Source organism: Rhinolophus hipposideros, assembly GCF_964194185.1.
Source record: "Rhinolophus hipposideros genome assembly, chromosome: 2".
NCBI lineage: Eukaryota > Metazoa > Chordata > Mammalia > Chiroptera > Rhinolophidae > Rhinolophus > Rhinolophus hipposideros.
Genome location: NC_138048.1, coordinates 105,959,663 through 107,113,095, shown reverse-complemented (window position 1 = coordinate 107,113,095; position 1,153,433 = coordinate 105,959,663). Strand labels below are relative to the sequence as shown.

At 42.9% G+C, this 1,153,433-nt stretch overlaps 3 protein-coding genes across 13 annotated transcripts; 1 reads left to right on the top strand and 2 right to left on the bottom strand.

Moving 5' to 3' along the window:
• The first annotated feature begins 198,420 nt into the window (after positions 1-198,420).
• Positions 198,421-854,505, top strand: DSCAM (DS cell adhesion molecule). 2 transcript variants are annotated; one of them, XM_081078403.1, is made up of 34 exons: positions 198,421-198,553; positions 328,045-328,362; positions 335,964-336,110; positions 582,802-582,948; positions 595,506-595,784; positions 599,723-599,998; positions 603,494-603,790; positions 604,535-604,810; positions 631,703-631,981; positions 645,243-645,362; positions 660,674-660,847; positions 717,898-718,094; positions 719,128-719,224; positions 719,832-719,960; positions 726,932-727,099; positions 736,698-736,768; positions 756,034-756,274; positions 757,836-757,982; positions 764,077-764,232; positions 772,337-772,470; positions 788,392-788,545; positions 792,137-792,254; positions 793,569-793,732; positions 795,469-795,567; positions 798,982-799,170; positions 800,332-800,622; positions 803,986-804,162; positions 815,510-815,540; positions 821,703-821,818; positions 825,198-825,347; positions 825,634-825,654; positions 833,170-833,367; positions 834,717-835,019; positions 851,841-854,505. In XM_081078403.1, the coding sequence occupies exons 1-34, from the start codon at positions 198,511-198,513 to the stop codon at positions 852,191-852,193; spliced, it is 6,060 nt and encodes a 2,019-aa protein (XP_080934529.1). In that variant the 5' UTR covers positions 198,421-198,510; the 3' UTR covers positions 852,194-854,505. The 2 variants fall into 2 exon arrangements, with proteins under 2 accessions (XP_080934529.1, XP_080934530.1); XM_081078404.1 differs by lacking the exon at positions 825,634-825,654.
• Positions 854,506-925,122: 70,617 nt separating this feature from the next.
• On the bottom strand, positions 925,123-979,432 carry PCP4 (Purkinje cell protein 4). The gene is made up of 4 exons (XM_081030017.1): positions 979,306-979,432; positions 978,351-978,551; positions 952,525-952,576; positions 925,123-925,524 (listed from the first exon to the last, which is right to left on the bottom strand). The coding sequence occupies exons 2-4, from the start codon at positions 978,357-978,359 to the stop codon at positions 925,397-925,399; spliced, it is 189 nt and encodes a 62-aa protein (XP_080886143.1). The 5' UTR covers positions 978,360-978,551; positions 979,306-979,432; the 3' UTR covers positions 925,123-925,396.
• A 44,172-nt stretch (positions 979,433-1,023,604) lies between these two features.
• Positions 1,023,605-1,153,011, bottom strand: LOC308489149 (beta-1,3-galactosyltransferase 5-like). 10 transcript variants are annotated; one of them, XM_081029897.1, is made up of 10 exons: positions 1,152,863-1,152,983; positions 1,125,929-1,126,007; positions 1,058,598-1,058,676; positions 1,052,278-1,052,595; positions 1,047,402-1,047,701; positions 1,038,385-1,038,525; positions 1,035,606-1,035,630; positions 1,032,242-1,032,342; positions 1,030,877-1,030,950; positions 1,023,605-1,024,359 (listed from the first exon to the last, which is right to left on the bottom strand). In XM_081029897.1, exons 3-10 carry the CDS (start codon positions 1,058,653-1,058,655, stop codon positions 1,024,264-1,024,266), a joined length of 1,113 nt encoding a protein of 370 aa, XP_080886023.1. In that variant the 5' UTR covers positions 1,058,656-1,058,676; positions 1,125,929-1,126,007; positions 1,152,863-1,152,983; the 3' UTR covers positions 1,023,605-1,024,263. The 10 variants fall into 10 exon arrangements, 8 of the variants coding, with proteins under 8 accessions (XP_080886023.1, XP_080886024.1, XP_080886021.1 ...); XM_081029898.1 differs by lacking the exons at positions 1,125,929-1,126,007; positions 1,152,863-1,152,983 and adding an exon at positions 1,112,991-1,113,110; XM_081029895.1 differs by lacking the exons at positions 1,125,929-1,126,007; positions 1,152,863-1,152,983 and adding an exon at positions 1,110,918-1,111,000.
• Between the last annotated feature and the right edge of the window lie 422 nt (positions 1,153,012-1,153,433).

The window sequence follows — 1,153,433 nt, the reverse complement described above, 5'->3', positions numbered from 1 at the left end:
ACCTTTGCCTGCAGGCTTGAGGGCCCTCTGCAAGCTGGTTCTTAGGCCTGCGTGCTGCCCCCCATCCTGCCTCTGCACCTCCCCAAGAGGAAGCACGTGGGCTGAGCCCTGCCTCCAATTCCATTCTCTACTCTCTCCCAAAGGCTCTCACTAAACTGGTTGCAGAGAGCCCATGCTATTTACCCAATGAGTGGATCTTAGCTTTTACCTATACATATGTGTAGACGATGAGAGATTCCCAGACACACGAGGAGAATCAACAGTTTCAGGAGAGCCACAGAGCTGAGAGGGCAGTGGAGAACTTGACATAGAATCTGAATATTTTCCTCAGGAAAATTTCAGAAGCTGTTAAGTTAGGAAATAAGAGCTTTCGTTGTTAAAAGAGGAGCAATTGGAGCTCAAAAACATCTTGGAGATAAAAACATGAGTTTTGAGAATCAGAGAAAAACGCAGTAGGGGCAGTGAATGGCAGAACGTAGAGAGGTAAGAGCAGAACGGACAGAGGTAAGAGCAGACGTGATGAATTCAGCTCAGTGTAATTTAAGGAAGTATTGCAGCCCAGAGCACAGGAGGTGGGGACGACAAAGGGACCATTGAATAACGAAGGAATCACCAGATCTTTTCTTCCACATCACAGGGTCCAGGTAGGGAGACCAGAAGTGGTGCAGGTGAAGCAACAACCAAAGGAACAGGACGTTTTCCTTGAGCTGAAGACATCAGATCAAAAATGCTCCCCAAATGCTGGAAGGAATTATTTTAAAGGGCACTGAGGAACTCCAAGGATAAAGAAAAAAACGCTGCAATGTGTGACCAACTGGCTTGGGCTTGTTTCTAGAAGAGTGTGTGGCAGAGGACAGAAGAACAACTGACCCCAGCTAAACATGGTGTCTTTCCTGTGGGAGAGAATAGAGGAAAGTATAGTGCACAGAAATTCGTTTCTGAACAAAGATCATACTCATGAAATACTTCAACCAAATGAAAACAGAATGTCAGGAGGAGGAATTCCAGAAAAAGAAGGTGCAGTGTATAAGTAACAGACCAATGATAAGAATAAAACTTAGAATTGAATCTGAACAGCTGTTGATATATGACGAAAGGCTTACTACAATTATTAAGAAAGGATTCTTGAAACAGAAGATGTGATGTAAAAAAAAAAAAAAAAACAAAAAAACACACATAATAACCGAGAACCAAAATTCCAGATTATTTCACCAAACTCTTTCAGTTGGGCCAGAAGGGGTCCCTCCTGGGAGAGGGTGGGGCTGCGTGGGGATTTGCTGAGGGAGGGGAGACACCTCTGGCCCCACCACAAAGACTGAATCCTGACACAGGGTTGGCCTGCTGTTCCTCCTCACACTGCCTTAGTTTCCTTATCTGTAAAATGGGAGATAAAGCCCACTTCACTGGGTATTGTGAAATTAAAACGTAATACATGCCAATCACCTCCGACAGAGCAGGCACTTTTTAAATGCTTGATAGTCACTAGCTATTATTTTAGTGAATAACAATTATTGATGGTGGGGATAGGAAAATATAGGTTCAACCATATTTAATTTTTTAAATTTAAAAACCTAGGACTCCAGTTAGGCCATTATAAAAACTTACCGGAAACGCTTTCAATGTGCCTTTCATTCTGGGTTTGGAATATTAGCGTTACCCACCCCAGGGACAAACCTGTGCCCCTGTGGCACCCTGTGGAATGAGACACCTCCCAGCAGACGTGGGGCAGGCAGGTGGGGGGCTTCTGTCCCTGAGTGAGCCATGCGAATGGAGCCTGGCTGACCTGGCTTGGATGGGGTTTGCTTTGCAGGGTGGAATTTGTTTGCTTTTTGTCTAGGATGTTGGGACTTCTGGCCCTCAGGAGGGTGGGGGCCGAGTCCAGAGCCAACAAGAAAGCACCTGGTGAGGACAGTCACCCTATGAAAACTCCCCCTGGGCAAACAGCAGGGTGCAGCCCTGTGTACACAGAGGGATGGCAACTGTTGGTTTTCAGACCACAGGCATGGGATGTGGACCGGAAGCCAACATTGCTCTCAGTGGCTCCCTTCAGTCTCCAAATTCCTGCAAAGGGCTTTACTCGGTGTGTGAGGAGGAGTGAAGGTCCCTGGTGGCCCCTCCCCTTAAGAGTCACTCAGGTGGTGGGGGTATTGGTAATTATTTTATTTGGTTTGGAAAGAAAATACCCCAAAGTATTTTTGAAAATACTTTGTCAGGGTGTAGAATAGTAATGCTGCCCCCCATGAAATGGAAACAATCTTACCTTATCAGTTCTTGAAGGCTGGTTCTTGGCTTTGTTTTTATGAACGTGGTCACTGGATGGTGAACCTGCACGTCTTCCTGCTTGGGAATATGATTGCTGCAGTGTTTTTATTTTTCTAACTTTGTGATAACCTTGGGCTGGGGCATTTTGTACTCGAAGCTCAAGGCTAAATAAAAAAGCCCATATGCTTGACTCCCAGTTGTTACCACATTGGACATTGAACTTGATGGGGTCCCTTGATGGTAACCAAGTGTGAACCCTGGGGACGAGCTTTCACAGCCCTGGAAGGACAATCAAGGATAGGAAACTAATCTTTGGCTCCAAGCCCCAGCATGGAGTTCACGAGCCCTCAGTTCCATCTCACCTGAGCCCTGGGCGGCATTTGCTCCAGGGCTGAAACCCTCTTTATTCTCTTTTCCACCGATTTCTCCACCTCCTGGTTCTCCTCTGTCCACTTGGGTCTCTCCAATACCCTGTGGGGGTCTCACCCAGAATCACTGCTTGAATCATCCAGCTCAGCCCCCTCCTCAACTCCCAATGCTGCAACTCTGTGGCTCTGCCTCCGTGACAGTCCCCTGGGGTTTCTAACAGACACCTCAGATTCAACAGGATCAAAATGGAACATCTGCTCCTTTCCCCTCCCCCACGCCCCCCAACCTTCTAGCTGCCATCATCTCCACCTCAGTTACTACCCCACCCATCATTCCCGTTGTTCAGACCACAGGTTTGCGAGGCACCCTTGATGCTTACTTCCATCACGCCCCACATCCCATCATCAGGTCATACTGGCTCTACCTTCAAAATTTACCAGAAACTGACGACCAGTTTCTTATTCCCCCACTGCCGCCTGATCCCAGCCACCAGCATCTCCCACCTGCCCTAGACTCCGAGCAGATCCCCCTCGCTTCATGCAAGTCTTTGCTCAGAGGTTACCTCTATTTTCAATCACAACAGCCCCCTTTCTCCCCAGCTGGTTTCAGAGGCTCCCTGACCCTTACCCTCCTCTACATTTTTTGTGACCTTCCCTCCCTCCCTCCCCCTCCCTTCCTCCATCCTTCTTCTTTCTGGCTCTTCCCCTCCATAGTGCTTATCACTTTGTAACAACCCATACAAATGAATCACTCATTCTGTTTACTGTTCGTTGTCTGTCTCCTGCATATCGTCCCTCCCACAGCACACAAACTCCACGTGGGCGGCAGTCGTTGCCTGTTTTGTTTATCGACGCATCCCACGACCAGAACAGAGGTTGGCATGCTCGAGGTCCTCAGTGTGTATTTGTCGAATGAATACAGGGAGGAAGGCATTGCAGGGGCCCCAAGACTGCTCCCAGGACCCCTCTTCTCTCCTAGCGTCCAGCATGTCCTACAGGTTGGGTGCCCCTTGAAAACTCTCTCTGCTGCTGTGGTTCCTGTCACGGCAGACCACTCCTGACGCACTGCTCGGGCCAGCTCAGCCCTCAGGCCACTCTAGGGCCCAGAACGGTCGCTCTCATGGGTGGGAGGCCACATCGCTTTCTAGACGGGCTGAACTGTCCATTATGCTATGACAATGGCGATGCCTTGGGCTCAACACATGAGGTGGGAACCCCCTCGTCATCTGCTCCAGGCAGGAGACACTCCTGGCTCCCAGCAAAAGAAAAGCTTATAGAGGAAAGGCTGGAGGAGCAAGCTAAGGACAGCGAAAATCTCGTTTGATTTCTGCAGGTACTAACAAGAATAGCCTAATAAATAAAACTTGAACAATAACGTTGTAGGGTTGATACCATTTTTAAGTGAGTGGGCTCTGAAACTTCTACTTTTCGACAAAAGATTGATGATACACATTTTCATCGTTTTATCACTAAATATTTAGGATGTTATGTAACGCCACTTTTCCATGTTCATGGAAATCCAGGTGAGTCAGGACATATGGGTGTTGAACACTTTTCTGAGGCGCGTTTCTTTTAAGCCCATTTATTGCCGCAGTTTTAGGCCTATTTCCCGTGCTATATACTTTTGTGCTAAAACGTCTTCTTTAAAAAGTCGTGTTCTTTTGGAGGTGAGATATATAAATACTGAAAATGCTGCTAATGTGAGCAGATCTGGGCAGGGACATTCAGGGTAAATGGTTTTCAACTGCATCTCCAGCCAGAGAGTGGAGGGAGGTGGTGGTCTTGGCCCTACTGTGTTTGGGGAGATTCTGCTGGGAAGGAAATAGGAGTGGAATATGGAACACACTGCACTGTGTTCTGGCCCATTAAGTTCTGCTTCTCTTTTCCATACACGGCCTGGCCTGTTTCTCTGTCTCTCTGTCTCTCTCTCCCTCTTTCTCTCTCGATCCTTTCCTTCCTCCCTCCCTCCTTCCTTGTTAACTTCTTTGCACTGTCCGAGGTTTACTTTCATTAGATGTCTTCTATCGGCGAGGCCAGCTGACCCAGCAGAGAACCTGATTGACAGAGACCAGCTTGAAGGGCTGGCTGACGTCTATGGGGCACTCACTGTGTACACAGAGGGGCATGCTTTTCACCTTTACTAAGTCATTTATAAACCATCAGCCCCATTTTACAGGAGGAAACGAGGGTGAAAAAGGGTTAGGAAGTAGCTTGGAGAGTAAGTGGTGGATAGGTAACTGTCATGCGGGGTGTCATGCAGGAGACCCTGCTCGCTGCGCCATTTGTCATGCGGGGCGGCCTGCGTGGTCTCTGTTCCCGCTCCCCAGGGATTGCAGTTGGCAGGAGAGCGGGACCAGAGACCCGGCAGGAGACCCCGCCTGACACCCTGCACGACAAATGGCGCAGCGAGCAGGGTACGGTGCGGCCAAAGCTCTCCAAAGGGCAGTGGAGCAGTTTGTGCGTATGAAAGCTCAGTCTCAGGAAGACCAGGAGAAGCAGCTGCTGGAGAGCTGGACCCCCGTGGAGGGGTGGGAAGATGTGGATGGTTCCCCAACCAGCATAAGCCAGAGAAAGCGAAGGTTGTTGCGGCCCTGTGGGCTGGGAACTGCTTGCTGAGGCAGCCCGGATGCAGGACTTGTAGTCCCAGGAGGAAACGCCTGCTGAGTCCTCGGTGGGAGATGAGGGTGAGGTCAAGGTCCTCCCTCACCCCCAGGACAGCCCTGGCGAATGGTTATATGGGGAGCGGGACCAGAGACCCCACAGGCCGCTCCACATGACCGTAACTGATATGAGATGATTTTGTATTTGAGGCTGTTTTGCACAATGTAAAACTGTATGCAGCATCAAGGAGGCATCACAGCTTTGTCCCGTGTGTATGTCCAGAGCATAGGAAGGCTAGCTACTTCCAACGCCTGAATAAAATATTTTGCTGCAGGAATATTTTACAATATTAAAATAACACGATTGCAGGGCACGCTAAAGAATATTGTAAGGGTTTCACTATGTTCACAACTCTTTGGAGCGCTCACTATGTACCAGGGGCTTCCTATGCACCCTGACTCTCACAACAGCCGGAAGGGCCCTCTGTGTCTTACAGGAGAGGAGAGCCAGGCTCTCCGGCTCAGTGATTTCTGCTCCTTCCTCCACACCTGCTGGCCAGGGCTCACCGTTTAGCATCTGGGTGCTGAAAGCTATCTGGGCGACAGCGGTTCCAACAGGCTCTGTCCACTGTGCTGTTTGAGCAGCACACCGACTCCTCTAACGCGCTCGGACCAGCCCAGCCCACAGTGACCTCTGCCCTCCGCCATCCCTCGTGCACAGGACTAGACAGTCTGTGGATGAATCACAAAACGCTGGGCCTCTGCTCTCAGTGTGTTAGCGAAGGTCCCACCTGGCCCTGCCCAGCACTGTGACTTCGGGCAGGTGCCTGTGGACTAGGAGGCCATTCTATCAAGAGCGTCAGCACAGATGAGCTTGGACCCTCTCTGGGCACCTGGGGTCATGGTTTGGAACACTGGGTGCGCTATTTTCAGGGAATGCTGCAGGGTCTCCCTGGAGAGAGTAACCTAGATGAGAAGCTGTGCCCTTTGTCCTATGCAGGAGAGGGTTCAGTCACCCCCCACTGATCTGAGGCCGTGCCCAGCCCCTCCCTCCAGATGCCCCCATTTCAGAATTCTCAGTTTTGCCATTGAACTACAAGGAACATTGACAGTGTTTGTTTATCCAAGATGACTCTATCCACCGTAATCATTTATAGACCTTGGACCACGTTTTGTCTGCAAATATTTCTCTTGCTGTCCTACTCCATGGAGGAAGGTTCAGAAAAGCTGGCTAGTCTGGCAGTTCTCAGAGAGCTTGGCACTTTCTCTGTAGCCTGTAGGTTTGGTCTCCAGAGCTGAAGGGATGAGCTGGGTCCACCTTCAAAGGGGCAGAAATAGCTCAAGTAACACTTGGGCAGCCTTCCAGCACGTGCACCTCAGGCAATCGCTTTCACAGCAAATGTTCCCTTTCCCCAGTCCTTCCCCCCACTTCTGCTGGTAGGGTCCCCACGCATGGGGTCCTTTCAAAAAAATATGGATGTGGGTATTGGATCAGTTTGTATAAGTTCAGTCCCTGACTGATTTTTCCTCTCCTCGAAGCAAACCTTTTTTTTTTTTTTCTGGCTAGGATATTTCTTGGGGGAAAAAAAAAGCATATGTTGGTTGGTCGCTGAGTGTGTTTCTCTCAGGGGCGTGGATGAATCCCTCTTTGTTTGCTGCCACAAGCACAGGCTTTTATCTCCCTTCTGTTGTCTCCATGTGTAACACAGTACCAGGTAATGAAAGTGTTGTCTTATATTTCCATTCTTTGTTTCCAAGGAACAACAGACATGGGTATTTCCAGACAAATGAGTAAATTCTCAGAAGCAAGTGGCCAAGGAGCCTGAATCCTGGAGAACAGAGCTGAGTTGAAGAAGCCCATTCCACATCTCCCACTATGCTGTTTATTTTCCTTCCTCCTCAAATGGTGACTCAGCCAATTCCCCACTAACAGGTGCGCACAGGTCCCTCCTGAGCGGCCTGAGCCTGCAGGAGCCTAACGTCCAGACCCAGCTGGGGATGGAGCCCGTTGGGAGGGGCAGCCCTCTGGATGCCATTCCTAGCTCACCCATGTCCAAGGGAACGAGGACCCCTGGCCTGTGTTGTTTCCAGCCAGCTCCTCAGAGCCCACATTTGCCCAGAGCCCCATGGGAATGCCATTTTTATTATGCTAATTAGATGAACAATCCACTGGTCTTCCAGAGTGAGATGCTTGGAATTTGTTGCTCAGTACTAAGGAGAATCAGGAAGCATTCAGAAGAGACAGCCCCTCAGGGACTGTCCCCATCCATCCTGCCCCCATCCCCAGGAACATGTCCAACCGTCATCAGTTGCTGGGCTGCATGTGGCAGCTGGCCCTGCAACCCTCTCAGGTGTCACTGCTTCATTATCCATTCCTGGCACGGTGTTCCAGGATACAAAGGTGACACTGTCATTCCATTCATCCAGCAGAGTCGGATCTATTGCAAACAACAGAGAGGAGAATGGTGAGTGTGGGCGGCTTCTGTCTCAAGTTCAGAAGTAAGGTGGGCCAATGCCCAGTGTCAGGATTTTAACCCAATCACTTGAGAGTGTACCTGAGGCAGGACAGGTGTCTCAGGACTATTTCTGTTTCTCCACCTTCGCTGGGCCAGGGGCTCCCAACGCACATGTCCCCTGCCCAGGGAGGTGCCCTGCCCAGGTGATTCCAGTCTTTTGAGGGAGAGTAATGGTCTCCATCAGGGGCCAGGAGGGTTCTTCTCCGGCCCAGAGAAACTCTGTGCGTTCGTCCCACTTCCTCCTTCCCCACCTTTCTCCCTTTAGCGGTTATCATCCTGTCCCTGGTGGCTCTCAGGACTGGCCCTGCTGCTGCCTCTCATCTCAAATTGCTCATGGCAGCCAACGGCAGCAACAGCTGACATACAGATTGCTTTTCTGAGTTCCACTGAGGTTCCAGCTTCACGATGTCCCTTGCCTCGCAATAGCCACATGGAAATGGGCAGACCCTGCAGCATTTTTCTACAGATGTATTTATTAGGTTTTCATAAACGTTTTGCTTTTTTCAGACATCACATATTTGAAAAACTTTTTTTGGTTGTTGTTCATCAATATACAATAAAGCTTTTTTGAAAGGGGGTTATGGAATGTACACTATGTCTTTACTGTCACAGAGCCTGGGGGAGAATGTGAATATAATAACACCAATTATTTCCATTTTCTCTTTACCAAAGGGCAAGAACAAATACTTTGCACGTCTACAGTGCTTTATAGCAAAGAAATATATTCTCATGATATAATTGGATCATCTCAGCAAACTTGTGAGGCAGGGGGAGCAAGAATTATTATCTCTAGTTTACATATTGAGGAAACCGAGGCTTATACAAGCTAGATGATTTTCTTGGAGTCACAAATAACTAGTAGATAGCAGAGCTCGAATTTGATTTTAGATTTTCTGACTGTCTCTGCTATTGACCTGAATTTCTTTTCTAAAATTACGGTTTTTGGATATAAATTTAAAAAAAAATGCAAAAAACAAAACAAGTGCTCACGCCATCCCACCACTAAATATAGTCATTTCCATACGCTCCCTTCACTGTCCATTTTCAGATGTCCTGCGGGACACAATCCTTTCTCTGACTCCCAACACACCTTTCACTAGTATTTCATGCGCTCTTTTCCACTTTGTTCCATGGAAGCTGACACATTGACACACACAGTTTTGGATGGCTCCATTGTCCCTGGCATGGTGCTGGGGACGCACCTACTGCCCCAAGGCTGGAAGTGACCTAGCTGGACTCGCCTCCTGACAAAGAAAAGGAGGCATTCTGGACTATTTTCATGAAGAATAAATGACAGCAGCCATGTAATTTGGTGATTTAAGAAAATCACCATCACTGGTTTTCCCATTTGGTATCGGAATTGTCTCAGTAACATGATCCTTTTTACTGGACGGTGACCACGATGTCTTCTCCACCCAGACGTGTGCTGTGAGCTCCCAGGAGGGACAGCGCCCTGTGGCGGCCTTGTGTGCCATAGGGTCAGCAGACATGGAGCCCCAGCGAGCCCAGGAACCCATGTGAGACCTGGAGAGAGCACCCTGTACTTATGAGCCCAGTGGGATTAGCCTCGGTAGGAACTGAGGTGAAAAGGAGTGAAGCTGTAGGATCAGGGGGACTGCAGAGGGAGTGAGGGGGAAAGGTGGAAAATAAGGAGGGGACTTCAACAACAGTCCTGGGGAAGACCAGCTGGTGATGTGGGGTCATCTATAAGCCTACTTTTTGCTGAGTGAGGACAGCCTGCTTTATCCCCAGGGCTACTGAGCTCACTTTGAGATTTTAGGGAAAACCAGAAAAACTCGTTTTGTGACTGCACATTCTTTTTTTGTTTTTGTTTTTCTTTTTTTGTAAGGAGGGTGCCGCTCACAGTGGCCCTCGAACCAGAAACCTTGGTGTTATCAGCACCACGCCCTAACCAACTGAGCTCACGGGCCACCCCTGCACATTCTTTTTCCTTGTCTGTACTTTTCTAACTGAACTCTGCAGCATTCTTGTCACCTCCTCCTTGGGGAGCTGGCCAGTTCCCACACAAGTAGCCGTCGTCACGCCCCTCAGCATTTTCTGTGTAACAGTCTGGGCACCTGGGTCTTGGTCATTGTCACTCTCACAATTTCCCAACTGAGTTCACTAGCATTACAAACAACTGTCATCCCAGGATTATTTTTCCACTTCATGACCACGGAATCACATTTGTACAAGAAGAACTCACTCCCCGCTTCATCATGTTGCCCTGCCTGTGTTTGCGTCCGATTCCTGCCTCTTACGAGTGATTTGCTGACTCAGTTTTTATCAAGTTCTGGAAGATCAAGTTTAAATGGCAGTTTAGTGTCACACAAAGGGCACAGACTTGGAAGTCAAACATCCTGGTGCCACCACTTCCTCCCTGAGGGACACTAGGTAAGGACACTAAGTTTCTCACCCTCTCTGGTCCTCAGTTTCCTTCTCTGTGAATCAGGGCAAATGGCCCTCCCCATGCGAAACAGGAAGACACCATGTGCCGTCACGAGTAAGCATGGCCCACGGGGTTTGACATGTGGGGTCCTTCCAGGTCACCTCGCTTCCTGGGTCCATCTTCCCAACACATTAACCCAGGGAATAAGGACACCTGGAAAACCTACAATTTATTCGGTGAATCACTTGTCAAAAACCAGGCATAGCCCTTGGGCCAATGACATCTGGAAGATGACCAGAAGGGTTGCTCTCTCTAGGGCAAGGTGGTGGTGTTTGTGGCACGCCCCTGTGTCCTTGCGGTTACTTCCTGGGTGAAGGTGATGGCGGGCAGGCAGGGCTGCAGCTCTAGGGCAGGACCAGGACTGGAGGTGGCCCCGAGGGCGGCTGGGCTGCCCCCCTGAAGCCACACCCTCCACCTCGGCAGGAGCTCAGTGACGCCCTCCGTGCTCCAGCTGCACTTGGCCGGACTCTGTGTTGACACTGATGCTTCAACTAAGGTGACCTTTCAGACAGTGAAGCCCAGGTGTGCCCAGGGGCAGTGGGAAGTGTGCAGGGTGCTGGTGGGGAGGCCCAGGAGTATTCCACCCAGGGAGGCTTCGGCTGCCCACTCCTTCTTTCCACCACGGCCCCTTTTATCAGTTTTGCACAGTGGGTACGGCTAAGAAAGCCCCTTGGCCAAATTCCCCTGGAGGGCTGGAAGAGCGCCCACATTCAATACTCCATAACTTCACTTTCTGCTACTAGGAAGGAGGTGGGGTCAGTGGGCTGGACAGTGACTGCTGTTCTCAGTGAAGCTGGCGTGGAGGTTTGTGTGCTCCATTCCCAGCCAGGAGGGACAGCGGGGTCCTTCTTTATCTAGGAATTAGGCTACTTGCTTTCTAACAAATATATTAGAGAAGAATAGAAGAAGCGCTTTGCTCCTGAAATGAGGTAAGAAAGTTGAGATTGAATGATTCAGTCAAACCTGCCCTAAATGTTGAATAAGAATTATTATGGGTTGACTTATGCCCCCTCTGCCCCACCCCAATCCCTATGCTGAAAACCTAACCCATAGGACTTGTGGAACGTGACCTTATGGGGAAATAGGGTCTGTGCAGATGTAATTAGTTAACAAGAGGTCACACTGGAGAAGGGTGTCCCTAACCCAGTATGACTATGTCCTCGTAAAAGGGGATGTTTGGACAGAGACAAGCATACAGAGAATACCACGTAAAGGCAGAGATTGGAGTGGTGCTTCTACAAGTCACGGGACACCAAAGATGGACAGCCAACTTCTGGAAGCTGGGGGAGAGGCTGGGACACAGGCTCTCTCCCAGTCTTGCCCATACCTTGATCTTGACTTCCGTTCTCCAGAGTTGTGAGATGATAGGTTTCTGTTGTTTTAAGCCCCTCCATTTGTGGTGCTTTGCTATGGCAGCTCTAGGACATTCATTCAGGAATCAGGACTAGGTCAGTCCTGGGGGAGGCATCATGGTGTGAGAAGCTGTACTTCCTTGAAGCAAGGGCAGCCTGGCCATTGTCTCCGCAGCAGGCACTCGTGCCAGGCGTGGGTCACACCCTCCTGCCCCTTTGGCCCACGGAGCCCAGTATCTGGGTGTGGCAGGGGTTCCTGTGCCCTGGGACAGAGAAGACGCCCGAATGGCAGAGGCTGGATGCCATGTGGTCGCTTCTGGTTCTGCAACTTCTGCATCCGTGAGGAAAATCCCTCATGCTTGCAGGTCGACATAGGTTTCTGAGGAAGCTTTCTTTGCAAGAAAAAGTTCTGTGGTGGAAAAAATTTGTGCACAATTGATCCAAGCTGTGGCCTCTCTTATCCAGGTAATGTGACTTGCTGGGACCACGCTGCCTTCTGTCTCTTGGCTGGTCATCTAGGGCTCTGTCCTTTTCATCTGTGGCTGCTCGTTATCACAAAGGTCTTCTCCACGGGCCAAGGTGTGGCTTGACAGCCTCGGCACTTTTGGGCATGTTTATTTTCAAGACTCAGAGCTTTCTCTCTTTCCTGTCCTTCTTCCGTTCCAGAAATGTCTGGGACACAGCTGAGCTACCGATTCTCTTTTTTCCAGATGAAGATACAGCCAACCATCCTTCCTGGCTGGTTTTCTACATCCAGTACCAAGGGTTTCTACGGTCATGGTGCGCTGGGGCTGACAGCCAGCCATTTAGGAATCAGCTGGGCATTGATAACTAAGTAAATACCGAAATTATTTACAAAGCAATGGTTAATGGTGACCAACAACAAGAAAACCAAGGACACGGGAGACTGCACCTTCCTGGCATTCTGTCCAAGGTCAGCTGTCAAACTTAAGGCTCCAAAGTGTCCTTAGGACACCCCCTGTTGCCTAACATATAGGGCCGTGTTCCCTTTTTGTCCCCCCCCCCCCCCGGCCCCACCAGCAGGATCTACCCAACAGTCCTCAGAATGAAGCAAGGAGAGGATGGCTGTTTTGGATTCACTAGAATGACGAGTACCTAGAATCAGTGGCCCCTTGACGCATATGTGCTGGTTTAAAATCTACAGAAACATCTCGCACTGGAAGCCCTGCCCCACCCAGTTTAAAGGACAAATGAAGGAGATCTGGTTCTAGATGGCCCTGGGTGCAGAAACTTCTGGAGGCTCTGCTAACCCCTGCCCGTGAGCAGAAGGTCGATCCAACCAGCTCCTTGACCACCTTGGGCTCTGAGGGGTGACATGCAGGCTGGTCCACCCCGAGCCCTGTGTGCTGGGGGAGCAGAGGCCTGGGTCGGAATCCTGGCTCTGCCATGTGCCAGGCGTGGGGCCTTGGGCAGGTTCCTGAACTTGGGCCTCATCTTGTCATCTATAAAATGGATAAAAGAAGAGCATCAGCTGGCAGGGTGTATACAGTCCAGACACCGGGGGCACGTAGAACATGCCTGGCCTAGCACATGTTTGTGGAATGAATATATAAAGCCAATGGCTGGCCGAAGGCAGCGAGGGGCAGGAAGGCAGCCACCCAGGGTGACTGGGTGACGAGAGGACAAACAGACATCTGGGGGAGAAGCGCCCTGCAGGAGGAACGCCAGGTAACTTTGCCTGCTCCACAGAGTTTGTTTCCTACCCTGGCTCTCTCCGTGGGTGGGGAGGACACTGTGAAGGCCGACTCACACGGTGGATTCACATGGTGGGTTCCTTTTCCTGCCAAACGCCTCTGCTAGGCAGTGAGCACGAGAAGGCATGCGGCGGCATGAAGCCAAAAGCCCAACTGGCAAGAAGGCTGTTTTGGAAAAGGATCAGCTGTGTGGGTTGGAATGAGGTTTTCTGTGCGTTTCCATTATTTCCTCAGCCTCACAGAAGCCTGACTGAGCCGTGTTCCACTGACTGAAGGCCGGCAGCAGATGGACAGAGCTTTTTCTCAAACTTCTTCTGAGCCAATTTCAAAATATGCAGAGGAACTGACTCTGGGTGGTGAGCATACAGTGTGATACGTAGATGATGGATTACAGAATTGTACACCTGAAACCGACGTAACTTTCCTCACCATTGTCACCCCAGTAAACTTTAATTAAAAACATATGCAGAGGGAGAAAAAAAACCTTGTTGCCCCGTTTCAGTTTTGAGGTTTCAGATACAGACACAATTAAAACTCCGCCCCGCCCCCTTAAGACACTCCGAGATGATGGTGAGGGAATGGGAAGAAACTGGTATTCCTTCAGGAATTTCTCACCCCAACACCCATACCTTTGACAATACTTTCCACTCCCCAGATTTCAAGAAGCAGGTGGCTAGGTTTTTGCTAAAGAGTGCACCCACACGTGTGTGTGTGTGTGTGTGTGTGTGTGTGTGTGTGTGTGTGTGTGAGAGAGAGAGAGAGAGAGAGAGAGAGGCAGAGAGAGAGAGAGAGAGAGATTTTATGTCGGGATGTTCAGAATGGCTACAGTAAGAACAAGTTTGGCTTAAGTCTGTGAGAGTAAATAGGCAGAGCCAAGCGTTTTTTGCCTACTCAATTCGTAGCCCACCTGGGTCAGCTATCCCACTGCGTGACTGATTGATTGATAACTTATTCAAACACTCATGGACACCTGCTATAGCTAGGCACCAGTCTAGGTGTTGGGAATCCAGCAGTAAACAAGGCAGGCAAAAAGCGTGCCCCTGTGGACCTGACCTTGCACAACGGGTGGGGAGCCTGGGCAGCCTCGGACACATGCAACAAGCCCCGGGGGAGGGTCAAGGGCTCACATGGAGCTCTCCGCCCCCACCCACCCTCACGTGCTTCCATTTCCCGTTTCCTCGCAGCGTCTCCACATCTGGCCCTCACTCCTGGCTCCCTACGCAGATGGAAACACCCGCTGTGCCTCTTGGGAATTAGACTCACCTGGGTTCAAATCTAGCCTCTGCCACTTACCCGTGGTGGCAATGGGCAAGTTGAGCCCCGTCTCTGAGACTCAGTTTCCACACATGTAAGACAGAGCTGACACCTTTTCCTAGAGCTGGCATGAGAACGAGAGACTAGTGACAAAGCACCCGAACGCGAGCTGGCACAGCTAACCTCCAGTAAGTACGTACGGCGCTCACCAGTCTTTCTGGGGTCTCAGACCCCAGGGACTGAGGGGGAGTCCTGGCTCCTGCAAGGCCTTTGGAGCACGTTTGTCCATCCCCTGGGAAGCGTGCCAGACAGTGGTGAAGGGGCTGTACCCTCATTACACAGGCTGCCCCACACCTTCTCCCGGGGTCTGGGGGAGGGCAGGAGTCAGGAAACTACATGGCTTTCTCAGCCAGCTAGACACTGGAGAGCTTTCTTTTGAGGGATGCCTTGCTCTCACAGGTCTGATGTTTCTGTCCACTTATCCAGGGGTCTGAACCACAGGCATCTCCACAGCCCAGCTCCCCCTACCTTAATGGAGAGGACCTAAGACTCCGGGGCTGGCAGGGGCCCCGACATTCACCATCTCCACCCAGGTGTGGGGACAGCGTCCCAGAGACAGTTTCCAGGCTCTCAACCTCACGTGGAAAGGTGCTGGCTCGGGTAGTAGATGGTCATCAGCTGTAACCAGTTAGCCAATTAGCCACTAGTATAACTGCCGTGGCTACACTAGGTTGTTGGTTGGTTGGCAGAAAAGCAGACTGTGGATTGTGGCTAGCAAGTGGGGTTAGCCAGATTGTGGATTGTGTGGATACTACTTCCTGTGTCTCTCCTGGCTGCCAGCGAGACTGGGGTGTAGGACGACCCCCAGTTGGGGTAATGGCGGATGTTTGCTTTTGTGTCTTGACCAGTCGCCATGGAGGATATATTGGTATGACCCCACTATCTATGGCTCCGTTGTTGTTCCTTTTTGGCCTCACCATGTCCTGCGTTCTTGTGCGGGGAGCTGGAGCTGAGTCCCTGCATGACACTAGGAAACAGCAGTAGCTGGGGGTAGTGAGTGGCGGGGAGGTGTAAGAGGAGGTGGGGGGCGCGGGGGAGTGGACTTCCACTGGCTGGTACTCAGGCCTGAGTTCCTGCCAGGCCCCAGGGGAGCTGCAGGGAGTTTCACAGACGGAGCACCCTGCCCACCTTCCTGAATTGATTGACTTCCAGTGAGACTGCAGGCTGATCTCTAGCTGAGTACCCTTTGTTGGTGTTTCTCTCCTGCAAAAGGGGTACAAAGAACACTCCTGTGGTGATTTCCCAGCTCAGGTGCCCAGCCGGTCAGGCCATACCCTCTTGCAGGACACCACCCAGTTGGACAGAAAGTGGACAAACCAGTGCAGTCCTTACAACAGACCTCCCAGCCTGGCCCTGGGGGAGCCCCAAATTCTGGTGACAAGAAGGATGGGATGGTGCGTCCACCAGGCCGGATCTGATTGGGGTGAGGAGTGACGCTTTCTGCAGGGTACCCCTTGGCCGGGAGTCCGCCCTCTCCCACTGCGTTGGCTTTGCCTATGGCCTCAGGCCCCAGCTCCATACATAGGCCACTCTGTGCCTGCTGGTGCTGTTCATTTGCTTTTAATTTACTAATATTTGCTCTTCAGGGACATTCCTGCACCCACCCTGTTTGCAGGGGGTAAGGCACAGGCCTGGGACAGTGAGGGGAGGGGACAGCATGCCCGGTGCCCGGGCTTTGGGAAGCCTCCACATCTGGCTTTTCAGTGATCCCACGACTCAAACAACACACAACAAAGCAACAACACCGCCTGCCATCACAGCACAGCAACAACATACAGCAGCACCCGTCATTCCACCGCTAGACCAGGACAGAACAGGGAGAGTGAAGGGCCCTGGGGAGGAGTCCCAGGTGCGGAGGGGCCCACCCCCAGGTCGGATAAAAGGCTGCTTGTTCAGCTGACAGCGCCCCCAGAAGCCCATACTTTCCCCAGAACCGCGGAGATGACACATGCAGAGGTGACAGGTGTCAAGGTTAGAGCCAAAACGAAGCAGAGAAAGCCAGGGGCACCCCAGGGAGGGTTCAGTTTGGAACTGAGGTTGATCAGCAGCCGGCTATGCTCCATTTCAGATCCACGAGGCCTCACTGTGCCTTGTATTCTTTGCGGGGTGGGTCTGACCGACCAGTTTCGCAGGCCCACACCCTGCCAATGCCCGCTCCCCCCTGAGCCTCTCCCTTCCCACCCCCCGCCACACCACCTGCAGCATCTGCGTGAAGGATTGGGGCTGTGTCTCCTCCACAGGGTGCTCCTGAGTGAGGTTTGTGAGGCTCTGGGGGCACCGTCCTGGGGCTAGGCCAGTCTGTGGCAGCGAACAGCTGGGTAGCCCACCCCGCCCACACCCTCTGCTGTCCCTCGTCTGCTCCCGGATGGCACTCACTACCAAGGCAATAGCCTGCGCCCTGCCCTGGCTCTGCTTTCACCTGGGCTCCCACCAAAGGTGCCCATTGCCTGACCACGCCACCCAAATCTCCTCTGTGAGGTGGGACCTCACATGTCACTCGGACATTTCTTTTAATTTATACTGCAAACATGTCAGATGGGTGTGATTTGGCCCAATCTGGAGATGGGACGAGTGAGGGAGACAATAGTCACAGGACCTAAGTTCCCAAACTTAGGAAACGGGAGGAGGGAATGATGGTGTGCCTTCCCCTCCCGCAGCTGCTTCCCAGGGAGCAGGGAGGAAACAGCAGGAGTGCGGCAGGGCAGGGGGTGACTGGTCAGTGACATGCCGTGAGGCTCTCTGGGTCACAGACATAGGCAGACAACCTGTGTGTGTGTGCATGCATGTGTTGTGTGCACGTGCACATGTTTCCTGAAGCTCAGGGTCTCCTGAGGCAGTCTGCGTCTCGTCTGTGGTCATGCCCACTGGTGGCACTCAGAACCATGGAGGTGACAGACGTGGCCTCCAGTACATGGTGGTAAAGTTCATGCAGGGACCCATTAAGTCTTGGGGCACTGGGTGCCTCGTGAGTGCATCCACCAGACGGGGAGAAAGGGCGGTGGGAACCTGAGTGTGCTGAGAGCACACAGAGCTGGCAGCCTCTTACATGCAGGTGGGCACCCTGTGTGCCGGGGGCAGTGTCAGAAGGCGGACAGGCCTGTGCCTGCTGTCCACGTGGCATCGGACAGGAGGCCACATGTGGATGCCAAAGTCAGTTGTGCTGCTGTCAGAGAGACGTAGGGCAGTGTCGGTCACCTGGGAGGGGTGTGGACATTTATGCCGAGGAGAGCCAGCGTGGGCCACGACCTCACCGACATCCAGACTAGAAAGGGCTGTGCTGGTACCCCCTCGACCTTAGAGTGATGCATCATCCAGGCTCTGAGTCAGAGCCCAGACCTAGTTCTCATTTTTGAGTATATTGAAGAAGCAACGAGAGTGCCTGCAGGAAATCCAGACGCTCAGCTCTGACCTCAGAGCGACTGATTCTGAGGTCCAGGTTGGAGCCCAGGGCTCTGCATTTTGACAGTGGCCGCATGGAACTCTGCTGCTCCTTCCAGAAGCCCTCCCAGCACACACTGTGTGAGTGATTATTGGGGAAAAGACCAGAAAGGGATAAACAGCGGAAAAATTAATGAGTAAGGGCAAACCACGAAGCTGCATGTGTGTTTCTGCATTGTGACACGTCCAGAATCTTCTCTTTAAGAAGGTTAAGAAAGTGTGTAATAAACTCCGCCCATTCACCCTGTACCCCATTCGCACTGAACTTCCTGTATTTCCACCCCAGGTGCCCAAACTAGAAACCCAGAATCCTTGACCTTCTCCCACACCTCATCAAACTTCTCACTGCTACTTGCCTTTCAGTCTCATCTCAGCGGAGATGTTTCTGCTCCCAGGAAATCGTCCCTAGTAATCCATTCACCTCACACAGTGTGGGTTAGGTAGCCTCTTCCTGTGCCAATGGCACGCTCCACAATCCCTCTGCCATATTCTAATGGCCTGTGCACTTGCCCCTGACCCCCACCAAGGGAACATGTTGGGCTTCTTATAGGTGCAGCCTCTGTGCTCAGCACAGAGCCTGGTGGGCAGTCACTCGAGCCGTGCTTGTCTGTTGCCTAAGTCAGTGAATAGTATTTGCATCCAAACTCTCGTGAAATAAAGGTGGTACTGAAATTGGAAATGGTCGTCTTAAGTGATACAGAGACCAAGTTATTCAAGGGAACTCTGAGGGCCCCCGAGAACTGAGGTTTTACTACGCAGGTACAATCCCTGTTTCATGGAGCTTATCTGTAGTTAGAGAGTAGACATAGCAGTTCCTGGAGGTTTGTGTGTCGCCTGAGGGGTGAGGACGAGAAGAGCTACAGGCCTTTGGAGAGAGATGGGTGTGTGTTCAGGGGGTTGGCTTGACTCTGGGCTGAAGTTTATTTCCATTTTGGATGGACAGAGTAACCTCGATGGTGATTACTGCACTGACGTGAAATGAGAGAACGAGGGAAGGATGGGTCCCTGGGCGGCGCGTGGGTTTCCAAGGACGTGACTCTTGCACTGAGTCTTGATGGATGAGGAACGGCCACCCAAGTGAATGTCTGACCTAAGCCTTGTTTCAGGAAAACAGAAGTGCAAATGCAAGGACCCGAAGGAAGAAGAGACTTGGCAGGTTTGGGGAGAAACCAGAGAGAGCGTGAACGCCTCTAGAGCCGAGCTGGCTCTGGGATCGTGTTCCCAGTGGGGCGGGAGGCCATAGGAATGCATCATTCATAGGAGAGACAGGGCATTATTTACCCCTTCGCGAGGCCACCCCAGCTGTCCGGTGGAGGAGGGACTGTCAGGGCTGAGAATGGAAGGAGGGAGACAAGAGCCTCTGTCTTGTTGTACTAGGTGGTGTCTGTTAGACCGGTGGAGGAAGGAGAAAGGGGACAGATCTGGGGGGTATTTTGAAGCTAGAGCTGGTAGATTTTGCTGATAGGCTGGACGTGGGAGACAAGGTAAATGAGAAAGTGAGGTTGAGTTGGGCAACGTGAGATGATGAGTCCACTGTTGAGATGAGAAGACGAGTGGGTTGAAGCAGGGTCAGGGCAGTGACATTTTCTTTCTTTTTTTTTTTATTAAATTTATTGGGGTGACAATTGTTAGTAAATTTACATAGATTTCAGGTGTACAATTCTGTAATACATCATCTATAAATCCCATTGTGTGTTCACCACCCAGAGTCAGTTCTCCTTCCATCACCATATATTTGATCCCCTTACCCTCATCTCCCACCCCCCACCCCCTTACCCACTGGTAACCACTAAACTATTCTATTGTCTGTGTCTATGAGTTTTTGTTTCTCATTTGTTTGTCTTGTTCTTTTGTTGTTTTCGGTTTATATACCACATATCAGTGAAATCATAAGGTTCTCTGCTTTTTCTGTCTGACTTATTTCGCTTAGCATTATACTCTCAAGATCCATCCATGTTGTCACAAATGGTCCTATTTCATCTTTCCTTAACGCGGAATAGTATTCCATTGTGTATATATACCACAACTTCTTTATCCATTCATCTATCGAAGGACATTTTGGTTGTTTCCATGTCTTGGCCACCATAAACAAAGCTGCAGTGAACATTGGAGTACACGTGTCTTTATAGAGAAATGTTTTCAGATTTTTCGGGTAGATACCCAGGAGAGTGATTGCTGGGTCATATGATAATTCTATTCATAATTTCTTGAGGAACCTCCACAGGCAGTGACATTTTCTGTTGTGTTTAGGGGCCATGGCATATAACTCAGCTTGGGTTCCCTCCAAAAGCAGACCCTGTGACAAGAGCATATATGCACATCATTTCTTTGGGGAGGTGGACCAGGGACTGGAAGACGTAAGACCCAGGAGGAGGAGAACCACTCAGCAGATGTGGTCTCAAGTTCCCACAGTGGGACTCTGGGCTCAGTGCTGCTGGGGGTGGGGAGTGGGGAAGTGATCTCCCACCAGGTCTTATCCCCACTCTCAGGGGTCACCCAGGGGCTGTCTACTACTCTGGTGTCCAGGTGTACGTTTGCTCCCATGTGGCCTCGTGAGTGGGCTCCTACAGACACCCAACGTTACAGCAGCAGAGAAGTCCTGGGGCAAAGAGCAGGGTGTACAGGGCCCCAGGGCGAGGGGCTTTCAGCTCCTCCCATGTGCAGCTGTTTGCCCAGCAAGGCTGGACGACAGGTGGCTGAGAGGACATGAGGTGGCACATACAAGATATCGAGCACAACATCCAAAGAGAGACCCTGTGAACAGCAGGACACGGCAGCCTGGAGCTCACAGAGAGTTTAAGTTGAGCTGTAAATGCAGGGAATGAGGGCAAATGAGGTAAGTGGGTGGCATGGAATCCTGAGAAGTTACATAAGGACAGAAAAGTCATCTGTGACACACTGGTGAGCTTGTCAGGAGTGGTTTCTGTGTTGTGAGAAACACCCCGATTGGAGGGTGGAAGAGAGGCTGCAGGCTGCTTCTAAGAGCCAGGCTCTGAAAGAGCAAACAGGGAGGCTGGAAGGAGAGCGCGGGGCGCATGGCGTGAGGTGGAGCAATGATCCCTACTGTGTGTCTGGAGCTCCTTCCTGTTCCCACATTACGTGCGTATTGTATCTCGGTCCTCCCAGCCAGCTCTGCTACCTGTCGTTATTCACATTTTATGGTGAAAGAAAGTGAGACTTAGAAAGATTGTATTACTTGCCCGTGTTGAGATGCGTAAGAGGCAGAGAGGGCCTTTGGTGTCATGGACAACCCAGTGTCATGCACATTGAAGTCTAATTTCTTTTGTGACCACACTCTTGTAGAAGGGGCAAAAGCCTGGGGGGGGGGGGACACTGGGCGTGGGGGAGTAGGAACAGGAGGATAAGGAGCAGGAGTTCATTGTCGAGGTGGTGTTTCTCCTTGTAGGAACTCAGGTTCTGGAAGTTCTTACAATGATAAGTTATCTTCCAGAATGACAAAGAATGGTGTACTTTTCTGCCACTGAAATTTCTGTGATGGGCGGGTTATTACAGCGCTACAGAGCACGGTGGAAAGTAAAGCGCAGGCATTCCACACAAGATAGACTCAAAACCTTCCCTGCCCCCGTCTTCCCACTCCCCTTACGTTTACTCTGCTGATGACCCAGGAACTCAGGTCCTGAGGATAATTTCTGAAAACAAGGTAAAAGGGTAACAGTTTGAGAGTTTTTCTTTTTCGACTTTTCCCAACAGCAATGATCCCAGGATTATGCTGCCTGATCATAGCTAGTCCAACCTATCACAAGTAGCAGCAGTGGACCAAACAGATGGAGTAAAACACTGGCCCAGCAGATAGCTAGCTATTCGATTATAGACATGGCTGCCCAGAGAAAGTGGCACCTGATTAGAGCCTTGATTAGAGCTTTGAAAACAGCAGAATACAAATTCAGTGCAGCAAACTCAGGAAAAACCGCTGGGTGTGTCTTTCTCCATTTTGTGATGCTGTTACCAGTGATGACCTCTCACCGACCAGCAGGTGTCAGTGTGATGTAGGGCTCGCCGGACAATGCCTGCAAACCCTGAAATCTGCTCTGGACAAAGCAGCTTGCAGACTCCTCAGACCCCAGTCTAAAGGACTGGCCTAGACCTGCAAGGTCACAGTGTCTCGTAGTCTTGCCTTTGCCATAGCATGGGCAAAGTGTTTGAGGAAAATTACTTCCTATTTCAAAGGAAATGCAAAAAGTATTCAAAGGACTAAAGAAAGTAGAAAGCAAATATTTACTTACATTAACCTCATTCAAAGGCCCTAAGGTAAATATAGGCAAAAACAACAACAATAACAACAAAAAATGGGCAAGAAAATCTGATACAGTATTCTAGAAATATGTTTATGGCAATAAATGGCGTCCGCAACATATTGCTGATATTTTTTAAAAAAGAAACTAAATTATCATGTGTAATGTAATCCTTTTATAAAATGCACATTCTATATGTTTTAATTTAAAAAATTACATAAACATATTTTCTTCTGTACAAATATAATACAGTTCTTAAAGAAATAAACGATGTGGCTTCTCTCACGCAAAGTTGCACACCTGGAATCATTGTTAAACTTCCTTCATGGTGATAAGAGCTTCAGGTTGGTCATTCTTTCTTAGTGGCCATCTTGCTCTGAAGGTAGAAAGGGAGTAGACCAGTTACCGCCTGTAGAACTTGTCTCATATTCTTGACCTTAGACTTTTTTTTTTAGCTCAGCACAAAAGGAACAAATGCTTAAGCAAGTTTAGCTGAATAAAAAGATGAATAAGCTTTAATCATGTCTCACAGGAATTTACACCTGGTGGGGAACAAAACACACAAGTAATTCTAGTAAATGTGGTTAGTGCGGCTCTTTGCCTGGGAAGTCTTCCTGAGCCCCTCACATTGCCCAGGGGTGGCATTTGCTGTTGCACCTGCATCTGTGTCCCAGGGCCTTTGCACAGCCAGAGCCCAGCGCTAACCGCCAGGGGATTGGTGTGTCCAGAGCAGCCCTTCATCTGTGATGGACGGGAGATGGTGGTGAATACTCAGCTCTTCGCCCCTTGGCAGGACACCCTGAGGGCATGGACCACCGCCTCCCAGAAATCCCCAGTGGGGTTGAGCCCAGGTGCCCCCAGTGGCAGCCACGCACTGTGCATGGGCCCTTTCTTTTCTCCATCGCATTTCCCCAACCCCACCTGTGCTTCTCAGAGTCACCTCCCAAATAAATTGTGAGCTCAAATCCTTGTCTCAAGGTTTGCCTCTGGAGTAATCAAACCCGGAGCAGGGAACACTCCCTACTGAAAGGTGTACCAGACGGCATTAGATTTGCCCGTGTTTTTGGCCTGGGTCCCTCCCAGCCTATGAGCTCCACGAGCACAAGGGTGTCGAGTCTCTCTGGAATTCATGGTATAATTACCCGCTTGAAAGATGGGGAGCTTCCTCGTCCCAGACTTTTCTTTGCCTAGCAAATTAGAGAATAGTTTTGCTCAAAATCTACTTCTGAGCAGAGGAGGCCAACGTATTCTAGATCTGTTTCCATGTGGGACTTAGCAGAACTGTTTTCCTTTTACATTATTCATCCCACCCCAAATCTTTTCTGTGTTTGAATACGGATTCCACCACACGTTGTCCTGTAGGACCTGATTGTTCCTGTCACCATGTTCCTTCTGCCTGAAATGTCAGCCACCTCCTCAACTCTCTCCTTCCCTGGGTCTGTCTGACTCCTGCACATCGTACCAGACATTTTTTTTTAATTTATTTATTGGGGTGACAATTGTTAATGAAATTACATAATTTCAGGTGTACAATTCCGTATTACATCATCAATAAATCCCATTGTGTGTTCACCACCCAGAGTCAGTTCTCCTTCCATCACCATATATTTGATCCCCCTTACCCTCATCTCCCTCCCCCCACCCCCCTTACCCTCTGGTAACCACTAAACTATTGGTACCAGACATTTTTAAAATCCACATTTCCTTTATCAGCATTTTCTTTAACAGCAGAGGGTCACTGTCTCTCTGCTGTTGTCCCGTAGGTTGGCTGTTGTAGCAGCACCAACAACACTCTGTTTATGGTTGGAGAGCGCCATACCATAATGGCCGAGGGTACAGACCCTGGAGCCAGACAGCGAGGTCTTATCAGCTCCACCCCTTACCCCTGTGTGGCCCCGGCAACTTCCTTAACCTCCCCAGGCCACAGTTTCTTTAGTTAAACTTGAAGACAATAACAGCACTCACCTTACAGGGCAGTTGAGAGCTGTCATGGGGCTTAAGTGAATGCCACCGTCCCTTGAAGCACACAGCATAGTACCCAGCACACAGGAAGCACTCAGTGTCTATTAGCTATCACGTGATGCTTTCATAAGGTAACAGGACGTGTCATGACATCTGTCTGCGTTTTGGCAGAGCGCATTTCTACAGAGAGCTCCCTTTTCATGGGAGGACTGGAGAAAGTGGCTTGTGTAGCCAAGTTCGCCTGTGAAGCCAAGAATCAGGGATTCAGGAGGCCTAGGGCTGGAAAAAGTGTGTGGATAAGAGACGGAACTCCAGGAAATGCAAACGTATTAATGAAACAGTGGAAAAAATTGTGAGTAAACTTGTGTAAAACCACCCCCCCCACACACATTTAACACACAGTTATAATACGTACATCTTTTCACACGAAAGCTTTTTTTCCCACCTTCTTTACTCCAGTGGGTGCCTGGTGTCTGTACTGCAAACACCTGTCAGTCTTCTCCCTCTAGGTGCCTCGCTGTCTCACGACGTGGTCCCTTTGCACATGCTTCTCCTGGAGCTGTCCTTGAGGCATTCCCCTCCAGCTCTCATGCCCAGGGCCTGGCCAACTTCTCTTTGAAGACTTAGCTTTGACATCCACTCTGAAAACGCTTTATGAACACAAAGGTCCGCAGAAGTGGCCCACCTCAGCAGGCGCCTCTCACGCTGTGTCTGTCTCTGCTGCTGACCTTGACAAGGATGGTTATGCTGTAATTGTCAGCTTCCTCTCTGTCTTTCCTACCAGATTGCTTTGTTTTTCTTCTTAGTGATTGCTCTGAGCTTATGATAAGCACTTTTCAACAGTATATTCCTTCCTTACTATGGCTTTCTATTTATGCCATATATCTTACTTCTTTAAATATTGTAATCCCATAGTTATGATTTTTGCTTTTAGCAAATTAATATTTAAATATATTATTGAAAAAAGAAAAAAAAATTATACCTACTCTCATTTTGCCCAATTTTTTCACGTCTGGAATTCTGCATTCCTTCATGCATATCTGAGTTTCCACCTGGGATCATTTCATCCTCTGTGAAAAACTTCCTTTAATAATTCTGATTGTCCACGTGTGCCGGTCACAACTTCTCTTAGGTTTGTTTGTCTGATAACCCTCTTATTTCACCTTTATTTTTGATTTTTTTGGATATAAAATCCTAAGTTGACTGTTTTTTAAAAATGATTTGTCATTAACATATGGCCTTTTTTTTCTGATGAGGAAAAAGGGTGTTCTTATCATCTTATAATTGTTTTCCTGTATATAATATGTCTTTTCTCCCCTTCTGGCTGCTTTTAAGATGATCTATTATCACTGGCAATTTGATTATGGTGTGGTTTTTCTTTGTGTTTATTCTCCCTGAGATTTTATGGGTGTCTGTTTTTCATCAAATTTGGCCATTACTTCCTCAAAAAATTTTTTTTGGTGCTCTTATATCTCTTTTCTCTTCTTCTGAGACTCCAATTATTTGTCTATTAGACGACTTTATCTGTCCCCCACTGAGGCTGTGTTCATTTTATTTCAGCCTTTTTCCCCTCACTGTTTTAAGTTTAGATAATTCATGTTGCTCAGTCTTCAAATTCAATGGTCTTTTCTCCTAAGGTGTCAAAATTGCTGTTAGTTCCCGCCAGTGAATATTTTATTTTACAGACTGTGTTTTCTGCTCTAAAATGCCACTCTGTTCTATTTTATAGTTTCCACTTCTCTATTGAGATTCTCCATATGTTCCATCATCACGCCCATGTTTTTCCTTTAAGTCTGTGACCGTGTTAATAATAGTTGCTTTAAAGTCCTTGTCTGCTAAGCCCACAATTCTCGCCATGTCTGGGTCTTTTTCTAATGACTGATTTTTCTCCAGGTAACAGGTCACATTATCCTGCCAGTCTCCAAGCCTCGTAATTTTTAAATTTTATGCAGGACATTGTGGAATGCTGACTTACTAAGTGTCTGGGTATTTTTATTTTCCATAAGGAGTGTGGAGTTTTGTCCTGGGAAGTAGCTAATACTTGTAGTTCAGCATGATTCTTTTTTTGGGTGGGGGAGGTGGGGGAAGGGGAACAGGACTTTATTGGGGAACAGTGTGTGCTTCCAGGACTTTTTCCAAGTCAAGTTGTTGTCCTTTCAATCTTAGTTGTGGAGGGTGCAACTCAGCTCTAGTTGCCGTTGTTAGTTGCAGGGGGCGCAGCCCACCATCCCTTGTGGGAGTCGAACCAGCAACCTTGTGGTTGAGAGGATGTGCTCCAACCAACTGAGCCACTGGCAGCTCAGCGGCAGCTTAGCTCAAGGTGCCGTGTTCAATCATAGTTGCAGGTGGTGCAGGCCACCATCCCTTGTGGGAGTCGAGGAATCGAACCGGCAACCTTTGGTTGAGAGCCCACTGGCCCATGTGGGAATCGAACCGGCAGCGTTTGGTGTTAGGAGCACGGAGCTCCACTTCCTGAGCCACTGGGCCAGCCCGGCATGATTCTTTCAAGGCTTGTTTTTAAGCTTTGTTAGGGTGGGTATGGAGTAGCTTTTACTCTAGGGCTAAAGACACAGTTTCTGAGTCATGGCACTTCTGAAGTGTCACCTGAGTTCCCAGGGTATTCATTTGAGATCTATTAATTCTGGCAACTTGGAACACTTATGCAAGTTCTAGAATGTCTGGCTCACAGGTTCCTGGTAGTCATTCTTTGCCTGGCCTTGTGGTGTTTCCCTATGTACCTATAGCTTACTATTCAGCCAGATTCAAGGGGACCCCTGTACAGATTTCTGGAGCCCCTTCTGTGATGTCCCCTCCCATCTTGTACTCTGTGCCATAGGCTTCCATCATCTTAGCAGCCAAACTCCCATCTTTGTCTTCTCTTCTCAGCAAGATCACCATGCTCCTCTCAGGCTTGTCTTCTCTGTGCCATGACCTGGAAAGTGCCTTAAGGCAGAAAACTGGGGAAATCGTAGGGCTTACCTTACCCCCTCTCCCTCGGAGACCTCAGTCCTGCTATGTTTGATGTTCCACATCAGCAAATAGTTGTTTCATATGCTGTGTCCAGTTTTATAGTTATTTATGATGGGAGGGTTAGTGTGGGACCAGTTACTCCATTGACCCCTCTGGATGTTAGCGTAGGAGGCAGAGACCGGGATTTTAAGTCTGTTCATCCCCAGTCCTAGACACTGACAGGCTGACAGCTGATGCCTGCGGTAAGGTGAATAATGGCCCCACTGGAGGATGCCTGTATCTTAGTCCCCAGAACCTGTGAATATGTTACCTTATGTGGCAAAAGAGACTTTTCCAGATGAGATTAAAGTAAGGCTGTTGAGATGGGGAGACCACCCTGGATTTGTAAGGTGTGCCAATGTTATGACAAGTCCTTGTAAGAGAGAAGCACGGGTGACAAAGCAGAAAAAGGAGATGTGATGATGGAACCAGAGGTTAGAGTGATGCACTCTGAAGATGGAAGAAGAGGTCACACGCCAAGGAATGTAGGTCCAGGGAAAGGCAAGGAAACAGATTTTCCCCCGAAGGAATGCAGCCATGCCAACTCCTTGATTTTAGACTTCTGACTTCCGGAATTGTAAGAGAATAAATTTGCGTTGCTTTAAACCATACTTTGTGGTAATTTGTTACAACAGCAATAGGAATCTATTATCATAGAATGCCTTATAAATATTTGTTGAGCAGACTGAGTGGGAAAAGTCCTGCAGGAATTGAGGTTGCTTAATATTAATGCCTTCGTGATAATTAGCTCACAATTTTGTATAATTTGTGACAAGTTAGATATGGAACAAAATGAGAACCCTTTAAAAGATGAAGAGCTGAGAAGAGGCAGGAAAAAAGCCCCGAGTGTTAACTGGGAGAAGCTGTCTCATCCTCTTCTCCTGAGAGTTAAGGACGTTCCCTGTATCTGCTAAAACAATTCCTTTCCAATATCTGTCTTCCAAATCTTAGCTCAGATCTTTGGAGTCAGAAGTTCGGGGACCTTTAATGCAAAATTCCTCAAGTAATTGACTATATTAGTAGGAATGGAAAGTCTTGTCCAGATATATTACACTTCATAGATAAATTTAAGTGACTAGAACACGCTCACAAATGAGATGGGGTTCAAGCCCAGGCCTTTTTGACCCTAACGCTCAGAGCTTGAGCCACCATGCCGTGTGGCCCTCGTAGAGAACCAAGCCCATACGAGCGCCTTGGGGACATTGCCCCCGTGCTGCCCAGCTGATTGACTACTGGGCAAACAGGTGAGTCCTCGCACCAGTCCCTGGGTCCTTAAATTAATCCTCTTCAGGAACAAACTACCTGCCTATTTTACTTCTCAATTTTCCCTCCTTGGAAATAATACCCAGCTCTGTTAATATGAAAACAATTATTTTATTCATAGTGCTGAGCCCCCTCCAAAATTCCTGATTTGCCATCCACTCCTCGGTGCCCAGCAAGTGAATAAAAGAAAAGAGGACTTAGGGCTCTTTCAGTTTCACATCTCTCTGCCAAGAATAACTGGTGACTTATTGCTAAAAGCCGAGCCCTGTGAAGGCCTGTCCATTTCTGTGAGGTCACATCTCCGAGCTCTCACCTGTGGTCTATGGGTGGTGGGGGCTGTTGTACCCATGATTGGCAGCTGCCCCTTCATGATGCTTCAAGTCTCAGTCCCTCAGATAAAAATTAGTCTGCTTTTGTCCACACTTACTCTATTCCCCAGTCTCAGTGTGAGTATAAATAGCTCTGTCTGTTCCAGGACAAGTAATTCACAACGCACACACTGGCTGCCATCTGATTGTAATTATGTAATCACATCTGTGCACACCGCCTGGGTTTGGAAGTGAAGTGATAAATGTCAGCTTGCTGATGTTCAGGGTGGGTACCTTGGCTGAGGCGGTTGTGTTTCTTCTCATCCCCAAGAAATGGATATCGGGCCAGATGTTCAGCAATTATGAAATATTATATATAAGATTCAAGCTGCCACTTGGCAAAACTAGGGAAGACCTTCTGGTATGCTGGAAATTGATCTTGCCTGGCATAACTGAAAATCTGAGAGGGAGAGAGCAGAGTGTGGAGTATTTCTTGATTGAGCCATACACATTGCTGGGTGTGCCACTAACTTTAGAAAACTTGTCATGGGCCTGTGTGCGGATGGCAATTTGGATACTCCTGTGTACTTGACTTTTAAATGTCTCACTGAAGATTGTATTAAGGGCGTTTTGTGGGGACATGCATTAATTTAGTGCTTGCTCTAACAACCAGATGCTGTTCAGGTCCCGGGGCATGTTTCTGAGTAGAGTGAAAAGCAAAACGAGCTGTTTCTGAGATGATCATCTTTACTTGACATGGGCTAATTTCTTGTTATCATGTAAAATTAATTTCTTAGTTTGATTTGGTATTAAATATTGGGTACCCTCCCTTTCCTCCAAAGGACATAAAGACTCATGAAAAAGGGCTTATTTGGACACCTGATGAGCTCGTTCCCAAATTGACTGTAAAAACATGATTGGTGATACATGTGCTCTTTAAAAGATTTATAGTCAAAATTTGAAAAAAGCAAGGCAACTGCCTGAGATGGATGACCCAGATGTATTTTTCCATTATCCATTTGGGCAGCTATCCCTACACTTGCGCTTGGAGAATACTCCTTACCTCAGGCCCTCAAACTCCCCCTCTAGTGTGAACTCCCAGGGAAACGATTGTGCTCGGTTCATTAGTCACTCAGTCAGTAAATATTAAGCATCTATTGTGTGCCAGGCTGTGTTCTAGAGGTTCAATAAAATTCCCACCCTCTTTGAACCTACATTCCAGGGGTTCTGTTTCTATGAGAGCAGAGATGTGCTGGGCAACACTTCATCAAGGCTGGGTACCTCCTGCCATGTCTGCTCTGGGTTATGGTTTGCTCTGGTCCTTCTGGTGCAGAGAACACCATCACTGTCACCGCCATGTTGAACGCCATCACTGTCACCGCCATGTTGAACCTCATGCATGTGTTGTGTGTGCACCAACACACACATAGGGTTGGGTCAGCCCCACTCATCACTGCATGTATCGTAACAGTGTACATGTGTTTGCAAGCTCCCTCTCTTATTTTGTCGTTTATTCATGAATGTGTTCACTTCTTTTTGTCCTTACCCCTCACTTCCATTTCCCTTTTCTCCATCAGCGATGATATTCTAGTAATGTGCTTGATGGGTATCTTTTAATTCGAAGGTAATCTTTTTAAAAGGTGTATTCTTGTTTTATGGGTCTGCATTTTAATTTTATGTAAATGATGAGGACTTGAGCCAGACAGCTTGGATTCAAACCCCAGCACTGCCATGTACAATCTGTTGACCTTGCTCTAGTTACATTACCTCTCTGGTCTCTGTTTTATCACCTATACATTGGAGCTGATAACAGTCATCTTCACCACTGGATTGTCTGAGGATCAAATGAGTTAATATGAGTAAGGTGGTTAGAGGGGGGATCTATTAGGCAGTCATCCCACCCTGAGGGTTAGCTACTACCATTACTAGTCTATCTTTAAAGGTGGGATGATCTTTGCATTCCCCACAAAAGCTAGAGGAAGACATAGTGATTAGTTTAGTTGATTGACATCTGTTGTTAACCTGGCCCCTCATTGTCTCTCACCAACTGATGTGTGGGCAACCCTGGGGTTAGTTGTTCAGCCCCACAGCCAAATAAGTGACCACTTCGGGCAGAAAACAATTTAATGGCATTCTCTGAGCAAGGCTTTTGAGCAGGACCTTTGTGGTTAGAAGTCTGAGTCCGTGAAGAAATAGAAGCCACACAGTGAGTGAAACAGGGGAAGTTTAATATAAAGAACTCCTGGTCAGGATAAAAGAGAAACTATAAGACACAAAGAAATTCCAAGGAAGGACAGACTCGGGAGTTCAGATCTCACTGGGGAAGGGGTGGCTCAGACACTGACAGTGGGAAGTTTGCTGGTTTGGCCAGGCCAGAGCTGGTCTGGAGCTGCTGGGCAAGTCATGCCACCCCCAGGCATGCAGGTGATGTGGGTGTGGCGGGGACAGGAGACCTTCAGGGCACAGGGCTGCCGGAGAAGCCTGCAGAAAGGTTGTCACCAGGCTGAGGCTGCAAGATCTCCGAGGGGCATGTTCTGGGCCCATGCCTGGGTCCCTTTCCCGAGGATGGCCTCACACTTACAAGACCCATTGTCCACTGGAAATAGCAGGAAGCCTCTTCCTTCTACATGTCCCTCCAGCTCCCTCTACTGAGAAAGCGTAACACTGCTTACTTTAAAGGAGAAATAATGAAAGGAATTCTGTGGATGGTCACAGAGCATGACATATAGAAGAGTGTGTTAACTTAAAAATAAAAGGCTTTCCAAAGTGAGAGGTAACAAGCATTTATTTGAGGTCAATGATAATAGCTATTTGGGAATCATTAATTCAGGCAGAAGCCCAAGTACTGTTGGGATTTGGAGACAAAGGTATTTACCAGAAGGGGAAGGGGAACAATTCTATCAGTAAAAGGAAGGAAATTCTATAGTACAGATGACATAACATAATAATGCTAATTCTAAACAATGTTTTTAATTTTTAGACCGGTAGTCATCATACCTGCTTTCTTGTTATCTTTGCAAACAGTTCTTGGGGACACAGGTTGCCCAGGCCCAGTGCAAAGGTTGTTTTTCCCTGTTTTAACTTTCCAAGGTATGAGGCATCAGATATGCAAGGCGGTTCCTCTGGGATGGCAGCCCTGCTCCAATTTCAAGTGGCTCCGTTTATATTATTATTTACAGGTGTGTTCATTGCTGAGCAGCAATAAATGGATGCTGTCCACTGCACACCACTCACTACAGAAAATCGTGTCAGGCTATGTCATGGGGAAGTCACCCATCTGCATCTGACACTTGGCCCTTCTGGAAAATTGCTAGACCGTGTCCAATATTACTGAGCACCTACTGTGTGCCAGGCATAGCAACAAAGGTGGGCAAGTGTCGTGTGCTCATGGGGTGCACATTCTAGAGAGGGAATTCGATAAATAAACTAACGTACAAGAAAATATCAGGCAATCATCAGTGCTGTGTTCAATAAAACGGGATGGTGTTTGGGCAAAGAAGAACTCTCTGAGGGGCGACATTGAATCTGAGCTCTAAATATCAGGAAGGGACCTGCCAAGTGAAGACATAGAGGAAAGGTTCCCAGGAGAAGGCACTTAGCCTGAAATGCAAAAATGCCTCCCAGAAATCTCAGCATTCATAATCTGCCAACCTTCTCATTTTATAGATAAGAAAATTACATGAGTTGATGACGAACGTATTACTTTACATATATTTATGTTTTGTTTTGATATGTATTAAATAATAACACTTAAACCATGTTGCTGTATTTCCTTAAGGATTCTTAAGATTTTCTGAGTGAAAATTTCCTTGTGGCTCAATTTTGGGTTGGTTCACACAGGACCCATGGGGAGAAATGGGGGGTGCCCTTTAGGGTGTGCCCCTCCCTCACCCCATGCCTTTCAGAGACAGACATTTACTGCTCCTTCCTTCTTTCTCCATCACCTTTATTCTCTGGTCACCCGTGCCCTTTTGTTCCTTTCACAGAAGTCTCCATTAAGCACTTTTCTCCTAAGAAGAGCTCCATGATTCAGGACGCTCCCTCATCCTCCCTTCCACCTCTCCCCATCAAATCTCGGATCTAGTCAATGACCATCTCTCAGACGGCCGTCACTGAGAACACGGGGGCTGATGTTCTGAGCCAGCCTATTAGAGGACAACGTGCTGTAATGTGTTACTCAGCCCCAGGTAAGTAACACTGATCCCTTTTTGTATCAGGGACAAAAAGATCATTTTCTCCAGAGATGCCCTTGACATCACCCACAGGCAGCTGGAAGAGGTATCTGTGGGTCAAGTAGGGGAGGTAGTCATCTATGTAGGCTTCAGGCTGGTCCAAAGGGAAGCAAAATGAGCCTCCGTGTGTGTGTGTGTGTGTGTGTGTGTGTGTGTGTGTGTGTGTGTGTGTGTGAAGGAGACGGATTCAGTGGTCTCATTTTATTTTCTGTCCCATTGGACTTACTTTTACACACACACACACACACACAAAAAAAAAAAACACACAGCAAAAAATGAATGGATAAACAAAATGTGGCACATACATACAATGGAATATTATTCAGCCTTAAAAAGGAAGGATATTCTGACATAGGCTACAACATGGATGAACCTTGAGGACATTATGCTGAGTGGAATAGGCCAGACCTGAGATAAATATTGTGTGATTCCACTGATATGAGGTATCTAGAACAGTCTAATCAATCCATAGAGACAGAAAATAGAGCAGAATGGCTGTTGCCAGGGGCTGCAGGAGAGAATGGGGACTTATTATTTAATGGATGTAGAGTTCAGTTTGAGAAGATGGAAAATTCTGGAGATAGATGGTGGTGGTTGTTGCACAACAGAGTGAATTTGCTTAACATCACTTAAAAATGGTTAAGATGGTAAATTTTAGTTATGTATGTTTTAGCACAGCCAAAATAAAATAGGAAGGTCTCACATCCTGAAGCTGCAAACTCTGCTGCTTTCAGCAAAAGAAAGCGGGAAGAAGTAGGAAGTATTTATTTCCTAAGCTGACACTTCACTGGGACAAACCTAGGCTCCCTGGGGTAGCTCCTTATCTAGGGACGAAATACCATTATTTTCTTGGTGAGTATTTTCACATATGACTTTCTTCTTATCTAATGCAGTCTGAGCACAGAGCCTGTCCTCTGCTGGGAAGAGCCCATGGCTTTGAAAGTCCTCCCAGCCCAGAATTTGGCAGAGCAGGGAGCTACGCATTTGACTGAGAATGGACGGCTGGCAGGCGACAATCCTTGTGCATCTCGCCCGGTTGATTGTTGTTGAGAAATGCACACCCTACCCCAATTAGTGGAGCAGGCACGGGGTACTTCCTTCATTACTGGAGCATCCAAAGAACGTTGTGCCAACACAAATGGCAGTTTGTGACAGATTGTACCCCTTATTGGATGCGTCTCAGTGCTCTAATTTTCCTGAGTCCTGAGCATACGGCCACATGCCTCCCCACAAGAGACTTTGCTGAGTCGCCACCATTTCCCAGAATGTATATAAAGAGATGACTATTTCCTGCAATTGCACCCCTCGCAACTTAGATAAAACACATTTGCCAATTAGCAAGCTAGAGATAGTTGGCCAAACCTTAAGTGTCTGATTGATTGGCACCATTTCAAAGAGCGGGTTTCATTAGGTCACTGACAGATGATTTCACATCCATTCTGTAGAGATTTGATCAGTCAGAAGTCTATGAACTCCTAGAGGGAGCAAACCTAGCTAAGGTTTGGCATCCTAAGACATCTGGAAGAAGGAGCAGCCACAAGTCAAAAGTCTTTGGCGTTGGCATGTCCCTAAGGCATTCGGAGAAACCCAAACATAGGTAAGAAATGTCAATACCTCAGGTAGTGCGTTAAAAATCACAGTTGCAATCACTTACAAGACCAGTGTAGACATGCTTAGAAAAATCAGGTGCTCAACTGGTACATTTCATTCATTATAGTTCCATCTGATGGGAGAGGATTTGCACCTGGAATGAACAACTGAGTTACTCTAATTTGTCAGGGATTGCACAAGTTCTTCTTACTTACTTTATATTCATAGAATTCAGAGAATGAAACAACCCTCAGACCACAGCTCTTCCTTCCCAAACACAGATATATTGGGAAAGTATTAAAATATCGATTGGAGAAATCGGCACCAAATTCACAACAGTGGTTGCATTTGGGTGGGGAAGAAGGAGAATGGAGTCAAAGTGGGGTAAGAAATGGACTGCAACTCTGTCACATTTTATTCATCTTCTTGAACAGCAAGACCAATATGATCAGTCTTATTTAATTCTCGGTAATAGAGTGTGGGGGCATGAACCATGTGCTCGTGGCTTCATCTTCCTGCACCTGATATCAGTGCTCCTCTGAGGCTGCCTGAGGACCTCTTTGCAATTTGCACAAGCTCCTGACCTATCGCAGGCATGTCTATCATTTCAATAATAACCCATCCTGAGAACACTCCAAATTGCATTTATATCCTACACTTTTCTCCTGAGCTCCAGCTCAAATGAGCCACCCTTGCCCACGAGACAACTCCGTTTGGTTGTTCCACGGCTTTCTCAGACTCAAGTGTGTTCAAAGTGAAACAGAATGACCTTTCCCTAAACCTGTTTTTCCTCCTGGAATTGCTATCTCAGGGAACATGGTAACATCTTCTATTAATTGTCCAATCCAGAAACCTGGGTGTTTTTCTTGGCTGCTGTCTCTCTCCCCCACTTCCCACATTTAGTCCTTCACATTGTTGTGCTTTTTCCAGAAGTATCTCTGCATGCATGCAGTTCTCTCCATTTCACAGCAACTCCTGTCTTCTTCCATCGTAAACCTGGATTATTGTAACGACTCCCAAATGTGGTTCTCGACAAGAACCTTCACAGTGCACTCCGCACTACGGCCAGAACGACGCATCAAACATGCAAACACAGTCACGCGTCAATTTGCCTCTGTCCATCGAAGGCTCCCCATGCCCCTGTCCGTGCTGCAGGACGCCTCTCTTTTCAGTGTCATCCCTTGCCTGGAGAGCTCAGATCTATCACGGTGGACTGCTGCTTATTCTTGTTCTCTGCCTCCCCCTGTCTCTCCAACTGCTAAGATAAGCCTTTGTCCGTAGGACCTACTCTGCCCCTCCCTGGGCAACCTGGTCCTCCCTCTGGCCCTATCTTTTGTTGGCCAAGCCAGCCCTTGTCATCCATCTGTCAGGACCAGATATAGTCCCCAAGCCCACACATCCTGCTCCCACTTACGGTTTTGTAACCCTTGCAAGCACTTTACCCATGCCCATTACTCGTTACATCCCTTTCTATTCTGTCAGCTCTGATCTGTCACCCCCGTTTTGTTCACTGCTCTGTTCTCAGTGATTAGCCCCTCAAAGGCATTTCATAAGTAATTGTTCAATGAATGAAGAAATGAGGATTTGTGAGATTTAAATGGGATACGGCCCACGGCCCACGCCCAGCTCGTTCACAAATAGGTAGATAGATTGACTTCTTTAGCTTCCTCAGATAAGTGAGGTCATGCTGCATTTCCCTTCTGTCTGCCTTCTTTCACTCAGTATAATGCCCTCCAGGTTCATCCACGTTGTCGCATGTGGCAGGATCTCCTTCTGCATTAGGGCTGAGCGTAGAATGGTGGTCATCAGGGGTTGGGGCAGGGAAACCGAGGGTATTAGTCAAAGGTACCAAGTTTCGATTATACAAGATGATTGAGTTTTAGAGATCCATTACAAGCATAGTGTCTAGTTACTAATTCGTAGTGTAAACTTAAAAATTTGCTAAGAAAGTCTTATGTTACGTGTTCTTATCCCACACAGAAATAAAGAGGGGGAGGAAACATGTGGAGGCGATGGATATGTTTATGCCATTGGTTATGGTAATGGGTTTGTGGGTGTATAGTTACTTCCAAATTCATAAATACTATACATTAATCACGTATAGCTTTTTGTAAGTCAATCGTACACATACCTCAATCGAGTGGTTTAACAAACACCAGGTTGATGGTATTGCTCCTATTAAGAGCGATGACGCTAAGCCTGCGTGTATGGAGGTCAGTGCCACCCACGCGAGTATTCAGTGAAGGTCATGAAGGTCACAGCAGGACCGTGCCTGTGGGTGCTGTGGCTCCAGGAAGAGCCAGGACATGCAATAGCTCAGTTGCCCTGAAGAAATTGTTCAAGTCGTAGCTGGATGTGGTTTCCTGTCCCTCGTGGGAAATGTCACCTTGTTTTACATCAAAGCATGAGGCAGCCACTGCTCAGGGAGACACTACAGGGCTTAGGTCATCAGAGAAGACACTGTTTCTGGCCCAAGTGAAGGGCTGACCTTTTCACCTTCAGATGGCGCTGTGGCCCGGGTTGGGAGAAGGAGGAAGAATGCTGAAATGCATTGTTAGGGCCTTTAAAGACACATTTAAGCATTTTTAGGACATTGTTTAAAGATGTCCCACAATTCTGTTTGGTTGACTTGTAGACATATTCTCTCTGATCTTGGACAGATTTGTGTTTACTCTGTTTCTTCATCTGTAAAGTGGGGCTCTTTCTACTCATCCTAGAAGGGTGCACTGAAGAGTAAAAGGAATGAAGGGACTTGTTCCTTCTCATTGATTTGTGCTGGGCACCTGTTTCCTGTTAACTGCAGACCCCATGGTACTGGGGAGTGGAGCCCACAGGTGCATGGGGTCTCAGGTGCAACACGGAAACACCTGCTGGTGGAAAGCACCGGGTCAGTTCCCACTTAATTATACAAGGTGTCTTAGTTTTGGTTTGGGCCACTAAAGGAAGGATGAATCAGGAGGAAGACCAGCTTGTGCCAGGCTGTTGAGTTAATTAGCAGTAAGCAGCTTTCCCCACCAGTACGGGGGCAGGTCGCAGGCCCTGGAACCAGGCCGCTGGGGCTCCATGTCGCCCCTCCACTTCCCACTGTGGTCAGGCAGGGGACAGCCAGTCCCTATCTGCAAACTGGGATGGTAATAATTTCGATCTCCCTGCCTGGCTCCAGACTAGCATATGGCAGATGCTGGCTGTCACCGTCACCATCATCATCGTCATCAGCAGCAGCAGCAGCGGTGAAAGAGCGAGAAAATCCAGCATGTATATATATCCTGTTGGCTCACTATAGCCACAGAACTCTCTGCGTGTTGTTTGGTGTGACTTTTCTTGGGGGTTAAATAAGTTTAACAAATCACTGAATCAATGATGATTGAAAAGTCTCTGGTGAGTCACAGGAGACAAGCGACTGACTCAGAATTTGTGCAGCAAGAAACCCCCTGGCGCGGAGGCCAGCAGTCAAAGAGCAAAGCGCGAGTAGGGAAATATGCAGGATTCCCAAGCATCTGGGGCTGTGGCCTCAGGTGCATTTCTGAGCTGTGGGCCCTCAAAGCTTCGCGGGGAGAGACCCTGTACCTTGGGAGAAGCAGGTGAGATTTTGACAACAAGTGTCTAACTTAGATGCTGAAATTCTACGTTTAGCAAGTTGTTTTTCTTAGTTAAATGTGGTGGTTGTTTTACTTACCTAACTGTGGATTTATGTTATCTTACTCCAAACTTTTACCAAAAGTTGCCTTGGAGGCAGGTGATTCATTACGTGGAAGCCATCCATGCATAGCCCAGCTTTACAGGAAGTCTCCCCTCCCCCCACTTCTTTGAATTCCTGTTCCTTCATTCTTTTACTCTAATACACTAAGCGATTTTAATTATTTTTTACAGTCAGGTACATAATTTCAAAATAAATTTAGACACATAAATTCAACATATACTTGTTCTAACAAATCCAAACGTAATTGTTCTAATAAATTCAAACAAATTCACATTTAAGTGAAGTGTGACTTACCTACCAAATCCTAAACCACTTATTCTTTGATCTCCAAGCTACCCCATGGGCCTTCCCTTACCTACTGTCATAGCCACTTTTTACTTTCTCTCTCCAACCCCCCTCTTCGTTTTCTTACCTCTTTACCTATGTACCCACTTATCTGTCTTGAAAATTTCCTTTCATTAGTTTAATAATCTATTGAAATCTTCATTCAACATCATTACACACATCTCATGTTGAAGACAATTGCATTTTGGCTCATGCATGAATGTAGGTTACTTCCATTATTAACATAGTTGACAGTTACAAACAAAGCTCAGACACCGTAATTTGCTCACTTGGGCTGCCATTTCTCTAGGATAGAAATGATATTGTTCTAACATAGAGTGTGCGTACCGAGTTTCCTCCAAAATAGAACCTAGCTGGACAATTAGCTCTAAAGCATCTTTTGGAGCAAAAATTAATATAAAACCCAGTATTATATTATATTACATTACATTATATTATAAGACTCGGTCTAATTTTACTTATAGTAAAATAAGACCGGGTCTTATATTAATTTTTGCTCCAAAAGATGCATTAGAGCTGATTGTCTGGGTATGTCTTATTTTCAGGGAAGCATGGTATTTAAAAGTTTTGGAACCAACACATTTCTTCCCCTTTAAAATATTTGCATCCAGTTACCACCATAGTATGTGAAAATGATCATTTCTTTACAGCACCACCAGCACAAACGTTCTCAATCTTTAAATTTGATGTCAAGTTCATGTAAAAAAGTACTGCCTTATTCTTGTTTTAGTCATGTGTTTGTTTTTGCTTTTTCGTAAAGATGTGCAAACAGTTTCCTCCCATCTGCCATTTGTCAACTTGGTTATGCTGGAACTCTCTATCTCCGAGTCTGTCCTTATATGATGCCAGTTAGAATTAGCCCACAGAGGAGTTTATGCAAGATTTGGGAGAAGAAATGAAGCTCCCGTCATTATGAAGCTCTCTGGAGGTGCTTTCTGTAGACGAGGGGCAGACAGAGGCAGGGATGCCAGCAGGCTCTGTCTGGTCCTGCCGTCGTCCACTCCTGCCCCCCTCATTCCCACGCCTGAGCTGGCTGAAGCACAGTGAGGCTGGGGAGGTGAATGTGCTCAGCGGTTGAGTGTCTTGTCTGCTTGCCTACTCTGGGATTCTGCACCTTTGCTATGGGCTCTGTGCTCCCCGAGACTCCCCCGGACGTGTGGTCTAAACCCTGCAGTAAACCCCTGCTCCAGAAACACGGATGAGTGACAGCTCCCTGCCTGTACCTCTCTCTCAATTTTGGTCGTAGGCCTTTTCCCATGTAGGGTTTTACAGTTTTAGACACTCCGTTCTGGCATGTTCTTTTATGATTCCTCGCTCATGTCTGGCTTCAAAAGACCGCCTATGCTCTAAAATTGTTTTTTAAGAACGTATTTCATATTTTTCTAGTACTTTCATAACTTGTGAACATAGGTAGATCTTCAGTGTGTGTAGAATATTCAGCTCATGATACGAGCTGGAGACTCAACTCATTTTACCCACATGGTCAGCCAGTTACCCCAACACTATTTCCTGAAATAATCCGTTCTTTCCCTGCTGATGTCACCTGCAGCCCCAAAGTCCCATCCGTCTCCTACAATGTGATCCTCAAGTCACTTAGACCCTTCCCTCCTTGGCTTCGTCATTTGCAGGCTGGGGACTGTTATTGGACCTAACTCACAGGAAGTGGGAATTAAATGGACTGAATCATAGAAAGTGCCTACACGCTAATTTCTCAGTAAAGGGGAACTCTTCTTATTACTGTGGTTATGAAATCCTCTCATTGAGGAATACACAATCTCACCAGTTATTCAGAACTTCTTTTATGTCCCTCGGGAGGGAGTGGTAGTTTCTGTCACATATCTTGCATTTGTTTAGCTGATTTTTAGATATTTTATACATTTTTGGTTGCTGTTGTGTATGGCTTCTTCATTTTGCAATTAGTTATACGAGTTGTGATAAAAAACAATGGTGAATGTTTAAATAAAAGAATTTGTTACAGTAAAAGACACATTGCCATTAATGTCCCTCAAAATACTCCCCCTCACTTCAAACACACTTATCCCATCATTCTTGCCACTTTCTGGAGCAGTTCTGGAAGTCCTCTTTCATGAGTGTCTTTAGTTGTGCTGTGGTGGCTGCCTCGATGTCTTGAATTGATTCAAAACATTTTCCTTTTACGGTCATTTTGACTTTGGGGAAGAACCAGAAATTGCATGGTGCCAGATACGGTGAATAACGTTGATGGGGACACACTGTAATGTTTTTATTAGACAGAAATTGTTGTACCAGAAGCAATGTGTGACATGGAGCATTGTCATGATGGAGGGTGCAGTAAATACTCATGAAAGAGGACTTCCAGAACTGCTTCAGGAAGTGGCAAGAACGATGGGATAAGTGTGATTGAAGTGAGGGGAAGTAGCTTGAGGGGGGTTAATAGCAATGTGTCTTTTACTATAATACATTTTTCATGTAAACATTCATAGTTTTTGATCACGCCTTGTGTGTGTGTAATGTTTGTATATTTATTTTATATCTTGTCTCCTTATTAAACTCTGTTATTGGATTCTCATAGTTTCAAAGACTATTTACTTAGATTTTCTAGGAAGATGTTACATGAAAACAACTACACGTTTATTGTTTTTATTCTAATATTTATACTTTTATCCCTTCCCCCCTCATCTTTAGCATTGATTACGAGTTTTGGAACAGGGCTGTCCAATAGAAATGTCTGCAATTATGGAAATGGTCTATATCTACATCCTATAGGGATTAAAGGAAATTACCTTGTGAACATACACATCAACCCTTCTAGGGAGTAGCAAATCAATAGTTCAAGGAACAATTATAGCTCTCTGGGAAATCTCTTTGGCAGTGTTAATTTATATTATTTTGACATTGTGATCAGAAATCATGCTAATGTAAGATTTCTACTGCTTGGAAAATATCGAGCTTTTCCTTGTAGATAGCTTTTCTTTCTTTCTCTTTTTCTTTCTCTCTTTCTTTCTGCCTTCCTTCCTTCCTTCCTTCCTTCCTTCCTTCCTTCCTTCCTTCCTTCCTTCCTTTCTTTTTCTTTTTTTTAAAGATTTTATTGGGGAAGGGGAACAGGACTTTTTATTGGGGAACAGTGTGTACTTCCAGGACTTTTTTCCAAGTCAAGTTGTTGTCCTTTCAATCTTAGTTGTGGAGGGTGCCGTTCCGCTTCAAGTTGTTGTCCTTTCAGTCTTAGTTGTGGAGGGCGCAGCTCAGCTCCAGTTGCCATTGCTAGTTGCAGGGGGCACAGCCCACCATCCCTGGCAGGAGTCGAGGAATCAAACCGGCAACCTTGTGGTTGAGAGGACGCGCTCCAACCAACTGAGACATCTGGGAGCTCAGCTGCAGCTAAACTCAAGGTGCTCAATCTTAGTTGCAGGGGACGGTGCCCACCATCCCTTGCGGAACTCAAGGAGTTGAACTGGCAACCTTGTGGTTGAGAGCCCACTGGCCCATGTGGGAATCGAACCGGCAGCCTTCAGAGTTAGGAGCACGAAGCTCCAACCACCAGGCCTGCCCCAGGACAGCTTTTCTTTTTGACATGAGAGGAAAAGGATGAAGAAAATAAAAGTAGAACCAGAAAAGGAGGGAGGCATGAAAGGGAGCAGGAAACCTGGGGAAAGACCAGCACACTTGAGTTTATCCTCACAGTGGGCTTTGGCAGGTGTGGACACTGAGAACACCCATAAGGAATTTTACCTCCAGGCTCCAACAGCAGTGTCACTGCTGGGAGTGAGGGGGAGCCAGAGGCTCAGCTCTTTCCTTCCTACTCAGTTCCTTCTGAGCCATGTGTTCCCTGCTCAGCTTCGTCTTTCCTGGTGCAGGAGGGTAGAGGTTGCAGCCATGTGAGGGGTGGGCACCTGTTTTTCCCAGGCATATGTCACTTTTTGTGCTGTGTTCCCAGCCTTGTCATAGCAGGAAGCTTAAGGAGGAGAGAACTAAACATTCATTCAACACAAAGCCATGTTCTGATCACTGCACTTGCTGGACTCGACATCTCTACCAACTTCTGTGATGTTCCACCTCTAATACAACGATGCCCTTCTTCAGGGTGCTCTTCTTCAGGGCTCTGCCACATAGGGAAAGGCAAGAGTAAGTCAAGCAAAAAGACTTACAGAAGCAGCATGCGTCGGACTAGGTTGGGCCCATGCACGCATCCACCATGCACTGGCCGCTTGACCTGGCGAGGGTCCGGAGCCTAAGTCTTCCCACCTGTACAGGTCTGTACCTTGTAGAGCCGATGCCAGGAGTCCATAGAACGAAGCATGTAAGTATGCACCCTGCTTAGGACTCACGTAATTAATGCAAATCCCCTGACCACACACGTCTTCCTGGATGGCCCCCGCAGCCCTCGGCACTGCTGGTACTTCCAGACTCCAGAAACCCTCCTGCACCTCCAGCACCACTTTCTCCCTCTCTTTCCTGCGGCTAGCATCTCTGGTCCTCCAAAGGCCGGCTTTGTCAAAGGTTTGCCGAGGTCCTCCTCCTTTCCCTTGCCAGCTCTCCTGTGTACTCTTTCGACTTGTGCATTTTGGTAGGGGGCTCCTAAATTGGTATCTGTAGTCCCGATTGTCCCCAAGGCCTCACGCCTCATCTCTGGCGTCATTTCTTTTCTGACATCTCCATCCCTCCTGCTCAGTCTGAGATCCAGCTTCCTCCTGCTTTCCTGGGCTGGAAACCCGAGTCAGACATACTTAGCTTCTCCCTCTTCACATTTTCCACTTTCTATCAGCTGTCTCATCCTGTCAAGCCGAATTCTGCAGCCTCTCATATCAGCGGTGGCATCTCACCTCTCTTTTCCATTCCCATTATCATCCCTGTAATTCAGACCCTCATTACCCTGCACATGGACCCAGGCAACTGCCTTCTCATTTGTCCCAGCGCCCCCGATTTCTTCCTCTCCTCCGTCCTACACGCCGTGGTTAGGTGAATCTTTATGAAGTACGGCTCTGATTACATCAGTTTCTTGCTCGTGTATTTTTAGTGGTTCCTTTGCCTGCTAAAAATGGCCACATTCCACAGCTTTCCATTCAGGTCTTCTGGATTGGAACCCAATCGTTAAGTCCAAGCTGTTCCTTCCTTCCTTTCTTCTGGTGTCTGTTCCAGCTAAACAGACTCTGTCTTGTTCTCTCAGGCACATCACTTGCAATGTAGAGAAAGTTCCAGCTTGTCAGCCTGGCAAAGGCCCTTTTTATCTGACTTCTGACTTTCTCTATTCCCTGGTATCCTTCCACGCCACCCACTTATACTTACATCCGGGGAAGAAAAACAAGCAGGTTATGGTTTCCCGGACACGTGTCCTCTCATAACTGAACATTTGTCACCGTTTCCTCCCTGCCTGCTGGGCCTTTACTGAACCGCACCCCCCACCATCTGCCTGGGGAACTCCAAGCCCTTCCTTTGTTGGAAAACAGTTATTTCTTAAAATCTCAGTTCAGATATCCTCTTTAGGAAGCTTCCTTGACCAGCCTTTCCCTCCCAGGCCCTCAGATAAAATTAATTACTCTGTGTAATCTCTGTGACATGCGTTTCCTTCTGTTGTTGTGCTTCTCACATTCTAAGTTAACTGATTTGCTTAGCTGTCCAATTCCCTTCAGGGAATGCAAACTCTTTGAGGCTGGGGCTTCAGCACAATGTCTGGCATGTAGTGGCTGCTCCCAAACATGTATTAACTTGAGAATTTAATGGAAAAAGAAGGTAACAAGGGGTGTTAGCGTGATCCCTGTGAACCCATGTTGGCTCCAGTTGTTGAGGATATCTTTCCTAAATGCTGTCACAGCCAAAGTCTAATACAGCATTCCCTGATTGGTCTGGGGGTCAGAGTCAACCTCACTGATCTGTAGTTTCGGAATCTGTCCGTATCCAACCTGGGACAGCTTTCTGACGTCATGTGCACTCACTGGGGTCACTCAGGTAACCAAGGAGGGCTGTTAGGGGGTGAACCGTGTCCCGCAAATTCGTAAGCTGAAGCCCTAACTCCCAGTTCCTCTGAAGGTGACTATTTGGAGATGGAATCTTTAAAGAGACACATGAGGTCACTGGGGTGAGCCCTAGTTCCATCTGACTGGTGTCCTTCTGAGAAGAAGAGATCAGGACACAGACACACACAGAGGGACGGCCATGTGACGGCAGGGAGAAGCTGGCATGTACATGCCAAGGACAGAGGCCTAACGAGGAAATGAACCTACCGACCTGCTGATCTCAGACTTCCAGCTTCCAGAAATCTGAGAAAGTAACGGTTGTGTAAGCCCCCAGCCTGTGGTGCTTTGTTATGGGGGCCCAAGCTGACTAACCCAGAAGCCCTGTGACTTCACCCCAATCTCGGATCCTGGGCGGACACTTGATCAGCCTAGAGATGTGAACTTGTTTCAGAAGCTCAGATTCCTTTACTGAACCTGAACCCACTCTGGCTTCAGTCCTTGGACGTGTTCATTGTGCCATTCGGGTGTGGCTGCGGCCACAGCTAATGACAGTGGACACCCGCATGCAGATCCTGCGGAAGCACCGCATCGCATAAACCCCCCACAAATGCGGTGGCATAGACTCTATGATTGGCTCCCATGTGAGGTGAGGGGAATGAGACTCAATTACAGTACGTGGCTTGTCCTGGGTCACAGTGAGTAGCAGAGCTGAGATCGGAACCAGGGGTCTCCATTTGTGCCCTTATGGGACTGGACATACTGTTTCTCCCTGAAGCTCGACCCAGAAGGAAAACTGGCCCTGATTACTTACACATGTTTGCTGCCATCTCTTATCCACATCACTCAGCTCTTCCTTGTTTCTCAAACATGCACCCAGTTCTCTCCATGTGTCAGCCCCACATGGAGAGACATCCATCCTGGATTTTCTTCTTGGCCATCAGGGCTGTATGGAAGCAGGTGTCAGCCTCAGAGTTTTTCACAAGTGCTCTTTCTGCACGTTTGTCTTTTGGGCATAGCTTTTGCCTGAGTGTGTCACATTTTTGGAATTGTCCAGGAGTATTGCTCCAGTTTGGGACGTTCCCTTCATCTTTCGGATGTGGCTTGGATGATCTCTGTTCCTCCGAGAGGCTGCTGGGTGGCAGTCGCAGTGGTCTGCCTGTGCCTTGTGCCTCGTTCACTCTCATGGGTTCGTCTGTGTTTACGTCGTCCCAACCTCTTCATTTCTTCTGAGGCTTCCCTTGCGGCACCCCCGCCGGTGGGCTCGCAGTCACCTTCTCTGAGTTTCGAAGGGTGCCTCCACTTTCAGTCGTCTTGTAACCACACCTCTGATCCTTTGTCACTGTCTACCTATCGTGTGCCCAGGTTTGTTTCTTTCTATTTCTAAGCACAGAACATGGTTCTTTCATTTTATTTCATTGAGGTTACTCTCTGCCCAGATTGTCATGTTCATAATTATAATGTGTGTATGGAGACAGAGAGAGAGAGAGAGAGAGAGAGAGAGAGAGAGAGAGAGAGAGAGAGAGAGAGAGAGAAAATGGGGAAAGAACGAATGCCTTAAGTATTATTCCAACAGTGTCTGCTGTCTGCCTGAAGAGTGAGCTGCTTCTGTCACCATGTCACCAGCCAGGCTTCTTTGACTGATGTGGATCATTGAAGTCAGCTAGAACGATTGCAGGTTTTAGTAACAATATATTCATTAGTCTAGCCAAGAAGCCTGAATTGATAGCCAGTAAAAAAGTTATGCCAGTGATTCTGAAAAAATATTTTATTTACAATATTCCTTTTCTTCTGGGGAAAACAAAAGAGATGTTTAATAATCCTATTTCTACTTATTTCCTGAAAACTCTCATCTTTTATGTTAAATTTGGCTGTATGTTTTTCTAATCTTCGGAAGTAAAGGCATCTAATAATTAGTGTGTTTCTTCTGTACCTGCAGACGTGTTGCGACCAGTGGCCTGGCCATGTCACGACACCATGTGGAGTGTTGGTAGGACTTGCTGTGTGTATGCCACATTCATTGTGTGAATGGGATTATTTATTATACGTCGTATTCATTGCATCCGTATCCACAGAGCTGATACATTCCTGATGGTTTTTCATTTGCCTTTGAAGAGCCTCCCTCCCTGTAAAAACAGTGATTTTTCTATAAGTAGTGAGCCCAATCCTACAAACGAGCGAGTTTACAGCAAGTTTGCAGGTAGCAGCCTTAATGAATGAAGCAACATGGTTTCCTCGTGGCCCAGTAGCCCCTGACGGGGTCCCCCTCCCTCCCTGCAGGAGGCCAGGTTTGAGTCATAGTACCAGTGTTCTACTTTCGAGGTTGGTGAGACTGGGGAACTTGGTAATGGCGGTGCTTCTGGCCCTGTGTGTGTGTGGGTGGGGGGCACGGGCTTGCGTCAGGGAGCGGCATTCCCTCCAGCTCATGAACACGTGCCCTCCTTGTGTGCCAGACGCAATATGGCTTTTGAGCAGAGAGACGAGATGAGAGTGGGGACTTGCGACAGCCTAGGTGTATTTCTGGGGAAAGGAAAAAGCAAAAAATGAGGCGGGTTTCTGTGTTGGCTGGTTCGTAGCAGCAAAGCCAGACCTGGGAGGGAATTTTCTCATCTTTGCTTCTCTGGCCTGTACGTAAATCATCACCCGCACGTGCACCTCGCTGATTTGCAAAGAACTGCGAGACTATGCTTTGTGACTGTGCCAGAATTTCTGCCAGATGCACGTTATGTGTCCATAGCAAAATGTTGGCCATCTGATAGACTCATTGGCTCTGGCCATAAGGGACTCCGCATGTCAATGAAGTGGAAGTACTTTAGTTATCCGGTGGCTGGTCTAGCTGGTGACAAGAGGATTACAGAATAAAAAGGCACACATCTGAGTTTTTTATATCATGACTTTTGTTGTCATACAGAATGCCTGGAAGTTACATGTGAAAACAAAACAACTAAACAGCAGGAGAGAAATGGACACCAGGGCACTGAGCTGGTTTCAGTACCTTTCTAGATCGCACACGTTTTTTTGGGTGTGGGAGTTTTCATCAATGTGACACAGAGGTCCCCATACAGCTACACATGGACTTTGTCTGCTACAGTGGGGCTAGCTGAGGGGTCCCAGACGCTGTGTGCATTCTGCTGGCAGAGTTTGGTGCAGGAGGGACCAGAAGTACCAGCCTCCTTCATAGAGGGCCGAGACCTGCAGAGAGGGTTACAGTACAGGTGATGGCTCTTACAAAACCATCTCTTCCTCTCTCTGAAATGTCACCAGGGGCTCACTAACAAGTCATGGAAGCCCGGGCTAAGTCCTGCCAGTGGTTCACAAGGGAAATGGGCCATACTCCGTGCTCCATACTCCGTGCTCCATACTCCGTGCTCCAGCCTCCGTGCTCCGTACTCCATACTCTGTGCTCCGTACTCCGTGCTCCATACTCCGTGCTCCAGCCTCCGTGCTCTGTACTCCATACTCTGTGCTCCATACTCCGTGCTCCGTACTCCGTGCTCTGTGCTCCATGCTCCATACTTCGTACTCCATACTCCGTGCTCCATACTCCGTGCTTCGTACTCCGTGCTCCGTACTCCGTGCTTTGTACTCCGTGCTCCGTACTCCGTGCTCCAGCCTCCGTGCTCCATACTCTGTGCTCCATACTCCATGGTCCAGCCTCCCTGGTCTGCCTGCTACTCTTCAAACACGTGTGTATCCTCATTTCTTCCCAACGTCCACAGGTTTCACTGGCTTTTTCCTAGGAACACCTTCTCCACCTTGGACATTCAATCAGATCTAAACTGCAGCTCACGTAGATGTCCTGGGTTGTCCTTCTTTGTCACCTATACCCATTCTCTGAGGCTGGAGTGAGTCAGGTGACCCTCGTGTGTGCTCCCGTAGCATGCGGTTCGTTTCCCTGCTGCAGCTCTTCCCGTGTTTTCGGGCCTGACTTTTCCTACCCCAGGATGGAGTCTTCCAGAGGTATTTGTATACATTTAGCTTCCAGCAGGGTAATTCAGAGGAGAAACTCGATGTTTGTTTCAAAGATATTTCAATGAATGAGTAGCCCAGAGCCCTAAGTGATACAAGTCTCTGGGCTGATTTGGAGAGTGAATGCTACAGCAGAACTGCTGGGTGTCGATGGCAGCTGGATGGTAGGGAGGCAGCCCCAGGTCATGGCCAGGAATGTACATGTAAATTATGGGAGAATATGTTGTTGACTATTGCAACGTGTAGAATCTTGCTCTCACATGTCTGTTATGTGGTGCTCGTTAAATATGCTTCCTAATCTGTTTGTCCTGACATTAGTGTATAGGGGTGGGCAAAGGGCAGAGAACCTTAGAGGAAACTTTTGGAGACATCTCTGCTGTGCCCATCCAGGAAAAACATTCCACAGGGAGAATTGTAGGAACTCGGCCAGATCAGCAAATGGGAAAAGATGGTGCAGACACACAGCTAGAATGACTCGTGACAGATCATGTCATCGAAAACAACTCCCATGCCAAAGAGCAAGGAACTTTCCAAAACATAGAATAAAAATGTGTGCCAAACACGTGAAGGGACCCTGCAGGTCAGAAATGATGCCACTTCTTCCAGTGGAAGAGAACACTGGACTCTGCATCTCAGGGTCTGAACATTAACAATCTTTGAATTCTACCTTATTCTTGTTAGAATTTCACTCTTTCCTGGGGCATTTGGGACCCACAGCTTACCTGGTCGTGCACTGGACTAGCCTCTGGAACTAGAGTTGGATTTCCCATCTGAGACAACAGAATGTGTAGAGCTTGGAGAGGTGGATGGAGGAGGTGGGAGTCCAGTGAGTAGGCTGAATCCAATGGTGTTATAATGTCTGTCTAGCATTCCTACCCTAGAGAAACATACTCCCTTATTAATTTTTATTATATCACGCTACATATTATATTACGTTACGTTACGTTACATTACATTACACTTACCTATCTGGTGGGCTCAGTCATGGTGCATTGCACTCTCTGGCCACGAGGGGGCATGTTTCCCCAGCCCAATCAATCACCTACAGCCACTTCCTGGAAACAGGAGTGGGCTCTTTACTGAAGCTGAGACAATTGGAATCTATTGTGGCTTTTTCTAGACTAAAGGTTGAGGATAGAGTAGGGTTGAATAGTTTTTTCTTACTATTGGTTCATGAACTAGAAGAATTTGGGGCTGGAATTATAGCAACAACTTTCCTACCATGAAAGTTGGATGCAGAGCCCGGGGAGACCAGCAGATATGAAAAACCAGTGGCGGGAAGGAGCGTTTTGGTAGTGTTGAGTCCTGATTCTAGCTCCTAGATATACAAACTAACTAAGAAGAGTCTCTCCTCACTCTGTCTACCCTTCTCAAAGGTAACTGTATTAGCCAGCATTCTTCAGAGAACCAGAACCAACAGATTTGCTTATTTGTTTGTTTGTTTGTTTGTTCATTTAGTATAAGGACTTGGCTTACCCAAGTATAGTGGCTGAGAAAGCCCAAGATCTGCAGTTAACAAGTTGGAGACCAACGAGAGCTGATGGTGTAGTTTCAGTGGAGTCTGGGGAAGTGCTGTTGTGTAATGGCCTAGTCAAGTTGACACATAAAATTAACCATCAAAAGTCCACCCTCTGTCAATCTGGCATCCACATACATCCCCTTAAACCAAATGTAAATATGAATACACACAAACATATTCATAACAAAATAAGAAGAAAATACGACAATGACAGTGCTCATTTCCGTCACTGTTCACACAGGCGTAGCTGGTATTTATAACGACCGTTCTGTATTCTCTTTGCTTCAGCAAGCACTTCAGCTGCTTGTGGTGCTTTATGTGGGGGGTGATCCAAATCTTCATTCTTGAAGGGTCTGGGCCATTAGTGGTGCATCTGGGTGGGGTTGTTGTAGTTTTTTATTGACCTGCTCACAGGGCATGATAATACTAAGGGTCGCCCTAAGAAGTCTATTACGTTGGTGCAAAAGTAGTTGAGGTTTTTGCATTTATTTTTAACCTTTTAAACCGCAATTACTTTTGCACCAACCTAATATATTCTTGATAGACAGTCGTCTCCCCACCTATCCCTGGTTTCGCTTTCTGTGAACCATAAATATTAAATGGAAATCTCCAGGAATAAACAATTCATAAGTTTAAAATTGTGTGCCATTCCGAGTGGCATGATGAAATCTCGTGCTGTCCTGCTCCTTCACTCCTAGGACATGAATCAGCCCTTTGTCCAGTGTCTCCACACTGTACACGCTCCCCGCCCATTAGTCACTTAGTAGCCGTCTTGGTTTTCAGAGCCACTGGGAAAGCACCACAGTGCTTGTGTTCAAGTACATTTTGTTTATCCATTCCTCTGTTAATGGACACTTGGGTTGTTTCCATCTTTGGGCTGCTGTCTACATGGGTATGCAAAGGATCCCCAACTTTTACTTTAAGATATATATATATAATCAGAAAAGGGGACCAGGTATACATGGACTGAATCGAGATCTGGTGGGGGTGGGTCAGATTCACAGTCAGGTTTCCAATGGAGACCACGGTGGGAACTTCAATGAAACATTTGAGTGGGGCCATGACATTATAATGAAAACCAGGGTGAGGTTGTGGGTTAAGAGCACTTAGACAAGCTAAAACTTGGGGCATGATGGGTAGGTAGAAAAGGTTAAGGACAAAGGTAGAGGGATGGCCCCATCTGAAGGTCAGGAGGGTTGAGAGGTTGAACAAAGCAAACTGGGTACCACGTGGAGACATCATCACCGAGTAAGACCTAAACTACTGCTCTGCCGGGATTTTACAAAATGTCTCTTTGGCAGGAATGAAACCCTGAATGGCTAATCTAGGCACTGAAATTCAGATCAGGTCATTATTATTTCAAAGCTATGAATAATAGTAGCTACCATTTTATTGAACTCTTACTATGTGACAGGCAGTAAGAAGTGTTTTATGATCCTCACCTCATTTAATAATCCAGGAAGCTGAGGCACAGAGAAGAAAATTCTTAGGTTGTGGTTATGAGCTGGCAAGTAGCAGCTGGATTCAAGTCCGGAAATTTGACTCCTGTGGTGGGCTCCTTCTTAACCATTATGCCGTCCTGCCTCACCTGTTGACCTGCGATTGCTAGACCACTGGAAATAAGCTTCGTCTCACCTGGGGTACTTCAGACGCAAATCAAGGGTCTTAATACATTTTTTCCTTTTAAGTAACATTATACAAGACCATTGGTTTTTAAGCCTGGTTGTATTTCAGATCACTCGGCTACTTAACAAAATTCCATAAGCGCAGGTTTCCCCCTGGGACAATTTTGAGCCCTGTGATTTTATAGGTCGTGTTCTAATGGATATATGGGAAATACTTTTATAACACATTGTCAGTAAAAGACGGGACCTATTCTCACATTGACAAATGTGATTGTTCCATGCTGGGTCCTCGCTACTCTCAGAGGTAAACACAAGAAGAGCCTAGGATCAGCCAATATTGAGGGTGTAGGCTGTGTCTGCTGGGAAGACCATTTAGTTAATGGAATTTCACACCAAACTAATCAGAATCAGACCTTTAACTATATGTCAGTTTTATGATTCTATGGCACTGTTAAATCAGGAGAAATACAGACAGATCCATTTATCACAGTCTTCGCGCTCAGCTATTCCTTCTCCCCAGAATCTAGATTAAGTCATATCCTGGAAATAATCACAAAAATCAATGGAGCACAAATAAGAAGCTTTCTTTTTATTGATTGCATCTCATATATTCTTCTCTTTAAGAGAAGGAGAGAGGAAATGTGGCTTTGACTTGTTTTATTTCTATGGAAGAAATGTTCTCTTTGTTGGAGCGTCAAGAAAAAAAATAACCTATGAGATAGAATTGTCCCCTAAGGTAACAGTTGGAGCGGGAATGGTCTGAGGTTCAAAGGGCAGTGAGAATTTGCAGGGCAGATTTTACTGTGTGCCTTTACTATAACTTTATTTGTGCTCACCAGCCTAGATGTTTGGTCCTCTGTCGAAACAGAAATGTATTAAGACACTTGATTTGTTCGATTTAAATGCAGTTTTGCCTTCGGTATCAGTCCTCGCTCACTAAGATCGTGGCCAAGTGGGTAATTCCTGGGTTGGGACTTGAACATCTGGTGGCCTCTGAATCTGATGGCCTGTGATTACAGCAGGGGTTGCTGACAATGGGGGACTAAAGGGCTGTTGTGTAATCTTCCACCATATGTTCCCATTTAACCTCTTCTGTCTCCTCTCCTCCTGCACTCACAGGAGCATCTTCTGGTTGCTGAGGAAGCCTGTCCCTTGGGAACTGGTGTCCTCCTACCATCACTGGGCTTTCCTGAGCAACCCACAGCCTACATGGTTAACAGTACAAACAGACCATCGCTTGCCTATCAGTATTCAAATGGTTCCCATTTAACCCTCCTTTCTATCCCTTGTAGTTTTTTGCCTGGTTCAGAAACTTAGTAATTTAATCAGTATGATCATAATTAAGAAGGCATGGAGTCTTACAATTCATTAAGTTTAACTGGGAAAAATACCAGTTCTTCCTTAATTATAGTGACTGCTGTATCATATGTAGCTAGTTCCTGTTGATGTCTCTCATGTAAGTCTTAATGAACGTTGAGTGAGTGAATGGGTGTTAGGCGGTTGTAGAACCAGACAAAAGCCATATTTTCTTCAGTCAAGGATGTTGGAGAGACCTTGTTAAAGGTAAGATGCTCCCGCCAGGATAAAAGTCAGGGGGAAGTATCTAAATATTAGGCACCAAATGCTCTGGTAGACATCAAGATTTCATAAGCATCTCTGAGTCATCTTCATATGGTCGTTCTTGGCATATGGTGTGTGCTTAAAAACAGGAGCTATTCTAGATGTGTGGAGAGTGTGAAATGGCCACAATGTAAACAGTTGATTAAGGGGGGAGAAAGGATATGGCAATGTTAGTCAGAAAAGTGAAGACTCCGACGCCTGTTGTCTGACTTTTTTCCCATTCTACCACATGTACTTGGCACTGGATAGTCCAATAACCAAAAGCTCATCACCGTCTCCTCAAATAATAAAGATACATGATAGATAATCCTTGTTTTTTGCTTGCAATCCTAGGCTTTACATAGAACTAAAACATTGGGAGAATAGAGTAATGAAATAAGCATCCACAAAGCTGTCAAGTAAACCAGACCCCTACTAGATTCTCTTCAGTGTTCTTGGGTTCAAGGTGTGGGTGTTGGAGCCCCTAGTGAGGGCAATAGATGTCACTGAGATGCATGGAGACCCTGAAGGTCACAAGCCATCTTTTATCTAAGCTTGGTTTATAGGCTCTTACTATGGTATGTATGGTTCCTGTTCCCACTTGTCAGACTCTTACTTCTGCTACTGAAAATGTTCTCACTTGTGCCCTTGGAAATCTCTATTCCTGGCTCTGGTGGGCTGAATAATAGCCCCTCAAAGTATTCACCTTCTAATCTCTGGAACCTGTGCTTGTTACCTTGTATGGCAGACTTTGCTGGTGTGATTAAGTTAAAGAATTTGAGATGGGGAGATCATCTTGGGTTATGTGAGTGGGCCCTAAATGCCTTCATAAGTGTCCTTATAAGAGACAGGCAGAAGGAGATTTGAGACAGACAGAGAGGAGAAGCTCATGTGACCATGGAGGAAGAGATGAGAGTGATGTGGCCATCAGCCAGGGAATGCTGGCAGCCACCAGAAGCTGGATGACACAAGAAACAGATTCTCTCCTAGAGAATCCAGAAGGACCGCAGCCATAGGAACACCTTGGTTTGGCTCACTGATGCCAAGTCTACTTGGGAAAATAAATTTCTGTTGTTTAAAGCCACCAATTTTTTGGTAATTCGTTACAGAAGCCACAGGAAACTAATACTCTGACTAACAGGAAGTTGAAGTACTGGAAGTATTTTTTTTTTTTATGCTATGTATTATGCCATTTACTTATTCTATAAAACACGAATTGAGAGCCCACTGTACACACACACACACACACACACACACACACACAAAGTATGGGCTAGATGTTGAGGAGTTGAGAGACACAAAAATAGCATAAAATATTAATAAATAATATGTTGAATCATATTAAATTGCTAATATTCAACCATTTTGACCTATAAAGTGGTAGTTTCGTAAGGTTCAATGTAATACTTTTTCACCAAGCTTGTTTGGAAGATTATGTTTTTAAAAAATGGCCACAAAATAATCTCTCATTCTATATGCTCTCCTTTAATGTGACTTTGATACTCTTCCTATCAAGAGTTGGGGTTGTCTATATTTCCTCCCTTGAATGTAGGTGGACCTGTGGTTATGCAGAAATGTCACCACGTGCCATTTCCTCAGAGGCAATGCAGATGACACCTGGTTCTCTTAGACACTCAGCTTTGGAGACCTGAGCCAACATGTGAGACGTCTGAGGCTTCCATGCTCTGAGGAAGCCCAGCCCCCATGGAAAGGCCACACATGGCTGCTCTGGCCAACATCTCCAGCTGAAGTCCCATTGGCCACCAGCCACAACCTCCAGACACATGAGTGAAGCTGTCTCCCCACCCCCAAAGAATCCTGCCGTTGGCTGTTGGGTCACACCTGGCCTTCTAGTCTCCCAGCTGAGACTCAAGACATTCTGGATCAGAGACACTCCACGCATACTCCATCCATTCTTATATTCTGTCCCAAGAAACTGTGAGGGGGATTTGTTTAAAATGCAAAGTTTTGGGATAATTTATTACACAATTTGGGATAATTTATAACCAAACAGCTTGTTTTCTTGGCTGAAAAAAGGAGGTATGTCTACTTTCTTAATAAAGGAGAAATGGGAATAAGGCATTCAGGAGAATCCTGATACAGAATAATGACTCACGCTACCTTGGTTTCCTTTCTTTGGCATCAAAGAGCTTATAATATAAGAGATGAGACTGATTTGTGCAGAAATAGCTATCATAGATGAGAGGAAGTATTAGGTAATGTGAAAGCTAATAGTTCTAAGACATAAAGTAGCTTTCCTGCGTGTAATCCTTCCCGGAAGGAAGCAATTTCCTTCCATCTTGTTGTTCCACCATCCAAGGGCTCATCTTCCAGTCAGTCCATGCTCCAGCTCAAGTGGAGGGAGGGAGAGAAGAGGTCCAGGGTAGCCAATTCTTTGCAACTAGATGAAGCAGCAGCCACACATTGCATTGGCTCATAGATGCTTGTAGCCACAACGAGCTGCAAAGGAACCTTGGAAATGCAGTCTCCAGCTTGACCTCAAACTGCCCAGGTCTAGTTCTGTGGACAAAGGGGGAAATGGATTTTGATGAGCAAGACGCAATTTTTGACAGAGATACAATGAACAGATCTGCAATTGAAGTGCAAAGCATGGCGAGAGGACAATACTCATCACTAGTTTGGGCTTAAACATTTGGATTAAACATTAGGAAGTACCAGTCACTTGAAGGAAGAGCAGGGTTTCAATGGCAGATGCTCCCCTTAATATGTCAATAGGAATAAGCAGCATGCTTTCCCAACTCAGTGGTTTTTCTTTCATAGTGATTTTTAAGCAACACACCAATCACCAAAAAGCTGATCTTCCCTGGCCTCTGAGACTTGATTTTTTGAGACTTGAAGTTCATCTGCTGTTGCTTTCAAAGTGAACCCCAGAGGCAAGGGTGCCATGACGATGCGCTCTGTGAGGCACGTAATTACAGAAGGGGGGTACCACACTGACTTAACAGCTCTGATGTCATCTGCTGCCTTCCAGAATTCAGAATCCGACTGTATCGTTTCATCATTCTTTCCAGAGATGACAACTGTTGTGCCAAAAGAGAAAGTCACAATAGGGATAGGGAACAAACAAATAAAGGTATGATTATTATCTACGTGACTTTGATAATAATAAATGTGGAAAAACTTCTGATGCTACATATTACAGAAATCTTCTTCTAGAATATAACTTTTGAAGAGGAATTGGCAGCTTACTAGCATTTTAAAGCACATGCCATAACATGAAGATAAATTAATTGCTTTAGGAGGTGGTCTGAGTCCCTCTCTAGGGAGAGATAGGCAATGGTGAAAGTTTGGTTACATCCCTCAGGTTGGAAGTGGAGTGTCCAGTTCCTGGACTCACCTGTAGTCTAAGGTCCAGGTAAGCAGGCAGAGAGGCTATGCCTGAGGGGGAAGAGGAAGATGCTTGCGGGGACTGAGGGCTCCTGGTTGTGGGACAATGGGAAGGAGAATCCTAGTTGGTGAGATGAGAATGGGAAAGACATGGGCTGTTGAAGAGTTCATTGTAGACTTATAATATAAAAGCTCCCCCAGTCTTCCTCGCAATATTGTCTGAAGATTCTATGCTGCTCTTTAAAATCTAAGGGAGTTCATTTATTTGTGGGCACCTGAAGAGGAGGAAGTGAAGTTAACAAGAGCCAATCCTAAGCCTCATTCTCCGAGTTCTCTCAAATATTAAGGATTTCAGGTCTGCATAAATGCCATATGCTCTGTGAAGGAAAACGTGTTTTTAGCACAAGAAAGTAAATTTCAAGTACCTCGTACTTCTGACATTTTGTTGGGAGTCCTGCCTCTCTGGCATTTTCTGGTATCATGAGAGGAATTATTGAGGAAGACGGTTTTAGCTGATGCCTTTATCCACAGAGATGTGGGCTCCATTAATGAGGGCCTCTGGCATACCGGAGTGTGAGGAGAAAGGAACATTTCTAATTTACTTCCTGAGAACGGAACCACCATAATGTCAACTTCTCTTTAACGTAGTCTCCTCCAAACCCGAGTCTGTCTCATGATTCCAAACTTACCTGGTGCTAGGTTGCTAGGTAAGCATATACATTCTATCTATCTATCTATCTATCTATCTATCTATCTATCTATCTATCTATCTATCTATCTATCTATCATCCATCCATCCATTTATCCATCCATCCATCTATCTATCTATCTATCTATATCTATCTCTCATCTATCTATTAATTTTTAATAAAGGGGCTCAAACTAGATTTGATAAAATACTATCCTCATCTGGGTAGACCAATTTTAAAAACAAACAATGCCCTAATTCCAGTGGCTTAGCACACGTTTATTTCTTGTTCAAATGAGTTGATGTGGTCAGGTAGCTTTTCGGGGTTGTTCTCCTCCAAATGCTCGTCAACAATCCTGGTTTCTTTCATCAGGTGGCTGTGCCACCTTAGAGTCCTTTGTTTGGCCCATGGCTGGGAGACTTGGAACATGCTTCAGGGGCCAGGTGCAAGTGGCCCTACATTCAATGACCAGAGCCCAGTGGGATGGTCCCAACCCAACTGCACAAGAGACTGGAAGATGTACATTTCCCTTATGCCCTGGGAGGCACATAGGATTTGGCGTGTACCTATCTAGTCTTTGACACTAGTCATTAAGGAAGGTTTTAAGTCATTGATGACTGTCAATTATGCATGTGATTCCCATAGGGTAACGTGTTGTTCTTTTGTTCCTCTAACGCAGAGTTGGAGCCATGGTGCTCTTAAAATCATGGCATAGAATCATCACTGCTGTGTGAGAGCCACATCTTTCTTTAACCTCCCCCCTCACACCAGCTCCTCTTCTTCCTCCCTCTTTTATAGCCACCCACCCCAATGTGTTTATTATATACCCTTGAATATTCATGTATCTTGTAGAACAAGCTGTCTAGGACAGAAGGTTTCCATGTCTCCACATCTTTTCCAACTTTTGGCATTACTCATTGTGGTTTTATTGGTGTTATTTTCATCACTGATGACTTTGATACCCATTCGTACATATACTTCTGTAATTTCTTGTTCATATCAAATTTTTTTCTATAGGGTTTCAATTTTCTATAGGGTTTTCTTTTGCATTTATTTCCATGAGTCTTTGTATATACTAGATTGTAGCATGCTGTTAATTTTTTATGTGGCAATATCTTCTCCTAGTTTGTCATCTCTCTGGTAACTTTGTCCATGGCATTCATCACTTAACAAAAAGCCTTAATTTTGAGGCATTCCAATTGATCCATTAATCAATTATTTCATAGTTTGTTCTTTTGGTTCTTATTTAAAAAGTCTTGTGCTAATTTTGAGTCATGGAGACATATTCCTACATCTTTGCAATTATCTTTAACTTTTAGATTTTTAAACTGTCTGGAGTTTCAACCTTTATATGGTATTAGCTGGGAATACAGCTTTATTTTCTTCTATAGTGATCGGATTTCTCATAAGTCATCTACTAAGCAGTTCCTTCTTCCACCATTGCTTCAAGGTGTTGCTTTTCCCAGACGTAAAACTGGTCTGGGTCCAGCTCTAAGCTCCTTCAGCGTTCCATGGGTCTATTAGTCCAAATACGTACCAGAACCATATTGCTTTTATTACAATAATTTTCTCAAGTCAAGCCCATCCTGATCCACACTTTGTTCTTCATTTTCAAGATCACGTTAGCTACTCATGGATTGTTATTCTTTCATATACATTTTAAAATTATGTTGAAATCATAAAAAAAAATCTAGCTGGAATGTTGATTAGGATTGCATTGAATCTACAGATTAGTTTAGGGATAATTGTTATATATTAGGTTGGTCAAAAAATAATTGCAGTTTTTGCAATTATTTTTAACCTTTTGAACCGCAATTACTTTTGCACCAACCTAATATTAGGTAAACTGTATTATACTAATTTATACCAGGAACATGGCATAAATCTCCGTTTACTTAGATTATTAATATCTACTAATAATTAAATTTTTTTGTAAAGGCATTATGTATTCACTTTTAGGCTAAATTTTTTTAAAAGCATGGGTATTAGTCATAGCACAATTTAATTGGGATACATTCTTGCAAGGACCTTCTGTTATATGCCATCACAGGAGCCTGTAGAAACATGCCCTTCTCAACCAGCGTTGGCATGCTGTACTTGTATTTCCAACCTTCCTCTTAGACGGAGGTCTTATGAAAATTTAAGAAGCTCCAATCAATTAAAATCAATGAACTGCACCCTGGGGATATGATTTAAGACATGAACTCTGCCTGAGTAGAAAAATTTCAGCCAACAAGGCTTCAGCAGCATTTACACACCAGGGAGCTCTGAAACCTTTGTTTTGCTTATCAAAATGACATGCATAAAGAAGTGAGGAAGCTGGTAATGAGTGTCCTTTTGGAGAAAGATTCAGGGCTCCTCCACCACCATAATTTTTGCAGCAGAGAAAGGAGAGTTTATATCACCTTTGTATCTAAGAATTCAGCTTAGGGCCGTCTGAGGCTGGTACTGATTTTATTTTGAAGCCCTGTGTTTTTAGAGTAAAATTTTACTTAAAATTTTAATTCACCTCCAAAATATGTCAATTATGTCTTTCTAGGCATAACATAGCAAGAGGTAAAATGGACTCTCCAGGAGGTCGTGCTACTTTTCACCTGTGACTTTTTGTAACCCCAATCCCACTGCCCAGGGGGTCAGTTTGAGGAGAATGGTATAACAAATTTTTGTATAGTTTTCTTAGGGATTGTTATGGGTTGAACTGCGTCCCCCACAAAATTCATATGTTAAAGCTCTGACACCTGGGACCTCATAATGTGACTGTATTTGGAGGTGGGGGTCTTTAAAGCAGTGATTAAGTTAAGAAGAGGCCCTCAGAGTGGGTCCTACTCCAATCTGACTGGTGTCATTCTAAGAAGAGACCAGGACAGAGACACACACAGAGGGACGACCCTGTGAGGACACAGGGAAAAGACAGCCATCTACAGGCCAAAGACTGTAGGTTCTGAGAAGAAACTGACCCTGCCCGCACCTGGATCTTGGACTTCCAGCCTCCAGAACTGTGAGAAAATAAATGTCTGTTGTGTAAACTGCCCGGTGTGTGGAACTTTGTTATAGCTGCCCGAGCTGACCACTGCAGGAAAAGGCTTACAGTTTAGATTTGTAAAACGATGTCTCTGCAACCTAGTGGTTCTCTAGCCTTTGGCCCATCTACAAACTACTGGCGTTTTGGTGGAAAATAAAGACCAGAAAGAGCTGAGCACAGGTCAGAGTGGGGAAGAAGGGAGTGTGAGGAATGCAGGTAGTCTAAGGTGTGCTGCCAGTTAATGGGGGGACAGGAAGTCTCTCTAGAGGTGAAGTGGTGACTTTCTAGAGAATTCTGAGGAAAGAGGGTATGCGGTCACCCCCTGGTCATAACACTATGGTAGGACTGGATCTGAAATGTATGTAATTTCACTAACAAATGTCACCCCAATAAATTTTTAAAAAAGGGAAAAAAAAAAAACAGTAAATGAGAAGGGTCGTTCTGTCAGGGCCAGGGCCAGAGTGGTGGCCTGGACTCCGAGGCTACACAGCAACTCCCAGGGAAGGGGACTGTGGGCAGAACAGAGTCTGGGACTTCGTAGACAGAATCCAATCCAAGAATTCCTGGCGACCCAGGGGTACTGTGGATAGGGAAGGTCGGTGAACGATGGATGTCCCAGCATGAACAAAGCAAGAACTCGAGCAGAGCTTGGGTGCAGATTGTGGGGCACCTGGGCTCCAGTTCTGAAGAAACTGGGCTCCAGGTGGGGCTTGGACATAGGAGCCTAAGACAGCGCTGGAGCAAAACGAGATATTCAGCCACTTGTTTGCTCGGTCACTTTTAGAAGGGCATACCTTGATTCAGGCACTGGCGAAAGCACTAGAAGGTACACTGGCTTGTTTCCAGTCACATCAGCTACGGAACTGGGACTTCGTCACTTTCCTTTTATTACACACTAGTCTGAAAACTGGAGCTGGGACCTGGCTTACAGGGAGGGGAAGAAACTTCAGCTTTTAAATTTTGAAGGATGAGGGAAAGAACAATAGACAGGTCATTTTAAGGAGGGACTGAGCAGCAGTTTGGGGTGAATTTCATGTTGAGGTCAAGGGGCATAGAGAAGCTCTCTGAATGTGGACCCTGTGACGTGAAATGTAGAATCTGTCTATAGGGAGAGGGGAGGTTGGCATTTAGTCATATTACAAAACCCAAAGCTGTAAGATTTGAAAACAAACAATTATTTTAGCAGAAAATGAGAGACCAGCTTCAAGTTTTCTTGTTAAGGACTTGTTTCTAAACAGCTGAATAATTACTGTCATCTATTTAAGATTTCCAGATGGTTTCTAAAATTTTCTGCTTTCTTCAAATTTTCTCAGCCTTTTTACACTTGTCTCAAAGATTGCTGTAACATTTCTAATTGGATCATAGCATTTACAACAAACATTTCTTGAGGGCCCACTTGCTAAACACTGCTGACTGAAATGCAGAAAAGCTTCCAGGGCGATTTTAAGAAGAGACAGGCGTGTGTACGATTTAGTGTTGTTAGGGTTTTTTCCCCCCCATTATATTCACTATTAAGTCAATATCAACAAATCAAATGCTGATTTGATAAGTTGTCTAATTCTGGATAAAATAGAAAATTTCATAAATATTCCATAAAAATGGTATTTAAGTTGACTTTATTTATTTATTTATTTGTTTATTTATTTACTTACTTACTTATTTACAAGACTTTTTCTGACATCTACTTAAATGTTCCCAAACCAGAGTTGCTACAAAATCTTCCTCCCCATTAAGTTGACTTTAAACACAGAACAGTAACAATTTGTGTTCTATTATCTTACATAAGTACTATGGATTTTTCTATTCTTTTGCAGGAAAATTAAATCTGTTTGGGATCCCCTAGTTTCTGATTTTTCATTCAGAAAATTAAGCAAATGTATCTCAAGGTCTCAGAGTGGCCACTACAGTCACTCTGTTGTCTGTTATAAATATTTGTCACTAACGTTGTGTGTTTCAGGTCCATGCAGGTCAGGGTTGCCCCAGAATTGTAGCCCCAACACCCCCTTCCCAGCCTCACCTTGTTCCGTTCTTGTGTCTCACTCCTGATCCCTGTGCTTGAAGCCACTTGGGTGTCTCGATTTTTCCATACAGTCTTACATTTCCTGCATTCTTCGATTCCTCGTCTATTGATCTCATTTAATTCAGTCTTCCCTGAGGGTCCTATTGTGGGTTCCATTCCAGACCACCACAATAAAGTAATCTTTGGCTGGTGGGGTTGTGGCCCTCCACGTGTAAAAAATGCAACATCTGTGAAGTCAATAAAGCAAAGGCAATAAAACAACATACGCCTGAATGTTTTCCTTCCTCTGTGTGCTTACTGCATTTTTACTCCTGTTTTAAGTGACTGTAACTCTGCTTTGAGTTACAGATAGATATGTACCTGTAGAGATACGTTCCTATGCAGATATGTTCATGTTCTTCTTGATAAATTATAATCCTTGAAGGCTATGGCTGTTATAGATATAGGTAGATACATAGATTATAGATATAGGTGAAATCAGTATAAATATAGATACAGAAATAGATGTCCTCTATTCAGCTGATTGTGAGCTCAGTGAGGACAGGGATATATTTCGATCATTACAGCATTCCCAGCATCTGGAACCCACCTGCTCTGGGTCCCATGTGTTCACCAGGAGCTTATGCTCACACAGTGACCACTCGCTGGGCTGTGGTCTCTGTCCATTGCCTCTCCTCCCCACTGCACTGCAGCTTCTCCAGGGTGGGCTGGTCACCATTTATTCTGTGTCCCTGCACCTTGAGGTAAATGACGCACACATGATATCCATCTACACCATACAGATGGAGACAGAGCGTCCCCAAAGAACTGAAAGATACTAGAAAAAGATGATAGCTATAATCCCTACGGTTCCATCTCTCACTCTTTCATGCTTCTGTGCCAATGTCACCTTAGAAACTATGTTCTCCTCAGTGTGGCACTCTAAAATAAAAGCGAGTATGCGCCCCCACCCAGCACTCTCTTTCCCCTGTTACTTTCCTCCAGAATGTTTATCCCCGTACCATACACTTATTTGTCTGTCCCAATGGGGTCTACATGCCAGATAGCAGGAATTCAAATATATTTGTTGAATAAATGGAAGACTAAAATATGGTATCAAAGTACGTTTGAGGAATCATTAAGAACTTTTAATGATTTTTAAAATAAATATTTAAGGGTATATAAGTAAACGAAAACATTTAAAAGTAATTTTTCAAAACAATAAAGTGTGCAAATAGCTTTACATCGATGCTATGTATGTACCATTCTTTACAGGCTGCGTTTAGCTGGTGAAATTTGTTAAGATCTGTGAGGGGCCCCTGCTAGGGGCCTTCCCATTACCTGGATAGAGCTGTTGATATCACTCTCCCCCACCCACGGTCAGTCTGGAATGAGGGCTGATAGGAAGCTGGATCACTCAGGCAGCTTTTTCTTTTCCAGGATAAGAATAATAGTCCCAGCAGCCGTGAACCCAGACCCTGGGCCTGGCACATTCTCGATAGATGTTTCCTGAATGACAGAATCACGGTAAGAATGTAATTGTTCAACGCTCTCTAGAAACATGGATTTCGCGAATAAAATGTGAGGCTTATTTATACTGCATAAACTCTTCTAAATTAAATGTAGAAAACATGGTTGCAAACATGCTGTTATAGGAGACACTTGTCTCTGTTACTGTAAAGTTGGCCAAGAGGTTGGTAGCGTGTGGGGGTGGAGGTCAGGGGAACATGAGGAGCCAGCACAGGTCCGAGCGGGCGTCTCAGGAAACACGATGGGCTGGCATTGCCCCTGTGGGCACACACAGAGGCTCGGGGTCGCCTGGCTTTGTCTGCCAGGGGCTAGAATCCAGGTTCCATGCAGCCCAGGTGAAGGCAAGCCTGAAGTGTGGTGCTCAGCCTTCTGGAAGCACTTGCTCAGTTCCACATGACATAGCTTCCAGTGAACACGGGTCTTTGGCCTAACTTCACCGATGCTGCAGGCTGTGGCGTTGGCAGATGACAAACATGAGTTCCCATGTACCATGTGAATTTACCATAACCTTGCCAAATTTCTCATGATCCCGTTTTCTCCTGGAATTTTAGAAAAGACAATCGCTCTCTCTCTCTGTCTCTCTCTGTGTCTCTGTCTCTCTCTCTGTCTCTCTCTCTGTCTCCTCTCTCTCTCTCTCTCTCTCTGTGTCTCTGTCTTTCTCTCTGTCTCTCTCTCTGTCTTCTCTCTCTCTCTCTCTCTCTGTCTCTCTCTCTTTTAAAATAAATTACACCATTGTGGGGACAGAGCCCCAGAAAGCAGTTTCCAGGCTCTCGGCCTCACATAGAAAGGTGCTGGCTCGGGTAGTAAACGGCCATCAACTGTGATCAGATGGCCAGCAGCTGTGGCTAGTTGGCCATCAGCTGTAACTGTTGAGCCATTGGCCACTAATATAACTGCCGTGGCTACGCTAGCCAAAAAGAAATGGGGGCTAGCAAGAAGATAGGGGCTGGCAAGGGCGGACTGCTGTTAGGACAGCGGGTTGCAGATTATGTAGATCCTGCTCCCTGTGTCTCCAGCCCAGCCGCCAGCGAGAATATAGTGGTTTGACTCCCCTATCTATGGCTCCGTGGGTGTTCCTGTTTGGCCTCACCCTGTCCTGTGTTGTTATGAGGGGAGCAGGAGCTGAGACCCCGCCGGAAGCCCCGCATGACAACCATATTTGGGGGCTGTACGTTAAATTTAGAGTTTAAAAGAAAGGCTGCAGTAAAGGAAGAAACAGAGATGGTTCGATGGTTTATTTTTTCCTTTGATAGGTAACACCTGCTGAAAAATAGCCTGCTCAATGCACACACACGTGCACGCACACGCACACACGCAGGCATACACACGTGTGCCCTTTCAACACTCTGACTGGCCTCCCTGCTGATTCCATGACCCACAATCCCGTCTTCTGCATAAACAAGGGCAAACTTGGGCTCTCGGCCTGAAACTCACTCCGAGACAAGCACAGTGGCCTGATGTACTGTAGAGTGCCAGGTTCAAGGTAGACCAGCTGCCTTGCTTGCTTCTTTTCGGCTCCCTTTTCTTCCTTTCGTTCTCCTTATTTTCCTGCTCTCCTTCCCCCCTGCTTCCTCCCTCCTTCTCCTTGCAATGACTTTTCTTTTCCTCCACAGAGAGTGACACAGATGGAGGGAGAGGCGTGTCTTTCCTCTGTGTATACCCCAGGGCCCCCTTTTTATTCCTGTTTGGATCCAGTCTCCAGGGTTTTGGAGTTTTTTTCATTGTTTGAATACATGAATTTGGGTGACTGTATGTAGGGTCATCTGTGTCTCCCATGCCTCTTTTCTCAACTGTTCAGAGCATCTGAGGCCTTTCTCCAAATCACCTTACCACTCTTTGAACTGTTAAAATAATGAGGTTGGATATAGAGGCTTCTTCAAAGCCCTTTGTAGCTCCATTTTCGGGGACACTGTGTCTCATTTTGGAGAGACTGAGGAGGCAGATTGAGAAGACTGAGAGAGGGACACCTCCTTCCATGTCCTTGACCTCCGAGGCCTGGACCTCTTTTTCTCTTCATCATCGTGTGACCTCCCCACCCAGGGACCATCCCTGGGTTCCGACTGTGACCCCTTGGTGTTCAGACCTTGTGGACCCCCCGCCAACAGTGGCGTGAGAAGCTGTCAAGTAGAGAAACACATGTTGGATTGGTAAGTATGGCGTGCTGTTTATTTTATTCTGACAGGCGCCATTTTGGCTTTGTGTATGTCATTGTTTTTTAACGTGGTAAAATATAACATGCACTGTGTTAACCATTTTTAAGTGTAGAATTCAGTGGCATGGAGTTTGTTCACATGGTGCAACCCTCGTACCATCCCGTGTGTGTCATCTTTCATGTATGTGCTCCCATTAACAATTGCTTGCTCTCTGACAGTCATTGAGGATATTTCTGGGCAGTGATATTTCTGGGTGTTGGAAATAAGGGGCGGTTTTAAGTCAAATGGCTCAGCAGGAAGCAGCTGAAGCTCAGCGAGGTGGAAGTGGCTGATTCCACCAGGCCATTTACTCTTCGCTGCCAGCAGAGGGGGCCAGTGAGCCAAGCCTCGAGGAATTCTTAGGCCTTCACCCCGCACGGAGCCGGGAACCGGGAGACAGCAGGCAGGTGGCCCTGAGCGAGTGCATTTACAAGCAAGCACCACGCCATGTAAGGGGCGCTGGAGCCAAACAGTGCCTAGCTGTTTAAAGCAATTTCTTCACCAGTTTTTATTGGTTAAAGAAATCATCAGGGAACAATACTAGTTCTCTTGTCTTTGATTCTGAGCCTTTTTGTCCCAAGGGGCATTCTTTGGACATGTTAAGCTGGATGGACAGTTCTTGTGTGCCAACCTAGCCAGGGGAAAAGGCCCATGGTTTGTTGCCAACCTTGGCATGGAATTTAATTTGATTTAGAGAAGGTGTAGAAATGGGGGGCGTTTCTTGTACCTGGAACGGTGTGGAGCGCCGGTGTGAACGGTATGAGCACTGGGCATTGCCACTGCGGTTTCGCCGTGGCCCACGCAGCTGCTCAGAGCATTATGTTGCAACCGCAGAGAAATCGGGGCTTCCAGCCTCCAGTCCCCAAAGTGGAGCCAGTTGTGAGTACCTGGAGGCCAGTGCACTCGCAGGGGGAGCTGATATGGAAGGCACGTGTTCTTACAGGCCGCCAGCACACGTTCAGTGGATTACCCGGAGTGCACGGAAGAATGCGTTAGAAAATAAACCCCTGGCAGTTCTAGCCCCAGATGGTCAGATAAAAATGGACCGGGAGTGTCAACAAAGAAAGTGAAAAAGACAACCTAGTGGTTTTTAAACCTGATAACCTAGAATTAGTTGAAAAGAAACTCAACTTAAACACAAAGAGACAAAAAAAAAATAAAAAAATAAAAAAGAACAATCCAAAATGCCAGGGTCCTTAACCAACCTTTACTAACAAACAACTCATTATCTAACAGATGAGGAAGTAGTACTTTTTCTACCTGACCTATGAACAATTTCAGGACAAAAACAATAAACAAAATGAAACAACAAACCCCCCCTCCCCCAAACCCAGCAAACCTCAAAAAGCTATTCTGAGTTGCTTTTATTCATTCTTTTGAACCACACTTTAAGAGCCAACTGGCTTCAATATTATCAAAAATGCTCCTAACTTTGGATTTCTCTTTCTTTCCTCTCCCTGGCTGGAAAATGAAGTCCTTTATGCAGATTACTGCCTTACGTCTGACTGTCTTGGGTCCATGTAATGGGGTTGCTGACATTTCTTTGACTTCCTAGTGGAATAATTAGGTGCTCTAGTTACCAAGCAACAGAAAGTCAGACGACCCAGGCGCAGAGAGACCTGGGCAGACTCAGTGGAAGGATGGATCCGCTTCCGGAAGAGCCTCTACCAGACGTGGGGGTGGTGAGCTTCCGGCCACAGAGGCTGACACTCCCAGGTGGCCAGCTCACCTCCACTGTCCCCAGACAGGGCACCTGCACAAGCCAGCCTCCCATCCTGGGTCCCCGAGCACCTACTGCATGCACAGCAGCCCCTGTGCAGAATTTAGTAAACCCTTTTGTGTGTTTATTATTTTAATGTGGTTAAACACACATGACATGAAATCGATCGTCTTAACACATTAAGTGCTTGGTACAGTATTGTTACTGTAAACACAGTGTTATATGGGAGATCTCTGGAACATTTTCACTTTGCACAATGGAAACTTTATACCCATCAATCAGCAATTCCCCAATCTGTCCACCCCCAGACCCTGGAAACCACTGCTCTGATGTCTGCTCCTGTGAGCTTGACAACTTCAGACACCGCGCGCATCGTGCTGTATTTGTCCTTCTGAGGCTGGCTTATCTCACTTCGCATCAGGGGTTCCATGGTTGCCTGGTCCTGGGAGGAGACACCACCTGCTCACTTCTCAGGTAATACAACCTTAACCAGGCAGATGGGACTGACCCCTGTACTGGGAGGCGGGCTTGTGATTGATGGGTTTTGTGATTCAGACTGCAAAACCCCTAAGAGAAGAAAAACAACTCCAGAAGACTGTATCTTCCTTCCAAATTTTGTCTCATGAAACTTAATAACTCCTTCATGCTGCATGTCAGGAATGCCCCAGAGTTGAAGAGAAGAGCACGGTGCAAAGCTGTGCTGTATATAGTGCGTCTGTCCCAAAATTGCGTGGTTAGGCGAAAAAAAGTCCCAGACTATAAGGCCATGTCCCATAATGCCGGCCGTGACTATGCCTGGTTTTGAGAATATGTGATTATGAGTAATTAATTCCTAATTAGTTTTATACTTTTCTACATTTCGTTTTCTGCACTTGACATTACCTTTATTTTAGCAAATATAAACATGTAAGCATGTATGGATGTATGTATACGTGTATATGTATGTATGTGTTGTATATACGAAGTCTGACATTGAGTTCGCGAACTCATCCTAGAGAAAGTGCTCCACACCTCACTGCTGAATATCACTGCAGTCACCTTTGAAGTGCTCCCTTGGGAAGCTATGCACCGACGCCAGTGCCTAGTCCACCCTTCAAAGCAATTTTGGAACTCTTTCTCTGGAATGACCATCAGAACTGTTGTCATATTACCCTTGATGTCCTGAACGTCATCAAAATGTTGTCCTTTCAATGTTTCCTTTATCTTCAGGTAAAGAAAGAAGTCATTGGGGAGCAGATCAGGTGAACAGGAAGGGGGTTCCAATACAGTGATTTGTTTACTGGCTAAAAACCCCCTCACAGACAGTGCCGTGTGAGCTGGTGCATTGTCGTGATGCAAGAGCCATGAATTGTTGGTGAAAAGTTCAGGTCGTTAAACTTTTTCACGCAGCCTTTTCAGCACTTCCAAATAGTGAACTTGGTTAACTGTTTGTCCAGTTGGTACAAATTCATAATGAATAATCCCTTTGATATCAAAAAAGGTTGGCAACATCATTGTAACAAGTTTGCAAACTTAATTGACCTCTTAATTCTCTGACGTGTGTGTATATGTTATGTGTGTACCATCCAGGGGTTTGCTCTCCAAAGTGTGATTCTCTTTGTAAAAGTGAGTTATCACATAAATCTACTTGTTCTTCCAAGGGGAGGAGTAGAAAAGCCCATTCTGAGCAGTGACCTGAACTGCCCTGGTCACAGATGGGGGTCGGCCGTGGGCCTCAGAAAATAGGAATTGCACGCTTGTCTGTTCAGTAGGCCAGCTCGTATTTCAGCCACCTTGCTCAGACAGATTCTTCAGCTGTAATTTATAAAAATGAGAGCCAAGATTCACAGAGTACTAACTGCATTCCACACCTGCTAAACATTTCCCCCATTAATCCTTACACCAAGCCTGAGAGGGAGGTTCTGTTGTCATCCCCATTTTCCAGATGAGAAAACAGAGGCACAGGGTGGTCAGGTGATTTGGTGAAGCTGCCCAGAAGTGAGCTGTGTCCAGGAAGTGGCCTCCAGGGATTGTGCTCCAACCATCAGGCCATCCTGCCCTTCAGGATGTGGTGATGGGTGAGAAGACACCCCACAGGAGTGTGTGAGAGACTTACCAAACAGATAGTACTGGTGAGACCCTTAGGAACTAAACAGCACATCAAGATTAGTTGTTTAAAATCCATTTAACATTCTGATACTTGCAGTAGAGCCTGTGTTCCTGGTTTCTAGGCCTGGGTGAGAAGGCTGCCTTCTTGTGGGATCGGGTTGGGTTCACAGGGCTGGCAGGATTCTACCTGGACACAGGGATTACCTGGTCTGGGTCTCTTTCGACCAGCATCCTCCTCTAGTCCTGGCATGGATCTGGTCTACGAGGAAGTGCGTGTCCAGGGCCTACCCACAGGCCAGGGGGAAAGACCAAAATGAGCCCAGCCTCAGCAAAGGCCTCCTGGCAACTTTGCTTCCTGTCTGTGGTTTTCCTGGGGACAAAACCCCAATGCTACGTTAGCTCTAAGGTTTCGCATGCATGTCCCCAGAGTGGGTAATGTATTGACTGATTTACATGGTAATCAAGAGTGTGGCTGTCTAAGCTAGGGCTGCTTGAACAGAATACCACAGACTGGGGGGCTTGTGGCTCACATGTCTGGGGGCTAAGAGCCTGAGATCCGGGTGCCATCAAGGTTGGGTTCTTGGGGAGGGCACCTCCTCCTGGTTTATAGACACCCAACTTCTTCCTCTGTCCTCACATGGCGAGAGTGAGCCAGCTCTTTCTCATAAGGGCACTAACCCTATTCCTGAGGACTCCACCCCCATGACCTTATCATCTCTCAAAGCCCCACCTCCAAATACCATCACACTGAGGATTAGGGTTTCAACATATGAATTTGGAGGAGAACACAAAGATTCAGTCCATAGCAATGGCCAGTATAAAGTACACACCTGAGAATAAATTGGAAGAAGTTTCATGTTAATAATTTTAACTAGTAACTACTCTAGAACAATAACAGGAAAGTCGAGTTGGTTTTTGTGTGTCTCTCTCTAAAGACCCAGGCTCTTCAAAAATTATGACTAAATTGGCTTTAGACATTTCACATTTGGAAGAGCAGCAGGAGAAAAGTATTGGTCAAACCTTAAGCAACGTCATAAAAAGAATTTTAAAAGAGGCTCCTAGAATCCTAATTTCCGGTCAGCTCTAGACAATGCATAACTTTAAATGATTACAACTTTTAAAATGCTCCGTAGTTCTAAATTCAAACTAATTATAACAACTCTGCTCTCTTTTGATTATCATACATTTAAAAAAGTCCGCTTTGTAGCTATTCTTCCCTCCATAGGTTGTGCAAAGACTTCTGGGCTAAGGGTAGTAACATTCTGTGGTTATAAGTGGTGGTCTCTGCTCAGATCTGAGCAGTTATTTGTTCAGTCAAGAAACATTGTTGAAATACAAAGAGGAAGCAGAAGATACTTCTCTGATCTCAAGGTTCCCTCAACTCTGTGGAGATGTCCACAGCTGTGTGTGTGTGTGTGTGTGTGTGTGTGTGTGCACACGCATGTGTGCATGTGTGCAAGGGTAAGAGGCAGTTGGGTTAGGGTTTAACAGAACCATTTTTGGACTGAATGTGTTTCTCCATGGCTTTGGAGCTGGCCTGGCCATGCCAGAGCCAAACACAAATAAGGTTTAAATTATGTGCAATTAGAAATTTCCCTTTTCCCCTTTCGTCTGCTTTTGCTCATTTCTAATCTCATTTCTTACTCTCAGGCCCATCATCTAGCCTGGCATTAACGTAGCAGTACAATGTCTATAAAATTAAATTCACAAAGGCCTTGGCAGCTAATTCTGAATCCAGCTTTGATGTAGTCTCAACCCTGGGCTGCAGCCAACTGGTAGACCTGATAACGGGGCTGCAGAGCAGAGAGCCCAGCACCCATTTGAGATCCACCTTTCAACCCTGTCTGGCAGGGTAGGAGGTGACAGGAGGCTACCTAATCCACAGAGAAACTTGGGATGGTGGGAAACACTCAATTTGCTTCTTCTGGAACCCTAATCTCTGAGTCTTAAGTAAATCAGGCCTGGAGAGAGAGAGAGCCAGACCTTTTGAATGAAGTCAGTCCCAAGGGTTAGTAAATTGCTTTAAAACACCCAGTGCTAAGAAGCCTATTTCCATGGTCTTTTCACTCTGCCAAGTTTCTTAGGGCTTGACAATCCCCATCATCCCTGTATTTGCCCCTCTTTCTCTCTCCAGCTGAATAATTTGGGTTGTGTAAAACAGAGTTACAAAAGGTGATTGTTTTGAGCCTTTTGGGGGATTGGCTACATAACAGGCCCTTTAATTCCCAAGAAAATTGCTTCTTCTTTGCAAAATATACTGTACCATTCACTTCTCAACTTAGCCATTTCTATTCTGACATAGGTCCCTTTCAAATTCGATATACACTATGTAAATGCGAGCCAACAACCAAAAACTCCTTTCTAAAATGGAGACTGTTAATATTTTTCTTTGAAGCGCGTCACCTCTTTTAGGCAGGAAATTACTGTCAACTTTCTTGCTGCCTGGCACTAGTTAACTGAGCTTTTTCTCCCATTTTTTGAAAGGAAATACCGTGCCAGGGACCATTTCTAGAAATAAGTCTATATTTAAAAATCATTATCTTCAAAAATTGGCATCAAAAGTCATTGACATTGCTGTACTCATATCAAGAAGCTGGAGTACAGGTTCAACATCTTTCCATTGTATGTGCACTTGGGAGCTCTTGGTCTATTTTAGTCAATGCTTTAGTTCAGTGTAATTACTACGGTTTCTAAAGGAGTTTCTGTGTAATTACCACGAAGTTTACTTCATGGTAACTATGCAATTAACTTGTCCCACTTCTCTAAATGGAAAATAGTATAATTCTCATACAAATGGTTCGGATGCTATGGTTTTCAACCGTACCTTAAAATATCTATATTTAACATGCTTTCTTCATTTTCTCCCTTCCCTTTCTTCAAATAACATATCTGGTTTAGTTAATTATGTTTTGCTTTTATAGACCAAAGAAAGGCAAGATTGCTAAAATTTTATCAGGCAGCCCCAAATTATCAAGAAATCTATTGGGACATATAAAAAAATAACAATGGGGGTTAAATTATCCACACAAATAAATGCTGGGTCAGAGTTTTCAAAGGATCTGTTGAGGACTGATGGAAATCAGGTCATGAGCCCAGAAAACCAATCCATTTTTCTCTACTTCTTGGTGTGTTAGAATTAGTGTTTGGAGGGAATTTGCTCGAGTGGGGCCCTTCGTATTTTCTGCTGTGAAGGTGAGAGTGGCCTTTGGAGAATGTCCCAGGGAAAATTCTCTCCTATTGTTTAAGGTTCAGGAGATGGAACTGGGCACTAAGAAGACACTTTGAAAAGGGAAAGTAACCCCAGTGCTAATTATAACCTAGGGGACAATGGGAAGTTTCAACCCATGGATATGTTCAAAAAAATCAGTGTGTTTCTGTCTGTATAACCAGTTTGGAGGGCATTTACATGGCCCATTGACACAACTATGAATTAAGTTCTAAAAGCAAATCAACTTACCTGTCAAACTGTGGGCCCCAGGGCCAGCCCTAGGCATAATGCTTACTCTTCTAATGAATCCATCTGTCCACCCATCTATTCAAACACCCAACATCTATGGATTGCCGGGGTGCTGATGGTGAAGAAGATATGTCCCCTGCCCTTGAAACCTTACAGCTCAGTTGAGGAGGCATTTGGGCAACGGCCATTAGAATCTAGCAAGAGAGCACCATGATGGCATAAGCAGGTGAGCTATGCGAACACACTCTCCTATTCTGCAAATATTCTACGAGGGCACTGAACACCTCCTCTGTGCTGGGTGCTCTCCTTGGTTGTGGAGATACAATAAAGAGTGAGACTCCCAAGACCCAGATCGTCATGGTGCTTCCATTGTCCTAGGGAGACAGAAAATAGGTCATCAGGGAAAAATGTGCAGCAGTTGCAGGTAAGGACATGTTCTGCAGGGGGCTAGGGGAGAGATGGAGAAAGGAAGGGCTGTGCTGGATAAGGTGGTCAGGAAAGGCTTCTCTACGAGAGTGACATTTGAGCAGAGGTGTGAATAAAGTCAGGACATGAACTTTAGAAAGATCCGGAAGAACCACAGTCTCCAAGGTGGGATCAGCAAGTGGGAAAGCGAGGAGGAGGCTTTTGTCTGAGGAATGGTAAGGCTGAAGAGCAGTGAGCCCCGGTGAAAGCTATGGAAATGAGGCCAGAGAGAGGTTGAATCGCGGAGCATGTGTGGCCATGTGAACACCAGGAGGAACCTGGGTCTTTACATTTGTGTGTTTGTATATTTTTGTGTGGGCTGGAAAGTCACGGGAAGATTTTTGTGCAGGGGCAAAACAAGATCTGATTTTTGCTTTTTAAAAGAAAAGTACCACTTTTCAGCTCTCGTGTCAAGACCAGACTATAGGGGGAGCAAAAAGGGGAGCCAATGCTACTCTATATGGTGAAGGATGATGGCGACGTAGGGTGGGGTTTTTGTGGTGGAGGCTACAACTAGTACAAAGGGGCTTCTGGGCATGTTCTGAATATAGGTCTTGCTACTGAGTTGGATGCAAGGGGGTGGAGAATGAATGGAGGCAAAGCCGGCACCTAGAATTTTGGTTTGAGCAATCAGATGAATGGGTTTGCTGACATGGGAAGGTTTTGGGGGGAGAAGAGTTGGAGTTGATGAACTGAGTCTCATCCTCGGACATGATGTCTGTTTCACACCCAAGTGGAGATAATGAATAGGCAGCTGGACACATGAGTCTGGAGTTGGGGAGGGACTTGTGAGCTAGGAATCTAGATTGGGAGTCGCTAGCAGAGGAAGCATTTAGAGCGGCAAGACTAGCTAAACTCACCAAAGAGAGTCAGTGTAAGAAGAGGCCTGGGGACGGAGCCTGGGGCATGCAACATTGACGTACTGGCAAGAGGAGGGAGAGCAGGGATCAGCAAATGAGGCTGAGAAGGTGCAGTTAGGGAGACAGGAAGAAAAGGAGGAGGGCTGGAGTCAAGGACGTCAAGGGAAGGAAGTGTTGAAGAGGGAAGGGACGATCACCTGCATGGAATATGAGAGGTCAAGGAAGATGAGAGAACTGCCCACTGGGCTTGACGACACGGAGCTCACTGTCATTTCAGCAGTGTTTCAGAGGGGTATTTGGGGACAAAAACCTAAATAGAGTATGTTCAAAGAACGGGAGGTGAAGACACCTAACATATAACAGCATTTGGGGGAGATTTGCTATAAAGAGGAGAGATATGACGTGGTGGATGGAGGTGAGTGTGGGTCCAAGTGAGATCTTTGAAAAAAGAGACATCATAGCATGTTTATGGGTGAAGGAAGCGATTCCATGGAGAAGGAAGGACTCGATGATGTGCAGAGTAAGGAAATGACGTCTGAAGCAAAGGTGCGAGGGAAGAATGCAGACTCCCAGAGGAGGTGTGAGTAGAAACAGTTCTAACAGGAGGGAATGCAGAGTGTGTGGGGGCAGGGGCAGAGGCAGAGACTGGGGCTGAAGTCGGAGAAAAGAGCCGAAGAAAGCTCAGAAAGGCAAGCGACCTGAGGCTGTCCCAGAGTCACAAGGAAGGTGGCAGCTGAGCCTCCCTACAGCCGGGGAGTCCTGGGACTACATACAGGGTGGCACTCCTGGTTCAGGGGCTCTCTGCCTCCAAACCTGGCGGTCTCGACCTTTCTCCTCCTCCCAGCCAGTAGGACTTTTAGTTAGCCTCCCCTTCTAGGGGCCCCATACTTCATCTTTGACAGAAAATAGTTCAGTCTGGACTTGCCCCCTCCCCCCCTTTTGGGTGGTAGTCAGAACAATGGCTCCCCACAAATGTCTGATTCCGGTACCTGTGAATATGTCACTTTATGTGACCAAAGGGATTTTGCAGGTATGGCTAAGTTAAGGTTTTGAGAGAGAGTGGGAGATGACCCTGGATTGTCTGGGTGGGTAGACACAAGGTCCTTTTAGGAGGGCAGCAGGAGGCTCTGACTCAGAACAGGAGACGTGACAGTGGGAGCAAGGGTGGCAGTGATGCACTTTAAAGATGGAGGGAGGGGCTGAAAACGAAGGAACTGGGGTGTGGACTGTAGAAGCTGGAAAACGCAAGAAAATGGGTTCTCCCCTGGAGAGCCCAGAGGGAACGGAACACAGCCCTGTGGAAACCTCGATTTCAGTCTTCTAAGGCTCATTTCGGACTTCTGACTTCCAGAATAGTAAGAGAATGAACATGTGCTGTTTTAAGACAGAGTTTGTAGTCAGTTGTTGCAGCAGCAACAGGAAACTAATACACCTTATATGAGAATTTACCAGGTCTGAGAGCCATTATTTCGGAGCACTGGCCTTTGTGAAAGCACTGAACCTGCAGATGGTTACTTCTGGTTTGGAGAAGAGGACAGGCTTGGGAGAGAGCAATAGCGAGCAGTGACTCCTTCAGCATCCATCCTTTCAAAGGCCATTCATGCTATAGGCATAGCTACCCAGACCCCAACTGTGACTTTTTCTTTGACAATGGTCACAGTAAAGAGAGTCATTTTAATAGCATGGGGACACGACAGAAGGAAAGAATAGTCTCAGCTCTGTGCTCTGCCCTGTGCCCCATGACCAAGGCACTGACCCCCAGATTTCTGCTCTTTTTTACAAGCAGAAGGTCTGTAGGATCCATGGAGCGACTTAGGCTTTAGAGTAGACAGGTGAAAGGCCTTCCGGTCATCTCATTGGGGTAAACAGTGTTTCTCTCGATTTATAAAGTTGGGACTTCTCCACGACAGTCCCAAGAAAGCTGCCATTGAGTGGCTTTATGTCACTGCGGCTGTCCTTAAGCTAGTTTACACTGTTAGTTGCCGTTCTTTAGTGAGATTTTGCTACTAAAATCAATGCATTCATTTTCTATGAACTTCCTACTTCCGAGGCTACTACTCTTCATGGTTGCAAACCGAGGAAAACCACAGTGTTCCATGTGCTCTCACAAGTCACATGCGAAGCTAAGTCCCAAAGTGAGAATGAAAATATCATCCCGTCACAGCGTTGCAGCTGGAAGGTCAGCCAATCAGGAAGCTTTACGGAATATTACGGAACGAGATGCCTGGGCAGTCCGGATTGGAAGTCTGGAGTGCTCCAATTGAGTCCATAAATTAAACAAAGAAAACAGAACAAGAATGTAAGATGGGAGAACGTGGGTGCTTTCTCAGATTTGGGGCTTAGGTGAGGAGAAGGCAGCGGGCACTGAGTGCCCAAGATGTGAGAAGAGGCACAAAGGAGGGCGGTGGGAGAGAGGGTATCAAAGACATATTTCTCGACTTCTGGTGTGTGCCCTGAGCCAGCTGCTGAAACAACGACCTTCCTACCAATTGGGCAAACACATCTCTCCAATGGCTGCCACAGGGGCCCCTTTGCCTCCCAGAGCACGTTAGGCAGGCAATGTCTGGAAATGTTTCTGGTTGTCAAAACTGAGGGCAGATGAATGTTCTTGCCATCTGGTGAATAGAGACCAGGGTTGCTGCTAAACATTCCACATTGAACAGGAAAGGCTCCCCAGCACACCTCAAAGCACATACACACGGGGAAAAAACCATCTGGCTCCACAGGCCAGCGGTGCTGGGGTTTGGAAACCCCAGTCAAGTCCTTGACATACCCCCCACTTTCTTTGACCTCAGGAAAGGTGCTTGGAGAGAAGCTACGTGGGGAAAGTTACATGCTTGGCTGGGACATCATGAATATTTTTGCCTCAGAGATTGTAAAGTAATTAGATGGGGCATACACATTCTGTTTTGGGAGAATAGGAAGAATTATCTTGTCATCGCAGGACAATTATCCTATGAATATTTTGGCAGCACATTATGTTTTTCTATGTAATTGTAATTAACATGTAAGTGATCTCGTACTTCTGGTGTGTGACATTCCTACCCAGAAAAACATATGACTAGTGCTAAGGGGACAGCTACACACGTGTGGCACATATCTAAGAAGAGGTGGCACAGGAATCAGCCCACATTGTTGGCTTCTTACCCGGCGCCCAAGCTCTGCTATGGTCATGTTTTTAGGTGAATTTTAGGTAAGGATGTGCAGAGGGAACCTGAAAAGCACTCATAACTTATCCACGTGGCGAGTGGCCAGGTGAATATGTGACTTTTCTGTCTCTTAGAAATACTTTCAGATCCAACACTGATTCTTTTGAAAGGCCAGCATAGTCTTGATGGCAAAGAATATTCTATCTCTTGTATCAACAGCATACAATTTCTCTTCTCATACCTTTAAATGTTCCAATCAGGATTTATATATATATCCTTTATATATATAAATATATATATATATATATATATATATATATATATATATATATATATATATATATATAAATTATATATATATATAATTTCCTTTACAAATGTAGATCTCATTTTTCTACTAGAATTTTTAGGAGTGTAAATTTTTCTTTAATGCTTAGTTCTGATATACTTCCTGTCATTGTGTGCATTTGAGTTATCTACTAAAAGAATTTTCAATAGTGATTTGCTCATTTTCTTCAATGAGTAAATTTTTTGAAAATGTTTAATCTTGAATTGGATTCCTTTTCTCCTCAATTGTCAGTGCTAGCAGCAAAGCAGGGAAGTTACGTGTGTTTGGGTGTTGGGCGGAGCTCTGGCCAGACCCTGACATGCTGCCACATCGAAGGGGCGTGTCCCGGCGTGGCATGCAAGTGGAGTGTCCCAGCATGGCGTGTGTGCCCAGCTCCCCCTGGACCACTGCTTGGAATTAGGGAGGAAGCCCTGACATGTGCTCAACCTGGTTCCCTCATCTTGCACGTAGAATCAGGCTGGTGGGGACACCCTAGCTCTGCTGCCCATCCTTTGGGATCTCGGAACTCAGTTTTGTCAGAGCCTCTGGGGATCACCAGGCCCTTGGCAATTTCACTCATACTTGCTAAGCATGCACAAGGTTGATGTGTAAGCCCTCATGCGAGGATGCTAATTTTCAGTGATCCCAGCACTCAGGCTCTTCCAAGGAGACCGATCAGGTACCCTGTCCCACTGTCCAGACCCAGCCTGGCACCCATCGTAACCTCCCAATTATTTGGTGATGACAGTAGCATTTTTTAGTTACCCAGGCTCACTTGGGTTGGTTGCTGACGCCACAGGTGTTTATTTCCTGTATACTATCAGGCACCCAATTGTTTGATTATTTTCATTGTTTCTTTATCACGCTTCCTGCGTGTATGCAGTTCTTTTTGGTTCCTGCAGTCTTAGAACCTAAGTCAGGTCTGGGCTGCCGCAGTAACTCGTTCCCAGGCCAGTGCATCCCGGATTCATCTTCTAAAGCCCAAACACACAAAACACAGGGCACTGGAAAAGCATCATTTTCCGTGAGAGGTCTGCATTTACAAAAGAGATAATCGTGACTTATTTTACTATCACTGTGATTTTACCTAGTAGGTTTTAAAAATCGAATTAGAACTAGGGTCACAAATCAGCTGTGCAGACCTGGTTATCACTACTCACTGATATTTTTATTCTTTAAATTTTTCAGAACATTTATATATGCATTATCCCCCTGGTACACTTAAAGCACAATTTGATTTTAAAAAAAAAATGTTTGCACACTTTCAGAAAGGTACAGAATATCCCCACTATAATTATGCAGAGAGATACGTGCACATTATATGTAAGTTTGAAAATATGGTCTTCATTTTATAGTGCTATGGTCAAGGACCAAAAATGAGACCTCAGTCCGGATCCAAACCCCATTCCTAGATCCATTTGTCAGCCTCATCCACCCATCACGCTTCTTGCCTCCTGTCTAATTAGACGTCAATCCTGCCATCCCCTTTTGTGCCATCGTTTCATAATGGTTGTGTCTAAGCTGCTAGTTTAATAATCTAGATATTAGCACACTCTGTGCACAGTCATTGGTGATTGCGGCATGTTTGTAATCCACGCTGCGAACGTTTTCATCTTTAGAAACACAGTAACATAACATAGTTCTCATACCAATTTGGAATCCCTCATGATCTTGTTTTCTTTTCAACTGATGGTTTCCTCTGGCGGCGATCGCTGTCATCGCCATCAGAATGCTGTCGGGGACACACCTCTGTTTATCGTGGTCCATTGGCTGGGTCCCCTGCTTCCGTCTCCCCAGATGTCAGTAATGTTCATTCACCTTGTCCAACACTTCTGGCATTCAAGGAACATACCCACGTGCCTCCAGTTTGACTTGTACATTCTAATTCTTGGAATTAAAAGCACTGACAGTCCACTGTCTGCATGTTAATGTGTTCCTGTCTAAAGCTTCTGGAGGATGTCTTGCGCTTCTCCTTAGCTCCGAGGAGGTGACACATCTGCTCACAGGGATGGAACCCTGACTGTCCTGCCGATTTAGGCCCAGTCAGCCTTGCTCTGATTCCTTTTGGCCCATACCGGGGTACAGTGGGGACCATGGGCTTTTGGCTGGCTCGTGGTGGCGGGGTACAGCTGCTCTTTCCCCCTTTTGCACTGGCTCATCTCACTTATCGACACATCTCGAGTCATTTATAAAAAAGATAAGAAAATTGTAACTGTGGTTAAGTATTTTGTCCCAAAGTGGACGTAAAATGTTTATGAGGATAACATTCTGGTGTCCTTGAGACAAGCACAACAGCTCTGATCTGGCTGCTGGGAACAGGTAATGGATGTGAGATCTGGGTTTATCTAAAATTTCTTTTTGGAGCAAATTAACCATCAACCAGGATGCCAAGAAGTCCTGTAAGAGGTGCCTAACAGGTGGCGTGCAAATACACTGCAAAAGGAGGGTCTGTTCCCAGGAGGTACAGGGGCTTGCTCCAGGCAAACCAGCGCAGCTAGACTAGGTCCCCCCTGAAGAGACCCCCCTACTCATCATGGGACCTGTAAACCATGTGCTTTCCTCTGTTTCTCTGGACCCATGTCCATATGTACAGAGGGTGCCGAAAATTGTATACGCATTTTAAGAAAGGACAAAACTGTATTAAAATTGTAATACTCAATATTTACCGATAACAAAAGCTGAATACAAGTCATGTTTTACTTCTGCAATGACAAGAGGTGCTCAAGGTGGTTTCATCAGCATAACTTTAATACACTTTTTTCCTTTCTTAAAATGTGTATATGTTTTTTGGTACCCTCTGTTTATATTTGGGTCAAATGTTACTGTTATTTGTTGAAATTGTGACAATTTCATGGATATAAATTCTTAAAACCAAGTCAAAGTTACTCATCCAGTCCCACAGTGCACCTCAGAATGTTTCTCACTGGCGTCTACGTGGCCAACAGGAGTAGGCGAAGAGTGGATGATGGAACTGAAGCATTTGCTTTACAAATCTTTACCTTTTTATATTATCATAGAAATCTGTGCTCATTGTAGAATATTTCAAAAGCAGAAAAAGCGTGCAGAAATAGAATAAGTCACCCAAAACCCACCATCTTGGAACAACCTCTGTTGACATTTTGCATATTTCCTTCCAGACATTTTTTTTTAAATTTACTTTTTTCTTTATTAACATAATTGAGAACAAACACATGTATGAATCCTGATAGGCAAAAATAGTGGGTGGAAATCAACAAAATAAATTCAAATAGGGATGAATGGAAATTCTGATATTTTGTTCAATAAGTATTTTGCAGATTCTAGTTTAGGGAGTCCTGCCTTAATACACTGGGGTTTAAGTGAAAAATATCTTGTTTTTTTTTTTTTTTTTAAGTTGGTCACAAGCTGAATGTGGGGAAACATTGCCAGCACAAAATTAATTGAAGAAACTCCTGTGTCCGGGTCAAAGCAGGTAATCAGGGATATTTTTGATTGTTTACTATCATTCAGATCAATTTTGAGCATGTGCTCCAATGTGCATGTATTTATATGTATATTTTTTATTAATTGCATACATGCAACTATAGTAATATATTTTACTTTTCCTTCTGCATTATCATTTTACCCATTGTGTATATATATATATATACTTATGTACCTACATACATATCTAATTACATGCACATAGAGTAATATATTTTATAAATGTATTTATAAAATATGTTACCATGTTTATTATGTTTATGTAAAATATATTACTATAATTGCATGTAATCACATGTCTAATGTACTATACTATTTTATATATAATATGTTATATCATATAAATAATTACATTAAATACATAATTAGAATAACAATTGTATCAATATATTAAATAATTATAAATAAAGATATATCATAACATATTTTGTATATGATATTATATATAATATATTACTATAGTTACATGTAGGTAATTAACAGATATGTTTGTATGAGATATATGTATGTGTACATATATGATGGGTAAACATGACAATCAATAAGTCATATTTGTTTCCCACATTTTGATTAATTCCCTGGGCTGTTTACGTTGGAATCATTGATCTAAAAGCATGTGATTTGCTCTGGGCATTCCAGTATGTACCGTTTACTAGAGATTGTTGCCTGGGACGGTGAGAGGTCTGGGGATTGAGTCACTTGGCGGCAGCTGGGAGACTGGATCTGCTTAGCAACTCCACTGAGACCCTATTGTCACTGAAAGTCCCTGTGTTCTGCTGCCAAGGCATGCGGCCCACTCATCCCCTCCCTCTTGGCTTTTTACCTCTTCTGTGACCATTCCATGTGTGTGCAATGTGACATTTATGATTGTGTCCTAGCATTTCCAGAACACAAGAGGCCTGTTTAGTCACTCCTGTTATTAAAAACACCAACTGGAAACATCACATAATTACGAAAGTGGCCCCAGTGAGCTCTTCTGTGTGAACATTCGAATCATATTACATCTACATGACCAAGACACGTATTTCAAAAAAAAACACATTCTCCAGTCTGGCACTTTTAGGCATAAAAGAGGGGGGAATTGATATGAAAGACCTTTGCTAGTCTTAAAAGATATGTCTGCCATATTAATACACACTCCAGGTTTCGAGTGCCATGGTCACACATCGTTTCACCCTGGAAAAGCAGATGGTGGGCTTGCGTGAGACCCAAGCACTGCTGAGTTGTCCCCTCACTTTGGTATGTGCTGTGCTTGAACTCTGAGAAGTAGCCGTTGCTTATCGAGGCTGCCTCCATCACCACACGAGCCAGTGGCTTCTTCTGTGGCCATTTATTCCTCTAGAAAGAGGAAGAGTTCAGTCAGTGCCCAAGAGCTTCTCACTATGACAGGGAGCAGAGAACCTCCTGGGTTTCTGCAAATGGGGATGCTGGGTGGTCAGCAGGCTCATTCTCTTGCCAAATAATTTGCTCCAGCATGCCAGTTTCCTAGCTGGCAACCAAATCCCGGCTTCAGCAAAGTCACAGATTATTACATGTTATGGACACTTGGGATTGGGAAGAACAGAAAACTGTATTCTTGAATGTTGGAGGGCAAGTGTGATCCCTTTAGTTCTCCTTAGTTCTGTGGCCACCTGGCAATGTTCCTAACCTCCTTGAGAAGTAGTCACACAGCAGCAGAGGCTCAAGGTATTTTTTTTAAAGATTTTATTGGGGAAGGGGAACAGAACTTTTATTGGGGAACAGTGTATAGTTCCAGGACTTTTTCAAGTCAAGTTGTTGTCCTTTCAATCTTAGTTGTGGAGGGTGCAGCTCAGCTCCAGTTCCAGGTGCCATTGTTAGTTATAGGGGGCGCAGCCCACCACCCCTTGTGGGCGTTGAGGAGTCGAACTGGCAACCTTGTGGTTGAGAGCCCACGCTCCAACCAACTGAGCCATTTGACCACCCAGGAGCTGAGCGGCAGCTCATTGACTTCATTCTAGTTGCGGAGGGCGCAGCTCGCTGGCCCATGTGGGAATCGAACTGGTAGCCCCATTGCCCAGAGCTCGCGCTCTAACCAACTGAGCCACCCGTCCACCCCTCAAGGTATCTTAAGTATGATCTTATTACCCATCTCATTTGGCAGAAGAGCGATTTGAGGCTGGAGAGTTTCATAGTGAGTTGGTGGGAAAAGCCCAATCCTGCAATTCACTAATCTGTTTCCTTTTGTATAATGTCAAGGTGGGGACAATATTAGAGATAATTTGCATAACATGGCCAGAATTAATAAGACAACCTATAGAGTAATGATCCCTCCTAAACCAGGACTAGAAGATGAGCGCTGCCCATCTGTCCTGGGCTATAAGCTTGACCCATGGCCATGGGAAATGTTCACAACTATTCATGACACAGTGGAACTATCTTTCTAATAATCGCTATTTTTCCATTTTATGTTTTTCTGCATAGTCATTTGTGAAGGTCCTAAATTTAGAGGGAAAAATGCAATTGGTGAGTTATGTGACTCAGTACAAAACTTCCTTTCAGTGAGATATGAACAAAAAGTCTCTCTGTAATAAACAAAAAGTATTGTGCGTAATTTCCCATTGGTCTTTTTTGTTAATTAGGCTCTTACTCATGAATTCTTTAATGCAGAGAATAAATGAATAACTGGCTTTTATGCACAGCCTCCTTTCATTATGTACAAGGGCTCAAAATTTACAGTGAACTATTTTTAGATCTTACTTTATGATATAAAAGATTGCTTATTGCTGGTAACGCAGGAAGCAAATTGCGTTTCTGCTCCTGCCTATGTGGCCCACACGAGCTTCCATTCTTGCTGATTCATTAGGTCCAAAAGTGACTTGAGTAAATTCTGATCATTTTTGACATGGACGGTGGCCCTCAAACATTGCTAGTACAATTCAAGTTCAAGTTCTGCTTTGGCCAATCAGAATGGAGGTTCTTAGATGAGTCAAATTAAAATTTTATTATGTGACCCCTGTTGGAGTAAAAACCACAGGAAGTGAATATCATGCAAATGGAAAATACAAAATCCTCATGGCGTTTTTGGCCCAAAGATGGCTTCTCTGCACCCTCTCGCCTTCCTTTTCCTCTGCTAAATGCCTTCTTCCTCTCCAGCTTTTCTTCTCTCCTTCTCCATCTCCTCCATGATTCATGTTCTGACTTTTTCTTTTAATGTGACAGAATGTCAAGGAAACTCACCTGATGATTCTTGTATTCTAGTATCTGACTTATTAAAAATAGAAACAACACACTGAAAGTGACTCTGAACTCAATAACCTCTTACATTAATTTTATTTAATTCATCACAATGGTTTCTATATACATTTAAGTAATGTTATACATAAGCATGTGAAGAATTATTTCTTCATTTTATGGGCCATTATGGACCCAAGGACACTTCACAGAAGAGCTGCAACTGCCCATATGTTGATAGGTTGAGAATGTATTTTTTCATTAATGGCTGCGTGGTTGCCAGTGTTATACTGGGCGCTGTGGGTAAACAGATGGACAGGCAACCATTCTGGCCTTCAGGTGGACACGTGAGAACCAATGAGAGCCTGGGTACCTGCTTGTCATCTTCCTCTCTATGCTTAGTAGCTGCGTCACGTTAGGCACATTGGTTTATATCTTTGTATGTCAGTTTTCTCATCCATAGCATGGAGATAATATTAATGGCTTCCTCCACTGGATTGTAGCAAGAATTAAACGAGCGATGGCATGTGAAACATTTGGAAGTGGCTTGTTCATGAGAACTCTGAGTGTTGCCCTTATTGTTTGTATGCAGCAGGAAGGGGATGGCCTGGTCCCAGCCCCACCAGCCTTGTGTGCTTAGGAGGATGTCACTGTTGGATAGATGACAGCTCTCAGGCCCCCTTTCCTTAGCAGGATGTGTTCCTTTGGGTCTTCTAGGAAGCAGCTGTCAAGGTAGATTAGGAAGTACAAGAGGATTACTGGGAAGGATGGAGGAGAAAGATCAGGGTGGGCGGGTGAAGAGCCTCAGAGACTCATGCCAGCCGGCAGTGTGAAGGGGGAGAAGGAGGAGCGTTGGGCGGGGAGAGCCTCAGACTGCCAAACCGCTTAGAGAAAGTCCCGTTGGGTGTCGGGGAGCCCCAGAGCAGAGACTGACCACGGAGGGGTCCTGGTTGAGCTGGAAGGCCCAGATCTGACACCCCTGCAAAGCTGGTCGTGCTGAAGCCTGGAGTGCTTGGCCTGGCTGATGGCTGTGGTGGCTCCTGATGGTGCAGCAGCTGGAACTCTCCACTCCTCTTGACAAGTTCTCCCCAGAGGGAGGTCTGAGCAACACATGTCCACGGTGGCCTCTGGGGCCCTCAGCCTTCCCTTGAACCTCCTGAGCTTTCCTAGGAACCCCCAGGTATGTGTTGGGGGTGGAGAAGTCTATCCAGTGCTCCTGTCCCAGCCGGTGTCTCACTATGCCAGCCACCTGGTCACTTGCTTTGGTGCTAAGCCCTGAAGGATGGCTGCTTGTACCAAAGTCTCCCAGAACACACCTCTCGTGGGCACAGCTCCCCAGCCACTGGTCTGGCCCCTCTGCTCAGTGAATGTAACAATGAAGAGTGGTTTTTGTCTTTTGATTTCCCATTTTGTCAACTTTTATTTGCCTCTTTAAATACGTTTAATTCAAGGCATTGACTGATGGATTCAAACCAGTCAATCCCTCCCTGTCTCCTCCCTGCGCCGCCCCCCCCCCCCCAACTCCTTCCAAACTGCTAACTCCATCAACTTTCTGGTCAAAACACAGGAAACAAGGTGGGTCAAATTAACTGTTTGACCAAATAAGACTTGAAGTCTAATTTCTCTGGTCTGGGATCTGCTGGTGCAGGTGGCATGCCTCCTCTCCCTTTCACACCTCCCGCTCCTGCTGCCTGTTTCTAGAAGTACAGCTGCTCACTGGAAGGGTCAGTGTGGTGGCCAAAGGGCTAGTCTCTGGCTAAGGTCCCTCAAGTGACAAGCATCTGCAAACAGTGAGCTATTTGGACATCAAAACATCCCCCTCCCCCAAACAGCAGCAGGACTCTTTCTGTTGTTTCTAATGACAAAGCGAGGTTATTTCTGGAATTTGGTGGAAGATCTCATTCAAAATTGCTGCAGCCTTGACATCATACATTATTGACATCTAGGTCAGAACTTTTCTGTTCTTGAGGACTACCCAGAACTAGCTGTAGACACATAGATACGTTTTCGGAGAGACAAGCATGTGAGATGAAATGTTTCACCTGACTACTAGGGGTCGTTTCTGTGCCACAGTTTGGTTTCCAAACGAGAGGACGTAAAGAGGAATTTGGGCATCAGCGACGGCCCGCTGCCGGCCAGGTGTGCCCTGCATTACAGGAAACAGCCGGCAGGTGGGAGAGGAGAAGTGTGGCAGGGTGCCGGGCTGCCTCCGCCGCAGGAGAGCAAGCCGCTTCATAGGCCGCAGGGAAATGTCGCCACGCGGCGTGGGTGCGCGCGGTGACTTCACGCCGGGCTCCAAGCCCCCGCCCCGCCCCCGCAGGCTCGCCCCGCCCGTCGTATTCCTGAAGCCATCTTGTCGCCCTGACTGCTGGCCTCTGGCCAATGGCGTAGCAGGCGCGGCCCATTCATCCGCCTGCAGCTCTCCCTGTCCTCTCACGGTCGCCCCAGCCTCCTTCCTTCCAGCCGACCTGTGTACTGCAGGGCCCGTTCCCTTCCTGCTCACCGCACTTCTGTCCCTTTTGCAACCTAGCTCCACCTTCATTAATATTTCAATACCAAATGTCTATAAAACATGACAGCTGCCTTCAGGAAGGAGGATGCTGGGGCTGGTTTTTTGTTTGTACCTGACTTGTGGCCAAATAGGATGGTTATAAAAGGACACTGAGCCAGACCAGTGACAAAAAATAAAGGCCGGCGTGAGCAATTAAAAGGCTCCGTTTAGTAGAGGCCCCTGGCGCTGCCCTAGTTGGGGGTCTGACAGTGGCTCAATTATAATGGCTCTTTTCAAGAGGCTGATACCCTCAGTGGTCACTGTCACTCTGAGTGCCGCATAATTGGCCACAGTTTTGCATTTTGGAGTTTCTTTAATTTTGTCAATGCTGGTATTTGTTTTTTACAAGCCTGTGGTTAAATTTAGCTGTTTGTTCTTTTATAGGGGCATGAGATGACTCAAAAATTACTGCTAAGATATGCACCGCATCTCAGCCTCTTCCTGCATCCCTGCCCCTCCTGCCCCCTCCAGTTAGCCCTCCCCCCAGGAGTCTTTGAAAGCAAACCTTGAGCTAGACTTTGCACAATTAGGATTCTGCAATTACCTGACTATAATGGGCAGAAATTGCTTTTTTCAAAAAAAAAAATTACGTGTGAAGTTCAGTTTCATTACCACATTCCTTTATGCGAAGGACTCAGGGATTTAATGCATTTTATACTTTTTATTAAATAAAGGACCAGTAAAAAGATGTGAACAACTTTTCAATCTGTGATGGGGCCAAATATTTTGAGAGTATGATTACTTCCTTTTCTCGACACACTTAATTTCTGGAGACATGCAGATGGAAAATCACTGGCGATATTCTCCTCCATTGCCTTACATGCAAGGATGGCATTTGTTGAAGTCAGATTTCTGCCAGAGTTTTTCCATCACTGGTGTTTGTCTTACACCTTCTCCGTTTGATTTCAGAGCCTCATGCACCTGGTTGTGAAATTCCAGAGACAGTATTTGCCCATCCACACACAGGCCTCTCTGTGTGCACCATTCTCATCTTTTTTTTCCTGATTTTTGCTTTACTGCCCATACATTTCTCCAAGTATTTCCTAACTCCTTCCATTTCTCCTCATTTTATCCATTTAACAAACTCCTACTTTGGGATTCATAGCAAAAGTCACCATCTGCATGAAGCTTTCTCCTGGCCGTACAAGGCAGAACCAACAGCCAACTCCGTAGGGTATTTACCTCTGATAACTTAAATGCTTTCCTCTGAGAAATTCTAGTTCCTTGGGTCAGTGAGACATTTGCCTCATGGAAGTTGATGATCGTGATAGTGATGATGATAAAGAAGAAGGACGAGGAGGAAGAGAGAAGAAGAGGAAGGACGAGAGAAGAAAGTGACGATGGTGGTGACGATGGTGATGGTGGTGGTCATGGGGACAACGATCAATGCATAACTCTTTTATTCAAACACTTACAGTAGTTTCTTGCCATCTCTCACAACTCTTAAGTCCTTTACTTTAGTCTTGAGCCTCCTCCCTGTCTTCTCACTCAACTTGCCAGTGTTCCTACCTAGGGTGCTCTCCTCCAGTCAAGCTGCTCCTCACACGTCTCACAGATGTGACCCGCTTTCTTACCTCCGTCCTGGCCCAGCTTCTCTTTCAGCTGGAAACTTTCCACTCATCGCACCTCACCCCCCCATGTAAATCCTTTCGTTCTTCAGGACCCCCATGCAGATTCCAAATGCTCGTTTCCTAGTCGTTCTAGATCGTTCTGACAATAATAGTAATGGTTCCAGGAACTTTACTTTCTTACTTAATCTGTATATAACCCTATGGCATGGTTCTTACCATTTTCAGTTGGGTGATGGAGGCACAATGACATTTAGCGATGTGCCCAAGGTTACACATCGGCAGAGTTTGCTTTAAACTTTGTTTCTCTGGCATCCAAACTCTAGCTTTTATACCATCAGACACATTGTGTGCTAGGTTAGGATATAAAATATATTGGCATGTCTGTGTACTAGCAAGACTGATGATTACTGTATAGTAATTTAGGTAACCTACATAGAAACAAAACGCAGGGGTCCCGCTGAACGTAAATGCAGAGGGTTTCTATAAGGATAAACAAATGTGTTGATACCGGCAAAGACAGAATACTAATAGGTATTGGTTTAATATTTTCCAATTTTAATTAACCAATTAAAAATTGGTTAATTTTTAATACTAATTGGTACTGGTGTGGCATTGTTCACACCAGTATATTTAAAAATTATTTGTAAAATGACGTGACCTATCCCAGGAAATTAGAAAACAACACAGCCTGCCCGCAAAATAACTGCTTTCTAATCCAACTTTGCTCTGCCCGGACACTGAGCAAGATACCTGTGAGAACTGTCAGATTGATACCTCCCAGCCTGTCTGCAGGAATGCCAAAGAGGAAGCAGAGGCCACAGAGATTAAAAGATTTTCCAGAGTTCACACAGCTAGTCAGTGGTTGGGATGGGATGAAATCTAACTGTGTCTAACACAAAAGCATGGGCTGATAATGGCCGTACACACTTCAATTAGAAATTGTGTATATACACATAAACACATGTACACATAATATTGATTTCAATTTTCTTATCAAAAACTGTCATATTCATACAGTATTGGTATATACCCTAGGCAATATAATATTGGACTTATTTGGGGGTATTTTTTATATTAGGTGCTTTTTTGGGGAACTTTATTTTCTTTCCTACTCTTTGGAAAAGTATATACATACTATAAAATGAATAATTAAAGTAGAAATATTTTTACATAATCCCAAATAGAGAGTAGTTGGCCGACCCTACTGTCATGGTGACCAGGAGCATAGACTCTCCGCAACAAACTGCGAAGGGACACAGCACAGAGGCTAAATAACCCTGATCCACAGACTTCACCAATCCTCTACCCAAGTTCTCACTTCAGTATTCTCTGTTTCTTGCAAGTGAATTGTGGATGCAGATAAAAATGTCCACTAATTCTTTGTAGGTTTTCCCACCAAGAGGCAGAGTCCGTTCCCCCACCCCTTGAATCTGGGATGGCCTTGAGAGTCTCTGACCAGTGGAAAGCAGCAGCAGTGATGACGTAGGAGTTCTGTGCCTAGGCCGCGAGAAGCTGTGCAGCTTCCATTCTCCTGTGGAATGCTGATGCCATGTGAAGAAGCCGGGGCTAGCTAGCTGGAACTGTCCACTGCCCAGCATGTGAGTGTCGCCATTATAGAGCAACGCCTCAGCTGAGCTGTCAGGTAACTGCAGCTGTGGGACTGACCTCACCTGAGCCCAACAGAAGAACCGCTCAGCTGCTCCCAGCCCGCAGATTCTAGGGCATGGGACATGGTTGTTATTGCAAACCACCAAATTTTGGGATGGTTGCTCATGGAGCCATAGGCAAGTGACACAATGTCGGACTTTGGGATTTCCAACTACTTTGGATTTTCCAAGAGCTGAGTCCAGAGTCCCTGGATTTTGAGATGTTGGGACTTTGAGATTCTGGGACTTTAATATGTGGGGTTTTCAACATTGAACAGAAACATTTGTACCTAGAACATCAGATGAAACGTAGGGTGTGGCAGGAGACTAGTCTGAAGAAGTGATTGGCAGCTTCAAATGCTCAAAAGAGCTTGGGTTTACCATGTAAGTGATAAGAGGTAGGGATGTTTTAGGACGTGGGTCAGGCATGACCAAATCTGTACCTTACAATGATCCCTTTGGCAGTTCACAGAACATGGATTGGAGACCTATAAGACTGGATGGAGCTCCAGAACCACAGAATGAAGTGGGATCATTGAGAGACACAGGTGCAAAGGAATGATGCTGCGTTGGAAAGATGAAGTGTTGCTTGTGAATAGCCACTAACTCTACTCCTGCACTCAGGGTCTAACTCCTGGGTATGCACTCACACCATCTGGGATAGCTATCAGAAGCTACAAATCTCCAGACCCCACCTCAGACACTCTGACCCAGGTAGACGAGTGTGGGGCCCAGGCACTGGTATTTTGGGAAAACAACTTGGGTAGTTCTTCTGCGCAGCCATGGTTGAAAACCACTGGATTAACACATGGATGAATTTGAAGCTCAGGACAGAGGTTGAGGTTGAGGTAGAGATCTGGTTAAAAGCAAGTGAGAGCAGGCAGAGGGAAGAAAGGAGTGGCTGCTGACAAATGATTGGGACGAACCAACCAGGAAGGGTAGAAAGAGGAAGAGGGGCCATTTTGGGGAACAGGAAGAAGGAACAAGCCATTAGAGATGCAGAGAACCAGGGGGGATGGCAGTTTCCTGAGCCAAGGCAGGAGACCTGGGGTCTCAATGGTGGTTGGTGCAATGGGCATGTGTGCAAAAATCTACTGTGTGAACCATAAACCACGCAGCCTGAGTCAACACACCCACTTTCCCACCATGTGACACTGCTGCCCCAGTGCCAGGGAGGAGCACAGTCCTGGGCCATTTGCGAGGAATGACTATTCTATCTCATTGACCATGTGCCATGGATTAAGTAAAGGACCTCCTGCAAAGGGGTGGATTTCATTTGATGAAAAGTTAGTGGAAATTTCCACCAAATAAGGTGGAAAACTGAATATTTAAGTTCCAGGGAATACATTGAAGAAAGGAGTGTGGCAAGGGTTGTTTATTAGCAGAAAACATTTAACTTCTAGTTAGAGAGGAGGTTGGATAGGTATCATTATCTTTAAGACTGCAAGAATATTAGATGAAATACATCTCTTCATTAGTCCATTTCTTTCATTCATTGTAATTCTAGAATCGTGACTACTTGGCTTTTGTTCAATGCCTGCTTGGGTTTTGGAAGTTTCTGTCTTCTTCCACCTGCCAAGAGGTGTGGAACTATTACTTTGAATGAGACAAACTCCATAATACACTTGACCCTTTCCTTCCACTGTCCAGTGAGGCCTTATTCTACCCCCAAGCCCTGCTCTTGGATGAAATCTTGAGCAAGTGAATAACTCCTTAAATCTTTGTTGAACCATAAAATGGTGTTCTAGACAATTTTAGAGCCCCCAACCATTGTTGATTCAGTATTTTAAACGTCCAATTTAGTTTAGTAAGAGCCAAGAATGAACACTGAATCAAAGTTGAAGGTTCTCCCCACCCCTGATTGGGAGGTCCTGTTGACAGTTGGGCGTGCGGGCAGAGAGGTTTAGCCAATTTTTCCTATTTCTACCTCTGGTCTTCTGTTGCTTTCCCCGCCCCACCTCACCAGCGCCTCCAGAGTTAGAGCTGAGACAGTGGTGGGGAGAGGGGAAGAGCAGAAGGTCAAAGACTGGTGTGGTTGAGATGTGGTTTTTGTGCTCCGTGGGCCTCACATGTGGTTACCGTTGACCCGCTCCCTTGTGGGGTTCCCCAGAATTACCCTGGGGACATGTTTGCTGATCCTGCGATGTAGGCACTGCTTCTCACCCATGAGCCTCCCCTCAGTGTCAGCATGCCAGAGTCCCCCTGCTGCTGACCTTGTCTCACCCTGGCTGGAGGTCCTCTTGGGCTGGATGCTGCAGCTGATACTCAGTGCGCTGACCCTGTCCCTTGAGACCTCATCATCTTGGTAATGCCTGTGACTCTGTTCCTTGGGGACCAGATGATGAATGCCCAGCTTCATCATCCCTCAGGTGGGCAAGTTCCTCACAGTCTCTCTGAGGGACCCTCAGGTGCTCACAAAAGTGAACTGTTCAATACAGCACCCCCACCTCCTTACTGGCTAGTTCCTCCTTTTCCTGCAGGTACCCCCTGCGATCACCTCCCATATAAACACTTGCCCTCACACCTATGTCTCTGGGTTCACTCAAGCCCAACCTAACAGGAGACCTGAGAGGAACGTCCCCACCTGCCTTTGGTGCCATGGAGGCCACCACTGTTGGCTCAGCTGCCAGAGCCTTCATCCACACACTTCCTGCTTCCCAGACACTGGGCCCTTTGGGTTTCCCAGTTTTAAGGGACATGAGATAAGATCCCTGAGAAGTCCCCTGGGAACCCTCCACTGGACTTTGAAGCGATAGGACAGCACAGTACCCACCCCTTCCTCGTAGGGGGCAGAATTGGGAAAACTCCATATTACAAACCTCTCCTCAAAGAAGTTCTGAGGAGCAGAGTCTTATGTTAAAGGAGCAAACTGGTTTCTACAGCCTCCTTGGCAAGACCCCATGGGTATTCCCCCTCACATTAGAGTAGAGGGGTTTGGTGCCTGCACTTTTGAGCCTCATCCAGTTGTAACATGCTGCCATTGACGAAAGTGCTCAGTGCTGAGGGGGGACAATTTAGAACACAGACCGAGGGTCTGAGCATTGTGAAGATGGGACCTTCTGTTCACACGTATCTTCTGGGCACCTGGCGCGTAGTAGGTGCCCCATAAATGATATGATGCAAAGTACAAATGTGTGCTCAGATTTTAGGATTGGCACCATGTTCAGTACTGCACTAGTAAGGAGTCTCCAGGGAGACAGATCCAACGACATCTCTCTCTCTCTCTCTCTCTCTCCCTCTCTCTCCTTATCTAATCTATGTATCTATCTGATCTGACAAGTAAGTTCGCAAACTCATCCTACGAAAAGTACCTACCTCATTGCTGAATATCACTATGGTCACCTTCGAAGTCCTCCCCTTGGGAAGCTATGCACAGACGCCAGCGCCTAGTCCACCCTTCAAAGCAATTTTGGAACTCTTTCTCTGGAATGGCCATCAGAGCTGTCATTGTATGACCCTTGATGTCCTGAATGTCATTAAAATGTCTTCCTTTCAGTATTTCCTTTGCCTTCAGGTAAAGAAAGAAGTCACTGGGGGCCAGATCAGGTGAGTAGGGAGGGTGTTCCAATACAGTTACTTGTTTACTGGCTGAAAACTCCCTCACAGACAGTGCTGTGTGAGCTGGTGCATTGTTGTGATGCAAGAGCCATGAATTGTTGGTGAAAAGTTCAGGTCGTCTCACTTTTTCACGCAGCCTTTTCAGCACTTCCAAATAGTAAACTTGGTGAACTGTGTGTCCAGTTGGTACACATTCATGATGAATAATCCCTCTGAGATCAAGAAAGGTTGGCAACGTCGTCGGAACAAGTTGGCGAACTTCTTTATCAGAGCTCGTGTCTGTGTGGGTCGATTTCTGGACTGTATTCTGTTTCATTGGTCTGTTTGTCTCTCTTGGGGCCAGTACCAAAGTGTCCTAATTAATGGATTTTTATAGTAAGTGTTGAAATCTGGGAATGTAAGTCCTCCAATTTTGTTCTTCCATGTTGTCTTGACTGTTCCAGGTCCTTTGCCCTTCTGTGTACGCTGTAGAATCATTTTGTCAATTTCTACACACACACACACACACACACACACACACACACACACACACACACAAACCTATTGAGATTTTGGTGGGAATTGTGTTGAATCTGTGGAATAGCATGAGGAGAACAGACATCTTACCCATGTTGAGCTTTCCCATTTGTGATCATGGTGTACTTCTCCACTTGTTTAGGTCTTCTTTCATTTCTTACTAATTTGGCTTTCACTAGAGTGGTCTTACATCGATTTTGCTAGATTTACTCCTAGGTATTTAATTTTTTTGATGCTATTTTAAATAGTAGTTTTCCCTTTCAGTGTTAAGATATAATTGACATAAATACTGCATAAGTTTAAGACATACAGCATAACGATGGGACATACATATATTGTGAAACGATCACCACCATGAGTTTAGTTAACATCTATCAACTCATATGGTTACACATTTTTTTTTCTTTGTGATGAGAACATTTGGGTTTTACTCGCTTAGCAACTTTCAAACATACCACAGAGCAGTGTCGACTACAGTCATCGTATTGTACATTCCATCTCAGGACTCATCTATGTTGTAACTGGCAGTCGGAAGGTACAAACTTCCACTGATAAGGCAAGTAAAGGGCGTTGGATGGGTTTCAGTGAACACATATAACTAGCTTTTCCTGGCTTAAAGCCTGACAGACGTAGAATTGAAAACTGGGTCCACCATTACCTAGTGGTGAAGTTTGAGCAAGTTTCTTAAGCTCTCTGATCCTTACTTTACTCATCTTGTGAAGAATTGGCTATCTTGAAACTATTGATTAGCAGGGAGTAAAATCTCTCTTCCCTGCTAATACCCCACAAGGTTACAATATCCTCAAGATCTCTGTGATTTGTTCTCCAAATATTGTCCAGCCCTGATATTTGAGATTTGGAGTCAATGTGGTTCCAGGGGAAAGACTTTTATTACTAACATTTTATAAATGTGGAAGTGAGAGAGAAATGACCAAGAGGTAGGTACATTATTTCCATAGGGGGGAAAAGAGGGCAGTGATGTCATACCCCAGGAGATCTCAGAAATAAGGGGGATTTGGTTGCCCTCTGAGATTATCCTACAATCTCAGAGTAGAAATATATAAAATGATCGTAAGAGATAAGACTGCCTCCTCCATCTGAGAAAACCCTAGTCTGTACTAAATGTGTAAATAGTATTTTTAAAACATTTATTTAAGAATTAGTATTGCTTTATAGGGCTAAGCTTGAGTTCAGATTCACCCATTTACTAACTGTCTTTGGATACTTTACCTGCCTCAGTGTCTTCGCTTGTAAATTGAGTTACAAGTTTCTCCACTGTTGTTTTATGCAGAGGATTAACTAGTTGTCAGTGCCAGACTGAGAGATATTCAAACACTACCCTGCGTGGCAGTTACCTTGAGCAAGCTGTAGGCCTTTTTGATATTCAAGGTCTAGGAAAATTCAGTATAATTACTGAGTACTTTCCCTTTCTACACATTCCTTGTAAAGTAAGAGATTCTCTCTCCGTGAGAATCAAATAGTCAAATCTTGAAAGTGGCCCTGCAAAATGCTTGAATGAGTCTATGTTATTGGTTTACATGTTCACATTTTTGGGAGGGAGAGTGGTTTTCTTTTTTATTTTATTTTATTATTATTTTTTAAAGATTTTATTGGGGAAGGAGAACAGGACTTTATTGGGGAACAGTGTGTACGTCCAGGACTTTTTTCCAAGTCAAGTTGTTGTCCTCTCAACCTTAGTTGCAGGGGGCGCAGCCCACCATCCCTTGCGGGAGTCGAGGAGTTGAACTGGCAACCTGTGGTTGAGAGCCCACTGGCCCATGTGGGAATCGAACCGGCATCCTTTGGAGTTAGGAGCACGGAGTTCCAACCACCTGAGCCACCAGGCCGGCCCTGAGAGTAGTTTTCTTGATTTGTGATTTTTGTGGTTCCTAGCAAGGAAGCTGTTCTAAGAGCTCCATGTCAGCCTTCGGCAGAAGCATTCTGCCTCATGACCACCATTTAGGACACACTTAGTGCCCAAATGTACCGAGCAAACGTTCTGCATGAGTTACTTCTCTAAGTACTCGTAGATACTTTCCTTTTGATCATAGTAATTGAGACTCCAACCCCTTCCAGAGTTTCTGGAAAGTACGTTTGGTGGACAGTTGCTCCCAACGCAGGGAGAAGTTGTCGGAGAGGCTCTGCTTTCTGGTGGACCGGATAATGGAAAGTAAGCTTCCTGCAAATAGCTCCACTGGCCACTTTGGCCCTACTGCTCGTATGTTTGATGTTTGTCTGCATGTGACAGGGCCCTTGCTTCTCCCCTCTACCTTCTCTGCCATGTCCATTGGGCTTTACGTTCTCTGAGTCCTAGTCGCTCAGTCCATTGAGAGGATGACATACTAAGACCTGTCTTTCCTTGTCCACACTCAGACCTGCCTTGCAGCTGGGGAAACCCTCTCCCATAAAGTTCCTGTCCCCAGATCCCCTCAGCCCCCCAGAAGGCAACTCAGGCACATTAGGGCTGCCATTTGGCTTCATCTCCCATTTCTATTCCCACATTCCCTTCTCTCCCCTTGGCCATACGGTCTCTCTAGACACTACTTACTATTTTTCCAGCTACTAAATGAAGAATCAGAATCTCGCCAGGCCTGCCCATTTCCTCCAACCTTACACACGCATCATTTTATTAAAAACCATTCTAGATCTCAACGTCAGTGTTCCATATCTAAATAGAGGAAAAGGAAGTTACTCAAATTTGAAGCTCAGCAACTCAGTTACATTAAGTTGTGCCTCATTTCTGGAAAACTCATGTAGAAAATGCCCCTCGTTACTTATTAAACCTTGCATTGCCCGACATCCAGGGCTGTTCTTTACACGGGATGCCTAGGGCCGCCGGGATGCCTGGCAGTGGGGCATGGGACTTGCCCTCGCATTTCCAAGTAGGAAACTAAAGGCAGCTCTCACCAGGTTTTCCGAGTCATTCCTGGTAACGGCAGACAGGCTCTAAATGACTTGAAATGGCTCGATAATGGACGGTACCTAGAGCAAGACCGGCGACCTGCTGTGCTCACAGACGCCACCCAGATTTCACTTGTTTCAGTGTTTTGGATCCCATGGCTAATACAGTGAATGGTGGGCCTTCACTGAGACATAGCTCCAGTGTCCCTCCCAGAGTAGACAGATGTGGTGGGGAGAGGAAGAAGGAGGCTCTGGTAGTAGAACATTCTACTGTGAAACAGGAAAGCAAGAAATTTGCCTCATTTCAGGGCACCTGCGAGAAGGCGCTCTGAGCCTGAATCTGTTGTCACGGAGATGCCACTGCCCACTGGGAAGCTTAGACCTCTCCGTGCACAGAAGAGACCTTGGGTGTCTTTCGTTCCCATCATGTTGTTGACTCTCAGTAAATGACTGTTACATAAATTCACATATCATAGAGCTGAAAGGGGATCTTTGAGGGTATCTAGCTCGCCCCCCTCCATTAGTTTTTAGATAAAGAACAAAAGCGCTGAATTGGCTACCTGGTTGCATAGCAACTCAATGATGACAACTAGGCCTTAGGTCTTCTGCCCAGGCGCCTCCTTTCCCAGGCAGGCCACACGGCCTCTTAGAGTCCCAGACAGAGGGAAGTCATTTGGTGGGGTCGCTCAGGTTGCACTGACTCTCCCAGATGCCGTAGTGCTCCTGTGTTTTGGGGAAAGCAGGAGAGACTGAGCTGGCGCTGGCACTAGGATGGGACTCACCTGTTGGCAGGAAGTTAAGCCAAAGCGTTTGCAGCAACATTCCAAGCATCATGTGTGTCCAGGAGTCTCTTCCCCATACACACGGCGCTGCAGCGCCCAGACGCCCAGAGAGTGTGCCCGTAATGCCTCGTTCATTGGGCTTTTGTGAAGATACACGGCCCTTTCCTCAGTGCCTAGCACAGAGCACAAACTCAGTGGGTATCAGCCATATTTAGTATTACTCATTCAGAACAACTTGGTCAGCCTAAATCAGGATGGTGGAAACTGGGGGTCCTCCAATGGGTTGGAGAGTTGGGAGACAGCCACTTGGTCAAGGACATGTGGAGGACATGCCATATCGATATGCTTACAAATGGACACGATGGTCTTCTTGGGTGTCCCTGGGCCTCTCTGTTTATGATAATCTGTGACATGTTTTAAAGAAAGAGAGCTTATGTTGCCACAGCTTTCCCCCGCTCTGTATTTTAATCACATACTATGTGGCAAGAAGGCTAAAGTAATTCCAACTTCTGATTTCCTTAACTCGTTTCCCCCCACCCCCACCCCCAACCGCCCAAGAAAACTATGTTTATATCCTCCTCCTTTGCCAGAGCTAAGTTTTAAATCACAGAGTCAGGTTATCAATGTTCAGCCAGAGGATTGTAGCAGAGTCATTAAATCTTATTACAAAGCCAAGTGCAGAAAGTAATCGCACATATTTGTAAGTAGCTTAGAATTGATTAAAAATGCATAAAGAAAAGCTGCAAAATTCTCTGTGGGCCTAAGGATGCTACCCCCTCAGGGAGACCATCCCAGCTGCTCATTCTCTGAGTAACCGCCTTTGTTTCCTAGTGAATACTAAGGAAAATGCGTGCTCCCGGCTCTCCAGCCCCTTGGAGCAGAGCCTGTGGCAGCCGGAGAGGTTGCTATGGTTTGGCCAACCCGGCAGGAGTAGAATTCATATTCCTTTTGCGAGACATTAATGAAAGCTCACCCTACTGAATTTATCGAGTCTTACCCAAGCTCATGGCCCTGACCTCAGAGGCTGCGTTTTTTACAAGGTAGCACTTGCTACAATGGGTGGATTGGAAAGAGAGAAACAGAGACAAAGTATAGGGAGGAATTTCTGGGAGGAGCTCATCCACATGCATACAGAAGGACAGCAGATTAACTGTGTTTTTAATGTGATTTCAGCAAATTTCCAGGAAAATCCATTGATATTTGTCTCTCCTGTTTACAGCCTCTTGGCAATCATTTCCTGCAGCAATCAGTTAACCGTTATGCTGGTTCTGGGCCCGCCATATGCAAACCACTGTGATGGGCACGTGACGGTGAGAAATGACTTCAGTCAACATACTTTCAATGAACACCTGTTATGTTCCAAGAACTGCTTAAGATGTGAAAAAACAGGCCGACTTCAACAAGTTCGTGTTATGGGGGAGGGAGTGATGTGTGCACAGGGGCTGCGGAAGCCCGCAGGAAGTGTATGAGTTAGGTTAATGCTGTGGTAGGAAAGAACCAAAAGCAAACTCTGGATCTCAGTGGCTGAGTATATAAACTTTTCTTCCCCTTTTCTTTTCCTTCCTTCCCTTGCTCCCTCCTTCCCTGCCTCCCTCTTCTTCCTTCCTTCCTTCCTTCCTTCCTTCCTTCCTTCCTTCCTTCCTTCCTTCCTTCCTCCCTCCTTCCCTCCGTTCTCTCTCTCTCTCTCTCTCTCTCTCTTTCTCTCTCTCTCTCTCTCACTTTCTTGCTTTGTTTCACAAGAATTAAGTAATACTTCATCTGACCTTCAGGAGAAAGGGTTTCTCCTCCTCACTGGGGCAGGACTAGCCCCTTCCTGTAACAGCAAAGGTAGAACTGGGTTGGTCTGGTTAGCACTGTACAAAGCGGGTGGGGCTTAGAACCCAGAGTGGCACTCGCCCCTCTTTTTCTCTTCTGAGCATCTGGGCACAAGCACCAGCATGGTGGTGAGGAAAGGATGGAGGCATGTGGATGAAAAGAGATAAATAGTTGGGGGTGCAAAGTATGGCATGTACCTCTATTCATCTAAATACATATATTTTAATTAAGTTTCGGATTATGCATGTTATTGTGAGAAAAAGCCCAAACACTTCAGAAGTACATTCAAGTGCCATGTACAAGAGGCACATATTCTTGCTAGTTCAGTGTATAGCCCCTAGACGGTGTCGTCTTCTTGTCCTGAAACTTCCTTTTTCTCTGCAGCCCTCCTGCCACTGACCACATGTTTAAATCTGACAGTGGCTGCCCCCCAGTGTTCTGTGCCATGCATGCTGCAGGATCCCCTCTCCTGTAGGCACTTTTGCCAGCCACCTACTTGGTTCTTCAGCGCTGTGTTCCATTGCTCTGGAGCCCTGGCCAGCATCATTCACTAAGATCACCAGTGTACAGGGCTACCCAAAGGGGACATCTGGTTACCTCACTGTGGGTGGCTCATTGTCCTGCTGCCCAAGAGTCAAAGCAAACTGAATAATTTTCTTGCATCTTATTTCTCAAAGGACAGTGGCTATGTCCTGCTGCCCAAGAGTCAAAGCAAACTGAATAATTTTCTTGCATCTTATTTCTCAAAGGCTATGTGTATGTGTTTATATAATGAATTTGGGAACACTTAAATAGAATTACACACACACACACACACACACACACACACACACACACACACACACACACACACACACACGGAAGCATCACACAAGCTCTCAAGGAAAGGCTTCAGTTCCCTAAAAGCTGAGACTCCAGGCAAGGCTCTTGGGGAACAAATGCCCTACGTTATGCTCAAGCCAAATGCTCAATTGGCTTCCATAATGTTCTGATCTTCCTAGAACCACCCCCCCCCCAGTCCCCATTCCTACTGTCTAATCACTGCACCGAGGACGTCTGTCTGCGCCTCACCTTCAGAGCATGATGACTTATGGGAGCCACAGTTTTTATGTTTCTCTCTCCCACCTTTGTACTAGCAAGAAGTTCTGGGAGAAATAGGGAGAAAATACAATGGTTGCTCCTCCACCTGGGGGTAGAGCAGTTTTGGGCCAAATGACATGGTCCTTATCAGTTTCTGGGAAAAGCTTGTTCTTTCCAACTGACTGGATGTTCATATAAGTAGCATTAGCCAGAGGACATTGAATAACTTAATATTTTCCTCTTGTGAAAGTATTTTTTAAACAAAAAAATTAGAAAATAAAGACAAATAAATAAAATAACATTCATCACCTCCCCCACGCTTAGGCACGCTTGTCGATATAATTCTCAACTTTCATACAAACTAGTCACTAAAAATTGCATCACATTGTATAGTTTCACAATCTGCTTTCTCACTTAAAGTTGGAACCCTGCTGTCCGTGAATGTGGTTCTACAATGCTGCTGATATTTGCACTCATCTTTGGGATATTTCATCATTTATTTTAGTCAGTTCCCAAGTTTGATATTATTTCATTTTCAATCTGATAAATGAATTATTACAGTTTTATAAATGATCCAGCCCAACATTCTGCTTTGATGTTAATATCTAAATAATGAAGGAAAGAAGAATAAGATTCTCTAGGGCAGCGCGTGTGCATGGGGGGGTGGGCACAGTCTGTCTTTTCAGGTAAGTTCTTCAGTCTCCCCTTTCCACACCAGCAGCTCTAATTGCCCATCACCTTGCTGCCTTTTGTCCCCTGGGATCTGGCTGGGGAACATAGCAGACTGTATTGCGATGTTTACATTCTAGAAACATGCAGTCAGGTTTTCCTCTACATGAGATGCTGTTCAATCAACTCTCTGCCCCTCCAGCTGGAATCCGAGTGCATTGCCCCCTAGGAACGGAGCAAATATGCCTTCATGAAAAACCGTGACTTCATTGGAGACCATGAGCCCAGGGATATCCTAACCTTTTTACAACTGATGGACCACAGCTGTATGGTTTAGCTTACTAAAATCCTAACGATATCACTAGATGAGGCTAGAGGTTTCCATGGCAACTGAAATGATACGCAAGCCCTTAGAACAGCATGTCACATGAGGTCCGTGAACCAGAGAGGATGGATGGGGTGACCGGGCAGGAGACCCCACCTTTCCTGCATTAGCAGAGAGTCGACACTGGGTAATGTTAAAGTGGGAAATTTGTCTTCAGCACCTGCCTGCCTCTCCTCCCTCCCTCCTCCTCTTCCTCTCTCAGCCCCACCTTGCTGGGGTGACTCGGAATCTCTGCCTGGCTCTCCCGCTAGGAAGCATCCCATGGACCAGGCCTGTCCGTTCCTCCTTACCTAAGCTTTGGCAGGCTGTTTCTCTGGAAAGGATTGGTGCTGCTGACCTGGATACACTCCCATATTAAAGCCCGCGGAGGGCAAATATCCACTGACGAAATAGCCTTGACGGTGTTTTGCACTAGTAGATTTCCATAGGCACGCTGCTTCATTCCAGGACTGGCACTTACATTTCCTTGGGAGTTCAGACCTAGTCTTGCTGGTTAGAGACTATGTTGAGAATTATGCGCCTGCAACCAGGTTGAGAGAAGAACACATGATCAACTAGTGATGTCTGCCATGTGTGTGGGAAGGAAGCTGGTGACAGGCGGCGAGCTAGGCACTTGCTAACCTTCCTTTAATCCAACTGTGAAATATCAGACAATGGAAGGATGCAGATAGAAATGAAAATATACCAGCTGAGAGACTTTATAATTTGTTGGAGTGCAAGCCTCTTGTTTCCACACCAATTTAACAACCTTCCCTTTTTACGCATTCTTACATCATCAAATTCCTGGGGAATATGGATATATCAGATGATGAGGAAAAAAGAACAAACTATGTGTCTCCATAGTTCCGGTCTACATAGAAACATGGGTCTGCAAAGGTAGATTTTTCTAGTTTCTAGTCATTGTGATTATTCCCTTAACTTTTACCTTAAGAAAGTTCTAGAACTTGAGTCCCTGGGGGGAGGGGGCAAAGTCTCCTCTTGAGTTAGCAGCTGTAAGTTGGAAATGCATGGCCTCATGATAATGGTTTGTATCCTCTTAAAATTTGCACCTCATTTGCACAGACATTTGGAAGATAGGGCCAAGTATTTCTCCCAATCAGACTTACGTGTGATTCCTAGAATATTATCTGTTAGAAGTTTAAAAACTATCCTTAAATTTAGTTTCTATTTAGTTATGCCTGTGCCAAAACTGGAGCACCGCCTGATGAGTGTAATTGCATTTCAAAAATACATTGTTTGGGGTGAAAAGATGATGATCTGAGGTGTAGTCAAGTCAGACGGTGGATGGGGGAAGGGCAGGTCTCATGCAGCTATTAGGGTGGTGCAAATGTAATTGCAGTTTTTGCAATTTTTAACCTTTTCAACCGTAATTACTTTTGCACTGACCTGATAGATGGCAGTGACAGTGAACACAGATGAAGGAAGCTGCTAATGAAGGCCTTCGTGCTTTTCTCTGGGTTCTCCAGTGCGTTAATTTCCTATTGCTATTGTAACAAGTGACCACAAACCTAGAGGCTTAAAACAACAGGCAATTTCTGTCTTCTGGTTTGGGAGATCAGCAGTCCTGAAATCAAGGGAGTCAGCAGGGCTGGTTCCTTCTGAAGCCTCTGGAAGTTGCTCCCCTGCCTTTTCCAGGTTCTAGAAGTCATCAGCATTTCTTTGCTTGGGATTTCTTCCACCATCTTTAAAGCCAGCAGTGCAGTATCTTCTGCTATCTCTCCTGTCTCTGACTCAGATGGCACATCTTTCTGTGTCTCTGAGCCTCCTCCTTCCCTCTCCCAACCATCATTGTGATTAGATAAGGCCGGATTTTTCAGGAAAGTGTCCCCATCTCAACATCTGTAATCCCATCCGCTGATTCCTTCCTGCCTGTTCACAGGTCCCAGAAAAGAGGACCTGGGCACCTGTAGGGGGCCATTATTCTGCCAAGGCCCTAATGATCAGGAATTGTCCCCTTTGGCCTGCTCCAGTGGGGTGGGGCATCCTGGCTGAGTGGCTTCCAGTTCTGTGCTGTTAGTGGCTGAGCTCCTGGGTGAAATTTTGCCTTGATGACCGACTTCCAAGCTGAAGACAATAACAGCAAAAACCTTCGATAGTTTAAAGACAATGGAGCATCAGCTCTGCCATTGAAACGTAAATCTGTTCTTTGTGGTTCTTCATGAATTAAGGCAACTAGGACTTTAGAAAGAAAATCAACACTCTCACAACAGCCTTTTCAAACAGACGAGTTTTCCAAAATTACAGTCCATGAATCATGGCAACAGTTGCATGAGCTGCTGGCTCTTCTGCTTTAAAGGGAGCTCCGAGATGCTTGTGTTTCTTTGTCCCGCCCCTACGCCCCCAAATTCCTCCTCTGGTGTTGAGAGGTCTAATCTGGAAGTTCAGCGGACTTGTCGCAGCACAGGGCACATCTATTGATTTTGTTCTCTTATCTGTTATTTCCTTTCCAAGAGCTTAAGTCACTGTCAACAAAACAGTGAGAGGGGTTTGATTACCTTCGAAAGTAGCATGCTCAGATATGTAATCAGGGCTTAATTGGCAATGCTGAGTGCTGAGTCTGGCCCTTCAGATGAGCAGGTGCCCCCCACCCCCCGGGGGGAGGAGGATAAATGCAGACCTCTTTGTGGGGCCTCTTGAAGCCCCTCTGTTATGCTTAATAATAGAAATGGAAGGTTCCCTGACTGAGCCCATCTAGGCAATCAACACGGTTGTTTCAGCTGCATAACACAATTTCAACCAACTCTCAGTAAACACAATCCTCTTTAAAAGACATGGAGTGAGAGAAAAGAGGTTTTATTTTCAACGTCCTCCCCAGAGCTGTCAGCGCTGGGGCTCAGCAGGGTGTATGACCTGGAGCTGGACCAACCCACCCAGGTGTGGACCCAGTGATGAATGCCACAAACAGATGTGCACCAGGTCTCACATTCCCACTCAGCCTTCTATAGGGCAGGACTGCAGTCCTGGCTGTTCTTGGGTTGCCCAGCCCGAGGGCTGGCCGAGGTCTGGGTCATCTGCAGCGCTATGGCCTGGGGAAGCTGTCTGGTGTCTGTTGAGGAGCCTTTTTTTCCTTCTCTGCGATCTGATCCCTCAGGCGCAGTTGCTCTGCTCCTTATGCCTTGCTTGGGGGGCGCAGGAATCTTGGCCTGGTGCCCCCAGTGAAGCCTTGCTAAGTCTCCCTGCAGCCATCCCCTCTGAGACTGCACTCTTCTGGGAGCTGTCAAATTTTAGAAGGGTCCTTGCTCCTCCTAAATCTGCCCAAGCCACATCCTCTAGCCCTGCAATATGGAGGAAGTCCCCACTCTGTCCCCTGGTTGCCCTCAAAGATACTCCCTGTACAAACTTTTAGATAAACTTAGGTTTTTACTAAAGACAGGATGAGTTATTGACTTCCACTGGGTTTTGTCTGCTGACTGAGACAAAGAAATACTGAGAGACCAGTCACCTTCCTGAAAAATAGAAGCGGGAAAAAAATCCTTGTTAATATTTCAAGTGGTTCTGCAACAAGATTGACCTAATGGGCTCGTAGGTGTGTCTGAGGTCCCCTGTGATGGGTAGAGGTCTAGGTAGGCAGTTTCAGCCCTGATGGACGGGGAGAATGGGATGGGATGGGGTGAGGAGGGTGATGGGGCAGGACCAGCTGTCAGGACCAGGTTCTCAGTGGCCATGCGATGCACGATTTGCTTTCCTGAGAAGGTTGATTGGAAGAAGGCTGGACTTGGGTTCCAGGAAGTGGAACCCAGATCCTGGGGCAGGGGCACAGAACAGGGAATTGGTCAGAAAGCCCTAGGCCATAAAATGGGGGTGCAGGGTCCGAACACAACAACAGAATGTCAGGGGTGCTGAGCTCCCATTTGTGAGGTCCTTGAATCCTTGATGAGAAGGGTCTGGATTCCAGGGGCGGGGCAGGATCTCTCCAGCTGTCTGCCCAAGTCTCCCCAGCACTGTCTCCTGCTCAGGTTCAGAACATCCTTGTTTTTTTTTCATCTCCACTCCTCATGGGCAGTAGATTCCTTGAGTGGCTGATGAATAGTGTCACATTGCTTGACTTGGCAACCCTCAGCCTCCACTCCCCACACCCCTAACACACTTGCCTGGCCCACCTGGGGAGGTGAGCCCTTCTGCTGGACCCGCCCCTCCCACCTTGGTTCTTGATGTAAACAGCTTCATCTTGCTGTACCCCAGGCTCATCCCCGAGTGCTTTGCTCAAATGCCACCTAACTTCCGAAGCCCAGGCAGCGTCAATCCTTTCATCGTTCACTCTATAGCTGTTACTTGTGGTTGTTTCCTGATTTCTAACAGATGTTAACCTTTGGGATTTGAGAATGAGAAATCTCAGTTTTGGGGAATTCTCAGGAATGCCCACAAATGCAAGTGACCCTTAAAATACTTCTCCTGTCCTCATACTCTTTACTCACTGTTACCAAACCTAAAATACTTTCATCAGTAAATATTCAATCCCGCAGTATTTTCAAAGAATTGCAACTATTCAACACGGGGAAAAAACACCGGGAAATGCTGAAGAAGATTAGCAAAAAGTTAAAATTTGGGTCACCTATCCAGGTTGACAACACTGTGCAAAATGGACAATTTAGGGACTTATTTTGTGTTCAGAATGTGTTATTCCTTTGAACAGCACTCATAAGATGTGTGTCGAGTAAATAACTTATTACTAATAATTTTATTTCCAAGAATGCCTCATTGTTAGCCGTCAGGAACACACGCATGGCTACAAACGGCAACAAAAAGCAACGTGACACCATTCATCAGCCACTCAAGGCAACAGGTGCAGTCAAGAGGGGCTGATGACAACATGGCGATTTGTCTCCTAAGTGTTCCTGCCCCGGTTCCGGAGGTGCCCACCTGAACTTTGGATGCCACTGTCAGCACTGTCTGCTCCTGCTTTTGATTTGATGTCAACAGAGTCCTTCAAAACACATCTTTATGGTGATTATTCAGTTTATTCTCACTATTTTTCTTATTTCTTGACCAATTTTTCTTAAACATGGGGATGTGGAAAAACGTAAATTTCCGAAGAAACCTCAGGAATGAATTCCTGCTTTGGAGCAGAGTTACGTGGATCTGTGTTAATGTATTAGGAATGTCTTTCCCTCAATTCTTTATGAACTCGTTGGAAGCAAACCAGTATCCTAATGACGACAACAACAACTTTGAAAGTCTTACATTATGAAGTTGTTATTAAACAAGTGTTGTCATTAAATAAATATGAGTATTATTAAATACATTGAACAATAATAATAACTTCCTCTTCTTTTCTCCTTCTCTCCTCCTCCTTTCCCCTCACACCCCTCCTCATTCCTAGTAGGCATTTACGATATGGCAGATTCAGGGCTAAGTTCTTGATATGCATTCTAAAAATCAACTTTATTAAGGTATAACTTATATCCAATAAAATACGCTTTGGAAGCAAATGGTTCAAGAGATTTGACAAGTTAATAGTCATGTAACCACCACTGCAGTCTTGACGTAAGATATTTTCATCACTCCCCAAAGCTCCCTCCCTTTGTCCATTGGCAGCACAATAGCCAATGACCAGCTTTCTGCCACTGTAAGTTTGTTCTTCTAGAACTTCATATGTGTGGACTGATCAGTATGTACTCTTTTGGGTCTTGCGTCTTTATGCTGAGCAAGCTTTTCGGATTTGTCCAAGTGGTTGCATGTATGTGTATCAGTAGTTCATTCCTTCATTTCCCCTTTCCCCCCATCTTTTTTTTTGGTCTGAGTCATATCTATTGTGTGGATATACTATGATTGGTTTCTCTAGCACCCTATTTTGGGCATTTGGATTGTTTCCACTTTGGGATTGCTAAGAATAAAGCTGCTATAAACACTCATGTACAAGTTTTTGTGTGGATGCACATTTTTATTTGGATAAATACTTAGAATTAGAATTGTGGGTTGTATGACAAGTACATGTTTAACTTTGTAAGAAATAGCGAAACTGTTTTCAAAAGAAGTAGAACCATTTTACTTTACCATCAGCAACGTAGGGGAGTTACAAATACGCCATGTCATAGCCAATATTTGGCATTGTCTCTCTTTTCAATTTTACACATTCTACTGGATTTGTAATGGTGTCTCATTGTGGTTTTAATTTACATTTTCCTAATGACTAATGATCTTTTAATGTGTTTGTTTAGCATTCCTGTATCTGCTTTTATAATATATCTGCTCAAATACTATGCTCATGTTTTAATTGGGTTGTTTGTCTTATTGTTTTTTTTAGAGTTCTTACAAACTCTGAATACAAATTCTTTGGCAGATATATGTGTCATAAAAACTTACTCCCAAATTATGGTTTATCTTTTCATTTTCTGAACAATATCTTTACAAGAACAGAAGTTTTTAAATTTGATTAAGTTTAATTGATAATTGTTTTTTTTTTTTTCTGGGACTCCAATTATCTCTATGGTAGACTACTTGATATCTCACAGTCTGCCAAGGTTTTTAAATTTTTTTCAGTCTTTTTCCCCCTGTGGTTTATTTTGGATGGCTTTTATTGCTAATCTTCAAGTTTGCTGGCCTTTCCTTCTATGTTTTTCTCCCATTCACTCAGTGAAATTTTAATCTGTGTCTCCCATCCGTTCAGTGAAATTTTAATGTTAGATACTGTATGTTTAAAATCTCTAAAAGTTCCACTTGGTTTTTTTAATTTACATCTTCCATTTCACTCATAATATTCATGTTTTCCTTACCATCCTTGAACGTATTTATAAGATTTGTAGTAACATTATTTATTTGCTCTTCTACTCATTCCATCATTTCTGGATCTATTTCTATTGATGTATTTTGATCTTGGTTCTTGCTCACATTTTCCTTTTTGTTCACATGTCTACTAACTTTTTTATTTTATTGGAGTTAGACATTGTATTTTATGCTACTGAGTGCTATGTTTTATTGCTTTTCTTTAAAGAGCATTGGGCTTTGTTCTAGCAAGCAGCTAAGTTGCTTGTAAATGAGCTTAATCGTTTCAAGCTCTTTAAAACAAAATTATGGGATGGATCTAGAGTAGCCTATTTTCAGGGCAAGCTTATCCCTGTACTAAGTAAGACCCAGCTCTCTGGTGTCTGTAATGCATGTCCCATGTACTCAGTGAACCGTTACTGCCGGGTGGGTACCTGAGTAACACCCAGACTTATGCGAGCTCTGGGGAGTTTTCAGACTGCGGTACCACAGATCATTTTTCTTTCTCTCGTAGTTGTTTCTTGCCCCATCTTGTGGATTATTCAAGCTGACCATGTGCTGATTCAGATCCAAGGGACTCCTGATGGAGATTTTTAGAGCTCTTTCTCTGTGTAGCTTCCTTCTCCCTGGGATCCTGCTCCACACGTCCTGGCTGCCACATATCTCCTGAGCTATCTAGCCCCTCCCCTCAGCTCAGCAGATTGCTGGGAACTGTTTGGGTTTCCCTTCTCTGTCCTGTGCTCTGGATATTGTCTCCAGACAGAGATCCCGGGCAGCCACAGTTCTCACCTCCACTGTTTCCCTTTCATTAGGAATCACCGTTCCGTACTGTGTATTGGCCAATGTCTGAAAATGTTTATTTCATATGTTTTCTCCAGTTTTTCTAGTATGCTTTAATGGCAAGAGTGCAAATACTTATCAGTTACTCTTCCATGGGCGAAAACAAGGGTTTGTATTTGTAAATTGAATTCTTATAACCCTAAGAGGTTAGTATCATTATTAATTCCATTTAGGAAAAGTTAGGCACTGAGGGTTCAGAAAACTGATGACGTCACTTAGCTAACAATCATTTGGCTTTGTACCAATGATTAATTAATTAATTAATTCAACAAATACTGAGCCCGTTGTTCCAAGCAACAGACTTGAGTCTAGAGTGTTTAATAAAGCATACATGGTCCTTATACTTATTTACCTTTCAATTTCCTGGTAATGCCCAGCACAGTGCTTGTAAAAGGTAAATAAGAATTTGTTGAATGTATGTCAATAGATACAATTGATGTCCTAAGGGCCTCAGCTAATGTGTGGGTCCAGGGCCTGTCCTGCTTCCCCACTCAGTGCACTTCTTCAGTGTTCCTCGTTCAAGATTTATGGAGCGTTTGGTTGCTTCCCATGACAGGGAGCTTGTTATCACACATCCTATTTTGGAACTTCATTTTACTGCAGTTCGCCAGCCAGGATATAAGTGGGAACCAGGCAGATGAAAATGTATAGAGGTTTCCTGCAGAGGAGAAAGAGCATAGAGCAGGGAACCTAGGAGCCATGAAGATGGACTTCATTTGTCACTTTTCCCAGTGCCAGCACAAGGGTTGTTTACCTTCAAGTCTCCCAGGTCCTTCCCTCTGTGTCCTTACTCAGCAGCCAGATGACAGCTTGTCAGAGATGCTGTGCCTGGAATTCATGTTGCTGTATGAGCAGTGGGCTGGGGGTCAGCTGGACTGGCTGACCTCTAAGATTCTTCTGACATCTTAGAACCTTTGATTCAAGCTTTCTTTTTCCATTTCTCTTCAGAAGCTTTATTTACAGCCAGACCTAAAAAGTATAAAAGCTAATTCCTGCAAATACACCTTCCTGCACGTTTCTTTGGCTAGAATTTCCAAAGGGTTTATTTAAAGTCTGTCCAATGTTGTCTTCTGCACTGTACGATATCAATTCATCCAGCCTGTTTTTCATATTTTTCCTCTTATACTTCTGAGTCCTTGCTTCCACCCCGAATTCTATTATGTGCCATTGATCTGAATCTCAGAGGCAACGAGACTGTTCTCAGTAGCAAAGGCCCTAGAAATCCATTTCCCTATGTCTCCATGTGGGCCTTGGATAAACAGACAGGAAATGCAGGCCTACTGTGTAGGTACTCTGTGTGTAAACTGAGAAGTTTCTAAAGGAAGTTTTATTCATTTTAATAAAGCATTTTAATTTGCTTTGGAGGAAACAAAAGGAAATCTAATTGAAAACAGGGAATAAGATTACCCGATGAATAACATTCCTGTATCATAGCGATTTCAGGCTTTGAATAACCTTGTTAATTCAATTGAACCATGTGCCTGGACTGGCTGAACTGACGCTTCATCCAGGAGACAAGGGAGTAAATTGGATTGCTTGTATCTAAAGCACACTTCCGGTCCTGCTGGCCTGCTTCTCTCAGAGGACAACAGATAATGCAAACCCTTGGCTTTCGCCACAAATAGACCACCTGCCCAACAAACAGAAATATATTTAACTGTGGATCTGAACCTTTAGAATAAAATATCATTGTAGATCGCCTTTCACATAAATATTTCAAATGAAATGCATGAGACAAAAATATTGATTGTCAAGACTGATAGCACCGAAAATCGTATGAGTCTCTGCCACGCCTAATAGATAAGCCTAATTTAATCATCCAGCTGGACTAATCACTGTGTAGCTGAATTTGGAAGTCTCCAGTCAGGGATTTGCAAGTCTATCAGCCATTTCTTCTGGTAGAAAGTCAGTTTCTGGAAAATATAGTCTGACTTTTAAAATGTGCTATGATCTAATATGTGATATGCATGACCTCTACATGGTGAGAAAACTCACCCAGTCCTCCCACTGACATTCTTTCTGCTAAATTTAACTACGTTGGCTGTTTGCACTTCTCATTAACCATACATGTGTCTTCACTCTCAACACCAAGAAATTGATTCTATAGGAAATTCTCTTGACCTGGCTTTTATGAATAGTACTAATTATTTTTGTTTTATGTTCTTCCCCCAAGCTATATCCCCTAACCTTTTCTCTTCTTTTCCCCCTTAAAGACTTAGCCCTGTGCATGAAAACAAAGTGACTTATTTTTCATTAAGATCAATTTTTATTGTAATATTACTGTTTTCTATATTTCCCTTTCCACCTGGAATAATAAGAATCTAGATAATTCAGTTATCAATCTCACTTTCTTATGAATAGAAAGATTAACATGTACCTTTCAGACTAACAGATTTTCTTTGTCAGTTTGAGTACTCCACCATCTGAAAAATGTATGTTTCATAGAATACCTAGCAGTTACTGCACCTGGAAACAGATACATACTCTCCTCTTTTGGAGTTGTGAATAAAAGATACATGTGGGTAGTTTTTAAAGGTGGTTCCAGGTGAAGATATAATAAAAAAGAGTTAACTGTCTTTAACATATTTCAAGGTTTTAAGCTTGAAAAATAAGTTAGCTAAACTGAGATCACATTCTCTGAGGTTTACTTCCTGTTATAAAGAGTAACCTTAATTAATTATTTTTAAAGACTTTTACTAATATATAGTTAATAGGCAACATTATATTAGTTTCAGGGGTACAACATAGTTATTCAACATTTATATATTTAAAGAAGTGATCACCATGATAGGTCCAGCAACCAGCTGACACTGTGCCTTACTATCACAGTATTATTGACTATATTCCCCATGCTGTACATTCCATCCCCATGACTTATTTGTTTTATACCTGGAGAGTTGAATCTCTTACTCCCCTTCACCTTTTTCCTGTTTTTTAAATTTTTCAATTACAGTTGACATTCAGTATTATTTTATATTAATTTTAGGTGTGCAGCATAGTGGTTAGATATTTATATAATTTAAGAAGTGATCCCCCTGACTAGCCTAGTACCCACCTAGCACTATACATAGTTATTACTGTATGTTGTTTTCATTTTCATGAAATATCTTTTCCATTCCTTTACTTTTCATCTGTGTGTGTCTTTCAATCTGAAGTGATTCGATCCTCTGCTTCATCTAGCCTGCTGGTGATTCCCTTTAGTGCTTTCTTCGTTTCAGTTATTGTATTCTTCACTTCTGACTGGTTCTTTTTCATGGTATCTCTGTCACTTTTTTATGGTTGCTATCTCTCTGTTGAAGTTCTCACTAAGTTCCTTGAGCATCCTTGTAACCATTGTTTTGAACTTTGTATCTGGTAAGTTGCTTGCCGCCATTTTGTTTAGTTCTTTTTCTGGAGTTTTCTCATTATTTCATTTGGGATGTATTTCTTTGTTCTCTCATTCTGGCTGCTTCTGTATTTGTTTCTATGTATTAGGTAGATCTGCTATGTTTCCCAGTATTGACTGGGTGCCTTAGGTAGTGGGTGCCCTGTGGAGCCCAGTGGCACAGTCTCCCTGGTCACCTGAGCTGAGTGCTCCAGGAGTGTCCCTTGTGTGGGTTGTGTGTGCCCTCCTGTTATGGTTGAGTTTGGTTGCTATTGGCACATCAGTGGGTGGCATTGACCTTCAGTCTGATTGGTTGTGGGGTTTGACCATGTCCACAGCTTACAGGCTGCTGTGCTGGGGGACTTACCCCACTGAGTGGGATTTGCCCCAAGGGCTCTGGTGCCTGTTGAGACTGCCCTTTGTTTGTGCCACTTATGGGGCTAATTGGGTGGTGCTCTGCTGTGGTCTGAAGCCAACCTCTAAATATGTTGGTTCTGGGGCCTCTTGGGAGGGGCTCCAGTGCAGAATGAGGTCACCCACTGTCTGTGACGAGCCAGGGACTACCTGGTAGGAGCTACAAAGCAATCTATGGTTGTTCATTGCCTGTGCTAAACCTGGAGGCACATGGGAGAGGCCATGTTGTGAACCAAGGATGGCTACTAAAATTACCAGGCCTGGGATAACTCGGTAAAAAGCCAGGATATCCTGAGGCCCCTTGCCACCGGCTGGTTCCCTTAAGGTTCAGCCACTGATAAAACCTTGTGCACTACACAAGTTGGATGAGGCAGTGTCTCAGGGAGTTGTGGGGAGAGTTGTGGTCACCAGCTTAATGTAAATTCTGGTTTGGTGCCAGTGCTGAGCCTGAAGGTATTCAGCAAAAGTCTCAGAGTACATTGAGGCCAGTATCCACCCACTTGGGGTTTGTCAGACTCCAAGAAAGAGTGCAATGAGAACGGGTCTGGCTGCTCTTGGAGAAAGAGCCTCCAGGTTTGGGCGTTGGGTCCCAGCTGAGTCAGCAGGATGAAGCAGCAGAGCTCACCAGGCCAATCAGATTCAGATTTGGCTGTTGGGGGTGGGTCCCACACAGGAAAGATGGCGCATGCCTGCCAGCTGCACAGGAGGAGGGCTCCTCACAGGGAAAGATGCCTACCGACTGTCCTCCAGGCCTCTCTCTGAAGTCACACACCTCAGTCTGCTCCCTGTATGCCTTTGACATCCCCCAAGTCACCGCCCCTCCGCTGGAGCCTAAGGTAAGTGCCTGAGAGCGAGTGAGTCTGTGCTCAGGTTATTTAAGAGGACGGCTGGGTTTCCTGCTGCCTTCCATCTCACCTGAATGGTCAGAATCCCCACTATTTTTCACAGCCAGATGTGGTGTGGGCTCCTCCTCCTGGCACCAGTACTCCAGGCTGGGGAGCTTGATGTGGGGGGGCCTAGGGTCCTTTGCTCCTCTGAAAGGAACCTCCATGGCTGAAATATTTCTCCCAATTCTTAACTGCTACACAGATGTTTGCGGTTAGCCAGCTCCGCGTCTCCACCTCTCCTACCGGTCTTGCCGTGGCTTCTTCTTTATATCCTTAGGACTTCTTTATATCCTTAGGATTTCTGTTCAGCCAGACTTCAGATGGTTGTCCAGGTTGATTGTTTTATAATTTAGTTGTAATTTTAATGTATTCAGGGAAGGAAGCAGACACAGAGTTTATCTGCTCTGCCATCTTGGATCTCTGAAAACAAAGTTACTTGTTAAGGGGGATGATACCTTTGAAGGTAACTTTGAAGATTACTCAGGTTATTGTTTGTTTGTTTGTTTTAAATCTTATTGTAAAACATAGGAGACCCAGAAAAACCAAACACAACACATGCGTACCTTAAATAGTCACTAGGATGTGAACACACTTGTAACTCATACCCAGGTCAAAAATAGCCCCTTGACATCACCCAGAAAGAAGCCTGTCCATGTACTCCATTCCAGTCACACCCGATCCCCCAAAGTAACTGCTGTCCTGACTTGTATAGCGACTACTTCCTTGCCTTTCTTTACAGTTGACCCTTCGGGGTGAACCCTTAGACAGTAGACCTTAGCTTCATTCATTTTTCTCTAATCTGAGAGTTTCTTAAGTCTATTTGAATTTACAGGTTTCCCCTCTGTTCCTTTCACTCCCTTTCTTATCTGTACAATTTACCCATGGAGGCACCTGAGCTGTTTGAACTGCAGAGTTTGTAGTCTGGATTTTACTCAGTATATACTCATGGTCAATAGGGAGCTGGATCCTGAAGTTTCATCAGATTCAGATTTTGGGATTTGGTCCCTTCACTAAGACTGGAGGAAGTGGTGGAATGTTCTTTCATCAGGAGGCACAAGATGTGTTTTTTTGTTTTTTTTTTTAAATATTTGTCGTCATTGGTGCTCTTTACCTGAGTCTGTTAATACACGTGTTTTATTTATTTATTGTTTTATGTACTTATTTAGTTGTAGGTGAGGTTTGCAAATTGATGATTTCTTTTTCATTTGTTAAATGGAATAATTTTATGCATATAAAAAGATACTTCCTTACATCTACCATTTGGTTACCCCAATAGATTGTTTTATATGTAAACAGAAGTAATTGTTGTATCTTCCCCACTCTTTTCCAGTTTTCAAGATAATTGCTGTATTCTTCCTCCTTATTTACTGGTGTTTAAAATAATTAATTGGCTCCCTATCATTGTCCAAAGGTGACCAATTAGCTTTTAAAACAATATCATTATGAATGAATGGATTTTAATATGTTTGCTGAGTTTCCATTCATGGTACTTGCTATACTTATTGAAATTCAAATTGTTCCATTTTTGGCCAATGGGAGCATTTTCAAGTTGCTCTTCATTTGATGTGATCCTTGTAATTTTTAATAGCCTCCCCCAACCCCCAGGTTTTGATGTGGAAAGATATTTTAGGCTCATTTTCTGCATTTCTTGTACCAAACTTGGATCAGCCATTTCTTTTAACAAAATGCTTGTTTCTTTTCATGGGAAATGTTATTTCTAATCACAATAAAACAATCTAGTTAGAGGGGTGCTGATGCTACTGGGGTTGGTCATTGTTTCAAGCCTTGAAGCCATTTTAGTGGGAACATAGAGGACACACACACAGACACACACACAAACACACACACATGCGTGTGCACACACACAGATATACACACACACATATGATTTAAACTAAAACTACAGCTCTTACCATACAGTCTAGAAATTGTACTCCTTGATGTTTACTCAAAGCAGGTGAAAACTTATGTCCACACAAAAACCTGCACACAGATGTTGATAGCAGCTTCATTCATAATTGCCAACACTTGGCAGCTACCAAGACGTCCTTCAGTAGGGGAATGGATGAACTGGTATAGCCTGATGATAGCGTATTATTCAGTGGTAAAAGGAAAACAAACCATGAAAAGACATAGAGGAAATTAAATGCATGTTTCTAATTTAAAGAAGCCAATCTGAAAGGCTACATAGGTACTGTATCATTTCAACTCTATGACATCCTGGAAAAGGCAAAACTATGGAGACTATAGAAAGATCAGTAGTTGCCAGGGGCTGGGGTTGGGAGGGGTGAGTCAGCCACACGGGGTGGTTAGGGCAGTGAAATGATTCTGTATGGTACTCTAACCGCAGATACATGCCATTGTACATTTGTCTAAACCCATACAATGTGCGATGGGCTCTGGGCGATGATGACTTGTTAAGTTAGGTCCATCAGTTGTAACAGACGTATCACTCTGGTGGGGATGTTGGTGATGGGGTAGCTGTGAATGTGTGGGGGCGGGGGAATGAATGGGAATTCTCTGTGTCTTCTGCTCGATTTTGCTGTGACCTAAAACTTGTTGTGGAAAAAAGGTATGAAACTCATGAAAAAACTTGGGCTTAAAGAAAGAAAATGGCTCCTTTCCCTTATGATAAACCACCCATCAAGTTGTATTTTTATGTCCCTTAATTATAGAAACATGATGAAGTGAAGCATTTAAAACATACAGATAAGTTCATTTTTTAATTAAAATATTTTACTAAAGCTCTTGGCTCTTTCCTCAAGATATATGTGACTTATCATGCTGGGCTTAGATTTCACCAGAAATAAACTGGCTATAAGATGGGACTTCCTGGATGTGGTCTGAGGAGTCTGCTTGCGTCTCTGCTCCCTCGTCTTTGGTTCTGGCCTGTGTTGGGGCCACATCTGCAGGACTCCGTTGGCTGACTCGTTAATTCTTAATCACTTTCTTTCAAGAGGAAATTCAATGGGGCTATTTTCTATATTTTTAGCCTGATGAGCTATTCCCTTGAGTCTTTGTAGATCCTCCTGTTAGTTGATTGGAGATACAGTCCTCCAATCAGCTCTTGATGTAATTCCCAGGCTTGGTGTGTGGAAGGTGGTTCTATTTTTCCAAATTTGCTCTTCTGGAAACACTACTGGAGACAGTGGTTTTAATAATCTCAAGCCAGCTGCTCAGCTTGGTGGCTCCATTTGTCTCCTTACCTAAAGGTCTCATAGCAACATGGCATCAATGACAGGCTTCCCGGGAAAAGCTGGAGACGACTTAGTGACTGGGGCACGTGAAAGTAAAGAGCTTCATAAACTCGGGTGGCAGCTTTTAAAGGTGGGGAGTGGAGCCTTTGGCTGCTGAGAACAGTGACCTGCCTGCTGAAGACGGGATGGGCCTCCCTATTGCTTGCTTTGTTTCTCTTGTTTCTTTTTGAATAGGCTCCACGTGTGTGATTTGAGCCCTGACCATGTTTGTTCCTGCTGTTCTTGCAGAGGGTGACAGTGATGGCAATGTTGAAAGTACATCTCAGCTTCTGACCTTGAACAAGAAGAGCTACCATTCATTAATCATTTACCAAGGTTCTCAGCTGAATATTTTACTTTTGACTCTCGTAGCGGTGTGCCTCTTTACACACATGACAGTTGGCCAAGCCATGTCTGTAAGAATTTGTTTAACTGGTTTCTGGCAGGGCCAGCTTTGTCCCTGGGATCGCCTACTCCCAGGCCAGTGCCCAGCCATGTGGCAGTCCCGAGAGCTCAGAGGTTGAGCACGCGATCTGGAGCCCAATGGTTTGGGATAAAATCCGATCTTTCCACTTCCTGGCTGGGAGACCCCTTACTTCTCAGAATTGGTTTCTTTTTCTGTAGAATGTGGGTAGTAAAGTGCCTCTTCTTAGCATTGGTGTAAGAAGTAATGAATTAAAGTATCACAGCTCTTTGAATAGCACTTGGCACATCAGTGCCACGTAAAGAAGGACTAGATGTGGTTGTCGTCGTGTCACCTCAAACGGGAGAAGAAAATTTCTTAGGGACACACAGAACTGATCATTTTGGGGGGTTTGTTAAATCAGTGTCCAGGTTAAATTGTTTACATTGCATTTTTCCTGTTTTTTGGTTTTTATTGCATTCTGCGTTTCGATTATGTCAAGTATATTTTTTCACAGATCCCCAATGTCCAGATTATAAACATGTGCGTTATAACACTATGTGAGTTCCTATGTGTCACATTGGCATGAATAGAGGTCACTTACACACATGATAGTTCCATTGTGTTGTGGCGAGACAGAGCTTTCGAGAAACAACTCTCATTCTTACAGTGAACACATTTAGCTCTTGGTGACAAAGGAGCAGTCTTTGACTCAATCCAACCTCTTCTCCGGACAAGCATGGCCGGAACAGGCAGCCATGACGTTCAGCATCTCTCACTCAGTCCTTAATGCTTCTTTGTGGTTAAGCCACTTCCACTGACCATGGCTCTTATTCTCACCACTGTCCCCACCTCCCAACCTGTGCTGGGCATCTGTCCTTGTGGTGGACCCAGGAGCCCAGATCAATGACAAGAAGCTTCACGCTGTATCACTTCTGCCTTTTCTTTGCTCAGGCTCTCTAGGGAACATTGATTTTTCCGGGTCACCTCCTTTTGCCATGTCAACATGCCTCCATTTTTATTGGGCACTGTTATGAGCTGAATTGTGCCTCTCCTCAAATTTGTATGTTGAAGCCCAAATCCCTAATGTGACTGTATTTGGAGGCAGCTTCTTGAAAGAGGTAATTAAGGTAAAGTGAGGTCACAGGGTGTGCCATAATGCGATACGACCAGTGTCCTTCTAAGAAGGGAAGATTAGGGCATAGACTCACACAAAGGGAGGACCATGTGAGGACACAGGGAGAAGACAGGAAGGGAGGCCTCAGGAGAACCCTCCCTGCTGACACCTTGATCTTAGACTTCGAGCCTCCAGGAGTGTGAAAATAATTTTCTGTTGTTTAAGTCACCTAGTCTATGGGACTTTGTTATGGCGGCCATGGCACACTCATACAGGCGTTAAGTGCAAGGTACCAAATGTCAGTTTTTATTCTCTGACACTTGGAGTGAACAGAATAATAGAGGCAAGGCAGTTAGCAAGTGTTTTCTTTGCCCCAGTGTTGAGTCAGATACTGTATTTTTAGGGAAGCCTGGACGGGATAAAAGATATAGTACATTGACTGAGAATATTTTTATGTTGAGTGCTTACCCTAGCTTTCACTCCAAATTAAATAAGTGCAATTGCATCTAAATGCATGATATGTATGTTTTCTTTTACTTACTTATTTTATTGAGGTATAATGGGCATGTAACATTATATTAGTTTCAGGTATATAGCATAATGATTTGATATTTGTATATATTTCAAAATAATCACCACAATAAGTCTAATTAGCATCTGTCAGCATACACAGATGGTATGTACATTTTAATAAGAAATATGGTACTTTGTTTATAATCAGGCATTTTCATTTTTTTGAGAAAAGTGAGAGTGATATTCAGAGTTCTGATAAAACATTATGAGCATCCCCCATTGAATTTAATGGGGATAGCCCTTTAGTTGATGTCTTTTGCCTTACGTCCTATCTTTTGAGAATGAATACAGCAGAGGAAAGATGTGTACAGAAAATAAGTGAGGTAGGAAAGAAAGTTTCTTTTAATATTCACAGAATTTTTAAAGGAACCATGCAACATCACGTTATTTTATCTGAGAAAGAAAATACCTTTCAATAAAAAATACCACTCGGTTCTCTTGTAACATTAAGTGCCATATTTCCAAACCTTAAATGCAGAGTTGTTTCCTGAATATTCCATGGCTTTGGACAAGGATGGGCAAGCAGACGACCTCTACCTCTTGAACCTCTTGTGGTGCCAGGTGCCCGCATGCCTAGTACAGGGCCTTACTATGTGTGTGGTCACTTCCTGTCGGTGTTTGAATAGGGGGAGCTGTACAATGAGCTTCATCTTCTCACTCTCCTGGATATGCCAGAAACTGAGGCTGCAGCACTAAGAACCTCGTGGTTTCATCCTTCTTGTACATATGATGAAATGCCATTACATGTGGTTGTCCTTAAAAAACCGGGTCCATCCCTGAGAACTGCTCTCCACTTATCCTGTTAAAACATAACATCACAGAGTGATCCTGTCCAGATTTCAACCCTCCACACACTAGCTGTTGCACAAAGAATGAAATCCAAACTCCTCACCAGGATCAAGGAAGTCCTGGAGGAATCTCAGCCTTGACTTAGAGTATTTGTCCTCATTGCATGGGGTCCCAAAGATCATTGTTGAGTTTTTCCAATTTTCTAAGCCATTTCCAGCTTCAGAGGTGTTCTGTCAATGCAGAGCTCACCCTCACCTCTCCACCTGAATGATCAGGCCTGTTTGCTTCTGGGTTCCTACACTTTTCCTTTATGGCCCCTTTTTGGCTGTGAAAATACATAGTTTTATGGGATGATGCAGTATTGATCTCTTTCTCTAAACTGTAAGTCCCAAGAGGGAGGGGTCCAATCTATTTTGTTCATCATTTACCTCTGAACTAATATCCATCAGTAGTTGTTGGATACATGAATTAATGACGCTCATAGCTGTTACATGGCAACTAGTTGTTGTTTAAATGAAAATGTATACAGATTTCAAGAATGCTATCTTGGGTCACTCCATATTTTGTATGTTGCTAACTGATCTTCATTAGCAGCTGGGAATGAATTTTTAAGCAGTGTGAACTGGAGGACACTTCATCACCAGAGGACAGGAAATTACTTCTTTGTAGTCTTAAATGAGGTCTCCTAACAACATGCCCTTGACCTTGGGCAATTGTGAATTATCCTCACATGCAAATAAGGTAACTTGATACCCTTTTCTTGGCCCCCAACATTAACATTTGATAAGACCATAAAGAACTGTAATAAAATGCCTTATGTAATAGAACACTTTATGTTTGTGTTGTTTACAAAATGGCAGTTTCAATTTGTGGATACATTCTGGGGAAGAAAGTGTTCTCATGCATACCTCATCGTATTTAATAGTATCTTTGAGGGCCTTTCAGCCATGCCGTGCACTTCCTGCCACGTCTTCCTGGCTTACCTCAGAGGTCTACAAACCAGGCCATCAGCCAGATCTGCTCTGCTGTCTGTTTTTGTGTAACCTGTGAGCTAAGAATGGTTTTTTACATGTTTAATTGGTTGAAAAAAACCATCAAAGGAAGACTACTTTGAGACAGCTGGAAATTATATAAAATTCGAATTTCAGTGTCCATAAATAAAGTTTTATTGGAGTACATCCATTCCTCCTTACTTAGTTATTGTCTGTGGCTTGCGCTACAGTGGCAGAGTTGAATTGCTGTGACAGATACGGTGTGCAAGCTGAAACTATTTTCTAGGTGATCTTCTATAGAAAAAGTTAGCCAATACCTAGCTTATCTAATGACACCCTGCAAGGTTTTCTTCTTGCTGGTTGTCAGCTGAGATCTTCCCACACTCTTCAACATATCGGAGTCAATGTAATTTCTGCTGGGAAGCCTTCCTGATCCCAGCTTATTCTAGGTCCCCATTCCCTATTTTCTCATGATTCCTGCTCTCCACCTCTGGCCACACTGTGGTTTTTTTTCATCCTAGCACTTGCTATAGTTAATACTGGTGGGATTAGGTGGTTAAAATTCATCTTCCTCTATAGACTGTAAATTTTGTGAGAGGAGGTGCATGTCTGTTTTATTCACTGTTGTATCAGGAGTATTCAACATAACACAGACATATTTATGGAATGAATGATGGAGGTATTGAATGTCATCTGTGAATGTCATGCAGAGGGGGAGAACAATTTCATCGTACAAGAGAAGGGACCTCTAGGAACTCGGCTGACCAGAGCCCATCTTCTGTTCCATCCACTGGCTGCGGTCATGGGCCACCAGACAATCCCAGCTTATTATATCCAAGGCAAAAACCCCTCTTGCTTTAACTCAGGAAATCTCCCTGGGATTGCAAATGAGAAGCAAAATGACCAATGTTTATACTACTTGGTGGAAATTTTAGCAAAGCATGGAGCAGATAGCAGCAAGCAACCCCAATGGTGAACTTGTATTGACTGGCACAGATGTTTGCATACATCGAGACTAAGTTTCATGGGCATTATGAGACAGTTATCCTAGGCCCGTTTTACAAATGCGACATCCAGGCCCAAGGGTATTATTATCCTTGTGTAGGGTTTGTATTAAGATCTAGATCTATTTTTCCCTTGTCCCAAAAGTGAGTAACTGGTCCCTGAACAGGGTGGAGCGTAAGTCTGCTTTACTAAACAATAATTCCAAAAGTTTGCCAACACCTTGACATTCTTCAGGGGCTATAGAATGCTACCAATGACGCGCAGGAAAGGGGGCTCCAAAGAACAGCTGAGAGTAAGTCCCAACCCTAGTAGCTGCTGAAGGCTGTGGAATGCTTTGCTTGGACCTAAGGATATGTTTACAGCACAGCACTGAGAAAATCATCCATTTAGAAGGTGTTTTTCTCAAGATTTCCCTTGGGTAATTCTGAAGGGCAAAGTAATTTTGAACCCAGAAGCACACAGTATTTACAGTGCCAACTCGTAATGGAAATAATGTCAGCATAACTGCTTGCAGCCTCTGAATTCAAAATCACACTAAGGGATACATATAACAGACTTTTTCTAACACCAGGTAATGCTTATAAACCACAAATAGTGTACCCAGTAAAGACCACTTCTGACCGTCAGCAGCTAAACCACTGCCAGTCAATATATTTTCCTTCTCACCTGATGTCCAAGCTGACAGGCAGCAGGCTAGCTAGCAGCCTTCCTGTTTATATAGATTCCAGGTTCTGACTTACATCACTGTGCTTCTTCTTGAACAAGTTATTTTACCGTTTCTTGTAAGACAGATCTGTTAGCTATGAATTTATTCTAGTTTTTGTCTGTCTGAGAAGGTCATTGTTATCCTTCACTTTAAGAAAAGGCATTGAACTTTGTGCATTATTATGTGAATATGTTCATGGGACAAACTATCATATGTTTGGCAACAAAGAAAATATTAATTCTTAAAGGAATAATTCCAAAGACTGAGCTTTTTAAACTAGAAATCAGTAAAACTGAAAATGGATATCAATATTCTAAAAAGGTCAAACATAGACATTTAAATGTACATGTAAGATCTATCTATCTATCTATCTATCTATCTATCTATCTATCTATCTATCTATCTATCTATCTATCTTTCTATCTATTTATCTATCTATATGTGAAACCATACCTATAATATACAGTCATTGATTTTCTGTTTGTCCAGATTTTTCTTGTTTTAAGTATAAATAAATCACATGCTCTCTAGATAACATCTTCCATTGGTCCTCAGTGAGGGTTTCCTTTTCCTCTGAGGGCTTAAAGGACCAGGGGCTGATCACTTCAATCTAAATAAGATTATCTTGGAGCTGGTTTCCAATTTCAGCAAGATTTTTTTCCCCATCTGATAAGTTCCTGTTTCTTGGGTGTAGAGTTCCTAGTTTTTCGCTTGATCGCCCCATCCTAGAATGTCTAATCCATCGAGATGTTGAATTTAGCCCTTTGGCCCTTCACCTTATACACATCCAGAAAACCTGGCAACTATGTTGACCTGTCATATGTATTTTGCAGGCTCCCTCCCTCTCATAGGATGTTGTCTCCTGAGGCAGCCTGGGGGAGATTTAACTCTGTTTTAAGCCAAGACCCCTCAGCAGGTAGGACTCTCCTAGACTTCTGATTGAAATGTCTCTGTTTTCTCAGCTCTGAATATCGGGTCCTTAAGAGGCTTGGAAACCTAGCGCTCCCTTCACACAAGTTCAAATGTGACTGATGAGAGGGAGACTTCTGTCTCTAATGGGACTTAATCTCATAAGCACTGGATTACGGTATGAAATTGCGATCTGTGTTTGTATCCAGCTCCCAGCACTGCAAAAAACACCTCACGGGGGAACACATGCTTGTCCAGGGGCGACGCTAGGCTCCATCACTCCATGCAAAGGTGACTGCCCCAAGGCTGCTAGTAGCGTACCTCACACTGGGCCAACCCTCATGTTCAACTCATGTCCAGACATGGCAGATATGCCCGGAGAAGAAAACAGTCAGCAATGACCATCCTTAGTCCTTCTAGGCTTCGTCACTTCTGTAGCTCTCCAGTCTGAGAATCGTGAGATGTGTAATGTATCCAACTTCTTAGAAAAACTTTGCAGTGGTCTTAGAGGTCTGTTATGGCCTACTATATCTATTTGGAATCAGAAGACATAGATCACGATTCTTTACTCAGAAAAAATAGAATTTCTTCATTTTGGCATTTGCCTGTATGTACCACTCTAGTGGTGGAGGCCGGCAAAGCTGATCAGATTAGCAGGAAATATGCAGTGTCCTCACATGTTTAGTGTTGAACTGTCAAGAAGAGCCGGGATCTAATATTTGTGTTTCCAACTTTGAAACGGACAATAAACATACATACATCTATGATGCTTATGGGCATTTAAGACAACATAGTAGAGGAGAATTCAGCATCATAAAAAGGAGCAGAAACACAGTAGAAGAAATTGCACAATATTACACGAAGCAGAAGACAGTGTCCTGTGGGGCACTTTAATTAGAGCCCAGAAAATTGCAATGTCTTTAGAAACAACACAAAGAACAGGAAATACTCAGGGGAGAGTCTCAAAGGACTACTTAGAGGTAGACCAAAAAAATTATACTGGAAATGACAAACAGGGGAGAGAAACTTGGAAACAAAAGGAAAAAAGAAAAGTTAACTTAAAAAAAAAATCTCAAAGTATTTCAACATTATATAATATTATACCAATCAGGTCAGCGTGCTGCAGAAAAACCAGAAAACCACCAGGTTTGTTTCTCAACACCTCTGGCAAGGACGTGAGTTGTCAAGCACGTGAGAAAGCTGTGGAACCAATAGTCTGTACGGCTGGGACTTGGTTGGAGTGCGACATGATGGTGGGTGGGCAGAAGTGACAGTATAAATATTTGACTGCAAACAGATTTTTGTTCATTTTGGAGGTTCCCTGAGTTTGAAGTATCTTCCTGCTCAAAATATGGAAGTGTATCATACACGTGTCTTTGTGATGTGTGTGTCCACTAAAGCAAAGGCTGGAGAATCGTGTGTCTCTAGTAGGTATGGGAACCCTCCTTCCCAAACACACGAGAGTAAGCTGACATATGCGTATGTGTACTAAGGGGTCCCAAGTTCCTAGAGTATCTGAAATCAGTAATTTCCCGGAAAATTCAAGGCTTACTGGGATGCTGTACTGGGACAGTAGAGAGAGAATACGGATTCTGGAGTCAGACCTGGGTTCAAATCCTGACACCACACTTAATGGATGAGCATGAGCAACCTTTCTGAGCCTCAGTCTCCCCATGTGTAAGGTGGAGATAACACCCACTTCATTGATTTTCTGTGGTGATTGACTTGCTGCATGATTAGTGCGAAGCACGATGCTGGGTACGTGGTCACATTCCATACATGACAGCTGTCACAGCGGTGAAGTGCACAGGGAGCAGGAATGATCCCATGGCTTTGGCAGGGGCACGGCTAGGAGGTGACACTTCAGGGGGACGGGGAGGGCAGCAGTGAACTCCGTGAAGTCACTGGGAGACGAGAGTAAGGAGGTGAAGGAGTCTGGTGCAGGTATTACAGGAAAACAGGGGCTCTAAGAAGATAAGAAAGATGATGAGAAGTGTGGGTGGGAAGCCTGTGATCAACCCCCAGAGGCGATTCCGAGTGTGGTTTTCTTCAGGTTCTTCTGAGCTGTGGTTTAGCTGTGACACTGTCTTCTCACCAATCACAAGGCAGTCACAATAAACCCGGCAGTCTGGTGTCGCCATGGTTGTCTCCCCTGAAGCTAGCGTAGAGTCTAGTAAATTTCAGGATTCACGTATGATCTCATCCTGCTCACGGTAAAGTCACCATGTGACCCAGGCAAGCCACGGGCCTGCGTCATTCCCACGGTCCTCATTTGTGAGATGAGGGGGCTGAGATCTTTGAGGATGTTTACAAAGCTAAGAATTCATGATGTCTAAGTTGAAGAAACACCTGATCCTTTTTTCAAAACAGGATCAAAGTAAGAAGTGTACAAGTGTGATATGCAAAGGGAGACAAAACAAATTACAGACACGTGCTATGAGATAAGAGGAAAACAGTGCAGTGGTCACAGTGGGCCACACGCCAGACTCACATCTTCATTTATGGGCCCACTGGGAAACAGGGTAACGGGTGGGGGACGGGGAGAAGGAGCAATCCCAACTTGTGTAATGAGGTCGAATAACCATCTTAGTGAGGGGGTGGGGTGGGAGATGAAGGTCAAGGAAGGGAAGGCACTAACTCAGACCCCGGTGCTTCCAGGAAGTGAGACCCGGTGGCTACTTCTTCACAAACAGTCACTGTGTGGAAAAGTGTGGAACGTGATTCCCTCTCGCTTCCGTGGCTGGCAGGACTTCTTCCCCTTTGTGTTCAGCCTTTGGCCCAGGCATGATTGGGCCAGCTAAGTGACTGGTCTCTTAATTAAATTTACCTGATGAAGAAAACATTTTGTGCTTAGTCAAACGGCGGGTAAGGACAGCATCTGAAGGTACACCAGGAGACGGAACAAATGTGCTTCTCGTGAGGTCAGAAAAGAATTCCAAGGAAAACCCGAAAGGAACTGGTCAGAGTCAATGAAGGAAGGGCCGACCAGGTTTCCATCAGCAGAAGGTTCTGTGCATGACCCCTCATTGAAAAACATGTTGGCTGGGCACAGGTCTCATGCTAAGGGTTTTTGGTCCTGCCCACGGGCCGGGCAGGGGGCATGAGTGTGATTTTGGGTTTCTGGCCAGGAAATAGCACACCTAAAGTGTAGGAACTGAGACTTCAGGGTTTCAATCCCGGGTTTCTGAACTGATTGGACCTTTTTCCCTCTCCCCCAATCCCATTCTGTGTAGGCAGTTGGTCGGAGTGATGAATGAGATGGGACCCTATGCCCTCTGACCTAGAGACCTCCTGCAGGGTGACCTGCTGCGAGGAAAAGGGGACAGCCATCCTGCAGTTCCCTTTTCTCCTTAGCTTTTCCCTTCAATGGGGAATAACCAGAATTGTTGCAAAGTGACGGGAGCCACGTCTCTTGTGAACAGCTGTAGGGAAGCTGTCCCGGGGTAAATGCTACGGTTCCTGTTTATCTCATTCCGTCCTGTGTGGACAGAGCCTCACGTGGTCCCCAACCGCCCTGCCTCCTGCTGCTCATGCCTTTGCAAAATCCCCTTCCATTGAGTCTGGGTGGGATCTGTGACTTGCTTCGAGTTGGTAGAATATGACAAAGGAGGCGGGTGTCGGTCCTGTGGTCGCATCATGTTACAGCAAGTCTCTGTCTCATTGGGAGACTGGCTCTTGCTTCCTCCTGCTGGCCTTGAAGAAGCCACATGTCATGCTGTGGACGGGCCACCTGGCAGGGAGCGCTGGGCCCCTGTGGGGACTGTGGACAGACTCCGGCCAGGAGCCACTGAGGAACTGGAACTCTTCTTCCTGTAACTGCAAGGAAATGAATCCTGCCAACTACCTGCATGACCGTGGGAGAGGATTTGTCCCTGGTCCAGCTCCCAGATGAAAACACAGCCCAGCTGACACCTTAATTGTAGCCTGAGAAGAGGACCCAGATGAGCTATGCTTGAAAATTCCGAACCACAGAAAATGTGGGGTAGTAAATAGGTGTTGTTTAAAGCCACTCTGGTTGTGGTAATTTGTTATGCTCCACAGAAAACTCGTATAGCTCCTGGGGCTATATTCTCCTTGGGGACTTGACGCCTTCATGTGGAGAGCCCTCAAGGCCACAGCTATGGAGCCCAGCTCTCCCATCCTGTCCACACGGGCAGGCACGAATGGTCATCTATGATGGGATGATCTTCTTCTGACACATCTTCAGTCTCGAGCACAGCTCCAAACAGTGGCAGCACACTGTACAGAGCTCAATGAACACAGCACTTCCCTTGGGCATGGATTCGCCTAGGTCACACTATCCTCCTGCAGTGTCAGGCTCTGGGCTAGGTGTGGCAGAAATACTGAACACAAGAAACTGCCCCCACCCCCCATCTAGAAGCCAGGAGAAAACGATTTAGATAAATCACATTAATTGAAGGCGACTCTGTGGTCCAGGCAATGAGGCAGTCCTAAGGAACATGTGGACCAGATAACGATGATGGCTGTCAGGTGGTCTGCTTGCCCTGTGCCTCATCTGAGCTGACTGCTCTACCTGCTGCCTCCAAACAGGGCTCTCCAATGCTCCTCATTTCCCATCCCAGCCTCGGCTGGTTTGCATCGCATTCTCAAATGCTGCGCATTCTGTTTTTCTGAATATTCCATTACTCAATGGTGCTCATTCTTTGCAAAATTTCTTTGGTCTTTGATTTCTGCACTCTTTTCCTCTTGCATTAGTTTCCCTTTTCCCTTCAGAAATCCATGCCTTCTCCTCTATTAAATGCTGATCTCCAAAAGAGCATCTGCTACCCTGGTTTCCCTGAAAGTAAGACCTAGCCAGACAATCAGCTCTAATGCGTCTTTTGGAGCAAAAATTACTATAAGACCCGGTATTATATTATACACCCAGTCTTATATTATGTTAAAATAAGACCGGGTCTTATGTTAAGTTTTGCTCCAAAAGAGGCATTATTGCTGATTGTCCAGCTAGGTCTGATTTTCAGGGAAACACGGTATGTTAGCCCTCTACTTGGATGTTCTCTTTCAGGTGGCCCTACAGAACTGACACAGTTCACAGGGGCTGTGCAAATTCAGCTTCCTCACTGTGGGATTAGAAGTGTGGTCACACTTGAACGGGGTTTACACATGGGAGTGTCTGGGAAGACCTTTGCGGACCAGTAGCCGGCGTAAGACCAGCTCCTCCAGTGTCATTCATGACTAGTGCAGTGTGATGATTAGACATATGGTGTCCCCTGTGCATTTAAAACCGTGCTTCTCAACCAGAGCGCTTTTGCCCCCTACAGGATACCTGGCAATGCGCAGAGACATTTTTGGTTGTCCCAACTAAGGGGCGGGGATGTTTCTACTCGCATCTGGTTCCTAGAGGCCTGCTGATACTCCTGCAATGCGCAGTCCCCACAATAAAGAGTTTTTCAGCCCACAGTGTAGGAGTGCTGAGGTGGAGAACCCCTGATTTGACAGACTTAGTCAACCCCATGCCCTTGGCAAAGAAAACAGCACCAACAACAGAACTAGAGGAGGAGAAAATTCCCTCCACGGACCCCATTCTTTCCCTTCAGATCAGCCCTCTTCACCCCTTGACTGGCCGCAGGGTAAGCTCAAGAAAACAGAGCAGGCTGCCTTTTTCCTTTGCCTCGCTGCCGGGTGTTAGTATCCCGCTTTACTAACTTTATCTGGAGTGTGCACACAATGAGTTCTGAATTAGAGACGGACGAGCCTTATTCATTTAGAATCAAGCAGTGAGCACTCCCTGACCCTGGGGCACTGTGATAAGAGCCAGGCCACATGTCCTATGTACACATTTCAGAGTGTGGGTCTAGGTGAAGAGTGGACATTCTCTCCTTAGGCACAGGAGCAAGAGGCAGATGCCTCATATCCCTTCCCCTTTGCTCCTGGCGGAGGGAAGAGAAAGGGTCCTGGTTCTCATCCTAACCGTTTGGCATGTGAGCATATCCTTTCATGGCCCGGGGAGCCCCATGGCCAGCTTCTGCGACCTGGAGAGTTTTCCCAGTTCCCAGGTCTGATTTCTCCTTGAAACATCAACGCACTTCCAGATTCAGACACATCTCTCTGGGCTCCTCTCATGCTCTCTACAGCTGTGAATTAACTTCCCAAGTATTGCTCTGCACTCAGGATCCCAAGTTTGCAGACAAATTGATTCAGAAATTCCCATCACTGCCAAATAGTTTCTCTACACCCAACCATTTCCAGGGCCTCTGGGGACGGAGGGTGACTTAAGGATCTTTACCATCTGCCCTTTTCCTTCTCTGACCCCCTATGTGAAGTGGGTCCTCCTGTCACACAATAGAAGACCAGCGAGGCCGCCTGTCCAGAGGGCTTTCCTGAGTCACCATCCCATTAGGGTTCTTCCACAAATCTGACCAGAAGGTTCTCCTGACTTAGGTAGAGGAATTGATTGAAGTATGCCTACTGCCTTTCTACAGACATACATTTATAGTTTAGGATGGGCCTGGTGGAGCCAACATTGCCACCCACAGGATTACGTCATGTGGGAATTTGGCAAGTTCCCCTGAAATCAGTCTTGAGGGAGTTGTCACTTGCATCTGAGTGACTGGCAGCTTTGTGTCCCCATTATGGCACAGGAACATTTGCCTTCTCTGGATTCTGTCTGCCTTTGTCATCCATACATACAGTCATTCTAGGGTTCCTTCAGGTTGTAGAATGGAGAAATCATCTAAATTATTTCCAAGGGAAAAAATAAAGTTGTAACTTGCTTCTAAATACCTAGAAAAGAGGATACTAGGAAGCAGGTGTTTATACTCGACAAAATAAAGCTCGAAGGTGAAACATATTACATATATTACTCACACTCTGTTTCGGAGGCTTAAGTGTTCACTGGGGAGACATTGCTGCTCAGAAACCAGATGCTGAGCTTGGATTCTATCATCCATGCTGAATGCCCTAAGTGTGAGGGGCCATCATTCCACGTCCATTCTTCAGGAGGTTGATGACAAAGCGGGCTGTCAGACGCCAGCCGTAGTGCCAAAGACCCCTTTCATGCAGAGGGCCACAGAGACAACGGCTGTCAATTGTAAAGAATAGCTATCAAGCACTCTCTTCTGTGATTGTTGCATGTGACAAGAAACTCATCCTGGATTTTTAAAAGTAGATATTTTAATAAGTAGATATTTTCAAAGTGGATCCAACTTGCCTCAAAGCTCAGGAAGAACGCAGCGCAGCTATCACCCAAAGGTATTTCTTGAGATCTTTTTCTCCTATGACAATACAAGGTAAGAAAACAACGCACACCCTGCCCCCTCCAGGGGCAAAGGACCTCCAGGTCCTCTGGGAACCTCCAGGCCATCATGGGCAAAGGAGCTACGGAGAGGGAAATTTGTGCATCCGCCCCTGGGGTTTAGTTTCAACCAGATAACTTCCATTGCTTAGATTGGAGGGTGAGGTGCCGTCTACGGAAACATTGGAAAGACCAATGGTCGTGTTTCTGCGAGACAGCAAAGACGTGACTTTGCCTGAAATCACTGTGAGGTGAGATGGCTTCACGACTCTTCCATTCCACCCATGTGAAACTTACAGCAAGTACTTGGGTCCCAGGAGGAGGAGGTGGCCAAGGGCAGGGAACTGAGGAAGCCCCTCTGGGGACTGGTTACTGGTCTTCCCTCAATATCCCAAAGGACTGACCAAGCCAGGTTTGCAGTAACTGAGTATATGGCCAACCCAGGAGGAAGCTAAGAAAGGGTACAGTATCTTCTTGGTCTCAGAAGCACACAGAACCTGTCACCTGCACGTAACTGAGTTTGAAAGTATTCAGTGAGATACCTTGAGCACATTGATTCAATAATTGTTAGGTGTTGACCAGGTGGCTCAGGGAATGAGACGGAACAAGACAGATAAAATCATTCTCCCCACAGAGTTTATAATTTATTGGAGAAGAAAGAAATTGAAAGAAGATGCCAACCATGAAGTGTAATGAGCACGTAAGGAAAGATCCAGCCTCCTCCGGGGTCGTGGAGAATCTCCCTGGAGATGCACCTCAGACCTGAGAGGTGAGAGCGGGACAAGCTCCCCAAGAAGATGGCCTGCGGTGCCAACCGCTGCCCTGGGACACACTCAGTAGACCTTGAGCAAAGGGGACTTGAGCAGGGAAAACAGCTGGAGATCTCCTCTTTGGGCTCCTACACTCAGGGACAGCATGGCATCCTCCCACTGCAACTGTGGAGGCTGTTTCAGAGGATGCTATGTTTTTAAAAATAAGTTCTTCCTTTCCTTTCTTTTTTTCCTTCCCTTCTCTCCCTCCCTCCCTCCTCCTTTCTTCCCTCCCTCCTGTCTTTCCTTCTTTCCTTTCTTCTTTCCTTTTTTCCTTCCTTCTTTCCTTCCTTCCTTCCTTCCTTCCTTCCTTCCTTCCTTCCTTCTTTCCTTCCTTCCTTTCTTCCTTCTTTCCTTCCTTTTCTCCTCCTCTTTCTCCTCATCTCCCCTCTTCCCTTCACCCTCCCTCCCCCCCCCCCTTGTATCTTTTTTGCAGAAAACATCAGCCAAACTCATTCGTATCTGTGAGGACTCATTGCCTGGCTTTTCAAATATGCCCAGAACTGTTCAGAAATCAGACATCCCACCAGAGAACTGGAGATGGGAAGTGAAGACACTGAAGACCTGACTGGAAGGATAAAGCCAGAGCTCTTGAGAGGGACGGATGGCTACCACCAGAGACAAACTAGTTGTACCTGCATGTTATGATAGGTAGCAGCTGTTCCCAGACAATTTTATTATGATCCTTGATGTACACTTGGCTTTTGTCTGCTAATGCTTGTGCTCTGTCTTTACCGTGTTTCCCTGAAAATAAGACCTAACTGGACAATCAGCTCTAATGCATCTTTTGGAACAAAAATTAATATAAGACCCTGTTTTATTTTACTATAAGACTGGGTCTTATATAATATAATGTAATATAAGACCCGGTCTTATATAATATAATATAATATAATATAATATAATATAATATAATATAATATAATATAATATAATATAATTATATAGAGTAAACTAAATATAAAAAATATAATAATATAATATAATATAATATAATATAATATATAAGACCAGGTCTTATATTAATTTTTGCTCCAAAAAGATGCATTAGAGCTGATTGTCCAGCTAGGTCTTATTTTTGGGGAAACACGGTATAAAGCCTGATGACCCAGCCCTTCCTGGATTACAAGACCCAGAGATCTGGAACCGCTTAGCTGACATAGGAGCCACTGGTCTGCAGCCCAGGGAAGCAGCCCTCATGGCAAAATGGGTCTAAATGGGAGACTGGGAGTCTGTTTCTGTTTCCATTACATGCTCCCCAAGCTTTCAAAGGGAGAAGAATGTGGCCAAGATGGCTTCTGTCCTCTTGCTCTGAGACCTTCTGGTTCATCAGAATAGAGCTTGACCAGACTCAGTACTAAAGGAAACATACAGGAGGACAGTTCTGCAGGCTTTGCCGAAACAACAGGACATCGCTGGAGGTGCTCATAGCACACAGAGGGTCAGAGGAAGGTAGACATAGCCCCATTTTACAATAACCTATTCATTAAGGGGTAGAAAATAGGTCACACTGATGTTTCCAAATATACTGGCTTATAGAGATTCAAATAACAGAAACCAGAATTCAGTGCTGTAAAACCATATCTGTTTATGTAAGTTTGGTGTGCTTACCTGGACAGTTATGGTGACATCAGTGTTTTTGTGAGCATAATCTTTGCGCCCTGGGGTGTGGCGTAATGGTCCCAGGCACAGACTTTCAAGCAGTAATTTTGTGTCTTTTTCTGAGGAAGGTAAATGTGTGCCATTACCCCTGTGGCCTCACATTAACGCTGGCATGCCTTGCAAGAAATCTCATTACGTTACTTATTTCAGAGTCAAAGTGCTTACATTATAAAGAAGCTAAAATTTCACCTGTAGGAAAATTGGCACAATTTCTTCTTTCACTCTCCTCAGTGCCAAGCATAAAAAATGCACTTTCTGTTTGGGTAATTTTGCACAGCAGGAACTTTAAATTATTTACAGCTTTCCTTATCTGGAACCAGAGGAAATACACCATTTTCCATGCCACAATTTATACTGTGAAACGTTTTTAGAAAAAAAAAAAGGGAGTAAATTACAAGAGTCAGAAAGAAGAAAGGCTCACCAAAAAACACGGGGTGTCTTTTGCCCACTGTAACCAAGGTGGATCTAAGGGGCCCTGTCAGCTCAGTAAACATTGAGATGACTGGAAATTGCATTGTTCTTGCAGGCTTTTGCAAATGCGTTTCAAAACAAGCTGCTGTGAATGACCAAATGCTTGAATGAAATGAACAAAACCTGGGTGTAGATTGGAAGCCGCACTAGAGAGAGGTGTGAGCTGGCGGGGAAGGCTACGGAATGAAGGTTGATCCACGTCTTGTGGGAAATTGCCAGCCAAGGACACCTGTTTGGGGAACTCAGTCCTCTCTAGCTTACCTAGTCGAGCATTTGCAAGCCTGGAAAAGCAAAGGGAGAACCAAAAGGAAATTTCTCTTTCTCTCTTCTCAGCTCTCAGTCTTCCAGCAGATTTTTGAGCTCCGTATTGAATGGTGCTGTGTGCCTGGAGGCATCTTCCAAACAGTGTTCCAAGCACTGCCGTATGTTAATCTGAGTGGTCCCCACTGCTAATTAAGAATTAGTGAGAATGAGTCCATTAAGAATCTGGAGCTGCACGGTTAGAGAGCTCACCTTACAATGGAGAGAAGCATTGATGTGCATTCTTCTTGGGCCCTCTTTCTAATTCTAGTAATTGACTCAGTTCCACTAAACGTGACAATAGTAACAATCACACTTTACATTCATTGCACCGGCATCATGATGACTGTTACAGGATCGTCTTCCTTGATCCTGACCTCAATTAAATACGTAGACTAGTATAAATTTTACAATCAGAGACACTGAAGTTCACACAGGGAGGAAGAGGTGTTGCGAGGACCCAAATTAGACAGTCTGCCTCCAGAAACCACCCTGCCATGCTGAATAACAAGCAAGTCCTCTTCAATGGAAGTGATTTACTGTAACTCATGAAGCTCTCCCTTACCATCCTAGTAAAAGCAATTTATCCTATTAATATCCTACTGACATCAATAGCAATAACATTATCACTAACAGGACATTTATTGAGTATAATTTGCAGAATGTTTTCTCATTTCTTTACCTTTTGAGACTCACGGAAACCTTGTGGGTAAACCAGACAAACAGTTTTGCCCTGTTTTATAGGACTGTAGCTTCCTGCAGGAGGCCGTGTCTAAGACGACATGTCAAATGGTCAAAAGAATGAAACAGAACCCTCTGAACCCAAGGCCCGAGCATTTTGTCCTACAACTTGAGCCCAACATACTTCTCCTGTTCTAGGATGTCTGTTCCCAATAAATAAAATGATCTTCGTTAAATTCTGGCAACAGTGAATGTCAGGGTTCCAGCTGGGTGAAGCCCAGTGACAGGTAGTCAGGCAGCGAAAAGTGTGGTAGTTGATTGGTTCGTTTCTGCTTGCGTCTCTCACCCCAGCCAGGAGGCATGCTGGTGCTCAGGGCAAAGAAGGCTCCAGTCTGAAAGAACATTGCCCCTGGCAAGGATGGGCAGTCTTCTAGTGACAGTGCAGGAGGAGTAAAGGGCAGTACCTTAACCAGAGAGGGGCCAGTACAGAAGACCAAACCCACTGACCCCCTCTGACAGTTTTGGGACTGGCCAATGGGAGGAGAGGCAAAAAGCAAGGGGGAGGTAAGTGCCACATTTGGGGTCAGTAGGAGCTTCTTTGTGATTGTCATTCAGATAGAAGACTTTGTCTAAATAACAGAAGCTTAGAGATAGGGAGCAATTAAACCCAGCATGGGGGGCTTTAGAGGATCCTCTCAAGAGTGAACTTGGGAGCCATCAGAATCCAGTCACCTCACTTATAGGGTCTGAAATAATAATTTTTTCTTTGTAATCTGGTATTTAACAACCAGCTCACAAAATCCTGGAAAATTTTGTGTGTGACTTCCCAACCTGCCTACAGTGATGTCACATTGGCAGGTTGAAATCTGACAGGAGGGGAATATTTTCACTATGAAACTGTCAAATATTACCTATAGGGGCTTGATTTATTGCTCTGTTAGTTGTCTAGATTTAAGAAAATATTGAGAAAATGTTCATAATGTTCATAAATGAGCGTTAAACTTAAAAGTGTGTTATGCCTTTAGCCATTACAATGCAAATCACTCAAAAATTTGAGGAACAAGATTTCCAGTATTCAAAAATTATTAACCCATTCAGCAAAGAAATACATCAGGTCACTGACCAATGAGTAAAGTGCTGACATACATCTATATTATTTTACTTTAGTCTCTCCTACAAACAAAAATATCAGCTAATGTTCATGTCAGGAATTTTATCAGTTGGAACACAAGTTCTCTGTAGATATAAGAGTTCTGCCAAAATAAGTAAACACATACTGTGAGAATTAATTTGCTGTATGGAATTAACAATGAAATAATTATTTGTAAATTATGTGCTATAGGCTTTTATGAAAGTATAATTCCCTACCTTTGTCTAATCATTGCCAGTCTGAAATGAATTACTGTGTAAGACCTCTAAAAGGCCTCTTTATATCCACTCTTAACCCTGCCAACCTTTTGAAATCCAACTGTGGTCATTCATCTTCTCTTTCAATCAGTATTTTATTGAGGGCCTATTATATGTGCTATTTTAGAGGCTGGATATAAGCAATAGTGGATAAAGCAGACATCAATTCTGGTCCTCATGGAGAATTAGAAATTAATAAGTTCTATAAAGAAAAAAGGAATGGGGTGGGGGCTAGAGAGGGCAAGTAGCAGGTTTGCAGCAAAAATAATAAAAATTGCACAACAATATGGATGTATACCACTGCCCCCGGGACCTGCTCTGGCTCTACCCTCTGTGTCACCCTGACACCAGTTGTCCCATCCTGCTTGACCTTGATTGTAGGTCTCCCCCAACCCTACACTATGGCATCTTTGCCTCTCCCCTCGTCCTAGTTCCCACAGAGCCATTGAAAACTCAACCTGGGTAAAAGCCTCAGGCTTACAGATTGCTTGAGAAAATAATTTGAATAAAAACCTGAAGTCATATACTAATTTCAAGTAAAATTTGTTACTCGACAGACAGTGATTGCTAGAGGGGAAATGTCTAGGGTGAATGAAAATGTCATCGAATGTGCCCATATTTTAAACAAAGGTAGTGGAATTATATTGTGCTACGTGGTATTACAGAAGTTCTGCCTTATGCAAATAAGCCTTTTTTGCAAGGCTGCCCCACCTGTTCTCAGTGGAGTAACAATGGACGCTGGACCTGGGATTGTCTTGGCTAGTGAGAAGAAGGGCCTTTTCCTTCTGAGAAAGAATGTTAATTTTCTATTACTGCTGTAAAAATTACCATTAACTTAAAGGCTTACAATGCAAATCTATTATGTCACAATTTTGTAGATCAGAAGCTCATCATGGCATGGCTAGTTTCTCTTGTTTGGGCCTCACAGGGCCAAAATCAAGGTATTGGTCAGGCTGGGCTTTTATCTGGAGGTTCTGGGGAAGGAGCCTTCTCCAGGCTCACTTAGGCTTTGGAAGAATTTGGTTCTATGCATTTGTAGGACAGAAGTCTCTGTTTCCTTGCTGGCTGATGGCCAGAAGTCATTCTCAGTTTCTAGAAGCCCCCACCTTCTTTGGCTCATGGCCGCCTCCATATTCAAAGCCAGCAATGGCCAGTCGAATGCTTCAAATCTCTCTTCCTTCCTCTTCTGCTTCTTTGAAGGGTTCATAAGATTGGAGCCCACTAGGATGATCCAGAATCATGTTTCTATCTTAAGGTCATTTGATTAGTAGCAGAATTACATCTGAAAAGTCCTTTTATCATGCATGTAACATATTTATGGGCATATCACCAGGAGTCAAAGTCATAGGGACCAAAATTCTGCCTGCCACAGTCTGCCCCCTGGTCTCCAAAGCCCATGGCCATCTCTCAGGCTTCCTAAAGCCCTCAGCAGTCTCATCTCATCACAGCGTCAACTCAAAGTCCAAAATCTAATCAGTTCTAAAGGACCAGATCTCATCACCTAAATCTGGGGCAGATGAATATTCTATTAAGTACAGTGTCTAGGCACGATTCCTCCCCATCTAAGAACCTGTGACACGGAAGAGACAACATACCCGTCTTCAAAATGCAGTGGTGGGACATGTACAGGTTAACTGCTACAGACATTCCCCTACTAAATGGCAGGCAATGGAGGGTAAGAAGAGGTCACCAATCCAAAGTAATTTTGAAATCCACCCATGCAAACTCTGTTAGATTTCAAGGCCAGGGAATGTTCTCCCATGCCTCTCTGCTCTGCCTCTGGGCTCTCATTTCAAATATGACCCCTGGGTCATGTTTCTTTTTTTCATAAAACATAGCACTGCCTTCAGCTGAAGAATTTTCTCAGCCTGCTTCCTGCCAGTAGAATTGGGGGTGTGTGCGTCCAACAGCCTCCTTTCATTTCATCCTCTTTGTCCCTTTTGGTCAGAACTGGCAGTGCTTCTGCTCGTATAAAATTCTCAAGAACCTTGTGGGCCTCTGGAGATGTCACAGGGATTCGCTTGATTGGCCAAAAGGCTGGTTCACCGGTCCCTCATCCTAAAATGCTATTATCATCATAAAATTTCCCATTAAGAATGTTTTCTTTTGCAAAATTTTAGTCCATAAATCAAGGAGTGAAACACTTCAATGAATACCTGAGCACAGGTATTCATTGATCATAAGTCAACTTGATCTCAGGAAATCTGATTTTAGGGAAATATTAGGAAGGGAAGTAGTTTGATTCTCTTTACCCTGGTTGTTGTGGAATTTGGACACTGCTGCAGCCACAAGGCCCTGCAGTTGGTTTGCTATTGGTTTTCCACTGTGGATCATTTCATATGATGAATAAGACTATTACAAACTCTCACTCAAGATCACACTTTGAGAACTACTGGTTGGAAATAAATAAAATATCACGTCTGTAAATTAGATAGACATGAAATAGATGGATTCCTGGTTGGCCCTTGAATAGAGACTCTGAAATTTAAAGTGAGTAACCACTGAGACATTTATTCAAATACAGTGGCACCCAAAAACAAGGAAACACATTGCCATAATCAGGAATAAAGCAATAAAAATTTAACAGAGGAATTAACACGAAAGCAAGAAATTTAACAGGGCAACAAGAAGAACATTATAGAAGCATCTTGACTGGGGCCATAGACATCATTGTTATAAGCAATATTTTAAAGACAGTCTAAGTTTCTTTTGACCATTGACCAGAATTCTTTTTTTTTTTTTAATTGGGGAATATTAGGAACAGTATATTTCTCCAAGTCTCCTTCATTGTCCTTCAATCTAGTTGTGGAGGGCGCAACTCAGCAAGTCAGTTACCATTTTCAATCTTTAGTTGCAGGGGGCACAGCCCCCCATCCCATGGGAGGATTGAACCGCCAACCCTGTTTTTCAGAGCTCGCGCTCTAACCAACTGAGCCATTCGGCCGCCCCCAGAATTCTTGAGAGTGAGGACAATTAGAAAAGAAAATAACTGGGAGATTAATAGACTATAAGTCAAATATATATATATATATATATAAAAAGCAAGAATAAGTGTTGGGATTTCAACAAACTGGTAATACTCACATGTGTGTATACACACACACACACACACACACACACTCACACACACACTCCTAATGTTTGTTCCTGTTATTTATCTAGTGCACTTGAGCTAAAATCTGAATGTGGCCCCCATGAAACAAGGAAGGTCCATAATTTACCAAGTTGGACATTTATCACTGCATTTGAAGAATCAAGGAAGGCTTTCAAATTAAAGCCCTAAGACCATCCCAAAGATGGTAATTCCTGACATCCTGATATTCACATTTAGAGGTTCCCAGCCTTGGTGACAGATGACCATAAAAAGTACTGTGTCAATTGAGCAGGACAATTTCTTGTCATCAGTATAAGGAAAGATGCTCTTCTGAATTATTTATTTGTCAGGTTATGTGGAAAAGACAATGCTATTGACAAAATAAAATGGGTTTCCACTGCCTTCGCTCCCCCTGCCTGTTAAGGAGATTTCTTTCTAAGCCTGCTGAGGAAGAGGGGCAATTATCAGGAGTCCAGACACTCTGAATCAATTCACATAGCACAGAAAAGGGATTAACTCAAGTTAAAGGCAACAAAAGTGTCATCACAATGTTGTATGGAACTAGAAGCTACCACAATTTATGGGGCAGGCCTGATTTTATGTTTTCTTCTTTTCCTATAAAAGCAAATATTGCATGAAAAAATACTAAGTAAAAACTTACGTCATGGATAAATTATTTCTTTTATTTCCCAGTTTTAATTTAGCTCTTTTCATTCATTCATTCAGCAAATATTCATTGAATTCCTACTATATACCAACCCTGACTGAGTTGGTTGATTAAATATATTACTTCTCATGCTTTGGGCTGCTCCCTTGAGGTTTCACTCCTCGTCGGTCCTCGTTTTCTCTTTCAGTAGATGGCCCCACTTAGGTTCCTATTTATTGAGAAGTATATTGTTAAAATCTGAATTCGCTTCTCCCCACTTTTCTAAAGCAATAGTAATAATAATTGTGATCATCAGAGGTCAAGCTGATTTAATATATTCAAGTATTAACTTTCTTTCCAATTTCAATGCCAACAGATTTTCCGTCACTAATACAAAAAGGGTTAAATGTGACAAGTGACAAGGATTAAAAAAACAACTCAGGTACATTCCGTCCATTAATGACCTTGGGAACTTGTTATAGAATGTTTTAAATTTTGGAAGGATGAAATACATGGTTGGAAAGGAACATTAAAAATCATACGCAGTTATAACAATACATTCAGCCAACTAATTGGGGCCTGTTTGCTGTAAAGAACCAACCTGACGTCCATCAGCAATGCAACAGTCAGCGTTAACAGTGGTGATAATGGGACGTGGAAGGTTGTGATGTGAAAATTATCCTCTAGTCAGCTCCTTCAACCCTGATTCCAAATTGAACCCTTAGAGAAATAGTTGGTCAGGACTGTGCTTTCAAAATAAAGCAAATGCACTTAAAAAAATTAAAATAAGTTAGAGACAATGGCTTTACAAGAACCATGTGGATTAGGTGGATTTAGCTGTAATTTTAGACAAAACAAGGTTAGTTTCAGGAGAGTCTCCACCAGGACTTTTGAAAAGTTAAACAAAACATGCCAACACAATAGAATTCCATGCTGGCTGCCTGGTGATAAAATAAATGAGTGCCCTCAGCTCAGAACAAGAATCAATGGTTATTAAGACCAAATGAATTCAAAAGACATAGAGCACACCTAGAGTCTTTTAATAAGAGTTTTATGATTTTTGACAGAAATTACCTAGTACCAGTAGAAAAAGCCAAGTTTGCATTAAGTTTTCTAGTGGAAAATCAAAGCGAGTGTTAAACAACACAGGACAAAAGGAACACTTCTCTGAAATCAAACAAACAAACAAACAATCAACCCAAAACAATCTATGTGATATTAAAACAAAAGGGGATTGTTTTGGCCAGAGTACCTACTTTAACTATGTGTTACCAGCATCACTGGGTGTGGACCTCATTGCACACAACAGCTGGCTGGGTCTTTGTGGCGTGGCCAGATGGTTACAGAAAGTTCTTAGGTCTTAGGGTTTAATATTTTCCTATCAGCCACGTGAAATCCATGCTCTTTTGCAAGGAATCCAAAGCCTTCCCTGTCTAGCCTCGCATTACCCGTGACCTTTGATTCTTCATGCATGTGCATTATGGACAGGTGGGTCTCCTTCCCGCCTCCTCCCTTGTCTTCCTTTCTCCCTTCCTGTCTTTTCTCTACTCCAGCACCCATCCCATTCATTAAGACCATGAGCCCTTGGCTCACATTAAATCTGGGAACCCCTCTCCTGTCTTTGAGTTGTATGTGCTTTTCATGAAGGGCTTCTGCTAGTTTTCTATGGCTGCTGTAACAAATAACCACAAACTGCATGGCTTAAAATGGCAAAAAATGGATTCTCCTACGTTTCTGGAGGTCAGAAGTCCCAAATGGTCTCAGGAGACTTACGTCAAGATGGTGGCATGGCGGGTTCTTTCTGGAGACTCCAAGGGAGAATCTGTTCCTTTGCTTTTATGGTTGAAATATTTGTGTCCCCCTGAAATTTATACATTGAAATCCTAACCCCTAATGTGATGGCATTAGGAGGTGGTACCTTTGGGAGGTGATGAAATCCTGAGGATGGAGCCCTCGTGAATGGGATTAGTGGCCTTAAGAAAGAGGCCCCAGAATGCTCCCTAGCCCTCTCCGCCATGTGAGGACACTAGTAGAAGTCAGCCATCTACGACGGGGAGCAGGACTCTGACCAGGACTGGACCGTGATGGCTTCCTGGACTCCAGCTTCCAGAACTGTGGGAAGTGACGGATGTTGTTTAAACCACCTGGTCTGTGGTATTCTGTTATAGCAGCTCTAACTACCCGAAGCACTGCCTCTCTCAGCTTCTAGACGTTGCCTGCACTCTGTGGCTGTGACCCTTTCTTCACATCACCCTGACCTCTGCTTCCATCATCACATCTCCTACTGTCTCCCTCATCGCCTGCCTCCCTTTGTAAAGACGTTTGTGATTATGTGGGACCCATTTACATAATCCAGGATAATGTCCCCCTCACGATAGCCTCAATGTAACCACATCTGCAAATTCTTTCACCATGGAAAGTGACATATTCACCAGGAATTACGATGTGGACATCTTCAGGGGCCATTCATTCTGCCCTCCACAGGGCTCACCAAATTCTCCACCACAAAGTATGTCCCGTCTCCTGCAGCCTGCAGCATTCTCCTCACTGCAGTGCTCCTACAGCACTTGTGATCTGATATTTTTAGTTATTCACACATGTGCCTGAGAAGTTTCCGGCCCTTATGATGTGTACTGGCCACTGCCTGCTCTCAGATCCCTTCCTCGGCCATTCCGAGATCTGCTCCTCACCTGGTGGGGTTGGTGCTGTAACCGGGTCACCTGGGCCATCAGCTGATTCAGGACGAGCTCCTGCAGCGGGAGGAAGGCAGAAGCCAGGGCGTTTCTCATCTCCTCTCTGGGATGGTGGGGCTCCTGATATCAGCTGCGTGTCCTCTGTGGAGTTCCTCCTGCTGGTGGCCCCTCTCCTGCTTCTGTCCCCTCCCCTTATCCCTCCCGCCCAGAGGTGAGTGGTTTCCTGGTGTTGATAATCTCAGCGTTGTCTCACTTCCCCTAATGTGATCTTTCAATTCTTTGAAACACTTTTGTACATATTTAATTCTCCAAATTATATTCCTTCTATTAAATTATCTGATGGGAATTTTGTTTTCCTGGTAAGACCCTGATGGATATACCATTTCAACAGTGAGGGGAGGCAGAGACAAAAAGTGTCTTGATGTGTGCTCTCAGAGGCTGACAGTGTGGCTGGGGACACACTGGGACAGAGGGTCCCTGCAGTGCAGGATGAATAAGGCTGTTCCCCTGTGTCAACAAGATGCCCTGGGGCATAGAGACGGGATTGTCTCAGAGGCTTTGAGCTTGACATACATTTGGTTTTGAAGGATGGGGAGAATTTTAAGACAATAGGTGGGGAAAGACATTTCGGGAGGTATCAGTGGGAACACACAGGCAGGCGTGTGCAGGGGACACTGGGGAGTGGACAGGAGTCCAGTGTGCTGTTACACACACTCCCTAGAGAGCGATGGAGAAAGAAAGGGCAGTGACAGGTAGATAAAGCTGTATGTCAGTTTCCTGGGGCTGCTGTAATAAACGACCACAAACCAGGTGGCTTAAAACCACAGAAATGTATTGTGTCACATTTTGGAAAAGCTGGAAGCCCCACACTAACATGTTGGCAGGGCTGTGCTCTCTTAGGAAGATCTTCTGTGGTTTTCGGCAATAATTGGCATCACTCAGCTTCTAGAAGCACTACTCAGTCTCTGCCTCTGTTGTCACATGGTGCTTCCCCAGTGTGTTTCTGTGTCTTTGTCCGAATTTCACTCTTCTTATAAGGACACCAGTCACTGGATTTAGGGCCCAGCCTAATCCAGCCTGACCTCATTGTGACTTGCTGACATCTCCCAAAACACTATTTCCAAATACTGTCACCGTCACAGGTCCTGGAGGGGAGGGCGTGGGCACATCTCTTTGGGGGATACGGCTTCGCCCAGGACAGCCTGGTTTTTGGAGAACCCCCAGTGTTATGCTGAGACATGGCTATGGTTTGGTGACAGGCTACGGTGTCACCAGCGGAGTGACACATAGGGACTGGTGTCCACTGGTACATTTTCATGATCATTTAAACCAATCCCAGCCTCTCCTTTATTAACCAAAACCAAGCAGAAACCTTCCTGCACCCCATTTTCCGTGTGTCTCTCTTCCCCTTAGGAGACACCTGGTCCACACTCACTGTCCCCACTCCCTTCCCCCACGCCCTCAGCCACTGACCTCTAGACTATATTTCCACCAAGCTCCTCTGTTCTCTGTGCTGTCAACCACCATCTTCCCACCTATTTGCTGATGGCACTGCACTCTGCTAAGTGGTGCCACTTATCCTGTCCTACCCTCACCTACAACTCAAAATGTCCAAAATTGAACTACTTACGTCCCCAGCCTGGCGTCCCCGATGGCCATGCGGGACCCCACTAATCCCCCAGCTTTCAAACCAGCTCTGGAGTCACCTGCAACTTCTTCCTCCCACGTGTGCAATAATATCCTTACATCCCACAATTCCACCGCCTCTCACTGCCCCCATCTGCTAGATTGCAGGACCCTCAGTCCAGCAGCCCTAAAATGCTTGGGGCAGCCACAGTGATCTTTCATGTGAATCTGTCATGTGACTCTCCTGCTCTAAAATCTCTACCGTCTCCAATTACCCAAAAGGTACAGACCCAGTTTCTTTCCATTTCTCACCAAGCAGGACGTACATTGCCCTGAGTAGGATGAATCAAATACTAACTTACACAGCTCACATTCCTGTCCCCTAAATATGCTGCTTCTCATCTCTTTCTCTAAGACAGAAAGACTCTCTTCCTCCCTCTTCACCTAGCCAGCACCTCCTCGCTTTATTTTAATGGGGCACTAAGCAGAGAGCAAGTGCAAAGCGGGCTACTGCAATTATCTTTCTGGAACTACCTACTCCCCGCCCTCTAATTCTCCTCACTTAGGACCAAACTCAGGCATCCCTTCTGCTAACAGCACAGGACCAAGCCTGACGTGAATGCAGAACCAGCATCCTGCCCGTCTCCATTAAGCATAGCGAGGCAATTTCCTAATGATGGGAGCATTTCAAATACTTGTCAATTCTCAAATGGGGGGGAGGTAAAATTGGCAGTTCACGTAAGTCTTTGATTTTCAAGCCAAGAAGATATAATTTACATAGATGACAGAAAATGTGTGCACGTTTACATCAAAGCCCTGCACATTTCATCATGGACCTGACCATCTGTGCAGGGATTGGCTAACAGACTCCTCACCTAAAAGCACCTCCCAGAGAAATTCCCCAATTTATATTTGGGGAGAGACCAATGATATCAATGATGAAAAGGGCCCCGGTTATCCCTGGTTCAACCCCTTTGCTCTCTAGAGATAAGAGCAGACGGGTGTAGACAGAGCAGGTGGCTCACTCAAGGTGATTTAGCTCATTAAGGTAAGCGCAGGCACAGGTACTGGGTGTTTCGAGCCCTACGCAGGTGTCTGTATGATGACACTTCCCACTCCCATGGTAGCACAGTGAGGAAGTCTGGAGACTTGGACTCGAACCCTGATGAGCTGCTCACCAGCTCTGTGACCCTGGGTGAGTGGTTGTCTGAGCATGGGTTTCCCATGGGTACCAAGGTGCAGAAATCTTTTTCCTGCCACTCTCAGGCACCTGTTCATTCAGTCGTTATGCCTCTATTTCAACATTTACTGGTTATCCTGCTGAGTGTAGGGTACTGTGCTGTGTGCTGTAATTCTAGCCCAAATAAAAATGTGGTCTTAATGTCAGTCCCAGATAGCGTCTGTCTGGCTTTGTCCCCACCGTCTCTGTGGAACCTCCGAGTCCTCATGACACCCACAGGGAGGGTTGTGGCCAAGATGCTCTTGCTCGGAGAGACCAGCCTGTGCCTGTGACATCAGGCCCCGGTCTCCGTGCTCTCCAGGTGCCTCTCGCCAATGCCGATGTGATGCTGTGGGTCTTAGTCTGCTCGGGTGGCCATGGCAACATACAGTAGATTAGGGGCTTCAACAACAGAAATTCATTTTACCACGGTGCTGGAGGCTGGAAGTCCAAGATCAAGGCACTTTGGTTTTTGGTGAGGCCTCTCGTCCTTGCTTGCAAACTGCCACCTTGTCACTATGTCCTCACATGGCCTTTCCTCCGTGTGTGTGCATGGAGAGAGCAGAGAGAGAGAGAGAGAGGACTCTGGCATCTCTTCTTATAAGAACGCTCATTGTGTTGAATCAGGGCCCACCCTTATGACCTCGTTCAACATTAATTACTTCCTTTGAGAGGACAGCTCCAGATACAGCTACACTAGGGGGCGTTATGGCTTCAATGTATGAATGTGGGGAGAGCACCAGCATTCAGTCAGTAAAACCAGGAGCAAGAGTGGCTACTTTGATGCTGCTGATGTTCCTTTGCTGCCCAGATGGCTTGTTCTATGTATTTGTGGTGTTTCCAGAAAAATAAACGTCTTTTAGGCTTTACTGTTTACTTGTTCAGATGAGCAGGAAAGCCATCTTCACGATACTGATTTCTCTTTCTGGAATGAACGGTACTGTCCCTCCTTTCACTGAACCAACAGGGTTGGGGCTGTGACAGCACTGATGGTTATCTCCCAGTCCTCCCCGTCTTCTTCTAAGCTGATGGAAACCCAGTTTTTAGTTGGGCCATCAAGACCCAAAGAAAGGCTTCATTTGTCAGTCCCCCCTCCACAGTAGAAGTGTTGTCCCCAACCACGGATACTGGCTGAAAGGTCAGCTGCAAAACACACAATTGCAAAACAAAAATGAATCAGGAGGGAAGAACTGACATGCAAGAAAAAGGAAGAGAAGCACAGATGGCGATAAAACACACATAAATTTAATTGATGATGAGCTATAAAAATAAGTATTTTTTCAGGTTGATAAATGTGGAATTAAAGCTAGACAACAGGAATTAAAGCTAGACAACAGAAGGAATAGCCATCTTCATCTTATTAAGGGGTGGGCTAGAACTATTGAAATAGAAAATGCGGTATACTCTATTAGAATTATAATAAAGTTTGTGCACTAACAACTTAAGAATAACAACCAAAAAACAGAAAACAGTTTGTAATTTCCTACCCAATGGAAATACGTGCTGGTAAAGAAAAGTTAATAAAGAAATCAATTCAACAAAAGGCAGGAAAAGAGAAATAACAAAGCAAAGGAAAAAAGCATGCTAACACAAAATAAGATGGTAGTAATAAATCAAAATATGTCACAATAAATATTAGGTTGAACAATATGAGATTGCCACTTTTTAGGTAAGAATATCTGAATATTCATTATTGCATATGGTTTAACTTATTATAAGGCAGGATTTTATTTCCTCACTAAAAGGAAACAAATAAGGGAATGGACTTTTAAAAATTGAACTATATTACATGGTAGAACTATTTTTAATTTTTTGAGGACACTCCATACTGTTTTCCATAGTGGCTTCAGTAATTTACAATCCCACCAGCAGTGTATAAGGGTTCCCTTTTGTTCACATCCTCAGCAACACATGTTGCTGTTTTGATAATAGCTATTCTGACATGATCCAGCATTTCCACTTCTGGGTTTTTGTCTGAAGGAAAAAAACACACACTAATTCAAAAATACATATGCACCTTTATGTTCATTGCAGCATTACTTCCAAATAGCCAAGATACGGAAGCAACCTACATGTCTATCAATAGACGAATGGATAAAGAAGTAAGACACACACACACACACACACACACACACACACACACACACACACACGGCGCCAAAAAATGTATACACGTTTTAAGAAAGGAAAAAAACTGTATTAAAATCGCAATACTCAGTACATACTGATAACAAAAGATGAATACAAGTCATGTTTGACTTCTGCAATTACAAGAGGTGAGACATCAACGTCCAGACACTTCTGATTACGACAAACTACTGCTTAAGCATAGATAACGTCTCTTAAAATGTGTATGTTTTTTTTGGCACCCCTGATATATACATAGTGGAATATTACTCAGCCATAAAAAAGTGAAATCTTACTATTTGTGACAACATGGATGGACCTAGACCTAGAGGGCATTATGCTAAGACAAATAAGTCAGACAGAGACAGACAAAAACCGTATGGTTTCACTTCTATGTGGAATCTGAAAAAACCAAACCAAACAAATGAACAAATAAAACAAAACAAGACAAAAACAGACTCACAAAAACAGAGTACAAAGGGAGGATTGCCAGAGAGGAGTGGGTGGGGGCGACTGGTGTTAAAGGTGAGAGGAAATCCAGTCAATACTATTGTGGTAAGTTTGCATGGTGATGGATTATACTATATTGTAAGGTATATCAATGTTGAATCACTATAGTGTACACCTGAAACTAATATAATATCGTATGCCATCTATATTTAAATAAAAAATATCCTAAAAAATAAAAAAATAAAGGACCAAAAACCTCAATGACATGATGCGAAAAAAAAAGAGGCATGCCTAAGCAGAGTGATAGAGCAGTCAATACTAACCAAAAAGAAGCTGATATAGTTAATGTTAGCAAAATAGAATTTAAGGTGCAAAGCTCATTAGGAAATAAAAGCAGATGCATTGATGATAAAACAAACATTTTCCTCAGAACAAGGAACAACCACAAGCCTGCACATGTCTAAAAATGTATGCAGCTTAATATATATGAAAAGGACAAACTATAAAACTTTTCACTCATAATGTGTCTATCTCAGAAAATTACAAGAAGAAGTTGACGTACGTACAATCGTGGTGAGGAAATTTCACACAACTCTATCAGAAATTGGTAGAACAAAAAGAAACAAATGCAACATTATAAAAGATATCTAAAATACCATTTATACATTAACTGAAAAAAATATTCTTGCAATTAAAAAATGGAGACTATACCTTCTTTTCCAGTTCATATTGAATATTGAAAAAAATGGTCATGGGTAAGGGGGCTGGGGGTAGGGAGATGAGGGTAAGGGGGATCAAATATATGGTGATGGAAGGAGAACTGACTCTGGGTGGTGAACACACAATGGGATTTATAGATTTATAGATTGTACACCTAAAATCTATGTAATTTCACTAACAATTGTCACCCCAATAAATTGAAAAAAAAAAGAGAAAAAAATGGTCATGTATTAGGGCACAAAGGATAATCTTTAACAAAGACCAGATAATTAATAGCATCCAAGTAACAATGAAATTAAATGTAATTAGAAATTAGGAAAAAAAGACTTGTGTAAAATGTTTCCTTAATGCAACAGTAGTACACCTCCAGGTACTCTGGGCAGTTTAGATGGCTGGCCATCATTCAGTAACAGCATTTTTATTCCTAAAAAGTTCATTTATAATCATCTGATTATGGGGGAGATTCCAGCAAGCTCCATTCTGTTAGGAATTAAGTTTATACTTCAAATGACTCCCATGGGCAGTCGTGATTGGAATATAAAAATAAAATATATTTTATCATATTTTGTCTATTATTATCAATATTTATATCATATTGGCTTTATCATTGTCATGTAGTATGGATGAAATATCATAAAGTATTCTGGGCCTTTGCCATGCTCTGACTTTAAATGAGTTTCTCTCCGAATGTTTCTCGTCCTCTCTTCTCTCATACATGTTATTTGCATTATCCTAAAATCACAGAGTAGTACAATCAAACTCAAGACTATTCTGTCAGCCCGGAAAGGCCCAGCTTCTCCTTTCCCATCACCCATTTCCTTCTAGAAGGCTGGTGGGCTCTTTGACATTTGACAACAAAATTAGTCAGGCATGTGTCATCATTTCTATGAAGAATAAGTCCTTGTCTAATCCTGAAATGCAAATAGAAGAAACCCCACCAGAGATGGTTCTGCGAATGGATCTCACATGCAGGAGAGAGAGTGAGAGAGAGAGAGAGAGAGAGAGAGAGAGAGGGAGAGAGAGAGAGAGAGAGAGAGAGAGAGAGAGAGAGAGAGAGAGCTGGCCCACAGGTCAACACAGGTGGGGCAGGGGGAGGAGCCTGCTTTACCATCTCACACGATGTTCATTCGAGAAGGGGAAGAATAAAAAACCATGTGAAAGTATTTCAAGGTGCTTTCCCCATTTTACCCTTTGACTTCAAGCTAGAAAATCAGTAAGAGTGCCTTTTTTAAAATTTGGAGGGCAGTGGTGAAGTGAGGGATGGGGAGACATGGCAAAAAACCTAGTTACTACTTCCACCTCCAGGAAACCAGATCTGTTGAAATAAAGAACTCAGGCTAGGAATGCTAGAGAGATTGTGTTTCATAGGCCTTGTCCCCTGAAGCATATGTTAATCTCTTTATATGCGGAGCAGCTGGAATTTTCAATAATTAAAAGAAAACTCAGAGCCAGACATTTCCTTGAGGAGCCCGGAGACATTTAGGCTGCAGGGTCTGTGTAACCCCTGGCACACTAACACTTCCAATACATTGGTTTACACTGGGCCTTTTAGATGCATTTGATGGTGACGATTGGCCATGTGAATGCAGTGGGAATAAATTCCTATTTACTTTTGGGTGCTCCCACCCCAAGGATTATTGTTCTCACAGTATTTATACAAGCAGCCAGTGGTCATGGCAGGTCCAGCATCCAGGACCATCATTCCTGCTGGCCTTGGTCAGCCCCTGCACTGCTGTCCCCTCCCCCACCCTCGCCAGTGCCTTTCTCAGGGAGGCCCCCGGCCCCCTACTCAGCCTCTCCTCCCTGTGATCAAACAGGCTCTATTTCTGGTTGCCTTCCTTTTCTCTCTGTGGCCAGGCTTCTGCTTTTTCCTGACACCTCTGATGAATGAAATTTGTGGGGTGATGATTTCCCAGGATAGGTGGGAATTCCTCTTCACTCTCTAACACCACATTTGAAAGGGAACACCTTTTCCCCAGCTACCATCCATAGAATGTTTGCCTTTAGACTTGATTTTTTATGGTTTCTCTGTCTGCTGCCTTGCAAAGCCTCCTCCTGTGACAGGGGAAAAACGGTGGTCACATGGACCCTCACTGAGCTCAAGGAGGGTGTGTGAATGCAAGTGTTCTGACGAGTTCCAGCAAAATGGCACCTTTACTGGGCAGGGCCATCCTGAGGTGACTGCTCTCTTGGGTGATGTGCAGGGTTCCCCACTAGCAGTTGCGCCCCGAGTCTGTGACCACCCTTATTGTTTCTTCTCGGACTCCCTGTCATCCTGAGCCACTTATACCAAAAGCATCAGGAAAGGTACAAGCAAGCTCGGAGCTATCTCCAAGCATGTTAATTATACTTCTCCCGGGAAACCCACAGGGCAGGTTGGGGTCGGGGAGGGACCCTCTCGTGCCCGATTCTCATCAGAATTACAGAACTCCAGCTGGGTGTCAGGCAAGCACAGCCACAGACCGTTCTCCTGGCATTTTCAACCTTTACTTCCCAATGAGCATAAAGGAGTCTCCCTCCTCAATCAGATGCTAGAGATCAGTTAAGGCAAAGAGGGGGAACATGAAATTTGAAAACACTCTTCAGAACACCAAAGCAAGAACCATATTTACTTCTTCATTTTTTGAGATACCCACTACAATTCCTGAACATTAAAAGTCATGTACCCATTGAGAATAATTGAAACTGAAATGTGAAAAGCATTGCGTTTCACTAAACTGTTTCCGAGGGTGTGAATTGCTTCTCTCGCCAACTGCCAGACGGGCTGCTTTATTTCCTAACTTGAACGTTAAAGCTCCCTGGGCCAAGGAGACAGTTTTGCCACCAACTGTGGAATTTCCCCTTTCCTTCTGTTTCCTGAGGTGGCCTGGCTGTGGTCCAGGGCTTCCTGAGATGGGCTGACAGGAGCGGTACCTGTTTCACCTCATCCCAGTGCCACACAGGCTTCATTCCACACTGAGCCTTGAGGAGACAAAAAGGGCATACAGAACGCATCCTGTTTGGTTCCCATGCAGCGATGGCTCAATTTTCCAAGAAAGAGTGCAATGCAGGAGGGGTTAGCTGCTCGAGAAGAAAGTGCCTCCAGCTGTGTGCATGTTGGGTGGGACAGGGTCCCAGCTGAGTCAGTAGGGTGGAGCAGCAGAGCTCACCAGACCAATCAGATTCAGATGTGGCCGTAAGTATGAAAGGGCAAGCTCAACACATTAAAGATGGCAGCCGCCTGCCTGGCTGCACAAGAGGAGGACTCCACACAGGAAAATGGTGACAGTCCTCCAAACTTGGCCTCAAAACAACATCCCTCAGTCTGCTCCTTGTATGCCTCTGATGTCTCTTGTGTCACTGTCCCTCTACTGGAGCCCAAGGTGAGAACCTGTGAGGGAGTGAGTCTGTGAATGAGCCATTTAAGAGGATGTTTAGTTTTCCCACAGCCTTGTGTCCCACCCAGATGGTTGGAAACCCCACTGTTTTTCACAGCCAGATGTTGTGGGGGCTCTTCTTTGAGGCACCAGTACTCCGGGCTGAGGAGCCTGGAGAGCCCGGAGTGGGGCTGGGGTCCTGTGATCCTCCGTGGGGAACCTCCAAGGCTGAGGTATCCCTCCCTATTTTCAACCACCACACAGAGGTTTGGGACCAGCCAGTTTGCATCTCAGCCCTCCTACCTGTCTTGACAGTGGCTTCTATTTTATATCCTTAATAATAAAACTTCTGTTTAGCCAGTCTTCAGATGGTTCTACAGGTTGTTGATTGGTCTACAATTTAGTTGTAATTTTAATGTGTTTATAAAAGGAAGCAGGCACGGTGTGTATCTGCTCTTCCATCTTGGGTCTCCTTGAGCTGGTCCTTCTCATATGATAGATTTGGTTTCACATTACTCACAGTGACAGTCACTTTGTGTTATCTTTGGTTGTCAAGTTTGAGCTTGTAATCAACCAGGCTACATGGAATTAAGAGGAAGACTCTGTGTCCATGTGAGGTGTGAGCCTTGTGTCCCTTGAGACCCAGTACAAGGGAGGCAGTGGCAGTTAGGAGAGGCCCCTGCTGAAATGTCAAGGATAAGAGTCAGCCTCAGGGGGTTTTGCTGGCCCCCTCCTCATGGGTGTCCCTCTCCATTGCCAACCTTTCATTTTATTAAGAAAGAGTGAGAGGGCAGGAAGAGTTTCTTCACTTGGGCTTGTGGGGAAACAAGGAGGGAGACCCCTCAGAGTCTGCATTGGAGGCCAATTGATAATGATTGATAAGTGGGAAGAAGTATGTTTGAGATGGCGCCAAGATACCGACACTGAGCCACTGGGTGATCAGTGGTTCCTTTGCATGAAACATAGAGGCATTTGTGGAGAAACTGTAAATTCAGCATTCACGTGCCTTGTCTGAGGGGTCTGTGTGACATCCAGCTGGGGATATCTCATATTCAGTTGGAAATGGGATGGGAGGCTCAAGAGAAAGCCCTGGAGATAGGGCAGAGGCACAGGATTTGTGGACGCTGAAGCCACTGTGGTAGACAGAGTGGTTTCCATGGTTACCAGTAGTGCTGGTCAACCCCAACACTGATGGGCAGGCAGGCAGATTCCAGAATCTTCTCTATCCTTACCACGGAGCCCCATAATCAGCATAAAGTGCTTTCATTTTATTTCCCTCTTATCTCTGTCTAGCCACAATTACCCAGCAATATTCTGGATTTCGTATTTTGGCTCCTACAACAACGCACTTTGCCCCACCAGCAACCTCGCCTGTGGGGGGCCAGGCCAGCTGAGATCATTATGCATTGAGTCTGTAGTATCTCCCTGCCATGCCTCGGGCCCTGCATCCCCTTCCTGGACAATCTCATTCTTTCCTATTCTTTTAATTATGACCTCTGTGCTGGACCACTCAGAAATCTCTAGGTACTGACTAGACTGCCCTTCGGACCCACATGACCTGCAATGCCTCTCTCTCACAAATCCATCGCAGAGTCTCTTTCTAACTTCCTCTGCCAGGGATGTCCTTACTTCCACGTGGCTCAGAGTCTACCTTCTGTCCTCATCTGTCATTGTCTCTGGGAGCTTCCCCTGACTGCCCTACGTTAAAGGGACACCATGCCATTTTCTATCTCCTTACCTTGCTCGATTGCCTTCATATGCCATTCTACTCTACGTTTAGTTTTTACTGGTTCCAATGTTTCTCTTCCACTGGATACGAGCCCCATGAGTGCAGGGCACTTGTTTGCTTTCTTCATAGCTGTATCCCCATGACTTAAAGCTGTGCCCGGCACAGGGCACGTGCTCAATAGATACTTGTTGAATCAATGCATTCGCTTACAAAGTCTCCTCTTTCCTTTCTATGTACAAATAAGGGTCCTTAAAACACTTTTTAGTATGGAAGAAGGAAAAAAAAGTCCCTTCATTTATAAATGACCACATTTCCTCTTACTGTCCTAACTGCACAGCCACACTTGACAAATGACCATCTCTTTGGGACAGTCCTCTTCCATGGAATAGTCACTTTTTGATTTCAGAGTGACACGGACTCAGATTCATTCACTTGAATTAGAGAAGATATTTGTTCCCACATCAGGAAATTCTCAGGTCAGTGCCCCCAGGGGAAACAGAGAAAGGAGGAAAAAGAAGGGATTTTATAATTGATGAAAATTCTAATTTTAAAGTTTATTTAAGTAATTATTTTCTGTTAGCTATCACAGCAATACACATATATTGCATAAAGTTTGAAAGAACACAGAAATTTAATTTTATTGATTTCATTTGGTAACTACATAGTGCTTACGCTGTGCTGGGCACTAGTCTAAGAACTTGTCTTTGTAACAGCCATGTAAGTCTATAAGATTATTATCTTTTTTTTTTTTTTTTTAAGATGGAGAAATTCAGATACAGAAAGACTAAGCAATTTGCCTGAGATCACACAGCCAGCCTGGAGTAGACATGGGATTTGAACTTGGATTCTTGCTCTAGAGTCTATGCTCGCAAACACTATGGTAATATACAAACATAACAGTGTTGATATTTGGGTATTTTTCTCTCCTACATAGGCTTTCATTTCTCTCTCTCGGCAAATTCTGGACCATTTTGCAGATGACTGTTTAGTTTTACCAGTAACTCATTTCACAAAATATTACTTAATTAACATTTTCCATGTCATTAAATACTTTAAAAAAGATGACCTTTGTGGCTTCATGGCACTCAGCCCTGTGGACGTATCATAGCTAATTTAACCATCTCTGACTATTGAAGGTTTAAGTTGACCATGGTTTTTGTCATTAGGACTCCCCTCCAGGCATTGGCTCTCCATGAGAAATGTCAAGGTGAGAGTCCAACCTCTTCAACCTTTAAAGACGCTTTGATCTGTGCTGCTCTGGTTCTAAGGGAACCGCCATGAGCAGAATGGGGCTTTGACTGGCAGCATTGATGGTTTCTGTGTGCTGTATATTTCTGTGATGCTATTGCCTCTGAGTCCAACGATGGACTTCCGTCATCGGCAAAAACAGTGCGATCAGAACGAGTCATTCACTCGACATCCATTGAACAGACTCTTGGTACTTGCTCCCTCCATTCCTGATGGTCCCCACCAATAAGGCTAAGGACCAGTCTTCACAGGGAAGAGAAAGTTTATTTCCGTCCCGCGGCCCCTCCCCAAACGTTCTATCTCAGGAAGAATGATAATCACCTGATTTGTTGAGTATCTTTCATGACAGCAACGCTGCGTAGGTGTGCTTTCCAGATAACAGAAGCTCACTGCTTTGGCGCCTATCACCTAGAGTGCTTTGGCCACTTTTGATGGAAATGGGCTCAAATCCAGTTCTCAGAGCAGGGATTTGCTTGTCACAATGTCCCCAGGGTCTAGAAGAGCATCTGGCATGTGACCGGGCACTGACTTAACACTTGTAACTTAACGGACACATGAGTATGGTTAGGTTTGCCCCAGTCTTCTGCCAGGGGAAGCCTTTGTGCTTGACCCAGGACCCACCTTCCCTGCCTGTGTGACGGCCACCAATGGTCCCCTCCTGCAGCAGGAAGCCTCTGGTGCTTCCTCAGGTTTGCATGTGCTCCTTGTGACCCCCCCACCCCACTGCTATCGGCTGCCTTTTTACTGCTGGTGGTGTCTTGTCATCAGATGAGGGCCAATAAATACTAATGAATGTCTGAGAATAATTCAGTTGCTAAAGTGCTTCTTACAAATACAGTGCAAAAACATTAGCTTATTTGCATCTTAAGGTATTTCTTATGATGTGTGAGGAGCGCGCCAGCACCTGTGACAAACCTGTGGTCTGCAGAGCCTTTGTGAGCGGGTGCTCTGAGGATGGCGGAGGGCACATTTGGCACCATTTTCCCTGCTTTTTCCCAGATATACACAGATGCTTGTTGTGATTTACAAAGTAACAGTAACTTGAATGACGGTATTAGCATTTCTAAAGAAAGAGTGAATTTATCATTCAGAATGGGAATGGGGACAAGTGTTAAAACGAAAATGGCCTCAGAGAAGTCCAAACATTGCATGGGGAGGGGGAGGGCTCTTGGGAGCCTGATGCGGAAATAGAGAAAAGAGGGCTTCTCTATTTTAGGGGTGGCAGGGATCCCACCTGCTGGGTATTTGGCCCAGTTTGATGCCTTAAAGCTTCCTGTTCTCTTTGGTCTGTGTGTGGCTTGGGGTACTCCGGAAAGCTGGTCCAAGCAGAATCAGACATGCGAGAGAGTAAGTGGGAGAAGCCTGTGAAGGATAAACCAGAGAGGGAGGACAGCGGGCTGGTGGGCTTTTAGGATGCAATGCAGGTCTGACACCTGTGCAAGGAAAGTGGGGCAGACTGGGTAGGAAGAGCTTCAGACTCCCAGAAAGTCTCTGCCAGGCTGACAGGGAGCCCCAGAGCCAACGACTGCCTTAGAGGATCCCGGTGTTGGGCAGAGATGGTCAGACCTTTGTACCCTGCTAGGCTGCCTCAGGAGAGTATGGCCTCAGGGTCAACTCTACAGCAGATCTTGAAGGTGTGACAGCCGGGCACTGCTAGCCGGGAGCTGCCAGCCAGCTATGCTCCTCGTTGCAGTTTTCTCAAAAGGGCAACCTAAATGCTGCGTGGCCAGTCACGTAGGCACAACCTTACCCCAGGAAGCTAGAAGCTCTGGGCTAGCCCTCTTTCCCTCCCTTCTTACTCATCCTGAATTGTCATCATGGGCCTGGTCCTGGCTGTGTGTAGACTTCTGTTCAGCCTCTCCCAGGAATTCCAGACCAGGACAGAGAAGGGGCCTTGGTGAAAAAGAAGAAATGCCTCATGGAAAAGTGGAGTCATCAAGAGGCTGTCAGAGAGGACAAAACAGTGTTGTGGCATTATTTTCAAACACTCATAATTACCAGGAAAGGACCCACAGACCATAAACATAGTGAGGAAGGGACATGGAGACCCAGGTGGGTAGAACTGGTGTGGTTGGAAAGCCACTGTCAGATCAATCATTAGTATGGCTCATAGCTTCTCTTTTCCTTTTCAGTGGGCTTTGGGTTAATTTCTATTGTCTCATGGTGAGCAGCAATCATCTTGAAGCTGCTGTGGTCTTAGTTTATGCTGTGGTTCCTCCTGTTCTTGTGTAGTATACAAACTGAAACACCATCCCTGCTGCCATGGGCCTTGGGCAGCTTGGTCCTGAGCTGAGAGTAATGGCCACAGCTATTGGCAACACCTCCCAGCTCAGAAGGTGAGGACACATGCTGAGAGCCATTACAACAGCTTCAACTTTCTGGAAAAGGGGAAGTGGCTCTAGACAGGGAACCCACCACACTTACATTGCCAAGGCTTTCGTCTGCTCTTGGCTCTTAGCTCCTGGGCTCTCATTTGCTTTCGGGTCCTGGTTGTTACTGTTAGGCTCGGGCCTGCATAGACCTTGCTGCCTGGAATCTGACCTTACTCTGACTCTACCCTGGACCCTCCCTCAACTGTGGGCATCTTTGTTTGGCACTTCTCACAGGTTTATTTGTCCTTTGTTGCAGATGATGAATCCTGAGACACACATATATTTTAATTTACTTAAAGGTGTATTTATTTAGCTCAAATTTGTTTGTTTGTTTATTCATTTATATATTGAAAATGTAAATTTATTTAGCTCAAATGTTAACTCTTTGTGGTGAAACATAGTTCCACTTTCAACCCTGTTTACCATTTTCTAGGGATGTTTTGAGCATATCAGTGTTTCCTGAAGTGCCACCGAGCATGTCCTTCGGTGGTTCTGGTGGTTTCTGCTCAGAGTGGTTCTACCACTGGAATGTGCCCTGGGAAGTTTAATGACCTCCTGGTGGCAGATGATCGTTACTGCATGTAGGGGTGAAGCTGTTTATCACAATGATGTTAGAGATCATGCGCATTTCTCAGAGTCCCGGTACTAGGGTTTCATTGTGGTGAGGGGCCAGTGGTTCATGGCTCTCCACTGAGCCTCTGAAATGGATAACAAATGAGACCTGGAAACACTTAAGAATGATTTTCATCCTCAAGATGCTAACAGCTTGGTTGGAAAGAGAAGACAAGAAATTCTTAAGTGTGGACGTAAATTGATGCCAAATGAGAGGCAGTGACATTAAATTCCATGGAAGAGAGAGTGAGGAGGTCTATATGGTGTCATATTTAGTTTGTGGCCATCTTCACGCAATAGGAATTGTACTAGTAATATTTAATTACTGTGTGCACTCTGATGGGAGTACTGGGGGGTGAGTGCTCCCCAGAGAAAGGAGGGTATGAGAACGTGAGAAGAAGCCAAGTGGGAACAGCATAGATAGGCACCAGGTAACTTGAGGACAAGGCTCAGAGCCATCTGATTAAAATAAGAGGTTCATTAAAGTGGGTGGTGACAAATGAGGCTGGAAATCAGGGCAGATATCTCAGAACTGCTAATTTCAAGATGAAACTGCTAATTTCAACAATAAGCTACTTCCCCACCCTCCCAGCATAGTGTGCAGGGTTTCAGCAAAGATGGCCACCCTACCCAAAGCCCATGATTCATTAGCATGTCTGCCATAATTTTATTTAAAAAGTTGTAACCCAATGTGCCTGCTGCTCCATTCTTTTGAGGTTCATTTTCCAGTAAGCTCAGATTCATCTTTTCTAAACCCACTTTGTGTGTCTGACATAGAACCTACCACTTGCCAGGAATTGTTCTGCTCTTTGCATCCTCATAACAGTCTTCTGAGCTAAGGACTATTTATTGCCTCCATCTTGAGATGAGGAAGTGATTATGGAACTTGCCATGAACTGGGACCGTGTGAGGCTGCCTGGTTCCAGAGCCCATGCTTTTAGCCCTGTGCCACTCTGGGGCTCCTGGACACACCAGTTCTTTCTTGGCTTCAAATTAAATGTCCTCTTGTCTATTATTGCATCTCCTAAGTTTAAATGTTTAGCATTACTGGTAAGACAATGATGGATTACCTGTTCTCATTTAGATGAGTGAGATTTGCATCAGACACTCACATATGGGAACCCCCAACACTGGTTACACAGTGACATAGACGGTGCTTTCCAATGACCAGTTACTGGAGAGCCCCTGCTCTCCTCACCCACATGCTCTTCACTGTAGAGTCACTGTCATTTTGTGAACTCTGAAATAGTCAAGTGTCCTCTGGACACAGTGCCGTGACTTCATCTCATCGATTAAGTATTTGGAAAGGAAAAGAGCAATAGTGTCACAGGTTCCAAAGAAAAAGTACTCATATCTTTGACCTAAGGTGTGCTTGGTCCAATGCCTCTTCTGTCTCCTGTCTCTTTGCCTTGTATTTCCATTTCTGAAACAAGGTGGTCGAGTAGCTACATCATAGGACTGTTATGTAAGAAATCTATATACATCAACTAGCTTGTGAGGTGATGCCAACAACTGAGGCATAATAATCACTCCTTATACTTTTCAGTAATATTTTCTCCCAGAAATTGTACAAAAACATGGAGACCAAGCTTGGAGACCAAACACTGTGAGGGTGGCATTGTGCCAATGGGAGGCCTCGACAGAGATGCTAGAGAGAGGGTGGGTGGAGTGGAGAAAACATTGGGAAGGGAAGCAAAATGGTAAGAAATGGGGCAGAAGCCCAATGGACAGGATAACCATCAAAATCATGTGCACTCTCTAATACTCCCCTGTGCCCTCTCACCTTTCCCTCCATGTTGCCTCTTTTTTATTATTAAACATTTTTTATATTGTTCAACATTACACATCCAAATGCTAGAAAACAATCCTGTGTGGCCCTGGGGAAAGGAACGCATTGGGAAACTATCTTGAGCAGTTCCTAGAACCACACAGCAGCCATGATTTCCCTAGTGCACGTTGCATGCTTTAGGGCATGTGTACTTTGCCCTCTTGTTTTCCAGATTTAGTGAATAGTGAATGGTTTGTTGCTATGGATCTTGGCAATGCCCACGTGGCTTGGCAAGACTCACCGCTGGTGTCATTGGCAGCAGGAGATAAAGGAGTTGTGTCCCAGGAGGGCAAGGCACAGGGGGCACGCCAATTGTGTATCTTTCCTTTGCTGTCTTCATAAGCACTCCCTAGAAACACCATCTCCAAGCTCGGTGGTGAATGTACCGAACAAAAACACTCATGTGGGTAAAACCAAAATGCTTCGCGGTCATCATTCACGAGGAAACTACCACTCAGGTGGTCTGATGTGGTGGCCAAATGCTGTGTGGGCAGATCAGTCACATCAGAGGCAGTACTTGGCAGGTGAAGGTGGCAGCAGTCCTGGGGCTTAGGAACAGCACAGTGTTAATGTTTTTTGAATTGTACTTTTTGTCAGGTTATAGCTTCAGTGGTTTCCCTTTGTCCCCACCATTCTGTTCTGTCTTATATCCCACCCTTCCAAACATTGTGCTTCCTATCTGGTCTGCACTGGCCAGGTCCCCCAAGTACAGGCTCTCACAGCAGCCTAGAGCTTTCCTCAGGGACCATGTCACAAAATTATGTTGAATCACATGTATCACATTTAGGTGTGTCTTCTCCTCTAGCAAGTCATGGCCACAAAGCTGGAAAGTCATGTCTCTGGTTTACTGTCACCAGCCCAGAACCCAGTTAGAGCTCAAGGCATACTTGGAAAACAGTAGGCACTGGTAGACACTCCATTGTCCCTGGAAGAATGATGCAGGATGGCTGTCACCTTGTGAAGATTAACACGCAAATGAACAAACAACCCATCCTAGTGTCTCCACCCCTGGCTGCGCTGCCTGTTTTGGGTCCAGCCCTGAGATTGGACAGTCCGGAATTTGGACCATTTATCTCTACTCAGGGCTTGGTCTTCTCTCTCAGAATGAGATGGGCCATTTCCCTTCTTTGGTTTCCTGGACTTTGAACACAATTTGATTCCACAAAATCTAAAATGGAAATCCCTGGACGAAGGGAGGCGCCCGTAAAGAAAATCATCCCTCTGTATAGAATATCAACAGAAATATTCTATTTTTTCCCTTCAAATATTTTGCATGTTGCCTTTCTTAAGCTTCTATATTGGATCCCATATAGTGAATCCATTTCCTTTTTATCATGTTGCAAAACATTAGACAGATGGGGGGGGGCAGGGACAAAATGTAACTGCCCTCAAATCTGCCTCAACGTTAGCCTGAGCGTTTTCATGTAGGATGAGCATGAGACATGACGCATGCCTGTGCTTGAGGACGAATAAAGCATCTGCTTACTGGCGATGGTAATTCTGGAAAAGGAGCAGCCTTTGCTGCCGTGAACCCTTGTAATCCTTGGGGTTGGCCTTGACCATTTTCACACAGAGAGGTCATTGGAGGGATAATAGGTTGTACAAAAATAAGAGTTTATGTTTATTCTGATTTTAGAGGTGGGGAGGGGGTGTTGCCATAGCAATTATAGGAGTCCTTAGAGAGATTAGACACAAACAACACAGACTTTAGCATTTAAAACTAAGGCTGTGATGTGTCATTGGGATGAAGAGTTCTGAGGGTGTATCCTAGAAAAGCTTTACCAAAAAGAGCAGTTTCTCTTTAAGAAAAATATCCAAGTGGCACGAAGAGCTTTGTTTTCTTCTTCTGTTCCCCTGTGTATTCGAGGCCTTTATGTGGTCTGACTGTTAGAGATGCAAACAAATGTATAATCTCCACGACGCATCCTCCCACAGCTCCCTGCCAAGCAGGAATTGATGTGGCTGATTTGGGGCATTGCAAGTGGCTTTGCCAGTGACGTAGCTGTGAATACCCTGGAGTCACCTCCAGTCTACAGAGGCGGGTGCGGCTGACCCCTTAGGTCTGGACTCAGTTGTCATCACAGCTCTCTCGGTTCGGCTAAGCCTGGAGTTCCCTGATTTAACTTAGAGTTCCCTAACTTGTTTTAGCCAACGTAAAGTGACTTCAACTTCAACCTAAACAGTGGTTCAACAGCACGGTGAATTTGTCTGCTGGCCCTCCACACGTGTCCTCTTTGGATACAGAAGAGTCAGGGTTCTTTGGGGATGGCCTTCTGCATTTGGTATTGAACTTCTCTCTGGAGCAGCCGAGTTGAGATGAACATGTGAAATCTTGGTGACTTTCCTGCGCACGTCATCTGTTAACAGCACGTGTATTCCTGCCACATTTCTAAACATGGCCCACAGGGGCGAGACCTCCCAGCCCCTTCTACATTCCCGAGTGAGTGGCAGGGAGCACAGAAGCCTCTGCCCAAGACTTTGGGGGAGGCTGAGCTGTCTGGCCATTTCCCTCTTCCTTTCGGGAGGCCATATGCATGACTGATTCATGGGATTGAGAATCATAATGACTGTGTCACAGCAGGGGACATTTGTCGAGCAGTCACCATGCCTCAAGCTGCTCTGAGCACATTCTGGGTACAGACTCATTTCATCCTCTCAGTGACCCGAAGAGGCAGTGTGTCTGGTAGGGCCAGGACAACAGGAGGTCCGTGTGCTGCACTAGCCACATGTTGGATGTGTGGAAACCCTGGCAGACCTCTATGCCCGTCCTGAGCTGCTGCCCACACAGCTGCCTTTGCTGGTCCCCAGCCTGACTGTGAACAGCTGGGAGGGCCTCTCGTTGGCAGAATCTAACCAGATCTACCGGCAGAGAAGGGTGGGCAGTGGGTGACCACACTGTGCCTCTGGGGAGTCGGGGAGAATTCTGAGGTCAGTACAGTACTGAACGTCCATACATAAGATAGGTCTCAGAAGTACTGCTATTGTCTCCTCTGTGCAGGGAAGAAACTGAGGCACAAAGAACTCAACTCACTAGTGACTTGTACAAGGTTGTCCAACTGGTAAGTGCTGGGTGAGGAATCCAAACCAGGTGATCAGCTTTGTAGTCCGTTCTCCTAACCACCTCAGCCGTGCTACCTGTCTGCCAGGTACACGTGAGGCGGCTGCTCTGGCCAGGGCTTCTGCGGGGCCGCCTCATTTAATCCTTGCGGCAGCCAAGGAGGGAGACAGCAGATCCATAGTCAGTTGTCCTGTGTGGAGGTCAGGAAATAGGCTTGAAGGTGTGGTGTCACGAGTCTGCTGGCTGCTTCCCTGACAGCAGACGGAGGACTTGGGCCATATCCTTCTTCCCTCTGGCCTGACTTGACAGCAGGAGGCTGGGCCAGGCTTGTCCAGGGGCTCCCACCATCAGCAGGATGCCTGACGTGAACTCGAGCAGCAGTTGAGATGAGCCATAGCACGTGTCCTTCATGGAGGTGTCTTGGCTGGTGTGGGTGCAGAGAGTGTGAAAAACCCATGAAAGTGGCCATGATGGAAGGAGCTGGCATTTGAGCGTCTGCCATGATGGAGGACCACAGACAGCACTGGTGAATCAAGTGACAGCCTTGGGTCTCCTGCTCTATGCTTCCTTCTCACTCAATCCTGAAGGCCTCAGGGAGGAGGTGACGAGAAGATAATCAGGAGGGATGAAAATAGACCTTGCTATCTTCCTTGCAGATTTTCAGACCTTAGTCATGCCTGAACAGTGGGAAAATCAATAAGATATTGACCTTTAGGAATTAGACTGGATTGACTTTTTAAGATCCGAAAATGAGGTCTTACAAACATCTGCTGTTGACAAGAAAAGCTGTGGTCTTCCTGGAGACATCATCCAACTCGGCAGAATAGGGAATTGCAAGCAGTTTTGCAGATCCTGGTGCATTCATAAAAGGAAGACTGTTTCCTGGTTACACCTTCCCCAAATTCAGCCTCTTCCATAAACTGATTACATAGACATCATCAACCTTGAGCCCTCAGGACTGTCTGAGCTGAGGTCGTCATCCCTGTTTTATAGACTAGAAGACTGAGGCTTAGAGCAGTCACTGATGTGCCTGATGTGAGGGCACAGAACTCGAAAACAGAGGCAGACAAAGGCGTGCCGCTGGGTTGGTGCAGTTAACTTGGACGGAGACTGCTTGAGAGTGTGTGTGCCGAGGGGTTCGAGGGTTGGTTCCCGTCCAGGTCGGGCACTTGGCGGTGGTGCGGTAATAAAGTGTCATGGAAGCGATTATATGAGCACTTAATGAGGAACCAGTGTGTAGTGAATGAATCATTACCATTCTGGTCAAGCAGCCACTGACTGTGACGGTGGGTAAAGAAGCCAAGTCTAAGGTGCTGTTAATGGCTGACTCTGACGTTGATTTACTCAGAAGGACATCAAGGTAGTGTCTTATTACTTGGCAGGAGAAGGGACCAGACTGAAATGACAGAACTTCCAGGTCAATAGTGCCATGGGGAGCAACGCTCTGTTGGAAAAAAAGAAAAATGTGAAAATGACGGTAGGGGAAAGACAGTTATTCCAGACTCAGTTTCTCCAGGATGGTGGCACGAGTCGGAATCCCCTACACCTGGAATTTGAGTGCTTGGAATCAAAAAAGGAGATTGTGATACATTTTTGCAACCAGTAAGAGCTGAAACACGTCCTTAGCTTTGTAACAGCTGAAGGTCGACAGCGCTGACACCATCTCGGAGCCAGCCTCAGCCACTGGGACAGTCGCCCCTCACTGCCAGGTGTTCCTGCCTGCAGTGCCTCAGTTTTCTTTCACTGTCTTCAGGATCTCACCTGTCTGCGTCTGTATTTGCCCTTAAATTCATATATTATTGTGTTATTATCATCGTCATCACCACTGTCATTACGATACGGTGTATGAGGTCTGACAATGAGTTCGCGAACTTGTTGCAACAATGTTGCTAACCCTTTTTCATAACAGAGGGATTATTCATTATGAGTTTGTACCAAGTGGACAAACAGTTAACCAAGTTTGCTATTTGGAAGTGCTGAAAAGGCTGCGTGAAAACGTTAGACGACCTGAACTTGTCGCCAACAATTCATGGCTCTTGCATCACGACAATGCACCAGCTCACAGGGCACTGTCTGTGAGGGAGTTTTTAACCAGTAAACAAATAACTGTATTGGAACACCCTCCCTTCTCACCTGATCTGGCCCCCAATGACTCTTTACCCAAGATAAAGGAAATAGTGAAAGGAAGACATTTTGATGACATTCAGGACATCCAGGGTAATATGATGACAGCTCTGGTGGCCATTCCAGAAAAAGAGTTCCAAAATTGCTTTGAAGGGAGGACTAGGCACTGGTGTTGGTGCATAGCTTCCCAAGGGGAGTCCTTCGAAGGTGACCGTAGTGATATTCAGCAATGAGTATGTAGCACTTTTTCTAGAATGAGTTTGCAAACTTACTTGTCTGACCTTCATAAAATAGCGTGGATTGGAACTTTTCAAAATGAAATATGGGAGGATAGCATGGACTAGTGGAGTGGAGAGGTGAGTATTAACTTCAAGCTACTCTTACTATGTCCCTTTTTTATTCAGCCGTAGACATTTGAATCCAAGTCCTTACTAAAAAGACAAAGTAAAAGGCTCATGTCTGTAGGCACAACTTCGTATCGCAGAGTGAAATATAACAAATTACCAGTAAATCAAAGAAAAACATACCTGTGATTCATAATTCATAATTCGTAATTCGGCTGCCAGGCCATTCACAAAGTTGTAAGACAACACTAAAATGATGCCTTCCCTGCCTCTAACCTCCAGCATCAGGGTGTGATGACAAACTCTCATCCTGCCCGGCCTGAGGTCCTGAGAGCTCTGAGTTGTCGCTGGAAGACAAGCTCACGGATGTCGGTCCTTTGACATAAGCTTGCAAGCAGAAATGGTAGCTAAGAAGTCATTTTCAAAGGTAACACATGAGGATTTGTTGGACAATCCAGAGATCATGTGATGTGTTTCAGCACAATAGTGACGTTGCTATAAAAAGTACAAGGGGCGCAGTGGGACACAACCCCAGGAATGCCACACTCCACACTTGCTGTTTCATAGAGCAGTTATTTTGTGGCTTATGGGTTTCTGTGCACTTTGCTTCCAAATCACCTAGAAGCTGCTTTCGGTTCTTTACACAGCACCTTTTCTCCTTTGGTGACCCAAAATGAAAGGGATCCTAGGAAACTGTATAATGATTGTTCTGAAGTCATAAGTGGGATATTAAAGCACAAGAACACACTATTTTCAGGATATATTTAAAACTAATTCCTTGGGAATGGATGAGGTATAAGGTGATTTTTACAATCAATGTAAGTAGGAACAGTGTAAAAATCTTTGATGTTAGGAGCCTAAAATATCTTATTAAATCATTTAGAATAAAATTAAATAAACTCAATTAAATAAACTTAATAAACATGTCCAAACATGAGTCCTTTAAAATATTTTAGGTGTGAAAATAGTGAGTAATAAATCTATCCCTTTAAATTATTTAGACAGGATGTTAACTTTCTATTATGATAGAAAGATCTTCAACCTTAGATCTTCAACCTTAGCTTTAGAAAGCACTGGTGTGTTTTAAACCTAACAAGCTTACTACCCAGCATTTTTTTAACTAGAACTCTCTGTTGGCTTTTAAAAATATTTCTTCGCTATGAAAATTGGTGTCCAGAAAAATGAACACGTTGCTGAATAAACAAGTGAGGCTGGTTGAGTTTGATTTTGAGGGCCTTTACCTGACATTCTGGACTTTTCACCCAGGATGCTTTTTTCTTCTTTTTTTCCCCTTCCCTCAGAACTTAAGTTGTTTTTCCTTTACCCACAAAGTTCTGTTTTGATATCCATATGTGCAAATGCTTAAACAGGTGTAATGTGCAATTCCTTCCAGCGATAATAGCGACCTACCTGTGAGTGGAAGTTGCAGTCCCACAAATGAAACACCAAAGGCAAAATTCCAAACACCGGGAGGTGTTGGAAAGCTATTGTGGGGACACAGGAATAGGACCTTGCCTCCCAGAAGCCAGGCTACACAGGCCTGTCCCATTCTGAAAATGCCCTTTGATCATTAAGACTGCATTGTATTCAAATGGTTTGGATGTAGGGTACTTCAGTGCAGTCTCTTGCATTTAAAAAACAGTGATCTGCTTATATTAGCATAACCATTTTTTTAAAAAAAGTTTGCATCAATGAAGTGCCAGGCATTCTGCTAAGTCTTTTCAGATTTGTTGTCTTGTTTAAGCAAATTCTTGAATGTGTCCAGATATCGCTGTCCCCAACCCCTTGCAAGTCTTTCTGGTTTCACTCAAGTCCTTGCCTTCAGTTTTTTTCCAGATGTCTCCTGCCTCAGCAATTCTCAGCTCTCTTGATAGCGTTGTCTTTATGGTTAATACATTAGTCTTGGGGTTGAAAAAAATCGGAAGAGGAATATTTGTGACGTGAAAGTTATATGAAAGTTAGATTTGTGTCCATAAATAAAGGTTTGTGGGAGCACAGCCATGCCCACTCCTTTCTGTGTTGTCTGTGGTCGCTTTTGTGCTATGAAGACAATTGAGTAGTTGAGACTGAGATCATGTGGCCCATAAAACCTAAAATAATTATCTGATCCTTTCGGAAAAAGTTTGCCAATGCCTGCACCAAGCCATCACTGTCCCATAATCATTCATGCCTTGAATTATTTCTGACCTTCTCACATACTGAGATGCGTAAAGGGAGTATGTGCTTCGTTCTGAGTGTGACATGAGGCACGGCAGCGATTCCCACAAAACGTGTGTGATTCACTCAGTGGGTAGTTGGGATTTGACTGAAGATATGAAGATGGAGTCAAAGCTGTAACTAATACTGTCTTCATTTAGTGTTCCCTATGATTCAAACTCCTTACAATTACCTAATTTAATTGTCCCTCTACTCTTGTGTAGGAGGTATTATTATACCCACTTTACAGATGAGAAAACTTGGGCACGGGCAGGTTAAGGGAGGCATTTGGAAACCAAGTCCGTGGGACTCTACAGACAACACCTGGAGCCACTTGGCTCCGCTGACTTAAGACCTTTGGTGGAAAGTTGAAGGCTGAGTTCTGAGCTTTGCGACCCTGATTTTTAGCTGTGTGACCTTGGGCCAGCCCTTACCCTCTTTGGGGGCATGATGACAGAGTCCAAAGGGCTTGTGAAGAGGCTAAAAAGAGGTGGTGTCTATGGACACGCCTGGTAGACCTCCTGCAAAATGTGATGGTCAAATCTCAACGGGTTATGCGCTTTATAAAAGTTCCACATGTTCTGCAACATTTATTCTTGATTTAAAATGAACTATTCCATTCATCGCAATGTTTTACTTATTTCATGATTTTAAAAGCAGTGGGTCCAGTGGCTTTGATGTTGATCTGTGTTGTTGGGAAAGGAAGCCACGCTAAACCCGTCTCCTGTCTTCTGCCTGCATCTACGAAACAGGAACAGCCTAAGTCGCCAGCTTGTGAGTGGCTCCAGTCTCAGTCCTTTGCTTTCCTTTTCTTCTTTTTTTTTTTCAATTTTACGTTTTTATTTATTTAAGTGTGTGTTTCCAGGACCCATCAGCTCCTAGTCAAGTAGTTGTTTCAATCTAGCTGTGGAGGGCGCAGCTCACAGTGGCCCAGGTGGGAATCAAACCGGCGACCGTCTTGTTAAAAAGTACCGCGCTGTAACCAACTGAGCTAACTGGCTGCCCCACTCCTTCTCTTTCTTGATATGTATGTGGTGCTGACTGATCAGGATATGGGCAGCAGCCAGTAAAAGAGTGCGGACCTTTCATTTGTTGGTTATACTCATAAAATAGCTTTTTGGGGCACGATGTGAATTTTGGGTGAATAATAATAGTGACGATAACTAATGTTTAAGGAGCCAAGCGCCGTTCAATGTGCTTCATCTGTGTCTTATGTATCACTAAAAGCACCTCTGCGCGGTGGGTACTATGATTGTCATCAATCTGTAGGTGAGGAAACTGAGGCACTGAGAAGCTAGGTCACGTGGCAACGTCTCACAGCTAGCGAGGGGTGCAAGTGGGACTCAGACCCTGTCAGGGGCTCCTGATGTCTGCGTGGTGCTGGGGTGCCATCCTGGTCTCGTCAGGTAACGAGGGTGCACACACGTTTCCGGAAAGGCCGCTGCTGCGTTGGGCTAGAGAGAGAAAAGGGCAGAAAATTAGGAGTGGACGCTGCCAGGCTGGGAGCAGACTGTGCCGGGATCTCCAGCGAGCCCTGGACCTCCCTGGGCCGCAGTGACCATGCTGAGCCAGGGGACCCCAAAGTCTGACTCTGAATTATGTGACTTTCCAAACATTATTATGTGTAAAGTGCTTTGCACAATGAATAGAACGAAGATCTTAAACGGAAATGGAAGAAGTGGCATAGATCTATAAAAACGAAATCCAACCAACAAACGAAAAACAGAAAAGCCTGAGTTCAAAATATTGGCTTTTACCAACAATAAAACAAAAAACTGTACTGTTACTGTGTCCACCCATACAAAAAGACTTCACTGGACTAAGAAAAAAAAAAGTTAAATTCAGTAACATTGTCAGATCCCTGGTTTGGTTACATTTTTATTTTGTCGGTTGATGGTGTTGGTATTTCAGATGCAACATGAGAAAAGGTCTAGCGTGAAGAAAGGGGTCCAACCTGAAGTTGAAGTAGAATAATGTTGTATGCCAATTATAACTAAAAAACTATATATATATATATATATATATATATATATATATATATATATATATGGTCACGGGGGGTGGAGTACAGCATAAGGAAGATAGTCAATGGTATTTTAACAGTCATATAAGATGTCAGAGGGGTAGTAGCTTGGGGTAGGGAGTTATCACTTTCTGAGGGGTGTAAATATCTAATTATTATGTTGCTTTGTACACTTGAAACTGAAAAAAAAGGGGGGTCCATTCTGCACCTGGGCCTGCGAAGTTGCCAGTTCCTGATCACGGGAGGCCTCCAGCAGGTGGGGATACGTGGCACCCACACAGCACCTTTTCCAACACTGGGCAAACATTCCCCAGGACACTCTGGTATCTGCAGCCCCAAAGGGCAAGGATGGGCTTGGAGTATGGCCAGAGAAGTCAATGAAAATGTCTAAAATCTGCAACAAGAGGATCTGAGAGTAAAGGGCATGTGGAATGTCACATTGGAGAAGGACAAGATGTGACTTTAAAACTGTCCCCAAGGTTATCAAAAGCATTTTACAGACAAGGTTGCCTGTTCTGGAATTTGACTGAATAAATGAATGCAAACTGTGACAGCCCTGAGTTGGGGGAAAGGACAAAATAATAATTTTTTTCTGTAAGGAAAGATTTGATGAGCACTGAATTGATAAAAAAAAAAAAGTTGTGCAATTTGCCTTGGGCTGCCTAAGAAATACATTGTCAACTTTTTTTTTTTTTCAAACTGAGAAAATGTAGCTGAAATCTGCTAGAAAGTAGAAAAGGGAACCAGGAAAGGATTCCTGGAAGCTAACACTTAGGAGGTCTCATTTTTTTTCTGCCCTCGCCTACAAGGTCCATGGTTACCCTGAATTATGTTGTCATTCTTTATCCTCAGATATTTAGTCATTGTTCCTGGCTTGTGATACTCTTGTCCCTTAGAGGGTTTTTTAAAAATAAATTTTATTGAGGAATATTTGGGGACAGTGTGTTTCTCCAAGACTCATCAGCTCCAAGTAGTTGTCCTTCAGTCTAGATGTGGAGGGCGCAGCTCACGGGCCCACGTGGGAATCGAACCGGTGACCCTGTTGTTCAGAGCTTGCGCTCTAACCAACTGAGCCATCTGGCTGCCCCCTTAAAGGTGCTGTTATTTAAAAAAAGTAATATAGGTACTGAGCTCTTTCTAGCGAAAAACAGTCATCTTGCTATTAAGTGCTAGGAGTAAACAGTGATTTTGGAAAATTCAGCTATAATGCCAGTGATGATCAGTCCCTACTCTCTGCCCAGGGGAAAACGGACTTGGAGAGAAGGTTGGAACCCGGATGGGAAATGGCAGGAGACCCTGATTCAAAAAGTGGGAAAGTAAAGGACGAGTCTCCTTGTTCCTGGTACTCTCCCAGTTCATGTTGCTCAGATCAAACCTCCATCAAACAGGTGCCCAGGAAGCCCCAGGAATTTTCACTTTCCTGGGAGTCCCTGGGAACCCCAGCAGCCCAAACCATCCCTCGCAGCAGGTAATCCTGGACAGGTGGTGCCTTGCGGCTCCAAGGACCAGCCCAGGTTGGGCCTTGCGCCCAGATCCCTGCATAAGCAAGCTCACCCATCACTGACACCACTGATTTATTTTCAACACCATTTTTTTTTTAAAGGCCGTTTTACTCTAGCAATCTTAGATTAAAAAAAAAAAATGAATACATTACTCCACCTCTCCCCACCCATGACTTGCACTCCCCAGAAGCTGTTTTCATTTTTTTAGGCCTATTTCCCCCTCCTGTTTACCTCCATATTCTTCAATAACATGCTTATATTGTGATTTCTTCATTTTGTTGAGTTAAAGAAATGATCTATTGACTTTTTACTATAAGTAACGGAGTTTTAATTCTCTTACACCTCTTCCTCCTACCACTTTCCCTTTCTTCCTCTTCCCAGGGTGTTTACATAATGACTTTTGGTTAATTCAGTGTCAGTGTTTCCACAATTACTGTGTAAATATTAGTCACAGTTGAGCCAATGGTGTCCTGCAATTACATTTCCTGTCTTGTACACGTTTTATTATTCCTGAAGGTAATGGGTACTTCATGTCTTCCATTTGCTTTGTTTTCTCCATAGCCACCATTGATTACTCCTGCACATTCAAACAGAACTATCATTCTCTCCATTCATTGAGAAACATCCGGTAATCTGTTAGTATAGTTTTTTTTCTCGGAAACCTCCCTCTTGGAGCTCTCTGTGTCCTGCTCCAACATGAGCCGGCTGCACTCGCCTGGGCTGACAGCTCCTGTTCTGGGACCTCCTTTCTCAATGCTTCTGGGGAAGTCCTTTGCCTTTCTCTGTAGGAAGCCCTTCTTCCTGGGGGAGGGCATGGGGAATGTCATTCTCTGTCACGCTTCACTCCCTAGTTGTGGTGACATAAATCTTCCAGCAGCTTGGTGAGAAAGGGTTCGTGGAAGGGAACACTTTATAGATTTTTTTCATCTTTATCCCACTCTTCCACTCTGAGATTTGGGCAGGACTGCAGTTTTTCCTTCAGGTTTTCAGACATGGCCCCTCTGCATTTGCGATTGCTATTAAGAAATAGGATGTCCTTCTGGATAGACTGGTGGGAGATTTTAATGTGGGAGATTTTAGGAAAATTTTAGTATAGTCTCCTATCCCTAGTGTTCAGAAATTTCATAGAGAAGTGCCTTTGGAATTTTAATTAATTAATTAACTAATTAATTACTTTTTGTTCTGGGTGCTCAATGTGTTTTTTCATTGAGTGTTTTCATTGAATGTTTTTTCATTCCAAAAGCTCATGTCCTCCAATTCTGGGAAACTAACTTGCATGATTTTCTCGATAATATTTTTCTCTCTACAACCTGTATTGTCTTTTCCCGAAACTCCTGTAATTCAGGTTGGATTTCCTTGATTCATTTTCTATTTTTTCCCTCCTACTTTCCATCCATTTGTTGTTGTTGTTCTGCTTTTTGGGAAACTTCCTGACAACTTTATGTTTCAGTCATCCTGTGGATTTAAAAAAAATTCTGCTAATGTATTTTCAGTTTCAAAAGCTCCTTCGTACTGTCCAAGGAATCCTTTCATAGCATGGCATTCTTGTTGGGAATGTTTTGGTTATTTCTCTGGGGCCACTGATTGTAAGAATTTGTATGTATGTATGTATGTATGTATGTATTTTCCTTCTGCTTAGGTTGGAACTTTCCTAAAATGTCTGTTAATCCTTGGATGCATGTTTACATTTCATTGAGAAAATCCAAGTGTTCATAGGAAACTCTACGTGTCATGCATGCTGGATGGGAGGCGGGCCTTGTGAAGGGGTGGGCTTGTCTTCAGGCTCCTTAGGTGGAGACCTGGCTTTTGCAGTGGGGAGCTCCATGTCAGTATCTGGGGGTCTTTCCGGCTGTGAAGGTGACTTCCGCAGAGGGGGCTGCAGTTTCAAGGCGGGTGCGGAGGGCGCAGGCAGGAGTGGTGGTAGTTTGTCTTCCTGCCGTCTGCAGCCTGAGCAAGGGGAAGGGAGCCTCTCAGCTTAGGGCTGTGGATTTCAACAGAATTCCTTTAGTCTAGAGTGACCCCCTCTCCTGCACCCCTACCCCCGCCCCCAACACACACACAGGGCTCCTGGTGACTGCCCCAGAAGCTCTCTGGAGGTTTCCTTAGTCTCCTGCCAGGATCCGGGAAACGCCCACCTCAGGCTGCCCCGGGAAGGGGCACCGGGGACAGAACTTGCTCCTTGAAGCTGCCTCTTCAGGTACCTGATGTCTCCAGCTCAGGCAGTCACTCCAGAGCCCTAGGGCCCTGATGCCTGGACCCTCCCCCCTCCTATACACACCGACCAGACTCCAGCTTCTCCTTCGTCTGGTCTGCACACAACGGCCTCTTCCACGGCTGCGCAAATATATCAACATCTTTGGCCTCTTGCCCTCTTTTCCTGCCATTCTTTGTCCTTTTAGACTCAATTCTTTGACTGCTATTGAGTAAGGTTCCTGAGGGAAGAAGCTTATGGCCAGCTCCCCCCAGGGAACTGGAAATCCCTCCGCTTCCACAGTGTGTGTAGTTTTATGCTTTTAGGGAATGATCCTCAAAGAATTAAGGAAGTCTCCGCCCCTCCCCCCACCGCAAACACTATGTGAATGTGAGGACCGCGTTGACAAGCCACAGAAGGCCTGAGCGTTGCCCATCAGCTGCTTGTTCCAGGACAGGTCACGCTTCTCTAAGCCTGTTTCCTCCTCCCGACGACAGCGGCTCCTTCCCGGGACACTCAGCTGCGGGGATGGGGACCAAGGACGCCTGTTTACGCTTCCTGAAAAGCTAAAAGTGTGACTGACGTTCAGGCTGCCTATTTCGACCACCTGTCTTAAAGTTGTCACGTTTATGACTGCAACGCAATATTTCTTTAGCCGTTTGAAAACCAGATCCTATCAATCACAATATAGGGCTACACTTCGATAAAGGACCTGGAACATAGACAGCAGACCAGTCCGCCTTTGCGTGTTGGAGGCGGAGTCTCCCCCTTGCCGGCGGGTCCTGCGGGCCGCGCACCCCCGGCTCCAGGCTGCTGCTGTGCGACTGCGGAGCGCCCGGCGGCCAGAGGCGGGGGAGGGGGGGGTCCCCGCGGGGGGGTCCCGGGGGGGTCCCGGGGGGGGTCCGGGGGGGGTCCCGGGGGGGGGGGGTCCCGGGGGGTCCCCGGGGGGGGGGTCCCGGGGGGTCCCCGGGGGGGTCCGGGGGGGGGTCCCGGGGGGGGGTCCCGGGGGGTCCCCGGGGGGGGTCCCCGGGGGGGTCCCGGGGGGGGTCCCGGGGGGGGGTCCCGGGGGGGAGGTCCCCGCTCGCCTCCGCCCGCCGCTCGCGCCCGCCCGCCCGCCTCCCAGGCAGGGAAGGTGAGCACGGAGCCCTGTGCCTCGGGCCGGCAGAGGAAAGATGCGCCTGCCCGCCCGCCTGCTGCCTGGCCGTGGGGGCTGAGGGCCGGCGCGCGAGGCCGCTTGCTGCGCAGTCGGGGCGCCGGGCGCCCGGGATGAGCTCACGCCCGCGTCCGCGGCCCTGCGCACCTGCCGACCTGCCCGCGGCCCCCTGAGCTGACGGCGCCCCTGGGCGGCAGCCCCGGGAGCGGGTGTGCGGGAGCGCGGCGCGCGGGGAGCGGACGGGACAGGAGGACGGCGGCCCTCTCCTGGCTCCCAGCTTCGCCCCGGTGAGCGGCCACCGCGCTGCTGGCGTTGCTCCTTTTCAACGTCTGCTATTCAAGGGTCAGGAAACACACTGCAAGCTTCTAACACGGATTTCAGTGATTTGCCCCCCGTTTGTGTTAGGAGCTGATAAAGAAACTGCACACAACTCTGTCGCCTTTCAAACTTAATCGGACTTTCAATAAAGGGCCCTTTTATTTTCTCAACACTCCTGCCCCCCCCCCCGCCCCGCCCCGCCCGCCGGCACCCGATGCGCTGCACCTGCCCGTTCTCTCTCCGAACCTTCCAGAAGGGTCTCAGCTCCCCGCCCGCTTCCTCCGCAGTGCTTCAAAAGTGACAGACTGCGGGGCGGTGATAAACAGGGGTTTAAGAGGAACTGCGTGTTGGTGAAAAAGCCGAGCGTAGTGTCGGGTGAGGGGCCATATGTTGACGTGTGGGCTCCATGTCGGGCTTAAGTGAGGGGTGACACCCACGTGTCGTTGCTTTCTCCACTTTTTGTGTTTGCTGTCCCGGTTGGCTTGAGAGTTTCAGCGATGACTTTCCCGGGCAGAACAGGAAGTGACACGAACGATTTCTGGTCATTCTCCACTAAGGTTGGTGGTTTAGGGACCCCGTGATGCGCAGGTGTGAGCTCTTCTCTAGCTTGAGGCAATATTGGAGAAAGGCATCCTGATGAAACTGTTTTCTGTTCTGGCAGAAATGTCCCACTTGGCTCTGTCTGCTGGGCTTGGGTCTCCTCTGCGGACAGGCCACCCGATGCTCGTCCCTTGCCACTATCTGGGGAATAAGGTGCTGCTCCTGAGTGACCCACACTGTTCCCTGCGTGTGCCTGGGCGGAGAAAAGAGGCAACTCTCTCTTCTGCGCCCACACCTGCTCACACCTGCGCCCTCTTAAATCTGCTTTCTGTCTGCCTGGGCTCTGTACTCCTGCAGTGGAACTGTCCTGGTTTGGAACTGGATAATGTCAGTTGCTTTGTAATTCATGTATTTTTGTCAATTTTGTTGTTTTCCTAACGACGATAAGCCGTGGCGGGCCTGAAACACTGTCTGAGCGCCTGCTGCATATCCCCAGCCCGGCAGGTATCAGCTTGTAGGAGCCACATGTGGACCTTAAGAGACAGTCGTGATTCTCCCCAAGGTAGAGGACCACGGCTGCTGTCTGTAGGTAACATGTCCAGGCTCACAGAGCAGGGACCTCTGAACACATCCATTAGTCATCTAAGAGATCGGCTTAGAGGCTAATCTTCAAAAATTAGCCATGACCCTCACACATGGCTGGTGGGAATGTAAAATTGTGTAGCCACCCTGGGAAACCATCTTAGAATTCTTCAGAAAGTTAAAAATGGAGTTACAATATGACCCAACAGTTCCATTCCTAGGTATACACCTAAGAGAAATGAAAGTAAATTTCCACACACAAAAAACATACACGAATATTTATAGCAGCATTATGGACAACAACCAAAATGAGGAAGCGAATCAAATGTCCAACAACTGACAAATAGATAAACCAGATGTGGAAGATGAACTCCATGGAATATTATTCAGCCATGAAAAGGAATGAGGTAATAACACATCCTACAACATAGATGAACCTTGAAAATACCATGCTAAGTGAAAGAAGTCAATCACAAAAGGTCACATCCTGTATGATTCCATTTATATGAAATATCTAGAATAGGCGAATCCATAGAGAAAGCAAGTAGAACGGTGCTTGTCTGGGGCTGGGGGTGAGGGGATGGGTGGGGGGAAATAGGAAGAGAAGGTTAATGAGTAGAAGGATTTTTTCTGGGGTAGCAAAAATCTTCTAAAATTAGATTTGGTGACGGTTCCTCTACTCTTGTAAATGTGCCCAACCATTGAATCGTACAGTTTTAAAGGGTCAAATGTAGGCTATGTGAATTATCTCTTGATAATGCTGTTATTGAAAAATCAGCTCTGTATGTCATAATTATTTGGACATATCGAATGTAAGTGATTTAGAGCTTGGGAAAAAAAAAATACTTGTCCATAAATGGGAAGAAGGGAAAGAATGTGCCCTTTTGGCATCTGAGAGCTATTATTATGTCTGTGGATTTACTGACACATAGGAATACGGATTTGAAAAGTTTTAACCATTTTTTTCGAGAGTAAAACGTTAGTCTGTATTTGCACAAACTGATGGGCAATAATCAATCCACACTCTTTGTTCCTTAATTTGGTTCAATGAGAAAACAAATAAATAATGGTTCCAAAATACCATGGAATCAAAAACGGCTTTATTATTTACAAAAACTTGAACTCTCAGAATTTAAATGTTATATGCAAAGCATAGATTTTTCTTTCTATCTCTTAATTCATAGTAATAAAATAGAGAATGAATAACAGTAATCTGACATTTCCACAGGCTTTTAGATACTCTTAATAACTTTAAAATATTCTACATTTTTATTTTAACAATATGTTTGTTAGAAAAACAGCACAGGCAGGATTATTCCCACTTTATAGGTACTTCATTTTAAGGATTAGTAAGGTTAAGTGATTTATGCTTGCTCACGTAATTGACAGAGATAAGATTAAAATCTAGGACCCCATGGGGCAGCACTTTATCATGCCTGCATCATTTTAATGCAGAAGGAATGACTTTCTTACTCTACCCTCATGCCCAATGAGAGACATATACAGAGGTTATTTTATATTTAAAAATCCTCTTTCTAATCCTAATCCTCAATTTCTACATGCATTCATGGTCTCAAAAATCAAGTGGAAGATTCTGAAGGAAAATTGAAATGTTTGCTCCTGGATACAATTTCTCCCTATGGACTCCCCTCACCCTGCCCCAGTTCTGAGCCTGGAGAGCAAACAGGACCGGGGTCACACGTTGCCTCCTCTCAGAGGTGAAGAGTCAAGGACAACAAAGGATGGAGCTTTTCTTGGAGGCCCATCTTATTGCCTTTTGTGTCTTTATCTGGTTTTTGAAGTGACTGAAAGGTGGCGCTATGAAGGGGAGGAAACCCTTTCTCCTGTGAATTATCCAGCTCTGCCGATGGAAACTACACCCAAGGAAGAGGTGCTGCCGAAGAGATGGAGATGGGGACAGGAGCCCTGCATTTGATCTTCAGCTCCATCACTACCTGGCGGTCATCTCGATTGAGCCCTCCTGAGTTTTGATTTTATCACCTGCAAACAAGAGCTGGGCCGCTGAGAATTCTATTTGACACAGTGCAGTGAAGGCCATTTGTTAACGCTGCAGCTAAATATGATTGTGCACAGTGAACACTGTGGTGAGTGAGTTGGGTTACGTACTTTCCTTGATTTTTAATAATGTGCACAGTCTGTTGTTAGCCAAGATGGTAGAGTGGCGAGGGTTAGCTAAAATGCCCTTTCAATCTCTGCATAGGCGTGACCCTCCCAAACCTCACACGTCCAACCTTCATCCTTCTAGCTTTGGGAGGAAGGAAGACAAGAAGACCAGTGTTTGCAGAATTTGCCCAGTTTTAGGCACTTTCTTCGGAATGTTTACCTCAGTCACCTGACTAAGGCGTTGATCAGATGAGGGATTAACATGGGACCCCGACTGCGAGTCACAAGGATTAATAGTGAGAAGTTAAAAGGAGCCCAATCTTTGTGATTCACACAGGCATTCTTTTGTTGGTTCAACAATCATTTATTAAACATCCAGCAAGTGGCAGTCCTGCCAGCCCTGGGGGTATGAAGATAAGAGGCTCATACTGCCAGCCTCGTGAGGAGCTCAGGATTCAATGTCCGGCTTCCCAGTAGAGTGTAGGTGTCCAGAGCTGACTGGGCAGAGTTGGCATTAATATCTTGGCCATACCAGCCACTAGCCATGTCACTTTGGGCAAGTTCCATAACTTTTCCAAATTTGGGGTTCCCGGTCAGCACAATGGAGAAAGAATTCTCTTTACCTCCCAGGGTATTGGGAGGCTTAAGAAAGAGGACCCGGGAGTGGAGGCAAGGGGTCATCAATAAAGACCTGGCGTTCTTGAGTATGATTCAAGCACAGGAGCACTGGATGGTCCCTGAACAAGAGGTGATTAAGCAGCCAGAGGGTTGGGTGGGAAACCCGAGGGGGCTGCTAGACCTCAGCCTGGGTGAGAGCAGGTGACATTTGAACAGGGACCTGAAGGGTTAAGGGTGGGCTCTCCCCAGGGAGAGGGCAGGAGGGGGTTTCAGGGAGAGAGACCAGCATGATGCATTTGGTGTGCTAGGGGAGCGGTGGATGTCTGGTGATGCTGGCCCTTGGCAGGCCTGCACACTGGTGATGTGGGAGAACATGAGTTTTCAGGTTGGGATGTGGTTTTCAAGGCCCCTCTGCACAGTGGGAAGGAGCCTGGATTTGACAAGGGGAGCTAGTTGAAAACAGAGATCCCAAACTGTGTTTCCAGAACACTAATGTTTACACTCTCCTGTAGTCTATTGAGTGTTTAATAGCATCATGTCTAAAAACCAATCTACAATAGCATCATGTCTAAAAACCAACCTACACACCTTAATTAAAAATACTTCATTGCTAAACAATGCTGAACATCACCTGAGCCTTCAGTGAATAGCAATCCTGTTTTCATTATTATTATTTGAAATATTGCAAGAATTACCAAAATGTGATACGGAGACACAAAGTGAGCAATGCTGTTGAAAAATGGCATGGATAGACTTTCTGGACACAGTGTTGCCACAAACCTTCAATTTGTCAAACAAAACAAAACAAAACAAAACAAAACAACCAAACCCATATCTGTGAAGCGTGAAGCGCAATAAAGCAAAGGGCAATAAAATGAGGTGTGCCTATATTGCAACAAATACAAGGATGCAATTTAACATGTTAATAATCTCTGTCCTCCCCAAAGTCCCTTGCAGTCCTGCCCCTGGGGTAACAAATATTAGTAGGCTGGCCAGTGCCTCCTCCATACTCATAGAAATGTAGACACACACTTAGAGCAACGCTGATTACAACGATCACCCTCTCCTGGCAGAGTGGCTGGTGAAGGGGCTGATATTCTCAGGTAAAGGCTCTGCCTGGGGGACCCCACCGTCCTTCTCACACCATCCCTGTGACTGACGTTTCTTAAGGTCAGCCTGTGTGCACGTCACAGAGAAGCTCATGATGAATGAAATGCCATAAATGTTCCCTGTACTGGGCATTTCAGTTGCTATAGAAAAAAAAGCTTCTAAATGTGTCTCCAGCTAGCATGTTAATGAAGATATCTGATGCTATAGGACCTGAAGAAAAGAAAGAAAGAGAGACCAGCAGTGCCTAAAATAAAAATAATGCCATGTATTTTTTAACCCACCCAGAATATTTTATTGTATATATTTTTTTTGATCAATTCTTCAAAGATTTGGCATAGTAAGAAAACTGTGTCCTATTTGTGGGGTTACTACTCCTGGATAAATTGTTCCCCTCCTGAAGAGAGACTGAGGCTTTTAGTGTGGCTGTGACAAAACCCAGAAGATTGTGGTTGTAATGGTCAGCCTGAGCGGGTCTGAGACGGGGTCACCGACAGGCACAGATGAGGCTCGCCAGGGATTCAGGTTTCTACTTCAAAAATGTTGTCCGGTGAGCTCTCTCTATTATTTGGATATCAAATTTGTCTAACAATTGATTTTTAAAAATCATGTTGATTCTTATTATCTTACTTGACAGATTAGAAAACAGGCACCCAGGCCATATTTACAATTAACTCATTTGGGAGGAAAACCTTGACATTTTGGGAAAACTCTGTAGCTGGCAAGAGCCTCTCTAGTCTCATGGAAAACAAGAAGCCAATGGCCACCCAGTAGAACCTGGTTATGACACGTCCTGTCCTGCCGAGGTGAATCTGAAAAGCCAGGGGCTGCTGGTGTCTGCAGATACACGAACATCAAAGGTCGACCGCCATGTGATGAGTCTGAGCGGTGAAACCAATTCTCCCCTTTGACTGCAGAGGATTCTGTGTTGAGGAAGAAATTGATGTCCCAGCAGGAAACATGGCAGGCAGAATGAAGGACGTGTACTGAGACGTGGGTACCAACGAGACGTGATGACATAACTAGGGGATAGCCCCCGCAGAAAGCTTTTCCACTCCTAAGAATGAAGGGGCCAAGGGAGCGAAGGGTCTTACAGCCCCCTGTGATAGAACTGGGGGAGACAGGGTTCCAGACAGGGGTTGGAGTCACGAGGACTGACAAAGCCATGGTGTGGTAGGGAGGAGGGAGGGGTGTCTAAGCGGACCTCTCTCTTCCTGCCCTCTGGTCTCCTGCCCATGTCTATACTGGCTGGAGCCACTGTAAGCCAGTACATCAGGGAGCCCCGATGATGCCATCCAGGAGGTCAGCTGCGTACGGCACAGAGTGCAGGGCAGGCAGAGGGGCAAATGGAGACTGACCAGTACACATGGTGTTGATCTGCAACCTTATTATATGTTTAAAGTTATAAATAAGCATTCGTTGAACGTGCACTTTCATTGTATTTCTAAACATATATTTTTAAGGGATCACGAGGTATTGCTACATATGACATATTGGATCCCACGTGAAGAATATCGAGGCTTCATGGTGAAGACAACATCATTGAAAAAGCAAAGAGCTTCTGTGCTCAATGAAAAAGTTTGGTAAATGTGGTCTGTAACATTCTACCTACCTACCTGCATTTTTTTATAAAATAGCTACACTAAGATGTAATTCACATACCATACAATTCAATCATCCAAAGTGCACCATTCAGTGGTTTTTAGGATATTCACAGAGATGTACACCCATCACCACGTCTAATTTTAGGGTTCTTTTGTCCCCCCTAAAGGAAACCCTTACACATTAAAAGTAACTTCCCTTTCTCCCTTTACCCTACCTCCCCCAACCCTAGATAACTATGAATCTATTTTCTCTGTACGGATTTGCATACTGCGGACATTTCAGATAAGTGGAACATACAACATGTGGTCCTTCGTGTCTGGCTTCTTCCACACAGCCCAGTGCTTTTAAGGTTCATCCCATTTTGTAACAGCATTAATCAGTACTTCGTTCCTTTTCATGGTTGAATAATGTTTTATTATATGGACATACCATATTCAATTGATCTATTGATGTACATTTCAGTGTCCATTTTTTTTTTTTTTGCCTATTATGGATAGTGCTTTTAAAATATTCATGTGGTTTTTGTGTGAACATCAGTTTTCATTTCTCCTAAGGGGATACCTAGGAGTGGAATTGTTGGGTCACATGGTAACTCTATGTTTAATTTTTTAAGGAACTGACAGCTATTTTCCAAAATGGCTGTATCATTTTATATCTCCAGCAACATTAAATGAGGGTTTCAAGTTCTTCAAATCCTTGTGAACATTTGTTATTGTCCTTTTATAATATTTAGTGGCATCTCGTCGAGGTCTTTATTTGTATTTCCCTGATGACTAATGACGTTGAATATCTTTTCATATGTTATTATCCATTTGCATATCTTTGGAGGAATGTCTAATTAGATCCTCTTTGTGAATTGGGTCATTTATTTTTTAATCATTATGTTGTAAGAGTTCTTCATATATTCTGGATATAAGTCCCTTTTCTAATGTATAATTTGGGAATATTCTCCCATTCTACGGGTTGTGTTCTTAATTTCTTCATGGTGTCATCTGCCGCACAAATGCTTTTAATTTTGATAAAGTCTGATTTATGCATTTTTTCTGTTGTCACTTGTGCTTGTAACGTATCTCAGAAGACTTTGCCTAATGTAAGGTCACAAAGACTTACTCCTGTGTTTTCTTCTAAGAGTTTTATAGTCATAGCTCTTACATTTAGGCCTATGATTAATTTTGAGTTAGTCTTTCGTGTATAATATAAGACCGGGTCCAATTTCATTCTTTTGTATGTGCACATCTAATTGTCTTAGCATCATGTGTTGAAAAGATAATTCTCCCTTGAATTGTCCTAGCACCCTTATTGAAAATCAACTTACAATAAATGCAAGGGTTTTTTTTTTCTGGACTCCCAATTCTGTTTCATTGGTTTATATGTCTATCCTTATGCCGGTACCACACTGGCTCGATAACTGTAACTTTGTAGGCGGTCCCCTCTCGGTTTTATTGAGATGTGATTGACATACAACATGGTGTAAGTTTCAGGTGTACACATAATGGTTTGACATATGACGATAGTGCAAAATGATTACCACATGAACATTGCTGATTTGCCAGCACAGCTCTGAGCAGAGAGGACACTTTGTATGTCACAAGAACCTTACAGGTTGTGTCCTGTGAACATGCCCTTCTTACAGATAGGAAGCAGACCTTGAGAGATGAAGTGAGTTGCTTAACGTAATTAGAGGGATGGATTCTAGCCCTTATCTGTCTGACTCCAAAGTTGAAATTTTTTTGAAGAAGTTTCTTTTGTTCACATAAAATTTGTCATATAAAAGATAGATTTGTTGGGAAAGTTCATTGATGAAGACCACTTCAGTACCTATCAGCACCATATTGGTGAACAATTGCTATGTTTACTTAAAAATTACCCCTCGGAATGGATTTGAGAATGCGTTTTTCCATACTGATTTATTTGTATTCAGAGCACTTTTGGTAGATAAAGAGAAAAAAATAAAGCTGATTCTATCATATTCCACTCCTTGGCACCTTCCAAATTCAGGCAGGCCATCAGGCGGTTACAACTGCTGGATTTTTCCAGTCTGAGTAACAGGCAATAGCAGAAATACGTAATTTTACTGCATCCTTCCCCCACTGGCCTGACTTGCGGCCATCCTGTGAAATGCCCAGCCTGGGACAAAATGTTCTCTATGAGCTGGGCCAAGCCCCATTTTTGCCTCACTTTCCTGCGTGGTGAGTTCAGATCAGGTTGCTATTATAAGCCGATGCTCATAAAAGTCTGTGAATAAGAAAAAAAGAGAGCATTCAGCATTGGGAGATTTATAGTCCTCTGGTGGTACCAAGAAGGTCATTCTGAATATCTGCTTGGAGGTACCTGCACAGCTTTGCGCTTTCTCGGCAGGTTCTAAGTCTCCTCCTCTAAGACAGACCGTTGCAGTTTCTTCTAGGAAGTCTGAATATAGAAGAAGGAAATTGAGTGAAAGAACATTTTGTATTCATCCACACTTCTTCCTCTAGTGGTTGATTATGGAAACCCCCAACCTAACAGATGGTTGGGTGTTGGGCTCTGCATTGGAAATACTATTATTAACAAATGAAATGTGTGTGTCCTCCATGAAGAGCTCTCAGGAGGGCAGCTCTTCAGCCAGATGCTGACGCGATATCGTACTAGCTGGGACTCAGGCAGCTCGGCACACGGAGGAGAGAATTTTAGAATCAGCGACTTTCACTCTGAAGGGCAAGGATAAGAGTTAATTCTGCATTTATCTTTCACTGATTGGAAGAAGACTCTTAAGTCTTAAGGGTTACTTCCTTGGCATTTGACTGACCAAGACCCCAGTTTGAGTGGCTAGAGACAGATTAAGAAACACAAATGAAATTTTCAGAGTAGCAATGGATGGGCTACTATGTAGCAATGGATGGGTTAACGATTGCCCAATCGTTAACTGATTCGTGATTCTTTGGGGTTTATTGAGCCAAATATAATGATAATACCCCTTCGGGATCCATAGTTAGCCAACCTTAACTCTCAGTGGGGACTGCACATGTGGCTTCTTGCAGTCTGGAGGGATCCCAGATACCTAAACAACTTGGAGGATGAGGGACCTGAAAAAGTGAGGAGGTACCAGCATTGATGCAATAATAAAAACGTCAGATGACTTTTGGCTTGTTACTTATTTTTTTTGTTGCTTTATGCTTACAAACAGCATCAATAAATATTGAATAATTTCGGTTGCCATCAGACAAAAATACCCAGACATTGTAATACTTAAAATATATGCAAGGGAACCTACAACTTTAAGTCACAACACTGTAAAAAGGTTGAAAGGACGAGTGTCTCCCTTTCCTGGTGGTTAACGAGAGGGAGAGAGGCAAGTTGTGTTTAAGGAAATGTGTGTCTTGCTCCATCATGCCAAATCACTTCCACATTTTTCTTTGGAAACAACTCTACTATGAAAAGCGAAAGCTTAGCTACTTCAAGAAAAGTTCTCTGGCTCCAGATTTGTGAAGAGTGTCTAGCTCTGTACAATACAACCGTCTGCAGTAAGGGAAATATCGCCTATCTGCACTATCAGTGTGGTAGCCACTAGCCACGTGTGACGGCTGAGCCCTTGAAACATGGCTAGTGCAACTGGAGGATGACATTTTTATTTTATTTTAATGAATTCACTTTTAAATGCAAACAGGCACATGTGGCTAGTGGCTGAGCTATGGGTCCTGACATATTGGCCAGAGATATAGGCAGTACTTCTTAAAGCTCACGGACACCTTTTTATGCTGATGACTTTTCATTGAAGAAGTACACGGATACATAGTAAAATAAAATACGACTAATAAGAAATGTCTGTTAGACAGGGTAAACTTTCCTGAAATTGTGTGTCCTTTTTTATGTCCCACGTCGTCCCCCTCAGATGTAACTGTGGATAATAGCTTCTCATCCCTTCCAGGAATTGTCTGTGCACTTATCAACTTGTAAATGCATACACATGGCATTACATCAGTGGGAACATACCGTATTCGCTGTGTTTTCTACCCTACTTCTTTCACTTATAAACATCCTGGAGCTCTTGGCACGTGGATGCTAAAGCTGCCTTGTTTTTTTAATGCCTGCATAGTATTCCATTATCCAGGGGCACCATTATTTGTTTAACTGCCCCCCAACCCCCCATAGTGGGTATTTTAATTTTTTAATTCCAGTTGCATCTTTGCAGAAGTGTGTGTGGTTGGTGTTTTCCATGGCCATAAATTGCATGAGGAGAGACCTGTTGAGATAGCAGCAGGATACAAATCAGTTAGGATTTCATAAGTTGCTCTCGGAAGCAAACCAGGGTGAGTAGGTTTTCCAAACCAGAGTGCGTGGGTATAATGTTAGCTGTAAGCACCACGGGACAAGCGTTTGCTGTCTGTTTTATTCACCGATGTACCTCATGCACCAAGAGTCCTAGTCCAGGGCAGGGACTCAATAAATCTTTGTTCAATGAATGAGATGTCCTAGTCTAGAGCATCTTCTGAGGTCTTTCATCTACTCAGGAAAGTATCTGTTGAGATGGAACAGGGCACCTTTCTTACAGAGAGCAAAGGCTATGCGTACCTCTGACAATCCAATATGATTTATTTTTTAATTGCTGCACTAGCTCCATCACTGTTCCGACAGAGTGGTAATAAAGAAGTTCACATACCGCACACATATTAAGAGTTGCTCTTCACACCTTTTCTTAGTATTTGGCAAAGTCACACACGTATGGATATTGGTATGGATAAAGATGTTGTCGCCCCAACTGTGGGCCACGCATTCCGCTAGTTGCTCCTTTGGCCCTTCCTTGGTTCAGAGGACCCTGCCCCCTGCCACCTGCGTGCCTACGATGTTTCTCCAAGGTGATGACCTGAGACCGTGGCAGTTTCCAAGTGGAGTTGGAACCTGGCCTTGTCTCTCCCAGCTTCTCCCACCCATATCTGCATTAATGCTGTCTGCCCTTTTCTCTGTAATCACCCATTCTCCCTCCCATCGCCCTGGACCGACACCTCTGCAAGGGCTTATGCCAGGTAAGCCCTGGAAACAGGCCTCTTTTTCTTCTTTTACCACCTCTGGGTTTTGGCTTCCGACCTCTCCTTGACCCGTGGCGCTGCCCTCTGGGGGGACCTGGGGAAGTGAACATGAGGGCTCATGTCACTTCGCTGAGGAAGTTTTATACTGAAAAAGGTAAAATGGTCTCTCTTCCAATACATTTTCTGTGCCATGGGAGCTACAGAGTGGAACATGATTCTCGTGTGCAAGGGGACTGTGGCGGGTTGGGGTGGGGCTGTGTGGGTATGGACAAGAAGGAGGAGTGACAGACAACGTGGGAAGAATGGCCCTGGAGTCCGCAGTTGTGGAGGAAAGGGGGTTCCACCTAAAAGTGCGACTAGCTTCCAACCAGGCAGGACCAGAAGGGCCAGGAGAGAAGGAGACAAGAGAAGGCTGCCTTGGAGGCTCAGCACATGTTCCCTTGGGCATAGACCTTGTCGGGCCTCCTAGGTGATTCACTTTGCTTCGTTTTTGTCTTTTAATTGAATTTCAGATGTCCTTATTAAGAACATAAAAGGGATCGAACAGTCAGAAAAGTATTAAAAAACCTGATATCCCAGCACATAGATGACCACCAGTAGCATTTTAATTTGACGTTTGTATTTTATGGAAATGAGCTCATGTTTTCTGTGTTGTCTGTTCTAAATCAACCGCTTTCCTTTTTCATTTTTTCATTTAGTTATTTTCTCCATTCTTCTTCCCCTCTCCCCACCTCAGCCCAATCAGGTGTCAAATGTATACATTTGACTTTTGCCACCCCTATAAGATACCTTACACACACACACACACACACACACAGAGTTTCGGTTATTATTTGTTTTACAAAAATGAGTTTATAGTCTCCTCTGTATCTTGCATTTCTCAATTAAATGTGGTGGGGTGTCCTTACATCACCGATGTTTTTTTTAAACTTTTATTTATTTAAATTTGTTTTTCCAGGACCCATCATCTCCAAGTCAAGTAGTTATTTCAATCTAGTTGTGGAGGGCGCAGCTCACAGTGGCCCATGTGGGGATCGAACCAGCAACGCGCTCTAACCAACTGAGCTGACCGGCTGCCCTGATTTGTTTTTTTTTTCTCTTTTGACTGTAATGTTCCAATGTTTGCATGCTCCAAAATTTATTTAACATCCCTCACTGATGGGCACTCATCATTTTCCTTTTTCTTTCTATTTTCTCAGCAAATAATGCTGCAGTGAATAGAATTGTGTAAATAGCTTTAAGTACTACTTATTTTTCTTTTTTATCTCAATGGGATAGATTCCCAAGGGTAGGATTGCTAAGTAGAAGGGTAAGTGTATTTTTTCTTCTTGTTTTTTTTTACCAATACAGATTGCCAGACTCTGTTATAAATAAAGCTATAGAACAGCACGTTGCCACCAGCACTGTCTCAAAGCGCTTTCTCCCCACATCCCACCAACACGAGACTTCCTACTTCTTTGACTTCCTTTTGATTTCGTGGTGAGAAGCAATATTTAAGTGTTATTTAAGTTTACATTTGTGGCCTGTTGATGTACTTGAGCATCTTCTCAGATTTATTGGCTGTGTTTTCTTCTGCCGTATTCAAATCCTATGCCCATTTTTCTATTGATTTGATGGTCTTTTTGTTATCAATTGCTAGGTGTTCAATCTTTTGTTGACATTAGGCCTTTATGGGTTCTGCATGTGGTGAATGTGCCCCAGACCCAACTCCCATTGGCCTTCCATGCCGTTTTGCTGTATTTTGCCATTCAAAGAATGCCTGTAGTCGACTGCCTTTTATAGCTCCTGGGGTGTCTGTCATGTTTACAAGTGTATTCCTGGACCCTAGGGTAGACCTACTTTCCCCAGGATATTATACTATCTGAATTGATTGGTTTAAATAATAATTTAAATCATTTAGAAGTTTTTCTTGTTTAGTTTATAAATTAAGCATATTTTAAATGTCTGAAAGGAGATCAGGTTCTGATTTTATCTTGTCTCCAGTTTGTGTGACTTCTCTAAAGCCATTCAAATTTGGTTCATGTAAATCAAAGAGAAACCTCCAGATAGGTTTCTTCTCTTTTCCATCCTCCTCTGCTTCCATGTCTCTTTTCCCCCTGTCTTCTCTATGTTCCAGATCTGTCCTGTTGCTCATACCTGCCTCCTTTCTTCTGCTTTTCCATTCTTGTCTCAAGCCATAAAGCCTCACTAACAGCAACAACACCAAAACCAGTAGGAAGAGCAGTAGTAATTACTTAGTTTACTGGGCTTTTTGCTCTCTGCATGCCGGGCACTGTTCTGGACGCTCTACCCACTTGAATTTGTCTAATTGTCACAGCAGCCAGGTGCCATAGGCAGGGTGAGCAGGGTGGTCTTTTGAGGTGAGAGACTGAGCCACCACCCATGGTCACACAGCTCCATGGGGCCCTGCCAGGACCTGACCCCGCAGTCTCCATCTTAATCACCCCGCTCCAGACCCACATCATGTGACGGGAACACAAGGCTTGTTCCCCTCACCTTTCCCACTTGCTATTTTGGTCCTCTGCTCCTCCCCATCCAGTATCTCCCAGGAATGATGGTAGCCCCTCAGGTGTTTCATCAATGCTCCTTCCAGTGGTGTGAAGCCACATGAAGCCACAGAGCTGAGCTGTGGCTGGGAACGTGGCGAGGGGACACCCAACGAGTGTGGGCTGCTTTCCTACTGCTGTCCTCAGAGTCACGCTGGGTCCTGTCACAGGGTGCTAAAGCCTTGTGCTAAACCCAGAAGGATTCCTTCTCCACATTCAAATCTGAGGCACGTCCTATAACGGGGTCCAAACACAATTGCCTTGAACTCCGCACATCTCTGGGAAGACCGTGTGAATGCTAGTCTTTCAAGAGGGGACAATTTGCAACCCCTGGTTTTAGACCTAGGCACATGGAGGGCACTGGCTGAAACTCAGGAATCCCTCAGGCACATTCTGTCCTGCTCTCCCCCTTCCCTCTCTCTCCTCCCAACCTTTTCCCTCCACCATCTCTCCTTCCCTTCACTCTAATCCCAGTGGGCTGCCATGATCAGCGCTCTCCACACAGGCTTATGTTTCTCTTTGAAGTGTTCTCTGCTTCTAAAACGTATTTGATACCAACCCTGCCTTGACCTTCTCTTCTAATTCAAATCCCTAGACTCAGTAACTGTCTTCATTTGAAAAATAACTTGTTAGAGTGCCCATCAGCAAGCCACCTGCCCAGTGGGGAGTAAAGAAATATTTATTTTGATGAAATGTTTATGCAAGTTGGATTATTTGACATGTAAGGAGGTTGTTTTTTCCTCCTGCATCTGGGTGTCCTTTTTGCTATTCCAATTCTATGTGTCTCCTGGGAAGTGCAATGGAGGAGATGTAACTGAGGGTCTGTGAGGTTTTGCCTCATGTGATGTTTCTCTTGGAAACCTCATCTTTCTTTTTCATCACAGCAGATATTCATTGAGCAGTTACTACCTGCTAAGCACTGTTGTAGGTGCGCTGAATGCAATATTGAAGAGAAAGACAAAGTCCTAGCTTTCTTAGAAGTGAATGAGCCAATTAATGAATACATGTACTTATAAATAAATATAGAAAAAATAAGTTCAGAGGATACATATTGACAGGGTAGAAATGCTATTGGTGTGGGGGTTGGCAGAAGTGAACACACTTGAGTGATGGAAGCAGGGCGAGAACCATGGCGACATCTGAGAGAAAGTATTTTATGTAGAAGGTGGGATTGTGCTGGTTGTGTTCGAGGAAAATTGAGGAAGCCAGTGCCGAGTGGGCAGGTGGAGACATAGCAAATCTACCCCAGAGAGTGGCAGCGGTGGAGGAGAGCGTAGGGCCCATGGTAAGGACGATGGGTTTTATGCTATGAAAGATCAGAAGGCAATGGAGAGTTTTGAAAAGGACTTCTTGTGATCTGGTGTGTGTGTGTGTGTGTGTGTGTGTGTGTGTGTGTGTGTATAAAGATCATGCTGGCTGCTTTATGGAGAACAGACTGTGGGCGTGAAGGTAGAAGTAGAGAGAAAGATTAAACACCTCTGATAAATGATGGTGTTCTAGTGTTTGGTCAGTGGTTCTTCTGTCCACACAGGCATCCCAGATGGAACCCTGTGAGTCATGTTGGTGTCTTACCTCTCATCACGTCCTGCTTATCTCTGACCACTTCCGGTCTCTCATCATTTCCTGCCCATCTGTCACCATTTCTTGCCCATCTCTCACTTCTTCCTCCCTGTCTTCCTCACCACTTCTTGCCCATCTCTCACCACCTCCCCCCTATCTCTTGCCTGTTTAGAGAAGATGAGTCCTTAGCAGACCTATGAGTTTTGTGCTTGGATTCAGGCCAAGCTCTGCCCTTAACTGGCTGGGTGCTACAGTGTAAGTTTCTAGGCCTTTTCCGAGCTGAGGTTTCCTTGTCTGAAGAGTGGAAATGACAGTAATAGCACTTATCTCACAGACAAGAATTGAATTTGGTAAGCCATGTGCAGTTCTTGGCATGGAACTGGACATACTAATGCTGAATAAACGTCAATGATAAGCTAAAGAATTGCTACATTGACACTGACAGCAATCGTCGTCACCATTAGTAGTATTTGTAAGTTCTGATCATCTCACCTTTTAAATGTCTTCTAATATTAGAAGATACAAGTGTTTTCATCCCAGAGCCATGGCTTTTATCAGGTCTTAATCAGTTTCCATCGGGACTTAGGCTAATTTTCTCATGGCCTCCCTGCGTCTTTCTCAACCCTTCCAGACTATTCTTTGCTGTGTCCTCATCAGGGAATGTTTCCAAAACGTAAATATGGTTGTGTCACTTCCTGCTTACCATATACCTGTGGTTTCTTCTTGCCTTCAGGATAAAGTCCAAACACCTCCTTGTACTGGTCCTTCCACGCTCGTCTCATTTCCTGCTATGGGTGCACATGCATGTGCACACACACAGACACACACACACACACAAACACACACACCAACTAGAGGAATTTCACATGCCACTTCTTGATTATAATTCTTATCTCATTAAATGATCGTACCTAGTATCTGAATCCCACTAAATTGTGGGATTAGTAGGGACTGGTGTCTTAGTCATTTTTTCTTTACATATAGTAGAGTGCGTAAAGTGCACTACTCTTAAGTATACAGCTTGAGGAACTTTTATATGTGTATGTACCCTTGTAGCCTCCACCCACATCCAGACAGAGAACATTTCAAGCAGCCCAGAGGCTTCCCAGGACCCTTCCCAGTCCATACCTATTCATCTTTAAGCTCCCAGGAATTATTACCGTGACTTGTAGGTAGCAGGCATGCTCCGAATATTTGTGGAAGGTCTCCATCAGTTCACTGGAGGAAGAAATGAATGGGCCACTGCTGACACTCTTGACCATCTGTGCCCTTTGCAGTTCTGAGACCAGGGGTGTAATAGTGCCTGATTTCCATTTAATCAGAGCACTGCAGCCAGAATGAGGCTTTGTCAAGTAATAAATTTACTCAAAATGTTTCTACAGGTCCATTGTAGACAGTAATGATTCCACGCAATGGTTCTCTGTGTAATCTTTATCAAAGCCAATTCCCATATCTCATTTGATCATCTCAACGATCCTTTATATAACAAGAGCAGGTATGATGATTTCGTTTCCAAGGGAAGAACCTGAGACTCCAGGATAAAGTCTGAACTCCTTCTCTGGGCATATGCACCAAAAATGGGCCTCAGGTGCATATGGTGCCAGTGAGGTGGGCAAGACCCAGGGGTCCTCATCCAAGTCCACGGTCCTGTCTCAGGAAACCCTTTTCATGCTGCTTGCCTTTTGATTTCAGGCATCTTGGGTCCTGTGATGGGTTGAATGGTGTCTCCCCCAAACAATATATTGCAACCCTAACCCCCCAGTATCTCAGGATGTGACCTTATTTAGAAGTAAGGTCATTGCCAGCTGGAGATGCAGTTAGTTAAGATGGGGTCGTACTGCATTAGGGTGAGTCCCTCATTGCATATGACTGCTGTTCTTTTTTTAAAAAATTAATAAACTTTAGTTTTAGAGCAGTGTTAGGTTTACAGCAAAAGTAAGTGGAAAGTACAAAGAGTTTCCGCATGCCCCCTTCCCCATACACACAGCCTCCCCCACCATCAATATCCCACATCAGTGAGGTTCATTTGTTACAACCAACGAACCAACATTGACACATTATCAACCAAAGTCCCTCATTTACATTAGGGTTCACTTTTGGTGGTGTATATTCTATGGGCTTTGACAAATGGAATCTTTATGTTTAATAAACATGTTCAAGTAAATGTGCTGCAATTGATTTGAGGACCACACTTGAAGCAACACTGCTCTAGGTCATTGATAATCAGATTAAAACTATATTCTAATGTAATGGTACTGAGGCCAACCACCATAGCCAGACCAGTACTATTACTTCAGAGCTCCTTTTCAAAAGTCGCCTTCAATGCATAAATGGTCTCTATTCCAAAAGTTCACATCTACATTGGAACTCACGTCATGTATTTTTCATAGAAAGAGTTGATGTACACACAAGGAAGTTCTTGGACCTGCCTTCCAAAGCTTATTTCACTCATAACGTTATAGGAATAAGGTTATTTTAGCAATCACATTTTAAAAGGAGGCAATAGAAATGCAAACTCATAAGTCAATAGGCAAAAATATTTTTGAAAACAATTTTGAGAACTGGATCCCCCCCCCCTTCTTCTGCCTCCCGAACCCACCCCCCCCACTCCAGTTCAAGCCGTTGTTTCTCAGTCGAGTTGTGTAGGACACAGCCAGTTGGTCGCCAGTCCTTGGTCAGCAGCTGATGGCAGCCCATGGCAGCCCACAGCAGCCCAGCTCCAGGGAGAGCCCTTGTTCACAATCTTAGCGATAGAGAACGCAGCTCACTGGCCCATGTGGGAATAGAGCTGATGACCTTGGCGTTAGGAGCAGGGTGCTGCAACCATGCTGTTCTTATAAGAAGAGAAAAGACACAGAGACACACAGAGGGAGAAGGCCATGTGAAGACAGAGACTGGGTGACGCGCCTCCAAGCTAAGGAATGCCAGGGACTGCCGACCACTACCTGGAAGAGGCACGGAAGGCCTCTCCCCTACAGTTTCAGAAGCGTAGCCCTCCCGACAGCTTGACTTTGGACTTTCATCCTCCAGCACTGTAAGGCAGCAACTGTCTATGGTTTTAAGCCATCTATTTTGTAGTACTCATTTTGGCAGCCTGAGGCACCAACACAGTTCTACTTGGGCAACAATGTATCCTCTGGATGGGAATTAACTACACGTGTCACAAGGGAGCGTGCTTTCTCCCTGTGGCCACTGCTGATCTTTGCACCTGAAACGCCTCCTCGCTACCCCCATCCACGGGCAGCCCTCACCCCTCCTTCAGAGCACAGTTCCAATGCCACCCCTTCAGGATGCTCTTCTTGGTTCTCCAACGAAAACGGAGGAGGAGCAGACAATGTAACTGTTGAGGCCGTTCACCAAAAGTGCATTGTTTCTTATTTAGCATCATTCAAGTGGACAGAAAAGTAGCCTCTTTGACAGACCGTGTGTCTTCTGCTGGAAAGTCTGACTGCAGAGCCATAGGAAGACAGGGTAGCTGGGTGGGGGGGGGGGGTCAATTCCATATGGAATGCTTCCCGGTCAAAAGTTCATCTTCAGGAGGCCAGGTATTACATCAATTAGGGACAAAGAATGAATTATATTGTCGGAGGAAGTCATCAAGAGGATGTGACAGCCAGCTGACCCTGGAGCTGGAAGGGGCAATTGGAGTTTCCTCCCCTGAACCCCTCCACCCACCGTTCCTGTGCTAGGAACCTCTTCAAGGAGAAACCTTGGGAGAATAAGGTGTTGTTGAGACCATCTGGATGGTCTACATGACTGAACCCCATTAAGGCCTCTATATATAAACTCTTAAGATTCTGGGGGGCAGGTGTGGCCACTCATGACAAACCGCATAATGTACATTCCCTTGCTTATTAAAACCAACACCCACCAATCTGGAATGGCCTTCAGATTTCACCCTGGGAACTCTTGAGGAGGTTCTGAACCAACGCACATTAAACCTAAACGTATTTGATAAAGTTGGCTATTCCTGATGTTTGCTTGATGCCCCCTGTCCTTGATTCAGTTTTGCGCATTGAAGGCTCAGCTCAATTGCCATTTCCTCTGAAAGGTTTCTCTGAGGGTGAGTGTGAAGTGCTCTTTCTCTTCTAAATGTCCACAGCCCTTTATGAGCAAGTGTCTCAAAGCAGGCGTTACTTGCTCCCCCGCATTTGAGACCTGCATTCCATCCCACCCATATTTACGGAGCAGTTCCCCTAGGCCAGACGTTGGGAACAGCTTCTTGAACAGGAGAGATGCAATGTCTGATCATGGAGCTGACGGTTTCATGGAGTATGTTTTTAGACTGAAGTAGGTTCTAAAAATATTTGTGCAAAGAGAGTTTGTTGCTCTGTTAGGCCCATTCTAAATAATTAACGGAGTCAGTCTGTGGCAGATGCATTAGACCACCATCCAGGATTGGCTTCCTGGGGGCGGGGCCGGTACATTTGCACTGGAGCCCCTCCCTGTCCAATGCACTTGGGGTTAAATGCTCTGTAGTTGCCATCTTGAAATTTTTATTAATTTTTTTTTAAATTAATTTTATTGGGGTGACAATTGTTAGTAAATTTACATAGATTTCAGGTGTACAATTCTGTATTACATCGTCTATAACAAGACAAACAAATGAGAAACAAAAACTCATAGACACAGACAATAATTTAGTGGTTACCAGAGGGTAAGGGGGTGGGGGTTGGGTGATGAGGGTAAAGGGGATCAAATATATGGTGATGGAAGGAGAACTGACTCTGGGTGGTGAAATTTTTATTAATTTTTAAAATTAGTTTTATTCCGGCGTTTACGACTTGGGCACCATCCTGCCTCCTGCCATTTCTGGGAGCGGTTTTTGGCTGCCTTCTCCTTCACTCCATGGTGTCCTAGGCCTTGACCAGCCTGTGTCCCCTCATCTTGCAATCACTGCTGCTTGCCAATAGGGTAGCGCCTGGGTCACGTTGGAAGAGACGGCCTCAGTTCTGCTGTCACCCTCAGCCTGCCTGGTGGGGGCCTGGTGGCAATTGTCTCTGCCCCACGCCACACCTGTCATGGCATATTTGACAAATGACTTGAGCGGGGACAGCCTCTCCCACCTCTGGTCCAGGTACAGTGCTTCCCAGCACGGAAACTATATCCGTTAGAGATCTCCCATACGCCACAGCTGGGGCAGTGGCCTGTGAGAAACGGAGGCTGACTGCCCGCCTCAGCCCAGGCGGGAGCACAGCACATTGGTGCAGCAGTGGGTGGGCCATGTGGGCCATGGGTGCCATCTGAGTCACATGCATTCACTGTACCCAAGGGAGCATGGCATTAAACGGCAAATAAAAACACCCTGACGGGCGGAGAAGAGACAGAAAAAATGGGACACGTTCTCTATTTTAAAGTACCTTTAATGGCACTTTGATTAAAAAAGAGCCCCTCCATTTTCATCTTGTGCTCGACCCTGCAATTATGTCGCGGGCCTTGCTCCCAAACACAGTGATAACCGCAGCCATCACTTAGGTCAGTGACCACAGGCTAGGACTGTGCCATCAGTCTTCACAACCGTGAGGGTTGGAGACCTTGATGATTTCCATTCTGTGCATAAGGATAATGAGGCGCAGGAACCATGCACAGTCGGTCCCCACGTCGGGTTGGTGGCCAAGCTGTGCTCTGACCCTGGCTGCACCTGACCCTACGGCTCGACTGCCTAACTATTAAGGCTGAGTGGAGCTTTACAGGTGGCTGGTGTGCCGTTATGGATTTGTGAACTGAATGAGTGGGTGGGGAGCTGGGTGCAGGAGCAGAAAACACCCCACTGCCTGCCTTCCGGGACAGCATTTAGGAAAGACCAGCGTCTGAGCGCCCTGCGCAAACAAAGCCAGAGGACACTGGGGTGTGTGATAGGGCAGGGCTGCGGGGCTGGGCTGAGGTCCTGAGTGGGCAGCAGCACGTGACCACCTGCAGCTGCAGAGTGATGGTGAGCTCGCAGCATCACAGGCTCGGCTGGCCCTTCCTTGTACACAAGGCCTGGCCATCTTGTGCCCAAGTCGGGTAAAGCACCATTTTGTTTCTGCCTCCCCATCTGCTTTTCCTATTATTTGTGACCTGTTCTAGGTATCCATAATTCCCCTTTTGTGTTTGGAGGGGCACATGGGGCCTGGGCAGAAGACACCCAGTGCCCAGGAAGCCCACTCGTTTCCCGTGAGATTGCTCCCCCCCCCCAAGTATTCCTCCCCAGTCTTTATGCCCTGCCTGAGAGCATTCTACCTGGGATCCTAAATTGGGGTGCATTCCAGCCCTGTTGGTCATTATTTTGCGAAGTGATGGAATATAGATGCATTAGCTTTTTAGAGCTTTCATTTAAATATTATTATGACTTCAAGAACCTTACAGAATATTCAGGAAGTGTTATCATATGGGCTTTTCACAGCACTGTGGCAGGGCTTATATGTTTGGAGTTACTCAAATCATCAGCAATTTCAATAATTTTTTGCGCCATTCAGAGAGCAAAATTAGAGTTGCCCATGTTTGTAGTCTACAGCGTATCTGAGATAATTAAAAATTAGCTCCCGGAACCACAGAGATCTTTACAGGAGTCGCGAAGATTTGGACACGTCATTCCCTCCAGGCAAATGAACTGGACTTTTATGACAGTAAATCCGAAATCGGAATCCAGCTGCACATTTTATTAACAGTGCCAACATGTATTTCATGGTCACCTCGGCTTAGCGGACAACCTTCCGGAATAGTCACCCCTGGCCCTCGCTTATGTGCACCCGCAAGAAAATCCCTAAAAATAACGGACCGTTGACACGATTATTTGAGCCTCCAAGCAATGCGTTCTGATGACTGTGCGTGACCGTGCGGTGGCGGCGCGCTCGCCGTCCTGCCTCCAGTCCGCCTCCACTTCTCGGCTGCGCTGCACGACTGCGGAGCGCCCGGCGGCCAGGGCCAGGGGAGGGGGGGCCGCTCGCCTCCGCCCGCCGCTCGCGCCCGCCCGCCCGCCTCCCAGGCAGGGAAGGTGAGCGCGGAGCCCTGTGCCTCGGGCCGGCAGAGGAAAGATGCGCCTGCCCGCCCGCCTGCTGCCTGGCCGTGGGGGCTGAGGGCCGGCGCGCGAGGCCGCTTGCTGCGCAGTCGGGGCGCCGGGCGCCCGGGATGAGCTCACGCCCGCGTCCGCGGCCCTGCGCACCTGCCGACCTGCCCGCGGCCCCCTGAGCTGACGGCGCCCCTGGGCGGCAGCCCCGGGAGCGGGTGTGCGGGAGCGCGGCGCGCGGGGAGCGCAGCCCTCGGCCCGGGCGGCTGGGCAGCGGCGGCGGCGGCGGGCGGGCGGGCGGCGGCCCCCGGGCAGGTGGCGCGTGAGCGGAGCCGGGCGGCGCGCGGGGGGCGAGGCCGGCGCGTCGCTCGCGGGAGGCCGGTGAGCAGCAGGGGCATGTGGATACTGGCCCTCTCCTTGTTCCAGAGCTTCGCGAATGGTGAGCCTTTGGGTGGGTGGTGGGTGTTATTTCTGGTGTTGACCGGCGTGCGGGTCACTGGCTGCATGGATGAAATGATTCCCTGTCTCCCCCCCCCCATCTGTGCTTACATGTTCATGCTTTTATATATTTTAAGTGATTTTTATTTCCTTTGGGAGGAGTGCAGGCAATGAAGAGAGGCCGGGGGTGGGGAGGGGGGAATTTGCTCTGTAATCATGTAGAGGCGCTTACCTTGCAAAGTGACAGCTCGGAGCTAACTCCGGCACTAGATAGCTACCTCCTTCAGAATAAAGCTGGTTTGGTGAGCGGAGGAGAGACGGCAAGATGGGCACTTTGACACATGACAACCTCAAAGGGACGTGGCATTCCAAGTGCAGGCAGGTGGAGGGGTCAGGGAAGAGCTTTGCCTTCAGATTCAAAGCTTTGTGAGCATTTAATTCGGCTACAATTCAGCCGCAGCAGCAGTGAAGAAAGCTTTAAGAAAAAGAGCTGTCCTTCGACCCCCCTCCCCTTGCTACTACACACTTCTCACAGGCATTTATGTAAAAAGACGCACTCATAAGCATTACATCATCCGAAATGTGGACACATTTTTAAAGACACCTGTATAGTTGTAAAAATCCAATCAGTGAATATTGTAAATAGCCTTGCTTTCCTCGTTCCCACCCAGCAGTGCATTTTGAAATGCTTTCTTCCTGGGTATTTGAAAAGCTATTGCTCTTGACTGAGTCAGACCCAATTAGCAAGTGTGACTGCACCTTCCTTTGCCTGTCACCGCGTAAATATGAACTTACATGTATGAATGGCTTTCTCTTATTCGGGAGCGAGAGGAAATTGTCATCACTCGGCATTGCCTGGGAGTAGCTACCGCGTCAATTCCCATTTCAATTTTTGGAACACAAATCTGCATAAAATGTATGACTTGCTGACAGTTAGAATTAAAGCATTAAGCAGAATCCCTACCCAGGAGAGAGGGAGGGAGGGAAGGAGGGAGGGAAAGAGGGAGGGAGGGGGAAAGAGATAGAGAGAGAGAGAGAGAGAGAGAGAGAGAGAGAGAGAGAGAGAGAGAGAGAGAGAGAAGAGAGAGAGAGGAAATCTCAGCCTGGTGAGAAAATACCAGAAGCCAAGGGGGAAGCTCTAAGATTTTCCTGGAAGGTGGTGCACAGGGAAGCTGTGAGGTTAGCTCTATGGGAAGTACATTTTCTCTGCCTATCTAGATAGTACTAAAAGAATCAACACACCAACAGGCCAGAGGAAACACATAAACTTGGTAAAATTAAAAAAATAAAATAAAAAATGACTAAGGAAAGGTTGAGCTGAAGGAAGGAACTCCTGAAATTCCCATTAAAATGATACTTAGCTTTCTAATATAACCTAAAGCAAAGTGTTCAAAACTTTCATTTGGAGATTTCCTAGCAGGAAAGAATTGCAACAAGTTCTGACATGACACCCATCTTTCCCAGAGGGCACTACACACCTCTTCTGCAGCCTCACGGGAATTTACCTGGGGGGAGAGATCTGCTCTGGCTAAGGTGTGGTGGTGCATGGAGGTGAGCCCTTGATGCTGCTGTGACTTGGAGAGAATGCAGAAATGCTCACCTACGTGTTCCAGTGCCACACGGCCTGCCTCCCCCGTCAGGGCGTACACCCCGGCTTGTGGGAGAGGCCTGGGTTGCAGGATGAAACACAATTTCCATCCGATTGGGAAGTACGTGTCTCAGGATGATGGAAGAGACGGTGCTTCTGGCTGTCAGTCTGTCAGTACCTACTCTACAGTTCCACAGTTAGATATGACCAAAATCGTATGGAAGAATTTCTGATACAGGCTCTGGTACAGAGATGCTGTACTTATGTGTGACTTCTGAATCAGTGTTCATACTAAAATAACCATAAAAGAGTCATATAGAGTGAGAAAATTGTATAAAACCTCCAACATTCTACTAGAAGGAGAATAGATGGAAAGCATATGTATACATAGACATACCAAGTCCTGGGAGCATTATCTTGTTACACCTTTTTCAAGAAAGACCTTTAATGTTGATTGCTAATCACTGTCATTGCTACTGTAATGAATACAGGTAGATTTCACAACATAAGATATGGAGCACACCTGCAAATGGATATTTTACTCTATAACGTGTTCTGATCCTACCTACCAGAAGGCTGTGAGAGGCTCTTATATAAAAATGGCCCTCTCTTCATAAGGTCAAGCATTAAAATAATAATAATAATAATAATAATAATAATAATTTTAAAAGCCTGACTGTAGAGCATTGAGCTCTTTCATTTTGGGGGACTAGCTTTAAATAATTTTTCAATGAATGATGTTCAGTGTTCAGTGCATGATATGCAAAGGATCCTAAAAGATCTAGTCATAGCAAAAATAAAATGGGTCCAGTTTCAAGGCTGCCTGTTCATAGGACCCTATGTCAAAAATGTAAAATTCAATGGTTCCTACCTATCTGAATGAGACTTGAAAAAAAATAGAGAAATAATTTTTTTCAGCAACTGTCGTATTTTGGGCTGCCTTAATTTTGAAAAATTCCTGAACATGTGTGATCAAGGACCTATGAATTCGAATGCCTAACCTGATCAGCACGAGGCCTCAAACATCAAAATGTCTGACATAATTTTAAAAATTCCATTTGTAAAATATTATGCAGTTGGATGTGTCGGGGTGCTAACAGAATAAGAAACCCGTGATATATCTGCATTTTAACAGGAGACAGCAGCGTTCTCCCTACAGATGTAATGGGATTTACATTCATTTCTTAATGAAAGCAGGATGGCTGGACAGGCTGCAGTTCGTATTTTGGGTAAAAAAATGAGAAGTCCATCATGGGTTAAATCCTTGAATGAATGACCTCACCTGATTAGGTGCAGTCACCACAGTGAAAGCAGTGAACTTGTTCTGCAATGTTCCAGAAATCGTGGCGGGAGACCTTCGGTTGCAGTGCAAGGAGATGAGGTCCATCTATGTGTCGTCACACATGCACACACGTCCCTCCCTGTCTGCTCAGGACAGCATCACACTGCGTTGTCTTGTATCCCCATTTCTCTTGGTTTTAACCCCAGCGAGCCCATTCTAGCTTAGAATTCTTGTGAGAAGCAAAGGCAGGCCTTTGGACAAGCACAATAAGGAATAACAAGCAGGTTTATTGTAGATGATATATTTTTGCTCCCACCCTTACATCTCTGTTTTATGTACCTGTCACCTTTTCCTGAGCCGTGGAATCGGGTGCTTTGCTGCTTTGCTGTTTGCAGGGAGTTGGTGGACAATAGTGAGGGTGTGGTGGTGGGCGAGGGAAGGGTGCTAGTCGGAGAGAAAATGGGGTGTCTAGCACCCTTCAGGCTTCACCGCTTCACCACAAGGAATTACAGGCCGTGAACTTGGTGTTTTATGTGAATTTAGAAGCAGACCTTTGTGAGTACAAATGCACTTGCATAGCTTTTAAGATGATTTTTCTTTAATTCATGTAAATATATGTAAGTAAAAACTATTATCAGGTGAATCATTTCAGGGCCTTCTCTCCTCCGCCCTCCCCTGTTTTCATTAAGCAGACTCAAATTCTATCCCAGAATCTCAGGGTTCATCAAAAATTTCTGGAACCCTTAAGCTGCATGTCTCTACAAAATGCTCTCTGTAGGAAAACAAAATGCCATGCAGACCTTTAGTAAATGCCAGCCGATCCTTCCCCGCTCCTTGACTCCCTTCTGGATGACACTTTGGCATGACCACTGTTCACTGCTGCCACAGGGGACCAGTGACTCCCTGGGCAGAGCTGGTACGATCCAGCACGCTGGTAGTGGGAAGAATTTTTGATGAAAAAATAGCTAATTTAAATCCGAAATTCCTGGACCTCCATGTAGCTGTCAGAATGTTTTATCATTGATGTGTCTGGGATGAGGTGTAATGAGTATTTCCTAAAGAGACTCAGGGCAGTGTGCATGGAAACGCCATGTAAAGGGAAGAGAGATGGGGAGGGAGAGAGAGAGAGAGAGAGAGAGATGGGGAAGGTCATTTTGTAAAGAGAGACCAGTGAACACTGCAGGAGACCGGAAATTTATGTTTGAAAAATAAAAGGATGGCGTTCTCGGTGAATGCGTTTATAGAATCCATGGCATCTAAATTTCATGAAATGAGTTGACTTCTGTGGGTGACATTATGAATGTGCCTCATTCATAATTAATAAGCAGGGAAAATAGCACGTTTAGCATGGGGTTAGGCAGAGCCTGGAGTAGCATTTTCAGAGACCAGCACTCCCATTCTCCTGGTTTCCCCGTGAGTCTGGAGCACAGAGCAGAGCAGACAGGGACCTGGGGGACCCTGTGCAGACCACTGTGTCTGGGCATTTTCTTGGCGGCTGTGCTGAAGAGCATGCTGGCTCTTGGTGACCAGCCTGGGAGAGAGTGAGGTGGTCCTACCTGCATGTCAATTGTGTCCCTGCCATAGGACACTAGTGGGCGGCAAACCTCACAAGACTGCTGCAGCCTTCAGCAGAGCTGGTGACACCGCTGCCTCTGCCTCCGAGGGAGAGATGCTGTGTGCCTGGTTAGAGGCTTTCCTCCCCTCAGTTTCTCACGTTCCCCGCGCCCAGACTCCCATGTCAGGGAGTCCGTTCTGAGGGGGGCGATGCGAAGGCCAGCAGCACAGCAGGCCAGGCAGGGTCCAGCCAGCCGTCTTTGTTTCCAATATTACAAAGCAGGACCATATTGAAAGCGATATTTTGAAATCCAGAAGGTGTATAGAAGGGCAAAGGGGTGTCTGGGGGCTGGAGGGCTCGCTGCCGGTGCACTTGCATACCCCCTTTCAAACTGGCAGGGGAGCCCTGCCAGGCCTGCGTGCAATCTTTTTTCCGAGGTGGCAGCTCCAGGAGCAGCCCCGCGCTGGATTGGCTGACCTTCCAATGTCATTCCAGGACGCGCCACTGGCTTTTCTCCTCCTGCTGATGGTGACAGGGGTGAAGCTGGCGCTCAGCTCCTCTGCAGTCCGTCAGTCTCAAGGCTGCCAGGCCAGGAGCCCCCTTCTCTCCACCCCCAGGCAAATTGGGCAGCACCTGTTTGCCTAGACCGCGCGTTAACTCTTCGCGTTCCTGAGAGCTGGGCACAGATGTTCTCCTCTTCTCTCTCCCTGCTCCTCCCCCTCTATATTTATATTCTTTTCTTTCATGTTTTGACAATGTGAGAAAATTCAAAGTTGCATTTTTCTCACTGCATTTATGGGTTAAGATAAGACAATGAGGATGGAAGATTCCAGCAACCGGACATGTACCCACTAGGACACTAGTTCTGAATTCTCAGGGTGCAGCCCCTTCTACAGGCATGCACCATCTACCAAGGTGGGAGGCAGGAAGCACCACGGGGCGGGTGCACACACTGGTTTTGGTTCAAGGGTTAGCTAGCCCCTGACCAGGATGTTCGCAAGGACTGGATTCTCAGACCTGCTCCCCCAAATTAGATTCCTGCTTTGTCCTCTGTAAATGCAGGTAAAGCCTTGTATGTTCCCTTGATAGTGTCTAGGGCAATCTGTCACTCTGTTTATCTATGTGGTGCTTATTCAGTTAGTGACTGCCTCCCTCCCTGGACAGTAAGGTCCACAGGTGCGATGCCCCCTCGCGTCCTGACCCACGCGTGCGCAGAGCACATGCGCCGAGGCAGTGGCCATCTCTGTTCAGTGCCTGCGTGAAGGAGGGACAAGCCATGCAGCGAGCCCTCCTCCCTCCGAAACCTCGTCTCCTCTCTCCTGCCTCTATCTTCTTCCTTGCTCCTTGCTGGCCTCAATTTCTAATGCTAACATATAAACCATTGTGAGAAATGTACCTAAGCCACTGTGTGAATTCCTCAGCTCCAGCCATCTCCTCCTGACAAACTGACGCCATCGCTATAGAGGAGTTTATTTTGTAAAACTGCTTCTGGGGCATTTTTCTTCAGTTTTTCAAAACAGATTCACATTGGAATATGCGTTGGGAATTCGTTAGTTACATAACATGACGGGATTGTTTTGGGCGCCCTTCCTGCTTGGAGTGGGTCACATGTCATGGAAAGGAGGGTCGTAAATGCACTGGACCCCTCCCTGTCAAGCGTGTGCTGCCATGTGGGGTGGTTCAAAAATCCTCTACGGTGTGTAATGCCCTGTCTCATTCTGAACACCAGTCAGAAACATCAAACCCACACATACGTTTCCCTGGGGTTTCTTGGGAATTCATTGCTTTATCAAAGAGCCACCCAGGACATCAAAATAAAGCTCAGTTCTTAGGACTTAATTGTCTCAAAAACAAAACCAAAAAAAAACAACAACAAACAAACAAAAAACTCACACTATTTTCTTAAGTATCCTATTAATTTATGGATTTCTCATCATCTTTTTTTCTTATTTTTGCAGCAGAACCAAATGTAAAAGTTTGTTTCTTCATCAAAGTAACATGAAAGGAGTGTGTCTCAATCATTGTTAAAATTTTGATTTTAGCCATGCAATGTTTGATTTTAAGAATGCAATATTTATCGTATTTTGATTTTTGGAGGTCTGTTTTTCTATGTTGATCAGTACCTACAATTTTTAAATAAAAACCATTGAATTGGATTAATTTTTAGTCATTAAGCCCCCTGGATTATGTAAATATGTATCATGGTTAAACAGAAAGTGGATGAATGGTCTTGACAAGATATATAATATGATAAGAAGGAAAGAAGCGACTACCCAGAGACAAAATGACGGGGATTAATGAATCTTGCATGCATCCCTACTTAAGTTATTTTTACGCAGAAGACAGTGAGTAAGATTTAAGAGTGAGCAAGCAGTCCTATTTATAGAAAGCCGGTTTTAAATGCAGCGGCTGAGAGAGGAAAGAAAGAACTGAAAACGCGAGAGATCACCTTCGTACTAATGCTGGCTTCCCCTCACTTCCCGGAACCATACTGAATTTTTGGAGGAGGCAAAAAGCGAAGCAACCCTTGCTGATCTATTTAGAATCGCTTTGACTCTGCAGAACATTCTAGAAATGCTTTCAGGGTTTACGTCCACGTAAGACATGGGTAGCAGGGGGTGGGGAGCCAGTCTATGTATTATTTGAAACTGGTGCTTGGGTGAAGGGAGGATGTTGGATTCACAGGACTGCTACAAACATTTATTTGACAATAAGCATTGCCTTTCTGGAAGACGTTCAACGGCAGAAAGTAAGGGCAGAATCCACATGCATGTTTATCATAGAACAATTGCTGGGAGAAGCATTCCAATTTAGGATCTTCTGATCGTCACAGGTGCTTTCATGTTAACCAGATGTTCAATTCTGGAGATTTAAATTGTGGTGTATGCTCTTTCATTAGTCATGCAGATGGGGCAGGCAATGTCGCCACAGGCTGCTGGGTTGACATACATGTTACTGGACAAAGGAAAAAGAACACACTTTCTCTTAAAAATAGTCTTCCTCCCTAGGACGGCATCTGTTCCTTGTAATATTTTGGCTTTACTAGTTGTAAGTGGACTGTATTTTCTATTTAGAGTAAAATCCGTGAATTTGTATGGAAATAATGCTTGGCTTATGGGTTGGGAATCTGGACAAAAGCCAGGTCCTGACCTACCCCAACATGATGCCTTTTATTATATGAAGAACCATCTGTAAAATGGGTTGTTTTGGAGCCACTCTCCCCAGGCTGGGGAATGGGCATGTTTGACAAGGTGGTAGAAAGAGATTTGAACAAATTACCACCTTTGATTCATAGCAGCCTTGCCTCTTTTAAAATTAAAATGAGGAACCAGGGAACAGTTTCAGGCTTGGTTTTACACAGAATTTCAGCAATTCTTCTTGTTGCCCACTGTACATAAATACAGTGAGAGTCAGTTTATAGTTCTTTCCAGATACCCAGACTCTCAAATTGTTGAGTGCTGTTGCAAAACAACAGTGATGATGACACTCCCAGTGAAGTGTCAGAGTCCCCAGGTGCCTCTTCATCCTCATGGGACCAATACGATGATCACATTAAGCTGAGGTCAGAAGCAGGCGAATAAGTCACCTTGGGTAGACAGGGTGCTGACTGAGGTAGCCTGTGTCACAAACTGAGGGGCCATGTCATTTGCAATAGCTGATGGCACTAGTGACTCTTACCATTGATTCCTTTCCCTAATACTGAGCAAAACATTGATTTTTCTCATGAGTCCTGTTTTTTCACTTGTTGGACAAACTTTAGGGTGATGGGAAAATTTCCACTATCATATCATAAGACAAAAGTAAAGTCTGCAGATAATTTGAACCACTGCAATTCTATGTGCTTTTAAATTTTATCTCTCCCACCCTTTGCTTTTTTTCTACATGCAGGACCCGAGCGGTATTGTGGAAACTTTTGAGTAAACATACTTCCTCATTAGAGAAACCACAGATCCATTTCTTCTCTCCACAGTAGCCCTCCTGTGGCATGATTTGATCTTGGGTTCCCACAGGACACAGAAAACCCCAAACCCCAGTCTGCATAATTACAGTGTTTATTTCTTAATATCAGTTGTAGAGCATTTTTAATAACTGATTTGTAGCTGCCAGGGTAGAAATAAAAATGCTTTGTAATATTACATGTGAGACTCAGGAAAGAGCTGACAACCCCCAACAACAACTGCCTCTGTTCTCGAAACAGACAACCTGACACCATAGAGAGGGTACCATAATAATTGTATCACCCCTGCTGGACCTCATCATTGCTAGTTCCTGCAAAGGGTAGTCATTTGTCTAGTCCATTGACCATTGAAAAGGAAATTCATAAAAAATGAGAAATGCTTCCTAAAGAACAGAATTTTTCATTCATAAATTATTCAAGATTGGTAAAACCCAAGTTAGCAGTCTCTGGTACCTTGATATGGTAGCAGAAAGTGAGTAGGATGGTCAATTACCAGACGTATTATGATTCACTGAAATCAATAGCCATTAAAACTTTGGTGGCTACTGTTTTACGGTAGGCTTGATGGATATTTATACAGAAACATGGGTAGAAAAATTTTGACCTAGCGGTGATATTGGCATTTCTTTTGGGTAATTACTTTGATCAGTGGTTGGTTCATCTGTGTCTCATGGGATCTCACATCACCATCACAACAACCCCACATCCCTTGTTAATAGTCACAAGGGACCCCTCATTCTCCCCCCCCACTCCCATTGCCCCATCACTGAAGATGGGAGCATGAGAATACGCTGTAGGTTTCTGTGTTATCAGATACTTGAGGCAATGGAAGTAAAAGTTATGAGAAGACCAAGAGCATGGAGGAAGGGGCTGCACCAGCCTCCATGTTAGGACAGCAGGAATGTGAGAGGAGAAGGAAGGAGGATGCAGGCTTTCCCTAGGCCACGTCTTGACAGCTTGAGCCCTGTTTTTGTTAATATGCCCCTCATGAGACCCCCTTCAGATTCTGATGCTGGCACCATTTTGGGAATGGGCTCTAGTTTGAAAATCTCCTCAGGTCAAATTCTGACCTGTACCTTTGTCATCTTTTCTCCACCCCCACAGAGGCCCCTCAACTAGACTGTAAAGCACCCCTGATAGTTTATATAGTTTTTTATAGGGTTTCTCCGCCAACTCTGACCACCATGGAGTCTGGTTCTGCAGCCATGGGGTATATGTGGCCTAGGAATTTGGATTGTTATTCAGATCCAGGAGGCTCTGGAAAAGGGGCTGCCTGGCCCCTGCTTGACGTAGAGAAGGTCAAACATTAGCTAGAAAGTCAACCCAATAAAGTTTCAGGTGAACCCCAAGGTACTGTTGGGGAACTCTTCATTGAGTGATTTATTGGGGGGGTGTTTGTGTGGAGTTAGGAAGATTTGGGGAGAGTTGGAAATGAAGGCTGGTAATAGGGAAGACCCTGAGTAGAGGGAAATGGGATCCTACCTGGGGCACTTCTCGTTTGGGTTGCTAGTAGCTTGAAAATCATTTATGTTTTTGAGGTTGGACAATTACGTTTGCGAACTCATTCTAGAAAAAGTGCTACATACCTCATTGCTGAATATCATTACAGTCACCTTTGAAGTACTCCCTTTGGGGAACACTGACGCCAATGCCTAATCCACCTTTCAAAGCAATTTTGAAACTCTTTTTCTGGAATGGGTATCAGAGCTGTTGTCATATTACACTTGATGTTCTGAACGCCATCAAAATGTCTTCCTTTCAATGTTTCCTTTATCTTTGGGTAAAGAAAGAAGTCATCGGGGGCCAGATCAGGTAAATAGGGAGGGTGTTCCAATACAGTGATTTGTTTACTGGCTAAAAACTCCCTCACAGACAGTGCCGTGTGAGCTGGTGCATTGCCGTGATGCAAGAGCCATGAATTGTTGGTGAAAAGTTCAGGTCGTTAAACTTTTTCATGCAGCCTTTTCAGCACTTCCAAATAGTAAACTTGGTTAATGATTTGTCCAGTTGGTACAAATTCATAATGAATAATCCCTCTGATATCAAAAAAGGTTAGCAACATCCTTGCAACGAGTTCGCAAACTTAATTGTCAGACCTCATTTATCTGCTATCTACAGATACAAATATGTACGTGTGTGTGTGTGTGTGTGTGTGTGTGTACACATACTCCATGTTTTGAATTGTCTTAGCATATTTGATATTCAGGTTCATTGCTAGCATGGGCTTCACTTATGGACTTGGTCCCACTGTGTTTTCTCACACGTGCCCCTTTGCTAGCCGCCTGAGTCCCAGCAGAGAAGCGCTTTTGCAACCTAAATGTGACCACATGGCTCCAAGCAAGAAATCGATAGTGGGAAACCATTTGGGTTACTTCACTGAACAAGCTGAAGGGATGAGCTAGGGTGGAATGACACAGGACAGGAAAGCAAACTGTTTGTAGCTTGAGGTTTCTGACACCAGCATGGGAGTATTCCACAGGCCTTCATTGAAATATCAGTGTGTGCTCCTTCCACACTCAGCTGTAAATGACTTGGGACTATGGGCTTTTTCAGATTTTCTTGGCTTCCTCTCCCTTCTTGTAGGTAAATGACCCCCCAGTTAACTGTGTTTATCACACTAAGCCTGTGTCCTTGCATTAAGTTGTCATAAAAAGAGAAAATGGAGTGGAAGGATACATATGCATTTTAGACCTTGGCGGATATATGATAAAATTGAGGACAGTTATTAGTGGCAGAATAATCCTTTCAAAACATTGTGTCCTTGATTTTTGAACTAAAATAGAATGGAATGTGTGCTGGAGAGAGGCCTAAATTCAGAATCTTAAAAATATCATTTTGTGTCCTGAGATCCTATTTTAGGTCATATTAAAAATAACTTTCCCACCTAGGCATCTTAACCAAGTTTGCTGTTATTATGCTCTGGTGGTTTTATTGTGATTGACTACAGAAATTTTCTTTCAGAGCGTCTGTTTTGATTTTTTGCTTTAGAAGAAAACGGCATGAAAGACCTCGCAGGCTGAAGAAACGTGACTTCCGCTTCCTCATAATTATAGGAATGAGGGTAGCGCTATTTCTCAGCAGTAGGTTCCTACACCTATGTCCCTTGAAAAAGTGGGGAGGGCACCCTCTTAAGAAGTCACAAACTCTCCCAAGGGAGTCTGTGAAGAAGAAACTCCGTTGAAAATAGCTCATGGTTCCTCTCTGATTTGGAGTTTTCACAACCCACAGAGCCTTGTGCAGACTCTTCTCTTTTAAAGTTCGAGCAAAGTAGGACGACCTTCCTTCATGTCTCCCCCATGGAACGGGCATAAATATTTCCATCATCAAATGGAATAACCTGCGATAGACCCATGAGCAATTGTAAATGGTTCAACACGTTCCTTAGAAAAAATAAAAACGAGAGATTGTGTGACTCAGGTTTATTATTAGAACCAGTCATCTTACTCCACAGGAAATGTTTATTACGTACCTTAATAAGGGTTGAGTGTTTTTCCCTTAGGTTCCCAACATCTCTCAGTACGAATGGACTTTAGGAGGTGCAGCCTGACCAACGGCCAAGGCAATTTAAAGCAGTGCAATGAAGCTATCGCTGTGCAGACGCATTTGCCAGAAACGGCAGGGTTTTCTGTCTTTAGTCTGTTGCCACCATTTTCACCTTTCTGTCTCCCTCCTTGGAAACTGGGAGCTAATATCAGAGCTTATGTGCACACAATGTGAGTGAGGAAGAGAGACAGATTCCCCCGGGGTCTGAGGCCTTCACTGCCTCGGTATTGATTTCCTAAATCACAGGTGGTTAGCTGTCACCTGGGCAGGTGGAGGGACACGGCTGGGCCCTCAGCTGCTCAGGGCACAGTGAAGTCTGGAAGCAAGGGACAGTGTTCTCTCAGCCTGTGTGTGTGACCCTAGAAATCTGTGTTTCCCTCGAGATCTTTGAATGGAGGTAGGATGGTATTTAATTATTTTTTCTGAAGTGCACAAGTGTAGACATTATGGGTTATTCTAAAGCCCCAAACAGAGCCGTGAGATACAAAACAAACTGAATGGAACCCCTTGGAACTTGTTTTAGGCTTTTTATTTTGGGCAGGTATTTTAGACTTACTATTATTTTTAGCAGGTGGGAATGCAACACTCCCACTCCCTTCTTTTATATTTGATCAATGTCATACAAGGTATGCTTCTGAAATGGTGTTCTTCAGTTAAATTGGTGGTTCTCACCAGGGGCCATTTCACCCCCCAGGGGACATTGGGCAATATCTGGACACATTGTTATCGCAGCTCTAGGGAAGAGGGGCTGCTGCTCGCACCCAGTGGGTGGAAGCCAGGGACCCAACTAAACATCCTACAATTCACTAGACAGCAACTCATGATAAACAATTATTTGGTCCAAAATGTCAGTAGTGCCGAGGTTGAGGAACCCTACACTAAATAGGGTAGAGCCTAGTTGCTACAATATAATTATCAGTTTTATGCTTTTTGAATGGATGCTGGATTGGTCCCGGAGAGCCAGCAAGAGGATGATATTCTGAATCTCAATTGTGATTCCTTTGGTTACAAAAATCATAGCTAGTAATGCTCGTCATTGATTAAACACTATTTACTGTTTTCTTTTTCTTTCATGAATAAAAATAAAACAAATCTGTGTCCCCGTTTTCATCAGTCACTAAGAACATGAATGTCAAGGTCTTCGAGGGTTCCTTGAGTCATTTTCCCCTCAAGTGATTATGCTAATTAGTGTTTGATCGGATGATTAAATGATAATTCGATTAATCCCCTATGCAAAATGTTCTGACTATATTTTCTCTCTCCCGGTTACCTTGTGCCCGAAGCACCCTTTTGACAGAGGCCAGTTCTTCCGGAAGATGTGGGTTTCTGTTTTCAGAGCTCTGCAAATCCTCTTTGGTGCCTGGCAAAAGGAAGGGGGTGTTTTTGTAACCCACCTTCCCAGGCAAAGGCTGGACTGCAGAGGCCTCTCAGTAATATGGAAACCTAGTGACGAAGCACTGAGTATTTGAAGCCATTAGATGAAGAGACAGGGAGACAGGAAGAGGAGGGAGTGGCCCTGTGGGGAGGAAGCCATGTGCTCCATGGTCTCCCAAACCTTTTTCTCTGGGAGAGGGATCTCCCTGTTTGCATTCATTTCACTCCGAGTGTTATGTGAGTGTGAGTTTCTATGTCAGTGGGGGTCGTGGAGGGGTGTTCTCAATGTGTATTTCAAGTGTGTATTTCCTTAACGTGTTCCACCATTTTGTTTTTGTTTGGTTGGTTTATTAATAGCATCCCTCAAGGTGTTAGTGTTTGTTCATCAATGTTTTCATTTAGTGAATGTGCTTTTCAGTCTTGGTGATTTTGATGTTTGTTGAGTTTAAATGCTTATGAAATGCTTTCTGATATAAGAAAATTGAGAGTGTGTAGGAAAGAACGCGAGTGAAAAATATGATGACAGTGTTGCTATTAATGGTTTTCTGCTCTAGGACAAGAGTTCACTGTGGCTCCTTTTGTGGTTTGACCAGCTTAGCCTGATTGGGTTTTTCTTTACACCCTGTCTCTTTTTTCACCCTTTACATTAGCATAACGGAGTAGTCAGTCTGGTTACCAGAAACGTATTTAGAATATGTAGCATTAAAAAAAAAAATCAGAATGTGCATGTATTTGATCTTGCTGGAACTTTTAGCATCTTTCTTTTAAGAGTGGGCCACAAATGAAACTGCGCATTACTGGTCCCATGTACCTTATCCTAAGAACTGCTGACCCACCAGGAGTAATGACAATGGAGGGAGAACATATCTGCTCAGATTTTCACATCTCCCCACTCTGAAAATTGTGCAATATCATTTGTAGAGACAAAAATCTCTTCGTTTTCTTTGAGGAAAGAAATCCTGCTTGTACTTCTTCCCATAAAAAAAGAATGAGAGTAAAAGTGAATTCACATTTATGGAGCATCTCAACTGTATACGCAATTGGCTTACCATATTTTATGCATTAGTTATGATTATTATAATAATCGTGATGATAATATCAATAATAGCTGATACTATTGATTGCAAGGTGCGAGGCACTACTGTAAGTGTTTATAGTAGTTCCTATAATGCTCAAAGCTGGGAGGTCGGCATTGTTATGGTCACCATTGTAAATAAGGTGGGATTAAGTGGTGTAATGCCTGTCCACAGCTGTTACATGGCAGAACAAGGCCAAAACCCACATCTGTTTACAAACCCACTTGTCTCTGTGGTCTCCGCTCATCCTCAGTCAAACAAATGAGTACGTTTAATCTTAGTTTTACAGAATATGAGACCAGGGTTTGGAGAGAGTGAACACTGGCTTATGGTCAGATGGGAACTATGATTCAAGGGCTTTATTTTCTCCACATCATGACCTCAGCTTTTTCAAACAAAGCCACATGCATTCATTGGAACTTTGAAAATGATTATACTAAATTTGCTTTAAAGTTGAGCCAGGAAGGACTTGTTTTGAGACCGAGAAGCTATCTATTTTTATGAATCAGTGTATAAATGGGGAAGATTCATTTACTTTTCCTTGTCAACTCTCAGTACTTACTTGAGTTAAATTAGGTAAGTAAGAGAAGGTGAATTAACTTATAGCCATGTCAGATGTTGGACTATTTCGCGATGTTACATCCTATTGCCAGTGTGCCTGAGAGTGAAATTAGAGGACGGAACATTTTTTTTTTTTTGAGTTCATTTCTTTTTATTTGTTCTTTTTTTTTTTTTTTTTTACATTTTTAAAAAAATTTATTAGTTTCAGATGTACAAGACAAGGTAATACTTAGATGTTCATCATTTATATCCCTCACACTGTGAACCCCCCTCCCCCCATCCACTATCCCTCCGACCTCACACTGAGCCACCACATTATATATATAAAATCCATCCACTATCCCTCCGACCTCACACTGAGCCACCACATTATATATATAAAATTATAGTTGGCATTCATTAATGTTTAGCTTCTGGTGTACAATGCCATGATCAGGCATCCACAGTATCCCTGAGGTGGTCTCCCAAATAGGACGCATGTCCATCAGATACCCAACAAAATATTTACAACATTATTGAATAAGTTCCCCAAATTAATTTTCAAAAAACTCTGAGGTCATCTTGTGGTTACCAGCTGCTTCCTAATCCCTTCACCTTTCCCCTTATCCCCAACCCCCCCTCACCCCCCGCCCATCTAACAACGCTCGGTTTTTTTCTTTGTGTCCTCAAAACTGTAGAGGAGAGAACATTTATGTTACGTTCATATTACACGACAGGATCTTTACTAATCCTCAAGTTCAAAGTGTATATCTGTTTTTAAGTCAATTTAAGAACATTTCACTTGTTCTGAACTGACCATCAGTTTTCTCAATGCCAAAATATTTTTTGAAATTGGTAATGAGAGACTGAAATTGAATGTGAATTTTGTAACATTTGGGGCATTTATGAAAAGACACAAATTGGTTTTGTGAATGCAAGTCCAAGTCTTATCACTGCAGTAGTATCTACGGGACTTGTTTGAATTATTTTGCAGTATTATCCACGGAATTTGTTTCTTGAAGAGTTTAGACAATCCGACCTAGACATTCTCACTGATTGAACTTAAACGAAAGCTCTTATAATCAGTAAGAATAATATATGTATGAGCAAGCTGTGGTGACATTCTTTGTTCCCTGACATTAACTGGTGATGTTCAAACCAGTTACTCACCTATGACCTCCTTGCCTTCCATGGAGTGTAGGAGGCTCCATTGTCCCGATGTGATGAAAATAACCCAGCTCTGTCGGTGCTCAGAGCTGGAACGGCCCAAGCTTCCCTCCGCTGGTGGCAGAGCTCTGTCTGTTATCTATTGAGCTCTGTCTATTGGTGGCTTCCTTCACTGCACACACTGCCTGGGGCTCATTAGTCCAAGGTTCTAATGCAGTCATGGCCCGGATCCCCCAGTTGGACCCTTGTCATGGAGGTTCCTTCATTCCTATCCAGTCAGCCATGTCACAAACCTTAGGTTGGGTCCCCACATAGGGCCTGACCACCGAGATATTAAAACCCTGAAGTAACCTCAAGTTTATGGCTAAGGTAATGCCTAGAGTCATTTTTTTTATGGAATGATGAATGAATCTATTTATAATAATTGCTAATAATTATTCAGCTCTTATTATGAGCCAGAAGCTGTGCTAAGTGCTTTATTGTGTCATCTCATCGAATATTCAAACAAGTCTTTGAGATACTCGTATCATCACCATTTTACAATTGGGTGAAATCAAGGCTTACAAAGGTGAAGGCTTACAAAGGTGAAGGGACTTCCCTAAAGTCATACATTTGGGATCCGAACTTGGGCCGTCTAACTGCACAACTCCTCATCAAGTAACGCGCTCTTGACTTTTGCGCCAGTTCCTGAGCACACGCAATATTTTATATGGCCGTACTTATCTGGAGAACTGGAGGTATGAGTTATGCCAAGGAGCTGGGACAAGCCACATAGCAAGCATTGTTTTTTTAAGTTTCTTAAGAAGATGCTTGAGAAATGTGGCATTGTGGGCACAGTTTGGGAGTATCACGGTGTGTTTGAATTGCAATGTTTCTAGAATTTCAGCTTATTTCTGAGGTAGGATACTTAGTCACTCAAATATCATGAAGCGTACGCTACCTACCCCACGTGACGAGGCACCTATCACCTCCACTTCCCAACATGCTGCTTGTGCCTCATATCTTTATTTCTATGGCGTTTGGATTAAACATCCAACCCTCTGAATGCTGGTGGACAATGATAGATGGCTCCAACCTGTGCTGATCTGAGAACATTGTCGCTGAGTCACCTGCCAGCTGCCATTACCACACAGCTTCTCTTTAAAATGCTTTCCCTCTGACCCATTTCACCAAGTGCTCACGTCTACCCTGAGTTCCCTTGCATCAGAGGCTTTAGACCTTAGGATACACCTGAATCAACACCACACAGCCTGTACAGCACTGCACGGGAGCAGCTGAGCTTGACGGGAGAAACACTCCACACTCTGCCCTCTGATTGGCCTCCTGGCAAGTTAGGACCGCAGACCTCCAAGGAGTCCTGAGCTCTGCCCTCAGCTGCCTCAGTTGGCTGCCCTAGTTACCTCCTGTTTCTGTGGGATGACAACGTCACACCTTGTCCTTCTGCCACAGACCTCAAACTCCCCTTCCCTTTCCAGACTCTCAGGCGATGACCTTATTTCTTTTACCGAGAACCCAGAAGACTGAAATGAACTACTTGCAATATCCCCTTCCGCCCCACCCCCACACATTCAATGTATCATTCGGTCACTGTCTAGACCTGTTTTGAGTGTTTCCTTTCCTCCTGTTGGTGAGGGAGGGGTTCAGTGGTGGGGATGCCTGAACACTGCATGCCCGACACTAGACAGATGAGAGCCACAGCAGTTTTGTAGTCACATGTCGATGCTCACAGCCCCAGTGAAGGGGACATCCACACCATTCAGGGCCACAGAGGGGTTTCACTTGGAAACAGAGTGAATGACCAGGAGAGGTGAGAGGCGGGCTTCATAGTGACAAGAGGGTGGGGTGCCCTGTGGTTCCTGGCGGAGGATGTGATTGGCTTGTTTGAATAATTCCACAAGTCTGCAGGCTAGCAGGAAGAAGCAAGAACGCTGCCTGGTCCCTTGATAAACTGGGTTGTTTGGTTAGGGGACTTCTGTGTGGGGGCAAAAGGGTAGAGGATAACTAATGGCTGGGCCATTTGAGGCCGTTCTGATTTTACTAGACGTTGAGGCAAAGCTTCATACTGAAACTTATCTTCAGACCCTACAGCACCCATATATTGCCTTCTCTCCCCTACAGTGGAAGCAATGGCCTTGTTCCCTGTGAAGATGGACGCCTCCATCCATGTCCAGAATTCCATCATGTCCCATCCACTTTGCTCTTGAATTTATGATCTCACGTCAGGCATCCCCAGGTTTTCCTGTCTTCTGGGTAGCACACCACCATGATGTTCTCTCTTGTAAACATACTAACATGTACAACATGCTAACAAACAAAAGCCCCCATTCTTGTCACCATTGCCCTCACCTACCTCCTTTCTCTTACACTCTTTAGAGCAAAACTACTGGAAAGAGGTGCATATACTAGTGCTTTCCAAACTAAGTGAGGGGAGGATTAGTTTTTCAGTTTCCAATCTCTTGCAGGTTGACGTGAGGTCCTACTGTACACACCTGGTACACAGGTTATCCCACACACTACTCTCCATGTGAGGTCAGCCATTCTGGAAGTTGTCTATACTCACTGATCACACGTGAATATTACAGCAACATCTCAACTTCTGTATTTGTCTTATTGGTGACCACATACAAGTGGCTGGTCTGCACACAAGCTGAGTTGGGTTGTCTGAACTCACTGTACCTCTCCATCTCTGAAACTCTCTTAAATGCAGTGTCTTCTTCACAACTCCATTGAAACTGCTTTTGTCATCGTCGCTGATGACCTCCATAGTTCTAGTCATTTTGCCTGACCTCTCAGCAGCTTTTGACACAGCAGATCCCTCTTTCTTTCTTGACACACCTTTCTGGGATCCTGGATATCACTCACACCCCAGGTTTCCGTTCTACCTCACTGGTTTCTTTTTGTTGTCTTTACTAACTTCTCTCTAGTCAAACCCTAAACGATGCAGCTTCTTGGGGCTCAGTTCTCAGTCCTCTTCTTTCCCTTCCCTTTCCCTTTCCCTCCCTTCCTATCTACACTTACTCTGTATATGATTTAATTTAGGCAGAGGCATTAAATACCATTTATATGCTGATGGCTTCTGTATTCACATCTCTGTCCATGACTTCCCCTGAGCTCAAATTCAGGCCCTCAAATCCCACTGCCTACCCAACACCTCCCCTTAGAAATGCTATAGCATCTCAAGCTTTAACTTGTCTACACAGAACTCCTGGGGTTTTCTCCCTACATCTGCTCCTATCCCAGGTCTTTGTTATCCAAGGTGAGCATAAGTATTCGTCCTTGACTGCTCTCTTTCCTCCAGTCTCATATTCAAACCACCGGCATATCCCACTGAGTCTACTATCAGACAAGGACATTTCTTCCACTTCTACTTCCATTCGAGCTTCTCTCATTCTTGCCTGATCTCTGCAGTAACCCTGCAACTGGTCTCTCTGCTTCCACTCACTCTCACAGTTGGATTTCCACCCGATAGCCAGGTGCACCTGCTTAAATTGTAAATCAGACCTTGTCAGTGCTCTGCTCAAAGCCCGTAGGGGTGTCCCATCATTCCTGAAATAAGCCCAGCATTACTTACTATCTACCCTGCAGGGCCTCCATGACCAGGCTTGGGCTGGCGATACCACGCTTCCTTGATTTCAGCCACAATGGCCTTTCTCCAATGTCCTGAACTTGTGCCTGTCTCAGCAACTTTCTACTCACTGTTTTGTTTTCCTGGAATGCTCTCTCCCAGGCCTCCTCATGCTCTACCTTCTCACTCCATTCAGTTCTCTGCACAAATATCACCTCCTCAGACAGGCCTCCTAAGACCACTTGATCTAAAATAAAATGGCCTCCTTTATAATTCTATTTCTCATTGCCATGCTTTGCATTTCTTCATACTAATCATGGGAGCTTGGGGTAACATAGTTGTTTGTTTGTCATCTCTCATTTTCAACTGGATAAGCAGGAACTTTGTCTGTTGTGCTCATCTCTGCATCTCAGGCACCCGGAAGAGTAACTAAAGACTTCAGGTTCCCAGTAAGTATTCACTGATTGAATGACTAAATCAGTGAGTGCTGTTTTGAGGAATGTAACTCTTAGGGGCCTGATGTCATCACTCCCTTTAATTCGATTTCCTATTATTCTTTTCCCAATGGGCAGACAGTATCTCTCTGTATGCCAGGAGTTTCTTCATGTGGAATCGCTAGACGTGCCTATTGACTGAAAGGTCAACAAGCATTATGCTCTAGAATTTTGAGTTCTGACACCATTCCTGTGGGCATAACAATAAAAATGCCTTAATTAAAAAAAACAAGCTTTGTTGAATATCTATGTAATAATAGAAATGTCATACATATTTGGGGGAATGCAATTATATTTGTTTCAGCAACTTCCTAGCAAGTGTTTGTTGAGCCTCTATTAGATACACAAAACTGTGAGGCCCATGAGAGCAGGGTTTCATGTTGTCCATTACAGTGTTTCCAGATCCTAGAACAGGGCCTGGCATAGAGATTGCTCCATGACCACTTGTTGACAGAATGAATGAGGGCAAATCACTATACTGAGGACTGTTTGAGAAGTAAGTCCACTCCCTCTTTCATAGGTCATGGCACAGCCCCAAGGACGATAGGGCAAGCACATGGCCACAAAGAGGCCGGACATACCAGTGATTGCCATGTTGGATGTACAGAGGAAGGTCTGTCGTGTGTATGAACGCAGACCCACCTTCTGATTAGCCTGTTTAAAGGAGCTTCAAGGAGCAGTAGGCTTCACAACTTGGCTTTTAAGGATGTGTGTGTTTTGACTGGACAAGGCGTGCAGCAAAGAGACCGGCAGGAATAAAGGTGAACAGCAGGGACGTCCCCGGATGTGCAGGAGGAGGGGAGTAGCTCCATTGTTTCTGTGCTGAGTCACAGTGAAGATGCATTTAAAAATGGGATAGAGAGCAGAATATGGAGGTGCTTGAATGCAAACTCAAAGTCAAATTACATTTTAATTTAAGGTTTACATGTTAAGATCATCATCTCAAAGCCACGTGGGGAACCAGTGCTGTATTTTGGCTGTGGTATGCAGGGAAGTTTGCCACGCAGAGAGGACTGGTGGGAGGGTTGCCAAACGCAGGGCAACCCCAAGGTGTGGGAAGGAGGCAGCCTGCCCCTAGGATGGTGGGGGTGGCAGCGTACTGACCGAGGTGGGAAGATGGATAAAGAGGCAGCTCAGTCGGGATGCTTCAAGCTCGACCACTGGTAGAATCAGGTCTGGATTACTCCTCACTCAGTGGAGTTACTGGTAGACAAAAGGCATGGATGGGTTTGTAGCCTTATATGCTTAATTACTACCCATGCTATTATTTCTTTTTTTGAGGATCTATGAAATTTTCCTGCCTGTGAACTGTGTGACAGAATGGAATCCTTGAAAGGGGTTTTATAGCCCCTGATAAGAGCCATTCTGTGGTTGAGTTCTCACAGCGTGACCCAGGATTCACTGACACGGGCTGAAGTGTGCACGGAGCAGAGGGCACACCCTGAAAGAGTAAGCCATCGACTTAATTCGAGGGGAAGGCAGCAATTTTAATTTCTTCTAGTTTTCACATTTCTCTTGAAAGTAAAGTATACAGAAATTAAAAATTGACAGGGAGTTTGGGTTAAGGTTCCATTGTAGTCATCACCATCTGTTATTTTCTAGCAAATTGAGCTAAGTTTTGGTTCCCTTTGATATGAATCTGTTTGGGTTCTGTAGTCACCAGGAGAGGAAGGGTTAACTACAGGTATGAAGATTTATAATTTTTATCATGCAGTGTAACTAAATTAACCTTAACATGCACAGTATAAAATGGCATCTCCCAAATACCCATTTTCTCTTATTTATGTATATGCTCCATAGAAATCTATGGTATGGTTAGAAAAAATATAAGTTAAAACTTTTAGTCCTAGTTGTGAGTTTCCAAAGTCTTTCTTAAAATCAGCAGAAATTAACTTAGTATAACTTCGACATCAAAATAATCTACAACTCAGTTGCTATCTCACATTCATGGTCTTTTTTTTTGTCATGTGACTTATGTGGTTTCTTTTATGCTTTATTTTTTCTTTATCTTTTTAAAAATCTTTTCTCTCTGCCTTTCTCTCCTCACCTTCCACACTTGTTCACACATACCATCTGTGTGTCCTTAGATTAACCATTATTTCTTATAATAGATTATTAGAAACTCCTTTGCTTTGTTTGCTGATAAAAATTTGTATTTCCAAAACTGAAATTGAGATAAGGAGTAAGAGGACACACACACACACACACACACACACACACACACACACACACACACACAAGATGCCATAAAAATGTATACACATTTTTGGAATGTGGAAAATTGTATTAGAATTGTAATATTCAATATATATATGGATAACAAAATATCACATTTGACTTCTGCAATTACAAGAAGTCAAGAGGTGCTCAACGTGGTTACCATCAGCGTCCAGACACTTCTGATTCCAGCGAACTACTGCTTGAGCAATGCTGACCAAATTGTCCACTTGTATACATTTTTTTGGCAACCCTGGTGTGTATATGCAGATTGTGACAAACTGGCATTAGCTGAAGTGGCTGATCATTTGTAACAGAATTTTACTAACAACTGACATGAAACCAACAGAAACTCACCAATGGACTTCTCGGGAGAGTGTTTCTTAATTAACCTGAAATATTTACTGTGCTTATTTTATGCCCTTTCAGAATATGGAATAAGATAAGAAAAGTGTAAAGATGCTTTCTGTCCTTAAAGAATTGGTCATTTCCTTGGGAAATCATGATGAAAACAAGTATGAGGAAACAAGTTCTTTTTAAAACTGAGGTATTATAAACTAATAAAAGAAGGAGATAGTCTGGGTAATTAATTTAGTTAGATTAAAAACTGAGTTGTTGATGTTCAGAAAAGACATTAAATTTAAAAGTGGGGCGAGAGCAAGCTTTGTTAGCTGACGGCAGGGAAGGCTTCCTGCAAGAGGAGAGTCTCCAGCAGAATCCTAGGAGGCATGGATCAGTGCTGGACAGCAATTTAAGGAATGGGTTGGGTATTGGCAGCAATGGTGTGTATGTGTGTGTGTTTGTACACACATGTGCATGTGAGAGCATGTGTGCACGCAGTTTGCAGGCTTGGAAGGCGTGGTAAATACTGTAAATTTGGAGACTGATCCACGAGTGTGTGGGAGGCTGAGGAGCAAAATTCAGGCAGCAGCAAGAAGCTTTCAAGGACTCTCAGAGCAAGGCTGTGTAGGGTAAACTCAGTTTCACATTTTTAGGGAGGCATTTAGAAATGGAAGCTCTTCTTCAGCAGTCACGCTTGTGGCAAACAGCTGGTGTGGAGGTAGCAGTGATTGCTGTTATTTCAAACCCCAGAACTGGCTCTAAGTTTTTTATGACATGGAAAGTAAAGCGTTTTAGTTTAAGGCAGGAAAAGATGAATGAAAGAAATACAATGAGGACAACCTAGTGAGTTCCCTGTCCGTTACAAATGAAGAGATTTACAAAAGGTAAAATTGATGGCTCTCGGTGTTCTGATACCAGCCATGTTTTATGATTCTGTAATTATCAGAAACATGTTGCACAAACCTTGATATCTGGTCACACGTGGAGGTTTACATGCAGCTAAATGGGTAAAGGCAACATATGTCCTAAGACGATTTGACCAGAAAAGAGGGTCCTATCACCCTGCATGAGCAGTGTCAGGAAAAAAACAAAGATCTTTAATTAGTAATCATACTTATAACCTACTCAAATTTAGTCTTCCCTGAGACCTTAGTCCTTTTAGTAAGCAAAGAAGAATTACGTTTCAGTTCTCTGACTTGTAAATACACACTGTCTTTTAGTTTTCCTGTCATCACATCTGACTGTCCAAGTGATTTGCTGCTGTTTTCCTTATTTTAAAGGACTCCCTTTTTAGACAGCCTTATATTTCTTACTTCACATGTTCCTTCTTGAAAAGAGCTTTGTATTTCTTACTTCACATATTCCTTCTAAAAAAGATTCCATTTTTAAATGCTGACCACAGCGACCCCTTGAATGGAGCTTTCGGAAAACTATTCTGGAAGTGGCGTAAAGGAATGAGGAAACATGGAAAGGCTTGAAGGAGAAAACTTGGGCTATTGCTGTAATAACCGAGGGCATGAGAAGATGAAGTCTAGGACTGAATAGTGACCATTGCAAGGGAGATCAAAGGGTAAAACCAAAACAGTCCTGATTCATAGGATGCGAAAAGTCAAAAATAAGAACTTGACAAAAATCAAAATGGGGGAGATGTTTTAAGAAATTGGAGCAAACCTGTTTGTCATATTTCGGTAGAGATACTCACTTTACTAGATTATTGATAATAGATTTTTGAAGGAACTCACTAAGTGAAAGGCATAATAAATACAATCTATTATTATGCTCTAGAGAAGTTTTTGCTCAATAAGGAAATTAATGCTCATTTCCACACTCAAACCTGTGGGGTCACTGACTTAAGTCGGTGTAAATCCTAGATGGAGTTGGGCTCCAGCCACATTGAGCTCCTCATCCAGAGACCCTCCTCCCCTTGCTTTTCCTGTCTTTATTTTTTCTCATGACTAGGAGTTCAAGATAATGATTTTTTTCCCTCAATATAGATTTATGGCTCTAATTTTTTACTCAAGTAAAAAATTTTCTATTCCTCATCACATGGAAGAATATCTTCATGTGTGTCCCAACACACATGATCTTTTTCCACAAATATTTACCTCATTCCATTCCTGACAATGATACCCTTCTTTTCCAGGCTCAAGTCCTAGAACACAGGCAGTTTGGAATGAGGGGGACGTTGGCAACCACCTGTCAATCTTTTGTTTGAGAGACAAGAAGGAAGGGAGGAGCAAAGATGTAAATTGACTTCTGTCATAAGACACGATATGATTTGGACGAAGCTGGGATTTACCCCAAACTGACCTGCCTACAAGCTTTAGATAGTTTATGTCATTTCAAATGCATGAATGGGAAGGAAAGTAGAAGAAATTGGAAAGTAAAGGTCAGAGCAGATTAACATGTGCATGCTGCATTGTGTATGTGTCCTAACAGCCTGGCTCACGAGGACCTCTTCGGTCACCTGAAATGGGTTTTTTTTATACCAGAAATTTGGGAGGATCAGTAATTACATGACATTAGCTCTATGTTCCTGAATTCGTGGTGTAATGAACGCTATTAACTGAACACGTGTACACAGCCATTATGTGTTTGACCCTGCGTGTTTCTCCCAGGACCGAGTGTCTTCTGTGAAAGTCCAGGAAGATGTTCTAATGACAAGGGCTACCCGTATTGTCTGGGAGAAATGAACACAGGGCCGGAAGTGCTCACCCCTGGGTGCAGCCAGCTCAGTGCCATGGCTCCAGGCGATCTGTGTTCAATTATGGTAAAATGTTAAATTAGCTGAAAGAGAATTTTTCTGGTTACTTGAACCCGTCTTTTGGACTCCATAAATCATTCACTCATTAAATCATTTACATTAACCCTTCCGTACTAGTCCTCGAGTAACCAGCTCTCAGGAGTCTTCCTGTTCTGTTATTCCTCATTCGGGTTTTCTTGCCCATTAGCCCTGGGCACCATGAAGACTCCAACATACATGAGCTGTGCTGTGTGGGACAAATGAAGGAAAGAAAAGTACGCTGTGTACAGCGTGTTAGATCAGGAATCCCGAATTCTCCCTCCTTCAGTGGGGAATATCACATGTGTACTAAATTTTATTTTAAATCTAGAAGAAAAGTTCTTTCTTACAAACTGATATTTTAAGAATCTTTATTAAAATTATCGGTATGACATTGGCTAGTAAAATTATATAGATTCCAAGGGTACATTTCTCTAATACATCATCTATCTACGAGTATTGCATTATGTGTTCGCCACCCTAGAGTCAGTTCTCCTTCCATCAATAACTGGTCATTTTAAAGTAACAATTCCTATTCTAAAGATCATCTGGTGTTTTTTTTCTTTTTTTTGAATGTTTCTTTCTTTTTTTTTCCTCAACAGGTTTTAGTTGTTATATAAATTTAGTACTATTTTATATTTTTATCATATCTTCAAAAAATGATGTATTAGAACAAAGAATGTTTTTTAAGGCCATCCCATCTTCAAACCCTGTCTTGTTGGAAATTGGAGAAGCACATATGAAGTATGGAATTTCTTTCCAAACCTTCAGTTAACTTTGGCTATTCCAAGAGCAAATCATTCTATTCATGAGTGAGCATGGAATAAATGTCTTATGAGAGGTTGTCGTTTATTTAAAAGAAAAAGAACACATTGCATGGGGCGGAGGGCTTTTGCATGCATGCGACCCTACAGGGGCAGGCTGTGCCTTCTTTCCAGGTCCAGTCCTGGGGGTTTTGGTCCCCGGGAGGTTGGGGAAGTGACGAACTATGCAGCTTCACATCACTGTTATTTTTTTCCGTCTCGTATAAATGATGACAAATTGCCTAGCTGTAAATTTGAAAGTTCCTGAATGGCACTTTTGTCAAAGGCTTTAGAACAAAGTGCTTACTCGGAGAGATTTTTTCTGTCTTGGGAGCCGGGGTGGAGGGAGCGGGCCTCATTATTATGCGTCATGACACAATGCATTATGCATCACACTTGCTTTTCTGCTTTTTAAACACTTGTTATGGATGATGAAACTAATTTAAATGGACAAACAGGGCGCTCTCCTACACAGTCGTCCTGTGATGTCATATTCCTCTTCCAGGGGGCTTCATTGCCACCTCCCATGGAAGCCCCTCGAACATGCATATTTTAATAAGACACTTTAATAATTAGCTTAGAGATCATTGTCAGTCAAGGGGAAATAACCTTTTATCAAAGGTGCCGTGAAAATGGCGTGTTCAGAGAAGAAACAAGTGCTCTGTCTTGCGCTTACGCTTGCTTCTTTTCCCTCCTGGCTTTCATGCGGAATGAAATACTACAAACGGGGAACAGTGTACAAAAAAGGCAAAGTGTGGGTGTGGAAGGGGAAGCCAGAGCTGTCAAATTGTTAAGACAAATGGGGCTTAGAGAATCCTAATTAAACCTGAAATGGCTTAGAAATCGGAAGTATGTATTCCTAGTCGTTGGCACCAAGAAAAAAAAATCTAATTTACTGCATATCTTTAAATAAAGGTAACCCATTATTTGGCCGTCCGAGATTTCAATCCTTACCTATTGCATAGGTGAGTGTAGTGAATTTAAATGCCGGGAAATCCACCTCCAGGGTTCAGCATCAGATAAAACAAGGGAAATTCAAAAAGGAGCAGAGCTGGCAAGTAGGTGTAGATTTTGCTTTTAAATTTTCTTCCCCAGGGTGTATTCTGGTTATATCCTGGGAAAATTTTAGCGTGTTTGAATCCTCAGAAATATTTGAGTATTTGAAAAATAAATGCGGATATATCTTCTCAAGACTCAAGGAATATGTTCTCAAGAAAATAGGTTTGTTCTGAAGGCAGTCCTATTGTGTTGCTTAAAAACAATAAAATGCTCTCCTCTGGGCTAGGACTTTGGTTCCTGGGAAGATGCTGGGTTCTCTGATGCAAATGATGACCAGGTCCTCTCCTGTCATTACGCCTCTTGATGGGGATAATGACCCCTCCCCTTCTTTTTTAATTTGGGAGGCAGGAAACATGAGCAGCATCTTGAAGTCTTGAATTCATCATCACATAGTTAGGGGTAGAGCTAAGGGAAACCACTACCATTTTTTAGTCTTTGCCCAAGCTTCAAATCTCACTACCCCTCTCTCTATAGGACTTTGGCTTCCATTTATTTAAAATGCACATTTGACACAAGAGCCCCACCCTTTACTTCTTTTTACTACTTTTTAAAGTTGTTTTCATGGTGGATTGGAAGAAGTGATGGACAGAGGGTCAGGAGCTGCATCTTCTATGTCTGGTTGAGTCTCTAACGGTGGGACCGTATGGGCTCTCAGCCTGGTGGCCTCATTGGTGGTGATGACCACAGCACAGCAGATATAACAGTGATAGCTACAGACCATGGAGTCCTTTCTATATGCCAGGCACTACTAAGACCTTCATTATCACATTGAACTCTCATAGCAGAGAGTTAACTCACATTAAAGCTCTCTGCCCTTTACAGATGAGCAGACTGAGTCACAGGCAGGTTGAGAAAATTGCCACATGCCACTAGAGGTTTGACTTAATCTGAATCCCCACAATCTGGCTTACAATGTGTATCATGTACACCTCACACAGATACCATGAAATGCACATCAAATGGTCCCAATGCATGTGAAAATACCTTGAAAAAGAAAACATATCTGGTGTCTGCCACTCAACTCTTAGTACCGCTTTCTCAGGATTTCATTTGCGAAACACGCATCATTGCAGCTGCTCTACAAGACATTGGTGCTCATTAAGTGGAAGAGATTTGATTAGCATCGGAAAATTTTGCCTTTTAATTTTTCCAGCAGAGGTCGGTGCCAACTTTATCCTGGAAGATAAAGGGACCTACATTTGCTCATCTTCACTGAATAGGTTCTTGTGTCTCAGTGAGGGAGCAACCTGCCTTTGAGGAATTATCTATGTCAGTCCAGGTTGTGGGCTCTGGGAGTGGAGCCTGCTGGTTGAAACAAAATGAGCTTTGTTTAGGGGGAAAATAGCCTTATTTATGGTAGTCTGTCCATGCCTATTCATCCTGAGAAAATTACCAGATGATAGGCACCTCATGCTGTACAAATATAATTTAGATTGAAGTTGCTTTAAGATTGCTTTTCTTTCTTTCTTTTCTTTTTCTTTTTTCTTTGCAACTAGAAATAAACAAAATGGCGACAACCCGAAGACTGAGATTGATAACAATAGGTCTCTTTTCTCCATTCAGTCTCTAAACTGTCAGCTGTAACTGCCTGCCCCCATCACAGCGCTGTAGCAGTTGAGCTTTTTCCTGCAGAAGCAGATCAAGTCACGTGGAATATTTGATATGTGGCTCTTTTCAAGTGCCGGTTTTTGTTTGTGCTTTTTTTTGAACTTGTAAATTGCCATCACATTTTAAACCTTGCAATTGCCTTACAGATTGCTGTTTTTAATTAATAAGAATATGCGGTGACTAGACCTTCACAGTATTTTCTTTTGCCATTAGACAATTGAAGTTCAGTGTGTGAAGCACTTGGACATTTCAGTTATCTGCTCGACTTCTTTTTAACTGGATCGCCCAGTTGACTTGTGTGACTGGTCCTAATGCTTTTATTTATGCCTGTACAGCTGCAAGAATGTGGTTCTAAGTCAGTCAATCCATCTACAGGTTACCATCTCAACTTATTCTTTCCTTATATCCTTTTCCCTCTCTACACTAAGATGAACTAAAATCTCTCCATGTCATTGAGCTGTTTATTTGTCAGTGTTGCTCCTAAGCCTTTAGTACGAACACAGTAGAGATAAACAGCTCCCTTCCTCATCATTGCACATTCTTTATGTGAGCGCTAAAAATAGGTATTAGATGTAACTGAGAAAAGCAGTATTTCTTTTTTTGTAGCACATCTTTTCAGGGGAGATTTCAGCACTTCTAACTTTGGTCCTTTCTCTACTACACTGAGACGGGGCTCCCACACTGATTCTTCTTAAAATTTCAGTGACCATACTGGTAAAGCTTGAAGCATTTTCACTTGAGGTTAAACATTGAAAAAGTTTTCTAAAAGGATTCTGAAAAGAGCAACTGGATGTATACACAGCTGGAGAGTCTGCATGGTTCTGTGGTTCTTCATGTGTAGGAGAATTGCTCAGTTGGCACATGGAGCCCCTAGTTTGGGGGCACAAATAAAGCTGTTTCTCAGCACGCTCCAGTTACATTCTGGTCACACATGCTTATTAGTGCCTTTGCTTTCCGCTTCCTCTTGGGTATTATGTGGCCGCTTGGCTGCATCAGTGACTTTCAGCTGTGTCTGTGTGACCACTGGAAAATTTCAAGTGACCAGAAGATTCAGTGAGTCAGGCCTGCCCCATACCTCTGTCTTCATGTGCCGCAGTTATTTGGATTAAAGACTGCATGTTTGGTCTCACTGGCTTCTGTTCTCTTGCCCAACTATGATTTTCGGGTCAAAGAGATAATGGATTCAATTTCAATCAACTCATCTCCAGCCTTTTGTAGAATGAAATGGTGTTTCATTTCCGCTGTTTCCATTGTCTCTCATACTATTTAATATGTATTTGTATGCATTTTTATGCAAATGAGCTTTGTTTATTTCACTTTCTATACCTTCTTATCTCTCTCTTTACCCTTCAAAGCCAAATTTCCCTAAAGACATGTCTCCACTCACTGACCCCATGTCCTTACCTTGTAGTGGCTCATCACCCAATTTGCCAGCTCCAATCAGCCCTTCCCCTTCACTAAACAGTTTACTCCAAGGACTCCAATGACTTCCATATTGCCAAACTCATGGGCAGTTTTCAGGACTCACAGTACTTTTCAACACTGATGACCACTTCCTCCTCATTGAAGCAGTCTCTTTGGCTTCCAACTTCGTCACTCTCTTGTTTTCTCTTTTTTTTTCCTTCCCTAGTCTCTGTCTCAATCTTCTCTGCCAGTTCATGCATGGCCTTTAAGTGTTAGGATTCATTAGTGCTCAGCTCTAGGCTCTCCTCTGTCTTTATTCTCTTTCCCTGGATGATAAAATGCATGCCCATAACTTCCTATTTCCAGCTCTGCTCTGAGTTTCAGACCTGTGTATTCAATTGCCTATACATATCCACTTCTCAAAGTTACTTGTAAAGCTCATAGGGCAAACCACATTCCATGTTATCCCTCTGTCCTCCACAAACAACCATTCCATAAGAATGTGGGCAAAAATTGTTCAGATGTATCCATAAAGAGAGCATGGGAGGTTGGTAGGAATTCAGGTGTCATGGGAGTCCTGGGTCTGATTGTTGAGAGCTGTGGTGGCAGGGACAGTTGTCTGTGTGTTAGGAGACAGTGCATTGGTACAGCACATGACTGAGGATGTGAGGACAGGGTCACCTGAGAAGACTGGGTTGGCCATGGCCATCTTTCACATACTCTGGTTGGTGGTCTTTGACCTGAGTACCCACAGTGAAAGTAAAAAGTTTGTTTCCTTTTAAGAGTGGCTATTTGGGGCGAGGCAGCTGTGAGGTCGAATGTCAAGGATTTCTGTCCCTCATCTTTTGGCTGTATCTTCTCAGTTACATGGCTTCCTGCCCCTCTCAGGTTATTTCCCCCTATCTAAGGAAAACTTTACTCTGCAGTCATTCAACAACATTTTCCCTGCAAACCTCACAGCCTTTTCTTGTTCTATTGGCCTTCCCTTATAAGCCATCTCTTCTGCTCCCCAGTACCAGGAGACTGGGGGATGGAGAAAATATTCTCTTTTCACTGAAGCACTGATGTCTCAGGTGGGGAACACAGTGCTGGTGAATCACAATCCAACATCAAGTTGGACTTACAGTGGTCCCACATGCCTGTCCTGTCAGAGATCCCACATGAGGCTTCATCAGGAAATCTACTCAGCCTGACTCAGCCCCAAAGAAGTTTATGTGGAAGACACAGATTTCTCAAGGTTTCTCAAGATGAGAAAGTAGGACCAGACCAGAAAAGGGACCCATGCTGGGCTAGCTGCTCTCTCGGTCCCCCGGCTCACACAGTGTTTCATACTGTTTCTCTCTGTGTGTCAGCGTCATTCTCTCTCTGCAGACCTCCTTTACCTACTTCTCTGGAATGCGCCACCTGCTCTGCAGTGCCAGGCCTCCTTCCCCATTCCTGAAGGAAAGAGTCTTATCCTGCTTACGCCCATCTTTGGATGAAATAGAAATCTCTTGCTTGTGTATTTTGTCTTTATGATTCATGTTGGTGAGCTTGTGGAAATAATTAAGTCAATTGAAATTCACCAAGTGTGATTAAGCATTTGGTGGGTATCGGACACTTGACTGAGTGAAGTCAGGATTTCTTCTTGGAGGGTAAAAGTTGAAAAAAGAAATGCTCATTTGAAATGGTAGCTCTCTAAAATGTGGAGTCTCAGGTGCTAACTTGGGGTTCTGGGTAATACATAACACCCTCAAAAAGTCAATCTATGCTTCAAATATCATGGGGAGGGGGCGCTCTTTCTTCCTCCGCAAGTCTTCATGTTATAGCACGAAATGATGAATTCAGACTCTTTCGTTGGCAAATGCCCACTGGAAAGGACTTCTGAAACCTGACCAAGGGCACAGTGAGCCTGTGGTTTTATCTGATGATTGGCTATACCTCGGCTCTGTTCATTTCGCCTAGTGACATGCCCTTCCTTGGGTCCTCCATGGCACCTAGCGAGTATTTCCTACACCGGTCATGGTACATCCTGTCATTTCAAACTTGCAATGACCCTGAGTAGATGAGTTTATTTTTATTCCAGTTGTACAAATGAGAAAACTGAGGTGAAGGGAAGTCAAAGCTGGGGCAGCAAAAAACTGATGGGGCTGGGATCCAAGCCCAGAGCGCTTGGACCCCAAAGTCCAAAAACTCTATCCACCCACCTAATTCCTGGTTTAAAAAGCTACCCATGAGGAGTAGTGTTTGGGCCTCCAAAGGCCACGTTCCATGTTCCTTTTCAGCCAACCTTCAGAGAAAACTTACATTCCTCTAAAATGAAAAGTAGCTTCAGTTGTCTTCTCTGTTCACAAGTTCAGCCACGTGGCCATAATCTGACAGTTTCAATGGAGGGGCCAGCGGCCTCTGGCATTGTGAAGCAGTGGACGGATGGCTGCCCCTTCTGGAGCGTAACTGTCCTCTGATCCCAATTCAGGAGGCCACACCACATTCACTGCGGATATGTTTTGTTTTCTTTTTTCTCCAAAGACTGACTTGCTGGGTCTTTAGCTAAATGTCATGTCTGCTTCTCACACCCAAGTCATCCCACTTTTCCTAGATGCTGTGCTTGTCAGTCACTTGCAAGGGGCCATTTTGAAGGAAGGGTTTTGTGAAACCTTTTCTTAAAGCATTATTTTAATGTCCTGAAAATGTCTTTTTTTCACCTCTGCCAGAGTTCAATTCAACAAATAATCGTTGAATGATCACTATAGGCAAGGGACTCTGCTGTGAATATAAGAAAGATGAAAATACCAGTTGACAAGAAGCATGAAATTTGATGGACACAGACACATGTCAGTTAACACTAGTGGGTGGGCTCAGTTCATTGGCCACTTACCTACTTTTAATTTTATTTTTATAATCTTGATTGAGGTCTAATTTTCATAATGTATGATTCATTTATTTTAAGTGCACAATTCACTGATGTTTAGTACATTTACAGAGTTGTATGAGTAGTACCACAATCCATTTTTAGAACAACCCCAAAATATTTCTCCACCATCCAAATTTGCAATCACTCCCTATCCTACCCCAACCCCAAACCTTGGGCAACATGCCCTACTCTATTTTCTTTATAGATTTTGTTTCACTCACATAGATGAAATCATATAATATGTTGTCTATTGAGTGGCTTATTTCATTTAACGTCATCATGTTTCTGAGGTTCATCAATGCTGTAGCATACATCAGTGCTTCATTGCTTTTTATAGCCATGTGATATCCTATCACATGGATGTAGGGCATTTTGTTTATCTGTTCTCCAGTTAATTGGTATGTGCATTGTTTCTAGTTTTTGGTTGGAAATAATTAATGCTGCTATGAAAATTTGTACACACGTTTTTGTGTGGACCTACATTTTTGTTTCTCTTGGGTCTATACCTAGGAATAGAATTGCTGAGTCATATGGTAAAATTAGGTTTAACTTTTTAAGAAACTGACAAATTGTTTTCCAAAACAGGTGCACCATTTTACATTCCCAGTGTTTGAGGATTCCAATTTCTCCACATCCTTGTCAACACTAGCATTATTTACTGTTTTTATTAGCTCCATTCTACTGGATGTGAAGTGGTATCTCATGGTGGTTTAATTTGCATTTCCCCAAAGACATAATGTTGAGCATCTTTTCATTGCGCTTACCAGCTATTTGTAGATATTTTCAGGTGAAATGTCCATTCAAATCCTCTGTGTATTTTTTCCTATTGTTTTTTTAAAGAACGCTGTAGAGAAAGTTGAGCAATGTGGAAGTCTGCAGATATGGTGATTAGTTTTAGAAATTAGCACCAATACAGTGTGCCCTACATTCTGGATTGTTCTGAACCTGGTTGTTGAAATCCATCATCGTACCTCTACACCTCAACAAGCATAGGCGGGTCTGAGACCTCATTGGTCTATACCACAGGAACAGAGGGGTGCCCTGGATGGGGTGCAGGGTGCGTTGGTTATCTGGTGTGCTCTCTGCCCCTAGCAGATGCTATCAGTGCACACGCACGTGCCCAGACCTTTCTGTGTCAGTGTGATCTGGAGATTTCCAACTGCCAGTATCTGCTTCTACTGCCTGTGGGATTTTCCCACAAGGCTGGTCTGTACAAATAGGGTAGGCTGGAGGTGCCAGAGAATTAACTCCCCTCCTCCACCCTGCAGCAGCCCTCCACCAATAACTGATGATTGGTGGTGGTATGTACCTAATCAGTCCGGATTCCTATTACACAGCACTATAGGCATAGTGGTTTATCAACAACAGAAATGTGTTTCTCACAGTTCTGGAGGCTGGAAGTCCAAGATCAGGGTGCCACTATGGTTGGGTCCTAGGGAGGCCCTTTTTTGGGTTGCACTCTGCTGAATTCTTGTTTCCTACATGGCAGAAAAAGAGGGCAAGAGAGCTCTCTGGGGTCCTTTTATAAGGGCACTAATCCCATTCATAAGGGCTCCAAACTCATGACTTAATAACCTCCCAATGACCCACACCTCCTAATGCCATCATATTAGGGGTTAGGATTTCAGCATAAGAATTGCTCAAACATCCAGAGCATTGCAGTGTATAAATAACCTGGCTCCCTCAAACCACAGGTAAGACTTCTGAGGTATGTATTTTGCACAATTTTCTAGAGTTTCCCCACAAGATGAAGCTTCAGGCCCATTTTTATAGCAGATGTTACAATGCACCCACCCCAGGTGGCAGGACAGTAGATATCTTGCAATTCAACCCTTGATTAGGATCCGCCTCTGGAGAGCTCCAAGACACTGCCCCTTGTTCAGTGGTACGGGCTACTTTTCCTGCCCTGGGACATGGTGGCAACTGTGTCCTCTTGCCTCCACTGTGGTCACGGTCATGCTACCTTGGGGCATGCTGGACATTATGATATGATCCCAACATTCCTGAGCTGAGTGCAAACAAACTGACCCTCAGGATCGGGCAAGGGTGTCACCTAGTGAGGAGGGAGCAGCAAAGATTGTTCAAAACCAGTCAGGTTGACACGGAATGGTCAAAAGAGGGGGTGTAGGACAATCTCTGGGTGTAAACTGGAGGATAGATACAGGTTGAGGAGACTGGATTTGGTGGCCCGGGGGACATGCCACTGCACGAAACAGAGGGGCAGCACTCTGTGGGTGGCATATGCTCTGGAGATGATTTTGACCCCCACTGAGCAGTAGGTGAATGTGTAAGCCTCAGAGTCTTCAATTGTAAGATTGTAACAGTGTGTGTATAAAGGCAGGGCCTGGCTAGGACCTCAAGGTGAAAGGTCATCCTTGGTGGGTGTATTTGTGTCCACTGATCTTCCTGAGGCGTGGTGACTAGAAGCGGTGACTAACTGAAGGACAATTGGGATGGGGCCGCCATTGCATCAGTGTTTTAGCAGGAAGGTTTGATGTCTTAGGTCAGTTCCAGGGAGACAGATCAGGGAGGGTTTGCATGTAGGACATTTCGTGGGGGAAGCTCTCAGGAAACAAAGCAGTGAGGCTTGGGCAGAGAGGGAGCTGTGGTGAGATGCCACCAGAGCCTCACCCGACTCCGAAAGACACTCTGAGCTGAGAGCCCCTCAGAGTTGTCCGACGTGAGCTTGGTCCTCACAGCTCGTTTGACCAGCCATTGGATGAGTGATATCTCCAGCGAACGGGCTTCTTTGGGTTGAGGTGGATTCCCTAGGGAGACTCAGCTGTGAGCTCCCAGCAGGCAACATGCCCTGCAGGTAGGGGGTGAGTACCTGAGACCTGAGGTGGGAGGCAGGGCAGCAGATTATAGCATCCCTGACAGACAACAAGAGCCAACCATGTCACCCAGTGAGCATGAAGCCCAAGGGCACTGGTGGCTTATGCAATGCAGCATCTCACAATCATATGCTGCAATATATGAAGATGCCCCTTGGGTGGATGATAGAAGAGGGGGTAAGAAATGTCCCTCCATCATCAGCTTCAGCCTGTTTATTCTCTGCTCTCTCTTCTCGCGCGCCCCACCAGAGTTTGGGATTCTGTAGTTCTGGCTTTGCTGTTACTTCTCCATCGACTTATAAGATGCCTCCCTTTAATTTTGTTGTGACTTCTGGGCCTTTATGTGGTCAGGCCCTGTGAACGAGTCAAGGTTTCCCCCTTCTTGGTGTGCTAGGAAAGAGCTAGGAGGGCTGTGGTTACTCATGAGGACTGAGGAAGTCCAGGAGTGGACTGGAGCTGCCCAAGGGGCATGGACAGGAGGTGTCCCCCAGGGGGTGTGAGGGCAGGAGGACCAAGAACCTGTAATTTGGTTAATGACAGTTAAGGGTAATCAAAAGACCAAGGACAGGAACCAGTGCCTAAGTGGCCATCCAAAGGCTCAGGAGGCTGGCCTGGAAAAAGGCAGGTATGAGAACCTGTGTTTAGATGGCAGGTTTATAGGACATGGATGGTTTCCTTACAGTGAAGGAACTGGGCACCATATGCTTAGGTGGTCAGTCGACAACAGAGGTCAATAATAATAAACCACTAATCAAATATTTATAATGCTTTTCATTATATGTTACCTTGGGTCTGCTATGCAAGAATAATTTCTTATGATGATAAAGCTAATGGGAATCCACCCCTTGAATGCATTTGTGCAGATTGTAGCATTTATAAATTTTCTGGACCTCATCACTGTCAAAATGAAGGATGAGTTTTGACTGCCTTTAAGATTTGGAAATAAATGATGTCACTTTTTCGCCAAGGTCATCCAAAGCTATTTGTGTAGCTATTCTACATTTATAATACAAGAGCTAGAATGAAAGTTTAAATATTATCAGGTACCCACCAGGTAAATTCGGAGAAATGAGTACCTACAGGATGGGGCATTGTGGGACTTGGGTGCCACCCACATGGCCCTGCCCCTGTGGAGCTGACATTAAGAGCTATATGAACAATGGCAGCATTTCATAGTATGTCAGCGACAAAGTAGACTGTGCATTAGGAAAACAGTGGGGGACTTAATGTAGCCTGTGGGTCATGCGGGCAGTCAGACCAGCTTCAGTTGTGACAAGGCATCCAGGATTATAAAATTGGCATGCTGAAGGAACTGAGTAAAGGTCAGCAGGGCTGGAGTGCAGAGGATCAGGTTATACCAGGCAGAACCCCAGCAGGAAACAGATGGCGCTCTCACGTTAGAAAACATCGGGAATGTTTAATAAAGCGACCATGTACAAGGCAAAGTGCTGACTGTCCGGAGAGCATGAAGGATGATGCAGTGCCCTGGGTCCTCTGATGGCTAACTTGTCACTGTTCACAAGCCTGGTGGAGTGAGGGGATGGTGGAATGGTTCCCAGAGCCTGGAAGGAGAGATCCGCTTTGACAAGAGGAGTGATCTTTGGCTGATGGGTCCCAAAGGAGACTCATGAGGAAGTGAGCCAGAGGACTCCACTCTTTTACCCACCTCTGATCTGTGGGGGCTCCCACTGCCCAGAGCCCATCGGAAGTCAGAGGGCATGGCGGCTCATTGGTGTAGTTCATACTGACCAGATTCACGGGCCAGAGAACAGGGTGGAGAGAGGCTATGGATTAACAAACAGAAGAGATCTTCCCGGAGAGAGGGAGGGTGGCACAGAAGTGGGCAACGGCCAGACTATAGTTCATATTAAGGATTAACTCTTAGTCAAAGGCCATTGGGCAATTATTAAAGCATTTAAGAAAAGGGGTGTTGTGACCATATTATTATAGGAAGGTAAAGATATAGCAGAGTAGAGGAAGGATTTGAGAAGAGCAGGAGTGGATTCTGGAAGGCCATTTATGCAGCTGTTAAAGTTCACTAGGAGAGATGATGGGAGCTAGGACTAGGGCTGAGTCCTGAGGACAAGTGGCCAATTCGAGATATATTTAGGAGAGTCCAGTGTGGACAACTGGGTGGACATGCCTTTCACTGATAAACGGAACAATGGAGTCTGAGCAGTTTGGGGAGTGAGGAAGGAGAAAATCTAAGTTCACGTGTGATCCGGTCAGTTTGAAATGCCTGTGAATATATTCAAGTGGAGTATCAAAGAGCAGGTGCAGGTATAGGTGTGGAACTCAGGAAACAGGCTTGGGTAGAGTGGAGTGCTCGCTTAGACGGTATATAAGGCAATGGGTGTGGCCGAGATCTCTGAAGAGCAAGTGTAGAGTGAATTGCATAGAGGGACTCAAAATCCTAAAACCACCAACATCTTGGCATTAGGCAAAGTGAGGTGACTCAGTAAAGAAGACCGAGAAGCAATGGCCATAAATGGTAAAAGATCAACAGGGACAGGATGGGAAGTAGGTTAGAGGGGGTTGTAGAGTGACTGAGAAGTGAAGAAATGGAGCCTGGGATGTGTGCATGTCCTCAGGGAAGCCTTGCTGAGAATGGGGAGGGGAGAGATAGGTCAGTCATGGCGGGGCTTTGAGGATAGAGGAGAGCCGTACTCAGTGAGAGGACCTGAGCATATTTAAATGCTGACCAGTCAGTGGAGAATCAATGGCAATTGAGAGGACAAGGACCCAGGAGTAACCCAAGCATTGAAAGAAAATTTGGAATGAGGACGAAGCCAAAGCCTTGCCATCCTAAGAGCATTCCTCCCCAGGTGTCATCCCCTTCTGGAAGAACAATGTCTGCGCTTCCACTTAAAGGAAGGTGTGCCGGCTCAGCACCACAAGGCCACAGCCACACTCAGAACTCCCGGGGGCCTGTCTCCCATCTCTGTAGACACAACCAGAATAGTACCTCGCATGGGGCAGGACACTGTCTCCACTGTAACCCAAGTGAGGGGAGAACGGATCAGATCCTGGCACACTGGTAGAGTTGGTGGTGGAGGTGAGGCGCTTCAAGGCATTTTTAACTGAGTGTATCTCTTGTCTCTAAAGGGGGAGGGAAGACTGGCTCCTGAGAGTGAGGGGTCTGAAGTATAGGGAGGTTAGAGAAGGTGAAAGGGTCATTTTGGCGAGCAGGAGAGGCCCGTGTAGGTTAGTGACTGTGTGTTTGTTCTGACACAAATCTTCCCAGTTGCGTGATTTTTGCCAACACTCAAGGGTCCAGATGTGGGCGAAGGTGGCTTTTCCCACCCTCCCATCCTCTCTCCCTCACTCTCTTCTTTCCTTACTAATCTGTCCAAGTTGGAGTTCAGTACATACGTGTCTGTATACTCTAAGATCCCCAAATAGCTCAGAAGTTTGAGGATCATAGAGACACAAATATGTTACCTTTATAGGTGATGAATACATGAGGAGAAAGAGAAGGGAAAGGCTGGAGGCCTGAGATCGGTTATTAGTGTGTGTTGCAAAAAAAAATATATCAGGAGGAATTCTGCCTCATGGTCCTGCCACATCAGAGAACTTAAAGCTTTTATATTTTTCTTTAACAGATTTTTAGTCACCTCCGTTTTCTGCTTTAGTTGTTTTCTCAGCCTTGGGGAGGCGATGAGGTGGCACACGTGGGCTCACGTGGCAGGTGGTCTCATCCTTTCACTGCCCTGGGGGCAGAGAGAGGCCATATGAAAGTCACAGCCATCATTTGCGTTTGTAAAGCAAAAGCCAGGGATCACATCTGTGTCTACCATATGGCAGATGTGCCCTACGTGTTTTTAAAAACATCTGAGTTTTCAGCCGTGCAGCACTCATTCCAGACCTGGGGAAAGAGCAAGAGGCTTCAGAATGTGTATTCCTTTTCCCCTTAGAAATCCACCTATCTGACTTACCTTCCGTTTAATTCGCATGAAGAGAATTACAGTTTGTCATGATTCTGAAATGTCAACAACAACTACCAAATTGCTGCTTTCTGAAGAAGGATTCTGCAGGCTGGGCCTAGCCTAGCTGGTTGGTGGGTGTGCTTGGCTGAAGAATGCTGCCACCACCCCCGGGGTGTTCCTGCCTAACCCCTGGAACCCGTTGATTATCTTGTGTGCGGAAGTCATTTAGTAAATGTATTTCAGTTAAGATTTTGGATGTGGGGAGATTATTCTGAATTATCTAGTAGGCTTAATCTAATCACAGGGATCCTTGAAAGAGGGAAGCAGGATATCAGAGGGACAGTAGGAGATGTGATGATGGAAAAAGAGGTTGGAGCAAAGTGAGGAAGGGGTCACAAGCCAAGGAATGGAGGTGGCCTGGATAAGCCAGGAAACAGATTCTCCCCAGAGCCTCCAGGGAGAGCACAGGTCAGCTGACACTTGACTGGAGCCCCATGAATCTGATCTTGGACTTTTTGCCCCCATAACTGTAAGATAATAGATGTGTGTGTTTTTTTTATTATTATTGTTATTGTGGGTTTATTCAGAATGGTCATAGAATGTCCTCCTTTTTGGTTGGAATTTTAAAGAGCTACTGCATTTATAAACTTTCCATATTATTTAACAAGCAAGCATCGTCATGTTGGGATTTCAGGAAGCCCAATAGACATCACCGTTCTCTACTAACTTGCCTTTTTATTTTATTTTTACTTTTTTATTAGTGTTAGGTGTACAAACCAACATAATGATTAGACATTTAAAAAATATGGAACGTTTCATGAATTTGTGTGTCATTCTTGCCCAGGGGCCATGCTAATCTTCTTTATATCATTCCAATTTTAGTATATGTGCGAAGGGAACATGATTTGTGTTGTTTTAAGCTAGTACATTTGTATTAGTTTGTAACAGTGGCAACAAGGCACTAAAACTGTAGGATCATTTATTTTAGATGTTATGTATGTGTGTGTGTTTCACTGCTCAGATATCGTGATATATTTACATGATTGGTTTCCCTGGACAAGGGGAGGCAATGCAAGCAGTAAACTTGAGTCGATGTGTTAGCTACCATCTCAACCCACAGATCATACGGATTCAGAGTTAGAGAGTAGGCACCACCCAATGTAAGCCCCAGTGGTCTGGTCCTGTCCCCCCAGCTCAGTCCAGAATACAGTGGATGTTCACTCATGTGGCAACCACAGATTCTGAATTAAGGAAATGGAATGTTCCTTTTGGTCCAAGCTATCTCCTTATATATGTAACTCAACATTGTCCTTTGCTTACAAACATAGCTGCTGATGTCTAAAAATGTCAGTGTAGGGTCATGACATTTGTCCAAAAATAAACTAATTTACTCTTGGAAATAAGACATTTCTGTGGTTTATGCTATGATTTTATAGGATTGCAAAAAATTTTCCTCCTCATTTATACTAAATTGCTCCACTTTTAAATGCTTTTTAATTTTTACAATGCTTATTATTATGATTTTCTAATTTGAGAACAATACATACTGAATATGTAAAATTTGTAAAACACTTGAAGCACAAACCAAGAAGCCAAGAAAACAGTTGTAGTTCTACAATGTAGAGATAGACACTGTTGATATTTTGGGATATCTTTTGTCAGTATTCATAATTAGGTGCTTGTCTGATTTTTTTTACTACTTCTTGAACATTTCCCCATATCAACATATATTCTGTAATATAGTTTTATAATGGCAGCATTCTATTTTGTTATATGTATCTTGCACAGTTGACTTGGCGAATCTGATCCCTATTGTTGTGAATTTAGGTTGTCCCTGGAATTTTATTGTTGCCTGTTCATGGGCTTTGCCCATTTTTTTTTTTTTTTTTGGTATGTTATTTGAAAAATAGGTTTCTAAGATTTTTGTTGCATGGTAGGGTTATTAATTTTTTAACAGATATGTACAGTTTTGAAGGTCATTGTTTGCATTTTAATTTTGCTTATGGTGAACTTTTTTGATATATACATATTCAATTTTATGTAGTCTAAAGTATTTGGCTTTTCCGTTTTGGGTGTATCTGTGGTGATTTCTGTTCGTTATTATTTCCCAATTGATTTTCTTTAGTTCCGCGGGCATACTTGATCTAACCCCCTTTTTCTTTTAGGTCAGATGCAACTTTCCTTCTTCATGGTGGACCAGTGCTGTTTGTAATCCTTAATCAACCTCTTAGTTCATTCCATGTTAAGAATAATTTTTCCCCCTTAACATATTTTTGACCTGAAATCTCCTCAGTTGGCTAATTAAATCACTTGGTCATTTAATCTCATCTTTTAGCAGATTCAGGCTGAATTCAAAATATATAGAGATCAGTATTATGTGAGTCTATGGATGTGAACATACTCATATTGTGAGTTACATACCTATGAAAGGTAATTTGCATCTAATTTACATCTTTACTCCCAGATGATAATGAAACAAATTCCTAGTATATGGCTTCCATTTCCCACATTAAAGTGATGTCCCCTACTCTTCACAACACAAACCGATAAATGAAATCCTTTGAATTGCATTAAAATTTGAAGAAAAGAAATGATTTATTTCTAACAAGGCAGGAAAAACAAAGCAAGCTGAAAAAAAATTCTGGGCTTCTGAAATTTCCCATTCCACTCTTTCCCTGCTTATGTTCCAAACAATTGGTGTAAAAACAATCCTAAACAAATGTTCATAGAGGCTGCACTCCGAAATACTGGTAATGAATTCCACATAACAAGCTCACTCTTCCCCCCGGCTGTTTGAATTTAAAGTATACATTTTGTAGTAATTTTGATGACTTCATTTTGAAACAGTTCTTAACAGACATTTTGGAAAAGTCTCACGTCATGAATTTATTCATAAACCAGCCTGTCAAAAACCTTAGCTTTCACTGGGGAGATCGTATCTGAGATACCTGGGTAAGTGTTCTACCTGTATCGCCTGCCATCTTGAAAGATCATTACTCATTTCCATTACCACTTGGATGTTCTGGCTCGCTGCCTGCTGGGTTTTAGGACTGTGTGGAGACCATGGCATTGAGTTCTCATCTATGTGGCACTGGGTAAGAGCTATATTCCTCCTTTAATTATGATGGTAACTTGTGCTTGGCAGGTTGTGGTGTTTACTGTTAATGGTCAATGTTGCTCATCGAAAGGTGATAAACCACTAATAGGATCTTGGAACAGGAGAGTAAAGATAAGCACAATATGTCATTTTTTTCCCACATACTAATACCCCTAATGATGACTAATAGACCTTCATGTTTATTTGTTCAATAAACAAGCCATTGGGTTTGAACAAGAGGTCAACATAGTCAGCAGTGAGGACCGTGCTCCATCAAAGGACATTATTTGATGGCTAGAGCAAGTAAAAGAAAGTTTTACAGTAATATCATCGTAGTTACAACACATGTTTCCTCCCCCTCAGAACTCCGGGGGTGAAGAAAATAAGCAGATGCTTGTGCCTTTCCATTTCCAGTTGATGGCCCTTTGTTGGTGCCCTTTCATGAAGCGTAATGCTCACGCACATGTGTTAAACCAGCCCTTCTCACACATCAGTGTGAACATGCATCACCTGGAGATGTTGTTAAAATGCAGATTCTGGAGTGGGAGGCTGAGATTCTGCCTTTCTAACCACCTCCCAGGTGATGCTCAGACATTGGCGGGTCCACAGACCACACTTTGAGTAGCATGCTGATTCCAGCTTTCAGGATGGAGGGAACAGAGCCCATCAGAGTAGACTTAGGGCCTCTTCTAATAATAGGGCATGTGCTTAAGGCGGCAGAATAGTGTGATGGACAAAAGTGCTCTGGGTGTAAATCCTGGCTCTGCCAGTGCTAAATTTCGGGTAGTAACAACCAACTCCTAAGTCTCTATGGCCAATGACAACAGAGATTTACTTTTTGCTCACATGATGACAGTGTCCAGATGAATGTTGGTCACACATCTGCTCATTTAGGATCCACCCTGATGGCAGCCTTAGCTGGGGCATGCCATTTTCCCTACATCTGTTGGGAACCTGAAGTGGCTCCTAAAACTTCTGCTTGGATTTGCTTATGTCATGTCTGTTCACATGCTATTGGTTAGAGTAAATCACATGGCCAAGCCTGCTATGAGTAGGCAAGGAAGTTGCCTCATTGCGCACGACCGCAGGTGGGGATGGAGCTTCCCCTATAGGGAAGGGCATGAAGAGTTGGGACAAGAACACAATCTTCCACAGCCACTGGGCAGTTATGCACTCTTGTCCTTTTCACAGGGCTGTTTCCAGGATTGAATGAGCTGAAATGGGTAGCACATGGCCCTTGACACATGGGAGAAGCTCAATAAATGTTTGTAATTATAACTTATTGTTTTTGTTCTTATTCCGCCCCTGATCCTCATTGCCCAGTCGCTGCCTCTTCCATGCTGGGGAAGATCCCTGTCCTGGCTTCCACGACAGCTGGGACACACAGAGGCCCAGTACGGACCCAGCGATCCAGTCACCTGAGGCCCGTTGGTCAGTTAGGTGCTCACCTGAAGTTCCAGGTGGCTGGGTTATCACACAACCAGTCATTTCTAAATCATTTTAGGCAGTGGCTTAATTTTCTTGCCCATCACATTTTCTGAGTTTTTGGCTTGAGTTTCAGTTCACTTGATTCCTCCTGTCTACTCTTGTATTTTATCTTATGACCCGTTCTTTGATCATGTATTCTACAGATATTTATTGAGGATCCAGTGTATGTCAGATGTCATGTGAGTAACAAGGATACATACAAAGTATGGTTACTGGTGAATGAGAGGTTATGAATGTCTGTTACACGGAAGCCCTGGTTCATTACTGACCAACCACCAAGTGCTTGTGGATGAGGCTGCGAAGGTGGAATCCAGCCTGAATTTCCTGGAATCTGGGCAGCTTAAACATATTCAGTGAGCCAAGGGGGTAGTAGGCTTGTGAGCAGGGCAGGTACGTGACCTGGGCTTTAGGAAGAAGTATTGGTCAGTCTGTGTAGGCTGGAGGAGTGTTCAGTGATTGGGAACTTGTTGGAGGGAGAGATGATAGGGGTGTGAGTGAGCAGGGCTGGGCTGTATGTGGGAGAAGACTCTGACAATCGTGATGCCTAATCAAAAAGGAATTGTGACTAGGAAAAGGGTTTAGGTGGGGAGAAAACGATGCATTCAATTTGGACCATGCATTTGTGTTGCAAAATGGATAAGCAGATAGAGATGTTGGTAAAGGGGCTTCAGATAATCTACAAACCAGCTAACGCCATCAGCTAGTTGAGGATCCATTACATAATACATGTTAATGTACAGAAGGAAGAGTGTAGACCAAGGCGTATGAGTCCTTGAATGCTGAAGGAAAATGTCTGCCGAAATGCAATAGCTCATCTTACCACGTGTGTAGTTTTCTTTTTCCAGTTTGACTAAGAATAGGCATGCTGTCTTCATGACTCTGCACAACAAAGTCAATATGGTAAATTTAACTGTGATTTACATTGATGCTGCCTAAATGCCCAGAGACCCATGAAACACAAGGCGGGAGGAAAAAGCAGCCACTGCCACTGTTGCCTAACGATAGAAAAGATTTGAAAATCAAAGGCATTGGCTTAGCCTCACTGTGCAGCAAGGAACAAAACCAAATTAATTATGAATGAGATGAATAAATAATTTAAATATATCACTTATTGGCTCTTTATTGCTCAACGCTTGAAAAATTATTTCAATTAGAAACTTAAACTGAGTTAGATAGACGATGAAGAGTGTGCAGCTCAAGATAAATGCAAATCCCTCTGTGATATAAAAATTTGATTTGGCTGTATGAGGTCTATTAAAAAGAAATTAATAATCTCCAGGAAGAGGAGGTCGCTCCAAGAAAGGTTGGCCTTTTCCCACAGAATATTGCTTATTTTAAGAGGGAGAAAAATCAATAAGCTTATTATAGAGATAATTAAAAAAAAATCAAACCACAAAATACCACCAACCTTCCAAGCCACCAAACTAATAAGCATTTGTTTCTCTGGGTTTCATATTAAAATCATAGGGTGGGAGTGCTACCTGTATTTCACATGATCTTAACTTTTGTCTCATTCCCAAGGAAATGATTCATTCTTTCTGTGTTCGTCGGCCGCGTAAAACACAGCAGTGCATGTTTCCATTTGTTACACCTGCAAAGGGAGGGATTTGTCTGGTGGCAGCCACAGGGGATCGCATCCAAGACAGAAATATCTTAGAAAGTCAGTTTGATTCCTATGCTTCTGTGTCCAGGTGCTGCGAAACCCTCCCTCCACCTCACTGACAGAATGGCCAATTGATGCGTGTACTATCTTTTGCATGTTCAGTCTAAACCCCAGAATCCTTCTCATCACGGGGGCCACAGTGCTAGTTGATCAGAATAGGTAGGTGCCATGAAAGCTGCCTGCCATCTGTCTGAGGATCTGAGCGACGAAGAATTTGGTCACATCTCCCTGGCAGAGGGGCAATTTGTCTGGTTTGGTGACCACCAGCACACATCCATCACCTTATGGTTTTTAGCCCAGGCTGTAGAAATGAGTTTTCTATTTCACATGTGGACAGTAAGGGCCAGAAGTGAAATGTGAAGGAAATAAGTGACACGTGGACTTTCCCTTTTTGTACCTACATCTACATCTGAGGGAATTAAATACGTGCTAAGAATCAGATGTCCTCCTCCCTCTGTCCCATTACAAATGCAGTACTCATCACCAACAAAAAGCAAACACAAAACAAGTGAACAGCGGGGCCACCAATGCCCAGTTTTAGGTAGTTTGCGACAGATTTTGAAAGTTGCTAGAAATTCTACAGCAGGGGGTGAAAACGGATAGTCCTCAGCACAGATGTGGTTTGCTTGGGCTGTAGGGTGTTTATTTCTGTAATTTGCCTGAGTGGGTCCCCGACTCTCCAGATATCACAGGCCTCTTCAGGGCCATTTGTCTCGATCCCAGCAACATCTGAGGACAACTGACGTTGTGACTTCGAGCAGCAGACATCTGTCCTTCCCCCTTCTCAGTCACGTGTTTGTTCCTCCCTCCTGTCATGGATTGAAACGTGTCCTCCTGAATTCATAAGTTGCAGCCCTAAGTCTGGATAGAGCCTTTAAGGAGGTGATTAAGGTTAAGTGAGGTCACTAAGGCCACCCAATCCAACAGGACTGGTGTCCTTGTAAGAGGAGGAAGAGACACCAGGGCTGTGTGTGCACAGAGAAGAAGCTTTGTGAGGACACAGGGAGAAGATGATCGTGGGCAAGCCAAGGAAAAAGCCTCAGGAGACACCGGGCCTGCTGCCACCTTGAGTTTGGATGCTGGCCCCAGAACTGTGAGAAGGAAACGTCTGTGGTGTTTGCTGCGGCAGCCCGAGCAGACAAGACACGTCACCTCCTCCTGAAACCATGGCTGAACTACAGCAGTCTCTGCCCAGGGCTGAGATGGGACCCACACCGGGTACCCTCGCCCCGAGGAGCTCCTCAGGCTTCCTCACATTTCTATTTTTCTGAGCATTAAAGAATCAGGCCTTCGTCTGAAAGTCTGAAAGACCTCAGGGCTTCTTACAAGCCATCTGAATTTTTGAAAGGGTGACAATATTTTTACTTTGAATGTTTGGAAGGAAAGGAAAAGATGGGGCATTGACAGAAATACATCCTTTCCCCATGCCTGTCACCTCTCCACTCTCCCCTGTGAAGGAAACCCGTGCTGGACAGGAAGCTGTTGACCTGAGGCTTCCTGGGGTAGCCTGGGCCAAATGAAATAGAAGTGAGAAGACCCAGAAAACGCTTTATATTGCAAAGGGCAGGGAGTGGCTGGTGGAGGAGAATGGTCCTTGGAGAAAGGGAGAGAGGCAGAGGGGAGAGCCTCTGGCTGAGCTGAAGTCAGTATGTTTGGAGAACTTGAAATGTGATGGGAGAGTAAATAGAGGGTCTGCAGCTGAGTGTCTGTGTGTTGACGGGGTTATAAGGGGTTAGAATGAGGACACTACATTTTTTTGACTTTGTATAATGAGCATAATTGCCCTTTGGCATGCTCCCAGAGACTTCTGTAAAGCTTTAATTTTACTTAAATTATTTTTGCCTGTCAGCCTGGTGTTTTCTAATGTGTTCAGTGGTAATTCTCTGCTTTATGTCATAGGTGAGAGCATCTCAGGCTATACACACATGTATGTATACTCATATGTGTTAATGTATATACATATACACACATATAAACATGCATGTATACATACATGTTTGTGCATATGTGTCTACATATAAAGCTAAAGTGCTTTTTGATTTATAGTGGGCTTAATAATACATAGGATTTGATCAATATTGTGTCAGCCATGAACCAAAGAAATGGCTGCCAAATTTACCATTTTAGACAAGTTCTTGTTTTAATCATGGTTTTCCTTATCAAATAATTTGACTCAATGCGAACTGGTATTTGGTCTTTTGTTTGCAGGTCATCATGTCTTTTCAGAGGGAACTACTTATGTGCAAGATCAATGTATTACACCCATTTCATTGATGAGAACCTGTTTTCATCAGCAATGATAATATTGCTCTTACGCTTGTAAGGAATGAGAGGTGGAGGATGCAGGGGGCCAGCTGGTTGAAGATGGTTCTCATATTATCATGAAATCAACCAGGAGCACACGTGCTAAGTTTACCAGGGCAGCCATAGCAAAATCCCACATGCTGGGAGCTTACACCACAGAGATTTATTGTCTCACATTTCTGGAGGCCAGAAGTTTGAGATCAAGAGTTGGTTCCTTGTGAAGGTCATGAAGGAGAATCTATTTTAGGCCTCTTCCCTAGCTTTGGTTGGTTTGCTGGAAATTTTGGTGTGTATTGGCTTATAGATTGTTACATGGCATTCTTATTTGCCTGTCTTCATGTCTGAATTTCCACTTTTTATAAGGACATCAGCCATGTTGGATAGGGGCCCACCTGACTGCAGTGGGAGCTCATCTTAACTGATAACATTTGCAACAGTCCTCTTTCCAAACAAGGTCACCTTCTGAGGCCCTAGGGCTGCAACACAGGAGTTTTGGAGGGACACCACTGAACCCCCAGCACATGCGAATCTATTCCCCTAATAGTGATTAAATGAGTTCTTTATAAAGCTGAAGAAAACCAAATAGACCTCAAATGAAACGAGTATTGTTTTCCCCTTCTGCTTCGTGTTCTCAGGATGCATTGTTTAGTTCCCTCTGCTGAGCAGCATGAGGGCTGCAGGGACAGAACACCTTTGTAAAGCATGCCCCTGTCAATCCGTGTTCAGGCTGCCTGGCAGGGCCTCAGCTCTGGGCCTCCTGGCCTGGGTTCCTGAGTTTGGGATTAAGACCATGGGAGGAGGGGCATATGTATTCATAGCTCAAATGGGTATGTAGCCTTTTAGGAACAGGACAAGAAACCATTTCACTGTATCCTGACTCCAAGAATGAAAAAGGACATGTTTTGATATTTTATTATTCTACTCATTATATAAATGACTAGTGACGCGATGGAGATTTAAGAGGATATCGTCAGAGTATTGCATGCTATCTGTTTCCCTCCTTGAGTTATTAGGGCCTCTTAGAAGATAGATATAACTGCATCCCACTCGCCATTCATTTACGAGAGCCCTCATCACGGGTTGCGCTTCCATCAGCCGGTCAGTGCTAATCACATTTCCATAAAGATGTTTTCCCCATTACGTGAAGCATCAAGGATACATTCTGGGCACATAGCAACTATGAGTGGGATACTCACTGTTTACTTGTTACATGATCCCTAGGAAATTGTGTAGACTCTTATTTAAGTTACTGGTTATGCTCCATCCTGCAGCATCCTAGACATCTTTGATGCTTTACTGCACTCGCAGCAACATACCTACATGTGCACACACATGATTAACCTTTCCAAGAGTCAACCGACCCCAATTGCCTCTTCCCGTGATTCCATACAACAGGATGAGGGGAATACGAGCATCAGAAAAGCTTCAATGAAAATAATTCACGTGATCTCATCCCATATCATGTTCTTTCAATCTCAAGCACAGAGAAGGATGCGGAATTCTGAAAGTAATGCCCTCACGTGAGCAAAACAAGCTGTCAGGACTAAGCACTGTGAGTTCCATTACGTGTAAGATGAAGTGGATGCTAACCAGGGCCTCTGAGAACAGCCACTTATGATAAGCTCCATAAAGGTGAACATTCACGGGGGCGGGCGGTGTTCTAACTACACAGTTTGGGGCTCCTGTAAATTCTGGACAGAGCCTTGTGAGCCTCCGATATTGGGAAGGAATGGGTGTCACCCATCCATTCCTTTTCAGACCCTTAAAAGCCAAGGCTCTGCCCTGGTTGGGAAGAACACCCAAGACTTACTGATGCTAAATCAATGGCGACCCCAATCACAGCTATGGAGACAGTGTCTGCTCGGTCCAGGCTCCCAGCACGGAGGCTGGAAATGAACATCTGACTTAAGAAGTAGAGCAGAAAAAATCAATCTACTCTTCTGCATCATGTGTGACATTTTAATTACCTAGGCAGCTTATCAGGACATAAGGAAGCAGCTGCTATGATTATGGAATTTTGTCCCAATTATTTACAAAGCTACACAGCTACTTCCGTATTGTCATTGTCACGACTAGCAGGCTTACGTTCCAGAGCAGGTGTTAAGCCTGATTGATGATCCAACTCACACAATCACTCTGTTGCTGTCACTTTTTCTTTGGAGCCAAAGGATTGAGATTTGAGCTATTCTCTGAAAGTTTGATTCGTTTCTACCTGAGTTGTGTTCTGCGATCAGTGATCTGTTCTCATCTTCTTGGTTGTCTCAAGGCTCCTCGGGTTTCCTGCTGTCTTAAAGTATTATCAAGCTCATCTTCCTGATCAATATCCCTCCAACAGATGGCTGTGCAATATACTCTAGTTATTCCAGAGGATACGATGACGCATGTATAGTAAAATAATTGTCACAGGTTCTTAGTAATATTGTATTATTGTTTCAACAATATTGTTTTATTATTGTGTCAAGCAGGTACCAGGCAATGACACAAAAATATTAGTATTTTTCTAGTACAAATTCTAGACTTAGATTCTGATAGCTCAGTAGAAAACAATTCTTTTATTGGTTAAATTTAAAACTATAGCAGCGTTACATTATTTCATTACACTGTAAGACAGGGTAAAAATGTTAAACTAATCTTTTTGATTGATTACTGAATGCCCTCCCAATAATGTGGTTTAAATTAAAAGTTGGATTATGTCTTTAGATTTAAATCATCATAGAATCCTTTCCATATGTTTTTACAGTAAATGGATTCTAATACTAAAAACAAAATCCACATATTGTGTGCCCAAATTGCTAAATGTATAGGATTCTGGATTTTGGAGAAAGTGCTTAAAAATAGGTATTGCCAGTCACTTAATATGACTAGCTCTAGGGCAGGAAAGTTGGAGACAAGAACCAGCATTCCCAACCCAAAATGAAACGGAAGAAATGGACCAAAATTGGTAAGAGATGTGATAGGTTTAATAAGCTATGGTTCTGCTTTCGTTTCGCTTGGGAGGTCATTGTGGGGACAGAGCTCCGGAGAGCAGTTTCCAGGCTCTCAACCTCACATAGAAAGGGCTGGCTCAGCTAGTAAATGGCCATCAACTGTGGTTGGATGGCCATCAGCTGTGGCTAGTTGGCCGTCAGCTGTAACCAGTGAGCCACTGGCCACTAATATAACTGCCATGGCTTCGCTAGCAGGAAAATGGGGGCTAGCAAGAAGATGGTGGCTGAGCCTGCAAGCGGTGCAGTGAGGGTTGCGATCATGTGGCTCCTACTTCCTGTGTCTCCAACCCAGCCGCTAGTGAGAATATAGTGGTATAACTTCCCTACCTATGGCTCCGTGGGTGTTCCTTTTTGGCCTCACCATGTCCTGCGTTCTTATGTGGGGAGCAGGAACAGAGACCCCACAGGCCGCCCTGCATGACACATGGTGCAGCGAGCAGGGTATGCTGCTGGCTAAAACTTTACAAAGGGCAATGGAGCAGTTTGTACGTGAATCTCAGGAAGACCAGGAGGAGCAGCTGCCGGAGAGCTGGACCCTTGTGGAGGGGTGGGAAGGCTTGGACGGCTCTCCAACCAGCATAGGCCGGAGAAAGCAAGGGTCGTTGCGGCCCTGTGGGCTGGGAAGTGCTTGCTGAGGCAGCCCGGATGCAGGACTTGTAGTCCCAGGAGGAAACGCTTGCTGAGTCCTCCGTGGGAGATGAGGGTGAGGTCAAGGTCATCCCTCACCCCCAGGACAGCCCTGGCAAATGACTATGGACTATGGGGAATTGCCTTCTATCCCTGATTTAATGGACCGCTTGACTGTTTGGGAACATACCACCATGTAGTGGGACTGGCGGATCCAATTTTGTGTCCCGACTGGCTGCCATCGAGAATATGTAAGCACCTTGACTGTGAGTCGCTGTTGTTCCAGCACGGTACCCTGAGAGGCCCAGAGAGAGTAGCAGTGCCCTGAGAGCCCTGGCTGTGTCCAGGAAGTCTGGCTGTGCCCAGAGAGAGTGGCAGTTCCCTGAGAGCCCTGGCTGAGTCCAGGAAGTCTGGCTGTGTCCAGGGAGAGTGGCAGTGCCCTGAGAGCCCTGGCTGAGCTTAGGAAGTCTGGCTGTGTCCAGAGAGAGTGGCGGTGCCCTGAGAGGCCCTGGCTGTGCCCGGGGAAACAGGTGGTACGCTAAGAAGCCCAGGAAGTCTGGCTGTGCCCAGAAGAACTGGTGGTGCCCTAAGAAACCCTGGCTGTGCCCAGAGAGCCTGGTGTGTCCAGGATACTGCATCCACCTCCAGGCTCCTCTCACAGGGACCCTCGCACAGGACGCTTATCGCGTAGATTGTGGGGTGAGACCCTGTAGAGGTGGAGTGTGGGGATAGAGCCAGGAGTGCAGTTTCCAGGCTCTTGGCCTCACGTGGAAAGGTGCTGGCTCAGGTAGTAAATGGCCATCATCTGTGATTGGATGGCCATCAGCTGTGCCTAGTTGGCCGTCAGCTGTAACCAGTGAGCCACTGGCCACTAATATAACTGCTGTGGCTACACTAGCAGGAAAATGGGGACCAGCAAGAAGATGGTGGCTGAGCTAGCAAGCACAGATTGCAGTTAGCACGGTGGATTGCAGCTAGCAAGCGCAGAGTGTGGTGGAGTGTGGATTGCGGATTCTGTGGCTCCTGCTTCCTGTGTCTCCAACCCAGCCGCCAATGAGACTGTAGTGAGGTGACTCCCCTATCTATGGCTCTGTGGGTGTTCCTTTTTGACCTCACCATATCCTGCATTCTTATGTGGGGAGCGGGACCAGAGACCCCGCAGGCCACCCCACATGACAGTCATGATACAGTATTTCCTCCAGTGAAGCTATGAAATGAAAGGTCTTTGTCTCACCAACCAAATTACCCTTTAACCCAAAAGGGAACCAAATTTATTTACAAATAAAACAGGATAGGCAGGGTCACTTCCCTATTGCCTGAATTTTCATTATGTTGCCCTTTTACATTAATAAGAAATGTGCGCTGGTGAAACATTTATTTTTTTTCAGACCACCCACATACGGATTTAGAAAAAAAAATTAGATCCATTTGTGTAATGTTTTCTTAGTGAATAGTGTGTATTCTTTGCAGAGCTAAACAAAACACATTTAGTTAATGGTGAATGTTTATGGAATTCTTGGAAGAGAGGTGAGGGAAGTGGAAGGCATTTTTGATTCTGGTGTCAATTTGCTTGAGTGCTACACACACAGTCAGCTTTCTGCAGAACAGGTCCTTCACTCTGGGTCACCTTGCTTCACTCTGGGTCACCTCATTTCACTGTGGATCACAGAAACAGGTCCTTCCCTCTGGGTCACCTTGCCAGCCAGCGGACGGATGGGTGTCCGCTTACTCCAGCTTACGTATCGTAATGCCCATGTTTCAGTGGCTTCTTTTCCTCCTTCACGTTTGCCGTTCACGATCATTTTAAACTGCTTTCCTCAGCATAAAATTGGGGAAAGAGAGGAGAAGGTGAATATTATAGCCTGATTTCTCTGCCTTTTCTTTCGGGTCTGACCTTGAATTCTGACACTTCCATTCCCCAACATCTATCCATGGATAGAATGTTGTGTCAGACTGTGCTTGAATGGCTCCCGTTACTGTGTATACCTTAATTTTGGGTTGAGCAGATCATAATTGTAAATGTGAAGAGCTTCATATTATATTGAACTGCTTCTTGGCACATAGTGGGAACTCAATAAATAGATTCACAATGGATGAATGACAGTGAACGCATATGAATAAACCATGATGAGTAGATTCTAAGATGAGCCACTGTTCAATTTTAAACGGCACAAGACAACCCAAGTATTTTGACATTATAAGGAAGGTAAATCTTTACTTGAGAAATGGTGTAGGATATAAGTCCCAGGAATGATATGAGCATGTGGTAGATCTATTTGGACTAGCCATTTAGCAATGATGACAATAGATTATGGAAGTCTACTGTGTGTCTGGACCAGATTCTATATGACTTTTATTAGATTGGTACAAAAGTAATTGCGGTTTAAAAGGTTACTGCAAAAACCACAATTACTTTTGCACCAACCTAATATGTTATACATGACAGTGGCATGCCAATAAAGACATGGATAATTTGGCAGGGTGTAGCCGATGTCTCAGGTCTGGAGGAAACGCTTAAATTGTTTGGTGATCTACTGAATGGCTGAAATACAAGCTTCATATTTAAAGTTGATGTCACTTTTGATGGCACCCTGACTCCTACATTACTGGGGGCTTCTCCCCTAGAGTACGGGTCTGACACTACAGCAAATTTTGTTTCCGGAAAAGACTTTCTCAGCTCTGTGTCATGGATTAGACCTGTAGGAACTTGACAAAATAGCAAAAAGCTGTGTCCATATTGGGGAAAGTTCAGTCTTTCAAATATGTTTTAAAAACTGCCGTATGTTTTGAGCTGAGTCCTTGGGCTTTGAAATCAGGCACGGCTGGGTTCTAACCCCAGTTGGTAAATTGCTAGCTGTGTCATCTTGGGAAAATTACTTAGCCTCTCTGAGCTTCAGATACTCATTTTTAAAAGCAGTGACAATAATATTGAATTTTTAGGTTCATCTGAGAATTAAATATTTTATGTATATATATTTGTAGTTATATCTGGTGCATAGCTTATAGTAAGTACCATACAGATATTAGTGGTTATTATTATAATTATTATTATTATAATAAATACTGGTGGTTTCTTCCTGTTGAGTATTTAAAACAAATATCAAAGACTCGGAAAAAACCCATGGCAAAGAAATTGCTGACTTGCTTTAACCAACATTTTCCCACATGAATTGTCCAGAGATCTTATTTTTTCACATGGCACCCAGAAACAGTATTCCCTGGAATGAGCTTTGGGAAGAGTGTCTCAGAGCTTCTCACAATTAATTTAATGTGCATGCAGACCTCTTGCAGGTCTTGTTAAGTGCAGAATGTGATTCATGGGCTCAAGACTAGTTCCAAGAAGCTCCCAGGTGTTCCTGGTCCCACTGGTTCATGGACCTTGTTGTAGGTGCAAGGACTCAGCACGAGGAGAGAGGAACTGTATTCCTGAGATTTTTATCGAAGTGATTTTTTTGGATGGCGTAATCCTGTATCAGTAACAAAGGCAGCATATCATCGCAATGGAAAACACTAGTAGGAATGTATGGGAAGGAAAGGTGCACAAGAGCGCTATTGTACGTGAGGCCTTGATGATATAGCCGGCTCCAAACCTCCGACTCAGCTCAACACGAGAGAGACGTGTTGGCGTTCTCACCCTTGCGTCCCCAGTACCCAGGGCTTCTCTTGGCCTCTCACAGTCGGAGCAATGGCCTGACTGACCCAAAGGACTGAGTCCTTTTTTCCTGCACGTCTCATCAGGTGACACACCCCAGAGTTTGGGGGAAAGCCAGAATGACATGTATAAGATTAACCATTTAGGTATCACATGAAAAATGGTATTTTCTATTTTCTGTCAGTTAAAAACAAAAAAAATCTTTCCTAAAATTCTTTTGATAAGGGTGCAGGCCCTTGCAGGCTCTTTCTGTCCTTTATTTTAGGCAACTTCAGGAACATGGCGGGACGAGGAAGGCAGGTTTCTATGAGAGTAATTTCTCAGTGAGCTTATGGAAAGGGGTGTGGATGGGTCCAGTTATTTCTTCACTATAGCCCCTCGTGTCCTCCGAATAAGACATTTTCTTGTGAGTGTGTTATCACAACTCCTGGAGAACAATCCGCAATCAATTGGGAAGGTCCTCAACTTGAGATTTCCTGCAGACTTGTGTGTAAGTGGAGTCAGGTTCCTACTTACAGCTTTTTTTTTTTTTTTTTTTTTTTTTTGTCATTTCTTTTTTTTTTTTTTTTTAATTAATTAATTTATTTATTAGTTTCAGGTGTACAAAACAAGGTAATACTTAGACGTTCATCATTTATATCCCTCATACTGTGAACCCCCCTCCCCCCATCCACTATCCCTCCGACCTCACACTGAACCATCACATTATATATATAAAATTATAGTTGGCATTCATTAATGTTTAGCTTCTGATGTACAATGCCATGATCAGGTATCCACAGTATCCCTGAGGTGGTCTCCCAAATAGGACGCATGTCCATCGGATACCCAACAAAATCTTTACAACATTATAGAATACCTTCCCCAAATTAATTTTCAAAAGAAAAACCCTGAGGCCATCTTGTGGTTACCAGCTGCTTCCAAATCCCTTCACCTTTCCCCTTATCCCCAACCCCCTCCCACACACCCATCTAACCACTCTCGGTTTTTTCTCTGCGTCCCCAAAACTGACTCTGATTAGTTCATTCACATAGTCTTTTCTTTAGATTCCATATATAAGTGAGATCATATGGTACTTGTCTTTCTCTTTCTGACTTATTTCACTTAACATAATGTTCTCTAGATCCATCCATGTTGCTGCAAATGATAAGATTTCTTTCTTCTTTATGGCTGCGTAATACTCCATTGTATAAATGTACCACAGCTTCTTAATCCAGTCATCTACCGATGGGCATTTTGGTTGTTTCCATATCTTGGCTATTGTGTAAAGTGCTGCAATAAACATAGGAGTGCATACAGATTTTTGAATTGGAGTTTTGGATTTCTCCGGGTAGATGCCTAGGAGTGGAATTACTGGATCATAGGGTAGTTCCATTTTCAGATTCCTGAGATACCTCCATACTGTTTTCCATAGTGGCTGCACTAATCTGCAGTCCCACCAACAGTGCACTAGCGTTCCCTTTTCTCCACATCCGCGCCAGCATTTGTTGTTTGTTGATTTATTGATAATAGCCATTTTGACTGGAGTGAGGTGGTATCTCATTGTGGTTTTTATTTGCATTTCTCTGATGGTTAGTGAGGTTGAGCATTTCTTCATATGTCTTCTTGCCTTCTGTATGTCCTTTTTAGAGAAATGTCTCCCCAAGTCCTCTGCCCATTTTTTAATTGGGTTGTTTGTTTTTTTGGAGTTGAGTTGAGTAAGTTTTTTATAGATTTGTGATATTAATCCCTTATCAGATATATCATTGGCAAATATCTTTTCCCATAGAGTAGGATCCCTTTTTGTTTTATTGATGGTTTCCTTTGCTGTGAAAAAACTTTTTAGTTTGATGTAATCCCACATGTTTATTTTTTCTCTTACTTCGCTCGCGCGAGGGGATATATCAGTGAAAATCTTACTCCGGGTAATGTCCATGAAGTTTCTTCCTATATTTTCTTCTAGATATTTTATGGTTTCAGATCTTACATTTAAGTCTTTAAGCCATTTTGAATTTGTTTTTGTATATGGTGTAAGGAGGTGGTCCAGCTTCATTTTCTTGCATGTGTCCGTCCAGGTTTCCCAACACCACTTATTGAACAGACTATCTTTACCCCATCGTACATTCTTGCTTCCATTGTCGTAGATTAGATGGGCATATAGGCATGGATTTACGTCTGGACTCTCTATTCTGTTCCATTGATCTATGTATCTATTTTTATGCCAGTACCATGTTGTTTTGATTACTGTAGCCTTGTAGTATAGTTTGAAATCAGGTATCGTTATACCTCCCACTTTGTTCTTATTTCTCAAGATTGCTGAGGCTATCCGGGGTCTTTTATGGTCCCATATAAATTTTAGGATTATATGTTCTATTTCTGTGAAAAACGTCGTTGGTAGTTTGATAGGAATTGCGTTGAATATGTATATTGCCTTAGGCAGTATGGACATTTTAATTATATTAATTCTTCCTATCCATGAACATGGAATGTGTTTCCATCTATTTATGTCTTCTTTCATTTCTTTCTTCAGTGTTGTATAATTTTCTGAGTACAGATCCTTTACATCTTTGGTTAGATTTATTCCCAGATATTTTATAGTCTTTGGAGCAATTGTAAATGGAATTGTTTTTTTAATTTCTCCTTCTGCTATTTTATCATTGGTATATACAAATGCAACTGATTTCCGAATATTAATTTTATATCCTGCTACTTTACTAAATTCATCTATCAGTTCTAATAGTTTCTTGGTGGAGTCTTTAGGGTTCTCTCTATATATAGTATCATATCATCTGCATATAATGATAATTTTACTTCCTCCTTACCAATTTGGATGCCTTTTATTTCTTTCTCTTGTCTGATTGCTGTGGCTAGAACTTCCAGCACTATGTTGAATAGAAGTGGAGAAAGTGGGCAACCTTGTCTTGTTCCTGATCTTAGGGGGAATGGTTTTAGCTTTTCCCCATTGAGTATGATGTTAGCTGTGGGTTTGTCATATATGGCCTTTATTATGTTAAGATATGATCCCTCTATTCCCACTTTCTTAAGGGTTTTTATCATAAAAGGTTGCTGTATTTTATCAAATGCTTTTTCTGCATCTATTGATATGATCATGTGATTTTTATTTTTCATTTTGTTAATGTGGTGTATCACATTAATTGATTTGCGGATGTTGAACCACCCCTGCATACCAGGGATGAATCCCACTTGATCATGGTGTATGATCTTTTTAATGTATTGCTGAATTCTGTTTGCTAATAATTTGTTGAGAATTTTTGCATCTATGTTCATTAGAGATATCGGCCTGTAGTTTTCTTTCTTTGTGGTGTCTTTGTCTGCTTTTGGGATCAGGGTGATAGTGGCTTCGTAAAAAGTGTTTGGGAGTCTTCCTTCCTTCTGGATTTTTTGGAAGAGCTTGAGGAGAATAGGTGATAATTCTTTTTTGAACATTTTGAAAAATTCACCTGTAAAGCCATCTGGTCCAGGGCTTTTGTTTGTTGGGAGATTATTGATTACTGATTCAATTTCCCTGGTGGTAATCAGACTGTTCAGGCTTTCTGTTTCTTCTTGAGTTAGAACACTGGTGATAAGAATGTTTAAGGAGCTTAGAGAAGACATAAAGAAGGATATAGAAATCATAAAGAACAACCAGTTAGAGCTAAAAAAGGATGTAGAAATCTTAACGAACAACCAGCTAGAACTAAAAAACACAATTACCGAAATTAAGAACTCACTTGAAGGAATGACCAGCAGGTTAGATGAAGCAGAGGATCGAATCAGCGACTTAGAAGACAAGTTAGCAGAGATCACTCAAACTGAACAACAGAAAGAAAAAAGAATAAAAAACAATGAAGATGGGTTAAGAGACCTCTGGGATAACATCAAGCGCAACAACATGCGCATCATAGGAATACCAGAAGGCGAAGAGAAGAAGCAAGGGATTGAGAACATATTTGAGGTAATAATGTCCGAAAACTTCCCTAACCTGATGAAGGAAACCAACATACAAGCCCAGGAAGTGCAGAGAGTTCCAACCAGGATAAACCCAAACAGGCCCACACCTACTTACAGCTTTGAACTTCACCCAAGAGAGTCGATGTTTGTGGCTCAAAACAAATTGCTTTGCCCTAATATAAATTTATTTCCTCTTTAATTGCATTGGTCTCTACTTCCAAAAAAATGTTTAGTGCAGAGTCATTCAGTTTGTTTGGACAGTACTTCTGTGCTAGAAGACTTTATGAAGTAGAGGACTAAAGAGTGTACTTTAAGTGAGTGACCAAAAACAACAAATTAATAACACGTGCCCTGCTATGGCTTCATCTAGAGAGAATATGTTAGGCAAAGCTGATATTAGTGAATGTTGACTTATTTCTAGAAATTAATCCATAGCATGTTTTATATATCCTCATAAACAGGCACCTGAATTTCATACTTAAAAAAAACTTGATTTACAGTAAAATTTTTCCTTCAGTCCCAAAATATTGCATGTTCATTCCATTGTACACAGAATCAAATCTGACCTTTCCAATATTTGATGGCTATTAACATAAAGGAGAAGAGAAAGGAGAAAGCAACTTTACCAGCTCCTTTGGGATATGACCCCCAACTAGAAGTCTTTGGAAAGCAATGGAATCTTCACATTGGGCGTTCTCCAAGCAACACGATCATTTGCTTTCAACAGTGTAGTTTAATGGACATGGGAAAGACATTTTATGCAGTTTGATGTGTGAGGAGTTAGAAATACCGCCCAAGAGTTCCATCAGACTGGTTATGTGCAGCCATACCACTGCTCTGGTTTTCTGCAGAGCTGCAGTTGAAGAGGTTTTGTCCTTTAGTCTTTGTGTCCCAGGTGACTCCATGAATGTCCTTCCTTTGTCTCCCTCTGGAGAATTCCTTTTCCAGTGGAAGTTCTTTTAAACAATGACCCTTCTCCAAGAGCAGAACCGAGGCCTTTCAGTGATTTATTTTACACACACACACACACAGTAGAAGGTTTAAAGCTACATATGCAACACCCAATGTCACCCCCACCTAGTGCTTGACAAGTGCATAGGTTCAGCTCTGTGTACAGGTACGTTGTATGTAGTGTTGCAATGACGTGTTGCTGCTGGTCAGAATTGGAAGGACCAGTGGCCACTCCTCTTATGTTGTAAATCAACACTGGGTGTGAGGTAAATTGTCTCCCTGGAGTGACAACTGGGACCTCCTGACTTTGCCGTGTGACAGTCTCAGCAGTTTCTACTCCTTCCCTAGGCTATTGCTATTTAATTGGGCTTCGTCCAAGGCCCATTTCTGTTCCTTCTGCTCTCTTCTTCTTTGGTTGCTGGGTGTGGGGGTGGAGAATGATACCAATAGAACTACCAGCTACCACCCTGACAGGTTCAGAGTATGAGCTCTGGCTTCTGAACCTTTCATGTGACTTTCATGAAGGCAGGTAACTTAGTGGCTGCCATCGTGAACCTTGGGGCCGTCACATTAAACTGTGGCCTACCTGAAATCTTAACTAAAACGTACCATACAAAAATAAGTGGAAGTGTTACTACTGAGTTATTTTTAAAACACTGATAATGACTCAAGAGATAAATGTTAAAACAAGCCGTTTTATTTTTGTGGAATGTAACTCAATGAATCATCTTACATGTGGCCTCAGAACTATTCCAGGCTTGTATCACACATTTAGCATATATAAGTACTCCATGTATTAGGGTGCTAGGGTTGCTGTGACAAAGTCCCACAGGCTGGGTGGCTTAAACAACAGAAATTTATTTTCTCTCAGTTCTGGAGGTTGGAAGTCCAAGGTCCCAGTGTCAGCTGCGTTGGTTTCTTCTGAGGGTTGTAGATGGTCGTCTTTTCTCTGTGTCCACTTATGTTGTCTCTCTGTGTGTATCTGTGTCCAAATCTCCTTATATAAGGACACCAGTCATATTAAATTAGGGCCAACCATAATGACGTCATTTTACCTTAACTACCTCTTTCAAGGACTTATCTCCTAATATAGTCACATTCTACCATTCTGGGAGTCAGAACTTCAATGTATAAATTTTGGGAAGACACAGATCAGTCCATAATACTACTTATTTGTCTTTTTTATTGCCTGAAATGTTAAGGCAGAAAAATAAACTGTTGCTGCAAAGAAGCGGTGAGACTAGTGGACATTAAATGTTGCTTGTTTGGACTCGGATAGTTTGTCAAATTCAATTATTTGAAAAACTTCTCTGTGAGCGTTATAGTCTGAATGTGGGCATTGGGAATTCATTCTCTACTTTAAGGTAACACATTTGTTTCTTATTTGGGATCATGGCAAGTATCCCTTTACTTGTCAATTCCTTGCCGTTTCCTCCTCTGAATGGAACTCTTAATTAGAGGGCCAGGTGCTATTAGTAACAGGTTCCTGAGCCTGCTGTTCTGATCAGAGTTTCCAGCCTCTTGTCATCCACCTCCAAACTACTTCAGATTTGGCCATTTGGTTGTGACTGATTACTACCAGCTCTCTCCTTGTGGTTACCACCAGGAAGTTGGTTATTGAAGAGCCTCTTATGAATACATAGGTACACCAAATTGTGAAGACCTCAGGCCATGCTTTAGGATTTTTCTTCCTTCTCCTTTTCTTCATTCATTTGCTTTTTCATCTCCCTTCAAAGAAAGAAAAAATATATATTCCATGCACCTACTGTGTTTCAGCCTGTGGCATTAACATTTGAAGATGGAAGCCAGGATTTTCGACTTCTGTAAGACTGAAGAACAATTTCTGAACTCGGTCTTTCCAAGTATCAGAAGCCATCCATCCAAAAGACTGTCCAATAGAATACTCTGCTCTTTGGTGCCTTTTGCCTCCACGCAGTCCAAATGGTGGCGGAGGGAAGATAAATCACTTGCCCATACTCACACGGGGAGTTGGTAGCAAATTTAGTAATTTGATCTACTCCCACTCTGCTATTTCTACAACTCCATTGGGTTAATGTGGGCATTTGGCATAAAAAATGCCCGATGCAAATTTAAACTGAGGCCTCTGACTTCTTACATAAGAAATGCAGATGGATGACGGAAGATACTTGGAAGCCTTCCCAGGCTGATGCTGTAGTAAATTAGACAGTATTCCATAACTCTCCAATGAGTGGGCCAAGCCAGACTTGAGGCGGATGATAAGTGGCAGCGTGATTAGACATGCTTAGGTCATTTTGTGTGCAAATGGAAGAGTTGCTGCAAATACTGTCCAACCACAATTACTCAGAAGACATCACAGCATGATGGCAGAAAGCAGGGACCCTGGAGCCAACATGCCTGGCTTCAAATCCTGGCTGTATTGCTGAGGGACTAGATGACTTTGGGCAAGTGACAAAATATCTCTGTGCTTCAGGTCCCCTGCTGTAAGAGGGGGTTAGTAATAATACTATCTTATAATGATGTCATGATGATTAAATGAATATATAAAACACATAGAACAGTACGTGGAGCACAGTAAAGGCTACAGTAATCGTTGGCCATTCTTATAATTATCTGTTGACATAATGCCTTACCTTGATGCTTCAGACTTTCCAGAACATTCTAGTGCTCATATAGGTAGTGTGTGTCGAGTCCGTGAGAAAGAATGATCCCTGTGAATGTTTCTCCACTTGTGAGAATTGACTTTTGAGATTTTGCGCCCTGCAACTGCTGGGATCTTTCTCACCAGCCTACTCAAGTGAGTCTGTGCACTTAGGAGATTATCATGTCTTTCCTTTGCCTGGATGGACATGGCTGGGAAGATATTTTAAAAACACATTAAAATAACGCAACCGGAGCTCAGCTCTAACTTTGTGAGTCCATATATGCTTATGAAATGTCACTAACCCTTCAGAGTAATTGAGCTGGCGATGGGAGCTGGGGTAAGATGGCAGAGTGAGGCTGGGTCACAGAACTTCATGCCCCTAAACTTTAATGCACAAAGGAAAGGACAGCAAAGTGAACATGGGCAGAAACTAACAGTGCGGCAGGAGGTGATGGGTGGATCCTAAAAACGTGGGTCCTCTCCGGGTGAGGAGAAGCAAGCAATCCCACGAAACAAATTCTGACCCCAGCTATCACCGTCCCAAAGCAGCAGGTCCAGGGAGGTTGAATGGGCAGGGTTTTGAAATGCCTCTAGGATATCCCCGCCTTCACCAAATTTGGGGAGAAGCAGACTGATGGGGGTTGGTATGCCAGATATAGTAAATAAAAATACAGGATGCCCAGTAAATTTGAGTTCTGCATAAACAATAAATACTCTTTTATACAAGTATTTCCCCAACATTGCATGGGATGTTGTGTTAGTTTCCTAGGGCCCTAGCAAAGCACCAGAAGCTGGGTGGCTTACACCACAGAGATTTATTCTCTCACTGGCTGGAGGCTGGAAGTTGGAGATCAAGGTGTCAGCGAGTTGGTTCCTCCTGAGACTGTGAGGGAGGATCTATTTCGTGATTCTCTCAGTGTCTGGTGGTCCCAGGTGTTCCTGGGCTTGTAGCTGCAGCGCCGCAATATTCCATGACGTTCTCCGTGTGTGTGTGTGTGTGTGTGTGTGTGTGTGTGTGTGTCTGTGTGTCTGTGTCTACATTTCCCCTTTTGATAAAGACGCAAGTCATTTTGGAGTGGGGACTAACCTTACTACACTCTGGCCTCATTGTAACTAATTCCATCTGCAAGGACCCTATTTCCAAACAAGGTCACATTCTGAGGTGCTGGAGGTTAGAGTTTCAAAATAGCAATTTGGTGGGAGACACAATTCAACTCATAAGAGACATACTTACATCTTAACAGGATCGGTTGTTTTTCATCTGAAATTCAAATTTCACTAGGTATCATGTATTTTCATTGACTGAATCTGGCAATTCTGGTTGGACGTTGTGTTAGCAGGTAACATACCTGTCCTTACCTGGTCACCCCTCAATCTGCATGTCCTAATCTTCTCTTCATGTAAGGACACCAGTCATATCAGATTTGGGGCTCACCCTACTGACCTTATTTTGCTTTATTCACGTCTTTAAAGTCCTTATTTCCAAATAGAGTCACTTTATGAGGTACTGCGGGGTTCATAACTTCAACATAGGAATTTGAGTAGAGGCAATTTGGCCCATAACAGTAAAATCCAGTTAATCAAGATATAATCCAAAATAACTCGGGAATGGTGGAGCAATGAGAGAATAAGTGCTTTTGACTTTTTAAGTCCACACAACTGCAGAGTCATCCTGACAGAACGCAAGTGTTCTTAAATGTGAAAATGTGCAATAATATATGTAAAACTGGGGATGAAGAGGAATGAGGAAGACAGATAACGTAGAGCTAATATAAACTGCTTGAAATCCCTAAACAAAGTAATGAAAGTACAAGCGTTTGTTGAGCTTCTTCCTCCGTTTAATTATGCAAACGTGATTCCTTTAATATGATCTCAAAATGTGGTCAACCTTGTGTTCGAATGGAAACTCTTGAGTGTCTTGATATCACATACCCACAAGTTTGTTGGGGTTTCCTTTCAAATGTCTTCTCAAGTTCTCTTCGCAACTAATCGTGGCTGCTATCCCTGGTGAGGATCCTTGAGAATTCTGTGCGCCACTGGGTACCAGCAGTCCCCTCCTTCTGGCTCTTCTGAAATATTGAAAGCCATCGCAACCACAACGCTTGGCTTGTGTATCCCAGACCCCAAATGCTTTTATTTTTTTTCATATTATATGATTCAGTTTTTATTTAATGAAACAACTAGTAATTCTTTTTTTAAAAAATGTTTTTAATTAAAGTTTATTGAGGAGACAATGGTTACTAAAGTCACATAGATTTCAGGTGCACAATTCTGTATTACATAATCTATAAATGCCATTGTGTGTTCACCCCCCAGAATCGGTTCTCCTTCCACCACCATATATTTGATCCCATTTACCCTCATCTACCACCCCCGCCCCTCTTAACCTCTGGTAACCACTGAACTATTGTCTGTGTCTATGAGTTTTTGAGATTATTATGCTAATGAAGTGAAATAAGTCAGGCAGAAAAGTTGAGAACCATCTGATTTCACTTATATGTGGGATTTTATAACCACAATTTCCCCTTTAAGAAATTACTGATATAGTCACTACCCATATTATCATTCCCAATTTAAAGATGCGTTGATAATTAGTAGAGTCAGTTTGTTCTTACATGAGGTAGAATCACTGTCAGACACAACAGTTTTTAGTTTGGACATGAATGTAGCAAGGATTAACCGGAACTATGAATAAATTCGATTCTTCCTTGTAATGGCCGATTCACCCTAGCCTGCTGCCATACTTATTTTTCTCTGCTTTCTAGGTTCTCATAATGATTATTTTTAATTTATACATAAGCTATCTAATAAGTTACATATGTATAATTCTTAAGTAAAATATGAAATTAGGTGGTTTATAAAATTATATGTGTAAATAAAGTCGTGAAAACCATCCTGTCTTTACACGTTTTACGTGCTCAGGAGGTGGCATGTCAGTGTGTAAAGTCTCTTCACAGAGCCAGCATGCAAGTCACGGTCCCTTTGCTCATGATGGATAGGACTTGGATTTGGGAGTCAGCACAACTTAGGTGTAAAGCCAGGCTCTGCTATGTAAAGCTCGGTGACTTTTCTTGCTGTGTGGTCCTCTGTTTCCCCCACATTAAGATGGAGATGATGTCAATGTCTGTGATTACTGTTATAATCAAAGAGATGGGATTTATAAACTGCCAAGCACATCACAATGCTTGCTAAAGATGAGATCCCTGCTTGTGTGATTGAAGAACACTTCTGGGCTTTATGTGCACATCAGTTATCCTTGTTCCCCTTCCATCTCCCACGGGTATGAGTGTATATACCGAGGGTGCCAAAAAAGTGTAGACGCATGACTCGTATTCATCTTTTGTTACTGGTATATATTGAGTATTATAATTTTAATACAGTTTTTTCCTTTCTTAAAATGTGTATACATTTTTTGGCACCCTCTATTTGAAAAATCTATTTGAAATAAATCGAAACCCCTTACAAGCTGGTGCCTGCTAATCTCTCTTATCCCATCCAGCCCCTCGCTATCTATCATCTATTTTTATCTCTATGTATCTACGTACCTACCTACCTACCCCCCTCCATCAATCTATCCATCCTGGGCACGTGGGCATTTTTGTATCCCTGGCTATGCCCAGAGAGCTCCACTTTACAGCCCTCACCCCACCATCCCTCGGCCAGGGATGCTGTTTCTTCAGACCATTCAAGTCCTGGTTCAAAGAGATGGTCACTGACTAGAAATTCTGAAGTCACTGCCCGTCAACTCACATGTTTTATTTTTCTTATAACATTTTGCTGTCTGAGATTATTATTTGTTAATTTACTTTCTATACTATTTGCCTTCCTCCCCTCCCCTCAGGGAATGGCAGATCCATAAGGACATGGATTTTGTCTACCTCATTCCCTATAATGACCTAGAACAGTGCATGCATTCGGTTCATATGCAACAAAATCTTTAACAAGAATATAAATATTGTAGCAGCATGGAGGAAAGCTGGACAATACATATTACATACAGAATATAAATATTGTAGCAGCATGGAGGAAAGCTGGACAATACATATTACATTACATACATTTCCTGGAGGAAAGCTGGACAATACATATTAAAAATGGTGTATACCTGCATCTGTTTGAACTCAAATTTTTTGATACTCAGAATTTATTCCATTGACATAATTGAGGATGTCCCTGAAAAGTTAATTTATGTTTATCATCACTCTCTTAAGCTGCTGTGTAATATCCTGATATCCAGCCTTGCATGTCCTCATTCTATTTTTTTAATATGTAAGCCAAGAATATCTTTTCTTCCCCTTTAAAAAAATTCTTATCAAAATGGTTAGGGTTAAAAGTTAGTCTCATACACTGGAAAACAACAGTTTGCTGTCCCAAAGTAGGATAGGATCATCCAAATTCATGTTTAATTTGTAGTTATACTTTGTCCTTTCTTTCTTTGAGAATGAGTTTTTAATGAGTTTGAGTTTTTTTCTTTTCTATTTTACTCAACTGATTTAGGATTTATGTTCTCTATACGTTTACCTTGGGATTTTGCCACCTGCATTTAAACTAGCAAAAGTCTATAGTTAAACATTACTGTAGCCACCCTATTTCACAAAAATAAAACAGAACAAAACAGATACTATAGATTGAATGTTTGTTACCCCCTGCCCGCCCCCAAGAATCATATGTTGAAATCCTAAACCCATGGTGATATTATTGGAAATGGGTCCTTTGGTAGGTGACTAGATCATGAGGGTTGAGCCCTCATGGATGGGATCAGTGTCCTTGTAAGAGAGACCCTGGAGAGCTGCCTGTCCCTTCCACCATGTGAGGACACAGCGAGAATGTCCCTCTATGAACCGGGAAGTGGGCCCTCACCAGACACTGAATCTACCTGTGCCCTGATCTTGCAATCCCAGCTTCCAGAACTGTGAGCAATAAATGTCTGTTGTTTATAAGCCACTCAGTCTATGGGATTCTGTTAACAGCCCAATCAGACTAAGACAACAGGCTTTTAGAGCACTTTGATTTTGATCACCCATCTTAAGACGTATCTGCTCTTATTGTTTTGTGCACGTCCGCATTTTATTTTTCTAACTCAGAAATTGGGCATTATTTCATTATTGCCTTGCTCAGATGATAGTTGTTTGGATTTACCTACAGTTTTATCATTTCATTTGTTTGTTCCCACTTGTATATCAGACCTTAATTGTAGGATCATGTGCCTTTTTTCCTAAAGTATGTTGTTTAGACTTCCTTTTATTTCAAACCTCTGTGGTATGCACTCTCTTAATTTCTGGTCTCTCTTACCGTCCTTACTTCATCCTTTCCACGAAAGAGTTCTTGGCTGGGAACACAATTCTACAATGACCATTATTATCCCTCTACACTTTGAAGGTAATAAGTTACTGTGTCTGGCTTTCATTGGTGCACTGGGGATGTCAGCTGTCATTTAAATTGTTTTTATATGGTGGGTACGGTAGGTGATTGGTTCTTTCTCTGTGACTGCACTTTAAGATTTTTTCTTTGTATTTAATGTTCTGTAATTTTATCAAAGTGTGCTTAAATATGAATGTATTTTTATATGTCCTACTTTAATTTATTTTAGTATATTGTGATTTGGGGATTTTTGATCCATATTTTCTGTCAGTCCTGGAAATTATAACATCACTTTCTTTTTAATTATTGCCTCTCATTCATGTTTATGTTCCTGAGATTCCAGTTAAATGGAGATCTGGCCTTCTCATTCTATTCTTCATTTCTCTTGATGTCTCTCACATTCTTTATCACTCTTCTATTATTACAAATAAGTTATCTTCTAGAATTCCTCACTGGCTGTTTATTAGAGATGATGATTTTGATGACAGTGGTGGTGATAATGATTTTATTATTATTTTATTTTCTGAATTATAATTCATCCAAGATTCATGTTTATTTACCTTGGTCTTCCTCTTTTATGATGTGAGCTTTCCGTGAGTATGTAATGGCTGTTGTCTGTCTATTTATATTCAAGGTTGAGCAAATAGGAAGAGAAGCTTGGAGCGTTATGTAGGTGGTCAGGGCTCACAGAAAAACCATCTTTGCTTTGCAGTGACAGAGATGTGCACTTCAGAATCTGTTGAAATCTCTTGATTGCTGATAGCTCTATTTTCTTTGCCGTAATGATATGCCCCTCCACTCCCCGCCTTTTCTTAGCCCATTACTCTTATTCAAAGGAAGCTTTGGGAGAGAAGAGGGAATGTGAGTAGACTTTTCCTGCCATTTTTAAAAGGTCAGTGCGATTTTCTTTTTTGAACAGTCTCATCATATTAATCACTTGCTTGAAGCATGCTAATTTCCCATAGAACAAAGACCAGGATCTCTACCTTGACCTTCAAGGTTCTAAATAACTTTCTCTCCAGATGAATTTTTAGCTTAATCTTAACTGACGCTCCATCTTGACTTTGGTGCTCTTTTTGCTTACTTTAGTGTCTCAGGGATTTGCACACATCCTGTTCCCTCTGTCTGTAAGGCCTTCTTCTCCCTCTGGCCCTCTCAACCCCAGACCCACTCCTCCAACCCCATAATATATAAAATTACTCTAGTACACAGCCTCAAGGCATCATATAGTATTTGTAGCATTTACCAGAGATGTAATTTTGCCTTTTTTCCATGATCGTTTGATTAAATCTGTCTAACCTACGTGTATAAGTACCCTAAGCATAGTAATTATATCTGACTTTGCTTTCCATTTTATTCCCTAGTCTCCATGGAGTGAAAAAATGCATAAATAAATGATAGATGCATGGTAATAACAAGGGACCTTGGATGGTCTACTCAGCCTGTTTTCTGAGGCTGTTTAGGAGACCCAAAGTGAGCCCGTTGAGTGACCATGGCTTCCAGTGTAAAGATGCTTTATTCGAGTGTAAGGATTTTAATGTGGTGTTACATATTTGGACTAATTTTATCTTCATAACTTGATGGGGTAGTATGTTAGTTCAGTTTAATGCAGTGGAATAAGACTGATTCACGTCACTGTAAGTGATGAGAGCTTATTGTAAAGGATCCATTTGGCGGTGGGAATGCTGGGATCCTTAGAAACTTGACCAGGTATCAAGAAAGAAAGAGAACTGTTGCCCAGGTGCACCTTCTGGAAGGCAATGGAGGCTCCCAGACAGCCCTGGGAACCATGTTGTCCTGTTGTCCCATCATGTGCCATTCATGGTTCCCACCATTAGCGTCACTCAGTTAGGTTCCAGGCAAAGATGCTTTTATCTGTGTCTCTTATTTCACTGTCCACTAGGAAGTATGCTCGTTCTTTCTCTTTCTCACTCTGATGATCTTGCCTCTGTATTTTATATTAGAATCTCAGAGAGAAAGGAAAGACTGGTTATATGGCAAAGCTCTCATAGGAAGAAGTCACAGGCTGACTGTGGAGCATGTGGTACAAAAAGCACAACTGTCTGTAGGAGCTGAGGGGCTCTCTCCTGCGTGCTGGACAGTGTCTCAGCTGGCGCCGTTCCCTTGTTTCCGGTGTGGGGGAGCTCAACCCCATTTGGGACCAGTGGCTTTCTTCCTGTTGGGGCTGTGCACCTGAACCCAGCTTCCGATGGGTCCCCAAGGCCCCTACGTACTGGCATTCAGCCTTCCCCAACAACGGCAGCAAACAGCTGACATCTAAGCCCACCCGCCTCGTGCCCTAGGGGCCGGATGATCCCCCTGCTTACGGGTTGCGCTCTCACTTACCTGATAAGAAGGGAGAACAGCACAGTGCAGGGGACCGCTCTGGAATTCACAGCCGCACTACATGGGTATCAGTGTCCTGAACCAATGTGCCTTTCTGTGGGGTCATAGAGATCAGGAAACCTGTGTCTTTTCTTGCTGACTCTGGCTTGTGGGGACTTTGCTCAGGTGTCTCAGTTTGGTGTAGCGGGTTGAATAGTGTCCCCCAAAATCCATGTTCGCCTGGAACCTTAGGATGCGACCTCATTTGAAAACAGGGTCTCCAGATCCAGTAAGGCTGTGGAGAAAAAAGCGTTTGGGATTCAGGGTGGGCTCCAAATCCTATAACGGGTATCCTTGGAAGAGGATGTAGAAGAGATTCAAACACTGAGACACAGAGAAAAGAGGGTCGTGTGAAGATGGAGGCAGATATTGCAACAACGCATCCACAAGCCAGGGTCTGCCCAGGACTGCTGACAAACCCCAGGCTGGGGAGGGCATGGGGTGGTCCTCTCCTTGGCCTCTAGGCCCAGCCACCCTGCCTACACCTCTGGCCTCTGGCACTGTGGAGAATGAATTCCTGCTGCTTTACCCCCCAGTTTGTGGTAATAGGCGCTGGCAGCTCTAGGAACTCCATACAGTGCGTTCCCTAGAATCAGAACCTGAGAAGGGGATTTCTGTGCAAGCCATTGAAGGATACATGGAAGAAGGGCCCTGTGAGGACCCAGGGGAGTCGGGACAGTGGTCTCAGCTGGAGACTGGACTCAGCCTGACCTCCCAGGAGAGCTCTGGAGCACGACGTGTCCTGTGGGGTTTGTCTGCCTGTGGCAGAGGGGCCAACCTTTGGAACACTAGGTCGGCCAGTTATTGACTGTGGGCTGCCTGGGAGGAGTGGGGCGTGTCCTCCAGAGTGAGCTGGTTCCCATTTGGCAGAGACGTTCTCTGGGGTGAGGGGGTGAGGTGAAGCTGAGAGGCATCGGGGGCTAACACTCAGAGCAGCAAGGAGATGGGTACACCAGGTTGGAGAGGGGCTCTGCTGGGTAGCCACAGCTTCCACTATGCCAACAATGATTTCTGAACCCAAATCCTGCGAATTTGTGCAATTTGTTATGGGTCACGATATGTGACAAGTGGCCACCAGTTTGCACGGCAGGAGATACAAAGAGCACCGTGACACACAGCTCATCAGATGCTGGCCTTCCTGCTGTCTGCAGCTGGGAAGAAGGAAATCTCATGATTCAGAGGTACAGGGAAGTGGGCTGGTGAAGCTCCTGAGCCATCGAGGCCTCAGATGGATGGGGCTCCTGCTGAGGGCACCGTTCCCATGTCTGCCTGCGCTCATACAGAACCATGAATCGCTGAGGGTATAGGACGCAGGTCTGAAATACCTTTCACCCGGAGGAAAGGGAGAGGCGATAACCACTGCGTTGCTTTTGCATCTGTTATGCGCAAAACACTTACTAATGAAAACTAGGAACTGAATTCGCGTTGACCCGACAGGACATTGCATCAATCCTTATTATTGGAATTCTGTACCAATTCACATCCATCTCATTTTGCAGGCTCAGCATGGGTAGCAAAAATGAATCTTTTTCAAGGCCTCCTTTCCATGAACACAGTCACATTTTATGAAATAATAGAAAACATTCACATGAAGATGACGTCATAAACTCCAGTCTTCAGTGTTTTTCTCTGCATTGTGTGCAATACAGTCATTTCCCCTGGAAACAAAACACGCGTGTGAGATTCGATTACCTGGCTATTTTAGGTTGCATTCTCAGTGTACCTACAGGGAATGCCTTTCCAAATCAAAAACCGTTTTTGAGGCAGTAACAATAGTATCACAAACAAATGGGTTTCAGAGTTTTACCTAAAGTAATTGAGAATTAAAAAAAGTATTGTTCAGGGTTCCCCATTATATCTTCATCCCATCTTTAGCTTGTGTTTGATTTACTTTGAGGCACAGTTTAGATGGCAGGGAACCATGCACTGAGGCACAGAGAACGCAGACTGAGCAGATTCTGCAAATGCACCTTGCAGAAATGGGCTCGAGGAGGCACCTGTCTCACTTGCCACAGGTGCCGAGAAAGGGGGATCTGCTCACCACCCTCGGGAGTGGCACGCACCTGTACACATAATCAGAGTCCCACTTTCAAAACTGCATTTAAGAAAACTTTCCAAAGGCACACTGTTCTTTGAGATGACTGTCACTTCTTTCCATGCCTGGGATGACCTGCTTCATCCGGTTCCTGTCATCTCAGCTCCTACCAGAGTTATGACAGTAGCCTGAGTGTGCACCCAGCCCTTGAGGGCACCCAGCCCAGTGCCTGCTCAAAGGGACCACAGGGTACGATGAGCCACGTGGTTCTGCATTTCCATGCACAGCTCTCTCTGTCTCTCCTTTGCTCAGCACAGCCCGCTGGCCTGTGCCCGACTGCAAGCCCAGACGTCTCTATCTCCCTGGGATATTCTGAAGTCTGCCAGCCTGGGAGCGTTAGGTCACACTACACCCATCGCCCCTGCCTTCCATGGCTGCTGTTTCCTTTCCACACGTTCTAAATCCTTCTAGGAGTTTCCAGAAAAAAAGACTGCCCAGGTCCTCATGTGCTCCTCAACTTGGCAGCTTTTTGCCTCTTCTTAAATTTTCCATTTCTATTTATGCTTTATTTACATTTTATTTTTACTTGGCTTTGGCCCTCCATACGCTTTTGCTGTATTTTAGTAACTGCTGTATTTAGTAACGGCTCACAAGGTTTCCTAATTAGGCTACAGACATTTCAGGATTGATGCCCTGTTCCTCTTCTTACCAGCTACGTGGTAAGCTTTGGGCAGCTAACCTGAATGTTCTGTGCCTCAGTTTTCTCATCTGGAAAGTGGGGTTAATAGTGACATCTGTCCCCTATAGGGCTGCTGTCAGAATTAAGTGAGTTCAAGCTGTAGGGAGGGTGAAACTTTCCCCTTTCCCTGTTAGTTCTTCTGGCCGGTCAAATAGGTCAAATGACAAACAACAGATTAGCAGGAGAGAATCATTTTTAAATATATGCACACGAGAATCCACATAAGTTTGAAAACTACATACAGTGAGGCAAAATGAGGTAAACGTGTCATTCTGGACTGAGGAGGTGGGAAGCAGGGGCCTAGACCTTCAAAGGGAGGTAAGGCAACTCACAAGGAGATGAACAGAGTTAATGTTTGGGAAACAGTGCTGGGCTGTCAACAATGGGACACACAGAGGACTCTGATCACAGGGCCTTGCTGGGTTCCTCCCTGTCTGTCACTCCTGGTTCCTATTAAACTATAGTTCCCTATGGTGACAGCTCCCTTCCTGGAGCAGCTCCTCTTTCTAAGTTCTTTTCAGCAGTTAGGGGGAAGGTCAAAGGTTCTTCCTTAGTCTTTTGGGCCTTGGTGTTTTTCCGCTTGATATAATCTGTGTGCCAGAGGGGCACATCGTGGGGCCACTCGCTCTGAACCCCTACAATGCACAGCTTCTAGAGCAGCATCTGGCCAATTTCAGGGGGTGCATGTTAGCTTATTACTTCATCTGCATCCCCAATCGTGCTGAAAAGATGCAAAGGGCCGCACAGCCTGATTTGACCATACCAGTGATTTGACGAAGCTACACTCTGATTTCAGGGAGAAAACTGAAATAACGATGACTGTGGGTGAGTTGTGAAGTTGGTGCAGGACCATTGCTGTGTTCTGCGGTCCCAGACTTGGATGGCATACTTTTGCACGAGTTCACCAATCTCCTGGGCACTGGAGATGGGTGTCCCAACATGCTACCTCGACACTGGGACCCTAATAGGCCAATGGTGGAAAAAAATGTTCAAAAGCGTTGGGGAACTGATTCTAAATTTGGTTTTCATATTTCAATATATATGAGGAGAAAAAAATGAGGGAAACAAGTCTTTTTAAAAATATCACAGGCTACTTCCTGATTTGTTTGGCGGTGGGGAATGAAGAGCCGTATGTAATAATTTCCTTATATTTTTAGAAAGATAGTGGTATGATTTAGAGGATATTCCTTGGCTTGACTAGGGGAAGAGCTGAGGGTTCTAGGCTGCTGAACACAAGGTGCCCAGGTCAAGCTGCGAGACCCACCTCTCCAGGCGTGATTGAAGGAGGCCTGCCCTAGAACTTGGGGCTCTCGGTGGGGTTCTCACTGTGATGGCATTGGATACTGGTAGCGCTTACCTGGTGTACTCTGGGGTACAGGACTCACCTCTGGAGTCTGAGCAGTGAAGGTGCTACACCATCTTTTCTAGAAGATTCTGCAAAAGAAACTCAAATGGTGAAGAATATTTATGGGGGAACAAGTAGTTTATCACAGGGAAGTAGATGTCACTCTTTGTTCTGGAGTCTTCCTGGGGAGGAGGGAGCTCTGGCACTGATCACGGGCAGAGCCTTAGAGGAGACTGCAGAGGGCAGGGCGGGACCCCGCGAGCCTCTAAGTTGGAGACTTAGTGAGGGAATATGAGCAAACAGCCCCCACTGCCTTCTAGAGACATTTTAGCCCCCAAATGACTTTACGCCAGACATCGAAGGAGGTCGTTATCTGCCGTGTTTCATATCAGTCCCTCTGATAACCTCCCCTTTTGGATAAACTTCAGCCATATCTCAAGTAGACTTTTCCCTTGCTTTTGAAAGGAAAAGCGGTGCTTCCCTCCCTCTCTGTGAGCTCCTGCATCTGTACCCCCAGGCCCTGCTCGCAGTGCTGCTGACTTGCGCTCCTGCTACCGCTAGCTTCCCTCTGATTACAATGGGCGCGTTTCTTGGGAAACCTGCTTTTACCCCCGAAACACTTCCAGCTCTGGCGATCACAGTGTACCAGGGCTTCTAGCACCAGATGGATTTCTAAGATTACCAGGGAAAGACAGTCCTGTGATGTCCGCCAAACCTTGGCAACACCGGCAAATGGACGTTGTATATGATGTGAATAGATCCAGGCGGGATTTCTTCATCAGGCCCAGACACTGGCTGGTTACTAATCTTGTTTCACCAGTTATGTCTTGCAGGAATTGCTGGGATGGGTAGAGAACAGTCGTCTCCATTGGTGGAAGACAAAATGGGATTGTGGCAAGCATTAGATCAGACAGTGCCCAGGAAAACACTTGGGCACTAGCGTAAAAATGTAGGACATGTATATGTTATAATGTTGTTATCAGAATGATCACATGGCAGTCCCCAAAGGGAGTGTGGCTGTAAAGTAAGTGATGGGTCCCCGTTAGTGGCCCAGAGCTGCCAGCTGGGGTACAGGGTGGGCTTGGGGTGACCTTATTTTCTTTAGTGAAGCCACAGCCTATGTGTTAAAAGCCTGGGTGAATTTCTAAAATCCACCTTCTCGTTGCTTGCTGTCGTTAGTTGACATAAGAGTGTTTTAGAAATAGTTTCCCACTTAATCACACTTTTTATTATTCTTGAGTTTTTTTCTTTTTGTTTCTGTCGCCAAATCTCTACATATGTAGAAAAATAAAATGCAGTATATTCTTTAGTGGGGAGGGAGGGAGGGAGGGAAGGAGGAAGAGAGCGAGAGAGAGAGCGAGAGAGCGAGAGGGAGAAGTGAAGTACCAAGGATCATAATTGACAAACTGGCAATGTCAGGTCACTATGGGTTCTACTGCTCAGAAGGTACCAAATGTCACAACTGGCAGTTCAACCAGTCAATGAGCTGTGATGTCCAGGACCAAATATCAGCAAGGCTGGAATTCATACCAAGTGATCTTTTGTATCTGAAATTCAGTCAGGAGCTGGTGTGGGATGTGCCATCCTGAGGTCACTGTTCTGAATATCGGCTAGCTTGGCCCTTTAAAGGAGGGCTGATATTTCCTAACACGAACAGGGCACACGCACTTTGAATTTTCCTCCCAACCTGGCTGGGGAAGCTCACTCATCGATGTTATTTTAAAGGTCAACATTCTCAGGCTGAGGAAAATGGCAGCATCAGGGGAATCAGACCGCCCTGTGGAGTGGGAACGACAGGCATGCCTTGTGTGTGTGTGTGTGTGTGAGGGGGAAGGAGGGCAGAGGGGGCAGGTGACGGCAGCTGCTGGCTCTCCAGTACCTGCCTTGTGCTTGGCTGTGTGGTTGCCCGAAGGGAAGTGCATCCTGGGTTCCTGGCAGGACCTGTCTGTCTCTAGATTTGCCCCATTCTCTTCACAGGTCCAATGCTATGCCCTTTATTTCAGGCTGAATAGTTGTATGACATACATCGACAGGCCAAAGGCAGCTGTGGTTACTTGCTTGTGCTGATACAAATGGGAATGTTGCTTTTCTCAGAGTAAACCTCTTAAAAATTTTATCTTTTATTTTTCTGAACTCACCCCTTCCCACTGGGCTGGTAACATGTTTGTTTTTAGTGGTTTTTTTTTTTAAATTCATATTTTCCTTTTTCAATTACAGTTGACACACAATACAATATAATATTTTCAGGTGTACAACATGGCGATTAGACATTTATATAACTTACGAGGTGATCACCCCAATAAGGTGAGTCCCCACCTGACACCATAATAGTTATTACAATATTATTGACTATATTCTCTGTGCTGTACTTTACATCCCCATGACTGTTTTTATAACTTGCAACTTGAACTTCTTAACCCCTCCCCCTGTCTAACATGTTTTAATCTACACTGAAATACCTTTATGCATTATTTTCCTTTCTTTTCCTCTCTAGTGCTCCCCTGACCCATAAGTCTTGCATATTCCCAGTTGAGTATCTTTCCTTTTCAAACAGAGAGCGACAGTATTAAGAGGGTTTTATTGTTATTTTTTTAAATAAAATTAGTGATGGTGATCAAAACCTGGAAATGGTCATTTCAGTAAGGTTTTTGAGGCACGTTTCTGTTGGATGCCTCACCAGCAATCATTTCCTTACAGTAAAAAATCATACAGGACAAGAATTTGAAATGACCTACTTTGGAAGTGATATCAAGCCTTACTGTTCATATTCAGTATTGTTATATAGGCTCTCCATATTTTAGTTTATTAGGCGTCACCTTCCATCAGGTTTAAGAACATCACATATCACATATTCTGTTCTGATACGTATTTAGTTCTTTGGTATATATGTCTGTATGTACCAGTTACATATAGAATTGGAAGGATATGTTTTGTATTTTTATAGACAGGGGAAATGAGGAGAATCTCATCTTACTTTGCAGTTGGGTCCTAACAGTTCATTATTTGTAATAGGTAGCAATCCGACCAGTAGCACTTCCCACTGTAGAATTAATTAGTCTTTTCCCCCCTCCTTTTGCTAGTTGACAGAGCCGAGAGGAGGGAAACGGCGGCAATTTGAAACCTTGTTAGAAATTTATGAAGTGCTAAAATGTTTTATTCCCAGAGGCTGGCTTGCCAGCTGTCACTGGAGTGCGTTCCCCGTCTGCCTCCCGCGGGCCTGGAGGGGGGCTGCCACGCCAGCGGGCATGGGGTGGGGTAAATGATGCTCGCGTAATCAGCACCGGAGAGAGGGATGCTCATGATTCCCCAGCAATTGACCAGTGGTGTGCAAGACTAGAAATGAGGAGCATCTGGAGAAGGAGACGCAGACCCGGAGAGGGAAACCCTTGTGTGCCTTCGATAAAACACACTGGCAGCGCCATGAGAGGGCTTGGCGTGGGGCGTGGGTGTCAAAGCAAACAGCCAGAGCTTGTTGGTGCTCTGCAGCGGATACTTAGCCCATTGCTAGCAAAATGGCCCTGAACTAATTTCTTCCCCAGAACGCCCTTCTCGCAGCTCTTACTGAGTGTGCAGGACGGTTTTGTGCGGGGGGGCCTATCCACTGCAATGACCTGATGCCTCCAAATCGTCCCCCCCTACGTTTCTAGTGCCTCCAATTTCTTTCTCAGGGGACAGTGCTTTTGTTGCTCTTAATTGGAGATTATCACTCGTGGCCACAGACACCCTGGAGAATCCACAACTCATAATAAATGTGAGGAGGGCATGGAGAGAGCGCTGGCTGGAGGGAGAGTTACCCGCGACGTGGGACCTGGTGGAGACCCAGAAGTCCCACAGAGGCAGCAGGAGGGGCGGGAGGGCAGGGCAGGGACTAGGACAGGGCCAGGCCGCAGGTCCTTCCCGGTTTGCCTCCAGACTGGGAGGGGCGGGAAGCAGGGGTGTCCCAGGGGCACCTTCTCTGCCTGGGGGAGGGGCAGATGAACCGCCTACTTGTGCTTTAATCTCCATGCACAGAGAGGGCAATGACACTGATTAGGAAGCGATGCCCTGACCCCATCCCCCCTTCGTCCACTTCCTGTCCCTCTCCAAACTAACAATTAAAGTAGTTTTGGGGGCACAGAATTTTCTGACAAGCTCATTTATTTTGAAATCTCACTTTCAGTGTCCCGGGACCCTCCCTAATGAGGAACTTCCCTGTCTGTATCAGTTTGCTGGGGCTGTGGCAAACGCAGCACAAGCTGGGTGGCTTAAACCACAGACATTCCGGGTGCCAGGTCTTCCTGAGGGCGGTGAGGGAAGAACAAGTTCCAGGCTCCTCTCCTGACTGGCACGCGGCCATCTTCATGTTCACATGGCCTTCTCCCCGTGTGCCTGTCTGTGTCCACGTTTCCCATTTTGGTAAGGACACCAGTCATGTTGGATTAGAGCCCACCCTAATGATCTCATTTACCTCGCTTCCCTCTGTAAAGATCCTGTCTCCAGATAAGATCACATTCTGATTTAATGGGGTTAAGGCTTCAATATTTGACCTTTGAGGCGACATAGTTCACTCCACAGCACTATCAGTTTGTCCAGAACTACGTGTCAACAGCCCACGGAGGACAAGGCCCCATGAGATACAACACTTTAGAAGATACTGCAGCTCCCCTGGGGGTCCTCACAGCCCTTTGTGGGTTAGGACACACATGAGTAGTGTGGTAGGCTGAATAATGCTCGCCCCCCAAGTGTCCTGTCCTAATCTCTGGAATGGTTTACCCAGAGATGCCCGTGTTCTAGTCCTGGAACCTGTGAATATGCTACCACAGGGACTTTGCAGACGGTTCCGTTAAGGATCTTGAGATGGGGGGATTGTCTGGGTGGGCCCAGTGCAATCATAGGGTCCTTCTAAGAGGAAAGCAGGAATGAGGGAGAGAAAGGGATGGAGAGAGAGAGAAAGAGAAAGGAAGAAAAAAAGAGAGAAAGAAAGGAAGGAAGACAGGGCCATGAGCCAAGGACTGCTGGCCACCTCTGGAAGCTAGAAAAGACAAGGAAACAGAGTCTCCCCGGAGGCCTTTGGAGGGAACATAGCCCTGCCAACTCATTTGGTCTTCTGACCTCTAGAATTCTAGAATAAACTTGTGTTATTTTAAGCCACTAAGTTTGTGGTGATGTGTTCCAACAGCCACAGGAAACTAATATACAGACCAAGCTAGTGGTCCACTACTTGACTTGGAGTTTTGCAGCAGGATTGAGGCGAGGACCAATGGAAATGAAGGATGAAAGCATCAAATGCACAGCCTGATTCTCAGCAGGGTTCCAACCGCTCACCACCTCCTTCCTTTGGGGGTGGAGGGTGATGGCTGGATTCAGTCTGGGGCAGCTGAAAAGGATGGGAGAGGGGATACGTGGGGTTGAAACAGAGGCTGCACCCCATGATTTGTGGAACAAATCATACCAGGACTTAGTGGCTTAAAGCCCAGGATTCTCATAATTCTGTGGGTTGGCCAGGCAGTTGTCCAAGTAAGGGCAGACTCCGTGAGAGGTTGGACTCTATTACATGTCTAGGCTTCAGCTGGGATGGCTGGGGCAGCTGGGTCTCTCCATGCATTTCCTATCCCCCAGTGCGCTAGCCGAGCTTGTCCACATTGTGGTCCCATGTCTCCAGCTAGCCCCAATGCACAAGCACTTTGCAGGGCTCTACGTGCAACACATCTGCCAATATCCATTGCTTAAAGCAAGTGCATGCCAAGCCCACATTCAAGGAGTGGAGAAGCAGACTCACCTCTTCATGGAAGGACAGCAAAATCGATTGCAAAGGGCGTGCACAGAGGGACTGGGAAATTTATTGCAGCCATTCTATAAATAACCTACCATAGAAATTGAGTGAGATAAACTCTTGTATATGTAATAGAATAAAACTGTGTATCAGCACTAGGCTGGTAACTTTACGTGTAGAGCTATGGAATATTCTAGAGATTAATTGCACAGGCTTAGAAGCTACATCATGTGGGTTACCATTTGAGCTCCAAGACACCAATTGTATGATCTTTGATCAAACTTTCTGTGCCTCAGTTTCCTTATCTATAAAATGGGAATAATAATAATCCTTCCTTCCTAGGGATGTGGGTGTTAAGGATTATATGAGTTAAGATGTGAAAAGCATTTAGCATAGTACACATGGCAACTGCTAAATGAATGCTATCTGTTTTCATTAATATCTTTTTGCTCTTGAACTGGCAAATCAGCTAATGTGTGTATCGTACCTGCGTGAGTGTGTGTATGGGTGTGTGCGCGTGTGCAAGCGTGCTCTGGGGGGCGGGGTCACACAGGAGCTGTGGGGTCCCCAGCACATCACTCCAAGCCCATGGGCAGCCATGGTGCTACCTTAGCCCTGCTCTGTGTGTCCTTCCACCATTTCCATCCTGCTGAAGCCTCTCGGGAGGGGAGCTCTTCCCTCTCCCGATAGCAGAGTTTCTATCTTCTCAAACCACTTCTTCCCTCAATGCCAAGGTCCTTCTTGAAAACCGAGGCAACATCTTAACTTTAGTCTTAGCCCCACCACGTCTTGCTACATGCTGCTTTCTGTGTCACAGAGATTCTATTGTGAGGTCATATCCTTGGTCTTCCGTACATTGTATATTCTAGCCAGACTCCATCATTGAACCTCCAAGCGTTACCTACCCTTAATACAGGATGAAGATTTGGGAATTTATAAAAATGTCTCCCCTCTCATTGCCCCATAAAGTTTGGCTTGCAAGCTGAACTCTCACCACAGACTCAAGAAACAAAATCAGAGCTGATCACGACCCTTTATTCCAGGCTGCTGTGACCTCTCTGATGCAATGGCTTCTATCAGCTTGGTGAGTGAAGGAGCCAGAGGACAATTAGGAAATGCCACGTTTTGTAGCATATGCTTTTGGTGCCTGCCCAGACCGTCTCAGTCCGTAGCATTTCCAGGTGTCAGACTTCAAGATGTGGCAGTGACAGCACTTAGTCTGAGGGCTCTCTTTGGAAGACGCAGCTGCCTCGGAATTAACTCCTGGGAGCAGTCCTCAGCCAGTGGCTGCTGGGAGTTGGGGAGACGTACCTGAGCCTCTGGGGCAGGCTAACTGAGGTGTGGTTCTACACTAGCTCTCCAGGTAGCCCAACAATGAAGCTACAGTGACTCACCTCATGACAGCCTTCACTGGCCATCTTTCCTCTTGTTTCACTTGCCCCCTTCCTGGTCTATGTTTCCCGAAATCACTTCCCAGATAAACTATTTTCAATTGAGTCCCTGTCTCAGTGTCTTCTTCTGAGAGAAACCAGAGGTAGACATGTTTCATATGTCTAAAGTATCACTCCTGTTGCAAAGGTTTTAGGGCAATACCTGTTAGAAGAGTGGAGAATGAGTTGGGGAAGTTATGTTGGAAAGGGGCCTGTTGTACTGCTTACGGTGGACTGTTCTGTGCTTACGGGGTACGGGGATGAACGCAGGAGGACAGGACTATCCTAGGGTCAGAAGAAGGATGGGGCATACAACGAAGGCGTTTGGTGTGGGGAGGATGTTGGCCTCACCGACTGATTGGAGTATGAGAGGAGGCGCTGGTCTGATGACAAGAAAGACTTTGCCGCTGTTCCTTTCCGTTTTTGTCACCGCTATGTTCATAGATTCACTACCCACATGAACGGAGAGAAATGTCAAACACTTGCACAACCCCCTTCAATTTGCAGATGAAAAATTGACGTGCAGAGAGGCTCAGTGGCAAGCTCAAGGTCATTGTCAACTATAAAGAGAAAGTCAGCTAGGTATTCCACCACCAACAATGTATTCAGGAAAAAGAAAAGACTGAAATCCCGTACATGCAGACATGGCAACCCACGTGCAGGAACTGAACTGGACAAATAAAGAGGAAGTACTTTACTGAGGGGAAGAGAAAGTTCAGGGGAGGGCTGTTACAACCATAGAGTTCTGTTGTAAACACAGAGTTCTTCCTGTAGGGCTCTCGTGATGACACAGAGTGATAGCTCCTCCTACAGGCCCTCCAATTTCTGCCCAGATTAAGGTCTCTGTGATGAATTTTAACATTATAAACGCAGCAAGCTGCAGAACCGTGAACTGTGAATGATGATGACAGGGGCCACCTTTGCTCCAAGGGCAGGTCAGATTTTCGTTTGTCTTAATTCATTCTACAAAGCTTCATTGTTTTTCTTTTCACTACTTGACTTCAGCAGTTGTCCTCTGTATGCATATTCGGTGTGTGTCCCCCACTAGGCTGATCTATAGCATAATTTCCACAATAGAAAAGGGAGTTAAGATGACTGTACTCATCTTAAGGTTATTTAAAAGCAATTACTGCCATTAGTTGGAAGTGCTACTGCAGGCTACTCTGATGGTAATGTGCACACAACAATCTGATTAGTTTGTAAACGGATTAGTCCGTTTCTTGACCAGTGCATTTGCTTTAAATTAAGTATAACACAGGTCTAAAGAGTATCAGTTTTATCTGTTTACTCTTTGTATAAATGTGTTATTTCATCTCTAAGTGGAGGATCTACTCACTTTCTTCCCTCATTAAATATTACTTCATTTATAGTTTCGTTTCTTAAACCACAATTCATGGTTTTTTTAGTTCCATAATGTTTATTAAATCATTTTACCCCTTTCTGTAGTTTTAAGGATTTCTAGCTGGATTATCCTAAGCATCCACTGAGGCACAAGCCCAGGCGAAGGTGATAATGTAACATCAAATCACATACTAGCCCAGTGCTGACCAATGCAACTTTCTGTGATGATGGAAATGTTCTAGAACATTAAGCCACTTAGTGGCAGGCAGCCATTAGGCAGATGTGACTACTGAGCACTTGAAATGTGGTTAGAATGACTAAGGAGTGGAATTATTAATTGTATTTAATTTTGATGAATTTGAATGTAATAGTCATATGTGGCTGGTGGCTGCCATATTGGACAGCACAGTTCTGGAGGACAAAAAGCTGTAGCTGAGTTATGAAAGGTTTTGGCCAATCCAAGGCTCTTTGCAGCCCAGAAATACAGGTCTTGGTGTCACCACATTGGACTCAGCAGGTACAACCATATTTTCCATGGAGTAAGGTCATTTTGTGGGATATAACAGACCAAGGAAAACCTCCTCCTGATTCACTAACTTGGATGAATCCTTGTAGATACTTCTCTAAAACGTATAATAATTAAATAAAACAATCTTTTCATCAAGCACCTGCCATGTAGCAGAAGCATAGAGAAGCTGGCTTCCAAAAGAGAATCGGTCTCCCATTCAGGAGACAAAAGCAAAATGGGTGTTTACCTGAGCTTTGCCACATAGTGGAGACTAAAGAGCTGATTGAGCAGATTCAGGTGAAGGATACCTGACAAGGTGTTAGAGATTTTTGCACCATATTTTCTCCTGTTGTTTGACATCCATTATTTCCTTCATTCATTTGACAGATATTTATTGAGTATCTATTATGTAATAATTGCTGGTGCAATACTAGCGAACAAAACACCTTCCTTCCTTCTTTGCTTCCCTCCTCCCCTGTTCCCCTCCTCTCCTTTCTCCCTTCCTCTCTCCCTCTTTTACTCCCCCCTCATGCATTCATGCATTTATTTATTTCCTTGAGCTTTATCCACAGGGTTTCATTTGAACATCTGTGTTCTCATGCAGTGCTCTAACAATATTTTAAAGGTAACTGCCTGTCTTCTTGCATATTGCCTCAGAGCTTCCTGGTCTTCGTGCCAAATTGTCAGATGTCGGTAGAGCCACAGGTCATTTTCCTAAGAAAGAACATTTAATGGTGTCTCTGAGTCATGGTGTAGTTTTCAGCTGCCTGTTCGGCCCCACATATGTGTGGGAGAGGGGCCCAGCTGCTCTCAAGGCAGGGGCAGGAGTTGTTGAGCTGGCTTTCGAAAAAAGGAGAGGTGCAGGAGAAAGGAGACACCCACTGCAGACAAAGTCTTTGGGAACCCCTTCTCCTTCCAGGATACAAATCCTCAAGCTACTAAATGCAGCTGAGGTTTGTGTAATCTCTTAGTAGCTTTTTAAAAATTTTATCATTACCGTGTACAATGTGCCCTCGGGATACTAATAAAAATACAAGGTAACCTTCACCTTCTGGCTTTGATTGTTTTTGAGGGGCAGTCAGTCCCTTGGGGTGAGTTTTGCCATCCAGATGGGCTGTGGAACTAAGAAAAATTAGCCTGATTTTGCTGCCCAGTGAGTTGTAATACAGCCAAGTAAACAGAACAGAGCATTAGATCAATGGTGGGACCATTTATATTAAGAATATCGCATTCTAGAGAGGTGATGTGTTCTGGTGTGCTCTAAATGATTTTTCTTATTTTTAAAATGCAACTTAAAATTTTGTTACATTAATAAAATATAATATGTATAGAATCCTGTCAAATTTAAGAGACAAGAGTATTCTTGAAAAGTTCCTGATGTCCTCACCCCAATCACTTTCCCTCCCACAGAGGGAACCCCTCTCCTGAATACCATCTTAGTTAATCTTTGCTCTTCTTTCTAGCTGTACCACATGTGTTTCTAGCCCTAAGTAATGTCTTACTAAGATGTGTATGCTCTTGAACTTTATGTAATTAGAACCACAGCAAGGTGTTCACCTGGGACTGGCTTTGTTCTCCTCAACATTATTGCTTTGAGATTTATCCATGATGATGCGTATAGTGGTTCATCCATTCAGCAAATAATTTTGGGGGCAATTACTGTGAGTTGCACATTGATTCTAGGTGCTGGGGAACAAAACAGGCAAAACCCATGTTCTATGGCAGTTGAATCCTAGTGGGTGAAAGGGAGTAAGAAACAAGATAAATATAGAACATGTAGCCCATTATATCATAATTGTTGTATGGAGAAAAATTAAGCAGCAAAGAAGACTAATTTTAGGGGTGACATGGAGTTTCAGCAGGAAGGCTAAGTGGGGGGCACTTGAGTACATTCCTGGAGGAGGTGAAGAAGAGAGTCATGGAGATGTCGGGGGAAGAGCTTTCCAGGCAGAGCAAACAGCAAGCGCCACTGCCTGTGTCTGGCGTGTTTCAAGTACTATAAGGAGCGTCGCTGTGGCAAGAGCAGAGTAAGGAAGGGGGTGCAGGAAGAATTCATGAGAATAGAGAAGAGGTTGGGCACAGAAGCCACTGGAGGTGTTTGAGCGGTGGTATTATATGACTTAGATTTTAACAAGATTTCTCTGGCTACTGCGGTGAAAATCCATGTAAAAGAGGAGGGAGCCAGCAGGCCAGGTAGGGTTATGGCAGTTCTGCTCATAAGAGATGATATGGACGTGGTAAAAGGGGGTCATGTTTCCAGTTGGTATAAAGGTTGAATGTTAGGATTTTCTGATGAGTTGAATTTGAGGCGACAGGGAAAGTGACAACTGCTTTCTAATTTCAATTATATTGCTATAGTCTGAGCAATTAGGGTGGCAGCAGTGTTGCTTATGGAGATTAGGGAAAAGGAAGAGAGGAGAGGTCGATGGTCATGGAGAAAAAGACTAGGGGCTCAGTTAGGAGTGTTTCGGTTGTGATTTAAAGTCAATATCCTGGCAGAGATGGGAGGAGGTAGTTGGGTATAGAAATTTGGAGTTCAGATAAGAGATCTGGGCTAGAAATAGAGATTTAAGAGATGCCGTCTTAGTGATACTATTAAAAATTTTCAGAATGGGCGTGACCATCAAGAGACGAGAGAAAGTCTAAGCACTGAATCCCAAAATTTAAAAATCAGGAAATAAGCACTGAATCTTCAAAATTTAGAAATCAGGAAATAAGAGGGAACCTGCAAAGGGCACTATGAAGGAGCAGCAAGAGTCTTGAATCCGTGAGAGGAAAACCAAGCTCGATCAACAGTGTCAGTATCCCAGCTTGAGTGACATGTGTGTCACTGGTGACTTCTGTAAGAATAGTGGAGTGGTGGGGACAAAAACTGGCTTAAAATGCAAGAGGCTGAAAGGGAAAGCAGAGCCATGCTAGGATTTGAGAGGAGAAAGTAACACAGGAGAAATATCAACATTGCAGATATTTATATGCTGTTAAGAATGATCTAGTAGATAAGGGAAATTTGATGATTTAAAAGAGAAAAGGAAATATGGCTGCATAATATCTCGGTCAGATAGATACATAGGTAGATACATAGATAGATAAATAGATGGACGATAGATTTAAGTAGATAATTAGTAAGTAATATATTTTTTATTGATAGGTTTTTGTATAGTACACAGGTTTTTGTTTTGTTTGTACAAATATGTACTAGCAAGAGAAGCGTATTTCTTTTTAAATATTTTTTTTTTATTTTTCAATTCCAGTTGGCATACAATATTATGTAGTTTCAGGTGTACAACATAGTGATTAGACATTTATATAACTTACAAAGTAATGACCCTGATGAGTCTAGTACCCAACTGACACCTTACATAGTTATTACAATATTATTGACTGAATTCCTGTGCTGTGCTTTACATCCCTGTGACTGTTTTTATAACTGGCAATTTCTACATCTTAATCCCTTCCCCTTTTCACCCATCCCCCAATGACCCTCCCATCTGGCAACCATCAAGATGTTCTCTGTATCTATGAATATGTTTCTGTTTAGTTTATTCATTTGTTTTGTTTTTTAAATTCCACATATACGTGAAATCATATGATATTTGTCTTGCTTTGTCTTTCTTATTCCACTTAGCTCAATACTCTCTAGATCCATCTATATTGTCACAAGGGTCAAGATTTCATTCTTTTCTATGGCTGAGTAATATTCTATTGTATATATGTACCACCGCTTCTTTATCCATTGGTCTATCTATGGACACTTAGGTTGTCTCCAGATCTTGGCCGTTGTAAACAATGCTGCAATAAACATATGGATGCGTATGTTTTTCCAAATGAATGTTTTGGATTTCTTTGGATAAATACCCAGGCGTGCAATTGCTGAGTCCTTCTTTATGTCTCACTGTAGCCCTTGTTTTAAAGTCTATTTGGTCTGGTATAAGTATTGCTACCCCAGCTTTTTTTTTCTTTCATTTTTACTTTTGTGAACTATCTTTTTCCATCCTCTTACATTCAGTCTGTGTGTGTGTCTTTTGAACAGAAGTGGGTCTCTTGTAGGCAACATATGTAAGGGTCTTTTCTTTTCCACTCAGCCACCCTATGTCTTTTGATTGGAACATTTAATCTATTTATATTTGAATTATTGATAGGTATATAGTTATTGTCATTTTGTTATTCATAGTTTTGATTTTTTTTCTCTTATTCTTAAAGAAGTCCCTTTAACCTTTAATACTGGTTTAGTGGTGATGAACTGTTTTAGCTTTTTCTTGTCTGGGAAACTCTTTATCTGTCCTTAAATTCTAAATGACAGCTTTAGTAGGTAGAGTAATCTTGGTTGTAGGACCTTACATTTCATCACTTTGAACATTTTTTTGCCAATTCTTTCTGGCCTGCAAAGTTTCTGTTAAGAAATCAGCTGTTAGTATTATGGGGGCTCCCTTATAGGTAAGTAACAACTTTTCCTTAATGCTTTTAAGATTCTCTTTTTGTCTCCAACAAAGAGGAATGGCCATGACTACAGTGGAGGAGCTGTTGTGCAGGGGCTTACTCCATGGTGCAGGATTCGCTTTAGCAGAGCTCTGGTGTCTGCCAAATCCACCCTTTGGTGTGTTGTTTGTGGAGGTGAGGTGGTTGGGTGGTGCTCTGGTGTGGTCTGAAGCTGGCCACTGGGTGTGTTGGTTCTGGGACCTCTTAAGAAGGGCTATGGTGCAGGCCAAGCTCAGCTGCTGCCTCTGCCTAGCTCAGGACCACCTGGTAGGGGCTAAAAAGTGACCTGCAGATGGTTGCCACTAGTGCTGGGCTTGGGACTGCTTAACAAAGGTACGGGGTGTGCTGAGGCCCACCACTGCTTGTTTGAGGTTTTTGAACCTTTGAGAGATTTTAGGAAAGTCTGCAGCATGAGCCAAAACAGGCCATTTGTATGGAAAATCTGCTGAAAGCGGCTAGGGTGTGCCTAAAAGTTGGGTGGGGAGGGGTTTCAGGAAATCACGTGGGTGGGTCAAACGGTATTAGCCAGGTTGATGGAGACTCAGGATTGGTGCCCTCCTGTGTCTGTGTGTGCAGGCTGGGTGGGGGCAGGGCTCAACAAAGGAACAAAGTGGCATCTGCCCAGACAGAACCCCCCTTCCAGTCGTCGCCCTGAAGCCAGACCATTCAGTTCCTCCCTGTATGTCTCCGAGGTGTTTAGAGCTGTTGCCCCAGCTCTGGAGTTCAGAATGACTGAGTCTGTCAGCGAGGTGTAGTGCACAGTCCTTTTAAGAGGAGCATCTGGGATTCCAGTTGCCCTCTGTCTCACTCAACCTCAATCTCTGCTGGTTTTTAAAGCCAGAAGTTGGGGGGACTTCTCTTCCCAGCACCAGACCCCCAGTACTGGGACCCCTCACTCCTCTGGGGGTGACCTCCAAAGCTGAGATAGCCCTCCTGATTTTTAATGGTCACACACAGGTGTAGGACCAGCCTGTTCCAGCCCTTCTACCAGTCTTGATGTGGCTTCTTAAGTACGTACATATCTGTAGGGTTTTGGTTCAGCTAGACTTCAGGTGATACTCATTAATGATTTTTCTGTAGCTTAGTTGTAATTTTGATGTGGTCATGAGAGGACGTGAGCACAGCATTTACCTACTCTGCCATCTTGACTGGAAGCCTAACAAAAGCCTGTTTCCATTTCCATTCCCCCCCTGTCCTGACTAGCACTTGGTACTGGCAGACTTTCTAACTTTTATCAATTTTGGATGTGAAATTTACATCTCCCATTTAATTTTAATTTACATTTCCCTTTTAACTAATGAGGTTAAGCGTCTTTTCACATATGTTTGGACCAATCATGTTTCCAATTCTGTGAAATGCATGCTAACGCCTTTAGCCTGATAGAGTTGTCTTCCTTTTTTTTTTTTGAGTTTATTATATATTCTTTATACCAACCCTTTTTTCAGTTATACGGTTATTGCTACTGCAAATATCTTTCAATTAGTCATTTATATTTCACCTTTTTATTGTCTTTTCTTGATAAATAGGTGATTTTTGATTAATGTTATAATGTGTCATTAGTGTTTTGTGCCTTAAAAAAAAAACGCTTTCCTCTTGAAAGTGTTTCTTTTATTTCTAGAACACTTTGTTTTGCCTTTCTTTTTATTAAGTCCTTCCTTCACCTGGAATTGATTTTTGTCTGGTGAGACACAGGGATTAAATTTCATTTACCTCCATCTGGATGGCTAATTGTCCCAGAATCATTTATTGAAAAATTCCTTTTTCCCTTCCCATCATACCTCTCTCATGCATATCAGCTTTCCACATATGTGCAGGTCTTTTCTGGCCTCTCTAGTTTGTTCCAGAGGTCTGCTGATTTATTCCTGTGCTGACACCACACTGGCTCAATTGCCAGGGTTTCATAATCTAGTTTTCTAGGAGGGCAAGTCCCTGCTCTTCTCACCTCTTTAGACTTTTGGGTAAATTTTGATGTAAGAAATTCAAGCTCCTCTGAAAGTCCTTTTAGAATTTAATGAGACATTAAGATATTGTGCTGAAAAGACAGACTCTGGAGCCAGAATGTTTAGCATAGAACTCTGGCTTCACCTCTTACTAGCTTTGTGCCTCAGTTTCCTCATCTCCAAGACAGGGATGACAAAAGTATTTCCTCATAATGGGAAGGGTAAAGGGTAACTATCTGTTAAGGACTCGAACATTACCTGGTACCTGGGAATTGATATGTATGTGTAAAGTACCAGAGGTATTGTTATTTTTTGTTAAGCTCTACCTAATAAATGGATTGATTTCGGGAGTTTTGATGGCTTTATATCACAAAGGCAAAAAGAAATTTTGAGACATGATAGGCTAGTTCCTGAGATCAAGGACTTGTGAGAGATATTGAGAACTTTTGACCAAATAAAAACATCATATCTGAGTAACTTTCTGTGCTGTGAATAAATTTTATTTATAAAATTATTCATTATAAAATAAAGTTTATAAAAAACACATAATAAACAAATGAATTAATAATAATTTTTCATCTCAGGTTTTACTTTTTAATGTAAATTGGCTTTTTCCCCCCTTCCAGTATGTGAAAATCCTCACTGCATTGTTTTGGAGTGGAGGTGAAATTTAGTCTCTCTAGTAGGTTAATATCTTATATTATGTCAGTATGGAGAGCAAGTATAGAAACAGCAACACAGATACGTATAGCACAGTTGCTGCCAGCAGTTGATGATGCAGAAACAATTTCTTGTGGGCAAGATGGTGCTGAATGGGGTGTTATTAATGGCACTTTACCATGTTAATTTCTGCTTGGACTGTCTGTGGGACCACCCACTGCATTCATTTGCGGGTTGCCATCAATAAAATCTGCTCTGTAGCTCTTCAAAAGTGGTTGCTTCAGCCACTCTGCTTTCAGGCCATAAAGATCATTAACTGGTATCCCGCTATGTTCCAATTAGAGTAGATTTTTAGAACTCAATGCAAAAGCCCTCTTCAGTGATAAGTGTTAATTTGTTTACTGGAAAGGGTATTTTGGAAATCGTACTTTTGAGTCAAGCAGACATAGGTTCAAAGTTTGACTGCTAATTACCAGGTGGGGGATTTGAGGGACATTGCTTACCCTTTTTTGTAATTTATTTTTCTCATCCTCAAAACTGAGATGATGGTGATAGTGGTGATTGTGATGAGGAAGATGTATCACGTTTCTCACATGATTGTTGTGAGGCTGAGACCTAATCCGTTTAAGTAACCAGCACAGAGCCTGGCCCACTAAAAAGGGGAGGTGGCGGGTGGTCATTAAATTCGCTTGCCCTTAACTTCTCTCCCAAATCTCTGCTCTGCTCTTCTGGATGGACTTTATTTGGGTATACACAAGTGTACCAGTTTTATATTGCTGCAGTAGCAAATACTCACAGGCATTTATTCTCTCATGAGTCTGGATGTCAGAGGTCCCAAATCAGTTTCACGGGGCCCATACCAATGTGTCAGGAGGCTCACACCTCCCCGCCGCCCCCAGAGGATAGGAGCGACTGCATCTCCTCGTCTTCAGCAGCCAGAGCTGCATTCCTTGGTGCCTTGGCTCCGAGCCCCTTGCTCCATCTTGAAAGCCTCTACTTCACAGCAGTCACACCGTTTTCTTCTGTATCAAACATCCCTCTGTCTGTCTCTTATAAGGAACTTATGATTGCATTTATGTCCCCTCACCCCAGATAATCCAAGATAGTCTCCCCATCTCAAGATCTTTCACCTAATCTCACCTGAGAAATCCTTATAAGGAAACGCTCACCTGTTCCAGGTATTAAGGCCTGGATCTCTTTAGGGGTCTGTTCTTTAGCCTTCCACAGTAAGAATAAAGCAACTTCAAAATGCAAACATTGGCTGTGGGCACGAGTCCGTTACAGCATAAAACCACCGAGCTCCACAAAGTCACATTCCATAGAATGCTCCTCATTAATTAATAATTGTAGTGATTATGCATAACAGAGTGATGAGAAATCAATTCACTGACCTTGGTCCTGTGGGGAGTTCTGTGAAGCTCTTGGCAGTGCCAACAGCAGAGGCGAAAGCTGCTTGGAAGTTATATATTCTACACCTTTGGGTGCTAAGATTACCTTGGTCTTTAACCTTAGATGTTGTGTGTGGCTGTACCGGCTTTGTATACAAAACTTTTGTGTACAAAGCTGTGAAGGTCATCCTCTGGGCCTGTGAACAACTTGTATCACTATAAATGGTGGGCTTTTTGTGATGCCCATCAGACTGTAAATTCCAGGAATGTGTGGTCCGTTTCTGTCTTGCATCTTATACCCATTACCTACTGCGGTGCTTGGTATGGAGTCGGCATTTGCTTTTAGGGAAGCAAAGGAAGGAATAGATGGATGTTCAATATGAGAACCTCTAAGTACCTCCTCATCTGTGGGACCCAGGACAGTGGTTTGTCACCATTGGCTGCACATTCGAATCTTCTGGGAGAAATTCTAAAAAAGGAAGTTCTGGCCTGGACTCTATTCACTGAGATTCTGAATATTTGGTCTGGATGGGGTCATGGTACTCACTCTTTCTAGAAATATCCCAGGTGAATCTACTGGGAAGCCAGGTAGCTAATCATTAGTATAGACGAGGGGTTGTCAAGCTTCAGTGAGCACAGTAGTCACGTGGAGGCTCATTAAAACCAGGTTTTCGGATTCCCTGGGTCTACGGTTGGGGGCTGAGATATGCACGTTTAACCATCTCCCAGGCAAGGCTGACGCTGTTGGTCTGGGGACCCACACTTTGAGAACCACTGCTCTAGAAGATAGTAGAGAATGGAGCAAATAATTGGGGGCGTCCTTCTGCAGAGTGTGTGTGTGTGTGTGTGTGTGTGTGTGTGTGTATGCAGATACAGAAGATATTAAGCACACACTCTGTGCATTTTAAATATGCAATTTTATTCCTTCTGTCCAACAGCTTTTCAAGGTACGCATTTCTTTTTTCTTTCCTTTTCTTTCTTTCTTTTTTTTTTTATTAGTTTCAGGCAAGGTAGGCATTTGTAATCTTCAGTTTGGCCATGCTTGACCGTTTAGTGTGTCACAAATACCCTCTAGGAGACTAGAGACCATTTTCACTATTTTGTGTTTATTTTCTTTCTCCATTTCTGACCACTGTCCTGGGTCTGACTTTAGGTGATTCTGCTGTGAGGGGACCTTGGAACTTAGTCTATTCTCCCCACTAAATCCTGTGTGAGGGGAACAGCTTTTGTCCTCCGCACATGACACACAGTGTCTACTGAGCTAAAATGTCTTGAATCGTCTTGAATAGAGAGCCGGCACGCTGACTAACCTACACTTGGATAATGACACCAGTTTGAGATTTGCTGAGTGTAGCACCATTCTCCACTTCTGATAATTTGGCCAGGACCTTATAAATTACAGGAGATATTTTTAGGGCCTTCCCACTTATCTCAAAGCCTCCAGGCAAAATTTCAATGGTGTCACTCCTTGCTGGCTGTCCTTAGCTTTCTGAGCCCTCTGCTCACCCCAGTGTCCCTGCCACCAGAAGCGTGTGGTCCCTAGCCTGCCTTGCTTGGATCAATGCCCTTGACCCCACCCAGATGGAGCCCAAACTTCCCTTCCATCCACTTTATCCAAGCTGAGGTTGTTCATTCCTGAAACACACAGCAGCACTCAACTAATGCGGACACTGGCATGATTAAGGTAAGTTGCACTTAGATGTCACTGAAGCTTCATGCTCTATGGAAATCTTGAATTTTAAAGAGGAGTTTGTCATGACTCTCCTGTCTGGGGATGTACTGGGGAAGGGGACCTGCGGACCTTCCCTGGGCTGCCCTGAGTTTGTCTGGCAGGGACTAAACGCCGGGCTCTAGGTTTCTGACCAAGCCAGCCACCTCCTCAGCTACATTTGGCTTTGCCTGGAGGTGGCAGTCAAGTGTGGCATACTTGGCTGGCCTGGCTCAGAGTTAACTGGGAATATCTGAAGCATCACGTCTCAAATCTGGAAGAAGGCCTTCCCTCTGTATTATTGTTTTTTCCTTACAAGGGCTTTAAGTTTCAGTGATAGCAAAACTTACAGAACACTATTTTAGGTGCTTTCAAGCAGTTGCTTTAAAAGGTTGTCAGGTACAGGGGTTTCCTCTGCTCGCCTCACATACAGGTGTAGCCCCAGTTCTCAGGTAGAGTCTGGTAAAAGTTTGCTCAGGAAAGGTTTGCTGTGGCTCTTGGTTTAAATGTTGGCAAGAAAGAGCCTCACTTGCGCCTCCCAGAGATGGTCCTTCGTGATCAATACTTCCATCTGTGACAATGGGCTGGCTGTCAAAACTCATGTCTGGAAACTGTAGGCTGAAGTGCAGTGAGGAACCGAGACTATTCTGCCTGCCAGATTTCGGAGATTTTCTTTGCCGGAGAAAACTGTAATCTACAAGTTTGAGTGACCCAGACTGTGGGAAGTAAAAGCTGTATTTTATCCTCAGTGTTATAGGTTGAATTGTGTCCCCCCCACCCCAATTCTTTTATGGAAGTCCTGACCCCCATGACCTCAGAGTGTGACTGCATTTGGAAATGGGGCCTCTAAGGAGGTGATTAAGTTAAATGATGTCATTAGGCTGGCCCTAATCCAACATGATTAGTGACTCTGTAAGACAAAGAGAATTGGACACATGTATACACAGAGGGAAGACCATGTGGGGTCACAGGCAGAAGGAGGAAAGGGACAAGCCAAGGGACAAGCTCAGAGGAAAGCAAAACCACCGACGCCTTGATTTCAGACTCTTAGCCTCCAGAACTGGGAGGAAATAAACCTCTTGTTTCAGCCACCCAGTCTAGGGCACTTTCTTAAGGCAGCTCGAATAAACCAATCCGCTCAGATTAAATTAATACAAGAAAGGGAGAGGTTGTTAGTCAACACACCCGTTTTCCTACACCAGCTTCTCTCAGTCACTGTCACCATGCTAGCCCTCAGCAGCAGGGGCCGCCCCCTTCCCTTCCCAGTGTTGCTGCAGACCAGGCCCCTCCTTTGCCCTCTCTCCCTTGTCTAGATTTGGTGCACCCCCCTTTCGCCTTGGACAATGGCTGAGACAAAGGAAGATGGTCAGAGGAGGGCCCACAATCTTCTCTTCAGCCTAAGCGGGCAAAGCAAACAAACTGTACATTAGATCGTTATTATTGCTACTATTTTAATGCTGATGATAGTAACGACCCTTCACTGGACATTTTATTGGGCAGACATAACACTAAATAGACCTATTTCTTTGCGTGAATATTAGCCAGTTATTGTTAGTTCCATTTTAGTGATAAATAAATAGAGGCTTGTGTAAGTTGACTTGCCTTTCGTCCCTTTGCTGTTAAACTACACAGAGATCAAACAGAGTAGCCCTGCAAATATTATAGAATGGTGCAAGGAAACATCAGCAAGAAGTTGGTCAGTCCCATACATGTCAGGTCAGGGAAACACAGCGAGGAAGCCTGTCTCGTCCTGGTAAGTCCCAGGTTTGGGACTCATCGGAGGAGGAGACCAAGGCGACGCTGACCCAGGATTATTCTCTCTTCCCTTGTGACTTAGTGCTATCAGCCCTATAATTACTTGTCGATCCATGACATATGAATCGCTATCCAGAGCGCTTGCTGAGCTTTTAAATGCACACTTTCCAAATAGCTGGGTAAAGTGTTCATTTATTTCCTTATGAAGCTGTGTCTCTCAAGTTAGCAAATGTGTGATCTTTATAATATACATCATTTCTGCATTACAGTGAAAGCAAAACCTGCCTTTATACCTAACGGTCAGAATTCAAGAAATCCGTTAGTAAAATCAAGAAATTAGAATAGGGAAAGTATCATTTGTAATCCTAACTCCCACAATGCTAGAACATTCCTTATAGTCTTTTTCTATGTATAAACTTGTTTTTCTAATTGAAATCACAGGATCATCACAATTTGCTTACTGGTTAACATTGTGTTTTAAATATTTTCTATAGTATTTCATAATCTTTTTTAATTCAATTTTTGATCCATACTATTCCACTAAACTAATGCTCCACTGTTAATCATTTTCTTCAATGGCTTATTTAGATAAATTCCAACTTTGCAGGGTTTTAAATAAGATTGGAAAGGATAACTTGGTGCAGAAATCATGTATGCTATTTAAGAGGGTAACCTCCGAATCCATCATAAAAGAAAGAGCCCAGGCTTGGGAGCCCACAGACATGGCATGAGTTGTGATTCTGCCATTTCCAGCTATGTGGCCTTCATGGCCACCGAAGCTTTAGCTAATATCCAGGGCCTCTGTTTCTCATTCTTAAAATGGGACTAATACCTACCCCGTAAGATTGTTGTTGTCTTATTTAATCCTGCAGATTAAAGGATACAATGACATTTAAAGTTTCTTGGCACTTTTGTAATTAAGAACTTTACCTATGGTCAGGATTAAAATTATAAAATAGTTTCCCCAAAGAGGAAATACTGGATGAAAGATTATAACGTTTTTCAGGATCTTGATACCCGTTACCTAACATGTTTCCCTGAAAATAAGACCTAGCTGGACAATCAGCTCTAATGCATCTTTTGGAGCAAAAATTAATATAAGATCCAGCATTATATTATATTAGACCCGGTCTTATATTATAGTAAAATAAGACCGGGTCTATATTAATTTTTGCTCCAAAAGACGCATTAGAGCTGATTGTCCAGCTAGGTCTTATTTTTGGGGAAACATGGTAGTTGTTTTCTAAATGTGCATACATTTTCTTTTTCTTTTCTTTTTTTAATTTTTATTTATTTATTTTTAAATTTTGACTGATAGTCAAACGGACATCAACAAACTCACAGGCCCCAGCGATTTAACTTAATTCCCCCACCATTTGATACAAACCTACTACTTTAATGATTCAATTTTCCTTAGACATCCATCCCCCTAGATCTGAAACCCACCTCCCTCAATCCAAATATAACTATAAATTTCAATGCCTACCGCGAACCAAATCCACCCTGTTAATGTAGCTTAACCAACCAAAGCAAGGCACTGAAAATGCCTAAATGAGTACTAGTACTCCATAAACACCTAGGCTTGGTCCTGGCCTTTCTGTTAGTTCTAGGTAAAACTACACATGCAAGTATCTGCGCTCCAGTGAGAATGCCCTCTAACTCACGCCTGAATAACAGGAGCGGGCATCAAGCACACTACAAAGTAGCTCATAACGCCTTGCTGAACCACATTCCTGCAGGAAACAGCAGTGATAAGAATTAAGCCATGAACGAAAGTTTGACTAAGTTATGCCTATTCCTCAAGTTTGGTAAATTTTGTGCCAGCTACCGCAGTCACACGATTAACCCAAATTAACAGAGATACAGCGTAAAGCGTATTTAAGAGTACAAAAAATAAAGTTAAATTCTAGCTAAACTGTAAAAGGCCATAGCTAAAATAAAAACAAACCACGAAAGTGACTTTACAAATTCTGAATACAGGATAGCTAAGACCCAAACTGGGATTAGATACCCCACTATGCTTAGCCCTAAACCTAAACAATCAACCCAACAACATTATTCGCCAGAGAACTATTAGCAACAGCTTAAAACTCAAAGGATTTGGCGGTGCTTTACACCCCTCTAGAGGAGCCTGTCCTATAATCGATAAACCCCGATAAATTTCATAGGCTCTTGCCAATTCAGCTTATATACCGCCATCCTCAGCAAACCCTAAAAAGGAACTGCAGTAAGCACAAACATAAGACATAAAAACGTTAGGTCAAGGTGTAGCCTATGAGCTGGGAAAAGATGGGCTACATTTTCTTCTCAAAGAACACTTAAAATCATACACAAAACCTCCCATGAAATAAAGAGCAGAAGGTAGATTTAGTAGTAAACCAAGAACAAAGAGCTTGATTGAATTAGGCCACGAAGCACGCACACACCGCTCGTCCCCCTCCCCAAATATAAGGGTACTACCCAAACCTATTACCACGTACCTGCAATATGAGAGGAGATCAGTCGTAACAAGGTAAGCGTACTGGAAAGTGCGCTTGGATATACCAAAGAGTAGCTTTAACCAAAGCACCTGGCTTACACCCAGGAGACTTCACGTACAATGAATACTTTGAACAAACACTAGCCAACCACAACTCAATTCAACCCACACAATCAACTAAATCAAAACATTTACTTCCGTGACAGTATAGGAGATAGAAAACTCACTTGGCGCTATAGAGAAAGTACTGTAAGGGAACAATGAAAGATAGCTGAAAGTATAAAACAGCAAAGCTTACCTCTTTTACCTTTTGCATAATGATTTAACTAGAACAAATTAGCAAAGAGACCTTAAGTTAATTACCCCGAAACAATACAGGCTACCTACAAAGAGCTTCACAGAGCAAACCCATCTATGTGGCAAAATAGTGGGAAGATTTGTAGTTAGAGGTGAAAAGCCTACTGAGCCTGGTGATATTCTGGACACAGAACAGAATATTAGTTCAAATTTAAATCTTGCCTGAAAAACCATCAATTCCAGTGTAAGTTTATGCTAGTCTAGAGAGGTACAGCCCTCTAGACACAGGGCACAATCTTAATTAGATAGTAAGTCATAACCAACACCATAGTTGGCCTAAGAGCAGCCACCAATTAAGAAAGTGTTAAAGCTCAACAAGACCACAACTTTAATTCCTAAAATAATAAACTAACTCCTAACGTACACAACTGGATTATTCTATTATCAAATAGAAGCAACACTGTTAATATGAGTAACAAGAACTAGTTCTCCCAGCACAAGTTTATATCAGAACCGATACTCCACTGATAATTAACAACAAACACACTCATAGCCCAAAGCCAAGACTAAACCATAAAATAAGTTGTTAACCTAACACAGGAGTGCAATAAGGAAAGATTAAAAGAAGCAAACACAAAGCCCGCCTGTTTACCAAAAACATCACCTCTAGCATCTTAAGTATTAGAGGCACTGCCTGCTCAGTGACATCTGTCCAATGGCCGCGGTATCCTGATCATGCAAAGGTAGCATAGTCACTTGTTCCCTAAATAGGGACTTGTATGAATGACCACATGAGGGTTTTACTGTCTCTTACTTCCAATCAGTGAAATTGACCTTCCCGTGAAGAGGCGGGAATATTTTAACAAGACGAGAAGACCCTATGGAGCTTTAATTAACTAGCCCAATAAAGATGAACTATTACCCACCCAGGGCCCACCTCCCCTTTATATGGGTCAGCAATTTAGGTTGGGGTGACCTTGGAGCACAAAAAACCCTTCGAGTGATTAAAATCTAGACTAACCAGTCAAAACATAACATCACTTATTGACCCAAAATTTGATCAACGGAACAAGTTACCCTAGGGATAACAGCGCAATCCTATTTAAGAGTCCATATCGACAATTAGGGTTTACGACCTTGATGTTGGATCAGGGCACCCCAATGGTGCAACAGCTATTAACAGTTTGTTTGTTCAACGATTAAAGTCCTACATGATCTGAGTTCAGACCAGAATAATCCAGGTCGGTTTCTATCTGTTCTAGGCCTCTCCCAGTATGAAAGGACAAGAGAAGCAAGGCCCACTTCACTAAAGCACCTTCAAGTTAATAGATGATTTAATCTTTATCTAGTAGCTACAAATAACCCTACCCAAGAAACAGGGCCAGTTAGAGTGGCAAAGCCCGGTAGTTGCATAAAACTTAAACTTTTATAGCCAGAGGTTCAACTCCTCTCTCTAACATTATGTTTATAATTAATCTCCTACTACTAATCGTCCCTATCCTCTTAGCCATAGCATTTCTAATTCTCATTGAATGAAAAGTACTGGGCTATATACAATTCCGCAAAGGACCAAACATTGTAGGCCCATACGGATTCCTCCAACCAATCGCTGACACCATCAAACTGTTCACCAAGGAACCCTTACATCCCCTAACATCATCAATCTCCATATTCATCATTGCACCAGTCCTAGCCCTTACCCTAGCCCTAACAATATGGACTCCCCTGCCCATGCCACACCCATTAATCAACCTCAACCTAGGAGTCCTATTTATGCTAGCCATATCGAGCCTAGCCATGTACTCTATCCTATGATCAGGCTGGGCCTCAAACTCTAAATATACCCTAATCGGAGGCCTATGAGCAGTAGCGCAAACCATCTCCTAGGAGGTAACCCTTGCAATTATCCTACTATCCGTGCTACTACTTAGTGGATCCTTCTCACTATCAACCCTAATTACCACACAAGAACACATATGATTAATTTTCCCAATATGGCCACTAGCTATAATATGATTTATCTCCACCCTAGTGGAAACTAACTGAGCTCCATTCGACCTAACAGAAGGTGAGTCAGAACTTGTTTCTGGGTTCAATGTAGAATATGCCGGAGGCCCGTTCGCCCTCTTTTTCCTATCAGAATACGCCAACATTATCATAATAAACATTTTTACAACCACTCTCTTCCTAGGAGCATTCCACAACCCATTCATACCAGAACTATATACCGCCAACTTTGTACTTAAATCCCTACTCCTCACCATCTCTTTTTAATGAATCCGAGCATCATATCCACGCTTCCGATATGATCAGCTAATATACCTATGAAAAAACTTCCTACCCCTAACCCTAGCCCTATGTATGTGACATGTAGCAATGCCCGTAATCACAGCCGGTATTCCCCCACAAACATGAGAAATATGTCTGACAAAAGAGTTACTTTGATAGAGTAAACTATAGGGGTTCAAGCCCTCTTATTTCTAGAACTACAGGAATTGAACCTGCTCCTAAGACTTCAAAAATCTCCCTGCTACCATATCACACCACATTCTACAGTAAGGTCAGCTAAGTAAGCTATCGGGCCCGTACCCCGAAAACGTTGGTTCACATTCTTCCCATACTAATATACCCGCTCATCTTTGCTACAATCTCATTTACCATTATCCTAGGGACCCTTATTGTGATGACAAGCTCACATTGACTGCTTGTCTGAATGGCTTCGAAATAAATATACTAGCCATCATTCCCATAATAATAAAACGATCCAACCCTCAATCCACAGAAGCCTCTACCAAATCCTTCCTCACACAGGCCACCGCATCCATGCTACTCGTGCTAGCCATCATTATTAATCTCCTTCACTCCAGCCAATGAACTGCCACAAACATCCGAAGCCCAACAACCTCAACTATTATAACCCCAGCCCTTACCATAAAAGTAGGCCCATCACCATTCCACTTCTGAGTCCCCAAAGTAACACAAGGCATCCCTCTATCATCAGTTCTCATCCTTCTCACATGACAAAAACTAGCCCCCTTGTCAATTCTTTACCAAATCTCACGTTCAATCAACTTAGATATCCTACTCACCACATCCATCCTATCCATTCTAGTCGGAGGCTGAGGAGGACTCAACCAAACTCAACTACAAAAAATTCTAGCGTAGTCCTCAATCGCCCACATAGGCTGGATAACAGCTATTATAGCCTACTTTCCCACCATAGCACTACTCAGTCTAATCCCATATATCCTAATAACAACCACAACCTTCATACTATTCATGACCAACTCGTCAACCACCACACTATCCTTATCACACTTGTGAAACAAAATACCCACATTAACAGCATCTATTCTGGCAATCATACTATCACTAAGAGGCCTCCCTCCACTAACAGGATTCCTACCCAAATGGATAATCATCCAAGAACTGACAAAAAATGACAGTATTATCCTCTCGACCCTAATAGCCATTTCTGCTCTACTCAACCTGTACTTCTGTATATGACTAACGTACACCACATCCCTAACAATATTTCCATCCACCAACAACATAAAAATCAAATGACAATTCGAAAGCACAAAACGAATAGCCAGGTAGTCCCCAATAATCATTCTATCCACCCTACCACTCCCCCTAGCTCCAATACTATCAACACTAAACTAGGAATTTAGGTTAAAGACAGACCAAGGGCCTTCAAAGCCCTAAGCAAATGAATGTACATTTAATTCCTGTTAATAAGGACTGCAAGACTTTATCTTACATCAACTGAATGCAAGTCAATCACTTTAATTAAGCTAAGCCCTTCTAGACTGGTGGGCTTATAACCCACGAAATTTTAGTTAACAGCTAAATACCCTAATCAACTGGCTTCAATCTACTTCTCCCGCTGCATAGAAAAAAAAGGCGGGAGAAGCCCCCGGCAGGGTTGAAGCTGCTTCTTTGAATTTGCAATTCAATGTGTAAAATACTACGGAACTTGGTAAAAAGGGGACTCAAACCCCTGCGCTTAGATTTACAGCCTAATGCCTGCTCGGCCATTTTACCTATGTTCATTAACCGCTGACTCTTCTCAACAAATCACAAAGATATCGGCACCCTGTACTTGCTTTTTGGTGCTTGAGCAGGAATAGTAGGCACCGCTCTGAGCCTGCTAATTTGAGCTGAATTAGGCCAACCAGGCGCCCTCCTGGGAGATGACCAAATCTACAATGTAATCATCACCGCCCATGCATTCATAATAATCTTCTTTATAGTAATGCCAATTATGATTGGAGGCTTTGGCAACTGACTGCGTGCCCAACGTGGCATTCCCACGCATAAACAACATAAGCTTCTGACTCTTGCCCCCCTCCTTCCTACTTCTATTGGCCTCATCTATAGTCGAAGCTGGCGCCCGAACCGGCGGAACCATCTACCCTCCTCTAGCAGGAAACCTGGCCCATGCAGGGGCTTCTGTAAACCTAACCATCTTCTCCCTCCACTTAGCAGGAGTGTCCTCTATCTTAAAGGCAATTAACTTCATTACTACAACTATTAACATAAAACCCCCTGTCCTCTCCCAATACCAAACACCACTCTTTGTATGATCCTTCCTGATTACGGCTGTACTTCTTCTACTATCTCTTCCCAACCGAGCCACCAGAATTACCATACTACTGACCCACCGTTAACCTAAACACTACCTTCTTTGACCCTGCAGGGGGAGGAGATCCCATCCTGTACCAACACCTGTTCTGATTCTTCGGCCACCCCGAAGTATATATTCTTAATCTTACCCAGATTCGGGATCATCTCTCACATTGTCACCTACTGCTCAGGCAAAAAAGAACCCTTCGGATACATGGGCATGGTCTGAGCTATAATGTCAATCGGCTTTCTTGGCTTTATCGTATGAGCCCACCACATGTTCACAGTTGGACTAGATGTTGACACACGAGCCTACTTTACCTCAGCTACAATGATTATCGCCATTCCTACTGGAGTAAAAGTCTTTAGTTGACTAGCAACTCTACACGGAGGAAACATTAAATGGTCACCCACTATACTATGAGCTTGGCTTCATTTTCCTGTTCACTGTAGGAGGCCTGACCGGAATTGTACTAGCTAACTCATCACTAGACATTGTACTCCACGACACATACTATGTCGTAGCCCGTTTCCACTATGTCCTGTCGATAGGAGCCATATTCACCATTATAGTTGGCTTTGTCCATTGATTCCCATTATTCATGGGCTGTACATTAGACACAACGTGAGCGAAAATCCACTTCCTCATCATATTCGTAGGAGTCAACATGACTTTCTTCCCTCAACACTTTTTAGGCCTACCTGGAATACCACGATGATACCCCGACTACTCAGACTCCTACACAACATGAAACACAGTATCCTCTATAAGATCATTCATCTCACTCACAGCAGTAATTCTGATAGTATTCATAGTATGAGAAGCTTTCGCATCAAAGCGGGAAGTAGCAACAATCGAACTTACAACAACTAACCTCGAATGAATGCATGGATGTCCCCCACCCTACCACACATTCGTAAAAGCCCACCTACGTAAATCCAAAATAAGAAAGGAAGGAATCAAACCCCCTTATATTGATTTCAAGCCAATATCATATCCAATATGTCTTTCTCTACCAAAGAGATATTAGTAAAATTTACATAACTTTGTCAAAGTTAAATTATAGGTTAAAACCCTTTATATCTCTATGGCGTACCCCTTTCAATTAGGTTTCCAAGATGCCACATCACCCATCATAGAAGAACTGCACTTCCATGACCATGCCCTAATGATTGTTATCCTAATTAGCTCCTTAGTGCTATATATCATCTCACTCATGCTAACAACCAGCCTCATTCATACTAGCACAATGGACGCACAAGAAGTAGAGACAATCTGGATCATTCTCCCAGCCATTATCTTCATTATAATTGCCCTCCCATCCCTACGAATTCTATACATAATAGATGAAATCAATAACCCCTCCCTAACTGTTAAAACCATAGGACATCAGTGGTACTGAAGCTATGAATATACGGACTACGAAGACCTAAGATTTGACTCATACATAATCCCCTCATCCAATTTAAAACCAGGCGAACTCCGTTGACTAGAAGTGGACAATCGAGTTGTACTACCAATAGAAACAACTATCCGTATACTAATCTCATCCAAAGACGTCCTACACTCATGAGCTGTGCCTTCCCTAGGCTTAAAAACAGACGCCATCCCAGGACGCCTAAACCAAACAACCCTCCTATCTACTCGACCCAGCCTTTACTACGGCCAATGCTCAGAAATTTGTGGATCAAACCATAGCTTCATGCCAGTCGTCCTCGAACTCGTCCCACTCAAACACTTTGAAAAATGATCATCGTCAATAGTATAAAGTCATTCAGAAGCTAAGCAGCGTTAACCTTTTAAGTTAAAGACTGAGGACCAGTCCCCTCCTTAATGAAATGCCACAACTAGACACGTCTACATGACTGATCAGCATCATCTCTATAATCCTCGCCCTATTTATCACGATGCAGTTAAAAGTCTCAAAACACTCCTTCCACTCCAACCTGGAGCCCCTAGAAGTCAAATCACCAAAACACACCACCCCCTGAGAAACCAAATGAACGAAAATCTATTTGCCTCTTTCATTACCCCAACGATAATGGGCCTCCCCATTGTCATCTTAAATATTATATTCCCCACTATCCTGTTTCCCTCAACAAACCGATTAATCAACAGTCGCCTCATTGCCATCCAAAAGTTATTAATTCACATAACGTCAAAGCAAATAATAGCCCTTCACAACCCCAAAGGCCAAACCTGAGCCCTAACACTAATATCCCTTATCCTATTCATTGGCTCAACAAACCTGCTAGGGCTACTACCCCACTCTTTTACACCAACCACACATGGGGTTTTTTTAGTTGGATTGTTTGTTTCTTTGTTGTTGAGTTATACATATTCTTTATATATTTTGGATATTAGCTCCTTATCAGAGGCATTGTTTGCAAATATCTTCTCCCATTTGTTTGGTTGCCTCTTTGTTTTGTTGATGGTTTCTTTTGCTGTGTAGAAACACTTTTATTTCAAACGAAGGCAAGTACATTTGAAACACTGGCTACTTGTGCATTTCTTTAATGGCTATGAATTCCACATGTTCCCTAACTAGTTGTATTTTGTCTTTTGTGACTTGTCTGCTCACGTATACTTTGAATTGAATTGAATTGAATAAAGAAAATGCAGTATCTCATTGGCATCAGTATTGTGCTAGGTGTTAGAAATGCCGGGACAAATGGGATGCAGTCTGGACCTCTTTGGAACCTTCCTTCTAGTGGGGAGAAAAACACGCTAGGAATCAATGTCACAGTGCGATACAGGCAGCGACAGGCATCTGGATGAGGGAAGAGGACAAGGTGATTGATTCCTTTGCCAGTTTATCTCTGGATGGCTCAGCAGTTTTTAAAATTGATTTGTGAAGAGTTGATCAGCTCAGGTTTCAAACCAGTGCTCATTTCTCTTTTGTGTCGTAAATGCAAATGAAAATGATAAGACAAAACCCCCAATTGTCTTCTTTTGTCTACTCTTGTCCTCTTCCAAAAGAGGGTCACATTTTGCTTCTGTATAAATATGTGAGGCGATGCCTCACCTCTTGGAACCCTAGCAGGTGGAGTTGATAAACCCACAGGGTGGTAGACATTGCATATATTAAGCAAGCAGAAAAACCGCCTACATAGTTCTGGAAACATTCATATGACATTTGTGGGGAAATAAGATATTAACTGAAGAGAAGGTCCTGGAAAACCAAGTGTGAACAACCGTATTGAAACTGACGGCAATAGTGGTTTGGAGGGCTTAATTGAATTTTTAGAGACAAGGCTGCCAGTACATTATCTGCACATTTTGCAAACAAATCTGTTTATATTCAAAGAGGCAGGTCAGGCAAACACTGCAATATGGAGGAAAGAGAGTGCTGTGATTCACACATGTGCAGCCCTTGGTGGGAAAGCAGGAAGGACATGTTCTCACGCTGGACTCCAGACTCTGGCCATTATGTCTTGAAGAGGCCTTTTCCATGGTGGTTATTGACCATTATTTAAAAAAAAAAATTAAATGTAATTTAATTTTTAAAAAATAAAATGTAATTGACATATAACATATTAGTATCAGGCATACAACATAACGATTCAATGTATGTCTATATTATGAAATGATCACCACAATAAGGCTAGTTAAACTCCATCACCACATAGTTACAATTATTTTTAATTTAAGGAAATATTTTAAAGGCTCTTCTAGAGTAGCTGTACAGCCTGATCGCTTTAGAAACTGAAGGCTGAGAGCCTCTAATTAGTGTTTCCTTGGATTTGAGGTCCTCGATTTCATCTTCAGGCTGCTTTCAGAATTCCTTAGGGTGACGTGGCTCTTCAGATGGCCCCATGTCCATGCTCATCTAATTCAATACTCGCTGAGCATAATCTCCTCGTCGTTTATTAAGTGCTGACATTTGGAAAATTTAGTTAAGGCCTGTCTATATTTTAAGTTTGAGGGTAACTGATGTTGCAATTTGAAGGAAGCCAATGAGACATCCTGGTTCCCTCCCCACCCCTGGAATTAATTGAGAGAGAGAGGGAGAGGGAGAGGAAGAAGAAGAGGCAGAAGTCACATGAAAATCAAGATACCGTTTTATGACCAAGTCTCAGTGTGAACCCCAAAGCCAGGCCAGGATGGACCCCATCAGTTTACTATGTGAGAGCTAGAGCAGAGGACATGCTCCCTGCAGGCAGGCAGGTGCCAGAGGAGAGGGGAGGGGGTGAATGTGCCGCTTCCTTCTTCCAAACTCGCCTCTTGTCTGAGGTAGGGAGGGCAGGACCAAAATCTGTGGGTGGCATACTCCAGTGCAGGCTTTCTCCACTGTGACGCCACTGAATTTGGGGGCTGGATAATTCTTTATGGGGGGGCCTGTCCTGTGCATTGTTCAGAATCATCCCTGGCCTCTGCTCATTACCTACTGTGGCACCACTTAACCCCGGTGTGACAGTCAACAGTGTCTCCTGGCATTGCCAAATGTTCCCTAGGGGGCAAGATTGCCCACCATGGAGAACCACGTCTCCATTATAAAGACCCCGTAAATGGAAGAAAAGACCCAGAGTAGGGAGCTGAGACTGTCAGGGGGACGTGAGGCAGCAGCGTCCCCGGTGCCCCTCAACAAGCAAGCAGGCAGCGTCCACGGCGTCCTCTGTTCTGTCCCAGCTCCCGGTTTACGCTTCCTCCCTCCAGCTTTCTCCATCCTCCCTTCTGGTAATCACCAGAAGGTGTGGACTATTGCCAGGGCAGCGGCTACCTGGCTTTGTTTCTCCAGTGCCTACACACCTCCCTATCCCCCTGCCAGGGCCTGGCCCAGCCCTTGGCATAGCATGGCCTCGTGTTATTGATTTCAGAGAATGTTTTTTCCCCCCACATAATTGGAAGAAAAGTGAGTGTGAACATTTTTCCATATAAAACTTTAGCTGTCTATGTAATTTCCCCAGATCACTTGATGCATTCCTCTGACCTGCCGAATGCATAGATCTTACCCAGTACCAAAAGCAGAGACTTTTAAAACGGTGCGAACAGTGGCAACTTGTTTCTGTCTGCAGTGCTGGCTCGGAGCCCAGTCCTGGCAGAGTACCATTAAATAGTGATAATAGTCACATAGATTACCTTCTTCACATTTTGATTCCTCTCAAAAAGTGATTTTAATTCATCATTCTCATACTTATATCCTGGAGTCCAGCTATAATCTTCCAGTTATATGATACATGTAGATAATTAGGACTAGTGGAAGGGCAAAAAGTAGCCTCTTTTGCCAAGCATGGTCCCTTGAAATTGTCTCAATAATTCTCTAAGCTATTTTAGGAATTAGAACCAATATGCAGTTAATTATAGGACCCTTTTCCACGTCACTCACAAAGGGAGATTCCGAAAGGATCAAGTTGTAGAATCAATATATCTATTTCAAGGCAGAGAAATGCAACACTTTCTTTATTTCATGCTTCTTCCTAGGAAGGCGTGAGGATTTAGACATTGTCCAATCAACCTCCAAGGCCCGTGGCCGTACCAACATGTCACATCCCTGAAACATTCCCACACTCGCCTCAGTGCTGGGCACTCGTCACTGTCAGAATGTTCTACTTCACATGCAGGCAAAATCTGCCTCCCTTTAACCTCCTTCTGAAGTGTCCTGGGGCTGCAAGAACATTTCATCCAATTGCTCTCAGCCGTCATTGCAGAATCTTCAGCATTCTTCTATCACACATGTCCCAAATTATCTCCTCTCATGCCTCTACCATCTTCATTTTCCTCTGTGATGGGCTGAATTGTGTCCCCCGAAATTCATAGGTTGAAGCCCCGACCTCTAGTTTCTCGGAGTGTCACTGACTGTATTGGAGACACTGCCTTTGAGGAGGTGATTCCGTTACACTGAGTCCATTGGTGTAAGGCCCTACTCCCACCTGACTGGGGTCCTTTAAGAAGAGGAAGTTTGGACCCACAGAGACAACAGGGGTGCACGTGCACAGAGTGAAGGCACCCAAGGCTGTAGACTGAAGGCGGCACCTGCCAACCAAAGGCCTCAGGAGTAAACAAGCATGTCGGCGCCTTGATCTTGCACTCCCAGCCTCCAGAATTGCCAGAAAATATATGTCTGTTGTTTAAGCCCCTGAGTCTGGCATTTTGTTATGGCGGCCAGAACAGATAACATGCCCTCTGCTTCCTCACCGCCTTGAGTGTAACTCATCTGTCCTGCCCCGACTTCCTCTCTGTGGAATACTATTCTCATTGTCATTCCTGTCATTATAGTATCTTTGTTTAAGTAATTAGTGAAAATGAGAAGTAAGATGAAGTTAGGACCGACCAATGCCAAAGGACGTCAGAATTTCTGTGAGGATGACTATGATTCATTCCTAAAAAAGTCCTCAGACGTGTATACTTACAGTTTAACTGTCGCCTGTGATATTCTTCTAGTTCACCAGCCTCTTATATTTTAAAAACAGGATTAAAGAATACTTAAGTTACTTTGCTTTCAAGCCTGTAGAGTTGGTCCAGATATTGCAAACGTGAAAACCATTCTTGGGATGGTTACTTGGGACCCTGAGTTTATTTCTACTGGTTAATATTTCTTCTACTAGTAAGAGAATTACTTTCTAGCATTTCCTGATGGCGCCCACGTTGGGCTTCAGTAATCATGGACGAGGGGCAGGCACCACGTAGTAACGATGATACTTCCTCTTCCTCATTTGCAGCCGTGGGAACCCATGCATTGAGGACCCTACTGATTTAGAGGCCGGGGTCTTGTAAGCCCACACCAGCCATCCCTCCCCACTCCTCCGGCACTTTGTGTTATTTGGCGACCTTCATACCAACGTTTCACACCAGGTATTCTCCTGCAGAGACCGCTGTCACGGTGTCAAAAGCGTGCGCAGCTGTGATGGACTGTGTGGGCATTATTTCCTCCTGATGATACCATTTAAGGTTAGGACTACTTCATCTTTACAAATAAGATTTGCTTCTTATCAAACGCTGTAAAATGCTGTGACTGGCACTGTCGTTCTGCTCCCTTTTAGAAACAAACCATCCCGGGGTGGTTTAATTTAAAATTTTCCAGGAATAACTCTGAGACGTTACAACTCAATTTGATTTTCAGAAGTCATCATGAAGAGAATAGTTTTAAAGTCTCATGGCTTTAAGTTTAAAAATGTTCTGCAGAATTAATTTGGCAATAGCCAGCCACCCACTCCAACCCCAACCTTCCAGACAAGGTGTACCTCCAGGACATTTCTCCAAATGAAGTGTCAAACCCAAATCAAGTCAAACTTCCAATGTGGGATAATGGAGTCTATTTTATAACCTTCTTCTGAGCCTCCGGGGCGCTTGGGCCCATTACACAGTTGGTTGATGTATGTTAGGAAGGGCCTCGAACGGCTGTGAGGTTCTTACTTGCTGAAGCCCAGGCCACATTTTCAGGTTCTGGGGTAATTAATAGTGTATCTAGTTGCCTTGAAAATGTTCAAACTCCATTCTGTTACGATTACTTACTAGCAAGGAGAACGTGATTTTTCTCTTTTTAGCGAAGTTTCTGTGACTCAGAAAATCCATGCTAGTGTGATTAGGCAAACTGTCAAACTTAATAAATTCCAACTGAGATTTGGTCCCATGAGGGAGAACCTAGTGCAGTTGTAAATTAGCATTCACGACACAATGTATTTTGAACACGCTACATTTTTACCACAGATTCAGGCCTAGAGGATATCTGTAGAGGAAACTGCTCTGAAAACTGTGTTTTCTGGTTTGGTTGTTTCAATTCTTAATCATAGTTTTAATTTTGGGAGGAAGTACACCAAGGTAAACAATTAGGATTTTCCAGAAAAACAACAACAAAAAGACAAGAAAATAAGTGCTATAATCAAAGACATTTCAGTGGCAGAGTTTCGTTTTGGTTTTTCATTTTTTGTGCAGCTCTAGCTTAAGGATTTCAGCGGTGAGCCTCAGTATATGTAAAATAAAAGATTACAGAGACGAAAGATGACAGAGACTCGGTTTACAAGGTTTTGTTTGGAAGGATCCGGAAGAAATGCAGTATAACCCGCCCTGCACGTCTTGTTATGAGAATCCAAAACCATTATTCTGTAACAAAGTTTAGATTGCAGGAGTCTGACTCCGGGGTTTGACCTTGAGCTTTAAGGAATGAAACACAGAACCGTAGGTGCCTGGGTGTCCCTTCTGAGCAGAAAACTCCACACTTGCCTCTCGTTCTCAGAGGGGCCAGAGCCCAAACACAGTCCCTGCTTAAATGACTCCTGCGAGCAAATCCCAAGTCTGTTCCTTACTACAGAGTTCAAAGTTCACGTGGTTTCTCATCTCTAGTATGAAAATAGCAATAACAGCGGCCTGTAAGATTTGTTTGGAGGGTTAATGAAATTTTGTATTAAAATTTTGCGGAGTCCTGGCACATGATACACATTCAATAAATGTTAGCGATTCAGTTACAACCCAAACAAAGGCAATAATAATAGATTTAAACTCAATTTAAAGTTTAATAATGCGTTGGTTACCTGGTAGAAATGAGGCTAGCAAGCGAGGTAAGTAGAGATTACAATACTGCCATCTACAGGTGCACCCCACTGAGCGAGGGGGACACACACTGAAAGACCTTGGATAACTTCATCCCTTCGCTTCTCTCGGCCTCTGTCTCATCACCTAATAACAGTATGTCACAATAAGCACTCCTGTGACTGAAAGAGACAGTGGCGGGAGAAAATGCTTTGGAACGAATGAAATACTCTATGCTTGTAAATGCAGAGGTGGGATTATGATCATTTACAGGGAAAGGTAAATTTTAAAATGATGTATTTCATGGTTCTTATTTGTGTATATTTAACTAAGTGTAATCAAGCAGTCATGTTCAGGAAGTATTCTTTGAGATTCTCCTACGTGCTAGAAACTGTTCAAGGAATTGGAGCTGTGTCAGGGAATGAAACCAACCAAATATCTACCCTTTAGGAACTGAAATTTCATGATGGAGAGAGACAGACAATCAAAACATATAATAAACAAGTAAATCATGCAGAATAGAGAAAGATGATAAATGCTGTGGAGCAAATCAGCAGATGAGGGCAGCTGGGAGTCCTCGCTGCGGGCCAGGCCACTACAACGTAAACGGGGTGCTCAGAGCAGACTCGCTGGAAAGAGCTGGAAGGAGAAGGTTCAGCAAAGACCTGAGAAGGAGGGAGGCATGTGGTTTACCAGGCAGAGGAGGCGCATAGTTAAGACCCAGCAGTCAGAGCCGGCGGGGATGGCCTGGGGACAGCAGGAAGGCCAGCGTGGCTGGAGTGGAGGACAAGGTGACATCAGAGAGGGAACAGCGAGCATGGGTCATGGAGGGAGGTTGGCTTTTATGTGAGAGAACGGGGAACCTGGGAGGTTCTGAGCAGAGGGCAGAGGTGACCTGACATCTTTAACGGGGGTCACACTAGCTGATGGATTAGAGTGTGTGGGTCAAAAGCAGCATGAGAAGCAGAGGGAGCCATGTTGGTAGCTTGGACAGGGAGGTGGCAGAAGAGATGGCAAGTGGCTGATTCAACTCTGAAAGTGCAGCGAATGGACCACCTCATGCAGTGAACGTAAGGAATGAGAAAAGGAGAGGCATCAAGGTGGACCCCAAGGGTTTGGTCCGAGCAACTGTAAGAATGGATGGCATAAGTTCTTTTATTTAAAAACTAATATTTCACAGGTAGACTATTTTTGTTTGTACCTCGTGTGGTTCTAACTTATCTCTTTCTGAAATATTAATAAATGTGGAAAAGAATCACTTGGAAGAGGAGGGAGATAAGGGAACCACTTGAATGTGTTATGTCAGGAATGCTGGATCCCACAACTTGGGTATAACTGAGAAGACCAGGACATTGGATGAAGAATTTTGTAGGGTTCCCATCAACGGAATTGTTTTTAAAGACGTAAGTGTTTGAGACTCCCAAATAAGCGTGTGTAGGAGGTATTTGTACATTCTACATTCCATCACTGAGAGCCTTGTGTGTCAGTACGCTCCATGCCGGCTGCTAGGTCTGACAAGTAAGTTCACGAACTTGTTGCACCGATGTTGCTAACCTTTATTAATATCAGAGGGATTAGTCATTATGACTTTGTACCAACTGGACAAACAGTGAACAAAGTTTGCTATTTGGAAGTGCTGAAAAGGCTGCGTGAAAAAGTTAGACGACCTGAACTTTTCACCAACAATTCCTGGCTCTTGCATCACGACAATGCACCAGCTCACAGGGCACTGTCTGTGAGGGAGTTTTTAGCCAGTAAACAAATCACTGTATTGGTAAACCCTCCCTACTCACCTGATCTGGCCTCCAATGACTTCCTTCTTTACCCAAAGATAAAGGAAATACTGAAAGGAAGACATTTTGATGACATTCAGGACATCAAGGGTAATACAATGACAGCTCTAATGACCATTCCAGAAAGAGTTCCAAAATGGCTTTGAAGGGTAAACTAGGCACTGGCGTGGGTACATAGCTTCCCAAGGGGAGTACTTCGAAGGTGACCACGGTGATATTCAGCAATGAGGTTAAGGAGCACTTGTTCTAGATGAGTTCGTGAACTTAATTATTTGACCTTGTAGTGTGAGAATCAGACACATTGTGATTTGTACACGTCGAAGGTATCATGAAAGTGCTGAACAGGGCTACTTCCAAGCGTGATGGGAATGAAGCACATTCTCCAGAAACACAATCACCTACATATTTTGCTTTCTGTATTTCTTTTCTTTTTTATGCTCTTTCTCCTAGTATTCAGATATGGATTATCAAATTATCCATTTACGTTGAAATTTTTAATTTTTCATGCTTAGCTATCTGTTTAACAATTTTATGGACTGTCAGAGATCTTCCTCCTTATCTTCTCCTATTTTTCCATGTAATGTTACCAAGTGGGGTTAAATCAGTGTTTAGGGTTTACATTATTATAACTGTGTAAATGTTTGCTATAGTTGAGCCACTTTGCATATTATGAGCACTTTCCCTTTCTTTGTTACAGCTTTGTGTTTTCCCTAGGGTTAATAATCACTTACTTTGTGTTTACTTGGTTTTCGTTGCATATGTAACTGACTCGTCCCCCAAATTCTCTGATAGAACCAAATACTCCTTTTAACACATTCAGCTGCATCAGGGTCTTCAGATGTTTTGTTGTTTTTTCTTTGAAACACCACTGTGGGTGCCTTCTTTTGGTACCACTGAATGTCATACATTCCCCTTTCTTGGCTTGCTGCCTTTTGATTCATCTTCCAGCAGCTTTTTGAATAGGGTGACTGAGAGTTAAAGTTTTTGAATTTGCATTATCTAAAAATGTCCTGATTTACATGCCTGACACTCTGGCTGTCGAATTCTAGGTCAGTCCCATGTGTTTCGGCCTAAACAGGCTCACCGAGGTCCAGAGAGAAGAAGTAGCAGGCCTCCTTTGGGTGGAGATCAAACCTGCCAGCAGGTTTCAGCTATGGAGGACCCCAAGGAAGGCGGCTCCCTGTATCCCAAAGAAATGGTCTTCCTACCTCCATGGAGACATGACCTGAGTTCTCTTTAAGTGTTTGTTGCATTGTCTGTACACTCAGTGCTGTGTAAGCAGCTGGTAGACAAGGACAACAGTGTCACCTAAAGCACATCCAAGGTACCAATGTTTTAGCAATAAATAGAATCACGAGAATGAGCAATATCTTGATAAAATAAGGGGCAAAAAAAATGCAAAACTGGATAAGCCGGTATGAAAGTACAGATGACAAGACAGTCAGGTCAGTTCCGGGCCATGTTCCCCAATGTTTCATGGTAAGAGGGGTGTATCATACCTGGAACCCAGACCCCGATGTTTTCCTGTCACTGCTTTGGAGGTAGCATGTGCTGCTGGAGTGACAGGGCCACGCAGCATCTGTGCCCTGTCACTTCACCCATGTGCCCCTGAAACTCCACTTGACTGATAGTAAAGGAATTTACACGTAATCCTAAGCACACAGAGGGAGAGAGGTAAGATGCTGGCAGCCCTGAGATTCCAAAGGCAGTAGATGAGCGGTTCATGATGTAACCTACCGGAGAAAACTACAGGAAGTCACAGCAGAAGAAGCCGGTGACCAGGTCTCTACCTCGGGCTGGTGAACTGGAGGGGCCAGGTTAGGGGCAAGTCAATCCTCTAAGAGTCTTCCTCATTCAAGAAATTTTACTCACTTATGATTCTGGGTATATTTGCAATAGGGAGAACGGTCATCCGTTTCATTACTAAAACACAAAGTAAATCCTGTGCATTACTGGAAAACTAAATTACTTTAAAAATTAGACTTTTCTAAGTCCGCAGGCCAGAGCAAAATGGAAAGCTGACTGCTCCTGGTGAAGCATGGTGAAGTTGATGCTGAACAATGAGAGTAACTAAGACGGGGTATGTTTTTATCTTTCCACTTCCGCGCTTTCACGTAACACTGGCGCTGAAGGTTTCGTTACTGGCCTAAGATTTTATATTTTTTTCTGTTGAGGTGCCATTGCAGGTCCTGGTTTTCCTTCATTTTGTTCTTTAATCTTAGGCCAGGTGATTCAGTTGACTTCAGTGGATTTCATTCTGCCCGTCTTTGATAGTCTTAGTTTATTGTTGCTTTGCTGTTTTGTTTGTCTCCAGTTGGTATTGCTATGTGGTTGGACATTCTTTTTTGTAATTTTTCCCCTCTCTCCCAGTATTTTATTCTGTAGGAAACAATTTTGTCCACATTATGATGATGTGAGCTTTGTTTCCCACTTGATTTTCTGATGACTTTCTTAATTCATAATTGCTTATGTGAATCTGTGCTCAGTCCTCTTTCTTCATTAGTTTGTTCTACTTTTGTTCCCAAATTTTATGCTCCCCAATCCCAAGGGGTCCTTTACATCATTTTGGTTTATTCTTGTGCTTTCCTGCTTGTGACCATAGTTCCTAACGTGTCGTCTCCTCTTTCCAAATCACCAGCCACCTTCATGCCTTTGGAAAACTTGGAGCTTAAATGTAAATGCTGGAACATAGCAAACTACATGCATATTATTCATGACAGAGTCTGCATTCTTCTCTGAAAATGTAGGCTTAACCACGAGCAATGTTATTGAGAGTGACTTTCATCCATCCAAAAAGACAGAGACTTTATCTCTAAAATGAATTCCCTATACTCATATGGAAGTAATTCTCTGGAAGGATATTGCAAACAACAGTTAGATGTTTTCTGGGTAAAACACGAACATTTTTCTTATTTTTTTTCCTCCAGAGATTTGTAAAACACATAGCAAAATTGAGCTTTTATTCCTTGTTGCAAAATCAGTACAAATATTGGATAAAAAGAACATTCTTACACATAGTAGCTAAAATCTCATAAATGTGTTCTTATAATATGAGAAATTCTTTTTCCCAGCCACTCATTCTTATTCCTTGACATCCATATAATTTAGATTATAACAGACAATGCATATGGAATACAGGTTAAATATATTATTCCTGGAAAGGAATTATATGTATCTCCACAGTATCTTTTAAACATTTATTTATTCATTTTTGATGGCTTCTATTATCTGCTAGTCAGTGCACACATATCGTCATCTGTATGCAGTGACCCTTTTGTGAATTACAATATAGTGGGGTTGGAGTCCATACTCAACAGCTAAGAAAAGAACTGTGAAAGAACGATGCAGGAATCTGAGAGGCAGGGCATGGGTCTAGTCTGGGAGGTAGAAGACCAGGAAAACATCCCTAAGCAATTGATGTTTAAGCTGAGATTCAATGAGTGAGCAGTTTGAGCAAAGGATGATAAAGTATTCCAGCACAGGGTCCAGTATCTGTGCAGGCCCTGAGGTGGGAGGGGTTTGAAGACCCAAAGCAATGGGGAGACCAGTATGTGGCTGCACCCTAATAAACCATAGGCATGAGGAATGATTGGTTTTTTTTTTCTATGCACAATTTATTGCATCAAAATCCAAGAAGGCAGATTAAATCTCAACAATAAAAGCAGTGACATATCACCCCAATAGCCGTTAGTGCTAGAAAAGAAGCCCAGTTCTCAGTTCTCTTTTTGGATTTGATATTTCTCACTCTAATTCTAGGAGAATTGCTTCATGTACTTTGAAGTTCTCCTTATTAGGTACATAATCATTTAGGATTATTGTCTTGATGAATTGGCCACTAGGACTTTCTTTTGAGAAATGTAGCCACTCCCACTTTCTTTTGAGTAGTGTTGGCATTAGCATAGCATATATTTTTTTATCCTTTTACCTTTTTTTTTTATTTTTTACATGATGGTCGGTTTTTTACAGTGATGTTTTTACCAATTGAGCGGCATAAATACAATATTCCTTTTCTTTTTCTGCACAAGCGTTTTTGTTCTTCGTGGAGTTTTTTTGTATGCTTGTTTGTTTTTTACTTTACTGATTCACCCCAAAAGCTGCTGATTTTCTTCGTCTGCCCATTGCTGTTGTATGAGTTCCATCTTCTCAGAGGCGTCTCTACTGGGTCTCCAACCAGCTGTACCTGGTGCACACCTGTCGCCTCCACCCAGAGATTCCCTTCACTCATCTGTGTTCACCTCTTTTTTGATAAGGTCTCTCCTTCATTTAGTGCACATCCCCCAGTAGCTTCGCCGCAAAGGGTGCACAGATAGTATACATCTGGAAATGTCTTTGTTTTTCATCTATACTCAGTGGATGCTTTCACTGGATGTGAATTCTTGGTTGGAAAACATTTTTCCTTCAGAATTTGAAAACATTGCTTCATTAGTTACAGAGTTATGAGAAAAGCTAGTTGTAATCTTTATTTTCTTTTTTGTCTCTCTTGAAACTTTTAGAATCTCCTCTTTGGTTCCCAAGGTTCTGAAACTTCACTCTCATGGAAATTAGGTGGGTCTTTTTCATCTGTTGCACTGGACACCTGATGGCATGAACCCTTTTGATCCAGCACAGTGTGTCGCTGGTACCAGGAAATCTTGAATTCTGATTTTTATTTCCTCCCCTCTGTTGTCTCAGGAACTCCACAGTTATTCAGATACTGGGTCTCCTGCACGGATCCTCTAGTTTCCCCATCACTTCTTCCCTATTTTTCCTCTCTGACTTTTTATTCAACTTTATTTTCCAACCCTTCTGTTGGTTTTTCATTTCTGAGTTTTTGTGTGTTTTTTTGTTGTTGTTGCTCTCAGGTGTTCCTTGCTTAAAAAACAACAGTATCCTATTTGATTTCATGGTTGCAATATATTTTTCGAATCTCTGAAGATATAAATGATATAGTTAAGTTTTGGCCTGCATGGTCTCTGTGAACATTTTTTCTATTTTGTTGTCTTGAACTCTCTTTTCGGTTGGAGGCTTTCCTCAGATTCCTGGTGCTGCCTGATTGTCTGAACACATGTAAGAATGGGGACACTCCGTGACTCAATATAGCAGTCTGCTTCCCTCAGGGTCATCAGACTGATTGGCAGTGAGGAGAGGATCTTCAGTACTTGGCTGGTGGGGTTCCCAGGAGAATTCCTCTAGCCTGGGGGTTAGGACCTGGTTATGAACATCTTGGCAGCTAGCTGAGTGGGGAAGAGAGCTGGCCTGGGGTAGTGGGGTATGTCTCAGCTTAAATCCCCTTTTACATTTCTCTTTTCTCACAACTGGGTTTGGTGGGCCTCCATCCAGAGACTGTCTCTATTTTATCTTTTCCAGAGAAAAGCCCTGCAGATTTCTATGTAGATGAAGAGGGGCAGTCACTCAGCTGGATGGTGGGCAGGGGTGAGGGAGAGCCTGGCACTCTCACCTGCTTCTTAGATTTTCAACCTTCCTTCTTTAATTTTGCTCTCCCCTGCTTCCCGAGCTACTTGGCCCTCGCTCTCTCTGCATCTTCACGGTTCACCCAGTATAATTGGGATTGATTCTTAGTTTTCCTAACCACCAGCTTAAAATTTGGTGTCCTATGTCTGCCAAGTCAATACCACCGAAACTGTTCCTTCCTTTCTCATTTTCTGCATTCTTATGGGCCTTAAAACATTCCTTTCACTGCTGTTTGAGTGGGTTTAAGGAGGCAGCTAGAGTAGATGATGGGTTAAATCCACCATCTTTTCTGGCCAGTCTTCCAATGTAAAATTGGATTGCCAGGGAGAAGGGTGTCGAATGTAAGAGACTCATTCAGGCAACAAATGCTGGCCATTCTCTAGCAGCAGGCATGGCCCTCCATGCTGGACATTGCAGTTAATGAGGGGCTCTACAGGCAAATGTTCTCTGGGTCATTCAAATCACAAACACACTAGATGTGGACATTTGTAGACTCCCACCAACCCCTGGACAGAGACGTTCAACTTGAAACTGTAGCCCTTCCCTGTGGATTTGCTTTCCTCTGCACACTTCTCCACAACAAAATTATGAAGATACTTCCTTGTATAAGTTTTGTTTTCAAACACGAAGATCTTTAATCTGCTGGTTGTTGTTTTAGGATGACGTGCGAGGGTATCAAATAGTTTTCCCCAAATGGAAGCCAATTCATCCAACACTATGTACGGAGAAGCCATTCCTTGCCTCTCTGATTGTAGTACCATCCCTGTCACCAACTGAGCCCCCCTGGGTTTTTAGTAAGGCATCTTGCAGATTCCTGCCCAGGATCAGGGTCTCTGGGAGAGGGACTCCAACCATGGCGTTCGAAAGCACTACCTCAGTGCATCACCACCAGGCTGGCCCGAGGACAAGCAGCATTGGGGTCACCTGGGAGCTTGATGGAAGATACTTCTTGGGAGCCACGCCAGATCTGCTGGATCAAAAGTCTGGTGTGTGTGTGTGTGGGGGGGCAGCACTGTGTTTTCACTAGGCCTCTGGGCGATTCTGATGTTGGCTGCAGTCTGAGAATCACTGAGGCCTGAGTGTGGGACGAGGCCATGCTGCTGCTATGACCACAGCACAGAGGGTGGAGCTGTGTTGGCAGTTAATGGTGAGCTCTGACGCAGGCCTGTGTTCAGCTCACTTTCTCCAGCTCTTTTCCTGTCTGCATCAGGGGATTGGTATCAGATTTGCATAAAGATGGCACACACATGACACGGTAGGAAGTCATAGCTTCACCGGCAGCTCCTGCACACTGCTAAGGGCTGAGGGTTTCTTGTGCTGTGGGAAGGGCCCAGAAGGGAGTGCTGGGCACAAGCCCCAGGGCAGCCTCCCCTGCCCAGGGGCCCACCTCACTCTCTCCAGGGTTGACCTTGGCGGGCAGGACACATGCCCCTATCCTTTTAATCTAATCTGATTTTTAAAATATTTATAATGGGTCTTCTGGACAACATATAGCTGGGTCTTGATTTTGACTTGACATCCAGTGTGATAATTTCTGCCTTTTAATGGGAGTATTTAGGCCATTGATATTTAATGTGGACATTGATTTGGTTAGATTTAAATCTAACATCTTGATAATTGTTCCTTATTGATTCCGTCTGTTCTGTTCCGGTTTTTGTATTTTTTTTTCCTTGTCTGGTCTGCTATTGGATTAATGTTTTTTTTAATGATTAATTCTATCTACATTAATAAGTTAATTTCTATGTTTGTTTTTTTAAGTCGTTGCTTCAGGGTTTACAATATATGTTATTAAACTAACATGACCTACTTTCAAATAATATAACACGTAGAGTACAATACAAGAAACTTACAACCATAGACTGTCATTTCCCTCTGCCCACCTGCCTTTGTGTGTTAATAGTGGCATTCATTCTATCTCTATGTATGTTGTAAAGCCCGTAATACATTGTTATCATTTTTGATTGAAACAATGAATTGTCTTTTAAAAAATATATATTATTTTTTAAATGAGGAAATGTGTGTGTGTGTGTGTGTATGTGTGTGTGTGTCTCTGTGTTTATTTACTCACGTATCATTTTTGGGAACTCTTCACTTCTTTTGTGAAGTCACAAATGTCTACCTGGTATCATTTTCCTTCTGCCTGAGAGACTTCCTTTAACATTTCTTGAATTGCTGGTCTACCTTCAACAAATTCTCTTAGCTCTTTGCTGTCTGAAAAATCACTATTATTTTGCCTTCATTAGTGAAAGATTTTTTTTTTTTTTGCTGGGTATAGAATTTTGGATTGGTAGGTTTCTTTTTCCTTTTAAATAATACTTTAATTTTTTTCTTGCCACTGTCTTCTGGCTTGCATTTTTCTCTGATAAATCTGCCCTCATTCATTGTTTCTATGTGTAAAATGTGTATTGAAAAAAATCTGTCTGCCTTTAAGATTTTTCTCTTTATCACTGACTTTCAATAAATTTAATGCTGACATGTCATGATAGGACTTTGTGTTTCTTCTGTTTAGTATTCATTGAATTAATGGGATATTTGGGATTCCAGTTTTCATTAAATTTTTAAAATGTTGGATATTAATTTTTCAAGAAATTATGTCTGACTTCCTTCTTCTGGAAGCCCAAATATATGTATGTATGTATGTATATGTATGTATGTGTGTGTGTGCATATATATATATATATATATATATATATATAACATTAAGTTACATGATATTGTCCCATATCGCACTCATTTTATGTTTATTGTCTTTGTGCCTTTTTTCTTTGTTTTACAATTTGTGTACCTTCTATTTTTCTATTGCTCTGTCTTCTGGTTCATTGATATTTTCTTCTGCAAGGTCTAGTCTAATCTAATATTAATTTCATTTGCCTGTTTTTCATTTCATATATTATATTTTTAATCTCAAGAAATTCCATTTTGGCTATTTTTATATTCTTCATTTCTCTAATCAATATCCCTTGATTTCCCCTATGTCTTGAATATATTGGGAGACTATTTATAATAGTGATTTCAGTGTCCATGCCTGTTAGTTCTATCAGCTATCATTTCTGTGTCTGTTTATTGAATAGACTTACTCTTGATAATAGAACATATTTTCCTGCTTGTGTCTGATTTTTTTATTGGATGCCAGGTATTGTAAATGTTACATTATTGATTACTGGATATTGTTCTTTTCCACTAACTAGCATCGAAGTCATTTGTTTGCAGTTACATTACTTAAAATCAACTTAATCACATCTGGGTTCCACTCTGGGGTTCCTTTTAAGCCTTGTGATTACTTTGGCCCCCACCGTTGTGGTGATACCCTTGTGAGTGTGTTCTATTAGTTCTTTCCAGTCTCTCTGGCTGGAACATGAGATAGTCCCTCCCCCATGTGAGCTTTGAGATTTTTCCGCTTGCTGTTTTCTAATGTTTCTTATTCAGCATCGGTATTTTCCTCACATACATGCAAATATCAGTAACTACCTAATGACTCATCAAAAGGAGCCTGCTTCACATCTCTAGAGCTCCCTGTCTTTGCAATTTCCTTCTCTCTGCTCTAGTGGCCTTGGCCTCCCCATGCCTCACATTTTGTCTACTCAACTCAGAAATTCCATCAATCTCTATTTGGAATGATTTGGGAACTCTCTCCAGGAAGTAACCTGGGCATTGGTAGGGCCCACCTCATTCTCCTTCTTTTATGGCTTACTGTTCTATGTTGCCTTGCAGGAAGAAAAAATCCAGTTTCTGGGTTTTGTTATTGTTGTTTTGTTTTATCATGGACAGAGACAAAATTTTGTATTTCTAAATTCTCTGTCATTGTGAAGTATTATCCAATTATTATTCAGGAGGACAGTTGCATCATTGCTTCAGTGCTGGGGAATAGAGAGTATGATTGAAATATATTAGAGTTAAATGCACAATTGCTATAATGTATTTTTATAACCTGACTTGGAATCGTTTCATAAAATCTTGGAATGCTTTCCAGGTCATTATAAAACCATCCATTTATCTGCTTTCAGATTGTCTGATTAAGATGACACTAAATTTTAAGGCATTTATTCAAATATAAAAATGGCATTTTAGAATGAGCTAAGGGTTATGCTTTCTAGATTATATTGACCTAAGGCTAAGTTATATTCCTTTTCATTTTGGAAGACCTTGACAGAAGCAGTTCATTTTACTAAGCATATCCACACACATATTCCTATAAAATCAATAAAAGTATTTTGGTCCTAAATGGCATTCCTGCAAAATGAATACATCTGGTTTGCAAATCTAATGGTCTGTTTTAGTTCTCATCTTTGCTGATCTCTCTGAAGCAATTGACACTTTTGAAAACCACCGGGTGACTTCCCCAAATGCTGTCCTTTTGTTTTAAGGCATCATTCTCTCTAGGATTTAGGCTACTGATCTCATAATTTTCTCTTCATCTTCATGATGGTTCTTTCTTTTCTAATTTCTTTAAAATATTTGATTTTTAACTGAAGTATGTGTATAAAGTGTGCATATCACAGTGAAATTTTCAGCAGCCGAATACATCAGTGCATCCAGCACCCACATGAAGAAAATGAACACAGCCAGCAGGACTCTTACAAATAGTACTGCTATGAATATTCTGGTGTTTTTTTTTTTTTTTTTGGTGAGCATATGCATGCATTTCTGTTAGATAAATACCTAGGGGTTGAGTTGTTGAGTCTTAGGGTTTGCATACATTCAGATTTTGTAGTTACTGATGAACAGTTTTCCACAGTTATTTTATCAATTTACATTCCCACCTGCAGTGTATGAAATTCCTGTTGCTCCATATCCTTGAGATACTCAAGATATTTTGTCTTTTCCATTGTAGTCATTGAGGTGGGTGTGTAGTGGTAACTCTGTGTGCTTTTAATCTGCATTTCCCTGATAAGTATTTTTTCATGTGCTTATTGGCCACTTATATGTTGGCCTTTGTGCAGTGACTTTCCAAGTTCTTTTGCCCATTTTTTATTAGATTATATTTTTCTTATTGACTTGTCGGAGTTCATTATGTATTTTGGGGATAAGTCCTTGCTCAAATATCTTTTGGTCACCTTTTATATATTAGCTATCCCTGAGGATCCATCTCTAGACTTTGTTTCTCTTTGTTTTTCACTCTTCTTGGTATATCTCACCCCGTGATGGGCTTCAGCTTCCCTCACTATTCAATCTCTCTTTGGGTTCATAGACCCCTATTTCCAACTTGCTAATAGGTGGTCCAAGGGTAGTACCCCCTTAACCTTAGTGAAATTGACATTGTTGTTTCCTCTGCCCAACCAGCTCTGCCTTGTATGTTCTCTGTTCTTATTCATGGTGTAAATGCAGCCAGGTACGAAGGTAAGACAATTAAGTTCATGAACTCATCCTAGAGAAAGTGCTACATACCTTATTGCTGAATATCATTACGGTCAACTTTGAAGTACTTCCCTTGGGAAGCTATGTACCCACGCCAGTGCCTAGTTCACCCTTCAAAGCAATCTTGGAACTCTTTCTGGAACGGCCATCAGAGCTGTCATCGTATTACCCTTGATGTCCTGAATGTCATCAAAATGTCTTCCTTTCAGTATTTCCTTTGTCTTTGGGTAAAGAAGGAAGTCATTGGAGGCCAGATGAGGTGAGTAGGGAGGGTGTTCCAATACAGTTATTTGTTTACTGGCTGAACACTCCCTCCCAGACAGTGTCATGTGAGCTGGTGCATTGTCGTGATGCAAGAGCCATGAACTGTTGGTGAAAAGCTCAGGTCGTCTAAGGTTTTCACGCAGCCTTTTCAGCACTTCTAAATAGTAAACTTGGTTAACTGTTTGTCCACTTGGTACAAAGTCATAATGAGTAATCCCTCTGATATCAAAAAAAGGTTAGCAAAACATCGTTGAAAATAAGTTCGTGAACTTAATTGTCACACCTCATATATCTGCTATTAAATTTGGATCCTATTGGTTGTTTCCTTGAGCTCACTCTCATCACTTCTGTGGCCCTGTCTACAGCTTCTCGTGAGGGCATATCAGATACACACATATAGTGAGACTTTCTCCTCCCTTCACACCATTAGTGCCCAGGGAGGTCTGGGCCACCACACAGCAGTCTAATTGGATGTCCTGCCTCTGGTCCTCACTCCTCATCTACCCAGTGTTTACTTTCTGAAAACTACAATCTGGGAAACTGCTTGTTTTGTGTCAAAATTTCATTATTGACTCCCTATGTTTTTTAACAACTTTATTGAGATATAATTTATACACAATAAATTCACTTGTACAATGCAGTGGATTTTAGTAAATTTGCAGAGATGTACAGCCTTCCCCAGACTCAATTTTAGACCATTTTAATCACCTCAGAAAGAAGCTTTGTGCCCTCTAGTTATCCCTCTCCTATGCCCTCACCTCCCCTCCAGCCCTAAGTAAACCACCCATCTACTTTCTGTCTCTATAAGAGTTCCCTCTTCTGGACATTTCATGTGGATATAATCATATAGGTTGCGTTTTATTGTGACTGGCTTTTTCACTTGACATAATGTTATGAAGGGTCATCCATGTCTATAGCATGTGCCAGTATTTTATTTCTCTTTATTGCTGAGTAAAATTCCATTGTATGGATATACCAGATTTTGTTTACCCGTTTTTCAGTTGATGGACACTTGAGTTGTTTCCACATTTGGCAATTATAAATAATGCTGCTTTAAACATTTGTGTACAAGTTTTCGTGTGCACATCACAGATACCTATCGATGGGACTCCCTATTGCCGGCAGAATTAGGCACATGCTTTGTAGCCTGAGCTCTGACACCCCTCATGATTCCAGATTTCACACTAGGCATCTGAAATGTAAGCTCCTGGAGATCACACCCAAGCCTTGGTTGTCAGTGTGCCCCCTCGGCATAGTGCCAGGGTATTAGGAGTTGCTGCGTACGTATGTCCAGAGGAAATGAGCATGTATAAAGAACCTCAAGTTCCCACTGCAAAATCGTGCATCAGTGTTCGTTCTGCCCTGAAGTTCCTGTTATCCAGTATCTTCTCACTTCCCTCCTTCTTATGACAATTTTGTGTCCTAACGTTGTTACGCCCTCTGCCTAGAATCTACTTCCCTTTTTCCTTATCTTCCCAACATTGGGTTTGTTTCTCTATTAGTTATGCTCCCGTAACGTTTTGTGAATAATTCTGTCATGACATTCAGCTAAGGAATTGTCATTGATCTTTCACTGACCATGGGCCCCTCTGGACCAAAAAGTCCTTGAGAGCAGTACTATGACTCAAGCAAATTTGCATTCCTCGGGCCTGACACAAGGCCTGGTACACAGCAGGTGCCCAATCAACGCTGTGGCATGAATGAATGATTGTGTCAGTCATTGCTTCCTGTAACGTTTCTTCCTCACCTCTTGTTTTGACCTTGCCATTGGTGAATTTTAAAGACAGCACCATTGAATTCTTTTTCTTTTTAGCGTAGCATTCTTCTTTCTGTGGTCGCTGAGCCTTGGTTATCCCATCTGTTATGACGATATAAAACATGGAGAAATCTGCAAATGAAGTCCTCCTGTCCCTCCTTCAGCGCCCTTAATGTCGACGGCCCAGGATTTTACGCCCTGAATCTCACCACTAGATTAAGCAAAATGTTTTATTTAGGTTTCTCTTACTAAACTGCAGTTATTTTCAAGGAACTTACACACACACACACACACACACACACACACACGTAATTCACATTAAGATTGCCTATGCCCTTTCACGAGGAAACAAATATTAACTGTATTTAAAGTGCATGCCACACTCTGTAAAATGGAATACTATTATTTAAGCAGATGGATGGTCTCTTAGATGGAAGAAACAAAAGCTGTTGGAATACAGTTTGGGTTTTCTTTTGCCTGTGGCCATCTGATGTGTATCTTAGGGAATCAGTTTATGTTACATTATTAATCCCAGTGGTGTGAAATAGAAAGATTTATGTGAAATTCCTTTAAAAATGTAAGGAGAAGTGACAGTAAACCCCCAGAGATCACTTATCTTTTTAAGTACTAAGATTAAACGTTTATTTTGCATTTTTCTCACAGTCATTTGAATAATTTTACAAGCTGGATCTTGGATTGTGATTTACTATAGGAAACTATACATTTAATTAGGAAATATTTCTTATATACATTCACATTTTCAAAGACTTGCTATTTTTAACAAGGCTACTTTTATGATACAAAAGAACAAATTAAAATATGACTAAATTTGATTTAGTTCAAATTACCCACAATCCAATTGACAGAAGAGTAATGTGGAGAGGGGGGAAAAAGAACCTGGGTGGAATTAATTAGCCTTGAAGAGTGACAGTTACCTTGTTCCTAACAATATGTTTGGGGTAATATCAGTTTCCTAGAAAGCTCAAATATAAAAGCACAGTATACTTATCAGCATTTTTATTTGAGTAGAAAGCCGCGATGTTTAACTAGTAACTAAGCTTCTAATCTGAACAAATTTCTGAGCAGTAATTTTCGTATTCTGATTTATGGAGCATTGCTAAAGCCTTTAGTTATGGTTGGGAGAGAAAGCTATCAAATAGTTACTACTTGATGTACATCCTTTTCCTCTGTTTGAGTAAATCTATTACTTTTACAAAGTGTAATTTTTGTCCACCATCTTTTGACAAATGACATTCACTCTGATTCCCAGATCAGAGACAGTCAGCAATGGCCCCAGAGGGCAAACTCATGGTCACTGCCAGTGAGAGAGACCGAGAGAAAGTCGGTGGAGGTTCAAGTGAGATATCTGGAGGATACTATGTAACTCTCATGGACACGGCTTCCCCAAGATTTGGCTTTGTAGAATCAAGGCAGCCATAGGGTGAAATGAAGTCTTCATCAGAAAGATAAAATGCTGCTTCCATGACCTCCTTGCCCCGAATCTTTGGTCAAGTGACAATCCCTCTGAATCGGCAAAGTGGAACCTACACACGCCGGGCAGAGCTGTCGTTCACAAGAGTAAATGAATAACACATCTGGTCTCTTGACATTGCTGGCACGGCACTGGCGCTAAATGAATGTCATTTTCATCTCTGTCCAATGAGATTCTGCCAAGTATCTAGGGCTCCTTTGTCCCTTGCGAAAATGTGACTGGGTGGACATTTGTTTTTAGAAAGTCATATATAAGCACAGATATCTGAGAAGTAGGTCGTCGTGGCACTTACAAATATTTTCTTTAATTTTGGGTTAATTTAGATTAAAAATTAATCTAGAGTTAATTTTTAATTAACTCTAGATGTTGAGTTACCTTCGTTCACTTGGGTAACGCTCCGTAACTGTTTGTGAAGGAGTGTGACATAGGTGCTCAATAGATCTTTTCAGAAGCCCACTGTGTGTGAACAGGTTTGCAGATGTTTTATTTTTAGTAATTAAAACAAATCTTTTAATAACCAAGATCAAGAAAAGAGTGTAGAAAATTACATTATAGAAAATGTGTATCCACTAATATTTACTGGTGACGTCCGTATAGAACGACGCCATTATGTACAAATCATGTTAAGAGAATGAAGCAGGGTCTATAAAAATTGCATATTTTATGTATGTGACATAGTACAATTATATAAATACTGTAGTTAAGGCACGTAGGCAGATGGACCAGAAAAGAAAATATAAAAATTGAAACAAACTGCCATAGTCTGGTGGAAGTAAGTGGTGCTTTCATGCTTTTATCAAAGCTCTTTCTATTATTGCTACATATTTTCAATTTAAAAAATGCATCGTTGATTGGACACTATTTTCAGAAAGCCAATTTTGTTTTTTAAAATGTTTTGCATATGATCTTCAATTTTAATTAAAAAAATTGTAACTCATTTCATTCAAAATTAGCTCTCAACGTACCTACAGACCAGAGCCATTTGATTCTAGCAACTTCACCGAGCTGTTCATTCACTTAGCTTCTCCTTATTCCTCCTTACTGGATGTTAGGCTCTGTGCTCTTGGTCATAGCGTGAGCAAAACAGTATATTGTTCCCATGAGACGTTTGTTTTAGAGGGAGACAGACAAAAACTGAATACAAAATACATAATAGAGATTCTGAGAGTGGAAATGAGGAGGGTGCCTTATTTTCCAGCCCCAGCCTCTGTGTCCAGAGTAGGTCATGCAACTTGGAATTATTTCATTTCAGTTGAGCCTTGTGATGATTTCAGTCAGCCTGAAGCCAGGCCGACTGAAGGTCAAGTTTAGAAGGCGTGCTTTACTGACCGATGCTTGTGTTGTCTTCTTGTAGTTTTCAGCGACGACCTTCACTCCAGCCTCTACTTTGTCAATGCATCTCTGCAAGAGGTAGTGTTTGCAAGCACCACGGGGACCCTGGTGCCCTGCCCTGCCGCAGGCGTCCCTCCTGTGTCTCTCAGATGGTACCTAGCGACGGGCGAGGAGATCTACGATGTCCCTGGGATCCGTCACGTCCACCCCAACGGCACTCTCCAAATTTTCCCCTTCCCTCCTTCAAGCTTTAGTACCTTAATCCATGATAATACTTACTATTGCACAGCTGAAAACCCTTCAGGGAAAATTAGAAGTCAGGATGTCCACATCAAGGCTGGTGAGTACCTCAGGTTTCATTCCTTCTGTACCTGCTGGGGGAGGGGCGGCAGTGACAAATGTTACAACTCCAGCAGCTGGGGACCAATGCAAACCCTGTCCTCAGTTCACTCGGACCCTGCTGATGGCTCCCTTGAGAGTCTCTCTTGACTGGATTTCAGAGTGCCTGACATTGGTGGAACCAAAATGTGAAATGACCGGTTCTCATCCTCAATGAAACAAATATGCACATGCCTGTAAATAACCCCCTTTGGCTTTTTTCTTACTGAGATGTTTTTATTTCTATTCAACGTTTTTGCCATTTGAACAAAGACCTGTCAATAAAAAAGTTCAGTGCATTTGTAACCCCTTCTAACTCTGCTTCTGTAAATCACCCAACACTGGACAATGAAAGAAACCTTTCTGAAGGACTAACAGGAAGTTCGTGATATAATTCTTGGGTGAGTTCTACTGTACTTACTCACTAAATGTTCCTTGAGCTTCGTTACGGTTCAGGCCTGTGCCAGGTCCAGGGAGTCTATAAGGTGAAAAATACGGTTTTGCCCTCCTGGGACACGTGTCCTAATAGGGGAGTCAGGCATGGACACAGAACGTTGGGTCAGAGTTTATGATGGAACATTGGCCTCTGCTCCAGGCACTGCGATAATTGCCGAGGGTACTGTGGGAAATTCAGGAGGGAAAAATAAACCCCAATACAAAAACGCCATCTGCTGAGAAACAGTGAAAACCCTGCCATCAGTTTGACCTGACACGGCTGAGGGCGCCTTTGAGATGCCAGCCTCTCTTGCCGATTTCAATGTGCCTTCCGCTGCTGGAACGAAAACTTGGAATCAGTGATATCCAGTTGGTTGGGTCTAAACTATACCCCAAACTTATGCATTTTGACTAATTGATACTCTGACTCAAATTTTCAGTGTCTCAAACCTTGTGCTTCCTTTCCACTCTTGGTTCCTGCCCTCCCCACATTCTGTCCTAGAGGTGGGCAGTGGAAGGAGTGAGGAGGAAACAGGGAGAAAAGAAGACAATGAATTGAGCTGGAAAAAAACCATAGCACCAATGTGTACTGTAAGCGAATCAGACTCAGTCTACTATTCTTGCGGTCCTTGTGAAATAAAAAAGGCTCTTCTAACGTTTTTGATTGTGTCACATGTTGCTGCAATGCCATCGATGAATAAACCTTGAATCACTTTGCTCCTTTTAACATCACAACGTATTTTTTTAAAAATTGTCATCGCTACAAGTCAACCCAGGAATACAAGCCTGAAATTCACAGACATCAAAAGTTATCCATGCAGGACGTATTGTGTCATTCTATAGATTGAACAAAGCGCTGAGAAACAAACACACAGCTAGACTCCAGTTAGCAAACGGTGTTTTAATTTATTTTTTTAAAGCCTAGCCTTTCAAATACTATGGTACACAGACGTAACGTAATGCAGGCAAACACAATGTGACTTTGATTGCTGTCTCGTACACCCGATAGCTGGAGGAGCTTTGCAATAATTTCTGCAGCAACGAGGAGGTGCTACTTGAAGACATCACAACACGAACAAAATACAAAATGTGTCTGAATGGCTGCATGGGATCTCTTTGATGTGAGCAATCAAACATTAGACTGTGACTCATTCTGCCAGCGAGTCATTTTCCCAACTATATTTTGATCTCCCTGACATGCTCGTGAATTCCAACACTTACACCAAAGTGCACTTAAGGGAGGAAGGAAGAGATTGGCTTTAATCAAGAGATATGAGAAATTGATACCCCAAATAATTAAAATAAAGCAAATGAAGTTTGTGTAGGAACCTCTCAACCTGACGCCTGGGGAATTTAGTGAATGCCTTTTACCTGGCAGACTGAAGATTTTAATGACGTGGCTTTGCAGTTTTAAACTACAAAGCACCACATATAGAAAAACCTGGAACTTCAAACCGCTGTACTTGTATCTGTTAGTCTGCTATTTCAGTCTTGACTCTCCTGTCAGATAAAGGAAGTAAAAGCTCACTCCTGCTTTACCTGCAGTTTTCTAAATTTGTCATAGGACAGATTGTTTTGCATGACAGTTTTGGTGGGTAGAAACCCCACCGTCTCGTCTGCGTCTATGCTGCCTGTCCCCTCCCACACAGATATGTCATTGCTGTGTGTGTGGTGTTCTTCGCCCCTGCCGCCCTCCCAGATCTGAGGCCAGCACACACAGGACCCCTGTGTCAGTTCGAACTCACAGTCACATTGCCCCAATGAATATTTTTTCTCAGTTAATTTTACTTCTTATTATGAACACACTTTTGTTGTAATAATCTTTTACATGCTTTTAGTGGGTGCTTGAAAATCTGGTTTCCGCATGTTTATGAAGCTCCTAGTACAGAACTGGGCAGCTACTCAGAACGTCAGGCAGGGATGTTTTTCTTACCCAGTGACGGCTGTCATGCAGGTTTGAGGAGAATGAGCACTGACTTACGGGGCATCCCCGTGTCACAGGTCATCCTAAATGTCTCAAGGTCCCCCGACATTGGCATTGGGATTTTCCTGGAACGATCCCCTGGGTAGAATGGCCTTCAGATCTCTCCTTTGACAGTACAGAAAATTCTCATTCTTAATGGTTTTCATTGACTTGGTCTAGGTCTGAGTGCCAGCAAAAGAGGAAAGGGTCACTCATCATGTCTCATTGATCAGCAATCCTAGTTCTCTCTCAAATTAAATACTTTGTTGCCTTTTCCGTTTTAAGGCCTGGAATGCAGATGGACCCCTTGAAATGGCTCTGCCCATGCCCGTGCTCTGTTTACTAAGGAGCAAATGGTAATCAGCTCTATGACCTTGAGCAAGCCGGACAATTTCTAGTGATTGCCTTTTCCTTAGTAAACTGTGGTTAATAGCAGATGACTGGGACTTGTGAGGATGGCCAGGATGGAGCAGCAGGCACTGAATTTAATCTTTTATCTGAAACAACACAACAAACACACAAAATATATAAAGTAACAGTTCTCAAGACTGGCCATCCCATAGTGAAGGAAAGTGATGTTTGAGAAACTGGAAAAAACAACTGAGCCCCATGAGTGCCCCGATTTACTTCCTTAAGTTTCCAGATGGAGGACGCAAAGACCTGCCCATAATTTTTATAAAAGTTTTATTCATGATTGCCCCAAATTGGAAGCAACAAGGATGTCCTTCAGTATGTGAATGAATGACAGACTCTCTCCCTGACAAAATATTCAGGCAGGCTCCTCTGAACTCTCTTCTTGACTAGTCCTTGACCTTGACCTTTTGTGTCTGTCCTCTCTGAGCTCAGTTTTAGCAAGTCCTGCTAAGTCATTCCCCCACCTTTGATAGGTGACCACTCTTGATATCTGATCAAGTCCGCCTTTTCCCCGTTGATGTGCACGTCTTCAGCCTGCCTTTAGCAGGAGTCCCTTACCCTTTGAGGTCTCCTCTTAGTTATTTTCTATCCAATGGCCCTCTCACTCTGCTTGTTGGTTCTTTCTCTCTAAATCCTCGTGTGTTCTTGCTGTATTCAGAGTTGAGCAAAAATTCTCGCTCCTATTGGAATAGTCATAACCCCATTGCAAAAGTCTTAAAAAAGTCTTTCTTTACATTTTAAGAAGTATAAGAATATTTTTTCTTTTTCTTTTTTTTTTTTTTTTAATTAATTTTATTGGGGTGACAATTGTTAGTAAATTTACATAGATTTCAGGTGTACAATTCTGTATTATATCGTCTATAAATCCCATTGTGTGTTCACCACCCAGAGTCAGTTCTCCTTCCATCACCATATATTTGATCCCCTTTACCCTCATCACCCACCCCCCACCCCCTTACCCTCTGGTAACCACTAAATTATTGTCTGTGTCTATGAGTTTTTGTTTCTCATTTGTTTGTCTTGTTCTTTTTGGTTTATATACCACATATCAGTGAAATCATAGGGTTCTCTGCTTTTTCTGTCTGACTTGTTTCACTTAGCATTATTCTCTCGAGATCCATCCATGTTGTCACAAATGTTCCTATATCATCTTTCCTTAACGCCGAATAGTATTCCATTGTGTATATGTACCACAACTTCTTTATCCATTCATCTATCGAAGGACATTTTGGTTGTTTCCATGTCTTGGCCACCGTAAACAAAGCTGCAATGAACATTGGCGTACACGTGTCTCTATAGAGAAATGCTTTTATATTTTTGGGGTAGATACCCAGGAGAGCGATTGCTGCGTCATATGGTAATTCTATTCGTAATTTCTTGAGGAACCTCCACACTGCCTTCCATAGCGGCTGCACCAGTCTGCATTCCCACCAACAGTGTATGAGAGTTCCTTTTTCTCCACAGCCTCTCCAACACTTGTTACTATTTGTTTTGTTGATGAAAGCCATTCTGACTGGGGTGAGGTGATATCTCATTGTGGTTTTCATTTGCATTTCTCTGATGATTAGCGATGTTGAGCATTTTTTCATATGTCTATTTGCCATTTGTATATCCTCTTTGGAGAAATGTCTCTTCAGGTCCTCTGTCCATTTTTCAATTGGGTTGTTTGTTTTTTTGTTGTTGAGTTTCATGAGTTCCTTGTATATTTTGGATATTAGCCCCTTATCAGAGGAACTGTTTGCGAAAATCTTCTCCCATTCAGTTGGTTGCCTCATTATTTTTTCAATAGTTTCTTTTGCTGTGCAGAAGCTTTTCAGTTTCATATAATCCCATTTGTTTATTTTAGTTTTTACTTCCATTGCCTTTGGAGTCAAATTCATAAAATGCTCTTTGAACCCAAGGTCCATAAGTTTAGTACCTATGTTTTCTTCAATGCAGTTTATTGTGTCAGGTCTTATGCTTAAGTCTTTGATCCATTTTGAATTAATTTTGGTACATGGTGACAGATAGCAGTCCAGTTTCATTCTTTTGCATGTAGCTATCCAATTCTGCCAGCACCATTTATTGAAGAGGCTGTCTTTCCTCCATTGTATGTTTTTAGCTTCTTTGTCAAAAATTATCTGTCCATATTTATGTGGTTTTATTTCTGGGTTCTCAAAAGAATATTTTTTCTTTAACAATAAACTGTGGTTCATTTATATGATGGAATGTTATTCAGCAATAGAAAAAAAAAAAGAGCTATCAACACATGGAAAGACGTGGAGTGATCTTAAATGCATATTGCTAAGTGAAAGAATTAAATCTGAAAGGCTGCATATTGTATGATCCCAACTCTGACATTTTAGAAAAAGCAAAACTATGGAGCCAGTAAAAGGATCAGTGTTTGCCACAGATTGGGGTGGGAGCAGCAGGATGAGTCGGCAGAGCACAGGACATTTTTAGGGTCGTGAAACCATTCTGGATACCAGATACCTTAATGGCAGATCTGTGTATAACACAGAGTGAACCTTCATGTAGCTATGACCTTTAGTTGGTAATAATGTATGAATTTTGGTTTATTAATTGTAATAACACATGTATCACACTGACCAGATGCTGATAATGACAGGAGCTGCAGAGCCGGGGAGAGGGAGCATATGGGAACTCCCTGTCCTCTCTGCAAAATTTTCTGTAAACTTAAAACTGATCTAAAAAAAAGTTTATTCCAAAACACTGATGGAGTCCCCAAGGAAGCAGATGATATAACCAAAAAAAGTTGAAGAAATACTGGCCACCATGTTCCCAGTTTGATGAGAACTATAAACCCACAGATCCCAGGACCTCAGGGAAACCCCAAATGCAAGCCATATGAAGAAAATTTACCAAGGCACTTCATCATCAAACTGCTCAGAACCGATGACGAAAAGAAAACGTTAAAAGCAGCCAGGGGAAGAAGAGGACACATTACACACAGAGGAACAAAGATGCAGATGGCACTAGATTTCTTGTCAGAATCAATATAAGTAAACAGTAGAGCAATATCTTTAATGTCCTGAAGGAAAAGTAATCTGTAAATTTAGAAAACTATACGCAGTGTAAGTACCTTTCAAAAATACAGGTGAAATGCAGGTGTTTTGGACACACACAAGCTGAAAGAATTGATGAGCAGCTGACTCATACTACTAAAAACCTTAAAAAAAAAAGTCTTACAATCAGAAGAAAAATGACACCTGATAGAATCTTGAATCTACTCAAAGGAAAGAAGAATAATGAAAATGGTAACTACAGGAATAAATAAATCATATTTTTTGTTATTTAAAACCCTTTAAAAGATAGTTGATTGTTTAAACAAAATAATAACAGTGTCTCAATGGGATCGTAACATATGTGGCAATGATAGCATTAAGGTCTGGATTAAAGACATACAAGTTTAATATTTTAGAGTTCTTTTAAAACATGGGAAGTTGTATAATATCATCTGAATGTAGATGGTGATAAATTATAGATGTATTTACTATGAAAACTAAAGCAACCACTGGTAACCAGAGACTCATGGCTAATAAGCCAATGAAGTAGAAAAACTGGAATTATTAAAAAAATACTCGGTCCGAAACAAAGAAGCAAAGAACAAGAGAAAGGAAACTAAGAACAATATGACATTATTTACCTCTGCTTGTGAGGAGAGTTTCCCTTTAGAAATGACTCCTATCTTAGTCTTTTGAAATTAATTTCATGCCAGATTTCTTGACACGTAATTGTCCAAAAAGTGACTCAAATTTGAAGAAAGCTGATTCAATGATAAGTTTCTCTGTGGCTATCTTAGCAAATCAAAGGTTTACAAAATTCAGATCTTGAGGATTTTCCTGTCCCAATCCTCCCTCATCTCAAATTTGAGGAAATTAAAGCTCTGGAGAAGGAAGGATGGCTTGCATCCATATTTATAGAGCTGGAGTGAGACAACCTGGATTAGACACAGACGTCTCCTTAGGTCTTGGATCCACGCAGCTTTAGCAAACTTGTTCATGATTGCTTCATCCACATGACCTGATCAAGTCTTCAAAATCACCCTGTGTGGTGGATATTTTTATCAGAATCTCCATTATATAGATGGCAAGAGAACGTAACTTGCCCGCTCTGTGAGTGGTAGGGCTTGGATTTGAACCCAGGCAGTTGGAGTTACAAGGTGGGCAGTGAACCCCAGCACCCCCTGCCTCTAGCCCAGACATCTCATTCCTGGAAGTCCCCTCTGATCTACTCCTATTATGGGGGGTGTTTGGGTGGGCTCCCTAATCAGCATCCTTCCCTAAGCAATGGGAAGCTGAACAATTGTTTCCCAAAATGCTTTGCAACTGTCATTTAAAAAAAATCACTTCCAAAGAGTTAATTGTCACATAGTTTTCAAGGATTTCCAGGAGAGTTTGCCTTTGTTGAATTTTTAAAATTCTTTTTCTTTATAGTCTGAAATTGTTTCCTTGGCCCTCAGAGGATGTAGAGAGCTATTATTTCCTATCATAAGTTCTCTTAAGAAGCTACTTCCCATATCCAGATGTATTTAGTGGGTAGATGAACTCTTTTTATATATGTACACTGTTACCCTTCAGTATATAGTGTAGCTTATTTTAATGAAATGAAAGTCTTTAAGATGGGAAATGTGGATTGCTTGAACTTTTTTCCAATACAATTCATAGATGTAAGATGTATGTATTGGAATGAGATACTACTCTCAGAATGAGCTAGTGGACTGTGTTACCAATGCTTCTCTTGCCTTCCAGTTTTACGGGAGCCCTATACAGTCCGTGTGGAGGACCAGAAAACCATGAGAGGCAATGTCGCGGTCTTCAAGTGCATTATCCCCTCCTCAGTGGAGGCGTACATCGCCGTCATCTCATGGGAGAAAGACACTGTTTCACTCATCTCAGGTAGGCTCCCCACTGCCAGGGCGGAGGGTACCGGCTCACCTTCTCACAGGCTGGTTCAGATATCCAGTCGGGTCTCTGCCAATGCGTTCATTATGATTAAGAAGTAGTATACTTAAGGTGGCCCCTAAATAATGATCAAATGCAATATCAGTGTTTTATATTGGTTTACGTGGCTCGATTGAGGAGCATTTCAGTGAATTGACAGATGGATAGACATTAGTTACTTGCATTATACCTGATAGCCCGCGTTTTACTTTTATAAGGAAATTTTGGTTGTAGTTCTGCTCCTGGAAATAAGGAAGTAGGATTATTGTGTCTGTGAGAGACTTTAGTGATACTCAGCCCTGATATTCTGAAACTGATCTCTAGAAATCGGGAGCCCTGATCTCACGCTGTTTTGACCCTTTCGAGGGTATGTGATTACGTGGTATCTCTGACTTGTTCCTTGAAGATCTTAGTCACAATACTATGCAACACTGAAATATATTTGTATGAAAGTAATTTCTTGGCTTATGTTTTATATCTAGAAATGACACAACTAAAATTTAGCTTTGAAGAAGGTGCGGTACTTCTTCTCTTGTGGTTTTTGAGTTCTTGCTGTATGCTCTTTCCCACCAAGGGCACGTAGGTACACTGCCCAGTTTTCCTGTTTTAGAAGTCTTTGGATAGTGATTGTCGCTGCTTTTGGAAAAGAGTTGTGCTGAGTATAATGAATTATAAATGGTTGCCTTTTCTTTGTATGTTCTGTATAGTATGCGTTTGTGCACACACATACATTTTCATGTAATTCTTGAATACCATCCAAGTTTTGTCAATTTATAGAGATAAGAAATTAGAACTACACTCTCATGGTGACACAGCATTTTTATTCTTCAGCTTATTGATTTGCTAGACAGAATATTTTCTGTTCAGAAACAATGAAAAAAAATCATTAAACCATTAAAAAGTCCAAATTAAAAATTAAATCTTTGGTCTTTAAAAGTACATTATAGCAAAGTAGGATGTAATAGATGTTTTTAGTTTTCCTTAGTATCCTCTTCACAGTGAATGTGAAGTTCCTCACACTTCACTGAGCAATAAATTCCTTGCTGTTATTTTGATTCATCATCATAATTTGTTCACTTACCGTATTGAAAAAATAATAAGCCTAAAAACTGCAATATGATTGACATAATCAGAGTGGAGACTCACTTGTACACATTATTTACTAATTGTTTATGATGTTAATTGCTTCTCTTTAGAAGTCATTTTAGTTTCTTGATGGGAGAGGGAGAGATTGGATGACAAATCCATCTGGCTGTGAGTTTAGGGATGAGAAGAATTTGGGACAATTTTTACAGTGTCCCATCCTCAGGGACCTAGGCTGGTGGAGGCTCTGCTTACTTACAACAGCCATCAGACAACCTCAGGCCTCCCTGGTAGGGGAAGAGAGCAGGGAGAATTGCAAACTGCCTCTGTGTACTTCCACGTGGAAGTGACATATGTCATTTCCGTTCATGTTTAATTGGCCACAGCAAGTCACATGGCCATGTCCGACTTCAGTGGGGTATGTGCCTGGTAGGAGAGAATAACTGACAATCTGGGTGAGAAGTTGAAATATCTACCATGAGGTTTTATAGATCTATGTAGATATCTATAGCTAGATCTTATATAGGTTTTTAATATACGTTGTATATAAAATGTAATGTGTGTGTTCTTATGTTTCCTAGACATCTTTAATTAGAACTGTACTCACATGCAGGTCTCATCTTTTTGCAATCTATATGAATAGACTTTTTTTTCTTCAAACATGAACCTAATTAAATAAAACAAAAGGAGTTTTCCATCTGGTGAGTGCAGAGGATGCTGACATACAGAGCTGATGTTGTGCTGATAGGAACTGATAACTCACATGTATTTTCCTCAATCACATGTTAGAGCTTTATGCTTTGGCAAAATTTTAAAAATAATAGGTACCATAGACAAACACCTGGCTTTTCTTTACCACAAAAGTGTCCAGAAACCAGTGTAGCACAGACTTTTATCTCATTTAGAAACACATCAGTAGCAAGCTTTGCTTGTAAATAAGTCATTTCACTAAACACAAAGTATTCTCAAGACTCCACATTGCAGAAATGATGAGAGAGAGAGAGAGAGAGAGAGAGAGAGCGCTGTTTTTACACTCAGGTATTTCAACATGAGAACAGGGCTCCCAAACAGTATTATGATCCAGAGACAGTCTGAAAAGTCAGCCTTATGATGTGAGTTGCTGTGGCTTACGGTCAGACCCTGTTCCCAGAGCCTGAACCCCACCCACTGATACTGCTAAAAATGCCCAGGGAAGGAAGTCATGAAACCACCAGAGATGACACAATGGCATCTGGGGATCTTAATAAATAAACCAGTTTGGGATGGTGTAGGTGAAGAAGGATTCCATTTCTCTCTGGTGGCATGGACCCTGAGTGCGGCAAGGCATGGGAAACTACACTGGGACAGGGAGGCTCAGAGGATGAGCCTGGTTGGGACCTCCCTCCTCTGGGCCTCAGATGCCAAGTGATGGGGGAGGCACTTTTATTTTGGAGGATTTACACTATCCAATTTCAAAACTTCCTATAGAGCCACAGTAATGGAGACCACGTGGCATTGGTGCGGAGAGAAAAGCATGTAGCTCAATAGGACAGTTGAAAGTCCAGGAGGAAATAATCACATGTGTGGTTCACTGGTTTATATTAAACTATTTACATACAATATTATATTAAGTTTCAGGTGTATACCACTAGTAATTCAACACTTATATACCTTACGATGTGATCACCATGGTAAGTCCAGGAACCAGCTCTCACCGTACAAAGTTATTAGGATATTAACTCTATTCCCTGTGCTGTGCCTTACATCCCATGACTTATTTTATAACTAGAACCTTGTGCCTCTCAATTCCCTTCACGTTTTTCCCTTCCCCCATCATCCTCCACTTGTGCAACCATCAGTTTGTTCTCTGTCTCTATGAATCTCTGTTTTGCTTTTTAGATTCCACATATACGTGAGATCATAAGGTATGTCTCTTTCTCTGATTTATTTCATTTAGCATAGTATCTTCTTGGTCTATCCATTGTTGTTGCAAATGGTAAGATTTCATTCTTTTTAAAAAATGTCTGAGTGATATTCCATTGTTTATACGTACCACGTCTTCTTTATCCATTCACCTATTGATGGGCACCTAGATTGCTTCCATATCTTGGCTGTTGTACACAATGCTGCAGTGAACATAGGGTGCATTTGTCTTTTTGAATTAGTGTTTTTGTTTTCTTTGTATAAATATCCAGAAGTCGGATTGTTGGGTCATATGGCAGCTCTAGTTTTAATTTTCTGAGGAACCTCCATACTGTTTTCCACAGTGGCTGCACCAGTTTACATTCGCACCAACAGTGCACCAACAGTGCACACAGGTTTTCTTCAGGTAAATTCCCGGGAGTGGAATTTCTGGGTCTGACTCTAGGGGGCGACCTTGAACAGCACAGAGGCCCCAGGGACTGTGGGGCATTTGGGAGCTCCAGGAGGCCATGTGCACAGCAGGTGGTCTGTAAGTCGTTAATGGGTCTCTATTTTGTAAAGAAACTGATAACCCCAGTAACTCCTTGTTGCATTAGTTTAGATTTAGTCATTGGCAGTGGCCGTCAGCCCACCTTTCTCTTCCTGGAATTCCAAGACCTCTCAGCCTCCAGTGAGTCTGGCTGGGAAATTTGTCCCAAGAAACGTGCACACATCACTTCCCTTAGCTCTGCGTCTCCACATGGAGAAGAGCAATGAGCTAAATCAGCCATGAATCTGAGCCTGTGTAAGTGTCCTCACACAGTAAGTGGGGCGTAGGAGAAGGTGGTAGTGCTGGCTGATGTGACAAAGCTCGGAGTTCATGGCGGTCACAGGAAGGTCATGGCGCTCTGCCCGCGCTCAGGAAGCTGCCTGTGCAGGCCCGGGTCTGTCTGCGGATGCACTTTGGCTCCACCCCCCAGCCTCTGGGCCCAGAGCGCCCCCTTGTGGGAGGCAGGAGCAGCAACACACTGCTTTTAAGGGGTGAGCCTGGCGCGTATGCACTTGTCCTAGGCGAGGGCGAAGGTAAACGGCTATTTGTCATCGGGGCCTTCCTTTGCAATGGGAAAAAAAAGTTGCTGTAGTCCTCTAAAAAGAAACGCAATGGTTTCGATTGGCATGTCTTATTAATTTTTGCCCTTTACCTTGATTGAGGAAATACACGACTGGGTTATGTTCTCGTAGGGGAGAGTAGCACCCGCCAAGTGTCTGGGTTTCAAGTGAGCAGCGCAGTTTCCTTGGCTGTTGTTCCAGCAGCTGCTGTAAGAGCTTGTTGCACGTTAGGTCATGCATTGATTTCTCTCCACGGGAGGTTTAAGCTGTCCTGACTCTAGACTCAGGAATGGAGTGATGCCTCTTTGTCATACAAGCTCACTGGGTCACCGATATTAAAAACGTAAATAAGTTCATTTATTTTAAACAATGTTTGGAAGGAATACCCCAGTGGTCTTGTTATGGACTCAATGTTTGTGTCCCCTCGAAATTCATATGTTGAAACCCTGACCCTCAAACGTGGTGGTATTTGGAGACGGAGCCTTTCAGAGGTAATTAGGATTAGATGAGGTCATTAGGGTGGGGCCTCCATGATGGGACTAGTGTCCTTATAATAAGAGACACCAGAAGTCTCTCTCTGCAACCCAGAAGAGGGCTCTTACTAGAACCCAACCACACTGGCACCTTGATATGGGACTTCCAGCCTCCGGGACTGTCAAAAATAAATGTCTGTTGTTTAAGCCACCCAGTCTATATTTGTCACAGCAGCCTGAGCTGACTAAGGCAGGCCTAGGAGTAGGAATCCATAATTCCTCAGGGGAAGGAGAGGCTCCTGGGGTCTGATGCCGCAGTCCCTCTGTTTTGCCACCTATCTGGGCTCTTCACCTGGGCCACCAGGTGCCCCATGGGTGACGCCACTCTCAGACGGCGGCACAATGTGTAGAGGAAACCTGTCTTGGGGACAGGTGCACACCATGACATCTGATGTCCTTAGCTATGGACACTGACATCCTTACTGGGATGCAGCCTGACTTCCTGCCTCCTTTCCTAATTAAGGTGAGCTAGTAGAGACACCTGGGGTGCTGTCTGGGTGCATTTTAAATACATCCTACCACTGCTCTAAGCCAAAATGAGAGCGTTTCAAACAGCAGAATATTCATGGAGCCCGATAACAAGGGAGTAGTTTGGACAGTGCTGTGCCCTTGGGGAGTTTGCTGATGTGGAGATAGACACGTAAGACCTCATCCCGGAAAAGAACAATATCCACAGCTTCATATGTGGGTTTCACTCAGGCCTATTGTGAATCTCTTCCCGATTAGGGAGGCCTGCAGTGAGAGAGCCCAGTATTCTGTGTCTGTTTTCTCTGATAAAATTCTGGGAATCTCACCGAAGGTTTAGCTACATTAACATCAAAGACACAGCCCAAGGGTAACCGGATTTGGAAAATGGAAAAAGCAAACATTTTACTCCTCCCAGAGAATGTGCCATCCTCTTCAGTGCTGGTCCGATCTTCTCTTCCTATATTTCCCATCTGAGTATCTCTGTTCATGATGACTCAAGAATTTTATCTCTTGAGATCAATGAGCTCAAGTACAAGGATGATAGTTTTCTTTGTGTGTTTTGGGAAAACGTGAACAATTTTCTTCTCACATTAAATATCAAAGGACATCAGCCCTTCACAGGATACTCTTGTGGCTGTCCTTGGGTGTCGCATCTGGGTCTGGTCATCCTAGATAAGGCAGGGTCTGTGTTTTAAGAACCATTCCCCTCTCAGGCCCCCACGGAGAGGGTTCTGCTCTTAGGTGCCCCAGGGAGAGATAACTGTGCAGTGTGGGGATGTGAGAGCTACCACCGGCCTAGGGGAAAAACACTGCTGGAACACACACCCTCCATCGATTTTCTGGGGAGGGAGGGTAAAGTTTCACAAAAGAGATGGCCATTGAAGAATGTCTGCGTTTGAGGATGGGGAGACAATTACATTGCAGGAACCCTCAACCCAGTTACGCGAAGTTTTCCTCAAGAATGCTCCTGCAAACCTTAAGAGCAGATTTGATAGAATCTACTCTCTTTTGAAGGGAGAGAAGCACAGCTAGTGGGAGCAGCAAAGGTAGTGCCATGTGTCTGTGGTTCTGCAACTGTGACACACAGCTCTGGAAGCCCATGTTTCCTTTTTCTAAGGCACTTATATTTTAATTTTGTTCCTAGTCACTGAGCATTTTCAAGGCAATTTGCTACATAGCTGCCCAGGTTGCTATGGTGATAAGACCCAGTTCTGCCCTCAAGGTGCTTATGAGTAAAGGGAATGAGATCAACATCAAAATGTCTTAAGGAACAGACCTACAGTTTCTGGAAAGCTCCATGTTTGATTTTAGTACCAGGGAGTTGCAGAGTTAAAGAAGCATTTCTTAAACATTCACTAAAAAGAAACTGATAGGATAAAAGGAAACTAAATGGAACATTTTTCTTTTTTTCATCCTTTCTGCATCTCTCTCTCATATTCTCTCATTTATCTATCATCTATCTATTGTCTGTCTGTCTATCATCTATTATCTATCAATCATCTATCTATCAATCATTTATCAATCATCTATCTATCTATCTATCTATCTACCTACCTACCTATCATCATCATCATCACCTATCCTGTCTATTTGATTTTCAGCAAATAGGGGTCTCATTTCACACACTGGAAATTATTCTTAGCACAGGAGGTAGGCAGCAGACTGGAATTAGAAAGGAGTAAAGATGTAATATTTTCATTGTGCTGTTTTTGGAGAGTGAGATAAATGCAAAATAGATTCCACACAATAGTTTATAGGAAGGGAAGATCTTGGTCTCTTTTTTGGAGCCATGAATTGGTTTTAATTTTGCTATTTAAGTCTATTGCTCACTAAATTAGTTTTTACAGGTTACTCTCCTGCTACCTGAAAGTAATTAAAAACGGCTGTTTACAGATCGGGAGGAAATTATGCAAGATGCTGAGAATGAAGGTCATGTTAGATGAGTGACTCAAGTGAGTGATTCCAGAAAACACCCACTAATGAGATCCTAAAAATTCCAGAGTAAACAGAAATTCTAAGTGTCACCCTTTGCAAAGAAGACAATTCCTGTTCTCAAAATTGGGAACTATGTACATTACACCCCGCCCCCAGCCTCCAACTAAAAATGTTTTTAACTTCTGAACTACTGAGACAGGCAGTCACATTGTGCATGTAACATATTAAAAAAAAAGGAAGAAAACAAGAAAGGAAAGTGTGGTAACAGATCTAGGCTGGAGGGTCTCAGGAGTGGTGTGTGGTGTGTGTATGTGTGTGTGTGTGTGTGTAGTGTGTGTGTGTGTGTGTGTGTGTGTGTAAAGCGCCCCATCTGCTGTGCAGATCAGACCAAAATGCCACTTGGTTTCCTACTCCAAGCATTACTAGGAGAATAAGACTTGTATTTGCTGTTCTAACAGATTTGCTGGGTCACCTAGGATAAGCCCCCTCCCCCCCACCCCCGCTCTATTTTTTTTTTGCCTCTACTTCCTCATGTACATAAAAGATGGTTTCACTGGTTCCTCACACAATAAAATGGCAGGATATTCAAATTCCAAAATGAATATTCTATTTCTCTAGCCAATTGTAGTGGTCCAAGTCTCCAAGTTATGTTTTCTTTTCTTAGATTGAATCTCATAGAATTTTTATTTTCTGCATGTCAGAGGTTCAGTGACTCACAAGGCCTCCCAGGATCCGACACAGAGTTGTCCCCACCGTTGTGACTTATTATAGGAAAAGGATACAGAGCAAAATCAGCACAGGGAAGAGGCACATGTAGGAGAAATCCGGAGGCACTCAGGCGCAACCTTCTAAGAGTTCTCTCCCTATGGACACAGGGACACACTCAATCCCCCCAGCAAGGAGCAGTGACAGCGGACAGATATGAGATGCGAGCTACCGGCGCGGCTCCCTATAGGCTCGGTGCCCAAGGATTTTGATGAGTGGTGGTCACGTAGGCAACTGTCTGATGAGCATGTACATGAATTCCAGACTCCCAGAAGGAAGGCCGGTGTTCAGCATAGACAGTGTTGTTTGTACTGTGTAGGCACAATGAGCCACGCTTGTCATTTAGGGAGGTGGAACCCCACCAACATCCCAGTTCCCAGGCACCAGCCAAGGGTCCACCCTGCAAGCAGGCCTTTCTGAGTGAGGACAGCAGGCCCAGACCCATCACATGAATGCTGCTCCGTAGAATTCAGTTTCCTCAGTGATGGTGGCCCATTGTCTTCACTGGTCCTACAGTCCCTTTATGAATATGCCCAGCACCAACTACTGGAGAAAGCAAGTGAATAAGACACTCTACATTTTAAGGATGTTATTGCCTAATATCCGTATATTCCCAGCCTTAGACAGACCTCACTCCAAATTATTTTAATATCCCCAAACACATTGACCCAGATTCTTTTCTTGCTCTACCAAAATGTAAATAGGGTCTCATTTTCTCTTCTACTCTTAGGAATCTTCTGCCTGCTCTCCTCTCTTCCTATGATGTTTGCTTCTTTCTAGACACAGGAAACAGATGGTTGACCAAATCAGATAGAATTTGAATCCAGGTATATTTTCTGCTCTCTCATTCATCTTGGAGTTTCATTGCAGGAATGTGAAGAGAATGACAGGATCATTCGCAAAATAACATCAGGCAATAATAATAGTGACAATAATAATAGTGTTAATGTTGTCATCAACCTAAAATCAGAGGTCTTGAATCAAAATTTGCTTAGACAACGTGCCATAGTATAAAAAAGTGAGATGTAAGATTTATAAACATAAAAAAAAGAGAAATAATTATGTCTGAAAAAAATCTCTCTTGGAGACAAGAAATAACCAAAACACATCTTAGAATAAATATATGCATCTGTAAAAAAATAAAAATAAAAATAAATAAATAAAAATGTATAAGCATAAAGAATAAGAAGTCAATGTGAAATCAAGGTCAAGGCCTGAGACAGACGGGAATTGTATGGGGCTCTTGGTGCTGCCTCCTTTGCTCTGGGCAAGAAAGTCCCGCACTAGGTGGGTTGGTGGCAGGAGCTGCAGACAATCTCCAAGCAGAGTCCTAGGGACTGTCAACCTTTTGAGGCTTTATGGCTGGGCACACAGTGAAACTTCTGGTGCCCTACACTTCCTCCCTCCTCAGTAGCCCTCTCACCAGTAGACGGGAGCCCAGGTCATCACCACCATTTCATTTCCCTTCCCTTTATGTCAGTTGATCTGAACTGCTCGTCACTGTTTCTCCAGATCTTTCGATATGTCTTCTGATCCCTTTTGTGTTGGTGGAGGTAGCTTGGCCAAGCTTTTCCTCAGAGATCTTAAACTCCCCATTCCCAGCCCTTCCTGGATCTACGCTGGAGTCTTCAGAAGATTGTCTTTTTACCTTGCGGAGTCTGAAACCAACTCTCTCAGATGACCCCTCCTCCCTCCAACCTTGTACTTATGTTCACGGTTTCTCTCACAGGACGTGCTCCTTTTTCCTTCCAGTCTACTCCCCAAACAGTGCTCTTGTCACAATTCCCCTGAGTTTTCTAACACCTTGTTTCATCAGTTCTCTCCTCTTGTTCTGCCATCGCCTCTTTAGTGATTACTGTGTTTCTTCTGACACAGGTGCTCAGGTCTCCAATTTTAAAGAAAACTTTCCCTTTGCCAGCTTTCATACTATTGCATGTTTTCATTGTTTATGTTTCTTTTTTTCCTAGAAAACTTATTAAAATAATAGTCTACTATTTCTAATCTCTCTTGATTTGGGCTATGCCTCCGACCTTCCACTGAAATACTTTTTCAAGGTCACCAGGACTTCCTAATGTCAAATCTCAAGGCTAGCTCTCTGTGCAAGTTCTCGCTGACTTCCTTAAGGAATCTGAATCTACACAGTTGACCTTCTCCCTCTGTTTGTTGTCCGACTTTGGTTGGCAAGCTACACACATCCTTTCTCCTCTCTGATGATTTCTTCACTATCTCTTTCCTTGTCTTTTCTTTTCGGCTCCGTAATGTCAGTACACCCCAGAACTCAGTCTTCAGCCCCTTCTTCTGTCAATCTACTTTCCCGTTTCCAGGGCCGCATCCAGCACTTCCATTTAGATGATGTAACTTTGGACCTGTCTTCTCTCCTTGCTTTGCTTGTTCCCTTCTGCCTGCTCCCATCCTGCCACCTCCAACCGAGTGTGTCTTTGCCTTTGCATGACTCTTTTTTTTTTTCCAGGTGGTAACTATTAGCTTCCAAAATATCACAAGCTAGGTGATAAACAGCACACATTAAAACCATACCTTTAACCACACCTTAAAATGCTAGAAATGTATTCCATTGCAGTTCTGGAGGTTAGAAGTCCAAGATCAAAGCGTCATCAGGGCCACAGTCTCTCTGAAGTTTCCAGGGGAGAGTTCATTACAAGCCTCTCTCCCAGCTTCTGTGGTCCCGGCAGTTCTTGGTGTTACTTAACTTGTAGATGCGTCAATCTAGTCACGGTCTCTGTTTCACGTGGCCTCTTCCCTCTCTGTGTGTCTGCGTCTCTTCTCCTCTTCTTATAAGGACACCGGTCATATTGGATCAGGGCCTACCCTACTCCAGTATGACCTCATTATAACTAAGTACATCTGCAGTGACCCTACTCCCATATAAGGTCTCATTCTGAAGTTCTGGGAAGATCCTGAATTTGGGGAGGACTCTGTGTAAACCAGTACATTAACAAATCCTTCCCATGCCTTTTTGACCTTCGCAACGTATTTGATGTCTTTCTCTCTCCTGCTGGACACATCATAGATAGCTGATAAATGCATATTAAATGAGATCCTGAAATAAAAATACTTTTTAAAAGGAAGGACAGAAAGCAGACCGCCTCAGCACGAAGTGCTGACACCCGAGTGTTCCTGCGCGGTGCCCCAGCACTGCCAGCTGCCTGGCCCTCCGCTGATGCTGCCTGCCCTGTGTCAGACTGGGCTGGTGGCCAGGATGGACACAGAACCAGGATGGTCCAGAGCCCAGACACCAGGGTCTGTAGGCAAACTGCTGGCTTGCGTATGCGGATCATGCTCTGGACTGAATTGCGAACCCACCCAAATTTGTAAGCCCCGGCCCCCAGGGTGTGACTGCACTCAGCCATACGGTGTTTAGATGGAACTCAAGGTTGAGTGAGGTTATAAGTGTTGGGCCCTAGTCTGATAGGAATGTGGCCTATGAGAAGAGGAAGAGAGACATGTGAATACAAGCAAGAAGGCAAGAGAGACCTCACCAGAACCCAACCGTGTTGGCACCCTAATCTCGGACTTCTGGCCTCCAGAACTGTGAGCAAATACTTGCTATTGCTTGAGCTGCCCAGTCTGTGGTATTTTGTTATGGAAGCCTGAGCTGACCAGTACAGATAATACACATATAAACTCACTTTCTGAATCCAATTCTGCAACTTCTGAACTCCTATGATACATAGCTCCCCGGCCCAACGTGTCAGGTGACTGTTGCATTACTACATGACCTGTCATATAAGGCTGAGGACACAGTGAGCACTGACACTTCTGATACGTGATACTGTTTTCAGGTGCAGTTGGTTATGTGACATCAGAGTCCTGTGTTTCCCTCTTTTAAGGGAGAGGGGGACAAGGTGTTCCGGTGCTCGGGACTCCATGATTCCAAATGAGAAAGAAATTGCTCTTCCTGTGGCGTTCATTAGGGAGTCAAATCAGCAGTAATTCCATTTGAGAAGAGTTGCTAAAATGTGAACTATGCTAAGGGAGTCCTGGGTAAATGACCCGAAATCCTATCATTTCAATGTAAGAGCATTAGAATGCTACCGAACTAATAGTCTATTGGATTTTGTAAAAATAAGCAACTCTTCTCTTACTTTATTAAGTGTTTACTTAAAACAGAAATCGGATGATATACAATGAGCCATGAACTAGAGTGAAAGGATCTTAACTTTTTCCTTTAACCGTCACAGATAAATCAGAACACACATTTGCAGGAAAGGTTTGGACTCACATTAAAACACTTGCACATATTTGGATTATTAATTAGCTAACAACGTATGTCAAGTTATAACTAACAACCTCACAATAACCCTATAGGTGGTTATTCTCATCGGCCCCACTTTACAGATGAGAAAACTGAGGTGCATAGAGCTTCAGTAACTTGTCCAGGGGCCCATCTTGCAGTTCTCTCTCTCTAGATGATAGAGATTTTTCCTTTTTAAAAAGACTTTTTTTTTTCAGCTCCCACGGTGCATAAATGCCTAAGTGTCAACAAAAATTGTCAACTGAATGATACGCAACCTACAATAGCCAGCCACAACTTGAGAGTAGGGACTTACTTAACAAGAAAACATTTCCAAGTATGCTATGATCCAAGCCAGACAGAACCTTCTGGACATTTGACATATTTAGGGCACTTCGTTGTAGTTTGAAGACAATATGCTTAATGTTTTTTGAAACATATTGCACAGCTAGAGAAAAATAAAAATAGACTATCTAGGATAAAAATTATTTAATTTTATTTAAAACCATCCCTTCCCATTGACCTTAAGTATAACATATAATGCCTGGCACATAGTAGGAGCTCAATAAATATTTCTGGAATATTGAATAAGCAACTTTTCCACCATCAAAATGGTGGTGCTATTTCCTTTCATATAATTCTAAATTCTTTAGGAAGAGCTTTTACTCTCCTATTTTTTTTTCTATTACTCCAAAGTATGATTTCACACACACTTCTCCTCCCAGTGCAGAGTGTCTGGGTAGGAAATCAGAGGCAGCCCGAGATTTCACAGCTGATTTTCACAGCATGATGCAGTTCTAAGGGAAATAGATGTTCCAAATCACCAATACTTATTAGTCCCAAAGCCAAAGCTGTCTCCTTTGATTTGTATGAAATGATTTTATTTTTAAAAACTCCTTACAATTTTATGCTGCGGCACTTGTTAAAATACAGCAGTGAAGATGGGTGGGTGAATAAGTCAAGGGGAATCCGTATATGCCAAGACCTTCAGTGGTGTTTTACAGCACTTCCTGAAGCACTGGGGCCCACGGCTAAGCCCTTGTGTCTGAGATGAGGCTTCACTTTTCCCTATTATCTAAGGGGAGACGTACACACAGACATTCACTCAGTAAACACAGAGCTTCAACTCTGTGTGTGTGGCTTTTGTATGTGGGTCTGCCTGTTTCAAGTAGGGATCAGTGTGCTCCCCTAACTTATGAAACTGCATCTAAAAGCTGTAGAATTTCTGTCGATTAGAGCCCGGGAATATCTTCCTGATCTTGATGGTGACACCCTGAAAAGGTCACATGGTAGACAGCAAGAATGGCGGCTGCCTCGCTGGTGGGCTCCCCCACGTGAGCCTGGATGAGGATGGGCATGCTCCCTAGAGCGTCCACCCATCTCTGTCGCAGACCAGATAGCCTTGGGTAATAGTTTCATGGATGAAGATAGAGTCTCCTGGGCTGTGCGTCTCAAAGCGGTGATTCAAACCTGGAATTTTGTGGTGGCTGTTTATGCAGTACGAATTGAAAAATTCCCTCGTTTCTGTCATTTAAGCACTGACAATGCATAAAGCAAAGCGTTGTCAAAGTTGCCATTTATTATTTTGTGACCCCTTTAAAAAGGACTCAGGCGAAATAGAGGCACGTGAACATCACATTTAAAATCAATAGGCTTGCTGTATTGAGGAAACTGTAAACACTGATGGGGTACTTCTAACGATTGATTTAAAAGACGTTTATTGAAAATTGCACTTCTCAAAATGAAACATTTTGAAATAGACTTAAACTTCTGAGTTTTATTTCAATAGCAACTATTTAAAGTGCATTTTGATGCAAGCAATATGCCTTATATCCTGGAATGGTTACCTGTAGTTTCTGAGAGATATATCTATATCTATGTCATCTATATCTATATCTCTGTATTTCTATCTCTATCTTTATCTCTATCTCTATATCTATATCTACCGTGTTTCCCCCCAAAAAAGACTTAGGTGGACAATCAGCTCTAATGCATCTTTTGGAGCAAAAACTAATATAAGACCCAGTATTATATTATATTATATTATATTATATTATATTATATTAGACCGGGTCTTATATTAATTTTAGGTCCAAAAGACACATTATGGCTGATTGTCTGGCTAGGTCTTATTTTCGAGAAAACACGGTATATATTTATATCTCTATTTCTATCTCTATGTCTATGTCTATGTCTATGTCTATTTCTATGTCTATGTCTATCTCTATCTCATCTATATATCTATGTCTATATCTATACTTACCTTTATAGGGAGAAATGTCCTTAGATGAATGTTTCTTGACTTTCTTTGGACCACGGATGTGTGTGCTGAGGAGGTAAAGAAACTATGGGACAGCCGATCCCCAGAAAAACACATAAGCACCACAACCTGCATGGATGTCAGGCTCTTTTAGCTTCCCTTCAACTTGTCAGCCATCACTTGGATTAACTGCAGTTCATACCAGGTTAAGACCTCTGTTATAGATCTTGGAAAGTGTCTTTGTTTGTTTGTTTGTTTGTTTGAACTAGGTTTCATATTGAAATCTTGAGCCTCACCCCTTTCTTCATCTATCAGTTCTTGCTTTGTTTGTTCGCCATACATACATTTTTTTCTCTTTTTGTGCTCATTGCATTATGCCAGTAAGTTCCACTACAATTGTTCTTGTTACAGGGAAAGTAAGGGGTTTTCATAAAAAGACTTCATTTTCAAAATACAAATGATATTGGGGAAAAAAGGCCAGAGAGTTTCTCCCTCCCTAATTAGATGGTGAGATTTTTTTTTAGTTCTTGGCATTGTCTTCTATTTGAATTGAAGCCCTATGATTGAGAAAGCCAAACAAACTTGAAATTATGGAGGGCCACTTCCCGAAAGGGAACGCAGCCAGGCTTGAGCCCTCCATGAGAAGCCAGAGCACGCACCACTTGGACGTACGTGACATGTTTCTAGAGCTCCTATTTCCAAGTTAAGTAATTTGTTCTTTAAAAAAACTATTCTAGGGTTCAGGGTTTTTAAAAAATTGTCTAAATTCCCACCACAAATAATCAAATGTTCAACAAAAGTGTATCTCAGCTTTGAGGTTAATTTTTAAATGATCCACAAAAATTACTGAGGACCTTAAAACTTTGCATTGTCATTATTTCCTGTCAGTCTGCGTCCCAAACTATGTCCCAATTATTCCCTCTTCAGCTGAATTCTGTCTCTGCTGCCATTATGTGAAGAAAAAAATATACAGATATATGGTATCTTTTCAACCGTTTCCTCTTCTGCTGAATTCACTAAAGAAGAAAACCTAAACACACCACTTCTGGTCACGTCTTCAGTGATTCCACAAGAAAAGGTTTCCATGAGACTCTGAAGTCGATTTTAGGTGTGAGATACACAGAACCTCTGGTTTCTTTGGGGCCTGATGAATGACTTTGATTGCACTCCTTGCGTGATTTATTTATGATCTTGAACACAGCAATCCAGGTTTATTTCCCTGAATCTCCTGCTCTTTTCACTGGGTTTGACTTGTTGATAAAAAGATGAATAGAATACATACATGTTTCTCTTTCCTTTTATCAAAATTACCAAAATCTTTATTTGAAATGTCTTTAATTTTATATTGATATTTTTCAAAAGACTTTTTTTGTTGCTGGTTAAATACATGCATAATTATTATCTATTGAAGAAAAATAATGAAGGTCAAAAATTACTTTCCTGTATTTAAAAAATATATTTGTTGCACATTCATCACAGATAGTTTCACATTTTACACCTGTTTGCTGGTGTATATAAGAAAACAATATCCACTGTTGCTTGTATGTTAAATTCAGGAGCTGTTATTAAGCTAGTTTTTACTATTTTTACTATTGATTTAAGATCGGTTTTCTGTCCCCTTGTGAAATAGTTATTCAGAAGTAGAATAAGAAGGCCTACATTTCTGGATATTTCTGATTGGGAAGGTCTGTTAGATTGAGGCAGCATGAGGGCCAAACATTTTCAACTTCGTGTGTAACAGTAGGGATATTCAAAGTGATAAGGTTAGAACCTACGGAAAGGTTCGGGAAGATTCTTTGTGTATGTCAGGTTATTACATGGAATGTAAAATCCAGTTTTATAGAGAAGATTGTTTATTAGTAGCTATCAGATATGACCAGAATTTAAAGACTGATGGGAACAGAACAATTTAGAATGCTCTTTTCCCTTGGATTTAATGTTGATTCATTTATCTTCTGCTCAAATATTTTTGAAAAAGAATTAGGTGGGACAGAAACTATAAATGAAGGACCGTTTTCTGAACTCGGCTATAGAATCCTATGAGGGACTGAATGTCAGATGGAAATGAATGAAAAAACTAGAAGAAAGGAAAAGCAAAGAGGCCACACGTATCTATTTCATTCTCCACGCCCATGTTCTTTCTCAGGGCTGCATGATAAATTCAGGGATTTATTGATTTTTTTTTTTCTTCTCTGCTCTAGCCTGCTGACCTGCTTTGGTTGACAGGTTTGTGTGGATCAAACTGATCTGACAGTCATAAGTGTGCCACCATGTTAGTCTTTGTGGTCTGTAAAAATATTTTATTACAGTGAGCCCTTATCAGCAGTAACTGAACACAAGAGAGATCCATTAACATGCCTTCCTCTGCCTGAATTCCTATGAATTCAGGAATGCCAGACTCAAATCAAAAGCACCTGCAATTGTTTGTGTTAATAAATGTACATTTTGTGTGTGTATATATTTCTGTTTGTATAAATGTTGGGGTGAGAGTTGTGGCTTCTTTGGTCTTAGTCACAAACATGAATCGGCATTTAGTTCTTAAAATAATATCTTTATGATATCTGGGATTTGCTTCAAGTTAATCTAGTACGAGGGGGCAGTGTGCAGCGAGGCTTAATCCCGTTGAAATGGGTAATTGATACCTAGATGTTTGTTACACTGGTTTTTGTGTACATTTAAAATATTCTATAATGAAAAATTGAGGAAAATACACCATGGTATTTTTTCATTTGAAGCTTCAGAGTACACGGTTCAACACGAACAATTGGCACCTCATCAAACCAGGAATAGGCAGATTATGAATGTCACATTTTAAAAATTAATGACATACTCAGTGAAGTGTTGTTTCCCTGCTGGTTATGAGCTCTGAAATTCTGGGACGAGACTAGAAGCATAAAGAAGATTGTCCTTGAAAAGTAGTGATGCTTTTGTAAGTTAAGTGTTCCTTCTCGGTTTATAAGATGGTATGTTTTCCATCAGCATTTTCCAAGCTGTATCCATGGAGAGGTTAAACAGATAGGAAAAAGGTCATGTGGATTCTGGGTTCAGAAAATTTAGGAAAGGATATGTGAAACAATAGCAGCACAGTTCTTTACTAAAGGACACCACGCCACGAATCCTTAAGTGATTGTGGCAATTTTTATTTACTTTTATTTTCCAAGACCATCCATGATAGTCCTTAGAATACAATTTGGAAAAGACTACCTTAGAATTCAAGGCAACTAAAGCTGATATATACAAAAGCAGTGTTCTTTTAAGCCTTAGGTTCAGTGACTAAAGATTAAGTATGTGCTGGGTGTTTTCATAGCACCAGACACCGCTTATGGGTAGAACAAATCTGAAAATTTTATTTTTCTAGAATCTGCTTTATAGATGTCTCTGGTTTTATTGGATTCTGATTTTATTTCATACTTTTCGGGCATCTTTTTTATCTCTACTGCTATAAAGCAAACAGCATCATGACCAGCTCCAGAATAGCGAGGTGTGGAGTGGGGAGGAGAGGATGTGTAGTCATGCCAAGATGGAACAGCAAGAGGGAACCGACCATGCGTGGGTCCTCAGGTGGTACAAAGACCCCGAAGAGGAACGAGCTTGGAGAGGGAGGGCTGAGAGGTGGGAGGGCCTTCTGGGCCTACTGGAGGAGTTCGGATTTGTTTGTAGGGATAATGAAAAACTGTTGAATCTTGGGCCAGGGGATTATGTAACCATGGTCGCTATGTGGAGAACAGTGGGGAGTGGCAGCAAATGTATTATTGAATGAGTGGTGAGGAGACATGGTAGAGACTTGACTGGAGTAGTAGATATGAGGATAGAGAAAAGGACAGATTTGGGAAATGTTTGGGGAAGATTTGATGTGTTGGCTGATAGATTGAATATGTGGGGTAAGAGAAAGATGGTCATCAAGGATGACTCAGATTTTTGGGCTAAGGGATTTAGTGGATGGTGGTACCACGAATAGGTGGAGAAACTGTATTATGTAATTTTATTAATCAGAATTTGAATAGCTTTAATACTAGGCAAAGCCCTTTAGGAACTCTTTTCTTTGTGGGGTGGGAGAGGTGTCCTATTAACCCTTCAGCTCACTAAAGCTATCTTTCTGAAGATGGTTTTGCACATACTTTCACAAGACACTGGGCCTCACTTTGCTCACGCAGTGTTCCTGTGTTTCATTATGGGTTTTATCTGACTTACCCAGACTGCCTCACCACTGACTTCATTAAGATATATTCCCACTGACCAATTTCAGGTTAGTCCAGATAAAGGAAAGTAAATGGTTTAGGCATTTGAGAAGATAAAGGCCTCTCTTCTCAACTGCCCCACCTGCAAATCTCTGGATAGGACAGCTGACATTTCACAGTTATTTGCTGTTTAATCTTGTTTAGTTATTTAAGCTAAGTATAAAAAGGTCAAGAGCACACTCTCTCTTGTCCGAATGTGGTTTCCGGAGAAGTACTGCCTACGTTCTTCTTACTCTTCTAGGTTTAATTTCTGTAGAACTTCCAAGTTGTCTAACTTTAATTCATCTTTATAAGTTCAAGCTATTCTCTACTTAGCCCGAAGTCACCCCCTTCCTCATTCTTGATTAGTATGTGGAGACTAGTTCTTCCAGACTAGTCTCAGCTGTTTCTTCTTCGGAAGAAATTCTTTTACCCTCTCTTTGTAAGTTTTATAGGTCCAAACTTTGGGTCATTTTCTTTGCTCTCTTTGATCTCTCTCCAAATATTCCTGCATTGAGGACAGTGCATACATGTGTTTCCAAAATAAAAAGTGAGGAAAATGAACTTTGATATCTCTCTAAGAAAGTAAATGTGGTCAAAGACAATATCGATTTTCTTGGGAGAAACTCGGTGGTCATGTTTCTAATTGGAACATGGTCATGAATTGTGTCCTTTTCAACTTGTTCCGTTCGTATTGCACTATAATGTTTTTATATATATATATGACTTGTCTTCTATTTGTTCTAATTGATTCTGTTTTAAGGAATTCTGAGTCACCTATTCAAAAGCAACTGGAGACAAATTTAAAAAATCAGTCGTTGAGGAAATATTTGTACACCGACAGTCACAGCATTATTCACAACAGCCAAAAGGTAGAAGCGACCCAAATGTTTATTGACAGATGAATGGATAGACAGAATGTGGTATATCCATGCAAAAGAATATTATTCAGTCTTAAAAAGAAAGAAAATTTGACACTTGCTACAACAAGGATGAACCTTGAGGAAATTATACTGAGTGAAACAAACCAGTCACAAAAATATAAACACTGTATGATTCCACTTAGGTGAGGTCCCTAGAATAGTCACATTTATAGACATGGAGAGTAAAATGGGGGATGTCAATGGTTGGGGGGAGGGAACATGGGCAGTTGTTATTTGATGGGCGTAGAATTTCAGTTTTATAAAACAAAAATGCTCTAGAGATTGGTTGAACAATGTGAATATACTTAACACTGCTGAGTTTACTCTTAAAAATGGTTAAGATGGTAAGTTTTATACTGTACGTATTTTACCACAATTAAAAAATTATAACATCTTTTCCCTTTAAATAACTACATGGGAAAATTGACTTTGTTTATAGATAAAGATCTTAGATAAATTAACTTTAAATAGTTTCCTATGTGTGACATTGTATTTTACAAATAGTTTCACAAATCATTGTAAGAATTATTTCTTCCTAGTATATTTTAAAAGAATGTTGATGGTATTGAATTTGGGTTTTTAAAAAAATTATAGCCATATGTTACAAGAAAAATAAAGGCAGCCCTTAGAAAATAAGAAACAAGTTAATTGTAGACTTAAAAATTATAATAACATATGGGGGAAAATATGATGATAACTTCAACAGCCTTAATGTTTTTGAACACTGTGGTTGTCTGAATGACATATAACTGGGATATAAGATGCAGGAAAGCAAGGATCTGTTTGACCTGTTTGGTTATGTCTAGAAGAGTAGTTGGCCCATGGTGTAGACTCAATGAATATCTGTTAAATGAGTGCATGCAGGTCTGTACGAATTGCCACCTGGGCATGTCGCATACAGAAGACCCTCAGCCAATCATACAACGCTTCTAGACATAGAGATCCTTCCTGGTGTCTGTTTACCACATGTCACTTATCAGTGAGCTTTCAGCAGCTCAGTATTTTGTATATGAGAGTGAATAAGCAGATCCTATACATGAAAACAGTGGAAAACTGAAACATGGAGAGATTTGTCCATTGTCTCAAGATAAATGAGTAACAGAGCTGTCCTCTGTTCAGGGCACTAAATTATGCAATAACCCTTTAGTGAGCACCTACTGTGTGCAAGCCCTGTACTTGGCTTTGTTCATCTAGCTGTGAATAGGAGAGAAAGAGTTCCTGCACTCAAAGAATTTACAATCTGGTGTGTATTGGAGGGTAGGGGATATAACTGCTTCTGAGCTTACTAGGATTTACTCTCCACCACAGTTTTTGTCTTATCTCAGTCCGTTTTTAAACTTTATTTTTCCCAATCACAAACTTTTGGTGTGGTTATCTAAAGAAAGAAAGTAGGGTCCGTTGGCGTCTCCAGGTGGTCTGGAATGATCTGCATCTTACACACAAGTTGTTACGTGTTCGTCTGACAGTGAGATGATAGGCAGCCTAACTGTAATCCATTCTATTAATTTAATAGATAAAATTTTGTCTCTTAATCTCCTAGAACAGTGTTTCTTAAATGTGCACGGGGATTGCCAAGGGATCTTGTTAAAACAGATTCTGATTCAGTAGTTCAGGGTAAGGCCTGAGACTCTGAATTTCTCATGAGCTCCCAGGTGGTGCAGAATCTTCTGGACCATGGCTACGTTATGAGTGGCAAGACTGTAGGCTCTTGGTCCTGCCTGTACATTCTAACCACCTGGATGGATTTGTATGAATACTGATGTCCTGTTCTTAGAGATTCACTTTCATTGGCCTGGGCTTGGCTTATTTTCAAAAGCTGTCCACGTGAGTTTAATGTGCTCCCAGCGCTGAAGACCACTGCCCTGAACAGGCATGACTGGCTCTTGTCTGTCACCCTGTGTAACTGAATCCACTGGTGATATTTGGATGCATACCAGTGTCTTTCAGGGGTGCAAGGAAGGTTGGGGGAAATGACCGCAAGAGCACCAGCATAGTGACCAGTGATCAGAGATAGGCTCGCCGGGCAAGTGAATGGAGTGGTTGATCCTTTTCAGACATTGTAGATTATGCATGACTTCATCCCAGTGCCCCTCTCTACTGTTCCAGCCATGGTTTAATGGGGGACGAAAGGGCCTTATATTCTGAGATAAAACTGGGAAAGGTATTGGAAGGAATGTACTGAACAAATCAGTTTATATCTATGATAGATGATGACAGATAATATTAGGAGGTAGAGTATATATATATATTTATAGCTAGCTAGCTAGCTAGATGATAGATAGATAGAGATAGGTAGATAGATGATAGACAGACAGATAAATAGGATAGAGTAGGAAGAAAAACAAACATATACATTTCAAAATGGAGGGGCAAGAATCGATGGTAGCCTCTGAGGGACTGAAGTTGGAGGGTCACAGATACACACCGTGAACATGTAGTTTCAACAAACGCTCAGCAAGATAAACAAGCATTTATTTTTTTTATTTTTTATTATTATTATATTTTAAATTTATTGGGGTGACAATTGTTAGTAAAATCACATAGATTTCAGGTGTACAATTCTGTATTACATCATCTATAAATCCCATTGTGTGTTCACCACCCAGAGTCAGTTCTCCTTCCATCACCATATATTTGATCCCTCTTACCCTCATCTCCCTCCCCCCACCCCCCTTACCCTCTGGTAACCACTAAACTATTGTCTGTGTCTATGAGTTTTTATTTCTCATCTTGTTCTTTTGTTGTTTATGGTATTTATTTTTTGATAGCATGTTTAAATAAAAATAGGAATCAAGGCTTTAAAAGAAAATACTCTTCTGGATGAAAATACGCTTCTCTTGCTAAGGACTGCTTTTTCAGATACTGTTCATTTGCTGCCAAGCCCATGACAGGCTTTCAGAGAAGCATGACCTCACTATGTAGGTAAAGGTGGGAGGACAACATGCATTTTTCCACCTGAGCAGAAAGCGCTTTCTGGCTATTTTATGAGGTATTATTTTTACTGCATTATAAAACTCATGCAGGATGTGGTTCTCATGTGGTTTTATCTTCCTAACCAGGTTCCTGTTATAGGTGTTGGGAAACGTTTTCCTCCATGGACCCTCTTCTCCAGGAGGTGCAGGGGCAGCAAGATAATCCACTGCCTGTAGCTTTGGGGGTGACCACATGAAGTGGTCTTTAATGATATGATGGTCTCTAAGAGCTTTGCAAGGCTGTGCAGTGTCCCTCTCGTAACACCTGCTGTTCACTAATGCCAGGGATGCAATAATGAGGCCAACCAAGAGCTAAAAACAAAATTCAACTGAGTAAATTTGGAGATCTAATTGGCTTTATTAAAAGATTCATCAATTGGGCAGCATCTCATCGGACAAACAGAGAGATACTCTTAAGGGTTATACAAGATGAAAGCCTTTTATAGAAAGGAGGGCCAGACAGAGAATTCATTGGCAAGGAAAAAGGAAAGTTTATTGAGGGAAAGTAAGAGTTCAGATGATGATGGCTTCTTATTGGCTGAGCTGCTGCATTTCCATTGGCCGGGAGTGTTGCTGGGCGCAAAGAAAATCCTCCTTCCTCCTTCAGGAGCAATTAGGAAGTTGCATTTCCTGCTTGGCAGTATGAAGTCCCTCTCTTCCTGTTATAGTCTGTAAGGGAATAAACTGACGCTGTAACTGAGGACATCTTCCTGTTTGGGGTAATTGAGGACAGTGCTAGAGCATGATAGCTCCCTCTACAGGCCTTCCTGACTCCAATTTCACTTGAGGTTTCCTTTATTAATTTTCACACAAGGAAGCTAGTTAATAGGAAAATATTAAGTTAAAAAGAGAATGAACCTGCCATGAGCTTTTGGCAACTCTTGTACCTTGCTGCTCATCACTTTGAAAGAGTCTGTGGAACCCTTGTTTTTGATTCCTGGGATGTTTGGCTAGTTTTTGTGACTGTTGCTTAGTCCTAGGGACAACTAGCACTGCAGAACTGCAGTCTGCTGGGGAAACAGAGGGACAGGGTCCGGGGGCCTGAGAGCTGAGGGCGTAAAGGCTTCAAGGACAAAAGGGACAGGAAAACACTCACCAGGGACTTTTCTGTTCTTGTAAAATGAAGCACCCAAATGGAGACCTGGCTGTCCCCACGGTGTGCAGAAGCCATTGTACCTGCAGGGAGAGGAAATGTAGGTGACAATGGACAGGGGCAGAGTGCAATTGCTTGGCATCTGGACTCCGCCACATCTGGGCAGTTGCTTAGCCCCTCTGCCCCTAGGTTTCCTCTTCTGGAAGATGATGTTGCTGATACCACCCATTTTCTATGGTTGTTTTTTGGACTAAATGGGATATCACATGGAAAGTACTCATATTGGGGCTTGTCATGCACGGTGCAAGTATCATCATCCTCATAATTAGAGCTCTTTCCCTTGGGCATTCATAGCATCGGGGTGAAGGGACGGGGACAGGAGAAAAGCCTCTTGTGCCCTTACCTGGCATTTTCCAGGTGTGGTTGGTCTCCCCGGATCGCTATTGGATAATTGAATTTCCCCACTGAGGAGAATCTGCCTACTGTACAAGAACCTGTGGTCTGCAGCTGGTCCTCAGGCTGGTGTGAACTAGGAGAGATGTTTACCAAATGGATGCTGGAAAATCTGGGGCTTTGGGCCACAGCAATGGGTGGCCTGAGATATTCAGGGAATGGAGCTGCAGTGTGTGTAAACACCATCTTGAAATCCTTCCAGCCATGTCTTCACATCCTAAGTCAATGCCACCAAAGTTCTCTGCTTTAAGACAGAAAGGACTGCACATACAGTCCATTGCTATGGCATAACATGGCATTCATTAAGTGATTTATTGGATGAGTGTTTACTGAGCGTTTCCATGGACCAGGCATTGAATGGCCAGAGTGTGGGGCGTGGGACAGTCAGCGGTACTTTTGGGTTCCTGTACTCATGGCCTATGGTCTTGGGGAGACTGCAAATAATCATGCAAATCATTATCTAGCTATAATTGTGAGACATGCAAGAAATGGGATGGCAGGTGGGATTTCCTCCTGGTTAGAGTGGCCCCTCAGCAGGCCAGGTGCAGCCTTGTTCACCAGCCACAGCTCGGTACTGTGGTCACATGCCCATCTGTGAACCACTCGCCACATCCAGGGAGATAGTGGTGGTGCCCGTGGGCCCATTGCCAACAATGCATAACTACTTCCAGGAGAGCCCAGGGGCTTTTACCTTGAGAGCGTGAAGTGGATGTTCTGAGACAAAACTGACAGGGATCCATAAACCAGCATTAAACAGGGGGCAGAAGAGTGATGGCACCGCGGCAATCCCATGTTGTGTGAGACGGGCCTGTGCATAGCGGGGCGGGCCCGGGCACGGCTGCCAACAGGACACACACACACACACACACACACACACACACACACACTATTGACAATCAAAGAAAATGCCCGTGTATTTAGGGGTTTCTGTGTATCCAGAAACCCCTAAAGGTGAGCTTCTGATGAGCACTCTACTGCTTCTACTTTTTTTTTCCTATGTACTTCCATTTTCATTAAGTGCCTTGAAAGGAAGTAAACCTAACCCAGTGGTATCTTTCGGGGTAAAGCACAGCTTGGAGAGAAGTATACTTGATATCTGCTCTGCACATGTTCTCTTGGTGGGTGAAGAGAGCTAAGGTTTGAGCTTGCGGTCCCTTTGGGTTGTCGTACAGCACTTCGTCTGCCTGCTCTCAGATACAGGTATGCCACTTTCCAGAGAAAGCAGGGAACTCCTGATGGTTAAAAAAAGGACATGTTTAGATGGACATATCTGTCACCAAATTAATTCTTATAGGAGGTAAATAAAAGGGAAAGAATCTATAGAACTGCAGGATGAAAGATAGCCGGGACTATGCCTTTCAAGAAAGAAATATTAACGGAGGACTTCTTAGACATTTGTTTCTCATCTGATTGTAGATACTCATCAATTCTGATGCTTTTGTCTCCTTGCAAATTTTTTTCTTTTGCAACTTAATGCCCTCATTCTTCATGCTTTCAAGGTATCTCTGTTACACTTACCAGGGCCTAGTCCCTGAGGGCTACCAAGGGACTGGTTATGCGCTTTTATGCTCTAATCCCATGCATACAGTAAGTATCATGAAAAAATAAAAATATCTTGATAGGAATATTCTAAGTAATAAAAATCTCAACTGTACAGTTTTATTTCTTCAAGTATTTATTTCCTATATTGTTTACATTTATTTACCAAGCAAGGAACTTCTGCTAAAAGAAATAGGCCCGCTTTAGAAAATGGAGTCAAATATCTCTCCATTTTCATATTACCTGTTGCTTACAGCAGAGATCTTAACACTTCTCATCCTCCCTCCCTCCTTCCTTCCCTCCCTGCCTGGTATAATTTGAGGAATAGTACTTACACGGTGGAAAGTTCGCAAACTTAATTGTCAGACCTCATAGGTCCATTTTGTTAGGGAAACCTGTGATCATTAATTATTTTACAGTCTAAACTCCACTAAAAGCAAATAAGGAAATCAACACCCTCCTCATCTATACTCAGAAAAGTCAGTTTGTTTTCTAGTCCTAAGACTAAAAAGACAGCAAATTAATACAATTATTTATTTTAACTATGAAACATTTCAAATGGGGATTTTGTCTGTCTTCTTCCTTGTCTGGTTCTGGACATTGGACTATTTTGTTGAAATGATTGTTGAATGAATAAATGCATTTCAAATAAACAGAAAAAGACAGGGAATGATAAAGCAGGCACTTCAACACAGAGACAGAAGTATATACTTTGCCACATTTCATTCTTTTTTCATAAACAATAATTTTGGATAAAGCAAGAGTCCTGCTCATATTTTCTATGCATATTTTGACACCTTTAAACCTATTTATGACTCGATAAACCACAGAAGCTGTTACTTGGTGGATTTAACAGCGTACATAAATGATATCAAACATGTTAAGATTCACCTTCAAATTTCTTTTAGATCATTTTCCTCCCTGTTTTTCTATAGAAACTGCACCAAAATATTCTACTTCCCAAACCTCAAGGTCAAGAGTTGGTGAGCCTGGAGGCTACAAATGTAATCAGGACCCAGAAGTAGCTGTCCTTGGGCTCAGGCTAAATGAGGTGATGAAATTAGCCTGGAGGGGAGAGAGGATGATGTCAGATCTTAATGTGATAACATCGCCCTGGGTTCTCCTTGCAATAGAACAGGCTGCTTTTTTTTCTATTAGTTATTGAGATGGATGCTTCTTTTCTCATTAAGTTTCTGTCATTGCTGGTTTGGCTGTGATCACAAGTTGTTTCCTGGTTGCTTTGATTGTCAAGGACATTTTATGGCAGAGGGATTTCTTGGGTCAGCGGACACTACATGTTCTCAGCCCTTATCCAAACTCTGAGGGTCAAATGTGTTTCAGAATTTCTCAGATTTTAGGCAGGCGACATTGTGTGTATTCTGAAGGTTCTGGACAACCCCCAGTGGAACACAGGGCAATATGGCTTTGCTATTTCTACAGCCTAAATATCGGAACATGGAATTTTCATTCGGGATATAATAAAAAAAGACCACAACAGTCTCCTGTCAGTTAGGGCCAGGTTTTGCTGGCAGGCGAATTATGAAAATACTTTCTCAATTTTCAGATATTTTTCCATTTTGGTATTACATATAGATTGCAAATGTGTTGGTGTTCTTATTGTTATATTGTAAAGTTATACATTTTTTGGCCAGCTGATGGCCTCATTTCTGTTTTCCAGCACTGACTCAGATCTCTTTCTTCCTCCCTCCCTCCCTTCCATCCTTCCACTCTTTCTCTTTCTCTTTGGTCATTTCATTAGGATTTGGAGGGAGGCAGCAGTGTACGGTCTTCAAGGACTCAGGTTGCGAGTCAAACACATCTGTGTCCACATTCTGTTTTTACTGCTCACTGTGTGCATGACCATTGTTCCATGTACCGCCCAGGGTTTGCTTCCTGAGATAATCACATCTACCTCCTCAGGTGTTGTGAAGACACAAGATGATGATATGAAAACAATTCACATGGTTCCCAGCACATAACTAGCATTCAGTGATTGGCAACTGCTTTGTCACTGCTGTTGTTGACAGGTCGTACAATATTATACTACATTTGCTATTCTCTTGGAAGCAATGAATTTATTCACTTTTTTAATTGTGAAGGTATTTGGTCTTTCCTTGCAGGTAAGTTATTTGGCAATATCTGTCTGAAAATATCATCCATCGTGGTTCTTTTTGGCAGCCTTAGCTTTAAATGTCACCTGAGCGTACAGTGCACACAGCCATGTGGCCACATGAAGAGCCTGACTGCTGCCTTCTGTGAGTTTAGATAGATGAGTAGATAGGTAGATAGATATGGACTGATGATAGAAGGTGACAGGTAAGGATGGATGGATGGATGGATGGATGGATGGATGGATGGATGGATGGATAAATGATAGACAGATAGATATTCATCTGAACCTTAAGTGGACAGGAAGTACCATGAAATACCGTGAGATTCTGCTTTTACATGGACCAGAGCACACCAGAGATTCTTTACAAAAGGGACAAGGGAAGAATTAGTATGGGTAGAGGTTATTTCTTTGCTAGGGAATCCTAGCACTGCCGCTGTTGAACTTCCTCTGTTTTTATCAAATAGATACATGTATGTAATTTTGGTCCTAGATGACACGTTGGCACATCTCAGTGGGCAAACCAGTACTTGGGAAGGGACTGTTCGTGTGTTGCTGAAGCCCCTCAATGCCCGTTATTTCAGGATGCTCCCCCCCTCCCCAATTAGCACATAGGACTTCGGTGTGATGACTATGGAAACTTGAAGATGTAGTACATTTGGCTGTTATTGAACAGATGGGATGGATGTACATGCAGCCTTTGCAACTTTCTATTTATCTCAGTAACTAAAATCCATATTACCTTTAGGACTTATGTCTAAAATTTGTGATTTTATTTGATTCTTTATTCACCATTTTGCATATTAAGACCTTTTCTGTGATTGGCGTTTTCATTTTTCCACGTAAATAGAATGCATCTTTGAGTTTTCTTCCCTTTTGCCCCCAGATTCCCTTTTTCCTGTGCTTCTGTGTGCACACACTGCAGGGGCGTCTCCAGGGGGCCGCAATCTCCTTCTTCATGTTTCAGACTTGAAAGTCGTATTCAGAGACAGCTGTATTTTACAGATTGGCAATTTTCTATAATTAAGCTTCATGAATATGAAGATTCTTGTAGAATTCCCACGATGCCCCGTGGTGAGGATTTGCACCAAAATTCCTTCTCCCTTCACTGTGACCTATTAGAGTGTCACTCTGGCTCAAGTGTAATATGACGTTTACTCCCATGAAATGCGAGCCACATATTCGTTCATTTTTGAGCCTTTGCAGAAGCAGTCTGAGAGGTACACTTGTCCAGAGGGCTTGACCAAAAAACTGAGAAGTCAGGGTCGTCATAGACCCAGAGAGAGTCTGAAAGTAAATGCTAATGCTGTGAGCCCGGGGGAGGTGACATTTGTGGAGCTTCCTTTGTTCTGTTTTCCTCTGTCACCACTGGCTTTGTCCCGGCAAAATCTCAGAATGAGCCAGCTTCTCTGTAACTGAGAAGGGGTTCTTCCTTGGGGACAGAGGTTTGCTGACAGCTCCTGGAAGGAAAGCTTTCCCTGCCCAATTTGTTCCCACGAAGTAGCATCTTCTGAATGGGAGATGACTGATGGTTTGTTCCTATTATTTTATTTACTTCTGGAAATAGGTGAAACATTCATAACTGAAAACTCAAAAAGTGTTTTTAAAGAAGAGAGAGTCTAGTTGTACCCCACCCGCTCCCCCTCCTCCCTTTCCCAGGCTTTAGTACCGCACCCTCAAACAGGTATCTATTGTTTGTTGTCTGTCCTTCCAGAAATTCTCTGTGCATAAACAAAGACATAAACATGTATCACTTTGTACCAGAGAAGTACTTCCGGAGTCAGCATAGCCTCAGTTCTCCTGCTGAGCACTTCCCCATCTAACTGCCGCATTCTAGAAGATTTTTGTCTATCCACCTTGTTTCCTGAAAACAGTGGCCATGTTGCTTTAGGATCAGTCTTCAGAGCAATGGTTACTTCTGCTTCCTCCACACAGCTCTCTGGCCTTCCTGTTCTGGGCTGAAAATAAAACCCTGGAGTTGGTCCATTTAACTTTTTTCCTTGCAATTTGAAAGGCACTTGGACTAGCCACCTGATGTTGCTTTTAGCTCCTTTTACATTTTAAAAAGAGTTTTACTGTGGTTTGTTTGCTTTTATAGTCTGTGAAAATGGCCCAGCTAATTAGGCCGACAGATAACCACCTCTTAAGGGCTAATTGTTGATATATTCTTTATGTCAGCCCCACAGTCACCTGTGGGGATGGGTGATTAGGCCCCATGGCCCTGCTGGTGAATCAACACTGCTCACGAAGGTAAGCTTCAGTCCCCCAGAGTCACGCTGAGGTGACTGATACACTCCATTGTGGTCCAGAAAGATGGCTCCCCATGCAGTGAGTGTAGACATGAAAGCAACGTGCTCCTGCAAAAACCTGTCGTATTATATGAGCTTTCGCTAAAATAGAGTCATTTGAAGACCTTTAAAAGTCTTTATTAAGCAGACATTTTAATTTTTAAAACAGTTGCGCTTTTTTGGATAAACATAACGTTTTAAGGGTACCATACTTACATTAAGGGGTTAATGCAGAACACTGCTTCATGTGCGGTTGGTACTTATTCTCAACGTTCACAGCTTCAACTTTGATCTACATTAGTGAAGGTAAGATAATTGTGCCATCACACTCTTGCTCACCTTGAGCTGTTAGGATTCGGTTGGTTTCTGTTTCTTTCTTTCCTTGCTGTGAGCCTGATGCCTGGGCCTGGCCGTTTTTGTCCACGTGTTACACATAATTAAACTCCAGCCTTTAAATTGCCAACATCAAAGACAGCTGGGAAGAAAAATTATATTACTGCAATTCGTTGTCTTGAGGTAGCAGCCACAACAGAAATGATGGGGACAGGCGGCAGTGATAGCGCACAAATGGTCCATCTTTTTCTTTTTAAAGAGAAGAACATAGCGGCTCAGGCCGACACACGCTTTCTGCGTTGGAGTGTCTAATAGTGCATTTCAGCTTTGCCTGTCAACCTGAGGCTGGAGCGAAGAAATAACACACACAGCTTGTCTGACAGAGCGGCTACTAATGGCACAGGTGCCAATAGCTTTCGCTCAAGCACGACAGGGTGTGGTTACAAGGTTTGCACAAATAACGGAAACATTTTCAGGTTAGGGTATTGAAGGGATTTGGGAGCAACATGGAGGTCTTTGCCATTTGTGTGTGAAAATAAAGTAGAAACTAAGAAAGATAGAATGTGACCTTTAAGGGGGGTGTGTGTGAGAGCAGGACAAAATGAAATGAGAGTGATGTTTTAGCATCCAAAGGGGAACAAGAGAAGCAGAAGCCTTAGAGGTCTGCTTCCTGGCAGGATGTCTACTTCTGTGTGGCCTGTTTTAGATGATGCACTGCAAGAAAGCTCTCTCCTCCCACGGCTGCTTAAACAAGCGATCACAGCATGAACATGCATGTCTGCGTTTATCTCCCTGTCCAGACTGAAAGCACCTCGATGGCAGAGATGATATGTTAAGTCATGGCTGCGTCTTAACGCCAGGGCTCAAGCCTGGTACTTGCTAAGTGTGGTCAGCAGAATGATTGGCTCCAAAGGTGTCCATGTCCTCATTTCCAGACGTGTGACTGCGTTACCTTACGTGGCAGAAGGACTTGGCCAATGTGATTAAGACTCTTGAATCAGGGAGACTACCCGGATTATGTGGGCTAGCCTGAGGTCATCACAAGGGAAGGAGGAAAAGATCAGAGGGATGGGAGGTGAGAAAGCTCAGCCCGCCATTGCTGGCTGTGAAGATGGAGGAAGGAGCCACTGGCCAAGGAAGGCGGGTGCCTCTCAAAGCTGGAAAAGGCAGGAAATAGTCTTTCCCCTGGAGCCCCCAGCAGGAACACAGCCCTGATTTTAGCCCAGTGAGACCCATTGAGGATTATGATCTCTAAATCTATAAGCTAATAAATTTGTGTTGTTTTATGCCACCAAATTTGTGGTAATTTGTTGCGGCAGGCACAGGAAGCTCGTATAGTCAACCGGCAATCAAAATGGAATGGATCCCCTTGCCTCGCGTAAGCTGTGACGTGGGCAGCGTCAAAGGGGTGCGGAGAAATGCCATCGAGTCTGTTTAATTCTGTGCATTTCTTTCTATGTATCATTTCCATTGAAGTTGTTAAATTGGCGCCCTAGCTGGTGTCTGTGTTATTCCCCTGATAGTCCATATGATTTGCAAGGAAAAACACAAAGATTTTTACCAACCTTAGGATTATTACATAGGTGATTGGGCTAAAAAGTTAACATTTTTAAAGCGTGTAATGGGCATGAATCTTAAGCCACAACCGTATTATGTGTTAGAATTGGTATTTTATGTTGGTACAGCCTCAGTTTAATTTCTTATATACCCCACATTATGCTGGATGGTGGAATCTTAATTTATTTAGTTCATGTGATCATACGCAGTTTAAGGGTTGCTCAGTCAATTCAGGGCCTTTTCCAGCCTCACGTAGGGGGTTTCTGCTATGTTCAGGATTCTAACCTGAGCCGGGGGGAGTTCTTAGGACAGGCCAGGCAGAGGGGATGCGGCCCTCCCTCCATCACTGGCATCGATCCTTATTCAAAGTCTGCAGCCACCGAAACGTCCATGGTCCCATCCATCTGGGTAGATTGCCTGTGGCCTCTGTGGTCTCAGTTATTCATATAAGGCCTCTCCAGAATGGCTCTCTCAACAGTCTCTGTGGTCTTCTTGGGACACCCTGAAAATGCTTGCATATTCTCTATACCGGCTGGAGGTAGGGACTCTGACTTTGTCCCAACTGGACACACATCTTGTCTCTACAGCTCCCAGGCTGTGCTGTCATGGGGAAGCCTTATAGAAAAGTCAGGCTGTGTTGGGCGTCCCCAAGATCTCTACTGGTTTTGATAATTCACTAAAAGGATTCATGAAACTCCGGAAAGCTATTATTCTCGTGGTTATAGTTTATTACAGTGAGAAGATGTAGATTAAGATAGCAAAGGAAAAGGCAACAATGGAGGACAATGAATATCACCAACTAAATGGGGACGTGAGGGACAGCTGTCTCCCCTTGTGCCTGCCCCTTATAAGAAGAGATCAGGCATTAGCTTCCAGCTGTCCTCTCCTAGTGGAGTCATAAGGGAAGCGGTTAATCCTCCCAGCAGTAATGTGTGACCGCACGTATGGAGCATTGCAACCAGGGAAGCTCACCCAGCCTCGGTGTCCAGGGATTTTATTGGGTGTTTGTCACGTAGACGTGCTATGCTCATGTGACTGCCCTGAACTACTCAGTCTCTAGCCCTGCTCCCAGAGGTCAGACTCATAAATGTGGCCCAGGGACCCAGAAGGACCAAATCAGGCCTTCACCATAACTGACACTGTTAGCGTAAATTATTCCAGGTATCTAGACACTCTTATCAGGCAGGATGTTCCAAGGGCTGAGTGGTTCTCTCTCAGGAGCCAGTCAACAGCTGGCCCTTTATGGGCATGTGCAGGATTGGAACAGCTCAAGCCTGCTGTGTGAACCCTTCACTGAACACAGGAACCCTGAACCCATGGTGGTTTCTACTGTATCTCCTCTTCTGCTATCAGGCAGGGCTCCCTGGTGGTTCTCTTCTGTGGGTCATACACGGGGTCCCCTGCTCCTAGCTCGGGGTGCCTCCCTCAGCCTGGGCTGGGAAGACTGGCTATGGCTGATAACATGGCCTTCAGCATCTGTTGCTCGGGTCACCAACTTCATGTCCCGAAGGATGAAGGGTTTAGGTTTTGGAAGCTCAAAAGCCTGATTCTTATGACTGAAAGTAATTTGACCCTCTCACTCCTCCATAATTTGCTGTAACTTCCACCCTGAAGAAAGAATGCTACCAACTAAAGGGGAATGTGAGGGCTGAGAGGAGAGTGGTCAGATCAGGTTGTGGGGACAGCTTTTTCCTCCTGTGCCTGACCCTTCTTGAGAAAGGCACCCTTTCCCAACAGTGCCTTGATTTTCCTTTTTATTGGCCAGAATTGGGTCACATGTCCACCCATAGACCAACCACTGGCAGAGGGAATTAGTTTGTGTGTTTGACTGAAACCAAACATAATTCATCCTCTAAAACAGTGTATTTCCATCAGAACAAAATCAAGATATGTCTTGCGTCATCAATCAACAGTGTCTGCTGTAGAGAACACGGGGGCTATAACAGAGTGCCATGCTGGGCAAGCTGCCCCAGAAGTGCGTTTCCAATAGACGGGACCTCATAGCAGAAGCAAGTGAATTACATTTATAAGTGTCAGTCAGAGGGGTGGGGCATCGCTGATGGGATGACACAGATGAGATATGTGCAGATATTCAGAATATACATGCTTTTGTAATGAGAATGAAGACAGCCAACCCTTAGAGACTTTCATGGTATTATATCCAAGCCCTCAGGAGACTAAAGGAGGAGGTGCTAACGTATGAACCAAATAGAAGGCCCACAAGTAATGTATTCATTAAATATCCACTGCTATTTTTAAAGGTTCCACTAGCCCCTTCCACCATAATTGTGCCCAGCATTTTCCTGCAGAGAGGGAACCATCTGCCTTGCAGGGCTCGAGGCTTGTTGGGCAGGTGGGCTCACCTTGACCTTTCCTGCACAACTTCTCTGTCTGGTGACCTCACAGTGGCACAGTCACCTCTCTGCATCCTTCCTAGACCATCTCTAACATGATGGTCTAGGTCATATGTTTTTACAGAACCATTTATTGTTTGCATGTCATTGTTCTCATTTCCAGGTCATTATGTTGGTCTTTTATGACCAGGACCAGAGGGGTGATATATTCAAAGCAGGTATTTAGCTAACACACAACAATGTGATACTATGTTGTAAAATATATATATTTTAAATTATTTTGTATGTTGTAAAATATATATATTTTAAATTATTTGTATGGGATAAACAGAATCAGTCAAGTTATTGAGACTACAAAGGCATTGTCCGTGGGAACCATGGAGGGAGTGAGGAACAGGGAGAGGGCTGTGTTAGATGGTCGGACATGGAAATGTGTGTGATGCCTCTGCTGCTTTGTGGTGGCCCAGCGGTGGCAGCAGAACTGGTGACGGGCTCAGAGCACTGGTGGGGAATTAGGGTTGGTGCCAAGACGCTGGTCCTTTAAGTTCGGGCATATGGAAAGTGCCGGCATCCAGGGTACGCCCAGCCCAAACAGCCTCTGCAGGCAGGTGCAGGGTTCTAAGGACTGTGTACTTAAGGGGAGGTCACGGACATGTATGATGCCCCATCATGGCTCAGCCAAGGGACAATCGTGCCAAATGCACCGTAACACCAACAGCTTCTAAAATGAGAAGTACAGGAGTGATTTAGCTTCGGTCACTTGTGTGTGTACAGATGTATCTATCTAGTCAGAGAAAAAAGTTAAGGAAAAATGTCTGCTTTTTAATTTAATTGATGATTTATGTAATTGTACAGGTTGGTAAAATTGTACCCTGAAAATACTATGTTTCCCCAAAAATAAGACCTAGCCGGATATCAGCTCTAATGCGTTTTTTGGAGCAAAAATTAATATAACACCTGGTATATTATATTATACTATACTATATTATACTATACTATACTATATTATATTATACCTGGTCTTATATTAAAATAAGACTGAGTATTATATTATATTATATTATATTATATTATATTATATTATTACATTACATTACATTACATTACATTACATTACATTACATTACATTACATTATATTATACCTGGTCTTATATTATATTAAAATAAGACCGGGTATTATATTATGTTATGTTATAGACCTGGCTTTATATTATACTAAAATAAGACCAGGTCTTATATTAATTTTTGCTCCAAAAGACGCATTAGGGCTGATTCCAGCTAGATCTTATTTTTGGGGAAACATGGTATGTGCCGTGCGATAGCTACTGAATGTTTTAGTCTAGTTTTTTGAAAACCTGTTTTTTTATTGTTGTAAGAATGCACCACATACCAGTTTTACGGTCTTCGTTTTTCCACTTCTTTTTCTTGTCCATATGGACACGTCTCTTGCATGTGCCAACTGAGCTGACTTGAGTCACTAACGAACGTCGACGTCTTTCTTTGCCCCCGTGCAGTACAGTGCTGCCCACTCAAATCATTTCTTGGCAATTTCCACATGCAAGACACATGGGTGGATGATTCCACAACATCTGGATGTTTTGGAACAGCTGGGTGATGTTCAGTGTTGTATTTTTCATGCAGATGTGGAGCATCTTAAAACCAGCCATGTACTTATTAGTGTTGAAAGTCCTAGGGTTTCTGAGTCATGAAATGAAAAATAGCTGTCACCTCCCATAATCTGGTGAGTTCTGAAGGTAAATAGTTGCAGAAGGAATACTTTGAATGGACAAGATTTCTTAAGTGATATATAGTTTATATTCCAACTCTACGAACGGTTCTGTGTTGTAAGTATGCTGCCACTACTAAATCTTTTCCCGTTCCTAGCAATCTCACCATGGCTTACGTAATGACATTTCTTGGAGGGCAGTCAAATTTACTTAATAATAATAAAAACTTACAGACAATTTGCCAGGAGACATCAAATTTTACTTTGTATCATTGACCTAAAACTAACACATAATCAGGGTTCTTTGAAATATAAGATTCGGAATATTGAATAAGCTTTTGGTGGTTATTTTCTCATATATGTCTGATAGAGAAACATTAGAGAAGATTCGGAAACACTGCAGAAGTAAGGATGTAGATATAATTATCGGAGAAACAGCACTTATACACACAGGGACTAAAGCCCAGACCGTTGGTGTAATAACTTAGGAGCAAATCGAGTGGTTGTTCTGAGCTGTCATTCCTGTCTATACATCTTTTCCTGTCTTACACACGGGGCTGATGTTGGACTCAGGAATTGGAACAACGCCTACAGAGCAGACCCCAATAACATGATGTCTACAGGATGGCAACACTCACCCTCGCAGTGAAAAGTTAACACAGCCCAGTGTGTGTTCACGGCTTGAACTTTTCCTCCTTTAAAAACCCAGAGTAAAATTTCAGCAACTTTGCATCTTTACGATGTTACAGATTCTTGAGGCGAATGCATAGAGCTGTAGCTAAGAGCAGAGAGACACTTTGGAAGAAGATACTGGAAGCAAACCTGGGGGGCTGGAGCGGAGCACAGCTTCCTGTCATACACATGTGCATGTGGATGACGCCTGCGTGTGGGGCGGGGGCCACTCGGAAGCTCTGATAGGACCTGGGGGACAGCCCAGTTACCCCACTGCAATTCAACCACATGCCAGACTCCACTGATTATGTTAATTTTGTGTTCCGTTTTCTCCTGAATCCTCTCTGTAAGCCTGCTAAGCTTTTCTCTTAGATACTTTATGTTTGAGGTCACTATTTGTCATCTCGAAATATTTCATCCAAGGAAGAAACACTAAGACGAACTCAGAGAAAAGAAACTAAGTTCACAGGAAGTTCAGTGGACAAGGAAACTGACTCTAGACCAAATCAGTGACTCATCTTTTCTCTTTGGGAAGAAGAAATCGAAAGTCAGGGTATCAGGTGAACACCTGCTTCTTTCAGTGATTTGCAGGGTAATTAAATTCTAGGCCTTGTACGCCATCCATGTTTCTGTGTTTTCAGTCATGGTTTTTCCCGCCAACTTCCTTCTTTGGCTGGGCTGGAACAACACTGTAACACTTTATTCCCAGCTTCCTTCTGGATAAAAATCTCTCTTTAGTTAATGCAGTTGATTTTAATTTTATGGCCTGAAGCATAAAGGATTATATTAGATGTGTAGTTTTCATCATGTACTCATTATATTTTATAGGGGAAATATCTTTCATGTCATAATACTGTTTAAATAATCTATTGTTTTGGAATATTCCATGTACAAAACAAAATATGTTTTACTGTAAATAGCATTTGTTTCCTTCTTCTCTCCATCCCTCCTTCCCGTCCCCACCAATTGCCTTTAGTTTACTAAGAAACCACAGTAAATATACTTCCACGTTGAACGGTTCTGCTTTTCCCTTTTGCAAAGTTGAGTTGGATTTAAATGTAAATGAGATAAAATACTGTATAACAGCCACATGGTGTTAAACCCTTGACCCAGAACCACTAAATGTGACTGTTTTGCAAATTATGGGAGCGTTTACCCCAGACAGAGGATCAGAGTGCACGTTTACCACATAAAAGGGAGAACACATTTACCACATAAACAGGGAGAACACTTGCTGACTTGCCATGAGCTTCGGGGACTCTTCTGTCCTACATGTGCTCGTGTGACCAGTGGATAAGCCTTAACTAACTAGTGACTGCCTTAAAAAGGACAGCTTGGAAGGAGCACACAGTTCCATAAATACAGATCAGTTTCCATTTGCACTGCATTCCCATAATTCACTTAACAGCCTTCGACACTCCAGCGAAATCTCATCTTGATGTGCTATGATCTCTGTAAAATCTTGTGCTCTTGGTTCCCGATTTACACGGCTCCTATCAGGGACTCACATTCCGTCACTGCGTCTTGTGGCTTTGAGTACCTGGGTAGCATATTAAGTCATCAAAACCAGGAGAAACGGTGCTGCTGCTTTTCTTTCCAGTGCCCAAGAACATTTTTCTTAATCGCCGTCACTTCCAGGACATCAAACAACCACCGCAGAAGGAAGAAATGGGACGTATTAGGAAGAAAAGATGCAGGAAGAGAGTATATAAATTTTTCATGAAAGAGTCCATTACATTGTTGTACTAGGGAAACGTCATAGATTGCATAGCTGTTCATATATGTTTCTGTGGACAAAATCTGAGGCCGGAACAAAATGAAGCTTTTTCTTTCTTTCTTTCTTTTTTTGTCATGTATCCTTATTTGTAAAATTTAATGAAAAAGTGTGACTACCTTGCTTCTAGCTATTTCAACAATAATTTCAAAAATCTTGCAGTTGTATTTTTAAGAAAATATATTTTAAAAAGAAAACAATACCATAGATCCCCTCAGATTTTAAATTCCTAGTCTGATTCTTTTTTGTCCCAACCTTTACATGTTTGTGCCATGCTAATGAAAGTCCTAACTGCAGATAAATCACCCTAGTCCTTTCCCAAAACACTAGCTGCTGAGTGGAGAACTGTCATCACACCTGAGCTTGGCTTCGTACTCTTATTAGGAAGAGTTGGTTCACTCATCCATCCGGACGTCTTTATCGACCTGTACTATACGCTGGCTTTCTGCGCTCGGCCAAGCTGTGGAATCTAGGGGGCATTTTGAAACCATCCGCATTTGAATCCCCATCTTAGACCAACTAAATCAGAATCTCTGGGCTGGACACTGGGACCTTGGGAGTTTAACAAGGTCCACGATGATTTTCATGCTCAGTGAGTCGGACGGTGTTTGTAGAGCAGATGTGGACAGAATAGGGCACGTCTTAGTCAGCTCGGGTCACCATAACTAAGTACCACAGAAGTTTATTTCTCGCAGTTCTAAGGCTGAAGGTTGAGATCAAAGCAAGGGTAGGGTTCTCCTGAGGCCTCTCTCCTGGGTATACAGACAGCGCCTTCTCCTCATGGCTGCACGGGGTCGTCCCTCTGTGAGCGTGCCCCTGTATTTCTCTCTGTGCCCAAATTTCTTCGTATGAGGTCACCAGTCATCTTGGATTAAAAACCCTCGGGCTCTGAGAATCCCTTCCCAGGCAGCTTGTGTAACTAAATGTAACGTGGGTTCCTAAGCTTCTGGGACCTTGATGCTCTGAGGTTTGATAATTTCTATTTGATAACAGGTTCCTTTCTTATAATATATGTAGTCTCTTCAAATTACAGAAAATAGAACCACCATTTCAGGCCCCCAACAGCTGGCCACGCAAGTGTAAGTTAGAGGTGAAAATTTCCACCTGTCTCACTCAATTCAAGATATAGAAAAATATTGTGTCTGTTTACAGGTAATAGCCATCATACAAATGCAACTTCTGCAGACGTGAGCTGCATTCAAGAAGAATGTGATTCTATTACTCTGTACAGTTTCTCCATCTACCCATCCACCCACTCATCCCCCTGCTAGAAAAGATTTCATTCTATTCCTGGTACTGTGCTCAGTGTACAAACACAAGGTACTGTGCTCGGTGCAACCACAGAACAGAGTCTAAGCTCCAGGCTCTTTCTTATCAGAGCAAATACACCCCTTGCCAGGCTCTCTGAGGGCTTTTCCATCCCGGTAGGTCCCAGAATGGTCACAATCACAGGACAGCTTGTGTGCAGGCTTCCATGTGGGTCATCATTCACCTCCAGAACCTAACTCTTCTGTGAGTAGGAACAGAAATACTTATCTTTTGAGAACCTGTCCAGGTGGGTCTGAGGCAGGTGCACTGGAGACTGGACATCTAGACCATGGCTCTCTCCATCGTTACCTCTCCCTGCTTCAATGGGCGCTGTTACCCTCAACCCAAATGGGAAGTTCCCTGCGTGTGCCGCCACCGCGGGGCTCTCCTCCTCTGGCATCTCTTTCTCCATTAGACCAGCATCAGTCCTGCCTCATCCCTGAAGCCTGCTTTGTAGTTAATGCCAATATGGAGACTTTTCTTCTTCTGGATTGTGGAGTCCAACAGCCAGGGTTCACGATGAGATGTGTGACCCTGAACGAATGACTCTATGCCTCTCAGCCTCCATTTTCCCATCCGATACCCAAAGCATGAGCAATAACACGTATATGGTAAAGATGCCATGAGGATAAATGAGAGACTCACGTCTATAAATCATCCTGGGGATTATCTTTCAGCCATATAGGTCCACAGGAAATGACCCTTCCCACCGTGGTCTGTTCTGGTGTTGAGTTTGACTGCCTTCTCTTGTTCTCTAGTTCAAAAGAACTTGAACCACTTAAACTGTAAAACATTGGCCTTCTATCTCCAATTACATTATGAATTCATTTAAAGGAGAAACTACATTTTACTTCCTGTTGTCATTGTGTCTGGTGAAGTATTTGGTATATAGTAGAATTACATGTTATTAAATTGACTTGCCCTGTGATATATCTGAAAGCATACGAGTACATTAATGAGCTGTGACCTAACAATGCTAGCATGGCAAACCCTTTTTCCAAGGTTAAGCTCACCTTTCTTGCAACATTCTTTATTAGTTGATGCCTTACAATATATTGGTATAATTCAAAAAACTGATACTATTACTTTTAATTCTCAAGGGCTAAAGCAGTGATTCAACTATATTATTATTTTTTTCCTGCTGCACATCTTTGCAACTACTATTAATCTGGCTTTTATCCATCTGTAAGGATCTCCATTTCAGAGCCAATAAATCCACTGAGTTGGACCAAATAAATTCTTATCTGAAGTCGTAAGATTAGGATGTTCTAGAACTTCCCTTCTAGGTGTTTTTAATTGTATTAAGTTATTAGTGTTACATACAGTAGTCCCCTCTTACTCACCAGGCATACGTTCCAGGACCCCCAGTGGATGCCTGAAGCCATGGGGAGTATTGAGCCCTGTATATACTGTTTTTTTCCTGTACATACACACCCTTTCACTTAAAGGAAGCACTTGACGGCCTCTCTTTGGCATATTCCAACTGCCACCATTACTACTCTTGCGCTTTGGGGTCATTATTCAGTAAAATTAGGGTGACTTGAACACAAGCACTGCCATCCATGACAATCGATGTGATAACCCAGATGGTCCTGAGTGTCTAATGGGAGCGGAGGGTACAGCGTGGAGACTCTGGACAGAGGGATGTTTCACATGCAGGCCAAATGCAGCGTTCATCACACTACTGAGATTGGCATGTCATTTAAAAGTTGTGAATTGTTTATTTCTGGAATTTTCCATTTCACATTTTCAGACCACGGTTGACTTCAGGAACTTAAACCTCAGAAAGCAAAACCACAGATGGGAGGGTGGCTGTTGTGTTTTAAACCCAGGGGGGTGAAGGGGGGGGCAGAGGGGCGGAGCAGGGGGGAAGCTTCTCTTGAAAGCCAGTGGCTTCTGATTACCAAACTGAAACCACTAAACCAAGACAACTCATTTGGTTTTGTTTTCATTCAAATGACTGCTTGACCTCAGTAAATATTATTTTTTAAATGGGCATTAATTCATGAAACAAAGAGCCCCCTTTGAGCTTCTAGAGGAAGAGGAAACACCCTTGAATACTTAATTAAGGTACCTGACCTACAGGTACCTGAGGGCTCCCCTTTTCTGCTCCAGTAGCTGCAGTGACATACATTTAAATGCCCACCACACAGACCACACTGAGGCTGCCACCAACTGTTGCGTGGCTCACTGCACGTTACCCACACTGCCACACAAACTGTTCGTCTCGATAGGAAAACTCTTTCGTGGCTAATAAAGGCAGGAGGACACATAAACACTACGTGTGCAGACACAGTGTCACGTGGCAGGTTCCCTTAGGTATTACTGAGGGTGGCTTTCTCCTTCATGAGGCACAGGTTTTCTTCTGACATGGACACAGTAGACCTGGTGATCTCGGCTGTTTCTACTTCTTGCTGGAAGTAGAAATGTTTTCCTAAATTGCTTCCCTGTAGTGTTTAAAACCATTGTAGAAGTTCTTAGCAGCTAATTCCATATCTGCTTCTCTCCTGGATGTGTGTGTGTGGTGTGTGGCGTGTGTGTGGTGTGTAGTGTATGTGTGTGTGTTTGGTGTGTGTATATGTATGTGTGGGGTGTGTGTGTGGTGTGTAGTGTATGTGTGTGGAGTGTGTGTGTGTATATGTGTGTATGTTTGTGGTGTGTGTATATGTGTATGTATGTGTGTGTGGTGTGTGTGTTGTGCAGGGTATGTGTGTGTATGTGTATGTGTGTGTGGTGTGTGTATATGTGTGTATGTGTGGTGTGTGTGTGTGTATGTGTGTATTTTGTGGATGTGTGTGGCAGGAGGGGGGATAGATAAAGGGGAGCTCTTTGACTCTGTTCTTTTTCTGCCTTCTTCCTTTCCCTATGAACCTTTTTGGTTATTTACACAAATGACTAATGGCAGATTGCGCCCTTGCATGCATGAAATGTGTCCCAGGCAACCTCTCCCATCCACACCTTTTCTTTCTTTCCTAGGCTCCTCTTCTCCTTAACCACTGGCTTCCTGGAGTATCCAGCCCCTGTCTCTCCCACTTACCCATACACCAATCATTGGCTAGCCATTAACTAAACTGACTTTCTTAATAGCTTTACATTATTTGTTTTCTCTAGCACATCTCTAGCTAAAATTGTATGAGGCAGTTTACACACAACTGAAGGTAAGGATGGCTGCATCACGCTTTCCCTTGTTGCAGGAAACTGTGGATCAGGGAGGGGAGGTTTTAAGGCAGAGACCAGAGCCGAGTCCAGGTCTGAATGACTGCAGCTGTTTTCCAAGCTGCAGAGGGAGGTCTGAGCATCACTGGGACCTGTTCTCCGTGTCAGGGGAGAAAACCCTGACACACGCTGCAGTATCTCCTAAAAGAAAAGGCATCTTTGCCTGCAGGCAAAGGCTTTCCCCACAGGCTCCACCCCTCCCGCAGTTTCCTTCCATCACTGGTCTTGGGGCTGCTTTGAGGCGGGTTTTCTACAGCCACACACCAGCCCTTGCTCTGCATCTTGCGTCTTGGTACGAAGCAGCACAATCTAAGGCTCATTAAGGGAACTAATCAATTCCATGCATCGCACTAGCACAGCAGATTACCACACAGCACAGCAATTAGCAGTCGTGCTTTAACACATGGCATTTCCATGAATCAATATGGAGCCCATGGAAGACAAGGCATGGTTCTTATTTTTTTTTCCTCTCATTAAGAAAAATACTGATGCCTAAAATAACTTTTTGGATGTTTTCAAGTATGCTTTTTAGGAAAGGGGAAAGCATTTTTTTATCTTGCAAACTTATGCTTTTGTGTGGGCCAGTTGTGGACCGAGATGGCTTTTATTTCTCCTGGGATTGTGCCATAGAACTTAGAATTTAGAATTGCACCCTAGGCAATCATGATACACACACACACACACACACGTATGCATACACACACACACAAATACACACACCAAAAAATAAGCAAAAAAACTTTGTAAAGAATCACAAAGAACTGTACAAATGGAGAACTCATTATTTTACACATGGGGACTTACTCCAAAGTAGGTACCATTTTTAATATTAGCTAAAATCTATGTCCAATGAATGAATATTCTATGTGTGTTCTTTTGTCATTAATATTTCACTTAAAATATACAATGTTCTAGCCCACATAAGTTAAAAATTAATAATACTAGCTAATCACATGATGGCTCAAAATGAATTCCAATGTCCTTTGCCCTGGTCTTATCAATCCTGCCAATAGCTTGCCAGTAACTAAAATGTAAGTATCACCAAATCTTCAACTTGATGTCACTTGTACCAACGGGCTTCAGTGGGAACTCTTGGTAAGGGACTCAATGTCATTGTTTGCCAGACAATATATATTCAGTTATTTTAAAACAGCAGGAGGGAAATAGACTTCTCTTCCTGAAAGCGATGCAAACAGTAGCAATGCTCTCTTTCTGCATTGTTCGTTTATTGCAGGAGCAGGTGAGTCTCTGCTTTGCAAAAGGGATGTGTGGGAGGGATATAGAGGCTGCTGCAAGAAAAAAATGCGGGGTCTTTATGGGGCTGTGATGACTGGAGTAATTAGCAAACATAGCAATTCCCTGCTGCAGAGCTGGCTCAGAAGGATGGCCGCCTCAGTGTCTCGAGAATGTGGATATCATTTCAACCGGGTCTGAAATGAGAGAGCTATCAGCATGGAGTGGGAGAAGGGCCTCATTCTATTTTTAAAAAATACCCGACATTCATGTTTTTCATATTTTCCTAGCCTGTAATTACTCTTAATCAAAGTACAACAAATAGTAAACAGTAAAAATGAAATAAGTGTGGTGACAGTTTGCCAGTAACGAGGAGAAAATGTTCCATCTGTCTAGCGCGAGTAAAATGGGTGTAATTACTGCTCATTTTTCTCGTAATTGCTGAGTTATTCGTTTAAAGCTTACACCCAACTGGTGAACAGTGAGTACTACCCATTCCCTAATTACAGCCCAGCTTTGTCGAGCTTGAAATCAGGGACTGCAAGAGCTGACAAAACCATCTGAATTCACCCTGATGGCTCGTGGAGGATTGTGACTCTTTCATTTGAATTTTATAAACTCCGGGTTCCCTTGCCACCCAAGTATTAAACCACAGTGCTTGTAATTCTATTTTGGATTATAATTTGTTTTTAGGCTACTAGTCTTGAATCCATTTTCAGTGACCCACTCATGAGGTCATTTTTGCTAGAAACGATGCAAGCTGATGAGCACCTTTGTGTCCCATTAATGTTATATGTAGTTTCTTTATAGCCAGAGCTCTATTAATGGTTATGTCAACATCTTGTTATCCAGGAAATTCCATTTGAAAGTTCAGGAATGCAGTGGGTCGTCAACACCTACAGGGCAGGGCAAATGTAGAAAGGAAGACGAATCTTCCTGGATCATTTCCGTTTAATACAAATCGAGGATTAAAGCAAATATAGCTTCAGTTCATTTATTCTTATAATACATTGTCTTACTTCCAAGGTTCACTTAAAGACTAAATTCGATTTTGTCCTCATTAGAAAAAGGAAGGCTGTGGATTCCCCCACCTACGATTCTTCTGGCACAAATAGATATTCTGGGTTCATTCTATTTGGCTCCTTTTCTTCACTCTAAACGGAGCTAGAACTCCCTTTTCTGACAAAGTGAGTGCTTGAGTGATGAAAGTGGGCTCGATCCTGTATTGACCACTGGGTTCTGGAGCATTCTGAATGAACCCAGCATGTGTCGCGTGCCTCCGGTCTACACTGAGGACAGGGACATTTAGTAATATTTCAGGGGTGGAGTCGCAAGCTATGGGGAACTTATGGAATGAGGTGTTGTGAAAGGAAGTCCTGAGACTCCTAGACAAAAATACTCAGATTGCAGTGGCAGCAATTAGGAAAATAAAATAGGCATTTTATTTTTCCCCTCCCAAGTCAAGTCATTGGAGTTATAGAAGAGGAGACAATGAAAATAGAGCTTGTTGGGTTTATTTCATTGCTCTTATGTTAGAGGCACTACCCTGAAAAAAAGAACGATTATGGTAACATTTGGTGTGAAATATTCACAAATAAACCCCACACTAAAAAAGGGGAGATGAGGGAAGGCCTTAGTGGTTATTAGATAACCTAAAATCACACAACCAAGGTCATTTCCATCTGTAGCTGCAGGAATAGCAAATTCCTTTCTCTCTCTCTCTCTCTCTCTCTCTCTCTCTCTCTCTCTCTCTGCAGAAGAGAGAGAATATTTAACCTCTTGGTTGGGATAAGCTGGTGAAAATCATGGAAATGTATGTATTTTTAAAAATCTTCATTCTGACCCTCCCCCCTCCCCCCCCACCTCCCCCTTCCCCCCCTACACCGCCCTCTGGAACTGCAGTGTCCCAGGTTCTTTTGAGCTCTGCATAAATGTCTTCACTGCCCTGATCTCCAGCGCATTACGCATAATCCTTTGGCTGTGCTCGCCAGCTGGGGAGCAGAGATAGGAAATGTCGGAGGTTTGCAGCTTTAAAAATGGTGCCGATACTTCACCCAAAAGCAGAGAAATGAAATGAGTATTTGCATAATCTATCTAAGTTACCCAGGTTTCATTCAATCTTCTTATCATGTTTGAAAAATTCTATTAAGAGAATATTAGAACAAAATGCATTTTTCCTCTTCAGAGAATTCATTTTGCCTCTGTCTTTGGGTCCTTGAGGACTTTTCATTTATTTTAATTTTTTTGTGCAGGGTATTTTGTTTATTTTATTTTGTTCCTACTCTTCTCTATTTGAGTCAGCCACACATGTTTAGGTCAATGCTTTTGATGTGGAAACCTAGTGCTGGGCTATCGTAAAATAATCATTTAAAAAGGTCCTAAATAAATAGAAGTGTGGACATTGTGATATCTTATCTCCTGGAATTGAAATAGAAAAATTAAAATTCACAGTGTCCATGGCATTTTTATTTCATGTTAATTTCTCCCATTTACTCATAAAAGAAATCATAGTGAAGTTAGTTGTTGTGTACTTGAAAGGACTACTCCTGGGTTGTCTGCCACTTTCTCTGCCAATACACACTCTCAGACACACACACACACACTCAGACACACACGCTCTCAGACACTCACACACATACACTTAGACACATACACACTTAGACACACATGTACTCTCAGACACACATACACACTCAAATACTCAGATACATGCATGCACATACACACACACACACACACACACACACACACACGCCAGCATACAACTTTTAAAGTAGTAAGCCTTTCCAGATTCTGTGCTGCTAAGACCTGCTGACCCGCTGGCCTCCCTCACTCTTTCTTTGTCAATTAGATTATTTTCATTAACCCTATTTTCTAAATCTTCCCTTGGACTCCTCAGCAATTTGCACTCCGGACTGTTCTACTGAAACCACTTTCTAGAAAGTCACCAGGAACCCTTTCACTTCGAATCCCGTCACCTCACACTCTGGACCTCACACATGTTGGTGTCACTGTCCTTCTTACCTCTCTCCGGAGTGCCGCTCTCCCCTCCTCCCTTCTCTTTCTCTCCTGTGTCTTCTCTCTCCCCCTTTCTTTCCCATCAGTTCTTCATTTTTCTGCCTTGGCTGCCCCCTCTCTCTGTGCCTCTTTTCCTTATCATGTGACCTCCATACAGGCTATTCCCAAATGCTTTCATTCTTCTGTTCCCCGAGCATGTGCTCAGCACCTGGTATGTGCAGGTGCTGTCCCAGGACGGGGGTACAATAGAGAATAAAAGGCACAGGCGTCCCTCTCTTTATGGAGTTTGCATCCACTGGGGGAAGAAGATAGACAGCTATTAAAATAAACTTGTAAAATATGGGTGTTTGATGATAAATGCTGCAGAGAAAAAGTGATCAAGGAAGGGTGATGAGAGGTTCAGGCTGTTTAAATAGGACGTTGGGGGAAGACCTCTTGGAGAGGTGGGCATTGGAAAGAAGATGTGAGGGGAGAAGACAGTATATTTGGAGGAGGAGCCTTTTAGGCAAAGAGAAAGTGGAATGTTCATGAACATTTCCATGGCAGAAGCCACAGAATGCCCGGTGGTGGAGTGAAGACCCTGAGAGCAAAAGTTCAAGCTGTCATGGGAAGCCCACTGCTTGTAGAGGGAGGCTGGGGACAGCCCTGCACATGCTGCAGAGGGCTGACAGCAGGGCCTGAGCCACCCAGGAGAGCGGCCATAGTCCACTGGTCTTTAAATAGAGTTGCTTACATTTTCTGTCTTTGACTTTTTTTTCATTCCTGGGCCAAGAAAAAGAAATGGCAAATTCACTGTGTCCTTCCTTAGAGAAAAAATAAGCTTGCGTTTTTTTGTCTACGGTTGTCTCCAAGCTAGTCACACCCAAACATCTTACACCAGTGAACACTCCCTTCCACGGCTCACCTAGGCCCAGTTAGTTTGGCTTGATTGTGCCCAGCAGGTAGTTCTTACAATCCTAACTGGTGCCCATGTGGGTAGTGATTTTATCTCCAACTTCTAGCTACTGCCCTTCATTCTTCCCACACAGTTCATTGTCCAAATAGAATCAGCGCGTGTGCATGGTAAGGACACAAAAAGGCACACACAGGCTTAAAGTGATACAGATTGACACAATTTAATAAACGAACATATTTCTTTAGCCTGGGATTATTCCAATAACTGTTTTAGGTTTAAGCATATTTTATTTTCCTGATTTGTTCAGTTGCTGTTTGCTAAGAATAGGAATTTCCAGGACATATTGAGAGTGAAGAGAGTGCCGTATTTGGAGTTCCGGCTGTGACCTCTGAGCTGTTGGGAGTGTGTGCAATGTTACGTATCAAATACCGCACACCCAGAGAAATGCGAAGGTGGGTCTTGCTCTCCGATGTTGCAGAGTCCTTGCCGGCCTCCCAGGACCCCCACAGGGTAGCTGCTCCTCTATGACCCTCTGCCAGATGCTACAGAAAAAAAATCACTACTCACTACTTCCAAGACCCACCTATCACATTCAGAGTTGAAAGCCATTAAAGTAACCATCATTCAACATTTCTTTTTGTTCTCTGGTGATGATACATTAAATGGGTGACAACCAAAGACTGGGAAGATATCCATGAACAATTTAAAGGGGTTTTGTAAAGCAAATCAGTATGGAACAATGAATATAGGCAATGACCAGGAAATGCGTAATTAACTCTCCTCCAAGCTGTTTTGCAAAATCTCTGGCAATAAATCCTGTTAGGACGCGTCCAGGGGAAAAGTAATGCCATGAAAACCTTAAGCCCATGATCTGAGTGTCTGTACCCACAATCCTCCCAGTGAGGGTGGCACCATGGTGTGCAAATGAAGCTACTGCGCCCTTGAAGGGATGCCCATGGGGTTACATCCTATCCTCAGTTCCAGAGCTGCTGGGCTCCATGTTAATCCAGTGCAATGGTGTGGCTCATTGTTTTTCAAAATGCTGTAGAAAGTCAAGACAATAAAAACTGCAAGTTTAGAAATAAGGAGGAGGAGTGAGAGCAGGTGCGTGTCCCAGCCACGGGGTCGCAGAGCTGTGACGTGATCGTGTTCTCCCAGTAAGCACAGTGCGGTGTTCTATTTGAGACTCAGGGTTGGATAGACCCAGGACAATTGTAATAACTTGGTTTGTGGAGCGTGACAGGAACGGTTCAGCACTTTATGTTTCACCTCTGTAGTGCGTGTGTATGTGTGTAAGACAACTCTAGTATACCCATGTGTATCTGTACATAAAACACCATTGTGCTGTATGTGTGCATATATGTACATCTTTTAATATATGTGTATATATACAATACATGTGTTTTAGGTGTATATACATATGTAACACAATCCTTTACAATGTTTACACACGGACACACGTGTGCATTCATGCCTGACAGCCCTTTGTGTGTGTGCACGTGAAAGGATTCTGCTGAGTAGGGGCTGTTATTCTGCCCATTTCACACATGGGGAACTCCACTTGCTGAGGGGACTATGTCTACTAGGTGGGGACTTGCGGACCCCAGCCTGTAGAGATCGCACTTCACCCCTATATGGCCCGCTCTGGTGGGCCATGGTACAAATGGGCAGACTCTCTACAGTTAGGCTTTATGGCTATCTAATTAAATGTGGCCATAGAAACAATGGCTCACTAAGAAATGCTTAGAAATACTCTCAGGAGGGTTCCTGGGGAGGAGAAGAAAGGCAAAGCTGTATCGCTGTCCCCTCCAACTCCGTCCTGTCCCTAGTCCCTGTGCACTCTGACCCCAGGTCAGGGCCGTGAGAATTTACTTCTTGAAGAGATTTGTGGCCTTTCTCTGGCTAATAGTTATACTCCCAGGCTGTGTTTCATCATGATTTTTGAGATAGTGCACAAATAATACTTGTATTTAAAAGAAATTATTTTTAATGTGATTTTTTTCTGATGGAACCACAAATAGCTGTAAACTCTGCTGACTTGACATGCAAATTCTATTCCCCTCATCTGGGCGAACACTTCCTGAGTGCCAGGCCTCAGAGATGGGGGCCTCGTGGTTCTTATAGCCACCAGCCACCCGATGGTGGATGTCGTGGGGGTGTGAACACGGCCGATTGTGCCAGATGAGGATGTTCCCGGCAGGGAGGACAGAGACAGAAGGACTTGGGGATGTCACAGTAATGCCGCCTGCAGGCTCAGGGGACCGTAAGTGTGTGTGTGCAGTGGCGGCAGAGTGACGTATTTATTCATTCTTTGTTGCAAAGTGAATTTCTGAGCACTCACTCTATATGGCAAAGCCCTGTGTTAAACATAGTTGGGCAACAAAGTTGAAGACAACGTAGTCCCTGTTTCCAAGGAGACCAGAAGTAGGTAGGTAGAAAAAAACAAATGCACTCACTAACTATAAAATAAAGTACTAAGTCACTTATATGGGAGGGGAGGGTAATAAAACCACTAGGGGGTTCAGATGCCTCCTCCATGGGGGCAGCAAAGTGTCAGGAGATGCTGCATTACATTCGGCCTTTCCCTTTGAGCCAGTCCTGCTCCCAGATTCACACATCTCACTTTTTTCCCCCGCAACTTCCTGATAGACTCTCTCTCTCTCTCTCTTTCTCTCTCTCTCTCTCTCTCTCTCTCTCTCTCTCTCTGTCTCTCCCTCTCTCAGTTTCTGGATTACATTCTCATTGCTACTTGACTCTGTCAATATAAATTCATTCCATTCAAACTTTGCCATAGTCTTTTATCTCTAGCCTCTGGCATCACTTGTCTATTGAGTGAAGTGTTGGGTCACATCAGAATTTGTTTTAACCAGTGCATTTCTAGAAAGAATTTTGTGTAGTACCGAACCTGAGACTTATAGGAGTCACTTACCTTTACGTGTTTCTTTTGGTTTCTATATAAACTACCTAATTAAATATTTAAATATATTTTTAAAATTGTGTCCAAGTTAGGGCTGCGGTATTTAGAAATCTCTGAAGTGTATCAAAGAACACCGATTTCTTTGGGTCGGACCAGCAGTGGCACACTGTTGAATACTTCTTTCTTTTTCTTTCTTTGTTACAAGGTGAGCAGAGCCCCAGAGCGTGAGGGGACATTTAGCAGAGACCTCACTACTCAGAATGTTGGGAAAGGCAGGCGAGGCCCCTGGTTTCACTGCCGAGATCCTGAGCAGAGGGAAAAGGTTACTATGCCTGTGATGGGGGCACTGAGATTGATCAGAGCTGGTGGTGAATATTGTACCAGGGATGTGCTGCTAAAAGAGACAAAAGGCCACCAGGAAGCTTCCAGCTTTTGAGGCAAAGCAGCCAAGTTTCAAAGCTAGGGATGGACAGGTCAAGGAGAGGCAAATGCATTAAAGTGTCACTGGTGTGTCCATGGCCATCAGTGCTCTCAGGTGTCCCGGAACGGCCATAGGTGGACAGGGCAGCTGTAGTAGGGGAAGCACCTACCCACCCTCCCGTGTCACATGGGCTATGGGCTGCTGGTGAGGGGAGGAGGTGCCCACAAGGGACGCCAGATGGGGCCTGACTCAGTTGGGAGGCCCAGCGTACACTTCTTCCTGGCTAGTGGATGGCTGCTGCTGACAAATGGAGCCCATTCCGAGCACTGGGAGGCTGGCTGGTCCCAGTGCAGGCCTTGGGCAGGGGCGGCCGAGGTTCCCAAGCATGGGAGGGCACACCACTCCCGGACGTGTGGACCATGCCTTTCTCAGGGTCCTTTGCTAAGTCTGTCCGCTCCTGGCTTTCCTCCCCTTGGACAACCTCCCTGGGGAAACACCAGCATCCAGGGCTGTTCCCTCTGGTAACTTCCCTCTTCTCTCTTTCCTCTCCTCTCTCACTTTGTCTCCCTCCTCTCCCATCTCTCTCTGCTCTGTCAATTGCCTTTTCATCTCGTGAATGGCTTTTTCTACATTTTTTTTATTTATAGAATGACAATATTAACATAACGAGGCATAGGCAAATTCTATCAGTAGGCTACAATAACTAGACCCATTTTAGGGGTGATTTTATTTATTATTTCCGCCCTTCCATGACTGAAAGACCTGCGAAGCCCGGTTGTTGCAGCCTTGGGGCCTCGCCCGGGAGCATGGCGTCAGCACTGGCGTCAGCAGTTCTGGAAGCAGGCACAGCTCCTCGGAGGCCCCACGCACGGCTAGGGAGCTACCTTTGCTAACTCAGATCTGTAAAGGGACACAGACTCCTACGGCGTGCTTCCACAGGCACACTCTTAAAGGACCTTCCAGCACTCAGGCAGCCTGGTAGGCATTGGCCCTTTGCCCCTGTTTCACAAGCAAGACACCAAGATGCAAAGAGTTTGAAGAGCTTTCCCGTGGCTGCAGGGGTGGCATCAGATCCAGGTCTCCGCTGGGGGCTTCTGTCCCCATCAGACCTTTATTTTTCCTTTTGCACAGTAGTCCTACATTTTGTGTTAGGCTGGGGTGGGGTGGGGGGTGGTCTCCTGAAGAATGAGGTTTCAACAGACACTGAAAGATTATGTGTTGTAGTTACATAAATTCCTACTTAGGGACAGAGATAATGATGGGTGACTTCGCTGGCACTCCCAGTTCTGAAATTCTGTCACCTAGATGCATTTGGCCGAACATGGAAAACTACCTAAATTGTGCCATGTGAACAAAGAGGTTATCTGTTTAAATGACAGCTCCCAATGTCTTACCTCCTGCCCACCAATCCCTTAGTATGGGACATGAGAGAGAGGACAAAGGAAGGAACCACACTGGGTAAGAATCCTGTAGTCGCTGAGGTGCTGAGGCAGTCTGAGGAAAACAGTGACCCATGAGAGCAATCTGATCACCACAGGGAATCCAGAACCCCACTCGAAGCCATGCCCAGGAAAGGTGACAAATTTTATTTTCAAGACATAACAGAAATGGTCGATGAATGAGGCGCGGGAATGATTTTCTGAAAGAGATCTGCGCAGTGGAGTCAGGAATCTGAGGGAGTGGAACAGGTCGGTACCTGGCTTCATTCTTCAGGTGGACTCATTAGCCAAGAAGAGTCGCACAAGGACCAAAAGGACAAACGCTAGGAGCTCCGCATGTGAGCTGACCTGTCGGCAGATGGAGGAGAGGGTGAGAGCCCTCTGAGTCATATGGAAAGGGCATGGAGTGGTATAAAGACGCGCATCTATAAAATTATCCTGGGGGATTCAGCCGAAATGTGTAAGTCCAGCAGGCTCAACACTGACATACAAAATGTCTATGTAGCAGCATGGTATATTTAGTGGACATATTGCTAAAGGGCATTGCAGAAAAGTTACGTTTTCCAGTTTTGGAAAAGCGATAGTACTTTTACTCTCCAGGTTTATGACAAAGATACTCCAGCTCTCAGGGTATTTGTTTTGTCATGACGATCCCGGGTTCTCTGTGGGGGCTTCTCTTCCTGGCCAGCCCCTAAAACTCATTCTTCTTATCTGACGTTCCCGGTGTCCTACCTCCAGGGTCCATTAGTTCTGATTCCTCTTCTTCCTCCCACAGATGGTCAAAGACCAAGGACTGTGTCCTCCACATTTGTCAACTGAATGTCCTCTAAGAGCCCTAGTTAAAAGTCAAATTATATTGGAATTATTATCTGTCCACTTTTGGGTAACACTCTGCCATATCATAGGCCAAAATAAGTCACATTGCCAGTCCTGACGTTAGTACATTATGGGTGTGTGATTTCCCCCAAAGGAGTCTGACTGGGTATCAGTTAGCTGGATATGCAGTCTATACACGAAAGAAAGACAGTTACACATTTTCATAAGACTCAATCCTTCTAAAGAAGTAAATTCTGCTAATTTTATTTCAATTTAATTTTGACTTCCCCAGAATCAAAGATCTTAAGGAAATTTATAAGGATAATCTCATCAGATTCCAGGAATGTTGGACTCATGGTTCCCAACCTCTGGGCCTTTGTGTGAGGGTAGGGACTGAATTATTTTAAAGAGCAAGCAGTACCATATATATCCTACTACTTCCCACAGACTAAGCACTATGATACACAAAGATGATAGATAGATAGATAGATAGATAGATAGATAGATAGATAGATAGATAAGTACTTATATGGCGGCGACTGTTCTTAAGTGTTTCATATATGTTTACTCAAGAGTCAGCAAGCTTTTTCTGTAAAGGGACAGACGCTAAATACACCAGGTCTGTGGGCCATGATATCTATGCACTGCTTAACTCTGCCTTTCTAGTGGAAAGGCAGCTGTAGACAATACCTAAACAAATGAGCATAGCTGTGTTCTAATGCAGATTTGTTTATAAAAATAGAGGGCTGAAAAAAAAAACAAAAAAAAACCAAAAAACAAACAAACAGAAAAAAAAAAATAGAGGGCTGGTTTGACTCAGGGGCTGTAGTTTGTGGAGCCCTGTATTTTTCCTTATGACAATCCTATCGGCATCCTGGTTTTACAGATAAAGAACCTGAAATTTCTGTGAAATAAAACATTATGGTGTGTCCTCATGCACCTTATTCACTGGATCTGTCACCATGCGACTTGGTTCTTTCCCAAAGTCAAAATGACCATAAAAGATAAATGTTTTGAATCGATTCAGGACATCAAGGCAGCCACGGCAGCACCATTAAAGACACTCACGAAAGAGGCCTTCCAGAACTGCTTGAGACAGTGGCAAGAATGATGGGATAAGTGTGTTCGAAGCAAGGGGGTGTATTTTGAGAGCAATTAATGGCAATGTGTCTTTTACTGTAATAATTTTTTTTTATTTAAACATTCACCGTATTTTGTGATCACACCTCATAGAATGAGGGTGAGTCCTGTGGTGAGGGGAGTGACAACAGACGACCTAAAGTTAGAAGGCCTGCATCCAAATGACAGTCGGTCAGTTTCACGGCGTGACCACGCCCACATCACTGTGTTTCTCTAAATTTGAATTTGCTCCTCTGAAAACTGGAGATGAGGTATCTACTTACAGGCATGCTGTGAGTAATAGAGGAGTCTGAGTAAGTACAAGTGTTCAGTGAGTTGTAACACCCCACAGAAATGTGAGGAATCATTGCCATCATGGCTGTCCCCAGGGAAGGGTTTTGCTTTTGCTGTATTTCTGGGTGACTGAAGTGTGGTTGATTGCACAGAGAGAAAGAAGGCTCTAAACACATCCTAGCTGCAATTAGAATTCCTTAATTGTAAGTTGCTCATACTTGTTAAAGGAAAGCGATCAGCTCTTTAAATCTCAAGTGATTTTCTAGAAGACTCAGAATTGTTCAGGCTCTCCACAGCATTTTCACTCATCAAGTGATGGCAGAAGTGGTCCACTTTGCTACTGTGGTCCCCCTGTGTGGACAACTTCCTTTACCTTTTCTGCTTATTGTAATACTGCATAATATTTAAGACTGGGCTCACTCAGTTGTTGTATAATTTCCCAGGCCACACTTGTCAGTGAATCTTCTCTCTTCCCTAGTCCTTTGTACTTACCTCTGTTTACCAGAGGTTATTAGAGTTCATCTGTTCGTACATTTATTTAACAAACGTGTTGTTATCTAGTATGAGTCGGGCAGTTGACAAGCTGCTAGGGAAGTGACGATAATCAAATATGAAATAGACAAGGCCCCTGTCCTTGCTTCGTACGACTTTCTTTCCTCAGTTAGAATTGGAACAATTTGGGGGCAACAGGAGGTCTTCCTCCCATCTTACTCACTGAGGATCTGGAAACCAGATGTCCAGTTTTACTTGTTTTTCTGATGTATGGAGAAACGATCTAAGAACTCGAGCTATTTCTTTATAGCATTGGCTCTGTACTACCTGTTTTGACTTCATGGAGAAGGTATATTTCCTCTAGCCTCCTAGTTCATCATTCTAGCAACATACATTTATTTAGTGTCTACTATGTAACAGGCACTCCGGGGGTACAGTGGCAAATTCTATAGCCATGAACTCCTGTCTTTCAGAAGCTTACAATCTAGTGGAGAAGATAGGAAAATAACAACAATGAATTGAAACATATAATAAAGTGAAACAATTCCAGATTGCTATAAATGTTCTGAAGGAAACAAGCAAAGGAAAGAGATAGAGTGCTGGGGCAGGATGGGAAAGCACCTATTTTAAATTAGGAAAGCATGAAAGGATGAGGAATGAGAAAGAACCAGCTACATGGAGATCAGAAGGTGACATCAATGAGGAATGCAAGAAGACAGTGTGGCTGCAACTGAGTGAGACTGAAAAGGAGACAAAGCCACAGAGTGAGGCGTGCAGGTTACCCAGAGGCTGGGAGGCAATGGGAGGAACTTTGAATTTGTTGTAAGTTCAATGAGAAGTCAGAGAAGGACTTTAACCAGGAGCATGACATGAGCTGGTATTGGGCTAAGGAGGTCACTCTCACTAATGAAGATCAGGAGGAATGAATCGTGTAAGAGGAAACGGATGCAGACACCAGCTAGGCGGGTATTTCAAGATGGTCACCTATGAGGTGATGGTCACAGAAACTGGAAGTAGAAGTAACTGGATGGATCTGAGATACATTTTGGAGATAAAAGGAATGGGACCTGCAGAAGGATGTACTGAGTTGGGATGAAAGAGAGGAAAGAGCATAGAGGTGGAAGGGTAGTGAAATCAGGCATGATTTCTGGGTTGAGGAATTGGGTGCCTGGTGGTCCCATTTCCTGAGAGGAGGGAATGTGAGGGAGGTTTTACAGGGAAAATTAAAAATGCTTTTAAATAGATTGATTTTAAATATAATAGACACGTGGAAGAGCCAGGTGGGCAGGTGGATATATGGATTTCACTTGGCTACCTAAATCTGTGAATCATAAGCCACATAATTGTAGCTAAGATCAGTAGTTGAAGGAGATTCTCAAGGAGAGAAGAAAGGGAGCCCAGGATGAATTCCTGAAGAACACGGACATTTCGAGATCAGGCCAAAAAGAAGTAGATGTCAATGGAACACCCAGTGGGTTAGGAGGAAACCTAGGAATATGGGGTGTCATGGACATCAAGTGAAGAATGGTGGGGGGCTTCACTGTGTCAGATACTGCTGAAAGGTCAAGATGAGGTTCATGAAGTATTCACTAGGTTTGGTACCATCAGAACCATCAAAGATTTGGACAAGACCAACCTCTGTAGAATGATGGGGCAGAAGTCATGTTGAAGAGATTGAACGGAAATGACCAGTGAGGATGTGACGATGACTATGTGACCTTCTCCTTTGAAAGATGTGACAGTGTGTGAGAAGCAGAAAAGGGGACAGCAGAAAAGGAGAAGGTCTAGTAAAGGGATTTGGTTTTATTATTCTCATTTGCTTAGGTTTTGTTTTTGTTTTTTAAATAAAAATAAGATATAGCAAACATGTTTACACAATGAGCACAATAGAGAAGAAGCTACTGAAGAGCAGATCTGAAAGAGGGAAGAAAATAGAGGAAATGAGGTCCTTATGAAAGCCACAGGGTTAGGGGCTCTGGGGCTTCTGCAGGGGCGTATGCCTTGTGGGGGTGACTGGGGATGGGTGCGGAGTTGAGGGAGACTGTAACTGATGAAGTTTAAGATGAGGTCTCTGCTCAGAGAAATGATGGAAACAATGGAGAAGGCATTGTAAGAGCTTTTAGGGGAAAAGGCAAGACCATGTCTTAGGGAGATAAAAAGAAGCCTGCTAAACCCGGGACTGTGGGCTTCTGTTGAGTGACTGCTCCAAAAGAGGCGGGCTCACGGAAAGCTGGTTATTCACTGTGTGTGCATTACAGTGTATCTTTGTATTTTTTGTCTTATTCCCCAAGATCTCTTATTTTCTTTTAGAGAAACCGGACAAAGTTAGTCTCCATGTTTATCTCTATAGCTTTTCACTCCGATGTTAATTTCCTTTTGAGTTTTGTATCTATTAAATTTCATAAACGTCTCTCATTTATTCATATTATTCATTCCTGTATCAGAAATTATGTAAATGTTCATTTTGTCAAACTGGGATAGCTAAAAAAGAGATTTAAAGTAAGCATTTACTTAACTTCAAGATGTATATATTATTTATGGCTTTTATAATAAGAGTATTTATATAGTATATGTCAGAACAGCAACAGCTAACATAAAAAACATACTCAGGTTATAAAAGCTCATTAATTTTATAATCAAAGATAGTTTTCTTTATGTTGCTTAAGAAATGACTGGCATGAATAAGCTGTTTGGAAAAATATTCAGTTTATTACAACTTCTCATCTTTTTCAAAATGTTTTTGAGATATTTCACAATATTTATTTGCCTGGGAAGTTGGCATGAATGTGTGTGTGTGTGTGTGTATACACACAAAGATTTTCTTTCTTTCCTAATCTGACATTTACTTGGAATACATAACTATCTGTTAGAGTCAATAAGAGTCAGTGGAGGTAAATTTTAGCCACCAAGAAAGCAAACTCGAAGCTTTTTCAGATACCCTGGACCTCTGGCCTGACTTTCATACACAACCACCAGCCCTTCTGCTAGGTCAGTATTTGAGACCATAAAAAGTGCTAGTATTGACTGTCGTCTCCCCCTGGCTTTCCTTTGTTTCTTGGGAAGAGTGGTCTGCGTTCCGGGAACCCTGCTTCTGAGCATTTTTAGTGTGGTCGTGCTCTTCAGGCACCTGTGACCCGTCCCTGGAGAAGAGGCTGCTCTATTTCCCTACTTTACGGTGTCATCCTCTGCATTCGTCTAAGGGACTGGGGGGAGGGGAAGTAAAACAAACCTTGTCTGTTTTCAATCCAGTCCCCTTAAGGCAATGCTGGGGACATATTCTAGGTAGATATTTGGATAAGACAAGTCGGAAGACAGGTTTTATATCTCTGAGCCTTATTCATCTATTTCCTACTCTTATTGTGTTGCCAGAAGCTAATGGAAAGCCAGTTCTGTTTTATTCCATTTTAGCACGTGATATAGGCAAGGGCAGTTGTCCATGTTAGAGAAATGGAAAATGAGGTGTTGTTGAAGCTGTGCGTGGAGCAGTATGCAGATAGAGAACAGACGAGTGCAGCATTTCGTTAGGATGTTCCATTGCTGTATGACGCAGACATTCCTGCTAACTTGGAATGGCCATATGTGTTCAGAGCACAAAGCCCAAATCACCCTCAAGCCTGGCTCCTCATGAATACTAGTAAACGGACCTTCTGAGTCAAAGTCCTGTGCCTCAGAAATTCCGAAGAGACCATGCCTTGGGCTGTCAGATGAGGAGTGACATCATTATCAAGTCAGATGTAAGTAAGCTCTTGGTGGCATGCAGCTCCATTGTCTTTACTACACCTGACAACAAAAACAAAACAAAAAGCCGCCACTGTCCCTAGGCAAATGTTTTCTCCTGACCACATCTTTACATGTGAAAGTCTATCCTGGGGGAGGGAGACAATGGAAAATGATTGCAAATCTCACCCTTTTAATCCCCTGTTTTCGAAGGTGGGGCCTCTGCACCCTTCTGTATGTAGAGCCAGGCACAGGCCCTGTACTCATTTAGTCTCTTGTTTGAAAGGAAGCTTTCCTCTTACCTTAGAAGAAGCTCATTACAGATAAACTTCACCTTTCTTTTGCAAAAGGTGTTTCCTTGAAATGAAAATGTAATGACTGTTAGATCAGTACCATGTAGCTGCCAGCCTGTCCCTTTGATCCAGTTAGGGCTGCATTTGTTAAAAAGCCTCCTTATTGATTTTTTTAGCTACTTTTTTTTGCTTAGTTTGGAACATTTGTATATATGCACATCACAATTTTTGCTACATCAAAATGCTTAGTAAGTTCACTCCACTCAGAAACCAGCACACAAAACAAAGGGACTTCTTTCTATAAAAATGTTTGCCACTTAACCTTTGGTATGTTTCCTCCTCATATCTTCAAAACATTTGACGTAGTCTCCAGGGAAAGAGCCAGCCCTGATCTCCTCCTCAGAAAATGGTGCCATGTGGAAAAGGGGGAATTTGACAGAGCGAGCAAACACATCTGGTATCAGTTCTGGGGACAAGAGTCATTTCCCTTCAATTAATTACTTAATTGGTTACATTTGTGGGTAGCACTAGCTTCCAGGAAAGTGTCGACATATGTGTGGATATATGTGAGGGTAGCTCTTAATTTAGTAATACATTGAAATTTACTTAGGTAGCTAATGTAATCCTCCTTTATTTGATCCAATTATATTACAAGAAGTGAGCACATTATAAACCTTAATGTTGGTTTTGTACATTCAAACCAGTGTTAAGTGCCTTTAATTCTTACCAGATATTTCCTGAGGGCGGGCTCTGAACCAGCTCATTCAAAAGCACAGCCAGAAAGACAAAGCTGTGTTTGGTCTAGTTCTGTCCTCGAGGCAAAACCAGCTTACTGTGTTTCCCTGAAAATAAGACCTAGCTGGCCCATCAGCGCTAATGCATCTTTTGGAGCAAAAATTAATATAAGACCCAGCATTATATTATATTATATTATATTATACCAGGTCTTATATTAAAATACGACCAGGTCTCATATTAATTTTTGCTCCAAAAGATGCCTTAGTGCTGTGGGCAGCACCAGGCACCTTTGGAGTCCTACCTGGAAACTGGCCCCCTAGTGTTAGGGTTCACACAGCTTCCTGTTAAGACACCTCGTGCAGATATTTAAGTGAACATGTGTAAAAGATTTTATATAACTTATTTTAAAAAGAGAGAGCAGGCTAGATGTTATAACCAGTTCACAAGAGAACTCAAACAGAAATATTGAAATAAATATGCAAATGAAGGCAGAACTGGTTTGTCTATGGGGATGGGTAGGGGGTGCAGGTGGGGAAGATAGGGTAGCATTTGTGTGTCTGTCAGTTATATGTAAGCTGCAGAATTGTAAATAGTTCAAAGATAACGAAAGCTGAGAATCAGATATTTTCTGCACATTTCATAGTTTTCCATTGAAACACACATTTTTTTCCCCTACTCCTTTGACAGGGTAGCTTATACTCAAATCCATTTTTTTTTTTTTTGCCTTTAAAGTTAAAAAAGCACCCTGACTTAGGGGACGAGGTGAAGGTCCAGGGATAAGAAGAGAGGAAGAAAGTGATTCTGGGGGGCTCCCAATAGTATCTGTGGTTACATAAACAAAATTTAGCCTAACATAAGCAACCCATCAATCGAATATTTACAAGTAGTTTTGTCTTTTTTAGAGATTTTTTTCATTGTGGTGGTAATGGATGTCAAAATTTGCTTTCCTCATTCCTTAATTTTATCTCTTATATCTCTATTTCTGCGGTTGATCCATGACTTCGTTCAGCACCAGCCCTCACTCCCACCCTGACCCCTCTGTGTGCATCAGACTTTCTGTAAAAGCAATTCTTAGTTGCTCAGCTGGATTAGCGTCTGGGGCCATCTCTGTGCACTGCCTCCAAATAAATTTGCCAAATACGCTTGATGGAAAACTGAGATGGAGAGGAATGGATACTCATTAGGGGAGGAGTGAGGAAAGCTGGGTTCTGATTGGAACCTTGCCCCCAAGCCCCCATGACTTCTTCCAGCAAACACACACTCCTCCCGCTCAGTGTAAAGAAACCAGAGGGTGCCGGGGGCAGCCGTGGGCCTGACACCTGCTGGCCTGCTATCCAACGAGCGTTGTTCTGTAAATCAGAGCTTCTGGCTGCATGAGTCACAAACCTCTTTCAGGTACATCACGAGGAAGTTACACTTTCCTAAGAAGTCCATTTTCTTGCTATTTCCCTCAGTCTCCCAATGAAATCTCACCCCATGAAGTAGTATGTTGACCTGACACCTGAAACAGGTTTTATGAAAGCCTCCTTGTGAGTCCTGTCATGAGCCCCAAAGGCTGAGGTGTTGGAGAAGAAGCCCCGGAGAATGTCTGGTGTGAGGAGAGCACCCCAAGTCGCTACTTGTGAGCTCACCCCAAAATCCTTGGCTCCATTATTGCATCCAGGCTAATTTTATTCTTATGAAGGTATAATTGACATATACACATACACACACACTTTTTTCTTGTATAGTAATACAAGTTTTGACAAATACGTAGAGTCACATAATCTTTGCCACAATCAGACACCGGGGACACGTGCATTGTTTTCAGTTATGGGAGAATATGAACACAGTCATCGTAAACATGTATTTTCAGGTTTTTATGTGAGCATGTTTTTATTTCACTTGGATAAATACCTAGGAGTAGCACTTCTGAGTTGTATGGCAACTGAATGTTTAACTTTATAAAAAACCCTCAAAGTATTTTCCAGCATGGCTAATTCGTTCTGTATTCCCAGCAGCAACGTGTGCGAGTCCCTTTGCTCCACATGCTCGTCCTCAGATTGTCCCCAGCACTCGGTGTCATCAGGTTTCCTCCCTCCCTCCTTGTTGGCCGTCCTAATAGACGTTGTAGTGTTGGCTCACATGATTTAAATTACATTTCCTTAATGACTAACATGTTGGATCTTTCCCCCCCATGTGCTTATTTGCTATTTGTATATTCTCTTGGAGGATCCGTCCAAATCTTTTGACTGGGCTTTTTACAATAGCTTTCTGGTTCAAATTTTATCTTCCACAAACGAAGAGTGCATAAAGTCTAGAAACAGTGGATTGGGATGTTTACAGTGCCTGTGGGTGTGATAGGAAAACAAACTTCAGGACAGATTATTTCGTGGATGCTTTAGGAGTAGATATTAAATAAAGTGCTGGCCAACAGAAGCCTCCACTAAGGATAAGCTGTGCCCCAAATCCTGATGTCTTTTCTTTTTGATGAGCTAATTAAATTGTGTATTAGAATAATTTAATAAATATAATATTTTATTTTATACTTGTGAATAAAATGGAGAAATGTGGATTGCATAGCAATAAAGTTAGTGTCAATTATATATTTTTTTGAAAAAATAGTACCCCCAAAATAATGATTTTTTTTTTTTTTAGGGATGTTCTTAACCCAATTAACTAACTCACTTATAATGGTCAAATTAAGTCCCCACCATTTATTGAGTGCTCTGTAGATTCTATCTGACAGGGCGTAAATGTACAGAAAAACCTTAGGCAGAATAAACCCAGGTGTCCATGGCGCAAATTTGTAGTCCTTCCCCACACTGGCCGTCCCCAGGCCACCCTGTGAAGGTGGCTGTGGGGACAGCAGACGGTGCAGCCTTCGTGCCCATCCCCATTTCACCCCAGGCATCAGCTAGGCCCGGCCCCCACCTCCTTTGTCCCCCCAAAGGCCACGTCCAGTGAAGTTCCATTAGGGCAACGGCCGTGGAGAGGTCACCGTGGATTTCATCCGGTCCCTTTTAAAAATGCATTCATGCTCTTCGTTTAGATGCTCTGAAAACAGAGCACACAGTGTGCGAGGCATCAAGGAGCCTGTTGATTTGTGTGCACTAAGTGGAAATGTTCTTCCTATCAGAGAGGTTTATCGAAACACAGTGCTTCAATGTCCCAATGCCATGCCGGATTTCAATCAGGCTCACACAGTGCTTCATTCAGGAGGCAGAATGAGTCAAGACAGTTTTCTTTGGAAAGCAGATGGAACACTTCCTGTTGCTTTGGACTCTTCACGTGGATGGAGACAAACACTGACGCAGGCCCTGAGGTCCTTGGGAAGTGGGCACCGGCGCCTCACTTCTGAGGGCTCTTCCCCCATATGGGTTAGGGTGAGAGGGAAGGTAGTAGAAGCTGCATCAGCGGTTTCCACAGGTGCCTGCAGCTGTTTTACCCCTGACCTCACTTCTTCTAAGTCAGTGGTCTCCATCCAGAGGCCGATTTGCCAGGAGTCCTGCAGCAGTGTCGGCAGACGCTTTGGATGGTCCTGGTTGGGAGGGAGCTGCTGGAATCCAGTGTGCAGGAGACAGGGTCCTGCTACACGTCCGACAATGCACAGGTGTCCCCACGACAAACAGTTATTTGGCCCCAGATGTGTGTGGTGCTGAGGTTGCAAACCCCTGCTCTAAGTTGCAATACTTGGGAAGCAGTGAAGACAAGAAGCAGGGTCCTTTGTTCCATTGTGTTGCAGGCCATTGGGTGTCTGGGAAACTGAGAGGATGTCCAGTGTCCGGTGCTGGCGTTAGTAGGCGCTGGGAGGGGACAGGCTGTGGCTTCTGCTGCTCAGTGATGCTAAAGGGGGAGCGACCCTTCACTGGCCCCGTGACTTGCTTTTGTCCTGGTCTTGACTTCTGTCAGGACTTCTGTGTCCATGTCTGGTGTCCCATGACCACCCTCAAGTTCAGTGACTCACTAGAAGGACTCAGGACTCAGAGGCAGTTTCTTACAGTGAGAGAATATTCAGCAGAGTCACTAAGGGGAAAAGACACATCAGGCAATCTGGAGGACTCCAGACACTGGCTTCCAAAATTTCCCCATGGAATTGCACAGGACACACTTCCTCTTCCACTCAGGAGCTGTGGAACATGTGCCTTGGGCCCCAGGCCAGGGAAGCCCGCTGGAGACTCGGAGTCTGGGGCTTCTGTAGGGTGTGGTCACATAGGCACATAGCACCAGAAAGAAAGCTGGTGACCGCCATAGAGGCTATTGTTGGTACAAACAACCTAGATAAGCTTATGCAGCGGGTTCTAGGGCCCCTGGTGTACAAAACAACCTGATCAATTAGTAGCATAGGGAACATTTCAAGGGCCAAAGTCAAAGTCAGTTATGCAAGCAGGCCTGGTGAAGATACATGAGATTTGAACAAGGTTCTCTCTTGCATGCTGCAGACTTCAGCGCCATCCCAGTTATTTAGCAAATTCCCCACTACCCTCTCAGTGAAGCCCTTTCTGCTTAAATCAGACACAGTTGGCTATTTCTGCTTCAATCCACAGCCAAGAATTGGCTCACACATGATGTAATTAAAAAATAACAACCATGACCACATTGGGCTTTGCATTGATTGTGTGTAGGCGTGTGTGTGTGTGTGTGTGTGTGTGTGTGTGTGTGTGTGTGTGTGTGGTTTCAAACCATTATCTTTCCCATTTCCATCAGAAAATGAGCTTTTTGAAGACTCTTTGGGGTCCATAGATGAGTCAATGGGGAGAGTGTAATTCATCATCCAGTGGCTTTTAAAAATGTGTATTTAAAATATACCCCCCCTCTTTTTAACAGACTAGACCCAGTATACTTGCAAAGATGTTGCTCATATCATATTTACAGTTTTGTTGCTGTGTAACTCTGTTCCTAAGAATGACCTTAACCTGTCTGTATGTCATCACATATCTTGGGCTGCTTACTAGGTCTGCCATTGCGATGGTCAAGGACACCCCTGTTTTCTGAGGTATGTAATAAATATAGCTCATGTCTACAAGGCAGATCCTAATCTCTGAGGAAAACAATACTACCACGGAAGCAATGAAAGAGCCCAGTATGAAGTGTTGAGAATTCGCTGGAGTATATTTGGCTATATTGTCTGACTTTCTCACATACCACGTCTTCTCTCTCTTTCAGTGTGATTGAAGGTAATGATGATGAGACTGCTTTTAAAATGCTTCTTTTTTTTTCAGATTATAAAAGTGGTGCAGAGTTATTGTTAAAAATATAAAAATGCAGGAAGATGTAAAGCTGATCATAAAAATAATTCACATTTCCATTATTCAGAGAAAATTGCAAACATTTTGGTGTATAATAGTCCCTTCTACATATATACACAAATACGCATATTATACTCATATATATGTGGGAATATATGTATGAGTGTATATTTGTGCACATATAGACTTATGTATACATATGTATGTCTAGGAATGTGCATATACGTAGTTGTATTTTATATATAATTTATATCATTTGGATTCTATTGATGTTCTTCTGTAACATGCATTTTATTTGTTTCATTGACACTGTATCAATTTGATATATTCTGCTACATTGTTGAAGAAAGTTAAATGGCCTCATTATACTTCATTCCATGGTTGTACCTTAGTTGGTACTTCCGTTGTTAAGTACATAGCTGTTTCCATTCTTTATGGTTATGTGTCATGGTGTGTTGAAATCTTTAATCAAATTAGGTGCACATGTGATCTTCCCTCAAGACTATATACACTGTTCTTGATGGAATTTCTTCATTAAAGAGTTTGCCCATTTTTCAAACTGGAAACTTATGGCCAGTTGTCCTTCATAAAAGTTGCTCCGTATTTCACACTGAGGGCTCATTCTCACAAATTTACCAATCTTAGTGATTGCAATTTAAAAAAATTTGAACAGTTTGGTGTTTATAAAGGCTTTTCATCATAATTACAGTGTAAAATAACTTTGATTAGTAAGGAGTAGGCAGGAAACCTTTAAAAGAAACCTCATTGACCTCTTTTCTTACCAGATGTCAACCTGTTCAATTTGCCAAATAGCAGGAAGAGGAAAACAAAACAAAATAAGACAGTATCTTGACCCTAAATAAACCCTTAGGGTGTTCTATAACCTGGACATCCCAGACTTGGATGACCGGGCGTCAGTTACTCCTGCACGATGGCCGGGGTCCTGTGGGTGGCGCTGAGCAGCCCAGGCGTGGTGTAATGCTGTCAGACGGATCTACGTGGCAGGCTCCTGCGTTTGGGGTTGGGGTCAGGTTCTGATGGATGCGCCCCTCTCTGAATCTTTGTTGGTGGCTTTGCCCCTCGGGCGGGACTGGTTCTGAGGACTCAAAGAGATTTTTTCTTCATGTGCAGAAGTAATCTGTTCCCTAAATTCTGATTATGTCACACTTACTCTTTTCCTAATTATCCCTTATTTGTTCAATATAAGATAATGAATTCTGACAAACAATCAGTGAATGCACACCAAGTGATATGCTTCATTTTAATTGGCTTGCCATTTTTTTTTTCTTCTCTGCTAAATTACAGCCCATCAGCCCGAGGTTCCCTGTGGTGAGCAGCTAATAATGTGGCCAGGTGCAGCCCATTTTATTTCCTAAATAAGAAATAATAGCAGCGGATCCCTCTAATGTGAAGTGGAAATGTGGGCCGTGATATCTGTTCTCAGTGTCACTGCATGCTAAGGCAAGCTTTCCATCCTGAACTCTCTTCTGACAATTTTCCTTTGAAAATGTGATTGCAATTAATTTGCATTGCACTGATGAATTAAAATCGGTGGTATTTGTCAATTTATAGAGGGCTTTCTTTGAGACTTCTGAGCGATCTCTTGTTTATTGTAGCCTTAGATTTCACAATAAACAAGCTTCTTTTAGAATTAAGAACACTAAGCCACTAGAGATACAAATGAAAATGTCACTGTTAAATGACCCAATTGAACAAAATTCCACTCTGTTCATTTTTCGAAATGGTGCTAGATGACGTTGTGTCGGTCCACCAACCCTGGAAACACCTGCCCAGTGGAATGTTGGGAAGTCTTTTCCTCCTGTCACTTCACCGTTAATAACAATCATTTCTACTTGGGAATATTTTAGTGGTATATCGTTAGCTACAATGAGGTGAAGGTAACGGTTTGAAACTCCTTTCTAGATTAGTTGATTATTAAGCCACCCAGCATGGATGTACAATTTTTAATAAACGCAAAATCCTCTTTCTGGGAGTGGAGTGACAAGCATTTTTACCATCACGTGTTGACACCTATCACAACATCTGTGTGCTATTTTCATGACCAGGAGGCCACAGACACTCTTAAGCCCCCTGAAAACACATAGGAAAACTAGCAAAGGAAGGGGATTAAAGATCCCTATCTTAGTTCTCTAATGTGGTAAGAAAAATTATGGAGGAGAAAGCAAACATGAGGAAAATAGCAGGTGTGGCTAAACCCCCGTTCCCACCAAGGTAGATGTGGTTTTCACTTCGCTTCCTTACCGTGTTTTAACTCCAGCCACTTCCCTCCTTATCCACTGCCACGTTCTGGCTCAGCTGCTATTTTGCACATATGTCCTTGTCCCTTTGTAGTCCTTCTCCACACTGCAGCCAAAGGGATCATCAAAAACCATCCAGTCATCCATTGCTGTGTAACGAACATTCCAAGACTTGGTGGCTTAAAATTACCATTTACTCTGCTCGTGATCAGGAAATGTGGGCAGGGCTCAGCTGAGCAACTGACCTGTAGTCCGAGGTGTGTGGACCTCAGCTGGCGTGGCAAGAGTGGTCAGTAGGATGGCAATCTGGTCCCTCCTTGGCACAAGGCTGATTCGTAGACTTGTCGAGACTTCTCATTCACAGACTGACCTCTCCCTTCTCAGCTCATTGCTTTGTGTCTTTTCCACACACTATCTCTAGTGTGACACTCTTGCAGTTGTTAGACGTCTCGCATGGTGGTTCAGGGCTTAAGGGACAATGTTTTTAAAGACCAGGGTGAAATTGCAAGGTTTTTGTGACCCCGCCTCAGAAATCCCAGAACCTTACATCCACAAAATTTTCTTGGTCAGGCAGGTCACCAAGATCATCCCAGCTTCAAAGAGAGAGGGGTTTAATTCCAACTCTCAATAGTGGGTATAGCAACAAATTTGAGGTGTCTTTAATTTTTTGCAAAACACATTGGATCGTGTGACACTTGAGCTTAAAACCCCCCAAGGCTTCCCTTTGCTTTTCAGATAAAATCTAACCTTGACCTGAAGTACCCTGCATGTTCCTGCTGACCAGGCTGGTCTCAGAGGGGACTCTCCTATGCTGTTCTCTATATTTTAACATCCAATCTTCCTTCATTTCCTTGAACTATAATGGCTTTCCCCACGTCACGTTCATCCCTTTGTGCATTGTCTAGTTGAAGCCAAGGTATCTTTAAGGGCATTCAAGTGCTACTTGATGGGGAGAGCCTTCCTTGACCTCCGGGGACAGTCAGACCCCTCTCACATCCTTTCTGAACCGTCAGTGCTACCACATGGTTAATCGTGTGATTCAACGCTTGCATTCTTCACTGAAATGAAAGCCTCGTGAAGGCAGGGTGTTTTCGTCCTGTTTTATGCTATCTCTACCACATCTGTCAAGCACATTGCCTTGCACACAGTAGGCACCTAAAAATATTTATTAAATGAGTCATCTCATCACCCCAGATCCAGAACTGGTGCTTATCCGCGTGTCACAAATTACACAAATTCCTTGAAGCCATTGTTTCCCAAGCTACTCTGGCCCTGCACCATCCAGTGGGGCAGCCACGGCCACACGCATGGCTACAGGAAGGAAGTGCGGCTGTTCCAAAATGGGAATGCTGTGAGTGGAAACCACACACCACATTTCAGACGTGGAACAACAAAAGGAATGTAACCCAAATTATTAATATTTTATATGGACTGCATGTTAAAGCGATAGTAGTTTTGATATACTAGGTTAATGAACGACATTATTAAAATCAATTTCACCTATGTCTTTTGACATTTTCATGTGACTTTCTCAAAATCTAAAACCATTCACATGGCTCTCATTTGTGGATCACAATGTATTTCTGTTGAATAATGCTCCCCTAACAGAGGGGTCTCTGGTAAAATACACTTGAAGAAACGCTTCAATCATTTTCCCTCTTTAGAAGGTTTCTAATGAACGTGTCTGAGGCCCTGAGAATCCTGCAGTGAGACACCAGTTTATGTTAGGCCAGTGTTTTGGAAGCAATTTGACCACGCATGGGAGTCATTCTTTTTTGGTGCCCTGTGTATTCATCTTCTGTTTCCTAAACACACTTAGGGAAACCTGGTAAGGTATCTGGCACTGGGATGCCTGACCCTGAAATCATGGGAGTGGTTCATGGAATACTGAATCTTGTTACAGAAATTAAAAGCAGAGCCTCCTGAAGTCCCTTCTTGTCAGGGGTGGAGGTGGAATGGGGAACATGCAGGAGAAGCTAGATTCCAGGACACTCCCAGAATTGCACAACCCCTCACGGAAAGTTGTACAAAACTCATGAGTCCCCCTGAGTGCTAGAAGTCACGTCCTCTCTGAGGTGGACACAGACTCGCCAGCCCCAGGGTTTGGGGCCGGCCTCCCTGGGCTCTTCACAGACACCTAGGCTGTTTCTTAGTTTGCGTTATTTCTTGCTGTGCTTTAGTTTGCTGAAGTGGCAAACCCAGGTAGCATACAGCCTCAGGTGTATAATGTGAGGAGAGAAATGTCCGGGAGATGGGGCACCGAGGGAAGAGAGCCACAGTGCCATATTTCCCTGCAACTCCCTGTACTAGCTGCCAGTCATGTGAGCATTTTATTTCTTCTACCATAAATGGTGGCTATTTGCTCACTGGACGTTCCCAGTTCTTGCTGGGAAAAGACGGGAGATCTAAATGCGCCATTTGTCAACACAGAATCCTCAGCATTGCCATTTGGATTATGTCTTGCACCTCACTTTTGTTTCAAAGGTGTCTGATGCTTATGCGAGGTGTTCTGCAGCCCTCTGATCCTCGGCACATCGTCCATCTCGCCAAAAGGAAGAATCGCGGCGTCTTATAAATGAATCCCACAGATGCCGCGATTCTCAGATGGCCTGTTGCCAGAACCCTTCTGGTACTTAGGAGGACCAGGTGATCAGAATTCTAATGAGAACCTGAGGTGTCTTCACCATCTCACCATGTTCTGCTCATCCTGGGACTAGCCTGCCCACCGTCTTCGCCAAAGCCAATACTGGCCTCCATTGCATTTGATTCCAATAAAGCATCTCCATTTTAGAGCTCTCCTTCACCTCCAGTCAGCATTTCCAATTTCCTTTTTCACCCCCATCCTCAGCAACACCCCCTGATTTCTTGCTTTTTCTCACTGAGGTTCCTCTCCCCTCCCCACTGTGCAATTAGAAGGAACATTGCGTTGTGTTATTCTACCCAGAGCAGAGAGGCAAAGCATTTCCTATGAGCATAAATCTTAATTGCCATCCCTGCTATAAATCATAAATAACCCTAGCCCGAGTATCATCATTTCTTCAAGAAGGAAGAAAGCCAGGCAGAACATAATAAAAAGGTATTAATTGATAACTAACCAGGTGTTCTATCTTGCTTCAGTATAAATTTTATGACAACAATTTTGCTTAATTGCTTCTTCTGGCATTGAAAAGTCTATATGAGGTGTATATTTTAACTCTTTCTAGACCTGATTGGAAAGAAAATACTGATTTAGAAACCTTGAAGCAATTCATTACATTTAAAATATTTTACACAGAAAGAATGTGAGAATTGCACTGGGGGTGAACCCATGGCAGCTCATAGAACTAAGAGCCTAAATTTAAGGAAGTAGAGAAGCGAAGGTGGCCTGGTACCCTTATAACCAAAAGTGCTGCATCATTTAAGAAAACTGAAAATTTAACTTCTTAATATAGTAAGTTATTATTAAATTTGCCAACAAATACATCAGTATTTTCCAAATTAAGCTGCATTGAACACTTCTCTGGGTGAATTTGGAATTTGTTAGTGCATTTGAATACTGGCTTTGATGATCATTAGATCTGAAAATCACTTCAGAGCAGAGGTCTCTTGTTGAGAGTGCAATGCATACGAGCAGAGTAAACGAGTAGAGAAATTTTATAGTAAAAATATTCGTTTAACTTGATGTAACCCGCATTTCCAAAATCTATTTGGGCACAAAACAATTTGTTTTGTGATACATCTCTTATTTTCCTTAGAACACTAGCTTAGGAAATGCTGAAATATACATTGATGCCTGGAGTGTGATGGGACGGTTCCTTTATGCTACTCTGCTAAGATAATCTGTCCATTTCTCCCTAATTTTATTGAATGCATTTAATTGAAGAATATTTTGTTGTTCTTTCCAGCTTACAATATATTTTTGCAATGTCAGTCTTTACACCTAACTCCATCACAATATACGACTATGGCATTCCAAGATGATAGCAATGAAATATCATGTGGTGCCACTGGGTTTTAGGACAATTGTTTTCCTGCTGTTGATAGGATAATCTTTCAGTCAGAATGTACATATTTCAAACTCAGTCTCTTCCTAGCATTTGTGGTGCCTTTTAGTTTGATACTTCTCTCTTTTGTCACTCGGAATCAAAGGATAGTGAGTGAGGGCAACAAAGGATGAAGCCTCGCCCTCCTGGCAACTCCCCAGTTGAAGGCTGCTCGCTCATCACTGTCCCTTCACTCTCTGCCATCACAAAGTCACCTTAGCCTTCCTCCTTTGCACCACCTTCCTACTGCATCAGGGATGGCACACATTGAAGGAGACCTATCCGGTGAGTCTAGTCTGACCATTTGCCGGTTTTCATTTTGCTCCTCAAAGATTTTATATTGCTTTCTACAAAGCTGAAATCCCTGGAAAGAGGAAAATTTTCTAGGCCAATTCAGAATTACACCAGCCTGTGTTGTAGAGGGAAGTCGGATCTGAGTAAGTTGAAACATTTGTTGAGTAAGATGTTCTTTGCAGGCTTCCTCTAACTGATTGGAACCATTTATCTTGCTGTGATTTCACAGCACAAACATAATTGTGATTGTTTTATTAGTTCTTTGCTGATTAAGTGAAATATAATTGAGCTCTTTGAAACAAAAAGAAGAAAGTACGAAGTTAGTTGATTTAAAAAAGCTGCCTAGGGATGTAAGTATGGGGGTCAGTGATGTTATCAGTGGTAGAAAATGACACAGTGGCCGAACTAAATAGAACTTCAAGTCAATGGAGGCTAAAAGGTGCATTTGATGGGATGTGGGAGAAGACCCGGGAAGTGGTCTACTTGGCAGCTGTACCCCTCAGCCGTCTCAAGTCTGTGTGACCTTGGGCAAGTTCTTGACCTTGGGCAAAACCTAGAGTCCCCTTTGGGAAAACTTGCGGTTGGCCTAAATTAGAGGATAAATTCAGCCAAGAGCCAAGTTCAGCCACCTGGAATATTTGTGTTCAGTCTACATGGAATGCTTAAAAGTTTATTTTGCATCATTGCCAACATTTAAAATTTAAAGGCACTGTACAATCTAGGTATCCAGCTCCATTTGAAAACCATATGTCTGGAAATGCAGGCTCCTCTTCCCACTGACTCCAGTGGTTCTGGTGCTTACCTTTCCAGATCAGCCATGTCCTGGCCACCCCTGGGGGGCCCCTCACACTGAGACAAAATACTAGTCACCAATTATATTCACAATGTGCTGCTGCTACTTCGTCCTGGTAATTTAGTCATAGTAAATGATTTATGGTATCCACATGGCTATGAAAAGTGAAATATTTGTTTCAAGAAAAATGAGATACAGCATATTTTTTGTAGAAAAATATGTGTTTAATATGTAAGTAAAGAGTACTTTTTCAAATTTAAAACCCATTTAACTTTGCTCATCTTTGCAACCATCTTGGCCCTTGGTGGCATTTCAGTTTGTGGTCTTTAGTTTAGAGCAGGGGCTGGCAAACCACCCAGAGGCCAAATTCAGTTTACAACTTATTTGTGTAAATAAAGTTTTAGTGGGCCATAGCCATGCCCATTCATTTGCATACTGTCTGTGGCTGCTTCACATTTGAAATGCAGACTTGAGCAGCAAAATAATGACTGTGTATCTTGCAAAGCCAAAAATATTTACTATTTGACCCTTTATAGAAAATGTTTGCTGACTATCAGTTTTAGCTCTGAAATGTGTAGAGCTTAGAAGTCATGGCTCAACCTCTTACAACAAGAAAAAAGCTGAACAAACTGAAAACCAATGACTTTTTTTGGAAGCATCAGAGAATTGAGGTCACAGGGCAAACTGCCATTCTGAAATCTGGAGAGACAGGTGCAAACAGAGAAGGGCAGCCAAGGTCATCTTATTGGGAGTAGAACTGGTAGGAACATTTAAATGGTAAGTTTGATAAATTGCTGGCCGTGAAGTGAGTGGCTTGAGAGTTAAAATTTCCTGGGAGTGCCTGTGCTTTCCTCTTTGTACCTCAAGGAACCTTATCGTGTTCTCACCTGGAGATCTGATAAAAAGCCCTTCTTGGTCTGAGCATGGGGAGTGGAAAAATCATTTGATATAAGCCCGTTTATATTCTTGATAATAAAGCTCCGGCTTCCAACACAAATTCCTTTACCAGAGCTTTAGCTGACCTGGGGATGAGCAAATTGCCAACGATAGCCCCCTCGAGCTTTCCTCCTATTTCACATAAAGAGAGGGGGAAAAAAGCTAAAAAAAAAAAAAATTAAATAGACCACTTCTGAAGGTTACAACCCACAGAGGGATTCAGGTATACTAAAACCTGAGATTTATTCATAAAATCATGGCAAGTTTCCTCTCCCCAATCCCTTACCACCATATAAAGAGGGCTCCAGAATAAGCAGTGTGCATTACAACTGAGAGAGCCAGAGAGCACGGACTCTATCTAAGAAGGAATTCCTAGGGAAACACAAGGACACCAGAAAATAAAAAAAAATAAAAATTAAAACCAGGAAACTAGAGGAAACGGAAGCTTCTGGCACCTACAGCTGCTTCAAACATGAAGTACAGCCCAGCTCCTTGCCAGAGTCATATAAAACCACACTAAAAGCTTGATTATCTCAGTTCTGATTCCTCAATATATCACAACGATCTTTCAGCAAAAAAATTATAAAGAATGAAAGCAAGTGAAAAACATATGACGGAACGAGGCAAGAGTCAGAACCAGATTCAGGTGACACAGATGTTGGAATTGCTAGACTTGGAATTTGAAATAACTATGATTAATACTCTAAGGGCTCTAATAGAAAAAGTAGACAGCATGCAAAATAATAATAATAATAATAATAATAATAATAATAATAATGGAACAGAATGTTGAAGAAATGGGGAAATTATAAAAGGTGTAACACATGTATAATGCAAATATCAAAAGGAGAAGAAAGAAAAAGGAACACAAGAAATATTTGAAGAAACAGCTGAGAATTTTCCAAAATTAATGCCAGACAACAAATCACAGATTCAAAAAGCTCAGACAACATCAAGCAGGTTAAATATCCCAAAATTGTACATCCAAGTATGTCATATTCAAAATGAAGAAACCAAAGAAAAGGAGAAAATATTGTAAGAAACCAGAGGGTCAAAACACCTTACCTGTAAATGAACTAGGATAAGAATTCCATTGAACTTTTGCTATGAACCTCACAGGCAAGAGAATGGAGTGAAATATGAAATGTGTTGAAAAAAAAAAGAAAAAAAACAACACATAAGAGTCTATCTCCAATGTAATTATTCTTCAAAAGTGAAGGATAAATGTTTTCTTAGACAAACACTGAAGGAATTCACCATCAGTTGACCTGCCTTGTAAGAAATGTTCTTTAGAGAGAAGGAAGTTCTTTAGAGAGAAGGAAAATGACGTAAGTCAGAAACTCAGATCTATATAAAAAGGAGGGGCATTATAGAAAGAATAAATGATGGCAAAATGGAATTGGTAAGGCAAGGCAAGGCAAGGCAAGACCTCAACACCTCTCTATCAGTGACTGACAGAGCCAGCAGGCAGAAAATCAGTAAACATATAGCTGACCTGAACAGTACCATCGAACAACAGAATCTAATTGACATTTATAGAATACTTCAACAACAGCAGAATGCTTGTTCTTTTCAAATTCACACGGAATATTCACTGAGACCACATTCTGGGCCATAAAACACACCTCAACACATTTAAAATCATAGAAATCATACTGAATATGCTCTCACACTATAATAGAATTAAGTCATGATGGAATTAAATTTAATTTAGTAACAGAAAAAATAGCTAGAAAATCTCTAAATATTTGGAGAACAAAAGCACACTTCTAAATAACACAAGAATCACAGAAAATGCTCAAGGGAAATTTTAAAACATTTTGAAATAAATGTAAATGAAAATACAACTTATAAATATTTGTTGGGTGCATTGAAAACACTGCTTCAACAGAAACTTATAGCACTGAATATACATTAAAAAGGAAGGACTATCTAAAATCAATCATAATGCCTCCAATGTAGGAAACTAGAGAAAAATTGCAGTATAAGCCTAAAGCAAGCAGAAGAAAAGAAATAAATATTAGAGCAGATCAATTAAATTGAAAGCAAGAATCCAATAGAAAAATGTTAATGAAACTAAAATCTAATTCTTTGAAAAGATGAATAAAATTTGTAAAACTCTAGCTAGATTATTAAGAAAAAAGGGAGAATAAACAGATTTCTCATATCAGAAATGAAAGAGGAGTCATCACTAAAGATCCCATGAACATTAAAATGATAATAAAGAAATATTATGAAAAATGTTATGCCCACCAATTTGGTAACTTAGAGGAAATGAGTTAATTTCTTGGAGGACAAGCACTATCAAAATTTATGCAAGAAGAAATAGATAATCTGAATAAGGCCATATCTATTAGAGAAATTCAATAATTAATGACCCTCCAAAAAAGATAACATTAGGTCCAGATGGTTTAGTTGGTGAAATCTACCAACCATCTAAGGGAGAAAGGATACCAATTCTCTACAATCTCTTCCTCAAAACAGCAGAAGAAATACTTCCTAATTTATTACATGAGACCAGTAAACTATAATGCAGGCAAACCTCATTATATTGCACTTCACTTTGTTGCACTTCAAAGATAGTAGATTTTTTTTTTTTTAAATTGAAGGCAAGATCTTTCACCAGCAAAAAGATTGTGACAAATTGAAGGCTCAGCTGATGGTAACCATTTTTAGCAATAAACTATTTTTAATTAAGGTGTGTACATTGTTTTATTTAGACATAATGCTCTTGCACACTCAGTAGATAACAGTGTAGTGTAAACAACTCTTATGTGCACTGGGAAACGCCAAAATTTGTGTGTCTTGCCTTATTGCAATATTTGCTTTATTGCAGTGGCCTGGAACTGAACCTGCAATATCTCTGAGATATGCCCACACCAAAACCAGACTAAAGACATTACAAGAAAGGAAAGCTACAGAACAGTATATCCCATGAACAGAGATGCAAAATTCCTCAACAGTACTAGTAGAGCCAATCTAACAATGTATAAAAAGAATTATACACCAGATCAAGTTGGTTTATTTCATATAGTGAAGGCTGGTTCAGCATTTGAAAATCAATTAATATGCTCCATCACATCAACAAGCCATTGAAAAATAAACATGATCAGAACAATAGATGCAGAAAAGGCATTTGATAAAATCAACATCCATTTGTGATAAAAAGCTCTCAGCAAATTAGGAATATAGGGAACCTTTCTCATCTTGATAAATAATGCTACAAAAAGCTACCATAGAAATACTTAATGGTGAGAAATTAAGTGCTTTCCCTGTAAGACTGGGAACAAAGTGAGGGTGTCCCCTTTTACCACTCCAATTTATCATCAAACTGGAAATCTTCACTAATGCAATAAGACAAGAAAAGGAAATAGAAGGTATACAGATTGGGAAGGAAGAAATAAAACTGTTCATAGATGACATCACTGTCTAGTTGGAAAATCCCAAGGAATTAATCTAACTAAACATGAACAGAACCTAAATATGAAAAAACTGCAATACTCTGATGAAACAAATCAAAGATCTACATAAATGTTGAGCTATTCCATATTGGTGAATAGGAGGATTCAGTTTTGCTAAGATGTCAATTCTTCCCAATTTGATCTATAGATTAAATGAAATCCCAATAAAAAATCCAGCAAGTTAATTTTTACATATCAACAAATTGACTTTAAAATTTATATGGAAAATCAAAAGATGCAGAAGAGCCAACCCAATATTATAGAAGAACAAAATTATAGCACTAGCACTACTTGACTTTAAGATCTCCAGTGATCGTGACAGTGTGGGATTGTCAAATGGTCAAATTAATGGAACAGAATGAGGAGCCTATAAATAGATCCACAAAATACATTCAACTGATTTTTGACAAAGGAGCAAAGGCAATTCAATGGGGAAAATATAGTCTTTTCAACAAATTGTGCCGAACACAGTTGGAGACATGTATTATATATTTATATATGAAATCTAGACACGAAATTTAACGAAAAACTTACAAAATTTACTTTCATAAAAATTAACCTGAAATGGATTATAGATGTAAATATAAAATGCAAAGCTATATAACTTCTAGAAGATAATATAGATGAAAATCTATGATTTGGTTATGACTTTTTAGATAAAACCACAAAAGCACGATCCATGAAAGAAAAAAAGTGATGTTAGACTTTGTTATGAAGTTCTGCTCTGCAAAGGGCACTGTTAACAGCATCGAAAGACAAGCCACAGACTGGGAGAAAATATCTGAGAAACACACATCTAAGAAAGATTTTCATCAAAAATATACAAAAAAAACCTTTAAAACTCACCAATAATTAAACAATGCAATTTTTAAAAAGGGTAAAAGATATGAAGAGACATTCCATCAAAAAATATATATACATGGGTGGCAAATAAGCATATAAGAAGATGCCATTTTATATTATTAAGACGTTGCAGAATAAAAAAAGAGATACCACTACATATTTATTAAAATGGCTAAAATCCAAAAAACTGACTGTACCAAATGCTGATAAGGATGTGAGACAACAGGAAAGTGTTTCTTCCATTGCTGGTAGGAATACAAAATAGTAGAGCCACTTTCAAAGACAGGCTGGTGATTTCTTTCAAACTAAATATAGTCTTCCCATATAATCTATCAATCATATTCCTAGGTATTTACTCAAAGAAATTTAATGTCCACACAAAAGCATGCCCACAAATGTTTATAGAAATTTTATTCATAATTTTTCCAAACTGGAAGCAACCACAATGTTCTTCAATAACCGAATGGTTAAGCGCATTGCGGTACATCCATACAGTGGAACATTGTTCAGTGATGAAAAGAAATGAGCTGTCAATCTACAAAAAGATACGAAGGAACCTTATATGCATATTGCCAAATGAAGACAGCCAGTCTGAAAAAGTTCAATTCTGTATGATTCCAACTATATGACATTCTGGAAAAGTCAAAACTGTGGAGACAGTAAAAAGATCAAAGGTTGGGGGAGGGGAGAGGGGCCAGAGAAAGGTATATAGGTGAAACAGAAAATATTTTAGGGCAATGAAACTTCCATATGATATTGTAATGCTGAATACATGTCATTATGCCTTAGTCAAAATCCATAGATTGTACAAGACAAAGAGTGATGGTGATGTTCAATGTAAACCATGGACTTCGGTTCATAATAAGGTATCAAAGAAGTTTATCAGTTGTAACAAATTTACCAAGCGACACATATAAAGTTTTAAAAGAGAAAGTTTCATGGCTACAGACCCAGGGTTGGAAAACTTCTTCTTCCCCACCTGTCTTTTTAAATTTTGTAAACTTTATTTTTAGCACAGTTGTAGATTTGTAGAAAAAGTGAGCACATGGTACAGGCAGTCCCCATATACCGCTCCCTGCCTCTCCCTGTAATATTCTCCCTTGCTTCAGTGTGCTAAACTTTCATTTGTTCAAAGAGGACAGTTTTCTAAGAAATAAAATTCCAATGTAAAGTCATTTGACATTGACCTCCAATGACCTCCAATGACCTCCAATGAGGTCATTTGACATTGGGGAAGTAGATTATTTTGATTTGCCCTATATACTATTTACATTTGAGACATAACGGTGACATCTGACCAAGCAGATGCTAGTAGGAGCCAGCAAGAGCCAAACTAGCTTAGAAATGACTGCATAAATATTAATATATTCTGTATGTTGTGAGTACTTACTATTTGTTAAGGGAGCATTGTGTTATTTGGTTGTGGATTCTTAAAATATGTTAGATTATTGTGATTGGTAAAAAAAAGTATTAGCAAAATATTTATACATAAAAGCAGAATCTTAATTACAAAGAGAATTTTAAAGTGTTTTGTTTCAAGGGCAAGGGTAAATACAGAAGACAATTCTGCTTATTTATAATATAGCAACACATTGACTCACCTATTATTTTGTGATAGATCTGGAACACTGAGAAAGATGAACATCTCTATATATTTATGTATATGATAGAACCAAAACGAGGCATGCGTGAGATATTTTCTGTTTCCTCAACAGTGATTTTCAGATAAGAAACTGTCATGTGAATCAGACCTTAAATCACAGAAAAAGCATCTATTTCCCTTAAAAATTTTCTGAATAGAGTTCAATAGTTTTTCTTAATGTGTATTGTTAGTGTCACCCAGATTATTTTGGGGGAGGTAACGTTCAAAGCATATTTTCTCGATGCAAAAAGTTACCACAATTCTGTATTCTGTTTTCTTTTGTTGGTGGTGTTTGCCCTCCAAGGTATTTACCTGTCAAACACACACCATATTTATTTACTCTTTCCAACCTTTCCAGTGACAACCCCTTGGTTCCTTGCATTGTAGAACTTTGAATAGATAAGGGGTCTCTTCTTTTTGTTTGAACTGAATCAATTAATAATGGAAAACTGCAATAAAGTCTTTGACAGAATATCATGGGCCTCTGAATGGCCTCAGATCCATCAATTAGCACATATCAGTGAACGCCAGAATATTGGGGCTCCTGTGCTTTCAAATCGGTACTTTTTAAACTGGGAAGCAATTTTGTATTTGAAATTAAGTATCAGAAGGTTTGATAATGTTACCAATCCTGTAGGAAAAAAATTACTTTTCTAAAACACCCACTTATCTGTGTTGATATGACAGAGTCAGGGTATTTCTTGCCCAGCAATGAATGCCCAGTGCCATTTTAAAGCTTGTCTCTTGTGCATAGGCTGGCCAGCTCACTGAAGGGACAATGGGTTGCTCAGATGCTCCCGCTTGTTAAGAGTTTGTCTCAGGTAGGACCAGAGGCCAGCTGGGAATTAGAATCTAAGGCCACACACACACACACATACACACACACACATACACACACACACACACAACCACACACACCCCATTAGCAACAAGCACGCCACTGATGGTAGGATACTCCATCTCCTCCATATCATAAACTTGACGTTGCCTAAAGAATTTATCATTTAGTGATGTCTGTGTCCTAGGACTGGAGTAATATTGCGATCGATCCCTGCCGGCTTCCTTTCATGTTTCCTTCCTTTCTTTCTTTTAAGAATGTGTTGTTAGAACATTCCTTCCAGTAGATTGAAAGAGAATTGGGATCTGGCCCCCTTATAAACTGAAGCCAGAATCTGTGGTTGACTTGTGCCTTCTCTTTTCTGTTGATAAGTGTTCTTTCTTTAAAGAGTTGGCAGGAGAGGCAGTGCAGTAAACACGAGGTGATCTGCTAAGCAAAATACTGAGAGCTTTCCTCTCATTTCACTTAAGAAGTACCTATAAAATATACACTTTCTCTGGATTAAAGGGAAGTTAACAAATCAGATTATTTTTTTCTGGGTCAAAAAGGTTTTCTAGCTCCCGCCCAATATAAAGAAATACATACACGCACATAGGTGTGTGCACCTGTGTAGTTTGACCTTTTCAACAACTCAGTCTAATTTTAATAAGTTTGTTCCAAATATCTCAAAATAGCACTGTGTCATTATTTTGAATGACATTCAGTCAAAGCCTCTAACAGCTCGGAGGCCATTTTGCATATATTCATCAACATATTCGTACTAATCCCCGAAGAAAGTTCATGCCAAATTCTGAAGGAGAGGACAACAGTAACGCTAATTGTTTATGGTAAAAATAAATTATCAGGAAGGACAAATTATGTGGGGGATGGGTTCTGAAGAATTTGCTCACTTTCAGGTAAAAAGGACGCGTTCACATTTCAGAGCCCACTGAACCTGCTTGCACTGTGCTACGTGGCAGAGCGTGGCTGGGCTTTTAACGGTGAGCCTGCACTGTGCCTTCGAATAACCTGGTTCTTTAGAACCTCGGTATGTGCCTTTCCCTGGCAAGTTCTCAATGCAGAGGAGGCAAATAGATTTATCCATTCATCTGTCCATCCACTGTGATGTATCTACCACGGGCCAGGTGTTGTCTCAGGTTATATTTTGAAAACAGGCCACTTCTGGTACAGATAAGGTTGATGGATGACTGGAAAGAAATCAGAAGGTGAATGCAAGGACACATGGTGGTACCAAGGAAGGCAAGACGGGTGCTGCCTGGGACTCGGGGTTTCTGAAGGTGCTGAATTAGGAGGTACATCCCATGAAGGCTGTTACCTCACCTAAGCCCGTTCCCACCTGTTCTTCTATCAGGAAGTGAACAGGGTTAGGGCCAAGAGCACGGAACATTCTCAAGGACCATCAGCATAGGGGGTACCCTCCCGAAGCATTGTGGTTGCTTTTTTGGCATCAGCCCCTGGACAACGCCGCTGTCACAATAAGTTGTTCCCACTCCTTAGGTCCCATCGCTGTGCCTGACTGAGACCACCTTTGTATTGCAGACAGCCCGTTTAGGTTGTAACCAATGGCACTCGGTTCATGGCTAACTGACCCAACGTCCTCTTTCCGTCATCTTCCCCAACATTATCACAGAGCGGACCATTTCCTCACGCCTGATCCTATGCCAAATATTGTGTAAGCACTCTTACAAAGGTCATTTTACTTAATACTCACAACAGTCTTATGAAGCAGACATTAGTGTTTTAGTTTGTCAGATGACAAAAAGCAGAAGACGGAAAGATCTAAGTGTCTTGCCCAAGGTCATACTCTGGGTAGGGCAGACCTTCTTAATACCTATGTGAGTAGGCTCCAATCCCAGGCTCCCATCCACGGGATGGCCTGTCAATCCATGTCATGCTGTAATATGTGCAGGTCACCTTGCAGTAGTGACTCATGGCTCTGCAGAATCTCCACCAGCGACACATTTCCAAACTCTACAGCACGGTGTATTGTTGCGCCCAATCTAGCATTGGTTACTATTTTCCTGTTTTTACCTTTATTGGGTGATCCTTTTTTGACCTCATCCCCATAATTTATTTTTTAATCATGGGCATCTTTCTCTAGGCTTTACAGATGAAAATAATTCTCCACAATTTTCAGTGTTATAACACCTGTGCTCAACTGAAAAGGGACTTGTGAGAAATAGCAGAATTTTGTATCCAATATGGTGTTATATATGAATGGACTGAGGTGATTTTCTGAAAAAAGCAACACAACAACAGCCAAGAGTATCACACTGTTGAACTTGTGTTCTGAGGAGCAGATTGAAGATTCCAGTTCTGCAGTGTTAGATTCAGGGGGAAACACTTGCAGATATGTAGCCAATGTTAGCAGCTACCTAAGATCTAAGTCCAGCTTACTGATAAACATCAGTTATGCGCCACCTGGAAATGCAGCCTGTGTGTTCAGAGGATTCTAAACCTGCTCAGAGTGCTGTGTAGGAATTCTAACTCTGAAGAGTTCAATGACAGTTAAGAGGTTTCCAGGACACAATGCAGTAGTGAGGCAAGCTGAGCAAGTTAAGGACGTATAGGTTCTCAGCTGTTAGAAGTGAACAAGGCACTAAGAACAGCCGCAGAGCCACGCTTCTGGTCCAGCTCCTTTCTCTCCACTCACACCAAACAGCTTAACAACTGGCTCCCTTAACCCCATGCCATTCACCCCACCCAGTTTCCCCACGTATTTCCTGGCCATGCCTGTATGTGACAGCAGTTCTGAGCCGTCATTCTTGGTCTTGGAGCGCCTTCATGGTCACCCATTTCTCCGCTGGCATTGCCTGAAGCTCAGTGAAACTTTGGATGGTGGAAAATCGTGGTCTGTGTAGGCAAGCCAGACAAGTGTCCTGATCCAGGCTCCAGCCTTCACTTATCTGTGATCTGGGCAAAGCACAGTCCTTTATATTGAGCAGTTAGTTTTCTCTTCCAGGGGTATGACACTGAATGACGCTCTGAGATCTTTTAAAATAGTTTCATAACATGAAAGCACATCACGTGACTGGGGTTTGGAGGCTGACACATCATGACACAAGTCTGGGAGTTTGGACATTATTCCATGGGGAGCTGGTGATTTCAAAGCTATTAATAGCAGGGATTTAACAAAATAAAATTGAAACCTTGTTGTGAAGTCCCATCCTATTAAGACATACACCTTAACTCGCAAATGTTCAGTGTGATTTAAGTTAATCGTCGTCTCTTTCTCCTTCTCCTTCTTCTTTTGCATTCTTAAAGAAACTGGTGGGTGGACGGAAAAGGGTGTATTAATTTATAATGGCGGATTAAAAAATAGAGGCAGTTTATTTATATAGAACTTTTGGCTATATTATCGAAACATGAGCTAGCAGAGGATGAAGGAATATATTTATTATTTTTTAAAATAGTTTGTATTCACAAGTTTAGGAAGAGAATAGGTGCTAGATTGCAAGCTCTGTTCTTTATCATTTGTACATATTGGATAATATCATGTTCACTGCTAAAGATGATTTCAAAAATTACCAGCTTGGTTTTCCACTTTCCTTAAAAGTGGAAATATCTTGCATCTTAAATGGGTGCTAATTTATTATTGTTTATTTTTTCTTTTCATTTTGTTTGGTGAGGAAGCATGCATAAAACATTGACTGTAGCTATTGGCTGCCTAAGTATAGAAATCGAATTTTGGAGGTGAGAGCTGCAGGCTAGCTTGATGTTTATTGATTATTCCCATGGAAAAAGTGACGTGTTGATAGATTGCGATTTCATTATGAATAATCATTATTTTCATGGTCTTTGGAAAAACAGCAGAGAGACGTGGAGAGGGCTACACCAGCAGGCTGTGATGGGTCATATGAAACAACTTGCCCAAATCTTCTCTTTTCCATATAAATACAATATTGAGTTTCTAATTATTAAGATGGAAAAATTCTACTCTTGGAAATAAGACTACAGAATAACGATAGTTGATTGTGATTTACTTTTTTTTTTTACTTAAGTAGTTTCTCTCTCTTTTTTATGAGAATAAAGTTTTTCTTCTTCTCCCTCAGTCAAAATAATTTCCTTTGTTCTTATTCAGTTATTTTTTTTGTTAAACATTTTTTTCACATGTAGAACAGTACAAATTGAATAGTTTACCCAGAAAAAAAAAACAACCTATTTTTTTCTTTACTATAGATAATAGGAGAATGAAAGACTAGAATATTTATAAGCATTCTATGCTATAATTCTATGTTATCATTATTTATTCCCTTTCTAATCAATCACTTTTATCAATCTTTTCTATGAATCTTTAGTAAAACAAGGTACAGTCCCATGATATCAACATGTAGACGCTTTTGCTGAAAAGATGACAGTTTTTCACAGCAATTTCCCCATCACCACTAGTGGAAACTTAATGGCATCCACCGACACTTATAAAAGCTTTTACCTCTTGGTCCGCTTGAGATTAATTACAAGTGTATTCCTCTTCCTTAGAGATGTTCTGACCAATGTTCATATTAACCAAGCAATACTCACATGACAACATAGGCTAGCATGCTGTGAAGCTGGACTTTGGCCTTTGGTACCTGGGCCACCTGCATCCCACAGAATGGAAGCCTGTGGAAACGAGGCCGCATGGAGTCCTAACCCAGTGGGCAGCACTGCACCGAGAGCCCGTCTTCCAGAATCAAATGATTGGCTCTTGGCTGGGGTTACAACCCAGGCTCCCTAGAGGCAGGGGCTTTGGTCTTCCCTCAACTTCACTGAAACAGCTGAAATTTCATGGGAAGGTGGCAAGGGTTTCCTGAACCAAATGAAAATGGATGTTGACTTTTCAACTCCAACTCAAACTGGAAGGCTTTGCCAGTGCACAAAAAGAAAACCCTGGCTTGCAAATCAGGAAATGTTGATTTTCTGATTTGAATGGACTAAATCTTCAATATTGCATTTTGAATGGGCTAAAAGTTAAATTGTAGCATCTTTAAAAATGTGTTTAACTGTATAGCTCAGGGGTTGTGTAAGATTTCAATGATAGATATGTGTGAAGTAGAGATAATGTTATTCCGAGCCTTCATGAGAATTTGGCAAGGAGTTAGCAAATGGCAAATTTAGTTTTTTGTAATAAAGACCATATACCTCACTGGTGCAGTAATGCAGCCAATTATGGGTTGCATCACCTTTGTTCTTTAACTGACGCTAATAAAATATTTTATAAAACTTCATACACACAGAAAACATTTTCCAACATGAATCCATGTTCTAATTAACCTATACTTGTGAATGCCTCATTTAAAAAATCAGTGTGTGGGTAAGCATTTTTATAGGGAAAAATGTATAGTTAATATGACTTATAGCCCAGAGTTTGTCATGAAAAATTATGCACTTTAGGTTCAGATATGACCCTCGTTTTCTGGTCAGAAAATGTGGAGATAAAAATTAGATGATTTCTAGCTTGCTCTCTGTGATCTCTTCCATATCCTCTCCAATGTATCCCTGTTTCACTGATGAAGTTAATATGAGTGTTATTATTATTAATTATCTCCCAAAGCTATTATTCTCCTTTTTGGGTGTGTTATTATTTAGTGTTTTTTGTTTATTTGTTTTTCAGTAAAATGATTTTACTAGATTTCTTTCTTTCCTTCCTTCCTGCTTTCCTTCCTTCCTTCCTTCCTTCCTTCCTTCCTTCCTTCCTTCCTTCCTTCCTTCCTTCCTTCCTTCCTTCCTTCCTTCCTTCCTTCCTTCTTTCTTTCTCTTTCTTTTTTTTCATTTTTGGAGGAGACTGAGTCCTGTAATGGACCCACTGAATCTCTTGGCTGCTCTTTTTAATTTTTGTGTAACGGAATTAGTGCTGTGTTTTTCTTTTTAAATGCCATGTAATGAGGTCGCTGACCCAGATGTCATCTGTGCTGCCGTTTAGAGTCCAGCCTTCCCCTGCATCTCGGTTCTATGATTTGATGGTTAGAATGTGGGATTATGACGTACAGTAATTTGCTTTAAGAACGATTTGAGGATTGCATAGATATTGAGGAGACAGTGCTTCTTTCGGCAGTGGCCAGTGGATTTCCAGAAGCTTCGGGTTTCAAGCACACATCTTTGTCTGCACACTTCCGGCCTTCCGGGCAGACATGTGCTGTGTCCCCAGAAACTCTCACCACCCCCACGCGTGTGTGTGGCTGTCGGTGCTGCCTGGAAGCTAGTCAGAAATGCAGACCCTCAGGCGTGCCCAGACCTCGTGACAATCCACATGGAACACAATCCTCAGGTGACTGTCACACACACTGAAGTCTGAGAAGCGCTGGTCTAAAACTCCCATGTCCGTGCTGCCACCGTCGGGCCGGAGTTTCTGAATGCTCCCTCAGGAGGCAGCTTTGTCCCTCTCCTTAGTCAGCTCTGCCTCTGGGCCTCTGGGACATCGGACCGTCCCACGTGCCACTTCTCACTCCATCCGTCACTACTGGTGAGATGTGCACGGGGTCGTTTTCCAGTTAGCATTAGACAAGGGACAATGAACCCTCTTGGAAATCATCCATGTTTCTTGCTATTGTAGTGACACACTGGAAAACCACAACAACGAAAACCAAACCCATGGACATATTAGTACTCATCATATTTCGAATATAGGTACTTCTAAGCATTTTTCTTTAACATTCAATAGAATTTCCTCTTGGATCTATGGGCTTCAGCATGTCCCATCTTTATGTCCCTGTGTCCTTGTACCTGTGGATTGTCAGAATCACCAGGGTGGGCTTTTGTCAACTCCAGGGTCACAGTTCCTCCAGAGTTTCCCTTGGGGCACAGGGCCTCAGACACTGTACATGTGAAAAGCTTCTTGGGGTGTCTGCCATGTTGGGGGCCTATTGATCTGACATCAAAGAGTCCTGTTTCTTCCCAGAGTGACAGGGATGAGAGCCAGTTATGCTGATGGATGTGAAAGTAATTTGCAAGCCACCTGTGGTTCCCCATATCGCCGGGCACGCTTTGCTTTTTCCTCCCATTCTGCAGGATGTATTGATTTCACAGGTCCGTGTTTTGCCAGGCCCTCCCTACCCCACCGCCGACACTCCAGGATGGAGTTGATTTCAGTCCCTGTCATGATAACACTCCAGCTTCGTGCCTGGAACTAATTCCAAATCATCTTGCATCTGATTTGCAGACGGATTTGCAAAATGTATGTAATCTCTGTGTTCCCCAGACCTGACACAGGGACCTCCACCACCCGGGAACTCGCATCCAGGGTTTTGGAGCTGGCGTTGTGGGTGCCCCAGTTGAGCTGTGCCCAATCCCTCACGTAACATCAAGGAACGGAACCAAGAAGGCCTTCATGGGAGGAATATGGAATTTTCTGCGCTTCTTTTCTTGCATATTTCTCCATGACACACATGGGCAGCGGGGGTCAAGTTGTAGGTCTTTCGCTGACCGACATAAAATTGTTATTCCCCTCAGTTTTCTTGAGGCATAATTCCATCCACACCAGTGATGTGCCTCATTCCTTAATGGACAGTAATCTTGCCCTTCAACACACAGGGGAAAAAAAAAATCATCACTGAATTTTACTCCCTTTGATTGTTTTCTTTTTTTGCAAAGCCCAGCATCCTGCCCTATGGTCAAACTCTGGGATCCTTAGCGCTCCCTTTGAACCTGAATTCACAGACTTGATCATTTGAACTTGCTGCCATGAGCCCCACACATGACTTCAGTGCAGAGGGCACATCACCCCCAAGACATTTGGGCCTAGCGACACCTTTAAGACTGGAATGGACATGGAACTGTGACATCATGACAACACTTGGAATCTTTGCTTTTTAAGTTGGTGACGTTCCTTCACAAATGGGGTGATTTTCTTCTTTACAAAAGAAGGATTTTGCTCCCTCATGGACCATGTTAGTGGGTCATATGACCGCGCCTTATGTAAGAGGCTCAAGACAAACTCAGGCAACAGTTCTGGGATTTAGCTCCATCGTCTGTAACACAAGGGGACACAACCACAGTCCTCTGTATTCTGCCTCCCAGGTTTATGCAACTTGTTCATTATGTGTGCACATGAGCAGTTTCTCAGCATCCCCCTGAGACTATCTGGTTATCACATTGCTTTCACTGCACATTCTGGAAAGACTCAAGGAATTTCCCTTAGCGCTAGCTGGCCTGTCAAAAGGAAATTCCCATTTTTAAAAAAATCAGAATATATTCTCACCTTTTGCAATTTTCTGTTTTCTCCTGTCCATTCCCCTGGCTGGTCTGAGGATCCTGAGTCGGGGTGATGCTGGGAAGAGACCCCCAGGGCAGCTGAGGTAGGTGTAGGGATGTGGGGAAGATAGGATGGCAGAGGAGGCAGTCCCATTCCTTTCACCAGTCATGCCCAGAAGCATTTCAGAGTCCGTAGGTATGTCTGTGGCCTTCAGTTCTGAAAGGTGCTATGCCACAAATACGACTCTCTGGGAGTTGAATGAGCAAACAATAAATAAATGGAAGTCAAACCCACTTGGGATTGTCGATCCCATCTGTCTTCCACCTAGAAACCAGCCAATGCTTTGGGTGGTACAGTGGGTGCTTGCCTCAAATAGCCTTTTGTGTTGCTGGCTGGGCCCATTACATACCATTGCTTTCCATTTATAACTCAGGTCTCTTGGAAAATACAGTACTGGTTTTATAGACACCCTTTGATGAGTCCAACTTGTCCTTTTCTGAATTCTTAAGTGGTCTTTCTTCAACAGTGCACGTATAGCCAGGTGTCCTTGGTCTTGTTTTATTGCTTTCTACAGTTCTCTGGCAAATTTACTTCCGTTCTCTCATCTAGTTATAGCTTTAATAGTCTCTCTCACATACTGCCATGCATCTCCATTGCTCAATTATCGGGGTGGAGTCTGTATGAAGCCACACCCCTTTGCCTACTTAGGGACAGTCACTCCATGATATTTATACCTGTTGGTCCGTCTGGCCCAGGATGCAGTTCTGCTCACTTATGCTTTCTTCCAAATCTCAAGTAATTTGTTCTAAATGCTGACATTTTGCTTCTCATGAGGCAATGTTCAGGCCACAATTTCAACTTCTAGTATTTATGAGGAAGGCCATGTGTTATCTAACCAGAGTTTCATTTTCTCCGCATCTTATCTTCTTGTGCATGGAACACGTACGGGATTTCATTGACTGGGAATCTCTGAAACATTATGTGTGTTCATATCTATTTCTCCATGTGGCTGTCTTGTCCTACAGTAAATGATGTATTTAAAATGCACATTCTGGGAATTGTTACAAAGGTCATACATTTACTATGTATATGTTTATGACGTATAACTTATGAATGTTTTTATTTTTGTTCTTGCACTTTCTTTTTCTTATTATCTTTATTTAATGAATTGTGTTCTCTTTCTCTCTCTCTCTCTCTCTCTCTCTCTCTCTCTCTCTCTCTTTCTCTGTGTGTGTGTGTGTGTTTGTGTGTGTGTGTGTGTGTGTGTGTGTGTGTGTGTGAGAGAGAGAGGGAGAGAGAGACTGTTTCTTTGTGCTTTTTTTTTTTTTTTGCATTTTGGCACTAAAATAAAATAAAATACCTACAACTTGAAAGTCACAGCGCAATCATTTGATGCTTTATGATTTGTGCCTTTTGAATAAGTATTCTCATTATTTAAACACAGTCGTGCATCTCTTCTTGCTGATATCTGAAGATTTGGATTTAGACATGAAATTAGCCACTGGGATGAGCACATCAGAACCGACTTACAAGTGAGTTACTTTGTGGGGTTTCATTACATACGGTTCTGAGCTCTAGATAGCCAGTCTGAAGAGGGCTAAACCAGCCACCATTAAATACTGGACTTCAGGACTATAATCATAAGCCACAGAATGACATTTATCTGAAGTGATGACCTTGTGACTTGAGCACATTTCACTAGTATTTGCTAATCTCACCAGCATATGGGAGCAGGGAATTAAAAATGAGAAGCAGATCAAATAAATTACATTTTACAGTATCCTTGGAGGACAACATGTGACTCTGGAACTGAATGTATTTGACTGATTTATTTATATTTTTTGAAGGAAAAATTAAAAAAAGAATTTCTACTAACATGAAGATGTTAAGCTTTAAAAGGAAGTAGGAATAAATTAGTATAAGCTATGAATTACCAACTTGAATACCCTTTCATCTATTTCTGGGTAAGGCCTGTGTGTTCAGTTTTGAATGTCCTCTGGGAGATGTGGGTGCCAAGCGGGCCCACCAGCCATGGAAAATATCCCGTACCAGGCTGACAATGCTCAAAAGTCACATTTTGGAAAGAGTGAAGAAAACGTAGATGCTGACCTGACATTTCCTCGTATTCCTCTCCCCACCCAAGCTCCCCTACAGTCACACCTAGGAGAAACTGTGAAAGTTGCTGTAATTTTAAGATTATGTATTTTGGAATGAGACAAACCTGAGTTTGAAACCCGGCTTCCCCACCAACTAGCTGAGCACATGTGGGTATGTTATTTGACAACACCGAGCCTTTATTTCATCACTGGTAAAACCGGAATGATGGTACCTCACTGTTATTAAAGATGTAAAAAGGTGCTGTGTGGACACTTCTGCCTCAGAGCTTAACAAAAAGCCCAGTTCATGCAACAGGGACTGACAGAAGGTGGCCTTTGGGTGTTAAAACAAAAACTATACTTCCTGCCATTGCGGGATGCTCCCTGAGCATCTGCAAGAAGGGACCAAAATATTACCTTCTTCTTTTGAAAGATCCTCTTATGATTTAACAGGATCACTGTGCTATGTCCCGAGCTGTGTCTCTTTCTTCTTTCCTATCTATTATTTGTGCCTTGTTGAAATATTTTTCTATATTATGTCTTTTTAGAAAAAATGTGTTTTATCTTAATCTCTTGTTTTGTATTTTATGTCCTAATTTTTTGAGTTTACTTTATTCTTTTAGCTTATAAAATGGAATATGTAGCTAATTTGTTTCCAGTCTCTCTCTTAAAAGGCTGCACATTTAAAGGTATAGATTTCTCTAATGAACACTGAAGCTACACTAACCAAGATGTATTTTTAAATACACTGTAGTTTATTTTTAGCAGGTCATTTACACACATTGATATTTCCCTGGCTTTCTGATATGATAGGTATTTTCCATTTATAGTACTTTGTCGTCATTCTCCTCCAACCCTAGGGAAGCTTCCTGCTGCCTGTTACATTGCCAGTTTTCCTATTTCTTCTACTGGTGTGGAATTAAAAATTCTGTTTCTATTACTTGTTGTTCACCTAATGAGTTTGACATCTGTATTTCACTCACAAAGCTTAAAGTTAATGAGTATATCTATCCTTCTCCTGAACTTGACTGCTTTCATTCTGATCTCTTTCTCCTACTTTCCACGTTTGTTTTGTCTATAATTTTAATTCTACCTTCTTTTTAACATCCCCACTGGTCTTTTAAAAAGTTAACACTTGATTTACTAATGTTTTCATGGAGTCCTTTATCTATCATTACTCCTACTGGGATGGTCTGAATCATTAAGATCTGGTATGGGATGGACCCTAACCCATCGGGACAGAGGGCTGGACCAGTCAAGATGGGCATGGCAGAGTATGCTATGCACACTGTCTGAAGGCCCACGTGTTACTACCAGACTCATTTCCTTCTTGCTAAATTGTAATCTTTAGTAGTTTACTCAGTGAGAATCTGAGAGGAGTAAGTTCTGTCATTCTTTTTATGTCTTAAAAGATCTTTGTTGTGCTTCATTGTTGGCTGACAATATAGCTGGGTAAAGAATTCTATATTGGCATTTACTTTCCTGCAGAATTTTTGTGATAGCTTCTTAAGATTTTATTACGTATTTTATTGCTCATGAATGTATTAAGTTTTGTTGATTTTAGAGATTGAAAATATCTTTCTTATTCTGTCACCATTTTCACTTTGTCAGTGGTTTCCTGCATTAAACAGAAATTCATAGATTTTCTTAGTTGATTTTTTAGTTGTAGTTTATGTACAATAAAATGCACTGGTGACAATTTTTCAGCTTAATGCGTTTTGTCATTTGCATATACTCATACACGTATTGACACTACCCAAAACAAGATATAGAGCATGGCAATTAACTATAACCATAGAAAATCCCCCTTTTCCCAATACTAGTCAATGTCCACCCCTCCCCTCAAAGATGCAGCCTCTTTCTGAATTTTATAAACACAGAGTAGTTTTACCTGTTCCTAGTTCATATAATTAGAATCATGCTGTTTACATTCTTTGGTATCTGACTTCTTTTTCTCAATATTATACTTGCGAAATTCACACATATTGCAGCTCCAGAAGTTTTATCCTTCAATAAAAATAAAAATAAAAATAACTCCCACTTTGGGAGGTTTCCAGTGTTTGACTAATATGAGAAAGGCTGGTATGAATATTTCTGTATCAGTCTTTTGTGGAAATATGTCAGTATTTCTTTTGGGTAAATACTAGGAGTGAGGTGGCATATTTAATTTTATAAGAAACTTCAAATAGGTACCATTTAAACTCCTGCCAGAAATAATACATGATAGTTACTCCTCCACATTCTCTTCAGCTACTAGTATGACACTACTTATTATGTGGCTATTTTAGTGTGTATGCAATGGTATTTTATTATGTTTTTAATTTGTCTTTACTTGGTTATTAATGATGCTGTTTCATGTGCTCATTGGCCATAGTCTATCTTCTTTTGTGAAGTAACTATTCAACTATTTTGCCGAATTTTTACTGTTCTTTTTTGTCTTACTACTGAGTTGTTCATGTATTTTGGATATAAATTATTTTTCAGATATGACATTTTGTTTCCTATTTGTGCCTGCCTATGTATTTTTTTAAAAAATGGTTCCTTTCAATTTAGCAAATTTAAAATAAATAAACAAAGTCTAATTCCTTGATATTTTTTTCCTTTTCAAGATCAGTGCCTTTTTTTCCATCTAAGAAAAATCTTTGTTTATCTCAAGGTTGTAAAGATACTCTTCTAGACTTTCTTTTAGAAATATACTATTCCATATTTTACATTTAGGTCTTATGATTTGTCTTAAATAATTTTTACATAAAGAGTGAAACAGGACTCAAGGTTCATTTTCCTTTATTTATCTGATTCCTACAGCACTACTGTGAAAAAGACTTTTCTCTTTAGCCCTCCCCATTTAATTCACTTTGCACCCTGGTTAAAAAAAAAAATCATATATTTGTGGATCTCTATTCTGTTCCACTGATTTTTTTGCCTATCATCATGCCATTTCCACACTGTTTTAATTATATATGGTTGGTCTAAAAACAAATTAATGTAATTATTTTTAGGTGGTTTTGCATATACAGTCTTGATTACTAAAACTTTATTGCAGCCTTAAAAATCAAGAACTATAAGTAAATTTTCTTTTTTGGTATTGTTTTGGTTTGCCTTTGAATTGAAGGAATTTCATTTTCTTACTGTATTGCACTAGCTAGGGCTTCTAGTACAATGTTGAATGTTGATTAAAAGTGAATAAAAGCGATGAGTGGATACTTTTGCTTTGTTCCCAATATTAAGGGGAAAGTTTTCTATTTTGTTTTGTTTTTATGGGAAAACCTCTGATTATAGATTCCATTTCTTTAAGAGGTATTGAGCTATTTATTCTGGGGGTGCCCAAAAATGTATACACATGACTTGTCTTCATCTTTTGTTATCAATATATGTTGAGTATTACAATTTTAATACACTTTTTTCCTTTCTTAAAATGTGTATATATTTTTTGGCACCCTCTGTATATTTGTTTTCATCTTGTATCAGTTGTGGTAAGATGTATTTTTCAAAGAATTTGTTCACTTTATTTAAGTGGTCAACTTTATTAGCATAAAGTTGTTTACAATATCTTCTTATTATCTTTTAAATTCCTGTATGATCTAGAGAAATGTTACCTTTTTTATCCTAAATATAATTTATATTTTGTCTCTTCTTGTATGGTTTTGCTAGTCTTATCAATTTTATTAATCTGTTCAGAAAAGCAACTTTTCAAATTGTAGATGTTCTATATTTTTCATTTGTTTTTATTTTATTAATTTCTGCTTGATATTTAGTTGTTTCCTTTCTTCTACTTTAGTTTAGTTTGTTCTTTTTCTAGCTTGCTAAATTAGGAGCTTTGATTGGTTATTTTATAACTTTATTTTTCTATTTGAACAGGCAATTAAAGCTAAATGTCCATCAAAGGATTCCACACATTTTGATATGTTGTGTTTTCATTATCATTCAATTCAAAATATTTTCTATTTTTCCTGTGGTTTTTCTGTAGGCCATCACATACTTAGAAATGTTTTTTTAATTTCCAAACATTTGAATATTTTAAAAGTTATCTTATTATTATTGACTTTAATTTTAATGCCATTAGTGTCAATGAATTATTACAATTTGAGAGATTTACTTAATGTCCAAAAAAATATGATTTATCTTGGTGAATGTTTTATGTGCCCTTAGCAAGAATCTGTATTATGTAGTTGTTCAGTGGTCAATAAATTTTAATTATGTTAAAGTGGTTAGAAGTATTACTCAAATTTTCTATACAGTTTTCAATTTTTGGTCTCTATATTACAGTCATTTGGGGAGATGTGTTAAAATGTCCCACTATGAGAGTAGGCTTTAAGAAAAAGTCTTCTCTTAATTTTGTCAATTTTTGCATTGTATGTTTTGAAGCGCTTTTGTTAGCTTCAGTCAAATTAGGTTTTTTATTCTTGATGGAGTGACTCTTAACATTATGAAATATTCCTCTTTATCTCCGGTGTTACTATTTGTTTTGAATTGTATTACATCCGATATAAACATAGCCATCTAGGTTTATGACGCATAGTGATTGGATAGTAGGTTGTTTTCCAACAGTTTCCAACATCAATCATGTTTCTTTATATTCTAAGTGTACTTCTTGTAAGAGGCATACATTTAGATCACGACTGTGTTTAAGTCTTTTATCTTAGTACATGTTTCTCTTATTTCTTGCCTTATTTTAAATGATCAAGTAATTATTTAACTCTATTAACTTTATAAATATACATTTTGTGTTGTTTTTTAGGGGATGCTAGAAATTACAATATGTATCTTTGTCATTATCTAATGTCCAATTATATTAAACTCTTTACAAAATGTGAGAAACTCATGATTTTGTAATTCCATCTATTTTTCTGACACACTTTGTGCTCTTTTATTCCTCTGAAGTCTATGAACCCTACAAGATGTTGTTAATATTTTGCTTTGAAAAATTTTTGCTTAAATCTATATGTGATATATATTACATATATATCACAAACATATACAGAGGGTGCCAAAAATGTATATACATTTTAAGAAAGGAAAAAACTATTAAAATTGTAATACGTAATATATACCAACAACAAAAGATGAATACAAGTCATGTTTGACTTCTGCAATTACAAGAGATGCTCAAAGTGGTAACCATCAGAGTCCAAACACTTCAGATTATGGCAAACTGCTCCTTGAGCAACGTTGACCAAAGTGTCCACTTGTATACATGTTTTGGCACCCCTGGTATATGGTCTGTACACATAAATACAAACAAATTAAGGATAATAAATAGGCTCTATTTTTTCCCATCTATTGTACTTTCTTTGGTTTGTATTCTTTCCTGTAAACCTGTGCTCTATCTGGAATTATGTCCCTTTATCCTGAAAATATTTTTTTAAGCATTTCTTGTAGCATAGGTTTTCTGGCTACAAAATCTCTGAGTTTTTCTTCGGCTGAAAGTGTCTATATTTAGCTTTCATTTTTGATGTATACTTTGGATAGATATAGAATTCTATATTCACTGCTTGTTTTTTTTTCTTTAGCACTTTGAAAATTTTATTCTACTGTGAGAAAGTCAGCTATCAGTCTTTTCATACTTCCTTCCCCTGCATATGACATTGCTGTTTTTCTATGGCTACTTTTAAGATTTCTTTTTTTCCATTTTTGGTTTTTAGCAGTTTACCTCTGATTGGCTAGATATGATTTTTAAATTCTTGGTTTAATTTATCACATTTGTGGTTTGCTTAGTTTCTTGGATATGTGTATTACTTCATCAATTTAAATATTATTGGCTATTATCTCTTAAAATATTTTTTCTCCTATATCTATCTCTCTCCTTCTGGGACTCCAACTATTTATATTGCTTGACGGTATATTACAGGTCTAGGATGCTTTTTTCTTTCCACTATTTGTTCTCTTTGTGTTTCAGTCTAGATAGTGTCTATTGGCCTGCCTTTGATTTCACTGATTTTTTCCTCGACTATGTCTAGTCTGCTAATAAGCTCATCAGCTCAATTCTTGCCCTCTGATATCACATAATTCCATTCTGATAGGCCCCTTTAAGTTTTGTTTTTACTGTTTCCATTTCTCTGCTGAAATTCCTCATCTGTTAGCACATGGCAACATTTCCCCCTAGATTTTTCATTATAGTGACTTTCAAGTCCCTGAGTGACAGTTCAAACATCTGAGTCATTTCCGTATTTGCTTCTATGAACAGCTTCCTCTTTTAAACATGGGCCCCATTTTCTCACCTCTTTATGTATCCTGTAATGTCTTGTTTCATGCTAAGCATTGTGGTGGCATTGAAATAAGAACTATTTACTTCCTGAGAAGGACATGCCCCTCTGTCAGGCAGATGGTGTGGGCCCAATCAAGGCGGCATGTGGCCGAGCTGGCCCTGGACTCTGCTGCCGAGCTAGAATCTTCAATGAGATCTGCTTCACCAGGGGCTTCACAAGTTGTAACGGTGGGTTGAAATTTTACTTTCAGAGGAACTGGGATCTGAGCACCAGCCAGACTCTTCAGATCTCTCTGTGCTTTGCAGGGCCAGCCACCAGCCTCCCAAACCAAGGGAATGCTCTTGTTGCTTCACAGCCTGCCTGTCAGCATTTTGAGTTCTGGAGTGTTCTCTTTGCTCTCTAGACAATTTCCTGGCTTTCTGCACCCTGGGGCATCTCTTTTTGCCCTAGGAAACCACCTTTGCAGTGTTACTACAGTGTATTTGGTGAATGTCCAGGGATTTTTGCAGAGAGTTGTCTCAGTTGTTCTGCCCTTCTCCCAGCTTTTGGCAGTTATTTTGTTTGCTAAATATATTCTTGCCTCCTTACTTTCCTACCATAAACTTTCTTTTGCTATTTATTAATTATATATTATGAAGTATTCTATGTGTTGTATTATAATACTTAAATTTATGATACCTTGCTATGTTGACATCTTAAATCCAGTTTGGGAAAAATAAAGTGGCATAGAAAAACAAAGAAGCATATAAATAGGAAAAATACCCCCCAAACCCAAGTTTCATAAACCTAAAGAGAACATTTCTCATTAGAGAGAACTTAAGCTTATGAAAGATATTATATATGTCTGGTGCAAGGTGGGGGTATCAGTCAGGTCAGTCAGGGTCAGAAACAGAACCAGTAGGAGACAAATAGATGCATGGATATGTAGGTAGGTAGGTAGGTAGGTAGGTAGATAGATAGATAGATAGATAGATAGATAGATAGATAGTAATTATGTATTTCCAGGAATTCACTTACACAGTTATGGAGTTGGGATGGGTAAGTCTGAAATCCACAGGGCAGGCGATCAGCGCTGGCTGGGGCCACCAAGGCAGGAACTGATCTGAAGTCCACAGGCAGAATTTCTTATTTCTCGGGGAAACCTGAGTTTCCGCTCTAAGGCCTTTCGACTGATTAGATGATGTTCACCCATAGAGTACTCATCTTCACTTAAAAGCCAACTGATTGTAGATGTTCATATCTACAAAATACCTTCACAGCAACTCCTGGACCAGTGCTTGAGTGAATAACTGAGTGCGACCGCCTTGCTATATAAGTTGACACATAAAAGTGACTGGCACAGTGGTATGGGTCTGGGTCAGGAATACACTTTAAGGAAGAACACAACTGTAAACCAGAAAATGAAAGCGTTCCTGATCTGTTCATTGTCCCACAAGCTGGTGTGCGGGGCCCGGTACCCTGTACCATGGGCAGCTCTGAGTCCAGCTGAGGACCTATCTGCACCCTGTGACTCTCCTTTGTTATAAGCCTGTGAGAAATTCTACCAAGCAGGGGCATAAGCATTCCATCCCGCTTTAGGCATCAGCTGCTGCTGGAGTTGCCTGAGAGCCAGCTGCCCAGCACCTGGAGACCCCCAGGCCCAGGGGAAGGTGCAGTCCCTTCTGCAAGGAGGAGGAAGCCCTGTTCAGATGCAGCCCTCATGCCTGCAGAAAGGGAGGCCCTGCTTCCAGTTGGCTCATTATCTTGGCTGCCCTGACTGAAGCCCTGGGGCCACTCTCTGATCCTTTTGCTCATGGCACTGAAATAGCCCCTAGGGAATATTAGGGAATATACGTCAATGTGTTAACTAACAGAAGGCATTTTGTTTTTGCAGGATAAGATTATGTGATCATCGCTCTTTTCTGTCTACCTTTCTATATTTACAGAAGGTTTTACAGTGTGAATACATTAATTTCATTACAAAATCAGTGCAACTATTAACATGCGGAATAAAAATGGCAACGAGTTTACACTCCCTAAGGAGTAAAATAAAATTCTTACTATTTTTGCCTTTTCCGTAAGTCTCCACCTGTGATTACCATAAGCATCTCCTTGCATGTGCAGCCTGGAGTGTCTGCGTGTGGGCAGTGGTCCACGAGGGAGACCAAGGAAGCCCTAACCTCCAGAGAGCTCATCTTTGTGGGAAATAGGACAGTTTGCATATGTAGGATACTAGAAATGTCTAAAAGTCATTGTCTTTTTTTTTTTTAACTACACCAGCAAGTCTTAAAGAAAAAAAAATACATTTGAACCATATCCTAAAACACCCTTTGTTTTAATAAATGTAGTCTAGTAACTTTGCTAACATGCTGTCTATGTTCTTGATGTATAGAAAACTGTCAAATTGGTATAATGAAAAAATAGATGAGGAAAAAATAGATGAGGAATTCTAGCACATAAAGAAGAATGTGACAGGGAAAGAGAGCACGGGGCACATGCATTCTGCATCCTCTGCTGCACTTTTCAGTCAAAAAAAGTTTGCATATCAGAAATGGAAAAAGGAATAGGCAGAAAAAATAGCATTCGACACTACCAGGAATTCTAGATCAAGAGTTGTATTTTTGGAGAGAACAGTTCCCATAGAAAGTAACAAAAATATCCTAAACGCTGAATTTTAACTTTTTTCAAACTAGTGTTCTGATACTTTTCAAACCAATTCACTTTAACAATATTCACCAATAGTTTACGTTGTGGCTGAGACTAATCTGAGTGTCAGGGATAAAGATACAGTAGCGAACAAAACATACCACTCTTGCCTTGTCTAATCTTCCAGGGAGGCGAGACAGATGCTGGACACGATAAACGAGTCAGTTATAAAGTATGTTAAAAAATGGTAAGTGGGGGAGATAAGGCCTGGGAAGTGGAGAGTCGTATATATATAATGGGAATTATTGTAGAAGATGAAATAAAAAATACTGCTTAATGCATTCCTTGCAGTGGGACCATGTGGCCCGTCCACTCAGTAGTGGGTTGTCCACTCAGTAGTGGGTCACTGATGAAAATGGCTCTGATCTCATAAGATTTACTTAGTCTGGACGCTCCGGTCCAGTCTTACGAATGCCCAAGCAGAGACTTCTTGTGATCTTGCCACTGTTAGTGTTCACTGGTTTCCAGAGTGAATTATATTTTTATTGTGATTTAGTGGGGAGAGGAGAAGCAGAAACAGAGTCCTGGCTATGTCCCAAGCACTAAGCCAGGCACTTTCGTTGCCATTCCAACGTCTTAGCAAAAAAAAGCATGTGGGCATGAAGACGTGAGTACAGTGAACGGGCGATGGAAGACGGGGACCTGGTGTGAGGGACCCCCAAGCCAGGGCCAGTTTGTCCCCTCCCACAATAGGCGGTGTCTAGGGCCAGGATGATTTTAAGATGCTATGAAAATGTTTTAATTTCTTTTAAAATTGGAGGAGAAAAATAAACATAACCCAGCCCAGATTTTATTAATATTATTTTTATACTGGTGCAGTCATAAAATATAATATTTAACAATTGTTTTCTATGGAGGAAGGACCCATCAATGTCCTAAGGTGGTCCTACCCACAGCCCTATGTCTTTCACTGCTAACACCCCCACTTTCTATTTTATTCTTTGGCATTTCTCCTTCACACTGAAGAAAAGATGCTTATGCACATGGAATGGGGGCAGCTTTAACCTGCACTGAGCCCACCTTCATGTGCCATAAAGATATGCCTACGGAGAAGCTATGAGGCTCAGGTGGTCACCTCGCATGGCACCTGGCACCTAGTATTTGTGGGATGTGTATTTATCAAATGGGTGAATAAATGAGGAAATGAGGATGCTTGTGAATGAATATTTGAGTGAATGAATGAATGAATGCTTCCATGAATTAACGGAGTAATTGAATGAATGAATTTTTAAGTGAATAAGTAAATGCATGAGAAAACGGGTGAATGAATGATTGCATGCATAAATGAATGACGGAATGCTTGAGTGAAGAATTCTTGAGTGATGAATGAATGTTTCAGTGAATGAATGAATTCTTAATGAATAAATTTTAAGTAAATGAGTGAGTGAAGAAGGAGTAAATTCTTGAGTGAATGCATAAATGCTCGAAGAAGGAATGAATGACTTGAATGACTACATGAATGAATTCTTAAGCGAATGGATGAATAAAAGAATAAATGTGTGGATGAATAAGTGAAAGAATGAAACCCGCGATGCCAGTGCTGGTGCTGATGGTGCTGATGGTGGTATTTACTTTTCTTCCTGGCTGATGGACTGTTTTTTATTTTCAGAAAAATGTGGCATCGACCCACTGAATGTTTCAGACAATGAGGTTGTTTTCAAAGCATTCTGTGCCACGTAACGCACACTGCTTTGAACTAAGGGAGAATTGAAAATAATTCGGAAGTCAGTTAAAGATGAATTTGCTAAATCCAGTGCACGATGAGTTCCAATGACTTTTGAGCAGTGAGGAATGTGCTGGGTGATGAGCACCGGTATGGAAAACCAAACTGTGCTGCCAGGCCTCAAGGGTCGAGTACGCAGACAGCCTTGTACTGCATGGGTACATTGAGGGGCAAAGGTCCAGCAGTTTCTGTGTTTCCATGTAGAGACGGATACATGGATCCCAGGGGTTATGTTATGAAGATTTCAGCCTGTGGCTTTAAGCCTTTCCCCTGCTCTGTGTGATGAAGTGTTAGGCGTGTGCTGGGCCATGGCTTCCTGCCACCGTCTCAGGACCTAGTCCCAGCGTCAGTGCCAAATATGTACTGAAGCCCATGCTTACAGTGAGCTAATTGGAAAAACCCTGGACCATGAAATTCAGGACAATAACACATGTGAAAGTAGAAAAAGGGTGGAAGATAAACAGTTCGTTTAGCAAGAGGCAAAATAGGACTGGCTTTAAATCTGGATTTACATGTACACCCTTTGGGTTTGAAAATTCACATTTTAGCTTTATTTATGGCCTTTCTTCGTGAAGCTTTTATTAGCTGGAGTGTAAAACTCATATAAAAGGCATGTGTTGTAGGTGTGTGTGTCAGGGGTGAGGGACATAGGTGTGGAACTGGCAAGAACTATGAGGTCCTGTTTTCCAGGGTAAGGTTGGAGCCTGTATTTTTAGCAGAATGCCTTTACAGTTTACTAATGTGGCCAAAGTGATCCATTAGGAAGCATTCCCCCTCTCTTAAAGGTAAGCCTCACCTTTTTATGTAACGTTAAACATGAATGTGGCCTGGAACCATGAGCCCTGCCACAGATCAGAAAATCTGAAATGCTGCCGTTTTTGTACAGCTTGAAGACCCCATGGCATTAGTTGTAAACATATGGCTGTTGATGATAATTCAGAAGCCATGTACAATGTAGGGACAGCAACTGAGCTTTGTGCAAATGAATGCCAGTGTAGATCTGAGCTTACTTGCCCAGGGTGTTCCCTTTGTGGGTCTCACGTCACTGACAGTGTCACGAGGCGTCTCCATCACCCGTTGGTGTCTTAATATCCTTTGGTTGGGGTCAACCTCAGTGAGATGGCTGAAATCCTGGCCAGGATGAGTCAGCTCAGCGACCCACGGTCACCACCCTGACCCCTGAGAGTTTGGGTAGTTACAGGCGCTTCTCCTTTCTGTAAGAGTAGACCCTTCACTTTGTTCTCTTCTCTAGTGTCTCCTCTTTAATTGCCCCAGATGGCGGGTAAGGGGTCAGGTGACATAAGCCTCGTTGGCCACACTTGTCGTTCAGTCGTAGATGCCCGGCAGCCCCGGGACACAAGAACAGGTCTAGCCCAAGAGGAGAAGCCTGTAGCTTGGCTGGCAGAAGAGGGCACACGTACCAAGGCTGCCCTCCTTGGATCCCATCTGTGTCTTCACTTCGTAGTGTTAGCAGCATATGACCTTCGTGGATGATCATGCCACTTTGGGGTAATGTGCTTGGGGAAGCAGCATTCTCCTTGTACTCCAGCGCTCCTGCCCCAGCCCTGCTTCACTCTCCCCCAGTTTCCCAATATACACCTTGAAGGCAGGGAAAGGAGCTGGATCAGTAGGACACGTCTTACGGGCACACCAATTATCCTTAAAGCCAAGTAATTCTCACTCGAATTCTGTATTAAAATAAGCTTCTACATCTTATGCGTAAAATGTGGTTTCATGCATTTTTAAGTCAAGGCACAAAGCATCAAGAAGTTTGGTACCCATGACAGGCACTTGAGGCTCTGTCCTCGGCAGTGTCCTGTCACTGTCTCAGAGCTGCGTAAACCCATCATGGTGTCTCAGCCTCTTTATGCCTCTTCTTTTCCACTTCCTGCCAAAGCCAGCTCCATTCTTTCTCCATGTATTAGGGCTTCGACTACTTCACACCTGTATCCGTCTGCCTTTCAACTTCTGCCATCTCCATATCTGCTGATACCTTTTGTAAGTCACCCATTCAAGCTTCCCAGGCTGAGGGTCTGCTGTTCAGTGTGCCACATGGGCACATCCCGCCCTCACTGGGCAGCCTCAGGTCTAAGCAGCGGTGGCCAAGGAGGTGAGTCAGATGTTACAAAGCCTGACCCTTCAGAAGGAAGCCCTGGGGTTTGGGGAGATGAGGGAGTTTTTCAGATTTCTCAGGTAGGGGAACTACACACTTCACACTAACAACTTTGATTCCACTCCACTTCTCCTTTTCCTGCCCAGGGGCCGTTTATCTCTCTGTGTTCCATGCAGTTTTTCATCTCATCCCTCCTTTCACCTGCTAATATAGCCTAGGGATCTCACCCTTGAGTAAGCCTTGAGAGCCAAATACATTTGTTCAACACGAAAACCAGGAAAGTGTTTCATGCTTTAGGAGACCTGAGATCTTTAAGACGCTTCCTTGAATGTAGGTACAGGGGGAGGCTGGGTACAGCCCAGGACGGTGAGTCTGACTTTGGGACGCAGATAACCCAGGAGTGGGTCCAGATCTGCCTTGCTCCATAGGCACAAGTTTGGGTAATTTATTCAACCGCTCTGAGGTTGTGTCTAAAGTAGAGATACAATTATATGCAAGAATATGTGCAAAATAGAAATACCAGCGGTTCCCAACACTGTCAAGTCCAAATTTCCTTTTGATAATGTTTGGGAATACCCCATGACTTCCGGAAGTGAGATTTATAAATAGCATTGCCTTTCCACCCACACACGTTCTGCATTCATAGATATCGCGTTCGCAGTGATTCAATGCAGAGGCAAACTGCAGCCTCCAATGCCTGAGCATGCACGTAGGGAGAGACATGTTTTATTAAAAAGTGATTTGTATTTTATCTTGTCTTTAGATTATAATTAATTCATTATATTGAGTTTTTAATAGCTTTATTCAGGCATGATTTACATATCACAAAATGCACCCGTTTGAAGTGTACAATTCAATAATGTTGAGTATTCTTACAAAGTTGTGGCACCATAACCACAACCTAATTTTAGAACGTTTCCATCAACCCAAAACGAAATCCCATATCCATTAGCAGTTGCTCCCTATTCTGCCCCCCACCTTAGCAACCACTAATCTCTTTTCTGTCCTACAGATTTGTCTTTGGAAATTTCGTGCAAATGGAATCATGAAATATTTGTGGTCTTTTATGTCTCTTGTTTTTCACTTATCATAATGTTTCTCGGGTTGTATCAACAGTTCCTTTTTATTGTCAAATTGTATTTCACTACGTGAATATATCACATTTTGTTCATCCATTCACAAATTATAAATGGTGACGCTATGAACACTTGTATACAAGTCTTTTGCTCGTTTTTAAACATCACAAAGGTAGGAAGGTAATACTACTTATTATTTTCAAGAATGTCATTGGGTGAAAGACTCTTAGGAAACATGAGTCTTCCTTTAGTTTACACTGCCACCTTCCTTTAGTTTACACTGTAATAACATTCTTGAAAAAATTCAGTGTAAATTAGCACTGAGTACAATATATTCACGTTTATAAGCTAAATGGAATTTGTAGATTCTGATAATCATGAACAGGATTCTCATCTATCTGAACACAGCAGGACATTGAAAGGCTTATGAAACTAGGTGCCATGACCTGCCACGGGGGATTATCCTGCACATTTAGAACTTTGGTAATTTCTGCTTGTCCCTCCGGATCCCCTACAGCCCCACCAGGCCCCCAGTCACCATGGAGACACAGAGTCCCCAGAGGTTTCCAGAATGCACTGATGGACCTTTATTGGCTGTGTACAATGCACCAGTCATGTTTTGCACATTCGGTCCATTTCATTTTGACTACAGTCCCACGAAGGATGACAGGTGGCTTAGAGAGGAACAAAATGGCCTCAAGCAACACGGTTTGTAGGAGGTGGGGCTGCTGTGAGGCTGGGGCAGGTGCTGGGGGCCATCCCCGTGTGCCCCAAAACATGATAAAGGAAACCCAGAAACGCTGATAGAGAAGTAGCAGGAGAAAAAATGGTGGGAGGGGTGCCAAATAAATAAAGCAACTCTGCCTCCTTCACTCTTGCTTATTTGTGGGCAAAATCAAAACTGTTTCCTCAAATTTACTCTGCAGATTAGTTACCCAGCCTCCCCGAAGACCTTGGCTGAGACAAATTTACCATTTTCATCTCTCTTCCTCATCAGGAAATTCATAATCGTTTATGAATGAACAGACCCTCAGATGGTCTGTTTTGAAGAGTATCCTAAGGTATTTTATTTCCAGTGGTAACTGTGTGTTCCCCTCTAACATAAGGTTTTAGGGGGACAGACTGCCAGAGATGTTGTATGCTGATTTCATGTCCATATTTGGGAAGCCTGACCAAATATTCGAACGTGGTAATCTTGAAATGTTTGTATCTGGAAGCAGACAGCAGGACACAGAATAGATGGTGCTGGCAGACGAGAGGGCTGCCTGCCGGTCAGGGAACTCCAGCCACTGTCTCATGCCTGCGATCACAGATTCCTCCCTCTCATCCCACCTCCAGACTTCCCCACAGCAATGCTCTTTTCAGGAGGCTCTTTTGGTTTTGGTTTTTCTGTGTTTATAACTCTGCATCTAACCATGCAACTGAAAACTGTGAATTACTGACTCACCCAGAGGAGTTCATCCACTAAAAAATGTTATAATACATACATATGGAAATATATTTTTCAAAACCAAGGTAATATCATTGATCTGGTGGAAGCCTGCCTCCTTCTGGAACGGCCTTCCATTGCTTCTCTCCTAGGCGTCTGCGGGCCTCGCGACCTTTAACAGGGTGACTCATCGTCCTGGTTAGCCAGTCATGGTAACCCAGATGCATGACTGTCACAGTGAAACCTGGACCATTCTGTGCCCACAGGATGGTCGGTCACCCACCAAGGGGTTTGAGTTTGCAAGAGTACCCAGGCAGTTTTGTCACTTGAGATGGCGTGGCCTCTTGGACAGCACATTCTCTTCCACTTCCGCAGAAGCATTTGGTGTGGAGAAGACAGTCTGCCTCCTACTCATCGGCCATGGCCTCCATCTGCTAGACTTCACATGCTTTGCTTTAACATCTCTCTCCTGCGTTGATTTTCAGCGTGTGGGCTGCAGGAGTCCCACTGCCATCACTTCCGGTGGTCCTTTTTCTAGGGCAGGACAGAATGAGGTTCTGTGTGTGTCGCAGCGGGCCATCATTTCCTTTCCCCTTTGAAGGCTATGGAGGTGACCTCCGGGAGCCCCGTGGGCAAAACACAGGGCTTCAGCTTCCGACACTCAGACACATCCCGGTTTAAGATCTGTGTAATTTTGTGTAATTATATTCGATTGCTCACTCAATCTCTGATCACTTTCTAATGAGCTGTTATTTTCAGAGGCAGTAGGAAAATCAGGAAGAGAGGGGCGCTATGAGGGAACAGATAGGAGAGCGACTGGTGAGGAGGAATTCCAGGTAAACACAGCTCAGCTTTCTCTGGGCCAGTGCTGTGTCGGGAGGGGTGTATTATGTGATGTTGAGAGGACAGACAAGAGCAGATTATGTTACAGGAGTGGAGTACACCCCTCACAGAGAGAGGCCGTATGTGGGGAAAGTCAGCGAAACGGACAGACAGCTCGTTTGTTTAGTCCTTGAAAACGCTGGCGAAGTCCTTTGTTCGTTTAAAGACTTTATATTTTTAGAGTATTTCAGGTTCACAGCAAAACTGAGGCGAAGGCACAGAGAATTCCTAAACAACCCTTGTCCCCCCTACACGCACAGCCTCCCCCACCTCAAGAGTGGAGCATCTGTGACAATGGGGACCTGTCATCGTCACCCGGAGTCCATAGTTTATATCAGGGTTTGCTCTGGGTGTTGTTCATTCTGTGGGTTTGGACACATGTATAACGACGTGTCCACCATCATAGTATCACACAGAGTAGTTTCACTGCCCTAAACATCCTCTGTGCCCCAACTATTCATCCCTCCCCCTAACCCTTGCAACCACCGATCCTTTTATTGTCTCCATACTTTTTTCCTTTTCCAGAATGTCATTGAGTTGGAGTCATACAGTCTGTAGCCTTTTCAGATTTCCTCCTTTTTTTTTAGTAAAATGCATTTAAGGTTCCTCTACATCTTTACATGACTTGACAGCTCATTTCTTTGCAGTGCTGAATGATATTCCATTGTCCGGATGGACCACTGTTTATCTATCTCCTACGGGAGGACATCTTGATTGCTTCCAAGTTTGGGCAATTATGGTTGAAGTACTTTTAAATAATGAAAACTATGTGAATTGAAACAGTTTAAAAAGTGAAATATCCCTAGATATTATTAAAAATTGAAACGTACACAAAGGTCCCCCAATCCAGGCTTCCTTCATCCTTTTGCCACCAGTTCTGTTTCCCTGAAGCAGTTTCAGTAACCGCCTTCCCATCCCTCCAAATGGAAACGACTGCTTTGTCCACTTGCTTTTGTCATAGTTATGTTTAATGAAAGCATGCCATTGGGAAAGCTAGGGTCTGATTGAAGTAGAGAGCGAGAGCGAGAGCGAGAGCGAGAGCGAGAGCGAGAGAGAGAGAGAGAGAGAGAGAGAGAGAGAACCATTTCACTGTGACAAACCTTCACAGATCTCGTGTTTAAAAAATGTAAAGCATTTGAAGAAAAGTCAGAGGAAAATAGAGGAAATGAGGTGTCATTTCACCAAACAAATGCTGATGGGTGGTGACCAAAGAAATTGTCTCAAATGGCAGTCCCCAAAGCAGTGACTTGTCACTGTGGAAACAGTGGAAACAGACTTAAATAAAAACAAGGCCGTTTACATTCTTCCTAAGAATTTTCTGCCTCAGAGAAAATGATAGAACGACATGTATTCAATATATGCCCATGAACACATTTTTTGGCAGTTAAACACTTTTAAATGATTTATATGCTCCTGAAAAAAAAAACACGAAAAAACCCAAACTGTTGCATATGGGATACGCTGCCAGCAGGGGGCGCTGGGTCCTCGCGTATTTCGTCTGAAGGACCGGGTTTCCTCGGTCTTGGTTCCCATCAGCATTACCTGGGGTCAGTGCACAGGTGTGGAAATGGAGGTCCCGCCGGGTAGACTCCAGCCCAGCTCCTCTTCAGTCCAGTCTGAGCCCTTAACTATTACACTCTTCAGTCTAATGTTGGCCATATCACAATTGGCCATTTCGGATTTTTCTTTCCCCAAAGTAGCATGTATGAATATTTGTGAACCCGTGACCCCTAGCGTAATCCCCATAAACAAAGAGGACTTAGTGTAACATCAACAGTGCGTAGACTGAAGGCACCAGGTCCTCTCCTGGTTCAGCCTGGGCCTGGTGAGGTTGGATATTCCCTGGAAGTGGTCAGGAGTCTGGCGCTGGCCGGGCATTCCTGGATCCCGTCCTGCAGTCTTCCAGCAGCCGCCCTGCTGCCTGGCCGCTGGTCTTCCAGTCTTGCTTTCGGCTTTTCTAGGCACCTCCTGCTTCACAGGTACTCGTTCCACTGAGGAACAGGAGATCCTTCCTTGTGTTGAGGCCACACGTGTGGACCCCTTGTGCGTTCTGCCACTTGGGTCTGACATCTCATCTCCCTTAGTGGACGGTGAGAACTTGGCAGGTGTTGAGTTTGACCGAAAAGAAAATTTGAAAGCTCAAAGACACACTTTACAGGGACTCACAAAATGCCTACGTACTTTTGTCCCATTCCATTTCCGTGGGTATGATAGTAAGAGGACATTTGTACGACTTGTCCGTCCTGAATCAGTGATATTTTGTGGCTGCAAATTTTTGTCTGGTGCATAAATGAGACCATCAATTTCCAGAACTTCAATATGAACTTCTAGTAAGTTCTGTTTCTACCCCCACGTGGGAGAAATTTTCAGCAATTTCTTTTATACTTTCTGCTGAAACCCACAAAGGAAAACGGTATCAACTTATAATGCCATGTACACTCTATGGCAAAATGAAAAGAACAAGAGTCGACAATTTCAGTGGTGAATTCTTACATATATTTTTTTCTTATTTTCTGAGTAATGAACTAATTTGTCAAATAGGCCGCAGGAGAAATAAAGAAAAAAATAGAAATAATTAAAAAGAAATTTTAGTATGGTTTCCCAAAACTGTGAGCTCAAGCAATTCTGATTTGTTTTGATGGTATGAGGTAGCAGATAAATATTTTTCTCTTCTTGACCGTATACTGATATCTAAGAGACAAGGAAAGGAAACAAATTGTCAGTCGTTGCCTTTATTGAAAGAAAATGAGACATGTTCTAATACCTGACTTGGTTGGCAGGAAGAAAAAGGGATATTCTCTACAACACCGGGCTTAGCATCCCACTGGGGAAACCTCCTATAGTGGAAGAATCACAGTGGGAATCTTGAGAAATGGCTGGTGGGACAGTGGGAAACCAGCTCATTTTTCTAATCAGTGCTGCAGAGGTGCTGGATGGAAATAGGGAAGTCCTGGGGCAGCAGCTTAGCACTGAGTTCCACAGGCCCCCAGCCCAACCACTGAGCAGATAGTAAGTACTCAGTTGCTGAAATCACCAAGCTCAAGTCTGCTGGCATGGTAGCCCAGTAGCCATTTCATGATGTGGGTGACATCGCTTGCCTGGATTGCCTTGCCAGGAAGTCAAGGTCAAATAGTGCATGATTTCTCAATGGAAGGTTTGAGAAGGCAGTTGGGGGGTGGGGGTTGTCCAGAGCTTCCCTCACCTTGAATTTGACCTGACTGACGGCGAGGGAACCTCAATGCTTCTCGAAGTGAAAAGTTGCTGGGTGCATGGGTCTTAGCAAAATTCAGATTAAGCTTTTTGACGTCTTTGAAACATTGATCTTTCCAAGTGCATGATAACCACCCAGAGCACCATAAAAATGCAGATGCCTAGATGTGCTCTCCTCCCACCACGCCCACGCAGAATCAGAAATTCTTGGAAATAGACAAGGACTATGGATTCAGGCTCCCCAGCTGAAACTTGGAGACTCTCTGCCCTGAACTCTTTTTGCCAGTTAGGACCTGACTTTTCTTTTCAGGAATTCTGTCATCCCACTGACTGTTTAGAAAATAAACACATGCACACGTATAATGCTTATGCATGTTTATATACACACCTACATATATTTTTAAAAAGATGTGTATATGGGATTTTTTTTTACATACAAGCAGTGAGATAGTTCTTGCTTTTTAAAACTGTTACAAAAATATATAATGCATGTGTTCTCTTGGTTGCCATTACCATTTCAGGAAATCATTTCTTTTCACTCTTTCTTCTTTGTAGTCATCCAAAGACCATTTTCTTCTTCTGTATAATCATTCAAAGTTTTTTCTTTTTTTCGTATTATTTGTTGATTTTAAAATAGCTTTTTATAATAATAGATTTTTTTAATTCCTAAAGGAAATGAAACACCATATAGCGTGTCTCGTTCTTTCTTCCTCTCCTATAGTAAAAAGTACTGAGAGAGGCACTCACCTTGGCTGTCTCCAGCAAAACATGGCCTCATTTATTTAGTCATTAGTCTATAATTACAATTTAGGTATTCATTTATAATTATGATCAGTCTCAAATTCTAAACATGACTTTGGACCCTAGATCTACGGAGTTTCTGTTTCACATGGGAAGGTATGAATTGACTCTGAAAAACTGACACGATTGTGGATCCTGTGAGGCCCTTATAAGATGAGAGAACATTTCCCTTAGCTTCTTATTCTGTGTATAGTCACTTGTCTACACTTGTACTGTCCTTACCTAGGAGAGCTCATCCTCCAAATATTCCTGTTACTGCTTTTTTGCTTTGTTTAATCACATTTCTTACCTTTGTGTTTTAAGAGTTTCCATTTTAAACTTTAAGTTTCTTATTAAGGTTACCTTTAAAAAGAAAGCTTATTTTCTGGAGTGACATAGACAGGTTGTCAGGATACAATGTGGTTGCCCTTTAATCGGGCACTGTTTTATGTACATAATAAAAATGATGTGTATGGGCTCATAAACTCACTTTATCATGGCATCTGTAGTGAAGAAAATTTCTCCAAGGACTGCCGAGAACAATTGAGGTATAAAGTAATTTCCAAAGTATTAAAATAACCAGGATGGTTTGTGAAATGGGATGAAAATTTGGTAAAAATAGCATTAAATGTCTCTTACTATTTAAAGAAAGAAGGTCATCCCTTTAAAAATACACATAAAGAAGAAATGTTCCAGTATTTGTTCTTATCAATATTAAGAGAACCATCTTATGAAGAGAACCGTCAGTGGTTCTGCCTTGCTATACATGAAATATTTGGTGGGACTTTGGATCACTTGGTTGTCAGTTTGCAGTCTTGTTTCTCTTTAGTACCTGCAAACCAATCACCATCTCATGCTACAAATTAACCTACTGGATAGGAGTCTGTACTTTATAAATACAAGTAACTTAGATTATTTAGTGACAACTGATCAAGGTACAATCAAGTGAGGACATCTTTGTTCTCAGTGATGTAAACTTATGATGGAAAGTTTTTGAGACTGTAGCACTGGGTGGGCATTCCTTTATCTAATGATCCTTGGACACTAGTCATTCAGGTAGACTTGTGCCATCTATACAAAGACACGTCTTTTTAAAACATGAACTTTAGATATATGCCCAAGAGCACGTATGTTAAACGCAGCTGTAAGTCAAAATATTGTCAGATCACGAAGAAGGTATTCCTATTATTCATGGTCAAACCCAGTGGATCCAAACTGTGTTGGATCTTTTCTCCATGTCCTTGTGAAAAGTCCATGTGTACATAATCTTATCTCCTCAGTGTTATATTACCAATAGCATCAAACATACCTCTTTCCTTAAAGGTGGTGATTCTATACAGTGATCTTGATTTGGAGGTGGAAAAAAGTTTACGGCAATTTGAAGCAACTATTATATGTCACTTTTCATTCTATACAATCTTTTTCTTACTTAGAATAGTGTTTCTTAAATGTCTCACCGTATTATCCCGTTAGTACCTCTCACCCAACTAATACATTTTCTACTGTCAGAATAAAAGTTGGTTTAAAATTTGTCAGTGTTCTCATTTACATTTATAATAATTATTTTATGTGAGAAAGTTATATTAATATGTCATTTCTCTAGCTGAATAGAATATTATTTGGATCAATGATCAAGTTTTCATTCTGGTTCTTATTTTGCCATCATTGAGAAGTACTACAGTGACTGAATCTTAATTTTAAGCAAATTTCAGAAGCCAATTGAATAATGCCTTCACTAATTCAATACTGCAGAGGTTATATGCGATAGGTTTCTGGTAGTGAAAAATGGTTCTTGCCTTTTGGGTTTTACCATTAGAACATTTTTATATACACTGTAAAATATCTGCTTGAGTAAAGTTCTGTGTGTTTTAAGCACTCACGATCACTTGCATTTTTATCTTTCCTGGGTTTCCTGAGCAGATGACATGCTATCTGGATTCTAGATTTGGCTTTCTCATCTCAAGGCTTTACAAACCTGAACTAGACACTAAACCTCGTCATCTTTCTGAAAAGTGAAGATAGCAATGCCTGAATATTTAATTTTAAAATATGGTAATAATTTCTATAAGGTATTTCATTCCATTCGCTCATTCATTGATTCATTCACCGATTTATTGATTCACTGATTCATTTGTGAGCAATTTATTGAATGCCTTCTGTGTGCTACGTTCTGGGTTTGGTGCTAGGTACTGAAATATAAAAGACCTTATCTTTAAGGAGCTCACAATGTAATGGAGAAAACTGAAAAGTAAATACACAACTCTGACGCCGTGGGTAACTGATCAATTTCAGTGCACTGCATTAATGGTTCCAGAAAAGCTACGAGGTGTCATGAGAGTAGAGAGATTATGCTGAGGACCCTACAAGAGTTGACCAAAATGCATTTTATATTTCACATATAGTTTGATCTGCCATCTCACACGAGCACCTAAAAATAGGATTAACCTCTGTAATTTTTAAAAACAATTCAGTGGAATGCAGCCTATTCACACACAGGAGAGTGTGTCGCTGTATAAGTAATCATCTATGTACAGTTTTCGGAACGAGAATTTCTATCCACATTGTTTAGTCAATGCCATATGCAGCCCACAATACAATTCCAGTTATGGTTGACCAGATGACTGTCAAAATTGGCCAGTTTTCTCAAAATTGTCCACAGTTGAGACAATTCTTGTTTTAATCTTGTTTTAATTCTTACAAGAATGGTGGCTACCCTTACCCCTAGATCTTCTACTGAAATAAGACTTCCCCAGAAAATAGTCCAGTTTTGTTCAGCTTGAAATTATGTTCTTTACCTTCTTAAATTAGTTCACTAGAGGAATTTGTAATATCATAAAAATCCAAACAAACAATATTTTTTTACAAGAAACCGACAAACTCAACGTCTACAAATGACAAGATAGCTAGCACCCTACTATGGGGCTTGGGATTTTTGGTTTCCTCCCAGGCTTGGCTCTGCCATTTGCTGTGGCCCAGAAAAATCAGGTAACCCCTTGGGCCTCAGTTTATCATAGCGAATGAGCAAATTGAGCTAAGTGACCTCTTGGGAACTTTCCATTTCTAACGGTCTTATTTCAGTGATACTATGACTGCCTTAGGATGTTAAAAGAAATAACTCAGGAGAAAAAAATTACAGGTTGAACTGGATTTGAGAATTGAAGTAGAAATTGACAGCAAGTGTTTGCAACATACTTTTGGGTGGTAACTTGTATGCTATCTTAAGAATTCAGAGTGAGAAGTGTTTCATTATCTTACCACAATTCTTGGCTGGCAGAGAAAGGATTGGTTGGAAAAGAGTTGAATATATATTGGGTTTAATAATATAAACAAATATGCCCTATCTGTTTGCAAATAATTAAGAAAAGGAACCTCTGTATTTTCCTATGCTATGTTGTATAATGCAGGGCCTCCCCTGCTCGCTCAGCTCAGGAGGTGTCTTTCACACAGAATGGTCTCCCAGGGGCCTATTGGCATCGGCCCTTCCATATAAAATGAGAGCGCTGTTGTTATTATATGGGTCTCTAGAATTCCCTGGAAATTCTCAGAAGGGAGTTGATGATCTTCAGATAGTGTGTATGCTCTTTCTAAGGCATCACAGATAAGCCCCTCCAGCACGTTTGTAACATCACCATACAAATATATCAACAAAACCCTTGCTGGAGTTTTCAAATCTAGAACGAAATGTTGGGATTTGTGCTGTTTTTTTTTTTCTTTTTTTAAACTCCACTGTTTCTAAGAGGCTTTGTCCCTTAATCCTAGCTGATTGTTAGATGATTTGTTGTCTTACAATTAAGTGCAGATGGTTTTGAACGTAATCAGATAAACGACGATGCAATTTAGGGAAGGTTCAATTTCCGGGATGTATTTGCATCCTAATCCTGGACTGAAAAAAATAGAAAACCATTTCCAGATGATCTGTGCTGCTTTACAATCACAGCAATATATCAGGAGTCCTTAAGCATAGGACGGAATGCCCATTATTACGTTGGGTGAAAAGAAAGATGTGTTTTAAGAACACAACATATAATTGTAGTCTCAAAACTATGGGGCATGAATCTTAGTGAAATTGATTTGCAAAGGGAGGTAAAAAGGTGAAAATGCACAAAGATTGTGTAAGTGCCAAGTTCTCTAGATAAAAAAAGAATGAAAGAGTTTTTCTGTAGATTTGGTGAGCCATACTAGGCTTAAATGTAGTTTGAGATCTGGTTCAGAGGGAAAGTAGGTGAAACAGTCAACCTTTGGCCGCACCATGCTCATGAAATCGCTCAGATAGAATATTAGGTGGTTAAAGAGGACAGAAATATTTCTAACACGGAGGATTTGGGGACAATGTGGCAGAGTGTAGATGTTGCTCACACTGGGAACAATAGGCAGATACAGACAGGTTCCTGTGAACCGTTCTTTTCCAGAGGTGTGTTTCCTGTTGAATCAGCGTTGGGAAATGCAGTGTGCTGAAACCCACCAACCCAGCGTCAACGTAGATCAGAAGGGCTCCTGTCATTCACTGGATGAGGTTAGGGGATGCGGGAATGGCTGCTGGGCTTCTGGATTTCACACTTTGGAATAGCCACTTTCAATCGGGCAATTCCTCTTTCCTATTCTGGAGCCTTGGTGCTTCTCCAAGGACAGGTGGTGACAGCCACCTCCTGGAGCCGGGTGGCGCTGGTTCTCAATTTTTCAGTCTTGCTTCTCAGTCCCATAGAAGAACTAAATAAAAAGAATGACCCTTTACAGCCTGACCTAAGATTAGCTTGATGGTGTAATTCCCACGTGCAGAAGAAGCAGGTGTGGCCTACTCAGCGCTTTCCCACACACATCATGTGTGTCTGTCGTGGACATTAGGGGGTTATGGTTGGGGGACGACAAATGGAGCTACAGAACTTTCCTGGCCCGACAATTTAATTTCTTATTCAAAATGTTCCAAGAGGTCAATGTTTGGATTTGAGTATGTTTCTCCTAAAAATTTAGGTTTACCTTTTACCAGAACTTAGCTTGGGCCTACTTTTGTATGCTGGGTCAAGTTCCCTGTGAGTGCTCATTCTCTCTCTTTTTTTACTTTATAAAAAACTTATTTTTTTAAATTTGTTTTTAATTTTTCAATTAAAATTAACATACAATATTATATTCATTTCAAGTATACAACAGAGTGATTAGACATTTGTATAACTTACGAAGTGGTCACCCCGATAAGTCTAGTACGCAACTGATACCATCCATAGTTATTCCAGTATCATTGACTACACTCTTAAAATTGGAAGAACAGGGAGGGTTTCCTACCTGCTGGTTGTGGTAGACAGAACTCGAAGGTGACTTCCGAAGACCCTTGCCTGTGTATAATCTCCTCACACTGAGTGTGGGAGGAACCTGCGAATATGTTGAGATCTCACTCCTGTGATTATTCTCTTATATGGGAAAAGGGGTTCTGGACTTGTGATGAAGGTCTCAGATACACTGACCTTAAAACATGGAGATTGTCAGGGTGGGCCTGACCTAGTCACATGATCTCTTTAAATCTGGGTCAGAGGTCAGTGCATGAAAGGAAATCGAGGAGAGGGGGCCATGGGTGACCTCCAGGAGCTGAGAACAGGCTCTAGCTGACAACCAGCAAGAAGAGAGGGGCCCCAGACCCCAAATCATGAGGGCCTGGGTTCTGCCAACAGTAAGGATGAGCTTGCAAGTGGGTTTTCCCCCAGAGCCTCCTCCATTGAGAATATAGCCTGGCTGACTCCTTGATTTCAGCCTTGTGACAATAATATTATTTCCTGAGCAGAGAATCCAGCCATGGCTGGCATCTGATATACAGAACTGAGAGCTAGTAAACGGGCATGATTTTAAGCTGCTGAGCTTGTGGGGATTTGTCCATAGCAATAGAAAACTAATACACAAGCTCAGCAATAGTCAATGGGAACGTTTCATTTCTTTGATTAAGTATTTCAGCTGCAACCCACCCTCTCCACTCTGCACTGTGGCACCGAGGCTGGGCTTCTGCAGACCTGTCTTTTCCTCACCAGCTGCTCCATTGGGCTCTGCCAGTCAGGGCTCCTGGGGTTGTCTGGAAGTTTGGCAGAGAGAAAAGGGGTGAATTCCCACCTATGGCTTCCTGTTTCTGTCGGTATCTCCCCAACGTTACCCCGCAGTGGCAGTTGGTTCCTGGAGCCACTTCCCGTTTCAGAATGCAGGGTTCCCATTTCTGCCCCTGCAAAGCCAGGCTCAGTGTGCCCACCCTCTCGGAGATGCAAATGCCGGCCAATAGCATTCTGTGTTTAGAGGTCTGAATTTACAAGGTCCATCTCCTGGGCTCCTGAGCTCAAGCATCTGCCAAACACCAAGATGTCACCCAATAGGTCTCTTGGAGGTCCAAGTCCAGCCCCATGGGCCCTTTCCCCACACGTCTAGGTCCCAGCAACACCACCTGTTCCCTCTCGTTCTCCCATCCCTGCGGTTACTGGCTCTCTGAGGCTGCAGGGTCTCCTTTGTGCCTTTTCCATTCTGTAACATCTGGCTAGCAATCCTTTGTATTAAATTCTCTCTGTTAAGCTAACGGAAGGGCTTTCTGACCTGGCCCTGACTGGTACACTCTTCCCTGTCTTATTGGGTCTCTTGAGGTAGACAGGAAGAGGGCCTCACAGCCTCAGGGGGACCACACCAGCTCCATTTAGGAGATCCCATTCTCCGAGCTGCCACCCTTCGTTGGTTAATACAGCCCTTCCTGGTTAAGGGGCACTGGACAGGTGTTTGTGGGCGAGCAGGAAAACCACCATATGTCCTGAGCCGCAGGAGTACACCCTTGTCGGAGCCCACTGACTTCGACCTTACCAAGAGGCTCAGCCTATCAAAGGGTGAGTATTTTAGGAAACACCCTCTCTTTGGGAACACTGGGCATATGTTCTCACTTTAGGGACCATCAGCATTTTCCACATCATCTGTGAAACTCAGCGTAAGAAAGCTGAGCCTGGGCAATCGTATGGGTGGTGTCGCCTCAAGATGCATTATAACCTACCACCCAGCTGCCACAGCCCCTCCCCATCAGTCACCTGGGCCACCCTTCCCTACCAGCTGGCTTGGACAGATAGATCCTCCCGCAAACCTTTGAGCTGGCTGCAGCAGTCATATGTCTTGGCAACTAGTATTCTACAAAAGCACTCCACAGAGAGTATGATGCGTTTGTTGAGGATATCTTTGTCGAACAGAAGGAAGGAAATATTCTAAGTGGGGTGGCAAGGGTCCAGAGTCAATTCTGATGAAAAAGCGATTTTTATATGCAAAGGGATTTTTACAAAGTCTGTGCAAAGTTCCGTTGAATTTTTAATTAAACATGTTTAACGCAGTAATGGAGAGGCAGAAGGCATTGGGGGCACAGTTCAGAGAAAGGATGTTGGGTGGGTGAAGCTGAGTGTCAAGCCTGGGGCTAGATGTTGATTTGGAGCTGGGATCTAAATGACCAACTACCCGCTGGGTGATATTAGACTACTTACTGTAGGATGAGGTGGCCTTCTGATAAGATTCTGCTCTTAAATCAATGAGGTTAAGAATACAAAGGGCAAAGCTCAGTGTCTGATACTTCGTAGACATTCAGTAAAACTAGGCTCTGAACTTTTCCTTACTTCATTCATTTCAATGTCATTTCATTTGTTTCACCATTTCATTCATCAGCTTTTATACAGCACATTCCTAATGACTGCCTTTTGTTCAACATTGTTTTGTTACAATGTTAATGAGATGCTGTGGGGACTATCCATTAGTCTGTGGTACAGTGGGTTGCATTATACCTTGTTTTGCTTAAAGTTGCAGAACCCATGGACCATGTTAAATCAGGACTTCCTGTATATGTCTGGTGAGGATATGACAGAATCTTGATTTAGGTGCCATGCTTTGCAGCTTGGAGATCAGTATTTATCAGCAGCTTCTCGCAGGGCGTACCTCCACGTGGTTTACTGTGTCCCCATCCCTTCATCCCAGCCCTTCTCTTCACTTGCTTAGCTGGAGTATCGAAAACCTTAATATAGCAGATATAGTCTTTTAGTTAAATGAGGAGGAACGTGAGGCCAGAGTGTGACTTGTGCCAAAACTTAACACCTTATATATGGAAGAGGCAGGATGAGAACCTGGGTCTTCCAGTCCCAAGGGTGAGTTCCCTCCCTCTGCCTCACTACCTCAGCCGTATTGAGCAGATAACTTATTTGGTTCAGTGCCACAAATAAACCTTTCAGGGAGCTTTGTTTTATTTACTTTGGCTACACAAATGCTGAGGGATGGTCACAGAATGACCACCACTTAAATTTAGCCTCTTTCTTCGTCAGCACACCTTCACAATCTTGGGTGCATTTTTAATCTCAAAGCAGATGACCAAAGAACCTTTTAGAATTTTCTGGAATGAAAACTTAATACCTTGGCCTCTTTGGAGCTCAGTCAACACCTTAGGAACGTTCTGCCAAGCTTTGTTTAGTTAAAAAATGGAATTTATGCTTTAATTCATCTTTATTTGTTTGTTTATTTATTTATATTTTTCTCAAAACAAGAAGATAAAAGGCATTCTTTATGTTTTACCCTATTTTACCACGGTGATGACTTTTGGAAAATCCACTATATGTTAACTTTCTGGACTGCTTTCAGATAAAATTTCAATGTGTACTACTCCTGACATGTTAATTTGTCTTCTGAAAGACAATTCTGTATGTCAAAGTCTTGCCTGCGTAATGATACTTTGGAAGAAAGGGCTAGTTTCAAGTCAGAAACCCTGACTTCTCAGCCTCTCAAACCCGCTTCATTCAACTCAGTAAATTGAGAAAAGATTTTAAGAGAAGAAGGCTCTCTTTTGGTGTTGGAATTGAATGACTGCTTTAATAAAACTGGAAATGGTTTCAGGAGCTTTCTTCTGCGATTAAGCTCTTTCTCTGGTAATTCAGAAGGGGAAATAAAAATGCAATCTATATTTTAATATATCGTATACAGTACGATAGTATGTATCATATATAATATACATTATATTCTACTAGCTTATTATATCTATGTTCTACTACTTTTTTCAATTGGAAATTAATCACCCAGGATCCCAAATTGCTCATGGCTCATTACCAGTCACCTACAGTCTTGCAGCCATGTGGGAAATCAAACACGGGTGGGCGCTTTAAGCCAAGCTAGTTTGGCATTTACTTACTTAGTTAAAGATTATCACCAAGCAGAATCCTCTTGGGAGGAGTCACTGGCTCATTGGGCCCCATGGGGAGGGCGGTAATTAAACTCCGAAGGCAGCACTGATGTTCAGCTAAAAGCTTGTCTTTAAATAGTAATACTCTCGCGTTGTAAAGTGGTGGGCCCTCGGGTGGCTGTTGACACAGTGAGAGGAGCTGGCATTTTTTTTTATATAAAAGCCAAATTGAAGAAACGGTTATGAGCTCATCTGCATAAAGCAATATGATTCTGCCTGAGGGTGCAGGCAGCGGGGAGTGATTAGAAACCACCGCTTTGCCATCTCCTGCACGCTCTGTGCTAACATGCCACTTGTCACTAAAAAAACTGGAGGCACCATATGCCAGGCTGCCTCTGCGCGCGCCCCTTGCCGATGACATAGGGAGGAATTCCTCCCTGACTGCGGGTGGGGGTGTGGGGGGCTGCAAGAGTGTCCTGCCACAGTCTGCAGAGGATGTGTGTGCCTGCCCCCACCTCCTCTCCCCTCCCTGCATCTTCCAGCGAGGACAGGGACATCCCATTGTCCCTGGAAGTGTGGCAAAGACCTCACAGGTTTGCTTAAACAATTTGATGCACATTTGAAGCTTTGCTTTCTCTGGAAACTGGCCCGGCCTTTGCTGCCTGGGTGGCAGCTTTGCAGTGGGACCCTCTGGGGCTTAAGTCCTCACCCTCATGAAGCAGGAGAGGCTCCTGCCTTCCCTTGGCAGGGGTCCCTGGTGGGTGTGCAGGACCAGTCAGGAGGGCCTTCCCTCCTCCTCACAGCCCTTTGCTTTTCCTGTAAAACATACTTTGTGCTCCGTTTCTCAATTTTCTGTGCTCTATTAATTATGCAGCCCTCTTTTGCTTCCATGTGTAAACAGTGCCTTACAATTTTAACTTGGGGAGCGTGATTTTCATGTGGCCTGACAGCTGCACCCAGGCCTTAGAAAAGGAGAGGACTGCATTTGGCTTTGAGGGATGCGCTTTGAGGCCCCTACTGGTGGCAGGTCCCCGGGCAGGGCGGCTTCTGGGCTGACTTGATGTGCAGCCACCATTTCGCGTTTTCCTCCGCCACCCGACTGTCCTTTCTAACAGCAGGTGCTTGAGGAGGAAACACAGAGGCTGCGGTGAAAAAGGCTGATACAGACAGTGCTTGACCTTCGCCCCAGGACAATGAGGTCATATCCTCCCTGGGATGAGTGGGGTTGGGGACAGAGGACAGTGCAGATCCCCCCTGACTCAGTTGGCTGCTGGTGGCACCATGGTGGTTGCTTTACTTGGTCTTATGGGGAAATTTGCGAGGGGTTAACTTAGGCCTCGAGAAGAATTCCTCTCCAATAATCCCCATAATCCCCATCGCGGGGGTGTCAGCCTTCTAAAGTGTCCTCTAGGACCCCGCCCCAGTCGTGGCCACTGGATTAAAGCCATCTCCTCCCTCATCCTCTGCAAAAGATACTGTGGGCCAAGTACAGGACGCGATTTTTCTTAGAAAGTCCCATACTTCTCTATTTTCTAGATGGGTTTTGGGGTGAGAATCACAACAAATGTTAGAGGGGTCACGGATCTAACTTTAGGAAATGTCACCTACAGACGTTTGTTAATCTAACTTATTTTTATTTATTTTTTTTAAATGAATGGGCTGTATCTCAAAGAAATGGAAATAACCTACAAACCCAAAGCCACCTGAGGCCAGTGCGTGGACTGGGGAGGGACACCCAATTTATTCCCTGTGCCCTCTGTGCAGGGAGCTGTGCTCAGGGGGACTAGATCTTGGTGTGTTATCACCCCATTATTTGTATATGGAAACTGAGGCTCAGGTGATGGAGCGCGGGAGCCTGACGTTGCTTGGTGCAGTCTGCACCCTGCCTGCTGTGCTGGGCCTGGATGAGCCCTTCAGATGTCACCACACACGAGTCTCACAGCCCTTGTGTCCTGGGCTCGCTGGGTGTGAGTGGCAGGGGGAAAGGCTGTGCTTCCTTTCAGTCACTGCTCTGGCTTCTCACGACATTTTGGCCGTTATAAAATATTAAAGCAAAGACTAGGTGCGACTCACAAGAGAGGCTTTTGAATTTGCTGGGGGAACTGATATATGTGGAGTTCCAGAAACCACAGGGCACGGTGCCTCCAATGGAGGGGATCAGGGGAGAAACTTTTTCCTGGATCCGTGAAGATTAAAAGAACACTTGGTAGGTTCTTCAGTTTTGAATTGTGGTCCCCAGTCTTTCTGGTTTTATGTGTTTTTAATTGAATGGTAGTGAAGGCATGGCTCAGTTCCCTTATTTGGAAAAAAGAATGGTATCTGTCCCCCAAGTTCAATTTGACGATCCAATGCAGATTGAAAGATAATCGTCATTTGGAAATGTTGAACTGCTAAATTAATGACAATGACAACAATAGTAATGGCCACCACACTCATTTCCTAGGGCTGCCATAACCCTTTAGCAAGAACTGGGGAGGCTTAAAACAACAGAAATGTGTTTTCTCTCCCAGTTCTGGAGGCCAGAGTCTGAAACAAAGGTGTGGGCAGGCCGAGCTCACTCTGGAGGTTCTAGGGGAGGTTTCTTCTGCCCCTTCCAGCTTTAGCTATCTCCAGGCACCATTGCTGTTCCTTCACTTGTAGACACATCGCTCCACTCTGCTCTGATGTCGCATGGTGTCTCCTCCGTGTCTTGCTGTGTGTCTTCTCCTCTTTGTATATAGACTTTCATAAAATCAATCATTAAAAAAAAAATGACCTCCATCCAAAGGAATAAAAATAACCTACAAACCAAATCCATGAGAGTCCTTCTCCTCTTGTTAAATGCACACCAAATTGGGGACCTGTATGAAAACAGGGGTGCCCTGGCTGAGTTGAAATAAGCTTTCCCTGCCTGACTCAGTCTCCACTTTCAGAGGGTCCCCTGCCTACTGCCCTGGGAGTCCTGGCAGCACATTTTGCAAACCATCCATCTAACATCTGCATAGTGTGGGAGAAGACACTGGGCCAACAAATAAATGGGATCTGGTAACAATCTTAACCCTAAAAATTTTCTCTCATTACAACTTCAAATTCAAGTTGAGTGGGTCCTTTCCGACCGTGGCTATAAATAGCATTTTAACTTTCCTCTTTTGAGATTAAATATTTTTGAAACATTCTATAAATTTTGAATAATCTTGCACCTTTTCTAAAATCAACCAGTCAGAGAACTTGAGAGACGGTCTCAATGAGAAAGAGGGAAGCGAAAATGCTGCATTTTCAGAGACGTGGTTTCACTTGTTACATCTTTGAGCTACTGGGCCTTTGCCTCCACCTTCTTTTGTGCGTTCTGCTTGGCTCTTTCTTTGTTTCCAGCTGCTGACCTAGGCAGGTGGTGTTCTTCTTGAGTGTCAAGGGCAACAGCATTGTTCTAGATGGATCCCTGCTGTTTTAGGAGCCACAGCCGAACACCATTGCTGTCCACTGCAACAGTTAGTACCAGACCCAGAGCAGAGACCAATTGACATTTACCCCACACGCCTACTTTCTGTTATTGTCAAGGCAGTAAATATTGCAGAATTGGGATGCATTTGGCAAAGTCTTTCTGAACATCAAGATACTAGAAGAAAATGATACTTCCTTAAAGATAGTCTTACAATGTTTTACTCATTAAGGTTCATTCCAACAGATTGAATAACACTACAACTTGCCAAAAGTTGGCCTTAGGTCTTCTAATACATATATTTATTGTGCATACATATATGTATGTGTATTTATCTGAAAATCTGAAAACCCACAGGGTTGCAGATGTTAGCCCAAAGTATCTTTCCCTTAACTATGTCTTGATTCGTAAATTTCTGGCTGCCCGTATTCTCTTACTTTGCAATAGGTTTCAAAATTCATACATGCAGAGTGCCTCAGACTTGAGACCCTATCAGAAGGAAAAATCCGTTTCTCTAAGTTATATAAACCCCTTGCCTAATAATGACACATTTCAACACTTTCTAGTACACATGTTAAAATTTCAGGCCTCTATTCATTTAATTAGTGAGAAAGTAAACTTTAATTTATGAAATAAAGTAAACTTTAATTTATGAAATAAAGTAAACCAACAGAAGAGGTATCCACAGCCATTTTTAAGAGAGCATTTTTTATCGTTCTTCTCTTAAAATACTTGAGTTTAAGCTCTGCAGTTTAGTCTTGTGTATTTAGAACATTTGTTATCTGGTGCTTCTTAGCCTGTACCTTATTTTGTTTATAAACTCACCTTCTACAAAGATTTCAAAGAAATGTTAAACATAATCTGTTACTGAAGCATGGCACAAAATGAATATTGAAATAGGCTCCACTGTAGAAACTTCTGGGTTAGAATGTAGTAATATAAACTGCTTTTTTTTCCGTTTTTTTTACTTAAAATTTATACATGTTCTTTCTGTAATATATAGAAAACATGGATAAACCAAAGAAAATAATGATACGATAGCTTGTAAAAATAATGACACCCATTAATATTTTTATATGTAGAAAGCCTCTCCTCTATCAAGATTATATTGATAGATAACTGCCTTGTCTCCTAGCACTCCCATTGTTTTTCGTTTGGCTCAGTATTCTCTGTTCGTGGAATGATGTGGCTAAAACCAGATGTGGTGGATCCAAGAGGGAACAGCGTGGCAAAAAGGGATGGATGAGCCTTACAGGACATTTTGACAAAAAAGCCAATAAGATACAATGGGTGGTACACTGAAGGGTAGATGGTAGTTTCTTCTTGTAACTGTTTGCTTATTATCACCTTGTTTCTGATTTATATTTTTTAAGTTCTTATATCCTAGACAATTTTATTTCTTGGCTCCTTTGCCACGCTTCGTACAAGAGTAGAACACACAAAGAAAATACAGCACAGTTTAATACTCCAGAAGTTCACAAAGCCATGTGGGGGTGATGCAAGGGGTAGACTTTGGTAATTAAGATTGACAGGAAGAAGATTATTCCATGTGTGAAGGCAGACTCTAAGCCCTATGGGAGTAGGGGAGAGAGAGATTGGTTCTACTTGGAGAATCGATGGAGGCTTCTTAGAGGAACTCTTGTTTGATCTGTACTTTACCCTCTCAAGAATCTAAATGGACCTTAATGATTGCTTAGTGAATGAAATAATGAATAGAGAATGTTTTGTTTTCTCTGTTTTTTGGTTGTCTGTGCAAAGAGGTGGTGAACAGGCATCAAATGTAGAAGGAACAGTCCATGAGTCTGACAGCAGCTGATAATAAGTCAATATTTTTTTCAGAATTAATGAATATTGAGGATGAGCATACATGAAAATAAAGCACCCCTAAATGCACAATGCAACTCCACATAAGAATGTTTGCAAAAAATTGTTTATATGAAAATAATACAATGCACACAAGGACAGTACCTTGTTATCATATTTTTTTCCATAGCAACTAAGAAAAAATAGCAACATGACAATATTTGCAAATAATTATTTGTGAAAAACGGTTTTTATTAATAAAGCCATTAAGTAAAACGAGACATACTAGGAATACTCTAGATTATGTCTACATATAGAGAATATGCTTTAACCTAAATGGAGAGACCTAGGCCATGTTTTCCTTTCTCGAAAACTCAAGACTTGATTTTTTTTTTTTCAATTAACCTATTGCATCACCCTTGCCCATCCTGTGAAGAGCAGACACACACAGGAAAGAGAAGAGTTATTGCTCGAGCTTCACCACTTCTGATAGGTGTATTTAGCCACATTGCATCTCACTGGGATTTTATTTGTTGTATTTGCAAATGGTCATAGGCTTTCAAAATTGCGTTTAAGCAATAAAATCCCTTTCTCCAGTAAAATCTCATTTGAAATTCAGAGTCTGTAACAGGTAATCAGTCTCAGTGCCCTGGTCGGCCCCGCATGGACATGTGGAGTTCATCCCTCCACCCGCTTTCTCCCAACACCACACGCTTTCCTCTGAGATTCCTAAGGCTTCTCTGAAAATCCTGGTGGTGCTCCTGGTGGAGGTGGGGGACTCCCTAAACAACCACCTGACTATCTTCATGAGGCTCCATCTAATCCCAAATCTGAATCTATAAAAAGTGCTTCTAAATTTCTTTTTCATCCTATAAAGTGCAAGTGTTTCTCTTCCCTATATGAATTCATCTCCTTTGGTGCCATCTTCACCCTCTACTACTTTGCCTGTGTAAGAAAATGGAACCTAGAGAAATCAATCTCAACCTTTATTGGGTCTGAACCACCTGCATAGTTAATTAAAACGCACATTGCTGTCCTGTTTCTCCCTCCACGCGCCCTGCTCCCATCTCCTGGAGCAAGTCTGTCTGTGGGGCTGTCAGATCTGATTTGAAAATAACAGCCCTGATGATTTCACAGCAGGTGGTCCAAAGGGCACGCGTGGAGAAAACAAAAAACAATGGAAAAATAAAATGAAATCACTGCTCTGGAATCTATAGATGGCAAACACGGAAAGTAAGCACAGTATCAAAGCAAATTTTCATTTCATACTTAGGAATTGCTCCCTTTTCAATTTGGGCCAGAGGCTACCTTGCACCAAAATGGAAAAATCAGACTTCTTTTTAAAGATGGAATCATTTCCAAGAATGATTTAAAATGTGGGCATTATACAGTTTTGAGCTGTGATCAGCAGCGATGTGTTTGAGGAACCTGCAGATTTTGGTGTTCCCACAGGATGGCTGGACCAGCGGGGCTAATCCGTTGCCTTGAGGGCCCCACTGCTCCCCCTTTCCTAGTGATGCACTTTGCATTAAATAAAGACCCCTCAGATCTCTGGATTGGAAATGAAGGAGCACTAAAACCTCGCTGGGTCGAGTGACCGGGGGTGCTGGGGTTATTCCGCATGACTTAGCTGTCAAACAGAACTTTCCTTACCTGGCGTCAGTCAAACCCTACACCTGTCCCTTCATCCATCCCTTGTCCACCAGCCCACTCACTACTTAGCATGCACTGAGCACTACATCTGAGGTCCAAAGACGAATGCCCCCTGCATGCCTGCAAGGAGCTCTAAAGCCATCTGGAAGGAGGAAGAGCGCTTTATAGAATGCAGAAGCTGCTCAGGGAGTGTGTCAGTGTGCTGGGGCTGCCATAGTGACTCACCACATGCCGGCGCTTGGACAGTGGAGCTCTCACAGTCCGAGGTCAAGGTGCAGGCAGGGCGGGTTCCTTGGGGCCATGAGGGGGGACCTGCTCCAGGCCTCTCCCCAGCTTCTGGCCTTTGCTGTCAATCCTCAGTGCTCCTTGACCTGTCGAAGCCTCAGCCTGAACTCTGCCTTCATGGGCACGTGCAGTAGGGCCCACCCTACTCCAGTGTGACCTCATACTATCTAATCTTGTCTTTGACAACCTATTTCCAAGTGAGGGTGTGTAGGACTAGGGATTAGAAATACCGTATCTATGCAACATGATTTGATCACTATGTGTTTAAGAAGGAAGGGAGGTGGAGAGGGAAGGATGAAGGGAGAAAGGAAGAGAGAGAGGGAAGGAGAGAGGGAGAGAAAGAGAGAGAGAAAGAGAGAGACAGAGGACAGACAGACTTAGGCAACTGACTATTGTACCTTCTGTCCTTGCAAACCTTTCCAGAAATAGGCTGTACTTTTGAATCACTGTGAGAAAACTAAAAATTGTTCTAATGTCACAAGAAGAAATAATTAACAAGAGAAAATGCTGCCTCCTAAAGATTGAATTGTGCCCTCCCACCCTCAATATTCATAGCTTGAGATGAGTCCTCTCTTCCTCCCTCCCCTCTGCCTTTCTCCCTCTATTACTTTGTTCAGCAGGACTGATGGATGGATAGAGTGGCTTTTAAAAAATACAAGTCAGATCATACTCTCTGCTGACAACCCTCTAATGGTTTTCTCTTTCATTAGAGGAAAACCAAAGTTCTAGAAAGTTCTTCCTTTACTGCCCTTGTATGACCTTCCATGACCTTCACACCATCTGACCTGTGACTTCCCATGACCTTCACACCATCTGACACATCATGCACCTTCTTTGTTTGTTATCTGCCTCTCAAAGCTGGAAGCGACAGTGTTCCATGGACTGTTTGTGGGCTCTGTCCCCAGCATGTGGGACACTTCCTATACAGAGTGTGTCCTCAAAGGTCTTAGAAGCCGGAAGGACCAGTATCAACACACAGACTGTGACAACTGCTGGGAGGTGGGGTTGTGCATAAGTCACTCTAATTTGCAGAGCGACCTTCTGACCTGTATGACCGACACATTGATTAAGTTGTCTGGGCTCAGTTTCTTCATCTGAAAAATGGGGACAATAATTATACCTGCCTCACGTGTGGTTGTGAGGGTTCAGTAGTTAATATTAAAAAGCTCTAGGTCAGTGCCTGTGTGAAGTGAAAACACCTAACTTTATATATTTTAACATTGTTTTTCCTTTTCTGTTTCTTTTGAAGTTTTCTATTGTGGACAGGAATTACCTTTATGATCAGAATATTTTTAAAAAGCAGCATTTAAAAAAAACAAAGAAGGAAAAAAACAACAACCATATGATATCTGATTTAGACATTGGTGCCTCTGAGCTTTGTTCTGGGGTTAGGTGTGCACAAGGGACTTTGTCACCAAACAAACAAGAAGGTGTGGACGAAGTGCCAAGTCCACTGAAGCTCCCCCAAACGAATGACGGTGCATCTGACAAGAGTAGACTGCGTGTGTGATGCCACAAAGACTCCTCTTACTAGATTTTCCAATTTACAGGCTCTTTAATAAAACATCCTTTTGACCCTCAAAACAATCCTCAAGGGACATTATATCTTGTTGTTGTTCATAATGCAGAATCTGAGGCTCAGATTTTTGCACCAAAACATGTCACCAAAAGGTGGCTGAAGTCAATGACAAGAAACCCAACTTCAATTATAGTTCTCCTGCTCTGGGGTGTCTCTTTTACAGCTACAATATCTCCTCCTGATAAATCTCTTTAAAACCGCGCCCAAGCCTGCCCAAGTGCGATTCTGTTTCAGAACAAGCCTGCTATGAATATGTGGAGCAGACGAGAACTCATTTTCTGTGCTCATCCATGTTTCTTATTCAGAGCCGGCATCAGCCTGCTAGCATTTCCGCACCAAACCCGCCAGCCCTTGTATCTTACGCCTGTCATTCCCACTGGCCTGTGAGCTTCTCAAGGCCAGAAACGGGCTCTTCAACACCCTTGTACTCTCTGTCCCCAGCACAATGCCTGGAGTATAGTACGTGCTCAATTAATGTCTGTTAAGAATGGAGATGAATGCATTTTTTTTTAAGAAATATTCTCTATCTAAAGTTAATTGAGCTTCCCCAGTATTTATGAAGCTAATGACTTATTTGTTTGACTCCATAACACATCAGCGATCTCATGTCCTGATCTCATGTAAATGCAGAATGAAGGTCGTAAGGAGACATGCTGACTGACACACAGTGGTGAGGGCATTTGCCAGGAACTGAGCACCGATTACCACAGTGACTTTTCGGTTCCTGTTTTTGCCAGACTTTATGGATGAGGACATAAGTCTGGGAAATTATTTTCCCAAGTTCCTCCATGCTCTAACATGATGAGTAAACATTATTTTTTTTTAAAGTGCTGACTGCGTAAGGCCCTCTTCTAAATCTTCTAATATATATTATCTCTTTTAAGTCTCCCGCAGACCTCTAGAGTAGGGAGTACCATTGTATCTATTTTACAAATAAGGACAATTAGGCACAGAGGATGTGAGGACATATGCAGATTATATAGGGATTAGTGGCCGACCAGGATTAAATCCCAGTGATTTGTTATCAAAGGTTGCACTTAACTCTGGCCACCTGTTGGGTAAGCAAATTCCATGGGGGTGTGTCTGTCATTAAAGCCCATCCTCTTCCCCCCACACTAGAACTCTATTTTTCTTCTCCTCTATTGGGTGGTTGGGTATAATTTCAGACACTCAATTAAAATGCTATGTTGAGTCAGAGGTCGCACTAGAAGAGGTCATTAGGGCCCCCTATTATTTGATAGAGTTCTATAAATTCTTTCCAAATCAGAGGATAATAAATAATAGATAAAAAGCATCATCCAGAAAGTGATGTGGACTAATTACCTTATATAACATATTGAGTAAAATGAGGAATGCATTAAAAAAGTACACATCACTCTTAAATACCTGTCCTGTGCGATAAGCAAGACATATGCTCGCCAGATGAAAAGAATGTCGGTCAGGGCATCATCGTATGAAATGCGTTTATGAACATGAAGACTGCCGATAAACGCCGTCACCCTGCACAGTGAAATGAGGAGGCTGGTGAAATGCCTGCAGGAACTCACGTCAGCATCTGGAAGCAGGGCCTGCGCATGTGATTACCTGCAATCCTCTCTTGATGCAGGAGGTCCCCTTCAGCTACACTTGAGATGCGTGCGTTTTCTAGTCGATCTTCCTATTTTTTCCTTTTTCTTCTAAACGAGAGAAAGTAAAACCTTGACTTTCTCCTGAGCTGTCACGAATGACATTTACTTTTTTTCCCCCTGTGGAAACTACTCGAAATAATTAATATCCAAGAATATAAGCTTTATACAACTACTTTGCTCCTAGAGAAATTCGAAGGTTGGAAAATGTCAAAAGGAATCTGAATTGATTTTGCCACCTGGGGTCAAATTTTCTATTCTTGTTATAAAAGTCAATTTTCATTTAAAAAAATTCACATTCTATAACTTGGGAATATCCTAATTTCAACTGATAAAAAAAAGCATACAGTTGTCTATTTAAATTCTTATTTTAATGTAGAGTATTGGTCTTAAGCATTTACCCTCTATTGTGTAATCTGATCTTCCGTGGGAATAATGTAGATGGGAAGTCACTTGAGTAAATTTTAAAATATTGAACCACTTTAAATTTGGATCATACTTATACCGTATCGTTAACAGATGATTTATCAAAAAAAAAAATCGGAAGGACTCGTTTCAAGGAGTTTACTTCTATGCAGCTAGAATATTACGCAGGATGACATGCTTTAGTCACCTAAAGAAGTCTTAGGGCCTAATTTTCAAACCCAGGTGGAGGGAGGAGGACATGGATGGTTAGATGGATCATCTGGATGGGTAGACGGATGAAGAGAAGGACAGGTGTACAGATGGACAGAGGAGTGGATGGATGGAAGGATGGTGGGCAGATGGGTGAGTGGATGGATGGATGGGTTGATGGATAGATGGATGGGTGGTTGGGTGGGTAGGTAGATGGATGGATAGATGGATGATGGATGGATGGATGATGGAGGATGGATAATGGATGATTGATGGATGGATGGATGGATGGATGGATGGATGGATGATGGATGGATGATGGATGGATGGATGATGGATGGACTGGTGGGCAGATGGGTGGTTGATGGGTGGATGGGCAAGTGGGTGGGTGGATAGATGGATGGATGGATGGATAGATGGAGAGATGGGTGGATGAATGAAAAGATGGGAAACATGGATGGATAGGTGGATTCATTTCCTTTAAAAATGCTTATACATCGGTTAAGTTTTGTACTTCAGATCTTTAATTAAGAAACTAGGGAAAGAGAACCAATTTTAAATAGGTTTGGAATATTTAAAATACTGTTATGTCTGTATGCATATCGGACCACACAAAGACAGTGATTGTCACACGCCTTCACACATGCATGGATTCAGTCACACACGCAGGCAGGAGATGTGGGTGGTTTTGATCTTTATGAAGCCCAGATCACGTGGTGCCCTGGTGTTCCCCATACCCTGAGACAATCTCACGGTCCTCAGAGCCCTTGGCTGCTCAGCTTCCCCGCCTTTGCTGACCAGCTGCAAGTGAGATATTTTTTCAACCTACTGGTAAAGTCAATCAAATGCAATACTATTCTTTCTGTTAGCACGCACTCACAGACATCCAGGCTGGGTCTGACCACCTGGAAGCTCTCCCCTGCTCCATAAGGCACTGGGAGATGCCCTCCCTCCTCGAACTTGGCCTCCTAGCCCTCTCTCCTTGGCTCACTCCGCAGTGTTTCCTGGCTCTTTCCAAATACTCTCCACACACTCCTGCTCAGGGCCGTTCCATTGCTGCTCTCCCAGGCAACCACAGGCTCTGCAACTCTGTCTCCTTCGCAGAATAGCCTCGACCATCTTTTATCAACAGCATACCCCGTCACCCTCCATAATCCTTTCCTTGATTTCCTTTTTGGTCCAGAGCTTCGTATTCCACTCTGCAAAACCCGTCTGCCCACTCTATTTAAAATTGCGACTGAATAGGACATCTCTTATCTCCCTTCTCTTCAGTTTTCTCTGTAACTCCTGTCACCACCGCACACACCCATGTGCACCCACTTATTGTGTTTGTGGCCTGAGACCCTGTGTGGGGGTGTGCATGTGTGTCCTCTGCTCCTTCAGTGGTACGTCCACAGGACCTAGGGTGCAGCTGCTGGGATTTCCGCCCAAATTGTTGAAAGAACCTGGTTTGGGAGAAGGGCTGAGATGAGCCGTTAATTTTGTTGAAACCCAACCGCTGTCTTCGCTGATATTTATTAGTATTTCAGCTTCATAGTTCATTCTTGGTTTTCTCCACTGGTGTAAATTTTAAAAGAATTTCATTCTATAAAATATGTAAAACAACCTCTTTTATCCAAAGTATTAAAACCACAACATTGATTTGGAACCATTCAATTTATGATTTTCTTCTTCTATTTATTTGTTTATTTATTATTTTTCAATTGTAGTTGACAGTCAGTGTTATTTATATGACTTCTTTCTAATGCAGTGATAAGAGTATAAAAAAGAGTTCATTAAAAATAAGGTAAAAACTCTCAAGTTTTTAAAAACATTTTCCTTGAATATTGTAGCTATTTAATGAGGGGGCCGTGGTATGTGTGAGACCCCTGCTCTGCCTCCTCCTTACCAGATGTCTTCGGACTCAGTGTTTGTCCTCCCCAATCTCAGGGTTTCGTCTGCCATGTGACACCCATGTCATGTCAGACAGTGGAGCAGCAAGTGGGGTGCCCAGTGTGGCCAGTATTGCTTCCTTGTTGTTGATTTATCAGTTAAATTGACTTTCCTCCTGGAAGAGAAGAAGGGAGTGGGGGTAGGACCTGTGTTGCCCATGACATGGCTTGTGTTCTGATGGTCAGGGGATGTGCTCTGTGCCGACATGTGATGGAAATGGCTCAGGGAGGGGGAGGGAAGTACTCAGTACCTTCCCACCTTCCCTGAGGCTGAGCTGTGAGTTCTGGGTTAGCGTTTCCTGTGGAACCCACTCTGTGCTTCCTTCACCCCATGCTTACTGAGCAGCTGCCTTGATGAGCCAGAAAGTGTGCCAGGCATAGGGACCTGGTGGTGGGAGACCTCTATGTGGGCCCCGCTCACCAGTGTGCGGTGCAGGGAGTGACCCCAGCAGGCTGCAGTGAGGCAGTGAGCTGTGCTGGTGCCAGGAGAAGAAACGGGCAGAACCCATGGTCATGTCATCTGTAGGAAGTGACTGGTGGAGATTAGACATGAGAGAGGCACGATGGTGGGGGCAATGTATCAGGCAGAGGGAAGCTGGATGTTACAGAGGGCATGGTGTGCTGGGGCTGGGGTCATATGGGGGTACAGATGAGGGGCCGAGGTGAGGCTGCAGATGCCAGCAGCCACTTAACCTGCCATGTCCCATGGCCGTGGTCCTGGCCCAGTCACTGTAGAGGAGACACAGAGAGATCAGAGCTGGTGCGGACATATTCACATTTGCAATATGAACTTTTACTCTGCCTCTGGTGTGGCAAATGGTTGGGGGAATGGGGTTGATTGGGACTAGAAGCATGGCTGTCCTTGGACCATTATCCAGGTGAGAGTTGGAGAAAGCTTGAACCAGAGGACAGTGGGGACGAACACCAGGTAGAGCTGAGAGGTGCTATGGCAGAGAACCAAATGGTGACACTAGATGTCGAGAGGGAGAGGGAGAAAACAGGAAGGATGTGGTGACTTCCTCACCAGGTAACAAGGTGGATGGTGGAACCTTAGATTCACATGGAAGGATCCGGTCCGACTGCTGGCTTAGGGTGCAAATGGAGAAGTTGAGTATTAGATGGGCTGGTTTCAAAGTGTCCCTGAGATGTCCAGGTGGGTGGGGGATTGCCTCTACACCAATATTCCAGGTGTGAGGAAACACATTTTCTCTTGGAGCAGTTCAATGTCAAGTAAATGTTATTTTAGGTTATTTTTAATTCAGTGAGACACTCGAGTCATTCCATAGCATGGATCTGGGGTGATTCAGAATTTTTTATCATGGCATAGAATGGGGCAGAGTGTTTACTTTCAGTGTAAAAGCAATTAAAGGGATTTCCTGAATGCAGAGCTTCCCGTAGATAAATTGTAGACAACTGGTGAGCGAAAGGGCTGGGGATTCTTTCAACTCTTGACCACATAAAAGCATTTTCTAGCCTTCACTCTTGTTTACCAACTAAAATCAGATCAAGAAGAGAGAGCTTGTCAAGTCTGCATATGACTCAAAAGAGAAGAAAAGGAGTTGCCATTCCAGCATAAGAACAATTATTCTAAAAATATAAATGTATCAGGAAGAACCAAGGGTGCTTTCTTTCTTTGCCCTGAATTTGTATCTCACTTGTCCACATTCTAGTGGGTTCTGTTTGGACAAGCCCCTTTTGGGGGCTGTGTGGGACTGAACCAGAGAACGACCTAGTGGGCCTGGGGCAGTTGTGAATGGATGCTTACTTCTTCTTATTTCATCCTCATATCAAGGCATTTCTTGAAATAGCACTCAGAGTTGAAACAATATGTTTGTAATACAGAAATGGTTTCTTCAAAGCATTGCTGGGAGCACTGGGAAATAAAAAAAATATCAGGTCTGTTTCTGTCAACTTTATTGCCTCCTAGAACTGTACTTTCTAGGTAAATAAAGGATCTTAGTTTTGTTTTCTTCCTGCATAAAGGGGAAAAAGGGATACCGGAGTGCTAGATAGCTGTGGTTACTCTATTCTCTGGTATTTTACAATGAAAGAAAGATTTCCTCTAAGAAGAAAGGGGGTTCTGAAGGTAATAATGAACACTCTTCAAACTCAAAGACACGTCCACAACATTCTTAAAGAGCTTTGATGTCTGAAAATCTCAAAAGTATATATGTTTACCTTGGATGTTTCCCATCCAATTAGATAAGGTCCAGGTTGGAGCTCATGTGGGGGAACTGACTGTGAAATAGCCACTGACAGAGAGAATTGACCACCAGTCCCCAAGGATAAGGACGCAGACCTTTGGTCAGTTAACTGCCTAGTGTCAGAGAGAGCCATGTGGCTTTGGAAGGATCCAAGGCTCTTCAGATAAGTCTACTCCTAACACACACACGCACGTATTAACGCTTGGAGTGGCATTTCCTGTAAACATAGTTCCTATTCAAGAGTAAAAACTACTTAACAGCCACCAAGGAACCCCCTCCATATTCTGTAATAGAAACATGCAACACTCATGGTAGATGCATGTCTGTGCCTTTTGGCACTGGAGGGCGTGGTGGAAGCTTTCTGCTGGCTTACTTGAGAACCTTCCCAAAGGTGAGTGATGGAATGCTTTGAGAAAGAGGAGCCTGAAATGGAAAGGCTTGACATTGCCAAGGACAAATTGTGTCTTCACCAGACCTGTGATGTTGTCTGGCGAATACTTACCCCGTTAATTGTTGCTACACCTATACTGTCTTCCAGGATTCTGAAATCACGACTCTGTCTTAGTAGGTGATTTACTGAGGCCAAAGCAAAAAACACATCAAGTGTCCCGCATCAAAGAAGGAGAGAGCAAAGAGGGCTTTCCTCCAGCCTTGTGACCTTAAGGAACCGGTCATTTCCTGAGAAAAATGAGGCACAGGCACACAGCATTTATCTGTAATATAGACAATGGTGTCAGTGATGTCAGACCATGATGATTATAATAGAAACAGTTCTTTCTTTCAGTTCAGGGAAGAATATTTTTCAGCACATACTGCGAAGGGCTATTTTAAAGTAGGGCTGTCCTAGGAAATTCAGGACAGATGTTTATGCATATTTTATCTGTGAAAACATTGATTTTTATACTTTCTAAATATGTACGATAAAATAACAGAAGCCAGGAATTCATGTAACAGAATGAGTCCATCACGCTCTTGGAGGGGCTGCTTTGGTCCTTCAGTTAATGTGGTGAAGCTTGCCCAGGCCTCTTACGTCTTCTTTGAGCCTCATGGAGGAAAGAGGAGAATTCCAATGTACAGTGGGATTATGGGATTCACCATTCAGTGTGGGCCAGGACTCGGGGCTGTTGCCAAGCCTACACACGGAGATCACTGTAAGTGAAATCAGTGGTGATTTACCAAATCATCATCAGGACTTTGCAGGAATCCTGTCATCTGTGGTACAGGAGCACATAGAGTTTTAACATGGGGCCCTGAGATTTTGGAAGACAAAGATGGAGAATGACTACTTGTGTCATTCTGTCATAATGTGTCACTTTAGATCATGGAAATCCTGGCAATGACGGGACTAGAGGCGTACTCTCGCTCCCATAGCTCTGAGGAGTGTGGTTTTCAGAGAGGAGGTGGGCCACACACAGTGTTCTCATCTCAGATTCCATACAGGTTCCTTATTCAGAGGCAGGAGTGGGCTCATGTTTCCTTTGTACTAGTAGCTACGACAGCTAACACAGGCTTTGCAGACGGGTGCGCTGGACTTCTTCCAGAACATATCAGTTATCCATCACTGTGTAACCAACCACCCCAGACCTCAGGGACTTAAAACAACAGCTATTTATTTAGCTTATGATTCTGTAGGTTGGCGGTTTGGGCTGGACTCAGCGGGACCCAGTCATGAGTTTGTGATCAGCTCCTGCTCAGGGAGGTGACCCGCTTTTGGGGTCAGCCAGCTGTATGTTAGGAGATGGGAGGCACTGGGCTTGTTGTCTCTTGTCATCCAGAAGGCTAGCCCGGGCTTGTCCACATGGCATCTCAGCAGAATTCAGAGAGAGAGAGAGAGAGAGAGAGAGGTGCTTAAGGCCTCTCTGGAAGTCTCAGCTGGCTGCTGGCACACAGTGACTTCTACCACATTCTGACAGCTAATGTGAAATACAAGCTACCCCATGAGATTCCAAATTGTCTCAAAAATCTGGTCCTTGGCCCTCCAGCAGGTGCTCCAACCACGCTCATTGTATCCTATGCCCCGGATCCCACCTGCCTGCCATACCAGCTCTCAGCCCGGCCCTCCCCTGGCAGATACCTTGTCTTCCAAGTAGCTGGAAAGCAGAGGACAATGGAACAATCCTGTTTAATAGTCTCATCCCAGGACAAGTGTCCAGAAGGCCAGGACCCCCGGCGTACCCCTCCATGCCCCACAGCCTGAACAAGCCCAATAAGATTGTAACTGGGGACAGTGACACTGCCTGGAAGGCTTGGTCTTGTGGCAGCTCACCAACATGGCCTGAACCACATCCCCACCCTCTTCTCCACACTCAGGACTCTCCTGAAATTTGTGGTCTTTGTCAAGTGCTCAGAGGAGTCTGGGTGGTTGCCACCTAGCCCTATGAGAGTCACAGATCTGTACGTGGGGGCCATTCCCTGTCTGAGAGGCAGGTGTCTCAGGCTGGGGTCCCCCAGAAGCAGAGCCTGATATGAGAAATTGAGTGCAAGCAGTTTATTTCAGAGGCAATCTCAGAACATATTTAAGGAATTGGGGAAGGGAGATGGAGGAGGGAAGAAGCCAATAATAGGAGTGTTGTCCACTGGGTACGTGCCATTTGGAACGAGGCTCAGTCCCACCTGGGAAGCCTGAGAGACGTGGCAGAGCTTCTTTCAGAATGACCCCGAGGATAAGGGTCTGGCATATTTGCGGCAGAGGGTTGCTCATGGAGGCTTTGATCCCAGCACTCCCAGCCTTGTTGGCTGGCTAGAGAAGGCTCTCAGGTGTTTGCAGTAGGACCCCTCTAGCTGGAACTGGAATGTGGGTGCCTCAGAGCATGGAGTGAGCTTTGTGAGACCACGCAGCCAAGAACTGAATCTGTGTGACTTTAAAATCGTTGGTCTTTTTCACTGGACTAGGCACCATTCCAACCCCAGAACATGCAAAGCCCTGAAAGGGAAAGAGAATATGAGAGGAGCCAGGTCTGCTGGGGAAGGGTTGTGAGCTTGGAAGGGCCGAGGGCCATAAGGGTGCAATAGCTGGACACTGTGGAAATACAGACTAAGTCAGCAAAACAAACGAGAGCAGGAGAGAAGAGGGAAGGGTGATAAAGGAATAGTTGTTCGAATCCAGGCACTGAGGGCTATTTCCACGGCGCACAGAAGGCTTGGTGATGAAAAACAAACTCACTCTGAAAAGTTATTGTTTTAATATCTTAGCAAACCACTGATACATTCAGGAAACGGCTTATTAGCAACGTATAATTGTTCCTCTTACCCAGATAATCTTCGTGTTATGTTGGTGTGGGGCCTGTGACACACAGCCGTTGATCAATGGTGATGGTGCCGTGTCTATGGCCCTACACAGACTCTGCTGGTCCTGACGGCATCTATTTTGATCTGGATATAACTGCACTCTTGCCCTCTCTAGACAGAAAAGAGGAGATGTGCTTCATCCCCCGAAACTGGAGGCATGGTGTCACTCTTCAGTTTAATTTTTTGTTCCCAAGTGTATTTATTTGATGCCATATTATATGTATGTATTTGCATAAAGTAAATACATCACATATAAAGACCCAGTCCAGGAGCAGCATCGAAGAGCACAAGTTGTATGAGCATGATTCTTGTAAAGTTATGATGAACTTCTCTGAGATCTCTAGCGTGTTACTCACATCAGATCGTGTGAACTAAACATAATGTACTTGAATTTCACAGGTATCTGAATTTTTTAATAATGCATTTATTTTAAAAAATACCCCTTTCACTCATTTTTATAAAAAGCTTTCCCTGAGCCTAAAAGTCACCCTTTACCAGAAAACTCCAGAAAAAATCATGAATTAGTTTACTAGTCCAAATTCTGTTTAGCCGACACATTGTATATGAAGAGATTACCTTGATTATTAATACATGGCAACCCAAAAAATGCTGAAAAACTTTAACTCCAGGCAAAATGTATATATATAAAATCTTACATAGAATCTTACATATATATTACATATATATGCTATTTAATAGTTTTTATGTAAACTTTGATGAAATATCTAGTATTTTGAATTCTTTTGTCAATCAAAGCACACACAAAAAAGGGAAAAATTTCACTCTACAAATACTTCTTAGGCTATTTCTGTGGATAAGTATACCTGCACTAGTGAACGTAGTAAAGGAATTCAGAAATAAAGACATAGAAAAGAAAAGAAAGAAAGTTAATTCTTATCTGTGCTATTATTCCATAATCACACTAATAATACAAGTTTTAGAATGTCTTGTTACTTTTCCAAATTTCAGATTTTTACGTGAAATAGTACTTGAAAATGACATAAAAAAATAAAGCTTAAATCTGAAACATTTGTTTATGAAAATTCTGACTTTAACTTGTTCATGATTTAAATTCCTTTCAGGACAAAAACTGCCACCAAGAGTTTTATTTTTTTAATTCACTTATTTTTTAAGGTATGTGCTGGCATTTGTTTGTGGTAAACCGAACTCCTTTCTTTAAAGCAAGTTCACACATTCATTCAAAAAGTTTTTGAGAAATAATAAAGTTGAAAATTATATGGGTGTCTGCAAGCATTATCATGAGGGAACACAGACAGAGGAGTAAAGTTATTTCTCTAATGTCAACAAAATTAATAAACACATAGTCTTCACTGGACTCTTGGTCTCTCGCTTCCTGGTTGAATGCTGTCTGTGCTGCGTGTAATCGAAGCATAAAACCACCTTACTGGCCCTTTGGCGTTCACTGTCCATTGACTGTTAGCTTATTGTTGACTTATGGACCTCTTACCCAGGTGTCAATTGTACTGTGCTTCTGCCCTCCCATTCCTGAGTACCAGACTACCCCCCCCCCAACTCTGGGTGCCAAGGTAATGATATAGAATTGAGCCCGGAGAACAGAGAGAGGCACATTTTTCCACTGTCAGCTTTTGGCCTCTATATCCTACCATCCCTTGACCAACGCCCAACCCCCTTAGACATGGAGAGTTAATACCTTCCTCAAATGGCATTTGTTTGCTCAGGACTGACTGCAGACCTGCACCCACAAAGGTTCATGAACTCGTTAGAAAAGACTCACCATGGAGCACACTCCAGTTTTAAAACCGAGGAACTGAAATCCAAAGAGATGACGTGACTTCGATTTAGTTATCAGTATTTATTGTTTTAAAGGGGGGAAAATCCAATTAATGAAGGCATTGAAAACGACATTGCATTCTTATTAAACACGTTTTGTGGGATTTGTGCTTGATGATCATGAACATCAAATCTGACTTCCCCGTTGAGCAAAATGAACTATAATCAAGTGGAACGAATTGCTTTGCTCTTCCCCCATCTTGTTGATTGGAGTTAGTCTGCGCCAGCTGAGCTTCAATGCACTTTGTTTGCTTAGCTCTTCTCCTAGGAGAACCGGGTGCCGTTTTGCACTTTGAGTGTGTACCGGCTTTCTGTCTAACTGCCTAGTACTGCCCTTGCTTTAATCAAAACTCCTGCTTCCCTCTTCAGTTTAATTGTAACACATACCGACAGAAAGCACACACTTTATGCCTAATTGTGCTCTAGAGCAGGGGTGTCCAAACTTCTTTCAACGTTTTTCACCAAGGGCCATATGCGGTAAAATACACAAACAGCCTGCGCCACTCACTGGAGATGAAGTAAGTATTGCCTCACCTGACTTATTTAAGTAAACTAAATATATTTTTGGAATTTGCTGCGGGCCAATTAACAATGGATTGTGGACCGCAGTTGGCCGGCGGGCCACAGTTTGGACACCCCTGCTTTAGAGCACGTCTCAACCTCAGGGTTGAGTCTGGCTTTCTCAGCCTCAGTGATAGTGACATTTTGGGCCAGATAATTTTTTTGTTCTTTGGGATGGGGCCATACTGTACATTTTAAGATGTTTAGCAGCATCTCTGTCCTCTACCCACTGATGTCAGTATCACCCACCCTCCCACTCTCAGTTATGACCAAAAATATCTCCAGATATTTACCAAAAGTCCTCAGGAAGGCAAAATCGCCCCCAGTTGAGAATAACTGTTTTAGATACAGCAGAGGTTGTGCGATTATTGGAAAAGCAGAGAGAGAGAGAGAGAGAGAGAGAGAGAGAGAGCTTCTAGACCGTTCTGCAAACTTATTGAATTAGAGTCTATTGGAGACTTAGCAAGCAAAGCCCGTTTCTGCTGTTATCACGTGCTAACTAAATTTAATTAGTGATGCCTCATATACATACTATATATTTTTTCCATCCATTGTCAGTTTAGTGTTGGTGCTTTTTATTTCTCCCTTGAAAACTTACAAAAGTATAAACACGCTTAAGGCCTTTAAATTGTTGCCAGCAGTCTTTGATTTTGAACCACCTCCATGGCAATGCTGAAATGGAAGACATTGCATTTAATCCTGCCCGTCTTGCTTGACTTGCTATGATTAGTACAAGGAATCAGTTTCTCTTAAAAAGGAAAGGTATTTAAAGGAAGGAAGAGTTACTGGCCCGTGTCTCCTGAGTGTGAGCATTTCGGGGTATCACTGAAATTGAACTTGAAGTTTGTGGGGTTTTGGCTCATAGAATTTCTTCTAGTGGAAATTTATCCCTGCATTACATGCTCGTCTACTTCATGTATGTTGTAGGGTGAGAGGCTGGTGTCACTCAGGAAACATATTGATTCACAGGCGTTAAATGCCTGCTAGTAGACATGAGATCTGAAATAACGTAATTATTCACGTATATTATAAGGCAGGGGCTACAAACTTGGGGGTCTAGAGTGATGCAAGAAGGCAAACAGCACATTTTATAATCTGATTTAAGTTACCCAGGTGATTTAAGTTTCATAGGTGCCTGTTTTTGTTGTTGCTTTTTTTAAATTCAAACGTTAAGCAAAAGAATGTTGCATTATGGTTTTCCAAAGAAATAGAACCAATAGAATCTATATATACATTTATCTATGTATATATTCTCTCGGTGTATCTATACAAGTATATACTTATGTTTCTCGATATCAGTCAATTGACATTGATTTCTTCAATGTCAATGTCAGCAAAATTAATAAGTATAAATCCTTCCTCGAAGTTTTGGTTTCTTGATTCCAGTTCAAAAGCTGTGCTGTGTGTGATCTAAACACAAAACCAACTTATTCATGTTCTTTGTTCATTGAATGTTTTTATATTATTGATTTATTGACTTCACGCCTATGTGATAATTCTACTCCGCTTCTATGCCGGACTGACAACTAGGCAGGATTTCTATGTCACAGTCTTGAGTCAGACTTTCTTCCCTAGGAAGCTTAGTGTTTGCTCTTAAGGGCCTTCAACCGACCAGATGAAGTCCATCTATAGCATCAAGGATAATCTTCTTTACATAAAGTCAAGTGTTTGTGGATGTTCACCACATCTACAAAATACCCTCACAGCACCACCTAGATTAGTATTTGCTTAAATAACTAGGTACTAGAGTCTGGCCATGTTGCCACATAAAACTAAGTGCGCACATGTCGCACACCTAGCAGGAATAAAATAGAAGGTTACTTGGACATTTTCTTGAATTATCAGATGCATAAATATCATGATGCATGGGTTTTCTTTTGAAAATTCGATGAAGTTTACGTTCACAGAAGTTTTATGTGGTGGTGGTATATAGATACAGGCAAAGCCCCATTGACAAGATGTGCGAGATGGTTCGTGAGTCTCTCTAACCACCTGGCTGCCACGTCAGTTAATGACTGAGCCTGCGCCTCACCAAGTAGTGAAGCAGGACATGTCAGGCCTTTCTGGTCTCTTGCAAAAGGTCAGAACATAGGGTGAGGCCCTCTTATGCTGCAGGCCTGGCAGAGCTCACACACAGCTTCCTCCTGAAACAGGAAGGTGTTGTAGCCGCTGTACGCAGGAACGCCATTCTCAAGGTTCTCCTCGCTTCCGTGGGCCCCTGCACCACAGGACCCTGGGTGTGCCTCCCTCTTTATTAAGTACCAACATCTTTGGGAACCAGAGTTTGTCAGGTGAGGGTGGGGCCAGCAGAGTATGGGACCTACATGCCGGGACTGTAAGCTGAGGTTCAGAGCCGGGTGCAGAGCCAAACTGGTGATTCAAGTTGAGCCCATGGGCCAGATCCAGGCCTAAAGCAGGAACAGGCTGCAGCTACAAATGCCCAGTGACAAGGCAACGGGGCCTGGGCTCTGTGTGTATGGACAGCACGCCTCTGACCTTTCTCCTGCAGTGTCAGGAGGTGAGGCTTGGGCTAGCATAATGCTGCAGCCCCCGAGATACCACCAAATTGCACCCCTAACACAGGGAAGTCACGTTGCTTTCTTTCATGGTCCTGCTTATTTGCTGTTCTGACATGCATGGCCCTATTTTAATGTGCTTAAATTGTGACATTTAAGGTTCCAGGCTGAATGGGCTAATGCATATTAAATGGCATTGAAAACAATATTAAATGGCATTCAAGAAATATTTGAATGGGAGGACTTAGCGATCATTTCAGTCAACCTCACGTGGGATAGTAGAAGAAACGGGACCCTCAAGGTGTTCTATGGCAGCCCTGCAAAGGCTGGTTTTAGTTTCTAGGGAAAACAAACAAACAAACAAAAAACGGACTTGGAATTGCTACTAAATAATGAAAAAAAAAAGAGATTTGGATTCTAAAGTAATTTAAAAATATATGGTACAGTAGTCCCCCCTTACCCACGGATTTGTTTTCCATGTTTTCAGTTACCCACGGTCAACCCCACAGTCCAAAAATATTAAAGAGAGAATTCCAGAAATAATTCTTAAGTTTTAAATTGCGCGCCATTCTGAGTAGCATGATGAAATCTTGTGTCGACCCGCTCTGTTCCGCCTGGGATTTGAATCATCCCATCCTCTAGTGTCCCTATGCTGTTAAGCCCATAGTCAGTATTCTTATGGTTATCAGATCAGCTTTCTTAGTATGGCAGTGCTTGTGTTCAGGTGACCCTTACTTTACATAACAATGGCCCTACGGCCCAAAAGTAGCAATGCTAGCGATTTGGATATGCCAAAGAGAAGCCATAAAATGTATATATTATAGAAAAAAATATAGTATATGTAGGGTTCAGTACTATCTAAGGTTTCAGGCATCCACTAGGGGTCTTGGAACAAATTCCCCCATTGATAACAGGAAACTATTATATTAGCCAAAAGAGTAGACACATAGATTAATGGAACAGAATAGAGAGTCCAGTAAAAAAAAACCATGCCTATGTGGTCCATTAATTTATGAAAGAGGAACCAAGAATATACAATGAGAAAAGGACAGTCTCTTCAATAAATGATATTGGGAAAACTGGACAGATATGTGCAAAAGAATGAAACTCCTCCACTACCTTATACCACATACAACAATTAATTCAAAATGGAATAGAGACTTAAAAGTAAGACCTGAAACCATAAAACTCCTAGAAGAAAACATAGACAGTAGGCTCCTTGGCATAGGTTTTGGTGATGATTTCTTTTTAATCTGACACCAAAAGCAAAAGCAGCAAAAACAAAAATAAATAAGTGGGACTACATCAAACTAAAGATATGCGCAGAAAATGAACCCATCCCCAAAATGAAAAGACACCCTACTGAATAGGAGACAACATTTTCACATCATATATTTGATAAGGGGTTAATATCCAAAATAGATACAGAACTTACACAACTCAATAGCAAAGAAACAAATAATATGATTTTAAAAAAGGACAGAAGCTCTGAATAGACATTTTCCCAAAGAGGACACACAGATGGCCAGCAGGCACATGAAAAGATGCTCAACATCACTAATCGTCAGGAAAATGCAAATCAAAACCACAGTGAGATATCACCTCACACCAGTCAGAATGGCTATTATCAAAACGACAAGAAATAACAAGTGTGAGGATGTGGAGAAAAGGGAACTCTCGTACACTGCTGGTGGGAATGTAAATCGGACAGCCACTATGGAAAACAGTATGGAGGTTCCTCAAAAAATTTAAGATAGAGCTATCATATGATCCAGAAATTCCAAGTTTGGTATTTATCCAAAGGAAATGGAAACACTAACTGGAAAAGATATCTGCACCCCTATGTTTATTGCAGCAAATTTACAGTAGCTGAGATGTGTAAACAACCTAGACATCCACTGATGGATGGACGGAGAGAGAGAGAGAGAGAGAGAGAGAGAGAGAGAGAGAGAGAGAGAGAGAGAGAGAGAGACATTGTTACCACATGAGTAGTAATAATAAGAGTTCTTATTTATTGAACATTGACTATCAGCCAGATACTATGCTAGACCTTCCACATAAATGTTCTCATTTGATTCTCATATGAACCCTGAGAGAGGTGCTTATTGTGTCCCTCTTGAACAGGTGAGAAAATTGGAGCATAGAGAAGGTGATTAGCTCAGCTTGGACACAGGGACAGAGTGACCTCGTGTCGTAGAGTAGACACACATCGGGCCTAGAGCCTTGGACGCCAGCCTTGATTACCGCACTAACTCTGGGAACTTGGAAGTCACCCAATCTCTCTAGGTTTCAGAATTTTATTGTTTCCTTTTAAACAAGAATGTTGGAAAACATGGGCTTTATGTAAGTCCTTTCTGTCTCAGACATTCTGGAAAACCGAGAAAGTACATTGAGATTACACAGGGCCACCAAAGTGGACAACTGAATAGGATTGTCTCCCATTCAGAACACATCAGAAAAAAGAAAATAATAATAAAAAAAAGAAGAATCACGTGAAACTAGATTCTCTCTCCCCTTCCCCGCAAAATGGGAGAGATTGCTAATTTGCCAATCACACTCAGTCTTGAAAATTCCCTTTCACAAGCAGCAAACAAAACTAATGGGCACATCATCCTTCCCCCTAAATCCTCAGGGAAGACCAGGCTTTAGGGCATGAGGAGGTCCATGATCTGGGCCGCTGGTTCCTGTCCCGAATGTTTGCAGAGCTGAAGGGGCTCCAGTACCCTCCATCACGGTGTCAGCCTCGAGGGATAATAGTGGTTCACAGATACCCACTTGATTTATAAAGTAGAGTTTGTTTTTTTTTGTTTTCTTAGCATCCACATGTGGGTATCGATTTGTATCTCTGAGGCCTCCACCGGTGATTTTATTGTCATTAAAAATAATAAATAAAGGCAATAATGTGTGTGAATCTGTGAGTGGAAAAAGCCAACTGGATTTCTCCAACACTGCTGGGCAGAGTCCCTCCCTTCGCTCATTTTCTCCCTGGAGCTGGCGTTTCTTTCCTTTCTGACCCCTGCCTGGTCTCAGATAGAGATGGATTTTGACAGGATCAGGAAGAGTTGCTCTATTTCCATGGCAACGTCAATTCACATTCTGCAGGTATATGGGAGGCCACTTAGGCCACAGACTAAATGAAGACCCCTGAAGGTTCCGTGTGTTGCGGTGCCTGGCCAGAAATAACTTGGCATGCCACTGCTCCTCCCAGCCCCCTGGACAGAGGCATTAAACTGTCTGGATGCCAACTGTCAGCTCTGGTCCTGTCTTCTTGCTAAAGAGGAAGAAACAGGAAGTGCAAATGTGTGGGGGGAGGGGAGCGAGCTGGCAGCTGCATTGTTTCCATGGTCTCAGAAATAGCTGAATGGAACATGAACTACATTCTAACTGTTCACCCTAAGGGCACCAGATAATTTGTATTTCAGCAGAAGTATCATAATTACATAGTTTAGACTTAGAATTAATTAGCATTTTGGGAAGTACTGATAAAACCAAGCAGTTATTAAAAAATTAATTTTAATAGAAATCAGTTTGGAGAGTCTTGCTTTTCTTTTGAAAGATTTTTTTTTTTTTTTTTTTTGACAGTGGAAGGAGGTAAAGGATGATGCGATTCAATGATCCCATAATCAACATCAGAGGCTAAATGCCCTTATCATTGGGTGTTACTATTACTACTCTTACCATTTGGACATTAAAATTCCCAATCAATATGGCACAAATGTGTGAGAGTTATCTGTAGAGGGAAGAAGTTTACTGTAATCCTTTAAGAAAATGTACCATGCTCCCAAATGCATGGGTTGTATCAACCTCATTGACATGAAGCATCACTGAGAATCACTTCAGATGTTGTTTTAGACACATGAGGTAATTAGCAGTCATTAAACACAGTTGGAAGAATACTGTTTGAAACCAGCAAGCCATGTCTGTGCCATGTACTAGGTATGTGGCTGTCCTGGGCAGCTGGGGATAAGGAGGACAAACCTTTGGCCCATGAAGCCTTTGCTCTGGTTAGGTCCTTAGAGTGAGGAGTCAGAAAGGACTGTTGATAGTTAAGGAAAAGTGCTTTCCCCATCTACTGGAGTTTTATAACAACTCCCTTTGTATGTTATTAAATTTAATGACATTCCCAGTGCAATCTCACTTTTCTAAATCTGATCATTGTTCTGTGGTTCTGTAAAAGCCTATTCTTATCTTTAGAAGACAATGTTGAAGGATCTGGGGGCAAAGGGACATCAGGTAGGCAAGTTACTCTCAAAGTGCTGAGCGCCGCAAGAACTACCATTATTGTTATTATTAGAAAAACAGAAGGTGACGGAGAAAAGTGACAAATTGTTGTCGAGGGAGAGGCTAAGTCAAAGTGGTGCTGCAGGTGATTGGACTCTTTGTAACTGTTGCTTAGTTTGCTTTTCCCCCCCAAAATTTTAAGTTACAGTTAATGGAGTATATAGCTTTTGATGAAATGATAATTTCAAACTTCTCAGGAAGTTAGGAACCTGTGACAATAGCGATGGTACTACTTCAAGAATTTTGATACGTTCAGAAAAGGGTGTTTCCTATTTCAGAGTAGAAGTAGAGTACTTTCTTTCTGCTCTATTCTGAGAGCTAGAGATGTGAGGAATTTGTATTAAAGTTCTAGATTTTAACAAAGTCTGGGAACTCATTCTCTCAGGAAAAATAGAAACAAATTCTGCACAGTGCCTCTTCTTCTTGCAAACAATATTTCATGCTCTTTTCCCTCTTCCTCCGCAGACTACACCCTTGCCACTCTTTTGGGATCAAACGATCAGAGGATCCACTCAACATCTTTATACCAAGGGTTTCCAGGTGGAAATTCCTGTCCATTCTCAGGAATTTATTTTGCTTTTCTGTTCCCAAATCCTGAGAAAATTTGGTCAGGAAATCGGCTACTGAACCCAGTAATACCCACAATCGGAAATAAACGTATATCTCAGACATTTTTCCTATTTATCGCTAGGGTTTCCGGGCAGGAATTCCCACCCGTTCTTGGGAATTTTTTCACTTTTCCATGCCTGAATCCCGAGAAAATTTGGTCGGGAAATCGGGAAAATCGCGTCCTTGAACCCAGGTGGTTGGTAGTATCAGCCGTCACTTTGTGGAAACAGTTCATCATGGAGAACAGAAAACAGTTTATATCTCGGGATTCAGGAACGGGAAAGCGAAAAAAAAAAATTCCTAAGAACAGGCGGGAATTCCCGCCTGGAAACCCTATTTATATCTGAATCCAAAGTGTTCCCTACAGAAGACTCATTGAAGAAGAATTGGGGTTTCATAAGCTCTGTATATAAAGCTGTGTTGTAATGGTTTAATAACCACTATTTAGTGCACATCACACATTTACTAGTACAGCAGAGAAAACAACGAATGAAAGCAAACTGTTCTGCAGGGTTCATTTTGTACATGCTGCCACTGGGCCCTATAAAGGAAAAAACTACCTTCCTATATAAATGATGTCAGTATTTTTCACCTTATTTACACTGTTCGATAATGTCACAGAGCATTAGAATATACATCAATGCGGCCTGGGTTGTCTGACTTTTGTCTGTTGAAATCTCTATTGGTTTTATGCAACGACGTCCAGAGGGAAACAAAGATCCAGGGGTGCTATGGTTTATTTTGAATAAGGAGACAAGGTCTTATATTCTGATGTGTTGAGTTGGAGCCTGGGGCATTGCCTAACTAATCCAGACTACTAGCAATGAGCTGTGTTTTAAGAGAAATAAATAAGAGGAACAGTACCATTAATCACACAGCCTTGTCCATTTTCCCTGTGATGAGAAAGCATCGTGTGGATTCTCAGCTTGGTGACAGCACAGGGTGGGAGCCAAGGTGATTCAGGAATTGTAAATACAGCACACAGAACTGAGGCGACAGATCTAATGTAATTCTGTGGGAACAACGAGTATGGTTTCCCACATTTGTTGGATTTTTTGCACTTGCAACAGTTTCTCTGAAATTATTTTAGGAGCTTGCTTTCATTCTTGGAGACATTTTTTTTTTTTACAGGACTTTATTGGGGAACAGTGTGTACTTCCAGGCCTTTTTTCCAAGTCAAGTTGTTGTCCTTTCAATCTTAGTTGTGGAGGGTGTCATTCATCTTCAAGTTATTGTCTTTTCAGTCTTAGTTGTGGAGGGCGCAGCTCAGCTCCAGGTCCAGTTGCTGTTGCTAGTTGCAGGGAGCACTGCCCACCATCCCTTGGGGGACTCGAGGAATTGAACTGGCAACCTTGTGGTTGAGAGCCCACTGGCCCATGTGGGGATCGAACCAGCAGCCTTCAGAGTTAGGAGCACGGACCTCCAACCGCCTGAGCCACCGAGCCGGCCCCCTTGGAGACAAATTTTTAAAGAAAAATGTGTGCCTGCTAGTTCTTGCTCAGCTGACGCCTGTCTCTGTGTGTACAAATGGCCTCAGAGTTTCCAGATGGTTCTGCCCACAGTCTGTCACAGTGCTATTTACCTGGCAGCCTTGAGACCAGAGCCTCAGAAATTTCTGTAGTCCCTTTCTGCTTCCTTTTCCAATCTGTGATCTGGTTCCTGGAAATAGTGTGACTATTTTTCACTGTACTTATGTTTTCTTCATTGTTACGTACATATTCTGGTTTTAAAATTCCACTTCTAAATATGTTATTTTTCTTACATTCTCTCCATTTGTTCAACACCCATATGCATGTTTTTGTTCTTAGATTTTTGTTTGTTCCCAAGATGGATTTTATCCTCTTAATCACTCTGCTTCCTGCACTCCGATGTAAATAGTGCATACATGTGTTTGTGGGTGGTAATTTCCCTCCTCTCAACAAGATGCCTCCAAGCACCCACCTCTTTCTGTCCAGAGGCAAATTATGTCTCCTTAGAGATGATGAGTGAGCAGAGTGAGAAGCCATCACTGTCTCCTGCTATGACCCTGTTCTTTGTTGTTGACAATTACATCTCTCTGTACAGGGTGAAATTTAGTGGCATTCATGGAAAAGAGAAGAGAAGAGAAAAAGAGAAGGCAGACCGAGTAAAGTAGAGTAGGTAATAGCAGAGGACACAAGGGTGCCAGGGAGACAAGCAGAAATGAAAGAACAAAGAAAGGGGTGGTAAGAAGAAGGTAGAGGAGAGGAATAAGAACCCGCCTTTATGCACCACTGAGGCTTGTCAGAGAGAAGTTTTAGAGGAAATGGGCCAGCCTGGAAGCTGAGATGACCTGCGGACCTTCCCTGAAGGCACTGCCTGGTAGGTGCTCTGAATAGCTCCTACTAAGGGGCCCCGCCCCTTGTGCAGAGAGCAGCTTAACGCACTGGTACTCCCAAGCATATAAATATAAAATCATAACGTCATTAGAAGAAGATAAAACATACAGTAAAATTTAAATATTTTGTGAAAGGCACACATTGACACATTGATGACTATTCCCATGAGCATCTCACCAGGTCGTCAGAAGTTGATGTGTCCTAACGCATGTCCAGTGACAGGAAACCCTGGGAGAACTGCTTTCTCTTGGCCACAGATGGACGTGGACTAACAGATGCAATGTGAAGACAGCCTCACACTCTCCGCTGCCCCTTCCCCTACTGGCTTCGAAGCTCATAAATCCCATTATGTAGGGCAGTTTGGACCCCAGAACATCACAAGGTGCCTTTTATTTCCAGCAACTTGAAGTAGTAGATGTAAGATTTAGAAGGACAGTGACTCACCATTGTGTCCCAATGTACAACAGGGGGACCACATGGGGTAGGTGTAAGATTAATATTTGTGAAATGATGCGTATGAAAGAAAGTACACTCAGTCATTTGTGTGAGTGCGAAAGGACAGGGCTCCTTCAGGGTAGAATGGACAGATGGATTTCTTTCATTTGTGATCCCTGAATGGAGTTTATTGGAAGGCGATCAGTGCCAGGTGATTCCCTCGCCCAAACACACATGCCCTCTTGTTGCAAAGCTGTGCAACCTGTCTCTCCCTCTGTTCTCATTCCAGACGACTTTCTGCCTGAAACTCTTTTCCTCAGAAATACAACCTCCGATCTGGTAGCTTTTCAGTCGGTGAAAGGGGGGTGATGCGCATCAGGGGGCCAGGGGCTTGTTCTGGTGGAGAGATCATCACTTTGTTCAGTGAGAATTATAGAATTCATAGGCTCATGGGATGTAAGAATTGAAAGGGGCATTCGTGATCTGATTCTGGTTCAGTCTTTTCCATTTTTTTTCAGTTGAAGATGCCTTTTCTTTGAAGAAGTGGTAAAGTTGCTCAACTAAGATCATGTTCATTTTGATTATTTTGGTGATTAACATGCGCTGAATTTATAATATCTTTCTTTCAATTCGAACTCTCGTATGTTACTCTAATAAAGAAATTTATGGAATGACTTACATTATACTTAATTATCTGCATTTTTAATTGCATCATATATATGAATATATTTTTAACATCACTCCTTATCAGCTGTGTTTTCTTGGAAGGTGTTGTGAATTACTCTCTGTTTCTTTATCTGTAAAATGAGTACAACAATACCTGTTGTGCTCTTCTCTCCTGTCTCCAGAGTAGCTGAGAACACATGAAAGCATGTTATGAGCTGTGAAGCAACATACTATGAACAGAATTACACAAATTAACAGAAATCATCCCAAATAAATCTAACCATTATTATTAACACATATGTACACAATACAAGGCAATTCCAATATATTTTTTAAACAGATGAAGATTTTTATGGAATTTTTGAACTATAGAACAAATATTATTTTCTCAAACACAAATTTCTTGCTTTTATGCTAATCTGTAAATAAGCATAATTGTAATATCTTGAAAACCTAACATTTAAAAATAAATATATATTCTAATTCCTAAAAGGAGGTGTCATTAGAAGACAACAACCAGTCATTTCTGACTATGCATTTTCATATTAGTGATGAGAATGCCAACTATGCTGAAATTAATCAATTCTCCCCTCAATTTGATTGCCTTTTATTGAAATATGTCCATATATAGTTTATTTCTACATTAGATTTAGCTATAATATAGTGATTTCATAGTGACTTAGTTTTGTGTGTGTGATTTATTTTGGGATCTTTTAGGAGTAGTTTTGAAGTCTTTCAGAAAAAACAAATTCTAATCAAATTCTGTTTCTATTCTAGTTTTATTTTGATTTGCAATGCATTCGTGAAATTTTTATACTTTCACAAAGTGTGAAGTCATTGTTCTTGGGCCTTCCTCGTACTTTTTAATGCGATTCTACGTGATTCAGTCACAGAAATTTCCCTAGCCAGCTGCTGTATTTGAAATTCTGCTTAATGATCAGGTGTGTGTCTGGTCTTCCTTTCAGTCTGAACTCCTCATGTATTGGCATTTGCTATTGGGGTGAAGGTGCACAGGCCCCCTGGGAAATCAGGGACTGGCCCCTGGCTCTGAGTGAGAGGAACAAAGAGGACTGTCACCCCTTCTCTACACCCTCACAGCGAAGAGTAGAGTCTAATCTCTGCAGGCCGGTGCCTGTTGGCAAGAATCTCTCAGCTATGGCTCCATTTATTAGTGTAAAAGACAAGTGAGTCATCTCGGGACAAGACCTTTTGCTAATCCAGAGATTACTGGGAAATGATGGGGAGGTTTGGCATTATCTCGGCCATTGGGGTGCACTGTCCAGCCTCCTTTCAATTCTCCTTAGTGTTTTATTTTCTTGGACTTTATGGCTGCAAATGACTGTGCTTTGGCAAACTGAGAGCCCAGTAAAAGCTTTTCCCTTTTCTTATGTAACACACACTGGACCACTGATATCAACTTCCAATAACAGGCAGAACTTGCGGGGGCTGAGGGAAGGTGTGGAACAATGTTTTCAATGAGGATAAATCGCAATTGGAAAAGGAAGCCATGGTAATTTTGTGCTTCGGACACTCGGCAGCTTTCCCATGCTTAGGCCCTGGCTCTTTTCCTTTTTCCTTTTTTTAAATCAAATTCTTAATACTTGGTAACCAAATCTTTGCTTCAGAAATGTTTCATTTTGCCATTATTCCTTGTATCAAAATGTTGTCTTCTACATGTTTACACACCAAACTATTTAATTAGAATATGTTAAATTTGGTTTAAATGAATCTATGCTTGGGATCTTTTTATCGTTCTATTTTGCATTTAACAATTATCATTGAGTTATTCTAATCAAACATCAACTCTTTAAATCTGTCACCTTCTCCTTAGGGGTTATAAATAGCATGTTGATTCCTACTTAAAGTGTGGATGGAGTGTGACTCTCAGCATATTCCATTTTATTAATTTCATTATTGATTTATTTAATTTATTTTCCACAAGTTACAAAAACAATGCCTGTTTGCTTTCACAAGCCGAATGATTCAGACTGGTAACTACCCAAAGAGAACAGTTTCTTTCCAAGCCTGATGGTGTAATCCCATCACAGGCTTCCCTCCACCCAGAATAAATGTGCCCTCTTGATTTAGAATTCTTCCATTTTCGGGGAAAAGAAAACACACAATAAAACACATTCAACTCTACCATTTCCCCCAACTACAGTTAGCAAATACCTGTTCATTTGGTTCATAAAAGACCAGGGATTGGTGCTTTTGTATGGCAGCCCCATGAGGAGGCATCTATGCCAAGGTTGAATGGAGTGGGGAAAGGATGAGGGACCCAGAGGAAATTGCCACGCAACAGTCTGTCTGAAGGGCAGATCTCACCGTCTCCTATAAAGACAAGTTATTTTGAAAACTGGGAAATGTACATGAGAAGTGCTAGAGTTAGCTGCATGTACAGACAGCAGTGTACGTGTGACATCCAGATAGCGGAGTATATGTGAATATGTGTGTTGTGCTTGTCAGTCGTAAGTCAAAAAGAAGAGCTGCACATTTTAATGCTGTATTAGACTATTTTCTGGAATAAGACCCTGGTATTTAATAATTGTTGCTGCTATTTTAACAAGGAAAATCTGTTTTCAAATCAAAATGTAACTTGTCTACTAACATGCTTTGTATTTGTGGTAAGGTCTTATTAACAGTCAAGTAGGGCAAAATACCTGTTTCCTCCCTTGGTCACCACCAGGTCACTATCTTCCATATTATATATGGGGTTAATATTTTAGTAACACAATAAGGCAAAACATCTTTTCTTTTTCCTTCTAGACCACTGCCATTTTTCGGCCATATGTAGACTCAACATTTTGGCGAGCAGACAGCGTGTGAGAAACGTAGAAAGGCCCACTGACTCCCTAAACTGCTCCCAGTCCTTAATTGCTCTCGAACAACATTTAGCACTTCATCTTTGAAGGGAACAGACATTGTGCGAACAACCTGGTTTTGCCAATTAAGTGAGACGGAGCAAATAACTGGCCAAACCACCTTGAATTCTTTCCTCTTTCCGGTATGAAGTCAGTGGGCCAGCAGCTCCCACTGGCATTTTTCATGTTTATCAGGGAAGCCATGGGCAGTACTGGGTTCAGGAAAGTGGTGCCAGACCTTCAAACAGAGGAGCTAATTAGCCAGACAAGTCATTCTTCATTGTGTGTCTGAGAACCAGATGTCATGGTGGCGTCATTCTCTGGCGCACGTGAGCTTGGCGGTTGAGATCAGTGCCGAAGAAGCCTTGACAATGCTCATTTGTCTTGGAGATTTACAGGGTAGCTTATAAAATTGGTCACATATCTTTGAAACGCAAGCCTACACTGGTGAGTAACAAAGCTTTAAGGTTTCAAAAGAAGCACAAGTTAGTTTCACAGTATTATAGTCATATTTTACTTTACAGTGGATGATTTTGTATCTCTTTTTTTCAAATGGTTCTTTGCATCATTTTCAACATCTTCCTGAATGAAATTAAGCCAAATATAGCTGCTTGCTCATTTCCTAATCATACATGTTCATTAGTAGAGATACTGGTGATGTGTGGTCACCAAGTATACAGGGAGTGGACACGGGAAGTGTGGTGGGCTTTCAAATGAGGGTGCAGCTCACCATCACTAAGCCATTTTTGGAGGGATCTTACTTGATGAGCTGAGATCCCCAAAGAGAAATCGAATGGGCGTCTTTGACGCTAGAAGGTTCTGACGGCCACCTCATGCCTTAGCAACAGCCTGTTGTCTTAGTAACATAAGCCTTCCTGTAAACAGTGTTCATCCAGGGGAGAAAACTCATTACAGCACTGGCTGTTCAGAGGAGTTCTCTGAAATTCCGTTAGGCAGAGTTTAAGGAAGCAACAAGCTGCTGTACAAGGGACGGAGAAAGGTCTGAGAAATGAATTTTTCTTAGAATGTACCAGACTTTTTCTATTTTTTAAGAATGTTATGAGTGAGTTATAAGCATCACTAGACTTTCCTATTCACATTGCAAGTAAACCAGTTAAAAATAACTGGAAGGAAGTGTTAGTATGGGAGGATACTTACCTACACAAAAATAGCTCTGTTCCCTGTTCATGTCTGCGAGATAAAATGGTGCAACTCTGCCACTGTGAAATGGTGCTGAATTTCTGACAGCTTCTGGACCCAGCTGCTCCAATGGTTTGGGTCTGGCTGCACTTCCTGAGTGATGGGGGGCTAAATCCATCGCCACTGGTTTCTCTAACCTTTTCTTCTCGAGGTGTCTCAAAGCTCTCCTAGTATATCAGCCAGCTGGGAAATGGGTAAGCAGGTGGAGGGACTCAGGTACCAAATGATGATCCGGCTGGCACAGGCTCAGTCTACCTCTGAGTCTTCTGAGCCATGTGACGCCCAAGGACCACTGAACCCCCAGTGCCTTCCCTCAGGAGAGGACCTGAGAGCTAGGGTGGCACACAACTTCCACTCACTCTTTCTTTTTAAATGACTAACGATGCTTTTCTGATAATAAAACAAGACATGCGTGCGTTGGAGAGTTTTAAAAATACAGAGAAACACTGAAAAGAAAACAAAAACAGCACTTATGGTTTCACCCCCAGGGATCATTAATCAGGAACGAAGCACAGTTCAGGGCCGGGGTGGGAAGGGAGGGTGTCCAAGTCACGTGGGGATCTTAAACCTCTGCTAGCACTGATGGTGTATGTTATTTGAGGCATTTCTGTCATTTTCCTTTTGCTTTACAAAGTTGGCATCAAGCTGTTCCGCCAGGCTAAAGCTTGCTTCTACTGGGATATCTAATGTAATGCCCGCTAACCCAGCATTGCACATCAAGAATTCTGTTCTCAGTGAGAGGTGGGCTGTTCACCTGAGGAAGGGATGAGGCACGAAGAAGTGCTGGGACTTGAGTGGGAACAATGGAGGATGGTGTAGGCAGGGCTGGAGGCCTCCCATCCAGCTCTGTGTTCTTGTGGCCATCACCGTGCTCATGACCTCAATCCTGACCCCCACATGGCTTAGGCGTCAGCTTCCATACCTGGTACACACTTAGTACTGGGTGATGAGCAAATCCTCTTTCATTGTTCTTCCCCTCCCTTTCTCTCCTCTTCTAAGCCCTCCTCTCCCCTCCTTTCCTTTTGTCTTCTCTCCTCTTCCATCCTCTACTCTTCTCTTTCCTTTCCTCGCTGTTCCAAACCTGGCACACATGAGCTTCTAGGGCTGAGGGTGAGATATCTGTGTCCCATGGTGGGCTCTCCCAGACATTTTAGCTACTAATGAGAAACTCTGGAGCTGGTACGAAATATTCAATAGCTCCTTTGAAAGCCTGGGAGAAAACTTCTACTAGTCAGTGAACGAGTGGCAATGATAAACTACTATGATAATCAATGCTAATCGATCCACAGTGGCAATAAATCAGCTTTGAATTCACAGCTGAATTTATTGTATCAACTAGGGTTGCATGTTACCCAGTAAAGATGCTATGCGGCTTAAAAAAGAAAAGAACCAGGTCTCAATCTTTGTGATTTGAAAAATCTAGAGGAAATAAATCCTGATTGCCTCCTTTAATCAAAGAGCAATCATCAATACTCTAAGATTCAGGTTCCAGACCTTAGGTATATTTTTGTTTGCGAGTTCTCGTAATTACCCGAGGAAGGTAACTGACTGGAAAAAACAATGGTTGTGGCTCATGTGGTCAGCATCCCAGGGTTCCTTGAGAGCACTAGCACATTCTGGCTGTGACCAGCAAGAGGAACGTGTACTCTTGTCATACATGTATGCGAATAAGGTCTTTTTTGATAAAGCTAGCAACAGAAGTGACTGGAGTTTATTTTTCAAGAACATTTTTCTACTCTGGTCAGATGCATTAGTAAAGAGGGGGGCATATGTGGGCTGATACTAGTAATTATTTGCTTAGTCTAAGCATATCAGGCAGTAAGCCAGAGCACTGTGATGTAAAAAGACCTGGGGCGGAGAGGTGGGGGGATCCTCAGCTCAGAAAGCAGACAGCAGAGCACTCTTTGAATTCAGCTCTGACTCATCAGCAGTGTGGCCTCTGGTAAATCACTCTCGAGATCCTGGTTTCCTCAACTATGACAGTAACATAATAAATCCACGTAGTGTGGAAGGTTGTCGTAGAGAGAGTATGTGCGAGTGTCTTTGTGCAGATGCTTCATTAGAGGAAACAGTGGTCCTAGCTGTCAGCATCACTGACTCTGAGCAGGGGTTCTTAACCCGTTGAGTGCCATGGGGCTGCTTAGCAATCCGATGTAGCCTATGGACCCCTCTTAAGAATAGTGTTTTCAAATGCATGACAGATACGTGGTGTTATAAAGGAAGTCATTTATCAAATTTTATCAGTACACGTGGTAAACCGAATAGTGACTCCCAAAGATGGCTGTGTCCTAATCCCCAGAACCTGTGCATACGTTACAGGGCAAGGGGGAGTTAAGGTTGCACAAAGAATTAAGTTTGCTAATCAGCTCTCCTTGGCGTGAGAAGATTATCCTGGAATATCTGTGAATATTGCAATTTTGCTGAGTCAAAGTGTCACTTTTACTTTAAGTCTTTGTTAGTTTAAATACTGCAATGTGACATTAAGATCTATTTTAAGTGATGATTTTTCAAAATCTCATTTCCTAGAAGCATAGAAACAGAACTGAGTTGACATCTAATTGGTATAAGTTCCTGCTTTGAAATTACAATGCTTATTTCTTGGTGGCGTGTTTATAGTGAAGGGAAATGTGCTAAAATGTACTCAGAAGCAGAAGTAACATTTTTCACATTCTGTTCAGTGTAAACCTCATTTTCAATAAAAGGAAGAAAATTTCATGAAAGATTCAAAAGTGGTAATTGTTAGATAACCCTCATTACTTCAGAGCTGGAAGATGGTTAAGGCAGGCCATGAAGGGGACTCAAGTTCATTTTCATATTTGAAGGTGAGGAGAAGCCGAAATGTCACTGAAGCCAGAATTTGGTGCACAGCCTTTAAATACTTCCTCCAGCCCAAGTCTTGAGTTGTCTTGAGAGTGACACAGCTGTCAAAGAGCAGTCTCACGCACGTGTGTGTCTTTCCACAATGTCAGGCTTCAGGAGAATAAAGCCATGGATCTGGTCCTACTACTCGGTTCCCCACGGGCATTAACCAAGGCTCCGGCCAGAGCACAGTCTCCAATAGTGGAGGGAGAGCAGTTTCACACAGGAGGGTCACCCAGGTGTGCAGGCAGTAGGGGTTGGGCCAGGCAAACAGTCTTAGGAAAGAAGGATGAGAGAGAGTCCTGCGTTCAGCGAGTACCCTAGGCGCTGGTGTGCGTTTCGTCGGGCGTCGGCTCAGGCTGGCGAGATGGGCAGGAGGTGAGGTTTCAAGGGCTCCGTCGGGGACGAGTGCAGGTGCACTGTCAGCTCGTCGGGGGAGGCCTGAGTGAGGAGCCTTCCGAGAGCTCTGGTCGTGTGCCCGAGACTGGGTGTGGTGCCCCCACCTGCAGTCCCATACAGTGTCTGGGTGGCCACACTGTACTCCTGTCTGGAGTTACCTGGTCAGGGCGCTCACTGGGTATGCCTCTCACAGGGGGTCCTGGCATGACTGTCACTCTGTGACTGACACAGCTATTGGGGACTATGCTGTGTCATAGAAGGCACTATCATTCAAGTCCCTTTTGTGTTCATAATGAATGCTCTATACATTAGTATTCTGTTACAGTGAATTACTTGACGCCTTCAACAATAATGCAGGAATACACAGACCATTAGCATAAATCTAAATCTAGATCCCTAAAATCAAAGATAAGTTCACTCAGGAGTGTCTGAGACTTGCCATCTCTTGCTTACCACTTAATGAATATTCAGGGGTCTCAGAAAGGCCTTCTTTGATAAATCAGTGCCATTCAGTGGATTTCTGCTCTCCTGTGGGCAGCTAGATCAAACCTCCATTGCTTTTCTTCCTGTATATCTTGACCAAGACTGGCCAAAGTTCAACCATTATAGTCTCTCTAGAATTGCATAGATAAGATATCAAGTTGCCAATCTCAGGCTGTGTGGTTGCAGTGAATTTTGGAGATGTGTAAATTATTAGTGTTGAACTTAAGAAAGTCTGAAGTGATGGGATGAGAGACGAATTTTGGAGATGTGTAAATTATTAGTGTTGAACTTAAAGTCTGAAGTGATGGGATGAGAGACTCATTTGGTTTTTGAACCTGGATACCGTTTGTCAGAACCACTCTGTTCATCGAGTCTGGGCTCAACTCGACTTGACCTGTGTTATGTGTTGACTTATGTCTGCCCAGCAAATTTTAACTTTGAAGTCCTAACCCCCAGCACCTCAGAACGTGACCTGATTTGGAAACTGTTGTTGCAGATGGAATTAGCTAAGTTACGATGAGGTTATACTGGAGTAGCGCGGACCCCTAATCCAATAGGACTGGTGTCTTTATGAAAAGGGGAAGTTTGGACCCAGGGACACATTACATGCCCATGGAGGGGTTTGTTAAGCTCAGGAACTACCGGCAGCTAATAGAGAGGACTGGAGGAGATCCCTTCCTAGCTCCTCTGGAAGGATCATAGCCCTGCTGGTACCTTGGCTCTGACTTCCGGTGTCCAGAACTATTCTCTAAGCCACTCAGTTCTCAGTACTTTGCTATGGCACTCCCAGCAAACTAACACACCCCTTTAACATGCTCCAGCTAAATGAAACCCACAGATGCTCAAGCAGTTCAGACGCGAGGCACATTATCCTATAAAAAGATGGAGAGGCATGGCATCTCATGCAATAGCTAATTCTACCAACTTTGTTAGTCATAGCTTGTCTGGGTCTTAAGTTTTATTCTTCTGCTAATTGAGGAGGTTTAGTTTTTCTCAAATCTTTCCATTTGCCGGCCCTTATAGGCAACATGACACAAAGCCCAGAGCGTTTGGAGTTTGCCCAAAACAGCCCGCTGCCAGCTTAAACCATCTGTGAAAACTGTATTAAGTCTTAAAAATTCATGTGGATTTTTATTCTTTGCCACATTATGGGTGTTTGGTTCAATATGAAATAATATTTGAAATTGCTTGTCATAAGTAACATCAAAGCATTGTAGTGTGGATTCCACATATATCATGGGTTTGTATGCCTTGACACACATTCACATGTCCCAGGGGCTAGGATCTCAGCTGGAGAGCTGGGGGGCTGCGTTGTCTACAGTCCCTTCCAGGCCTGACACCCTGGGCTCCTAGGGTTGTTCGTATATGGGTCACATCATTAAAGACCAGATGGCGTCTCTGTGCTTGAGTCTCCCAGGTAACTTGGTGGATGCCAAAATGTACACTTTGAGAATAAGTTAATGGAAAATTGAAAGGCCACTCCTTGAAACCATTTCACTGGGTTGCATGAAAAATCTGTGTCCAAGTGGTTTATGTGTCTGCAGCTCCCCAGTAGGGCGCTTTGGTCACAGCCAATTGCTGAAGGCATCTTTCCATTTTGTGGATAAGCACTGATGACAGTTACGGAAATGTCTCAACTTACATTCTGCAATCACATGCCACTGCTTTCTTCACTGAGACAGTTTGTGACCAAGCCACTTAAAACCAAGGTCATCGCGTACATACTCGTGCCGCTGAGAGGGAAGGGCTGGCCCTGGGGTTGGCATGGCCAGGGCCCCTGCTTAAAACCGTTGGTATCAACTCAGCAAGTTTCCTCATCCATAAAACTAGGAAAGCGATGCATCATGGGTGTACTGTGAAGACCAAATAAAATAAATCAAGCTTTTTAATAAAGGGCTGTATGGGTATCAAGAATTATTTGGTGCATTTCTATATAGACCCAAAAAGCACCGAGGTGGCTACCACTGGGGCTGACTGCCTTGTGCTCAGGGCCAGTTTAGTTCATGATGAACTAAAACCAGGAGGATGAGACACTGAGTACAAGGTTCTTCAGCTTGGGTTAATGTAAACATTTTCATGGAAAATAAGAGTAAACATCTGATGACACTGAGATGGTTTAGTGACCCGCAGGTAAAGGGGCGAACACATGTCAAGTGCGTTTTTCAACATAGGGAGGTAGAGAAATTATCTTCCAAGAATGAAGCAGGTTTGTAGTGTCAAAGAACCAGTGAGATCAGTGGTAAAATTCAAAAGGGGTAATACGACATGTTAAGGGTGAAATCACAAAAACAAAAAAAGCCATGGACCGGTTACTCATCAACATGCCTAGTCTAAGCTTTGGTGATAATAACATATAAATCCAACCCAATTTGATTGTAGCTGTTATAAAAAAAAAAGAAAGAAAAGAAAACAGCGAAAGGTCTATCTAGTTCTCTTGAAAATGTGGAGGTGAACTCCTTAGGTAGTGGACTGCAAAGCCGATTGGTGCACACTGTACATACCTCTAGAATAAATCTATCCTGCGACATCACAGGGGGTCGAGTTTCACACAGATTCGTTCGATGTCTCCATGTGGAGAGGCTGTACTCTAGACACCAGCTATGTATCAATACAGTCTTACAAAAGACAAAATCCCCATTCTCGTGGTGCTAATATTCTACTATAATAGCAAGGGAGACAGAGAAATAATTGTGTATTAGGGAGGTGGTGATCAATGCCCAGGAAAAAAATAATAATAAAAGACCCCTAAGGAGCACAACATGGCTAAAGGAGAGCAGGCAAGAAGATGAGAAAAGAGATGAGAACTGTGGGGGGCCAGGTTGTAAAATGTCCCATGAGGACTCTGGGTTTTATTCTGAGTAAGATGGGAATCAGGTGAGGAGCCACAAGAAGGTAAATCGGAGGGAGAAGTAAACACCATCTCTGTGCCCTGGCGTTATAGCAACCCTTCCCTTTTCAGCCAGCTCTGGCCATGAGGGGCCCTCTTCTCCTGAATATGCCTGGCCCCCAGGCAAGGGGAACTGCAGTGTTGGCACCACAGAAGCAGGGTTCCAAGAATGTTCATGCTCGAATCCATCTCAGAGGTTACCTTTCCTTCATTAGACCCGTGGATGGCTTTCAGGCCTTGACACCAAAGTCTTACTTGGTCTTGTATTAGTTTCTGTCAATTTCTATGTTTCTTATCTTTAGAAATATACTGCAGATTCCTAGGTGAGGGCTCTTTTTAAAATCTATGTTTCCCATTTGCACATAAAAGGCACAGAACAAAACTTCAGTGCCTTGCAACACAGTACTCAGCTTAATGCATTTTTTAAAAAATACGTGCTTGTGAGAAAAGACAAAATTCATGGATGAGCTCAGTGAGAATAAAATCAGGACATTCTCAATGGAGACAATTTTTATATATTACAGCGAACAAAAATAGTATGTATTTTTTTTAAAGTGAGGACCAGAGAATTAAATTAGAAAGGGAAGCAAAAATATAAAACTCATAGGATTAAAACTAAATACGACACACCTGGTGGAAACTCATCATTTGTCCTTGTCCTCTGGGCCAGAAGCAATAACTTCATACAAAGAATTTGGGTTGTCAGATTAAATACAGAATGCCCATTTAAGTTTGAATTTCTGATAAGCAATAAATAATGTCAGTGTAAGCACATCCCAAATACTGCACCGGCCATAATTATGCAGAAAATTGTGTACTGTTTTTAAGAAATTCAGATTTAATTGGTGTCCTGTATTTTTGTTGGTGAAATCTGGCAACCCTACACAGAAGACATCGTGACTCATCTCTAGGCTGTGTGACATGAGTAGTTTTTGCACTAGCAGTGAGAGTGAGTGTTGAGTGTCCCTGCAACCACTGTTCTCTTAGACCTTGCTATTTGAGAAGAGCCATCTTGGCTGCACACTTCCTATATGGCCCCCAAGTTCGCTCTTGCACTGTGACACCCTGCTCTCGGCCCCAGGCAGGTGGCTGCATCAATGGGCTCCCTGGTCACCTGGCTTCCTAGTCAGTTCAGTTGATGGACAGCACCTGCAGGAGCCTGGAGGGCCGGAGAAGATGCTGTCAGGGTATTTATTTTATTTTCCCGGCTCCTTCCTGTTAGGCTGTGGCTCCTCTTGGGCTCTGATGAGCCCTTTGGTCCTAGTGGAGTGACAGCCTTGAGTGTAGTAAGTCCCCAGGTACTGCACTAAGTCTGTAAAGTGTCCCTTTTTAGATTCTCCTAAATCACTAGCCTTGAGGGTGTCATATTTTTCCTTCTGGAACCCTTTTATGATAAAAGATATGAAATAGGTATCCAAGGTCAAGTGTTGTATCTATAACCATGAATGCATAAATAGCAAAGAACAAACAAACAAACAAAAGAGATTTGGAACAAAAAAGGTAGTGTTGGCATTCTGGCTGTGCCATTCAAACAGTGAGGTCTTGATGGGACTTAATGTGCCTTATAAAATGGGTATCTACTTCTGAAAGTTTCCTGGAACAATGAGTAGAAATAAGAGTAGTCATCAGCCAAAAGAAATAAACAATAACCTCTATGGAAATAAGCAATTTATCACAGGAATGCCCATCTCCTCCATAAAACAAGACCATAAATTCTGTAATTATAAAACATTTGTACTTAAGATGGTTTTAGAAATTTTAGAAATCAAAATATTTAGTAAGTGAAAAGACAAACACTAACAAACAAGTTTGTCATCTTGAAACATTCTTTCCCACAATCTAGTCATCGCTCCCTCCCTGCCTCTCCCTCTCTCCCTCTTTCCTTCTCAGGGCTTCGGGGGTTCTCCTCTCAAAGAATGGTGCCCAGCACTTCACCTCAGGCTCAGACACTTGGGTGACTCCTGTTTACGCATCTAGTAGGTTTCCAAACAATATTTGCTAAACTTAATTGCAAGTCTGCTCCTTGGACCCAATTGTCTTAGATATGGTTGGGGAAAAAGCAATGGGGAAATAAAGTTAAATTCCTGAATTGTTTCTCTAAATGCTCCCATAGAATGAGCAGACGTATTGAGGCACAGCCCATCCCACAGAGGAAAGAACTAAACACCTTGCCAATGAGTGGATTCTTACTCAAGACCTGGGATCTTTCACCTAAGGGCTGGCCCATGTTGGAAGGTTCTAGCTAATGGCATTCTGCATGTAGTAGAGTTCTAGCTTTTTGTTGGCTTTCATCAGAGTATCTGAGCCAGGTGGTAGACGGACAGAAGTCAGTGAAGAGATCGACTGTTCCTGTCAAAACTATTCATCCCTGATAAATGTTGTGGCTAGATTATTTGTATTGTTGAGCTAAGATCCCTCAGCAGAGAACTACTTATCACACGTAATGTGTTTACTACATTATGCTCTATCACCACATACACAGATATAATAGTTTCTTCTCCATCCCTTTACAGTTTGTAAGTTTCATACACTTATTTCAATGCAGTCTGTTTCCTGGTTTAGTTAAATTGAGATGGTTTCAATTAATACTGAATTAACAATGTTTTATTCCCAGCTAATTTTTCCAGGAATTATTACCCATCCTCCTTGATGTTATGTAAAGCTCCAACTCTCATATTCAATAAGAAATGGGCTGCATATCACATTGTTATAATGAGAAACTCTCTCATGTTCTAACTAATCCCCTCTTAGACAGTTTTGGGTATTCGGTGGATTCTAAAATTCTATTTGAGAGTTACAGTACTGTTTATTTCTTCTCCTTTTAATATTTGCTACCTTTTTTTATATATTGGTGATGGATACATATATACAATATTATGTATTATAGTATATATTTATAAGCTTAAAGTGTAATCTCTTTTAGATCTGCTCATAAATTATTCTGAACAATGATAGCTCTTTCATGATTATCTCACTGACTTATATAGAAGCCAATGCATTTCTAATATATATAATTTTTTGGTCGTACGGAAATGGCATCCAAAATGCCCATCTGTATAGAAGGTGAAAGTCAGCCTTATATCTCTGGAGCCTCTACCATGCCCCAGCTCCTGGGTTCAATTGCCTACGTACCTTGTGTAGTCCTCACAGTAGTCTCGCAGAGTGGTTGGTGTTAGCCTCATTTTTTAAATAAGCAAACTGAGGCTCACAGAAGTAGAGGAAGCTTTCCAAGGTCACTGAACCAGTAATGGTGGCAACAGAGCATTCATATAAAAATGACAATGGCGATCTTGTGATAACAATAGCCCATATTTTCTGAACACCCGCTGGCGAAGCAGGCACTGTGCCGAGCATTTAGGCAACCGAATAATAACCAAATCCCATTTCACCAATGAGGAAACTGAGGCTAAGCCAGGTTAAGTCCCGTGCAGAATTCAAACCCAGCTCTAATATTCCTAACCCTGAATTATGCGGCACACCATGTGCCCAGCGGTTATGAGTACACTGAATGACACACCGAGGACACTGCCGTCTGGGAATCAAAGCATTCATATTTCACAATTGCAATGGATTAAAAATTCATGGCACTTTGACAGATCGTGGTAGCATTTCCCAACATTAGCTGGAAATAAGCTTCCATTTAGTGACAGGAAGCTGTGCACAGACAAATGTGTATACCTGTTTTTATGGAAAGCAAGTATCCAAATTGTCTTTAAATCTGAGTTGCTTGGAGAACCAGTGGACAATGTTGGATTTTTTGTTGAGAGAAGTGACATATATAATAAATGCTAATTGTAGCAAATTTTGAAAGCATGGTCTGAATCATTTATATTTATTCAGTCATGGAGAATAAATTAGTTAAATGCTTGCTGGAGAATGACCAGCTGGAAGTACCACATTCAAATGATTTCTGGTGTGCTCCCATGTAAAGAGAATGACTGCCTTCTCATGAAAATGTTCGCTATTATTGTCTGGCCACTAGATGCCCCCAAGTCTAGACTTTGCTTCTGTGATTTTCTCATTTATGTGTCTTTGCTGTTCTTCTGTGGATCTGATAAATCTCTGTTAAGCAATCTCAAACCGACTGACTTGGGGACCCTCTACAGAGCGGGTGTGAGGTTCCCTACCCCATGTGGGTGGTGAGGGGACCCTCACTGGTCACTCGAGGCAGGGCTTGAAGGAAAGATACATCCTGAATGTAACAGACAAACATCAAAGGTAAAGGATCAGATTGGGTGGGGGCCATCTGCTCTGGGGAGGAGGGTGAGAAATAAGCCTTGTCTAGATTGCTTCCTTTTTTTATTTTTATGTAATTGGCCTCCACTGACCTACATTACTGTTCAAGGTAATAGAAATACAAAGCAAACCAATTTCTTAATTTAGATGGAATTTATCCTCATTAGGTAAATTATATACCTAATAATATATGTACGAGCATTATGAAGTAGAATTTATCAAAGAATTTGAAGCTCTGGAATAATTCTATTTCTTAAAACAATGAAAAAACTTGATTTATTCAAAAGATATTTATTGAGTGCCTATACCTTCCAATCACTGATCTCGGTGTCTAGGATATTTGAGAGAACAAAATAGACAAAAATCTTCCCTCATGGGATATCCGTTAGGGGGAGGGGTACCTACATTAAACGTAATACATATGTGGGTTATATGATATGTTAGGAGGTGATAGCACTGTGGATGAAAGAAACAAGGTGAACAGAGAGGAGGCTGGGAATGGCAGTGTCTGGGCTGGGAGTACCAAATAGGGGCAGTGGTCAAAATGGGCCTCACTGAGGATGTGGCATTTGAGGAAATGCATACAGGGAAGAGGCAGCTGGTGAAATGTACTTAAGGGAAGAGCATTTCAGGCAGAGAGCAAAACTAGGCAAGGTCCCAGGGGAGGGCGTGATTGGCATATTGCAGAAACAGCACAACTGCCAGAGGCTGGGTTCAAGGGGGGTGTAGAGTTGCAGGTAGGTCAGAAAGGAAATGGGGAGCCAGGCCTCACAGAGCAGGCATTGCAGCCCCATTGGACCTTTGTGGCATGGGGACCCATTACAGGACTTCGAGCAGAGGACCTGACTTCTGTTTTAGGAGCTACAGTGGCTACCGAGTTGAAAAAAGACAGTAGTGGTGTGGGAGGGTCAAGACTAGAAACAGGGAGCCTATTTGCAGGACTCCCAGCTGTAACTGACAGCATGACCACGGCAGCAAAGCAGGTGTGGAGAAGCGATCGTATTCTGGATACAGTTTGCAGATGGAGTGGACAGAATTTGTTGATGACCTGGATATGAGCTAGGAGAAAAAGAGAACAATTCATGACAACTCCCCAATGCTCTGGATCATTAACTTTCAAAATGCAAAAGAGACTTTTCACTAGAAATTATTTATTCCTGAAAAGAGCATTACATTCACAAGGTATACACAATCCCAGGACGTTGGCCAAGAGTAGGAGCCAAGAGGAAAGCAAAGAAAGGAAGTTAACAGGCGATGGGCGTCCTACTGTGTTCCAGGGACTTCACCTGCCCTTGCTCATTTACTCCCTACCAGCCCTGTGCTGTCCAGGTGGGACACATGACTTCTGGCTTAGATGTGAAGAATTCGAGGGGTGAAGTGGCAGGAAAGCAGGGGTGGGGCAGAGAGAAAAGGGTCCCCCGGCCATCCTTACCCCTCCCCTCATGCCTGTTTACTTCCCTTCACCTGGTACCTCCGATCATGACCAGGGAGCAGAGCAAGGCATGGTCAGCCTCACAAAGAGAAAGTCATAGTGTTAAGATCCATGTCATGCAACTTCGCTACGGGACCACAGTGACGAAAAACTACAAATGTCCGGACTCTACTCACAGGTCCTGGTGTTTTTAAACGAGCTGCATGTATCACGTGCAACACTGTTAGAAAATCAGGCAGACAGATGACATCTCACATTGTATATTTGCCAAAATAACGGATCTTTCATCTTTGTTTCCATTTCCAAAATTTAGGAGGAGGAAGGATGTTTTTCTTTATGTGTATTTTATGGCATTACTTTTCTTTTTTAACCATAGATCTGTGGAGCATGGTATCTGTGGTTTTGGACTCTCCAGTTATGTGAGAATACAGTGCATGTGGTAGAATCTCATATAATGTTCTTTGCGCATAGCTGGTCAATTGCTGAGCTTCTTTTGAAATCACTGTGACCTCTCCTGATCGCGTCTTTGTTGCCTCTTGGTGGGGAAATATTTAGGATTTAAACTGTGTCTGATGAGAATGATTCTGGAAATGAAACCAAGGAAAATGAACCACTTCAATAATCTTTGGCTGAGCGTAGGAGTGGCAGCGAATAATAAAATTACTAGGACTTCCAAGTCCTTTTCACTGTTGAAGCTACGATTGGGGTAATTCTCCTTCCCTCCCAGGTTAGAGGTTTTCCAGCTGTAATCCTCGAAGGGACCCCTCATGGGAATGGTGTCCTGAGTGGGACAATTTCCCTTACTCCCTTCCCGTGTGGGTGGGTGGCTTTCCCTTCTGTTTGACTGTGCATGTTGTCCAGTGCCCATGGAGTCAGAAAAGGAGACAAAGCTTTTTCCTCCCCTTTAAATGCAGTGGTGACATTGAACTTCAGAGCTAAGGGATTTTTTTTTTCATTCAAACTATCAGACAATCTTGGACATGACTGAATCTTTAAACAGTGGTTAACAGAGACTGAAGTCCATTCTCCAATGTCCCCATGTGGGGAGGAGCCATGATCTCACCCGAGATTTTTCAGATCCTTTGTTTCCGTGGAGGCATCCTCATCCCTCATTGTGGAAAGAACAGGACAGGGAGGGATGCCTTTGCTCTGGGTGCTGGTTCTCTCAACAGATGTGTGTGTGTCCGCCACAGGCCACTGTTACTGTTGTTGGTGGACACGCTCATGGAGACACACATGTGGAGTTAATGAGGGGAAGTTAATTGCATGAACTAGAACATACATGAATTGACTGCAGTTCACTGCCACAGCTTTTCCACTCACTCCAACTCTGCCTTGTCTCCTTATTTCAGTGAAAGCCAAAGCATCCATCAGTCCCAGGACCGAAAGCCTGGATGGCTCTCTGGAAAGCATTCTCCTGCCCCTCACAGTGGTTCTCTCTAGAATGTCTGTGGAGTTGCCCATCCTCACTGCCACCTCTGGTTCTCTCTCCAGATGACTAACCTCTGCATGGCCTCCTTTATCTCCACTCTGGCTCCTTTTCAGGGAACTCTCTACCCTGCTGTCCTGCTGATTCTGCTAAAATTCAAGTCTTCTCATGTTATCCCCCCTACTGAACAGGCTGAATGGCTCCCCATTGCTCTGCGGGTAAATCCACTCTGCTTGGGTAGCTGCCAAGTATCCAGGGGACCCTTCCAGCCTCACCTCATATAACACCCAAGCCTGCTTGAGATGGAATGGCTTGCCTTTTACCTCCTAAACTCTTATAGCTACCTGGCATACTTACCTTCCACACACAGTCACACACGGGGAGTGGGGGACAGAGAGAAGGAGAGAGAGGTGGAGAGAAACCTCCCTCTCCCTGAGATTAGTCAACGATCCCATGGGAAGGCCAGGAATCAGAATTTAAAGGCCTCTGATAGGCTACTCTTAAAGGAGTGAGGCTTTGTGCTAAGGATCTGATGCTTCGGGCAGAGGGTACTTCTTCACAGCCCCACCGTCTTACATTGCACACAGCTGTTATCTCTGCATTTATCTGGTGCTCCCAGCCTACTAGAAACAGAACATGAGGACAAGCCAGTTGTCACAGGTAGGTGCCAATGCCACCAAGCCACGGAGCAGGTGCTGAGGAAGGAGCAGACGTCCTGTAAGGAGGTGAGCAGGAGCTCAGGGGAGCCCACAGGGGTGCAGCTGCCCCACAGATGTCCACCCTGATGTTAGCTTATTTCTAGAATTGTCTGATGACTGGTGTTGATTGCAAGGACTGCAGGCTTGTGCCACACAGGGGATGTTGAAGCCAGAAAGGAAGTGCTGCCCTGCTTCCTAGAATATCAGTTCACTCCATAGAAATACAAAGAGTTAGTTTTGATGCTAAAGCAGTGCCCTACTATGGGCTACTTTATAAGATCTGTGTGCATTTCAAGGCGAAAACATGAAGTTGAAAATATCTTGCACAGCTGTGGGCCCCTTTATGCTACAACCCCAGACCCTAAAATAAAATCAGGTGACCACAGTATGTTAGTGTTTGGGGGAATTTGGTGTGTCACACTTGGTGTCACACTAGGTGTGACAGCAGCTGTAAGAGGTGATACAGCCAACAAGAAACCAGAGGGAAAAGCTACCCACAAACACTATTAAATAAGCTTTTCTAGGATGTAAGGCAGTGACTCTCACGCAAACATGAACATGAGTCAAAGATTTTGTGCACGTCACTCACTAAGGGGGGACTGCTAAGGTGTCGGAACTGCTGCGAGGGAGATTTGATGGCCAGGACATCTAGCTGCGTGACCGTGAACAGCAGTTGTCAGCATCCATGCAGACAGGAAGTGTTCGTGTTCCCATACGTTTCCTGTTTGCTATGCTCTGTCTCTGTGGGGTTTAAACAGTCTAGTCAAAGACAAGCAAAGGTAAAGGTAACAAAATGTGTCACCTACATAAGGGTGATCAACGTCCACATCGTCATTTTTCGCCCATTTCCGTCTTCTACAATTTCCTGATGACATTGTTGGAGTAGTGAAAAATTGGACCTAACCACAGCTTGAAGTTTGACTTGGCTCCTGCCGGTAGGGAGATCTGAAAGTTAAAGGACCTGTGGTGGGGTTGGGACATTCTTGAAAGTAAGACCGTATATAATCTTTCATCCATTAGGATCCCCTCTTACTCCATAGAGTTAACAATTTATAGATATTGGCCAATAGAAGAAATATGAAGATAATAGCTTAATTCCTAGAAAAATAGAAAGTACTTGCTCGGTGCCCTGGTAGGGAAAGAAATAATTATACAGAGGGTGTCAAAAAAAAAGTATATGCACATTTTAAGAAAGGAAAACTGTATTAAAATTGTAATACTCAATATATACTGATAACGAAAGATGAATACAAGTCACGTTTGACTTCTGCAATGACAAGAGGTGATCAGAGTGGTTACCATCAGCATCCAGACACTTTTGATTACGGCGAACTACTGCTTGAGCAACGCTGACCAAAGTGTCCACATGTATACATTTTTTTGACACCCCCAGTATATCTGATGTTTAACTCCTTTTCACAGAAAGCTTTAGTAATACACAAGATATCTATGTATTAGGGCAACCCAGGCTCTTCTGTTAACATGATAAGAAGAACCAGGCACTCTTTCCCACCCATCTCAATGATGGTGCTCTTTTAATGGAAAGATAGTGGCCAAGATTTATTGATGGGTATTCATAGTTGTTAAATGAATGATGTAAAACTCCATCTGATAAACAGCTTAGTTTTATTGTATATGTTTATTATAATATGTCACTATTATAGAGAAAATAACAAATGTTATTAAACAGAACATTTTCATAGTTATTTATTGGGTGGAGACATCATGGCTTCTCAATCCACACAATAAAAGTGTTATGAAAAATAGCTAATAAAGATATAATTCCCATTGTAATTTCTTGTCAAAGTCTTTGGGCCAGTGACATGAAAACCAAGCTGACTTAACCCTTAAATCAGTATGTTACCCATTTAGCTTGATTTTTCTTTTATAAAAACTAAACTAATATTTTGAAAGACTAAAACCACACTTATCCGTAATACATATCCCAATAAATGTTTATTCTTTCATCCTTACTTTGCAAATAGAATAAAAATTAAATTAGAATAAAATCTCAGATTGGTGAAACACTTTGGGTACTTTTTACATCGATGTTTCTATGTTATAAGTAATGCTAAATCATTGGGAATTCCTACTTATGTGTATATGCACATGCATGTTTGCTTTTTCACTATAAACTACATTTAATCAAATGTTTTTAATTTTCTAGAAATTAAGAATCATATGTATAATTTTTAAAATGAGTCACAACTAATTTGTTGTCAAATTTTATGAGGTGTCTTTGACTGACAGTTGATCAACACGTAAAAAGCAAACCAGATATATTTTTGAAAATAATTGCATCCCCAGCACAGCAAGTTCTGCATATTATCACCTCATTGTCAAGCACACAACTGTTGGAAGTGAGCCAGTCTGCAATCTCTACTTTGGCTTCTCTGCTTTGCACCTCCAAAAGTGCTGAGGCACTGTGAGAAGTTACAAGTCGTCCTGCTGAAATTCTTTGGGAAAAGATGCAGGGCCTCAAGTATAATATTAAAAAAGGGAATAAAAAAATTCTAGAATCACAGCATTTATTGCCCTTCCCTTTCAGGGCCCAACCTCTGGGAATATGTGTGACCTTTTGCTCTAATTTTTTTTTAAATGACTTTCAAGAATCGGAAAATGTAGTGATTTCTCTGGTCTTGATTCTCAAAAGCAACGAAGTTGTCGTTTAGTCTAATTTTAAAAACATGAAATTGTTTCGAATGATACCTCTGTTGTAGCAAAGGAAAACTGAGAAATATTCTACTTAAAAAATAAAAATAAATAAAAAGTTGTACTTAGGAGAAGGGAGGAAACGCTAATGTGAAATATCTGTGTAACCAACAGTCATAACTTTTTTTAGTTTGGGGGCTAAGCATGTGTTTTTAATGTATTCAAAGAAAACATGCCCAATTGAGTTATGCTTTTCTTAGCTTTAAAGGCATAAAATTAAGTCTGAGAGAAGGTGCTTCACAGAGTGTATAAGTATACAGTAGTGATGTTTAGAATAGTGGTTAGCTTAGCAATATTAGAAATGATGAAATGTACGCAACGTAACTGTCCATCAGTAGATGACTGGATAAGGAAGTGATACTTATATACAGTAGAACATTACTCAGCCATAAAAAAGGAGGAAACCTTACTATCTGCAACAACATGGATGGTCTTAGAGGGTATTATGCTAAGTGAGATAAGTCAGACAGAGCAAGACAAACACCATGATCTTACTTATATGTGGAATTCAAAAAACAAAATAAATGATTAAACAAAGCAGAAACAAATTCATAGATACAGAGAACATTTTGATGGTTGCTGAATGGGAGGGGGGTTGGGGCATGGGTGAAAAGAAAGAAGGGATTAAGAGGTACACATTGATAGTTACAAAACAGTCATGGGGATGTAAAGCACAGCATAGGGAATATAGTCAATAATATTGTAATAACTATGGATAGTGTCAGATGGGTACTAAATTTATGTGGGTACTAAAGTTATATAAATGTCTAATCATTATGTTGTACACCCCAAAGTAATATAATATTATATGTCAACTGTAATTAAAAAATAAACAATTATTTAAAGATCATGAAAAGAAGGGAAGAAATATACCTACGTGAGTAAAGAGGCTCTAAGTGATCTCCATTTCTATGCAAGAATGGCCTCAAAAGGATGATGTTGAGCCATTTTCATGAGGCATAAATGAGAAGGAGCTCACAGGAAGGAAAGAGACCACTCATTCTTACCACAGGAGTTGTGTTGCTGTAATAGTAATTATAGCGACTTCGGCAACTTCTGAGATTTCTTGTTTCAAGCTCAACTGGGAGCCTTGCGTGGACCCCGTGGGGTGAGCGAGCAGCCCTGTATCAGTAGCAGTGGCTTTTGGTTCTGGTTCTTGTTCTGTCGTTCATTTGTTTCCTTGTGGTTTCCTAAAAATGCTCTGCTACTGTCTCAGCTGCCATTCTCCCTCCAGGGCACCTGATTCCCTTCCTGTCGGCCTTCAGGGTGGTTAGTTATAGAGACCCCACACCCAATTCTAACGAAAAAACTAGGCACCACTGAATGTGAGTTAGGTCAGTGCTTTTTATTGTCATTATTTACTGTTTACACTCTTGAATGTGGTTCTGGTTTTATTGTATATTTCTTTAAAAAAAAAAGAAAATCATACATACCTTTGTAGCATTGTTCGATTCCTTTTTGGCATTTCCACCACTACTGAATAATTTTGGGTGTTAAGTACATTTCATATTCCTGACCCGGGCTGTCCTTGGCTCCCATGAGCTTTGTATCCAGTAAATGACTATATAAAAATGCATTGAATAGCCTTAAAATAGGTTTTTTTTCTAGATGAATAGACATTGTTAATACTTTTCCAAATCAATACATTTGGTAGATTGACTAAAACGTTTACTGATTGCATCAGAGAGAAAATATATAAATCTTATTATCTAGAGTGGCTTTTCTCTTTGAACCAATATTGTCTTTAAAATCCCGTTATCCAAATTCTTAGTGGGGATTTATAATGGCGTCTCTAGTGTACGTGCTCATCCATATTATCACTCTGACTTCTGTTCTCAAACATCTACGGCTCCGCACCTGTAATAGTAACACAGTCTGGCACTGGGCTCTACGTTAAAACCTTGCAGCAACAGTGGTGCCAAATTCCTACCATCAAAATTGTACACATTACATAATTAGATATGTTTTTAACATGGAATGTTTGTGAGATATAAGTGATTTCTACAAGGCTTTAAAATTCATCTTGACCATGTCTCAGTTTTTAGAAAACAGTCTGTGATATTTCTAAAAGTAGACTGAATTTGTTATGTGTAGAATTTGACTTAATGTATGTCTATGAGCAGGTGACATCAGTCTCTGACATGCTGTTCACAGAATCTAGATGTGTGAAGGGAGGGACACTAGAAGGAGAGCATCTACTCGACCCCCCAAAAAAAAGGGTTGGGGAAATGCATCATCTTGGGCTTCAATAATTCTGTACTTTTATGTGTGAAGCCACATCGAGGTACAGAGAACAGCCTCTTCTCTAAACAGGAGCCTGAGCCCGGGCACAAGAACCCGCCTCCAGGCCACGGGGCTGGAGCAGCATCTAAATGGGACCCATAGAGAAGTGACCTCTGACCTTCTATTTGACCCCACAGCCCACACTTTTACTTGTCCAGAGTCTGTGCAGGCAGTTTCTGTCTCTGTGGCCAAGTTTTGGGGGCGGATATAGTTTCACAACATTCAGTTTTGGTAAGTTAAATAAACAGTGTGGTAACAGGAAGCCTGATTTTATGTATTTATTTTTGTTATAGCTCACACACATTGCTATCTTTTACATGATATAAAGGACCATTAGACGTGTGTGTGTGCACATATGAAAATAAAATGTAAAATATTTGCAAACTACTTTTTTTCACTACTAAAATACAAAGTTTTACAGTTAAAAGAAAAAGGTAAGACCATCTATGACAACCCATGCAGAAAATCCTGTATGAGATGTTTCTAGAAGGACTAACAAAATAACCACATAAGGGAACCCCAATGCGTAGGCTATTCCCCCACCTCCCTCTGTCTGATGTAATGACCCCTGTGCTTCCTGGGGCTGAACCAGGAGCAATGGGCTTCAAAGAGCTGGGTGTAGAGTCAGTGGACCTGGTGGGTAGGGTTGGTCAAGACACTCACAGTGTAAGTCTCTGTTTTCATCATGGAGAGCTGGGGCCAGTAATAGAATCTACAGGATTGAAATGCGTTTTTGCAGTCAAGCACTTAGCACCGTGCCTGGTGCATAGAACGGGTTTAGTTACTACTCGTTATGCTGTTGTAGTTAGTTGATGTAGTTCTAGTAGCAGTGGTAGGATGAGCAGTGGCGGTCATTGTTGGATTTACAATTTATCGTTCACCTGAAATTACACATCTTTTTTGTTACCAAGACTTGGTTTTTCAGGATGATCCACAGATTTGGAAGATTATATGTAACAAAGAAAGGGCCATAATTATAGTGTAACACAACATTTTAATGATTTGCTACTTTATTTGGCAGATACAAAGTCAGGCAAATACAACCACTATGGAAAACTATCAATATCTTAGGAAGCTGGTCATATGTCTACCCTATGACAAAGTCATCCCACACTCAGGCATACCCCCAACGGTAATGTTTGTTTTCGTTCACAATACACAGGTGCTAGAATGTTCTTAACAGCCCTCTTCATAATAGCTCCAAAAAGGAAGCCACCGAAATTCCCCCAAACAGCCAAATGTAGAGATAAATTGAGATGTGTTCACATAATGTATAATGCTACAAAGAAATGAGAATAAACAGTTAACAACTACGCACAACATGGATGGATTCCACAGGCGATGCTGATCAAAGGGAGCCAGACACAGAAGAATATGTAGGGTGTGGCTCTGTTTCTATAAAATTCAAAAACCGGCAAGACTAACTAACCTACGCTGTTAGAGAGTGGTTGACTTTGGAGGATGAGTAATGATCAGAAAGAGTCAGGGTGTGGAGAGGGGGCTTTCAGAGAGGCATTTATTGTGCTTTATTGGACATGTTGGTTACATGGGTGGGGTACACTGGTGAAAATTCAATTAGATGGTTCACTTAAAATACATGTGCTCTTCTCTTAAATATATTATACTTTACTAGAAAGTTTTGTTTTAAAAAAGTAGGCAGAACAAATGTCAAGGTAGAAAATATATCGTTTTAGCTCTTAAAATACTGAGCATAATTTTAAGAGTTTAAATGGAAGTGTATTTCTGGATTTTAAATCAGATATATAATTTTGATAAAATTCTGAAATAATCATAAATTTGAGCTCAAATTAAAAGCATACTTCTCAGGGTTGATAGACAGTATATGTAATTGAGCACAGCAAGTACTGTGGGTTACCACTTCCTTCCAAAACAGAAAAAAAGTGAAACATTGAGTTTAAATGTTCTTTCTGATGGGTAGGTTTGTCAGAGGATGTAAGTAACATATGGCGAAAATAATTATAGGTGATTCATGAGTATCAACAGAAATTAAACCTTCTTTTGAAACTCCAGTGCTGAACGTCAGAGCAATAACAAGATTCTGCTATAGATAAATACTATTTTAACCATTACCATTGTTTTTTACTTTGTCTGTGTTGTGTGTTTTTTTAACTTTCTCTATTTTTTTTTTTTTTAAAGATGGGGATCTCTTTCCCATTCATTTGTTTTGCTCTTAACTTTCATTAGACCAAGATTGAGGTTTTTATGACAGAATGAGAACCTGTTTTTATTTTTCTAGACTTTTATTTTTCTAGACTTTATTTTCTAGACTTTTCTATTCAGTGATAAGAGAGTCTTTTCATATTCATCTTAATTTGTGAGTATTGTGTGAATGACGTTTGAATATACATATTTAAAAAATTTACTTATAGCCTTTCTACATTAAGATACTAAGTGTTCTAGAAGTTTTGTTTTCTTCTTTGGGCTCTTCCAAATAACCCAATTCTATTTAAATAATGAAAATATATACTTTATAATTTAAGTTCAAAGATACATAATTTTAGAAATAAATACATATTGTTTTTATATGGTCTAGAAGCCTAGGTTTGTCCAAACTATGGCTACTGGACAAAGGTAGCGGACTAACCCCTCTCACTGCTCCCTCTGAACTTCCCCTCAAGTTTACTTCCCAGTTCATGGTTAATTGCATTGGTCATATTGATTCAATCTTCAGAGACACACTCAAAATCTCTTTGGTTGGTTAGTTAAGATCACAAACACTTTAGCTGACAAAGTTGTGAACAAACTCAATTTTAAATCTACATTTTACTATTTGCTATCACCATCATTACCATCACCATTATTATTATAAACCCACCACTCCATGCACCCCTCACATGCTCACACGTGTGCTCACACTTACCTGTGCATGTGGCATGCATTATCTAAGTAATAGATCACATAACAACCCAGTGGGTGATATTAGCCCCATCTAGCAAAGGAGGAAACTGAGTCTCAGGAAAGTTAAGATGTGGCCCAAGTTCACATCAGGAATGAATGGCTGAGCTGAAGTCGAAACTCAGAGTTAACTGGTGTTCCCCGTTCTATATTGCTTCCATAAAATGATCACTATGTCTGGACTAAGTGCCTTCAAATGGGGACACTTCCACAGAAAGTCAACCAAGTTTCCGATGACGTTCTTTGTCCCATGAGATCTCTAGTCTAGCTGGGGAGTGAAGTAGCATCCACAGAAGGATAAAACATGATATGAATAAAGCAGCCCATGGTACTGGATAATTGATAACATGACAGTTTGAATCTCCTACAAAACCAATGGAATGAAATGCCGAGGAAACTTGAAACTACCCGCACTGAGTGGGCTAATGGTTTCACATGCCAAAGTAAGCACAGTCATTAGGGAAGACGTCAGTAATGCGACTGACGATGCCGTGATTCAAATAACTAGATGAGGAAGAAGGCATCCGAAAGAGCACCTGGTAGGTCTCTTACTGTAGGTCTACAGTCATGAAAAAGGAAGCTCCACGTCATTCCAGGAGAAGCCCTGCTGCCGTATCTAATGCAGAGTCCTACAAGAAGGAATCTTGCCCAGCTAGCCCTCTAAGGTGAACTATCCACCCCCCTGTCTTCCACATGGGCTCTGCTCTGAATGTGAAAACCCAAATCAAAGCATTTGAAGGCTCAAACAAGAAATCAGGAGGCCCGGAAGAGCTGACTGCAGTGCTAATGCGGGACGGAATGAGAGATTGTCATCATCGTGCATGGCTGGCTGAAGGAGGAATGTGGAGCACCTCACACTGGAGAAGCTTCTGGAAGTTCTAGGTCTTCAGAATCCAGAATGGAGTATAGTTGAGGCGACCACAAGCCTTGCTATTGTTTGGGGTGATGGGCATTTGTTTTCTCCGTAGAAGTGCACATCCTCAGACCCCCTTGAGAGCCCGCAGAGAGACAGATGGTGGCTGGGCCAGGTACTGTTGACCCCTGCGCTGGGAGCCTGCAGGAGCCTGGCTTCCTGGGGAAGGAGGGGTCTCCTCACAGGGATTCTCAGAGGACATTTCGGGAGCAAAGTTGCCCTCTGCCTCTAATGGACTCGGACCCCCCTCTCATGCACGCACGTGGGCACGTGCACACACATACACGTCCTGCCTGCACAAGCCTTAAGGTCATCATTACTTATTATGTCTGGGGGAATGCTGCCGTCCCCCGTGACAACCATGATTAATGATAATGTGCAAACCTGAGGTAATTTGCTGACATATTAGATCTTTGTGAGGCACCAAAATGGAAGCAGCATTTTTCAAACTCCGCCCTGCCGGGCCCCAGGGGCTGTGCGGGCTCAGGGTAGAAGGGGGTGGGGAGGGCTGCAGTTCCGGCCCCTGCTGCATTTTTAGCTATTCCGTCGGATTATTTGTTTATCATTCTTGGCAATATTTTGGATGAAGAAAAATAAGTGTTGCCTACAAAAAAAAAAAAAAAACAGTCAGAAAACAATAGGAAGGAATATTATATGTGCTTCACAAGAGTGTGCCAAGGGAGTTCTTGGGCCATCTTCTGGAGTCTTCTAAACGCGCGTGCGCGCGTGTGTGTGTGCTTCCACAGGCATCTGCAGGTGTTTGCTGAGGCCACCACAACAAAGCACCAGAGTCTGCGCAGTTTAAACTACCTCAATGTATTGTCTCACAGTCCTGGAAGTGAGAAGTCCGAGATCAAGGTGTGGGCAGGGCTGGTTTCTCCGAAAGCCCCTCTCCTTGGTTTATAGACAGCCATCTTCTCCCTGTGTCTTCACATGGTCGGTCTTCTCTCTGGGTCTGGCCCTATCGCCTCTTCTTATACGGACGGACGGCAGTTATATTGGATTAAGGCCCACCCTGAGGACTTCATTTTAATCACCTCTTTAAAGACCCCATCTCCACATACAGTCACATTTGGAGGTGCCAGGATTAGGACTCCAACATGTGATTTGGGGGAGATGAAAGTCAGCCCATCACCTGAGCAGGTTGTCTGTGCGTACCTGGATCTCATGGAATCTATGTGGTCCACACTGCTGATGAGCACAGCCCAGTTTCCGAGCCCTCTCCTGTGGTCCTGCTTCACCTCCCGGCGTGTTGAAAAGCGTGGCTGCCATCAGGTTGGCCTGTTTTGTTGTCAGAACGGCTTCTTACGCATCCTTCCCTTTAGTGACTTGTGGCTTATTTCAGTGGTAAATCTATAGGTGTCAGAATGAATCCTAGCATTTGTCTCCTTGTACTCAGACGACCCATTTGCTATGAGCTTAATCATCTGAAGGTCCCAAAAGGATACGTCACTCTCTTCCATGGATGCAGGCCACTCTATTTTTCTATTTCAGTCTGGCTGATAAGTTCATAGCCATTAACTGACATTAGTTGTCAGTTCTTGCCAGCAGGTAAACTGAGTTACCTGCTCCTAGCAAGGTCTTTGCCAGTTTGGCAGACTGGCCCTTCATTCTCCCAGAACAGTATCGATGCTTCTGCTCAAATAAATGAGTGCTCCATATGGACTGTCTCGTTTGCAGGGACTTAAGTTCAAGGCCCACTGGGAGGCCTGACCTGTATGACCCGAGCCCCAGACGCTCCAAATGCACGGCTATATTTGTGATAATAGGCCTCGGGAAGATGCGCGCTTTCTCTTATCCTCGTCTCCCTTCCTGGTGACATCCATTAGCCCACACCTACTTTCTGCACTATGCTCACTGCTGGGGAGAGTTAGCATTCCAAAAGGGGTAGAATAGGAAACACCCCATAGGATCATTTTGAGAAATGAGTGGTGACTCTATTTTTTCTTAAGCAAAAAATACATTAACGCACAAAAGTTAAAATTAAAGCACCCCCTGTGAAACAAACACACAGATGAAACAAATCAGATCAACTGTGCCTTCGCTGGGCTTCGAAGTGTCTGCAATATCGCTGTTATGTACCCATAGGCCAGGTCATTAAAAACCCAAAAACAAACGATTTCAAAACGAAGTTTAACCATTCCTGTTTTGTCCCTTTAAGAAACAGTGTATCCCATAGAAAATTATGGCATCATATCGCCAATTAACTAAAGGAAATTTATGAAAATTAGACTGGTATGCTGATAGATTAGCAGAAGATTATGTTCCAGAAGTTTTCTTTAGTTAAAAAAATGATTTTCTTTGGGATTACTTTAAATAGCTCTTCATGAATTTAAAATATGATTCATTATGGAAAAAAAAAACTCACACCCATCTCCTCGGGAACATATGTTTTGAAATGTGATGTAATCTTGTGATCTAAATTTAAGAACTGAAGGACGAAGTGTCCAGATTCCCCATATTTGTGCGTAGACACTCACCTCTCTGACATGTCTCAATGACATAATAGAAGGAGAAGCTGCCACGGGGAGACAAAGGGTCAGCAAAGTGAGATAAATCCAGCTTTGTCACCGAACAAGTGATGAGGTATTTGGCCAGTCTCTTTGCTCCTCTGAGCTTTCCCTCCTGGAGAAATGGTGGAGGAGGATTTGTCCCTGTGAGCAGAGGACCTGATGTGATGACAGCTTCGTGGGGAGAGAAACTGGGCTACCAGGAAGTGAAGGGCTGGTTTCACACCTTCTTAGCTGTGTGTCCTTGGGCAGGTGGCTTACACATTCTCAGTTTCTCCATCAATAAAGCAAGGAAAAAATAGTACCCAGCTGATCAGGTTGCTTTTGGAGGAGTAAAAAAATTGATTCCCTGCAAAAATTGATTCCCTTAGAACAGAATTGGGACCCAAGTGCGACTTCATACATGATTAGTTGCTGTTGTTTTAAAAACACTGGGGTACAAATCACTGGGTTTGAGGTCTACCCACTCTAACTAGCTGGGAGTGAGGAGGGCAGATTCTCCCAAGTGGAGAAATGAGAGTGGTCCAGGTGGCCTGGACCTCAGCAAGGCAGCTGGTCCCTGTCCATGGTGCCAACTGGTTGGACAGTGTTGGCATGATCTTGTTTCTCTGACACGTGAACAGCCCGCTTTCTCTGCATGTGAGGTCAGAACTTTAGAAGTAAAGAGCTTAAATTGATGGGATCATTTGCTAATAATTAGTCAGAGTTCATGTCAATTATGCTAAACCTCTGAAAAGAAAGTTGCTGTTTACCAATTACATTTTACCCCCTTTGATGCATTAAAGGGAGAAAATACCAGAAAGGAAATGGCTAGATAAAACTGAATGTGACAGCTAGAGCCAGGGAGGAAAAACTGTAAAATGTCCATAAAGAAAATAAAGTTGCTAAACAAAACCAAAATAATTCATAATAATTTTTCTCGTGGCATCCCAAGGCTACAGGTTTAAAACTGTACGTTCTTTATTAGCCTTGAGTTAATAATGTTATTAAAAGAAAAAAGACTACCTCAAGCTTCATGACAAAGAATAACCTTAATTCTCACACGAGGGAAGCTTAGGAAGGATGGATGGGAAATCGACGTACAGAGACACTTTGCAGTTGACTCATCTGAGACAGGGTGGTACTGAGCTCTGGAATTCTGTGAGCCACCTTCGATGAGCAAACCTTGCCTAGGTGAGAGAAGCACTGGAAAACACAGGCAGCTTTGGTGTGACATTATTGTGAGCCTGTCCATGGCATATATTGTAGGATTCAAGGCTTCTTTTACCACTTTCAACTTGAAAGGCAAGTGCATTTCATGGTGTCACTCACACTTCTGAATGTATGCTTTCAGAAAGCTCTGTATTTCTGAAAATACAACATTCGCTCTTTCACATAAAATAGTCACATGATGATTTCTATAGATAGGGACAAACAAATAGCAGACATTTAAATCTGTGGATAAAGATCAACTAAATATATAAGTAATTTATGGATTAAATCTGTGTGTATAGGTACGTGTGTAAGGAAATAGGGTATTGAGGTTAAGAAATAAAGACAAATCAAATTTATTTTTTAAAAAATTCTAATGTATCTTTGTGTCAGTAACACCCTATATTTAAATTTGATTCCTATTTCTACAAATCCCCTTTATTTTCTCAATAGCTTAAATACAGATAAAGTACTAATGATGAAAATATGGGAGCCCTCTGGTGGTAACAGGTGGTGAAGATACCTTTAGGTATACAGACTAGTTAGTACATTTATTCTTCAGCTTCAATTCTACATTCATGAGAGCCGGTTATTTTAAAGTTACTGAAAATATAGGGACAAAGTTAGTTAAAGATGACCAGGTGACCAAAGTTAACTAAAATTTTTTTTTAATTAAACGTGACTGAATTAAGAAAAAAATATATATATTTTATATATATATGATTATATATATAAATTATATGTATATAATTTATATTATATATTATATATATTATATATAATATATATGTGATTATATATATTATATATATTATATACATATATATGATTATATATAAAAATCATATGTATATATGATTTTTGGACATGATGATCAATCAGGTTCAACCAATTCTTATGAGTTTTTCTAGAAAGAAACAGAAATCAAACCTATGTCATCACAGACGAATTTCAATGTCCTGGAAGTCTTGCTGTCCACTCTTAGCAACTCAAAAGCCCTTTGAGAAAGAAATTGCTACCCTTTGCCCTGAAGGAAGTGAGGGTACATAAGCTGGAGAAAAGAGAAGAGTTGTATGTTATCTGCAAGGGTCAGAAAGGCCATATGTATAATACTGATTCCACTCCTCCCTGGAATAGTGGGGGAAAGGCACGTTCACGTCCGCACAAGGAAGAACTTATGATTAAAAACAATAGTTCAAAAAAATGGAATGGGCTGCCTGGAAAGGTAGTGAGCTCCCTGTCCTTGTGACTATTTGAGCAGCAGATGGAGACTTGCTAGTCAGAATCGCCACAGAGGGGATTCAGGCTTTCAAGGATTGGACAGGACTACATGATCCCATCCAACCTCCAACCCTGGAGCTGTGTGGTTTAATAATCAGCAATCATACAAGAACTGCTGACGTCATTGGAGGCTGTCTGTTTTACTCGGAGTTTCAGGAATGGAAGGTGGTGTCAGTGAAGGAGGTGGGTCGAGACCAGAGTGAATGCTGTTTGTCTAGAGTTCCCAGAGGGGAGATGTGTCTGGGCTGTATATCTCCTTATTGCAGAAGGATAAGGGTACATGTTTCCTCTGGTCCCGGGCGACTCCAGTCCTTCGTAAGCGATGCTTTAATCACAGATGGCACTGTGCATATGTCTGTGGGATGCTGATATTTCTTGGTGAGCAGCAGTTCCATTTATATTGCACTCCTTGTGACCACATCTGCATATTTCACAGTCATTCGAGATTTTTGCAGGCACGATTTTGTCATCCAAAACAGCAAGGATATGCTCTGCTTTTAATTTTATGCTTTCAAAAACTAAACAGACCTAGCATGTGTCAGTCTTGCTGAAAATATTTTTGGCCAAACATGTTTACAATCAAAGACATTGTCTGACCAAGGGGTCATTGCTCCCTCCTTAAATATCTCAAGAGTTAGCAGCAGTGCCCTTTGAAGAAAGAATATCATTTTATTCCCTGGAGGGAATGAGTGAGCTCACCTAATTATTTTCAATCGGGTGCAGTTTATAACATTGATTTACATCCATTTGAACACATGATTGTGCTGATACCCACATCGCACACGCAAACATTCTCATTCGATTGCTCTGAGGTACAACTGGGACTATAGGAACCTTTAAAAAGTCCCCAAGGGTTCCTGCGTACCAGTGCTCCACCTGCACCAGAAGCTCTGTTAGGCCAGCAGCTCTCAAACATGCATCACATCCAAATTACGTGGCGGTCTTCTTAAACCAGATTGTTGGCTACCACTTTCAGAGTGCCTGATCCCAGGTAGGGGCCCCAGGAAGGGGACCCCAGGATTGGCTTCTCTAACCAGTTCTCGGGTGACACTGCTGCCACTGGTCTGGGGACCACACCAGGAGAACCCCTGTGCTCGGCGGATAGGAGCCCTTGGGTCTGGTCGCAGGTGGGGTGGCTGGAGTTTCAGATACTCAGCATGAGATCTTCTTACAGAAACTTGCAGGAAGTGACTTGCAACAAGAAAGAAGTGGGTTACATGCGCTCCCTACTGCCTTCTTATCTTCCTGTGGTCATTCTTCTGTTCTTATCCTCTGTATTAATTTCCTGTTGCGGTTTTTACAAATTAGCATAAACCTAAGTAGCTTAACACAACATAAAGTTATTATCTGACAGTTGTGGACGTCAGAAGTCCAATGGGCTAAATGGGTCTCACTGGGCTAAAATCAAGGACTTGGCAGAGCTGTGGTTCTTGGACTCACTACCTCCTCTGTCTTCAAAGCCAGTGATGCCTGGAGAAGTCTTTCTGACAAAACATCTCTCCGACACTGACTCTTCTTCTGACTCACGTCCACTTTAAGGATACTTGTGATTTCACTGGGCCCACCCAGAAAATCCAGGATAATCTTCGTACTTTAAAGTCAGCCTATTTATTCACGGGTTGTGGGGGTTGGGATGGGAACGTCTTTGGGGCCATTATTTTGCCTGTCACACGTGCCTTCTGGACTCCTGACTCCACAGGCAGAATCTTGAGTGTGAAAGCAGTTGTACTGCTTGATAGCTGGGTGGGGCTTTGGACCAGGTGACTGAACTTCTCTATATCCCTGAATGGCAAGGAGCTAAAGTACCTACCCCACAGTGTGAAGATTAGATATGTGTGTATTTAATTACAGAGAGAGATATGGATACAGTTATAGGTACAGGTGCAGACAGGGGCATAAATATAGACATGCCACCTCCTGGCAAAGCGATTTCAGAAATTCTTAGCTATTATTATTGTTATAATTGTCCTCATTTTTAGTTGTATTAAGAGTTATACATCTCAACCATACTCCCCCAGTTCCCCACTTCTTGGGCAAACACTGTTACCAGTTCTTGGGGTATCCTGTCAGAGATAGTTCATGCAATTGCAAACATATACAAATTCATAATTTATTTGCACAAGAGGTAGAATATAGCTCACACCTTTCTGAATAATACTTTAATTCGTGTCAGTTTCCTCACTCTTTTAAACGTATGGTTTCTGTTTTATAAACGCACTTCAATTTACTTAGCCATTCCTTTATTAAAGAGCATTTAGTGTTGATCAGCTCTTTGGCAGCTACAAACAGGACTGTAATGAATATTCTTATAAGTTAATAACTTTGCACATGACCTGTGTATCTCTCCTAGAAGTGAACCTACTGAATCAAAGGTAATGTACATTTTAAAAATTGATATGTATTGACAAATTGGTCTCTTGAGATCTTTTATCCATTTTCTTTCCCATCAGTACTCGTGTGTGAGTGTCCACACATCCTTGGCTGGCTCATGTCATCAAGCATTTTTATTTCTGCCACAGTAATAGGTGAAAATAGAACCTCATACATTTGATTAACATCTCTCACTCTGAGTGACTCAAGCGTCTTTTCCCATATTCCTTCACAATCATAGTTCCATTCCAGTTAACCATCAATTTATGTCCTTCATCCATATTTCTTTTGGGTAGTGGATTTTTTCACTTGATGATTAATTTACATGATTTTAGTACAGTTTAATGAACTTAAACTCTTTTTCCAAGGTATGAATTACAAAAAATTTTCTCACTTTATTTGCTTTTGCCTTACAGAAATATTTGATTTTCATGTTGTTGAAATTATAGATTGTATATGACATCACAGTTTTGTACCATGTCACTTCATGGAATTATCTTTACCGTTGTAATACCTTTTCAATCGATTCTCATGAATGCTTCAGTTATCCAATTATATTGTGTGCAAATCATGATGATTTCCCTCTTCTTTTTTTAGTATGGAGAGTTCTAATTTCCTTTCCTTATCAGGTTGTATGTCATAGCATTTAATTTCATCACCATCTGTGATTCGTTCCCCATTATCATTTTTTTTTAAGTTTAATAGATCCTATTGTTTTTATTTTATTTTATTTATTTTTTCGTTTTATTAGTTTCAGGTGTACACAACAATGCAATAGTTAGACATATCACCCCTCACAAAGTGATAACCTCCCTCCCCCAATCTATTGCCCCTCTCACATCATATGTGTCTATTACAATTCCATTGACTCCATTCCTTATGCTGTACTCCATATCCCGTGACTATATATACATATATATATATATATATGTATATATATAAAATTATAGTTGACATACATCTTTTTTTAATTAAAGTTTTTTTAATTAAAGTTCATTGGGGTGACACTTGGTAGTAAAGTTACATAGGAATTGGTTTTGCAGTTCTGTAATGCATCATCTATGTTATGCTAAGTGAAATATCATTTCTCATTTTGTGTGTTTACTCATTCTTTCTTGGTTAGTTTAACCAATGATTTATCTATTTTATTAATTATTTTAAAACTTTAGATCTATTGTTCTGGCATCAGTCTGCTTTCCAATACACTGATTCTTGAATTTATTTTTCATTAATTTCTTCCTTTTGATTTACTTGTATATATTTCATGGATTTTTTTCTAATCATTTAAATTGGATACTTAATTCATTTATTTTCCTTCTTTCCTGTTATTTATATAAATGTACAAGGCTATGAAATTTCATTTGAGTATTACTTTTGACATATGATATAGGTTCTGATAGGAACTGTTCTTTGTGGCCTAATATGTCTTCAAGATTGGCAATGTTTTTCCTTGGATACTGGAGAGGAAGATGGACTATCCATCTTCAGGTTATAGAGTTAAGTAAATTACATATAGATCTAGCTTATTAACTCTGCGGTTTAAATCTTCACTATCTTTATTTTTATGTATACTTGATCACTCATGGGTTGAGAGAAGTAAATTATAGTCTCCTGCTACTAAAATATTTCTATTTTTCTTTTAGTTCTTGTAGGTTTTGCTTTATGGATTTTGATGTGATATTTGCATTATGTGTAGCTATGCATAGCTCCTATACCTTTGTTGTAGATTATGTCCTTGACCATCATAAAGGGCCATTCTTTGTCACACAGACACTCTGCCCCCAACTCTAATTGTCTGCTACTTAAGAGCCTGACCGGTGCGTTCTCTCTGTTTGCATTCACCTGATGTGATGTGCCTTTTCACTTCTTTAATATCCAGTACTTTCAATCACTTTAAAACTCACTAAAATAATACATAATTAAATTTGTGTTCCAATATGGGAGTAACTTTAGCAAATTTATATTGTGCTATATCATATTTTATGTTATGCTTTCTCTTTATATTGCCATTGAATTTTTACCCCCTTTTGTTCTGTGTGTGTGTGTATTTCTTTTTATGTTATGGATGCTGATGGGCTGTTTTTAGTTCTTATAATGGCTGACTCCATAATTGCGATGGACTCGATCTTCTTTTTCCAAAGACAGTATCAACCCTCCACAGTGACTTGTGATGAAATTATAAAGTATCCTAAGAATGCCACCTCTCAATTTTATTAATTATATTTACTGGTTCTTCTAGTGTTTACATTTATTTTTTAATTGATTGCTGTCCATTAAAGGATTTGTATTTGACCCCTGATTAAAAAAAAAATTAATCTGGCTATTGCCTCCCTTCTGCTATGAATTCTTGTGAGTTATAGTAATTGTAAATTGCTGTGATTTAAAACTATTGACATCTGTTCTGTAATTCCCACAGTTGTTTTACTCCTAATCCTATAGTTAAATAGAACTAATGCAGTCAGTCCCTTTGCTATGATTTCCTGAATGATGGTTCTATCATTTTATAAACATTTTTAAATTATAGAAAAATTAAAATAATTGTATATTGAGCACATATTGACCATTACCTTCATTCTACAATTGATGTTTGCTATATTTGCTTTATAAACTACCTATATATTTATTGAACCCTTTATCCACCAATCCATCTCGTTTCTTGATGCATTTCAAAATGATTTGCAGATATCAGTAGACTCTTGAACAATTCAGCATACACATTATTAACCAAAGTTCAACATTAATAGTCTTCATTGGTGTTTTTCTATTAGTTAAAATTTTTTGTCTAATTATGCTTCTATTTGAAAAGATGCTCTGAAGTATTTATAACTGAATGCAATTTTGCCTGAGTATAACATTTTATTTATGTGAATATCTTTTATTGTCCCACTATGTTCAAATGTGGGATGTTATTGTGAAAAAGGTGAGTGTAATTTTGATTCACTTTCTTCTTTCAAGGGACTTGATTATTTTTATCCAAGTATGAAATGTTTCTTGTCTTCAAAAGTCCTATAAAATAAATTCTAATACAGACAAGGGTCGTCTTGTCTTTGCTATATCAAATAGTCTTCAGAGATTCTGACCATTTAATCTATATATTCAAATCTTCTTATCCTGATTATTTTACACTAGTTCTTAAATAATATTTTTAATACTTTTTAGTTCATTGACATGCTTCTCTTACCCACAAATACTAGTTATGCAGATTTTGGATCTCCTTCCATATCTCCCTCGAGTTCTTTTATCTCTCTCTCTCTCTCTCTCTCTCTCTCTCTCTCTCTCTCTCTCTCTCTCTCTCTCTCTCTCTCACTTTCTTTTTCTCCCTCAGCTATTATCCTAACCAGTTCTACATATTATGGACAATCTCTGCTTTCTTTGGGCTGATCTCAACATGGCAGACAGTTTGTGATTAAAAGAAAATTCCCTTTCTTTTTCTCCTGTGCTCTTAACTAGCTTGTGTTTAATCTCCTTCTTGTCTACACTTAGCCTTTTGTCTCTGCTTTGAGCTGTCTGATGGTTTCATTAAATTATTTTCCTTCATGGCTATATGGTTTATTTAAACAAGTCACTGGCTCGATAACTACACTTTCTACTTGAGTGTTCATGTTCCGTTTGTTTTTCTAGTGCTTTTCTTAACGTGTCTTCTATTATATTTATATAAACCCATGCTGGGAACTTTTTGATTTACTTCACACCTTCTGATAGAAGCCCTTCCTAGATCAGGTGCTTAAAAAGGGTTTATTCAGGGGTGGAATCAAAACCAGATTAACAGAAATTATTCCCAATTTATAATAAGCAACTTCTGACATTCTGTTATATTAATGTGTGAGTTATTTTGCCTTCACTTCTCTCTAGGCAACAGAAGACTGCAGGTCCTGGCTGCTTCTAAATTTTGAGCGTCTCTTCTCCACACATTTCCTGTACAGATGGGGAAAGAAATTATACAATCCTACCTCTCTTGTTGTTCACCGTACCAGACAAGCTCTGGGGCAGCTCCTGCACCAGCCCACCATCATATTACCAAAGTTTCTGATTCAGTAAACCACGAGCTGTTATTCCTCTCAGGGTAACTCCCCTACTTTGGGAAAGTTACTTTGTTGAGTCTTCCTGAGTTGCTACAGGTACCTCTCCTAGTCACTTTCCACATTTCCATCTATTTTCCTGGCTTTTGAAAGGACATGTGCCTTTATGCAAACCTCTAATTTTTTTGAAGACCAAATTGTGCATATGTGAGAACTTTGATGAATTTCTTGTATGAAAACTCTTCTCCACGTGAGAAGTAAGTACATAGCTATTCCTCTTATTTCTAGTAGAGCTCCTTTCTGTTCTGTGTAGTGTCTTCACAGTTGTTGTATTGCTTTTTCTGTTTTATTCCTACATTTTCAAAAGCAGGGAATTTGGATCATTGGAAATCGGGTGCTTCCTTCAGAGTAGTCTTGACAGGAAACTTCCACATACTCGTACGTAATATGTGGAAATCCTTTTCATCCTTTTGACAGGCCTTCAATGTACGCATGGAGATCCTCATTTTATAGATGAACAAAAGAAACTCAGGTAGCTCACCTGCCACAGCCACGGTCACCCAGCTAATGCATAGCAGAGCTGAGTTCTGGACGCCTTCCTCAGTATGCCACCTCTCCTCGCTGGGAACAGAACCCAACACAGAGAGAGAACGTCCTCAGAACATGGCAAGAGCGTTGACATTTGCAACACATTAGAGAAAACAGCCCTTATTTATCCTGAGCAGACTTTGTCATGGTGGCAGACTGTCTAATTGGCTCATATGTCTCTTTCTGTTTCATTATATGATCCTGCTCATTAGTAGGCAGTCCTCTTCATCCCGATTGGGTAGGGATTTGGGGCCACTATGGACCTTTGTTCTCATGTTGACGCCCTGCTGGAGACTGGAACGGGTATCACGTGGTATGAATGGTCCCAGCCAAGGCCTCGTCCCCCCTTTACTGCACTGAGACACGATGGCTGCCGTTGCTAATCTAGGGACCGAGATTTTTACTTCTTTTGCAGTCTTCTTTAGTGAGTGATCAGTTCCTCTCCCGATGTTTTCAGTTAGGATCATTTTATAGGACGGCATGGACTCTGCTCCGTATCCAGCCTCAGTGCTTCAAGCATTTTAAGTTGCCATATAAATGTTTGAGTGCATCCGTTCTTAAGGAAAGAGTTGTAACACTTTTAAGATTCTCCTTTGATTTATCTCTCATCATCAACAATAGTAGGTATTTACTGACATTGTGCTAACCAATACTCGGATGTTAGATTTCTCCTAACAAACTGGATGGCAGGAAGAAGGTGGGGGGCAGATGAAGCTCTCTGAAGTATTGGGGAACAGGCAAAGGAAAGCACATTCTGTTGTTGCAAGTATTTGTGCCGTGAGGACATCAAGTCACTTGCCAGTCATACTACAAAGTCTGCCAGAATCAGGGCTTCCCAGTTTCGGGTACCTCCTCCCACTTGGGAGCTGCAACCTCTTCTCCTGCTTTTAAAAAACTGTCTTCCTTTTCAAAAAAAAAAAAAAAAATCTGCCAGAATTGCAGCTCTCAGCTTGTCATCATGACCTTTTCTAAAGTCACATGCCATGGAAATTTATGTCACACTAAGACAATATGACAGAACTCTGCATTGCTTTTTTAGTAAGTTCTCCCATCTTCCTTATCTCCTATGTATGTGTGTATATGTGTATGTATATATGTATATATACATACATATATATACATATGTAGTATATATGTATACACATTTTAAGAAAGGAAAAATGTATACACATTTTAAGAAAGGAAAAAATTGTATTAAAATTGTAATACTCAATATATTCTGATAACAAAAGATGAATACAAGTCACGTTTGATTTCAGCAATTACAAGAGGTGCTCAAAGTGGTTACCATCAGTGTCCAGACACTTCTGATTGCGGCAAACTACTGCTTGAGCAGCATTGACCAAAGTGTCTACATGTATACATTTTTTGGCACCCCCAGTGTGTGTGTATGTGTGTGTATAACTTGTATGTATATATATATATATATATCTGTATATATAATCATGTGCACACACACACTCGCAGCCCTTACAGTTCAGAAAGAGGCAGCCATCTTTCTGTCTCACAGTAGAAAAGGAAAGATCGAAAATATGAGAACTCATTTTAAATATCATTCTGAATTTAATATGGAATTATCTAATTACATCTAATTGAACCACTGAAACATAAACTACTGATTTCATCCCCGTCAGAATTTTGCAGATTTGTCCCATTATTCTGTATAGAATATAGCATTTGGCACAAATCCTAGAACAGACCTTCTTTGCAGCTGTATTACTAAGTATTAGCCTTGATAGAGAATTATTGGCATCAGGCATCAAGATGAAAATCCTGCCATATCCAGTTTCTCCTTGCCAGCTAGTAGAGATCTCTCACACACATTGATACCCCACAACCTGGGGGCAGCCGCTGACTGCCCGATTATCAGTGCCACACTGCGTGCTTGATGTAAATAAAATATACAACTGTGCTCTACACCAATAGCCAGATAATATATTTCATACACTGTATAATATGCGTAGGTTATTAGAATAACTATTGAAACTTATTTTTAGGATAAAATTATGTTTATGTGGTCAAACAAGAACTGCAGGTGACATCAGTCCGTTTAATTTCTTAACTTCCTTAAAATTTTCTAACCTTACTCATGTCAGTGCGCATACATCTCCCAAAGAAGCGGGTGTGGGATAACAATTGTTCAAAAATTCATTCTGAATCCTGAACTTTTATTTCACAAGTTAGATTGATGCATTTCCGGGGGATTTTCCAGGATAACTCTTGTTCTTGGTGTATATTTTTACTGCTCAGTATCTATATCTGTCATGCATTTTTCTCCATGTTTTAATCGTCTTGATTTTGTATAGATAGGCAAAAACAAATTTTATTTTGGGAGTGTGCCTGGTTGAGCAGCCTCTTAGTACCTCAGCATCTCGGGAAGTAATATGATTGACTATAATGGGCATCTTTCAGCAATAGCGCTAACAAGGGACCTTGCTGTCACCACCAGTATCCACAGTGAAAAGTACTTCCTTGTTAAATACTGCATTTGTATGAACCATCCACATAGTTTGTGGTATGCACACATCTGATAGCCATGCCAAAATTCATGAGTTGATTGATTGGTACACTTGCAGACAGTTCAGCATGTGTTCTTCTGGAAGCCATTGTGACTAAATTACTATCACGATTGTGCTTTTCCACACTGACATTTAATGCAATTGAGAAAGCAATTTTAATTTAATTTATTCTGACAACTATATATACCTGGTACAGACTTAATATGATGTGAGCCATGCACGCACACTCACGTTAGATTCTTATGAACACACCACATGGGTGTGCAACCAAGACACACTTGATTCTCTCATGCACTTGATTGGAAGTCTATTACCTCTCATGCACCGTTAAAGCATTTCCATTAACATTTTACGAAGATTTGTGTTTCTGTCAAAGAGAAAGGATGTCTAAGCTAGGAGGAACCATCATGAGAAGTTGGACACTAACAGTGAAGCACCCTTCTTTCATTAAAATTCCACCTGCTTTCTGTTACAAATCCTGGAGCTTGTCCGTCTCTTATAGACCCTTTGGAGCCTGAATGATTTAAGCTCATCTATTCAATCGGAGACCAAATTACAATGGGACACTGTCTTTGGATGATGAGATGGAATGCCCAGTGATGATTTGCTAAACATCTCAGAAATCTCCCAATCACCTGCTCCCCTACCCCCGCCCCACTCTGGTGTGCCGTATGCAAACTACAGGATTATTTATAAACCTGGCCATGAAGGACAAGACATATAGACTTTCATGTATCCTGGAATGGCTCAGCTCAGCCAACCGACCAGCACTAATGCACAAAATCTTGGGCAGGAAAGCAGATGAACCACAAGATTCACAAATTTACAAAATGTGATTGAAATCCTAAAATGCAAAAGATATATATACATATATATGCGTGTACACACACACATACGTACATTTCAATTGTTGCTAGAAATTTCCATATGAATTAAACAGCCTCCAAAACATTTCCTTTCAGAGCTGAAATGATGTCTGTAGTTAAAAAGCAGCAACAAGAATACTTATGTTCAGTAAATTCTTAAAATGCTCCATAAAATCCATATATAACCTGAATTCGTGAGCCCTCATAGCTTAGATAAACTGAACATATATGAAAGACAAAAATCTCAAAAATTTGCAAATGAACTTCATTTCTGATTAAAACCTAGGTGAAAATATGGGCAGTTAGTCAAATGTTTGGAAGTCATTTTCCACGAGAGCCACATGGACTCTTAAGCCCAGGCTTTGTCCCTGTATGTGTTCTTTTACAAAGCCATCAAGCTTGCACTTATGGGTAAATAACATCTGTTGTGTTATCAGAAGCAAAGTACTGAGTATTGTCATGTAACTGTGAATGAATGAATGAGATCCCTGACAGAATGTGAAGTAGACAATGGTGTATCAAAGACATTTGGGGTCCATTTTTAAGTGCTAGTCTAGGTCGATGCCATTCAGAAGATTCAGACTCTGTAGGATCTTTAGCAAACCAGATCTGGCTGGTTCTGCTGGTTTCCCCAGTATTCAGCCCAAGGAGGAATCGTCATACATATTATTTTATTTTATGTTGTTTTGTTTTGTTTATAAAGGTGCTATAGTCCCATGGTCTTCCCCTGCAAAAAATTCAAAAGTCAGTATCAGAGTAACTTATTAACTAGTTTTCATATGTCATTCTAGAATTTTCCAGTACATATTAACATCTATGTTGATGTATATTCAGAAATGTCGTTAACCATTTCATTGATTAGATATTCTGTATATCCCAAGTCATAACTTGCTTAAAAGAAACCAAAAACGTCAAACTTAATATATTTGATTTTATTTCTGCCTTTGAAAAATGATCCTAATTGCTTTAGATATTGCAGATGTAGTCATCCTATTTAAAATTATGGTGATTTACAGAGTTAATAAAAATAAACTTAAATCGAATATATAATTGTGAGAATTCCGACGAGGAAAGGAAAGCCTAGCCTTTATTAAGAATTCTTTTTTTAAATTAAAGTTTATTGAGGTGACAGTTGTTAGTAAAGTTACCTAGATTTCAGGTGTACAATTCTGTATTACATGATCTATAAATCTCATTGTGTGTTCAACACCCAGAGTCAGTTCTCCTTCCATCACCATATATTTGATCCCCTTTCTTTAAAACAGTTTAATTAATAAAGGCAATTTACTCAAGATGGAGTAGAAGACGTGTTAGCTTTTAGCTCAGCTGATTATTTTAATTCCAGGGCTTTCATATGTTTGTACCTTCAACAAAAACTTCCAGGAGAAGAATATGGGCATAAGCTTATGTGATTCAGTGAAACTATCATTTTTAAAATCAGTTCAATCACTATTTAGAATATAGCATTAAAGAATATACAAGAATCATAGATGACTTTTGAAATCACTTGTTTTGGTCTCACATGAACACCTTGGCCCGTCAAAACTTGATTTTAATTCTTAAAAAGTGAATGTGATGGCTTGATGTTTTTGTTTCCATTTTTAATTTCTACGACTATGAGAACACAGATTAGCATAATGAGTTTATCATTGACATTGTGGGATACAGTTTTTATAGGTGGAGCCATATTTTGGAGAGGTAATTATGTATATAAAGATATTATGGTAGGCAGAATAATGGCCCTCCAAAGATACCCCCATCCTCATCCCCCAAACCTGTGACTATTGTATATTACATGGCAAAGTGGGGGGTGATTTATACATGCAATTAAGTGATCTTGAGATAGAGAGATTATCCTGGATTATCCAGATGGGCACAGTCTAATCACACAAGTCCTGAAGAGCAGAAAGCCTTTCCCAGGCATGATCAGAGGGAGACAGGACCACAGGAGAATGGTCAGAGAGATGCAGAATTTGAAAATGGAGGAAGAGGCCACAAGCTAAGACATTGAGATGGCCTCCAGAAGCTGCAAAAGGCAAAAAACAAACAAACCACAAAACCCCAAATTATGAATTTTCCCTTCAGAGTCTCCAGAGGGAACACATCTCTTCACACGTTGGTTTTCACCCAACGAGACTCATGTCCAACTTCTGATGTCCAAAAGTGTGAGATTATAGACTTGTTTGATGTAAGCCACTAAGTTTATGGTAATGTGTTACAGCAGACTCAGAAACTCTATATGGCGATGAATGTGATTTAGCCTCTCCCTCTCTACTCTGAGACAAACCTGTAAGAACTGTACTCTAGAGTTGGTGAGAATGCATCCCCTCAGAACCAGAGAAATAGGTTTTATGTTTGCAGAGTAAACAGACTATAGCAGTCCAAGTTGATAGAATGAAGGAACGTGGCTTTCGTACTGTATTTTGTTTGAGGTATGCAAGAAATGTTTAATTTTAACATGTCAATATTCCAGCAATTATAGGGACAAAAAAGTACATGATCAAAAATTCTCTTTGGTGAAGCAGATGGATTTTTAAGAGTGCAGCATTCACATAAAAATACAGCTTTGACTCTTTTTCCCTCAGAAATTCTAAGTACATAGGTTTAAGTTTCGTCAATGCAAGCATCACACACGTACTTGTTAAGCAACTATATTTTGTATAAGATCTTACAGGAGAACAGACTTTTTCACAAATGAGTTGTCTAATTTAGGAGAGAAAAATGTCAGGTAACTTTAACAGAAATGCGATTATTCTTTCAAAGAGGATTATTGCTGCTAAAAGTACAAATGTATTGTATTCAGAGTAACCATACCACGGAGGTGACATAAAAGGGGGCAGTCCACAGAGGAGACCCTGTGATCTCCAGCGTCGCTCCATCCTCTCTTTCTTCTTCTGTGCAGTGTCGTCCTTGCTGTCTTGAGAGCTGGCATTGCCATCGGAATTTCCCCACGAGGACTTTGCATGTCACGGGGACTCGTGTTTTCATTCTTAAATACAATTTCCAGTATACAACTTGCAGGTTTCTTAGGGAACGTACAGTGGCTCTCCCTCATGTTGGAAACAAACACTATTCCTTTTATGGTAGTCAGTAGAATGATTTCCTTTGGGGGAGAGCCGTAGAGCTCTGAGTTGCTGAGGGTGATTATTAAAGAGATTCACTGTGCCACTTGCCCAGCTGTTGAATCTTTTTTCCTACCTGAGCCAAGATCATTACACACATGGAAGAGCATATGCTAAGGTGTGCTCTTGGCCAAAGTAAACTTTATGTGACTTCTCAGCAATTGGCATTTTTGCACCTAGAATCATAGATGTTTGGACTAAGGATGCTGGCCCATTCATTTAGTCCAGCCACCCTCTTTAGACAAGCAGAGAAGTGGACACATCACCTCCAGTGCTGCGAGTGTCCTCACAGGGTCCACCGCTCCCCCATTCACTCAGTCCATCCCTTTTGCTTGTTCACCTTGTCCACTCCCTGTGGCACTCTGGGAAGTGTCAGCTGACCTGTCCCAGCTCTCCCATATCTGCTTTATCCATCCAGATACAGCTGTATGGAGGCCAAGCCCTAAGGTTACACATGCCTCTGCCGTGACACAATTCCCTGCTCTAGGAGACAGAGATAGGGGGCTGACACTGGGGGAGGCCGTTCCTCATAATGGCTCAACAGCATCCAACTCGTGCCATTTGTCCATTACCTTGCCATCCAGCAGGTGCTTATCCAATGGAACACTTTCTTTGCGCCCTCAGCAGGGCATAACGGGAGTGTCAGCAGCCCCTGCTCTCTGATAGCTGGCATCTACTTGGGGCGACACACACGTAACCAGAGTGCCAGTAGGTACCAGCTACTCAGGCACATCAGCCTCAGCCAAGGTCTTCTTTTTCATTTTCCTCTGTAAATAAATGTGATCCTAACATCATATAGTACACAGGATTTCTTTAGAGATAAAAGGAAAATGCCAGCAGAGTATGATGGAGATGTATAATAATGAAGAAAAAGATGCTTGATGTTATTTTCCAAGGTGTTTGAAAATGCAAGTAATGGAATAAAATCAGTACTGAACACATGCGTGGGTCTCCTGGACACTGAGCCCTGTCATGGATGTCCCCCAATTTGTGGTGTTGAACAAACCACTCTTGCATGAGCTTTCAGCCACAAAAGCACAAGTCACCTCAGCTCCTTGCCTATTTCCAACCCCACCCCCCAGGACCTTTAAGTAAGATGGAGCTATCTTGCTTCTGTTCTGTCTAGAATATCTAGAATAAAGAAGAGCGCCTTATAAATTTTACCGAGAAAACTTCACATAAAAGAAAGACATAAAGATTTTTTGAATCCTGTTAAAATGATTGTCATAATCAGGAATCTAAAGGGCTGAACCTTAAAATGTTCATATAGATGACACTAGTGATCTTGATAAACTGTCCTGATTTTTTAATGACAGTCTCCATTGTTTGGACTATTGAATAATCTTTCAGGAGCACTGAAAAAAAGTTATGCTTAGTGTGGAGGTATTCTGGTACACTTCTCTGTCCCTGGTGGAAATAAGGTCTCAGGCAGAAATACAAAGCCAAGTATCCCATGTAGCCTTTGTTCCTTGACCAAAAGGTGTTTTGATGAGACACCAATATACAGGCAAGTGGATCCTTCATAAAGTAGAGTGTTCATTTCAACAGATACATACTTTTTCTTTAGTACAGGGACCCATTTCTTAGACTAATGGGAGATCTTTGTATTGAAAGGAAGAGTCTGATGACCCACCTTCAGTGTGAACTGCAAAGCCCGAATCATCAGAGAAAACAAGAAAATCTTTCTCTTTCTAAGAAAATTGTGTGTGTTTCAAACATGCTTAATTGCAAAGTACTCTAGTTACCATGTTGTGAAGGTTTTTTGAAGAAATGGAGACTCTTCCCAGCGAGGGTTCAGTAACTGGCATCTAGAGAGCAGCCCATCACAAGGTTAGATCCTAACTGGATTTTTAGAGGCCATTTTGAGGGACTTGGTAACAGCAGATTTTATTAATATATATGACCAGTGTGCCACACTTTTAGTTTTCTGTTCTCCCTTATCTACCTGGAAACAAGTTGATGGGTAAGGGAAAGCATCTAGAAGAAAGGCTTTTGTACTAAATTGGAGAACCCCTCCAAGTACAAAATTAGCTATCTAGTAGTGCTGTACACGTGATAACCTACAGGCTTCATGGCAAGATACCCCAAAGGGCTGAACAAAGGTTTCCTGCCAACACTACTAATTGCTTATCAAAGGAAGTGTGCCATTTTGCCTGTTAAATAATGTGGAGGGCCAGTGGCAAATCAAATAACGTGGAGAAGGGTCCCTGAAAGATGGAAGGAACTCTGCATTTAGAAAGACAATGATGTAAAATTAGGCAAAATCATTGGATGTTTATGGTATTTCAGAGAAAAGAGCCAAAGTGGAATGGGCCATGGCCCCTGACAAACCCTGGTACTGGGACAGAGGAAGAAACCTGGGACTGAGTGTTTCAGTACAGAGCATAAGGCTTTGGCTGTGGACTCCCAGTCGGGAAGAGAGCGCACAGGAGCAGCTGACGTCTCAGGGAGGCTGCCTGTTCTGGATGTTCTTGAGAATGCTCCAAAGTAGACAGGTGGGGTACTGTGCAAGAAAGACGTATTTATAAAAAGAAGGCTTTACATCATAATCACCATAAATACAGCATGGTTTAAGGACTCCAATGATTCTTAAATAACACCATGAGACTTGCTTGCCTATTTACTGGGAGAATACTACTGTTATTGCAGGAGAGGTCAACACTTAGACTTTCTGCCCTCACGTGCGAATTCCACCCTCTCCATCTGGTTGCTTCTCATTTGGGAACCAATGATATTGTAAATCAGAAGGCTGCTGATGGAAATAGAAAGCTAGTAAAATAAATGTGTAGGCAGGATGGAGTTCAGTCAAAGCTATTGTTTCTCTTTTGCTTGGGGACTGCTTCAAGTTGAAAGTGGGATACGAGACACTCATTAAATCAAGAAAGAGAAAGAATTCACCCACAGAACAAAGCTGGAGGGAAGGATTGGAGGCTAGCGTGGAATCCTTAGCTAACAAGGTCATTGGGTGAATCTGTTGGGGGTCAGTACACTTGGCCAATCACTTGAAGGGACAGGAGCTGGTCTAAGGAAGGCAATGGACTATGGGGCTTTGGTTCATGCCCAGGTCATAGGAGATCCCACAGGGCATTTTATAAGTAGCGGCACCACTCACAGAGTAAAACTTTGGCTGCTCTGAGCACATTTTTTGAGGAAATAATACTTATTTTGGGGGAGCCCCGTTATACCATTCTTAAAGGTCCTGAACTACCAGTGAGTTCCATCTGTTCAGTCCTAGAGAGAGAAATGAAATGATCAAAGAGAAGCCGTACAGGAGGTAGGAAAGTATTCAATGGTCAGAGCTTTCAAAGCAGTGGGTTATGGTGCTGAATACTATCACTACCACTATACACAAAGAAAAATATATTTGTGTTGGATTTTTACCAACTCCTAGACATTTTGACTCAGGTCTCAGGAGTGTTAAGAACTCTCTCTCCCCTAAACTCTGCATAGGAAGGGGTAGGATAAGGTAGCTTCAAGACCTTACAGAACTACGAGATTCTGTGATTCTAAAAATTAAAATGACCTGGGAAAACAAAGCAAACAAGTGAAAACAGAATATGACTTAGAGGGACTGTTCTCTTAAGTCACCAACCTTGGGACAGACCCATCTTTGTGTGATCACAGAGGCCAGCACACAATAAAAGCTTACAGGTTCCCAAACAGAAATCATAGCAGACTCTGAGGACAATTTAGATCCGTGATGGAGAAGCAGGGAGGGAGGGAGGAGAACTGGACAGGTGGAGTGAGGCACACGTAGAGCAGGGAGGTGGGCAGGACAGTCCAGGGCTCATAACAAAAGTCCATGCTGCTCTGGAAACTGCCATGGCTCCATCAGAAGAGGCGGTGAGAATCAGGAGGCCTGGGTCCCACTCTCCTCTTCTCTACTTTGGAGTGAGTTACAAATTTTAACCTCAGTGTTCACAACTACCTAGAGAGAGGATCAGGTCCAGACGATCGCTCCAGTTTCTCTTCAGTCTTTAAACATGTTAGGCCACAACTCAGGTTTTCTTTTTAAACAGATTGTGTATTAGTCAGTGATTGATGCAATAATGCAGTATAACAAATAACCCTGGGATTTAAAAGCATCTTTCTTGTTGTGTTTCTTGATCGGCTGGGTATTGCCTGACCTCAGCCAGGTTTGGTTGGGCTGGACTTGTCTCTAAGTACCAGAATGGGCCATGTCAGGTCCTCTTGAGTCTCCTCTTCCTTGAGCCAGCAGATATGTAGGATGTGCTTTGCCCAGGGAAGAGCATAGCATCATCAGAAGCACGTCGTCATGCAAGTGCAGTCAAAGCCTCTGTTCCAGATGCTCTGCTGGTGTGATCTGAGCTGTATGTCATGTGTCCAAGTCTAACGTGAATGTGCTGGAAAATACATGCTTCCTGCATGCGAGGCTGGTGAAGGGAGGGAGCTGTGATGGATCAACCATAATCTGGTATGCCGAGTCTCCCAATTTAGTGATTGAGCCTCCCATGAGCAGGCTTTGGCGTGTTTTAAATTGACAAAGGGAAGAGTAGCTCATTTGATATTGCAAAAGCAAGAAGGGAAAAAAAAAGAAAACAAAAAGCATTAGATTTTCTCTAGTACTGTACATTATTTCTTGTCTTAAGGAAATCCTTCATCTGCACAAAGTCAAAGTATTTCAGTGTTTTCCCTTCACTCACTTTTTCTAAGTTGTCAAAGTATTATGTTAACAGCCAGAAGAAAGTTTGACACAAATGCCTGTTTGTGATCTTTATAAGGTCCATAGGAATATAAGCATGATGTAGGGCTTTAATAATTAAAGCATTAATATATTTCATGCTATTGTGACCTCTAGTCACAACAACAGTAGAACTGATGTAAAAACAGAGAAAATAGTATCCACCTTCCTTCTGTTTGTATTGGGTAGTAGGACATTACATTTCTTTGTTCTGAAGTTTGCCAGTGGAATTCTGTTGGCCCAAATGAAAAGTCATAGACTGTTAATGTGATTTCATTTTTTAAAAATAATGGTGGACTCCATTTGGACATACAGATAATGATATAAGCCTGGATTTTGTTGTGATAATGGAGTAATCTAGTGATGAGAAGTGGAGCCCTGGGGAGCTGGCTTCCCCAACAGGGACACAGGCACAAATACAGGCCCCATAAGTGGAATCCAGTAATCCATCTGTGGTTTCAACCATCTGATATATGGAGTGGTAATATGAACATCCTCTTTATTTGTAAGATGTTACAGTATTACCAGATAGAACTCGCTGATAGTTCAGGACCTTTAAGAATGGTATAACAGGGCTCCCCCAAAATAAGTATTACTTCCTCAAAAAATGTGCTCAGAGCAGCCAAAGTTTTACTCTGTGAGTGGTGCCGCTACTCATAAAATGCCCTATGGGATCTCCTGTGACCTGTGCATGAACCAAAGCCCCAAAGTCCATTGCCTTCCTTAGACCAGCTCCTGTCCCTTCAAGTGATTGGCCAGGTGTGCTGACCCCCAACAGATTCACCCAATGACCTTGTCAGCTAAGGATTCCACGCTAGCCTCCAATCCTTCCCTCCAGCTTTGTTCTGTGGGTGAATTCTTTCTCTTTCTTGAGTTAATGAGTGTCTCATATCCCACTTTCGACTTGAAGCAGACCCCAAGCGAAAGAGAAACAATAGCTTCGACTGAACTCCATCCTGCCTACACGTTTATTTTACTAGCTTTCTATTTCCATCAGCAGCCTTCTGATTTACAATATTATTGGTTCCCAAATGAGAAGCAACCAGATGGAGAGGGTAGAATTCGCACGTCAGGGCATACATTTGACCTCCTTTACCCTCTACTACCATTCTCCCTCCCCCTTACCTTCTGGTGATCACTAAACTGTTGTCTCTGTCTATTAATTTTTTTTATTTGTTTATCTTGTTCCTTTGTTGCTTTCAGTTTTATATCCCACATATGAGTGAAGTCATATAGTTCTCGATTTTTTCTGTCTGATTTATTTAGCTTAGCATAATAATCTCAAGATCCTTCTATGTTATTGCAAATGGCAGTATTTCATCTTTTCTTATGGCAGAGTAGTATTCCATTGTGTACATAGACCACATCTTCTTTATCCAATCATCTATTGAAGGACACTTTGGTTGTTTCCATGTCTTGGCCACCTTGAATAATGCTGCAATCAACATAGGGGTACATATATCTGTACGGATAAATGTTTTCAGTTTTTTTTTGGTAGGTAGCCAAGAGAGGAATTGCTGTGTCACATGGTAATTCTATTCTTAATTTTTTTTTTAAAGATTTTATTGGGGAAAGGGAACAGGGCATTATTGGGGAACAGTGTGTACTTCCAGGACTTTTTTCCAAGTCAAGTTGTTGTCCTTCCAGTCTTAGTTGTGGAGGGCACAGCTCAGCTCCAGGTCCAGTTGCCGTTGCTAGTTGCAGGGGGCACAGCCCACCATCCCTTGTGGGAGTCGAACCGGCAACCTTGTGGTTGAGAGGACGCACTCCAACCAACTGAGCCTCCGGGAGCTCAGTGGCGGCTCAGCTCAAGGTCCTCAAATATGTCCACATCCACAATTCCAGGAACCTGTGAATATTACCCAAGGTGGGTCCAGAGTTTGCACTGTTTTTTTTTTTTTCAATTTTTTTATTGGAGAATATTGGGGAACAGTGTGTTTTTCTAGGACCCATCAGTCATTGTCCTTCAATCTAGTTGTGGAGGGCACAGCCCATCTCCAAGTCCAGTCACCATTTTCAATATTAGTTGCAGGGGGCGCAGCCCACCATTCTATGTGGGAATTGAACCACAACCTTGTTGCTAAGAGCTTAAGCTCTAACCAATTAAGCCATCCAGCCACCCCAAGAGTTTGTACTTTTAAACTGGATGCAGTATCACCTTTTGAAAGTCTGTAAATGGAACACTTTACACGATATTTTGCAAGTTTTCAAAGCTGCAGTTTTATTTGCAATGAACTCCTTTTCCTCTGATTCCATGGAATAACGTCTAAAGGTTACATACAGCTGTAAGCTCCGTGAGAGCAAAGATTTTGTCTTGCTTGCCAGTTGGTCTCCCCTGCCTGATCATCCCAGAGCCCAGTGTGTGCTCAATAAATGTGTGTTGACTGCAAAAGTTATGGTGCCAGGGGTTACAGTGATACTTAAGTGCAAGTTTTCTGCACACTTATGCTATTCGTTTTATTGTGTTTTATTTTCCTGAATGGAAGGATTCACGTGACATGGAGTGTGGGTGTCTCTTTGAGTCTCTGTGTGTGTGTATCGGGCCATCCTATGAAAAGAGAAGGGTGACAATATTTGCAACACTAAATAAGGATATTTGCCTTAGAGGGAATTTTATGCACACGTATCATGTTTGGAGATAGTTCTGCGTCTCCAACCACAGTCTAATAATGAATCATGAAGTGATATTTTCCCTCTGTGTCCACACGGCCGAGGGCCAGTGTCTTTCTAGAGAGAATGGAGAGTAAGTATATCTGTGGTCAATTATTTATTTGGGGGCAAGACTAACAGGCATGTCAAGCCTGCCTCCCTGACAGTCTCAGAGATCAAAAGAAGTTTCAGAAATTTAGGAGGCAGATTCACCTTCATAATAGATCAAACGGGACCAGAACTCTGAGAACAGATAAGAAAGATGGGAGTGGCGCTGTCCTTCTGGATGGAGCAGACAATGTGGTTTGAGGTATAATTGATAGAACCATTTAGAATCAAGTTTCGGCTGATTCCCCGGTGTCATTTGGAGAAGTTCCTTTGGAAGAAATGGAACTTTCTGCTTCAAGTGCCAGTATTCACTTGGCACACAATGCTTGGTTGCCTTCATTGCATTACCAGTCAAATCTCACAGGAAGGAACAAGCAGGGTACACAGCCAACAGAAACCGAGGAGACTCATTAGCTTCCGTTTTGTTTAGCTGATGCATGGGGATAAGAATCTGCGACCTTCCTGCAGAGATGGAGTGGGAGGGGCGGTTGACCCTCCCCTGCCTTATTGCCTCGTGTCTCCTGCACTGCGGAGGTTTCTTATGGAAAGCTACAGGGTCTCAGTCCCCAAGGGAGGGCTGGGGGATCCTGACAGTGCCAGCGGCCATTGTATTTGGCTAATCCTGTTCTACGAGGACTCACCTTAGCTTTCTAGGCTCAGGGAAGCAATCCTGAGTTTGCCCCAGATTTGAAGGGATTTGGGGGCTCCTGCTCAGGCTAATGGAGCTGATGAGCCCCTGAGCGCTGCAGCATGCCCCTGTAGGAATGGCCCGTGCCCAGAGCAACAGGCAGCTGGACCACTCCTCCTACTCTTTCTCTTCCGGAGGCTGGAGGCACAGAAGCCACCTGGCCAGAGAGGTGCTCGGTGACCCTGGAATCAGAACATGAGGGCTGCGTGTTACCTCCAATGGCTAATGGCGTCGGTTCCAGGATTGACCCCCAGGTATGGTTGGGTGATGTTCTTCCTGCTGTATCTAACTCCTTAATAAATACCCACTGTGGGGCATAGTGTCCTTGCACATCGGATTTCTTTCAAAGACCAAAGGTGAGCTAAGATGGCAGGCTGAGTTTGACTGAGGACAATGTTTGGTTTGTGCTGCTTTGTGCCCACATCCTGATGCCATTTCATCACCATGTTTACGGTGCTGACTAGCTGGTGCCCCCATGGGGCAGAGAAGAAAGCCCTCTGGGCATCTTCCATATGCCCCCACCCTTCGAGTTTATGCCTCTGAGAATATCTGGCTCCTCACTCCATCCCTCATTCCTGGTACGCTCTAGAACAACGAATGGTCTTTAATGGTATCCACATTTGAAACAAAATTGTGACATGTGGCCCTCGGCAACGTCAATGCTGCTGCTTATATTATTATCCCTTAACTATTGATAATGTTTAAAAGGATACCAAACTCCCTACACCATTCAGAGAATAGTAACAGGAATGTGGATGCTTGGATCTGTTTTGACTGTACGCAGTTTCTACCTGTGAAACTACGCACTGGGAACATCTAGCCAGATAACTGCATGGGCAATACAAGGGTGACTCGAAAGACAAAAGGAAGTGGCAAAGGTTTTCTGGAACACCATTGTCGATCTTGTGAGGTGAGCACGTATGTGACTCTTGTAGGCAGCCTTGTCTGTGTAATTCACCTCCACTGTGCCTGTAGCCTGCGGTTGGGGAGCCGGCCCCCAGACATACACCCCGACCCCGGCACTGGCTTTTCTGGACATGAACTTGGCCTGATCTTTTTCTTCTGAGCTTCCAGAGCTGCCAGTGGAGTAGAACTGGTCTCTTGCCACCCTTGTGCCTGGCCCATGACTGTGCACAAATGTAAAAATTGACCAGAAAATATAGAGAAGCTGTTTTTTACCAGCAGGCAAAGTGATCTTCTGAAGACCTCAAATGTATCTGAAAAGTTTAGCTTCTTATCTTCCCTTTTGCCAAAATATTCTATATGTGTGTGTAACACATATACACATATAGAGACTATATATACATACATAATATAACTGATACATCTATAACATGTTTGTTTGACATATGTACATAAACAGATATAAACATAGTTTTCATTGCTGTATGTGTATATATTGGTATATATGTATGTATACATATATATACACAAAAGCTTGACTAGGAACTACAAGATTTGAAGTAAATATATACCTTAGAATTTAGTAAAACCAAGAAAATGCTGTCATCCACTTTAATTTTATGAAATAAACAAGTAATTTAGGGAAGGAGAATTTTAATCTCAACTGTAGCATTAACTTTTTGATCCTAACATTCATTTATCAGAGTTCTGTTACTACATTTATCTTACCACATGGTAGGATGGCAATATTGTTGAACTTTTAACTGGCATGTTCTGGAAATACTTTATCTTTAACTCGAGGTACATTGTATACTCTCCTGTGGCTGCCAATACAAACCACCCAGAACTGCGTGGTGTCAGCAACAGGTATCTATTCTCTCACAGTCTGGAGTCCAGAAGTCAGATCCAGGTGTTGGCAGGGCCATACACTCCCTGGTGGCTTTAGGGGATGGTCCCTCTGTGCCTCTTCCAGCGTCTGGCGTTTGCCCACTGTCCTCAGCACCCCTGGCTTGTAGACACACCGCTGTGGTCACATGGCCACTGTCTTCTCTCTGTGTCTCACAGAGTCTCCTCTGTGTGTCTGTCTCTGACCAAATGTCTCCTTTTTATAAGGACGCCAGCCCTTATATTGGGTTAGGCAACCCCATTGACCTCATGTGATCACCTCTGTGAAGACCCTGTCTCTAACTAAGATTACTTTAAGAGGTTCTGGGGATAGATTTTCAACATATGTTTGGGGGGAGGGGACACAATTCAATGTACCATGTTTCCCCAAAAATAAAACCTAGCCCGACAATCAGCTCTAATGCGTCTTTTGGAGCAAAAATTAATATAAAACCCGGTCTTAATATAAGACTAGGTCTTATATAATAAAATACAAGACTGGGTCTTATATAATACAATATCAGACCGGGTCTTATATTAATTTTTGCTCCAAAAGACGCATTAGAGCTGATTGTCTGGCTAGGTCTTATTTTTGGGGAAACACTGTATAACGTAAGTTCTAATGGAAAAAAATTTAAAGAAATAAACTTTAAACAGTGTGTTATGCTGGTAAGGATCTATGCATGAATACTCTTCCAGGTCTGGTTATCCATGTATCAAAATTTAAAAATACAGAATAATTACATTTTTAACTTTGTACTTTTGAAAATAAATTGTTATTTTCATATTACTTTATTAAAGTGGAAAAAAAACTGATATTTGCTACTTATAAAAAGAGAAAGGACTTTAGAAAAGAAATAAAATAAAAACTTTTGTTTGCAATATTTCTCTAAATTTGTATCCCAGTACAGCATAGGGAATATAGTCATTAATGTTGCAATAACTATGCATGACGTCAGATGGGCCCTAGGCTTATTGGGTAATCACTTCATAAGTTACATAAATGTCTAATTACCATGTTGTATACCTGACACTAATGTAATGTTGTGTGTCATCTTTAATTGAAAAATTAAAAAAAACACTTTTAATTTTTATCTGCCTGGAAACTGATCTCTAGCTGAATCTGAGGCCGAAGGGGACTCTTCTATACTGCGCGAGGCCCGGTGCAGGTGTTCTGCCTCGGGTCCCATAGCCAAGTCCTGCCATCATGCATGGCTGCAAATGGGACGCTCTGTTCCACAAATGTCCTTATTTGAGACGTGGGCTATGGTTAACACTTCATTAGAATCGCGTACTTTTAATGGAACATGTAGTGTTGATTGGGGATATTTATTTTTATAAATTTCTATAGTGGAAATATCTATATTCTGTTTACATCTGTGTTCTCTATTCTCTCTCTCTCTCTCTCTGCACCTCCCCCTTAGGGATACTAAATCAATTAAAATTAGTGATTTTCCTTGTTAATGAAATAATGTGTACAATATTTCTGTTTAAATGTTCTTCAACAGACTCAAAATTGGGAGCAGTTACCCATTCGATGTAAATCGCTTCCAGGTTCTCCCATAAGCCACTGTGTGGCAAAGTCAGAAAAGGGTAAATAAATTACCCAGGCACTCCTTTCCATGCCCTCTGGACTTTTATGCCTAGTTAGTGTCTAAGTTTATAGAAAAAAAGAAATGGAACACTGGGGTTGTCATGGAGACATCTAAGTCCTGTCAACACCTTTTGCTCCACTAGTGACAAATGATACTTACTACATCAGGACAAATTTCATTGGATTCTGCTCAGATAAAGGTACTTACCCTTTTACTCATAAAATTGTGTCGTTATAATTACTTAGTAAAAGACCTTATTAGATAAGGGTACTCTGTGTCTATAGATACACATTTTACTGAGGCTTATTACAGATTATGTTGATGGCATATTTGAAAGTTGGCTTTTTCTTCAAGACCGTTAATGATGGGAAAAACCTGCAGCAATGAGATTTTGGTTTTGTGAAGTTGTCTCATTTGGAAATAAATAAAAAGTGTGGTTTCTGCAAGTTATTATTGAAAATTCTGAATAAAATACATAAAGGTTTTTTAAAAAATTAGACTTTGTATAAAGCCTTTTAAAATAAGGCTGTCTACCAATGCACATGAAATTAAAATAGCCAAATATGTCACACATATGTGGGGCTTTTAGGGCATCTGCCCACTACGCAAGACTGGAAATAAGTTCCATTTTGAATGCCAGGTGTTTCTCATTGAGAGGGAGTGCCCAGAATGTAGACCTGAGAGACATTCTGAGGTCCTATCTGGGCTCCCCAGGAAAGAGTATAGAGATTGATTAGTAATGTCTGCCCTGGGCATGAGCGGGACACATGTTAGTGGACATGTCCATATTGCCATCCCTGCCGTATGTCCAAAGAACGAGAAAGGCAACAATGGTGTGGACGGAGCATCCGTGGTGGTGTAGAACTTTTCTATCTCTTCCATGAGGGATGCAGTTGTTCTCAGGCAAGGAAACCACAGCCTTATAAGATATTTTTCCAGTTGCAGAGAGGCAGCTCTGCAGATCTCTTCTCAGCCTTCCTCTCACAGGAAACTCAGGATCAGTGTAGTCTCCCATCGAGCACTGTCATGGGCAGAAGCATGGAGATTTACCTTTAGAATCCACATATTTTTCATTTCCCTCTGACAGGGCTTTTTCTTCAAAATCCTTTGTATTCTTAGAGCAATGATTTTTTAAGCACGGTGATTATTATTTGCTGAGTTAAACTGAATTACCCTAGAAGCACATCAGAAATATCTGAATGGCTATTGTAGCTTAATTTCACTCTACAACAGTATGATAAAATTTGAGTTATTTACAGTCTGATATGGACATATATATGGCTGTACCCATCCCTTTATTTTTCTTGTATTCACAAAATATCGAATTCAGTATATTAGACACAGCAATTAACTTATGTTCGTGTTTCTAAAATAGATTCTAATATGGTTTTCAAATTTACTGTTTCATTGCAAAACCGTTATGATTACTTAGAAATTAATTGTTTTTTCTTATGTCTTGAAAATGACTTTTGTTCAAAAAGAACAAAATCTGAATGAACTATTATATATTGACAGTAAAAAACAAAAGCAAACAAGAAATAAAAATAGAAATGCACTTAATTCTTACAACTTTACTATGCTATTAAAAATAGTTTTAGGAAATTTCCTACTGAAGTAGGAATGATTCTATAGGAAATATAAATATGAATACCAGAGTTATATATGTCATCAGAAGCTTCGACCACATCAGACAAATGTCACTTTTTCAGATGACAGAATATTCCATTGGAGTAATCCTGAAGAACCATTTGAGTCCTTTGATTTACAAATACAGTAGCAGTTAGTTCCATGAGAAGTTCTTGGATATTAAATTATACAGCACTTTTTCACAATATGCTCATTAAAATAATGATATCTTTAATGTATCTGCATTGTCCTCTTTTCCTTTCAAAAAAAATCCTGAATTTACTCTGAAAGCCTCTTGCTCTAGAATCCGACCACTAGAGAGTACTGTAATACTACACCTAGACAGAATGCATCATGACATATTATTGTGAGTTTTCAATATGGTATCTTTATTATTGTCTTTTATTTTGCTAATTCAAGCAATTCAGTCGACCTTAATAAAATCCCCATGTTTTTTCTGTAAATTGCTGATTATGATTTTCCCCCTAAATCCTGAAAACTGTTAGTTTTCATCTTGACCTTTGTCTTGAAATAGAGTATGTTTCAGACCTGTCTTTCTTTGTCTGCTTATTTTGTAAAAAACAACATTTATGCAAGAAATGAACATATGAATGTTTGTTTAGTTTATGAGATGTAAATTTAATAAGCATCTGTTAAACACCAGGAAACTACCAAGTGTGGGTTGCTACTGAGTGTGTCTCTACAACTGCAAGGCTTTACCCTCCTAAATTGGTAAAGCACATGCAGACAGTGAAGACAACCTCAGACTAAATGCAGTAGGTCAAGAGATTGGTGCAGACCAGGAAGTAGGGGAGTGGGAAGAAGCTAGCATAGAGTAGGGTGGTCAGGAAGACACCAGGAAGAAACAGGGAAGGGGCAGGGACTCAGCCTTGAAGGACAGGTGGGAACCACATTGCTAAATCCAAGTTGCACAGTTCTGAAAAGGAGAATCATCCCAACGTCCAGCCAAGGGAGGTTTTTCAGGTAATATGTGAAACAGAGTGAGCCAGTCATCCTTTTGAAAGAACACGTTTGCCCAGAAAGATTGATGGGTCTGGATTGCGAATGGGCTCTCATGCCTGCTTTAGGAGTTTGAAGACAATCCTTTGAGCCAGAAGGTCTCAACCTTCTTTTCACCTAAATAAAGAAAACCCAGGCTATAAAATATATGTCATTAATAAAAGTGGATATATATGTGTATGTGTGTGTGTATATATGTGTGTGTGTATATATATATATATATATATATATATATATATATATATACACACATACAAATTGTATTTGTTGATTGTATCTCAATAAAGCTGGAAAGAAAAAAGTAGAGAGTACAACAGGATACATAACATGGCTGTGCTCTCGTGGTGGTGGGTGGGGTGTAGGTGTGAATAGGAATAGTTGCAGGGGTGCAGAGAGCATAGAGAGAGGAAGTGGCTTATCAAGTGTGAGAGGGCCTCCCAGATGGGTCTCAGCTACCCACGAGGGAACATCTGTGAAGGGTGCCTCTCGATGGTTACCTCACCCTTACAGAGATGTGGGCTGACGTGCAGATAAGAGCTCCCATATTTTTCTGGGACCAGAGCAACTTCCCGGTCCTGGCCTGGGCCAGTTTTCTCATCCTTCAGGACCCTGGACTGCTATTCTGGTATTCACTACACAGTCTGCAAATTAATGCTCCCCACTACACTGTGTTCCTTGCGTACTTCTGCTCTGTCTCCCTAGAGTTGGGCACAGTGACCATCTCCAGTTCTGGGACGTCTTTGGATTCTCTAGCATTTATCCTTTCCTATTCAAATATGTCTTGAAGTTAGTGTATTCACTGTGTTTGTAGTATGAACAGTCTAACAGTGGTGCTACCTCCTCTTGGAGAGTGGTATTCAGGACACCATAGATGACAATGCTCTTTTATACTCAGGCATGTTACGTTGCTATTTGTACCAGAATTTGAGTCCAATTCCACATGCTTTTCTTTTTAATATTAACAATTATAAAATCATGACTCCATTATTTAATTATAATTACAAAGTCTTTGGTTGGGGGGAATATTCTGCTTTTTATGATCATTTTCAGTATTAATAAAAAGTGTTGAGTGCCTAACACGTACGAAACATAGCCAAATCAAATTCTAGGGGTTTTTCTCTTTCTCCTGAGTAATTTCTTCATTTTCCTCCCCTAATCTCACCTTGGGTCTACAGATTTGATCCTGGAAAAAGTCTGAGGCATCTATCACAAATTCTGCTGTATGTAACTCTGGATATATTTTACCGAGGGGAAAAAAATTTTTACCTCAGTTACTCATGAATATTTATATGAAGCATAAAGCTGAAACTTTTAAATATCTCTTCCTTTCTTTCTCCTATTTTCTGACAAATCCCTTCAGCTTTTAGGCCTGTTGATTTACCTGATGCTATATCAGAACACTTTGAAGCCCGAGGCAGGTTCACGCTAACAGGTGACTAACTTGTTCAAGATTTTTTTCTACACTTTGATTATAATAATCTGTGCTTTTCAAGACATGCCTACGTCGCTAATTGGATCAGTGTATTTCAAACAGCAGGATACAACCCATTGTTGGGTTATAAAATAAATTTAGTATTTCAAGATTAGCATTCAAGTAAAAGATATGAGAGGAAAGGATATACTAGAAATTGCAGAGTGTATCTCAGGTAGAAAGCGTAAGTTCTTTACAAACATTCTGCATTTCCTCAAATAATATAAGAAAGGTCGAGTTGTCTCACTTCCTCACCAGCACATTCTAATTGCAGTTATTCCCGGAGCTATGTAGTCGTATCTAATGATGATTTTATTTCGTATTTTCCTTATAACAGTATTAAGCATTTTTTAATGTACTCATTGGCCATTCAAATATCTTCTTCGATGAAATGTCTGCTGAAATATTTGGGGCATTATTAATTTGGATATTTGCCTTCTTACTATTGAATTTTAAAGATTCTTTATATATTCTAGATACAAGTCCTGTTTCAGAGATACGCTTTATAAATATTTTCTCTTAATCTGCAATCGGACTTTTCATTTTCTTAATAATGATTTTGGAAGAGCAAAGCGTTTTAATTATGAGGAAATTCATTTTATGAATATTTTTTCTTTCATAATTTATTTTGTGTTCTAGATAAAACATCTCTGCCTAACCCAAGGTCACTTCAATTTTCTCCAAAGTTCTCTTCTGGAAACTTTATAGTTTCAGCTCTTACGTATAAGACTTCAGACTGCAGGTGCACTTCTGAGACATTCTCAGCCAGGCAGATGAGGAACCCCAGAGCAAACATTGCGTGTTAGAAATGTGCTGCTTCTAGCAGAAATGGCCCATTTAGTACCCTTATTGTACTCAGTCATCTTCTGGGAGCATTCTGGTTACAGTGTCTAAAGTCTTGTTCGGTTGTGGCAGTCAGCTGACTACGTCACCCACAGCAGGTTCTCTTGAAGGGAGGTATGACTGACATACTTCATATCTAATGCTGTCATATTCTGCAAATCTAGCCAATTACACTGTTTGACGTTAAACCAATTTTCCCAAACCAAGATAAATCTCACTTAGCCATGCTGTATTATTTTTTTAATGCATCATTGGATTCAACTTGCAATTTTTTTGTTTTTGAGGATTTTTCTTTCCTTTTTGGTTTTTGCAACAAGATTAATACCGGCCTCGTAAAATGAGTTAGGAAGTGTTTCCTCTTTATATTTACCAGAAGACATGATATAGCATTGTGCTACTTCTTTTTTAAATGTTTGGTAAAATTCACTAAATTATCTTTGCCTGGGCATATTTGGGGAAGGTTTATAAATGTGAATTCAATTACTTTAATAGTTACAGAACTAGTTAGGTAATCTATTTCATATTGGGTGAGTACTGGTAGTGTGTTTAGAAACTGATCCATTTAATTTAAGTTGTTGAATTTACGTGTACTGTGTTGTCCATATTACTCCTTTATTTTCCTATGACTATCTAGGAGATCTTCGTGATATTGCCCATTTCATTGTTGAGGTCTCAGGTAGAGAGAGAGACAGAGAGAGAGAAAGTGTGGACCTGGAGTGCTGTCTTTATTGGGGTAGAGGGTGGGGTGCCTAGGGTTTCATAGGTTCATTCTTTATTGGTGAATCTAAAACATAAGGGCAGGAATTAGGGCATGAGCAGGGAAACGTGGGGTCATTCAAGGGGTCAGTTATCCAGGTCACCCAGGATTTCTCAAAGGGAATGTCATGGTTAGACCTGACTGGCTCTTTACCTTACTGTGTAGCCGAAAGTGTGTTGACTCTAGATGGATGTCTTTGAAATGGATGCTTTGGAAACAACATCTAGCCGTCAGACATGTACAATTTTAAAAGTTCATCATCAGGAAGTGACATCACTATAGCCTTCTCCTCTGGTATTTTTTCCTGTAAACTCTAGCTGCCTTGACCTCCTCAAACTTGAAACTCTGTGCCCTTAAACCAGAAGAGAGACCATGAAGTTGTGTGGTTTGTCACCCTGCCCCCTATTGTGGCCGGGACCTCTCTCCAGACAGTTGGCTTGGGAAATCACAGAGATCACCTCGTTGGTTTTCTTTCTCTCGGGATTCTCTGTCCTGTGCCGCCTATTTTCTAATTTTCTAAACCGTTATTTCTGATACTTCATCCATTTCTTCAGTTACTATAAAAAGGTAAATAAAGGCCTTGTTACTCTTTCAAATGGAACTTTTTAATACTAAAACTCTCAATATCCAGAAACTGGAAGTATTGCCAGTCCTTATTGTAAAATATTTATATAAATGGATATTTGGAATGTAGTATTTAAATCCACCCGGAGGTGTTTGAATGACTTTCTATGCTTACCATGTTTGGTTTTCTTCTCTCCATATGCGTTAATAATGGGCCATAACACTGTTATTCAAAGAAATATTAAGTGATTTCTCAGAGGAAAAAAAAAAGCCCAAATCACCTAAACACCGAGACAGGTCAGATGATGAGATTCAACTCCCATTCATAACTCACAGAAAATGGACTATTTTAAATTGCTACCTGGTAGAGAACAAATGCCTCATTAATCAAAACCATCTTAGCCTAAGAAGGCTAGATACATCGTTTAAAATGAAGACTGACATCCGAGGCCCCTCAGCATTCCGTGTTGCACGCACGAGTGAGCACTTCTGTTAGCGCTCACTCTGGATGTGCTGCAGATGGGATCCTGTATTGACCTTACAGTGTGAATAAGGAGGCCAAGGAGGAAATGCAGAGCCGGCTGACAAGCAAAAACATTTAACTATCCTATTAAATATCCATTTTCACAAATCGTTTCAATGAATCTTAGGATAAAAAACAACAATAACAAGAAGTAATACCAATTCAAGACTGGAAAATCTGCTGTTATGTCAGAGCTAGAAGATCCTCAGTTTTCAGATCACCAATGTCCCTCATTAAATGTGTCCCCGAAACTGAATGTGATGCCCAGAGGTGACTTTCTGTCATCACGCACTCTGAGCCCCAGAGCTTTGTTCTGTGAAATATCTCATAACCAACATGTTCCTTCATATTATTAGTAAATAACTTTTCAACCCCTGAAACCTTGCAGTTTCCACTGTATTAACTTTATAATTCTGACTACAAGCCATCTAGCTGGGATACCTGAAATTCCAGCTGGTCTTTCGATGCACTATCTACCCAGATAGTAATATCTGCACTTCCAACTGTAATAACTAGTCTTTCCCTCTCACCATCCACACTATTGAGGAAAATTGTCGGTGCTAGCCTGAAGTCAAGGCTTAGAGTCCTTTATTATTTCCTTTATTTAATATATTCTTTATTCACATTTCTTTATTTTTTCATTGTTTATCGTTGCTTTGGGCAGTCATACGGCCCAGGGCTCAGATTGTTGTGTGCCCCTTAGTAGCAGTACAAGCCTCCTTTAAAGCAGAGACGCACAGTGTCTTTTGTTTTTGTTGGTAATACCTCAGTGGGCACAAACCCACCAAGTAGCCAGAAAGCCTTAAAAAGAACTGGGTTCCTTTCATGGGGTCCTTGAGAGACAGTATTGCCCCAGCAGGTGGTTTGATTGGGTCTGGTTCACAGATGGAAATGTGTGTCTATTAAGATATTAGTATGCATAAGAAATACCCTGAAACTTCGTGCCTAAGATAAACAGTATTTTGTAGCTCATGATACTTTGGGACAGAGAACTTAGCAGGACAGTTTCCTGCTTGTCTCTGCTCCTGGTGGTGTCACCTGGACTGGGGCTGAAGCAGCAGACAGAGCCTTCCCACCTTTCCGGATCCTCAGCTGATAACTCAAACGGCCGGGCTCACTGATGTTTGGGGCTTCACTTGTCCTTCCTGTGACCTCTATTTTTATAAGGAACAAGCATCTCATTCTTCAAGCTCTCCTTTCCATGTGGCCTCTTTCCATCACGGTAGCTTAGTGTCCATCATGTGACCACCAGAGGCTGCCTGCACCAAGGTAAAAGCTACAAGGTCTTTAAAAGAATGGCCTTGAAACTCCCATGACGTCACCTGCATGGCATTCTTTTGGACAGACCAAGTCTCAAGACCATCCCATATTCAAGGGGTGGGGGGGACATAGACTCCACCTCCTGAATCTGGGATTCAAGGCAGAGTCATATGACAAAGGGAGTGTTGACACTGAGAGGCCTGATTTATTGGAACCATTTGTAACATGTATCACTAAGGCTTATCCCAAGACTACAACCAGTGACTATAATTCTAAGTCACGATAAACAGTAGAACTTCTACCTTTAAACATAACTCTTATACACTTATGGCCTCAGAAGAATACAATGTTACGATGATCCCACTTACCTGGGCAAAGTGCCCCTGCTGTGTCCTCCCAGAGTCGCCTTTGCTCAATGCCCTCAGGATATAAGTATCACTCAGTAGGAAAATTGTCTTTTGTACTTGACTGTCTCCTCCACTAGACTCTCAGGGGGATCCTAGGGGGCCATGGCCTGTTTGTCCTGTTCTCTGTGTCTCCCACGCTTGGCATGGCTCCAATTATAAAGAAATTATCTATTCACTGGATGAAAAGAAATAATTCTGCTTTCATAATATGTATTTTGTATGGCACAAAGTTAAAATTCTTACTGTGCCCAGATTAGACTGTTTTCAGACCTCCTAGATCTTAGATCTTCTATGTCTAGTAACCTAATGTATGAGTGAGAAATGTATCAAATGTAGCTAAGATTTTGTTCCGTTTCCTCCATAGCACATATAGCTTGTCTTCTCCTATGACTCAGAAAGTTCTGGGGGGGCTCCCCTTGACCTAAGTGACAGTCATGGCTGAACTAGGATTCCCTTCAATGCTTTCACTCTGCCACATAAAATAAGTGTGACCGTATACACTGGGAGTGCCTGCAGAATAAAGAAAAACCAGTGATTCTAGGAAAGAGGACCCATTCATTAAATCAAATGGAAATGAATACAAATCACGCAATGTCAGTACAAATTGAAGAGCGTTTCTACACAGTGACAGCATGAAAAGCTCTAATCAAGGAGAGGCCACATCTTCCTCTGCTCATTCTTCTATTCCCAGCCAACGGTATAGAGCCTCGTGGATGACGAATCCTATTTTATTTAAGCAATAGTAGGACTTTCTAAAGAGGATATGTAAAAGTCAAATTCTTCCCCATGTTTATTTGTTTAAATGGAGGACAGGTCATAGAGCAAATTTCTAGACACCCACCAAGCGCTTGGATAATATGTGACGTCCGACGGGACCTGCGCTGTGTTAAAGAAGCACCTGGTTTCCAAGGAAATGCTTTTAGCCTGGTGCTTGACCTCAGGTCTACACTTCTCAAGGGCCCATGTGAGCACACAGTTGTTTCAAACTAGTAGAGAGAGCGGATCTTAGGAACTCATTTGCAAAATTTTGCCCCTTGTCACCTACTTCCTGTAAAATCTTTGTTTTAACAGATCTCCAACCTTCTCAGTGTTCACGGAATCTGAAAGATGATGGTATGTTTGGTGTCCAAATCCTTTCCCATTTGCTATTCATATGAATTCCCAGAAAGTTTTACAAATGTAAAGTGTTTTGTGGCAGTATTTTGTTTATGACACAAAAGAATCCCTTTGAAATTAACCCTCAGTGAGACAGTTGTCAGGTGGTGTGTAATGAACTTGTAAGCGTAAAAGACAGAACAGATGTTAGAGAGAAGTCTGAGATGAGAGGGAGTCAGTGTGGGAAACTTAAGTCCATCTCAGAGCCTTTTCACTTCTGTGTGTGAGGTATTATAGACTAAACATTGGTGTCCCACCAAAATTCAGGTTTTGAAACCTAACCCCCAATATGATGGCTTTAGGAGGTGGGGCCTTTGGAAGGTGATGAGGTCACGAGGGCAGAGCCCTTATGACTGGGATGAGTGCCCTTACAAAAGAGACCCCACAGAGCTCCCTCACCCCTTCCTATACATGAGGACATAGCAACAAATGGCCATCTATGCCTCAGGGTCGGGCCCTCACCAGACACTGAATCTGTAGGTCCTTTGATCTTGGACTTCCAGCTTCCAGAACTGTGAGAAATAAATGTATGTTGTTTATAAGCCCCCCAGTCTATTTTTGTTGTAGCAGCCGACTGAACTGAGGCCTTAGGGAATTAAATTAGATAATCAATGCCCATTACGTGGCACAATACTTATCAGGTAGTTCAATCAATTGTAGCCCCAGTGATGATGATGATGGGTAATGTTATGAAACAGAAATGCCTAAATTTCATATTATTTTCTGAAATATTTCATTAGTCAAATTTTCTGAGCACTTAAAATTGTAACTGCTGTTTCCTTGCAAAATGTTCAAGAGAATACGTAAGATTTAGACGTAAGTATACGTAAGATTGAATACATAAGTTTTATTAAAAGGCACAATGTCCTCATCAGCTTCCAAGTGTAGGGCTCACTGTCAGCATTTTTGGCTCAAGGGGATTTTGCCAGATTTTGTCATTGATATCATCGTGACAAAATCTGGGGTCCTGGTAAGAGTAGAAAGGTGTGTGTGTGTGTGTGTGTGTGTGTGTGTGTGTGTGTGTGTGTGGAAATGGTGATACCAGTGACTCAGTGACTTGGAGGGTAGACCGTACCTGGGATACTTCCCTGCTGTCTTGTGGGCAACTCTCTTCCCTACAGCTTCAGGTGTATTAACAACATCACACTGCAAACGACCTATGTAAGAACAGGGCCATATAGGGCGTAGTTCAGTAAACTGCAGATTTACCCAATTCCAGTGGGCTCTGTCTTTCATTTATTCTTTGGAAAATAACCACTTATATTTGAAACATTGTTATAATTATATGTTAATGGATGAATGTACATTCTCTATGGGAATATACTAGTTCATTGGTATATTTTCCTTTTCAGTATTTTAAGGGATCCTTGGTAAGATATAATGCTAATTTTAATAATTATATCCATTGTGATCACTTCTTTGTTGTGTGCTCATCTACACCTTATGTGTCAGGTGTGTGCTTGCTGGAAAAGACACAATGGCTGGCACATTATCAGAAGTGCCTCCTTTCAGAGGCTAGTGGAGTTGATGGACAGACAGTTAAATGGGCTGTGATGGGAATATACTGTGAAGGGGAGAGAGAGGCCTTCAGATGTTTTCCAAACTTCCTCAACTTTGTCAATTCATTTTTTTTTCTCAACTTGCCTCTCCCAGGTGATGTAAAGAAATGACTTATTGCTGCCTGCTATATTACTCATTTCACTAAAATCAAGCCTTAAATTTTTTGTGTTTTTAAAGGTTAAAAAGGTTAATAAAGTGAGGACTTGTTTTCCTAAAATTACAATTCAAATATATGTATTCGATTCAATTGAACATAGAACTTTCCCCTTAGGAAACAGTGATTACAAACTAATAGACAAAGACAATATCAATTTTGAGGTAGTTCCATTTTTTATCTTGTTTACCTATAGTGAGCCATGGCCTGCCTAACCGCAGGTAAAGAAAAACAGTGTCATTTGGAAATATACAGATATTTTGCTCTCTTTGGAAAAAAAGTATTTTTCTCTATTTAGAAGTATCTCATATTTAAGCTCTCTAGAAGTTTTCTTTTTTTCCAGAGCAGATGATTTTAATAATAATCTGAGCTAGCTACCGTGTTTTCCTGAAAATAAGACCTAGCTGGACAATCAGCTCTAATGTTATGAAACATTTACTATAATATAAGACTGGATCTTTGTAATATAATATAATAATAATATAATATAATATAATATAATATAATATAATATAATATAATATAATTAATATAATAAATATATAATATATGCTGTCTTATATTAATTTTTGCTCCAAAAGACACATTAGAGCTGATTGTCTGGCTAGGCCTTATTTTGGGAGACACACGGTAAAACCGCTTCTTAGGAATTAAATATTATCTGTCCTAGAAAGAATAAAATTCACATGACCATTTAAAATCATAACAGTTCCCTGTCAACCACACTGGGAATTTAACAAGATGAACCATTTGATTATTTAATTATACAGACAGCGCTGCTCTCTTCTGACTGTATAAACACTGCCAGTAAGGCTGGATGACCCTCTGTAGAAAGAACTAGAAGACCTTGGTAGGTCATCAGGTCAGCATTCTCCAGAGGTGGAAATGGGGCAAGTTTGGAAGTCACAGCCCCCAGAAGTGCTGGGCTTTGCTCTCTGCACATGACCTTGATGGGAACAGGGCTGTGAGAACAGCCAGTTGAACACAAACATGTTCAGTGAAGTGTTGTATGTGACACTGCCTTGTACATTGAACTTGTTATAAAAATGCTGAGTTTCAAATACTGCCACGGCTCTTAAGTAGCAGTAGGACTAGTAATTACATTAGTAGTGGTAGCAGCAGTAGGAGTATTTAGGGTCCCTCTTTCACCAATATTTTCTTCACATGGATGGGCATGGCCATTTCAAGTTGAGTGTTTTACTCATGATAAGCATTCCTTTCTGAAACATACCAATAGACCCAGATGTAAGTAGCTTCTAACCGGTATATTTTTCACCTGATAATCTCTTTCATCGCTCAGCTGAAACTGCCAAACCAAATTAACTGCCAAACCATCCTTGATTTTGGAAATCATCCTTGTTATCTTGGGTTTATAAGGCTAAATCTGATCTAACTAAATTTAGCTAATTTCCAAGGTTAGAATTTTTTTGGAAACTAGACTAAATTGTGAAGAATTCCTTTTATCTAGTCTCTGTTATTTGTGATATTCAGTGACATTTTATTAGACTATTATTTGCCATTTAAGCATCTTTTTAATATAGTTTTGTGAACTAAATATTTTAGAATTTGAGTAAAAGTCGTTTTTGATAAATGTGGTAGACATGAATACTAAATAAACAAAATCCCTCTAATAAGTTAAAATTTAACAGTGTAAACGTCCCCATGATTAGGAAGTCACACTGTCCATGGTATTTCGAAGCTTACTGAGTTGCTCTGGATTTGGACTCCTGGATAGTGCACATTGTATGCACACGGCACCCAGACACAGCTTTCCTCCTATTAACGGCTCAGAAGGGGCTTCAGAGATTGAGAGAGTAATCAAGTTTGACGTTCTGAATTGATGGCTGACAGAGTGTAAGGGCCAAGGTTCGGCGTGATTTCAGGGACTTTTAATAAGACTTGGCAAATGGTCAGGCCACATAGCTCATCACTCAGTAAATGCCAATGTGCCTCCACCCCATCTATTCCCTAAGAGGGCCCTTGAGCAAAAAAAAAAAAAAGAAAAAAGAAAGAAAGAAAGATAAAATAAAAATGAATTGTAAACACAAAGAATCTTTAATAGAATTTTGTGTTTACAGAGTGATTCTTTCATAAAATTGCTTTATTGTCCATTTTATTTGTGTTCATTAACACAGAGAAAACAAAACTAATAACAAAGTCTTGATATTTCTGAGATTTTTTTTTAAGAAAATAAAAGCAAAGAGAAATTTCTTGCAAAGGCAAGTATAAAATCTATACAGAAATCTCCAAATTGTATTATTAAACCAATTATAAGTAGTTTCAAGTGGACCTAAAATATGACCTTACAAATTGCTCTAAACCCTTTCAACCTAAAATAGAAGAAACTACTAACAATTTCCAGGGAGAAACACTTGTTTCATTTTCAAGCTGGATACCAAAGAGACTGAATTTTGGATAAAAACATTGAACTTGTTATAAAAATGCTGAGTTTCAAATACTGCAACAAACAAACAAAGAAAAAACACAAAAAAACAAAAATCTGAAAGTACAAATAGACCTGACCTTCAAAGAGATAAATTTCTTATCTTCAAATATGACTTTTATTTTCTTTCATTAAAACAAAAATACAAAGAAAATAAAAAGAATATCCCAGGATAGCTTCTTCTCAAATTAAAAATACAGAGCCACATCAAATTATTTTTGGCACTAACCAAGAAAGGAAAGGGAGGAGAAATTTCAAATATAACATACTACCATTTCTCACTGGAGTTAGAATTTTCATAAAAAATCGTGTAAATCTTTTGTCAGATTAGACTAACTGGATTCAGATACTCATATCACCTGTAATAATAAGCATCCTTTGAACCCCCAATTTAACTCTGTAAAAATCATCTAATTCTCCCCTTCCTTTCTTTTGAATTTTCCTGAGAGTACCCTTGGAAAATAAGTAGTACATATTAAAGATCCTGGGATTCACTGACTTTTAAAGCCCTCTCCCATCTAGGACTGCCTGTCTCTACCTCTCTCCTAATCTCTCCTAAGAGTCCCTGATCACACATGCACAAAAATAACCCAGTTGAGAACTGTACACCTTTGTTCCTGCAGTTAGTTCTATGTTAAAAATCCTCCTCTCCCCCGTCCTTTATGTGAAATTCAGCCATATTCACAAACTGAGTACAGAATAGTCTCTCCCATCCTCTCCTCCTCGAGGGAGCAGGTGGCTTTGGCCCCCTCTGTGCTCTCACCTCTGTACATGTTTCTGTCTGAACAAGGGGTTCAGGTGACTCAACGTGCATCACCACCTCCTTCTGGTTTGCCGGTGGGGCTGAGTCTTAGGGAAGCAGGGAGCTACCTTCCCAGATACCCCAGGGCTCCGGAAGTGGTTAAGATGCACTCAGATGCAGGTCCATGTTCTCTCGCTTTTTATCTTAACTGTGGCACTGAGACAGTGACATTGGGAGTCAAGCCAACCTGGGTTGTGTGACCTCAGTCCTCAGGAGACATGGCCTTGCCGAACCTCAGATTCCTCATTCCACTCCTAGGAGTGTTGGGGGATTAAATGAGTTAATATGCAAAATGCCTGGGACATAGCCATCAGGGAAGGTCACTGCTCTTCTGTGTTTTCACTCGTACTCCTAAACACTCTGAGTGAAATGGACAGTATGGAGTCACTGCTGTATTTAGATCCCAAGCGATCACCATTGCGTTAAACACTCCAGCGCTATTTTGTAGAATTTATCCCTTAACTATTCTAAAAATTCACCAATTTAATGTTTTTCTGTTAAAAAATGTAGGTTTGGCCCCAAAAACTTTACTTAAGGGATCTAGTTAAAGAAATGATTGGAAATACAGATAAAGATCTATGTGGAGGGTTTTATTTTGTTTTAATTAAAATAGTCAAATATTAGAAGCACCCAAGAGTAGAGAGGTTAATTAAATTATTGCATATCCACCCAATGAATTATTACACAGCATTAAAATGATTTATACAAACCTTTAAGTGACTGGAAATCACTCATAATTTAACAACATTTATACAGTATCTATTGAGTACACACATAATATCAAGTAAAATAAACTGAATGCAAAACTATTTAAATAACAGTGTACACTCAATGATCTGAACACACATACTTACATGTGTAGAAAAAAGTATGGAAGGAAATGTACAAAAAAATGAATAGTATCAGTGCTTGGTCAGCTATCGCTGTCGTCTATTCCATCCTGCTAATGGAATTACGGGGAATTTATATTTTATTCTTTACAGATTTATTTTACAAATTACTTTGAGATTTTTCACACTGTGCATATATTTGTAATTAGAAAAAATGTAATTTAAAAATCTATCAAAACGAAAAGATGAATTTCTGTATATCTTGGCTTTTAAATATATGCTGATAAACATATTAATGTAATAATTTTTTCAAGCTAGTATTTTCTTTGTATTTTCTCCTCCTGTAAAATATAAGCTCCCAAGTAGATGCCTGATCATTGCACTGTACACCTGAAGCTGAAGCTGAACAATAATGAATGTCAACTACAATTTTATATGTATATATATACATATATGTATATAGATGTATGTATATACTTACAAGAAGTGGAGTACAGCATTAGGAATAGAGACAGTGAAAATGTAATGGCTGTGTGCGATGTCAGTGGGATAGTGGATGGGGGAGGGGGGTTCACAGAGTGTGAGGGATACAAATGATAAACGTCTAAGTATTACTTTGTCTTGTGCCCCTGAAACTAATAAAATAAATAAATAAGTATATATATATATATATATATATATATATATATATATATATATATATATATATATGAGCTCCCAAGAGCTGGGAATATGTTTTTTTCATGTTTAAATCCCAGCTCCGTTCTTGGTGGAAATTTATTCATATTTTACTTTTCTTGTCCCTACTATTTACTATTTATTGAATGTCATTCGGTGCCAGATGCTACGTGCGTGGATCCTGACAGATTTTAGACAGTGAGAGGGATATGCCAGATTCTTTGCATGTGGCTTTCAGAAGTGGGTGAGACTGAGAAACTAGTTTATTCACTAGGTTGTAATTCTCTGCATTTGAACTCTTCAGGTGGGAGGCCATTCTAAACCTTTCGTCCAAGGGGACTTGAATGGCCTCAGTCTGAAGTCGGTGTTAGAGAACCACAGTGTGTATTAATGTGGTCTTACACGTGACATCAAGGAAACAGAGTTTGAGTGATGTCTAATTAATGTGCTGATGTTCAGGTCTGTATGTGTTTATTGTCTCGTGGCTCTTTCTAGTGCTTGGTTTTGGGCTGGTAGATTTTATTACTTTTTTAATTTTTGTATTAAAAATTTTTCATCATTAAGAATGGACCTGGTGGTTCACCAGATCGAAACATCTGAAGAACAGAAGCTTCTGGCAGTGCTTATTGTGCACATGCTTGCTTAGCCTTTTCACCTGTGTCATGTTTTCAGCATCTCACTGAGTCATAACCATTGCTTCCGAGGATGTCATTGCCGTGGCATTGCTGTTCGGTCCTTTGTGGGAAGCGGCTCTTCAGCTGCATTTCATGGAGCTTGGCGGGAGCCTAGGAAAGAAGCTCAGTGTTGGCAGGGACCCAGAGATTCCTCGGTCCCACCCATGGCTCGCCTGAGTCCTACATGCATAACACGTTCTCCATCCTGGGATCTGGGGCATTATGTTTCGTGTGTTCTACCTTCCTTGTGACTCTGAGGGATACTTGAAAGAAACTCACGTGATTATCATTTTCTCAGTTTTATTGGAGGTAGTTTCTTTGAAAATAGTTGTAGATTCATGCTACACAGGAGTATTGTTTCCTAATCCACTCTTGTTCTGTAACTATTTTAAAGTATATTTTATTTTAGACAGGGTATGGCTTATAGAGGAACCTCTGATCTGGTCATCTGAGTGTTATTTTATAGTTTGCTTTTTCCAAACATTGATCAAATGTTGTTTCTTTTTAACCCACACTAGGATAATAAATGATTTTTAGTCTTGATCAATGCATACAACTGTTTATCACTTACAGGCATGTTTTAAATAGTGTTAATATAACTACATGTTCAGGAAGCACAGAGGACTAGTTATTCAGGAATTCCCCTCCATTATTCGGTGTGAGATCTGAGAAATGTATTGATTGTTTGATGAAGACGTGTACAATAACCATGGAGATATTGATGGGAATAAGAAAGCACTTTTGAAAAGAGACATAAAGAAGTGAAGTTTCATCCTCAGGTGGGTAATACATCTTGGTTCCCGCAGCCCAAACTTGCTTCTCCTTTGCATGTCTACTACCCCCTTGGAGAGGAAGAATGAAGGGCCTGGTCAAAATTCCTTTCATCTGAGATGATCCAAGATCACATTCCAGCTCCTCGTATATGCACATTGTATTAACATACAGTGCTCAAAATGGCATTGTGCAGTTAACAATTCTCCAGCTTTTTGTGATAAGGGACCTCCAATAATGATACATGCAATGATACACTTCTCTAAGTATTGTCAGTGATCAAGTATTTATTGAGGGGACATGCCTAGCGCTGAGTGGGATGCTGTGGGGTTCCAGCACCCTCAGTTCCTGAGGGGCACGCAGTCTGGACATGTCCCGTCCTGACACTGTGCTCACCCTCACACCTGCCTTAGAGAAAAACTCCATGGTGGGCACTAACGTTGGAGAGCGGGATGAATCTCAGTATGAGCTGACAGAATTAAAAGTGTTTCCTGTAAAAGAAAGAAAAAATTAGAATACTTTGTAGTTGTACTTTTAAATCGCTTGCAGGCACCTCATTTCACTTGTTTAGACTGGGAGAGTTCTTTCATGTTCTCAGGGGTCTGCACTCATTGCCTGTAATTTGTATGAACGGTGGCATTCTTATCTCCAAAAGGAGGTGGGCACATTGTTTAAAATTCCCTAGAGATTTCTGTGTTTGGAGTTTATGCACCCATAGATTGTTTAATATAGAATTGGCCTTACCTAAAACTCATTTGATGAGTGAATAAACATCAGCGCTCATTCCAACCCAGAATGAGCTGAGAGGTCTGCCCAGGGGAAGAGCTCCCACCTGTGTGTATGAATGTGGCTTTCACGGCAGTGGCTGCTCAGGCGACCATTGCCCCATGGAGTATGTTCCCAAGGCTAGAGATCTCATAATAAATCTTGAAATTATTTTCATAATAAAGCTATGTTCGACCTTGTTCTACCTGCGATGGGCAGGGGTTGGGCTGCTTTGGGATGCTGTTATAGGTTAAATTGTGTCGCCCATCAGGACATATTGAAGGTTTCCAATCCACCCCCGTCCAGCTAGCTCAGAATGTGGCCTTCATGTGGAACTAGATCACTGCAGATGTCATTCGTTAAGATGAGGTCATACTGGACTAGGGTGAGAGCCTTTAATCCAATATGACTGATGTCCTCATGACAAGGGGGAAATTCGGACACAGACACAGAGGGGACATGGCCAAGAGAAGACACAGGTAGAAACTGGAGTTATGTGGCCACAAACCAAGGAATGTACAGGGCTACCAGAAGCTGGAAGAAGTTCTAGATCCATTTCTAGAGGCTTTGAAGGTAGTTTATGCTGACAACTTGATTTCATACTTCTGGCTTCCAGAAATGTGAGAGAAGAAATTTCTGTGGTTTAAACCATCCAGTTTGTGGTACTTTGTTATGGCAGCCCCAGGAAATTAATATAGAAGCCATATTGAAAATTGAAGTCAAAGGCAAAACCCGAGACAAGTGGCACAGGTCATCAGCTCATCAAAGACCTTCCCTCGTGTGCCGTGAATTATTCAAAACTTTTTGTACCTGTCAATTTGAAGACGGAGACTAGCATCTCTTAGTTAGCTATTACAGATTCTTCTAAACATATTGCTATCAAATAGATGACTGATAGACTCCACATTCTATACTTCTGTGCAGTGGAGAAAAAAAATAAGCTTTTGACTGAATATTGAGATTAAGCTCACACATCTGCTGAGAAGATCTGAATATGAAACTGGACAAGAGATGTCAAGGGAGACTTGGTTAGGCAAAGCGAAACTGAGACACCATCTGTCTCTTCCTCCCACACAGTCATACAGCTCCTTCTCCAAGAGGATTTCAGAGGGCCAGGAGGTAGTCACATGATGAACAAGTAACAGTTGGATTTATTCTCAGTAATATGTACTAATGATCCCCAACATAATAACGCCCAGACTTGGCTCTGGCTCACAATCTGCCTCCTCTGAGGACACATTTGCTGTCATTTACTCTCCTTCCCCTCAACTCCACACGTGTTCTCTCATTTCTACGTTCTCACAAAAATGGTGGCCATTGAATAGGAAACAGTGCAGGCAAAAATGTTGGCCAAAGTACATGAAGAGGATGGTGGGGGAAGAGCGTCTCCAACCAGCGAGTATAATAGATTATATTTTCTTTTTAGAACAAGAGTTAAGGGTGTGCTTTTTAACCCCTTTCATTAATCTATGTCTGTTGAATCCAGATTTCTGTTGCTTTAGCTATGGTTTTGATGGCAAGATCCTTGTCAACTTGGTTTACGTAGTTAAAATGAATTGGGAAATTTAACAAATAATTTTGTTAATAAACCTGGAATTTATTAATGCTGAAAGATCTGTGATGGATATTCAGCACTGATTTTGTATAATCCTTTGTGGTACTTGTTATACACAGTGGATATCTCTCAAATGGGCCAGAAAAAAAGGTGGTGCCCATTAGTTAGGTGTCTTTCTTATAACATTAGTTTTTGCTTTATGACCTTCATTTATATTATTTCTCTCCATGAAATATTGGATTTTTAAAAGGATATTCTCTAATTAAAATTTAATCTCAAGAAATGAAAGAAATGTGGCTTCAGTGCTAGACAGTTATAATGGCTTTATTATATCCTTGCTCAAATGACAAGCTGATGTTTTCTTAGCATGACATGAGAAGAATTTCTCAAAGATATCAAAATGACTAAAATGTATGTTGGAGAAAACCCTTTTGTACTCTCTCTGAAGAAGGGAGCCAAAAACACAAGGAATTTGTATTCATCCCTTATAAAGGAATACCCTACTTTCATTCAACACATGTTGAATTAGACGGAAGGAAAGAAAAAATTTACCATGTTGTATTCCACAGATTTTTGAATGGTACAGGATGGGTACACTGTACACTATATTTACTATGAGAATGGCTTATCTAAGCCAGTGTAAAATGGACATGTTCTACATTGGTTTGTAAACAGTTACTAGGTGAGGAAATGTGGGAAAAATGTATAGGGAATTTTTAAAAAATAAACAAGATTTGCTTACCCCAAAGCAGTGAATACATAGTACCACACCCCAATATGTCATTCACACTGGAATGCATTCTAGTAGGGTTTAGTAAGATTAGACACACTTCTCAAAATGTAAAGTTGACAATGCTTAGAATTTTAGCAAATATTTTCAAAGAACACAGCCTGACTAATCAGTGGAGGGTTGGGGGGATGGGGCTTAAAATGACCTTTATTCCCATGCTTTTGCCATGAAGAGTCAATAAAGGGATGACCGTAAAACGCCTTTGTAAACTGTAAAGCACATAGTTTGGTTTCTCAAGTAGTGAGTAGGTGCCTGGTGGGTTAAGACGTGGGTGGAATGGAATTGTGGAGCAGGATCATAAAGGTACTAAAGAGATTGCTTTCCTTTGGGCACAGATATAATATCCTGACCTACCTCACACTGAATGACCCAGGACATCAGTACCCCACCTCCTATGATGTCTCTCCCACCTTAAAGGCTGTTGTCCAGTGTTCTATATCTCTCATACTAGTCGTTATTATTATGGTCACTTCATACCATCATCATTTGTTTAGAGTTACCATTCATACCCATTTCTTCATTCATCATTCCTTTTTTCATCCCATCCTTTCCCTGAGTACAGTTGCCTTTCCTGAATCACATCCTTCAGTTACAAGGGACAGTCTGTTATTTGCAAACTCAGTTCTTACCAATTCGGAGAAATTAGCAGATATTTTTTCTCCAGCTAGCACACTTTTGCCATTTTTTTCCTACTTTCTCTTTCTGGAATTGTAATTAGCCATATAGATTTCCATCCCTCCTCCAACTCTCTTAATCTCTCTTTTATATTTATATTTATTTTTCCCTTTAGGCAATATTCTGGGTAATTTCTTTAGATTTATTTTACTGTACACTGATCTCTCCAACTCGGTCTAATCTAAATACTTGTATCAAGGATTATATTTTCCTTTTCTGAACATTCTACTTCATTCTTTATCCAATTTATCTGTTTTTGACACTATCCTGTTCTTTTCTTTTATTCTTGATTGAAATTTATATTTCTGCAAACATTTTGAAAACATTCACTGAGTAATCTATATTACATGATTCCATTTTCTTAGGTCTCCTTTGTTTCTTCTAACTCCTTCCTTATGGTAAATTGCAGTGGTTTTGGGTTGGGAGCTCAGGATGAGAAGGGGAACTTGAGCCTTATCTGTAAACATCCCTGTTGGCTCAGTCCTCTAGGAAGGACTTGCTTTGCTTCTGCCAGATGTTCTTAGAAACTGGGTCACCATAGTTCTTGTCTTGGCCCGAGGCTTCTTAGCCCCTGGTGATAATGTAAATCCAAACCCCAAACCTGAGCAAGCCTAGTGCAATATTCAACATGTTTTCTACCCAAAGCTCAGGCAGGCACAGGCCAGGCTGTTTGCTAAGATTCTTTTTATCAGTCCACTCTTTTTGAGGTTGCAGCTTTCTGCAGAAGTTTCCTCAACTTTCACAGGACGAAAGACTGCTCTTTTCTGTCTGTACTGCTTCCTAGAAGAGCAAAGTTCCCACAGTACCCATCGCATTAATGAAATCTTTACTGTAGAGCATTCATTCCCTCTTCATTTACATATTCCCTAAGGATGTTGCTTATCTGAGAACTCTGTGGTTTATTTAAATGGATATGTATGACACTTACCCAGCATTTCCAAGTTTCTTATACCATGAATGATTTCATAATAGTTATTTGTTTATGTCATCAGAAATCAGAGTTACTCCAACTCGCATTATGACTTACCGGTCATAATAAACTCTTTGAAAAAAAATGGGAAAATAAGATTACAAATAACGTACCATGCTTTCATGATAAAAATGACCAAAATCTATCAGAGGAGGAATTTTATTTCAGTATGCTAAAAGAAAATTCATCAGATGGTTGTAAAACAAAAATTCATTTAAAGTAATAAGAAATAGGAAATATATGGAGAATTGAGAATAATAATTGCTCACACTTCAAAACTGAATACTGATTTGACGGGGTATCATTGAAAAATAGAATTTTGCTGGTCGCTGGCTTATAGCAGGGCCCAAGAAGGAGTAAACATAGGAATTGGTGATAGGTTACTAGAGCGAAGATCATGTGTCTTATGAGTAAATGTTAAGGTAGTGAGATTGCATGCACATTGGCTTTCATTTCTGAGAGCCTTTCCCACACCAAGTGTGTTCAGTCCTGTGCTCCAGGCCGAGCACCGGACCTCAGACAGACCATCAGGGGTGCCGGGCACAGTCCACGGAGTGACAGGGCGTGGACTGCAGCTCAAATACTTGGCCAGGCGTCCTCAGTACCACGCCAGTCCCTCTGCAGCTCGTACCACGTACCCATATTCACAGGGAGTCTCAGAAACAGCTTTGTACATTCTGCAGTTGCCTTCACCCTGAGTATCAGAATCTGAAAAGCTGCAATGAGACCTCAGATCCTGTTTTCCTTTTAATTTTTCCAAGGAGGTTACAAAACCCATTAAGAGTTCCTTTACAATGAAAAATAAATGTTTTATTCAAGTGTTTATTCCTTTTTAAAGACTTTCTTTCGTTTATATTTGCCTGGGAGGTGGCCCAAGACAAAACAAAATAAAAGCCCCTGTTAAGATCTGCAGGCCAGTTATGACTCCACAATGATGTGCATTAGCGTTTATCCAGGGGGCGCTCGTGGTGTGGAGGTAAGGGCTGGATCCACCTGGAATTCCAGTTACCGCTGACCCCTGGGTGGTAAGGGACTCTGCTTGGAGGTGCAGGGGGCCGATATGGACGGCAACGCCCCATCAGCCCAGAGGGCCCCTGTCCTGTCCTGGCTGGAATCACTTTACCATCTTTATACTTAGGATCACTTCATTATTTGGATAACAAACTCTTCTTTCTGATAAAGGTTTATCACTTTTTAAAATATATCTTATGCTTTTGAAGGAAAGACAAAGCATTACCATTACACAGGGCTGCGATTGGGAGGAAGGGAAGAGAAATTGCACACCAGCAGCACGCCTGCTGAGCCCATCTCCAGCAGTCTTGTGAACACCAGTCACCTCGGCCAGTGCAGTGACCCACAGTGCGCGCCCCAGTCCTCTGGGAAGACTCATAGCACTGCAGAGGATCCAGGAAACGAAACCCAGCATCTCTCAGCCCAGTCTTTACATAGCCAGGCAGACACGGTAGTGAGACTCTCACATGTGTGCTGAGGAAATCTTGTCTAAGTTTGTCTGACGAGACCTTTTTTGTAATAGTCTGACATCTGGAAGTCCATCAGTAGTGGAATGAATGGACTCATTCATTCGTTGGACAGAGAGTTAATGAGCAACTACTATGTGTGTGTCTCTAAATGCTGGGGATACGGCAATGAAAAAATCAGAAAAATGCTTGTCTCAGAAAAATGCACGTCCCATTGTCGTGGTTTTCATAGTTATACAATATAGCACTGTATTTCCATTAAAAATAAATGACTAGATTTCTCTAGAGCAACATGGAGAGGGCTTAAGAAAACAAATTGTTAGGTGAAAAAAGCTAGTTTTCCCATAAGTGGTAAGCTATTTATGTACACTTGAAAGAAAGAAAGAAGACACAGAGCACTATAATGTGTAGTTCATGGAGGCATGTATGTGTGTGACAGAAGAAAAGCTGTAAACTGGGAATATAGACACTTAATCCCCGATAACAGTGGCTTTTAGAAGAAAAAGAGAAGACCTGGGAAGGAGTAAAGAGAGGAATTTACCTTTTCCTGTAAAGTTTTCTTTCTTTCATTAAAATACGTATCAGAAAGTGTTAACAATGGCCAGTTCTGAGTGATGGGTACACAGATGAGCATTTTATGTCTGCGTGGGTGGTCTGTGCTTTGCCAATTAAATGACAAATGACAGGAGCAGGTGCAGAGGATGGAGAAGAGGACAAGTGAGGATAAGATGGAAGAAAATAAGCCACATGAGGCCGGAACTGCTGTAAAGGACTGGTCTTGTGTGCACCTAAGAGACCCCTTGCTGCAAAACGGAGCCTCTCTCTGCAGTGTCTCCTGAGACCTTGCCTCCTGAGACCTGGCTGGCTTTGCCTGAGAGTCACCCGTCTCACTGTCCAGTTTCGGAAACATCTTTTGCAACTTCCCTGCTCTGCTCTCAGCCATTGCCCCTACTTAAACACTACAATTCACCCTTTGCTCCTCGTGGGCTCTTGCCTCGCGATCTGAAAATCATCCACCGCCAACTATCCTGGCACCGGCCCCTGGACCTCCTGGAACCCCTTTTACTGCTCATGACTTCAGTGGTGTAGCTCACCAAGTTCCTCCAACGAGCGCCTGCGCTGTGCTTCCCTGGGTCACCCCCTTTGCGCCTGTCCTGGCCTTCTGCCAACCCAGATTTCTCTGTATCGTCACAGGGAGATGTTGCATGGTACCTTGTCCTGAGTCAATTTGTCTTTCCTTTCTATCCCTTTCTTCAAGGAACCGTGTGTGACTCACCTTTTCTTGGAAGCATCACGAATATAGTGCGTCTCAAATTTTGGTCATTCATGAAACACCTTTATGCTTTCTGCAATCACTGAATACTATCTACACTGTTAAATGTTTTTTAAATAACTCATTTTCTTAAATCAATATGATTATTAAACAAATGGCATTGCTACCTTAAATAGTATTACTAGCCATATATATGTATGTACATAGTAAATATATATATTAAATATAGTAAATATATATTACTATATATTATATTATACATTTGTATTTATGTATATGTATATATATATGTGTGTGTGTATATATACATATATGTATATATATACAGAAACAATGTATATATATGTATATACACACGTATAAACATGTATATATGTATATATATACATACATATGTATATATATATACAGAAACAAAGCAAAATGCTAATATTCAATGCTGGCCAGGTGCAATTGCCTTCCAAAGGCTCTAAGCTGGTTAGGCTCATAGCTGGTGGGTAGATAAAGGCACCCTCCCAAGGCTTTCCCTTCTACAGGGGCAAGATTCTCACGATGTGTTCTAAAGGCATTGCTTTGCAGAGTCCCATCGGCCTATACTCCAACAGCAGTTCCCACCCCACTCTAATTAAGCATAGGTGTATTACTTTTCAGTTTTTGTGTACCGTGGCACTTATGTATATCCAAGTGGCACTGTTTTACCCTGCTTTGTTTGGTTTGTACTTCTATTTTATGGTGTGTTTTCTTTCTCTACAACTAGGAATTAGCCTTTAGTAACAGGGTTACCTTCAATTTCATTGCTAGGTCTGCGTACTGCAGGCAATTGCTCTGTGACTGTATTAATAGTGTTTTGGTACAAAAGGTACTGCTAGGTGATGGATTTCATGATCAGCTAGATCTGGGGAAGCCATTTGGAGAATTGAGTTCTGGTCACAGAGGAAGGCTCTGGGCCATGAAAGCTTTGCCGAACCCCATTGGGTCAGGCCATTTCCATGACTTGCTTTCTACCGTGGGTGTTTCTGTACGTATACACTTGTATACATAGTGTTTGAGTGGCTCGTTCAACTCATTGTAATTCCCTTGGACATCATTATGTGTCATCGGGACACAGACCTAATTCTAGACCATCAAATGATATGGCTTGAAAAAGAAATCAGCTGCCGTGTCTGCCACTGTTGCTATCAGTGCAGCCAAGTCTGTGGCCAGTCCGCACAGGGAAGACTTGAAGAATCCCAAACCTAGAAGGATTATTAGACATGCTTGGACATGGGGAGCGTAGTCACAAAAAAGAACAGCTAGATCTCCAGGATACTGAGCAGGGCTCGGCAAACAGATTTTCACTCTGACTCACAGTAGGAAATCCATAGTAAAAAAATACACGTTATAGTGGGACCCAGTGTGCACAGACATGTACTTAGACACATTCATGCACACACACACACACACACACACACACACACACACTCCTATGCAGGCACAATGAACTAAAACAAAGCCTTCAGAAACTACTTATCCCTACTACTTGTGATGCATGTGATTTATTCTGTCTACTCTATTTTATTTTTTTGAAAATAAAATTACAGTCCATGAAATTGATTCCACAGTCCACTAAAAGGTCACTACCCACTGTGTGAAAAACCACCACCCCATAATATTAAGTGGCCACAACACAGTGTCTGTTTTCATTCCGAATGGTCCCTGTTTTTCCAATTGTTTTTCCAGAACCAGTCATATGTCATCTCATCAGGCAGACTAGCATGATGGTTATGTCTCACTGTGTTTCACGAATAAGCCCAGAGTCTTCCATTCCGTTTGGGTCCAGAACATGGACGGGATCAGACAGCGTCACCGTGGATCCCGGACTGTGCTTTGTTCCTCCTTCACTTCCTTTACCTTTGTGAGCACGTGGCTTTTTAATCAGCTCAGTATCACACACCCATGATGGGAACAGACAATCAACAGGAACTATGCATTCCCTTTCAGCCGCAAAAATCTGAAAGCTCGTGGGACAGGAAATAATGTGGATACCCCTCTTCCAAATACTATTAGTAAACCTGATGCAGTGAGCCAGCCTAATAACATTCTTCTTCCTACCCTTTCTACAATTTATAAGGGGCTACTTTAAATTCCCCAAAGTCCAAAATACGTCCCCCACAGACAACCAGTGCCATACCCCAAGGCTGCTCCTTCCCAGGAAAGACATGCTTCTTCTCCACCCATTCAGCACCCCGCCCCCAAACCTCAGTCACCTTGACCACATCTCTTTGCCTCACTTCAGCATCCAGGCCAATTCTCTATCCTGCCACGTCTATTTGTAAAATGTATTTTATTCCAGTTCTTTGAACATACCTCAATGTTTCCCACCTCAGGACGTTTACACATGCTCTCCGTTCTTTGTTTTTCTCAGCCCCACTCTTTCCAACTATTGTGCCTCATCTGAAATGCACCCTCCACGGAAACCCTTATTCTCGTGTCTCCTGTCTAAATAGCTCCTCCTTATCTAATTCAACATCCATGTCTTAATTATCTGAGGAGACTTTATCATAGTTCGTGATTGTTCTCTTTGTTTATTTATTGTTGTCTCTCACCCCGACTGAAATATTTGCTCCTTAGAGGTTGGGGCAAAACCATCTTGTTCATCATATAAATACAATTCAAGTTTTTTACGCTTCTTGGATTCTTTTTAAAAATCCTTAAACTAATTCATTTAGAAATCCAGTTCTATTCTTTCTAAGGATTTATTCTATAAAATAACTAGAAATCTAACTAGACGAAAGATTAATGACAGACTGGAATGTCTGCTCAAGAGTGAAGATCTGATCATTAAAAGCCTAAATAGGGTAATTAGGTATTCCGTCGGAATGCAGCGTGTGCGCTTAAATTAGTAGTGTCTAATTGAGCCTCATTTAACTGCAGGAGAATTTCACTGAGAGAATTTTATTTACATAAGAAAAATGTCTGAGTAAGATTGCTTTGAGAGAACTTAAACAGATACATGCCAAATTACTCCTTACTTATCAAACCCAGCACAGGGTTGCTAGCTTATTTCTCATGCCCCGTGTACACAGGTCATGTCACTCTTTCTGGCCAAGTAATTTCTTCCAGGCAGTTCAAGGACCAAGTTGGGGCTTCATGATTCTTGATGTCTTGATGATACTTTCATAAACAGAACAGGCCCCCAACAATACGATGCCTTATTTTCTTGAGCCTATTTTTGGAAAAACATCAAAATACGTATGTCAATACTATCCAAACAAGCATTCCACGCAGGATCTGTAAGGGGGAGAGAAAGAGCAGGTAAGTAAGGCAAATAGAGGGTCCCTTTGTTCTCGAAGAGGTTGCTGTCATTCAGGGGAAGCAGAGCGAACACACGCAAAGTGCCAGATGGAATGCAGTTAGGTGTAAAGTCTTCTGTTATCACAACAGTTCAGAAAAGCAGGGGATCACTCCTCTACATAGTGGATTAAACTTCAGGTTTAGGAGTTTGGAGTGGAAGGATTACAAAGATCAGAGTAAATATCTAAAGCCCTCCACTCTGCTTTTAAGCATGTGCAGATGTGATCAGATTGAAAACCAAGCAAAATGAAAGGCCATTTTTTGACACATTTACTCCAAACATAAATATTTTCCTAGATTTCTCTCCTTCCCCTCTGCCATGTTGCTCAAATGAGTATGGTCTACACCTGCTGTGTCCATATGCTCGCCACCCACTGACACCTTCTTCAAAATAAATTTCAACTGCACAAGGAATGCACAAATTGAGCCTTTTAAAGATATTCAAATCCATGCGACTATGAAATAAAACATACTTCTCCCTCCCCTTCCCCTAATCGATTCATGATTTCAGAAGCAAGTACAGTTAACATTTTGGTGGATATCTGCTGACGCCTTCTTCTCTGTTCATTTATATACACTAATTTACACACACACACATGCACACACACATTCACACATTGCCTTTTGTATGTAACCTTGTATATCGTTCTGTAATCACTTTATGTTATGTCTTGAAGATTTTTCCATGGAGTATGTATACATTTACCTTATTGTTTTTCAAATGGCTGCATAGAATGGATGCACCCTAATTTGTTTATTTATGTATTCACCCCTTGATGGGCATTTAGGTTTGTTTACAAGTTTTAATTTTTTTAAACAATGCTGCAGTGCCGTTCGTGTGCATACATTGGTGTGTGCAATGTGCGCACACGTGTTTCCATGGATAGCGTCTTCGAAGGCAACTAGTTGGATCAAAATGTATTCAGTCCTTATATTTGAAATATGCTAGCAGATTGCCCACCAGAAAGCAAATGACTTTCCCAATTTATGCTCCTACCTAACTAGTTGGATCAAAATGTATTCAGTCCTTATATTTGAAATATGCTAGCAGATTGCCCACCAGAAAGCAAATGACTTTCCCAATTTATGCTCCTACCTAACTAGTTGGATCAAAATGTATTCAGTCCTTATATTTGAAATATGCTAGCAGATTGCCCACCAGAAAGCAAATGACTTTCCCAATTTATGCTCCTAATGGCTGTTTCTTTAAATGGCCATTTTTATCAGGCCATTCAGTTGCTCAAGAATATCTATAGTTCGTGTCCCCGCACCCTTGTCAAGACTACACATTATCAAATATTTACATTTTTTTCTAATCTCCTGGAGGCAAATAACATCTTATTTTAATAGTCAAATCTAAATAAATTATGTTCACAAATCAATTAACATCTAATTAATTTCATTTGTGGAAAATTGACTTTTTTTGCAATATTGTGTGTGTAATCCTGAAATTTGATATGCCTCCCCATTTATCCAGGTCCTCTACCATATCCTGTGGCAATGATTTGTAGTGTTCTTAAAGTTCATTTCATATATTTTTGGCTGCTTATAGCTAGATATTTCATAGCTTTATTGATATGGCAAGTGGGATATTTTATTGCAGATTACAGCTATCCTCGAGTGCCTTTCTCTAGCAGGTACTTACATGGCCATTCTTATCTAATATCACAGTATCCTCAAGGTCATGTTGCCCATTGTACAGAAGAGGAAACAGGCTCATTTAGGTTCCGTTTCTATGTAGGTTTTGCTGATAGGAATACGCAGAGCTGAGATGTTTGTACCATCCTTTTTGGAAGTTCTCTCTTCTACCTTCATAATCCCACACCCTCCTGGATTGCTGTTTCTCTTCTCTGTTGTGCCCTCTTCATTCTCTCCCCCCCACGGGTTGCTGAGCATCATCCCCATAAAAGTTTCCTCGACGTGCATGTTCCCCAAAACTCTGCCTCCAGCTTCACCTTTATCATGTATTACTCTAAGTGACCCAATTCCTGTCTTCCCTAAAATAGAGATACCCTCGTTCAGCTTTCCTGCCCTGTCAATGCTTTCAGTCCCATGGGTCCCGCAGACTCAACACTGAACTGAGCTTCTCCCCAACCAAGTTCTGTTGATTCTTTAGTTCCCATGTTTCTGTGCACATCACCTCTGTTCCACCCCACTGTTCCTGCACTTGGTCCCGGCCTTGCTGTCTCTCACTCCAGCCTTGACCCAGAGTCTGGGAGCGTAGGGGGTGAGGGTCTAAGCTCCCAGCCGGAATGCCAGGGCATCATGCTGGCTGAGATACGTACAGGTATGCACACAGGCATGCACTTACCCTCTGTTCCTCATTCTTCTCATCTGTACAAAATGGGAATAATAACAGTACCTGCCTTGTGGGGTCATTGTGAGAACTACATGGGCCCAAACAAATATCTTTGGAGCATTGGTGGTTCACACTAAGCACCGTATCAATTGGCTCTGGTTAGGAGTAGTGTGGGGACAAAGACCCAAAAAACAGTTTCCAGGCTCTCGGCCTCACGTAGAAAGGTGCTGGCTCGGGTAGTAAATGGCCATCAACTGTGATCAGATGGCCATCAGCTGTGGCTAGTTGGCCGTCAGCTGTAACCTGTAAGCCATTGGCCACTAATATAACGGCTGTGACTACGCTAGCAGAAAAAATGGGGGCTAGCAAGAGCGGATTGTAGAGAGGCAGATGCCGCCGGTGAGAATATAGTGATATAACTCCCCTACCTGTGGCTCCGTGGGTGTTCCTTTTTGGCCTCACCGTGTACTGCGTTCTTATGTGGGGAGCGGGAGCGGAGACCCTGCACGACAAATGGCGCAGTGAGCAGGGTCCCCTGCGTGGCACATGGCATAGTCGGCAGGATACGGTGCTGGCCAAAGCTTTCCGAAGGGCAGTGGAGCAGTTTGTGTCTATGAAAGCTCAGTCTGAGAAAGACCAGGAGGAGCAGCTGCTGGAGAGCTGGATCCCCGTGGAGGGGAGGGAAGATGTGGATGGTTCCCCAACCAGCAGAGACTGGAGAAAGGGAAGGTCGTTGCGGCCCTGTGGGCTGGGAAGTGCTTGCTGAGGCAGCCCGGATGCAGGTCTAGTCCCAGAAGGAAACGCTTGCTGAGTCCTCGGTGGGAGATGAGGGTGAGGTGAAGGTCATCCCTCACCTTGAGGACAGCCCTGGCGAATGACTATGGACTATGGGGAATTGCCTTCTATCCCTGATTTAATGGACGCTTGACTGTTTGGGAATATACCACCATGTAGTGGGACTGGAGGATGTTTGCTTTTGTGTCTTGACTGGCCACCATCGAGAATATGTAAGCACCTTGACTGTGAGCCGCTGTTGTTCCAGCACGGTACCCGGAGAGGCCCAGAGAGAGAGTGGCAGTGCCCTGAGAGGCCCTGGCTGTGCCCAGAGAGAGTGGCAGTGCCCTGAGAGGCCTGGCTGTGTCCACGAAGTCTGGCTGTGACCAGAAGTACTGTGGTGGTGCCCTGAGAGGCCCTGGCTGTGCCCGGGGAGACAGGTGGTACCCTAAGAAGCCCAGGAAGTCTGGCTGTGCCAAGAAGTACTGGTGGTGCCCTGAGAAACCCTGGCTGTGCTCAGAGAGCCTGGCTGTGTCCAGGATATTGCATTCACCTCCAGGCTCCTCGCACAGGGACCCTCGCAGAAGACTCTTGTCGCTAAATTGTGAGGCGAGACCATGTAGGGGTGGAGTGTGGGGACAAAGCCCCAAAAAACAGTTTCCAGGCTCTCGGCCTCACATAGAAAGGTGCTGGCTCGGGTAGTAAATGACCATCAACTGTGATCACATGGCCATCTACTGTGGCTAGTTGGCCGTCAGCTGTAACCCGTAAGCCATTGGCCACTAATATAATGGCTGTGGCTAAGCTAGCAGAAAAAATGCGGGCTAGCAAAAGTGGATTGCAGAGAGGCAGATGCCGCCGGTGAGACTATAGTGGTATGACTCCCCTACCTGTGGCTCCGTGGGTGTTCCTTTTTGGCCTCACCATGTACTGCATTCTTATGTGGGGAGCGGGAGCGGAGACCCTGCACGACAGTATTGTTCATGCCAAGATGTCTCTGAGTCCCAATGTCTGGTGTTTATAAGGACAACGCACATTGGCTCAGGGCCCGCCCTATCCAGTATCCCCTCATTGTAATTCCATCTGCAGTGAGTGACCCCATTTCCAAGGAAGGTCACATTCTGAGGTCCTGGGGGTTATTACAACTTAGGAATTTTGGAGGAGACCAAATTCAACCTATAACACCAGGTTAGACACCTTATCTTAGGGGCTTACTCCTTTCTTATATACAACCTTCAACATAATTTTCTTTAAACAGCCATTTTTATCAGGCCATTCAGTTGCTCAAGAATATCTGTAGTTTCTTGATGGCTACAACTAATCATAGCTTGACACAGACAGATCACATCACAGGATAGACATGCCTCAGAACCAGTGAGTTAAATTCCATTCCAAGTTACACCTGAATTAAGAGAAATTGATAAATTTAAAGTTCTCATACTGTATATATATATATATGTATATATGCATATATACATAAATACATATATATGTATATTTCACTTCTGTTTTAGTTCATCCTAATTTAACTTTCAAACTAAAAATGTAAATACCCATTCAGAGGCTTGTCTCATTTCTAATGCTGTATACTTAGAACTTAGATTTGAATCTTGCGTTCCTCTAATTTTTAGAAACTGTTATGAAAACTGATTAGAAGAAAGCGCAGTTTCATTTCACAGTATGGCTGTCAATTGGAGGTGGCAGGCACAGCTGATAAAAGTTTCATGGTGTTGCATTACCATTTGGCATCTTATTAGAAGAACCATCTGTTCTTTTAATTACTATTAACTCACTTCAGATTGCAATAGCAAAAAACCCCTAAGATATATTTCTGACTAAGTGAAAAATCAAATACGCTTTTAAAATCTTCCTGAAAATGATATTGTCTCCATTGAAGATCTAACAGCCTGGCCGCACAGGAAAAAGACAGCATCATGAAAGACTAATTAACACCAAAATCTTAAAATGTGCTCATCTTTGCATAAGAATATATTAGAGTCACTCCTAGAGGCAAAACTGTCTTTTTATGTTTTATACATGAGCAAGTTTCATGTTGAAATCTAAAAAGAGGTATTTTAGAGTGCTTTCCTTTTCCCCAGACTTAAGAAGAGTCATTTTGTACACAAACAATGACAGACTGTTCCATCCGCTTGTATCTTTAATAAATATTTTCGGATAGCATAGCCAAGCACTATTCTGTGTAATGGAGGAGAAAAGTTGAGCAAGGCACACTGAGTTCCTGGTATTCTAGTAGAAGGAGAGAAATGTCCAACAAGTCTCAACATACACAAGATAACTGCACACCCATGTGATAAAACCTAGAGCTCTGAGCACGAGTGACCATGAATGTGCTTAATGTGGGCTGACATTGCTGGAGAGTTGACTTAGGAACTGAGGGCAAAATGACAGGATGGAGCCAGCCAGGTAGAGACCTGCGCTCAGAGCCCTCCAGGTAGGGCTATTAAAAGGACCATGTGGCCGGGCATGGTGGAAGAGGGAGACAGTGGAGAAGTGAGTCTCGGACTTGTGGTCTAAGCCTAAACCATGGTAGTCCACCATGACTGGGGATATTCTAAATGAGCTAAGTGATCCACTGTGTTAAATGACCAGGGGTGTTGAGTAGAGAATGGGCTGAGAGGAGAGGGAATGGAAACGGGTGTTAAGACCCTTACACCTGGGCGTTCCAGTGGAAAAGGAGGTTCAGCATATATCTTAGAAGAAGCATATATCTTAAACAGACCTGTTAGATAGGAGATGAGGGGTGAGGAATGAATCATTTGGCAAACTTCAGAATATGTATCTGATGGTCAGATACTGACAAATATGCCAGATGATATTCAAATAACATGATAATGATTGTAGAGGAGGTCCCTGAGTTTCTGTGAATAGCCCTTTCTACCACAGAAAGGATGTCTGAGGACAATGTCTGCATGGCACCCCTGTCCTCAGCCCCTCACTGGGATGTGTAACTTCTGTCTGAACCGCAGGACCTGTTGCTCTCTGAGTGTTGGTACTGCAACATCGGAAAGAATGTGCCGTAGAACTTCTACCCGGCGTGTGCCTACAACATCCCGGATTGTGCAAAGGCCCAATTGCACAATTGATAGAAATATCCCACTAGTTTAGCCAGGCTTCCTGAACTGGTACCAATCTGGGTTTATTTTAGTGGCCCTAACATACAAGGCCATGTCAACTAACATCGGAGATCCACTTCAGCATTTACTTGTAACCCATGTATTCTTAGTTTACGTAAAGTTCTAACAGCTTTGGTCAGTCTGGTTTCTACCTCTCAGCACACTGAATGTGTCACATTGTGAGCTTGTTGACAGGGACATCAACAGCTAATAGCTTGGTAGTGAAAGACGGAGCAGACAAACTCTTAAAGGTAGAACCAGGGACTTAAACACCTGGGGACCATTTAGTGAATGTTGAAATATTTCTGAGATATTTCTCTAATATCTGAGCAGCAAAGGTCAATAATCAGTGTTCACAATGATGACCCTGAACCCCAAAATCATTCACTATTGTTCAAGTGACTGACTTGCAAAGTGTTTAACATGACAAAAAGTATGTGTTGTATTTTAGAATTGTTGCCATCTAAAATGCTGATAGTTTTCCAAGGGAAATACAATTACCTATAAATTTTGACTTTGCGGAGTTATATGTTTCCAGACAGTTCTGAATTGTAAAGGTGTGTGTGTGTGTGTGTGTGTGTGTATTAGATAGATAGATGATAGAGAGTATGTAGTTTATTATTATCAATATTAATATCAATATTTTATATTTTAATCGTTTTCTATTTTAATGGAAATACATTTTCCTATTTTAATGGAAGTACATTTAAGGAAGTGAACAAACTATTTTAAATTATACAAAAACCTCTTGTAACGTAAGGAAGGAAGTGGGGCACAGTGGCACGTTAGGGAGTAGTTAAGATGATTCCTTGTTACCATGGAGCCAAAATAACTCTGCTGTGCCTGGTCCCCTAAGAGTGTCATGAATCTCAGCAGTTCAGACTGAGCCCTAGGACTCTGGGCCCTTGTGGGTCTCCCCTAATCAAAAACTTCTATTCATCCTAATTTTATGTTTTAAAATGTTGACCAATTTTGAGATGGGTTTCAAAAAGAAATGAAGGCCCAGACAGAGATATTTCAAATTAAGTATAGTAATTCAGTCAACATCTTCTCCCTTCCTGTGACTCTCTCAGAAAACGTTTAAGACAAACAAGGTTCAAGTTTTTCTGAAATGATGTGTCTTGAAAGAGTCTTAATTAGCATGCTAAGTAAGTAACATAAAAAAAAGTCAGCTATTATAGGAGCAAAGCGTGTGATTAAATGACACATGCCTGGAGAATTGAGGCCTGTCAGGAGTCAGTGGGTACAGTGCTGCTCTCTCCAATGCCTTTGCCAGCACGTCTGAGGAATATACAGAATGCTTCCACTTAACATTTGCCGCTGCTGGTGCCTTGTCAATTCTCATGAAAAGTCTCCATATTGGAAAGGTGACAGAAAGTACGTGCATAATATTTTCTTGTCCCCCTTTGCTGTCTGTCATTCTGTACTTTAAAGGAACTGGTTATTAAAGCATTATATAAGTATGCAAAATATATTGAAAGAGAAAAAAAATACTTCAATTATACACAATATACACTGGAAGGAAATGCTTGTTATGTGATGACATATGACAAGTGGTAAAAGGTATTTTTAGTTGCTTTTGTTTGGGTGGAGTTTAAAGCAGAAATATCTAGCATGTACAGCGTCAGCTTTTCCAGCTATTCTAATAATTAGTGTATTTATAGAATATTTAAAATAAGTAACAGCATGGAATTGTTTAAAAAGTGAATTTATCACTTAAAGATATTTGATACTATTTTTAATTTGTGTTTTTTGAAAAACTTATGGTAAATCCATATTTGTCTTAGATTTCTTTCCTCTTCAATTCCTTTCAAATTTCTCTCATTGTGCATAAGAAACCATAAGCTGTTTTTATTTTATTTGAGCAACTTATCTATGGTGAAGTATAGTCCTTACAAGAAATAACCAAGGGCTGTAGAAACTGTGTTCACAACATAAATATTTGAGACCTGTTATCAATGAAGTCAAGTTCCCTGGTAAATTCTTATTAAAATAAACCAACGAGAATTCTAATGAGCCTAAGGGAAACAAACAATAAAGGAAGGTGAATTTTTGGCATTTTAGTCTTTACTTAAAGAGACAAAATCATATTCTCTTTTAAGAAGCATTGCAACAGACGCAGAAATATTCCCTAGAAAAGAGTCCCACAGGGTAGAAAGTGTACTGAGTCACCCACCATGTAGGTGCAGCAGTTCACTTTGGGGTTTACCCTTTTGGCTCTGTTTGGTTTATTATCAAATTGTAATTGAACAGTGAATTGTAGATATTTACATTTTCAAAGGAAAAGACCATCTTCATCCTTCTTAATACCACACTGATATTCGATCTCTAAATGTTGGCTATTTTTGTACAGTTGAGTTGTACAAGCAGAGATCACAGGTCACACAGGGTACATTGTACCCTGCATTGATATGAAGGCAGAAGGACTGAGTATGGTGTTTTTGTCCCTGAGGAGGTGAAAATAGTTATTGCCCGTTATTTGAGTAGAAATTAAGAAATAGCAGCGTACTCTAAAACACTGAATGTAAGAGGAATTGATCTTTCCTTAGAATGTAGTAATGTGTTTCTTATTGTGAGAAAATTAGATAGTCTTTCCTGGGAAGTTTGTGGACTATTCTATTGTTTTATTTTTGTGCATTTATTGAAATACCTCAAACTGAGGCAAACATTTACACTTACAGGAGGTAGAAATTTATAAACAAAAGTTAATAGTCCCTTAATTTGTCGCATTCTAAAAGATGATCAAAGAAAATTTGCTAAATTAGTTATGTACCAATTTTATGCCAACTCTATTGCTATACGATAAATACATAACCTAGACCTAAAAAAATTAATTTATGACATGACATTTTCTAAGTATATATTTATTGTATAACATCCTTACAGAAAACTCCTGATTTAGGCTAGTTGAAAACTGAAAGTAGCTTGGACCTTTAAAGTAACACACACACCGATGATCAGCCCTTGCATGAGGTTTCTTCAGGCGAAAAATACTCATTCAGTAACTTTGTTTATGTGACCAGGTTGCTTTGGTTCTGCTTTAACTGGATGATCATTTCCCTCTATTTCAGGATCTAGATTTCTCATCACATCCACGGGAGCCTTGTATATTAAAGATGTACAGAATGAAGATGGATTGTATAACTACCGCTGTATCACGCGACACAGATACACTGGGGAGACGAGGCAGAGCAACAGTGCCAGACTTTTTGTATCAGGTAAATACTCATCAACACTGTTTCTGCTCTTCCTTTGTCAGTGTCCTGAGATGGCTCAACCAAAAGCGTGGATTCCGTGACTAAAATGAAGCCTTCAGGTTTTTTTCTTTTTTTCCAAAACAGCTTAGCAACTTAAGGTGCTTCTTTGTTTGTTTGTTTGGGTTTTGTTTTTTATTAACCAATACCAACACAATGCAATACAATAGAAATACGGATGTTCCAAGTGAAGTCCTTGCACATGTGTAGAATTCCAAATTCCTGTGGCCCGATACGATTTCTATTTGGAAGACAACACCTCCTTGCCCTGTGTTTTTATATAATCTGTCATTGACAGTGCCAACCAGCACCATGATGCCTCCCACCAAGCAGAGCTGAGGGAGAAGAGCAGGGTTCTATGGAACACATCTCTTGTTCCACATAGCATGTCTACAATCTTGGGGAAATTACCCGTATCTAAAGTTAAAGGGGTAGTCACACTCTTTCACTCCCATCCAGGATTATTCCCAAGTGAAGGAAATCTGAGAGCAGTTGATTCCACTCTGATAAATATATGTGTTTTGTGCCTTCTTTCATGGGATATATCCTTTGAGAAAAGATCAACCTTTTGCATAATCTTCAAAACTGGCTTGTTATTGGCCCATCCGTCAAACAAATAAACATGCAGTGATGCATTTGCACTTCATGGAGCAGTCTAAAGGTGTGGAAAGTCCATCTCAGAATTAGAAAATCAAATATAAAGTATTGGACCTCTGCCCTTTAGAGCATAAAATTGTTCCATGCAATAAATATCTTAATTTTGTTTTAGTGGTGCTTTGTGTGGGAGAAGTGATGGAAAATTGTTATACATAGGGGTAATTAAAACCAACTGAACACCTGAACACCTACTGACTATCCTGATAATGCCCTATTTGGATTCCTCTTTCCCATTCACATCCTCAAAATAACCAAAGCCCACCTGTTTTTCAAGGTACACCACAAAAACATATCAATATTAAGTGATTTCTCCTCTGAACTTGAAAATATTTTTACATACCTGTTCTTTTTTCACGGCAACTGGTACTTTCGCCCTTGTTATTGTTTGTTGCTTCTGTTAAGGAAAAGTCTTAATGCTAAACAATGAGACATGGGCAGTGACTGCAAACTGCTATTCTAAAATTCTATGCTTTGAAGGAAAAGATAAATGACTTTTATTTTAAATTAGACTTATATTTATTTGAAAATGTGCATGTGGTGTATACATGGTGATGGTGTAACATGTTAGTAGCAACATTTTTAATGATGCCAAACTCCTCCTAAAATTAGAACAGACTAAATAGGATGATAAAAGAAAAAAAACACATGGATGACATTTTCAACACAAGTAGGTGATGGGGAATCCCCAGAAACTCTTGCATATGGTAGGAATGGACAAGCTGACAATAGGACCAGCATAGGAATAGCAGCAGTGGCCCAGAAGCAGTAGATGGTGGAAAGACCTATTGGGACTACTACATAGTCACAGAACTGCAAAATCATCAATAAATGCTCGTCTCCAAAAGTGGAAGACAGTCCTTTGAGTTGAACCTGGGAAAATATATCTAAGAATATGCACAACAGTTAGACCTTCAGGAGCTCTGAGCTGAAGGTGAGTGCAACAGACCATAGAGTAATCAATAATGACCACACAGTTCAGTGATTATCTAAGACCTCAAAGATATCAGAGGTATTCAGCAAATACCCTTTCAGAAGAACAGATACTCACCCTGAAGGAAACTGCTGGATTTAGAAATCAAATTAAGCCAGAGTAAAATACTACGAGTAACACAGAGAGAAGGCTTGGGTAGTGTGGGGACCCTAGAGAAATTCCATTTTATATCATGCTATAAAAGAAAAATATGGCATGAAAAGGTGAGAGTACTACCTTAGAAAACAAGTAACGTAGTGATTTAGGAACACATGAACGAAGGTAGAAACCACCCCAAAGCAGGTATAACTCTGAGAACTGCAGTAAATTTTGAGTTCTTTTGTGGTGATAGCAAGGGAGAATGCTAGAAAAGCTTACTTATATCATCCTCTCATGCAAGAAGCTTCTGCTAATTTAACTAAGAACCCAATCTTATTTTAATGGAACAAAAAGAAAAAGGATTTAACCTCCCACAACTTTATTACACAAACAACAATGAAAATGAATCAAATAATGTTGTGACAATTAAAAGTAAGTTTTAACAATTGTACATAAATCATATGAAAACTATAATTTATTATTTGAAAATAATTTAACACTTTGAGAGGGAAGCATAAGTCAGAAATAAAGGGGTTCATCTTTAAAATGGCTAAACAACATGAACCTGTGAAACACAAAATGGCATGATTTGGGAAAGAATTAGAAAAAATGAAAAGTTGTAAAATTCCAATTAAATTAGAAGGAACACATCAGAGAATAGACACAAGAGAAAGTATAATGTATGAAATAAAGACAAGTAAGTAAACATGGGCAGAAAATTAAATAACGAGATAAAAAGGACTAGTGGGAAAATATATACATGACATGCAACGATGATAAAACACATGTATAATTAGAGCCTCTTATTAAGAAAAACAAACAATAAATCAGAATGTATATTTAAAACAATAATTTGAGAACATTTGCTGTAATTGAAGAATACATAGTTACTACATATTAAACAGATACACTGAGAAAATAGATCCAGGATAATCATGCAACTTATTTTGAATAAAACTTATAAACTGTAAATATTAAGAAAAAATTATTTGAGCACGTAGGGAATACATTGAAATTATTTATAAGGAGGAAATGTCAAGAGATTAATACATAGAAAACAGAAAGAACAGTAAAAGTAATAATAAACACATTTTCTCCTTTTAAAAATCGATAAAACAAAGTGGCCTAATTTAAAAAAAAAAAATTGTGGTGATTTCTATAGTAGGTCTAGGTTATTTGAGACAACCTCTCCCCCACCCCACCCCAAGGACGAGAAACGCTGTTTAAATGTGTAAAAAATATCTGCTTGAAGTTGTGAAGAGCTAATGTGAAAAATTACAGGGTCAAAATCCAGAAGAAAATGGTGGCAGGAAGTGAGTATGACATTAAGGGCTGCTTTTTCTGTAGGAGCAATTCTAAGGGAGACTGATTATATTCTGAGACAGTGAGACACTCTTTTGAAAGCTTAGTAGGGTCAGGGAAGTAAAAGTTTTAGTCTAGGTCCCATCAAAGTAGAACATGATAAGCGCCCCATGCTTTGGGTTGAAATGTCAAAGGACTATACCCTAAGAATAAGGGAAAACTGGAAATGGAATTGTCTTCCAGGAACTAATGCTGAGCTTCATTTCACCAGGTTTTAAGATTGGTTAAGATGATCTCACATCACTAGGACTGTAGTAATATCCTTTTTGAATTCCTAGCTTTAGTGATTTTTTTTTTGTCCTCTCACCTCCCCCTCCCCTTCTTGATTAGCCTTTTTGGGTGTTTCAAAATGATACAAACCCCCATGCTGGATAATGTATCAATATTTGGTAAAATTTCATGTAAATTTATTCTATGAGCAAGTAATCTATGAAACTTCCCCAATGATAGAGGAGCAAAAGAATGCCTTATGCACAGAATTACTAATCAAAGAATTTCTTATACTAGCAAAATTTTGGAAGCAATTCCAATATCCATCAGTAGGGGATAATTATATGAATGCTGGTACAGACACTGAATGGAGTAATATACAGGCACAAAAAGGAATGTTGATAGCCTCTATTATTGAAATGGAGTAATCTCCAGGATATAGTGTTAAGTTAAAAAAGCAAGGTGCAGGGAAGTATATAAAGTATACTGAGTTTTATATAGGGAACGTAGAGGAATATTTGTGTGGACCTACTTATAATTGTGAAAAGCAACATTGGAAGGGTAAACTGAAAACTAATAAAATTGTTTGCCTCTAGGGGAAAAAGTAGAGGAGACATGGATTTAAATAAAACTTACTTGAATATATCTTGTTACATAGTTTCATGTATATGATTTATATTTTGAAATACTAAATTAAAAAATTAATGCTAAAAATGGAAAACACACTGAAGCAAATGAATTCAAATGCATATCAAGTTGTTGAGATAACCAAACTTAGAAAATAATTATTTTAAGTAACTTTAAGATATAATTTTGATTATATATATATGACAAATATATTCTTTTTTAAAAAAATTAAAGGTTATTGGGGTGACAGTGGTTAGGAAAGTTACATAGATTTCGGGTGTTCAATTCTGTAATACATCAGCCATATATCACATTGTGTGTTCACCACCCAGAGTCAGTTCTCCTTCCATCACCATATATTTGATCCCTTTTACCATCATTTACCTCCCCCGTCTCCCCTTACCCTCTGGTAACCGCAAACTATTGTCCATGTCTATGAGTTTTTGTTTCTTTCTTTGTTTGTCTTGTTCCTTTGTTGTTTTCAGTTTTATATACCACATATCAGTGAAATCATATGGTTCTCTACTTTTTCTGTCTGAATTATTTCACTTAGCATTATAATCTCAAGATCCATCCATGTTGTCACAAATGGCACTATTTCTACTTATGACAGAATAGTATTTCATTGTGTACATAGACCACATTTTCTTTATCCAATTATCTATTGAAGTACACTTTGGTAGTTTCCATGTCTTGGCCACTGTAAATAAAGCTGCAGTGAACACCGAAGCACATATATCTTAACGGATAAATGTTTTCAGATTTTTTGGGTAGATACCCAGGAGAGGGATTGCTGGGTCACATGGTAATTCTATTCTTAATTTTTTGAGGAACCTCCACACTGCCTTCCATAGCGGCTGCACCAGTCTGTATTCCCACAAACAGTGTATGAAGGTTCCTTTTTCTCCACAGCCTCTCCAACACTTATTATTATTTGTCTTGTTGATAATAGTCGTTCTAACTGGTGTGAGGTGATATCTCATTGTGGTTTGTATTTGCATTTCTCTGATGATTAGTTATGTTGAGCATCTTTTCATCTCTATTGGCCATTTGTATGTCCTCTTTGGAGAAATGTCTCTTCAGGTCCTCTGCCCATTTTTTAAAAATGGATTGTTTGTGTTTTTGTTGTTGATTTGTATGAGTTCCTTATATTTTGGATATTAGCCCCTTAATGGAGGCATTGTTTGCACAAATCGTCTCCCATTCAGTTGGTTGCCTTATTATTTTGGTTTCTTTGCTGTCGAGAGTTTCTTTTGCTGTGCACAAGATTTTTAGTTTGATATAGTCTCATTTGTTTATTCTAGCTTCTACCTCCTTTGCCTTTGAAGTCAAATTCGTAAAATGCTCTTTGAACCCAAGGTCCATAAGTTTAGTACCTATGTTTTCTTCTATGCAGTTTATTGTTTCAGGTCTTATTTATAAGTATTTGATCCATTTTGAGTTGGTGATAGACAGCAATCTAGTTTCATTCTTTTGCATGTGGCTTTCCAATCCTCCCAGCACCATTTATTGAAGAGGCTGTCTTTTCTCCATTGTATGTTTTTGGCTCATTTGTTGAAAAGTATCTGTTCATATTTATGTGGGTTTATATCTGGGTTTTCAATTCTATTCCATTGGTCTATGTGTCTGTTTTCCTGCCAATATGCACATAATGTTTTGATTATTGTTGCTCTGTAGTACTAGCTGAAGTCAGGGAGTGTGATTCCTCCAGCATTATTTTTTTTTCTTAGGATTGCTTTAGCTATTCAGGGTCTTCTGTGGTTCCATACAAATCTGATGATTTTTTGTTGTTTCTTTAAAAAATGCCACTGAGATTTTGATGGGGATTGCATTAAATAAGTATATTGTTTTGGGTAATATGGCCATTTTAACTATGTTGATTCTTCCAATCCATAAACATGTAATGTCTTTCCATTTGACAAATATATTCTGAAGGCAAACACAGCTTTAAAAAATTCTTAATATTCATTTGGATGCCTTATTTTAAAAAATGTTATTAAAATTACTTATTTAAAGTATTTATTTATAAAAATATTGCTAGTATTATTTTTGAAAACTATATTTATTTATTTATTTATATTGAAAACTATATATATTGAATATATATTTATTGAAAACTATATATATTGAATATATATATTGAAAACTATATTTATTTATTTATTTATATTATAGTGGGAGATCAATAAGAGAGGGGAAATAATTATGTTTATATATATATATTTTCAGGGACCAAGACTTCCAGTGTAAGAGAAATGCTTAAAATCAAAACATTAAAGTACAATCCTTGAAATGTCAAACTCCAATTCAAACTACCAGTACATACTTGTTTTTTGTTATTTATTTTTATTTTTTGAATATGTATTTCCAAGGATTTTCCACTGAAAAGACCCAGAAGCAATGGGAAACCAATAGCAACAAGTGACTCTAACACCTAGATGACAGTCACCTTTAAATATCATTCCCCACTTAAAGGGACCGTGGCTCTTTGGAAGAAAGGTGGATTATTGGTGTGGAACAGGAAATGTATCAGATGAGCCTGAAACATTCATGGCCTCTCCTCAAAATGATACAGGAGCCAACTTCTGAAAGGATTCTCAGTGGTCAAAAGTGGGATGCATTGAGTATCAAAAACAATGATTGCCGTGCCGTTCACCTTCCATGAAGTTTTAAGTCTCTCGGGTGCTAAGAGTTGGCACTTATGGCCTGTGCCTTTTTTAAATTACATTTATTGGGATGACAGTGGTTAGTGAAACTACATAGGTTTGCCAATCTGATTCTGTGGACTTGTATTAAAAAAGAAAAGATTGCATTTGAGTGATATATACGTATTTTTAAAACTCTTGAGCTCATTATGTTTATATATATATATAAGCTTTTTATGTACATATATATGTTTATATGTATATATATTTCATTTTCTTTTATGTATATACCCTGTTTCCCCGAAAATAAGACCTAGCCAGACAATCAGCTCTAATGTGTCTTTTGGAGCAAAAATTAGTATAACACCCAGTATTGTATTATATTATATTATATTATATTATATTATATTATAAGACCCGATCTTATAGTAAAATAAGACCGGGTCTTATATTAATTTTTGCCCCAATAGATGCATTAGAGCTGATTGTCTGGCTAGGTCGTATTTTCGGGGAAACAACACATAAACACACACATATAAACCTATGTACATATGTATACATACAGTATATATTAAGTTGGTGCAAAAGTAATTTTTGTGTTTTTTGCAATTTTTTTAACCTTTTAAACCATAATTACTTTTGCACCAACCTAATACTTACATATACATTTAATATTAACAAAAGCAATAGTAAGAATCTCATTGGTATACATAACAGTAACTAGGGCACCAACTAAAAATTCTCCCTGTCTTTCCTACAGCTGCTATATTTCAAGATATCCAAATAACTCTAGTTCAGGAAGCTAAGTTTTTACATATAGAATATTTACATCTACTAAATGTGAAGGAAAGAAGAAAATTAGAATATTGACATTTTCAACCCTTAATAAAGTAACTAATTAAGACAAACAGTATCACATGAACTTGCTGATCAATTCAACACTAAGTGTGGGAAAGCCACACATTATATGGATGCAAAGAGGAAGAAAAAAGGTCGGACCTGATCTAACTGGTCCATTAGAACTTCATTTCAGTTTATAAGAAAAATGGCAATAGAGGAACAATTTAAATGACACTCTGAAGAAACAAAATCAGAATGTGGGATTTCTTGTAAGATTCCTCTCCTGGTTTCTTCAACAGTCAAAGACGTGAGACTGTTTTTTGACTGTTGAAAAAAAAGAAGGAGAATCTGTTTTGGATTAAAGAGACTCATGAGACAGGAACAAAATGTCAACTGTAGAACAGTCCTGATTTAATTAGCTGAATTGTAAATAATAATAGTATAATGGGCCTTTTTTTAGCTCACCAGTAAAAAATTAATATGAAGTAGATAATAAATGACATCAAGAGATTATTATTACTATTGTGTGATATTGGCATTGGGGTTATATAAGGAAACTTACTATGTTTCATAGAGAAGCATACTACTAATACAACATCGGTTCTGATTCGACTCAAGTATGTTAGCACCAAAAACAAAGACTATAGAGAAATAGATGAAGGATCAAAAAATGTTAATGCCTATTAAGTGTGGGTGATGGATATATTGAATGCATTATATTTTTTGGTCTACTTTTGTGTGAGTTTGCAAATTTTATGATAAAAACTTTTTTTAAATGTAGGTAAAACATTTGAATAAAAGTGCTACATTTTTAAAATGTAGGTAAAACATTTGAATATAAATACAGTGCTGTTTGGTAATACTATTTCTATATATGACCAAATATTCCCATGAGAGCTTGTCCCAAACATTGCTTAAATAGTGTATTTAAAATATAAAAGAAATCTCCATTTCTTTTTTTGTAAAACAGCTTTATTGAGATTTAATTACAAACTATAAACTTTGCCCATTTTAAGTGTTCAATTCAATGATTTCAGTAAAATATAGAGTTGTGCAATCATCACTATAATTCAATTTTAGAACAATTCCATCATCCGAAAACATCCCTGCTGCTCATTTGCAGTCAATTCAAATTTCCATCCCAACTCCAGTCAACCACTAATCTACTGTTATTCTCTCTAGATTTGCATTTTCTGCATATTTTATATAAGTTGAATCATATAATATGTGGCTTCGTATGAGGCTTCTTTATTTAGCATAATCTTTTGAGATTCATTCATGTTGTTAACATGTATCAGTAATTGCTCTTTTTATTGGTAAATAGTATTCCATTGTGTGTGCTTGTGTACATCACACATACTACATATATACATACATATATAGTGTGTATATATATATATACATAAATATATATATTATATATATACATTATTTATGTGGGGGTGCCAAAAAATGTATACATATGACTTGATGTATACTTTTGTTATCAGTATATATTGAGTATTACAATTTTAATAGTTTTTCCTTTCTTCAATTATGTACACATTTTTGGCACCCTCTGTATCCATACTACATATACTCTATTCTCTCTCTCTCTCTCTCTCTCTCTTTCTCTCATATATATACATATATAGATACCATTTTAGATATAGATACCACGTTTCCCCGAAAATAAGACCTAACCAGATCATAAGCTCTAATGTGTCTTTTGGACCAAAATTAATATAAGACCCAGTCTTATTTTAATATAAGACCAGGTATAATATAATATAGGGTCTTATTTTAATATAAGACCAGGTATATAATATAATATATAATATATAATATAATATAATATAATATAATATAATATAATATAATACCAGGTTTTATATTAAATTTTGCTCCAAAAGATGCATCAGCTGATGGTCCGACTAGGTTTTATTTTGGGGGAAACATGGTAGATAGATAGATATCTATCTATAGGTATACCTATATCTATCTATATATACACACACACACACACGGTATACACATACACACACACATTTTGTTAATCGATTCATTAAATGATGGACATTGAGATTGTTTCCACTTTTTTGACTATTATGAATAAGTGTGCTCTGGACATTTGTGTACAAGTCTTTGACTAAACATAGGTTTTCATTTGACTAGGGTAGATGGATAGGAGTAGAACTTTTAGGCCTTATGATAAATTGAAGTTCAACATTTTAAGAAATTGCCAAACTGTTTTCCAAAGGGTCTGCACCATTTTATATGCCCATCAACAATGTGTGCCCATTTTATATGCCCACCAACCAGTCTCTTCTCCACATCTTTGCCAGCACTTGTGACTGTGTTTTTAATCCAGCCAACCTAGCGGGTCTGAAGTAGTATCTCATTCTGGTTGTAATTTGCATCACTCTAGGGACCCATGATGCTGAGCATTTTTCTATGTGCTTGTTAGTTATCTGTGCACCTTCTTTGGTGACATATCTATTCAAATTTTTGCCCACTTTTGATTTGATTATTTCTTTTTATTATAGAATTGTAAGGATTCTTTATATTTTTCGGTGTAAGTCCTTATCAGAAATATCATTTGCAAATAGGTATTCCCAGTATGTTGCTTATTTTATTTTTCCTTTCTTAATGGTGTCATTGAAAGTTTAAAGTATTTTCATTTAGATGAAGTTTAATATATTGATTTGTTTGACACTTGTGTTTTTTGTTTTGTGACTAAGAACTCTTGTCAAATCCAAGATCACGAAGATTTTTTTCCAATCTTTTCTTCTAAAAGTTTTGTAGTTTTAGCTCTGATATTTAGATCTATGATCCATTTTGAGGTGATTTTTGTAGGTGGTCTGAGCTGAGGTACAAAATTCTTTTCGATATGAATAGTCAATTGTCCCATTCATTCTTTGTAAAAAGTCATTAGAATAATACAGCACTATCTTAACCATATTTGAGAAATGTCTATCAACAATTAATTTTAGGCAGAATACAACATGTTTAAGGTCAATCACTGGGTATTGATTTTTTTATGACTAGAATCAGAAGTGAGAACCTTTTGTTTCCTGAAATTGTGGGCTCATCCTGCAAAAAGATTTATTAGACACCCTGCCCAAGGAGGGTGACAACTTGTTTGTGTCACCTTCTCCTACCCTAATCCTACCTCCTACTCTAAGGAGTAGAGTATGACATATTTTGTAACTATTTACCCTAAGAAAGTAACTTGTTCTTCAAAACAACACTTTGTGAAGTTTGTGCGTAATTTCCTTCAGGAGGTGGAATGAACCAATAGGTCTTTGCTGGCAAGGACTACGTACCTGCTGTTGTGGGCTTTCTATGTCTCTCGTTCTCTGGAGCCCCACATCTATCACATGTGTGACTATAATTATGGAATACAGAATCCTTCAGTTAATGAATGACGGAACTTCAGAAGAGTCCTGGAAACCCGATCACAAATTCCTTAGGAAACGATTTAGGTCCCCTCGTCATATCCCATGATCACATTCTCACTGTTCTCAGAAGGCACCAGGGACATGAAAAGAGCTGCAGGTTTGTCGAGGACTTTATCTCTATGATTGCTCAGCAGTCCCAGCAGCAGCAGTTCCAGCGCAATCATTTCATCCTGTTTCCATCTGTGCCTGCTAACTGCCCCTAGTGGCTGACGAGAGAATCACGGCATTTTAAAGAGATCTTGCCAGATGGTTCTTACTGCATGAGAGAGAGGATATCCAGAACTTTATTTTTGGGTTTACTGAAGGTGGGTCAAAACATCCTTAGTGCTTTCCTGAGTAAGGCAAAGAGAAGAAGGTTTCAGGCTTCAGGAGCCCACTTCTGTGTGCTTGTTCAGTGCAAAAGTCAGTCATGTGTGAGCTACGGTTGAGAGAAGGTGTGTTTTCAAGTGTGCTATAAATCATCCTCCATCATGACAATGCTCCGTGTCACACATCGCTTCTGGTATATGGCAATTTCTATCAAATAAAAACATCACGATGTGTCCTCCTCCACTTTATTCACTGGATCTGGGAACATGTGACTTCTGGCTCTTCCCAAAGTCAAAATGATTCAGGACATCGAGGCAGCCACGACAGCACAACTGAAGACACTCACAAAAGAGGCCTTCCAGAACTGCTTCAGAAAGGGGCAAGAACGATGGGATAAGTGTGTTTGAAGTGAGGGAGAGAATTCTGAGCGGGATTAATGGCAATATCCCTTTTACTGTAATAATTTTTTTTTTTAATTTAAACATTCACCCTATTGTTTGATCACATCTTATATAATACAGGCCAAACATGATTTGGTCGAAATGGCTAATCATCCATTGTTTGTAGCTTTTCTAAAAAGGCCCATGTCATAATTGATGATCTAGAAGTTTCTTTTTTGTTTTAATCATTCGATGCCATATCTTGATTGTCTTCATTCCTTCTCATGTCACCTCAGATATCATCTCAGAGAAACTGTCCGTGAAGACCCATCCTGACGCCCCTCACTCCACCTTTACTCACTCTATTGTCACCCGCTTTCATTTCCTTCAAAGAACTTACTACACGCTAAAATCTCTGTGTCTGTTGACTCACACATTGCCCGCCGCCCCACACATACCAGGAACATAGGCTCTCCGAGGGGGTCCTTGCCTGCCTTGTTCACCACTGTGTCACCATGGCAAACTCTGTGGGTTCCAGACTTGGGGTTCCAACGATATCTGTGAAATAAATATATGGGACATGGTCAGATTTCATAACTATGTGTAAAACTCTTTTTTGTGACGTAAGGTTTACTAACGTTGAACACTATTTCTGCCACGGTTGCTCTTTTGAACGGGAAGTTGAACATTGCTTGGTTATAAGACAACCCAATTCTTGGCCCAGTTCCTGTTTGAAGAGTGCTGATTCTGGTGTTTTCAGTTATTTAGTAGGGAATGAAAATCAGGAGAACCGTTTTAGAAATTCTGAGCAGAAGAACTTTATATAAGTAGGACTTCCTTTCTGTTCTAATGCAAAACCTTAAAGATGTGTATCAATGGTTGGTATGACATACAGAATTTATATTATGCACAACGCCCTATGATTCTAAATGACCATTTCAGCTCCTCCTTCACCATACCGAAGTTTTTCTTTCTTCTGCAGATCCAGCGAACTCAGCCCCATCCATACTGGATGGGTTCGATCATCGCAAAGCCATGGCAGGACAGCGTGTGGAGCTGCCTTGCAAAGCGCTTGGGCACCCTGAGCCAGATTACCGCTGGCTGAAAGACAACATGCCACTGGAACTTTCTGGAAGGTTCCAGAAGACTGTGACGGGGCTGCTCATTGAGAACACTCGTCCCTCAGACTCAGGCAGCTATGTGTGTGAAGTGTCCAACAGATATGGAACTGCTAAGGTGATAGGCCACCTGTACGTGAAACGTAAGTTGGATGGTAACTTGCAATGGTGATGTTGGCTGCCACTGATGGAGTTCTTGTCACAAGCCGATCTCTGGGCTTTCTCTGTAGCATTCTATTGACTATCACAGCAGTCTGGCTGAAATCAATATCAGCCCTATTTTGCAAATGTGGAAATTAATGCTCAAATTGCTAAAGGTTATACAGCTGGGGAGTTTAGGGTTTAGGATTGAATTCAGGTCTGTCTGATCCCCATCCCCAGGCCTCCAAGATTTCCATTAGGCCATAGGATACGGTTCTAAGAACATTAAGTAGCTGTGAATTCAGAATGGTCAGCCTCTCTGAAAACTGACAGAGGAAGATGGGCAGGATTGTGCTGTCATACACAACCCGATTAAAGTGGGTGTCCTTGGCGTGTTTCCAGATGCTGCTTTAAATTCCTAAATAGGGCTATAATCAGCAGAAATCTAGGGCTGTAATTATTCAAATATTGGACCTGGGCTCAATATTATAGACTATTTAGTCTATATGGCCCAAGTATGGTGGCAATATTTTATCTGCAGGTGATCTGTGGTGACCGTCTTGAGGAATGTGTGGAGAAGGATGCTGAAGAAGGACTCACAGGTAGAAGGGATGTGATCGCAGGGGGGCACTCTCATCTAGTCAAACACACTCATTTGTCCTCATGCAGAAGCCAAATCAAAGTGAGTTACTCAGGATCACGTGGTCAGAACTGAGTGGCAGAACTTTGGTCAAAATAGGGCATTCTTAGTTGCCAATATACTGCCATAGATAGATAGATAGATAGATAGATAGATAGATAGATAGATAAATAGATAGATAGAGAGATAGATATAGATATAGATATAGATATAGATATAGATATAGATATAGATATAGATATAGATATAGATATAGATATATAGATATAGATACAGATATAGATATAGCACCAAAAAATGTATATGCATTTTAAGAAAGGAAAACTGTATTAAAATTGTAATACTCAATATATACTGATAACAAAAGATGAATACAAGTCACGTTTGACTTCTGTGATTATAAGAGGTGCTCAAAGTGGTTACCATCAGCGTCCAGACATTTCTGATTACGGCGAACTACTGCTTGAGCAACATTGACTAAAGTGTTAACATCCCTTACAATGTGTATTTTTCGGCACCCCTGGTATATGTGTGTGTGTGTGTGTGTGTGTGTGTGTGTGTGTGTGTGTGTAAAATTTGATGACCTGAACTGAACAAACTGAGTCACAAGAGTGTGACACTGAAAAGGGAGGCATTTCCTTACCCTGGCTTTTTTCCAGCCCCATACCTGTTTATGGAAATGCCTCTTCAGTGTCACCCTGAGTGTAGACTACTTTAGCACGATACTAGCCCAAGAAAATATATTTAAAGTAAATATCCCAGTGACTTCCTGGATCCAGCTGCCCAGGGTGAGTCCTGCAAATATCACTATAGCTTGCTTGGACTGGAGTTACAAAGAAATGGAAGATAGTGCCTGCACAGTTATATTTCTATAGCTAAAGAACATTGTGTGAAATAAGACAACACTGAACAGCTGATAAGAATTATTCCTACAGGCTCAAAATCTCTTCTGTGTTAAGGCATCTTTCATGGCTCCCTACTTTCTGTTGAATCAAGTTTATATCTTAGGATAGTATAGAAAGTATCTCAGCTGAACCTGTCTGCTCCTGTTTCCCATAGTTTTGCTTCAAATAAATCTATACCTGCCAAATCAACTTCCTCCTATTCCCTGTACAAACCAATTCCTTTCCTGATTGCAAGTCATATTGCTCTCTCCACATGGAAGATGGTTTTCAAATACTAGAGTGTCTAAAACTTCCCATCTTTCCAAGTCAAGGACATGCCCCATCTCCAGAGACAGCCACTGTTCCCTTCCTATCTTCTACTCAGTTCATGTATTTTGCTGCTCTCTCTGTAAAGGCATTAATCACTATCTATATTTTAAAAGTTGTGGAAAAGTTTTATTTCTGACAGTAGCTTTTCATCCTTGTAGTCTTCTGACACTTTTCGACAAGTTCTCAAATACTTCTCGAATGTTCCCATCCTCCCTTCTGACTGCTCCTTTGTTTTTTCTCTCTTCTCTAGATGAAAAGCATTTTCTTGGGTTCTGGATGAGAGCCCTCTTCTCTTCAATCTCTTCTCTTTTCCTTTGATGCTCTCTTTTATCCTTATGACTTCAAATCCCTCCTTTCTGAAAATAGCCCTGAATCTGTATGTGTGGGCTCAGCTTCCTTTCAAAGGAGCATGTCTCCAAATTTTATATTAGCTGTTTAGCTGGCGCTTCCAAAGAACAGTATCACGAATGGAACTCTCCACCATTTCATCTTGTAAATGGCTGTCCTTATTCAATATACCTTCCCCCACGGACCCTTCAAATGCAAACTTTAAATCCTGGCTCATCTTTAAGCCTTTCCTTTCTACATACAAATCCTCCCAAGTCCTAGAGATGTAATCTTAGTGTTTCTCACCTGGGCTCTCCACCTCTGCCCTGTCTCAGATAGAGTCTTAATGGTGCCTCAACTAGAAATTTGCAATGCCCCTTTCCTGACCAGTTCCTGACCAATGCCCCTTTCCTGACAATATGGTCAGTCAATACTCTGAAAAATATGTTCGACTATAGCACTCACAAAAAAATTCTAGGAAGCTTTCTTTAGTTTCCTCTGATTTCATTCCAAAATCTAGAGGCTCTTTGCAATCTTGTCTCAGACTGCCTTTGTAATTACTCTCCCCCATTCCCCTTCAGAGACCCTCCTACTGCATCCAAACTGGTCAGAAAGTCTTCCTGAGGTATGGGTGTGCACCATGCTCTAATCCATGCAGTCCCCAGTCTCTGTGATGCCCGCTGGCTTCAGTTCTACCCATCCTCGATATCTGAGCACTTCCTATTGCTCCCCTTCCACATACTGTCTGTTTCTAATATGGTTTTTGGTTACTATATTCATTCTCATATTTGCCTTATCCATCTAGAACTCTGAAATCCTTAGAACCAAAGACCTCACAGTGTGGTGACATAAAATGTCAGGAATCCCCAGGGGAAAAAAACTGTTTTGGGGTTGTGTTTTTTTTTTGGCCATTTACGTTTTGAGTGGATTTGGTGAAGTTAATTGATCTTTCTGAATAACTGTTTCCTCTTCTGCAAAATAGAGATGATAATACAAAGCTTTCAGGACTATGGGAACACTGACAACATACAAAAGATGTTTGGCAACTTCAGTGCACATGCTAGTTGCACCAAAAATGTCATTCATCTTTGTCTTCCCTGGGAGTTTAACCCCATCCTTGGCATATAGTAGATGTTCAATGAATCCTTGCTACCTTGAATTGGGTTTGTTGAATGAAAATGTAGGAAGTCAAGGATGAGAGTTCCAACCCTGTCCAAACCAGTGAGACTCATTTTAAAGAAAAAAAAACAACCAGCAACACTGTTTATGGTCACAAATTTTAATGTCAAGGTGTTTTCTTACAGCTGTGTGTTATTGGCCGTGGTTAAGCCACATAAGCGATGTGAGTATATGTGTGTGCGAGAATGGCCTAGAGTAAACTCACCAGTGCTACCTTGAGACAAGGCAAATTGGCTTTAAACATTCAGACATTTCTGTCTTTACTGGTAACTAACATGTTGCATTTCTTATTGTCTGTGGGTTAATACTCATATATACTCAATGAGAAAGCAATTTGACCTAGAATAGTCTGTTTGCTACAAAGAGAAAGAAGGCCAGAAAACAAAACAAAATAAAACATAAAAACAGCAAAAAGGGTACTCCTAAACAAAATGGAGCTCCCTGAAATAACTCCCAACATGAACTTGCGGAATAGGCTCCCAATGATGCATTTGCCTTGTCAAAAGTCCAGTACATTGTTGAAATGATACCGACATCTATGATGTTTTTACCTTCTCTTTTCTCTTACCCAAATCTCCAGAGCCACTGAAAGCTACCATCAGCCCCAGGAAAGTTAAAAGCAGCGTGGGTAGCCAGGTTTCCTTGTCCTGCAGCGTGACAGGAAGTGAGGACCAGGAACTCTCCTGGTACCGAAACGGTGAAATCCTCAACCCTGGAAAAAATGTGAGGATCACAGGGATGAACCACGAAAACCTTATAATGGATCACATGGTCAAAAGTGACGGGGGCGCGTACCAGTGCTTTGTGCGCAAGGATAAGCTGTCCGCTCAAGACTATGTGCAGGTGGTCCTCGAAGGTCAGTGGGTCTGTTATAGGGTTCGGCTGAAAGAGAACCCCAACCCACAGCACGCAAACAGAAGGATAAGGGGGAGCAGTGCTGCTAACTCCGGGCTCTCAGACTTCTGTCTGTTGGGCCAGCTAATAACTCTACCTAATTTTTCAAGATAAATCCAGCAAATAAAAGAATAAATTCTGATGACATGAAAATTGTATATGACAGACGTAACATAAATAATGTCATTAACATAAACTTAAGTAACATACATTAGGTAACATACATTGCCCACTCACATGCTTAAAGATGCTTGTCAGAATATAGACATCTGAAACTTGAAACTGATCTGACACTACTATCCCCTAGACCAGGGTTTCTCAGTAATGCTCTGTTTGGAGGGCTGTTCTATGCACTGCAGGATATTTAGCAACATCTCTGGCCTCTACCCAATAGATGCTAGTAGCACCTCCCTACAATTTGTGACAACCAAAAAATGTCTCCAGACACTGCCAAATGCCCGCTGTGGGGCAGAATAGCCCCCCATTGAGAAACACAATTTTAGAGGCAAAATGCAGGGCAATATTTCAATATAGTTCTCGGTGAAAACATGGCATTTGATTTGTTAGTGTTGTCCTTGGTTGGGTCAAAATATTCACAGATTTCGGGGAATGGAATTCTTGAAGAATAACCTTGGGGTTTATGATAGGTTTTAGGTAGGTTCTGTTTTTTGTTTGTTTGTTTGTTTGTTTTTAATTTAACTGTCTACTGCCTACTTGCATCTTCAAGCTTATTCATCAGCCAGGGAAAGAAGCTGTTAAGGTAACATTCAAGCGAGACATATGTTTATCACCAGATAATTGAACTAGTTTTTATCCGTGTATTTGTGTGTCTTGTTGGAAATTGTGTCTTCATGTATAATTTAAGAATTCTCTGTTAGCCATTGATTAAAGTAATTACAGACTTTCATGTAGCCTAAAGGGAGAGAAAATAAAATCCATTTATATATGGAAATAAGTTTAATATGCCTTAGGGCTAAGTGGATATTACTATTATTACTTTTTTAAACTTAGCCAATTTTTGAAAAGAAGCAGGCTTAGAACGACATTCCTATTTTGATTCAAGCATTTACTTGCAGACAATGAGTTTTTTAAAGCAGACATGAAATTAGCTGAAGGCACGGTACTCGTATTAAATGCCCGACACTGTGTTCCACATAATAATTAAGCGCAGAAAGTAATCAATTTGTACTGAACTGGTTTGTTAATGATGATGCACTGTAGTCCTCACATAGTCATTATTTTCAGATGCTTTGTTGAAAAGGGAGAGATTACCTTTCTAGGCCTAGTTACCTTGGCAACCATCTCCTGTGACAAAGAAAACCTAAAGAGCATATTGATAATCCATAATGATGTCGAAAGAGTTCAGGTTATCAGAGAATGACAGCAAGAAATATTTCAAAGACACTCAGGTCTCACTGGGAAATTAATGTCTGCTTTCATCTCCAAAAAAGCCTGTCACTTGAATAAAAAAAAGAGGGTAGAGGAGCACACTGAGAATACTCACAGATGTATTTGCTGCATGTCAGTTTCCATTCAGGACAAGAAGCTTGGCTTTATTTTTTCTTCTTCTGAGAGATGGTAGTGCTAATGTAGCAAAAGAGAGGAGAGATGGAATTACAAATAGATATCTAGTATCTGCTTTAAAAGGGTGTCTAACTAGTATCCTCAGATATAAACTCCTATTATTTCCACTGAAATAGCTATGGATTAATATAAATTGTAAAACCTCACAATACTATGGATATAATGCAGAATCTGGGAGTATTTCCTATGAGGCCAAAGAAATTAATAATTATAAATCTAATAATTATAGGTTCAAGATCAAGCCAGAATAACCGGAAAATGGAATAATAAAAAAGAATGAAAACAGGTTCTAGAAATGATAGAATAACATATATCAGACTAACCTGCAAGAACATAAAAATTATGAACTTTGGGAAAAACAAAACTATATGCTGCCACTAAAAATACACCCAAAAGTAGGCAGAAGGATTTGGCCCTTGAAAGAAGTGGAAAAGATTAGTGATATCTATGTTGATACCACATTTCTCCTGAGGACATTCTTCATAAACTAGAAACATAAGAAGGTGGGGGGGAAATAAACTAGAACATAAGAAGGAGACCAGAAAACTGATATCTGATGGGATTGAGGTATAGGAAGACAGAGGTCTGGGATGTCAAACTCCTGTAAATTGAAGGAGGTGAATGGAGATTACAGGGAAGAGGAAATAACAGTGGTGAGTCCTGAAATATGAAATAAATTTATTTGGAAAACTTGGTTCACACCTGAACTGCAAAAATGTGATTTGCAGAAGGAGAATCCAAGTATACCATAAAAATAACTAGACAGTCCCCCCAAAAAGGAAAAAATTAAAAAACCATACTGTGACCAAAAGTCAAAAGATAAAATAGGCAATAGAAGCAGACCCTAAGAGCATCCAGACATTAGAATTAGCAGACAAAAACTTTAAAGCTGCTGTTTAAAATATGTTCAATAACTTAAAGGAAAATTTGTGCATAATTAATGAACACATGGGAAGACCAGCAGAGAAGTGAAAAGTATAAAAAGGAACCAATAAAAGAAAAATCACTATATTGGCTTTAATGGAAAATTGGAGAATGAAGAAGAAAGGATGGTGAACTTGAAGAAGTATTAAATAAATTATCCAATCTGAAGCACAGAGAGAAAGAAAACTTCAAAGAAAATTAGCAGAGTCTCAGTGATATGTGGGACATTTATCCTATGTTCTGATATACATATAATTGGAGGCCCAGAAAATTAGGAGACAGAGAATGTGGAAGAAAAATATGTGAAGAAATAATGGCCACAAATTACCAAAATTTGGTATAAAAAATAAAGTTACAGATCCAAGAAACTCAGCAACCCCAAGAAGAATAAATACAAAGAGAAAATCACAGGCAAGCACATCACAGTCAAGTTGCTGAATACCAAAGCTAAATAGAAAAATCATATAATTCTGAGGGAGGAAAAATATTACACAAAGGGAGCTATTAAAGCAAATGATGGATGACTCCTCATCAGGTATTTTGGAGAACAGTAGACAATTGAGCAACATCTTTAAAATGTTGGACAGGATTAAAAAAAAAAAAAACACCCTGTCAATCTAGAATTCTATTTCTATCAAAAATAGTCTTTACAAATTAAGGCAAATTAAAGCCATTTTCAATTTAAAAAAAAAGCTCAAAAAATATGATGCCAGAAGACCTGCACATTAGGAAATGGTAAATAACCTCATTCAGCATGAAAGAAATGACCTAAAATTAAAACTCAGATCTGCAGGCATAAACACCAGGATAAATGGTAAATATGTTAGTAAACTGAGCAAAATTGTTTTTTTCTCTTGTAATTTCTTTAAGCAACTGACAAATTCATGTACTTGGAAGTTGTTTAATTATTTGTATGTGCCACTTCCTTCCATAATTTGTCTTCCTGCAGATGGAACTCCCAAAATTATTTCTGCCTTTAGTGAAAAGGTGGTGAGTCCAGCAGAACCAGTTTCCCTCATGTGCAATGTGAAGGGAACTCCATTGCCCACAATCACGTGGACCCTGGACGACGACCCCATTCTCAAGGGCGGCAGTCACCGCATCAGCCAGATGATCACGTCAGAGGGGAACGTGGTCAGCTACCTGAACATCTCCAGCTCTCAGGTCCGGGATGGGGGCGTCTACCGCTGCACTGCCAACAACTCGGCCGGAGTCGTCTTGTACCAGGCTCGAATAAACGTAAGAGGTGCTTGTCAAATCAGCTCCTCAAAAAAACACACATAACCCATTGTAGTGGAGAAGAAGGTTTCTGCATGCACTGAGCTGGGTCTTGGAATGTCCAAACGGATTAACAGTTCCTTCCCATTGCCTACCCCTTCCTTACTACTCAAGAATGGCACTGATGGGCATAATCTTGGAAATGGCATTTCGGTTTTTTTAGTCAGCTTGTTCTCCTGTTTTACTCTTAGATGTGTCCACTTGATCGTCCCTCTGCTGGTTTATGCTCTGCATGCTCTTTCCTTCCTCCTCTTCTTCTGTTCTACTACATTCATGGTAAACCTTCATGGACATGGTATTTTAACTTACATTCATGGTGCGACATGGCATAACCTCCATCTTCATAATCTATTTACAGAGAGAGTTAAACAATTAAATTGCTACCAGTGTTTTCACTGAAAGAGCATGCTTATTCAGTGCAGACTAGTTATTTTTATGGACTAAATTACGTTTTATCATATAATAATAATAATTTTAATAGAAGTACTCGATAATGAAAGTATTTAACATTCTTTCAATTCATTTGAAAGCTAAGAAACTAAAAGGAAAAATGTTTTCGAGAAAATGCCAAATGCAGAGAAATTTGTTTAATTGAAAACAATGTCCTTACATGAAAATAATCTACATTTTTAACTCAAAGAAAAGTGTACCCATTTCCTCACATAAGATGTACCCTTAAATTATTTTCAAGAGTTTCTTTGTGTCTCTCCAGGGCCTGCAAGTATTCGACCAATGAAAAATATCACAGCAATAGCAGGGCGAGACACATACATTCACTGTCGTGTGATTGGCTATCCATATTACTCCATCAAATGGTATAAGAACTCTAACCTGCTTCCTTTTAACCACCGCCAAGTGGCGTTTGAGAACAATGGAACTCTAAAACTCTCAGATGTGCAAAAGGAAGTTGACGAGGGAGAGTACACGTGCAATGTTCTGGTTCAACCACAACTCTCCACCAGCCAGAGTGTCCACGTGACAGTCAAAGGTAAGTCTGTTCCCCTCTCTGTCCCCACACAGCACCTTGTTATTTAGCCTAACCATTTCACTGCACCAATGATTAGGAGTGTGAGAATCCAAGAATCTGCATATTTAGAATAAGATAGGCTATCCCTTAGTTATAAAGACTGAGAAATGATGGAGTACACGACATGTTCTGTTCTCTTTATGACTGCATTTTCACCAGAACTGTGGTCAGTACAGCTTTCTTTGCGTATAGTTTTGGCTTGGTGTTCCAGAGGACATGTGTTGTTCATATTAATGTAGAAAAAAAGAAGTACACCATTGACTTGATGATGTAGTGGTCTGATGCATAATTCTAAAATATGTATCTTTCTTTTTCTAAAAAAAAAAAAATTGAAATTAAAATATTTATGTCTATTTATCCGAAGGCCAAACTTTTGGCAATTTTTCCAAAAGAAATACTCTTAAAAACAGACGAAGGCCAATACATAAAGAAGTTCATTACATTCATCATTCATAGTGGTCAAATATTAGACATAAATGAAATATTTATCACTAGAATACGTGTTTTTAAAATGTAGTTTCAAGACCCCAGGGGATCCCTGAGACCATTTTAGGGGGTTGGCAAGAAAACCATTTTCATATAATACTAAAATGTTATTTGCCTTTCTTATTGTTTCAACATTTGCACAGATGCACAAAAGTAATTGTGGGTAAGACTGCTGGGGCCTTAGCATGAATCACAGTAATGACACCAAAATGTGCTAGTAGTCATTGTATTATTAACCGTCACACACAGTCAGTTGTTTTTAAAACCAGTTTCATTTAAGGACATTTGATAAAGACAGAAAATAATAATTTTAATAAATCTTGACCCTTGAATTCATGTCATTTTTAATGTTCTGTGTTTTGTGTAACAAAATAGGAAAAATGCACAAAGCATGACTGCTGCCTACTGAGCAGGAGGGTTGTCTCAAGTAAAGTACCTGTGTGCTTGCTTAAGCAAAAAGCTCAACGAGCCTCTTTTTAAAAAAAAAGATGGAACTCACCTTTAGGAGGCATGAACTCAAGGGCCATTTAAATCATTTACTTTTATTCTCTTTTTTTTGTTGTTGTCCTTAATTGTTTTTATTAAAGTGTACAAAACAATGTAATAGTTAGACATTTATCATTTATATCCCTCAAAAAGTGATAATGCCCTTCCCCTAACTACTCCCCCTCTGACATCGCATACAGCCATTACATTTCCACTGTCTCTATTTTCTATGCTGTACTTCAATTCTTGTGACCATATATACATAAAATTATAGTTGACATTCATTATTGTTCAGCTTCAGCTTCAGGTGTACAGTGCAGTGATCAGGCATTTACATCATCCCTGAAGTGGACTCCCTAATAAGACAAGTATCCATCAGATACCCTACAAAATCTTTACATTACTGACTATATTCCCCAACCTGACTTTTGTATCCTCATGGCAATCTTGTGGTTACCGATTGTGTTTTCTAATCCCCTCACTTTCTCCCTCATCCCCACCTCTCCCTCATCTAGCAACCCTCAGTTTTTCCTCTATACCTCTGAGGCTGTTTCTGATTAGTTTGTTCATTTATTCTTTTCTTTAGATTCCACATATAAGTGAGATCATATGGTATTTGTCTTTCTCTGTCTGACTTATTTCACTTAGTATAATGTTCTCTAGGTCCATCCATATTGTTGCAGATGGTAAGATTTCATTCTTCTTTATAGCTGCATAATACTCCATTGTATAAATGTACCACAGTTTCTTAATCCAGTCGTCTACCGATGGGCATTTCGGTTGTTTTCATGTCTTGGCTATTGTGTATAGTCCTGCAATAAACATAGGGGTGCATAAATTTTTTTGAATTAAAGTTTTGGATTCCTTGGATACCTAGGAGTGGAATTGCTCGGTCATAAATTAGTTCCATTTTCAGTTTTTTGAGATACCTCCATACTGATTTCCATAGTGGCTGCACCAATCTGCAATCCCACAACAGTGCACAAGGGTTCCTTTTCCTCCACATCCTCGCCAGCACTTGTCTGTTGATTTATTGATGATAGCCATTTTGACTGGGGTGAGGTGGTATCTCATTGTGGTTTTTATTTGCATTTCTTTAATGATTAGTGAGGTTGAGCGTTCCTTCATATGTCTGCCATCTGTATGTCCTTTTTAGAAAAATGTCTCTTCATGTCCTCTGCCTATTTGTTAATTTGGTTGTTTGTTTTTTGGGAGTGAGTTGAGTGAGGTTTTTAATAAATTTTGGATATTAACCCCTTATCGGATATATCATTGGCAAATATCTTCTCCCATTCAGTAGGATCCCTTTTTGTTTTATTGATGGTTCCCTTGGCTGTGAAAAAACGTTTTGTTTGATGGAATCCCACATATTTATTTTTTCCTCTTACTTCCCTTGCCCAAGGGGATATATCAATAAAAATCTTACTCCGGGTAATGTCTGTAAACTTTCTTCTTATATATTCTTCTAGGAGTTTTATGGTTTCAGGTCTTACTTAAATGTACTTAATCCATTTTGAACTTATTCTTATATGTTGTGTAAGGAGGTGGTCCAGCTTCATTTTTTTGAATGTGTCTGTTCACTTTTCCCAGCACCATTTATTGAATAGACTGTCTTTACCTCAATGTAAATTCTTGATTCCATTGTCATAGATTAAACGGCCATATAGGTATGGATTTATTTCTGAGCTCTCTATTCTGTTCCATTGATCTATATGTCTGTTTTTATGCCAGTATCATGCTGTTTTGATTATTGTAGCTTTGTACTATAATTTGGTGTCAGGTATCGTGATACCTCCCACTTTGTTCTTATTTCTCAAGAATGCTGAGGCTATCCAGGGTCTTTTATGGTCCCATATAAATTTTAGGATTATATGTTCTATTCCTGTGAAAAACGTCCATGGTAGTTTGATAGGAATTGCATTGAATCTGTATATTGCCTTAGGCAGTATGGACATTTTAACGATATTAATTCTTCCCATCCATGAGCATGGTATGTGTTTCCATCTATTTGTATCTTCTTTAATTTCTCTCTTCAGTATCTTATAGTTTTCTGAGTACAAGTCTTTTACGTCTTTGGTTAAATTTATTCCTAGGTACTTTTACTCTTTGAAGCAATTGTAAATGGGTCTGTTTTCTTAATTTCTCCTTCTGATATTTTATTATTAGTATATACAAATGCAACTGATTTCTGAATATTAATTTTGTATACTATTACTTTACTAAATTCATTTATCAGTTCTAATAGTTTTTTGGTGTAGTCTTTAGGGTTCTCTATATATAGTATCATGTCATCTGCATGTAATGACAGTTTTACTTCCTCCTTACCAATTTTGATGCCTTTTTTTTTCTTTTCTGATTGCTGTTGCCTTTTTTTTTTTCTTTTCTGATTGCTGATTCTGATTGCTGTTCCAGAACTATGTTGAATAGAAGTGGAAAAAGTGGGCAACCTTGCCTTGTTCGTTCCTGATTTTAAGGGGAATGATCTTAGCTTTTCCCCATTGAGTATGATGTTAGTTGTGGGTTTATCATATATGGCCTTTATTATGTTGAGATATGGTTCCTCTATTCCCACTTTCTTAAGAGTTTTTATCATAAATAACTGCTGGATTTTGTGAAATGCTTTTTCTGCATGTATTGATATGATCATATGATTTTTATTTTTCATTTTGTTAATGTGGTGTATCACATTAATTGATTTGCGGATGTTGAACCATGCTTGCATACCAGAGATGAATCCCACTTGATCGTGGTGTATGATGTTTTTAATGTATTGCTGAATTCTGTTTGCTAATATTTTGTTGAGGATTTTTGCATCTATGTTCATTAGGGATATTGGCCTGTAGTTTTCTTTTTTTGTAATGTCTTTGTCTGATTTTGGGATCAGGGTAATAGTGGCCTTGTAGAAAGTATTTGGGAGCCTTCCCTTCTTTTGAATTTTTGGAATAATTTAAGGAGAATAGGTGATAATTCTTTTTTGAATGTTTTGTAAAATTCACCTATAAAGTGATCTCATCCAGGGCTTTTTTTGTTGGGAGCTTGTTGATTACTGATTCAGTTTCCTTGGTAGTAATCACTCTATTCAGGTTTTCTGTTTCTTTTTGAGTTAGCCTTGGAAGGTTGCATGCTTCTAGATAATTGTCCATTTCTTCCAGATTGTCAAATTTGTTGGCATATAGTTGCTCACAGTAATTTCTTTTTATTTTTATTTTTTGTATTTCTGTGGGGTTTGTTGGCACTTCTCTTTCTTTTATGATTTTGATTTATTTGGGTCCTCGCTCTCTTTTTGTTTTTGTTTTTTGGATGAGTTACGCTAAAGATTTGTTGATTTTGTTTATCTTCTCAAAAAAACGACTCTGGGATTCATTGATCTTTTGGATTGTTTTTTTTGTTCTTTATTTCATTTATTTATTCTCTGACCTTTATTATCTCCCTTCTTGTACTCCTTTTGGGCTTATTTTGCTGTTCTTTTTCCAGGTGATTTAAGTGTAAGGATCAACTGTTGATTTGTGATTTTTCTTGATTCTTTAGGTAGGCCTGCATTGCTATGAATTTCCTTCTTAGGACTGATTTCATTGCATCCCATAGATTTTGGGTCATTGTGTTTTCATTTTCATTTGTCTCGAGATATCTTTTGACTTTTTCTTTGATCTCATTGTTGACCCATTCATTATTTAAAAACATGTTATTCAGCCTCCATGTATATGTGTGTCTTCCAGTTTTTTTTTCTGTAATTGATTTCTAATTTCATAGTGCTGTGGTCAGAGAAGACAATTTGTATGATTTCAATTTTCTTAAATTTATCAAGACTTGTTTTGTAGCCTAACATGTGGTCTATCTTGGAAATTGTTCCATGTGGACTTGAGAAGAACGTGTATTCTGCAGCTTTGGGGTGAAATACTCTGAAAATATCGATTACACCTGATGGTCCAGTGTGTCTTTTAAGGCTGCTGTTTCCACATTTATTTTCCTTCTGGAAGACCAGTCCCTTGTCAGAGGTGTGTTGAAGTCCCCTACTATGATAGTGTTACTGTTGATCTCTGTCTTTATGTCAGTCAATATCTGTTTTATATATTTAGGTGCTCCTATGTTGGGGGCATCGATGTTTACTAGGGTTATATCCCCTTGTTGAACCGATCCCTTTATTATTAAGTAGTGCCCGTCTTTGTCTTTTAATATATTCTTCATTTTAAAGTCTATTCTGTCAGGTATAAGTATTGCTACTCCAGAATTTTTCTCATTTCCATTTGCATGAAATATCTTACTCCAACACTTCATTTTCAGCCTGTGTGTGTCTTTTGATCTGAGGTGATTCTCTAGTATGCAGCATGTGGAAGGGTCTTATTTTCTTATCCACTCAGCCACTCTATGTCTTTTGATTGGAGCATTTAATCCATTTACATTTAAAGTGATTATTGATAGGTAATTGCTATTTTGTTATTTGTAGTTAGATTGTTTTCATCTTTCCTCTGCTTACAGAAGCCCTTTTAACATTTCCTGCACTTCTGGATTGGTGGTAATGTAGTCCATTAGCTTATTCTTTTCTGGAAAGCTCTTTATCTCTCCTTCAATTTTAAATAATAGCCTTGCTGGATAAAGCAATCTAGGTTGCAGGCCTTCGTTTTTTTTTATCACTTTGAATACCTCCTGCCACTCTCTTCTGGGCTGCATAGTTTCTGTAGAAAAGTCATTTTATAGTCATATAGGAGTTCCCTTGTATGTAACCCACTGTCTTTTCTTGCTGCTTTTAGGATTCTCTCTTTATCTTTGACCTTTGCCATTGTAACTATAGTGTGTCTTGGTGTGAGCCTGTTTGGGTTCATCCTGGTTGGAACTCTCTGTACTTCCTGTGCTTGTATGTCAGTATCCTTCACCAGGTTAGGGAAGTTTTCGGTCATTATTACTTCAAATATGTTCTCGATCCCTTGCTCTCTCTCTTCACCTTCTGGTATTCCTATGATGTGCCTGTTGTTGCGCTTGATGTTATCCCAGAGGTCTCTACACCATTTTCATCGTTTTGCATTCTTTTTTTCTTTCTGTTGTTCCGCTTGGGTGATCTCTGCTAACTTGTCTTCTAATTCATGATTCGATCCTCTGCCTCATTTAACCTGAGGGTAATTTCTTCAAGTGTGTTCTTTATTTCAGTTATTGTATTTTTTAGTTCTAACTGATTGTTCTTTATGATTACTCTATCTTTCCTTATGTCGTCACTAAGCTCCTTAAACATTCTTATCATCCGTGTTTTGAACTCTGTCTCTGATAAGTTGGGTACCTCTATTTTATTTAGTTCCAGTTCTGGAGGTTTCTTCTGCTCTTTTATTTGGGACATGTTTCTTTGTTTTCCCATTCTGATGACTCTCTGTGTTTGCTTCAATGTAGTAGGTGGATCCCCTAGGGTTCTTGGTCTTTGTTGGGTTATCTTATGTAGTATATGTCCTTTATATTTGACTTGCAGCACTTCCTTATTCTCCTGTGCGTGTGCTCCAAAGGTGACCCTTGTGTTGTGTGTATTCTCCTGTTAAAAATGAGCTATAATTGTTTTTGGCTTGTCAGTAGGTGGGATTGCTTCCTAGGCTGTCTAGTTGTGAGCATTAGCTATGCCCTCAGTGGATGATCTGCTGTGTGAGGGTTGATGACCCAGATAAGGCTTGGCCCCTATGAACTCTTGTGACTGTAGGGAATTCCCTCTGTGTGTGTCACTTGTAGGTCAGACCTAGTAATACTCTGGTTTTGTCTGGAGTTGGCCTCTGGGTATGTTGTAGGCCCCTGGTGTAGGGTAATTTCAGAACAAAATAAATCAACAAGCAACAACAAAAACAACAAAGAAAAAAATAAATATACTCACATGTAAAAACAACTGATAACCCACACTCAACTCATGCAAAAATGTCAAAAATACAAAAAAAAAATATCAATACAGAAAAATGGTAAGAGAGAGGAAAAGTAGGGCAAGGAAGAGAAAAAAGAAAAAAAGAAAGAAAGGGGAAAGAGAGAGAGAGAGAGAGAGAGAGAGAGAGAGAGAGAGAGAGAAAGAGAGAGAGAGAGAGAGAGAGAGAGAGAGAGAGAGAAATAATATATGCTAAAAATGATAGTAGTACAAAAAAAGAAAAGAAAAAAAGCAGTGCCAGTCTTGACTTCAGCCCACCAGACAATCTCCAGGTTGACCTCTGCTGTACAAAGAGTCCTCTATGTCTTGTGGAAGCGGATCTGGCCATCTGGTGCCCAGAGTGACACTGGCACTGCAGTTCTAGATGAGTGGGGCTCTGAGGTGTGGTTGGTACTTTCTACAAAGTCAGTGCAGTTTCTTCTCTCTCCCGCACATACGCGCACTGAGAGCACCACAACCAGCCACTGGGACGTGGGCTTCTGCCCTGTGCACAGGTCTCCTGAGTCTTAGGGCACTTCTTCCTTTGGGGGGTGTGGAGGGCTTGAGATTTCTGAGCTGCTGAAAGCCCAGAGCTGCCTCTGCCCCCTGCGGTTAACCCCTGCATGTATCTCGGCAGCTGTAATTGTCCTGCTGCAGCAGCGGCCCAGGAAAGGTGGGGGCTGGGAAGGGAGGTGTCTGCTGTCTCCCAGCCCAGCAGTGTCACACTCTTCCCAGACTCTTCCTTAGGTCACAGTTGCAAAGCAGCTTTTTCCAGGTCCTGAGCACTACAGCTCCTCTGTAATTGAGACTACTCTTCAGTTCAGGGACCAGCTTGAGTCTCTGGAAGGGGAGTGGGTAGGATTGGGAGAGTTGGGGGCGGGGCATAGGTATGGTGTTTACTTCCTTTGTCCAACCTAGGGCCCAGCTGGAGGTCTCAGCTGAGGTTACTGCCTCAAACGCTGGATATGCTGCTCTCTCAGCAGGAGAGATCAGCTGTGAGACTCAGGGAAAGAGCCCACCTCCTGGCTCTTGTGGTCTCTGTTCTGTCCTGGGACCCCCTGCGTCTCTGCAGCTGCGGATGTGGGCCATGCCTCCCCCCCTCTCCCTCCCCTCTTCCCCTGCTCGCTCAGTTTGCCCACCTTCAAGTAATCGTCGTACGAGCCTCATAGCTGTTCTGTGTAATGAGCAGAGAGTCCTTTGACGGGTATAGATATTCAGTTTGTGGTAAGTTCCGGAGGAGAACTCAAGGAGACCACCTCGCTGCCCACATTCTCGTAACGTCACTTGACTTTTATTCTTAATAATTTCTATACCAGCATAAATCAGTGCATTAATCTTATCCTTTTAATTTTAAGTTACAGAAACCAACTCAAACTAGCTTATGCCTGAAAGGAAAATTTGTTGGCTCTTATAACCAGTATATGATTTTAGGAAACAATTTAGTCAAATAGTTTTATTTTCAGGAGTTTTTTTCTTTTAAGCATATATTATGCAATAAAAACCTCTTTGGTTCCTATGCAAGGACTGCCACGTGAAAGAGGGAGGATGGATCATTTTGTGTATTCTTTCATTATAGCTGTCTGGTGAGAAATGGCTGGTGAGTGGGGTTGTTGTTGGGATTTGGGATTTGCAGCATTTAACAGGGTGCTCAGGGAAGGGTTCTTGAGAAGGTGAGATTTGAGAAAGGACATAAAGATAGAAGATGGTATCAGATAGACAAACAGATATCCGGGGACAGAACATTCTAGGCAAAGAGAATAGATAGAACAAAAACAGTCAGAAGTGTGTCTCTGAAAGCAAATGGTAGAGCGGCTGGTGAGGCTGGGCCAGAGTGAACAGGGGCGAAGTAATAAGGGGTGAGGTCAGAATCGGGGGGTGATTTCACGTAGGACCTAATACTCCAAGGCTTGGGTGATAAGTACTCTGAGTATATGGAAGGATTTATCAGATGAATGTAAGCAGAAGTCACATGGCCTGACTTAGGTTTTAAAATGGTACTTCTTAATTCTGTGTGGAGAATTATGATAAAGGGCAAGAAGGGAAAAGCAGGTGAGCTAACCCAAAGTTCACCCAGCTGAGAGGCAGAGGGGCTTGAACCAGGGAGATGGCAGTGGAGGCGGTAAGTGGAACGCAGATACTGGGTGTATTTTTAAGGTCTATTCAGTAGGATTTCCTAACGGATTGGATGTGGGTGAGAGAGAAATAAAGATGAAAGGATGACTCCGAAATTGAGGTGAGCAATGGAAGGCACTGTGTTGCCATTAACAGGGCTTGGCAAAAGATGCAGTGAAACAGTTTAAGGGAAGAAACTCAGAATCTGGCTTTTGAAGTGTGGAGGTTGAAATATACGTTAGACAAACAAGTGGATCCATTAAGTAGGAAGTTGAATACATGAGGAAGTGAAATGTGCTTACATGCAGATCTTGAGACAGCAGGAATAGAAGATGTGTAAAGTCATACATCGTGGGCAACGTCACTGGGCTAGGTGACACCGTCAGGGCACTTTGGGGACCTCACTGCAAACTGTAACTTCATGTAGACAGCCTTCTCACTCCCTTAGTCAGACTCATGTTAAAATCTATTCACCAAATATCTGAAGGTAAGATCTGACAAAAAATGCAAGCAAGGACTGCTTGACACTTCAATTTGCCTCTTTGCATTTTCTAGGTTAGATGAATCAATGTATTGGCCATGGCCCTATTTATTGTGAAGTTTAGGAACCTAAATTAAACTAGCTAAAGAGCCCGTACAAAGTGTGTTGGGGAGATATGGATGGAGATCAAGGTGTATTAAACCAACCTTCCGGAGACTGAGATAGTACAGGTCACAGGGGAGGCCTGGTCTAGACCCTTGATTACCATCTGGACCTTCTCCCTGTGTTTTTGGTGCTTCCCTCAGGACAATGGCTTAGATCCCTCAGAGCAACTTCTCCATATGGTGGGTACATTGATCCTGGATATCTCTGGACTCACATGCCCACAACCTACTGTGGAAAAGAAAAGGTCTCTACCCTGACAATTGCACATAGGAGAGTCCTAGGGAGGGACTCTGGTGGCTCTGTGTGGGCCAGCAGCTCACTCCTGACCAGTCACTAGGGCCAGAACCATGAGGTACCGGATAAGCTGCCTGCCTCCCCTCATACCTTCATGCCAGGGAGAAGACTGCATTATCCAAAGAAGGAGAAAAATGAAAAAAAAACACAAAACAACAACAGCAAAAAACAGACAGTGCAGGCTGATTGGGAATTAAAATATGAACAGGCCTGATAGCGACTTCAGAATGTGTGTTCACTTTACTTATTAAAATGTGCTCAATAAAGAAAGGCCCCTGAGCCAGTTAATGCCTCTGAAAATAGATTCTATCCAATGGCTAAGAATTGTCCCTAACAGAAACCAACCCCAGAGGATAAGAACCATATTAGTCAGTGGAAGCCAAGCAAAGACCATTGGTGAGGTGGGAGGTTTGGAGAGGAGGCCAAATGGAAGGAGGATGTCAGGTGTAGCAGTCAGAATAAGAGAGACGACGAGAGCAGAATGGCCTCCAGACACACGTTTATATTGAAACTGAAAGATCCCCATGAAACTTATAGTCAAGCAAGCATGAGCCATTTACCCCTGGTGACAGATCCCTGAGTATGTCACACACCAACAAAACTTTGGGAACAATTTAACAGTGGGTTTGCCAAGAAGCTGGGGGATATGGAACTTGCTTTAAAAACACGAGTACAGTTAGTGGTCATTAGATGTAAATTAATTTCTTGGGCACGTGTCTGGGCAGAGGAGAGAGCATATACATTTTGTTAATCATTATTTGAAAACATGTCTTCTTCTATTTTAAGGAACATCTTATAAACTAAATACAATTGTTGACTATCAGTACTGTAAGGTAGTTGACGTTGTTTTTATTTAATTTAATCTTTTCTGTGCAGACAAATGAACCTGTATACACGGAAAGAGGACATTGCAGGCTGGGTGGATAGGATGTACCCTGCCTTCCCCTGTGTAGGACTTCTCAGATAAAAACTAATAAATTCTGGATTCTCATATGACAGCATAGGGCATCTTTTTATTATATTCAGATGCATTTCACCCTAGCAAGGATATGATGACTTCTAGATTTCAATGTACAGTAACAATTACATGCCATTAACAATTTTAGCCTTTGCTGAGATGTCGTTAGAAAGGTCATAACCAAATTGACTTCCGAACATTTGAATTTGAATTTTAAAGTGTTTTGAAATGAAATATATAAATTAAATCATCCTCCCATGTCGAAATTGTAGTCCATCAAAGCTTTTAAAAATTAATAAATCTTGCTATTTTCAATTATGATAGAGATTATGATAAGAGGAGAGATAAGTGAGCAACTGAGTGATGGGAAAAGACTGGGCCTGTGACTGCTTGTGGATCGGGATTGCAAGATGTTCTTCTTATTTTATTCATATGAATACAGCTCCGTTACCTTTCTGGTTAGACTACACAGTAATTAGTTTATTCAGATAATCTTAGAAGAGCCAATACAAAGCCTTGAAAGTTGGCTGCCTTTGGAAGTGGACCAATAATGCTGGAAACTGTGAAACCAAATGATTTTTATATTGTTTCCTGGAGGCTCATCTTTAACGTTGAACAGAGTTGTACGTGCGTGTGTGTGTGTGTGTGTGTGCACATGTGCACATTTAGATGACATTTAGAAACAGTACTATTACCCAGTCATGTCGTTTTTGGTATTAGTCATGGCCCTTTGCTTATTTTGTAGCATGACTTGGAAATTTTGAGAAAAACTCAGAGATAAATATAAATATTAGGTTGGTGCAAAAGGTAATTGAGGTTTAAAAGGTTAAAAATAATTGCAAAAATTGCAATTACTTTAGCACCAACCTAATAACATGTTATAATAACTATTGATAATGGCCAAAACTTAAGCAGTTCTGAAATATATTAACTAACCAGAAATGCAATTTTGCTGCTTTCAAACATGTGGAGAAATAAGTCAAAATCCCTTCTTTCACTTCCTTTCAAGAAGCAGTGTTATATTTAACACATTCCAACTCTTTTTCTTTCTTATGTTAGGTGCTACATTGAACTTGAACAGTGACTAATTGAATTTTCTAATTTCTAGGGACCGACACTGCCAGGAAGGTTAATTGGCTGCTAGATAAAAATGTCACCTTCTATTTATATTTATACTAAACTTTATAGTTTACACAACACTTTCATATGTGTAGCCTTAATTAATACCCACAGTAACTCTGTAATGTAGATAAAACATAACCAGAAAAACAGAATAAGAAAGAGCAGGAGATTTGCTCAACATTATCCAGTAACATCTTCAGGACTCAAATACACACCTTCAGATTCCAGGGCAACCCCGTGGTGTGTTTTAGAAAAGTAATTCCCATTGCAGTGGGAAGCCTAAGTGAGGAGAAACTAAGGCAGGGAACACAGGAAGAAAGCTTTTTTAAAAGTATAAAAAGGAGATTATTTTAAAAGTAAAAGCATAAGATATTAAGGGCCTAATTTAAGAGACAGAACTAGTTAAGTTGGAGAGATGAAAAGAAAGGGCTGGATTTGGTCAGCAAGAGTAGCTAAAACCCCAAGATAACTCCTCGAGTTCTGGTCTGGATGAGAGGGGAGAGGAGAGCCTACAATATTAGTGGTTTGGGAAGGTCTTATGAAGGGTAGGGTTTGATATAAAGTGTTATGGACCACCATTCTGGACTCAGACTATGGGGAGTTTGAATTATGGATTTGGAGTGCGAAAAACTGGTGAGGAGAGACATTGAAAGTGAGAGTGAGTTCTTGTTTCTCATTTGTTTGTCTTGTTTTTGGTTTATATACCACATATCAGTGAAATCATAGGGTTCTCTGCTTTTTCTGTCTGACTTATTTCGCTTAGCATTATACTCTCAAGATCCATCCATGTTGTCAGACATAGTTTAGTGGTTACCAGAGGGTAAGGGGGTAGGGGGAGGGAGATGGGGGTAAGGGGGATCAAATATATGGTGATGGAAGGAGAACTGACTCTGGGTGGTGAACACACAATGGGATTTATTGATGATGTAATACGGAATTGTACACCTGAAATTATGTAATTTCATTAACAATTGTCACCCCAATAAATAAATTAAAAAATAATAATAATAAATAAATAAATAAATAAATAAATAAAAAGAAAGTGAGAGTGGGCAAGAGTGTCTCAGAAGAATCAAGCTTTCCAAATTATATTTTATGGGTTTTTAAAGTTAATGTTTGCCTATCGGGAGATGAAATGCTGATGCCAGAAATGGGATGGGAACAACCACAAACATTAGCTCTTTCATATTTTATTTCAATTTTATATTTGTAGCACTTTCCCGTTCTAATTTAAGACAAATTTGTATTGTGTCCTCCTTTAAATCGAAGGAAGAATTAATGGTCATTGACGGTCTTTCCAACTCTTAAGGATGTGAGCCTTTGTGTTCTGTAGCCTCGCAGGGATAAGAGTCGACACGATTTGACATCAAAATTCTGCTCCCGCCGCAGCTTTCTATCACACGGTGCATCCCGTCTGTCACCACCACCTCCTTGCAATGTTGCTGTTGGTGCCATTGGGAAAGTGAATGCTAAATTTCGAACAGTGCTGACAGTGGCTCTGCTCTCTACCCATCGCTACTTGAGTGGCCAGGAATGCCACCTTCTAATGACATCATTCTTCAAAGGTTCCTGACAGCCAATGTCCCTCGGCCCAGCAGAGGTACAGCTCTGTGCACCGAAACAACCATGGCGGGGTCACCCACTCCTACTTTCTGACATGTGCTCATTGGCGGTTCCAACCGAAGCAGTATCAACTTCTACCGGGTTGCAAACCCAACTGGCAGGGATGAAGAGTCTTTCCTTCTTAATCATTTTCACTTTCTTACACTCTCACTGTCTAGCTACTGGTGTCATTTACAATATTGGTTATAGGAAACGTGGCATTTCAAGGTGGTTTTTCTCTTGTAGAAGTCTCATTGAAGTTGAACATGCTTAATTTAGGGTCCCGGTTGCTGAGGTCTTGTGTGGCCATACATTTCCGTCATTTGTCATTGTTTTACTGATTTTCAACAACCACTTAGGGCATGTGTAGTTTCTAATATGAATAATATGAGAGAAACTAGATCTAGTAGGGGAACACAAAAGAAATGCATTAAATGTGCAACCCCTTTGTGGCAATTTCTGATTTCAATTGGAAATGTAAACTCTCCTTGTTCATTTACTATCCCAATGTGAAAAAAAGAAGGCTGATGAAGTGAGGAACGTTCACTCTCTCTTCTTTCTAAACTACCAAAGAAGCAATCATGTTTAAATGTGCTGCCATGACTGCATTTGCTCACCTGACCCGAGAATTCATGTTCCAAGCAGCCACAGAATGGAGGGTCTTAACTTCCCGTTACGTTCCCAGAACTGAGCTCCAGTCTCAGCTCACAAGCTATCCTTCAGGCGGGTTTGTCCTGGAGGCAGAATCCTGCTAATTCCTCTGTCATTCCGAAAAGGAAGCTGACACCGTTCTCCAAGGAAACTTTATGAATATATTTTTTAGGGAAAAATCTCAAATTGCTTTTCTCTCAATGGTGAGTATCTTTTCCAAGACTATTTCTTGTCTCTTTGCCTTTGATTGTTCTTGCTGGGAACTTGATTAAGACGTTTCTGAGCTCATGGGAGATACATTCCTACGTGTGTTTTCTGTGTTTATGTTTATATTTCCATGGTCCACATTGAGGTCGTCAGCACACATTGAGGGTTGTAGATGTAGAAGTGGGTGTCCAATTTTTTTTCTCTAAATATTGGGTCAGCTTTCCTAATACCATTTATTGAAAGGCCCATGCTTCCCACTCTTCTCCATATACCAAGATACCATAGTGGTGTGGTTAGAGACAATTTTAGTTCTGTGAAATGTATCGAAGCTTTCTCTACAGACGTTTCATTTTAAAAAGTGTTCATTTTTCTTATATTATCTGGCATAAATTTCCTATATATGTTCAATTAAATTTAATATTACATGTGGGAACAGAATCCCGGAGAGCAGTTTCCAGGCTCTCCACCTCACGTGGAAAGGTGCTGGCTTGGGTAGTACATGGCCATGAGCTGTGACTAGTTGGCCATTAGCTGTAACCAGTTAGCCATTAGCCACTAATATAACTGCCGTGGCTATGCTAGCAAGCGTGGATTGCAGCTAGCGAGGTTGGTTGGTTGGCAGAGAAACGGACGGCAGGTTGTGGGTCGTGTGGCTCCTGCTTCCTGTGTCTCCAAACCAGCGGGCAGCGAGACTACAGTGGTATGAACCCCCTATCTATGGCTCCCTGGGTGTTCCTTTTTGGCCTCACCATATCCTGCATTCTGGTATGGAGAGCGGGACCAGAGACCCTGCATGACACCATGTCTCGTTTCTAGCTTTTTAAAATTGCCTTCGTTGATCAGTTATTAAACTGGGTGTTAATAGTATCACGTATAATTGTTGATTTTCCCATTTTCTGCTATAATCTCTGATTTTTTTTGGTCTTGAATTATCTACTATATGATTTAAAAATTACTCTTCTTACCATCCCTGTTTCACATTTCCTTGGTAGATCTTTTCCCATTTCTGGAACTCTTGCTTTTCTGTAGTCTTTGTTTTATAAACAGAAATTCTCATGAATTCTAAACTTGTTTACATTTTTAAATGTTAAAGAAACTACTTAGTTCAACATAACGTGATTATAGCTACAAAGCACCTTCCATAAAAAGCACCTTGAAGAAACATCTCCTATTACTAAAATGAGAATCACCTCAAGAGACCACACAGTTCCTTCCACCATATTCTATTGCAGGCATATGGTTGGCAATAATATAGGTGACCCATTTTTCTTGAAAGTGCCTTGGAAGAAGTTGCTGTCATGCTTTTCAGAGTTAGTTTTAGTGTGTTACACACCCCAATCCCAAATAGTTTGTCTTTTTCTTCTTCATGTCCAATCTATATCTTTCTAGCTGATGAAAATAATGGTTCCCATTTCTCTTCTTTATCATTCTACATCATTCTCCTTGAAATATTTTAACTGTATTTTCTCTCATGAATATAATTGGTAATTTTAAACAATTTGGGGGGGGGGGAATGTTATTTTGTTGTTACCTTTCTACTTATGTTGTCATATTTATGACTTTACAGTTCTCACAGTCTGGCAGTCCACGATGCCTTGTTTAAAAATCATTGTAGAAGAGTTAGCTACTCTTATCCCAGATTTATTCCAAAGTTACACTATTTTATGTCAACTATGCTACTCTATTATCTGCTATTATGCTTTTGAACCCTATGCTTTAGGCCTCACCTACTGGAAACCCTTTATCCAGTGTATGTAGTGTGTGTATGTACTTGAGTATTTATATATATGTGTGTGTTTTGATTTATTTCTGCCATGCTTTCTTGTATTTCTGAGTCAAGCCTTTTGGGACCTCTTGAGTTCTAATTCTGCTATTAGCACTGAATTCTTCCTCAGTTTAGTTCTAGTTGACATATACTTACTGAACTTGTGAATATGCATAACTCCATAGTGAAGATAAAGACAAAATTTCAGTTCTGGAACCTGGCCAAGCTTGGAATAGCTAAATGAGTAAAAACAAACAAACACAGACTTTTTTAAGATAATGAGCAGCAGTCTTAAAATTAAACTTTCAAACTATATTTTCCTTGCTTCTACCATCCCTTTTCTGTTCTGTAGGAGATTAGGAAGATACTGATAATCATGTGCAGAGAATTCTTATTAAAAGAGAACCCTTCACACATGATACTTCTCCTCTGGTTGTAATTCCAAATGAATAAATGCAACATGGATGAGTGGAGTATACAGAGGCAATATTATAAAAAGACCAAGTTTTGTTATTAATAGTATATATATTTTTTCTTTGGATGAAGCAAACTGTTGCAGGTTGGTTCCTCAGGAAACAGTGTCTGAGAGAGAATTTAGCGTACAGGATGTTTAGCAAGGAGGCACTAATCACCACCACCTGTGAAGGGAGGGAAAGGAAGAGGAACTGGCTCAGGGAGAAGATGAGTTGTAAGGCAGGCTGATGGCAGCCTCCTCGAACCCCACGTGGAGCTCTGCAGCAAGCATGGCCCTTCAGAGCTGTCCTGGCTTGGGCATAATTGACCCCCTCAGTCAGTCACTGGATGTAGGCCACCACAGAAAGTGCCTGTCCTAGGTGGGGTGGATCTCTGCAGCTGGGACAATTTTTAAAGTGGCCATATGATAATTGAAGAATGCTACCTGACATCACCTCCAGAATCTGGGACACATGTCCTTTCTTAAAATGGAATCTAAGCTATGTGCCTTCATGTACATCAACTCCCACCAGTTACTTCGGTGTCAAACAGCTGTAGATGTGCATGTTAAACACCTTCAAGTAAGAATATTTTTTTACTAAATCACTCCCACTTTCTGTATGACATTAGTCCAATATTTCAAATAAGAAATGAAATCTATCACAGTAGCACAGACTCTACCTTTGTCATAAAAACAATTTTTAGCTCAAAGAATCTCTTTAGCTCTTTGATTTCTTTAACTTTTCCAGGTAAAATCTGCATCTACTGTTAATGAGATCAAGTAACAATAAGATGTCTCTGCTGACAAGATGTGAGGGTCAGTGGGAGGACTTACAGACAAGTAACTATAAGACACAGCAGGAGGTAGTCAGTGTCTTAAGAGAGAAGCAACACAGCACAAGCAGAAAATATGTTGACTGGCTGGGAGAGCGTAGGACAGACAAATAAGAAAAATACCGATTTCAATACAACACCATCGAAGAAATATGTGTGAGGTGTGTTAGAAGCAGAGAATATAGACATCTAGCCAATTCTGGGGGTGAGGGGGATGGGAAGTCTAAAATCATAAATAGGTTTCCAGAAGACACTGAGTTGAGTTCCAAAGGGGTCGGGAGCCTGAAAAGGTGTCCAAAACCAGAAAATAGCTAAAGTGAGTCTTCATACTATAAGATGTTAGCGGTGAGAATGGGGCCAGAGTCAGGCATAGGGACAGAAATAAGGACAATGTGTAGTCTCTCACGTTCAGAGTCAATATGGCTGAAACAAAGGACATGCATTGCATGTAGACACACGGTGTGAGTCGGCAGTGACAGGTATCAGATCTTGTCGCATCTGATGCCTCCTGCTTGAACCTGAAGGCAGCGAAGTCATTGAAGCCTTGGGCCATGCTCCCACAGTGTTTGGGGAAAATTATTCAGGTTGAGGTTTATTACATGGATTGCAGTGCAGAAAGTTAAAAAAAATAAAATAAAAGGAAGACCAGTTAGGATACAACTGAGTAAGTTTTTAATAAAAGGTGATAGTTGTGAGCTTAAGGGAAAAAGAGCCAGACACAGGCGATATTGAGAAGTGAATAGACAAGACATAGCAACCCACTGTACGTGGTTGAAGATAAAGGGAAATGCACACCTGGGGACACTTGTATTATTCTGCGCTCATGCATCTGAGAGCTTTTGGTAGCACTAATAGAAATAGGGAACTGAAGGTGACGTTTAGATTAAGGCACCACATGATACGTTTGGTTTGAAATTTGAGATCTTTCTCAGACATCAAGATGAAGATATCAGCAGACAACTGAACAAGCAGACATGAAGCTTGATAAGGAGTTTTTGGTTAAAAAGGCAGATTAGGGAATCAAGGGCATCAAGCTACAGCTGGCCTTGTGGGTGTAGATAAGATCTCAGGGAAATGGAGAAAGGAGGCTAGGCCAGGCACCGAGTGATGCTTCCATTAGTATGTGGACAGTTAGGGCACACAGGATCCACTTAAATTGCTGAACTACTTATTTAAGGATTTTAATCTCTTCCATAACTTGCTGTATGAATTTTTCAAATGAGTAAGCCACCCACCTTCATCCTCTCTTTGCCACTGGATGTATGAACTCTTATAAAACATTTGTCTATGTTATATAAATACAATTCAGGAAGCAGGGATGGTGACAACATGTGTTATTCCTGAGAATATATTATTGGGCCATTTAATTAACTTAGGAATAATTTCAAATCATATTTACCACACAAATACTATATAGTTTAGTTCTAATAATTGAAAATAAACCTTACACCTCATTGGCCATATTGGAACCTTTATTAAATAATATTACATAGGAAAAATAATATGCATTTAAAACTAATACCACCATCGACAAAGTGAAAAGACAACCTACAGAATGGGAAAAAATATTTGCAAACCGTATATCCAATAGAGAGTTAATATCCAAACTATTTAAACAACTCACTCAACTCCATAGCAAAATAAATAAATAATTCAATTTAAAAATGGGCAAAGGCTCTGAACAGGCATTTTTTCAAAGAAGACAAATAAATAACTAACAGGTACATGAAAATAGGCTCACTATCATTAGTCATTAGAGAAATGCAAATTAAAACTGTAATGAGATAGCGCCTCATCCCTGTTAGAATGGTCATCATCAAAAAGATAAGAGATAATGTTGGCGAGGATGTGGAGAGAGGGAAACCCTTGTGCACTGCTGGTGGGAATGTAAATTAATGCAGCCACTATGGAAAACAGTATGGAGGTTCCTCAAAAAAAAAAAAAATGGAACTACCTTATGATCCAGGAATTACACTTCTGGGAATATATCCAAAGGAAATTAAAATACTCAACAAGATATCTGTAGTCCTGTTTTCATCGCAGCATTATTCATAATAGTCAAGATATGGAAACAACCTAAGTGTCCATGGATGGATGGATGAATGGATAAAGAAAATGTGATATAGATATTTATACACATACACACATACAGAGGGTCCCAAAAAATGTATACACATTTTAAGAAAAGAAAAAGACTGTTATTAAAATTATAATACTTAACATATACTGATAACAAAAGATAACTACAAGTCATGTGCATACATTATTTTGGCACCCCTGGTATACATACAAACATATATGCACACACATCCATCCCTGCACACACAATATGGTACTATTCAGCCATAAAAAATGAGGAAATCTTACCATTTGTGACAACATGGAAGGATAAGTGAGTGAGATACATCAGACAGAGAAAGACAAATACTGTATGATCTCACTTATATAGAAAAAGAGATCAAAGTTGTGGTTGCCCGAGGCAAGGAAAAGGGGGAGGACGAATTGGAGGCAGGGGGTCAAAAGGCACCAACTTCTGGTTATCAAATAAGTGAGTACTAGAGACGTAATGCCCAACACGATGACCACAGGTAACACTGTTGTTTGATACACAGGAAAGCTGTTAAGAGAGTCAGTCCCAGGAGTTCTCCTCACAAGGAGAAACTTTTCATTTTATGTATTTATTTATTTTTTATTGTACCTATATGAGATGATGGTTGCTAACTAAGCCTATTGTGGTCTTCACATCATGATACATGTCAATCAAACCATCATGCTCTACGCCTTAAACTTATATACTGATGGACATCAGTTATTTCTCAATAAAACTGGAAAGAAATTAAATCTTGAAAAACCCAAAAAAGAAAGTCCTTCCAGCCCATTGGAAGAACTTCAGTGTAATCTGGAGAAAGAGGAATCCCAGCCGTATGTACAGCAGGCAATGTTCTGATATTACCCGCCATATGTGGGTAATGTGGGTTCAGACATGCAGACACTGCAGATTGTCGGTGCCCATCTCCAGTGAGAATTATGAAATTTGTTTGATATGAATTTGTTTTCCCGTGTGGTTTTATTTTGTTTTTAATTATTATAAACAATCCTTTAAGTCGTGGCACTTTCCTTGAACCTAGGAGTTTCAGAAATGGGAGAAAATATGGATGACTTGGTCCTGCTGTTGTTTTCTGTTCCTAAGAGACAATGTTTCTTCACAAGTTAGAATTTGGCCCAAACTGAGTCATCTCTGAAACTCCAGTTTACTGTTTTTTGGGGTTTTTTTTTTTTTGCTTTTTCTTATGATACCTGTCTTAAAAGAGCACTAAGCCAAACAGGAATTCTTCTTGTTTGCACAGGCCTTAAATAATTCATTTTATTTGGAAATTTGGAAATTTCTCTAAATGTACGCGACTCTCCCTCTTAGCCATGGAATTTAAATGTGGTCTTTCCAATCTAGGTCAAGAGAAACATATACAGGTTAAACATGTTTTATTTTTTGATTTCTTACACAATTTGGGCTGTGACAAACATGCCCAAGCCACAACTCCTTAAGGGAACCTTAGAAAGACCCTGCAAGCCATCCCCACCATGTCACAGGGACAATGCCTACACCTTCCTTGCCCTTCCCACCCAGCAGCAGCCAGAGAACACCCTCCGCTCACTCTGCCTGCTTCCCAGATCAGTGTTTGGGTGTCAGTTAATATCAGTTCATATGGAACCCCAAGGGGAGCTTAGAGCAAGGGATTGAGAGGGCTTCCAACGGAGCTCACTTTGGTGTGGATACGAGTAGCCATTGTTTCAGTCAGCACATGCAGACTCCCACAATGCTCTCTTACCCCACATCATGCCCTCCTGAATCTCAGCCTCATGCCCTTCCCTCCTCTGGCAGACAGGACCAGCAGCCTCATTCATGTTGAGCAGCTTTGGATGCTGCTGGCCTGGAAGTCACCCTGCTCAGTGCAACAAGCTCACGTAGGAATTCAGAGTTGGCAAGATGGCCCTAGCTGAACAAGCAAGGACAGGTCTTGACTTTATCTCCCCAATTTGCCCTACCAGTAGGCGGAGAGATGGCTCCTTGGAATCTCTAGTTACAAGTGCTGGGCCCCTAGGCTATAATCAGACCACGAAATGGAGCCCTATCAGCTCGTCCTTATTAAGTCCTGGATGCGTCTCCGTTTCTACTCATAACTTCAGGGTTGTCTGACTTTGTGAGTATAAACACAATTTCATCGTTACCTCTAAAAGATATTTTTAAAAACTATTACACGATTAAGATATATAAGACACTACTTACTCCACAAGTTGCAAGAAATAGAAAAGATAAACTCGCTACATCTTCTGCATCTTATGTCACTCTACTTAAAGAAAAAGATGTTCCAAAGATCACTAGACTCACGTGAGTCATCCTGTGACACGTCCCATCAGAGAATCTTCAACCACAGGCTCTGGAGTGGATAAAGGAAGACTTAAATTGTGTTCTGTCAACAGAGTAGAGAACTATATCACATAGAGTCAGGGATCTACAATTTGGGGGTCTAAAGTATGTTGTAAAGTAACAGAATGGGATAACTAGCCAGTCTTATGGGCGGAGAGACCCCTGTGTGATGTGTCTCATGCACAAATCACACATGTTCCTGAGCCTCACGGTATTAGGGTCACAGCTTGCGTCTCAATGGACATCACAGAGCTTTAAGCTTATGCTGGTCCTGGGCATGTCCAGTGGGCATACGGACACCTAAGATGGCTGTGTCATTAGGACCAACTTTCAGAAATCAACCATGGGATTTGCATTTCCATACAGGCAGGATTAGCAGATGCAATTTTTGGAGGCTCCATGAAGCAGGTAAGATGTAAAAAAGAAATAGAAAAGAAAAGAAAAAACAAGAAAACTTCTTAAAGAATGAGAAGAAAGAGCTTGTGAGAAAGAATGGAGCAAGGGAGGTGGATGAGAAAATGGTCTGAGGTGATGAAAGTACCTACTGCTGTAAGTCAGAAGACTTGGGCTTGGGGCAGGCAGGCACTTTGAACAGAAAAAATCTAAGAGCTCTCAACCTGAGAATTGTGTGGTGGCCGTGGGGTTAAATTACTATTAGAAAAGAGATGACAAGATGTGGAACTGAGGAAATAAATGATATGTGGCAATGAAAGGAGAGCCTCCATATGTCTCAATATCCACATAAACATTTGATTTTTTTCCCCAGTGAATGATGAGCCTTGGGACATAAAACAAAGTTACAAAGAGGAAAGCTAGAACAATGCTGATTGAGTAACTGCTATGTACCCCTTGGCTCTATGCTGTTGTGTTACAGAAAGCCCTTCCCCAACATTCTCATGAATTGTCTTTTATTATCACCATTTTATTCACAAAGAAATAGAATCATGGAGTTAAAGAAACTGGATGAAGAAAATGCTACTCGTTACCCAATATTGACTGACACCCAACCCATATTTCTTTCAATATGTCATGTTCCTCTCTGGGGAAAAAATTATTATTTTTTCTCCTACAAAGAATATACAATTAATTTATGAGGGACAAGGCACAGAAAGATGTTAGCCTGACTTAACGTTCTTGTTAAGGGTTTAGAAAGAATATGAGTCTAAATTAACATTGGGCAGCATTCAATGGTTCTGAACTGCCTCGGAGAAAGGAACTTCTTGGGGAATGAAATAAACAGACCTGGTAATAAGTGACATTTAGCAGATATTTATGTGCTTTGGGGTAAGAAGGTTATGTCAAAACCTGTTGCAGGCCCCATTCAGAATTTCTGCTCCTCTTACAGTACAAGCTTCCACTGTCAACCAGATTCAGAGAATTACCTTAAAAGGTGATAGAATGAACCAGAAGTAAGCATTGTGTCTCCAACAAGAGATTTGGCTTTACCAAAATCACTACAGGAGTCCTTTGAATCACTTGCTTTACGGTGTGCCTCCAATTTTATATCTTATGAATGAAAATAAAAGATTTGGGGCGCTGTAAAATTTTTTAGCATGTTATACAGCAGGCTTGTGATTTGTATCTGAAGCAAGGGAGATGGCATGCAGTGAGGAGAGAATTGATGTGATGGACAAGTAGGTCTTTTGATTTAATTTTCATTGTTAAAAGTGCATCCTCATGTAATGTGAGCAAAACAAGCAAGAAACCTGATTTTGACATTACTCTGAGAAAATGACTTTTCCCTCTAAATTCCTCCTTTCGTCATGAAAATTTTTTATTTTAATTATTTGGATAGGGTATTTTTGTTTTTGATTTTTTGTAAATATGTTTGAAAACATTTTAGCTATATCCTTTTTCCATTTAATACGCTAACTATAACTTAGGATTCAGAGTGTTAACTAAGTACTATGATTCTGTATGAATTGTAAAACAGCTGGCTATTAAGGGTCCCGGCACAAAAATGTCCCCGACCGCTGTGTGTATTGCGTTCCTATGTCTACATGTCATATTTTGTTCTAGTTTCTCATTCCCCTTAGTTTGCTGACTGTGGCTTCTCACTGAGCCCTCATCACTAGGCCTGTATTCACAGTATCTGGTTAAAACCAAGAAATGAGATAACTAGGAGTGTGGTAACAGTTTAAAATATGTGCAAAACATGGGATTTTTCTTTGAATGACATGCATGGGGCACCCTTTATTTTCAGCAATGTGGCTTTATGGCTAAAGTTTCTGAAATTTACTTCTATAACTGTAAATATATTCCTTAGAATTCTATAACCCAATGAATTACGGATATTTTGAAATTATGGAAAGCATGGATTTTGCTTTTGTATTATTTTTTTAACTGTGATTTCTTTGTAGCTACTTTGTGCCTCTGTTCTTGAAAAATAGTATGCATGTGCCTGTTCTCTATACTTTCTTCTTCTGCAAGGACACATGCTTATATTTAATAATTATTGACAGCCTATACCCTACATATTGTTTTCTTATTAAATAGGTAAAAAATATGCTATGGGTTATCTAGTTTTCTTGATTTGGGAAATAGAAAGCAAGTCTTTATATATTTCTTCTTCTTATTATAACTGATAAGAGACATGGAATTCTTTCCCTTGCCCAGTAATCTTTCAGCTTAACTTTTTTTTTTTTTTTTTCATTTTTGGGGTTTTTTGCTCATCTTAAAGACTTAGGAAATAGAGCCAGTGCTAAGGAACCAATTCAGGTCCATGTGAAAATTTGTGAACACCTCTGCTAACACATTCACTTTTCACAGCAGCACTTCTTGTTTTACAATTAAGGAAACTGAGGCACAAAGGGAATCGATGACTTTAGTTAGTAGCACAGCTGGACTTAAACCCAGGTCGCCTGGCTCCAAAGTTTTCATCTTCAAAATATGACCTGCAATTCAGATAACGAGCATCAAACCAACAGTGGGTACGAGGTCCTCTGAGTAGATGTCTGACAACCAGGTTTCTGTGTGTGAGAAGGCAACGAAGGGGAAATGTAGTTATTTTTTTATTAAAAATGGAAGTTGATTAAGTGTTAATAATACTTACATGTATAGTAAACATTTAGGCCACTGGGGACAGGATTTCGAGCACCTTTGTGCTTAAGACGGAGCTTTCCCCATCTGATGCCAACAGAGTGCAATCAGAGCATCCTCCCACTTGGTCTTCCTGCCAGCGCCAGGTAGAACCTCATCGTGGGTTCTTCTCTTAGCGTCAGATCCACGCATGGCAGACCCAAAGCTCTAACTTTATGTTAAGAATCCACAGCAGTTTTCACATTGAATGCACTTGTCAGTATCTTATACTATTTTTGTTTGTTTATTTCTCTGGTAAGACCTCACTTGAGCCATCTGCTTACTTACTAGTCCTCCTACTCTGACTGTATTTGCTATTCTGAGTTCTAATTCCCAACCGCTCGTGAAAGCATGTATAGCAATACTAATGACAATGATAATAATAATAATAATAATAATAGAATAGCCACGGCTGTGATCTCTTGATATCCACTGCCTGTGACTACCCATGAAAGCTCTGCTGTGCATGGATGCTATATTAAGTTCATTGCTGTATGCCCAACACACAGCGTTGTCAAACACAGGCCAGGTGCTCAATAAGCACTTTTTGAGTGAATGAATGATTGAATGGTTTCTATTCATATGTTTCACAGCTGGATCCCTGACGTCTCCTCCGAGTTGTTAATTACAATAAACCTACAATTGAGTTAATGAACAAATTCTGCAGACATTTTATTATTTAATAACTGCATTCTATAGAATCATCTAGTATAATAACTAGTTTATATTGGATTATTTGCATGCTTAATAAAATTATTTTGCAACCTTGGTTATTTTCAAGCCCCTGTCCAAAAAAAAAAAAAAAAAGACAAGATCTGAGCCCTCATTCTGCAGTGAACTAGTTCCATGATGAAGGGCAAAATAATATTTTTGAGCTTCAATTTCCCCATCTATGAAGTGAGGCGACCCTATAAGGCTGATAGGGAACGTATTGAAAATCTGCCCATAATCCCATAAGTAATGGTAACCGAGGAGAGATTCACACTAGGCTCTCTGACTCCATTTAAACTATTTTCTAGTGCTGGAACCCTATGAGGCCAGCTAGGAAGTTACTGAGGAAGGGTGGTCCTGAGGCGAGAAAGAACAATAGTACTTTATCAGGGAAATTTAATCAGGAAAGAACCTCCAGACTGAGCTTGGCTGTGTCCACAGCTGGCCAGGCTGAAGGCTATAACCTCACCCTCATTTGCAGCTCATCCCAACAACTCAGAAACTGGCCGTGAGTCATTTCATAATTTGAGGTCATGCACATGGAATGTATAAAATTCAGGGGTTCAGAGTAAAGATGTGATCATCCTAACATAAAATACCTATTTTTAATTAACATTTGCTATTAGTTGTACATTAGATGTAAAAAAAAAATAAGTTTAACAAAAAAATTGGAATCTCTGCTTCCTAACAGGTTTAGGTATGTGTATAAGTAAGGCAGGGAATGAATGGATGGAGGGCCAGCAATCACCATGATGAGAATAGCAAAGCAGGAAAAAAATCTCCTCATTTTATAAAGCTTCTAAGGGAAAAGCAAACCCAAATCCCTCTTTCACAGAATTTATACCAAAGAGCACAGAGTCTGAAATGTTTTCTTTCCAAAATGATTGATTTTTTTAAAAGTTTATAGAAATAAATTGCATTAAGCTTATTTGCTGGAGTACACATCAAGCCATGCTTTTCATTTAGAATGATGAGAAAAGTCAAATAATAGGAGAGCACAGTTTCAAATCTTCTACTGGTTCATCCATTGACACACTAGAGCAGTGATGGTATGACTCTTTCAATGTCATGAAAAAGACTTAAAGGAAAAGAGAATGTGGACTATTTACACGGCTCCTTATCATCTTTCCTCTCATACTTGTTTTTGCTTTTCTTTCAGTTCCACCTTTCATCCAACCTTTTGAGTTTCCAAGGTTCTCCATTGGACAGCGGGTTTTCATCCCATGTGTTGTGGTCTCAGGGGACTTACCCATCACGATCACCTGGCAGAAGGATGGCCGACCAATCCCAGCAAGCCTTGGGGTGACCATTGACAACATCGACTTCACCAGCTCCTTAAGGATCTCCAACCTTTCTCTGATGCACAATGGGAACTACACCTGCATCGCCCGGAACGAGGCGGCCGCCGTGGAGCACCAAAGCCAGCTAATCGTGAGAGGTGAGTGAGAGATGCAGGACACAGCACAGCTATGCAGCCTGCTGAGGGTGTTCGCTTGAAATGTTATGGGAATAACTAGAATTCATAGCATTTGCTGTCATCCATTAAAAAACAAAGAAAAAATACAACTATAGAAACCAGCTATGAACTCCCCTAAACTCCAAACCAGGTTTCATTCACCTAGAATACAAAGTTTCAAAAAATTAGCAGCAAAGAAATGTACGAGAAAAGACATGGGAGCCATAGAATTTCATTCATGAAATAGGGCTTTCCTAGATTAACCCATGGATTTTGACGACCAAAGTCCATGAGGCCCCTGCTGTGTTGTATTTATTTTATGTAGCACGTTTTAATAATGTTATCACTTAGATTGATGGCTTTTAAAAACATTTGTCAAAGCCATATATCACAGTTTTTCTAAAAAGTAAAAAAAGAACGGCTTTATATATATATATATATATATATATATATATGCACATACATATATATATTATATATATGTATGTGCCTGTTCTCTATACTTTCTTCTTCTGTGAGGACACATGCTTATATTTAATAATTATTGACAGCCTATACCCTACATGTTGTTTTCTTATTAAATAGTTAAAAAAATATGCTATGTGTTATCTAGTTTTCTTGATTTGGGAAATAGAAAGTAAGTCTTTATATATTTCTTCTCCTTATTATAACTGATAAGAGACATGGAGTTCTTTCCCTTGCCCAATAATCTTTCAGCTTAACTGTTTGTTTGTTTTCTTTTTTCATTTTTGGGGTCTTTTTTGCTCTCTTATATATATTGCTCTCATATATTTTGCTCTCTTATATCTCTTATATTTGCTCTCAAATATATATATATTTGCTTTAGGTTTAGAAATGTGATTTTCTTGTGCCTCTCTTCTGTTTAGCTTTAAATCTGTCATTATTTTGGGAGGCTACTGCGACATTTATTAAATTGAGCAAATCATGGTAATATTTATGAAAACAATTAAAAATGGGGTAATCTAGCGTGTAGAAAACACTGGCAGGAGTCTCAGTATATCTAAAATGTAAGCAGTAGCCTTATTTCAAATCTCTAGTCAAGTGACCAAATTCTCATTAAGGTTGATATTCCTCATCTTCAAAGAGAGCAGTCAGTGTTCTGGGAAGTCTATTGAGAATGGGTCTTCTGTGATTTTTTGGTTTTCCCAGAGCTGTGTGTCTTCATCCAAGAGTACAGCATCCACCCACATTGCCAGATTAACTCTATGAAGTTAAAGATGTATATTAATGTGATTATTTGAATTTTAAAATCCCCAAACACTGGACTCTCAGCATAGTTATCAGGCGGGGATATTTTTGTTGTCTTCAGGATAGTCGCTAGCTCTGAGCCGATTTTTTCCTGAGCAGTAGATTCCAGAGTCTTTCCTCAGTCCTCAAATCTTGCCCCCATGATAACTATCCTTCCTTTCTGGCTGAAAAGCAATGCACTTTCTATCCATTTGCCAACAAGAGAAAGTGAAACATACAGATTTCGTATAAAGAAATCAACTTTGTATTTGTAAAAAAAAGTTTTCCCTGAGTAAATGAGTATGAAAATATATGTCCAGTTAGATGCAAACTAAAGATACAAATGAAATTTTTTTTCTCATTCTACCTTGTACTTTTGAGTATAAGAAAGGGATACATGAATTTTTTCCCCCACTTTTTGAAGATAAGTGTATACGGGAACCAACATGGTATCTGCTTCCTGAGTGTTTTCTCGTAAGAAAAATTGACTCTTACTATGTCCTTTTTGAAGGGCAAGCAGTACATCAGCCTGTCCCCTATATATCTGCTCTGAAAGATCCAGGTCAGAGAACAGAGCTGCTAGATAAAAATGTCCACAAGTGTTCTTTGTATCACTTTCCCTTGCAGAAAAGTTAACCAGACTTTTGACCAAGGCAAAGATCATATGAACTGAAATGGAACCTAGCCATTCAGAATAATATAGTTGATCATAATTTGTTTAATGGCTCTCCATATAGCTGTTCTTCAAAAGTGTTAAATAAGCTCCTGTGACATTAACATTAAATCACCAGTTATGTGATAAAACCCTGAGAAAGGAGATGTGCTGCATGAGCAGGTCAGTGACTGGAGAAGTAGTTGGGGACAAGATGATGTGGGGCAGTGGTCATTCTGGACTTCACCATAGAATCTCCTGGGAGATCTAAGAAGACACTGGTGACTATTTCTGGTCCCTGTTAACCCCAATTAAATCAGAATCTTTGGGAGTAGGCCCATCTCTCAGATCTCTAGGGTAATTTTTGTCTTTAAAAAAAAAAAATCTCACCCACAAGTAGTTCTTTCTTTTTTTTTTAAATTAAAGTTTATTGGGGTGACAGTGGTTAGGGAAGTTGCATAGGTTTCAGTTGCACAGTTCTGTAATAACTCATCTATTAATATATATCACATTGTGTGTTCACCTTAAGTTTTGTCACACATTAGAATTATATGAGAAGCTCTAAAAATTCGTGTATCCCAATTCTTATATTTGGATTGCAGCCCATACTAATTAAATATACCTTTGGAGGTGAAACACAGGCTTCAGTGATTTCTAAAATCCCCAAGTTGATTCTAATATGCAGCCAAGCTTGAGTCCTAGCACCATGGTTAATTTGAATACACAGGTATTTTAGAAGTCTGGATTTTTTTTTTTTTTAATGCACAGAGAGGTCACTGGTGACTTTAATCAGGTCAGTGACGTGGCCTGATTTAGCTTTTTAATTATCACACTAGCAGCTGTATGATGAATGGACAGAAAGAAAAGATAATAGATAAGAGGCAATTTCTGAAGTTCAGGCAACACAAAAATGCCTTACATGTAGGTGGTACTTGTCAAGGTAATGAGAAACAGTTGAATATGCAATGTTTTGGAGGCCAAGCAAACAAAACATGTTTACTACATGAATGTTGCAAATGAGAGAGGAATTTATAATGGAAACACATATTTTACCTAATAAGGTAAATGGAATATTCTTGAACTGAAGTGCAGACGATGCAGGGATTAGCAGTTGTGACAAGGGAAATAATGACGTGGGAGACACAAGCGGGTCTAGACTCAAGGCATTCCAACATTTAAGGTTCTAGAATAAGAGGAAGAGTCAGACAGGAGACAGGGAGATGGAGCAGCCAGGGAAATGGAAAGAAACCCGGGGGACTGTGGGGCCTTGAAAGCAAAATAGGAAATAGCTCCAGAAAAATAGGTAATAAAGTATATGAAATCCTGCTGAAAGTAGAAAGAGGGAAAACTAAGAATTGGTCATTGGGTTTAGGAAGATGGATATTGTTTGTGACCTTGAAGAGCAGCATAGCTGCCATGAATGCCTGACTAGTGGGGCTTAACAGAAAAGGAAGTGAATGAATGTGTGGGAACTCAATGAAAGACAATTAGGCAGAAAAACACAAGAGGCAGAAAAACAGAGAAGTTAGAGATGGACATGGGCAAGGAAAGCTTATATGCTGATGGGAATGAGTCAGTAGAAAGGAAAAAAATATGCGATGAGGTAAAGAGGAGATGATTATAGTAACAAAGTCCTTGAATTAGTGAATTGGGTTGGATTCTTTGCACCAGTGGAATATGTTCAAACTAGTATAGTAATAACCATGGTGGGATGAGGGGGGGCTCCAGACGTTAGAACCAACAGAAATGGCTGGAAATTCTATGAAGGCAGATTTGGGATCAAGTAACTTGAAACATAAATTTGAAAATTTATCTAATGGGGTCATCAGAGAGGATTAGGTAATGGATTTATTCTCCTACCATCAACAACTATAAAACGGGACAAACATTTATAAAACAACCATTTTCAGGTAGTGGAACAGGCAGCACAGGGCTGTGATTCTTGAGAGAAAGGAAGCGTATGAGCTGAATTCCAAATTCACCCCAGATATCTGCCTGGAGCAATTTCCAAACTATGGCAGAAGATGCGGAGCCCACATAGACAATTGTGATCTTGCTGGGTGGAAAAAACAGAGTAGCAATTTAGAAGTACCATATTTCTCCAAAAATAAAACCTAGCTGGACACTCAGCTCTAATGTGTCTTTTGGAGCAAAAATTAATATAAGACCCGGTCTTTTTTACTGTAATATAAGACCGGGCCTCATATAATATAATATAATTAATATAATATAATATAACATAACATAATATGATATATTAAAATATAATATAATATAATATAATATAATATAATGTAATATAATATAATATAACTGGTCTTGTATTAATTTTTGCTCCAAAAAGACACATTAGAGCTGATGGTCCGGCTAGGTCTTATTTTCGGGGAAACATGGCATTGAGGCTCTGGATGTTGTAAGGCAGAGTACCAGAGAGTAAAGAGATATTCAAAACAAGGTTTCTAAAAATCTGTAGAGGGCTTCTGCTGAGTTTTTAGCTGAATATTACACTTCACATGCATATGGTGAAACTCTAGGAAATCTAGCAGAGAACAACTGCTAGGAGTAGGTGAGATGAATGAAGATTCCAGAGGTTACTTAGTGCTGAAAAATGTTAGAGTTCTGACTAGCTAGAGTAGAGACATGTGAGGAATTCAGTGAAAATCTCATCAGAGAGGCCACATGCTAAAAGTAGAGCTAACCTAGCTCTGAAATAGGACTACCGTAGACCCAACCTAAAAAATGCCTAAAGAGAGCCTTGACAAGATAAAACTTCTCCACCAATAAATTAAGTGACTGGAAGAATAACATTCAACACTCTTAAAAGCAAAACAACAAAATCCAGACTCTCAAACACAGCATATTCACAGTGTCTTGTACACAATTACTAGATATATGGAGAAGCAGGAAAATGTGAGCCATAAATAAAAGGCAAAAAAAAATTAAAAGAAACAGACTAATGGACACATGGATGTTGGAATTTGCAGGCAAGATTTTAAAGCAGCTCTCATAAACATTTGCAAGAATTCAAATGAAAACATCTATGCAATGAGCGAAGGAGAGCATGCAAGAAGAGAAGCACTTTTTTTTTAAGTACCAAAAGGAAATTCTAGATCTGAACACAATATCTAAAATGAGAAATTCACTGGATCTATTTAATAGAGTATTGGACACTACAGAACAGAGGAATACTGAACTTGAAAGAGGGCACGAGAAGGTATCCAAATCTTTTCACAGAAAGAATAAAGACTAAAAAAAAATGGCAAACAGTGCCTCTGTGAACTTGGGGCAATGTCAACCAGTCCAACATATACATTGTAAGAGTCTCAGTAGGAAAGGCAGGGAGAATAATTGACCGGAAATTTTCCAAATGTGATGAAAAGTATAAATCTACAGTAAAAACTAATCAATGAAACCCAAGAAAAATAAACACAAAGAAAAATCATGCCATGGCACATCATAATAAAATTGTTCAAAAACTAATGATAAAATATTAAATCTAAGAGAAATTAGACTCATTAAAGACTGTAGAACCAATTAAGAAAACCTTAGAATACTCTCTAGAAAAAATTTAACCCAGAAGATAATGGACTTTACACAATAATATTTATTGTGTGATTCATAAAAAAATAAAATATTCAATGATACTATCACAAAGGACAGGGAGAAGGAAAATGTAATTTTGTTGGTAAAAATCTTCCTACATTACTCACAAAATGGTATAATATTATCTGAACGTAGATGGTGCTAGTTAAATATGTACATTGTAAACTGTTGAGCAATTACCAAAAATGAAACGAATAGGTATAGCTATTAATTCAATAGAACAGATAAAAGAGAACATTACAATATATTCAGTTAAATATAAAAAAGTTAAGAAAAAAGACAAAGGGTAACAAAAAAGAGATGAAAGAAGTGGTAAAGAAGTACATGGAAAATTTAAACACAATTACAGCAATACTTGCATTAAGTATAAATGGATTAAATATACCAATTAAAAAGCAAAGATTGATCTTAATGAAAAAGCATGATTCAAGTACATGCTGCCACACTTTAAATATAAAAGCATAAGTAATTATGACGTTAGCATGTGGCTGGTAGCAGAGAGCTCCAATTTGATGAATGAATATAGGGAAGACAGAGATGTTCAGCCCCATTTTCTCAGGTTTGTGAGGGATAAACAGCACCAGTTAAGACATAGAGCCTGTGCCATAGTCATAGTTTGCCTATCTGCTTATTGCTTTGAACCAGTACGTGCTTGATATAGGACGTGATGGGGAGCTACAAATATCTTTGAACCAATTGCCTTGAGGGAGGAAGACCAGTCTAGTCGCAGTTGATGGGCTGTGGTTCTACTGACAAACTTGCCAAGGGAAAGCCCACTGGCCTGTAAGCCTGACTCTCCAGACCTTTTCCCTGCTTCCCTCCTTTCCTCTCGTCTCCCTTTCACCCTTCATCATGGTGTGGACACCTGTCACCTGCAAACTTGGAACATGATTGAGGGCACATCACATAGAAAGGTCCCAGGGTCATCCAAGTATCAGGCAATTAGAACGATGCCCTTGGTAATACAGCCAAAAAGGTAGAAGAACAATATATTTTTGAGGAAATTATAGCATTTGGGGATAAATTTCATGTGAGAGACACAGTCTATAACTAAGACATTTGAGCTGAGGTGTAGAATAAATGGGTATGATAAAAATGGAACTAGGGGGCCAAATATGACCTTGGGTCATTATAAACCTTAGCACACTTTTGAAAGCCTGGGTTATTGATATATACAGACTTAATTTAAAATAAATTAACTGTTATAAAGGAAATAAAAGAAAAAGAAAATGACTCTTAGCTCCTGTGTGTGCTCCATTGCTTACACTGGCAGTGGACCAATGATGCCCCTAATGGCATCTCAGTTGGGTGATCTTGGCACTAATGAAGCCATTTGGAGGGAAAGTACTACACTTAATGACAGAACCACCTGCCCTTTGATTCCTATTATTGGCTCTGCACCACTGAGAGGCAAGCTGCCAACACAATGATTTCTTTATGTGTAATTTTCTCATACTTCTTTATATCCTAAGATTTATCTGTTGTTTCTGGGTTTGAATGATGAGCTGCCACATTGAGAAAAAAATACACTATCTAAAAGGCCTCTGGTTGACATTTATTTGGCAAGGAAAATAAAAATTTTACAAGGGCATTATCTTGTTGCTATATTTATTGATCTAATCTTTGATATAATCATATTCATATTATCATTTTACTTCATCCACTCATTTTTCCAACAAATATATATTAAGCATCAATTTTATAGCAGATATCCTGAGTGTCCAGGGTACCGGGGTGATCAAAACAGAGAGATCAAGTCCCTGCCTCACAAAACTCACATTCCAGTAGAAGAGAGAGACAATAACAACAAAATAAAATAAATAATGGCAGGTATCTGACATTAAGTGGAAGCACTTAATCTTACCCACAGCATCATACGAGGTGTCCCAGACTAAGTGGGCTTTGATCTGAGCCCTGTCCTTTTGTAAACATACCCCACCTCCACCGGAAAGTCTCTCTGTTAGTAAACTGATATATCAGCAAGTATGCTCACTATACCAGACCGACTAAAGTGTTGTTGCACAAATAAATGGAACATGGAATATAATTTTAAAAAGAGGAAACCAGCAACTTTGTGGAATTATACACCCAGGCAACACAGAGTATTCACTCTTTGGGTCCTATCGTAAAAAAAATAATGTCAGGTATCTACATGAACTGTGAGAAATAAAGCTTGGTAAGTGGACTGAGAGTAACAGGCGTGAGAATGGTATTTGAGGTAGGATGGACAGGGTGAGCCGTTCAGAGATTGCTGGGCAGAGACTTGACTAAAATGAGGGGGTGAGTCACAGAGTCTCCTGTAAGAAGTGAGTCCCGTGCAGAGAGACCAACCAAAACCCTATGTCGGAGTGAGTTTTATTGTTCAAAGGATGACAAGAGACCAATGTGCTCACTGTTCAGAAGAGAGGAAGGTTTAAAGGCAGGGGCCAGGTCGTCTATTCTGGGTATGATAGAAGTCATGGGATTTTAGTTTCCAGTATCATCTATTAAATCTTACCTAGACTTTCACCAACTATCATCTTGACTGAATGCCATCCAGTAGACAATGGCAATACTATTTATTTACATGAGCCCCCAGCTGCCACCACCAAATAGCTTTCAGTTGTTTACCTTAAAAAAAAAACAAAAAAAAAAAAAAACGGAAAAACAAAAACTGAATCGTGTCCCTATTGACAGTAGCTAGGAAATCCTACATCCATTCTTTGAAAAATATAGCTACTTAGAGGTCATGAATTCCAAACATAAAACACCAAACTGCACCTAAGGTTGAAAACTACCTGTCCTTTTGTAAACATACCCCACCTCCACCGGAAAGTCTCTCTGTTAGAAAACTGATATATCAGCAAGTATGCTCACTATACCAGACCGACTAAAGTGTTGTTGCACAAATAAATGGAACATGGAATATAATTTTAAAAAGAGGAAACCAGCAACTTTGTGGAATTATATACCCAGGCAACACAGAGTATTCACTCTTTGGGTCCTATCGTAAATTTTGGTCCAAATTGTGGCAGTCCTGAAGGCTCTGAATCCTTCTGTCTACAGACCTGTATCTCCTTGGACAGGATGCTGTTATACTGCTTGGCTGTCTTCCCTCAGGTGGTGCTTTGCAGCCCCTCCTACTCAAGGACCTTAAGTGCTGAGGCCACTCTGATCCAAGTCATTAACTGAGCCATGATACTTTGGGCAATGTCTATTTCCCTATTCTGTAAACTACAATAATAATATCAATTTATTCATCTATCCTTTCAATAAGTGTTTGCAGAGAGCTGTCTATGTCCCAACACTGTGCTCCGTGCTGGGGACATAATGATCTGTGAGAGAGGAGTGGTTCTTCTTCTCACAGGTTGTTCAGCCTGATCTGGGAGACAAACAATTAAACCAGGAACAGGAAACAAGCGTGATAAAGGCTATGCAGGGTTCTGTGGAAGCACGTAATCTCACCCACAAGGTGAGCATCATACAAGGTGTGAGAGCATCATACAAGGTGTCCCCGACTAAGTGCGCTTTGATCTGCGATGATAATAGTAGTAATAATAGTAGTAATAAATGATAATGCATTAAACAAAGAATACAGAAGCCTGTGTGAAGACAGAGCAGCAAAAGTGATCATGGGTACTAGAAGAATAGAGAGGGCTTCAGAACGGCTGGAGCAAAGCCTGGAAGAGGAAAATATCCAGAGAAGAAGCTGTTGACCAAGGACCCAAGTCATAAAGAACCTTCAGAGTATTGTCAGAGTCTGGATTGTATCAAGGAGCAGTGAGGATGTACTGATGATTTTAAGCAGGGAAATCACAGTCATCCATTGTGGTCTTAGAAGGATCCTTCCGGCCACTGTGTGCAGAATGGATTCAAGTGGGGCAGCAGGTGGCAGGTAGACCACTTAGGAGGCTGTTTCAGAAACCCAGATAAGAGCCAATATTGGCCTTGTCTCAGGCTGAGTTCTTCTGAAAGCAGAGTGTGAGGTACAGAATTGGCTGCCAATCGCTTATTCGAGATGTACCCTGGACCCCAGAGTCAAAGAATAGGGAAAAATGAGATCAGAAAGGGAGGAAAAATAAATAAAAATTGTTTTAAAAAGTCAGTTGCTGTGTGGGCCACTGGGGCTCGCTTGTCCCGTGTGGGAACCCTCTGATGAATCGCACAAAACAGTGGTTCTCAAAGGCTTGTCTCTGAACCAGCAGCTTCAGCGTCACCGGGAGCTTATTAGACTGGCAGAAGCTTAGATCCCACCTCAAACTTACTGAGTCAGAATTTCTTGTGAAGACGTTCAGCAATTTGTGTTTTAATCAGCATTTTGGGTAATTCTGATGTCTTCTAATGGTTGAGAAACACAAGCATAGAACACACCTTAGAATTGTCTTATGTGTTTGGAGGATGGAGAGGCAGGTTGTCTATCCTGTCTCCTGGCCTTCCATGGTGTGGGATTGTCTCCCATGGTCCTGTCTGCACCAGTGAAGGTGACTAAGTGCTGTGGCTTCATGTAGTGTGTGCTCCTCCACACACCTCTCTACCCGTCATGACCAGGGCGTGACAGGGGAGATGAACAGAATTGGAGGATATGTGATACGTTTTCCAAGAATCATCAGTACCTGATACAACGTGATGAAAGAAGGGAATACAAAAGATAATTCTCAATTATATGGACCATTTCCAACTGTAATTACCTTATACTTACAATATGTCAATGGTTATTTCCCATGTAAGCCTCTTTGATCAGTCTTTAAGTGACATCCCTTTGGATTACAACCAAATGGAGGGGAGTGGCCATGGATCCATTATAATTAGACATTCTTCCAGAGGAAATGCAAGAGATTAGTTATCTGCCCATTTGACAAGGAGTTCCTTGCTCTTAGCTGAATGGGAACCAAACAGACCATAGAATGTAAATGACTGCATACCTGCCTTCCACCTGGGCAGAATGAATCTGGCATCATGACATAAACTTTGTAATTTATTCTTGAGGATGATTATTTTTTTACTAGAAAAATTTGCTCTATAAAATCTCTACCATTTTTTCCCTAGGAATAATTTCCTCAGCATGAGGTAGTCATCCCTGATCACCTTTTTAACATTTATTTACATTTTATTAAATCTACTTGTCCTACAATATCATCTAAATGAAGTAAATTTGCTTACTAGTTAAGCAACATTGAAGAGATCCGTTGGCTGTATAACTTATTTAATTTGAAGTTGGGAACTGTGTTTGTTATGTTAAAGCTGAACATATCTGCATTTCCTAAATTAGCCAGCACTCCTACAACACTTAATATGAGATGTAATCAAACAATATGGAGAATGTTTAAATAAAAAAAATTATTACAGTAAAAGACACATTGCCATCAATCCCCTTCAAAATACTCCCCCTCACTTCTAACACACTTATCCCATTGTTCTTGCCACTTTCTGAAGCAGTTCTGGAAGTCCTCTTTCATGACTGTCTTTAATTATGCTGCTGTGGCTGCCTCGATGTCCTGAATCATTTTGACTTTGGGGAAGAGCCAGCAGTCGCATGGTGCCAGATCTAGTAAATAAGGTGGATAAGGACGCACCGTAATATTTTTATTTGATAGAGATCTCTGTATACCAGAAGCGATGTGTGACACAGAGCGTTGTCATGATGGAGGATGATTTATGGCACACTTTAAAACGCACTTTGTCTCAACTGTAGCTCACACATGACTGACTGCACCAAACAAGGTGAAACTTGTCACACACTGTTACTAAGGTTTGATGCACCAGTTTCTGTATTGAAGATCCCTGCCTTTCCGTTGGATGGCACTCGGCAGCAGCATTCACCATATTTTGTTATGACAACGGAAAGGCTCCGTGTCACACATCGCTTCTGGTACGGCAATTTCTGTCCAATAAAAGCATTACAGTGTGTCCTCATCCACCTTATTCACCGGATCTGGCACCATGTGACTTCAGCCTCTTCACCAAAGTCAAAATGACCATGAAAGGTAAACATTTTGAACTGATTCAGGACATCGAGGCAGCCACGGCACCGCAACTAAAGACATTCATGAAAGAGGCCTTTCAGAACTGCTTCAGAAAGTGGCAAGAACAACGGGATAAGTGTGTTTGAAGTGAGGGGGAGTATTCTGAGGGGGATTAATTGCAACTTGTCTTTTACTGTAATAATTTGTTTTTAAGTTTAAACATTCACCATATAATTTGACTACACCTCATATCTTCCAGGCACTGTTCTGAGAACATGTGTAAGTTGAGTTCATTCTTTCCCCACACCAATTCTATCAGCTGAGTGCTGTAATTACCCTCCGCTTACAGATACGGAAATTAAAGTTCAAAGACATTTGAGAACTTGCACCATGTCATCCACCCAGAAGGAGCAGAGTTGGAAGTCCAACCCAGGTGCTTAGCCCTCAGCTCTCTGGGTTGTATCTCCAACTCTGCTTCTAACCTTCACGCTGTTGTCTCTTCTAGAAACACAGCAGTGTTTCTAGCCCATCTCCAGCAGCTTCTTATGTTTTGATATTGTTCCCTCCTCCTTGATTGTTTATGGTCAACGTGCTCTTCATCGTGGCTCCTATCATTTCAATATGCATCTCAGGCCCTTCCTAACCTCAACTCTGATCTTCGTCCCAGCCTATCACACATGGTGGCTGACAGGCCTATGTCTAGCAGGTAGGCCCACGTTTGTGTCTAAAAATGGAGAATTCTGGAAATTGCAAGGCAGACAAGGTTAGCTTTCTCAGAAATTATGGAAAGGGGAGAGAGGGCACCCACATTTGCTGCTAAATTATCTCATATATATGGAACATAATCCGTTTCCTCTCGAACAATCCTCTTACTGCCTCATTGAAAGCCTATTCCATATTAATCATTGATCTGCTGGAAAATATTCCGAGATTCTAACACCTTCAGATGCTACCTTACCTAGAAAAATCTGCATTGTCTTTTGAAAACTCAAATACTCTTACAATCACAATAACTTAAAGCGTTTGTTTTCGCAAGTATATTTTAAACAGAGTGTATGTGTATGTTTCACACTGGGATGGATTTTTTTTTTCAACATTTCACAAAACTCACCAAATAAGCAGTTGCTTGATTTGCTTACTTTATAGATATACGGTAAAGCCATCATGGCACCTCACTCCAGCTAGCCCTTATAGTCCCCTTTTGGCCCTGAAGGATGCTGACATCAGAGATAATGATCTACGTGCCTTCATCAGATTTTGGGGAAAGTTCAATAGCGTGTTGTGTTCTTCATTGCCTTTAGGGACTGCTTTTAATTCTTCCTTCATCTCCTATTTCGGGAAGAATACACATCAAATGCTTTGAGAACTTCACACCCCTGAGGAATACTTACTCTTGATAATTACTCTTCAATAGGCAGATACGTTTTATCTGTTCTTGAAATTGTGGTTCTGATTCTATTTTCCATGGAGTGGATTCCTGAAGGTCTTCATAACACAAATCAACACCAGAATGTCACATTCTTTTGGTTTAGTCCACTTTCCACACTCAAGAGTCTAGTTTTCCTGGGTGCAAAGTGACTTCCATCTGCCGAAGCTCATTGTTATAAATAAAACAAATTGCCTGCACTGAGATGGCTTCCATTATTTGTCCCAAATTGCAAACAGTGTTTTTTAAACTCCCATATATATAAAATAGTCTTTGTGTTTTAATGTTCATGAAAATTCTTGGACTTCTTAAAACCGTACCTTCAATAAACTGATCTCGTCTGAATTACTGATGACATTTCTCTCTTTTCAGTTCCTCCCAAGTTTGTGGTTCAGCCACGGGACCAGGATGGCATTTATGGCAAGGCTGTCATCCTCAATTGCTCTGCAGAGGGATATCCTGTCCCCACCATAGTGTGGAAATTCTCTAAAGGTATGAAGTAACTTGTGCTTGTTATCTGCCAAACATAGGTTACATTTGAAAGAATTAGGGAAGAAAATGTAGTCTTTCCAGAGATGTTTCTTGGAAGTAGATAAGCTCCCCAAGATCTGTCCTTACATACTCATATACCCCCAGTAGTCATTTTTATTCAGATCATGAAAGCGTCAGTTTCTGTATAACTCCCTGGGAGTGATCATGAATGGGGAGGCAGTTTATTCATGCAAGTTATTTCTGCACCTGGAAAAATTCAGTCTACCTGCCTATGTTGTATAACCCTAATCTATTTGGAAACCACTGCATACCCTACATGTGGAGATACAAGTAGAAATTGTCAGAATTGCTCATTGGAAAATTCTTTTCCCAGCATTTAGATGTATGAAATTAAATGGTTTTAGAGGGTTAAACATAAAATCATTGGTTCTTTTATTTATCTGGTTACCTTTATACATAATATAAAAATTACATACGAAAACAAACACATCCAAAGTCCTATTTTGAGTGTCTAATGTCCCCTGCTTTCATTTCTGATCGTGCTTTCTCTTCAAAGGCAAAGTAGCATTTCCCTTTGAAGGTAACATTGTAAATATCACATGCACAGAAATGTATAACGTGTAAACCAATGGGGGAACCATTCTAGGCATCGTAAAAATAATTTACGTCCATCTTATCATCATCTCCAGGAATTTTAGCTTACCTATACTTATGAACATATTGAAAGTTCTCTTTCTTTTCTCATTTATTCATCGTAATTGAGTCATTTGTTTATCAAATGGTTGAGCGCCACATATGCACCGGTGGGATAAACAAACAAACAAACAAACATACAAATAAATAAATTTAATCTTGTTGCTAACAATCTAAGACCTGCTATATATGTTTAATTGTTATGAGTGTGTTTATTTATTTGTTTATTTTTATCATGGTTTGTATTCCGGATGTTGCTTTTTAAAATAGCATGTTGAATTATCTTATTATGAAAATAACAATAGAAGAAAACTACAGAGCACACTGCCTCAATACCCTCTGCTCTATTTCTTTTCAGGGAGAATGGAAGAGGGAGGGAAGGAGGCAGCAGACACTATTTGATTGCAGGGAGAATCAATTAATTTTTTATAAGTCTCTGAGGCTATGCCCCTGCAGCAGGCCACATGCATTATCTGTGCGAAAAGCACTTTATTTAAAAATAAAAGCCTGTTATTCAGAGTATCTGCCCATGTGACTTCTTATTTCAGTCTGTATTTGCAGCCTTACCGTGCACTAAATGGAAACAAATAAGCATCATACATTGAATCTAGTGTATATAGATGTGCACACAGGATATTATGGACATTTTCTGTGACACTTCTCTTCTTCAAAATGATTTCTAATGTTTGGCATCATGCAGCTGTTCCGTACCTCTCCCTTCAGAGCCCAAGTTTTCATTACGATAAACACCACAGCAATGAACATCCTTGTACATTAATGCAATGTGCGTATGTGTAATTGTGTTCTCGAGCTCAAGCCCTAGAAATAAAATAGCAGGACCACGTTTAAGGTTGTGGCCCCGACTGGCCCAGGGCCCTTTGGAAAATATTAGGGCAATTTACACCCCCCCCAGATGTGTGAGGCTGTGTGTGTCCCTGCGTCCTCGCCAATTAGGTAGGGTCTTTTTATTCTCAGTCTTTACAATGTGATGAGTGAAATGGTTTCCTGTTTTAATTTGCATATTGAGACCACTAATGATGTTAAAAATGTTTTATCTTATGTTTACTGACCACTACTCTTTCCCCTTTAGGGAATTTCTTATTCATGTTACTCACACACTTATTTCCATGTGTTATTTATTTTCAAGAGTGTTTTTCATAGATTAAATGCTTCATGTTTCATGGGTATTACAGATATTTTATTCCTTCCCATTATTGATGTGCACATTAAATTATAGTAGCCTTTTTATCTTTAGGATTCGTATGCAATATAAAATCATTGAATAAAAAATTAGGCATTACAAATGTTTGAAAAGTTAAATTCCTCCCAAGTAACATCATTCAAAGATAACCAAAGATACCTACTGTAAACATTTTTGTTTAGCCTTTCAGACCTGTCCCCAGGCAGATAGACAGACAGACAGACAGACAGACAGACAGACAGACAGATAGATAGATAGATAGATAGATGATAGATATACATATAATTTTGTGCTTTTTAAAAATATTTGATCATATGATTCTTCCTGACTTATAGTCTTCTTTCTTCAATTAACAGAATGCTGAGTGTCTTTCCATGTCAACAAATGTCAACAAAATCATATTCAGTATGATTTTTTTAATGTCTGTGTAGAGTTTATATTAATACATCAAATAAGTACATCTAACTGTCTCTTGCCTTTGTTAGGATTGAGTTCAGTGACTTAAAGCCATATAGCTTTACTCTTTCTCATAAGAGGAGTCTGGAGGTAGATAGTTCAGGACTAGTTTAATTTTACCCTAAGTTATCAGGGCCCCAAACTACTTATACTTTTCTGTTCTGCCACTCTTGGCAAGCATCTCCCACCATCAAAAAAAAATAGCCACTGGGTTCCAGCAGCCACTTCCACATTTCCATGGAAGAGAAAGAGGGAAGGGAGAGCGCTGGCACTCCCACCTGACTCAGCTGCCTCTAACGAACTTTCCAGAATGTGTCATTAACCAATTCTGCTAAGGTCTCACTGGCTAGGTCACCCTGAGCCACAGGGGTCTGCAAGCTGTGTTGTAACTAAGCACGCTGCTCTCATGACTACAGCGGGTGTTGTTTCACTAAGTAAGAGGGAAGGACAGACAGTTGGCAGTTAGGTATGTCCAGCACTGGAGTTGGATAATGTGTGTTTGTTTTCTCCAGTTTTCACTGCTGTAAAAACGTCACAATGACTTCTATCTCATTGATCTTCGTGAAGGTGTCCATTTTTTTCCCCTGGGGATAAATTTCTATACGTAGAATTTCAGGCTCAGTAAGCAATTTCTATGGCTTTCAATATGCATTGGACACCTGCCAGAATTTTATTGATTTGCACACCCTCCCATAGTATTGCCTGTTTTTTACTATCAAAAAAAAAAAAAAGAAAGAAAGAAAGAAAGAAAGAAAGAAAGAAAGAAAGAAAGAAAGAAAGAAAGAAAGAAAGAAAGAAAGAAAGAAAGAAAGAAAGAAAAAGAAAAAGACAGGTACTATGCTGATTTTTTAAATATTTCCAAATAAAATAGGTTAGTGTATGTTATTATTTTAATTAAGCAAGTAATAAAGATGTTTTCTAAGAAGAAGTTAACCTTGCTCATGGAATGTGTTTCCAGTAATCAAATATTCACTACAAGTATAAGTGACAGCATTTTCTTACTGTGACCAAAAAGATGCAAACAGAACAGACTTGGGTTGTTTCTCTGAGAAATGCAACAGTGTAATCCTGGGGCTGCAGCATTTCAGAGTAAATCTCAGTGGTTTAAGAGCAACTATCACAGCCATGAAACAATCTTGCTGAAAAATAATGGTATTGCATTTTTGACCTTGGATATACAAAGTCTAAGATATTCAATTCTCTCTCCATAGTTTTGTCTTTTACGTGAACAAATGAGGCCTCTTGTCTAAAGAGATTTTTTTTTTTTTAAATCAGGGCTTACTGCCATGGTGGGCCTCATCTGTGCTCCCAGAAACCCACAGCTAAGCACAGAGATGTATGTCGTTCACAGTGGAGGGAACAGATTTCAGTCGCTGTCCCGCAGACCACGGCCATCTCCTAGTGTGCTGCTGAGGGGCCAGCAGGAGGTGCTCTTGTGAGCAGTAGCCAGGGCACTGGCCCGTGGATGGCCTGGGTGTCCTTTGCTCTCTGGCTGCCCACAGACAGGGCCACTTCTGACCTCCAGAGAAGTTTTGGTCATGGGAATATTCAAGCACAAGGGTCAGAGCATGCCTGGGTATGAGGGGTGGGAGAGGAGTGCGGAGAAGTTTGCATTTAAAATAGAGTTGTCAGGGAAGGCCCGGGAGAAGGTCACATTTAAGCAAATACTTAAAAGAATTGGGAGATGAGCCACGTGCACATTTGCAGGGGCAGCACTGAAGGTTCAAGGACCAGCTAGTGCCAAAGCCAGGGGCGGAAATTGGTTTCCATCAGGTATGTGCTAGAACACCAGAAAAGGCACTGAAGCTGGGGCAGAATAAGTGAAAGGAGATCCTAGAGGTCCGAGGAGGTCGGAGTGCTCGTCAATCATTATATAGCTGTGGTTTTGCCAAAGTGGGGTGAGTGGTGACAGTGATGCTCTCCTTTCTTGGGCCGCCATACTGAATCCAGCACTTAGGATGCTTTTGGAGTAGCCCAGGAGAAGTTGTGCGATCCTGCCTCGTATTTTAAAAGGGTCCTATTGGCCCTACTGTGTTGAAACTAGACTATGTGAAAGGCAGGAATTGCAGCTGGAGAGCTGTTGGGAGGCCTGTGTCGTGACGTGGCCTACATCAGGGTGACAGCAGCGCAGGAGGAGTAAGACGTTGGATTCTGAGTCCATTTGGCTGATGGTCTTGACGTGGGTATGAGAGAAAGGGAGGAGTCAAAAGTGGTGCCCAAGCCTTTTAGAAAAGCAGCTCCAGGGTTGGGAATCAGGCCGGGATCAATGTCAGTAATCTGGGCCTCTCTCTCCGAAAACACAACATCAGTGCCCAATATGAGGAATGATAAACTTTCCAAATACCCTAATTTCTTTTTTCTTTTCTTTTGGATACCTGCTTTCTCCATTGTTAGTGCCTATTCCTTCTACCTTCTGGTCTGCCATCATATGCCCAACCTGAGCTTCACCTGAGTTTTATGTTAGATGGTCTGTGTGCTCACCGTGGGTCCATTAGCCACAGTTTTTATAGGGAATATTCCAAGTTCTTCTATGTTCACAATGGCTTGTCTGTTACTTTTTATTTTACACGTAAAGTCAGTTTAGCTGGTCGTAGGTTGGTGACTCACATTATTTCCCCGGAGGGGACAAAAGCTGCCTGGCATCTCATCAGAAGGGACTTCATCACTTCGCTGCATTCTCAAGAGCAGACGCTGAAGTCTTTATGGTAAATCTACAGTCTATGCCCCGACTGTACTATTTGGGGTCTTTTTTCCCACAGATGTGATCTGCACACTTAATGTGTGCGTTCCAATCATCTTTTGTGTAAGAAAACTTTTCTTGCATGATATCTGTAAATATTTGTTCTCTTCCATGCTTTTCTTCTTCTTCCTCGGGGTCTCCAATCTGGCGCCACAGAACTCCCTTCACCTGTGTCCTGTAGGTGTCATTTTCCCTGTGATTTTTAAACTTGTTTCCTCCCACTATCATTGGTTTGATATTTTTCATGCCTATTCCCTGTGTCTTTTTATCCCAGGAAAGTCTGTTCGCCTATGTGCCCTCTCCGATTTTGCCTTCATTTTCTTGAATGCATTTTTCCCCTTTTTTCCCAGTCTGGCCAGCTCACATTTCACTCTTTCTTGAGCTCTTGCTTCACAGTCAAGGGACTATTTTATGCATAGCTTGTATCTCAATCATGGCAACGTATTTCTGGTGCCATTTCATTGTTTGATTTCTATGTCTTTCTTCCATTTTTTTTATAGTATCTTTGCTGCTAGATGCCGGCTTCCTTTTGAGAACTCACATTTCAAGAAAATTCATATCCTCAGAAAGAGATTGCTTTGTGCAAACATCTGGTTCCTTAGTCACCCTACTTCTCAGATTCTAAGACCCACACCAGGTCCAGGGAAGCTCCTGCCGCACCCAGCCTGTGCACTCTGTAGTCACTGACGTTGGTTTGTCCCTCAGATGCCCCCCCACGCACACACACACTTTGACAATGGACACTTAGCTGATGCTGGCTCAGAGTCACACCGATGGTCCATCTCCCCTTATCTTCCTACATGTACGTCTGCTCAATGTACGGTGTCAGTTGCCCGTTTACGTATTTTGTGATTGAGATTTTAGCTATCATGTTGCCCCATTTCATGTAAAACAGAGTTTGTATTTTCTAGTTCTCTTTCTCCCTTTTGCTTTTGTCTGGTTTCCAGGAAAAGAAGAAATGCTGGTTTTATGCTGCCATCTTCAAACCTTGAATCTTATTGTTTATATATTAAGCTTTATTAAAGTTGGACTTTATTTTAGAAAAGTCAGTAAAGTAGGAACCTAAGAGAAGTAGGAGAAGTTATCAGTTAAGAGAGTGGGCTGAGTTGATATGCACCATTTAGCTGTGTTACTGCAGGAGAATGACTTAACCTGCGTAAACCACAGCTATCCCACATGTGAAACAGATAAAATAAGGGGATTAATATGATGATTAGTACGACCATCCATAGAAAGCATTTATTATGGTGCCTGACACGTAATAATTAGTCAACACGCATTAGCTGCTGTCATCATCATTACTGCCATTATCATCAGTTCACGTGGTTAGCCAATTGTCCTAAAACCGTTTGTTGAATAGCCCATCCTTTTCCCACTAACTTGATTCGCTTTATAGTCTATGGAAATAATGTGCCTACTGAACTCTGTTTTTTATCCCTCTCTGTTACACTCATCGGTCTGTTCTGACATCAGGACCATGAAAATTAGAGGTTTATCCTTTCCTAATATATCTTAATATTTTAATATCTAATAAAATAATACTCTCCTCATTATTTTTTTTTTAAATAATGCCAGACTTCTCACATGGATTTTTGTCAACTTGCTTTTTTCTAGATGATTAAGATAACTTTATCAAGGTTCCCAACAAGATTATTCTGAAAAATCTGGGAGATGGTAATAAAGTTAAAGGTTAGCATAGAAGACACATCAAATATTGAGACTTTCCAGTCAATGTCATGGACAGTTTCTCCATTTATCCAAATCCTCTTTTTTTTTTTATGTGCATTGCAATATTCTTTTATTTTATTTTTTCTACACATCTGTGGGAGTGAGTATTTACAAACTTCCGCCTACAATTGATCCTCTTTGGTCTTCTGGGTGAAAAGGCGTTGCATCTGCAGCCAGTATTGGTTGAGCCTCTGCAGTTGTCCATGTGCCTTTCTTCTCCCAGCAAGGGAGAGGGTGTCCTTAATTTGGGGGGCGTTTCTATTTTCTTCTGGAGGGCTGCACTTGGGATGGGACCCTCCTCGTCCTGCCTGTCGCCCTCTAGATTGGCTTTCTCCCCACTCCTCTTCCTGTGCCCTTCCCGCTCTTAGCTGTAGCACATTCACACAAAAGCAAAGTTCTCCTGACCCACTTTTCCTTGGAGGCTTCAGAGAATCCATCATCGTTTGGTATAGAACCATTTGCTTTAGCTCAGGTAACTCCCAGTATTCCCAGCAAGTGGTTGGAGGTTGTCATTTCTGTATCCATAAGGGACAGTTACCACAAGGTCTAGCTGTCCCTTACCACTAGGGTCCCAGAAATGTCCTCTTCTGCTTGTTGTCAACACAACCCACGTGCCAAAATGCTTTCCTCTTGTCTTAAACTCTTTCTAGGGACCAATGGGACTTTGATCTTTTGTTTAGAAATCCACAGAAATGAAATCTGACACTGGTAACAGTTCTCTGATGTTCCCATGCAATGTGCCCAATTCCAGACTGAGAAACACACACTGTGCTCAGTACCTGTTCAAACTGCTCAGGTGACTCATCTGAAGCCCCCTTTTACTTTAAGGGCTTGCCCTACAATGCTTCACCTTGGTCCTGCTCACACCTTCTCTCCCAAGGTCAAAATGACCTGCCAGGACACTCACAGTCCCCAAGGCCTGTGTCTTGGAATGCCATGAAGCACATATGGCATGGAACAAGCCCAAGTTCACTGAGCAGGTTAATTCTAGGACATGTTTTCTGGTGCGATGACCAAAAGCACTTCTTTCTTAGCAGTCAAGAGATGGCCCAACTTCAAACCACCAGTTTTCCATTCAAAAGATAAGTGCATGTGGGAGCAAACGATGAGGAGACAAACACTCCAGTAAATAAGACTGTGCTTTGTATCCCCTCTAGGAGAGCAGGAGGTCTCATATTGAAGTAACTCAATATGAGATTCATATGGCCCAGTCAGGATGGTCCTTGATTGTCCAGTCCTCCAAAATTTCTTCCTAAGGTCTGATCCTTTCATCCTGCTCCATATGTCCTTGCAGGTTTCACTCTGCCCTGACCTCAGGCCTGAGCCTTCCCCTGGTTGACTGTCCAAGGCATTGAACCTCATTTTTTTACCCTCATGACCACTCACATTGACCTTGAATGCCATTCATAGCCTTTGCTTAGAATAAGTGTCCTCTTCAGACGCCTATTCTGGAAAGTGGATGTCTGCCTGGGTCATCTCCTTGGGACCAGCCATCCAATCCTGGTCCTACCCATCCACTGCCCCACCTCCCTGCCTGCCTGTCTCTGATTATCACGGAGAGCTCTAACCATGCCTGCTCCTGGACTCACCACTTGTCCTGCTCTTTGTGTGGGTTAGAAGGCCCAAGCCTCTGAGCCCATGGGCTCGACCTCTTCTGAGCCATCAGCTTCCTGGACCTGCAGCAATCCTCTTAGGTTTTTTCCAGCGGCACCTGCTTCAGACTCATGCACCAGCCTCATCCAGGCTCCTGGGTCGCAGGTTTCATACAGTGTTCCTTGTCCCCACTAGCACACCAATATGTGACAAGATATGAATCTTGAGTTAATATGTGGGAAGATCTCAAAGAATCTAAGAAGGAAAACACAACACCTCCTTTGACATAAGTGGTGAAAATAAACCCAACCTCAGAGCCAAATGTGGCTCCTTGACATACAGCAAAAGCAGCTATGCCTGTGAGTTCCCTAAATAGGGACAATGGCTCTTGCTAAGTCCTTGGAAAAAGACAGTAAGCAGAACAGAGAGGATGCATGTTGAATGTATTGTTTTATTTTCTTCCTTTGATGGTAGAATAAAACTCACCTGGGATGGAAACCTTCTACCTTCCTCTGTGCTGGATTAAGTGGAACTTCCCTGACCCTGGGAGCAGCTCCAAGGCCACTGGGTACCCCCACCCAAGGGAGCTGCACGTACCCCAGCCTTGGCAGGGTCACCAGGACAATAGAACCTGGGGCCCATCTTGCCCTCCCTTCCCTTTATTTCCCCACTCCTCCATCTTTCCTCCTTCTCGTTCCATTTGTCCAGGAACTTTCTAGCAGTGCTCTTATAGACAAGTAACCACACTGAAGGCAAATGTTTAGGGACTCTCTTGTTCCAGGGAAATGGTGGCTGAAGACCTCGTAGTATGGACACGGCCACACGGGCTCCTCCCAGCTCACAATCCCAGTGCAAAGCTGTGGTGACATCAGCATCAACCAGCCACTTACACTGCCTCCAGTATCACATGTACATTGGCAAGTGCTCAGTCATGTCAGTTCATGATTCCATTTTCTGAGGAGTGAATAAGAGACCAACGTTCTATCTTGATGATGAAAAAAAAAAGGATCCTTGTAGATTAAGTACAGAGTTAAAGTCTTGGGTTTGGCATGCTAGACTAGTGGACTACCAAATTGTAAGAAACCCTGGGCCGGCACGAATCCCGTCCACCTAAGTCCATTTGGATAGGATTCTCCATTATAGACATAAAGGAGGTAAGGGAAGAAAACTGAATCGCACAGGGAACAGAATGATGGGAAGATTTACAAAATGCCTCCCGGTTAGGGTATCATGTTTTATCAAGAAGGGATTTAATGCAGGAAATCGGTGTATGCCAAAGTTTTGGAAGGATGGGCAGAAATCGGCTCTGTTTCAGGAACCTGAGAATTGTGGGAACCACGGGGAGCTGCTCCCACCTGGGTTACAGCTGCCTGCAGCACCGAAGCAGTCATCTATTCTTCTGGAGCTGGGTGCGTGATATCTGCCCAGACCCCAACTCTTTGCTTCCGAAGGAAGATGACAGGGTCTCGCTCCATGCACCTTCCTAATCGCAATCAAGTGCCTCTCACTGGTGAAATATAAGCCAGAACCTGGTGACACCTGAGCTGGGGAAATGCTTTGAAAGGCTTCCAGCCCTTGCAATTTAGGGGAAAGTGTAGAAGGGCCGCAGGAGTGCGAAGGACCGACAGTCAATATCTGATGAGAACATGGAGACATGCGTGCCCTGCACATGTTGTGTAGTGTGGAAGCTTCTCTCTTTGGGCTTGGGACTAGCTCTCCAGCCTGGGACTGACCAGTGACTCAGGACCGTGCCTCTCTCCACTTTGGGGTTCTTCTCTGGAATAGGACCCCCAGAACTCCACCCTCCATCTCTGAGCAAGGGTCCCATTGCCAGCTGCTAAACCTGACACAGGGGCAACTGCTGTCGCTGTTGGTTCTTGCTCTCTCCTCCTCCTGCCTCCACCTCTGTCTTTGCACCTACTCACTCCTGCAACCCCATTGTTCTCTGAGAAGGAGAACCCCATTGCCTCTCCCTGAGCAGGAGAACCAAACTCATTCCGCAGGAACATGCCACCCTCTCCCTAGGGATAAAAAGAACTGTCTTTTGGATTCCTTGGTGAGAAGGATAACTTACAGCCTTACCATTTGGGTACAACCCAGGGAGCATGAAGAGATCTCCTAACCACTGTCCTATTCTACTTCCTATCACCTCATTCCACCCTGCTGGGGGACTCTCTGAGTGTGCTCTGTGACCAACTTGTCCTGACCCTGCATGTGGGTATTAACTGGCATATTTGAAACCTTTTTTCCTTTGGTGTGGACAACACTCTCTACAGTATGGAAATGGGTTCGTCGTCCTGTTCCATGTATGACAAGATTAAGGCTGCAGAGAGATTCAGCTCCTTGCTCAGGGGCACAGTGCTTACATTTCAGAGACGGCATCACAATTACGATATGTGCTGCTGCCTTCAAAGTGGGTTCACTTGCTGACACTCGGCTGTCCTTTCTCCACTGTTCCCACACCCTCAGTCTTCAACAGTGTTCACTGCTGGCACATTTTCAATAAATAGGAAAGGTCACACAGTATTAACATAACCAGCAATTCAGTGTGTGCTTTACATAATGCTTTAACATTTCCTTTTCATGTAAGGGAGCATTAAAATTGTCCCCACTTGACCCCAGCTACCCGCAGAAAATTGACAGCTTTTTAATTAATGACTTCCGGTTGCTGTAGTGTGTCTTCTAGCTAATTACCCAAGGTGCTTACCTTATGCTAACAAGATCACAGACTTTTGAGTATTGTACGCACTGTGTTAAATTTTGCTGTTTACAATAAATAATGAATCTAAAGTGTATCTCTGGTGATTCTGTCAAATCGTGATGAGTCTATATTGCCCAAATTAACAACTGTAACCCTTGGGACTGTAGTCCTGACGGTAGAAGAACTGGTTCACTATTATTCTGTTTGGCAAACGTGATCAGATTTATAAACGGTGCAACGCTTCACGTTAGGTTTATTTTCTGATGAAAAAAAGACTTAATGTTTTTCAAATGCACTTATGCATTTCTGGCTTCATTAGGACCTTTTAATAACGAGGCTGCTTCTCTCTCCCAGATAGGAAGTAATAGACAATTCTTTTCTGCTATTTGGTTGCGACAGATTAACAATGTAGTTAAATTTCATATTGTAATTCTTCAGTATGAATGTGTCAAATATTACAAGTGGTTTTCTGGTGAAAGTTCTTTGAGGAAAGGAAACCACTGTACTTTTGACATGAACAGTCCTGTAACTTTCTCACAGTCTATCAGCATTTTATTAGATTTTTAGGGTTCTATAACATAGTTTTACATAATTTATAACTCCCGTAGCATTTTGAGATTTCCTGGTTTGCAGCCTTATGGATATATTTTTTAAATCCTTCATTTGGCTGAGTTTTCAGCTTGTGTGTTTTAAACCAGATGTGGCTCCCAATTTGCAGTTGACTTCGAGAAAAACATTATTAGCTTTTACAAATTTTCAAACTGTTGACCAAATTTAAACAATGAAGTAAATATTACAGGTTTTTGCCTTGATTTTTTTTAAACTTCAATTAAATCCTTTATTCTTAGGTAAAAAACATGTTATCCATGTTCTTTACAATCAACATACAATCAATTTTTATAGGAGAAAGAAACCTTATCATCTCAGTAAATAATGAAAAGATAACTGATAAATTTAATATCCAATCTTGACTAAAACAAGAACAAAAATATTTTTGTGTGTGTAAAATGGGAATATAGAAACACTTTTTAAGACCCAAATGTATACTTGAAACCTATGTAATTTTACTAACCATTGTCACCCCAATAAATTTAATAATAAAAAAGACCCAAGTGCTTTGGCAAATGAAGAAGAAAATGACAAAAAGTCCAATAGCTACATGACGAAAGGATACGGATGACTGTTCACCAAAAGACAAGTACACATTGCTGATGCATTCATGAAAAGATGCTCCAACTTATCTATAAGCAAAAATAAGCAAGCAAAACCAAACAAAAATAAAACAAATAAAAAGAATTAAATCACGCAAATTAAAATAATGAGATGTATACTTTTTGATGAAGATTGAAAACAATTAGTAGTGTAAATGTGTGAGGAAAAATTAAACCCTGGCCAGCACTGTTGGAAATAAAATTGACACATCGTTTAGTAAGCAACTTAGCAATGCTTTTTTAAAAAAATTAAATTTATTGGGGTGACATTGGTTAGTAAAATTATATAGATTTCAAGTGTATCATTCTATAATCCGTCATCTGTATGTCACATTGTGTGCTCACCACCCAGATTCAGTTCTCCTTCCACCCCTATATTCATTTTAAGATTTAAATGTACAGGTTTCTACCCCATGGATTAACCCAAGAGTTTGCCTATTGCTGTATCTTCCTCTCTGTTAACGAATTGGTTGGTAAGGAGGGATTCATTGCAACACAGTCCTTTGGAGTAGGAAAGATAGGAAGTAAACTAATCATGAAATGATTAAACAATTATAAGCAGAAATTTTTAGAAAAATAAACAACAGCAGAAAAATATTTGGGGTTTTCCAGACATATTTGTGTTATTGATTTTAATTTAGTTTTGCTGTGGAGATAGAACATAATTCGTATTATTTTTAATCTTATAGAATCTATTGAAATTTACATTATGGCCCAAAATGTTGTCTCTTTTGATAACTGTTCCATGTCCACTCAAAGCTGGTATGTTTTCTGCTATTATAGGGTGTAGAGGTCTATAAATGTCAGTTAAGTCCAATTCATTAATAGTGATATTAAAGTCATTTATATTTCAAATATTTCAAATATTATTTATTCTTTCCTTTCCTTATTCTCCTTTTCAAATGATAATTATTTAATGTGAGAATGTTTGATATTGTTCCAGGTTTCTAGGATGATGTATTCTATATTTTTCAGTGTTGTTCAATTTTTGTTTTATTTTGGATAATTTCTAACGATGTCAAGTTTACTTTCTTCAGCTGTGTCCAGTATGCTGATGAGCCCGTTTAAGGAATTCTTCATATCTCATATTGTTTGTTGTTTCTATCATTTTATCTGCCTCTTTTGTACAGTTTTAATATTCTTTCTCAATCACCCTCGTTTATGGATATTAATTATAGTTATTATAATATTCCACACCAAAGTTATATTGATGATTTCTTCTCTTGTTCTTTTCTTTTCATGCAGGTGTGTGTGTGTGTGTGTGTGTGTGTGTGTGTGTGTGTGTGTGTGTCACATATTTTATTGACTTCTGACCATGGTATATAAAACAGTAGAGACGAGGTAGATTATAGTTATTTCCAGTTCTTCACTTCTTACATGCTTTTCTGCCCAAGTCCTTTGCTTTTCTGCCCAAGTCCTTTGCTTTTCTGCCCAAGACCTTACCACCTTGTCCTCCCACCCTGTGCCAAAGATGAAATTGTTTACATGCCCTGTATCTCCTTGTAGGCCTCTTTACTCTTAACAACACTTAGTTTACCTAGTGGCCCGTGACTTCTAATGTTATTCATTCAAGGAAAAGTATGATTTTGTAGATTGACATTGTTTTTTCGTATTGTTAGAATGCAAGTGACATGCTTTTGTGTCTTTCTCCGTCCTTGGCAGGAACAAAGCTCTATTATTTTAAATTCAAGTGTTCATATGTCCTTTCTAGAAGTTCTAGTTTGACAGAAACCACCTGTTGTATGGATTCTGCTTGTCCTTCTTCTTCTGTGTGAAAGGTCACCTTACATACCTTATTAATGTCCTTTAACTCTGGTGGGGCTGAGATGCCTGACGCAGAGATAAGGGAAGGGAAGCAGCAGCTGGTCTGCCACTATGAGTGAAGTGGGTACCAATAGGTAGATACTCAGTTTGGTGTGGAGATAGCAAGAGGAAGTGTCTCCCATCTCATGTCCCCAGATACAAAGTCTGAAGTTTCCTGCATGAGGAGTAAGGTGACACCTGCCTGTGTTGAACTCCCATGTAAATTTTGGGGCTTTGGAGGCCATGAGCTCCTCTGTGGAATACACTCCTGGCCCACGCTTTGGGCTTTCTCCAGGAAGATGGGATTGGTCCTCACCCTTGGGCCCTCTCCCCAAATCCTCAGTCTCAGTCAAAGAGCAGAGCCCCATTCGCCTTTTAAGGCTTGAGTCACGCCCTTCTAGTCCCACCCCATGTTCCCAGGAGAAAGACAAGCAACATAGCAAGTGAACGCAAACTGTCATTCCCCCCAAATCTCTCAAGACCTTAATCCTCTGTTTTGTTATTTCTAATTTGTTTTTCAAAATAGATTTGTATGTATCATATCACAGCTGCGGCACTATGTCCTGAGCGCAAGCACTCTGGGGAAAGGGCAGTTTGAATCCTGTGCAGTGAGCTGACTGATTTATTTAAGTGGTATTAAGTGGTATTAACAGTGCGAGGCTGAAGTCTGACCGCACCTCGGAGAGAAATCTGCGGTACTTGTGTTCTCTTTAGAGACTCAAATGTGTGTCGCCAACGAGCTCCTCAAATGCCATACGCCTGGAGGGGTCCTTCTTTACCCTCATATTAAGTCCCTGGGAACACAAGGAATTTATTTAGTGCCATGTGAGGTGTCTACTTCTGTAGCCATTCTACTGGAATGTCTTTGAATAATTGATCAGCCACTGAACACTCATTACGTTTGGCTTTTTATGTAGAAACTATCTGAGAGGCCTCTGACTCTTTATCTCAGAGTTTGAAACACTGTCATTTTAAATAAATGTGTTTCTCTCCAAACAAGAATTTCAATGTCGGAGGAAAGAGAAAAAAAAAATTAACTTGGTGTATCACATGACTGTCCTCCGTGATATATGTTAAATGTCCGTGTCCATCACTTTTCTTTGCTAGTCTGGTGAACTTGAGGTCATTGCGTCCCCATATGGATTCTCGGTGGCATCATTGTTCCTCTTTTTTATTCTATTCCAGGTGCTGGGGTTCCCCAGTTCCAACCCATTGCCCTGAATGGCCGAATTCAGGTCCTCAGCAACGGGTCTCTGTTGATCAAACACGTGGTGGAAGAAGACAGCGGCTACTACCTCTGCAAGGTCAGCAACGATGTGGGCGCGGACGTCAGCAAGTCCATGTACCTCACGGTCAAAAGTAAGGAAGAAGAATGCTTTGTTTTACCTACTAGGTTTTTGGGGGCTTAAGTCTTCAATTGTCTCCATACACATTTGTTTAACAACAAAATGAAGACAAAAACGTTGGCTTGATACGGCTGGTTTATGGGTTGCTGTGCTAGAAGCACAATTGGAGTGGACAGTAAAAATCCCGATCATTTTCCCCCTGAGTCTGGGCGTGGAGCCAGGTTTGTCTCCCTCTGATTCACATGGCTACTGGTATAGGATCTGGACAACCCAGCAGGGGAGCGCATCTCTGCCTCAAGCACCCATATGTCTATCCTGTTGGTTTTGTTGTGGAAAAGCCCAATATGTGGTCTCAGATGTGTTCGTGTCTGAGCTTTGTTTTCATATATTTTATTATTTGTGAGCTGGTTTGTCCGTAGATTCTTTTTAAAGATCCTTATGGAATCCAGCAGCTGGAAACCTCATTACCTAAAACACACAACTACAACAAGGCAGAAATGTGTAGCTATGCTTAAGGTACATGGTGTTGACTTATTTTATAGCAAAGGACACCTAATTAGGAAGTTATTTTCATACTTTGGTAACTAAACCTCCAAAGAAAGGACATAAAGTGGACCAACTTTTACTGAAGGTTGCTCATTAGCAAATGGTTGTTTAGTTTATAATGAATGGCTATGTCTTTCTTCATTTATATAATTTTCTATTGGATAAATTGTGATTTCTTACTGATTACAGGCTTTGATCAGGTTTCCTCTGTTTTATTTTAATTGTGCTATTGATAGATTGCAAAGAATCTCTATCATCTCATTTATATGGGGCGTAGGATTTAAAAGTGAAATTCAGTGGTGTGTGTCGTGTGATATTTAAAGGCTAGCTACACAGACTAGAATCCACTCCATTTCATTAATAATTTATTCTAGTCAGTATTTCCAACAGGACAATAAAAATACCCAGTTATGTCTTTGCTATATGTTTATATCATGGAAAAAAACACAGTTCTGAAATAGGGTTGCTTCAAAATACATTTTGCACATATCCAATGTATCATTTGACTGCTAAATTTTATTCTCTGGAGGAACCGACTTGTAAGAATCTGGAGACAAATTGTCATATCACTTAAATCCAAAGTTGAAATGATAATTTAAAACATAATAAATTGATGAACTATTAAGGAAGCTCAAAAGCTGAGGGCCAATGCTGATCAATGTAAATCCATCTTTCCCAACAAAGGAATCACTTTGATATATTTTAAACTTATAAAACATTTCTGTTCCATGTATAGATACATATGTAGATGATAGATGATAGATAGATAGGTAGGTAGGTAGGTAGGTAGATAGATAGATAGATAGATAGATAGATAGATAGATAGATAGATAGATAGATAGATATTCTAATATATACAAGGCCCTTCCACCGGTGTAGATGCACTCAACCAAGGTCTTTGAAAGAGCTTATGTTTGGAAGAGGAGATAATAAGGAAGTACATAGAGCCTACTCATTTTAATGCAAGGTGTAGAATAATATGGGCCATAGATGTGCTCTTCAGAGGAGAACAGAACTGTCAGCTTGAGGGGATTAACAAAAGCTTCATGAAAAAAAATCTTAAAGAATGAGTGGAATTTTAAAATGCATAAATTGAAGATTTTCCCCACATCTCCTCTCTTCATACCTTTTGTGCTGGTAGTGGAGGATGGGGGCACACCACAAGGAAGGAGCCCCCCCTGCCATTCGTGAGCTTTTTCTGTCATGTGGCAATCAGCTAGGGTGTGTACGACTCCTGTCCAGCAGGGCACACTTATGTCATAACATGGGGCATATAGACAAGGTATGATTTGTATCTGTTTGTAGAATCAGTGACTATGGAATGGAAAGCTGTAGCCTCTGAGTACAGTCCTAAAAAATGCAGTGGATTTTAAAAGGTAGAATTGTTGCAGGTGGACAGAGGCAGTCACGTGAGAGGGAGCAGAGGGAGCAGACGCAAGAAATTCAAAGACCCAAGGCAGGAAGTAACTGTGTGAATGCTGTACCTGTTACATGGAAGGGATGAGAGAGGGAAACATTTAAAATGAGCATGCATCAAAGAAAAATCATTCTTAGAGGTGACCAGTTTAAGATCCTCTCTAACCATGCAAACTTTTAGTTGAGAGGCGCATTTATGTAACAGTGAATTTTACCAATTCTTAATAACCCTTGGATGTCTTTATAAATTATTTCAGCTTCAAGCGTCTGGTATTTTTCACCCTTTAAAATGATAATATTTAAATTCCAAAAGGTAAAAAATAATTTAAGCTATAGGTGCATGAAGATAGAAGATATACAGTGAATATATCTGTTGCTTAAATGATATCATTAAAGAAAAAACAGCGAACATACGTGGGATGACTTTCACTGGTTCTTTGTGTGTTTGTTGGACCAGACTAGTAAGTGTATACAGATGAACACACTGAGGCAGTGCACGTGGGATGGGAGGTCTGCTGCTTGGTGTTCAGCTCTTTCACTAAGGAAACAGGGAGGAGGTTAGAGCACAGGGCCTGATGGGGGCAGAGCCAGCTTCCCAGCAGCTGCCGAGCTTCCACTGGCAGCTGACCAAGCAGATTTGATGGCCCCATAAGTGGTGCCAGGATTATACCTGGCACTGCAAGGGAAGTTCTGGGTTCTTCTTATCTGACAATAACCAGGCTCACATCAGGCAGAATTTCTTTAATGTTTCACTGCTTTTTTTTTCCCTACAGATAATTTAGGGGGTACATTAAAGTGCAGACACACAGCCACACACACGTGTGCATTACAGAATGCACACACCAAAACCACATACTCCCTGGGTCGTAACAGAAGAGAAACAGCCATCATATTATTATCCTTTATTTTAATCCCTTAATGGCCCTAAAAATGACATGTACCCCCACTCATGTACACACACACACACACACACACACACACACACTCACACACACACACACATCTTAGCCCATTCAAACACAGGAAAACCATCACAAATGAACTAAAACTACCTATTCAAAATGCAACAGGACAAGAATAACAATAAAACATGGGCACCTTGGCCAACCATTGAGGAAAACATTGTATAGAATCACTCAAAAAGGGACAAAGATTTCTCCCCAAACAGTTGACTTTAATTTTTTACAGACTAGGTAATTTCTCAGTATTGTCGTAATATATTACATAAAAATAGTAACAAGTCTACTTTGAAGGGGTAACCTCAACCTACCAGCAGTAGCTCCCAAATGAAAATTCTATTGGGGAAAAAGAGGAATCTTACTTTTCCTCAACAAACTATATGAGATGGATGTGTGGAGGGGTGAAGAGTGGACAGTGAAAAAGCCTCTGGGATTGCACCCAAAGCCATCTGGTCCTCCCGGTTCTAGCACTTCTAATTACTATGTGATTTGGGACAAATTGCTTTACTTCGCAGACCCTGTAAAATAGGAAGAAAAATGCCTTCCTCCCAGGGTTATGAAAATTAAATGGCATGATACATGTGAGACTATACTGTAAAACAGAAAACACTCTCCATATGTGTTCTAACACATACAAATACTAAGTGATCCTGCTGGTTGGAGAGAAAGAGAAAACTTATATACTGATGGTGCTGTGTACAGGCTCATTTCCAGAAAATCGCGCTGAAAAAGAAAATAAAAAGGTCATAAGACAGGAAAAAGGAAAAGTAAATGTGACTTCTCAGATCCACGGGGTATTTTCATCATCCCTGTAATGCTCATCTATGGGAATGTGCCTTCAAAAACTCTGAAGGCCGGTGTTTTTTCCTAACCCTGGCTGTTTAACATAATCAGCAAAGTGGGGATTTCAAACTGAAAAAATAGTTGATAGATACAAAGGAAATTGCACTGCGTTAAGTAAAAATATTAAGTGTGTTCCTTTTTCTATAAGTCTTTTTTTTTTTTAAGTGGGCTACAAATATTTCTAAGTTCAATAATTAGGAAGCCTTCTGCCACATCAAGTGATGTCAGGAAAGCAAGGCAGCTTCTCAGATGAGAACTTTGGACTCTGGTGTTGGGCTGTACCCCTCAACTCTGCCGACAGGGTCTGCTGTCGGGGGCTCACTCTGGGCTCCCTGGGGAAGCTGGAAACCATGCACTGTCTGCGTCTCCTGTCTGGGAATTTTTCTTAGCATTACTCTAATGCTTTCATAACCCACTGCTCCAAGAACAGAGCAAATTAACAGTGAATACCAACCCTCCATTTTTGGGGAATCAGACATGAGGAAGCTGTGGGTAAAAAGATCAAGCAATCAAGTGTGGAGTGAATGGTCAGGGGAAGCAATCCAGCAGCTAGAAACCCGACCCGTGCAAACCCTTCTGGCTTTCTTGGCATTCTTGCTTCTGATTATACATTGTTATCTCAATTCTAGTTTATTTTTTTTTACCAACAATTACCCCAGGAATAGGGATCCTATACACCAAACAAGGTTAAGGACCCTACGCAGAAAAGACAGAGGGACTGGCCTCTGTTTTCAGCCAATTTGGTGACACCCCTGACCCCAGGCCAACGGGGGCTGCAGAAGTCCGTTCCTCTTCTTGCAAACACCGGGGCCATTTGCAATCTGGGGAATGTGGTCTTCTATGGTAAGAAAACAGCTCCAAAATCTGCTGGATCTCTCATGCGGGTGAGCCATTCCTAATGTTTCTCCCAGGTGCCAAGATTGTATCTTCCCTGCCAGCTTTCTACCACCAGCTGGTCTGAGTTTGTGTGTTTGCAGGAGCACTGATTTCTGCATGGATGTGTGGCCCATGGCACACAGACAGCTCTTTTGTTGGTTTCCCTGCACAGGTCCTTTCTGATCCCCTCATCAGTTCCGAAAGGGCATCCCTATCAGACAGAACAGGTGCTACCCCGGAGTCAGTTACTCTTGAAATCTAATGCCTGCCACCCAGCCCCCAGAGCCAGCCACAGGCTCCAGTGCAGCGTAGGCCCGGCACATGTGTTTGGCCACCACATATAATTGCTTAGCAAAAGGAAAAAAACTCGCTTAGCTCTGTGCCGACACATGGTATGCTCGGACTAAAGGCAGCTGCTGTTGAGGTTGAGGTTGTCAACGCTGTTGTTATTTTGATCATCGTAATTCCTAAATGATGGCTTCAGACCCTCCCAGGCAAGACAAACCGGAAGAGAATGTGAGGTGTTCCTCATTCAAAAACACCAGTTTACATATTTTCACAACTTTGGCGACCTCCAGCCTCCCACTTCACTTTGTCCCACACACATGCACACTCTCGTAGCCCTCGCCCTTCCCCTCTGAAGGCCAGTTGTCAAAAGTATCTGCAGCTCTCATGGGGCTGTCTGGGAGTGCTAGCAGAGGACGGGAAGAGGCACAGAAAGGTGTCGGGGGCAGCTGTCCGCTGTGGAAGACCCTCGAGGGCTGTAATACTGTGGCGAGTGGTGGCTCCTTCCAGTGCGGCGTCTTATAGCCCACCTAGCTATTTGCATGTTACTTCTTAAGTGAGCCTGGAATTCTACCAGTTCAGGATTATTTGGGGTTAATAAGGAATCTGTAAAATGGGAAGGCTAGTCTACTAGCCACAATTTGTTGCTGGCTCTCATCTCAATGCCCCTCCTCTCTCAGGGCTAAGGGTGTGTGCCCAGCATTCATCTGTTGACATGATAATGATTAGTATGTCAGAATGTGATCTTCTTTGGAAAGGGGGTCCTTGCAGATGAAATGAGAAAAGATGAGCTTTTACAGGATTTGGGTGGCCCTTAATTCAATATGACTGATGCCCTTATCTAAAGGGGACATTTTAATACAGACCCAGAGGCAGTGCAGCCATGTGTAGACTGACACAGAGGTTGGAGTTTGCTGCCACAGCCAAGGGAAGCTGGAAGAAGCAAGGAAGGACTTTTCTGGAGAGTCTTCAGAACGATCACAGCCCTGCCAAAACCTTGATTTCAGTCTCTGGCCTGCAAAACTGTGATAGAAGCCATTTCTGTTGTTTTAAGCCACCCGGTTTACGGTGCGTTGTTACTGCAGGCCTAGACGTCACTGAAACACTAGTGATCGCAGACATCTTTTGCAGTCTTGTGCCTCAGGCAGGCTCACCACAGGCTTGCTCAGCGGCTCCAGCAGGGAAATCCTAGTCTGTCTAAACCAGTGGACATGAACTCTAGTCTGAACCAACCGAGAGCAGCCTGTTCCCTCTCAACGTAGTTGGTGTAAAGATGGGCACGTGACCTGGTTATGGCCAACGAAATGGGAGATCTTCTGTGACATTTCTGGAAAAGATTTTGTTATTCTAAATAGAAGGCTCTGCAAGAGATGCTCATCTCTTTTTTAATCCTTGACCCTACCTGGAGGTGACACCTGGATCTGTGGCCACGTTGGTATCATCCTGAGGATGAAACCAATACACAGACGACGGTAGAGCCACGACAAGCAGAAAAGTGGAGTTTTAGCCCCACGCACTGCATCTGAAACCCCACCTCCACACTCGCAGTCGTATGAGATGACCGAGCCCTCCCTCGCCTTTTCTGTGTAAACCAATATGTCAGTCAGGGTTTTCTTACTTGCACCTGGAGACATTCGAACTAAATGGGTAAGGAGACAGTGTCATCAGCAATGAATGGGGCTTAATTCGACCATACTGCTGCTGTCAGACAGGCTGAAGTAAACCCCTCTGAGGGACGGACGACTTTTATTTGGCTTGAGGAACCATAGGGATTCATAAAGCTGGGGGTTGGGGTTGGACGGGTCTGTGGGAGGAATGACATTGAGGATCAAGGGCAACACACATGCCTGGGGCACCTTTGGTGGCCCACAGCAGGGAAGCCAGTACTTGGTGGAGGGAAAGGGCAAACAACAACGGCATTTTCTAATGTTACTGGGGCCGCTGCTCCTCTGGGAAAAGAAAATGTAGTTTCTCCCCTTTACTTACTTGCTGCTTCTTCCAGATGGAGGCTCCCTCTACCCACCAGCCGGAAAGTTATTTTTGCCAGTTTGGGGCAATCTCAGTGATTTCCAAGTTTCTCAGTTGATTTAAGATCCTTCCTCTCCTGTGGCCTGTTGCGGCTGCCGTCATAAGAGCTCTGAGTCCCCAGTTAGCTGTCGCCCTCCATGCTGGCATGCACTGAGAGGCATGCATTCCCATCTGGTCCCTGGCCATGGGGTCACTTCCTAGATGCTCACGAGAGCCCGCTCTGGTCCTGTGGCTGTCCCTGGCCAGATCCAGCCATGTGTTCATTCAGGGTGCTCACTGTGTCCCCTGGTGTCAAGGACTGTTGTAAACACTGCACACACAGTCAGTGAAAGACAAAGTACTAATCTGCCGTCTTGCGGCATCTGTGTCCAGGGGGAGAATGACATGTAGTGGGTGTGTTATAGAAGGCCCAGCAGAGAACAGAATGAAGAAAGGAAAGGAGCTGTGCACGTGCTTAGGGAGGTGTGCACATTTCAGGGCAAGTGCAAAGCCTGACATTGAAATCTGTTGCATTTGAGGAGCAGCAAGGAAGCCATTGTGCTTGGGGCGCAGTGAATAGAATGAGGCTAGAGGGCAAGGCATGGGTTAGACCCAAGGTCAAACTCTGGACTTTATTTTAGTTATGATGAGAAGCCATTGCAGGGTTTTGAACCGACAAAAGCAATATAACAAATATAGCTACAATTTCTTCTAAAAGTTGTCATTCCTCATCTAATTCTGATGATAACACTCATAAATCTGCATCACGTCTGACTTATTGGAGGAGCAGGGAGGCAGGAGCCCGAGGAGGGACTGGGAATGTTTCCTCGGCCTTGGGTGTCCCATGTGGTCACTGATTGTGTTTCTCATGCCCTGTGGTTGGAAAGGCCACCTTCAGAAACCCAGACAGACCCCTGACACCCCATGCTGAGCTATTAGGGCCACAGACTCTTTTAGGGGACCCTTGCCAGTGACTAGCTCTTCTTCTCTACCCCACCCCCATCACCCATTTCTCTAGGGCACTAATCCCTCTGCATTGTGGGTAACAGTGGGGCTTTGCTTTGGGGTTAATGTGTGTGTGTGTGTGTTTTCTTCCAGTTACAGTTGATATACAGTATTACATCAGCTGCCGGTGTACAGCAGTGATCAGACATCTATGTACCTTACTTGGTTCACTGTGTAGATGGGCAGAGGCAGGTCCCGTGGCTGTCCCTTGCCCTGCTCACGTCGCAGTCCCCACTCAGCAGTCTGAGAATCATGTCAGACCCGGAGTTGATCTGTTCCAACTCTACATTCTGGAACTGAGGAAATAACCACTGGGTGGATGTAAAGATCCATTAGGTCTCCTGTTTCTGGACCTAAGCTGAACCGCGTCAATCCCCTGACAGACATACTCTGCTCTGATTGGTGGACCAGGGCGGTGTTTGGGTCTCCAATAATTAGCACCAATTCTGGGTCAGTACCCCGCATTTGAGGAGTCATTTTTCTCTTGCTGCTTCTAAGATTTTCTCTTTCTCTTGGGACTTCAGAGTTTGGCTGCAATGTGATTTCCTTTGGATTTATGTTGATTTGTGTTGAGGAGCTTCTTGGGTCTGTAAGCTGATACCTTTCTTCAAAGCTGAGAAGTTTTCAACTGTTATTTCTTCAAGTAATGTTTATTTTTTGTCCTATTATCTCTTGCCTGTCATTCTAGGACACGTTAGTCCACTTCATATTGCCCCAATACCAAGATTTCTGATACTTGGATCATTTTCCTTCAGTCTTTTTTCTCTCTCATCAGATTGCATTTTTTTTTTTTTGTCTACTTTTACCATTACTGACTCTCAAGCTTTCTCCAATATGGATTAAGTTCATGCACCAAAGTTTTCATTTTAGTTATTTTACTCTTTAGCTCTAGAATTTTATTTGGTTCTTTTTTATATCTGTATGTCTTTGCTGGATTTCCCATCATGGACATATTTACAATAGCTGTTTAAATCCTTGTTTGTGCTTGGCAACATCTGAGTGTTTTCTGGTCAGTTTCTATAGTCTGTTTTTGTTTCAGTATGGGACACATTTTTTTTTGTTGTTTTCTATGTCTGGTATTTTGTTATGTTTTGTTTTGTTTTTTAATTCAATACCAGACATTCTAAAGGCTGCATTGTAGAGACTCTGGTTTCTGTGTTTTCCTCCAAAGAGTGGCTTTTGTCCTTGCACACCTTTAGTTAGCGGGACTTAAATGCCAAGATCAATCTCCCTTGCTGTGGGCAGCAGCTGAAATCTCTGATCAGTTCTTTCAGCCTCTAGCTCCTGGGTTTATCTGGCGCCCACTATGGCCTCCTGCATTGTTCAATAGCCATCCAAGATTTGGGCAGATAGCATATGCAAAGTTGGGACATACACCCTCTGTGCTCCTTTCTTTCCAGGATGTCCCCCTAGTGTTCCTAAATCGGAGAGCTTTCCTTTGGGGTTTTTCCTATTTCACACCGTACTTACCAAGTTATTCACTATGCCAAGAATATTAAATTCATATTTGTCATTTAATTGTTTAATACTTAAGGAATTCATTGTGATGGAAAGTATGAGTGAGAGTTGTAAGATTTTTCATAAATGGTCAGTCGCTTGTCCTAACATGTTTGTTAAACATTCTTTTCTTGCCTTAATTTGGAAATGCCGATAATTTCATTTTAGAGAAAGGTAATCATTGAAATGAGCTCTCATGTCACACTTCCTGGTTAGCTCTGCCGATTAGTAGCTGTGTACCTTGGGTAAGTTATATAACCTCTTTACGCCATGGTTATTTAATGCTCAGATTACTTCAGAGAGCTGTTACAGGGGTTGAGTTCATGTAAACCTGAAAATTTCCCAGAATACAGGAATGACATTGCATCCCTACCTCACACCATGTACAAAAACTACCAAGAAATGAATTATAAACCTAAATATAAGAGCTGAAACTATAAAATCCTTAGAATAATTGGAGTAAATATTTGTGTTCATGAATTGGCAATGGTTTCTTTGACATGACCAAAAGCATAAGCAATATAATGAAAACTACATAATTTGAACTGTATAAAAACTAAAACATTTTTGTGCATTAAGAAAATAAGACAATCTGAAAAAAAGAAAAGAAAAGAAAAGAAGACAATCTGGAGAAATGGAGAAAATATTTGTGATTCATATATCTGATAGGGGACTTATATTTAGAATTCTCACAACTCAATGATAAAACCACAAACCACCCCATTAAGAAATGGACACAGGATTTGAAAAAACATTTATCAAAAAAAAAGACACACAAATTACAAAAAAACACGTGAACATCACTAGTCATTAGGGAAATGCAAATCAATAGTACAATCAGATAGTGTTTCACACTGATTAGGATGGCTAAGTTAAATAAAAACACGAGTGTTGGCAAGGATAGGGAGAAACTGGAACCTTTGTGCATTACTGATGGGAAGGTAAAATGGTGCAGCTGCTTTGGACAACAGCTTGGCAGCTCCTCAAAAGGTTACACATAGAGTTACCATATGACTTATTTCTACTTCTAGTTATATACCTAAGAGATATAAAATGCACGTTCACAAAAAACTTGTACATGGATGTTTATATAGCTGTACTATCCATAATAGCTAAAAAATGGAAATAACCCCAAAGTCCATCAATTGGCCAATGGATAAACAAATACAGCACATGTACAATGGCATATTATCCTACCATATTAACAAATGAAGCAGCAATACATTCTACACCCAGTGATTACACCTTGAAGACATTCTGCTAAGTGAAATAAGCCAGACGCAAATGACCCTATATCGTATGAAAGATCTAAAGCAGGCAAATCCATGGAGACAAGAAGTAAATTAGTGGTTGCCAGGGGCCAGGAGGCAGTGGAGCGTAAGTGCTAATGGGCACTGGTTTCACTGGGGTGATAAAAATGTCCTGGAATTAAACAGTGGTGATGGCTGCATAACTCTGAACTACTCAAAACCACAGAACTCTATCCTTTAACATATGAATTTTATGGTGATGTGAATTATACCTCAATATAGCTATTGTTTGAAAAATCCCAGACTATCTAGCAACTTCGATGGACCTGTGCAACAATTGTTGAGTTTGGGTTTTGACATCAAGTCCCGGTTCCTCTGCGTTTCAGTTATGTAAATTTGGGCAAGTTCTCCAGTTTTCCCAAGCCACATTCCTCATCTGTAAAACAGAGAGAATTGTGCGTCCTGTCTAGAGCTGTGACGATTCAGTGATGGAATGTTTTGACTGCAGAGTGTCTTCCGAAGATAAGCTCTTACTTAGTGGAAGCCTCTGTGCTGGAATCCTGAATGCTGATGGATTCACTTGCACTGAGTTCTTTCTCAATGTCCATACCTGAATTATGCAGTTAAATGATTGTGTCTTTATAACACTACACAGGATGGAGCAAGATCTGCCTCTCCTTGCACTTCTCTCCTCCAGCCCTTCCCCTTACTGTCACTTTTTCCTTGCTCTGCTCCCATGTTTATTCTTCCAGATAAACTTGTCTACTTCAGAAACAACCATTGCGGCGTATTTAAAATTTCACTTTTTATGGAATTATTTGGGACGCGGGACCCACGTCTTTACAATGTTGAGTCCTCACATCCAGAAATAGGAAAGTGGCTTCCATTTTCCATTTTGTCTAGTCTTCTTGTATGTCCCTTTAATGGAGATGTACAATTATCTCCATCTGGGACCTACACATACTATTTTTTCCACAGAATGTTGAATGTTGCGTGTATTTTCAATAGCTATTTTAACTTGCCCTTTTATTTATGCAGTTGAAGTCCAAACTCTTACTAGGTTTACATTATCCTAATTATTTTTTAATGCTTTTGCATCATTAACAGCCTCTCAGTGAGATGGTCAGTGGCAACAGGGTTCAAAGATGCCTGCAGATCAATTCCAACAGTAGCTGCCTCGTTCTTTCATTCATTCAACAAACATTTGCTGAGTTCCTACCATGTGCCAGGCAGTCAGTCAAGCATGTGAGCTGGGATTCCCAAGTTGCTGCCTTCCCACCTCATCCCTGTCAATGCCCTCAGCCACAGCCCCCCAGCCACTCATGGGTAGTGGAACAAGTGGGGTTCATGCTTGTCATAAGAGAGGACACATACCATGGGGACCAGCGGGGGCCTCCATAAGAAGACATCACAAAAGACGTATTGTCACTTCGGCTGGTAGTAGAGTGATTTTGCGGAAGGGTCAAGGAAGCAGCCCTTGGCTCTGGACTGGATGCTGTCGGGAGTGGAGGTAATTCTGTGACTGGACATCTTAATGAATCTTATCTATAACGGAGGAGGGATGGAGCCAGGCCAGAGCTGTGGTTCGTAAAGACTCAGTCATCACTCATGTTAGCCAGGAGAGCAGATGTTTGGTCATTTTGTGATTTATTTAGACAATGTCATGCTGCTGTCTGTGTTGAGACATGATAATGAAATGGACCTGTTTTATCTTTATTAATTCAGAGTAGCCTTGTCTGATGTTGGTATTTTGTGAAATTGTTTACACTCAACAAGAGAATCCCAAGGCCCCTCTGGAAGTTTCCAGCCAGCAACTGGACCTCAGAGGCTAGTTTTCTCCCTCTTGTTTCTCTTAATCATTGCTATCATATCACTGATATTTACATAATTCATCTTGAAAGGATGAAGAAGACAATGGAGAGTTTTGTTTAAGCATATCGAAAGAAGAGCAGGGACATGTGAATGTCCTCAAGGGCCACTAGACGGTTTTACTGCAAACTCAGCCAGAACAAGAAATAAGATCTTATTTAAATCTCCACACTTTTAATCAGTTGATTCCAGCACCTCAAGCTAGGAATTCATATGTCTGTATCTATCCATTTAGCTGCTGATTTTAAGAACCATCCTGGAGGAGTACAGCCTATATCCACAAAGGCAAATAAGAAACAAGGGCTTCCTCATTCTGAAGCTGTGTGAGCAGAATGGGTCCTCTGATTTTCAGCTCATTCTGGGGACCAGATATGTGACTGTAATTGTCAGTGTTTTATGTTATATGCTGAAGGACTATACAAGATTATATAAGCATGGCAGAAGCATTAATTGAGAATGGCTGACTCAATACTCTCGTTTTCTCTAAGGAGAACCATAAGAAAACAGTCTTCATCTGATTCTAATTTTAGTCTGCTCTCTAAGGAATTGGATAGAACACTTAACTTATGGGCCCAAATGCATCACCTCCTGCTCTGTGGCCTGACCCTCATCTCTGGGTGGTGCTGTGGGATCTAGTCCATGCTGAGAAGTCCCCATCTTGCTTTCTGCCCCTTAATACTTAATACTTAGCTTTCATATTTGCTGAGAGTGGAGTCTTTACTGTTAATGAGAAAGGAGAAAGCCATGTGCATTCCAGGAAGAAGGCACAGCCAGTGCAAAGGCCCTGAGGCAGGAGAAAGCTGGATGTATCCCCTCAGTGGTGCTGCTGGGTGGAGAGAACAGAGTTCAAGGAGGAGAGGATGAAGTCCTTATAGACCTATGAGGACTTTGCACTGCCCTCGGGGTGAGTGACACTATCTCTTCTTCTATCCTTCTTCCTAGCGAGTTTACCTGTGTGTGTCAGCTTTTCCTTTTAAAAAATGAAATTATACAATTTAGATTGGTTTGCTTGGTTTTTCGTTTGTTTGCTTTTAGTTTACAATATACCATAGTTGTCTTTCTAGATAAATATACTTAACTCCCTGTTGTTGTTTCTAATGGGTGTACCATATTTCACTACTACTTGGTTTGGCCTCTTTTTTATACCCATTCTCTTATGGGACACTCAGCTTGGAACTGATTTCACATGTTCATGTCCTCTGAGAATAACATTTTCTGGCCTCACAAATAGTAGGTTCTCATCACTGTTTGCCTCAGAAATAACGCAGGAGAGAATGAGCAGGGAGCTGAGCCTAGACCATAGGGGGCCCTGAGGGGGAAGTTTGAGAATATGTATTTTTAGGTTTTCATCACTCTCCACTTTTAATATACTGCTGAGTGCTGCTAGAAAACAATGTTTTCTCCCCAAAGACAGAGGTTAAATGCCCAGTCTTCTAAGGCTCATTTATAGATTTGATTCAGAATGAGCCATTGCTAGAAATGGGAACAGAATCGAGTCAGAAAGTGCTTCGCAATTCTGAGTCTACAGCCATTTGTTTTGAATATGGAAGAGGAGGGAAAGCATTTTTGCTTAAAAGCTATTGATAAGGCAACAAGGGGAAGGCACATTCCTCTGTGAAGAAAAATGAGAACAGGACATTCAGTGACCATCAATTAATTGCATTAAATACACAGTTCCAAATACACAGTTGTTGTCATTGTCATCATGCCATGCAGCCAACTCTGCGTTACGGTGGCCGGGGATTGATGGCAGGATAAAGGACAAGGAAAAGTGCATGGCCATTAAAGAAACTAGTGTGTCCTGAGTTGTCTCCTGGATTACTCCCTGACACCGCCAGTAAGCCTCCCTTTTTCACATGCCGCTAGCAAATGACCCCTGTGACTGTGACAGTTAGTAGTGCGAAGATACCTCCCAGGTTGTTATTGTTGTTGTACGGATTCTAAGTGAATGTCTTCTGGTCATCCAGTCCTGTCCCCCAGGAGAGGCAGGTGCCAGGCAGTGGGTATGGCACTTGTGTATGTGTGTGTGTGTGTACGTACATATTCATATTTATAGTATAAATAATTTACACCTATGTCTGTATTTTATCTATATATCTATATCTAAATTATATACATACATATACATATTTTCTTCCCTCTTTATCCCCTTATCATATAATGTAAGATGTACTGACTCCACATTGTGGTATTTCAGTTACAGGATAATAAAGAATGAACATCCCCCCAGGGACATCGCATCCTTTTTTAGGAAAGGGTTAGTGGGTGTTGGGTTGTGCACAGTGTAGTTGTATCATGCTAGGCAAAAGTATGACCTTACTATTTATTCAGAGATTATGTGTGGTTTAAGGAAATGTGTATGGATGCCAAGTTGACAAGGACTGAACTTGTGATGGTTAATGTTATGTGTCAACTTGACTAGACGAGGAGGCCCAGTTGTGTGGTCAAACACCAGCCTAGATGTTGCTGTGAAGGTATTTTGTGGATGAGGTTGACATTTAAACCAGTGGACTTTGAGTAAAGCAGATTACGCTCCATAAAGTGGTGGGCCTCGTCCAATCAGGTGAAGGCCTTCGGAGGAAAGACTGAAGTCTCCCGAGGAACAGGGACGTCTGCCTGCAGGCTGCCTTCAGACTGGAGCTACAAGACCACCTCTCCCCTGGGTCTCTGGCCTGTCCTGCATATTTTGGACTTGCCAGCCTCCATAATGTCACGAGCCTGTTCCTTAATATAACTCGATCCATTATCCATCCTATCGGTTCTCTTTCTCTGGAGCATCCTGACTCCCAGACTTTGGTGCTCATGGCCCAGCAGCTCAGGAAGAATCGTATCTCCACACTCTACCTTCAGCACTCACAACCAGGACACCTGCCTCCACAAAACCGTACATACTAACACGCCACAGAAGTTCCACATTGTTTGCAAAGAGTTGGAATTGAAAATGATCTTTCTATAAATACTCGGGGTCTGCCACATTTTAATTTTAGAACACCCAATTTAAAAAACTCAAGTGGAAAATGTGCACTGGCTACCTACGGTATTAGTTTTCTCTAGCTGCCATAACAAACTGCGACAAGCTTGCAACTTAAAAATAAATTAATAAAGCCCATTTATTACCTGAGAGTTTGCAGGTTTAGGCATGTGGGGGCGTGGCCGGTTTCTCTGCTTCGCCTCTTACAGAGCCGACATCAAGGTGTCAGCAGGTCACGTTGCTTCTGAGGATCTGGAGGAGAGTTCTCTTCCAGGCTCCTCCGGTTGTTGGCAGAATTCCATTCCTGGTTTCTGGGCTGGCTGTCACCTGGAAGTCACCCTCAGCTTCTAGAAGCCTCTCTCTGTTCCTTGTGTATAATCACTTTACGTCTCAGAACGCAAGTGTGGGTCGAATCCTTCTCTCACTTCAAATCTCTCTGACTTCTCTTTAAATACCTCTGCCTCGTTTCCCTTGCCTCTTCTGCTGCTTCGTCAGATGGACTCTCTGCTTTCCCCCACTTTTAAGGGCCAGAGCCCATGTGAGGACATCAGAAGTATCCAGATCATTCAGCATCTTACTCGCTCAAGGTCAGCTGATTCGCAACCTTAATTCCACTGCAGTGTGCTTTTGTCGTGGAAGGTGATTATTCACGTTCCAGAGATTAAGGCATAGATATCCTTGGGACCCCATTATTCTGTCTACCACAGCTGCTGTGGGCTGGGACTAGGATTGTGCCTGGCCTTTGAGGCCCTCATAGTCTCACTGGAGAAAAAAGCCATACTCCTGATGGTGACACAATTGCAGACCACAATAGGGAGAACGGCAGCTGGGTTCAGCAATCTCACAGCAGTAGCAGCAGAAGGTGTCAGCGCCATTGCCACCTGACCCGCAGTACCCACAGCCTGCAATGCACACAGTAGGTGCTCACTGGTTGACTGAATAAGTGGATATAAAGGAAAATTGAGTGGAAGACTAAACAAATTTGAATTCTCTCCTTAATAACCTGTTCATTTCATACTTACATGTTGAAAACGCTCTCTGTGCTACATTCTGTGCTGGGCCTGGAGAGTCAATGCGGGCTTTTACCCTCATGGAGCTCACAGCTGGCACACGTTGTATAACTAGATGGACAAACATACAGTTGAAATCATGGATAGTGCCGTGAAAGAATTACATTAAATGCGTGATGACACATGGTAAACACAGGATAAGTGAAGAGACCGAGGAAGCTGGTTTGTAAATGGAAAACTAAAAAGCAAAGGGGGTGTCACAGGCTGGCATACAGAGGAAAGAGACCCCAAGGTGGGGATTTGGGTGCAGAAAGCTGGTTGGGGAGAGCTTGATAAGCACCTATGAGAGAATGCAGGAAGTAAGAGCGGCAGAGGGAGACTCAGGGTGCAGGTGTAAGCAGGGCCCCAGCTGATCCTACCCAGAGCTCCGAAACCTACAGAGTCGTCTCGAGCTGGAGCTGGACGCCTGGTTTTACACCCGTCCCACCAGCCAGTCACCTTGACCTTGTGTGTGTTAAGTTGCCGTGTGTGTAAAATCCCTGGGAGGTAGGTGTAATGTATGTTTTTAGTGACTAGAAAACTTGTGATTATAACAAATACATTTAGTATTATTGACTGTATGTCTTATATGCGTGAGAATTATTGAAAAGTCTGGTCTTGATGGGCAGTGGGGAGAGCATAATGAATCAATGTTAGTTTCCTCCCATCACTGCCTTTACCTGGGTTCAACTTCTCAGGCAGGTGGCAGAGCTTTCCACTATTCACTCATAGCATCATGGCAAGTCTGATTTAAACTGGCATTCCACCTTTCTATTGGCCGGAGGGTCTGGTCTTTCATTGTGAGTTACTATCTTGTCTTGAGTTGGGGTTGGGGTTACAGGAGGGGATGATGAGGAACAACAGAGCTCTTATATATCTTGGCTACAGTTATTTCTCCAATACGTACAGACCATTAAAACTTTGTATGGCAAGTAGCCTACATCCAACGCCATTTTCTTACACCAGCTGGGTATCCTACAATGCTGTTCAATACCGACACTAACTGCTGTGGTTAATGTCTGTTCCCACAAGTTCAAGGTCTCAGTTCCCCAGGACTGCCCTCACTTCAGATGCAAGCATTTAGTGGAATCCCCAGGCTACCCACACTCCTTCATGGCTACCTACAAATTAGGGGCTTCACACAACCCCTTCAGTTTTAGTAATTCGCTGGACCGACTCGTAGAACTCTGGAAAACACTATGCTTAACAATTACTACTTTATCAAAAAGGATATGAGTGAACAGCCCGATGAGCAGGCATAAAGCACACCATCAGGAGCAGTCCTAAGCACAGAGTTTCTATCCCCATGGAGTCATCCTCCCAGTGCAGGTACGTGTTCAAAACCAGGAAGTTCTCCGAGCCTCACTGTGCAGAGTTTTTATCTAAATCGCATTACTGAGGCAGGGTTGATTAGATCAGGACTGAACTCAGTCTCCAGCCCCACTCCCTTCCCGTGCTTTGTCTTTCTAGCACAGCCAGGCCCTTTCTTTAAAATACCAGAGGGCCCACCTTGAGTCACCTCATGAGCATAAATTCAGATTTAGCAGAAAGAGGTTAATTCTGAATAACAAAAGACATTCTTATCACTCCGGAATTCCCGAGGAGTTTTGAAACTACTGTGCCAAGACTCAGAGACAAAGACCAGATATATTCTTTATTATATCGCATAACTAAACGCTGGCTCCCTCCTGGGAACGTATGTGACTTATTTGGCAGGGAATTTCCTGAATTAGGGGGTTGACAAAGAGATAAATAACTGCTCCCTCCCCGTGGTGCTCTCCCTTTCCATACAGAGACTTGAGGCTGGAGTCTCTCACTAGTCACCAGCCACCCTGGGTAAGGTTCCAACCAATCCCAGGCAGTTTCTGCAGTGTCCATGGAGACCCACGCATCCTTGTCATAACTATCCTGCTCTCCATCTGCCACCTCCCTCCCCCTGATTCACATTTGCCTACTCAGGAAGGTGTACGGCAGGTAAACATGTCACCTGCTAGTGAAAGTAGCCATTGGGAGCATGAACTCCATTCTCCCACTGCTTTGGCTCTCCCGACCACTATGAGTGAGTCTCTTACAATCCCCCTACGTGGGTTTGGAGGGGATAGGCGACACAAGTTAGAGTGCTCCCTTGCAGCTCAGGACAATTTTCTCTTTCTCTCCAGTTTGCCCCAACTTTGTTTTATGCACTGGGAATGAATGGGGACTAGGGCGATGGTTAGAAGTAGCAGATCTCAGTTAACCCTGAGTGGGCATCTGCTTCCGGTGCTCTTTAGAAAGTTTAAGGATAAGAAACCTTGATCCTCAGTTTTGTGTCATAGAAGCCAAATATGGGCAGTAGTGAAAGTCCTTCTCAGCACCCACTTGTATTTTCTTGGCCACCTAGCTGGCCCTTTTTAGTGACATATTTTTGTCTGAGTCCAGCAATTACACATGTTCCCATGTCTTTTTTAAATGGAACAATAGGGAAAAGATATAAAAGTTTCTCCTGATTCCAACACTCAAAGATGATTTTTTAAAGAACTAACAGAAGTATTTCTCTTCTGTCTATTCAAGCTCTGAAAAATGGAAAGGAGACAGAGGGGTCCAGTAATAGCATCTCATCTGTTGCTGATAAAACTGATATGGAACAGTGCTGTTTATATCCATAGACAAATGAGCTTCCTAACTTGAGCCAAGAATCCAACAGACTCACCCCAGTAACCCTGAGCATCACTGGGGTCCTGAGAGCCTTTGTGCCCTACCGAAGCATAGACCCACCGCGCGTACCTTATGGCATGAAGACATGTATTAGCTATCTATGGTTTTGTAACAAATTATCCCAGATTTCGCAGCTTATAACAACATACATTTGTTGTCTCCCACTGTCCGTGGATTAGGAGTCCAGCACAGCTCTCCTGTGCCTTCTTCAGCATCTCTCCCAAGGCTGCGATCAAGATGTCAGCTATGGCTGAAGTCTCATCTGAGGCCCAACCGGGGAAGGCTCTGCTTCCAGGTTCATGTAGTCGGTGTCAGGATTCAGTTCCTTGTGGGCTGTTAGACTGAAGACCTCAGTTCCCACTTGGCTGTGGGCCAGAGTCTGCCCTGTTCCTTGTAATGAGAATGTCTCTGCCATGGCTGCTTGCTTCACCAAAACATGCAAGTTGAGGGGACAATAGAGAGAGTTGCAAGACGGAAGTTAGATTTTCATGTAATGTAATCACGGAAGTGACATCCTGTTTGTCATGTGTGACCTAATCTATTCGTTAGAGTCACAGGTCCTCACACTTAAGAGGAAGGGGTTCCAAGAGGGCAAGATTACCAGAGGTAGAGTCACTGGCACCATCATAGAATCTGCCCACTACAAGTTGCATGTTTCTTAGGGGCTGCCACCTCCCCTACAAAGCAGAAGAAAGGACAGAACAATATACGCCTAGTCCCTCCTTCCAAACTCACAATTAAATGTAAGTCACTCCTCCCACCAGTTAAATGAGGGAGGCAGCAGGGAGAGATAAGGAGTGATACACGAGTAGAGCTGACCTCATGTGGAAGGACGCGTCAGGATTGGTGGGAAACTTCCCTCCCCACCTAAAAATCACAAGCATCTCGGTAAATCTCCTACAGTCTGATTTTTCTCCCTGCTTATAGGTGCTCAGACATTTTTCGAAGCATCTAGACACATTGGACTTACTCTTGAAAAATCCACCCTGTATTCTGATCTGCATGTGGTTGACAACATTTTTCTGTCATTCAGAATTCTGCTACTTTTTTTTTTTTTTAGTGTTCGTCACTCTCCATCATATGGCTAGTCCTTTGTCTATTCAGCCCTGTCCTTTGTGGCCAATTCTGCCTCCTGGTCCCTTGTAACTTCCAAGCTGCATGAGCAGCATAGCTTTTTGTGCCGTATTTCATCAGTGACAGGAGAGAGGACAGTGACATGCTCCAAGGACATGAGATCCCAGGAATCTGCAGAAACCATGCACACCCTTTGCAGGATGTCACAGGGTGGAGACTGAGCTGATGGCCAGTGGTCTCGTAGTCCCTGGAACTGGCCTCTAGCAGGGAAGGATGCCAGGAAAAAGGGAGTCTTGGAGACGCTGGGGCAGGTCACACATGCTACCAACCCAACCCCTCTCTCGTTCACCATTCAAGTCTTGGATGTGCCAACATAGCCCTTCATTGAAGCAGCCCTTGATTACTTCCGGCAGCCTCCATGGACATAGCATGTCAGTAATCTTTCAAATGTTCTCATTAGCAGAGAGTTGAGACGTCAGCGCGTCCCACCGCAGCACAGCAGCCATCACTGAGCCGTATCCTGGCACTTCAGTGCTGTCTTAATGCGAGCGTTGCCCTTTCACTGATTAGCAACGGAGATAAAATGAGGCCACAGTGAGGCTGTCTGGGGATTCAAAAATTCTGGTTTGATTCTTCTCGAGGAAACGTAAAATGCCTGCATTTTGTACTACATTAGCAGTCCATCCATCACATACATCCACTGAGAACATAGGATGTTAAAACAATCATAAAACAAACTGCAGACGATGCACTAAGCTAACTTAAAATGTTTATTTCCAGCTCACCATGGGACACCATATACCCACTCTCTTTATTTCACTCCTTCCCCCACACATCCTGAAATGCAATGGCCATCTCCCTTTGCCCGCATTCCTCATTCACGCCCCTGACAATTCTTTAAAACACAAAAACTCCTCACCCGCGTAGAAATTCCTCAGTGACATCACAGGCCACAGGAAGAATGCCGGGGTTCCCAGAGGCTGCCTGGTTTAAGCTCAAAACAGAGCCTATGAATGCCCAGCCTGTCTGAGACTGTTCTGACTGCCTGATCCCTGGAATTGCAGGACTCAGCCAAGTACATGTGCAGTCTCAGATTTAAATCAAAGGGCGTGAAGTCAAGGTCACTGTGAGCAGAATCTCTGCAAAAACCGCACAAGGTGAAGGTGTGCTAGGGCTTCAAAATCAACAAGGAGACCACGGTTCCACCAGGCCCGAGATCTGTGTCAGATTAAAGATGGACCCAAGGCCACATGGAGGTGACTGACTGCCTGATTTGCTTTGGACTCTTGGTTTGAGCTCTAAAGACCCAGGGTCCTGGGGACTCTTTACACAGTAGGGCCTTAAAGACTGAGATTTAAACCTTTGATCTTCCGGGCTACACGCTATCGACTTCCTGCTTCTCCACTTCTGCTTTGTAGAGTCTGAATCACTGTTACTGCTTTTCTTGAATGTTAACTTTCATTGTCCCCAAGTCCTGAGCAGGATATACGCCCTCCCACCCTAAAGTCCTGCTCTGCTGGGGACTCCTTCTTGGCCGAGCCCTGCTCGGTGGGCATTTGGGAAGTGGATTTGGGACTCTTGCCTGTGTTCACTGAGGCCCTCTGGACATGCTTCCTGATGAATATTTAAGGAGCAGGAACCTGGAAGACTGTTCTTTCTCCACCACCCCCATTCCTTCTCCTGGCTACATCCGCATGAAAGCGCCCTTGGTCTGTCCATCTTCCGAAGGATGAGAAGCGTAAGAGCCCACAGCAAGCTGGGTATGCGCCTTCCCCAGTTCAGAGCCTTGTGGACGATGTCTTCCCCAGTTGATTCCTGGGATCAAGGGAAAGGAGAGATTAGCTCCACCCTCCATGCCAGCATCAACCCCAGAAGGGAGAAAGAGAGAGGCAGATTCTGCCCCAGGTGCCTCGTAAAATGTCCCCACCTGCGCCAAGTCCCATAGACCTCCCCACAAGAGAGGGGTGTGTGTGTGTGTGTGTGTGTGTGTGTGTGTGTGTGTGTGTGTGGTGGGGGGGGGGGTCCAAAGAAGCCATGCTCATGCCAGCGACCTGTGCTAGATTGGGCCATGTTCCAGCTCTCCCTTTTCCTCCTGCATCCAGGAGGAGCTCAGGTAAATCCCGCAAACATGAGAGGGTTCCCAGACCCCATGACTTGCTCTTGTTAGAAGAACAGGCCCCTTTTTGTCCTAATGAGGTCCCCCCACTCGGAGGGCTGACAAGCTCCTAGCACAGCTTTGACTTAAAGACGCTAACTTTAATCAGCCATCATGTGTCGTTACCCTGACAGGTGCAGCAGCCACATGACACAAGCACCATAAATCACCCTGGAAGCCTCTGGAGTGATCCTTTGTTGATCCGCCCTCCCAGGTTTTCCACCTTGTTGCAGCAGGGTGGAAAGGTGTGGTGCTGATGGGACCCAGGAGCTTTCCTCTTTCTTCCTCTTGGTTTTCTTCCTCCGGGTCCCTAACACCTTTTCGGGCTCTCTGTAAGGTCATGCCCTTGGCAATTGTTGGAAGTGAGCTCTACCTTGTTAATTAAATTCCAGGACTGAATTTCATGGGTTTCGGCATGAAAATCTTAATAGCACTGAGCTTTCTCGCTTTGTAAAACATGGCTTTCGTCCACCCACCCCTGGCAGCTGGAGCAAAGTGAGGCTCGTCTGACAACTTCTGTGGCTTTTCCGCCTCACCCCTCCCACGCCTGGCACCCCCACCTGAGCTGGGCTCCTAACTCCAGCTCCTGCTTACCTATCTTTGGTGGAGAACACCTTCAGTAGCTTTCATCCGCCCTCATTCCTTTGGAATTTATGTCTGAGATTTCTCAGGTATGCATCGTAAAAACCAAAATGCAAAATGGGAAGAGGGTCTTAAAAATAATTAAACTGAGACAAGTCAATGGCAACACAATTGTGAATTTCCATAACTGTTCGGGTGGAGCCTGTATGATGAAAGCATCAATGTTCCGGGGTCAGCGAGAACACACTAGGACGTTAGCCATGCACATGTAAGCACAGGATGATCCCACGCTTGGGCACACAGCCCACCTGCTTGCTGTGTGGCCCAGAGGTCATTAGCTGTGAAAATAGGAAGCAAAGCCTCAGACACAGGGGAGTCAGAGTTAGCAACCTAAGATGGGTGATAAGGCATCACCATCCAGGGAAGAAGTTGGGGAGAGGTACATGGTTATGGCTGGAGAAGTTGAGCAGAGATAAAAGGGAGCAATCAGAAAGAGAGTCCCAGAGGGCCTGTACCAGTTAGGATAGAGCAGTTATGCCCAGTAACAAGCAATCCCCAGTTCTCTGCGAACTATTCTTAGTCCACCGCCGCGTCTAATCATCTCCGTACAGACCATCATGAGGGCTGGCTGAGATTCATATACAATCTAAAAATGGCAGTAACTGTCAACTTCGTCATCCATGGGGAAATCATAACAAACAAACAAAAACAGTGTTTTGTTTTGTCAAACAGTTATTTTATATTTTTTTACAGCAAAATTGCCTTACAGCCAATTAGTTACATGACGAAAATGTTTGCAACAAAAATGCCTGTGGCGAGGTATATACACCAATGGAACCAGAGGTTGGAGTGGTGGTTTTGAATATGGAGGGAGGGACTGTGAGCCAAGGAATGCAGATGGCCTCTAGAACCTAAACAAGGCAGGGAATAGATTCTCCCCTAGAGCTTCCAGAAGGAACTCAGCCCTGCTGACCCCTGATTTTAGACCCCTTACTTCCAGAACTGGAAGAGAATAGATTTGCAGTGTTTTACGTCACTAAGGTTGTGGTAACTGTCACAGCAGCGATAGAAAATCAGTACAAGCTCTTAGCATTTTTGCAGTACCTTTTCCCAGCAAACCCTGACCGCATGATCTTCACACAGCAGACATGTTAGCTCTGAGGGTGAGTTGTGGGTACTCGGGTGCCTGTGCTCCCGGAGTTGTCACGAGAGTTAGAGGTCAGTTGTCCAGTTGTTATGAGAAGTTCAGTGACAGCGATGCAGAAAAGCTATTCCACGGCGTCCCATCCAGTTCTCCCCACATACCCAGCCCAGTGACCTCGGTGGCATGGCCTCCTCTCAGACATTGTTAAGATGGGATATCTGCGGTTCAATGATCTGATTGTGACTCAGTAGAGTACTTGTGTAGTACTTACCGTGGACCATTTTCTCCAAGCTTGTTATCAATATGAGCTTGTTGAATCATTAGTCCAACACTGTGGCATGGTAGTATTATGTGAGTATCATGAAATGAGGAAACTGAGACTCAGAGAACTTACCTCAGACCACTGGGCTTACATGAGGCAGAGCCAGCATACGTGTCCCAGTTCCCAAGGGTCCCAATCTGTGCTGTGTCCCCAATGGGCTGGGCATGTTCTTTAGCCAAAGGCAACTGAAACCTAGGTTTTTAGTCCATATGTTTGTCCCACTGAAACAATACCCTACAGAACTGGAAGTTCTATGAAAATGTAGAATGATGAACTAGCCCACCTCCATGGAGACTCATCAGAATAAGGAAGGGCCAGAAAGCCATGGGCTAAGGTGCCCCTGTAACATGGTGAAAAGATGCTGGAAGCCCAGGTGCTCTTCAGAGTGGGAGCCTTGGGAAGTACATTGTGATGGATTTATCCATCAGATGTTGATTGAGTCTCCACTTTGAGCCAAGCCCTCGGCTCAGGAAGCTGTTTCTACAAAGTGGCCGGGACACATGGACAGCCAAGTTCAAGATTTAGAATGCTCTTGTAATATATGCAGTTGTGTAGGAAGAAATGAGTTGTTTTGTATTTAGGTGTGCAGATTAAATTCAATGCACAGAGGAGATATTTCCAACCACAATGTTTCCACTCTCCATGTAGTGCTTGATAAGAAAGCCACACTGTAATTCATCACTTAGGGCTTTGGTAAATTTGATTTCAGTAAAACAACCTTCCTAATGGAAAAGTTACCCATGTGATAGTAAGTTCTTTTCCTTAGTCCCATTGACAATACACACATATATTTGTCATTTCCAACATGAGAGAGCTCTTTATACATATAATGATGATGGCCTCTGGTACAGTGTAAATGGATCTGATTTTTTTTTTCTGAAAAGAAATGCAAGCTTTATGCATCACCATTATCTTTTTGGTTGCATTGTCAGTAAGAATAAGGCTAAATTTACTTGCAAATGAATACACTTGAAGAAGTGACAAGGAGGTGAGATTTGAATGGAAGACGGGGGTTTGACCCTCATGGATGTGACACTTTTGTCTTTCCTCCAAATGTACTCAAGTTTGTTTCCCATCCCACTGACTGTACTTTCTTGCTAAGAAGGTCAAGGTGATTGATGAGATCAGAAAGTGCTATATGCAGACCTAAGTAGCAGCTCTTTTAGTCTTAATCGTTGGCATTTATGTAACATTCTTCAGATTAAATATGAGAGAAAATAAATGACTCCATATTTTTGTAAACCTGACATTTTTCTCTCTTGTGTTTTCCTACTTCAAAAATAAAATGTATGTCTTCATGGTGGCTCATACAGAAAGTTACCATGGGACATAAGGCTAAGGTGAGGCCACACATTGTTTGGGGTTCCTTCCATGTCTTCCTTCTGTGGCTGCCATCAGCCCCAAACTGTATCCTGCTGCCTCAGTAGTCTGAAGGTAGATAGCTCCTTAGTCATTAGTTACCATCACCACAGAGGAAAATGAAAATGTATGCTCTGCTGGTTTGGGTCTCTTGTGTGTCATCTGTAATAGATTCGTCAGCTACATAGGCAAGTAAATTATCCCTAACACTGTTACGTTTCGGAAGAGGCTAGTTTCACAGAAGATTTTATTTATACGGACTGCTATCGTTGTAGAAATAGGATCACTAAAGCATGCTAATTCTGATGTACACATAAAGGTTTGGAGCTGGAAGAAGACTAGAGTTTCGCACATTAAACCCTCCTGTTTGAAGAGGAGGAGATGGAAGTTCAGGCTGAACGAGCACTTGGGGTCCATGACCTGCCTCCAGTCATGGGCCTTTGTAGACGTTTGTCTTACCACCTTGTACTTTAGGAAAAACAAAACAGTGGTTCAGGATGTATGGGGTAGTATCATGTATAAATAGAAACACATATGCACCCACGTAATTGCCAACTGAATGTTTTAAATGCGCAAGGCGCTAATGATAGGGACCATGAGATGAGTGAGACAGTGACGTGGGTCCAGAACATTACAGAATAGCAAGGACCAAAGAAGGGAAGCAGGAAACGGAAGCACTAAGGACACAGCAGACAGGAGATCAGGGAGTCAAATAATTTTTCATCTGACTTACTTTTTCGGAGTTCAAAAATCAGCCACATCTTGTATCAACATTACCAAGTGTGGAAAAAAGCATATTAACAGCTTAATTTACAGCTGTTTACTACGAGCCAGGCTCAGTGGGAACCACTCTGCTTGTATAATCGCATTTATCCTTTCATCAGCCTCTCCATTTTACAGATAAAGAGCCTGGGGCTCAGAGATGTTGAGCAATTGGCTCAAAGTCACAGAGTTGTTTGTACCATAGACTGGACTTGACACCAGGCATGAAACCCACCCTCTGTACAGTCATCTGGACTTAGCAGGATAACTTGATTTGCCGTGACTCACAACACCGTATCACCTGATAAATGACTCCATGCCTGAAAGGGAAAAATAACCCAGATGATATTCTAAGACCAGTGTGATGAGCGCGCAGGCACATTTAGCTCTCCCCAGCCTTGCAGGTTCCTTCTGGACGAGGACTGTTTTCAGGCTCCACTTTCTAAGCTTGAGGCCTGCTGGGTAAGAAGGAATGCAGGCTTCTTTAGTCAGGGAACTGAGATCTGAGGTGTGAAAGGCTAGACATACTAGGGAATTGTAGTGGGTCACACAGTGGCCAAAAGTGAGGCAGAGAGGAGCTTGTGCTCCTTACCTGAGGCTGCCAGATGTTGACACAGCCCAGAGGCACCTTAACGTACAAGGAGCGTTACCCAGCCATGAAGCAAAGGGATCAGATCTGTACCGGGTTCCTTGTAATTGCCTTCATTACTGCTGTGTAAGAAAAGTAACATGCAGAGAACTAGGTGTAGCAAGTACTCTTTTGTCAAATAAACTGTGACCACAGAACTCTGCACTGTGCACATGTATGCATGCGTGCGTGTGTAGTACACAGGATTATAGAGAAAAATATGAAAGGACATACGTAAGGTTATAACAGAATCTGCCTCCACCCCTCTTCACCCAGGGTTAACGGAAAGTGTGTTCATATGGAGGGAGAGAGACATAAATATCCATAATTAAATATCCAGCATATACGATGCGTTTCCATTTATAAGAAGTTACATAAGTATGTGTGTGCACACCTGTGTCTGTGACTAAAAAGAGTGTCATGACAAATGGTCAGCAAAAACTTGATTGGAATTGCCTCTAGAGGTTAAATTTTAGATGATCTTTATTTTCTTCCTCAAATGTAAGCGTATTGGTTTACGTTTCTTGGAACTCTCAGCTAGTTTGAGTGAAGAAATATTATTTTAAATATTACTTTGGCTTTTAAAAAATACATTTTTATAATATTACATTTTTAAAATTCTTACATATTTTAAATACATATTATATTTGGTTTTAAAAATTAGCATTCATTAAATTTATAAATGCAAAATCCCTGTATCTTCCTTTAACTTGTCGTTCAACTCACAAATTTTAGTATTCTCTATCAAAATTTGAACAAGCTCTTTTAAGGGATTTTTTATTAATGTTTTCTCCCATCTATAAATTTAGTTCATTTTTCATCTTGGCAGATTAAACAATATTTATAAATTAAATATATTTGATTTAGCTTATAAGTACTCCAATTATCTGACAGACAAAAGCTTTCTGGGAATACAAATAACTTTTATAAATCAAATAAATTAAACTTACAAGTAAATTTAGTTATTCCTATAATTTCTCAAATGTTACATTATTGTGTCTAACTTCAATAAGAGTTCCAGCTAATATCATCTGTCTAAATCAATTACTCACTTACACATTGAAATTAGAATTACAAATCTGATGTGAAACACAAATCTCATAAACAATTAAGCTGCACAAACTTCTTATTGTACAAGTAGTAAGATTTGGGTTTTCTTCTCTAACACATTCCTGTACTAAATTGTAACTTTCTGTAGGTAAGAGACGCTTAGCTGCTGAGGAAAAATGACATGTAAACATTTGGAGGGGACCTTCGTCAGCGTTGTCGGGGGGGTTGCTCAGTACGTTGAGGTTCCTCACGACCAGAGAGGCCCCTTGGAGGGAGAGTGACTGGTTTCTAGTTTTTGAAACTCGGTCCCACCCTGTCTATGGCCGCTGCACCAGAGCCCTTCACAAGGGGTCTGTCGCACCCCAGGCTCCCTTGTCACATGGCTGGTTGTCTGAATATGGCTGTTCCAAAAGCCTGCCACTCCTCAGGGGTCCAAGCCTCATGATTTGATTCAACAAATCCATTTGAAGCTCCATTATATTTGAATATTGTCCCCATTCCTCCCATCTTCAGGACCGTAAGAACAAACATAAATCAGTATCTTAGTACAGAACGCATGGTATTGTCTGACTCATGCTGAAGGTGAAGGTTCTACCAATATAGTGCGCTGGAATCCCACTCTGGAAACAGGTACTACTGTCTACAACAAAGGAAGGAAGGAATAAAGGGAGGGAGGGAAAAAGAAAAAGGAAAAACATGGTGATGGTGGTATGTCAAAGGGACACAGGAGCCAGCAGAAAGAGCTCCCAGTGGCCAAATCTGGAACAATCTGAGAGAAAACATAAAGTAGTATTAGGTTATGATCTAAAGTATAAAATAAATATCCACAGTCCATCACAGTCCATACTGATATTAATAAGATATTAAATAAGTAAATAAATAAATAGGAAAAATAAACAAATTTTCCTGGGCCAAAAAAAAAAAAAGTTTAAATGATTTGTGTAGACACAGAACCTCAAGGAGGTGTCACAGGTCTCTCCCTCCTTCGGTGTGAGCTGTGCATGGTAACTTCCTCCAAAGTGCATAACAGAGAAAGAGGCGGGGGTAGAGGAACTTCACAGTGAGAAACCTGACACCACCTCCGCGCAGTGGCCAAGGTCACCATCAACAGTGACAAGTCCTGGACCCTTGATCTGACACGATTGAGAATGGCGCCATACCTCCATAGTCTTCCCCTCAAACAAACTCATAATCTCAGTTTAATAGTAAGACACGTGTCCGACAAATCTCAGTCGAGGGACATTCTGCAAAATGCCTGACTAGAAGGCTTCACAACTGTCAGTCATCCAAAACAAAGGAAATCTGAGACACTGTCACAGCCCAGAGGAGCCAAGGGAGACACGGTGACTGAATGCAACACGAGATCTTGGAACAGAAAAGGTGAATTAGGTAAAAATGAAAGAAACCCGAATAAGTAGGAACTTTAGTTAATCATGTGTCAGTATTCATTCAGTAACTGCTCAGTGTGAGGTATTACACAGCAGGGTACACTGGGAGTTCCCCCCTACTGTGTAATATCAGAAATTCTCTGTACTATCTTCACAATGTATCTGTAAATCTAAGTACATTTGAAAATGTAAAGTTAAAATGATGAGTTAAGGTGGGTGTCGGGGGGAGACGTGGAGCTTTATAGCTACCGACTTCAAAATACCGCCATGACCTCAAGACAGCATGATGGATTTTAAATCCTGAGAAATAGGATGGGATGAACTGGAGGCAAGTGCTGGGCATTTACAAAACAGTTTCCCCCAGATGCTGCTTGATACTAATAAAGTAGCGTTTCCCATAAACTTTAGTCTTATGAAGGGCCATCAAAATGGACATTTTTCAAAGACTTGGTTAAAATGTCATGAGCTGCTTTCCTCTATCTTCAAGAAAGTAGGGGTTGGGGGACTTTGTGATTACACTGTGGTTCTCGAGTGCCGTCTCAGCCTTCGTGAATCTGGGGCCTTCCCAACTCGTCAGTGCTGTGACTTCAAGTACAGAGCCTCAGCGTTTCCTTGGATGTCACAACACACTTCATCTGAACATTGGTCCTTGATCCTTCAGTTTTCTCTTCCCTCCCAAAAGCTGAAGAAATTGCTTAAATATGAGAACCAAAAATGACCAGTTAATATATGTGTTGCCACACTTCAGAGAGGCATCTGAACATTTGTGTATGACTGTGGTTCGTGTGTTACCATGTGTTACGTGGTGACAGGTTGTTGTGGGTGACTGCATGGGTTTGCGACGGTTGGTACAGCTAAGCCTGCTCACCCAGCTCTTGGATGTATCTCTTTCTTTCATTTCATAACCTAATGAATCTGGATCACTGTAATGTAAAATCTTTTCTGCTCCTTGCTCGCTCTCTCATCAGTGAATGTGGCTTCATAAAAATATGCAAGACAGTGAACCAAACTACTTTAAAGTCAGTATTCAAGAGAGAAATTTCTGTTTCAGCCCAAAGAAATACCCTCAACCCACTAAATTATAAAAAATTATTGACCGAGGAATAAGTAAAATGATTTGTTTCACATTTATATCTACCAGGCATGCCAAAAAAAATGTATACCAGTAGACACTTTGGTCAGCGTTGGTCAAACAGAAGTTCGCCATCATCAGAAGTGTCTGGACACTGACGGTAACCACTTTGAGCATGTCTGATAATTGCAGAAGTCAAATGGGACTTGTATTCATCTTTTGTTATCAGTATATATTGAATATTACAATTTTAATAGTTTTCTTTCTCAAAATGTGTATACATTTTTTGGCACCCTCTTTATTTATATCTATACTTTGTCCCCAAATTCCCTGTGCATCTCACCCGCATTCTTTATTTTGTGAGTGGCCACCGTTTTGAGAAAAGTTCAAGAGCAGATCTTGTAGGGGCCAAATTTCTTGGGTTTGTATCTCAGTCTGCCACATGCTAACTTCATCTCTCTGTCTCAGTTTCCTCAACTACACAGCAGGGATAATAAGAGAACCCATCTCATTGGATTGATAGGTAGATGTCCAAGAGATAATATATAGAAAGCACTTAGTACATAAGTTCTATTCACATGTGAGAGGTCATTATCAAACTCGTATAAGAATGACTGTGTTTCCACGTTGGAATCATCATCTTTCAAAATTAGAGTATGTGGATGCAGGGATGGCACTGAAGTTCTTGTGCCTCGCGAAGCAGCACCAGTTTACTTGTATCTGATTCCGAGAAGGGGTTGACCTCCACTTCCTGCTCCCTTCAGTTGGGACGGACAGAGTCTAAGGAGGCTGATGAACGGACGCTGTCTCTGTCTTTTCTCCATGGTCCCAGTGAAGATTAGGTGGCCCCCAGGCATGACAAGAGTAGGGATGGGAAGAAGCAGCTTGCCTCCTGAGCTACAGAGGGTTTTATCACCAAAGCTGCACTGTCTTTGTTGATAGGATGGCCACTGAACTAAGGGCCCCAGAGAGTAGGTCTCCAGCCCACACACAACAGGGGTGGGAAAGAAGGTGCCGTAACTTCCCTTGTATTTGGTAAATTTGGGGCATTTCATGGTGAAATTGAAAAAGTCACAGCGTTAGAAAAAGGTTACGCTGACATATGAAGGTTGGAAGAGTTTTGGATGTGAAAATGACAACATCTATGGGAATACACTGAAAGGCCTTTCTAATGCAGGTGACACTCAGGAAAGCTGTATCCACATTTGCCACCTGCTCAGACAGGCCAGGGCACGAAGCAGGGAGAGCTCCAGCATACCCACACTCCATACGTGGGGGTCCCTGGGAATTACACGGGCATTTCCTAGACTTCTGATAAGTGAAGAGTAATGACATCAGGAGGAGGTGAAATGGATTCTCAAAATAACCCACAGTGTCATAACAACGTCTGTGCTAGGTAATTGAGAAAACATTTGGCTGAGTACAAATGTAATGGGGGATATTTTTAATTGGAAATGAAAATCTTGTTAAATATCCTATAATCCAGTTTATTTCTCTCCCTAAGAAATCGAGGCATATAATCTTTCATTAACAAGTTGCCAACGCACTATTTAACCAAGACTGTTTCAAACAAGATTTGGTTAAATTACAGACTGACTGATCTCTCAGTGGAAGGCAAGAAACATTGACTTACTATCTTTTTGAAATACGTGGCGTTTTTAGTTTGGAAATTCTCTGGTGTGTGTGCACGTGTGTGTGTCCAGTCCTTGAGACAATCGTCCTTCTTAGTGTCACTTGAAGTGACATAAAATCTCAGATACTCATTTAAGTAAATATGAAAGTCAGTTTTTAACTTTGTGATTTGTGACTATATCAGAACTTCAGATTAGAATTTGAGGGTGTTTTTTTTTTGCCAGTTATTGCTCTCTGCCGATTTAAGTATCAATATTTATTTATAGAATTAAATTTACATTTAATGTTGTAGGTAATCTTGACGTTTACAGTGGAAAGCTGGACACCTGAGACATCTTTTCTCATCACAGGCGTTTCCCCATAGACGTCATGGCCTCCGTCTTGACACCTCACATTGCTGATGAAAAATTGTTGTCAAAGATAAACACATTGCAAAATAACTATAATTGTTTGCCTAGAGGGTAAAATCTATTTTTTCCTGTCTTGTTAATGTTCTCTTAAATTACTTACCAAGTCCAAAACTGCCAGAGATATTTAAATATGTCTCCAGAAGTATTCACGTATGTAATTTAACCAAATCTTGTTTGAAACAGTCTTGGTTAAACAGTGCGTTGGCAACTTGTTAATGAAAGATTATATGCCTCGATTTCTTAGGGAGAGAAATAAACTGGATTATAGGATATTTAACAAGATTTTCATTTCCAATTAAAAATATCCCCCATTACATTTGTACTCAGCCAAATGTTTTCTCAATTACCTAGCACAGACGTTGTTATGACACTGTGGGTCATTTTGAGAATCCATTTCACTTCCTCCTGATGTCAGTACTCTTCACTTATCAGAAGTCTAGGAAATGCCCGTGTAATTCCCAGGGACCCCCACGTATGGAGTGTGGGTATGCTGGAGCTCTCCCTGCTTCGTGCCCTGGCCTGTCTGAGCAGGTGGCAAATGTGGATACAGCTTTCCTGAGTGTCACCTGCATTAGAAAGGCCTTTCAGTGTATTCCCATAGATGTTGTCATTTTCACATCCAAAACTCTTCCAACCTTCATATGTCAGCGTAACCTTTTTCTAACACTGTGACTTTTTCAATTTCACCCTGAAATGTTGCTGAGGTATTTTGTTAGGTCATGCTGATAACTACTCTAAATGGCTCTCAAGATAGGAAAACAAAATCCATTTCCATAGATATAGGCATGTGTCTGCGTGTCTAATTGTCACATGTCTTCCTCTTAGGCCCTAATTCCTTGGCCTGTCCCAGTCCCCAGTCTTGACCTAAGCTCTGGGGCCACCTGCAGTGGCTCACCTGAGTCACACGATTACCTGTCTGTGCCTCTGAGTGTTCTGCTCTCTACAATGAACACCCTTCCTCCTCTGGGTAAAAGTTCCAGAATTTTATTTTTGTAAGCAGATATCTATATCTAGGTATGTAGCAGCTGCTACGTGCCAATGATTGGAGTCCATACAATTGAGAAGTCATCTTTGACTTCATGGAGTTACAGTCTGGAGGAGTGGTGGAAGGACAGTGAGGTGTGGATAATAATGCATATGTACGTGGTATAAACTGGGAGGTGTGGAGAGAAACCCGGGCATTTCAGTAAACTGCTCCCGTGGTGTTTGGTGAGCATGATGGACTCCAGAGGACACATCGCTGCCTTCGGCAAGGTCCAACGCTCCACCTGATCTGTGAGCTGATAGTTCTGCACATTAAAAATGCAATGCCTCAGTGCACATTTATAAGAGAAGAAAAAACAGTTATAATACCATGTGCTGGCAAAGGTGTGGAGAAACAGGGTGTCGCATACTACGCCAGTGGAGATGTAAAATGGTGCAACCACTCTGGAAAACAGTTTGGCAGTTTCTTATAAAACTAAGCTAACACTCACCACCCGATCCTCACCAGGCCCAGGAGCACTGACTCCAGAAGCATGAATACTTATGATCACAAAAATCCCTGTATGTGAGTGTTCACACAGCTTTATTCATAACAGCCAGATTCTGGGAAATAGCCAGGTGTCCTCCAACAGGTGCATGGTTGGCCATCGCTGGTCCACCTGTCCAATGGGGTACCACTCAGCAGGGGAACAGGGCTGAGCTGTTGCACACAGCACCGTGATGGGGTGGCGGATGGCAGCTTGCTTGCTGACACCAGTTGATCTCAGAGGTTCTGCTGATAGCACATTCTCAAATGACAAAACTGCAGAGATGGAGAAAAATTGACTGGTTGCCAAAGGACAGGGATAGAGGTCAGCGTGGGGCCGGGTGCCAACACACCGAGGTAGCAACAGGGACTTCTTTTGTGGTGAGGAAACAGTTGTGCATCTTGACTGTGGTGGTGGGTATGTGAATATATAGTTAGATAAAGTTATATAGAGCTACACACACACACACACACACACGCACAGATGCAGGTTACACAGTGGTGAAAACTAAGTAAGGCGTATAGTCTAGTTAATAGTAATTTCCAGTGTCAGTTTCCTCGCCTTGATATTGTACCTCAGCTACATAAAATCTCCACACTGGAGAAGCTGGAGGAAGGGCACTCAGGACTCGGTCCTAGTTTTGCAACTCTCTTTGAGTCTATCCAAATAAGTAATTTTTAGTAAGTAATGCCCCCGAAAGAGTAATGCCAAAAGACAAAAGACAGATGGATATGTAAAATATACAGAGGGTGCAAAAAAAATGTATACACATTTTAAGAAAGGAAAACTGTATTAAAATTGTATTACTCAGTATATACCGAAAACAAAAGCTGAATACAAGTCACATTGACTTCTGCAATGACAAGAGGTGCTCAAAGTGGTTCCCATCAGTGTCCAGACACTTCTGATCACAGGAACTACTGCTTGAGCATAGATGACATCTCTTAAAATGTGTATGTGTTTTTTTGGCACCCCCGGTATGTGATGTAGACATTAAAATGTGGGAGTTCAGAGAAGAGAGGTCACGTTGGACATGTGAGGTCAGGAAAAGCCTGGTGCGGAGGGATCTTAATATGAGCTGAACAAGGAAGGGTGCATGGAAATCAGAATTGGAGAAATGGAGATAACTTTCAGAAAGGCAGAGCAGTGCCCACCAGCCATGGAGCAGGAGACACGTGTTCCCCGGCCACACGTATGGCATGGGGGAGAGGGAGGAACCCAGCATGGACTCAAGTGCGGAAGCAGAATGTTTGGTTAATAGAGGAGTTAGTTAGTAACTGGACACAGGCTATAACAAGACTATAAAATATCTCAGATTGTAAACTGTGGAAATAGATAGCAAATAATGAAAAGCCACTCTAAATTGCAAGCGAGAGAATGTCATACTAGGAGTGGCATTTCAGGAAGCCGAAACTGTCAGAGGTTTAGAATAGATTGGAGGGGATGAAGGAAGGGAGGGGCAGACAAATCGATTAGGACAGGATTGCCACAGCCCGGCACAGGCTTGAACTAAGGTGATGGTCACGGCACTGGGAAGGACACGTCTAATTTAGAAGATGCTATGAACGTTGACTAAAAGGGCCAGGTCACCGCCTGGATGTAGGGATCTGGGATCAGTCCAAGGTGGAGCCTGGGATGCAGGAATAAGGGGAAGGAGGGACATTGGGGGGAAAGTTGCCACATTTCATTTGCCCACGTTGTGATTTTGTCATTCCATCCGATTGGAAATATCGGCTGACTTCCTGAGATGTGAGACTGCAGCTGAAAATAGGGTGGGTCAGGGCTTTTCTGTAAGAAATCATCAAAAGCAGATGAGATTGGCAAGAAAAGAGTGGACACTGAAGGGGGATGTAGACACGCTGATATGGGCAGATGTTCCCCATTCAGACTCCAGAAGATAAGAAATGGCTCTTCACCAAGCCCTCCCCCTTGCCACTTTGTTCAAGGCCTGCCCTCCGCCCAGACAGGTTCTGGCTGGGAAGCACTCCCTACAGAGGCCTGTACTGCCCGTCCCCTGCCTGCCGCTCCCTTAACAAGCTCTGCCACAGGCTGTTGTCACAATGGAAGCAGGGGCACTGCATCAGCCATGGCAGCCAGTTCTGAGGGTCCCCGACGCCAGAGAGGAGGGGAATCACTCATTGTCTGAGGGGCTCCGGCAGCCTCTGTGAGGCCACAGAGCTTGTCTCTACAATTAGTCCTGATTGCAAGTTCTGCAAAGTGTGCCCCCTCATTTAGCCGTCAGCTTCCTTGCACTTAGAGCTTCCAGAAAGCAATCACCATAGTCAGACCTTGTTTGGGAGGTTGTTTGTTTGAAGGGCTTTTTCCTTAGTTGGAGGTGGAGGGATGGTGTCACCACCAGCAAATGTTTTTTAGATTGTTCTAGAAGGTCAGAGCTACCTGTTTTAGTATATGTGCTGCTGAAGTGAACATGAGAGATCAGCCTGTTTTATGTTGCTGTTTGGTTTTTTAACATGAAGGTGAGACAAGGAGGGATGGTGCAACACCAGGGAAATTTTCCAGGGAGAGGCTGCAGCTGCCTTCCCATGTCTGTGTTGTACTTACACAACCCAAGGGAATTCCATTTGGTGCAAACCTCCACCTTTGTATAGAGAACGGTTGTCTTAGGATAACTGTCTATGTGTTCTCACCACACTCCCAACATTTCTTCGAGGGTGAGATGGAGAGGAAAGGGTGCTTCTTTCCCATCTTTTCTCTACTGAGTGAGAACACTGGCTTACTAAGGAATGTGAGGGGACGCAGTGCCATGAGCACCTGGAAAAAAGGGGGCAATGTCTGTGAATGCACTAGCTCAACGGAGAATCTGCATGTCCAACCGGAAACTGGGGATTTGCTGCCATTTACATGGACAGTGAATTTGCTGGCCCAGCAATGCAGGCTCTGGAAGGGTCTTTGGCCATGGTTTACAGACAGCTCTGTGCACCTTTGATCAGGTGGTCACTGGGCTGCTCACACCTGCATCGGCGCTATTTTTTTTTTAATTTATTTATTAGTTTCAGGTGTACAAGACAAGGTGATACTTAGACGTTCATCATTTATATCCCTCACACTGTGAACCCCTCTCCCCCCATCCACTATCCCTCCGACCTCACACCGAGCCATCACATTATATATATAAAATTATAGTTGGCATTCATTATTGTTTACCTTCTGGTGTACAATGCCATGGTCAGGTATCCACTGTATCCCTGAGGTGGTCTCCCAAATAGGACGCATGTCCATCGGATACCCAACAAAATCTTTACAACATTATTGAATACCTTCCCCAAATTAATTTTCAAAAAACCCTGAGGCCATCTTGTGGTTACCAGCTGCTTCCAAATCCCTTCACCTTTCCCCTTATCCCCAACCCCCCCCACACCCATTTGCCAATGATATACCTGATAAGGGATTAATATCACAAATCTATAAAAAACTTACTCAACTCAACTCCAAAAAAACAAACAACCCAATTAAAAAATGGGCAGAGGACTTGAGGAGACATTTTTCTAAAAAGGACATACAGAAGGCAAGAAGACATATAAAGAAATGCTCAACCTCACTAACCATCAGAGAAATGCAAATAAAAACCACAATGAGATACCACCTCACTCCAGTCAAAATGGCTATCATCAATAAATCAACAAACAACAAATGCTGGCGCGGATGTGGAGAAAAGGGAACGCTAGTGCACTGTTGGTGGGATTGGAGATTAGTGCAGCCACTATGGAAAACAGTATGGAGGTATCTCAGGAATCCGAAAATGGAACTACCCTATGATCCAGTAATTCCACTCCTAGGCATCTATCCGGAGAAATCCAAAACTCCAATTCAAAAATCTGTATGCACTCCTATGTTTATTGCAGCACTTTACACAATAGCCAAGATATGGAAACAACCGAAATGCCCATCGGTAGATGACTGGATTAAGAAGCTGTGGTACATTTATATAATGGAGTATTACGCAGCCATAAAGCAGAAAGAAATCTTATCATTTGCAGCAACATGGATGGATCTAGAGAACATTTTGTTAAGCGAAATAAGTCAGAAAGAGAAAGACAAGTACCATATGATCTCACTTATATGTGGAATCTGAAGAAAAGAATATGTGAATGAACTAATCAGAAACAGTTTTGGGGACACAAAGAAAAAACCGAGAGTTTTTACATCGGCGCTATTTTAATGGGACCTTAGATTCAAGCCATTGAGCTCGTGTTATTATGTCAAAAGCAACATACTTTGTATGTGTCCTACTTATAAAAGTCTCAGACAAATCAGAAAAAATAAAGAAGAAAGGGAATATTACTCATTATTCACCACTGTTAACGTATTTACTATCTTTTAAGACTTTTAGTTTTTATTCCTACATATAGATCTATTTCGAGATAGAGGGAGGGAGGGAGGGAGGGAGGGAGAGAGAGATAATACACCTTTTAAAACCAAAAAAATGATTATGCCCTATTGGCCTTTTTATTCAATCAATAATATATTATGGATATTGTTATGGACTTAATTCTGTCCCCCCGAAATCTATATGTTGAAGCCCTATCCCCCCAGTGTGACTGTATTTAGAGATAGGGCCTTTAGAAAAGTAACTAAGGTCAAACAGGGTCTTTAGGGTGGGGCCCTAACCCAATAGGACTGGTGACCTTATAAGAAGAAGCAGAGACACCAGGGATGGGCGTGCACAGAGAAAAGACCAAGTGAGGACACAGCGAGAAGGCGGCCATCTGCCAGCCAAGGAGAGAGGCCTCAGGAGAAACTACACGTGGTGACCCCTTGATCTTGGACTTCCAGCCTTTAGAGCTGTGAGAAAATTAATTTTGTTTCATAAGCCACCCAGTCTGTAGGGTACTGTTATGGCAGCCTGAACAGACTAATACAGGCATCTTTAGGGGGGTTCAAATATAGTTTTCAGTGTTTTAATGGCTGAATAATATTCTCTTCTATGACTGTATAATTACTTATTCCAACAAACAGGAACATTTGTGTTGTGCATTCAGGTTTTTTTTTTTAATTATAAACAAGGTTGCCATGACTATCCTTCTCCATAAACTGTACCTAATCAGTTTATTTGGATAAAATACAAGAATGGAATTGCATGGTCAAAAGGTGTGTTCATGCCAAACTGTGTCACATGGGACCAAACTGGCTCATGAAAAAGCTGTACCAACTGGCATTCCATTTGTGGTATTTGAGTACCAGCATCCCCACCTCCTACCGACATAGACATGTTCAGTCTTTAACCTGCTCTGCACTATTAGGCAAACGTGATCTTTTCACTTCATAGCAAAACAAGTTCAGTCTCTTGATATCTGATTATTGAAATTTCTGTTTCTTCTTTTAAAACGTCTCTGTTTCCTGTATTATGTTTTTGGAGATGTTTTGTTATCTTAAATATTTATGAACCCCTGCTTTCACGTGGTAATGCTTTCTCGGTTGGATATAACAATATCTTTCCAAATTTGCCTTTTTTTTCTTTAATTTTGGTTGGTTTATCAGTTGGCGTATGTATCGCCACACAGAATATTTGAATTGTTATGTAAGCTTTACCTGATGGTGTCTGGCTTGGCTATCATGCACACAATTTCTTTTTCTCAAAGTCTTTACCTAAATTACTTATGAACATTTTTTTTACAAATATCAGGGAAAAGCAGGGGTTAAGCATATATGATACACGCATTATTTGGAATTTAAAAAGCAGGGTTTATACATTTTGATATAAGCAGCAGTGTCCACATGAGTCAGGAGACTGTTGGGAGCTGGACTGCCCCATCGCTGTGTACCAGGGGGTCTCAAAGGGTTGTCACCAGACAGCAGCACCATGGTCTCAGGGGACCTTCTTAGACGCAGACTCTGGGGTCCCCTCCTAGACCTGCTGAGTCAGAGGCTGAGTCATCTGCACTCCAGCCCGCCCACTGGCCAGGCGACTCTGCAGCAGGCTCAAGTCTGAAAACCACTGCTGTGGCCACTGCAGGCAGAGCTGCCCCTGACCTCACGTGCGTTTCCCCCAGAACATCCTCCAGTGGTTTCACGCTTCCATCCCGTCCCTGTCACGAGAGACACACCCACGTGGAATAGGGCATTTTCGTTACAGCTCATTTGCTGTTGACACACGCACACACAACTCACACACGTTTAAAACCCCAGCCATCGTACTTCCTATTAGAACTGGCTGGATTTCAGAAAGAGATACCGTCACAGCCCAGGGTGAATGGAGAGCCAGAACTCAGGGTCCCCTCCCCTCTGGGCACCCAAGCTTCTTTGTTCTTTGGGGAGGAAGCAGGTGCTGCTACCGGACTCCAGGAAGCCTCTGGAGGCATGCTGCTTCCATGTTAAGTAGAAAAGGTGGAATAAAGGAACACCTCCCGTGCCTACTGCACAGCTACTTTCCAGTCTGGCCTGGAGAAAATAATGCTACAGTCTTTCCTCCTGGGAAACGATACGTGATGCTATTCAACATGCTTTCATATGCCTGAGTATTTTGAGACATGCTTAAATATTCCCTATCCCTGCTTTATACACATATCAGGGGAAATACACACTACAAATCCTCGTCTATCAAGACAACGAACTGGGGAAATCAGAAAGGAGGCGTTTTTCATATAACACTTTAATCGATCATTTTCTGTGGCTTTTTGCTCAGACGTGCACTGTGGAGAGCACGTCGCTGTGCTGAAGTGGGCACGTCCCTGCGTGGACGAGCGTGGAAGGAGAACTGCTAAGGGCCCAGCGTGCGCGGCTGGCTGCGCTCATTCTCCTCCGAGCAGGGGAGTCTTCCTAGTGGGGTTTCTGCTTCATTTAGAGCCGTCAATACCTCAATTAGTGCCTGCTGGACTCCCCGGGGAGGGACAGTTACACATGCCACTTCACAAGCCTCTGAAATCTAAAACCCCCCTGCGAGTCGAGGAGCCATAAAATATCCCCTGCTCTCCAGGGATCCCTTGTTCCTTCCTACCTCTTCCTTTCTCAACTGCCCTAAACTGAAGACACCAAAAGATGCCGCCTGCCAGCAGTCACGTTGCAAATATCCCACAAAAGGGCCAAACGCGGGGTTGCTGATTCTACGCCTGGTTCTGAAGTTCCCAAGCCACAGCACAAAGCCAGAAAAAGCGCTGACTTTCGGTGCATGTGTGTGCAGGTGTGCCAGAGTGTGTGTGTGCATGTGCACTTTTCCTGGCATTGGCTCATGAGTTAGGACACGGTCTCCATCCTTGAGGATCATTAATCCTACCATTCAGTACGTGAGAAGAATTTCCGCTGCTCTGAATTAAGAGAGAAATGGCAGCTGGTTCAGGCTGTCACGAGGTTGGGATTAGCTGTGTTGCGGGTTCGAAGAGGTGTGTTTCTGTCTACAAAACCGCTGGTGTTAACTTTGTATCTCCAAGGCCTCTCTCAGCCAGCCATTGCTTTAAGCAAACCTTTAAGACCTTCTGAGCACTATTTGAGGGAGAAAACTCTTAAGAAAGAAAGAAATATATAATGGTATATCTATTTTCTAACAGACATTAAAAATGCACATTGTCTTGGCTTTCACCCAAAATTTGGGGGAAAGAATTTAAGATTAAGAAAATCCAGTGGCTCTACTGGCTCAGGAATCATCCCTTAGGCCACCAACACACACACATAGAGGTGTGCTCACATATGCACATCCATACATACATGTGCATATAGGAGAATGTACACAGGCACACAGGCACACTCACACGTCACACATGGACATAAACCCTTCTCCTACGGATCTGTGGCAATCGTCCCTGTGAAAACACCACTCAAAACCCTCTTCTTGGAAAGTAAGCAGACCATCAACCCATTCCTTTCATATCAGAATTTATCACTTAAAAAAAAAAAAAAAAACTCCCTTTTTTCTTTCTTTGAAACCTATGCTGCCAATTTCTAGGTAATATGATGGATACAATCATTATGTTATTTACTGAATTTGTTAATATTTTATTTAAAGCCTACAAACATCAAATTTACATTTAAACGTGTTTTATCTATTGCTCAAGCTCTATTAAAAAAAAAAAACACATGATACCTTAAATTTTTAAAATCTCTTTGATACCATCCCCCTAACACTGTTTTTGTTTTCCCCTCTGGCTCTTGCGCGCGCGGCGCGCGCGCGCGCGCGCGTGTGTGTGTGTGTGTGTGTGTGTGTGTGTGTATGAAAAGCTCTTCGGCCTTGGCGGAGTGTAAATCTAGCTTGGAAAATGGGTGTGGATGCCAACATTGGCTAGAGAGGAAACAGCTGATATTCTAAACCCTGGACAGTGTACAAAGGACGTTCTGCCTACTTGATCTTGGCAGCTGCTCTGTGGTGAGGGACCATCGCCATGGTACCCACCGAGGAATCAGCTCAGAGTGTAAACACCCCCTAAGATCATAGCTCGTGAATTGGCAGAGCCAAAATCGAGAGTCAGGTCCTCTAACTGTAAACCCTGCACTATTTCCACCACGCCCTCACAGGACACTAAAGGAAGGCTCTCAGGTGACTTGGGAAGGCGAGGGAGGGCCGATGCAAAGGCCAGCTCTAAAGTGGTGGTCGTCACCTGGACAGCTTGTTGACACAGACTACTGACCCCAGAATTTGCATTTCTAACAAGCTCCCAGGTGATGCTTCTGCTGGTGCAGGGACCCCTCTGAAGGAACCACTGTTGTGGACAGATTCATAACAGATTGCTGGTGAGATCACAAACTTGTATAACTATTGTTGACAGCTGTTTGGCATGGTCTCATAAACAGAAAGATAGGTGGTCTCAGAAACATAAATATGTGTTAACTAGAAATTTCACTCTTCTACATGCTTTCTAGAGAAATTCATTTGTAAGTGTCCAGGGTTCACGTACAAAAATGTTGTAGGTGCATTGTTTGCAATGGTCAAAGCCTGAAACCTCACAAATAAAGAAACCATGTAATATTCATACAAAGAAATATACAGCAATGAAGAGACCTACAGGCACTGTAGCACATACCACAAAAACATAAAACAGAATAAAAGAAGTTAGACGCAGAAAAACACAGAGAGCATGATGAGATTGTACGTACATTCACAAACAAGCAGGACTCACCTCTGTTCTTTACGGATGCGTACCCAGGTGGGAAAACCCTAGGCAGCCCCGTTTTCTGGTTCCACCACTTAAAACCATTGGCCTTGAATTCAGTCTTCCTGTCCCTCAATTTCTGCCCTCCTGGAATAGGGGTGATGATAGTACCTACCTTCTAGGGTTGCTCTAAAGATTAAAAGCTAATCAAGTTCTCGACATTGGGCTTTAATACATGTTAGCAATAAGTATCATCCTCAGTATTACACCAGGTATCTTTAAAAGGACTTTTTGTGTCCTTGATGCTAGCAGAGTCAAACAATAAAGACATTCAGGAAAAAATGATAAATGAACCAAACATGATCCCCATATCCAGATAACCAAATTAACAAAAACACATATGTGTCGTATGCAAGGAAATGGGAGCATATTCTCGGGGCCCAAAAGGAGATGCTGTTCTAGGAATGGGTACTGGCACAGGATGAAGTCCAACTGGTCAAAATGGCTTCAAGGAAAAGATGAAATGTCAGAAATTAAAAGTATAGTAGGGATCACAGAGACAAAGGCAGGATGAAACTCCTGGGCACTGCCACACTGTGGCTAAGACTCTTCCGGAGGAGGAAGCACCTAGAATGCCCTAAGGAGGAGGTGGCTCGAGCACTGATGCTGGGAGACACTGCCCCGAGTGGCAGCGAGCCCCAGGCAACGGTGTCAGCAGAGTGTGAGATTTGTCACCACCATGCGGCAACGGGATGTGCTTTATCTTCTCTCTCTTTGCTTCTCCGTCATAAACAGCTGTATGTAAAGCTTCTGCTCAAAAGTTAGGACATGGCTTTGGATCTAACTACCGTGTTTCTCCGAAAACAAAACCGGGTCTTATATTAAGTTTTCCTCCAAAAGACACATTAGGGCTTATGTTCAGGGGATATACTCCTGAAAAAGCATGCTAGGGTTTATTTTCTGGTTAGGTCTTATTTTGGGAGAAACACGGTATTCTGTATATCCATCCCCAAGCCACTAGAAACTGCTGGTTCTGTTTCCATGGAAACCTCTTACCTTCTAAGAACTGCACCGGAAGACTTTAGAAGGGGAAGGCTTGACGGGAAAATCCATACCCAAGCTCCTTGGATCCTCACATGCTGTTGGCCTTACTCTGCATTCCCCAGGGTCCTCTCCATGGGCTTCCTGGTTGTCCTGGTGACACGATGGTAGGCTTCTCTGGAGCCAGTGATCAGAGAGAGAGAGAGAGAGAGAGAGAGAGAGAGAGAGGATGATTACCTGCCCATCTCTATGCGACTTAGAGAAAAATACTGTTTTTAGTAGCTTTGGGTTAATATTCATACTTGTCATGCAAAATAAATCAAGTTTCTTCCAATGATGTGCCTTGAAACAAGTTCAGAGTGAGTATCATATAAAACCCATTAAATGGTCTCCGTCTTTACGCTGACACAGTTAATCAGGCCACGAGGCTCTGACAAAGCTGCCAGGAAGTGGAGATGGTGTCAGTCTTGTTAAAGTTTAACATCAAATTCAGCCCACTGTAGCTTGGAAAAACATATTTGATTAATGGTTATAATCAAAGTAACTTCATTATGTAAGCATAATGGCCCAGCCAAGATGATATTTTAGTGTGTGCTAAGAACTTATTAATTCCTGGCTGGAGAAATCATTTTCTTTATGGGGATTAGAGCTGCCCAGTAGGCAGCCTGACTCGCTAAAACTTTTATGAACAATAAGTATTTGGACAGGAGGAATTTTTGATTCCGCAGCAGTGATAATGGCACTTTGTGTTTCTGCGGGGGCTTTCTTCCGACACACTCAGTGGGTTCCACTCACATAATCTCATTAATTCTCATCACAGCCCCTGGGAGGCTGCAGATCTCATTGTTCTTACAGATGAGGAAATGGAGATGAAGCTGAGAGGCAGAGACCCCAAATGGAGAAAAAGCCAAGCGGCCTTTGAAGGCCTTGAGAAGAAACAGGCACAGGTTTGGAAACCATTTCACTAGCAAAGTGTTACAGACATTTTCAGGAGGGATGCTTTGTACACCAACCATCATAGAAGCATTAGTTGCAACAGTCAAAACGGGGAAGCAACCCAAGTGTCCATCGATGGATAAATGGATAAACAAAATGCGGCATATACACACAATAGACTCTATTCAGGCTGAAAAAGGAATAAAATTCCGACACACCCTATAACATGGATGAACCTTGAATGTATTATGCTGAGTGAAATCAACCAGTCACAAAAGGACAAACACTGAATGATTCTGCTTGCATGAGGCCCTAGAGCGGTCAAATTCATAGAGATAGAAAGTGCAATGGGGGATGCCAGGAGCTGGGGGGAGCAGGGAACGGGCGGTGAGTGTTTAATGGGTTCAGAGTTTGAGGAGGGGAAGATGAAAACATTCTAGAAGTGGATGGTAGAGAAGATTGCACGTGATGTGAATACACTGAATGCCCCTGAACCGTACACTTAAAAGTGGTTAAAATGGTGATGTAATACAGAATTGTACACCTGAAATCTATGTAATTTCACTAAGAATTGTCACCCCAATAATTAAAAATAAAGTGGTTAAAATGGTAAATTTTATGTTAGGTATTCTGAAAACATAGGTTTCCTGTGATTGGGAAATGCAACTGTGGGTTCCTTGATGGCCCCCAGGAGAGGTAAGGATAGGAACAGACGTTATAAGGAAGACTAATGTTGATGGGTTGCACTATATTAGTAAGGGGACGAACTGCTGCTCTCCTTAGGGTCCGCCTTTGTATGCATGACCTTCTCTCATCATGGCATGAAAGACAGAGGAGGTCACTGGTGCTCTGGTCTGTCTTCAAGACTGTGGCTAGTCATGCCCAAGCCTTGCCCGAGAGATTGGCCCCTCCCAGGCCCACTTTTTCGTTTTGCTCTGGGTCCTACAACTCTTGTAGCCAGTCCTGCAAGCCTCACATCTCAAGTACGCAATGGGCTTGCAGGAGGCATGTTGGGGTCCTTATTTTGCGGTTCAGGAAATGGAGCTGTCAAAGACATCATGAGACACCTACCTGGCAGGGCAGATACCCTCATCACGAAGGTGGTTTTCCCAGGGCGAGGCTTATCCATTGCACCCCGGGTGTGCTCACCCCTGCAATTTCCCCAAACGTGGGAGACTCGACTGCGTAATTTGTGGTGCAGGGGGACTGTGCTCGCGCTCTCCCCTATTAAAAGTAAATAAATAAATAATAAAAAAGACATCATGGGGAGTCTCCCTGAATGAAGTCCGCCCTCGTTGGAGGAGCTCCCAAGATGCTCGGGCTGCCCTTGGGTCCCTGTGGCCATAGGTTCTGTGTCCTGGGGCCAATCTCGGGTCCTCCTGTATGGGTAGGCACAGAGGCTTTGCACTTGGATTCAGAAGACCTGGGTTCTCCTTCTAGATCTTCCATTTATTCATTGCATGGTGTTAGGCTAATTACTTACCGCCCCGATCCTATTTTAATATGAGTTAATGGCTAAGAATTCCCCTTCTCTACTGAGAACATGTATGCTGCTGTGGGATCGCATATGTAAAAGTGTCTGAAACCCGAAAGGTTTTCAGAAAGGATACAGACGCATAGATGTATAATTTACTGTGCGTGTCTTAGCTTAGACCCACTTAGCTTCCCTAGACCCTGGAGGAAGAAAGAAAGAAAGGGAAGGGAAAGGATAGGGGATGAGAGGAGAGGGAGATGCTTATTATCCCAGGGATTAAAGAAGATAGCTTTACGGCATTCCTTTTGTGGTGCGGGTGATGCTTTCAAAATCTTACTAGATGAAAGAGAGCCTTTGATTAAGGTTAGGAGAAGGGCATAGAGGGACGATGTTCTAGTTTAGCCAGGTTTAAACCCTCCAGTTCTGTTGCCTTATTTATAAATAAAGTAGAAAGGGGACAAGATATCAAGTATTAAATGAATCCTAAAATTCTCTTATATTCTAATCGTAATTTATTTCCCTTTCAAGATAGGTGTTTGGTGCCTGCTCCTTGATCGCCTGCATAGACGTCTGCTAAAATGACTTTCAATGCAATGAATCTGCTAGAAATGTTATTTCTACATCTCTCATGCATATTTATAGCATAATTTGGAATCCACTTAAATGGTACTTATTAATGTGTCTTGGATCATTTCTATGGCCAGAATTTCTATCCCATTCAAAAGAAGGAGAGAATGAGGAAAGTGGGGAGTAGAAAGACATATGGAAAGGAGAGGAGAATTAGAGCTACAAAAAGCCTTGGGGATCATCCTTTTGACTAGTTTTGACCCACATTGTATAGTACGGTCAACTGGAGAGCTTTAAATAAATCTATCCCTGAGCCCCACCTCAGCTCACCTATGAGTCAGATGAGAAATGGAGACCCAGGGCAGCCAATGGTCTTGCCCAGTCATGGCAGCATGACCGTGGATAGCATGAGGATGGAGCCTAGACTCCTTGATCCTAGTCTCCTTTCTCGGCTCCTCCATGTGTGAGAGGGGCCCTGCTCTAATCCAAGGCCACCAGACCCCGAGTCACACCTGCAGAGTCGAGTCCAGCACTTCCGGTGGGTCTCTACCCTGAGCAGCAGAATTCAGGAATAGGGCTGCCATCTTAGTGCCTGATACCTGAGCTACTCACTGATTCATGTTTCCGCCTACGTCTATTTTAAAATAGAATAATGAAAATTAAGTATTCAGTAAACTTTTATCGATGAATGACATAGCAGCAAAAATAAATTTTGATTCCAGTCTGTGCATGAAATGCTCATTGTGGAATCCAGGCAGTGGATATGTGGCTGTTCAACTTTATGTGTGTTTGAAATTTCTTCATTGGGGGTTATGTAAAAAAAAAAAATGTAGTTGAAAAAGTAGTTTAATGTGTTTCTGTGTCAGAACATCTCCCTCCTTGGCCCTCCCAGCTGGAAACCCTGGTGTCCCTGCCTCTGTTGTCCAGCTCAGGTGTCGTCCATCCTTGTGGCTTTGTTCGTGGCCCCACACCCTCCTCTCCTACCTCTGTTCTGAACACATGGAGGGACGGAAGGACTTCCCAGGATTCAGGACTTTCCTGCTCAAACGTGGGAAGTCCTGGGTATCTGGAAGGTGGGCCACTCTCTATGATGGGGTCGTTATTGATGATGATAATGTTAGTTTTAGGATAAAAGTCATTCAAGTCACATCCTGGTTGACTCCTGTATCTGAGCCTCTGATGCTCATTCACCTTCTCTGGTTTTCTCTTGTCTTCTCTGTAAAATCAAGGGATTCAACTGGATGCTCATGACAGGCAGCTTGTCTATCCAGGATCCTTTGAATTTCCTTTTGTTTCTTTTTCAGTGGTATTCTCAGCAGAACTGGGAAGAGAAAAAAATAAAAATGTATTTGGATCAGTTTTGTATTATTGGTAAAGACATTAAAAAGTAGAGTAAAGCTTGGAACTAATCTTTAATATTAGTGATTGGTTAATATAAATTGTCATTCTCTTTATGTCCTTGTGTTGAAAAATCAATGTATGTATTAATTTACTGCTGAAACCTGTGCAAAGATACAGTGATGTGCTCTTCATATTAGTTGGGCTTACTGTTATGAATAAGGTCAGTTATCGCTTGTAGGTAAACTCACCAACTTCTCAGTGCCTCTGGCATGATGGAAACACCCTTTCAAATTTTTAATGTAGTGACATACCCTCCGATGTACGGTCCTGTTGGGGATGGAGGAAGGGAAGAAAGCCCTGATTTCTAGAGTTTGCCGGTGTCGGTGGTGTAAATCCTCCCACCATTTCTGATTTCAAGCTAAATAGGAAATGTCACTGGACTGCAGGGTTGGGTCACGATGTGCATATCAGCTTCCTCTGGCTGGTGACAGCCACCCCACTGCATCTTTATGCTGCAAGAAGTAGGTCCCATGAGGCTTTCTCATACCATAGGAATGCAGACTTGCTGAACAAGAAGGCGCTCTTAGATGGTATCATGGTTTATGGAGGAAATTTATACGCTGTTACATAACAAAGTGAAACAGCACCCACCTTCAGGGGCAGTTTTGCAGGAGAAATGCACAGCACACAATCTGTGAACAAAGCCCTTTTGGTCTGGATTTCCTCTGCTCTGCTCACGGGGTTTGCCCACCACCTGTCCTTGGTGCCAGTCCTGGTAAATCACCCCATCTGTTTGTTTTACTTCAGAAATCTGTGCAAAGCACTACTCTGCTGACATGTTGTCTTCTCTCAGTGTCCACGACTGTGACAAATGAAAAGGTTGTATCTTCTGACGTTAGCATTGCAAAGAGCCATGATAATGATCCTCCTCCTCCTCCTCCTCCTCCTCCTCCTTCTCCTTCTCCAAATCCTTTGACCATTTCTTTAAAGGGCTGAAAATACTTGGGTGGGACCACCATAGGACATGGGCTTGCCAGAATATTTCTGAGAAAATGCAAAATTTATTACCCAGAACTAATATACCCATTTTGGTGGGACACTCTTCTAAAGGAGCTCAGTCATATGGCAACACCTAGTTATAAGAAAGGATCATACATACATTCTTTTATTCAGGCATATTTTTATATAATGTCTCCTGTTACAAACTTGGTAAAGAAAGGAAAAATGGGCTTGGGGAGGCAACTGGAAATCTGTGCTCAAGGTCAATAGTCCATTCCTATTGTTAGAGTTTAAGAGGGCACAATAAATAATACCCCTGAGTTCAGAATCAAGCGAAGGATAGACACAGGAGTAGGGTAGTTTGATATTAGCCTTCTGGAGTAGGTGGGTTTTCAAATCTTACAGTCTAGAGTTAGGGAGACTTCCCCACCCAGTTCCTGACAAGGCTGGAGACACAGACTTCCTTTTACTTGGCCACACCCCCTTTCACTACCAGAAGTTTGCAGATCAGACACATGTTCTCTGCCAACAGATAACCAGAAAGGACTGGGCCACACTGGGCTGGGCAGTTCCTCCCCAACTCCCAGATCAGATAAGCCACTGTCCCTCCATGCAGGAGAGAGGTCAGGAGTGTTGCTCGAATAGAAGATCCCTCTACACGGAAGCCAAAGGCATGGCGCATATCCTACCTACCTGTTTTGGCTGTTGGGACCTCACTTCCTTTGTGATGTTGCTGTGTATTTCTAGTCTACAAAGTCTTCTGCATGTATACAGTGGTATGTTAGTATAGTAGCCCTTCCTGATCCGTGCTTTTCCTTTCCATGGTTTCAATTACCTGCTGTCAACCACTGTCCAGAAATATTACATGGAAAATTCCAGACATTAACAACTCATAAGTTTCAAATGTTCCAGCATTCTGAGTAGCATGGTCAAATCTCACCCCACCCCACTTCATCTAGCCTAGGATGTGAATCATCCCTTTGTCCAGCATATCCTTGCGATATCACTCGTTAGTCATTTAATATCCATCTGGTTATAAAATCAGTTATCAAAGAGAGAGAAATCACATTCATATAACTTTTATTACAGGGTATTGTTATTATTGTTCTATTTTTATTAGTTATTATTGTTAGTCTCTTATTATGCTTAATTTATAAATTAAACTTTATCATAAGTCTATATGTATAGGAAAAAGAGTATACGTAGGCTTTGATATTATCCATGGTTTTAGGCATCCACTGGGGTCCAGTGGATAAGGAGGGACTACTGTAAATGTTTAACTGTCATATCTCAAAAAAACTTATGAATAATCATAAAATATGTAATACTAGGTATCAGTTCATTCTCACAAAATATTTTCATTGCTTTTCAATGAACTCTGTCTGCAGCCACCCTGTGACACCCTACATTCCCAACAGATGAACCAGTGTAGTTCCAACATGAAGTTTAATTACTATTTTTGTTCATAGTAACTAATAAGATGGAAGCAAAACAGCAAAGACTTACATGGGAACTCCATTCATTTGTCAGTGGGACTGAGTGACTTCTTTGCTGAATTGGATGAATCAGACATTTTTGCTGAATTTTTCATATTAGAAGAATATTTTCTCAATATTTCGGGCTATGTACAATGTAATGGCTTCAGACCTTTAGTCTTCATGATTAACTCTTCTCCATCTCTTTCTTAAATTTGGTAATCAGCAAAACAATAAACCAAGCCCTAATGCATAGCATCTACAGAAGTGGACATGAACTGACTCATTAACATCTAAGTCCCACATCTGCCTGAGATCCCAGACTAGTCGACCCAGAACCCCAGTTCCCTGCAGCCCTGGCCATTCCTGGTGCAGTCTCGACCCTCCATCAGGCCTAAAATGCAGGAGCCACCAGGCAGCTTTTCATGTCTCCCCTTGGCTCAATGCCTCATCCCCAGATATTCCCACATTTCAACGTCAGTTAGAGCCAGCTCCACAATCATTGCCACAACCCCTGGGCCCCCAGACTCCTACCCCCAGAGGCAAAGCAACAGAGGGCTCCTTGCCTTAAAAGCAAAATAAATCCAAACACAAACATAATTCAAGTGAAAACAGAAATACTGTGTTACCTAAGTGTCTTCTTCTTCAATAAGTTGTCAGTTGTGGGCTAGACAGAACAGAGACTGTCCTATTTGTTCTTGGATACTTTAATTAATTTTCCCATTTTCCTCCACATTTTGGCCTTCAGTTTTATCCAATGAATCTTACTATAGGAGACCAATTTCTTTCTTTAAAAGAGTAAGTAATTGCACAAACAAAACAAAGCATCTTGAGAGATACTCAAATAATGTGCCTCGTGGAAACAGATTTGTTTTTTTTTAAACTAACATCTCAATCGTATTTTAAATTTGTAAGTAATTTTATAACGTATGCAAATATGGAGTTGGCAATTATCATAAACAATTATTGTTTCAACTAGGAAAAATTCCCTTGGCTTACATTATTGAGATGCTATAATAATATCCCATCCTAAAGACATTCTTCCAAGAGCAGTCCTACTGCTTGCCATGTCAGTGTTCAATAGACATTCCTGATTCTTTCTCCAAATCCCTCACAGGAAAAATGACACTGCCAACTTCCTTTCTGGGACATTTTTAAGGAGAAGGCATTCAAGGATGCTTCCAGAGAGATGTTGAGTTCGTCCAGCATCATTACATGAGTAAAATGTCTACAGAACCAACTTCTTCTACCCTCTTGGACACTTAAAATTTTTTGTTAGTCATTTTGGAAAGAAATCTTAAGTACTGTAAATAGTTCTATGTCTAATTAAAGACACCACACCAAGCCAATGTAACGTTTTCTCAATGGCTGAGGATCATTTTTGAACACCCATGATCGGGGTATCCTGCAGTGCCCTGAAACACTCAGGGGTGTGAGGGCCTGACTGCAGGGGGGGCACACCATGTTTGCTGGACATGGTGGTCCCACGTCACCACGCTTTTTGAGATCCATGCCTCCTCAGTGCCATTCCTCTCTTCTCCCCTATCAGCTCTTTCACTCTTTTGCTTTTGTTGGTGTTCACGCTTCTGGCAGCCTTCCATGCTTGCTAAGGGTTGGTTTTAATCTGCTGTGGGCAGAAAGTAATCTAAGCAACTTATCTGCCCTGCTTATGAACATGAAGAGACTCTAAGAGACTATCTGCGCTTTCTCCTACTGCTGAAATGTTTGCATTTTGTACAGGTATTTTAGTGCTATTTTGGGATTCTCCTTAGACACAATTTATGATTGCTTCATTTTTTTCATAAATATATTCCCTATGGTTGAGGTTTACTGAGACAATGCCACAGTAAAGAAAATTCTCTCTATGTTTAAAGGAAAAGTGATAAGGAGACATGTTGGAAGAATCTCACAGATTGGCCTGGCGTCTCCCCATCCCTGCATTCAGGAAAGTGGTCCCCAGCACCATGAGCTTGCGTCACAGTGCACAGGGCAGGCTGGGCCCCAAGCAAGGCTCGTGCAACAGAGCAGGCGTGACCCACTGCCCAGGGTACAGATATCCAATGCTCTGTGCAGTTCCCCCTTGGTCAAGGCGTGAGCGTTCGCCTTCAGCTTTCCATCCACACACAAGATGTCCAAGTTGCACACACTCTGTTCAAAGGAGCTCTGGAGCATCCAGACCTCTGATGGTCAACAGTGCAGAGTTGAAGGTGGAAGTATCCACATTGAGGAGAGAGATGGGGAGGGGTGGTCCACTCTGCTCTCCGCTCCTTCCGGAACTTCACCCTGGCCTCTTCGGCTGCAGAAGACGCTCTGCAGAGAGGGTGGTGTGCATATCCAGCCTCCTCTCTGGGTAGGGCCCCACAGTTGGTGGCTGTCTGGACCAATTAATGGGGCCATTGTCTTCCCACCTTGACAGTGAGATGGAGTACTGAGGGAAGGGACTTCTTCTGTTCCAGGTGCATAGCTCAGTAGAACCCTATCATGCTGCTACACAGGCTGGCACGAGAAACCTCCCACCTTCGTGACCTCAGAGGAGGAGCAGCTCTGGTCCCTGGGTTTGCTTCATCCTCCAAGGTGGCATGTGTCAACCCCTCCTGGAGCCTTCTTCCCCACACTCAGCAACCCTGTAGTGGAAGCACAGCGGCACGGTTTCCACAGCCAGTAAGCATCAAGCTGGAGAGGAAGATGCCAGCTCACTTTCTTACAGCTAGACCTGTCCATGGTTGAAGGGGAACATTCCTTTCCCCTCACCATAAACTCTGAATCTTATGAGCCCCTCCCCCTTTCTCTTCTGTGCTCAATCTTCTTCCACAGAGATTGCAAAATAGTGACACCGCTTGGGAAAACAGTGTGGCAGTGTTTTCAAATGTTAAACACAGCATTGCCTTGTGACCTGGCATATCCACTCCTAGGAACATACCCAGAAAAAAAATGGTAATATATGTCCACACAACAACCGGGACACAAGTGTTTACATCGTCATTCATCAAATCCAAAATTGGAAACAACTTAAATGTGCATCAACTGGTGAATGAATAAACAAAATGTAGTATCTACATACATGCAATGGACCATTATTTCACAACTAAAAGGATACACTATAATATGGATGAATCTTGAAAAACTCCTCAGTGAAAAAAAAGCCAGAAAGCTAGACACAAAAGAAAACATACCGTAGGATCCCATTTATAGGAAATGTCCAGAAAACGCAAATCTAGAGGTACAGACTATCTGTTAGTGTTTGCCTAGTTCTGGGAGTGGGAAAAGAAAGTGACTATGGACAGGAGGAAACTTTTTCGGGTAATGTAAATGCTCTAAAATTTGACATGGTGATGATTATAAATTCTACATAGCTGTATTGGGTTGTAATTGTGTGTGTATGTGTGTGTGTGTGTGTGTGTGTGTGTAATGAACATATACTTGGATTGGGTTGAATAGTGCCCCCCCAAAAGTTCATATTCACCAGGAACCTCAGAAGATGACCTTATGTGGAAATAGGGTCTTTGCAGATATAATTAGTTAAGACGACATCACACTGCATTGGGGTGGGTCCCAAGTCCAATGACTGGTGTCCTTGTGAGAAATCCATGTGAAGACAAACACTTAAGGATGTACACAATGTGAAGGTGGTGGCAGAAAGTGGACAGATGCTGCCACTAGCCAAGGAAGGCCTCAGGCTACCAGGAGCTGGAAGAGGCAGGGGAGATTCTTCCTTAGAGCTTTTAGAGGGAGCATGGCCCTGCTGTCATCTTGGTTTTGGACTTGTAGGCTCTAGAACTGTGAGAGAATACATTTCAGTTGTTGTAAGCCACCTAGCTTATGGTAATTTATAATAGCCACCCTGGGAAACGAAGACAACACCACAACCCATTCAACTGCACACTTAAAAGAAGTGACTTTTATGGTATATAAATTATACCGCAAGAAAGGTGTTAATGAAAATTAAAACATTCTTAAAATTTTCTTAAATAGGCTAGAGGGAGGGATGGATCGGGTTGGAGGATGGTGGAGCCAGTTTTACCGCTTCTCAGATATGCTGGAAGAGAAGTCTCACCACAGTTGTAGGTAACTTACTTGAAAATGTGAGACTCAGTGATTTTTACTCAGTTCCCAGTTTGTCCAGTCCATATCTTGCTATGCCTGCCACATGCCTACTCACTGTAGAGAAACTTCTAAGTGTGATTCCCATGGGTGTCCAGGCTACAGATGGCTTGGGATATGTCTCAAACCACTGTGGTAGGCCATAGGGGAAGACATGGCTGAGTAGTACATGCCAGTCTTAGAAGAAAGCATGGTGTGTCCACGGTCAGGTGCTTAGGGGGCGTTGGAGGGCTCGTGAGGTGCGGATTACAGAGCACCATTCTGACATTAGAAATGAGGGAGGATTTTTATTTCCATGATTGGAAACATGAGGCAAAAAGCAGGTAGAAATACAGACTTGTTTTGGTTATTTTTCAAATCTTCCTGGTCCCTTTTGATAACCTCTTGTTTCTTGGTCATGTTTCTAAAATATCTTTAAACATTTTATGTATAAATATTGTAGGGTCTGTAGCCAGTCATTCTAGCATGAGAAGTCCAAGGGAGGCTGATTCTCAATTATGGTGCATTGTTTTCTCATGGTTTATATTTTTGGTGTGAGAGCTCAGGTTCAGCAGAGGTTTATGTGGGAGAATTCCAGTGGGAATTCTAAGTGTGTTTGCTTGTGTTGGATTCCTCAGGCCCATGACCAAACTAAGGTCACCATCATATTAATCCTTTAGCATAAATTCAACTCCAAACCTATGTAGAGTCAGAGCAGCTACAAATTCGCAGGAGAAACATTTTTTTTTTCTTCATTCGTAACAAAATACAAGGCAGTCTGCTTCTCCCTTTGCCATTGTGGATTTTGTTGTTGTTGTTGTTGTTATAGTCTTGCTCTGAAAATAGAGCCCATTGAGGCGTCTGGCTTGTAGTTCTCATTTTTAACTTCCTGCCTCTCAGGTAATCAAGGTAGCAACATCATAATCCCTCTGGCCTTTCAACATCCACTTTTGTTTCCAGTTCCTGGGGTTTCTCTCACTTTCTTATAAGCTTAGTATGCATTTTAAAAGGTGCTTGTTATATATTGTCCAGCATTTCCAGGTGGTCTGTAGAATGGGTGTTGGGTCTTATGTCTCTAGCATGTTGCCAAGAATGGAAGTCTGTAGATGAAGTTGAAGGTGTAGAAGAGGGAACGTGGCATGTTTCACAAATGAAGGTTCCCGTTTTCTCGGTGAATTGGGGATGAGATCATCTGCCAAAGTTATGGGAGAAGAGTCGGTCTGAGGTCTTCCAGTTACTATAGAAATTTGTAACAATTATGGGGAATGGAAATGTCTACGTACAAGTAATTGCAGGACTGGTCAGCAGTCATCGGGACTTTAACTATGTTGATTAATAAAGTTTTATTTTCATAGTTGAAAATGATAGTTAGAAACATAGACGATTACATAAGGAGGAACATAATTTTTAATAGGAGTCCCCTTTCTAGTCTGATCAGCAAGTAAAATCATTTCCCAATATGTCCTAGGGCCCAGGGGCATGCCTGTGACCCATATCTTCCCTCAATGGGATTGGAAGAGAGCGACATCCTCTGAATATGAAACCACATGCCAACTTCTGTTTAGGGCTCACTTAGTCAAGTTTCATTTTTCTGTTACCTTCCCTCTATGTTCATCCTGATTCTTGCTCAGCATTTTCTTGAATAAATTTTATTTCAGAGAAACATCTCTCTCAGCATGATTTAGCTGAGTGTTGTGGTGGGAAACATCAAGAGCCCTGCTTGGCCCAATAAGTTGTGTCCCTTTTGGATTTGCAGTTCCTGCGATGGTCACGTCCTATCCAAATACTACCCTGGCCACTCAGGGGCAAAAGAAGGAAATGAGTTGCATGGCCCACGGTGAGAAGCCCATCATTGTCCGCTGGGAGAAAGAGGACCGGATCATTAACCCCGAGATGGCCCGTTACCTTGTGTCCACCAAGGAGGTGGGAGAGGAGGTGATTTCTACACTGCAGGTAAAAACATGACAAACACAGCAGACTGGAGTCTAACATCAGGGGCAGAACAAGCCTGTTCTTTCACAGAAGTAGGTGTATGTGGGTGATAAATAAATAGCAAATAATCTTGTGGAGCTCATAGATGAAACACAGTTTCTCTCCCTCTTCATACGGCGAGATTCGTGAGTAGCCCTGCAAAAATGGTGCTTTATCCTAAGTGTTATTAAGAGTAAAATTATTACGAACACGGCAGGGAACCCAACCGTAATAAAAAAAAAAAGTGAGAAATAGTCTCTTAATGACAGTTAATCCTGGAGGAATGATACCCTATGCTGTGTGCATGTTTTAACTTCCTATAGAAAGAAAAATTGGACAGGCTTTGGGACAAAAAATTTTATGAGGAAAGATATTTTGTTTGTTTGGAAAAAAATGCAACATAAAACATATTCTGTCCTTCATTTAGAATCATAAAAGCTAGAAAAAAAGTATTAGAGTCTTGTATGGTTTTTAGCGCAATAGGTAGTTAACTGAGTGGTGCTTTAGTATGGGAGGGCAGGCGAGGGGGGGGAGATGCTTCAACCCACACATGAGAAATAAAAAGCCCTGGGCTTGAAACACTGATATTGATTTAGGCACATGGTCCAATCCTGCAGTCCTTCCAGGGCCGACCTCCAATGAGGATGCTGCGCGACCAGCTTTATTCAGTATTTATAGATCTGTCTCTGTAAAGCAGGGCTGCTTTGGATGTTTTAAAGGCACATGCATATCTGGACTATCTATCAACCTGACTATGACATCCTACATAAATTATGCATCCAATTTAAGGAGCTGGCAGCTGACATCGCTAATGTACACGGAATCTACCCACCTGCACCGTTACAGTTGTGCTGAAATGATTTGCTCTGAGAGGGGTGTGTGCGCGCGCACGTGTGTGCCAGCGGTGGGAGGAGGGGTGGCAGTGGAGAGCAGACTTTTACACGTAAAGCCATTTTACTTGATCTCCCACTCTATGCTACTGAATAAAATGGATTTCTTTCTGCTTTACACATAGATTTTGCCCACGGTAAGAGAAGATTCTGGCTTCTTTTCCTGTCACGCTATTAATTCTTATGGGGAGGACCGTGGAATAATTCAGCTCACAGTGCAAGGTAGGAAGGAGATAGCAGAGGGGGAAAAACATGGTTGTCTCAGGACAGTAAGCGTATGCCCAGGCGTGGGCATCTGTGTGAGCACAGCTTGCTATGTAACACTTCTCATTCTCGCAAAAGTGTGAACTTGCGGAAGCCATATTTTGCAGTGCCCATGAATATGTCAGGGTGCAGCCTCAAAACACAGGGAACAAAGTCCTTAAAGGAACCGGGTCACATGGCTCGGCAGTCCTGCTGAGCACACAGCAGTGTAGCAGCTGCCTCCTCTGCTCCATTTTAGGCCTCCTCATACTGGACACTCTGAATGAAAAGAGACGTTTAACATCAGAAGTCTCAACTCTAAATAGTTCTTGCATGATAGATTCCAAACTAGAAGCGTGACATTTACATCCTTCAGCTTTGGCCCACCTCTGCACGTGCTGTGAAAATTGGCAGTCTGAGGAAGGTGGCATTTCTCCTCCCTAAAATGTGATTAGGAAAAAAAAAATGCTTCCAGGTAGAAAGCATCTTCCAGTGTGGGATGCTGACAAAGCGCGTGTGTGTCACACTCAGCGCCTCCGCTCGCGTCCCATGTCTGGACTAACCCCGTGTCGTGTTGATTGCACAGAGCCCCCAGACCCGCCGGAAATTGAGATCAAGGACGTCAAAGCACGCACAATCACCCTCAGATGGACCATGGGGTTTGACGGGAATAGCCCCATCACGGGCTACGATATTGAGTGCAAAAATAAATCAGGTAAGTCCTTCATTTCCTCCAGCTATATTTCCACTTCAAAAAGCCCTTTTGTTTTCCTCCATTTTTATTTACCTGTAAGAATAAATCTGAACTCATGGGCATTCAGAGGAGGCTTGTCTTACCAGTTGGTGTCTTTCCTGGCCGAAAGCCCCTCCACGTGTCTTTCTGTGGGAGGGAGTTCTGGTTCCAGGCTCACTCACTGGCTCAGCTCTGCCTCCTTTCTCTCTCTGAGCCAGCTGGGCCTCAGTCTTGCTTCAGGCCTCCCGCTTGGGCTTTCTTGCCACCAATCGGCACGTGCGCAGCTGCTGACAGCATTATATTTTTCTATTTCCTCGGCTGCCTTTCACTTCCCAGGTGGACTTTTACTGTGTCTCGTAATAGAGATGGGGAGTTAGAGCACCATCCGCAGGTGAAGAGGGGCTAGGAAAATTCTCAGAATCCACACGAAGAGCCTTATTTTTCACTGTCTGGACACTATAGATTATCCTGTCCTGCTATCCGTGACCAGTTTGCATGTTTTGGCTGAAGCTATAGTAAGAACTAAGCTGGAGGCAGCTTGAAAGGCAGGTCAGGAGTGAGGGAACATTTCAGTATGAGCGTGCAAGAGGCAGTATGAGAACACAGCCTGCGATGGGAACTTGAAGAGACCCTAAAGAACTTGAAGAGACCCTAAAGAACTTGAAGAGACCCTAAAGAACTGCCAAGGGAGAGGTGTCAAGGAAAGCACTATATGAGGATGGGAAAAAGTGCCTCAATCCAAGAACAGTGCTTTAGAAACCATATTTGAGACTTGCAAGAAGTACCAGTTTTTGCCGTGTATAATGCGCACCCACGTTTTTTGGTCTAAACTTTCAGGGGGAAAAAAATCTTTCGTTTTAATTTTTTCACTCAAATTTTTATTTGTTGACATTAGATATTTGCTTTTTCTATTATAAAGGAACTTTAGCATTTATTTTTTAGCATAGTATGGCACAAGAAATTTTATGTAACAAATAATTACAAAACATAGGAAAAGATACAAGTTACGAGAAATTTCATGTACTGGTAACAAATTTATGATATTTATGCATTATCGAAGGCCAAGAACTCTTCATTGTTGCAAGTTCATTGTAAGTTCAACAACACCGATTATTGTATTCTAGGGTATTATTTTGCATATGGATATCGTTATTGATTTCTAGAGTTATATTTTTGACTCATAAGCATAAATAAAAGAATTAAAAACATTTATATAAATACAGAAGTAGTACTACCCATGTATAATGTGCATCCTTATTTTTCCCTCACAAATTTGGACAAAAAAGTGCACATTATCCAAATACGGTAGCTGGATCTGAAAGATGGTTCCCTCAGCTTGTCCATCTTAGGCTGCAGCTAGAGACCTGGAAGTGAGGCAATGCAAACGCAGGGCCCAAGGCTGCAGGCCCATTGTCACCAGGAAATGTGGCAGACATAGCACAGGCTGGGGACAGGGGTGCAGGGACCCACGCAAGCAATCCAAATCTAAGAACCATCTTTTTCACCAACATTTTCAAATGCATAAATTACTTAAGGCCTACATCACCAAAGTCGCAAGCTCCTTGTCTGTGATGCTGGGTGCAGTCAGACTAGAGGGCAGATTTCCATCCTTCGTGCTCTGTTTCAGCCACACACCCATGTGGCTAAGATGTTTTTGCAGCCCTGGAGCAAGGCAGTTTGGGGGTTAAAATGAGTCCCAGGAGAGTCACTGAGGAAAAGCTCATGGGACAGGCAGGCCCAGCTCCTTGACCTGAGACGTCCACCAGGGCCCTCCAGGGCGTCTATCTCTTTCCACTGGAAAGACCTGGGACAAAGGATCGAGTCTGGCAGTAGGTACAGCTGTGCTCACTGCCTAAGTTGTGTTAGGTAGCATTTTCATGTGGTAGATGCTCCTCAATAAGTTTTGAGTGCATAAAATACAACCACAGTTTCAGTGAGTGTAATTTACAGGCTGAGTGCGTAGAAAACCAATCTGCCAATTAAAGCCTAAATGTCACTTTCTCCAGGAAGCCTCCCCTGACCATCCATTTTATGATATGCCCTTTCTCTACTCGTATAGCATCCTCTGTACCTTGGAACACTGGGTAGATTTGTGACTGTTTATTTACTATCAGCCCCTCCACTGGGAAGGTATTTGCTATGTGTCCCCCCTACTGAGCAGTTGTCCCCCTGAGGCAGGGCTGAAGGCAGGGCTGTTGTCTGAGGAGCCCTGTACTGTGTCCCTGCATCTCTCACAGAGACCAGCACATATATGAGCCTCGTAATAAACATTTGTTGACTTCTTGATTCTCAACCTGTTTTAGGCCATGAAATCACCCCCCCAACAATGCTTTCTTTTACTTTTTTGTTAATTTCCTAAGAACAATGTGTTACCGCACTTCACAGTCTCCCCCTCAAACTGGGTCCTCACAGCTGGTCCTTCTGTCCATGCTGGCACAGAAACTCTCTCGCCCCAAGAAAGCGCCGTTCTGCTGTGACTGTTGGAAGTTCTTGCATTTCTTGCACCAAAACATACCTTCCTGAATCCAGTGGCCCTCCTCCCACTCCAAAACCCTTTGGTCAGGTGACGTGCCTTCCAAGATTTGAGACTAGATGACACTCTTGGTTTTCTATTTGCCAAGAAAAGTGAAATATCCCAAGTTGCTTTACTTGTATCTCCTACAACCATCTCCTGAGCCTCTCACTCGAGTCATGCTCTGTGTCAATCTCCCAGGGGTCACCCCACCAGGTACAGACACAGTGGAGCCCTTGCCTCCCTCATTCAGAACATGCGAGTTCTCTTCATGTAGCTGCAGACCCACCGTTGCTCTGGCTGCTACCTCACATGCTCGTGACTGCTGCTTGTCCTCTCAATGGACACCAGGAACCCCTGTATACGCCCGTCCAAGCACCTTGCCCTGTGTGCCCCTTCAGCTCATCTGTCTGCTGCCTCTGGTTCCTTCTCCTGTTTGGAAGGCAGCCTGTCTCGTCCCAAGTCCCCTCTTCGGGGGCCTCTCTTCCTCTCCACTCACAGATATCTGAATGGGCTTTAGCACCTTGACACGCTCGCCGGCACCCTGGAATGGCACCGTCCAGGCCAGGAAGCCCAAACTCTCTGATGCAAGTAGCCATGCTGGGTTTGTGTTGATTTAGTTATTGGTTCTAGACTTGCTCTTCCCTGTCGTGTGATTTTGTCCCTAGAACTTTTGGGTACCCTCACTCATTCTGGCCTCTAACTATGCTTCTTCAGATCAAGTTCGCCCTCTTACATTGGTCCTGGATGACCCGCCATCCTCCTGACGTGGGGTGTCTGACCCCCAAGCTGGGCTCACCAGTGACCATCCAGCCACCCTGGCTCCCAGTCCTTTCCCACAGGGGCTATTTAGAATTTCCAAGGCGGGAATGGCATTCTGAGCTTCCCCGTCCCTTTAAGCCACCCGTCTCTCAGGGGCGTGTCGGAGAATCCTGTCTACTTTTTTGGCAAATGCTTCTGACCTCTCCTTTCTAAACCAAGGTACAGATCTGACCACGCATGGTTCTCCCAACCTTAGTTCCTACACACCCGCAGCTGTTCCAGTAGCTCTTGGCCAAAGTCTCCCTCTTGAGCTTGGCCAGACTCTCTGCATTGCTCCGCCTCCTCAGGAAGCCAAGTGAGGAACTTGTCAGAAAGTCTTCATGTAAGCACAGGAGACTTTCAGCTGGCGTATGGGAAACTGAAATCCCGTCCCATGGGGAGTCCTGTAGAGAATGCATGGAGGTCATGAGCTGTAGGACAATGACCGGCAGCTCGGGGATGGCACAGCTGAGGTCAAATGCCAACCCCACGTCTCACCAGCCATGGAACAAGGTCTAAGTTTCTTGACCTTCACATTGAAAATAAAAGTGCCTACCTCACCAGAATATTGTAAGCATTCCATCAAATAAAGCAGTCTGTCTAAACTCCAGCTGTGCTGCGGAGTGACCCAGAGAGGGAGGCTGTTCTAGAACCAGGTTCTGGGCAGCACCCCCCGCAGATTCAGCAAGTCTGTAGTGCAGCTGTCAGAGCTCCCAGGTGCTTCCAGTGTGCCCACGGATTGGGGCCTGTGGAAGTCACACTGCTATCAGGCCTGGCACAGCCCTGAGAGAACACATGTGACTCCACGAGCAGGAGCTCCCTTTGCTGTTAGGTGTTCTCTGACTGCTTCCTTCATTTCCAGCATGAGCCTGTTGTCTGCCCATCTCCAGGAGGCTGAGCTCTGGGGACCGTACTGTACAGATTCCTTTCCTTCTGACTTCCGGTGGGTGTCGCCCAACGGCAGGCCAGGAGAGAAGGATTTAGACAAGAATCTGACAGAGGCTGTGTTCTGTGTGCGCAGCTGCCCCCACGGGCCCCTCCTCTGAGCTTCCCATGCTGCCGCTTCTCTTTGGCCCGCCTGAGCCCCGAGAGGGAGCAGCTCCACACTCTTGCTAGATGCTGGGAACCTCAGCAACCCCTTTATCCCGGCCCACCCCTCTATAAAATAGACTCTGTAAGCATCAGTTAGGGTGACTTGTAAACCGTCCTTGAGGCTACACGCACTCTCTGCTTCTAGAAACCACCATCCCCTCTAAATAAAGGCTCACCACAATTTCATTCCTGACCCTTCCTGTTCGTGTCCTTACCCGAACCCTCCCCATTCATGCTGTCATCCTTGCTCTTGGACTTCCAAACACGCATTTCTGCTCACAAGTTACTCCTCAGAAGTCTTTGTTTTGTCTGTGGTATAGTCTTGCTAGTTATATTTGCTTTTCAGTTTGCAGTTTCGTCCTTTCAAGTATCAGGATCTCTCTCTGATTGTTTCTAATGCCCACTGCTGAAGTCTCATGCACACTTTGTTAATTATCCATGACCTGCCTATCTGCACATCATCGTCTGAGAGCAGAAGTAGCACTTTTGGTCCCTTTCCTGGCTTTTCTCCTGGGTAGTCACTGGCCTGTTTTTATTCCTTCTTTGAGGAATAAAGGACATGGCATCCTTTGATGCCATGTCACTTGCCAGAGTATGTTTGGATTTACCTAGACTCTCCTCTATTCAGTTGCTTTAAAATCCTTCAAGATAACACAGTCTTTCTCATCTTCTTGACTTCTAGCCAGAAATCTATCCTGTGCTGTTCTGAACCATCGTCTAATAATCATGACCATTGACATCATCTTTCTTCTTTCAAAAGTGTAATAACTTCAATGAAGAAGCTAAAACACAGCCCCTTCTCCAGGGATCTTTCACTTCCTGCCCAGGACAGCCCCTGCCTTGGTCACTCCCCCGCGGGCTATCCACATAAGCTGGTTGGCAGGAGGAGGTGGTCAGTAGACATCAATATACCTGGTCTTCAGGCTCTCAGCCGACTCCTAGACTCGTCCTCCTGTAAAGATGGCCATGTCTTTACTGGCCCTTTACTGGTCCAGAAACCTCTATGTTGCCCTGGGCAGAGCCATCACTACTACAGGTGTCTGCTTCCCCCTGGGGCTAATTAGCAACTTTGTTTGCATCTTGCAATATCTGGACCTCCGCTCTGTTGTCCTCGATGTCTTCTCCAAAGGGTCTGGCTTTCTCTCTGTGGGACAGGGCTCATGTATGTGTGTTATTTCACTGGCATGACATTCCCTCCCCCTCATTTTCCTCTATTGGTTCACATTCTTCTCCTCTCCCATCATTTGATATTTTGCAGCATCTATTATGGCACGGTCTTCCACCTTTAATCTTCTTGATGTAAATAATATTTTGTCTTTTACTTGGAATGCTACTTGTTTGTTTCTATTCTGTTCCATTCCCTGATAAGTTAGAGTGAAGGTAGGCTTTAGGCCACAAGTTTCTCTTACAAGTGTATTTCTCTTGCATTTATGGTTACCTCTGGGCAGAGCGGCCCTCTACACCTCCATTGTCACCAGAATGTGGAAAGGAGCATGGGGTCATTCCCGGGACTCAAGTGTCCGTGTATTTGCTATTTATTTATTCTTCTATTAAACACGCATTTATTATTTGTCAGGATTTGGGGGAGCATTGGGAATACAGCACTGAACAGAGCAACGGTGGTCTCTGCTCTCATGGGGCTTCCCCATCAGGGAACAGAGAATCTCAGTGAAATTCTTACGGGTGTGATGAGCACTGTATGAGAGCACACTGAGAGGCCGGGGAGTGTGCAAGCATCCTTTTGGTCCCCCATCGCAGGGTGTTCTTTGCTCTTCTACAGCCAACATCATCTCTTGACCACCCTCCCCAATCAGCACCTCCTCAACTCTTGCTGACATAAGAACCATTTACTGACCTTCTCATCATTAGCTGAAGCCCTCAAAATCAGCAGTTACCTATTGTCACAAATTCAAATGATAACTCTTTATGCCAGGCATGTGCTGTCTTCAAAATTAGCTGTGCTTGAAAAATAATCCCTATGATAAAGGATCTGAGGCTAAAGGATTTCAAAAATTAGAACTGAGAAATACATGTGGTAAGCAGTGTTTATGCTGGAGACTGAGGTTAGTTTTACGGAAGTGTCTCATTTTTACCACTCAGAAGGGATCCGGCGTGGCTGGAAGCTTTGCTGGTTTTTAAATACCTTTTAGAACCAGGGATATTTTTTCTTTCGGGTGTGCTTGGGGGTGTCTGAACCCTAGTTCCTTTTATTATCTGTACAATGAGTGCTTAAATGTGGCTGCTTTCCGCTTCACTGGCATAAGCTTCCACCACGTCCAGCTTCCTCTGTGATCCCCACCAGTAGACCCGCTGTGTTCCCTCAGATGTCCCCCTGAAAGCAGGTGCCCACAGCCCTTGTCCCCGTCAGTGGGGACAATGAGTGTGGTATCACCCCCCCTTTGAGGCGAGAGCATCGCACTAAGAATTCACTTGGAGTTTGATTGTTTGTTTGGTTTTTAATTTTTAATTCCTACTTGTGACTTTGCAAAGGCAGAGGAAAGCAACTCACATCTCTATCTCTTCTTTTTCGAAAAACAAAACCCAAAAGACTCCTGGGATTCTGCTCAGAAAACCAAAGATGTCTCCCCCCAGCTGAACTCGGCCACCATCATTGACATCCACCCTTCCTCCACCTACAGCATCCGCATGTATGCCAAGAACCGGATCGGCAAGAGCGAGCCCAGCAACGAGCTGTCCATCACTGCGGACGAGGCAGGTGCGTGTTATGCGTGGTCTCCCGCGCCCAGGGGCCCAAGCTGGCTCTCTGGGGCTCAGACGGTTCATGCAGAGCCAGACCTTTGATGAGCGTTCTCCATAGTTCCACGCCCTTCCAGAAACACAGACAGTGCTCTGCCTCCTACTTGGAAGGAACGCCTCTTCACCTGGGGTTTAATTCAAAGTTCTCATACCCAAGACTTAAAGACATAGGAGCCGAACAGTCTAGTGAAAGTTAAGGGACTCTGCAGGTTTCACAGTCTCTTTGTTTGGATGCATGGAATCAGGTGGCTGGAGAGCCATGAGTCTGTCTTGCTCAAGACGCCGTGCGGTCCAGGTGAGGGAGGACGTTTAACTGGGAAGCAGCCAGAGTACTTGCTGTGTGGGCAGTTAGGGAGATGGTAGTACTGGTTATTTTACCGAGTAGAAATGTCACGATTTCTGTAAGAAACTTTATTGCTCTTTTTCCTATTACTAAGTATTTCATACTCAGTTGAAAACTTAGAAGATAGAGATAAGCATTGTGAAGGAGGCAAAACAGCTTCCATAATCCTACCAACTAGAGCTATCTATGGATATGCTGGTATCACCTACCAGATCATTTTTGTAACCTTTTGTTTCATCACCCACGCACACGTGCATGCACGCTCACCCCACACACACGAGCGTGCAGGCACATACGTGTACACACTCTCTTCAACACCATGATCCACTATGGCCACCATGGGGTGAAATGAACTGGTCTGTGGAGGACTGAGCAATTAGGTGGTAGCAATCATGCTGATTGACAACACACCTTCTGGAAGGAGAGGAGGGAGCGAGCCACCCTGGGGTTTTTCTGGGGAAGGAAAGGTAAGGAACCAAAGCTTGGCTCATCTCTTGGGGGGAACAGTGTCCAGCCCCCAAACACAGCTTTTCTTTACTTACCAGCAATCAGAGCTAATCAGCCACCACCTACTGCTATGGTAACGTTGGAGGCTTGGTCTCCGACCCCTGGACTCCATCACCAAGGTTAAAGCGGTCATTCCCCAAGGACCAAGGGTCCAATGGGAGGCCTGTTTCACCTTTTAGTTGGGGAACTAAGGTTGTTCCTGACTTCCTTTCCACCACCTCCTGTCTGTTGTGCTCATTGATGGCATTCCAAATAGACATCACTCATATATCTCTTATGTCTACCAATTGGTAATGAAAGCTTCTACCATTTATTTAACACATTCCGTGTGGTGTTGGGCATGTCCGCTGTGTTCAGTTGTTCATGATTACACACACCACTATGATGAATATCTTTGGGGTATACCGTTTGTCATTTCAAGATTATTTTCTCAGGTTAAATAGCAAGAAGTAGGATTGCTGGATCAAAGCAAACGCAAAATTTAACTCTTTTGCTAGGTGTAGTCAATATTGTCCTCAAGGAAATAGGTTAACATGTACGATTCTTGCTGAACAGTGAATGAGCACTCATTTCTCAGCACTGTAACATAACAGTTCTTGAAAACTGCCTTTAAAGGAGGGTGATAGGATAGCTTTATGCTTCAGTGTCTGAGGATGAGCCATTTCTAATACTTGATTTAGAAATCACCCAGAGTATGATTTCTTATCTCCAAAATGGACATAATGATGCCTCTCTCCTCCTTATCACAAACATCTTGGATAAATGAAAAAAAATCCAAGCTCTAAAAGTACTTTTCATTTCTTAGAAATAAGTGGGAAATGAGTATTAACATGATCCTGCAAAAATAGAGTCTTATTTACATATTTATATAAACAACCCACTTACTTCCTGGAATTTCATTGCACTGAATATTTAGGGAGAATAAGCTATCCCCCAAAATGTAGTCTTTGAGGCAGTGCTCCATCTTTTCCTTCTTCTTGACCCCTTTTCTCAACTGCCCCATCTCAACAACCTTTTCAAGGTAACTCCATTTTTTTTCTGGTGGTGCTTTTTGTGGCTGCTTTCCGTATTGCCATTATGAATGCTGGTGTTGCTTTTGATTTCATTTCCTCTGTGACCTCTGCTGCAGCTGGCAGTTGCCATGGCAGCGTTTCTCTCCCCAGCCTGGAGGACAGGTGAACAGCCTCTCCTGACCAGTGGTCTGCAGCGCAGCTTGTGTCTCTGTAGACAGACTGACGCAGAAGCCACCTTCTTGGCTCCTGGGGCTGGCCTCTTGGATTTTAACCTGGGCGCTAGCCACTGGCAGCCTCACACAGCCCTGTCATTTACTATTCAGATGAGCTAAGGGAAAATGCAGGGAAAGGAACAGGGTTGAGCAAAGTAAAGCTACAAAATAGAATGTGGCTTTGTCTTGGTGCATAGGTTTGCGTGACTAAAATAAAATAGTCCTTTTTCCTCGTGTGACTCACATGGAATGGAGGGTGACTGTCCTGACCAAAGAAGCCCTCACTGGAATTGCCTACAGTAGCCATAGATTGCCATTGCCATTTCCCAGCAGGGATGCCCCCAAGCCTCTCTTTTAGAAGCTGCAGCCATCTTGAGATGACCATTCCCCACCCTAACTGCCCCTTTTCCTTAAAAAAAAAAAAAAAAAAAAGGTAATCACCTCTCAAGCAATGAAAACCCTCAGGTGGAATCTCTTGGCAGCCTTAGATCCACTCATTATGATGGTAATATAGTGCCCAAGTCTGGAGCACCTGAGGACACCTTTCACTCCCCACCTGGCTGAGGAAGTGAGTCTGTGAGGTATTGAGGTCTGCGTCTCCCCCACCCTACTATCTGATGCTCCACTGGACTCCGTATGGCGCCATAAGTGACGGCCTGCCATCGTCTGTCCCTTCTCTGCATGCGTGCTACCTCCCGTCTGGAAGTCCCTCCAAATTCCAAGTCTCCTTTTCTGTACTCTTCCTTGAAAAGCCAGGTCAAGGGTGTCCCCCAGTGGGACACCTCCTCCAGTCTCCCTGGATGACGTCACTGCCCCTCCCCTAGTACTGAGTAGGAATCTTTCTGAAAACGACCTTCGGGTCATGTTGTCCTTTCTCCATGGGGCTGTGTGCTGCTCATTTCTATCCCTCACATGTGTCTGCCATAATGGAGATTATTCAGTACATGTGGGAGGAATGTTCATAAATATGACTTAGAGGGTTGTCTTAGAATAAGTGTAACAATGAGCAGTGTGTGTGTGTGTGTGTGTGTGTGTGTGTGTAGGAAAATATATCGTGGATTAAACCCACACTGTAATTCTGAAGCACCTCATAAAAATAGAGAAAGGGTAGGGCTGGAAGGTGGAAGGAAAAGACGGTGGGAGAAAGAAGCAGGCCCACCCATCAGAGCTCCAACTTGGACCACAGGAAACATCGGGGCCTGCAGCCTGAGATGCCTCCCCTGTCCTGATGGATGGAGCGTATCCCACATCAAGCGGCTGCTTACACAGCACACAGCCTGTGGGTGTGTTGGGATTGACTCCACCTATTGTCGTGCAGACCCTTACAATTGGGTGTCAGTTTCTAAAATCTGGGAATTTCAGGTTAAAACCTCACGTTTGAATTCCTCCTGAGTCCTGTTTGGGAACAATCAGCTGGAGCTCTGTGTAGCGTGGTGTCTCATACACCCCCAGTTAACCACCAACCCACACTTCTTTCATGTTCAGCAAACGAGAGCCAATGGACCAAATTCTGCTTATAATTCTTGAGCTAAAAATAGTTTTTACATTAAAAAGAAAAGGAAATAGAAAAATATGCAATGGAGGGTACATGCAGCCCCAAAGTTTAAATATTCCCTATTTGTCCCTTTACAGAAAAGGTTTACAGATCCCTAAAGTAGGTCTTGCCATGGTGGGCACGGGGGTTTTGGATTCCTGTGGTATCACCCATTGTAAAGCTTTGTGAAGGAGGAGTCACTGCTGCTTACATAGCATTCCTACCTAATGTTGGAAAATAGCATTGTTCCAGTTCCACCAACACTGAATTTATTTTCATATGAAAGCGCACAAATGCATTATCATACTCTCTAATACATCTGACCTCAGGACACAGCCGCAAAGCACAGATCGCGCTGTCTGGCACACTCTTCCCGACTCCCCTCAGCAGCCCTTCGCCCCTGAAGGGGAGAAGTCCAGAGATAAAGTGGGGACACTGCTAAGAGTTAATGAGATCAACTCTTAATGGACCAGAAGTGCAGGGACTTGCCAGGTTTCCCTGACACAGAGCAGCCTGTCACAGCCATGGCTGACCCTCACCCAAGACCAACTTCCCCATTAGCAGCTGTGCCCTGAAGGTCACGTGTCACTTAGTGCCTGTGACTGAGTTTAGAGTGGCTGATCCTTTCGTCGTTTCATTATGAATCTGTCCATGGAACGTGGAAGTTCAATTACATGGGAGCTCCTTGAAAAACCACTGAGTTTTCTCAGACGCGTCAGAGAATGGAAGGGCAGGATGATGGGAGGGTCACCACACGGAGTCCTTGGGTTTCCGTTGGATCTGGCACTACGTCAATGGTCCTTGCATCCTGTTTTCATAACCTCTGAGAGCAGCAGCTCTGATCTAGAAGTTTCCTGTGTGCTGAGCTAGAGCCTGAAGGGAACAGGATATGATGACAGCTTAAGGAGCGAAAGGCATCATCAATGTGTCACAATAAATGGATGGACATTGGTGCATATTAGCCCACGGCGACATCCGTTGTGCTCTTCAGTGAGAGTCAGAGGCACAGGGTCTGCCCACTGAAAACCAGGGCATCCGACACCCGAGCCTTCAGCAATCTGCTTCTGTAGTTGCTGTGTTTCTACAGTTTCCATTTAGAGATTTTGGAAATTAGACAAATCACTGGTCTCCTTGTTGTTCCTCATTCCTGCCCAATATACTCCCACCAGCTATCCTAGAATGTTCAGGAATATTCTGGAATGTTCTGGGATGGTTCTGGAATATTCTTCCCCCTCCTTCCATACCTCCTTCAAGTCTTTGCTCAAATATCATCTTCTCAATGAGTCTTAGTCAGGACTCCCCTTCATTATTTAAAGTTTAAAGCTTGACCAACAACCCCCTCAGTCACAAGTGGTGCCCTCTCTCCATTAACACTCTGGTTTTTAAAAATCGCATTTACCGCCATCAAATATACCATACAATTTATTGATTTATTTTGTTTATGATCTATTTTTGGTTAGTTGCCTGTTTTGTTCACTGCTGCACCCCAGACACCGAGAAGTGTTTGGCACCTAATAGATGCTAAATAAATAATAGTTTAGATAACTAAGCTATTTGTTTAATAAATAGTTATTTAAATGAATACAACTTTTCCCCATCTAGATATGAACCGTTCTTGGTTTTATTTTGGTTTTTAACTAAACACAGTCTTGGTCTCCTTTGCCCGGCAAAGAGCATTCCTCTCACCCACAGTTCTTCTATCAGAGATGAACACGTGGTTGTGGAATCATGCAGTTATCCCCTTGTCCATTTTTTTATCCACTTTTGTACCCAAGTCCTTGCCTAGTTTCAAACATGGCACATACTGTATTTCCCCCAAAATAAGATATAGCCGGACCATCAGCTCTAATATGTCTTTCGGAGCAAAAATTAATATAAGACCTGGTATCATATTATATTATATTATATTATATTATATTATATTATATTATACCCAGTCTTACATTATAGTAAGATAAGACCGGGTCTTATATTAATTTTTGCTCCAAAAGACGCATTAGAGCTGATGGTCCGGCTAGGTCTTATTTTCGGGGAGACATGCCAGTAGGCCCTCAGTAGGTTCCCCAATAAGGAAACCAGACATGAAGATTTGGGAGTGATTCCCACTGGCGTGGTTCACTGCTGAATGACTGATTTATCCCCAAGTTTCTCCTGGTGAAGCCAGGAGATTGATATGTGGAGGAGAGAATATTTTGAGGGCAGAGGGGAGAGCTGAGGCTGAGCCTTGGGTCTGTCCTGGAAATGGTGACTGTCCTCCCACCACTTCAGTGGGGACCTTCACAAAACACCAAACCAAACTGGAAAAACAAATTGTCCCCCTTTCATGATTGCATCATTGAATTTATATTTTCTGATAGAATCAAGGGTATTTTTGTAAACACTTTCCTTGTACCTTTGTTTTTAATTATGATTCTCTCTCAACAAGATTACGAAGACTGCGACCGTTTATTGCCGTTTTCTTGAGAAGGCCGCACGAAAGGCCACAGTTGAGATACCCCCAAAGGACACAATGAGGCAGTGCCCCTAACATTCCCTCTGATTCCCAACAACCAGTCTCCCTGTTAAATCGGCTTTACCACAATTAAATTAAAATAATCAAGCATCCGTAGAGCTGTCAGAACTTAAAATAATTTTTTAAGAAGGATTCTTTTGTGAATGAACTGCATGCTTCTCCTGACCACAGAATTATCGGTGGTGGTGAGAAATCCATTCCACATGTTTTCTCTGGGTCTGATTATCCAAAGATCCCTGCAGAACGGGCTCGTCCCTGTGAGCAGAATGTAGGGGCAGGGCTGTAACAGTTTTCAGTCAGCTGCCTGCCAGCTCCCTCCGTCACTGTTCTGGAAATGAACTTCAGGGCTAGTTCAGCCTTTGCACTTAAGGAACTGATAAACCCAAGAGGCTGCAGCTCCCCCCAGAAAATCACTGTCCCCACGACCTGCTGGAGGGAGAGGTGCACTCTGACTTTCAGTCTGTGCACGTTGATTTTCCCTTCAAAGCAAGGTCTTGTTCTTGACTGGGTCCCTGAGGACACGCCCTGAGAGTCTACTCGGGGAGAGAGAAGGGCTGATGCAAAGACTGATTTGCAAACACGTGCCCAGTCCTACTGTGATGAGTCCCCCAGCTGGGGCGGGAGCTCTCAGGCATGGGCAGGACACTGATGGAGACAAAAGAAAGCTGGAGGACGAAGGCTCTGACCTGCCCAGGGCCAGGTGTGTTGAGGTGCCACTGAGATGTCGGATGTGGCTGGGACACGGGGTGCTTGGGAACCTGGGGAGCCAAACAGAAGCATGAAGAGGACAGGACACAGATGGTGAAAAGTTAGTATGACGGGTGAGAAGTTTGTAGGGTGCTCTGGGCCGTTGTCTCCATTCAAAGTGTAAAATGGAGACCAGAATTGATGTTTAGGAACTGAATAGAAACTGGTACCAGACATAAATGTCAGATGTCAGGGTGAGAGGCCATGAGGACAGTGAGAGTTTTTCTGACAGTGGCAGAGGACAGGGGACAGGGGACATTTAGACTAGACTTCAGGGCTGAGGGATGGCATTAGCAAGACTGAGAACGAGGGGCCTGGAGTCGGAAACAGCCCACAGACCTGACTCTCCTCCTGTTTCTACTCCCATCCTCCTCTCTCCCCCCATTCTTGTATACCTTTTAGCTGCTTAGAGATGCTCCAGTATTCCCATTTCCCCTCAAATTTGTATTTCAAAAACATAATGCACTGTCTTTCCTGGAAATCGGCTCCCTCTCTAGACATCTTTCTCTCCTAGTCCCACCGGCCCTGACCTGTGGCATCAGCTTTCTTCTTCCTTGATGTATGGGAGCCACTATCAGGTCCCATTGCTCCTCTGGCAGCAATCCCATGTCCAGGTCTTCTTTCCCGCTGTCACAGTGACGTTCCATCCCACACCATGTCACTGGTCTCATAGCAGCCCACGGCCCGGTACGCTGGCCCCTCACCATGTGAGTCTCATAGGCTGAACTGTCCCCACCCCCGGGCCAGCGCTGTCTCATGCAGAACATTCTTTTCCACTGGCCGCTGGAATCCCCCAAGCCGACATCGTGTTCCTAAAGCCCAAAACTCTTACCTTCACCCTCTCATTCTGATTTCTTGACTTCACCTCTTATTGTTTTGTTGAGAAGATAGAGGCAGTCAGGTTGGAACTGCTTCCCTGAGCCAGCAAGGCTCCTGGAGGCCCTCCCCCCACTGCTTCCTCCCTCCTCCCATCCCGCTCAGCCCACCACGTCTACTGCTGCTTCTGTCCTCATCGTGCCTTTAACAGTTAAAGGAACCCTTTTCTTCTTATTATTCGAATTTCTCTGTTATGTCTCCTATGTAAAGACACCCAATTATAATAACAATTATTCTCATGGCTTATATTTACTGAGCACATTGTTTTCATCACATTCTGACATAAATTTTACTGTTTCATTAGATAGAGAAGGAAAACGAGGCACACAGAAATAAATAACCTGCAAAAAACCACACAGCTACTAAGTAATAGAGCCAGAGTTTGAACTCAGGGGGAAAGATTGAAATGCCCATCAACTGAGCAAACACTGACGGTCTCTGACTTACAAAGGTTCCACTTAATGATATTTCCTACTCCATGATGGTGCATGTGAAAGCTATATGTACTCAATAGAAATGGTACTCCAAAGCTTGAACTTTGACCTTTCCCCAGGCCAGCAACATGCCAGATGATACTCTGGTCATGCTGGGCAGTGATGGGGCAGGGGGCCGCAGCGCCCAGCGAGCCATGGGGTTACCAGGTGAACACCTGATACTCTAGTGTGGTAATAATTGCATATTCAACTTAGCTTTTCAACTTCCAATGATTTTACTGGGACATAATCCCCCCGTGCGTCGAGAAGCCTCTATCCATCACATTATTACTCAAAACTTCTTCCTCTGGAAAAAAGGACAATGCTGCTCTTGACCTTGCCTCTCCCCAACCCAACCCTTATCTTTACCTTTCCTTTCACTGCCCAAATCTTTGAAATCAGTTCACTCCTGCTTCCTGAGCTCCCATATGCTCCTCACCCTCCTACAAATGGACACCCGTCCGCAGAGTGGTTCTTTTGCAGCTGTGATCGCAAAATCGTCTACCCAACAATGTTTTCTCATCCATAGGGGTCTCGCCCCGCTGACTCCTGGGTCACCGTTGGCTTCTACTTCTCAGATAACACTCACATGTATGCTGTGTTATATCCTACTTGTGCGCGCGCGCGCGTGTGTGTGTGTGCACACACACACATCTGATTGTTCTGGTTAGAACATGAACTCTGGGTGGACAAGACTGCTTTATATCCCTTAGTTCTATATTAGGTACTTAGCATGTAGTGCATTTCTAAGACGTATTAATTGACCATCACTGGGTGTCATTGGAATCCGTACAATCATTAGAAATAGGTTGGTGTGAATTGCACGCTCTGTTTTACTCTGCCATCAGAGGCCACAGCCTGTGGTTCACAAGAATTTTTGATTGAAAAGTGTGAAGAACTAAAGCGATCGGGGAGACTCAAGGCAGAAGAACCAGATTTTGTTTGTTTTTTGCCTCAGTAGCTCTGAGCAACCCGAGGGACCCCAAAGCCATGTCACTAGAAGAGACTTCCAAGAGAAAGAGAAGGGTCTTCCACAACCACCACACACAGAGTATTCTAAAAAAATATGAAGTATTTTACCCGTTACCTTGAGGTTTATTAATCAAGTTGTCAAAGACATGGGGAGGAAGAGTACAAGGACAGCCCTTGGAGTCATTTTTCCTGGGAGCAAGAAAGCCCAGGCTAAATTTAGTACACAGTGACTCTGCCCAATGGATTTGCCCATGGAAGCTGAAAACGCTGTCTGTGCTGACAAAGCCCACGCTTGGGGCCTGTATAGGGCTGTGTAGGTTTCAGTGCACTCTGGAAGTCATTCTAACCTGTGGGTTTTGGTCTTTCAGCTCCTGACGGCCCACCTCAGGAAGTTCACCTGGAGCCCATATCATCTCAGAGCATCAGGGTCACCTGGAAGGTAAACCAAGCAAACGCTTGTCTTCTGGCACTTTTTCCTTGGGGGCGAGCACTTCACTCATGTTAAGTGTTATGAGGCCAAAACACTAACATCCCATTCTGCAAAATTAGATTCAAAGCCCTTTCCATAAGACCCAATATTTGTATCCCTATTTCGAATACTTGGACGGCAAGCCTACATCCACAGAGAGTGCTGTTGTGTTTTGTTTTTATCTGTTGAAACTTGTTTGAGTCCTAAGTGCTGGTCTCCAGGCAGAGAGTGTAAAGGGTGTGTCTGCCTCACTAATTTCCTCCCGGGGGGACCTCTAATCACTTTTCCATGTGCCACGATGTGGCAAATCGTGGTGTGTAGTACTTAGTCCACCGAGGTGGCAGGAAGGAGAGCAGTCACTGCTGTGCCACCAGCTGGCTGTGTCCTCAAGCACACCCCTTGCTTCCTCACCAGTGAGTGCCCTGCTGAGCATCCAAGGTCCCCAAGTGTGGCCCGCAGGTGCAGACTGGCCACTGGTCAGGTGGGGGCTTCTGACTAGTGGCTGGGAGAGAGAAAGCTTGAGTGCAAACAACGAGAGCGATCAGCATGCTGTTTGTCCAGAGGACATGTTTTTCATACCAAAACTTTCCCAGGGAAGGAAGCAGTTGATTGGTGCTCTGTGCAAGGTCGTCACAAACCAGGCCTTAGGAGGGACCTTAGCTGGTATCACTTACCTGGTGAGTGAAACTGCCTTGGGGACTAGCCAGCCCTTAGTGTGCCCTTGGAGATAACTCCCTTAGGTCACATTCCATTTTATCTAGAGAGTTCTTGTTGGGCCCAACTGTCTGTAAAGTTGTGCTTACTGCTCCAGTTCTATATTTCTCTCATCACATGTGTTTTCTTCTTGCCTCTTCCCTCCCTCTTTTTCCTGTGTTCTCACTTGGAGCAGAGGGCAACAGCCCCAGTGAGGTCTTCCAGGCACACACCTCTTGTAACCATTCAACACTAAACCTGCTGTACCTGTCGCTGGGTTTTTCCTTCGAGCATCAGCTCTTTCATAAAGTGACCAGAGTCTATAGCAAAAAGAGCTTTCATTGTAGAAATGGATGCCCCCTTTGGTGTTAACACACGTTCATGCAGGAAGCCCCTTTGTGTCCGCTTTTTACAACCCCAACCTGTGAGTTGTGATTCCGGCGGGCAGCATGCCGCGACTGTTCAGTGGCTCAGACAGTGCAGGCCACACGGTGTGGGAAGGGGTGTCATTCAGCTTTGTGAGCACATCCGCCAGCTGCGAGCATCACACACTGGGTTATGAAAGGCACTTGGCAAGCCCTCGCCACACACACACGGCCCAGCCACCCTACAAAAGAAATGCTGACTCACTCGGACTTGAATTAAAGACTCTGTGAAGTTTGACCCACTCGCCCTCTTCAGCCCCTTGCAGTTTTGCCACTGAAAAAGAGCAGCTATTACTGTAGCCCCTAAAGCTTTTTGGGTCTTGCTTGAGAGATGTGTCTGTCCACGGAGCTTTTATACCCAAACATAGAAACTTTTCAGGCTTTAAAATGCATTACATCCTTTCTGTCTCCATAGAAAAACAGCAACAGAAGTCAGTAAATTGCAGTTAAGTTTCTTCTTAATGTCAAAAGGATGAATGTGGTGTAGGCTATTAAAAGGAAGCCTTGCTTCCATCAGATCATGAGGAGATTGTAATATGCTGTTCACAGAAAGTGATTTATCTCAGAGTAGCCGTGCCATTGCCTAGCCTGTCAGCAGGCAGACAGATATGTGGGTGACTTAACCAGTGAATGAGGTAAGGGCTGCCCATTCAATGGCTTTTCATTTCTCATTAACCCGATTATGTAAGGAAACTGCATCACTGATTCAACCAAACTGTATGCTCTTATCCAGAATCTAAGGGATATGTAAAGTAGGATATGGTGCCAAAAAAAATATGCCTCGATTTTATGGTGTAAAATTCCAGATTTACATTTTGTGTAAGGAGGTGACAGGAAAGGAGAAGAAAAGAGGAAGTAAAGAAAGAAGGAGAAACCACGTGAGCCCAAGGAGGGAGCCCCACCTCAGGCAGCCAGGATGGAAATTGTAGGACATCTAAGGTAGAAACCCATTCAGTGTCACAGGCCAACTGAACACGAGTGAAAGACGTGCTTCATGGAGACAAACGTGATAGAAGGGAGAAGAGCTGCGGGGTTTGGGTGGGAAAATGGCATTTTAGATACTGAACCTCTTACAGACCAGGAGCACCTTTCTATAACGTCGCAGACATGTTAAACTTGTTTAACTATCATTGTACAAACACTTCAGTAACATACACCTTCTGTTGAACAAAATGAACAACTTTCCCTCTTTATTTCAGTTATTTCTTTCACCAACATTTCAGATTTTAAGATTTTCAAGTCTGGAACAGGTTGCCCATGGCCTGCTGAATATAGACCAAAACCCAAAAGACACTCTAGCCTGTTCAACAGCAGGCGGCACCAGCCTGTTTCAGGGTTGTCACTCTCTCCTCCCCGGTTACCAGGTACCAGGCATGCCTACAGCTGTCATCTTCTCTACTTCTCCACAGTCATTGCTCACACTGTTCATTAATTGCATTCTCCCCTCAGCCTGCCCAGTCCTGCTTACTCAACGCTCCAATCCTGTACAACTTTCTCTGTGAACACGGGTGAATCTCCAAAGTGGAATTCGTTGTTTGGTCCTCTGTGTCACCCATTACTCAGTGATGTTCCCATCACATGTTTCTAATTTCCATTTGATTTCATCGCTCTTTTGTCCTGTGAGCTCATTAGAGGCAAAGAGTGTCTCATTCATCTTTGATTTCCTGTGGCTGGCACATTTGCATGCATGCATGAATGAATGAATGAATGAATGAATGAATGAATGAATGAATTCTTACGTGAGTGGGAAATGATAAGGCCTATAATACAAGTGTTCCAAATTGCACTGGCCTCTGAAACACTACGTATACAGAAACTGTGGAGAAGGCATCCCAGCTATCAGGACCTGCCTGTGATACTTTGAGGGTCTTATTCATGATACAGTAAAATACACCTGGGCAGACAGTGGCGGACACCCAACGATGTGATCCGTACTCAGTGTACCAGAGAGACCAACCACTTTACATGTGGGTTTCTACTAAAAAATGTATTGAAAAGTGAATAACAGGAACGGTCCAATTCATTTGTAACAAGTTTTAGAGGAAATGGCCATCTGCAGATCACTTCAAATGCAAGCCCACAGGATGATGTCCAAGAACAAGTAACGTATTTAATTGTCTTCATTATGCAAGATGGAGGCTCAGAAAGAGCTCTTAAACACTTTTACATATTTTGAGTTAAATAAAAATGCTAAGCAGTGCCTTACCAGGAACTCAAGCGATAATGTAAGTCGTTCTAAGTAAAATAAAAATGAAGTAAATAGTTATATCCATTTCCTCGCTCTTTCTCCACACCCCTTGAAAAACCAAAGGGTCTGCATAAGCAAATACAACTTACTTTACCATATGTTTTTACTGGAATTATTCAAAATCAGAAAGAATATTTAAAGCTACAGATTATTGATAACGATGTATTTGATTAAGTACCTGAAAAATCATAAATTTAAAGAATTCTTTGGTTTTTCAGAAAATTTGTATTTTAGTCTATCTCCTAAGTGTAAAACTACTGACAGAACATGACTCTGTTGACAGTGCGGGTCACCCTCTCTTCTGGTCAGTCTCAGAATCAACTGATCCCATTTGATGCAAATTAGGGACGATTTGATTGCCTGTTGTTTGGTGTGCTCATAAAAGAAAACCTTTAATATTTGCAATATTTAATTATTATCAACATCTCAAAACATTTCTCCAGAGAGACATTAAAGCAGAGATTTTTTTTTCTTGTTGATGTAAATGTTTTGTTTCGTTTTGAATGAGAAATTGTTTTAGAGCCATAGGCTGTCCCCAAAATATGAAATTTCCAATTGCTTAAATATCGCACTGCTGAAAACAATTGTCAGACTGATGACTCAGCATATAAATCCTGAGAATAAGTTTCCCACTTTCTTGAGTCTCAGTATCATACCCTCTGGCCAAGATTTTATTTAGAATAAGCAGTGTTACGGAAGAGACACATGACTTCCATAAAATATAAACATTGAATATTTAGGGATGTAATTAAATTTCAGCAATCCAAAGAATGCTTTTAACTAGAATACCACACCGCCACGATCTCCAATAATTCCAACTAATTGAGGCATCATTACCATCTATTCTATGCTTCAGAGATGAGCTCTTACACTGGGAAAATGGCTAAGGCTGCCATTTTAAAAGTAGTGACCTTCTCAGTGATGGCTTAATAAACTGCAGGCTCCACTTGACTCCACCCTTTAAGTCCCGCTACCTCTGAGAAGTGGCACACAGGTTGGAAAAGGAACAGCTTCCAGCACTGGTATTTCCTGGATTCCTGGGAAAGGCATCTTACTGAGCATTTATTTGCTCTCTGCCACGTGCCCATCTTTTGCCTGCATCCTGTCATTAGATTTGTCCACAGGGGAATCCTGAAGCTAGAGGGACTCACGTAAAATCTAAGGGCTCATGACTGTAAGAGTGAGGGCCCCACCCAGGGATTCTTACTCTGCCTGTGGGCTTCTAAGCAACCGAAAAGCTAACGCGTGTGGAGTTCCAAGATTGTAGTTCAAGTACAGTAAGCTACAACATATATTAGTTTCTTTTCCTGTCCTCCCCACTTAATCTTATAAAGTTTCCCCAATATCAGTCCAGTTAGAGAAAACAGGCAAAATTTACATTTTTACCCACTAACACTTTCTTTCCAAATTGTAAATGTAGCCTCAGAGTAACTTGAGTAAATCAATACCCTTTGTTCTTACATCAATTGAAATTCGAAAGAGCTGCCTTGACATTAATTTTGCCTAATTTTTTAACTCTCACTTTAATCTTTAGGCTATGAAAACTTACAAAATTTACATTTCTTTTATGAACTAATCAATCAGTTCTAGAGATGGATTTATAGCAGCTTTATTAAAAATCCTGATGACCAACATGACTTAAAAATATTTAAGGAATTCTCAGACCTTCTCATCTTAATAAGTCTGAAAACTCTTCCTCTATAACAAGAGATTAAAAACCCAAACTAATTTCAAAATCTCTTGGTGAACCATATAGAGTCAGATCATTCTCTCTTGACTTCCTACAGGTAACTAGACTGTAAACTTTGTGAAGGTAGAGGGAATATTTATTCACTATATCCCCAGTAGAAGCGCAGTGAATATTTGTTCAATAAATACATGAACACTCCCAGTGTTCACTTTCATGTTAAAATATGTATATCGAGAAGTGTAGCTTTTCCTTTGGAAACCTCTGTACTCTGTAGAAAGCCCTACCTGACTATATTTGCATCTCACTTATTTGTGCATGTAAAAACTATACAGAGACCTTTAACAAAACCAATCATTTCTTATTTGTATCATTTGGAATATATTCTGCATCTCTCTTCATCTGTCCATTGAATTAGCCCTCTTGGTTCAGCCACGTGATTGGCCTTTTCCAAGGACCCCAGTTGTCTATCCCAGAGCATAGCCAACAGCATGTCTGCTCAAAGGGTCTTGACTGGCATCCCTACCTCAGCAGGCAGTCCTCTTGGCTCTTGCTTCAAAGTGCAGTGAGAAGATGCTGCCCACCTTTCCAAAAGCTCTTCATCCGCCAAGAGTGTGAGATCCAGGTCTGACACCTGGACGTGCTGGGAAGGGGTATTGGCTGGGACTCAGCACAGGAACCATGTCTCCGTTCAATCCCAGTGGAAGTGCTCTAGCTCTCCAGCTAATTGACCCTGACAGGACACAAATTGAACTTGGACTAAAGTCTAGGACCAAGGCCATCTACATTCATTCATTGGCAGTGCTTTCAGATGGTTTCTTCTGAAAGCTCTACACTGAGCGTGGGCAACCCTGGCATAATGCCAAGACACTGTAGGGCAGGTACTTTCATCATTCTGTTTTAGAATGATTAGGTTATAAGCTATTAGGTTACAATGTTTGGAGGTAAGGATGGTATTTTTTCCTTTACTTAGAGAACATATTATCAGAAATGCAAATAAGAGTCATGAGTAGGAACCATGAGGTTGCAACTTAAGAGCACAGTGGATACTTGTGGTTGACCAGCCATAGGTCTTTCTTGATTCAGTACATTAACATCACATTTTACAACTAGATAGACTAGGTTCTAAAGTTAGGATGCTAGGATAAAAATTACATATGGTTAGCATAGTATTAAAAATGACATAATCATCTAGTAACTACACTTTAAGTAATTTTAGCCCTGAAATCTTACAGTGTCATATATGTATTTCTATGTAATATTTACAGTGATAAAGATATGTAAAAATAGACCTCCATAATATGTCATTACATTATGCATGAAGTAAGATTAGCATAAGTTAAAGGCATCTGCAGCAAGTCAATTGTGTATTACAAGAATACTTTGACATATTGTAAAAAGGACTGGATAGACTTGAAGAAAATTAGATATTACTCCGATCGCTATATCGGATAAAAATGACCTGGAGCAAGTTACTTTATTTGTCATTACTGAAGCTTGAACCCTTTTCATTAGTTTTGATCTGAGTGTCCTTTTCATTATTCATATAGACAAATAAATAACAGTGCATTTAAATGGCATATTCTCTTTCTACTCAACTCACAGCAATGACTTGATAACCATGAAGGTAAAGGATACAAGAGCACATTAGAATACCTGGGCTGGTCTCTTGAATCACAACCCAGATTTTGATCCCCACCCTGGATGCTGTCCCCTCTCGTGTCTCTGGACAGCGCAGTCCTTTCTGATAAGAAATGCCTCCCAGTAAATGTAAATACTGTGAAATTGGCCTGACAAAATAATAAATATAATTTCTATTTTAAATAATCTAATTCAATATATAGGTAATCATTTTAAGAAAAGTATTCAGAAGACTACCTCATGTATAGTTTTACTGGTTCTCATAAAATGCCAACTCTACTTTTCACAGAGAACAAATCTAAAGGTCAAAATAAAGTGAATATGACATTGAGTATTATCCAGTCACAAATCCAATAATGCTGTTTTGGTCAATGAAGGACTGCATGTATGATGGTGGTAAACCATGTGGTCTAGGTGTATGGTAAGTTATACCATGTAGGTCTGTGTAAGTTTCACTCTATACTGTAAGTTTCACTCTACATTTCTCAGAACGTATCCCCGTCATGAAGCGGTGCCTGACTGCAAATGAATTGAATGACTTCTATTGAGTGAGTGAATGAATGAATGTACACTCTTTAATGTGCTTATTTTTCTTAGCTGTCATTCTGACATCGTTCTAATGATAATCCCCATCTTAGAGAAATTAATAAGGTAGATAAGCTAGTAAATGGAGTGCAGATTTAGCATGTAAAATCAAAAAGAAAAAGGAAAGCCTATGTCCAATTGAGAATTCCATAGACATCAAATGACATCTGCTATGTCACTGACCTGTCTCCGAAGGCAAGGGAAGCAATCTAATGTTACTTTCATTATTTAAAACACGCTGGACAAAGTTCTTCAGGATCTGTTGCAGGAAGGACTCCAGCAAGGATATCACAGGCAACTGCCCAAGGAGACTTTGCTCCATTTAATTTCCACATTCTAGTTTCATGATAACGTGGAGCAGAACAGAAAAACACAATGTGTGCTTTGAGATTCATGTCAGCGATACAAATACACTTAACTCAGCGCACTAAGGTAGAATCAACATATTCTATTTTAAGGTAACCTTCCAGAATTGTTTTAAAGACCAAACGTCTCTTCGTATTCAAAATTTTTAAAACTGATCTTACATTTTTTCAATGCCTGTGATGGATTTCTCCCGTTAGGACATTTTTTGAAAATTTTAAGTTGAGACTGAAAATAAAAGTGTCTTGTGCTTTCAGTATTCAGAGAAATACAGGAAATAAAACAATGCTACCTTTGAAAAGTATATCATCATTCTTGTGTTCCCTGCTAGTCACAATCTAAAGTTGGAAATAAGCCCTGCTTTTATATAAATAACAGAAGAGCTCAAGAGACATATTCTTACTGACTTTGAGAAGTGAGAATTCCCAAAAAAGGAAAGTTTGATTCAGGGAACTTGCAGTGCTGCCCCCAAGGATCTGTACAGATTCAGGGGCTCCATCTCCAGTTGGGGATGTGTCAGGCACATCTCCCCACTTCAGAACCAGGGTGCTCCCTTGTCCAGATGCTTCTAGCATGTTCCTGACTGAGCAGAATAGCCTACTCAACACTTTTTCAGTGTTCTTCTCTCCCGTTACCCACGCATGCAGGTTGATGCCTGAAATTCCTCTAGTTGAGTCTAGTGCCTTTTATTACCCAAGTACAGACAAGACAAAGGTAAATAATGACAAGAGCAATGCCATTCTGTGCTTAAATCATCACAAACGTGTAAATGGCAGACATAAAATTTATAGCCCAAAGTCTACTGTTGACAGGCATTACTTGTCTCCTGATAAAACACAAGTTAGAACTTTGCCATCTCAGCAAGGAGGGTAACTGACTCTATCAAACACTCAGCCCAAACCCTGGCCTTCCTCTGCCCTTCCGTTCTAGGTGGCACCTCTCCACTCACCTTCCACCTCCCATCCCACCTCCAACCTCAACCCACCCAGTGAAATCTACCTTGCCTGGCTGTGGTCCACAACACTAAGGGGTCTGCGGACATTTTCCGTAAAGGGCCAGAGTAAATACTTTCAGCTTTGTCTGTCAAAGGTCTCTGTCTTAACTCTTCAACTGGGCCGTTGTGACACAACAAGCAGACACAGCCGATAAGCAAACAAGTGAGTGCAGCTGGGCTCCAGTAAGACTTTCCTTGGTACGCTGAAACTTGAAACTCGTGTGATTTTCACATGTCACAAAATATTCTTTCTCTTTTGATTTTTTTTTTTTTTGCAACCATTTGAAAATGTAAAAAGCATATACGATCTTAGCTAAAACAAGTGGCCAAACAGACTTGGCTCCAAGAGCACCATCTGTCAACCTTGCTTTACTAAACTGAGAGGGGACCTAGGGAGAAGCCACATACAATTGAAATGTGTCACAAGTTGCTTCCTGTGAATTGGTTCTTTGGACAGAGATGTAAAGCCCTGAGGAACTCTCTCCAGGGGGGAAGTTAAAGCCTCCCTGTCACCCAGCAGTTCCTCTGAGCTTCAGATCTTCCTCAGTTCTTCTAGGCAGACCCTACTTAGCAGAAGTTACAGACTTGACACAGGGATCTGGCACATGGTTGAGGCCGGTCATTCCTTTACAAAGCCTCCCTGTCTTTGAAACCCCTGCCTACTGCATTGCTTAGCACATCTGGGTCCTCTGGGTCCCTCCAAGATCTCTGTGGCCTTCTGCTGGGTCAGCCCCACCCTCCGTGGCCATCTTGCCATCCTCAAGGGCAGCCTTTACCTACAAGACAGCTATTCCCTGTTGGACACCCTCCCCCTACACACATACACCCCATCTGCACACGAAGGCCAAGTCTTTGGGATCACACAGCTACCACTAAATAGTTGGGGCCCAGCCTTAGGCTCCCAGACTAGTACACACTCCCTCTCAGCATCTAAACACAAACCTTTTCCCTCAAACTCCCCATTGCCTGCAGACTTAAACGTGTAGGCTGGCCCAGTCTCCCCAAACCTCACAGTCTCCAGGTGGATTCTTTCCTAGCTTGTTCCCAGCTCCATCCCTTGCTGGCCCCCAGAAACTTCTCTTGTGTGTCTCCACCTCATTCTCTCTTTCCCCGGTCGGAACCCAGGGTGCCTCCATTCTCCCTGCCAGGTCCCCAAATGACTCCATTCCCAGGCTCAGGGACAGTGCGAGCATCACCCTTCTGACTGGCTCAGAAGTTCTCTCCGGCTTCGCAGAGCTGCAGTACCTGAGTTGGCAGCGGAAGCTTAGGGAGGAGGCGTGACATGGAGAGGCTCTGAGGTTAGGCAGGGCTCTTCCTGGAGCCCAGCTCTCACAGCTGCTAGACACAAACCAAAGCCCGGTCAGCATACGTGCCCTGAATTATTTTGTTAGGTTACTGGCCAACACCACTGGATAAGCCCTCATAGCTGATGAGAAATGCTGTATATGTAGCTACCAGACAGTGTGCTATGCAAAGGACAGCAAAATTCAAAAAAATACATAAATAAAATGGAGGGGCCTAGAAAGAGTTAGCTATTCAACAAATGTTTATTGGTTAGATGAATGAATGAATGAGTGAATGGATGAATGGATGACTGAAATGGGAGCCACTCTACAGGTTAGAAATTGAGTAAATAGCGTCCTGTCTCGCAGCAGTTAACCTCAGTTTCATCCCATAGCATTCTAACAGCCTGTTTCTAAATTTCTCCATTTGTGTCCCAAGCTCACACACACCCTTGGCAGCCACTTCCTGCTCACCTGCCAACTCTGACTAGATTTGGGTGACTGTTGGCCACACATCCAAGTTCTCAGCCTCTCAACATAGCGCATACTTCAAAGCTTCTGTCATTCATGACTATTTCTCAAACCTGAATTCACTAGGTCCTTTGTTCTAAGCACCTCTCATTGTCAGGTCATGTGTCCACTGTTTGTTTCACAACACGACACCCCCTCATTCTTTCCCAGCCCTCGATGGACAACTTTGGGGAAGGGAATCAGGTGGCCAGGTAGAGCCCTCAGAGAAGACCTTCGATACGGATAGTGTATTTTGTGTAATGCAGTTCTGAGAGATGGAAATGAAAACATGTTTTGAGGCCATGGTGAGTCTTCTCCGCTCTCTGCCGTGGCTCCCTCAAGCATCAAGCGCTCACCTAGGACGCTGTGCTGTCAGTCACGGTGGAGCCATCGACAGTGGTCTGTCCAGCAAGACAGTTGTTCCCCGCCAACCAAGCCCCCACGTGGAGCAGAGCCACTGGGCTGCTGTGTGGCTCGCAGGATCCTGAAGGTCTCACAGGCTTACTTGCATTCATTCCCTTTTGTTCTGCACAGAGAGAGAGAGAGAGAGAGAGAGACTGAGAAACTGGGTTACTGGTGACCTGAAACTCAGGGAATGTACAGTCATTGCTATTTGACTAAATTGTCCATCCCCAGTGGAGCCCATTCTAAACCTTTTAATGACTCCCCAGTGAGAACAACACTGGTTCTCAGACTGAGCATGCCCCAGAGTCCCCTGGAGGGTTTGTTAGAACACAGGTCACCAGCCCCCGCCCCCAACATGTGTTTCTGATTCCAAGCGTCTAGGTGGGACCCCAGTATTTCCCTAGCTTCCTCTCCACTCCTGCCACCCCCCACCCCCCACAATCACCACAGGGACCTCCCTGAAGAGTCACTGTGAGCAGTTCTCCCTTCCTGGGTCATCTCTTAACTCTCTCCCCTGTGTGCCGCTGTGTCTGCCAGTCGCTTCTCTTGCCCCCTGCTCAGCAATGGCTGGTCATCCTTCAGGCTCAGATGAAGTACGGCCTTCTCTGGGAATCCTTCGGTCCCTGTTTGGAGGAGGCATGGCTCCTTTTTCCCATCCCTGACACTCTGTGTAAACCTTCAGCTCGGCAAGCACCACATTCTGCTTTAATCACAGATCGTCTGTGATGCCTTGCCCACAACAGTCACCAGTTCGTGGCTGTCACATTGAAGGCATCCATTTGCTGAGCCCATGACTGAGTGGCTGTCCTTTATGTCGAAGAGCAGGGAAGGGGCTGAAGGAAGTACGCAACGATGAGAAAGGCAGCCTCTACCCCGGTAATAAAAGGCAAACAAGGATAAGTTCCATTTTGAGTGAATTTGGAGGAATCTAAAAGGAACTTTTCAATTCATTTTTCAACTGAATTACTCAACATGTGGGAGCAATACAGTGTTTTTGGAATGCGGAATTCTGCAGTGGGGCTTTGGCGCTCCAGTCAGCAGGTGGACCTTCCACTGAGCAAAGTCCCCTGGCCTGCAGTGGGAAGGGGGAGGGAGAGTACAGGGAGCAGGACCTGGCTGGTGGCTTTCCGAAGCAGAGATGCCTGTTTTAATCACTCACATCCATGGAGGTGCTGTGAGCACTGGTGCCCCTGTTTTCACCAGCTCCTTAAAGAGTGACGAATCTGCCAAGGGCAGCTTGCAGGCTGGTTCAGATGCACACGTAACACACAGGCAGTCGCAAACCACACAAATAAATCAACATGGTGCTACTGTTGTCATGGAGATCAAAAGATTGCGTTTCTTAAAGGAACTGGGCGTTGGGAGGCATCTGACGGCTGGAGGAAGGGCACCTGGAAGGGTGAAAGAAGGCTGTTTCGAGAGACAAGAGGAGAAAAAAAATGCGAAACTGGAAAGCAGAGAGAGAGGGCCAACATGGCAGATAAATGAGACAAAACGGAAAGAAACTGGGATCATTTCTGGATCCCAAGGTAAATGAAAGGAAGAGAAAAGTTCAACATGGAAAACAATCCTTACATGAGAAATGGACAGTGAGTAGGTAAGGCCTTCTCTTAGAGCTGTAGTGCATTCAAAGGGATTTGAGAGAAGGTAAAAACAGAACACTCATGTATCAAACTGTGAATACCAACTTCTTCCCATGTGGGCAGGACTCAGATTGTTGAATCCTTGACTATAGAGTGAAGGGAGCCACTTCACTGAAGGTTTATTTTTTTTAATATTCACTTCCTGTCCAAAGTCTTCCTTTAGTATGTATTAAGACGACTGGTTGGTTGCCAGGTGAGATTTGGTATAAATCTGTACGTCTGTCTAAAATGATCCTTATTGAAAACACATGTAACCCACAAGTTGGCGGAATGAATGAACAAAATCTCTGGAATCCTTGTTTTAAGAAAGAAAGAAAAGGAAGGAAGGAAGGAAGGAAGGAAGGAAGGAAGGGAGGGAGGGAGGGAGGGAGGGAGGGAGGGAGGGAGGGAAGGAAAGAGAGAGACAGAGAGAGAGACAGAGAGAGAGAGAGAGAAAGAGAGAGAGAGAGAGACAGAGAGAGAAAGAGAGAGAGAGAGAGAAGAAAGAAAGAGGCATGGCATTGTTGAATTAACTTGCTCTTCAGAAGCTATTTTCTTTCCTGATGGGGCCTGGGAAATAAATCTCTCATTCATATGCATGACGCACTATGTTAAGTGACAGCATGGAAGCCAGCTCTCCACTTGAGTCCATGTATGCAAGTTTCAGAACACTATTCCCGAGAGCCCCTTCTGGACTGCGTAACCCAGGCCTTTGATCGATAGCTAGGTCTTGGGTTTGCAATCCAGGAATCTCTTCTGTCTTTACACCCTTCCTATTAGCCCTTTATCTAGTCAGATTATATACCTGCAGCTGAGGTCATTCTTACCCATCACTTTCATTGCACCTCACATATGCTCAAAACCATTCTCTCCATCATCTACACATTTTCTGATGCTGTCCTTTTCTGATGTGTCCAAGCCCTGATATGGACAAGAGTGGGAGAGATGTCAAACGTGTTGGTGGGAAGCCTTGTGCTCTTGGAGCTTGCAATCAAGACCTTGGAAAGCAGACGTTTGATATGGCATGGTGACCAAAGAGGAGAAGAAAGTGATCAGTTCTCACTGAGTGGTTTATTGGATGGGTGTGTGCCAGTGGAGACCAGACAAAGGACAGCATGCGTTGGGTGGAGGCAGGCAACGGAAATTTCTAGGTGTGTTAGAAGTTGAGCTGGCCATGGAGAATGAGTTGGGTTTTGATCATAGAAAGAAGGAAGAAGAGCAGTCTCTGATGGGGGCTTTCATGAAATGGAAAAAATGTAAGACAGTTGGAATTTCCATACTATCTAAGCAGTCAGAGAGAATCCTAGGTCATCAAGGAACATCCAGGGGACATTAGTCTGGAAGGACTCCCACAGGGCTCAGATCTCACAATGAGCCCGGCTGGCATTTGGGAAGAAAGAGGGCTGAAGTGGTTTCTTAGAAAAATATGTCTTTTCCAGTATCATGCAACACAGATTCAAAATATGTCTCAAGACCCTCTACCTGTTTTCTTCGTCCTTTCTTCCCACCCACTATTAACTCCATTTGCTTAGTTTCATCAAAGTGAAATAATTATTTTTCACCCATTTTGTCAATTGTCCTTTGATGCCACTTAACAACTAGAGAATAGTGTTCTCAAACTGTCTTCCCTTTAGTATGACTTCTCCACAGATACAAGACAACCATCTCCCCTGATTTCAGGTAGACACATGCTCCAAGCAGAAATGTTTAAAGCATCATTGAAATAATTTTAAAGTAAACAGCATTATGTCCTAACTTGTTTAGGGATGGTATGGAGCCCACTGGTAGACTAATGGACTGAAGTGGCGACCCGGATCCACACCCTTGTCGCTGCTTACTGGTTGTCCATACAACTCAGAGAGAGACTCCAGGGTCCTGTTCAAAAAACCTTTGGAATTAGCACCACAGCCCCTAAAGTTTCCTACTGTTAATGTGCAAAATTCCTGCATTAATGGATTCTTAAAGAGATTTTTGTTTTTCAGTAAGTCCTCAAGTATTTCTTTAATATAAACACATACCTAAATTCAAATGTGACTATTCATCCTACCAATTAACAATAGAAACTTAAACTTTGCCTAGTATCATTAGAATTTTTGCTTACTTTTGTGCATGAAAACATAATATTTTCTCTTCATGTGATTTGTTAGGTTGTTCTTTGATTAAAAAGTGCTTTGTTTAGTGTAACTTTACAAACCTAATTAACAAGCTTTGCAAAAAGGAAAAAGTGTTCTGAGGCTCTGTGAGTTGTGGAAACCAAATACAACTCTTAGAAAACCCTGGGTTAGAATTCCAACTCTACACTTACCTTGAGAAAGATGTTTTAAGCTTTTTGACCTTCGGTTTCTTCATCTTGAGGATAATAAGGACAATGAGACTTCTTGGGGTTGTTTTGAGGATAAGTGGAAAAAAGCAAGTGTTCCATAAGTGGTGGTGGTGAGGTGGTGCGGTGATAGTGGTAACTGCAGTGGTGGTGATGCTGGCACTGAGCGAGGGATAGAAGTGCTGGTGGTAATAGTGATACTGACAAGGATGTTGATGTCAGTGATGCTGGTGGTGGAGTGGTGGAGGTGGTGGCAGTGATTTGTTTGTGGAGGTAGTGACGGGATGGTGGGAAAGGTGGGAGAAGTGATAGAGGTCGCAGTAGTGTGAGGTAATGGTGTTGGTGATGTTGGTACCAATGGTAGCAATGTTGATGGCAATGGTGGTAGAGATGCTATTGGTGGTAGCGGTAGTAATAATGCAAGTGTGGTGACATTGGCGATGATGGTGGTGGACGTGGTGGCAGTGATGAGGGGGTGACACTGGTGATGGAGCTGGTGGTGATGCTGGTGGTGGAGGTTGTATCGGTGAGAAGTGGTAGTGCTCGTGGTGGGGCATAGAGGTGGTGTGGTGATTGTAAGAGGTGGTGTGGTGATTGTAAGAGATGGTGTGGTGATTGTATGGTGATTGTAAGAGGTGGTGGTGGTGATTGTAAGAGGTGGTGGTGGTGATTGTAAGAGGCGGTGGTGGTGATTGTAAGAGGTGGTGGTGGTGATTGTAAGAGGCGGTGGTGGTGATTGTAAGAGGTGGTGGTGGTGATTGTAAGAGGTGGTGGTGGTGATTGCAAGAGGTGGTGGTGGTGATTGTAAGAGGTGGTGGTGGTGATTGTAAGAGGTGGTGGTGGTGATGTTGGCAGTGGTAATTGAGATGGTGAAGATGTAGTGAGTACTGATTGGTCATCATGGTTCTAGTGGGGGGTGGGTATTGTGGTTGAACTAGAAAGGTAAATAACCTAGAGATGATTTCTGTATATACCTTGTACTAAAACAGCTTTATTGGGATGACATTAACATGCCATCACATTCACTGTTTTAAGTGTACAATTCAGTGAGCTTTAGTTTGTTGACAGAGATATGTAGCCATCGCCAGAATCCAATTTTAGAACATTTCCATCATCCACCACAAATCTCATACCCAAGAGCAATTACTCCCCACTCCTTCCACACAACCTTTTTCAGATTGTTTTAAAACCCACTAGGGGCCTGCAAGCTATGGAATCAGCACTTGTAGGAAAAATCTATCGCTTCTTTCTCAGGTACAACAATTCATTCTGCGTGATAACTACAGACTGGCTTAGAACCGTGAAAAGAAAAGATGTGAAACCACCACTACCTTCGAATAGCTCATAACTCTATTCAATATGTATCTCTTCAAAAGTGGAATATTAAGAGAACTGGAAGAGAGCACTCTTGTGTATTCCTTGTGATAAACATAGTCCCTTAAGTTAACATATTGTATTGCACATCTAAAAGAATAATAACAAAATTCCTATCTCATTAATGGGCCATTGAAACACAATCTTTTTGAAATAAGACAGTCATCCGTTTCTGGGGCTTGAATCTAATAAATAAACTGAAAAACAGAGAAAATGTATCACAGAGGCACTTAATACAGTATTTGTGATAGAAAATTACAACACAACAAGATCCCCAACAATGGAAAAATAATTAAATAAAACATCAGTATATGGAGTATGATTTGTAAAGACTGTGAGGAAAACATGGGAATGTGATCCTGATAGCATATTAAATGAAACATATCAAACATCAAATAGTACAGAGTATGAAGACAACTATGTAAAAAAAAAGCCAAACTTCAACTTCACTTTGATAAATAAATGTACCAAAATGTGAATAGTGATTACATAGGATTGGTGGCTGAATAGTTTTATTATAAAACAAAATAAAATAATTTTTTAAAAACTATTTTGCAGAGGAATCTAATAAGCAAGAATAACCTTGATGTCATTCTAGAACCAACCAGACTAAAATTTAGTTCTAAGAAAAATGTAAAAAACATTCTATTTATTTTTACAAAATACTGAAACCGAATGGAACAAAAACAGCTGTGTTGTCTATCATACTTAAACTAGTTAAAATGTGTTTTTATCCAGGGAGAGGAAAAAACAGGAAGATTTCTCTACCTACCTGTTCAACCTGATCACAGGCATGATTATCCCTCCAAACTCACGGAATTAGATGTCAGCAAGGAGGTCCCCCTAGTTGTGTAGGGTTTACCTAAATTGGCTGCTGTATGCAAACATTTTCTTGTGGGTATTTCCTCCACTTCCCACACTTCCTTCTTGGCCTGATTCCATAGCCTTCGTACTGGGATCCTGACTCGGTATCTTAGGAAGGTTTCAAACCTCACAGAGAGCCAGTTGAAAAATTAGAATACTTAATGGGTGTAAACCAAATTAAAACCATATATATCGTTTTTATTGGGTCACTGTATTTAACATTTTAAAACTATGTGAAATAGGAGAAATGTCTTGGTTTTATGTTTAATTTTTAGATGACTTTTGCAGGAAAATTTATTTTATTAATTCATTAAATCACACAAATGCAATTCAGTGGTTGTGATAAAACAAAGTCCAGGTAATCAAATTCTCAAAGTCTAAAATCTTTCTACCCAATTTCAAAGCCAAGTGAAAAGTCAGAGTTCATTAATCCAAAAACAGGACTGCATAGACATTTGCTTATCATAAGAAAGATATGAGCTCTTATGTCAGGGTCTAACTGTGCCAACTCGACTGAAACAGTCACGGTTTACATGACAGTTTCATTGACATCTATGAGCACCATGTTAATGCATAAAATCAGACCGGCTGAGAAAAGCAATGGGAATCTAAGAAAACCATAAATGAGGAAACTTACTTTTAAAAAGAAATGTGATTTCACTGCTCTATGTAGCTCAGATTAACACCTAAAGATAGCCAGAGGCATCGAATGCCTCTGGGAGGTTGGCATATTAGGCAAATTCTTAAATATTTGCTGAATTCATTCCTGCTGCTATCTGCTCACAACCTTCTTCTGCCTTCTCACCGGGTGGACTCCCTCATTCACATTTTGCTGGTGATGGAGGACTAGCCCTCCAGGCAGCCCCACACTGTCTGCCATGTCTCACTCCTGTGCTTTAGGCACCCTCTGCTCCATCCTAGTCCCACCCCTTTCTGCAGGCTCCGCCCACCACACCTCCCTCCATGTCAGAGCTCTGGCTGTCCTTCCATGCCCACCTGAGGTCAGCCTCTTCTGACTGCTCCCATCTATTCTCATTTCACCACCTTTGGAAGCCTGCTGGTTCTCCCCACCCAGTACCACACGCTTCGATACTTTAGATTTCTGCACAGTTCTCTAAGGGTTTATTTCCTCTCTCCACCTGGATTGTAAGCACTTTCAGGACAGAGAAAGCATTTCAGAGCCCTGGGAGACCTAAATCCATGGTTTGTACTGAAATACAAACACACTAACACACGTACTCCTGCACATACGTACACACACATACACATGTGCACACTCACACAAGCATATACATATATTCAGTACTCACACATATGCACACAGACATAACAGATATACATGTACACTTGCACACACACACACATGCACACACACACACACACACACACACACATCTGTTGACTGCCTGAAAGTCTACAAAACCTTTATTCATTTAAAACATCATGTTGGTGTTGTTCTTATAACATATTTGAAAAGAGTCTGGTTTCTTAAAAAAGGCCAACATGTCAGCCAAAATGGTTCTGTCTTTGCGTCGGCAGACCCTTTAGCATTAGCCGAGAGAAGCTAACTCTAGCCTCACCCTGATCAGTTTAAATCACCATAAAATGATTTCAAAATGACTTAGGCCTTAAAGAAAGGGGTTTACCTTCCTATCAATGGTAGACCTACCTCTACATCAGCTTTCAACCTGGAAACACCTTCATTCTGGAATATTCCCTTTGATTGCAAGCTCCATGAGGATAGTGACCTTTAAAAACAAAAATTACTTCTGTGCCCCAGTGCCTTGAATAACCTGGCTCAATAGCTTTTGCTGGTGAATACATGCTGGCTGGTGTACTGTGGTGCCCCAAACACAATCCGTCTTCGAAACTTCCCCGCCGGTTAGAGAAGTTGGCCATGGCAGCATGACCAAGGGACTGGGAGCACAGGCTCAGGTGGCAAATTCCCCCGGTGGCACCTCATGTTGGTGTGGCCTCCTCTGTCAAACGGGGTGGGTGTAGGGCTGTGTCACAGGCTTGTGGTGACATCTGGGTGAATAAATCCAGGAAAGGAAGAGTGCCCAGCCATGAGCAAGCACTTCTATTAACTCCGTAACCATCACTACACCTATTATGGTTATTACAGCGGTTATTTGACTTTATTTTTGTTTCCTTGAGAAGTGGGTGGGTGCTGATCTCCCTGTCAAGCATTCTTTAGTGAATTCTTTTCTTTCCTGTTTAGGCCCCCAAGAAGCATTTGCAGAATGGGATTATCCGAGGCTACCAAATAGGTTACCGCGAGTACAGCGCTGGGGGCAACTTCCAGTTCAACATTATCAGTATTGACACCACTGGGGACAGTGAGATTTACACCCTGGACAACCTAAATAAGTTCACCCAGTACGGCCTGGTGGTGCAGGCCTGCAACCGGGCCGGGACGGGACCTTCTTCTCAGGAAATCATCACCACCACCCTCGAGGATGGTAGGTTCTGCTGGACCGCGGCACGTGGCTTTCCTTCCTCAAGGGTTTGTTCTGGTCACAGCCTGGCCCCCTGCTAGCTTTGCAGTGACAAAAGTGGCTGGGCCTACAGGGACTAGGGTTTCCAGTGGGGAAGCGTGCTCCAATTAACTGGAGGACTGCATTGATTTGCTTCCGCCCTTGACACATCTTGATTGCAAAGCCCAAATCCATTCCCTTTTCAGCATCTTCCTCATTCATTTTAAACACAAGAATTGGGCTTTTCCCAAGTGAAACCAAGACTCTCTATGACTGCAGAAGTCTGACCAGAATGTAGAAATCCAATTTTCTAAGAATGTCTCCCAAATCAATGTTAAGGAGGATTGTTTTCCTTTTTCTTTCGTTCTTTTTTCTTCTTCTTCTTTCTTTTTTTCTTTTTTTATGATTGCTTTCTATTTTCAATCATTCTGAGACCAGAGAACATGAATGGACTTCCTGGAGCAAATCGCACGGTGCCCGAGCGCCCTCTAGCGACCATAAGGAATTAATTCTTCCTTTTACCATGACCTGGGGAAGACAATCTAAAATTTCCCATTTCCAGTAGTGCTTGTAAAGAGAGAGAAGCCTGGTGTCCCGAGACACAGTCTTTCAGATAAGATATGGGGTTAACTGTAGCAATAAGTAGTAGATTTTAAGGCAGCAAGCTTGCATTGCAATTACCTCTTGTGCAATTAGCCACTTGATAATAAGTTTGAGGAGTCAGTGATGATGTACGTCTATAACTTCTGATACTTTTTACAGAAAGAGAAATCTTAGATAACTAGAAACTTTAATATTGGAATTTTCTTTCCATCTTCATAATCGTTGAAGAAGTGAATAAAAATGCCCTTCAGTTTACACTTCAATGCTCATTTTTTATGGATGCCTATTCTACAGTCAATATTCTGTCCTCTCTCCTAGACACAGCATTTGAGGTTTGCATAAATGCAATATGAAAAACACTTCAAATATTCTTTTAACCTGTATCTTAGTCCATTTTCTCTCTTTCCTCTGACATAATGTTATAGTATTGAAAGAGGGCCTGGGGATGGGGTGGATAGTAAATAAGCTATGATTACATGTCTGCATTTTAGCACTTTTCAATTAGGCTTCCAATTTATATAGAAGATATTAATAAATCGAGGGAATGTATTGTACAAAGGAAATGCAACTTAAAGCAGTGACTTACAAGAGTAATGGGAAAGTAAACCAGATAAGCAATGGTCTTTATTCATGCAATAAGATCAGAAGTGTTCTCTACTCCTAAAGCCTGAGATGACCTCCTAAAAGTGGTATCATTAAGCTGGAAAGAGAGACAATGGAAGTGTATTAGGACATATGCATAAACTCGTGATATTTTACTTGGTTATCATAATATTTGTAGAGGGAGAATGGTGCTCATTTTTTCCTTAATTTTGGGACTTGAGTACGATTTTTTCTTTTGTTTGCGCATTGAAATATGAAGCTAATGTTGCTTATTCAGTATTGCTCTGCTAATTAATAAGACCACCCACCGTTATTACAGACTCTAATTATTTAATTTCAGTGCCCAGTTTCCCCCCTGAAAATGTCCAAGCCATAGCAACATCACCAGAAAGCATATCAATATCCTGGTCCACACTTCCCAAGGAAGCCTTGAATGGAATTCTCCAGGGGTTCAGAGTCATTTACTGGGCCAACCTCATGGATGGAGGTAAGAGGTTTAAACTAGGGCTTTGCATTTGTCCCCCCCCCAAAAAATATGTCATGGAATTTGCAGACTCCCAATCTAATATGGGATTCTGAATATGGCGGGCATTTCTTCATCAGTGAGCACTTTCCTCTTTTCCCTACGTCATTCTGTTCTTATCCTTCATCCAACATTTTAACAGGTATATACAGCTGTTTAAAGCATTACATTTCTTCAAAGGGTAATTTGAGGTATAGGAGGGGTTGGCACCTGGGAAATATAAGCATGGATGTGATTTCTAATTATGAGTATCTATGTCAAGCCTCTGCAGGCAGCATCAAAACCTTGGTGTGTATCTAGAAAGTTCTACTCAATGTGTATCCTAAAAGATTGATCATTTCCTATTCCCCAATAGAACTCAGCAGGAAAACTTCTTACGTTCCTGTAGCTGAATTCTAAGGGGGTTCAGGAGGAATGCCAGGGCACCCTAGGCGGCACATCATCACTCCCCAAAAGAAGCCATCTAATCCCGACCCCTCCATTTTTGTCTCCTTCTCGTCCTCTTTCTATTTCTCTTCCTCCTCCTTCTCCCCCTGCTTCTTTTCCCTCATTCTTCTTGATTCTTTGTGTTTGTTTTTTCCTTTCCAAATTTCCCTGTTTGGGCCTGACTTTGAATGAGAGAGTGCCTGCTCAGGTGACAGCAGGACTGGATTCTCTTGGGTAGAATCCATGTCGGTGTTTGTTCTCAGGTGGAGGATGGTGCTGAGCCAGGCTAATGTCCCTTCGTGAGCAGGACAGGTGCACACCTGCACAGCAGCCCCTAACAGGAAAGGCTTCCCAAGGTCGGCTCACTGCTATGTCCCAAGATTTGGGAGGCCCACACCACACCCTCCCCTGCTCTCCACTCCCCAGGAACCCCTGTCCCCCTGCCCCTGGGTCCTGCCTCCTCTCTGCCCGGGGCTCCTTTCAGCCTCTCTGACTGGGTGTGTTCTCCAGATGCGAGCTCACCTCTGAGTTTGAGCAAACACAGCTGGGCCCGGCAGATACACCCCACTCCTGCTCAGGACCACCTGGGTCAGCTCAGCCAAGCAGGTCGCTGCCCCTCCCAGGTAAATGAGCCTCCGATGCTGCAGGAGGCACCACTATTGATGCCAGGATAGAGAAAGGAAGACACACTAGCAAAATAAGCATGATTTCCTCAGGAAATAGCAGTTTCCTTGTCTTAGCTATGTATGTGTGTAATCAGACTTGCTTGTCGGGGCTGAGGACAAGACCCGATTCCCCCTGATGTCGAGGGTAGCACCTCGCACAGCGCCAGGCACTGGGAGGCATTCTCTAAAGACTCACCTGCTCCATCCTGCAGCAGACGTGTTAACTGAGCGTGTACTCTGTGCTGGGCTCATGCTGGACACCAAGGATGCAGCGTCTGCCCAGTGACATGTTCTCAACTAGTGAGCAAGGGAGGCCCTCGTGGACGTAGAGCCACAAGCCCAGTAATGCACCCCCAGACCCACTGGGGGACAGAGTAAAGCGGATGGTTCTTCCACAGCTTCATCCTCTCCTCCCAAAAAAAAACCGCTTTTAAAAATCCCACAGATGTAAAGTGTAGAGCAACAGAAATTGGCCATAGTATCTACTTTATTGACACAATGCTCTAGGAAATCATTGTACATTCTTGTTCTGGTTTCTATCCCTCATCTTGAAAAGACACAATTAAACACCTCTGCACACTCACCTGAAGGCTGTGTTACACTAAAATCATTCCTGTTTTATTCCTGTTGGAAATATTCGCAGAATCCCGTGGTGACCATTCGTATTTTCACACGTCACTCATATTTGCTAATACTGTCTATTAGCATCTTAGTTCTGTGACAGATGATGTGTCTGTATGGTTCAGTCAACCTTACACTCGTAAAGCTTTAAAATTTTAAATATTCAGATGCATGAACTTATTTAAATAAACCATGCTCGGAAATGCCGACCATTCCCAATGACACTTTTATTCACTGTGTTAAGATCAGTGTGATATGCTAACTAGATATCTAACTTGATATCTAGTTAGTTCTACAATAAACTCCCCAAAGATGAGAAAGAAGCCCTCTGAAACACAAACCTTCTTACAGCTAGTCACTCCTTACCTGTTGCCTATGAGAAATGACGTTTATGAATTAGCAGAAATTTTACCTAATTACTGGGTTCTTTTGCACAAGCTCCTGGGGCTGTGGTCTGAGGTTCCCACAGACACAGATCAGACAGTGGCTGTGTAGGGAACTGTACCCACTGACCCTTGAGAACACACACACACACACACGCACACAGGCACACTCATATAGGCTGGGAGAGGCAAAGATTGTCACTACTGTAATTGGTAGTTGCCCCAAACACTTACAAAAATATGTATAAAAAGGGATTTTGTTATTGTTAATCCGATCAGATAAAATAAAACTGGTTAATATATATTTGATAATGTGGGTTAAATATATAACATATCAATGAAGTTTCTAGAATTTTATCATACTCAGAAAGTTAACTAATTTTTAAGACCTGACAAAAGCAATTCATCTGAGATTGCTAGGAAAATCATACACTTTGGAAAGTCCTATTTCCATCTAACTCTGAGCTATTTTTTGTCTCTTTTGTCTTTCTTCAAGACAAAAAAATGGATGATTCTAAAGCAAAGCAACATTTAAGCACCAACTGGAGTGTTTACTGTGGTGATGGGCGGTTGAGGGGTGCTTCGGAAAAGTTATTTCCACCCCCATTGTTTTTCTGCCTTAAAACCCTTTGAGAATGAGGGAGGATATAAATAAGCATATGGAATTATTTTGTTTTAGAATGTAATGTATTTTTTAAAAGCTTTCTGTAATAGAAATAGTGTGATTTCTGAATTTATAATATTTTATATATTCATTTCATATTATTTTGCTCATGACTTCAACTGAACACTACTCTTTACTTCATATATATATATATATATATGTATATATACATATATATTAAATAGCTCTATTGAGGCTGTGAAAGGTAGATGATAGAAATCCATGTTTAAGCCATAAAAAAGAACAAGAGCTAAAAAGAATTGGAAAACGAAGTATGCTGCTTTGCATTTGGCTTTTTCATAATTTTCCCTCTTGTCTCTTGCACATCTGCTAATCGCGAAGGATCTGCTAGTCAGAAACTACCCTTCCATCAGGGAGGACGAGGAGCGTGTGTGGAAAGAGTTGGTCCTGGCAGTCAGCTTGCTTTAGAAACCTTTGGGGGATAATATTGAATGGGGCTTTTAACTGCAGTCCTGTGAAATGACTGGTTCATGATAAATGAGTTCGTCAAAACCATATGAACCCCAATATGAGTTCACATCCAAAAATGAATTCTAATTAGTATAGTAATTCAGGCACAGATGTAATTCTTTTGTTTTAGTTGTCGCTCTCTTTAAAAAGGTCAGGCGGCCCACTTGGCATTCTCCCCCTTAACTCCTGTCCCCTCATCACTGCGTCTCACCAGGAGCAGCACTCCCTGATGCTCACAGCTTTGTCCCACATCGTAAGAGCAGAGCCCATTTTCTCCATGAGATAGAGATGCCTGCCCTTCTTCAAGGGCAAAGCAAACAGACAAACAAACCAAAAAGGCGCCAAGAGTCAAATGAGTTGGTCAGATCCTCATAACCAGCGTCTGGTATGGGGCCCGTGTAACCCACCACCCCTTAGCTGCCTGTCCCCTGATTGTGTGTGTGTGTGTGTGTGTGTGTGTGTGTGAGAGAGAGAGAGAGAGAGAGAGAGAGAGAGAGATCTTTAGCGTAGTGTAGAACTTCCTAAATCTAGAAAGATCTTGATGAGGTCTATACTTACACTTTGTCCATTAACATTTGGGTATTTTATCCTAATCCAATTGACCTATATTAGACATATTCAGGAAAATGAAGACTATAAATGAATAATATAATGGCAAGAGCCCTAAGCTTCACCCTTCCTCAGAGTGGAGTGTTTCCAACCCTCTGGGCCTAACAATTGTCGACTTTTTAAATGCACACCAACCACACACAAGCAAACATTTGTCTCGTTTTCCTATGCCTCTTGTTGACTTCCAAACTGTTCCCCTAAAAGTCCGCATCCCGCTGGCCTCCCCAGAAGACACTCAGCCAAAGGCACCTTCTGGGGCCACCCTTTTGCCCTGCTTTCTCCCCCAGCACAGCGTCCTGCCCCCAGAACTCGCCCACAATCTGCTCAAGGGGGTAACAGGCCTTTGGCTCATGTTTATGTCAGAGGCTGTGTCTGGGACCTAACTTCCCTCATGTCCCCATTTCTCTACTCCCCTCACGATCCCAGCCACACAGGCTAACCCCCACCCCCCGAACCCCCACACCCGATGTGTATGACAGGCCTTGGCCACCCCATGGATTGTTGAAAATTCAACTTTTCTCCTATGTCCAGTTCAACCCTGATCCTTTTGGCGACAAAAAACCAACAAACCAAAAAGACATTCCAGACAGTCATCATAATCACAAAACTAAGGGCTCATTAATCTCTGAACTTCTGTGCAATATGGTAGAAAGCAAGATAGAGATCAGGAAAAGAAAATCGAGCTGGCTGAAAGCCCACTGAACCTGGCCTATGTGACAGTTACACTGAGTGGCCACGGTGGAGCGGCTGAGATCGTGGACTGGGGACATGAGGCCACACACTGCAGTTACACAGCCCATGCTCTCAGCCACTATGCCAGGTTCCATGACCTTGGGGAAGGTGTTGATCCTCTCTCTGCCTCAGTTTTCTCGCCTGTAAAAGGGGTGAGCTGTAGAAATACCAGGACTGTTGTGCTGGTTAGATGCAATAATGTGTACCCAGAACAGTGCTGGCACCTCAGTAAGCTTGCACAGCACGTCAGCCATCTTCAGTAAGGCAAGAGAGAGCAGGGGAAACTGATGAGCAACCTCACTGCTTTCTGAATTATGCAGAGGGGTCCTTCACAGGACCCCTGCAAGGCTGGCCAGGAATCCCTCTAGACCTCCACCTCCCATCCCATTCTCTTCACAACCTGCACACAGGGATGCAGGCGGTCCCAAACATTCCACAAACGGCCACTTGCCTGAGGCGCGAGCAATCCCTCAGGCCTTTCCCTCCTGCTCTACTTCCTCTGTAGGTGGCTCATTTCAAAATCCAGGACACCCATGGAGGTATTAACACATCATTGTATGTTTTCTCAAATTGCCATGTATAATATGCCCAAAATGGGAGAGCATAACATTTCATCTCTGAGTATTATTAGCTGATCCCATTCCAGAAAATGAACATTTTTAGCTAACACTGAGTTTCTGACACATCAGCATGTCGGTCCAGCAAGGATGCTGACAGAGGTCGCTCCAGGTGAAAAGCGGACTTGGTCTAGCCGCCCCTGCTTGGCTCAGAGGTTAAAGAAGTCAGGTGTTTAAAAACACATGTACGTTGACTTACAGTTGGTTTTAAAAACCAAAACCAAGGCCAAAAGTCAACATGAAAAAGCTTCTCTTTTTTTTATTTTTTGAGGTGATACTACGTTTGTTGTCTTTATTGTCGTGATGGTACCACAAGTATATGCATATGTAAAACTCATTCAGTATTGCAATTTTTAATTTATTTTTAATTATCAATGATAATATTATATTAGTTTCCAGGTGTGCAGCATTCTGATTAGACATTCACATACCTTATGAAGTCGTCAGCATGCTACGTCTGGTGACCATCTGTCACCATACACAGTTATTGCACAAAACCTTCCCAATGAGCAGGAGGAAATGTGTCTGCAAAGTGAGCGCTGTGCAGTCTACGCGTCCTGGGGTGGAGGTGCGAGGCACATGGGTCATGAGCTGACGCTGGAGCACTTCCCGGGAGCGGCAGCCATGGTGCTGGCGTGGGGTTTGTAACACTTAACTTGGAGTGAATTGCTCTGTTTTTCTGCCCGGTGTTCTGTTGCAGTTTGGTGAGAATGCTCACTTCCAAATGGCAAGGCTGTGAATGGTCCCTTTGAGTAATTTCAGGGTGTGACACGTGGCGGCGCGTGGCCCAGTGCTGGACATCAAGGACAGCGTGGGGAAAGACGCGTGCCCACAGCCACGGTAACCAGACGGCGTTTTCTTGTCCTCCAGAGCTGGGTGAGATTAAAAACGTCACCACAATGCAGCCTTCCCTGGAGCTGGACGGACTGGAAAAATACACCAACTACAGCATTCAGGTGCTGGCGTTCACGCGCGCGGGTGACGGCGTCAGAAGTGAGCAGATCTTCACTCGGACCAAAGAGGATGGTGAGAAATGGGGAGGGTGTGGGTGGAACTTTCAGCTTCTGTCTGAAATGCCCACCGGTTGTTTATGAGGCTCCTGCTGAGTGGCAGCATTCCGGGCTGCAGCTATGATGGGAAGGCTGGGTCAGAGAGCTCTCACCTTAACTGTCAGCCTGCTCTTGACTTTGCTTCCTAGGAGCCTTGCGCTGCCCTCCCAAAATATGCCAGCATGATTCAGACCATCTGCTTCCTGTGTCGCCTTTGTTTCATGTATCCATTGTTTCTCTCTTCCCTTACAGTTTTTTTTGGCCAAGTATTATTTTAAGCAAAAATGCCTTTTAGCCCAGAGCTGTTATACTTGCCATGTGTGTTTTGTATCCCGATAGAATAATTTCAGTGACTGTTCAGCCATTAAGTGTAAGCTCTGATTATTTCCATCCTGCTACTTGAGAGTTACGTAATGATCTAAGTTATATTATTCTGTGTCAGCTTTAGAATTTCTTTAGAATAAGCCCTTAATTGGAGAGCTTCATGTTAATTTTTAAATGTCTTACAGAAATACATGATGATTTAGTAAAATTTTAAACTATGGCACACTTTTTTTCAGACCATTAATTCTTGCCATTAGACATAATTTGGCCTTAGTTATGGGACTATTTCCCAAACCTACAAAAACTACATTGCAAATATTTTTTCCTGTATTGCTTTTTAAGGGAAACCCTGAGGGGCCTTATCCAAGCCTGTTTGAAGAACAGTTTAAGTTCTAACGAATATTTTAGCAGTAGTGAGAAAAGCAGTGTCCACGTTAATAAATGGAAGAGCAACTGATATCAAGTTGATCCCCATGTGGAACCCTACAAATCAGAGAGGTTATACCAGAAGGAGGGTTGAGATGAGACACCAGGTGACCTAAATTCTGTGCTGACTTGGCTCTGCTAGTTGTTGGTCTTCTTTCCAGGACTCTGTTCCCAGGAAGCTGGGCAGGGTGGGGTGGGAGTGCTGTCACCCATTGCCCAGGAACTCCCATGTATTATCAGGTGTGATGTCTGTGCAGCCTGTTCACTACGCAGAACATCAAACGTGCTGTTGCCCCACCTCACATCCATCGTGTGGAAGCAAAGCTCCGGACTCATGCTCGAGGGCCTGGCTAGACTCTTCTGCCAGTATTTCTGTCCCCTAGCAACTCCCCTGACATTCACAGCCTGCCGTCTCCCACCTCCTGTCAGTTCTCACCTCAACAAACCCAGCCCTGCTCCCACAAGCAGTCCCATCCATCCACCCTCACACGTAATTTTCCTGTCTCTCTCGCCCTTTTCACATTATAAGACCTGCACACAAATGAACCTCATTAGCTTTAGTTTTTCTAGAGCACGCAGGTAATTCTTTCCAGGAGTGTGCAGGTGTCAGCCAATTCAGCTCAAAGAAATTGGATTATTTAGAGAAATCGAAGGTCAAAATGCAATGCCATTAGGAAGTCACACATTAATGCTATGTCCTGAGTGAAGCTAGCTCTAATTTAATTTAAAACACATAGTAGATAAAGAGCCAGGTCTGGAAGCTGGCGCTGTCACCTGCTGCTCGTGGGACTTTGGGAGCCTTACATAACTCTGACTATCTTCACATACAAAATTTCCATAACGATCAGACTGCGCAGAATTAAGATATAAAACGTGAAGTGATGTGTGCAAACACCTAGTTTGACACATAGTGGGCTGGTTCCTGACACTAGATATTTGATTATTTGATCTCTACTCTTTCAGAGCAGAGGTGGAACACTCGTTGGCATTGATAAGCAATAGCACAAATGTCACTGGAATGATTATTTAAAGAACAAATTGATCAGCAGGATGAATTTTGACAGCTGCATTTTTCAGAAGACAGTACAAAATTCTAATAAGAAGGGAAGGCTGTCTATAGTTTTTATTGATTGGTCATTTTGGATCAATTTTTAATTAATCATAAAGATCTGTTTCAAAACTTGACCCTGAGACCCAAAGTCTAATTTGTCAATCAGTGATTCTCTGCTTTCACATCTGGTGCTGATGGTGTATGGAGATGAGATCCATTATGGAACGTCCTGCCTTGGGTATACCAGTTACCCCAGAGAGGAGGGAATGAATTCCACATGTGCTGGTGTGAGGGGCCAAGAGTGATGCGGATTGGATGTCAATACTTACTTGGGATGAATCATCAGCATTTTTTTTTTTAAGAAGCTGAACAGAGATTGGGTGCAAAGAGAGAAAAACTAGTGTAATAATGAACTCATCTCCCAGATTTCACATGAAAAATTCACTAATTTAGAAATGCTGAAGAATTGTGCAGTCACCTCTTACAGACTCAATATCTAATACAAATAGACATTTGGGCAGTTTATAGAATGTAATGCAATTTTATGTCCGATTGAAAGACGAAGGGACAAAGGTTAATTATCATAGAATAAATGCTTCATAAAATGAAGAATATAGATCCTGTTTATTATTCTACTATGAAGTATTCTAGTTTTGAAGTTTGGAATACACTGCCAACTTCAATTAAATTATGTAAAAATGTGGGTAAAATACTAGTAGAAAAATAATTGCCAACATTTATTAAGTTCTTTCTTAGTAAGACACTGTTCTAGGCACCGGTTGAGGTTTCAGAGTATATTGATGTTCTCACAAGTAAAGAAATATTGATACTAATACATAAACAACAAACATTCAGTTTTGTCTTCTACACCCATCCCCTCAGTGTCAGGAGGCCTAAAGTTTTAAATTATATTGTTGGGTCACGGATAGTCTTAAAAAGAAAAAAATTATCACTTGCTAGTAAAACATAAAAAAATATAATAAAATGATAAATAAATAAAACTAGATAAAATAAACAGTCAAAAATAAGACAAAAAGTTTACTTATGCAGGAGATCGTTTACAATTGAAATATTTGCTTGCAGAACAAGTTTTCTGTACCTTCCGCAGTTTCTTAGCCTCTATGAGGATTCTTGGTCAATAGACATATTATTAGGCCCACACACATATTCTTGGGCCTATAGATGTAGCCACGGATCTACAATTACAGCCTTGGGTCCATGGATGTCTTCTCAGCGTCTGGGAGAATGGATCAACTCTCAATTCTCTTCCCAGGACTGCTCAGTCAATGAGAACTTGGACCTTTTATACCGCAAGAACACAAAAGATTATTTGCTGATCTGGCTTTCTAGTCTTGGTCACAAGACAACTAATTCTGAATTCTAAAACGTCTGTGAAATCCTAGTACCATTTTCTTGGCCGAGACTACTCTAATCTGAGCAAACTGTGGGGATAAAGAACTGAAAAAAAAAAAAAGTAATCTATTAATTTTGCAATTGTTATTTTTATTCTGCAAGCATAAGTTTGTTTCAGCCCGATCCTTTTCTGCAAAAGTAAGCATTGTTCCTGTATAAACAGAGATGGCTATGTTTAAGATCAAGGATTTTCTGGGCTCCTCGCTAATGCATATACTCAATAAGATATTATGTGAGAAGGGCAGCGGGAGGTGTGGCACGTGACCTTTTCTCCCTCTCACATTATTAATAACCTCTCAGGTGGGACATGGGAAAACAGAGCAAGGAGTGAGTGAAAAATACAGATAGCAGATGTCTCCGACTCATCTGGCCACCCATATCTTGAGCCGCGTGTTCTCTTGAAGGCACGGATGGTGTGTCCTCAGGTGACTGTGTAACTGAACTCAGTGCACCCTGAAAGCGGTGGACTCTGTGTGTGTGTGTGTGTGTGTGTGTATGTGTGTGTGTGTGTGTGTGTGTGTGTTTGCCTAACTGCAGCAGGGCTGCCCCTCAGTACACACTGAAGGCGTTGTGTGCCAGGGGGTGGCCTGAAAATTGATTAATCAATGAATCAGTTCCTATCAGTACGGCTCACGGCTCTGGAGTCCTGCAGCATGTGGCAGCGCTGTGTCGCGCTCTGTGCAGCAGCAGGCACGCCAACGGCACAGCAGACCCTAAAGGCCCTGTGCCATGTGGATCTCAAAGCTCTCGCCTCTGCAGCAATTCTCTGACAGGTGCCTGTGAAGTCCCTGGGCTCCTGGGGCCTCAGGAGTGCCCAGTGGGAAGTGAGAGGCCCAGCGGAGGGCTCCATGCTCCCGCGGTGCTTCAAGAACCACTCCACTTCCACTTGAGTTCTATACTGGTTTCCCACGTGACCCTTTCGTTAACAGACGTGTCTCCTTTAAAGACTGTCTGGAAACCACTGTTCTAGGAAGAACTAAGGCCTGGAAATCGGGAGCTTGTGGAAATTTGAGGAGAAAAGGGACGTGTTTACTGGGTTGGCGGTGATGACTCAATGTGGGAACATCCATCCAATGTCACGTCATCTGTTCATGGCTCAGAGAGGCCACTGTGCAGCTGGGCTCAGGTGGGTCCCATGGCAGGTCACATGAGTATGTGCACGCCACACATATACCACTACACACACGCCACACACACACACACACACAAGCTTAATAAGCAAAAAAAGCAGATTAGTAAAATGTAATCTGGTGACAAGGAATGTTTTAATATGTCCTACATCATCTCTGTCTTCTGCAATTCTCAACGTCTTGTGTTTATAACTAAAAATTGAGTCATAAAGTAAAGGCCAGAGTTCTTTAGAGTCATGTAAAATAAGGAAATGATGATGGTTATTACAAATGAGAGCTAGAATTTCTTTAGTGCTTATCGTATACAGGAGTCCATATGAATTCTTACATGAATAATCTCTCATAATCTGAGCTGTAAAATGATAAATAGTGAAATTATTGTTCCAGCTTCATAGATGAGCAAACTAAGGCTTATCAGAAAAGTTCATGGACTTCCACAGGCCATAGAACCACGTGGTAGAGGTGGACAAAAGCCCACAGTGGGGCTGCAGGGCCCTCACCTTTAACCATTATTGTGTAGTCCAAACCAGAACTAAAATTTTAAATTCTAGCTCTTAAAGTATTGGCTCAACAACCTAGAAAACATTTCAAAAGTATCTACCATGTTTCCCCGAAAATAAAACCTAGCCGGACAATCAGCTCTAAGGTGTCTTTTGGAGCAAAAATTAATATAAGACCCAGTATTAGATTAGATCAGATCAGATCAGATCAGATCAGATAAAACTCGGTTTTATATTATAGTAAAATAAGACCAAGTCTTATATTAATTTTTGTTCCAAAAGATGCATTAGAGCTGATTGTCCATCTAGGTCTCATTTTTGGGGAAATACAGTAGTTCCTCGAAGTTTCTATATAGTTATTATTTTATTGAACAAAATTCTAATAACCATTCAATTACAGATTGCATCAGATACATCATAAATCAGTGTATGAGGAACCGGGTGGGGATTTCGATAGTAAGTACAGTGAAAGCCCTTTGATATGATGTGATCAGGACAACTTAGTAGAAATAACCAATTACAGCAATGAATCACTAAATTTTTCAGTGACCAAGAGACATACCGTAAACATGTATTTCAATTTAAAACATATAAATATAGATTTATTCTCTCATCACTATCTAACGAAGTTAGGCTCATTTCTCTAAGTTTGGGTGGGGAAATTAGAATTGTCATCTTCCATTCCATGAACTCCATCCATCATAGGTCATCTGCAACTTCCATTTTCAGTTTCGTGACAGTGGAGCAAAAGCATTTGCCTTTTTTTTTTCATCTGTTTGCCTTCACGTTTGCCATGTGTCCCATTCTTCTCACTGGTCTTGCTCAAACCTAGCTGAACCTTCCTTTTTTTGTTTCTTTCCTACCTTTGGAAAGCTTTTTCAAAGATGTCCCATTAATTGTCATAGAAACAGCTTTCTTCGTGCTCATGTTTCATTGATTTCCATAACAAATTAAATTGCATTATCATGACAAGTAGAAATGTCACAAACAGGGAGGGAACAAGTGTGACTGACTTCCATTGAGCAGCAACTCAGTTGGTTGTGGCCAAAGTGCCTGGACTCCTAGAAAGAAGCTGGCCAGAGGGAGTGCTGGGCATGATGGATGCCAGCCCGGTGGTTGCTTTATAGAAGGAATGGAGAACGTCTGCTAATCTGGGGCATCCATTAGGATGGAAAGACCAAAAGAAGGTCCCCTCTGCCCTTGGTGTTTGGGAGGAACCCTGGTGGCTCTGAGCCAGCTTGCAGATTCGTGGATGTCTTGGCTATTGCCCTCGCCTAAAGAAACCTACACACAAATGCCCTTCCAACTGAGGACAACGACCGACCGGTGCCTTGCTCCTAAGGACATAGTAATCCAGCCTTCATCACTAATGTGTGCTTCCTTTACTAGACCCTCTGCTGCCAGCAGGATGTGCCAGAAACTGATATCAAGATCTCTATTTTCAAATAGGAACTGTCCAAACCATGTGTACTCTCATCAGACCTTGTTGGTTTTGTTGTATTGACCTAGGAAGGTCAAGGTGGCAATTATGAGACACACATTCAACGCCCAAAATATTTACTGAACAGTTATGTTGTTGTTGGAGCAGGAAGAGACTCAAAGATTCCTCCAGGGGGCTCACAAGAGACTTCTATCGGTTTGAATTTCAAGACCTCCATCAAGGTGGGAACCATGCTCCAAGTAGACAGACAATGAGGAAGGAAGCGAGAGCCTCCGGGCTTTTCTAACAGAAGCATTTTTCTCTTCTCCCTGTGTCTTCCCGACCCCACCGCCTCCTCCTTCTGTAACCTGGAAAACAAAAGGTTGGGGGAGGGCTGTATGCCTTCAATCTCACTCCCAAATTATGCTTAATATTTTTAATACCATTTTCTACCTCTTTAGATGGTTTTCAGACTGAAGCTTGTCATCTATACAAACTGTGAATCTTTGACACAAAAATCCACACTCATAAAAAATGTTGCTGTACCTCTCCTGGGCCAAGAGGTACCATCACAGAATGTTTGGGGCCAGGAAGAGTTGCTTCTGATGACTGAAGTAGTTCCCCTCATTCATCTTAGCTCAAGAGGCAAGATATACACCTCCAGCCCACTCAAAGCCAAAACCTGCAGTATAAATAAGAGTGCCCCAGAAGCTAAATTCTCCAGCTATTCAGAGGCAGGAAATCACCAGGAACTGAAGGGGGTAGGGAAGGGTCCTAGGAAAATAGGGACTTGCAGTGATTGTGTGAGTTCTGGTAAAGAGACAAGTACTCATGACACGTGTTGAAGAACAGTAAGGCAGACTTTACTCGGGACTACAGAGGTAGGTGTAGGGTCTGCCCCCAATGGAGGATGTGCAGTAGGGGAGAGAGACTGGGCTTAACACTGAATACAAGCAGTAACAGTGGGAATTTATAGCCAAAAAGCAAAGGGATACGGTAGGGTCTTTGGATGGAAAATTACAAGAGGAAACAGTAGGGGTAAGGGAGGGACATTCTGACTAAGGTGATCTAACAAGATGTTTGCCGAAGGCAGGCTGATGATCAGATGTGACCTGGAGGACAGTAGAAAATGAGAACATTGATGAGATATCGAGGGTGGTCAGATGTTGAGGGAATTCTGGCTGACCCAACTTAGTAGGATTCTTGTAAAAATGGAGCTCTTAGAGGACATGTCCAAGGATAGGGCCCGGGGGAGCTCAGAGAGACTCGTTCCTATGGCTGCTGTAACAAAGTGCCACAGACTTGGAGGGGAGTGGGGCTTCAACAACAGTATGCATTGTCTCATGGCTCTGGAGCCCAGAAGTCCAAAACCAAGGCGTGGGCAGGGATGGCTGCCTCTGAGGCCGTGAGGGAGAATCTGTTCCCGGCCTCTCTGCTCGGCATGCAGTTGGCCATCTTCTCCCTGTGTCTGCACACCATCTTCTCTGTGTGCATGTCTGTGTCCAAATTTCCCCCTCCCCCTTTTTTTATAAGGACACCAGTTGTGTTGGATTAGCACCCACCCTAGTGACTTCATTTTAGCTTGATGACCTCTGGAAAGACCTGATCTCCAAACAGGTCACGTTCTGAGGTCCTAGGGGTTAGAGCTTCACTATCTGGATTTTGAGGAGATACAATTCAGCCCATAACACTGACTCTTGAAAAGCTGAGCAGAGAGAGTGGCCAGGCCCAGACGGCCTAAGGGGTCATGTCGGGCGGAGTGGGTCTGAGTGCCTGGGTGGAGACCATTTTTGTGACTAAACGCATGGCTCTTCTAGTTCCAGGTCCTCCCGCGGGCGTCAAGGCAGCTGCGGCCTCAGCCTCCACGGTCTTTGTGTCCTGGCTTCCCCCTCTCAAGCTGAATGGCATCATCCGAAAGTACACTGTGTTCTGCTCCCACCCTTACCCCACAGTAAGTTGGTAAATAACCAAGTGCCTTTCGAGCGCCTTCAGCCACAAGCTGCCAGAGCTCATCGGGGACGGTTCTGGTCCTTTGTTTTCCACATTCTTGGGTCTTTCCAGTGGTTTTATTTTCCTCCCATTGTCTCCAAATACAAAGCAACATCCTCATTTTCACCTCATTTGAAAATACACATCTGAATCATTGTAAGGGACACAATTGCCTAGAATTATTGTTTATTTGGTGGCTTCCCACAAAACTGCCAACTGTCTTATCAAAATCAAAACCCAGAGGCCTTAATTGTGCCTTAATTGATAGTCTTTGGACAACACCTATTGATTTTGCTGTTGGACTCCTCATTAAATGCACTTTATGCCTTCCCTGCCTTTCCCCCCCACCTCGTTGGTTCCTACCTACCCCCTCCCTCTTTGGCTTCTACCCCCCACCCCCACCGCTGCACCCCCCCACCCCATCTTCCTTCCCTGTACCCTCCCCCACTAAGGAGCGCCTTGTTGTGCTAGAAATAAGGGACTTGAATGAGGATCTGTGACCCACACAGTGACAATAGCAGCTTAGTCGATTGTGAAGGAATTAAAAGTTGGAGTACTTAATATTCCAAAGTGCAGCATTTATTATCATTAATATTATTACCACTGAATAATACCTATAGAGTTAAACTGTTTCCTAGACCAGATACAAAAGGGAAATTTTAGAGAAAATGAATTGGTTAATGAAAATCTCTGGAGTTTTCATGGAAATGCTTACGACATTTTGTGAGGTAGGTACCGTGTCTTATCTATCTTTATGTCTCCCAGCTCCCAGCATAGAACTTGACATGCGTAGTTGTTCAATAAGTGTTTGTAGAATAAATATGCAAACTAATTTTGGTTTTATTATGGTAAAATATCATAACATACAATTTACCATTTTTAAGTGTATAGTTCAGTGACAGGAAGTACATTCACATTGTTGTGCAACCATCACCCTTATCTATCTCTAGAACTTTCCATCTTCCCCAACTCAAACTCTGCTCCCACTGAACACTAACTCCCCACACCCTTCTCCCCCAACTCCCAGCATCCCCATTCTTATGGATTTGACTACTCTAGAGACCTCATACAAGTAGAATCACACGGTATTTGTCCTTTTATGACTGACTTGTTTCACTCAACATAATGTCCTCAATGTTCATCCATGCTGTACACGTGTCAGAACTTCCTCCCATTTCAAGGCTGAATAACATCCCCAAACTAATTTGTTAGTAAATCTTTTGATTCCACTGATATGTTTCCCTAAATCTACAGTCGATAAGGGACCCCGAGGCCTGGTGGCACTGAACAGTGAGCACGATTAACGGTGGGGAAGCGGGGTGAGCGCGTGTGCAGATCACTGAAGTCAAGTACACTGCTGAACATATCAAGTTGTCTGTTCTGCCATTTGTATGTCAACAGTGGCACCTGCGGAGCTTAAGTAGATATAAACATGACATGCTCAGAGTTGGGTTCCAGAACTTTTTTGTGGGTACCTTATTTAATTTCAGACTGCCGTACACGCTCACCTGCTGAACCCTATCATCAAAGCCCAGAAATGCAAAGCAGTGTAGACACTGAGGTGACAGGCGGGGCAGTTGTATTCCTGTACTGAGAGGCAATTCACGGAGGACCCCTCTGTTAGCCCTAACATGTCACCATTTTGCCAAAGAGAGACAAAATCATTGCTGACGTAAAGAACACCCATATTCCACTAGAATTAGAAGTGTTTCTTTCCTCTTATTCATCCATCCATTCATTTATCTATTTTCTGTAGGACTCATATTTGCTATTTTGACACCAACCAGCTAGAAAGAGACTGACAGGGTACAGAGAACACCAGCAGCTCCCTCGCTCTGTCTCACCAATCTGGCCTTTATCTCTAAACGAAAGATCCCAGCCTGGCTTACCTGAAATGAGTCCTGAGAGACTAAGCCTTAGATGAGTAAGCCCCCATCCATGGATGCCGTGGGCCATCTCCATTTCCATCCCCCCAGCCTACCAATTCCATATGATGGAAAAAGGGAGAGGTACTGTCCTGAAAACATGATCGAACAGTCTGTAGGATGGAGTAGAAGTTATTTGCCCAGGGATTTCCATTTTCTCTCCATTTGCCCACCCAGTACTTTCTCAACAAGACCTTTCTAAAAATGACAGTAATGGGATCCAGACAACCAGAAAAGGGAAATAACTGAATTTCTCCCCTCGTTGATGTCTTACAACCACCACCTCTGTGCTGTCTTTTGACCTTATTAAAAAAGCACTGTGGATCGCAAAATATGATCATCCCAGGCGCCTGTGGTCTTCTGGGCAGCACCATGTATGAAGCTTTGCAAGGAGGGTCCCGAGCCCCGGAGCCATCTTCAATAAAGCGCGGTGAACCTGAATCGGGTTTATTCCAGCTCTGAGCATCCACGTTGCTCTTCATCTACTTCAAGTGTTGTTTTAGAGCACGAGGGCTATGTTTTAATAGACTTTATTTTTTAGAGCAGTTTTAGGTTGACAGCAAAATTGAGTGGGAGGTACAGAGGTGTCATATACAAGGCCTGTTTTTAGAATAAAATAATACCGTGACAAGGAAAGATCAGGGAGAACTAATGCACTTCTCTTCAGAGGTGAGCCCTTGAAAATTCCATCTATTATTCTGTTTTTTTTTCACATGAAATTAATAAAAAAAAAACTGTAAATTACTTTTCCATCTTTACTTTCTGTCACTTAATTTTAAGTCAGAAAATTGGACGTTCTCAAATTTTCAGAGGCTTTTACGTGTCTGCCTATGCGTCAGGATGGACAGCAGAGGGCAGTCCTAGCTCTGTATTTTTCTTGCTCCAGTAGCTGAATTTTTTTTTTTTTTTTCCTCTGAGATGATTTCATAGTTCAATGTAGAACATGGGAGGATAAATCAGGACACAGTATACCCTGTAATTTAATCTTCTTTATAAGATTCCCTCAGCTAACCTCCTTGCTGACGTAAATTTTCTCTCAAGATCTCCACTTCATCTCCCTTGCTTGGGAATGGACCTTGTTAAAAGACACAGGCTGTTTTCTGTACATGGAAAATACATTGTCTAATCGTAGGTATTTGTTTCATGGTGTTCTCTCAGTTCAGCTTAGTGAAAGACGTATGGGTGGATGGGGGGTTGGTAGAAGAGGGTAAAGGGGGTCAAATATATGGTGATAGGAGAACTGACACTGGGTGGTGAACACACAATGGGATTTATAGATGATGTAATGCAGAATTGTACACCTGAAACCTATGTGATTTTACTAATGTCACCAAAATAATTTAATAAAGAGTAAAAAAAATATTAGAAAGTGAGGCTTTGTGTGGGGCCAGACAAGAGACTATAAATACTCGTACATACAAAGACTGGTTGTTTGAAAGTGCAGCCTGATAAACCCTAATCTCACTGGGAGGGACCAGCAAATGCAAGAAGTTGTCGACCTCTCCCATCAGAGATTCGAGCAGTAAAATCTCAAACGTCATTTGATTCTGAGATTCATCTAAATCATTTTTGGACCATGGCTATTAATTTGAATAGAGATTGATTTGAAGGATCGATTCACATGCTATTAAGCAATGGAAATCGGAAGGAGTGAGAGCTAAACCTGTCAGGTCCCGGAAAATCAAAGCTTCATTTCCTCTCTAACCCTCCTCCCTACATAAATGCAGTCCATGAGAAATGTTATATAGTAAATAAGCACTAAGGTATAGAAACTATTTTATAATCTAATCTGATTTTCACCAGGATAAAAAATGTGAGATTAGATAGCACAAACTGCTCCTTAATGAAGAGTAAACTCAGAAGGCCTAAAATAATTACATCGATGAGCTGGGCTCTGCAACAGTTAATTCCAGTTTCAGACAATCATGTTATCCAATTCCTGCACGTAGTAGGTTGCTTAGTGAGCAAATGATAATATACCAGTAGTTTTTGTATCTGGAAGACGTTCAGCAATTAACTCTCCATGATGAAGCAAGTGTTCTGGGAAGCAAGGAAAGTAAATTTCACCAGAGCCGGACAACTTTTAGTCCAAGGGAGCAGATATGCGTACGCTTCCCCAACCCTCCCAAGAGTGCATGTAGTGAAGCCGTAGAGGGGCTGAGGACAGGAGAGCATGACTTCAGAGAACCAAGTGTTCAGGAATCTCCAGTCACCGAGGGGTGCAGTAATGGAGTCAGGCAAACCATATCTAAGTTGATCATATATAATTATATAAATGTGATTCTGTGCAATGTTCATTGTTTCTCTCTCAGAAGTCACCATGGACCTCCCAGTTGTAGAATCCCACTACCTCTTAGAAGGAGGCAGTGTTCTTCCTGTTTTAAGTTTTAGACTAGCATGCTAAATATAGCTATTGATTTTTAAATTCATTCTTTCTTAGCTCCCATTATCCTTTTATTCTTTCTCTCTTTCATTGATGCTTCTCCCTGGACACCCCCCACTTAAAGACAGGCATTTTAATTTTTTGTGTTTTTTTTTTAATTAAAGGTATTCAATTTATTTATGTTTCTTATCAGTTTTTTTTAATTAGTTTTGGGTGTACAAAACAATGCAATAGTTAGACATATCACCCCTCACAAAGTGATAACTCTCCTCCCCCAATCTATTGCCCCTCTGACATTGTATATATCTATTACAATTCCATTGACTCTATTCCCTATGCTGTACTCCATATCCCATGACTATATATATGAAATTATAGTTAACATGCAAGCCAAAAATCTCACTGATTTACACCAACAAACAGTTTTATTTTTCTTTCCTATTCATCTCCACTGTGAGTTGGTGGTAGCTCGGTTATATGTTATCTTCATTCCAGGAAAGACCCAGACAGGTGTTATGGCAGAGGGAAGGAAATCTCTGGAAGGTCTGACATAGGCATAAAATGGTCCAGCACAAATCATTGACCAGAATTCATCACATGACCTCATTCAACCACAAGGGAACCAGGAAGTACAATCCTAACACGTACCCAGAGGACAGGAAAAGCAGAATGTTTGAAGAACAGCTCTAATAACAACCATGGGAACTGCAATGAAAAAGGACGACTGCCTTTCTTGAGGAGTTCCTAGTTCTAGGGAGCGCAGAAAGTACCAGCGATTGTCACCGTTCAGTGTGACGTGGCAAAGGACATAACAGTGACATGCACAGCACAGGGTGACACAGGAACACAGGTGAGGGGACGTTACTTAAACGATAGTCAAAGGTGGTTTCCTAGGACGTATATACAGCCCTGGCTTGCAGGAGGGGAAGAATTTTACCTAATGAAAGGGTATTAGTATGATCAGAGGAAATAGCATCTGCAAAGGGACGTTGTGTCACGAGGATCCTCTCTCTTCAATATCTTTTTTAATCCTCTCCCTCTTTTCACACCTACTACCATTGCCTTGGTTCAGGTCCTCACCTGGAGAACCCAAACTAGGTCAGAAGGTTTTCCATGACCAATGTCAACTCCCAGTCCACTGTCCACATCACTCTCGTGATTGTTCTTTCAAATTCTGGATCTGATCACGTCATTCCTTTGTGCAAATTTCTTGACTTCTCCCTTTTTAGCTAAAAAATAGTTCAAAATTGCCATGATTCCCTGTACAGATTTCCACAGTCCTGTCCGGTCTCATATTCTCCTATCCTTCCCCCATCCATTTTTTTTTCTACTTTATTTTCTAAAGAATCGTTATGACCCTCTAAATAATTTCAGTGACCCACATCTTAAAACTGCAGTTTTCCATCAGTAAATTCTGATGATTACTTGATGCAGGAGGGGTTGCTATTATTATCTTCACTATACTGGTACTGAGAATGTGCTTAGTAAGATAAAGAGAGGGTCTACACCGGCAGGTGTGTGAGCTCAGAGACCAGGCTCCACATTCTTACCTTGCCTGGGAAGCGGGCTCCATCTCACCTCAGAAATCCCCAGCATTGATTCTCACCTGTATCATTGTTAGATGGAGCATAGTTGGGCCCCTCTAGTGATTTGTCAATTTCTTAAGTGCAGGAACCACAGTTAGTCACTGCTATGCCTTTGAAAAACCTGTTATTATGCTGAAATAGTGGATGTTCAGCAAATGTGTTGAACTAAATTTTATGGATATGGCTCTGAGGTTAAGTCGTATGATGAAGTTTCTGCTCAATAAGGCAGGAAAGTGTGTTATAAACTTTGGGATGCTTTCTATCTCAGAAGGAGTTAGATGAAATGCCTGATAAAGTCACAGACATGGAAATCATTCTTCTGTAGTTCTGACTAAGAGATCTAATGGTGGATCTCTTTTTGCTGTAATGGCAAAGCTAGAAATTATGGAGATGCCAAACCTGGCCTAAGAATGCAGTCACGTTCCATTTACACCTGTGCAATTAATTACTTGTTCATCAGAGCTTCGTTGAGGACTTCTGTGTGGCTAGCATGTGTTAGACTCTCTGTGCCCAGTTATCCATCATACTGTCACATGGCTGGGGGAAAACCTAGAAAAATTTCCTTGAGAGAAAGCTACATCTGAGTATCCCAGAACTAAGAAAACCAATTCCGCTTTTATAAAAAGTCTTGTGAAGCACATTCTTGAAGTTTCCACGAAAATATCTCATTATTCCGTGCCCAATTCTCATAGAAATAGTTCTAAATATTCTTTAAATTTTTCATGCTGTACTTTACATCTATTTATTATACTTTGATCTTTTCAAGGAATGGGGGAAACTGCGTGTTATCTTTTATAATTTAGTCCTTTAAAAATTGTCTTCCTTCCTCCTTTAACCTGTCCTCAATGAACCAACCAATAACTGCTCAACCTTTCTGTTGGATCCATATTTTAATTTTTCTTTTTGATCATCATAGTGGTCATTCAACTTCCCTGAGCATCAAGTGAAAACTGTCAGTGGCTATAGTTGGTTAAAAGGCAGGTGACACTTCCTCTAAGGTTGGGAGAAAGCTTGGCCTTTAAAATCCTGAGCCCACTTTAGTACTCTATGGAGCAAAGGGAAAGAGAGGCGTACATTCAAGTGGAATAAACTGCTATACAGAAACAAGCCCCAGAAATCTCTTGAAACCCAGTCTCACAAGACAGCCTGCCCAATTGTGCAGCTCAATTGCCAATAAGTATCCCGGCATTGCAATGGCATTCATTCAGAGTAGATGGCAGGGGTATGTCATCTGTGTGTGTCATCACTGCTGCTCTGCTTCCTCAGTGCCACAGATTAAAGTGCCCTTTGGATCGACCAGCTTTGAAAGATTCTGGCTTCGGAAACATCTTTTCTACTTGGTCTGACACAGACGTTATGGTACTACTTAAGGAAATAAGTTGGCTTCAAGTCTTTTTGAATGAAGACAATGCAAGTAGCTAGTCTTTCCAATACTGTGTATTATACATATATTATTTTTATTACTAAGAATAGCCTGTCTCGGAGTGGCTAGTTAGCTCAGTTGGTTAGAGCCCAGTGCTCTTAACAAGAAGGTTGCTGGTTTAATCCCCACCTGGGCCACTGTGAGCTGCGCCCTCCACAACTAGATTGAAACAACTTCTTGACTTGGAGCTGATGGGTCCTGGAAACACACACACACACACACACACACACACACACACACACACACACTAGATTAGCCTGTCTCACTAATTCCTTTCTTATATGTGAGGAGTTATATGATGCTAAACTAGGCCTTTTGACAGAATTTATTGAATAGGTGATAGCAGTTAAATTAATAAAGCACTTTTACAGATAAATAATTTGCATGGCAGAGGGTATGACAACAGAGAGGGGATGAGACAAAATTGTAGTAAATGCATGTGATTTTGTTAGAAAGAGCCTGGGAACTGTAAGGCTCCTGCAATGCCCGTCTGGTGAATTGGACAGGTCCCCTGGTACTGAACAATAATGTGGAGGAACCAATAACATGGAAGAACTAAGTTTCTTTCATGCCTTTTCTGGATATCAACTCTGATTCACTTGCAAAACATCAGAACAATAATTTTTATTTTGGAAGTCCAAAAAGTAAAATATGTTCAGCTTGGGAGGCTTTTTTGAAAGTAGCCAATAGTCATATATATGATAGCAATGACAGAGATTTCAGTCACATACAGAAGAAACCACCAGAATTGACTCGGATAATATAAATAGCTTTAATATACACTACTATTCTTTCTGTAAGTGCTGGCACCCGCTCTCCCCCATAAGGAAGTTCTTTGTGCTATAGTATTTTCTTTTTTTAGAGATGAAAATAGTGAAATAAATCAATTAAATCAAAATGTATTATACATAAGGATTTTGAAAACACAGGCAAATTGTAAATTGATCCAGCTAACTGCTTTTTCTTAATGTAAGCCAGGAATTTCCCTACCACTAAACAGAAAGATTTTATATGTTATGAATGCGCTGTTGCCCAATAATTAAAAGAATTACCCATTTTGTTATTCTGCTTTGGGGGAGTCTTTTTTTTTTTTTTCCAAATCACTGCTGTGAACATTCTAGCTACAAAATCAGAGCATTCAAGTTCTTTTTTAAAATCTGCATGTTAATGATCAGATATAGAGCTGTTTAAAGCACCATATTTCTTTGGTAGAATTAGTTTTTCATTAAAAAGTTAATTGAATTTTCTTAAAGTAGAATTTTTTTGTATATCCATCAGTCACACTGAATAATTTGATCTGAGCAGCCTACGTCTCCACAGCTGTTCTCTACCCATTTTTTTCTATTGTATTCAAATAATTTCTAGGTCATTATTAAACTCACTACTACAGGCATTTCCTCAGCCCATTCCAGTGAGTGGTTAGTGGGTCCTGACCCTGCAAGGCTCTGATTCATTACCCTGGGAATATGTGGAGGGGGGCGTGAGGCAAGGGCCACCTTCAGAGCCCCCGAGCTCCATCCAGCAGGGGAGAGAGGGTAGGAACATGCAAGACCATAATCCAAAGTGGAATCAAGAAAAGGAGTATGAAAGACACATAAGCAAAGGACCATTAGGGCACCTGATGGAGGGGATTAGAGAAGGCTTACAGGGCTTTTCAAGTTCATCCACTGAGCGAAAACGTGTGAGGAATTTGAGAATGAATTCAGCAATTATTGGGGAAACATTCAGTTTTATAGAAATTACTAAAGAGAGTTTAAAGTAACTCATGGTGGCTAATTTATTCTGTTTACTGGTTAAAAAGTATCTTAGACAGGAAAGGGAAAAGATGACACCAAAACCACAAGGCAAACAATCCTGGAGTGAAAGCAGGTCTGAGAGACACTATCCTCAGGCGAGCTGGGGGGTGACATTGAAGCACTAGGAGAAAATGAACCTTCTAAGGACCTTTCCACTCTTTTGAGGAGTATTCTGTCCAGTTCCTTAGAAATCCATGACTCCACCCACCAGACCTAAAGCAATGACACCGAAAGGCAGAACACTTGACTGTGAGCTGTCTGGCTTGCATATTGCAATGTTTATACCATTTGCTGCCCTTTCCACTCTGGGTACAATTTTAGGGAGGCAAACATATCAGAAGTCATATTTAAAAACTTACTATAAATATTTCTTTAAAATCAACTTCATGAAGTTTCCATTTGTGTTCCTAGGCATTTGGCAAATGTTAATTGTGTCCTCGACTAACAACGGGAATAGTTTTAGAAAGAGACTTCAAATGATTTTCTTTCTAGATTTTAGCAGGAATTTGTCAGAACCCCACGTTGCCTCATTTAAATTAATTTCCTATATGCTGAGCCATGGCCATCTCTTGTTTCCATGGGACAGGAATTTACCTTATAATTTACACACTGGAATTGAACTCAATAAATGCCTATTCGTTCAAACTCAGCAACTATTTAGGAGCTTTTACTATTACTAGGCATGGCGCTAAGTGCTTTTGCATTGCGTTTCTTACCACAACCCAAAGGAGAGATCTGAAGTCCAGCAAATTTATACGGCTGGCCTTCCTTCTACCTCTGGCCATCCTTGATCAGCCACAAGCCTCCACACTTCCAGTGAAGTGGTATTGTCATGACACCCCAGCAGTACAAACCACCAACGTTCCATTTGTAAGTACAGTATTTGTGATAGCTCCATACATAGACTATATAAATATTCTAAGTGTGTGTCACAGACAGAATACAAAGGTTTCCCCTCAAGAGCACTATGGATTGTTCCTGTTGTGTGACATCAGCTAGAGAGAAAAGCCTGTTCTTCTTACTTCACAATCTCTCATGGGCCAAGAAATAAATCATCTGGCTGCCACTGAGCGCCATTTCAACTGAGAGTGATCCGTTAATAGTAAATGGTAGGTTAACTCTGGATTCTGATAGACCCAACGTGGTTAAATACTTTTTAGATGAGAAAGAGCAGCCTTTCTATTCTCAAATGCTCCCAGGAATGTATGATAAGCGCAGAATCATTGAGAACCCCAGTCCACAGATGCCCTGACTACTCCATCATGCCAGGCACAGAGCAGAATTAAAAAGGAGCTGTGTGCAGCTTTTCCCATCAAGGACCATGCCTACGCAAGTCATGTGCCTGGCACCAAAGCTTTCTTACTGTTGATTCTTTCTGTATTTCCACAGGTCATGAAGGAACACTTAAATCTTCCCTTAAAATAAATGTTTAGCCCAATTATACTCATCCATTCAAGATTAATTCACATTTTAGACATGGTAAAATCTTGTAGAATGGCTAATATCTCTGTTAACTGAACATGGTGAGACTAGAGAGTTAAAGATCTATCAGAAGAAAATTAAATATTTAGATGAGAAAAGTGTCTTTCTCCCCTCCCCACCAATGTCTCCTTTTGCCATACTTTTGATTCATTAATCCCTAAGGAACTACTTTGGGAGTTTGCTTTTCTCTATGCTGCAATGTTTTATCTCGTTGCCCTGAAGAGCCAAGCTTTTCTTTGTTCCTTTCTACCCCTCCACGCTCATTTAATACTTCAAAATCTTTGCTGTATTAAGCTAGCTGAAGTACTAGGAAAAATCTGGAAATAAAGCCGATCCCTTCTCATTGAACATTCACTGGCATTTGGAAGGGAGTTTCACGTCATGACACGCGTGTAAAAATTAGCCAGTCAGTTTACACACAATTAGATCATTGTGTAGGAAAATCTGGTACCTACTAAAAAGACAATTAATTAAACATAAATATAATCAATGCTAGCATATGTCACATTAAAATACTGAGGCAAATGTGTCATAAGGAAGCAGTATTCACCATCCCTCTTTCACAGAACAAGCATTTTTGGAGGAGCCTTAAGGAGAAGAATTTAATCAAATAGATTTGCTTGACTACCCTGAGTGAACCTCTGATTAACTTTCCCCAGTTAGCTCTTTTCTCTTACCTGTATTCCCCTCTTAACTTGTTAACAATGGTTGAATTATGCACCACCTATCAATATGTGAGGCTCTTTAAAATAAATATGTAATTAGCAGTACACTCTTCTGATGGAGGCATCTCATACCTATGATGGAGGATGTCATACCATCAAGACATCCATTCTCCTACAGGGTCCGTGTATAAACATCCTTAACCCACCAGACCGGAAGTGGCAGCCAGTCCCAGCACAGACGTCTCTCCGGTGAGCAGGGCTAGCCGCGGCTGCTATGGCTAGCCTTTAGTCCTCTCAAATGTGACTTTCCAATCTCTATGTCCTTCCAGACTTCAAAACCACTCTCAGAGTGGTTTTCTTGGAGCTCAGCCCCCCACCTCCAACCTTTAGGTGATAGAAAGAAAATATTTAAAGCAGCCAGAGGAAAAAAACATAGTATGTAGACATATAGACATAGATATCTCACACCAAGAATATCCTAGTCTTGACTCAGCCTCTTACGGCGCCCCGAGATGGATGATGGGCAAACCCTGTATGGGTGGTACCAAATTTCTTGTTAGGAAAGAAGGTACAGGCATCTTTGGGATGATTCTCATCTTTCATGGCCATGGGCCAAACTTCCAGACAACAGCAAGTCACATGTAATATCCTGTTATATACATTACAAAGAAATGAGATTTAACTGTTTAAATTGTTCAGTTGGCAACTTTCTTCTCACCTTTCTACTGAGACTGGAAGAATGATGCTTAATTGTGGAAGTCATCAGGGGAATATAGTGGCATCAAAGGGTGGCAACTTTCCCAAGGAACCAGTAGAACCGCTGAATGGCGTGACCATTCCTTTCCATCCTGATCCATAGAGAAACCTCATTCCAACCAGAGGAAGTTTATATAAATAAACCATTTTTCTTTTAGCTTTTGGTCAACCTTTTAAATAAATGGTGAAACAAATGGTGTTGTATTAGAAATCATATTTTTATCATAGATTTCTGCCCTGTCTTGTGTCGCAGGTAAAAATTAAATAAAAGGCTTATTTTGGAGGTAGTCAAGGACAAATTGTACTTTATAGACAATATACTTACTGAGTCTTAACTAAAAGCTGTGCATTCTTCCCAGAAAACCCTTTTTTGTAAGTACATTTTAATGCTCTATTGATGCTTAATATTCATAAAAGCGATTGTTATAATTTGTACATCATTAGCCTTTATGAAATTCATTGGCAACAACGTAACTTGGGAACATCACAGAACACAAATAAGTACACAGTCTTGGATTCTCTCTTTGGTTTGCCTGGAAACAAGCCAAATTCCCTCTTAAATTCTAGAGGTGTTAGTTTTTCTCATGATTTTCTGAAGTCGCAACAGGACTGGTGTTTGTAAGGGGGTGGGGGCAGAGGGGGCAGGTGGGGTCCAGATGCTTATACACACATGCACTCGTGAACGCTCGTGATCCCCTTTAGTCATTGGATACTCTGTAGCTGTAGTTAAATACTGGACAAGTATTTAATGGCCAATGGGCAAGTCTCTGCCATTCCTTTTCATTGAGGGAGCATAGGATTGGTGACAACTAAGAGGTACAGTCAACATTTGCTTTCCCTGTTTAACTCCGGAGCAGGTTATGCCACCTCCTGAATCTACATAAGGTTTACTTAGCAGCTCACAAGGGTAAAAGGAAGTCCTTCCCTCGTTTGGCCCCTTGTATTGGCAGCGTGGAGAGTGAGGAAACAGCACTGGTCTTGGGGGCAGGAGGACTAAGCTTGAGCCTCTGCTCACCCTTGTCTGGCATCGTGACCTCAGTGAGTCCCTTACTCTGTCTGTACCTTAGCTTCCTTGCCTTAGTCAGATTTTATAACAAAATATCCCACTGAGTCACTTAAACAACAGATGTTTATTTCTCACAGCTCAGGAGTCAGGAAAGTTCAAAATCAAGGCAGATCCCGCATCTGGTAAAGATCCACTTCCTGGATTTTGTTGTAGCCTCACAAAGCAGAGAGAGAGCTCTGGTCTCTTCCTCCTCTCCGAAGGGCACTAATCCCATTCAGGAGGGCTCCACCTTCATGGACTAACCACCTCTCAAAGGCCCCACCTCCACAGACCATCACATTAGGTATTAGGACTTCAACATATGAATTTGGGGGGAACACAAACACTCAATCGCATTCCTCATCTGTTAAATTCATCTAAAAGCAGCCTACCTTTTCCACGTGGTTTCTTTAAGGAAAGTTGTGACCTGTCTTAGCCTGAGTCTTCTGTGAAGTTTCATCCATTTTTGCTTCGTATAGTTTGAAGCTTTCTTATTAAGTTCATAAATGTTTAGGGTTGCTGTGTCCTCTTGATGACTCTATCCCTTTATCATTATGAAATTACCTTCTTTATCAGTGGTAATGTTCTTTGCTCATAAATCTACTTCGACACTAATATAGCTACTCCAGCTTTGTCTGTTTGTTTGTTTGTTTGATTAGTGTTAGCATGGAGCAGCTTTTCTGTCTTTTATTTTTCACCTACTTGTGTTTTTATATTTGAAAAACATTTCTTGCAGGCAGTATATTGTTGGGCATTGCCTTTATATCCAGTCCCACAATCTCTGCCTTTAATTAGGATTTTAAATCATTACACTTCATATAATTATTGACATAGGTTTAAATCTATAATCTTGCTCCTTGGTTTAATTATTGCCCTATTTGTTTCCTTTTCACTCTTATTCTGCCTTCTTTGGATTAATTGAATATTTTGTATAATTCCATTTTATTTCTTTTGTTGGCTTATTAGCTTTATTTTGCCCTTTATTTTGTAATTTCAGTGGGTTCTTTACGATTAAGAGCATATACCTTGAATTTACCACATTCTGCTTTCAAGTGCATTCTACGCTTTATATGTTTTCAAGATTATTCCAAGTTAAGCAGGTATCAGCACCGCATTCCTTTCTTTTGTTGAATAATATTCCACTATATGGATATTTTGTTTATCCATTCATCGGTTGATGGATATTTGGGGAATTCGTATCTGGAAATTTTTTACTGTACGTCAAACATTGTGAATTTTACGTTGTTGGGAACTGCACATTTTTATCCCTGTAAATGTTTTTTTACTTTTGTTCTGGGGAGCAGCTAAGTTATTAGGCTGGTGCAAATGTAATTGCAATTTAAAAAGTTAAAAATAATTGCAAAAACCACAATTACGTTTGCACCGATCTAATACTTAGTGACAATTGGATCTTTATGAACCTTACCTTTAATATTTGTTAGGCCATACCAGTGTGGTGTTCAGTGTAGGGGTAATTGTACCCCACCACTGAGGTAAGACCCTGATGCACTACATCCCGCATCCTGTGAATCTTGAGGGTTTCCAGCCTGGCTGGTGGGGTCGGACACTAATCCCAGCTCTGCGTGAATGCTGGGTACTGTGACCTCCAGTCCTTCCAGGTGGTTCTTTCCTGGCTTCAGATAATTCCTCACAGGCTTGCACTGACCTGCTCAGCTGAGTTCTTTCTCTGTGTAGCTATCCTCTTTCCAGCCCTCTGTCCTATGAGTTCAGCTCCCTCATAGTCTCTCAGTTCTGTCTCCACTACTCAGGGTAGCTGCTGGGCTCCTCCTGGGTTCCCTTCTCAGTGCCATGGCCTGGAAACTCACAAAAATATGCAAACCATATGACCCAGCAATCCCTCTCCTGGGTATCTACCCAAAGAATCTGAAATCATTTATACATAAAGACACGTGTGCTCCAATGTTCATTGCAGCTTTGTTTACGGTGGCCAAGACATGGAAACAACCAAAATGTCCTTCAGTAGATGAATGGATAAAGAAGTTGTGGTATATATACACAATGGAATACTATTCAGCGTTAAGGAAAGATGATATAGGAACATTTGTGACAACATGGATGAATCTTGAGAATATAATGCTAAGCGAAATAAGTCAGACAGAAAAAGCAGAGAACCCTATGATTTCACTGATATGTGGTATATAAACCAAAAACAAGATAAACAAATGAGAAACAAGAACTCATAGACACAGACAATAGTTTAGTGGTTACCAGAGGGTAAGGGGGGTGGGGGTAGGGAGATGAGGGTAAGGGGGATCAAATATATGGTGATGGAAGGAGAACTAACTCTGGGTGGTGAACACACAATGGGATTTATTGATGATGTAATACGGATTGTACACCTGAAATTATGTAATTTCATTAACAATTGTCACCCCAATAAATAAATTAAAAAAATATATATGCAAACCCTGCAGTGATAGGCCTTACCTCACCTGTTTCCCATGTTTCACAGATCACTGTCCATTACCTGACATGCAATGGCTTTGAACCTGTTGTTTCCTATAATTTGTCTGTTCTTTGTTTTTTTCGGGTTGGAGGTTAACTCCGGTTCTTGTTATCCCACCTTGTTACTCTATAATTTAAAGGGTTAAATTATTCACTGGTGGCTGTCCAAGCTGTTATACAGAGAAATGTAGACTATGGGGAGAGATATAATTATAGCAAATCCAGCTGTTCAGACAAGCATAAGTGGCAGCTTTGGTTTCTCGTGGTAGATAATATGTTAATAAGCACTCTTTTAGGAAATCCACTTGTGCCATTTGCCTCCTTGAATGTGGGAACATTTATGTCTCCTCTCACAGGTGATCAGCGAGTTTGAAGCCTCTCCTGACTCATTTTCCTACAGAATCCCCAACCTGAGCCGAAATCGTCAGTACAGTGTCTGGGTGGTGGCCGTGACTTCAGCTGGGAGAGGCAATAGCAGTGAAATCATCACCGTGGAGCCATTAGCCAAAGGTGTGACTCTGTAGGGAGGACGGCGCTCCCGTTGTCATTTGGCTATTTCTAGGTCTCTGTTCTATCTGACATAAGGCTGACAATGCCCGAAAACTCAGGTAAAGTAGGTTATCACATTTCAGCCCAAGAACCAGTGTTGCTGCTGACTGGCCCTGGGCTTTTGTGCAAATCAGAAAATAATCCTCCCAGAAGGGAACACAGTACCAAGGATGAGTGGCTTTGCAACTCAGTGTGGTTGAGTTGGGAAAATTAGGGAGAGGAGCCCCCACTCACCCCTCTGCGTAGGTGAAAATCACAACATGGCAGTTTCCCAAGGAAGCTCTACTTTCCTCAGAATCAGGTATCACACTTCTTAAAGAGAAATGTCTGTATTTTGGTCTATCGAATTTGGAAACTTACAAAAGTAAAATCATTAGGTCTTCTTCTGTTGATAGAATACTCTGAACAAAAATCTTAAGTAACAGTGACAAGTTGGAGTCACCAGAGAACAAACACTTCCTAAAAGTAAATATAGTATCTTCACATTGAGATGTTATACTGGTTCCAAAAAGCGCATACGTAGAGATGCAGAATATTCTTATTCTACTTCTGGTAATTAGGGTCCCCCTAAATTGCCACTCATCATGAGTAGATGTATTTAAATAACAATCCCAGGCTACCAGGAGATGCCCCCCGATTTTGGAATACACCACATTGGCAATTTATTATTAATAAGGCTTATCTTATAAGGGTTATAGATGCCTGGAAGAGAAAATAAACATTCCCAGAGTCCAGTTTTACCTCTAAGAGCTCTTGTGTTTATTAAGGTGATAGGTAAGAAAGAGGCAGAATAAAAGAGCTAGAGGAAAAGAGAGTGGTGTCCCACTTTGAATACAGATAGAAAATAAGTACATGGTTGGTAAGGAAAACAAATTCATAGTTTTGTCCATTATACTCCATGATCATGATATCCAGCTATGCGTAATATGCGCTTTCTAGCACTTAGAAGACAGAGATCACCAACCAATGGGCATAAGGACTGCACTGTGGGATTAAATAAATAAATAAATAATACAGCCTAAGATCTAGGATTAGCAATAGCTTTACCTCTTCCCTGCTTTAGTGTGTTCAGTGTCATAGCTCCAGACATCGCCAGAAATGGCCTGGCTAATGTGGCAGGATATCACATATGTAGAGGGACACAACTGAAAACTGACTTGTCAAGAGAGATTAAATGTCATTTGTACATTTGGAGTAAATCATTTGGAGTGCCTATGGTATGTCAAGCACTATGCTAGAGATACAGGAGTATTTTAGTCAAAGGAACTTGACTGCTGAAGCAAATATTCCAGAAGTTTCCAGTGGCTTAACAGAATAACACAGTCAGTCCAACACAGACATTTCTGGGCAGGTAGCAGAGCAAGGTCCAGCCTCCAGAAGAGGACTGCAGCTGTTACGGAGGGAGTGAAAGAATGGAACCTTGGACCCATTTCTGGAGGAATGCCGTCCTGTGGAAGAGCCTAGGCCAGGGTTGGACCCAGAGAGCACGGCCACATGGCTGAGAGCAGTACAGGAGCCAGCAAGGTTGTCCGGGTAGCAGGTGGACTACAGGTTCTCATGAGAATAACCTGAGGAGGTTGTTAAACAGACTTCCTGAGCCCACCAGAGATCCACTGAATCACAGGACCAGAGTAGGAATCTGCATTTCTCACAAAGATTCTAGATGGTTCTCTTGCCTGTTCCTGATTTGAAAACCAGGTCTGCTGTGTTCTGTTGCCTATTCTTGGAATTTTGGACCAGGACCCTTTAAATTCCAACTGGCAGAAATAGGCAAGAATTCTAGAAACTGGGTGTTTTGGCCTTGAAGAAGAAGTACTAGCTGCTGTTTCTCAAAATGCGATGGGAAATTGTAAGTCCTGGAGTTAATTTTAGGAGTTTTAGCCAGCATATTAAAGAACTAGAATGGAATAGGATGGAAGAGAGTCAAGTAGTCTAGACTAGACTTGGTGGGGGGTGGGGGAGCCTAGAACATGTCAGAACAAAGTAAGTTTTAATTTCTAGAACTTGGTCTTTACTCACTCACTCATCCCAGTGTCTATAGTTTCTGGGATTAAGGTAAAACATATTTCTTACAGCAGGGAGAGGGCTCTTAAAAAGCTTGAAAGCCCCTAACTCTAGCTGGGTTTCCCTAATCACTCCCATTTTGCTTGGAGAAATCATATTAAAGGATGATCTGAAGGGTTCGAAAGGGAAAATGCCAAACTATCGATGCCAGGAAACCAAAACCACGTGACCAGGATATTTTCATTATTGTGATGGAAAATCAGAACCATCAATGACTTATGAAGTGGTCTCTGCCCCAGAATGCTTCATTCCGTGACAAAGGGTGCCATCCACAGGCCAGCTCTGAAGACCCTGCTCGAAGGAGGAAGAGCTTGAGTTGCCCCCTCAGTCGAGGGACATTGCTTCAAACACGTGGTTGGGTTTCACTGTAATATTTGCTGCACAAAACATGCCCAGCTTCTGAGCCCCCTGGCATTTCCTCTTTCTCTCTGCTCTTGCCCACAGCACTCAGAACAACAACAAAAAAATTTTTGATAAAAGTTTGATAGAAGTTCATAACAAGGCTTGTGTTCAGGACTTTCCAGATGAATCTGCTCCTTATTAAACCGGAAATGGTGCAGGGGTCCCAACACTGGTTCCATCTTTATGGGTCCAGAATCAAATTGGAGTGACATTCCACCTGAATGTCTATGCATCAGCACAGGCTGAGCTTCCAGAGGGGATGTCCCCCAAAGCAGTATCCCAGGGTATGGCAAAGGTCACACAAATAGCTCTGCCTCTGTCAGCTTTTGTGTCTTGCTCAAGAAGGTGGTACCAGAGCCTGTCGGTGCTGGGCCCCGCTGGTCAGTAAGGCGGTGTCTGCTGACACAGGTCCACCACGGGTTTTCTCCTCTCTGCCTTCGAGGCCCTTCTGCGACTTTGGGGCTGCGCCAATGTCAGATGCTCCTGGCAGATGCTCCTGTTTGAGCATCTGAATCACTGACCCAAGCCAAGGGTTATTCTTCAAGAGAGGCCACTCTGAAAACATTTATTTTCCTTAATGTTTGTGCTGAAGATCAAGTTGATATAAGAAGGTCAGGAAAGTACCACAAAATTGATCAACAGAGTTGTCTCAGTTTTATTTCTTCCTGTCTTTTGGAGCTTTATGTTTTGTACTGTCTATTCTCTCAGATATTAAAAGTATATTTTAATGTGCAGTTTTGGGTGTTGAGATAGATTGTTTAATAAAGTGCTTTGAAAAATAATTGGGTTCATAGAAAACACAGCTTGGAGCTGCTGGTCTAATGAAGCCCCAGATATTTAACTGGGGCTCCTCATGTTTAGTCAATAGAAGGGAAAATACGCTACCATAGGGTTGTTCAGGTATTTGTATGTTCTTACAGTGAAACTCCCTGATGCCAGAGAATAGCGTTGACAGGTGTAACGTGAGTCAACAGTGCTGCACTCACCATTTTTTGGGGGGTGTTGCTGTATTGGGGAAAGTCATTTTGATGTCTGTGTAGACAAATCTGTGAATTAATTGGGCTACTCCTCTGGTTGGTATTCCAGCTCCCGCACGAATCCTTACCTTCAGTGGTACAGTGACTACTCCATGGATGAAAGACATAGCCTTGCCTTGTAAAGCTGTTGGGGACCCTTCTCCTGCAGTAAAATGGATGAAAGACAGGTAACCAGTAACCCAATGTATGCCTTTAGTGAAATCCTAAAAGATCACATCAGAGTTACTATGTTGGGTTTAGTGGTCTCATTTTGTATTCATTTACACTAAAGAAAGCTATGAAACCAACCAACACTTCTGAGGTGCAGGGAGGGGAGGACTCAGCTTTAACACTAAAAGGACCTGATCGATTATGGAAATCCTCTATCAGTTCAGAGCCTTTAAATTCATAGAAGAATGCTTACAAGGAAGATAGTCTGACCAACCCAATATTCTCTGTGGAAGTTTTCTGTACTTTATCGTGTAAATTTCTTACATAGCTAAGATGAAGGTATCGAAGGTTTTGTAAGACTTAGTGCCCATTTTTCGCCTTCCGAGATAATGGTCCAACTAACCCTAACTGAAATGCTCTGAGAAATAACTGTAAGAAATGGAATACATTAGGACTTTGCTAATGTAAAATCTGGTTTTCTATACTCAATAGTAATTATTAAAATAATAGCAGTGAAGACAGAAGGGAGAAAGTGGGTGAGATCTATTCTGTCCTTGTAACTTTTTAAAGTGCTTAATCTCTGTTCAGAGGAAGAAATTAGGTTATAAATAAAGGATTGAGAATTCACTAATGAGCATAGAGATTTGATATAAAATGGATTCAGAGAAGTACTAATTTTTAAATAAAAGTATTTAAAGACATAAACTATTGAAATAATAGTCTTGGTCCAGTGACCACTTTTCTCATCGTTTTAAAAGTCAGTTAATCCAAAGGAAATAAGTATGCTCCCCAGGTCAGACGGCATGCTGCCCGATGAGGGGATGTCCTCAGATGACTGAACAACCACCATAGTGGTGGTGGTTATGATGACGATGGAATTCTCTTCATACTGGGGCCAACTCATCACCCCTTGACATACCACACAGTTCATTTTTAGGTCAAAATCATTAACATCTGTAACTTTAAGTGACTCTACAAGAGATCCCCAATTGTCCATATATGATTTGGTCAAAATGGCACTTCTGCCCACAGAAGGAATTCCCAAAAGAGGAAGTCACGGGTGCCTGGGGGGGACACAACGGGCATGGACAAAGGTGAGGAGCCAGAACCCAGGCCCTCGACACAGACCTTGCATTAACATAGTGTTTTCTACAAAGAACTAAACTGTGTTATTTGATTTTTCTTGCGATATACTCATAGTTTAGTTGTTACTTAATACAAGCTTTCAACAGCATTATTGGCTTCAAAGAGAGTGTTTATGCTCTTCCCCCACCTCAGCTAATTTGGATTGTAATTTCTTTAATCTGTGCCTTTTTCTTCCTGTGAGGCAGTAACGGGACACCCAGCCTGGTAACGATTGATGGGCGAAGGAGTGTCTTCAGCAACGGGAGCTTTGTCATCCGAACGGTGAAGGCAGAAGATTCCGGCTACTACAGCTGTGTCGCCAATAACAACTGGGGGTCCGATGAAATCATTTTAAATTTGCAAGTGCAAGGTACAAAACTGTGGGACTCTTTTTAATGACATTTGTTGTACGTGTGCCTATAGACAAAGAGTAAAGTGGAGCAAATTGAACAGTCAGCCTTTATAAAGAGCTAATTGCTATTTTCATATTACAAAGGAAAATATGTGTTCATTTTGGAAAATAGAATTAAACAAATCAAAGAAAATGAAAAGCATTCGTAATCCCAGAGACAGCACTAGCTACATTTTTGTGTACAGCGAGCCTAGTCTCATTTTTCTTTATGCGTACATCGATGAAAAAGTCCTTCTTAGTAAGTTCTATTAATTGCACTGTTTACTCTACCTATGTATAAGCGTAAACCAGAAAACACAAACAAAAAGTAAGTCTGAGTTGAGGTCTTTTATTTCTGCTAATTAAATTGTTATATGCAATATGTAAAAAGGACACTAACTGAAAGTCTGTATTACTGTGTTTCCCTGAAAATAAGACCGGATCTTATATTAAGTTTTGCTCCAAAAGATGCATTAGGGCTTATGTTCAGGGGATGTCCTCCTGAAAAATCATGCTAGGGCTTATTTTCCGGTTAGGCCTTATTTTAGGGAAAACATGGTATAATATTTAATTGTGTATTTAATGCAGCCAATGGATTTTTTTTCTTGATAACGTACACAAAAAGTACACAACCAATTCAATATTGCAAATTAAAATCAAGTATAAAATCCCAATGGCCACTGATTGGGTTCAGATTGAGCTGTACAAGTGATATTTTATTAGAAGAAAAATCAAAGTGTATGCTTCTTTGGATGTAAGGGTTGTCACATTAATAAATAATGGCAAGTAAAAATAAAATTAGTATTGTCCTAAGTGGGAGGGAAGGGGCAGAGAAGAACTATATTTTAAAAAAATAATCCAAAATTGAGCTGGAATTTCAAATTGATTGAAGTCAGGAAAAATCCAAAGCATTTTAATAGACACTATAGACATGGATCAATTTTTCAGGCCTTTAGATTAATACATCAGGCTTCTCTAAGAGGAAAAGACAAGGACATTTTATGGGAAGCTTTCTATATAATTTGGATATCCTGATTCTGAATTTCTCTGGCATTTCTGTCCTCAGAGTTAATCCCAAATAATATTGAGGCCCATTAGTAGAAGTATGTATTGTGCAAACCTTGTATGAGTATTCAGATTGTTGAGTATTATTGAGCATATATTATTTTATGCCGCTCAATGGCATACCTTTGGTTTTCGGAGGAGAGAGAGAGACAGGCTGGGGGGTGGGGTAGGGATGGAGTTGCGTCTTGCAGGAATAGCTAAGAAAGTGGAAAATTTTGCAGTCACTTTCCCCCTCCCTCTTTCTCATCCCTGAGAACAGAACAGCTAAGTGGATGCCATTTATCTTTCTCACTTGAATCATGGCTGAAATTCAGGGTAAAACAATGCATGTATCCTTCGTAAGTTTAAAGAGATTTCAATCAGTAATGAACAGCTCAGAAATTCAAAGGATCGGTGAGGAATGTGTTAGATATAAATCCAAGTAGACATGTGGTTGAATTTTCTTTAAATAATAGATTCACTCTGTTCTAGCTCTTTAGCCCAGGATATCAACTAAATAGACATTTTGACAGAAGTGAATTGCATATTTTGGCAACCTTAAACACTTATTTAATAAATGGCTGTTAAAACTGATTTGGTAAATGACTGTTGAGGAAGATTAAAGACGTGAAAAACTGATTCTTGTTTTCTAAAACCTGTTTCCTACCCAGTCCCGCCAGACCAGCCTCGGCTCACGGTATCCAAAACCACGTCTTCTTCCATTACCCTCTCCTGGCTCCCTGGAGATAACGGGGGCAGTTCTATCAGAGGTAAGGAAAAATAGGTTGTCCACAATCATCCATCAGTTGTCATTAGCCTCAGGCTGATAAGTGACGCATCTTCATCAAATAATTTGATGTGTTAGTTTTTCCTCCAAAAAAAAATACATTGTAAAATTAATTCTTCCATTACCTAAATAAGAAATCACACATCTAGTTTTATGGTATTTGTTGAAACTTATTTCTCCAAGGAATCCCATTCACAAAATTATTATCATGCATCCAATCTGAGTGAAATATTAACAAATGCAAAAAAAAAGAAACAAAAACAAATTTGGTAATCTGTCCCCTGAGGTTCTGTATACCATTTCTTCCCCATATTGTCAACACTGTCCATTCATTCATTCATTCATTCATGTACTCAATCATTCATTTAAGTAATCACAGTTACTGTTCTTATAAAGTATTAGAAGATGGAAAATGTAGAGTTTAGATGGAAAGCGATTTACGGGCACAAAGCTTTTGCAATGAGTGCATAGTAGAAAAGAATAAAGGAAGTTTATACTGAAGGAATGAGGTAGCATGATAATACTAGCATAAGTGGAGTTGGGAGAACATCATTCTGAGGAAGGTGTAGACCAAGAAAAAAGGAGTCAATCCAGAAGAGACTGAAGATGCTCTAGAGTGAGGGTCTGAGTGATAAAAGAGGTCTTCCAGCGGTTGGAAGAGGATGGCAGACTTAGGTTTCCAAAGGCAGAGGACATTCTTTCTTCAGAGATGGGAGAAAGGGTAAGAAGACAACTGGAAGTACAGGAGCATTTTGGGGTGAAGACAGTGGTGTAGAACCAGCTCCTTCCAGCTCATGAGAGCAAGTTGCTGCACCTTTTCCCAGCTTTGCACTCAGTGATATTTACACATCACGGAAATCAGAAATGCTACCACGCAGGGCTCTTTTTTTTTTTTTCAAGAGCCAGTTGTTAAACATTTATTAACACTCCACTGGGTGAAGGGGAGGATCTTCCCCCTTTTTTAGGAACGAAAAAGGTGAGATTTTTATTTTAAAATAGTTGGATGGGTAGGGGTGAGGATGCGTTTGTGGGTTTGAAGAGCGTGGGAAAGATTTGTAACAGCTGCCGTGTGGATGCCAAGGGAGTTATTAATAGATGAACAACGTCATTGCCAAGTGGGAGGGAGGCCCCAGCTGCACGTAAACAACACAAATTGTAGTGGTCACAATCATCACACTTTAATGACTTTCTCACGTGATGCTGGGCAGCTGGGAAGAAAACTGAATCATGGGTGACCAAAGTTCGTGGCTGGCAGGGTGTGTAGCAGGAAGTCAAAACAGGGAGTGGAGCCAGGCTCCTTACTGGAATGGTCTACCAGAGGTTCTAGGCTGGTTAGAGAACGTTTTCATGGGAAAAAAATATGGGGCACTGAGGGAAGAGTTCAAGGGACCCTAGTGCTCCAGGTTCAAATGAAATGAAGCTTTGGTTCTGTCAGCGTGGGAGCATGAGAGAGGTAGTACAGGAGGAGTCAGAGCAGAAGGTCTTAGAGATGAAGCCAATTTTAGCAATGAAGAGTCTCTAAGAAAAGGTGTCCCTGAAACATAGTGGCAGCCGAAGCCATTGGCATGAGGGTTCCCAGGACCAAGGGTTAGAAAAGCCTCCTACAAGTGGTTTAGATGGAGGAAATGAGAAGGAAAGCACAACCTCCATGACATGCAGGCCACCGCGGAGGCGTTTTGGACAGAGCTGGAGTGGAAGGCAGGATATAACGGTGGAAGCATAGAGTACGCAGATCCATCCCTCAGCTGTCAGGTGCTGAGGGAACTGCAAGGCGTGCTGGTCAGGCACACAGAAGAGAAAATGAGGCTCAGGAAGGAGGAGGGACCCCAAGGCTGCAGAGGACTTGAGGAGCGGGAACAAGGAAGGAGTAGGGAAGATACTGCTACGGCCGGGGATGGAGGACTCGGAGATGGTGATCTCCGAGAGAGTGGTTAGGAGCTCTGTCGTATGGACGAGATGAGTGCTTTGCCTGTATAAAAATGGAGTACACGGGCAGGCTAGAGGATACCAGTCGGTTAGTATAAAGACACCATGCATCAGGCAGGCAAGTCCTGGGTGTCCTTAGGAGACAAGGACAGAGCAGACAGGATCTGTTTGCCCCCAGGAAGGTGGTTAGGGTAACAGGGATGGAGCTCATACAAGGAAGAATGTCTCAGTGACCACAAGGCAAGGAGCGTGGGATCCAGATTCTGATAGTGGGGTTTGAGTCTGTCATGCAGGGTGTAATGTGGGGTCTCAGCTCCTGCTCCCCACACAACAATGCAGGACATGGTGAAGCCAAAAAGGAACACCCACGGAGCCATAGATAGGGGAGTCATACCACTATAGTCTCGCTGGCGGCTGGGTTGGAGACACAGGATGCAGGACCCACACTAACCGCAACCTGCCGTCCTCTTCTCTGCCAACCAACCAACCCCACTTCCTAGCTGCAATCCGCCCTGCAAACTGCAATCCACACTTGCTAGCTCAGCCACCATCTTCTTGCTAGCCCCCATTTTCTGCTAGCGTAGCCATGGCAGTTATATCAGTGGCCAATGGCTCATTGGTTATAGCTGATGGCCAACTAGCCACAGCTGATGGCCATCCAATCACAGTTGATGACCATTTACTACCTGAGCTAGCACCTTTCTATGTGAGGGCGAGAGCCTGGAAACTGCACTCCTGGCTCTGTCCCCACAGAGTCTTACTCACAGGACCCTAGAATGGTCACCTAACCTCACTGAACCTCAGTGTCTTCATCTACACTGTGGAAAAAGTAGTGACTATTCATAGGCTTACAAGCAGACAATGAGCAGCACATGATGAGCGCTCAAAACATGGACAGCTGTTGCCAGCAGTGGCAGAAGTAGAGGTAATAGGGGTCATGAGCAGAAATGAATTGTGGGAGGGACTTTTCAAACTAAGGAGAAGCCAGATTCCCATTGAAATGTTGGGAAGCCTATAGGATGGGAGCCAATTCTCTTTGTGGTTATGAACTGAGTAGGGTGTGGTTGAATAGATTCCTACCCCCACTGACAACATATCCCTTTTCTAGAGCTTTGGATCTCTTACATAAGGATTTGGCCACACATGCTCTGAAGGGCAGATATTTACAGATTGCGTGTCCATTTCCTGCTGTCCACTATGCCTTTTAAAAGGGAACGGGCAGAAAGTGGTTTTATTTTCACCACACTACCCAGTAATACCACTATAGTGATATCCAGTGTGGCTTAAATAGCTCACTAATCAACAGGTAATCATGGCCTGGGTTAAATTTCCTGGAAGCAGGAAAAGTTCCAATGTTGTCTTGCAAAGAGGTGTGAATTCTGGGAACTCGCATCCATACAAAATGCAAACATCAGCGAACTTCTGGTCAAAAGCAAATAACGTACTTTTGAATATTTCTTGTCTTCTGAAGGCTACATATTGCAATACTCAGAGGATAACAGTGAGCAGTGGGGAAGTTTCCCAATCAGCCCCAGTGAGCGTTCTTACCGCCTAGAAAATCTGAAATGTGGGACTTGGTATAAGTTCACTCTTACTGCCCAAAATGGAGTGGGACCAGGGCGCATAAGTGAAATCATAGAAGCGAAAACATTAGGGAAAGGTATGTATGCCTCTTTCTTGTTTCTAGATTTCCTCTGTTTTCCAGATCAGGGGTGGGGTGGGCGGTTGGAATCACAAAGGATGTGTCATATATTTGCATGTTTGTGTGTTTGAACATTCTTTTTCCCAAAATGGATTCAGCAATGTTACATACAGCATAATGAGAGATGACCGGTGCTTACAGAGTATTCTCATTCTTTTTTTTTTTTCTTTTCAATATTTTATTTGCAATTAAAAAGAAAAGTGTCATTTGAAAATCAAGGGTTTTGGTGGCCAGGCTGGGCAGCCATGAAATATGACATTTGTACTCTTACCTTCTCCCTTCCTCACCCCAGAGCCCCTCTATATAACTTTCAGGTTGCCTCTTAGGCCCTACTTTTCAGGTGGAAAGTGACTGGGATAGATTGTCAACCTTTAATGTGGGGTGTTTGGTTTTTATTTTCGTTTTTGTTTTAATCCAAACATGGGCCCCAGGGAGATGAACCTCAGGGAAATGGCATTCAGTGGTGAAATTTGCAGCCCAGGAGTGCCAGGAAGAGGGAGGTAAAAAGAGATTCCTTGTAGGTTTCCCTCACATCTGAATTTTATCTGGTGGGGTGGACTGGATGGCAGGAGAGAGAGAATTGAGAAGGCAAAGACGTTATTTGGATCTGGCTGGAGTTTTAGATAACATGTGGTAAGAGTTCAGATGATGAGGGATTGATTTATGCAGAAATATGTCTCGTCGGGCCCTGGGAGCCTGTATGAAACATTTGGATCCTCAGGGACACCTGTTGGTACTTCCCAACTCCAACTCTGTCTCCTCTTGAGTCAGATCCATTCACATGAGAATGTGAACGCTCAGCACACTGCAGCGGGTCCTTCAGAACCACTAAAGGAAAGACCTACACAAAAATAGCATTGCTCTTCAGGGATCTCTAAGATACACATAAAGAACCTCTAGCCACCCAATTTCCTCTCTCTAATCACCTATCTCATCACAGTAGGAGAAGCTCATTGGTGCATGGGGTCCTTATTAATAGGGGACAAATTGGGGTGGCCCATGGCCCACACTGGGATTGAGTGCCCCCCACAGGTGGAGAAAGCAGGGGGCAGGGGGTGCCGACTCCACCATCTCTCTTTCATGCATCCTGGGCTGACCCCATAGTGTGTTCCTCCGCAGAGCCACAGTTCTCCAAGGAGCAGGAACTCTTTGCCAGCATCAACACCACGCGCGTGAGGCTGAACCTCATCGGCTGGAATGACGGCGGCTGTCCCATCACCTCCTTCACGCTCGAGTACAGGCCCTTTGGGACCACAGTGTGGACCACGGCTCAGCGGACATCTCTCTCCAAGTCGTACATTCTGTATGACCTGCAGGAAGCCACCTGGTACGAGCTGCAGATTCGGGTGTGCAACAGCGCCGGCTGTGCAGAGAAGCAGGCCCACTTCGCCACGCTCAACTACGATGGCAGTAAGCTGGCTGGTTTCATAGCCCCCTGTCTGTGTCTCCGGGCACGTGTACGTGCTCACTGTCACTTCCCCATCTGACATTCATCCTTGGCACAGTGACCACTGCCCACAGATTCCATTAGGCTCTCGGCCCAGTCCCTCCAGAGCTCCCTAGTTCCTTATATCCACATGACCAGGGCTGTGATCCAGAAATAAGCAGCTGAGGTCCAATGGGTTGCTCATTAGGGAGTCTGGTGCAGGAGTGATTTCACTTTGAGCTGCAAGATTCTTTACCAAGTGCTTCTGTTCCTTGTCAGTGACTGTGAATTAACACCGCTTTTGTTGTCTCCCACCCCTCCCCCACCCCATCCCAATCCACATAACAGCTTTCTGTTTTGCTCTCATTAAGCCCTTAAACTGCATGTGCAAAAACAGTTTTCCGCGGTAAAGGAGCTTATGTTACCGGTAGTCTCTGAGCAGAAATAGAGGCACTGAAAGAAATAGAACCATGTCATGGGATATTAGTGCACATACGTGCTAACACACACACACACACACACACACACACACACACAAAGCTTGTATGGCCTTTTTTGAAAGTCAGGTGAGAGGTCTTGTGAGGTTTAGTTGACCAAAAATAAATGGTTAATTTTTATCCTTTTTTTTCTACAACTACTAGTATCAAGGGCCATATATTGGTAGCTGAACAAATGCCCAGCCCAGTGAAGCTGAAAGGTAGTGTGTCATTGGAGGCTGTGTCTTGGGAACTTGGGAAGTCCTGATGGCATGTTAACGATGCTTCCTTGCAGGAAGCAGGTTGCACCTGGTGGTGACTGTGATTCGGGCAGCAGCAGTCATGGTTTTAGAGGCTCTAATCACAAGGCGAAACCGGCTGCAATGTATCAGAATGTTTGGGGCTCCTGCCTTAGCTCCCCTCAGAGCCTTCTGTCCAGTCTTCACTGATCAGACCAGACCACAGTGCTGGGTGACTTAGCCTAGAAAGTCTGTACCTGAGCAAGCACCCCAATACTTTATTTGCCACCAGGCAGGCTAAGGGGTGTCGACTCCTCTGTTTATATGCTATGGCAGGAACGTCCTTGGAGTGAAGGTTATACTGTTGTAAGAAAAGAAGGTCCATGAACCCAAGAAACAATCAAAGAACCTAATGAGGTGATTTTGCCTGGGATCCTCATGTCATTGCCTCCAACATGGTGGCCCCTAGAGCCGCTTCTTCCTGCCCTGGCACACTGTGTGACCCCAGCCTGAATCTCCTGTCCGAGGCCATTGCTTTACAAAGTCCTCCCCAGCCAGAGCCCTGGCTCGTCTCCAGCATTTCAGGCCATGGGCCCGTGAGTGTAAGAAGGTCCTTTGGTAGAAGCCCCGCTGGTATTGGTCACAGCACCCTGGGGCCCCACCTCTGCGGTGCCTGCTGCCCCATGGCCCTGGAGGCCTTGCCCAGCTCCTTCCTGCACGGTAACCTGTTCTCTTCTGGGGTTGATGCTTTCCTGACTTTCCAGGCCTCAGTTACCGGTGACGTCATTCAAAGATCACAAAAGCATCCCACAGTCAGAGCAGCACTTCCAACTTGCTTTCTCCCCAACGTGGTTCAATTTTTTTGGTCTTCGGCATGGACCAAACACTTCACTTCGTATTCACGGGTTCCCTGAAGTCCTTTGCTGTCTGGTACCGTTTGGGTAGGAAGCAAATTTCTTACTTTAGATTACTGATTTATATTAATTGGCCTAGATAACCGCACTCCGGCATGGAGCTTATCTACAATCTGAGCAGATGCTGGACTACCTAGTGTGCCCATCGGTGATATGTTCACAGCTACTCATTTAATTGGAAACCACTCACGTACAGAATTTGAAATCGGCTAACTCACAAAGCACGCTGCAGATTTTCAATGTTTGTCTTCTAACAATAAAAAATGTAATGTTCTTACCTTAGCCAGGAGATTAGGTTATAATCATGAAAAAGGCTTGTGAGCTGCATTTTTCTGAAATTTGAAATGATTTTATGACACTAAGAAATAAGGATACGTGTTTATATTTTCCTTGCAAAACATTATGTGTTTCTTTGGAACAATTTGATAGATATATAGCTTTAATATATCTTTTGTCACATCTGCCTGAAGAGTTTTCTTCATTTTGGGAAAACAAACTTTGACAATTAGCCTCACATCTATAGCAATCAGATTTCAGATTCTTTCATTTCTTTATTTGAATTTTCCTCCGCCGTTTCCCTATAGCCAAACATTTCTGCTTGTCCTTGTGTCTTGGTTTTGCACGCTCATCCTCCTGCATCCCTTATGTGCCCCTTCCCTGGGCTCTGAGCATTTGCAGACTTGGGGTTCCAGCCAAAAGCACTATAAAGTTGGAAGAACACTCTTCTTCACCTTAACAGATTGCAAATGGGACCAGGGTTCTATTATCTCACTCTACTGACTAAATGCAGGATAAAGATCATTTTTGCTCATGGGAAAATTATATGATTTTTGTACTATTTCTCCTAAATCTCTGGCTTCCTGGCCCTTGTTTTACACGGAGAGTACAGTGAGATGGAGCATTTTACGTGATGGAGGTACCGAAGTCCACGCCCCATAAAAAGCGGACATCTGTGCCTGAATCTCTGCCCCACTGTATTCAGCCCCTCCACAAAAGACAGCTTACAATAGCTCAGAGTTCAGTCTGCTTAGGTGCTTCCTTAGAACTCTAAATAATCTGAATTTCATAGCACTGCTTAACAGTGTCCGGTCAATAGTACCTTGTTTTCACCTGGATGGTTCCCCTTCGAAAAGTTGTCTGTAGCTCTTATAACCTAAAATAAGAGTTTCTAAAGTGCATTTGGTCTCACACCTGTGATAAAAAGCAAGTGAATAACCAAACACAAAAGGATTTTAAGCTTCTTTCAGCCAGCGTATCTAGTACAGTCTCTCCAGACTCTCCTCTGTTCCCTTGCCAAACCTATTGTTCCTTTTTTGATGTGCAATTTTTCAAACAGCCTCTGTCAGTGCACTTTGGCTGACACTGAGTGCCAAGTAAATGCACGTGGCTTTTTTAAGCACCTGGCCTGGACATTATGCTTCTAGGTGCCCGCACCCAGCAGTACGCTGCAAAAATGAAGCCTCTTTCAAAGAGATAACACTTTACCCTCAGTGCACATGCTGATCTGATGTGCTGTAGGGCAAGGCCAAAGGTGGGCAGGAGGAGGGGAAGAAGCCAGTAGGTCAATGAGCGAGGACCTAGAAAAAGTGTCCCTGTCCTTTCCCATCATCTTGGACACCCTTGGATCACACGGCGTGATTGTTGTAACCCGCCATCCCTAAAATCTCTGCCACGCTGTCTTCATTAATAACCATCTAACATCACGGCCCTGCTTTCAGGTACAATCCCTCCACTCGTTAAATCAGTTGTCCAAAGTGAAGAAGGGCTGACAACCAACGAGGGGCTCAAGATGCTGGTGACCATCTCCTGCATCTTGGTGGGTGTCCTGCTGCTGTTTGCACTCTTGCTGGTGGTCCGAAGAAGGAGGCGGGAGCAGAGGCTGAAGAGGCTGAGAGGTGAGTCCAGGCTCCGCCGTCCACCCACATGTGCCCACTGTCACTGGCCCGCCAGGTCCCCTAGCTACCTGATCCTGTGAAGTGCCTTCAGCAAGACCGCAGAGCATTCGGGAAAAAGCCAGACACCTGTTACTGCTCGGTGCAGTGGAAGCTGACTGAGAGTCAGCTTCTCACCGGTCTCCTGAGTCCTAGACGTCAGGAAGCAAAGGAAGTTATTTTCTCATGGGGTTTTCAACCCACCTTTCTTTAATTTTCAGCCGTTCCAGTATTGCCACCAATTACGCTTCCTTACCGTGTTTCCCCTAGAATAAGACCAGGTCTTGTATTAATTTTTATTCCAAAAGATGCATTAGGGCTTATGTTCAGGGGGTGTCATCCTGAAAAATCCTGCTAGAGCTTATTTTCTGGTTAGATCTTATTTGGGGGGAAACACGGTATCAGATGTGCTCTAGAAATGAGAACTATTGTATTGGCAGGAAGCAGAAATTGAGGGCTGATGGTACTGGTAAAGCATTGTGAAGTAGAAAATATATGCTTTTCTGAATTAGAAATTTGAGCTGGTGTAAGAGTTTCAGTCTAAGAAAAAAATAATGGGAAATGGGAACATAGGCCAGATGAGATCCATGGTTGCTGGGCACTGTTATTTAATGCCTGGCCCGGTAGGGTTCTGGCGACGAGGCTATTCCCAGCTCCTGGCCAAAAGCCATCACTTGCCATTGCTCTGTATTGTGAGGACAATGAGTTCTTTCATACACGAAATGCTGTGCGGGACAAGTGTGTCCGAGTCCTTTGATTTTTAGTGTCAGGGCGTTTAACCAAGTTGCCTTTTGGTAAAAATACATATACACCTTGTTCACATTTTGCTATCAGTGCAATGTGGGGTAATGTCATGCAGCGTCCTGTATAGTCTTCAAAATGACATTTTAGGAACAAATCTGGAAGCACCCCCCCAAAACATATCTGTGATGTGACCCAAACCTTGCAGATATATGTGGAACATATTGACCTCCTCAGTAAATACTCCATTTGATCATGATACAGTTAGAACAGCAGAACGTGGCGGCATTTCCACCTGTCTTCACTTATCCGAAACGCTCCTTGTTATGTGACTCTGGCACATGTAACTATCATTTTGCGTCCACTTTGCCAACAAATTTAAATGTTTGAAGTCCATTGCACTCCATCTGTACCCTTTAACTGTCCTTCCATTTAAATCTTCTGCAGCCCAATAATTCAAATGCACCATCGATCTCATTGAAATAGCCTCTCTAACTTGTTAACCACTTATCTTTTCATTTTACGGACCCTGCTTGAATGAATCCTATATCCTAACCCCATGCTAGGTGCTTGATGTACAAAGATGGAAAGAAAGAGCCTCTGAATTCTAGGTTTAGTGTAGAGGGGAGACATATCAGCATCTAACAGGAAAAGACCAAAAAAATGCCATGAATGCTCAAATGAGGCTTCAAACAAATTCTGTGTAAGGACAAAAGAGAGTGATTAATCCCAACTGGGGAGAAAAGGAAAGGCCATCTGAGAACTACATGAAATAGCACTAAAAAGACATAATACTGCCTAATATGTTGAGAAGTTCAGTGTAAAGTGAGCTATGTTGTATTTCATTCACAAGTGTTCATCACTGAAATACCAAAGAGACTTTTTTTAACCCTTTCACAGGAAATAGAATCCCATAAATTGGACATCAGGGGCATTATTATTGAGGTACTGTAGATCGACCAATGGTGGGGGGGGGGGGACATGGGAGTTTGTCCTTATAGCATGTAGACAGCCTAGTTGCATTTAGAAGACAACGAATTGCCCAATATAACATTGTTTTAAAACAACAGTAAAATCTTATTAATCATTTCTATTTGATTACAAGGGTTTGGCCGCAAATAGGTTAAACATCGAGGCAATCTTTCCCAGTGTTCTAGCACCCTCTGCCAATTTCACCTTTTCTTTTTCCCCCACCCCTTACTGCTTACTCCCTCCTTCCCAGCTATTGTTTTATGTTCCTGTTCTACTTACAACTTAAGTGCCCCAACCTCACTCTTCCTTGTAAAGAGCCAGGAAAGGAAGCTAAAGATATTGCTGACTTTTACGGATGCATTTGGGTTAGACTGATGGTGGGCTCATGCCTCCTTTATTTTCATTCTGAACAGTTCCTGTAATTTAGCTATTGCTTTGCAAGGGCTCTGTCCGGAAGAGCTGCTGGAACTGGCATTTTTATTGTTGGCACCTCTCCTTGTAGACACGTTTTGTAGTGGGTCTCGGTAAGGAAAGCAATACATCAGGTCAGAGAGCATGGTTTTTTATTCCCCGGAAATAGTTTTGTGTTCTTTGTGCGGGAGAAAAGATAGAGCCCACACCAAGGTTTCAGTGAGAAGAAAGTAACTGCTGTGGCAAAGAAGATATATTCATGAGGGAAGCCGAGGAACAATGAATTCCAGAGCAGAGTCGCGCAGACAAAGGCATCTGCAGACTTGCATTTTGTCCATGCTTAATAAAGGCTTCTGAGTCAAGAGTCTGACAGGAGGGCAACGAAAATACAGAGGGTCGGGTACCCAATTCCATCTGCTTCCTAACAGCAAGTTTTCATGTGGATGCACTGAAACGCATTCAATTCAACAAGCCATGGTTGGTTATCTACCATGTGCCAGATGGAACCTTTTTAAAACCCAATAGCAAAATCTTCTTCTTAACCATTTCTATTTGATCACAAGAGTTGGCCTAAGTCCTGGAGAGAAAAGATTATGAAGACTCCATCGCAGAAACATAGGCACTGACACTATAGTGGCCGTGACTACAGGCTTACAAGGGACAGGCTCATCTTCCTAAAACTGTGGGAAGGGTGCCGTAGAAGGACAGAGTAAGTGAGGAGTCCGTGAAAGGCCAGGCCTGGTCCCAGAAAGGTCTTTGCCTTGTAGCCCTGCAGAGCCCCTGAAATGTTACTTAATGACACGGGAGGAAATTGCAGCCGCAGAGTTTAATGTAGTAAGTGCTTCTCTATTAAACAGAGCTCCTTAGTACATCACTCAATTACAACCTGACCCACATAAGGCACAGATTCTGTGCCTGGATTAGAATGAGTTCAAATATGTTTACAGATTCTACAGAAAGACTTGTTTCACGTAATATTTTTATTGTCCAAAACGAGGATGTTTTTAACAACCTTTCCATGTTGCCTGAGCAGCCACTGATCAGGATCAAAAATGGAAATAAGAAAATGTGGATTATTGAAAAAATACGTAAGGGTTTCTAATGGGCACTGTTAGTTACTACATAAGGTCAACTTTATATTGCTGACCTTGTCTGATTGCTACAAATTACCAAATGTTTATAAGCAGGATATGTTTTACCGTATAGACAAGCAACCTAGTTAGGTGAATACAATATAATATTCTTTTATATAATTTTTTTTTAAAAAAAAGAAAGAAAATGGGACTCAAGCAATCTAGCCAACCTATATTCTTCCTTCCTGAATACTTTACTAATTTTAGAACAGAGCAAAGTCTAAATTGTCTGCAACTGCAACATTTTTTTTAAAAAATCTATCACCTTATCCAGGAGTTCAGAAGCCACATTTTGCTTTTGATGATGCCCTGATTTTCCCCCACTTCTAGGTCCTTTGAAGTGCTAGGTTATAGAATGAGTCACTGGCTGGGCCCATGATCCCAGCAGCCCTAAACTTATAAAATTTTATTCCCGTGTCAAGTAATCAACACCAGGACCCCTGAAAGCTTCCTCCTTTAGTAGGAGTTTACCTAAGAGTGTGCCAAGGGGCAACTGGCAGTGCCGAGCCAAAAAGCTACTTCCAAGACTTCAAATAAGCCAAAAATAAAAATCAATGGATGATACAAAATTTGACCAGGCCTCTGCGTCAAAATGCCTTTATTCCCTGGAACAGAAACGTGTTTACTATTTTAAACATGGTTTGGAAAGGGTTAATCAAACTGGACAGTTCAGAGGGCATTCTCGGGGAGAGTCTAGTCTGGTGGTTCTACAGGGGGACAGTTGAAGGGGTAAGCCCTGAGGTGTTGTCGTCATTGTCTGACTTCTGACATGCCATTGATCTGCTCTGCAAATGAGCTAAATACTCTCCTCGCTTGGAAGACCAAACATTGTCTTGAATTTTAAAAACCTAAAGGAAGAGGGGTGTGCACCTAGGAGACTGGTGGCAGGTAGACTTGGGGGAGGGGACTTAAAGGGCGTAAAGGTGGCCACGGCACTTCTACAGAGCCCCCTGTGTGCAGGAAGTACACAGTATGTGAGTGAAGAAATCGGGAGTGTGCAGCCTGGAGACTTCATCGCCAAGCTACTAAATGCCCAAGTTGTGGTTTCTGTGGGAACAGAACCGCGGACTCTGAAACTCATTCTATGCTTTGGGTTGTCATCCTTCTTCCTTCATCCTTTTTTGCTTTCTTTTTTCCTTGTCTTGATTTCTTCATAAAATTACCCTCTGAAAACTCCAAACTTGTTACGGCATAACTGAGTAAAAAGGGGGTTCTGTGTTAGAGAGTGGGAAGCAAAGGAGCCCTGGGATGGTGGCAGGGCCAAGCCAAGGGCAGCCAGTGGCACAAGGACCAGAGAGGGGACAGCCAGGAGGGACAGCGCTGGCATCAGCCCCAGAGCTTTGTCCTGCCTGGGGGTCTGTTCTGTCCATGTTTGTCCTATTAGCAGTTTGTTCAGATTCCAAGTATCTTTGGATTTCTTTTCGGGTACTTATTTTAAATCAGCGTGCATTTGAACATGCTGATGGTTTGAAGTTTTATTTGTGATCTTGTGAAAAGTAAAACACAGACTTATAGCCCTTACAAAGTACCTCTTTATGAGACTCATCCCAATTCCACAGAAAGGCAGGGGCTGCCGCGAGGGGGCTTGGCGATAAGCACTATTGATGGATGGTAAAGCTGGGTACGATCGGCCACCCCCAAAGTGGTTTTTTGTTGTTGCTGGTGTGTGCAAGTGACAGCCCAATGCAGGCACTGCCCTAAGCATGTTCCATTTTACTTAACTAGAATTTTGGAAACAAAAACGTAGCCATGTGGCTGTAAATGAGATTCCTCTTTTTTACAGATGCATTTGGGCATATAAATATGAGGTAACTGAGACTCTCGACACTAGCTCAGTGCAGTGACTGAGACTGGCTGTGCCCGCCCCCTGCAGCCATGCGGTCTGTGCCAAGGTTGGTAAGGACCATCATGCCCTGTGCAGACCCAAGATGGGAGCAATGGTCCACGGAAGAACAAAGGGACTGGGGGAGACCACTCCGAGATGCTCCTGATTTAACTGGGGGTGCCTATCCCCAAGCACTCACTGAACCATGTCTTTATCAGCAGAGTACTCGCATCTTCCAAGTTTTCACTCTTCTTCTGCAACCCTTTATTATACACTATCTGGTTTTAGCCTCTTAATAGCTGTGCAAATAGGTCGAGTATAAACCTGATATGATTATGCCCTATTTTGCTGACATGAAAATTGAAGGAAACTTTCCAAAAACATATGTCAGGGCAGAACTAGAAGGAGAGCCCAAGTCACTGTTGCCTACCCCCAGCTCTTCTCCCATGAAACTTCCTCAGACTTTGGAATATTGAAAAAGAAATAGTCTGTCCCATCAATATTAAGTTAGGTTAAAAAGGTTTATCGATGAGACAGAGAATCAGAAGATGTATTAATACTGTATCAATGGCTACTTTATAATTTTACTTTTGCCCATCAGATATATCTGGTTTATTCCTTTTATATTTCTATAATAACTATCCCTCAGTCTTCCCCTAGTTTGCATATCTTCAACCTACTGCCGTCCTCTCCACTTCCTTTTTCCACGGAATTCTCGGAAGAGTATTCTATACTCAGCTCCACTGCTTCTCTGTGCCTCCTAAACCCTCCCAGTGTCACCTCTACCCCCACTGTTCAGATGAAACTGCTGTCCTGAAGGCAGATGACCGATCACCGTACGATCACCAAATTCTCCTTTCAGTTATCATTTTCTACCCCTCTTGCTGCATGCAGAGTGCCAGCAAATGTTATTTTTTAAAACTCCTTCCTTCCATATTTCAATATTCATGGACTCTCCTCGTGGTATCTCCCCATCATTTCCCAACCCAAAAGATTATGGGGGGAGCATGGAGCCAAGGACGGATATGTAGGAGCAGCAAGGGGCTTTGGGAAAGGTGTCACAGAATCTAAATCGGAGATTGAGCCAAAATTTGTGGGGTGGAAAAAAATGTGTCAGGTGGCATAAAAGGCTATTTGACTGTGTTGGTCAAGAAAAAGAACAAGGCTTGGGACAATGTTGTCATACTAACGGTGGCAGGTAGTGACATCTGCTCTGCTCTGATGTGCACCAGGAAAAGTGCTAGTCAAGCCAAAAAATATGGAATCAGAATCATAAAAAAGGAAGGGAAGGAGAGAGGGGGAGGGAATCTAGAAAAAGGAGGAAGGAAGAGAGAGAGAAAAGTGGAACACACATTGCTTGAAAAAATGGTCAGAGTCCCTGATTTTCTAAATTGATTCATTCTTTCAAAACCTACCAAGTTCTAGTCATTGTGAGGGGAGTGGAAGGGGTGCTGCATAAAATAACATTCCCAATCCCTTGCTAGTAGGGGAGGCAAACCATATTTACAATGAACTATTACACAATTTCCAAATGATAAGCAGGACACTGTGGTCACCTATCGCTGCTATGACAACGCCCTGAAGGGAAGGTGTCATGGCGGTCTTGTCCCTAGACACCAAAGGATAACATTTTAGGATTCTGAACAAAACTTTTCCAAACATAATCCCAAAATCTTTGTAAATAATCTTTGAATAAGCAAATTAGAGATGTTAGGATATAGTTATATTTCATACCCCTTTTCAAAAACATTAAGTTCTAGAAATTATAGATTGAAATAAATCAGTTTAGTTTACAGAAAGGGTAGCCTGTGAGCAGTCAGAAAAGGGTAGGGCTTACCAGAGGCCTGGATGACCCCGGTTTGCTTTGTGACAGGGCTGATTGATAAGGGAGTACCAGGCTGTTGCTGAAAAAAGGCAGGCTGAGCCGATTTTCAGGTGACACAAATCCAGGTGGGAAAGCCAACGTGTTAGAGGGAAGAATCCAAATTGAGAGAAATTTTGAAAGGCTGAAACTAAGGAGATAAAATCTAACAGGGATCATTCTAAGGTCTTCTATAGAAGTCTGAAAACTCATTTGCAACACGTATAGTGAGCACTGTGTTCTCACTCGTGTGAGAGAAAAAGAATATCAGTTTCTGTGCTCAGTCTCATTTAATAAACGGCAGTAAGAAATTGTAGGTCTTTCATAGAAGAGAGTTCCAAGTAGAGAATTACCTAGAAATTATGCCATCTAAGGAGTGGTTGAGAAAATTAGAAAATTCAACCTGAAAAGAGAAAGTGGGAGTCAAGCAGATATGGCAGCTACTTGGAAATATTCGAATGGCTTGTAATTGGTTGCAGAAGGTGCCAAAGACCTGAGAGGAACAAAGTGATGTGGGGGGGGGGGGGTCTCTGCCAAAAATGCAACAGTAAGAAAGTCAGAGAGAGGGCTGGGGACCAGAAGTAAGAGGAAACAGAGCTGGAAAGACAGTGTGGGGCCAGTACACGAGATTTGAACTAAGGAGAGAGACAAAAGCAAATGTCCCATGGAGACACGTTGAGGTGGGAGAGAAATCAACAGACTTGATGGGCAGGTCAGTTCTGGGAGCGAGAGGTTGGGCACTAGACATGCAGCAACACTATGGACCCCTTCCCTGGAACATCCAATGGCCCCAGCTCATTTCAGCATCTGTCTAAGACACAGGGTAGGGGGTCGAACATTTATTAGCAGGCTGATTTGAAAAGGCTTCGGTGCTCTTCAGACTATGATTCCAGGACTTTTAAACATTATCTTCAGTGGCCCCAGATTCTCTGCTCACCGTTGTACAGAGGTGTGTCCAAGCTGCTTCCATCTTCTCTTCCCACTGTCTATACAGACATGAACAAGACCCTGAGCCCCATCTCAGCCCGGACGTCTTTCCCAAACTTGATTCCAAATCTACCATGAACAGCTTCGCCTAATGCCTGCCGACTTCCTTTAATGTGTTGAAGTACTCCGATATGTTGTAAACCGAACACCTCCACCCAAATCCCTGCTTCCATATCCTTCCAGATGCCCATTCCTATCTCTTGTATTATCACACACAGCCCTGCGTAGTCCAGATTGTGCCATTTCCCTGGACTCCCTGCCTCCACACCTGGTAGGTCCCTGATTCCTGCAGATGTCCGCTATCTACTATAATGTCATCTACTCCCTGATGCCCTATTCTCAATGCAGTCCTCTACCCCAGCTCTCACAGCCTCTCGCCTTTGCCCCTGCCCCCATTCTGAGCACTGTGGGTCGCCTGATCTGTGCTGGTTTGCGGCATCCTCACCCACCCACCACCACCTCTGCCCTCCTCTTCCACTCCTCCCCTGGGACCAGTTCAAAGCTTCCAGATTAGGACCAGTCACACAAAGTCACCTCCCCTTAGCTCCTCCTTCATGTCTTGACCATCCCCAGTTCACAAACACCCCTGGAAACATCACTATCTTCCCAAACTGACCTACCCCTTGCTTCCCAAAGGAGCTCAGAATTCGAATGCACGTTAATTCTGTGGCATGGAGCACTCTTCCCATCTAAGCCTGTGCTCCCCCAAACCCCCGGCTCCCTTTGAGGAGCAGGGAGTCTTGCATCCTTCCAGACTGACCCAACCTGAGACAATGCTCTCCTGGGATCGTCTCCCTCAGTCAACGGGCACTAGCATCAGCTCCTCTGTGTGTCTCTGAAGATATGACACATCCCACTCTATGTATAAAGGGCCTTAAGGATAGTGATGAAAAAGGATTTTGAACACGTAGACATTGCTTATGAATTCCCGCTCAGTTGCAGCAAATGACTGAACATATCTGCCTCCCAGTTTTGGGGTTTCTGAATGAGGACGATAATTCCCAGGCAGAGACGGACATTAAGGGGACAAGAGCTGTCAGTCCTACAGTAAGTGGCACAATGCACATTCCTAATACAAGCTCAGCTGTGACCCCAGCCCATCCCATGCCCACGCTCCAGGAGACATTTACACATGGTCCCTGAAAGGCAACTGTGCCACCCAGACCCCACCCTGTGCTTAAAACTCCGCCAGCGCTTCTCATAGGTGAACTCACAAAAGTGAATTTCCGTTAATGTAACTTTTATCACATGAAATCAGAAAAAAGAAATAGTAGCTAAGACAGAAAAAAAAGGGATCTGCTGTAAGATGATGAGCTAGGGAAGTCTGGACCAAAATGCCTTTGGACACCTAAACCTGGGGAGCAACGTAACCTTGACAAAGATGCCGTGGGCAGGGAAACCCTGCAGTTAGAGCTAGTCAGTATTCAAAGGGAACTCTGTTCTCGCCTGGGGCACACTGGGGCATATGACAAATGTCCCCGAGCACGTATGACAAAAATTACAGGAGAGAAAACTGATAACTGACTACAGGAACCGGAAAAGAAAGGTGATGATGGGCAAAATGGGGAAAAGCAGGTCCATTCTGCAGACACTTGAGTCTGTGTTGCCTACAAATCGTGAGCTGAAGTGTTTACATCTTGGAGGGTTTTTTCCTCTCTATTTTAGAGTACTGCACTAGCCAGTGCTCGGTTGTTACACATAACTAATTATCCCTCCACTTCTGGTATTTTGCATCTATATATATTTACTTTGCAAGTGTTAAATCATTCAGGAAGAGAAGAAATTCACTGTATTTACTTTATCTTTGCACATAAATATAAAGACAGGAACTGGGAAATTAAATGCTGTTTTGATTTCTGTGCTTCACCGTATGGGTGGGAGAGAAGGGAGCTGTTTCCTTTCCCAGGCTGAATCCATCTGTGCACAAAACTGGGCCTGTTGTGAGGTTACAGTGGGAACTGGCATGGCTCACTTGAAAAACTGAGCTTTGGTTCAGGAGTGCTAGCCCATGTGTGGTTACATCCCTGTGATGTCCTCACCTCTCAGTAACACCATGTTTCCCCAAAACTAAGATTGTGTCTTATATTAATTTTTGCTCCATTAGGGTGTATTTTCAGGGGATGTCTTATTTTTTCATGTACAACAATCTACATTTATTCCAACACAGTCATGTCATCTTCTTCTGGAACATCGTCATAACGTACTAAATGCGTCTGTCTGGCTGACGATCTTAACTGGGCCTTATTTTGGGGGTAGGTCTTATTTTCAGGGAAACACGGTAGCAGGCAGCTCCCTGACGTGAAAATGATTGCATTTAAATGTCAACCCCCAGAAGATGAAAGATAACATGAACTGCTCGCACATATGTATTTCTACACTATAGAGCCAGTCACACAGTCAGCTGAATACATTTCCAGAAAGTTCTGTTCATTGAACACTACAATTGACATCGAGACTTTTCAGAGAGCAATGAAAGAAAAACAAAAAGAAGGTTTTTGTATTGTAAGAAAGGAGATGGTCATTTTTGCCAGGACAAAATGTGTAAAAAGAACAAATTATACTTTAAGGAGTATGAAAATTTCAAAGCAATGTCACCAAAAAACTGGAATTGTTTTCCTACATCATTTTTAGGCAGGATTTCTTTTGTCAGGAGTGGTAATGACATCTTGGTAAATAACGTCCTCAGAGAGAAAAAAAATACAGGAAAATATGTATTTCTGAGTGTGACATAAACATCTGTTTCCAGACACAGTGACATGCCATTTATATAATTCTGTGACCTACCGAAGGGACTCACAATTCAATAGTAATACCTTTTCTAAGTGATCTATGGTGCCATAAGTTTTTTAATTTTTATATTTTCATAATAAAAATAGTAGAATTTGTATTACATAAATGAATTGCTTTCAAAATGTTAACTTTCTGACTACTGAAAATAAAATTGGGTTTTCTAAAAGTAAATAGGTTGTAATAAATAAACAAATAACTAGGTTGTAATAAAACCATTAGTACGGGTCTGAGAATTTTTATGGCCCCAGAGTGTTATGTTCTTTTTGTAATTTAAAAAAGGAAAAAGAAAAAGAAATTTATATATATATATATATATATATATATATATATATATATACACATATATATTTATATAAATATATAAATACATATATATAAATATTTATATATAAATATATAAATACATATTTAAACATATGTATTTCCCATGTAGAAGGAGTGCACTAAACTTTTGATTATTAGCAGTAGTATGGGTATACAATTACATTTCAAATGGCTATTATCATCTAACTCTGCAGAATATGTCATAAATGCCTAAGTGAATGTTAATGACTTGTTTATCATGCACTAAAATTAACTTTCTTTCCCCAGATGCAAAGAGTTTAGCTGAAATGCTCATGAGGTAAGAACCTACCATCCCAGATATCATGTTTAAAAGAACAATTTCCAACTTGCCTTAATGATTTTTTTAAATGACAGTCTGAAATTGATAACACATATTGTTTTTGACATACAATGTCCATTCCATTCTATGTACCAGAGTTTCCATGTTGGATATATAAATAGCAAATAATATACTTTTATGCATGCCATAGGTAGTTTTGCTGTTAATTGGGCTCAACCAATAGAGTGTTTTCCATTAAACTGGAAATAAAAAGGCGCATTATAGCTGAGTAGCTTTGGTTTTGCTTCCACCCACATATACCACCTTTGAGGTTAAGCCTTCTTTCAACAGTTAGCCAAGTGAAGGAAAATCACAAAAGGAAATAGGTGGTGCCCTGTGCTCTCCCGAGGCAATGGGCTGATCAAGAAAGATTCTGCTTGCCCTCAGCTCCCATGGCACCTTCAGTGCCTCTCTCCTGGGGCACTCACCAACTTCTGCTGCAAATCTCTAGTCACTGTCTGGTCTTGGAGGTGATAGCCTGATTCAGCATCATCATGTTAGCACCCAGCACTGTAGTTGCCCCACTCATAATTGCTGAGTAGATGAATGACTAGGGCCAGTTGAAAAAGTAAGTAAATGTTCACATCTATAGAAGACGTCCCAGTATTTGCTTTTTAAACTTTTTATGTTGTAATGATCAAACCCAATATGGAAAAGGATAATCAGAGTCTAGAACCAGATAAGAAAAATGTCAGGGACCCTGATGGTGAATTTGATGTTGCCATTTTAGGATGTCTAAAGTGGGAAAGACAGAGGATGGGGTTTGGGCTCTCATCCCACCTCAGCACATTGGGCTTTAACTCCCTCCCCCATCTTTGCATATACAATGAGTACTTTTGTTCTTATTCACAGAGAGCCCATGTCCCATGTCACCAGTATCTTTAAAGACCTAAGGCAGAGGTCACCTACCATTGGCCCATGGATGACATTTCCCACAGACATCTGTGTTTGGTCATACTATGTTTTAAAACAGTGTGGATTGTGGGTAAAGAACATGCAGAAATCAAAGATCTGAAATATTTAGTGTGAGCAATTAGATGATCATTAGTGCCGTTTTCCATGATTAGGAAGATAGGTGCACAGGGTATGGGCTTTTTTTTCCTCTTTTGCAGACAGGGGTTGAGGGATGTTAATGAGAATGAAAAGACTTGTATGGATCATGTTGAATTTCAGATGCTTTTTCAGCATCCAGGGAAAGTGTCAGATAGCTGGCAGCAGGAATCTGGGGACTAGAGGAGAGCTCAGAGATGCCAATGGCCTGTAGAATATCTTCTTCATAAGCACTTCACACTGGATCAAGCTTGCGTGAGAAGATGATGAAAACTGACCCGAAATGCTTTGAATCCATGCCCTTGTGAAAGTCTATACTTGTTTACTAAGCAAGGACAAGGACGTTCTGTGGTCACATAGAAGCACCCAGACACGTCTGCCCTGTCAAGCAAATCTGACAAAACACCTGGGGGGGAAAGACAAAGTCGTTTAATTTATAATAACTCATTTACCTAGTAAAATAAATGTTCTCTTGTAGACTTACGAATATTAATTAACTGATGCCATTTAGAAATCAAGAGATTTCACATAAAATTTTGGCTTTCTGCCTTCTCTTGAAGTCAGCTCTGACCACCTGGGCATGGCCATTTGAGAATGGCGGACTGGAGCTGCATCCAGCGCCCCCTTTGGACTGGGCATGACTTTTGCCAGCACAGCGGGACCCTGCCCAGCCCACGTCACGGATTTTGTACCCTAGCCTGTTTCCTGTAGTGTTTCTGGCCACTTCCTCCTTCACTCCCCAACTATACATCATTCCTCAGCCCGAAGCCCATGACACCAGAGTCTGCGTTTTCTGACATGTTCAACATTTGTTTAGTTAGGATGATCTGGTATTAGTTCCGTTGAGGTCCTAGAATGCATCCCTCCCCCTTCTCATTAGCCCCGAGCAAGACATTAGAAAGCATCTTCTTTGTTAATAGGGCAATTACTGTGGTTGAAAGACCACCTGTTGATTTCCGCAGGAATTAATAATGGTATTCCCAGTTGACAGTTGCCAACATCAAATTAGAAATGATAAAACTAGTAATTACTCCCAATTTAGGCAGTTGAGATGGTTTTTCTCCAAAGGGTGAAAATGATTGAAAAGGAAAAGAATTTCCAAGCTCCTCACGTAAGTGGATTCTTATGGGATTAATTTAGAAGTAAAAGCAATGCTTTTAATCGTGAAGGGTCAGTTCAATCTGAGTTTCGCAGGTTAATAGGACAAGCAACAACAGACCTTGTCACTTACCTGTGAGTTTAGGGACAGCAAGATTTTGAATGTGGCCTGAAAAGTCTAGGCAAGTCATACCCCTGGTGCAGAGAAGGCTACGGAATTGTCTTCTGGATCTTTGCTGCCACTCTCTCTGGAAGTTGAGGGCTTAGCAAGCCGTGCAGTGAAAACATAGAACCATAGGATCTATGCTCTCGGCCTAATGCGGCCCCACCTGGTTGCGTGATTTTGGGTATGTCATTTCCCCTTTCTGCGTCTAACTTTCCTTATCTAAAAACAACACTTAAAAAATTGTTCCTAGTTTTATCTTTCTGTGATCTTGGTGAAGCTAACGTGTATTTTCCAACCGTGTTCCACAAAAAAGTCTCTGCATGTTTCGGTGGGATTGGCTGTCCCAGGGCCAGGCAGGGAGACGCCACTGTCAGACAAACACAGACAACCTGGAGCCCTCCAGGGATCTCCCACAGGGCGCCATCTCCCATCTCTGGGCTTCCTGCTACTGGGTACTCAGCCCTTTCACCCAAGCCAATCACGCTAGAGAAAGGAAAAAAGAAAGACTTCACCTACCGTGCCCAGATAGACAGGATTTACCTTTCATATGATTAGGCAAGAATAATTTTTTTAAAAATACCAGCCCTCTGAGGTGTGAGATTGGCCTGCCCTAAGGTGCTAACCAAGATGTAATTGATGTCCGAGGACCAGTATTAGTAAGAGCTAGTTGTAAGCAGAAAAGCATTCAAACTGAGAGTTTAAGTTAGTTCAGCTTTGTCTATGCTCCTATTTTTATTCATGTAGTATAAGATATACCCACCCAACTATTACAATGAGACCTGATCCTGTTAGACCTAGTTATTTTATACCTACAGAATGTTCCATATCATATTGGGTGGGGGGGGTGATGTGCAGACATCTTCGTTAGTTGTTTTTCCTCCACAAATCTTAAGGAAGTAGTAAGACTTTGAAGAGTTGTAGCAACTTCAAGAAATTTATTGGCTAAGCCCAGAAATACCATCACTATGAACCATCATCATCTCTCTGTCATTTTAATCAGACAACCAGATGGCAAATGGATGATGGATTACATTTCAATAATAACTAACTAATATATTTAGCATGAACCTATATTATATGAAAGATTCAATTTTTTTTTCACAGTGAAAACATTCAGAATCTTGTTCCAGGTAACAAATGAGATTTCTTTAAATAGCTTTTTCTTTTTTTTTTTTTTTAGGCTTAGTTGCTGCTCTGATGATTGATTATTGTAATTTTGGAGACTCAGCCTTCATATAACAATAGATTATAAAATATGGCAGCAAAGATTAAGAAACAACTCAGTTAGGACCTAATAACCCTTTGAGAATGACAAGAATATTATTGCCCTAAAGCAAAGCCTCTGGGACATGTCACCGAGCTCACACTTTCCCCCCTGAACAACATGAATTATCAACAACCTTCAACATGCATTTATTGAGCACCTACTTTGGCCAAATACTGTTCTAAGTTCTAGGGATGTACGGGGAACAGAACAGATGAAAATATCCCTGTGGAACTTGTATTCCAGTGGGAAAAACAAATAATACAGAAGTCGATTAAATAGACGCTATGGAGTATTAAGTGCTAAAGAGATAAAACTAAGCTGAGAGTGGGGAGAGGCAGTGTGAGGGCCACTCCATAGAAGGGAGAGAGCCAGCCACCTGGGTACTGTGGTGGGGATGGGGGCGTGTGTTCTAAGCAAAGGGAACAGCAGGTGCAAAGGCAGGCGGGAAGAATTAGCCCCTGAATCTCAAAGTTGATTGGCCATTTTCTTTCCTCCCACGCAGGGCTTCACAGCAACAGTCCTCAGAGGAGGAATTTACCTCCAGCTTTGATTGCTCTTGCTCATAAAGTCTAATCATATTCTGAGTCTTGGCCACTTGCAGTGGTACACAGCAGTCATTTAGCTGGCTTCCTGGGTCCATCTGACAGCGCGCCCCTTATTGTTAAGGATAGCCTGCGCTTGGGTTCATGGCTGGTTAGTAGAGCAGCTGCTGATGGCCTCATAACTATTCATGATGAGCAGAAGGAACTAGCTCACACTTCTATTTTTGGTGCAAGGACAAGCTCAAGTCCCCAGTGAAGTTTCTAAACAGATCTTTCAGATATTCACAGAGGAGTAGTTCCCATATGTTTCTGTGGAAATAGAGCTTGTCTAAGCATGACGTAACTGTAGCCCCCCAAGTCACCAAAATGTTCTTCATTTTATACAAGTATTTGAATCTGTGCTGTAAAAAGCAACAAAATAAAGTGAGAACTTAGTTCAGGAAATAATTTAAAAGAGTGTACAGACCGTGTGAAACATTCAGGCCGAAACATTTGAATCTGGGCACTGCATAATTCTCATGACCTAGCTCCATAACCCAGTTACTCATCTGTAGAGTAGGAAATCTGGTTCAAAAGCAGGCCCCAGGTAGGAATGCTGCAGCTTGCCGAAGCTGTCACTTTCGTGGGCTGTTTTGTTTACACTCAAGTGAAAAAAAAGGGCAATTATGAAATATTCAGAATATTCACACGGACTTCCCGTGCAAATATCTAAAGGGCCCCTTGAGTGAATTTGACCTTCAGCCACGTGGTTCAAGAATGCCAGGTGGCTACTAGGCTTATTGGGGGCATCACTTCATAAATTACATAAATGTCTAACCACTATGCTGTACACCTGAAACTAACATAAAATAACATTGAATATCAACTATAATTGAAAAAAAATAAATGAATAAAGAGTGGATGAGTTCTCAGGGACAAGGAAGGATCTGAGACTCCTGGCAAATGTTTCTTTAAAGCAAAAAGCCCTTGACAGCTAGTGTGGATGGATGCCCCCTTTATTCTCCCTTAAATATAACTAACACAGTGATAAATCATCATGGAGGGTACGAGGCTCCAGAAATCTTTCTCAAAGCAGATTTTGACAATTGTTGAGCTGGAATTATGGATGCTAGGGATTATTGCATTGGTTGAATTATCTGAGTGACTACTGCTTCTTAGAGGGTGTTTCAGTGGACATCATTTTTAAAATCTGCCCAATTCTGGAAAGTCCAAGCACCTACTCTTCTAATGTGGGTTTCTAATTAAAGCCTTTATCAACTTTTTTGTATTTTTGTGTAACATGTAGTTTTTGGGGTTTTTTTTTACCACAATCTGCAACTGCATTCGATTATGCCATGCCATTTTACTACCTATTTTCGTTTAATTTCTGCAGACAGCTCACTCTAAGAATAATTTTCTGGTACACAAATTTTGAGATAAAATTCTTACAGTAATTGCTTCTTTTCTATGCTAAAATGCAATACGAGTTAGGAACACTAATGTCAGGGAAGTTAACAAGGCTTATGATTGGTTACTAGAACAAAAATAGAACCACTCCAGCTGTAACTGCAAATCCATTAGTAAAACCCCCATCCAAAGCACAGCAGGCACCCAGGCTTCCTCCCTTACCATCACTGGAACAGCTCCTATCTGACAAAGGAAAATGGTGTTGGTTTAAAAACCACTCTTTTTGTTTCACTTCATCTTCACACAAGAAATGGGAAATTCCAAAGGTCCTATTGATAAATATAAAACCAATCTCTATTGACAGTTTGTATTTTGTGAACCTTTCAATTGACGACTGAAATTTAATATGAACAAATACCATTGGAATGAAGGGAAAGTTCTCCTATCATGCACTCCTACCCCTGCCAAGAGATTCACATAGATAGTTTAGATTATATGAGATAATATCTAATTATGATTGGATAACAAACCACGTTAGGGTGTAAGCCTATGTTGGCATACTGCAACGCTGAGCTGCATTTGTTAATTCATTCCCCCTGTTGTATCCCCAGTAAGAATACCCGGACTTCAGATACCTTGAGCAAGCAACAGCAGACCCTGAGAATGCACATCGACATACCCAGGGCTCAGCTTTTGATAGAAGAAAGAGACACGATGGAGACCATTGGTAAGGTGCCATGTTTGTGACTTGACACAACATGGCTGCCACAGCCATGCCCTCTCAGCCCAGTTCTGGGAGGTGGGAAATGTTAGATATGAGAATGTCTTGAATGCTACCTGAGCAAAGAAGTTAGAAGGTAGAGAACTGTTACTGAAGAGAATAATAAGTACCAGCACATGTGGAGGAAAATGAACTTGCATATACCTCAGAGGTCACCCGACATAGGAGTTCCCCAACTCTGATCCACTTTGGGTTTTTCCTGGGGAGGCTATTGGTGCCACTCCACAGAATGAACACCTGTAATCAAATAAGCCAGAAGGGCCACACACCAAAGCTCTGTCTTAGGAACCCAGTCTGTGCTCTCCTCCTCCTCAACTCCAGTAAGGCCTTCTTTAAAGAAAATGTTTAAACTCTACGTAACACCTAACAAACTAATGTCTTGGCACAAGGCCTCTTTTCTCCACCCCCAGCACCCCATAAACATTCTGGAAAGTTTCTTCACAGTGCTTTTGGAGATTCCCCCAGTTTCCTTGTTCCACAATTGCAAAACAGACACCTGGAAAGCTTTTGAGACTTGTTTGCCCAGAACCCAAGTGTCTTAACTTCTTCTGGCCTCTCTCCATTCCAGGTCCACCACGCCACCCTGGCCTGCCTACACAGTTCTATTTACTTCAGAATCAGAGACTTCATATCTCCCTGTAATCATGCTCAGGAGAATAGCTCACATTCGTTGAGAGTTCTCTAAATGTCACATATTTCATGACCACTTTATGTGCATTATTTAACTTAACCCTCCCAACCAATACAGGAAAAAAGTACTGCGAGGTAACTGTGGTGTGGAGAGCTTACATAGCTTGAAGGTTACACGGATGGTTAGGAGCAGAACCTGGGCCAGGCCCCCGCCAGCCACCTCCTTGGTCTCCACTGGCCACCTGCTTCCATATCAACAGGCTACTTCACAGAACCCCTCGCCTTAGAAGTATCACTGAGATTCCTAGTACCCACATAAACTCTTTGAGGCAGGTTGCCAAGGCTGCCAATTTTCAAACTTCACTCTGTGTTAGTTCTGGAAAGTGTTTGCTGGCACTCTGTCCTAGGGCAATCCTTTCCTATGGCTTGGCTAAAACTGCCCAGCTCCTGGCATGTACCCGACATACCTCCTGCCAGGAAGGCAGTGGTAAGTGGCCAGGTTGGCAGGACATCTCCATTGCCCCTTCACCCGGCCTTGCTTTTTTATGTTCTAGTAGAATAGTGGAGGTGTCTTGACCTAATGGCTCATAAATTCTAAGGACTGGGCTGCCCTTGTTGGAGTCGTTTGCTCCGGGTGTACCAGCACTTACAGAAGGTTGGTCAAGCCCAATTTGGCTTTCGACCAACCAACTTTGGTGAAATACGACTACCCTTGTTGTATGAGGGGTCACTGCTCATCCTAAAGCACACAAGAGTTTATGAGCTTACTCACATCAGAACAAGGCACCATGTTTTGTTTCTCATCATCTTTTCTTTGCAGTCGCATTTCTGGAATCTCTCTTATTGAACTCAATAGATTGGACACTAAAACTAAAATTTACTTTGACACATCAGGTTGAAAATCAAAATGTAACTCCTTTGACCTTATAACATGGATATGACATTTGCTAAATGCCCCTCGCTAGACTTGTTAATACTCCCACCTGTGGCTGGGAGAGATGAATTGCCTCCTAAACCAGAGGAAGATCTGCTCATGATTTCTGTACGGAATCGCGACCCTTAGCCAGAGATACATCGCGTTCCCTGCAGGATCATCTGTTACCAAGAGTCATTTACCTCCTGGCGATACCTGACAGTTGGTCGATGGCATTTTCTAATTATTGGGGAAGTAGAAATGTGATGCTTTAAAACGCTCTGGGCTCAGGCTACAAGGATCCGAGGTGAGAGTGCCATTAATTTCTACCCAGAATGAAGTGGTCAGCCTCACACATTGACAAGCACCTGAAATTTCCCATTAAAAGTTTGTAACCTAACCAGGCAGATAATCTGCTTTGCTCCTAGCAGGGCTGCATGTTAGAAACCAAAACAGATCAGGATTATTCAGGAAAAACAAAGGTGGATGTCAGGCCGCTGAGGCCAGGTCCCATTGTAAGAAACCATCCCTGTTGGAAGTCTGCCCTCTTGGAGGGGCCAGTGAAGGCTGAGGGGCCAGCCCCCCAGCTCTTCTCCAGCCACAGCAACCACCTCCGCTGTGTCACACACCGGGATGCCAGCAGACACTTTGGCAGTCTTCTGTCTCCTTCTCTGCCAAGAAATTTTATTCTGAGTTCAAGAGGCTTTCCTCTCCTGCCAGAACTTGAGTAATTGGATTTTATAAGGTTCGTTCTGTTCAGAGCCTTTTTTGGGCACAGAAGTCTAGCTGTGGTGTTTATGACTTTCACATTACTGTTCTGTGTCGAGGCACGCTATAGCGTGATCCCTGCTGACTGATAATTTTCCCTGCTTGAACATTTATGAAAAATCCATAATTCCTAACCAAAGTTTCCCTTGGAGGAAAAAAGCTCTGAAGAAAGAGTGAAAAGTATCACAACCGAGTAATGAAAAATCTTGACACAACCAAATAATGACACACAGCTCAACCAACTGTTCCCTTTCCAAGCACCAAAATGCTCCCAACTCATCTGAACCCAGGCTCCTGCTTCTCGAACCTTCCAGCGCCTACGCCAGTAGGACTGGAAATCTGACAAGTGAGTCAGTCATTTTGAGAAGTCAATTAAGGGGCGCTCTAAAGTAATTAGAGCTCAGAAGAGGTGGGAAGAAAAGGAACATACCTCATACCCTTTAAAACAGAGGAATCCATAAGCTCTGAAAACTGGCCCTTCCCTTTTCTTCTCCGCACCATTCAGCCCCAAACATTCGCTAAGTTCAGTGTGAGAGCTGGCCCCAGTATAGACCACTGCAGTGGGGTTTTTCTAGTACTCAAACAGAGCTGATTTCAAATGCAGCTGACGTCACTGGTGAGGTCCGTGGTGAGCTTTTGACAAACATATAAATCCCAAACGCTATTAAACAGGCAGCTGCAAAACAAGCTGAATGAACAGACCAAACCAGGGGGAGAGGAGCGACCCTTCGCTGTGGTCACTCTCTTTAAATCGTGCTCCAAAGCTAACCCCCAAGGATATCTTCTATTTTTAGCATTCTATACTGGTTCTTGCACAGTGCTTGAATTTTCATTTGTTTTGTTGTTTTAGATGCGGTTCTAGTTATTATTTAGATTATTTTTGTTATTATTTAGGTTATTTTGATGATTATTGTTGTCATCAACAATAACACAATGACTTCAGAGAGAAAAGGCCAGGGAGTTACTTAAAAGGGGAGAAACATGTTTACTTTCTGGGTCCCTGCTGTTCTGTAGACGACCGCTCCACGGTGCTGTTGACGGATGCTGACTTTGGAGAAGCTGCGAAACAGAAGTCGCTCACGGTGACGCACACGGTCCACTACCAGTCAGTGTCGCAGGCCACCGGGCCCTTAGTGGATGTTTCAGACGCGCGGCCAGGAACGAGTGAGTGGTCCAACACCCCCTAAACTGGGTGGGGGTGATCCATTGTGACAACACACTCACTGCTCCATCCCTATCCAATGCAAATGTGGGGTCCTTCAGCCCTATGACTAAGAAACAAAGAGGTATGATAACACCGTTAATGGGGACATTGTGATTTTGTTGTTTGATCTAAGCTATTATTAAAATCATGTCTGTTGGAGCCAATTAACTCTTGGTATTGGTTTACGATGAAAGTGCTAGAAATTTCAAGCCAAGTTTTTTGTTTGTTTGTTTGTTTGTTTTTTAGACAACACAGGAAAAGGAGAAGGTAATTAACATTAGTGTGTATCTACTCTGTGCCAAGACTGGGATAGAAAGATGATGTCATATCTTTTGCAATAACCCTGCAAGGTACTTACTTATACAGTTAAGTATTATGGCCTCTATTTTACAGATGAGGAAACTGAGTCTCAGAGCAGTTAGGTGAACAGCCCAAAGTTGTACACATCATATATAGTAAAACCAAGATTCAGCTGTCGCTCTGTTTGTCCTTGAAGCTTGTGCTTTCGTCCTGAATACACACTGTTCGAGAAAAATAGAATTCTGGCTAATCTGGAGATTATGCTTTGTTTAGTTATTAATATATGCATCTATAATATATGGAAATTAATTACTGCGATGCAATTAAATCCCCTAATGTGTATTTGAAGCTTATTAATTAGATATTCTTGTTCCTTCATAATTGAAATTGTCCCTAAATCTCTTTAAAGGCTGAGAAATTGATGTCCCGATTATTATCTTTTTGGAAGCTTTGATGTTTAGCTCTTAAATCTCTAACCACTCTCTTTGCAAAAATTTATATTCTTAGAGTGTTATAATTAGAAAAATAATGTTAAAAACTATTTTTCATCACTTCTCTCTTATAAGGCTTTTGTGATAATACTCAGAGCTTCATGAAGTGAACTGGTTGATTCCTAAATAGCATTGTAATATTCAGGAAAACAGTTTTAACGGTGACTGAAATTCATTTGAAAACCTGTTTTCAAGAACATGCCAAAGAAGTCTTTTATTTCTCCTGTCTAACCTCACCTTCCTTTGATGACATCAGTACATTCTGAAGACATAAGTGGGATATGAGTGAAAATCAGCTTTGCGAAGGGGTGTGTATGAATGAGAGCCTTGCTTTTAAAAATTGCTCCAGGGTCCTTGAAATGCTCTCCAGCCAGTGGCTTTTCCATCATGATCTGCCTGTTCCTGCTTCTGCCACTTCAGGGCTGCAGTGATGAGTTTCTGAGCCACTTATTGCTGTCAAATCAGGGAAAGATTACACATCCCAGGGGACTTAGATCCATGGGTCTTTGCCTTCAGCAACCCTTGTACCAGTCAGCATGGAAGTTAATGGAGATATCTGCAGAGAAAATAGGACACATGCCCCAGGTAGGCTCCCAATATTTTGTGTGTCAGAATCACACAGGGTGCCTGTTTCAAATACCCAGTACAGGGCTCCAGCCCTGGGATTCTGACCCACCTGGTCTAGGGTAGGGCCCAGCAATCTGCATTATAACGGACATCCTGTGCGATTCTGATGCTGGTGGTCTGGACCCCTCCTCATTGAGAAATACTTCCCCGTTAGACCTGTGTCACCTGTGTCATGCTTTTAGTGCAGCTGTGTAGGACCGCTCCAGCTTGCCATTCTCACAGCACGTCAGTTCTATCTGCCAGGTAAAAAGAACGTGCATTTCCACTTCCCTTTCAATGTTTGATGAGTGGAGAAATGCACAAAGGCGAGTGGTAAATAGTCAAAATGAGAGAGGAGACCATGAACGTAAAACACTGAGAACTTTCCAGATGGGCGGGATCAGCCCCCAAATAATAGGAAGGTTGGTTTCATGGCATTGAAAACATTACCAGGGACGTGAACCTGAGTCACGAGCAGAAACTAGAACCACTGAGAGGTGAGTGGCAGGACGAGGTGCACGGGAGGGGTGTGTCCGTGTCTCCTGGGGCTGTAACATTGTCAGCGGGGGTGGGGGCATAACTCTATAGATGGTCCAGTGCTCGGTGCTGGTGGGGCATGGTGAGTAAGATGCAAAAGGACAGTCATTTTATTTCAGTGGAGGAAGTCAGACATTAAACAAAGACCTAATGTGTTTTCTATTTATCAATGTGGACTAGGAAAAACTAGAACAGAAGGATGTGAGGGTGAGTCAGCAGGGGTGTGGGGACACTGGGAGGGGCCACTTCAGGATGAGTCTTTTGGGAAGATCTCCATGGGGAAGGGTCACAGCCAGGAATGGGGGAAGGAAAGGGAAAACTCCTAAGGAATGCTAGGGACAGAAGTTGTACTGGGATGTAGTGAGCTGCAGGGTAGGTGGTAAGGGGTGAGCCAAAGAATCAGCCAGCCTAGCCTTGGAGGGTGTCCTTGGCCTACGTCACACATCTGCATTTCATTCGGAGTGTATTGGGGTCTCACTTGGGGATCTGATCCCACTGAGATAACTACAGCTTACAGAACGGTACTTTTTCCTTCTGGGATGAACTTCACTAAGTAATGTTTTCAAATGTTAGGCAAATTGACTCAAATTCTTGCATCCGTCTCTAGTTCAAAAAAAAAAGTTATTCATTCAGCATCTGCAGAAACTTCTCTATTAGGAAAAGATATTTGGGATCATTTTTCATCAAATAGTCCCCCAAACCCACATTGTGAGGGAGGGACTAAGAGCATCTCATTTTTAGGAACTAGAAACAGTGGTTGACTGGCCCCTTACAGGATCACCGCAGGAGTCTAAAGCCAGGCACCTTCTGAATCCCGGTTCTCTGGTTGCTCCTTGAACCACAGAGCTTATCTCCTCTGCCCAGGTGTGATACCTGTGTCACCTCACCCCCCTGGAGCAGCTTCTTTTCATTGCAGTCTGGCGTATGTGCCGAAACTCATTTAGTGTCTATTTCGTCAACTACAAAGAACATTATCATTCTATTCTAATTATGTTAAGCCTGTGTTGTCATTGTAGGAAGTCTTTATTTTTAAGGAGGACATTTAAAACCTGCTGTTTGCACACTGGGATGACAGCATCCTGGAAGTTATGTGTCTCAGCATTTTATGAGTTTGCCAAAGACTTGCAGCGAATTCTTATTACGAGGAGGGGAGAAATCGCAACAATTTGCTGTTTATCTCTTTCAACCTATGAAAACACATGTCCGGGCTGTGTCCACAGCCCTGCTTCCCTCCCTGTCTGTCCTGTGTGTTAGGGTCCACTTGAAAGCTGGGACTCGATTCATGTCCCCATCCCCAGCTGCAGATTCTACACCAGGAGGCCTTCGGTAAATACATTTAAATGCTGACCAACTGTCAAGTTCTGAAATCAGAGTAAAAAGGATAGAAAAGAAAGGACGTTTTTTCTCTCTCCTGTTCTCCATTTCCGGAGACATCTAATTGGCTGAGTGTATGTATCTCCTTCCCCAGTTAGAAGTGTCCCTTTTAATTTGTATAAAGTCTCTGCCCAGCCCACTTTGCGGAGACTTACCGATGAGATCATTATCCAGAACTTAAATCAACTTTTTTACTTACAAAATCTGCAAGGGCATGAAGACACGTGAAGTGATAAGTACTAGACTTGACCTGCTTTTTTTGCTTTTTTGTTTGTTTGTTATACTTACCTGGAAGTTATCCATTCATTCATTCATGCAAAGAGGTTTACCCAGCATCCTAATATATGCAGGGCTGAACCTGGAAATGAACAGGACACAGTTCCCATCCTTATGAGAACTGATTAGCTCAGCTCTTTTCTGCATCCCAAGCATACTTGATCATCCAGTTTTCCGATTTTCAATGGGTATTTTGTTCTGTCCAACCCTCTTAAGTTGAGTTTCTAGCCATTCTGCTCAACCTACCAAATCTCTGCCACCATCTTTGCACGAAACAGGACAAGTTCCATCTTTTGTCAAGTGTTTGTTAGGAATCATGGGCTGGGCCCCAAGACTGATTGAGCCCTCCCCATATGCCCGCAGGACTCAGGCTCACTAACCTCCCCTACGTCTCACAAAGGTTCTATAGGTGTGTGATGTTGTCACCCCAGCCTTCGAGGTAAGGGAAATGGGCACAGGCAATGAGTTCACAGACAGTGAACAATGAAACTGGATCAAACTCAAGCAACCCAACTTCGAAGCCCCCACTCTCAACCCTTCCACGTTGCTGCTAAGCAGAGAGGAGGCTCCTTAAAGAACATCTAGAGACCAAATAAGTTTCACATATCTAGTAAAGAAGAAGAGTTTACAACTTGTTGAGACTTTGAAAAAACATATACACTCTATCACCCAGAATGTTACTAGGTGCAGCACTGAAGAAAAACACCTGATTGGATGAGGAGCGCCCAGTATATAATAGGCCCGTGATAGGTGTTTGTTCATTAAGTGATGAGAATGGCCGGGCCCATGAGTTGCAACCTCTCTCTGAGACAACTGGGGAGTTCACCACAAAAAGCTGAGGCCTCAGCACAGCAGGGAATAAAAGGGATAAACGCCATGATCATAGTGCACATGACATGTTTTATAACCCCATTATCCACAAAATCCTCTGTTATCCCAAATTCAGGATCATTAAAATAATTTGATTCAATGGGCAGAAGCTTAATTCAGGTTCAGACCCGATGTTGAAAGGCCAAAAATTATTTTTATCACTTACCCTCTAATTCTGTTTAGCTGTTTGGCTTGCGTGATGCCTCCTCACTACGTTCTATTTATATTAGAATGGTGAGGAGCCAAATAAAATACTTTCCGTGCAGGGGCAGTAAATTCGAACATTTATTTTGTTAGATTAGCTAGTAAGGTATACAAAGAAGGCTACTGTGTGGAATCCAAGTAAAATTTTTATCTTAGCTGCTATCTCAAGAGCTGGCATACAGAAGAGTTCAGTTCAAGTACAAAACAGCTCCAAAAACCTGATTAGTAGAAAAATGTGTCAACTACCCCAGTATGCTACATACCGAGACAATTTTGTCCAGAGCAGAATGGAAATGCAGGCTGTAGATTAAGGAAAGTAATAGCATGACCTATATTTACGACATTATCAGGCCACTGGTAAGACTGTCCTCATCTAGAATAAGAGGAATAATGAACCATATGAACTTGCAAAGAGTTCTAGCTTTGAATAGAGTCTGACATATGCATCTTGACCGTGGACCTTTCCACATAGGGTGATCTCAGTGAGAAAAGGGGCTGTGGGAGTGAAGGCCTCTGCGGCACCATTGGTGGGAAGGCCTGACAGGAGGAAACACAGGTGAGGGTTTAGGGGATTTGTGTCCTTGAAATGGGACTATCAAGCTGACCCCCTCTCCCACAAGCGTTCATACCAGGAATAAACCTGATTTACAGCTGTAGTTGCAAGAAACTTCAAGAAGAATAAAAATCAGAACCCTCAAAATTTATGTAAGGGACTGGGTAATTTTCTGGAAAAGATTCATTAGCATTTAAATAACAAGCCCCACTTATTTAAGCTCCACTTACCAAGTCGATAGTGCCTGGAAGATGTTTAGCCTCCTACCCTTGAGAATGTTTTTCTATCTCTCTCAGAACCTCTCTCCTAGCATTTCAGTGGAGAAACACAATTATCATTCATACCTTGCTGTCCAGAGAGCTTGGCACTTTAGCATAACTCATTTACATTCTAATCAAGGGGGAAAAAATAAAATCTTCCGATAAAGTCTTCTGTGTGATTTTGCCAGTAAGGGATGAAATGTGTCTTAAAATCAATGCCCCAGAGAACATGCACCAAGATGGAGCATTTTGATGACCCAGGAAATCTTAAAATATATCGATTTGGCTGCCATCTTAATACTTCTTTCCTGCCGTGTAGAATGATGGATTAGGTTCAAAGTCCAATAACTATAAACTTGCAAAGAGGAAAAGCCTTCATTTGAAAAGAAAGTCACTTCACCACTTTCAAGTCTCTGCTTCCCGTGACCCAACAGGGAATTATAAACAAGCCAGTGTCATGCGAACACCATATTAAAACATTCAGATGTCCAGGGTGAGGACATGTGTGGTCAAGGAATAGGCAATCTCTGAACCAAGAAGGAAAGTCTTGGGCTCCATTTTCATCACTTGATAGCTGAGCTGTGTCATTTCTCCTCGCTAAGATCTGTGGCCTCATCCATAAAGTGACCTTGGACTGTTTGGGTTCATCCGGGGACCTATATGTGCCAGGGGTTAGAGTAGACTCTGCAGATGGACCCAAGCATGAACACCCAGCCCCTGTCTTGGAGAGACTTCAGGCTCTAAAACACATAAATAAGTCAGGGTAATAATGCCGCAGGTTGGCCCTCTCGGGTTTGTGCCTTTGAAACTGCTCCGTTTGTATGAACAGTAAATATAGTCTGCTGTGTTCAGAAGTGGCCAGACCATTTTGAAAGATAACTGCATAAAATTCCTCTTTGAGAAGCAGAGAATTCAAATGTGAAAAAGGCCCATCTAGGATCTTATGTTGCCTTTAGGCTGGAACCCCAGGAAAAAACCTTTGCAAGTAACTGAGTCTCTCCACTTTTCCAGAGAATTCCAGAAGAGGGAATGCTATAGTCCACTCTGGTGTCCAACGGTCTGTGCTCTTAGAACATCTTTTTTCTTAGCTCACCAAAGAGTCAAGCTAAGAACTCGGTTCACCTCACTGACTTGCTACCTTTGGTTCTGGATTTAGAGAAAGTGGAACCCATCCGGTACCATCCCATGTATGCATAAACTTCTGTGCTTTGGAAGGCAGTAGACATGTGAAATCCAGATTATCATTAACTATTTATTCTCCAGATTGAATAATCCAAGTCTTCGTCAAAGTTCAAACAATTCCACTGAAGAGATAAGCTACCACCCGCGAAGAGCTAAGAGAGTGCTAGGACAAAACGGTATTGTCGCTCAGCTCTGGGAACTTGCACTTTAGTTCATGAGTAAAACAGTGGTACTCAAGGCAGTGAGTCAATACGAGGAAACAATGCCATGGGGGACAGCTGTATTCGCTCCCTAGGCCTGCTGCAACAACAGGCCACCAACGGGGTGGCTCAGAACGGAATGGTGTTGTGTCACAGTTCTGGAGGCCAGAATCAAGGTGTCAGCAGGGTCACACTCCCGCTGCAACCTGTAGGGGAGGTGCCTTCCTGCCTTTTCCTAGTTTCTCCTGGTTGCTGACAATCTTTGACATTCCTTGGCTTATAGCTACAGTACTCCAGACTCTGTCTTCATCGTCCTATGGCCTCCTTTCTGCCTGTGCTGTTTCCTCTTCTTATCAGGATACCAGTCATGTTGGATCAGGGCCCACCCTACGCCAGTGTGACCTCATCTTAACTAGTGACATCTGCAGTGACCCTATTCCCAAATAAAGTCTCATTCTGAAGTCATGGGGGTTAAAATGTGGACATATCTTTTGTGGGGGACACAATTCAACCCATATCAACACCTCAATGTAAAAGAACTGTGGGAAGGAAACCATGTCAGGGCATATTTGGCTGAGCTCCAGAGTACTCCAGAAAATGTAAATCTCAGACAGTTGAAGTGATGTGCGTTGGGTCATGAAACTATTAAGAGCCAAGAACAAGGCTCAAATTCATGACTCCTGAGCCCAGTTCGAATGTCCTTTCCCTTACGGGTTTTACTGAGATGCTTAAGTATCACATGACCACCTCAGGCCGTGAGAGAGGAAGCAAGTGTTCTGAACAGGGATCGTCAGGGAAGGCTCCCTGGAGGCCTGCACCCTGCAGGATGGGTCGTAGGGCGGGTCAGAAGCACTGTACTCCACCCCTTGACCACAACTGACCACCCTTCTCTAGAGACCAAGACAGACTTTATTCTTGGCTCCTCACAGATCCTACCACCAGGAGGAACGCAAAGGCTGGGCCCACAGCAAGAAACCGGTACGCCAGCCAGTGGACCCTCAACAGGCCGCACCCCACCATTTCAGCACACACGCTTACCACAGACTGGAGGCTGCCGACGCCCAGGGCAGTGGGATCAATGGACAAGGAGAGCGACAGTTACAGCGTCAGCCCCTCACAGGACACAGGTACGGCCCCCATGCCGCCTCCCCAACCCCGGGCACGAGCCTGGCCCACACCATGGGCTTACTCTCTTTCAAGGTCATTTTTAAACTGTTCAGCCATTTATCTAACAGCTACCAATCCACCTGCGCACTGACGATATCAGGGCCCAGTGAATTCTGCAAGATAGAACCAAAGGGCATTTGTTTAGCATGTGTCCTCTATCCCACATGCATGCTGCTCTTTCCTTCTCATTCCCACTCCCCTGACAGAAATACAGACATTTTTCAATTTTCACCCACACGACAGCAATGATTTCTGGTGATGCCCTGAGGGCTTCTGACCCCCTACCATCTCCAGGATTAAGACGCTGCACTTGAAGTTATGTGACAAGGTCGGAGCACCCTCTATAGGGAACATAGGCTGATCCGTTTGACAATTAAGCAGGGGTTGATTAGAAGGTAAGTCATCTAGTCTACGCCACCAGCCACCAAGGTTTCGCTCCTGAGAGAAGCCAGGGCCTAAGAATAGCTCTGGGTTGCCTACCTCCCCTCAACCTGAAATTTTGAAAAGAAATTATATCTAAACCTAATAGCTGTAGGGAATTTTAATACTCGTGTTCTTTTGTTCTGGATGATATACTTCAAAAATAGTGTTCCAAAGGTGGAGTGTCAGCAGGTACTTTTATTTTTACGGCTATTATTTCTCTTAGAAGAGTTTCAGAGTTCCACGGAGGTGACTCAAAACTTTGAAACTAGTGGGCTTGAAATGCAAAGATTCTCCCAACCAAGATGCACTCCCTTTCTGCCTTTCTAGTCCCCGTAAAGGGTGGCAGACCCAAAGAACGAGTCTCAGGGATCAGAGGCCATTCTGCAGAGTGGCCAATTTTCATGCAAACTCACAGCTCCATTTGGAATGCTCATCACGTCTTCTTTGCTGACCTGAGGCTGGAGGAGCTAAACTTCGGAGCTGAAGTCATTCACTGCCAATTCAAAAGTCTCTATGGCATACATCAATATGCAAGTCACAGGAGGGAGGGGAGCACTGCAGGTCATTTACACCGCCTTCCCAATTGTTTGAATGAAAGCCGAATTTTTTAAGGAGAGGGTACAGTACTGGTTTATGGAAATGTCCCAGGCTGGAGGCATCTGACCACAGCAGTGATGAGGTGGAAAGAAAGTTCCCTGAGCCCACTTGGCTAAGGCTTAGGAAGCCAGCCTCAAGGTGACAAAAGCAGCCCTTAGACAAAGACCAGGACTCCTGCTGGGTTGTCCAGTGACCTGGCAGAAATAGCCACAAGCCAAAGAGGATCATCAGTCTGTGCAAACTGAAAGTGATGGTTCGCCCGTTTTGTTTTCTCTGTTTCATGGCACAGATCGAGCGCGAAGCAGCATGGTCTCCACAGAAAGTGCCTCCTCCACTTATGAAGAACTGGCCAGGGCCTACGAACACGCCAAGATGGAAGAACAACTGAGACACGCCAAGTTTACCATCACCGAGTGCTTCATCTCAGACACATCATCTGAACAGTTGACGGCAGGGACAAATGAGTACACAGACAGTCTGACCTCCAGCACCCCTTCAGAATCGGGGATCTGCAGGTTCACTGCATCTCCCCCCAAACCTCAGGATGGAGGACGAGTGATGAACATGGCGGTTCCAAAGGCACATCGGCCAGGTAAGCAAAGCACCGCGCGCACCACCTCTTAGGGAAGCTCGTCCTCCCGATTCATGCTTGTCTGCCCTGAGAGCCCTTTTTGGTGTTTAGACGAGGCATTCCATTTACTGACAGTGGCATAGTGAACCACCCCAAGCTACTGGCTTACAACAACCATCACCTATTTTGTATATGAATCTGAACTCTGGTCAGGGTTTCATGGGGACAGCTCATCTCTGTTCCAACAGTGTCAGACAGGGAGACGAAATTAGGGCTGCAGTAGCCACTTGCAAAGTGGCTCCCCCCTCTGGAGAGTTGGTGCTGGCCATGCCCCCCACAGGTGGCTTGGGCTTCCCCATAACCTGGTGACTCTGTTCTAAGAGCCAGTATCCCAAGAGAGTGCAAATAGCTCATGTCTTAAGGCTGAGCCTGGAAACTGACACATCACTTCTGCCATATTCTATAAGGAGTAACAACAATACGGGGGCTGTGTTTTACAACTGCTGCTCTGAGGGCTTCAAAGGAGAGGGGTCTTACAGTGCCCCAGCGTTTGGGCCTTGGTTTTACTGAGTTACCCAATGTGACAGTGACGGGCTAATGTCACATCCACTGTAGTTGGGTGTTTGCCTTTGGTCAGAGAGGTCTGGGTGTGCAGATGGAGCTGCAAACTAAGGCCTGTCTGGCCGATCATGTAAATGAATGAATGGAGCAGGGCGAAGGGAGTGATGGAGGCCCGGACATTTCATGAGCTCAGTGACAATCTAAAGAAAAATGACTTCAGCAAGCTCCCGCCGACTGATCCCAAGTGGAAGCGGGGCCTAGTATGCGTGAGTTTCCCAAGAGAAGCCAGAGATCTTGGTTTCATGTGATACTCATTTCTTAAGTGTCGGCGGAGATATTTGCATTGCACAGGGCAAATAAAAAACATCTTTAGACTGAAGCCAAACTATGGCAGCCAGCTGTAGTCATTCTCTGAAGAATCACTTTTTTTAAAACTCTGCAATAGTTACCGATAGAGGTTCCTTCACGGACTGGCCTATCTCTTCTCATTGAATCCAGTTTTATTTCTCTTTTTTCTATTTCCTGAACCACTATACTGCTTGTATTTCAAAAATTTATCTTCACTTTTAAATTGCTGTGATTCCCTTGGGTTTTATGGCATAAGGCCCAGCTGAAATGAGCCTTATAAATGCATAAAAATATATAAAATAGGAATTGTCTATCCAGCAACTAATCTTCCGAACAGAGTCAAGATCCATGCCAATGAACAATAAAGAATGATGGCTTCATTTATCTTCATGCTGGCTCCCTCCTCAGAGAGACGGTGAGCTGTTATTTGTGGGTATTTTTATTTCAGGTATTTTTGTTGTTGTTGGAATTTGTATGCAAGTCAAATGCAGAAAAACATAGGACAAATGTCATGACTTTCTGTGCCTGTCCAGTCTGAGGGTGAGAAAGAGAGGTGGGGAGAAAATGGGCCTATGGGCATGTTCTCAGCCTTGCTGGGCTTCAGTTGCTGCATCTGTAAAATGGGCATAGCAGTGCTACCCAGCGAAGGCTCACTGGCCAATGTGCATAGACGTCACTACTATGACACTGGCTCTTGAGAAAAGAAAAAAGCTTTTATTAGGAGATCAGTGGGCAAGGAGACAGGAGGCAAGGCTCAACTCTGTCTCCCAGATTCAGGGTTTGGGGCAAGATTTAAAGGGTTTCAATACCAGACCTTCCTGGACAGCTGAACCTTTGTGTTGAAAAGGTTTCAGTGTTCGGGTTCCACTCATGTCCTGGGCCTGTGGTTCCGTGTGGGTGGGGGAGCAGTTAAGGGTTCACAAGTGTTCCTCATGAGTGCTGTACCTGAGGTTTAAACTTTGGTTCCGGGTCCTGTTAGAAACAGGACAGGAGCAATTTGAGCTGGTTCTGCTGTTACAACATTGGTGCCTACCATATGCAGTTTGTGTAAGTAAGTAGCACATACAGGTAACGTAGTTGATCTGTCGTTTGTGTTGTTGCCTTTTTGACAGTGTGGTTAGAATTCCCAGTGATGGCAGGGTGGTCGCCAGATGTGTTCCTGGATCCCCTCATCCTTCCTTCTTTGGTTTATTTTCCTTTAGTGGCCCTGGGCACCCGGGAAGGCGTCACCTCATGTGTGTGTGTCACCCAGCTAAGTACTTGATGCTCCCATCTAAGATCCCATTTTCCCCTCACAGAATGAGCTCCTGGGTTGTGTGACTGTTCTATTTGCGCAGGCCTTAAATTAGCAAAGGCTTGAGTTTCTTTCTGATGACTTGTTCATATTGTTTATTGAAAAAAAGAATGAACGTTTTGTAGGACATTGTTGGCTGGCTCCATCAGAGCAATGGAAAGATCACAACTAACTAAGTTCCTTTCATCTTGATATGCTATTCACACTGTAATGACTTTGTAACTTTAGGTATGAGTAGTTATTTTGAAATGCGAGTCTGAATGGCCACAGATTTTGTTTTGTCCCCTCTAGATGACTATATTGTTAGTGCACATTTGATACGCTTTTTAGAGAAAATATTTCATCTTTCTGGAAGCCTTTCTATTGCTCCTTTATAATACAAATAATTTCAACACAGGGCACAAAACCCAGGATTACAATTTATTATTCTGCTGTGCCAAAACCAGCAGTTCCTTGAGCTGTGTGCTGTGTTCTCTCGTGGTTCTACATGGTATCAGTTAGTATGTGTCTCTGGGTAGTCTTCGAAGTCTCTGGATATCTCTCTCCTCACCATCAGTTCCTTTTCTGATGGTCTTTTATTTCCCCAGTTACAACCCCAAGCTTCTAAACTCTCTACAAATCAGGGTCAAGTTAAATGAACTTGGCCAAATCGTGGCTGCAGGAAGATAAGAAACATGTCTTATGTTTCCCTCCGAGTACCTAGCAGATATCAGGCAGCAGGGCGACAGTTCAAAAAATATTTTTAAATTATTTAGTGGAATATATACTCCTAATGCTGTGTCTGGCGTATATAGTAGGTGCTTAATAAATGTTATTGAATGAATATATCATTGTTGTGACAATGACAAGCTGGCCTATTGGTTAAAATATTATAATTGTTAGAAATTATTCGTAAAACGTGAGAGGGCACTTAAGTGCATTTCGTCTTCCAGTCTAACTCTAAATACAGCGATTATTTTCTGTTCTTGCTCTTACTCAAAAGAATCTCTTCCTCCGATAAGGGAATGTGGACAGCTCACACATGAGGCAGGCATCAGAATCTAGTTTGGGACTTTTAATAATACCTTAATTTTGAATTTTTCACACCGTTTGTGTAATTGTTTTGTTTTGTTTCAATTTGGGATGGCTATTCCCATCCTAAAAAACAAAACAAAGCAAACAAACAAAACTCTCTATTCCTCTGAGAAATAGCTGGAAAGTTCAACAGCTTCTTTTCGTCTTGGTCAAGGTAGCTTTCAATACTTTGATTACAGTATCTAGCCTTGGTTTCGGGTCACATCTTAAGACAGTTTCTAACATTCTTGGGTTACTTCTACTTCTTTATTCATGATGTTTACCCTGTGTATTTAAGAGATGCCATTGCACAAAGCTCCTTAAATCAATTTAAAGCTTCAAGTATGCAACCTAATACAGGCTGGCCCGCTAGCAGCGGGGGAGTGTGGGGCCCTTTAGAGCTCTGTTCTCACACTCTGGGGCTCTGGACTTAAGTGTATGCATGTCAGCCATTCTGTGATGAAAGCAGTTGACCTTTTCCAGCTAGAAATGGCCACTGCCTTCTGCCAACTTGTTGGTCCTCTGAAAAACCAGTTATATGAAGCAGTTCTTGGATTTTAATTTCAGGATCCAGTATTCCCCTCCCTCACGCTCTCCTGAGTGTGTGTGTTTAATTGAAGAGAAGAGTTAGAGAGTGAGAGGCAGGGCCCTTACCTGGAGGATGTGTGACCTCTGCTCAGGTTGCACCCTCTAACTATGGTTGCCCTTCTCCTTCTCAGTTTTCACTGTGGTCATGCTGCTTTCCTCTGTGTGGTTCTCATGTTGGTTCTTGGATCAAAATTAGACTCCAGACATCTGGACTGCCAAATAAGCCCCTCCCCAACCTCGCTCTACCTGCATCTCTCTTGCCAGCTGAGGACTTGAGCTCTGCTCCTGGCAGGTAAACTGGCTCCCACATCATGACCCAAGGTGTCACACTTCACTCCTCTTAAACAAGCATTTTCCCTCCTTCCCTTTCTCCTCTGAGTCGGGCACCTGGGGCTCCACGCCCCGGGCTTGCGTCTTCCTCTTCTGTTTTGCACATCACTAAAATTCAAGATTTTTTATTAGTTTCCGGTGTACAAAACAATGTAATAGCTAGACATTTACACCCCTCACAAAGTGATAACCACACCTCCCCCAACCTACTGCCCCTCTGACATGGTATATACGTAGCTGTTACAATTCCACTGTTACAAGACACTCCACATCCCATGACTATATATATTTATTAAAATTATAGCTGACATTCAGTGTTATTCAGCTTCAGACATGGTACATTTATACAATGGAGTATTACTCTGTCATAAAGAAGAATGAAATCTTACCATTTGCAATGGTATGGATGGATCTCAAATTCAGTTTTGAGATTTCTAGCATGATGTTATTCCGAGAGCTGTGGAAAGAGTTTCCCTTCAAGTGCAAGCATCTTTAGTGCCTACACATGTGCACATGTGCATGCACAAACACACTCACACACGTGCACACATACACATGTACATGCACACGCGTGCACACGCACGCACACATGTACCATAGCCATGTACACACATGTAAACATGCACACATTCACACCATCCCTGTGCGTGCACACACATACACACGTGTAAGCACATTCACGCACACACCATGACCATGCACACACATACACATGTGTACGCACATGCACCCTGCCTGTGCACACACATGCACACGCATACACGTGTGTACACACATGCACCGAGCTTGTGCACACATATACATGTGTTCACATATTCACACAGACACACACCATGCCCGTACCCATATGTGTACATGCACATGTACACACATATGTAAACACATTCACACATGTCTCATGCCCATGCACACACACACACATGTGCACATGCACACACATATGCACACATGCACTTCACTGTCGTCCTGGCCACCACTGTCATAGAGATGGCCCTGCTTCTTCCCTCCCAGCCTCTCCACTTCCTTTTCTTCCTTCAGCACATATTTGCTGAGCTCCCACTCAATAACTGACCCTGGTTTAGGAGCTGGCGATACAATGGTAGACAAGACCTCAAAGAAGGTAAAAGGGGTCCAACATATGGTGATGGAAGGAAAACTGACTCTGGGTGGTGAACACACAATGTGACCTATAAATGATGGGTTACAGAATTGTACACTTGAAACCTATGTAATTTTACTAACCAATGTCACCCCAATAAATTTAATTTAAAAAAAGACCCCACTTTGAAGGAGCTTATGTCCCTGGGGAAGACAGACACTAATCAAGTAAATTAATGATATAGTTTCAGATCATGGCAAGTGCTGGGAAGGACAGAAATTCAGGGAAGGGGTTAGAGTCCAGCAGGTGGTGTTTTGGAGAGGATGGTCAGGGAAGGCTTCCGGGAGGCAGTGAGACATGAGCTGAGACATGCACTGAGACCTAAATGATGGATGGGGCAGAGCGAGCCAGGCAGAGATCCGAAGGAGACAGTGGTCCAGAGAGAGGAGAGAAGATAAAGGCTGGGAGGCAGGACTCAGCCTGGGAGCTAGAGTTCCCTCTGAGCTGCCAAACAGACAAACTTTCAAATACTCCCCAAGTTTAAGTTTGGAAGGACCCCGGGGCCATCAGCAACACCTCCACATACTGCTCTGCAGTCCCATTCAGGTGGACTTGGACATTCAACTGTGCTCTTCCTAGATCCCTGCTAGAAAACCAAACCTCTCTGATGTGCCTTTGCAATTTCATCTACTGAGGGACCTCCTGGAATTTTAGCTTGCTGTCCCTCAGACACAAAGTGATGGTAGGACTTGTTCTGAAGGGTCCCAAGCTTGGAACTCTAAGCCCACTTGCCTTTTGCACTCACGTGCTCCCAATCCTGCCTCTGGTTACAAGTACCTGAGCCTGCTGACCTTTCCAAGCTCTGTCAAGGACTGTTACAGCTGTTGCTGTCTGTGTGTGTCCTCTAGTTCCGAGGGTGTGATCTGTTCTGACTGCCCTTTCTCTGACTTCAGAGCCCCTTAGCTCCCTATTCCTCTTGGGCATCTTATTGAGGTTCAACTCTGGTTGTTGGGGAGCCCACAAAACATGGATCGTGAGGAGAAGGCCAGTGCCTGACAGACCTGTGACGGAAAGGCAGGAGGGCTCCCTGTGTCCTGCTGAGTGAGCAGAAGGAAGCTTCTAGATTCCAGCGCTGCAGGTGACAGCGAAGGCCCTCACCACAGTGACAGCATCTCCTGAAAGGCCCTGTTAAAACACAAATGTGTTACATTCATGTATGAACCCATATTTATTGAATATCTTCTCTATAAAAAGTACTGTGCCAGGTGTCATCCACAGACTTGAAAGTGTGAATATATGAAACTACCACTTCCCACAGTCTCCTTAGTTGATCAGAGTAGCATGTAGTATCACAGGCAGCAGACAGAGAGTGGAACACCCAAGACAGATACATGAGGAGGTCAGAGAAAAATCCAGCTTATGGGAGACAGCTCCTACCCTCCTACACACACACACACACACACATACACACACACACACACACTCACATACACTCACACAGACACACATATACACTCACTCAAACACATACATACATTTACTCAAACACACATGCCCTCACACGCTAATACACACACAGACTACACACAGCCCAGTGAGACGTCACGATGCATCAGGAGAAACCTGACGGTCCTGGGAACACACAAATAGGTCAGAAGACGTCAGCAAAGACCATCGTCTTCCAGTGTTGTCCTATGTGGATACAGCTGCCGCCAAGTTCTAACGCATGCTTTTTCCCAAACTGGGAAGCAACAAGCCATAAATCCAAGTGATGGAGTCAACCCTGTCACATTGAAATCCCTCGTGTGGCTCCCCACTGCTTTCAGGACAAAGTCCTCCGAGGTTCTGAGAAGCCAGGCCCATCCTCCTCACCGGTCATAACCCCTGCTCTCCAGGCTCCAACTGCCTGACCTCCTAAACTCCACAGACAGCTCTCTCCTGTGCCTGGAATGCCATCATTTCCAGGCTACCTCAGTCCTGAGGGATGACTCAAGCTGCACAGGGCTGTTGAGGAGGGTCTGCCAACCCCATGGCTGAGCAGGCACAAGCTTCCAGCCAGGGTTCCTCCCCGGTGGCCATGGTATGTGGGTCCCATTGGTCTCATGTGGGAGCTGTCTTTGAACCTCATGGGCCCTTTCCCAGTGGGGGCTTCAAAGTCCCTGCTAACGAGTTCCAAGCTTGCCTAAAAGTTGGGGCAGATTTTCCAATGGTGCCTTTTGTTCAAAACCACTTTAGTTCAGCAGCCACAAACTCAAAGCCACACTTCATAGGTCAGTGTAGCTTTTAGACTTCACCAGTGAGTAGGACGATGGCCATATCGATGAGCTCTTAAAAATGCATGAAGCCTCTTAAGTACAAGCCCAGGATGGGAATAGAAGCCGGGTCCGTGGACCTCTGATATCAATCTCACATTATTTATTTAGGGTTTTTCCTGGTTGCCATTTGGGAATGAGGATTCATTTACCAAGAGAGGTTGGTTTACAAGTTTTCATTACCATCCTGCACCATTAATTTTAAACTAAAATAGTGTTAGGTCTTACCTGCCTCTGGTATAGGCGGACTGCATGCTTCCCTTGTAACTAGCTCTGTGGTGCTGTATTGTCATGGCAAGTCTGGTCTGTGTGGCTTTTATTGAAATTGTCAGAACTCAAGCACTCTGTGCTGCTTACTTTTGCATTAATATCCAGCTTCATCGAAGCCTAGATATCAAACCTTGTTAGAAATTGATGAAAGATCCTTTATCTGTGGCCCAGGGGAGATGTAAGCCCCAGGGGATTCTGAGTCACTTTCATTCCAAACAAATTTCTTGTGGAAGCCTATGCATGTTTCAGAGTTGCGGACTAATAAAGAATTGCATAGGCGGGGGAAGGACGCTGTCTCAATGTGCCTGGGAATTCTAGGCACTCCAAAATGCATTCATTTGTCCCATACTTATCTCCAAAGTCCTAATACAGATGTGCTTAACCAGTTTTCACAGGTGAGAGAGTTCAGAGCAGGAGAAATCTTTCAGGCTTACAGGTACCCTTAGAAAGTGTGGTGCCCCCTTCATAAGAGCTAAAACTGGAAGGGGTCATAGAACCACTTAGAAGCAGAGGCAGGAGTTCGGCACAAAGCTTAGAACTCTCTAAGTCGAACTTTTCCCATTGTTCTAAGCTCCTCAACTCCCATCAGGTCAAGTTGGAGAAGGACCTCCTGGCCACTGTTGCCTGGGGCCCTCCCCTCACTTTCTGCCATGAAGACCTGAGGCCATAACTTCTTGTGGGCTAGTTGAGGCTGAGGAGTATGAGTCCTTATTCTGATGGAATTCAATGCTCTTCAAGTGAAATAAGTATCCACTTGGAGTTATGAACTTTGGCCATGTCACTAGCATTTCCCCATGGCAGCGTCCTACTTTGTGGTGGGGATGTCCCATGCATTAAAGCCTATCCACAGCATCCCTGGGCTCTGTCCAATAGGAGCCAGTAGCCAGCCTCCCAACTGTGACAACCCAAAGCTTCTTCCTTCAGTCATAGCCACATGCCCCTGGGGGGCAAATCCCCCTCGGCTGAGGACCACTGCTCCCAATGTGACGTTTTCCCCAGGTGTGTGCATGGTGAACGGCAGGAGCTGTTGTCTGAGAATAGAATCGTGGAATGTATATCCATTACAGATTTTCAGCATCGATCCATTCTTGTTGTTTCAGTATTGATTTTGCCATTCTTCTTCCAAGGCTAAAAGGCATTCAAACTTTGTGTGTGAGTCTGAATACATTGAGCAAGTTCGGGAAGCTTTGCTTTCCTGATGGGGAGGGAGAGTCTCCTGGTTTTCGATGAAAGCGAGGCGAGTTTAATATAGCAGCTCTCACAGAGTCGGCTGGCCATGGCCTGGAGGCCCCTTAGCGGGAGTGGCAAGCTTGGAGCACACACCTGTGATGGCTGTGGGACCGCCAGGGCGGCTGTGCTGGTTCAGGGCTGGAGGCGAGGGGTTGTTATGGCAGCGGTGAGCAAAGCGGATAGGGACAGAGGGAGAAATCGATGCTGACTTATTTAGTCTGAACTTTTGGAAATATTAGTGGCACCAAAGTTCCCCAGAGGGCAGTGACAGGAGGATGAGAAATGGACCATTATGTCAAATAATAAAGCGTAACTTGGAAATAATGGCGAAATTGCCCCTCATTTCTCAACGCGTGAGTCAAAGCAACACGCGGTCTCCAGGCGGCAGGGTGAGGGGTGCAGCTTGTGGTCTGGGAGGGCTGCAGGCTGATGAGGCAAGGTAACACGGAGGCCCCCGGGAGGGTGCGCCGCACTGTCGGGAGAGGGGACAGAGCCCTCTCGTCAATGTCATTTGTCGCCTACATCTGTTCTCACAGTGCCGCCTCTCGGTGTCTCTCCACTCTTCTTTGCCATGTCCCAGTACTCAGTTCACTGGTTTCCTTTTCTATTCACCTTTTTCTGCTTGTGGCTCTTTGTCTCTTGTTTTTGTTTCGCCCTGGTTCTGTGTCTCCATGGTTCTTCCGTGTGTATATGTGTGTAATGTGTGTGTGTGGCCCCATGTCTGTGATCCGATTCCGTCTTTGTCTCTTTCCCTGTCTCTGCCCCCCGCCCCGGTCTTTCCCTCTCTTCGCATTTTCTCTCTCTCCCCACCACTCCGTCTCTGTCTCTATCTCGCCCTCTCCCTCCATCCCTGCTCTCTTCCCTCTTGCTCACCCTGCCCCCTCCATCTCAGCCCATCTGACCGCAGCCTGGTCCAGCATCTCAGCCCCTGCCCTCGGGTGTTCAGAGTGCTTTCTTCCCAGCCTCCTTCCCCCCTTAGCCTCGCTCCTGTCTCTGACACATGGGACATCAGTGTCCTCCGGGTCACAACACAATGGGGTGACGGTTGATGATGCACAAATGCTCGGTTCAAAGCCCAGAGGGGACTCCTTGGCCCGCTGTCTCCATGTTTGTATTCACGCTGAGTTTGGGAAGGCTGCTAACTAGGTTTAGCTAATCAGGAAGCTGCTAGAAACGCAGGCGGTTAGGTAAGCAGGGTGAAAGGAAGCCGTGGGAGGGTGTGTTGGGGTCCCCAGAGCCTTTCCCTCCAGCTTTCTGAATGTGAGCCGGGTCCTCCTGCCCAGCTCTGCCCTCTTCTCCATGTCTCATCTTCCCCTCAGTGTGCTGTGTTCCCCTCTGATTTTCCTTCCACTGTCTCTTTCCATCACACACACACACACACCACAGACACACATATTCACACACATGCATGTGTGTGTGCACATACACATACACATATTCACATGCATGCACACACAGACATATATACACCCATGAACATGCACACATAGATAGACACACACAAATTCACACAGAGACATACATAAACACATACATGCACACACGTGCACACACACATACGCATGCACACACACATGTACACATGTACGCATGCACACATACATGCACACACACACACGCACACACACACACATTTCTGATGCCATGTTGCTGTACAGCACTATGCGCTCTCAGTTTGACCCCTTTTCTGGGCCTTTTATTTCATGGATGGATGTTTCAGCACAAGGGAAACAACACTAGAAAAACAGAGAGACAAAGCAGAGAGGAAAGCAAGGGGAAAGAAGTTAAATCACAGACAATGTATGTCCTTGCTGAAAATAGGCATGACCTCCACTGTCCCTGGTGTCACTGGAGAGAGCCCTCAGGTCGGGCTTTGGCTCCACCCATGTGTGTGGATATCAGGGGACGTGTGCCCCTGACAGAGGTGACTCCGGAGTTCACAGCAAAAGATCTGAACTCCTGGGTCACTGCTACTTCGAAACTCATGGAAGAACTCGAGAGGATCCTGGGTGATTGGCTCCGGGCCACGGTGCTCCGGGAAGAGGTGCGTGTGGGTCAGACAGATTCCTTCCGAGAGGCCTCTGCTCCCTCCTGGAGGAGACTCCAGGAGCACCACTTCCAACCTAGTCCTGGGGGCCAGCTGGACAGCCGTCTGCCTCCCCAGGGAGCAGGAAAGCTAGGGGAGGGACTCTCGCTTGGCCTTGGTAGAAAAGGAAGGATGGGTGACACGTTAGCCCACTGAGGGGCTCCTGTGAGCTCAGAATACACGTTGGAGACCCTATAAAACACAAGCATGTTGGCTGCTGTCATTAGTTATTAAAGAGACATCCCTCTTTGATGGACACAGAGACATCTCCCTGCAGTAGAATTATTCAGAGATGCTTCGCGTGAAGTCCCCAGCTCATCCCAACCAAGAAGAAAGAGCATCTGTATTTGTGTACTGTGGCTCCTGTAACAAATGACCACAAACTGGATGGCCTAAAACAACACAAATATATTCTCTCACAGATCTGGAGGCCAGAAGCCTGAAATCAAAGGTGTCAGCAGGGCTGTGCCCCCTCCAGGAACTCTACAAAAGAATCCTTCCTGCCTCTTCTGGCTTCTGGTGGCCCCAGGCGTCCCTTGCCTTGTGGCTGCATTCCTCCAGCCTCTGCCTCCATCTTCACGTGACTTTCTCCCCTCTTCTCTGTCTCAGATCTCTTGCTGCCTGTCCCTTACAAAGACACATATCTTTGGATTTACGGCCCACCTTAAATCTAGATGATCTCATCTCAAGATCCCTACCTTAATTAGGTCTGCAAAACTCTCCAAATAAGGTCACATTACGCATTCTGAGGATTAGGACGTGGACATATCTTTTGGGTGAATACTAATCAACCCACTAAAGACAGAAACCAAAGTATGAAAACGAGTTCCTCGTTAATTTCCCTGGCAGATATCCAGCCCCGAACTTCAGCCAACCCTGAGAAGGAAGACATCTGACAGCACATTTTCACATCCATTATCTAATTAAATCATCCCGTAACCCTCGGTGGTAGATTCTTGTATCAGTCCCATTTTATGAATGAGGAAACTGAGAACACATTTGTGCCAGTCAGATTAAATGCAGGCAAAGTCACCTAGACCTTCACTCTTTTTTCTTTTTCAGACCTCTACTCTTAATCTCCACCGTTAGAATCATTTAATTTTTCCCATGTGAAACAGGCAGATGAAGAGCAGGGAGGTTAAGAAAAGCAGGGGTGCCAATATCCAGATTGTCACCACCGTTCTCTACTCCACTTCTCTCTCTCTCTCTGGAGTGATGTGGGGGTTACCTTGGTATCTGTAGGTGTCTGAAGAACATAGGAGGTGGACAGATGGTTAGAGAACGCGTTTTCCCGAGTGGTCCTTGGACTAACTAGCACATGGGGTGGGATTTTAATGGACGCAGGTGTCTTTAATAAACCTAGCTCACTACCGATTCCTCTGGTGCTTTCTTCTGTGTAAGTGCATGAATTATTAAGAGAACTCATTTGCAGCATTCACACTGTTGAAAGGGCTATGTTGGGTGCTGATCAGAAAACACAGACTGTTGAAAGAGCTAATTAGAGCATCACACAACTTAATAATGCTTTGCCTGCAAGACTGGCTCACTCAGAGATATTGGATGTTCAGAAATACTGGGCAGACATGCAGTGAGCAAACACAAGTAGCTGTTGTTTATGAAGAAGTGGTATTCAGGATTTCCAGTTCTCACAGTCTTTTTCAGCTGCCCTAACCCTCTTGATGACTAGGTCTACAGTGGGAACCCCTACAGAGAGGGGGCAGACATCATGGGCTTTGTGCCTTATTTCCCACACATTTGTTCCGTGTAATCTGGGACCTGAGCATTGCTCAGGGACCAAGACGTGATTGCTTTTAAGGGGTTTAATAAGCCCTGTTCATTCATTGGGGAGCTGCTGGGACAGAAACTCATTCCCAAATCTGTGACAACACATTAGAAAAATGTCAAGTGTTCAAGGTTTAGTTGGGTCTCAGAAACAGCATGAGACATTCTTGACCTACATTTTTAAATAACCCTGGAGGGAAGTGAATTCCACATTTTGTCAAGTATTTGGAAAAAAAAAAGTGATAAAAAGTAGTCATGTAAATAAATGAAAGAGCAAATTAATATAATCTGCTTATTAGGCTTTTAGTAATAAAACATAATCACTTTAAAAATTGGATATGTAAAAATCCACAAATTTCAAAATTCGGTAAATTAGAGTCTGTTGATTCATATATAAAGTGTTCTTCACACTATAAAATATTTTTCCAGTTTAATTTTTAATGGCAGCTGTAAATGCTTTCATGTTTGTCTGCAAATAATTAACCTTCAATAGAGAAAATGAAAAATATGTTCAGCACCATAAATGAAGATAAATAATTTTCAATGTCATCATAAAAGGCATTCCGGGCATGAGGATTCGTTTTTAAAAATTAAATACTTCCATTTTTTAGGAACAAGGCTAATGCGCATCACAAGATATTCCTGGACCTCAGCATTAGACTCTATACTGCCAGGCTTCATGCCACCATTTTTGCTAAGCCCAAACCCAGATACGTCAAGCGACTCAAAGCCTTCTCACAAAAATGCCAAATTAGGCAACTTCTTTCCTAAGAGTGTTATGGCCAATTTATTGTCAAGGTTTTTATTATGATTGGGCTTTCCTTAGATCCAGTTCACCGTGTGACGCCAACTTTGAATTAGAGTAGCTTTGATTTCAAAGAGCCAAATCCAAAGTCACTGGGCCATTTTAGTGGACTACGTGCTCCAGCTCTTAATGGAATTATGGAATTACTCACCATCACTTGGTGGGATAAAGACGTCCTTAAAAAACCCAGGGGAAAATGCTAAGTGGATCTTTGCATCATAAATACCAAGTGACATAACAATGTGACGCAAGGACATGGAAACCAACTTGGTAAATTGCCGAAACCTAAGGTCATGGTTCCTCTTATCCTGGGGGGGAAAATCCTTAGAAAAGGAATAGCATTTTGAAAATTCATATGCTCATTTCAGTTGTATAAAATGTGTTTTTCAGTGGCTGTCTTTGTTGTGTTTCTAGTTCTCTTAATACCCCTGAGTAGTCTTTTTCTCCCCTTTCACCGGTTATTCCGGTTACACCGGTTATTTAGTGAGAAAACTTACATTTTTGAAGGTTCTGGGGTTTAAGTCACTGTCTGAATGCACACAGCTTCTGTTACTGTATTACTTTATGTCAACTAGCTGATGGCAGCCTTGCTTGGGACAGGTGTTTCCTCAATCCTCCCCACCCTGTGCTAAGAGCCCAGAGGGGCTGGCTGAAGAAGCCATGATTGACAAAAAGGAAAGCAGGAACTACTGTACAAGTTGAGCGATGAGTTTCGTCTGAGATCTATTCAGATAACAATGCCCACTGGGTAGATCCTCTTAGGTATCCTTCAACCACATCAAGCTCAGCATGTCTGAAACCAAACCCATTATCTTTTCCCACCAAAATATGATCTTCTAGACATCTTTTCACATGAATGGTTCCACTACCCACCGAGTGTCCTGTATTTGAAACCTGGGAGGGAGGCATCTCTGACCCCTTCTTCCCTTTCACCAGTCCCACCTATCATCAATTCTGAAGCCATCGTCCTTGGGCGCCCTTCCTATCTCAGTTTCACTGCCTCTTGCTTCCCACTGCTGCCCTCTGAGCTCAGGCCATCGTCATGCCCTCTCACCTACCCATCCTCCTACTGGTCTCCTGGTCTCAGGACTGCACGTCCCCAGCCCATTCTCTAACCAGAGATGCCCGCCTGTTATGCCATAAAGGAGTAACAGACGAGCCAAAATGATGAGCTCCTCAGCCCCCAAGATGACCAGGAAGAGCCCCCTGCGTTCATCCCAGCATGCTGCACAGACACCCCTTGTCTGCGTGTGTATTGAAGTGAGATAGGTGGGAAGCACCAAGCTACAGATTGAGCGTCGTCTGGTCCCAAACTGCCAGAGGTCAGAGCTAGGTTTAGTCCAGCACAAACCTGCCTGGGGAATGTTGGTTGCAATGTATGTCTAATGCATTGCGGGGAGGGGGGCCCATGAGACGTATGAAAGACTTGAACCAGGGTCATGACGAGGGGAATGAGAAAGACTGAAGAGCTATTTTTCAAGTAGAATTAACCTGGAGAGGAAGGTGTGAATGGGGGCTCTGATTCCAAGCACTAATATCTGCCAGGTGGGGGGGGCAATATTAAACAAGATTGGGTCCACAGGAGAAAGTTGCATTGGGGGGCCATGTTGGGAGTGGGGCTGGCCATCATGAACTGGGTTTGTAGACTGTAGCATTTAAAATTCAGTGTGGACATTCATGTGAAAATGTCTAGCAAAGTATCTGAAATTCAATTCTAGGGCCCAGGAGAGGGCCAGATGGAAAGGATGGATGTGAGAGCTCTTCAGAAAGAGATGATGCGAGCAGCTGAGCCCTCAAAGAGAAGGGGCTGAGCACAGGCCACCGGGAAAAGCCTGTGTTAGAGGACGGGTGGAGGGCAAGGGTCCAGTAAAGGACAGTGACAAGTGGCTGCCAGAGCTGTAGGAAGAGACTGGGAGAGCGAAGTGCCATGGAAACTGAGCGTTCCAGAAACAAAATGCTCAATGGCATCGTGTTATAGATGGTACAAGTTGGATGAGAACCCAGAAAACACAGAGTGTGGAGACGAGAGGTCATAGTTGACCTTCAAAAGAACGACTTCCACAGCTGATGGTGATGGCAGCTGTGCCACTTCAGATTTTCCAAACAGCAGACACCAGGATGGATTAGATACGCAAGAGATTTATTGGGGAGATTTCTCGTGGAGAGTAAAGAAGCAGGGAGCAGGTAGGGAGAATCCACAGACCAAAACGCAGATCCGACCCCTGTGAGAGGAGGAAGAGGAAGGTTAGGGCAGGAAGAACGTCCAACCTCCATGCACTGATGGAGGCTGCAGGCAGGACGATGGGGAGTGCCCAGCTGGGAGGACAGGTACCCTGGGCGTCCACGGAGTGCAGCTGGAGACCCCAGCTGATGTCTCCCCACGGTGGGTTCTCTCGAAGGAGACCCAAGGGTGCCTTCCCGTGGCCCCACAGAAGCGAAAGTGAGGGGTCTCAAGAAGGAAGTAGGAACACGAATACTCTGGTGTAAGCTTCTCTTTCCTCTACACACAGCACTCACTGAGACAGAAGACTCCAGAGTCTGGCAGGTAGGCAGAGCCTGGTAAGGCGCCATATGCTCTGGGATTTCCAGCAAAAGCATTAGAGAAGCCAGTGACTTCAGCGTCACACAGTTTTGGGGGATTGCCAAGACTAGATCCAGTGCTCATTGGTCTTTCCTTGTGGCCCCTGCCTCCTTCCTCAAGCCCAGGGCTGTCCTGAGCACTTCCACCCCACCTAGGGTCCCTTCTAGCACGTTTTACACCTGCTATGTGCTGTCACCTTTGATGGAGGTTTTTCTTTCCGTTGTGGGGTTTGGCAGAATCTTTTACCTCTAGTTCTCCAGTTAAAGCATGACATTGAGGAGCCTAAGTTACTGAGCCGTATAGAAGCCCCCTCTTCCTGGGCCCCATGGGAGAAGTGTGAGGGCGAATCCACCCGCCTTTGCAGGGAGGGGTTTGGAACATCACATCCAGGTGCAGTGACAGTCCCTGCTCTGAGCCCCAAATAGCCTGTCCTGCTCACAGGGCCACTCAGCACCCGTTCGCCACATAAAGAAACCAACTCACTGCTCTGTGTTTCTTTGCAGGTGACCTCATACATTTGCCTCCATACCTTAGAATGGACTTCTTATTAAACCGAAGTGGCCCAGGCACCAGCAGGGACCTGAGTTTAGGGCAAGCGTGCTTGGAGCCTCAGAAAAGCCGGACCCTGAAGCGCCCCACGGTCCTCGAGCCCATCCCCATGGAGGCGTCCTCCTCCACAGTGTCCAACAGAGAGGGGCAGCAGTGGCAGCAGGGGGCCGTGGCCACATTACCTCAGCGAGAAGGGGCAGAGCTGGGACAGGCAGCTAAAATGAGCAGCTCCCAAGAGTCGCTGCTGGACTCCCGGGGCCATCTGAAGGGAAACAATCCGTACGCAAAATCGTACACCCTGGTATAACAAACAGCATGACTGGACAGCGGTTGTAAATACAATTTAAAAAAATTCAATCAAAGCTACCTTTTTTTTACGGAATTCCAATATTTATAATTAAAGAAAATTGCCAAAATATATTTAAAAAGAGAGAGAGAAAATACTGAAAGCACAGACAGTGCAAAGACTCTCCTGCTGTTTTTTCTGTCTGAGTGTCAGCTCCATCTGCCTGGGCATCTGATTTTTTGGGAAAGAAGTCCAGTTTTATGATCTTCACAGGCTATTGCATTTTTACTGATTTTCTACACAGTGCATGGGGGACTAATTACACCTTCTGACTGGAAGTTCTATCACACAAGACTCAAGTAAGAAAACAGGAAGAAACATGACCCTCTTTGTGAATTTAAAAGGAACGCTGATTTGGGGCAATGGGGAAACTAGTCATGTTTGCACACTTTTCTTTCCCATTAGAAACTCGGTCCTCAGTCTGACCTTCTTCTGTTGTTAATTAGGACAAGTGCCATCAGTGAAGGGGTGGGGGGAATCAATTTGGTTTTCTTTTTTGTTTATTTTTTAATTTAATGAGACACTCTTTGCATTTTGTCTAAGCGAAATAAAGAAGTAAAGGTTGTCTGCCTTTATTTCAATGTCTACTTCTCTCGTCTCCTACTGATTGCTGGGTTCTCCTTCCCACTGATGCTGGCATTTGCAAACACCAGGGCTGAGCCCAGAACCCAATGTGATAACCAGAGAGGATACCCACACTCTGAACTCCCTGGGAATGGCTGGGAAGAGCCCAGAAGGTGCCCCTGGCCTCAGTCGCGAGGGGCTGGCCAGGTATTCGAAGCCATCCCGTGCTCTGCTCCTTGCCTCCAGAACAGCACCTGGCCCTCTAGCTGCACCGGAGGTCGGCACACTATGGCCTGCAGGCCAAATCCAGCTCACTGCTGTGTTTAGAAATCAAGTTTCTTTGGAACAAAGCCACGTGCCTCATTCCCATTTTGTCTGTGGCTGTTTCATGCCCCAGTGGCAACCTTGAGTAGTTACAGCAGCAATGGTATGGCCTGCAAAGCCGAAAAGTTTTACCATTTAGCCCGCTGCAGAAAATGTTTTCCAACCCGTCTCGATTCTCACGTGCAGCACCAACTGGAGAAAGGAAGGGAGGACCAGGAAGCCTCCAAACATCCTGCCCTCCGGGACCAGTCCTGTTGTGCTGTGACTGGTATCTAAATGTGCAGTAGACCCTTCGTCTGTCTCCTTCAATCCACTCCTATGTACCCAGAGGAAACCAGTCAATGGCACATAACGTTCCTCTGAAATCAACTTTTTATTTTCCTTCCTCTCAGTTTAAATTATTTACCTTGGGGCCCATCCTCAAAGAGAAGTTACTCTTAAACAGTATGAACTGCATTCTTCATTTATGACCCTTACATAGTGTGCTTTAGAAAGGGTATATAACCCTCCTGCAGCACCCACACCCCATTCCAAACTCTCTTCCCTCAAAGGGAAAGACAACTAGGTCTCCATGTCAGAGGTTTGGCACTGAACAGAAAACATGATCTACACAGTTGCCCAGGTAACAGACTGCACAAATTCCTTCATCTCCCTTAATATTCTCTATAGGCTCCTCATTAAGCCACCAGCATAGAGTGGTGCCAGTTATTACCATCTGGGCACATGTTCAGACGTTTCTTTGCTTTCTCCCTCCTTCCCTCCTTCATTCCCTCCCTTTCTACCCTGTTTTCCCCAAAATAAGACGTAGCTGGACAATCAGCTCTAATGCATCTTTTGGAGCAAAAATTAATATAAGACCTGGTATATATTATATGTTATATTATATATTATGTAAGACCCTGTGTTATGTTATGTTATGTTGTTATGTTATGTTATACTATATATTATAGTAAAATAAGACCCAGTCTTATATTAATTTTTGCTCCAAAAGACGCATTAGAGCTGATTGTCCAGCTAGGTCTTATTTTCAGGGAAACACCCTCCTTCCCTCCTTCCTTCCCTCTTTTCCATTCTCTCTGGTTTCCATTTATTGTCCTGCAGGCCCATATGCCTCCATTAAATGCAGTGACACTGAGTGGCTGCATTAGTCCCAGGACCATGTCAAGAGCACCCATGGTGCTATCATTAGGTGACTCCATGGATGTGAGATGTGCTTTTTTTTTCTGGCTATGGTTTCAGAATTTAATACATGTTAACAGCTGATTGTTTGCACCCTCGAAGACTGCTTTCTTTATGCAAAGGAAATGAAATGCTACTTTCTGGGGGAAAAAATTAAAGCTCTATTTTTCTTCAATCTAAAACTTCTCTATTCCCCAAACTTAGAAGTTTACCTTTTTTTTTTTTTTTTTGTCTCTCAAGCTGTGCAAAAATAAAAAATTCTACATCATGTCTGCCTCTGGAATGGATTGCTTTCAAGAATCCTGCTTTGAAAATGCTCATTAAAATGGATTCAACATGTAAGCCCTGTATCAAACAGTCCACCTCCCTACCTCTCAGGTAGGGGCCTAGGATTTATGTCTACAAAGAAGTCTGTATCTGTAGATTAAAGGGGCACTGTATATTTAAAAGGCCATATTGAGAATAATAATAATTAATTTTCCTCTGGACCTCTGCCTGTCTCTAATCTCATTTATAATATCTTTGAGCGGTCATCTTATTAGCATAAGGTCTGCAGCCAGATGGCCATATCTTAGAGTGGTGAAACAGAAAAATTCGTCATCCTCTGCCAATGACAGTAGGTCAATGGACAATAGCTATTGGGTCAATAGACTGGGTTTCCTCCAAGGCATCTGCTTGGCTGGCAATGTGAAAAATGCCCACCTTCCTGAAGTTGGCAAGGTCTTCTCTTAATGCATAGTCAGCTGCCAGCTCATAGAGCTGTGGGAACTCTAGTGGTTCATTCAGTTCACATGTCTACCTGCCCACTTCCTTGTATCCATGTCTGCCAGGACCACCTTGGAAGAGAGTGGAGAAGTGGGCTTGGAGAAAGATGGAAGAGTATGATATAAAGCGGTTACAGGCTAGACTGCACAAGTTCCAGTCCCATCATCTTTATGCCCTTGCTACCAATCTTCATACTATCTTAAGATGCAGAAAAACAACGTTTGCTTAAATTGCCCTTAAAATAAGCAGTAGACCACCACTCAGTTAAGGTCCCTCTGACCCGAAACCTTGACTTCTACGTATGCCAAATGCTTCGTGAGATTTCTAAGGGAATAACTGAGGCCTTCCAGAGAAGGCGTGAACTCTGAAAATCTATTTCCAGCAATGGCAAGCAGTGTGGCCATCCTCCAGAAACTGGAATAGGATTGAGACGTCAAGGACTAGTATATTATAGGTTTTTTCGTCCTGAAAAGTTGAAAGGGAGCTAGTAGAATATCCATATTCGAACTATGTAAAGAATGTAGCTCTGAAGGTCACTTGGGAAGACTGTCAACAGTCTAATATTCAGGGGTCCTGAGCCCTATGTTTTCTCTCCACCCATTGACCTCAAAGCACCTGTCAAACACAGAGCCAGAGGGAAGAGCCTGGAGTGAAAGGAAGGTTTCTGTGGTTAGAAACCAATATACTGGGATGTCCAACAAGGACTTCATTTAAGAAAGTCTTCAGGCCTGTGTGCAACTGTTGGCTTGCTCTGGTGTGCCTGTTTATTGGAGAAGAAGAATTCGTGAAGGTAGAGCCCTTGAGTGGCCTAAAGAATTTCTGAGTCTGAGCACGGGCTGGGACAGTGTTAGATGGTAGCTAAGGACAAGTTCCTGGCCGAGCCCCTTACCCCAGTGAGTTAGGACTGAAGCACTCAGCATTACTTGGGTCACTCAAGTGTCTTCAAGCGTGGGAGTGGTAAAGAACCATTGCCAGACAATCCTCCATGAGTCTCTTACATTTCTGTATGTCTTCTGAGCTGATTCTGTTCTTCATGATCTTTTCAAGGATGTTTGCACAACAAATAGCCTTGGAACAAAGAGATCTGTCTCACTGCTGGGCAAAAGGCACATTTGATCCCTGACCAGAATAATAAAAACAAGGTCTCACTGGGAGGCAAAGGTTGGCAGATTTGCCAGCAGTTGCCCCTTTCAAAGTTTGGGGTTTCCTAAACTATGCATTAGACACAGGTGTTGCAACTGTCACTCTTCCCTGTCGAGTGGGGCGGTGTCAGGCAGGCTCCTCCAGCTCCTCGGATCTTCACTCCAATCTCATCTCAGTGAAGCCTTCCCTGCACACGCATTTAATACCACATTCTGCCTGCCCCCTGGCACTCCCGCTCCCCTACGTCTTCCCTAGCTCTCTGTCCATGTCCTCTTCATCTCGAATTTACTATATAAGTACCTTACTTATAATGGTTGTTTTTCATTATCTGTATTCTCTCAGAAGAATGTCAGCTCCATGAAGACAGACTTCTTTGTTTTGTTCACGTGTGTCCCCAGTTCCTAGAACAGTACCTGGGCCCATAGTAAGCATCCTATAAATATTGTTTTAATTGGGAAAAACAACCAGTTTTTGGGTTTTCTAAGCACAGGGTTCCTCAGCTGCGACACAAACCCACTGTGTGCAGTGCCATCTAGGCTGCTCTGCATCTGCCGGGGGCCTTAGAGGCACGGGGGAACCAGTGGGAACATAGCGCTCACGCCGATGGCTGAGCTGTAACAACCTGCTTCGTCTCTGACCTGGGACGCTCATGTCTGCCACCATCCATGGCACCGTGGCAAGCCAACTTACTGACTTTCATGTACGGTAAGAATCTGAGACCCTCTATGGTCCTTGATGGTAACGAGCTACACGTGGGCAACCCCAGCTCTGTTCTCCTCTCTGTACCGGGACTAAGGGCAGCTTAGACTTCTGGGTGTGATCCACTCACATATTTTTTGCAGATTGATGGGAATATTGTTTTTGTTTGTTTCCTCTTTTCAGTCTTTCACTTTCAGAAAGAAAAACCTTAGAAAAATAGCTTTGAGCACATGGCAAGGGGTGCCTGTTTCATCTCCCAAGAAAAGCTTGGCAAAGCCAGAAAGTTGTTTGTGTTCCAGAAACTTCAAACCAACTACAAGAAGAAAAGTCAGTGTTTATAATCTTTGGCATTGTGCCTGCCTGGAGAGAGCTGTGTTCTGCCTCAAAGAGATAACCCTTCCACGGAGAAAAGAACAACTGGGACATACATTCGTATGTGTGTTGGGAAGAAGGTGCTCAGAGGTGTCTGCAGGGACAGCACAGCCTGAGGCCAGACCAACACCGAGCTGGTTACCACGTCCATCCTTTCATCACAATCTGAGGGAAAGCAGCATTTCTGACCACACTATCTGTGGGTAAGTTCTCGAAGAGTTAATTCAGTGTTTGCCTCAGTCTCTCATCCTCTGAGGTCACCCTAAGAGCCAAGTGACTCACTGAATAGTGGGGAAATAATTGAGCAGTCTATTAAAAGATGCCTCCTGTTTCTAGATCCGAACTTCTAAGTGTCTTAGAAAGGTACAGCTTCTGCGATGGAGCGATGGTGATGGTGATGGTCCTGGGGTGCTGATCCAGCATTCAACCTCCAGATATGTGGAAAACGGGAGCCCTTGCCCTGAGCGAGAACACAACCCTTCATGCAACCATGGTGCCCGCCCCCTTGGTAACATACAAATCAAGCACATCCCACATGCCATGCCAACAACCCTCCAGCGTCTGTTTTCCATCCCAGGCGAGAGATCGCTCTGCCATTGCCCAGGAAGGTGACCTGACAACACACCCAAGAGTTGCACTCTGCACATGCCAAGCACAGCACAAGCCGAGTAAAGCACACGTCAGAATTTATTTTATTTCAATGTAGTATTCGCACAACACTCTATCTATTCCTCTGACTGTTTGGCCTCAACATAAGGGAACATTCGTGTTCCACTGGACTTTCAATTATCTTGTCTTAAAATTCTTTCACCATCTTTAGCTTAGTGGATCGTAGCGGATGACATTCAGCCCACTCGTGTAGCAAGAGTTACCACTCAACATCAAATGCTAATGTTTCCATTAAGAGGAGTAAGGGTCTTTTGCGTGGATACCAAGCAGAATGAAGGTGCTCCCGAGGATTATCAGAACACGCGGGAAGGGGACGTTCTAATGGCTCTGGAACTGACCCAAAACCCTCCAGTGTGCCTTCTTGTCAGGGACTGTTCTTAAGACGTGTTTATCTTTCCTGCCCCATATGCCCACCTTGCCAAATACGAAAAATGTGTTTGTTTCATGATGTCATAGGAGGTCCATGAGGTCATCGGAGGATTTGGGGATGGCAAGGCACATGGTGTAATAGCAAGAGCACTGCACTAGAGATGCTCAGCTCTAGCACCAGCTCTTCTAGGAATTCACCAGGATATCTCATGCCTGGTCATCTGCTTTGGACATTGGCAAACAGACCTGATTGGACCAAAACGTTTCTAAGGCCCTTCCACTCAACAAGGATATGTTCCTTCTCAATGTCTATCTCTCTGGGAAATATTCGAGCTCCTTAGACGTGTGAGCACTGAGGACTGCATTTCATTCATTTTTTTGTACCCCTACAGACCCAGAATAGGCATCAGCCCAAACTGGTAAGTGGTTTTAAGTAATGCTCATAAAGTAAATGTAGTAGGTATGCAGGTGTTTGAGGGAATATAAAAAGGATACTCTAAATGTCCATAAACCCAGGGTCTAAAGTACTTTTTTAATAAACTTCTAAATTTAGCTAATTATTGTGTGTTTGTTCTTTACCCTGCAGTGGAGGCAGGGAGTACAGAAACAACCCGATTATTTGAAGGTTTCAGGTTATGGAGAATTCCCTGCCTCATGCATAAAATCTCACGTACTGACAGTGAAAGGATTGACCTTCCCTCAGGCCCTTCTAAATAAAAAGTTCTCTTTAGGTAAGCTATATCCCAATATCATATTTAGCAGATTTCTAAGTTTGTGCTGGTAACCCTTGTGTGGTACTCAGCAGAAAAGTGATTTTTGTTGTTGTTGTCATCATTGGAATAAAAGGCTGGTGGTCTGCCCTAAAAAAGGCTGGTGGTTGCCTTTTTTAGCAGGTTGCCTGCCCGCTGCTCCTACCATAGCTCATGAGTCAGTAGGTACGTCATAATTCTCACTCTTGGAAACATAAACCAATGTTCTGTAACTGGGGCTCCTGTAAGGCCAGCGCCTCTGAGGCTGACCTAGTTCTACAAGGGTCAGGCTGACCGTTCAGGACCCTCTCCAAACCCCCCTGCATCTCCTCTCTGCACTTTCATTAGACAGACAACCAAGAAAACAGAGGTTATCAAAAGATATGTCTTCCTTTTTCTGCATGCACCCCCAAACTCTCCTGAGCTACACCCTTCCTTACTCCTGCCCTCCCAGGGCAGTAGGAAACGTGGTCCCTGCCTACTTACAACTCATCTCTCTCTCTGTACCCTGGATCTCAACCTCTCTCACTTTTACAAGAGCTCCACGCCTCACTCATATTTCCTCCCATGTCCATAGGTAAAGATATTCAAGTCTTTTCCATTAAGAAAAAAAGAAATCTTTCCTTCCAATGCAGCATCTTGTAAAAAAGGACTCTGTGGCCCTAGCCCCTTACCACCTGTCTGCCCCTCATCTACTGTCTCATCTGAAGCCACTCTCCTTGGGGCCACAGTTGCATTCCTTTGGCCAGGTCCCAGGGCCCCTGGGCAGCCCTCATTTGGAGCAACCTCTTTGCAGCACTGGAGAAGTTGTCTTCGTCCTGGTTTCTGGTTCTTTAACTCTTTGGACTAATTCTTTTCAATTTCATTGGTAAGGTCCTCATTCTCTAAAGTTCCTTCCAAATGTGGATGTTCCCAGAGTTCCACCCTCATTCTTGCGCATTTCTTTTTCACCCTGGACAATTTCAGCGTCTCATCGGCAGGCAGGGGGTGGTTACCATCTATAGTCTGCTGCTTCCTGATTCCTCCAGCCCGAACCTCTGCCCTGAGCCCCCAGTCTGCATCCAACAGCCTCCTGGACATCTGCACATGTATGGCCCATGCAAACCTCCAACTCAACCTACACAACACCTGTGACTGTGTATATATGATCCCACTGCTCCTGGCTCCTTCCTCCTGAATCCCTATCTCAGTGGATGGTTTTGCCATCCCATCCAGAGCTCTCCTCACCCCCACGTTCACTTGCCATGTCCTTTGTTCTCACATTTTCCCTCTGCTTCCGAATCTCTTTGCAGTGGCTCTGGCCCAGGTCCTTCATTCACATGGATTATTGCAACAACTTCCTGAAATAGGTCTTGGTATCTCCAATACTGCCCACTTTCCGATCTCATTCTCTACACCAGTGCCATACTAGTTTTCCTAGCATGCGAATCTCATTGTTATTTATTACTTAATGTCTTTTAGTGATTTTCCATTGCCTTATATAAAAAGTCCAAACTCTTCAGCATGCCATGTAAGACCATTCATGATCTGGCTCTTATCTAGTCTAGTTTGCCTATACTAGACTACTCTTTCATCTCTCTCAACACTGCTTTATCCCCCCACCTGTCTGTCTCTTTCTCTCTCTGGCTCTCTCTCTCTCTCTCTCTCTCTCTCTCTCTCTCCCTCCCTCCCTCCCTCCTTCCCTCCCTCCCTCCCTCTTTCACACATACACCCACACACCCACACACAAACACTCTTTCTCTTTTTCTTCTTTTTGTCACACAAAACAGAAAGTGTGACATTGGGTACATGCTGGTGCAATCCACTGGTCCTACTACATCCAGAAGGTACCAGAGAGCATGATAGTGGCATTTTGAAGACATAGAGAAGATGCTAGATTGGAGATGATGCCCTATGAGGTTGGAATATTGTGTTTCAAGATGCAGCATATATCTCAAACCAATAGCCATCACATGGGGATAAGTTCACAATGATAGAAACATGGATCCAGAAACAAAAGTTTGAAAATCCAAGTGACTGTGCTCACTATTGCCACCAATAATTCACCAGGAAATTTGTGATTTCATCCCCACAACATTAGGTTCTGTGTGTCCAGAGGCCCCAGTTACAAGCAGGGAGACATTTTCACCAGGATACACAGTCGAAGTCAAACGAAACTTAAATCTACAGTTGCTTCCCAGTCATTTTGGGTTCTTTCTAAAAGCAGATCAGCAGGTGGAACGAGGTATTACCATCCTGGTAGGAGTAAGTTGATCTTGAGCATCATGAGGAAGTAGGGTTTCCACTTTAGGAGTGCAGGAAGAAACATATTTAGCACTTGGTGATTCACTGGGTGTTCCCATGCCCATTTTTAACTGTGTGTGGGCAGTAACAGCAACCACAGACCGAGATAGGCACAGTCACCGGGGTGCCTCTTCTCAGACAAACCACCTAGACCCGCAGAAATGCTCACCGATGGGGAAGGGAGTCTAGAATGGGTCCAGAGGAAAGAGAAGATGAATACGGGATACAGCCTTGGGACTACCTGCCTCAGCAGGGGCTATATTTTGTCCCACCAACTCTCCTCTTATAAAGTGTTCCACAGAAACTGAAATCAACCACAATCGTGAAGAAGCCATGACAGGATGGACTGAGCTTAGTGTGAGAAGGGAGTAAACTTCGGCAGGGCCAGGGGTGGACTCCAGTGGACATTGTTGGTGCTCCACCCAGATGCCTCAAATCTCTGCTTTTCCCGGGTGCCCTCACCCCAGCTGCTGTGTGATGTTCTCCTGTTGGCAGCACCAACAGCTTTCTTCAGTGCACTACTCAAGCTACTGGGATTGCATTTCCAATAAACACAGAAGCCAGAATGCCTGGGAGTGGACACCCCCCTGGAGAGACCTACGCTCGTGACTGACATGCAGGAGCCTGGAGCCCAGCTCTGTCACTGTGATGTGGACAAAACTCTGAGCTGCAATTTATACGCAACGACTCCATACAGGATAAGCTGAAAGCTGGGACCTGGCCAGGTATCCCATCCTTACTTCTTCCCTTTTCCAGCTGTTCTTCCCCCACTCCCTTTTTGCTTCCTCCTTGTAGCAGTTAATAAATCATTTGCACATAAGTGCACATTTCTAGGGCGCCCTACCTAATGGAAGGTTTTACTCTTCATTCTACCATGTACCTATCTCAGTGCCTAACGCATTAAATGTTCAACAAATATTTGACACTAAATAAATAAAACCATAGATAAATAAGAGTAGGCAGCATTGCAAATGTTAATAAATCTTTTCGTATTCTTCTCACTAAGGAATATTATTATTCTCCCTATTAATTTTAAGATTTCTTTGGGGAAATGTTCATTGAATAAACACCATTGGAACATCTCAATGTACGGTGCGAGTAAACCTCGGCCAGAAGTGAAGGGAAAATTTAAGATCAAGTCCTCCCAAAATGCCAAATGCTAAGCTGCACTCTGGAGGGCACATGAGCCGGCCCTGGGGAGTCTGCTCTGCAGCTGCCCAGGAGCCAAGGGGAAGGCAAATGGGAACCTCATGAGAGCCCACTGTCATTGTGCCCAACAGACAGCGAAGTGGAGGCTTGTTCCCTCCCAGGTCCTGTCACAGATGAAGGGCTGGAAGGACCCTGCTGGAGCAGGCTCTCCACAAAGGACCTTTTCATCAAGGTTGGTTGACAGGCTGGGGGAGAGGTAAATCAGTCGGGACTTTGAAGCCAGGACAAGGAAGTCATTTGGTTTCTTCAGCAGGGTGGGACTCAGCCAGGAAGCATCCAATTTGAGCACCATCTTTGATGCCGAATCCTTTCCGGGTTTATAACCTAATGCACATTATTACTATGTGGACTACCAGTAGGTCTTTCAAAGTTAGAAGATGAGCTGTTTATAGATCTTACAATGCATGTAGAACCCTTAACACCATTTGCAGAAATTTGGGTTTCACTTCCTTTCCAGGCTCTTTTGTGAGGGCTAGCTTTGTGCTTATTCATACTCCCAGCTCCCTGCTAAGAGGGGCCCAGGGTTTTGAACACCTGGGGCAAGAGGTTGTTGACTTGAGCTGAGCACAGTTCAAAAGGGAGCCAAAAAAAGAGTGCATTTCACACAAAGGTTAATATGAGCTACTCTTTGGCCCAAAAATAAATATGGCTTCATTAGAACCTGCCTCATTATACAGCTGGAAACCATTCTACCCCCTTGAACATACAACACACCCGGGTCTTTTCGTCAAGCAATGAATTGAGACTTAGCGGAACAGCTCAAAGAGATCTGACTGGCTTTTCTTAAATCACTCCAAAGACTTTTGCACTGACTTACCCCTGTGCATTCATCCTGCAGGAAACTTAAAGTGATTAACAGTGTGAGGTCTGCAGGCAAATAACTGGGTTTGGACCCAGGCTCTACCATGGATAAGCTAGTAACCTTGGCAAGTTACTTCCCAGGTACCAATTTCCTTATCTGTAAAGCAGGGAAAATAATAGTGACTCCTTTTAAGGATGCTGTGAGTATGAAATGTGAGAATTAATACATCTAAAAGCTCAGAACAGTGCCCGGCACATAATAGGTCCTCAATAAATGGCGATGATTGTGATTAGCTGCTCCTTTTGAACCACTTTTTAGTGTCCCATGTGCAGAATAACCTGTCATTGGATAATGTCCCAACAAGCATCTGTTTCAGCGGTGCCGAGCACTGTTTCAGTATCTGGGCTGCTAGGTTTGTATATATTGGCACAAGGCGGCACTGCCCCAGGGACTGGGTGCATGTCCATCATCCTGAATTCAATCCCTACACCAACCCCTTGTATGTGACTATGTTTATACAGCTCCTTTCCAATTTTATATAATCTTTTCTGCTTACTTGAGCCAGTTTGGTTCATAAAGCTAATTACAGTAAAAATATTAAAGGAAGAGGAAGGGGGAGCAGAGGGAGATAAGGAAGGGGGGTAATTAAAGCCACTTTTAAAGGATAGTTACCGAAAATGTATAAATAGTAGTATTTATAACTCGAACTTTAAAATAAACGGTTCCATTATTTAAACAAATTAAAGCACCTGTTTAAATTTTTGTTTCCTTTTTTTAAATTAGAACTTATTGGGGTGACAATGGTCAGCAAAACTACATAGGTTTCAAGTGTACAATTCTATAATACATCATCTATATATCACATTGTGTGTTCACCACCCGGAGTCAGTTCTCCTTCCTTCACCATATATTTGATCCCCCTTTACTCTCTTCTACCACCCTCCTCCCCCCAGTAATTTGTTACATTGCTGTAAGTAACTAATCCATATATTAAATAAGTAACTAATACAGGTGTTAAAAAGACTCTGATCTGTGTAAAGACATAACAGTTCTATTTCTCCATAACTTATCTCAGCCTCCACTTCAATTGATTGAAAATAAAAACTCGATTCAAGAAATTGGTCATTTCCAATTTAGAACTCAGCCCATGGGAGTCCGTCATTATCCAAATAAAGGGTCCCTTCTCCCTGCCTTTGTGACCGTCTCAGTCTTGGAGAGAGGAGAGGAGAGGGACACACACAGGGTTCAGAACAGGCTGACTGGGGCGAGGGCTGTCCTCCACCCTTATGCTGCTTCCATCTCAATAAAGCTGTCCCTCGTGGTCGTTAGGCATTCCATTGCTGACAGCCACTGCTGAGGTCCCGTGGTCCCTACCATGGCCCCTGCATCCTATCGTTCTGACCTTATGGGCCTCTGGTCTACCTGAGGGCCTGCTCCTCATCGATATTCAAGACCTTGAGACTGCCTTGGGACCTCTCCAGCTTAACGCCTTCCTCAACCTTAGGTCATCTGCTACCCCAAGCGCAAATATTCTGGCCCCATCCTAAAAGGCTTAAAATGTTCTCAAACTACTATGCATACGGGTTCAAGACTCTGCTTGAGTCTTGCCTCTTGAGAATTTTAACTCTTGCAGGAGGCAGAAAGTGGATGAGGGTCTTCTCAGACACCCCTGCCCCCCACCCTCAGCTCTGCTCTAACCTCATTGCCTCCTAAACACCTTGCCTCAAATCCTTATTTTCCTTTGCAAGTGGTCGGAAAGCTGCCCTTGCCTTATATTCTGCCCTCTCCAGGACTTGGGCTTATTTTATACTCTCTGTGCTCTGCCTTCCAAGCTTTCATGTCAAAACTCACAAATCCTTTGTCTCTCAACAAAGCCTGGCCCTTGTAAATCAAAAGTCCCTTGGTTTTTAGATTGTTACCTTTACAGAGACTTTTTAAGAGTCAGATTGAAACTCAAAGTCAAGAATTTGACATTTGTTTGAGACATTGTCATTTTACCCTTGAGGTCTGGGAGACAGAAAGCTGCCTGAACACCTGTGGAAAGGTAAGAGGAGGAAATGAGAGGAAAATAGCAAGATGACCCTCTGCCACACGTGGCCGTGTGTGACAAGCTATGAGGGTGTAGAGGGAAGCTTACGCTCCCCCCCAAAAAAATATGTTGAAGTCCTAAACTTGGTACCTGTGAACGTGACCTTATTTCAAAATAGACTCATTGCAACTGTACTCAAATTAAAATGAGCTCCTATTCCATTAGGGTGGGCCCTGCTCCAACATGACTGGTGTCCTTATAAGAGGAGAAGTGACCCAGACAGACAGCGAAACCAACTACGGGATGCCAGATACAGAGATAGGAGCAGTACATCTCCAAGCCAAGAAACAGCAAAGATTGCCAGTATCCTCAGACGCCAGAAAGAAATAAGGAACAGATTCTCCCCCAGAGCCTTCAGAGGGAGCACGGGCCTGCCAACGCCTTAATTTTAGACTTCTAGCCTCCAAAGCCATGAGAGAATAAATTCCTGTCGTTTGAAGCCACCCAGTTGGCATAAGTTGTTATGACAGCCCTAGAAAATGAATACAGACAGCTAGGCAGGGACTGGTTATGACCATGAAACGACAGCCCTCTCCACCTCTCGTCTCCACCACCGAGCTCCAACGTCCACGAGCATGTCAGTTATTCTTCAGGTGCAAGGGATCAAAGTGCCCAGCCAAGCTTGGTTTAAGCAAGGGAGAGATCTGGTTGGCACACGCAGAAATGTGGGAATACACCTGATGAGCGTCACAAGCAGCCGAATACAAGCGCTCTGTCACTTTGCAGCTTTGTCTTTTCTCCTCTTGTTCTTCACCCTTCAAAAGTTCCACTTGGGCTATCAATCCTGCCATTTTGTTCCTTCTTTGCTATCGTTTTCCAGCAATTATTCTTCCTCTTTCTCTGTCTAGCCAGTCAATAATGACAGTTAGTTTTTACCCTGAAAGCGCTGAGAGCTCATTTGGCCTGAGGCAGAGTCCACAGTGGTTCAGGCTGGGGAGCCAGCCTCCCTGCCAACCATCAGCTCGGTGTTCATGGGTGAGTTACGAGCCTCTCTGCGCCTCATGGGTGAAATGGACATGATAAGAGTACCGCACGGTGTCGCTTTGAGAATTAAGTGGGTTGAAAGACGTTTGGTTTGCACAATTACGTGACTTTATGCACCTAACTGAGGAGAGCAGGGTCCGGCACAAAGTAAGCCCTGTGCATGTGCCCCGATTTCTTGAAGCAGAGGCATGTTATGCTAGTCCTTTTAAATTAATAACAAAACATTTCTAAACAAACCTGCGACATAGACTTGCCATCGCCAGAAGCTACACAAATGAAGAGAGTGGAGCTCGGAAAGGTTTTGTATGGCAGCCAAGATCCCCACGCAGGCAGAAAGGGTAGCCACGATTCCAACACAGGTTCCCATTTCTAAGTGCAGAGACTTCTCACGATACACTTATCTCTCCCTTTACTTTGCCTCTTTCTCCTCTGTCAACCAACATACCCAAGTCTCCTCATCCTAAAGATCCCCTTCCCCCCACCCAGCTGGGATCCGACTGTCCCCTGCAGGCCCTAAAGCCTCCATCATCTGTCTCCACTTTTATGTACTAGAATCATAAAAGTAAGTGGCTGACACTCAGCATTCCCACATTTCCAATCCTTGTTTACTTCATAACCCTTAGTGATCTTGTTTTCTTTCTGGCTTTCTCACAAAAAAGCTTTCTTGAAGGTCAGCAAACAGTTCTTGAGTGCCAAATTGAATGGCCTTCCTAAGGCCCAGACTTCCCGACAGCTTAGTACAAGGGAACTCGTTATCCATCAGCTCTCCCTTTGAATCCTCTCCCAGGCTTGCCCCTACCCCACCTGGCTGCCATACAAAATCCTACAGAGAGAGTGGCTTGAACAACATTTATGTGTCATAGTTCCGGAGGCTGGAAGTCCCGGACGCAGGTGCCCATGGACTCAATTCTTGAGAAGGCCTCACTTCCTGGCTTGTGGATGGACGCTTCCTCACTGCATCCTCACATACCCTTTCCCTGGTGAGTGCACAGGGAATTGGAATGGGGGAACTCTGCATTCTCTACTGCTTCTTAGAAGGATGCTAATTCCACCATGAGGACCCCATCCCCATGACCCCATCTAAACCTAACTGCTTCCCAAAGGCCCCACCTCCAAATACCATTACACTGGTATTTAGGGCTTCAGTATATGGATTTGGGGGGCAGCACAGACATTCAGTGCATTACCCTTGCTTGTCTTCCCTCTGGGATTCTGAAGGGTTGAATGATGCATCTGCCCGTCTGTCCCCCACTGGCCCCATGGGCTTCTCCAGTTGGAACCAGGGGCTGCCCTTGCTCCAAAGCAAAGTCATCAGGTCAGTTGGAAAGAAAAAAGAAGTATGTCGTGTTCTCACCATCTGAGGATTTTATTTCTTTTTAAAGCTCTAGCCCAAGGAAAAGATGGGAAGATTTTAAAAATACTTACTTCTCCTAAAAGAGAAAAATACTCTCTTTCAACCAGAAAAGAGAAAAGAAAGAGAGTTAAATGTGTGCAAGATCTCTGAGAAGAAGCCATCAACTCACCCCAGGACCGGCCACAGGGAAGGAGGCCTCTGATATGTTTGAAGACCCAAGAGTTGAGGAGACCTGGGGACCCTGGGTACCAAGACAAGTGGGCATCTGTGTGGCAGGCTGAGACCAAGGGCACGAGGTGGGCTCACAGAGGCCCCTACCTCTGACGGAGGACAGAGGAATCAGACGGAGCAGCAGTAGACGAGGCGTCACTGTCAGAAGGGTAGAGGCACTGGCCAGCCAGAGCCGAGAAACGCTAAGGGAGCGTGGAGGCCGATGTGTGCAGACACCCAGCGAGGCCCAGTTCCTCCCTGCTGAGATGCCACCATGTTAGTGCCTAGAATGAATGTGCCCCCCTCTGAAGAGAAAGGGAGTGGGCAAAGGAGCCTGAATATCCATTGTGTTCACCATGCATTCGGGTGAGTGTGTTTCTGCTCCCTGAAGAACGGGGCCTCGAGGACTGAGTGAGTGACATGAGCCATGCCATTCGGGAAGCTGATTAACAGTCCCCGCCAGTCTTTGTGTTGGGTACTGCTGCTAAAGTTTCACGGGGAGGCGGTGGGGAAGGAAGCAGGGGGACCAACTGGGGGAGAGCGAGCGATGACAGGTGGGACCCACGAGCTGGGACCGAACCCGTGAGAACAGACTGGAAAATGTGTGGGTCTCTGATTCAAACACTCCATCTGGACCTCCTTGGTCAGGGAGGTATTTCCATCGTAGGCTTATGGGAATGGTCAAGCACACAGCACGTGACACTGGACAGATAAGACCAACAGCAGTCTGTTAGTCACATACACACACAGCCCAGGGGAAGAGGACACCACATGCCACTCAGGACCACGTGCCGTGCAGTGCCACGTGACGTTACACTTGGGCACAGAGAGACGCAGCAGGCGCTGTGGGAGGCAGGCTCTGTAGTAACGAGGGGGTGAGGTGCCCCCTGGTTCCCACAGGAGGCTACGATTGGCTTGTTTGTGTAGTTCTGCAGCCTGGCAGGGAACTGAGGCCTGCCCCCGGCAGTGAGCATGCCCCTGCCTGGTCCCCGTGATAGGACAGTGCTTTTGTCAGGAGACTTTCTCTGAAGGGGCATAACAGGGAAGAAACTGGTGGTGACGCCACCTGTGTTCCCCCAGGTGTGCAGGCACCCATGATTTAGGCCGTATACCAGTCTCTTTCATCTCTAAGCCTCCAAGTTCAATGACAGGCTGTGGGGGTGTCCTGCAGGAGAAGCTGGCACTCTTTGTCATGCAGCTAAGCCTGCCCCCTGCCCAGGTGTCGGAGAAGCAAAGCAGGCATTCAGTGGGAGCTGGCCCAGCTGAGTTACCCGGCTGTGCCAGCAGAAGAGGACAATGTGCCCAAGCAGTGATAGTGCCTGCACCTGGCCTTGACTTCCCAAGGTTCATGGACCATGACTGCTGCTTGTCCTTCACCCTGGAAGCCTCACACAAATGCCCTGTGACCCATTCTCACTCCATCCCACACAGGAATTTGGGGGAACATAGTTCCAACTTGACCAAGCCAATGTGGTGAAGCCACCACACAACCCCCACCTTTCTCCCAGGCCCAGAGCAAGTTCCATCTCTTCCAGGAGAGACTTTCTTGATTATCTCAACTGAAAATGGTCTCTTTCTCCTCTAAACTTCCAAAACGCCTTATCCTTCTCTAATGGTGTTCCTCATTTTCTGCTGCATAACTCTTTGTGATTACTTTTATCTCCCTTAGTAATGATAAGGAAGCCATTGCTTGCCAGGTCTCACCATATGTCACCTCTAATCCTCCCAATGGCCCAGAAAATAAGCAATCATCCCCATTTTCCAGGTGAAGAAACACTACGCAGGGAAGGTGGCGGTGGTGTAAGGAGGCGGTGGCAGTGTTGCGGACAAACTCCGACATCTGATTCTGCCCCCAGGATCCTCACCCGGCCCTCAGCTACCCGGGGGGCAGGGATGATCTTGATCAGTGTAACTTTCAGGACAGCTTGTTCTGGAGCATGGACAGGATAAGAATGCCCTTTGGAGCCATTCAAATCCTTTTCCTGTGTGCAAAGCCAAGAACCCATTTCTATAGGGAGCAGAATCGCAATTGGTTAAAATCTCACATGGCCATGCAGTCGTTATTGGCAGACCCTCCCTATTTACACAGCTTCATACTATCCTGACGATGCTTCCTATCCATCTGGTCTGGGCCCACTGACCGTGCCTCAGGCTTCTGGTGCTGTATTCTGAGCACACAGCCCTTTGTCCCCTTGTTTGATGCTCACACCACCCCAGGGAAGGTTTTACATGTGAGGAAACTGAGGCTCGCAGATAGTCACTTATCCAAGGTCAGAGGTAATGAAGAATAGGAGCGGGGGTTTCCACAGCCTCAGTTCCCATCTCCATCACAGGAGATGCTCTTGCTCCTAGCCCCCATCACAGGTGGGAGTGGGCTTCACTCCGCACCAGCCTCCACCCCCCCGGTTCCAACTGCCATCAAGCCGCCCTTCTCTCCTCCAGACATGCCAGCTCCCCCCTTCAGGGGTTGCCAACCCTGTCCGCTCTATGCCTTAACCTCCTGTCATTTCTGTCACTACATGCCCTGCCCACCCCACCCTCTCCTACTCCTGCGGTGGCCCATTTTCCACAGGAATGAGAAGAGCTCACTCTGTCCATGGGGCATTGCTCCCAACCTTGCCCCTTCCAGCCCCTTCTTCACATTCCTAGAAAATCCATCTTCCTGGAACACAAATATCATCAATAGCTCCTCCACTTACAGTGTTGGTGACTTCCCATTGCCCCTGGACATGGCCCTTGAGGCCCCTCCGACATGGCCTTCCCAACACCCAGATTCAACCCCCACCTTGTGCCATGTTGAACTCTCCATGCTCCTCCTGCCTCAGGGTCTTGAAGCTCATCCCTCCAGTGGGATCACTTTGCTATGTCCAGCTCTTCCCAGCCTTAGGCATTCCCTTCAGGTGTCACCCTCTGTGCCCACACCTGGGCAGATACTCCCAAATACCCTGGGAAACCTCCAGCAAAGCCACGAGCATCCTGAACTCTCGTGATCTGTCTACTCGCCTCTCCTCTCAACAGATGATGAGCATCTAGGGCCGAGAAGCTCATCGTTTCATTTTGACACCCCCACTGGTCTAGTCCAGTGCCTGGTGCAAAGGAGGGTCTCAGCAAATGTTTGTGGAATAAAAATCATAACACAGCTGTTGCCGATTGAGTCCTTACAGTGGTCCAGGCACCTTCAAAGCCCTTCCTAGGCTTCACCTTACGTGAGCCTCCTGACAACCCCATAAGACAGTAATGTTTATCTTACAGAGGCTGAAACGGAGGTGCAGAGAGCTGCAGTAACTTCTCCAACACTATGGACGAATGGCTGAGGCAGGAGCTGTGACCCCGTGCTTTGCATTCCACCACACCGGTCCCTGAGTTGCTTGTGCAAGGCTTCGGCAGATGGAGAGCTCTAGGATCCATGGCAAAGCAAGCGTTACCTTACTAAAATAAGCTGCCCTATAGGTTCTTTGAAGACAACAGGGTGCTATTTAATGAGGGAGCATTTTCAGGATCTGAATTATAGAAATTAGCCAGCTTGGTTTAGGTCCAGTTGTGAACTCATGAGCGTCTCTTCAGCCTTGAACAGAATCAAGAGCTTCGTGAAGAAGGAAAAACAGTGTATGTTTAACAAAGAGCCCAGGATTAATAGAAAGGATATTCACACCAATTTTACTGAGGACGGAATATGTGATCAAAGATTTCATGCAGGCAGACTGATGCCCTCCAGAAATACTGCCCTCTCCTCACTTTAGGGGGATGCTTTGTTTCTTGGGGTGACCAGCTTCCCCTTGCAGAAAAGGCTGCTCACAGACACAGCCCTGTGGTCAATAGAGTCTTTTTTTGTTGTTAGTACTTTTCTGAAAGTTTTAAAGGTTTATCATTAGAATGAAAGCAAATGTGATGCTATAAACAGTTTTAAGACCTCCCAGTAAGAGGGAAGTTCTCTCACAGTAGTGAGCAATGGCTAATTTTAATTAAAGTTTCACTGCTAATGTTTCATGACTTTCAAGTAACTATTCAAGTTGATATTTTCAGCCAAAGGATGCTTTTGGGTTGAGGCCCAAATGAGTGATTTGTGAAAGACTTGCTTTGTCCAAATGCCTACAGTTTAACGAGAACTTTTAAATTGTTTTACTTTTTATTTCTTTATACCTAGGCTCTTGGATTGATTAAGCTCTCTTAACGGCCGACATGCCTTCTATTTGCTATTATAAGGACTCAGTGCTCTTTCTTCCACATTCAAGTTGCTACCGTAACTCCCCACAATAGATTCCCCACAGAGGCAGGGCTCACAGCAGCTTGAGTATGATGAGAGATCACCAGAATGCCTCTTCCTTGTTCCTTCCTTCAAATTCAAGTGAAAAGTGAGTATAGGTTCATAGGTGTCAACAAGGATACCTAAATGAAAGCCTTATGAAATACTCTGTATTGGTAAAATCAGTAATAATAACAAAGAATCCAACTAATGGCACGTGAGAAATTATTGTATGTACAAATTTCAGGTTTTCTTATATTTTTTCATCGGTGCAATTTTTTTGGTTTGTTGTGCATTTGAAAGCCACCATTAGTGGGCACAAAAGCATCAATCAGCAACAGTCGTCCTGTATCCTCCCCCCACTCCTGGGCTACTGCAGACTGGAGACCATTGATAATTGAGTACCTTTATCCCCTCTCTACATATACAAAATGGTCTGGAACAAAAATCATTGTGATGACATTGTGAGATCAGATGAGTTAACCAAAGTCACACACTGCTTCTAAGCAACCAAGTAGCAACCCACAACTGGCTAACTCCAAATTTTGCTCTTGTCTGTTCAAAAATCTGAGTGGATTATAGAACTCAGCCACCGAAATAATGAGGAGAAAGCAAGACTCACTCCTGGGAAGGACTCGTCAAAAATGGCAGCCGGTGTGTGAAGCCTGCACTGGGGGAAAATTGCTCCTCTGTAAGTTCCTTTAAGGGACCTCTGCCTTAGCATAAATGGTGGTGGGAGTTTAATTCATGAAAACTCTGTACTTCAAAGTCAGTATCTTGAGCAATAGTTCCTGGCTGAATAAAGGCTTTGCGGCCATTTTTATATCAGCCAGAACACAAGTAGCTGCCCACACAATACAGTTCAGTGAAAGCTCCAGAAAGAGGAGCCAGGACATCACAGAACCAGATAAGGGGAAAGGAGAGAGCCAAGCAAGAATGGAACAGAGATGGAGTCACTCAGGTTTCCCTAGCACTTAGGGGAGAACAGATTGCACTCAGCACCAGAATCAGACTGTTCTTAAGACTGAAGAGAGCTTGGGGGTTTTATGCACATATTGTAGCTAAATTTCCTGCTTATTAAACTATGTGTGCATTTTCAGTAGTACAGTTTGAGTCCTTCTCAATCATTGCCTTAGATGTCCCTACAAGACACCACTGAGAGGTCCTTTCTAGAGAGACTAAAGAGGTTGTGGAATGGGAGACCGTTTGCACGTTCTGGATCTCAGAATAGATGGGCCAGGGAAATCTCCCCTATTAGTGCAGCTGAATGGGGCCTGCCCTTGGCTGGATCTGCCAAAGGCCATATATTTGTCATAAAATGAAATAAAGGAAATGGGGGTATCTCTCCATCATGATTCTCTTCAAGCACATATAAAAAAGGATGAAAAGAAAACCAGAATAACCCAAGCTTCTAAAACTAAGTCTGGCTCCTCTTTCCAATCAATCAAGAAATATTTTTAAGTGCCTACTACATGTCCAGCACTGTCTAATCAATGAAGAGGAGAATATAAATCTGGAAGACGTGGTTCTCACCCTCAAATATTTTACCATCTTGTCAGAGAAACAAGACAAATATATTTGATGAATAAAATAGGACAAGACACATAAAACTTAGTGCCAAATTAAGTATCCAGGAAGAAGGGCCATAAAGTTCAGCCTAGTCATGGGAGGTCTCAAAGAGGTAGTCATCAGTCTGAGAAGGAGGACAGATTGAGAGAGTGTGAGCAGAGGGTGTGTGGGGGGAACATGGTATGTGGAATGTCTTCTCATCCTTAAAATGAGGAAGCCAGCTTGATCAGCCTTGTGGGACTTCTGTGAGAAGCAAACTTAGGTAGACAGTGTGTTTCCACTCAAAACTGATGATGAAGATAGAAACCATGGGGTTCACATGAGGACGACTGTGCAACCAGTCAGGCAATTCACCTGGAAGCCTCCCTCCCATCCTAAGCAGCCTGCTGGCTTCACCATACCAATTCCACCCACTGCTTCCCAGGGGCTTTCTTCAGGTTGGGAAGAGAAGTCCATAGGCTCTTCCATGAACACAGCTACTGTGTCACCTCCCCTCACTTTCCCCAACCCAAACAGGGCAGCGCTCCTCCTCCATGATCACCACAGAGGAATATTCAAGATAGGGCACCTGGAAAAGCCTGAACCTCCACCATCTGACGTTGCGAGAATCCGGGAGTTTGCTGTGGGATGAGTGAACACTGCAATGCTGCACTGGCTTGTGGAGACCCAGTCAAGAGGGCATCTGTCACACAAGCAGTAAGAATATGAGCGTGGTACTTTCTATACTGGGAGCTGAGGCGGTAGAGATCTCTCCAGGGTCCTCCAAAGAACCACCGAGTATTTGGATTCTCAGCTTCAGAAGAACACAGAAGGTCTGAGTGTCAGCCAGAGAGGCAACAATAACCGGTACCGATGACTGTAATTTCACCCAGTCAACCTAGGAAATGTTTGTTCCTTTTTTTCTCAACCTCTCAACCTTCTCCTCAGAGGACCCAGTGCCTAGAAGAGAGCAAGGGAGGAGAAGGAAGATGAGAAGGAGGTGTGGCCTGCTCTGAGGGAGGGGGACAGATGCGAATCAAACTTTAGAGTGATGTTTGCAGAGGAGAACTGAGTCTTGAGGACCGGAGTGAGGCAGTTCTAAGAATTAAAGGGGCTGAGAAAGAAGTACAGGCTCTGGTCTGTAGTGCAGGGAGCAGCTGCCTGGAGGAAGGGAGAGGTCATCCTTGTGGCGTTAGGAAAGGCAGACATTGGAAAAAAATAGAACTACAGGGTTCCTGTTCATCATTCCAACAAGTTGACACTTCACAAGCAACCAATTTCCTTGTAAATGTGAGTCAGTGAATATGTTCTAACTGCCAAGAGTTAGAATTTTAAACTTATACATAAACCTATTACTCAAACTGAGTCCATACCTTTACGAGTGCTTCTTACCAAGAAATAACACAGAGTAAGTCGCAACGATTATTTTGATCATAGGAACATAAGACACATAATTCATGAAGCTCTTTTCCTTTTATTCCTGCCATGGCTCTAAGACATTCTAAGGTGACAACAAAAGCTATTTTTCTTTATTCACAGCAACCTTAATTTTAGTTGAGAGAAAATGCTCCAAAAATTGGTCGTTGTGGTCAACACTATGTTTACCTTACAAAGACGTTAAACATATATGCAAAACGCCATATTTACATAAAACAGCATCCTGTGAGCTCAACCACTTGCTACAAAACAGGTTACTTTGATTGTGGGAGAATTACACGACTAGGGAAGCCATTATAGCCCAAGTCTTCAGAAAGTCCCAGTTACCTATGAAAAATGCTAACATAAAATTGTTACGATCTTTATAGTTATTTTTCAGTTATATTTTAGTTTTGATGCCTAGAGTTGCAATTTACTCAGTAATGCCCCAGCACCCTGAAAACATTACTCAGCGTGTTCAAGGGCTCATTGTGAGCACCTACAATGTCATTCACACTAGATTCCAACACATTGCTCTAAGGGTCCTGCTTTTTATTTCCAGCATTCAGGGAAGGGTGGGGGTCTTTCTGGCGTGAGCTTCTCATGAGCTCCACTTCACAACTAGAGAAGCAAAGTAGAGGGAATCAAATCGCTTTGCCCAAGGTCCCGAAGCAAATGCATCAAAACATGGAACAAACATTCTCTTGGTCTTCTTGCCAGGGTGGCTTCTTAACATGGTGAGGATCATGCAGGTCCATCACCTTTATTCCTCCAAGGTTAAGAGCATAAAGAAGCCATCAGAAAGAGTCTCCTCTCGTTTAGCTGTGACTATGAACAACAGTCACTCCTAAAAGTGGTAGAGTCGGTCACCACCCAAGTATTTAATGTTTTCTTTATGAAACTTTCCAACTCCCAATGAAATTTAAAGAACGTTGTTCACAAAACATCAGTGCTTCTTGCTTAACCATTTCATTTGAGTGTTGACCCTGCCCATCCTCTCTCATCCCACCCAGAAGTGCAGGGAACCTTTTACACCTCTGCTGTGGGTCTGAGTGGGGCTGGCTTGGAGAAAGCTGGTGTTGACCAGTTCTGATGGCCATAGTCTTAGAGACCAACCAGCTTGGTAGTTGTCTTTTGGACAACTAAAGTAATTCCTACAAAACAAAACCCATTCCAAATTTTATTTCATTATCCCAATCAACAAAGGCACATGACCTCTGCAAAGCCAACCTTAAAATCCCAGGGTCAGATAACTTTCAATATTTCCTAGGACTTGACATTCTTGTAATAAAGCTTTTGAAAGACAAGCATTGAATTGTGTCCTCAAAAAGATATGTTGAAGTCCCAACCCCCGAACTTGTGAATGTGACCTGATTTGAACAGAGGGTCTTAGCTGATGTAATCAAGTTAAGATGAGGTCACACTGGAGTAGGGTGGGCCCTGATTCCATTGACTGGTGTCCTTATGAGGAAAGCAAAATGTGGACATAGTGATACCCAGGAGAATACCATGTGATGACAGGTAGAGACATTCTCTGCCAAAGATCAACAGATACCACCAAAAGCTTGGAAGAGGCAATGAAAGGTTCTACCCAGAGTCCTGGAGGAAGCATGGCTCTCCCAGTACCCTGACCTCAGACTTCCGAACTGTGAGAGAATATATCTCTGCTGTTTAAACTACCTTTTGTTGTACTTTGTTTCACCAGCCACAGGAAATTAATACAGGGCTGCATAGGCTCTACGTTATTGTTTGTTTGTGTTTTTTTTTAATTTCACTCATTAAAAAGCACATATTTCAGAGGTTGCAAACCTCACTGACATGTCCATTTCTCCCTCCCTAAAGCTCCCAGATGGCAGGGAAAAAGGGGTCCCGTTGACCCCTCGCAGCAGCCCCATACTTAGCCTTCTTCAGCTCAAGGCTGCAGTGGGTCCCATCTGGAAAATGGCATCCAGACCCACCGCACACCTGGATCCTGGCCACAGAGCACCCCTCACATCTGGCCAAAGCAGAGCCACCCAAAAAATATCAGGGCTTTGAAAACCCAGTTTCTACATCAGGGCAGCAATGGATAATAAAAAGTACATCAAGCAAACTTCCTTGAAGCCCTTTCAGAGATGTGCGTGAGAGCTCATACACTGTAACCTCAGTGACAGATGCCTCCAAATTTGGTCACCCTAGATGGAGTATGCTGGAAGTCTGAACACAAGGCCAAGAGTCAGCAGTGTTGGCATTGTTTCATTCTCCTTGCTGCTGCACAGAGCAGCTCTCCATAAATCTCCCTAGCCTATCTGGACTCCAGGAACCCCAAAATAACTATGCATGCCTCCCCAATATGTGAAATGACCACATTATCACGAGGTGCCTGTGAAAAGCAAGGAGTCACCCTATAACTAACAGCATAGGGATCTGAGTTCCTAAGAAGTGTGGGAGAAGAAAGGCATATTCTGAATATTGGGTTCTTCTGAAACCCATGCCTGTATTTCAAGTGAGCAGCTGCTAAGGGGAGAAAAGAGTCTGCCGATGACATTGATGCTGAGCAGTCACCCTAGGATAATTGTTATTAATAGTCATGATTGATCTCAAGCTCAGTGACATCCTTCACACGGGCCAGATTCTGGCCTGCTGGGGACATCCGAGCATCCATAAATTCTTGTTCAGAAAGCCAGGCCCTTGTAGCAATCTGGTTGGACAAGAAAAAATAAACCAATTAAAGCAACACCACTCTGAGATGACCTCAAAACGAAAGGTACAGTTATCCTGGAAAAATCTGTGAGGAAACACTGATTTCATTTACGATTCCAAATGGCAGGAGACCAAAGGTGGTCAGATCAAATACACAAATGTAAATCATCCATGTTGGAGAGGAAGGGATCGTAAAAGGAAAGTTTTTCCAGGGCTAATTCCCAACAACCTAAGATAATCACAGATACAAGAACAAAGGTCAGATGTCGTTATGGGTTGAACTGTGAGCTCCCCCAAAATGATATGTTGGAGTCCTAAGTTCCAGGACTTCAGAATGAATGTTATTAGGAGATCGGGTCTTCACAGAGGTGACCAAGGTTAAGTGGGGTCATTAGGGTGGACTTAACTCAACCTGACTGCTGTCCTTGGAGAAGGGGAAATTTGGGCACAGAGGCTTTCATAGATAGAAGATGGTGTGCAAACACAAAGAGAAGACGGCCATCTACAAGCCAAAAAGAGAGGCCTGGAGCATATTCTCCCTCACGGCCTCAGAAGGAACCACCTGCCCACACCTTGATTTGGGACTCCTGGCCTCCAGCACTGTGAGATGATACATTTTTGTTGTTGAATCCCCCAGATACTGTGGCACTCTGCTACCACAATTTGGCTTTGTTAGCAAACTCGCGCAAATGTCCTCTCCAAAACCTTCAATTTATTCCATTGACCACTATGATTGTCTGCCTTATGCTTTTAGTCTGAAAAACAGATCATGAGAAAATAAATGAGCATCACTGATTTACTCTTTTTATTTTTACCCATAGTGCTTATTCTATCAGGCACTGTCCTAAGCGCTCTGTGAATATTATCATGTATTCCACTGGTTACCTCTATGAGGCAGGTATTAGTATCACCATCTCTAGTCTAGTAAAGAATGTGGGATAGGAACAGGAATTCTTAACTTTGCGGTGGGGGTGGATAAGGAGACAGAAGAGCCCTGGGATTAAAAACCTGCCTTTTAGCACCTGATAGGCTGCAGTTTGAACCTCACCTCTACTGCCCATTCCCTATCACCTTGGCTACTTACCAATCTCATTCCTCTTCCAGTTCTCCATGTGCAAAGATGGGAGACACAGATAGATCATATCTCACTGCAATGATTACATAAAATCATTCAAGCAAAGCACTGGGAGCAATGCCAGGCACAAGGGAAGCCCTCAGGAAACTTAGCTACGTGAGGCAATGGAGCACCAGGGCCCGCTTGGAAAAACCTGATGAAGTCTGTGTACCCTCGCCCCAGAAAAGTGCACGTGGACCTCCTGGTGCCATCCCTGGATTCTGAAAGTGCCCCCAGATCCAGGCTAAAAAGTTCCAGTCTCCACCGAGGTGTCCTACAGGCATTTGGAAATTTGGGTCTGGAATTCCAGAGACTAATCAGGGCTCAAAAAGTGCACTTGGGAGCCATCAGCGTATTTTTTTTTAATTATAGTTTATTGGGGTGACAATTGTTAGTAAAATGACATAGATTTCAGGTGTACAATTCTGTAATACATTATCTATATCTCACATTGTGTGTTCACCACCCGGAGTCAGTTCTCTTTCTATCACCATGTATTAGACCTCGTTTACCCTCTTCTAGAGCCCCCCTTACGCTCTGGTAAACCCTAAACTATTGTCTATGTCTATGAGTTTTTGTTCCTTCATTTGTTTGTCCTGTTTTTTTGTTGTTTTCAGTTTTATATATGACAAAATAAAGAGGAAACCAACTGAATGGGAGAAGATTTTTACAAACAGCACCTCCGATATGGGGCTAATATCCAAAATACACAAGGAACACATACAACTCAACAACGAAAAATCAAACAATCCAACTGAAAAATGGGCAGAGGACCTGAAGAGACATTTCTCCAAAGAGGACATACAAATGGCAAATAGACATATGAAAAAATGATCAACATCACTAATCATCAGAGAAATGCAAACAAAAACCACATCAGCATATTTTTGTACAAATCTGTGGGCACTGGAGATATCCCCCAGGGAATGACAGAGAACAGGAAGTGCAGCGGGGAGCATTTGAGGAGGTTAGCAAAGTGAAGAAGCCCCAATAGAAGAGAATTGCAAACCTGGACCACACGAATTTTAATCATCGCTGAGTCACATCTTAGGAACAGAAACCAACAGGACAAAAACTCATATGCAGTCATTTCAAATTTCATTGAATTATACTTCACCGTCAAATCATTCTGTCTTATTTAGAGGCTGAATTTTTTTTTAGCTTGTTTCTCCAGCTGTTCAATTTAAATTTGTCCCTTTGTGTCCTCTCTAAAAATTATATTTCCAAAACCAAAATCATGGTACACATTTAGAAATAAGATTATTTATATGATTTATAAATTTATTTATGAGACATTTTGTAAGCATGCAAAAACAGCATTTAGTTATCTGCTTTTAGCAAATTGACTTTATTAGAAGCAACAAAATTACATGAAACCACAGGGACTCTGGAAAATCTCATGCGTGTTTGGGAATGCTTGGGCTAATTCCAGTGCGTCATTGGTGGGCAGAGAGCAGCAGCCTCATACGTGTTAGTTTCTCTTCCCTCCTTTTGACCTCAGCTTCAGGAAAAAAAGCAGGAGGAGGAAGGAAGGAGGGAAGGAAGGAAGGAAAAGAGAGGAAAGGAGGGAGGGAGGAAAAAAGAGGGAGGAAGAGGAAGAAGAAGGGAGGAAGGAGGGAGGGAGGGTGGTGGAGAGCAAAAGAAAGAAAGGAAGATGGAGGGAGGGAGGAGGGAAAGAAGTAAGGAGAGAAGGAAGGAATAGAAAGATGATGGGGAAGACATGATGCGGAAGGCATGGGGTAATGGCATCTGCGGACATGGACTTCTGACTCTCTTAGATGTTGGGATCTGTGGGCCTATCTTGCCACCAATTTCAAGGTAGTTGGTGTCCATGGGTTTTTAGGTTTGTTACCCTACTTGCTCTATGTATTCTTATGGGAATTAAGGGAGTTTTCAAAGTCATGCTGCTTATCCCCCTTCTTTCTCTTTGATGTTTTATTCAATAAACTTGTTAAAGATTGTTTGGTGATGAAAGCAGGTACCATTGTTAGTTAGAAATCTGCCCTTGACCCATGCTGGTAAGCACCACAAGAAAATTTGCAGAAAATCTGGGGATCAGAGAAATGCAAATAAAAACCACAATGAGATACCACCTCACTCCAGTCAAAATGGCTATCATCAATAAATCAACAAACAACAAATGCTGGCGTGGATGTGGAGAAAAGGGAACGCTACTGCACTGTTGGTGGGATTGCAGATTAGTGCAGCCACTATGGAAAACAGTATGGAGGTATCTAAAAAATCTGAAAATGGAACTACCCTATGATCCAGTAATTCCACTCCTAGGCATCTACCCGGAGAAATCCAAAACTCCAATTCAAAAATCTGTATGCACTCCTATGTTTATTGCAGCACTTTACACAATAGCCAAGATATGGAAACAACTGAAATGCCCATCGGTAGATGACTGGATTAAGAAGCTGTGGTACATTTATACAATGGAGTATTACACAGCCATAAAGAAGAAAGAAATCTTATCATTTGCAGCAACATGGATGGATCTAGAGAACATTATGTTAAGTGAAATAAGTTAGAAAGAGAAAGACAAGTACCATATGATCTCACTTATATATGGAATCTAAAGAAAAGACTATGTGAATGAACTAATCAGAAACAGTTTTGGGGACACAAAGAAAAAACCGAGAGTTGTTAGATGGGTGTGGGGGGGGGGGGTTGGGGATAAGGGGAAAGGTGAAGGGATTTGGAAGCAGTAGTTATTAATTTTTATATAAAAAAAAAGAAAATCTGGGGATATTTTTTAATCACTCTTTGCAGACCTACTGCGTCACCAATGACACAGAGAGGGACATGGTGTTGAAAGTCACAGACATTGATGACTGAATCCAAAACGAATCTGACTTTCAATGTGAAGTTAGGATAAATTCCCACTGTACAGCCTGTTATGATGGTGTCATGATACTTTAAACAATGGTGAATAATGAGTACCCCACCATCTTGAGAACAGGAACTCTGTCTTAATCATGTTTTCATCCCCAGCATACAACATAATCCCTGACACAAAGACTTTGTTTAATCTATTAAGCGAAAGAATGACGCATATGTTCTGAGTCACATCAGCTGAATCCTATGAAATGCTTTTCTTCGCTGCACAAAATCCAGGCTGCCTGTATTACTAGGAAAGAGGAAAGATGCGTGAAAACAAAGCTCTCTAATGGAATTATTTCCGTGATATCTTTAGAGGCATCACTGGCATTGGTACCTACGGAGGGGATCTTTTAACACACTCTTTGGTTGAGTTACTTCCTTTTCGGATGTAACATGAAAATGAATGTTTCTGAGTCACATCAAAAATCATCCTCTCTCCCTCCCCAGTAACGGCAGATCAGGGCATCACTGTTAAATATTTTATGCCCAACAGCACATGGCCTACATAAAGACCATATTTATTCATGTCCTTCAGCATTCAATACGTATTTTTTCATCATCTACCATATGCAGGGAGGGAGAACATCACAGTGAACAACAGTTAGACACACAACTCAGATATTATAGAGAGAAGGTATATCAGTGAAATAGAAGCTAAATGTGACAAATATTTCACTGACCATGACCTATGCCATCTGAAGAGATCCTCTCGTAAGTATTAATAATATGAGAGCATGGTTATATAAGAAAGCATAAGTATGTGGTCTTTGTCCCCAGGCACACAGCTTCTAACAGCCTTGGAATCTCCCAAGTGATAAGAGTGTCTTTTGTGTGCTAAGGAGATGACTGGTGGTTGGGGGCCTCTACATGGCTGCAGGTTTGGACACCAGGAAGACCAAGGCAAGATGAGAGGTTTGGAACTTTCAGCCTCACCTCCACCATAAGAGAAGGAGAGGGTCTGGAGGTTGACTCAATCACCAATGGCCAATCATTGAGTCAATCAAGCCTGTGTAATGAAGCTTCCGTAAACACCCCTAAACAATAAGGTTCCCAGAGCTTCTGGGTGGAGGAGCAGATCGAGATGCTGGAAAGATAACATACCCAGAGGGCATGGAAGCTCCATGCATTGCATTCCTATACCTTGCTCTACGCATCTCTTTTATCTGGCTGTTTCTGAGTGGTATCCTTTACAATAAACCTGTCATTATAAGTAAAGCACTTTAAGTTCTGTGAGTCATTTTAGCAAATTATCAAACCTGGATGGGAGAGGGATTGTGGAAACCCCCAATTTTGTAGCCAAGAATTGTGGGTATGGTATAATAAGAAATATAGTTGGTCTTTGTCCCAATTTTTGGCACAGAGTTCCTAACCGCCTTGGAATTTCCTGAGTGACCAGAGTGTCTTTTGTTATTCTTTTGACCACCCCTGAGTTTGTGTTAATGAAGTGACTTAGGGTGAAAGCCTCAGACGGGGGCTCGTCACCAGAAAGACAAGTGATGGGAGGGTGGGCACTTTCAGTCCTGCACACAGGCCTACACACAGACTTCCAGAAAAGGGGATGGAGATTGAGCTCTATGAAAACTCTCCAACAATAAGATTTGATGAACTTCTGGGTAGGTGGGCACATTCACACTAAGGTGCTGGGAGAGTGGCAAACCAGAGAGGGCATGGACACTCCACACAAACCTCCCATACCTGGCTTTACGAATCTCTTCCTTTTGGCTGTTTCTCAGTTGTGTTCTTTATAATAAGCCAACAAACATAAATAAAGTGATTTCCTGAGTCCTATGAGCCCTTCTAGTAAATTACTAACCTAAGGAGAGGGTAATAGGTACCCACAGTTTATAGCTGGTCAGTCAGAAGTGTGGGTAACCTGGATTTGGGATTGGTTTCTGAAGTGGGGGCAGTCTTGTGGGGCTGAGCCCTTAATAGGTAGTGTGTGGGCTACCGCCAAGGAGCTAGTGTCAGAAATGAGTTGAATTGTAGGACACCCAGTTAGTGTCCAGAGAATTGGTTTTTGATGTTGGAAAACACCAATAACTAGAGTGGGTAACCTGGGGACACAAGTCTTGCAACTGGCATCTGATATGAGGGCAGATTTGTGGGACTGAGCCCTTAACCCGTGGGGTCTGACTGTAACTCTGGGTAGTTTGTGTCAGAATTGAATTAAATTGTACAACAACAGCTGGTTTCCTCAGAAAACTGAAGAATTGTTTGGTGTGGAAAACCCCACATATTTGACGTCAGAAGTGTTGTGAGTAAAAATAGTACAAGCATCTTGGAGAAATGTGCATGTACTGATTCCAAAGTTGTGAATTTATAGGGAAAGTATGAAGACGTCGATCTCCGTGTAACTGAATTTTACGTAGGAAAACTATTCGGGAGGAAATTACTATGCTCAAGTATATAAAATAGATTTCCATGTCTAGGATAGTCCAGTTTGCCATTAAGACCTAGAACTTTGCTCTTCTCTTTTTATTTTTTCTTAAGGTACTTAAAGTGTCTTTTCAAGCTTCGTAGTGGTATGATTTTTCACTGATGGGTAGTACAATTGTCTAAGAGAATTAAATAGAAATACACCCTGAATGTGATCTGGTCCAATGTATAGACATTCAGATGCGAGAACACTGAGGTTCAGAGTAATAAGAGCCTCAGTCACTTTCAGCAAGTCACCAAACTAGTTAGCGGCATAACCAGACCCAAGACTCAGGTAGGCTAACTCTCCGTCCAAGTGGTCTTATTAAAGACTATAACTCATGATTAAAAAGAAAAACAGAAAGCAGGGAACCCTCTAGGAATAGCTCACCCTACCCTGCAAAAAATCACTATTTTCAAACACGCTCTATAAGCAGAGACTATGACATCTAACATTGATTTTTAAAGAAGGCTGGTAGGTCAAGCCATGATTTTTACAGCCCTGATTGGAGACTGCAAAGTAAATAAGCCATCTTTCCTTTGTTGAGAATGCTTTTCTTTTGCCTTGTCCAATTCTCAAAAAGAAAAACATCTGTCCTCCTCAATCAGTTCTACCCATTTTGAAACCTACATACTTAATTGGGCTTAGATGACAATAGTTCTCATCTACACAATAGTGACCTACAAGATTTACCATACCATCTGCAAGACCTGTTCTTATACGAAGAGCCTAGTGGACATGTTATAAATACTCAGCTCTTTACACCTTATCTAAGCTTTTCATATTGGATCCCTGCATTGTTAACTGCGTAACAGTAGATGGAAAATGGGGCACTTAATGGTTGGAATAAAACTGGTAAATGCCTTTGGAAGATATCTGGATGCTCAGCAGATATACAGGGTGGGTGTCCTCAGGCTGGTGCAAAAGAAAGAAAAAAAGATGGTGTCCTTTAATTTCCTTAATGGATATGACAATTTGCTTCTTCTTCTCAAGAGTCAGTGTGAATTGGTTGCCTATTAACAATGGCCAGCCATTAGAATTAATTCTTGGTTACTATGTACTTATTTCCTAAATGGAGAATACCTATTAGCATGAACATTCAAATGACTTTGTGGGCTATTAAAACTCCATTTGTTCTACTGACAAAGCCCTGGATAATTTTGGAAGCATCTTCTTTCAAGTAGCATCAACAACAGAAACTTCTAGGTCTTCAAAGTCAGTCTTTTGAGCTCACAATAAGGGATAGGATTATATCCATTTACTGGAAGAGTTATGCTGTTGAGCTGGGAATTTCATCTCTATTTCTTCTTGATTTCCCAGGATCATTAGACTTCTGAATTGTATAATAGATTCCAAGTTCATGAAGCAGTCAATGGAGGCTGGACCCATTTGTTTGTTTCCTGGGATTTAGTAAAACAGTCATTTGGAGATGGGTTGGGACTACCAGTGTGTTTCTCAAACTCTGCCAAGATTTTTATAGCTCAAAAAAATTACTTCTGCCAACAGAAGCTTCATGCTGTAATAGTCTTGAAGGAAATTCACTGCCTGCCAGTGAGTTCGGAATGTATATAGATTGAATAAGAAAAATTAAACTTGGAAACCCCTGGAGAAAGGGCACAGATTTCCCAAGTGGGCTGCAAGGCTATAACCCCTGACTTCATCTTCCCTCTAACTAATGCAATCTGCCTACCTTGAGGGGAGGCTGCCCAGGAAAGGTGGGGAGAAAGGAAAAGGAAAAGGGGCCCTGAGGCAGCCAGCAAGAAGGATTTTCCCCATCCTTTATGGCCAATTTGTGACTAATAAAAGGTATGGGTCTTTAATCCATACTCTCAAGCAATTTTGAAGGTACATACGCATAATTATGAAGGTACATATGCATAATTATGAAGTAATGCTTAAAACTTTTTTTTTCAAAGAAGCATGCCATTATAATTTGGAATATGGCCATAATACCTGCTCCCCTCCCACCAGTGAACTTTTTCATCTTCTAAAATGCATGCAAGTAAACTAGTACTTTCTCAAGAATAACCATAGATGTTTTATGCTAAAACATCCCCAAGGAACTAGCCGCATGATGGCAGTGATGATAATTACAGTCATGGCACTGAGCTAGGAGTTTATGCATGTTATTGCCTTACATTCAACCTGTGTAAAACATGTCACTCTCCATACTTAACAGATGAAGAACTGAGGCCAAGAAAAGTCAAGTGACTTTCCCCAGGTCAAGTGCAACTAGACAATGACTCAGTTGGTGCTTGAACTTCACTCAGTCTCTCTCCAAAGACAAGTCTCTTTTCTTGGCAAATATATTATAATGCCCTGAAAGAAGGAAAATAATAATACTATATTATTGTCATTTGTCTATTTCTTATTAGAGGAAATGGAAGCCAGGTGAGTAAACAACAAACACATGAGCTCCATGGATAACGTGAGCTGAAAGTGATCTTTTGGAGATCACTACCTGCCTGCTACACTTTAACCCCAGGCAAGAATCCATCCATCACTAATGGATGAATAGGAAACAGTAAAAACACTAGGGAATACTAGGTAGCAAGAGCCAAAACAACCAAAGATTCAAATTTTAACAGAATACAGACAAGCAAAGCCTGATGGTCACCACTAACTCCCTCACTTATCACGTATTTATTGAGCACCTGCTATGGGTCAAAAACTGAGAATAGGAATTGAGTATCCTATCGCCAACAGTAAACATGACAGACGAGGCCCCGTCCCCATGCAGTCTCCATTCTCATGAGGAAGATGGTAAGCAAGAAAATGATTAAATATATACCTTGATTTCAGGTCATGCAGATCTTTATGGCATCCCACTGGATCTCCTCCAAAGCCAAGCTAAGTGAGGAGTCCCAAGGCCAGAATGATAGAACCACAGAAGACTGCAATGGCTTCCAACTGGGCCAGCCATATTCATTGCTATCCAGGGAAAGAAAAACTCTAGAATGTAGTAGAGACAGTTTGCGCCTCACAATGTTTTCTTCCAAGGCCTCCATTTGTTCCTTTGCTTCCATTTTTCCCCTTTGTTGGGCTTATTCCCTGTGTTCCGCCATCTTGGTTCCTACAGTCTCCTCTCTGCTTCCCCAGTGTCACCTTGCTCTGTAGCCAGTGTTGTCCTCTTCCTGACTTACATCACCTCACCTGTTCCTGTTGACCTTGACCCTCTTACTGGGGGAATTTGGGCTGTTCTGCCAGCCCCTTCCCTCCCACCAGCATCAACAGTATGGCTGCCTGTGGGTCCGCATTGGAAAAATCCTAACTTAAGGGGCAAGGAGAAGTCACCTCATACTACAAAGATTTCCCTCATTAACTCTTGAGGAAGCTAACATGCCATTATTTGAGACTAATTCTTTTGGATTTTTACTCAGAAAGTCCCCTGTTTTAAATGAGAAAATGTCTGAGTAATACTACCTAATTCAAGGATTTACCCCTGAGTGCCAATTTTTATGTGCAAATACTAAAAATTCCAGAGCTAAGAAGAGGTCCCTCCGGGACCTAGGCAGAAAATTTCAAAACAATGCCTTGGGGGGAAGAAAGCGTATGGAATCCACACGGTGTGAGGCTTCTGGTGGTACAAGCTTTGACTTTCTAACAAGCATCTCTTAGAAATTGTGTTACAGCAGCATGGTGGTCTTTCTCTTTGCTGTGTACTGTGGTTTGAGAAGAGCAGGGGGGTGATTAGTGTCCCCTTCCCAAACTATATGTCCACTCTGTTGAGCGTATATGAGCGTCACTCTGTTTGGAAAAAAAAAAAAAAGTTTCTGCACATCTAAGTTAAGGATCTCAAGATAAGATTATTCTGGATTATCCAGGTGGACCCTAAATTCAATAATAGAAAGACAGAGAGATTATACAGACAGAAGAGGAGAAGGCCATGTGGCCACAGAGGCCGCAACTGGAGTGACATGGCCATGAGCCAAGGAACACCTAGAGCTACCAGAAGCTGGAAAACTCAAGAAGGATCCTCCCCAGAGCCCTCAGAAGTATCACGGCTTTGCTGACACCTTGATCTTGGGACTTTTCCAGAATTGAGAGAATACATTTCTGAAGTTGTAAGCCATTCAGTTTGATATCATTTATTGTGGCAGCCTTAAGAAACTAACAGATGGAATAAGAAGACACCTCTGACCCCAACCATCTTCCCATCATCTCTTCAGGAAGCCTGGTGGAAGCATGTGTAACAAAGGTCACCTAACTAACGGTTTTGTGTCAGACACACACCCATACACACACAGATTTAAGAAGGCAAATGACTTTTAAATGCAAAACCATGCTTTCCATTTTCTCCAAGAACCTAACGTGCCTTTATGATTGTTACATATTTTTAATGACTCAAAAAAGCTATGAATCTTTCATAGGCAAATGATGCCTTGAGCCCATGTGCGAGCTCCCTGGGAGACATTTACTGAGGTTGTTGTTAGGTTTTCCTAATTAGATGCTCTCAAGTACAGATCTCCTACTTACGACACTCCTTTTATGTGAAACCATCCCACAAATTCAGTTCAACTGGCATTTTTATTTATCCACAGATCATCAGTGGAAGTTAGCTGGAAAAATTTAAAGAGGCAGTTATGTGCTTCTGGCAAAAAAATAAAAATAAAGTATTTTTAAAAATCAGCATTCCATGGCTCTTGGAGAGCTTGAGCCAAAAACACGTGGGGCTGCAGCAATTTCTTTTGGTTTGACGTTGACTATGCATGTTTTCACATGGCGGCAGGACCCCGGGGAATGGCATCCTGGGTCAAAAGTGCTTTGGCGGAGGGACTGGGGCACCAAGAGCAGATGTGTACCCGACTCAGTGATCATCCCAAGGGGAGGGAGATATGGAGCTGTAGAGAAGCTGACGCTCTCCTGGCGAAGGTAGTGTGTGGGGGGGAGGGGGGCTAAGTAAAGTAGTGACCCCAGGCTGGAGGTGGCCCTGAATGGCAGACATTCTAGGGTTCGTGCTTTTGGACAGACACGGGAGTGCTGGCCAAACCTCAGGCCATCTGTACTCATGGCTTTGTTGTATTCAAGAGGAAACCCAAAGAGTGAGAGTGAGATAACAAACTCATCAAGACACAGAATATTCTAGAAACCTACACAACCAAAGATTCTATTGGATATTTTTTAAAACACACACTACAAAACTAAACCAATCTGAATATTTGCAAATCTGAATATATCTGAACATTTGCCAAATTAAAGAATGTCAAGTTGAAATGGGTGGCTTGAGCAAGTAATATAAGGAAGTTAAAGTCTCCTTCAAGTCTAATGAAATAGCTGTGGAGCCACTCCTCCTAAATTATTCTGTTTGCTTTGGTAAGACCCAGGGGCAAGTGTTCCAGCTGCCAGCCAGTTTACTATTGCATTCCAGGAAGACTCAGCCAGAGGCATCCAGGAGAAAAACTCAATTGCACCGCAATTCCAACATGGATTTTCAGTGACCTGCAACGCCAGACCCAACGTTTATCCTTCTGCTTCTTTGGGCTTTCTTTGTAAGTCTTTGTCAGTCTCAGAGGCTGATCTGTTTCCTTGAGTTATCTCAGCAGACTCCCTGACCTACAGAGAATTAACTTCTTCCTCAAAGCCCCAGAGATGCTAGAGAGAGGGGAGGAATGCTAAAAGAGGGAGCAAATACTTTGCTACTAAAGCAAAACACTTCTGTGTTACTACAAAGACAGAAATTGTGACTTCTAACTCTTTAAAGGCATGCTATTTAACAAATTAACTCTGAACTTGAATTTTGAGAGGTTGGTACACCATCAATTAAAAGGTCATCCACCCTGGCTATGCCAGTCTGCAGCGAATGTCTCCACTTAAAAGGCTTCCTCAGCATTTCAAATATTTTGTTTGTACCGGATAAAAGCTGCTTTAGAACACAAAGGTCATATTTTCAGTGATTTATCTTTTAAAAGGAGGCACACTGGGTGTCTTTTAAATTAAGCCACCCAGATAGTTTGTAAGAAATCCTTTAAATGACCAGTTGATGGACAGTGACTTTGGGAGGGCCCTCTCCCTAAACTGCTTTGGGCACAACCAGTAAAAAGCTGCCATCTTTGATCATTACCAGGACAATCTATTGGGGTTTCCTCCTCCCTTAACTGTAACAGTGACTTTGGGAGGACCCTCCCTAAACTGTAGTAAGTGGGTAATAGCGCCTACTTACTATTACCACTTACCACAGACTACTATGTGCCTGGCGGTTCCTGTGCCCACTCTCTAATCTTCAGAGCAACCCTAGGAAACAGGTAGTGTTACCTCCCATTCTACAGAGGACGCAGTGAGACGTGGAGGCATTGAATCACTTGCTTCATTGCAGACAGAAGACTCTTTTGTCTCCTACACCTGGGCTCACCAGGCACAGGATTCCCACAAGAGCCACTGGGTTGTCGCCATGCACTAAAATCAAGTCTGGTGCAGATTCATCCAACTCAATTTGCTGGGTGCTGGATATTAACAAATAACAAAAAAATTCCAAAAAGGGTAACAGTTAGTCCTTGGCCTCAAGGAACTCAAAACACTTTGGAAAATTAGGACTTGGGATATCATAGTTCATTGTATGTGTCAACTTGACTGGGCCACCAGTTCTCAGGCATTTGATCAAACACTATTGTTGATGTGTCTCTGAGGGTGTTTTCTGGATGACACCAATGCTTGACTCCGTAGGCTAAGTACAGCAGATTACTTTCCTTAATGTGGGTGGGCCTGGTCCAATCAGGTGAAAGCCTGAATAGATCAAAAGGACTGTGTAAGAGGAAACGTCTCTCTCTGCCTGACTGTTGGAGCTGGCACATCAGTTTCTGCCTTCAGACTTGAACTTGACCAGAACTACTCGGCAATCCTGGTCTACAGCTTGCCGACTGTAGGTCTTGGGACTTCTCAGCCCCCATAACTGTATGAGACAATATATCTACTATACACTATTGGTTTTGAAGAACCCTGACTAAATCAGGACTCCTCAATAACACAGCTGTAATAATTGAAAGGAGGGATAAGATGCATGGTTTTCGGCTTTGGGATCAAATCATAGGAAAGGGCTTTGTGAAGAGAATGGTGCAAATTCAACTGTTGGTCCCAGTGGTTGTGAAAACATTGAAGCACCTAGAACAGTGCCAGCCAGCGAGAATAACGAGCCCAGTTCTTACAGAAAGGACCTTAGGCCTACTCTACTCCCCAGCCTGTCTCAGGCAGTCAGCAGGTGAGGAGAAACTGGGAGCTTCCTTCCTGCACATTGAACTCCCTTCCAGAGATATCTAAGTGTTCGGTGGATGCAGGATGAGTAAGATGCAGAGGGGACCATGGGGGAGGGTCTGGCCAGTGAGCACAGCAGCTGTCAGGCTGCAGCCGCAGACATGCAGCCCCTGGCGTGGTGAGGGGTTGGCTTCCCAAGTCTTCACTCCTGGTGTCTCTTCTGGTGCCTGCATCCTCTGACTCAGACAGCAGCTCAAACCATGGGGTCTCTTCTTGCCACAATGACACAGCAGAACCAGGGCTTCAACTCACAGCTTTTGAGTTTAAAAAGAAGCTTTGCAACTCACTAGAAAAACCATTACTTACAAGAAAGGCTGTTTGGGTCACAGAACTCACAATCCTGCAGGACCCAGGAAAACACATTTTTACACCATAAACAATGGACGCAGGAGAACATAAGATAAAGTGAGAGCCAGTTTTTCCTGCCCCATGCGAGAATTCATACAAGGTATGAATAAAAGAGAATGAGACTCTGACAGAATGTATGTCCTCAGGCTGCAGTGAAGGAGCACCCATACAAAAATGCCTGAAAGTTGGGTGTCAGTGGGTGTCCTGAGTCGCGGCCTCATGCCCAAGCTGGCCTACCCTCTGGAGCCAAGTCCTGCACGGAGGGGTGTGATGGTTATTATGTGTCAACTTGGCCGGGCCATGGTGCCCAATCACGTGGTCACACACCGGCCTAGATGTCACTGCAAAGGGATTTTGTATGTATAAATAACATTTGTACCAGTAGACTTCTAGTAAAGCCGATTGCCCTCCATGAAGTGGATAACCAATCAGTTGAAGGACTTAAGAGCAAAGATTGTGCTTCCCACAGAGGAAGAAATTCAGACTTGAGAATGCAACGTAGAAATCCTGCCTGAGATTCCAGACTGCTGCCCTGTGCGACTGGCATTAGGACTGTTACACCAACTTTCACCTGAATTTCCAGCCTGTTGGCCTGACCTACAGATTTCAGACTTGTCAGTCCTCACAATCACCCAATCACGTGAGCCAATTCCTTATAATACATCTCTGTATTTCTTTCAAAAACCTCAACTAATTCAAGGAGGAAATGACCAATACCCCTCCCCACCTGGAGAAGTTTCAGGTCACAAACACAGAGGTGACCTGTGCCTTGCGTCTTAGCTGGGGACCAACATTTGCAGCTTTTTACCCACTCCAGGTGGTTTGATGCAGAAGAAGTGATAGCTGGGACAGCCCCACTAAGTTCCTCACAAGACAGAAAGCATTCCTTCTGTAATAATCAAGGTCCTCCAGAGACACAGACAAACAGGATCCATAAAGCTACATAATAGAAGAGATTTAGTATGGGGATTGGCTCACATAGTTATGGAGGCCGACAAGTCCCACGGTCTGCTGTCTCTAAGCTGGGGAACCAGGAAAGCCTGTGGCATAATTCAGTCTGAGGCTGAACCAGATTGGGAGGAGGTCACTAGTGCGAGTCCCAGAGTCCGAAGGCCAGAGAATCATGGGGGCCGATGTCAGAGCGCAAAAAAGATGGATGTCCCAGATCAAGAAGAGAGAGAATTTGCTCTTCCTCTGCCTTTGGTTCTACATGGACCCTCGGTGGACTGGATGGTGCCCGTCCACATGGGGAGGGCAGATCTTTACTCAGTCTATTGACTCCAGTGATGAGCTCTTCCTGAAACACCCTCACAGACACACCCAGAAACGATGTTTTACCAGCTGTCTGGGCATCAAGTTCACTCATAAAATTAACCACCATACCTGCCTTGCAGAGAATCACACACAGGATGTCAAGGGGAGGACAAGAACACCCGCCAAGGGCTCCAGGTAGAAAGATCTGGATGGCCCAGTGACCCCTGATTAGACGGCAATGTGCAGATCTCAGATGCTCACAAGAAAAGACAGTGACATCCAAAGACAAGATACCCCCTCCCACCCAGGCCATGGCACTTTCTAATGCTGCCATGCTTGAATGTACTCTCCACTATAAAGAGAAGAGACCCTGGGTAGCCCGAGGAAACTGCACTGGCAGTGCTTAGGTTTAATGAGCTAGGTCTCTCTCCATCCCCACCATCCAGTGGGGGCTTAGGATACATTCATGAAAGTTGCATTTTGGACACTTGTGATTGAGGCCTGAGATTCATGCTGTCTGCAGAAACTTGCATACTAAGATAGTAAATCGTCGTTCAGGAAAGCTAAAAAAACATTCCTTGTCATAAATCATGGTGTCTTTTAGCCTTGAGTCCATCAATTTGAGGGAGCCCTCAAGTCCAATAATTATATATCTTTTCCATCCTGTGTTTTCACTTGAAAGCTAACCTTTAAAAGCAGGAGCATATTCTGAAAGCCTAAATGCTCATGTTTGCCTCTAGATTTATGGTGTGATTAGACCAAAATGGCAGCATTTCACTTTTGTGTATCTCTCCAGGATTCAAGAGAAGGTTTTTCCTTTTCAAAGGGGTCTACACAATACTTGAGTTTGAGAAACACTGGTACTGAACAGGGGGAATGACCCCAGGCAAAAGACGTTCTCACATACTGACCCACACACCCATATCTGGTGAACTACTTCACCGTTAGTGATCATTTTGGAAATTAAAAGAACTGAAACACAAAATGTGTGCTGTGACTTATGAGGCCATATAGAACTTTAATGTCCACTTTAATCCAATCCCAACACTGTATGATTTGATATTCTAAATGTTTTAATTGCAATGTGTGTGTGTGCACGTGCACGTGTGTGTTTGTGTGTGTGTGTGTGTGTGTGTGTATTTTGAAAGGAAAACGAAACTAAATGTCTAACATTAAACCTATAGCCTTGAAAACCCATTTTTCCCCCCATTGCAAAACAAACAAATACTATTTAGTCCATTTAGGACACATCAGTTTGTATAAACTGATGTTGCTATTTTGGAAAAGACAACTCATTAATGGTGGGGTCCAAATGAAAAAGAGTTCAAAACAGCTGGTGGGGCTGGAGGGTGTGCAGTGGAGACTCTATTCTCTTTCTTTTCTCTATTAAAGAGCCTGGTAACTTTCTTACCCAGGATCTTGATTCTGGCTCGTGGCCTAGGGCAGTGAGCGTGTCACAGTCACTGGGGAGCAAAACGATTATTAAATTGAGTGCAGAGTCAATCAACCGTATATAATCAAAATTAAAATGCAGCTTCTAAATGTAATTTATCTCCCCAATGATATGCTTGTGTTGGAAGCACAGAAAACCTAATCTAAGATGCCTGGAAGTTTCTTAGTCAGAGGCAGAAAAGAGATGCTGTGATTTAAAGCAGTAGAAATACTTTAAAGGGTCGTTCACAAGACAGAGGTTGAATCATGTTCTTTTCCCCAATCTTCTGAATATTCTCACCTTTCCTAATAGAGTAGGAACCATTGCCTCTTCATAAGCTGTTTAAACACACTTTCAGAACAAGGTATGAATGAAAGATAATGAGACTGTAGCAGAATTTATGGACCAATATGAGTTTGACACTTTCAGACTAGTCACCTTGAGTTTCTAGAAGCAGTTTCAGACTGAAGGCCACGGGACTAATGAATTACTTAGGGAGGTGACCGTGGAAGCAAATAAACATACTTCTCCAGAAGAGGTGACAAATGCTACAGATTGCTATGGGAGCCCACAGGACGGGGGGAGCCCTTGAGGAGTCACGAAGGACCTCATGGGGTGCTGCTAATATTTGAGCTGCATCATTATGAATGTATAAGATTTTAGTTAATGAGAAAGAAATAAGATATTACAGAATCTAGAAAAGAAGATAAGGCAAGGGAATGATTACTGAGTGTCTTCCCTCTCAGACATTTAATAGACATTTGTTGAAAGCACATAGCGAGTTGGTCACCGTAGGCTCACAGATCAGAGCACAGGATACACTTTTCTGAAAGACGCACAGTCTGGTGCATTTTCTTAGCACTAGCCACTGGACTTGGGGCTGGATAATTCTTTATTGTGGAGGCCGTCTTGTGCATTATAAGATGTTTAGCAGGGTCCTGGCCGCTACTCACTAGATGCCAGTAGCGGCCCCCAAAGAGTCACAACATAAAATATCTCCAGACATTGTCAGATTTCCTTGGGTGGGGGAGCGGTGCAAAATCCCCTTGGTTGACAATTAGTGCTCTCGGGGAGCATGAGAGGGAGTTAGCAGATGATGCCGTGCAGAGTACGTCCCGATGGAGACACACAAGAAGCACAGAGAAACCCTGCCCCCATCCTGCACGACGGTCTGACAGACAGAAGGATGACAGGTGCAAGAATAACGTGGCCTGAGTCTTAAAGAATGAGTGGAGATCACGAAAATGAAATTTCAGGTCAAAAGATTGGTTTTAAGATAATAATGGTCCAACACTATGGAGGTGCCTGATAAGCACTTGAAATCTTACTTATTGCCCAAGGGAAAGGTAAGAGACTACAGCTAAAAAATTGTGGTCACTCAAACAGAAATGGAAAGGAAAGCCCTGCCTTGTCATGAAATTGGGAGAGAACATCCAGGAACAAGAGAAAAGAGCACAGGAAGTAGCAAAAGATGTGCCAGAAAGGATACCTCAAGGGAAATGCCTAAGAAAAGAGCAGAAGGGAGAGTTTTTAACTGTGAAAGTGGCTGGATGTTTGGGTGTCGGGAACACTGAGAAGAAGCCTCTGGGGTTTGTCAAGAGGTCCCTTGAGGACCTCACAGCGAGCTTTCCGGAAGCAGAGTGATGAGGTCAAGTGAGAAATGAGGCCAAAGAAACTGTGACGCTGGAGGGAAAGGGACGTGGGAGGGTGGTTGGGGGAGGTGTCAGGGTCGAAAATAAACACAGATGTGTTTAGAAAAGGAAAGACATAAACCTGTTTGTAAGCTAAAGGAGAAGAACAGGAGCAAAGGGAGAGTCGATGAATGGGCATGCACTTTCTGGAGTAGGGCCTCCAAAGACTCAGAAACAAGAGAACAAACGGGGACATTTCCTTTGAAAAGGAAGAGAGATTTGCTTGTGCCTCAGGGTGGGATGGAGTTATGGCAGGTCCACACTCCCCCTGCAACAACCACAAAAAGGTGGATAAATTACAAAACTGTATTTTTAAAGCATCAGAGAACTGTGGAAGCAAGAAGGACTAGGTAAAGTAAGATTCCAGATATGGGAAAGCCATTCTGAGGTGAAATGATGGTGGCCATCCACTCTTCTTCTAGGGGACTTTTTATTCCTGGTGGGAGTTGAGGATCAGGACAAGCAAAGGGCTTCTGTTGGGAGAAAGAGAAACAGCAAAGCTTCTAGAAGCAACGGAGGCTGCTGTGAACAAATTGGAGACAGGAGGGGCCTTGGTACATTTTCTGAGTCCAGGAAACATGCAGGAGACTGGGGAGGAAGGTCAAGAACTCTAAACAACACTGAATTCTCCTGCATTCTCTTGGTGGTTAAAAAACAAGTTCTGTCACGGGGTCTACCTCCAACACAAGACATCTTCCCTGAAGATGTCTGCCAGATTTTGAAGGATGTGTGTGGAGGTGCAGTGGTTTAAAATATGTTCACAAATGCTTTGATATCTTTCCTTTCAGTGAAGCTAAGTCCCCTTTCCTATAAGCGGGTTCTACTTAGTGACTCACTTCTAAGGAAGAGAAGATGGCGGACAGGATGGAGTGTGACTCCCAAGGTGATAAACACACAGTGACGTCCACCTCGCTCTTTCTCAAATCACTCATTCTGGAAAACAGCCACCTGCCATGTCGTTAGGACACACGAGTGCCCTATAGAGAGGCTATAGGCTAAAGAAATGAGGCCAACAGCCAGAGAGGAAAAAACAGCATAGGCGAACAGCCAAGTAACTGGGCTTGCAAGCAGAGCTCCCAGTTCGAGGCCAGTCTTTGTCTTGATGTCAGTGCCAGCAACATCTTGACTGCAATTTCGTGAGAGACCAAATCAGCAAAATCATCCAGCTAAGCTGCTCCCAAACTCTTGACCCACAGAAACTGAGATGATAATGGTTTTTTTTTAAGCCTCGAAGTTTGGGGTAATTTGTTATACGAAATAGAAAACTCATACACATGTGAAGTTATAGAGCTACATTGAAAATCTCTGAAGGGCAGAAGTGAACTTTCTGGTCTTTCAAGACTGAGATGACAACCTGCTGGGCTCTCAAGCAAAAGCCTGAAATGGTGGAGAACCATATGTGAGCTGAGACTCACTAAAATTGCGGCTCAGCTCCCCACTTGGCTCAATGCTGATTGCACTAAGGTGATCGGTCTCTCATTCGCTCTGTCTGACAAAGGAAAGAGCAAGTCTTGTTGGTGGAAGATAACAATAATGGGAGTCTCTACTGTTCTTTTATGCACAACATGAATTTTTAAAAATTAGATATGCAAAGAGGCAAGACCATATGACCAATAATCAGTAGAAAAATATTCAATAGAAGTAGAAACACAGATAAGCTAGATATTGGAGACAGCAAACAAGGATTTTTACTTGATTAATGTTTCTTTAAATGAAGGAAAAGAATAATAATACAGACAAAAATATGAAGGATTTTGCCAAGGAGTGTAAGTTCATAAATAATCAAATGAACATTTAAAATTGGAAAAAGTATAATATCAGTAGTAGAGATAGTAGTGGACAGGTTTAACAGCATACTGAACACAGAGCATAGTAGTAAATTGGAAGAAAAGCTAGTAGAAACCACCCACATTGAGGAGAGGAAAGAATAGTGAACAAAAGAGTTAAGAGCATAAATGACATACAAAATACTCTCAGAAGGTCCAAGATAGATAGATAGATATTTGGTGTCCAACGAGGAGAATATAGAGAGAAAGTTGTCAAATAGATAATGACTAAGAACTTTCCCATGATAAACAAAAGAAGAGAGTTACTTTATCTTCTGAAATAGCAGCCAAAGAGAAGAGGATAGAGGATGAAGAGGGATTCGGATATGGAGGTGAGGGAGCATTTGCGCAGCCGTATCTTTTCAGGGAAGTAGGACACTGAGCATCTTGAAAGGATGAGGCCGTTTGAGGAAGTAAGTCTGCAACTTGAAGAGAAGAAGGCACAGCTCAGCCACTGTGGGAATTAGCTACAATAAACAGAAAGAAATATGGAGTAGCAAGGAAGCCTCAGCTGAGGCTACATAAAATAATTTGGTGGTGAGAGTAATCACGGAAGTGAGTATCTTTCTCTCGTAGTATCTAAAGTTTCAACATCAAAACTATAAAAACATGTACATATTCACACACACACACACGTACACATTCACATGCATACACATATACACACAGATACACACACTCACCACATACAAGAATTTAGTCAATGTTAGGTAAAAACAAAATGGATGCCAAGCAAATGCAAGCAGGTACTAAAATTAGGACACGAGAAAGAGCAGTTAAAATGGCTCATCATCTAATCCAGACCAATTGGGGAAACTAAGATAAGGAAAGATAGATGGATGGGGGAAACGAGGGTGAAGTTACAGGACTACTGGTCTAATGAAGAAACAAAACATTCAGAGTGAGACAGTGGAAGAAACCAAAGGTTTTAGCCATGGTGAGGAATTTGCTCTGCTTGATGGCAGAATAACTCTGGGTGGTTATCACATTCAGAAAAAGGCCATGAATGACAGTTTCTGGAAAGAAATGAAAGTGAAGATCGTTGATGTCAAAAGGTTGAAAAACTGTGAAGCCAAAGTTACCTCATTTTCCTAAATCTGAGAAAAGAACCCAGGTCAGACCCTGCATTTCATCTCCTCTCCTCAGTTTCCTAACAAAAGATAAAATACAGTGTTTTTTTCCCGGGATTTTTAGTTACGTTCTAGTTTTTAAGAAAAAATTCATTCTGTTAGCTTCCTAGCTGACATGTAGCAGTCATTTTAAATGTCTACTCAAATTGTTAAAAATAAAAATATAGAAGTAACATCCTTTGAAAAGTCACCCTTGTATAAAATGCTTGCTTGTTTTCTTTTTGAGCCCCAGCTAAAGATAACACAAAAACTTACAGAATTTGAACTTCAAAAAAAGCTCCACCTGATTCTTGAAATTCAAGGTGGAAAACACCAGGTCAGCACATTTCAAAAAAAGAAGCAAGTAAGAACATCCAACTCAACGTGACAGCTCAGCTTATCCATAAAACATCAGCTGGTAGAGGCAAGTCGTTGGGACAACTTAGAGAAAAGGTGACTTGGAAAATGCTGTGTAGTGACCATGACCCTAAAGCATCCTCTGTATCCTGACTTAACAGTTTCAAATGCTGCCTGTGACCTGTACCTAATAACGATGACCTCTAGCTTGTGGAGGGAGGGTGATAACTTGTGAAAACTTCATGTCGAAGTGTTCTGTGGATGCATGGTGGTATGACGTTTGGAGAGTCGGCTATCAGAAGTTAGATGCCTCTCCGAATGGGTCTCCATGATTTAAGCACACATTCATAGAAATGTCCTCATCCTCAGATAGACTGAACTCTGCAAACCTCACAAGTGTGGATTTTTTTTATGAAACTCAGTTTTCTTACCCGTGAGCTTCTTTAAATTGCGTGTTTTGAAACCAACATCTACCTTTAAAACCAAGGTCAAATCACATAAGGTCAGCAGGATCACATAATTTTTTTAAATACAATTTCTATTTAGTTTTATTCTACCATGTTCCATAACTCCCCAAGGTCAGAACTTGTTTTTAAAAAATCTATTGTGCAGTGTTTATTGAGAGGGCTAAAACTCGAAAGAAACTAATTTTTCATAAGCTTAACTTCATTTACATGATTTTGGTTTGCATTTTTAACTTTAAAGACATTAATAAGCTTCTAGAAATAGTTTCCTAGAACAATAGCTAAGGGAACATGGTCAGTTTTTATCAGCAGGAAGCCTGACTACCCTTGGGCACACTTTTTCTTTTTTAGCATAACAAATTTATTGTACAAAATTTACTTTGTATTTAGGACTTAGCAAAAAAGTGCCATAACAAATCCAGTTGAAATTTCCTAATTTTACACCAAAGTGACTAACACAAGATTTATAGTATTTGAAATCATTGTTTTCTCACTGATAGGAGATAATTTGTTCTATTTTCCCTTTAAGCTTTTCTTTCCCCAATTTAGAGCCTTGATGTAGCCTAACTTCAACAATATTCAAAAATAGTCACATTTCACCTCCAAAGTCTCAGTGAAAGTCTCAAAAAAATCAGCAAATAATCCCAGAGAAACCATCTTCTAAATTATTGACAGCTTTGCAAATGAAGCATTTTTTTATGGTAGCCTTCCCAAATTAAACGTTTCGGTGATAAACCTGGGAATTAAAATCTCACAGCATTTTAGCTTACTAACAATTTTATTTATGGGGTGAAAAGGTTGCAGAACCTGTTACACTGGTCCATTGTATCTTGACAGGTTGCTTCTATTTTCAGCAATAAGCACTTTAATTTTCTCGAAGAACATCCTCCAGAGCTATAGAGGTACCTGGGAGAACTCAGTATTAGATCTCACATCTTTATATTTTATAAACTATGTTAATCACACCCTTTTTAAAATTACTATTTGGGGGAGGGAGGTAGGAGATGAGGGTCAACGGGATCACATATATGGTGGTGGAAGGAGAACTGACTCTGGGTGGTGAACACACAAAGTGATATATAGATGATGTAATACAGAATTGTACACTTGAAACCTATGTAACTTCCCTAACCATTGTCACCGCAATAAACTTGAATTTTTAAAAAAAATCACTATTTTCACATAGTTGTATTCTGAGCCTGTCATGTTTGTGGGCTATGCATGAGGACCCTGAACCCAGGGTTCCAGGGGAGTGGGAAATAAAGCAACGCAGTACATATGGCGTGTCTTCCTTAAAGACTGACCCCGTTCCATGGTTGGTAATTTCCAGTGCAAACGTTGGAGAAGAGAATGAACTTCTGGGTGAACTTTTAGGCCAGAACACCAGTTTTCAAAGACATTTTGGGCCTCTGGGCTGATCATGTCATGGGCTGGACATGACGTGAGATACAAAACTTCAAGTTTCTCCTCTGTGGTCTCAGAAAGGAAGTCAGTCCAATAAGAACAGCGGTGCAGGACTTAAGTTTCAACACAGGTTTTCTCTGTGATGCAAAAACAGCCCCAAAGGATTCTATTACACAATGCTGATGCCGCTAATTCCCTGAGGCAAACAGTCATTGAACCCTTTGTAAAGGTGCCAGGTATTGAGCTGTGCCTGGGGCTCCACCATCCTCTCCCTCTGTTCTAGACACTTAGCCAGTAGTCAAGGCCCGTTCAGGGTACCCCATTCAAACCACAGCTGAATCAGGCTTTTATTAATATTTAGATTCAATAATAATAATAAGTGGTGAGGAACTGTGACTATATCTGTACCACATAAGATCCTACCGTGTGCCCGTGCCAAGCCTGGGTGGTTTGAAAGTGAAAAAAAGAAAATGACCTGATTTATATTTTTAAATAATTAGTAATCTCGGTGTGCAGAAGACTGTACACAAGACGACTGATGAACAATCTTAAAATATAAACAGAAGGAAAGCATAACACGTCACAGTACATGCTACACATATGCTAAGTACAGGCAAGCCAGCCAAGCTAGTTCACATAGAGGTACGTCCAGGGAACAGTCCGGAAGTTGAATATGAGGAGAAAACCATGACTCGGACCTCAGCAAGGATGTAGGAGCCAGAGACCCCTCAGGAGCAGTGAGTAGAACACCCAGAAGAGAAGGAGAAAACCGAGTACACCAATCAGGGGGCCTATAGATCCACAGCTGGTTTTCCAGAGCAGAACCAGCCAGGACCTAGAATTTGAAGACTCCAGCAGGGCAAGCTGGCATTTCTGGCGCTTCTGTATGCATCTTAACCTTCCTCTTCCAAGCATTTTGGCCACAGGCCTGAGGAGTGACCTGCAGTTGACAGGATGAGCCCTGGGGGTGGCCCAGCCCTTTCACCTGAGCTCCGTCTCTGTGTGTCCCAATGACGTCAGGGTGCCAGCACTTTCTCAGAACACAGAAAACCCCTCAACACCCAATTCTGGGGTTGAAGCACTTCCCCAATGGTTGAGATATGCTAACACTCTCCAGGTTTCTCCACATGACCTCTTTTTTGTACCGAGTACAATTGCTCTGGAAAATTTCTGACAGGATGTCCACAATTGTTAGGCTGCCATATCCTGCATAACAAAGTGGCACATTTAATATTAATAGATTTTTTATTTACATCATTTGCTGCTTAATGGTCTACTGTAGATAATCTTCAGAACTTTCAATATATCAGATTAGCTGTACTCCAATGGTTTCTAGCCTGTTCTTTCTGGGAAACATTTTTATAGACTCATTAGTCAATCAGCCAGTCCTGTGGAGGCAATGTGTTTTCTGAATATCTCACTTTTGGTGGCACAAGAGATAAGAAACACCCCCAACAGAAGAGCAGTGATTAAGGTGACTGTTTTCATTTCTTTCTGTTCCTATAATAAGTTACTACAAACTTAGTGGCTTAAAAACAAGAGAAATGTATTCAATCACAGTTCTGGACAAGTCCAAAGTCAAGGTGTCGGCAGGGCCACGCTCCGTCTGAAGGCTTCAGGGGAGGGTCCTTCCTGCCTCTTCCAGCTTCCGGTGGCTCCAGGTGGCCCTTGACTCGTGACTGGAGAGATGGCTCCACTCTGTGCCTCTCTGACCACATGGCCTTCTCCTCTGCCTCATTCTCTTACAGACATTGGTCATTGGCTTTGGGGCCCACCCAGGTAATCACTATTATCTCATCTCAAGATTTTTAACTTAATTACATCTACAAAACCCCTTTCGAAATAAGATCACACTCACAGATTCTGGGGGTTAGGACGTGGACATATCTTTTTGGTGACTACCTGTCCCAGTCTCCCTGAGACTGAGGGGTTTCCCAAGAAGTGGAATTTTTAGTGCCAACATGGAGACTAGATGGTGGCCCTAACTCTGAGAAGCAGACTCCAGAGAACTAACATTCTTCTGCAGAGTTAGGCAGTGGTTCTCAAAAGTGTGGTCCCACAGCAGCAATGTCATCTGGGAATTGATTAGAAATGCAAATTCTTCGGCCCCACCCCAGACCTACTGAATCAGAAACTCTGAGGCTGAGGATCAGAAATCTATTTTAACAACTGCTCTGGGTAATTCTAATATATACTAAAGTTTGAGAACCACGAGTGTAAGATTTGAGTCTTGGCCAAAAGAGAATAAAGGTTGGACAAAGGAAAAAACCTAACTGGAACTGTGGCTCTCAGCTCTGGCAGCACATTTGAGTCACATGAAAAGCTCTGTAACAATACCAATGCCCAAGCCCTATAATTGGTCTAGGGTGGAACCCAAATGCCCGTGTTCTTTAAGCTCCCCAGGTGATTATAGTGTGAGCCAGGGCCAAAAACCTAAACCAAAAGACTTAATCCAGGGGCAGCATACTGAGTGAGTGAGAAAGTGTGGGTTTCAGAAGAGGTTTGACTCACACCTCTGTGCTCCAAGTCACAGAATTAACAAGACTAAGCTTTCATTTTGAACTTTAAAAGAATGAAAGACCATATTTCTTTGGTCTAGCTAGAACCAAAGAAATACAGATGGACTATAAAATGTAATTTCAGGGTAATTTGGGAAACAGGAATCTGTGAATAGTTAAGGTGTTAGAAAAGGTCCCAAATTAAGACAGGGTAAGGAAAAGATTTCACATGGAAGAAGGGAAGAAATACTGACTCTTTCACTGAGGTGGGGGGCTATTCCCCACACTTGATGATGCAAGCCCACCAAGGAACTGCAGCAGATTGATAGCATGCTGCCCTCTGCCCATGTATATCTAGTCATTGTAGAGCTATTTTGGCTACTATCTCTTTTCCTTCCACATAATCTAAAATCACAGGGTTATTTCTCTCAGATGTATTTTATTTGGAGTTTGAGCATTGAAAACCAGGAAGCTGGTGATGGAGATTTCGTAGCCAACTGATAGAAGCCATGGACATAAATAAGATTATCCTGGGGAGAAAAAACGATGGTTGAGTGTAGAGCCTAAAGCAATTCTTCTGTTTGTTAGTATGTGGAAATAAGAGGAAAACCGAGTAGAGGGAAGAGAAGAAACCAGCAGAGAGAAGAAGCAGAGAAAAGAGGGCAGAGAAGCACGGGATTATCTCTAAGTGGCTGTAAAGCAAGATTATCATCAGTGATGTGTGGAGTGACGCGAGTGAGGGCCAGTCCTCAAACGCCAGGTGGAAAAGTGCTTTCAAGAAGTGTAGACAACTTTTAAAAAGAAATTTGGCTGTAGAGGGAAGGAGAGGAGTCCTAAGAAATATCAGGGTTGTGGGATGATTTTGTTTTTAAAGATAGAGTAGATCCAACCATATTTTCATGGGGAAAAGGAGGCTATGATGAGAGAGAAACCAGGGACTCAAGAAAAAGAGTAAAATGTTGCCGTGCCTTTCCTAAAGAGACTGGAAGGGGCTGATCCCACACTGGGGCAATGGTGCAACTTTTCAAAGAAATAGAAATTTCTTGAATAGAACCAAGAGAAGATGTGGGGCTAATAAATATTGTCATAAGAGAAATGGAGTCAGGGTTTATGTTGGAGTGGCTTCAGTCTGAGAAGGAACACAGGAGGGGAGATTATCCACTAACAGTTTAAGGACAGCTGGCAGTAGGATGGGTGTTTAAGAAATTTAAAGGCTTTATGACAGCTGCTGTGGAAAAGAAGCAAAGTTGACTCTGAAAGAAGGAATGAGTCCCAGGGAGGATGCACTGAGGTTCGAGCTTAGGTGAGGTTTGGGGAGACAGGTGTCACTGAAAAAAAGGGGCCATTGATTGAAATTCTGTGTAAGGGTGTTACATCCTGAGTTATCTTTCTCAACCTGGCAGATGGCTGTAGTTTATTCACTGAAGAGACTGAAACAGAGGGAGAGTATGTAGAGCTGAGATCAGAGTATAGACTGAAACATAAGAATTAAATGAAAGTTTACACACTCAATGGTGAGACTCTTGGACCCCTTTCCTCTTAAGTTTGGTGCAGATGGGCTGCCACACTTATACTGTCCCTCCTACACACTCACACGAGGGGGAGTTTAGGATTTCTCTTCAGCTCTGATAATGACCTACACATAGCAATGAAAAGACCCAGCCAAATTTATCTGCATTGAATCTAACAGTCAACAAGTTCTGCCGATAGATACTTTTTTTTTAATTTATTGGGTTGACAATTCGATAGATACTTTTTAATGCACATTAACTATGAACTGACAGATATTTGACAAAAAGGATCTAGCCTCACAGGTTTCTCAGTCTCTGCACTATGGACATTTTGAACTAGATAATTGTGTTTGAGTTGAGGATATCCTGTGCATTGTGAAATGCTTAGCAACATCCCTGGCCTCTACCCACTAGCAGGGGTAGCACCCCAATTCCAGTTGCAACAACCCAAAATATCTCCTAAGATTGCCAAATACCCCAGAAGGTAAAATCCTCCTCCTTTTCTTCCTCCCTTGACCACCTGCTCAATTGAGCATCATCAACTTAGCATGAAAGGAAAGACAAATTCTAAAAACAACAAATAGGGAAAAGAAAACTATTCAGCAGTAAGAAAAGATGAAATAGGACCATTTATGACAACATGGATGAATCTTGAGATTATAATGCTAAGCAAAATAAGTCAGACAGAAAAAGCAGAGAACCCTATGATTTCACTGATATGTGCTATATAAACCATAAACAACAAAAGAACAAGACAAACAAATGAGAAACAAAAACTCATAGACACAGACAATAGTTTAGTGGTTACCAGAGGGTAAGGGGGAGTGTGGGGGGTGGAAGATGAGGGTAAGGGGGATCAAATATATGGTGATGGAAGGAGAACTGACTCTGGGTGGTGAACACACAATGGGATTTATAGATGATGTAATACAGAATTGTACACCTAAAATCTATGTAACTTTACTAATAATTGTCACCCCATTAAACTTTAATTAAAAAAAAAGAAAACAAGGGTGACGCAAGGAGAATAATATATCTTTGGCGAAAGGAATGACAATTAATATACTGATATATATGGGTAAATGCTATTTTAATAACACAAAAATATAGTATTATTAAAAGCAATTATACTCAGTCAACAACAACAACAAAAACAGATCTTGGAAACTAAATATATGAGATAAAAATGAAAACTGCAATAAAAGTATTCAAAGACAAAATTGAAAAGAATTTTCCAGCTAGTAAGATAAAATGAAAAATAAGAGAGAAAAATAAAATGAAAGTATCATTCCAGATAGCCAACCTCCAAACAATAGACGTTTTAGAAAGTGAGTTCAGAGAAAAAAATAGAAGGGAATATAAATTAAGAAAATTGCCAGAAATTGAAGGGCATGAGACTCTACTTGGAAAGTTTGCTTGAAATATTTGGTACAAAAAGATGAAAGACACTTACCTCAAATCATATCACTGTAAATTTTCAGGAAACTGGGATTAAAAAAAAAAAAAACCCTAAAGGGCATAAACAAAAGACTGTAAATCAAAACGGTATTTGGTATCTCTTCAGCAAAATGAAGCCTATAACATAATAAAAACACCTTCAAAATCTTAAGAAACAGTACCAAGTGTTGACAAGGATGTGGAATTAGTAGGATTCCCATACATTGCAGGTGGAAATGCACGATGACACAGCCACTTTAGAAAACAGTTTGGCCATTTCTTATAAATCTTAATATAAACTTACCATATGTCCCAGAAATCCTACCCACTCACAGAAAAAGAAATGAAATAAAAACATATGTTCACACAAAGACTTGCATGGATTTATTGAACAATGATTAATAAGATTCTAAAGCTGATACAAACCAAATGTCTATCAATTAGTTAAGGGATACATTGCAGTATATTCATACTATGGGATACTTTTCAGCAATAAAAAGGAACAAAATATTAATACATATAACAATATGGGTGAATCTCAAAAATATTATGGTAAATGGAAAAGGACAAATGCAAAAGTCTATAAACTGTATATGATCCCATTCATATGAAATTTGGGGAAAGGCAAAACTATAGCGATACAAATCAACAAGTCAGAGCATTGGTAGCCTGAGGATTGACTGTAGGGTAGCAATTTTTAGAGTGATATAACTCTTCTATATCTTGTAGTAGTGGTTACACAATTATATAAAATTACCAAAATTATAAAATGATGTACTTTTAATGAATGAATTTTATTGTCTGTCAACAATGAATCAGTAAAGCTGGGGGAAAAAACAATATAAGAAATCTAAAAATAATTAGTCACAACCTAGAATTTTATACCTAGCCAAGTGATCATTCAATTGTCACAGTTAAGACAAACACACCTTAAAAAATGCACAGTCTCAAAAAATACACTTTCCAGATACTCTTTCTTTAGTCAAAATTCAAAGATATGTTCCATCAACATGAAAAAGTTAAGTAAGAAAAAAGAACATATAAAAGCCATAAGACAGGAACTGCAACAAAGGAGAAAGGTTAAGTGACTGTCTGCAGGCTAGATAGATGGACACTCCAGGTTGAAAACGGTGCTGCAACCCTTTTAAAGCAAGATGATGGAGGACTATATCAGATAAAAAAATAATAAGGAAACTGTAAATTACTTGAGATATTTGAAAATAATGAGAACAGATACAATTTTAGTGGAAAGTTTGGCATTAAAATAGTGTTAAGTACATAAAACTTAAGCAGGAAAAAAAATAGACCATTATAAACTCCAGGGAAAGAAAATGTAATGACAGAGCATTAAATGACCCAGATCTGAATAATATTCACATGGACATAATAATGAAAATACCAAAACTGATGGAAACATAAGTATATTGACAGGAGAAGGGAAGTTTGAAAAGGACATAAATTTTCATATTTCATTTAGGAAGTGAATATATCATATCTGAAATTGAAATATTAAGAATTGTACTACATAAGCATGTTTTAGAAATGTAGAGGTAAATGCTCAAATAAACATCTGAAAAAGTTGAAAAATGTTTCCTTTGGGAGACACAACGTGCAGATCATAAGGGTGGGGCAGAGCATTGCTGTTTTGTTTTAAGCCTTATAGAACTAGAAATTTTAAGTAAATTTAATTTTAAGTAAAATTTAACCAAAAATATGAAGGCAATGCGTCAAGAGGGGAGGAGGATGTTTTCCCTGATATATAGCTGAAACACAGTCAGAAGCTAACAAGGAAATGAAGGTAAAATGAATACAGTTGGAGGGAATGAACAAAGAGATTGGAGACATAAGTCATGTGCCTGTGGATGAACAGAAAAGTCAATAAATGATGGTGTTTTAGAGATGCGGAAGGGAGCAAAGGAGGTGGCAGAGGGATTCAGCGCTCAGATCAGGACGTTTTGTTTTGCAAACCATCTTCATTAGTTTTCTGTTCCTCTGAGACTTTAGGTTGAGTATCTAAACACCTAATTTTATTTCTTAAACAAATAGTTCCTTTTGTTCTATTCTATCTTAGTTTGTCAATAGAGTAAGAGTCATGACAGTTATCAAGGCAATAGCTATTATTGTCCAAGTTTTAAAGAGTCATGTGACACTAAATAATTATATGCCATAGCACTTTGCTGGAGACTCTTCCATCTACAGATGAGTGTGCTCATCTTAAATACCCTGGTCTATGATTCAAGATTAACTAAAAACTACAACACTCATGATGAACATGATTAAGAAAACAAAGCCTAAATCATTACCTGAATACCATGATTTAAGAATTTACTTCAAAGAACTGCAAAAGCATAGACAGGCTAAAAGTCATGAAGTCTAGAACACAACCAATGGCTTTAAATATATCTTCAAAATGGAATCATAGTGCCCATCTAAAAGAGCCACTGTCAGGGTTAAGTGAGATAAAATGTGAGAGTACTTAGAACAACACCTGGCACAGCATGTGTGCTTGATACTCCTGTCAGCAGTCATAACAGTAGTAGTAGTAGTGCTGCTTGTGGAGGTGGTAGAGGTGGTAATGTTGGTGGTGGTGGTGGTGGTGGTGATAGTGGTGGTGGAGGTGATGGTGGTAATGGTGGTGATGATGGTGGAGGTGGTGAAGGTGGTGGTGATTGTGGAGGTGGTGATGGTGGTGATGATGGTGGTCTTGGTGGTGGTGATGTGGCAGTGTTGGTGGAAATGGTGGTAATGGTGGTTGTGGTGGTGGTGGTGGTGGTGGTGGTGATGGTGGTGGAGGTGGTGATGGTGGAGGTGGTGGTGGTGGTGATGGTGTTCTTGGTGGTGGTGATGTGGCAGTGTTGGTGGTGGGGAAATGGTAGTAATGGTTGTTGTGGTTGTGGTGGTGGAGGTGATAGTGGTGGTGGAGGTGGTGATGGCAGAGGTGGTGATGGCGGTGGTGATGGTGGTCTTGGTGGTGGTCATGTGTCAGTGTTGATGGTGGAAATGATGGTGGTAGTGGTGGTGGTGTTGATGGTGGTGATGGTAGTGATGATGATGGTGGAGGTGATGGTGGTGAAGGGGATGATGATGGTGGTGGTGATGGTTGTGAAGGTGATGGTGGTGAAGGTGATGATGGTGGTGGTGGAGGTGATGATGATGGTGGTGGTGATGGTTGTGAAGGTGATGGTGGTGAAGGTGATGATGGTGGTGGTGGTGGTGATGGTGGTAGTGATGGTAGTCTTGGTGGTGGTCATGTGGCAGTGTTGATGATGGAAATGGTGGTGGTGGTGGTGGTGGTGGCAGTTGGCATGGTAAGAAGTAGTTGTTCAGTTGCACAGGTTCTTCTTCCACTCACCTGTGCTATCTGCTTTTTTTTCTGGTAGATAGTTTCTGCCCCTGTTTGATTGCTTGGGATTCAGTCACACAGTCACTTCTAACCATGAGATAGGCTGTTAAGTGTAGACTGGCTATGTTCTAAAGTCAGGGAGAAGACAGGCTGGTGAACCGCTAGCCATGTCTGCCGGAGTGGCCATCTGTAGTCTGGCCTGGCCTTAACCTATCTCTTCAGGCTTCAATTCCACAACACCACTGCAAGCTCCTATGCATTTCCTTAACTGGAATAGTAGCTATTCTCCCAGCAAACTGTTTTCTTGCCTCAGTGTCTGCCCCTCCTGGAATGTCTCTTTCCTTGTCTCCACACATTATAAAGTTCTATGCTTTCTTCAAGATTCGTACCTCTCCATAAAGTATTCTCTTGGTTAAAATTGATCTCACTCCCTTCCCATTCTTCATCTATCTGTCTGCCAAAAAACTTGACACATTTACTTTATTTGTGAGCATGTCTGGCACTTCCATTAAAAAGCAAGCTCCTTGCAGACAGATGGCCATGTCTTAACACTGTGCCTAAACAAAGCAGACTGCAGGAGCTATTTGTGTCTAATCATATCATTTGCTTTGTGTCCCTGTGGAGTTGATACAATACCTCATACACAGCAGGTGCAAAGTGAAATGGTACTAACTCATGCCCTCAGGTGCTCCCCCATCCATGGACTGATCACAGCTCTCTAGCTTCTATACTGAAATATATTGTATTTGCAGAAACTGAGAGCAGATTTGAGAGAACTTTTAGGAGGCATGGATATCCTCTAACCATGCACTTGTCAAGGGCATGCTGAGAAATGTTTTTTCTTACCTCAAAACCAAGCTAGAGGAAAATTTTCTTTACTTATTTGTTCCTTTTTTTCCCTCTTTCCTTCCTGCCTCTCTCCCTTTTTTTAAATCCATCTCTTCCTTTCCTTACCCATCTTCCAACCTCACTCCTCTCCTGGACTTTACTTCTTTGAAAAAAAAAAAAAAAAAGTACTTTCTTTTGGTCTGCTACGACCAAAGACAGGTCAGGATCAATAATCAGCACAAGTACAAAATTACCCACGCATCTTCTTCCCTCTTTGGACTTCTGCAAGCCAACAGAAAATTTTCCAGAACAGAAGGGAGAGCAGAGAGAAGAAAGGAACCCTGTTCCCATCTCCCCATGTGCCGTGAATCCAAGGCCTTCTTGCTCAGAAATGTGCTGTGTTACTCTATTCAGACACGGTAGTTTGGATCCACTTCAAACAAGCTGCCATTGATGTTTTGCAGCTTGATGTAGATCACGCTAGAGCTGCTGAAATGTAGTTTTATGAGCAGCCAAAATAGAAATAAATTTGCAGTATCCTCTTACTCAAAAGTCGAGGACTATGCTTGACATACGTACATCAATCTCCACCAGCCAGTTTCTCTTCTTTGACAGATGAACTTGTCAACATACTTCAATAACTGATGACATCGGCATTGTTATTCCTGTCAATTAGTGTCACCCACTTACTGGATTAGAAGGTAAGAACTTGGGCTGTTTCGTTGGCATCCACTAAGTTGTCCTTGAACAAGTCATTGTGGAGAAAAGAGCACTGAAACACTTCGCAGAGTGAAGGAAAAAAATGTTTCCGAGAAAAGGCAGCACCCAACAGCCACTTTGCTCCAGGCAGGTCAGTCCCCAGCGTCGAGTATAGGAAGTTCCCCTTGTGGGGAAGGGTGATAATTGTGACCCACAAGGACAAATAGCCAAGAGTCAGTGCAGTTAGAGAGCATGTCACATAGGAGCTAAAGGCACAAGCTCTGAAAATGGTCTGCTCAGATGAAAACAGTGGTTACACCATTTATAAATGACCTTGGGAAATCATTCAAAGGTCTCTGTGCCTCTGTTTACTTATCTGAAAATTGGATAACCTCAGAGATTGCTTGCGAGGTTGAAAATGATAAAAATGAGATTGTCCTTGCAATATCCTTAGCAGGGCATCTGGCACAGAGTAAGTGCTCCTCCAGCATCAGTCAATGTCAGAGACTGGCCAGGTGCCCACCACCTCCATTTCCTCCCTCTGGGCAAACAGGAAGACTACATTTCCCAGGGTCCCTTGTAATTAGGACTGTGCTATATGATTAGTTCTGGCCAGTGGAATGTAGGTGAACTTGTGTGCTACTCTAGGACTGACAATAAAACAAACCATGTGTAGTAGGTTGAATAGTGGCCCCCCCAAAAGATATATCCCAATCCTAACTGCCAGAATCTGTGAAACTGACCTTATCTGGAAAAAGAGAAGTCTTTGCAGATGTATCAGGTTGGTACAAAAGTAATTGCGGTTCAAAAGGTTAAAAATAATTGCAAAAACCGCAATTACTTTTGCAGCAACTTACTAATTAAGTCAAGGATCTTGAGATAAGATAATCATGGGTTTAGGGTAGGCCCTAAATCAAATGAGAGACGTTTTATAAGAGGAAAGAGAGAGACAGAGAGAGAGAGAGAGAGAGAGAGAGAGAGAGAGAGAGAGAGAGAAAAGACACACAGATACACAGAGAAGAGGTCCACATGAATATGGAGGCAGAGATTGGAGTTATGTGTCTCCAAGTCAAGGAAACTCAAGGGTTGCCAGAAGCACAAAACACTAGGAGAGAGGTACGAAACAAATTCTCCCTCAGTATCTCTGGAAGAAACTAACCCTATTAACACCTTGATTTTGGATTTCGGCCTTCAGAATTGTGAGACAATAAATTTCTGTTGTTTTAAGCCACCTACTTTGTGATAATTTGTATGAAAGCCCTAAGAAACTCATACACCATCTAATCCCTCCAGCTCTTTCTCTCAAAAGCAAATGTCCTAAAGATAGCAGAGTCTCCCAAGAGATGGAGCCTGAATCCCTGAGTCACCCACTGGATGGAAAGTTGCCCAGGAGAGCTGCAAATCTTCATCAGACTTTCTAGGAGTGAGAAACGAGTTTTTTGTATAAGTCATTGAGAAGTGGAGTTGTTTGCTACAGCTAGCATTAATTACCCTGAGTAATGTAATTATTATTATTAAGAGGTCTAAAGTCATAATCTGGATGAGACAGAAGGGGAGAGTCACCTGAATAGTAGGAAAGATGAAAAGAACAGGAGTCAAGCAATTCTACCCCTTCATCCTCAATGTTATATTAAGTTTTGTATCTTTCTCATGGATAGGGTCCAGGATAGAATGACCTACACAAAGTCCTGCTATTCCCACCTTATTCCTAAAACCTACTGTAGTTACTGGTGGCTCAGAGACTAAGTCAGACCACTTTTTACAAAACAGAGCTGTTTTGTAAAGTCTACAAACCTCATGTAGAGACACTGACCTAATTTCCTGGGGAGACCTCACATTGAAAATGAGTGTGGTCCCAGGTCAGAGGAAGCAAACCCCAGGACTGATTCCACACAGTTTAAAGCAAGTTGAAGATGATAAATCTTCTGGAAGACGAAAGCTTGTCATATTGCCCATGAAGAAAACTGGGAAATCATAGCTTGGGGCTTAGATATTGGAGGAAAAGAGAAAAAATGAGACTCAGGAAAATGTGAGGGGCCACAGTGCAATTGGTCTCATCCCAAACTGAACTGATTTTAACTGGAATAGCTTTTCATAAATAGCACAGGTGCTGGGAAACAGGCTGGGCTCTGTGCAGGCCACAGCCTCAAGACTGCAGGCAGGACCGCTGAGGACTTGTGTCCGCCAGAGAAGTATCGTCTTGAGGTGTCTGGGAGGCCCCTGGGAAGCAATTACCCCTCAGGCAGAGAGCCTTGAAGTAACTAAGACTGGACCAAACACAAGGAATTGTTCTCGGGGAGGAAGGGCCATTTTGAGAATGGTCGGGAGGATAAGGGAGCCCAGGGAGCATCAACAAACAAACAAGTGGACACCCAGAAGAAGCAGAGAAAGTAGGCAGCAGGTAACATGAGGGGTGGGGAGGGATAGGTGTATTTATGTGTAGAGAACACCATCCCTGTTTAACTTGAGATACAGGAGTAGACCCAAGACATCCTGCATATCCCAGAGACCTGAGCACCAGGTCAAAACAAATCAATGAAGACAACTGTGTCTCTAAAGTGCCCTGAAATTCATGTTCTGCTAACCTGAAACAGCAGAGGGCAGGTGTGTATGTGGTTCCCAAGGAGTCAAAAGGAAGGGCTTCATGGCTGAAGTTCCCTGGTCAAGCAGGTGAGGCTGATGCAGAAACGTGTGGTCCTTTTATGGACATTGTAATGTTCATTCTTGCAATGTCCTTTCTCCTCCTTTCCACCTCGCCAGTCCTAGAAGCTTCTCACTTCCCAGACTGACCATGGAGACCTCTCCATTTCTCCAGGACTCCCTTGTTTTCTCATGAACATCAGCTCCACACCCTGCACGGCTCTCTCACGCTCTTATTTGCCTGGTCATGTACTCGGGTATTACATCTCCCATTGGAATAAGCCTTCCAGGGGAAATAGAGGCCATGTCTCTCTCGTTTTTGTGTCTACAGGACTTAGCCAGAGCCCGGCAAAGAGCAGATTGGTTACATCATCCTACTCCACCTTCCTTCAACCTGTAGGCAAGATTTTCCTTCAAGGAAGGGCAGAAAACAACACTTGATGGGTGAAAATTAAGTCAATTTTCGCCAAATTTAATCTTAAGAGGCTGATTTCTTAATAAAGGGAGGTTGTGAAAAATATGATGTAAACAAAACATATGGTCCATATGGTCCAGAATTCTTGGAACCTGGAGTTTAGCTAAAATCGCCCACACATCTCCCTTGCCATATGTCTTGGGTGAGGTTCCCCCCAAAGCAGACTTTGAGGCCAGGATTTGAATGTAAATGGTTTATCTGGGAGATCGTTTAAGGAAGCAAGGGAAGGGGAGTGAGGGCGTGACATGGGAATGGAGCAAAGCTAATAAAGAGTGCATCATCGAGCAGGTTACGGTGTGTACACACAGGGCTGACCCCTGCAGGGACTCTGGGAGGCGGGACAGAACCTAAGAGGGCAGAACAACCAGGTAGAAGGGACACTTCCTGATACCGGGAGTTGCCCTCACGGCCCTGGAAGCGCTTCATCCAGACTCTCACACGTGACACAGGCCTCTTGTGAAAGCCACCATTATTTGGGGTGTTGATTAAAGCAGCAGTTGAAATCCTCACTGCCACACTTCCTGCCCTCCAATCTTTTGAGATTTGGACTAAAATGGTCGTCGAGTGACCCGTTATTTGTTTGCTGTGCTCTTCCTTCCACTTCCATGCCCAGGGCATTTTAGCAAAAGGTGGTGCCACCTGGCCCGGAAGAGGCCTCTCGAAGCCTGACTAGGGAAAGGCTCAGCCTCAGATCTCTGATGGAAATCGGGGGAGGGGCTGCATCAGCCCTGTTTGTGTGTTAAGCTTCCTCAGGAGACACATGTCCCTGAAGGACTCTGGGCTGGAACCTGGCCGTGTGGCCATAGACAAGCCCTTCCATTTCTCTGAGCTTTGCTTTACTTGTCGATAAAATGCAGGGGTGGATGAGATCCCTACAGCGGCTTGCCGCACTGAATGCTCTTTGATTTACCAACATGAAGGCACAGGACAGAAAAGCCTGTGAGTGGAGCATCTTGCCTGAGGAGCAAGGAAGATGGGCTAGTCGCCTTCAAGCCCCATCAGCACTGAGCAGCAGTGAGCCTGTCACTCCCAGCTGCCCTCCAAACTGGCTGGGAGAAGCCCCTGGGGCCGCAGGTGGGGGGTGAGAGTACCCAGGAACTGAGAGCTGGATTAAGAGCCCGGCAGCTGACAAGGGAGCAGATGAGAATATGCCTGTGTTCTCTAAACAATAATACAAACGGAGCCTGTTTAAACTGGAGCCATAGCTGCCATCCCAGAGGAACCACCTTGCCGGACTTACTCCTCAAACCTCCAGAATGTTAAAACAGGGCAAAACAACCTTTGCACTGGGCCTGAGCAACCTGTGTCCCCGAGGACTGTTTGCAAAGATAACAAGAAAGCAGGTCTGATGACTGCTGGACTGATGACCACAGGACTGGAAATTACAAACAGTGTTTAGAATGAGCATCTGTGTGATGTCATCTGCACGATAGAACCGCCTTCCGTCTGTGGATGGAATTGTTCCCCTTCCCTCTCTCACAGACACCCCTCGCCTTTGTCTCCTCATTGGAACAATATTTGTGTTTCTGCCTGAATTAATGATTCCCAAATAGCTGTTCTTATTGATCTCAAATAAATGTTTGCTGCCTCTCACTTTGAAAGGTTTCTTTGTTTTTAGGTTAACAGTCCATTCAGACCCAGACCATCACAAAAGCCAAGCCCAGTCACTCCACGACAGCGCCCTGGAGTTCCCTTACCATCGCATGCCCACCTAAGAGGATATCAAATTAATATCTCACTTCCTGCTGTGCCCCCCACCCTTCATCTCCGCCAGGAAGGTGACAAAGATGCTCGTCTTCCTTCGCCCGGAGCTTAACTGCAGGGGTAGGACGGGATGCCGCAGGAATATTACAAATGCTGCAGAGCCGGACTCGCTCCCTCCCGCTCACGGCTCTGCGGTGACAAAGCCATTCCCACCGCCGCTGTGTTATCGGCTTGGCTGCAGAGGCTTCTGGCTGAGTTGCAATCAAATCACACAAAAGAGCCTGTGCTACACCTAAACCACTAGAAAAGCTACCGTGACAGCGTTGCTGGCCCCAGGCCAGCCTCCAAGGCAAGACAACTCATGGTGTGGGGCTTGCCCATGGTCGGTCAGTCACTGCAGCTGCAGATGCCATAAAACTGCCAGCTGGCTTTAGCCTCAACACCTCCCTGGGGGAGGGGGTCCCCCTGAAACTGTGGGTGTGACGATGTTTTCATCTTCCATCCCTACACACCTGACCTGGCAGCCCAGTGATCTGCCAGGCATGTCGATGGCTTCATCACTGGGCCATGATTTGGGACCCCAACAGATTTCTACTTGAGCCTTCTTATGTGTCTGCCCTGTCCTTATAGAGAGGGATAGTGTGTGCCACCCCCCACTCCCCCTTTAAGGCCTTCTCCATTAGCGAGGGTGATAATAGTAACACATGCGTAACCGTGAAGTTTCAAGACCACACCAAGTGTGAAGGCACAAGAGACATGGCCCGGAAAATCCCACTTAGTTTCCTATGGCTGCTGTAGCAAATTGCCACTTAAGTAGCTAAAATAAAACGAATGTCCCGTTAACATTCTGAAGGTCTGAGTGCAAAATGAGAGCTGAGTTTTGTCATGCAGTTTCTTCCATATAGAACATCCCTGGCTCCAGGGAAAAAGTGTTCCCTGCCTTTTCCAGCTTCTGGATGCCTCCTGCATTCTGTGGCTCACAGCCCCTTTCTTCAAGGGCATCACTCCAACCTCTACTTTCGTGGTCATATTTTTTTCTGACACTGTCCTCCTGCCTTCCTCTTATAAGGACCCTGACATCACATTGGGCCCACCCCAGACAGCCAGCATAATCTCCCCATTTCAAGGTCCTTAACTTCGTCCCATCTGCAAAGTCCCCGGGGCCATGTAAGGAAACAATCACAGGTTCTGGGGATTCGGAAAGGGACACCTTTGGGGTCATTAGTCTATCTACCACCACCACTGTTGGAACTCAGAGGCAAGAGGACCCCATCAGGCCTTGAAGGGATGAGGGAGACCCTACAGAGGTCACTGAAGACTGTAGAATGTTAACGGTGCCCTACGTGGATAAGAAATAGTGTCAGTTACCAGATACATTGGCATTCAATGCCTCATACTGGGTGACATAAGTGTCAAAAACTGTGGGCTCTCAAGTCAGACCCAACTGAGAAATTAGACTTCATCCCTCAATAGCTGCATGAACTTGAGTGGTTCCTTATCCTCTTTGAGCCTTAGTTTCGTCATCTGGAAAATGGGGATAAAGTATCTACTTTATGGGGATTAAATGAAGTAGATTAAGTGAAATAAGATTAAATGAAATAATAGACATAAAGTGCTCAGCCCGACACACAGAAAGGGCTCCATTCCCTCACTACCATTCAGGGGGATTTATTATACCCACTCTACAGAGGGGGAGATTGAGGCCAAAGGAAGTTATGGTTCTCGCACAGAACAACACTGATTCTAATAACTGAGTCAGGGCCAAGCAACTCTGCTGCCCACAGGTCTAGGGTGGTCTGCTCCCCCAGGGAGGGTATGGAGAGGAAGGGTGACATTCCATGCGGGAGACATGGCATGAAAAAACAGTGATGGGCAGGATCCTGGATTTGCAGTATTAGGTCACCTATTGTCCTCAAGGTCACCACAATCTTGGGGACTTTTAGGAGGGAGGTGGCCTAGAATTGTACCTGTGCCTTGGAACCCATCTGTCCTTGACTCCATCATATGTGTATCCATGGAAAAATGGGATGGCAGGAAAATCCACCACAATACTGGCTTTCTAAGACCTTCTTTAGAAAGGAAAATGAAAAACTGAAGAGTACAAGGCTGACTTTGAACTCTGACCAAATCAGCACCTTTCTGGGCTGCTTACTGAATGAAAATATGGGATTTCTTTATGTCCTTGTGCCCTGAAATCTGTTGGGGGAGGCACTTTCCGTAGAGTGCACGCAACAAACGTGGGCACAAATGTATTCGTTCATTCTTGCAGCAAGTGTGTACCGAGCAACTAAACTGCCCATTAAATGGATGTCCCAGACTTCGTGGAGCTGAGTGAAGGAGACAAGTATTAGTCAAAGAATCACATGAATGTGTGTGAAATTAAAGCTGTAACAAGTGCTATGGAGAATAGGACCTACTGTGTGTAGAGGAGGTGGCAGAAACTGCGATGTGTTCACCAAAACCTGTCTTGTCAGCATCCTGAGCACACAGGGAGTCTACATTTCCAGCTCCCCTTGACAATCGGTGTGGGCATGTGCCTGCCTTCCAGCCAGTGGAACTGACCTAAGTCACTTCTGGGTCCAGCCCATCACAAACCTTTGATGGACAACGGCCGTGACTCAGAACACCAGTGTCAGGCCCCGCTGTGGGTCAGAAACACACTTGTATTGGGTGCAGCCTCCAGGACATGGGAGGGTTTACATTTCACAGTACTTAGCTTTATCTCAACTGCTCCAGGAAGTACCATGGCAGCTCAGAACTAGAGGATGATAGGACTTAACCAGACGCCAAGGCAGAGGGGCAGACTCCAAAGAGCTGATGTGGGAGGGAGGAGAGCACATCCAAAGAGTGAAAAGATCCAGGGCGTGAGGAATGAGGCCACCAATCAGGGGTCACAGACCACAAGAGCACGGGGAAGTCATGGAAGCGTTCCCAGTTTGGGGCAGGAAGGCGTGGAAAAGATGACACGATCAGATTCACATTCTGAAAAGGTTACTCTGACTGCCACAGAGGAATGTACTACAAAGAGGACAGTGGTTGAAAGTGGAAACATCAGAGGGCTGGCTGCGGGAATGATTCAGGAGTGGAATGGTCTGTCCTTTTTTTTTTTTAGCTCCGTGGAGGCTTTTGGACCAGTCAATACTTAGAGAGTCGGCCAGAAGCTCTCCTGTCTCAAGCTGGACACTCCAAGTGTGGCTTCCATATCATACTGATTGATTAGGGGACGGGGACAGGGGTGGCCGTGGCTGCACCAGGGGGAAACATGCAGTCAGGGTGATATTTTCAAAGTTGATGAAGTTTACATGCAACACAGCAGGGAGACGAGGACACCTCCCATCTAAGTGAATGCTGTGTGATTGCGCCTGCGTTGAGGTGTTTCTGTGCAGTAATGCACTCGACAGGTCCAACACTCTGCCTGGGCATAGACAAGACTATTGTCTAACGGAAGTTCATTTCACAGATGGGCTAGGAAACGGTTCTTCCGTTGTGGGAGCTTTAAGAAAGACTGCAACTGAAGCTCGTGGGCTCTAACAGAGAAACGCTTCTCCATCCTTCGTGAGCAATCATGACTCATGTGATGGCATCTTTTAAGACACTAAGGTGGTGGAGAGCCGGCAGCATGGATGCGTAGAGATAATGAGAATGACTCGCCTTGGGGGGCCAGAATCTCCATGTTTAGATCGGCTTTGCAGGGCAAGGAGCAGAGAGAGAACAAGTCCAGCAGTTCCACTTTTGACATTTCCCTAGTCGTTTTTTCCATAAAGCCTGATAGGACCCTGTCTTAACCCATCATTATTCCTGCTCTGTGGACCCTTACCTGCTAGGGAGGTCACATAAAGCAGAGCAGGTTTTCATTCACTCTTCCGTTTTCATTAATTAAGCATCTGTTAGCAACAGACCAAACTACTTCCAAAAGGAGTCCACTGTCACAACCACGAGGAAAACAGAGCCAGCATTAAAGCAGCAACGAAGAGCCAGGCAGTGGATGAAAATCCAAGCTGTGTAGCAAGTCAGCTGGGCAGTGGATAGAGTCCAAAATGTTGTCCAGCCTGATCACATTACAGTAAGTGACTTCGGGAGATCTGGGAGCCCTGCTTCTGCAAAGGGGGATATTATGGACTGAATGTCTGTGTCCCCCAAAATCCACATGGTGAAGCCCTAACCCCAGTGTGATGGTACAAGGATGTGAGGCCTTTGAGGGATAATTGGGTTTTGATGAGTCATGAAGGTGGACCGCTCATGATGGAATTGGTGCCCTTGAAAGAAGAGACACCAGAGTTCTTTCCACTTGTAAGGACACAGCAAGAAGGAGGCCATCTGCAAACCGAGAGGAGAGCCCTCATGGGGAACCAAACTTGCTGACACCTTGATCTCACACTTCCATCCTGCAGAACTGTGAGAAGTACATGTCTATTGTTTAAGCCACAGTCTATGGTGTTTTGTTATAGCAGCCCAAGCTGACCAAGACACTGAGCAGCACAGGCTGACCAAGGGACCCCACCTCAATGATCTCTGCTTTGAATTAGAATCAAGTGACATCTCCTACACATGCCATTAAGATGAAGCTTCATCTTAAACACAAAGCCTAAATAAACTCTAGCCCTGAACTCTTTCTCTACAATCTTCTCTTATAATCATACTAATTCATCTAGGTTAATCTTCAGGGTATATAAAATTTGTTCATTCAAAGGTACAAAAAAAGGACTGCAAGGCTTGAGAATAGATGACCCTTTGAAGTTAAAATCAGTCAACCCAAAATAGGTGACCTTTGAAAATGACCACCTCATGAGATGGCCTGTCGCAGTCACTTGGGACTGAAACAATCCCTAAGCCTCCCTCAAAACACAAGGACGGACTATAAGGAAGGCAAGACAAGAACAAAGAAAGGAACTAAAAAGAATGGAAGAGAAGAGAAAATTTTTGTTATTTGCAGATGATATTCCTGTCTATCTGAAAATCCTAAAGAATCCACCGAAAAATGATCAGATCATACATAGTTCAGTAAAATATTAGTGACAGAGTTAAACACACAGATATCAGCAGTTTTCCTAGATAATAGCAAAACCAACTAGAGATTGCTTTGGGGAAAGATTCTATTTAGAAGCACAAGAAAAAACATGAAATACCCAGAAATAGAACAAAAAGACCTATATGAAGAAAATTATGAAACTTGACTGGAAGTCATAAAATGCTATAAAGACAAAAATATCAAGACATCAATTCTGTCCCCACTGTGCCCCAATTTATTGATAAATTGAATGTAATTCTTCCTGCCCATGGCGTTCTGCTCCTTTTTGGGGGCCTTGGATATTCTGTTGTTGGATGTCTGTGAGACCTGAATAATTCTCTCTTTTAACTTGTGTGAGTGGGCTTCTGCTCCTTGCAACCAAATGAAGAAGTGAATCTAGGCTATCTTCTCTCTCCTGTGGGCCCATGTACCTTGACTCTCAAATCTTTTCATGCATCCTCCTTCGTTTCTCTCCAAATTGGCTTTTTCAGCTTCCTACAAAAGAATAAAACAAAATTGTTTTGTTTTTTTTTTTTAAAAATAGCTGTAATACAGCTTTAACCTGCCACAATACCAGCTTTGGCCCCAATTCAACAACTTCTTGCCATTTACTGGCTGATTTCCCATGACCTTTAGTTCAGACTCACAAATGAAGGACTCTAATTGGCTGAGTTCACCTCCCGGGACAGGCGCCCACCACTGACCCAGCTGGCTGGAGCCAAGAGAAGCCGAGTCCCATGGAACTCTGGGTTGGATTGAGTCAGAAAGAAGGGTATTGGAGATAGAGATAATGACTGGCTCTTTACCACATGGATCTGCCATGATTAATGGCTTCTAGTTATTAGACCCCTGAGATAGGCATTCAAGTGTATTTAATCAATTTTAAATTCCTAACATTTTTCTATCTACCTTGCCAAGTAGATTTCGTCATCTCCTTGATGGTAAGAAAACTTTCTGTTCTAGGTAGGTAAATTCTCTACAGTCACTTGGCCAACTGACCTGTAAGTCACAGGTGAATCCAGTACCAAGTCTCAAGTTGGGGTCCCGCTGCCCAAGTTGGGGTGGCACAGCCACGTCCCCCAGGCTGGGAGGTGCTAATAAATTGTGCCTCTGGTTCTGCAAATCTGAGCCCCTCCTGCTCTTGGGCCTTGCCCACATACTTCTCCACCAAGCAGCCACCCACCCTATTTACCTGGTAACGCCCATCATCTTTCCATCAGTCACGGAGGGTGGCTGTTCCTCAGGAATACATGAGCGGTTCTCTAAGCCCGGATGAGCTGCCTTCCCTCTGTTCTGCCACAGCACAATTCTCTTGCCATTTTACCATCTGTTTATATGGGCCTCTTCCCCACCAGCTTGCCACTACCTGAGGAGGGTCAGCCATAGCACCAAGTACCTGCGCATAGTAGGATTACAGTAAATGTGTGTGGGAAAAAATTGAATCAGTGGTGCTCCCACTTGCTGACACCCTGTGCAGCCCCACTCGGGCACACTCTGGGACGTCCCCCTGCCCCCTGCCTTCTATGATAAACACTGTAGCGCACGGGAATGCAAAAGCCCTCCAAAGCCTGGAGCCATGAAACACTTCTCCTTCCTCTGGCTCTACAAGGCTACAGACAACGTTCCCAATGCCCACACAGAGGGGCACAACCGCAGTCTTCCCCTTGCTGTGAGCAGGAGTTTCACACTCTCGGGAATCCACCTGAGAAGCAAGACCTCAACTTCGTCCTGTGGCTGGAGGAAGTCAGGTGTGCCCTTGTGCTGTGATTGGGATGAGAGACATGCATCAGAACCCTTGAGGGGATCCCCGAACTTCACAGGCCTCACCCTACTCTCTGCCTTCTGCACCAGTGGGCCATTGTCATGGAGGAAGGGCTTCCTGGCCCCTTGGAACATTGGAGAAGAACCATCCCCTAGGATTTCCTGCTTTGCATGGAGAGTCCCCCCTAGGGAGAACAACCTCACTGTAAAACCAGATCTGCTTCCAGGTGGGTCACAGGTAGGAGAGACCTGTATCAGCCATCAGAGCCTAGTAAGGGACACTCGCTTCCTTTATGGGAAACATTCAGAGGATGAGGGAACAGTGAGGGCGCTAGGAGGACAGATGTGGAGGGATTTCATCTGAATTATGTAAGCACTCGTTTTGTTCCTGACTTTCCTTCCATTAGTACCGCAGGGACCTCCCAAAAAAGACTACATCACCATCTTTCGAATTTCTGTGGCATGTGTACTCACTCCCTATCTCAGGAGGTTTTCTATGGAGTGTCCCCTCAACCTGCTGTCCTCTTTTCAATGGGGACCTCAGGCCGACTGGAGCCCCGAGGAGCCCTGGCTGGTTCCTAATTCCAAAGCTATTCTAATTAGTGCTTCTTTAATTAGAAACCCATCAGAGGAACCCCCGAGCTTCTCCCCCACCCCTAGCGTCCCCTAACAGAGACTCGTCCAGGAGAAACCTCCTTACACAAAACAATAACTACATCTTCAGGTGGATTTTTTGAGATAGTGAATCCTCCCACCCATGCCAGTCCTGGTCCATCTGTACCTCTGTGACCGCAGACGGGGCTCTGCCAGGGGAGAAGCATCACCCCCACCCCCACTCATCAGCATGCACGCTGGTTGCTTCCACCATACTTACACCTGCACCCCCAGGCACACGTGTGTGAGCACGCACACACACACACACACACACACACACAGCACTGTCTCTCCTCTTTCCACCATCCTCACACTCCCCCTGGACCCTTGCTTAAGGAGCTGGCAAAGGAAAGAAATCGTTTGCCCACAGTGATCACTGTGCTGTCGTGAAGCACCTTGGGGGCTGAGGACGACAAGTAACTTCCACACAGGTCCTCACAGGGCGAAGCTCAAACAGCAGTCAGACTTGGGGGCTAGGGACTCCTGCCACCGGGGGCCCAAAGGCAGGCACCTCCCTACATGCCGGACCTCCCCTCACTGACTATGGAGCCCTTTGTGGTGAGCTGTGCAAAGCAATTTACCTGTGAGGTATGCAGGGGAAGAGATAAGGTGAGAGCAAAGCCAAACAGCTTCCCCACACTGCAGGCTGAGGGACATAACCCTAACATGCAGCAAATCAGTGTGCAGAGCTTGGCGAAGCAGGGGAGATGGGACAACAACCATCCCCCTCGTGCCCGGCAGGTAAGTGGCTGAATGGCCGTCAATGATGGCAGTGTCCCCTTCGGAGTTCTGAAAGGCACCTGCTGGGTTAACCCGGGTGACACGTGCCAATCACAGATGCATGACCCTCCCCATTGTGCTCCTGGGGAGTCAGAATTCCCCAGGGAAACTTCTGAATGTGTGGCCTCCCAGGCTCCAGGGCTCTATTCCCATCACAGAAGAAAATGTACTGCGATCGCCGGTCGGTCAGCAGTTAGTGCTTCCCAAATGGGAATGGGTCTCTCATTCTCAGCAGAAAAACTCCTACCAGAGACACCGTGTTTCAGCTCTAAACTTAAGGAAAGGAGAAAACAGTCCAACCCTGGGGACTTTCCAGATCAATACAAAGGGAGAGACGAAGGCAGACACTTGAATCACGCATCTCAACTCCACTTTATTACAACATCCAGGAGAGTAGTTGCAGGAGGAATGATACTGGGGAGGAACACAGAGATCAAGCCACTCACAGCTGCATGGTCTACACTTTCCTAAGAGGGTATAAATATCACGGGTCTCTGTACATGCATTGTGGGACTGCTGCGTGTGCTGTGTGTGCAGGTGATTGCTCGCTACGGTGTTTTCTCTAATTTCTTGACAGATGGTGGTGGAATTTGGTGTCTTCTGGCAGACCGGGAAGGGGCTCCCCCGCTAGGACTGGGACCCGGCCTTCTTCTTCTGGAATTTTCTGAACTGAGACTGAATGGCCACGGCGGCTCGTTCTGTCTCTGGTGCGTCCATGTCAATGTCAAATTCTTCTTGCACTTTCTTCTGCCCATCTGTAGCAAGAAAAACACAGACAGAAGGCCATCACTGAGCTGAACGCAAGCGGGAAGGCAGACAGCGGCTCTGGCTCTGGAGAAGCAAAGCCTCCCAGCCAGCCTGTGGTGTGCCCTCACCACCCACAGCTTGAGACCCAGTTTGCAAACGCAAGTCCAGCGGTGTGTGTCCTGACCCTCATCAGAACCACCATCTTCTGGTCACCTCAACCTTTCGCTTGCAGCTGGGACGAAACTCAAGGACATGGTCTCAACATGTCGGATATTTTCTGTACCTGATTCTCTGTTTCTCATGGCCAAGTGCTACACAGACTGTTACACGTATTCGCTGCACTGGTACTTTGTCCTGGTTTTGCATGTAGATGCAATTCAAATAGTGCTACAGGTGTGGCCCCAGGCGTAGCTGACACTTGCCACAGCTCTGAGTGACTGAGCGTCTGTGTATACTTCTGCTGTCAGTGACAGTGGCTCATTGAACCAGGGCGCCTGTTTTTTATCATTGTCACAAACGAATGACACCATTTGACCTTCACAGTGAGGCTGAACTTCCACCAGTCTACGTTTTGTGCCCACGAGGCAGGCTTAGGAATTCGTTGGCTCAGGCAGAAGGATTTAACTAATTCACACTGTAATGATGGGTGAAAACACGAGCTGATTATCCCTTCGTGCCTTGCACCTTACTAAGTGCTGGCCAACTTCCAGCCAAAACTAAAAACAAACAAATAAATAAAATCCTCTAGTTATAGAAGGGAGAATATTTAAAACTCCTCGGTCCAGTGAAAGCTAATCATAGGAACCAACAAAGACATCTTTACAAAAAAAAAAAAAAAAAAAAAAAACCAACTCAAGGACCCATCGCAGACTCAGGCTGCCCCGCTGAACAGCCACAGTGAGAAAGGCTCCGAGAGCAAGAGCGTGATGGTGACCTGCTTGCCTGGGCTGGGGCCCGACAGCCTGCTTCTCTAAAAGGCTCTCGGGTGGTTCTAAGATGCAGTCTGAGTTGACATCCAGCTACTTTGTCTACAGATGAAGTGACAAATAGGTCCTCAAGTTAGCTCAAGGCAGAGCTGGAGACAAGACCCACCGCTAGGTACCTGGGCCAAGAGACTCACTGCCACCCGGGTTTGCACCTGGAGCCCAGGAGTGTGAGGGACACATCCTACGTGGGGACAAGGAAATCAGGAACATTACGGCAGGAGAGAAAGCCCCAGCTGGGGAAGAGGGACAGGGCTCTATTCCTGTCTTTGTCACCAGGCAGCCTGAGTACATCACTAAGCTAAATGTGGTCCATTCATTCACTTCCTCTCTCAGTGACTTTGGACCGAAAAGTTCAGGCAGCATTAAAAGTGGAAGACACTGGGATGGTTGAGAAGTGAGGCAGGTGGTTCTGTCCTGCTTGCTTGGTTTTTGGGGTTTTTTTTTGTCTCTTAGGTAGGTAGTTAGATACATAGATGATAGATAGATAGATAGATAGATAGATAGATAGATAGATAGATAGATAGATGATAGATAGATAGATAGATGACAGAGGGATGACAGGAATTCTTATCTATTACATATATATACATGCATGTATACATACATACATATATATATGTATGTATGTATATATGTATGAATCAGCCCTCATTTCAGATCAATCTGGTTGCATGACTTTGCCTCCGCAGACCCTGGAGACACCTCCTCTCAATTTTCCTGGAGACTAAGCAGGTCCTCCTGAAGCCCTGAAATCTCACCTCTGTCTGAGAGGTTTTGTGAGCCTTGCTGGACTGATCGCTCCGTGACCCAAATCAGTAGAATTGTTTTCCTCTGTCCCAGATTTGCTGCCAATGCCCATAACAGCAGAGAGTTTGAATGCAGGGCCTGTCTGGGGCCATCTATTATAACCCGTGAGTGCCCAGGTGATAAGAGACTAAGTGGGACACCTCTTCACCACATCAGGCCGCCGTTCACACTTGAATCGACATCGCAGGCCAGGGGCCCTGTCTGCAGAGGATCTCCTAAGAGGTAGGACCATGGGGATGGGGAGCAGTTTCCTGAAGCTCAAGCCAATACTTTAAAACTGTTTCGGGACCATTAGCACAGAGCCTGGCACTGGACAGCGAGCGTCTAGCGAACCTGAAATGTGCATGGCTGCCGCTCCCGTGCTCACAGCGATAAACCCCTTCGTACCAGTAACATCTGCATAAGTGACGCCTCCAGAACTAAGAATTGTCATTTTTCATAGGATGAGTTAGCGTCCCCAATCCTTTCCCTCCCAGAGGACTCCTTGTGTCTACTGTATCGTGATTGTAAAGGGGACAAATTAGCTCTGATTCAAAAAGAGATGAGAGATTTCTCTTCTAGATTTAAATGCTGCTGCAACCTGAGATTTTTGAAGGGCCTGATTCATCTTTTCCCATTTAAAATAACAGGAAGTAAAACAGCAATATTATTTTTGACAAATGATAAATGAAAATGCAGAAAAATTCTGTATATTTAGGGACTATGTAATGAGACAGTAAAGGCAGGACATAAAAATAAATTTCATAATTATACCTTAAACTAATACCTTTAGTCAAAGATGATTTATAGATTCCTCCCCCCTTTGAAAAATATTACAGTGTTTAAAAAATAAACCACTAATATTTCAGGAATTGTTACTTTGCGTTCACTTTGTTGAGTTGAGCATTCCCTGGGGAAGGTCTGCCATTGTTACTCCTTCTGAGCTGGCCAGGGATGTGCAAAGCAGAAGAGGGGGAGCCGTCTTGTGGAAGAGAAGGGACAACTAATTAGATTTGGTGGCACAGGGTTCAGTGCAAATGAGGTAAGGGCCTGGAGATGGCTCCCTGTGGTCCTGGGAGCTGGAAAAGCGCAGCTCCGAGCACCCCAGACTCAGCAGAAGAGAAGGAATGATGCAAGAGGGCATCCAACGGGACCACAGCCAGGTACCAGCCTGCAGAGCCACTCTGCAGAGTCTCGGGCCCTGCAGAAATCCATGTCTCCTGCCAAGGCTTCCTTCTATCACCTTGGTGAGAGCAACAACAGTGGATGCAGGGTGGCCCCATGACAGCCTCCCCTCTCATCACTCCAGGCCAGAGACAAGGTGCCCACTGCAAGTACCAGGGATACTTTCTGCTTCTGAAACCCAGAGAGAGGACCCCGGCCACATCTTCTGGGAACAGGAAGGGCGCTGGGAGGGTGTTCTTTCTACAGGGCGTGACCCCAGCCCTTCACGCCACATCTGGTTCTTCATGGGGCAGTCTATCTTACTCTACTTCTTCCTCTCCTCCCTGGTCTATGGTCCATCACCCCACTGAAGTGTGAGGTCCATGAGGGGAGGACATCATCCACCTTGTTCCAGCAGCTCACACAGAGCCTGGCACAGATAGGCGTTCAATTAGTAACCATTGATTGCAAGTGAGTTCATTAATTCATGTGACAGGCAGATGTCCAGTGCAGTCACCCTCCGTGGTAACCACTTCACCTCCATGTGGGAGGGGTTCCTCACCCCCACATTTACCACCTGGCCGCTGGGAGGTACCTTGGCAGAGCCTCCGTGGGGCCAGCTGAGGGCCACTGATCATAGACAACAAGGTGAAGAAGATGATGGGTTTCTTCCTTACGTGGAAAATGTGGCCACACTGGAATGACATACGGAGGTGTCGTTTAATGGGGGAGAGCGCAGGCAGTGGTCAGGGCCTGGGTGGCCAGCAGGTGGCATGGGTGTCAGGAGGTGGACACCTTCAGATACACAGCCTGAGAAACCCCCATAATGTGGGTGCTCAGGCCAGGGAGCTCTGGGTGGGCTTTCACCCCTCCATACAAATTGGAGCCTGAAACCAGCACCGGGCCAGGAAACAAATGAAAGACAGGCCTGGAATCAGGCAACCAGTGCCCTCCAGACTCCTCTGGGATGAGGCTGGCTCATTCCCACACTTCTGATCGTCCCACTCCTGATGAGGCAGGTGGCAGAAGCGGGAGTGTGGGTCCAGGTGAGCGTGGATTTGGGGGTATCTCTGCTTGCTCTGTGACCCTTGGGATGGTGCATAGCTTCTCTAGGTCTCAGGTGGCTCATCTTGAAAATTAAGTGAAATCCTTTTTGAAAAACCTGCTCCACCCAGGCACAGGGTTATGTGCGGGTCAAGACCATTTATAAATTAAACTACAGGCCCAGTGGTGTTGGGCACGATGTGTGGGAGTTGCAAAGCAGGTAAGGGGCACGTGGGCAGTCCCAGAGTTCCCCAGGCCTGGGGCCCACATCTGCTCAGTGCTGACACTCACGGATGTTTGCCCCTAAGACAGAGGGGAAGGGAGCACTGTCCAGCAGGGCCGGCCATGTGGCCATCAAACAGAGCCAGGCAGGGCACCGAGGGGTCAGGCCATCCCCAGCCTCGCCCTCAAGGGAGGGCAGGGGCGTTTGCTGGGCTTGCAATAGGATGCCCTCCACTGAGGAGCACAAGGCATAATGACTCTACCTACAGACCAGGGCAGCACACCACTCACAGGTCCTGTGAATATATACCTGGGACGTGCAAGAAGAGTGCCCCCAGTCTCCGTAGCTAGGAGGCACTGAGAGCCAGCAGCCTCTGCACAGCTTCTCCATAGGAGGGATGGTACACCTCAGTGAGCAGGGCTGGGAAACACATGCCACTGCCATTTCCAGACTGCTGTGCAGCCATTCTCCTCACCCTTCTCCTTGAGGCTTCATAAAGTTGTCTGCAGCTTATATCTGCACTGGTGGGTTCTACCTAACATTTTTATTTAGGATTCGCTGCCTGAAGTGGGCAGAATGCAAAGACACTCTGTTCCCAGCTGTGGCTTTTTGTCAGTCTGTGCAAAGAAGCAATATTTCAGGAGAACACTTTGTCAACGGTCCAGTAACACACAGTAGTTATTATTTGTATCCCTCTGGGGTTCTAGAATTTTATCATTTCTGTGTGTCCCTCTGTGAAGAAATTCTGAAGCTGAGCGGGAGAATGGTCAAAAGATTATTCATACCAATTAGCTGCTTTAATGTAAACAGATCGCGACTGCCAGCTCCGGGGAGAATGAGAGGAAACCCAACTTCCTGAGCACATGGCTCAGGAGCTATGGGAAGGACCCCCTGAGTGCATTGTCCTGCATGCCTGGCTGGTCCAGGACCTGCCACGAGCCCTTCAGAGTCACTTAGACTCTGCCAGGTCCATTACCTGCGAGACCTGGTCTCAAAGACAGGAGGCAGTCTGAGGAACTGAGAATCAAAATCTATCAGGCTGACATTGCAGCTGACATTGTTCACCTCCCCCATTATCCATCTATCACATGTCCATCTATCTTCTCTCCCCACTTCTCTCTCACAGAACAAAGAGCACAGCTGCGAGCCGTCCCAAGCAATTAGACTTTTCTCCCTGGATAGAAACTTTATCAAACAACCAATACACAGCACAGAGCTCTGCCGATGGCGCAGGCATAATGAAGAAATGATGCTCCCGGAGGATCCAGTACTCCCACTGCCATGTCCTCCCACCAGGAAGGAACCCTGTCCCGTTCAGATTTACACTTTGCACTACTATAGATATTTCCTATGCTATTTTCCTGAATAACTGCCTTTTCCTCATAGAAACTGAGACAGGAATTAGCCCCGCTATTTTGCATTTTATTATGTCATAAGAGAAATATTCAGGTTGTCCTTCTTAAAGATGTCATTGTAATAAGAGTATTAAATAGATCCTCCTTCACAGACTTAAGTGGATTTTCTTCTACAGATCATTTGATGGCAAATGTAAAAGAAAGAATCATAAATATAAAAGGGAAGAATTACTACCAGCTGAAGACAATCCCAAATGAACATTACAAGTCTCTGACATGGTCATAAAAATCCATCGAATGGGAAAATGGTTTGACATACTAAAATCCCATTTGTGTGTATCTATTCTGACAAACATGGAGTCTGGCGCAAGAACAGTGATTACGAAATCAGTCCCACAGCCTATCATCCAGTTCTTACTGAGTGGCTGTGTTAGTCGGTAGGGCTGCCATTGCAAAGTAGCACAGGCTGGGGAACTTAAACAGCAGAAACTTAGTCTCTGTCTGGCAGCTGGAAGTCCGAGACCGACATGTGGGCGGGTTTGGTTTCTCCTGCGGCCTCTCTCCTTGGCTTGCAGACAGCCGCCTTCCTGCTGTGTTCTCACATGGTCTGGTGTCTCCTCCTCTTCTCATAAGGACGCCACCTCAGATTGGGTTAGGACCCAATCTTTATGACCTCATTTTAACTGAATCACCTCTTTAAAGGTCCTGTGACCAAACATAGCCACATTCTGAGGGGCTGGGTGGTTCAGGGCTTCAACATATGAATTTGGGGTTACACAGTTCACCCCATAACAGCACCTAACCTAACTTGGGAACTCTGTAGATTTTAAAGTAGCTTTGCATCCTTTGTCTCGTGTGGCTTCTGCAACGATTTATGAGAGCCGCAAGAAACGTCCATTGTCCCTGTTTTACAAAGGTGCAGAGATGACAACATACATCACCCAAGATGTCCTGGTGAGGGCTGGCTGGCCAAGGCTGACCTGGGATCCAGGACTTGCTCCAAATCTTGTTTTTGGTCTGCAGTGTTGCATTTCTTTCAGCTCCTTAAGCATAGGCCAAGATGACAGCCTTCTGTGTGGACCAGTTCATGTGGTTCTGGGGGCAAAAAATCTCTTAAATGGTCCAAGTCTAAATACATCATACAGCCAAGCAGTTTGAAAAATCTGCTTGTTTACAAGGTGGTCCAGGAGAACTGATACCGAGTTCCATCATTGGCAAACGGTGTGGAATGCCTACTATGGGCCCCTCACTGTGCTAAGTGTTGGGGAGAGCAGAAAGCAAACCCAAGCCCCTGCTCTGCTGGGGAAAATGGAAAAATAAAAAGGGACATGCAGAAATAGGTAATGGAATTTCAGAAATTCCAAAAATAAAGCAAAGTGGTGAGAAGCAGAGTGTGTGTGTGTTAAGGTAGTCAGGTAAGACCTCAGGGAAGGAGACTGTGGGGAAGAGAAGGCCTGTCCCCAAAGCCAGCCTGCGACCTGCCTGCCCAGGGGAGGGGCTGCAGAAGCCCGACGATGAGAAACTACACTTTTTGAATACTTAGTCTTCACTTTCTGAAAAATTATTCTTGATTCATGCATTCACAATCGAAGTGGCTGAAGTCAAGTCATTAGTATAAATTCTTTAGAAATTAACAGGCAGGCAGTCCTCCAGAGCAAAACAGAGGTATTAATGGATCCTGAACATACGAAGAAAAAGGATTGAAACTCGCATCATTCCAAAATATATCGTTTTAACCACCACGCATGATAAAAGGAACTCAGATATATTTGTTTCTGAGATTCTGATGATGTAAAATCATTGCCTAGAGGTACTGGCACTAAGTTATAAACATAGGGACTGGCAAGCGCACGCACGTACACACATAAAGGCTTTCGTTTACATATTCATAACTCTCCATATTTTAGGATTTATTTTATAGAAACAAATTACCTCCTAAGGCCTAATCCTGTAGATCAGAAATTTGCACATCAGCAGTAAATTGGGATATAATTGTCCCGAGCAGGAGTCTGCCTGATTAGGAGATGCAGCACAGAGCATATTATAAAAGGACCTACATTTTAGCTCTCCATAAAGAAATAACAGTGATTTAACTTAAGTATGCCTTGCAAATGGGGTGTTCTAATGCCAAGGTTCTCAGAATGTCCTACTTTCTTTCAAAGTGTAATATTAACTTGAAAGAAATTAACATCTGTCAGTTGTATCGCCCTTGCCTTAAGCTAATTGACACAGCACTCGGGTTCCCTGCCTCTTAGCTGGGGGCCCTCCTTGTCCTGCACCAGGGTCACCTATCAGACAAGGAGAGCCTGTGTGGCTTCCTTCATAAGGACCCAAACCCAGGGCCGTGAGGAAGGGAAAACAAAGAGACAAGTAAGGATTGGAATTTTTATCCCTTAAGCCTCAACTGGATCAAAATATACTCAGAGAACAAGGCATTCAGTGTTAGAGAAAAGGTCAATCCATCCCAAGAAAAGAAAATAATAAAACAAATTTATAGACATAGTTTATAACAATGCTGGCATAGAGCATCCATGTTATGAAATGCCAATAAAAAAATAATAAAAAACAAAGACAACATGTTCTTTTAAGAAGCTGGAAATTAAGCCTAAAGAGGACACAGTATCCTCAGCCAGTGGTTCCTGAGCTCAAATAGGCCCTCTGTCGCTGGGCAGAAGGTGGGTTCCAGCCAGCCAGCATGGGAGCTCCAGCTCCCAGAAATGTCTCCTTACTGCCCACTGGTTGGGATTTATTGAACGGGGGCTGCTGGTGCAGAGAATTGCAATTTTCCAGGGCTTAGCTAAGCAGTGGAGATTAAAGAGCAGGGGCAGGCATTAGCAGCAGCAGGCAAGGGGGCTTTCTGCATCTAAACTGTTCTCACATCAAATAAAAACACAATTCCCATTTCTGCTACCTTTCCATTTACCAAGTTCACACCTTCTTTGGTACTTGCAGCTTTTCCTGAAAGAGTGAAATTCTCTTTTGTCCTAAACTAGAGGCACTCTGACCCCCCAGGATCCCCCGCTCACACGGGGCTGTGGTTAATACAAAGCCCGATTTGCTGGGCTCAAGGCCATAGCTTACTGGCAGCTCCTCTGGGTCTGTGCTGCCCATACTCAGTTTCTCTGGTCCCTTACTCGATGCACCTTGCTTTTATAACATGGCTCCCTAGCTGTGGCATTTACATTATCAAGTGTGCGTGAATCTTTTGGAATCCATGGAAGAAATGAACACTGATAAGATCAGATTTTTTTTCCCCAAATACATTAAGAGAACAAAAAAAGACAATGGCTTTATTAATGACTTTCCATCCTTTGTGTAAGACTTCCAACCTATGATCCAATATGGCTGCTTGAGCACCAGCCCATATTTTTTCTATTGAAAAGGCAAAATTGGTTCCTAGTTGTGTTAGTCAGCTCAGGCTGCCATAACAAAGTCCCACGGGCTGGGTGACTTAAACAACAGAAATTTATTTCCTCACAGTTCTGGAGGCTGGAAGCCCAAGATCAAGGTGTCAATAGGATTGGTTCCTTCTGAGGCCTCTGTCCTTGACTTGTAGACGGGTGTCTTCTTCCTGTGTCTTCACGTGGTCATCTGTGTGTGTATGTCTATGTCCTAATCTCTTCTAATAAGGACACCAGTCATATTAGCTCAGAGCCTACCTTAAGGGACTCATTTTAACTTAATCACCTCTTTTAAATCACCAAATAAAGACACATTCTGAAGTATTGGGGGGAAGGGGTTAAGGTCTTCAAGACGTGAATTTTACGGGGTGGACACGATTCACTCTATAACAATAGACAAAAGGCCTACATTTTCTAGGGAAAAAATAAAGACAGGCGATGAGGTATGAGGAGAAAATCTTCACTTGGAAAGGCTCAACTTCAAGTTCCAACTGCCCAACTTCGCTCAGCGTTGCCTTTCTGAGGTTCAAATCACCCCCTGTGTTTGCAGTGGGGATGATAATGAATCTAGGTTTGTACCTCAAGGTGTTTACAGAGATGAGGAGAGAACGTGCACTTTCCTTTTCCCTCTCACTTTGAAAGGCCTTATTATTTTTAGGTTAACAACTACGTGTTTTTTCTTCTGTCCAATTTCTGATACGGATGGCCATTTCTTTATAGCACTTACTACTTTAAAAATCTCAGTTTTTTACAGAAATATTTCCTGCATATTCGGAACCCTTGCCAACCATCACTCGCAGGCTTTCCCGCTGGGCCTTACCCATTCTCTCCTTGTAAGGTATCAGAGGCTCCTTCCACACGCTGACCCATCCAGCTTTTGAAAGTATGAAACTTTCCGAGTGCTTGAAAACACAGGACACAAATGTGAGCAAAAGGAGTCTCCCCTGAAGGCATTTCCCTCATCAAGTTGAAACCCACTCCCTTCACTGTGCTCCAGGCCCATTTTTTCCTTCCTGCCAAAGTTTCAGAATAGTTTTTCTTCTTTTTTAAATATATTCCCTGATTTTACCATTTCAGAGGATGGAACCTTCTCGGACTCACGATTCCCCTTGCTTCTAAACTTCAAAACACCAATTTTAAAGGATTAAACTCTGAAAATTTCACTGCCATAGAGAATTGCACAGAGTTCCCAGTTTTCAACAGAAAGAAAAGTCAAATGCCATCACAATTCACAATACAATCACATAACATCTTCAAGTCATCTCAAAGGAGCATTAGTTCACTTCATTAATATAAAAACCTGGCTTGAGCACGTTGAGTTTCTAACTCGCCTCAACCCCTCATGCTAGAGGCTTTGGCTTTCAAGGGGAAAGGCAGGAGCTGGGGGAAATGGAAGGTACTCCAGGACTCGGTGAGGGAGGAGGAGAAAGGCTGATAAGACTAAAAGCCAGACAAGCCCTAGGGTTCTTGTGGGTTGATTAGTCAAGCTTCGTGAATGACAAGAAACACAAACAACAGTGTGGATTGAAAAAGTCATTGCGTGCACCCCAGAAAGGGAGAGGGAAGGAGTCATTTTCAGACTTTGGGATTGCCCCTTTGCTCTCTGTGAGCTGCCAGATTGAAGATACCTTTCGTTTCTCCAGCAGAGCGCCTGCCCACCCAGCCAGCGCTGGCAGGCAGCTCTGCATTCTTCCTGGACCCCCACCGGCAGCCAAGCTGAGGGGCTGCACTGTCTCACCAGACACATTCCCATCTCTCAGAGCCATGCTTGAAAGGAGGTCTGGGAAACCAAACGAGAGCCGGGTCCACACCAGGTCCAGCTGCAGCCAGGCGGATTCATGCTCGTTACTGCTCACAATCTCTAACTCCAGGCTGCCACCCACCTTGGTTCCCCACCCAGTCACACACCCTGTGCTTCGCTTCACTCTCTACTCTTGCCATGTGTGACAAAAAAAAAGAGGAGCAAAAATAGATGAGACTACATACATCCCGGACTTCCCATATGTTGAAATTCTCTTCATGCATTCTGAACATGGTCAAGCGTTCCATGTCAGAATGTCCTAGGGACACAGATGGGTCCTGCACAGAGGTGTGTGCCTCTGTTTGTAAACGTGTACTTGTGTGTAAACAAAGATTTCACATTGGGTCTAGGACCTGCCGGCCTGTGGATTTAAACTCCACACACCCTGGTTTCCTGACACACAGCCTCAGTCTTGTACATCCCTTTCCACACGTTTTAGGCAAAGACACATCACTTCTATTTGTGTGATGTTTTGTTTTGCTTTGTTTGTTTTTTGTTTTTTTAATAACACTGGCTTAAGAGCTCATGAGCAAGCACTTACTGATTTGTTGGGAATTGCTTTTTAGAGGTGCGTCATTTTAAGCTTTGAATTTTGCTATCCTCCTTATCAGGAGGATGGGTTTACATATTTATGAAGAGAGAATAAGATCTAATGTGCAATAAGGAATAAAGTGAGGTGGTTTCTGGACCAGGTCGCCGAACCATACAGTGCTCCATACTTAGCATGGCTAGCTGAGAGCAGAGTGTTGGTTTTAGTTTATGCATTATTTAATAATAATGTGCTGACTGATTCCAAAAAGAAATGGAAAAAGAAGTGCTTTCCGAGGTGGTAGAAAAGTTGTGAAGCCCCAGAAGAACTCAGATGGGGGCTGTGCGTGGTCTACCGAGCCACTGTTTAACCAGTGTCTTTTATGTGACACGGTGACAGGAGAGCAAGGCGCCTGCCCTTTGTATAAGCCATCAAAGCCCCCCCCTCCAGAAGTTCTTACAGACCAAAAATAAAGCCGAGTATTGTTATTTCAAGAATTCCAAGAACAGACATTTCCAGTGGCAGGCACCATGATCCCAAATTACTCAGTTGTGAAATCATTTTTGAAAAATCATCATTTTTCAAAGGACCAACATTGAAATATCGTCCCTTAAAGCATTCTATCAACAGAGGTAGTAGAAGCATTTCTGTCTAGATCAAAAATTTAAGCAATGACAAAGTATCCATTTTTGGTGGCAGTAGCTCGAGGGAGCATTAATGGAGGCTGATGTCGAGAAACTGATGGGGGAAACCAATTTAGACAGAATGTTAGAAAAATAAACTGTCTAACATCAGTCTGTTAGAGAATGGAAGCGTTCCCCAGAGCAGTCGCACCTGACCTTTTCTAACATCATGTTCAGTTGAGCTGAAGCAATATACACCAGGGGTTATATTTTGCCAGGTTTGCATAGTCAGGATGACCTACTAGGCTACTTTCAGCCCAGATATGTAATTGGCAGGATTTTATGGTTTTGTTCAGCTTTGAGATGTGTGAACAGAATGAAACTGAGAATTTGATATGAAGGTATCTCCAAATGTCTTCTAAGATCCAATTCTAGCCTTCTGAAAACTAATCAGGCTCATGATTTCAAAACTATTGTTCAAGTCTTCTGTGCATTGCCGTGATTTCAGGTGTCCACGGGCTGGGTTTAGAAAATTCAGGTGAGATATTTCAAGAAGCGGCTGTGACTCCGCATTTAATTACCATGGGGCCGGAGAGGGTACATATCAGCACCTCATGCACAACTGCAATAAATGTGTGGCACCAGGTGGCATGGCGCAGGCCCACAAGTGAAATGGTTATAAAGTTTCAAAAGAGAGTTGAAATACCTTTTGATAGCAAAACTGGCATAATCATTTAATCCCCTCGGTAAGCAGAAGATACAGGGTGCTGACAACAGGCCTTTTATGGGGGCAGGTGTGTCTATTTCAGCCCTGGGAGCAAACCCACCTCTTTTGTGTCCCTGCAGTGAGTTGACTGGTGCCTACACCTGTCCTCGCCTGGAGGCCAGTCCCTGGCCAGGCAGCCTCACTGCAAAACTGAATGTGCAGCAAGGAAATGTCCAGGGAAATGACCCCCTTCTATGTTCGGAAGTCACTAGTCAGAAAAGCAGTTTGACCGGATCAAAGCCTAAATCTTCCCATTTTCACATCATTGAAAGGCTTATATGACCGTGTTTCCCCAAAAATAAGACCTCACCAGACAATCAGCTCTAATGCATCTTTTGGACCAAAATTAACATAAGACCTGGTCTTATTTTACTATAATACAGGGTAATATAATATAATATAATATAATATAATATAATAAAGTATAATACCGGGTCTTATATTAATTTTTGCTCCAAAAGACGCATTACAGCTGATTATCCGGCTAGATCTTATTTTGGGGGAAACATGGTATTCATTATCACATGTTCACAGTCGGTGACAGTCCTATTCAGAGTCTGTCCATTGTAGCTTCTTTCCCCTCCAGTAAGAAATAGCACTGGATTTCTCCCTTGGACTCACAGGTCATATTCCCTCGATGCGGGCAGAAAATAAAATCAAAAGAAGTCCAACATCCTATATTGTGTGGGGACAGATACAGCCACAGAATTATCCAGTGTCAAAATGACATTAAAGACAACATCATCCCAAACGAGGACAATTGGGACCTAAAGATATTAAAGGATTCACCGTGGGTTAACCACAGGCAAATGGCCAAACCACAAGACGACAAGGACAAGAAACTCCGGGGTCTCACCCTTCCCCCACCCTTCACAGCACACTGAGAATCAGACGTGGTTTCTGGTCTGACCAGCCAAGCAGGCTCAGAGGCCCTGCCATCAGGGGGATGGCTAAAAATAAAGATCCTGAAAGCCATCTACTAAAATACCAAAATGCGGCTGGAGACGAGGTGGCATGGTGACAACTAACCCATGGCTAAACTCAGCAAAAATTTGGTGCTAACTATCTCTCTATTTTCTTCCAAAATGCCTAGCAAACAATTACTGAGTGTGACTGACTACCTGGAGGAATATTTAGAGCACTTTTCATGGCCAGAAAAGGCATTATAACCTACAACAGGCATCTCCATGGGCCATTTCTGGTGACCCAGACCATTTACAAAGCACACTACAAAAACACCTTTTTTTATGGACTGTCGGGAAATTGAATTTTGGTTAAGTGCACATCAATTCAGAAAGCCAACAGGACTACGTTTGCATTGAAACTCGGAAACCCTAAAATCTAAGAAAGGTCGGCAGCAGGAAGACACACTGTCTCATCGTAATTAGCGCAACTACTAGTGACTCGGAGGGAAGTAAGTTCTGCCGCGTACAAAGGTCGGTCCTTCCTTTTGCACTGGGGTCCGTGAGCTAATGGTGAAGGTGGAGTGTGAAGTGGCAGTTGTGCCTCTCATATCAGCCTCTGGCCGTGAAAACATCTCTACCATCGGAGCAGACTGTGCTTTCTAAATGAATGCCGGAGCACCATTCAATTTTCAATTGTCTTCAGGGTCTGGGACAGTGGAATGGTAGAGAGAGAGAAGAATGTACTTTAGACACATGGAAGAAGTCACTTGCCAAACACAAAAATAGCAGCAAGCTTTCATTTCACATAATCGTAAATTACCAGAAGGGGTGTTCCCCTAAACGTTGTGAAGGAAGCCATATCACCATCTTCCCAGACCCCCACCCCTGCCTCCTACCTGAATCTATGGAATCAATACATATTTCAGCTGGTCAAAGGTCCACTCAATTCCAGATCCCAACAGGAAAAAGGAAAGTGGCAGCTGGAACAGGACGACTGTGGCCAGTACCCAGAAGCCGCCACCTCACCCCACCCCCCCCACCCCCGCCCCAGAAAGCTGGGAAGGAGCATCTACTGTTTAGTTAGGTTTTTGGGAGCGGGGGAGGGGTTCATCATCAAGGGAAATAATTCTTAAAGGTCTTATTAATTCAAATCTAGTTATATGCAAGTAATTAGCCTTCTCACTCATGACAAGCAGCAATTTCTGTAAAAAAATAATAATAATAAGTACTCCACATTAATGCTGAAAAAAAGTGAAGTTTATAAATAATTACATTCTGAATTCAATGGTCCCAAATACTGGCTATCCTTCTTCCCTCTTGAGCTTTCAATGTACGGCTTACGTTAGAGGGGCTCAAATCTTCATTTCTTTCTGGAATATCCTCACTGAGGTATTTGAGACAACAGTTCCCTTGGCTGTGTGATGAACGAAAGGGATAAAGATTTGGGTTCTGCTTCGCACTTAATTAAAAGAAGGAGATGATCTTTCTCATAGTTTTTAAGCAGCTGATCTTGCAGTCACAAGTTTGAAGTTTAACTCAAAGCTCTAAATGGAAGCAAATCCACTCCCTGATGCCGCTCCAGGAGAGTGAAGGAAATTCTAGCATCTTCTAGCTGAACGGCTGGCTGGCGACAGCTCCGAGCTACCTCCATCCCAGGTTAATGCCCAAGGCCCAGGCCAGGCAGCTGCTATTTCAGGTCTCTCAGGACACCTACAGTCTGGTGACTCCCATGGCCCCACCTTTCCTGTGACCACAGCAGCTGCCTATGTGGCTTCCAGCCCCAAGTCACTGGAGGATGCCTGCCCACATCTTACTCCTGTCGGTTCCTGGTGGGCCCAAACCCCAGGAGGCAGGAAGCTTGGGGCCCCTCCTTCCTGCTAATAACCCGACCTGCAGGGGGAACCGTGCCTGCTCTGCCCCCCACCCCACCTATTTCCCTGTTGACTTGGGCTCCATCAGACTTTCCCTTCAGTGCAAAGCTCTGGATCCATTCTCACACAGTCCCACCCGCCACCCCCCGTCCTGTCTGCACTCCCATTAGCGACCCCACCTCCATCTTTGACCACCTCCCTTTTCTTCTGAGTAATACCTGGGGAGCTCGGGCTTAAACTGACGGCCTGGAACACACGTCAACCTTCACAGGGACAGCCTAATTGCTCTAAGAATGTCAAGTACATCATCTTTCAAAAATAGAGCTGACTGCTTTTCTTTCTTTAAAAATATTAGGCCAACCAATGACACTACACAGTTAAAATAAAAGGTGACATGGATGGACTGCTTTTCTGACTTTTTTTTTCCTGAAACCAACCCAGAATTGGTAGACAAAAATCATTCCCACTTTGTCTTTGTAAAGCTGTGATCACTTATAGTATAATAGGCTGCATTTTTTCATCAGGGAAAACTGAGAAGGGCCCAGGGTGCACTGGCCCCAAGGCCCTGCGAAGAAAGTGCGTTGGCAAGACGCATGGCAATTTTTCAGCTCCTGCCATCCCCTGACCCAATGTCCGCCCTCTTCTCGCTCTTCCCAGCCATTGTGCTGTAGCTTTGGGTGGGTTCATCGAGTGCGTGGCCCAAGAGGCCATCAGAAGACAGAAAGAGAGAGATCTGGGTAGTTATGCCCTTGCCTCGTTCTCTGCTAGGGTTGCCAGATAAAATACACAGTGCTCAGTGAAATGTGAACTTCTGATAAACAACGAAAAAATGTTTAGTGTAAGTATGCTCCAAATATTCCACAGGACATATTTATACCATAATGTTTTTTTGGGTTTTTTTTGGCTTATCTGACATAGAAATTTAACTGGACATCTCGTATTTTTATTTGCTAAATCTGGCAACCCTGAAAGCCTGCAAAATTGTCCAGAAGCTCAGGTATGTCCTTCAACAAAAGAACGCATCTCCGCCGGACGGTCCCCCCACACCGCACCCTCTCTGGATTCCGGTGCTTCCCCCCAAGGCCTGCCACTGCTATTCTGAGGTCTACACCATGCTTTGTGTGTTTCCCTAAACCCTGGACACCTTTGCAAATGGTCCCTTTGCAGTTAGGGCTCCTCAGACTACTCAGGTGGCCTGTGCTCTCCATTTCCTCCCAGCACCATGACTGATCCATTCATCACGAAGCACTGCTGACTCCATTCTCCCAGCATTGCTCTTTTAAAATATTCCATCACCAGCTCTGATTACAATCTTTAGCACATACTTGGTGTCAGCAAATATTTCTGAATGAATGAATGAGCAAAACAAAGTTAGAGTCCATACTGTTTTTACAGCATCTCTTTTCTGGTTATTAAAGACCTTAAAGTCTGCACTGTGAAGAGATTACATTCTAACCAACACAGCACAGAAAGCTACCGAGGATGTACTGCCAGGAGGGGTGGAGGGAGAAGGGGAGGACCAACCAATGTGCTGGCAAGACGAGAAAGGTTTCAGTACGTTCCAGTTAACCATCGCTGCGGAACGAATTACCCCAACACTTAGCAGCTTAAACACAAGAATGAGTGTTGTCTCCCAAGGTCTATAGGTCGGTGGGCTCAGCTGGGCCCTTCTTACTGGAGCCTTCCATGTAGTTGCAGCCAGATGGCCCTGGAAACTGGGGTCACCTGGAGGATCTCTGCCCACCTGTGTGCCAGCATGGTCGGGGTACCCAGCAGTCATTGGCAGGTTGGGCATCGATCCAGGGGCTGCTCCACGTGGCTAGCTCAAGCTTCCTCAGAGCATGATGGTTTCAAGGTAGTCGGACTTCTTAAATGGCAACTGGCTTCTCCCACTGCAAACACTCCCAGAGAGGAAAAGGAGAAGCCCCCAGTTTCTTAAGGTCCAGGCCCAGCGAGTCACATGCCTTCCTCTGCTGTGTGCTGTTGGTCTAAGGGGTCACAGCCTACCTGACGCAGGAGGGGGGACTCAAATCCCCCTCTCCATGGGCCAAAGACTTTATAGTTATCTTTGATCCTCCATAAAGTGTGGTACAAAACCAGAAATCATAGAAATTGACAACCAATCTACAAAGCAAATACCAGAATATTTGCTAAGTCCATTAAAAGGTAAGGTAAAACAGAAAGAGCAGGGAAGTTTTATGCCCCTTGTTTGGAAACACCAAAGAGTTTCCAATTATCTATCTGCTTACACTAGGATAGCAGTTTAGAAAATGCTGGAAGAAAATGTATCATGAAATAAATAATGCATGTTTTTGGTTTTTTAAAAAGACGTTTGTATGTGGCACCTGTCACAGGCCAGCCTCACAGCAGGCAACATGCGCAGGGTTCCACACTCAGAAGGCCCAGGCTTGATTAATGCTCTGCCCGAGAAGTTTTTAACAAGGGCCATGTTTCCATTTTCCCATGGACCCTACAACTGATAGTTGGTCCTGTCCCTCACAGAGGGTAGAAAATGAAAGGAGGTAACCATCAGAGAACAACTGGGAAGAAGATTGTTAGGCCTTGTCTTCCAGAGCACATGACTGGGTGACACTGTTCCAGTCTTGTGAAAAAGTCCATCTGATGTGTGGTGGCTCGAGGCATTTATCTGCTCTCCTGATTCCCCTGAAAAAGTGAGTGCAATGGCACCTGCCACTGTGGCAAAGCCAGTGATGCCACCAATCTGCTAGACTAGGTCTCAGCTCAGGGCCAAAAAATCCACTGTCAGATCTGGAATCCAGTCAAGAAGGTCATAATCACTTTGCAAAGGGAGAGATGGTTACTAGACTCATCGTGGTGATCACACAGTAAAATATATACACGTTGAATCACTATGATGTACCCCTGAAACTAATACAATATTGAATGCCAATTATACTTTAATAAGGAAATCTTTTAAGAAGATTCAGAGCCAGTCTATTCTCAGCTTGCCCACGTTAATGAAAACCAGTCAATTCCTAAACACAAGGAGAAGCCCGCTTAAGAGAGAATAAAAATTGTACCTGGAGAGAAATAGCACCAGTTCCTGAATGAATAGTCCAGATTGAGCTAAATCTTCACAATTAATTAGCATCGATCAGAAACTCCAGTGTTACTGATTGAGAACGCTGGAGGAAACCAGTCAATAATGTTGAGTGGAATTCACATGAGCTCACGCCAGGCCCCTGGGACTCCCCCCAGGACCATATTCTAGAACCACTGGCAGAGGGCTTTCTTGTAAGATGCAGGGACACCCCTGCCCTTGGGTCTGAAGCAGGTTCAGCGGTGGTTCTAAGGGTGCCCCGGAGATGGCCACAGGGACACCAAGACTTCTTGTTCGCTGAGCAATAGTATAGAGCATTCATTATGAACACAAAGGGGACTCGAATCATTCCGATAGCTGTGTCAGTCACAAAGTGACAGTCATGCCAGAGCACGCCGTGAAAGGCATACCCAATGAGCGCCTGACCAGGTAACTCTTGGCGCAGGGTGGAGTGTGCGCATCTGACGGCTTTCTGGGACTGCAGATGGGGACACCACACCCAGTCTCGGGCCTAAGATCAGAGCCCAGTGATGCCTCCCCCAACGAGCTGACAGCCACACCTGCACTCGTCCCCAACGGAGCCCTTGAAACCTCACCTCCTGCCCTTCTCGCCAGTCCGACCCGACACCCGACGAAACGTACACCAGCGCCTCGGGACTCTCTGGAAGCCCGACTCTATCTCATTCTTTCCTAAGACTCTGTTCGCCTGGCCTAACCCTACTGCTTGCACACCTGGGTGACCCTCTTGTGTGAAACTGCTCTCCCTCCACTATTGGAGACTGTGCTCTGGCCGGAGCCTTGGTTAATGCCCGTGGGAAACCGAGTAGTAGGACCAGATCCATGGCTTTATTCTCCTGAAGTCTGACGTTGTGGAAAGACACACACGTGCGTGAGACTGCTCCTTGACAGCTGCGTCCCGCTCATGACAGCAATGTGGGAGAGCAGGTCCAGCCTAAGAGAGAAATCCAGTTTCTGAAGACGATTCATACTGTTTTATCAACTGAGAACATCCTTTCCCAAAGAGGCACATTGACATTTCTACAGGCTTTTGTAATCACAGGTGAGCCCCACTAATAGGAAACCTACAAATCTCAACCATCTTATCACGTAGCCCAGGCTGAAATTCAAGTTGGTCCTCTCTTCTGAAAAGATGCTTGCTGTGCAAACTAATTCTATAAATAAAATTATGAGTGTATCACCTACTTAAAAGTCAAGAATGTTTTCAAGCACTTGAGAAATATTATGTCCATATGGATAACTGATAAACAGAATATGAAACTTTCTGTCTCCTGCTTGGGGCAGGACTCTAAAGGACAGAAGGATCATTGTTTTCCTGGTACAACTTAGTTCACAGGCTTAAAAAGATCTTAAATGACAATTTTTTAGCATAATTTATATTTCAGTTTTTCACTAAAGCATATGGGCCTTCTCCATATAATGTGGAACAAAATTCTATCTTCAGTTAATCTAAAGTTATCCAATGTTTAATCTCAAGAAGAAGAAGAAGGAGGAGGAAGAGAAGGAGGAGGAAGAGAAGGAGGAGAAGGAGAAGAAGAAGAAAGGAAAGAAGGCAGAGAGGAAAGAAGGGAGAGAGGGAAGAAAAATATGGATACGCTCACAAATTAATATATTGCTTCAATGTTTTAGTTTAAAAATTAACATGGCTGTCCCTGTAATTAGTTTGACATCAGTTGTACTTGCGAGAGGCTAGTTAACTAAACTGATGAGATAATGATACTGTTGAAACTCTGGTTCTCAGCATGGGCAAGCCATAAGCCTGTTAACCTTATTCTGTTCCTTAGTCTGTTCCATTGACTCACACCATAGCCACTCTAGCTGCCAGTTTACAACCTTAACCCCCGTCAAGACAGAGCTCAGGAGAGAGTACAAGTGGAGACAACCTGGTGTGTTTGGACTGCTGGCCAGATAAGCAAAGCTCTCCATCTCTGACTGATGTGTCCATGGGCAAATCACCTGACTTTCTGAGCAGCTTTGCCTGGCATGGCCTCCCTACCCACCTTCCAAGTCTGCAGTGGAATCAGTCAGGAGATAATGCATGAGATTGATGGTTCTGAGTTCCTTGTCAGCACTAATTCCTAAAGTAATCTCCAGTCAACTCACTTGTTGGACAATATTACCCATTGACCAGGTTTGTGTGGAGACCCTGATGGTTTAAAGGTCTGGCTTAACAAGCAATTGCAATTTCATTCTTTCCCCATCTGGATCACGACTATCAGAAGCAACCTTGTGTACCCATATGTCCATATCCTCCTCCTGGAACATGGATTCTTTAGAGTGTGCAGAGCCAACAACACAAAGGACATCCCGCTCATAATATTTGAAAGCCATATTAGTATTTCATCCACTGTTGTTTTGAATTTGTTTTTCTATTTGCTTCAAATGTAGAAAACGAAGGAGCGAAAAGCCAAGAGACCCCCAATGGAGAGCAGAACCATTTAACTTTTCGCCATGAAAGCTTCACGTGTCTGTGGTATTCACGGCAGCACTCGACACATTGTCAGCACAGTGAGTCCTGGGCTTCGTGCAGCCCACGGTTTCAGTGAACTAGCAGGAAAGATTTCCAGCTTTCTGGCCTGGGAATCAGGGCAAACCTTAGAGACCAGTCGCTTTAGGGAAGTGTTTTTCCCACAGCCAGGGGCAGCCAGGGGCATGAATATTTGAAACAGCACATTTCTGATGCATGTTGCCACTCAACACTCTTTGTCTTTGTGGCTTTTCGAAGAGGCTTAGCATAGGAACTTCAGTGCCCACTAAACTCCTACTGAAATCTAGGCTCGATTGGAAGGGAGCTTCACAAGGCCCTGACCCCAGACGCCCGCATACACAACCTATGGAAAAGCCATGAACAACTCTGTATTGCAGCTGCAGTCTCCTCTCGGTCGGCCCTCAGACTCCCATCTACATTATCCCATGTCTGAAATAGAGCCAAGTGATGTCAACTGCTGTAGGCAAATCTGTGGCACCATCCCCCTGTAGCCATCCTAGAAACTGCATTTCTTCCTCTTGCCTTTCATCCCACGCTTCCCATACACAGGAGCATGAAGACCCAGGCAAAGCCTCCTGCCAGATGTGACCTTCTTTCTCGGTGTGACAGAGAGCGCTGTCAGCTTTTGTTCCTGGATCCCCCCTTGGCTCCTTCTTACTCCAAGCTAACCTACTCTCCCACGTGAGACCTCACTCCACACACTTCCAAGGAGCGCTGATAGATGAAATATATCCTAGACAAAACCTGCCCAAGTCCATTCGTCCTTATTGAAAGATCATCAGGCACAAGAACAAACACCAAAAGGAAAACGTTTGGAATCTGTTGGATGGTCTGCGGTCAAAGGGAGAGGGAAGGCATGTGAAGTGTTTGGGGAATAAATAATGAATTGTATTCCTTATTTAAAAAATCATACTCAGATTCACAGCAGTGTAGCTATCTGTCTATGAAAACAGGTCCTTCTCAGTTCATTTCTTTCTCCACCTATTTGATAGCAGAAAACTAAAATCACAATGTGTGTGTATGTGTGTGTGTGTGTCTCAAATCCAAAGGTGAGATAAATATCTATGGCTTTGGTTTTATTCAAAACAAGGAGAGGAAAGGAGTACCCAGCACAACAACGTTTATTCATTGTTAGCAATGACTAATCGTATCAAAGCAAATGAAATCTTATGTGTTTTTAGCATCTCTCCACACCTACTAGAAATTTCCCAAGCCACAGTGTTTCCCAAAAAAGGGGCACACCTCTTCAAGTATGGTGCTTGAGTGTTTGCTCAGCTTCTCATACCTCAAGAAATACAACTGCAGTCAGCCTCTTCGTAGGCTCAGAATAAAACCTGCCTTCCGGGAATTTACCTATAGCCTGGTCTGGAGCGGATTCTTTTACTAACATCAGGTGTGTCTATGCCCTTCACCGCCAAAGACAGAGCTTTTTGGAAATAAATGTATCACAGCTCACTAAGTCAAGAGAAATCCATTCCAGTTTTAGAAATTCAATTTAGCTTGGGTGAGCCTCCAAGCTCTGAAAGGAAGCTCCGTCAGAGGTTTATTATTCATAAATCTTTCCTTCGGATTGGAAATCTCCCAGCAGTCACTCTCCTTTCAGTATTTTTCTGACTTTTATATGTCAATAAAAATTTTTAACTCTTGGAGCATGAGGACACAGAGAAGATATCCAGCAAAATTACTGTCTTGCAAAAATATATTTCAGTTGTCACCAAACTGGTAATTGATGGTGAATAGTCTAGATTCAAATGGTTGTATCTGTATCTATAAACGTGTTTGAATTTAATTCAGCAGATGTGTTGTAACTGGAGCTGAGAACTATTGTTTTGCTCAACTAGGGCATTAGATCAAGAAACAAATGAAGTTCTTGGCCTGAACTAATCAAATAATGAAGTACTTTGTTCACATGGGAATATAAACCTCTGAACCACCAACATCCTAATGACTTTATTTTTAATTAAAAAAATAATAACCCTAATATTTCTAAAAAACCTATCTCCATACTGCAGATGAGATGAGAAACATCTGGATTTGATGGATTGTGTGTTCAAAGGTTGGTTCCTGGAAAGTGAAGAGGCATTCTGGATATATGTCTGACCATTAAGTTCTGACAATTAAGTTCGCGGACACATTCTAGAAAAAATGGTCCATACCTCATTGTTGAATATCACTACAATCACCTTCAAAATATTCCCCTTGGGAAGCTTTGCACCAACGCCAACACCTAGTCCACCCTTCAAAGCAATTTTGCAACTCTTTTTTTGGAATGACCATCAGATCTATTACCCTTGATGTCCTGAATGTCATCAAAATGTCTTCCTTTCAATATTTCCTTTACCTTTAGGTAAAGAAAGAAACAAAAACTCATAGACACAGACAATAGTTTAGTGGTTACCAGAGGGTAAGGGGGGGTGTGGGGGGTGGAAGATGAGGGTAAGGGGGATCAAATATATAGTGATGGAAAGAGAACTGATTCTGGGGGGTGCACATACAATGGGATTTATAGATGATGTAATACAAAATTGTACACCTGAAATTATGTAATTTTAATAAAAAATGTCACCCCAATAAATTAAAAAAAAAAAGAAAAAGAAAGAAGTCATTGGGGGCCAGCTCAGGTGAGTAGGGAGGGGTTCCAATAGTTTTTTATTTACTGGCTAAAAACTCCCTCACAGACAGTGCCACGTGAGCTGGTGCCTTGTCGTGATGCAAGCGCCATGAATTGTTGGCCAAAAGTTCAGGTCCTCTAACTTTTTCACGCAGCCTTTTCAGCACTTCCAGATAGTAAACTTGGTTAACTATCTGTCCAGTTGGTACAAACGCATAATGAATAATCCCTCTGATATCAAGAAAGGGTTAGCAACATCCTTGCAACAAGTTTGCGAACTTAACTGTCACAACTTGTAGCGTGGTAAGTGTCATATATCATGGGCATTCTAAATATGGAGTGAAAAAGTATCATATTTCACATCAGTAAATACCATGGCAACAACAATAAATCTTGGAATTACAAGAATCTGGATTCCCAGCCAATAGCCCTCTTGAGAAAATATTTACTATAACAAAATTCCAACAGAGCCCAGGAATTTGGATCCCTCTGGAGTTTTAATGTACATGACTTGTGTCTTCTGTGATCTAAATTGCAATTTCGAGGCTCTCATAATTCACTGCCATCGTCTTCATGCTTTAAGTGTTAAACGAAGACCTAAACTAAATTTATAACATTTTAAATAAAAACACTTTGACTTGTAGATGATTAATGAAATTTGGGATTAATTGACTACTTACAATTAACTGACTACTGTCCAAATCTCATAACATTTTGATGTTCTATGCTTCATATTTCTATTCTCATGGGACCCTGCTCCTTCAACACATGTAGGCAGTTTCATTTGTGTTAGTAGGAAATATACATTAAGATAAAAGATCTCTCTAGATACCTACAATGACAGAGTAAAATTATTTGAATTTCAGTGGAATATAATATTGGTTAAAACAAATATTCTTCTCATATTATGAATTTAAGAATGAAAAATTAAGCAACTTTGATTTTTAGAAAAATGTCTTTTAGACCACCTCTAGAAGTCTTTACCCCACTTTTGTTAGGTTGTTACTGATTTCGTCTGTTCATTTTTAGAGGCAAAAGCACAACTTAGTATTATAATAAAAGTTCACGTACATCATACATGAGCAGTTATGTTCATATGCATAATAATTTGAATTTATATTCTATAACTATCAAATAAACGCTCATCCTAAATACCTCAAATTATATAAAGAAGGGCTTTCCTCCTAGCATCTTGAATTTTTCCTTTCAATTAATTTTTATACCTCCAGAAAAGACACACTCGGTTTTCACTAGAATGGCTTAATTTGGTGCGGAAAGAAATTCCATGCCTTGGAACGGCAGAAAGTAATAATCCCCGTTGGTGTGAAGCTCGGAGCACATAGATGTCCTTCCAAGGGCGACAGGGTAAAGCTGAGTGGCCCAGGCATTGAACACAGGGACCTACCTCTGTCGGGCACAGGACCCCACTGTGCTCAGACTGCAGGCCGCCCACACGTGACACGGAAGTGACGCTAGAGCAGCAGTTCTCAGTGTGAACAAGCAACCCCAGGATGCCTCCCTCCTTTGAGGAAGCGTTCAAGATCGAAATTACTTTTATAGCACTGTTTTTTTGTTGTTTTTGTTTCATTTTTTGCTTTTTAAAATCCCATTCTCTCCTTAATGCACAGTGGAATTTTCCAGAGGCTACTTGGCCTGTGACATTACAACAGGTTGCAAGCCGTGGCCGTAGTCTTCTACTAAGCCAGATATGAAAGAGATTGGCAAAAATGTAAAACGTTGCTATTCTTTCACTAAATATTCTTTCCTGTTTTGGAAAATATAATTGCTTTTCATTTTTAAATGTTACGTACGCTAACATAGCATAGGTTTATCACTGTATTTTTAATGAGTGCACAAGTAAATCTTTCTAGCATCTCTGCTTCAATTTCTAATACGGGAACCATCAATAGATATAAACAACATAAATCAAAGTTTCTGGGGGTCTTCAAGAATTTTTAAGAATGGGAAGGAGGTGTGAGAGCAAAAGGCAGTTGGAGAACTGAGGCAGTAGCATACCTTCAAGGAGGCTTTTGACTATACAACCCCATGATTCTAAGGTCCTGAGATTCAACAGAAACAAACACAATGAAGACGGATATGGATCTATGCCGCAGGAAAACTGGGAGGTTCCTGTGGGGCAGTCCCTCCTTCTCCAGCTCACACAGAGGAGACAAGAAGAGCCCTGGGCTTCATGAAAAGCTTGCAAAAGAATTTATTTCCTTCCTGTCCTCCCTGCCAGCTCTGATCAGGATATTCTTGAGCACCAAACCCTCTACTTACTGATATGATGACCTTTCACCCCAGAGGTCACCATGCTGACCCTACCTAATAGGATGGCCTGAAATAGGTGGGTAAGTCAGCAGGGTGCAGATGAGTACAGTACAGAGGAACTTTCTAGTACTTGGGTCTTGCTCCGGTCCTAGGTCAAACTCATGACGGAGCATCCAAAGTGGCTCTGAAGCCCCCAAGGAATTTTTGCTGCTGGTGTGGGAGATTGGCATCATCTACAATTGGATGGACAGGCACCAGCATATATCCTGTCCAGCTGGAGGCAGGACTAGTTTTACACAAAAAGTCCGTTCACTTTATAATTCACTTTATAACAAAAAGTAAGAGCACCCAGAATCTAACCTCCCCAGAACGCTAACTGCAGTCCTGGGCACTTACCGGGACTTTTCATTATTATAAGTCATCCTCCATCACAACCACTAAAATTGGGGAGCTGGGCTTACACCTGGCTCTGTCTCCTTCTAAGACCATATTCCTCCCATTCCTGGTCACATCCTAGCTCCTCCACTCCCAGCCTCAGTTTCCCCATCCATAAAATATGATCATTCCTACAACTTAAGGCCAAGGTGGAGGCTGCAGTCACAGGCTACAATTTCTTCAGTCTCCACTACGCCTTTTATTTGTTGGTCATTGATCCCGTACCTGCCCTGGGACCAGCACTACGCTCTGTGTACAGGGATGGCTGAAGCAGATTTTAAAACCTCCTTTAAAAAGCCAAGCACTTCACAGCTTTCAAAGCACTCATCTCATTTGATCTTATTTTATCCTCACAATAACTCCAATGCTTGTCACCAACCCTAATGAAGAAAACAGAGAACTATATTTGCATTGTCATTACCATGTTGCCCAAAATGGGAGTCTTCCTTTGGAGAGGAAACAGTTCTTATCACACTGCATTTAGCTAGCTCGGCTTTCTTTGTAAAACCAGACCCCAGCACTCACTGAGAATTGCTAACCTCCACTCGAAGCCACAGTGCAGACATGTAGAGTAAGCTGATTTCAGTGGAAGGCATGACCCACACCTGCGATGTGCCCAAGGGGGTAGGTGCCAAAAAAGCAAGTCATGGAACTACTCGTGTCATCTTACCATTTTCGCCGGATGTCTTGTCTTTTCCATTGGTTGCCCCAGCGCCTTGTCGCTAAAAACATAAAAAAAAGAAAGTTGTTACCAGACGTATTCAGAATTATTTTTGTCTCTTTTATTGTTTCCAATATCTCTTATATTATATCAAGTTCTATGCTACTTTAACTCAGATGGTTAAAACAAGGTACTCATGAGACAAGGAAAGGATCAACTCAAGAAAGGATCTACTAAAGTTGCACAGACTGCCTCCTTCATCCATAAAAGGGACACCCACTGGGAGACTATGGTTGATGGAACATAATCTCATTGAAAACATGAGGGGAACAGCCAGATGCTTGTGCCAACTGTGAGAAGATGACAACTGTCACCTTTGTCAACGGTGGCCATTCCACTGCTATAGTCTCATTCCAATCACCATGTCCAATGTCTTATTTTTAAATACATTTTAACCAACTAAAAAAATATTATGTTGCTCCTCAGAGTTTCTCCTATCATGAGATATTTTTCTGTCATCGCTTATGCCTATCCTGTGCATTTTCATTATACCAGGTTCACCAGAAGTATGAATATTTTATGGTTAGACTTAAATCTTTGAGTAAGATTCTCTGGGTGTGAGGTCTGGGGAGCTGTGTCAAATGCATTACCTGTGTACACATATGACCATGTTTCCTCAAAGCTTATCCTGCTACTGTCGTTAAATAATATGATGTTCTAGTCCATGGAGAGAGAAGTATTTTGTCAATCAAATTTTCTAGTAATTATTAGAAAATATGCTTTAAGTTCAGAAGGATTGAAGAGACTGCAAAGTCTCTAACTTTCAGGTGAAGAAAATTAAGCCAGGTAGGGAGCCTGATTTGTTCAAAGTCATGCAGCTAATTGGTGGCACAGTCAAGACTGGAGACTGGACTTCCTTGTCCATAGGCTAGCGTCTTGCAGGAATTGTCATTGTTATATAACGATCTGAATGGGACTCTGGAAAGAGAGGTAGAGCACTGAGCAAGCAGAAAATCACAGTGGGTGACTCCCTCTGAGGGATAAAGCTGCCCTTACAATTTCATTTGGGTCGAGAACTTCAACCTAAAGACAATATTAAAGAAATAATAATCAGTTCCCATCAGAGTTCAATGTCGTCGTGAGAAATTCCCAGGTCCTTGGTCAATCCTTGATTAGGAAAATCTTGCTTTCAGGTTCTGATTAGTATAAATAAATAGAGTGAATGATGAATAGGGTGAATGATAAAGACATTAACAAAGTTAACCATCCCTGTGTATGCTTATTGCCTTGTGCAGATAGATGAGAACCCAAGAGAGACGAAGTCAGGTCTCCCGTTTGCTACCAACCCTACCACACACACACACACACACACACACACACACACACACCACACACGTGCATACACTAAATCCCAGTCAATGTGAAATGCAAATACCCACCCGGGGTCAGGGAGATGCTCTGCCCTGATCTAAGAGGGGAAAACAATCGTTCTCTAGCAGGAAGTGGCAGGAAAGTAGACAAGTTGGAAAGTGTACACAAACATGGGTCCTTTCTTCATATTAAGTTGGAACCTCTTAAATGCTCAGAATGGTAGATCTTGCCCATGTTCCCATGGAGGGAGAAGTCTACAGTTCTTAGCCAAACATCAGTTGTTCTTCAACAAACTCCATTTAGGTCCCCACATTATGGCAGCGTTACTTAAAGCACTTACTTTGTAATATACACCATGTTGATTTAAACCAAATTACTCAATTCTTAAAGATGATAGATTCACAAGTGAAAATGCCTCTTTCTTCTTGCCTGTGCTTATTTTGATGTCTCTTCTTTTCAAACACGAAGCTGGTACGTTCCCTGCACTCAGTGGAAATTGGACCACCATCATAGAGGGTCAAGCAGGTGGTGCAGCAGCTGTCAGCAGCTGAAATACTCCAGGGTTTCAATCCTCCACCCTTCTCTGCATAAATGCATAGAGGATGGCTCATTGAAAACATCAAATTCCACAAAAAGATGAAGGGCAATGTTCTAGTTTAATAAAGTCAAATTAAATAGAATACAAGTACAAAATAGATGCGCACTTAGTTCCACTGTCTTTAAATACTTCAGACATTGACACTTTTCAAACGTCTTGAATACTTCATTTCATTTTAAAAAATCACTTTTTAGAAACCTCAGGAAAACCAACATGAAATGTGCATGGGGGAGATAAAGGGGTCATTTTTTCAGGATTTCTAAGACAGGGTTTTGTGTCAGGTCTCAACTGATGGAGGCAAAATGAAGCTGATAGATGTCACAAGGAGATGGTGTCTCAGATCAGAAAATGATCCTGACAAAAACAGAACTCAAAAAAAAAAAAAAAAAACAGAACTCGTCATTGAAGGCATCTCTTTTCAGAGGACTTTGAGGCCTTGTGACATTTTTAAGGCAAGGCTGAGAGCAGCGGGAGAATTATCCAAGAGTTTTCCTGTTCCCTGGGTCTACAGTGCTCAACACATATGATTGTTTCATCAACAGGTGAGGTGGTTGACATTTCCCTGAATTGGTAAATGAAGAGTCTAGGTCAGGCTGGGTTCTGGGGGTGATCAAAGACCACACATGCCAGGGCCAGACATGCTCCAAGTACACCAACTCTGACAACATCCCTGATGAGGTAGACCCCATCCCCGTCCTCATCAGATTGCAGGCTAAGGCACAGACAAGAACGTGGTGAAGGTCATGCAGCTGGAAAGTGGCAGAGACATAACTCCAACCCAGAGATGCTGGCTCCCGAGTCCTGCCTTTGAACCACTGAGCCTGAGCGTCTCCCAGGAACGCCCCGAGGGCCTCCCTCAGCAGGTGGGGAGCAATGAGGCAGGGAGATTCCTGTGTAAAAGTCAGTGTGGCTTCATTAGCACATGCAGGCTGAGAGATCTGAGGACATGATTTATAGAAAGAAGCAGAATCAAACCAAAAGTCCAGGGATCAATTGTAGAATTGCTGTGAGGTGTTTTGTTTGTTTGTTGTTTTGTTTTGTTTTGTTTCTAAGTTTAAATAACACAAGAATTCATAGCTAGACTATGCTAAAATGGATGGATGGATGGATGGATGGATGGATGGATGGATGGATGGATGGATGGATGGATGTCATTCTCCAAAGTTCAGTAGGAAAAAGTGCTACATTTTGCCACCACTTTTTCATAGAAGTTAGCACCCTGAGGAGGATGCCTTTTCTCCCCACCCACTCTCACCCCCCAGTGAGAAAAGACCCAGCTTCCTCCAGCCATTGGCCCCAACCATGAGTTCAGCATCCTGAGAACCTGTGTTGCCTGCTGACCAGAAGTGGCCATACATCAAGAATATCATCGACTCTAACAGAACTAATAAACAAGATGAAGCGTTACAGGGAAAAGGCATGGTGCACTGTCTCCATGGAAAGGCCCAATATGAGATTCTAGAGGTCCAAGTTCTTTTCTAGAAACATCAGCAATGGTCCAATGATACCGTGACTACCACCATTGCATCATTCACTTTACATATCCGTCCAACCTCACATAGTAGGGTCTGCAGAGAGCAGCACAAATCCTGTCTGACCAAATATGCACAGCAACAATTAGCAGGTGAAAGCAGATGTGTAGAATATACTGTCCACGTTACAGAGAAAACCAAGCACAATTGAATTGACAGCATCCTGTACGTGACAATCAATACCTTCCTATCAGCAGAAATTTGCTTCATTGTTTTCAGATTGATCTGGAGTGTGAGTTGTCATGGCCACTAAGGACATCCGTGGTTAATATACATGGACTTTTGCTTATTTTTTGCTTTGGTGCGGGAGCAAGTAGTGGCCAAAAAAAAAACAAAAAAGCAAAACAAAACAAAAACAAAACTAGTATTGATTTGAACACCAGCAAAACCAGAACTAGGAGCTCTCATAATTCTGCTTTCAAGAGAATCTCGCTGTGTTTCCTGCTATCTGCCCCTTGTCATGGCACTTGGCACAGATGTTCTCATTCAGGTCCTCTACTGGTCTACTCCAGCCTCACACCCACCCTACTGACTTCACATTCATAAAACACTCCTGTTTGGGAGGCTCTGTAGCACCGGTCCCACCCCAGATCCAGCACCTTCCTCCATATTCTCCTAAATGTCAGGAGGTTAACAGTTCCTTGGTTCTGCGGCCATCTGAAATCAGAGACCCTGCTGCTCGAGCCAGCTCTGTGCCCATCCTCCTCGGGCACATGGGCATTCCCTCTCCAAACATATCCAGACAGTGTCCCTGTCGTCATTTAAGGGACAGAGGGTCCTGCATGAGGGAGTTCTTCCATTCAATTTACCTTCATGATCACAAATAAGAAAACTCCTCGGCTAGCCAGAACACATACCTTTTCCTCAGAACTACGTCTTTCTATATTGTCCCCATTTTACAGTCAGGAAATGCTCAATACTCGTCTAAGGACTCAAGGCAAGAAGTTGAAATTACAGCATTAAAGTGACTTTCTTCTCCGGCACAGGCTGGGGCTTGCACATGTGCTGTGGAATGTGTTGAGTGGCTGTCAGGAAACCTGGGGAATGAGACAGAACCACTGCCAGAAGGGGACACCCAGGGGTCCTCAACCCTTAGACACACACCAAGCAGCTCACATCTCAAGTCCTTCCTTGTGGTGTTAACGAACGAGACAGCATTTCAGAATTTAATAAACCTGCAATTAAAAGAAGCCTAAATAAAGAAGGTGTGTGATAGTTCCTTCTGATTCTCTTGTATGCACTGATTGTCTATAAACAGGCAGGAGTAGTATTAAAAGGCATAATTTTTGAAATAGTTTTTCCTGACTGTCCTGTTGCAGCAAGGGCTACAGGAAAATAACAAAGTATATATCTTAATCTGCTTTCCCAGAAAGCAGAGCCTGAGACAAATGCTGTTTGTGCTACAAATGAGGAGGGGGGCGGGGGCTAGGGAGGAGGGAGGAAGGATGAGAAGAGGGGAGAGAGAGCCGATGCAGGGAAGCATCGCCCAGCTGGCACTGCCAGCTGTGGCCAGATGCTGATCCTGTGCCCTCCGAGGCTGTGCCATCTGCGTCTGAGGACAGGGCCCTGTGGGGAGAAGGCAAACGAGTTACCCACCAGCTCCTGCCTCTTTCTGGTCCAAGCCATGTGTCGCAGAGCATTACTTCCTAATGCTTCTAGCTGGGCTCAGTCTTGCACCTGGCATCTGCCTGGGGACATGGAGCAAGTCCCAGCACAGGGCGTGGGCAGGAGGTGACATGCTGTTACTTCACACTTGCCTGAAATCTGTGGAGCCCACGCCAAGCTGGCCACCCACAAAGGTCCTCGCTGATAGGTCTGGAGTTACACACGAGAGGTGTCTGACTCAACACATGAATTTGGTTGGCTCACTCTTTTCAACCATGTTGCAAAATCATGGACAATCCTTTTCCAGAAGATACCCTACCAGTGGAACAGGCCACATCAACTTTCTGGTAAGGTACCGGCTTTGGGTCCATTTCTGCCTGTACTTTGAGCTGAGAGTGGGTACTAAGGCACGTCTGACTGCTTCCGTGCTACATGTAGGGGCTGTATGCACATCAGTAATCCTTCGGTCTCAGCAGTGTCAGCGTGAATAAAAAGTGAGCAGCCATCCTGCCCATCACCAACAGACGCAAAAACAGCCTGCCAGTGTGTTCATCGCAAAGTCTAGGCTGCCTGTCAAAATGACTGCCTCGACTACTTCTTAGCCCACTCACTCTTCTTCCCAGTGGAACGTATTACAAAAGCTTCTTGGAGTAGTCACCACTGGGGAAGGCATAAATAACAGGGTAAGAAACTCATGAATCGAGACAAATGCTGCATGGGATCACTTATATGTAGAATCTGTTTAAACAGAGTAGAATAGAGGTCAGGGATGAGGGATGGGGGGCATAGGGAGAGGATGGGAAAAGGTAACAAGCTTTCATTTAGAAGATGAATAAGGTCAGAGGATCTAATGTAGAATTATAGCTGATAACATGTGTTGTAGAATTGAAATTTGCTAAGAGAGCGGAACTTAAAGAATCTTTCACAATGTATTTCTATCAAACCATCATGGTGTGTACTTTACGAATGTTACAATTTTATTTGTCAATAAAGCTGGAAAATGATACTAGTTTAATGCAATATTTTAGAAAATAAGTACTGCAAAACATCCCAAGCAACAAATATCTGCATTGGACACAAAGACAGGATCCATCAGTATTAGTGATATTTCCTTTTGCCTCAGCTCCTGTGTGGCTGCACCAGGTACTGGACACATGCAGGTAAAAGAGCCAAGTAGAATAAGTAAAAGATTCAAGAAGCCAAGTGATTTCAAGGCTTTCAAAAATTATTCTAATACAGTCTTCGAAACCTTTTCGTTTGCAGCTCTCTCATGGGCCATGACTGTAGGCTATGAATTTGTACTGTCACTCTGAGAGTTTTTATTACACGATCTCTAGAATACAGTAATGAAGGGTCCCATCTTTCATATTTTGCCATTGCTACGCATAACATTGGGCACGCCAGTCATATGTCATCGTGAAACTAAATTACCAAAACTTGCTTCTTATTAATACATACTCAGATTATGTCTACTTGGAAAATCAGCCAGTAGGTATTATTTCATCCTTAGGGTGAAACACGAGTTCCCATTAAAGGATATTTATTTTTTTATTCCAGAAGTTTGAAGAGAATGAAATGTGAAATGAATTCCAGCAGGTTAAATTTGGGGTACAGATGATATTCCAGGATTATTTTCTGAATCTACAGCAATAGCACGTAACTGGATAAACCTATGCATGCCGAGAACTTAGCTTGATATTTAATTTGATGAAATGTCACTTGACTCGAAAGAACCCATTCAAAAGCCCCTTAGGGTTGGGGAACAAAGAGCCTTTTGAAGCAGTAAGGGCCCCAAGTCACTCCCAGGGTCCCACCTACTCTCCACCCTTTCTTCTCCGATCTCCCCAAGAGACTCACGCATTCTGCCAGCAAATATTGGAAGAAGCTCTATGCACTCACTTCCTTTGGCAACACTGGAGAAAAGATGACAACCATCCTGCAGCCAGACCCCACAAAGAGACAAAGGACAAAGGGACCCCACAGAAGCCTTTGGCTCACAGAGGCATTTTTTTTCAGCCCATTATCAAGCCATCAGGGAAGAAGTGGAATGGGCTCCGCATAGTTCTAGGGTCCGCTTGTCAGTACTACAGCACAAGGCAAACTGCTCAGTTAGAGGACTTTGGTCTCTCCCAGCCTAAGAAATAAAAGATTCTTTTGAAAACAGATTGTCACACAATGGAATACTATTCGGCGTTAAGGAAAGATGATATAGGAACATTTGTGACAACATGGATGGATCTTGAGAGTATAATGCTAAGTGAAATAAGTCAGACAGAAAAAGCAGAGAACCCTATGATTTCACTGATATGTGCTATATAAACCAAAAACAAGACAAACAAATGAGAAACAAAAACTCATAGACACAGACAATAGTTTAGTGGTTACCAGAGGGTAAGGGGGTGGGGGGTGGGTGATGAGGGTAAGGGGGATCAAATATATGGTGATGGAAGGAGAACTGACTCTGGGTGGTGAACACACAATGGGATTTATAGTTGATGTAATACAGACTTGTACACCTGAAATTATGTAATTTCATTAACAATTGTCACCCCAATAAATAAATTTAAATTAAAAAAAAAAGAAAAGAAAAACAGATTGTCAAAATTAAGTACACTCACCAATGTGCAAAACCATTGGCAGTGAAGTTCACGGATTCATTGTCAGAGGCCCTGACTCAAAGCAGGGGTGTGTGTGGTGGGGGGCGTTTCTCATGCCTGGACTAACTTTTCCATGAGCCAGGCACTGGGCTGGGCTCCGAGGGTCCCCAGGAGAAGGGCATGTTCTCTGACTGGCTCACAAGGGACAGACAGAGACTAAATCAGTCATGTCAATACTTTGGGGAAGAGCCTGACCCAAGAGGGCTAAGGTCAGGGCCATGGGCGAGGGGCCCCAACTCACACTGGCGTGGGTGAGGGTCAAGGGGTCTGCCTCACCTTGAGAAAGGAATGTGGGTGGCATAGCCCTCTCCAGTTGTGATCGCTAGGGAAATTCCCATCGGAGTCTCTGTTCCCTCCCTCTGAGAACAGATCATAACCTCTGGCTCCTACTGGCCACATATAAAGACCTAGCACCTAGTAGGTGCGTTCTCCCACCTATCCATTCATCACAGTGTTTTCCAGAAAAGGCATTATTGCGTGGCATCGAGTGGATGGCATCTCCGTGCCAAGAGAAGGGGAAGGACTTGTTTTAAGGAAGGACTTGTTTCATGGTGCTTTCTAGCATTTTGCCTTCTGTTCCCAAACTCTGATCTCTGTGGGTTGCAAAGATTTCGCAAAGAAAGAGAGAAAAATCTATCTCATGCCCACGGTGGCTTAGAAGCTCTTGTTAGCAAGTGCTACTTAATGCCACCTATCCCCTGGTGATGCATTTTTTCTTAAGTAATTTTCCTCCATGGTGCTGTCTTCCTGTCGGGCTGCTGCATCCTGACATTCACATTTTTGATGGTTTCAGTGTTTCTAGCACCCCTGAAATGGAAGCTTCATGCCAAGCAGTGCCTCCAATGGCTCATAAATAAGAGGAAAAACACAAAGCTGCGTGTCTTTGGTGTAGACTGGTTCAGATGTTGCAAATTCTTTGAAAAATTAATACCTTGCACAGGAGAGGCAACATGACAGAGACCTGTCTCCAAAGATCTCTTTCCATCCTTCCAAGTTTTTGTTCCGTGCTTTCCTTGGATCACCGTGTTTATAAAGAAACAAGAATGTGTGTTTCTATGGTTTTATATTTAATGTTTTATTGACGAAGGATCACGAGTCTCTTAGATGAAATATCAGCCTTTAAATAAACAGAAGAGTGAAACCACGTGATTGCACAGTGAAAAGGGATAAACAGCTGGGTCAGCCAGCAGGTCGCTGATGATTGCTTGGGTCCCTGTGACCAAGCTGGTGGCTTCTTGGGAACATCAAAGCATGGCGATAAAGGCCTCTTCCAAATCAGAGTCCCCGAATTTTTCTGAAGAGGAGACATTTATGCCAACATTTTGTGATAAGGACAGAATAGATTTAATTTCTTGCTTCTCCTATTTTTAAATCATCTATAATTCTCCTGGTAACATTCCGAAAATTGAGCATTAAAAACTCCACTAATTTAATCCCTAAGGTGTAGAAACTGATGTCAAAAGAGAGCTTCAGTAGGAAGGGTTTTTAAAAAGTTGGTTTAAAAAAAAAAAATGATGGCTTCAATGACAAGCCTTAACCTTCCTAACTCTTCCTACCGGCTGACTCTCACCATCGAAAGTCCCAAAGGCTGGAATTCTGCTTCAGATGCTATCTATATTCTGCTCCCCGCATTTTTATCCTGACCTTTAGGGTTGTAGAAATCATTAGCACCGTTGCAGTATTGGGAGACCATTTACGAAAGGACCCACCTTTTTAGGGATTCATGTTTTGTCCTCTTGAGATTCAATTTATACTTTCTCCTACAGCCATATTTTTTAAATTAGTATTTTCTACTCTTCAAAAAGAACCTTCTTTGTGCCAATTTTCTTTTTAAATAACACTGTTTTCTACTTATAAACGGAGGATATGGTCATTATGAAAATTGGGGGAAAATAAGTACACCGGGGGGAAGCACAAAACCGCGTGTCATCCAACCAGTTGGAGACAATCCTTGTTAACAGTCCACGTGGGGCAGAGCGAAGCATTGCAGAAAGGACCTTGCTGGCCCCGGGGCTCATTCCTGGCTGCTTGCTGTGTGGCTCCTGGCGCCTCGGAGCCTTGCCATAACCTTCTCTCCCAGACGTGGGTGAGCTGGTGGCGAAACGGAGTGTCAGTTTAAAGAGCAGGACAGAAACCCATTTGAAGACTGGCACCAAGGTTACTGTACAGAAGAGAACAATCCCTACTCTTGAAATGCCCCCTCTGCTGTCTGAGACCTTAGAGTGATTCACGAGGACGAGTGGCTGGAACTGCCAACACGCTCTTGGTCATTTTCTTACACTTCTAATACTTCAGCTGTTAGCACGTTTCAGAAATTGTCGCCATTTACGATTTAATTTATTTGAAAGCCTTTGTGATCGTCCTATTGTCAAGACAGTGTAAATACCTCACATAACGATGGGGCTTAAGTTTTATTTAGAGTGAGGTGGCAAAGGATGTAGATTCTGGGTGGCGAGAAGGAGACTGACTCTAAAGAGACAGAAAATAACTTATGGGGGTGGTAGAACAGTCCACAGCTCAACTGTGAGACCTCAAATGCGTCTACACTCATCGACTATAAAACTGAAAAAGGTAACTGTTACTATGTATAAATTATACCTTAATTAAACTGATCCAGAAAAGAAAAGAAAGTGAAGAGTGTCCTGGAATCAGACTGTCCAGGGTCACCCAGCCCTGTCCCTTAGCAGTTGTGTGACCTGTGCAGGCCACTTAACATCTCTGAGCCTCAGTTTCCGCTTCTGTAAAATGAGGATAACAATACACCTACCTCCTCAGGTTGTGAGAACTAAATGAGATTAAAAACAGTCACGTTGCCTGGATCAGGTCCCTAAAAGGAAACTGACCGCAAAGTAATGACAAAAGAGATTTCAAAAGAGTTCTGCCCCTTTCTTTTCCACGGTCTTGACTTGCTAGTGAAAGGCCATCGGGCTCAGCTGTGTGAAGACCAGGAGAAGACTGGCTGTCACATGGGGCCGAATGACACTGAACATGTGATGGGACTCCTCGCATGGTGGCTGCTTCATCTGCTCAGTTTCTTCTTCATGTAGGATTCACTTAAATTTAGTTAAACATGTATCTCGCATGGCTGCTATGAGAATCCAAAGAGAGGAGTACTAGTATTTGCCATCATTTTTTTCATAAACAGCCTCTGTTAGTTACCAATTTCAGTCAAAGTTTCCTGGGCCTCTGATCCTGACGTGGATATATTTTTTGTGTTTGGTGCAAATCACAGCTTATATATTTTTCTAGAAAGAGAAGATGCAGGAGGAGGGTGAATGATGACCGAAGGAGCGATGTGGAAGGGAGCTGGGAGAATTTCACTGCCCTGGTACAATGTGTGCCTGTCTAACCCAAGACTCTCACAAGTCTGAGGTTGAATAGAAGGATGATGAATTAATATGCCGCTACCTCCGTTCATCCCAGTTATAGTTGAACACACTTGCCTTCAGCTGTCTTTGGAAGCCCCGAGCGTCTGTAAAGTGCTAGACTGACCCATGAATGTGGATGTCATCATTCACTTTCCACATCTGAACTGCATGCAAAGCAGTGCTTCTCTGTCCACCTCACTTTCTTTTTTGTCCTTCCTTAGATTAGCCTCAGAATAAAGGTTGTTTGGTGGAAAGTCCAGATGCATTCTAGAACAGCTGCTGTGATTAAACAGAAGACAATCATAGGCTCTCAGACAAAGACACAGACAGCCAACGTTGATTATTTCTCACAGTGTACACGAAAGGTACCAGATTCAAGCAGGTCAAAAAAGGACAGAAGAGATTAGCTTTCTCTCTCCATCCCCTAGATATGGCTGACCAGCCAAATGCCAAGAGAAAGAAAGGAGGTGAAAACTGTCAACAAAAAATCAGTGTAAAGGCAGACACTGAGATGTACCTAGGAACTAACTCATTTAAGGATAAATCTGCCTTACATAGATGGTAAATGGAAAAACCAAAGGCATGGCCAGTTTTCCAGAATTAAATGAAACCTATGCTACGTGACCATGAAAACACCCAGCCTGCCTGTCCTCTCTAAAATCATGTGGTTTGGGGGGAACTTTTATATTTCAAAGGCCAAAGAAGCCGACACGAGATCAGAAAATCCATGCGTGGTTTCCCCAGATGACAGAAACCGTCCACAAAGAAAAACACACCTTTGCTTTGCTTTCAGCAGTAACACCAGCATTCCATTCCCCCACCCATTCCCCAAAACGGCTCATAAAATTCAGTGCTGGGTGTAATCAAACAAAAGCCAAATGATGGCCGAGGACCACAGAATGAAGCTGTTCTCATGGCCAGGAGAATCTTGCCCTGCCAGCCTCTACACAGCCATCCATCCTGGACTCGAGATGGTCACTCACCACAGCCATGTGGCTGCACATGGTTCAGCCAGTCAGAATCTATGCCTCAGCTTTCTGACCAAGGGGACAAAACGGGGTGCAGGAGAAGAAAAAACACAACCAAAGCCACCGTGAGCTGAGCGAAGTCCACATTTAGTGCTGCGTGAATGATGATGATTCCAGGTTTGGTAAAGGTGTGTTCCTGTCTTTGCACCTGGACACCAGACTGTCTCTGCAAAGGCAGACAGCTGTGTTCTCTCAATAGCAAGAAACGAATCCCTTCTTTAGCAACCAGCCTATGAGGTGGATACAACTATTCCAACTGGATAAACACCACACTTGAGACACAGAGAGGTTTAGTAGCAAGTCCAAGGACACAGAGCTGCTGAGGGGAGGGGGCAGAGTTTGAACCTGGGCAGACTGGCTTGGGAGTCCACTCACTTGCCTGTCCACAGCGAAAACCACTGGCTTGGAAGATGGATAGACTTGTCTTTGATGACCCCCTCTGCCACCAACAGCACAGACACTTTATGCCTCAGGCCCTCTGGTGGCAGAGTGGACGGCATGCTTCCTGAGCCTCTTCATTGCGGAAATCCATGACATCATACAAGACTCTGTGTGTGGAAATTCATGGACCATTTCAGACAAAAAGCTGGGGTGGACACACTTCACCCCACTCTGCCACCAAATCTGCAGATGTGTTTCCTGCACCTGTAAGAACAGGGCCCGGGGCATTGCAGGCAGCTCTGGCTTGGTAACCCCCTCTGCCCCAGGGTCCTGATTTATTTTTCCCACATTTAACTAGCTTCGTGGACTCCTGTCCTTACACTCTCCCTATGACGGTGAAAGATCGGTCCTCACGCAGTGACTTCTTGTGATGAAGCGCAGGTGTTGACTTGGCCCCGGGTGTTTCCCAAAGTGCTTCTCCGAGAAGGCGTATTCCGAGGCTTCAGAAGCTAGAGACTTTCTTTTTTGGTAATAAAGAAGCAGCCAGGTTTTTTTCCCCCACTCAACTCAAACAAAAATAGCTTCAGGACCTGGGAGAACTCTGAGGTTGTATACTTTGGGAAGAAAGGGGAATGCATTGTCCTAAATCAGCTGTCACAGCTCAAGAAGCGAATTAACACACAGATTAGAAGATGGATAAAGGCTATATGGACCATCTGATCAGCGGCTCCCTGGGCAGGTGAAAATTCTAGCAATCTCCCCCTTAAAACAAAATGCACACACCCCACCACCACCACCACACCACCTACCAACTCAGTCTCACAGCTGTGCCTCCTTCATGATGGATATTTGCTCCACATTTTATTTTCAAATCCCTCCTAAATCCAGAACAACATAATTTGCTAGAAAACAACTCCTGTCATAATTTAGTGAAAGGACGCCTTCTGGGGACGGGGCTGTTGCAAATGGCCGAAGCTCACACCAAGCGCTTCCGATCTGCACGTGTTGGCACTTGCTACAACAAGAACTCTTTGCTTCCCTAGCACACAAGTTTCTTTAATAGAACAAGCCTGACACATCTGCCCTCAGAGTCCCCTGACATCGCACACTCAAAGAGAGAAGGTGGCAACAGAAGACTTCCCTGTGAGAAAGCTCTCAGTACAAAGCAGGCCACGGAAATGTTCATCTGGATTAAACAACCAACACTCAGTAAAGACGTTTGGGATCAGAACTGGGGGATTGTTTTCATATGGGGCTCATAGTTTAGCATTTATGTGGTCTCTAAAAGAGATATACTTTCCAAGTGTTTTTGAATCAATTGTATGACTCCATCTTCACAGAGGGTTAGCTGGCATCACCGGCTTCTTGTTCAAGCATGCAGCTCAGTGGGCTTCTGCAGAGCCAGCCTGAAAGCTCCATCTGACTGGGGGGAAAGACCCTCAAACTGCCTGCCTCCATGTTCAGGCGTGGCCGGTTCCGAAAGCCTCCTCTTTGGGAGGGAAAAAATACATCAAAAGCTCCAGACATTGCAAAGGTATAATGGAATTATGTTTCATCAGCTCTCTTTATATAATACATATATCTTTTTTTTTTTTCCCACTAAAAAGCAATCAGACAACGCCTGCCCTTCCCCAGGTATTCCAAAGGAAGACCAGCCTCAAGGCCACGTAACTTCTGCGATCACACCGGGTCTCTGGCTTAGAAAGGCCCCGGGCTTGGTGTAATGCTCTGTCATCACCGTCTTGAAATTCTTAATGTTTACCATGGACCCCAACACTCCTGTTTTTCACTGGGCCTCACCAATTGTTTCATTGATCCTGTACCCACTGCCCAATCATGGCTCACTTAGACTTCCCAGACCTGTCTGAGCTACTATTGCCTCAGAAGAGGTTTGTTGCAGAGGTGGATGGAGTGAAGGATTACAGAACAGTTGCTTGCTTTTAAATTGCTTCATTTCTGAGATCTGCTTGATGCTTCAGTTTATGTCCCGCTTCCTTGTCACAGTACTAAAGGGACAGATAAGTGAGAGCAGGGTCCCCTGAGGGCACTGCTTGTAACTCTAAAGTTACATTACTCTGCATTTATATTTTTGTCATGCATGAATTCAAAATCCTCATCCAAAATTCAACTGTGGGGGAGCTCTCACCTGAATTTCAGCCAAATCTGGCTCTCTGTAAGAACTCAGCAAAAAAATGATGACAGGGAAATTCACAAAATAGTGCCCCAAAAATGAAACAAATCTGCTTTGAAGATGGGAAAGAGTAAATCTAGATAAAAAAAATGACAGTGAATTTGCAGAAGGTATTTGGTGGAAGTACTTGACAAATTGCTACATCTATTTTAAGACGTTATCTTCAAGTAGAAGTAAAATAGCCCACATTTCTAAGGTATAGAACATTGCCAGAAATAATATTTGCGATGTGGCACTGTATTATCTTGATATTTTGACAGGACTTATGCATATGTGATAACAGAACCATAATATAGGATGAGCCCATGCTTTGAACAAGCTCCAAGGAGAAAGAAATAATAATAATGGTTAAGAAGCCACCAGGGGCTCTGAGCTACAAAGCGTACAATGATATCCCACCATAGACAAACACTAATACTCACACAGAAGGTAGATTATAGGCACATCTAAATTCATTTAGGCATTTCTCACAATTAGAACATGGAATTTCCAAGATACAACAATATGCACAATTCCAAAAATCTTATTGACTGTCCTCATGTAATCTGCTTCCGATGTACTGAATAGCTTTTTTTTCCTTTAACCCTTTTAAATAAAGAAGTCAGTAGAACCCAAATATCCATTGATGAGCATGGGAAATGTTCTACATGTTTAAAGCAATTTAGATCACTAGGCAGGAGTTAGAAATCAACTATGGTGTCATAATAGACATATATCCATTCATTGGACTTAAGGATTGCTAAACCCTCGTGGTACTCTAAAATTTATGGCTTTTAAGACTAACCATTATCTATGGTTGTTATTCTTCAATTAATATGTACTGAACCCCTCATTTTGTAAGCATGGACTCTACCGGGAAGATTTCCCTAAATACTTCCTTCTTCCCTTTCCCAGGCCTGCCGAATGACATTGACATGAATACACCATGAATGGAGCTGTCCTCTGTATGGACCCTGTAGCCCAGTTAGTTTTACATAATTCTGTGTTTCCTGCTACCCTATGAGGTCTTTGAGGGGTAATGTCTTATTCATTCATTCACCAGAACAATATCCAACACATAATAGTTTCTCTGTCAATGTGAGTTCAACGGTATGTGCTGGGGACGTGAAAAGGTGTAGAAGACTTAGTCCCTGTCTTTTAAAGTTTCATAATCTAGAAGGCAGAAAGAAACATGACTGACAAAATAAGGGATTACCGATTATAGCCATAATGGTTTTGACAATAGAAAGGGCCATCATCCCCAGAGCAATTGTTTTCTAAGAGTTTTATTTGGGGGGTTCAGAATGCTCTTTCTTATTCAAACTGAGCCACAGAGGATTAGACAAGGAATGAAGATGAAGGTGACGGGTGTAAACCCAAAGTCAAGGAAACTCTGCCAAGCAAGGAGGAAGAGAACTTTGTCAACAGGGACCTTCATTAGCGTGTTCCCAGTAGCCGTACTACTGACATTCACCATTGTCCCCATGTGGGATTGGGATGGGAGCGTGAGGGGCTCAGAGTAGAAACCTAAATCTCTAGAAATAAACTAGAAGATCGGGTAAAGGAAAGAATGACTTTGTCAAGCTTTCTATCGTTCTTTTTTTACTGGAGACTAATAAAAAAAATTCAGGACAGTATTATTTTTAATATATTTCATGACCAAGTCTTAAATGGAATTGAGACAAGTGAAAAAAAATATGGGTTGCATACAGGATATGACAGAAAATAAGAAATTTAATAGGATAGGAAATGTGTAAGTGAAACCTAGAATGGCTTTTCCTCAAGAAGCTCTGTGAGTTTGAACAAGATTAGCCTTTGGGCACTTGGTTCCCTATTTTAAAATGATATCTTTGAATAAAATGACAACTGTGACCTCCTTTACCTCTCTGCATTCTGAGTAGGGCCCTAGAAACAACAGTCTTTCTCTAGATCAACGGTCTTCAGGCCGCTGACTGCACCCCAGGGAGCGGCAGGGATACCATGTTCGAATGCACAAGCGTGCACAGCACCACCTTACGGGGTGCCATTGACACAGGCAACAGTGCGAATGGCACCTCTGGGGCCGTAAGCTGCTTAGTGTTCACAACTGTGCATGGTAAAGAGAGCTTTAGAATTTCTGTTTATATCTGCTTAGGATCTGAGATCAATAAGAAAGAAATTGGGGTTTACCAACAGCTAATTGAGTTGATACTGACATCGTCAATTGGTGGGTAGGAAAAAGTGAGAGTCTCATGACCGAGGATCATCCAGGAAGCCCTCACTCTTGCCTTCTCTCAGAAGATTGCCAAGCACTGCATTGCAGTTCCTTGTGCTGCCTTAAGAGGATTGACAGATTGGGCAGTCCACCTTAAGCTAAATGAATCTCCCACGTGGTCACACGCTACAGTATGGATGAACTTTGAGGACATTATGCGAAGTGAAATAAGCCAATCACAAAAAAGACAAATACTGTATAATTCCACTTACATGAGGTAACTAGAGTGATCAAATTCATAAAAATACCAAGTAGAATGGTGGTTACCAGGGGACAGAAGGAGAGACAGAAGGGGAGCTGTTGTTCAATGGGTACAGAGTTTCATTTTTACAAGATGAAAAAGTTCTAGAGATCTGGTTCACAATCATGTAAATACACTTAACACTGCTGAATCTTACATTTGAAAATGAGTAAGTGGTAAATTTTATGGTATGGGTTTTTTATCACGATAAAAAATTTAAAAAATAAATAAAATTTTTTAAAACCCTGCATAAAATTTTCACAAACTGAAAACGATACTGCCAGTAAAAGAAATGATGGAAGTACTACCTCACCCTTCAACTGTTAGAGTGTCTTCCTGAGAACCAATAGGAGCTTAAAAACCAGTCATCAACGTAGGCTCAGAAGAAATGTAGTTACCAAGACTATTTGAGTTCTAGATTTGCAAGCTTTTCCCTTAACAACTAACTTTCACAAGTATATATTGGGCCTTGAAATTTTGGCAAGGGTTATTAAAGCCATTATAATTAACAAGATATCTAAAATTACAGTTTATCTCATCATTCTCTCTTTTTAATATTTTTTGTATGTTCCAAAGCTATGCTTAATATATTAGCACATTAGCACTTATGCATAATTTAAAACTAATTTTTAAAAAAACGGAGTGTGCATACATGCTCAAACATCTCTTTTTTAAATATTTCTTTTTGTATGTTTTATAACTAACTTAACATATTAGCACACTAACACTTACACATTATTTTAAAATAAATTTTAAAAAATTTGTTGTGCAGAAATACTCAAAAGTTTTTCCTGAAAGGGTACACTACCAAGTACTTTGGAGAGTTCTATCTAGAGGATTGCTACACAAGGCCATTGTGGACACCTTTCCATTGCTCTGTCATGGATCTGCGAGACGGTGGATGAGATAGTTCCCCAAAAGTTAAGCTCTGAATGTCACTTTTTAAACACTCGTTGATAAGTATTGTTAGAACAATGACAGCTAACTGTGGGAAAGTCAAAGACGGAGACAGGGTAGTGATGGTCTCACTAAGGAGAGGACAGAATCATGTCACATCACCTTGAACTGTGTGGGGAGAAGATGTTCCTATAACAGAATGGTTTGAACTTTTGCTTGTTGCTAGCTCCATCTACAATCCTTTGAAATGGATAAAGAGAGACGATTTTGAAAAGGAGGCCCAACACCCTCGCCCATCTTGGATGTGGGCAGGTTTGTGTCACACTAGTGTCTACAGATGACTTCTCACCTCTCAGAGATAAAGGGACTGGTACCCAGCATGTTCCAGCACGGTTACTCTCAGGCTCACAATTGGATCAATTCATGATGTCAGGGATTTCTCTGCACATTAAACAAGTGTGGGGAAATGTGAAAAAGAAAAGCCTAGACACAATTAGCCATTTGATAGGCTCAAGAAAAAAAGCGATATTTGTCTAACAACCCCTAATGAAACAGTGACTATTACTTAATAATGAAATTATGTATGTAAGACTCTGAAATTTTAAAACATGTATAATTTCTTCATTTGTTTTTAAATATTGGAACTTAGTCATGTGATGGACAGAAAAGTGTATTGACTAAAACGAAAACCTTGGGGGGAAAAGGGAGAACATTTTTTCTTATTATATTTTTACTCTCTTATTTGGTTAAGACAAATAATAGTGAAAATGGTCAAGGGGTCCTGTTTTTAGGCAGTGTACAAAAAGAAAATAGTCACTTGGTTAGAATGTTGGCCCAGGCATAGGTGTGGTGTCACAGTAACAGATGACACTTCTTTCGTCATGCCATTCCACAATAGTTTGGGATTGTAACACCCGGAAAAGCATAATCTCAAGCCAACCCAGGTACAAACGTATCTATCAAACTGTCATAAACAAGGATTTTAAAACTAACATTCAAAAGACACTCCAGACCACTGAGTGAAATATTTCAGTCTTGGCAAAGTCCACACCTGCCCTCACACTGGGGGCAGAAACCTTCCAGAGAAAGGAACTCCCCTGCCCTCCAACCTAGTTCCACTGTGGGATGAAAATGTCTCATTTGAATATTTCCAACAGTTTACACTTTTTGGCTTCTTTCCCCTTAGATGTTCTGCAGGGGAGTTTTCCATTTGTGGATGATTACCTGCCTGCTTTATGATACTAATTTGTCTTCCTTTTATTTATAAGGTGGCAGTTTAAGAGTAAAATAATAAAATAATGGCATTTAGTGGGTGATTGATTTTTCCACTCGCAAGGTTATAAATATGGTCAAGCATTTCCCTTTCAGAAATGAAATGAGAAGTAATTCAGTGAGATTCTGAAGCATAAATTTAGGACTATTTGCAAGGTGCAAACAATATTCATGCAGATTGATGCCTGGAATGTGTAACTTATGCTGAATTTCATGTAAAGCAGCCCAAAAATGAATGCTGGATTTATAGGCTTGGGCCATTGACGGGTGTGGCAAACTTGCTTGGCTTATGGTACAAGACAGTGATCTATAACACATTCTCTTATCCATACGCAAATGACATCTGTATGAAATCGAATGGAAAATACTTCTCTATTCACATGTATACCTCACTTCATTCTGCTGACTGGGAGAAGAATGGTAAATAGCTTATGCCTGGGGATAGTAAAAAAGTAGAGACAGACCCCGTTAGCCTGTATGGGGGGTATGGACACACAATTCAGTGTCTAACTTCCCAGGAGAACGAATGCAAACAGATCTCTCCTTTTTTTTAGCTATGAATTTTCATCTATTCCCGTTTTGAATATAAATTAATTTAAAGTATTTAAATATGCAACTCTCATTAAAATATTTGTTCAAACTAACACAAGGATTCATTTGTAGCTATGAATACCAATGTTAAATATGCCATTTGCTTTCTGAGGCTAGAGGCCAGACTCTGCAGTGTGGCTGATGGAAGCGGCACAGGCGCTTTCTTCCTAAGACCTGCTTCTACTCTTCCCTATCCCCTCTCGATGCACAAACTGGTTTTCTATTTCAACACAGAAAACTGTTTTCCAAGGTATTCATGGGCTCCGCCTGTCTCGTTCCAGTCCCTTCTGTTTGAATTTCATAGAACTTATCTGAAGGGGAAGGGTCTCAATGGAGACAAGCCTGAACTACAGGATATTAGAATTCTCCCGCCCTCTCTCCACTCCCCTATTTTCCTTGACATTTCCCCAAATGTCAAGAGCTCTTTCTGTTGAGATCCTTCCCAGTTTTTTTTTGTTGTTTTTTTTTGCCTGCCGTGAAAGCATTCATTTTGCATATACAACAAAGCATCCATTTCCAGCATAAAAGGATTTCAATGGCAAACACAGGTTTCAAACATGGAATAAAGAACAAAAGACAGAACTTTTCCTCTGAAAATATATTACAGCCACAAATCTCAACGTTTAGAAAATAGAGTGTCTGGTCCATTGGTCACATTCGGTGATAAATCCACCCCCTGATGTCCATGCTTTCATCCATTAACTGAACATTACCAAGAGCCAAACCAGGCGCCAGGCCTCGTGGCTGACATGAAGCTGGCCCCCGTCCTCGGAGAGTTCAGTCTAAGTAGGATGAGTCTAATAAACAAAATGCAACCCATAATACTTGCTATGGACTGGATGTTTGGGTTTTTCCAAAATTCATATGCTGAAATCCAAATACCCAAAGGTGATGGCATTAGGAGGTGGGGCCTGTGGGAGTTGACTAGATGGTGGGGTTGGAATCCTCCTAAGTGGGATCAGTGCCCTTATAAAGGAGACCCCACAGGGCTCCCTCGCCCCTTCCCCATGTGAGGACACAGCGAGAGGTCTGTGACCCAGAAGAGAGTCCTCACCTGACCGTGCTGCACCCTGATCTTGGACTTCCAGGCTCCACAGCTGTGAGCATTAATGTCTGTTGTTTAGATACCACCCAGCTGTGGTGTTTTGTTAGCACAGCCTGAACAGACTATGGCAATGACCTGTAATGCTGTGTTTTATAAAAATGGCAGTCAAGTATAACATAAACCTATACCTGTTCATCTGCTAAAAACCTTCTTTTCCCCCAGTAGGAAGCCCTTTCCATAACGTCATTCTAAATTAATGAAAAGCCACACCCCGGGCATGGGCTCACAGTATTATTCACGTGTTCACATAGTTCAATGTGCTCAGTGGATCAAGAACACAAGGATCATAGACAAATTATGAATGCCTTCCACCTAGGACGGCACCTCGAATAAAGCATGAGAGCAGAAATTAGAATTTTAAAAAATAGTGCAGAAAATATATTCATCATAAATTCAAGGCACTTTCCATTACAAAACACCCATGTTTCCTTGTCACCTTGGTCACACTGGTCCACTAGAGCTTTCATAAAATCAATTGTGACTCATTTGTTCAATTTTTCTTTCTGAAAAAAAGTAATACATCTTGCATTCTGTCATTCTTAAAATTCAAAAGAGAAAAACAGCACTTCTTAGTGCCGGAGCCCTTGTTAATGAAATGCAAGATGCAGAAACAAATTGTATGGCAATTCATTAAATTGTCAGTGCAGCAAACACATTTTCATGCTGCATTGTGGCCTCTTCCCAGTTAAGAAAAGTCAAACTTCGAACCCAAGTTGTCACTAGTGTCATTCTGGACCTAATATCTCCAGTTAGAATACATAGAGTGTCTACCGTTGCGTGATCCAGAAAACCATATGGATTTTGCTGGATCTTTCCATATCTTTGCTGCAGTACACCCACAAATGAGGTTAAAATTGCATAAGAAATTGAATTGTCATTTCCCCTTCTGTTGCTAGGCCCTCGGGGCCAATTGCAAAATCCATATTTTGTGCAGTTACCCTCAGAATCTGCGCTTAACTGGTCTAAAATATACAGTTCCTTGCAAACCCAACCTATTAGCATGTGTGTCTCTTCACTATTACATCATAAGGGGCACACACCTGTAATAATTCTCATTTTAGGTCTGTTTCATCTCACTATATGTATCACCGACAGCTTACCTTGATGGCTAATTAGGTGCACCCAAACCAGTGTGACATGATATTTTGTACCAAAGGGCTACTTTTGACAAAAGAAAACTGTGTCTTTTCTATTTCCCCATCCCAAGATTTAAGAAGGACTAGCCTCTCCTGGCAACCTCTGTCCAGGAAAATGTCATTCACTGCTTTCTTGTCTCTTTAGAGACTCATGGATAAAGGCTGTGGCTTCTGTGTCTGTGCTAAGGGCAGACATGTGGGTCTAAAGATTTGCCCTCTAATGTCCTCAATCTGTTCAAACTATGCCTCTGACAGGCTCGGCCCTTTCCTTGTGACCAATGTCTGGAGAGAAAAAAGGCCCATAACCTTGGCACCGAGTTGCAACATCCCATCGAAGCTAGTGAAAGAAAAGCACCTGTGACAGCGAAACCAAAGACTTTGGAAGCTGCTTTCCCACCCAGGTCTCAAGTCTAATTAATAGCTGGCAGCTGATGCATTATGCAACTGGGAATGCCCCCACCCCCTCACAAACAGGGCCATGGGGTGTCATTTGTAAATCAACTCCCCAAATGTTTGCCTTTATGCATTAAAATTTTGCTCCTGGCTCTTCTAAATAACTTCTTTTGAAAAACAGCTTAACAACAGACACCTGAATAAGAAAATGGGGCTAATGATCATTGTTCGGGGGTGGGAGGGACTCTTTTTTTCAAACCATATTGGGTGGCTAAACAAAGGGAACCTTTTCTTCCCTCTTGTGCCTGGGAGTCCAGTGGGGAGGGGAGAGAAGCCATTTTGTAAAACTTCAACCTTGGTGGCCAGGATTTCTGACCCAGCTCATATACCTGCATTTTGATCCCTGCGAAAAGATCTTCCAACTCATCTCACAGACTGCTCCAGGCACATCTGACATACGTTAATACTGAAATGTAGACACCCCCACAAGCCACCTCCACTCTCTCACGGTGCCCTAAATTTGGACTTTACTTTCCTTGCTATCCTGGTGTTTTTTTAAATCACATGTCATTCCCCCAAAAAAGCATTGTTACAGGGGATAAAGAAGATATTGTGTTGTAAAGTCACCCAGTTTAAATCCAGCTCCAGGTTTTGCCCCCATCCCCACCCACCTTCCCCTTAAAGACTGGAAGAGCAGAGCCCACTGCAGGGAGCACCTGGCCCTTTGAGGGTCTCTCTGGCCCACCCTGCCCTGCTGGGGCACTGGCCCAACGGGGCAGCTGTGAGCTCGGGAATTCTGCAATGGGCACTGAACCTCAACAGCTAGAGCAGGAACTATTTGCCCACCAGACTCAAATAAATCCTGAAGTCACAGTGAAGTCGGACAAAATCCTCTGCTGTGGCCCTTGCAGTAAATTAGTTACACAAGTAAGTAAAGGATCATCTGAAATCTATCCCTGCCTGACAGTTATTAAAACTAAAAGCCACGTGTAATTCATCCAACTAAAGAGAAGCTTGGGGAGAAAGGCACGGGGGATCCAATTCTCTCCCCAGAAAGGAGCTTCTGTTCAACTTTATTAAATGTCTTAAGCAGATTTAAGTTTTAGTCAAAGGATAAGTTCCCGTTCTCTAAAGAACACAGCCCCAGAAATGTGGCCATCAGCCAGAGGGCTGGTCACCCAGCTGGTGGCAGCTGCAGGTGACCTGAAGGAGTGAGGAGGAGGGGGGAGGCAGGTGTAGGAGCTGGGGGTTTGGCGGCAGGGAAGGAAAGCAAAGGAGCCAGATGTGCATATTGTGGGGTGTTATCAGCATCAAAGGGACTAAGGCCGAGAGTTCCTGCAACCGCTCTCCAACTTGGCTACCGGAGTGCTGGCAGTGGGGCTGCAGAACTACCCTAATTAAGTGTTCAGCAGAAACGAGGTTGTGACTCTAATCCTTGGGTGAGGGCGGGACATTTGCTCTCTCCAGGGGGACCCACAATTAAATGAGCACCACTGAGCTGGGCCATTCTGGAAAGCACTGGGCAGGAAGCCACCCAGGAGACGACAAGGTGGCTAAGCCAGCGAGGAGAGCTTGCAGCAGGACCACCACTCCAGAAGAATCCCTGGTAGCTCACCTGATCCAAGAAAGGGGGCCCCAGGGCGATGTGGGTTTCTAAGAACGCTTCTATATTAAACTATTGTTTGTAAAACACCAACAGCACACAGCCATCCCTTTCTCTTACAAGAAAGGTGAGCTGACAAAAATACAGAAGCTTCTGGAATTTCCATTGAGTCCAGCAGAAAGCCCCCCACCCAAGCGTGTAGGAAACGGAGGCCTGGTCCTCACTGCCCTATCTCTCCTTTAGAGCCCTCACCTCCTTTTCCTCACCTCGCATGCTCCTCCTCCTCTTTCTCCTCTATTCAGAGTATCCCGCATGCATTTGGACATCCACCTGGTGGCCCGCCACCCAGCATGACAGCCCAAGTCCTGGCTTTGCCTTTCACCACCTGGTAGCTTGGAACCAGTTGACCTTGAACTTCTCTGGGCCTCAGTTTCTTCATCTGTCAAGTGGGAATAATACTGGCACCTACTCACAGAGTTGTTGGGCGGCTCAAATAAGGTAACACGAGTGGAGAGCTAGAAGCCCAGCTGGGTCAGTGGGAGCTGCTGGTGTGGTTATATCCTTGTTGGGAGGGTTTCAGCATCCTCCCCACACTTGCCCTCTTCCTTGCTCAAGCCGTTGGCTCCATCCCAAACCCCATTCCTGAATTTTATCAGACTTTGCCCACTCTTTCTTCCTGTCATGTTCATATCAAAAGTCACCCATCAGAGAGACAAAAGCAGTCAAGAGGTATTTTTATTTCCGAAGTCATTCATTTTACTCTAGACTTCCAAAAAAAGGATCACCCATCTGCCAAGGGAAAAAAAAAAAAACAGAGAAGATAAAAGATCTTAAAAAGTAATTATTTAAGTGCCGACCAAAAGGAAATGAAAACAGACTGTCTGGCTATGGAATCAAATTAGAGGGTGGTGCTTCACACTCCAAATCTGCCTCCGTTGAAAGAAAGAGAATATGACCTTTTAAAAATAAAATGAGCTATCGGGTTGCCCCAACAAAATATATTATGCATAAACATATTCAGAGAAGTGACTTTCAATGAAAAATTGTCGCTCGTCTTCTGCCAAAGTCTCTCCCATCTTTGAGCCACACACGGAGACACACAGTTCTTTTCATGGTTCGTGTGATTCGCATTTCCCTCACTGGTGCTCTAAGTGCAGCCGTAGTTGTACAGGCAGTGCTTCCCCGCGGCTGGGTGGGCAGTGACATTCCCCACCGCCTTCCAACCTTCAGAAGCTGGCTTTACCCAGAGGGCCTGCCTGCTAGCTTTCTGAAAGGTGTTCAGTAAAGCAAACCCATGCAGGAGCTAGCACACATCTTCGTGAGAGACCCAAACAATCGAACAATCGGCTTTCTAGTCTGAGGGCTAACACCCAAAGCACTTTCCGAAGTCACAATTAAATCAGAGGCAAACAGTGTGTCCCTCTCTCTTTCTAAGGCACATTTTTACAAAGTTGCAAACTTAACCAGTTTCTGCACTTGCCATGCAAACTAAGCTATTACCCGCTCGGGCCTCAAAACAAACAGTTACAGGGCTGGCATGTTCTTCAGCACACGGGGAAAGCCTTCGCATTTTCTGAGGCTGGCTGTGCAGCCAGGTCCCTCCTCGCCCCCGTTGCCTAGCAGCACCACTCACCTCACTCATGATGCTTTAACAGCGCTACTCCGTCCGGTCCAGCTGCTCCGCTCACACAGTACTGCCCAGGGCTCGCTACTCCACCGGTCCTGGATTTTCTCTTAAAAAGGGCTGCCCGGTGGCATCATGCCTCCCGCAAGCCAATGGGATTCATTCACCTGGCTGAAAGCCTGGCAGATATCTGAGAGCACAAAGGGCCACCTAGTGGAACAAAGAAGGAAGGCGTGTTAGGTCACTGCTCCATATTCTGTCAGGGACAGAAGGAAAGAATAGCTTTAAAAAAAAGCCAAAGTCAGAGGTACAAAGATCATCACAGGTTTGCACCGTTCGTTACTTCAAGGGATTTAAACACCTGGAAAACACGTTCTCAATGTCAGTGGAAAGAAGGTTTGTTTTCGAAGGAAGGGCAGTTCTGAAAGCACCAATGTGCGTTGCCTCCCATCCCTCCACGTCTTCTGGGGACATGCAGCTCCCCTGCCCTGCCTTTTGTAGCACAAATCTCAGCTGTTACAGCTGAGCATTTTCACTCCTTCTCCATGACCCCAAATCCTCCAGCCTGCTCAGAAGGCAGGCATTTCACCCCTGGTTGGAGGACGTGAGCAGGACTGAGGCATGGACTCAGAGTCACGCTATGATGAGAGAGGAGAGGAGCTCCCGCAGCCTGTCTCTCTGCTTGTCATAACTTCGCCACCATTGGGAGATGCTGCTTTGAGCCTGGAATCTGCTAAAGGTCTGGTCACCTCACCCTGTGCAGCCTCTCCATGAAGAGGTCCGACCCTCTTGCCTCATCCTGGACAAGTGAGACCCTGAAGTCTTCACGACATCCGAGTGGACCCTTGACTTTCACAGGGGACACTCCACAGACTGGGGAACGTGGCCAAGGCACAGAAGTGAGATACATGTGGCTGCCTGCCTTCTCGGCCCATCGCTGGTCAGGGCGACCTGTGCAACTTACCAGCTTCAATTGGTCCCATATTGAAGCGCAGCCTCAGCACAATAACAACAAGCCATGGTGGGTAGTAACTCCTCTGACGACCTCCTGCAGATACAGACACCTCTGAGTGACGGCTACCAAGTATCTCCTGTAGGTAAATAGATGAGAAAGTGGGGAGTGGTTACAGTTCTCAGATGCCTCACAGGGCTTCACCCTAACAGAGAGACTCGGACCACAGCTCCCTGTGGAAATCCATGCTAAGCACGGCCCCACCTCTAATTGTCCCCCGCTGGCTTCTATATGGCCATCACATGGCGGCCTCACCTTCAATTCCCGCCTCCACAGGCTCCTCCTTCTCTCACCCCACAGTATTTCCATCCCACCTCCATGCCTTCCTGCTCCAGGCTTTCTGTTCCCAGTGGCCACCCCACCTCTCCACCCCAACCGTCGTGGCAATTCTACTTCTCTCCCTGTTCTTCCCTCATTGTCCTCACTCACTGCCGGGAGTGACCCACTGGGACTGCTCCAGGTAGAGTCCCAGGATCCCTGCCTTGCTGCCACCCAGAGATAGAAATGTCCTGGTGGAACCTGTGAATATTTGAGTCACCTACTGTTTAAACCGACCAGTTGGACCCACAGCAGCTACTTCCTTGAGCTTGGAGCAGGAAGTAGGAAGTGGTGGCTGTAGGGCAGGTGCAAAACATAAAGTTTGCCCAAAAGCTAATGCTGCTGCTCGAACTCAAGAGTCGGCAGCTCCATGAACTGTGTTCCCTGGGTGCCAGGACTGGGCCACACTGAGCCTGGCCGTGCTGGCAGTGTTTTAGTTCCCAGAAGAGGGTAGATGAGCTCCATGCCAAAGAATGAAAGCACAGTGAAAGGAGAGAACAGGAGTCTTTCTAGAGCAACATCAGAGAAGCAGCTGTCAATGTGGTTCTTCACTGAGTGTTCTAGCCAGAATGCATGTTTCAAGATGAAGCAAGGATGGAGAAAACCAATCTACAGTGTGAGCACTTGATTTGAAAGTTCAAACTTCCCCCAGTGTGGGTTATTGCTGGGGATCCTACTTTGTTCCTGGGACATTGAGAAATAACAGCTTTACATCAGGACTAAGCACCTGGGGAAGGTGGAAGTTTTGGGGGCAAGGGGAAACTCAAGGAACACTGGTGTCCCTGGCCAGTCTTGGGGTGGGAGTTAATGGGTCTGAAAAGAAGATCCAAGTGTCCGCTGGGGCCTTCTCCCCACACTACCCCACCTCCCCTCTGCAGAGAAGGGCCACCTCACCCCAACTCAAGTCAATCCTCTCCTTGCCCTAACTGTGACCTCCTCTCTTTGACTTCCAGTATTCCAGCCCCACTCTCCACCCGTACAACTAAACTCCTCAGGGCCACCTCAGTGCGTGATGAAAAGGCCACATGTCCCCAGACAGCACCGGTGAGCACAGGCTGCCCACAGAAGGCAGGCCAGTGGTCCTCGTCTCTGCCACGTGACCATGAGTGAACAGGATCACAAAGCAGCAAGAAGAACAAGACTCTGGATTATGGGAGCCGATCTTCTTCATTTATAGCCACTTTACGTAGAAATTTGCTGATAGAAAGTCGGGAAGATTGGTACATTCATTATAATAACTCATATTTCACAGCGCAACAGAATGAACTATATATATTTAAATAGAGATATAGCGAGAGATAGCTATATTTAGATATCCCGACCACACGAATCATTTGCAGACTAACAAAGGATCTGCCTGCCAGCGCATCCTGCCAGTATCTTCCTTATTCTTTCATTTCCCCTTCCCTTCCCTGCCACCAACTGCACGCATGGGGGACCCAGGCAAGATGCCTTCACGATTACCCAGGGGGGTAGAAGTGGGAGAAGAGGAAAGGAAACAGGGTTCGTTTCACACAGGAGGAGTAGAACCACACCATCCTCAGGGACGCCTGTCTACTTGGGGACTTTGAGGACCCAGTGCTTGCAGATAGAGGATGAGATCTCCCAGTGGCAATGTTGACACGGTCCCACGTGTGGTTTTGCAGGCTGTGCTCAGGCAGAAGGGACAAGTGGAGGGACACACAGAACCAGCCTATGCTCTGGTGGTCTGTAGGTCTGGCTCCAGTGCAGACATGAATTTTGTCATAATACAGATGCACATATAGATTTGCAACAGCTTGGGGTTTGAGGAACAGTGAACGGTTGCTAGAGTTTCCAAGGAGCAGGGGCAGGATTGGTAGTGCCCAAGCTGGGCTGTGACACTGTTGAGTAGAGTGTGCAATTGTTTGGGACAAAGCAGGGGGTTATAAAGGCTGTGGAGGAGAGGATGGATGATGTTACAGGCTGAATGGTGTCCCCCCCAAATTCATACACAAGCACACCTCGTTTTATTACTTATCACTTTGTTGTGCTTTGCAGACACTGCGTTCTCTTCAACATTGAGACAAAACCCTCCCTCAGCAAAAAGATTATGACTCACTGAAGACTCAGATGATGGTGAGCATTGTTTAGCTATGAAGTATTTTTAATTAAAGTGTGTACATTGTTTTTGTAGACGTGATGTTATTGCATACTCAATAGACTAAAGAGAGCATAAACATAACTTTTATATGTACTGGGAAACCCCAAAATTCATGAGACTTGCTTTCTTGAGATATTTGCTTTATTGTGGTGGCCTGGAACTGAACCCACAGTATCTCTGAGGTCTGTCTGTATTGAAGTACTAAATCCAAGTACCTCAGAATGTGACTGTATTTGGAAATAGGTTCTTAAAGGAGCTAACTAAGGTCAAATGAGGTTGTGTGAATGGACCCTCAAACAGTAGGCCTGGTGTCCTTATAAAAAGAGGAACTCTAGACTCAGACTCATTGTAGAAAAAAGACACTGTGAAGACTTAGGGAAAAGATGGCCATCTATAAGCCAAGGACCGGAGCCTCGGGAGAAACCAACCCTGGTCTGAGACTTCCCGCTTCCAGACTCTAGAACTGTGAGAAAATACATTTCTGTTGTCTAAGCCACCCAGCCTGTGGGCCTCAGTTATCGCAGCTCGAGCAAACGTATACAGGTGATGGAGCAAGCATTGGAGAAGACTTTCAGGGAAAGCCTAGAGGGATCTTCAGGGGAATGTGACTGTGTTTGCCTTGTGGCCTTCAATTCAACCCAGGACATCTTCAGTGAACTAGTTCTCTCCTGTGTGTGAGCTGTGGAGTGCAGTTGGTAGTGGGGACACAGCTCAGATCCTGGCCGCAGAGGGGAAACCCCGCTGCCGTGGTTACACACAGTGCCCACAGGTTCCACACGATGCATGTGAGTGCACGCTCCACACGGTTCCATGGTTGCCTCTGGCACCAAATGTTCCTTCCATCATGTCCCAGCTGCAGGTGGGCCCTGGGCCCCCAACTCCCAACCCCTTCCGTTCTCTCGGGGCAGTGGTGCCCCAACATGACCAGCATCAGACCGAGATGTAAAGATGCCCTGGACCCCCGTCTTGGAATCCCAAAGGACAAGGATGGTAACTAGATGGTCTTTAAACCTTTTTTCCATGTGGTTCTAATAAGCAGTCAGTCTTGACAATCATTGCTTGAAGCAATAATAAGACATACACACACACACACACACACACACACACACACACACACACACCACTCACTCCTTTCAAACGTTCCAGGCTCCCTCCTGCTTCCTGCCTAACCCCCTCTCCCGACCTCCTTTTTGGATCTGTGTGGCCATTGTTGTCTCTTACACGTATGAATCTTATTTAAACAGCTTCAGCATGTCCCTATCATATGACTTTCTTCATATCAAGCAAACACCGTATTACATGGTAGATGGAGTCACCAATCAGAGCTTAGAACCTTAATCATTGATATGAGCAATTGTTTTCCATATGACCTTGGCAGAGTCTCTCCGCTCCTCAATGTCTCATTTCCTCCACTGGTAATATAGAAATATTAAATCCTCGCTTCTGCCAACCTAAGCAAAAATATATACACTAAATATATTGAGCTAGGAAATAAATTTTGAAGGAACTTCAAGAGAATTAGATCTACAGCTTTATATATTAGATCTTTGGGAATGCTTCAACCTTGCTGAATTAAAATACAGGCATGTGGTTCTATAATTTATGAAAAATATATACAATGTGGATAGATTACTTTCATCTTCTTGGAAGTGATCCTGCCTGAAGGTGCAGAGTTGGACCAGGCCATCTTTCAAAACCCTCCCTTGGGGTTACTTATAGGGGCTTTTCATCACACTAATAATAAATGTATCATGTGTGTACAATTTCAGGGGAGACGGGGGCTATAAAAAAAACCACCTCCTGCTTTGTTTCCCCACCTTTGCTTCTCTACTTCTTCATGTGCTGCCGTGTGCACATGGAGCCCTGTCCAATCTCTGAGCAGGGAAGGCTACCGGATGGAGAGAGAACAGTCAGCCTCCTCGAATGGAGGCTTCATGGCCCAATGTCAGTGGCCAGGCTCCCCCATCCCTTCTGCCTTCACTGCCCCCCCACCCAGAAGCCAACTATAGCCCCTGGGTGTCTGTGCAGCCCCCACCCCTCACTCTCAGCGTTCCCCACCCAAATGGGTGGGCCCAGGGATCTCCTATCTTTGCTTCTTCACCTTGTTTCCTGCTGCCTTGAATTTTAATCCTTCCTTCTAGCCCTCTGCCAACCTCTGGGTGTCACGTGGCCCAGAGCCAGAAGCCCACCCCATTTATATCTACAGATGTGGAATGTTCTAACAGCATTTATTTATTATAACAACTCATTCCAGTGTGTCTGCTTGTTTACACAAATCTTGTGTCTCAGCTCTTTGACTGTAAGCTTCATGACAGGGGTGAGACCACCCCACTGTTCCTTCCACCATTGCCCATGCCTGGCCCGGCGCCCAGCACCAAGTCAATTCCCCAAATGGCTTTCCAATAAGTATTCTATTAGTCACTGACTGTGAAAGTTGCTATATAAAGAAAACTCTTGTTTCTATAAAATTAGATTCACTTTCCAAACCCAACAGGTAAGAATCTTCTCCTTTGAAAACAAGAAAAAAAAATGATATTTCAAAAATCTCTGTGCCGTCAGAATTTAAGCAAACTTTTTAAAGTGTCAAAAAAATTTTCTGGCAAAACAGATCTGTATGACTGTATGTTATTGTCTTTTTAAAGGAAAAATAGATTGATAGAAATAGTAGACTGTGGCCTTCCAAAGTGTGGTCAAATAATGACACACCGCTGCCATTTTGCCCATTTTTTTGTCCCCACCCAACATATGTGTTGTCGCCATCTCCTCTGTACTTTAGGGGTCACCCTTAACTGGCCAGCCTGGGGAACAGATGTGTACATTCCATTATTTCTTAAAGGTGTTGAAAATTTGTTTTCTGTGAGTACTGATTATCTCTTCCCATCCCCCTCTTTCTCTCTTTCCCTAAAATAACTTGTGTTTACATGTGCAACCTTCCATCCACCTTGACACTCTTTTAAAAGGTACCAGCCAGTAAGAGAGAAAGCGGGATGACAGAATGGGTAGGTCAAGTCTGTCTGTCACAGTTCTGTGGATCTCTGTCTTGTCTCGCCTTCCAATTTCAAGTGCTGCAGTCTTACCTGAAGGTGCTACTATTCTCAAGTTTTAAATTACTCTCTGTTTGTGGATGAAAAGGTCATTTTATGACCTGCAGTCCCTTTTAGCCCAATTAAGCATCCAAGTCTGTCCTCGGGATAAGGACTGCCTGGATTGCTCACAGAGCCTGCGTCACCTTTGCTGCTCTCTCTCTTTGAGGAAAAGGTCAGTGGGCATTTGTATTCAAAGGGTCACATCTCTGCTGCTTCCATCCTGGGCCCATGCGGGGGGCCTGCCAATGGGGCTCCGATCTCAGCTGCTATGACAGCTTTCAGCATTGTGCTTTGTTCAGTTCTGAATTACTTTCCCTTTGCCCACTTCCTACACAGGTGAGCTCTTCTAATTCGCTGTCCAGCAACTGTTCCCCAAATTTCAGATTGATTCTGCACAGCCAGCCCATTTGTCTGGTACTAGAGGCTGAATTGTGTCTCCCCCAAAATCATACATTGAAGACTCCCTAACCCCCAATGTGACTGTATCTAGAAATAGGGCCTTTAAGGTGGTCATTAAGGTTAGATGAGGCCATCAGCGTGGGGCCCTAACCCAATAGGATCCATGTCCTTATAAGAAGAGACAGTGGGGATGTGTGTACATAAAGCATTGCCTCTCGGTTAGAGTGGGGGCACGTGGGAACCCAGTACAAATGGAGTCCTGGCACAGGTTTGACACAAAATGTCACTGGAAAGACATATTTGGCAACTGGCAGAGTCTCCACATTGGATCCATGACCTGTGGCATAAGAGCTCTCACAGTGGGGAAGGTCAACTAGAAGCTCTGAAACTGCCCCCACCTAAGCTAGAATGAAAATCAAAAACAATATCACATCCCAATGGAATAGCAGAGATTCGTGCTCCCCTTTAAGAGCTGAAGGATGCTGGGATGGTAGTTCCCAACTTCACTTAATTCACTAGACTGGTCTCTACAAAAGACAGACCATTGAGGAGGTAAGTAGAGTGGTGCAAACTCAACAAAATGGCAGCCCCAGCTGCAACTGCTCTGCCAGATGCGGGGCTTCTGCTAGACAAGCTCGACATGGCCTCAAGCACATGGTACCGCAGGCTCACTGATCCGACAAGTATGTCCTCTTATCCATTACTAGGAAGAAGGGTCAGAGGGCTGAGCACTTTGGTTGCAAGTTGACATCTTTACATCCCTTCCACCCTGGAAGAGACGGCAATTCACCTTACCTGGAATTGGCACACATTCTGGGGAGAGTTTGATTTCCTGCCCGCAGACTTCTGTCTATCCAAAGCTGGGATTTGTCTATCCAAATCCCAGCTTAATGTGTTTGACCCAATGACTCGGGATACTGCATGACATCACCTCGGGCTAAGGGTCCCATTTTATGTCAGCCAAGGTATGATGGAGGGCTAGAGTGAATATACCATGTAAGTCTGGACAACGCAATGAGGGCGTTGCCTTTACCGGGGGCACCAGGGAGACTAAGGTTTGCAAGAGCGAATCGCAGAAAGGAGGTTACAGCTGTGAGAGCTCTGCAGAAGCTTCCCTCGAATCTTGGATGGAATACTGACTTATGCAAAAAGTACTCTCTAAAGCCTAAGTGGCGGACACTTCCCAACGCTGGGGACCGAGCCCCTGAATCATTTCTGGAGGTTCCCCAGGATTGGAAATCATTCCTGTTGCCACCCGCCAAAGCGGGGTGACCTCAACGTACAAAGGCATTGCACAGAGGCCTCATTGGGCCATGGCTTAGCAGTGAGGTTAAATCAGTTTCAAAATACAGGCTGCTCTTGGCTTGCCATTACAAAGCCGAAGAGCAAACCTCAAAAGACTCAGACTGATCCACAGGCCACTTAACTACATGCCAGAAAAATAATGCAATGTTCTTTAAAGGAATGCAATAGAATCTAGCACCTGACGATACGACATTCAGAAGGTCTGACATCCAACACTCACCAGGCATGCAAAAAAAGCAGGAAGCCATTGACTGCATAGGAACTAATCCCAGAGATGATGGAATTAGTACACTCTCTCTCCTATACCCTTGCTCTACAATCCTCTATCTGGTATTCTGCAAACCGCATTCCAGGTTGGAGCGCCCCTCCCTTCCAGAACCAGCCAAGAGGAAGCACAGTAGGGATTCCGCTAAGGAAGAAGAAGAGGCTTGTTCCTTCCTGTTTCTGTCTTGCTTCCTATTTGATTCCTGTTCCCACTGCTGGCAGCACTTCTTTACCTCCACAGTAACAATCCCTCCCAGTTGAATCCACTTTGTGTTTTTTCCAACATTGGCAGAACCAGCCTTGCCACACTCTCCCTAGAGACAGCGCACCAACCAAGCTGCACCTCCTCCTCAGAAACCTGAACTTCAGCTCCTTGAGGTGACATCCTTCCTCCAGGCTTCTAAATTTTAATAATCCTGGTTTTTCCCTCTGTTTCCCAACCCCAGCATGGTAGCTGCTCCTGCAATTGCTCCCTCTGTGATACCTTAGAGATCTCTTCTTGCCCCTTTGGTCAACCCGTCAACAACTTTACAGCTCATTATCAATGTTTGTTTACCTTAACTCCTGTCTGGGCAAAGATGGGTGTGGTTCTGCCCCCTGGTGAGCCTGCCTGTAAAGCCCTCTGGCTGCCTTATTTCTTTTAATGATCACAAAATCAAATGAGATAGGTAATTTTATCAACCTCGAACTTCCATCTAAAGAACATGAGGTTCAGAGAAGGCAGTACTTAGCCCAGCCCCACAGGTAGGGACGCAGAAGGCTTGTTTTAAAGACAGGAAGCGTGGCTCCACATTTTATGTGCAGCACATACAATAACATGCCTGGTCTCATTGCTATGAAGGGAAATATCACTCCGGAGATTAGTAAATACTACAGGGACAGTAGAGTCTCTTTCCTGGACTAGGGGTAATGGTGGGCAAACAAACAGGGCAAAGACGTGTGTGTGTGTGTGTGTGTGTGTGTGTGTGTGTGTGTGTGTGTGAGGCGTGGGGCTGAAGAAAGGAATCGACAGAAAGTAAACGACATATTCCCAGCAGCACCTTCTATTGCACTACCTTGTACCACATCTGAATGGGTCATGGAAGAATGATGTATGGTTACCACTACCCAGCCTAATGCATATGCCAGTAGAATGCTGGGAAACTACTAATATCCTTCAGAATGAAAGCAAACATGACATCCAAAATTGATCTGCAAAACTTTGTCATTTTAGTTATTTCAAGATTGTAAAACATTAGCATAAAAAGTGGTAAGTTCATTCCATTTAATGTGATTCTGGCTTTAAATAATTCCAAACGCTAAATCATGCTGAAGACCTTATTACCAGTATTGTAAAATTAGAAGACATATCTCAGTCAGTTACACTCAGTAAACTAAAAGTGTTTAGAAAAATTTAATTCCCTAATTAAGCGGCTGAGGGGTGGGGGCTACAAGTTCCTTACCCCTTGGCTCATGGCCCTACATCACTCCAACCTCTGCTTTTGCTGTCACAGCTTTTCTGACCTTCCTGCCTCCTTCTATCTTTTAAGGACCCTTGTGATTACATCAGGCCCATTGGATATCCAGGGAAACTTTCCCCTATCAAAACCATTAACTTAATCATATCTGCAAAACCCCTTTTGCTGTGAGGTAACATTCATATGTCCCAGGAATTAGGATGTGGCCATATTTGCAGAAGTCAAATTCAATAAATATTCTGCTGTCACACTGCCCATATCCCACAGCTCAGGAATGAAAGGGCTCCCCACCCAGCCACTTCCCTGTTTTAATCTCTCTCTCCTTCTCTCTCTCTCTGTCTCTCTCTCTCTCTCTCTCTCTCTCTCTCTCTCTCTCTCTCTCTCTCTCTCACACACACACACACACACACACACACACACACACACACACATCTGTCATCATGAGATTTGGACCATGAGAAATCTTGCCTCTATTCAACAGGCAGTTCTCTCGCTCCCCCCTCTCCCTCTCCCCGCCACCCCGTGAGGAAAAATAAATGAAGTGCGTTCAGACATGAATTCTCCACATGGAGGCTTGGGGTAAATCCCGGGGCTCTGGTCCCAGGTCCAAAACACTCGAAGTTATCTAGGATGTTGGTGCTTCACCTTGAAAGTCAACTCCAGCAAAAAAGTTCCGGGAAATTCTCACACATTAAAGAATTTCTCTTTTGTTGTTTTTGGTTTATATACCATGTATCAGTGAAATCATATGGTTCTCTGCTTTTTCTGTCTGACTTATTTCGCTTAGCATTATACTCTCAAGATCCATCCATGTTGTCACAAATGTTCCTCTTTCATCCTTTCTTAACGCCGAATAGTATTCCGTTGTGTATATATACCACAATTCTTTTATCCATTCATCTATCGACAACAAAAGAACAAGACAAACAAATGAGAAACAAAAACTCATAGACACAGACAATAGTTTAGTGGTTACCAGAGGGTAAGGGGGTGGGGAGAGGAAGATGAGGGTCAGGGGGATCAAATATATGGTGATGGAAGGAGAACTGACTCCGGGTGGTGAACACACAATGGGATTTATAGATGATGTAATACAGAATTGTACACCTGAAATCTATGTAATTTCACTAACAATTGTCACCCCAAAAAATTAAAAAAATATATTTCTCTAAGTGTCTGAGAGCTGAGAATCTAACCTGATTCTCATTCTGTAACAGGCAAAATCCATTTTTTTTTCAGATAAATTAAGTGTATTATTTTTCATAATGATGAGATCTAATACTATAATTATAAAAATAAAAGACTAGTGTAGATGTCTACTGCTGTCACTCACTATTCCTTTCAACATCTGAGGATAGAATTTTTTCACATATAATTCTATTAGTTGACATGAAAAACATTATTTCCCAGTAGTTCAGTGACTTTTATAAAGATAAAACTTTGAAGGTTATTGTCGTGCAGGGCGTCCGGCGGGGTCTCTGCTCCCACTCCCCACATAAGAACGCAGGACACGGTGAGGCCAAAAAGGAACACCCACAGAGCCATAAGTAGGGGAGTCATATCACTATATTCTTACCTCCGGCATCCGCCTCTCTGCAATCCGCTCTTGCTAGCCCCCATTCCTTTCTGCTAGCGTAGTCACAGCAGTTAGATTAGTGGCCAATGGCTTATGGGTTACAGCTGACGGCCAACTAGCCACAGCTGATGGCCATCTGATCACAGTTAATGGCCATTTACTACCCGAACCAGCACCTTTCTATGTGAGGCCGAGAGCCTGGAAACTGCTTTTTGGGGCTTTGTCCCCACAGTTATCTTCAAAAAAGCTGGAATTCTTAAGCAGTGAAAACCTGAATACAAGGAAAATAGCTGTCCTTATTGTCCACAGGATGGACAATTTTTCATGATGAAAAATCCACAGGATAAAAGCATTTGTAGGTAATAGTTATTAGAGTGGGAAGCTTCATGTTCTTACTTAGAAATGTATCTCAATTAAAATACATTTCCATTTTATTAAAATTAGCTGCACAACACATAGGTGAATATTGGATAAAGTTCCAGAGAAATAACAAGACCAATTTCAAAGAAGATTTCAAGGAAAAAGAAAATGTTATCAAATTGGGAAATCAAAAAATTTTTCTTTGGTAATTGTTTTCATTAATAATAGCTTCCAGTTTCATGGGTAATTTGCCTTTTTAATTATGGAAAATACACCTTAAACAATGAAAGCTAAGTTTTTCTACTCTAAAAATATTAACCTCCTGCGGAGTCAAATTAACATGAGCATCTCTTCACATTTGCATGAAGTTTAACTTTATTTTCTGCAGAGCGAGTCTGAAACAAAACTCATCTTTCACATTCTACCACGTTTGTGCAAAGCTAGAGCAGATAGAATTCTCCTGTTTAGGCTTATTTTGGTTTCAAAAAACAGTAACCATTTCCCACTGGCTTAAGCCAAAGGGAAGGATTGATTGTAAGGCTGCCCCTAGACTCCAAGGACAAGAGGGCAGGTGAGTAGTCAGGACACCAGGACTTGGGACCTGGAGGCCCCTAGAGCACCAGGAAACACGAATGATTAGCTTCTCCACTTTCTTTGCAAACTGGCCCTCTCAGTAACTCAAAGCCACATGCAGATGGAAGATGGCCAACCACAAGCCCAAGTTCACATGTGTGGTTCCTACTACATGGGGTCTCCATGCATACATGTGGTCAGATTGCCCAGAAAATTAGCCCGGCTTGGCTAGGGACCCACCTCTGGGGGGACTGACTATGCCTGGAGCATATGGTCCCATAACAGACTCATGACCCCAGGAGCCAGACCTGGGCCTGGCAAGGCCAGCATGTCCTTGAAGGGGGCTGGTTGGACAGACTGTCAGCTCTACAGAGAAAGCAACTCCCACTCTTGCGGGCTCAGATCTTTGGTCTGAGGAAATCTGGGGTTCATTTGGGCCATGTTTCTAAAGATGAAGGAACTGGCATTTGAAGCACAGTGACTGATTGTCATGCAGGGTCTCTTCTCTGGTCCTGCTCCCCACACAAGAACGCAGGATATGGTGAGACCAGAAAGGAGCACCCACGGAGCCATAGATAGGGGAGTCACACCACTATAGTCTCGCTGGTGGCTGAGGGGGAGACACAGGAAGCAGGAGCCACACTATCCACAACCTGCCATCCGCTTTCCTGCTAACCAACCTCACTTGCTAACTGCAATCCACACTTGCTAGCTCAGCCACAACAGTTATATTAGTGGCTAATGGCTAACCAGTTACAGTTGACGGCCATCTACTACCTGAGCCAGCACATCTCCACATGAGGCCGAGAGCCTGGAAACTGCTCTCCGGGACACTATCCCACACTGATCATCGGTAAGAACCACCCCACACATTGCAGGATACTTAGCCCCCCTGGTCCACCCAAAAAATGCCAAAAGAGCTCCCTTGCTAGTCACGGTGACACTGAAGCAGCCCAGATTGTTTGAAGTGCCTCCTCAGAGTTCAGCACTCATCCTGTTGCAAAACACTGCAGCTCAGTCACAGGGAAGCATACAAGTGTGAGGTCAGCCCTAGAGCAAGGGGTGAAACAGCACAAGCTGTGAGCACACGACAGCTGCCTCTGCCAGCCCACCGGCCACCAACCTTAAACAAACAGCTGAACCTCCCTGAACCGTGATTCCTCAGCATCCAAAACATGAACCAAACGATGGCTTCCCCACAGACTTACTGGATGAGGAAAATCGGGTATTGGGTTGAACAACAGGAAGTGTCTGCTTTCACAGGTCAAACAGTTGAATATGTGTAGTTTCCCTGGGTTCACACCAGCAGTCGAGGGCTTTAGCACAGTGCCGGGCACATAACAAAACAAAAATATGAATCCTCCAAAGAGGAAAATTCAACTTGGATTGTGCAAACAACAGTTTAAAAAATGACTTCTAGGTAAGAGCACTGTGTGTTTCCCATCCCCCCCCCCTTCGCCCGCTGCCAACCCGGGACAAAATCGAGCACATGCCATTCACAAAGGTATAAACAAGTGGGAAGAAAGGAACGTTTGGGGGGATTTGAGTTAAACACCATCTGTGACAGCCCATGACAATTGGAAAGTCAAAAGGAAGGTACCGTCCCGATGGAGTCTCAGAGCATGATGGCCATCTGTCCTCCTTTTATGGAAGGTACTGGAGAAAGCTATTCTCTAAGATGACTGCAATCATCGAAAAGAAGACAAAACACAGCCTTCCCCTCCTCTCCAGCTAGCAGGAAGTGGGGCTGGAGTCGGCAGCTGAAGGGGCCATGGACTTGGAGATGGTTTTCATTTTTAATTGTTTCAGTCTCACCTTTTGCATAATTTTGCATAAAAAAAAAAACTTTTAAGTCAAGTTCCCCAAGTCCCTAACCTGTCACTTGCATACAAATGCAGCCCTCTGACCCTCCAACTGTCCAGTAGTCAGGAAAGCACACAGAGTATTAACTGCCTGGTTATAAAGCATCAGGATGAATGTTCCTTGGCACTTTCCACTGGCAGTTAACTTTTAATTAAAAGCTGAAAAAGACATTAATTATCAGTTAACAAATTTCAATCTCTAATCAGACGAGGGAATTAATGTGTACCAAAAAAAGGGCTCGATAATTACTTCTTGCAGTTTAGAAAAAGGGTGATGATAAAAGTGTACCTCTGCCCTGTTCTTCCCTTCTGGCTTCAGGAAACATGGATGATGTTTGCCCCTGTTTTCCAGGCTGAAGATTTAGGGTCCTGTTACAAATAACCTTAGGCAGAAGGGCACATAACCCCAGCGGAAAGGGAAGCTGTTGTCGCATCTTTGCAAGCTGGATTTTCTCCACACTACAGAAGCTGCTAGAGCTCAAAGCAAATTCAACCCAGGTGGGAAAATTAGGGGTTCTCACCTCTCGTGACCTTACAGCTATCACATGGGCAGAGCTCCCCAGTGGAGAGCAATGCCTTTCTACTGCTCTTGTTCATTTATTTATACCTTGTGATTCCCCGGCCCCAAACCTCCTTCTGAGAGAGTCCCCCACTTTCTTCCAGAATGGGCATTTTCTTTCTTCTCTTTCTTTCCTTGGAAGGAAAACTGAACAGGCAACTCTCGCTTAACAAGAGACAGTCAGCCAATGAAAATGGAAAGTAGAGGGTCAAAGACATTCTATTCCTCAGAGGAAGTCTTTCTCCCAGATGGCCAAGCCAGGTGGTGACTGCTGGGGGCCACCAACCCCATGAATGAATTAAGACCTGGGTTAAATATAGCAAGAAAAAAAAATGTTTTTTCACTTGGAAGACCCTGGTGTAGGCTATGTTTTAGTTCCCCCACTGGACCACAAGCACACTTTGAGGTCGCAGAACTGAGGAAAGGGGTGAGGAGGAAGATTTGCAAAAGTGAGGCATGAGATAGCACCAACCCACTGTTGTCAAAAACCCTTTCTCTTCAGAATGAGGAGGAAACACATTCCAAACTGACCTGTGCTTCTGCATACATGAGCCCTTGAGTAGAACGAGAGAATCAAAATGGAATCGAAGTGGAGAAATGAAAACAAAAATGTAGAGTGGTACGTAGGATTCTGTGTGATGCTGTGGTCTTACTTTATTATATCCCCTAATACCTTACAAATGTGAATTGAAAATCACCACCACTTCCCCCGTCACTGGGAAGACTTGGAGGAAAACTAATCTCATTGGAGCAGTGTTCTCTTCTGTGCAGACAAAGAGAGATCCATTCACAGCCAGAGAGCAGGCACCTGAAATAGAAGCTGGTCCTGGGAAGAAACCAAAAAATCCTGGGCACAGTGATGCCAGAGTTTATTGTTTTGCATGGGACAATAACCAGGTCAGTAATAGGAGCGACATCCCTTTCATTGGGTGAGACCAACTCTGTTGTCTCCAAGAAGAAACAGCACTCACCTTGGCCAGGTGACCCTGCTTTGCAGGTGAGCTAGGAAGGCTAGTCATGAGACTGAACTAGACATAATGCACAGCTAGAAATATGACTGACTGTTCCACCTGGGGCCTCAGCAGCAGTGGAAGTCCCCATCAGCGCCCAACCCAACCTAGAGGTGCTCAGAATTCAAGACTCACGAAGGGACCACATTGGAGAAAACGCAATCCTCCTAAGAAGGTCCCCATAATCGACCATTCAGTAAAGAAACTATATGCCTCCATCTCCATGCAGGATGGTCCAGAAAAACAAACTATGAATTAATCAAATAAAAGACAGCAAAAGCCCCGGGACTTTGTCGGGATCTGATAAGAAGGTATAGAGCCCCTTCTGACCACCACTGGGCCTCTTTATAAGATAAACCAATGCATCTTTTAAGAAAAAAGGAGAGTTTCCCACATAACTGGAACGTCATTGTCACACCTAAGAATTTGCCATTAATAAAGAATATTATCGAATATACAGTCCATAGTCAAATGTACCAGTCGTCGGAGACCCCATCAAGGATCATGCAACATATTTAGTCATCATGCCTCTTTAGTCTCTTTTTACCTAGAACAGATCCCTTGCCTATGTTTCTGGTTTTGCATTTGTTTTCCTTTGTAACATAATTTTTAAGAGTCCAGGCCAGTTGTTTTGTAGAATGCCCTACAGTTTGAATTTGTCCGATTGTGTCCTCATTGTTAGATGCAGGTGAAACACTTTGGGCCAGTGTCGCGCAGGAAACCCTGCTCGCTGCGCCATTTGTCGTGCAGGGTCTCAGCTCCCGCTCCCCGCCCAAGAACGCAGGACATGGTAAGGCCAAAAAGGAACACCCATGGAGCCATAGATAGGGGAATCAAACCAATATATTCTCGCTGGTGGCTGGGCTGGAGACACAGGAAGCAGGATCTACATAATCTGCCTAACAGCAGTCCGCGCTTGCCAGCCACCATCTTCTCGCTAGCCCCCATTCCTTTCTTGCTAGCATAGCCACAGCCGTTATATTAGTGGCCAATGGCTTACGGGTTACAGCTGACGGCCAACTAGCCACAGCTGCTGGCATCTGATCACAGTTGATGGCCATTTACTACCCGAGCCAGCACCTTTCTATGTGAGGCCGAGAGCCTGGAAACTGTTTTTTGGGGTTTTGTCCCCACACTCCATCCCTACAGGGTCTCGCCTCACAATCTACGCGACAAGCGTCTTCTGCGAGGGGCCCTGTGCAAGGAGCCTGGAGGTGAATGCACTATCCTGAACACAGCCAGGCTCTCTGGGCACAGCCAGGGTTTCTCAGGGCACCACCAGTACTTCTGGGCACAGCCAGACTTCCTGGGCTTCTTAGGGTACCACCTGTCTCCCCGGGCACAGCCAGGTTTTCTCAGGGGACCACCACAGTACTTCTGGTCACAGCCAGACTTCCTGGGCTTCTTAGGGTACCACCTGTCTCCCCAGGCACAGCCAGGTTTTCTCAGGGCACCACCACAGTACTTCTGGGCACAGCCAGACTTCCTGGGCTTCTTAGGGTACCACCTGTCTCCCCGGGCACAGCCAGAGTTTCTCAGGGCACTGCCACTCTCTCTGGACACAGCCAGACTTCCTGGACACAGCCAGGGCCTCTCAGGGCACTGCCACTTTCTCTGGACACAGCCAGATTTCCTGGACACAGCCAGGGCTCACAGGGCACTGCCACTCTCTCTGGACACAGCCAGACTTCCTGGACACAGCCAGGGCCTCAGGGCACTGCCACTCTCTCTGGACACAGCCAGACTTCCTGGACACAGCCAGGGCTCTCAGGGCACTGCCACTCTCTCTCTGGGCCTCTCGGGGTACTGTGCTGGAACAACAGCGGCTCACATCAAGGTGCTTACATATTATCAATGGCGGCCAGTCAAGACACAAAAGCAAACATCAAACCAGTCCCACTACATGGTGGTATGTTCCCAAACAGTCAAGCGTCCATTAAATTAGGGATGGAAGGCAATTCCCCATAGTCCATAGTCATTCGCCAGGGCTGTCCTGGGGGTGAGGGATGACCTTGACCTCACCCTCATCTCCCACGGAGGACTCAGCAAGCATTTCCTCCTGGGACTAAAAGTCCTGCATCCGGGCTGCCTCAGCAAGCACTTCCCAGCCCACAGGGCGGCAACAACCTTCGCTTTCTCCGCTTTCTCCGGCCTCTGCTGGTTGGGGAACCATCCACATCTTTCCACCCCTCCACGGGAATCGAGCTCTCCGGTAGCTGCTCCTCCTGGTCTTCCTCAGACTGAGTGTTCATACGCACAAACTGCTCCACTGCCCTTCGGAAAGCTTTGGCCAGCACCGTATCCTGCCGACTACGCCATGTGTCGCGCAGGGAACCCTGCTCGCTGCGCCATTTGTCGTGCAGGGTCTCAGCTCCCGCTCCCCGCCCAAGAACGCAGGACATGGTAAGGCCAAAAAGGAACACCCATGGAGCCATAGATAGGGGAATCAAACCAATATATTCTCGCTGGTGGCTGGGCTGGAGACACAGGAAGCAGGATCTACATAATCTGCCTAACAGCAGTCCGCGCTTGCCAGCCACCATCTTCTCGCTAGCCCCCATTCCTTTCTTGCTAGCATAGCCACAGCCGTTATATTAGTGGCCAATGGCTTACGGGTTACAGCTGATGGCCAACTAGCCACAGCTGCTGGCATCTGATCACAGTTGATGGCCATTTACTACCCGAGCCAGCACCTTTCTATGTGAGGCCGAGAGCCTGGAAACTGTTTTTTGGGGTTTTGTCCCCACAGCCAGAAGCTAAATATTTGACACCCTTCCCTTTGCATCAGAGCAGGAGCCCCTGATGTCAGCTTCTCCCCTGATCCTGATGTTGACACATGGCTGGGCTGGGAAGGGAAGTTTCCCCTTGAAATTAATGAATAACCTAGGGAGTGTAACTCTGAGACCGTGTCACTATCCTGTTCCCCAACAACGTTTCATCCCAGGATTTCACCTGACTCGGTTACAGTGAGAATTGCAAAATAATGATTTTCTAATACCATCATTTTCCATCGAATATTATCTAATCCTTTTGTTTTGTTGTTTTGCACTTGCCCTGTGGATTTGAAGGAAGGAGAGATCTCTAGCTAGGTTAATAAAGGAAACCTCAGGAAGGAGCTGGCATTGGAGAAGTGGAAGGAAATTGAAAAAGCTGCTTTGGGCACCCTATATGAGGAAACAGATACTTGCTACAGAGCCAGCTACGGTGTCCTGGCTGGCCTCAGTGACAATGGCACTCCTTTTTCCAGTCTTCTGCTGGTTTGTGTAGACACACACATGAGGAGCCATGTCGAGGAGAGGTGGGACAAGAATTGTGTCCACAATTGGGGCAACAGGGTGCTAGGCTCCTGGGGTCACAGGAGAAAGTCAGGCTCTGGCCCTCATCCACTGACCTAGCAAGTAATCTGAGCCAAGTACCCCAACACCCCTCAGACACATAACTATAGGGCCCGTGTGCTCAACACAGCTTCCCAAAATATCGATGCTGAAGGTTTGGGGGAAATAGACATTTTATATGAAAACAAGTAGAACTATGATCAGAAGGCAAATCATAAAAAAAGTGAGACTAAAATATGAGATTTATATAAATGGTTTGTCCTTTTGATAACCCATTCTTAGTTATCCCCCAGAACCCCAGGGATACGCATCTTCTCTTCGCGCTTCAAAGACAGCTGAGAGGAACATTTGAGAAACATTGTCCAAAGCCAGTGAAGCAATGAGTGGGCCCCAAATGTCAGATATCAGGGAAGAAAAATAGGTAATGAGCAGACTTGATTATACAAAAGCAAATGACAAATTGACTGAATGTTGATTTTTTTTTGAAATCAATATATGGTCCCAGGAGGGAAGAATTACTAGCAATTAATCCTTAACCATTTTGTTTTTTATAATACCCTTATTGGTAGAGAGGGCTCTAAAATGCTCTCCTTGTTCTTTTCCTGCAGATAACTAGAACACTTCATGGAGTGTGTTAGTAAAGAGAAAACAGGCCCTAACATTCTTTTAGGGTTTAATTTTAGGGTTTTTATTTTAGGGTTCAAATTCTATATTTTACAGAGAGAACACTTTAAAAAATCCAATCAAATAGAATAAGCATTGCAAAATCTTATCAGGATTTAGCATCTGGTTCATCATTTCATAAAATAGAGAGAAAAAAATCAATGCTTTAAATAGAACAAAATGAAGTCATTATTTTTATGGAATTTTTGAAAATCTAAACTCTAAGGGCTCAGATTTAATTAAGCCACCATGAAGTGAAAACCAACATAGCCTATAAATGTAGATTTTTATGAAGCGGAATGTATGCTAATTTTTATAATTACAAAGTGGGAGACTTCTCTGGGTCCGTCTGTCCATTTTAATTCTGGGCTCTCTTAAGTTTTTATTTCATTGCCTCTTTGGAACCAAAGTCTCAGCAGCTGAAATTTTAATGATGTCAGAAAGCACACTCCACTCTCACCACTGTTTCTGCTTGGAGAGCATGTTAGGTTACAAACCATGTACACGTGGAGGAGAGCGGTTCGCTCTAAGAACCTGGGGCCTCTAATGCAGCAACAGGAGCTGATCACCACGCTCCTTGGTCTTTCCCAACGGGGACATGTGTCAGGGCTGAGAGGTCTGCAAAGTGAACAGCTGAGTGTAAAGCTCCACCCTACTTCAAAATCCTTAAACCCCATCTAACCTGTGTCCTTCCTGCCCTTTCTTTCCTAGTATTTATCAGTTTATAGTTGTGTATTTATTTGGCTAAGGTATGTCTTCTCAACTAGACTGGAAGTTCCATGGGGCTGGGGGTCATGCTCCTTGTCTGCCCCTAAGTTCCCAAGACAAACATGTGCTGAATGAATGAATGAATGAATGAATGAATACATGAATACATGAATGGCTTCCAAGTAGCAATCTTATCTGAGAGTTTTCCTCTTTGCCCGGGCTTTTGTTACTTGGTAATTGGCCTACAGCCCACCTGGACTTTTATTCAACCAAGTGGGTAGGCTCAAGATTCTGGCTTTCTTGGAAACTCGGTCACTGATCCAGCCTACATTCTCTGAGCCCTTACCAGGTCCCAAGCACAATGGCAAGAGCTGCAGATATAAAACCAAGGACGCAAACAAATGTGTGAACACACCAACCAAATCAAAGCCTGCAACAACCGTTTCTTTTCCAGGGCAAGCACACTGATGCTTTTATTTTTAAAACACAATATGAAAAGAGAGAGAAATTATAAATTTAGGAAGAAAACCAAAAAAAGTGGCCACCTTTAATCATCAGTATCCAGGCCCAGAGGAGAGCATGCTCTCTGATTTCACCCCCTGGAGCACCAAATTTTCCTCTCATCTAAACAGTAGACATTAATGGACATCCCCAAAATTTCTTATACATTATTTCAGCAACCAACTAGCAAATGGCTTTAATCTCAAAGGCTAGCTTCTACTGATTAGTAGCTGTGGGTTAAAGCCACTACCAGGCTAAGTGGGAAAAGGCCACCATCAATTAGTGATGTCTGCCATGGTTACCATATGGCATATTCTTGTCAGTTCTGCCCTAGGACATGGACATTACTCTATGGAGATGAGAGGAGCATTTTCCAACCCTGCTTTAGCACAATTTGGGACATACAATAGGTGGTCAAGAAAAATTTAATTAGGTTGATTAGTCTCCATTCTAGTGGTGTTCACTTGGTGAGTTTACGCCATGCTTTCTATACCATTTTGCAGCTGAAGAGTCTATGGGAGGATAATGACTTTGGGTGGAGACATTACAAATGGCCTTTGCTCTGATTCTAATTCATAATTATCTGATAGAGTAACAGTCCTTTAAATCTTCTGACTTATACAACAGAACCCAAGACATTCCTGATTTAAGTTATACCCAAGAAGATTCCGTGTTTCCCCAGGACATGCAGCCCTTCCACACTTGGTTACGAACATTCATCTATTCATCTGCAAGTTCTGTACAGTCAAGGATGACTTCTAACTCATTTTTGTTTCATCAACCCCAAGAACAGTGCCTGCTACATAGCAGGTTCTTATTAACTGTTACTTCAATAAATGAACTGAAAATCTTACACCAAGAAGATGGAAATGTTGGCTCAACAATACCAAGATCTGGATAGTTGAACCATGGCTGACACTTCATATTTTAGAGTAGCAGAAAAACTAAGGCAAGACATCTCTGAGTTCGAAAGAAAAAGATAAATTCTGTTCAATATAAGGTAGAAAAGTAGATCTATTATCACTACAGCCTGCTATACATTTTTTATCAAAAATAGTACAAAATATTGTGATGTTTAAATATATAAAAAATAATTATGGGAAACTCAACAACAAAAAACAAAGAATCAAATATAAAAATGAGAAAAGAAATTGAAGAGATATTTCTCCGAAGAAGATCAACAAATGGCCAAAAACCACATGAAAAGATGCTCAATATCACTAATCATTAGGAAATGCAAATCAAAATCACAATGAGATACTACCTCAAACCCATTAAGGTGGGTGTTATTAAGAAAGAAAGAAGGAAGGAAGGAAAGAAGGAAGGAAGGAAGAAAAAAGTGTTGCTGAGGTTGTAGAGAAATTGAAACCCTTGCACAATGTTAGTGGGCATGTAAAATGGTGCAGCTTCTGTGGAAAGAGTATGCTGGTTCCTCAAAAAATTAAATTAACATATGACCCAGCAATCCCAATTGTGAGTGTGTACACAAAGAACTGAAAGCAGGTGCTCAAACACATATTTGTGTTCATAAGAACCAAAAGGTGGAAACAACCCAAATGTCCATTCATGGATGAATAGATTTTTAAAATGTGGTCTATGCATACAATGCAATATTTTTCAGCCTTAAAAAAGGAAGGAAATAATCCATAAGATCCAAGATGGTGGAGTAAGCATTGTGCCTACTTTCTTCTGTGAACACATTAAAATTACAACTAAATTATAGAACAATCAACCTAGAAAACAATCTGAAGTCTAGCTGAACAGAAGTTTTATAACTCAGGATATAAAGAAGAAGCCATGTCGTGACTGGTAGGAAGATTGGAGACACAAAATGAGCCGGTCCCAAACCTCCATGTGGCGGTTGAGAATCAGGAGTGATTTCTCAGCCACAGAGGTTCCATCCAGAGGAGGGAGGGAGGGAAACCCCACACCAGCCTCCCCAGCCTGGAGAACTGGTGGTGGGAAGAGGAGCCCCCACAACACCTGGCTGTAAAAACCAGTGGGGATTCTGATGCTGAGGTGGGACAGAAGGCTGCGGGAAACACAGGCATCCTCTTAAACAACCCATTCACAGACTCACGCACTCACAGCCACTGAACTTGGGCTCTGGCAGAGGGACAGTGGCTCAGAGGCATATGAGGGGGCAGACTGAGGTGTGTGGCTACAGTCAGAGAACTGGACGACAGTCAGCATTTTCCCTGTGTTGGAACCTTCTCCCATACAGCTAGCAGGCTGGCACCATCTTTCCTGTGTTGAGCCCCCTACGCTTACGGTCAAATCTGAATCTAATTGGTCTGGTGAGCTATACATTATTGATTCACTGGGACCCCTCCCCACCCAACTCCCCCAACACCAGAGACACTTTCTTGGAGCAGTCAGCTCAACCCACATTGCACTCTTTCTTGGAAAACTATCAGAGTCCACACGCCCCAGGTAGGCGACATTTGGCCTCAGTGTGCTCTGAGACTTTTCCTGAGTAGCTGCAGGCTCAGCACTGGCACCAAACCAGAGTCTATGTTAACCTGGTGACCACAACTCTTCCCACTCTGGTAATTCCCTGAGACCTTTGAATCACCCAACTTTCTTACCGCATGAGGCTTTGTCAGTGGCTGAACCTTGAGGGAGCTGGCAAGTGTTGCCTGGCTTTTTGCAGAGGTACCCTAGGCCTGGTACTTGTAGCAGCCGTCCTCAGCTCACAGTGTGGCCTCTCCCATGTGCTTCCAACTTTAACCCATGCAGCGAACAAACATGGGTCATTTTGTAGCTCCAACCACAGAGTTCCTGGCTGATTACAGTAAATGAGTGACCTGGGCACTCACCGGAGCCCCTCCCAAGAAGCCCCAGCACCAGTATACTTGGAGGTTGGCTTCAGACCACAGCAGAACACCACCCAATTAGCCCCTTAAGTGGCACACCCAAAGGGCAGTCTCAACAGGCACCAGAGCACTGGGGTGAATCTTACTCAGTGGGGTAAGCCCCCTGCACAGCAGCCTATAAGCTGTGAATTTGGCCAAACCCCACAGCCAATCAGCCTGAGGGCCAATGCCACCCACTGATGTGCCAAGAGCCATCAAGGCTCAACTATAACAGGAGGGCACATGCAAGGGACACTACAAGAGAATCCGGAGCAAGTGACCAGACAGACTGCCAGACCTCACAGGGCACCTACTACATTAGACCACCCAGCCAAGACTGGAAGACATAGCAGATCTACCCAATACATAAAAACAAGCACAGAAAGGCAGCCAAAATGAGCAAACAAAGAATGAAAGAACAGAAGGAAACTCCAGAAAAAGAACTAAATGAAATGAAGGCAAGCAACCTATCAGATATAAGTTCAAAACACTAGTTATAAGGATGCTCAAGGAACTTAGTGAACTTCAGCAGAGAGATAGCAAGCATAAAAAAGGACATTGAAACCATAAAAAGAACCAGTCAGAAGTGAAGAATACAATAACTGAAATAAAGAATGCACTAGAAGGAATCACCAGCAGACTGAAGCAGAAGATCAAATCAGCGATTTGGAAGACAAGGTAATAGAAAACACCCAATTGGAACAGCAAAAAGAAAAAAGAATCAGAAAATCTGAGGATAGTTTAAGAGACCTCTGGGACATCAAGCATAACAACATTCGCATCATAGGGGTACCAGAAGGAGAAAAAAGAAAGCAAGGGATTGAGAATCTATTTGAAGAATTAATGACTGAAAGCTTTCCTATCCTAGAGAAGGAAATAGACATATAAGCCCAGGAAGCAGAGAGAGTCCCAAACAAGATAAACTCAAACAGGCCCACACCAAGACACATTACAATTAAAATGGCAAAGGATAAAGACAAAGAGAGAATCCTAAAAGCAGCAAGAGAAAAGCAACTAGTAACTTATAAGGGAGCTCCCATAAGATTGTTAGCTGATTTTTCAACAGAAACTTTGCAGGCCAAAAGGAATTGGCACAAAATATTTAATGTGATGAAAAGCAAGGACCTATAACCAAGGGTACTCTGCCCAGCAAGGTTACCATTTAAAATTAAAGGACAGATAAAGAGCATCCCAGACAAGAAAAAGCGAAAGGAGTTTATCACCACCAAACCAGTATTACAAGGCATGTTAGATAGACTTCTTTAAAATGGAAAAAAAAAAAAAAAAAAAATATATATATATATATATATATATATATATATATATATATATATCAAAATTATGAATAAAATGGCAATAGTTACATATCTTTCAATAATTACTTTCAACGTAAATGGATTAAATGCTCCAATCAAAAGACATAGGGTGGCTGAATGGATAAGAAAACATAACCGTTACATATGCTGCCTATTAGAGACCTACTTCAGATTGAAAGACACACTGAGATGAAAAGTGAAGGGATGGAAAAGTTATTTCATGAAAATGGAAATGAAAAAACAAAAAAGCTGGGGTTGCAATACTTATACCAGATAAAATAGACTTTAAAACAAAGGCTATAACAAGAGACAAAGAAGGACCCAGTAATCCCACTTCAGGATATTTATCCAAAGAAACCCAAAACACTACTTTGAGGGGATGTGTGCATTGCAGCATTGTTTACAATGGCCAAGATGTGGAGGCAGCTTAGCAGCATTGATGGAAGAATAGATAAAGAGGAGGTATTATATAGAGACATACATATCTATAGATAGATGATAGATGAGAGAGAGAGACAGAGAGAGAGAGAGAGAGAGAGAGAGAGAGAGAGAGAGAGAGAGAGAGAGAGAGAGAGAGAGAGAGAATGGAATATTGCTCGGCCAGGGAAGGGAATGGGTTCTTGCCATCTGCAGCAGGATGGATGGACCTAGAGGGTACTATGCTGAGTGGAGTATCAGACAGAGAAAGACAGATGCAATGTGATTTCGCTTATATATAGAATCTAAAGAACAAAATAAACAAACAAACAAAAAACAGAAAACTCATAGACACAAAAAACATTTTGAGTGTTGCCAAATGGTGGGGAGGTGATTGTGGGTGTGGGTGAAAAAAGCGGAAGGGATTAAGAAGTCCAAGTTGGTTGTTACAAAATTGTTATGGGAATGTAGGGTATAACATTAGAAATATAGTCAATAATATTGTAATAACTATATATTGTGTCAGATGGGCACTAGATTTGTTGGGGTGATAGTTGGAAGGGGGTTGGGGAACACAGTGAAAAAGGTGAAAGGATTAATAAGTATAAATTAGTAGTTACAAAATATTCATGGGGATGTAAATTGAAGCAGAGGGAATATAGTCAGTTATATGGTAATAACTTTGTATGGTGCCAGGTGGGTGCTAGACTAGGCAGGGGAATCTCTTGTTAAATTATATAAATGTCTAACCACTATGCTGTACACTGGAAATTAATATAAAATAATATTGAATTTCAACAGTAATTGAAAAATTTAACAAGTGGGGAGAAAGTGAAGAGGAATAAGAGGTCCAAATTTCTAAGTATAAAACAAATAAGTCATGGGGATGTAACGTACAGCACAGAGAATATAGTCACTGATATTGTGGTAGCTGGGATGCTGTCAGATGGTTGCTGGGCTTATCATGGTGACCACTTCTTTAGGTCTATAAATGTTGAGTAATTATGGTGTATCTTTGAAACTAATAAATACTGTATGTTAATTATATTTTTAATAAAAATGTTTCAAAAATTAGGAATAAAATTCTGACACATGCTCCAACATGGGAAAGCCTTGACTACATCATACTAAGTGAAATACACCGGACACAAAGGACAATATCATTCCACTTCTATGAGCTACTTTGAGTAGTTGAATTCATAGACAGAAAAATAGAATGGTGGTTGCCGGGAGCTGGGAGAGCAGGGAATGGGGAGTTTAATGGCATAGTTCAGTTTGGGAAGAGGGAAATGTTTTGGAGATGGATGTTGGTGATGACTGTACCACAAAATGAATATGTTCAGTGCCACTATACTTCATGCCACTTGAAAAGTATTAAAATGGTAAACTTTATGTCATGTCTATTTCACCACAATAAAATAAATTTTAAAAACCAAAAACTGCACACGCCCTTAGGATTACGCTATTTCACCTTTGCAGAATTTATCCTACATATTTATTCACAAACACAGGAAACTACATATGTATAAAATTATCTGTTGCAGCATTCTTTATAATAACAAAATACTGGAAGCCATCTAATGGGCATCATGAGAGGACCACCTAAATAAATTATCATTTCAAGCATACAATGGAAAATTTTGCAGCTGTAGAAATGCATCAAGCTGCTCTCTATAGACTCCCATGGAAAATTTTCCAAGATAAATAATTGAGTGAAAAAAGCAAGGTGCAGAGCGGAGCATATAGTATGCCACGATTTGTTTTAAAATGGGAGGAGAGTGTGTCCTTGAATTGCCTGTAATGCACAAACTTCTCCTGGAAGAATACTCGAGAAAATCATAAACAATGTTGCCTGTGAGGCAGAGAAATGCCAGCAGGGGACAAAAAGGGGCTTTTTACGCAGCATGCCCTGTTTAATTTTTGATTTGAGATCATATGAATTCCTCCACGCTCCTTGTCTCTCATTCTGCTCCAACCACAATGGTCTTCTTGCAATTTCTAAAACACACCAAGCCCCTCCTTGCCCCAGAACTTGTATCCTTATGATGTCCTTTCCCTGGGATTTTTGCTCTTTCTGCAGATGTTCACCAGGTTGGCTCTCTCGTTTCATTGGGTCAGTGCTAACATGGCACCTCCACGGGCAGGACTTCCATGTCGGTCATACATATAATTGTGCCATGTCCCACTCATGCCCCCTCTATCCCTCCCCTACTATATTATTCTTAATAGCACTTATTAGTACTGGAAATGAATAGTATGGACACATTCCTTTGCTAGGTTATTACCTGTCTCCGCCACTAGAAAAGAAGCTTCCTGAGGGCCCCCCAAAGTTGTCAGGTATGTTGCTATTTTGTGCATTGCTGGCTAGAACGGCTCCTGGAATATAATAGGGGTTCAAAGTACTTTTGTTGACCGATTGAGTGAAGGGCAGAATGTGGCTCGAGTATCTGAGTCCGTGGTTCAGTGAACCCGTCTCTTCCACACCTCAGGTGCTTAGAGAGGGAGAAAGATGCTCTCAGTTTTCTACGTGATTCATTCTTTATCAGACAGATCAACACATCCGTGGGTTCACTTGGTAGGGGGTCTCTGTAGAACTGTGGAGGGCACTGGCGCTGGATTGGGCTGGCACATTGCGCATATTCCAACACAGTGGAATCGGAGTTTAAGGCGCAAGTCAAAAGGGAGCATCTGACAGGACTGGTCAGCTGCTGCCTCACGGCTCAGAGGTGTAAGAGGTCACGGCATTTTGCTTGCTCTTTTGGTTTTCTGCTGAATCCGCACAATTTTTTAGTATAACGATGGCTGGAAGAAGGTTTTCCCCTCCTCCCATTTACAAAATGAGCTAGTACGTGCTGTCACAGCCTGCGGTTAGGTCACCGAGCATAACTTTCCAATTAAGTCATGCGTCTCGCATCTCTCATTTCTGATGAAATCGCTGAAGTGCTGAGAAATCAGGGCATGTGACGTTCAATAAAACTTATTCCCAGAACAACTCTTTCACCCAGGAAAGAACTTCCAGCAGATGTGCCTTTGGCTCTACACAACCAGCTGGACTCCTCCAGCTCACTGTCCACTTCCTCCCTTCCAGGCCAATGCAGGACCCAATGGGCACAGACTCAAGCTTCTGTAGACGACTTTGTTTACATCACAAGCTTTGTTGTCGTTTTTACTAAACGTTTTTTCTTTTTACCACAACTGCCAAATAGAAATTTACACTTATTTATCTGTTCAAGAAATAGTTAATTTGTTCCGGTCAATTTCCTCTGCTGGTGCCCTCTTCCTGGCTGAAGCAGCATTTTGGAGTGGATGTGGACTTTAGTATTTCTATCTGTAGCGATCTACAACTTCAGGGTCAGGTGGGGCCGCACACCAGGCATGCCTGTGGTAGATAATGACACATCACAACATTTACTGGAGCTTACTATGTGCCAGGCTCCGTGTTAAGAACAGCGCTTTACATGTACAGTCCTTCCACCTCCTTTCTCTTTTCACTTCAGGCCAGCCTCTATCCCAGACACAGCAGGGAATCAGTGTCTTTTTCCACTGTGTTGGAATATGCGCAATGTGCCAGCCCAATCCAGCGCCAGTGCCCTCCACAGTTCTACAGAGACCCCCTACCAAGTGAACCCACGGATGTGTTGATCTGTCTGATAAAGAATGAATCACGTAGAAAACTGAGAGCATCTTTCTCCCTCTCTAAGCACCTGAGGTGTGGAAGAGATGGGTTCACTGAACCACGGACTCAGATACTCGAGCCACATTCTGCCCTTCACTCAATCGGTCAACAAAATTACGCTGAACCCCTATTACATGCCAGGAGCTGTTCTAGCCAGCAATGCACAAAATAGCAACATACCTGACAACTTTGGGGGGCCCTCAGGAAGCTTCTTTTCTAGTGGCGGAGACAGCTTCTAATAACCTAGCAAAGGAATGTGTCCATACTATTCATTTCCAGTACTAATAAGTGCTATTAAGAATAATACAGTAGGGGAGGGATAGAGGGGGCATGAGTGGGACATGGCACAATTATATGTATGACCGACATGGAAGTCCTGCTGTGGAGGTGCCGTGTTAACACTGACCCAATGAAACGAGAGAGCCAACCTGGTGAACATCTGCAGAAAGAGCAAGGATCCCAGGGAAAGGACATCATAAGGATACAAGTTCTGAGGCAAGGAGGGGCTTGGTGTGTTTTAGAAATTGCAAGAAGACCATTGTGGTTGGAGCAGAATGAGAGACAAGGAGCGTGGAGGAATTCAAGATCATAAAGTTACATGAACATCAGTTGTATAGAGACCTGTGAGCCATGATAAAACATTTGGATTTTCTTCTAAACGTGTTGAGAAAGCTTCACAGCAGAAGAATGGCATGATCTGGTTTATATTTTAAAATATTGTTTCAATTATTTTGTGGAGTAGAAGCAATTGGGAGACTATTGCCGGTGAGAGATGACGGTGCCTTTGACAGGGCAAAGGTGAAGGAGGTTGTCGTTTTCTGTTGCTGCTGTGACAAGTTACCACAAACTAGTGCCTGAAAGCAACAGTAACTTATTACCTTAGAGCGCTATAGGTCGGGGGTCCAGGACAGCCTCATGATGCTAAAACCAAGGTGTTGGCAGGGCTGCAGTCCTCTCTAAAGGGGAAGAACGTGTTTCCTGTTCATCTGCGTTGTGAGAACTCAGTTCCTGGCTACAGCACCAAGGTCTCTGTTTTCTTGCAGGCTGCAAAATGAGGGCTGTTCCCAGCTTCTAGAGGCTGCCACATTCCTTGACTCATAATCTCTTTTATCTTCAAAGCCAGCAATAGGGGTTGAGTTCTTGTCCCGTCATATCTCTCTAATCCATTTTTCTTCCTTTCTCTTCCACTGAGAATACATGTTATTAGATTTGGTCACCCAGATAATCTTGAATAATCTCCCATCTAAGGTCTATAACCGTAATTACATCAACCAGTCCCTGTTGCCATGTAAAGTGACATTCATAGGTTCTGGGGATTAAATCATGGACATCTTTGGGGACCATTATTTTGGCATTTACAGAGATGGTGACAATAGTTCGATTCCAGATATATTTGAATGATATTTCCAAGAAGACAATTGATGAATGATGTGAAGAAGAGAACCAAAACCCCATGGCCTGACTTTGGGTAACATCATCTACTGATGTAGAGAGTAATGGGGTTTGGAGAGAAATCTAGTATTGATATGTAGATTTAAGGTGTCTATTCAATGTCTAAGTGAAATTCCAAGTCAACTGGATAACAAATCTGGAGTTTAAGGGAAAGGTCAAGGATGAATATAAAAATGTGGAACGGTCAGCTTATGCGTGGTTTTTAAAGCCATGAGACAAAGTGAAATGTGAACCCACCTAAGGAGAGACTGTAGATAGAGAAGAAAATCAGAAACTCAGTCCAAAGTGAACCAACATTTAGACTCACATGAAAAGGAGAATCCTAAAAAACAAACAAACAAAAACATAGAGACGTTAGTGAAGTAGAAGGGGGAGAATGGAGCTTCATGGAATCCAAAGGATAAATTTCAAGGAAGAAGTGGTCAAGTGTTCCAAAAGCCGCCCATGGGTCAAGCAAGATGAAGAATGGAATGAGTCCAACTGACAAGATGGCAGTGGTTGGTGACTTTGATGGTCTTAATGTGGAGGATAAAAGCTTGATTGGAATTGAAAGGTTAGGTAGTTGGAACTGTGATTTGGAGCAACTTTTGTGAGGAGTTTTGCTATAAAGAACAGCAAATTGGGTTGGTGTCTGGAGGAGGATGAGAAATCAAACCAGGACAGTGTTTGGCAGGGAAGCATGTTTGCTGATGGAAATGATCCAGAAGAGAAGGAAACACTGATGAGGCTGGGAAGCCACCTGGAGGTGGGGTCTGGGGCATAGACACATCAGGCCCCTTATCACAGAAGGAGGCAGATTGCCTGCGTAAGACACAGACTGTAGCTAAGCTGGCAATTTGGTGGGGAAAATACAAAGTAGTTCTCTTTTGATTGTTCAGAGAAATAAAACAAGATCATTAATTGGGATTGATTATTACTCAGCAAATATTTCCTCCCTTCCCCTGCCATGTCCATCTGAGAAGTGGACTTCCCTACTCCATTGCAGAGGGGCTTGGCCTTGTGACTTAGTTTGGCCAATAGAGGTGAGGAGGGAACAGGGAATTAAAATGACCTGGCCCAGCATGGTCTGGTCTCTGTGCTACTGTTTTTGCCATGAGAAGAATGTGTAGCCACCAGCTGGTACCAGAATAATGAAAGACACATGGAACAAGCAATCTTGCCTGATCCATAGAGCTAGAAGCATGATCAGAAATGCTTGCTGTTGTATGCCACTAGGATTTTGTACTTGCTTGTTACACAGCAAAAACTTGCTGATACAGAAGAATACTGGCAGGTTTGAGGAGAAAATATGAAATAATAATCTCTGGATGTAAGAGGAAGAATTGAGCAGAGAAAGTCCCAGAACAGCTGGGCAGTGCTGGAGAACTACACAAGGTTGTGTCATCAATTCAAAGTGGCACCAGTGAGCACTGTTGGCGATTGTTTCTAGCTGCTTTCAGTTGCTTGGAAGCAGGTGAGAAATAGTCAGAAAATGTAATCTAGCCAAGACAGGAGGTTTGCCAAGCAAAGTCAAAAGGGGCAAAGGAGCTGAGGGTGTTTGCAAGGGAGTGATTTAATTCAAAAACCATGAATGCTAAACTAGGTTAAAAAAAAAAAAAAGAGCCAACCTGAAAGAGTAATGATCAGTGAAAAGAAAGGGGGCTCAATAAATTGGTGGTCCCACTGTAGAGTAAGGGTAAATGGACTAGAGTAAGTGACAATAAAAAGTGGGGAGTCTGAAACAATTGTGTTTAGAATTAAAATGTGAGAGGTCTAAAGATGACCAAAGGAGCAGGTGGTGAGATGAAGTAGAGAAAAACTTGAGGTGTGAGCAGAGAGGAAATGAAGGAATTGGGAAGTCCAAGGTTGGTAGTTTGACCTGAGTATTGAATCAGCCAGACAGTGTTGAAGACAATATTGTTCAGAAGTTATATTTGTTTATATTAAGTTGAAGGTAGACATGAGTTTCCAGACCAAGGACAAATTACAACTTACCACACTCCTTCCCCTACACACCTATTCTTGCCCCTGGGGTTGTAATGAGCTACGTCAGATGTCACATTACACACACTGCATTCCACAAATGAAAATATGAATCTGGATGGTTATATTGCATAGCTTGTATGGTAGATCTCCTCCCTTTCTGAAAAAGGGAACTACAACTTGTCTCCTGTCTAACAAAAACCATAGTTGAACAGCAGTTAAAATGTTAAAACAGATTTTATTCAGATCAATTGCAATAGAGGGAAAAAGACCTCAGTATAGAACCAGCATGGACAAGCGGGAATGATGGCCAAGGAACAGGGTGGGGTCAATGAATGGAAAATTAGAGGAAACATTGCTAAACTGACCTTGCAGGATCCTTGCTAAGGGTAGGCCAGGGTGATCAGATATCACCTGGAGGATGATGGAGGATAGGAAACCTGATCAGATATCAAGGGTGGAGAGTTTTGATTAAACTGACTTAGCAGGGTTCTTGCTAAAACTAGATTTTATAAAGAAGTATACAAATGGGCATAGGAGAAGGTTCAGGAACCTAACTACTGTTTGGTCAAGCAAAGAATTTTTGTCACTCACTAGTGTAAATAAATTCTCCTTGGAAAAGATCCTGGGTTCTTACCCTTTGGAATGTAAATAAGTGACTTTAAGAGAAGAGAGGATTAGTCTTTCCAGCTTCAAAACCCAGGGATGGCCCCTGGTTTCATCCCCACCTGGAAATGTAAACACACACTTCCAGGAAGGTGAATCTCTCTGGAAAGTCTCCCATAATCGAACTACCACCTTTTAACTTCCAAGGCTTGTTCTTTTAGCTCAGTTCCCAAGTTTCAATAAAATTTGCTCAGAAAACTCTGTGCAGAAACATAAAAGTATTTTCTCCACATTTCCCCAGCTAATAAGAATGAACTGAGTGTCCAAACCTTCAATGAACAAGAAGTGACCAAAAGATGAGCTGAGGGCTGTGAAAGTCAGTGTGGTACGATGACTAATTGTATGTGTCCACTTAACAGGGCCACAGGGCACCCCATATTTTATTAAACACTATTCTGGGTGTGTCTGTGAGGGTGTTTCTGGATGAGATTAACATCTGAACTGATAGACTTAGTAAAGTAGATCCTGCTCAGGTCACCAGTGACCGGCTTCTACTACCGAGAATGGGAGGTGAAACTCAGCACTTTGGTTACATAATGGAAGATGAATCATAGTCAACATTCTCTGAAGATAATGTGAGCATTCAAAAACTTTCCCTCAGAAGATCCCCAGGAACCCAACACCCACAAATTATGGCAGATCCAGCCCAAGGGTAGGTCCTTCAGAATCTTCCCCACCTTCTCCATTCTGGGTTCCACCTTACTCGCCTCACTACACCATTGTCTGCTGCCTGAGGTGCTCTGGAGCTACACTCTGACTCCTGGTAACGTTTCTTCCTCTTCCGGTGACTTCTCTCCCCATAGAGACCTTCCTCCCTCACATAGTGAATCAGTACAAAAGTCACCGCCTCACCGTATTTGTCCAACTCTCCTTGGCCTTCTCCACTTCACACATCATCTCTCTTCTTTCATTTATTCAACATGATTATGAGCCCACCTTCAGACAATTCTTTTTAAATTGCCTAAAGCATGTGTCCTTCTCTGTAAAGTGTACCCAATGGGCTGTTGCTCACAGTTCCATCTCCAAGTCATCTTTGGGGTTCCAGTCCACCCATCTTCGACTCCTTCTCTTAGCATTATCTCTTCCTAAATGTAAGTAGCCTTTGATACCCATCTCTCGCAAAGACCTCACTATGACATGCAAACAACAGCAAAACCTCCCAGCCCCCCTCCCATAAGTAAACATGAAATCTCATAACTGAACTCACTACCTTGTTACTTGGTAATGAGGCTAACAGCTCGCTTCTGAAAACATTCATTTAAATGTTTTCACGGTTGACTCTACATTACTTAGTCTCTCACGTCAACAGCCTGTTCTACATTTTAATCTTTTAAGAAGGCATAAATCACAGCTTTATATTATGGAGTGTCACATTCAGACAGATGTTATTATTTTTATCCTAATGATGAAAAACAAGAGCCAAGAGTACGTTGGTGCTTTTCTAAAACATGGCACACTCTCACTACAATTTGCCATTGGTCTTTGAAGCTTAGAATTGTGCATTTTCTGGAGGACAGATCTAAATTTTGTGATTTGTCGATATTGTACCTGCCCACATTTGCTTTGGAAAGATAAATGAGTTTAGAGCATGTTACCCTCGTTAATTTTTAAGTCTAGTTACTCCTTTAGGCCTCTTGAGAAACACTTGCATATCAGTGACAATGAAAGAATGCTGGTCACCACCCCCACTCCAGCTTCTTCATTAATTTGTTTCCTTATAATCATAATCAAAGAGCAGCTGCAAGGACTGCACATGTCCTCAGCAGTTTGTCCCTAAAGCAGAAAGACTTCAAGTAGTCAACTCTTGGTACCAGAAGCTGTGTCAATCACATCCGAGACTTTTCAAGTCCTCTTCTCTTCCTCCCCTGACCTTTGCTTGTTTGATTGTAGCATCAAATGGGAAGAGGCAAAAGGAGATGAACCTCTCTGCGGCAGGTGCCACCTCCTCCACCTGCTGTCCACAGATGTGGTGAGAGTTCGGGACGAGCACAGACCCTGCAGCACCCTTCCTCAGGCAGCACCGTGGGTCTTTCTTCATCTGTGCTCCAGGGTCTTCTCAATAGTTGGGATGGAGGGAAGAAAGACGTCAAGGTCCCCAGGCAATGGGAATGGGGCAGGTGGGTATGCATTGCAGCCTCCTGGCTCCAGGTGGCCCTCCCTGGGAGCCTCCCATACTCCTCGCAGGAGCCCCTGCCCCAGTCTTGATCCATCATTGTCACAGCAGCACACCCCATTGGCTCTCTATACTATACTGATAACATCCATACCCATATGTTGGCTTTCCCTCCCTCCCTGCCCCACTCTCCCTACTCCGAACTCCTCTTCCTGGACCATCTTTGGTCGGCAAGGAGACTGGAACTAGCCACCCATCCCCCATTGATTTTGCTACTCGTGTAGTCAGGAAGCTGAGTGAGGAAGTAACTGAATTTATGAATTTCTGTGACAATTTTTGGTCATCTGAAAATGTCTTTAATTCCTTTAATTCCTCAAAAATTCCTGACCTATATGTATGTTGGCTACAATGTAGCCAGTCTTTGAAGAAATATGAAGTAGACAGACCTGAGAAACAAAGATGCTCCTCTCTTTTAGATAGTAGCTCATATGAAAACTTGAATGTAAGTCCAGGGGGATATTGTCCTTACAAACAGCAGTCAAAACAACACCTTGACAAACCAATAAGTTGAAAATTCTGTTCAGACCGTATCTTAGTCTTTGTGTCCTAAAAAACCTTGGAAAATCAATACATGTTTATTGACTGACTCTTAAGCTTCGATTGAAGAAAGCAAATAAAAGTTCTGAAATAAATGTGGCCGTCCATCGCCGTGACACTCTGTGTCCCCAGAACACTGTATCCCAGAATGAATCATGGGTCTACCTCAGCAGCCAAGTCATCCAACGATGCTACATCTCTAGCTCTTCATGTGATATTTTTATAATTTTCATAGTATTTGTTGACTCACATAACATAAAATCTTTTACTGAAGTTTTCCTCTCTACATTTCAAATGAACACAAGTCACGTCATAGCAGTACGTAAATAACTCTCCTTGTGTATTAAGATACATAAAAACAGACTGGGAAAATGTCTGCGTCAGAACATTTTACGGTTTAAGCATGAATTTCTCTAACTTGGGATTTGGGGTTTAGAGTTTTTGTTTTGGTCATTTTTATTATGTGTGTGTGTTTCCTGGAGAGAGAGAGAGGTCAGAACTGGGGGAGGGATATAAATGATAAATGTCTAACCATTGCATTGTTTTGTGCACCTGAAACTAATTTAAAAATGTTAAAAAAAAAGAAAGAAAAGAAAAAGAATTGGGGGACTACCTTATTATTGATAAGCTTAGATTATTGGTAATCCATGATTTTGAATTATGGGATATCAGTGCTAAGATCTGACATGTATCTTCATAAATTATTTAAAAGGGATTGCATCTTACATTTAAAGATGATGAAAAGTCCATTCAGAAGAAGTAGGCATACAGAAGTTTATGTAAACAGCTAGGAAAATGGCAGATGACTTTAAAAATGGACAAGGAGATTTTTATAGAAGCAGTGCATGAGTGTATGTGGCAGCTGCTCTGCTTCCCTCAGCAGCGTGGGTCTGGACTTGTGCTTTGGAGACTGAGAATCTCCCTGCTTCCTTTCCCACCAGCTCAAGGCTGCTGCTCTGCGCGTAGGGTGAGGCATTAGAGTGGGGCTTCCTTCTTCCCCCACACACTCCCTGCCCACGCCGCCCCTGCAGTGGTACCTAATATTGGCTGCAGGCCTGCACCACCAGTGCCGAACACCAGCCTTTCTGGAGAGCCCCCCGGAAGTGTGTCATAGACTAGAGTTCATGAGTGAGGGTGAGTTTCTTTGTGTCTGGTGTTCCCGAGGTCTGTCTGCTGCCATGTGAGTCACACTAGGCCTATGGCAATTAGTTGAAACTTAAGCGGATTTCTTTGAAACACTTTAATGTTCTGCTCTAGTGCTGCTCCTGCCTTTTCTGGGGGAAGGGTCTCTCCTACTTAGGTTTCATGCTACTTGATCACGCTACTTTCACACCCCTGATCTGAGCAATCTAATAATGATGGGTTCCAGAAAAGCTATGATTTTGTAGTTTCACTGCCTTTTTCACATGGAAGTCTGAGTGACATTCATTCCAGCTCTCTAGGTCCCAGGCAGAAGTGAAACGCGTGTCCCGTTCTCAGTGGCCAGTCTTCTGCATGTAAATAGACATATTAATATAGTAAAGGCACAAACCACCAGTAAAAATGCATTTTGCAAGGAGAACAATGTCAAGCACTGCACTGCTATTACCAGGAAGCTCTGATGTCACTGAGAATTCTCCATGGCTCAAACATTGTCAAAAAATTTGTAAACATCCAGTTAAGAGGAACAACAGATGGAAGGAGAGGAAAGTGATGTGTAAACATGCGAATTTGGGGATTCCTCTCTTCCCTCTGCCAAACCTCCTTTGGAAGTCAAATGTGATACTGTGGAAAAGGAAATACAGGACTATTTCAAAGATAAGGGGACATTCACAGGCAGGTAGGCTAAAGGCTCTAACCCTTTCCAAGGACACAGTATCCTAAATGACAATTATTTTGCGCTGCCCATTTTACTATTCTGAAATTAAATTCATAGATAATGTAACTGACTTAAAGACTTAAATTTAAAGACACGAAACCCCCCATACTGCTGTACACAGGATATAAAGGTGACATAAAAAGGGAGATGTTTAGAAGATAGCAACGCAGTTCCCAGTAGGCGCCACCAGAAGCCACCTGACGTGCTGTATCCCAAGCCCCACCTACAGTCACCAGGAACGCAGGGCTCTACGACGTCCAGATGAATCCCTGGGTGTCCTGGGAGCATCTCAAACACTGCAAGGGGCAAGTCTACTGGCGATGCCGTTTTCCAAAATGGCAAACAACTCGTGATGAAGAGTTTCACAAAACCACATTGAATCTTCCTTTAATATTCAAGGGAGTGGCATTCACAGAAAATTCAGAATAGTTCGCATGCATGACAATCATATTTTATGTTTTTTTCATTGTGAAATATTTATAGTGAGACTAGGCACAGGTAAACAGATTTCTCACTCCATAAATGTCTGATGGGCCATGTGAAAGTTTCACAAGCTTTTCCCAAGTACTGTAGGACGTGTAGGCACCCGACCTCTACTGAAAGTCACGGGCACCTGTCAGTCATTAAGAAATTCAAGCACTCACCCACACCCATTAGGAGAAGAGCCACACCTTTCACCAATGAGGCTATGGCTCAGAGGAGTCAGAGGAGTTGTGTACCCAAAGTCACACAACAAGTCAGCGGGGAGCCCAGGGGCTTCTTTCTAGTCTCTTTCTTCTGCAGCAGACTCCAAAACAGAAAGTCCAACTCTATAATGATCCACTCCCTAACCAAAAAAATCATGAAGTCACCTTATTCACGTGGGTACTTGTGTCCCCTTGGCTTGAGATACTGTGGCACCAGCTGAGCCAACGAGTGGAAAGTGACCCCTGACATACATTAGTCTACAGGGTGAATGACTGCATAAAGCAAAATGAATTTCCATGTGCTCTCACTGCCTTTGGAATAAATCCTTCCTGCGAGTATTTATTGGCCATGCTGAATGTACCTGCCCTGACCGAAGTAACGCCGGGGCCACGGAGGGCAGAAGGCGGACATGGAACCTGCCTCCATCACGGAATTTAATGGGGAAACAGGCATTTCAGGATGAATTACCTAAACAATTATGTCATTAGTTGTCTGCGCAAGGAAGAGGAAATCTAAGCTGACATATTAATATAGTAAAGGCACAAACCACCAGGGAGGGAGTCAGAGTGACACATCAGGGGAACAGGATGCTCTGAGTGACACAGAATAAAGGATTCATTACAGGAATCCGAAGTCACACACTCGCAGGAGATGCTGGGAAGTGAGAGCCCACAAGGGGAGGATGGAAGGATCAGATAAGAGTCACTAAGCAGGAACTAGACAGGAAGCGGATGAGAAGGCCAAGTGGCATTCTGCGTCCAGGATGGGCCTGCAGTCCCCACCGTAAGCAAGAAGAGTTGGACGTGAAGTTCAAGTCAGCAGCAACACAAACTCGGACCTGGGAAGAAAAATGAGGACCCCTGACTTTCTAGCTGCTCGCTTGACCCCAAAGACACAGGTGACTAGCTGGCACCCTTCCGCACAGAGCTGCTCATGCCCCTGCCCAGAACCCAGAGATGCAAGAGAAGGTGCTGGGTGAGCTGGGGTTGCTGCGGCACCAGCAGCTGCCACGCAGCAAGGCAGCCAGCAGATCAGCCTCAGGACCTGCGAGCTTGGGCATATTTCTCTGCGGCCGACTTCCACCCAGAACCATAAAAGAAAGAGTAGCTAGTTCACATAGTCCAAAACCATCCAACCGGCTTCACCAAGGAGACTCTAAAGGATCAGTTGGAGCTGGACAAAGAGAAGAGAGAAGAGGTAAATGTTCAGAGCAAGTGCAAAGGCCCTGGGGTGGCCAGGACCATGGGCCCCCTGGGGAACTTTCTGCATAGCAGTGACTGGAATACAATTTGTGGAGAGCAGTTCTGGCCAGAGGGGTTGGGAACAGACACAGCCAGGCCTCGTGGGCCATGACAGGATTTGAGATTTTATCCTAAGAGTGGCAGAGATCCAGAGAAGATATCACCCAGCACAGAGAATGGACAGAGTACCGCTTTGAAGTCAGAAAGACTTGGGGTCAGGAGCAGCCACAGGCTCGTGACCTCACTTTGGTGCAATGGAGATAAAAGAACACCACAGGGTTCAGTGAGGATTAAGGGAAATCATCCATAAAATTGCCTGTGTGCGGGAGACCAGAGTCTGCATTTTTTCTGTAAAGGGCCAGACAGTAAATATCTTAGGCTTGGTGGGCCAGACAGCCTCTGTCACAACCACTCAACTCTGTCCTCGTGACATGAAAGCAGCCACGGGCAAAACATACATAACTATTGGCCAGGTTCCCACAAACCTTTCCTTGTGGACACTGACATTTGAATTTCACATAATTTTCACGCCATGAAATATTCTTCTTTTGATTTTTTTTTTCCCAACCACTTAAAAATGTAAAAGCCATTTTTGGTATGTGGGTCATGTACAAGAAAGCAGCAGGCTGGGTTCGGCTTATGGGTTAAAGTTTGCTGAGCCCCGTGGTAGACACAAAACAAATGTGTCTCTCTTCCCTTACTCTTTATACACACACGTGTGCATATACACACATGCACACACGCACAAACACACACACACAAACCACACATACACAGGAGCACACATGCATGTGCCACACTACTGTGAGGAGACAGAAGACAAGTGTGGATTTTTCCATTGCCTGCTCCTGCCCTTTGAGCCTGACTACTTTTCACCTAATCCACTCCAATTTGCATTTTTTGAGGGGAAAAAAATAAAAAAAAACTAAATCAACTGTGCTTTTGTTTAATTAGTTTTTGATTTCGACTATAATTTGCCATTATTTGAACTGCCTTGGACTTTATTAGCCATGAAATGGAAGCACAATATTACTAATTGCTCCCAAATCAAGTTACCCTATGAAATATCATACATGCTTAAGGTTTCTGAGAAGAAATGTAATCGATACATTCTGTGCCATGTTTTCCCCACAGATTTCACTGGAACCCTCTACATTTTCTGCTTTGTCAAGCCAATGTGATTAGGAGGCTGGGCCTGAATCTCTCGGTCCGAAGCCACTGGGTGGGCAATAATTCTCACAAATCTTCCACCAGTCCGCAGGTCCAGAACCTCGTTGTATTTTTAGAAATAATAGGAGACACCCAACAAAAGTGGGAAGACAACTGTAGGGTTGCTTTCTGCTCAGGACCCAGTCTGCTGCCTCCAACCCTGTGTTTTGTCCAGGGCCAGGCTGAGAGGCTGGAGTGCCTGCTTCTTGAATGTTGGAGAGTGAGTGACCCCAGACGCCATGGCTGGTGGCCGGATTCACAGGCCGTGCTGGGTGAGAATTAAATATTTACCATCTGCAAGGGGTGCAGCTCCCTCCCGACACACTGTCAGGACCAGCGATATCTGCAGGCGTTCAGAGGGGAACAGCCTTGTCCTAACAGCTGGGCCATGTCAGATGAGGACAGGCAGGGTGTGTGTGTGTCTGTGCAAAGGTTAGTGCCAAGAGGGACTTTAGGGGTCCACCATCGAATCCCTCTGTTCTACTAGTGTGTCACTGCAGATGTGACCTACTCAAGTTCAAGGCAGCCAAATTCCTTGTCTCCAACAGGTATCCTAGTAACCCAAATGGGTTCATCCTTACGGAAAGGAAAAAGTGGAATGCTACTAGGCAAAACGTCCTTCCCCAGGACTTCACAAACACACTCACCATTCCTTGATTTCTGTTTCCTGAATGTTGCCCGATCCTCCTGGCCGGGGAGCGCCGGCCTGCCCCTCCACATCTATGTTCCCCTCTCCCCCATCCCACATGGATGGGCTCCCCGGACCTCTGGCTCAGGTTAGGGTTGGAGAATAGAAGGCAAGATCAGGAGAGTGAGGGGATAGATTGAGAGGCCAGTCTTTGTCACTCCGACTCCCTCCCTGCCGGGTCTCCATGACCTGGCTGTGTCCCTTCACATAAGGCCCAGCAGTTGTCAGGGACCCTCTCCTCTCCCTGCCCGGTCAGCCCTATGGATGGTAACAGCTCCTCAGGGTCCTGCCCCAGGCCTGCTGGGCCACCCGTATGTCCTATCCCGTCCATTCCACCTGCCCCCTGAACCCTTCCTTACTCTCTGGCCTCTCACCTATCTCTCGTCTCTGAACTCTTCACATTCTCAGCTGTTTCACAGAGAGGGCTATCCCTTTTACACGGGAGGGAGGGTTCTTTCCCAACGACGTCACGAGCACCTAAATGGCAGGTTTCACATACTGACACAGCATCGCCTTTTTGCTCTGTGACATCTATTCACCTTTTAGGTCATCAAACTCCAAGGAACTGGCAACGCAGCTTTAATGCCCCTGATGGTTTTCCAAGGTCAGGGCCATGCAGGGAAAAGGAAGTCCTTCTATTCGAGCGCTCCAATTATCTTCAACGTGTTGGTGTTACCACTTAAGTCCTACTCCACGTAAATTATGGAAGACCTTGACTTCATAGGGCAGACTGGGAATCTGACAGAGTAACCAGGTCCAAAACCAAGAAGGACGAGCTGGTAGGTCTCCCCAGCTAGGCTTTTACCACACGAGACCTTGAAAGATGTTTATTTAAGTAAATCTGCAGCCTCATTACCATTCAGTAGCAGAGAGCTATATCTGTCTTCCTAAGAAACCCCCTTGGCCGTGACCTTTGGGGATTGACTGCTCTCACCAGTCCCCTGAGCCTGCGCTAGCTCTACACACTGCAGAGTGAGAGATGAATTGACCACATCAGCAAAACAGCACTTTCAGTCACGAGCTGCCTTGGGGTTTGCAGGATTCCTAAATAGAAACTGGCAAACGCACAGACATAACACTGAGAGAAAACCCGGATTATGTGTTTATATAAAAGAGCCCACTCCGGACATATCAAGGTCATTTTCAAATAGCTAGCTTCTAGCTCAGCACTGTCCAACTGACCTGTCCACGGCCATGAAACCTCTAATCTGTACTGTCCAATATGGTAGCCAATAGCCAATGTGGCGATTGAACACTTGACATGTAGCCGGTGCGATTGAGAAGATGAATCTTATATTTTATTTAATTTCTCATAGTTCAAATATAAATAGCCACATGTGGCTACAGTGTTGGACAGCACCGCTCTTGATAGTTGTTTTCAAATAACTTATCTACCTCTTGTGAAATAAAAACTGGCCTGGATCCCTTTGAGAAGCCTGTGGAATAAGCTACTATAAAACCTTTTCATTAGTGACACAGGAAAGCTTCCCACAGTCTGAAAAATGAAAAAATATTTTGAGAGTGATTCAACAAGCACATACTAAGTTGGAGACATTTCTATGAAAATGATTTGGCATTGTTCTCCTGTGTTCAAAATTTAAACTTCAATTATATTCTATATGCAACCCCCCACCGACTCATAAAATAACAACAGAAATATGATTCTTATAGCCGGCAGGTAGCAAATATTCCTAATTCAATATCTTTCTCAATATTGACTTATTTGATACCAATATTCACTAAGCATCTACAGAATGTCAGATTCTGTAAAGGTTACAGAAAGCATAAATGACCTGATGTTTGCCTTGTCTTGGGATATGAGTTCTGTGGTGGCCTGAGGAGAGTAAATTATTAAGTGAAGAACGTGAAGTTCACTCATTGAACAGCTCTGTCCAAAGTGTTTCCTGAATCTTCTTTCTCCTTGACTTACACCCATTCAAGGATGATGGTGAGAGACAGAATCACACTGGCAGGGAATAAGGAAGTTCTTATATTATAATAAACAAGAGTCTCATTTTGAAGCAGGTACATTGGCAATTTTTTCCATAAAAAGGGACTCGTAGGAAAGTGATATAGCAATGGATTTTTGAAATTTTGCATTTTAGTGCTACTCCAAAAAGAATAGGCAGCCCGTTCCCTCACTTTTGGGACACAATCTTAGAAGAGATGACTTTTTTTTTTTTTCAGGATCTTCCAAACCATGGTGATATTCAAACAATTTGACATCCGTAAGGCACAAACACCACCCAATCAGCATACGTACTATCTGGGCACCGACCAATCAGAATGGATACCTGCCATAGCCCCGTGCTGTCCAGCAAATACCCCTGGAGTTAGCTGCTGATTCACAGAAGGGGGTGCAAGGTAGGGGCTGACTGATGTAAGAGCATAAAGCATTTTATAAATCATGCTCATATATAGACTTATCTACCATTTGATGAGTGTTGAGTAATGAGAAACATTATCTTCATGAATTTGTGTCTTTCACTTGGTAACTTGAAGGAATTCACTAACATCTTAATACATTTTAAAGTCAAATTCTACTTTGGCAATAGCATGGTTTGGCACGAGGGATGCTCAGAGCAGTTGCTAAGTACTAACCATTGCGAAATCTGTACCAACCGGTTCAGAGCTCAGCCAAACCATAATCCTGCCTCCTAGTTCATATATGAAGGGATGGAGTGGGTGGTGGAATCCACCGAGACCTACGTGGAAAAATACATATTTGGAAAAGGCAACAATTTCATTCTTATTAACAACATTTATATTAACTTTAAATGGGACAAATGCACAATAGTTAAAAACTAACATGAAGAGGAGTTTTTTTGTTTTTTTGTTTTTTTTACAGACATCTCCTGTTTTGCTTCTTGGAAAATGCTCGATTCCTGGGGATGTGCAAAAAAGGTGAAAGGGATTGAGAAGTACAAGTTGCCAGTTATAAAAATAGTCACAAGAATGTAAAGTACAGCATAGGGCATATAGTCAATAATATTGTATAACTATGTACAGTGTCAGATGGGTACTAGACTTATGGGGGTGATCACTTCATAAGTTATATAAATGTCTAATCACTACATTGTATACCTGAAACTAAAATAATATTTTATGTCAACTGTAACCGAAAAATAAAATTAAAAATAAAAGAGATTTAAAGACAGAGTAATCAAATGCAACGTATGAACCCTGACTTGGATCCTAAACCAAAAAAAAAAAAAAAAAATCAACTGCAAAAAAGTAACAAGACAATGAGGAAAATTATGAAACTGAATCACTATTTGGTGATATTAAAGAATTTTTTTCAACTTAAAAAAAAGAAAATGCTTGATTCCTAAACATTATGATTCTGTAAACTACCACATGAAGAGTAAAGAGTTACAAAAGACAATACAAGCTTTTTGGTATTTTTTCTTTTATTTATAAAGCACACATTACCCATTTCCAGTTTTGTCACGGTGTTTGTGATATGTGAGGTACAAAGCGTAATCCATGACAGCAAGCCTGATAAGGGGGCAGATAAAAATGAGTGTCTTCATGTAAATATCCAACGATGAAATATTTAGCCAGGTGAATAACAGCTGTAGAATTTAATCTTATTTTTAACCTATGAGTTCTGATTTTTCCAGGCAATTTTAGATGTCTGTCTAATTTGTATCCTCTTTCCTCACTGTTAATATACAATAATGCCCACATAATAAACATACATAAATATAATCTTCACATGACTTAAGGTAATAAAACATTTTTAAAGTTATGGTAGCTTCTAGACTTATCTACCATTTATTGGGTTAACAAGCAGGAGTGTGTAGTGATGAGAAACATCATGAAGAATTCGCAGCTTTTACTTAGCAACTTTATGAAATTCACTGGCACCTTGAAACACATGAACAGTTCAGTTCTACTTTGGAAGCTGGGAAAACCGATTCTTTCTCTGACTGTACGATATCCATTCCGATGATTCCAGCATGGCTTCCTCCAGGTAAGCTGACATTGTCTTACGATAACAGAGAAGAATGTCGACCTCGTCGCGACGTAAGTCACCAGTCAAGTGCAACGTGGAGCCCCAGGGACGTCTTTACTATACTAAAGTCACATTCCTGACCTTCTTAGGACTGGCCATGTAAAAGGTAACATGTGGGCGACTTGATGAGGCGGGCCGATGGTGATCAGGCCCCTGGTAACAAAGGGAAAAGGGCTGATTTAATCGGTTGAGATCACTGTACAAGGCACACTTGAGAAGCTGCGCTCATCAGATAAGATCAAATGAGGGTGCAGAGAGAAACAAAAATGGCAACACACGTCCTTCCTTGAGTTAAGTCTTTTCAATAACACACATTCTAGAAGCTTCCATGAAACCTGTAAGTTCAGTTCCTAAAGAGTGATCCAACTCAAAGAACCAATATTTGTATGAAGGCAACTTACTGCAAAGATGCGGTGTTTTGTCTTTCAATTTTCCTATGGAAATTCTAGGTTTTGGAGAAAAATATAAAATATGTCTAACCTCCTTTGATACGACAGTTATTTACCCCTCTAAAGGGAGGGGTAAAACTGAAGACCTGACTCCCTCTGTCTCCCTGGGCAGTGGGTGCTGCGGGCTCCCATCAGGAATTCTTGCCATCTCGTTCTGAAGTATAATTGCACACAACCCATGCCCTCCTTGGGAGTGGCCGAGGCCTGTCTAAGAGTATCGCCCCATTAAAATGCATGCAGCATGCTTTCCTGCCAGTCCTGACAATGCCAGCTCAGATCCCAGAGCACTGAAATGATATAGCAGGACACCATAAAAGATTTACCTGGCCATAGAATGGTAGTAAATCTTGAGGATAGAATCACTCTGGCTCCTGGTCTTAATTTATTGACTCCCAACCCCACAGAACTAGATTGCTGATGGGATACCCTCGGCAACGCGCTGTAAGAATTGTGCTTCTGCTACAACTATGCCTGAGATTTTTGCTGCCGCTTGCCTTTTGTTTTCACTGCCAAGTTGCACAAATGCATTGCTGTTTCCTAAATTGATCAAGAGTTTATTTATGTAGATCTCAATAGAGGAGGGACTGATGGAGAAGACTTGATCCCCAAAGTTTCAAGTTTTTCATATGCTCATCCCCCAAAACTGGCAGGCTCAGAGAGAATGAGACAGGGAAGACTAAAATAACCAGAAAAATAGATGACAGTAAATTGAGGCCTGGAAAGAAGAGAGGGTAAAAAGGGCTGTCTGTTTTAAATAATTCATTGTGTTGCAAAACATCTGCAAACCTCATGGCTTTGTATAAAAATAAAAGGTGTTTGCCTTTGTCATCAACTGTAAACATTTTTAGTAGGAATTTCTAACTGCATTCATTAGTTTTGTCCTAATGTGTTTCACGGGCAGTTACACCTAAGTTAACTGTATTTCACGAACGGAAAGTCTTATCTGCAAAATAATTGTCAGTGTTAGAGCCTAACAGTAGATTCGGTCACAACAGATATAATCAGGGAGGAAAAGTGTCACTTTGCTAGGTTTCCATTTTGAAAAACATGCTTTTTTTTTTTTTCTGAAACTTTCTGTAATTTAATGTATGATCTGGGGTCTGTACAGTATTTGGTTCCTAAGACCAATGTATAACTTCTGTCCTTTAAAAGTTTAAGAAAGCCATATCTAAAATCCCATTTCTTTCATTCACGTTGAATGTGTGTGCCTTAGGACCCATCCAAACGCGGGAGGTTTCTGAAAGTGTTCGTTCCCCAACAATGTGAATTGTGTCAAGACTCTTCCTCTTGACACCCATCACACCACCCCACAAGCATCTCAAATTCTCCTCTGTGCTTTTCGGCAAGCTCAGTGCCGTGGGGTCATGCAGTACAAGTCATTCCAAATGCACAGTTGTAAGAAAACACCGAGATCTCTGAGATGACTTTCCCCCAGAAACAATGCCACGCATCTCTGTTAGGTTTTCATGCTGGACCATAAAACACTTTCCTCCAAGAGGATCACCTGGGACACGTAGTCAAAATGCCCATTCTTTGGCCAGATATCCCAGAGATTCTGACCCAGAAAGTGTGGAAGAGACTCAGGAGATTGCATTTTAACCTGCACCCAAAGTGCTTCTCTGGATTGAGAACCAGGGCCCAACAGGCAGAGTACCCAGGTAAACGTGTGTATGGTGCTGGAGGCGTCTCCGTGTGCGGCAAGCATTCTTTGGGATCCGAGAGACAAGAAACACATCTAGCATTTCTGCTCGTTGGTGGCAGGAGAAAGGACGGCTCCATCTCTCAGCCTCTGGCAAACAATGCCATGTTCAGGGGAGACGCTGGCTGGGGAGTGGGCTGAGAGGTGGGGGTGAGCAAGGGCGAGAGCCCCATGCAGCCAGGGGGAGCCTCTTCTCATGGTACATGACCCAGTGTCACCCGATGGACCTGACCTATGCCTGCCATCGACCCCCTGTAGCTTCTGACCCTGGTGGCTGACTTTCTACGGGGCAAACCTCCAGCCCACAGCCTATCCCCAACGACTCTGTCCCAGAGACAAGCCTTCACCCCTTCTGACATTTCCTAAAGACGATCAGCACTGAGAGCATTAGGAGATAACTAGGGATCTGAAAAAAGTGGCTCCCCACCAAATTGCACCTTGACGTTCTCCACGGCAGTGTGGGCCTCTGGCTTTCTGAACTTAATCAGAAAGATGCCGAAGGAGCCAGAGTCACGGGAGGCAGGTACAGCAGCAAATGGGGTTTTCTACCCCTTCCTACAGTATTAAAATTTCCGTTTCCTGTAACTGTTAAGTGTAGAATGTAATGAAAACCATGCTTGGTGATGCTCAATGAAGATGTGGCAAGTAGAGGCTCATACAGCCTGGAGATGGAGACACAGACGTGCACTACCCTGGGGGGACAGGAAGCTGTGGCCCTGAAGGCAAAGATGAGAGTAACCAGAAACGCTGCTGCCCCCAGAGTGCCGTGCTCAGCCCTGAGCTGGCTGTGGTCACATACTCAAGGGCTCAGTGTCTGCAGCCCCCTCTAATTGTACAGGAGTCCACGTGACTCTGGCAAGAGTACAGGCACCATCAACCCCGGGCAGGGGACCAGTACATCCCAGGGTACTTAGCCCAGGAACCATGAATGCCTGGGGACTCTGAGCAAATTATAATCACCAGGTGGCATGAAATTACAAAGTAGACAAGTTGATCTTTGGCAACGTTTGTTCCACTTCCATCTCACTATGAGGTGGCCTATAACCCTTAAAGCTGCCACATGCCAGAACCACTCCAGGCTGTTCTGCAACACAGGCGCTCAAGTTGCCTGCCCGTCTACAGAGCCAGGAGGTCCGTAAGTGGGGACAAAGAATCCAAGCCTCCCAAAGGCCACTAAGATGAGTCCCATTTGCAGCCCCCGACTCTTCAGGCTTCCCCTTCCTTGTATCATGTTTGAACCGAGACCCTTGAAGAAAACCAAACTGCCCAAGACCACAAAGGAGTGAAATGGAAATTGACATGAAATCATTTATGTTTCTTCAAGGACCCAAAACACAATGCTATTTTTGTGTTGCGTATTCATCTGTGCTGATCTAATAATATTTCTGGCCATACTGGACTAGGATTATCCACAAAGGGACCGTGGCTACGTGCACGCATGCTCTTTGCATCATTTTGCTTGCGACAGCATAATGCTGGGTATTGAAGTTCTTCTCCACTTTAATGAAGTACGGCTTAATGAGCACCCAGTGATGTGCTGACTCTGGGTTGTCGACGGCCACCCATTAGTTAAGACTGCCTGAAAACGCTGCAGGCTGGTAAGACCAGCAGGGGAAGCAGAGGGGAAGGCCACTTCAAAGACAGGACAAGCACATACACAGCAGTTGCTGTACTGTTGACGAAACCAAGATGGCTCTGCTCTGGGACCTAGTAACTTGGAGCAGGAGCTTTCGTTGCTGTTGCACACACCTTGTCTCTACAGACAGGACATGTGTCTGACCCATCCGCTCCGCAGTAATGAACACTGGCAAGTGTTTTTGCTGCAGGCTGACCCCACAGCTTGAGAGCTCTCATTTTAATCCACAGGCTTTTTAGGACCAGATCCTAGCACAGATTTTCTGCAAAACAGTGTAATCTGTAGTCAACAACGCTGAACTCTAACAAGCCAGATTCTGGGGCAGGAGTCCTGCAGGACACCTCTCTGGGCCCACGAGGCCCATGTGCATGGAAATCTCCCCACAGCAGCCATGCAGGTAACAAAGTGGCAAATTGGAGTCCCACAGAGGCACGCAGAAAGGGGGCCAAGATGAAAGGACAGCGGAAGGGGCTCTCAGGAGCTCTCAGCTTCCTCTCCTGGGCCCTCGAGGGAGCAAGGCTCACTACGGAATGGAGAGAGGGGAAGAGAAAAGCGAGCGCAGATGGCATTGGCCTTTACTGTGACCTAGTGAGTTCTGAGGAAGGTCCTCATCAACCTGCAGAGCAAGAACGTGGCGCCACAGATCAGAGCTGCAGACCTGGCCTTGGAAGTTCTAAAAGGAACCTCTCTGCTAAGGGTCACCTTGACTTGCCTCTATAAGATGGGGCTTGGCCACGTGGCAGCTCTCAAGTGGTTGGTTGACCATGTGCAGGACTATATCCTCTTCAGGCCGAGGGCACAGAAGGAGCAACCATCCCCCTAGGCCAGACGCTTTCTTTCACTGTCCGTCTTGGTCCCTCCCTTCTTTATGTGCTTTATGGGACGTGTAGCCCCAGGTATATCTCGCTTCCACGTTCTCCAAATGGGCAACCTGCAGACAGTGCCTGGGCTCATACTTGCAAAGTCATCGTCTGGTTAATGATCAAAGATGGACCTATTCAGAACTGTGCTTGTCCTAAGCCCCCCACTCTCAATAGAAAAATCCAGCCATTTAAAACCCCTGTGTCTGTTTCTAGCCCAAGCAAAGCAGTCCGTGTTCTTTGCGTCCCACTCGTTCCTTGAAGACACCGATTCTCTGGGCCGAGATACACGGCTCCTGTAGGAGCCCTGTAAACACTTCAAGAAACACAGGTGTGTGTGTCACCGTTCTTTTTCCACCAATAGATTATTTAGCTGGCTACATGTTTAAGTAGCAGAAACTTCTTAAATTTCTTTCCCCGTGTATTTTCAAAACAACACTTCAAGCTTAAGAAGCAACTACTTAGAGCTCCAAAACGTCATTCTCCATTCTTGCATCCAAATACATCTAGAGTTCCCCTTTTTCCTCATTTATACTTCAAGGGGAATCAACTGACATGAGCCCCTTCTGACTCGTCTCCCTGCCTACCCCATCCTCCCCACCCTAGACCTGAGCTCTTTGGCTTATCTAGTGGAAAGACACACCACAGGAAAAGGTAACCATAGAAAAACCACGGAAACAATGGGGAGTGTAAATGTATTCTTGGGTGACCATGCTTTGCGCTGGGTGGGAGGGCCCCTTCATCGGCCCTGCATCCCCCATTGAAAAGCAACATTCTTCACGACCTGGTGATAACTCCCTCTCACCAGCCACTTCTTAGTCGAGAGACTGACCCTTTGAACAGGGACCTCTTGCATCTCTACAATCACCCCTCCCAGCATTAGATTACATGCATCAGAAGACACGTGCCCAAGAGAGCAGCCTTGATGGGAAGACATCTACCTCTCCATTTTCCTGATACCCAGCCTGAGGAAGTAGATTAACTCGTGCCAGGAACTCACAATTTGTCACACAGGCCCGTGTGCTTTCGTGCCATAGGCCCTTCATATGTCTTCCCACCTGACTACGTTGGTTGCTACTAATAGCATCACTAGGGTCCCCCTTATACATGGTTGAGCAATTGTCAAAGCTCCCTGTCCCCCCAAGGCCTGGGACGTACACAAGGCTGGCAAGATGTATGGGTTGAGCTGAATCCCAGCTGCAGGGAGGATATTATAGCCTTGAGCTGCCTGGAAAGTCAAGTGAGTATCTACAGAGAGAGAGAGTGAAGGGATGGGAGAGGTACACTGTCTGCAGTAGGAACGGTGACCCCTGGGCACAACAAAGCCAAGACCATCAGATCTGACTCAATCCATGAGTCTGGCTTTTCCAGAAGCTAAAAGGGGAGAACATCCATTCTTACTGGGGACACCATCGTAGAATCACAAAAAAAGTCCTTCTTATTTAAAGTTGCATTTGTACAAGCCACAAAGTGGTGCTGGTTATATATATTTTGCTTACTATGATTTGGGTTATAAAGAAACGCATTTTCTGCATATAAACTCTAATTCGTTCACGTATGACAACCAACACTGACTCTGTGCCCAAAGAAAAATTAACATGCTGTGCCCTCATGGTTCCTAACTGACTGTTTTCTTTAAGTTCGTGTCATTTGGAAGGACAGCACCTGTCAGAATTTGCCTAACAACCAGCCACATCTACACCTTGTGCCCCACCCAGGAACTCTAGTCTTGTCCACCCAAGTGTACTCTCGACACGTCCCTGGGGATATCTGACAGATACTTCAAGATCTACAAGTCCCAGTGAAACTTCTGCGCTTTCCCCACAAACTTGCTACAACGAGCAAGAGATACCACATGTCTTTGCCCGTTCCCTCCAGGCTCACCAGTTGACATGGGAATGAGCCAAGGCCACATTCTTCCATCACGCACACAAAACAAGCACTGTTTTATAATCACCCACCACAGGGCAAGGGTTTTTAAATGGCCAGAAAAAAGTTCAAAAATAGGAAAAATGGTCTAAATCACCTGATGAGGGTGCCCACTGCTGTGTTCTTCCGGAACACTGGATTCATAAGATTTTGGAGGGAGAGAAGCAGCCTCTGCAACAGAAGAATGATTTTAGAGTGACATGTGACATATAAACCAAGCTACACAGTCCAACAATTCTGACTTATGAAGAAATACATTTGCTTTTATGTAGTACCCCTAGCATAAAATAATCCTTAATCATAAACAGTTTTTTTTAAGTTCCCTTAAAGTTGCATACTTCTAGAATTTTAGTTTTTTAATGAAATAAAGCATGGCAAACTGACTCAATATCAATTCCTTTCTTGACATGTTAATCTCATTTAGAGACAAGACAAAGCCACAGCTTTAAAGGCTGACCAACGAAAACACACGCAGGGCAAAGAGGGGAAAACGGAGCCAGAGGGGTGTGGTATGGGCCATAATTCTGTTCAAAATACTTGATTAATTACTCAACATACTAATGAATAAATATTTGCTCACAAGAAATTTTGCAAGAAGCTGAGAGCACATTATCCCAGGGAACCGTCAATGCTTTGTGGGATACTTTAAAATCCAAAGCATGCAATTTGGAACATCCATGGGAGGCAGCCATAGCAAAATGGGAATAATGGGGCTGCTGAGAATTAAGTTCTAATTTTAGTGGGGAAAAAAACATGTTTTTACGCCTCTCAGTAAGAATCAATTAACTGAAAATCTTTCTGTCAAATTTGTTTTGCCAGGCAACTAGTTAGGGCCAGGTCTCCCTCCCCGGCTACTAAGGAATAATTTGTACACCTTTCTCTCTCGTCTGCCTGCCTGCCTTACAAAAGGATCTCGGTTCAAATCCTACCCCTGCTGCTTACTAGTGACCATGCCGTACTAGTGAGAAGCCCCTCATTAGGGCTGTATCCTCTCAGGATAAGACATGTAGATGATACAAAAAGACTTCTCAAAATTTAGTCTTTCAACATTTTCCCACAACCTGTGAAGTTGAGTAGGAACAGATTTCTGAGCTGAGCTGATTCGAATCTAGTTGAAGTTCTGGGGAAGTTTCCCTCAATATGTTAAAGTGCCTCCTCACACACATTAGTTAAGGCAGAAGGCTTTAAAGAAAGAGAAAGCTTGAAAAAAATTATTTTTAAAAACACAAATTTCCACATCTGTTCATTTTAAACTTTAGACAAAAAGGTAGATTTGTACTGCTAATCTAATCCTAGAATATTTCTTGTTCTGGATTTTCTCCTTCTTCTAAAAGTTACCCCCCAAAACAACGTCCACCAATGGCTAAGTCATCTGCCTTGTGAAGCTGGTGTTCGGTTAGCCAGCTCTCCTCCCCAAAATTCTCCCTTCCAGGTCTTTCTACTGCCCCACCTGTCCACTCACTTGTAGTCTTTGGCTCATGTGAACTGTATCCATAGTTTTCATTTCCGCTCTTTAACTTTGTCTCAAAAGTTTCTTTATTTGTCTTCACATTTGCAGATTTCCTAGAATTAGACCATTTTTAAAAACCACAGGTTAATAGACAATGGTTGTTTACTCCACATCGCTCCACCCAGAGCATTCTTACACGTTCAACTTAGCACAGGCTCGGTCACTGGCTTCCAGAGGATTCTAAGCCTCGGGATGGACCCTCACAGCCACCCACACAGCTGGGGAGATGGCCCGCGTGCTCACACACCCATTATGGGCAGAGCTGGCACATTATCCTGAGATATCCATGGACCCCACACCCACTCAGTACTCAATTCAGAGACCAGTGACCAAATAAAAAAGCAGGGTTGGCAAGGTACAGCCCACACGCCAAATCCAGCCCACCGTCTATTTTTATAAATAAAGCTTTATTGGAACACAGCTACAGCTACCTGCTTCCATGTTGTCTATGGCTGCTTTCACGTTACAGAAGGAGAGGTGAGTAGTTGTGACACCGCAAAACCAAAACTATTTACTATCTGACCCTTTATAGAAAAAGTGTGACAACCTCCAAAATAGAGCATAAACGGGTGCAGCTTCCCAGAAACAGGAAATTTGGCAATGCATATCCAAAGCTTTTTAAATATTCATGCTTGAGCACTAAGAATTTATTATAGGGAGATAAGGGTACATGCAAAGATTTACTTGAAAGGGTGCTCATTCATGAGCTGTCTACACTAGCAGAAACTAGAAACAACCCAAATGCCCAACCATAGGAGACTAGTAAAATAAATAACAATACATCTCTACAATGGAATTCCATGCCACCTGTAAAAATTACTATGCATGAGAATTCTCATGCACTGATGGAGAAGTGTAAGCTGGTACATCTACTGTGGAAAACAGTGTGGCAGTATCGTCTCAAGCGGAGCATATACCTACGCTATGAGCCAGCTTTCACTAGTAGATATATACCCAATAGAACACACGGAGCACGTCACCAAATGACAGAATACTCAGTGCAGTAGAATTCAGCACGGCCCCAACCTCAAAACTATCCCAATGCCCATTTAAAGTAAAATGGCAACGTAAATCGCATATATGCCCCCATGTAGTATTATGTAATAATACACTCTCTGTTCTACAGTCAACAGTCAAGGTCTGTCTGACAACGGGATCAGGAAGCCCATGAGTGACGGTACACCATATGATTCCTTTTGGTTAACGTTTATGTGAATCCCGTCTCTGGGGATGTTGAGACAGCTGTCAGCAATGTGAACCCTGAAGGAGGACAACAATCTAATGGGGGGCTGAGGGGCTTTTTGGGGCGCTGGGGTGCTCTAGTTCTGCAGGTGGGCAGTCAAGGTCCAGGCACATAAGCTTTGTGAAAATTAATCAAGCTACACACCTACAATTTGTGTGCTTTTCTGTATTTATGTTATATTACAATAAGAGACTGCATTAAGGAAAAGAAACACAAATGGCACAGGCTAGTATTTCTTACCAGAAATCATCTTCAGAATGATGTCAAGGGACAAGAAGCTATAACATCCATTTATTATAACACACATTTCACAAAATGCATATTGTGTATCTATGTGTGTCTATGTGAACACACATGCGTATAAGTATATACATACTTAAATAACCATCATTACTTCTGGACAACAGAATTATAAGTCATTTTAAAAACATTTCTTATACCTATCTTTACTTTTAATTTTTTCTAGAATAAACATTGCTCCTATACGGAAAAAACAATTTCTGTGAAGTCTGCGAGCAGCTGGAGTTAGCACTGTTGCCCCAGGGGGAGGAGGAAGCAGAGAGGTACGGGGATCCCCGGGAGTCGCCCCACCTTTCCTTCCCGGCCTGACACACTCAGGTCTAAGGGCAGAAGCTGCAATGCGCTGAGGCGCAGGCCCTGAGCAAGAGACCTCGTTCACGTTCTGACCTATCAGCCCCTCTCTAGACGGGAGATACTGGGCACGATGCTTAACTTCTCTGTACCCTATTTCCTCAACTACAAAATGGAAAAACAGCCTCATCGAATCATTGTGAGAAAAGTAAGTGAGATGAAACCTCCACCGAGTGTAGAAAGCTCCACCTCCAGCACGTGGCACGCATGCCAGGGACTCAGTGCCTGCTATTATCTTCACTGTCGTTGTGATCACTAGTGCTACTGGTATTATTATTACTATGCCCTACCCTTTGCCCTGCATAGCTGTTGAGTCCATTGCACTACGTGTTAAAATCACCTAAAACCCCAAAGAATAGAAATGAAAGATGTGACGCATTAATGGTGAACTGAAGAATCCATGCTGCCATCCTGCTCAGGGCGGGACAGCAGTCTAGAGAAACGCCAGCACAATTATCAGGGTCAGGTGTCCTCCCTCTCCTCTTGCCCTAAGCCACACCCCAAAGGGAGGGTGTTTTCAGATTGCTGCTTTGTGGTGTCCTCAGAGGGCGGCCACCTCTCTCAAAGTACATTATCACTGGAGTCAGAGGGACAGCGGGTAGTATCGTTACACAATGATTGCACTCATCTTAACGCACCACATGAAGCCCAAAGGTATTTTCAAATCACAGCGTTTCAAAGACGAAAACTAGCAAAATACTGGCAACTAGATGTGGTTTTGTTATAACACCCCCACAAATCCACTGCAGAGAGAAAAATCCCTCCCCTTAGTACATTTATAAGTATGTAAATATTGCAGATATTTAAGTTGGTTCTTGTCTTATTATAATCCTTGACATAGTAACCTTAACAGTGCTGGCAGCTACTTCTGGAGGCCTGTGGGAATGGTAGGAATTTGTCAGTCCCCGCCCCTCTTACACGTACAAGCAGTGAACACTACCTAATTTGTCTGACTGGTCATTTTCAGGTGCCTTAAGCCATCCAGCTGGCCTCCCTGTTTTCTATCACCCCAGAAATTCTAGCCTGGCTCTTCACTACCCTTGAAATGGCCCTGAGTTCTCAGTCTTGGTTCAAAGGAGGAGGGAGAACGGTCACGGTGGATAGTGTCCTCTTGTGGAAAAAATTGCAAATACCAGACACCAAGTAGAAAAATCTCCGGTTTCCTAAGTGAGCCAGGGCAAGTCAAATGTAGGCAAGTCAATTGTAGACACATACTATGTTCTGCAATTCACGTTGCCGTATGAGTTTGTGATTGGCATACGTGTTTTCAGAGTTGTCCATTTTCCATACTTAATTTTGAGTAACATAATCCTAAAATCCCAGTTATGTGTATGTGGGGTGTGTGTGTGTGTGTGTGTTGGTATTGTTTGTTTTCATTTGTTTGTTTTTGTTTTCAGAAAATTGATGTAATTTCAAACTTACCTTGTTTCACTTTGATAATCAGATTCTACAAAAAAAAGAGAATAAAATCACATTAGCAAAGTCAGGATAGTTACTGTGAAAATAAAATCTCATTGATTTTTATAGATCCCCTAATTTTAATTCATTACTGAGTATTGGTGATCCATTAGGTATCATTAAGTTCTCCCACACAGAATTATCAAATGACTCTGAAGCATAAGAAAAGTGGAATTCATTGTTTGCTATCATACATATAAATAACCCCTGGGTGCCCGAAATATGGCAAGTACCTAAAAGTACTTAGTGAATATTGAATTTGACTAGCGAGATTAAAAAGACACCATTCACCTTGAAGGGGTGCTCTGTGTCCCCATTCCTGGTGTCATTCACTCAGTATTTACCATGTGCTGGCTTCATGTCAGTGCTGTGCCAGGTATTATCTCATTTAATCGCTACAACAATCCAAGAGGCAGGTGTTAGCATTACCATATTTTTAACATATAAGGAATTACACTGTTAAGCACTGTACTTTAATTCTAAGGTACATGTTCAACTAATATGTACCAATGGTATCAACTCATATAGTTGTGTTCACCCCCAAAGGTTACCGTTAAGTAGCTGTGTCTGCAACCAGTGGGATCTTGGACTGGAGGAAATACAGAACTTGAAAATGCGGGGGTAACTGAGCCACACATAGCTCTCTGTCTCTAACCAGCTCTGCAACTTTGCTTTCCAGTCTAGGCCTTCTAGCCATCAAGCTACACGAGATCTAAAAAGCATTCATGCTCCTTATTTTATAGATAATGTTCCCACTTATTTTCAGTTCTAATGACATCTGTTGATTCACACCCCAAATTGAACCTCAAACATAATCTTAGGAGCGAGACGGTCTGGTCCCCCGCTGATAAGAGGGGAGTATCGCTGGTGTTCCCCTAAGGGCTGGGCTGTAGGATATGGGCTCTTGGTCCCTCTGCTCTAGAGGCTGTGATCCCAAGGCCTCCAGGCCTCGCTGAGTGGGGTCCTCCGTCGGTCCCCTCTCCAGGCACCGCAGAGCAGAGCGCCAGAAAATACTATTGAAAAAACTTGACGTTTAATATTTTTACATATGGAAATAATTATCATGGGGAAATCCAGGTCTTCGCTGGATTATTTACATTTATGTCAATGTGTAGTGTCCACTGTGAGTTGCACCTATGGGAGCGGGTGTTGTAAGTAGGTTGTCACAGGCCCTGTTCATAGCCCTTACCTGGACCTGTTACAAACCAGGGGACCAAAACAGCTCATTCTTACATGGGCTTTCCATCTCAAAGTTAAATAAATGATAAACTCTAGGACGGATCACAGAAACATTTAATATATCAGTTAACTTAATTCTCACCGCCAATCTATAGACTAATACTTATTCCCATTTTGTAAACGAGGAAGCTAAGACTCAGAGAACCATGTTTCTGCACATCCTACATGGGCCTCTAACATCGCAAACCTTCTTACTAGGCTAGCGCAGAACAAACAAAAGCCTAAGGGGCACAGAGTCCAAATGACCAGAATGTTTTCCAGCTACGCCACAATAGCTAACTCTGAAAATAATCATCTGGAAGCACTGAATAATCCCAGTCACTTCTAACTTAAAATTGAAGTTATCCAATAGTTTTCATTTAAAATCCAGTCTACTTTATTTGAGTAATCCAGCTGTGGCAGATAGGGTAACTCCCAGGTGAGCACAAATTCCCATCAAATCTGGACTAACAGGAGTTCATGACTCTTCACTTTCTGTTTCCTAGGGAATAAAGTTACATCACAGAACTAGTTCCGAGATCCCCGATCACAAACCCAATCCATGAAGGCGCTAAAGCTAGGCCATCAGCCTAGTCAAGGCCAGACCCTGCACAGTACGTGGAATCTCTCACTAAGAGAGCTACTTCGTGTAAAAGAATTACTTAACACAGTGGCCGCAGACACACAAAGTGCTCATCGAATGGCAGTGAGTGTTAATAAAATTAAAAACACAATTAAATTGGCATGTTCAATTAGGCTGACATCCAAATTCTGATTTTAAGAAAAATAATTGAACTGCAGAAAATATTCAAATAGAAGCAGGTGAACGTTTTACAAGACAAAGATGAGGATGGAAATATAGTCAGCGCTTGGAAAGGCCTGAGCCATCCATGTGCCAAAGATCCTTCGGTTTCTGAAGTCACAAACTGCCAAACTTTATAACAAGCCCCCCCCCATTGTTGAGGAGACCCTCCCAGTGTTGAGCCTGGCCCCCAAACATGGCCACCACCTTCACGTCTTGAAGTATCTCAAAAGACCTCATTCAGAAGACGTGTAATTATTTTTATTAATTTTATTTGTCCTAGTTTTGTTAATAGAAGCTTGTTTTTCTCTTTCTACCACTACGTCAACATTCAAAGAGAGATTTGGAATTCCATAAAATAGGAACCAATCTTTTAGTGTGCTCACATAGACGGGTATTATTCTAGAACAAAACACAGCATCTAAATGACGATCACAATAGCCTTATATCCTTGCAAATAAGCCCACAAATCCAATAGTCAGTGTGTTTGATGAGAAAGGTGCCACCTCATCATCGGCTTTTCTAGAAGGGCTGCATCAGGCCCCAAGGGAATGGCTTCTTTCCTTTAGAAAGTCCTCTGTCTCTCTGCGAATTTCACCCATTTCCTTTCAAGGACTCAGAAAGCCAATGCATCTTTTGAAGGAGCTGACGAGCTCATGAACTTCAACTGCTTGGGCCAGAAGTTCAAAAATGTATACAAATCCATATGAACCAAAAAATTACCTTTCTTCTCTTTCCCGGAGACACAACAGCAGCAGAATATTATAATCAGAACAATGATCAGGATCAAAAGCAACGAAAATGAGACTGCCAGCAGGACTATAGCCCACGTAGGCAGTGATGTACCTGATTCATCAATATTGCCTAGAAGGTCGAAAGAGAAAAAGAAAGATTTTAGTGACGCTTGCCCCTGTCTCGGGTTCTGCCACAAGTTCTGCCACACTGTAAGTTAGCTGATGGCCTTCAAATAAGACTATAATAATATTATAACTATTATAAGTGTTCAGCCTGGTACTGCTCGCTGTCATAGCCCCACATCCTCTCTGCGTACTAGAATATTCATTCCTCCGCAGTATTTCCCAGTACAACACTTCTTGCTGTTAATCAAATCTCCTTACTAACACAATCCAAGCTCTCGCTGGTTAACGCCTCCCCCAGGCCTGAGAGGTACATAAGCTCCCACCTGCAGTAGTGTTGACCATCCTCACCATCCTAAGACACCTTTTACTTAGTCAATAAACACTTATTGACAGCAACTGCTGGACGAGACTGGAAGATGGACATCTGGTGCTCGCCTCCATGACCCCACCCGCCGAGAGACCAGAGCCCAAAGGAAATCAGGACAAATTGAGGAAGGGTTGAAGGAACTTGGTGCCAAGGCTTCATTCACTCCCAGGCCACCCGGTCCCCACCCACAGAATTCATTTCTCATCTTGTAAGTTGCTCTTTCCATGGCTCTTCAGGAACCACCTTCCTTACAGTCCACTTTGCCCTCTTGATTTTGTCCAGGCCTCAAGCAGTTAAGAGAGAGAAAGGTGGAGGGAGGAAATAAAAGAAGCGTGGGGAGAGACAGAAGGACAGAAGAAAAGCCATTTTGATTTATTACAGCCATGTCTTCGCCAGAGCTGTCCAATACATGTCATGTGGTTATTTAAATTCAGATTTAAATTAATTAAAATTATATGTAATTAAATACTCAGCACCTCAGTCATGCTGGCCACCTTTCAAGCTCAAGTGACAGACGTAAAATACTGCCTTCATCACAGAGAGAACTGTTGGGCAGCGCCGCCTAGCCGCACGCTGTGGGAACTGCACGGATGTTCCGAAGAGCCCTTATCTCCTCCCCCTAGGGAACCGCCTTGAAGTCAAACCACATTTAAGCGGATCTGTTTAAATGAGAATTGCTATTCAGTGAAGTCTTCCACTTAGTGCCCTCAGTGCCTGGGTGGTATCTGAGTGGAAATGAATGCTATTTTATTAGATGCTAGTCATTAGAGAATATTAAAACAACAGACTTCCTATGAAGTAAGATTAGATTTGCTTTTTAAAACAACGGCCTTCCTGCACTTTGGAACCAGAGGTTATAATGGAAAAACAGCTCTTGGATGTTCTTTCTAAGAGTCTTCCTTGCAAATTGACAATGAAATCGTAGGTTTCTATCCCTGTGTCCAAGGTAAACGTTCAGAATTAGTTGTAGGAATGGTTAGAGATGGCCACTGGTGCTCTGGTGTTTACAATCATCAACCACCTGTATGCGGACTCATGGACAAGCAAATAATCCACAGACTTACCTCAAAGCAAGCTGAAAGTCAAAGAACTCTGTGCTTTGAAGAATTATACAATACAAAATATTAGTCTTCTGCCCTTTGTGCACAGCTTCTCTGCATTTCCTGTGATGGATTTTTAAAATTTCCTTTTTTTAACATCGCACATTCATTGCCATCTTAAATGTCTATGAAATCGACTGCTGTCACTTCCATTTCCTCTTACACATCTGTACTATCTAAATTATATTTAGTCCCCTCAAGGTCAAGAACTGAGTTTGATTTTGTTTTAAACCCCAGCCACCTGACACATATTGGGCACCTTGGATGGATGGATGGATGGATCTTCACATCGCCCATCATTTTTCTAAGATGAGCTGGGACAGATAGAGATAGGAAAAGAGTTACCAAAAAAGGTAGAGACTGCAGGGGACAGAATTCTACCCTTCGTAAGACACCCATCCTTAGTCCCAGAATTAGAGCATTAAAACAAGCCAGTCCCCTCACATCCAGAGAGTAATACGGCTTATGCCCTTGCTCCACAGAGAGTAGAATCCCAAGCATCACCTGGAATGTTTGTTGCACATGTAGATTCAGAGCCCGCCCCCAGTGGTACCAAGTCAGGGGGTCTGGAATGGCACCCAGGTGATTCTGATGCAGGTGGTTGGTGACCCACCGTTTGAGAATCCCTGGGGTGCAGCCAAAATGTAAACACTGCCCAAGCAACCTGCCACATTACAGCAAGTTCCCATGCTGTCCCTCTCACAGATGTGGTAATAAAATTGTTAAGTCCAAAGCTGCACTTATGATATTTACAATCTGGAGTTTAAAATCAGACCATTGTGTGGAAGCCTTTTGACTGACAAAGAGCTTTGGGCTTTATGTCAATGGAACGAGTGAAATGTCATGGCCACTATTCACTTTAGCCTCTGGCTCACTCACCTGTAACAATTCTTGCCCCACTGGGCTGTTCAGAGACTCAAGAGATGTATGCAAAAGTGCTGAGAACACTGTAAGGTACGAGTCACATGTCTGAGATTGCTATGGTCATCCTAAATTTAGTCTGATGAACTTTTTACACATTGAAGATTGTACAAAGTAGAAGTTTTCATAATGAGGGAGCCAGTTGGGGTTAAACATTAAGGTCTGGCTCAAGATTCAAGAGATAATCTTGAAATTCATACTGGAAAAAGTCAACACACTTGTTGACTTACTCACATACCCCCTATCAGGGTGTTTTCCTCCGCTGCTGGAGAAAACTACAAGCATGCCATGCTTCTGGCAGCCCAGTCTTGACACGACAACCTTTGTCTTGACACAGTCTAGGACAGAGACAGTCTGTTACCCTCAGGAAAGAACTGTTTAAAGAAAGGGAAGGGCCACTTCGCTGGGGTGGTGACCAAATCAAGGCAGAAAGCAGGTGGTCTTGTGACCTCACTCCCTCTGTACCTTAATTCAACCACCAGGTTCATCGCAGTGCTGCCTGCACTCACCTACAAGCACCAAACTCTCATAAAACGGCCACTGATATCAGGAAACACAGGGCTCATTCTTTCGCTTCCTATTTTCTGTGACCACGCTCCACTGGGAGTCAAGTCACCCCCGAGTTTCACACCTAGGTGAGACTTATGCCCTCGCTCTGCTCCAGTGGAGCCCAAAGAAAAGCGTGGTGTGTGCACGTGGGAAGATGTAATTTGGTACCAGAGCTACACAGAAAAACCTTTCTTATTTTAATCATAGTTTTTAATTTGTCATATATGACATTATATATGTACACACACATGCATATATATCATAGATAGTCTTGTTTAGTATGAAGCTAATTTTTTAAATGAGTACATTTACAGTGATTAAAATAAAAATCAATAATAGTCATATGTTGGTAAATCAAAAACCATGACAGGGGACAGAAAATGCCAAATCTTAGAATGAGCTCATCCATCATCTAACTCCTTCAGCGTGCAGGTAAAACACTGAGACGAAGAGACTCGGTAAGCTGACAGGGTGCTCAGAACAGGAAAATCCCAGGGGCCTGACTCATGTCTACCCATTCTGCCAAGTTGGGTCCCCAATTTGAGGGAGATACAGCCCAAGTCTTGCAGGAAATAGGGAGTCTGGGTGGACGCTTATCTCTGACCTGTACCTCACTGAAGGGTGTGGGCGTGATGAATCAAGGTGACGGGCAAACTCGCTGGAGAGGATGAGTAAACTAGACCCGAGTAACCCACAAATCGTGACTAAGGAAAATTAGCTCCAAGGTCAGCACTGCTTGCCTTCCTCCCTACATCGCTTCACACAGCTGTATGCACATTAGGGCTCAGTTTCCAAATTTACTGTGTGACTTCAGTCTCAGCTTGGGGACTGTCCTTTTCCCATCTGTGAAGAAAAGGAAAAGAGTATTTCCCAGATGCTCTCCCAGGAAAACTCAGAGTTTTGAAAGGGCACATACAATTTCTTAAAACCAACTGGATTAATACAAAATGTCACTACCAACACATGCAAAGCATGCTCGTGTGCTGACAGAAGGGACAGTGGAGCTCTCTGAGTCCATAAAACACACAATGACCATCACTCACTCTCCTGTCCTGTGTGCTCTGAGGCAGCGCTGTCCTAAGTGCTTTAGACGTCTTAACCTGCTTACTTCTCACACCAACAACAACCCTATAAGGTAGATATTATTATTATCTCAGTTTCACAGAGAGAAAACTGAGGCAGAGAGGTTAAGGAACTTACCCAAAGTCACACAGCGAGTAAGTAGGTAAGATGGCATCTGAGTCCAGACTGTCTGGGGTCCAAGTCTGGGTGGATAGTAGCACCTGATGAGGCTGGGTCTGGAAGTAGGCTTTGGGCTTTTCCAGCTCAGTCGCTCCCAATCATGACTGCCCAGTAGAGCAATTTGGGGGCTCCTTTAAAAATGCCAATTCCCAGGCTCCATGAAGATCGATTAAATCAAAATCTCTGGGGTGGGACCTTATGTGTTAAAGTTCCCTGGAGACCGATGGGCAGCCAGGAGAAAGAACGTGTGCCCTGTTCTTCTCCCACTCGGTTTACAGTCAGGAAAACTGAGCCCAAAGGTCAGTGACCTGCCGAAAATGGCACAGCTAGCACCAGAGCAATGACCCAGGACTGTCACTCCTGCCACTCTTATCGGCCCTTGAAATTGCCACTTGTCACAAAACTAAGATTAGGGCCAGAAGTCACTACACTCTGCAAGGTGCTTGTGTGTCTTACAATGATGGCTTTGTCTTAACATGTCACAGCCTATCCACTTAAGTAAGTGCTAGAGTTAAGTAACAGCAGAGAAATCCATCCAGATGGGCAGATGGGGTTGGCAGTGTTTATCTCCAGGCAGGCCGGAGAGGGGCTTTGAGTTGTATTTGTGTCTGCAGTGCTGGAAGCTTGGATTACTTCTGGAATTGAGAGAAAACTGATTTTTTAAAACATATCAGCTTAGCCCTTGCTAAGAACATGCTTTTCTCTAAAGAACTGGTTAAGTGCTTCATGCAACTTTTTGGCCTAATTAGGCTTCCTAAGCTGCCATGGCCATGATTTAAAGGTATATTCCAGAAATGAATACAAATTCCTTGCACTTTTAGGAAATAGGTGGCAAGACTGATGTTTATTGGATGCCTAAAGAAGCCGGAGCAGACACAGCTTCATTCATTCTGGGCTGTCCGTGAACCTGGTATGGGCTCTCGTTGAAACCTTCTGGCCACCAGCAGTAATGAGGTCTTCAACTACTAAAACTTACAAAAAACACACAACACACAGCCAGCCACCAGCTGCTCTGGGTCTTGATAAATAATCTAGAAACAAATTAGCCTTTTCCAAATGAATCCAATCAAGTAAGGCTCATTGCAATGCACCCACTGCACTCTCTCTTCTATGACACTGTCAGGACTCCAGCTGCTGTAATTATGGCTGCTCGCTTCACTAGTGTTTGTCTAAGAAGACTTCAGCTAAATTATACCTGGTCAAGGGAAACTAAGGGCCCCTTATCCTTCCCCAACAAAAGAACTTTGCAGGTCAGCTAATCTCCAAAATCCAATGGTATGGGCATCACTAATCAGGCCAGAGGTCTTTGCCGCATTATTACCTGGCTAAGATGTGTGGTTTAAACAGTCAATTTCACTCCATTTGGTGTTCATGAACTTTTTTTAAATCTTCCCTTTCAAAGCCTTAACCACAGTTTATCATAGTTAAATAGCTTAAAGCAAGCAGGGTTGGCTCCTTGGAGAAATGGCTGATTCCAGACTGCAACAGGAGAAGTGCTAAGGGACTTCAGAACATCTTATTGGGCCAAGTGCTCAAAAACTAACAGGGCCATGTCCAAAGGACATCAGGGCAGCTGGAAGGGATTCCTACTGGCCAAATCTGGAGCAATCTGAGCATCAAAATGAATAACAACGGGAGCAAACTATAATGTAGTGAATAAAAGTGAGTCCATACTACAACTATGAAAAAAAAAAAAAGGAAGAACAGGAGAGGGAATTCTCTTCTTTACAGAAGAATGCTAACTCATAAATATAGAAAAATGATGGAACTAGGAAATCACTCTTTTACAACCACCATAAAAATAATTGATTCAGGCAATGATATCGATAAAAACAAAAGTTATGAGGTGACAGTCAATTGAGAATATGATATTCATGCAGTATTCATCTATTACATATTAATTACAAAGGCAAAAGATTTCTTTATCACAAAGTAATTCGGGGATGCCACTTTGACCAAATGGTCAAAGTTATTTCCAGTGATAGGGAAAACTGGTATCATGTGCCCACATGACATGACCCATGTCTTGTCAAAAATATTTAGCCTAAAACAAAGTGTGTTGGAAAACGTCAGACCAATCCATAATGAAGGGCATCTTGCAAAAATGGTCTGGACCCTTCAAAAATGTTTATATCAGGAAAGACAAAAATGGGGGTGGCGACCGCTGGAGATTAAAGGAAATTGAAGGAGACCTGACAGCCAAAGGCAATGCATGGTCTTTGACTGGATATTGGTTTGAGAAAAAATAACAGCTATAAAGGAGAAATGGGGAAATTTGAGTATGGACTGTATATTATATGATAGCGTTGTATTGATGTTAAATTTCCTGACTGCCAACTGAGTCGGAGTTTTGTAGAATGGCCTTGAATTATGATACACATGCTGACATATGTAGGGGTAAAGTGTCATAAAGTCTCCAACTAACTTTCAAATGCATCAGCCAAAAAGAAAGAAAGGAAGAAAGACAAGAGAAAATCTGAGAGCGAGAGTGAGAAGCAAACATGATAAAAGGTTAACATTTGTTGTCTCTAGGTAAAGCTCTGTTGGTATTGATTGTACTATTCTTACAACTTTTCTGAAGGTTTTTAATTGTTCAAAATAATAAGCTAGTTGAATTCTAGCTTCATCTTCTTACGTAGTCTTGCTGAGGAATAAGCTAAATTCCTTTGAATTTAACAAGCTAAACTAAATTAACCTTGACTTAAAATCAAGAAAGCACAGATTTCTACATCCTTTACCCTCAAAAGCACTGAGAGTTACAGCAGAACCAGGTCAAAGATCTGGCAGCTTTGGGTCCCCGTCCCCTTTTTTGTTGTCAACACCAGCTGGAGCTGCTCCCTGTGAATGGGGCACACTGTCTGGTCCCCTCTGCTCCATCTGCTACCTGACACATGTATTCACTTATGCTTTCATTTCTGTTGTCTGCCTGGTCTCTGGGGCATCTGAGCTGGAGATGACAGACAAGGGCCTAATGCCCAGGGAGCAAGCTTATATGGCACAAAACTGGGGATCAATTCCAGCAGTGCAAGCACAGAACCACTAGTGCTGACCACAGGTTGGGCTCTGAATGGCTTTTTACAGGTTCACGGAGACGCCATCTCTTATGGGTTGAATTATGTCCCTCCAAAGTTCATATGTTAAAGTACTAACTCCTAGTACCTCAAAATATGGCCTGACTTTGGGAACAGGAGTATTGAAGGTGTAATTTAGATGAAGTCATGCTGGTTAAGGTGGGCCCTAATTTAATAGGACTGATATTCCTATAAGAAAAGGAAATTAGGACACAAACGCCCACAGAAAGAAGGCCACACGAAGATGAAGGTAGAGATCAGAATGATGTGTCTACAAGCCAAGGAACACCAAAGATGGCCGGCAACCACCAGAAGCTCCGGGAGAGGCCTGGAACTGATGCCCCCTCCTGGACCTCAGAAGGAATCACCCTGCTGATACCTTGACCTTGGACAACCAGTCCCTGCAACTGTGAAAGAATACATTTCTGTTGTTTAAGCCACCCAATCTGTGGTACTGTTTCGGCAGCCTCAGGACACTCCTGCACCGCCCAGCGGCTGCTCACACAGTGGAGGTACAGTTGACAGGAGAGCAGATTCTGGAGACAGACCTGCAGGATCACCTCTGACCACTTACTACCTCTCTGGACATGGGCCAATTCCAAACAACACTGTGTCCCTGTCACCTACCTCTACAGCAGGAATAATAACAGTCTTCCCTCGGAGGGCTATTGTGCAGGTTAATTGGGTTAATATTTGAGAAGTTTAAAACAATGTCCTTACTTGGTAAGTGCTATGCAGTGCTTACTATTGTTGTCATTATTACTATATCATCATCTGGCTTGGCTTAGCTTTGTTCTGAATTTTGAACGATCTTAATTGAAGCTGTTTTCATAGTGGTAAAAGCTTTGGACCAAGAGAGAAGCAATTCCTGGCTTCTCGGCCCTTCCATCCCTTCCAGCTGTATGACCTGCATGAAGCACGGCACTTGTCTCAACCTCCTTTCTTTCCTGTTTTGTAAAATGAAGACTGAAAGTCAGTCTCCAGGCCCGAACCCCCATGTTTTCTAGTTGGCCCAGGCTGGCTCTGGGGTCAGACAGACTCTGAGGGTCCATGAAGCTGTGTAGTTAGAGTTTCTGATATGCCACGGGTCCTACAGTTAGATTCTCTTTGGGGTCTAAACTTCAAACTTATGTCATTTAGTCACATTAAAAAAATATATGTCGACTTGGTACTTTCAAATACACTGTGGATTTCATGGGTAAAAAATAAAACATTATAATTCCACTATGACTGGAAGGAATCCGAGAACACCTGTATACCTTCCTCAACTATCGGGAGAGCTTGCTTCATATTGGCCCAGGAATGAGATCAAACCAGAACAGTAGGGGCAAGTTAGAGAAAAACGTTGGATTCAAGTATTTACCTCTTTACTTGATTCTGCTTTATGCTAATGATTGTCAAGATTCTTAATGATTTTCACATGTAAGTAAGAAAAGAAGATGTGATTTTAAAGGCAAGTTAAATAGCAGGGTCATTACGCTGACGCTACAAGTATTTTTGTCTCCATTACTATGCCTAACGGAAATGAAGATCCCCTTACGATTGTCCTAGGCCCTGAGATCAGGCAGCAAGACACAGACAATATAAGCATGCAACAATAATTTACATAAAGCAAAAAGTCTTCACTTACCCAAGGGAGATGGAAGCACAGTAAGATTTACAGTTACAGACTCGGGGACCTGCAGCCCCTTCATGGTAGCCACACAGGTCAAAGTTCCATTGCCCTGTGGCGTCAGAGTCAGGACACTCACTGCACTTTGAAGGTCATCAGGCTCCGGAACGGAGTAACAGCTTGAATGACTCGCCGGAACACCGATCTCCCAGGAGAGAGCTGGGAGTGGGGTCCAGCCCACAGCATGGCAAGTCACATTACAAGGTTCGTCCTCAGTGACTACAAGACTGTTATTGGGAATGCTCAACTTCCCCACAACTGAAGAAGAAAAGAGAAACATTCTGAAGGCAGGACCATGTCTCTCAGTTCCGGATTTTCTTTATTTTTTCTTCAAATCACATTGCATGAGAGTTACCACCCCAAACCCAAAGTGGCTGTATCTGTAACGGGAAACCTTAATTCAGATCATGTCCATGTCTTTATTTGTTCACAGAGGAAGATGAGATTGATCACCAGAGAACACATACTTCCAGAAAAATAAATAAAAATCAGGATTCAGGGGAACGTAAATCATATGGAAAAGAGAGGCCAAATGTGCCTGCCATGGGAGCTACGCAGACTCTGAAGGGAGTTGGAAAGTTGTCCTGGGCTGTCCTGGCAACCAAAGCCAAAAGGGAAATAACCTTCACATTCATTGTAAGGAGAACACATCTCAGTCTCATGGGAAGTCCCGTTGGTCAATTAGAGTCTCTTTTTTTTTGGTGGGAGGGAGAGGGGAGAGGGTCACAGTTTTAAATGTAACTTCCTATGATATGACTTAAAATATTTTTCTAGTTACAAATTAAATCAAAATTAAATCCAATATAATTAAAGAAATAACTACCCTCAATCGGGTATCAGAATATATTACTCAGATAAATTATTTAAAAGTTTTCATTAAGGACCCACTTGCATGTGCTAGCGTTCACACTATAAATAACCCATATGAAAATAATGTCATTGTGGACCAAAATTACTAGAATAACCTAAAGATTGGCCCCGGTAAAGACACAGCCTTCGTGAAACATAGATACATTGAAACGTTCCAATTAAAATATTCAAAACACCCAACTGCATAATATAATGGAAAGAACACTGGACTAGGAATCAAACAGCTACTGTCAATCCTGGCTTTGCCACAAAATGACCATCACCGTGGACAAGTCACTAAAATGTTCGGGCTGCGTTCTACCTGTCGAATGAGATAATTTGACAAGATCAGGGGTTTTATATCATTATTCTTTCCGTACCTTATAAAATCACTGAGGAGTCCAAAGACCTTTTGTTTATGTGGGTTGTATCTATCAGTACTAACCATATTTGAAATTAGAATGAAATATTTGTTTATTTTAAAATAGTTATTCAAAAATAAAAATAACACATTATATGTTAATATAGATGAACATATTTTTATGAAAAAAATCCTATATTTTAAACCAACATAAATTAGCAAACAGAGCGATATTGTTTTATATTTATGCAAATCTCTTTGACATCCAGCTGGATTTTCGTATCTCCTGTATTCAGTCTGTTGCAATATATTGCTTTGTTGGAAGTTTATAAAGAAACTCTGACTTCACACAGATACATAGTTGAAATAGTGAGGAGCACTTCACAGATAAGCATGGATATTCTTGGATACTATACCAAAATGGACAGGAAGTGGTTTCTTCAAGGATAGTTACACTGTAGAATCTGAAACCTCTAAAGGGTATTTCACTGTTACAGTAAAATCCATTGCTATATCTGGGACTTGCTCTTTCACCCCTAACCTGAGTCATTTGGAAAACGCTGCTCCACTGAGTAATGCACCTCCCCAGTGTATAGCGGAAAACTCCCCTTTCTCATGAGAACAATGGGAAAGGCAACTAACATCTTAGTATTATTGTGAAAACAGTCGTGACCACACAGACCACCCTGAAAGGGTGTAGGAGACACCCTGGGAGTTCCCAGACTAGCCTGAACTCGATCACCTCTGAAAGCAATTCTTACTCTAATTGGAAATACTAGATTTCCAATAATTGCTTTCCTGAATACTCTCTTCGAGTAAGTAAAGTACCTTTGCTAATTCAAGGACTGCTGTGAATGCAATAATGAGAGAGGAACAGATTTTGCCCTTAAGGCTAAAGGGTTTCATCTTTGTTCTTTTTGGTTCATTCATTATTCCGTTTGGTGGAGAGGTTTAAGATGACAGAAACCTGGACGGATGGTATTGCCTCAGTTAATGACAGAAGAAAGTGGCTCTCAAAACACAAAGGTCTAGAGTTTGGTGTGATTAATTGGCGTATTGAGCAAAAACAACAGACAAATGCAACAACCAGAAACATTTCCTTTTTCTGTATATATTTGCAATTCAGCTTTTTCCATTGGCTTTCACAAAAATTATCCAGTAGCATGACAAACATTTTACATAAGGTGATTTGGGATGACTTAATATGGAGTTACGTAAGTTCTCTTTAGTTTTCTCTTGCTGATAAAATAAAACAATCTCTGGATAATACACTTGCAAAATAAATTGGATGTTTCTTCTTCTTTCAAGATTCTTTTCCCTTTAAAGAGACTCTGTTGTTCATAGCACATTTGTTCCTCTAAGAATAAAGTGCCATTCAGAGCAATGGAACCAGAGTAAGACAACAGAGTTCCGTCCTGTTCTACTGGTTCCTTACTCAGGAACTTGGGGAAGACTAACCTCTTTAGGCATGTGTTCTTCCATCTGTCTTAAAACCAAAAACTACAGTAGTTACTAACATATACAAATGCATGTCTAAAGACACTGTAGAGATGTGTAACTTTGGGAAAAGATGCTATAAAACCACATGGATTTATGAATTGGTGCATGATAAACATAGCACTAATAAGCCATGCCTTTGATCCTGTTTCTTTGATCCAGGAATGCCCTCCTCCTCTCTCGCTTCCCCATTCTGCCATTCTGAGACACCTTTTCCTGGAAGACATTGCTGATCCTTTCACCTCCCTTCCCAGTTGGAACTTGAGCTTATCTCCCTGCCATGGCACTTGCCAGCATCTACACTGCACCACTGTTATTCACACACTTGCATTATTCCTGCATCTTGTAACATTCCAGAGGGCAGGACTGTGCCTTGTTCTATTCATGTCTTTGCCCCCCTTAAGTGCCTACGGAGCAAAACGGCGTGCTCCTATTGGGGATGCGATGTGGATATATAACAGCAAGTGACTCTCAGAGATGGCAATGAGTTAGGTGCTGGAGACTTTACCTAGACCTACTCATCTGATCCCACAACAGCCCTATGAAAGTAGGGCACAAGGTCAGTTAGTAACATGGCCACGCTCACAGCGTCACTCAGTAAGAAAGCTGGCACCTAAACCCTGCTGTTGGGCTCCCACGTCTGCCCTGGTAACCTCTAGACCACTCTGGTTTTGGAGTCTTGAAGCCATCCTCGGTCATTTTGTCATCTGACCCTCACAGTGAGCCTGTGAAGTGCGTAGAGGAATCTTGTCCCATTTTAAAGATGAAGAAATTGAGCCAATTCAGGGGCCACCATGATGGGTAACTGATGAAAGTAAAACCAGAATGCGTATTTTGATTCCTTTTCCTGTGTTCTTTCCCTTATACCACAAATTATTTTCATGAGAATTGGATCATACAAATGAGGCCAGTAACCCAGGTAACCTCACAAAATCACTTAGTTAGAAAATATCCTTTTACCCCTAATTAAACCACATAAAATTAAAGATACACAAAAGTAAAGACACGAAAATTTGGCTGAGTCAAAAAACAGGCAAGTACAAATAGGTAGACATGCATCTGCACCAAATGTTACCAAATTTGGCTTGATAGCAACATGAATGCAGACCAAATCTTTGGGAATTTCTCCTAGCCAAGCCAATAAATAGACATGAGAAAAACTTCAAAGACATAATATGTCTGTTGTAAGAAATGCTGCCATAGGATTCAGGAGCTCTGCTGGCTCCAATGCATCTGTAACTAGCATATAATTACGTTTTTAAGGAATGCAAAGGGATTAAATTTTGACAAAGACGTTCTGAATCCTTGTAAAGCACCCTTTAAGTTTTTTCACTGTATAGTATGATGTCCAGCACCTCAAAGCGAACTCTGAGAATGAAAAACAAGTTATCAATTATTATAAATTTTTACTCTTTTCTTTTTCCCTAAAAAATTTGTTGTATGTTTAGTGAACACACATCTGTGACTGTAAGAACCACTGGGGGCAGGGAAGACTAATAGATTGGGGAAATTCATCTGGAAGAAGGAAAAAGTTAAAGCATGATTAAAAGTTGATAAATGATGCAAGGGAAAGAGATAGTCAAGTATGTGAAAAACTAGAGAAAGAGTAATGATTGTCAACTCTCTTTAAATCATAGACAAGTGATGGCAACTGGTCCCAGAGGACTTTCAGGATCTATTTCCAGAAAGGCTATTAGGTACTGAAATGGATTAGATGAGAAACTGATCACACCTGTCCTTAAGATTCCTAATTATACAAAGGAAAGGAAAGATGGAAGGAGAGATGGAGAAAAGCAGAAAGAAAGGAAGTAGAATGAGAGTGGGCGAGGAAGAGAGGAGAGAAACAAATAAAACAACATTCATCAGTTCAGAATAATTCTAAGCATAACGCTGACAGCTAGACCATAGATGAAAGAAGGAAGGAAGGGAGGGAGGGTAAGGGAGGTGTTATAGACAACAAAACACTCAGCAGTTCAGAATAATTCTCAGCATAACACCAACTGAAGGTAGACCCCATATGTCATCACACAAGTATATGACATGAACTTCACAATGTCTCTTCCATTCCTCTGACATTTAACCCAGTGGACTCCAAACACTCCTGTTCGGAGCTACCTGCCTACCCACCTTGGACAGAAAGGAAAGCAGACCCCTCCCGGTCACTGTTCTGGAGGCTGCATTTGATCTGCCCTGCGTCGCTGAACTGCACGTCATGGATTATCATCTCAGAGATGAAGTTACCGCCCTCTTCGTAACTCTCAGAGGTAAAGCGGTCGTTGGTGATGATGGGCTCCTTGGGTGTGACGCTCAGGACCACGGTGCTGTTCAGAGCCCACATGATGAGCCTCCAGCCCTGTGACACGGTGCAGTTGAAGCGGGCCTCCCAGCCCACCAGCACCGTTGCATTCTTGGGTCCTTCTATGATTTGGTAGCTGAATCCAGAAGCTGGAAAGCAATCAGTGTTTTGAGGTGGTAAGCAAATCTCAACCGTAGAGTTTAATCCTTCTGCATACAATTGGTGACCCCTGGGTGACCGTCCAATGGCTCTGACTCCATGTCTTACTGGTCCCACACCAGGCCCACAGTCACTCAGGAGCTTCCAGTGGACAGGAAGGAACCCCATCCCTCCTTTCCACACCCCAATTCTTCATCCACAGTCCACAGCACTCCCAGCAGGATTGGGAGTGCAGGGAGCAATCCTTCTCCTCTACTCCCTGGGGATATTTCCTTAAGAACTTGGCCCAGAGAGCCACCACTAGCCCAGCTCCATTACTTTAGGCAAGTTTTTCAGCCTCACTGTGAAATGAGCCTTTTCTTGCCAGTAAAATGGGGAGGACCTTTGATTTCCACCTCTGAAGAGATCCCAAGGCTCCGAGGGGAAAGTAGAGTAACTTGTCTGCACAAAGAGGATGGGACTCTGGCATGCTGTGATCATGGCCCACGCATGTCCCTGCACTCTGAGAGCCCCCAGATGGGGAGCTTAGGACAGGTCTGGGACGGAGCATGAACAAGATTGAGAGAGAAGGAATACAGTGGGACAGAGATGAATGTTGGGTCCTGGAGCAAGAGGAAAGTCACTCTCCAAGTATCAAAAAAGATGGTTCCATTATTGAGGCCATGCCCCTCCTCGTAAGGACTAGAAGAGATACAGGTGGGGGAGATATAGAGACAGGGAAAATGGGTAGAGGGATGTAGGGGAGTGCGATCACTTAATAAAACTCAAGGAATACATTTGGCAGGCTCGTAGATTGTGTCAATCTAGTGTTGGGTTTAAAACTCCAGCAGGTGGCAAGTAGTTCTAGAGCGTCAGACCACAGATTGTAGAGCGAGTGTCCTGGCTCACTGAGCAAGTTGTTTTCACTTCTCCTTCCCCACTCCCGGCAGCTGCAAAACAGGGACACTAGAACCATCGCAACTTGTCCCAAGAACCACCTAGGATGATCTGTGGACAGCCTTTCACATGACCCTCAAGCACTCGGCAAACAATTACATGACCTGCAAGAAGGAACTGTGTTCCTACAAGATGTAGGTCCTACAAGGACCTACAAGATAAGCCAAGAAAGTCATAGATTGAAGTAAACTTGTTTCCTGCACACTTTTCACAATGTTCTGCCCTCCACTCACCAGATGCACTCTGACACTGGTTTTAACTGGAATGATAATTCTAACTGGTCTACCAGATGGAGGGCTTCAACGGCTCTCCAGCTCGCATGAGTTCAATCATGATCTCTTGAGAGGAAGCGTGTTCTGCATCTAAAGAACTCACAAAATCTTTTGGCCACTTAGGACTGATTTTCTTATCACCTCAGAAGAGCAAACTGGCAACCAGAGTTTTCCTAGACTTTCCCATGTTTATAATAATAATTCAAAACAGAACTTGCATAGCAATGAGTCTTAAAGACCGTTTATTCTCATCTTTCACCGCCCATGTTTTCATGCTGAGGAAATGAAGACCAGCCATATCTCAGGACTTGTGATCACAGTGGTGGCACTGGGACCCAAACTCAGACCTTCCTACACTGAATTTCCCCTCCTTCCCACGCTTTCCCCGCTGACCTCACTCAGGGTTTAGAGCAAAAAGACGCCCTGGCAGACCACACACCTGCCACATCAGTCAGACTGCGAGGGGTTCCTGGGGTGGTAAGATCCATCCCTGTGGACAGACCAGGCAGCCTGCCGTGTACATTGAGTGCCCCCAAATAATGGCAGCCCCCGCCATTTCTTCCAACCTTCTAAGGTCAAGTTGTAAGGAAGGTTCTAAAAGAATCTCGTTACAGCCCTTTAGGTTTCTAGGGAGGAAGCACACGGCTGGACACATGTTAACACAGTAACGCTTCCCCTAAGTCTCCAGAACGCACTGCAGGGAAAGTCAATGGGAGAGAATGAATGCTGCACAGACAGGTCCCCCGGGGCCAGCAGGACTGTGCAGTAAGGCAGCCAAGGTCCCAAAGAGGCAGAACTGAGGGAAGGTCAGCACTAACTAAGGCTAATCCTGTGTTTCGGCAAACTTGATCACTATTTCTTGCTTTGCCTCTGGGCATGATAGACAAAGAGAGAAAGTGTGACCTAAATAACAACTCAGACAGGGCCCTCCCTCTTCCTTACCCCCCGGCCGGTCACTCTGATCCCAGGATCCCTTTGGTCTGGGATTTTATTTTTTTTAAAAGACTGAGGAAGGGAAGTCAGAAATGGTTATCCAGGAAAGCACAGCTGCTCTGCCAACTGGGCTTTCCTGGAGCCCTGAACTACACCTTGAGAAGGATCGAAGAAAAGAAGGACCAAAGAATAGCCAAATCTACCTCCTGCAGAAAGAAAGACAGACGTGCTCTCATACTCCATACTGTGATAACAGTCTTCCCCCTCCTGACTCAGGCTGGTGGGAGCTACCTGGACAAAGTCCAGAGGGCTGGGTGTGGGGGGAGCAAGGATGGGTGAGGCCCAGGCTTGCCCTGCGAGCGGCTCAAGCTAAGCAGCTACAACAGAATACGCATGGTTCTTTCACTGCCAGGCACGAAGTAGATTATTTCACTCTACGACACGGTTCATGGAAGCCGGTCTTTAAAATACCCTGTGGACTGCACGTGTGACCATGAAGACACAGGCTACTTACCTTATTTAGCAGCTGGGGAGGTGAAATAGAAGGAGGAAGGGACCTGTACCAAATGGAAACTCTCTAAGTTTGAACTTGACCTTTACTTGAAACTGGAGGCCCCAAATCCTGAGGACTGTATTGCCCAGATAATGCCACCTGTGATCTTTCCTCCCAACATGAGTAAACTCCCTCCAGCCCCAACTCGTGACTCAGAAGGTGCATTTCTGGTCATGTGAGGTCTTCGATCTCCTTCCTCTCTGTCCTGTATCCTATCAGCTAGTGGTGTGCGTGACCCTGCCACACCCAGAACAAATATGAGAAACTGTACACAACACCTTTCATCAGTCACCTATCTCAACACAAAGTCTCCCTTTCCCCTTTGCTCTCCTTTTGCTTTGTAGAGCAAAGAGACAAATCCAGGGCAGAGCTATGGAACAGATCAATGTCTCCCTCTCAGAAACCTCCTGCTGCGACCAGCTACAGTGGTCACTCAACAGCAGGTCTGCCCTTGGACTTGCAAGCTTTTTATTCTGACACCCTTCAATTCCCAAATCCACACCTCCAGCCTGCCCTCTTGCTTTGTCTCCTGCCCCAGGGATCCTACTGCACCAGGCATCTCAGCGGAAGTGACGGGCTGCCTCCCAGGGTTGAAAAGCTTCTTCTACTTGCCACATCCTACCATCTGCAGAACCAAAACACTCATACAGTAGCACGTTTGCTCCTTCCGTGACGCCCACTTGTCTCCATAAATTAATCCTGAACATAAGTCCCATTCTTCTGCAATGGCTTTTTCTTGGCTCCCTGAAATAGCAGCCGCTTGCCTCCCTGATGTGGCTTCCCTTACTGCACCTGTAGACCCCTCACCTTCTCCCATCGCTTTTCATATTGAAAATGAATAGAAAAGCAGACAATTAAAAGTCAGAAGGGAGAAAAGGAAATAACGTGGAGAGCAGTAAGAGGCAGCTCTGAAGTAAGAAGTAGGAGTCCAAACCCTCAGGGGCTGGGATGGCAGAAGGAAACTGAGAAGTGAGGGAGGGGTCCCAAGGCAGGTCTGAGCTGTCTGCTGAGTCCTGCTGATATGGCAGGAGGTGCCAGCGTCACCACTGTGCCACCACCACTGCCCAAAACCGCTCTCCACATTGGTAGCCGGGGGGTCTTCTCAGCACACCAGTGTGATCAGGGGCCTTCCCCTATGTCCCACCTCCACACCTCAGACTTTGTTTAAGTATCTTCATCATTTGGGGTAAAGACCAGATAATCCTTCACATGATCATATCTGAAGACCCTTATTTAGTCTCACATCAACTTCATTTTAGCCCAAGCCCACCCTTGGGCCACCAGACTGTCTTTAATTGATCAAACTCCAACTCTTTCTGGGCCCAGGGCCTTTGCACAGGCAGAGACCAGCCTTGCACACCAGTCTCACTCCTCAGCTCCCGCCCGAGTGTCTCCTTCTCAGAGAATCTTCCAAGACAACCCGACTCAGGTTAAATTATCGTATAATGGGCTTCTAAGTCAGTGAATCACAGAGGTGATTTTATACTGGTTTTTCCATCAATTGATGCCTGTTTCCCGTACTAGGCTCTAAACTCTTTGTTAGCAAGGACCATGCCTGCTTTTGCTCATGACTGCATTGCAGTGCCTGCAACTAAATGATGTACAACAGGCCCTCAGTGAATATTCACCGAGTGAATAAATAAGATTGTTGAGTTCCATATTCCATTACACAGGGGACTAGGAAGAGAGGAGAGGCCTGGCAGGAACCCATTGGGGGCTGGGTTGCCCTCAGCTATTCAAAGCCAAGTCTACAAATGAAGGTGTCTCTACCCAAGGCTTTCCAAGTTGCTGCATCAGAGGAGCTCAGTCTTTTACAATGGATCGTATCCCCCAGGGGGCCTAGGATTAGCCCTTAATACTCTCCCCTTCTGGAATAGCCATCTCCAGGCCTCAACCAAAGCCATCCCAACCTTCAAAATAGAACTTCAGGAAAAACGACTCAGAACAACTATAGACCCAGAGGTCAACAGTTTCCTGCTAAACCACTGGAAGAGATTATTTGCAACTGTGGCTAAAACTGCCTCTTTGGAGCCTAAAATGTGTGCTGAGTGTGGTTTCTCCCACTATGCACGCTACACTCTGCAGAGTAGGGATGTTGTTTACCTCTCCACCCTACAAGCAAATGTTTATGAAGCACCTACCTAATGCCTCGCACTGAATGCTCTCAGGCAGGAGCTTCCAAACATCTTTGTTCTCAAGTACATGTTAACAGGCAGCCTGGCACCCACAGACCTCACATGTAAATAACCCAAAGCCAAAATGCACAAACAGTCCTCACTGCACGTAACATGCTCTGAGAGTCCCTATTCCAGTTCATTCCATTTTATGTTGTTAGTGCTGTCATGGCCAGAGTATTAAGAAACATTATCTAGCCATCAGAAATAGAGTCCATATGTGTATAAAGTACAAAACCAGCAAAACAGATGTATGCAGTTAGAAGTCAGAATAATGGTCCCTTTGCGGGGAGAGACATGAGAGGGACTCAAAGGGGGCGTTCGTGGGGTATTCTTGGTCTCATTGCTGATACACGAAAACTTATCATAATGATTGTGCACGTTTCTGTACGCATATTATTGTCCAGTGCAATTCCCTAAAACCACCAGAGTGAGAAGCACAGGACGACTACTCTGAGGAGTTTAAAATCTAGCTGGGAAAACAAGACAAACACACCTGAAGCAATGAAATCGGGACAAAACAGAGTCAAAACAGAGCTCGGGATACACACTCCAGATACCCTAAAGACCCCGAGGTCCACACATTTCATCTCCTGCAAAGCAGAGTCTAATCGGCAGACCCTGGCCTGGGACACCCCGGAGGACATTCCGACAGACACCCGGGAGAGTTCCAGGACAAGGAAGGGCTGTTGGAAAAATGAAGGTGTCTAAAGCCCCTCACCCTGTCAATATGGAAACTGAGATTATCACCTCAAAAGATGCAAGGTCAGGGTGCTTCAGGGAGGAGGAGATACTTGAGTCAGCCTTCCTTGAAGACCAGAAAGAAATGGAAGACGGACAGAACATATTAACAAGAGCAATGACGTGGAGAGGTACCAAAGGTAAACACCCAGGAGGCGAGAACCCTGATGAAAGGGACCGGTGGGGTCCGGGGCACCAGTAGGACCACTTGTGGAGTGGAGTTGACACAGCAGGAAACGGACCCCGCTGTGGGAAGGGGACATGGTGGGAAGGGCCTAAGGAAGAAGCTTCAGGCAGCCGTGTGCACCAGTGGCCTCTGGGTTCCCTTCCGCCCACTCCAACGGCATGCCCTGGACACTGCACCAAGCCCACGTGATCCCTACCTGCTAGCCCAGCCAGGACGACCAGCGTGGCCAGAATGCCTCTCCAGCAGCCCTCCATCTCCGCATGTTCGTCCTCACCCTGGGAAAACAAAGCAGGCAGGTAACAGTCTGGCTATGAGGGGCGTTTGCCGTTCGGAGCCACGTGGAGCCCCAGCAGCTCCCTGTGTCCCAGGATGGGTAAGTCAGCTGGTCAGCGTGATCTTCGGCACCAGCCTCGCCTGGGAACTTGTTAGAAGGGTAAATGCTGGAGCACACCCCAGACCTGCTGGGTCAGAGACTCCGGAGCTGAGCCCCACAGCCTGTCTAAACAACTACACGGTGTTCCAATTCTGGTACCTTCTCTAGTAGAATCACTGTAGCGTGTGATCTTATGCCCAAAGCCAGGTATAAACCATGGGAGGCAGATGGTATACCATTACTGCTGAAGTACTAATACTGACCAAAATGTAGCAGTCTGGGCTTACTACATGCATTTCAGTCATGACGCTTTCATCACTGAGAAAAAAATAATCCTGCCTACAACAAGTTTACATTCTGAAGGGAAACAGGCAACAAAACAATGAAGAAACTGGACTGCTACGCTTCCGTGTACAAAAATTAATTCAAAATGGATCAAAGACCTAAGCATAAGACCTGAAACAATAAACTGCATAGCAGAAAACATAGGCACTAAACTCACGGACCTTGGGTTCAAAGAGCATTTTATGGATTTGACTCCAAAGGCAATGGAAGTAAAAACTAAAATAAACAAATGGGACTATATGAAACTTAAAAGCTTCTGCACAGCAATAGAAACCATCGACAAAATAAAGAGGCAACCAACTGAATGGGAGAAGATTTTTGCAAACAGTGCCTCCAATAAGGGGTTAATATCCAAAATATACAAGGAACTCATGAAACTCAACAACAAAAAAAAACAATCCAATTGAAAAATGGGCAGAGGACCAGAAGAGACATTTCTCCAAAGAGGATATACAAATGGCAAATAGACATATGAAAAAATGCTCAACATCACTAATCATCAGAGAAATGCAAATGAAAACCACAATGAGATATCACCTCACCCCAGTCAGAATGGCTTTCATCAACAAGACAGATAGTAACAAGTGTTGGAGAGGCTGTGGAGAAAAAGGAACCCTCATCCACTGTTGGTGGGAATGCAGACTGGTGCAGCCGCTATGGAAGGCAGTGTGGAGGTTCCTCAAAAAATTACAAATAGAATTACCATATGACCCAGCAATCCCTCTCCTGGGTATGTACCCAAAAAATCTGAAAACATTTATTCATAAAGACACGTGTGCTCCAATGTTCAATGCAACTTTGTTTACAGTGTCCAAGACATGGAAACAACCAAAGTGTCCTTCGATAGATGAATGGATAAAGAAGTTGTGGTACATATACACAATGGAATACTATTCGGCGTTAAGGAGAGATGATATAGGAACATTTGTGACAACATGGATGGATCTTGAGAGTATAATGCTAAGCGAAATAAGTCAGACAGAAAAAGCAGAGAACCCTATGATTTCACTGATATGTGGTATATAAACCAAAAACAACAAAAGAACAAGACAAACAAATGAAGGAACAAAAACTCATAGACATAGACAATATTTTAGGGGTTACCAGAGGGTAAGGGAGGCTCTAGAAGAGTGTAAACCGGGTTTAATATATGGTGATGGAAAGAGAACTGACTCTGGGTTGTGAACACACAATGTTAGATATAGATCATGTAATACAGAATTGTGCACCTGAAATCTATGTAACTTTACTAATAATTGTCACACCAATAAATTTTAATTTAAAGAAACAATGAAGAAATAGATCATAAGCCTATCAGCAGGCAGCAAGATGTATAGAGAAAACTACCACAGGGGAATGTGTATGAGGGAGCTTGTGCAGGGGGTGGCTGGTTATCACCTCAAATAGAGAGCTCAGAGAAAGGCTCCCCGAGAAGGTGTTCTCTGAGCAGCAAAGCAGGTGTGGTGACACCATGTGGATACCAGCAGAAGAGATTTCCAGGCAGAGGAACAGTAGGTGCAAAGGCCCTGGGGTGGGGCCATGCCTGGCACATTTGAGGAAATGCAGAGAGGGCTCTGGGGTTGGGGCAGAGGTAGGGGAGGTCAAGGGTAGATCAGCCCCTTGGCAGCACGCGGGGATCATGTCATGTACATTTCTTGGCCCTTCCTTCCAATCCCTTTGCTGTTTGATAAACCGCCCCTCCCTGCATTTTTTTTTCTTTTTTTCTCTCCAAGATAGGCCTATCCAAAGCAGTCACCAGCACGACTTGGTCCCACTGGAGCAGTTAGTGCTTAGTCACCCACTGAACATATCACGAACTGTCTACAAAAAGTAACTCCTCAACCTCAAGAAAGGTCTCTTTATTTGAAACGTTCTTCAACCACTGATGTGTGGAGCACAGTGACCCACGGGCAGTTTCCCCCTTCGCTCTGGCATCACACAGATTTCACAGCCCTGTGTTGGGATAATCCACCCCCATTCCTCCAAAATGTGGGGTACCGAGTTCCCTCAGAGCCCCATTCCAGGATTCTTGTAATGTGCTGATGTACCAGCCCAGGGTATGCCCATTCCTCTTCCTGGAATGGGCACTGGGAAGTACCTGCCACACCACAGTTTGTGGGACACGCCCCCCACAAGTTACTGGCTACAACAGAGCGGAGACATGAAGGATCGCAGAGGCTCGCGCTGAGACCCTGTGTTTCACTTAAATGTGTTAGTCACAGCCCAGGAGAAGGAGCATGGGTTTCCACCCTTCTGTTCTCTGGTGTCTCTGGGCAGCATAGTCAGCCTGTGTACTACACCATCAGTGCCGTGTCCAGACGTGGGGTTCAGAGTGTCTGAGCTGCAATGCTGTGCCATTGTGGGACCCGACCCCTTGCAATAATCCAAAACAGACTTGAAAAATCTCCAAAAATATGCCTTACCAACAAGCTGTACAGCAGCTGCACACAAACTGAACTAAAATTACAGGCCTTCCGAGATCGAGTCAAGATCCCCAGTTATGAAGCCCCAAATAAATCATTTATTAATTTTCAAGGTTCAATGAAGACAATCCACAAGTCAATCTCCACCAGTCTTCTAGAATGCTAGACCCCAGCAGAGGATGAAGAAGAAACAGAGCTGTTGAGCCATAAAATGTGATACATGCCACCGAAAGCAATAAATATGAAGTGTGGACACAGCGTTATCGAAACTGTGGCAATCACTGAAGGTTCATTAGGAAATATTTGGAGTCACTGATAAGCACGTTGAGTCAGGCTGCGGACTAAGAACTGATGACTTAGTAAGTGCTTTATTCTGCCACCGTCCTCACACACCATTCTCGCTCATTCTCTGTAGGAGAGAATGACTCCATTTCTAATGAGCGGGCAGAACCCAGGTGGCTCTGGGACATGAGCTACAGAAACCCAGTTGCAAGATGACTACAGCCATGGATTCACGAGGCGACAGCATCTGAAGCGTGTGTGCAGGAAGGAACTGTCAAGAAGCTGATTTCAAGCTTTAACTGCAATCAGATAAGTCCCTTTAATTAAATGAGGACCTATGACGGGTAAATTGCAAGTTACTATCTCTGTGGAGTAGTTTGACAGGCCCCTGCATTTTAACTTCTCATTCATTTCACTGTGGAGAACGTGAATCACCTACTTTTGGTTGCAAAACTGCAAAGTCTTCCTAAAATCTTAAGTCTTATTAAATTGTATGAAATAGACAGGACTTAACACCCCCAACCAATTCCTTGATGCCCCAAGAAAGCCAAATCACTGGGATCAGCCTGGACCCACCAAGACAGTCACCTCAGGAAGAAAACTGCTGAATCGGATAATCTCACTTAATTACACACACACACAAACGCTTATTTCTGGATTCTTGGAAATTGCTTGATATCAGAACCTCCAAAGGAGGCTGTCCTGCTTTCAGCAGCAGCTGGCACCCCAAACCCAAAAAGGAAGAAGTGCTTCTCACAATCAGTGAGAGGGGTTCACTACAAACATGCCAAAATGAGAAGACACCAGCGCCCCCACAGCCCCAGTTCCCCAGCTCTGGGCGTCCCTATGTTGGGCGGTGCCCAGGCACTGCCTGCCAGACTTAGGGCAGTCTTGGAACTTCCAGAGACTTTAGCAATTCTCCCTTCCATATAGCCATCTCATTAGGCATTTAATCTAATGGCATTCAAAAGTTTGTCCGATGAACACCGTGAGTCACAGTAATTTTCCAGCCGTGGAATCCTGACCTCCCAAATTCCAGCCAAGTCTCAGCTTTCAACGCATCCCTGAGAACAGCTCACCGTGAAAGGGACTCGCTTGATTAGAAATCGTCTCAAATTCCTACACTCTCAGAGCAGCCCGCTGTTTTAATTTTTAACTTTGTGGAAGTTGGGAACCAGAGTTCTGTTTTCATCATCCGACACTTTCCCCAGGACAACAGCTAGAGTCGGTCCCGCTCCTAGGAGCCCCAGTACCTGCGGAGAAATCCACTCTATAAACACCTGTCAGGGGAGCCATCCTGAGCCATCTCACCTCCGGCAGGTAGGTCTTCTCTTCAGGGCTTCAGGGAAGGTTCTCTGTTTCCAAAAGGCTTCTTGGCTTCCGTCCTCTCTCCACACAAACACAAGAACAAATTCTGTCCGGCCACCCGAGAATCCTGACCCAACCTCAGTAGTTAACAGGAAGTTCCTCACGAAATGCTTCTGTCACGTCACAGGCCAGGCTGTAAACACAGAGGTGGCCTCCACCAGCCACAGGCCTTCAGTCCCCGAAGGTGTGCGTGTTCCTGTGTGTTTCCTGTTAATCATTAGCCGGCCCCAAAGAGCAGCCCAGGAAATCCGGCCGGGGACAGGGCATGCCAGGACCTCAGGGCCAGGACTGTCCTCCTGCTCTGTGTCCAGTCCCTCTTCCTCCTCAGGGCCTTTCTCAGGTCCTGCAGCACCAAGACCCGGCTGGGCCCGGCCATCGTTTTCCACCAGCGGGAGGTGGCAGGCCCGTCCTGTCCTTGGACGGCCGCCTGGCCAACCTTGTTCCCGCTGGCCTCTGGCACAGGCCCGGGGGCTGGTGAAGCCGGTTCTTTCTCCCAGTCAGGCACTTCCACACGCACAAGAACAGGTTCTTTTGTGAAAGGGGAAAAAAAAAGACCCAAGGGTGAGGTGCTCTGGAATGTGGCCACCTTGAGCTGTGAATCAGTTTCCTGTGCAGCGTTTGCACAGAACTCTGGAGAGGTTTTCTGCGGGCCTCCCATGCCCACGCCCAACCCCTCAGAAGTAAACAAAGGACCTTGGCTTTTCCGAGCGCTGTAACAATTTCTGGAAAACACTGTCTCCCCCAATCCTGATGCAGAGCACCCTATAGAACTGTCCTTATTTGTACGGTTCTCGTTCAACATCTGGCTTGTCTCCCCATTACATTTTCATCTTGTCAGGGGACTCAGGGTCAAGGCTGTCTACACAGACCAGGCACCAACAGACAGTGCAGATCATATATTTAGACCCTGAAATAAATAAATAAATAAATAAGGGGAAATGCTGTTCCTTCCAATTGAAGGGGCTCAGGATATGCTACTCCGTAATAACCACTTTGGCATTAAGATTATTTTAAGCTGAAGACATTTGCAATTCAACAGATGCCAAAAAAAAAAAAAAAAAAAAGCACCTTAGTTTCCCTTTTTGACTAAAAGCAGCAATTTAGGGAAATGAGGCTGCAATAAATTCCCCTTCAGGGTGGATCTACTCCCAGAGAGAACACAAATAAAGCCAACTCCAGTGCTCACTCCAACAGCACATATACTAAAATTGGAACTATACAGAGATTAGCATGCCCCCTGAGCAAGGATAAATCCATGAAGCATTCCATATTTTCTTCATAAATTATATAAATGTCTAACCACTACACTGTACACCTGAAACTAATACAGATAATACTGAATGTCAACTATAATTTCAAAAAAATAGTCACGGTGATATAAAGTAAAGCATAGGGAATATAGTCAATAGTATTGTAATAACTATGTACAGTGTCAGAGGGGTACTAGACTTATTGGGGTTATGACTTTGTGAGGTATATATATGTCTGATCACGATGATGTTTTGTACACCTGAATGCTAGTATGTTTTATGCTAGTAAAAGTTTTATGCTAGTAAAAGCATACAACAGAAAACCTACTCCGAATGCCTCCTCCAAGGAGTTTATGACCCTGAAGATGGAAAGACCACTTGTACCTGTATAGATAAACATTACCACAAACTTTCTTTTCTCCCATCTGTCCTCCTAAAAATCTATTTATCTTTCCTAAAGAGACCTATTTGTTCTTCCCATGTGAAGCTTTTTCTCCCCACTTCCTTTCCCCTACTAAATCAGGTATATAAGCCTTTAACCACTTAATGAGCCAGTTATTTCCTTTGTCGGCTCCCATATACATGCAAAATAAACCTTTTTCTCTCATTAATCTGTCTTTGGTCACTTTAACTCATAGGTCCCAGCCACCGAACCTAAGAGGGTAGAGGGGGAAAATATTTAATTGCTTTCAAAGCCTTGTGCTAGGAGCCCATCAGAAAAATGGTGAGAAAAACAGATAGACTCGGGGAGTCAATATATTGGTCCAATAAGCTCACAAATCTACACGGGGTCATAGTATCTTATTCATGTGTCCCTGAAGGCATAGCATAATTCAAAACTTAAATAATTTCAGAACAATGAGCCACAGGAGTGAAAATCTAAGGTCAATATAGCTCATTTTTGCCCTGATGTGTTTATTTATTTCCTCAGCTTCAGCCCTAATATTTAGAATATTGGTCAGCACTGGGAGTCACAGGGGACTGGCCTTCAGGTCACAATATTACATCTGACTCTCCCCGCAAAGATTTCCAGCCCCAGCCTTAGCCTCAGCACTTCGACCAAAGAATATTGTTAGAGTTTCCAGAAATCGTTGTTATAGTAACAATGAGTATATAGGGGGGAAGAACAAACTTTTCCTCTACGCTCCTCAGTTTTGGCTTGGGCCCTGAAAATTAAACTGACAAAAGACGAATTAATGAGAGAAAATCAGAGATTAACGAGACTTTATTCCCATGTGCTGCACTCATACATGTAGGAGAAAACCAGTGAAGAGTAACTCAAAGGGGGGGACAGACTCGGACTAATGTAGCGTCTTAACAAGACAATAAATCTATAGAGAAGTGACAAGACAAAGGAAAAGGACTTAGGCTTTTTGGGGTGACAAACTACAGGAACGTGAATATATGGGGAGACTGACAGAAGATAAGAACTGCTTTGGGAAGGCTTGCTATGTAGATTCTGATAAGAGTCTCCATTTACAATCCTTTTGCCCTTTCTGGTACAAAAGAGGGGATGACAGAGAGTTTGTTGTTGACTGTTTCCCAATCAATTTTCAGCTTAAATGGTCCTCATGCCAAAGTGGCATGTTTGGGAGTGGCATGTTCTGATCCCCGACAAGTGCCCTAACAGCAATACATATATAGTAAGAGGAACCACTCTCAGAAGTTCGGTACCAAGTGCAGGGTACACCCTGCTGGCCCGGGTCCCAGAGGATCGTGTCCTCCACACACTGAGGCACCCCAGGCAAGAGTGGAAACACTATTTACAAGTCATTGGAAACGCAGCTCTGAAACTGTGAGATCTTTTGAGGCTACTTGTGGTTTTGGTTTTTTTTGGAATTTGGGAGATTTGCATTATTTCAAAGTTTGAGCATAAAGATTTGGCTAATATTTTTAGCCTATGCTATTTTAAAAATCACAAAGTTCAAATTTACATAAAACATAATCACACTGTAACTTCAGTTGTGATAAAGGCTGTGAAGGAAGCTTTGAAGAAAAGGTGGAGGGGGGTGGTTCCCTGAGCAAACCGGGTATGATCTCAGATAGGGGGTAGGCACATCAGAGTGAACTGGTTAGGAAGGTGCAGTGCCAGAGGGCTGGAGAGCCACCTCCTGGAGCAGAGGGATCAATGTGCATGGAGGCAGCACCCATGCATCTCGGGTGGTAGGAGACCTGCTGTGCCTGAGGAAGCTAAGGAGGTTTGTGAGACCTGAATGCAAGGAGGTAGGAAAAAGGGGTCTTAGATGAGCCCAGAGAGGAGGCAGGGTCCAGACCAAGAGTAGTCAAGAGGTTGGTTTTTATCTTCAGATATAAAAAGGAACGTCAGGAAAAGTGGTTTAAAAAAACTTTGAAATAGGCAAAGAAGGTTATGAGGTTTTGTGATTTAATAGGAATAGGACCTGAGCTGTCTTTGAGCTGTTGAAATCTCTGTTTGTGATGGTTAATTGTGATGGCCAACTCGACTGGGTCACGGGATTCCCTGGTATCTGCTGAAACATTATTTCTGGGTGTATCTGTGAAGGTGTCTCCAGAAGACGCTACTATCTGAATCAGTAAACTGAATAAAGCAAATTACCCTCCCCAGTGTTGCTGGGTCTCACCTAATCTCTGAGGGCCTGAATAGAACAGAAAGGTGAAAGGGGCAAATTCTCTCTGCCCGGCTGTTGGCTGGGACGTCACTCTTCTGCTGCTCTTGGGCACTGGATCTCCTGGTTCTCGGGCCTTTGGACTCAGACTGGAACTTACGCCATCAGCCCGTCAGTACTCAGGGCTTCCGACTTGGACTGAAACCCACCACCAGCCCTCCTGGGTCTTCACCTTGCAGATGGCAGAATCGTGGGACTTCTCAGCCTCCAGGAACTGTGAGCCAACTTCTCGTAATAAATATATATCTCCTGTTGATTCTGTTTCTCTGGATAACCCTGACTAATTCAAAGTTGTAAGAAACTGATAGTAATACAAAAGAGTCTAGTACATAGAAATGCAAATGAACTGTGTCTGGTGACTATGCAACTTGATGTTTGCCCTGCTTCTCCCTGGAGCTGCTTGGGCTTCCTCACACACAGCACGGCAATTGGGTGGCAAGGACAGCTGCCCCATCAGACAGAAGATGAAGCTGCTCATCTTTTAAAGCCTGGACTTAGAAATTGGCATAAGAAACTACAACAAATGTAATGGGTGAAAACTATACTCATTTATTATCTCACAGTTCTGTAGGTCAGATATCTAGGCTGGTTTGGCTGGGTTCTCTGCTAAAATCAGGCCTAGGTCCTTATCTAGAGGCTCTGGGAACAAATCCACTGCCAAATTCATTCATTTTGTGAGATGAACTCATTTGCTTTTGTGGTCCTAGGACTGAGATTCCCGTGTTCTTGCTGTCTGTCAGCCAAGAGCTATGCTCAATTTATAAAGGTCACTCACATTCCTAGGCACTTGGTCCCTTCCATCTTCACCACCAGCTCTCCTGGGCACATGGCCCCCTCCATCTGTACCACCAGCTCTCCTGGGCACATGGCCCCCTCCATCTTCACCACCAGCTCTCCTGGGCACATGGCTCCCTCCATCTGCACCACCAGCTCTCCTGGGCACATGGCCCCCTCCATCTTCACCACCAGCTCTCCTGGGCACATGGCCCCCTCCATCTTCACCACCAGCTCTCCTGGGCACGTGGCCCCCTCCATCTTCACCACCAGCTCTCCTGGGCACGTGGCCCCCTCCATCTTCACCACCAGCTCTCCTGGGCATGTGGCCCCCTCCATCTTCACCACCAGCTGTCCTGGGCACATGGCCCCTTCCATCTCCTAAGCCAGCAGCGGTGCATCAAATCCTCCTTTTGCTTTCAATGTCTGACTTCCCCTAGCACTGTAAGCTAGAGAAAACTTCTCGTTTTTAAAAGGCTTGTGGGGTTAGATAAGGCCCACTTGGATAATCTCCTTTTTGTTCCATAACATAGCATATTCATGGGTTCCACTGACACTCAGAGTGGTGGGGGTCTATAAGGATGGGGGTCATTGGGATCCTTTTAGAATTCTTCCTTCTGCAGTCACTCCCACTGTATTTTACTGGCCAAGGAGTCACAGAGTCCAGATTCAGGAAGAGGGGACTTAGACCCCTCCATGGAGCAATGCCAAAGAATGTGGGGGCGTGATTTAAAACCACCACATCCTCCAATCCTTTTGGTTGTGAGGGGACATGAAGGAATGGAAGGAGAGGACCTGTGTTTACAAAGTCTTCCTAGACAAGCAGGCTCGCAGCCCAGAATCTGGGGTGTCAGCTGTCAGCTGTCCTCCAGGTGACAAGAGACCACCTGAAGACAGAGGCAAAGACTGAAATTATACTACAATAAACTAAGAACGTTTGGGCTACCAGATGCTGGAAGAGGCTAGGAAGGGTCCTCCCCTAAAGGATTCTGAAGGAGCAGAATCCTGCCGACACTTTGATTTCTTACTTCTGGACTCCAGAATGTGAGGCAATGAATTCTCTAAGGCACCTAACCTGTGGTTCTTTGTTCCGCAGCCCTTAGACACCAAGACACCAGTGTGGCTGAACTTACTCCATTCTCTAGTTGCTTTCCACCAGCCACTGAAAATGCTGCCATTCAGTCAACTTTTGCTGCTCTCATGTCTCTCGTGTCCCCACCCTTATTCACCTGGTGTATTTCCTTCAAAACTGAAGTCAGAGTCAGTGCCTTGTTTAGGGTTCTTATAATATCCCATGGAGATCTGTATTTCAAGTCCTGGACTAACAATATTACTTTCACTTCCCTTCTTTGTTTAAGTACCTGTTTATTTTGTGGATTCTCCTGGCCAGGATCTGCTGGGTGATCATACAAGGACGTCTACATTCCCCATTTGCTGTGTTCTTGTCATTCTACGGACCACATTGGCTATTTATAGCTACTAACGAAATTTACATTTGGGGTTTCCCTCTTCGGAATTCAGGGATGACAATGTGTTCATCTTTGTATTCCCAACAAGGCTTGATATGGTGCCATGCACAAGGAGTCCCCATGAGAAGCTACTGGCATGTCCCAATACCCGTTTCTCCATATTCTAATGACTAGAATCCTACGATGCCCCACTCTCCCTACTTGTAGCTGAGCATGGCCGTGTGCCTGAATTCTGATCAATGGGATGTGTGTGACTCGGTCCTACCCTTAAAGAGAGGTCTGTTCTCTGTCCCTTTTGTACCTTCCTACTGGCTGGAGAGTAGAAGTGGTTATGAGCTACCATAAGCCATACCCAGAGGTGGCAGAGAAAAACAGATAGAAGGAAGGTGAACCCTCAAGCTTCTCTAAAGTGCAGGACATGCAGGCTTTTGCAAAGAGAAATAAATTTCTACTTTGTTTAAGCCACCGTTATTTTGGTCTCTCTAGCAGCCAAACCTATGTACTCACACAAGCAGATACATAGATAAAAGCCAAAGACCATTAGGGAAATTCAGGATTTACTGGGCAAAGTTGTGGTCCTGAGTAATTAGAAAGAACATGGCTCTGAGTTCACAAATGGTGCGAGTTATTTAACCTCTACCAGACCCAGTTTCCTTTTTGTAAAACAGTGATATTAATATCTACCATATGGGATTGCATTGGATTAAGTCCGATAGGTTTGTAAAGCCAGGCACATAACAGTGTCTAGCAAATGGTATCACTATAATTAAATATTTCACATTAAAAAAAAGAGAGAGAGTTCATTGAGAAACCTAACTCTCATTTAGACATTGGTGTGTTCCTCTTTACACAGCATAGGGGCTGCTTAGCCTGGGTTTCTAAAGAAGAAGACCCCCTTCTCCCCCCCCCCAAAAAAAAAAAAAGGATTCGTGAGCAGGCACTTTATTTGGGATGTGATCCTAGGAAGCAGGAATGAGGAAATCAAAAAGCTACTATGTGGCCTTGGGCAAGTGGCTTCACGTCTCTGAACTCCCAGATATAACCCCCCAGTATAACCCCTGCCTCCAGGTAGTCATGCTTTTGTGTAATTTCCTCCTTTTGAACATAAGTGGGACTCCTGAGTAGCATCTAACCTACAGAGTACAGCAAAGGTGACAGATGTCACTTCCGTAATTCCGTAAGATGCTAACTCCCATCTTGCTAGCAGACACTCTCTATTGTCTTCTCAACTGGCAGCTTGGAGAGGACTGTGTGTCACATCACGAGCTTACGACCGAGAGCAGACTCTAGTCAGCAGCCTGCAAGGAACTGAATCCTGCCCGCACCCACATGAGTTTCAAAGTGGATTCTTTCCCCATCGAGACTTCAGATGAGACCCCAGTCCTAACCGACACCTTGATTACAGTCTTGTGGGGACCCTGAACAGAGGATCCAGCAATCGTGTCAGGACTCCCGACCCACAACAATTAAGAAACAACAAACGTGTGCTGTTTTAAGCTACTTTTGTGGTCATTTGTTATGCAGCAATAGCTAACAATACATTCCTCGTAGGTAAAGTACGAATTAGCTCTCTATAAAGAAAAATAAGGGTACCAATGCTATTGATGCAAACAGCTTTGTGAAAACTAAATGAAATGCTGCATTTAAGCTCCGTGTAGAACACCTGTAAGTGCCTGTTCAGGTTACTAATGCTTTGGCTGATGTCGATTCATTCACATAATAAATACATACTGAGCCTCGACAACCATAAGCACCATAGCAACCATAAGCAACACCTCCTGGGGAGCTCCTATTTTAGAGGGAAAACAGACAACCAATAAATGAACATATAAATGTGTTTGGGTGGGAAGACAAATAAGGTAGGGCGAAGAGATAGGTGGTAACAAGGGGTACTCCTAGAGTTAAGGGCTGGTGGTGGTGGTGGGTGTGTCAGTCAGGAAAGGATAGGCTCTGTTGTGGTAACAAACAATCCCAAAGTCTTGGTGGCTTAACCCAGCCCAAGTTTACATCTCACTCACATAACGTGGATGGGCGGGGGAGTTCTGCTCATCTTGCTCACTCAGACACCTGGGTTGATGGAAGCTCCGTCTTAAATCTGCTGCATTCGGGACAGAAATGTGACACGTCATGTGCTGGCTCTTAAAGCCCCCCCCCCCATAAGTAGCACATCTTTTCTGCTTATATTTGAAGGTCCAAATCAAACCACATGGCAACACCTCACATCAAAGGGAGCAGGAAATTGCATGTGCTTGGAAGGTGAAACACCCCACATTTGGTGAACAGCATCGCTGACATTAGTGGAGTTCAGCAGTTGTCATGGTTTCCAAAGTTGTCATGGCCGCTCTCCTGTCCCGGCTGTAAGCACTAACAAGGTGCCCTTCACGCTCTTTCTTCTGCACCTGCTCTTGGCAGTCTGTTGCCAGCTTCCTTTACCATTTACAGTGTTTTCTAAAAACAGCCCTTTGTCTATTTCAGGGCAAAGTCCAGCCCATCATCTGCTGTTATAAATAAAGTTATATTGGGATCAGCCATGCTCCTTAATTCACATGCTGTCTGTGGCTACTTTTGTGACGCAACAGCAGAGTTGAGTATTTGTGACAGAGACATATAGACCACAAAGCTAAAAATACTTACTATCCAACTCTATGCAGAGAAAGTTTGCTGACCTTTGCTCTATAAATTCAGACTTTTTAAAATGAATGTGACCTTTCATTCACTGCATTGCCCTTTCTAAGAAAATAGCCAGAAATATGCACATAGTTTATATAAAAGAATGTATAGTAGGACAGTGTTCATAATAGATGATGGATGGATAGATAGATAGATGATAGGTAGGTAGGTAGGTAGATAGATAGATAGATAGATAGATAGATAGATAGATAGATAGACAGACAGATAGCAGGTAGGTAGATAGATAATAAATAAATGACAAAGTTTTTTGTGTCAAATTGGATAGGTCACCACCCCCAGTTATTCGATTAAACACTAATCTAGGTGTTGCTGAGAAGGCATTTTGTCAATGTGATTGACATCTATAATCAGTTAGATTTTTTATATGCTTTTCTGTTTTTATTTGTATATTTCAAGGTTGCTACAATGCACACACTTTGTGAACTGAGAAAGCAAGGCAATTATTCTAAAAACGCTAAGCTCCTTCCAGCTCTCCAGCAGCACCCACACACCCCCTGGAGACAGCTTCAACACACATCTGAATATCCCAGCACCATCATCCTCCGAAGTCACAACAACAGAAGCCCTTTAAACTAGTCTGACTGGCTTGCTGTTCGTTTGCTTGTTTATTTTCCCACATCACTCTGATTCCCTTTTGGTCCTTAGGACACTTCCCAGAGTGTTCTGAGAATAAGTGCCCCTGTTCCCCACTGGTAAGTGTCATCTGGTTGGGCAGTGGGACAAAAGCACATTATTTATATTTAATGCTGCCTCATTAGAGCCAGGACCTGACCCTATCAGGAAACCAGTGTGGTCCAGATGGGGAAGGATGTGGTTAAGCACCTGGTTATTTTAATCATAAATCAAAACCTCATGGATTTAGAATTTTTAATTTGGAATTAACGATACTATCAAGTATATGATTATTTGAAACTATTTTGAATTAAATTAACAATGCAAATAAAATACCAGGGTTTATCTGTAGAGGGTATAATTTTTAAAGGACTTCATTTAATCAATTATTGGCAGGCAAATCCTAATTACATACAACAAACAATAAAATTTTGAATGGTGTTCCAGCATGAGATAGCATACGTACTTGAAAGAAAACTAACTTACTGAATTAAATCCATTTTGGAAACAGAACTTCCACCTTCAAATGGGCCCACCTTGTAATTCCTACCCATTTGAGGGCTTGTCATTGATGGAAAGTGGAGTGATCTCTTTCTCTGTACCGGGCACTGATTGGGGGCTGTTTCTACACTCTCATTTAATTAGCTCAACAGTTATGAGAAGTGGCTATTATTATACCCATTTTACAGAGACTAAAACTGAGGCTCTAAACATTTATTATGCTGCCAAGAATCATGCCATCCATAAGCCAGAGTTTTGCCTCTGACTCCAAAGTCTCCCACGTTCTTCCCACTCTACTGTGCTGTCTCTTAATTAGAATATTTATGATAAAGTTGTGAAACTGAATGAAAGAAACCTCATCTAAAATGGAGTCAGGATACCAGAAGAGGAGCTCTCACACTGGGCCTGAGTCTGAGCCACCACCTTTTAGAAGGCATGTTTTGAGGCATCTCCTGGTCCACAAACTCTTCTCATAAAACCTACCCTCCAACCTATGGGAGTGGGGCTCTGGCAGCCATTTTTTTACTTAGTGACCTGTCCCTCTGCCCACAACAGCAGGTGGTGGTAGGGACACCTGACCAAGGTGGATGATCAGAGTTCATCCCCTGGGAACGTACAATTGGGACCCAAGACACTAACTAGTCTCTGGTGGTCACCTAAAGAGGAGATGAAAACCTGGGAGCTTACAGGGTCCTGACAGGAGGAATGAGGAAGATGAGAAGGAGAGGGCAGGGAGGACACAGAACCACAAAGAGAAGCAGGGACCCTGTGGCCTCAATAGCACCAGCTCCCAATTCTGGAATCCTGCTGCCCAAACGAGCATCATTTTCCCGTTCTGAAAGCCCCTGAAACTTCCACATGCGCCCAGCAGCCCCAGCAGCCCCTCAGGCTCCCGGTCTGCATGACACTATTAGCATGGTCATCCTTGATGACATTCAGTATGTGGCTCAAGAACCACGGCCCCCACCCACTGGGTCCCCCCTCATATTCAATATGGAGAGGTGCTGTGTTACCATTAATTTACCCAGAAACAGGTTTCTTTGGAGACTATTTCCTCAGGATGTCTCACTCATAAGTGAACTACTGGATCATGCTGTCTATCTCCCTAAATGTCAGAGCACCCCATAGGAGGACCCTCCCACCTGAGCTGTAAGGCTCCTGCTGTCACTCAGGCCCCTCCGGATTGGCTTCCTGCATTAGCCCTGCTCTGCGGGCATGAAGTGTCTGCTACAGTCCTGCTTTGGGGACATGCCTGCCATTCCAGGCTTCCTGGATGTGCCCTCTGTGCGACTCCAGGGGTCTGGTGCCCAGAAGATGGAGTACCCAGGTGACTGTGCCTGTCCTCCGAGGTCTGTCGCCACCTAGTGGCCGGCAGAGCTAGTGAAGAAATCGTGCCCAGAATGAAGGTGATCTTGTGGCATTCTCCTGGGTGAAGCAGCCTTATCCACGGGCCCCCCACAAGAATCAGAGGACCCTTAAAGATGAGTGGAGTCAGAAGCAACATAAGTCAGAGAGCAGGAGGCTTCCATTGTCTGCTGACAAGCCACAGTGAAAAACTCAAGGCTGACCCTAGGGGACACCCACATTTGCTTGGCCCAGCACCTCTCCCTTCCTCAGGGAGCTGCCTTCTACCATGACTGGTGTAGACTGGCCATTTCCTCCTGTGACTTTGCTCATCAGGCCACAGCAGACTGGCCCAGAGATGGGCACCAACTAAGAGGGTCATGAGAGTTTCCCCCGGAGTTATGAACGGGAGACACAAAGGATACGGCCAGTCCTTTTCCGGGGCTGGAGGTATGAAATGCCGAAGGACTGGAGGCTGTGTGCACTGGAACTGATCTTCACCAGACATAAGTGACTTGGGGTGGGGGGTGGGGAGAAGCAGGAAGGGGTGCAGGTGTGGGGCTCCAGCTGTGCCTAAAGCCCAGCCCTTGCTCTATCCTTGACGTCTGGGAGTCACCCTGGTATCCTCCTAATAAGTTGCTCACTTTTGTTAAAATGATGCACACTGGATTTCTGGCACCAGCCACTGACCAAACTTGGTCCCAGAAGTTGGTGGTTTAAGCTCAGGCCCAGATCACAACAGACTGGCCTGCAGCCATGACTGGGCTGCCCACAGACATTGGTCCCTTGCAGGGAGGAGGCAGGGGGGCTGTCCTTAGTGTATGCCCCTTCTCTGTAACACCCTGTTGGTTGGTGAGCATTAGAGTCCCCTTAGGCATCCCCAGGCTCCTTCCACACTCACGTCACTGAGCTCTGTATGTGCGCTCCAGGCTTTATACCCACTGCACAGCACCCAAATTTCCATTCTGACATTTCTATATCACCATGTGAAAATCTCAAGTCTTCCGGCACCTTTCAGCACCTGCGTCTAGTTCTTCCTATGGCCCATTGCACTTTCTGCCCTAAAATTCTGTGGGGTTCACTAAATGAAAACAAATTGTGCTGTTAATAATTACAGTCATACCTTCATACACTACACAGTAACACCTACAGACATAGTTGGAAGTAGAAGTACAATTAAATAGCTAAGGCTTCTGCTCCCCACCCAAATATGTGCTTCTCGGTCAGGAATGGATCATGGTCACCAGAGATAAGCCATGAAGTTAAGAGCCTGAGCTTCGTTCTAAGTAAGAGCTGGTTTCAAACATCAGTTCTGTCCTCACTATCAGTATGATCTTAAGTAAGTTACTTAACCTTTCCAAGCGAGAGTCACCAGATTCAAGGGAAAAAACAAACAACAAAAACAGACCATCCAGTTAAAGTTGAATTTCAAATAAATGACAAATAATCTTTTAGTATAAATATGTTTCAAATATTGCATGGGATATAGTTATACTAAAAATTATTCATTGCTTATCTGAATATTTTGGACATACTTTTACTAAAAAAAAGGAAAAGTTTTTGATTATCTGAGATGAACTGGACACACTATATTTTATCTGGAAAACCTTCAAGCCCCATGTCTTCATCAGTAAAATGAGGATAATATTAAACTTACCTCTCATGTGTTTACTGTCTGATTTTATGAAAGAATGCATGGAAAACATTGTGCACCATAAATGTTCAATATATTATCATTATTATTCTTGCCTCTAGTGTAGGTTTGCCTTTGACAGTCTTACTTTATGCCTGTTGCCCCTGAGAAATTATTAATAGTTTCCCTTTTTACATTCCAAACTACCCAAGTTTGGATAATATATTACATTTTGATCCCAGGTACATGGATAAAATGCTTCTATTATATACAATTATCTGTGTGTAGGTTGAAATGTTCTCCTTATTTTTAACCACCAGATGGCACTGCAGAGCGAGAAACTGAATAAAAATTGTACATAAAATTTTGCTTTAGTAACATCCCTAAATTAGTTCCTTCCCCACCCACTACACACACACACACACAAACACACATTTCGTTTTATTCAATGAGATTGGATGACTCAGTAATTCTATGAATGCTCACCCTAAAGCTAGAATACATAAAAAGGCTGTAAATAATTCTAATTATAAAACCTATGAATGATTATCCTCCAGCCATATTTTCTCTTGAATAAAATGAAACTGTTTCTCTACTTTCATAATTCAGACTAAAATTAGCCAGAACATGCTTTGTGCTCTACAAGAACAGGGATCTGTTTTCTTATTTGCTTACAATGTATCTTTAGTATCTAGAACAATACCAGACATAGACAAGTGCTCAATGGATAAAGAATGAATGAATGAGCTGATTATTAAGAAGATAAATATATGGTCCTTGTAGCTTGGATTGAAACTTTCTAAAAGTTGGAATAATGTGGCCTAATTGAAAACAAAAGTATATATGTATTTACATTTAGAAAGAGGCCTTTACAGCACCAGAGATTATCAACTGTATGTCTTAAAAGAGAGAATCAAATGCTCTTCTTGGGAAAAAGAGGTCAACCAGAATAGAATGCTAAAATTTTCACCAGCTCCATTTCTGCTGACTCCCCTCTATATGAAAATAAAGGGTTTTATTTTCCACTTCCAACAGAAAGAAAAACACATCCAAGGGAGATCCTAAGACCCAGTGTTCAGGAGACAGCATGCACCAAGCAACAAACTGGTCAAAGATAAAAATATTTTTTCCTGTCCAGTGCACCAAGAAGAACATGAAATAACTTACTTTTCAGTTCTATTAATAAATGAAACACACCCCAAAAAAGCACCTCAAAAAATGTCCATCAGCAAAACAGAAGTATTTCAAACATTGAGTCCTATTTGCCTTTTGAAATTTAACCAAAAAGGAAATTTTACATAATAATCAAATGTGTGGGGGTGACCTTATTATTTACTACAAATTGGTCCAAGTGATGCAACTGGTAGACTAGAGTGGACGCCATGATGTGTTGGCCATCGCTTACCCTCAGTTCAGGGCCCTCATGCCTTCAGATGCCAGGGTGTTTCCTGCTATGGCTCACAGCTGAGTTCCTCTTCAACTGTGTCCTTGGCCAAAGGGAGCTACCTTACCCACGATTCGTCCCCTCCCTAGTGGTAGCCCACATCCAGCGACTCATGGGTGCTGGGATGCAAAGCCCTGGCTCCCTTATTTTAATTCAAGACATCTCTGAAATGTCATCCAAGTGTCAGAGTTCTCCAAGAGGTCGGCTGAGGACGCTGTGTCTGGCGTCTGTGTCGCAGTTTACTTTCTCCTTCTCCCAGTCCTGTCCTCACTCCTTCATAGGTGTTGCTCCTGAGACCCCCGCACCCCATCCCCAATCGCCACTTGCACTAAAATCTCCATCTCAGAATCTGTCCCCTTGGGATCATAACCTATAACCAGGTCTAAAGTCTAGACTTTGGAGAGGCGGTAGATGGAGGAGCATGAAAATCAAACTTCAGGCTCAGGTCCAAGACACATTCTCTCAATCCTATTAGCCAGTGAATAAACTAAAATGTTTGATGTCTGTCTGACTCTACATTTGTAATTTTTTAGTCATTCAAAATAAAGACGGGAAATACATCTTAGAAATCCCAACCACACCTGATTCCCCCATTTACTAGTTGAGCTCATCCAAAACAATGATATCATAATCATCTACAACCCATTTGGTTGTTATAAAACGGTATCATCAGTATAAATTATTTAGCACAGTGCCTGGCACCTGGCTAGAGCTCTCGAAGTGTCAGTGTCCCCAATCCACAAAACTCAGGTGAGCCACTGATATACTATTCCTTATTTTTATGTGTTTGTTATGTCTACATTTAATTTCTGTCTCAAGCTTTCCCCCACCCCCTCCTAGCGGAATATTCATTGACAATTTAGGGTCAACTCAGCTGTGTTTGGGTAAACTCCATCAACTCCTTCCTCTCTCCTCCCAGGGTGGCACCCAGTTTCCATGGGTCTTAGCATCTTGGATGAGTAGGAGCGTCAGGTGCTCCAGTATCATCTGCCAGGGCTGGCATCTCAGAGACATACGATGCTAGCCGGGTCTTGGCCAGCATCATCCTGAGGTTGCTGCATTCCCTCTGGTCTCTGATGGTTTGGACTTTGTGCTTCTCCATCGCAGACTCACTGGTTAAGAGAGTAGGCATCCAAGCTGGTCCTGCATTTATGTCTGAGCTCTGCTGTTTTCTAACTGGGAATTTTTGTCCACGCTTTTGAACTTCCTAAGTTTTAGACTTCTTATTGGTAGAGAGTTCCTCCTGATAGGTTGTGTGGATGAAAGAGACAATGAAGGAAGTCAGCCATCCCCGAGGGATAGCCAGGGCTCACCACGTATCAGCCACTATTGCATCCTGAGCATCTATACATCCCAAGGCAGGCGCTCAACAACATTCATTTTCTGCACGGAATGGACATGAATCTTGGACAGCCTGGGGGCAGACTGTAGTAAGCTGAATAACGGCCCCCACCCCAAGATGTTCATACTCTAAACATCTGGCCACCCAAGGCAACCACTACTCTACTTTTGGTCAGTGTAAGTGAGATTCGCTTTTCTAGAACTCGTATCAATAGAATCATATATTATAGTATTAACACTTCTGTGTCTGGCTTCTTTCGCTCAGCATCATGGTTTTGAGGTATATCCATGTTGCATGTATCAGTAGTTTGTGCCTTTTTCGTTGTTGAATAGTGTTGCATGTATGAATATGTCAAAATTTATTTATTTTCCTATTGATGGACATTTGGGTTATTTCTAGTTTGAGCTACTATAAATAAAAACTGCTGTGAACATTCATATCCAAGTCTTTGTGTGAGCAGATAAATACTATATTTAAATTTGAGAAAACTGGACAATAGAAGTAAATTCATTAGCAAGTTACCCACATTTAAGTTGGATTCACCTGGGAAGATTATACACCTGGTAAATACAATAACCTTTATAAAATATAATGAGTGTGTCTGTAAATATTCAAGTACAGTCAAAGCTCTCACTCGCACAATTCAGAGTGATGTCACATCAACCTGGATTATAGAATAATGAAAAAAGAAATCCAGCTTTAATGGTTTCAAGGTGTATAAAATAATTGAGATTATTTGCCTACCAAGGTGTTTCTAGGGAAAGACCCAGTGGTATTTATTTAAATATTCAATTATACTCTATTATCATTACCTTGGACACTTAATCACTTAAACATTCTCCCCAGGATTTCGATTACACTATCAATTAGCTTAGCAAACAAGTCCTTCAGAGTATAACAGGAAACAGGAAACATTGAGGTATAACAGTTCCCAAGTTAATGAGGCCCAATTAATGGAGTGGTAACTTTGGCTGAGCTTAATCAGGATCTCACCAGCTCAGCCCATGAGGATGGGCACGCTTCCGCAATCCAAGCAAGTGGGCGGACTTGGGGGAGGTGAGGATCCACAGAAGGGAGGAACCTCCCCCACCCTCCAACACTGCGAGCCAGTTCCTTTTAGTGCAGATGTTCCCCAGTGGGAGAATTCTGAGATGGACTTCAGCCTAAGGAAATAGCATGTTAATGATTAAAGGTAATAATTCACAGTAATTCTGAACACTTCAGATAAGCCTGGCATGGGTGATCAAACATAACTGCCAGAAAAATGGGCCTATTACATTCCCCCTAAAAAGAAGCTGAGGTGTGTCAGAATCTGTATTATAGAAAAGAAAGAAAATGGGAAAGCGGTAGAGCTCTGGCCAAGACTTTTGGGGAGTTCAGAGTAAAGGAAAGCCACTATCCCATGACGAAATCCACTCTGCCTCCTAGCCATTCCGCTGGGGGTAGATCTAGTCATAAAAAGTCTTTAATCTAGAGAAGTGTGTTTTCAGGCTCATTCTTAAGAAAATGATTTTAATAAGAACTCTGACGTGCTCTTTGGGACACTGAGTCCCAGGGGTGTGCAGCCAGTATTTAGGACTCCCACAGGCCAATAGTGTGCATCTCTGTTGGAAGCCTGAAATCAATCTTGGTGGGCGTATTTACACCACAGAAATTGGCAAATGCATAAATCAGGTGCCCCGCTCCCAAGCATTTTCCAGCACACCATAGCCAGTGATGCTATGTGGCTGGTTGACCACTCCATATCCAGAGCTCGGCTGATAGTAAGCCCTCAGAAATCATTTAATGCACGTAGGAGGTTTATAAAAGGTTAAAGGAAAATGAACTGCAGAAAATACTTGCTAATTACCATATTTCTGTTGAGTGTGCATACCTTGTTCTTAATGCATTAGCTTAAAGCAGATTAGTTTAAGAACTCTCAATTACCCAGAGGTCTGGGAGAGGATTTTATGGAAATTATTGAAGGGGAGGAGAATATCCCACCCCAAAATATGTCTCTTTGGCATATTGATTATTTTGAATTAAAGTAACTTGAGAAATAGCCAATTCAAGAAGCACACTCTGACCCTCTTTTGTCTCCCTGAAAACAGGAGATAAATCTCCCATGTGAAAGGTGCCCTTCCTGTACCAAGAGGGTAGGAGGCATCACCAGACACAGGGAATTTAGGGCTGGGAAGTCTGTATAAACAAAACTTGTTACTTCTTCACCAATTTACTACCCCAAGCCCAAACCCCTTTGTCTCGTCAATTTTTCACAAATTTACTATTTCTTTGTCTAAAAAGGTGTAAAACCTTCCTGCTTTGGTCACATCTGTGAGTCTCATATTTTTATAGGGCTCTTGTGCATATGAAATTAAATCTGTTTTTCTCCTGTAAATCTGTGTTGTGTTGATTCAGTTATTAAACCAGCCAAATAACCTAGAAGGGAAGAGGGAAAATTTTTGCACCTCTACATTAGGGATATCAGGCTTTCTTTTTTGGTAACAAAAATAGAAAACTTGACAAATAATAGCTTTAACAAGAAAAGATACTTATTTTTCTCATGTAACATAAAGTTTAGTGGTATACAGTCCAAGGCCAATGCAACCAATCAGTGGCCAAAAAGAATAACACACTACATAAGAAGAATCAAATTAAACCAAAGAAAATGAAAATATAATAACCAAATTAAAATTAAATAGATAAATTTGACAGCATATCAAACTATTAGAAGAATTAGTGATCTAGAAGCTATATTAAAGATATTATTCAGAATTTTATAGAGACAAAAAGATAAAAATTACATTAAGAAAAAAGGATAGTGTGATATAATTTAACAGCTGTTTAAGTAGAGCAGAGAGAGAGAACAGTAGAGACAATATTTTAACAGATATTAGCCAATAATATCCAAAATTTAACGAAAGACACCAATCCACAAACTTCAGAAGTCTAATGATTTCCAAAGAGGATAGATAAAATTAAATCTATACTTATGGTGAAATTGCACAATACCAGACAAAGGGGGAAAAAATCTTAAAACAAAGAAATAACACACTGGTAGCTGCTTCCTAGCAGCAACAGTGGAAGTCAAAATGTGGTTGGAATGAAACCTTCAATGCAAAAAAACACAAAAAACCCTGCTTACTTATATCCTATATCTAGCGAAATTTTAAAAGCAGAGGGAAAGTGATCTTGGGTGGAGGGTCTGAAATGGGTAGAGATAAGTAAACATTGACTATAATATAATAACAACTAATGAGAGAATTAAGATATATGACAAATTTAACATATGTCAGAAGGGAAATAAATATAACTAACATGTTTAAGGTTTGTATTATCCAAGAGGAGAGTTAAAGTATTGGTTAATTCTAGATTTTCATCAAATAAGTATCTGTGTTGTGGTTTTTAGGGCTATCACTAAAACATAATCAGAATTCATAATTTCCAAACTGTTAAAGAAAAAAATAATTAATCAAACCCTAAAGAAAGCAATCTAGGAAATAAAAAGAACACAGCATAGGTGTAAAAATAAAAAGCTCAAAATAATATGGAAATCCAACTATATCAGTAATTATATTAAAGGCAAACAAATTAAATGTTCCAGTTAAATGGCAAAAACAACTGATTAGAAAAAAAAATCTAACTCTGTGCTAGTCACAAAAGATACATAAGGATACACTAGGGTGAAACATCAAAGGATGGGAAAAGCACATTATGCAAAAAGCAATCAAAATCAACTAAAGACTCTAAGACAAAAAATATTACTTGAGTTAAAATGATGCAAAACACATGGATCAGGATGATATAACAAGTGTTAATTTGTACATATCTAATAACTTGGCCTTAAAACATATGTAGCCAGATCCAAAGCCAGGGAGGGTACAAAATGATGGATTAGGTAAACGCTATGCCTACGGCATCCCAGGATCATACCAAAATTGCAAATAAATTATAAAACAATCAACCTCAAGAATCATCTGAAGACTAGTTGAACAGAACCCCTATAACTAAGGATATAAAGAAGAGGCCACATCGAGACTGGTAGGAGGGGCGGACCCCAAACCCACAGGTAGTGGCTGAACACTGAGAGGGACAACTCAGAGCAGGAGGTCAGTCCTGAAGAGTGAGGGGTCCCAGCCCCACACTGGGTTCTCCAGCCCACGGGTCCTGTGCTGGGAAGAAGAATTCCCACAGCTGGCAGTGAAAAGCAGCAAGGACTCTGTGTCCCAGTGAGATGGAAGGCAGATGGAAACCCAGATGCCCTGTTAAAGAGCCCACCCACAGACTCACTCACTTGCAAACACTCACCTGGTCTCTTGTGGAGGGGCTGCAACTTGAGAGGCTCCAGAGATATACAGGGAAAGAGAGAGTTGTTTGGCTTTTAGGCGTAGGCTGGAGGGACAGGAGCCATTATCCCTGTATGGAGGCTGACTGACGTGTAGCCGACAGGAGGGCGCCATCTTTTCTATGTTGAACCCTACCCCAAAGGGCCAAATCTGAGACCTCATTGATCTAGTAAAATCTGTACATGCATACCACTTTGGTGACTCCCTGGGACCCCGCCCTGCCCTGCCCAGCTAGTGCTGCATCGCCAAGAGCATTCTCAACACTGGGTCAGCCAGCCGGGCCCAAGCACCTAAGGAGGCTCTTTCAATGACTGAGCCTTACAGGCAGCCGGCAGGGGGCAATAGGCCTAGGGGGCCCTGGACCTTTAGCTACACTGCCTCAGGCCCAATACTGGCGGCAGCTGCCTCAGTTCACAGCAAGGCCATCCCCACACACCTTCAGGTCAAGCACAGGCACCAGCCAATCACATATAGCTTTGTGGCTCCTACCACATAGCCACAGGTCGGTCACAGGCAGGGCTGAAATTGGCCCACACGGGAGCCCCACTAGGAGACACCCAGCACACCCAGAGGCCAGCTTCAGACCACACCAGAGTACTACCTGGTTAGCCTCACAAGCCACACACCCAAATGGGGGTCTCATGGCACAAGAACAGGGGTGAAACCTCCTCTGAGGGGTCAACCTCCACATAGCAGCTCATACACTATGGGCATAGCCAATCCTCACAGTCAGTCAGCCTGGGAGTCAATCCCATCCACTGACACGCCAAAAGCAATCAAGGCTCAACTACCACAGAATACACACAGCACACACAAGGGACACTCCTGGAACACACGCACAGGAGATCAGGGAGACTGCACCATTGGATCACACAGGACACATACTACATAAGGCCACCAGCAAAGACGGAGAGACATAGGAGATCTACCTAATCCATAGAAGCAAACACAGAGCGGCAGTCAGAATGAAGAAACAACAAACAAACAAAAATATGCCAAATAAAAGAACAGGAGAAACCTCCAGAAATGGAACTAAATGAAATGGAGGCAAGCAACCTACTAGAGAGAAAGTTTAAAACACTGGTTGTAAGAATGCTTAAGGAACTTAGTGAGAATTTCAACAAAGAGATAGTACGCATAAAGAAGGACACAGAAACCATAAAAAAGAACCAGTCAAAAATAAAGAATACAATACTGGAAATGAAGAATACACTAGAAGGAATCAAAGGCAGATTAGATGAAGCAGAGGATTGAATCAGCGATATAAAAGACAAGGTAGCAGAATACACCCAATCAAAACAACAAAATGAAAAAAGAATTTTAAAAAAAAAGCTGAAGGTATCATACTACCTGATATCAAATTATACTACAAGGCCAAAGTAATCAAACCACCATGGTATTGGCATAAAAATAAAACAAATAAATAGAATAGAGAGCCCAGAAATAAATCCATGCCTATGTAGTCATTTAATCAATGACAAAGGAAGCAAGAATTTACCTTAAGGTAAAGAAAAGACAGTCTATTCAATATATATATTCTATACATTATATATATATATACACATATGTATACACACACACACACACACACACACACACACACACACACACACACACACCGTATATACATACAGAGGGTGCCAAAAAATGTATACACATTTTAAGAAAGGAAAAAACTGTTTTAAAATTGTAATACTCAACATATACCGATAACAAAAGATAAATACAAGCCATGTTTGACTTCTGCAACTATGTTTCCCTGAAAATAAGACCTAGCCGGACCATGAGTTTTAATGCGTCTTTTGGAGCAAAAATTAATATAAGACCCGGTCTTATTTGAATGTAATATTAAAATAATTATCTTATCTTATATAAGACCCTCTCCAAAAGATGCATTACAGCTGATCGTCCAGCTAGGTCTTATTTTTGGGGAAACACGGAATTACAAGAGGTGTTCAAAGTGGTTACCATCAGCGTCCAGACACTTCTGATTACAGCAAACTACTGTTTGAGCAATGTTGACTAAAGTGTCCACTTGTACACATTTTTTTTGCACTCCCAGTATATATATCTAAATCCACAATCGTGGTCAGAGAATTTTAACATTCCTGTCTGTCAGTAATTGATACAACAAGCAGGCAAAAAAAAAAAAAAAAAGGTAAAATTGAATGTCATGAATAACAAATATGATCTAATGGATATATCTGGAAAATCTTCATATGTTAGGTAATAAAGAAACACATTTATAAATTAGATAATATTCTGAAAGTTTATAAAAGTTTATAAAAATATTAGGTTTCAAAACATGTGGGCTGCAACTGAAGCTGTATTTAGGAAGAAATATATGTATAGCCTTAACTACATTTATTGGAAAGGAAAAAAGGCTGAAAATTAATGAGCTAAGAATCCATCTCAAGGAATAAGAAAAGGAACAGCAAATAAAACTCAAAGAAAGTAGAAGATGAGTCAAGAGGTATAACACAATACAACAGAAGCATTTGTTACTTGTTCTTAGCCTCATTATAAATTGAGGAAATGCCAAGTAAAACTTCAAGGAAATGTTGTTACACACTCACCTCCTGGTAAACACTAAAAGAAACTGGCAGTAGTAAATTCTATGGAGGATTCAAACCAATGAGATCTTTCAGACTGTTTGTAGAACTAAATTAGTACAAATAATCTGGAAATCAATTTTATATTTTCTACTAAAGTTGAAAATATGTTTACCAGATGACCCAGCAATTCCACATTAGGATACGTACTCCAGAGAAATTATTGTATATGGGCAGCGGAAGACATAACCAAGAGTGTTGTTCATAGCACATTGCTCTTAATAGCCAATAGATGAAAACAACCCAAATGTCCGTCAACGATAGAGGGTCAGTTTGGTATATTCACACAATGGGATACCTTACAGCAATCTAAATAAACTACAGCTATAAAGCTGAAAAACGAAAGAATGGACAAACTCCACCATATTGTTTAGGAAAGTGTACCTAAGCAGTGGAGCTATAAAGACAGGTGAAACATTGATTATCAAAAGAATTGAGAGTTATTTCTTCAGGCAACGGGACAAAAGAAGCTTCTAGAATGCTAGTTCACCCAGTACGGTTTCATATGTTCATCTTATAACTAGTCATTAAATTGTACATAAGTTTCATGTTTTGTGTATATTTCACCTTTTTTAATGTGAGAAAGTAGATAAAAGACAAAGAAAATACACCGAAAACTCAATAATAGTTAAGTCTGGGGAGTATTTAGCACACATTTTATAAGTAGAAATAAAATCCAAGAAACATCATTTATTTTAAAAAGTTAATGAATAATCTATATTGAATGAATGATAAAATATCTGAAGACGACAGTGTCTAAAAATATGTCAGTTACTGTGTTTCCCTGAAAATAAGACCTAGCCAGACAATCAGCTTTAACGCGTCTTTTGGAGCAAAAATTAATATAGGAAGGACCCAGTCTTATTTTAATTTAATATAAGACTGGATCTTATATAATATAATAATATAATTATAATAAATGTAATATAATATATAAATAAAAGACCGGGTCTTATATTAATTTTTGCTCCATAAGACGCATTAGAGCTGATGGTCCAGCTAGGTCATTTTCCGGGAAACATGGTAGTTATCCATCAGAAGTAAACAATGACCTCTCCACTTTTTCGTCTCTAGAGGGCAGTATCAGCCCTAGACCAGTGGTTCTCAGGTCTCCAGCATGTTAGTCAACTGGGAAGCTTTTAGAACTCCCAATGCCCAGGATGTAGCCAGATCCATCAATTCAGAATCTCTCAGGAGAGACCCAAGCATCAGTATTTTTACAGTTCTTGGCTGATTATATTGTCCAGCCTGGGCTGTGAACCACTCTCTAGATTAACATAATCATGGGTGTGGGGACAGAGCCCCAGAGAGCAGCTTCCAGGCTCTCGGCCTCACATAGAAAGGTGCTGGCTCAGGTAGTAAATGGCCATCAACTGTGATTGGATGGCCATCAGCTGTGGCTAGTTGGCCGTCAGCTGTAACCAGTGAGCCATTGGCCACTAATATAACTGCCATGGCTACGCTAGCAGGAAAATGGGGGCTAGCAAGAAGATGGTGGCTGAGCTAGCAAGAGCAGATTGCAGAGAGGCAGATGCCGCCAGCGAGAATCCCCTACTTATGGCCCCATGGGTGTTCCTTTTTGGCCTCACCATATCCTGCTTTCTTATGTGGGGAGCGGGAGCAGATACCCTGCAGGAGACCCCGCACGACAATGGGGATTTACCTTCTTTCAATATCCTTTAAATTATTATGTGTGTGTCGAGGCTCCTCATTGGCCAGGTTTTCCACAATTACTGGGGAGAGCAGGAAAGATTAACAATCAGTATCTGTATAATTAAAAGTGTTCTTGTGCCTAAGGAAAAGGCTGCAAGCTTTATGTAATCAAATACCTATCACAAAAAAATACATAGGTTTAACCATTGCCCCTTCATATTCTCATTTAGCTCTGAAGTTTGTCTAATCTGATATGCTGCACTGCGGCCTTAACAATCTCACCTTTCCTGGTTTGCATTGCTTGCTGAGAGGCCTAGCTCTCTGCAGTGCTGGTATTCAGCTGAACTGTGAAAATCCAAGAAAAGCCCTATAAAAGTCAACTGGTTAATTTGGAAATGGGTTTGTGCGGCGGTGCTGGGACTGGGAATGATGAGTAGTAAGAATTTCAGTATGTGGGAAGACTGTTTAAAACCAATTTAATTCAAACTTTGATGGCCAAAATTGGGTTTAAATGTACACCTTTTCCGTAAAATTTCCAAATCTTCATTAATTTGTTTAGAAGCTCTAAGATTGTGAGATTTCATTATATCATGCAATTATGGTCATTACACTTGGGCATACACAATAGCCTCATCTGTAGAAAACCGCTTTAATGCTAAAACTATTGTATTGCACTGAATATGTTGTGCATAAGGCTCAAATGGCTCACATAATGTTAAATGTAATGTAATACATGGCAAATTGGGGGATAATTTAAATTCTTCATATTTGCCATGTTTCCTGTTTTCTAATGTCTTTTTTTAAGTTATTTTGTAATTTTTACTAAACCTTTTGGCATAACATTGGCTAATAATATTATATGTTTCAGGTGTACAACTTTATAATACATCATCTGTATATTCCATACGTGCTCACCACCCAAAGTCTAGTCTCCTTCCGTCACCTTGTATTTGAACCCCTTTACCCTCTTCGTCCTCCACCCATCCCCTTCCCTTCTGGTAACCACCATTCTGTTGTCTGTATCTATGAATTTGTTATTTTTTGTTTGCATGTTTGTTTCGTTTGTTTATTTGTGGCTCTTTGTTTTATATCCCACATATGAGTGAAATCATATGGTTCTGGTCCTTTTCCATCTGACTTATTTCACTTAGCACGATACCCTCAAGATTCATCATTGTCACAAATGGCAAAGTCTCATCTGTAGATGGCTGAGTAGTATTCCATTGTATACATGTACCACATCTTCTTTATAAAACAGTGTCTACAAATAATTTTTAAAAACCAAATAGCACAAAGGTTATATAAGGAAAAAGGAAGCCCCTCTCCACCCCCAACTGCCAGTGTTGCTCTGGGGGAGCAAACACTCTTAGCAGTTCCCAGGGTAGGCGTCCAGAGATGGACTGAGAAGGAAATTGTTTTCAACTCCATTTCCAAGACCAATCAAACTATCAACACCAAAGTGGGCCAACTGAGCGAGATATAAAAGCAGTAATAGGACATAAGCAAGATATCAAAAATTTTACCATTTATGCACCCTTTGTCTGGAAACTACAAAAGGGTGTTTTCCACCAACATAAAAGGATAAACCAAAGAAGACATTGATTCCAGGAAATGGGATCCAGGATGCCAGCTGTATGGCTGGGAGTGACCCAGCCAGCTCTGACAAGGGTGTGAAGAGCTCAGGAGAGATGGCTCCAATAAAAGTTACATCAGGAAACAGGTCCACTGCGGAACTCCAGTGGCGCAATCGCTTAGCGCGCAGTACTTATACAGGAAACTGGTCCATTACCTTTGGTCATGTGGCAAACAGAATTGACAGGCAGTTGAATGAGGAGGGAAGAATTACTGATGGCTACATATATAAACGAAGCAAAGGAAAATGCACAAATATTAATTCCAGTGGGGTAGGAGGAACTTTCACAGAAAAAACAAAAATGTAACCACAGCACACTACTGTTCCTAGCAGTTAATGATATTTACATGGTCATACACAACAAATAGAAAATAATGATGCTCAACATCGCTAATCATCAGAGAAATGCAAATGCATACCATAATGAGATATCACCTCACCCCGTCAGAATGACTTTCATCAACAAGACAAATAGTAACAAGTGTTGGAGAGGCTGTGGAGAAAAAGAAACCCTCATACACTGTTGGTGGGAATGCAGACTGGTGCAGCCGCTATGGAAGGCAGTGTGGAGGTTCCTCAAGAAATTGTGAATAGAATTACCATATGACCCAGCAATCACTCTCCTGGGTATCTACCCAAAAAATCTGAAAGCATTTCTCTATAGAGACACATGTACTCCAATGTTCATTGCAGCTTTGTTTACGGTGGCCAAGACATGGAAACAACCAAAATATCCTTCGATAGATGAATGGATAAAGAAGTTGTGGTATATATACACAATGGAATACTATTCGGCGTTAAGAAAAGATGATTTAGGAGCATTTGTGACAACATGGATGGATCTTGACAGTATAATGCTAAGTGAAATAAGTCAGACAGAAAAAGCAGAGAACCCTATGATTTCACTGATATGTGGTATATAAACCAAAAACAGCAAAAGAACAAGACAAACAAAAGAGAAAGAAAAACTCATAGACACAGACAATAATTTAGTGGTTACCAGAGGGTAAGGGGGTGGGGGGTGGGTGATGAGGGTAAGCGGGATCAAATGTATGGTGATGGAAGGAGAACTGACTCTGGCTGGTGAACACACAATGGGATTTATAGATGATGTAATACAGAATTGTACACCTGAAATCTATGTAAATTCACTAACAATTGTCACCCCAATAAATTTAATAAATGAAAAAAAGAAAATAATGATGCAACCAAAAATTGGGATATAATGAGAAGGTGAGGGTGGTGAAGTAGCAGCAGAAGGTGTGAGGTATCTAAATCACGATCAGAGATAACAAGAAGTCGATAGAAACTGTCTAAAGTGACATAACAAGACATAGCAGTAGACGAAGATTATTTAGAAATATTGACACAAATGCCAAAATAAACCACAGAAAAGAGGAGGACGGGAGAGGGCAAAGACTGCTGTTTTCATGACTTAGTCTTATAGTACCAGTGCAGTGACCTTTCACACTCTGCCCACACATCATTTTGATAAAAATAACTACATAATTCTGTTAAGTCTGCCTATAGGAAAGTTCATGTAAATGTAAAAGTAGAAAAGATACTGCTCGTCTTCCAGAGTAGTTCACATTCCAATTTCAGAGCTACCAATTTCTGTGGATTCTTCTGCACACAGCTCTCAGTGACACAGTTGGAAGGGCTAGAGAGAAAGTCATTGTATTAATCAGGATACGATATGTGATGATGAATCAAAACAAAAGAAACTGAAATTTCAGTGGCTTCCCACAATAGACGCTCACGGGAAGTGTGGTGGAGATCATGGCCCACACTGTCGACTGGAGTAGGTGACCTCCAAGGTCACCTCTGTGGAGAAGAGCACAATGGACAAGACACCCTGGCTCGTCACTGCCTTCTGTCTTGGGTCCTCGGCTCGAAGGAGTTGACTCCAAACTAATCGCAAGGGAAGCTGAGAAATCGACAAGAGTTTGCAGGTTCTGAGGCGAGCGCTAACACACTCTGCTGATGACAACCCACCAAAGCATCATGTGTAAAAGGGCAAACAGGAGAGGAAAGCGAAGTACTAAGAAAAGCGGCAATGGGACAGGTGCCTGAACCTTACCTGCCCTCCCAGGAAATGGGGATGTAACCCCTCTGTCCACCTCACAGAGTCGTCCTGTGCAAAAGGAGCATGTGCTTTGTAAACCACTGACAGTAGACAAACTCAAGGTGGTAAATTATCTGTAGGGAGCTATCTGTGCCCTTTGCCAAACCCACATTCTGCAAACACATTTAAGTTGGTATATTGCATTATTGTTGGGAGAAAATTTCCTGATCATTTATTGTGTTTTTAAAGGATTTAACTAAGAATAGTAAATTGGCTGACTGAGAAGATTTCCTGGAGTGACACAAAGAGTAGTGGATCACCTGCCTCTTCTTGTGGCCTCTGCCCCTAACTGGGGTCAGTAGGCTTGAGGCCATCCTCGGTAACGTGGGCCTGCCCATCGTCATTCTCATTAACAAGCATGGCTTCCTTTAATTATAATCATCAGTTATACCGCTGGTAACATAAATCTCTAATATACTTTCTTATCTTCCTCATCCAGTTATATTTTTTGTCCCACCGTTATAATTCTCAAAAGCTGCAAATATTGCTTAGCCACTCTTCATTTTCGTCTGTCAAGCCATGTTTTAATGGCAATAAAGGCCTTTAATAAGAACGTAAAATATATTAGTGTCAGACTGCAGAGAAAATATATTCAATTGAACTGACTACACACCCCTGCTCACTGTGATAGTCCAAGATTTTGTAGAGGAAACACACACACTGTTTTATACTAATCCGCTAATTTAAATGTGCCCTCAGATACTAGTAACAAAGAGTACTTCTGTGGTTCACTGAGACCTAAACCACTTCCAAACTGGAGAGCTACCATTTCAACAAGTGGTCTCAAAACTCACTACGAGGAGCGGGGTGGGCATTAAGCTCAGTTGGTTAGAGCGTGGTGCTAATAACACCAAGGTTGCTGGTTCGATCCCTGCATAGGCCACTGTGAGCTGCGCTCTCCTTAAAAAAACAAAAAAACTCACTACTAGGAGCAAAGAAAAAGCCTGGAGGACTCACACCTGTTCTTCTATGCTTCCACGCAGAAGCCACATCTGACACTTCTGCTTACAGTCTATTGGTTAGAACTGGTCGTGTGACCTCAACCGAGTAGCAGGGGAGATGCCATCTGTTGTAGCAGGCAGGAAGAGGAATCTTAAATGGAATTTGGTAATTCTTTTTCTATCTTAACGGGGAAACACAAAGGCCCACTGGGAACTCATAGCCAGAGTTCATACGTTGATATGAGAGCTCAGAAGGGTTGGTTTCAGGGAAGAAATCCCAAAGCAACTGACTGCAAAGACACCTTTAATTTTATACCCCATGTATCTTGTGTTTATTGAAACAGAGTGGATTCACACTTATCTTTGTCTTAATAAACAGAGCATTCTGAGCACAATTAAGCTTTTTTTTTTTTTTTTTTTTTTTGGTGGTTACAAAAGTAGCTTGGTGCAGTGCAATAATATAAAAAAGGCTGGGTCCCATCTCCATCCTGCCAATTAACTAAAAAAACTGGAAGCAAGTCACAATCCTGCTGAGTCTCAATTAACTTCTTCAACTGCAAAAGGGAGAAAATACATTTGTTCTGCCCAAATCAAAGGCTGTTGTGTATGAAAGTGTTTTCTAATGGTACAGAGCTATTTTTAATTGATTGGGTTTAGGTTGTTTTGTTTGTTGGTTGGGGTTTTTTTTTTTTTGGCTTTTTTTTTAAGCAATTAGCTTCTTTTTCTATAACTCACCACGTTACAGTTTTGCTTTGAAAATAAGACAATAAATTAGGCAAACAAAATTTCACCCTGTAATGGTTCCTCTTTCTGTTTAATACTTTAAATGCAATCTACATAATAGTGAGTTTACCCATCTAGATTTTGCTCCTTGGTATAACATATTAGGCAAAAATATAATCATCTACATGGACCATTTTCAACTGAAAGTTTTGTTTTTGCTCCAAGCCTAATTGGTCATGCTGTTGGCTTTTAAACACAGTCTAAAGAATACAATGAAAGGTAATTTTCTCAGGTGCTTTTTTGTTTTTTTACTTTTCATTACGGGAAGTATCTAACATATATTGTAGTATGCAGACTAATGCCCTCCCCGTCGTATGTTACACGGCAAGAGGAACTGAGGTTGCAGATAGAATGAAGGTTGCTGATCATCTTGAGATGGGGAAATGATCCTGGGTTAACCCAGTGAACCCAATGTAATTACAAGGGGCCATAAAAGCAGAAAACATTTCCTCATGGATGAGAACCAGAGAGATGGCAGCATGAAAAGGACTCAACCCGCCCTGGAGGATTTGAAGATGAAGGAAGAGTCATAAGCCTAGGAACAGACAGTTTCTAGAAGATGAAAAGACAAGAAAACAAAGTCTCCCCTCGAGCCCCCAGGGAGGAACGCGGCTCTGCTCTGCTGGCACCATGATAGTGGCCCAGGAAGACCCATGTTGGAATTCTGACCTACACAACTATAAGATAATAAATTTACACTATTTCAGATAGCTACATTTGTGGTTATTTCTCACAATACTTACAGAAAACTAATATATATGTGAAAATAGAGAGAATAGTGTAACAACCTCCCATGTACTCATTAGCCAACTTCAATAATTATCAACTCATCTTTCTTCATAGACATGCCCACCCGCTTCCTCCCAATTACATCAAATTATTTTGAAGCAAATCCCAGACATTTTATCTTTCAATACTTAAATAGTCCAGTATGTGTCTGTAGAAGACCAGGACTCTTCTTTTAAACATAACCAAAATAGCATCTAAAATTTAATGATAATTTCATAATGTTATTAAATATACAGTATGGGTTCACATTTCCCCCAATTATATCAGAAATGTTTTATTAGAGTTTATGTGTATGAATCAGAAGACAAAAAAAAAACAGCCATAATTGCTATTGATCAAAATGCTGCTTCATTCTCTCTTAATCCATAATATCCTCCCCACCCCACTTTTTTTTTCTTATTACAGTATATTTGTGGAAGAAACCGAGTTCTGTGTCCTGTAAAGTGTCCCACCAGCCGGAACTTCACTGTCTGCTAGCCTGTGTCATTAGTCAACAGATCCCTCTGTCCCCTATGTTTCCCACGCATGGGTAGTTGGATAAAGAGGTTTGAGCCAATTCAGTTTTGTTTGGAGGGTTTTTTTGCAAGAATAATTCATACGTGGTATTGTTCAATTCTAACAGAACGCCCATAAAATTTGGTTGTCTCTCTTTTCTGTGATTATATATAGCCATTTAAAATTATTGCTTTGTTCCATTATTGAAAATTAAGGGTTGCAAAATGGCAACATTCACAGTCTATCATTCCTTATTTATTATCTTCAATACAGCTTTAAAAAGAAACTCTTCCTCATCAAATATGTCATCATCATGCCTTAGGCCCAGATGGCAAATGTTATAGCTCTGCGGTCTACACAGTCTCTGCAGCCACTCAGCTCTACTAAGTAAAAGCTGCCTCCTCCCCCAGCTGCCACTACAAATGGATCTATTGGCTTCTCAGAGTGATGGCTGATGATACCTTCCTTCTCTAAATCCTCCAGGTCTGCCTTTCCAAACGCCTCTTACCCATTCCTCCCAGTCTCATTTTCTCCAGTGCAACCCTTCTCCCATCTTGGTTCTGCTTCCTTGCTTGACAGCTAAAACCAAAGTACAACATACCTTTAGAGAAAGGGTCCAGCCACCACCCCCCACCCAGAGAAAGGAGACGTGCTGTGGGAAGCACCTGCTCACCTGCGCTTTATTTAGGTTTGCAACTAAGCCTGTGTTCAGGACCTACATCTGTCTCCTAAGTGCCCTCAACTCGGCTTAACCCTCTCGGTTCTCATCTGGGAACTGAATGGACTCCAGTTAGCACCTTGTCTACTGGTTGCTGAGAACATAGTGAAGATTACACATGTAAAGACGAGCGGGGGAGAGAATGGAGGCAGATTCCTAAGATGGCAAAGCAGATACATGCTGTGCTCGCCTCATTCGATGAACACATTAAAATTACAACTAAATTATAGAACCATCAACCTGGAGAACCATCTGAAGTGTGGCTGAACAGAAGTTTCATAACTAAGGATGTAAAGAAGCCGCATTGAGACTGGTAGGAGGGGTGGAGACGCAAAAACGGCCAGCCCCAAACCTCCATGTGGTGGGTGAAAATGGGAAGATATCTTGGTCACAGATTTTCCCCCCAGAGGAGCAAGGAAACCCAGCCTCACACCAGACTCTCCAGCCCAGAGTATTAAAGTGGGGAAGCGGAGCCCCCAAAACATCTGGCTGTGAAAAACAGTGGGGATTCTGACCATCTGGGTGGGATGGAAGGCTGCGGGAAACCCAGACATCCCCTTAAAAGGCCTGCACACAGATTCACTTGCAGGCACTCACCTTGGGCTCCAGCGGAGGGATGGTGATGCAGGGGGCGTTGGAGATATGCAGGGGACAGACTGAGGTATGTCATTTCAGGTGAGGGTTGGAAGATAGTCACCCTTTTCCCTGAGTGGGGTTCTCATACCATGCAGCTGGCAGGCAGACGCCATCTTTCCAATGTTGAGCCCGCCCCCAGATTACGGTCAAATCTGAATCTGATTGTCCTGGTGAGAGCTGCGGCTCCACCCTGATGACTCAGGTGGGATCCTGCCCCACCCAACTCTACTGCAGGAGGCTTTATCAGAGGCTGAACCTTACCAGAGCCGGCAACCTGCAACAGGCAGCCGCAGTCCTCGGTGTGTCCTGGAATTCATTTTGTGGAGCTACCTCAGGCCCAGTACTGGTGGCCACCATCCTCGGTTCACAGCGTGGCCTCTCCCACATGCCTCCAGGTCCAGCAGAGGCAGTGACCAACTGTGGATCACTTCGTAGCTCCTACCAGGTAGTTCCCAACCAGTCACAGGTAATGGGTAACCTGGACCTGCAACAGAACCCCTCCCAAGAGGCGCCAGAACCATTATACTTGGACGTTGGCTTCAGACCACAGCAGAGCACCACCCAATTAGCCTCACGAGTGGCACACACAATGGGAGGTCTCAACAGGCACCACAGCCCACCGGGGGGGATCCTGCTCCATGTGGCGAGCCCTCCACACAGCAGCCCATAAGCTGTGGATGTGACCAAACCCCACAGCCAGTCAGCCTGAGGGCCAATCCCATGCACTGATGTGCCCATAGCAACCAAGGCTCAAACATAACATGAGGGCACAGACACCCCATACAAGGGACACTCCTGGAGCACCCACTGCAGTGACCAGGGAGACCATGTCACTGCGCCCCACCGGGCACCTACTACATAAGGCCACCTGGCCAAGATTAGAAGACATAGCAGATCTACCTAATACATAGAAACAAATATAGAGGCAGCCAAAAGGAGGAAACAAAGAAATAGATCCCAAAAAATGAACAGAAGAAAACTCCAGAAAAAGAACTAAATGAAACAAAGGCAAGCAACCTACCTGAGACAGAGTTCAAAACAACGGTTATTAGGAGGCTCAAGGAACTTAGTGAGAACTTCAATAGAGAGATAGCAAGCATAAAAAAGGACATAGAAGCCATAAAAAAGAACCAGTCAGAAGTGAAAAATACAATAACTGAAATGAAGAATGTACTACAAAGAATCACCAGCAGACTAGATGAAGCAGAGGATTGAATCTGCTATTTGGAAGATAAAGTAGAAGAAAACACCCAATCAGAACAGCAAAAGAAAAAAAGAATTTTAAAAAATGAAAATAGTTTATTTAAGAGAACTCTGGGACAGCATCAAGTGTAACAACATTTGCATCATAGGAGTAACCAGAAGGAGGAGAAAGCAAGGGATTCAGAACCCATTTGAAGAACTAATGATAGAAAACTTTCCTAACCTGGAAAAGAAAATAGACATACAAGTCCAGGGAGCACAGACACTCCCAAACAAGGTGAACCCAAACAGGTCCACACCAAGACATATAATTAAAATGAGAAAGGTTAAAGACAAAGAGAGAATCCTAAAAGCAGCAAGAGAAAGGCAACTAGTAACTTATAAGACAGCCCTCATAAAATTGTCAGCTGATTTCTCAACAGAAACTTTGCAGGCCTCGGGGATTGAGGGGGAGATGCCATTCAGCCCATAATAGCTCCCTCCTGTCACTTCATTCCTTTGCTCTATTTTTTTTTTTATATCTCTCATCTCTACTAGACACCATAGTATACGTGTAAACCTCTATTGTCTCTCTCCTCCATAAACTTGGCATTTAAAGCAGTGCCTCTCACACAGGAAGCCATTTTTCTGCACAAATGAATAAGCTCATTTGTGAGAGCCACGCCAGAACATGCTGGATTTTATGAGCTGGAGGGTGGGCCTGGGTTTCCAATGACCAGGGTTGAAAGGCAGTGGCACTGCTGTGTGGAACTCTGAAAAGGGAGAGGGCAAAGGAAAAAGATCAGCGACATTCCTTCCTGCATCCAGTGTCTTAGAATGGATGTGAAATCCTGGGTGCTGGAGGTGCTCCACAGGTGGCATGACAGGCACTTAGCAATCAGGCTTACATTCATCTCTGTCTTCGTCTAAGGAGACGAAAAAAAAGAGTTGCCTGAGTTCGGATGCTGTCGTGCGCCATTGCTCACTGTGCCATTTGTCGTGCGGGGCGGCCTGCGGGGTCTCATCTCCCACTCCCCACATAAGAACGCAGGACATGGTGAGGCCAAAAAGGAACACCCACGGAGCCATAGATAGGGGAGTTACACCACTACATTCTCGCTGGCGGCATCCGCCTCTCACAATCCACCGTGCTAACTGCAGTCCGCGCTTGCCAGCCACCACCTTCTTGCTAGCCCCCATTTTTTTGCTAGTGTAGCCACAGCAGTTATATTAGTGGCCAATGGCTTACGGGTTACAGCTGACGGCCAACTAGCCACAGCTGATGGCCATCTGATCACAGTTGATGGCCATTTACTACCCGAGCCAGCACCTTTCTATGTGAGGCTGAGCCTGGAAGCTGCTTTCTGGGGCTCTGTCCCCACAGATGCTTTTAATGAGAGAAACTTTCTCCAAATAGTTTTAATCCAAGGGGCAATTTGTTGGCGCACCTGGCTGACCAGGTTCCTGGGGACCCTACAGGATTGGAGGGGGAGCTAGTCTGTAAGTAAAGAGGACCCCCAGGACTCCCTGGCAGTCAGTCTCTCCCCTGCTTTTGCTTGCAGATAACCTTGTTGTGTTCCACTGTATCAGGTCCTCTCCCTGTGACAGAGACCATGGACTCTGCAGTGACAGCCTGCAGAAAGAGCAGGGTCAATCCCTATGAAGCTCTCTGATTGGTTGATTTGTGTCACATGCCCATGCCTTGGTCAATTGTGTTGCTGATGGAAGAGCTGTGGTTGGCCATGCCTGAGTTGTGGCCCATTCCTGTGGCTCTATGGCCTTGAGGGGTATAGACAGTGATTAATACAGTATATTTAGAACCTCCTGGGTTAAAGATGGGCTACTTTGTCCTAAGGACAAAATGCTGCCCAGCGTCCACCAAGAGATTATTAGGCAAAGGTCTGCAAACAAAAGGAATAAAGCTGTAATGGTGAAATGACAGAGAATAGTGTGTTCATCTTTGGGAGAAGAACCTCTCTTCCACACACCTATTAACACATACTTCTTAAGTAGCTGTCTACTTTTTCTGCCCATGAGTCCACTAGTCCTGACTAGCTTAATTGAACAGCTGATAAGCATTTAGAAATTGGTGTATCTACATTATTTCATTAAGTTCATGCAGGTGTACTGTCCTGGGAAGCAGAACTATAAGGTGGATATAGAAAGGGTCACTTAGGTAGGAAATCACAGCGGTAACGCACCCATAACTCTTTTAGAGTTCTGGGAGACTTTAGTCAGCATGTCCAGGCATCCCGCCCATGTTTATGGACTATGATCAAACATGCTTCTCACCAGGCATCTGTGGCCACTCCCAACCCTCAGATGACAGAAGTTTCTGTTTATTCTATGTTTGCTTGAACAGCATTACAGTCCTGAAGACTTTGGGGGGACAGTGGCCCTACTCAGTAATTGCTGGGAAGAGTTAAGTGAGGTAATATGTGTAATTGTATAAACCAATAGATAAGTATTAGCTAGAACCATATAAAATTGCTGAGATTATATTGTTCACTTTCTACCTACAAAAATGGCTCACCTAATGTAGAGGATTGTAGGAAAATAGGGGGCTTGTAGTAAAATAGGCAACTTTATCATTTTTTGGCAGGACAGGTAAGACTGGAATTTGGATAAATGGCAACTAAAACTGGCAGAAGTTGAGGGCTAGAAAGAGGTGATATCGATTGTACTAGGTTTGCATTTGGCTTGTTCAAATTGTTATTTATCTGAAGGCCTCAGAATGTGACTGTATTTGGAGGTAAGGTCAAATGAGGTCACTGGGATGAGCCCTACTCCAATCTGACTGGTGTCCTTATCAGAAGAGATTAGAACTCAGACAGACACACGGAGGGACGGCCACATGAAGACATAGGAAAAGATGATCATCTACAAGGCAAGGAGAATGGCCTCAGACGGAACCAGCCTGGCTGACACCTTGATCTTGGATTTCCAGCTTCCAGAGCTGAGAACAAATACATTTCTGTTAAATCACTCAGCCTGTGGTATTCTGTATGGCAGCCCAAATTGACTAAGACACATGGAAACGTAATTTGACTTAGAGCAAGTATCAATGAGAGGAAGAGCAGTCTGAGCTCTTAGCCCTGGAGTGCTCCAGAATGCTGGCTGGCAGGATTAGAAAGGGGTGGGGTGGGGGGGCCAGCAAAGGAAACCAGGAGGTGAGGTGAGAGGAAATACAGCAGGAGGTGGTGTCCCAGAAGCCAGGGGACAGGAGTCTTAGGGAGGAGGCTAGGCTCTGGGATATCAGATGGCACTAGGGCTCCAACAAGATGCAGCTGCCAGCCAGACGGAGAGCACTAGAGATTCCACCAGAATGATTACTGTGCAGGGACGAGGTGAGGAGAAAATGGGAGCTGAGGAGGAGTGGCAATGAGAAGGCTGTTCTTTGGAGAAGTTTTAGTATTAAAGGAAGAAAAAGAGAAAGAGGGAAGTAGTGGCAAAGGAAGGAAGTCTAGAAAGTTGTCTCTCAGTGGGAAGTGAGAGAGCATGTTTGTGTGCTGTGAGAATGTTCTAAAAGGGAGGGAGCAACTGGAACTACAGATAGGGTGGGAGGAGAGAGTGATGGGAGTGGAGTCTGTGAGGAGAAGCAGAACGACAGGTGGGCAGGATGGTCATTGAGGGGACCATGGAGGGAGGACAAGGCCTGGCTGGAGGGTGGGGAAGAGCAGGCCTTTCATCCTCAGAAGACATTCCACTCTCCGCGCATCTCCGGGCATCCCACACCCCCTTCCCCTGACACACATCCCTGCACCCCCTACCTCTCTCCTCCAACTTCTCTTTTATTTCTGAGACAGGCTGGGGATTCAGCCTGCAAAGAGCGTAGGTGGACAGCGATTTCCAGGTCTGCAGTATCACAAGAATTACGGCAAATACACGCTAACATCAAAGAAAACACATCGGTTTCAATCACTTTATTTCCATTTAAGTGACACTTTGAAAGATCAAGGATCCATTCTACACCTCACAGATAAATCAGCATGGAGATTCCAAACCATATCAATCCACAAGGCTTGGTTTCTTAAACTTAAATGACAGCTTTTAAAAATTATAAATATACCTGAGAGAAAGAAAATGCTCTGGGCATATAATTTCCGACAGGATACCTCGGCCCTCTCCACTCACCGAGACCCTGCCCCACTAAAGACCCCCCCAAGAGTTAGGGCCCCATGTCTTTGTTTCCAAAATCCAAGTGAAACAAGAAATCACCATCTCTTACAAAGTCAGCTTGTCAAGGTTGTTCAGCATAGTTTTCTAAACATATAAAATCAAAGTCAAATTTTAAAAATATTTTCCCAAGCACAAAATATAGAAATCATATAGAATAAAAGATTGTCCAGTTTATACCATACATTGCCCAATTTTCAGGAAGAGCCCAAGTTTATCATGTCTATCTACAGTTTAGAACTGACGTAAGTGCGTTATGCTATTTTAATAATTTAATTGTTATTAGATCATGTACCATTATTAATAAATCATAATATATATGCCCACTCTCACAATATGATAAGAGTCTAGCAGATCCCACTAAAATACATTTTCAAATACCAATCGGTAACATATACATTTACTTTTATTTCTTGTCTTTTAGGAAAAACAAAATTTGACCACAAAGTCTCCTCCATTGGCATTAAATAATTTCCAGTCATGCTGGATTTTTCTTGATGTCTTACTTGACCAGGTATAAAATAAGACAATTCGCCCTCATCGGATATTTCCCAAAGCAGACTTTAACTAAGGGTGTCATCACCTCTTTAGTTTATCTCTAGGGACTAAAAGACTGGATACTTGAGACCACTGGCCTTGCACTGACTTCCCCGGAGTATGTGTGTGGCGAGAGCAACGGGCCAGGCTGCGGAACAGCCACACTGGCTCCCTAGCTCTGTACGCATCAGGACCCAATTTCTTCAACCAAAGAACGGAAGTAGTAGAACAAACAGACATTGCAAAACAATGTGACACCAAAAAGTACATTTGGCTATGGAATTCATTTTTCCACTTACATATTTAAGGTTGATTATATCTAATAAGGAAGAAACTGGGTTTTTTTTTTTTTTTCATTAAAAACTAATTTGTTTGTCAGTACTCCAGTCGGCCGACCCGAGAACGCATTCTTGCTTCCTCACCTCTGTGCCCATCCAGCCCTTCACGGCTCTCTGCCCCACACGGGACGGGCGGCTTCACCACTCATTTCCAGGGCCAATCTGAGAGCAGGAGCCCCTTCCTGGTAGTCATATTTGAAAAGCAGGAAAATAGAGAAGAATTCATGCTTCTAAGTGTCCAGGGGCCACAAGCTTCAAATCCTTCCATCTATATTCCAACAGAGAATGTAAGCATGTTTCCTCTCCCACAGACATAACTGAGAGTTTATTTCAAATACGTCTCAGCCCATGATAAATTTTCCTGCTGTTCACATACAGATTTTTGAATCACGTGGAACTAAACAGAAACAAAAATAGTGGCAATAACAATCTATAAAAGAGGTTCAGAATTCATGTTTGAAGGGAACTCAGAGTTCACTACATTGACTCCAGCCCATGCTTCTGCCTGAAAACCTATTTGGGGAAATCACCTTGAATCCCAATAGATAATTATCAAGGATCTCCTCTCCACCACGCACCCCACCAGAGATCCAAAAAGAGAAAACAGGAAGCCTGACAGAAGTTCACAATCTCCTGGGAAATTGCTAAGATGTCAGTCCTGATGTGACAAGTGCTGAAAATTAATTCTTTGCAAAAAATCATGAGAAAACAAATACTTCCAAACAGGAGACAGAGAGAAAAGATATGTATCTTCTAACCCGTTTTTCAAAGGAAGAGGCACAGCAGCTGTTATCTTAACTCAGACTTGTGAACCATGCCATCTATCACAGTCTGGAGAATCGTCGTGTGGGGAATCCATGAGAATCACCCAGGCCCGGCCTGACTCCTTTCAGCCTGTGGACCAAGGCTAAGTGTGCAGATGACTAAACAGCAGTGCCCGCACAGCTCTTGCTTGGAAGAAACACAGCCGTATTCAATAGGCTATTTGATACCTTCCACTTTATTTCACTCTTGTCTTATTCTGTCTGGAAGTTGGCATTCGGGAAAATCTCTGAATAATGTGACTGCTGCCCATCGCTGCAGCCCGTGTTTCCTCCACACCACAGGTGGCATGTGTCACATACCTGCTGTGTAATAAGTGTGCGACTGTGCAAAAGTGAGAATAAATGAGATCTTTCAAGCTCCATGCTGTCTCCCCAATGGCTGAGGAGAGCCCTGGGGGCACCTGTTCTTTTACATCCTATGTAAGCAAACGTGGCCTTGCTCTTCTTACTTCCCGTCACAGGCTCTTGGGTAGAGCAGAAAACTTTCAGAAACCAGCTGCCCCTGAGTATAGTGCCTCTAGTCAGAACCTTGGAACACACACATATACACACACACACACCACATATATACACCACACATGACACACACTCCACACTCACACACACTGATAGAAGCCACATGTCTAGTGTTGAACCCACACTCTTTTGAGAGATGGCCTGTTTTGCAAGGGCTATAGGGAGAGAGCAGTGGAAAGTGGGCTGGATTGGACTGGAGGGGTTCCTGTTCTGAAGCCAGACACTCGGTTGAGACATCAGAAGGAAATATGAGTGACCTCAAAATGGGGCTGACAGGGACAGGACAGGTTGGAGGACTCAGCTACACAGGACGTTCCTGGGAATGCTGCAGATGACAAAGGGCTGAGTCCCAGGTCAGAAAAGACCAGGAAGGAGCAGCTGGAGATGTGTGTCAACACAGAAAAGAAGTGGCAACACATAGGAAAAGGGACAACATGGCAGACTCCTTGGGCTGGGTTAGCCCTGAGCTTCCTGTGGAAGACTCGAGGTGCTTTGCCCATCTTTGGGCACCGTGGGAGGACTCACCAAACTTGCCCTAGGGAAGGGCAAGATATTGAAGGCTAAGGGGCTGGGTCTCTGCCATGTCTGAGCCCCCGGGGCAAGTCACTGAGTCACTCTGAACCTCAGCCTCCTCAACTCAAAACTATGGGGCTGATTACAGTAAGAATCACTGCCTCAAATGGCTGTCATGAAGATTCAATGAGCAAGAAAGTGTGCAAATGATTTATGATGTGTGTCCACAGAGAAGGCACTGAATAAACTCTTCTTCCTTCCATTGCCAAGAGGACAAATGCCCTAGTCATCTTTGTGAGATTACATATTTGCCCAGCTAAAGCTCTCTTTGCCAAGAATCTCAGCTTGACCCTCATTCCTGACAGCTCATAAAAAGCATTGAGCATATCTGCCCAATGAATGAACAAATAAAAGAACAAAGTACTGATGTGAGCTTTCTGAGGCAGATTTCTAACCCTGGAGATGCTGCAAACTGAAGGACTTATCAAAGTCACTCCATTTTCCTGAGCCTTGGTTTTCTCATCTGTAAAAAGGAGGCTGCTTTTCAAACTGAAGATGATCTCTAAGGCACATTCCAGCTCCATTTGTTTTTACCAGTTCAGATTTTCATACATTCTGCATTAACCAAGTGTAGAACACTGTGGTCTGCAATTCTGAAGAACACCACAGGTATAAGAACTTCTCCAAGACTTCTGAGGAAGATTCAAAGGAGAGAAAGGAACTGAACTGATTCAAGAACTGAAACAAAGTCTTTAAGAGATTTCAGCCCAGAGATTTCTTGATTCACACACAGATCACTAAACACAAGCCATCACAGTATGTGACAAAACTCACAGCCTACACAATGGTCATCATCACAGCACCCAGTTACTGAGTGATCTACACGCACCCAGTAACCCCGTGAGGTGGGAACTACTGTGGTCCCATTTTTCAGATAAGAAAACTGAGGTCAAAGAAGATCGGTAACTTGCTTATGGGAGTGAGGGAGGGAGGTAAAATTCAAATGCAGGCAGCCCAACCACATGCAAGAGGATCAAAGAACTCACGTGAAAATAATTCATTTCATGTTAAAAGTCCATTTTAGTACTTCTGTTAGCCTCTGGGGACTAGAGCAGTGCTGGGGTGCCCAGCAGGAATTGGGGTCAACAATCTGACCTCTGGAACTGCCCACAGCTCATGGACAGGACAGGGTGCCCAGGGGCAATCACTCAGCTTCCTTGTATCTCTGATTTTCTTAATCAGATCTGCTTTTTTTTGGGGGGGGGGGGAGACGCTGGATGTAAAGTAGAGAACAGGTTGAGAGGCAGTATGTTCAGATCCGTGAAACTAATTAAGAGGACATGGCCTGAGTCCAGTTGAACCAAGATGGTGACCTGGACTGAGATTACAATGGCAGACATGGAGAGAAGAGGCCAAATCACAGGCACTGGCAACCATCAGGCATGGCAGGGCCATGAGGGAGAGGAAAACTGCAGGATGATTTCTGGCCTACAGAAATGGATGGGCAGGTGGAGAGTGACAACATTTCCTGAGACCGGAAGCACTGGGGAAGACCGGGCTTGGGGGAGGGTGATGTGGAGGTGGTTTTAGATATCCTGCTTTCCATGTACCTTCGGAGTGTCCCGGAGAAGTTAACCAGGCTGCTGAATTGATGTACAAAGCTCAAGGAGAAGAGATGTGCGAGTTTTTGTTGGTTTGGATTTTTCTGTCCTTTCTTTTTATACAAGTGCTATGTGGCTTTCAGACAAGTAAGAATTAAGTACATTTAATTTTTTAAAAAATCAAAACAGTATGGCACAGTGTCAGGTTGAGGGTTAGGAAATCTGAGAGCTGAGATAAAGCACAAATTCTCAAAATCTTGGTTTTTATACCTAACTAAACAGACCAGGTCTCTGCAGCCTCTTTAAATTCTACTTTCACTTGAAACTGTTTCACATTTTCTTGCAGTTGTCATCATGTGTACAAATAAGGAACGTGATCCCCAGGCCATTCATGCTTTGACAGCAGCAAAAAAAAAAAAAAAGAGCAAGATAATCGTAGGGTTTCCAGGCACCGTGTTCCAAGTGAGAACGTGAGGACAAGGTGGTTAAACTCAGAGCATAAGAGGAAGTAAAACCGCCTGAATTTTCATGCAACATGAATAGAGAGTGTCAAGAAAATACAATGTGTGGGAGACATGAAAGGGTACGTAAAGATTTCTAAGAATGAAACGACTGTGATGCATGAAAGGAGGGCAGGAATGTTAGAATTTCATTAGACCTGCAGACAAAAGTACCATCTACGAGAAGTAGCTGTGATATTAGGATTTCCACCCATCTAAGATGTAATTCATCTTAGATGTCTGTGAGACTGGGTAGCGAAGGGACGGTGTTCAGTAATTAAATAAAAGGCAGGAACTGCACTTTATAAAATGAAATGCCCTGCAATTTCTGTTTGCTGTCATGTTAAAGTGGTTCATTCCCTTCTATAGTGTACAAATAGTTTTAGTTCAAGTAGAACGTATTCAATTAAACTTCAGTCTTCTATTATTAACCACAGTCCTTGAAATCTATACAGCAGGCTTGTTTATCAGAGAAACCGTCTCCTAACCCAGGCCAGGCCTTCAGCAATGAATCCCTTCAGTGGGGTCAGAGCGGACTCAGAAAGTGACACCCTTCCTGGGTAACTGAGGACCATCTACATGCTTCATGCGTGGACTGGTCAGGTGCCAGGACACCAAATCCCAAATCCAGAATTCACTCGCACAGCTCAAGAGAGCTGACATTGCTTCGTGGTTCTGGTTTGGAAAAATAACCTCGAATGTTGGCATAGTGTGGTTTTTGATGTCCCAAGAATGCATACGTATGTAGTTATTCATATACAGAAGACAATTGGACTGAAAAGTCACTTTCATGATCCCACATATATTTCCTGACAACTTGGTTTGTGGTTGTCATTCTCCTAAGACTAAAAGTTGGATACAGTTGAGGGAAAGAGGCTCCTTTCTATAATCATCAAAACAGGAGGTTGTAGATGAGAACAGATGGGCTGTGTGGGAGGCTGGGAAAAGGCGTGGAGGGCATTACAGGATTTTATCTGCTTCTCAGTGTGTGATGTTTACCATTATAGAAAATGGGGGGGGGGGGGATGAGGTCAAGAAACACTTCTGTATAGCACTTCCAGGTTTTCAGGTCACAGTTTTCAGTAAAAACATACCCGTTTTCCCATTTACTGGTTCATCTGGAACCATAGTGAAAGCTATGCTTTAGAACTCCTTCCCCTTTCACATGATGTTCACCTATTCCCCTCTACAACCACCTTCTATAAAGGTCATTGCAGTCCCATTCGGCAGATATTTACTGAGTACCTACTATGTGGCAGGAAGTGTGCTAGGAGTGTGAGAGCATCAGTGAAGAAAACACAGATCCATTCCTGCAGAAGGCTGCTGTTCAAGTAGAATCAAATGTAAACAACAAACACAGTAGATTAATGCTAGACATTCTACACTTTGTTAGACAATGGGAAAAGCATAACAAGGTAAGGGGAGGTGGGTGGCACCATGAGTTGCAATTTCCTATGAAAGGGTTAAGGCAGGTCTCATTAAAAAGGCAATAAACTGGCCAAAGACTTGAAGGAGGCAAAGGAATGGGCCATGAGCGTATCTGTGGGAAGGGTGATCCTGGCAGAGGGAACAGCCAGTGCAAAGGCCCTGAGGGGGGTAGAGCGTGCCTGGGATGTTCTAGGAAGAGCATGGAGGCCGGTGCAGCTGGAAGAGTGTCACTGTTCAGGGAGGCCAAGTGAGCAAGGGGAGAAGGGGTGAGGTCCAGAGCAGCAGAGGCAGACAGTGATACTGAAGGTGTGGCTCTTACACGAAGACAAAAAGCCACTCTGTTCAAAGTTTTGAACAGAGAAGTGAGATGCTATGATTCATGTTTTCAAAGAGCACTCTGGGTGCTGTTTGGGGAACAGACCAAAGAGATGCAGTGATGGAAGCCAAGAGGCCAGGTAGAAGCTACTGCAGCAACACAGGTGACAGGTGACAGGAGCCTGAGCGCAGTGGCAGCAATGGACATGGTGGGAAGTGGTCAGTTCTTGGGTATAATTTGAAAGGACAGCCAACAGAGTCTGTGGATGCCTCGGCTGAGGGAGGAGTCAGGGTGGCCGCAAGGGTGGAGTGTCCGTCACCTGAGGTCGTGAAGGCTGCAGGTCAAGCGGATGAGGAGTGAGGAAGGGGCCATCAGAAGTTCAGTTTTGGATTTGCTCATTATGCAACGTCAGGTAGGCAGTGGAATGTGCAAGACAGAAAAGCAAGAGCGAGTTCGGAGCGGCTGATTTACAGGGCACTATCAACACGATGCGGGGACATTGAAAACCCTGAGGTGGGATGAGACCCCCCAGAGCACAGAATGGAGCCAGGGAAGAAAGGGGGGCTGAGGCTGGGCCTGAAGCACTCCCACATTAGAAGTGAGAGCAAAGACACGGACAGCAAAGGAGACAGGAAAGGCATGACCAGCAAAGCCAGAGACGAGAGCTGGGCCAGGAAGCAGCAAGACCAGCTCTGCTCAGCCCAGAGGAGGACTGGGCTCTGACCGTGGACCCAGCAATGCAGGTCAACAGTGACCTCGATAACAACCACCTGGGCTCCAAAATCTGAGCAGAGGGGATTTCAGAAAGAAGAGGAGAGGAATTTCAGGCGACAAACCTAAAACTCCCCTTAGGGGTGGAAGTGCAAAAATGGTGCAGAAAAAGGGAAAGGAGGTATCAAAGGAAGGTGGCTGATGGTTTTTTTAGATAGGAAATGGCAGCACGCAGGCGTATTTGTGGGGCCATCCAGTAGAGAGGGGGAAATGGACAGCAAGGGTGAACGTGAAGATGGGCAGGTGTCTCACTTTGCACGAGGTAAAAAGAGCTAGGAATCAAGTCCAAAAGTGGAGAGGCTGGCACCACGGGAGCCCCCCAGTGACTCCTTCCTCCAGTCCCCGTGGAAGGCAGGATATCGGGGTTCAGACGCTAAGGATAGGCATGTGTGGTGGCGGGACACTGAGAAAGTACCCGGAGATGCAGCCCGAGCAGCCAACGCAGTGAGCTTCTGAATCCTTGTGCACACTGAGAGAGGGTCAGCTCACAGCCTGGGGGACCACAGGTCTGAGTGTTACCAACACACAGTGCCCTCGACAGCTGTGGCTCACAACATATTTCTGCAACTTTCAGTTATGTGACCTCAACCTAGCGATTCACCCTCTCTCGCCACCTCGGTTTCCTCATCTATAAAGCAGGGATACTGGCAGTAACCTCCCAATAGAGCTATTGTGAGCATTTAAGGAGGTAATACATGTACAGGCCTTATCTCAGGACCTGGCAAACAGCATTTGTTATCACCAGCATTCCTGTCTGGGTGCCTGTAGGCGAAGCCACCGTACCACCAGCCTGCCTCCTCTCCAGCCCCATTCTGAAACCAATATTTGGTGCCAATGTAAAAGCATGGCTTTGCCTCCGAATTCATACTTTCCCAGTTTCTGACTCTCACGAACAAGGCAAGATGGCGTAACGGAACAACCTGAGCTGGAACCTGCATTCCCCAACAAGCTGTGATGTCCTGGGCAAGTGTCTGGGTCTCTTGCAGCTTTATTTTCCTCCTACATGAAGGCAGAACTGAATGAGCTCTTAGGTCCAAGTTCTATAGCCAGGAAATAAGGTATCCCTCGAGGAAAACATTCTTCACTATATAAAGAAATAGAGTGAGGGAAACATGTGTTTGACAGAAAATCCTTTAAGAAGACACTGAGGCTGTATGTGGAGGCTTGCCTGTGCTCTTGGGCCCCTGTGGCCATGGACTGCAGGCTGATGCTGAGAAGACCAGACCCTGAGCCATTCATGCAGATACCGCTGGCTTCACTGGCCTCAGCCACATCTCATCCACCTGTCCCTGGAGCCACATGGACATGCACATCAGAGAAGGTGGACATCTAAGCACAGACCCAGCACTACTGCCAGACCAACAGCTTCACCCTCAAAACCCACCATTATCTTCTGGATCAGAGGCAGATCATCCTATGGGACATCCCAAGGGACATGGCTACGAAAAAATCTGGGCTTCAAACAATACGCAAAGTCCCTGATGTTCCCACCTGAGAAGGAGGTTTTTCTGAACATGACCCAACATGTTCAGGACAGCCAGGATAAGGAAACACACCTGCAAAGAAGCAGCTCAACCCAGACATGAAAAGTGCGGCACAAAATAGGATGGCAGACCTCGTTTTGCAATTTCACATCACCATGACCATTTTGCAGCAAATATCTCTTCCTGAGTTCGGGTCAGAACTTAGTCCAACATTTCTAAGTCACACAGCTATGTGAGGCCTCTGCCTTGAGTGCTGGTAAAATTAAGTCAGGTAAAGTACACAATAAGAACCACATACTCCTGTGACCAGGAGCAAGACGGCCTTGCAAGGAATGTGCCAGTGGCTGAAGGGCAAAGACCCTTGCTAAGAAGTGCCTCTTTTTCACACCACCCTGCAGAACAGGCTCAGATAATCCTCCAAGGAGAAGAAAACTGAAGATTAAACTCCCCACCACAAAACTCACTTGTCTGTTAGCCACACAAGAAATTCAAAGTTGAGCTTGGGTCCAGCTTGGGAAGTGGACACAGGAGGACCGACCTCCCTTGACCAGGGCTCACTTCGGCGCTCAATGTCCGAGGGAGTCCTCTCAAGGACTTGACTTCAATCCACCTGAGTTCTAGAAAAGCTCCCAGAATCCTCCACAGACCCCACCTTGCACCCAACTGCCCTCCAATTTGAACTCAGAGACCTACAGTAGACCGAGGGCATCTGCAGCAAATAGACGAGATGCCCCAGCTGGCTCAGAAGAGACGCCATGCTCTTGGGAAGATCAGCAGTGTGGCCAAGAAGTCTGTATGCCGGGCCAGGCTTTGCAGTGATTTCCGAGCAAAACTTATAAAAATCGATTTGTCTGGAGCTGGCCGCTTCTCGGGGGGCTGAGCTGCAGCCACTGCAGACAGCTTCTGGGACGGGCTCTGCTATGAGCGGAGTGTCGTGCTGCTTGCTAATGGGGACTCAGTGTCCAGCCAGATCCATCACAGAAATGAAGGGAGCTGGGGGGGGGGCGGTGTGTTCACCCCCGTCTTAGCACTATAGAGCACAAGGGTTGGGAGCTGTGAAGGAGGGAACTCCTGAAATAGACTGTAGGGTGCCAGCAGCAAGCCTGCCCTCCAAGCCTCCTCACCATTGTTCTCTCCCAAGGGAGGGGCGAACCAAGTCAGGGACATCGGCTGGATTCTGACAGCCCTGGATTTTCCGCCCCGCTCCAGTGTTCGTTGGCTGTGAGTCTTGGCACAGATTCCTGTACCTCGCTGAGCCACTGTTTCCTCCTGTGTAAATGGGGATGAACACCCACCACCTCACATCATGCTAGCCCCTGAAATGAGAAAGCGTAGGTGTAAATCAAACACCCAGTACACAGTGGAGGTACTTATGAGATGGAATCGATTATTGCTTGAGGGCACTAAGTGGAAATTCATCAGCGGTTTCATCTGAGCTCACGTTCCAGTTTAGGTCTGATCCCTACCGGAGGTCATCATCACCATCCTTCATCCCTCTCCCTCTCTCCCTCCCTCCCTACCCCTAATGATTCTCAGCAATGCCATCCAAAGGTCTTTCCAAAACCATCACCATGGGTTGTCTGAAGTGTGTCCAGATGTGCCCCGAGCCTGTCTCACTCAGCTGGACATTCTTCTCCCACAGAATTTTCCAGAGCCTGCCAGTAGCTCACCATCTCCTGAGGCTTGATAAAATGACAGGCCACAATCTTCTTAAAACGGCAGGTAGAAAAGCTCAACCCGTTCGGGAAGAAGGTCTGCTTGGAGTGGAGTTCCTCCAGTCTGATTTTCAGTTTTGCCAGGCAGAGCCCCATGAAGACGTCTTCTAGTTTAATGAAGGGGATGCTTTCAGAAACATTATACACCTGACTCGCAACATCACTGGAAAAAACATAGCCCGTGCCAGAGCAAAAAGGTGGGTACTTGTCCCACGGGTATTCATATTTGCTGACAAACCACTTATTGTACTTTGACCTAATTGGAAATTCGTTCATCTTTAAGAAGCCGGTGAAAAACCTAGTTGTCCTGTTTTTCTTCAGCAGTAGTTCGGTCAGATAGTAGACATTGACAAACATGTCGGAGTCTGTTTTCATCACGAAAGCCGCCTGAGGACAGAAGTGGTGGATCCACTCTATACCCATCATGGTCTTCAGAGTCAGGTTGAAATAAACATCCACAAAGTCCTTCTGGATGATATCGCGATGTTGCTGGGCCTCCTGGGCCACCGCGCTCTCTATGTCCTTACTGGGGCTGAGCCCCAGAAGGAAGAATGTTTTTATCCGTTTTCCTCTCACAACCTTTTCTCTTCCCCACGTGTTCCGGATGGCCAGGCGAGCAAGCATCTGTGTGTGGGATGAGGTCACCAGCACGACCAGGAAAGGGGGATTCTGCCGGCAGTCCACATCGGGGAGCTGGAGGAACTTCCCGTTTTCTTTCTTGAGAACAAATGGCTCTTCTTTAAAAAGAGACAGATTGTTCATACTGAAATACAAACAAAGGGCTCCCAGAACAAAAAAGGAAATATATATCAATCTTATCTTCACGTAGGCCATCTGAAAGGAACAGAATCAAATGGTTAGACTTTAAGGGCAGGAAGGCATGGTAGCTTTACCCTGGGAGGCTGGGAAGGGGGAGGAGACCCACGTTTCATGGCTCGTGTTTCAGAAACGCTGGAATCTCACTGCACACAGATGGATGCCGTGGTTCAACAGTGAGGCACAGACTGTTGCTGGTGTCATTCACTCCACGCGACACAATCAGGACCACAGGGAACGGGCACTGGTCCTGCCCCCAGCCTAGCCAGCCCTTCGCCGGGGAGAGTCTCACATTGCTTATCTCGGAGGATATGGGACTATATCTCTCATGAGCTCCTGCTAGCTCTGCCCTTCTTTCAGCTAGAAAACTTGCAAGACCGGAAACCACGTGTTCTAGATCTAATTGTAAGGACCACCTGCACTGTTTTCTGATGGAATGAAGCACCATTTTATCACTCCCAGGAAGAAAAAGACCAGTTTTCTAATTTACACAGGCACCCTGGAATTCCGCCCCTGCTAGACATGGTGGTTGTTTTGTTTTCTTAGGTTACCTTTTTAAATCTCCTGTCTGATTCTTCCATTTTTTGACCACCCATCTCTGTCACTCTCAACAAATCCAGGATGATCCACATTAACGTTATAACGTTAAAAACGCAAAGAACTCACTGTTTCCTGGGCAGGATGAACCTCTGGTTTGAAGACTAAGCCACAGGGTAGATTCCAAGAGGAAATTTGTTCCAAAGAGTCGTCAGCATATGTTGTTTTCTCTCTCTCAGGTTCTGGACTTGTTTTGTTTACCAAAAATGATGATTCTCTTCCTCAGGAATCACCCTCCAGGGAGAAAACAGAAAGAATAGCATCATTCAAATCACTTATGCCCCATCAGCAGCTCTTCACCATTCGTTGTGCCTGAGTGTTTCTGTAGTGCCACCTAACTATGTAAACTTGGGGGGCTATTAGAGCCCCACCCCAGCCTCACTTTTCTTATCTGTAAAATAGGTATGATCAAGGCAAATTCCACCATGTGGTTCACGACAATAACAGCAAGCAAATGTCTCTTTCTGGCCTAAAGGACTAGGACAGCACCCGGAGCTTTGTACACCCCAACTTCTCATACCAATATTGACCTTCTCTACAGAACAGAGGGTGGCTGATGCTTAAAGAATTTAACATGGAAGAAATCCATCAATTCTCAACTCAGAGTGCGTGTCTTCAGAATGTCAGCCTAAGCGAGACAGAGGGCAGAGGGAGCCAGAAAGAAAAGCAACTCACAGAGGGAAACGGAGAAAGGGTTGGTTATTTTGACGGCAAAAGAAGACCTCGAAATTTCATTAGGTTAAAATTATGTTCCAAATATAGTCAAACAGCTTCAGAAAAAAGATGGAACGATGATGGAACTTTCCAGAACTAGCTGACTCTCCAGAGGCTGACTCAGTCCAGCTCCTGTTCCTCGGGCCCCCCGAGGACCTCCCGTGCAGCTGGAGCCCCCCACCGCCTTCAGTCACTGCGGGAGTGCAAGCAGGTGCCTCTATTTCCTCCCTTCTTCTTTTGTGAGATTACTTATTTGCAGGGCTAGGATGTGTGGTTTATTTCGGCAGAGGAAGGGGTGAGAGGAACCAAATTGCATTTCCCCCACAGTATGTTTTAGAGAGAAATATAAAAACCTAATTCAAGGGAAAGATGGTATTGCTCTATTTTGCTTCCTCTCTCCAACAAATTTGCTCTTCTTCAGTGGTTTGCCCCAATGGTAAACCTTAGCTTTCATCCCCCCAGTGCACCTTTCTTCACAAGGATCTCAGTCCCCAGGGATAATTGCTTGGCTCACTGCCTGCATTGTTTTCACACCAAGTGACACCCAGGAGGCAGAGCAAGTGGCAGGGCCCCAACCGTCCAAAGCTCCCTGCCATCACTTTTTTTCATGTACAGTTGGAACACTCTTCTTGCCGACAATGGAGTGACCAAGAAACAAACTCTCCAAAAGATACACCTCACAATCCCTATTTGAAAGCATTTGCATCTTTGGTTGAGTCTATATTGGACGCCATAAGGACCCAGCATCCAACTTCCCACTGGAGGTACATTCAGGAGGTCACCCGGCACCAACAGGGGACAGAGCCTGGAACAGCACATTTTTAGAAAGTGATGGGGTGTGTCCTGGGTTCTGGTCCTCAGAGGCCGTCAGGAGGCAGGAGCCCTTAGCCTAAAGCAAGTCCACCTGACCTGGGACAGGGCCATGAACGGCACCTCTGCTATGGAAGCCCCACCTCCTATGCACACCTGGAGCAGGCTATGTGGCCTGGCCAACCAGTAAGTAATGGAACCACCGTTTATTCAGCATGTTCTGCATTCCAGGCTTTGCTCTTTTAACCTGTGAGCAATACACACAGAGAGCCTTGAAACTGGAGTAGATGCGCACTGCGCATGAATTATAGATCAAGGCAAACCAGAAGGTGGCAGGCCCCTCCCTCCCTTCTTGTCGGCCTCCCTCCCTCCACGGGCTCCTCTGCAGGTATCTTGGCTGCCGCTTCAGGTCCAGGCTGGGGCCGCAGTGCCCAGAGGACCAGGGGTACACCCTCTGAATACCCACATAGAGTTGTGCACAGGATAGATGCTGGGTACATCTGAATTACTGTGGAAAAAGTAATAGCAGAAAGTGACAGCCTTCGGGGCAGGGAAATGCTGTCTGAGGGAACCTGAAAGTCAGTGACCTAACTGCCTCCCAGTCATATGGAAGGTCTCTCCCCAGGCCAGGTGGGCAGGACCTCTGACCTCAAGTTACAGGACCTAAAAACAAAGGGTTCTTAAGTCTACATGCCCGAGGGCTGGAAAGCCAAAGGGATGGTCTGGAAAGTTAACTTGAAGGGGGTTGGTGAGTAGGACCTCCTGGATCTGAAGGGAAAGGTGTGGAGTGGGTGATGATGGTCAAGTTCAACCTTGAGGACAAAGGGAGCACCGAGGCCAAGAAACACAAGCAGGGGTATGTCCCCAAGGGCCGTGGCCCTGGGTGAACAGAGAACTGGCCAGGTGCCACGCCAGTTAGGTGGGCCATGAGAATATGGTATTTGACTTAGTTCTTGAAGGCAGGTGTGATGTGGCAGGTGCGACCAGGGAGGGGATTCCAGACCACAGCAACTCAGGGAGTGTGGTGGGCAATCCAGAGGGCTGGCATCCACCTTTGACACTGCTCCAGAGCCACTGTCACACATCTTGGAAGACTTGCCATCTCACAGGCCATAGAATATAGAACAGCATTCTGGGAAATGCAGCAAGGATGATATTTGGAATCTCTGAACCCAAACATCCCAAAGATTCTCACCCAGCACACTGGCTAAAATGCAGGTTCAAAGGTTCCATCCCACAAAGATTTTGATAGAGCAAGTCTGGAGCAAGTCTGGACATCATTTACATGTCCTGCATGATTATACTCTAGGCTGGTCCCTTTGAAAACACCAGAGGGAACCACATGTAAAGAGTCAACCAAATGGGCACTGCATCATAAATGGGTAAGGTCAAAGACCCCAGGCCACCGCCCCAATCTAATTTTTTTTTTTATTTATTAGTTTCAGGTGTACAAGACAAGGTAATACTTAGACGTTCATCATTTATATCCCTCACACTGTGAACCCCCCTCCCCCCATCCACTATCCCTCCGACCTCACACTGAACCATCACATTATATATGTAAAATTATAGTTGGCATTCATTAATGTTTAGCTTCTGGTGTACAATGCCATGATCAGGTATCCACAGTATCCCTGAGGTGGTCTCCCAAATAGGAAGCATGTCCATCGGATACCTAACAAAATCTTTACAACATTATTGAATACCTTCCCCAAATTAATTTTCAAAAAAACCCTGAGGCCATCTTGTGGTTACCAGCTGCTTCCAAATCCCTTCACCTTTCCCCTTATCCCCAACCCCCCCCCGCACCTATCTAATAACTCTCGGTTTTTTCTTTGTGTCCCCAAAACTGTTTCTGATTAGTTCATTCACATAGTCTTTTCTTTAGATTCCATATATAAGTGAGATCATATGGTACTTGTCTTTCTCTTTCTGACTTATTTCACTTAACATAATGTTCTCTAGATCCATCCATGTTGCTGCAAATGATAAGATTTCTTTCTTCTTTATGGCTGCGTAATACTCCATTGTATAAATGTACCACAGCTTCTTAATCCAGTCATCTACCGATGGGCATTTCGGTTGTTTCCATATCTTGGCTATTGTGTAAAGTGCTGCAATAAACATAGGAGTGCATACAGATTTTTGAATTGGAGTTTTGGATTTCTCCGGGTAGATGCCTAGGAGTGGAATTACTGGATCATAGGGTAGTTCCATTTTCAGATTCCTGAGATACCTCCATACTGTTTTCCATAGTGGCTGCACTAATCTGCAATCCCACCAACAGTGCACTAGCGTTCCCTTTTCTCCACATCCACGCCAGCATTTGTTGTTTGTTGATTTATTGATGATAGCCGTTTTGACTGGAGTGAGGTGGTATCTCACGCCCCAATCTAATTTTTAAGTGGACTTGTTGTAGAGACTGAAAATATCCCTTCCCCTGGGATATGATGATGGTCAAGTTCAACCTCCTGGGGGAGGGGGAGAGTGAGGAAAGCAAGAGGAGAGTAGATGAGGGTGACAGGGAGTGAATTCCTGGGTCTAGCCTGGAGCCAGAGATGAGCAACGCCTCTGCACCGCCAACCCCACACCAACACTGCCTGGCCCAGGGTCTGGAGACTAAGTCTGGGCCTTCTAAGGAAAACCATTTATCGGGTGGTTATTCCATGAGACTAATGAAGCTTTGCTTCAAGACCACTCACTCATCTCCACTGTTTTCTTTTTCTGAAAGAGGATTGCTCCCTGCTCCCAATTGTGTAAGCTTCAGACACCATGAAACCTGGCTCTACTCCTGGGCTCTGTTACTCTGGAAAATCCTGACTAATGCATGCTGGGAGCCCCTCTATCTCCTGAGCAGCCTGCCACTGATACTTATGTTGTTGAGGGGACAAAGGAATTCTTCTGGAAGTGTGTAGAAGAGGTGCCAGCTCATGAAGAGGAATAAAGGGCCACCCCACCTATGGAAGATAGCAAAAGTAAGAAGTTCAAGAATCCCAGCACACGTTTCTCAACAGGATGAAAGAGTGGGTAGAGAAGCACAGGCAGAGAACAACCACATCATATGATTCAGTTTGAACCCAGATGACTCCCCAACAGGCTGGTGGCCTGGACAAATATGAATAGACGTTGTCTACAAACACTGTCCATCCAAGCTTTTTGCAAAGTTCGGCACTTTCCTTTACTAGAGAAGTAAGCTGATGTGCCTTTAAACTATGTAAGAAAACTGGCATTATGATAGGAAATAGATGAACGGGAGCCCAGAAATAGACCTACACACACATGGTCCCTAATAAATGACAAATGCATCACAACAATTTAGTGGAGAAAGAGTGATCTTTCAATCAAAAGTGCTGTATCAATTTGATATCCACATGGGGAGAAGTATATGACCCCTACCTCACACCATATACAGAGATCAAATCCAGGTGGATTGCATATCTAAAGGTGAAAGGTACAACAAGAAAGCTTCTGGAAAAAAAGGTTTCTAATCTTGATCTAGGCATTTATTTTTAAGCAGGACACAAAAACACACCATAAAAGGGAAGAATGAAAAAATGGGACTTCAAAAGATATCATCAATTCCCTATGCTATACTCCACATCCCGTGACTATATATAGAGAGAGTAGAGCACAGGGAATAGATCGTATCTTTTAAAGTTTCATTTTGTTATTTTTCCCTTTTATAGAGTCAGTGGAATTGTAATAGATATATACGATGTCAGAGGGGCAATAGATTGGGGGAGAGAGTTATCACTTTGTGAGGCGTGATATGTCTAACTATTACACTGTTTTGTACACCTGAAACTAATAAGAAAAAACAGATACCATGAAGAGAGTCCACGGGAGACTAGGAGACTACATTTGCCACACATAATTGCCATACATATATTTGAGAAAGGACTATTATCCAGAATAAATCAGTAACTTCTGTGAATCAACAGGGAAAGGACCAAAAAAACACAATTTGAAAAAATGAATTGTGAACAAAAGATACCCAAATGGCCAAAAAAAAAACCAAGGAAGCACAACATCATTTGTCACTAAGGAAATGCAAACAAAACCACCCTGAAATACCACTGCCACCCATTAGAAAAATCGAAATGAAGTGGGTGACAATGTTACATGCTACAAACACTCTGGACAGCTGTATTTACTTTGGCAGTATCTGCTACAGTAAAAGACATGTGCTGTGACCCAGCAAACCACTCCCAGGCACAGAGCCAATAGAAATGATTACTTACATCCACCAAGAGTCATGGCCAAGAATGTTCAGAGCACTGCTCATAACCAAAAACTGTGATATCCAATCAGGAGAGAGAAACCACACCGTAATTCAAACAGGGAAAGTTTAATGTAAAGAATCATTCATTCTAGTGAGGAATACCAGAGATGGGAAATGAGCAGTCAGAAGTAAAGAGAACTCTACAGAATATGGCAATAGCAGATATGAGGGGCAGCCAAGCCCTCCCCCCCTCCCCCCCCGCCCCGCAACCCAGGGCTGAATCTGGACCTCCTTAGCCAGGGCAGAACATGGCCTGGCCCGAAAACAGAGAAGTCACTGTGGGCCCAGAGCTATTTTCAGAGAGTAGCCAAAAAGAGTGAATTTGGACCTAAGAGGTAATAAATTGATAAATAGCACAGATGTAAACAAGAAATTTCCTTTGACAGCAGAATGGACAAATGAAATACTCCATAGCCATTAAAAATTGCTAACTTTTGATATACCCATTACATAGTCATCTGACAGACATGTGTTGAGTGACAAGAGCCAGACGTGAAAGAGTATGTACTGATGGGTCCATTTATATGACGTGCAAAAGTCAGAAAAACAGTGACCTCTGGTTGGGGGATTATTAACCAAAAGAGGGCACAAGGACCCTTCTTGACAGCTGGTTATATTCTATTCTTGATCTGGGTGGCAGTTACATGGGTGTAGATATATGTCAAAATTCAATGAGTCCTACAGCGAAGATTTGTGCAGTTTGCTATATGTAAGTTATGCTATGTGGATATTTTCAAACAATTTTAATTAAAAATAAGTCTCTACTGTAGAAGTACCCAAATTTGTTTCACCACACATCTGATTTTTTTTTCACAATGCATTTCGTGGGCCAGGGTATAACAGAACAGACCCCTGTTCTGTGTCATAATTTATAAAGGCAACTCAGTGACGACTCAGAGGGGTCAATGCCATTGGAAGAAATGTTTAACGTGATTTATAGTTTTCTTAAAAACAAGAAGCACAGCTCACCATGCAGAGCCAGAGAAGGGACATCAGGTTTGGGTCAGGAAGGAGAAGCAGGAGCGCAAGACAGGACCAGGCCATGGCTTTTCCTGAGCACTTTTGTGGATATGGTGACACAGGGCAGGTTGACAGCTTGGGACTGGCTACTTGGAATAACTGCCGCAGGCTTTGGGCTGTGAGGTGGCCCCTAGTTGCCTAACCCTGGCCCTGGGATGCCTAAGGCAGAGGAATATTGTCTCCTGGGGTGGAAGGCCCAGGGAGAGGACAGGTGCCTCTGAATTGGCTAGCTGTCATATTACAGACACGGTGCTTTGGATCACCAAGAACTGACTAGCCCTGGGAGGGGCAGTCTCTCCCCCACCGGAAAGGTTTTTAAAGATGCCAAAACATCATAATGTACAGAAAATTAAAGACAGGAAATAAAGTCTGGGGCCTGTTTTTTCTGCATGCTCTAAAGCAGTGATGGCTGCTTTCGCATATCTTATTGGCCAGATATGGAAAGCAGGCTCCTTGATCAAAGTGGGAGGCTTCTCTGATGATTCTACAATATTTCATTAATTGTCAAGTCAGCACCTATTCTGCTTTCCATCATAAATCAGCGTAAGGTGCTATACAGCAGGAAAAAGAAAGTCCCCTTTGTTAAATTCAGGTAGCCTGCTAAGATGGAAAGGTGGGGTGGGCGTGGGAGGTTGGACACAGAAGGTATTGTCCACATCCAGCTCAGTGGTGTAATTTAGCACAAGGTGTGTAAATGCTCCAGACCAGTGTCCTCGTCTCTAACTGGGGTAATCACGCCTGCCTCACAGGGAGACCGGAAAGGACCGTATGCGTGGCAGTAATTATTCGCCATGACTTCCTATCAAAGTATGACCTTTAGTAGTTTGGGTGGCACGAGTAGTATCAACTCAGTCTCCCCTTCAAGTGCCACCTTCCTAGAATCTTCTGTCCACATGCTCCTGGCCCCAGACAAGCGAGTACACTGTCCACAGGATGACTCAAACCCCAAGGAGAATGGGAAGGGTGGCCTGCAAGTTGCTCTGAGAGCCTCACTCCTTCCTGGCTGGCAGCTCATATTCCAGGCCACACCTGCAAAGAGCTCGAGGGCACCTGTAGAGAAAACCCAGCCTGGGAAGCACCAGGGGGACACCTGGGGGGAATCTGGAGAGAGCACACGGGGGGAGGAGCACCTGGGAGGATCCAGAGCAAGATCCTGGGGGGTACGTAGGGAGCACCTGGAGGAATCTGGAGAGAGAACACAGGCTGGGGGTACCAGGGGGGCCCGTGGGGGGACCTGGAGAGAGAACAGCCTGGGGGGCACCAGAGAAGAACAGTGACCTTCTCTTGCAGAGGCAGTGAACCAGGACAGAAAAGTACCTCCTCCAGTTTGTGATGGAAGTAAGTTCTTCCTGAAGACAGTTAAGAAGACATATTTTTATATCATGGATCTTTTGAACACAGTTCATGAAACAAAACACATAGGATTACAAAGGAAATCAGCTACGTTGAAATAAATTTATCAATATATTTTTTAAAGTGTGCCAGCATGCACTTCTTCATCCCTGTATCTAACAATGACTTCTGGCTCCACGTCTAGTGACAACCTTAGTTCTGCAGGCAGCATGAGCTCTGTCCATATTTGGCAATGACCACAACTACTATTGTGATGTGAAAATGCCAGTGACTTTCTCTGGAGACAAAGTCACAGACTCCACTACTATGCGGGTCAGAACCTGTCAGGGGCTGCATTGTGTCCCCCCACATTCACATGTTGGAGTCCTAACCCCCAGGACCTCAGAATGCGACTTGGAGATGAGGAATTTACCACGTTACAGTGAGACTGTTAGGGTGGGTCGAAATCCAGTTAGGACACGGGGAGACCACCACGTGACAATGAAGGCAGAAGTCATGGTGCTACACCTACAAGCCAAGGAACACCAAAGATGGCCAGCAACCACCAGAAGCAGGGAGAAACCTGAGACAGATTCTCCCTCTCAGCCTCAGGAGGAACCCCCGGCTGCCCATACCTTGATCTCAGACTTCTGGCCTCCAAACTATGAGACAATAAGTATCCCGGGGTTAAGCCACTCAGTGTGTGGTACTTTGCAGCCCTAGGAAACTAATGCATTGCCCGTCATCACAACGTATTTTGCTAAAGGTTTGTGAAAATAAGAATGCAATTTTTTTTCCCATCCGAGGTATGAGACCCCAGTTCATTAGTCCTGCTCTGACATGCAGGATCTCCTACAGGCCCACATACCTGGTCGTCACATTTCAAAACTACCATATTTTGCCATGTAGAATGTGCACTTTTTTGCCCAAACTTGTGAGGGAAAAATAGGATGTGCATTATACATGGGTAGTACTAACTCTGTATTTACATAAATGTTTTTAATTCTTTTATTTATGCTTATGAGTTAAACGTGTAACTCTAGAAATCAATAATGATAACCTTATGCAAAATAATACCCTGGAATACGATAATCAGTTTTGTTGAACTTACAAAGAACTTGCGACGACAAAGAGCTCTTGGTCTGTGATCCTTAAACATCATAAATTTGTTACAGGTACGTGACATTTCTTGTACCTTACTTACTTCTTGTGTTTTGTAATTGTTTGTCACAGAAAATTTCTTGTACTATACTATGTTTTTAAAAATGCTAAAATTCCTTTATAATACAAAAAACAAGTACCTACATGTAAATAAATAAAAATTCAAATTAAAACAAAAGATTTTCTTCCCCTGAAAGTTTGGGCCAAAAACATAGGTGCACATTATACACGAGGGTGCATTATACACAGCAAAATACGGTAATGATGGCAGCAATTCGAGGGGAGGGAAAACAGCATAGTGGATATCCAAAGGCACTGGATGAGGTCACCCCCATGTGTCCAGTCACTCTAAGAATGTCTGTTGCTCTCGTTTTTATCTTCTGAGCTAGGGCCTAGGAGTCAGGGCTGGGGTCGAGTGGAACGTTTATGAGCTGCACACTTTCACCCCTCTTTTTGGTAAAATACATATTTTTTTATTCCTATGAAAAAAGTGGTGATAGTGCTGACAATTTTTTTAAATTTTCCTACTTAACAAAATACACCGTCCACTCTATTTCAACCCTTCTCCCATTTAAGAAACGTCATACCCTCTGTTCTACTCCCAGTGGCAGCTCAACGGCGGCCCAATGGGAGGCGTTCTTTGGCTGTGACCATTTGCACCAGCTGCCCTGGACGGCGTGGGTCACCGTGTGGGTCATGGCTGAGCCAGGGGCTGGGGTCTGCACACAGAGGTGTTTAGAGGCGCCTGGCGAGAAGCAAACTCCAGGGCCCCAACCCAGTGAGGAACAGTTCCTTTCCCTGCCTTTCACATCAGCATCTGCTGGGCCAAGCTCTGTGAACAAAAATCTCATTCATCATTCACCTTTCATGCTCACCTTCATGCTGGCTGTGGCGGTAGGAAATTTTATTAGTGAAGTTTCCTCTCCCCAGCACGGCCTCAGGGGCTTCCTGGGCCCATTCTTTATGGCTGACCAGCTAAGACAGGAATGCATCCTGTTGGAAGAGCTTCCAGTGTGGCCAGGGTTGTCACAAGGGGGCAAGCACTGCGCCCTCGTCGCAGGCCCCTTTGCTGCCTCAGGAAACCTCTTCCGAATGACTCCTCTGTGGCAGGTGGGGCCCATGATTCAAAGATAAGGGAGATATATATTTGAGGGGTCACAGTCCTCAGATAACGCAGAGCAATAAGCAGGTATAACACAGCAAGGAAGTGTGGGAACCTGACAAAGACGTCCCTGACCAAACTGCAGCCAGGCTCCTCTGAACACATTCTCCACTAGGCCTCAACCTCTGGACTTCCGTGTCCATCTACGCATTGCCCAATTCTAGCAAGAATCCTGCTAAGTGGGTTTAGTCAGAATCCCCCTTGCCCCCTAGTGTTTCCAGGATCTTGTTTCCAGCCACTTCCTACCCACTGACCTCCACCCCACCCTGCCCCTTTGTTATACAGCCCTCCTGCCCTTGCTGTATCTGGAGTGGAGCCCAGGTCTACACTGAGACCTCATTTCCCCTACTGCAATAGTTCCTGAACAAAATCTGTTTTTGCTGCTTTCTCTGCCATCCAGCTCTGGTTTTTCTTTGACGGGGCAGTAGAGAGAACGGAGATCCCATTTGGTGGTGTTCAGGAAAGATGCCCCCGGGAGGCCCACCAGCAGAGGCAGGAAGTCCGGAAGGGCCTAGTGGGTTCCAGAAACAGGGCAGTGTGTAAAGGAAAGAGGTGGATGTGAGGTTAGAAGCAAGCAGGGTGAGCTGAGCATGGCCTTGAAGAGCACATGAGGAGTTTGGCCTTTTCTGACATCATCAGGGGCTCTGCAGGCCTTCTCTAGGCTTTGTACACTGATGAGTCAGGGGTCCTCTCTCCCCTATCCGTAACACAACAGAGGAGCCTCTGGTGAGAGCCCTCTTCTTTTTACAACAGCCAATTTCTCAGTGTTTTCCATGACCTACCTGTGATGTTGGGTGTTTCCGCCCAAGCTTTCTTCTTATAACCACCACAGTCCTTGGCTTCTATGCTGTGCTCATCTGGTTCTCCTCCCATCTCCCAGATTTCTCACTCTGATTCTCCTTTTTTGCTTTTCTTCCTTGTCTTACCCCTAAAATTCAGGTGTGCCCCTGACCCTCTCTTCTGATTGACATCGTCTCCCTTATCCACTTCCACAATTTACACAAAACTCATGTTGCCCTTCCACACTTTTTGCCTAACTCCAAATCCAAATGCCATTTCAACATCCCACAGACATCTGAAATTCCACTCTTCCTTTCAGGCTGAAGGGCCTCAGAAGCCACGCCATGCCACAAGCACCAGGCCCATGCCCACTGCCACGGTTTTATCTGACAGACTCCAGACTTAACCACCTCCACTCCAGCCTTCATGCTGTCAATCAGAACTTTGCAAAACCACAAGTCTAATAGTGTCATTCCAACGTTAAAAACTTTCCAGTGGCCATTTGTCACCTCCACAGGGCACCCTACACTCCTGCCAAAAGATGGTTTAAAGTTCCATGAATGTGCCCTTTTGTTTCAGACTTCCACATTGCTTTCTGTCCAGAATGCTTGTGGTCTATCCAGTGAACTCCTTTGAATCCCTTCAGATTCAGCTCAGACTTGCCCCTTCAATGAAGTGTCCCTGATCTCTCACCAACAAGCAGGCTTAGGCATTCCCCTTCTTGGTACCACAATTTCTTCTATATATCTTTACCATAGCACCACCAGATTACAGTTATTTGATTATATGCCTTCCCTACTTTAATGTAAGTGACTTGGGACAGGAAATATTTATTTCATGTTTATTTAAATCTGAATACCTCGTACGATACTTTTCACATAATGGATGGTCAGTAAACTTTTACTAGATGAGTAAACATTTACTCTTAGGGGTTTCATTGTGTTCCCCCCAAATTCAGATGAAGTCCTAACCCCCAAGAGGTTAGAATGTGACCTCATTTTGAAATCGGGTCACTGCAGATGTAATGAGTTAAGAGGAGGTCATACAGGAGTAGGGTGGGCCCTAATTCAATAGGACTGGTGTCCTTATGAAAAGAAGAAATTTGGACACAGACACAGATACACAAAATATGTAAAGGTGAAGGCAGAGATCGGGGTGATGCTTCTAGAAGCCAAGGAACACCAAAGACTGCAAGCAAACCACCAGAAGCTCAGGGAGAGGCATGGAACAGATTCTCCCTCACAGACTCAGAACCAAACCTGCTGACACCTCGATCTCCAATTTCTAGCCTCCACACAGTGAGACAACACATTTCTGTTGATTGAGCCACTCACTGTGTGGTAATTTCTTATAGTAGCCTTACAACACTTCAACAATTACTAAGTGAATAAATGAATAAAATTACTCAAGGCAGTTATTACCTGAATATCTGCAGTGTGCCTTGTGTGCTTTGCTAAGCGACAAAATACAATAGCAGTATTAAATGGAAGTCTGCTCACAGCAACTTTTCATTTAGTTGTCAGTATTTGTTTCCTCCTCTCACTATGAACAGTTTGAAAGGGAAAAAATTTCCCCCACATAATTTTTTTCCCACTGGATTTTTATTTCTGTTTGGAGAAAACTCTACCGGCAGAAACAGTTATCCAAGAGCAGACAAATGGTTACATTAAAGATTCGAAAACAGCTGGGGGGCTATTTCCATTGAGCTGTGTCCCACCCTCTCTTTGGTATTTCTGCGCATCTTACCTCCCAGGGACTGTGTCCTCTGCTCTGGCCACCTCTAGGCAATCCCAGCTTTCAAGTGAATCTATGTAAACCACCTCTCCTGAAATAGGAAAAGAAAATATTAACATGCAAACAGCACCTCCTAGTCAATGGCCAGTTACTTCCTGTGTCTTTCTCTGTTTCTCACTTGAAAACCCAGCACAGACACCACAAGTCCCTGGATGAAGCCAGAATGTCTGAGGGGGAAATTTCACTGACCCGGGTCACCAACACCCTAGTAGTCAATGAATGAGACCCTGTCATGGGAATGTTGGAGAGTGTGGCTAAGATTGTCACAGGGAGTATTGACAGATCCAAGACACAGCTGCTTAGAAGATTCTCCCTCCAACATTCGGATTTCCTATGTAATCTGCTTCCAGTTTATTCACATTCACTTTATTCCAAGTCTGACTAAAAGTACACAGCTTTCACTAAAGATAACTTTGGCAGGAAAACCACAGATTTTAATGTGAACTGGTTCACAGTGAAAATATGACACTTCTTAAAAGCTCATTAAAATTGTTAAACATTGACGGGTTTGTTAGAGAGTCCTACTGTTCCTTTTAACAATAACTCTTCGTTTTTTCACTGCTATCTGGCTTTGAGTGCTAGTTGTTACAGTACAGGCTGAGAACATTTTCCTTAAAAAAAAAAACAAAACTGTCCATGTGCCCTAAAAATTTTATTGAGACTACATAGACTATATTAACAATAAAAAGAACAAAACATATCAGTTGGAGAAACAAGAACTCAAAGTTAGACTAAGTGACATCTAAGCACCGATTTTATATCCTCATCATTTTCATTTTAAACCAGCATTTCCATTATTATAACTGCACGTACTTCTGATTAGCAATGTAACTGTATGCAGACTTAAAGTGAAAACAACAGGCCCTCACCCTGGCCATCAAGCGATAAAAGTAGGAATTAACATTAAGTTTAATCAAGATCATCAAAAATCCGAACCACTTAGAAATAAAGAAAATTAACTATGAGGTCAAAGGAGACAGTAAATGTGCAACAACAGATTATTTATAAAACAGAATAAATGCGAACACTAAATATGATTTTTCAGGATGTAGTCAAAGTTGCCTTCAGAGGTAAATGCGTAGCCTTAAGTATTTTCATTATTAAAAGAGAAAAAGAAAGAAAAGCACTAAGCTCTCAAAGAATTTAGACAACAAACAAAAATTATAGAAAAGAGCAGAAATAATAAAACTAAAAGCAGGATTGAATTTATCCAAATGTTAAAACGAAACATCACTGATAAACACACACACACACACACACACACACCCTCTCTTTAAAATGGACTAAGTTCTAGCATATCTAATAAATATAGAAAGGGGACAGGAAAAAAATAAAATGGGAAATGCTATATATAGAAAATAATCAAGATGTTAAGAGTTCAGTGTTTGGAACCTAAGGGATCTAGAGCAGATCTTAAGTCACACACTTGTTAGTTGTGAGACTCTGGGCATACTTACCTTCTTAAGACAGTTTTCTCTATAAATTAGAAATGGAAAACTTGTAAAATGAGAAAATAATGCTAACTACGTCCTAAAGTTTTTGTGAAAGTCAAATAAGTACTTCATGGTACCAGTAACCAGTAAGCACTCAGGCAATATTCTAGATAATTCCTAAGACTTTTAGATGTTTGTTTGCTTGATTCATAAGGCCCTACAATCCCTTCAGACATCTGCTCAATATACAATCAGTTGACATGGTCCCATTAAATGCACTGTACAGTGACACTTTTGACTTCATCTTCAAAACAATGCAATTCATAGAAATTGGAGAAAGGTCAAATTCTTCCATATTTGAAGTGCAATTGACATGACTGTGTATGAGCTGGTGAGGGGACGGTGACAAGAAGTGATTTGACAAGGGTCAAAATGTCCTCCAAAAAATATGTCCTTACAGTACAGACATTTATCCACAGAAGATACTTAGATGGCCAATAAACTCACGAAAATATGCTCAACATCACCAATCATTAGGGAAATGCAAATCAAAACCACAATGTGATACCACCTCACACTCACTAGAATGGCTATTATAGAAACAGAATTTTTAACTAACAAGTGTTAGCAAATAAGTGGAGAGATTGGAACCCACCCTTGTGCCTTGCTGGTGGGAATGTAAAACGGTGCAATACTGTGGAAAATGTTCCTCAAAAAATAAAACACAGAATTACCATATGATTGAGTTATTCCACTTCTGAGTATATATCCAAAAGAAATGAAAGCAGGGACTCGAACAAATATTTGTGCACCCATGTTCATAACATTATTCACAACAGTGAAAGACAGAAACAACTCAAATGTCCATCAACAGACGAATGAAGGAACAAAATGTGGTCTATCCGCACAATGGAATACTATTCAGCCTTAAAAAGTAAGAAATTCTGACACGTTGCTACAACATGGATGAACTTTGAAGACATTATGCTGAGTGAAATAAGCCAGTCACAAAATGACAGATACTCACACTACATGATTCCACTTACATGAGATACCTACAGTGATCAAGTCCATAGAACGGTGGTTCCCAGGGGCTGGGCGACTTTGGGGAGAAGTGCCTGATAATGGGTACAAGGTTTCCTTTTGGAATGATGACAAGGTTCTACAACTAGACAGTAGGGATGACTGACAACATTGTGAATACATTAAATGTCATAGAGTTGTAAGCTAAAATGGTCAATTTAATTTATGTGTATTTCGTCACAATAATAAAAAAGAAATTGGAGTTCAATGAATTATAAACATTATGGGTAAAATTTATGATGTTGATATTATACTCCAATAAAACTATTAATTAAAAAAAATGACAAGAATTAAGTGTTGAAGGGAAGCTGAAATCAGAGCTAAAGAGAACATAAAGTCCTTTCTGTCAGTGTAGGTCAGATTTTCCAAAACTGCCCCACCAGACATCAAGAAGACCTGTATGTGTTTGGGGACAGTGGGATGGGGCATGAGAGTGAGGTGGGATTGCAAGTTGGGGAACCATTGGATGAAACAAAATTAAACAGCCTTCTTTACTGCAAGACTTTTGGGAAACTTTATGAAGTTAACATGCAGAGTGAATTTCAAAAATAAGATTAGTTGGCAGGGTTGCCCAAGTTTGATTCTAGAACACTTTGTGAGACACACATCCCACAGACTAATGAAGAAGTCCAACAGATAAAGATTCACTGAGTAGGGTTATGGCTGGGTCAGCAGGAAAGCGAGATCCACCAGGCTTAATGAATCTCAATGTCTAGGGACCATCCACATGAAAAATGCCTTTCTAACCTCATAACTCTTCTCTAACCATTTAAATCTCCCACCTGTTGTTTGGCATGATCAGTTTTCATTAGCCTGAAAAAGCACTTCCACTTTACCTGATAGAATAACAAGTGCAAACACTTTGCTTTTGCATCCCACAGGTTGCTACAGACGATCCAAGAAAGAGCTTTAATTAGACAAATGTTAATAGCCTGCATCAGAAGTCAGCAAAAGAGGAAACTGAAAAAAGTGCACGTGTGATATTGGACATAAGTGCTACACCGTAAGTCCAAATTGGGAAGTGTAGGTCTGTCAAAGACTAACTCAGAGAAAACTATTTATTTTGCATGTAATTTAGTTATCTTTCATGTGAATGATTTTCTGCCATGGGAGAATCAGCTGGTAAACTGACTCTTAGAGCAGAAGCAAAAACAAGATTTACAAGACAGTGAGGATAAGGAGAAAACTACAGTCTTGGAGTAATTGATCTTTTTGCACATTTGGTGGGAGTTAGAGGGGCAACCTAATTATTTAATAACTACCAAACAGGGAATTTGGACATTTCATCCTTGAGAAAGCCAAATAAACGTATCCAAAAATCAAATTTCAGTTATTTATGGGTTGCCCAGAAAACTTTGAGAGTTAGCTGTGGAGCATTTGTAACAGCCTATATCTATAAAATGTCGACCCATCCTTCATCTACACCTTAACCTTAGTAAGGCCGGCTCTCTACCATTCGTCTAATTCAAATTTCTCAATTCCTTAGTTCATGTCCAATTATAATATAAACTTGTTTCTCTCCATGATACCAAACCCCTAAGCATTGTTCTAGACTTCACATAAAACTGGGACACTGAACATCCACTCCGATCTACTACTGATAGTTTGAACAGTATTAGCAACCATTATTTTGTAAGTGTGTAGTAAGGTATCGAGACATTTGTTTCTCTACTTTGTCCATTGAAATGAAACAGTAAATTCAAGCTGGCCAAATATATACAAGCAACATTCAAATGAAGGAACACAACTCTTGTCTTACTCCTTGAAATTGGTGGCCAAGGAAAAACTCTGAAAACACCAGAACTTTACACATACATTTTACATGAGAGATGGAAGCAGGGAAAAGGTAAGGAACTAAAATTCACAAAAGTCTTACTGTTTCCCTTCCCAAACTGGAGAAAAATGAACAGAGGTGGTAAGTAGGAAACTTGAGAGAAATGACTCTCTACAGTACAATGAGATTAAACCTCTGGCTTGCCTTTCCATGTTTCAGGGAGAAAAAAAGAACTACTAAAAAGAGAACAATTATCTTCTCCCAGAGATAACTGTCTCCAACAACAACTAGGACTTATCAGTAACACAGGGAGATGTAGCAGATAGGTTAAGAGAGCCAACTTACTCTTACAAGTGTTCCTGAACAAAAGAATAGAGAGAACAGCAGGAGAAGAAATAGCAGCTGGGAATTTTCAATAATTGAAGATATGAATCTTCAAATGAAACTGCCCCTTAAGTATCCAGCATGACAAAGATAATTCTACACCTCAACACATCACTGTGAAACTGTAGAACATCAAGGATCAGAAGAAAGTCTCAAAAGCTATCAGAGAGAAAGGAAAATTAGCCACAAAAGCCTGAAAATTAGACTGACAGAAATTTCTCATGTTAGAAGATAATGGAGTGTTATCCAATATGCTGGAGGGAAATAATTGCCAATCTAGAATATTATACCCAGTTAAACTAACATGCAAAAGTAAAGCCATAATTAAGACATTTTCAAACACATAAGTCGTAAGACAGTTTTACCAGCCATTACCCTCACTAAAAGAATTACTAATGGCTGCACTTCAGCAAGATGTACAAACCAGCGCCTCTGTCAGGGAATATAAAGCACAACAATAAGCATAGAAATTGACCAGTTATATGATTAAATTTAGTTAATTTATGTCTATAAAAATAACTAAATTTTCATGTTTAAAAAGTTAAATCCAAACACTAGGCAACAGTTACAAAATAAAGGAGAGATGTTGTTTGATATCTCAAGTGTGTTAAAGTTCTTGTCATGATAGCAAGAATGACAGAAATACTGAAAAACTTTAAATTATACATGGATAAAACACATGACTCAAAATTAAGGATAATCACTAAAAGAATGGAAATAAAGTCTGTAGCTTGCAAACCAGCAAATGGAGAAAATGGGAACATAGGAAACCTTCCCAGTTCAACAGGAGACAAAAAAATGAAGGAAAAAGAAGTGGGGGAAAAAATTGGTAAAAACACATAAGATTATAGAATTAAGTCCAAGTACCTAAGAAATCACACTTATTATGAATGGATTAAAAACAAAATTTTATTTAAAAACAAAATTTGTAAGATTGGCCAAAAAAAATCTATCTATATGCAGGTGCAAATGACATACCCAAAATAAAGGTACAAAGACAAAAGGGAAAGATACTTTCAAGTAGCAGGGAGGGGGTGGCTATAAGATCGCTAGTTACAGCTATGTGAGATAAAAGAGAATTCAAGCCAAAACCATCAATATGACACATATGATTCATCATATAATTTTATAATACAGAGCCTTGATAAACTTGTAAGCCTCTCACAACATCACCTCAAAACATATAACACAAAAACTGACAGTATTACAAAGATAAATTGTACTTTTACACATTCTTCTCAGAAAGTATAGCACAAGCCAACCAAAAAAAAATGTAATAATAATGAATTGATGAAGAAAACTAATAAACTTTGTTTATGTAGACAAATAGAGAATAAGCATTCTTTGTAATTGCACATGTACAAATTATAGATATTAAAACTCAACATAAAACACAATGAGAAAAAAATGTATGTTTCGAAACTTTTAAATATATACATGAAATAATTTATCAATTAAAGAGGGAAAGACAATGGATATTTTAAGGTAAATAACAGTAAAATAACAACTGGTCAAAACCTGTGGAATGCAATTAAGAATTACTTAGGAATAAATTTATAGATAAAAAAAGATTTATAATAAATTATGTAATTCAAGAAAAAAGACAATAAACATTAAAAGGGCAAGAAAGGAGAGAAATGAGGATGTAAATAGCAAAGAAGTAGAAAAAAATGAAATCGAGAATAAAACAAAGAAGATATCTACATACTTAAAAACTGTTTATTAGAAAAACTAAAAAAATAAATAAATTTTTAGCAAAATTTAACCAAAAAAGAGAAAGGGGGCAAAGGTAAATCATATTAAAAATTAAAAGGGTCCACAACCACAGAAAAATTAAAAAACTAAATCATAATAAATTATGAACAATTTTATACTAATAAATTTCAAAACTATGAATAACAAAGTTCACTGAAGAAGAAATAGAACCTGAATAAACAAATAATTAAAGACATCGAGTCTGTAATTTAAATTCTACCTGTCCCCACCCTTAATAACAACAGCAAAAAAAGATATAGGGGTCAACTTTACTAAACGTTAAAGGAACAAAAATTAATCCTTCTTTTGTACAAGCTGTTTAAGAAAAACAGAAAAAATTCTCAACTTCAGACAGGGATAGTAAAAGAAAAAGAAAATTGTGAACAACTATCTCTTTCAATTATAAATGTAAAGTTCCTAAATAACATTTTTATTAATATGTTGTAGCAGGGGCCAGCCTGGTGGCTCAAGTGGGGAGCGTTGTGCTCCTAATGCTGAGGTCACCGGTTTAATTCCCACATGGGCCAGTGAGCTGCGCCCTCTACAGCTAAGATTGTGAACAACAGCTCTCCCTGGAGCTGGGCTGCCATGAGCAACCAGAGGTTGGCGTGGGCTGCTGTGTGCTGCTGTGGGCTGCTGTGAGTGGTCGGTGGCCAGTGTGAGTGGTTGGCAGCCAGCATGAGCAGCCAGCAGACGGTGAGAGCTGCCGTGAGATGCTGTGAGCAGCCGACCAATGACTGGCTACTGACTGCCTCAGCCAGGGGGAGTGCAAGGCTCATAGTACCAGCTCATGGGCCAGGGAGCTGTGTCCTACACAACTAGACTGAGAAACAACAGCTTGAACTGGAGTGGGGGGGAGGTGGAAGAAAGGGGAGGGAAATATATTGTAGGAGTAAATTAAAAGAGAAAACAAATACATAATTATCTCAAAAGATACAACCAAAAAAAAGTAAAATACAATTCTTAACAAAGGGAACTGTCTTAATTTGACAAAGTGTATTCATCAAACACTTAACATAAACAACATACTTAATACTGAAACCAAAAAGAATTCCCATTAAAGTCAACATCAAGACAACAATGTCTATTATCACTGGTTTTATTAAACACTGGACTAACGGTCACAGCCAATGCAATAAGACCAGAATAGATGAGATATAAGAATTGGGAGAGAGGAAATTATGCTACTCATATTTACAAACAATATGTATCAGACCAAATAGTCTAGGTTATTAGACTATTTGATTTAACATTGTAAAAATTTATCTTAATCTCAGATCTTAACACTGCAAAAGTTTATTATCACTTAAGCAAAGTCCATTGTTGATCCAGGCTACTTTTGAAGGCAGCTGTCCTTCAAATATTGATTAATTATTTTATGGCATTTTGATCTGATGACATGTTCATATCACTACGTGCTTACACAAAGACAGCAAAGAGAGCTGGAAAATGAAGCACTTGCAATTAAATCTCTCAGCCTTCATCACTTAAGCTCCCATTTCATGGGTCAGAAAAAGTCTTATGCCCATGCCTAACTTCAAAAGTTTAGGGAAATAAAACCCTCCCACATGCTAGACAGACAGATAACCATAATATCTAATACAATTGTCTATGTAAAACATTCAAGAGACTCTACACATAAACTCTTGAAATCAATAAAATAATTTATCAAGTTTCTGTAGTATTATTACTAAAAATATATAGCTTCAACCTAATCATAAGAAAATGTCAGGCAAATCCAAATTGAGACACATTCTAAAAAATAACATCCCTGGAGTCTCTCAAAATGTCAAGTTCATGAAAGACAAAGAAAAACTGAAGAACTATTACAAAGTAAAAATAAATAAGGAGACGTGGCAACCAAATACAATATGGGATTCTGACTGGGATCCAGAACAAGAAAAATGACATTAGCAGTGGTGGGGGAGGGGGGGAAGGCAAAATTCAACTGAGATCTGAAGATTAATTAAGAGTACTATGTCAATGTTAATTTCCTGATCTCAGTAATTGAATTATTATTAACATCTTACATAACTATGTAAAAAGGAAGCTAGGTGAAATCTATAGGGGAACTCTCTGAACAATTTTTGCAACTTTTCCATAAACCTAGAATTATTTCAAAATAAAGATTTTAAAGTCAGCTACAAAAATCTCATTCACAAAAGCACCAAAACTATAAAAAAGGTATCAAGGACTAACTCTAACTAAAGATGTACAAGACTTCTTTAAATAACATTCAATGAACAACATAAAAATAGAATAAAGAACAAATAAAAGAGATGTGAACTATATATAGACATACCATGTTCATAGATAGTAAGATGCAATATCATAAATATGATACCATTTCTCCTCATAGCTAAAAGATCTGGAAAAATGACTTAAAAGAATAAGGCGGGGAATCTTTCCCTTCCAGAGTAAGACATATAAAGACAGAGCAATTAAAGAACTGTGGTATTTGGGCAGAAACAAACACACCCATGACAAAATAGAATAGAAATCCCCCCCAAAAAAACCCATAAATTTCTGAACTAAGCATAACAAATAAACCTAAAATTCATATGTAGAACAAAAGACCAAAAATAGCTAAATCCATTATAAAGAAAAACAAGGTGGGAAAACTTGCTCAATATATCATGACTTATTAAAAGGCTATACTAATTAAGTCAATGAGGTACATGTGAGATACAAATAGACCAAAGTTATGAACTGAACTGTGTTTCCCAAAAATAGTTCTAACCCCAATGTGATTATATTTGAAGGTAGGACTTTTAGGATGTAATTAAGATTAAATATGTCATAAGAGTAGGGTTCTAATCCAATAAGATTGATGGCTTTATAAGAAGAGGAAGAGATCTCACGTTTTCTCTTTTTTTCTGTCATGTGAGGACTCAGCCAGAACGCTGCCAACTGCAAGCAAGGAAGAGAGTTCTCAACATAACCCAACCATGCTGAAACCCTGATCTCTCACTTCCAGCCCCCAGAACTGTGAGAAAATAAACTTATGTTATTGAAGCCACCCAGTCTGTGGTACTTTGTTATGACAGCCTGAACAGACCAAGACAACCAATAAACCAGAACAGACAGTCCAGAAATCAATCTACACATTTATGCCAGAAATGGTGTTACAAATCACCAGGGAAAGGATTGACTATTGAATTAATGATCTGGGACTACTGACTATTCATATGGAAAAAATAAATTTGAATCCCCAGCTCATAATATACCAAAAATAGATCCAAGGAGGATTAAACACCTGAAAGTAAAAAGCAAAAACTTGAAAACTTTTAGAAGAAAATATAAGACTATCTTTAAAACATTAAAGTAGTAGGAAATTTCTTAAGACAGAAGAAAACAAACACAATAAATGAAAATTTGTTACATTTGACAAAATTAAAAATGAAAAAATACTGATCAACAAAATATAAAAATGCAAGCCACAGACTAGTAGTAGATATTTGCAATGTATATTACTAAAATGAGGATCTAAACTTTCTAAATGAACTTCTATAAATCAGTAAGAAAAATATTCCCCCAAATGAATATAAGCAAAATATATGACAGGCCATTCACAGAAGAATGATGACAGATATACAATATAGATAGATAGATAGATAGATAGATAGATAGATAGATAGATAGATAGATAGATGATAGATAGATAGACAGATAAATATAGATAGATATATAGATACAGATATAGATATAGATATATAATTGTATTTACATACATATATGAAAAGATGTTGTACTAGAATCAGGCAAATGCATATTTAAGCAATGAGATACTATTTCATACCCAACATATTAATACAAACTTAAATCCAATAATTCTAAGTGCTAGTGATGTTGTGGAGAAACAGACACTGAGCTACTGAATTATATTCTTCAGTATCTAGGAAAGACGGAGATATACATGTCCTTTTACCCAATTATTCTTTTCTAGATACATACTCTAAAAGAAAACCACATGGGTCTCCAATGAAGTAGAGCTGAATGTCTCAACATAGATAAATTTCAAAAACACAATGAATGAAAAAGAGTTATAGTATGAAGATGGCAGAGTTCATAAATGCTATACATGCTTGCCACATCCCACAACCCCATCAAAATTACAACTACGTAAACTGCACAACCACCATCATTGAGAATCACCTGAAGTCTAGCTGAACAGAAGTCTTGCAATTAAGGACATACAGAAACGTCAAGATTGGTCCCTCAGAGGTTCACAAACCCTAAACAAGCAGCATTTGACTTCAGTTTGCCCCATACCTCTTACTAAGCAGTCCCAAGCACAGCACTGGCAGCAGCCAGCCTCTGTTCACAGCTTGGCCTCTCCAAGGCACCTCTAAGCCCTGTGTAGGTGGTTGCCATCTGTGAATTACTTTGTGGATCATGCCAGGTGGCCTCAGGCAGGGAACAGGCTATAGCTGAACTTGGCCTATGGTGGAACCCCTCGCAAGAGGCCCCAGGACCAGCACACCTAGTGACCCAGACCACTCTAGAGCACTGCAAGGCCACCTCCACAAATGACACACCCAAAGTGGGCAGGCACCAGAGACCGGTTAAAGTGGATCCTACTCCATCGGGTCAGCCTCTGTACCACAGCTGCTCCACTATAGTCATAACCAGTCCTTAAAACCAAACAGCCTGAGGGTCAGGTCTTCCCATTAATGTGCAAATAGTAACCAAGGCTCAACTACAACAGGAGGGCACAAACAACCCATACAAGAGGCACAACTGGAGCACTCAGCTCAGGTGACCAGGGAGACTATGCCACTGGGCCCTACAGGACACCAACTACAAAAGGCCACTCTACTAGGACCAGGAGACATAACAGCCCTCCCTAATGCACAGAAACAAACATGGGGAGGTAGCCAAAATGGGGAGACAAAAAAAATGTCCCAAATGAAAGAACAGAACAAAGCTCTAGAAATAGAACTAAACAAAATGGAGACAAGCAATCTACCAGACACAGAGTTCAAAATACTGCTTATAAGAATGCTCAGTGATCTCAGGTAGAACTTCAACAAAGAGAACAGAAACATAAAAATGGAGATAGAAAACATAAAAAAGAACCAGTCAGAAATGAAGATTACAATAACTGATATAAAGAATGTATTAGATGGAATCAATAGATTTGATGAAGCAGAGAATCAAATCAGTGATTTGGAGAACGGTAGCAGAAAACACCCAATTGGAACAGCAAAAGGAAAAAAGAATACCAAAAACATGAGGATAGTTTAAGGGGCCTCACAACATCAAGTGTAGCATCATTCACAACATTTGGGTAGCAGAAGGAGAAGAGAGAGAAAGCAAGAAATTGAAAACCCATCTGAAGAAATGACAGAAATTTCCCTAATCTGGCAAAGGAAATAGACATACAAGCCCAGGAAGAGCAGAGTCCCAAACAAGATGAACCCAGAGAGGCCCACACCAAGACACATCATAATAAAAATGCCAAAGGTTAAAGACAGAGTGAATCTTAAAAGCAGCAAGAGAAAAGTAGTTAGTTAACCTACGAGGGAGCTCCCATAAGATTGTCGGCTTATTTCTCAACAGAAAATGTGCAGGACTGAAGAAATTGGTACAAAATATTCAAAATGATGAAAAGCAAGTACTTACAACCAAGATTACTATACCCAGCAAAACTATCTTTAGAATTGAAGGAGAGATAAGGAGCTTCCCAGACAAGAAAAGGGTGATGAAGGAGTCCATCACCATCAAATCAGTATTACAAAGAAATGTTAAAAGGACATTTTTAAAAAGAAAAAAGATCAAAAATAAGAATAATAAAATGGTAATAACTACATATCTATCCACAATTACTTTCAATGTAAATGAATTAAGTGCTCCAATCAAAAGACATAGGGTAGCTGAATGGATAAGAAAACAAGACCCTTACATATGCTGTCTACAAGAGACCCCCTTCAGATCAAAAGACACACAGAGACTGAAAGTAAAAGGATGGGAAAAAGATATTTCATGAAAAGGGAAACAAAAAGAAAATAAAAGTGGAGACAAAATAGACTTTAAAACAAAGGCTATAACAAGAGGCAAAGAAGGACCCAGTAATCCCACTTCTGGGTATTTATATGAAGAAACCCAAAACACTACTTCAAAAAGACATGTGCTCATTGCAGCATTGTTTACAATGGCCAAGATATGGAGGCAATCTGGGTGTCAATGAATGGATGAATGGATAAAGAAGAGATGGTGGAGACGAAAAAGAAAAAAAAATGGCGGCGTGAGGTGAGGCTCTGTAACGTTCCCCTGGAATTTACAACGAATCGGACAACAATAACTCCACAAAAAACTCCTTGCACAGCAGACAGGCAAGACGAAGAGGCCCACTGCTGAATTCACCTCCAGGTGGGTGAATCGCGCGAGCGGGGGAGGAGGGAGAAAAGTGCGGAGACGGAGCCGCGCGGGCGCAGGACACAGACCTAGCTCAGTGCTCGGAGCCCGCTGCTCCCGGAACTACTGCCGCTGCGGGAGAGGGAAGGACTCGGACTGCTAGGGCTCCGCTTACGGCCCACAGGGCTGAGGGGGCAGCATACAAAACCGCTGAACCCAAGGCTCGCTCACGGCAGACCTCGGAGCAAAGACTGAGGGAAGAGGGCTGAAATCGGTGGTTTAAGCCCTCACTGCCGAGCGGAGAATGGAAGCCTTAGGCACGGAGACTAGCCGCCCTCCTTACCCTCCCAGAGCTCGCCCCGCCCCCCCTGCCCGGTGCTAGAAGCGATAAAGTAGCAGTGTCAGATCAAAGGACAGAATATTTGCTGCTCTGAGAACTGTGGACCACAGACACAGATTCGCAGCTCAACTAGTTCCGGCAAAGGGGAGGGAGCTGTGGAAGCAGGACTGGCTGTGGTGGTGGTCACCGCCATTGCTCTGGGCCACCTCTCACAACTCACCCCGCCCCTGGCCCCACCTATCTGGGCGGATCCCTGCAGGAGTAAACAGAACTGCTGAAACAAACGGGCTCTGAATCTGGGGCAGAAAGAGCTTTGGAACTCCAAAAGCTCTTCGCATACCTATCAACCTGTTGCAGAAGACACTCCTGTAGATGTCTAGGAAGAGAAATAGTAAATCAGTGATTGCAATGAATAACCAAGGCAACAAGATAGCTCAGAAAGAAAGTGAAAAGTCTCCAGAAAAGGAACTTAGAGATATGGACCTTTGTGATTTAAATGACAGAGAATTCAAGATCGCAATTCTGAAAAAACTGAACGAGATGCAAGAAAACACAGAAAGGCAGTTTAATGAACTCAGAAACACAATCAAAGAACACCATGAGCATTTTACAAAAGAGATTGAAATCTTGAAAAAGAACCAAATAGAATTTCTGGAGATTAAGAACTCAATAGAAGAAATTAACAATAAAATATCCAGCTTAGGTAGTAGAGTTGACCAGATGGAGGAAAGAATCAGTGACATCGAAGATAGGAACCTGGAATTTACACAGAGGGAAGAAGAAAGAGACTTGAGACTTAAAAGAAATGAAAGAACTCTACAAGAACTTTCTGACTCCATCAGAAAGAGCAATATAAGAATAATGGGTATACCAGAAGGAGAAGAAAGAGGGAAGGAAACAGAGAATATATTCAAACAAATGACAGGAAATCCTCACATATCAATAATCACCCTGAATGTAAATGGACTGAACTCACCAATAAAGAGACACAGAGTAGCAGATTGGATCAAAAAACTAAACCCAACCATATGCTGCCTACAAGAGACACATCTCAGCTACAAGGACAAGCATAGACTCAAAGTGAAAGGGTGGAAATTGACACTTCAAGCAAATGGTACCCAGAAAAAATCAGGTGTAGCCATAATGATTTCCGATGAAACAGACCTCAGGATGAAAAAGATAACAAGAGACAAAGATGGACATTTCATAATGGTAAAGGGGACTATACAACAAGAAGACATAACAGTCATCAATATTTATGCCCCCAATCAGGGAGCACCGAAATATACCAAGCAACTACTAACAGAACTAAAGGGAGAAATTGACCAAAACACAATTATACTAGGGGACTTAAATACATCATTGACAGCTATGGATAGATGATCCAAACAGAAGATAAATAACGAAATCGCAGCCCTAAATGACACATTAGATGAATTGGACATAATTGACATATATAGAGCACTTCATCCTAAAACATCAGACTATACATTCTTTTCTAGTGTACATGGAACATTCTCAAGGATAGACCATATATTGGGACACAAAATCAGCCTCAGCAAATTTAAGAAGATTGAAATCATACCAACCATATTCTCTGATCACAAAAGCTTTAAATTGGATATCAACTGCAAAAAGAAAGCAGGAAAAAACACAAATACATGGAGATTAAACAACATACTTTTAAAGAACGACTGGGTCAAAGAAGAAATTAGAGGAGAGCTCAAAAGATACATAGAAACAAATGACAATGAAAATACATCCTACCAAAATTTTTGGGATGCCGCGAAAGCAGTTTTAAGAGGGAAATTTATATCATTACAGGCCTATCTCAAGAAACAAGAAAAATCCCAAATAAATAACCTCATGTTACACCTTAAAAAACTAGAAAAAGAAGAACAAGCGAAACCCAAGGTCAGCAGAAGAAAGGAAATAACAAAAATCAGAGCAGAACTAAATGAAATAGAGAACAAAAAGACAATAGAAAAAATTAATGTGACAAACAGCTGGTTCTTTGAAAAGATTAACAAAATCGACAAACCCTTGGCTAGACTCACTAAGATAAAAAGAGAGAAGACACTAATTAACAAAATCAGAAATGAAACAGGGGAAGTTATCACGGACACCACAGAAATACAAAGGATTATCCAAGAATACTATGAAGGACTATATGCCACCAAATTTAATAACTTAGAAGAAATGGACAAGTTCTTAGAAACATATAGCCTTCCAAGGCTGAATCATGAAGAACTGGAAAATCTTAACAGGCCGATCACCAGTAAGGAAATTGAATCAGTCATCAAAAACCTTCCCAAAATCAAAAGTCCTGGACCAGATGGCTTCACCAGTGAATTCTACCAAACCTTCAAAGAGGATCTAATACCAATCCTGCTCAAACTCTTCCAAAAAATTGAAGAAGAGTCAGTACTCCCTAACTCATTTTATGAGGCCAACATTACCCTGATACCAAAACCTGGTAAGGACAACACAAAAAAAGAAAACTACAGAACTATATCTCTGATGAATACAGATGCTAAAATCCTAAACAAAATTCTAGCAAATCGAATACAACAATGCATTAAAAAGATTATTCGTCACGACCAAGTGGGGTTCATCCCCGGGGCCCAAGGATGGTTCAACATTCGCAAATCCATCAATGTGATACATCACATAAACAAAATAAAGGACAAAAATCATATGATTCTATCAATTGATGCAGAAAAAGCATTTGATAAGATACAACATCCATTTATGATTAAAACACTTACTAAAATTGGTATAGAAGGAAAATACCTCAACATAATAAAGGCCATATACGACAAGCCCTCAGCTAACCTCATAATTAATGGTGAAAAGCTGAAGCCCTTTGCTCTACGTTCAGGAACACGACAAGGTTGTCCCCTATCACCTCTGCTTTTCAACATAGTGTTGGAAGTCCTCGCCAGAGCTATCAGGCAAGAGAAAGAAATAAAAGGCATCCAAATTGGGAATGAAGAAGTTAAATTGTCACTCTTTGCAGATGACATGATGCTATACATAGAAAACCCTAAAGACTCCACCAAAAAGCTATTAGAAACAATCAATGAATACAGTAAAGTTGCTGGCTACAAAATCAACGTACAAAAGTCCATTGCTTTCCTATATACCAACAATGAAATCTCAGAAAAAGAGATAGAAAAAACAATTCCTTTTGCAATTGCAGCAAAAAGAATAAAATACCTAGGAATAAACTTAACCAAGGATGTGAAGGATTTATATGCTGAAAACTATAAGACATTTTTGAAAGAAATTGAAGAAGACACAAAGAAATGGAAAGACATTCCGTGCTCATGGATTGGAAGAATCAACATAGTTAAAATGGCCATATTACCCAAAGCCATATACAGATTTAATGCAATCCCCATTAAAATCCCAATGGCATCTTTTAAAGAAATAGAACAAAAAATCATCAGATTTGTTTGGAACCACAAAAGACCCCGAATAGCCAAAGCAATATTAAAAAAAAAGAACAATACTGGAGGTATCACACTCCCTGATTTTTCCTTGTACTACAGGGCTACAATAATCAAAACAGCTTGGTATTGGCGGAAAAGCAGACACATAGACCAATGGAATAGAATTGAGAACCCAGAAATAAAACCACATAAATATGGACAGATAATTTTTGACAAAGAAGCTAAAAACATACAATGGACGAAAGACAGCCTCTTCAATAAATGGTGCTGGCAGAATTGGATAGCTACGTGCAAAAGAATGAAACTGGACTGCTATCTGTCACCATGTACCAAAATTAATTCAAAATGGATCAAACACTTAAGCATAAGACTTGACACAATAAACTGCATTGAAGAAAACATAGGTACTAAACTTATGGACCTTGGGTTCAAAGAGCATTTTATGAATTTGACTCCAAAGGCAATGGAAGTAAAAACTAAAATAAACAAATGGGATTATATGAAACTGAAAAGCTTCTGCACAGCAAAAGAAACTATTGACAAAATAATGAGGCAACCAACTGAATGGGAGAAGATTTTCGCAAACATTTCCTCTGATAAGGGGCTAATATCCAAAATATACAAGGAACTCATGAAACTCAACAACAAACAAACAAACAACCCAATTGAAAAATGGACAGAGGACCTGAAGAGACATTTCTCCAAAGAGGATATACAAATGGCAAATAGACATATGAAAAAATGCTCAACATCGCTAATCATCAGAGAAATGCAAATGAAAACCACAATGAGATATCATCTCACCCCTGTCAGAATGGCTTTCATCAACAAAACAAATAGTAACAAGTGTTGGAGAGGCTGTGGAGAAAAAGGAACTCTCATACACTGTTGGTGGGAATGCAGACTGGTGCAGCCGCTATGGAAGGCAGTGTGGAGGTTCCTCAAGAAATTACGAATAGAATTACCATATGACCCAGCAATCGCTCTCCTGGGTATCTACCCCAAAAATATAAAAGCATTTCTCTATAGAGACACATGTACGCCAATGTTTATTGCAGCTTTGTTTACGGTGGCCAAGACATGGAAACAACCAAAATGTCCTTCGATAGATGAATGGATAAAGAAGTTGTGGTACATATACACAATGGAATACTATTCGGCGTTAAGGAAAGATGATATAGGAACATTTGTGACAACATGGATGGATCTCGAGAGAATAATGCTAAGTGAAACAAGTCAGACAGAAAAAGCAGAGAACCCTATGATTTCACTGATATGTGGTATATAAACCAAAAAGAACAAGACAAACAAATGAGAAACAAAAACTCATAGACACAGACAATAATTTAGTGGTTACCAGAGGGTAAGGGGGTGGGGGGTGGGGGATGAGGGTAAAGGGGATCAAATATATGGTGATGGAAGGAGAACTGACTCTGGGTGGTGAACACACAATGGGATTCATAGACGATGTAATACAGAATTGTACACCTGAAATCTATGTAAATTTACTAACAATTGTCACCCCAATAAAATTAATTAAAAAAATAAAAAAATAAAACAAAAAAATTTTGAAATACTGCAAAAATTACCAGAATGTGACCGAGAGACACAAAGTGAGCAAATGTTGCTGGGAAAAAAAATAGCACCAATAAACTTGCCTGATGCAGGGTTGCACAAACCTTCAATCCATAGAAAAAAAATATCTGCAAAGCATAATAAAATAAAGCATGCCTGGACAAACTCACAGCTAACATCATACTTAATGGTGAAAAGCTAAAAGTGTTTTCCTTAAGATCAGGAACAAGACAAGGATGTCCATATTCACTCTTTTATTCAAAATAGTACCGGAAGTCGTAGCCACAGCAATCAGACAAGAAAAATAAATAAAAGGCATCCAAATTGGAAAGGAAGAAGTAAAACTGTCAATATTTGCAGATGACATGATACTATATATAAAGAACACCAAAGATTCCACACACAAAAAAACTATTAGAACTGATAAATGAATTCAGCAAATTAGCAGATGCAAAACTGGGGAAGGAAAATTTTGAGAAATAGTGACAGAAAATTTTTCAAATTTTGTAATAAATATTAATCCTCCAAGCAGCAAGCTCAAGGGATACCAAGTAAAATAACCAAAAGAAACCCATACCTAGATACATTATAGTCAAAGTGTTGAAAACAAATTACTAAAAGAAATCTTAAAAACAACCTTAGAGAAAAAGACAAATTGTTTGCAGAGGAACATTAATACATAGTTATGTTGATTTATCATAAAATTAGTGCAAAGTACAAAACAATAGGAAGGCCATATAAAGTATCAAAATAAAAACATATTTGTCAACCTAGACAATGCCTTCAAAAAGGAAGGCAAAGTTGTCAGGTAAATATTTCTTACTGTATTTATTGTTTTTTATTGTTTTTTAATTTTTAAAAGATACTTGGCTGTTTGAAATAAAAATACAGTGTAATGGAATTTATTGCATATGTAGAAATAGACAACAATATTACCAAAAGTGGGAATATAAAAGAAAAAATATAATTTAAAAAGAAACAAACAAACAAAGTATGCCTGTACTTGTGAGACTCATCCTGAGATAAGAAGTCAGGCTCACTGACTTCCATTCAGTAGGAAAGGCTTGGTTAGTGGTAGATATGAGAAATTCTGTGATTCCAGCTGGGTCTCCATTGGACCCCTATCTGAGTCATTTGGGATCAGAATAACTCTTTGAAAAAGTGTTATAAAAGTACTTCATAAAAGTCCTGCAAACCATTAAGACACAAGCAGCACTGCCATGGCACCTGCTAAAAGCATATAATCCTGAGGGTCAGTGGAGGGTATCATTTTCTTCTTACAACTAAACATAAAGCAGCTTTGTCATATCAAGGGAACCAGTCTTCAGCTGAGCAGGAGACAGTGGTACCTAGAGGGTATGACTGTTCCCAGGGGTACAGAAGCCGTGCCAGGAGAGCATGCCTGGATAATTCTTGGGCCATAGGAGAGGTGAAGGGAATTTCATAAGCTCTTCCCTGAGGATTCTGGGGATATTTGCTAGAACTGAAATTTTGTATAAGTGGGTAGTAGCAAGAGTATGCAAAACTTGCATTACTAAATATTAGAATCATAGACTGTGGACAGAGGGCAGTTGTGGACAGCCACCTCCCCCGTGCACTTGTATACATATGTGACATTATATGTTCTTTATCTAGTACATATATTTATAATAGATACTTCTGCCATGCTTGTTATAATAGATGTTTCTGCCATTTCTGCCAATACATGGAATAAAAGTATTATAATTTTCTTCTCTCTACTGTGTTTTCTTAATATTTTGCAATGATTATATATTACTTTAATAATAAAATAAAACAATATTTTAAAAGAAAAAAAAAAAGAAGAGATGGTACATATATACAGTAGAATATTAATCAGCCATAAAAAAGAATGAAATCTTTCTATCTGCAACAATATGGATGGACCTACAGAGTATTGTGCTGAGTGGAGTAAATCAGACAGAGAAAGACAAATGCCATACAATTTCACGTGTACGTGGAATCTAAAGAACAATCTAAACAAAACAGAAACAAACTCATAGATACAGAGAACATTTTGATGACTGCCAGTTGGGAGGGATGTTGGGAGGATGGGTTAAAAAAGAGAAGGAATTAAGAGATACAAATTAGTAGTTACCAAATAGGCCTGAGGATGTAAAGTACAACAGAGGGAATATAGTCAATAATATTATAATAACTATGTATAGTGTCAGGTGGGTACTAAATTTACCCGGGTGATCACTTTGTAAGTTACATAAATGTCTAATCATTATGTTGTACATCTGAAACTAATATAATATTGTATGTAAACTGTAAATGAAAAGTGAACACTTATTTTTAAAAAAGACTTGTAGTATAATAGAATACAAAACCATTTTAGAAAGCTTGAAAATGGTAGATAATACCATATTAAATCTGGATACTCACCTATATAGTAGTGATAAAAAACATGCACGAGAAAGATAACAGTTCAAGAGAGTGAGCAGGGAAGAAAGACGATCCAGAGGATTAGGGGTAGGGATACGGAGGGGCTTCAATGATGTTTTAACACTGAATTATAGTTTAATTTTGAAGCAAGTATGGAAAAATGTTAGAGCTCAACAGAGCTGGGTTATGGACACAAACATTATGTCTGCTATTCTCTAACTCTTCTGAGAGTTTAGAAAGTTGGAAATACTTTATAACTTGAAAAAGGAAATGTGATGCCTCTAAGCTACGTCCTGAATTTGGAGGCAACCTGAAACCTGAGTGTACCCTGAAAGCAACTTGTAACAAAATTACAAGAAAAATGAATAGAGACTAACGCAACCAATCATAATTATCCACCATCCCAGCTCCATCTCTCCCTCCTTCACATCCACAGAAAAGCAGACAAAACATGATATTCAATTTACAAAGTGAAGTTCTAAGAAGAAATCAAATAAATTTCACGTAAGAAATGCAATCAAGGACAATACACTCAGATTCTGTCTGAAGGTACAGCTGAACCTGCCCTTGTTAAATATACTTGACATAAAAAGAAACAGCAGAGCAAACATGCGCAGCTACTACAGAAAGGAAGGGGAAAGCAAAGGGAAGGGAATGTGTGAAAGAAAAGTGAAGAAGCCAGTCTGGAAGAAAACATACTCCCACAAGTGGGTTAGAAGCTGTCACCTAGGTCCTGGTGACACTCTGTGAGCACAAGATAAATACCCTGCATGGCTGTTTCTCCCTCCCTGACTCCATCCCCAGATGGGACTTTTTTTAGCCTTGAGGTTGATTTGCATGTTTCATTAGAAACTGGAATGATTCCTACTTCTAAACAATGATTATGAAAGCTGTCTATGTATTACCATGTGTTTGAAGCTTTAAAAATGTTGAAAACAGTCTAAGTAAACTACCCAAAAAAATCATTGTTACAATAAATCATTTTCTGCTACAAAAAAATTAAGAACATGAAATCAGTGAAATAAGAAAGGAAACATGAAGTGACAAGGCAAAAGAATGAGATTAAAAAGGGAACTGCTGAGTTCAGGACAGACACTAATAGCCAAACCACCTCCACAAAATAATAAACAAATTAGAAATAGCAGAAACAGAATAGACAGAGCTGTAAACTTAAATAGTAACGCCCAGGAATGGCTTCAGATAATTATAGAGAGCCAGAGGTTAAATAAAAGAGGTAGGGGCCAAAATTTAAACAACAAATTAAAGATCGTGCCCCTGAGAGTCATTTTATTCCAGCAATTCTGCTGTTGCTCAGAATATTTTTGGAACATTTTTTCCCTCAATTACTCCTAAAACCAGGAATTTTTTAATTCAATAAAAGAAAACTAGGATTTTTTTTACTTTATTTTCATATCTCATTCTTGATCCAAAACAATCTTATTCAGTAAGGTAAGGGACTTGGCACATAATAGACAAATAATAACAGCTAATAATAACACCTATAACTTATGTAGCACTTATGACACACTGGCACTGTTCTAAAGCTTTATATATTCATAGAACTATTTAATCCTCATACCACCTCTATCATTTTCTCTAATTTCAACTGAGACATAGAGAAGTTAAGAAATTTGCCCAAGGTCACACAACAAGTACCTGACAGAGCTGGGATGTGAACCCAGGCACAAACTCTTTTATCTCCACATGAATATTTATTGAATGAGTAAACAGAAGATCAGCTACTTTGTTTACCCAACTTGGTCCCAGATGACTTTCTGGTTCTTGTTCTTCTATTGAGGATATGGGGAAATGTTCAAACTGAGATGGAAATTTCTGGTGGATTAGTTTTTCAAATGAGTCTCATTACACAATACTCACATCACCTAATTCTGATTTTCAACTAAAGGTCATTTAGTTGTAAAAATCTCTATAAATCATATTAGTCACCCCTCTATCTTTCCCTCTTCAGACACGGGCTCAGGTAACTCTCACTCCCTTCATAGACAAAGAAAAGTCTTGTCAAAACATTGCAGCATTAGTTACAATAGCCAAGACATGGAAGCCACCTAAGTGCCCTTCGATAGACGAATGGATAAGAAAGATGTCATACATATATACAATGGAATATTATCCAGCCATAAAAAAAAGATAAAATATTGCCATTTGTGACAACAGGGTATTATGCTAAGTGAAATAAGTCAGATGGAGAAGGACAAAAATCATACGATTTCACTCCTTATGGGCTGTGAAACAAAAAAAGTAACAAATGAACTAACAAAACAAAAATAAACTCAGAGATAGACAACAGACTTGGGGTTACCAGAGGGCAAGAAGGGCTTGGGGGAGGGTGAATTCGGGTAAGGGGGTCAAATATATGGTAACGGATGGAAACCAGACTTTTGGTGGTGAATATGCAATAGTCTATATAGGTATCGAATTATAATGTATACCTGAAATTTATATAATGTTACTAACCAATGTTACCTCAATAAATTTAATTTTTTAAAACATCTGCAGGAGGCCAGCCACAAAGCTTGAAGGAATCCTGTCTTCAGACCAAGGGCAAAGAAGAGTCTAGAATTCGGAGGGTGGGAGGAGCCCTCACCCATTCAAGGGGGTTTCATGGGGACAGGGAGGGGCAACAGAGGCAGGCCATGGGGAGCAGAAGGAGAAATGTCAACGGAACACCACAGGAGGTTACGAACCTGAGGTCATCCGGGGGCCCTAATGGGTGGGGGGGACAGTTAAAAATGAGGCTGTGAGCTCACAACTGTTGACAAGTTATATTCGAGGGGACAGAGATGTGTTAGTTCAAGGTCTGTCAGGTTCATCTCGTCAGCATCCCAGGCAGCTGGGTAGAGAGGCGGACAAGGGCCAAGCAGCATCTCATAGCCACTGGCGCCAGGATGCAGGACCAGGTTCTAGTCCTGGCGGAACACCAAGTAGAAATCTGATCAGAAGCCCAGTCAAGTGGACAAACATACTAGGGAGGCAAAGGCTTCCCCTGGGATACCAGTGCCTGGCTCGGAGCCCAAGGCCAACTCTATGCCCAGGCAGGAGGCATGGAGCCCCTGAATCCCTTCCAGGATTGGTCTGAACAGGCCTGAGTCTGCAGAGATGGAGCAGGACTAAGGAAGAAGGGCTGCGTCACTGTCCCCTGATAAAAGGATGAAGTTGTCACCCATCCTAGGAAGCCTGACCCCATTTGTAGGAGCTAATCAAATCAGACATTAATGGTGGTCCTTGTATATTCAAAGTACCTACTCAGAAACCCTACAAAAGAAAGGGCGCCCTGTCTGGAAAAATCTTTGCAAAGATAGTATTATCCTTGTCAATTTTTTGAGGTAACAGCTTAGTGAAATATATTTATACTCTTGAGTTGCATTTCCAGGAGCTAAATGTCAATGGACCTCACATTGAGATCCTCTCTGCACATGTCAGAGTTTAATTACTTTTTTAATTTATCTAACAAAGGAACTATATAAGATGAACTGACTTGAAAAGAGAAAGAAAAAATAAGATAGAAAACAGGTCATAACAGTTACGCAGCCATTCCTTAAAAGAAAGATGAGATAGAGAGAGATGATATACAGATACAGATACAGATATTTTTTTACCATTCTGTACATTACATCCCCAGGACTTACTTATCTTATAACTGGAAGTTTGTACCTTTTGACCACCTTCACACATTTTGCCAACCCCTCCGCCCCCCAAATCTGACAATCATGAATCTATGAGTTGTTTTGTTTTGTTAGATTCCACACATATAAGTGAGATCATACAGAATTTGTCTTTCTCTGTCTGACTTATTTCACTAAAAGGAAGATATCAAGCGCTCTCTCTTTGAAACAATTTACATATTACATGTACCTATTTAAAAAGGAACACCATGAAAGACGGGCATATACAAGACTATATAACTGAACTGAAATATCTTATTACTTATAAGGATGGGCAGAATCAACATGCATTTACCCCCCAATGTGACTCCAGGGATTTTCTGTCTATAAGACACTCCACACAGCAGCCATTCCCCACCCCCAGCACTCATTGTAATATGACACTTCCCCAGATCTCAATCTCCATTAAATTCTACTCCATCGCATGAAGCAAGGGCAGAACTAGTCATAGAGGGAGATGCAGAGGTGGGAGCGAATGTTAATATTTACAAAAGGTGATTTTTTTTTAAAGTTTGTCATGCTGATATAAAGGAAGAGTGAAAAATAACTTCAAAACATGTCATTACTGCAGATTTGCAAAGGCTTTCTATGACTGAAAGCTGTATTTATCCCCAAGAAGTCAGAAACCTAAACAAACAAACAAAAAAAAAACAAGTGAAACAGACATAGGATTAAAAAAAAAAAAAAAAAGTGGGGGGCTGGCCTGGTGGCTCAGGCGGTCTAACCTCCATGCTCCTAACTCCGAAGGCTGCTGGTTAGATTCTGACATGGGCCAGTGGGCTCTCAATCACAAGCCTGCCAGTTCGATTCCTCAAGTCCCACAAAGGATGGTGGGCTGCACCCCTAGCAACGGCAACTGGACCTGGAGCTGAGCTGCGCCCTCCACAACTAAGACTGAAAGGACAACAACTTGAAGCTGAATGGCACCCTCCACAACTCAGATTGACTTGGAAGTACACACTGTTCCCCAATAAAGTCCTGTTCCCCTTCCCCAATAAAATCTTTTTTAAAAAAAGTGGGATGCAATATTTACCAGGCATATTTACCACGCATATTTCGCACACATACACACACAGTGGTACAGATATTGTCTAAAACGTTGATTACAAAATTGTAAGTCACCTCGCTGCACTTAGGAATGACCTACAGACTTCCTTCTCATCCTCTCCATGAAGTCAAGACTACTGACACTCCTTCCTTCGTAAAAAGATGCCATTTCACCATATTGCCTGTCAGCCTCTTCACCACTCCCACGCTCTTCAGGGAACTATCTGTACAGAGCGCCCAGGAGCCGGGGGTTTTTCAGATTGGGTTATTCATTTTAACTGTGAGATAGATGTTAAATCCCTATTCTTATGTTTGCTCTGTGCCCACAGAGCTACACAACTTCTTCCGTATGTGGTATGAGTAGGGATAACACTTCATAAATGAATTTATTGTGATCAATAGCAAAAAAAAGAAAAAAATACATAAAAATCCAATTAAAAATGGGGGAGGACTGGAACATTTTTCCAGAGAACACAGAAAAAGGGCCAGCAGATACATGAAAAGAGGCTCAACATCACTCATCACCAGGGAAATGCAAATCAAAAACACAACAGGATATCACCAGACAAGAGGTAACAAATGCTGACAAGGAGATGGAAAAAAGGGACCCCTGGTGCACTGTTGGTGGGAATGTAAACTGGTGCAGCCACTATAGAAAACAGTAGGGAGGTTCCTCAAGAAATTAAAAATAGAACTACCTTATGATCCAGTACTCTCATTTCTGGGTATATAATTCAAAGGAAATGAAAACATTTTCTGAAAGAGATTTCTGTACTGCCGTGTTCATTGCAGCATTAACGATAACAGCCAAGGTTATAGAAACAAGCTAAACGTCTGTGCAAGCATAGATAGATCACGGAAAGGTGGTGTCTACATACAATGCATTATGCAGCCTTAAAAAAGAAAGGAAACTTGCAGATTCCTACGCCCCGGAGGAAGCCACAGGGCATCACGCTAAGGGACAGGAGCCACACATACAAAGACAAATACTCCGCTGTATCACTTATCTGTGGAATCAAAACAAAAGTCAAACCCATCGAAACAGAGTAGAAAAGTGGTGGCCAGGGGCTGGGGAGGGGGCACGCGGGGAGAAGTCCCCAGGATCTAAGGTAGAACACGGAGACTACAGTCGATAACACTACGTTGTGTAACTGAAATTTGCTGAGAGTAGAACTGGAATTTTCTTACCAAAAAAAAATAATTAATAAAATGAATAGACTGTTAGACCAAATGTGATGAAATCTGGTCTGCAACCATTTTCTGTTCCTTAATATTAAAAAAAAAAAAAAAAAAGACAGAAAGAAAGAAAAAAAGGTGGACCAAGTCTGCGGTCTTGGGAAGTAATCAGTGGTCAAAGCGCTCCCGGCTCCCGGCGTCCCAGCGCCCGCACCTTCCTCGGCCAGCACCCCCACCCCGGCGCCCCTGCTACCCCAGCTCTCGCCCCGACCACCACCCCTGCTTGGCCCGCACGCACTGCCGCTGGGCCCCGCGCCCGCACCTCCCACGTCCCCCACGTCCCCCGCACTCTCCTCCGGCCCCGCACCCCTCCCGTCCCCCCCCTCCAGTCCGCGGCCCCTACCCCGCGCGCCCTCACCTCCTGGCCCTCACCCTGCGCCCCGCTCTCCCTCGGGTCCGGCCCTGCTGCAGCCCAGCGAGCTCAGAGCCACAGCGGGGCCAGCAGAGCCCGGCCAGCGCCGGCCCTTGGAGGAGCTTGGTCCAGGCTGAGCGCTGCGTTCCCCTCCGCGCAGCACTTCGGAGATGGGAGGAGCGGTGCGGCGAGGCCACGGGAAATCTGATAGGTGAGGAGGCCGGCGGTGGGGCGGGACACGCGGGGCGGGACACGCGGGGCGCGGCGGCTGGGGCCTGGGGGCCCGCCCGCGAAGGGCTGCTGGAAGGGGCAGGACCCCCGCGCAGGGGGAGGTGGCAGGAACCGTGCCGCGTTCATCCTCCGTGGCCCCGAGGGGAAGAGCATCTTTCCCTGAGCACCAGACACTAGCGGCGGGGAATTTGCTCAGATCCCCTTAGGTGGATTCTTTGAGTTCACCTCTGCCCTCCCAGGGGATGGTCCCAGAGTTAACTCTGAAAACACTGTCTATACCGGTAAGGCAGCGCTGTCCTGTATTCCCCAAACCCCACATGCCTCCAGGAAGAACAGCCCCCCACCC

Excerpts from the sequence above, each read along its gene's own strand:
- LOC308489149 (XM_081029895.1), bottom strand. Across the intron at positions 1,052,596-1,058,597 it reads CGTCCTGGCTGGGCTAGCAG|CTTCTGGATTCAGCTACCAA; the intron begins GTAGGGATCACG and ends ATTGCTTTCCAG. Across the intron at positions 1,032,343-1,035,605 it reads GATTATCAAAGTGAAACAAG|GAAATCTGCAAATGTGAAGA; the intron begins GTAAGTTTGAAA and ends GTCTAATTCTAG.
- DSCAM (XM_081078403.1), top strand. The coding sequence starts at position 198,511 with ATGTGGATACTGGCCCTCTCCTTGTTCCAGAGCTTCGCGAATG. Across the intron at positions 727,100-736,697 it reads CATCACTGCGGACGAGGCAG|CTCCTGACGGCCCACCTCAG; the intron begins GTGCGTGTTATG and ends TTGGTCTTTCAG. Across the intron at positions 764,233-772,336 it reads CACTCGGACCAAAGAGGATG|TTCCAGGTCCTCCCGCGGGC; the intron begins GTGAGAAATGGG and ends TGGCTCTTCTAG.
- PCP4 (XM_081030017.1), bottom strand. Across the intron at positions 925,525-952,524 it reads CAAGACATCCGGCGAAAATG|ATGGGCAGAAGAAAGTGCAA; the intron begins GTAAGATGACAC and ends TTCTTGCTACAG.